The sequence below is a fragment of the Myotis nattereri genome (genome assembly GCF_964212035.1).
Source record: "Myotis nattereri genome assembly, chromosome: X".
In the NCBI taxonomy this organism is placed as follows: Eukaryota; Metazoa; Chordata; class Mammalia; order Chiroptera; family Vespertilionidae; genus Myotis; species Myotis nattereri.
Genome location: NC_138078.1, coordinates 135,462,030 through 136,615,462, shown reverse-complemented (window position 1 = coordinate 136,615,462; position 1,153,433 = coordinate 135,462,030). Strand labels below are relative to the sequence as shown.

Genomic DNA, 1,153,433 nt, shown 5'->3' with positions numbered 1-1,153,433 from the left:
GCAGCTTGATCATTTTACATTTCAACCAGCAATGCACGAGGGCTCCAATGTCTCCACATTCTCACCAACACTTATTATTTTTAATGTTGTTTGATATTAGTCATCTTTGTGGGTGTGAAGTTCTACTTCACTGTGGTTTTGATTAGCATTTTCCTAATAACTAATGCATTTGAGCATCTTCTCCCATTCTTTCTTGCTGTCATATTATATTTGTTTTTTGCATGATTATTTTAAAGGGAGGAAAAGTGGTGAACACAGAGACTTGCCACCTACACCCCCTGTTAATGAAGGCCTTCTTGCTGAGAGGACTCCCCTTTAGGGCTGTCTGCCTCTTTAGGGCTTGCCTCAGCTGCAGACAGTCAATTTTCCCAAGATTAAACCCCTCCTAGTATAGTCACATTTAATGACTTATTAAGGTGATATATAAATACCTTGTCATCTCAAGATATTGAGAGTAACTTAAGGCAACTCTGAAGGGCTATTCTATCTCTAGACTGTCCTGTGTGGTTCACCAAATCCTGTATCATAGCTCGTGTGACCAGTTTGTCCAGTCTTGCTCCCTTCTCAAGCTTTCTATGGATATTTCTCCCAAAGGCACTTCCTAATAAACACCCTCCTGCATATTTAACTCTGTTTTAGTGTCATCTTTTTGATGAACCTAATTTATAAAGAGACAGTAAATGCATATATCTGGTTCATTGACTTGAACTGGAAGTGGAACCAATCATTATTTATTTAATTTTCCAGAAATCTACACTAATAAAAGAGAAACATGGTAATTGGTGTATGACCGCTACCCTTTCCATTGGCTAATCAGCGAGATATGCAAATTAACTGTCAGCCAAGATGGCAGCCGGCAGCCAGGCAGCCTGAAACTAACATGAGGCTTGCTTGCCTCAGTGACAGAGGAAACCAACGTTCCCCACCTGTGGCTGCAGGCCTCTGAGCCTGCACTTTAAACATTGTAACAAATACTGCTGGACTTCAGCCAGCAGGATGGCAACATTGTATGCAAAGGCCAGAAACCTATTTTCAGCAGCGGAGGCCTAAGAGTTGGTGCCAAGCCACAAGCTAAAGCTGGCCCAGAATAAAAAAAAAGGAAAAACGGAGCAGTTGGGAGCTTCAGTCACCCCCAGCCTGAAAACAGCCCTCAGCCCCTCACCCAGACTGGCCAGGCACCCCAGTGGGGACCCCCACCCTGATCCAGGACACCCTTCAGGGCAAACCAGCCAGCCCCCACCCGTGCACCAGGCCTCTACCCTATATAGTAAAAGGGTAATATGCCTCCTGGCACCAGGATCAGCGGAGCCGCAAGGCCTCCCGGCACCGGGATCAGCGTGACAGGGGCAGCACCCAAACCCCCTGATCACCCTGCGGCTCTGTGTGTGACAGGGGAAGGTGCCCCAATTCCCCCCCCCCCATGGGCCCTGCTCTGTGTGTGACGGGGTAGAGCCATAACCTCCCCATCGGCCCTGCCCTGAGTGTGAGAGTGGTGGCGCCCCAACTCCCTGATTGGCCCTGCTCCGTGGGTGATAGAGGGCGGCGCCCCAACTCCCCTATAAGGCCCTACTCTGTGACAGGGGGGAGCTCCTCAACCCCCTGATGGGCCCTGCTCTGTGCATGACAGGGGGGAGCTTCCCAACCCCCTGATTGGCCCTGCTCTTTGTGTGACAGGGGGGAGCTCCCCAACCCCCTGATGGGCCCTGCTCTGTGCATGACAGGGTACGGAGCCCCAACCCCCCTGATTGGCCCTGCTCTGTGCATGACAGGGGGTGGCGCTGCAACCTCCCCATCGACCCTGCCTTGAGTGTGACAGGGGGTGGTGCCCCAACCCCCCAATTGGCCCTACCCTGAGCATGACTGAGGGTGGCATCGCAACCTCCCAATCCGCCCTGCTCTGTGCATGACAGGGGGCGGTGCCCCAACTCCCCAATCGGCCCTGCTCTGAGCCCGACCAGGGGCTGCACCTAGGGATTGGGCCTGCCCTCTGCCACCCGGGAGCAGGCCTGAGCCAGCAGGTCATTATCTCTCAATGGGTCCCAGACTGCGAGAGGGCACAGGCCGGGCTGAGGGACCCCCCTCCCCCCGAGTGCACAAATTTTTGTGCACCGGGCCTCTAGTGTATTTAATATTTGTTCTTGTTCATATAGCAAGATTGGGACTGTGTATTTTTGATGCTCCTCTTAAATCTCATGTAGGCTCTAAGCTACAGAGCAGTGCTAATCTTGAGACATCAGAGGCCTGATTTTATGATGCTCTCAGCCAAATATTTTAGTTTTTAGTGAAATTAAGTTACTCCCTTAAAAACTGTTCAATAAATTGAAAGTACTGTGTAAATGCACCTGATGTTTAGGAAGGTGTTTCACCTTCTGGTCATTTGGGGGTATTTAAGTACTTTGAAAAATGTCATCTTTGAAATTTCAGTAGTGGGAATTACTCAGATCCTCAAATTTAGGGTGTCTAGAGCAACCATGGCTATGTGTGTTCCTTAAATTGGATTATGTGTCCAAAAAGTCTGTCTTCAGCTTTTACTTTCACTTCTCCTGCATCATCATGTTCTTCTACTTCTGCATTTCACCTTTTAAGCCCCTCCGGTTGCCCTAAAAGTTCAAGCTCAACCGTGTTTGTGGCTTCTTGGACTTTGTTGGAAACTTGAAGACATTCCCTTTTCCCTCAACCTTTTGTTTGATTATGGCCATCTGAGGACAGAGATGCCATATTTTCTCTCCAGAATTGTGTAGCCATCACATGCCCTGGGGAGCTTGTCTTAATGGGTACAGTTTCTGTGGAACAATATGGCTCTCATGGATTCTTTTATGGCTTTCAGAACTATAAGAAGTCACTTCCATGTCTACTTGAGTTTTGTTGGTTCACCCTAGGAAGTGATCTGACCTTGGGGGTCAAATGTCTATTCATATTATGAACTAGTAATATTGTTGTGCTCATTTTCCATTGTTGGGTAACAAGTTACTACACATTTAGCAGCTTAAAAGAACACACATTTTTTTAAAAAAAGAATACACATTTATTAGTTCATAGTTTTGTGAGACACAAAAGAAAGTCCAGGCACAGCTTAGCTGGATCCTTCACTCAGGGTCTCACAAGGCTGAGGTTGAATTGTTGACCAGGCTGCGTTCTTTTAAAAAATATATTTTTATTGATTTCAGAGAGGAAAGGAGAGAGAGAGAGATCTCGCAAGAGAGAAACATCAATGATGAGAAAGAATCATTGATTGGCTGCCTCCTGCACGCCCCCTACTGGGGATCAAGCCCACAACCTGGGCATGTGACCTTGACTGGAATCCCCTTTGGAGCTATTCTAGGCTGTCAGTTTCATCAGTCTTTAAAAAAAAAATTAAATTTATTTTATTTTTAATATATCTTTATTGTTGAAAGTGTTACAGGTGTACCCCCTTCAGTTCACAGGCCAACACTTTATCCACTGAGCCAAACTGGCTAGGGCCAGACTGCATTCTTATCTGGAGTTTGAAGTCTTCTGCCAAGGTCACATGGTTGTTGGCTGAGTACATTCCCTCAGGTCCTTAAGGTCACCTACAGTTCCCTGCCATGTGGCTCTATGAAGTTACAATATGGCTTTTCAAAGATCAGCAAGAGGATCTTCCTAGTGTTTTCTAGCATGATGGACTCCAATCTCCATCGTAATGTAGTCACAGGTGTGACATCTGTGTCACCTTCACCATATTTTATTGGTTAGAAGCACATATTCCACCCCACACCCAAATGGAGGGGAATATGCATGGACATGACTCATTGGGGTAAGCTTAGGGTGTGTCCACTACAGCTGTCAATGAATACTAGCTGTTCACCTTTATTTAAATCTAAAAACTCTTCCAGAAAGATACAGATAAGATTCCATGCCTTGCCTGTCATCTCTCATATCTGTCATTAGAGGTCTGGCTATTGTTCTGAACAAGCTTTCCAGCTGCCTCTTCTTGGTGGACTCCAACATCTCAGCAACATGTCAGAGGTGCTTGAATCAGTGTTAGATTAGGTGAATTTGATCTTCATATCCATTGCTTCCTCTGGGGAAACTCTTCTTTTTGACAAATCAAAAGTCTACCTGTGTTATGGTGATCAAGTTATATTTCTGCCTGTCCTTCCCACAGACAGTACACACCTGTGGGAGGGTAGCAGGCAAGGACCAGTCTGCCTCCTTAATCCTCATGTAGTCCCCTCCCCCTAGGCCTAGATAAGATGGGACTCAGTGCACAAAAGAACCACAGACATTTTTAGAGGCAGGAACAGTGTGTGACTTTTGCCTCATTCTTCACATTGGTCAACCCTAGGGTATAGTGAATTATTTTTTCTTACTGGCTTTTTGGTAAGGACGAGAATATAATTAGGTCCTTAGTTTACAAGCTCACAGGAGGCACCTATTGCTATGAGAAAGTATTACAGATCCCAAGGAAAGAGGAAATAAGAGTAAGAACAACTTTCTAAACATCCACTGGAGTATTTATTGACATTGGGCTCAGGCTTTCCTGAGACATTAGGCCATAATTTTGGGAGGAAAAGGGCAAGACTCTGAGCAGCCACCAATACAAGGGAAGGGTTAGGATGAAGAGGGACAGCTGAGGGACCACTTGAAGCCTGGCAGCTTGGGCCCTTTTCTGGGGCTGACCCACCCTGAAGGGCTATGTATGCTCTGGCCTGGGGATAGCAGGCAGAGGCTGGCCCTTTCCAGTGGGACACTAGCCAGGCCTCAGTGTGAACAGCAGCCCATTGCTGGGGACTGAAGAAACAGCAAAGGAGGTGCAGCAGCAGTGGCGGCAGGCCACAGGCTATGACCATGTTCTGCCTATTGCTTGAGGAGGCAGACCTCTCATTGAGAGCCACCTTGCTTTTCTACTTCCTGTCTGTGTGTCTTTGGTCAAGTGATTCAGCCTCTTTGAGTTTAATTTCTGGATTTTTAGAATGGAAATGATAGCAGCATCTACTTTACAGCATTGCTGTGAGGAGAAAATTAGCACGTTGCCTGGGTCATAGGAAGCCCTCAATAACAACATTAATATTTATGCATTTCTTCACGCAAAAAATACCTCTAGTCTACCTGGCATCATGTTAGGTTATTTCACTGGGGAGTTGTGGTGGGTCAGAGGGAGCATGGGGACTGTGATGTCTTTCCCAACCTTCAGTCCCAGGGAAAGAGTGAATGATTCTTGTCAGGAGGTATGATCTTCACTCCTCCCATCTCCTGTTATCAGCCTCTGTGATCCTCTAACACTATCAAGCATCTTCCACACAATGGCTGCTCCCTCTGCCTGGATCACCCTTCTTGCAGACATCCATGTAGCTTGTAACCTCATCACCTTGGGGCTTTTGTTAAAATGTAACATTATTAGCTAGTCTCACAGAAAATAACAAGCAAATCCTCCCCTCCAGACCATACATGCCACTGCCACTCTGTATTTACAGTGGGGCCTTGACTAACGATTTTTTTGAGATACCAGCTGTCTCTGGGCCGATTTTTTGCATTGAGTTGATAAAGTAATTTGAGTTAACGAGCTCCTTAACAAGCTCCTTAACGAGCTCGGTCTCGGAAGGAATTAAACTCTTAAGTCAAGGCCCCACTGTATTTGGTTAATTATTGTCTGCAAGCTCCATTAGGGCAGGCACTTAAAAACTCCCAAGCCACCAACAGTGTTTGATATACATATCTGTGGTACTTAGTGTTTGTTGAACAGATGAATAGGAAAGGGAGTCAGGAATGCTGGTTCTCAAAGGGCCTCACTGAAGGAGAATGGCATTTAGGGTGGTCTGTAAGGAAAAGTGACTTTTATAGAGAGAAGAGGGAAGGGAAAGGCTGCAGGTGAAAAGTACAGTAGGAGCAAAGAAGCAGGAAAGTGCTTTTTAAAAACAGTGGTTGCATCTCAAATCTTTGTAAACACCTTGAAAGACTCACTGCAGCAGCTCTCCAAAGAGGATCAGAAGCAAGAGCCTGTCTCTCCACCAGGCCCCGCCCCCAGCGGGGCGAGGCTAGCAACAGGCGCGCAAGCGCACTAGCGCCGTGACGCTCAGGCCCCAGAGGCCCTGTTTGCGTAGTCCGCGGTGGTGGCGGAGGTGGCTGTGCCCCGCCCTCCCGCCGCGACTGGTCACCTTCGCTCTGGAGCAGTCGCACTGAGGCAGAAATGCCGCTGTCGGACCGGGGCCTTCTCTTGCTAGGCCTGGTCCTGGGCTCCTTCTGCACCCTTCTAGGATCCGTGGCGCCAGGCAACAATTCCAAAGGTGATGCCTGTGCCCCTGCCCTGATTGTGGGGCTCTCTTCCTCCCTCCCAGCTCCCCTCCATTCTTTCCTCTGTACATTCATCCTTTAGTCTCTCGCTCCCTCACTCATAGTTTTCCCTCCCTTCCTCCGTTCTTTCCCTCCCTCCCTCCCTCCCTCCCTTCCTCTGTTCCTTCCCTCCCTCCCTCCCTCCCTCCCTCCCTCCCTCCCTCCCTCCCTCCCTCCCTCCCTCCCTCCCTTCCTTCCTTCCTTCCTTCCTTCCTTCCTTCCTTCCTTCCTTCCTCTTACTGTCTTTTCTTCCCTCTATCCATACATCCCTCCTTCCCCAAATTCTTCTTTCTGTTCTTTTAACCGTTCCTCCCTCTCTCTCCCTCTTTGTCCCTTGGTCTCTTCCTCTCTCCCTCCCTCATCCAGGCTTGAGGCCATGGCCAAAGCCTAACCCTACTACCCAGGTCTGAGGCTTCCTCTGTGCACCGACTCCCACATCTCTGGCTTGGTTAGCTGGTTTGTCAAGGTGCAGGGCACAGTTTGGACCTTTCAGTACCCTAGCACCTACCATGATCTGGGTTCAGTGTCTGTGCAGGTCATCTCACTGAAGCCGCACCCTCCCGTGCAGATGCTCTGAATGTCCTTCTAATCATTGTGGACGACCTGCGTCTCTCCCTGGGTTGTTATGGGGACAAGCTCATAAGGTCTCCAAACATCGACCAACTGGCATCCCACAGTCTCCTCTTCCAGAATGCCTTTGCCCAGGTATGTCTGGGGTTCTCTAGGTATGTATGTGTGACTTGTGCACTGAGGGTTGGAGAAGGGGGGTCACCTCAGCAGTTGTTAGATGCCCCTGATTGTGCCAGGCATATCTTTATTAGAGGGAAGCATCATCTGGAAAATGGCAGTTGTGATAACCTGGTTGTCTACTAACAAGGAAGCTTGTACTTTCAAGGTTCCCCTCCTCCTTGGACCCAAGTAATACCCTGGCCCTAACATGCTCAGCCTTCTTCTCCATAGAGGGGGTTGCCTGGTTCTGAGAAGGAAGGGGTGCTATAGAATGGCACCCTTAGACCTGCTGGCTAACTTTGAGTGAGTGCCAGTCAGTTTGCCATGGTTGCACTTCATCTCATTAGTGAGGGCACCCCCAAGACCCTTGCCTGCTCTGTGCACCTGTGAGACACTATTGTGTAGAAGGACATAATCATCTGCTGGTTTGAGGGGCTGAGGCCTTCCCTCCCTCTTTCCTGGGAAACATTCTGGTGACTGGGTGAAACCCAAATCCCATTGTTTGGCTTTGAGATCTGCATGACTCAGCTGCCAAGCTGTTTGCTGAGGACTTGGTAGGTTGCCTGGTTACGTTTTAGCTCCCAGACTCTTTTTCTCTGATGATGTTTCCCTCTGCTTCTGTTCCCTAACAGCAAGCAGTGTGCGCCCCTAGCCGAGTTTCCTTCCTCACAGGGAGGAGACCTGACACCACCCGCCTGTATGACTTCAACTCCTACTGGAGAGTGCAGGCTGGAAACTTTTCCACCATCCCCCAGTACTTCAAAGAGAATGGCTACGTGACCATGTCAGTTGGAAAAGTCTTTCACCCAGGTACTGCTTGCTGTCCAAACTCTGGGTTATTCATGTCCAAGCACTGGGGATTCTGTCCTGGGGTTGGGGCTGTCTTTGCAGAAACCTCTTAGGGCTAGGTGGACACCTCATTATTCACTACTGACGTTTTATAAAAATCTTACTTCTCAACCTGGCAGGAGGAGTGAAAGGGGGTAAAAAGGATAGAAATAACAAAGGGTAGGAGTTTTTCTTCCTTACAGAAATTAGTCATGGTGTGGTTTGATTCATTCAGCTCATGGGGTGGAAGAATGTGCACTGGATTGGATGAGATTCTAGCTCTGTGCCTGACCCTCTGTACTCCAGGGTCCTTGTAAGTTAGGGATTAAGGGTTAGAACATCTGAAGATGTCCCATGTAGCCAGAGCTGTTGTTGCTGTCTTGCCTAAAGAAGGGGCTGCTGCTTAAGGTCTGTGAATTAGGTCAGCAAAAGCAGTGTAAGCTGATACCCAGGACCTATAGAGTGTCAGGGACTGCAAATCCTGACCTTCAACACTGCTTGATAAACTGACTCTCTCGAATGCCAAAATGAGAATGCTAAGCACAGACAAACTTTAAGACTTTTTTTTTTAACTTACAGAAGAATTGCATGATTATTGGACAAAAAGGAAGTATAAACTAAATGTAAAACACTTGTAATCACAGCACCCTGTATTTTGATACAGGGGAGCTGTATTTTGATGTCCACCCTATTCTAGGCACATTATTTTTCTGATTGGAGATTATTCTGTACATATAATTTTATATCATGATTTTTAACATAAAATTTTCCCATATAGTTACTCTTCATGCAAAGTTTTTTAAAAAATGACAGCCCAGTAGTCTAATATATAGATCTACTGTACTTTAGTCCAAGTTGTTTTCAGATCTTTGCTGTCCCACATAGAGCTGAGATGAACATCTCTGGAGGCAGAGTGAACTACTGATGGGCAGTGCCACCAGGAATCTAGGCCCGTGGGTTTCAGTTCTAGCTCTGCCACTTCTTAGCTGTGCAGTTGATCTTGAGCTAATCATTCACCCTCTGAGCCTCAGATTCTTCTCTAGGAAGCTGAAGTCATAACTACCTTAATTACCTACCAGGGGAGTATTCAGTGCAGGTAGTTCAGGAGTGTGAAAGTGCATAGAAAAACCCAAGCCCTGTATAGAACACAGTGCTTACCATTAGGGCAGTGGTTCTCAACCTTCCTAGTGCCGCAACCCTTCAATACAGTTCCTCATGTTGTGGTGACCCCGATTTCATTGTTATAAATTGAACATAATTAAAGCATAGTGATTAATCACAAAAACAATATGTAATTATATATGTGTTTTCTGATGGTTTTAGGCGACCCCTGTGAAAGAGTCGTTCGACCCCCAAAGGGGTCGCAACCCACAGGTTGAGAACCACTGCATTAGGGCTTACTACTTGAACGTTTTCAGTAGTTTTCCTTTTGTACACTGCTTACATTGTCAGGATCAACAGCCTTCTTCTGGAACCCAGTTGGCCAGTCCAGGTTGAGGGTAACTTTAGGCTAGGCTAAGTTGGGCCCAGTTTTGAAGGTGAGTCAGTCAAAAATATTTTGTGCAAATAAAAGCCCACCATCAGGAGAACTTTCTGCAGTCAGTACTCATATTATGATAACCCCTTGTCTGAGAACAGCTGGAGGGAAGAGAGTTTTGGGGAGATGAGGAAATAAAGCAGAGGGGAGATTTTGTTTCAGGAAGGAAGGCCAGATATGGCCTGAGTGGTGGTGTTTACCTCCTTCCTCCTGATGGTTAGATTGTGGGATCAGGCTCGAAGCAGAGTGTTAGCCAGAGAACAAAGGCTTTGCTTGCAGTCCTTGTGGAAATACATTTTTCAACTTGTTCTTTGTTCTCAAGACCTTGTTCTATCAGGGAAGAATCTGTCAAGGATGACAGCAGCCACCTTTGATTCAATGCTAGCTATGTACCAGTAACTGTGCTGGCTGCTCCATTAATCTTCTCCTCAACAGCAAACAAGGGTTTTGTTTTTTTTTATCATAGTCATCATTTCCTGAGGAAGAAATTGAGGCTTGTTGGAGGTCAAGTAGCTTGCCCAAGGTTGCACAAGTACTAAGGAGCAGTGCCAGGATTTGAATTCAGGTCTGTCAGTGGCCTCTGCTCTATCCACTATTCTTATTGTTCTGATGAGCCCCCCCACCCACTGCCCCCTAAGTATTTCACTGTGCTGATAATGCTCTTTCTTCCGGGGTTCTGACTATGCTACCCTCTCTGCTCCTCCTGGCTAATCCTCTCAGATCCACTTGGTAGCACTTCCCCTAAGACTCCTTGCAAGCCTCGCTGACTCAAAAGTCCTCACTGTGAACGTTACCAGACCCACATTATCTCTGGGCCTGGGGCCTCTCCCACTTAACACAGTACTTCTACTCTAGATAGCTGGCACTGATTCCTTGGTTTCACACATTGTTATTTTGTCTTCCCAAATAGGCTGTTAACTGCTGAGTTTAGGATGGGTTTAGTAGTATGCTTCATGAATGAGCACTGAGCCTGGGGTCCTGGCTCAATCATGTAATATCTGGTTGGCATCAGGCATAGCACTAACCTTCTCTGAGCCTCCTCTTCCCCACCCAGCCCATGGTGGTGTATGTGCCTTTGCCACCTTCTTCATAGGGCAGGTGAGAGGCTCCAGTGAGGGCTGCAGGGCTATGTTGCTGTAACAGATTGGCTTATCTCACCCTTTTAGGTTTCTTCCTAATAGCCTAACATGAATTATGAGGGCTTTAGAGACTGGGAGGTCAGATGCTTAGTGCTTGAATAGAAACCTAGAGAGAATTGGCTTTAGGGGGATTTATCATTATGTGGCCTAAGCTCTTGATTTTATAGATTAAAAAACCGAGGCCCAAAAGGGGAGATGATACTTCCCTAAATGTTTACAAATTTTTAACTTAGGGTGAGGAGGGCATTGAAAGACCCTTCATGTTTTATTTAGTGACTTTCTTTTTCTCCCCACCTCAAGGAATATCTTCTAATCATAGTGATGATTCTCCATATAGCTGGTCGGTTCCACCTTATCATCCCTCCTCTGAAAAGTATGAAAATACTAAGGTAAGTATGTGAACAGGGTATGGTTCCGAAGAGGAACCACTTTTACACTGTCTAGTAATTTAAGGTTAACTATTGTGTATGCTGTACCTTCTTTCAAGCTGGTTATCCATTGAGGTTTGTGGGTTTTGTTTGCGATTTTGACTTGACAGAGACAAGTGTTGAGATCTTTGGCATTAGGTCCAGTGGGAGAGGTGGCTTTGTTTTAGAAGCGAGCGGGAATGCCTTCTTCTAGAACCGTACGTTCTAGTGTGTAAGACTCATTTAATGGCTCCTTGGTGCTCATTCTGGGTAAAGCTCTGTGCTGAGTGTTATAGGAGATGCTGAGACATGGAAGGGGGAGAGAGAGACCTGTGCTCCAGGACCTTCAGCCCAGATAATCTGTCTGTCTGTCTTAGGCCTACTGGGTTTATTCAGGTGCTGAGATCTTTGATAGGAGTTTTAAAAATTTAGAGCATTATGGAAGAAAAGGAATATACAAAGTAATTTATTCTTGGTTCAGATGAATTCCCAATCTATAAGTGAAACTGAAACCCATATTTAAGCAATTCAGAAAACCAGCTGCAGGACTGAGAAATGGCATGCTCCTTGGAGGCTTTTAGATACATATGGAGAAGGGTGTGGATTTGTGGGGGGTGGTGTGGTGGAGTATTTTAAATTCTTGAAAACTTTCCATTTTATGTAGATTTAAAGCTATGGGCTCTTGCCTTTGGCTTAAGGCTTGAGTATTAACAGAATGAGATTGGAAGACCCCATCTCAATCCCTACATTCCTTGAAGCCATCTTGCTACTTTAAATATATATTATGGATTTCAGAGAAGGAGGGAGAGAGATAGAGAGATAGAAACATCAATGATGAGAGAGAATCATTGATTGGCTGCCTCCTGCACGCCCCACACTGAGGATCGAGCCCACAACCTGACCATGTGCCCTGACTGGGAATCGAACCATGACCTCCTGGTTCATAGGTCAACATTCAACCACTAGCCATGCCAGCCAGGCCATTTTGCTACTTTTTAGTGACCTCAAATGCCAGGTCCATGTCCCCACTCTACATTTGTTCTCAAAGTGGTGGCTATAACTGTGCCAAATCCTCTGGGAGTGCTGGAGATCATATAGAGGGGAGCAGATGCTGGGAGTCAGGTGCTGGGCTGTCCAGCCTGGGGCTGGGTGGACAAGGCAGCCTGTGGAAAGATGCTCCCATTTGACATGGAGCAGCAGCTGACACTGCCCCTGGGTCTTTGTAAGGTGGAAATCATGGTCAAAACTGACATTGGCCTTTGGCCAGCATGGCCACTTTGGTAAATGAAGCAGTAGGTTAAATTCTGTGCATGGTGTGGTTGAGGATCTGGTAATTCCATAGACTGTCATCTTAATCTGTCTTTGAAATTGAAGAAAACATTTTTAAAATTTTTGAGATACAATTCACATACCATAAAAATCACCCTTTAATGTGTACAATTCAGTGGTTTTTATTATAACCACAGAGTTGTGCAACCATCACCAAAATCAATTTAAGTCCATTTTGTTACCCCCAAAAGTAGCCTTGTACCCATTATTGTTCACTACCCATTTCCTCTCAATCCCCAGCCTGTGGCAAAAACTGATCTTTCTCTTTGATTTGCCTTGTCTGGACATTTTGTATAAGTGGAATCATACAGTGTATGTCCTTTTATGTCTGGCTATTTTCACTTAGTATAATGTTTTTGAGGTTCATCCATTTTGTAGCATGGATCAGAACTTCATTACTCTTATAGCCAGAGAGTAATCCATTTTATTTATCCATTCATCAATTAATGGGCATTTGTGTTATGTCCACTTTTTAGCTGCTATATTCATGCACAGGTTTTTGTACGGACCCAAGCTTTAACTTCTCTTGGGTAGAATCACTAGGTCAAGTGTTCGTGTGGACTTAGGTTTTTACTTTTTGTTATACACCTACAAGTGGAATTGTTGGGTCATATAATAACTATGTTTAACTTTTTGCAGAATTCTCAGAGTGTTTTTCAAAGTAGCTGCCTTGTTTCACATTCCCACCAACAATGTATGAGAATTCCAATTTCTCCACATCCTTGCCAACACTTGTTATTTTCCATTTGTAAACATTATAGCCACCCTAGTGGTTTTGATTTGCTTTTCCATGATGACTAAAGATGTTAAGCATCTTTATGTGTACTTATTGACCATTTGTATATTTTCTTCGGAGAAATATCTATTCAAGTCCTTTGGCCATTTTTAAATGGGCTCATTTCTTTATTGAGTTGGAGGCAGATTTTTTTTTTATCATTAGTTTACTTGGGTTTCCTTTAATTATGATCTAGAGACAGAGGATTAACAGCAGGGAGGTAAGTGCTGGTGGCTTTCTGGCCCTTCTCTGAAAAAGCAGAAATGCTTCTGTGTTTAAGTTCTACTTCCTGTGTCCCTGTTCTGAATGACTAATACTTAATGGGCTGGGCTGCTGATATGAATGTTAAATACATTGTGTGTGTAAAATCCATGACTTCTATTTCTTGCACCTAACAAGCTGACTTTATATATTTTGTTTTGAAAGACATGTAAAGGGCCAGATGGAGAACTCCATGCCAACCTGATTTGCCCTGTGGATATGGCAGACATACCTGAGGGTACCTTGCCTGATAAACAGAGCACCAAGAAAGCCATACAATTGTTGGAAAAAATGAAAACATCTTCCAGTCCTTTCTTCCTGGCTGTTGGGTATCACAAGCCACACATCCCCTTCAGATACCCCAAGGTGAAGAGCTGGCTGAGGGCTGATCCAACATAGTCATGACAGCTGTGCTCTTTGTTAAATAAGGGATTTGTGTAGTGAAGGTGGCCATATCCTGCCATCACTAATATACTCAGTGGTGTGAAGATGGGATTCAGAGGTCAAGGCTAAGTAGTAGACTTAGTACATATAAGAATCTTGTTGGAAATGCTTGGCTTTCTACTTTCCCCCATTGGAGGGTTTTATTTCTTTTCCTTGAACTCAATGAACAAATGTTGAGTTGGTTGGTGAGATCATTATAGAGAAGAGTCAGAGCTGCCAAAGCCTGCAATAGGGGATGGTCCTTGGGACACAATTCCAAGGAATGTGAATCCCTCTTCATAAGCCCTTTACCCCAGAGCCTGTCAGCTCAGACTCCGCATACACACGACACTGCATTTTTGTTGGAACCTCAAATCCTGTACTTGCATTTAGAGCTTGTAATATCTTTTAAAAAATACTTTTCCCTATCATTGTTAGTTTTTTTTTTTTTTATTGTGTGTTCCCTGGGCCTGAGCAGCCCATTTTTTTTAACTTCTCATCCCTTGCTCATGAGGAGAGTTGAGACCAGAAGGCATGTTCCTTGATGCTGCTGGTATCTTGCTTAGATTGGCCCAGGGATTTCACCTTCCTAGCAGGAGCTGTCAGGTCCCTTGATGGAATGAGTCTCACTTCTTTTGCTTTTTGTGCAGAAGAATTAACCTTGCAGGCCTCACTATATCCTTTGGAAGTTTTGCTTATGAGCTTGACCCTGGCTGGAAACCTGAATCTCTGGAGTGTTCCTACCATTCCAAGAACTGATGAGTGGCTCACTATAACTATACTGTTTATGCAAACCCTTACCTTCCTGCATGAAGTCTGGAAGTTTGGTATGTGTAGGCAGAGAATGCCAGGGTGACCAGCCCTAGTAAAAACCCTGGATTCTAAGGCTTTAATGAGCTTCCCTGGTGGCAGCATTTCATACATGTTATCACACAACACGTTGCTGAGGGAATTAAGCACATCCTGTGTGACTTCACTGGGAGAGGACTCTGGAAGCTTGTGTCTGGTTTTCCCCAGACTTCATCCATGTGGCTTTCTTCTTTGCTGAATGTGTTTGGTCTCCTTTTACTGTAATCAATCATAGTCATGAGTATGACTGTGTACTGAGTTCCAGTGAATTATGAACCTGAGGATGGTTTGGGGAACTGACAACACCTCTCCACACTTTTTCTAGTTGCAATGGAGGGGAGATAGGAACAGGAGTGCATGATTTGTATGAGGGAAGAGAGCTGTCGCTACTCTGTTTGTTGAAAACAAGTCACAGTATTTCATTACCATTGGCATCTTATGGGAGTGACTTAAGGTCTGACTTTCAGATGGGGAAATGCCTAAGCAGTGTTAGTGAGTCACCATGTGAATGCATCACAGGCTTAGAAAAAAGGCAACATAAATACTGATAGAGTCTCAGCCCTGTGCCTTTGCTAAAAGAGTGACAATCTGGTGGCTTTACGTGCTTTTCTTCAAGGAGTTTCAGAAATTGTATCCCTTGGAGAACATCACCCTGGCTCCTGATCCCCATGTCCCTCCTGGCCTCCCTCCTGTAGCCTATAACCCCTGGATGGACATCAGGCAGCGGGAGGACGTCGAAGCTTTAAACCTCAGTGTGCCCTATGGCTCAATTCCTGTGGACTTTCAGGTACCAAGAACATATTTTGGGGAAGTATTAGACACTTAGGGCATGATGTCACTTTTCTCTGTAGATACTATGTACTAAGAACTTTCTCTGTCCAAAGCATCTTACAAATTGCTGGGGTTGGGGGTGGTCTGGAGGCATTTAGGACATGGGAAGTGCTGCATGGATAAAGTGTCTCCCAGTCAGTGTCTCCACTTCCAAAGAAAGAGGCATCTGGAGATTTGATAACTCACTGGATGTGGGCACAGGGGTGAGGAAGAGGCCTGGATGATCATCAGTAACTCATGGAGTATGCTATTTAATCTAAGTGACAGTTCATCAGTTATAGGGTGGTGGGCAACTCCTGTGATGCCCAGAACACTCAGTTTGCTGGTACTTGCAGGTCCCCTCTGAGGAAAATGCAACATGGGCATGCATCACTCTCAGAATGATGCAGGGTCTCTTGGTGAGCAGGGTCTTGGAGCAGAAGGAGCTGGGGCACCAACATGGCCAGTGCCATCCAGCTGCAACATCTGGTTTCCCTTTGCATGAGGTGGGGGGTGGAGCAGACATAGAGTTAGAAGCTGCACACTAACTCATCAGCTACCCTCTCCCTGGAGTGTAGAAGACATGCTGACCAATGCTATTTCTGGAATATTCCACATTCAGCCCTGCCCTTCTTTTACCATGTGAATACTCCAATAGGCAGTCTATAGTGGAAAGAAGAGGGCCATGCTTTCAAAATGTGCTTCCTCTATTACCTGCATCAGAATTACCATGAGGGCTGCTAGAAACTCAGAGTCCTGGCCCTCACTCATACATAGGAAACTAGAAGCTGAAAGTGGAGCCCGAGATCCTGCATTTCCAAAAATATCACATAGTTGACTCTGATGCACACAGAACTTTGAGAGCCACTGCTATAGGGTATAGTTTACAACAAAATATAATGTACAGGTATCTCTTGCTGTCCACACATATTTTACCCCTGATTTTGGACAGCAAGAGTTTGGGTGGTGTGGGATGTGTGTTCCTCACATAGACTTGCTTCCTGAGTTTCAGATGGTAGTAGTGAGAGTTTAGAAAGCAGTAGATTCATCCATTTGTTTGGTTTCTAATTTCTATTTGTAAGAGTTCCAATAGTAAGGTTGCTGGAATTGCAACCCCACGGCTACAGTTGAACACCTTGTTAATAATAGTCACTTAAGATGACCCTTTAAATGGGCTCTGTGCCAGGAAGGGTGCTCAGTATTGTGTGTGTTCTCTCTTGTAGTCTCCATGGGAATGTAATGAGGTACCTGCTATCTCTGTTGTCCAGATGAGGACGTTAAAGGCAGAGAAGTGTGGTGACTTGGCCCAGATTACACAGTTAGTGATCATGGAGCATGTAATGCCAAAGCTGCATGGTTTATTTTGTTGGTTCCAAACAGTCCCAGTTCAAATTTCTGTTCTACCCCATATCAGCTGCATGACCTCTATCAAGTTATTGTATCTCTTAGAGCCTTAGATTCTTTATCTGTAAAATAGAAACCAGATGAAGAAAGGTTTTCTGTGAGAACACCTACTTCAAAGGTATTTAGTGGGGACTACAGTGATCATGTGAAAGCATCAAGGACAGTGTCAGCTGCCTGGTGAGGGCTCTTTCAAAGTTCTTTTGTCCTCTATCCATTGGTGGTGTAGCTGCCCAGTTGGACACAGAGAGGTGAAAGCATGACCCAGAGGAACTCCCTGGAATACTCATGAGCTGGTTCCTGGCCCACATTTACCTGGAACTGGGGACCTGCTCACTGTCCTCTTGCAAATTTAGGGGTCTGTGCCCAAGCCCCATCTCATTCTATTCTTTAGCCTCAGTTCTATGCCCTCTTTACCCCCAGATTTCTAACTGAACTCCATGAGCCGGCCACCTTAGCTTCACACTCAGGAGCTCCCAGGCCAGCTCCTCTTCACCACCCTGACCACAATCTTTTTTTTTTTTTTTGCAGCTCCCTTACTCCACGCTCTCATTCCCTAAACACCTCCCTGGGATTGCTTCTTCCTATTCCCCAGTGATTAGGACCTATCTGGGCTTCACACCTTCCTTGAATAGCTTCTGCCCCATGGAAGGTCACTTACTGTTCTTGGTAGCACCTCAGCCCATGTCCATTTATCCTTGCCACACCTGCAGTACCCCGATCGCAGCCACCACCTCTGCTCTCAAGCCTGAATCCTGAGCGAATCCATGTAGCCATGAGGCAGAGACACACACACACAGCCTCTAGCCCCAGCAATTCTATGTGGTGTAGACTCTCTGCTCAGCTCCCTTCAACCCCTTTGGCCCCTCTGCCCCACACATCCCTCTGCCTGGTCTCTCAGCAATGACTATGCTTCCTGTTTCAGAAATGGAGGCTGGTAGAAAGTCTAAGGGAGGGGAATGCAAAAGATGGATGTGGGTACATATCCTAGCTGTGGTCCTTGCCAGCTGCGTGTCTCTAGGCAAGTTAATCAACTGCTCTGAGCCTCGGAGTCCTCCTGTGTAAGATCAGAGTGGTAATGCTCACCTTAAAAGATAGTTCAGAGGATTAGTTGGTACCCAACAGGTGTTTGGTAAATGGTGCTATTAATAACTCCCTCACCAGTATCCAGAATCATGCTTACATGTGTGCTGGGCTAGCAGCCTTCTCCCTAATCTTGCAAGAAGAGCAGCAGGGACTTGGCCCCCCAGCCCTTTGACTCCTCCTTGCCATTATCTAAAAACGAGGTCTCCTCTCTTTACCCATTTTCCCCCAGCCTGCGTAGCTGAGATCATATCCATCCCATCTTCAGAAGTCCTACCTCCCTTGCCCCTGCCTGTTTCTTCTCCCTTACCAATTTTTTTTGCCTGCCCTTCAAGGGAGAATGAGTGAAATGTCTGTTCTCGCTGTGTCCATGGCCTCACTGTCCATTTGTTCTTTATCCCCCTCTGCACAGCCTTCTGCCTTCCCAACCCACTAAAGAGTTCGCACCTGGGTCAGCACTGACCTTGTTGACAAATAAAATCCATCCTATGGGTGTAACCTTCCCTGAGTCCTTGCTGCTTTCTTACTGTTGATCAGCACCACCCTTTCTGGAAACGTCAACCTCCCGGTGGACTTCAGTCCCCATGGTAGGCCCCTCTTTCTGCATCTGCCACTTAGGAGTGCTGCTCCCCAACATTAGCCCCAGAGACCCTACTATCTCTTTTCTGTCCCTCCTCCACAGCCAGGCTCAGCTGAACCCTGCTGAACTACTCCTCTAGCCACAGCCTCCCTCCTCTTTTCAGAAGTGTCTGTCCACTTGGCTGTAAGAGCCATTCCCAGGCCACTGCCCATGGTGACTTCAGCTCAATAGGCTCCACATGGCCAGGCCACCACTCCTGCTCTTGTTTTTCTTTAGCCGCCCCTTTGCTTTTGTGCCACCCCCATGCCATTGAAATAGCCATTGAATCATGCCATCAGCTGAAGGAGAAATCTAGAGTTACCCTTGGAGTCCTCGTCTCCTTCCCTTGCATGTTCCCTCCCCTTTCCCACTCCTACTTATTCTCCCTAATCCCTCTCAAATCTATACTGGCTTCTTGCTCTTTCTTCACATTTTTCCCGACCACTGCAGTGGGTCTGGGTGTGTTTTGTTTATTTAACAAATGTCTATTGAGCCCTTCCTGTGTGCCCAGCACTAATACAGTATCATTTTTTCTTGAGCCTCTGGAATCTGCTCTGGGCTGTTGCCTGAGGAATCATGCTGACCTTCAGCCCAGACTGTATTGACGCCTCACCCTGAGCATCCTCAGTGCCTCCCTTTGCCTCCAGTGTGGGACCTCCACTCCTTGGATGGACCCATGAGGTCTGGATCATCTGACCTGTCTTTCAGCATCCTCCCCCTTGGCCCTGTTGTTTTATTTTTCATACACAGCGGCCAGCTGACTGGCCCCAAACACACCCTGCTCTGGTGATTTTGTTCCATCCTGTGCTTTATAGCCCCTGTTTAGTGTGCCTTATCCCAAATTGTCTGACTGCCAGTACCCTTTGTCAAATGCTAACTCTTCTGTGAAATCTTCCCTGATTTCCCCAGGCTGACTTGAGGGCTCATTCTCCCATGTCATCCCTGGGCCCCAATAGTAATGTGCACTTTCTTGTCTCTAAGCCTGTGTCCTCACTGGACAGGTGACTTGTTAAGGGTAAGGACCACATCTGTTTCTTTCCCTATTTCCAGTGGCTAGCATAGGAAGGCAGACATAGTCTTGAATAGGATACAAGCCATCCTGACAGGTGTCTTTGATCTCCAGGAGGATCAAAGTTCCCCAAGCTATAGACTGAAGGCTTTTATCTAGTAGAAAGTTGAAGTAGGCCAAGGTTCAGCATAATCCTCTTAGAGAAGGTTGTTAGATGGATAGCAGTCATTTTTACCTCACAGATAGAACAGGTGAGTCTCATGATTACCCTCACCTGGCAGTGAGAAAAGAAGCCAGAAGGTCCAGCCGGTAAGATGGCTGGGTACATGGTGGAAGCTGTGGCTGCTCTGATAGGTCAGTGGCCCCCTTATTCCTCATCCTTGGTGGGGGTTCATCTTTTTCTTTAATATTTCTGAACAAGGCTTGGAGGGGAGTCATCCCAGAAGGGGCCATGACATTTTTACATCAGTGCTTGGCCTGGCTGCTCCAGAAATCCCTCTTGGGTTTAGTGACCATGGAGGGTGTGCTGCTCTCTTGTCCCACCATTGCTCTCCAACCTGCTGGGTGTTTGTTAGAAATTAGCCTCACATGCCAGCTGCAGGCAATGAAGACAAGCAGTTTCCAGTCTTCTGCTGGGTTAGAAAGTAGTCAGAGGAAAAGGCCCATCCACTGCAAAATGTGACTTTATTTGGAGTTAGGGTCATTGCTGATGTAACAAGTTAAAATGAGTAGTCCTACTGGAGTAGGGTGGTCCCTGACTCAATCTGACTGGGAAGAGAAGAGAGGTACATGAGGAAGAATTCCATGTGAAGACAGAGGCAGAAATGTGAGTGCTACAGCTGCAAGGCAAGGAATGTCAAGGACTGCTGCCACCACCAGAAGCTAGAAGAGGCAAGACTTTCTCCTCAAGCCTTCAGAGAGAGAATGACCCCATGGATACCCTGGTTTCAGACTTCCGGATTCCAGAACTGGGAGACAATACATTTCTGTTGTTTTAAGCCCTCCACTTTGTCATCCTTTGTTGCAGCAGCAACAGGAAATGGATACAGGTTTATGGTATCTTTGGAGTGACCCTTAGCAGAATTTGGAGGGACTGAGGGATCAGTTTCTATGTACATGGTCATCTCCTGGGACCTGTAAGAGTATGTGAAGGAGACAGAAAGAAACAGTAAGTGGCAAATCCATCTGCTGTGCCCTAAGTGAAAGCTGATCCCCTTAAAAAAGAATCTTAATTTTACACCTGCATAATCACTATGGGGTAAGGGGATGTAGGTAGTATAGAAATGAATGACATGTTTTGACAGAGAAAATCAAGGGCATCAGCACAGGGATGGTGTTTGGGAGGGATGTTTAAGTGAACACTGTCTATGCTACAGCAATTTAAATCACAGTCACTCTCATTATTACTATTATTTTTTTAAATTTGTAGAGGAAAATACGTCAGAGCTACTTTGCCTCTGTTTCCTACATGGACACGCAGGTTGGCCACCTTTTGAGTGCTTTGGATGACCTTCAGCTGGCCAACAGCACTATTGTTGCATTTACCTCAGATCACGGTAGGCATTTTAAAATGCTCTGGTGAGTCACTCACTTGGGGTGCTTGTCTGACCGCCTTGTTAGTCCTGGGACCTCTCTTCATGTCTCTGTGGCTCAGAGGAGCATGTGAGATGCTGGGATGGTAGAAGTGGGTGGGTGGGGGAAATCTGTAGCAACCTTTTATTTTTTTGCTTAATAAAGTCAGCAGGAACCCTCCATTTGTGTGGGAAGCCTTTTTATCCCCCATTTCTAACATAGAGGGTGGGTCTTAGGAAGATCCAAAACATTTTTGATAGAACTCAACAAGGCCTTCAGATCTGCCTCTACCCCTCCACTCCATCCTTTCTGCCATGAGCCTGGGGTTCACAATTATCTCTTCTAAGGCAGTTTCCCACTTTTCCAAAAAATGAAAACATCATTTTTTATTTTTATTTTTTTTTTATTTTTTTTATTGCTTAAAGTATTACAAAGGGTATTACATATGTGTCCTTTCCCCCCCCGCCCTTGACAGTCCCCTAGCCTCCCCTAAAAACATCTTTTTTTAAATTTTCTTTTTCTTTTAACTTTTTTAAATTTCTTTTTAATTTGAAAATTTTAAATATGCCAAAGAGGAAAGGATAAACAACTCCTTGGTTTCCATTCATCTTCCTGCTACCCAGGTATCCACTCATGGGAGTCTTGTTCATCTCATCCTCCACACCCACCTCTGAATTCTTTTGAAGCAAATCCCAGGTTGTTCAGTTTTATGAACAGTATCTCTAAAAATTTTTGGCTTTTTTGAAGTATAGCCACATTACCAAGAACCAAGAAAACAATAATTTAATATCATCTAATATGAAACACAGCAATATTAGAACATAATATGTGCTCATTGCAAAAAGGAAAAAAACAAGTTCATGGAACATATTATATAGGGCCAGAGCATCCTACCCTGGGCTAACTGTCACTGACAGATCGGGGGCCATTTGCAGCTTTTGGTTGTGCATATGCATGTGGCTACGGGTTATGTGTGTGCATGCATGTAATATACTAATAATGAAACATGGCAGGGTTGATTGTGCTATGTGTGCTGTTTTGTTCCCTGATTTGTTTTTTTATGACTTAACAATGTCATAGACAGTTTTCTGTGTCATTTTTCACAACCTAGCTTATGCCTTGTAAAGGCCTGTGTATTTATTATATATGGAGGTGTTGTAATTTTTTGCTATTTCCCTAATGAACTGCCATCCACTTCCGATCTGTCTTCTCAGTGCTGGGTTTCCTCTTGCAGTGCTAACACAGCCCTTTGTACCCCATGATGGCAAGGCCCACTTGGAAGCACTCTTTGCTCTGAAGCAGCTGCAGTTGATTACAAATTGCTCTTCTCAAAGGGCTCTCCCAGGACTTTGTATATCTGAACTCCAAAAGTCTTCTCAAATCTATGCATAGCAACTCTGTGGCTTTGGTTATTTTGTAACACAGAATACTCAATGTACAATCTCTGTCTTTTATGCATTATTATATCAAAAAGAATACTCAAAAGGATTGGAAATTTCCAACTTGGAGTGTTCAAGTTACCTTTTTAAGGGATGTTTTAAATCAGGGTTAAGGGTGGTTTTTAGTCAAGGTTAAAGATTTGCAATCAAAAGTTATATTTTTTGATCTGTGCTATGCCCTAAGAGTTGGACAAGCTGTCCTTTTTTTTTAATTTTAGTGATTGTGCTATAGTTTCACAGCTTATTCTTTGGTGGTACACACCCAAATGTAAAAACCAGAGGTATGAAACTTGAGTCAAGATAGGTAGATAGGATAAGGCAGTGATGACACTACAGCTGTTGGAGTCCCTGCCCAGTCAAGAATGAGCCCATCTTAGCAGGGGAGGTGGGTTTGGGGGCCGGGCACTGATCCCGTGAGTCCAACCTGAGTGCATATTGCTAGCTGCTTACTAAGAAGAAGATATTTTAGTTTGAGAATTTAATATGTTTTCCTCTTAATAGGTTTCCTCATTCAAGATAAATGTGTAACTTCAAATAAAGTAATATTAGGTGAAATCACCCTTTTCCTGGTAATTTTAGAGGAATTTTTTGGTAGTTGATGAGTTTTTGCTTCCTCTGGTTTTTAATAATAGCAGGAAATGAAATGGTGTCTAAAATTAACAAGCTGTAATGTGATTATTTCATTTTATGTCATTCTGTGCTTTTTTACGAACCAGGGTGGGCTCTAGGCGAACATGGAGAATGGGCCAAATACAGCAATTTTGATGTCACTACTCATGTTCCCCTGATGTTCTATGTTCCCGGAAGGACGGCTCCACTTCCAGAGGCAGGCGAGAAGCTTTTCCCTTACATCGACCCTTTTGATTCCATCTCAGAATTGATGGAGCCAGGTATACAATATGCTAAAGTGATATAGCTTGAGAGTAATAGCTTCTTTTGTTTATATAAACCACTTTACCAAATCATAGGCTAGGGGCCTACCCAGTCCACCTTCTTGTCCACTGCTGGCATTCCTACACACGTTTCCTGGGTATTTTCCATGCTCTGGGTAAGGGAGGACTGGCAGGGCCAGAGATGACAAGTATGGCCCCTGTCCACAAGGAGCCATGAATGGCAGGGGTGGAGGAGTGTGGAGACAAAGGAGCAAAAGGCATTCCTAGGATGGGAAGGGCTATGTTAGAGGTGACAGACAGCAGCAGCCTACTTCAGAGCTCAGAGGAAGTAGTTAGCAGATTCGGTTAGGGCAGGGGCTGTTCCCCCATTCCCACATACACAAACACAGATGAGCAAAACTCCATTACCTACACACTTCTGGCAGAGACTTAGCCCTTTGTGAGAGAGAGACATTTGCCATTTTGGCAGCTCATCAGTCTAGTGAATCACTAGTTCTGTAACATTACCAGGTGATTCTCCTTCTGCCCTCCCCAACAGTGACCGTCAAGTTTACTTTGATTTCCATGTGCCAATCTTTCCAAGTTTTGAAAACAACATAACCTTCTCTTCTCTAGACTGAAATCCCCAGTCCATTAACTGTTCCTCTCAAGATGGTGTTAGACCCATGGTTATCTTGGTCTCTGTCTTCCAAAATGCTCCAATTTGAGAAAGCACTTCCAGAAATGTCTTTTGGACAGGATCCCCTCTTTGCCACACAAGGCAACCTGGATGGTGTTTTTGCGAGTTGTCTAATGACTTGATCTGCTCAGTGCAGAGATGAGGCATGTACTTTAGACAACATTTGCTCTTTGGGAGTCCTTTTTCTACGACTCTGCTAAAGCAAGTTGCCCCCTTTCTGGAGTTTTGCATTTAATCCATCTTTTTAACATCTACGTTCTGTACTTTGTAGTGATTCCTATTTAAATTTTTTCTGGTCTTGGACCATCATTCTGGCCCTTTTAGATCTTTCCAAGTTTGCTTTCTACTGCCCATTTTTATTTTCTGCACATTTGATTTTTGTGTGCTGCATGCTCTCTCTTCTTTCATGTCATTGATAAAAAGGTTAAACAGTTTAAAGGCATGAATATAGCTTTTGTTGACTTGGAGAGATCTTCTGACAGGTTGAGAATTTTTTTAAAATATATTTTTATTTATTTCAGAGAGGAAGTGAGAGGGAGAGAGAGATAGAAACATCAATGATGAGAGAAAATCATTGATTGGCTGCCTCCTATGTGCCCCCCACTGGGGATTGAGCCCACAACTCAAGCATGTGCCCTTGACTGGAATTGAACTGGGAACCCTTCAGTCTGTAGGCCAACACTCTATCCACTGAGCAAAACAGCTAGAGTGAGAATATTTTTTGAAACTTTTGTTGGGAGGTTTTCGGCAACTTATAAATTTATAAAACTGCACTGTCATCTAGTTTATTTCCAAATTTTATCTCTAGCCTGTATCTGTTTCCTGAACTTTGGACTTAGATTTCCAACAGCCAATCTCACATGCCCAGAGCTAAACTTCTGACCTTTTACCTCAAGCATTCCTTTGACACTCTTCCATATACGATATGCAGTGCATCAGGAAGCCTGTCACTCTCCATTCAGAATCTGTCCATTACATTTCTCACCATTTCACTGCCATCGCTGTGGACCACACTGCCACCATTTCTTGCTGGATTACTGGAATAATTTGCCAAGTTCTCCTTGGTGTGCCCTTGATCCCCTAGAGTTTTTCTTCCTCATAGTAGCCAAAGTGCTCCTGTTAAAACCCAAGTCAAATTGTGTTATAGTCCTGTTCTGGAGCCTTCTATGTTTTCCTGTCTTACTCTGAGCAAAATGTCTTTACAATGACTAACAAGGTCTTATGTGATCTGGGTCCTCATTATCTTCCTAACCTCATATTTTTACAAGCTGTCTTATGCAATGACCCTGTTTTCTCATGACGAGATTCAGGGTAAACATTTTTAACATGTACACTACATGTGAGGTTGTGTGATCTCATTGTATCACATTGGGGCACTTCTTGGCAGCCTGTGCCATTATTAGTAATGCCAGGTTTGATCACCTGGTTAAGGTGGTCATGTCAGCTAGGTCTTGCCATTGTAAAGGTTATCTGTAGTCTGTTCCTTAACAGACTTTTACTCAGTGGTTTGGGCTTCCACTGATGATCCTTGCTTGAATTAATTATAAACTGGTGGTTCCAAAATTCCAATAGTTTTTAAAAGTGCCAAGAGGGCTATGGGCACCTTCATTTTGCATCCTGCTGTTGGGTGAGGTGCTGAGTTGATTGTTTCTAAAATTCTTATCCTAAAAATAGATATTATAAAAAAACACAAAACTTGTGGAGTCCAGATGGGCTCCTTTACCTATTCTGCTTTGCTGTGGCAGAATTCTGTAATGTAACCCATTCTGCTGGGTCTTTTTCTCCTTCAGGACGGCAAGTCGAGGACCCTGTGGAGCTTGTCTCTCTCTTTCCCACACTCGCAGGACTTGCAGGATTGCATGTTCCACCTCGCTGCCCCAGTCCCTCATTTCATGTGGAGCTGTGCCGAGAAGGCCAGAGCCTTCTGAACCATTTTCAATTTCATGATTTGGAAGAGGATCTGACCCTCCGTGGTAATCCCCGTGAGTCCATTGCCTATAGCCAGTACCCCCGGCCTGCAGACTATCCTCAGTGGAATTCTGACAAGCCAAGTTTAAAAGATATAAAGTTCATGGGATATTCCATACGCACAATAGACTACAGGTATACTGTGTGGGTTAGCTTTAATCCCCATGAATTTTTGGCTAATTTTTCTGATGTCCATGCAGGGGAACTATACTTTGTAGATTCTGACCCTTTGCAGGATCATAACATGTATAATGAAACCCAAGGTGGAGATCTTCCCCAATTGTTGACACCTTGAGTTGTGCCAACCATAGAGGGCATATATATGTAATGTGCTCCCTTCTGGCTGGTGACAGAATGAGTTAGAGCTGGTTATTTTGTAATTACCCTTAATATTTGAAGAGGTACCAAGGGGTATGCAATGAAAATATGCATGAATAATTTGGCCTAAAAATATATAACAGCCAAACATTTTTATTTGCTCTTTATTAATTTCTAATTGTTAATTAAACTGGGGCTTGGCTGATCCTTTTCCTTCCTTTTTTTGAACAGTCATAGCTTATTTATTGAATGGATATGTACAGAGTGAGCAAACTAAAATTATTATACCTTTAGATATCAAGAACATAATAACCAAACATAGCACTATATTCAAGAAATACTTTGTGGAATTTAGTACATTTCAAAAAAGTAAGCATATATCAAATTAGGTTCAACACTAAGTTCCTGGTTCTCTATAACTTAATAATTTGTCTTAGTTAAACCAATATATTAAAAGTATTATGTTAACATGTAATCCAAATTTCTTTTTAAAATGTGAAGTTAAATAATAATGCTAGATGCCAAGGTCTTAAAGTCTTATCTTAAATTTTTGTTTCTAAGATCATAAAATTTCAAAATCCAAATATAAAATATATATGAAGTGATTAATGTGGAATTTCTACATCAAATAATAAATAATACTTAGTAAACTTGAGGCATGAGATGTATGAGAATTTCAGTTAAATTTTTTTAGAGACTTTCTGACCCAAATAATAATTTGTTAGTAAATAATATGACCCATGAACCCAAAGGCCATCTATTAAAGAGTGTTATTTACAATAGAAAGCATTTAAAGGAATAACTATCCATGAATTGAATCACAACCTTATTAGTGTTCCTCTTCAAGGGTGTTTTGTTGCAGACATCCATTTATCCAGGAGGCAAGAAATATTCTATTTTTAATTACTGATTAAATAAAACATTAACTTTATTAAATTATAAATTATTTTGAGAATTGTGAAAACTTTTTATTAGTATAACATTAGGTAATTTCTAATCCCCAAGAATGTAGTTCTATATTCTCTAAATATGAAAGTAACCAAAAATACAAGTGGTAGTGATAAACTTAGCCTATATCATTTTAAAAAGGATGCAATATTCACAACTCATATTTCCAACATGTTGAAGCTGATTAATTATCATTAGTCATAACAAGAGTCAACCACTTTCTAAATAAACATCTAATGAGCCCTATATAAAAGTGAGTAATATTTAGTATTTCTGTTTGTACAAGTGCATCATTGTTTAAAGGTAAATGCTTGTAAAACAAAATACAGCAAATTAGAGTGTAGTAAGTGGTAACCAAAAAAGGCAAGATATTATATTAAAAGATTACTTCAAATCAGTAAAATTTCAGAATTTTATAATTATTTTTTACTAAATAGCCTACAATAGAGGTATATATGGTAATACAACGATCTTCTAAGTGATTAAGTGACTTAGTGTTCTGGCAACAACAATTTCTACTTCAGGAGGGAAGGCCTTATTCATCTCCCCAATTCTGAAGCTCTTCTCTCTTGTGGAAGTCTCAGCTTCACATGTAGACGGTTTCCCTCAGCCTTTTCTTTTAATGCTTCATCCACTTTATGGATTTTATCACTTCCACTACAATTTTTACAATCCAGTCTGTAAATTTCTCATGACATATTTTCAGTGTTTTTAGCTTTATTTCCTACTCTACAGTTTCAGTAAGTTTTAACACAGTTTTATTTCACATTCTTTGTTGCTCCTATTGACTATGATACATACACTCATCACTTTTTCTCACTTTATTTCTTGAAGCACAGTTTTATTATAAAAAATCTCCAAATTCAGCATTTTTTTTTAAATCATAAGCTGAACTATGCCGTTTCGGCAGTAATTTATCTGCATTACTAAAGCAACATCTGGGTCTTGCATGTTGATCTGTCTCTGCTGGAAGTGCTTCATGAGAGTGTAGCCTCAGAATACTTCAGCTCTCTTTAGGTTGTAGTTTTACTTGGCCTCCCTTTACAGATCTCTCTTTTTAGAAGTTCCGCATTTCACATTCAGTGCCATACTCTTCTAAAACATCTCACAAGTTATGTTTGCTTTTTGTTTATTTGTGATACTGAACCCAATTTAGAGCCACTTTTGTTTCCTTTTGTATATCTCCAACATACAGTGGAATGAGCAGCCACTTCTAGTTTTTAGATATCAAAGTTGACCACATTCCTTATCTTGACTTAGTTTAGATAAACCACATCTTTGTTGTCTCACAATCTCACTGATCAGTACATCTTTTATTAATGGTTCTCCACTCACTTGGTTTGTAGAAAGTCCCATTTCACTTGACCAGGGTTTCTTTTATATAGTTCAGTTAAAACTAGAACAAGTGATCCTAATAATTTTGAATGGTCCTAATCCAGTGGATCACAAATATGAGGGTACATCAGAGAACCACCTGAAGGGCTTGTTAAAATCCAGTGTACTGGGCCCTTCCCATAAAGGTTCTGATTCAGTGTGTCTGGGTGAGGCCTGAGAATTTGCATTTCTTGCAAATCACTCTGCAGCTCTAAAGACCACACTTTGAGAACCACTACCCCTATGTGTGTACTGTCCAGTAGTACATGTGACTATTAATTGTAAATTAGTTAAAATGAAATAAACATTTCAAAAGCAGAATCTCAATTGCACTTGCCATATTTCAAGTGCTCAATAGCCGCATGTGGTTGTTAGTGGTTACCATGTTGGACAACACAGATCTAGAACCTTTTTGTCATGACAGAATGTAGATTGAATGGAGCTGCTCTACATTAACTCTGCATTTGAGCTGGATCCACGTGGTTGTTGGCAAGTTCCTCCTATGGGCTGATTCTCTACCCTGGGTTTGCCTGTGAAGCCATGTCCAGGAGTGAGTGAAGTATGTTTGGTTTAAGCATAGCATAGGGAGTTCACTCTGGCAATCAACCTCTTTTTCTCCATTACCATGGCCATCGCCTCAGCCCTTCTCACCTCCTTCCCAAGTAGTTTACCCACCCCTCTTCTTTCCTCCCTCAGTCCCTAAAGAATCCATGTGTCTTCCTGAAATCCCTCTTCAATCCTGCCCTTTGAGAACACCATTAGTGCCTACTACTGGGTCTACAAAGACCTCCGCTGAGCAGTCAGAGTCTTCCCTGACTCCCAAATCCCCTTCCCTCGGTTGACCAGTTTGTATACTGGTCCCTCACTTTCCTTTGCCAATCCCTGCCTCCCCATCCACCCCTAGATTTTTCCCTCCCCCCTTCACCATCCATTCATGGTCATTCTTCACACCCTACTCCCGTGCTCCCACCTACAAGAGGGTAAGGGTTTGTGACTCTCTAGACTACATCTTGGGATGAAATGAATATCACTAAAGAATCTTGTGGTCCCCTTACTTTAAAAAAGGTATTTTTTTTCTTGATTACAAAATTGTGGTAATTATTAGAAAAATTGGACAACAGAAATATAGTAAAAGGTAAGAAAATGCATCAGTATTTTACCCCAAGATAGTCACTTAATATCTTGTCTTTTTTGGGGTGTGAATTTTTACTAGTATAAGGTTGTCATCATACTATGTGCTTTATTGTACAATTTTGTATTCTTGGTTTTTTTCCCACTAATTATTATATGTGGTTACTACAGATTTTTGTAAAGATGCTTTATACTGGTGGGAATATATTTTATTGTGTAGTTTTTATCAATCTACACAACCTTCTTTCAGTTATTCAACGTTTAAGTTATTTCCAAATTTTTAGTATTGCAAATAATGCTGTGATTAACAACTTTTTGAGTAAAATTTTTATGTATTTCAAATTACTCTCTTAGGGTAGTCTTTCAGTGGCACATTGTCAAAAGCTTCTCTATTTTGCTACTCTTCCCACTCTCCTGTTACCTTAGGGCAGTGAAGCTAACAATAAAGCAAATAAGCATACAAATAAAAACCATGAAATCAACAAAACCCCCAAACACCCACCCCTAATGATAATAGGTAAAAGTGGTATTTTATTTTACCTTCTAATTCTATGCTCATTAAAGACTTTAATCATGTTCTCTCTGTACGATTGTTGGACATCTGTATTTCTAGTATGTGAAGCTGCCTTTTAAATTTGGTTTTGGGTTTCACTTTTTAAGTAATTAAACAAATTGTTCTTTTCCTATGTGATTTTTCCCTGTCTTTTCCTGTTAAACCTGGAGACCTCTCTCATTCTGGAGATTGAATAAATATTCATAATCCTTTGATTTTTTTGTGGTTTGGTTTTATACTTGATTTATCCTGTTTCTTCACCGCATTATCAAAGTAACACATGCTCATTGTGGAAAATGGTGATGATGAAATGAAGCCCACCTTCAAGAATACAGCCACTGTTGACATATGCATTTTTTTCCATTTTTTCCCCACATACATATGTACAGATACATTTTTATCTTTACATAGCTGAAATTTTACTACATACAATCCATATCCTGCTTCTTTTTAAATCTAAAATAACATTAACATGGTTTTTCATGTCATTTACAATTCTTGGTTAGCAATTGTAATGACTACACCACCCTTCCTATACTAATCTTTCAACTGAAATTCTCAAATTTTTGTATGCATTTTTAAAAGTGGTAAATACATGTAACATAAAATTTACCATCTTAAACGTTACTAAATGTACAGTTCTGTGGCAATAAGTACACTCACATTGTTGTGCTACAGTCACCTCTACCCATCCACAGAACTCTTATCTTCTTGCCAAACTGAAACTCTGTTCGCATTAAACACTAACTTCTCATTCTTCTCCCTCTAATGCTTGGCTCCTACCATTCTATTTTCTGTCACAATGAATTTCATCACCCTAGGAACCTCATATAAGTGGAATCATGCACTATTTGTCCTTTTGTGTCTGGCTTATTTTACTTAGAATAATATTTTAAAGTTCATTCATATTGTAGCATATTGCAGAATTTCCTTCTTTTTAAAGGCTGATATTACATTGTATGGATAGGCCACATTTTGTTTATCCATTCATCACTTGATGGACACTTAGTTTGTTTCTACCTTTTGACTATTGCAAATATTGTTGCTATGATCATGGCTATACAACTATCTGAGTCTCTTCTTTTAATTCTTTTGGGTATATGCCCAGCCTACATTCATCTTTAATCACTTAAAAATGTTGGGTGTGTGCTGAGAGATGAGCAAGGTGACTCAGAAGGAGCCTCACCCAGTCTACAGAGGGCACGATTTCTCTAAACGATCACAAGGGCTGGCTCTTACCCCAACTAGGACCAACCTCACTGATGCCTGCCAGGTTCCCAACTCACCATGTGAGGGGCTTTGGGTATAAATTCACAAATTGGGTTCTGCCCCTTCTCCTTGCCCAAGTCCAATCTGAAGTTATAGCTCCTCTGAGGAGTCTCTTGAATTCTGGCCTTGGATCTAGTGTTGAAATAGAACCCAGTCACCCCCTTTGACCTCCACCCATTTTCTTTGTTGGCTTTAGGTGTAGCCTGTTGAGGTTGAGCCTGCTGTCAGCCTAGTCTCTCCGTATCCCAATGCACTTGGTGTCCCCTTGGCACTTCTAGGCAGGCTCTCTTCTGCTCATGAGAACTTGAAGCTGAGAGAAATGTCACTAATTGGTGCCCTTGGGCTGCCCATAGTGTTGCCATGATGGGTAAGAGCCCTCTATGCTCTCTGGACTTGCCTTACCCATGCTACTGAAGCTCCTGCTGGCATCCCTGTCCATTTGCCCACCTGGTGGGGTAGGTGCCACTTTCCTCTCGAGTGTTTGCTGAAATATCGGCAGTCTTATGCGGGGAGCCCACCTTCAAGGGCTTTGCTTTCTAACAGAGTTTGCTGGCTGTTATTCCATGTCCCAATCAAGAGCACTGGCAACCAATGGTGCTAGTCTTGGAAAGATGCCCTTATTTGACTCTGGATTCCCAGGTCTCTGATGGTGTGCCCAGACTGGAGAAAACAAACATGTCTTGGATTGGCTCTGGGTGAGTTGCCTGGAAACCAGTTGCAGGTGCCTGCACAGAATCACGTGGCAAAGCCCAAGCTGGAGGAGCAGTGCACCATTGCCAGCAGGGGAAAAAAAGGCTCTAGGTCTAGTGTATTTGTCACCTACTAGGAAGCCAGAGTTAGGATGTGGGCAAAGAGAGGAGCAAAGGCCAGTGGTAAACTGCTTTTGTTTTATTGTATCTGTAAAATTCAAGAACCATTGATTTATGTTGGTAAGATGGTTGGAACAGGATTGAGGCTGACCTTTACACAGCCTTTGCCTTAAATTATCATAATTTTGTGTGTTTTAGAAAGAAATTTTTGCAGGTGATTTACATTCAAAACTAATCATCTACTTAATAGGTTTTATGAATTTTATCTCTTCCAGGCTATTAAAAAGGTTCCCTTGTATTTGTGTTAAGGGTAGCATGAGTTATTCTATAATTAAATCATAGTAAATTTGCCATTGTCATTGTGTGTGCAATTCTTGCTGCTGTTTTGGGACTGCTTGATGCTGCCTTAAAATAAGTGAAGCCATTTAACAAATATTGATACTGCAGTACAGGTTTGTTCCCTTCCAGTAATCAAAATGCTCCCACACATGAGGACAGGGCAAGTGTGGTGTGGGTTTTGCGAAGGAGTCGAATTCTTTCTTGATGGTAGGGGTGAGCTGCTCTTGAGTGTAGCAGTTTCTTTTTGGGCAGTGATATTTCTCCCAGCTTGCCCTGAAGTTAGAAACTCCCCAGAAAAAAGGAAGTGGGGTGATCAATCAGGTGGGCCTTTGTTTAAGGAAACCAGATATGCAGTAGCAACCACTTAAAAGAGGGCTTACTTGTCTTCTTGAAGGAAATGTGTGAGTTCCTGGGGTTCCAACTGGAAAAGTCACTACTTGGTGTCTTGACTTAAATGTGCTTTGATGAACCTTGACTTACCTTTTTCCAACTTTTCTTATGGATGACTTTTAGTGAATATACATCAGAAATTGCCAAATGGGTCAGGGCAGGCTAGAAGGATTGGATGAATCAAAGCAGGTGAAGTATATCCAGTGTATTTATTTACTGGCTTCTTTATTGTATCTAGATAATATATGTACTCAGTACAAAGTTTGAATGGCACACACATGTCCCTAGCTACCCTGCTGTCTTCAGAGGCATGCAAAGTTACCAGTTTCATGTGAATTGGAGAAGTTTGAGAAGGATAGATGTTGGCCAAACAGGTGGGCCTCAGAACCAAGGAGCTAGGAAGCGTGACCCAAGGGATCAGTGTCATACATGCAAACCTTTAGCATTTTGGTCAATAGCTTAGTATGGAGACTTAGTGTGATATGGTGCCAGGAAGGAATGTTGGGCTACATAAATGGATATTCTGGAGGAGGGAGGTGGTCAGCTCTTCTTCCTACACAGTTAGCCAGCACCTGGAGAATTGTGTTTACCCAAGGACCCAGAGTTGTCATAGAAATGTGGACAAACAAGAGATCCAACATGGCATGTGAAGAACAGCCTAAGGAGGAATGTTCAACTTGGGAAGAAAAACATGGGAGCATGTGGGGGATGATGGGAGAAAGAGCATGGTGCTATCTTGAAATCTCTTCAGAACCATCATAGGCAAGAGAGATTGGACATGCTCTCTAATGGCCCCAAGGAAAGAACCAGCACCAGAGGCTGAAGGAGACAGATTGCAGTTGAGCGAAAGTTTGACCTTTAACAGCAGCTCATGGTTGGAAGAGTCTGTTCCTAGCTGTGGTGAGCTCTCTGTCACCCGAGGAACATAAATGACATCTAGGCTGGTGATTTTCAACAGGGCAATATCTCAACTTCGTTTTAATTGCCACAATTGGGGGCTGTGCTATTGGCATTGAGTCGGGGAGAGGCCAGAGGTGATAGAAAGCATACACAAGATAGCCCCCACAACAAAAACTATCTGGCCCCAAATGGCAATAGAGCCTAGGTCATTTGACAGAGTAGGACTAATTACTAAAACCCCTTCTGTCTCTGAGACTCATGATTTGGGGAATACACACTCAATTACTAAAATAATGTGTTGACTATATAAATTAGTGTTCCTTTGCACATAGCCTTGAAAAATCTTTAAGGAGGACAAGGAGCTTTCAAATAAAGATAAAGATTTTAAAACAATAAAAAAAGTTTCTATAGTAGTAGTTGATTGGATTTTTTCTTTCTTCCTGTCCAGAGAGAATCTCCCATCTCAGTTTCTTCTCTGATAGAAGAGGAGTTATGTATACTCAGTAATTTCTTTTAAAATATAATATTGGATTCCTCACATAATTACAATAGTATTTACATATTCATCACAGAAAAATATTAGAAGACAAAGACAACAATCTAACACCACTGTTAACCTGGCATAGCCTTTCCTTTGTGTATACAATTTTACATTCTGCCAGTTTTTCTACATTCTATTTTACAATCTGCTTTTAATGCTGCATAATTTCTAAGGGGTTCTCAACTCTGACTTTCTATGTGTAGCAGTTTCTTTTTGGGCAGTGATATTTCTTGCAAATATGAAGCATTTGAAGTGAGCATGTGATACTGTTTCCTGTAGGACAAAACCAGTTTCCTTCCTCTCCCATGAGAACTTACAAATGTGAATATTTTTATAAAGTTTAACACCAAGACTGCTGCTCTTCCCAGCCTTGACCTTCATGACTCTGGTAGCTGCAGATGCCTGGAAAGCCCTGCAACCCCCTGAGGTGTAGACATCCACCAAAAGATAAGGTGGATTTCACCTCCTTCAGTATATCCTGAATCTGTCCAGACATCTGTCTCTACTTATATCATTCCATGCCACCATCTCCTATTGCTTGGACACCTGACCATTTCCTAGGGGGTCTTTCACTCCTGCTGCATTGCAGTCCAGTTCGCACAGTTCTGAAGATGATCTTTGCAAAATGCAAATCTAATCATACATGCCCCACCCCCAAATACCGTGTTTAATGGCTTCCCATTGAAATGACAACAAGCAGAAAACACTTTAACCTGGCCTTTGTGTATACCCTTCGTGATTTGGCCCCTACTGACCTGCCACACTTCCCTGACCCTCCCTTCCCAAGATCATCCTCCCCTAATACCCTTTACTAGATTAGGTTGTAGCATACATACCACTTTTTCTTAGCCTTCAGCTCAGTTGTACTTTCATGCTCATTTACGTAATTACTTCCCATGTATGTGTTTTCCCCTAGTAATCTCCCTGGGGGCATAGTGTCTGTTTTTGCACTATTATCTCTAATAATAGTGCACCAAGTACCTAGCACATGGTAACCCCACAACAAATATTACTGGAATGAATGAGTACTTGTGTGGGTATTAACATTAAATCTAAAGGATTAAATTGTAGAAATGACCCACCTGGTGTGGCTCAGTGGTTGAGCCCTCCACCTGTGAATGGAGAGGTCACTGGTGCGAGTCCTGGTGCAGACTTGATCCCTAGTAGGGGATGTGCAGCTGATCAATGATTCTATTTCATCATTGATGTTTCTATCTCTTTCCTCCCTTCCTCTCTGAAATCAATAAAAATGTATATTAAGATTTTATTAAAAATTATAGAAATGGAATCTCCAAGTCAAAGACCTGTATAGAGGACATTTGTCATGATTTTGGCCACCAGCATCCTAAACGTCTTCCTCTGCTGGGGAAATTTTCCATGCTATTATTTTGGGTGGGAAGCAGAGTCCAGTTGCCACTATAAAGGCACAAAATTCCAGGTGACCAGTTTTCTGTGGCTCCCTTCTGGCTAGAGAGTAGGTATGTGACCCTGACCCAGCTAAGCAGATACCCTCGTCCCTGATTTGTGAGGCAGGAACCATGGTGACTCCATCTTTGTGGTAGGAAGCAGTGGTGGCATGGCACAGAATGCAGGCTCTGCAGCAAGCGGTGGCAATGGCAGTGTCAGTACCAGACTTTTTGTGGTGTGATTTCAGCTGTGGTTGTGGCAGCTGCCTTGCTTGGTATGTCCCTACCTGAGTCTGAGACTGCAGTCTTCCTTAGGACTCTGAGTTACTCAATATCCTTAAAAATACACCCACAAATTCACACCCTTTTCTGCTTAAGTTAACTGGAGTAAGTCAAGCAACTAGAACTGCTGACTAATGTAGTATGTACATTGGACAATCTGGAAGCTGTCAATAAACTGGCCTCCAAAGGGGTTGCACAAGTTGACAGTCTCATCAGCAGGGCACCCAACATTTGGGTTTGGGTATATATCTCTCTTCTATCACTTTTTTTGTTGCTTTGCAATGATCTACTTTTAAGGAAGGGGCATTTTTTATTCATCCTCTATGGTAAGTCTCTAACCCAGTGCCTGGCATATTTTAGGTACTTATATATTTAGTAAATGAATGAACAAAATTTTTTTTTGAAAAAGAGTTTGAGGAAGACCAAACTAGAATCAGAGACTCAGAGTTGGGCGGACACCCATGTAGTTCCTTATTCCATGAGGTGAGCTGAAACTCAGAGGAGGGAAGCCACTTAGCCAAGGATTTGCACTTAGCCAAGTGACAGCAGACCTCAGACCCAAGTCCACCAAGTCTTTCTATGGCCACCTGCAAGTTCAGTTCTCTGTGGCAGTTGCTGCAAAGGCTGCGGCTTGGGTAATCTTCCTCTTCTTGGGTTCCTCAACAAAGGAGGTAAGTTTCAGCTGAAATTATGAGCAAATAAGCCAAATAAAAGCTGTGGAGCTGCCAGAAAATCAACTTGTGAAAGGAGAAAGGCTGGTGACCACCCATTTAGAAGACCACATTATTATGTAAATGAAAGGCTCAAGTGTGTATGTGTGCCTATGTAAGGATCAAGCGCAAGCCCCTTTTTGGCAATATTTTTATAATTTCCCTTCATTCTTTGTATTGCTTTCAAATCAAAGGGAAGCTGTGGCAGAGAACTTCTTGCCCTGAGCTACATATATGAAAATGAACAAGATTATGTAAGTACTGTGTTTTCAATAATGAATTCATGGTCCCTCCCTTTGTCCAAAATGAAGGGAGTTGGCTGGTAGGTCAGAGGTAAGAGGTAGTGGGTGGGAGTAGGGGTCCTAATCCAATGGTTTTACCTTTCTCACATCCCCCAACTATCTATTTAAGCATAACCAACGGGTAGAAGAAGAATCAATTCTGAGTCCAATCATTTTAGTAAAGTGTTGTTTTTGGTGTGTTTGTTGTTGTTAATCTTCACCCAAGGATAGTTCCCCAGTCATTTTTAGGGAGAGTGGAAGAGAGAGGAAAGACAGAAAGAAACATCGATGTGAGAGAAGCACATCAATTGGTTGCCTCCTGCATAAGCCCTGACCAGGGCCCAGGCCGGGGAGGAGCCTGCAACCGAGTTACCTGCCCTTGACTGGAATCGAACCCGGGACCCTTTGGTCCTCAGGCCGATGCTCTACCCACTGAACCAAATCAGCTAGGGCAAGGGTTGTTGTTCTTTTTTTTGACATTTCCACCACCACAGCTTGATAGTTGAAGAAAAATATTCACAAAACCGAGTCCGTTTTGAAGAGAACATCTCTAAAATTGGGTCAGCAGATAAGTCACACGTTGGCAGGCAAGATGAAATACAACTCTGATCTGGTCGGAGCTTCACAGTGGCAGGGAAGAGCTTGGTTTTCGCAGAGTGCACTTGGACTTGTGCCTTCAGGCTGTGATCCTTCTACACCTCCCAGGCCCCTGGGGCCATGCTGGGCGCCAGTGCTAGCTAAATGAGCAGGCAGTTGTAGCCTGAGGCTGAGACAGCATGCGGTTCCCCGAGAGGCCAGTGGAGGCCGCTGTGGCACCAAGAACGCGAGAAGGGTGACCAGCTGGCGGCAGGGGCGTCTCCTAGGAGTAATGACTGTCACACTCACACACCGAGACTGTTCTCGAATTCTAGTCCAGAATTTTAAAGACACTGTTATGAATTAAAGAGGATAAAAGACTCGGCAGATGAAACGCGGGTCTCAGATCCCCTGAGGTTGTTTTCTAACTGCATTTCTAACTCATTTTTTCCCCCTCCAGGACTGGGTCTCATTTGCATCCTCCAGATGCAGGCTTTATATATGGTGAAGACAATCCTCCAAAAATGACAGGAGAGGAAGAAGTGTCGCGGCTGCAGCCTGTAGTATTAATACCCAAATACTTTTGCAAAACAGGATATTACACTGTTTTCTCCATTAACAAGTACTGGCAGCAGGTGCAAGGCATCAACTAGGTTTCAGGAATAGGGCTGCGGGATAAAATCTGGATGCATAGATAAACATAAATTTCAGATGAACAATGAATAATTGATTACTATAAGTAATGATTTGTTGTTTCCTGGAAATTCCAATTTAAGTGGATGTCCTGCGTTTTGATTTACAAACTCTGGACACCCTACATAGGAAGGGAGACTCTGGTCAGGTAGCATTGAGCTTCCCCAAGGGAATTTGTGGACTCTGGGTGGTCAGGGCTGAAGCCAGGCAGAGAGTTCTAATCCCAGGTGGGTGACAATAAGTGCCATATGTTCAGATAGAGAACAAATGGACTCTCAGATCTGCCTAGTGGCAAGGGGCCTCAGAGGAAGAGGTTTGCTCACTGAGAAGTGGCAACTAGAGGTAATGTTCTATTTTTCTCTTTTTGGTTACTGCCCTCCCCCTAACACCTGCACAGACACACCAACTCGGGGGACTTGATCCCCATAGTCACTGAGTTCAATCAATGGTCACATGTGTTCTGGCTGTGGGAGATTCTGCCAGAGAAAGAGGTAAATCCTGCAAAGCTCCTTTGCATTGTATTATAGACTAGAGGCCTAGTGCACAACATTTGTGCACTGGGGGGTGGGTCCCTCAGCCTGGCCTGAGCCCTCTCGCAGTCTGGGACCTCTAGGGGGATGTCTGCCTGCCAGTCCAGGCCCGATCCCTGGGAGATTGGGCCTAAGCCATCAGTCAGACACCCCTCTCACAGTCCAGGACCCCTCACTCTTTACCACCCATCTGCCTTGAGCGTCTGCCCCCTGGTGGTCAGTGTGCATCATAGCGACTGGTCGTTCCTCTGTTCAGTCAATTTGCATATAAGGATTTTATTATATAGGATGGCACACTGACCATCCTAGGCATTTTGAATGTGGGGCTCCTGAAGTCCCTGAGGACCTAACACATAAATGCACACCTCCTCTGACTCTTTACAAAGCTCTCCATCTGTTTGGAGACATCAAGGACTCAGTGGGGATGTGCAGCCCTGGAATTTCCATTTTCTGGTTTGGTAAATAAACCATATTTTCTGAGGAGCCCTCAATCTCCGGTCTGCTCATATGGCCAAGGAGAAATCCTGGGGGTGATCTGGAAGAGCCTACACAGACCAAGGTTGATCCCATTCTGCCACCTGAGAGCTGGATGACTTTGTACAAACCATTTCCCCTTTCTGGGCCTGTTTGCTTGGGAGAAGGGTGCTCTCAGTGAGTGAGTGCTGAGAACATGCCAGAGTTGGGAAGGGGGTCTCTGATTAGGGGATTCTTCTGAAAACAAAAGCAGATTTTTAATAGAATTGTTACTTTGCAATTATCAAAGTCAATGGCAATTATTTGGAACATTTCTTTATTGTTTGCCTAGGCTCTGAGCACCTGGAATTTAGGGAATATGTTCTCATCTCTGTCCTCCTGGTACTGAGATTCAAGCCATGACATTGGCCCTGACCCTGACTGTTACCCATGGGGTGACCTGGGACAAATCTCACTGGCCCTGGGGCTCCCCATCTAAGATCTATCCTTTCCTGCTGTCATATTCTAGAATCCTATGAAAGGCAGTTCTCTGCATGGGAGCTAAATTCATTGTAAGTAGCAATATATAACCATAAACTTCTTTCTTTTATTTCTTGTTCTTCCTAGAACTAGACTTGGGTGAGTTTAACTTCAAACCTAACTCACATACACATTTCCTGAGTTCCTTGGGCTGGCAGGATCCCAGACTGGCATGATACTGGGCCAGACTATAGCTTGAAGGTCACTCTCAGGGTAAGGGGGAGCAGGGCTGGGGAAGTCTACCTGACAGAAGGGATAGGGACACAGGGTTATTGTGCAGGTCATCACCTCCAGAGGCTAGACCCTGATCTGGATATCTGGCCCTGCCCTGGTGCTCATAAGTGCACAGAGTAGGGGAACATTACTCCCTCAAAGGGTCCTGGGCTGTAGAAAATGTCACCTGCCTAATTTCCCTGGCCACCCAATCTTTGTATCTGCTACATTTCTCTCATGTTGCCTGGCTTCATTTCTTCATAGTACTCAACATTTTCTGAACTTGAGTTATGTTCTTGATAACGAGTCAATGTATATTTCCAACAGTAGTATACTGGGTCCGGTGAACAGGGACCTTGTGGTATCTTATTTACCACTACATTCTCAGACCGTAGAACAACGCCTCACACGTGTTTGCAAAGTATTTGCCGCATCACTTTTTTGATCACTGTTTGAGAGCTTGTGAGAGAAACCATGGCAAGTGAAAATGGGCTCTCATTTCAGAGTGTGAATTCTCACTCCACCCTGGATTAGCTGTGTGGCCTTAGGTAAGTGCATTAATGTCTCTGAGCTTTAATCAGTCTCTTCATGTGATAGGCCCTGCCTATATCATGGGGTTGCTTTTAGGATTGATCAGACTATATGACTATCTAAACCCAGAGCATCAGAATGGTTATGCTACTGCAACATCACCCTGCATTTGAACAGCCCTTGATCTTGGGGGTCAGTGGGGATGCTGACATTAGGATCCTGTTCTCCTAATCTCTGGTCCAGATGGCTTTAGGTTTCTTGTTCACAGTTTCATCAAAGTGACCTTGGAGGATTATGTACTTACATAGCAGAAAAGCTTGCCTGTTTTCCCACTGGGAGTTGGGAACCTCAGATTTTCTATTTCCCAGCATCCACAATTCCCTAGCTGGCCATTGCAGTTAACTTCAGACAGAAAGCTGGAGATGATCACAAAAGGCTGGACCTTATTTGCTAAAGCATTTCTTCTGTGGAAGGCTCTGGTTGCCTCTGTCATGGTTTCCCACCCAACCTGCAGCCTAGAGCTCTTTCCTTTCCTCTTGATGTGCTGCAGCTGTGTACAATGATGACTCCCCCTAACCCTCAGCCAGGATGGGAGGGCCTAACTTTTTCCATGGCTGAAAGCAGACCGTTTCCCATTTTCCTTCTTGTAAGAGCTGCCCAGACCAATGTATACAGGTTTGTATCCCCAGGTAGTTGGAGGATTCCTGCACCAGTTCTCTTTTGCCACTATTAACCTGCTAGGGCTTGCCATCTCTGCTGAGTTTATCTTGCAAATGCACTTTCCCAGATACATGACCTTAGATTCATAACAAGAGAAGCTGCAGCATCTGTGAGCACTTTGGCAAATATCTGAATGAGCTTTAGGTTCATGTGTGGGTACTCAAGAATAATAGGACCAGCTTTGTAACTCCTGTTTTATTATTTTCTTAGTTCCCCTAAAAATCACTGGAATGAAAGACTTTGAAATAACTGTATCTAGAGGTGCTCATTCATTCATGTGGTCCTTTTCTTAGTCCATCAACACAGAGTACTACTTACTCTTGGCCAGGCCCATGCTGGACTCAGCTGTGGATGGGCCATCAGATCCAGCTCTGGGAGTGACACTAAGTTCAAGCTCCAGTTCCTTGGGTGTGGTTTTTTTTGGGGTGGGGGTGGGGGGAAAGGTGATCGCTGCAGCATCTGTCAGAAAATGGAGTAGGCTTGAATCAGCACTGTGTGGTGAAGGTGGTGAGGTGGGGTGGGGCTAGAAGGCACACCTGACTATAGCTTCAAGGACCTAATGAAGCAGCAGAGGTAGGAAAATGAGGTAGGCACTGCCAGCCACCGTCAAAGTCATGGTGATACATTTCAGAAAGGTTTGGAATATAGTCCAGAACAGGGACAACAAACAGGTTTTTTCTTGCATGCGAGGGCCTATTGATTGCAAAAGACTGCCTAGAGCAGTGGTTCTCAACCTTCTGGCCCTTTAAATACAGTTCCTCATGTTGTGACCCAACCATAAATTTATTTTCGTTGCTACTTCATAACTGTAATGTTGCTACTGTTATGAATCGTAATGTAAATATCTGATATGCAGGATGGTTTTAGGCGTCCCACAGGTTGAGAACCGCTGGCCTAGAGTGTGCCTTGAGAAAGTTCCTGAGGATGTGACTAGGCTCAGAGGAGAAAGTCAACTCATGGTGTCCACCATGGATGCAGGAAGGGGAGTACTAGGCAAATGTTTACCAAGTCTTCATAGGTGGAATCTGTGCCAGTGAGGAGATAGAGCTTCTAGTCTGAGCTCTACAGCTAAGTAGTTTTGTGATTTCAGCAAGTCCTTAGGTATATATTTGTTTATATGTGCATCGATCTATTATCTATACCTATACATACAAATATATATATATATTTATATGACAAATTTATATGAAAAGTGACATGGTCATATATCTGATAAATGTATAAATATATTTCTCCTGTTTTAGGGGACCTCAGTCTTTTTCTCAACTGATTGGATAATGCCCACCCACACATGGAGAGTAATATGCTTTACTCAGTTTACTGATTTAAATGTTAATCACATCTAAAAAATAACTTTATAGAAAAAATAGACTGATGCTTGACCAAATATCTGGGCATCATGGCTTAGGCAAATTGACATATAAAATTAACTATCACAGTGGTGATCTCAGGAAACACCTGCAAAGGAATGAAGAAATGATACAGGAAAGTAGCTAAAAAGGGGTGTGTTATCCAAGTAAGCTACCAATGTGGATAGCAGAAACTTACTCCTTCTGGGGATCTCTAGATATCAGAATAGAATACATGCTTCCAAGTTGTCATGCCCAAGGGGTGAAGGAGCTGGGTCATTCATGCAGTAACTCCCACCAGTCATTGGTTCAGAGCTACTTTCAGTGAAGGGAATAATTTCTCATCCTTCAGGGTTTCAATGTGGGCAGGTTGAGCAGACATCAGTAGTGAGAGCCAGTACTCAAGCAAAGAGACTCAGGTACTGGCAGATGAAAGTTGGGTCAGGGTGCATGGAAATGGTAAGGGCTAAGGGACATGGGTGGGACACAGAAAATATCTACAAAAGCAAAGAGAATAATACATTCTCAGTCTTCTTCATTGAGAGTTTATAACAGTAAAATAAGAAAATGGATATGAAAGTACTGGTAGTCTTTATAAATGAGGTATAATTAATTATTTAAATAAAAAGCTAGAACTTTTAATTAATCTAAATACCCTATTTCTTGAATATTCCATTTAATGAAGATTGAACTGACTGATGCCATATCAGGCCAATCTTTGTATATCTTTCCATTCTCAGTGAGAATATTTTCCAGGAGGCCTTTACTGTCCCCTCTGGATAGGTCAGGTCCCATGCTATACACTCTCAAAAATCCCTGTTCTTTTTCTTCAGAATATTTCCCAGCTCCCTGAAGGAAGAAACAATATCTTTCTGGTTTACTATTGATGCCCCAATACTTAGCACAGTACATGAAACATAACAGGTGCTAATAAATATTTGACAAAAAATTAAGAGGTGGCAGAAAAAAATTTATTGGAACTTATTGCAAATTGATGAATGCTATAAATAAATTCATATGACTCACCCCAGGATCAGAAAATATCTTTGGGAACCTGCTTTAACAAAGAGACAATAATGATATTTACGAACATGGCAATTGTTGGTAAGTAAATGGGTACTCTTACAGTACTTGAAGAAAATTTCTTTTTGAATATTATGCAATGACTCTTCAAGCTTCCACAAAAAGTGACATGGTCATATATATGATAAAGGGTTAATATCTAAATATATGTAAACAAGTCATACAACTCCATAGGAAAGCCACAAATAACCTGATTAAAAATAGGCAATGACCTGAATAGAAATTTTACCAAAGGAATACAAATGGCCAACAGTTATATGGAAAGGTGCTCAACATCACTAATTATCAGGGAAATGTAAATCAAACTGCAATAAGAAATCACCTAATTTAAATGGCTATTATAAAAAAAAACATAATAGATACCAGGTTCTGGCAAGAATGTGGAGAAAAATAAATCATTTTATACTGACGGTGTCAGTGTAAATTGGTACAACCACTATGGTAAGCATTATGGAGGTTCCTCAAAATATTAAAAATAGAACTACCATATGATTCAGCAATCCTACTTCTGAGTATTTATCTGAAGAAAGTGAAATCACGATCTTAAAGAGATATCTGTACCCTCATGTTCATTGCAACATTATTCAGAATAGCCAAGATATAAAAACAACTTAATGTCAATAACTGAATGGATAAATATGTGATATATATGTAATGGAATGTAATTCAGCCTTAAAAAACAACTGAATTCTGCCATTTGTGATAACATGGATGAATCTGGAGGGCATTATGCTAAGTAAAATAAATAAGACCGAGAAAGACAAATATTGCATGATCTCACTTATATGTAGAATTTAAAAAAGACAAACTCACAGTAACAGAGACTAGAATGGTGGTTACCAGAGGAGAGCATAGGGAGAAAGAGGAGAGTAAAAAATAAATTAAAAAATAAATAGAATGGTGTTTTCCAAGAGTTGTGGGGAGAGGGTCATGGGGAGCTAGTTTTTAATGGGTACAGTGTTTCAGTTTTGCAGGATGAAAAGTACAGAGTTTCAGTTTTGCAGGAGATATATGGCGGTAATGATTGCACAACACTATGAATGTAACTAATATCAGTGAAGAGTACATTTAAAAATGGTTGAGAAAATAAGTTTTATGTTATATGTATTTTACCACAATAAAATTTTTGGAAAAGTAAATGAAAAACATTTCCCAGAAGAAATGTTTATTTTAAAATAAAAAGCAACATTATACTTCTTTTATTATGAAAATGAAACCAATGATGGGAGAAATAAGATGAGTTGTACAAATATATATGTGTCTATATTTGAAAACTTGGCTCCTATCAGAACAATCGATGTTGCATTAGGATCCAATTGTGTATAATATTTAAAATATTGGAAACAAATTAAATCCTCTTGTTTTTATAAGTTAAGGTCCAAAATTTAAATTTCTTCTTATAAATGAAGTCCAAAGCTTAAAATTCTTCACCCCAAAGAAATTTAAATTCAAATTTTATTCTAATTTTTTATTCTGCTCAGTCTCAGTCATAGGTGTATGTCTGGAAATAATGGGACTTTTTTTAGCAGCAGATGCTTAAGTTACCTTCCCATGGATAAGCATTGCTCTAGGGCAGTGGTTCTCCACCTTGACTGCACATTAGAATCACCTGGGAATCTTTTTAAAATCCTGATTTCTGGGCCTCATCCTCTGGAAATTCTGCTTCTTTGTTATGGGGTGGGGCCACAACATTAGTAACAAAGAAACAGAATTTCTGGAGGATGAGGCCCAGAAATGAGGATTTTAAAAAGATTCCCATTTTTAGTTTTTTGAGGAAACTCCATACTGTCTTCCATAGTGGTTGCACTAGTCTGCATTCCCACCAGCAGTGCACGAGTGTTCCTTTTTATCCACATCCTCTCCAGCACTTGTCGTTTATTGATTTGTTGATGATAGCCAGTCTGACAGGTGTGAGATGGTACCTCATTGTTGTTTTGATTTGCATCTCTCGGATGATTAGTGACTTTGAGCATGTTTTCATATGTCTCTTGGCTTTCTGAATGTCCTCTTTTGAAAGGTGTCTATTTAGGTCCTTTGCCCATTTTTTGATTGGATTGCTTATCTTCCTTTTGTTGAGTTGTATGAGTTCCCTATAAATTTTGGAGATTAGGCCCTTATCAGATATGACATTGGCAAATATTTTTCCCCACACAGTGGGTTTTCTCATTGTTTTGTTGATGGTTTCTTTTGCTGTGAAGAAACTTTTTATTTTGATGTAGTCCCATTTGTTCATTTTCTCTTTAGTTTCAAGTGCCCTAGGAGTTGTATCAGTGAAGAAATTGCTTCGGCATATGTCTGAGATTTTGTTGCCTTTGGATTCTTCTAGAATTTTTATGGTTTCCTGTCGTACATTTAAGTCCTTTATCCATTTTGAGTTTATTTTTGTGTATGGTGTAAGTTGGTGGTTTAGTTTCATTTTCTTGCATATATCTGTCCAATTTTCCCAACACCATTTATTGAAGAGACTATCCTGGCTCCATTGTATGTTCTTGCCTCCTTTGTCAAATATTAATTGAGCACATTGGTTTGGGCCGATTTCTGGACTCTCTATTCTATTCCATTGATCTATATGCCTTTTCTTGTGCCAGTACCAGGCAGTTTTGAGAACAGTGGCTTTTTGATACAGCTTGATATCTGGTATTGAGATCCCACCTACTTTGTTCTTCTTTCTCAGAATTGCTGCAGCTATTCGGGGTCTTTTTTTATTCCAGATGAATTTTTGGAGAGTTCGTTCTAGATCTGTGAAGTATGCCGTTGGTATTTTAATGGGAAGTGCGTTGAATTTATAGATTGCTTTGGGTAGTATGGACATTTTAATGATGTTGATTCTACCAATCCATGAACACGGTATGTTCTTCCATCTGTTTATGTCTTCCTCTATCTCTTTTTTCAACGTCCTGTAGTTTTCTGAGTAGAGGTCCTTTACCTCCTTAGTTAAGTTTATTCCTAGGTAGCTTAATTTTTTTGGTGCGATGGTAAATGGGATTGTTTTTATAATCTCTCTTTCTGAAAGTTCACTATTGGTGTATAGAAATGCCTCAGATTTCTTGGGGTTAATTTTGTATCCTGCTACATTGCCAAATTCATGTATTAAGTCTAGTAGTTTTTTGATGGAGTCTCTAGGGTTTTGTATGTATAATATCATGTCGTCTGCAAATAAGGACAGTTTTACTTCCGCTTTTCCAATTTGGATGCCCCCTGTGATTCCACTTCTAGGAATATATCCCAAGAAACCAGATACACCAATCAGAAAGGATATATGCACCCATATGTTCATAGCAGCACAATTCACCATAGCTAAGATCTGGAAAAAGCCTAAGTGCCCATCAGTAAATGAATGGATTAGAAAACTGTGGTACATCTACAATGGAATACTATGCTGCTGTAAAAAAGAAGGAACTCTTACCATTTGCAATGGCATGGATGGAACTGGAGAGCATTATGCTAAGTGAAATAAGCCAGTCAATGAAGGAAAAATACCACATGATCTCACTCATTCATGGATAATAGAGACCATTAAAAACTTTTGAACAATAATAGATACAGAGGCAGAGCTGCCTCAAACAGATTGTCAAACTGCAGCGGGAAGGCCAGGGAGGGTTGGGGGGGGAAGGAGGGAGGGGGGTAGGAGATCAACTGAAGGACTTATATGCATGGATATAAGCATAACCAATGGACATAAGACACTGGGGGCGGGGTAGGGGAGGCCAGGGGATTGTCAAGGGTGGGGGAAAAAATGACACATATGTAATACCCTTTGTAATACTTTAAGCAATAAAAAAAGTGAAAAAAAAAAGATTCCCAGGTGATTCTAATGTGCAGCCAAGGTTGAGAACCACTGCTGTAGGGAGCTGAATTAGCCTCACTTGTGCCCTGATTTTAAGAGTCTCATGACTGTGGCCAGCCATATTGGTCTACTTTTCTACAGCTCAGACTCAGCATGCATCTTTAATCTGCCACACCATGGTAAGGACTTTGGTCTTTCTCCCAATGTGTGATAGATTTAAAAAGATGTTTTTAAAAAGAAGGGTGCCATGATGATTAGGTAGAATTTTTAATAGATCCCATTGACAGAAGAGTGGAGAATAGCTTGAAGGGGAATTTAGATAGGTGGAATTTAAGAGACTGAATAGTCCAGGCTAGAGTTGATGCTGGGTGGTGGCAGTGGTGACACAGAGAAATGGAGGAATGGCTTTAAAGATGTTAGGAGGTAAAATCAGAGGTATTGATTTGATGTGGAGGATGAAAGTTCCTTCTGTTCATGCAATGCCTATGTAGTGCTTTTCCTTCCTTCCTTCCTTCCTTCCTTCCTTCCTTCCTTCCTTCCTTCCTTCCTTCCTTCATTCCTTTCTTCTATGGAACTGTGCTTTACACAGTGAGAGAAGTCAAGATGTAATTGCTTTCAGGGAACTCAGTCCAGTGGTAGAACTTGGGCACAGTTTCAAACAACTATGTGATAATAACAGTATCTTTCATGTGTTGACCCCTCTGTACTATGCCACTTTACATATGTAGTCCTTTTGTCTTTGTGTGTGCATTTATTATATTTTTCCAGTGATCATTTTACACCATGGAGGAACTGGAAGGTTGGTATGTGAGGAATCTAGCCCCGCACCCAGCATCCTCAGCTTTCCATGCATTTGCTCATTTTTACACATCACTGTCCATAGAAAAGCTCTAATTAAGGGTCCATAAGTATCCATTAAATTTCCCGATGATACTTCTTTTTGTGAGGATTTATGTGATAAAGTCCTCTAAACCCTAAATCAATGATTGCAAGTATTATGAGGGTCAGAGGTATCCATCTGCACCTCCAACTTTCCATTCTTCCCAAGTGAGAGACCAAGGCCCTAAAAAGGCTCTAGTGCAGGGCATGAGTGTGATTCACTGGGCAGTAGGAGGTGACACCATTCTTCTTTCTTTATCACAATTAACACCATGCAGATACTTCAGTGATTGAAAAAAGGATAGCATTTATTCCCAGAAACTCCTTGTGGATTTGAGACTAGTGTTCTGGGTCTCCCAGAAATAATGGTCTTCTTCTTTGGAGCCTGGATCCTAATTGGCACAGCTGCTGAGAATTCTGGTCATCCCATCTTTCTCCCTGCCTTTTCTCAACACCACTTTCTCCCGTCTTCTCTTAATGCCCAAAACTCTGATATTTATAAAGTATTAGTAATGAGGTTTGGTAACAACCAGCCTGAGGTGGAATCAGCCCAGTAACCTTGAGGGGAAATAATTTTTTTCTAAATGGCTTTTTTTCTTTTAGGTTTTCAAAGGAACTGGTACTGTACTATTCATTTTACACATCACAAATTTTGATCTTCAAAAGCTGGAAAGCATCAACACCTCAGGAAAATATAGTGTAAAGTATGTGGACATCTGCTCACCTGGAGCAGCAGTAATCACAGAGAATATTGTAATCTCCTAGGCTGGCCATCATTAGGCTTTAGTGCCTACCTTCTGACTTTGGGCCATCTTCAACCTTATTAGATTCATATAACATAAAAGCCCAGACAGCACGTTCCCTGAATTAGGCTGCTAGTAAAACCAAAAACTTTTTTCCACAGAAAGTCAACAATAAAGTCGTTGTGTTTCACTGGAGTGAGACATGCTTGGAGGAGCTCAGCTTTCCACTGTGGTGTAACACCTTCAATGGAGCCTTCCTTTCTAGCCCAGGCCCACTGAGATGGGAGTCAGCAATTCGCAGGTATTTCCTGAGGGCCCCTCTCACAGTTCCCTCTCAACGTGTGCATTCATGGCCAGGTCATTTATCCTGCCTGCCACGTTGGACTGATGAAAATGTTACTTTGACTTATGGCTTGGGCATTTCCTCAGAAAGTTGGGGACCCCAAGTGAGTCCCACTCCTAACTTTCTTCATGGAAAGGTTTTCATTGTTTATAGTCTGTGAATTTTGGATAGCAGCCAATGCTGAAGTCAAGAGGAAGGTTTTCTCTGTGGGATTTTTGCCTGAATCCGCCACTACGATAAATATGTGATGTTATTTTTCAGTGTATTTGACTTTATACAATAAATGCTTTCTTTGTCTGAGAGGACTTCTGGGTAGTTTTCAAGTTCATACATTGTCCTCTGCTGTTAATTGGCATTCATGTTTTCATTTATTTATTATGAGATTAATGTAACCTTTTTTAGATCCCTAATATATCACATGATAAAGAAAACCCAGATATTTGGGATTGAGAAAAACTAGCCTGCCACCAGGTCCCAGTACTAATTCCTAGAAGATGAGCTAATCATACTAAGACTTAGCAGCACAAAAAGACAAACTTATCTGTGAAGTGAGGAATTGGTAGCAAATAATAAAATAAATATTTTACTCTGAGGATAGTTGTCTTTTTGGATTATAACTGAGAGAAGTGGTAAAATCTTTTCTGACAATCTTTAGGAATAATAGAAATGGTCATGCCTAGTATGGTTTAAGCATTGCATTGTTGCAACTTTAGGGGATGCAATAATGCGTAGGTACCTAGGTGCCATCTAGAGGTGATGGTTAGTGGTGGGTATGGTTTCTCAAGAACACCTTTTTAGTTGGGTCACCACATTCTACAAAAGTGGTTTTTAAAAAACTTATTACTATTGATTTATTATAAGGCTGCATCTCAGAAACAACCACATGGAAGAAAAACATAGGGCAAGATTTTGTGTGTATGTGTGTATGTGTGTGTGGGGGGGAGCAAGAATAGCACAGAGTTTCCATGCCCTCTTCAGGCATACCACCCTCCCAGCACCTCCATGTGTTCACCAACCTTGAAGCTAGAAAAGTGATTTTTAACCTATCCTAAAGGACCATGGAATCTAGGTTAAAAAATCCAGTTTTGCAGTCTGGTTCTGAATCTTGGACTGTGTCAGGGTGCCAGAAATGAGAATAGACTCATGCTAACTGAAATACTACATAGTAACTTAAAAAGCAAAAAGTCGAAGAATTTAGAACAGGGCTTCCCTCTTTCTAGTAGCAAGAATGCTTTTATGTCTTCTCATATCCAGACACCTGGGAAGCAGAATCATTCAGCCAAATATTGCTTGGAGGTGGGTGGCATGTGGTGGGCTTTTAAACTCCAGCACCGAGGAAACTCTATCTGTCCCTGTCCCAGAGCAAACATCATCTTCTTAGTGACCTCAGATCCAGGATTTTTCTCTATATATGATGCTGTATATACATGACAACTTGTACTTCTTTGAATTTGGTTTCCCACGCTTGTCAGCACTATTGGTTGACTCATTCTTTCTTTAGACTGTACCTGTTTTTTGGAGCTCTGGAGCCTTGTCTGTCTCCTCCAATTACAGGAAGCGCACATCTTAGCTTATACTCCATGTATATGAAGGGTATGTGAAAACAAGGGATGATCCAACCCCTGCCCTGGTTTTCACTGTTCCAAACTGTCCTAGAAGCTCACAGGAAAACTGGAAGGAGCTTCTGGAAATCTGATGTGGTTTGTGGCAGTCATGTTTCCTTTGTGTCTGCCTTAGCCCTGCACTAGAGTTGCAATTGAGACAGGAGAGGACAGCAGCCTTGTGTAGTCAGGGAAGTTGTAAATTACCCTTTGTCTAAAATGACTGGTTCAGATATTATACACGCATATTTTAATGTTGTATGTTCATATTTCAGATCATACAGGGTGGGGCAAAAGTATGTCTACAGTCGTGAGTATACTACGAAACATGGAGTTTATTCTTGTATTATTTTAAATTCTTGTATTATTTTTATACTAACAGCAATTGTAAAAGGCGAAAGATTTATACAATCTGAAGAGAAACCAGAGTATACGAACAGTTGTAAACCTACTTTTGCCCACCCTGTATTTCCAGCCACTTTCCTAAAATCCATCTTTGTAATGTGCTCTATTGGCATCCATATTTGAAGATCCAAGGTGGCTTACTGAATGGAATAGTTGAGTGCCAACTTAGGGGGAGTCCATGGCCTATTCAAACATTGATATTTGGGCATTCTATGATATCCAAAAAATCCTCATTGACATGTAACCTAAGATGATAGACGTACATCTTCCTACCCAATGTGAAGGCTCTTTTGGCCTTTTCTGAACCCTAATTGGGCAGGGTTGTTTGGAATTGCAAAGGCACCTAGGATAACTTATATAGCAGTGATGGAACCCCCAGGCCAGGCTTTTATTCAGCAGTAGGTGAGTTGGACATCTGGAAATACAATAAGTATCTTGGAACAGTTATTACCTCCCTGTCAAAAGTTTGACAGTTGAGCTGAGGCCAAATATTTATAACAATAAGAGGAAAACATTGCAAACTAATGACTGGTCCTGGAGAGAAAGGAGTGTCCATGGCACAGAGCACTCATCCCTTGGGCACTGCCTTGTATTTTCATTCTTCAGACTAGACTCACACCTCATAAACTGGTCAGTCATTTCAAATAAAGTTTGTTTGTGTTGGACAAACCATTTCCAGAATTTTACATAAACTATCTGGCAAGTTGGTGAGACAATGAAGACTGTATTCCACATTGAAATAAGGAGAGAAAAATCTTAACTGATAATTTCTTTGCTACCTCTAATGCTGTATACCTATTAAAAAGCTAGTGTCACATTTCCTTCAGTTTGGAGAATTTAAGCTTAATCTTCTCATTTGGGTTGCCATCTGGTGTGCTACTAACAGTCTCAGAAAGAAAGAGGCCATCTGTTAATACTTTTTCCAGGAAGCTTTTTATAGAGCACTGAAGTGGCAACTCTCAAAAACACATTGTAATGACTTACGAGATCTTGGGTAATAGGTACAAGTTGAGGCTGATATTTCATTTCTACTAACAGTACTTTCTTCCATTGAAGAAAGAACAATCAATAAATACGGCATATTTGCATGGCAAAAATGCTTATCTCTGATATGTGGGGAGCTATAAGATTAACAAGTTATTGGTCCTATGGTATTTCAAAAAGAAAATTGTAAATACATACTAAGAAGTAATAATGGTGATGATGTTGACAGTCATTTACTGAACACTTGCATCTTCTAGCCACTGTGCCAAGTGCTTTATGTCCATTGTTTTATTTTTTCCTTACAATAACCCTGTAAAATTAGTGCTGTTACTATGCAACCTACTGATGAAAAAGAATAGGTGCTCAGAGATTGGCCCAAGCCAGGACTTGAAAACAATTTTCTTTTCTCTATTTTTTCTTACCGTTCTGTGAAAGTTAGAACAGTATTCTTTTGTAAGTAGCTGGATACTAGTAAATAAGCTTTCTATTACTAGAAATAAAAGTTTAGATAGATTTGATTCAGGACAGTGAATGATCTGAATAACGGTATGGGTTAGCATAAGTTAGGTTTTGATATAGTTATAAATAACCCCCAAATCTCAGTATCTTAGCACAAAAACATACTATTGCCCATGCTATATGCCCAACAGTTTACTGGAACTATGCTCATTATGATCACTCACACTGCTGAAGCCTCCATCCTTACAAAATCTTCTATAATAACAGTGTCACCAGCCCCTCCTTACTTCCTTATACATTTCATTGGCCAAAACAAAGACTTGGCCACCCAAAATGGGGAGATACAAGTTATATTCTCCAAATGTGTTGAGGAATTTCAATCCTAGTATGTGTATGCCCAGAAGGGGAGCAATAAGAATATTTAGAACTAGCTCTAGTTACCACCAAAGAAACTTTATAGCAGTTGATTGAAAACTGCATGCTTTTTGGCCCTTTGCATTTCTCAATTTGAGATTAAGATAAGTAATCCTAAAACATATCTTGGCATTGAATGGGCTATGGTATGTTTCCTTTTTTGTTTGTTTGTTAGTTTGTTCTGATATCATTAAATGCTCTTTAGGGATCATACCTTGTCTGATTTGGCCTCCTTTCTATCCGGTGTCTCAAATTTCTTTTTGAATCGACATCCTATAATTGTCAGAGGATACTGCTATACACAAATCATCCCAATATGTTTTTCATCCAATGGGAGTTTACTCCCAAGATGATTTCAAATCATATAATTGAATTTTCTTTTTTTTGGTTACTATCACAGTATTTCAGTATCAATTATGTTAGAATATTTTTGCTTTTATAAGGCTTCCACTACGTACTTTCCTTTTGTACTTGAGGTAAGCCAATGGGGGAAATATTTATGTCATGACAAAGTTTAAAAGATGACTTGAACAGCAGTTTGAACAAGTCTATTACTTAGGTGTCTCTTTGTGTTAATCAGGCCACCGGGGTGAAGCATACACGAGGACCTTTTCTGTCCCTTATTGTTAGACAGTATGACTTTTATTTTATTTTATTTTTTTATTGATTAAGTTATTACATATGTGTCCTTATCCCCACATTACCCCCTATATCCCCCCACTCATGCCCTCACCCCCCTGTTGTCTGTGTCCATTTGTTAAGCCTAAATGCTTGCATATAAGTCCTTTGGTTGATCTCTTCCCCTTACCCCCACTCTCCCCTACCTTCCCACTGAGGTTTGATGGTCTGATTGATCCTTCTCTGTCTCTGGATCTGTTTTTGTTCATCAGTTTATGTTGTTCATTATATTCCATAAATGAGTGAGGTCATGTGATATTTATCTTTCTAAACACCGATTGGCTGTCTCCTACATGGGCCCTGATCAGGGATTGAACCCTTAGGCATGTGCCCTAACTGGGAATCAAACCCACAACCTTTTGGTGTATAAGACGATGTTACCATCAACTGAACCACCCAACTAGAACTCTGTGCCCAGTTTTTAATCAAAATATTAGTTTGCTATTGAGTTTTAAGAGTTCCTTATATATTTTTGATATTAACTATTTATCTGAGATATAGTTTACAAATATTTTCTCCAACTCCATAGATTGTCTTTTCATTTTGTTGATTGTTTTCCTTGCTGAGCAGAAGCTTTTTAGTTTGATGTAATCCCACATATTTATTTTTGCTTTGGTTGCCTGTGCTTTTTGTGTCATAGCCAAGAGATCATTGCCGAAACCAATGTCAAAAAGCTTTCCCAGTTTTCTTCTAGGAGTTTTTTGTTTCAGGTCTTACATTTAAGTCTTTAATCAATTTTGAGTTTCCTGTATATGATGTAAGATATGGGTCTAATTTCATTCTTTTGCATGTTGATATCCAGTTTTCCCAGCACCATTTATTGAAGAAATGATTCTTTGCCTGTTGTGTTGGCACCCTGTGAAAGATGAGTTGATTGTATGTATTTGTGTAGGTTTGCTTCTGGGCTCTCTAATCTGTTTCATTGGCTTATATATTTGTTTTAATGACAGTTAACATACTGTACCTTATATTATGAAATTAGGAAGTGTGATGACTCCAGCTTTGTTTTTATTGCTCAAAATTGTTTTGTCAATGTGGAGTTTTTGTGGTTTCATTACTGAATTTTAGGATTGTTTATTTCTATTTCTGTAAAAAAAATAACATTGGAATTTATATTCAGATTGCATTGACTCTATATATTGCTTTGGGTAGTATGGCAATTTTAACACTATTAATTCTTCTAATCTATGAACATGAGACATCTTTCCATTTATTTGTGTCTCCTTTAATTTCTGTCATCAATGTTTTATAGTTTTCAGTGTACAAGTATTTCACCTCTTTGGTTAAATGTATTCCAAAGTATTTTATTCTTTTTCATTATAAAACTAATATATGCTCATTGCTGAAATTTAGGAAAATATAGCCAAAGTGATAAACAGGAAAAATCACTAATAATTACTACTGATTTTATGAAAATAATTAGCATTTTTAACATTTGAGAAACAACTTTTAGGGGTTTCTTTTGTATGCTCTGCATACCCTCTATACTCTCCCCCTCCTAACATATAAGACCTTTTTTATGTGCTATAGTAGTAACCTTTAATACTTCTTGAAAGCACTTGAAATTCATAGTTATATGTTTATTTGTATATTTATATATTGAATACATCAGCTGCACCAGAGCGTAAATGCTATGAGGACAGGTTTGTGTTCTTGTTCACTATCATGTGCCCAGAACCTACTAGTTAGTGTTTGCCACAAAAATCGGTGCTTCATAAATACGAATGAAATGAATAAATTACACATATAATTTAAAATAATATAATTACATTTTATTTTATTAAAATATCACTTATTTCAATTTCAAGTATATTTTTAATTTTTTGCTCTTATCACATTCCCAATATATTCAAAACATACTTTCTTATTACATTTGAAGATTATACTTTAGTACTATTTTATAGCATGATTTTAATTACTCTACCTTGTATTTTACTTAAAAATATACTAGTATTGTATTTCATAAGTACTTTTTATAATTCTGACTTTTTGTCAGATAATTTTTGGTGGCTGTGTGGTATATTATCTTATAGATAAATGGACCAGGATTTATCGAACCATTTTCTTAACATTGTTTATTTATACTGTTTTCAATATTTCACTTCTATAAGTGCCATTGTGTATCATATATTCTTTCTTGAGAACACTTCTGATATCATTGGAATTTCTGGATAAAAATGAATACATTTCATTAAGGCTCTTGTAATATTATAAAATTGCACTTCAGAAAAGTTGTACTAATTTATATCCTCATCCACAATACTTTATGGGAGTGTCTGCATACTCACCAACCTCAAATATTCCTTTTGTTTTTTGCTGAATTTATAGATGAAAATATTATTTCATTTCCATTTCTTTGTTTACAAATAAAGTCATACATCCTTTCTCTCATGTCTTCTTTCATTCTTCCCTCCTTCATTCACTCCTTTCTTCTCTTTCTCTCCCCCCACCCCATTCTTTTGTAGTTTGTAGGTTTTCTTTCATTACTACCCTGTCTATGTCTCTTGCCATTTTTTTCCTCTGTTGGGGTCATTTTTCCTCATTTGTAAGAGCTCTTTATATACTAAGGGTATTGACTCTTGTCTTCACATATATTACAGGTTGTTTTTTCCCCCCCAAATTTGTCACTTTTTAATTTTTATTTATGGTCTTCTTGAAATAAATAAATTAAAAACTTTTATGTAGTCAAAACTAGCAGTCTTTTTCTTCATAGCTTCTACCTCTTAATGGCAAAATGGCACCAGATGTTACTGACTGAGCTGGACCTCAGTTCTGCAACCTTGGTTCTTGAGTTTGGCAAAGAAAACAATTCAGAACCAAGGAACTCAAATCAAAAGAGAAAGTTTACTTTGAAAGTCACAGAGATAGAAGAAGTGAGCCATAGAAGAAGTGGGCTCAGGAAACAAGTTACAGTGGAAAAAGAATGGCCCTTGGAACTTAAGCAAAAGAAAGCAAGGATATATGAACCTGGGGGAAGTAGAGGGGAAAGGCTTGGGCATCCTCCAGAGAGAGCATGCCTGAGAAGGGATGGAAAAATCCATGGGCATGAGAGAGAGAGAGAGAGAGAGAGAGAGAGAGAGAGAGAGAGAGAGAGACTGAAAAATGGGTGAGGAAATGTATGGGTGTGCTCAAGAGAGGAGGAAAGAGAGGAAACTTCTGGGTCCTTTGTCTTAAAAGGTTTTGTCTGGAGTTCTCAGGGGAGGATCTCAGTAAAATATCCATCAGCTTTCCAGCTGTATCTCCTCAGGGTCATGGTCTCTACTGATTGGTAGGTACCAGAGCAGGGGATCATTAGTCATTGGAGCTGGTCCTAAAGTCAGCAATGGCATAACCCCACCTGGCCTTGCTGCTTTTCTGGACCTGGAGTTGAAACACAACTGAGGCCTAGATGTCATCTCTAGTTTGACCAAAACTCTGCCTCTGTAGTCAACAGACCCAAGGTTTTGTTCCTAAGATTATTTTATGTGGGTTAGAACCTCATTGTCCTAAGAGTGCAATGCTTAAGTGAGTGGTCTTGCAAAGGCTTGTATGGGAGTCATATGAGGCTATTCTCCAGCCCCCTTCTTCCTCCTCTAAAGGGATCTGCCACATGACTAGTGACATGCTAGGGGAGAAGGGTCAGTGGAGAGTCTGAACTGCATGAACAGTAATATGAAAAGTCAGAGGGTCAAAACCGCATGACTAGCAATGTACTAGGGGAGAAAAGGTCACCCTGGGGGTGGGGTACCACCCTAGTTTTGCTCATAGCTAGGTATCTGGGGCTGTCCACCCTGATGACCCTCAGTACCTGGCATATGGTTCCTACTCTGCTCATGCCTGTCTAACTGCCTATTATATCATATCTACTTGTGCTTAAAGAATTATTCCTTCCCCTAAGTTTAAATATCCACCTTAATGATGTCTGTCTAGCTTACTTTCCCCCAGTGATTAAAAAGTCCACATTTCACTATATATTTATTTGTGTTTTTATTTTTATTTTTTTATTGTTTAGAGTATTACAAATAGTAGTACATATGTCTCCTTTTCCCCCCCCAATTGACCTTCCCCCACCCTCCCCTACCCCCGGCACATGCCCTCACCCCCCTTCCAGTGTCTTGCGTCCACTGGTTATGCTTATATGCATGCATACAAGTCCTTCGGTTGATCTCTTACATTTCACTATTTAATTCATAGGATATTTATAATAGTGTACAGGAGGAAAACTAATTTACCCTCTACACGTCTAGTCTAGGTTCTTGGTTGGGACCACCCTGTATAAGACAGATTAGCCCTAGTTGGTTTGGCTCAGTGAATAGAGCGTCAGCTTGTGGACTGAAGGGTCCCAGGTTCGATTCCAGCCAAGGGCACATGCCTGGGTTGCGGGCTCAATCCCCAGTGGGGGGATGCCGGAGGCAGCCGATCAAAGGTTCTCTCTCATCATTGATGTTTCTATCTCTCTCTTCCTCTTCCTTCCTCTCTGAAATCAATAAAGAAATATATTTTTTAAAAAGACAGATTAGCAGAAAAACATTTTAATTATGTTCCTAAGCACATATGGGAGCCCCATGGAGATATGAGACTAAAAATGTGACAAGACCATTGAGTTTTATCCTGAGCTATAAAAGGGATGAAGGCCTGGAACTTCAAAGGGCAGGGAGGCAATTCACAGCAAGGTGAGAAGAGGAACTGTTTGGTAAACAAATATTTGCCCTGCTATGCAGATAAGTCTTTTACATGAAAAAGTGATCTCTGGTAATAGCTCTCTTTCTGGTACAGATCTCCTTTCTAATGTAAATCTCCCTTATAAAAGAGTAAACTCTACTCTATTTTCAAAGCTTCTGTGTCCGGAATTTCTCAAGATAATTAGCTCAAAATAGTCTTTATGCCAAAGAGATATATTTTGGGATGGCACATTCTGTTACTCTTCACCCTAGCCCCTTCCCCTTTATAATCCTGTCACCTGCACCTTGCTCAAAGACAGGATTTGAATGCTTATAAGTGCCCTGTCTTCTTGATTGGTTTAGCCTTCTCAAAAAACGCCTTATATGATACAACCCTGCCTTCGTTACTGAACATAGAGACAGGTAGCCTGAGCCTGCCTGGGGGTTTCCTGGTAACAGGATTTTTAAAAAAATATATATTTTATTGATTTTTCACAGAGAGGAAGGGAGAGGGATAGAGAGTTAGAAACATCGATGGGAGAGAAACATCAATCAGCTGCCTCCTGCACACCTCCTACTGGGGATGTGCCCACAACCAAGATACATGCCTTTGACCAGAATCAAACCTGGGACCCTTCAGTCCGCAGGCTGATGCTCTATCCACTGAGCCAAACCGGTTAGGGCAACAGGATTTTCTTTTAAAACTGTATTTTCTAACTTGTTATTGCTGACATACAGAATACTATAGATTTTATACATTTATTCTGTAACCCCCTAACTGAATTTTCTTAGTAGTTTTTTAGTCAATTCTCTTGCATGCCTAAATAGAATGTAATAACATCTAGAAATATATTTTTTCTTCTATTTCCTAAAATTACCTTTACATTTCTTGCTTTGGTATGCATGTATCTATGGATAATTATGCAAAATTGGGATAATACAGAACATAACATTTACATATATATCTCCATGTAACATAGTGTGAGCATTACCTCATTGGCACTCTATTACTTTAAGAAAACTGTAAGTTGACTGTCTAGGGCGGGGGGATAAAATGGAGACATATGTAATACCCTTTGTAATACTTTAAGCAATAAAAAAAAAATAAAATAAAATAAAATAAAATAAAATAAAAAGAAAGAAAACTGTAAGTTTACCTGGCCAGTGTTGCTCAGTAGTTGAGCATTGACCTATGAACCAGGAGGTCATGATTTGATTCCAGGTCAGGGCACATGCCTTGGTTGAGGGCTTGATCCCCAGTAGGGGATGTGCAGGAGATAGCCAATTCATGATTCTCTCACATCATTAATGTTTCTATCTCTTTCTCCCCTCTCTCGTCCTCTCTCTGAAATAAATAAAAACATATTTTAAAAAACTAAAACTGTAAGTTTAATATTTGCATAAAATTCCATTGTATGAGATACACTATAATTTTTAGAGGTTTCTTTAAATTTGCTTACTTAACTTTTAATTTTGCAATAAATTCAGATACACAAAAACTTGTGAAATAGTACAAAGATTTATCATATACCCTTCATCCAACTTTCTAAAATGTTATATCTTAACTAGAGGCCTGATGCAAGAAATTTATGCATGGGATGGTTCCCCTCAGCCCAGCCTGCACCCTCTCCAATCCAGGACCCCTCGGGAAATGTTCAATTTTGGTTTAGGCCTGATCCCACAATTGGGCTTAAACTGGCAGTTGGACATGCCTCTCACAATCCGGGACCACTGGCTCCTAACTGTCCCCCCTGCCAGCCTGATCGCCCCTAACTGTCCCCCCTGCTGGCTTGGTCACCCCCAACTGCCACCCCCTGCCAGTTTGGTCACCTCACGCAGCCTGCTGTTCAGTCGTTTGGTTGTCCCTCACTAACCCCCCTGCTGGCCTTGTCACTCCACACAGCCTGCTGTTTGGTCGTTACTGTTACTGTGACAGCACCCCAGACAATTTGCATATTCCTCTATTATTAGTATAGATAGTCATGGCAAAAGCATCAAAACCAGAAAATTAGCATTGATGCAATTCTATTAACCAATCTACAGATCTTAAACTTTTTTTTATTAATTGTTCATAATGTTTTTATTTTTCAATCCAAGGTCACAAATGGCATGTAGTTGTCATGTCTCTTTCATCTTCTGTGATCTAGGATAGTTCTCTAAAACTTTATTTTTACTGATTCTGAACATTTTGGAGATAATTGGCCACCTATTTAGTAGAATGCTGTTCAACTTGAGTTTTGCATTTTTGGCAAGAATACCCTAGAAGTGATGCTGTGCTCTTCTTAGGGCATCATATCAGGAGGTATATGATGTTGATATGTCCCTGTACTGATTATTTTAACTTTGATCATTATTTATAAGGTTTCTTCACTGTAAAGTTACTATTTTCCCCTCAGTAATAAATTATAAATATCTTGTGGTAAGATATTTTGATATTCTGTAAATATTGTTTCTCATTATACTTTTATCCACTGATTTTAATATCCACTGATTTTTTTGAAACAATTACTACTGTGGTATTTGCCAAATGGTGTTTTTCTATGTCCATAATTCCTTATTTATGAATTAAAAGAGTTTTCCTTCCTCCCTCATTTATTTATTCAATCATGTATTTTTTTTAACAATCTATTTTATTGATTTTTTACAGAGAGGAAGAGAGAGGGATAGAGAGTTAGAAACATCGATGAAAGAGAAACATCGATCAGCTGCCTTTTGCACACCTCCTACTGGGGATGTGCCTGCAACCAAGGCACATACCCTTGGCCAGGATCGAACCTGGGACCTTTCAGTCTGCAGGCCGATGCTCTATCCACTGAGCCAAACTGGTTAGGGCTCAATCATGTATTTTTAATTTTTTTTTCATTTTTTATTTTTTGTTATCTTCACCTGAGGCTATTTTTTATTTTTCCATTGATTTTTAGAGAGAGCTGAAGGGAGTGAGGAGAAAGGGAGAGAGGGAAGGAGGAAGGGGAGAGAGATAGATATAGAGATAGAGAGAGAGAGAGAGAGAGAGAGAGAGAGAGAGAGATTGCCTCCTGCATCTGTGCAGTCCAACTGGGGCCAGGGATCAAACCTGCAAGTCAGGTACCTGCGTGCCCTTGACTGGGATTCGAACCCTCCACCCTTAGGTGTATGGGTTGATGCTCTATCCACTGAGCCATGCCGGCTAGGGCCAATCATGAATTTTTACCAGTATGGACTCATGTATATATATTTTATACTTTGGGTTATACTCCAATACTATTTTATTTATTTTGTTGGTCAAATTGTTCCAACTTTAGCCATTAAGTGTTCTTTAAGGTTGGCTCCTGAATGTCTTTGATATGCCTCATTCTTTTATTCTTTGAGTATTTCCTGCTTTCTGGTACTACAAGATGCTCCAGGCTTATTTTGATATGTTGTTATTAATTTTTAGAGAGGGAAAGGAAGAGGGATAGAAAGATAGAGACATTGATGAGAGAGAAATATCACCAATTGGATGCCTCCTGCATGCCCCCTATTGGGGATCGAGATCACAACCCAGGCATGTGACCTGACCAGGAATTGAACCAGTGACTTCTTGGTTTTTGGGTAGATGTTCAACCACTGAGCCACATGGCTGGACTCCAGGCTCATTTTGTGAATTTGCTACCCTAGTACTTTTCTTCAAGGAGAATTGTATTTAGAAATCAAAATCTGGGTACTAGGTGTGCTCATTGATACTGGGGTTGTTGCTTCTAGGGCCTTTCATTGGATAGAGCTGGGAAGTATATGTCTGTATATGTTTGTATGTATATATATATGTGTGTGTGTGTATATATATATATAGTCCTGCTAAGGAAATGCCTTTATCATCAAACTTTATTAAGAATAGTTATTACAAACTCATGTGGATTTTAACATATGCCCTACTGACATCTATCAAGATGGTCATTTAGGAGAAACCAAGATGGTGGCATAGGTAAACACTGGAGTTTGCTGCCTCGAACAACCACTTCAAAAATACAAATAAAAGACGGAACGGACATCATCCAGAACCACAGGAAGGCTGACTGAGTGGAAGTTCTACAACTAGGAGGAAAGAGTAAAACATACCGAGACTCAAAGGAGGCACAGTGCTGAAGTAAAATACTAAGGTGCGGAGTGCATGCGGAGCGGGCTGGTGGCTGAGGGCGTGGTTGTTGTTTTCAATTGGGAGGGAGTCTCAGACTCTGAGCTCCAGCTCTGGGCGAGTCTCTAGGGACCCAGACTCATACAGGAGAAGCGGGACTGTCTGGCATCGCTCAGAACCCTAGGGCAGCTGTCTCTCCGTGGGACTTGCAGCAATTACTGGGACACTGAGAAGCAGAGCCTCTGAGGGCAAGACTGAGAGCAGCCATAATTGTTAACCCCGCCCTGTTGATCCCGTGGGACCCGCCCCGCCCAAGCCCTGCAGGGAGACTTTTGCTGGATAGCCTCAGGCAAAGGCTAGATTAGCACCTCCCTAGAGATCCAGGAGCCAGCAAGCCCAGAGGTCAGAGTGGGACCATCCAGTTTGCAGCTCTGTGGAACCATAAAAGACACACTCAGGGGGAAGACTCAGTGAGCACCAAAGCCCCATTGAAGCAAGTCTAGCCCCAGAGGGGTGTCTCCAGCACAGAAGTTCTCCCACTGCAGACACAGCTGATTCTCACAGCCAATTGGCCTGGAGGTCAATCCCTCACAGTGATAACTACAACAGTCAAGGCTTAATTACAACAAGACTGTGCACAAAGCCCACAAGGGGGTGCACCAAGAGTGTCTACCTCAGGTAATTGGGACACTTAGCACAGAAAGGAACTCTGTCGACACAGCGAAGCATAAAAAATGCCGAGACAAAGAAACAGGACACAAACGACAGAATGGGAGGAAAGCAAACTGCTGAAAATAGAGTTCAAAACCACACTTTTAAGGTCTTTAAAGAACTGTCTAGAAGCCGCCGATAAACTTACTAAGGCCCTCGAAAAGACTGGTGAGACTGCCGATAAACGTAGTGAGATCTTCAAGAAGACTGGTGAGACCGCCGATAAATGTAGTGAGATCCTCAAGAAATCTAATGAGACCCTCGATGTTGTGATAAAGGACCAACTAGAAATTAAGCATACACTGACTGAAATAAAGAACATTATACAGACTCCCAACAACAGACCAGAGGATCGCAAGAATCAACTCAAAGATTTGAAATACGAAGAAACAAAAAACACCCAACCGGAAAAGCAAAATGAAAAAAGAATCCAAAAATACGAAGATAGTGTAAGGAGCCTCTGGGACAGCTTAAAGCGTACCAACATCTGAATTATAGGGGTGCCAGAATAAGAGAGAGAGCAAGATATTGAAAACCTATTTGAAGAAATAATGACAGAAAACTTCCCCTACCTGGTGAAAGAAATAGACTTCCACGTCCAGGAAGTGCAGAGAACCCCAAACAAAAGGAATCCAAAGAGGACCACACCAAGACACATCATAATTAAAATGCCAAGAGCAAAAGACAAAGAGAGAATCCTAAAAGCAGCAAGAGAAAGAAAATCAGTTACCTGCAAGGGAGTACCCATACGACTGTCAGCTGATTTCTCAACAGAAACTTTGCAGGCCAGAAGGGAGTGGCAAGAAATATTCAAAGTGATGAATACCAAGAACCTACAACCAAGACTACTTTATCCAGCAAAGCTATCATTCAGAAGTGAAGGCCAGATAAAGTGCTTCATAGATAAGAAAAAGCTAAAGGAGTTCATCACCACCAAACCAGTATTATATGAAATGCTGAAAGGTATCCTTTAAGAAGAGGAAGAAGAAGAAAAAGGTAAAGATACAAATTATGAACAACAAATACACATCTATTAACAAGTGAATCTAAAAATCAAGGGAATAAATAATCTGATGAACAGTATGAACTGGCGACTGTAATAGAATCAGGGACATAGAAAGGGAATGGACTATTCTTGGAGGGGGGGAAGGGGTGTGGGGTGAGGGAAGAGATTGGACAATAATCGTGCACCTATGGATGAGGACAGTGGGTGGGGAGTGAGGGCGGAGGGTGGGGTGGAAACTGGGTGGAGGGGAGTTATGGTGAGAAAAAAGAGTAACTAATGTAATAATCTGAACAATAAAGATTTAATTAAAAAAAACAAACAAAAACAAAAACAAAACAGGAATGCCCACTTTCACCATTTATTCAAAGTAGTACTAGAAGTCCTAGCCCCAGGAATCAGACAAGAAGAAATAAAAGGCATTTAAATTGGAAAGGAAGAACTAAAGATGTCGTTATTTACAGATGACGTAATACTGTATCTAGAGAACCCTATATATTCCACCAAGAAAATCTACTAGAACTGATAAATGAATTCAGTAAAGTAGCAGGATACAAATAAATATCCAGAAATTGGTTGCATTTTTATGTACCAGTAATGAACTAAGAAAACAATCCCATTTTCAGTGGCATAACAAAGAAAATACCTTGGATGTAAAAGACCTATACTCAGAAAATTATAAGACACTGAAGAAAAAAGTTGAAGAAGATACCAATAAGTAGAAGCATATACCATGTTCATGGGTAGGAAGAATTAACATCATTAAAACTTTTATACTACCCTGGCTGGATGGCTTCAGTGTTTTCTCATTTCTAAAATCAATAAAAACATATTTAAAAAAAAAGAAAAAAAGATGGTCATTTAGCTTTGATTCTGATGTGATGAATACTATTCTTACATTTTCTAATAATCAAGCATCTATATGTGCCTAAAATAAAGCCTGACTAGTCATAGTAAACTAGGCTTACTATAATATTCTAATATATATTCTTCAGGAATTAATTTGCCAATATTTTATTTAGGATTTATGCTTTTATATTCACAAATTAGATAGGTTTTTAGTCCTCATTTTTGTTATGATTTTTCAAGTTTGTATATCAAAGTTAAGGTGGCCATATTACTTTCCCATGGCTACTATAACAGGTTATCACAAATTGGGTAGCTTAAAACAACAGAAATTTATTTTCTCATAGTTCACAAAACCAGAATTCTGAAATGAAGGTGTAGGCATGGATGGTTCCTTCTGGAGGCTCTGAGAGAGAATCTATTCTGTGCTTCTCTTCTAGCTTGTGGTAGTTGTCAGCAATCCTTAACATTTCTTGACCTTTAGGTACATCATTTCAAGGTCTGCCTCATCTTCACATGGCTTTCCCTTTTGTGTTTTTATGTGTCCTCTCCTCTACTTATAAGGATATGTTATTGGGTTTACGACTCACCCTAAATCTAGAATGATTCCATCTTGTGATCCTTAGCTAATTACAACAGCACCCTATTTCCAAATAAAGTTAGCCTGGTTCCAGGTGGACATGAATTTTGGGAGGGGGGATGTCTATTCAACCCACTACAGTGACTTAGTAAACTTAAGTGGATAAAACTTTTCTTCAATTTATTATAATTTGGAACAAGTGTATCCTCTTAATTATGGTAGACAAAAACCTGAGTGTGTGGTCTTTATACACTATATTTCTCACTTTAAATCACTGATGCTTGTGGTTAATATATTCTAGTCTTAGGTATTCCTTTATTGTTTAGAATCAACTATCTTTATAGTTTTTCCCTTGGTTAATTGTGTTTTCTCACATATAAACTCTAAATCACATGTAATAATATAGTTCAAAAGTATGTACATGTTAATCTATGCATCAGGGTATGTGTGTGATATAGATAGATAAGGTTATAAATATTGGCATCTGGCAATAAGCTGACATGTGGTGTGCAGTACTAACTTTATTAATTGATTTATGTTCATAATGGTTTCATGCATACTACATAAATATCACTCTTACTTTTTAGATCAGAATTTCTCTTTATTCCATGTTAGTTTAAAATGGCTAATCAGAAACTCCTTTTTTAAGGACTTACTTTTTCAGAGCAGTTTTATGTTCACAGTAAAATTGAAAAGAAGATACCGAGTTTACCCTTATTTTATTTAAAAAATAATCATGCATTTGTGATGGTTTTAATAGGAATTAAACTATTCTAATAAGCTCTCATCATATTATAGAGCTTCTATTTTCACCAAAAGCTATGGAGAGGTGGCTTCAACTTTCATTTCTGACCATCCCTGGAAGGGTCTGTCATTCAAACATGTGAAATGAGTTGAATTTTAATGGGCATAGAAATCTTATGCCAGAACTGGGGAATGACCTGAAGAATGCCAAGAAGATCAAAGAGTAGGGGTTTGGCAAGCTTATTGAGGAGCATGTGTGACAGACAGGAGGCAGAAGGGATAGAGGGATGGAATCAGTGGACAGACGCTGATGTGCGGGGAGGCAATTCTGGAGAGTTGTCAGTAAGGGTGTGCAAGCCCCTGATTTCTCTGGCAGAGGCCACTTGAATGTCCCAAATATTTTCTGCTTTTAGTTTGGTTTATATCCAGCTTTGTCAGCAATTGGACTCTTGGAGGCTCATCTGTCCAGGAGGGATATGTAATCTGACCCCACCTAAACCACTGCAAACAGAAAAAGAACCAATTAAGATTGAGAAATTGAGTCATGTACTTCATTTGAATAGTCCCTCTCTACTTTTTATATAAATATGTGTTAGGTGCTCAATTTATGTTTTGTGAGTAAATACTTTTTAATTTCCTCCACAGTACCTAGCACTTAGCTGAACACACAGTAATAACTGGCCACTATTTTCTTTAGCACCCTACTACCTATTGGTTGCTTATCTGAGTTATCTCACTTAATCCTCACAATAAAAGCACATGACAGCAAATTCAGAAGCCAATGTAAAGATTGAGTGATATAGTCCCTGTAAACCACTTACCATAGTGAGTAGCTATCACGAGACTGATTTTATAGGATGAGGAAATGGAGGCCCCGAAAGGTTAAAAACTTGCCCAAAGTCACACAGTTAGGAAATAATAGAACTAGGATTCTAGCTTGAGTTTATCAGGCATAAAGCCCATGCATTCCCCACTGTCCTATGCTAGAGGGAGATGGGTTAGTTAGCCAGTATGGATTAAAGAGACTCTTTAAAGGCTGTCTACCCCTGGAACACATTAAGTTGGTTATTTGGCTGCACTATATTGCTAGTTAATTTGGTACTTGCTTAAAACTAATACAAATGATTATGGTAATGTTTTAAAGTTTTCAGAGAAAAGATTGTTTAAATTTGGCACAGTGGAGCAAGCAGGGAGAGGAAAATAATTGGAAAAAATGGAGGCAGAGGCCTTCATTGTATTGTCCTGTGCCTGGTTTTCAAATCAGACATTCCAAAGTCTTCCAGCATGGTGGTTTGGTGTGTCTATTTAGGCAGTGTTCCAGTGCTTGGAAAAAACACAAAAGCTTTTATTCATCATGAAAGAATTTGTCATTCCGAGCTAAAGTAATTTCCAAGACTGAGGACTGTTACAGTCATTCCAAAGAAGAATGATTGCTTTTCTTTGCCTAATGCCACATAGTAGAATTCAGGACCAACTTGAGATGTCACAAAGACAGCAAGCAGCCTCCTATGTGGGTCAGCAATGCTGTGGTTTAAGAGAGTTCTCTCTGTGGAGTGTCCAGGATGCTTCAGCCACCATAAAGATTTCCGTGCTTTTGGACAGGGCCATAAGACGTTTTTTTTTTTTTTTTTCCAGATGCAAAATCTGGAACCCCAGCTAGGAGAAGGGATTTGTTCTATGACACACAACAAATTAGTGTCAGAACAAGTGCTTGAACCTGGATATTTTCACTTCTGTGGAGAAACTGAATGTAATAAAAACTAACTGAGGAATGTTGAAGGGCATGACTAATCACATGTGCTAGATAAAGTGTCAAGGGAAACCATAGAAGGAACTGATAAAGAACCGTGAAGAACAAAATGTCAGAGTAATCCTGATAATTATGAAAAGCAGTACATCAGAGTAACTACTGTCAAGGTTATAGTAAACCTTGACAGTATGTTTTGAATATTTACCACTTACTAAAAGTGGGATGATGTATAATAACTGCAGTTTTAATTCCATATAAATAGAGCTGAAAATTCACAACAGTGTTGGAACCACTTGCTAGCTCTCTGCCTGCATTCAAGATGCTGTTCTGCTCAGCAATAAAATCAGTTCATTGTGAACTTGGAATTGGTGTGCTCCTTTGTGTCTCAATTTATTTTTCTTTTCCTCAAAAACTTCCAGGCCAGCTCATTGCATTGAAGATGCCCCTTTCACTTTTTGCCTATTTGCTGTAAAGGGCTCAACAGATTTTTTCAGGTAATTAAGGAATAGTCCCATTGAAAGAAAACATAACTAAATGCACCTTTCTCCAACTTCCACAACTTCTAGTGTGCCTTCAGTCCTGTCAGCTATGAATTAGGAATAATATTCCTGTTTTACTTAGGTGCCTAACTTTCCCTACTGGATACTGAGCAATCTTCCCAGATAAGAATTTTTGGATGTTGGGAAAAGTGACACATGGTAACAATGGATGTTGTGGTAGGCAGAAAAATGGCTCCTTGAGACTTCAGGCCTTAATCCCTAGAACTTTTAAATTTTACCATATTTGAAGAAAGGATCTTTGCAGATGTGACTAAATTAAGGGTATTGAGATGGGGACTTCCTCTTGGATTTTGTGAGTGGGCCATAAATGCATCCATTTATCCTAATAAGAGGGAGGCAAAGGTAGATTTGACAGGCACACAGAGCATAAGGTGATGTGAAAATGAAGCAGAGAGAGATTCATAGATGCCAGCTTTGAAGATTGAAGCAACAAGGCCATAAGCCAAGAGATTCCAGCAATCACCAGAGGTTGAAAGAGACTAAGAACAGATTCTTCCAAAGAGCCTTTAGAGAAAGTGTGGTCTTGCTGACATGTTAAGTTTCAGACAAGTGAAACTGATTTCAGACTCCAGAACTGTGAGAAAATAATTTTTGTTGCTTTATGCAACCAAGTTTATGGTAGTTTGTTATAGGAAACTAATACAGTTGATTACTCACATGGTAAACAGCACAAAGCTTCCCCCAGGGGAAGGGCTCAGGTTCTGTTTAAGGTGAAACAGCAGTGAAATGGTGGTGGATGCCTTAGGATTTTAATTGTGTGAGAAGTTGGGCTGGGTGGTAGTTTGTGCATGGGGTCTGGGCCTTTCATGGTTTTAAATTTCCACTGGTGTAAAGGGACAGAGCACCTAACTTGCTCAGATATGGAGCAGAAGGGAAAGGAGAAAGGATAGGGTCTTGAAAACTCTCAGTAGTCAAAAATCAAAATGCAGTAGACACTATTATAATGACCTGACTCATGAAGTTGTGAGGATTAAGTGAGTTAAAACAAGTAAAAGCTTGGAGAATAGGGCCCAATATACTTTTTAGTAAATATTAGCTGTTATTAATTTTACCATTTTTAAAATCTCTACATTTTTCAGTTTCCCAAGCTAGTATTGGAATACTCAAGAGCATGGTTCTGAGCTCTCTTTTCTCACTCTATATTTCCTCCCCGGGTAATTTTTGTCTATTCCTATACCTTTAAATGATACAAAAATTCACCTCTGCTGTGGACATCTCCCCAAGCTCCAGGCAAGTATATCCGATTCTTACTCTGCCTCTACATGGACCTTTAGTAGATAGTGGGAGCTCCAGAAGTCTCTTAAGCCGAATTCATGGACATCCACTGCAAATAATGGTCTTCTCTCCAATCTTCCCCACATGATGGAATCAAACTACCATCCTTCCTGTTGTTCAAGTCAGAAACTTGGAAGTTTCCCTTGACTTTATTCCACCACTCCAGTCATCACCAATCTCAGCTGATTCTGTCTCCTCTCCATTCCCACCAGCAACTTCATTTCAGCCTTTTAAAGTGTACCAGGACTTCTATATTTATCATATGTTCCCAAGGAGACCTGCACACCAACTCTAAATCTTTCTAGATCAATGGCTTTTCATCTTGGCTATATTCAGAATCACCTGTTTTTACTTTTGTTTTTAAATTACCAGGCCATACCCCATACAAAGTAAGTCAGAATCTCTAGAGATGAGGCTCAGACATCAGAAAATGTTGTATCTCCTCAGGTGATTCCAAAATGCAACTGTGTTGGATTTTCAGTGAGAAGCTGGACTTTGATGCCAGAACAAACAGACATAAGAGATTGACTTTAGTGCTGTGTTAGTACTATTTGGTTTTCCAGCTGCCAGCTCTTCTGACTGTTTTTTGGCTCAATAGCAAATACTTCTTCTTCTTTTTTTAAACTTTGACAACATTTATTTTTATTTTTAAAAAGTGTGCTTAAAACACATATTTACCATATTAACCATTTTATAGTTCAGTTGTATTATCAATATCATATTGTGCTACAGATTTCTAGATTTTTTTTCATCTTGCAAAATTGAAACTCTATATCCATTCAACAGCATTTCCCCATTCCCCCTTCCCATATATCACCTGGCAACCACCATTCTACTTTCTGTCACTGTGATTTTAAGTACTCTAGGGACCTCATATAAGTAGAATCATGTAGTATTTATCTTTTTGTGACTGGCTTATTTTATGTAGCATAATGTTTTCAAGGGTTCATCTATATTGTAGCATGGGGCAGAATTTCCTTCCTTTGTAAGGCTGAATAGTATTCCATTATAGGTATCCTGACTGCCAACTAGTTGTCCAAAGTAATTATAACACTTTATACTCTCTCCAGCAGTATAGGAGAGTTACGTTGCAGTAGATATATTCTCAGTGAGTTATTTTTTTAAAAATATATTTTATTGATCCCAGAGAGGAAGGGATAGGGCAAGAGAAACATCAGTGATGAGAGAGAATCATTGATTGGCTGTCTCTTGCACTCCCCATACTGGGGATCAAGCCCGCAATCCAGGCATGTGCCCTGACCAGGAATCGAACCGTGACCTCCTGTTCATAGGTCGATGCTCAACCACTGAGTCACACTGCTGGGCCTCAGTAAGTTCTTGATGGTAAGTATAAAGAGTTCTGTTTAGATTTTGATGAGTGAGTATATTCTGGATAATCTTGAACTATGATACATGTCTCCTGTGTCTGCTCAGCACTGGTATTGGTGATGATTTTGAATGAAAATGGCATTGATTGTCAAACTTGAAATCACAAGATAAATTCTCAGGAGTCCACAGATATATTCTTGTGGTCATCATATTTTCATGTTTGAAAATCACCATTTAGTTAATTTAATCTTGGTGATCACCTTATAAGATAGGTACTATTATAAACCCCATTTTACAGATGAAGAAACAAAAGTCATGAAGAGAAGAAAATTATTCACCTAAAGTCCACAGCTTGTGAATGGTAAAGTTCTTTACAAAAGTTCTGATTGTAAAGAACTTTTTTTTGTTGTTGTTAATCATCACCCAAGGATACTTTTTCTATTGATTTTTTTCTTTAGAGAGAGGGAGTGGAAGAGAGGAAGGGAAGGGGAGAGAGAGAAAGAGAGAAACATTGATGTGAGAGAGACACATTAATTTATTGCCTCCCGCACATCCTCCAACCAGAGCCAGGTACGTGCCCTTGACTGGAATTGAACCGCTGACCCTTGGTCCATAGGATGGCAGTCTAACCACTGAGCATGCTGTTTGTAAAGAACTTTCTATATTTATAAAAGCCTAAGTGATCATTATGACTGAACAACTGGAATGATTGGATGACTGGCTGGTAGCTATGATGCGCACTGACACAGATCTTGCTGCTAGGACCCTGACAGCCCTGAATCTGGTTCACCTGCACCCTGGACCCAGTCAGGAGGGAGAAGGGAGCCCAATTCCTTGCAGAATCGGCCGTTGGTTAGCTTGCTGCTGGGGCTAACTTCCCATGGTCCTTCCCCCCGGCAGGCCAACCCCCCGATCAGCCCCGATTTCTAGACAGGCCAAGGGACCCCTCCCATGCATGAATTGGTGCACTGAGCCTCTAGTTTAATTATAAAATACTAAATAGTAAGCAATCTTCATGGAGACAGTTCTTGTTCATCTTTTTAAAATAGCTTTATTAACGTAGTAGAGGCCTGGTGCACAAAATTTGTGCACTGGGGGGGGGGTGTCCCTCTGCCTGGCCTGTACCCTCTCACAGTCTGGGATCCCCCATGGGGATCAGGCCTAAGCCGGTAGACGACATCCCTCTCGCAGTCCGGGATTTCTTGCTCCTTACTGCCTGCTTTCTCACTGCTCCTTAGCACTGCCACAGAGGTGGGAGAGGATCCCACCACCGCCACTGCACTCACCAGCTGTGAGCACAGCTTCTGGCTGAGCGGTGCTCCCCCTGTGGGAGTGCACTGACCACTATAGGGAAACTCCTGCATTGAGCGTCTGCCCCCTGATGGTCAGTGCACATCATTCTGACCAGTAGTATGATTGTTCCGCCATAATGGTCGCTTAGGCTTTTATTATATAGATAGAAGATATTTCATAAAACATACAATTCATCCATTTATAGTGTACAATTCAAAGATGTAATATATTCACCTTCCAATATCCCTATTCCCTGCCCAGCCTTAAGCCACCACTACTAGGTGTTCTGTGATTACAGATTTCCTAATGTAGATATTTCATAGAAATAGAATCATATAACATGTAGTCCTTTGTGGTTGACTTTTTTCACTTAGCACAATGTTTTCAAGGTTCATGTTGCAGCAGGTATTAGAATTCCATTTTTATGGCCAAATAATATTCCATTTTATGGATGTACCGCATTTTATTTATCCATTCACCAGTTGATGGACATTTGAGTTGTTTCCAATCTTTGGCGTTTATGAAAAATGCTACTATGAACATTCATGTACATGTTTTTGTGTGGATATAGTTTTCATTTCTCATGGGTAGATATACCTAGGAGTGGAATTCCAGGGTCATATCATAACTCTATGCTTAGCTTTTAAGGGGAACTGACACTGTTTTTCAAACTGCTGCATCATTTTACATTTGCACAAGCAGTGTATGAGGGTTCCAATTTTTTCACAACTTCACCAATACATGTTATTATCTAACTTTTAAACTATTGTTGTACTAGTGGGTGTGAAGTGATATCTCATTTTGGTTTTGATTTGCATATCCCTGATGGCTAATGATGTTGAGTATCTTTTTGTGTGCTAATTCACCATTTGTATATCTTTAGAGAAGTGTCTTTCAGACCTTTTGGCCACTTTTAAATTGTGCTGTTCTTGTTTGGCCATGGTGGCTCAGTGGTTGAGCACTGACCTGTGAATGAGGAAGTCATGGCTCGATTCCCAGTAAGGGCACATGCCAGGGTTGCAGGCTCAATGCCCAGTGAGGGGTGTGCAGGAGGTAACCAATCAATAATTCTCTCTCATCATTGATTTTATATCTCTCTCTCCCTCTCTGAAATCAATAAAAATATATTTTTTAATTGTGGTATTCTTTATATATTCTAGCTAAATTTCTCTTACAGGTATATGATGTACAAAATTTGCATTCTCTTCTTTCACTTCTATACGTTCAATTTTGTCTCTTCACTTTTTTGATAGGGTCTGTTAAATCAAAAGGTTTTAATTTTGATGTCAATTTTTTCTTTTGTGCTTGTATCCTTTGTGTTATACCTAAGAAACTATTACCTATTCAAAAATCATGAAGATTTTTGCCTATGCTTTCTTATTATTATAATTTTAACTTTTATATTTAGGTCTGATCTGTTTTGAGTTCATCTGAGTACCATATAGTGAGAAATAAGGGTCCAAATTTATTCTTTTACATATGGATAACCAGTTGTCACAATACCATTTGTGAAAATAATTATTATTTCTCATTGAATGTTCTTGGCATTCTTCTCAAAAATCAATTGCCAATAGATATATGGATGTATTTCCAAACACTCAATCCTATATAAAGGAAACATATTCTTCCTGCCATGTGTTCAGATGATGACAAGGGATAGCAGGCCGGCTTGGGAAAATTCTTTAAGGGAATGTTCAGGAAATGACCACTCTCTCCAACTCTAGGCAGCATATATTGGTTTCCCTAGCAACCCCACCATCAGGGAGGAGCCAAGACTGGTGCTTTGTGATGTCTAAGCCCCTCCCTCTTATCAACTACTGCCTGCTGAACAAACAAAGCTGAAGGGTGTGGCTCTTCATTGTCCTGGCAAGGGATATTTTTAAGTCTGGCTGGGAGCTCTGTAGAAGACCACAGGGATGGTTCAACATGGCTAAGGTTACCAGGAAACCAGATGAACGTAGAAAAGTTATGGAACAAGCAACTCCAAGGACAAAACAAACAACTTCAACCAGAAAACGGAGGAAGAAGAGGAAGAACCCCTATCAACCGAGGTCCAGACATGGTGGCAAGGTGAGACTACCTCATCCAAGCTCCTCCTTCTCTTTCCCATTGATTTCCCTCCCCCCAAGACTCCTGCTTGTTTCTTGTTTGGCATAAAATCCTTCATTTGCCTGTGCCTCTTCTCATGAAACCCTCTTTTCCATCCTGTTGCCATCTTCTTCCTCCCATCCAGTGAATTTCTGGGGTCACCCTGTTGCCCTTCTAGGTGAAGAAGATACAAAGGAGAATAAAAAGACTGCTTCATGGGAGTTCAAGAAAAACATCCTCTTGCACTAGTACAGAAATTCCAAGGAAGGTGAAGAGAGTGAAAAGGGCCAAGAAGTTTCGGCCACTAACAAAGAGTGAGAAGTAGCCTCTTGAGCTGAAAGCACTGAGGTCAGGCCAAGGATATCCTACAAAATGCCACATCTATAAGATACAACACCATCATGAAACAGTTGGTGGCAAGTAAAATAAAACCAACAAGTTTTGAAAATCCCATATAATATAGCAGGTGTGTGTGTGTGTGTGTATGTGTGTGCACGTGTGCGTAATTCCTCTGATATAAAGGAAGAAGGCAAGAGACAGGCCCGAGAGAAAAGAGAAACTGAGTTAGGAACAGTTAGGAGCTGCAGTGGCAGGTACACAGTTAGCCAGACATTGGAGATAGAGACTGGGTGAGGACTGAGCACAGAAGACAAATTCTCATTCTTAATATTTTAACCTATGGGCAAAGAGAAAAAAGGACTTGGTTTCTCTCTCTCTTTCTGATAACATCATATTTTTACTTTAGGAATTTGTCCATTTCCTCCAGGTTGTCTAGTTTGTTGGAGTAGAGCTGTCCATAGTATTTTTTAACAATCATTTGTATTTCTGTGGGGTCTGTTGTTATTTCGCCTCTATCGTTTCTGATTTTGTTTATTTGGGTCCTCTCTCTTTGCTTCTTGGTGAGTCTGGCTAGAGGTTTGTCAATCTTGTTTATCCTTTCAAAGAACCAGCTCTTGGTTTCATTGATTTTCTGTATTGTTTTTTTGGTCTCTATGTCATTTATTTCTGCTCTAATCTTTATTATCTCCTTCCTTCTGCCCACTCTGGGGTTTTCTTGTTGCTCTCTTTCTAATTCTTTGAGTTGTAGAGTTAGCTGATTTACTACCATTTTTTCTTGTTTTTTGAGATAGGCCTGTAGAGCTATAAACTTCCCTCTCAGGACTGCTTTCATTGTGTCCCATAGGTTTTGGATTGTTGTGTTTTCATTGTCATTAGTTTCCAGGATGTTTCGAATTTCTTCTTTGATTTCATTGGTAACCCAATCAATATTTAATAGCATGCTATTCAGCTTCCAGGTGTTTGAGTATTTTGGGTTGTTTTTATTGTAGTTTATTTCTAATATTATGCCATCATGGTCTGCGAAGACGCTTTTTATGATTTCAATCTTCTTGAATTTGTGGATACTTTACTTGTGACCCAATATATGGTCTATTTTTGAATATGTCTTATGAGCATTTGAGTAGAATGTATATTCCCTGGCTTTGGGGTGAAGTGTTCTGAAGATGTCTATTAAGTCCATCTGATCTAGTGAGTCATTTAGGATTGCTGTATCTTTGCTGATTGTTTGTCTAGAGGGCTTATCCAGTGTTGTCAGTGGTGTATTAAAGTCCCCTACTATGATTGTATTGTTGTCGATCTCTCCATTGATATCTTCCAGGAGTTTTTTTATGAATTTGGGTGCTCCTGCATTGGGCGCATATATGTTTACCAGAGTTATATCTTCTTGTTGTATTGATCCCTTTAGTATTATGAAGTGGCCTTCCTTATCTCTTGTTATGGCCTTCACTTTGAGGTCTATTTTGTCCGATATAAGTATTGCTACCCCAGCTTTCTTTTCCTTTCCATTTGCCTGAGAGATATTTTTCCATCCTTTCACTTTCAGTCTGTGTGAGTTCCTTCTAATGAGGTGGGTTTCTTGTAGACAGCAGATGTATGGGTCATGTTTTTTTATCCATTCAGCCACTCGATGTCTTTTGTTTGGAGCATTTAGTCCGTTTACGTTTAAAGTTATTATTGAAAGGTACTTGTTTGTAGCCATTTCTTTTTTTGTGTGGCTGTTTTCTTTCTGAGCTTTTTATTTCTTCTTTTTACACCAGTCCCTTTAGCATTCCTTGCATTGCTGGCTTGGTGGTGAAAAACTCCCTTAGCCTTTTTTTGCCTGTGAAGCTTCTTATTTCCCCTTCAAGTTTGAATGATAGCCTTGCTGGATAGAGTATTCTTGGATTCAGTCCTTTGCTTTGCATCACTTTGTAAATTTCTGTCCATTCTTTTCTGGCCTGATGTGTTTCTGTTGAGAAATCATTTGACAATCTAATGGGAGATCCCTTGTATGTAACTTTCTGTCTCTCTCTTGCAGCCTGTAAGATTCTCTCTTTGTCCTGAACATTTGCCATAGTAATTATGATGTGTCTTGGTGCGGGTCTTTTCGGGTTCACCTTGTTTGGGACTCTGTGGGCTTGTGTGACTTTTTTCTTCCCCACCTCAGGGAAGTTTTCTGATATTATTTCTTCTAATAGGTTTTCTAATCCTTGTTCATCCTTCTGTTGTTCTGGTACCTGTATTATTCGTATGTTGTTTCGTTTCATGTTGTCCCAAAGCTCCCTTAGGCTCTCCTCCTGCCTTTTAATTTTTTTCTCCAATTGCAGTTCAGTTTGGGTGTGTTTTGCTTCCTTGTCTTCTAATTCACTAATTCGGTCCTCCGCTTCTCCTAGTCTACTGTTGATACTCTCAATGGAGTTTTTCATTGCAGCTATATCACTCTTCATTTCTTCTTGGGTCTTACTTAAGTTGTTGATTTTTTCATCTGTTTCTTCTAGCTTCTTGCAGAGGTTGTCGATTTTTTCCTCCATCCGGTTTATGCACTCTAGGACCCTTATTCTGAATTCTTTTTCTGTCATGTTGCATGCCTCTGTATTACTTAGCTGCTTTTCTAGAGAGTCCTCCTTCTCTTTCCTTTGGGGGTTTCTTTGTCTACCCACGTTTGATCTCACTGACATATCTATACGTTGAGTCATTCAGTGGTTGCTCCCTTGGTGGCAGTGACTCCGTGGTCTGTGGTTGCTCTTCGGGCAGTTGCGGTAGCAGCTGCTCTTCAGTTGGCAGCAGCTCTTCTGGTGGGTGCTGTTCACAGCTGTGGTGGCTCTTCTGGCTGGTTGGGCAAGGTTTCACGTACAGCTGCTGTTCCTCAGCAGAGGGTGTGGTGCTCAGGAGGCTGCTGTTGCTTGTATCTGCTGCGTTGATTTAAAGGCACAAAATACAACACAACAAGGCACCACGTACCAGGCACTATACACAAATATATTCACGATATTAATAACCCCAAATAAAGGTGACCACCTGAATTAAGAGAATTAGGGGATAAGGAAGAAGGAAGAGAAAAAGATAAAAGAGAAAAAAGAAAAGAAAAGTAGGGACCAAAAAAAGGAGTGCAAAAATGAAATTGGGAAAAAGGAGGGGGGGGGAATAAAAGCGAGAAAAGAAAAGAAAAGAGAAAAAAAGAGCGAAAAGATAGAATGAAGTGGAAGAGGGGAGGAGACTTTTTTATATGAGGAGAATACTCCTATAGAACAGCCATTAATCCCAACAAATTCCAGCAACAGCTCCCTGGAGATGAATGCAAACTAGAAACAACCAATAATATAACGATGAAAATAGAATGGAGAACACTAATCCCAAAATAAAATAAAGAGAAAATAAAATGGCACTTGTAAAAACAATGGTAAAATGGTAGCAGTAATAATACTGGTTAAAAATAAGAAGGTAGTAATTAAAAGGGTAAAATCAGGTGATGGAAAAAAGAAGAAAGAAAAAAAAAGAAAAGAAAAAAAAGAAAAAAAATTGGTTTCTTAGTTAAAAGGTGAAAAAAGAAAAAAAAAATTGCAGTAGTGAAGGTCCTTCGGTTCTTCTATTCTTCAGTGTGGCTCGCCTTAGACCTGCCAGGTATTCAGGAGAGTGTTGAGTTTCCCTGCGATACACTGTTCCTCTGTGTTGTAAACCACAGTCCTTATTTTAAAGCAAGCCTCATTTGTTTCCCAGACTGCCTTATTTTGTGTTTAGCAAAGAGTCAGTTTGTGGGTCAGCCTCTGGGTGGCAGTGTTCTGGGGTTGGCCTCTGAGGCTATAGGGCCTCTCTGTCCAGTGGAGGTTCACTGCCCAGAGCTGGCTGCGTAATAGTTAGTTACCGGGGTTGTGTTGTTGCTGGGATTGAAAATCCCTCTATAGGCCAGACCCTGTTAACTCCCAGGGACTGATCAGGTTATTTTAATCCTTGATCTCCTACAGGGTGGAATCTGGGTGTGGCTGTGCTCCTTGCTTTGGGGCTGGGGGGATGAGACTCACTCTCTGGAGAGAATGTCTGCCCCAGACCTGGGCTTGGGGGTGTCTCAGCACTCAATTCGCTGCCACCTCTCCCGGCCCCCCTTCTCTCCTCAGTCTCTCCCCAGATTCCACTCCTCCGCACACTCTTCCTCTCTTCAGCACAGGTGAGTGTCTGTATCCAAAATGTCCCATGAACAGGATTCAGTAAAAACAAACAAACAAACGCTGGCCGCGGAAATGGGAAAGGCTTGGTTTCTGTAAGCTTCTTCTCTTACCGGGACTGCATGGTCTGGTCAGCTCTTCAGGCTGCCCCCTTTAGGCTCAGTCCTCTGTGATCACAGAACCCAGCTCTCAATTCTCCCGGCGGCGCCAGGAATCCCGGGGTTCTCCTTTCCCCTGTCAGGGGCTGTGCCCTTCCCAAGGGACAAGGCTGTCTGCCACGTGGTCTCCCTCCGACTCTCTGGGTTCAGAGGTCTGGCAAACTTTCCTGCCCAAATCCCTGTTTTTTTTTTTACCTTTCCAGGGGAGTTCTGCTCTTCCCGGCTGCAAACCGTCTCACCAGCTGAGCAAATTCGGGGTGGATGTTACTAGTTTCAGCTGCTCACTCCATTTGCTCCGGGACACGACCTGGGATGCGTCTGCCTATACCGCCGCCATCTTGCTACTCCCATATTTTTACTTTAAAAAATGTTTAATTGTGCTAAAAAAGACATAAGATAAAACTTACCAACTCATCCATTTTTTAATGTACTGTTTAGTAGTGTTAAAGGAACATTTACCTTGTTGTGTAACCCATCTACAGAACCCTTTTCTTTTTTAAATTTTATTTTTATTGTTGGAAATATTGTAGATGTCCTCCATTTCCCCCACTCCTTTGTCCCACTCCACCCAGCTCCCACTCCACCCAAGACCTCCACCTAACTATTGTCTCTGTTCATTTGCTATACATATGTGCGTATAAGTTCTTTGGTTAATCTCTTCCTATTCCCGCCCCCACCCCCACCCCCCACCCCCACTCTGAGATCTGTCACTATGTTCCATACATCCATGCCTCTGGACCTATTTTGTGTATCAATTTATTTTGTTCATTAGATTCCACATATAAATGGCATCATGTGATACTTGTCTTTCATTGACTGGCTTATTTCTCTTGGCACAATAATTTCCAGGTCCATCCATGATGTTGCAAAGGGTAAGAGAACATCCTTTTTAAAAAATATATCTTATTGATTTCAGAAAGGAAGGGAGAAACATCAATGATAAGAGAGAATCATTAATTAGCTGCCCTGAATGCCCCCTACTGAAGATAGAGCCTGCAATCTGGGCATGTGCCCTGACTGGGAATCCAACCATGACCTCTTGGTTCATAGATTGCATATCAACCACTGAACCATGCCAGGTCTTTGCATGACTTCCTCCTTCTCATCATTCAATTTTCAGCTCAAAGATTTTCTCTTAAAAAGATGCTTTCTCTGGCCACCCTCACTCCAATTGCTTGCCATTTTGCTACTTTATCCTCATAGTCATTATCATTATTTGATGATATTTCTATTATGCTTATGTGCTTACTTCTGTCTATCCTTCTACCCTGATATAATGTAAATCTTAAAATATCAGGAACCATACTTTTTCCATTCATCTTGATAGTCCCAGTATCCAACATAGGGCTTAATGTTTGCTAAGTGAATAAGTAATTAAAAACTCAATATTTACCAAAATGAACTTTCCACATCACGAGCTATTGTATTTTTTTTTTTTTGACACAGAGAATGGAAAGGAAGATGGGTGGTGAATAGAACTCTGAAGAGAGAAATAATTAGGAATTTCAGAGCTTGATCATGACTGTTCTATAGAGCAACAGTACCAAAATTTCCAGGAGTCCATAAAGAATATAAATCAGTGCTGTGAATGGGACCTAGGCAGCCATTTTCTTGGATGCTGTGGTCCAATCCATTCCTTCTTTCTTCATTTTTATACTATCATGTTCAATCCTATTTCTCTGTCTCTGTGTCTGAAATATAGATGCATCTAATAGGGACCGAATTGAGACCCAGGTAGCTATCTATTTCTTCTTTCTTGAAGTACCTTCCACATCACTATATGTGGGTCAATTCCAATTCCTCTCCCTCTTCAAATGTTTTCAGTATATGCCAGTCTATACTCTGCTGCCTGGTGTCAGCATTCCCCATTTACTCCACCCCCTCCCAAAAAAAAAACCCCACTTGGTTACCATCCCCCTCTTGGAGGCATCTGTCTTCTCTAAGCTTCTACTACCACAGTGTTCTAGCGTCTATGGCAATCTTTGAATTGTTTGCTTGAGCATGGCTCAGAGTTCCAGCCAAGCAGAGAAAGGCAACATAAGAAGGTGTGTGACAAATGACAGATTGCTGTTGAGTTGGCCCTAAGTCCTGGGGAAGCCTTTGGTGCTAAGTAAATGAAGTTTAGATTTACCTCACCTGTATCAAGGGAATTGCAACACAAAAGCACACTCATTAATGGGCAGTGCAGAGCTGAATGTCTCCCTGCATTGCACTACCTCCTTATCAGCGCTTGCTCATGCATGATAGAACAGAGGTGCTGGCCCCACTCAAACCACATAGCTCATTGTGAAGGTGATGATGTATTGGAGCTCTCTATTCTTGGAGGGACTTCAGGCCATCCACACAACTAGGGGAACAGCTAGTACACAGTGGTCTTGGTGTTCATGAAACATTTAGAGGCATTGCCTGTTGAGTAAGACTCCCTCCATGTTCTGCGTGGAGTAGGGTTCGGTATCTGAAAGAGGAGCCGCACAACAAATGAGAGAAAAAGACACGAGATAATTTTGCAATATTGGGGGACCAGGCGGCCAAGTCCTGAAGGACTTCCCCCGTGCTCAGGCCTCACCAAGCTTTTATTGATCTAGGATGCACCCATAACATAGCCCTTAGGCAGGTGACCCCCTAGTAACAAGCAGACTAGCCCACCAGCAATGATTTACATAATAATAAATGGGGGAGTAGTTTCAGCTACCACTGTCTGGACAAACAGAGGTGGCGCCTAGCTCCGAGCTTTACTAGGTCTTCAATGGCACCCAGCCTTCGCGGGGGGGGGGGGGGGGGCGGTTTCGGGGAGTTCTCTGTCTATGCTTATCAGATAGTGAAGGCAATAAACTGTTTCCCACAATTGCCTTTGGATGTAACCAGTGAAGAGAGCCTGGAGCCAGGAGGTCTTTACCCATGAATGGGTTCCTACAATCCTAGCCTTAGGGCCTTGAAGACCCATAGAAAGCCATGTTAAAGCACAGGTATATGGAGAAAATTGTTGGCATGAAGGTTGAAATCTGATTGGGGAAGACAAGCCAGGAAAATGGAAGAAATAATAGCCTAGGTTTGCAAGACCCAAGACTGAATCAATCCCTCTGAGGTTGTTTTCCCACTTTGCTTTTATGGATGCCCTTTTCGGTTTCTAGGGTTAGATGAGAGCCCTTGGAGGAGCAAGTCCTCCTGTGTGCATGTTTCTCCATGCACACAGAACCAGTGGCCATTAGTTCTCCTCTAATTTTCTCCCCCTCAATATTTGGTAGTCTTAGTGCCACACTTAGATTCATGCAATGAGCATAACTCGGTCCCTTTACTTTAGAAGGCCTCACTTTGAGGAGAAGACAGTGGAATCAAGGAGATGTGCCCACAAAGAGCCCCTTAGCCCCTTCTAGGCCACACATTAGGTACCCAGGAAGCTGGAATTCCCTACCTAAATGTCCACAAGCCCATTTCCAGAGCTTCACAAGCTCCTTTTCTGGCTCTGTCTTCCCAGGGTAACACAGATAGTTGGTGTGGGAACCTATGCCTGAAGAAGGAGCAGGAGGCAGCTGTTTGCAACTTAGGGGAAGTGGGCATGTGTGAGGTTCCTCACAGTGAGGGGTGACCACAGAGTGAGAAGAGAAGGGGAATAAGTGTAGTCTCCAAGTCACTACATTTAGATATAGAACTTAGAGTCTGAGAACTTTATCTTTGAACCTGGACTTTAGGTAGTTGTGAGGTTACATTTGTTGAGGTAGGAAGATAGGACTGTTTGTTAGTTGTAAATCTTTTAGAAGAAAGCATAGGAGAAAATCTTTCTGACTTTGGATTCAGCAAAGATGGCTTATATATGATTTTAAAAAGCAAATTCAACTTTATTGAAATTAAAAACCTATGCTCTTCAAAAACATTATTAAGAAAGTGAAGATAACCTAGTGAATTAAAGACAATATTTGCAAATATTATGTCTGATAAGAAACTTGTATCCAGAATATAAATAGAACTTTTATGATTTAATAGTAATAAGATAACCCATTAATTCAATGAAAAATTTCACATAAAATATTTATGAATGGCTAGTAAGGACATGAAAAGGTATTCAGCATCATTAGTAATTAGGGAAATATATATTAAAACAATGATATATGACTTCACATTCCCTAGGATGGCCATAATATTAAAAAATGGGAAATAATGTGTTGATGAGGGTGTGAAATTGGAACTTTCCTACATTGCAGGTGGGTATGTAAAATAGTGTACTCACTTTTGAAAACAGTTTGAGAGTTCCTCAAAATGTTAAACATAGACTTATCATATGACCCAGCAAGACCATTCCTAAGTGTATACCCAAAAGAATTGAAAATATTTGTCCAAAAGCTTGTACACAAACAGCAGCATTATTCATAATAGACAAAATGTGGAAACAACCTAAATATCTGTCAATGATGAATGAAAAAACAAAATGTTATCTTGTCATACATTTGGATATTATACCTTCATAGATAATGAAGTTCTGATGCATGCTATGACATGGATGAACCTTTGAAAACATTATGTTAAGAAAGAAGCTAGACACAAAACACAATATTGTATGATTCCATTTATTTACAACTAACAAACAGTCCTATCCTCTTATGAAAAATACAGAATAGGCAAATCCATACAGAAATAAGATAGATTAGCAATTGCTTAATTTTGGAGGAAGGTTAGGGATAACAGTGATAATGACTAACTGGAACTTTAGGTAAACAATCAGTTGGGAGGGTGTGTGGGAGGAGCTAGGGCTTATGGGAGAAGTTCTTGCACTTTCTGTCATCACAGAACCCTACAGGAAGAACTCTATGTTTATAATAAAACTAGAGGCCTGATGCATGAAATTCGTGCAAGAGTAGGTCTTCCTTCCCCCAGCTGCCAGCACCAGCTTCCCTCCGGTCGCTGGCAGGCACCTGGGACACGGGCTGGCTTCCCTCCGGCCCCAGTTTCATCCGGAAGGATGTCTGGAATGATGACCAGAAGGATGGCTGGTATAATTAGCATATCACCTTTTATTATTATAGAGTCTATGGTTCTAACTTCCTATTCCTTTAACTTCCTTTTCCTTTCTATGAATACCCCTCCATCTTGGCATACAGGCCAGAGTGTGCACGTGACATGGAAAGTACTGGGTTGTGAGCCTTTCCTTTTTCCCAAATAAATACTTTTTGGTCACAAAACACCTAGTCAATATTATTTTTCAGTTGATGATGAGTGGTGACCAAATGGGCCCAAGAGATCTTTTTGTGGTGGAAGAAAGGTTCTAAAATTGGAGAGGGGCAATGGTTACACAAATATAAATGTACTAAGAATCATAGACTTGTGCATTTAAAATGAATGAATTTTATAGTATTTAAATTATATCTCAATGAAACTGTTAAAACAAACAAATAAACCCTGAGACTGTATGTCCTGAACTAAGTCCAAGAGACATGGTAAAACTTAGGAACAGAGAGGCCTTGCTATCAAGCAGTTCACAATGTAGAATCTCCAATTCTAATGCTAATTTCATTTTTGGTCTCTGTTTATTGCCCAGGGAAACTAGATTTCTTCTTCTTCTTTTAAAAAAAATCTTTACTAGTGGCCTGGTGCATGAATTAATGCACATTTAAAGGAAATTAATTAGAAGGTGGCGGGTGGGGCAGGACTGGGAAAGACAGGCTGGACATGCCCTGGAGCTAACCTTCCGTGGTCCCTCCCTAGTCAGCTGCACCTGGGGTGGCACCATAGCTTGAAGGGCGTCTGTGGAGTGAGCGGGGTCCCTCCAGCAGGTGAGGTCCCTCGGCCTGGCCTGCGGGGATCAGGCCAAAACTGGCTCTTAAACATCCCCCGAGGGGTCCCAGAATGCAAGAGGGCACTCTGCAAAGTTTCTGTCAAACAGGGTGTGGAACGCAAATGCAAGTGTGCAGTAAACCAGATTCTGGGCTGACAGTGCCCCAGCAACAACATAACCCATGGCCGAAGGTAGAATCATGTGGCCCCACGAGGATGTGGCCTGCTCTCTGGTTTCAGGGTGCATCACCCAAGAACTGCCACTGCCAAGTCACTGCAGCTCGGCAGCTCTTGCATTGAGTGTATTTCCCCTGGTGGTCAGTGTGTGTCATACCTACTGGCCAGTTGAATGGACGGACAGTAGGATGGTTGCTTAGCCTTTTATATATACTAGAGGCCCGGTGCACAAAAATTTGTGCACTCGGGGGGGGGGGGTCCCTCAGCCCGGCCTGTGCCCTCTCGCAGTCTGGGACCCCTCGGGAGATAACGACCTGCTGGCTTAGGCCTGCTCCCGGGTGGCAGAGGGCAGGCCTAATCCCTAGGTGCAGCCCCTGGTCGGGCTCAGAGCAGGGCCGATTGGGGAGTTGGGGCGCCGCCCCTTGTCATGCACAGAGCAGGGCCGATCAGGGGGTTGGGGCACTGCCCCCTGTCATGCACAGAGCAGGGCCCATCAGGGGGGTTGGGGCTCCATACCCTGTCATGCACAGAGCAGGGCTGATCAAGGGGTTGAGGAGCTCCCCCCTGTCATGCACAGAGCAGGGCCGATCAGGGGGTTGAGGAGCTCCCCCCTGTCATGCACAGAGCAGGGCCGATCAGGGGGTTGAGGAGCTCCCCCCTGTCACTCACAGAGTACGGCCGATCAGGGGGTTGAGGAGCTCCCCCCTGTCACTCACAGAGTAGGGCCCATCAGGGGGTTGGGGAGCTCCCCGCTGTCACGCACAGAGCAGGGCCGATAGGGGAGTTGGGGCACCGCCCCCTGTCACACACAGAGCAGGGCGGATCAGGGGGTTGGGGCGCCACCCTCTTATCACCCACAGAGCAGGGCCTATCAGGGGGTTGGGGCGCCACCACTGTCACACTCAGGGCAGGGCCGATGGGGAGGTTATGGCTCTACCCTGTCACACACAGAGCAGGGCCCGTGGGGCAGGGAGTTGGGGCGCCGCACCCTGTCACACAAAGAGCCGCAGGGCGATCAGGGGGTTGGGGAGCTCCCCCCTATCAGGCACAGAGCAGGGCTGATCAGGGGGTTGGGGCGCCTTCCCCTGTCACGAACAGAGAAGGGTGGATAAGGAGGTTGTGGCCCTGCCTCCTGTCACACACAGAGCTGCAGGGTGATCAGGGGGTTTGGGCGCTGCCCCCTGTCATGCTGATCCCGGTGCCGGGAGGCCTCACGGCTCCGCTGATCCTGGTGCTGGGAGGCCTCGCTGCTCTGCTGGTTCCGGTGCTGGGAGGCATATTACCCTTTTACTATATAGAATAGAGGCCTGGTGCATGGGTGGGGGCTGGCTGGTTTGCCCTGAAGGGTGTCTTGGAGGAGGGTGGGGGTCCCCACTGGGGTGCCTGGCCAGCCTGGATGAGAGGATGATGGCTGTTTGCAGCTGGTCACACCCCCTTCAGGGTTGGGGTCCCCACTGGGGTGCCTGGCCAGCCTGGATGAGGGAATGATGGCTGTTTGCAGCTGGTCACACCCCCTTAATTGTGGGGATCCCCACTGGGGTGCCTGGCCAGTCTGGGTGAGGGGCTGAGCGCTGTTTTCAGGCTGGCGGGTGACTGAAGCTCCCAACCGCTCCTTTCTTTCTTTCTTTTTTTCATTCTGGGCCAGCTTTAGCTCTGAGGCTTGGCTCCAGCTCTGAGGCCTCGGCTGCTGAAAGCAGGTATCTGGTTTGTTTGGGTTCTATAATTGTAACACTGTTGCGGTCCTGCTCACTCCAGCTCTGAGATCCTGGCTGGCTGAAAGCAGGGATCTGCGTTTGTTCTATAATTGAAACAATGTTGCGGTCCTGCTGGCTGAAGCCTGGCTGGCTGAAAGCAGGTTTCTGGGGTTTTGTTTAGCTTCTATATTTGTAACAATGTTTATTAAACTGCAAGCTCAGAGGCTGGCAAGGCAGGCGGGGAACGTTGGCTTCCTCCGTCACTGGAGCAAGCAAGCCTCCTGTTCGCTTCAAGCTGCCTGGCTGCCGGCCGCCATCTTGGTTGGTGGTTAATTTGCATATCACCCTGGTTAGCCAATGGGAAGGGTAGCGGAGGTACGGCTAATTACCATGTTTCTCTATTATTAGATAGGATAGATTGTTGAGAAGGACACAGATGTCCTTCTTTTCCTCCCCATTGCCCCCCTCCACCCAGTTCCCGCCTCACCCCAGGCCTTCACCACCCTATTGTCTGTGTCCATAGGTAATGCATATATGCATGTAAGATCTTTGTTTAATCTCTTTCTGTCCCCCACCCCCCCTTCCCTCTGAGAATTGTCAGCCTGTTCCATTTCCATGCCTCTCATTTGATTTTATTCACCAGTTTATTCTGTTCATTAGATTTTTTATTCATTTATTTTGAATTTTAGATTCAATTGTTGATAAGTATGTATTTGTTGCTATTTTGTTGTTCATATTTTTAATCTTTTTCTTCTTACTCTTAGAGAATACCTTCAACATTTCATATAATACTGATTTGGTGGTTAGCATCTTTAGGTTTTTCTTGTCTGTGAAGCTCTTTATCTGACCTTCAATTCTAAATGATAGCCTTGCTGGGTAGAGTAATCTTGGTTGTAGGCTCTTGCTATTCATCACTTTGAATATTTCTTGCCACTCCCTTTTGGCCTGCATAGTGTCTGTAGAGAAATAAGCTGACAGTCATATGGGCACTCCCTTATAGGTAAATAACTGCTTTTCTCTTGCTGCTTTTAAGATTCTTTTTGTATTTAGCCCTTGACATTTTAATTATGACGTGTCTTGGTGTGGTTATCTTTGGGTTTATCTTGTTTGGGACTCTTTATGCTTCCTAGAATTTTAAGTCTATTTCTTTTACCAGTTAAGGCAAGTTTCCTGTCATTATTTCTTGAAGTTGTCCAAAAGACTCCTTATACTATCTTCATATTTTTAGATTCTTATTTGTTTGCTTTCTGATTGGTTGCTTTTGCTTTCTCATATTTCAAGTTGTTGATTTTATTCTCAGAATCCTCTACTCTACTGTTGAATCCCTGCCCTGTATATTATTCTTTATTTCAGTCAGTGTATGCTTAATTTCTGACTGGTCCTTTAACATTTTTTTTTTTTGGCATTCTTACTAAGATCCTTGAATGTCTCACTAAGTACCTTGGATGTTTCTAGAAGATTCTTGAGTAACCTTTTAACTGTGGTTTTGTACTCTTTATCTAATAGTTTGCTTTCTTCCATATCTTTCATTTATGACATGTTTCTTTGACTCCACATTTGGATGCTTCCCTGTATTTGTTTCTATATATTGGGTAGAGCTGCTATGTCTCCTTAAGTTGGTAGAGTGGCTTTGCATAGTAGGTGTCCTATAGGGCTCAGTGGCTCAACCTCCTCAGTCACCTGAGCTGGAAACTCTAGGTGCACCCCTTTGTGGACTGTGAGCACAGTCTTGATGTAGTTGAGACTTGATTGCTGTTGGTGTCACTGGGATTGACCAATTGGCTGTGAGTACCAGTTGTGACTACAGTGGGAGAGCTGCTGTGCAGGAGACACCCTTATGGAGCAGGACTTGCTTCAATGGGACTTTGGTGTTCACTGAGTCTGTCCCTTGAGTGTTTCTTATAGATGTGTAGAGTTGTAATCTGGTATGGTCTGACACTGACCACTGGGTACACTGGCTCTTGGGTCTCCAGGGAAGTGCAAATTCAGCCACTTCCTGAAGCCCCCAAGAAGGAACTACAGAGAGACTTGCAAATTTGTCCTCTTTGTATTGGGTTTGGAAGTGCCCAGATGAGGCCCAGCTGTGAAACAAGGCAGGCTGGTGCTGGTGCCAGGTCTTGGTCCTTTTATTGATAGGATTGGAGCTCCTTGACCCAGCTGCAGCTTGTTTGACAGGTTTTAGCCTGAGTAAGGACAGACCATTCATATGCAAAAGCTGCTGCATGCAGCTTGGGTTGGGTTTGTAAATTGGATGAGGCGGGGTCTTAGGGAATCACTAGGGTAGAGCAAATAGAAATGGTTGCCAGTCAGCCCTTTGACCCGGAGTTCCCAGCATAGGAACAATGATCTCTGTGAGCACCTCCATCTGGTAGAAAGCTGCCCCCAAGTTACTGCCCTTGATGCCAGACAATCCAGTTCCTCCTTGTTTGTGTCTTTGTCCTCCAGAGCCTCATCCTGGTGCTGGAACTCAGAGTAAGCAGGACTTTGTAAGTTCAGTTCGTGGTGCCGGCCTTTTAAGAGGAACAGCTGGGTCTCCAGCAGCCTCTGTCTCACTGAGCCCTAATCCACACTGGTTTTGAAAGCCTGTAGTTACGGGAACTTCTCTTCCCAGCCCTGGGACCCTGGGCTGGGCTTCTGGTGTGGGGCTTGGACCCCTTTCTCTTCACAGAGAGACGATCTCCCTCCTGATTAAAAAAAAGTGGTGAGTTGTCAGACCAGCCCGTTCTGCTCCTCCACAACTCCTCCCAGTCTCAGTGTGCTTTCTTCTTTACTTCTTTAGTTGTAGGACAGTGGTTCTCAACCTTGGCTGCACATTAGAATCACCTGGGAATCTTTTTAAAATCCTGATTTCTGGGCCTCATCCTCTGGAAATTCTGTTTCTTTGTTACTAATGTTGTGGCCTCACCCCATAACAAAGAAACAGAATTTCTGGAGGATGAGGCCCAGAAATCAAGATTTTAAAAAAATTCCCAGGTGATTCTAATGTGCAGCCAAGGTTGAGAACCACTGTTGTAGGACTTCCATTTAGCCAGCTTTCTGGATAATGATTATTCTGCATTTTAGTTGTTATTTTGATATGATCGTGGGAGGCGGTGAGTACAGGTGTTTACCTATGCTGCCCTATTGGTTCATCTACCTTTAGATTTCTTCTTGGTCTTTGAAATAAGCTTCGAATAGCCGCTGACTACTGAAGCTGTTACTTTTTTTAAAAAAATCCATTCTATCCCTACCTCTTTTCATCATTAAATCCACACAAACCATACACCTATTTAAAAGCAAAGATAGCAGAACTTCCACCATAATATGTAAGTAACAAGGTGCATGGTCACAGCATGGCAGCAGTATTTCTAAAATCTTGCCTTTGATTTTTGCTTTGAGTATTCAGAATATGGGGCTGGCAGTCAGGAGAATTGCATGTAAAAATGCTCAGTCTATACTGCCCCCTCCATAATGTTTATTCCTTCCCATCACCCAGAAAACCTAAGCAATCTATAGTATAATTGTATTCTGTCACCGAGTTGTCAGCAATACAATAATGCAGATCTTCCAAATGCTTAATGTAGTCCTTAGTTGTGCAGTATAGAAATTCGGGGATATGGTAGAGGGCTGGGGAGAAGCTATTTAAAAAAATGTAGATATAAAATGGAGAACATGTGCAGCCTTCTGTCAGGAGACCCTATTTTCTTTAATTCTTTGGAGTTTGTAATTAACTCCAGAGAGAACAGTTGAAAAATTAGAGTTGGGCTAAACCAAACTATTCCAGAAAGGTGAGTAGTTTAGAGAGCTTAGAGGAGATGCTCTCCTTCAAGGGCACAATGGCTGCTTCCTGCAGCCAGCAGCAGGTATTGCAGGTGGGAGAGGCATGGGGAGGATGATAAGCCTTTCTGTTAACAACATGGCGAAGTGTGGTAGCACTTGTACTGCTGTTTTAAAGCAAAAATATGCCTCCTGGGAGACTTCAACTTGTAGAAAGAAAAAATCTAACCCTCCCCCCCCCCACACACAAAAAAAAACCACATTAAGATATATTTTCTTAGGAAATTGTGTTTTTTATAGAGTAGTACTATCTACTGCATTAGTCACATGTTGCTATTTAAATCTGAATAATTAAATGAGATTAAAATTTCACTTCATCTGTCCTACTAGCCATGTTTCACATACACAATAGCCACATGTAGCTAATGGCTACCATATTGGACAATGGAGATATAGAACATTTTGATCATCACAGAAAGTTCCTTTGAACAGTGCTGTTTAACCTAGGATAATATGAAAAAACATTTTGACTGGTTCCACCTGTTTATTCCATAATCAGGGAAACAATTATCTGTTGAAGAAATATGACTTCATGAGATTAAATTTGAGCCTGTAGGCATTCTTAACATGAATATAGCTCCAGGCACTTGCTCAGACCAGGTCCTGAGCCTCAGGTTTACATAGTGTAGTTCTCAAACCTGACTGTACCTTAGAATCACATGAGAGCTTTTAAAACTCCCAATGCTCAGGCCACAAAGCTGACCAATTAAATCAGAATCTTTTCCCCCCTTTATTGAATAAGATACTACAATTGTGTCCTTATCCCCCCAATGTCCCCTCATCTCCCCAATCCTGCCCTCACCCTCACCCCATGTTGTCCACATCCATCACTTATGTTTATATGCATGCATACAAGTCCTTTGGTTGATCCTCACCCCTACCCTCCCCTGCTCTCCCTCTGAGTTTTGAGCATCTGATCAATGCTTCTCTGTCTCTACATCTGTTTTTGTTCATTGGTTTATGTTGTTCATTATAATCCACAAATAAGTGAGAGCATGTGATATTTATCTTTCTCTGACTGACTTATTTCACTTAGCATAATGCTCTCCAGCTCCATCCATGCTGTTGCAAATGGTAGGAGTTCTTTCCTTTTTACAGCAGCATAGTATTCCATTGCAAAGATGTGCCAAAGTTTTTTTTTATCCATTCATCTGCTGATGGGCACTTAGGCTGATTCCAAATCTTAGCTATTGTAAATTGTGCTGCTATGAACATAGGGATGCATATATCCTTTCTGATTGGTGTTTCTGGTTTCTTGGGATATATTCCTAGAAGTGGGATCATTGGGTCAAATGGAAGTTCCATTTTTAGTTTTTTGAGGAAACTCCATACTGTTCTCCACAGTGGCTGCACCAGTTTGCATTCCCACCAGCAGTGAACGAGGGTTCCTTTTTCTCCACATCCTCGCCAGCAATTGTCATTTGTTGATTTGTTGATGATAGCCATTCTGATAGGTGGAAGATGGTACCTCATTGTCGTTTTGATTTGCATCTCTTGGATGATTAGTGACTTTGAGCATGTTTTCATATGTCTCTAAGCCTTATGTATGTCCTCTTTCAAAAAGTGTATGTTTAGGTCCGTTGCCCGTTTTTTGATTGGGTTGTTTATCTTCCTTTTGTTAAGTTGTATGAGTTCCCTATAAATGTTGGAGATTAAACCTTTATCGGAGATATCATTGGCAAATATGTTCTCCAATGCAGTGGGTTTTCTTGTTGTTTTGTTGATGGTTTCTTTTGCTGTGAAGAAGCTTTTTATTTTGATATAGTCCCATTTGTTTATTTTCCCTTTAGTTTCCATTGCCCTAGGAGCTGTGTCAGTGAAGAAATTCCTTCGGCATATATCTGAGATTTTGCTACCTGTGGATTCCTCTAATAATCTTATGGTTTCCTGTCTTACGTTTAAGTCCTTTATCCATTTTGGGTTTATTTTTGTGTATGGTGTAAGTTGGTGGTCTAGTTTCATTTTTTTTTTTTTTGCATGTGTCTGACCAAATTTCCTAGCACCATTTATTGAAGAGACTGTCTTGACTCCATTATATGTTCTTGCCTCCTTTGTCAAATATTAATTGAGCATAATGGTTTGGATCAATTTCTGGTTCTCTATTCTATTCCATTGGTGTATATGTCTGTTCTTGTGCCAGTACCAGGCAGTTTTGAGAACAGTGGCTTTGTAATACAGCTTGATATCAGGTATTGAGATCCCTCCTACTTTGTTCTTCTTTCTCAAGATTGCAGCAGCTATTCAGGGTATTTTTTTTTATTCCAGATGAATTTTGGGGTAGTTCTTTCTAGATCTGTGAAATATTCTGTTGGTATTTTAATGGGGAGTGCATTGAATCTATAGATTGCTTTGGGTAATATAGACATTTTGATGATGTTTATTCTACCAATCCATGAACATGGTATGTTCTTCCATTTGTTTATGTCTTCCTCTATCTCTTTTTTCAATGTCCTGTAGTTTTCTGGGTAGAGGTCTTTTACCTCCTTGGTTAAGTTTATTCCTAGGTATCTTATTTTTTTTTGGTGCAATGGTAAATGAGATTTTTTTTTTTAATTTCTCTTTCTGTAAGTTCACTATTGGCATATAAAAATGCCATAGATTTCTTGGCGTTAATTTTGTATCCTGCTACATTGCCAAATTCATTTATAACATCTAATAATTTTTTTGATGGAGTATTTAGGGTTTTCTAAGTACAGTATCATGTCATCTGCGAGTAATGACAATTTTACTTCTTCTTTTTGAATTTGGATGCCTTTTATTTCTTCTTCTTGTCTGATCGCTTTGGCTAGCACTTCCAGTACTATGTTGAACAGGAGTGGTGAAAGTGGGCATCCCTGTCTTGTTCGCGTTCTTAAGGGAAATGGTTTTAGTTTTTGCCCATTGAGTATGATGTTGGCTGTAGGTTTGTCATATAAGGCTTTTATTATGTGGAGGTATGATCCCTCTATTCCCACTTTGCTGAGCGTTTTTATCAGAAAAGGGTGTTGGACTTTGTCAAATGCCTTTTCTGCATCAATCGATATGATTATGTGATTTTTGTTTCTCAATCAGTTTATGTGATGTATCACGTTTATTGATTTGTGGATATTGTACCAGCCTTGCATTCCTGGAATAAATCCCACTTGGTCATGGTGTATGATCTTTCTAATGTAATGCTGGATCCGGCTTGCTAGAATTTTGTTGAGGATTTTAGCATCTATGTTCATCAGGGATATTGGCCAGTAATTCTCTTTTTTTGTGGTGTCTTTATCTGGTTTAGGGATTAGGGTAATGCTGGCTTCATAGAAGGAGCTTGGAAGTGTGCCTTCTTTTTGAATTTTTTGGAATAGTCTGAGAAGGATTGGCTTTAGTTCTTATTTGAATGTTTGGTAAAACTCCCCTGTGAAGCCATCTGGTCCAGGGTTTTTGTTTGCTGTAAGCTTTTTGATTACTGTTTCAATTTCATCAATAGTTATTGGCCTATTCAGGTTTTTTGATTCTTCCTGATTGAGTTTTGGATGCTTGTATTTTTCTAGGAATGTGTCCATTTCATCGAGGTTGTCCAGTTTGTTGGAGGAGAGTTGTTCATAGTATTTTTTGACAATCCTTTGTATATCAGTAGGGTCAGTTGTTGCTTCACCTCTTTCATTTCTGATTTTGTTTATTTGGGTCCTCTCTCTTTGTTTCTTGGTGAGCCTGGCCAGAGGTTCATCAGTCTTGTAAATCCTTTCAAAGAACCAGCTCTTGGTTTCATTGATCTTTTGTATTGTTTTTTTGGTCTGTATGTTGTTTATTTTTGTTCTGATCTTTATTATTTCCTTCCTTCTGGATACTGTGGGCTTTTCTTGTTGCTCTCTTTCTCTCTTTGAGTTGTAGTGTTAGATCATTTATTGTCAGTTTTTTTTTTGTTTTTTTTTTTAAGTAGGCATGTAGAGCTATGAACTTCCCTCTCAGGGCTGCTTTCACTGTGTCCCATAGATTTTGGATTGTTGTGTTTTCATTGTCATTTGTTTCCAGGATGCTTTTTATTTCTTATTTGATCTCTCTGGTAACCCAGTCATTGCTTAATAGCATGCTATTTAGCCTCCACGTGTTTGAATTTTTTTCAGTGTTTTTATTGTAGCTGATTTCTAATTTTATGCCATTGTGATCTGAGAAGATGCTTGTTATGATTTCTATTCTCTTGAATTTGAAGAGACTTTGCCTGTGTCCTTATATATGGTCTAGCTTTGAAAATGTCCCATGTGCACTGGAGAAGAATGTATATTCTGTAGCTTTGGGGTGAAATATTCTGAAGATTTCAATTAAGTCCATCTGATCTAGTGAGTCATTTAGGAATGCTGTTTCTTTGCTGATTTTTTTGTGTAGAGGATTTATCCAGTGGTGTTAGTGGGGCATTAAAGTCCCCTACTATGACTGTATTGCTATTGATCTCTCCCTTGATATCTTCCAGAAGTTGTTTTATGTATTTGGGTGCTCCTGTATTGGTTGCATATATGTTTATCAGAGTTATGTCTTCTTGTTGAATTGCTCCCTTTAGTGTTATGTAGTGGCCTTCCTTATCTCTTGTTATGGCCTTTACTTTGAGGTCTATTTTGTCAGATATAAGTATCGCAACCCCAGCTTTTTTCTCATTTCCATTTGCCTGAAAAAATTTTTTCCATACCTTCACTCTCAGTCTGTGTGAATCCTTGTTCTGAGGTGGGTCTCTTGCAGACAGCAGATATATGGGTCATGTTTTCTTATCCATTCAGCTACCCTGTGTCTTTTGATTGGAGCATTTAACCCATTTACATTTAATGTTATTATTGAAAAGTACTTGTTTGTGGTCATTTTTATTCTTTTTTTATTTTATTTATTTATTTTTTTAATTGCTTAAAGTATTACAAAGGGTATTACATATGTGTCTTTTTTTCCCCCGCCCTTGACAATCCCCTGGCCTCCCCCATCCCCCAGCGTCCCATGTCCATTGGTTATGCATATATGAATGCATACAAGTCCTTCGGTTGATCTCTTATACCCCTCCCTCCTGCCCCCCAACTTTCCCCGGCCTTCCCGCTGCAGTTTGACAATCTGTTTGAGGCAGCTCTGCCTCTGTATCTATTACTGTTCAAAAGTTTATAATGGTCTCTATTATCCATGAATGAGTGAGATCATGTGGTATTTTTCCTTCATTGACTGGCTTATTTCACTTAGCATAATGCTCTCCAGTTCTATCCATGCCGTTGCAAATGGTAGGAGTTCCTTCTTTTTTACAGTAGCATAGTATTCCATCGTGTAGATGTACCACAGTTTTCTAATCCATTCATCTACTTAATGTTTGTGTTTCTTCTTGTCTTTCCGTTTCTTCTTTTTACAGCAGTCCCTTTAGCATTTCTTGTATTGCTGGTTTGGTGGTAATAAACTCTCTTAGCCCTTTTTTGTCTGTGAAGCTCCTGATTCCACCTTCAATTTTGAATGATAGCCTTGCTGGGTATAGTATTCTTGGATTAATTCCCTTGCTTTGCATCACTTTGCATATTTCATTCCATTCCCTTCTTGCCTGGTGTGTTTCTGTTGAGAAGTCAGCTGATATTCTAATAGGAGATCCCTTGTAGGTAACTTTCTGTCTCTCTCTGGCAGCATTTAAGATTCTGACTTTGTCGTTGGTGTTTGCCAATTTAATTATGATGTGTCTTGGTGTTGGTCTTTTGGGGTTCATCTTTTTTGGCACTCTATGTGCTTCTTGGACTAGTGTAGTTTTTTTCTTGCCAATATCAGGGAAGTTTTCTGTCATTATTTCTTCAAACATGTTTTCTATTCCTTGCTTCTTCTCCTCTCCTTCTGGTACCCCCATTAAGTGAATGTTGTTTTGTTTTGCATTGTCCCAAAGCTCCCTTAGGCTCTCCTCTTGCTTTTTAAGTTTTTTTTTCCAGTTGCTCCCGTGTTTGTGTGTTTTTTCCTACCTTGTCTTCTAATTCACTGATGCGGTCCTCAGCCTCTTCTAGTCTGCTGTTTAAGCCTTCCATTGTGTTTTTTATTGCAGCTATGTCGTTCTTCATTTCTTCTTGTTCCTTTTCATGTTGGTGACATTCTCATTCAGCTCCTTATAATTCTCATTGAGTTGTGTGTATTTGTCATCCAGCTGTTTGAGCATCCTTATAACCATTACTGTGAATTCTTTCTCTGAGAAGTTAGTAGCCTCAATTTCATTTAACTCCCTTTCTGGTGATTTCTCTTTTTCTTTCCTTTGTGGATTGCTTTGTTTTCCCATGTTTTGCTGTAATGTTTTAATTGTAGGTCTGATTGCTTTGCTACCCAGTTTCTTTAGGGTATGGTGCTACTGGTGTGATCTCTCAGGTCTCCTGGGTTTGGTAGTCTAGTGTAGCTCCCTACTTGGGCTATTTGGGTTCTCTTGATGTAGGCCTGCAAGCTGGAAAGGCACAACTGAGGTGTCTAGAAGTCAGCAGCCTTGGAGGGGGCGTTCCAATTTTCGCTGTCTTATACCCTTGGTTGAAATAACACGTGTCCCACAGGGACTCACAGTGGCACCCAGGAACCGTCTATTGAGGTGGTGGGGCTCAGGAAGCCTGCGTTCTGGCAAAGCGTGACTGTGGTGTCTAGAGTTCTGTAGTTGTGGGGTGGGTAGACCAGCTTTTGCTGCTGCCTTCGTGGTTGGATACACGTGATTCCAGCAGCAGCTCACAGAGGCACCTGTAGTGTGTTTGCCAGCAGGGTGTACTGACACACTCTGAAGGGCCCTGGCACTGAAGCCACTGGATTGTAGTGCCTGTGGGCAGGTACCCCAGAAGAGGGAATTCAGTGTTTCTACAGCCCAGCAGTTCACCCCTGTTTGTTTAAGTGCATGACCAGCAGGGCTCACAGCGGGGCCCCAGGGCTGCCTGTGGAGCAGTGGTCTTGGGAGACCTGCATGCTGGAAAAGCATGCAACTGTAGTGTCCAGAGTTCTGCAGCTGCGGGGTGGGGAAACTCAGATTTTGCTGATGCACCAGTGGTGGATAGGCTTGCGTTCCCCATGGAGGCACACAGGAGCACCCACAGTGAGTTTGCTAGCACAGGCACACTGAAGCACTCTGAAGGGCCCTGGCACGCTTTGGGCAGGTATCCAGGATGGGTGAATTCAGAATTTCTACTGCCCAGGGGAGTGCCTCCCTATTAGTCTAAGATCGGACCCAGCAGAGGCTCACTGCGGCTTCCCCAAAGTGCCCTGTGGATAGATGGGCTCAGGGGGAGTGAGCAACTGTGGCAGTGTAGTTTGCAGGCACAGTTCCCTGGCGCTGAGCTCTGATGCACTCTGAGGGGCCCTGGCGCTTAAGTTTCACAGCTGGGTGTGTGGGGGCAGTTATTCAGGCAGAGGGAAGTCAGAATTTCTACTGGGTGGCAGTGTGCCTGTGTCTGTACAAAATCACACCCAGCTGAGGCTCCCAGTGACTCCTAAGAGAAGTCTATGAAGTGGTGTGCCCTGGAGACCTGCATGCTAGAGACTTGTGAATGCGATGTTGGAGTGTTGAGTGTTTCCTTCCACGACTCGCGTGGAGTAGGGTTCGGTATCTGAAAGAGGAGCCGCACAGCAAATGAGAGAAAAAGACACGAGATAATTTTGCAATATTGGGGGACCAGGCGGCAAGTCCCGAAGGACTTCTCCTCCCTGTGCTCAGGCCTCACCAAGCTTTTATTGATCGGGGATGCACCCATAGCATAGCCCTAGGCAGGTGACCCCCTGCAACAGGCAGGGCCGGAAGCTGGTCCATCCTTGCTGCTTGACACAGTCGCTGCAGGAAAGAAACATCTGCACAGCATATGTTTCAAAGGACCTGGCGTATATAGCATACTGTTCTTAATATGTTTGCTCCCCTTAGCGCTGTGTGTTTTAACCAAGGTCACCTCTCCGAGAAAGGTTGTTTCCCCAGGTAGGAACTTTTCCCTGAAGTCAGGGAGGGGATGAAACTCCTTAACTAAGTGCCAGGCGGGTAGTTAATCACTTTAACTACAAACAATCATGCTTAAGCTACATAATCTTTACTCCCTGGAATGGAGATAAGAAATGCCCTAACCTTTGTAATAGAAATTGACAGGATTAAAATCAACTGGTATAAATACGGATGTAACAAAACAATAAACAGCAGAACCTCTCTGGAGATCGAGACCAGAACTTGGCTGGAGATCCTGGCTAGGCTGCTGATCAACTGAACGCTGTCTCCGTGTCATTCCTTCTTCGCCGACTCCGTCCACACATTTGGGGACCCCTGGACCCGCTGGGGTTGGAACCCGGCATCTGGCGCCCGAACAGGGTTTCCTTAGGTAAGTCCCCCCGTACTTGGGACGGATAGGACTGCACTGTAGGGTGCTTCAGAACCCCCCTATAGAGGATAAGTAGGGTAAGCGGGTAGTTAGTACAGAACTTAGATTGACAAGATGGGTCATACTGAGTCTAAAGAAAAAAGACTCTGTATTAATCTTTTAACGCATATGCTTACTAGCAGAATTGGAGTTGAGGTTACTCCCAGTGAGACAGAAAATTTTATAGAAGAAGTATGTCAATGGCTTCCAGAGGATGGAACTGTTAATTTAAAAACTTGGGTTGAAGTAGGAAAGCAATTAAAGAAACACCATGAATCTGAGAAGGTCCTGCCATGTTTCTTTTCCCTCTGGGATTCAATCTGTGACACCTTGGCACCAGAGGAAAAAACGGTTGAACTTTCTCAAAATTTAAATAGTCCCTCGGCTCCACCCAGAGAGGACACATCATCATTGTCTTCAGCTCAATCTAAAAGCAATTTAGCTAGGCCTACTGATCGGGAGGAGAATAAATATCATAAACATGACCATTGGTCCTTTCCAGTCAGTAGAGAGGAGAGTGGCCCTCCCATTCAAAACAGGCTCCCCAAATTAGAAAGGAAGCCTAAACCAGGTCCTGTGGCTCCTATGAGCTCCATGTCTAAATTTCAAAGGGCGATAAGAGAAGCTGAAGCTAATGGAGATCTTGAATTCTCACTCTGCTTCCCAGTTACATATGAGAATGAGTCTGTTGGGAATAGAAACCCCACCTTGGAGCCTATACCTTACAAAGTACTTACAGAATTAAAATTGGCCTGCTCTGAATATGGACCTCTAGCTCCTTACACACAAACCTTGGTAGAAACCCTAGCCAGTAAATGGATGACTCCTTATGATTGGTCACAGGTTTGTAAATCCTGTCTCTCAGGAGGCGATTACTTATGGAAAACTGAATATGATGATCTTGCTAAGAAAGCTGTAGCCACTAGCGAAAAAACCAGAAAAGGAATAACCCTAGACATGATATTAGGAGAAGGTGATTTTAACACGGCTGAGGAGCAAATGAATATGCCCACAGAGGCACTTACGAAAGTAACCAGTTGTGCAATAAGTGCCTGGAAATCCCTACCTTATACAGCAGGAAAAACAACCACCCTTACAGAGGTTAAACAGAAGGTTGAGGAACCATATCAGAATTTCCTTTCTCGCCTCATGCAGGCAGTCAAGAGAGTAATCAATAACAAAGAGGCAGCCGATATCCTAATCAAACAACTGGCTTTTGAAAATGCTAATAATACCTGTCAGGCTTTATTAAGGCTGATTCGCAGAACAGGAACTATAAATGATTTTATAAAACAGTGTGCTGATGTAAGTCCAGCATTTATACAGGGTGTAGCTATAGCTGCAGCTCTCAAAGGGGAGACATACCCTCAATATGTACAGGCTGTAGGACAAGCCAGCAATAGTACAGGTAATAAAAGAAATATGAACTGCTACTCTTGTGGCTTATCTGGGCACTTTAGCAGAGAATGCCCAAATAAAAATAATAATAATACTCAGGCCAGATGGCAAGCTCCTCGACAGCCTGGAAATACATTAGGGAATAATATTAATCCTCCAAAAACCGTTTGTCCCCGATGTCAGAAAGGATTCCATTGGGCAAAGGAATGTAGATCAAAATACCATAGAAATGGTCGGCCTTTCAACTCTACAAATAGCTCCCAAGGAGGTTATATCCCATCACCTCAATCGGGAAACTTGAGAAGGGGCCAACCCCAGGCCCCTGCAATAATAGGGGCATCAACCTTCAACCCCTTTGCAAATTTCGATCAGTCAGTGACCTCTTCAGGGCAACCCCAGGCAGTGCAGGATTGGACCTCCACTCAACCACCCATGCAGTACTAACCCCAGACTCGCCAGTAGCAGCCATTCCTACAGGAGTGTCTGGGCCACTGCCTGAGGGAACTGTAGGTTTAATATTAGGACAGAGCTCCACCTCGTTACAGGGGATCTTAGTCATCCCAGGAGTTGTTGATGCAGACTACACAGGAGAAATACAGATTTTACTTTCCCCACCCACCACAACTATACAGATTCAGCCCAACCAGAGAATTGCCCAATTAATCCTGTTACCAATACATAAAATAGGGACAGCTGTTACCCAGGAAGCTAGAGGGGCCGGAGGCTTTGGATCTAGTGATGCAGCATTTTGGATACAAGAAATCCATGCTACTAGACCTACAAAAATTTTACAAATTCAGGGAAAACCAATTGAAGGTCTATTGGATACAGCAGCAGATGTTTCCTGCATAGCAGAGAAGGATTGGCCCTCTTCATGGCCCACGTACACCACCTCCACTTCCCTAGTAGGACTAGGCAAGGCATCTAATGTAAAAAAGAGTTCTCAGATTCTAACTTGGACTGATGAAGATCAACATTCAGGAACATTCTGTCCCTATGTAATTACGACTATCCCTTTTACATTATGGGGAAGAGATACCTTGTCTCAAATGGGAGTTGTATTATATAGCCCCAGTGATAGAGTAACATCACAGATGCTAGACATGAGATTTAATCCAGGAAAGGGATTAGGAAAGGAAAGTAATACCTCACACTCCTCAACAGGATCTGTAATTGGGGCCATTGCCCTTAGGACTGCTGATCCCATAGTCTGGAAATCATCACAACCAGTATTGGTTGAGCAATGGCCCTTAACATCTGAGAAAATATCAGCAGCCCGACAATTAATTGATCAGCAATTAGCAGAGGGACATATAGAGCCATCAAATAGTCCCTGGAACACACCCATATTTGTAATAAGAAAGAAATCAGGCAAGTGGAGACTTTTGCAAGATCTAAGAGCCATAAATGCCACCATGGAAGATATGGGCTCCTTACAACCTGGATTGCCCTCCCCTGTGGCAATTCCACAGGAGTATTGTGTTGTTGTTATTGACTTACAGGATTGTTTTTTCACTATACCTCTTCACCCAGCTGATTGTCAAAGATTCGCATTCAGCATACCATCAGAAAACTTTAAACAGCCTTATCAGAGATACCAATGGAAGGTTCTCCCACAAGGGATGAAAAATAGTCCTACATTATGTCAAAAGTTTGTAGATCAGGCATTGCAAGTTATTAGAAAGAAATTTTCAGATCTATATCTTATTCATTATATGGATGATATTTTACTAGCTCATAAAGATCGGGCTACTTTACAGGAAATTCTTACTCAGACCATCCTTGCTTTAGAAGAACATGGTCTAAAAATAGCCCCAGAAAAGATTCAGACTGAACCTTCTTTTTCATACTTAGGCAGAATATTACATACCTCTACTATCACCCATCAGCCTCTACAATTAAGAAAAGATCATTTAAACACATTGAATGATTATCAGAAACTATTAGGTGATATCAACTGGGTCAGGCCATATCTAAAAATAACCACTCTTGACTTAAAACCTCTATTTGACATTTTAAAGGGAGATTCTAACCCTAAGTCTCCCCGACAATTAACTGTAGAAGGAGAAAAGGCTATAGCAAAAATAGAACAGGCCATCAATAAACAGCAACTACAGTATCTAGATTATTCCAAATCTTGGGCCTTAATTATTCTAGCCACTAAATATACTCCTACAGGATGCTTGTGGCAGGAAGGACCATTAGAATGGATACATTTACCTGTCACTCCTAGGAAGATTGTACCACCCTATCCCTCCCTAGTGGCCACTCTCATTATCAAAGGTAGACGACGCAGTATCGAACTCTTTGGAAGAGAAGTTACTGAGATAATAATACCTTATAAAAGAGAACAATTAGACACACTATTACAATTTGAAGAAGAGTGGCAAATAGCTATAGGTAACTTCCCAGGACAAATTTTACATCATTTGCCAAGATCACCTATATTGCAATTTCTCTCCCTACATCCATTTATATTTCCTATTAAATGTTCAAAAGAGCCATTATCACCTCCTGCCTCCTTAGTATTCACAGATGGCTCCTCTAATGGTAGGGCAGTAACAATCATTGACTCAATAACCCATGTTCAACAAACTCTAGAGACGTCAGCTCAGAGAACAGAGCTTTTGGCAGTTATTTATGCTTTTGAACAATTGCAACAGGTTCCCTTTAACTTGTACACTGACTCTCAATATATAGTTAAATTATTTCCTCATATTGAGACCGCCTCTCTCCCACAAGGAAGAACAGCCATTTTCTCTTTGTTAACTCAGCTACAAACTTGCATTCATAAACGAGAAAAGGCTTTCTATATTGGACATATTAGAGCTCATTCCTGCCTACCAGGACCCTTAAGCGAAGGAAATTATCAGGCGGATTTACTAACTCGCCCAGTAGTTTGTACAGCTCTAGAAGAAGCCCGGGGGTCTCATGCCATTCACCATCAAAATGCTTCTGCTCTCCGTCTATATTATCGCATATCTAGAGAAGCTGCTCGAAGTATTGTGCGTGACTGCGACCATTGTCCTACTCATTTTTCTAGCCCTGCTACTGGAGTTAATCCAAGAGGACTTAGACCCTGTGACTTATGGCAGGTGGATATTACTCATGTCCCATCTTTTGGCAAACTTTGCTATGTGCATGTTTGTATTGATACCTTTTCTCATGTTATCCTTGCTTCTGCACGTACAGGAGAAGCCTTTAAAGATGTAAGTCAACATCTATTCCAATGCTTTTCCTACCTAGGAATACCAAGGGCACTTAAAACTGACAATGGGCCTGCCTATACCTCTAGAGCTTTTAAAAACTTACGCTCTACATTCGGCATCGCACATACTACAGGAATACCCTACAATCCTCAAGGCCAAGCAATAGTAGAAAGGGCTCACCAAACTTTAAAAACACAAATTAAAAAATTACAAGAAAATGAGTTTAAATATTCCTCTCCTCATCATGTTCTACAACATGCTCAATTTGTAATTAATATACTAAATGTAGATTCTGAGGGAAATTCCCCAATGCACAGGCATTGGAACCCTGATCTAACTAAAACTAAAGCCCTCGTCAAATGGAGAGACTTGCTTACAGGAGCCTGGAAGGGACCTGATGTACTTTTAACCCAGGGGAGAGGATATGCTTGTATATTTCCACAGGACGCAGACTCACCTGTGTGGATTCCAGACCGTCTAGTCCGACCTTATGTCTCACCGCCTGCCATCTCTGCCTCATCATAGCACACCTGACCAGCGCCCGTCTGCAGCAGATGTGCAGCCCTGAGCTGGAACAATCTGTCCATTGGGAGGATCACATGTGCCTCCGTTTTGTCTTTCCACATGTCCCAGCTTTGCCCCACATCTCCTTTCCTTTTTCCTTTTTTAAAAATCTAACTACTTGTTTGCTGGTTCTTTGGCCTTTCTCCTTCTTTCCTGAACACAGTGTTTTCTAGAATCTCCCTACCCTACTGTTCCAGGAAGGGCACCTCCCTTTTATGCCGTGACTAGGGATGCTTGGTATATGCCCCATACATGGAGTTGTCTTGTGCCAAGAGCCTGACATCCTGGGCTTAGAAAGCCCAGTTCCGGGACTCTCCTTTGTCCTGTATTGGCGCCTCTTACCCTTGTGCCAAGAGGGACCCTCTTCTTACAATCCAATTGCCCATAGCTGTTGCCTGAGCTCTCTGTTCATGCTGAGGTTGAAGCCTCATGGTGGCTGGCACCATGGATCTGTCTCTGGCCCAATGGCGTAAGCTGGACCCTCTCTAGAGAAGAAATCTGAGTTCCCTATGATCAATGCCAGAGCCCCGCCAGCAGGCGAGGGAATCCAAAGGCAGTTGCTGGGCATGGAGGCCAGAGGGACATAGGCTATCAAGGAGACAAAACTGAACCTCACATCACCCTACTTGGCCCAGAGATGGCTGGTAGTCAACGACGGGTAAGACTCCACAGGGTGGGGCAACCTAAGACAGGCACAGTCGGGGGCCAGTAGGAGAAAACTTGGGGTGCAACAAAGGTGGGGCACAGACCCCCCTCCCCAATGGTGCAGGGGCTTGAACACTTGCCCCTTCTGAGGAAGGTCTCCTGTCCCCATGGCTGCTTCCTGCTTCCCATGCCCAGCTCAGATCGGGACCCAGGTAAAGACAGAGACTGGCTGACAGCAGCTGCCCTCTCACTGCAACAGGACTTGTTTCCCATTTCTACCTGGGACCACAGGGAAAGGGGAAGCTGAAGGAAAGGGCTGTGTCAGGATGCTGCCTTCTTCCCTTTCTTCTCCCTCTTTTTTCTAAACACTTCCATGCCTTGTAGTTCTTTTGCTTTCTCTTCTTTTTCTACTACCCTCCATTTTCCATATCAGCTGGATCCAGAGGGCACAGCTTACTCCTCCTCGGACATCGACACCACCATCAACCACGGCCCTGATGGACCCTTTGATGCAGCCCTTCAACTTGCTGACGCTTCGGGAAGCCTGTCGCCAGTGACGCCGCCCGCTAGCCAGACCAACAAAGACAATCAAACCAACAACTTGAGGACAGCTGAAATTCCTTGACTGAAGAGGCTGGCAACCTTCTACAGGAATGGGGCTCCTTCTGCACTCCATCCACTATGTTCATAGCTATGCTCACTATCATTGCTTGCCACTCTTCTTCCGAGACTTAAATGGCCCAATCTGAGAGGTGGCCACTGATTTGCATGCGTGATCATTTAAAAAATAAAAAAGGGGGAATTTGCCGGAAGCCGGTCCATCCTTGCTGCTTGACACAGTCGCTGCAGGAAAGAAACATCTGCACAGCATATGTTTCAAGGGGCCTGGCGTATATAGCACACTGTTCTTAATATGTTTGCTCCCCTTAGCGCTGTGTGTTTTAACCAAGGTCACCTCTCCGAGAAAGGTTGTTTCCCCAGGTAGGAACTTTTCCCTGAAGTCAGGGAGGGGATGCCTCTCCTAGAAAGGTTGTTTCCCCAGGTAGGAATTTTTCCCTGAAGTTAGGGAGGGGATGAAACTCCTTAACTAAGTGCCAGGCGGGTAGTTAATCACTACAAACAATCATGCTTAAGCTACATAATCTTTACTCCCTGGAATGGAGATAAGAAACGCCCTAACCTTTGTAATAGAAATTGACAGGATTAAAATCAACTGGTATAAACACAGATGTAACAAAACAATAAACAGCAGAACCTCTCTGGAGATCGAGACCAGAACTTGGCTGGAGATCCTGGCTAGGCTGCTGATCAACTGAACGCTGTCTCCGTGTCCTTCCTTTTTCGCCGACTCCGTCTACGCCTTTGGGGATCCCTGGACCTGCTGGGGTTGGACCCTGGCAAGGCAGACTAGCCCATCAGCAAGGATTTACATAATAATAAATGGGGGAGTAGTTTCAGCTACCACTGTCTGGACAAACAGAGGTGGCGCCTAACTCCGACCTTTGGGAGGGCTTCAAAGGCACCCAGCCTTCGGGGTGTTTCGGGGAGTGCTCTGTCTATGCTTATCAGATAGTGAAGGCAATAAACAGTTTCCCACATCTCCCCCTTATTTTTTCTTTAAAAAATAATCAAGTCCCAATTTCAATGTCCAAAATTCTGAGTCCATGTTTCAATGTCCAAAAGTTCATGTGTACACGCCAGCAATGAAATGTTGGTTCTGGATGGTGGAAAATGCAGGTCCGGTCCTTTCTGGTCTGGTCCTGGGCAACCTGCAGCGACGCACAGCTGCTGACTGCTAGCATGGCAAGGCGTCTTCACCATCTCCATCTCTGAACTGTCTCTTCTGTCTTTGTGGCTGGCTTTCTGTGATCCGTTGTTACAGGAATCCACATGGTCTTGTAGCTGTTCACTGAAAGTATACAAACATATTCTCGACCAAAGGTTAATAATTGAAATTTTACTTAGGGAATCCTTTTTATATTTGCCCAAATGGTTTTCCTTTGGCTTATTTTGACACCACATATGTTTTTCATGGGTGTCTTGCTGTTAGCATTACAAAATGAAAAAAAGAAATTTTTCTAGATGTAATTTAGTTACAGGATATTTTTCCTTACATGGTATTCTTCCACTATCCCCCTTTTTTGATTTAATTAGGAGGCTTATGGAAATTTTTTTAATGCAGTCTAGATAACTTTAAATATTAATTTTTTGCATGCAAAAAAAATTGAACCTGAACATGCTTCAGGTTCATAGCATGTTTACCATGAAATGAAAGTTTTTGTTAATACTTTTTGAATAATCACTTATTTCAAATTAGCCAAATTTAATTAATTTGAAAACTATTTTGCTGTCAAATTTAATATTTTAACAATAATCTTAATTTACACTGTGAATATTAATGAAAAGGATCACTTTACATCCTTGTGAAGGCTCTGAGCATTCCTGTTGTTTAGACATAGGGTCTGTTAGCCAAGCCTCCGTTTTTCTGGATACTGATTTCAGCTGGACCAAATCTCTTCTATTTGGTTCCTGATCTGGGCTGGGCATGGGAAGCAAGAAGCAGCCATGGGGACAGGAGACCTTCCTCAGAAAGGCCGAGTGTTCAAGCCCGTGCACCGTTCAAGCCCGTGCACCATTGGGGGGGGGGGTGAGGATCTGTGCCCCACCTTTGTTGCACCCCAAGTTTTCTCCTACTGGCCCCCAGCTGTGCCTGTCTTAGGTCGTCCCACCCTGTGGGATCTTACCCGTCGTTGACTACCAGCTATCTCTGGGCCAAGTAGGGTGATGTGAGGTTCAGTTCTGTCTCCTTGATAGCCTATGTCCCTCTGGCCTCCATGCCCAGCAACTGCCTTTGGGTCCCCTCGCCTGCTGGCGGGGCCCCGGCATTGAACATAGGGAACCCAGGTTTCTTCTCCAGAGAGGGTCCAGCTTACGCCATTGGGCAAGAGACAGATCCATGGTACCAGCTTTTCATGATCCCAGCTTGAATGGAGAGCTCAGGTAACAGCTGTAGGCAATTGGATTCCTCTTGGCAAAAAAAGTCAAGATAGGTCAATACAGAATGCTTAAGTGCCTTCCCCAAGAGGCCCTCCACACAGGGGAAAGGAATAAATCCCTTCATGTAAAACATTCAAATTCATTTGTAAATTTGTTTGGGATAAATGCACAATATACTGTTATAAAGCATCAAAAATTATTAATGAAACTTTGTAGAATAATACCATGTAGGAATATTTTTTGCTCTAGGTCATGACAACTTAATTTTAAACTGGCTGTCTCAAGGTTTGGAATAAGGAACTTAGTTAGCAAAAAAAAAGCAATTTACAGAAGCAGAGACAGTATGCTATCTAAATTACAGTTTTGGGTAAATCTAGAGTCCTTGGGTAACCTAGGTAAAACTTAGGCATGTTATCTGAATTACAGTTTTTACCTGAATTAATTGTTACCATACTTCACTTTACCATGCCCCAGGTGGTCGCTGGGCTGTTGGTTGTCTGGTTTGTCTTCCTCCTGCTGGATTACACTTAGAGAACTTTAACTTAAAAAAGAAAAACCTTTCTTTTTTACACCAAGTAACGATGTTGACTGATAGTGCCGCAAGGCCATGTATTCCAAGTCATTAAACATTTATGGTGACTGTACTTATTTTCAGATTTGGTATTTTAACAGCAAATCATTAGATTATCCTGTAAATATTAGTGGAAGATATTTCAAAATATTAAACTTTCTCCTTTTTATTAAATTTAAAATAATGTTTTTAAACAGCATTCCCTTTTGGCTTATTTGCATATACAGAGGGATCATGGGAAGCCTTCAGTAACCTTTTTAGAAGAATTTTACTTTACTAGAATTCAATTGCTTACAAAGATTAGTAAATTTAGTAAAGTTTTATGTCTGATACACGAGGTGCAAACGCTGCCCCACCTCCAGCCTAATTTAAAATGCAGCGGTGAGGAGCTTTTAAATAAAAGACATTGCTAGTTTAAGTAAAGACTTTGCTACTAATAAATCAATTTTTTCTTTTATTTGGCAGAAATTCCTTATGCAACCAAGCATATTGTATTTTGAAATATTGTACTCTGGGAAAACTGTCAAATACCATCTAATTAAAAATTTTTAACACTTAAAAACAGTTCTCAACATAATAGGATCTAGTCTTGACCATGGAATCAATTACTATTAATTTGTTTATGATATATGTATAACTGTGGTTCTACTGAGAATTTTAGATATCTTTTAAAAATGTCTCTATCTACAAGCCTTTTAAGAAATACGAGCTCTATTGTCGGCCCTTATAAAGCCAACTGCTCAAAACATTGGTCTATCATACCACTGAAATTATATTAAGACCATGATTGCTAATTTATTAAGTATTAAAAATATCTTCTTAAAATAGTATTAAATAAATCCGCGAGGCAAGCACACTTTTCAATTAATAGATTAACTTCTATCTTCTAGACTTCATACTAGGCATACTCAGATCAACATTTCAGTATTCACAATTTTCCTGCTGGGGAAGTCAAGAAACAAAACCATAGCTATTCACATGTAAACTTGACTATCAACTTCCTGGTGGTACTTGCCTCAGGGCGGGAAATTTCAAAAGCTACTTTAAATCGCCTTGGGAAGCCAGCCTTAATTAAAGGGCATAGACATCTTTTACCTGGGCTACTTAGATTTTTATAATTAATATAGTTCAATAATTCTTGAGATTCAAACCCAAATTATTATTTTAAGGCATACTCTTTAGCAAATTTTTGTAACAGAGACAATTTTACTGAATTTTCTTTTCGGCCTTGAAGTTAACTTTTTAACACCCTTCATTAGCATTTAAAAACTGTTCTTTATTATGGAAATATACCAATCTTGTTGCTAGAATCTAGCCAGCATCTTTTTTCCTTTGGGTAAAATTTGCCATTTTTCTTAGGAAATAATCAGTCTTGGGTTTTATTCTGTACATTTGGAAAGAGATTTCAGCTCAAAACTCTATCTAAATGTCCAAAATCGGACGATGCGCGCCTTAGTTCCAAGCCAGTTTCTCTTTACACGTGCACAGAAATCCCAGACGCATTTTTAAATTTTGTAAAACTTTTCAATTAAGAGAAGGAGACTTTAAATTAGAATACTGGGGAGGGGGCGTCCACACTGGATCGCCACGTGCTCCTTCTTCCCTTTCCCCACCTTCTGCTTTTGGGGGAAGTTTCAGCAAATGACTCAGATGGCGTATTTTTCCCAAAGTCATGCTTAATAGAAAACATTTTAAATTTTTCCCTATTTCGCTTTCTAAAGCAATGGCTAGCACCCAAGGTTATCTTAGCCAAAGTTTGGTTGTCATAAGATGTTCTCCAGTAATTTTTAAATAAAACATTAAGTAATCTCATTGTGGGAGAGCTTATAACTCTGCCTTTTCCTGCCACCTTTGAATCTCTCCACACCGGAGGCGGACTCAACAGCGGGGTTTCATTTCTTATGACAGATTTTAGATTCCAAATACAAATTAAAATTTTAATTTGGACAAGAAACCACATTAAGATGACCATGGCACTCTTTTTTCAGCCTGATTTTAAGTAGTACCTTTTAATATTCCAATTTCTTTATAAGTTGGCCTTTTTGCACAGGTGATTCTATTAACGGCAAATTAAACATATCAGGATTAGGACATGGAGGTGGAGGGAGCCATGAAGGCCATTCCTCCCATTTTTCTTTTCTTTCTGTTCCTCTTAAGGAGCGGAGGGTGCAAGGGGAGGAGATTTATCCTCCTTGACCTCTCCTAAAGCCTCTAGGAAATGAAATGCCGTGTTCCACAAGGGGAAACAATTTTTGGCAAGTTCTGATTAACTTTTTGGCAAACTTTTAAGATCTAATGTACCTTTTTTAAGAAACCAAGGGTTATGTTCTATAATAACATGCAAAAACTGTAAAAGATTACCTTCTAAAATTTTAATACTTTAAACATGTAAATCAAAAGTCTATAATAAAGTTTCTTACTTTTTTAAAAGCCAAATATACCATTTTAAAGCCGAATCTACTTTCTTAAAGCCAAATCCTTCCCCGTTTGTTAGCCTGGTTAAGAAAACATTCCCAGTTACTTACAGACCCGGGCTTCTGTAGTTGATCCTGGGCATTGCTTGCGGTGGAATCCCCCTCACCTTTTTTCGGTGAGTTTTCCACACCTTTTCGGTGTAAACTTCCTTTTCTCGCTCCAGCGAGACCTGCACTTCCAGATTACCCGTTGGGCGCCAGATGTTGAGTGTTTCCTTCCACGACTCGCGTGGAGTAGGGTTCGGTATCTGAAAGAGGAGCCACACAGCAAATGAGAGAAAAAGACACGAGATAATTTTGCAATATTGGGGGACCAGGCGGCAAGTCCCGAAGGACTTCTCCTCCCTGTGCTCAGGCCTCACCAAGCTTTTATTCATCTGGGATGCACCCATAGCATAGCCCTAGGCAGGTGACCCCCTGTAACAGGCAGACTAGCCCATCAGCAAGGATTTACATAATAATAAATGGGGGAGTAGTTTCAGCTACCACTGTCTGGACAAACAGAGGTGGCGCCTAACTCCGACCTTTGGGAGGGCTTCAAAGGCACCCAGCCTTGGGGGGGGGGGTGTTTCGGGGAGTGCTCTGTCTATGCTTATCAGATAGTGAAGGCAATAAACAGTTTCCCACATTGGAGGTCTTCCGCTGGGGAGGGGGAGGCTGCACTTACTGCTGCAGGCGTCATGGTGCTCCTTTGGCCATGGAGGTCCCGGGTAGGGCAGCAGGATTTTGGTTGGAGTGGCTGCCAGGTCGCGGGCAGTGTCCAAGCCTGTCTGGGTGGTGGTGCTGCTGAGTTCATAGAAGAGGCCACTCTCCCCTTTAAGATGGCCTGGGCTCTGTGCCCGAGTCCAGCAGTCTGGGGAGTGCCGCAGTGGTGGTAGTCTCTCCGTGTCTCAGAGAGCCTGGTCTGTTAGCCTCTGCTGCTCCTGCCAGATTTAACTGTCCCTCACTCACTCACACACACACCACACACATCTACACACTCTCCTTTCATGCCCTCACGAACTCACTTCCTATCCCTCACCTCCATCCTGCCAGCCGCCATCTTTTTTCCTCCTAAATCAGAATCTTTGATGAGTAGGATCAGGCTTAAAGATTAAAAAAATAAAATGTACTTTAAGATAAATTTAGTTTCACAGAAAAATTGCAAAGATATTACAGAGTTCCTACATATCATAGACTCAGTTTCCCATATTATTAACATCTTACATTAGTATGGTATATTTGTCACATTTAATAAACCAGTATTGATACACTATAATTATTAAGGTCCATACTTCATTTAGATTTTCTTATTTTTTACTTAATGTCCTTTTTCTGTTCCAGGATCCCATTCAGGATAGATACCACATTACATTTAGTTGTCATGTCATCTGAGGCTCCTCTGGAATATGATGGTTTCTCAGACTTTCCTTGTTCTTGATGACCTTGACAGTTTTGAGGAGTACATTCTATTTTGTAGAATGGCCCTCAGTTGTGATTTGTTTGATGTTTTTCTCATGAACAGACTGAGGTTATGAGTTTCGGATGGAAGATCACAGAAGCAAAATGCCATTCCCATAACATTATATCAAGAGTAGGTACAAACTACCAATACTGTTATTGGTGGGGTACTCTCTCTATCCCCATCTGTTGCCAGTGGAAGTGGAGCTCTTCAGGTGCCATGGGAAAAGGATTTTTCTGAGGCCCCTACAGAAGGATGAAGTATGATGGAAAGCTTTATTGCTGAGGTAACATTAAGGGGGTTCCCCTCCAATATCCCATCTTCCTGCCATGGAAAAAGTCCAGCTGTGTCTTCAGCAGTGGAAGAATTAAAGCCACTGCCCACAGTTTCCACTCCATATTAAAGCGAAGTCCAACCCAGCATCTGGCTAGCTTACTTGTATTACCAGCTGTAGTCCATTGCATGTAGGGTCCGCATGGCCATGGACCATGTGGCTGCTTAGGCCACCTGGCAGTCAAGTGTGGGTCATGAAGCAAGCTAGTGCAAGGAAGCAGGAGCAAAGCAAGAGGAACAAGAGGAGAACTTTTTGTCTTGGGGTTATAACTAGGAGCTAACCAATTAAGCCTTCAGGATTTAGCACACTTGTAGTGGCTCCACCCCTCTAGCCAATTACCTTTTTCCCAGGTTAGACTGACAGGCAACCACCCTTCCTACATCACCCCAACTTCACTGCACATGTGCCAATCTCTCCCATTCCCCCAGTGATCTTCAGGGAATAGACCAGTGGTTCCCTGTGAGGGATGTCGAACTGCAGCTTCCTGATGATGCTGCCCAGCTGGCCATGTTTATAATGTCTGGCCTCCTCTTTGCTTTCTTCCTATTATTAATAATATTAGTTAGCTAGTTATGATAGTAACAATAAGACACATCATTATTGATGTTTACCTGGTTGAGATGATCATGTGGGGTTTTTCCCATGTATCCTGTTTGTGTGATGTATTATATTGATTGACTTTCATATGTTGAACCATAATATCCTTTTAATGGTCTTATAATATACTAGTAGCCCGGTGCATGAAATTCGTGCGCTAAGGTGGTGGTGGGGGGAGGGGCCCCTCAGTCTGGCCTTCACCCTCTCCAATCTGAGACCCCTCAGGGAATGTCCAACTACCTGTTTGTGCCTACACTTTTAACAGATAACAGCTCCATTGTTTCTTTCTTATGCTTAAAACCATTGGAATTAGTAGGTATTCAAAGTGTGTATACATTTTGGGGGGACACCCTGTATATCTCTAGTCAGCTGTGAAAGAAACCAATAGCAGATTTGGAACCCCCAGACAGGGAACCTCGCTCACTCCCCACATGTCTCCCCACTTCACTTTCCACCTTCGTGGGCAGCAGGAGAATCAACGTTTTCTCTCATTAATTCGGAAAAGCACGTCCTGTCACCTGCTGCCCGGCAGGAGTGCGCTAGGCCCCAAGCAAGTGAGGCTCAGTCAGGGCAGCCTTCGCTCATGGGTGCTGGCACCCAAAGTGCACATTCCTCCTCTACAGTCGCCCCGACTATCTCACTGTTTCACTGAGAGGACGGAATTCCTCTCTGCCTCTGGGTTCTTGATTTTGAACGCTGACCTAAGGCACCTCAGCGAGGGCCGCCCGCACCCACCAGGTGTGTCTGTCTGCATCTGCTCCCTCAGCACCTGCATTAACACCCTAGAGGTGATCTCGTAGCTGCACTGGTCCGTGGGAACAGGGCATCACCACTCCGCCCTCTCACTGTCATCTCACAGGCGCCCACCCTCAGCACTCAGAACACCCAGACACTCTCCAAAGGACCTGAGTGCATCAGAGGGGATGTGTGCACATCCTGTGGGGGTGTTAGGCATGCCGGGTTGATGGAAGTGCGGTGGAGAGGCGGGGGGAACTTGTGCACGCCTTGGTTTGCAACTGTTGCAGGCGCGGGAGGGTGACAGTGTGCTGGGGGATGTTCGCATGCCAGGGGGAGATGTGCACACCGGAGGTCTCTGGCTTTGCAGATCCACAAACCCCCGTGGTGTGGCCAGGAGGACGTCAGTCTGGCCCGCCAAGGTGGCTGTCCCTGTGATCCTGCACCTTCTAGGCCAGGAGGCGGGACTTGCGCAGCCACTCCTGGGCGCTGATGGCCTGCAGGTGCTACTTCAGCTCAGCCTGCAGGCTCCACTTGGTGCACTCACAGCTGTCACCACCATGTGTGGAGTAGCCCTCCTCCGGCCTGCCTCCCTTGTCCAGAGGCTCTCTGAGCTGCTCACCTGCCCAGAGTGACTGGGGCTGGGCGGAAGCCAGGTGTCCTGCCCTGCCCAACCCCGGCCGATCTGCCCCTGTGCGAGCTACCGCCTCACCGGGAAGGGTCACGGATCCGGGTCCCGGGACTGCAGACAGCCTCAAGCGCTGCCCCCCACCCAGCAGGTCATAGATCCGGGTCCCAGGACCACTGACAGCCTCAAGCGCTGCCCCCCGCCCGCCAGGTCACGGATCTGGGTCCAGACTGCGGATAGCCTCAAGGACTGCCCCCGGCTTGCCAGGTCACGAATCCGGGTCCCAGACCGCGGACAGCCTCAAGTGCTGCCCCCCCGCCTGCCAGGTCACGGATCCGGGTCCCAGACCGCATACAGACTCAAGTGCTGCCGCCCTGCCTGCCAGGTCACGGATCCAGGTCGCAGGACCGCGGACAGCCTCCCGCGCTGCCCCCCGCCTGGCAGGGTCACAGATCTGGGTCCCAGACTGTGGACAGCCTCAAGCACTGCCCCCTGCCTGGCAGGGTCACAGATCTGGGTCCTGGACCATGGACAGCCTTGCCTGCAGCCGCCTGCCTTCAGTATGCAAATTAGCCACCATCTTGTTGCTTTAGCATGGGGGTCCCCACTGGGATGCCTGGCCAGTCTGGGTGAGGGGATGATGGCTGTTTGCAGCTGGTCACACCCCCTTCAGGGTGGGGGTCCCCACTGGGGTGCCTGGCCAGTCTGGGTGAGGGGCTGAGGGCCGTTTTCAGGCTGGCAGGTGACTGAAGCTCCCAACTTCTCCGTTTTTTCTTTTTCTTTTTTTAATTCTGGGATTATTTACCTTCTATGGCTGTCACTGGAGCTGAGAGCCGGCTTTAGTTCTGAGGCTCAGATCCAGCTCTGAGACCTCAGCTGCTGAAAGCAGGTATCTGGTTTGTTTGGCTTCTATAATTGAAACACTGTTGTGGTCCTGCTGGCTGAAGCCTGGCTGGCTGAAAGCACGTTTCTGGGAGTTGTTAAGGTTCTATAATTGCAACATAGTTGTTTAGACTGCAGCTCAGAGGCCCACAGCGGAAGGCTGGGAATGTTGGCTTCCTCCTTCACTGGAGCAAGCAAGCCTCCTGTTCGCTTCAGCTGCCTGGCTGCCGGCCGCCATCTTGGTTGGCAGTTAATTTGCATATCCTGCCGATTAGCCAATGGGAAGGGTGTTGGGGTTATGGTCAATTTGCATGTTTCTCTTTTATTAGATAAGATGTAGAATTTTTAACTCTTTAATTTCTGAGATCAGTAATTTGTGTCTTCTCTCTTGTTTCCATGATCAACATGGTTAGATTTTTTAAATCAATGTTATCAACTGAGTAAATGAATCAGATTTTGACTTTATTGGTTTTCCTTGTTGTTTTTGTTTTCTATTTCAATAATTCTGCTCTGATCTTTAATATTTTAAATTGTATGCTTAGTTTGGGTTTCATTTACTCTTTTTCTAGTTCTTTAATTTACAGTCCAAGTTTATTGATATGTCATCTTTCTTCTTTTCTAACAGAGATACATAATGCAATACATCTTTTCTAAGTACTCCTTTAGCTGCATCCTACAAATTTTGATATGTTGTGTTTTCATTTTCATTTAGTTTAACGTATTTTTAAATTTCTATTTTGAGTTCTTTATATAGTAAGTTATTTACATGCATTTTACTTAGTTTACAAATGTTAGATTTTTCAGATATATTTCTTTTATTGATTTCTACTTTAACTTTGTAGTGGTCAGAGAAAATACTTTATGTAACTTAAATCCTCTTAAATTTAATGTGACCTGTGTTAAGGCTCACAATATGACTTATCATGGTAAGTGTTCCATTTACATTAGAAAAAAAAGTGTATTTTGCTATGTCAATTAGGTCCAATAGATTATTTTTGTTCAGGTCTTTTATAGCATTGCTGATTTGATGTCCATACTTTCTATTAATTATTGAGAGAAGAATATTTTAATCTCCAATTGTAATGATGAATTTTTGAGTTCATTTTGGCTTTTTTTTTTAGTTTTTGAATCAGTTAAAAAGTGTTATGTTTGCCGAGACCGGTTTGGCTCAGTGGATAGAGTGTCGGCCTGCGGACTGAGGGGTCCCAGGTTCGATTCCGGTCAAGAGCATGTACCTGGGTTGCGGGCACATCCCCAGTGGGAGATGTGCAGGAGGCAGCTGATCGATGATTCTCTCTCATCGATGTTTCTAACTCTCTATCTCTCTCCCTTCCTCTCTGTAAAAAATCAATAAAATATATATTAAAATAAAAGTGTTATGTTTTATTGATAATTCGGCACCTTTAACATTATACAATGATCATTACCTTTAGTGATATTCTTTTCTATGAAATATTCTTTATTTGATATTAATGTAACTATTCCAGCTTTCTTTGAAGTAGTGTCAGCCTGGAATATTATTTTTAAAATCTATTTCTACTGATTTCCGAGAGGAAGGGAGAGGGAGAGAGAGATAGAAACATCGATGATGAGAGAGAATCATTGGTTGGCTGCCTCCTCTACACCCCCCCAATGGGGATGGAGCCCCCAACCTGACCAGGAATCGAACTGTGACCTCCTGGTTCATAGGTTGATGCCCAACCACTGAGCCATGCCAGTTGGGCTAGAATATCATTTTTTATGCTTTTATTTTTTAGCCTGTTTGTGGCTTTCTTATAGGCATTATGTAGTTAGATTTTGTTTTTTTAAGCCAATCTGATAATCTCTGCCTTTTGGGTGTGGCATTTAGACTGTTTACATGTAATCTGATTATTAGTATGGTTGAGTTTAAGTCTGTAATCTTGCAATGTGTTTTCTATTTGTCCCATATGTTTTCTGTTTCTCTCCTGACAATTTTTTGAATTTACTGAGTGTTTTATTAGTGATTCCATTTTATCTCCTTTGTTGGCTTATTAGCTATAAATCTTAGTTTTATTATTTAGCAATACTCTAAGATTTATAATATACATCTTTTACTTATCAAAATCTGTTTTCAACTGACACTATACTGCTTCACATAAATTATAAGAACCATACAACAATATACTTCACTTTCTTCCCTCCTGACCTTTGTGCTATCATTTTTTTTGAAATTTCTTTTTTAAATTAAATCTTTGTTGTTCAGATTATTACAGTTGTTCCTCTTTCCCCCCGCAACTCCCCTCCACCCAGTTCCAACCCCACCCTCCACCCTCAATCCCCACCCACTGTCCTCATCCATAGGTGCACGATTTTTGTTCAGTCTCTTCCTGCATCCCCCACACCCCTTTCCCCCCCAAGAATAGTCAGTTCATTCCCTTTCTATGCCCATGATTCTATTATAACCACCAGTTCATTCTGTTCATCAGATTATTTATTCACTTGATTTTTAGATTCACTTGTTGATAGATGTGTATTTGTTGTTCATAATTTGTATCTTTACCTTTTTCTTCTTCTTCCTCTTCTTAAAAGATACCTTTCAGCATTTCATATAATACTGGTTTGGTAGTGATGAGCTCCTTTAGCTTTTTCTTATCTGTGTAGCTCTTTATCTGACCTTCAATTCTGAATGATAGCTTTGCTAAATAAAGTAATCTTGGTTGTAAGTTCTTGGCATTCATCACTTTGAATATTTCTTGCCACTCCCTTCTGGCCTGCAAAGTTTCTGTTGAGAAATCAGCTGACAGTCGTATGGGTACTCCCTTGTAGGTAACTGATTTTCTTTTTCTTGCTGCTTTTAGGATTCTCTCTTTGTCTTTTGCTCTTGGCATTTTAATTATGATGTGTCTTGGTGTGGTCCTCTTTGGATTCCTTTTGTTTGGGGTTCTCTGCGCTTCCTGGACTTGGAAGTCTATTTCTTTCACCAGGTAGGGGAAGTTTTCTGTCATTATTTCTTCAAATCGGTTTTCAATATCTTGCTCTTTCTCTTCTTCTGGCACCCCTATAATTCGGATGTTGGTACGCTTGAAGCTGTCCCAGAGGCTCCTTACACTATCTTCGTATTTTTGGATTCTTTTTTCATTTTGCTTTACTGGTTGGGTGTTTTTTGCTTCTTTGTATTTCAAATCGTTGACTTGATTCTTGCGATCCTCTAGTCTGCTGTTGGGAGTCTGTATAATATCCTCTATTTCAGTCAGTGTATGCTTAATTTCCAGTTGGTCCGGTATCATAACATTGAGGGTCTTACTAGATTTCTTGAGGATCTCACTACATTTATCGGCAGTCTCACCAGTCTTTTCGAGGGTCTTACTAAATTTATTGGCGGCTTCTAGAGAGCTCTTGGAAAACCTTAAAAGTGTGGTTTTGAACTCTATATCCAGTAGTTTGCTTTCCTCCATTTCTGTCATTTGTGTCCTGTTGCTTTGTCTCCACATTTTTTATGCTTTCCTGTGTGGATAAAGTGGTTTTCTGTGCTAAGTGTCCTCTACAGTCCAGTGGTTCAGCCTCCCCAATTACCTGAGGAGGACACTCTTGGTGCATCCCTTTGTGGTCTTTGTGCACAGCCTTGTTGTAGTTAAGCCTTGATTGTTGTAGTTAACACTGGGAGGGAATGACCTCCAGGACAATTGGCTGTGAGAATCAGCTGTGTCTGCAGTGGGAGAACTTCTGTGCTGGAGCCACCCCTCCGGGGCAAGATTTGCTTCAGTGGGGTTTGGTGCTCACTGGGTCTGCCCCCTGAGTGTGTCCTTTAAAGGTCCGAGGAGCTGCAAACTGGATGGTCCCACTCTGACCTCTGGGTTTCCTGGCTCCTGGATCTCTAGGGAGGTGCTAACCTAGCCTTTGCCTGAGGCTACCCAGCAAAAGCCTCCATGCAGGGCTTGGGTGGGGCGGGGTAGGTCCCATGGGATCCACAGGGCGGATTGAGCAGTTATGGCTGCTCTCAGTCCTGCCCTCAGAGGCTCTGCTTCTCAGTGTCCCAGTAATCGCTGCAAGATTAAGCTCCTTGATTAAGCTCTCTTGGATTACCTCCAAGAGAAAGCTGCCCTCGAGTTCCAACCGATGCCAGACAGTCCCGCTTCTCCCGTATGAGTCTGGGTCCCCAGAGACTCACTCGGAACTGGAGCTCAGAACCTGAGACTCCCTCCCAATTGAAAAAGACAACCATGCCCTCAGCCGCCAGCCCACTCTGCATGCACCTCCACACCTTAATATTTTACTTCCACAACACTCCTCCTCTGGGTCTCGGTATGCTTTTCTCTTTCCTTCTAGTTGTAGAATTTCCACTCAGCCAGCCTTCCCATGGTTCTGGATGATGTCCGTTCTGTCTTTTAGTTCTATTTTTGAAGTGGTTGTGCGAGGCAGCAAACTCCAGTGTTTACCTATGCCGCAATCTTGGTTTCTCTCTGTGCTATCGTTTTCATACATTTTACTTTTACTACATTATAAATCTTCAGTATACTGTTGTATTTTAAAAGGTACATTATCTATTTCTAAAAATATGTCTATTTATATTGTTGACAGTATTACAGATGTCTTCCATTTTCCTCCCCTTTATCCCATTCCACCTAACCCCTACCCAGAGAGGCCTTCACCGCACTATTGTCTGTGTCCATGGGCTATGCATATAAGTTATTTGGTTTACCTCTTCTCATCCTTTGAGATTACATGGATGGATCTGGAGACTATAATGCTAAGTCAAATAAGCCAATAAGAGAAAGACAAATATCACTTGATCTCACTTATTTGTGGAATCTAATGAACAAAATTAATTGACCAACAAACTAAGACCTGAGGCTTAGAGGCATGGATCAGACTGCCATTATATTTTTGCCAACTTCATTAAGATACTAGAGGCCTGGTGCACAAAAATTTGTGCACTCAGTGGGGAGAGGGGTCCCTCAGGCCGGCCTGTGCCCTCTTGCAGTCTGGGACCCCTCGGGAGATAACGACCTGCTGGCTTAGGCCTGCTCCCGGGTGGCAGAGGGCAGGCCCAATCCCTAGGTGCAGCCCCTGGTTGGGCTCAGAGCAGGGCCAATTGGAGAGTTGGGGCGCCACCCCCGTCATGCACAGAGCAGGGCGATCAGGAGGTTGTGATGCCACCCTCAGTCACGCTCAGGGTAGGGCTGATTGGGGGGTTGGGGCACAGCCCCCTGTCACACTCAAGGCAGGGTCGATGGGGAGGTTGTGGTGCCACCCCCTGTCACGCACAGAGCAGGGTCAATCAGGGGGTTGGGGCACTGAACCCTGTCACTCACAGAGCAGGGCCCATCAGGGGGTTGGGGTGCCATCCTCTATCACCCACAGAGCAGGGCCGATGGGGAGGATATGGCTCTACCCCGTCACACACAGAGCAGGGCCCGTGCGTGTGGGGGGGGGGGTTGGGGCGCCACACACTGTCACACACAGAGTAGGGCCGATCAGGGGGTTGGGGCGCCACACCCTGTCACACACAGAGCCGCAGGACGATCAGGGGGTTGGGGAGCTCCCCCCTATCAGGCACAGAGCAGGGCTGATCAGGGGGTTGGGGTGCCGCACCCTGTCACACACAGAGCCGCAGGGTGATCAGGGGGTTTGGGCACTGCCCCCTGTCACGCTGATCCCAGTGCTGGGAGGCCTCGAGGCTCTGCTGATCCCCATGCTGGGAGGCATATTACCCTTTTACTATATAGGGTAGAGTCCTGGTGCATGGGTGGGTGCCGGCTGGTTTGCCCTGAAGGGTGTCCTGGATCAGGGTGGGGGTCCCCACTGGGGTACCTAGCCAGCCTGGGTGAGGGGATGATGGCTGTTTGCAGCTGGTCACACACCCTTCAGGGTGGGGGTCCCCACTGGGGTGCCTGGCCAGTCTGGGTGAGGGGCTGAGGGCTGTTTTCAGGCTGGGGGTGACTGAAGCTCCCAACCGCTCCTTTTTTTCTTTTTTCTTTTTTTTTTTTATTGTGGGCCAGCTTTAGCTTTGAGACTTGGCTCCAGCTCTTAGGCCTCCGCTGCTGAAAGTAGGTTTCTGGCCTTTGCTTACAATGTTGTGATCCTGTTGGCTGAAGCCCGGCGACTAAAGCAGGTTTCTGGGGTTTTGTTTAGCTTCTATATTTGTTACATAGTTGCTTAGAGTTGCAGCTCAGAGGCCTGCAGCAGCAGGCCTGGAACGTTGGAGTCCTCCGTCACTGAAGCAAGCAAGCCTCATGTTAGTTTCAAGCTGCCTGTCTGCCGGCTGCCATCTTGGCTGGCAATTAATTTTCATATTGCCCTGATTAGCCAATGGGAAGGGTAGCGGTCGTACACCAATTACCATGTTTCTCTTTTATTAGATAGGATAATTAATATACCATACAATTTACTGATTTAAAGTATACAATTCAATTATTTTAATATATTCAGGAATTTTAATATATTCAATATTTAAAATATTTTGAGAGATATTTTAAAGCCTAATACATGGTAAATCTTGGTGAAAAGTGTCCAATGTGAACTTGAAAAGAATGTGCTTTGTGCTGTTAATGGACAGAATGTTTTATAAATGTCATTAAGTAAAGTTTGTTAATAATGTTTTTCTATTCTTCTATATTCTTACTGATTATTCTGATATAACTATATCAATTTCAGAAGGCAGAATATTGAAGTCTCCCAATGTAATTGTGGATTTGCCTGTTTTCCATTTTGTTTCTGTCAGTTGTTTCATGTATTTTGAAGTTCTGTTATTAATTTCATACATATTTAGGATTATTAGGTCTTTTTTTATTAGTTGATCCATTTATAATTATAAAATGTAAATGTCCCTAGCCTGAGTGATATTCCTTGTTCTGAAGTCTTCTGTGTCTGATGTTAATATAGCTAATCAGCTTTATTATGATTAGTGCTTACATGGTACATATTTTTCCATCTTTTTACTTTTAACCTATTTGTGTCTTCACATTTAAAGTGTATTTCTTGTATAAAACATTTAATTATTCTTAAAGTCTGATAACATCTGACAATAATTGAAGTGTTTATACCATCTACATTTCATGCAATTAGTTTGCATTTAAATATAATATAGCTATTTTCTTTTTGCTTGCACCATGTGTTCTTTGTTCATTTTTTTCTTCTTTTCCTAACTTTTGGGGTATTGTTTGAGTATTAACATTCCACTTAATTTTCTCTCTCAGCTTATTAGTTCCTCCTCTTTGTCTTATCTTTTTAGTAGTTGACCTAGTATTTGCAATATGCATCTTTATCTTGTCATGACCTACCTTCAAATAATATTGTATCCCTTAATAAATTGTAAGAACCTTACAAAAATATCCTTCTATTTTTGTTACTATTGATCTTGGTAACATTTTTGTATATTTTCCTTCTACATGTTATTTTTTCCAATTTTATTGAGAAAGAATTGACATGCATCACTGTATAAGATGTACAACCTGATGGTTTGATTTACACATTCAGTTGGCCCTTGAACAACATGGGGGTTAGGGGCACTACCCTTCCACACAGTCAACTATCCACATATAACTATAATTTACTCTCCATATATGTGGCTTTCCAACCATGGAGTTGATCCTTGAACAGTGTGGGCTTGAAATGTGTGGGTCAATTGAACTGTGAAGATCAATTTAAAAAATTCACATATAAGTGCACCACACAGTTCAATGGACTATGAAATAATTACCACAATAGGTTTAATTAACACCCATCCTTATATAGATACAATAAAAAGAAAGGAGCTATATATATGTTATCTATCAACACTGCAATGTATAGTTATTATTATTGTTTTACAGTAATAATAATTATATGTAATTTTAAAGACATTTAAACAAGTGAATACATCATTTAAATATTTTACCATATATTTAGCATTTCAAGTTCTCTTTACTTCTGTATATAGATTCACATTTTCATCTGGTATCATTTTCCTCCTGCTTGATGAAATTTCTTTAACACTTCTTGCAGGTCTGATGGCAATGATCATGTCAGATTTTGTTTTTATTTCTGAAAGATCTTTACCCTGGGTGTAAAATTCTAAGTAGACATTTTTTTCAGCACTTTAAAGTTGTTCCATTGTTTTCTGACTTGCCTTGCTTCTAATGAGAAGTTTGTTGTTATTCATGTGCATGAGTGTATGTGTATCTTGTTTCTCCCATCTGTTGCTATAATTCCAATTACATGTGTGTTAAATCAGTTTATATTGTCTTACAGGTTTCTAGGAACTAGGAACCTTGTCTTTCTTTAAGGAATGTTGGGGTTTGTCTTGTTAGTCAGGAGAGTCTTGAGTATCCCTAGGAATTGTGGAGCCCCAGTACTCAGGTGTGATTCGTGCTGATTATTTCTCTTCCAATATAATACTATCCTCTTAGTAATAACTACAGGGTATTACAATTAGTTTAGAGTCAGGAATTTCCTCTGACATCTTTCTCCTTTCAGTGTGCCTTACTAAGTAACATTAAGTTGTAAGCAATTTAAAGATGTTTCCAATTGGACACTTCCTCATCTACCAACACATTCCTTTTACTAATTTTTTGATGTGTATATGTGTTTGAGTATAGATGCTTTTCTAATAACTTAAAATTAAATTAGCAATAAATATTAACACTAGAAATTTATAAAATACAAGAAAGGAAAAAAGAAGAAGAAATAAATTATCCATATCTCCCACCCAAATCTGTAAACCATTTGATATACATATTTCTTTCATTATATATCTTTCTACCATAACTATTACTTTTTAAAAACAAAGATTAGGATTATTCTGGGCATCTATTTTGCAAACTATTTTTCCACATAATATACTATAAATGTCTTTCCATCATTTATTATTCTATTTTATTTACTTAACAGAGTACTTACTATATTTCCAGGTACTGTTCCAAGTACTTCACAAACATTAACTCATTGACTCCTCATGACATCACTACTGGTAGATATTATTAACATCTCCCTTTTCATAGATGAGAACACTGAGGCATAGAGAGGTTAAATAATTTGCCCATGATCCTACAGCTAACTTTGTAAATCTTGGAGTCAGATTCAAGCTCAAGCAGTCTAAAATATCATTTTATTTTCTGTTTATAGACAACTTAGTTTCTGGTATAATCTTCGTAATGTGTAAATCAAACCATCATGTCTTATATACTAGATTGGACATTATTATTATTATTATTATTATTATTATTATTATTTTGCTGCCTAACATCTATTTCCTTTCCTCACAGTTTCCTGATTTCTTTTTAAAGACTCTTCTCTCACTAAGTTTACTCTTGATTAAACAATAAATATGGATGGCTGCTCTCCTTCCTCCTACTGCCCTGGTAAAGCAGGGGGATGTCGTTTTCTAGGACATTGATTTGGGGTGTGTGTGTGTGGGGGGGGGGAGTGAACTTATTTGTTTCACTACAATGTCAGCTACATGAGGGCAGGGAGGGATTCTTACTGGTTTTGTTCATGGCTGTGTTTTCAGTACTCGGGACAGTTCCTGGCATACTATGGCTCAATAAATGTTTGTTGAACAAATGTATGAATATATAAGACACTTAGCACAGTGTCAGTCACAGAGCAGATGCTCAAAAATTGGAGCTATTACCACCACCATTGTGATTATTACTATTGTTATTATCTGTCTCCCCCTACTGGAATGAAAGTCCTGTGAGAATGAGGACCTCATCTATTTTGTTTACTGCTATATCCCTAGCATGTAGAACTATGCCTGGCACAGGGTAGGTACTTGTAAATATGTATTAGATAAGTGAATGAATTCCAGTGGTGGTATGTTTTTGGGTGAAGATGCTAAGTGGTCCCAGACTCTCTGGAACTCCCTAGTTCCTGGCTCTTACAATCTTGGTTCTTTAGTTTTCCTAAGATTGTATGAGCTTCCCTATAGTCTTCTAATGCACTCTTATTTTTACTTAAGTTACCCTGAATCCTTTTCTGTTGTTTATAAACAAAGATATTCAGCAGAAACATAACCTATAAGGAATATCTTTCTCAAAGCTGGAACACTATGTTGTCAATATCAGTGAAGGACCAAGGACACATGACCTGAGATGTGATCTCTGTGAGTTGTTGAAGTTGGTATTGCTATGATTACTGACTCAATTCTGTCACTATTTGATGAAATATTGGCATTTCTAGGACAGTTGAGGGGCTCATGGGGATATTAACCAGTAAGGTATTTAATGTCAAGACAATCCTAGAAAAAAGGAGCCAGATGCTTGCTTTATCTGTGTAACTTATTTGGCAAAGACTCCCAGTCTCCTGACATACTTTCTCATATACTTGGCTGTCTGTATCTATAATAATTGCACATTTATTAAGGGTAGTTTTTATCTCACCTTGAGAACAGAGATCCATGAGTTGTATTTCAGATGTGTAGTAGACTACACAATTTAGCATCAGATTACCTCAGTGTGAATATAGTCCCCAACTTATTCACTGAAGTAGTGTCAAGTCCATTCTTCAAGCAGCTTTTGTGATACAGAAATACTATGAAAGCACTTGCCAAGGTCTCAGGCTCTCTCTGTGACTGCCTCATACTTTTTTCATGGCACCATTACTGAAGGAGTTATGAAGTGCTTCATTCCCTTGATCAATGTTAGTTTGATAAGTACCACACATTTATTTTCTGTGCTTTCTAAAGTAGCTCCAAGGGGCCAAGTACAGGATCTCAGATGATCTGTAACTAGGAGAGCAGGCTGCTTCATCAAAGGCTCCTTAGTGGAAAAGTAGTTGCTAAAAATTTATTAAAAAATGCTTATTTCTATCTAGGTGAATACTTCAGTGGGCCTGTAAGTCCCTCTTCATTGTTATTATTCAGCTTAATAGTAAGCCATTTACTAGTCCCATTCCTTAAGATTATTGCCATCTGGGCTTTTAGGATTTCCTCCAAAATATTAGTGATCAATTAGTGTGCAGAAAAGATGTATAAATATGTAACAACTATATTTCCTGGGTTAAACGGGTGACATTATTTTTCTGCATTTCATCCTTTTGTGCTTCCAGAAATATAATTCCCTGAAATAAACCAAAAAAGTGCGAACTTAGTGAGTAAATAAGAGCTTTCTTTGGTGGTTTTCTAAGACTAGTGTAGGAGGAAATACCAGATTTCTTACTAGATGAGTTTGTGAGAGACACTGTTGTAATGAAGGCTTAAGGCTAAGTATGTAATTGAGCAAAGCTCACTCCAGCACTACTGTATTATCAGGATCACATAATCCTGAGTGAGTTTACAACTGCAAGACTATTAGCTAGATATTATTCCTCTAAGTACTAATAGTAGTGCATACTGCTGGACTACATCTTAGCCACACTGGGAGCAGTTATACCAAAGACACTAAACATCATATTGACCATCTTTCTGGACACTGCTGCCCATTTTAGCAATAGATGACTTGGAAGTTGTTCTTGTGTGACTAGTTAGCTGACAGCCAAATTCCTTTCTCATTTGTGCACAGAACACTTTAAAAGAGGAAGAGCTCAAGGCACTTGGGATATTCAACTTAATTATCTTGCTGCCAATCACTACAAACATTTAGTTTGTGCTATCTCAAGCTCTAGGTTTCTTAGATTTTCTTTGGCAGAACACAGATGGTGTTTCATTTCACACTTTCAATTAGTGGTCTTGCATTATGCAGAGCCTGGGAGCAGGACAAATTCAGACTGTATCACAGACCTGCAATTTTTGTAAATAGTTCTTTTCCACCCAGGAACCCATCTTCTGCAGAGGTTGCCATCTGGAGTTGAAATCATTGGTAGCAGTAGGCACTCCCATCTAAGTTTCATGGGATGGGAGGAATCTGTGGAGGAGCTCAGGGAACACTCGTTCTGGTACCCAACCCAGTGGTAAGCAGAAGACTTTGTCTCTAACATCATCACACTTAGTCTTTACTCCTCCTAACGTCCGGATACCTAGTCCATCTCCTTCAGCAAGGAAGGGCTCCATAACTGGCTGAAAGTCAGCAATGTGAAGAAGGAGAAGAAACCTGCTAAGTAAAGGTCTCAAGAAACTTTGAGTCAAGTTTATTTTTGGTTGTAATTGACAGAAACTTTCCTTCCTAGCTTAGGCATGCAAGAGAATAGCACCAGTGAATGTGTGCTCACATACAAGTGTCAACTGGAGCTCTCTCTCTCTCTCTCTCTCTCTCTCTCTCTCTCTCTCCTTTGATAATTTCTTACTGGCTCCAAAACTCTCCTATTGCAAATACATGTTCTTTACCTGGTATAGAACATGTCTTATGGTATCCCTGGATTTATAAAATTGCAGCTTGGAGACTCAAGAGAAAAAAAACATCTTTGTTCTCTTGTCATTATTCGAACATTCCTAAGCAAAGATTCTGATTTTTAACATAATCCTGGGGTTTTAGTTGACCATAACTTAGTATAAGGTGACATGCAGCTGATGAAATGTGACCATGATTAGAGCTTCATTGATACAAGCCAATGGTTTACATAGAAGTGATAGATCTAAAGTACTTTATATTTTTTATTTTTTAAATGATGATAATTGAGTTTATGAGCCCTTTGATATCTGGAAACCATGCATTATGAGGTCAGTTGAATAAGCTAAGGATTATTCATGTAGAGAAGGGAGGGCTTAACTAGGGTTGGTTGGGGGATATGAGAACTATGTTCATATGATGAAGAAGAGGAACTGAATTTACTGGCTGTTTTGGAAGGTGGAAATAACAGCAGTGCAGGTGCAGGGGGTAAGGAGTATAATGTAGTAGAAAGTTCACTGGTCTTAGAATGAGTAGATCTAGATTTGGGTCTTGTTTTTGCTTCTGTCTGAATCTCTTCCTTTTTAGAAGTGGTTCAGCTATGATTTGGATTGGTTAGGTCATAACTTGGATGAGATTTCTGTGATTGGGTGTTGGAGTCAATGGAGACAAAGGTATGGGCCAGGGTGGGGAGGCAAGTCTAAGTTCTTTACAGAGAGCTGAAGGCAAAATTCAAACCCCATTTTGAAGGTCCAGAGGCAGGCAATAGTCCCAAGGATATTAGAGCAGGAGCAGGTCAGGAATAGGTGGGTCTTGGGAAATTTGTGAAAACATGAGTAGGTGTTTGTTGCTTGCCTTTAGGTGTGTAAGGACACTCGTGGGTACATTAGTTTAGAGGGCTAGGTCAAGTAATTATCTAATATGCATAGAGATAGCCATGGGTACGCCTTAAAGGCAGAGATTATGTGCTCCTTTGTTCCTGTGTCCTCAGTGCTCATCTCAGGTCCCTGCTGCTGGTGAGGCCAAGAGGGCTCTGAGTATTAGATAAATAAGCAATGGGGCATAAGAGGGCCTACTTTGTGACCTTGGCTGACTCTCAACCTTTATCTGGGACTTAGTAGCTTCAGTTCAGAAGTAAGGGGGGTTGAAGTGATGACCCACACTTGTTTTATGAATTAAAGTAAATAAACCTTGAGTATTATATTAGAACAGAATTACCTACCAATTGGAACAGTCCACTCATGAAGCTGGCAACCTTGGCAAATAGAGGAAGTTTCAGATTTATTGTCAAGATGAGGAGGCCTAGATTCTGTACTTTTAGCTCTTATAAGTAGTAACTTATCTAAAAAGGGTGAGAGCATATCTGTTAGAAAGAGCTTTCCAGTGGCATTTGCCCCTTGGCACTTGACTGGATTATCCTATTCAGTGGAGTTGTTGCAGGAATTGGATGTTCTCTATTTAGCCACAGAAGTAAGTAATATAAACACTTTTCAAATTTTCACTGGTGATATGATTTTGTTGCTGTTGTTTTTGTCTTCTCTTTGGAAAGTGTCCATGGCTGCAACATTTGGCTATCTGAAGCTTTTGCATGCATCACAAACACCATCTGTTATAATCCGTGACACATATAGTACATGTAATTAATAGTGTTGCAGCTGTACGTAGCAGGGGAAATTGAAAGAACCACAACTTCCTTTGTTCAACTGACATGATTAATAGGGCATTTGTGGATTGTCTGAGCTTTTATGTTCATCAATGAAAGATCTCTTTTGGCTGCTCTGGAGATATGTCCTATTTGATTAGAAAATTTGCCTTAAAGAAAATAAATAACTTCTTAGCATGGTTGGGTACCCATTAAGGAGGAAGTACAACCTGAAGGCTATTTTAAAAGGCCAGAGGAGAATTCCTTGGCCAGGGAAATTTAGGTCTAGGTGCAGAATATATGGCTCTCTCTCTCTGTCTCTACCATCAATATCCTCCAGAGGGGCCCCTGGGGACACTGAAATGGCATACCCTCTCTGCCCCTCTTGCCATAATGACCTTTTGACTCCTGTTGCATTCTTAATTTTTGAACACATGATCATTGAAGCCTTCCAAGAGACAAGACAGAGTCTACTATCTAATACTATTCAAGAGAAAACTGAAGCTCAGGGAGGAAGTGACCTAACCTGCATCATAAGGGACACAACTGGGACTAGAAACCAGAGTATAGAGACTCTTGCTCTCTGTCCTGCTCCATCTTTCCTTTACTGTTGTTCTGCTGCACCAGCCCTTTAAGCTCTTGGCTTATAGGAGGCTGCAAGGACATCCTGAAGGAATAAGTTTTTGAGGGTGTTATAAGGCATACAAAATCCACACAGGTGCCAAGTATGGTGTGCATGTTGGGGCGATAGAATAAATCTTCCTGTGAATTGATGTCCATTGGTGAGTTCCAGCTTTTGGCTGCTTCTCCAGCATTATAGGATATTGCTCCTGTGAAAGGGTTTCCTACTTCTCGCAGAGATGGCTATGCATAGAGATAGCCATGGGTACTCCTTAAAGGCAGAGATTATGTGCTCCTTTGTTCCTGTGTCCTCAGTGCTCATCTCAGGTCCCTGCTGCTGGTGAGGCCAAGAGGGCTCTGAGTATTAGATAAATAAGCAATGGGGCATAAGAGGGCCTACTTTGTGCCAGGCCTTTTGCTAGCTGGGGACGAAGGATTTAACTAAGCAAGACTGAGGCAGTCTCACCCTTCATGGAAGAGTCTTGTTGGGGACATGCAGTTTAAATAAAAGCACAAAATATGATTCCAAGCTGTGATGCATACTTGCAAGGAAATGAATCTGCACAACTGTTGAGAATTGTGGATGAGGCAGCTACTCAAAACTGGGTGCTCTCACCTCTCAAAAGAGATGACAAAAATGCTGAGACAAAAAGGGTGAAAAGATAATAGTCATTCAAAAAGGTGAGTAAAGGTACTTTAGGCAAGGGATCGGCATGGGTTGTATCACATTCCCATGCCCAGAAATGTTCCTGCTGTAGATAGCTTTACCAAGGGGGTGTGAAGATATGCCCTTGACTTTTAGGGAGAGACTGGGACTCATGGTATAAGATTCAGTATGGAATGTTCAGTAACCTATGGGCATGGATGATATGGGCTATAAGCGGTGCCTCACTAGATGCTGCTTCATATGCACATTGCCCTATGGTCTGTGAGGTCCCAGAACAAATGAGGCCAAGATAATCTATTTGGGTACCTATCTCTCATTAGTTATCTAAATAACATTGTACCTGGTGCTTCTCAAGGGCCCTTTTAGCCCTAAGACCTTTAAGGACTTCAATGGTCCCTTGGACTATCTCTGTTCTGCAGCCCTTGATAATATCTCCACACTTGATTCAGGTAGGTTTAAAATCACCTAGCTAAAAAATTTGGCAATATATATTAGCAACCAAAGAATGTCCAAGAATTTCACTTTTGGAAAATATATTACAAGGAAAATAATTCAAACTATTTATATGCACATAATAGAGTTGTCCAAGTATAAAATTTGGAAGTAATACAATGGCTAACAAGAAAAGATTGGATAATTAAAAATGGTACTACTAATAATATCAGCTAACTGTACTAAGGAGTTACAACTGGAACTGTACTAAATACTTTATGTCATTATCTCATTAATCCTCAAAGCAACTATGGTGATGGGTACTATGCTATGTTATAGTTTCTAGAGGAGGAGACTGAAGCTTTGAGGTTTAAACAATTGTGTTTGACCACAAAACTAGTAAGTGGTAGAGTTGCAATTTCAACCCAGCTCCATTTGACCCCAAAAACTCAGGTTTTTAACCATTTATAGTTTACTTATTGTCTCTATTACATCATGTGGTTCTTAAGATGATGGTTGTAACATGTAATTACACTTATAATTGTACAGGAAAAAAGCAGGATATGAAATTATCAATATGATCCTATATAATAAAAGCCCAGTGACTGGTTAGCAGAATGACCAGAATGACTGGTCGACCAGTCGCTATGACATGCACTGACCACCAGGGGGCAGACGCTCAATGCAGGAGCTTCCCCGTGGTGGTCAGTGCTGCGCTACCATAGCGGGAGCGCCACTTGGCTGACCTGACCGGGAAGAGTGGCTGCTCCCGCTGTGAACCCTGGGCCGACAGGCAGGAGCCCAGGCTGCAATCATTGCCTCCTGGCCCCAGGGTCCTCCTCCTCGCACCCTGCCGCCTCCTCCAGATGCCCGCAGGCCTCGTAGCACCATTGCTGGGCTTGCAGAGCTGATCTGGAGGCTGGGAGGCTGGTTCATGGCCACCCGGGACTGATGCCTACTCTGCCACCTCGCAGTGCTATTGTCCCTGGGCCCAGTCTCCTACTGGGTCTCCTGGAGAGGCAAGTGCTCCAGCTCCACAGAAGATGCGGACCAGGGAGCAGCTGTTCAGAGGGCGGGTCCACAGCCGCTCAGCAGATCTGGAGGAGTGGCCCAATCGCTGCAGGCCATGCCCCCCACCAGCACATGAATCCCATGCACTGGGCCTCCAGTTAGATTATAACCATGTAAAACAAGCAGCACTTATTATTTATTTATTTTTTTAGAGCGAGAGGAAAAGGGAGAGAGATAGACGGATAGAAACATCATTGATCAGCTGCTTCCTATATGCCTGCCTCCTACTGAATTGAGCCTGAAACCCAGGCATATGACCTGACCAGGAATCAAACCAGTGACCTCTTGGTTCCTGGGTTGACACTCAACTGCTGAGCCACACTGGCCAGGCAAGCATTTATAACAATAAATATAGCAATGTCATTGGTCATTTCAAGATGGAAACTCAATTTTTTTTACACTTATTTGTATTTTCCAAATCTTCTTCTTCTTTTTTTTAAAAATATATTTTATTGATTTTTTTACAGAGAGGAAGGGAGAGGGACAGAGAGTCAGAAATATCGATCAGCTGCCTCCTGCACACCCCCCACTGGGGATGTGCCTGCAACCCAGGTACATGCCCTTGACCGGAATCGAACCCAGGACCTTTCAGTCCGCAGGCCGACGCTCCATCCACTGAGCCAAACCGGCTACGGCTGTATTTTCCAAATCTTCTATAATGAACATTATGACTCACAAATAGAAGTTCTGCTAACAAACTTGTCATTGAACATGAGAACACCAAAGAAAACCTCCTTCATTTCTTCCCACCAAAGTGGCCTCCATTCAAATTGACTGTGGCCCATAGGCAGTAAGCCTCATTTGTTTATAGTAACATGGAGGAGGAAGAGAAATGAAAGAAGCATTTCAATTGTTTTCTTTCAAGTCCTTGCAGGACAAAGTGATTACATCTTTACGCATGAATCTTGTAAGAAGAGAGTTTAGTGACAAATAATAGCACAGTTTTGCAGCCAAATAGTGACTGAAGAGTCAAGAGCTTAGGTTAACATGTGTCATCATTTAAGTCTGGCAGATTAAACCTCGTGACTCTAGACTAGAGCTCACTGGAAAAGAAAATTTCATTTGATTAGTGGCAGAAAGCCCTCAGTCCTTCATCTCTGCAATGACTTATGAGCAAAAATGAAAGTCAGGTATGAACTTTCTTTGGCTTTTTTGATGGTTCTTATTTAAATACCCAATACCCATTTCAGAATTTTTTAATGTTCACTTTGTAGGTAGCAAAGGTCTCTTGCTTATTGTGAATCTTACATGATTAGGTATGCAGCTGGTCATGATTGGAGTGACCACATTTACCTTGATTAAATATTTGCTATCATATTTGATTTCTTACTGAATGGTGATTCAGTTTTGTAGTTTATTTTTTTCAATGTTAGAACCTATGTGTGTCTGTTTTTGTATGTGTACATATATATTAGTTAAGATGACCTATTATATCTAAGAAGTAACATCAGTCTATGGGCTTAGTCAAGATTTCCCCCCTACAAATTGCTATTTTCAGCCAGATTTACAAGAGGTACTTTAAAGGTTTGAATGATCCTGGTCCTAGGAAAAGAAGGTTAATTTCTTGTCTAGAGCAGAAGGAAGGCAAGTTTAATTATATTGAGTCATCTAGGACCAGGCTTTCAAGACACGACTTGCTGGAGAGACTGGATTTTGGAATTTGAAACCTTTTTGTTTGAAGTACTGATTTGAATGCAGAAGCTGTCTTTGTGAAATGAATCTTGATAATGGCAGAAACAGCCTTTTCCTAATTATAAGATGCTGACAGGCTGTCTGTGGGATGACAGAGTGGGCCTGCATCAGCCAGGACATTAGTGTTAAGGGAGGTAGGGGTGTCTTTGGGTCACATGGATAATGAGTACTTTGCTCAGGGCTAATCAAGTATCTCTAAAGCCAGGACTGGATTTAGAATTTTCTCATTATGCCCATTGCAATTGCAGGGTAACTGTGTTGAATACGTGCCGGGCCCTCTGCTTGGGAAACCCATCCCCAATTTTACCTGGTTCAGGCAAGGACAGGAGGCTTTTCTTGTGTTTTCATAGCCCCTGAGCTTGCTTTAGCCATGTCATGACCTGTCTGGAAGGTTTCTATAACATCACCTGCTGTAGCCCCTCAGTTGAAACATGGAAGCTAAGAAGCAGCTGTATTTGCCCCAAATAGAACATACATTCCATGGAGGACCAGAGACTGAGCCTCCCAAACTTGTTTCCATTTTAGATATTTGTGCTGCACCAATTAATAAGTCCTGTGTAGGTGTGCATTTTGGGAGTGGTCAGGAAGCTCCTGGAGCCTTTGGAGTGCCAGTGCTTATTGTCAGTGTTATTTCTCTCCTGGGCACTCTCATATGAGGAGGGTGAGTGGATGGACTTCAAGTACATGCTGCATTTCTCTCTCACGTTTTAGTCCCTGCATTGGGGCTTTGGAGGCTTTGTGAAGTGCAAAAGATTTGCTCCCCTTTCTGCCTCCCCCACCCACCCACCCACCCAATCCCCAGCTTAATGATTTGCCTCCTGCTTTCCTCACTCAGCATCCTCAGGCGTTTCATGTCCACTTCTAGCAGTACTGAAGGCAGGCTCCCATGTGAGTGCTGTGTTTCTCTCTTGTATTTTATTTTAACCTCCAGTTATACTTCTGAGAACAGAAGTGGCAGAGGCCTCAGGAATGGTCTTCATCTCACTAAGACTGCCCCTCCCCCACCCCGTGTTCTCCTTCTTCAGCAGAAGATTTCATCATGGTTTGTTTGTTTGCATGTTTATTTATTCACAATTTTTGGCCATACTTTCCAATAAATCCAGGATTCTCTGTTAAGAGGTAAAAATTGTAGGAACTACATATTGAGTTTGTGATTTAAATTTCTCCTTTCAGGCTCTCATTCTCTTCTCTGTTTTATTTATTTATTTATTTATTTATTTATTTATTTATTTATTTATTTTTGCTCATTCTGCCTGATCTTCTTAGTACTCATTTTTGTCAGTGGACATTTTGGTTATAAAAACTTTCAAGTGATTGGTTAGTTAGGAAGTGAACATGCAAAGCAATCAGTGATTCTGCCTGAGTCATGATTGACATATTTTCCCCTTTACTAATTTTATTTTTTTAAAATTTATTTTTTTATCTTTAAATTCATAATTAGTTAAGGTATTACAAATGTGTCCTCATCCCCTCCATTAACCCCCATCCTCCCCACCTCCCCACTCATGCTCTCATCCCCCTGTTGTCCATGCCCATTGGTTTGGCTTATATGCTTGCATACAAGTCCTTTGGTTGACATCTTCCCCTTACCCTCACCCTTCCCTACTTTCCCTCTGGGGATTAATAGTCTGATCGCTGTTTCTCTGTATTTGGATCTGTCCCTGTTCATCAGTCTATGTTGTTCTCTATATTGCACAAAAGAGTGAGATCATGTGGTATTTGTCTTTCTCTGACTGGCTTATTTCACTTAGCATAATGCTCTCTAGTTCCATCCATGCTGTTGCAAAAGGCAAGAGTTCCTTCTTTTTTACCACAGCGTAGTATTCCATTGTGTAGATGTACCACAGCCTTTTAATCCACTTATCTGGTGATGAGCACTTAGGCTGTTTCCAAATCTTAGCTATGACGAATTGTGCTGCTATGAACATAGGGGTGCATATATCCTTTCTGATTGGTGTTTCTGGCTTCTTGGGATATATTCCTAGAAGTGGGATCACTGAGTCAAATGGGAGTTCCATTTTTAGTTTTTTGAGGAAGCTCCATACTGTTCTCCACAGTGGCTGCACCAGTCTGCATTCCCACCAGCAGTACAAAAGGGATCCTTTTTTCCACATCCTCTCTAACACTTGTTGTTTGTTGATTTGTTGATGATAGCCATTCTGACAGGTGTGAAATGATACCGCATTGTCTTTTGATTTGCATCTCTCATATAATTAGTGACTTTGAGCATGTTTTCATATGTCTTTCGGCCTTCTGTATGTCCTCTTTCAAAAAGTGTCTATCTAGGTCCGTTGCCCATTTTTTGATTGTATTGTTTATCTTCCTATTGTTAAGTTTCATGAGTTCCCTGCAAATGTTGGAGATTAAACCCTTATCGGTGATATCATTGGCAAATATGTTCTCCCATGCAGTGAGTCTTCTTGTTGTTTTGTTGATGGTTTCCTTCACTGTGCAAATGCTTTTTATTTTGATGTAATCCCATTTGTTTATTTTCCCTTTAGTTTCCATTGCCCTAGGAGCATTATCAGAGAAGAAATTCGTTTGGCATATGTTTGCAATTTCGCTGCCTGTGGATCCCTCTAGTAATTTTATGGTTTCCCGTCTTCCGTTTAAGTCTTTTATCCATTTTGAGTTTATTTTTGTGTATGGTGTAAGTTGGTGGTCTAGTTTCATTTTTTTGCATGTATCTGTCCAATTTTCCCAACACCATTATTGAAGAGACTGTCTTGACTCCATTGAATGCTCTTGCCTCCTTTGTCAAATATTAATTGGGCATAGTGGTTTGGGTCGTTTTCTAGGTTATATATTCTATTCCATTGATCTATATGTCTGTTCTTGTGCCAGTACCAAGCTGTTTTAAGATCAGTGGCTTTGTAATACAGTTTGATATCTGATATTGAGATCCCACCTACTTTGTTCTTCTTTCTCAGGATCGTTGCAGCTATTCGAGGTCTTTTTTTATTCCAGATGAATTTTTGGAACATTCGTTCTAGATCTGTGGTAATTTAATGGGGATTCCAATGAATCTATAGATTGCTTTGGGTAGTATGGACATTTTGATGATGTTGATTCTACCAATCCATGAACATGGTATGTTCTTCCATCTGTTTATGTCTTCCTCTATCTCTTTTTTCAGTGTCCTGTAGTCTTTCGCATGTAAGTCTTTTACCTCCTTAGTTAAGTTTATTCCTAGGTATCTTAATTTTCTTGGTGCAATGGTAAATGGTATTGCTTTTTTAGTCTCACTTTCTGTAAGTTCACTATTGGTGTAAAGAAATGCCATAGATTTATTGGTATTAATTTTGTATCCTGCTACATTGACGAATTCATTTATTAAGTTTACTAATTTTTTGATGAAGTCTTTAGGGTTCTCTATGTACAGTATCATGTCATCTTCAAATAAGGACAATTTTACTTCTTCTTTTTGAATTTGGATGCCTTTTATTTCTTCTTCTTGTCTGATCACAACGGCTAGTACTTCCAGTACTATGTTGAACAGGAGTGGTGAGAGGGGGCATCCCTGTCTTGTTCCTGTTCTTAGGGGGAATGGTTTTAGTTTTTTCTCATTGATTATGATGTTGGCTGTGGATTTGTCATATATGGCTTTTATTATGTTGAGGTATGATCCTTCTATTCCTATCTTGCTGAGAGTTTTTATCAAGAAAGGGTGTTGGATTTTGTCAAATGCTTTTTCTGCATCAATTGATATGACTATGTGGCTTTATCTCTCAATTTGTTTATGTGATGTATTACATTTATTGATTTGCGGATATTGTACCATCCTTGCATCCCTGGGATAAATCCTACTTGGTCATGGTGTGTGATCTTTCTGATGCACTGCTTGATCCGATTTGCTAGGATTTTGTTGAGGATTTTGGCATCTATGTTCATGAGGGATATTAGCCTGTAATTCTCTTTCATTGTGTTGTCTTTATCTGGTTTTGGTATTAGGGTGATGCTGGCTTCATAGAATGAGCTTGGAAGTGTTCCTTCCTCTTGAATTTTTTGGAAGAGTCTGAGGAGAATAGGTTTTAGTTCTTCCTTGAATGTTTGGTAAAACTCCCCTGTGAAGCCGTCTGGTCTTGGGCTTTTGTTTGCTGGAAGCTTTTTGATGACTGCTTCAATTTCTTCCATAGTTATTGGCCTATTGAGATTTTTAGATTCTTCCTGATTAAGATTTGGAAGGTTGTATTTTTCTAGGAATATGTCCATTTCCTCCATGTTGTCTAGTTTGTTGGAGTAGAGTTGTTCATAGTATTTTCTAACAATCCTTTGTATTTCTGTGGAGTCTCTTATTATTACTCCTCTTTAATTTCTGATTTTGTTTTTTCGGGTCCTCTCTCTTTGTTTCTTGGTGAGCCTGGCTAGAGGTTTGTCAATCTTGTTTATCATTTCAAAGAACCAGCTCTTGGTTTTGTTGATCTTTTGTATTGCTTTTTTTGGTCTCTATGTCATTTATCTCTGCTCTGATCTTTATTATTTCCTTCCTTCTGGATACTGTGGGCTTTTCTTGTTGCTCTCTTTCTAACTCTTTGAGTTGTAGGGTTAGGTAATTTATTCTCATTGTTTCTTGTTTCTTGCAGTAGGCTTGTAGAGCTATGAAATTCCCTCTCAAGACTGCTTTTGCTGTGTCCCATAGGTTTTGGATTGTTGTGTTTTCATTGTCGTTTGTTGCCATGTTTTTTATTTCTTCTTTGATCTCTCTGGTAACCCAGTCATTGTTTAATAGCGTGCTACTTAGTCTCCATGTGCTTGATTTTTTTGCATTGTTTTTATTGTAGTTGATTTCCAGTTTTATGCCATTGTGATCTGAGAAGATGCTTGATATGATTTCAATCTTCTTGAATTTGAAGAGACTTTGCCTGTGACCCAGTATATGGTCTATCTTTGAAAATGACCCATGTGCACTTGAGAAGAATGTATATTCTGTGGCTTTGGGGTGAAATGTTCTGAAAAGGTTAATTAATTGCATCTGATCTAGTGAGTCATTTAGGATTGATATTTCTTTGCTGATTTTTTGTTTAGAGGATTTTTCCAATGGTGATAATGGGGTGTTAAAGTCCCCTACTATGATTGTATTGCTGTCAATCTCTCCCTTGATCTCCCCCAGAAGGTTTCCTATGTATTTGGGTGCTCCTGTATTGGGTGTGTATATGTTTACCAGAGTTATTTCTTCTTGTTAGATTGCTCCCTTTAGTATTATGAAGTGGCTTTCCTTATCTCTTGTTATGTCCTTCACTTTGAGATCTAATTTGTCAGATATAAGTATTGCTTCCCCAGCTTTTTTTTCCATTTCCATTTGTCTGAAAAACCTTTTTCCATCCCTTCACCATCAGTCTGTGTGTGTCTTTTTTTCTGAGGTGGGTTTCCTATAGACAGCAGATATATGGGTCATGTTTTCTTATCCACTCAGTTACCCTATGTCTTTTGATTAGAGCATTTAATCCATTTACATTTAAAGTTATTATTGATAGATACTTGTTTGTCACCATTTTTATTCTTTACCCCTGTGTTCCTTCTTTGTTTCCTATTTTTTTTCTTTTTACAACAGACCCTATAGCATTTCTTGCATTGCTGGTTTGGTGGTAATAAACTCCCGTAGTCCTTTTTTGTCTGTGAAGCTCCTGATTTGACCCTCAATTTTGATTGATAGCCTTGCTCGGTACAGTATTCTTGGATTCAGACCCTTCCTTTGCATGATTTTGTATATTTCATTCCATTCCCTTCTTGCCTGACGTGTTTTTGTTGAGAAATCAGTCGCTAGTCTGATGGGGGATCCTTTGTAGGTAACTTTCTGTCTTTCTCTGGCTGATTTTAAGAATCTTGCTTTGTCGTTGGTGTTTGCCAATTTAATTATTATGTGCCTTGGTGTCAGTCTTTTGGGGTTCATTTTGTTTGGGACCTGTGAGCTTCTTGGATTTGTGTGAGTTTTTTCTTCCTTATATCAGGGAAGTTTTCTGTCATTATTTTTTCAAACAGGTTTTCTATTCCTTGCTCAGTTTCCTCTCCCTCTGGCACCCCTATTATGCTGATGTTTTACATTTCATGTTGTCCCAGAGTTCTCTTAGGCTCTCCTTCTGCTTTTAAATTTTTTTTTGTCTAGAAGCTGCTCTGCTTGGGTATTTTTTCCTACCTTGTCTTTTAGCTCACTGATTCTGTCCTCTGCTTCTTCTAGTCTACTATTGATGCTTTCTATTGAGTTCTTTATAGCAGTGATGTCATTTTTCATTTCTTCTTCATTTTTCTTCATTTCCTCTTGGTTCTTACACATATTGTTGAATTTGTCTACCATTCTTTCATCCACCTTATGACCATTTCTCTGAATTCTTTCTCTGACAGGTTGTTTGCCTCCATTACCTCCATTGCCTCCATTTCGTTTACTTCCTTTTCTGGTGATGCCTGTTTTTCTTTCATATGCGGGCTGGTTCTTGGTCTCCCCATGATCTCTCTTCTCCAGGTGTTTGATTATGTAGTTCTCTCTCTGCTGCATTGATTTAAAGGCACAAAATACAACACAATAAGGCACAACGTACAAGGCACTGAACACAAATGTATTCACAATATTAATAACCCCAAATAAAGGTGACCACCTGAGCAAAGATAATTAGGGGATAAGGAAGAAAGAAGAGAAAAAGATAAAAGAGAAAAAGAAAAAAAGGAGTGCAAAAATGAAATTGGGAAAAGGGGAAAAAAGTAAGGGAGAAAAGAGAGAGAATGAAATAGAAGAGGGGAAGAGACAATTTATATGGGGAGGAAACTCCAAGAGAACCGCCACTAATCCCAACAAATTCCAGCAACAGATCCCTAGAGATGAATGCAAACTACAAACAACCACTAATATCAAGCGAGGCGAGGGAAAACAGAAGCACAAAAATAACTGGGGGAAAAAAAACAACAATAGAAAAATAAAAATAAAAAGCAAAGCAATCTCACAAACAAGCATAAAAACCCCCAATATATTCAACAATCAAGCAAACAACAACAAAATGACAGAGAGAAAAAAAAATTGGATAGTGAAGAAAGATAAGAGAGAGCTGTATATGGATTTAGAGCAGGGGATAGGAAATTAGATATATAAGTAGGGTGAAATTTTGATGGGGTAAAAAGAAGGAATAGGGAAAATCTAAAGCAGGAATAAGGTAAGAGAAACAGGACAACAAAAGGGGAAAATGAGGAAGAGAGTTGGGGCATAAAGGTAAAGTTGAGGTAGAGAAAAATGATGCTAAAGGAACGATGAAAATAGAATGTAGAACACTAATCCCAAAATAAAATAAAGAGAAAATAAAATGACACTTTAAAAAATGGTAAAATGGTAGTAGTAATAATACTGGTTAAAAATAAAAATGTAGTAATTAAAAAGGTAAAATCAGGTGATGAAAAAAGAAAAAAAATAGTTTCTTAATTAAAAGGGGAAAAAAAAATAAAAAAAAAATAAAAATGTGCAGTAGTGAAGGTCCTTCAGTTCCTCTACTCTTATGTTTGGCGTGCCTTAGTCCTGCCAGGTATTCAGGAGAGTGTTGAATTTCCCTGCGATACACTGTTCCTCGTGTTGTAAACCACAGTCCTGATTTTAAAGCAGGCAGTATTTTTTTCCCCAGACTGCCTTTATTTGTATTTACAGAAGAGTCAGTTTATGGTTCAGCCCCTGGGTGGCAGTGTTTCTGGATTGACCTCCAAGGCTATAAGTCCTCTCTATCCAGTAGTTAGGATTTATTTTCCCTATCGCACTTAAAACTGGTTTGGGAGAGTCAACTGCCCAGAGCTGGTTCTTTAATCGTTACTCCCCGCTCTGTTTCCCAGTTTCCACAAAAACAACTTTCCCCTGCAGTCTCCATGAGTGACCCCAATTGGGCAATCCTATGTATTGGGTTTAATAATCAAACGCAAAGATTTAAGGGGAAGAGAAAAAACAAGAGCCTGAGAAGTTGTGCCAATTCGCAACCCTCCACCTTCCAGCTCTGTGCGCAGTCTCTTCCGCGCATCCTCTCTCCCCTGGCACTAAGCAGCCAGCCCACTGGCAAAATCTGAGGCTGCCTTTTTGCATCCAGTCTAGCTATGGGTTTATTTTTAGCGTTTCCTTCTGCCAGCAGCCCTGTGGGACCCCTTCCACACTCGCGGATCATGCTGGCCCCAACGGCCACGGACTTTATGGGGCGCAGATTTCCCTGCGCACGTTCCTCTCACCAATCTGAATTGCAAACCACACCTTTATCTAGGCAAAATCTGACCTTTCCGTGAGGAGAAGCAGGGCTCCTCTGAGTCCATGTAGTCGTGCTGCTTGAGATCTTGTGTTTCCAGGTTAGTAGCTGATTTCTGGATGCCGTGGATGCCGGGTCTTTGGATGTATGCGCTTCCAATAACAGCCACTCAAGATGGGGCGGTCTCCACGGTTGAGCCAGCGCTCCGGGAGAGATTTCAGCCGCAGTCTCCAACCATCCCCTTTCTCCAGGAGTCCTCTGCCTTTCCCGGCTGCAAACTGTCTCCCAGCTGAATATCTTCTGCTTATTTGGGCTGTATGTTACCCGTTTCAGCTGCTCACCCTATCTGCTCTGGGACAAGGCATGGGACATGTCCGTCTATACCTCCGCCATTTTCTTCCTCCACCTTCCCCTTTACTAATTTTAAATCCACAGTTTTTGATTGACAGTGTTAATATACTTCTGTCTGTTCCCTTCTTTCCTTGTATGAATTGGTTGTGAGGCTGTGTGATATGTTGGCTGGGCTGGGGATTATAGGACTCAGGTTTTCTTCTCTAATGCTTTCCTTATGTTACAGACCTCAACAGTTCCTGTATACATTGGCATGTACCACCAGTGAGGGGAGCATGACTGATAAAAACTTTTGTCTCCTAGGTGACTGGAGGAAGCAACTGTGAGCTACAGAGTGATTTAAAAAGTAAAAGACAAACTCAAAAAATTGCCACCTGATTTAATAAAAACAAAAACAAAAAACTCCCATTTAAGTGAAGATTCTGTCATTAGATGGCCTAGCTATGAAAGCAAATTTACAGTACCAAAGAGGGTAATTCCATAGAGTTCTGGAACGTCAGCATTGTAAGGATCCATAGCAGATCATTTGGGCAATAAACATTTCTAGGCATCTTGTCCATGGCCAGGTACTCTTCTGGGGGCTTGGAATGCAGCGAGGAACAAGTACCTTCCAGTCCAATTTCTTCTCTTGGCAAATAGGCACCTCAGTTTTCCCAAAGAGAGGAAGGGAATTGCTTAAAGTTGCATAGCAAGTCCATGGTAGGACTAAGCTAGAATGCAGAGCCCCTGGCACCAGGCAGCTGCCTTTTATACCTTAGCTCTGCTCTTACCCCAATTGTGCTACTGCCATGGTTACAGTCCCCCATGTGACTTGAGCAAATGGCCACAAACAAAATGGGTAATATCCTTTTAAAAATGTTTTTATTGATTTCAGAGAGAACGGGAGAGGGAGAGAGAGATAGAAACATCAATGATGAGAGAGAATCATTCATAGGCTGCTTCCTGCATGCCCCCTACTGGGGATTGAGCCTGCAACCCGGGCATGTTCCCTGACCGAAAATTGAACCATGACCTCCTGATTTATAGGTTGATACTCAACCACTGAACCATGCTAGCCAGGCCACGGCAGGTAATATCTTAAAAGGAGAGAATAGTAAAGGACCCTGCCAGGATTAAAGCTGTATAGCTCAATGATGCTCAACAAGACTGTTTTTCTGTGCTCTGATTAACCACAGCCCAGCTTAGTAGTCGAGCCCCCTTTGAGGCACCTGGCCTGTTAATCTCCAGAGTCCCCAGGGACTTGCACATGGAAAAATGCTCAGTAAGTTTTGGCAGAATTGTGCTGAGTTAGTGAGAGGAGCACTGTGGAAGAAGACAATGGAATCACTGAATGAAAGGAGCTGGCAACTGAGCTTCTGAACTTGTGCCCTGTTGGCAGCTGGCTTCTGTGGCCTGGCTCCAGAAAGCTGTCACCACCCCCACCCCCACTTGCTGAGTTGTCCCGAGAAGGGATCTGCCCTGTCACATCAGACACTGAGCTGAAAGCTGTGGGGATTATGAAGCCTGCCACATTAGCACGTTTTTGTCTTTTTAGAGATAAGAGTGTCAGTCACTGTGATGGGCAGCAAGACACTGTTCATTGTTATTAATTATTAGTTGTCAACTCAGAGAATTCATGAAAGTAATAAGATTGAGGCAGGTTGTAGAATTCCTCCTTTAAAGATACCACAACATTGTTTAGAGGAAATGGAATACTCCTAATTATCAAAGTCTGCTGAGACCCTTTCATATTCTCTTCTGATGCAGGCATAGGATTGTTGAGAACTCACACTGAGTTACTATACAGAGTGCTTACTCATTGCATGATGGTGGGGCAAGAACCCTGTGATCAGCAGTGTTGTCTGCTCACAGAACTCTCCCTGGGCCTACTGTCATCTCTGTTGAGCAAAGCTTACTGCCTTGAATGTACTGCCTCCTGTGTTTTTCCTGGTCTCTTTCTTTATATCTTCTTGACCTTTTTCTCCTCATTCATCTCTTGCACAACTTTAAATGGACTCATGTGTATCCTCAGAAGCAGCCCTCTTTTGTCTTCTCTTCCTTTCCTCTCCTTTTCCTCCTTTCCATTTTATGCCAAATGTTTGCTTGTTTTAAAGCTTATAAAATATCATTTTGTTAAATCATGTTTTTATTTAAGTAAGATGGCTCTCAGGCTGAAGCTATTTTATTGTGTTAGGAGTCAGAAAAATATAAAGAAAAATCCATTTTGATAATGGAATAACACAACATATTTTAGTTCCATCTTCTGGATTTTTCTCTTAATGTCATTGTAGAACTCCAAGTCTAATGTTGTTCCCAACAATTCAAAACCAGTTGATTTTAAGGGGTTTTCTGGGCCCCTTTGCCTGTGAGCTGAACCCTCTAGCCTCTCTAGTAACACTTTTGGACAGTCTGATTTTGCTATTTTTCATCTACTTTATCCAGCTTCCAGATGTTCACAATTCAATAGTTGACAAACTGATTCAATGCTCATTGTGAACTGCCTTCCATTTGTTCTGGGAATATGAAAATCATCAAGATGTGGTTCCTGACCTCTGAGAACTTATGACCTATCTATAGGGATGACAGACATGGGCAGTCCATTATACTATAATGTTTCCTATTCCATGATAGAAGTATGAAGCATTACTGTGAGAACACAGAAGAGTTATTAATTCTGCCCTTAAAGGAAGAAGGCTGCTAAGTACAGCTGTTCAGGTCATGTACTGCATATGGGTGCCAAATCTAAGTAGAAATCATCCACACTGTAGGCATCAAAATGTGTATATTTATTAAGATATTTTCTAGCAGATGGAAGAATGTGTCTTGAGGAAGGGTCATATTTTTCTAATTGTCACTAAGGCACTGCATGGGTTAGCAGCTGGCCCTGGGAAGGCATATGATTGGAAAGGCTTGAAGAGGAAATAATATTGCATCTGGGCTGTATAGGGGTCATAGGAATTGGCTGGCCAGGCAAAGGACATTCTAGGCAGAGGGACCATGTGCTGTGACAAAGGGAGAAAATCACAGTGGTATGTCTATGAAATGAAGAGTGGCTGGGCATGGCTGTTGCAGAGCACACATGGCAGAGCATAGTGGGCCATGGTCTGAATATATAGTTTGGAGTTAGATCAAGAAGAGACTGGAGTGTTATGTCAATAGTATGGACTTTATCCCAAATATATGATAATGCTATTAAAGGTTTTATGTTGATCTCTTTTTAAAAAAATAATGTTTTATAACTTATACCTAACTGGGATATATATATATATATATATATATATATATATATATATATATATATATCAGTCTTGGTACTAATAGTAGAAGTAAAAAAAACACTGAAGGCAGAGGTCTCAAAGGCCTATGAGCCCAGACAAATAATGAGTGAAGGTAATAAGTGAACTTGGGTTTAAGACAATAAGATGGTGACCTGAAGAGCAAATGCCCCATGGAAGGGGCAGCCATACTCAGCTCTGGCTGATAGTTGCCAGGAGGGACTGCAGACCAGGTGTGGTCTCCATAATTTACATGAGAAGATAAAAAATTTCATATTAATGTATAAATCTTCTAAATTTTAAGTGTTGACATGTAATCCAGATTTTTAAAAACACTACATGCTATATAAGGCAGGCCTGCAGACCAAAGTTGGTCAGCAGGCCACTGGTTTGCAATCCCTGATAATGAGGGAAGGAAAAAAAAATTCTAGGAGTCTGAGATAAGATAACAATGAAAATTAAATTGATCTTTGAGCTTCATTTCTGGTAAAACAAATACGGACATCAATTCTGTTCTTAGTCACAGGAAAAGAAATGGAGGCCAAATGTAGTAGGCAATAGATATGGTGGGTCAAAAGTAGGTTTACAGTTGTTTATATGGAAAATAATACAATAATTAATAAATAATAATACAAGAAAAACTCATGTACTCATAACTGTAAACCTATTTTTGCCCCATTCTGTATTATCTCTATGGATATGGAAAAATGAACTGAAATTAAATAAGATGGCCGATGAATAGGACTCATGCTAATCTTTCATCACAAGTTCTTCCTCTAAGAATGTTTTTCCCTTATGATCCTTGGATGGTTGTGGCAGGATTATCAGCCAGCCTGAACTTGAATAAGTTTGCTTGAAAAGAGAGGCTCAAGGTGAAGAGTGTACGACAATTCTCTATTACACAACTTTTCAGGATTGTGACCCTTACCTGTGGCATTAAGGGCTTGAATGCTACATTTAAGGGCTTCTATAAACATATCTAGATTCTGAGTAGGCTTTAGATATGTCTCCTATAATACCTGGCTCACCTTTGGCTCCAGCTTAAGGTACAGTTCATGGCTAGACATATTTAATACAACCTGACTGTTTCCCACTGTAGGTAATTGAAATAGAGTGGGCAATTTTAAGGGATTACTAATCTATAAACTGGTATATAGTCTTTAATAGAATTACCTGTCTCATGCCCTTTAGCCACCATTGTTTGGTTCAGAGGTGTAGACATTATCTGAAGCTGAATGAACTCCCTTCTGTAGGAGTTTTGAACTTAACCCTAAGAGAGTAAGACCTGAAGCTGTGCTTTGTAAGGTTCATGTGCGCATGTGCGCGCATGTACACACACACACACACATGCACACATCCTATATAATAAAAGGCTAGTATGCAAATAGACCTAACGGCAGAATGACCGGTCGCTATGATGCGCACTGACCACCAGGAGGCAGACATTCAACGCAGGAGCTGCCCTCTGGTGGTCAGTGTGCTCCCACAGGGGGAGCACTGCTCAACCAGAAGCCGGGCTCATGGCTGGTGAGCATAGCGGCTGTGGTGGGAGACTCTCCCCCTTCTCTGCAGCAGTGCTAAGGATGTCTGACTGCCGGCTTAGGCCTGCTCCCGAACTGCGAGAGGGTGCAGGCCGGGCTGAGGTACTCCCCCTGAGTGCATGAATTTCGTGCACTGGGCCTCTAATATCTATATTCACTCAGCTCCTGTGTTGAATGAATTCGTAAGTGAATGTGCATATGTTCATAGGTGAGCTAGCTGATGGTATTTGAACCCCTACTTCCTGTTGTTTCTGAAGATTCTTGTCCTTTCTAGTCTTGAGTTTTTAAAATCTAAAGTGTGGGTTTTTTTGGGGAAGGCTTAGAATAGATTGAATTTGGTTTCTGTCTCTTGCAATCAAAAGATTTCTGAGTAACGGAAATGGATAAGGATCAATTCTGTGACTTCTGGAAAATATTAAAATAATGAAGACTGTAACTGAATAGCTGAAGCTCAAAGAATACCTACCAACAATATTCACTGCATCAGAGTACAAGGGACCTTGATAAGCATTTTCTTGCTCATTAAGTAAAGGTGTTAGATGGATAGACAGTATGTGCTAAAGGACCTCAGATCCAAGGAAAGCCGAGGTGGCCCTCTGTTAGTTTCTTCCTCTCTGAATCTTGGTTTCCTTATCTGCCCAGTGAATGATGATAATACCTCCTGTGCAGGAATATTCTATAACTTAAATGGAGTAGCATACAGGAAATCATCTAGCATTATTTCCTCAGCTCTGTATAAACTCAATGAATATTGATTTCCCCCATCCATTATTTTCTTGATTGAATGCCATCAAGGAACCTGCACTGATGTTTCTTCAAGAATATTTGATAGGGATATTTATCTATAGAGACTAACTTCCAAATTTAACCAACTATTGGCCATCTTCTTACAGCTGTCTTGTTAGCAATCATTTGTTTCTTTCCTAGTATTTGTCCTGCCCTTCATCACAAAGAGAAATTTCTGATCATGAGTCAATTCCTTTTAGACTTGAAACAAAGCATGACATAGGAGTTATTTTTTATGTTGCTGGCTTACCTCTCCTTGCCATGTTGATCTTAGAAATATGGCCTTAGTGATAAAAACATTGTGGATTAAAATCATGTGTCCTGAAAAGGTGGACCAAAATGTAAGCATTTTCTGCTCTCAAGGTGGGTCTCCCTCGTTAAAATGTCTGCACCATGTTTCTCCTTCCTAGAGATGAAGGATAAAAAAATGAATAAAACCATCAGGCATTTTTGCTTAACTATGTCATTGTAGTTTTATAGTAGTTATATTTCCTGAATGTATTTAGATATGAGAATCCAGAGAAGGCTGTGAAATATATTCTAAAGCTTGAGGGGTAGGAGTGCACTCTGGGCTAGTTACTTGGTGTGTGTCTCAAGAGAATTATCTGCCAGGCTGCAGATTCTTATAGAAGGCACTCTGCTTTTTATAGTCATGCTCTCTGAAGGGGAGGTTGAGAAGGAGAGAGGCTCTGGAAAATGTCTTGCAGAGGACAGATAAGGCTCTGCATTGCTTTCAAGAAGGTGTTTCCAACTCATTTTCTTACTATTAAAACTACCTGTAAACCAAATAAACTGAGGGAAAAGGAAATGAAATCTCTTAATCTCCCAAGACAGACATTTATTGTACAAAAACCAGGGACACTTGTAACAGTGGGCTCATATTCTACAGAGGAAAAGGCTCCTGTCTTGGGACTGCAGGAGCCCTGGAGCTTCTCTCTGATAGGGGACTTGCACTGGTCTCTTGAAAGAAGACTGGCCCCAGCTAGATGTTATCTCCATGAATTCCAGCCCAAAGTTCCATCTGCTGAAGTAGCTCTTGATCAAAGTGTCATGATAAATAAATATATGGCTCTGAGTAAGATCAACATTGTGGATCTCAGAAGCCAGTGTAGTATAAGACTTCATAGGAACATCAAATATCTGGAGTACTAACTCTGGTTTGAATGAAGCCTCGAAGATTTTCAGGTTCTTCCAGGTCTAACTTTCTATAGAGGATCTTCAGTGAGCATACAGAGTATGTGAGAGGTGAAGCCAAGTAAGGGAAAGAGCACTGGATGTGGAATCCAAGCCTATTAGTGATCTATAAATCAGAGGTTGTGAAAACACCCTGTTACTCATCATAGCATAGTGGTTATGAGTAAAGATTCTATAGCTAGGTTAGCTGGGTTCAAATTCCAGCTCTACTGCTCACCAACTATGTGACCTGGAGCAAGTTATTTAACTCTCTGTGCCTTACTTAGTTTCCTCTTCTGTAACAAGATAATAACAATATCTACCTCAAAGGACTGTGATGAAAATTAAATGAATTAATATTTGAAAAACATCTAACAGTGGTTCTCAACCTTCTGGCCCTTTAAATACAGTTCCTCATGTTGTGACCCAACCATAAAATTATTTTTGTTGCTACTTCATAACTGTAATGTTGCTACTGTTATGAATCGTAATGTAAATATCTGATATGCAGGATGTATTTAGGAGACCCCTGTGAAAGGGTTGTTCGACCGCCCAAGGGGTCGCGACCCACAGGTTGAGAACCACTGGTCTAAGACAATGTCTGTCACATTGTGAGCTCTATGTTGTTAATTAAATTCCTTTCTATGTTTTTTAATGAAATAATTTTTTAAAATATATTTTATTGATTTTTTACAGAAAGGAAGGGAGAGGGATAGAGAGTTAGAAACACTGATGAGAGAGAAATATCGATCAGCTGCCTCCTGCATACCCCCTACTGGGGATGTGCCCGCAACCGAGGTACATGCCCTTGACCGGAATCGAACCTGGGACCTTTCAGTCCGCAGGCCGACACTCTATCCACTGAGCCAAACCGGTTAGGGCTCCTTTCTATTTTTTATGCCAACTCTGTTTTAATCATGTTGCATATATAGACACTGGAGTTCAGAGAAGTGAAGAGAGTTTTCCAGGATCATCTGCATATCAAGGTACAGGTCATGTGCTGCACAAAGTTGCCAAATTTATGGAGGAACTATCCATAGTGGAATCCAGGCTTCTGACTTCCCCTACTGTGCCCTTCCAGCCCCAGTCTGCCACCTTGCAATCCTCACCTTGTTAGCTCGAGGTTGGGATAGGCAAGCCTGAGAAAGTGTCTTGTAAGCAAAGTGGCTTTTTTTCATATGTATAAGTCTATTAAGACTATGTGTTTATTGGGCTGTTTCCAAATCTTAGCTATTGTAAATTGTGCTGCTATGAACATAGGGGTGCATATATTCTTTCTGATTGGTGTTTCTATTTCTTAGGATATATTCCTGGAAGTGGGATAACTGGGTCAAATGGGAGTGCCATTTTTAAACTCCAAACTGTTTTCCACAGTGGCTGTACCAGGCTGTATTCCCACCAGCAGTGCAGGAGGGTTCCTTTTTCTCCACATCCTTGCCAGCACTTGTCATTTGTTGATTTGTTGATGATAGCCATTCTGACAGGTATACGGTGATACCTCATTGTTGTTTTAATTTGCATCTCTTGGATGATTACTGACTTTGAGCATTTTTTCGTATGTGTCTTGGCCTTCTGTTTGTCCATTTTGGAGAAATGTCTGTTCGGGTCTTCTGCACATTTTTTTAATTGTTATTGTTAATCCTCACCCGAGGATATATTTCCATTTCATTTTTAGAAAGTGGGAGACGGAAAGACAGAACTTTCCCCAAACACACAGAACTCTTGTTAATATTACCCACTCCTGAGGTTGTTGCTTATCCTTAAACAAAATAGGAAAGGAAAAGTGGTGATGCTTGCAAAGAAAATCGGTTATTTCAAGGAATATAGAGATGTTTCACTGGAATTGGCCAGAGGCCAAATAGAAGGAGCTCTAATCTCAGAACTCAGGTATCTGGCTGATGATTGGGGGAGGCAGCCCTGAAGTTGCTAGAAGGCAGCCTGTGGTTAAGGTTGGACCTCCCTCCCTCTGGCTTGCTGTGTGGTGCTGATGCTTCCTAGGACAGGACATGGGGCTGGGCTTGCTAACAGCGAGTAATAGGGCAAAAAGGAAGGCTGAAATATTGCATCACAATGGCGGCCTTTGTCTCCTCAATCATTCTTTCCTAGAACCCAATTCAACTCTTCCTTGTAAGGATTGGCACTTAGGCACTTAAGGATGTTCTTGGAAGACCAAGCAGTTAATGAATAGGCTTAAACTCATCCTAAAACTAGAAGGGCTCACAGAGGTTGGTGAAGGGAGTCAAAGTTTTGAAACAAAAGAACAAATGAGTCAGAAAGAATCTGTGACTCCCATCCCTTCTTGCCTAAGAGATTCAGACAGAGAAGCCTGAATTCCCTTTAGAAAGGGAGGCTTGTCTTGATCACTTGAAGAATTTTCACCCTAGCATTAGTTAGGAAGACTTCAAGCCTGTTAGCTAGATACCCCTGTCTCTCATTGTTTCTGAATTGTCTGGCAAGATTTTTTTGCCACGTATGTTCCACTCTTCCTCAACTCTCTGTAAATCACCCTTTCTCACTTCTGAAATCTAATAGCCTATTCCCCACCTTCCATTTTCTCTTTTGTCAAAAATGTCATATATGCTCAATGTTCCCTCACTGTCTTTGAAATTTTCATGCCTATTTTAATTCCTCATACACATGTACTAAAACTTTGATTTTTTTCAGTTAATCTGCCTCTGTTAATTTTATCATTAGCCCTGCCAGAAAAACTTAAGATGAGAGGACAAATATTAATTTTTTTAGCCCTCCCCTTAGCTTGCTCAAACTGCTCCTTATGCAAGTAGTAGAGGCCCACAAAGGGGAAGGGTCTTGCCCAGGCTTACGGTGCAACTTGGTGGCAGAACTGGGACTGTGCATTTCAGTTTTCAAGTTGATCCTCCTTATCCAAAAAGTAGCCTCCCATAGGAAATCAGAGGGTTCTATACCTTTTAATTGGCTTATTGGCCTTCCTCTCTACCATGGAAGAGACAGAAACAAAATACACTGTTTGCACAGGCTTAAACATGTGCATAGCACTCTTGTGTCTATTTCATTCATTGGCAGAAGAAATGAGTTTTTCCCCAGAATAAGGTTCAGGGATGCTGGGGAGCATCTAGGGAACAGTTGGGAACTCTGTTTAATTCATTCTTCCAGGATTCAGTTCTCTTTTGCCAAATCCTCATCTTGAAGGCTTGTGGGTCTGGGATCAAGGGCCTGGCTGGATCTTTTCTGAGGAGAAAACTGGGGGAGTGGCAACTGCCCCAATTATTTCTCTATGGCTTTATCTTCTCATTGGGTGACTGGTTTCTTGGAGGTACAAATAATGTGTGAAGTGACATTTGATATTTTCTAGCATAGTGCAAAGTTGTGCAAGGCTTAAGGAAATACACTGAGCAGCCCTTTTCCAAATCAGGGTAGGAAGACAGTTCAGTGAGGGGCCACTGGGATGAGCAATAGGCAAGCAGCATCTCTGGGTTGGTGGTCAGTACATTCATAAAATCCAGCATCTGGAGGAGTCATGCTCCTAAGACAAGAAAGAGGAACTCAGATGGAGTGTTCAAAGAGGAGGGAACTAATGTGCTCTTTCTTGACTGGTCAGAGGACTCTTGGGGTATTGAATCCAAATCTGGGTTGCAGAATTAGAAAGTCCAATTACAGTGTATTTGATGGGTTTACATCCTCTATCTGTTACTTACCGTGTGATCTTGGGAGAATTAATTAACTTCTGCATGCCTCAGTTTTCTCCTCTGTAGAATGGGGTTGTTGTGAGGAATAAGTGATGTAATCCATGGAATATACCTAACACAAAGTGAGCACAGAGCCAGCATTCTATAAATATCAGATGCTGCTCCTCTGCTTATCACTCACATAATGCCTGTGTTATTAGTTTAAATGTCTCAGTGCTTGTTTGTCTGTGTACTAGACTCTAAGCTCTAGGAGGTGAGGGGTCACATTTGCTGTGCTCATTGTTCTATGCCAAGTATGTAATCTGTGGCTGTTACTCAGTAGGGTAGGCTCTCAAGAAGAAAATAAGTAAGAGAGAAGAGAAATGGAGGGAGGGAGATAGGGAGGAAAATAGAAAATCACTGTTTGAATGAGGAAGGGACTGGAAATTGTGTCATATGAAGAATGAAGGAAATGGGGATGCATACCTGAGAGAGAAGATTTAGAGAGGCCATGGGAGGAAACTACACATTGAAAAAGGCTCTTCTAAAAGAGAGAGATTTCTTTATCAAAACAAACAGAGCACCTAGAGTGCAGGGAGAGGGCAAGTGACTGAAAGCAATGAAGGACTTACTGAGTGCTATAAAGAGGGAGGCAGCTGCTTTAGGGAGAAGTGAGTTTCCTGACATTGAAGAAATCCAAGCAGGGACTGGATGAGCCCTGGGTCCTGCTGCTGCAGAAGGGATTCAAACAGGAGAGGGGACCATACTGCCTGATCTGAAAAATGTCTGTCCAATTTCCCCACCTGTTTCTCTAGGACTTTATGTTATTGCTCATTGGGTAGCTGGTGTTCTTGGGAGTGCAAATGATGTGTGAAGTGACTTCTGATCTTTTCTGGCACAGTGCAAAGTTGTCCAAGGCTTAGGAAAGCACTTAGCTACACTGAGCAAGCCTTTCCCAAGTCAGTGTTGGAGAAAAAAATATCTCCATTAGAAGTGCTAAATGAGGATCATAATGAGATATCCAAAGTCTTGCCAAGTGAATTTAATGCTTTCTGGTCCCAACAGCCATACAATTCAACTCTTTTTTAGCATAATTAAACAAGTGACAATGAGAATACTATTCTAAGACATGGTAATGAGATGCCGAGAGGCCTGAATTCAGCTGGAGGGGAATTCCTATTAAATATTTATTAGATATGCAAGTTCTTTAATAGCTAGAAAAAATAAAAAAGGAAATTTAGTTAAGTGAGGTCCCTTTCCTTTGAAATTAAACTGTTTAAAACAGAAGCTGCTGGGTCACTATTTGTAGGCATCTTCATCTTTCTGGCCTTAGGGCTTGGCTTAACTCTGTGGCCATAAAACTCTTTAGGTGAGCAGGAGCTAAAGAAAATGAGACTAAATTAGAGAATGATGGAGATTGCTTTCTGAGTGTTTAAGAGGAAAGAAAGACATAACAAGAGGTAGCAGGTTGGGATAGAAGGATTATGGAGTGTGGGGTCCAGACTTGTTTGAATTTCAGCTTGAAAACTACTAGGGTGTGGGCATGTGTATGAGAGAGACCTTAGTTGAATTGCTTTATCTCTATGAGCCCACAGTCTTCTGCAAAATGGGTTTATTCATATTTAGTTCACAGGGTTATTCAGAGGACAATAACAGCTGTGAAAGTACCTTAGAAACTGGAAAGCACTGTACACACAAAAGGGGCTTGGGTTATTGATTCTTTGAATCATTGCACAAAGATGTCCTGTGGTGCTAGCAGGCTCCTAGCAGAGGTCAAGCCCCTTCTCTGGTTGTAGTTTCAAGGGGAAAGCAGATTGAATTGGCTGGAGGATTGAAATTCAGCTGCACATTGAATTGTTCCTACCCTGCAAGGGATACCCTGCACATTAACAAGGAACAAAATCATGCATTTTTCCAACTGATGTTAATCAGTATTTTAATGAGATGCAGGCTTCAGGCCTGCCTGGAAGGAAGGAGAGCTCAACCTCTGCTGAGTATCCTTGGGGACATTTTGAGCCACTATGAGCCTCACCTGTGCAAGAGGTATATGGGAGCGGGGCTTTGCTCAGGCCTCAGGCAAGCCCTGGGAGTCCTATGAGAGCATGGATGTGTGTACTGATGTGTTTGGGGAGGGGTATGCTCCCAGCAATCCTATGTTGATTGCCTCCCTTTCTAGACTTTTCTTTGTCTAAATTTACTATAACATAGAGTGGTAACAATAATGATTTCCGCTTCTTGAGTATCTGCTTATGATGAGTGATACTTAAAACTGGCAACAACCTGTTGGGTAAAATATATTACCATTTTATTGCCATTTCATAGAGAGGTATACTTGAGCCCAGAGATGGGAAATAATTTGCCAAAGGTTACAAAGCTACTAACCCAGTTTTCCTGACTCTGAAGTCCCTGTGGTTTTCCATTTTCCAAGCTGCCTTTCATGGAATCATCCAAACTGAATGATCTGGGAAAGAACCATTGCTTTTGTCTGGGGGCACCTAGGAAGTCCAGCTTAGAAGGGCCTTGTTCAAGCAGCAGAGAAGAACTGCCCCTAGGCAATTTGGGGTGGGGTGGACAGCTCAGCTGCAGATATCCTTGACTTTTTCTTAGTCCTCTGAGCCCATTCAGCTCTGCTGATTCTTCCTGAGAATTTACTCCTATTGAATTCCTTTCTATGACTCGTCTGTAGCACAGGCACATACTATCTCCTTACCCCCACCTTGGATGGCTATAGCAACTCTAATCAGAGGAAGTTTCTTGACCCTCAGGCCCATCTACCCACTGCTCCAGAGTCCTCTTCCTCAAAAAGCACATTTGTTACAGCAGGACAGTGACACTATTCTGTGCAAAGAAATTAGGCCATGTCAGACCTCTGAACTGTATAGCTAAGTTAGGGAGATAAACGTAAGTTTGTGAAAAGTGAAATGGCAAGGCAAGATTTGAGCAATAGTTCAAATAGATAAATTGCAAGGGGATAGGTCAGGAGGTAGGGTGTGATTCATTTTCCACAAGTACTACTGTTAATCATTTAGAGGTTTATATGTGGGAGGAAGAGTCCATGGTGGATTTGGGGTAGAAACAGGCTTGATCTAGGAGATGGACTCTTATCTGTGTTTCCCAGAGTAAGGATAATTTGGATGAAAAAAAAAGTTGTGGAGATCATCCCATTCATTTCAGAGTAGTAAGCATGGACTGTGTGTCCTCTGTGTCCACTATAGCTGACACTGGGGGTAAGAGGCAGTTTCCTCATGTTGCTTACAGACACAGCTTCAGCAAGTAGAAAAATATAACATACGACCAAAGAGCAGAGAAGTTGTTTGGTTTCCTGTCCCTTAGATGATACTGATGCCTTCAGATATAGAAGTATTCAAGGCCTTCCACCACGAGAGTCCAATCTACTTCTCTGGCTTCATCCTCACCTGTTATAGAATTTTTGCTTTATAAATTTCTATGCTAGATGGTTTGGTGTGTTTAGGTTCATGACTATATTTACTTCGGGCGGATTTATCTTTTATTTATTTAAAATCTTACTCTATCCTGCTTAATTTTGTTGCTTTGAACTCCACTTTGTTAGAAATAGTACCAATACAGTTTACTTTACATTTTTAGATATATTTGCCCTTTTGTTTTATTCCTTTCTGGGTCATTTTATTTTTGAGGTGTCTTGAAGCTCTAAGCCAAGCCAGATGTGGTCCAACATCAGCTTTAAAAGTGACTTGGGGGTGGAGATCCAGCATAGCAGAGGCAATCAAAACTGATTGCTAAATGAGTAATAGTGAAGCTCAGAGGCAACAGTCAGAGCACATCCTTGGTCTAAGCAGCTTTCAAAAGCTAACCAGGATATTTGAATGTCTGCCCACTCCTCTCTCTCTCTTTTTTTATTGTCTAAAGTTTTACATATGTTTCCTTTTTCCCCAGTTGACCCCCGCCCCCGCCCTACCCAGCCATTTCCACCATGGGCAAGTGCCACCGCCCCAGTGACTGTATCCATTGGTAATGCTAATATGCATGCATACAAGTCCTTTGGTTGCTCTCTAACAACCCCCCCCCCCCACCGCCTGCCATTTGTCTCTAGATCTATTTATTGTTCACCAAATTATGTTGATCATTATATCCCTTATATGAGTGAGATGATGTGATATTTATCTTTCTTCAACTGGCTTATTTCACTTACAATAATGCTCTTCAGTTCCATCCACGCTGTTGCAAATGGTAAAAGTTCCTTCTTTTTTATAGTGGTGTAGTATTCCATTGTGTACTACTAGATGTATCAAAGTTTTTTAACCCACTCATCTGCTGATGGGCACTTAAGTTGTTTCCAAATCTTACCTATTGTAAATTGTGCTGCTATGAACATAGGGGTGCATATATCCTTTCTGATTGGTGTTTCTGGTTTCTTGGGATATAGTCCTAGAAATGGGATTACTAGGTCAAATGGGAGTTCCATTTTTAACTTTTTGAAGAAACTCCATACTGCCTTCCACAGTGGCTGCACTAGTCTGCATTCTCACCAGAAGTACAGGAGGGTTCCTTTTTCTCCACATCCTTGCCAGAACTTGCCATTTGTTGATTTGTTGATGGTAGCCATTCTGACAGGTGTGAGATGATACCTCATTGTTGCTTTGATTTGCATCTCTCAGATGATTAGTGACTCTGAGCATGTTTTCACATGTCTCTTGGCCTTCTGCATGTCCTTTTTTGAAAAGTATCTATTTAGGGCCTTTGTCCATTTTTTGATTGGGTCATTTATCTTCCTTTTGTTAAGTTGTATGAGTACTCTGTAAATTTTGGAGATTAAAACCTTATCTGAAATAGCATTGACAAATATGTTCTCCCATGCAGTGGGCTTTCTTGTTGTTTTGTTGATGGTTTCTTTTGCTGTGCAGAAGCTTTTTATTTTGATGTAGCCCCATTTGTTTATTTTCTCCTTAGTCTCCATTGCCCTACAGCCGTGGGCAAACTATGGCCCACGGGCCGGATACGGCCCATTTGAAATGAATAAAACTAAAAAAGAAAAAGACCGTACCCTTTTATGTAATGATGTTTACTTTGAATTTATATTAGTTCACACAAACACTCCATCCATGCTTTTGTTCCGGCCCTCCGGTCCAGTTTAAGAACCCATTGTGGCCCTTGAGTCAATAAGTTTGCCCACTCCTGCCCTAGGAGCTGTGTCGGTAAAGATATTGGTCTGACAGATGTCTGTTATTTTAATGCTTATGAAGTATTGTAGGATTTCTATGGTTTCCCATCTTACATTTAAGTCCTTTAACCATTTTGAGTTTGTTTTTGTGTATGGTGTAAGTTGGAGATCTAGTTTCATTTTGTTTTTGCATGTATCTGACCAAATTTCCCAGCATCATTTATTGAAGAGACTTCCATGACTCCATTGTATGCTCTTGCCTCCTTTGTCAAATATTAATTGAGCATAATGGCTTGGGTTGATTTCTGGGATCTCTGTTCTTTTCCATTGGTCTATATGTCTGTTCTTGTGCCAGTACCAGGCAGTTTTGAGAACCGTGGCTTAGTAATATAGCTTGATATCTGGTATTGTGATCCCTACAACTTTGTTCTTCTTTCTCAGGATTGCTGTGGCTATTTTGGGTCTTTTTTTCCAGATGAGTTTTTGGAGAATTCATTCTAGGTCTGTGAAATATGCCGTTGGTATTTTAATGGGTATTGCATTGAATCTGTAGATTTATTAGGGTAGTATGGACATTTTAATGATGTTGATTCTACCAAACCATGAACATGGTATGTTCTTCCGTTTGTTTATATCTTCCTCTATCTCTTTTTTCAATGTCCTGTAGTTTTCTGAGTACAGGTCTTTATGTCCTTAGTTAAGTTTATTCTTAGGCATCTTAATTTTTTTTTTGGTGCGATGGTAAATGGAATTGTTTTTTTAGTTTTGCTTTCTGTGAGTTCATTATTGGTGTATGAAAAGGCCATAGATTTCTGGTTGCTAATTTTATATCCTGCTACATTGCCAAATTCATTTATTAGTTCTAGTAGTTTTTTGATGGAGTCTTTGGGTTTTTCTATATACAATATCATGTCATCTGTGAATAAGGACAGTTTTACTTCTTTTGCAGTTTGGATGCTTTTTATTTCTTCTTCTTGTCTGATCACTATGGTGAGCATTCCCAGTACTATGTCGAGCAGGAGTGGTGAAAGTGGGCATCCCTTTCTTGTTCCCATTTTTGGGGCAAATGAGTTTAGTTTTTGCCCATTGAGTATGATGTTGGCTGTAGGTTTGTCATATAAGGCTTTTATTATGTTGAGATATAATCCCTCTTGTTCCACTTTGCTGAGAGTTTTTATCAAGAAAGTGTGCTGGACTTTGTCCAATGCTTTTTCTGCATCTATTAATATGATTATGTGATTTTTGTCTCTCAATTTTTTATGTGATGTATCACAATTATTGATTTGTGGATATTGTACCATCCTTGCACCCTGAGAAAAATGCTAATTGGTCATGGTGTATTATCTTTCTAATGTAATGCTAGATCCAATTTGCTAGAATTTCGTTGAGGATTTTAGCATCTATGTTCACCAAGGATATTGGCCTGTAGTTCTCTCTCTCTCTCTTTTTTTTTTTTTTTTTTGTGGTGTCTGTATTTGGTTTTGGAATTAGGGTAATGCTGGCTTCATAGAAAGAGCTTGGCGAATGGAAATGAAAAAAAAAAAAAGCTGGGGTAGCTTGGTAGTGTGCCTCCCTCTTGAATTTTTTGGATAGGTTTTAGTTCTTCTTTGAATGCTTGGTAGAACTCCCCTGTAAAGCCATTCGGACCAGGGCTTTTGCTTGCTGGAAGATTTTTGATCACTGCTTTAATTTCTTTGGTGGTTATCAGCCTATTCAGGTTTTTTATTCTTCCTGATTGAGTTATGGGAGCTTTTATTTTTCTAAAAATATGTCCATTTCATCTAGGTTGTCCATTTTATTGGAATAGAGTTGTTCATAGTATTTTTTCATAATCGTTCATATTTCTGTGGGATCGGTTGTTACTTCACCTCTTTCATTTCTAATTTTGTTTATTAGGGTCCTCTCTCTTTGCTTCTTGGTGAGCCGGGCTAGAGGTTCAGAAATCTTGTTTATCCTTTCAAAGAACCAGCTCTTGGTTTTATTGATCTTTTGTATTGTTTTTTTCTCTATGTCATTTATTTCCACTCTGATCTTTATTATTTCCTTCCTTCTGCTTATACTGGGCTTTTCTCATTGGTCTCTTTCTAACTGTCTGAGTTGTAGGATTAGATAATTTATTATCATTTTTTATTTTTTGAGGTAGGCCTGTGGAGCTATGAACTTCCCTCTCAAGACTGCTTTCGCTGTGTCCCATAGATTTTGAATTGTTGTGTTTTCATTGTCATTTGTTGCCATGATGCTTTTTATTTCTTCTTTGATCTCTTTGGTAACCCAATCATTCTTTAATAGCATGCCATTTAGTCTCCAAGTGTTTGATTTTTTTCATTGTTTTTATTGTAGTTGATTTCTAATTTTATGCCATTATGATCTGAACAGATGCTTGATATGATTTCAATCTTTTTGAATTTGAAGAAACTTTGCATGTGCCCTAATATGTGGTCTATCTTTGAAAATGTCCCATGTGCACTTGAGAAGAATATATATTCTGTGGCTTTGGGGTGAAATGCTCTAAAGATGTCAATTAATTGCATCTGATCTAGTGAGTCATTTAGGATTGATGTTTCTTTGCTGATTTTTTGTTTAGAGGATTTATCCTGTGGTGTTAGTGGGGTATTAAAGTCCCCTACTATGACTGTATTGCTGTCAATCTCTCCCTTGATATCTTCCGGAAGTTTTTTTTTTTTTTTTTTTTTAATGTATTTGGGTGCTCCTGTATTAGGTGCACATATGTTTGCCAGAGTCATATCTTCCTTTTTAACTACTGCCTTTAGTATTATGAAGTGGCCTTTCATATCTCTTGTTATGGCCTTCACTTTGAGGTCTAATTTGTCAGATATAAGTATTGATACCCCAGCTTTTTTTCCTTTCCATTCACCTGAAAAACCTTTTTCCATCCCTTCATAATCAGTCTGTGTGAGTCCTTTGTACTGAGGTGGGTCTCCTGTAGACAACAGATATATGGGTTGTGTTTTCTTATCCATTCAGTTACTCTATGTCTTTTGATTGGGGGTATTTAATCCATTTACATTTAAAGTGATTATTGATAGGTACTTTTTGTCTCCATTTTTATTCTTTATGCCTGTGTTCCGTCTTCCCTTCCTATTTCTTCTTTTTACAGCAGACCCTTTACATTTCTTGAATTGCTGGTTTGGTGGTAATAAATTCCCTTAGTCTGTTTTTGTCTGTGAAGCTCCTGATTTCACCCTCAACTTTGATTGATAGCCTTGCTGGGTACAGGATTTATGGATTCAGACCCTTGCTTTACATCATTTTGTATATTTTATTCCACTCCTTTCTGGCCTGATGTGTTTCTGTTGAGAAATCAGTCAATAGTCTGATGGGAGAGCCCTTGTAGGTAAGATTCTGTCTCACTCTGGCAGCCTTTAAGATTCTTACTTTGTCATTGGTGTTTGCCAATTTAATTATAATGTGTCTTCCTGTCGGTCTTTTAGGGTTCATCTTTTTTGGGGACTCTGTGAGCTTCTTGGACTTGTGTGAGTTTTTTCTTCCCAATATCATGGAAATTTTCTGTCATTATTTCTTCAAACAGGTTTTCTATTCCTTGCTCAGTCCCCCCCCCCCCTTTTGGCACCCCTATTATGCGGATGTTGTTTTGTTTTGTGTTGTCCCAAACTTCCCTTAGGCTTTCTTCTGTTTTTTTAAAGTTTATTTTCCAGTTGCTGCTCTGCTTGGGTATTTTTTCCTACCTTGTCTTCTAGCTCACTGATGGGTTCCTCCACTTGTTCTAGTCTACCGTTGATGCTTTCTATCGTGTTCTTTATTGCAGCATTGTCATTTTTCATTTCTTCTTGGTTCTTCTTCATTTTCTCTTGATTCTTACACATATTGTTGAATTTGTCTTCCATCCTTTTCAGCATCTTTATGACCATTGCTCTGAATCCTATCTCTGACAAATTTCTTGCTTCGATTTTGTTTACTTCCTTTCTGGTGATTCCTCCTTTTCTTTTGTATGGGGACTGTTTCTTTGTCTCCCCAAGTTTACTCATGTCAGGTTGTCTGGTTATGTAGCTCTCTCTGTCCTGTGTTGACTCTCTCTAGGACAGCGGTTCTCAACCTGTGGGTTGCGACCCCTTTGAGGGTCGAACAACCCTTTCACAGGGGTCGCCTAAATCCATCCTGCATATCAGATATTTACATTATGATTCATAAAAGTAGCAAAATTACAGTTATGAAGTAGCAAGAAAAATAATTTTATGGTTGGGGGTCACCACAACATGAGGAACTGTATTAAAGGGTCGCGGCATTAGGAAGGTTGAGAACCACTGCTCTAGGAGATCTCTGACCTTTCTGTCCATGGATTGTCTCACCAGTTGTGTTTAATTTGCTAATTCCAGGTGGGTGTTATTCAATTCAACTGTTCCTTCTATCCGTTCTGTGAGAAATTCGCAGGACCCGTCTGCATATTCACCTGCCCCATTGTCTCCCCCTGGACAAAATGATTAGGTGCCCATGGCCAGGGAGGCTGGAGTCTTGGTGTTCATGGGTGTGCAGATGAGAGAGCTGGTCCCTGGGCATTGTGGTTCTCGGGTCCTGGGAGGTATTTGAGGTCTCCCTGGTTGAACGTAAGGCTGGGCTTCTGATCACAGCTGCTCTCCCCTTCAAGATGGCGTTGTCTCTGCAGCAGACCTGGCAGCTTTGGGAGAGGTTTCAGCAGTAGTACAGGCTGCCCGGCCAGGGGAGCCTGATCTTCCAGTCCCCAACAGGCCTGTGGAATATAACTGTCCCTCACTCACAAATACAGACACTCCCTTCATGTCCATGCATTCTCCTTTCACTCTCTCACTCACACACTATCTTACAGCTTACCATCCCATCAGTTGCCATCTTGAATCGACTGCCTGCTCTTCTCTTTATGGGTAAACAGAATCCTAGGCTTCTACTGGACCTGCTGCTTCTGGCTTCTTTGAACTTTTCTCATTTTTAACAGTGTTATAACTTGTGCCACACTTCGGCTATTTCTTGTGCCAGTTGTTTGCCCCAACTGTGACCAGTCCAATTTTACCCATAATCCCATCTGCCAATGACTTTGGTTGTGACACATATTTGGTCTTGTTGCCTAGACACCTTCTCAGTCCTGGATGAAACTGAAAACGGTAAGAGAAACCTAGAAAGTAACAACACTCCTACTGTAATAACCAATCTCTGAAAATTAAGAGAGAAATCATATATCTGTGATCCATACTAAGATTAATTTCTACTAAAAGGAACAGGAGTTTCAAGTCTATAAAATTAATTGGAATTGAAATGTGGGTAATTTTAAATCACCATCCAAGATGCTGTCAGGTGACATCATGAATGCACATAGGCTCAGGAAGACACTACCTGAAGGAGGCCATGCACTGAACTTGTGTGATCTGTCTGGACGATGGGATGCAGTAACATTCAGAGATCCTTGAAATTAGAAGCTTAATACAGTTTGGATGGGGGAAAGGGCAGTGGAAAGCATGCCAGTTCATTCTTGTGTAGTACTGTTATAGGCACCTGGAATACCAGAAAGTTGTTATCAGACAACCCCTGAGTTGGAGGGAAAGGGCTGTTTCCTCTTCGGTTCTTGTTAGTCTCATAGGAAAGACTTCAAACAAGTGACATTGGATGGTTGTGTTGTAATAAAGTCAATTTATTAAATAAGTAAAGCAAGTATATTTATCAAAGAAGCAAGGCAAGCAAATCTATCTACATCTGGCTTATGAAGCACAGACGGGCTCTCAGCTAATCTCAGGAGCCTCGCCTGGTAGAATTTTAGCCTTTTATACTCTTCTGTCTCCAGGTTTTAAAATTCCTCTGCCAGATATCTTGGTACAGACTAGATCTCAAGGTCTCCCTTTTACTTTTTTATGGTTTTCCCAGAATTTATGAGAAGCATTTGGTGATTTCATCTTGACAAGTCCCAAGACTGCTGGCTTCTCTGTTTAAGGACTGAGATAAATATTCTCTCTCTTTCACCCTTTCCCAAAATGGGTGACTTTTTTTGTTTAGTAGGTGAGATAAAACTCTCCCTTCTTTTCTTCCCCCTTTCCATCTCCTTTCCTTCATTCTTTGGTTAGGAAGGAGTGACATTAACCATTTGAAGTGTCTTTGGTTGGGAAAGATAAAGGTTGCTATTTACAAGCTGGCTACAGGCTGCCTAAACTGTTTGGCCTTGTTTAATTTTCTTGTCTCAGTTTCCCTATGCCTCCTGTCCAGGAATTCTCCTAGCTTCTTGCTATCCTGTTACAGTATGTGCTGAGGGTCCTCTGTGGCAGGTACTGTGGCTATGTGTTGGCTCCCTTATGTTGCTCACAGACATAGCAAACACAAGTAGGCTCTAAAAAATAAGGAGTTCTGCCTAAGTATATGGTGAGAGCTCAGTATGTCTTTATACATTAAATACTAGTAATTTGTATTTTCACATTATTGTATATTATTCACTTGTATAAAGTAGTACAAGTCTTTTATATGTGCCTTGCACTTTACTGTTTAGAAAGTATGTTCACATATTATTCAGTTTGGTTCTTAATTCTTAAAACAATTGTTTCAGTCAGGTTCATTATACCCATGCTACAGATGAAAAAGCATAGGCTCACATTGATCAAGATGCTTTCCCAAGTTCACCATGACAGTAAATTGAAAAATTTAAATCTAAGACTTCTGATATCTCATTCAAGGCTTTTTCTACAAAACTACCACTGCTGTCATCTCTCAGTATGAGCTGTAACAAATAACCATGATTGGGACATTCTCTGCAAACTATTAAAATGCCAAAGAAATATGTCTGCAAGAACATCTGCATTTTAGAATTGTGCCTCAGGCCAGAAGCATAATAAAACTATTCATTAAAATAGTTAAATCAACCGACAATTGAATAATTAAAAACTCATAGCAGCATTAAACTGTGTTTCAGATTTCTCTTCTCAGTGGAGAGGCACTTTTAGAGAAGTTTATTTTCATTGTTTAGGAATAAGGGGTTCTGCTGAAAAGCTTGAGGTCATTGAGGATGGGAATTAGAGTTGTAGAAAGACATTAAAGATCTATCAGAGCAGGCTTTTCATGCCCCTGAGGATCAAATAGTAGGAGATGCCTGGAGGCAGATCCTTCTGACAGCAGCAGGCTCCTTGTTTACAGTAATATTCCATCCTGAAAAGACTTCCTCTTTGCTGCCTTCCTCTCTACCAATTAACTTCTGACAGCTCTACCTTTATTTTTAAAATATGGAAAAATAAAAATCCTATATAATAAAAGGCTAATATGCAAATTATCCCCTTGACTGGGAGTTCCACCAGGAGTTAAACCAGGAATTTGACCAGGGAGTGGGGCTGGCCTGCCAGCTTCCCATGACCGCTCCCCCCATCTGGCCCAGCCCCATCCGCTCCAATCTGAGTGGGTCAGCCGGACCCCACCCATGCATGAATTTATGCACCAGACCTCTAGTGTACAAAATACACAGAATAGTTTGGTAAACTACTACATATCCAATACCCAACTTCAATAATTATCAACTCAGGACCAGTATTTTTGTATCTCTGGCCAGATCTACTTCATCACTCCCATATTATTATTATTTTAATTGATTTTAGAGAGAGAAAAAGAGAGAGGGGGGAGAGAGAGAAACATCAATGTGAGAGAGAAACATATACCGGCTGCCTCCTGCATGTGCTGTGAACAGGGATGGAACCTACAATGTGGGCATGTGCCCTGACTGGGAATTGAATATGCTACACTTTTGTTTATGGGGTGTCACTCCAAGCAGCTGAGCCACACCAGTTAGGGCTCTCCTATATTATGTTAAAGCAAGTCCCAAACTTCGTATGAGGTAATCTATAAATATTTCCTTATGTATCGCTAAAGGACATGAAATTAAAATATATTTTTAGCCCTAGCTGGTTTGGCTCAGTGGCTAGAGCATCGACCTGTGGATCAAAGGGTCCTGAGTTTGATTACAGTCAAGGTCATGTACCTTGGTTGCAGGATCCTCCCTGGCCTGGGTCCTGGTCTGGGCTTATCAATGTTTCTCTCTTTCTTTCCTCTCTCTTCCACACTCCCTAAAAATCAATGAAAAAATATATCTTCGGTTGAGGATTAGTAACAATAACAAATATATTGATTTCAGAGAGGAAGGCAGAAGGAGAGAGAGATAGGAAGATCAATGATGAGAGAGAATCATTGATTGGCTGCCTCCTGCATTCTCCACGTTGGGGATCCAGCCGGCAACCTGGGTATGAATCCTGACCAGGAATCAAACTGTGACCTCTTGGTTCATAGGCCTATGTTCAACCACTGAGCCATGCTGGCCAGGCAAGACATTAAATATTTTTAAATCTTCACCCAAGGATATGTTTTTATAGATTTAAAGAGAGAGGAAGGGAGAGAGAGATAAACATTGATTTGTTGCCTTCTGTACACACCCAACCTAGGATTGAACCTGCAACCTTTAAGTGTATGGATTGATACTCCAACCAACTGAGCCACCCAGCCAGGGAAGACATTAAATATTGTTATAACCACAATACCATTTTTAAATATAAGTAGAGCCATACTCTCTTAATATAATCAAATATCTGTTCAGTGTTCTAATATCCAATTACACACACACACACACAATATTGCTTGAATCAGGATACAAATAAAGATCATATTACAATCGGTTAATATTTCTTTTGGGATTAAAAAAAATCTATAGGAATCCTCTCCATCTTTCTTCTCCCTCATAATTTATTTGCTTAAGAAACCGAAATGTTTTCCTGTAGAGTTTCTCACAATATGGATTTTGCTGATTGAATACCCATGGTTTAGGTTAAAAGTTCCTTTGTCCTTTTTCTTTCTAATGAATTGGTAGTTGTATCTAGAAGCTTGATCTGATTTAGATTTAATTTGGGGGGAGCAAGAATAATATATCATAGATGATGTTGCCTACCTCCTTCAGGGGGGCAGCCTGTCTAGGTGCCTCTTTTTTTTGGTGATGATATCAATCATTATTGCTCAATGCCTAGACCATTAGTTCATTAGTGATTGCACATGGTGATATTCTAACTTTAATTACTTCATTTATTAACCACAGTACTTCTATAAAGACAAATTTTCCTCATCTTCTATTTGGTTTCCCAGTGATATAGTCCATATAGAAATGCAAGGTTAATACCTGATTCTTTCCCTTTAATTATAAATTTCCAAAATAAAAAGTTGGTTCTTTATCATTGTGCTTAAGTAACTAATGGGATTTTATGATGAAATAACAGATTTAAACATATTGGATGTGCTCAATCCATTGCAATCATCATTATATTTATTTAGTTAATATTTATTTTTAAATATTTTTATTGATTTCAGAGAGGAAGGGAGAGGGAGACAGAGAGAGAAACATCAATGATGAGGGTGAATCACTGATCAGCTGCCTCCTGCATGCCCCCTACTGGGGATTGAGCATGCACCCTTGACTGGAATCCAACCTGGGACTCTTCAGTCTGCAGGCCAACACTATCCATGGAGCAAAATCAGCCAGGGCATCATTATGTTTTTTTTTTTTATACTCAGATTGTTCCATTTTTGGCCAGTGGGAGCCTCTTCAAGTTGACTCCTGACTCCTTTGGCCATAACCCCAGTAGTCTTTGATAGTTTTCTTGCTCTCTGGTAGGACAATATGCTCCAGGCTCATCTTGTACATTTCCTGCCCTAGACCTAGAATCAGCCATTTCTCCAAGAAACTCCTATTTCTTTTAGTGGTAAATGATATTCCAAGATCACAATCTGCATTTTAAGCGCACTCATTTTACTGGGTTTGTCATTTCTACAGCTTTTCAGCAGAAGAGCTAGGAAATGTATTTTTTAATATAAAAGATACCATGAGTCTATATTGATACTTCCAATTCAAATTCAAGACTACAGGGTGTTTATGTAACATTTTCTATTTTATATCCATATCTTCTTACTCTCACACTAAGAATCCCAGTTTTCAAGCCCACTAGGGATCATAGAATTAAAACATCACACAATTACTTATTCAATTGATCTCATAATATAAGCAGAAATGTCTCAGAATAACAATACTAATGCTACCATCAAAATGATTACAGTAAATAATTTACAATTTTTCTAGTTCCTCTGTACTTAAAAGAAATCTCACTAGGGATAATCTATCAAATTACTGTTTAAAAGTCATGTGGAATAGTTTCTCTCTGCCACCAATTACATATGCAATTAGATTCATTTATTTCATTTTATGTTCAATTTTTGAGAATTGGTATTTTATAGTGTTCTTAATGTTGTTTTATGATTATACTAGTGGCCCAGTGCATGAAATTTATGCACATTAAAAGGGGATTAATTAGAGGAAATATTTTAATATTGCTATTTGCCCCTTCTCTATAATAGAAGTGTCAGAGATGAAAGAAAATTAGTAAAATGTATATGAAAATCTTCCTCCTGTCAGAGTCTGGGGTACACCACAGTACTCAGAGTCAAGTCCCCGCCCACCCACGTGTGCCTCGAAATTGCACAAAACACAGACCCAGCCAGCCCCCCCGCCCCCCACTGGGCTAGATCCTGACCCGGCCGGTCACACCCTTGTCAAGCCCCACCAGGCAGGGGGCATGGCCTGAGGTCCCCCGTCAAGCTCCGCCAAGCGGGGGGGTGGGGCGCAGCCTCAGGTCCCCAGGCCCAGCACTGGGATGGGGGCACAGCTTCAGGTCCCCTGTCAAGCCCCACCGGGAGGGGGGCACAGTCTCAGGTCCTCCATCAAGATCCGCTTGGCGGGGGGCGTGGCCTGAGTTCCCCTGGACTAGGATGAGGAGAGCAGCCTGAGGTCCTCCGGCCCAGCACTAGGCTTGAGGGCGCACCTTGAGGTCCCCTGTCAAGCCCCACCGAGAAGGGGGAACGGCCTCAGGTCCCCTGGCCTAGCACCGGTGCGGGGAGTGTGGCTTGAGGTCCTCCGACCCAGCACCAGGGTGGGGGGGTGCACCTTGAGGTCCCCTGTTAAGCCCCGCTGGGTGGGGGGCATGGCTTCAGTTCCCCCGGCCTGGTGCCAGGGCGGGGGTGAGGGCACAGCCTGAGATCCCCCCTCAAGCCCTGCTGGGTGAGGGCACAGTCTGAGGAAAAAATAGGTATTTCCTACTTGGCTGGCTCCAAATCTGAGGCCCCCTGGCCTGGCACCAGGTTGGGGGGCATGGCCTGAGGTCCCCTTTCAAGCCCTATGGGGGCAGGGGGTGGGGGGTCACAGCCTCAGGTCCCTGCTGATTGCTCATTAAGGCTCATTACAGGAAATTGGCCTCCACTGTGGGTGCAGCCATCTTATGTTATGGAAACCCTGCCTCTTCTGTGGGCACCGCCATCTTTGTGGCGGATTGATGGTCAATTTGCATATTCCCTCTTTATTATATAGGATAATACTAGTGGTCCAGTGCACGGATCCGTGCACATTGAAAGGAAATTAATTAGAAGAAATATTTTAATATTGTTACTCGCCCTTTCTCTATAATAGGAGTGTCAACCAAATTCATGATCAATAATGACAGATCGAAACACATGTGTATGATTAGCACCAGTGAGATCTTTATATGTACCATGCATGCGTGAGTCAACTTAGCCTTTTACATATATAGAATAAACTTGCTTAATTAGACCTGCTTTCTGATTTAGCTAAACTTTTTCTTGTCCAGTGAAGCACCCCAACTTCTCTTTCAGATAATTGTCAAAAACACAGCAATAAATATCAACACAAAGCAGATTACTATTGTAGATCATGCAGGGAGAACAAAGGGTAAGATATTTAACTGCAGCAGTGTTTGGCTATATTCTGCGCAGTGAGAAAACCTGAAGTCATTTTCAAGGTCCACCATTTCTTACTTCTTTTCAGTCTGGCCAAGTTTCTAAGCTTTCTACTAGTAAATTTCTGTTTTCTGGCTAATGGAAAGAAAATAGGATTCCACCAAGTCTCCTATCTACCTACTCCAGGACTTCTGTGAGGATCAAATGAGATGAGGCACAGGAAAACGCTTCACAGACATTTGCTTAAAGTGTAAAATGTTTCCACCTGGCTATAAAGCAAGTCATGTTCCTGGGTTGAAGAAACTCCAAGGAGGCTAGTTGCTAGGGAAAGGAAGCCAGGCATTGCTACATGTTGTCATTATCCAGTGCCCACAAGTACGGTTTCTTGGCTGGGCGGGGCTGTGGGCTGTATTTTGCACCATGGGGTCTCAGCGATTTAGTGGGGTGTTGCTTCAGGGTGGTGGAGGGGCCTGTGTCCAACTTGGGGGAAGCCTAGTGTTGCTTTTTGGGTGGCAGGTCCTTGGTGCCATTTCTCTGTAAATGGCCAGTGCACATCATGGCAGCTCCTGTGTTGAGCGTCTGCCCCTTGGAAGTCAGTGTGTGTTATAGTGACCGGTTGGACAGTTGGGCACTTAGCATATTAGCCATATATATATATATATATATATATATATATATATATATATATATATATGTATATGTATATATATATATATATACACACTAGAGGCCTGGGGCACAAAAATTTGTGCACTTGGGAGGGTCCCTCAGCCCAGCCTGTGCCCTCTCGCAGTCTGGGACCCCTCGGGGAATGACCACCTGCTGGCTTAGGCCCGCTCTCCATGGGATTGGGCCTAAGCTGGCAGTCAGACATCCCTCTGGCAGCCCGGGAGCTCTCAGGGGATGTCCACTTGCTAGCGGGGAACAGGTCTAGCTGCAGTCAGACATCCTTAGCGCTGCTGAGGAGGCAGGAGAGGCTCCCACCACCACCGCTGTACTGGCAGCCATCAGCTGGGCTTGTGGCTGAGCAGAGCTCCCCCTGTGTGAGCACACTGACCACCAGGGGGCAGCTCCTTCATTGAGCGTCTGCCCCCTGATGGTCAGTGTGTGTCATAGTGACCAGTGATTCCCAGACACTCTGCTGTTAGGGTCAATTTGCATATTACCCTTTTATTATATAGAATAGAGGTGTGGTGCATGGGTGGGGGCCAGCTGGTTTGCCCTGAAGGGTGTCCCAGATCAGGGTGGGGGTGCCCGCTGGGGTGCCTGGCCAGCCTGAGTGAGTGGCTGATGCCTGTTTGCAGGCTGGCCACAGTCCCTTCAGGGTGGGGGACCCGCTGGGGTGCCAGGCCAGCCTGGGTGAGGGGCTGATGGATGTTTGCAGGCTGGCCATGGCCCCCAGCCACCCAAGCTCCCAGTGGAGGCTGGCTGGAAGCAGCAGGTATCTTGGATTTATTTAGCTTCTATAATTGAAACTTTGTTGCCTTTTGTGGGGGCCCCAGCAGGCCAGAGCAGGCGGGAAGCTTGGCTTCCTCCATCTCCGGGGCAACCAAGCCTCCTGCTTGCTCCAGCTCCGTGGCTTCCGGCCGCCATCTTGGTTGGGTTAATTTGCATATAGTTGCTCTGATTGGCTGGTGGGTGTGGCTTGGGCATAGCAAAGGTATGGTCAATTAGCATCTTTGTCTTTTATTAGTGTAGACTAGTGGCCTGGTGCATGGATTCATGCACATTGAAAGGAAATTAATTACCGCAGAGTGGCAGTTAACCAAATTCGGAGCCAACAGTGCCCCAGCAACAATATAACCTATGAATAAAAGTGGAATCATGTGGCCCCACCAGGAACTGGGCTCCTTCCTCTCTGGTTCTGGTATGTGTCACCTGAGAACTGCTGCTGCTGGTTCTCAGCAGCTCCTGTGTTGAGCATCTGCTCTCTGGTGTTAAGTGTGCATCATATGCACCGGCTGGTCGGCTGGTTGGATGGTCACCTAGCCTTTTATATATATACTAGAGGCCTGGTGCACAAAAATTTGTGAACTCAGGGAGGTCCCTCAGCCCAGCCTGTGCCCTCTTGCAGCCTGGGACCCCTCGGGGGATGACTACCTGCTGCCTTAGGCCCACTTCCCAGGGGATTGGGCCTAACCTGGCAGTCAGACATCCCTCTGGCAGCCCTGGAGCCCTCGGGGGATGTTCACTTGCCAGCGGGGAGCAGGCCTAAATTGCAGTCGGACATCTTTAGCACTGCTGAGGAGGTGGGAGAGGCTCCCACCACCACAAATGCTGTACTGGCAGCCATCAGCCTGGCTTGTGGCTGAGCGGAGCTCCCCCTGTGGGGCAGCTCATGCATTGAGCATCTGCCCCCTGGTGGTCAGTGTGTGTTATAGTGACCAGTGATTCCCAGTCGTTCTGCTGTTAGGGTCAGAAGAACGGATAGAGGCCTAATGCATGGGTGGGGGCCAGTTGGTTTGCCCTGAAGGGTATCCCGGATCAGGGTGGGGGTGCCCGCTAGGGTGCCTGGCCAGCCTGGGTGAGGGGCTGAGGGCTGTTTTCAGACTGGCCACACCCCGTTCAGGTTGGGGGGCCCTGCTAGGGTGCCTGGCCAGTCTGGGTGAGGGGCTGATGGCTGTTTGCAGGCTGGCCAAGCCCTCCAGCAGGGACCCTCACCACATGAGGGTGTGGCCAGCCTGGTGAGGGGCTGATGGCTGTTTTCAGGCTGGCCATGGCCCCAAGTCACTCAAGCTCCCAGAGGAGGCTGGCTGGAAGCAGGTATCTGTGATTTATTTATCTTCTATAATTGAAACTTTGTTGCCTTGAGCGGAGCCCACAGCCAGCCAGGCCAGGCGGGAAGCTTGGCTTCTTCCATCACTGGGGCAACCAAGCCTCCTGCTTGCTCCAGCTCTGTGGCTGCCGGCCACCATTTTGGTTGGGTTAATTTGCATATAGTCGCTCTGATTGGCTGGTGGGCATGGCATGGGGCATAGCAGAGGTATGGTCAATTTGCATGTTTCTCTTTTATTAGATTAGATGGCCACATGGTTCCAAAGTCAAATATATAAGTCAATATATTAAAATAAATCTAGCTTCTATCCCTGTCCTCTCCACTCTGTTTGCTCCTCACCTTAGAGGAAGCCATTTAAAACAATTTTATGGCTCATTCTTTCATATTTTAATGTTTTAACATAAGAATATTCATATGTTATTATATCCCTTTTTCTTGCATAATGATAATATGAACAGCTCATTTTTCTGCACATTGCTTTTTCTTCACTCAAGAACATATTCTGGGAATCATTTTATAGTAGCATATTGAAATCATCCTCATTTGTTTAACAGCTGCATAGTACTCCATTGTGTGGGTGCACAATAATTTGTTCAATCAATCCCCTATTGATGAACATCTGGGATATTGCTAGTCTTTTGGTTTTGCAATAGAATAGATTTGTGAATAAGTGTGTTTTGTATTTGAATATATATTTTTCAGAGAGGAAGGGAGAGGGAAGATAGAAACATCAATGATTAGAGAGAATCATTGATTGGCTTCCTCCTGCATGCCCCCTACTAGGGATCGAGCCCAAAACCTAGTCATGTGCCTATGATTGGAATCCAACGTGGGACCTTTCAGTCCACAGGCTGATGCTTTATCCACTCAGCAAAACTGGTCAGTGTGAGTATGGTTTGTATTTTTATCAAGTGTATCTGTGGGACAGATTCCTAGAATTGGTATTGTCAGGCCAAAAGGTAAATACACATTTATTTTTGCTAAATATTACCGAATTTCTCTCCATAGCCAGGGTACCATTGTACATTCCCACCAGCAAGGTTAATAGCATCTCCATTCTGTTTAGTGGCCATAATTTAGCCATCCATACTTTGTTCGTAGTTGAAAATCAATAACAAGTGTTGACAGTGAAAGGCAGCAGAGAGAGTACTTATATATATCCTCTGAGATCGGACTGCCTGTATCCCAACCTTAGATCTGCTACTTAGTAGCTGTGTATACTTGTGCAAATTACTCAAATGTCTGTGCCTGAATTTTCTCATCTGTAAAATGGAAATAATGAGAAAAACTTTCTAAGAGGGTTGTTCTGATGATTAATTGCTATGAGCAACTGAGTGAAGTACTTTGTGCTATGCCTAGCACATAGTACATACACACTGAGTAAATGTTACTTACATCTAGTATCCTATATAATAAAAGGCTAATATGCAAATTGTCCCCTTGACTAGGAGTTCGACCAGGGGCGGGGCCAGTCAGCCAAGTGCCTGTGGCCCCTTTTCCTGGCCACCCCACCCCTGATTGGGCCCATCCCGGCCTGACCCCACCTGTACACGAATTTGTGCACCAGGCCTCTAGTTATTTTCATAAACCCTTTTAAGAGCATAGTAAGGTCAGTATTATTACCAGCCCCATTGTATAGACGAGAAAACTGAAACAGAGAAAGATGAAATAATATGTCTGAGGGTGTTGCTGAGGCTCAGGCCTGTCTGCCTCCAAAGCTTATGTTCTCAGCTGGGATATTACATAGACTCAGGCCTCCTCTCTAGGGCCAATCTTGGATGAATGGGGGCACAGTAGCTAGGAATACCAGGTATTTCAGGTTACAACCTCCTTTCAGTGGCTGTCTTATTACCACACTCCTCTTCTAGGCCTGATGTTCTCCCTGTCCCACACTCTGAGGCCCACTTGGCTTGGTGGTAATAAACTCACTTAGCCTGTTTTTATCTCTGAAGCTCCTGATTTCACCTTCAATTTTGAATGATAGCCTTGCTGGGCATAGTATTCTTGAATCTAGTTCCTTGCTTTGCATCACTTTGTATATTACATTCCATTCCCTCCGTGCTGATATGTTTCTGTTGAGAAATATGCTGATAGTCTAATGCAGGGGTCCTCAAAATTTTAAACAGGGGGCCAGTTCACTGTCCCTCAGACCATTGGAGGGCCAGACTATAGTTTTAAAAAAAACTAGTTGGCTGCTAAGCAACAGGCAGCGGCGGCAAAAACACCCGGCAGGCCGGATAAATGTTTTCGGCGGGCCTCATGTGGCCCGCAGTCCGTAGTTTGAGGACCCCTGGTCTAATGAGAGGTCCCTTATAAATAACTTTCTGTCTTTCTCTGGCAGCCTTTAAGATTCTTACTTTTTCATTGGTGTTTGCCAATTTAGTTATGATGTGTCTTGGGATCAGTCTTTTTGGGTTCATCTTGTTTGGGACTCTGTGTGCTTCTTGAACTTGTGAATTTTTTTCTTCTCAATGTCAGGGAAATTTTCTGTCATTATTTCTTCAAACAGGTTTTCTATTCTTTGCTAAGTTTCCTCTCTTTCTGGCACCCCTATTATGCAGGTGTTGTTTCATTTCGCATTGTCCCAAAGCTCCCTTAGACTCCCTCCTGCTTTTTAAGTTTATTTTCCAGTTGCAGCTCTGCTTGGGTGTTTTTTTCCTACCTTGTCTTCTAGCTTGCTGATGCGGTCCTTAGCTTCTTCAAATCTACTGTTGATGCTTTCTATTGTGTTCTTTATTGCAGCTTTGTCATTCTATTCATTTCTTCTTGGTTCTTCTTCATTTCCTCTTGATTCTTACACACGTTGTTGGATTTTTCTTCCATCCTTTCCAGTGTCCTTATGACCATTGGTCTGAAATCTTTCTCTGACAAATTGCTTGCCTCCATTATATTTACTTCCTTTTCTGGTGATTCCTCCTTTTCTTTCCTATGGGGGCTGTTACTTTGTCTCCCATTTTTGCCCCTCTCAGGGTGTCTGGTTTTGTGGATCACTCTCTACCACATTGACTGAAAGGTACAAAATACAACTTGACATGACACAGAAGGAACAAAATATGAGTATATTCAAGACACCAATAACCCAATAAAGGTGATCACCAGAGAAAATAGAATTAGGAGAGAAAAAAGAGCACAAAAATTATATTGAGAAAGGGAAAAAAGGTAAGAGAGAAAAGAAAAAGAAGAACAAAAAGGGGAAAATATACATATATGGGCAGAAAACGCCACAAAAAAAAACAAATAAAACAAAAAATGTGAACAACAAACACCCAGAGAAAAAGGGGGGAACTGAATCTGAAGAGGTAGAACTTATTTCCAGAAAGAAAGGTAAGGGAATTGAATGAATGGGGGAATGGCTATGGTTCAGTTTATTGGAGGTATAAAGAGAATGAGTGGATAAGAAAAAAGCAAAAATAAAATAGTCAATAAATAAAAAAATCCTGTTCTTTTATCTATCTATCTATCTATCTATCTATCTATCTATCTATTCATATAATTTTGGAAAAGTAGAATAGACTAGAGAGCAAATAGGCTTGAATTTGGTGAGTGGAACTAAGCAATTAGGAGAAGAGAGCAAATGAGGAGAAGAAAAACAAAATCTAAATAAATAAATAGGCTAATAAAGAAAGAGAAAAGAGAAGGGTGCATGGACTTGGAGCAGGGGAGAGAAAGTTAGGTAAATGAGTAAGCCAACAGAGACTACTATAATAGTAATGTGTCGATGAAGCAGATAAAAAAAGATCAATTTTTAACAAGGAATAAAAAGTAAAGAGAGAGACCAACTAAAGCAGGAAGATGAGAAGAGAAACAGGATGAAAATGGGGGAAGTGAGGAAGAAAAGGTTGGCAAAGCGGAAAAAGTGAAATAAAGTAAAATAATGATAAAAAATAAAATAAAATGTAGAACACAAATAAAAAAATAAAAGGTTAAAATAATAATAACAATAATAACATTAAATAAATAAAAAAGAAAAAATACTTCCCTTTCTTAAGAAAAAGATTAAAAAAAGTGAAGTAATGAAGTGTCGTTGGCTTCAGCTGAGTTTTAATGTCTTATGGGGGCCGGATTAAGACCCCCTCTCATTATTCTGTCTGGCACTTCTCAGTTTCCTGTTAGGTAGTCAGGACCATGTTGAAGTTCCCAGCTATCTATCACTCCTCTGTGTCTGTCTCCAGACACAGAGGTTTAGGCATGTGGGACCAATCTGCAGGCTTTGTTTGCCTGTCTGCTTTCAGTCTTATTTACACAAGCATCTATTTCTGACATGGGCTCTAGGTGGCAGTGTTGCTGTATTAGTTTCTGGGATAACTAGGAAGGGCTAGGTCTTCTGGAGAAAAATGTTTAGGGTTGGAGGGACTGGGCTGTCCTGGATTCCTGGTTGCCTCTCCCTGCGTTGCTCCCCAGCCTCCACCAAACCATGTCCACCTGTACCACAGCCTTGGTGAGTGTTTGTACTGTAATTGAAAGATCCTATGTACTGGGTTTAGCGAGTGAAAGCAAGGAAAATATAAAAAGACAGAGCAACCATGCCGCTGCGCAAAACTCTTCACCGCCGGCCCCCCCCTCCCCCCCCCACCCCGCCCCTGCACCCAGCACTATGGGGCCAGTGCAGAACTGGAGGCTGCCTTTCTGGGTGTAGCCTCCCATAGCTGTTCTGTTTATATAGTGAATTCTCACTGATCCTTAAATGTGTTAATCAAATGTAACTTGGTCAAGAAGCCTCTGTGACCCTCATCCAAGATAAGGTTAGTTCCAGCAGCTGTTTGTTCTCATAGCGCTCAATACTTTTTCTTTGTAACACTTCTTACCAGTGTAGCCAGGTAATTATTGGATTATTATTTGTTTAATGACGGTAGCTACCTCTAGATCATTGGTTCTTTAAAGGCAGAAAACATGCTGTCTTCTTTGCTATGGTAAACCCAGCACCAAGAACAAGCCTGGCATGTTGGAGTCTCATGTTGGATACTTGTCAAATGAACAAATGCATTCTACCAGTTACTAGCTCTGTGCTCTTAGGCAAGTTACTTAACTCTTTTGTGATTCCTCACTTGTTAAATGGGCTGCTGTAAGGATTAAATGAAAACACAGGTCAAATAATTAGCACATGATGGATACTTAACAAATATTAGTCTTTTCCCAGAACAGAGAATCAGAATTCTGGGATCTGGTCACTGAAAATTCTATCAGCCTGGTCAAATATTTCAGAATAAATCCTGCTAACAAAGTACAATCTCGTTTGGACAGGCTAATAAAACTTGGAGGATAGGATTATAATGCATTCATCTAGGCTTGCAAACTCCCAGAGAAAAACTGAGCAATGCATCCATCCATCCATTTCTTTACTTAAATATTTATTGAACACTGCCTATGAGCTAAGTGCTGGGACTATAATAGTGACTAATATTGTCTCTGACCTCTTGGAGCTTACAGTTAGCTTCCTTCAATTATAGTCATACCTTGAAGCTATTGCAGGTTCACTTCTAAACCACTGAAATAGAGTCATAACCTTCTTGCTGGTGGAAGGTCTTTCCTTCAATTTGTAAAATTGCAACATCTGTGAAGCACAATAAAGCAAAGCACAGTAAAATGATGTGTGCCAGTATCTAGTTTTCATGTCACTAAATAAACGGTTTGATTCCTCTGGATTTGTCTTTAGACAACCACAGCTATGGCTTGCAGCATGGCGTGGAGGAAGACTTAGCTCTCTTGGTTCAGTTAAAGCCATTTTCTTCTCTAGATAAACTTGCACTTGAATTTTTAAGTCACTATTTACAGCACTTCTTCCTAATTTAATATTTTTAGCCTGTGCTCTATATCACATCCTCTCCTGAACAGCACATGAATTGCATTATCTCATGATGTGAATGCAGAAAGGATGCCTGTCCTCATTTCTAGAACAGCAACTATGTGCAAAGTGTTGGGAAGAAAAGGTGAGTGGGAAATGTTCTCTCAGTTTATTGCAAACTATTCAGTTTGTTTTCATTCCCTATCATGTGTGTAAGCTGGTAGTATGGCATTGGTTCTGAAGTCTCTGTGCTTTTCTTAGTGATTTTAGCTCATTAAAGACACCCTTACCTATTGAAATACAAGAGAAACACAACTCCAAGGAACCATAGCCAATTATCTCTCTGTAATGTTCAGGAACACTGATTCATGACAGTATGTATGGCTAAGGATACCTGAATTAAGAAATACACATACAAAAAGTGCTAAGAAGAACTGCTTATGCCATCATGCTGACCCAGACCTGAAAAAACACCCTCATAGCCAAGAGTCTCTTGAAGTCATAAAATAAGGATTTGCAAAATCTGTTCTTTTATTCACATGAAGAATCATCTGATGTGGGGAAAGGAAGCAACTTGTCAGTACCTCACTTATTTATTTTGGAGAGAAGTAACAGAGCACCCATTTGTGTGTCTGGGCTTAAACTTGTTGGTTTTCAGGGGGAAACCTATTATTAGGGGAAAAGAGCTACATACTTCCTCTTTTCACAAATGCAGGGGCCTCTCATGTGACAGAGCCAGTTCCACAGCTTCGCCTTTAATGGAGTCAGCAGATTGCAGGAAGAATGGGACGCTGCTCAGTAAATTTAATGACTTTATGAAGATAAATGTTTCCCTTCTGATGCTCCTTCTTGTCAGAATACATTTAATACTGCCATTCCTTTGAGAACTAAATTCCTGTAGCACTTTGCAGCATATTAACATGTTTTTTCTCACTACATGAAATTGCACTTCAAGCAAGAAATAATAATGTTTCTGCCTCCCCTTGTACATTTTTATTACTGTCAATGAATAGGAGTAAATTAACTATTATGGTTAACATTATTCATGGGGACAAATTCCTAACTCATTTTACAGAGACTAATAAATAACTGAATAAGATGCCTTTAATTTCACAAGTGAATTATCAAAGATTCCTCAGAGTAACGGAAGAGAGTCTGTCATGTTTATACACAAAATACAAATATATAGCCAGTGTTTAACATCATGAGGTACGTCATCTAATAGTCACTTGCTTTTGGCTATACACATAACCATACCGCTCTGGGTCCAAGTCTCTGGAGCCATATTCCCATTCATTTGTCATCCTTAGCTACATAATATACACACTAATTATGCATTCAAAGTGCTATATTTAGCTTTTACAGAATGTAGTTATAATTTTTGTCCAGGTATTTGTCACTTCATTCCATTGTCATCCTCAAGACCAGACATATATTGTTCCTGTTAATGATATTACAGGGCAAATTTCACTCTAGTAGAAACTGCCAAAGTCCTGTCCAGTGGTTCTTTCATTTGGAATAACCTTCAACAATCCAAATTCCAGTATAGTGACATAATTTGAACACCTTCTTGTAGCCTGTTCTAATGGGATTTTTGCTGCACCATAAATTGTCAAGCACCTGTAAGGTACAAGTAAGCAAGATAATAGGGAACAGAACACCATACATACCCTTCTGGACTATTATTCTATTTAATGACCTTCCCAGATTTCTGTGGTTGCACTGCCACATCTGTGCCCTCCCTGTCAGATGACTATTGAGCAGAGCTTATGTTGGTGTGCAGGATATAAATCAGGGATTTCCAGTCTCTCTGAGAGAGCATATGTTGACTGATATCTTTGGTCAGCTGCCTTAATTTGGCCTTGGGCTGAATCTCTTCAAGGTGGGATAGGCCTTCAGGGAAAGAGGATCAGCGTGGTAGAGATCAGATCAAGACAAGAAGGCCTTCCAGGAAGGCACATGCCAGAAGCAAATGTGTGCATGTGGGAATGTGCCAGGAGTACTTGGGCAGGGAGTGAGGAAGAGTCCTTTCCATTTGGCTTATGTCATCTTCATGCATTAATTCAAGTCTTTCCCTAAAAACATTGACTTTTGGACTTAAGTGCAGAACTTTACACTAACTTTATGAAACTCCATCTTCATAGTTTCAGTTCAGCAGCTTTTCCTTCATGTAACCATGAATTCTTATACACTTCAATATAGTTTATTTCCCTCCCAGTTTCATGATATCTGTAAATTTTGTCTGCAAGCCATCAATATCTGCATCCAAGGGTCTGTTGAAAATTGTTAAACTAGACCCAAGGTCCCTATCCAGCTGACACAGTTGAGTTAATTAGAATTTTGGGTGTGTAGGCAGTCAGTCATTCAATTGTTTATAAACTCTCTAAATGGTACTGTGATTTATAGAATTGGTCACCTCCTCTTTTTAGAAAATTAGAATAAAATGTTTCCTTTTCTATTCTCCCAGTGTCATCTGGTCTTATGAGAGAAATTCCTTAGGGATTGACAGACTTCAGCTATTCCCTCTCTTTGTTGTCACATTGTCTTAAAGTAGAAATCACCCAGGTCATGAGATATAAACTCATTTAGAATAACTTAAAGCTGCCTTTTGGTAAAATGTATGTATTTTCTGATTATCATGCTGCTCATCAAAATTTAGAAAATACAAAACTATAAGAAAATTTAAAAATCACTAGTTATCCTAACTTCCTTAGGTCACTTTGTTAGAATACTTTTTGTGTTCTTTCAGTATTTTTCTATGCATATGCAGATGTATGTATGAATGTATAAAGTACGTGTCTATATAAACATAAGATCAGGGACATGTTGGATGTAAAGTATTGTATCCTGTTTTTCATTTATTATATAGTAGCCAATATATTTGTGAAAACATAATTTTACTATTCAGTTGTATTATATCATATATATCAGAGTTTAGTTGACCAATTGGACTTTTAATATAATGTTTGATGCTCTTGATCATAAATGGGTGCATTTTTCTCATTATCCCTGTAGAATAAGTTTTTCAGTAGAAATATCGAGTCAAATAATATACATTCTTATAGACTTTTTATATAATTTGCCAAACTGACTTTCATAAATCTTACTAGTTGGTAGTGCCAATCATGTGTATCATGATGCTTAAAATATTTTGCCGTTTTATGGACCAGAAGAATAGTGTTTCATTTGTATTTGCATATCTTGATTACCAGTCATGTTGGACATTTTAATATTTATATAATATTATATGATGTACGATGTTATAATTATTTACTTGTGTCTTTTGTCTCTTGTGTTGAATTTTTCTCTTGCTGATTTATGAGCTTTTTATATATGAAGAATACTGGTATTTACTCCTGTCATATCTATTGAAATATTTGCTTTCTCATTTGTTTCAGTTTCTTCTGTGAAATATGGATGATTCTATTGGCTTTGCAAGTCTGATTTTATGCTTAGACATGCCATGAATAAAGTTCCTATCATAGTGCCTGGCACATGGTTGATGCTCAATATAGGATAGCTATTACTGTTGTCATCGATTAGACTTGTAATCCAAACTTTATGGATATGGCTGCTTGGGCATTCCCTAAACTCAGCTCTGTAGGAAGTCCTACTACTAGAACTGCCTCTGAGCAAGCAAAGGGCCCAGTCACCTGCTTGCAGGGTTATTCATCAGATCAGATGACCTTTTGAGGGATGGCTTCAGCTAGAGGACACAAATTCTAGTGCCACTAAAATGGTCTGCAGAAGTGGCACAGCACACCTATGGAATAGATGCTATCACCACTCCTAGTTTACTAATGAGGAAACTGAAGTAGAGGGCACTTGAGGAACTTGTTCAAGGTCATACAGTAAATGAAAAAAAAACCCACAAAAACACAACTAAGTGTGTGACATCTGAGAAATCAGCTATATGAACTTGAACAGATCTGATCTCTGGTCCGAGGATTTTCACCACAAAATAAAGAGGTTTTAGTAGACAATATCTGAGACCCTTGGATTTCCAGCAATCTGTATTTCTGTCAGAAGATCTGTGGGCCCCAAACCCTACTAGTCTAAGGGTAGTTCTGATTCATTAATCATAAAATTAATAAAGTTGATTCACAATTGCTCAAGGGAATTTTGTATCCTTTGCAACTCTTGGTTCTATTAAGTTGTCACTGAGGAGAAGGTCCGAAGGTACAAGAGCAAGTTTTCTTACTTGTTGGACTTGATTCCTAATCAAAATCAGTTCAGCTTCTTCTCTGGCCCCAGAGTTATTCCTTCTGAAATAACATTCTGGCTCCCCCTCATTGAATTTCTCATTGTTTGTAATTATTCATGGCATGATGGTATTATTTGCTTGATGTCTGTCTCCTGGGATTTCTGTCCATCTGAGGTGAAAAGTGATCCCTTAATATAATTGTGCAGTTTGACTTTGCCTCTCTTACAGAACGTTTCACATGATGTTATATTTGTTGGTTTAGTTATATATCTGTGGTCAAAGACTATGAGCTCTTTCAGGACAGGTCATGTTATGGACTGAATTGTGTCTCTGAAAAATTCATATGTTGAAGCTCTAAGCCCTAATGTCATGGTATTTGGATATGGGTCATGTGGGAAGGAATTAAGTTTAAATGAGATCATGAAGGCAAATCCTTATAAGAAGTATCCTTATATGAAAAGTCATCAGATAGCTTGCTTTCTATATCCATAAACACACACTAAGGACAGGTCATGTGATTATACAATGTGATTGAAGCTATCTACAAGCCAGGAAGTTGGCCCCCATCAAAACTGGTTCATGTTGGCACCCTGATCCTGGACTCTGAACCTCCAGAAATATAAGAAAATAAAGTTCTGTTGTTTGATCCACCCAGTCTATGGTATTTTGTTATGGCAGCCTGAGCTGATTAAGATATCTTCATTATCTTTTGGCTTCTAGAGTACCAAGTAACTGCTCTGTATTTTTTAAGCTGCCATAAAATAGATGTTCAGTAAAATATAGGTGGTTGAAATAAGGCCTATCTAGCTGTCTAGCTGAGCAGCCCAGCCATTGTTGAGCTCATATCTTTTTTTAAATATATTTTTTATTGATTAAGATATTACATATGTGTCCTTATCCCCACGTTACCGCCTCCCCCCCCGCTCATGCTCTCACCCCCCCCCCCCGTTGTCCATGTCCATTGGTTAGGCCTATATGCTTGCATATAAGTCCTTTGGTTGATCTTTCCCCTTTACCCCCACCCTCCCCTACCTTCCCTCCAAGGCCCAACAGTCCAATCAATGCCTCTCCGTCTCTGGATCAGTCCTTGTTCATCAGTTTATGTTGTTCATTATATTCCACAAATGAGTGAGATCATGTGGTATTTATCCACTCTCCAGTTCCATCCATGCTGTGGCAAATGATAAGAGTTCCTTTTTCTTCTTCCTCTTCTTAAAGAATACCTTTCAGCATTTCATATAATGCTGGTTTGATGGTAATGAACTCCCTTAGCTTTTTCTTATCTGTGAAGCTCTTTATCTGACCTTCTATTCTGAATGATAGCTTTGCTGGATAAAGTAATCTTGGTTGTAGGCTCTTGGTATTCATCATTTTGAATATTTCTTGCCACTCTCTTCTGGCCTGCATGGTTTCTGTTGAGAAATCAGCTGACAGTCGTATGGGTACTCCCTTGTAGGTAACTGACTTTCTTTCTCTTGCTGCTTTTAGGATTCTCTCTTTGTCTTTTGCTCTTGGCATTTTAATTATGATGTGTCTTGGTGTGGTCCTCTTTGGATTCCTTTTGTTTGGGGTTCTCTGCGCTTCCTGGACTTGTAAGTCTATTTCTTTCACCAGGTAGGGGAAGTTTTCTGTCATTATTTCTTCAAATAGGTTTTCAATATCTTGCCCTCTCTCTTCTTCCGGTATCCCTATAATTCTGATGTTGGTACGCTTGAAGTTGTCTCAGAGGCTCCTTACACTATCTTCATATTTTTGGAATCTTTTTTCTTTTTTGTTTTTCGGTTGGGTATTTTTTGTTTCTTTGTATTTCAAATCTTTGACTTGATTCTTGGGATCCTCTTGTCTGCTGTTGGATCTCCGTATATTATTCTTTATTTTAGTCAGTGTATGCTTAATTTCTAGTTGGTCCTTTTTCATATCCTTGAGGGTCTCACTAAATTTATTGGCGGTTTCCATAAAATTCTTGAAAAACCTTATGAACGTGGTTTTGAACTCTATATCCAGTCGTTTGCTTTCCTCCATTTCTGTCATTTGTGACCTGTTTCTTTGTCTCCACATTTTTTATGCTTCCCTGTATTGGTAGAGTGGTTTTGTGTGCTAGGTGTCCTGTAGGGCCCAGTGGCTCAGCCTCCCCAGTTACCTGAGGTGGACACTCTTGGTGTACCCCCTTGTGGGCTTTGTGCACAGTCTTGTAGTTATGCCTTGATTGTTGTAGGATCACTGGGAGGAATTGACCTCCAGGCCAATTGGCAGTGAGAATCGGCTGTGTCTGCAGTGGGAGAACTTCTGTGCTGAAGACACCCTTCTGGGGCAAGACTTACTTCAGTGGGGCTTTGGTGCTCACTGAGTCTGCACCCTTAGTGTATCCCTTATGGATCTGAGGAGTTGTAATCCAGATGGTCCCCCTCTGAACACCGGGTACACTGGCTCTTGGAGGTTACCCAGCAGGAGCTATGAAGAGAACTGCAGATTCCCCTTCCTTTTTTGGAGTTTGGAGGTGCCCTGATGAGGCCCAGCTGTGAAGCAATGCAAGCTGCTGTGGGGCCCTGGGCCTTCTCTTGGAAGTTCTGGGTCTTGGCCCAGCTGCAGTTTGTTAGGTAATTTTCAGGTTGAAAAGGGCCAGGGCATTCATATGCAAAAGCCTCTGCTGCGGCCTTGGTGGGGCCGGGTCTCAGGGAATCAAAGGGCAGAGCGAGGAACTATGGTGGATTCTCAGCCCTGCCCTAAGGGGCCGTGCGAGTCTCAGTGTCCTGATAATTTAATTGCTGCAAGCACCTCTGAGGGAAAGCCGCCCTCGAGTTCCGAGTTCTGCCTGCTGCCAGACAGTCCTGTTTCTCCCTGTATGAGTCCTGGGTCCCCAGAGACTTCACAGAAACGGAGTTCAGAGCAGTCGGGAGCTTGTGACTCCCTCCCAATTCAAAAAGACAGCCGTGTCCTCAGGTACCAGCCCCTTTCCGCGCACTCTCGAGCCTCCATACCTTTGCACTTTACTTCCACAGCTCCTGACCCTCAATGTGCTTTTCTCTTTCCTTCTAGATGTAGAATTTCCACTCCGCCAGCCTTCCTGTAAGTTCTGGATGATGTCCGTTTTGTCTTTTTATTGTGTTTTGAAGTTGTTGTAGGAGGCAGCAATTTCGGTGTTTCCCTATGCCGCCATCTTAGTTTCTCCTCGCTCATATCTTTTTTAATTGATTTTTAGATATAAAGCAGAAGTGAAAGAGAGAGAGAGAGAGAGAGAGAGAGAGAGAGAGAGAGAGATTTGTTGTTCTACTTATTTATGCATTCATTGTTTTTTTTTCTTGTATGTGCCCTGACCGGAGATCGAACCCACAACCTCGGTGTATCTGGACAATGAACTAACCAACTGAGATACATAGTCAACGCTGGATGCTGGGGTCCAACCCCAGCGGTTCCAGGGGTCCCCAAAGGTGTGGACGGAGTGGGCGAAGAAGGAATGACACGGAGACAGTGTTCAGTTGAGCAGCAGCATAGCCAGGATCTCCAGCCAAGTTCTGGTCTCGATCTCCAGAGAGGTTCTGCTTAGGGTCTCCAGCTAGGTTCTGTGTCCATGTCCTCTTGCTAGGTTCTCCAGGTTCTCCAGCCAGATTCTGTAGCCATGTTCCCTCGCTAGGTTCTCCAGCCAGGGTCTGTCCAGGTTCTCCAGCCAGGTTCAGTCACCAGGTTCTAGTCAGGTTCTCTTGCCAATTTCTGTAGTCAGGTTCAGTCCAGGATCTTTTGCCATGTTCTCTCGCTAGGTTTTGTCTCTAGGTTCTGAGGCCAGTTTCTGTCCAGGATCTTTTGCCATGTTCTCTCCAGCGAAGTTCTTCTGTCTCTAGAGAACGTTCTGTGTAGGTTCTGTGCCTAGGTTCTGTCTCTCTCTCTGTCTCTTGCTGTCTTGTTACATCTGTATTTATACCAGTTGATTCAATCCTATCAATCTCTATTACAAAGGTTAGGGCGTTTCTTATCTCCATTCCAGGGAGTAAAGATTATGTAGCTTAAGCATGATTGTTCATAGTTAAAGTGATTAATTACCCACCTGGCACTTAGTTAAGAGGTTTTATTCCCGCCCTAACTTCAGGGGAAAATCCCTACCTGGGGAAACAACCTTTCTCAGAGACCTTGGTTAAAACACATAGTGCCTAGAAGGTGAGCAAACATATTAAGAACAGTATGCCATATGTGCCAGGTCCCTTGAAACAGCAAGCATGGACCGGCTCCCGGCAGCTGGAGCTCACATTTTGATACCCCTCAATACTAGCAGAACAACTGTGATCTTTTCCTCTTGGCTCATCTGTCATAGGAGATGCTGAGCAAGTTAGACTCCAGATAAATTTCCCTTCCCCAGGCTACCACTGCATAAAGGAGTGATAGAATCACTTCCCTACATGAAAACAGCCATAAAACAAAATAGATAAAAACATCAAATTCCATTAGGCTTCACACAGGTTATTGGATATCATTCTTTCCTGTGGGAAGAGCCATTAGACTATCCCAAGAAGAGCTCCAGAAAAAGACACTCTGAGGAAAGACAGGGTAACCGACCATTCTTCCAGGGAATTCCCTGTCTTTGGATTCGCCCCCAAACTATGTGCAACCCCTGCTAAATGTCCATCTCAGGTGAGGACATGAACCTCTCTTTTTAGTTCCTTATGGCACAGCCAAAATGGTCTGTAGTCTTGAAGAGAACAGAATACAAGAGAGTATGGCAAGGAAGCCTTGATAGATAGGCTAGGAAGTTCAGCTTCTTGAGTTCCTCTAAGCCACATGCAGGGTTATGTCCCAAATGGCTGGTTCTCCTTTGCCCTTCTGGGCCAATGTTCTTTTAGCTCCAGTATGTCATCATAGAGAGTGCCAACTGGTTTCTGACTACAATGGAATGGTGGTCTCAACAGGTATACCCTATTCTGTCCCAGCCTGAAATCTTTAATTTCTCTAAGGAGCTCTGATTCCTTTGTTTGGGTAATTTAAATCAACATCTTGGGACTAGGTAAAATCATTGCTTCTAGCTACTTTTAGTGAACAGAGATAGGAAGCACACGCGTGCTCATGTGCCACCCCTCCCCATCTAATTTTTTTGCAACTTGACCTTGCCTCACAAATGGGTGTTTTAATTACAGGTCAAGGTTCTTTCTCTCTTTCCTCAGTTCCATATTTGCATCTCTTTTCTTTCAGAGTGAGAACTTTAATTGCCAAACTCATATGTTTACTCATTTGCTCAATATCCAAAAATCAGTTTTGGAGTTTTCACATTAATACCATTACCAACAATAAACTTACTCAGTCAAGTTTCAGATTGATTGCAATAGAGGCACCACCTCATTATTTTGAGGCGAGGATGGACTTCTAGGTTTACTTCTGTGCTTTTTTTGACAACCAGGGATGGTTGAGTCTTCTTGTTACTCGTGGGTAGAGGTGGAAGTTCAGGATCCCTCCCTTCTTTACCTCTTTTTGTCCCACAGCTTCTAGGAGTGAGCAAAGCCAGTTTCTTCAATGATGGGACAAGTGATGAGGATGTTATAGGGAATTATTCTGTCCTATGTCCTGTCAACCAATAGTAAGACTAAAAAATGAGAAGCTCATTAAATTGAGGAGGAGGATTGTCTTTGATTGAGATGAATTACAGTGGAGTGTACCTGTGTGCCAGTGCAATTTCACATGAAATTTCACATGAAGAAGGCAGGTTAAATTTTTAAATTTAATATCATTAATCATATCTAAAGGTTTTAATGAAAAATATTCTGAGCTGAAATGCCTATTAAGACTGTAAATATTATAGAGAGTCTGGTGGACATGGCCTCCAACATCAAAGAAGCCCACAACAATTCTTCAGTGTCTCAGCCTTCCTTACCTATCATTGATCTGCATTCCAAACCACAGATCCTGGCTTAGTGGTCTCTAGTCACGTTTTTACAAGTCCCCAGGTGACTCTCATATACAGAGTTGGGAAACACAGAATCACCTCCAACCTCCTTAACACAGCATAGATGGGCCTACAATGGTCTGCCTATTGCCTCCCTCTTGCCTTCTCTCTCACCTAACATTTCAGCTAGTAGGAAATATCCCTGAAATTGCCATGTTCTGAGTCTTATTTCCCATGACCTACTCCACCTGGAACAATCTTTTCTCCTCATGATGGTTGTCTACCTGGGAAACAGCCACCCAATCTGAGAACCATTCCCCCTTCATTAGAACTTACCCCCTTGGAGTCCCATGCAGACTTTTCCCTAGTGTTTTCTCCACTTTTGTTTTTTTAAGTATTTCAGAGGAATGTTCTTTGAGGACAGGGGTTGTGACTGATTTGTCATTAGAGTCTAGTGCCTGACATGAGATGTGATAAACAGCATGAATACAGGATGCTTATCTTTGGAGATTTGAGAAGGAAAACAAAAAGAATCACATGATATATTATCAGTAGTTTTTGTCAGTACAATTTTCTTTTGCTCAGTGTAGTTTCAGACTATAAAACATCAACAATAAATGTCACTTGAATCAGCAGGATTGACCCACCATGAACAAAACTGGTTGGTTTCCCTCTTTTTCAGAGAAATCTTTCTAAGTATAGCTGCTTGGGGGACTTAGGCATTTCCTCAAGAGATCAACATATCACAAATTTTGTATTGTAGAGCAGTCTCAGACACTTTTCAACAGCTTTCACTGTTGTTATCATATCTTCGCAGGCTAGATTTTTATTTTTCTGCAGTACTGTAGGTCCTCCTCTTAAACTTAAGACAGCCATACCTTCTTTTTCCTTACATGTTTTTCTTTTCTTTCTGACTAGTGTGTTGAAAGTGTGAATAAAAAAAATCTATTTGAAAGGCTACATTCACCAAATGTGGCCAGTCTTTTGATTGGTGTGATACAATTTCCTTTATCAGACACAATCTTCTTTTTCACCATCTGACCTTGGCATCCCTTTGACCTGTACTCATTCATATGCTTCCTATTCCCAAGGTGTCTTTTATTGCATAGCAGCTACACTATCACTTTTGGACTAAGCAGGATCTTTTCAAATTGATCTACTACCCAGGAAAAGGTTCTGCATGAGAATGGGGGCCGACTGTGGTATGACTGCCTTGCCCAAACTGTACTCCAGGAGAACTATTTATTCAAAGAATCTTTTGAGTCTACCTGGTTTCCCATTCCTTTTCTTACTTCAAAAACTACTGCTTATGCCAGACTTATAGTCCTACCCAGGGCATTTCTTCTTTTTTACTTGGCATATAAAACCAATAAGTTATTCATTCATTTCACAAATATTTATTAAGTACTTACTATGTGCTGGACTCTATACTAAATATTAGGTTATGGGCTCAGAGTATTTTATTTCTTTTCCAGTTTTATTGAGAAACAATTGATGTATATCACCACATACTTTAAGGCACACAGCATAATGGTTTCATTTACATATATTGTTAAATTATTATCACAATAGGTTCTGCTAACATTCATCATCTTATGTAGATACAATAAAAAGACAAAAAAGAAAAAAATTCTAGTGGTGAGAACTCTAGGATTTATTCCCTTAATGTTCCTTATACAATACAGCAGTTTTAACTATAGTCATCATGTTGTGCATTACACACCTGGTACTTATTTATGTTATAACTGGAGTTTATACCTTCCTTCATGCTCTGCCTCTGGTAACCACAAGTATGATTTTTTTTTCTATAAGTTTGTGCGTGTTTTTTAGATTCCCTGTATAAGTGAGATCATATAGTATTTGTCTTTCTCTGTCTGACTTATTTCACTTATATGCCCTCAAAGTCCACCCATTTGTCACAAATGGGAGGATTTCCTTGTTCTTTTTTATGGCTGAATAATATTCCATAATATTTATTATTCCATAAATACAGACAGTCCTTGAGTTATGTCAGACTTGACATACATTGTTTCATGGTTATGTCGCCATCTCCCATTTATTTATATAAAAAAATGTTTGTCATTTCGATGCATGTACATATGTGCTTTATGTTTTTTATTATTTATTTACCACAAGTAAAGGTCAGGAATTGTTCTTTCTTTTATTTATTTATTTTTTTTACTGTTTCACTTCATTACTCCTGTGTATGTGCTCCATGTGAGTGACCTAGGTGCTTATGTAGGTGGGTTCATACTTACGGTGAAAATCACATTATGTTGCACCATAGGAACGGATCTCTGAGGTAACCCGAGGACCTACTATAATTTCTTTATCCATTCATCCATTGATGAACACTTAGATTGTGTCAGTGCCTTGGCTATTATAAATCATGCTGCTGCCCTGGCCATGTGGTTCACTTGGTCAGAGCATTGTCCTGTACACAAAAGGTTTTGGATTAGATCCCTGTTTGGGGCACATGTGGGAGGCAACCGATCCATGTTTCTCTGTCTTTCTCTAAATTCAATAAAAACATCCTTGGGTGAAGATTTAAAAATGCTGTTACCTTGGCTGGTGTGGTTCTGTTACATGAGTGTTGTCCCATGCACCTGAAGGTCGCTGGTTCAATTCCCAGTCAGGGCATATGCTCAGGTTGCAGGTTCGGTCCCTGGTCAGAAGTGCATATGGGAGGCAACTGACCAATGTTTCTCTCCCTCTCCCTTCCTCTCTCTCTCAAATCAATTAAAACCTATTTTATTTTTTTAAAATGCTGCTATGAATACAGGGGTGCAGATATCCTTTCAGGGTAGTGTTTTTATTTCCTTTGAATATATTCACAGAAATTAAATTGCTATATCCTATGGAAGTTCTATTTTTAATATTTTGAGGATATTTCATATTGTTTTTCATAGTGGCTGAACCAATTTGCAATCCCACGAATAGTGCATAAGTCCTCTCTTTTCTTAACATCCATGCCAGAATTTGTTATCTCTTGTCTTTTTTATAATGGTCATTTCAGCAAATGTGAGGTGATATCTCATTGCGGTTTTAATTTGCTTTTTCCTAACATCTAATAATGTTGAGAATCTTTTCATGTACCTGTTGGCCTTTTTAAAAATAACTTAATTGGATAAATGTCTGTTCAGATATTTTGCCCATTTTTAATTGGGTTATTTGTTTCTATGCTACTGATTTGTATAAAAATATTTGTGTACATTTCCCAGCTTCATTGAGATATAATTGACATATTTTATTGTGTAAGTTTAAGGTGTATAACACATTGATTTGATAAGCTTATATGCACATGTTGACTTGCTATACTTACATATTGCATAATAATTACCACTGTGGTGTTAGCTAATACCTCTATCATGTTACATAATTACCATTTCTTTTTTTGTGTGGTGAGAATATTTAAGATTTACTCACTTAGCAAATTTCAAGTATATAATAGAGCATTAGCTAATGTTCCATATCTTTATACAATGTTTTCCCAACAAGAAGGAACACCTTCTTCTTCTTCACATGTCAAATACCTTAGCCCTAGGGTTCTACTTGGTCAGTATGTTTTCCTAAAATGCCTCTTACCTACTCATTTTGACTTAAAAGTCCTTTGTTTATGCCTCCCATATGCCACATTTTCCCAGTACTGATCTGCTATCTTTTTTTAAAAAAAAATGTGCTTAAGAACCTTTAACATGAGATTTACCCTCTTAACAAAATTTTCAGTGCAAAATACAGTATTGTTAACTACAGGCAAAATGTTGTACAGCAGATATCCAGCTCATTCATCTAGCATAAGTGAAGTCTATAACTACTGAATAGGTCTGCCCCTGTCTCATCTCCAATACATGAGATCATTGTGGACAGGGATTGTGTTTTACTCACCATTGTGCTTTCAGTGCTCTGAAGAGTTTGGTACTAGGTAATTGCTATCTGTCAGGATTCAACCAGAGAAGCAGAAGCAATAGTAAGCTGTGTGTGTGTGTGTGTGTGTGTGTGTGTGTGTGTGTGTGTGTGTTGCATTAACTATATTATATACACTATTATTTACATTATACTTATGTCATATTTATGTAATTGCAAGGAATTGGCTTATACTATTGTGGGGGCTGATTAGGCAAGTCCAGAGTCTGTAGAGCAAGCAGTCAGGAAGAGAAGGTCACAAGCAAGTTATAACCATACAGACACTGGCTGAAGTTTGTTATTCACAGGTAGTAATCAGGGGAGAGGATCATGGGCTGACTGAAACTCTGTGAACAGGAACTGTTTGGTGGAATCTCTGCCTTAGGAAAGGCCTAACTCCTTCTTTAAGGAGCTTGTCTGATTAGGTCAGCCCACCTAAAATAAACTCACTGATTAAAGAATTTATTTTTATTTTTTTTTTATTGCTTAAAGTATTACAAAGTGTATTACATATGTGTCCTTTTTCCCCCCACCCTTGACAATCCCCTGACCTCCCCTACCCCCCAGTGTCTTATGTCCATTGGTTATGCTTATATGCATGCATACAAGTACTTCGGTTGATTAAAGAATTTAATTGCATCTGTAAAATTTCCTTTATTCTAGCATCTGTGTTAGTGTTTGATTGAATAATGGGGACTACAGTTGAGCGCAATCCAATAAAAAAACTTGTCAGAGTGTTCAATAGATTATTACGGAAGGAAAAGAAGACAGGCTAACAGAGATAAATCCAGGTTATTGTAGACTGAGATCAGACTGAGTATGTAGAGTATTGAATTCAGGCAGGACAGGAAAACAGGAAGGCTTTGGAGTCATTGAAGCCAACAGAAGAAAATAAAAACATATGGATTCATTTTTAAGAAGCCCCATGGCTTCCTATAGCTTTGCACTAGGAACTGTCTTGGAAACACACCCACACTCACACCCATCCTCCCTCTGAGATTCAACAGCCTGTTCCATGCTTCTAGTTCTTAGCTTTGCACTAGATCAGGTTTCTTAATATGATCTTCCTAGTTTCATTTCATCAACTGGTGTTTGAGTTGCATCTCCCATAACCAGGCTAGACTCTGGAGCTTTCTGAACTAGTCCCACATCCTCCCATCCTCCTGCCTATGCTACTTTGCTTCTGTCTGATGTTCTTCTTTTTGCCTCCTGTCTTTGCCAAGCCACATGTTCCTTTTCAGTTTTTCAAGCACTAATTTTTTGTTGTTGTTTTGTGTGTATGTGTGTGTTTTGCTTTGTTTTTTGTTTTTTTTTAGGAGTATATAGACTTCTTTCTGATTGGATGAGGCTGCTGTCCTCAAGAGAACCCTGTCCTACAGCATTAGTCCTGTAGCTATGTCAGCCCACAAGCACATTCTCTCTCTTGTTTATTCGTGGCTTGTCTTCTTATCATATTAGACGGTGAGCTCTGGGAAGGTGGGTACAGTGCCCTCTTCTCTGCATTTCCCTCAGCAGGCCTATACAGAGCAGCTACTTGACAAATCCTGAAAATTTTGAGTTAAAACAGAGTTTCAAATAAGTCATTTTTATTTCTTTTTTTTGTTGTCTTCCCCCCACCCCCCGCCCTTGACTATCCCCTGGCTTCCCCACCCCCCAGCGTCCCATGTCCATTGGTTATGCTTATATGCATGCATACAAGTCCTTCAGTTGCTCTCTTATACCCCTCCCTCCTGCCCCCCCCAACTTTCCCAGGCCTTCCCGCTGCATTTTGACAATCTGTTCGAGGCAGCTCTGCCTCTGTATCTATTACTGTTCAAAAGTTTATAATGGTCTCTATTATCCATGAATGAGTGAGATCATGTGGTATTTTTCCTTCATTGACTGGCTTATTTCACTTAGCATAATGCTCTCCAGTTCAATCCATGCCATTGCAAATGGTAAGAGTTCCTTCCTTTTTACAGCAGCATAGTATTCCATCGTGTAGATGTACCACCGTTTTCTAATCCATTCATCTACCGATGGGCACTTAGGCTGTTTCCAGATCTTAGCTATGGTGAATTGTGCTGCTATGAACATATGGGTGCATATATCCTTTCTGATTGGTGTTTCTGGTTTCCTGGGATATATTCCTAGAAGTGGGATCACAGGGCCAAATGGGAGTTCCATTTGTAGTTTTTTGAGGAAACTCCATACTGTCTTCCATAGTGGCTGCACCAGTCTGCATTCTCACCAGCAGTGCACAAGTGTTCCTTTTTCTCCACATCCTCTCCAGCACTTGTCGTTTGTTGATTGGTGATGATAGCCATTCTGACAGGTGTGAGATGGTACCTCATTGTTGTTTTGATTTGCATCTCTCCGATGATTAGTGACTTTGAGCATGTTTTCATATGTCTCTTGGCTTTCTGAATGTCCTCTTTTGAAAGGTGTCTATTTAGGTCCTTTGCCCATTTTTTGATTGGGTTGTTTATCTTCTTTTTGTTAAGTTGTATGAGTTCCCTATAAATTTTGGAGATTAGGCCCTTATCAGATATGACATTGGCAAATATGTTTTCCCACACAGTGGGTTTTCTCATTGTTTTGTTGATGGTTTCTTTTGCTGTGCAGAAGCTTTTTATTTTGATGTAGTCCCATTTGTTCATTTTCTCTATAGTTTCAAGTGCCCTAGGAGCTGTATCAGTGAAGAAATTGCTTCGGCATATGTCTGAGATTTTGTTGCCTTTGGATTCTTCTAGAATTTTCATGGTTTCCTGTTGTACATTTAAGTCCTTTATCCATTTTGAGTTTATTTTTGTGTATGGTGTAAGTTGGTGGTCTAGTTATATTTTCTTGCATATATCTGTCCAATTTTCCCAACACCATTTATTGAAGAGACTATCTTGGCTCCATTGTATGTTCTTGCCTCCTTTGTCAAATATTAATTGAGCATATTGGTTCGGGCCGATTTCTGGGCTCTCTATTCTATTCCATTGATCTATATGTCTGTTCTTGTGCCAGTACCAGGCAGTTTTTAGAACAGTGGCTCTGTAATACAGCTTGATATCTGGTATTGAGATCCCACCTACTTTGTTCTTTCTCAGGATTGCTCCAGATATTCGAGGTCTTTTTTTTATTCCAGATGAATTTTTGGAGCGTTCGTTCTAGATCTGTGAAGTATGCCGTTGGTGTTTTAATGGGAAGTGCGTTGAATTTATAGATTGCTTTGGGTAGTATGGACATTTTAATGATGTTGATTCCACGAATCCATGAACACGGTATGTTCTTCCATCTGTTTATGTCTTCCTCTATCTCTTTTTTCAACATCCTGTAGTTTTCTGAGTAGAGGTCTTTTACCTCTTTAGTTAAGTTTATTCCTAGGTAGCTTAATTTTTTTGGTGCAATGGTAAATGGGATTGTTTTTGTAATCTCTCTTTCTGAAAGTTCACTATTGGTGTATAGAAATGCCTCAGATTTCTTGGGGTTAATTTTGTATCCTGCTACATTGCCAAATGCATGTATTAAGTCTAGTAGTTTTTTGATCGAGTCTCTAGGGTTTTGTATGTATAATATCATGTCATCTGCAAATAAGGACAGTTTTACTTCCTCTTTTCCAATTTGGATGCCTTTATTTCTTCTTCTTGTCTAATTGCAGTGGCTAATACTTCCAGTACTATGTTGAACAGGGGCGGTGAGAGCGGGCATCCCTGTCTTGTTCCTGTTCTTAGGGGAAATGGTGTTAGTTTTTGTCCATTGAGTATGATGTTGGCTGTGTGCCTGTCATATATGGCTTTTATTATGTTGAGGTATGATCCTTCTACTCCCACCTTGCTGAGAGTTTTTATCAAAAATGGGTGTTGGATATTGTCAAATGCTTTTTCTGCATCAATTGATATGACCATGTGGTTTTTTTTTTCAATTTGTTTATGTGATGTATCACGTTTATTGATTTGTGGATATTGTACCATCCTTTCATCCCTGGGATAAATCCTACTTGGTCATGGTGTATGATCTTTCTGATGTACTGCTGGATCCGATTTGCTAAGATTTTGTTGAGGATTTTGGCATCTATGTTCATGAGGGATATTGGCCTGTAATTCTCTTTCATTGTGTGGTCTTTACCTGGTTTTGGTATTAGGGTGATGCTGGCTTCATAGAATGAGCTTGGAAGTGTTCCTTCCTCTTTAATTTATTGTAGTAGTCTGAGGAGGATAGGTTTTAGTTCTTCCTTGAATGTTTGGTAAAATTCCCCTGTGAAGCCGTCTGGTCCTGGGTTTTTGTTTGCTGGAAGCTTTTTGATGACTGCTTCAATTTCTTCCATAGTTATTGGCCTATTGAGATTTTTAGATTCTTCCTGATTGAGTTTTGGAATGTTGTATTTTTCTAGGAATTTGTCCATTTCCTCCAGGTTGTCTAGTTTGTTGGAGGAGAGCTGTCCATAGTATTTTTTAACAATCATTTGTATTTCTGTGGGGTCTGTTGTTATTTCGCCCCTATCGTTTCTGATTTTGTTTATTTGGGTCCTCTCTCTTTGCTTCTTGGTGAGTCTGGCTAGAGGTTTGTCAATCTTGTTTATCCTTTCAAAGAACCAGCTCTTGGTTTCATTGATCTTCTGTATTATTTTTTTGGTCTCTATGTCATTCATTTCTGCTCTATTCTTTAGTATCTCCTTCCTTCTGCTCACTCTGGGGTTTTGTTGTTGCTCTCTTTCTAATTCTTTGAGTTGTAGAGTTAGATGATTTACTACCATTTTTTCTTGTTTTTTGAGATAGGCCTGTAGAGCTATAAACTTCCCTCTCAGGACGGCTTTCATTGTGTCCCATAGGTTTTGGATTGTTGTGTTTTCATTGTCATTAGTTTCCAGGATGTTTTTAATTTCTTCTTTGATCTCATTGTTAACCCAATCAATATTTAATAACATGCTATTCAGCTTCCAAGTGTTTGAGTATTTTGGGTTGTATTTATTGTATTTTATTTCTAATATTATGCCATCGTGATCTGAGAAGATGCTTGGTATGATTTCAATCTTCTTGAATTTGGGGAGACTTTGTTTCTGACCCAATATGTGGTCTATTTTTGAATCTGTCCTATGATCACTTGAGTAGAATGTATATTCCATGGCTGTGGGATGAAGTGTTCTGAAGATGTCAATTAAGTCCATCTGATTTAGTGAGTCATTTAGGATTTCTGTTTCTTTGCTGATTGTTTGTCTAGAGGATTTATCCAGTGCTGTGAGTGGTGTATTAAAGTCACCAACTATGATTGTATTGTTGTCGATCTTTCCTTTGATATCTTCCAGGAGTTTTTTTTTTTATGTATTTGGGTGCTCCTGCATTGGGTGCATATATGTTTATCAGGGTTATATCTTCTTGTTGTATTGATCCCTTTAGTATTATGAAGTGGCCTTCCGTATCTCTTGTTATGGCCTTCACTTTGAGGTCTATTTTGTCCGATATAAGTATTGCTACCCCAGCTTTCTTTTCCTTTCCATTTGCCTGAAAGATATTTTTCCATCCCTTTACTTTCTTTTTTTAAAAAAATATATTTTTATTGATTTTTTACAGAGAGGAAGGGAGAGAGATAGAGAGTTAGAAACATCGATGAGAGAGAAACATCGACCAGCTGCCTCTTGCACACTCCCTACTGGGGATGTGCCCGCAACCAAGGTACATGCCCTTGACCGGAATCGAACCTGGGACCCTTCAGTCCGCAGGCCGACGCTCTATCCACCGAGCTAAACCGGTTTTGGCTCCATCCCTTTACTTTCAGTCTGTGTGAGTACCTTCTAATGAGGTGGGTCTCTTGTCGACAGCAAATGTATGGGTCATGATTTTTTATCCATTCAGCCACTCGATGTCTTTTGGTTGGAGCATTTAGCCCGTTTACTTTTAAAGTTATTATTGAGAGGTACTTGTTTGTAGCCATTTCTTTTTTTGTGTGGCTGTTTTCTTTCTGAGCTTTTTATTTCTTCTTTTTACACCAGTCCCTTTAGCATTTCTTGCATTGCTGGCTTGGTGGTGATGAACTCCCTTAGCCTTTTTTTGTCTGTGAAGCTTCTTATTTCCCCTTCAAGTTTGAATGATACCCTTGCTGGATAGAGTATTCTTGTATTCAGTCCTTTGCTTTGCATCACTTTGTAAACTTCTGTCCATTCTTTTCTGGCCTGATGTGTTTCTGTTGAGAAATCGTTTGATAATCTAATGGGAGATCCCTTGTATGTAACTTTCTATCTCTTTCTTGCAGCCTGTAAGATTCTCTCTGTGTCCTGAACATTTGCCATGGTAATTATGATGTGTCTTGGTGTGGGTCTTTTCGGGTTCACCATGCTTGGGACTCTGTGGGCTTGTGTGACTTTTTTCTTCCCCACCTCAGGGAAGTTTTCTGATATTATTTCTTCTAATAGGTTTTCTAATCCTTGTTCCTCTTTCTGTTGTTCTGGCACCCCTATTATTCGTATGTTGTTTCGTTTCATGTTGTCCCAAAACTCCCTTAGACTTCCTCCTGTCTTTTAATTTTTTTTCTCCATTTGAAGTACAGTTTGGCTGTGTTTTGCTTCCTTGTCTTCTAATTCACTAATTCGTTCTTCTGCTTCTCCTATTCTACTCTTGATACTTTCAATGGTGTTTTTTATTGCAGGTATATCGCTCTTCATTTCTTCTTGGGTCTTACTTAAGTTGTTGATTTTTTCATCTGTTTCTTCTAGCTTCTTGCAGAGGTTGTCGATTTTTTCCTCCATCCGGTTTATGCACTCTAGGCCCCTTATTCTGAATTCTTTTTCTGTCATGTTGCATGCCTCTGTATCACTTAGCTGCTTTCCTCATGAGTCCTCCTTTTCTTTCCTTTGGGGATTTCTTTATCTACCCATGTTTGATCTCACTGACATATATTGATATTGAGTTGTTCAGTGGCTGCTCCCTAGGTGGCAGTGGCTCCTCGGACTGTGGTTGCTCCTTGGGTGGTTGTGGTAGCAGCTGCTCCTCTGTTGGTAGCAGGTCCTCTGATGGGTGCTGTTCACAGCTGTTGTGACTCTTCTGGCTGGTGGAGAGAGGCTTCACACACAGCAGCTGTTCCTCAGACAGAGCGTGTGGTGATCAGGAGGCCGCTGTTGCTTGGATCTGCTGCATTGATTAAAGGCACAAAATACAACACAACAAGGCACAACGTACCAGGCACTGAACACAGATGTATTCACGGTATTAATAACCCCAAATAGAGGTGGCCACCCGAGTTAAGAGAGGTGGGGGATAAGGAAGAAAGAAAAGAAAAAGATAAAGAAAACAGAAAAAAAGAAAAAGAAAAATAGAGAGAGAGTGAGAGAGAGAGAGAGAGAGAGAAGAGAATGAAGTAGAAGAGGGGAGGAGACTATTCATATGAGGAGAAAACTCCGATAGAACTGCCACTAATTCCAACAAATTCCAGCAACGGATCCCCAGAGCGAATACAAAGTACAAACAACCAATAATATCAAGCAAGGCAAGGGAAAACAGAAGCACAAAAATAACCGGGCCGGGGGGGGAGGTGAGGGGGAGGGGAAACAGAAAAATAAAAATAAAAAGCAGAACAACCTCACAAACAATCCTTAAAAACAAAAACAAAAACAAAACAACAACAACAACAAAAACAATATACTCAACAATCAAGCAAACAGCAACAAAACAATAGAGAAAAGAAGAGAGAAAAAATTTGGATAGTGAAGAAAGATAAGGGAGAGGTGTATAAGGATTTAGAGCAGGTGACTGGAAAAGGGATATATAAGTAGGGTGAAATTTAGACGGGGTAAGAATAGGGAAAATCTGAAGCAGGAATAGGGTAAGAGAAAGAGGACAGCAAAAGGGGAAAAGTGGGGAAGAGGGTTTTAGCACAGCAGCACAATTGAGGTAGAGGAAAATGATGCTAAAGGAATGATGAAAATAGAATGGAGAACCCTAATCCCAAAATAAAATAAAGAGAAAATAAAATGACACTTTAAAAAAATGGTAAAATGGTAGCAGTAATAATACTGGTTAAAAATAAAAATGTAGTAATTAAAAGGGTAAAATCAGGTGATGAAAAAAGACAAAAAAAATGGTTTCTTAGTTAAAAGGTGAAACAATAATTAAAAAAAATAATTAAAAATGGGCTGTAATGAAGGTGCTTCAGATCTTCTGCTCCTCTTTTTGGCACGCCAGGTATTCAGGAGAATGTTGAATTTCCCTCTGATACACTGTTCCTCCGTGTTGTAAGCCACAGTCCTGATTTTAAGGCAGGCTGTATTGGTTTCCCAGACAGCCCTTATCTGTATTTACAGAAGAGTCAGTTCGTGTCTCTGCCTCTGGGTGGCAGTGTGTCGGGATTGACCTCTGAGGCTATAAGACCTCTCTGACCAGGTGTTCTCTATTGTACCTGAAGCTGGTTTGGGAAAGTCCTCCACCCAGAGCTGGTTCCCCAGTAGTCACTCCCCGCTCTGTTTCCCAGGCTCCCCAAAAACAACCTTCCCTTACAAGCTCTGCAACTGACCCCAACTGTGTAATCCCATGCACTGGGTTCAACAATCAAAAGCACAAATTTAAGAGCCTGGGAATTTGTGCGAACTCGCAAGGCTCCACCTTCCAGATCTGCGCGGAGTCTCTGTGCGTGCTCTGGCTCCTGGCATGGAGTAGCCAGCAAACTGGCATAATCTGAGGCTGCCCGTTTGTGTCAAGTCCAACTGTGGGCTTGTTTATAGAGTTCCCTTCTGCCAGCAGCCGTGGGGGAGCCCTTCCACACTCGTGGGTCACGCTGGCTCCAACGGCCGCAGTCTTTGTGGGGCGCAGAGTTCCTCCCATTCTGCGCGCGTTCCACTCTCCAACCTAAATTTCAAACCTCACCTTTGGGGGAAGTCTAACCTTTCCGTGGGGAGAAGCAGGGCTCCTCTGAGATCACGTAGTCGCGCTGCTTGAGAGCCGTTGTTGCCGGGTTAGTAGCTGGTCTCTGGATGCCAGTAACAGCCACTCAAAATGGCATGGTCTCCGAGGCTGAGCCGGCGCACCTGGAGAAGTTTCAGCCTCAGCCTCTAACCGTTCCCTTTTTCTAGGAGTTCTCTGTTTTTCCTGGGTGCAGACTGTCTCTCAGCTGAGTCTCCTCTGCTTATTCGGGCTGTATGTTACCCATTTCAGCTGCTCACCCTTATCTGCTCCGGGACAAGGCACCAACACGTTCGTCTAAGCCTCCGCCATTTTCTTCCCTCTAGTCATTTTTATTTCTTTTTTTTTTTTTTTTTTTTAAATATTTTTTATTGATTAAGATATTACATATGTGTACCCTCTATCCCCCCTCTCCCCGCTCACCCCCTCACCCCCCCGTTGTCCATGTCCATTGGTTAGGCCTATATGCTTACATATAAGTCCTTTGGTTGATCTTTCCCCCTTGCCCCCACCCTCCCCTACCTTCCCTCCAAGGCCCGACAGTCCAATCAATGCCTCTCCGTCTCTGGATCAGTCCTTGTTCATCAGTTTATGTTGTTCATTATATTCCACAAATAAGTGAGATCTTGTGGTATTTATCCACTCTCCAGTTCCATCCATGCTGTGGCAAATGGTAAGAGTTCCTTTTTTCTTTTTCCTCTTCTTAAAGAATACCTTTCAGCATTTCATATAATGCTGGTTTGGTGGTGATGAACTCCTTTAGCTTTTTCTTATCCGTGAAGCTCTTTATCTGACCTTCCATTCTGAATGATAGCTTTGCTGGATAAAGTAATCTTGGTTGCAGGTTCTTGCTATTCATCTCTTTGAATATTTCTTGCCACTCTCTTCTGGCCTGCATGGTTTCTGTTGAGAAATCAGCTGACAGTCGGATGGGTACTCCCTTGTAGGTAACTGACTGTCTTTCTCTTGCTGCTTTTAAGATTCTCTCTTTATCCTTTGCTCTTGGCATTTTAATTATGATGTGTCTTGGTGTGGTCCTCTTTGGATTCCTTTTGTTTGGGGTTCTCTGTGCTTCCTGGACTTGTAAGTCCATTTCTTTCACCAGGTGGGGGAAGTTTTCTGTCATTATTTCTTCAAAAAGGTTTTCAATATCTTGCCCTCTCTCTCCTTCTGGTACCCCTATAATTCTGATGTTGGTACGCTTGAAGTTGTCCCAGAGGTTCCTTACACTATCTTCATATTTTTTGAATCTCTTTTCTTTTTTCTTTTTCGGTTGGGTATTTTTTGTTTCTTTGCATTTCAAATCTTTGACTTGATTCTTGGGATCCTCTTGTCTGCTGTTGGATCTCTGTAAAGTATTCTTTATTTCAGTCAGTGTATGCATAATTTCTAATTGGTCCTTTTTCATGACCTCCATGGTCTCACCATACTCCTTGAGGGATTTATTAAATTTATCGGCGGTTTCCATAAAATTCTTGACAAACCTTATAAACGTGGCCTTGAACTCTATATCCAGTCGTCTGGCCTCCTCCGTTTCTGCCAATTGTGACCTGTTTCTTTGTCTCCGCATTTTGGCTGCTTCCCTGTGTTGATAGAGTGGCCTGCGCGCTGGGTGTCCTGTAGGGCCCAGTGGCTCAGCCTCCCCAGTTACCTGGGGTGGACACTCTTGGTGCACTCTTGGTGCCTCGCTTGTTGTAGGATCACTGGGAGGAATTGACCTCCAGGCCAATTGGCTGTGGGAAGCAGCTGTGTCTGAAGTGGGAGAATGGACCCCCTCTGACCACTGGGTACAGTGGCTCCTGGATCTAAGGAGGTGCTAATTCAGCCCCTGCCTGAGGCCACACAGCAGGAACTATGAAGAGGCTCAGCTGTGAAGCAATGCAAGCCGCTGCGGGGCCTTGGGCCTTCTCTTGGAAGTTCCGGGTCTGGCTGGCCTGGCTGCAGTTAGGTAATTATCAGGTTGCAAAGTTCTGGGGCATTCACATGCAAAAGCCTCTGCCGCAGCCCGGGTGGGGCGGGGTCTCAGGGAGTCAAAGGGCGGGGAAAGACGCTATGGCTGATTCTCCGCGCCCAGAGTCGCGCGTCTCAGTGTCCCGGCAATGGCTGCAAGCACCTCCGAGGAAAATCCGCCCCCAAGTTCGCCCGCTGCCGCCTGAGAGAGCAGCCTCTCCCCGTATGAGACCTGGGTCCCCAGAGACTTCCCAGAACCGGAGTTCAGAGCAGTCGGGAGCTTGTGATTCAAAAAGACAGCCGCGTCCTCGGGTGCCACCCCCTTTCCGCGCGCGCGAGCCGCCGCGTACCTCTGCACTCAGCCTCCGCAGCTCCTCTGGCTCTCAGCGTGCTTTTCTTTTCTTCTAGTTGTAGAAATTACACTCAGCCAGCCTTCCTGTTGTTTTGGACGATGTTTGCTCCGTCCTTTGGGCTAATTTTCAATTGTTGTGGGAGGCGACTATTTCCCGGTGTTTATCTATGCCGCCATCTTAGTTTTCTCCTCCATTTTTATTTCTTAAGCTGCTGGATTCTGTATCATATGGTCAAATGGAAGACAGTTTGTCTTCTAATTAGGTTTTAATGAATTGCACTTGAACTTTGAGATATTTTCAACCTTGAGACCAGGCAGTTAATTTGAAGTCTTGATTTAATAATAAAAAAACACTTCCATTAGTCTAGAAATTTAGTCTTTTCTTCTACCATACAAGTTTATTGGGTAGGTGAAGACCCAAACCACTTCACAGATGAAGAAACTGAGAATCAGAGACATCAAGGCCTCTGCCCAAGATCACTCTACTTTTGGGAAGAAAACCAAGGACTGCAACCAGGATCTCAACTCCTGATCCAGTGTACTTTTTTCAAAGAGAATGGTGAGCACACCAGTTAGGAAGGCAAAACTGAGCACACATTATTAAAGGCAGTGGGAATTTTGGTTATGGGATTTCCTGTGGTGAGGAAGGGAGCTCCATTTCCCTGCTATTTGCTCTACCCCCTCAACCTGTTGCTAATCCTGCTGCCCCTACTGTCAGCAGGGCCTCTTTGGAAGCATTTCCAGTGCCCACTGGGATGCTGAAAGACATTCCCCAATATTTTCCCAAACCAATCTACATGTGCTTTCTGACAATAGTGGCTCTAATGTGCCTATGGCAACTTTCCTTCCAGTTCTTGGCTCTTGTAATAAATTACTTGACATATTTTCTTAAAGGTAGTGAAATTGAATTTAGAGTAATTAGAGCAGTAAGAGACAAAAATGATGGCTTTGGTTACCATGTCATGGACAGCACTTCAAGATCCAGTAGCCCTGTTTGATTATTCATTTTATTTTTGTGTGTGACTTTGCTGTATTTCATTTTTAAAATCTTTATTGTTGAATGTATTATATATGTCCTCTTTCCTGCTCCCCCTTGACCTCTTCTAGTGAGTATCTGTTCCCGCCCCAGGCCTTCACTACCCTGTTGTCTATGTCCATAGGTTATGCATATATGCATACACATTCTTTGGTTGTTCTCTTCTAACCTACACACCCACACTCACACCCACCCTCCCTCTGAGATTCAACAGTCTATTCCATGCTTCTATGTCTCTGGATCTATTTTGTTAAACAGTTTATTTTGTTCATTAGAGTCCACAGATGAGTGAGATCATGTGATACTTATCTTTTTTTTTTTACTGGCTTATTTCACTTAGCATAATACTCTCCAGGTCCACCCAAGATGTTGCAAATGGTAAGAGTTCTTTCTTTTTTACAACTGTGTACTATTCCATTGTGTAAATGTACCACAGCTTTTTCATCCACTCATTTGCTGATGGGCACTTGAGCTGCTTCCAAATCTTAGCGATTGTAAATTGCACTGCTATGAACATAGAGGTCAGGACAGAAATGGTAATTTGGTCTCTTCACTTGACTCCTCTTTTGTATTGATACTACCTGAGCCTTACATCACACCTTTCACTCAATTATTCTAAATATCACCAGAGAAAAAGGCATTGGTTGGCTGTTTAAGAGAGTATAATCCACTTAATATATTGCTTGCATTTCTGCGTAATGCTCAGGTCATAGTACTGTGAAATGTTTAACATATTTCAGCATTGATTCCTTTTAAATGAAAAAGTGAGCTTTACCAGAGAAGTGACCAAGAGTGACTCAATATTGCTCCTTCTTTTTAAAAATGTGTTTTTATTGATTTTAGAGATAGAGGAAGGGAAAAGGAGGGATAGAAACATCGATGAGTGAGAAACATCAATATTCATCAGCTGCCTCCTGCCTGCCCCTTGCTGGGGATCAAACCTGCAATCCACAAACAGGAGCATGTACCCTAACTGGAAATGAAACCCGTGACCTCTTGGTTCATGGGTTGATGTTCAACCACTGAGCAACACCGGCCGTGTGATAGTGCCCCTTCTTGAATCTGTTGCCCTGAGAACAATTAAACACAGTCCTTCCAACCAAACTTGTATCCATGCTGGCAGCACAGGAGGGTTTACTGGAAGCGATCTAGTCCAATCAATTCATTTTGAGGTGTGTATATTGGATAGGGAGTTGGGTGGGCTACTGGAGGAAGAAAGTTGTGTGGATAATTCATAGGGGCCCCAGAGCCAGACTTAGGTCATCTTGTGTCTCTTGGCCCTTAGTAACACCAAGCAAGAGTGAGTATGGGAAGCAACCAAGGGTACTCAGGGCCAAGGTTTTCCTCGCTGGAAGGTAAGGAATGAATCTGTGTTTTCCTAAGTAATGAATAGTTGTTCCTCTTTCCTCTGCATCACTCCAACTCTAATACCACGCCAGAACATTCAGACATTAGAACTGTGAATAAGTAAATCTTCTGGGAGGAAAATCCCTCTGTAATCCCTCTGTCCAGATGAATTGGCTCTAATGTGACCTGGTCTTATGATGACTCTCACTCTAGAGAATGGCACTTTCATAGATTTTTGTGGAAAAGCTTTGATAACTGATAGAAGGAAATCAGGAAATTTGGCACAGCAAATATTTGCATCTGCTGCATTTGTCACACACATTATGGGGCCTTTATGTCTAAAGGAAGATCAGAACCATGTTTACAGAATGACTGTCAAGAAAAGGGATGATTTAACCAGACAACTGGTTAATTTTATGTTTAGTGTTTTTCTGTAAGATTTGTATTCATTGGGAATGATCAGCATGCCAAAGCCCAGGAAAGGAAGAGAAAGTCTCCATATCTCCAGAGAATATGAAAAGGATGGCAAAAGGCAGCTGTCATAGGGTGTGCAGGCTCCATCTGGAGTTCATGGGGGTAATTATGATGCTAATCATCACTACCATCATGAGCACTTACTGTATGTTGGGTTCTGTGCTAAGCACTTCACATATATAATCTAATTTAGTCTTCAGCTCAGTGAAGTGGTCATGCCAACTTTCCCTTCTTACAGATAAGGAATCTGAGGTAGAGAGATGTTAAATAATTTCCCCCAGAATACCTAAGTGGTAAGAGACAGAGCTGGGCTTCAAAATCCTAAATATGAAAGTGGTTGGACACATCTGTATTCCTGTTCAGTTTCATTAACCTGACTCTCTTGGCAATGTAGAGTAGTGGGGATCTGAAACTTACTTCTGCTAAATAGAAGCTGTGTGGTGTTGGGCAGGTGGCTTAACTAACCTGTATGAGTTCCAGGCTCTTCATCTATAAACTGGAAGTAAAAACTTCTGCCTGTCCCCTTTACAGAATGAGTGTAAGTCTACAATGAAGCAAATTAAAGGCATTTGGGATTAGGCATGTACCACCATAAGCGTGTCAAGTAGAAGAGTTGATTATAGCCTTAGGGCTCTGTAAAATCCTGAGGAGGAGGTGCAAGACAGGAGTTCAGGAGCCTATGCCCTGTTATGGGCAGCGTTAATGCATATCATGGTCTGTCAGATGTGGAAGGGATCCTGAGAGACTATGTTGTCTCATCCTTCATTGTACAGATGAGACCAACAAGGTCCAGGAAGAGGAAGGGCTTTGCTTAAGATCATACAGCAGGAAATCTTTTATTTACTTCTCTCCAATACAAAGTCTTTCATTTCAGCCTGGCATTGCACAGTTCCCATCTCACTGAACTGCATGCTTGCATGATAATCAGTTTGGAAAATTATTACAGTACAAATTGAAAGATAAATGGTCATGGCATTTGTTATTACTGTAAACACCATTTGTTGGCAAATGATAAGCTTTATTGATACCTCTAATGTATGTATTAGTAAGAACAATGCACCACAAAATGTTAACATCTGCCAATGCAGTGCAAACAATTATAAGTAACTTTTATTTAATGCAAAAATTATGCAATAACAAAAGGTATGGCTGCAAATTAATGTGACATGGAAACAGGTTTATGCATTTGCAGACATAAACAATAATTTTATATAGAAAGCAAGCAAAAATTTTTTTAAGCGTCTCTTTGTCAAAAATGACTCTTTGACACCAAATGCAGGGGAAAGTTGGGGAATTGAGATGGTTATTAAATATGACCTTGATCAGATTTTTATTATGTTAGAAAAAAATGGTTCTTAAGAGAGAGAGTTGTCATGGGATTAGAGTCCATATACAGTGGGATGTTTCCATGGCAACAAATCAAACACCATTTCCTCTGACTTCAGTCTCCTGCTTCAGAAGTATGAACTTAGCATCGAATAATTAGAGTGAGACACAGTAATGTTGTGTAAAGGCAAAAAAAAACAGAAGAATCAATCTGGAGCAGTGAATTATTTTAAAATTGCAATTAACTCCATCAAAGTGACCGTCTGCAGCTCATACTGGCCTTGACAGGACTCATGTAGGTATTTGGTTTTTACAAATTAAAAGCATACTTTTTTTTTGTCATACACAATCTTTAAAAAAATTGAAAGCCAAACCATAATTCTACCAAAATTAATGAAGTCTGAAAACTATGGATAAGGCTGTAATATAAATTCAGAGCTGTGTCCGAATCTGCAGTAGGTAGTAACATAGGATACTCTACCTGAATTCGCCTCATGTTTGAGGAATCTAAAAACATACTTGATACTGATGCATGCTTAGTGTCCCACAACCAATAAGCTATCTAAATTCATAGGCTCCAATGTCACACTCCTAAAATCTTGGTGGAAAGTTAAACTGGTGCACACAAAGCCACTCAGTATTTAAGAAGATACCTAAGCCTTTTAGCTCCTGGCTTGCAGTATGAGATTTAATTGCATTAAGGGCATACTGTTCTTCCTCAGAAAATGTATCTCAGGAGCTAATCTGGTAGATGGCAACTGAGGTTCACTTCAGAGCTGTGTTTTTCTCCAGATGTTTTTCATTTCTTTTGGAAATGTTTCCAACCCACAGAGAGATAAAATTTAAGATCTGCATTCAAGCTAGGAGAATATGTTATCTAGCCCATGTTCCCCAAGTTTTAATGAGTGAACTCATCAACACAGCAAGCCTATTCCAAATAAGTCTGTTTCTATAAAGGGACTAATGGCTGAGCGTGCTGGATGCTTCTGAAAACACACTTTGATTCGTTCCCAAAACTCTTTCATCCCATTTAGGTCTCACCCAGCTACTTGTCAGGGCCTCCTCTCCTGCAGCACTGCCTCTATCTCCCAAGGTGTTAATCCAGAGAAGGGTATGAGTCACATAGCCAGGATAGCCAAGCAAAGCATTTTAGGTCTCCATTTGGATGGTGATGCAGATTAAGTCTCATAAATTAATATTTCTACCCTACATGTCTCAGTGGATGTAGGTGTTGTGCTGGCTTGTCAATGAAACTAGATATAATTGGTATGGGAGGAAAATGTCACAATTTACATGGCTTAGAAGACTGGCCCCTCGTCTACAGCAGAGCTAATGAAAAGAACCTTGGCCAAGTGATTCCTCTGAATGGTCTCTGTAAAGCCACATGGCTACTATTGGTTGATTATTGTACAAATATTAACACAGATATCAATTCAAATCCTGCCTCTCTCTCACCCACCATGTGACCTGAAGCAAGTTACTTCACTTCCTTGAGCATCAGCTGCCACAGTTGTAAATTACTAATATCTGCTTCACTGGGTTGTTGCCAAGAGCACAGGAGATAAAATATAAGGTGCCCAGTATGAGACCTGCCATAGAGCTTAATACCTGTTAATAGAATGCCGGTGAATTGGTTGTCAGCTCCATTTTCTGGTTAGACCTTAAAATAAAGATGACCCTGAGGTATTTCAGATGATGGATTTAGGAGAGGTATTATTTAAAAGCCCTAGTGTATAGCCCTAGCCAGTTTGGCTCACTGGATAGAGCGTGGGCCTGGGGACTGAAGAGTTCCGGGTTCGATTCCAGTCAAGGGCATGTACCTTGGTTGCAGGCACATCCCCAGTAGGGGCTGTGCAGGAGGCAGCTGATTGATGATTCTCTCTCATCGATGTTTCTAACTCCCTATCCCTCTCACTTCCTCTCTGTAAAAAATCAATAAAATATATTATAAAAATAAAAGCCAGTGTATAAAATAGGTAGCTTACAAAAATGCATTGTGCAAGTATGACATTTCAGTTCTTTAGTACATTTTGTGGCTTAGAAAGGTAAGACAAACATTATTCCCACCTTCATTTTTAAATTACTTTTATTGCATGAAATCTCTTACATGCAAATTGTTAGATACTTCAAAAAATGGAATAGCCACTCACTTAGGTGCTTGACCTCATACATTTAAATGGTCTTATGATTTCTTTTATCCCAGGACAACTTAAAAGCCATTTCTCTGTTAATGGTGAAATAGTTCCTCTAGGTCTATTCTAATGCTTTTAATAATAGTTGGCATTTAGAAAGGTGACAAATGCAAGTGTCCCCAGACAAATTGTGTGTTGCAGGTCTTGCCAAGGAAACATTTACAAAGGTTGCCTTTTAGTCAAATGGTTAACTGACAAGCTTTTTGGCACAGGGGTCAGTGACTGCATCAGATAAGAGGACATACTTCTGGAGAACACACTATTCTTTCAGTCTATTAGTGAGAGCCAAGTGTCTGACTACCCATTCTCCTGATAACAAGCAGTTGCTGTTACTTTGCTGTGCCCTGGCTCTCAGCATCTAAAGGGTTTGGACACTGTCCTGTATGGAACCTTTTTCCCTGACCTTATAGGGTCCCTAACTCAGCTATCCTGTTAAGTATCCAATCAAGAATGAGAAAAGATAAACACCCCCTAATCACCTCCCTCCATTCCAGCAGCTGGAGTAGTAGCTGGTACACATGGATTTTATTCAGAACTCTCTCCTACAATCTCCACAGTATACTCTTTACTTAATATCTATTTCTTTATCTACCTAGCAGCAGAGAAGAAACAGTCTTGTGATGTGTGGTAACTTGTTTCCAAGGGCAGGCTGCCAAAAAGTAGAAAGTGACAACTTTCAGGGAAGGTATAAAGTTCATACTTCAATACAACACTGGAAATGCCTCCCCATCCCTACCACCATGAGTCACCTTTTTAGAGCAAGGTAGCCCCCCTGTATATAATACCTAGGGGCCACATAGGCTGAGAAAACCTTCTATTACCTTCCTAGCATGATCAGCAAGCTGACATGCTGGAAGGAAGGAAAAAGGTAGAAAGAACATTGAGCTTGGCCATCCCCATGATCAGGGAATTCTTATATGATGCTGGAAACTGAGGAATTAGCTCTGGATTTGTCTCTAACACTCTTTGTGATGTTGGGTAAATCCCTTCTCTCTGGGCCACAGGTTCTCCATGTAGACAATTGCATAAAACGCGCAACCAGATTTTAAAAGCATTCAATTGCTATTATTCTGTGGATAACCACGAACCTATAGAAGGTGAGAACTGCAAGTTCTGCTGGCCTATTGAAGGGCAACTGGACTCCTCTAGTGCAAAGAGGAAAGACTTTATGAAGTTAATATCTTTGGCGTGGTTTCTGGTTTCATGTTCCTGGCCATGCAGTTGTGTCTGTTGATGGACATTTGGGGGAATGGGGTAGTAGGGCATTAAGAGTGAATGGCATATGCCACCACTAGTGCCTTAATAACTCTAGTCATGTGTTCTTTCCTATGAGGAAAAAAACATTCCCTTCCCCAACAACCCAGAAAGGCAGGGGCAAGGCAACCTTCTCTACCCTCTTTCCAGTATCCCATTCTTCAACCTCACTGCTCATTATTGACCTCTGGCCTTTGAGTATACTTGCTGTTATGGGTTGAATAATGTCCTCCTTAAATTTACATGTTGGAGCCCTAACCCTTTATATCTAAGTAGAGACTTTGCAGATATAGTCACATTTACTACACTTGATCTTAGCCAAAAGGCCGAGAAGCGATAGATATAGTCACATTTAAATAAGGTCATTAGGGTGGACCCCAACCCAATATGACTGGTGTCCTTATGAAAAGAGGAAATTTGGAAACATGGATAGGCTCACATATAAGAAGAATGCCATGTAAAAAAAAAAAAAAAAAAAAGAAGAATGCCATGTGAAAATGGAAGTAGAGATTGGAATAATCTCTACTGACACCTTGATCTTAGACTTTTGGCCTCCAGAACTGAGACAATAAATTTCTGTTGTTTAAGCCCCCTGGTTTATGACACTTCGTTACAGCAGCCCCAAGAAACGAATCCCACTTTACCTCTTATTTCTGCCACTCAAGAGGTCATATCTTTTTTTTTTTTTATTAGTTAAGGTAAGAGGTCAGATCTTTTAACAGAGCTCTCAAGGGATGGGTTAGGCTTTTGTCATTGTGCTTTGAAAGTGTGGTTCAGAAAGAACATGTTTTATTCTGGGATTTGCTATGACCTAGCTGTGAGAGCAATGACCTTTCTTCTCTGAAAGTCAGTTGTTATTGTTTTTTAAAATATTTTTATTGAGAGAAAGAGGAACCCTCTTGCACTGCTGGTGGGAATGCAGACTGGTGTAGGCACTATGGAAGACAATATGGAGTTTCCTCAAAAAGTTAAAAATGGAACTCCCATTTGACCCAGTGATCCCACTTCTAGGAATATATCCCAAGAAACCAGAGACACCAATCAGAAAGGATATATGCACCCATATGTTCATAGCAGCACAATTTACCATAGCTAAGATTTGGAAACAGCCTAAGTGCCCATCAACAGATGAATGATTAGAAAACTGTGGTACATCTACACAATGGAATACTACGCTGCTGTAAAAAGAAGGAATTCTTACCATTTGCCACAGTATGGATGGAACTGGAGAACATTATGATAAGTGAAATAAGCCAGTCAATGAAAGAAAAATACCACATGATCTCACTCATATATGGATAATAAAGAACATTATAAACTGATGAACAAAAATAGATATAGAGGCAGAGCAGCATCAAACAGACTGTCAAACTACAGTGGGAAGGCCAGGGAGGGTTGCGGGGGAGTGGTAAGAGATCAACCAAAGGACTTGTATGCATGCATATAAGCATAACCAATGGACACAAGACACTGGTGGGTAGGGGAAGCTAGGGGAAGGCCAAGGGGAAAAAAAGGAGACATATGCACTACTCTTTGTAATGCTTTAAGAAATAAAACAAAATTATTATTATTTTTTTTTATTTCAGAGAGGAAGGGAGAGGGAAAGAGAGATAGAAACATCAATGATGAGAGCGAATCATTGATCAGCTGCCTCCTGCACATCCCACACCGGGGATCAAGCCCGCAACCCAGCATGTGCCCTGACCTGGAATCGAACCCTGACCTCCTGGTTCATGAGTCAACTCTCAACCACTGAGCCATGCCAGCTGGCGGTCAGTTGTTATTTTGATTGGTAAAATATTTACCCTTATTATTTTCAGGGGGTGGAATTTTTCTTTTTTTTTTTTTCCCAAAGCTAACTTTCTGTGGAATCCCAATAGATAAAGATCTGGGGCCAGAGATTCCAGTGCCTTATGATCTCAGCCATCCTCTTCCCTCTGGTTCAGCCCACCCCCCACTCTAGAACCTACAATACAGATAAGATGTTCTCCAATGTTTCTTTCATTTGTGAAAATCAGAGTACTCTTTGAGAGCATATGTTACTGCTATCTCCTGTGGAGGCGGGCATGGGGTTATGTTCATTGGTCTAGTGGATTGAATTAATTGGCATTCCAGTCACTACCCAGGGTTCTCAGGGGTGGCAGGTGTATCAGCTGTGCTAATGCATAGTGATGTCACTCATACTGGAAGCAGAGGTTAGTCCATAGCCTCTCTGTCATGAAGCTGTCAGGAGATGGGCCTGGAATAAGATCCTCATATCAATGCAGTCACTGGGCTGTCTTGGGTGGTACTTAAGGAAAATCCAAGTCTGCTCTTCTTAGTAACTGGAGCCAGACTCTGCTTCTCTGGCTTGGTCAGAGTTGTGGGCCATACTGTGGGAAAGCTGACCCAGAGTTTTTCACTAGGTTTGGGGAGCAAAACTGAAGCAAATCTCAGAGCATCAGGTCCTTTGAGCAAATCTTCCATAGGCTGGTAAGAGATCAATGACAATGAGACCTGTCTGCAGGCCCAGCCCTCCATTCAGTGCCACTCCCTAAGGAGTCTGAGTCATGCTCCTCAGGAGGAAGGCCTTGGACTTTGGAATTGGACAACCCCAGGTATGTACATTTGTTGACTCAAGGGACTCTTTCCTGAGAGTCTGTACAAGGGCAGGCTCTGTGCTGGGCTCTGGGGGTTCGAAGGAATGGAAAGTGATGCCTGATTTAAAAAAGTAGGTCCAGGGTATGGGCCCAATGAAGTGCCCCAAGATGTTAGCTGTTCCCTAGTAGAGGTTTGTATATCTATAAGTAGGGTGGAGGGTGTCATGTGCCAAGTACATAGAGAGATATGAAGTAGAGTGAGCACATTTCCTGTCACTCAAATGTTTAGTCTATGATGCCTGTTAACACCCCCCGCCCCCACTCCACCTGTCTTGAAAACTTTATCTCTTTAGGAAAGATGTACCGGTTAATAATGTGGATTTTTTTCAATAGATGGAGTTACACATATGTGGACATATATGAGATTTGATATGTATGCTATTTTGTTGTATTGACGACAAACTTCAAAACTTCATATGTCAAATTTTCTGAAGGTGTTAACATCATAGATATTTTTACACTTACAAATGTTGAATTTTGTGCCAAAAAAAGAGCATTTGTGGGAAGTTTTAATTCATTACTTTGTTTTGAAGAAAAAGTTATTGTATACTTCGGGAAGCTTATGGTGAACATGCTCCATCTCAAGATACTTGTGAATGCTGGTTTAAACGCTTTAAAAGTGATGATTTCTATGTGAAGGACAAAGAATGTCCAGGTCAACTGAAAAAATTTGAAGACCAACAATTACAAGTATTATTGGATGAAGATACATGTCAAACTCAAAAACAACTTGCAGAGAGATTAAATGTTGCTCAGCAAACAATTTCCGATCGTTTACAAGCAATGGGAAAGATTTTAAAGGAAGGAAAATGGGTGCCACATCAACTGAATGAAAGGCAAATGGAAAACCAAAAAGTCATCAGTAAAATGTTGCTTCAACGGCATGAAAGAAAGTCTTTTTTTGCATCAAATTGTGACTAGCGATGAAAAGTGGACTTATTTTGAGAATCCCAAACACACAAAATCATGGGTTGATCCAAGTCAACCATGAACATTGACTGCAAGGCCAAATTGCTTAGGAATAAAGACAATGCTCTGCTTTTGGTGGGATCAGGAAGGTGTGGTGTACTATGAGCTTCTAAAATCAGGTGAAACCATTAATACTGATCGCTACCGACAACAAACAATCAACTTGAACCATGCTTTGATTATAAAACGACCAGAATGGGCCAGACACGGAAAAGTAATTTTGCTTTATGATGATGCACCATCACACACTTCAAAACCAGTTAAAGACACGTTAAAATATCTTGCTTGGGAAGTATTAACCCACCCGCTGTATTCACCAGACCTTGCTCCTTCAGATTACCACTTGTTTGGATCAATGGCACACGCACTTTCTGAGCAGCACTTCAAAACTCATGAAGAAGTGGAAAATTGGGTCTCTGAATGGTTTGCCTCCAAACAAGAAAAGTTCTATTGGGAGGATATCCACAAATTACCTGAAAGATGGGGGAAATGTGTAGCTAGTGATGGACATTACTTTGAATAAAGCACTTTTGATGTTTCCCTTGAAATTATGGTGTTTTCTTTGATTACAAAATCTACATTATTAACCAACATGGTCCAGATACTGCCTCAGCATCCTTCTCAAAACAGCACTCCAGGCAGATACTCCCAATTATTCAGAATTGGAAGGTGAGATGAATCCCATTTGCTATTCCTGATATAGTTGAATAACTAGGCTGCCCACTAGCCTAAACAAGTTTTGACTCCTGGTTGGTGTTGTCCTAGGATGTCAGGCCACAGAGCCTCTGGCCCTTGCTAAGCCACCTGAGACCTCCATGGACCCCTTTTCCAACCTGCAGGGGTGGGACCTGTGGGACATGTAGCCGATGAACAGGCTTATGAGAGAGTGTGATGTGACAGGCTGCTCCCACTACCCACCCCTCTTTTGAGAAGAGCCAACCAGAAAGATGATCTCATCAAATTAAAGAGAAAAATCCCTATATTATCCTTTAACTGGTGTTTATATAATTTTGGGTAATGAGAGCAATGATGATTATATTGTTCAAATAATAAAAAATTGAGGAGTGTTGTGCATTTGAGCTGACCATATGGGAAGCATCAGGCCTGGCAGCAGGGGCACTGAGCAGAGAGATGCTGCATGGCAAAGACTGTTATGGTAGATAAGTCTCATTTTCTTTGGGGACCACTCTGGTTCTGCCTTTTTTGGGGGGCCCTTGCTACTTCACTATTTCTTCTTAGAGCAAAAAAACAGGACAGAGGCTGTTGATTACCACATCCTAATGTGCATCTGAATTGGCACAACCCTGGGACTGCCTTCGGAGTCTGTGACACCACCATAGAAGAGAAAGCTAAGGGTACAGGATGCTACAATTACCAGCTGGCCCCATTGTTGGGTTGAGCCTCAAAGAAGACCTATTCTGGTCTGTTCCTTTTTCAATCATAGTGGGCTCCTACCAAAGAAGAGAGCCTACTGATGATGGGAGGTCCTTCTGTACATCCTGTGCTCTGTTAAAACTATATTATTCACAGCGAATTCCATGCTTTCCTGCTTCCAGACCTTTGCTGATACTGTGTTTTCTGATAGGCTCCCCATCCCAACGTCCTTATTGCTTTCTATCAAAATCTAACTTGGCTGCAAGACTCATCACAAGTGACATTTTTTTTTCTGAGGAATCCATCCTGACACTATCTCTCTCCACCTCCCAGCCCTGTATAAATTAATCTCTCTCTGTATTTTTTAATTCTCTTTAAGAACCCAGTAATTCTATTTGGACATTCATAACTATGCTGTGGGCCCATTTCCTTTACTAGACTGTAGGCTCCTTGGGGACAAACACTCTACTTGCTTGTCTCTGGAGTTCTCTAGGGGCTGGCCTAGTCTGGTCTGGAGTGGGGCTTAGAAGGTGTGCTGAGTTGTATTTTGAATTCAGTAACCCAATCCCAGGCTTGCTGAAATGGGCTGAGCTGTAGCCCTTGATGGCATTGCACTTCCCACTCCTTTCTGGCACTCCTAGTGAGCATACAGCAAAGCCAAACCCTCTTTAGCTAAAGCAGCCCTCTGTGAGTTGCCTTCCTGCATATGATTACTGATGCTTCACCCGAGTTCCTGGGTTAGCAACAACCTGTCATGTAGTCTGTGCCATCCTCTCTCTTGCATAAATGATGACAGTGTGAGCCCATTCAGATGATCTCGAGTTGGACAGATCCTTCCATCTATTTCCCGATCACTCAGTCAGCAAGCTATAGCCAGGGATGCATGTACACTAAGGGTGGGTATGTCTAGTAAAGGGGCTTAGCAATTGCTGTGTTTCCCATATATAATTTTTAGAAAGAAATTTATCATGATTCATAATTGATTAATGATAATGCCCTTTAAAAATGTGAAGCAAAATTGCTGTAAAAATTCACTAGATTCCACATTTGATTGAGTATTTAAATTGTTAAAGCAGTTGCAATTCAGAGATTCCAGAGCAGAATGTCAGAAACCTCTTGGTAGAAATTATATGTATGCTGATTGTCACTGTTGATGATAGTGTGGTAAGACTGACACACTGGAATGTTCTAGGGATTGTGCATATAGAAGCAACTGCATGTCATTCACTGACAATTGGCTCACTCATTAACTCTTTCATTTATTTATTCATCCACTATGCATTTGTTGAGCTCTGACTCCAGCCAGGCCACTGTATCCTTTCAAGTCTTGCTTCCTTTAAGTCAGGAGTGGGATTTGGTTGCCCCAGTTTTCCTTATATAGTCCCTGGAAAAGACACAGTTCTATAATCAAAAGTGGCCTCTGCAGCATTATTTGTAAAAGTAGTATATGGAAGCTATAAATAAGACTGCTGAAATCAGGGCCCATCACTGGTATGTGATGTAGCAATTAAAAGAGCTGGCTAAAGAGACAATGTGAAAGTTTATAAAATGCTTATGATCAGAAAAACACAACAGCACACCTCCCTTCTACAAAGCACAATTGCCTAGAACACCATTATATCCATATAAAACTGTCTACAGACGCTGGAAAGGGGTTCCTCAAATGAAAGTAATGGCTTTGTTGTGGGGACATAGTGGTGAGTCCTTCTCCTGCTTTCCCAATTTTATATAATGTTGCTTGATTGATTTTATTCATTAACTTCAAGGGAAACAAAGCCCAATGTCCTCAGTCAAGGCAATGTGATGCAGTTTGGGTCTTCTGCCAGTAGATGGAGATGCCCTGCTTTCTGGCAATCATACTACCAGCTGAAAGCATTGGTTTCAGCCTAAAGATCCTGCAGATTCTCTGCATTTTGATTTAAATGTATAACCATGACTGCTCTAGCCCTGATGAGCCTTGGAAGTTATTTCTGATCAAGCCACTTGGCTATTAAGGAGAAGATCCAGATTTAATAGGACTTGGAGCTTATACAATTTTGGGAATCGCTTTGAGAAAAATTATTCAAAATTACAAATACTAAATTAACTGCAGAGTCTTGAGAGTGGGTCTCTGAAAATAAGGACTATTTAGCTGAATCTTTATTCGCTTCCCAAATAAATCCACCAGAGAATGCTGCTTTTCCATAGCCTGTCTGGCCTGGAGAGTAAGGGTTCTGCCAAGGGAAGACTATGGGCTCCTTGAGGGAGGGCTCACGTCTTCATTCTCACCAGGCATTGGTAAAGGGTCATTGTTTTTCCTGTTTTTATTAGTATGATGTTTTGTGTCTGGTAGATACTCAGTGACTGGGGGTTAAGTGAAAAGGAGGTGAAATAGGGGCTAGGAGGAAGTCTGAAACTCAAACCCATTTTGTGGGGAAGGAGAAGCTTGAAAATGATGCCTCTTTATTCCATTCTTCTGAGGATGTGAGCTGGCTGGTTTGCAATGGCCAGAATGGCTGCTCTTAGTTAAACAGCTAGAAGGCTCCTTCAGTATGAAATAAGTAAGGGACATTTTTCCTTTTAATTCTTCTATGGGCAAATAGTTATATCCATGATTCACCTTGATTGCCTGTCTTATTTCCATACTGTTTTTATATATAGGTAGGTTCCAGTCTTCTATAATACAAGGATTCCAATGGTAGGCTACTTGACTCTTACCTTTCTTCCCATAACAATGATCAGTCCCCCACTTATAGCTATCACACCTCTATCTGGTATCCTATCGCTGCTTATTCTTGTTAATGTTGAGTCAACCGGCATTTGTTCTTATAACTTTTATAACTTGTCCTTAAGGATAATGACACACTGAATGCACTTCCAAATTGTCTTGCCTCTATCGCTATATTATTTTGGTTATGCTAGACTGCAGCAATAAATAAACACATCTAATGACTGAATACATAAGTTTATTTTTTGCTTGTGTAACAATCCAGGATGGTCCCAACTTGCCAGGGAGCTCTGTTTTATACAATCATTCAGTGGCCCAGACCTAAGGAGGCTCTTCTTTAGCATATGGCTTTCAGTGTCATGGTGGTTATCTTCAACTTAATCAGGCAAAAGGGGGAAAGCATAGAAGAGTATATAATGGGGTGTTTTACTGGGTAAGGCTTAGAATTAGCATACCTTGCTTCTGCTTAAAGTCCATTGGCTAAATCTCAATCACATGGTCACATATACATGCAATAGAGGTTGAGAAATGTAGTCTTTTTGTGAATTCATAAAAAGGAGGAAATAGATTCTGGTATACAGCACACCAGACACAAGTGAGCTGTCTACATTCTTCCGAGACATTAATTTTAAGATATTGCAGTAAATGTCTTTATTTCTCTCTGAAGCCAAATTATAAAACCAGAAAGCAAATAAGAAAAATAAAAATTTGATTTTTGTTGGAACTACAAAACACCTATAATCATGAACCATAAAATTAAGATGAGATGTCACTTTCAAACATTGGACTGGAATGATAAGGATTCCAGTAGAGGGCAAGTGCCTTTCCAGGTCTTAGAGAGAGCTGGCAGAAAACAAATTTCTACAAAGTAGGTGATCTATTCCGAGGCCAAATCCAACAGTCTTTAATTGGAACAATAAGATGTGGGTGCATTTTTGACTGCAGGGGTGTCCTGAACCTCTTAGATACTTTATGATTTATTTATTTTTTATTGTCTAAAGTTTTACATATGCCTCCTTTTTCCCCAATTAACCCCCTCCCCCTCCCTTCCCAGCCTAGACAAGCCCCCACTGCCCCAGTGTTTGTGTACATTGGTTATGCTAATATGCATGCATATAAGTCCTTTCGTTGCTCTCTAACCTCCCTCCCCTACCATTTGTCTCTAGATCAATCTATTCTTGTTCATCAAATTATGTTGATCATTATATCCCACATATGAGTGAGATCATGTGATATTTATCTTTCTCTGACTGGCTTATTTCGCTTAGCATAATGCTCTCCAGTTCCATCCATGTTGTTACAAATGGTAAAAGTTCCTTCTTTCTTACAGCAGCATAGTATTCCATTGTGTAGATGTACCACAGTTTTTTAATCAACTCATCTGCTGATGGGCACTTAGGCTGTTTCAAAATCCTAGCTATTGTAAATTGTGCTGCTATGAACATAGGGGTGCATATGTCCTTTCTGCTTGGCGTTTCTGTTTTCTTGCAATATAGTCCTAGAAGTGGGATCACTGGGTCAAATGGCAGTTCCATTTTTAACTTTTTCAGGAAACTCCATACTGTCTTCCACAGTGGCTGCACCAGTCTGCATTCCCACCAGAAGTTCATGAGGGTTCCTTTTTCTCCACATCCTTGCCAGCACTTGTCATTTGTTGATTTGTTGATGATAGCCATTCTGACAGGTGTGAGATGGTATCTCATTGTTTTGATTTGCATCTCTCAGGTGATTAGTGACTTTGAGCATGTTTTCATATGTCTCTGGGCCTTCTGTATGTCCTCTTTCAAAAAGTGTCTATTTAGATCCTTTGACCATTTTTTGATTGGATCGTTTATCTTCCTTTTGTTAATTTGTATGAGTTCTCTGTAAATTTTGGAGATTAAACCCTTATCGGAAATATCATTGGCAAATATGTTCTCCCATGCAGAGGGCTTTCTTGTTGTTTTGTTGATGATTTCTTTTGCTGTACAGAAGCTTTTTATTTTGATGTAGTCCCATTTGTTTATTTTCTCCTTACTCTCTATGGCCCCAGGGGCTGTGTCTGTAAAAAAATTGCTGCAACATATGTCTGCTATTTTGCTACCTATGGAATCTTGTAGGATTTTTATGGTTTCCTGTCTAACATTCAAGTCCTTTAACCATTTTGAGTTTGTTTTTGTGTATGGTGTAAGTTGGTGGTCTAGTTTTATTTTTTTTTGCATGTATCTGTCCAAATTTCCTAACACCATTTACTAAAGAGACTGTTTTTACTCCATTGTAAGTTCTTGCCTCCTTTGTCAAATATTAATTGAGCATAATGGTTTGGGTTGATTTCTGGGTTCTCTGTTCTGTTCCATTGGTGTATATGTCTGTTCTTGTGCCAGTACTAGGCAGTTTTGAGAACCGTGGCTTGGTAATATAGCTTTATATCTGGTAATGTGATCCCTCCAACTTTGTTCTTTCTCGGGATTGCTGTGGCTATTTGGGGTCGTTTTTTTCCAGATGAATTTTTGGAGAGTTTGTTCTAGATCTTTGAAATGTGCAGTTGGTGCATTAATGGGGATTGCATTGACTCTATAGATAGCTTTAGGTAGTATGGACATTTTAATGATGTTATTCTACCAATCCATGAACATGGTATATTCTTCCATTTGTTTATGTCTTCCTCAATCTCTTTTTTCAGTGTCCTGAAGTTTTCCGAGTACAGGTCTTTTATGTCCTTAGTTAAGTTTATTCCTAGGTTTATTAATGTTTTTGGTGCTATGGTAAATGGGATTTTTTTTCATTTCTCTTTCTGTGCATTCATTATTGGTTTATAAAAAAGGCCATAGATTTCTGGGTATTAATTTTGTATCCTGCTACATTGCCAAATTCATTTATTAGGTCTAGTAGTTTTTTGATGGAGTCTTTGGGGTTTTCTATGTATAGTAGCATGTCATCTGTGAAAAAGGACAGTTTTACTTCTTCTTTTCCAATTTGGATGCCTTTTATATCTTCTTCTTGTGTGATTGCTATGGCTAGCGCTTCCAGTACTATATGGAACAGGAGTGGTGAAAGTGGGCATTCATGTCTTGTTCCTGTTCTTAGGGGAAATGAGTTTAATTTTTGGCCATTGAGTATGATGTTGGCTGTAGGTTTGTCATATAAGGCTTTTATTATGTTGAGGTATGATCCTTCTCTTCCCACTTTGCTAAGAGTTTTTATCAAGAAAGGGTGTTGGATTTTGTCAAATGCTTTTTCTGCACTGATTGATATGATTATGTTATTTTTGTCTCTTAGTTTGTTTATGTGATGTATCACATTAATTGATTTGCAGATATAGTACCATCCTTGCATCCCCGGAATAAATCCCACTTGGTCATGGTTTATGATCTTTCTAATATAATTCTGAATTCGATTTGCCAGAATTTTGTTGAGAATTTTAGTATCTATGTTCATCAAGGATATTGGCCTGTAGTTCTCTTTTTTTTGTGTGGTGTTTTTATCTGGTTTTGGAATGAGGGTAATGCTGTCTTCCTAGAAAGAGCTTGGAAGTGTGCCTTCCTTTTGAATTTTTTGGAATAGTCTGAGGAGGATAGGTTTTATTTCTTCTTTGAACACCAGGTAGAACTCCCCTGTAAAGCTTTCAGGACCATGGCTTTTGTTTGCTGGAAGATTGTTGATCGCTGCTCCAATTTCTTTGGTATTTATTGGCCTATTCAGATTTTTTGATTCTTCTTGATTGAGTTTTGGGAGCTTGTTTTTTTTCTAAGAATATGTCCATTTCATCTAGGTCAGTGGTTGGCAAACTGTGGCTCGCGAGCCACATGTGACTCTTTGGCCCCTTGAGTGTGGCTCTTCCTAAGCCTTAGTAGTACCCTAATTAAGTTAATAACAATGTAACTACCTATATAGTTTAAGTTTAAAAAATTTGGCTCTCAAAAGAAATTTCAATTGTTGTACTGTTGATATTTGGTTCTGTTGACTAATGAGTTGCTGACCACAGATCTAGGTTGTCCATTTTGTTGGAATAGAGTTGCTTATACTATTTTTTCATAATCGTTCATATTTCTGTGGGATCGGTTGTTACTTCACCTCTTTCATTTCTAATTTTGTTTATTAGGTTCCTCTCTCTTTGCTTCTTGGTGAGCCTGGCTAGAGGTTCATCAATCTTGTTTATCCTTTCAAAGAACCAGCTCTTGGTTTTGTTGATCTTTTGTATTATGTGTTTTTTTTTTTTTTGTCTCTATGTCTTTTATTTCCCCTCTTATCTTTATTATTTTCTTCCTTCTGCTTACTCTGGGCTTTTCTTGGTGCTCTCTAACTCTCTGAGTTGTAGGGTTAGATAATTCATTACCATTGTTTCTTTTTTTAAATATATCTTTATTGATTTCAGAGAGGAAGGGAGAGGGAAAGAGAGATAGAAACATCAATGATGAGAGAGAATTATTGATTCGCTGCCTCCTGCAAATCCCCTACTCGGGATCAAGCCAGCAACCCAGGCATGTGCCCTTGACTGGAATTGAACCTGGGACTCTTCAGTCCACAGGCTGATGCTCTATCCACTGAGCCAAACCAGCAAGGGCTGTTTCTTGTTTTTTGAGATAGGCAGGTAGAGCTATGAACTTCCTTCTCAAGGCTGCTTTCACTATGTCTCATAAATTTTGGATTGTTGTGTTTGCATTTTTGTTTGTTGCCATGATGCTTTTTATTTCTTCTTTGATCTCTCTGTTAACCCAGTCATTGTTTAATAGCATTCTATTTAGCCTCCAGTTGTTTGATTTTGTTATTGTTTTTATTGTAGTTGATTTCTAGTTTTATGCCATTTTGATCTGAGAAGATGCTTGATATGATTTCTATCTTCTTGAATTTGAAGAGACTTTGCCTGTCTCCCAATATTTGGTCTATCTTTGAGAATGACCCATGTGCACTTGAGAAGACTGTATATTCCGTGGCTTTGGGGTGAAATGTTCTGAAAATGTCAATTAATTCCATCTGATCTAGTGACTCACTTAGAATTGCTGATTCTTTGCTGATTTTTTATTTAGAGGATTTTTCCAGTGGTGTTAGTGGGGTATTAAAGTCCCCTACTATTACTGTATTGCTGTAAATCTCTCCTTTGATATCTCCCAGAAGTTTGCTTTATGTTATTGGGTGCATATATGTTTACCAGAGTTATATCTTCTTATTGAATTTCTTCCTTTAGTATTATGAAGTGGCCTTCCTTATCTCTTGTTATGCCCTTCACTTTGAGGTCTAATTTGTCAGATATAAGTACTGCTACCCCAGATTTTTTTTTCTTTCCATTCACTTGAAAAACCTTTTTCCATCCCTTCATAATCAGTCTGTGTGAGTCCTTTGTTCTGAGGTGGGTTTCCTGTAGACAACAGATATATTGGTCATGCTTTCTTATCCATTAAGCTACCCTATGTCTTTTGCTAGGGGCATTTAATCCATTTACATTTAAAGTTGTTATTTATAGGTACTTGGTTTTTTTTGCCATTTTTATTCTGTATGCCTGTGTTCCTTCTTCCCTTTCTATTTATTCTATTTACAGCAGACCTTTTAGCATTTCTTGCGTTGTTGGTTTTGTGGTAATAAACTCCCTTAGTCTATTTTTATCTGTGAAGTTCCTGATTTCACCTTCAATTTTGATTGATATCCTTGCTGGATACAGTATTCTTGGATTCAGACCCTTCCTTTGCATGCCTTTGTATATTTCATTCCATTCTCTTCTAGCCTGATGTGTTTCTTTTGCGATATCAGTCGCTAGTCTGATGGGGGATCCTCTGTAGGTAACTTTCTGTCTCAGTCAGCCTTTAAGATTCTTGCTTTGTCATTGGTGTTTGCTAATTTAATTATAATGTGCCTTGGCATCGGTCTTTTGGGGTTCATCTTTTTTGAGGCTCTGTGAGCTTCTTGGACTTGTGTGAGTTTTTTCTTCCCTATATCAGGGAAATTTTCTGTCATTTTTTTCTTCAAACAGGTTTTCTATCCTCCTGGCACCCCTATTATGTAGATATTGTTTCGTTTCATGTTGTCCAAAAGTTCCCTTAGGCTCTCCTCCTGTTTTTTAAGATTTTTTTTTCTAGATGCTGCTCTGCTTGAGTGTTTTTTCCTGCCTTGTATTCTAGCTCACTGATGTGGTCCTCTACTTCTTCTAGTCTACTGTTGATGCTTTCTATTGAGTTCTTTATTGTAGCGATGTCATTTTTTAAAAAAATTTCTTCTTGGTTCTCACACATATTATTGAATTTGTCTTCTAACTTTTTCAGCGACCTTATGACCATTTCTCTGAATTCTTTCTCTGACATTTTTCTTGCCTCCATTTCATTTACTTCCTTTTCTGGTGATGACTCCTTTCCTTTTGTATGTGGGCTGTTTCTTTGTCTCTCCAGGATCTTTCCTCTCTGGATGTCTGGTTATGTAGCTCTCTCTCTTCTGCATTGACTCTCCCTAGGAATAGCTGACCTTTCTGTCCATGGATTTACTCATAATCCACGGATTTCTCACCAGCTATGTTTAATTCACCAATTCTGGGTGAATATTAATTGATTAAGCTGTTCCTTTGCTCTGTGCGAAGGCACAGGGGTTGTCCCCATACTCACACCTCATTGTCTCCTCCTGGATAGACTTTCTAGGTGCCCACGGTCGTAGAGGCTGGAGTCTTGGTATTCCTGGGTTTGTAGCTGAGTTAGCTAGTCCCTGGGGGTTGTGGTTGTAGGTTCCCAAGAGGTATCCGAGGGTCTTCCCGGTTGAAGTTAAGAATGGGCTTCAGATCACCACCATTCTCCACTTCAAGATGGCACAGTCTCTGCACAGAGCCGGCTGCTGTGGGAGAGATTTCAGCAACAGTAGAGGCTGCACGGCCAGGGGAGTCCCCAACAATTCCTTGGAATATAGCTATCTCTCACAAATAAATACACTTGCCACACATCCACTCACTCTCCTTTTGTTCTCTCACTCATACACTATCTTGCAGTCTGCTGTCATGTCAGCAGCCATCTTAGAATTCCTCTTAGATACTTTAAAATGGCAGGGAAGATAGAAATAAGTGAGAAAACTCACAGACTGTCCATATTTATAAATGGTCAGCAGGTGGAAAAAAATTTGTGGATGTTAAGCAACTCTGTAGCAATCATTCTTCTTTTTTTAAATAAATTATCTTTATTGTTGAAAGTGTTACAAATGTCCCTTTTTCTCCACCCATTGACACCCTCCACCCCATACCCACCCTGTCCCAGGCCTTCACTGCACTATTTCTGTGTCCATTGACTATGCATATATGCATATAAGTTCTTTGGTTAATCTCTTTCCCCACTCCCTTTCCCCTAAATTACTTCGGTTTGTTCCATGTTTCTATGCCTCTTGTTCTATTTTATTTGTCAGTTTATTTTGTTCATTAGATTCTACATGTAAGTGAGATCATCCAATACTTGTATTTCTCTGATTGACTTATTTCACTTAGTATGGTAATCTCCAGGTCCATACATGCTGTCATAAAGGGTAAGGGATCTTTATTTTTTGCAGCTTCATAATATTCCATTGTGTAAATGTACCACTCCTCTGCTGATGGGCACTTGGGCTGTGTCCAGATCATTATAATTGTAAATAATGCTGCTATGAACATAGGTGTGCATATATTCTTTCTGACTGGTGTTTTAGGATCCTTAGGATGAATTCCTAGAAGTGGGATCATTGGGTCAAATGGAAGTTCAATTTTTAATTTTTTGAGGAAACTCCATACTGTTTTGCATAGTGGTTTTACCAGTTTGCATTCCCACCAGGATTCCTCTTTCTCCACATTGTAGCCAGCACTTGTTGTTTGTTGATTTACTGATGATGGCCATTCTGGCACTTCTCTGATGATTTGTGACATTGAGCACTTTTTCATATGTCTCTTGGCCATTTGTATGTCCTGTTTAGAGAAGTGTCTATTCAGGTCTTCTGCCCGTTTTTAAATTGAGTTGTTTGCCTTCCTTTTGTTGAGTTGTATGAGTACTTTATATATTTTGGAAATTAATCCCTTATGAGATGTATCATTGGCAAGTATGTTCTCCCATACAGTGGGTTCCCTTTTCATTTTGATGCTGGTTTCTTTTCTTGTGCAGAAGCTTTTTATTTTGATGTAGTCCCATTTGTTTACATTTTTTCCTTTGATTCTCTTGCCCTTAGGCAATATATTCATAAAAATTCTGCTCCATGTGATGTCTTTTTTGTTTGTTTGTTTGTTAATCCTCACTGGAGGATATTTTCCCATTGATTTTTAGGGGCAGTGGAAGAGAAAGGGAAAGACAGAGAGAAACATCGATATAAGAGAAACACATCTATTGGTTGCTTTCTACATGAACCCCAACCAGGACCTGGGTGAGGAGGAGCCTGAAACTGAGGTATGTGCCCTTGACCAGAATTGAACCCAGGACCCTTCGGTCCACAGGCTGACACTCTATCCACTGAGCCAAATTGGCCAGCATGAGATGTCTGATATTTTGATGCCCAAGCTTTCTTCTAGGATTTTTATGATTTCATGACTTACATTTAAGTCTTTTGTCTATTTTGAGCTTATTCTTGTGTATGATGTAAGTTGCTTGTCTAGCTTTATTTTTTTATAGTCTAAAGCAGCCATGGGCAAACTAAGGCCCGCGGGCCGGATCCGGCCTGTTTGAAATGAATAAAACTAAAAAAAAAAACAAAAAAAAAAACATACCCTTTTATGTAATGATGTTTACTTTGAATTTATATTAGTTCACACAAACACTCCATCCATGCTTTTGTTCCAGCCCTCCGGTCCAGTTTAAGAACCCATTGTGGCCCTCGAGTCAAAAAGTTTGCCCACCCCTGGTAAAGTTTTGCATATGTCTCCTTGATCCCCAGTTGACCCCCTCACCCCAGCCATTCCCACACTGGGCAAGCCCCCACCGCCCCAGTGTCTGTGTCCATTGGTTATGCTAATATGCATGCATACAGTTCCTTTGGATCCTCTCTACCCCCCCCCCCCACCTCCCCTGCCATTTGTCTCTGGGTCTCTTTTTGTTCATCAAATTATGTTGAACATTATATCCCACATATGAGTGAGATCATGTGATATTTATTTTTCTCCGACTGGCTTATTTCACTTAGCATAATGCTCTCCAGTTCCATCCATGCTATTGCAAATGGTAAAAGTTCCTTCTTTCTTACAGTGCCATAGTATTCCATTGTGTAGATGTACCACAGTTTTTTAATCCACTCATCTGCTGATGGGCACTTAGGCTGTTTCAAATTCTTAGCTATTGTAAATTGTGCTGCTATGAACATAGGGGTGCGTATATCCTTTCTGATTGGTGTTTCTGGTTTCTTGGGATAAAGTCCTAGAAGTGAGATTATTGGATCAAATGGGAGTTCCATTTTTAACTTTTTCAGGAAACTCCATACTGTTCTCCACAGTGGTTGCACCAGTCTGCATTCCCACCAGCAGTTCACGAGGGTTTCTTTTTCTTCACATCCTCGCCAGCACTTTTTTGTTGATTTGTTGATGATAGCCATTCTGACAAATGTGAGATGGTATCTTATTTTTGTTTTGATTTGCATATCTCAGGTTATTAGTGACTTTGAGCATATTTTCATATGTCTCTGGGCCTTCTGTATGTCCCCTTTCAAAAAGTGTCTATGCTATTTCAGATAAGGGTTTAATCTCTAAAATTTACAGAGAACTCATACAACTTAACAAAAGGAAGATAAATGATCCAATAAAAAAATGGGCAAAGGACCTAAATAGACACTTTTGAAAGAGGACATACAGAAGGCTGAGAGACATATGAAAAGATGCTCAAAGTCACTAATCATCCGAAAGATACAAAACTAACTGCATTTTTAATTTTTATTTATTTATTTATTTATTTATTTATTTATTTTTTTATTATTAGTTAAGGTATTACAAATGTGTCCTCATCCCCCCCATTAGCCCCCAACCTCCACCCCCCCCCCCCCGCCCCGCACACTCATGCTCCCATCCCCCTGTTGTCCATGTCCATTGGTTTGGCTTATATACATGTATACAAGTCCTTCGGTTGATTTCTTCCCCTTACCCCCGCCCTCCCCTACTTTCCTTCTGGGGATTGATAGCCTGATCGCTGTTTCTCAGTCTTTGGGTCTGTCCCTTTTCATCAGTCTATGTTGTTCTCTATAATCCACAAAGGAGTGAGATCATGTGGTATTTATCTTTCTCTGACTGGCTTATTTCACATAGCATAATGCTCTCCAGTTCCATAACTTCATTTTTTACATGTACCTGTCCAATCATCTCAACACCATTTATTGAAGAGACTGTCTTTACTCCATTGTGTGCTCTTGCACCCAATGCCAAATATTAAATGAGCACAATAGCCTGTGTCGAATTCTGGGTTCTCTATTCTCTTCCACTGATCTGAATGCCTTGTCTTATGCCAGTAACAGCCTGTTTTGATTACAGTGCCTTTGTAGTATAGCTTGACACTAAGTATTGTGATCTTTCCAACTTTCTTCTTCCTTCTCAAGATTGTTGAGGCTATTCGGGTTCCATATAAATTTTTGCTTTCATGTACATTTTTGGAAAATTTGTTCTAGATCTGTGAAATATAACATTAGTATTTTGATAAGGATTGCATTGAATCTGTAAGTTGCTTTGGATGGTATGGACAGTTTGATGATATTAATTCTACCAATTAATGAACATGATATATTCTTCTACTTGTTTATAACTTCTTCCCTTCTTTTCAACATAGTTGAAACTTTTTTCTGTAGTTATCCGAGTACAGGTCTTTTTCCTCCTTGGTTAAGTTTATTCCTAAGTATCTTAATTTTGTTATAATGGTAAATGGAATTTTTTTAGTTTATCTTTATGAGAGTTCATAACTGGTGTATAAATATGCCATTGATTTCTGGGTATTAATTTTGTATACTGCTACGTTGCTGAATTCATTTATTAAATCTGGTACTTTTTTTTTGTGGAGTCTTTAAGGTTTTCTGTGTACAATATCATGTGTTCTGTGAATAATGACAGTTTTACATCCTCCTTTCCAATTTGAATGCCTTTTATTTTGTCTTCCTGTCTGATCTCTGTGACTAGGACTCCCAGTACTATGTTGAATAAGAGTGGTGAAAGTGTGCAGCCCTGTCTTGTTCCTGTTCTTTGGGGAAATTGTTTCAGTTTTTGCCCATTGAGAATGATGTTGGCTGTAGGTTTGTCATAATTGGCTTTTATTATGTTGAGGTATGACCCCTTTATTCCCACTTTGCTGAGAGTTTTTATCAAAAACTTGAGGCTTGCTGCACAAATTCGTGCATGGGTGGTGTCCAGCTGGCCCACCCTAATGGGGGCCCTCAGGCCAGGCCTGCTGGGGGGAGAGGATGTGGGAGTTTGACCTGCTGACCCCACCCCTGATCAGGGCCCAATCAAGGATGGGTTGGCCAGGGGGGCCTCAGGAGGTTGGCTGGCCTCACCACTGATTGGGGGAGCCCATCAGGGCTGGGGCCGCCCAGGGGGAATGGCTGTGGGAGGTTGGCTGGCCCACCCCGCCCCCATTCAGGGTGGGGTGGCTGGTCAGGGCTGGGGCAAGCCAGGGGGAGGAACTACGGGCAATTGGCTGGCAGCTCAGGCCCTCAATTGGGGTGGGAGGTGATCAGGGGCTGGGCTGGCCAGGGGGAGGGGCCTTGAGTGGTTGGCTGGCTGGCCCCACTCCTGATTGGGGTGGGTTGGCTGATCAGGGGCCAGACTAGCCAGGGGGAGGGGCCTTGAGTGGTTGGCTGGCTGGCCCCACTCCTGATTGGGGTGGGGTGGCTGATCAGGGGCCAGACTAGCCAGGGAGAGGGGCCGCGGGAGGTTGGGGGGGGGCGATCAGGACCCCAATCAAGCTGGTTGGCCACCCCAGTGTGAATCATAGTGACCATTTGTTCCAGTAATTCTGGTCATTCTGTCATTCTGATAGCTTGGATTTTATATATATAGACTAGAGGCCTAGTGCATGAATTTTGTACACTGGAGGGGAGATGCCCCTCAGTCTAGCCTGCACCCTCTCCAATCTGGGACCCCTCAGGGGATGTCCGACTGTCAGGCCTAAACCAGAAGTCAGACATCGTTCTCACAATCCCTGACTGCTGACTCCCAACCACTTGCCTGCCTGCCAGCCTGATCACACCCTATCCACTCCCCTGCCAGCCTGATGGACACCTAACTGCACTTCTGACGGCCTGGTCACCCCCAACTGTCCTCCCCTGCTGGCCTGGTTGCCCCTAACTGCCCTCCCCTGCTTCCCTGATTGCCCACAACTGCCCTCCCCTGATGGCCATCTTGTGGCTGTGGGTGCTGCCATCTTTGAGGGTGGGGCAGTCAATTAGCATATTCCCTCTTCATTAGATAGGATGGGTGTTAGATTTTGTAGAATGCTTTTTCTGCATCTATTTATGTGATCAGGTGATTTTTGTCATTCAAATAGTTTATGTGATGTATCACATTTATTGATTTGTGAATATTGCAGCAGCTTTGCATCTTTGGAATAAATCACACTTGATTGTGGTGTATGATCTTTTGTATGTATTGCTGGGTGCCATTTGCTAATATTTTGTTGAGGATTTTAGCATTTATGTTCATCACGGATATTGGCCTGTAATTCTATTTATTTGTAGAGTCTTTATGTGGTTTTGGAATTAGGATAATGCTGGCCTCATGGAAAGAGCTTGGAAGTGTTCCTTCCTCTTGGATTTTTTGGAATAATTTGAGGAGTTTAGGTATTAGTTCTTCTTTGAATATTTGGTAATACTATTCTGTGAAGTCATCCAGACCAGGGATTTTGTTTGCTGGGAGTTTTTTATTTATTGATTGATTTTTTATTATGGCTTCAATTTCATCAGTTGTTACTGGCATTTTCAGGTTTTCTGCTTTTTTCCTGATTCAGTTGTGGAATATTGTATTTTTTCAGGAATTTGTTAATTTCATCCAGCTTGTTCAGCTTGTTGGCATATAGTTATTCATAGTATTTGCTTACAGTCCTTTGTATTTCTGTGGTGTCAGTTGTTACTTCACTTCTTTCATTTTTTGATTCTATTTATTGGGGTTCTCTCTTATTGTTTCTTGATGAGTCTGGCTAAAGGTTCATCAATCTTGTTTATCTTTTTAAAGAACCGTTTCTTGCTTTCAATGATCTTTTGTATTTCCTTTTTAGTCTGTGTGTCATTTATTCTTGTCTGATCTTAATTATTTCCTTCCTTCTACGTACTCTGGACTTTTCTTATTGTTCTCTTTCTAATTATTTCAGTTGTGGTGTTAGATAGTTTATTATTAATTTTTTTTTGTTTATGAAATCTTCAGGAAAAGACAACATGACCAAATAAGTTTTACCTAGCTAAACTTTCCTTCAAGCATACCAGCAACAGACAAATATTTCCAAATATACAAGAATATAACTCTCATGAAAATGTTTTGAAGAAGCTACTAGAAGATGAAATTGAACCAAAACATAAATAAGAAAATCTTTGGCAAAATTACATGTAAAACTGTGGTTAAAGGTTAAAACAATTATGGGAATTGTGATTAAAATGTTATGGGAATTATGGTATAAACTAGTGGCCCAGTGCACACAATTTGTGCATGGGGGAGGGGGTGTTCCAAAGCCCAGCCTGCACCCTCTCCAATCTGGGACCCCTTGAAAGATGTCCTACTTCTGGTTTACAGGGATCAGGCCTAAACTGGAAGTCGGAAATCCCTCTCGCAATCTGGGACTGCTGGCTTTTACCTGCTCACCTGTCTGCTTGCCTGCCTGCCTGATTGCCCCTAGCCACTGCCTGCCAGTCTACTTGCCCTCAACTGCCCTCGCTGCCCACCTGCTTGCCCCCAAATGCCCCCTGCCAGCCTTATCACCTCCAACTGCCTCCTGTGCCAGTGTGCTTGCCCCCAACTGTCTCCCCTGCCAGCCTGCTCACCCTCAACTGCCACCCCCTGCTGGCCTGCTTGCCCCCACCTCCCCTCCCCACTGGCCTGCTTGCCCCCAACTGCCCCCCTGCTGGCCTGCTCACTCCAAACTGCACCCCTGATGTCCTGATCACCTCCAACTTACCCCTCCTGATGGCCTGTTTGCCCCCAACTGGCCCCCCTGCTGGTCTGCTTACCCCCAATGTTTCCGCCCCCCACGAGCCTGATCACCCACAAGTGCCCTCCCCTCTTGGCCCTGCCACCATGGCTTTGTCCAGAAGAATGTCTGGAAAGTCTCCTGGAAGGTCTCTCAGTCTAATTAGCATATTACCCTTTTATTAGTATAGATAGAGGCCTGGTGCATGGGTGGGGCTGGCTGGTTTGCCCTGAAGGGTGTCCCAGATCAGGGTGGGGGTTCCCTTGGGGCATGAGGCAGCCTGGGAGAGGGGCCTGTGGTGGTTTGCAGGCCAGCCACACCCCCATGGGGTGAGGATCCCCACTGGGCGTGTGTGGCCAGCATGGGTGAGGGGCTTAGGGCTCTTTTCAAGCTGGCCACACCCCCTTCATGGTGGGGGTCCCCATTGGGGTGCCTGGCCTGCCTGGGTGAGGGGCTGATGACTGTTTTAAGGATGGCTAAGCCCCCAGCGGGGACCCTCACCCCATGAGGGTGTGGCCAGCCTGAGTGAGGGGCTAATGGCTGTTTGCAGGCTGGCCACAGCCCCCAGCAACCCAAGCTCCCAGCCCCTCTTTTTTTCTTCTTTTTTCAGTGCCTCCTTGAACAGAGGGAAGCAGGTATCTGGGATTTATTTATCTTCTATAATTGAAACTTTGTAGCCTTTAGTGGAGGCCAGGGCTGGCCAGGGCAGGAGGGAAGCTTGGCTTTCTCCATCGCCAGTGGCAACCCAAACCTCCTGCTCACTCTAGCTCCACGGCTGACACCATCTTGTTTGGATTAATCTGCATACTCGCTCCTGGTTGGCTGGTGGGCATGGCTTGTGGGTGTAGTGGATTAGTGTAGATGTAGTCAACTCTACACGGAGAAATACTAAAATAACCAACAAAAGTTAGGGTATAAAAGGGGAGAGAAAGATTGTGCATGCAATTTGGATCTATTATTTTTCATAGTAAGTAGGGGTTGTGAAAATATATTTTAATGGTGCCAGCTAAAATTTAAAAGGTATAAATATATTTAAATATATAAAGTTAACCACTGAAAGAACTAGAAGAACTAAGACTAACAGCATATTTCACAAAATTAAAAGGAGGGAAGAGGAAGTTAGAAATAGGATTATATTCATTTAGTTACTTATATTGAAGAGTCACTCAATACTAGCTAAATAGAGGATTTATACAATATATAAAATTATTATTACAAAGACATCTACTAGAATTAAAAAATAGACCATTCACCTTTTAAAATAACAGAATGGAACACCATAGAAAGAAATAGCATATCAACGTTTTAAACATGTAACACTCATACTAAACAGATCTACTATATTAGTACATGGATAAAAGAGACTCTCATATTAAATCAATAAAGCAAAACTCAAATACTAACTATAAAGTTACTTATTTAGAATTGAATTACTCAGAAAAATTGACAGCAAAAGAATGAGTAAAGACATATAAGGCAAATGGAAATAAAAAGAAAGCAGATATCTGAATATTATTATTAAAAAAGATTGGGTTCAAGAAAAAAATGAGCTCTAGCTAGTTTGACTCAGTGGATAGAACATCAGCCTGTGGACTGAAGGGTCCAGGGTTTGATTCTGGTCAAGGGCACATGCCTGGATTGCAGGCTCAATCCCCAGTAGAGGGCATGCAGAAAGCAGCTGATCAATGATTCTCTCTCATTATTGATATTTCTTTCTTTCTCTCCCTCTCCCTTCCTCTCTAAAATAAAAATATATTTTTTTTAAAAAAGAAAGAGAAAATGGGATGAAGAAGGGCAGGGTACAATACATAATGAAAGTCTAAAGCAGTGGTTCTCAACCTTCCTAATACTGCGACCCTTTAATATAGTTCCTCATGTTGTGGTGACCCCCAACCATAAAATTATTTTCGTTGCTACTTCATAACTGTAATTTTGCTACTGTTATGAATCGTAATGTAAATAGCTGATATGCTATATGTGTTTTCTGATGGTCGCGACCCACAGGTTGAGAACCGCTGGTCTAAAGCAATGAATATCTGTGCTTTAAGTAACATCATCAAAATTTATAAAATAATATATTAACAACTTAAATATATAAAACAATATTTATAAAAGAATATATTAAAGACACAAAACTATAACAATCTTAAAAGAAATCATAGGCAGTAAAATCTCAGACATTTCTCATAATAATATTTTTTCTGAGATATCTCCTCAGGCAAGGGAAACAAGAGAAAAAATAAACAAATGGAATTACATCAACAAAAAAGTTTTGCACAGCAAAGGAAACCATCAACAAAATAAAAATATGACCCACTGAACATATTTGCCAATGATACATCTGATAAGGGGTTAATATACAAAATTTATAAAAAAGTTAGAAAACTCAACACCAAAAACAAAACAAAACAAAAAACCCACAACCCAAACAATCAAATTGAAAAGCAGGCAAAGGATCCGAATAGACACTTCTTCAAATATTTCATACGGTGGCCAACAGACAGATGAAACCAAGGTGTTCAACATCACTAATCATCAGAGAAATGTAGATTAAAACCACAATGAGATATTAGCTCACACCTGTCACAATGGCTATCATCAACAAATCAACAAGTGTTCGCACAAATGTGGAGAAAAGGGAACCCTCGTGCACTGTTGGTTGGAATTCAGATTGGTGTAGCCACTGTGGAAAAAAAGTATGGAGTTTCCTTAAAAAACTGAAAATGGATCTGCCTTATGACTCAGTGATTCCAGTTATGGGAATATATCCGCAGAAACCAGAAATGCTAATTCAAAAGAATATATACACCCCTATATTCATAGCAACGTTATTTAGGATAGCCAATATTTGGAAGCAGCCCACGTTTTCATCAGTAGATGAGTGGATAAAAAACAGTGGTGCATTTATACAATGGAATATTACTCAGCCATGGAAAAGAAGGAAGTCTTACCCTTTGTGCCAGCATGGTTGAACCTCCAGAATATTATGCTAAATTAAATAAGCCAGTCAGAGAAAGACAAGTACCATATAATTTCATTTACATGTGAAATCTAATGAACAAAATAAACAAACAGATGAAGTAGAAACAGACTCATAGATATAGAAAACAGAAAGACAGCTATCAGAGGGGAAGGGTGTTGTACGGCTGGGTGAAAAAAGTGAAGGGATTATGAAAAAAAAAATGATCCCCATAGACACAGACAACAATACAGTGATTACAAGAGGGAAAGGGAGGTAGGGGAGGTAGAAGAGGGTAAAAGGGGATAAATGGTGATGGAAGGAAACTTGATCTTAGATGGTGAACACACAATACAATATATGGATGATGTATTATAGAATTGTACACTTGAAAACTATATAATTTTATTAACCAACTAAAGGCCCGGTGCATGAAATTCATGCACTCAGGCGGAGGGGGTGTCCCACAGCTAGCCTGTGCCTTCTCACAGTGCGGGAGCCCCGTGATAGATTGCCCCAAAGAGGTAGGCCCTGCCCACCCATCCGGGGCTCCTTGATGTATTGCCCCAAAGAGGTAGGCTGGAGCCGGGGGTCCTGCCTCTGCACTGTGCAGAGCTGTGGGACCCCCAGGCCTCTCTGTTCAGAGCCACTGGGACCCCTGGCGTTGCCGGACAGAGCTGCTGGGACCCGCCTGCACGCTGCGCATGCAGTGTCAAGTCCACGCTCACCCACGTGCACCTCACCACACACACAGACCTGCCCACCCATGCGTGCCCGCTGCGCATGCAGCCTCCTGGTGATGGATTGTGACAGCGTGAGGGTATGGCACTCATTTTCATATTAGCTCTTTATTGTATAGGATGTCACTCCAATAAATTCAATAAAAATTATAAAATAAAATGTAGAATAGAAAGAGAATTGGAAATACAGAGTAGAAATTCTTAATTTAGCACCATTATTCCATGATAAAAAGGTAAATAAGTAAGTAATTGTAGTGGACTTAAATAAACAAAGTTATTTAATATTTAATAAGGTATGTTATTAAACAATTTTTAAATCTACTTTATTAATATCTAATCAATAAGTCATATTGGTTCTATATTCTGAAATTAGAGAATACATTTTCTTTTCAAGGGCCTATGGAATAATTAGAAAAACTGATTATATATTCAGAGCACAAAAGAAACATCAGTGCCAAAGCTTTTAAAAGATGCTAGATTGTCAACTTAGCATCACCCCCCATCACTTAGAGAAAAAAGTGGACTACCTTTCCCAGAATTCTCTACCCTGTAAGTGTTCTGGTTTATAGCTGGCCAAGTGAAAAGATCTCTCATGATTTTTAAGAGGCAGAAGGGAAACAGAAATCATTTGTCTCTAGATGTATTGCAATCAAACATAGGGACAGATGAGAGATTCATGATGGCTTCTTCTTGATAGCCTGAGAACCACTGCTTTGTTGTTGCAGAAAGGGAGCATTCTCAGAAGTTCTTCAGAATTTCAGACATTTCCAAATAGGAATTTGAGGAACCCCTAATTCCATGCTTCAGACTTGAATCTTCAGTAACTGCTTCTTGGCCCTTCCAATTGGCATCTCTCCTGGTATTATGCAGTGATTCTGCTGAGCTGCTCCACCAGCATTCCCAGCCTGAATTTCTATATTAATTCAAATAGTTAAAATTAATTTTCAGTCAAATGTGTTAGTCTTTTGCATAATGGATAGTTGTTGTTGGCCTATCTAGAATTAATTTTTACTTCATACAGTAATAGGCTATAATTTTTATTAGGAATCCACCCCTACTCACTTACAGTATTATTGCAGTAATAATTCAAATAATTCAAAATTAAAACAAGCCCAGATTTCTATAGTAACACTCCTGGGATACTTAAGTGGTTCTGTTTTTCTGAGTGAACAGAGATTGATGAGCACAAAAGAAAATTAAAGTTAGTTTCTCATGGAAATATAGATATAAACATTTTCAATAAAACATTAGTAATAGAATTATTAATATTTCCAGATGCTGTACCTGGAAAACTAAAGGAAAACACTGCAAAACTATTAAAATAAAAACAGTAAGGTAGCTGATAAAATTAATATACTATTTCCATTATTCAAATAACCAGATTTAAAATATAGAGCAGAATTCAGCAGACTTTCTTATATACATGGCCAGACAGTTAATATTATTGGCTTTGAAAGCCATCTGGTCTCTGATATGACTATTCAATTCTGCCACTGTAGTGCAAAAGCAGCCATAGACAACATACCAATGAATAGGTATGGTCATTTACATTTTATTACAAAAATTTATTTGCAAAAACAGCCAGTTGGCTGGATTTACCCCATAGGCCATAACTTGCCTATTCCTGATGTAGAAGAAGGGAAGAAAAGGCCACATTTAAAATAATCAAGAAAAAGTATATTTAAAAAAACAAGAATAAACTTAAGAAATATGTAATATTTATATGAAGAAAACTGATGAAGGACATAGCAGAAGATTAGAATATATGGAAAAACATATCCTGGTCTTGGATAAGATGACTAAACATGACAACAGTTACCTTACATTAACATATAGATTCAATGCAATTTTTGATATGTAAAATAAATTTTAAAATACTTTTAATATTTTATAGTGTTTTAGAAGAAAGTAGAGACAACAAAATGTAACATGAAAAAACCTGGTCTCTGACAAAAAGCAAATAAAATTACAAAGGCATTGGGGAAAAAAAATCAGGATGGCTAAACAACTTATCCCAGCAAGATAGAATAGAAAGGCAACATCTAACTTTTCATACAACCATATAAATGTAATGCATTTTCACACATTAGTTGGAAAAACAGTTATGTTAGGTTTACCATCAAAGAAAGACTACTCTGTGGCTTTAAAGGTCACCCAAGACACTGACCCACTCTCCAAATTAAAATGGCATAATAAAAGAAACCAGAAACATCAACCTTATATAGTCTTGGAAGAGGAAACACTGTAAGTTCATCCTAAGGGAGGTAATAATAAAGATAGCTCAATAGCATTTATTGAGAACTTATTGATTTGGATATAAATAATGTAGATGATGGATCACAAAGTTGCCCATCTCTATTGTTCATATATGAAGTAAGTATAGAATGGAGAAAGGCAGAATCTCAGTTCCCCAGATACCCTGCAGGCAGCTGGGCACAGGGTAATTTAGACAGCTTGCTATGAAATTTGATCTGTTCAGAGGAGGACATGAAAATGGAAGAAGTTAAGAGCTAGGCCCAGGGAGCAGCTAAGGTCTCATGTCTGTCACAAGTTACTCACTGCTGTGGAAAAAGCAGGTGCTAGGGAATGTAATGTTTAACATCTCCAGACCCAATTTTCCTGGAAGGTTTCAGTCTCCTAGCCATGCATACTGTGAGGGGTGGGGAAGGGGTGAATTCAAAATTAAAATTGTAGTCTATTACTGGATGAAGCAAAATTAATTCTGGGTAAGCCAACAATAATTATCCATTATGCAAAAGAATGATAAATTTGAGCAAGTAAATATTAACAAGTTTTATATAGAAAAATATAAAGTTGAAGCAAAAATGACAGAGAATTATAAATTTCAAAATATATGGCTGATGAATAAGTAATCTCCTGAATACATAAAGAGCTCCTTCAAATCAATAAAATAAATCTGTCCCTCTTCTGCTGAAGCTCCCTAATCAGTCCCCATCTCAGAGTCAAAATCAAAGTCCTTACAATAAGTAAGCTACAAGAAAGCCCTACATGATCTGTCATCTGCCCCCATTCATTTCCTACTGTTCATCACCACTTACTCATTATACTCCAGCCACACTGGTCTCTTCATCCTTTTCCAACAGCTCTTACCTCAGGTTCTTGCTGTTCCTGTACTATAATGCTTGTCTCCCAGATTTATGTGGTGGCTTACTCCTACACTTCTTTAAGTCTTTACTTAAATGTCACCTTTTTGGTAAATCCTTCCCTATCCACCCTATTTAAAATTATGTCCCTCCAATTCTACATTCACAACTTTTCTTACCTGCTCTATGTCTTTCTATGGCTCTTATAACTCATCAGACTTAATGTGTTGCTAATTCTTTGTTTATTGTTTCCTCCCACTAGATATTACTGCTGTGTCCTCAGTGCCTAGAACAGTGCTTGGCATGCAATAGAAACTCAAAAAATACTTATCAAATGGAAATATATAAACAGGCAGTCCACAGAAAAAGAAAGACAAGTGAATTTTAAATTTAAATATGTATGTAAAACTATTTTGTTGTTTCTAATAGTGCCATGGATTTCCACTGGGTAGATGTGCTAGCATTTATTTAACTGGTTCCCTATTGATGAATATTTATGTTGTTTCCTATAGTATTCTATTACAAATACTGCTGCATTCATGGAGAAAAAATAATCATTTCGACAATGGTGTTGGAACAATTGGATATTCAAATGCCAAAATAACTGAACCTTTACTACTAACTCACAGCAATGAGAAATTTGCTGAAAATGGATTACAGACATAAATATCAAACCTACAACTGTAAGACTTCTACAAGAATACATAGGGGGATATCTTTGTGACCTTGGCTTAGGCAAAGATTATTTTAGATATGACACCAAAAGTATAAGCCATGAAAGAACCAAATGATAAACTGGACTACATAAAAATTTCAGCTCTTCAAAGGACATCATTAAAAGAATGAAAAGACAGGCCACATTAAATATTTGTAAAGCACATATCTGACAAAAGACTTCTATCCAGAATATATAAAGAACTCTCAAAAGTGTATAGTAAGAAAACAAACAGCCTTCCCCAGGCAACCTAGTATCTTAAGGGGCTGTGGCTTATGTTATCCCAGAGACCTGTTGCAAACAGTCATGCCATTCATTTATACAACAGATATTTGTTGAATATATATACTCTGGGACAGACTTTATTCAGGCACTAGGGACATAGCAGTAGGCAAAACAATTATGGAGCACTCATTCTTATAAGAGGAGATGGGCAAAACAAATGAACAGATTAATATATCATTGTCATCTACATAGATTTAAGTTGCCCAGACTCATGTCTTTAACATTTTTCATGGCCACTGTAAAGAGATAGGAGCCTTTGAAGTTTGTAGATACCCACGGGTATATGAAGTAAATCTTTTTTCCATCCTCACTTATCAGAGGTATTGGATAATACCCAACCCTCGCCCTCGAGCCTTGTTCTCAGAACCACTGACTGTTAAGCAAAGAAAAATATTAAGCACCTTGAATTTAGGGTACAACATGTGAGTCTACTTTAGCACATTCAAAAATCATATGTGTAAAGTGGTCTACAGACATCCATATTTTGCCAGATTTCTTCCACATAGCACAATCAAGGATGAATAGCAGGTCACAGCAGTTGGGGTTTAAATCCTTAATTTGGAACTCTTTAATGTAGCCTCACATGTTTTTGATATTGGTCAGTACCATCTTCTACTAGACCACTGTTAAAGAGATCAAGGTCCATTCAGTTCAGTACTCTTTTACTCACTTTGAGCCCAACCTATGTGTCATTCATGGAAGCAGAAACATCTCTCTATTATTTGTCCTACCATTTATCAGAAGCCAGGAGATCCTCAAGGAAAATCTGTTACCCCAAAGGAAAATAAATAATAATGGCCTCTGTTTTTCTATAGGCATTGGCACATGTTACTTGGATAGGAAAACCACTTGGGTATTTATAGTCTATGGTTCAAACAGCACCCAGCTAGCACTTTTTATTTTTTAAAAATTACTTTATTGATTAAGGTATTACATATGTGTCCTTATCCCCCCATTGCTCCTCACCCCCCACTCATGCCCTTACCACCCTGTTGTCTGTGTCCATTGGTTAGGCTTATATGCATGCATACAAGTCCTTTGGTTGATCTCTCCCCCTTACCCCCAACCTCCCCTCCCTTCCCTCTGAGGTTTGACGGTCTGATCAATGCTTCTCTGTCTCTGGATCTGTTTTTGTTCATCAGTTTATGTTGTTCATTATATTCCATAAATGAGTGAGACCATGTGATATTTATCTTTCTCTGACTGGCTTATTTCACTTAGCATAATGCTCTCCAATTCCATCCATGCTGTTGCAAATGGTAAGAATTCCTTCTTTCTTACTGCAGCATAGTGTTCCATTGTGTAGATGTACCACAGTTTTTTAATCCACTCATCTGCTGATGGCCACTTAGGCTGTTTCCAAATCTTAGCTATGGTGACTTGTGCCAGTATGAACATAGGGGTGTACATATCCTTTCTGATTGGTGTTTCTAGTTTCTTGGGATATATTCCTAGAAGTGTGACCACTGGGTCAAATGGAAGTTCCATTTTCAGTTTTTTGAGGAAACTCCATACTGTTCTCCACAGTGGCTGCGCCAGTCTGCATTCCCACCAGCAGTGCATGAGGGTTCCTTTTTATCTGTATCCTCTCCAGCACTTGTTGTTTGTTGATTTGCTGATGATAGCCATTCTGACAGGTGTGAGATGGTACCGCATTGTCGTTTTGATTTGCATCTCTCAGATAATTAGTGACTGAACATGTTTTAATATATCTCTTGGCTTTCCTTCTGTCTTCTTTTGAAAAGTATCTATTTAGGTCCATTGCCTATTTTTTGATTGGGTTGTTTATCTTCCTTTTGTTAAGTTGTATGAGTTCCCTGTAAATGATGGAGATTTAACACTTATCGGTGATAACATTGGCAAATATGTTCTCACATGCAGTGGGCTTTCTTGTTGTTTTGTTGATGGTTTCTTTTGCTGTGCAGAAGCTTTTTATTTTGATGTAGTCCCATTTGTTTATTTTCTCTTTAGTTCCCATTGCCTAGAGACCGTGGTCGGCAAACTGTGGCTCTTTGAACCCTTGAGTGTGGCTCTTCCTAAGCCTTAGGAGTACCCTAATTAAGTTAATAACAATGTACCTACCTATATAAAGTTTTAAAAATTTGGCTCTTAAAAGAAATTTCAATCATTGTACTGTTGATATTTGGCTCTGTTGACTAATGAGTTTGCCGACCACTGCCGACCACTGAGCAGTATCAGTGAAGAAATTGCTTTGGCGTATGTCTGAGATTTTGCTGCCAGCTAGCAATTTTAAAAAGTTAGCATAAGCTCTCCTTGGGGCTTGTGCATGCCTCCTGAATCTGGGTATCCAATAACGGGGTATCCTCTTTCCTGTTGACTTCCACTGCCTCCTTAGGAAATACCAATCTAATGGACACACAGAAGTTATATGAGAAGATTCCACAATTAAAATAAGCCACATGGGTCCAACCCATATAATCTCTGCAAGGACGTTTTGTTATCCCAGAGAAGACTGGGAGTGGAGATGCAATCAGAAGATAGTGGAGTTCCTTGGTAGTCAACGAATACTTACCCCTCCATATGGTCTGGAAATCTGTATGATATATAGGGCCACTTCATTGGGCTTGTGCAACTGTCTGTGTATGTCACTCATTGGATTGGTATATCTCTGTGTTTCAAGGGAGCTACCTAGTGTTTAAATAGCATCTTCTCTTAGTACTTTCATCCCCTTATTCTTTCTTTTTATTTATAGTATGTCTTACCACCTGACATATTGTTTATTCATTTATGTATAAATATCTCTCCTCACTAGGAGCTCAACTCCTTAGAAGCAGGGACTTTTATTTGCTCACTGATGTCCTTCCACTACTTAGTATAGTGCCTGGCATATAGTAAGTGTGCAATAAATATCCTAGAAGGAAGAAAGGAGAGAGAGAGAGAGAGAGAGAGAGAGAGAGAGAGAGAGAGAGAGAGAGAGAATGAGAATTATGAAGGGAAAGAGAGAAGGATGGAGGGATTCTTTTAACTAAGACATATTGCTGCTGTACTATGCAGATGAGGAAAACTATGTGTCATATCCTAAAAGAGAACATCACTATTTCTTGACATTATTGTAAATGACTCCCCAGTTGCTATAAAGGCAAGAATGCCCAACTTTCTAGCAAACTATGTCTTTCCCATTCTGCATTTCTTCCCTATTAAATCTCTAATTTTGTGAGTTGGGACTACCACCACTGAGAGCTCTCAAAAGATGTTGACTGACTAGCTAAATTATGCTAGTAATGTGGCTTAATTAATACTAATGACATCATGAGAATTACAGATATGTACCCATGTCTAGGAACTGTCAGTGACAATAGAATGAAGGTATTAGTTTTCACAGAACATGAGCAAATAAACTCCTAAGGGTAATTGGAAATAGTTACCTTCTCCCCATAAAAAAATGCCCCTTGAAATATATTGGCACATGCTTGCGCTTCTTGAATTTATAGTATTATCAGGTTTGAACTGTGCATGGTAATATTAAAATCCCACATTCCACACTACCACACAGTTCTCAGAAAGAGGATAACAAGAAGGATGTGGATGGCTGGTCTCCTGGAAGGTCTTACACACAATTAACACAGGTGGCAAAAGTGCCTGTGTTCAGGAATGTTTTGAGCAGTGCTGTGAAACAGTTGGTGGTGTGACAAGGCGTCCATGGTTAACATATCCAGGCAGATGAATGTATAAATTAGCATCTTGGGTTTAATTTCATCCTGCAAATAATTAACATGTCCTTATTTTGGACACAAATGCGTCTTCAGTTAAAATAAATGTATTTTATCAGTAGAGACATTTAGTTCTGAAGTGGGAAGTGATTGTGCTAATGGAATAAATGGTTGTATAAACATTTTATATTCCAAACCTGAGTTAAATACATCTCCTTCAAGTCATACATACAGGAGGTGGATCTTAAGTTGGGAGAACTCATTGCTATCAGGCTTCATGGCACATGCCTTGTGTCATGTTGCATTCCAGGATTGCCCAATTGTTTCGGCTTGTGTGTTCTGGGCCAGTGAAGTTGGCCTGGCCTGGCTTGAGTGTTGAGTCATTTCATGAGGTCAATGTCACATTTCTTCCTCCAAAGCTGACCTCTCTTTCCAACTACCTGCTAGGTATTTGTCTCAGCTGGTTGCTGAAACCTCCAGTTCAAACTGGTCAAAGACAGGCCTCTGACTCCTATTGTCCAAACTCTTCTAACCACACAAATACCCTTTTGCAGCTCTCCTGTTCATCATTTCTGCTTCTTGACTGTTTATAAAGCTTGAGTCATTTCTGATAGGACTCTTCCCTCCCACAGTCAAGTCTTCCTTCAAATCAAGCTCATCTTGGGGAACAGGGGAGGGAGTAGGTTGGGAGGAAAAAAAAATCAAGCCCATCTTCCACAATTCCCCATCATCTCCTTGACATAAATATAAATTCTCTTATATCATACAATATGCCAAACACATGCATACAGAGGTACCTATACAGGGATCGACAAAAGTAAGTATACAATTGTGAATATGTGAAACAGTTCATTCTTGTATTTTTTATTAATTATTGTATTATTTATTTGTATTAGAACTGTAAATATGCTTTTGCTCACCTCTGTATAGCTATTCACAATACACTCACAAACACATTGCTACACTAATTTGCATAAATTTATAAATATAGGGACCCCCTGGACAATATATTCACTCATGCACAAATGTAAATATATAAAATATCCAAGCATTCACATAAACACTTATATATACCTTCTTCAAGCATATGTTTACACAAATGTACATATACATTCTCCTTACCTATATAAATACCTCTGTGTAAACCCTTGAGGCATATATTCACTTGCATTCATCCATACACACAAACACATTTATATATACATACCCTTCATTAATATACTCACACACATACTTCAAGCACTCATGTTCATATACATTTATTGTCACATTCATAACACACATAAACTGTACATGTTCCTTGAAATACACTAAAAGAAATAGATAAAGCGTCCACCTCACAAACACACACACATGCATATAGATCCTCTCCCCCATGCCCATACACAGACATACATGTACATGTATTCCCATCAACCATGCATTCATATTAATAACTTCACATATATGCTCACATATACACACACATATATAACGTATTCATCCATATACCACACAAATGTAAATATACATCTTTGCTCATAAACATACTCACACATTTGCACTCTATAAACACCATTTACTTATGGAGTTACAGGAAAACATACATACACATCTGCCATACAAGCATGCACATGTACTTATACAAAGCTTTCACTCTATATACTCATATATACACATAATTACACACATATTCATTCCTCAATACTCTCTCTCTCTCTCTCTCTCTCTCTCTCTCTCTCTCTCTCTCTCACACAGACATATACCTATACACATCCTCACCCATACACTCATATACATATCTATACTGATAAAAGGGTAAGATGCTAATTAGACTGGGAGACCTTCTGGGAGACCAGCCAGGGAGGGCAGTTGGGGGACATGAAGCCAGCAGGGGAGGGCAGTTGGGGGGCAATCAGGCCAGCAGGGGGGCAGTTGGGGGAAAGAAGGCCATCGGGGAGGGGAAGTTGGGGATAGAAGGATAGCATGCAGAGTGGTTAGGGGCAATCGGGCAGGCAGGCAAGTGAGTGGTTAGGAGCCAGTGGTCCTGGATTGTGAGAGGGATGTCTGACTGCTGGTTGTGGGATTGGACCTAAACCAGCAGTCAGACATCCTCCGAGGGGTCCCAGATTGGAAAGGGTGCAGGCCGGGCTGAGGGATAACCCCCCCCCACACTGTGCATGAATTTTGTGCACCGTGCACCAGGCCACTAGTCTACACTAATAAAAGACAAAGATGCTAATTGACCGTACCTTCGCTACACCCTAAGACACACCCACCAGCCAATCAGAGTGACTATATGCAAATTAACCCAACCAAGATAGAGGCCGGCAGCCATGGAGCTGGAGCAAGCACAAGGCTTGGTTGCCCGGATGATGGAGGAAGCCAAGCTTCCCCCCAGCACTGAGCCAGCTGTGGCCTCTGCTCATGGCAATAAAGTTTCAATTTATAGAAGACAAATAAATCCCAGATACCTGCTTCCAGCCAGCCTCCACTGGGAGCTTGGGTGGCTGGGGGTTGTGGCCAGACTGCAAAGAGCCATCAGCCCCTCACCCAGGCTGGCCACACCCTCATGGGGTGAGGGTCCCCGCTGGGGGCCTTAGCCAGCCTGAAAATGGCCCTCATCCCCTCACCCAGACTGGCCAGGCACCCCAGCAGGACCCCCACACTGAAGGGACTGTGGCCAGCCTGAAAATAGCCATCAGCCCCTCACCCAGATGTCCAGGCACCCCAGTGGGGACCCCCACACTGAAGGGCTGTGGCCAGCCTGCAAACAGCCATCAGCTCCTCACCCAGGATGGCCACATACTCATGGGGTGAGAGTCCCTGCTGGGGGGCTGTGGCCAGCCTGCAAACAGCCATCAACCACTCACCCAGTCTGGACAGGCACCCCAGTGGGGACCCCACCCTGAAGGGGCTGTGGCCAGCCTGCAAACAGTCATCAGCCCCTCACCCAGGCTGGCCAGGCACCCCAGGGGGGAACCCCACCCTGAAGGGGCTGTGGCCAGCCTGCAAACAGCCATCAGCCCCTCACCCAGGCTGGCCAGGCACTCCAATATAATAAAAGGGTAATATGCAAATTGACCCAAACAGCAGAATGACTGGGAATGACTGGTCACTATGACACACACTGATCACCAGGGGGCAGATGCTCTCACCAATAGGTTAGCTTGCTGCTGGGGTCTGGCCGATTGGGACTGAGTGAGACAACCTCACCAGCTGGCCAAACTCCTGTGTCCATCCCTGGCCCTGATCGTGCACCAGTGGGGTCCCTTGGCCTGGTCTGCACCCTCTCACAATCCAGGACCTCTTGGGGGATATTGGAGAGCTGGCCCGTTCTCACAGGCCAATACAAATTTGTGCACCGGTCCTCTAGTATATCCATAAACAAGCATTCACCTATAAACTCACATAAATGTACATATACAGTTCTCCACTCATATATTTATAAGCAATGTGCTTATACTACTTCCACCACATAATCACCTCAAGCACAAATACATTATTCCTCCCCCAAACTCTCAAACACACAATGCATATACACTATCTTAGTCATGAACTCAAACACACACATACAATTTAATATCTTAGCCATATATACTCAAATGCTCATATAAATCTTACAACTATACACTCAAACACAAAAGATTTATATATATATGAAATATATATGTGCCTCAGTCATACATTAACACAACCATACATAAATGCTTCCCTTCCTTATACACTCAAACACACACACAAGCAAACAAACACCCATCTCGAACTCATACTCTTGTATACACACAAGCTTCTCTGTTATATGTGCATACATATGCCACCATCCATGCACTCAAGTGTGCGCACACACACGTATATACGGAAGAGTGTGTTTTCTTCATCTTACACTCACACACATATTCATATATACCTCATGTATTCATACATTCATATATACATTATTTATATACACACACATAGAGACACATATTGCCTCATACCTACACTGACAGAGAGGTACATATATCCTAATTTCATATATATATATATATATATATATATATATATATATATATATATATATACTAGAGGCCCGGTGCACAAAAATTTGTGCACTCGCGGGGAAGGGGGGGTCCCTCAGCCCGGCCTGTGCCGTCTCACAGTCTGGGACCCCTCGGGAGATAACGACCTGCTGGCTTAGGCCTGCTCCCGGGTGGCAGAGGGCAGGCCCAATCCCTAGGTGCAGCCCCTGGTCAGGCTCAGAGCAGGGCCGATTGGGGAGTTGGGGCACCACCCCCTGTCATGCACAGAGCAGGGCGGATTGGGAGGTTGCAATGCCACCCTCAGTCATGCTCAGGGTAGGGCCAATTGGGGGTTTGGGGCACCGCCCCCTGTCACACTCAAGGCAGGGTCGATGGGGAGGTTGCGGCGCCACCCCCTGTCACGCACAGAGCAGGGCCAATCCAAGGATCGGGGTGCTGCCCCCTGTCATGCACAGAGCAGGGCCCATCAGGGGGGTTGGGGCTCCTTACCCTGTCATGCACAGAGCAGGGTCGATCAGGGGGTTGGGGATCTCCCCCCTGTCATGCACAGAGCAGGGCCCATAAGGGGGGCTGGGGGGCTCCCCCCTGTCATGCACAGAGCAGGGTCGATCAGGGGGTTGGGGAGCTTTCCCCTGTCATGCACAGAGCAGGGCCCATCAGGGGGTTGAGGAGCTCCCCCCCGTCACTCACAGAGTAGGGCCGATAGGGGAGTTGGGGCACCGCCCCCTGTCACACACAGAGCAGGCCGGATCAGGGGGTTGGGGCACCGCCACTGTCACACTCAGGGAAGGGCCGATGGGGAAGTTATGGCTCTACCCCATCACACACAGAGCAGGGACCGTGGGGGGGGTGAGTTGGGGCGCCACCCTCTATCACCCTCAGAGCAGGGCCGATCAGGGGTTTGGGGCACCGCCACTCTCATACTCAGGGCAGGGCCGATGGGGAGGTTATGGCTCTACCCTGTCACACACAGAGCAGGGCCCGTGGGGAGGGGGGGTGGGGGGCCACACCCTGTCACACACAGAGCTACAGGGCGATCAGGGGGTTGGGGAGCTCCCCCGTATCAGGCACAGAGCAGGGCTGATCAGGAGGTTGGGGCACCTTCCCCTGTCAGGAACAGAGCAGGGCGGATAGGGAGGTTGTGGCCCCGCCCCCTGTCACACACAGAGCCACAGGGCGATCAGGGGTTTTGGGCGCTGCCCCCTGTCACGCTGATCCTGGTGCCGGGAGGCCTCGAGGCTCCACTGATCCCCGTGCTGGGAGGCATATTACCCTTTTACTATATAGGATAGAGGCCTGGTGCATGGGTGGGGCTGGCTGGTTTGCCCTGAAGGATGTCCCAGATCAGGGTGGGGGTCCTGCTGGGGTGCCAGGCCAGCCTGGGTGAGGGGCTGAGGACCATTTTGAGGCTGGCCACACCCCTTCAAGTAGGGGGGTCCTACTGAGTACCTGGCCGGCCTGGGTGAGGGGCTGATGGCTGTTTGCTGGTTGGCCACAGCCCCTTCAGGGTAGGGGTCCCCACTGGGGTGCCTGGCCAGCCTCGGTGAGGAGCTGATGGCTGTTTGCAGGCTGGCCAAGGCCCCAAGTGGGGACCCTCACCCCATGAGGATGTGGCCAGAATGAGTGAGTGGCTGATGGCTCTTTTCAGGCTGGCCAAGCCCCCCAGCAGGAACCCTCACCCCATGAGGCTGTGGCCAGCCTGGGTGAGTGGCTAATGGCTGTTTGAAGGCTGGCCACAGCCCCTTCAGGGTGGGGGTCCCCACTGGGGTGCCTGGCCAGCCTGGTGAGGGAATGATGGCTGTTTGCAGACTGGCCACAGCCCCTTCAGGGTAGGTGGTCCCCGTTGGGGTGCCTGGTCAGCCTGGGTGAGGGGCTGATGGCCATTTTCAGGCTGGCCAACCCCCTTCAGGGTTGGAGGTCCTGCTGGGGTGCCTGTCCAGTCTGGGTGAGGGACTGATGGCTGTTTGCGGGCTGGCCAAGCCTCCAGCGGGGACCCTCACCCCATGAGAGTGTGGCCATCCTGGGTGAGGGGTGATGGCTGTTTGCAGGCTGGCCATCGCCCCCTGCCACCCAAGCTCCCAGTGGAGGCTGGCTGGAAGCAGGAATCTGGGATTTATTTATCTTCTATAATTGAAACTTTGCCTTGAGCGGAGCACACAGCCCCTGGTGGGAAGCTTGGCTTCCTCCATTGCTGGAGCAACCAAGTCTCCTGCTTGCTCCAGCTCTGTAGCTGCCGGCCACCATCTTGGTTGGGTTAATTTGCATATAGTCACTCTGATTGGCTGGTGGGTGTGGCTTGGGGCGTAGCAAAGGTACAGTCAATTAGCATCTCTGTCACAACATTTGTGCACTCAGTTGCGGGGTCACTCAGCCCGGCCTGTGGGAGTGGGCCTAAAACGTAAGTCAGACATTCTTAGCACTACCACAGAGGCAGGAAAGGCTCCCTCCACTGCCACTGCACTTCCCAGCCATGAGCCCAGCTTCTGGCTGAGCGGCACTCCCCCTGTGGGAGCACACTGACCACCAGGGGGCAGCTCCTTCATTGAGCATCTGCCTCCTAGTGGTCAGTTTGCATCATAGAGACCGGTCGTTCCACTGTTGGCCTGAAACTGGCTCTCCAACATCTCCCAAGGGGTCCCAGATTGTGAGAGCATGCAGGCTAGGCCGAGGGACCCCACCGGTGCACGATAGGGGCTGGGGAGGGACGTGGAAGATAGGGCAGCTGGGGAGGGACTGTGGGAGGGCTCCAGGGTGTGTCTGGCTCATCTCACTCAGTCCCAATTGGCCGGATCCCATCAGCAAGCTAACCTACTGGTTGGAGCGTCTGCCCCCGATGGTCAGTGCATGTCATAGCAACTGGTCGACCAGCCAACTGTCTGCCCCCTGGTGGTCAGTGGACATCATAACGAGCATTTGAGCGGCCTTAGCATATCATTAGCATATTACACTTTGATTGGTTGAATGGACAACTGGACAACTGGACACTTAGTGTATTAGGCTTTTATTATATAGGATATATATATATATATATATATATATATATATATATATATTTTTTTTTTTTTTCATCTGAAAAACATCCACACATCCACACACACACACACACATCTCTTACCCACACAGGTATCTATATAATATCATCACCCATGCACTCAAACACATGCACTTTGTTATTCATTAGAGTTCTGGCTGTGTGTCAGGAATTTATAGGCCTTTTGAAATTCACCAATATCCCATTAATTATTTGTGGGCCTCAAGTTAAGAAACCCTGTGTCAAGTGGCTTTGAGAAATGGGAGCGCCTTATCTCTCTTCCTCCTCCCCAGAAAGCATGGGCAGCATTTCTCCTAGTATGCTGAGCTGCTGGGGGCTGCAGGTGTGCAGGCGCACCCTTTGACAGTTTTGGTGGGTTTGGAGGACTGCCCTCTGTATGTACACTCTGCACTTCACTTTCACCTTCTCACTTCCACTTAGAGATTGCTGAAGACCACAAGTTTCCCCTTTTATGACTCAAGATGCCATAAGAGCACAAGTGACTTTTCTTGTTCTTTTTTTCTATTTTTAATTACAACTAACTTGGGATCAGAGTGAAACATTTTAGCAATTTAATCTTAGTGTAAAATGGTGTATTTTCACTTCATTAACTAAAAAGGCAAATCAAGTGACTTATCAAAGGTTGAGCGCTCATTTGCATAGGGGTCTGGGATTCATGAAGCGGGATTTGTAACAGCTATAGAAACCCCTTTACTGTCTCTGGGGACCACTGGCTTTATCATTTTGACTGCAACATCATAAAATGACATTTGGACATGAAATAAGATGGGTGTGCTTACTGAAGTCATCTTTGCTTGCTGCTTGGGCTCCTGAAGCTGGCTACATCCCTTCTCTCTTGAGTCAGAGAGAAGCAAGTGGAGGCTTCAGTTGTGCATTAGTTGTCTATTTTTGTATAACAAATACATCCACAGCTTAGTGGCTTAAAACAACAACAAAAATTTCAGTTTGTATGGGTCAGGTATCTGGGTGAAACTTAGCTAGTGACCTCTAGTTTGAGGTCTCTTACGAAGTTGCACTCTTGATGACATTTGGGGCTGTAATCATCCCAAGACTTGACTAAAGTAGTGGGAGAATCCTTTTCTCAGCTCACTCTTTTGGACCTCTTTCAATGGCTGCATCATTGTATGGCAGTTGGTTTCTTCTAGGATAAGTGATCCATGAGAGAATGAGAGAGTTATGAATAAACTAGAGTCCCGGTGCATGGATTCATTCACTGGTGGAGTCCCTCAGTCTGGCTTCCACCCTCTCACAATCTGGGACCCCTCAGGGGATGTTGGACTGCCAGTTTCGGCCCAATTCCTTCAGGCCAGGCTGAAGCACCCCATCAGTGCACGAATTTGTGCACTGGGCCTCTAGTATGCATATAAGATCTTCAGTTAATCTCTTCTTCCCTTCCCCCCTCCCCACTTCCCTCTGAGATTCATTAGTCTGTTCCATGTTTCCATGCTTGTGCATTGAACATCTGCCCCCTGGTTGTCAGTGTGCATCATAGCTACTGGTCAAATGTTCAAATGGTCAGATGGTTGCTTAGGCTTTTATATATATAGATGAGACCAAGGCAGAAACTGGTATGTGTATATATATTTGATTTCAGAGAGGAAGGGAGCAGGAGAGAGAGATAGAAACATCAATGATGAGAGAGTATCATTGATCAGCTGCCTCCTGCATGCCCCCTACTGGGGATTGAGCCTGCAACCTGAGCATGTGCCCTTGACCGGAATCAAACCTGGGACCTTCCAGTCTGCAGTCCAATGCTCTTTCTACTGAGCCAAACCAGCTAGGGCGAAACTGGTGTCTTTAAATAACCTAATCTCAGAAGTGACATCCTATCACTTCTGCCATATTCTATTTTGTTAGAGGTGAGTTACTAAGTCCAGACCAAATTTGGATGGAGGGGATTATACAAGGGCATACCAGCATGTGGGACCACCTTATAGACCCACTTATTGCAAGATGCAAGGAGGGCTTGGAAGAGAAATTATCAAAGGTAGAGGAAAAATATGGGTTTCTGAATCCCTCTTCAGACATTTATTCAAACTCTCTACTTTTTTAGGACTTTTCATCTCCAAAAGACCTGCACAGAGTATCTCATCAATTTCTAGAGGGAAGAAATTATTCATTTTTTTCTGGTCTCTCTAGAAATTCTGTTTTATAGGTAGCACCTGGAGATGCAGCCATGGAAACAAAGAAAAGGGATAAATGGCTCAATGACAACTTGTTCAGCAATTCTTAAAAAAGGAAGTCCCAGGAAAAGGGATTATTGAGAATGGAAGTACTATCAAGGCCAACTGACAGCTGCTATTTGAGTTTAGGGAGAAGGAAGAGAAAGAAGTAGGATGAGTAGTTACTAAAAACGTTTAGGTTGGAGAAATTAAAAGAGGACTTTGGGGCTATTTTGTTGCATTTTGTAGTTATGTTTTCCTCATCATTTCTCTCTACCCCCTCAAATATTCTCAAAGGTCTTTTAGTAAAGTCCTGACCTACTCCTCAAAGCTTTCTGGAGTTTGGTATGTGAACTTTTTGCCAAAACACTGGGCTGAGATTAGCCTCAGAGTAAATCAGTACTATTCATTATAGGTTGCTCTCCTTACATGAGTAAAAGACAAGATCTTGAGGAAAAGCCCGGATCTTGTCATCATTCTATCCCCACGGTTTGGTCTAGTCTTGGCACAGAATAGGAGTCATAGAGTGGAGAATGTTTGTGAGGTCAAGCCATTTACTTATACCCAAACATTTTTGTGGAATATTTATCATGTGCCAGGAACTATACTAGGGCATGTAGGGGTAAGCAAATCACAAAAATAGCTCTTGTCATCTAAGGATGTAAGAAGGTGAAGAGAGGGGCTAAAACGTGCCAAAATAACAGAAACATACTGTAACATGGACTGAAAGGGTTAGGAAATGCTGTGAGGGTTGAACCAGAGGCAAGATCACATGTGGGCTCTGATAAGGGAGAGTATGAGAGATTTCCTGGAGGCAGGGGTAGTGTGCTAGACTTGGGGATGGCAAGGGAGGTGGGATTCAACACCAATGGAGAGACATAGCAAGCATAAATGTATTGTGGAAAGTTGGAATCTTTAGTGTGACTTAGGCTTAGCATCTACACTCAACTGTAGTGGGAGACTAGAGAGGTGGTGGCATCATCAGATTGAACATAAGTCCAGAAAGCTTTGAAGGCCACACTAAGGGGCTTAGGGAGTCTTAAAACAGTTTTCAATAGGGGAATGCCCCGTTCTTCGGTCAGGAAAATGTCTGGCAATCGTATGGCAAGTGAAGAACTTTGGTTATGATCTGGATGATAAATGGGTTTCTGGATCAGGCTAATGGTCATGTAGAGAATAGGGGGGAATGGCTGGATGAGAAAATCAAAGCAGATGCTTACTCTATAGTGTTTAATGACACATTGGACAGGTGAATTTAAAAGGAGGGAGAAGACATGACTGGTAGGCTTTAAGCCTGGATTAGTGGAAGACGGTGACATTGGACAAGCAAGGGAATGACTGGAGCAGAGCTAATCTAAAGGCCAGGTGGCTGATCAGCTTTGTGAGGAGAGTAATGAGAATGGCAGTGGCTGTTCTAGCAAATACAAAACAGGAGATCCAGTTAAATTTGGATTTGAGATAAAATCAGGCAAGTTTCTGACTGGCTTATTTCACTTAGCACATAAACCAGTCAGAGAAAGATAAATATCACATGACCTCATTCATTTATGGAATATAATGAACAACATAAACTGATGAACAAAAACAGATCCAGAGACAGGGAAGCATCAATCAGACCATCAAACCTCAGAGGGAAGGTAGGGGAGGGTGGGAGTAAAGGGGAGAGATCAACCAAAGGACTTATAGGTAAGCATATAGGCCTAACCAATGGACACAGACAACAGGGCATTGAGGGCATGAGTGTGTGTGTGGGGGGTGTAATGTGGGGATAAGGACACATATGTAATAACTTAATCAATAAAAAATTTAAAAATTGGGCAAGTTTTTAGTACATATTAAGTGTATACCATGTGATATTTGAGATAAGCATAACTCTGGGACATACTTACACTAAAAGTTATTCGTTGTTCCTCTGAAATTCAAATTTAACTGGAACTAATTAATTTTCCCCTGAAACTGAAGCTGAGTAATTCTGTCACTGGGAGTCTTAGATTTGGCTCCCTGACACTGAAGCATTCATACTTCTTTCTGGGTAGGCAGTAGGAAAGCAGTGGTTAACTGTGTGGGCCCTGGTGTTAGACTAGCTGAGTTCAAATCTAGTTTCTACTGTTTATTAGTTATATGACCATGGGAAAGTGAGTCAATCTACCTGAAAATTCATTTAGGGAGTGGAGAGAATGACTCCTGGCTTGACCACCTACCAGGGTGATTGTTGGGGCCAGATGAGACAGCAGCATATAGTAGTGCTTTGAAAACTGCAGGGCACTTTGAGGCACTGTAATGATCCCTGTGTGGGTGGGATATAGATTGTAGAAGTAGGCTGAAAAAGATGAATACATTGGACTCATTAAGAAACCTGCTGGCTGGTATGGGATTTGGGGCTCTAATTAATTCTAAATATCAAATAGTAAGCTTCAGCTTTTACTCTCTTCTTTCTGGAAGCCAGGAGAAGGGAGAGGAGAGAAGCAGGCAGGCACTATCCACACATTCCTATCTCTGGGATTTCATAATATCCTACAGAGAAATATTCTCTAAATAGATTTCAGTTAATTTCCCTGAAGCCATCATGCAGCCGAGACCAGAGCTTCAGGTTCTCCCAGATACCTGTGTAATTGTCACATAGGCATTTCCCAAACCCATTCCTTCTCCACAGCTACTGAATACTGGCTGGGGGAGGAGTGGGAAGCATGAATTCTAAGCACGTCTCTCAAAAGGGGCAGGGTGTTTTATGCAGGCAGGACTGTCATATAATACAGGGACAAGACAGACACTGGAATTGATCATAGCCTGGCATTTGAACAGTATTCTAGGGAAAGGGCATATTTATCAGAAAAAATAGAGGGATGACAGGTATAAGCCTAGAAAGTGTGTGTATAATTGTTATTTTCCATAAAAGCTTGACAACCAAGTCAGGACAATGTGAAAGACATAGAGAAGGCAAATTATTGCAATCAAATCCCTTTTATTGCTTGAGATGTGCAGCAGCCATGGCAAAACCAACTACGAAATAATGCCACAAAGCACAGAACTCCACAGTCTGTAGTCAAATGCAAAGTTTCCCTAAATCAAAATGCTCTAAATCTAAACCTGCCAAAACATGGTGGATGGCTGTGAGTGTTGAGAAAGGGGCCACTTTTTTTTTCTTGCAATAAATTAACTGAGAAATTTTTCTTCTTTTGACAGTACTATAGTTGTTCCTGCTCTTCAGATGACTATGAGTCTCTTAGGGGCTGAATAGTGTCCCCACAAAATGCGTACATTCAAGTCCTAGTTCCCAGGACATCAGATTATCACTGTATTTGATGATTCATAAAAAATTATTTAGTGTCCACTATATTCCAAGTACCATACTAGGTGCTGGAGATAAAGTGATGAGAAAATTAGACATGGTCCCTACACTCAGAACTTTCAGTTCCATGACTACACAAATATAATTAAAGTTGCAACTGTGGTAAGTGCTAGAAAGGAAAGGTATACGATGTGATGACAATGTATAGTAAGGGGATTTAACCTATCCTGTGGGAGAAGGAATTAAGGATAGCAATGGCAGCTGAGCTGAGATCTGAAGGATGTGTAGATGTTAGCTCGGTAAGGAGTGGGGTGGGGGAAGAGCTTTTCAGGAAGAAGGAGCAAAGAGTGTGTGCTCCAAACTAAAAGGGGGCCAGAGGGGTTGATTCCTTGGTAATTTTTAGCTACAGTAACCTGGTCATTATTCAAAAAAGTTGCTCATTTGATTCTTTTAATAACATCACTTCTCATCATTAGCACCAGGGCGCAGGAATGACTTCACCCACATTTCTTCTTTGCCAGAGATTATAAGACAGGCACAAACACAAATCTGGTGATAGGGAATTTTCTGATGATATCTCTTGGCATAATCAGGGTTCTGTTTCAAAGATAAACAGGACTTTCTCATTTGGAGCTATTGTAGTTTATCATGTCAGTACCTAACCAACCATTATTGACAGAAAAAGCCTCAACAATGTGTCTCAATCTGTTTGGGAGTCCCTTCACTCATGGGATATTGACACCATTGGCCATAATGACTTCTTCAGAGGGGAAATAAAATAACTTCTTATTGCTGCAGCACAATAAAAATGAAATTTGTAAATTTGAAAATGTGATATAGTTTATTTTTTATACAACAGATGTTGTTTGACCTAGATTAAGGAATAATATTATAGAAATTGTGATCAGTCTGAAGGAAAAAAAGTCTATAAATAAAATACAAATAGCAGCTGCTTGAATTATCTTCCTAATATATCAGAGTTGACAGCTTTTACTTTTGCATTTGAGTTGGGATTTGTAAGAAGGCAAACTGGATGGGAAGATTGTTTTAAGAGGGCATCCACCATGTATGGCACTTGGCCCTTTCTGACAATAAGAGGCCTTACAATCTCAGGACATCTCTGTAGGTCTGGCATTCAAACCTGAGGCAAATCGCAGTTCTGTGTGTCAGGGGTTCTCAACAACCCACATCTTTTGCCATGACATGCCCTAGCTTTCTTTTGCTTCCCTCCCCTCCTGACCACTGAATTTGAGGACACAGTGATGTGCACATGGCCCCTATTTTCTACCACAACTTTATTTCTACTTCAGTGGAGGATCTCAGTAAAAACTGTCAAGAGGGAGAAATGTAATTAAAAAACTGTTCAAAGGATTAAATCAGATTATGTGACTGGAAGGGATGGTATTAAATAGTGAAGAGCCACAATAATTTGAGGATGATGGAGAAACTTTCCAATTCATTGCTTTCTTCAATCAAACCTTGCAGCTATTTATGTACCCGCACAATGATAAAATATTGCTTTGCTTTTGTCTCCTCCAACTGAATCTACTTAGGCACATACACTTTAGGCTCTGGCTTGCTCCTGTCCCTGAGATTATCTTGATTGCAACAAACAAAATGGAAGCAGAATGGAGTAATTTTGGGTCCTGGTATTTAGTTTATAAGATCTAGCTATTCGTTGAGGACACAGTTCTTGACACCTGCCAGCTAGATCCTGCTCAATATTGGTTACCCAGACAACTTCTTTCCTTGCTTCTCCTATTATGTGGGTGAAAGGAAACTTATTCCTGTGACTCCTGCTTCTAGCTTTTGCCTCCTTGGAACTATTGGTATCAGCAATCCTCTTGATCCATATTTGAACTTGATTTCCCTTCTATTTCTAGACTTCCTGATCTCTCATTTCAAACCTGGGTAATGCAGATACCCAGCCCTGTTTCTTTTCTTCCACACTAGATGTCTTGATGAATATAGCTACTAAAATACCTCTTGAATCTGTCTACTTTTTCTCTATTCTCCACTGTCTTCACCATCACCTCTTACTTGGAGTATTTCAACAATTTTCCCATGTGGGCACAGTCTCTCTTCCTTCAACCCATCTTCCACTCTGTAGTTATAATAATCTTTCCAAAATGCAAATATAGCTAGCTAATTTCTTGATTGGAACCTTTCAATAGCTTCCCATTATTGCAATGATTATTTAAACTTTTTAACATGGCTTGGTAATAAGGATCCTGCCTGTTTCTCCAGCCTCATGTCTTGATTCTTCATCAGTCAGACTAAAAACTTGGCTCTCCAACTAGACTAAGCTTCTTTAGATTTCCATAAAATGCCCTGTTTCTACATATGCCCAGGCCTTTGACCATGTATTTCTCTTTACCTGCAAAACCCTTTCCCCTTCATCTAGCATACTGCTACTCCTTTCTCTGATTTTATGGTAGATATCACTTCATCTAGGACCATGATGGCGAACCTTTTGAGCTCAGCATGTCAGCATTTTGAAAAAACCCTAACTTAACTCTGGTGCCGTGTCACATATAGAAATTTTTTGATATTTGCAACCATAGTAAAACAAAGACTTATATTTTTGATATTTATTTTATATATTTAAATGCCATTTAACAAAGAAAAATCAACCCAAAAAATGAGTTCGCGTGTCACCTCTGACACGCATGTCATAGGTTCGCCATCACTGACCTAGGAAGCCTTTCACCATGCCCTGAGACTAAGCACTTTCTCTTAGTGTTAGCACAGAATCTGTTTTACCACCTATATCACTACACTTTTATAATGAATTTTAATTGGGTTCTCTCTCTCTCTCTCTCTCTCTCTCTCTCTCTCTCTCTCTCTCCCTTTTTTTCTCTCTTTCACTCTCTCTGACCTTGTGATCTCCTGGAAGTGCAAGCCCACAGATTATTCCATGCTATATTTACAGGCCATAATAGGAAAACATAAGACACAATTTCTGCCCACAAGGAGATCACAGAGTTGCCTGCCACTGTGGGTACAGAAATTGTTTATAACATAAATGGAGAAATGACAAGTGAGGAGCAAGTTCTAGGTATGACAGTCAGATGCTTCACTCCTGCCTCTCTAGTGCCCTGGTGCTTCCCCCCACATCTTTCTGTAGATAATAAGGATAATCTTTAGGCAAGGCCTGCATTATAGAAATTGGAAGACCTTTTTGCCCCACTGTTAGTTAAAGGTGTGGGGATCCTCTTGGTGTTTTTTTTTTATTATTTAGGCTTTTATTTCCACATAAATGTCCTGTCAAACAGCCTGTGCTCCAAGGTAGTTGACATTGAGCATTTTTAGATGCCAAAACAGCTGAAATTCAGATTGCTGCAAATCAGATACCATCTATTTTTACTTTTATACAAATGTGCTAAACTTCATCCCTTTCTTCAGGCTGCCCTGTCACAGGGGGATTCATGATGTTCACTGGCTATTTATTTGTCTTTAGCTTTGCTCTTCACAGAGGGCATCACATATTTGGATTGATAGCACAATTCCTGCAAAGGGTACTATTTTCAAGCAATATCAGGAGGCTTATGTAATCTGTGGCCCAGTTAAAAAAAAAAGAGATATAGCTTTGGTGTGAGAGGGAAGAAAGCTTTGGTGATTGCTAAGCAGATTCCACAAAATTTTGTGGCCATTTTCTAGGATAGAAGCCTGAAATTGGAACAGCAGGAAGGCGGCTCCCTTTGCCAGGCTCTGACCACCTTAATACCACAGGTATTTCCTAAATACCTATTATGTGTCAGCATGGTGACAGATAATGTCTCCGATGCACTCTGTTGTAAGGGATCTCCCTACTCTTTACAATATGCCTCTTCAATCAATCTCTCTCTCTCTCTCTCTCTCTCTCTCTCTCTCTCTCTTCTCTCTCTCTTCGCTGTACCTCTAGGGAGCTGAAAACCAGAAAACTCTTCTGAGTTCTCTACAATTTGGGCCAATCACAATAGGCCACATCAACTACCTGGACCCAGAGAAGTTGATGGGAAGGTGACATTACCAGCTGCTTGGGAGCCTGTTGAGAGAATAGCAGCCACTGAACCTTTTCATGGCTGTTGGAGATCACATGCTCCCTCTCTGTAGCCACAGCCTGGGTTCATGCCTCCACCTGAGTATGAATGAGCTTCTTAGCAGAAGCTTTCAACTGTTTTTTTCCCCATATAAAAGTGCTTGCTGGCTTCTTCCTGTGTCTGTGAGTGGTAGAGAGCCCTAGCAGTTCTATATTCAGGCAGAATTATTTTCCTGAAGAGGTTCACCTCAAATTATATAAGGTTGAAGTTAAAACAACAACAAAACAAACAAACAAACAAAAAACAACAAACCCAGCTCTATTCTTGGCAGAATGGTTTGATTCTATTTCCTGTGTCCCTTTTTACTATATCATACCTTATTTTGCCAATGCTATGAAATTTTAATATTTTAGCCTCTTAAAAAGTGATCAATTTCAAGGCCAGCCAATATCAAAGAAGGAAGCTGAATTGACTGTTCATTCATTCACAAATATTTGCTGAGCTCTTTTTATATGTCAGGGACAGGCAGAAGGTGAAAATAAAATCATGGTCCCTGCCCTTGAATATTATAAGGGAAATAGATAATCAAAAGTCATACTAATGCCTGGTCAGTGTGGCTCAATGGGTGAGTGTGGACTCATGAAGCAGGAGGTCACAGTTTGATTCCTGGTTAGGGCACATGTTTGCGTTTCAGTCTGATCCCCAGTAGGGAGCATGCAAGAGGCAGCCCATAGATGATTCTTTCTTATCACAGAGGTTACTATCTCTCCCTCTCCCTTCTTCTCTCTGAAATCAATAAAACATATTTTCAAAAAAGAAGTCATACTAGTAAATACAAAATTGCATCAAGTGCTCTATGTGAAAGGTCTATAGACCACAGCCTATACATTTGGGATTTGTCCTTGCCTGAGGATCAGGAATGGCTTTCTGAGAAAATGCTCTATTAATCAAATCTTCTAGGCCCACCAGGATCTTCTAAGCAGCAGAGATTCAAAGCTTGACCTCAAAGACAATTCCATGGAGAGAAGTCAGTTTTAAAAGAAAATCACTATCCTTAGCAAGCAAGGGGAATGGCCACATGGCAAGAAAATGGAGCAGTTTACAGTAATCATCAGCAGCACCTTACATATGCATTCAACATTTTACATTCCACCTGATAACAAACTTGAACCAAACCTGTGGGAGTATTCATTACCTGGAGGAATGTGAGCCTACAGGTGGTGCTCATTTCCAGGCTCAACTAGTAACAACCTTCCTAATACTATTTTTTAAAAAACATCTTTATTGTTTAAAGAATTACATATAGTATTACATATGTCTTCCTTTTTCCCCATTGACCTCTCCCCAGCCACCCCCACCTCCCAACACATGCCTCGCCCCCACCCCCCTAGTGTCTGTGTCCATTGGTTATGCTTATATGCATGCATACAAGCCCTTCGGTTGATCTCTTACTCCCCTTTCCCTGCTTCCCTCTGAAGATTGACAGTCTGTTCAATGCTTCTGTGTCTCTGGCTCTATTTTTGTTCATCAGTTTAGGTTGTAAATTAATTTCCACAAATGAGTGAGATAATGTGATATCTATCTTTCTCTAACTGGCCTATTTTGCTTAGCATAATGCTCTCCATGTCCATCCATGCTGTTGCAACTGGTAAGAGTTCTTTGTGTTTTTTACAGCAGTGTAATATTCTATTGTGTAGATCAAGCATGTCAAACTCGCGAACTGTGAGTGTAGATGTACCACAGTTTTCTAATCCACGCATCTGCCAATGAGCACTTACGCTGTTTCCAAATCTTAGCTATTGTAAATTGTGTTGCTATGAACATAGGGGTGCATATATACGTCTAATTGATATATCTGGTTTCTTCGGATATATTCCTAGAAGTAGGATTACTGGGTCAAATGGGAGTTCCATTTTTAAAATTTTGAGGAAACTCCATACTGTTTTCCACAGTGGTTGCACCAACCTGAATTCCTACCAGCAGTGAACGGGGGTTCCTTTTCCTCTGCATCCTCTCCAGCACTTGTCATTTGTTGATTTGTTGATGATAGCCATTCTGACAGGTGTAATATTGTCATTTTTATTTGCTTCTCTCTGATTAGTGACTTAGAGCATGTTTTCATATGGCCTTCTGTATGTCCACTTTTGACAGGTGTCTAAGTCCTTTGCCCATTTTTTTGATTGGATTGTTTATCTTCCTTTTGTTACATTGTACGAGTTCCCTGTAAATTTTGGAGATTTGGCTCTTATCAGATATAACATTGGCAAATATATTCTCCCATGCAGTGGGCTTTCTTGTTTTGTTGATGGTTTCTTTTGCTGTGCAGAAGCATTTTATTTTGATGTAGTCCCATTTGTTTATTTTGTCCTTAGTTGCCATTGTCCTAGGAGCTATATCAGTTAAGATATTGCTACTATATGTCTGCTCTTTTGCAGCCTATGGATTCTTCTAAGATTTTTATGGTTTCCAGCCTTGCGTTTAAGTCCTTTATCCATTTTGAGTTTATTTTTGAGTATGGTGTAAATTGGTGGTCTAGTTTTATTTTTTCATGTGTCTGTCCAATTTTCCCAACACCATTTATTGAAGAGACTATCTTAACTCCATTGTATGCTCTTGCCTCCTTTGTCAAATATTAATTGAGCATTATGGCTTGAGTTGATTTCTGGGTTCTCTGTTCTCTTCCATTGGCCTATATGTATGTTCTTGTGCCAGTACCAGGCAGTTTTGAGAACAGTGGATTTGTAATATAGCTTGATATCTGGTATTGTGATCCCTCCAACTTTGTTCTTCTTTCTCAGGATTGCTGTGGCTATTCGGGGACTATTTTTATTCCATATGAGTTTTTGGAGAATTTGTTCCAGGTCTGTGAAATATGCTGTTGGTATTTTAATGGGAATTGCCTTGAATCTATAGATTGCTTTGGGTAGTGTGGACATTTTGATGATGTTGATTCTACCAATCCATGAACACGGTTTGTTCTTCCATTTGTTTATATCTTCCTCAGTTTTCCAACTACAGGTCTTTTACCTCCGTAGTTAATTTTATTCCTATGTATCTTATTTTTTTTTGGTGTGTAATGATAAATGAGATTGTATTTGTTCTTTCTTTTTCTGTGAGTTCATTATCGGTGTATAAAAAAGCTGTAGATTTACGGGTGTAAATTTTGTGTCCTGCTACATTGCTAAAATCATTTATTAAATCTAGTAATTTTTTGATGGAGTCTTTAGGGTTTTCTATGTACAATATCATGTCATCTGCGAATAATGACAGTTTTACTACTTCTTTTCCAATTTGGATGCCTTTTATATCTTCCTCTTGTCTGATTGCTTGGCTAGCACTTCCAGTACTATGTCAAACAGGAGTGGTGAGAGTGGGCATTCCTGTCTTCTTCCTGTTCTTAAGGGAAATGGTTTTAGATTTTTCCCATTTAATATGATGTTGGCTGTAGGTGTGTCATATAAGGCTTTTATTATGTTGAGGTATGATCCCTCTACTCCCACTTTGCTGAGCGTTTTTATCAGGAAAAGGTGTTGGATTTTGTCCAATGCTTTTACTGCATCAATTGATATGATTATGTGATTTTTATCTCTCAGTTTGTTTATGTGATATATCACATTTGTTGTTTTGTGACTTTGTACCAGCCTTGCATACATGGAATAAATCCCACTTGGTCGTGGAGTATGATCTTTCTAATGGAATGCTGGATCTGATTTGCTGGAATTTCGTTGAGGATTTTAGCATCAATGTTCATTGGTGATATTGACCTGTAATTCTCTTACTTAGTACTGCCTTTATCTGGTTTTGGGATTAGGGTAATGATGGCTTCATAGAAAGAGTTTGGAAGTATGCCTTCTGCTTGAATTTTTTGGAATAGTCTGAGAATGAATAGGTTTTAGTTCTTCTTTGAATGTTTGATAAAACTCTCCTGTGAATTGTCTGGCCCACGGCTTTTGTTTTCTGGAAGTTTTTTTGATTACTGCTTCAATTTCCTCCAAGTTATTGGCTTATTCAGATTTTTTTGATTCTTCCTGATTGAGTTTTGGAAGGTCTTATTTTTCTAGGAATATATTTATTTCTTCTAGGTTGACCAATCTTTTGGAATAGAGCTATTTATAGTATTTTTTTCAATCCTTTGTATTTCTATAAAGTCTGGTTGTTGTTTTTTTTTTTGCCTCTTTCATTTATGATTTTTTTAAAATTTGGGTCCTCTTTCTTTGCTGCTTGGTGAACCTGGATAGAGGTTCATCAATTTTCTTTATCCTTTCAAAGAACCAGCTCTTGGTTTCATTGATCTTTTGTATTTTTTTTTGTCTCTATGTCATTTATTTCTGTTCTGATCTTTATTATTTCCGTTCTTTTGCTCACTCTGGGTTTTTCTTTTGCTCTCTTTCTAATTATTTAAGTTGTGTAGTTAGAAAATTTATTATCAGTTTGTTTTTTTGTGTTTTTTTTTTTTTTTTTTTTTTTTTTTTTTTTTTTTTTTCCTGAGGTAGGCCTGTAATGCTATTAATTTTCCTCTCAGGACTGCTTTCATTGTGTCCCATAGATTTTGGATTGTTGTGTTTTCATTGTCATTTGTTTCCAGGATGCTTTTTATTTCTTCTTTAATCTCTTTGATAACCCAATCACCCTATCTAATAAAGAGGGAATATGCTAATTGACCATCGCAATGATGGTGGCTCCCACAGCCGATAAGGAGATAATATGCTAATTGACTGCCCCACCCTCAAATATGGCTGCACCCACAGCCAATAATATGGGAATATACTAATTGACTGCCCCACCCTCAAAGATGGTGATGCCAACAGCCAATAAAGAGGGAATATGCTAATTGACCATGATGCCCTCAAAGATGGCAGCACCCACAGCCACAAGATGGCTGGCAGGGGATGGCAGTTGTGGGCAAGATAAGGCCTGCAGGGGAGGGCAGTTGGGGGGGACTAGGCCTGCAGGGGAGGGCCGTTAGGGGCTACCAGGCTGGCATGGGAGGGTAGTTAGAGGTGACCAGGTTGGCAGAGGAGGGAAGTTGGGGGGAACCAGGCCAGCAGGGGAGGGCAGTTAGGGGCAACCAGGCCACCAGGGGAGGGTAATTGGGGATGACCAAGCCATCCGGGTAGGGAAGTTGGGGGTGACCAGGCCAGCAAGGGAGCAGTTAGGCATCAATCAGGCCGGCAGGGGAGTGGTTAGAGGCAATCAGGCAAGCAGGCAGATGAGTGGTTGGGAGCCAGCAGTCCTGGATTGTGAGAGGGATGTCCGACTGCTGGTTTAGACCTGATCCCCCGTGGGGTCCCAGATTGGAGAGGGTTCAGGCTGGGCTGAGGGGTAACCCCCAGTGCACTAATTTCATGCACTAGGCCTCTAGTTGTTTAATAACATGATATTTAGCCTCCAAGTGTTTGAATTTTTTTTATTTTTTATTGTCATTGATTTCTAATATTATGCCATTGTGATCTGAGAAGATGCTTGATCTGATTTCAGTCTTCTTGAATTTGAAGAGACTTTTCCTGTGCCCCAATATGCGGTCTATCTTTGAAAATGACCCATGTGCACTTGAGAAGAATGTATATTCTCTGGCTTTGGGGTGCAATGTTCTGAAGATGTCAATTAATTCCATCTGATCTAGTGAGTCATTTAGGATTGCTGTTTCTTTGATGATTTTTTGATTAGAGGATTTGTCCAGCGGTATTAGTGGGGTATTAAAGTCCCCTAATATGACTGTATTGCTGTCAATATCTCCCTTGATATCCTTCAGAAGTTTTTTTTTTTTTTATGTTGTTTGGTGCTCCTGTATTGGGTGCATATATGTTTACCAGAGATATCTTCTTGTTGAATTGCTCCCTTTAGTATTATGAAGTGGCCTTCCTTATCTCCTGTTATGATCTTCACTTTGAGGTCTAATTTGTTGGATATAAGTATTGATACCCCAGCTTTTTTAACATTTTCATTTGCCTGAAAAACCTTTTTCCATCCCTTTACCCTCAGTCTGTGTGAGTCCTTTGTTCCTAGGTGGGTCTCCTGTAGACAGACGATATATGGGCCATGTTTTCTTATCCACTCAGCTACTCTATGTCTTTTGATTGGGGCCTTTAATCCATTTACATTTAATGTTATTATTGATAGGTACTTGTTTGTTGCCATTTTTATTCTTTATGCCTGTGTTCCTTCTTCCCTTCCTATTTATTATTTTTATAGCAGACCCTTTAGCATTTGTTGCATTGCTGGTTTGGTGGTAATAAACTCCCTTAGTCTTTTTTTGTCTGTGAAGCTCCTGATTTCACCCTCAATTTTTATCGATAGCCTTGCTGGGTGCAGTATTCTTTTATTCAGACCCTTGCTTTGCATGGCTTTGTATATTTCATTCCATTCCCTTCTGACCTGATGTGTTTCTGTTGAGAAATCAGTCAACAGTCTGATGGGAGATCCTTTGTAGGTAACTTTCTTTCTCTCTCTGGCAGCCTTTATGATTCTTACTTTCTCATTAGTGTTTGCAGGTTTAATTATAATGTGTCTTGGTGTCGATCTTTTGGGTTTCATCTTGTTTGGGCCTCTGTGAGCTTCTTGAACTTGTGTGAGATTTTTCTTCCCTATATCAGGGAAGTTTTCTGTCATTATTTCTTCAAACAGGTTTTCTATTCCCTGCTCAGTTTCCTCTCCTTCTGGCACCCCTATTATGCGGATGTTGTTTTGTGTTGTCCCAATGTTCCCTTAGGCTCACTTCCTGTTTTTTAAGATTTTTTTTCTAGATGCTGCTCTTCTTGGCTATTTGTTTTTCTATTTTGTCTTCTAGCTCACTGATGTGATCCTCTGCTTCTTCTAGTTTACTGTTGAGTCTTCCTATTGAGTTCTTTATTATAGTGATGTCATTTTTCATTTCTTGTTGGTTCTTCTTCATTTCCTCTTGGTTCTTACGCACATAGTTGAATTTGTCTTCCATCCTTTTCAGCGACCTTATGACCATTGCTCTGAATTCTTTCTCTGCAATATTGCTTGTCTCCATTTCATTTACTTCTTTTTCTGGTGCTTCCTCCTTTTCTTTCATATGTGGGCTGTTTCTTTGTCTCCCTGTGATTGATCTTCTCAGGGTTTCTGGTTATGTAGCTCTCTCTCTCCTTCATTGACTTTATTTAGGCAATGCCAACTCTGTTTAATTTGCCAGTTCCATGTGGGTGCTCTTTGATTCAGCTGTTCCTTCTGCTCTGTGAGAAGGTGCAGAGCCTATCCAAGAATTTGTCTCCCCCTGAACAGAACTCCCAGGTGCCCGTTGTCAGGGAGGTTGGAGTTCTGGCATTTGTGGATTTGCAGCTGAGGTATCTGGTCCCTGGGAGTTGTGTTTGTAAGGTCCCAGGAGGCATCTGATATCTCCCCTGTTGAAGGTAAGGCTGGGGTTCTGATCATGGTTAGTCTCAGATCACAGCCGTCTCCCCTTCAAGATGGTGCAGCCTCTGCAGCAGAGCTGGCCACTCTGGGGAGATTTCAGCCACAGTAGCGGCTGCTTGGTCAGAGGGGGAGGGTGGTCTGCCAGTCCCCAACAGTCCCTTAGAGTATAGCTGTCCCTCACTCACAAATACTGTCACTCCCCGCACATCCACACAGTCTCCTTTCATTCTATTACTCACACTATCTAGCAGCCTGCTGACCCGTAAGCAGCCATCTTCCTCTTCTTGCCATTTTTATTCTTTATGCCTGTGTTCCTTCTTCACTTTCTGTTTCTTCTTTTTACAACAGTCCCTGTAGCATTTCTTTCATTGCTGGCTTGGTAGTGATAAACTCCCTTAACCTTGTGTGTGTGTGTGTGTGTGTGTGTGTGTGTGTGTGTGTGTGTGAAACTCCTTATTTCACCTTTTATTTTGAATGATAGCCTTGCTGGGTAGAGTATTTTTGAATCAGTCCCTTGCTTTGCATCACTTTGTGTAATTCCTTCCATTTCCTTCTCTGGCCTGATGTGTTTCTGTTGATAAATCATTTGATAATCTAATGGGAGATCCTTTGTAGGAAACTCCCTGTCTCTCTTTTATAGACTTTAAGATTTTCTCCTTGTCATTAACATTTGCCATTGTAATTATGAGGTGTCTTGATGTGGCTCTTTTTTGGTTCAATTTGTTTGGGACTCTCTGTGCTTGTGTGACTTTTTTCTTCCCCAAATTAGGGAAGTTTTTGGTTATTATTTCTTCATATATGTTTTCTAATCCTTGCTCCTCTTTTTGTCTATCTGGTGCCCCTAAAATATGTATGATATCTCATTTTATGTTGTCTCAAAGCTCCCTTAGACTCTCCTGCTTTCTAATTTTTTTCTCCAATTGTTCAGATTGGGTGTGTTTTTTGCCCTATCTTGTAACTCACTAATTCTCTCTTCTTCTTCTAGTCCACTGTTGAAACCTTCCATTGTGTTTTTATTGTAGGTATATCATATCTGATTTCCTCTTGATTCTTACATAAGTTATTGATTTTCTCATCCATCTGGTTTATGAACTGTATGAGCCTTACTCTGAATTCTTTTTCTTTTTTTCAAGTATATTTTATTGATTTTTTTTTTTTTTTACAGAGAGTAAGGGAGAGGGATAGAGAGTTAGAAACATCGATGAGAGAGAAATTTTGATCATCTGCCTCCTGCACACTCCCAACTTGGAGTGTGCCCACAGCTAAGGTACATGCCCTTGACCAGAATTGAACCTGGGACCCTTCAGTCCTCAGGTTGACGCTCTATCCACTAAGCTACACTGTTTGGGGCTGAATTGTTTTTCTGGCATATTGCATGCCTCTCTTTCACTTAGTTTCTTTTCTTGAGATTCCTCATTTTCTTTCCTTTGGGTTCTTTGTTTCCCCATTTTTGCTTTCTCTTTCTGGACCTGGGCTCCCTGCTTAGGATCCAAGGGGTTAATTTTACTACCAGTCCAATGGTCCTGGACTTGCTAGCCCCAGGGGTTGGGTCTTCCTTGAGTTTCACACCTTTATTGTCACTGCTCTGAGTTTTCCTCCTTCTTTCATGCTTCTGACCCCTCAGTTACCTGTTTCTCAGGGTTGGTGGGTATAGGTGCACAGTTTCTTTGGTGTGCAACTCTCTGTTAGGGCTAGAGCCCTCTGGCATGCAATTTTCTGTGTGGCCCAGGCCCCTAAGTCAGGATGGTGCCCTAGGTCCCTCTGGCAGTGCACTTGCAGCGTGGTCCTGTGACCTGTGCCTGGGAACACTAGGTCACACCAGCAGCTCTGACTTCGGCTGGCAATAGGGTGCATGACAGGTGACAGCTCTGTCTGTGCTGGATCCAGAGTCCACAGAGACTAAAGTTTCTGTCTGCTCCAGGGGCATAGCACATGCCGGGCTGTGGCTTTGTCTATGCTGAGGGCAGGGTTAACATCTGCCAAAGACTCTGTGTCTGCTGGGAGCATAGCAGCATAGCACACACTAGGCTGTGGCTCTATCTGAACCTGGGGCATTATGTGCATCAGCCAAAGGGTCTGTCTGTGCTGGGGGCTAAGCATGATCTGTCTATTCTGGGGGTGGGATGCACACAAGTCAAAGGGTCTGTCTGTGCTGGTGGTGGAGTGCTCTCTGTGCCAGGGGCAGGGTGCTCCACGAGCAATGGCTCTGTCTGGGTAGGGGGTGAAGCATGCACCCAGCTGCAGTTCTGTATTGGGATCAGGGATGGAGTGAGGAGTGGGGTACCCATGGGTGGCACTCACAGCACAGGGACCTGAATCATGGGTCCTGGGATGCTGGGTTTAGGCTCTGGCTAGGAGGCACAGCTTGGGAAGTCTGTCTGGTGTGCTCTCACAGCAGATGTCTGGGACCCATGTTGCAGTACCATGCTGCTCACTTCTGGAGCATGGTGGTGGTTCTCTGCAGGTTATGGCTGGCAAGTGGCTCCCTGCATAGATCTGGGGTTGCTGTCCAAGGTTGGTGTGGATGTTGATGTGGCAGCAATCCTGGCCTCCATTTTTCCCCTCTACAAGATGGTGTGGGTTCCATGCCAAAGCCCAGCCAGCCTGGGGGTGCCCGCAGCGGTAGCAGAGGCTCCCCATCTTAGAGAGCCATATCGGTCAGTCCCTGGGCCTCCTGAGATATCTATTTGTCCCTCACTCACCCACACACATGCAACACACTTCCACACTTGCCCTTCTCACTTCTTTACTCTGTCACAGTCTCATGCTCCCTGCAGTCCTTTCAGCCGCCATGTTGGATCTCCCTAAATATTGTTGATTCTGATTTAGTAGGCTTTGAATTTGACCTAATCATGGAGGACATATGACTTAGTAGAAAAAAAGTATTCTTTTAAATTAGGCCTGAATTCAGACTGTGGTTCTGAAACTTCCAAATGTTATCTTGAACAAGTTATTTAACTTCCATGAGCTTCAGTTCCTTCATGTGTGTTTTTTAAGTATTTAATTTCATGATTTTTGGTAAGTTTACTGCATTGCATAACTATCACGAATTCAGTTCTAGAACATTTTCATCATATTCTCCTCATCTATTAAAATGTTTTATAAAGATGAAATGGCATATTTTTAAAGATTAATATTTCTGTACTTATGACATAGAAAATGTTTAAAAAATATGAAAGGTGATTACAGGAAAATGCCAGAATAAGAAACTCTAAATTTCTGACCCTACAGGAAAAAATATAAGAATGGCAAAAACTGTCAGAATCAATTCTTTTGCAACACTGAAAGTCAAATAAAAGTTTGTGGTAATCCAGGAGATAATTAGTTTTAAAAATATACCAAAACACCTAAGGGGGCACTTATTTTTAAAAATAAGAATAGCAAACTCTATGGTGTTTTCATTTACCCTTAGTACCATCCTCATCTACCCAGCTCAGAGGTAGCTTTGAAAATAACAGCTTGAATTCCTGATTCTGGAGGGAGTAGAGTAGATTTAATTTCCAAATAATTGCCATTATTTCATATGTTTGGTAATTTCCTGGAAGACCTACTCAAATGCCTTCTCAGTTTCATCTGATTCAAAAGTTTCACAGTGCTAAATGTGTTACCCTGGGGGAATGTTAAACATATTCACAGGCAAATGTTTTAGTCTCTGCTGCTTGAGGCAATATATAAAAATTGGTGCAAATTATAAACTAACCAAAATGTTTGTAGGAAAGACTGGGAAGTGAGATGTTCATGAGGGCTATATAAAGTTCCAAAATTGATATTCTCACTTTCAGGAACAAGAAAGAAAAATGAATAAAGAAAAATAAACAGGACCTCAGACTCCTGTGGCATGCCATCAAATTTAACAACATACATATAATGAGAATCCCAGAAGGAGAGGAGAGAGACAAATAATCAGAAAAGAATATTGAAAGAAATAATGGCTAAAGAAATCGCCCAATTTTAGGAAAATTTTTAATCTGTGCATACAAAAAACTCAGTGAACTCTAAATAGGATAAAGTTAAAGATAATCATACATGGAAATTATATAAACAATTTTTTTTTGTTTATAACCCAACTTTTGAAAGACAAAGATAAAGAAATAATCTTGAAAGCAGCAAGAGATAAGTGATTCATGACATACAACTGATTGTCAATAAAATCACAGCTGATTTCTCATCAGAAACTATGTAGGACAGAAGATAGTGGGATGACATATTCAAATGGCAGAAAGAAAAGGAAACTTTCAATTAAAAAGTCTATATCCAGGAAAAGTGTCCTTGAAAAATGAAAGAGATATTACACCATTCTAAGACAAACAAATCTAAGAAGACTTCATTTCTAGAATATCTGCCTTACAAGAAATTCTTAAGTCCTTTAGGCTTAAATCAGTGGTTCTCAACCTTCCTAATGCCGTGACCCTTTAATACAGTTCCTCATGTTGTGGTGACCCCCAACTGTAAAATTATTTTTGTTGCTACTTCATAACTGTAATTTTGCTACTGTTATGAATCGTAATGTAAATATCTGATATGCTGGATGTATTTAGGCAACCCCTGTAAAGGGTCGTTTGACCCCCAAAAGGGTTGTGACCCACAGGTTGAGAACCACTGGCTTAAATGAAAGTTCACTCGACAGTAGTAACTTGTATTCACATGAAAAAGAAAAGAGCACCATTAAAGGTAACTACATAGGTAAATATAAAAGACAGTATAAATGTATATTTTATTTGTAACACTCTTTTTCCTATTTTAATTAGTTATTTAAAATATCTATATAGTATATATTATTGTTGACAGTATTACAGATGTCTCCCATCCCCCCCTCCCCAACTTGACCCTCTTCCACCCAGTTCCTAACCACCTCCAGGTCTTCACCACCCTGTTGCCGGTGTCCATGGGCTATGCATACAAGTGCATAAGTTTCTTATTTATCTCTCCTTGTCCCCCCCAACTCCCAATTGGAGTATGTCTATCTGTTCCATGCCTCCCTGTTTCAGGTCTTATTTTATTGGTTAATTCATTTTGTTTATTAGAGTCCATAAAAAAAGTGAGATCATGTGATATTTGTCTTTCTGAGATTGGCTTATTTCACTTAGCATTATAGTCTCCAGGTCCATCCATGCTGTTCCAAAGGGTAAGAGATCCTCATTTTTACAGCTGCATAGTATTCCATTGTGTAAATGTCCCACAGCTTTTCTATCTATTCATCTACTGATGGGCACTTGTGATGTTTCCAAATCTTAGCTATTGTAAAGAACACTGCTATGAACATAGGGGTACATGTATTCTTTTTTATTGGTGTCTTAGGGTTTTTAGGATATATTTCCAGAAGTGGGATCACTGGGTCAAATGGCAGTTTCATTTTTAATTTTCTGAGGAAACGCCATACTGTTTTCCATAGTGACTACATCATTTCCTATTTGATTTAATAGATAGCTATATAAAGCAATAACTATAAATTTATGTTGATGGACACACAATGTATAAAGGAGTAATTTGTGACAATAACAGCATAACATGGGAGTTTGTAACTATATAGGTATAAAGCTTTGCATATTACTGAAGGTACATTGGTATTACTCTGAACAAGATCATTGTAAATTTAGAAGTTATTTTTAACTCCAAAGACAAACACTAAAAATATCAGTAAACAATATATAGTAAAACAAGTGGCAAAGGAATTAATTATACATTAGTATATATCTATTTACCCCTAAAGAAGACAGTAATGGATGAAATTAGATGCAAAAAAGATATGACATGTAGAAACTGAATAGCAAATTGGCAGAAGTATGTTCTTTATTTGCAGTTACAGTACATGTAAATATATTAAACTCTCTAATAAAAAGGCAAAGATTGGCATAATTGATTAAAAAAGTAATCCAACTACATGCTATCTACAAGAGACTAACTTTAGATTCAAAACCACAAATAGATTGAAAGTAAAATGATGGAAAAAGATATACTATGAAAATGGTAAACAAAACAAATCAGGCTGGCTGTCCTAATATTGAACAAAATAGACTTTAAGAAAAAGTGGCTGTTAGAGACAAAAAAAGAGAACATTTTTATAAAGATAAATGATCAATCTATCAAGAAAATGTTTATAACATATGTAAACAAATTAAATAGCCCAGTTAAGTGCACAAATTCCTGGAAATATACAAACTACCAAAACTGACTCAAGAAAAAAATAGGAAATCTGAATAGAGCCAGAGCAAGTAGACAGGATAAAGAAATAAAAGGATACCAGATTGAAAAGGAAATGGTAAAATATCTCTGTTGAGGATGACATGGTGTTACATAAAAAATCTAAAAAGTTCACACAAGATATTTAAAATAGTAAAATTTGACCGCAAATTTCTTTCATTTTCTCCACAACAATTCTACAAATAGATTCCTCTGGAAGGCTAAGCTTTTCCCAAAATGTAACTCTATTTTCACCAGTCCTTCAGGAATCTGAAGATTATGAATGAAGTTGGAGTTACAGCAGGGTCACAATGGCTTAGTGGGAGAGTCTATAACTGTGGTTGATCCAGAGGAATATAGGGTGTCCCAAAAATGTATACACACACTTTGAATAATTATGAAGTTAGTATTTATTAAAAATGTCTATTTTGAAAATGAAGCTACCAGCTGGTAAAGTGTGTATAGATTTTTTTGGGACCCCCTTACTTCTCAACCATGGATGCACACTGGAAACACATGGAGATTTTGCACTATATAAATGCCTGCTCTCACCTGCAGAGATTTGAAATGAACTGTTCTGATATGGATTCTGGCTATGTTTAAAAATTTTCCTTGGTGATTCTAATGTGCATCTAGGGCTGAGAAACATTGAGCTAAAGATAATTGCAAGCAAGAGCAGGTGACCTAGACCAAGTTGACAAGAACTTGGGAGCTTCTATAGTCTCTTCTTTCAGTTCACCACTCTTACCATATGGCACACATGACCCTGCCCTAGAGTGGTGACCCAGCCAGCTGGGATGTGTGGGCAGACAGGCACCATCAAGATTCAGACACTCAAGAGCCTCTGATCATAGATTGGATGAAAAGTGCTGCAGCACAAAACAGGAAACTTGGTAGGTGCTTTCATGGAGACAGTGGTTTGCAAGATTAGATATTTAAATGGGTAAATAATGAATTTTTAATACTAATTTGTAAAAGGATTTATTTTGCTAAATTCATATATTTTGCATGATTTACCTTAAGAATGTTTGAATGTGTTTACAATAGACAAGACTAGAACCAGAGCCTATTTTGATTTATATTAGGCATAAAATTGTTTTGATGATCAAATTAAGTTAGAGTGCCTGATATGGCATAATATGGATATAATATGATTGCCACAATATACACAAATTTTGATATGATATATGTATGTAACCAAGAGCTACCAATTTTATAATCATGAACAAATGCACAACTGCAGAAATTTTGCTTTCAATCTACAAAAGTGTAAAACATACCAATTTTCTAAGCCAAGATAAAACACATGACTTGCCAAGATTCACAAAATTGACACTCTGACTTCTATAAAATTTTCCCAAGGATTTGGCCTGAAGTCATAAGAATTAGAGATGACAGGAGACCCATTGCCACTGGCAGCTCTTTTAAAAATGTTTGCAATATGGTTGAGGGTGCCTTGCCAGTTTACTACACATTTCCCCATCAAAGAGAAAGATGAACAAATGAAAATCCCCTCAACCATTTTAGCAAGACCTCAGTTTGTCAAGATCTGAAATTACCTAGAGCCAGACCAATTCTGTAATGGAATTATCCTTGAGATTGGTTGTTGTGCACAGAAATTATAATGTGGGGAGCTGAAAGAGTGCTTAATCTTCTTAGAGAAGATTTTCTGGAACAGTTGTTATTTCTAGCTATTGATAGCTTGGGGTGTAGTGGTGTGTAGGGCCAGGATCTGGGTTCTGTTTCTGAATCTGCCCACCTGTGTCTCCATATATGAATTTGGTAGTTGGCCTCATCCCATGCAACAATCTTTAAGGAGTTCCTAATATGTGCAACATGTTGGAGGTTCAAGGGTTAATGTGATATAGCTGTTGCCCTTGAGAGGCTCATAGTCCAGCAGTAAGTGTAGGCATATAGATAAGTGTAATAGAATAGATAGTCTAGAACTTGACACCCCCATATATTGTTCTCTACCACAAATGTTTTGACTTTTAGAGAATTTCATATAAATGTATGATATCATTAAAATTTATCCATAATGCTTTTATGATTTATTTAAGTTGGCACCTGTATCAATAGTTCATTTTTTATTGCTGAGTAATATTGTACTGTATGGAATGATACTACATAGTTTTTATTTATTCACATACTGAGGGACACATATATTGTTTCCAGTTTGTGATTATTATAAATAAAGCTGCTTTAAGCATAGATATACATGTTTTTGTATAGACATAAGTTTTAATGTCTCTGGGAAAAATGCCAGTGTTCTAGATAGGTCATATGATTGCTACATGTTTAATGTTATTAATAAACCTACCAAACTGTTTTTCAGAGTGGCTGTACCATTTTGAATTCCCTCCAACAATGTGGAAGAGTTCCAATTGCTCAGCATGATCACCAATACTTTGTATTTTTAATTTTAGACATGCTAATATGTGTGCAATGATATCTCAATGTGGTTTTAATTTGAAATTCCCTGATGGCTAGCAATGCGGAACATCTTTTCACATGCATATATGTCACCCACATTTCCTCTCCTCTTTGGTGAGGTGTCAATTCAGGCTTTCACTCATTTTCTTTTTTTATTTTTTTCACTTTTTTGTTAATTCTCACCCGAGGATATTTTTTGTCCATTGATTTTTTTTTTCTTTTTAGAGAGAGTGGAAAGGAAGGGGAGAGACTGAGAGAGAGAAACATCAGTGTGAGAGAGACACATTGATTGGTTGCCTCCCACACTCGCCCCACCAGGGCCAGGATTGAACCTGCATACCAGTGACATGCCTTTGGCCAGGAATCAAACCAGAGACCCTTCAGTCTATGGGCCAGCACTCTAACCACAAAGCCAAACCAACTAGAGCCCGTTTTCTAATTGGATTGCTTGTTTACCCTTTTGTTCAGTCTCTTCATATATTATCAATATAAATCTTTTATCAGATATGTGATTTGGAAAATATTTTCCTCAGTATTTAGATTGTCTTCATTTTTTTACAGTGTCTTTTGCACAGCAACAGTTTTTATTTTTGATGAAGTCTAATTTATCAATTTTTCTTTATGGATCAATTCATGGTGTCATGTCTAAGAACTTATTGCCTAATGTCAGGTTACAGATATTTTCTCTGATGCTTTTCTAAATGTTTTATAATTTAGATTGATGATACATTTAATTATTTTTATAAAATGTGAGGTTAGGAGAGTAAAATTTTTAGATATTTTTATTTATTTATAGATATCCAAATTTTCTAATACCACTTGTTGAAAAGACCATCTTTCCTCTCTCAAAAATCAACTGAACATATTTTGGAGGGTCATTTTCTGGACTCTCTTCAGGTCCATTGATCTATGTGTTTATCCCTCTGCTAATGCTACACTGTCTTAATTACTGTAGCTATATAGTAAGGTGTAAAATTTGGTAGTAAATTGAATTGTAAAATTGAATCTTCCAACCATTTTTCTTTCAAAATTGTTTTGGCTCTTCTAGTTACTTTTCCTATTCATATAAATTCTAGAATTGACTAGTATATATTTACAAAAATATCTGGATGGAGATTTGATGTTCTGATCAGTGATTCTCTGTCTCTGGATAGGTTTTTGTTCAAACCGTTTATGTTTTTCATTATATTCCATAAATGAGTGAGATCATGTGATATTTATCTTTCTCTGACTGTCTTATTACACTTAGCATAATACTCTCCAGTTCCATCCATGCTGTTACAAATGGTAAGAACTCCTTCTTTTTTACTGCAGTGTAGTATTCCATTGTGTAGATGTACCACAGTTTTTTAATCCGCTCATCTGCTGATGGGAACTTAGACTGTTTCCAAATCTCAGCTATGGTGAATTGTGCTGCTTTGAACATAGGGGTGCATATATCCTTTCTGATTGGTGTTTCTAGTTTCTTGGGATATATTCCTAGGAGTGGGATCTCTGGGTCAAATGGGAGTTCCATTTTTAGTTTCTTGAGGAAACTCCATACTGTTCTCCACAGTGGCTGCATCAGTCTGCATTCCCACTAGCAGTGTAGGAGGGTTCCTTTTTATCCGCATCCTCAACAGCACTTGTTGTTTGTTGATTTGTTGATGATAGCCATTCTGACAGGTGTGAGATGGTACCTCACTGTCATTTTGATTTGCATTTCTCAGATGATTAGTGACTTTGAGCATGTTTTCATATGTCTCTTGGCCTTCCTTATGTCCTCTTTTGAAAAGTATCTATTTAGGTCTGTTACCCACTTTTTGATTGGGTTGTTTATCTTCCTTTTGTTGTTGTTTTTTTTTTTTTTAAATTTTTTTAAATGCCAATTTTAGTATTTCTTTTTTCTTTTTTTATTAATTAAATCTTTTTTGTTCAGATTATTACATTTGTTCCTCTTTTTCCCCCCATAACTCCCCTCCACCAAGTTCCCACCCCACCCTCCTCCCTCACTCCCCACCCACTGTCCTCATCCATAGGTGCACGATTTTTGTCCAGTCTCTTCCCGCATCCCCCTCACCTCTTTCCCTCCCCCAAGAATAGCCAGTCCACTCCCTTTCTATGCTCCTGGTTCTATTATAATCACCAGTTCATTCTGTTCATCAGATTATTCACTTGATTTTTAGATTCACTTGTTGATAGATGTGTATTTGTTGTTCATAATTTGTATCTTTAACTTTTTCTTCTTCCTCCTCTTCTCAAAGGATACCTTTCAGTATTTCATATAATACTGGTTTGGTGGTGATGAACTCCTTTAGCTTTTTCTTATCTGTGAAGCTCTTTATCTGACCTTCAATTCTGAATGATGGCTTTTCTGGATAAAGTAATCTTGGTTGTAGGTTCTTGGCATTCATCACTTTGAATATTTCTTGCCACTCCCGTCTGGCCTGCAAAGTTTCTGTTGAGAAATCAGCTGACAGTCATATGGTACTCACTTGTAGGTAACTGACTTTCTTTCTTTTGCTGCTTTTAAGATTCTGTCTTTGTTTTTTGCTCTTGGCATTTTAATTATGATGTGTCTTGGTGTGGTCCTCTTTGGATTCCTTTTGTTTGGGGTTCTCTGCGCTTCCTGGACCTGTAAGTCTATTTCTTTCACCAGGTAGGGGAAGTTTTCTGTCATTATTTCTTCAAATAGGTTTTCAATATCTTGCTCTCTCTCTTCTTCTGGCACCCATATAATTTGGATGTTGTTATGTTTGAAGCTGTCCCAGAGGCTCCTTACACAATCTTCGTATTTTTGGGTTCTTTTTTCATTTTGCTTTTCCGGTTGGGTGTTTTTTGCTTCTTTGCATTTCAAATCTTTGACTTGATTCTTGCGCTCCTCCAGTCTGCTGTTGGGAGTCTGTATAATATTCTTTATTTCAGTCAGTGTATGCTTAATTTCTAGTTGGTCCTTTATCTCAACCTCGAGGGTCTCATTAGATTTCTCGAGGATCTCATTAAGTTTATCGGCAGTTTCTAGAACATTCTTGAAAAACCTTAAAAGTGTGGATTTGAACTCTATATCCAGTAGTTTGCTTTCCTCCGTTTCTGTCATTTGTGTCCTTTTTCTTTGTCTCCGCATTTTTTATGCTTGCCTGTGTTGATAAAGTGGTTTTCTGTGCTAAGTGTCCTCTAGGTCCCAGTGGTTCAGCCTCCCCAGTTACCTGAGGAGGACACTCTTGGTGCACCCCCTTGTGGTCTTTGTGCACAGTCTTGTTGTAGTTAAGCCTTGATTGTTGTAGGTATCACTGGTAGGAATTGACCTCCAGGCCAATTGGCTGTGAGAATCAGCTGTGTCTGCAGCGGGAGAACTTCTGTGCTGGAGACACCCCTCTGGGGCAAGACTTGCTTCAATGGGGCTTTGGTGCTCACTGAGTATGCCCCCTGAGTGTGTCCTTTATGGTTCCATGGAGCTGCAAACTGGATGGTCCCACTCTGACCTCTGGGTTTCCTGGCTCCTGGATCTCTAGGGAGGTGCTAATCTAGCCTTTGCCTGAGGCTATCCAGCAAAAGCCTCCCTGCAGGGCTTGGGTGGGGCGGGTCCCACAGGATCAACAGGGTGGGGCTAGCAGTTATGGCTGCTCTCAGTCTTGCCCTCAGAGGCTCTGCTTCTCAATGTCCTGGTAATCGCTGCAAGCCCCTCAGAGAGAAAGCTGCCCTCGAGTTCCAACCGATGCCAGACAGTCCCGCTTCTCCCATATGAGTCTGGGTCCCTAGAGACTCGCCCAGAACTGGAGCTCAGAGCCTGAGCCTCCCTCCCAATTGAAAACAACAACCATGCCCTCAGTCGCCAGCCCGCTCCAAATGCACCTCCGCACCTTATTATTTTACTTCCGCACTGCGCCTCCTCTGAGTCTCAGTATGCTTTTCTCTTTCCTTCTAGTTGTACAGAAGGAAAGAGAAAAGCATACTGAGCCAGCTTTCCTGTGGTTCTGGATGATGCCCGTTCTGTCTTTTAGTTGTATTTTTGAAGTGGTTGTTTGAGGCAGCAAACTCCAGTGTTTACCTATGACGCCATCTTGGTTTTTCCCTATCTTCCTTTTGTTAAGTTGTGTGAGTTCCCTATAAATGTTGGAGATTAAACCCTTATTGGTGATAAAATTAGCAAATATGTTCTCCAATGCAGTGGGTTTTTTTGTTGTTTTGTTTATGGTTTCTTTTTCTGTGCAAAAGCTTTTTATTTTGATGTAGTCCAATTTGTTTATTTTTTCTTTAGTTTCCATTGCCCTAGGAGCTGTATCAGTGAAGAGATTGCTTCGGCATATGTCTGAGATTTTGCTGCCTGTGGATTCCTCTAGTATTTTTATGGTTTCCCATCTTATGTTTAAGTCCTTTATCCATTTTGAGTTTATTTTTGTGTATGGTGTAAGTTGGTGTTCTAGTTTCAGTTTTTTGCATATATCTGTCCAATTTTACCAACACCATTTATTGAAGAGACTGTCTTGACTCCATTGTATTTTCATGCCTCCTTTGTCAAATATTAATTGAGCATAGTGGTTTGGGTCAATTTCTGGTTTTTCTATTCTATTCCATTGATCTATATGTCTGTTCTTGTGCCAGTATCAGACTTCTTTGAGAATAGTGGCTTTGTAATACAGCTTGATATCTGGTGTTGAGATACCACCTACTTTGTTCTTTCTCAGGATTGCTGCAACTATTTGGGCTCTTTTTTTATTCCAGATGAATTTTTGGAATGTTCTTTCCAGGTCTGTGAAATATGCCATTGGTATTTTAATGGGGAGTGCATTGAATCTATAGGTTGCTTTGGGTAGTATGAACATTTTGATGATGTTGAGTCTACCAATCTATGAACATGGTATCTTCTTCCATCTATTTATGTCTTCCTCTATCTCTTTTTTCAATGTCCTGTAGTTTTCTGAGTAGAGGTCTTTTACCTCTTTAGTTAACTTTATTCTTAGGTATCTTAATTTTTTTGGTGCAATGGTAAATGGGATTCCTTTGTTAGTCTCTTTTTCTGAAAGTTCACTATTGGTGTATAGAAATTCCATAGATTTCTTAGTGTTAATTTTGTATCCTGCTACATTGCTGAATTCATTTATTAAGTCTAATAATTTTTTGATGGAGTCTTTAGGGTTTTCTATGTACAGTACCACGTCATCTGCAAATAAAGACAGTTTTACTTCTTTTCCAATTTGGATGCCTTTTATTTCTTCTTCTTGTCTGATAGCAATGGCTAGTACTCTCAGTACTATGTCAAACAGGAGTGGTGAGAGTGGGCATCCCTGTCTTGTTCTTGTTCTTAGGAGAAATGATTTTTGTTTTTGCCCATTGAGTATGATGTTGGCTGTTGGTTTGTCATATATGGCTTTTATTATGTTGAAGTATGATCCTTCTATTCCCAACTTGCTGAGTTTTTACCAAGAAAGGGTGTTGGATTTTGTCAAATGCTTTTTCTGCATCAATTGATATGACTATGTGATATTTATCTCTCAATTTTTTTATGTGATGTATCACGTTTATTGGTTTGCAGATATTGTACCATCCTTGCATCCCCAGGATAAATCCTACTTGGTCATGGTGTATGATCTTTCTGATGTACTGCTGGATCTGATTTGCTAGAATTTTGTTGAGGATTTTGACATCTATGTTCATGAGGGATATTGGCCTGTAATTCTCTTTCATTGTGTGGTCTTTACCTGGTTTTGGTATTAGGGTGATGCTGGCTTCATAGAATGAGCTTGGAAGTATTCTTTCCTCTTGAATTTTTTGGAATAATCTGAGGAGGATAGGTTTTAGTTCTTTCTTGAATGTTTGGTAAAACTCCCCTGTTAAGCTGTCTGGCCCCAGGATTTTGTTTGCTGGAAGCTTTTTGATCACTGCTTCAATTTCTGCCATAGTTATCAGCCTATTCAGGTTTTTAGAATCTTCCTGAATGAGTTTTGGAAGGTTATATTTTTCTAGAAATATGTCCATTTCCTCCAGGTTACCTATTCTGTTAAAATAGAGTTGTTAACTGTATTTTTTTACACAATCCTTTGTATTTCTGTGAGGTCTGTTGTTATTTCTCCTCTTTCATTTCTGATTTTGTTTATTTGGGTCCTCTCTCTTTGCTTCTTGGTGAGCCTGGCTAGAGGTTCAACAATCTTGTTTATCTTTTCAAAGAACCAGTTCTTAGTTTCACTGATCTTTTGTATTTTTTTTTTTGTCTCTATGTCATGCATTTTTCTGCTCTGATCTTTATTATCTCCTTCCTTCTGCTCACTCTGGGCTCATCGTGTTGTTCTCTTTCTAATTCTTTGAGTTGTAGAGTTAGATGATTTATTACCATTTTTTCTTTTTTTCTTTCTTTCTTTTTTTTTTTTTAAGTAGGCCTGTAGAGCTATAAACTTCCCTCTCAGGACTGCTTTCATTTTGCCTCATAGATTTTGGATTGCTTTGTTTTTATTGTCATTAGTTTCCAAGATGTTTTTAATTTCTTCTTTGGTAACCCAATCATTGTTCAATAGCATGCTATTCAGCTTCCAACTGTTTAAATTTTTTGGATTGTTTTTATTGTAGTTTATTTCTAATATTATGCCATTGTGGTCTGAGATAATGCTTGATATGATTTCAGTATTATTGAATTTGGGGAGACTTTAATTGTGACACAATATGTGGTTTATTTTTGAAGATGTCCCATGTGCACTTGAGAAGAAAATATATTTCGTGGCTTTGGGGTGAAATGTTCTGAAGATGTCAATTAAGTCCATCTGATCTAGTGAGTCATTTAGGATTGCTGTTTCTCTGCTGATTTTTTGTCTAAAGGATTTATCCAGTGATGTCAGTGGTGTATTAAAGTCCCTTACTATGATTGTATTGTTGTCGATGTTTCCCTTGATATCTTCCAAGAGGTTTTTTTTTTAATGTATTTGGGTGCTCCTGCATTGGGTGCATATATGTTTATCAGAGTTATATCCTCTTGTTGTATCGATCCCTTTAGTATTATGAAGTGGCCTTCCTTATCTCTTTTTATGGCCTTCACTTTGAGGTCTATTTTTTCAGATATAAGTATTGCTACCCCAGGTTTTTGTTTTTGTTTTTTTTTTTCATTTCAATTTTCCTGAAAGATATTATTCCATCTCTTCCATTTCAGTCAGTGTGAATCCCTTGTTATGAGGTGGGTCTCTTGTAGACAGCATATATATGTGTCATTTTTTTTTTTTATTTATCCATTCAGCCACACGATATATTTTGATTGGAGCATTTAGTCTGTTTACATTTAATGTTATTATTGAAAGGTATTTGTTTGAAGCCATTTTTATTTTTTTTGTGCCTGTGTTTCTTCTTCCCTTGTTATTTCTTCTTTTTACACCAGTCCCTTTAGCATTTCTTGCATTGCTGACTTGGTAGTGATAAACTCCCTTAGCCTTTTTTTGTCTGTGAAGCTACTCATTTTGTCTGTGAAGCTACTTATTTCCACTTCAATTTTGAATGATAGACTTGCTGGATAGAGTATTCTTGGATTCAGTACCTTGCTTTGCATCACTTTGTAAATTTTCTTCCATTCTTTTCTGCCCTGTTGTGATTCTGTTGAGAAATCATTTGATAATCTAGTGGGAGATCCCTTTTATGTAACTTTCTGTCTCTCGTGCAGTCTTTAATATTCTCTCTGTAATTATGATGTGTTTTGGTGTGGGTCTTTTCAGGTTCATCTTATTTGGGACTCTCTGTGCTTGTGTGACTTTTTTCTTCCCCACATCAGGGAAGTTTTCTGACATTATTTCTTCAAATCGGTTTTCTAACCCTTGTTCCTGTTCCTGTTGTTCTGGCACCCCTATTACTTGTATGTTGCTTCATTTCATGTTGTCCCATAGCTCCCTTTGGCTATCTTCCTGTCTTTTAATTTTTTTCTCCAATTGCAGTTCAGTTAGGGTGTGTTTTGCTTCCCTGTCTTCTAATTCACTAATTTGGTGCTCCGCTTCTTCTAGTCTACTGTTGAAACTTTCCATGGTGTTTTTTATTGCAACTATATCAGTCTTAATTTCTTCTTGATTCTTACATAAGTTGTTGATTTTTTTCATCCCTTTCTTCTTGATTCTTCTATAAGTTGTTGATTTTTTCATCCATTAGGTTTATGAACCCTATGACCCGTATTCTGTATTCTTTTTCTGACATATTGCATGCCTCTGTTTCACTTAACCACTTTTCTTGGGGGGAGTCCTTTTCTTTCTTTTTTTGGGTTTCTTTGTCTACCCATTTTTGGTCTCACTTACTGATCTAGATGTCTATTTGTGCAGGGCTGCTCCCTGGTAGCAGTGGCTCATCGGGCTGTGGTTGCTCCTTGTGTGGTCGTGGTAGTGGCTGCTCATCAGTTGGCAGCAGCTCCTCTGGTGGGTGCTATTCGCAGCAGTGGTGTCTCCTCTGGCTGGTGGGAGAGGCTGCTCTCACAGTTGCTGATCCTTGGACAGTGGTGGACTATTTACATGGCTGCTGCTGTTTGGATTGGGCTGGCTGTGCGCTGCTGCTGTTCCTCAGATGGGGTGGGCTGCTTGTGAGGCTGCCGTTCCTTGGACAGGGGCAGGTTGCTTGAAGGGGTGCTGCTCCTCATATGGTTGTGGGCTGCTTGCACAGCTGCTGCTCCTCAGACAGAGGTGGTCTGCTCATGCAGCTGTTGCTACTCGGACGGAGGACGGGCTGCTTGCGCGGCTACTGCTCCTCGGGCATGAGTGAGGTGTATGTGTGGCTGCTGCTCCTTGGACGGGTGTGGGCTGCTTACCCAGCTGCTGCTTGTTGGACAGGTGCAGGCTGCATGTGTCTGCTGCTCCTAGGACCAGTGCGGACTGCACAGTGCTACAGCTCCTCAGATGTGTGTGGTCTGCTCATGTGACTACTGCTCCTCGGACCAGGGCAGGCTGCTTTGTCGGCTGCTGCCACTTGGACAGGGGCAGGCTGCTCACACAGCTACTGCTTCTCAAAAGGGGACAGGCTGCTCATGTGGTTGCTGCTCCTCAGATCAGGGAGCGGGCCACTCACACAGCTGTTGCTCCTTGGACAGATGCAGGCCACGTGAGGCTGCTGCTCTTAGGCCTGGGGCCAGCTACTCATGGAGCTGCTGCTCCTTGGACAGGAGCGGGCTGCTTATGTGTCTGCTGCTCACGTGGTTGCAGTGCCCTGGTCTTTTGCCAGGGGTCCTCTGCCCATCCCAGCTGCAAACTGTCTCAGCAGCTCAGTCTCTTTTGCCAATTTGGGTTGGATGTTATTCGTTTCAGCTGCTCATTCTATTTGCTTCAGGACAAGTCTCTGGACATATCCATCTATTCTGCTGCCATTTTGTCTCTCTGGGTGGAATTTTAATTGGAATTGCATTAAGTCTGCAAAACAAATTTGAGAGAATTAAAATGGTCAGTATGCTGAATCTTTCAATCCATAAACACAGTTTGTCTCTCCATTTATCTAGGTTGTATTTTACTGTTTCTATCAGTGTTTTATAATTTTCTGTATACCCATCCTGTACATGTTTTGTTAGGTTTATACCTAAGTATTTCATTTTTGAGCTATTGTAAATGGTCTAGATTTAGAATTTTGGTTTCTTAATGTTCATTGCTAGTATGTAGAAATATGGTATATTTTTGTGTGTTAACTTTGTATTCTGTGCCCTTTATAAACTCATAAGATCTAGGGGGTTATTTGTTGTTGTTGTTGTTTATTTATTTTTTGTAGATTACTTGGATTTTCTACATAGGCAATTGTGCCATCTGTAAATAGGGACAATTTTAATTTGTCTTTTTCCTTCTGTATGCCTTTTAGTTATTTTTCTTTATTTATTGTACTATGGCTTTCAGTATAATGTTTGCTAGTAATGATGAGTGAGGACATTCTTGCCTTATTTTCAATCTTAAAGAAAAAGCATTCAGTGTTTCACCATTGTGTGATGTTAAATGTAGCAGGCTTTTCTCATACATGTATATTGGAGTGTGTTAAATGGTTTTTCTGAAACTATTGAAAGGATCATGTGTTTGTTTCTAGATAGTTAATATTTTCGATTTTATCCATTAATTATTGAATATTGAGCCAACTTTGCGATTCCAGGATAAACCCCACTTGGTTATGACATTATTATTTTTACATACTCCCAAACTTGATTTGCTAATATTTTGTTGGGGAACTTAGCATTAATGAGTTTTCTTGCAATTACTTTGTCTGATTTGGTATCATGATATAATGGCCTCATAAAATGAGTGGGGAAGTAGTCCTTTTCTAATTTCAGGAAGACATTATGTAAAATGGGTCTCTTATAAATGTTTAGTATAGTTCACTAATAAATTCATCTAGGAGCACTGGTTTCTTTTTTGGGAGTTTAATAAATACAGATGCAATTTATTTAATAGTCCTAGGGTTATTTAGATTATGTATTTAATATTTGATGAGTTTTAGTAAATTGTGATATTCAAGGAATCAGTCCATTTAAAAAATGTAAATTCTTTATTGTATAAAGTATTACATAAGTCTCCTTTTTCTCCCCATTGACCTCTCCCCAGACGCCCCCACTCCCTAGCACATTCCCTCACCCCTCCACCCTGTCTGTGTCCATTGGTTATGCTCATATGCATGCATACAAGTCCTTTGGTTGATCTCTTATCCCCTCACCCCCCACCTTCCCTCAGAGGTTGGACAATCTGTTCGATGCTGCTATGACTCTGGTTCTATTTTTGTTTATCAGTTTATGTTCATTATATTTCACAAATGAGTGAGATCATATGATATTTGTCTTTCTCTGGCTAGCTTATTTCACTTAGCATAATGCTCTCTAGTTCCATCCATACTGTTGCAAATGGTAAGAATTTCTTTTTTTTTACAGCAGCATAGTATTCCATTGTTTAGATGTACCACAGTTTTCTAGGAATAGGTCCATTTTATCTAGGTTGTTGAATATATGTAAATACAGTTGTTCATACAATTCCCTTATTTTCCTTTTATTGTCTATATACCATAAAGGTATACTTCATTTAATTTTAGATATTGATAATACGTGTCTTCTCTCTTTTTTCTTTATAATTATTACTGGGAGTTATTGATTTTATTGATCTTTTCAGTAAACTTTATATTTCATTGCTCTTCCCTATTGTTAGCTTTTAATTTCATTGGTTTCTGCTCTTATCTTCACTATTTCCTTTCTTTTGCTTGATTTTTTTTTTTGGTATTTTGAAATGAAAGTTTAGATTATTGATTTGAGATCTTTTTTCTTTTCTACTATAAGTGGCTAGTACTATTAATTTTTCTCTTTGCAATCTTTGAGCAACATCCAACAAATGTTGATATGTTGTATTTTCATTCAGTTAAATATATGTATACACACACATATATATTACTTTGCCCACATTTCCTCTTTGATCCATGGATTATTTAAATGATGTTATTTCATTTTCAAAAGTTTGAGGATTTTCCAAATATTTTGTTATTGATTTCTCATTTAGTTTCCCATTCCTTGAACTAAAGCACTTCTTAGTGGAGAAAAAGCTTCACCTCTCTCAGGGTTTTATGTGTGTATTGTCCTCTGCTTCAGTGTTTGTAATTTGCCATTTGAATTCAAACACAGATGATTAGTTGTAAACTGGATTTGAATCCAGATCTTTCTGATTTCAAAACTTGAAATCATTATTGACTTTGTTTTTATACCTCATAGCCAGTCTGCAAACCCTACTTTTTAAATATATCTAGAATCTGAACACTTATCACCTCCATTGATACCACTCTCCTCCGAGCTGCCATCATCTCTGATTCAACTTATTGCAACAGCCTCCCTACTTCTATTCTTACCCCAGCCCTCTTCAGTCTAGTTTCAGTATAACAGGAAGAGTGAACCTTTAAAAACATATTGTTAAAATGTTCTTACAATCCAAAGCCATCTATAATTCAATGAAATCCCTATCAAAATACCAATGACATTTTTCACAGAGCTAGAACAAATAATCTTAAAATTTATATGGGATCACAAATGACCTGGCATAGCCACAGCAATTTTGAGAAAGAAGAACCAAGTTGGAAGTATCATTCTACCTTATATCAAAAAAATATACTACAAGGCTACAGTAATCAAAGCAGCATGGTACTGGCCTAAAAGCAGACACATAGATAAATGGAGAAGAATAGGGAGACCAGAAATGAACCCATGCATACATGCTCAATTACAATATGACAAAGGAGGCAAAATTAAACAACGTGGTAAAGAATCTCTTCAATAAATGGAGTTGTGGCTCTAGCCAATTTGGCTCAGTGGATGGAGCGTTGGCCTGTGGACTGAAGGGTCCCAGGTTTGATTCTGGTCAAGGGCATGTACCTTGATTGCAGGCACATCCCTAGTGGGGGGTGTGCAGGAGGCAGCTGATCAATGTTTCTCTCTCATTGATGTTTCTGGATCTCTATCCCTCTCTCTTCCTCTCTGTAAAAAATCAATGAACTATATTAAAAAAATAAATGAAGTTGTGAAAATCGACAGCTACATATAAGAAATGAGACTTGAATACTTTCTTACACTATATACAAAAATAAAATCAAAATGGGTTAAAGACTTAAATGTAAGACCTGAAAACATAAAACCTCTAGAAGAAAACATAGGCAGTAAACTCTGACATTGCTCTTAGTAATATTTTTTTTTCCTGATATATCTCCTCAGACAAGGGAAACAAAGGGAAACAAATGGGACTGCATCAAACTAAAAAAAGGTTTTGCACAAAAAAAGGACACCAACAACAAAATGAAAAGACAACCCACTGAATGGGAGAACATATTTTCCAATGATACATCCAATAATGGGTTAATAAAAAAAATTATAAAGAACTCATATAACTCAGCATTTAAAAAAAAACATATAAACTGCAATTAAAAACTGGGCATAAGACCTAAATAGACATTTCCCCAAAGAGGACATACATCTGGCCAACAGACATATGAAAAGATGCTCAATGTCACTAATCATCAGAGAAATGCAAATTAAAATCACAATGAGATAACACTCGACATATGTTAGAATGGCTATCGTCAATAAATCCACAAACTACAAGTGCTGGCAAGGATGTGGAGATAAGGGGACCCTTGTGAACTATTGGTGTCATTGCAAATTGGTGCAGCTGCTATGGGAAACAGTATGGATGTTCTTAAAAAATTAAAAATAGAGCTACCTTATGATCCAGTTATTCTACTTTTGAGAATATATCCAAAGAAACTCAAAACACTAATTCAAAAATATATATTCACCTCTATGTTCATTGCAGCATTATTTACAATAGCCAAGATATGGAAGCAACTCAAGTGCCCACCAAAAGACACTTGAATAAAGAAAATGTAGTACATATATACAATGGAATATTACTTGGCTATAATAAAGAATTAAATCTTACCACTTGACAACATGGGTAGATCTAGGTCACTGATGGATAACCTTTTGAGCTCTGCATGTCAGCATTTTGAAAAACCCTAAATTAACTCTGGTGCCGTGTCACATATAGAAATTTTTTGATATTTGCAACCATAGTAAAACAAAGACTTATATTTTTGGTATTTATTTTATATATTTAAATGCCATTTAACAAAGAAAAATCAACCTGAGTTCCCATGTCTCTGACATGTGTCCATGATGCGTGTCTATGACGCGTGTCATAGGTTCACCATCACTGATCTAGATGGTACTATGCTAAGAGAAAAAAAGAACTGAGAAAGACAAATACCACATGATTTCATTTACATATGAAATCTAAAAAACAAAATAAATGAACAAAAAAACAAACAAACTCAGAAACAGACTCATAGATATAGTGAACAAACTGATGGGAGGAGTGGGAGGATGGGTGAAAAAGGTGAAGAGGGAAAGAAGTAAAAATTAGTAGTTACAAAATAGTTATGGGATGTAAAGTACAATATAGAGAATATAGTCAATAGCATTTTAATAACTATGTATGGTGCCAGGTAGCAACTAGAATTATTAGGGGATCACTTTGTAAATTATGTAATTGTTTAACCGCTATACTGTACACTGAAACAAATATTTAAAAAGACACACAGACAAAAATAAAACGTGTTTTTTTTCTATCACTGAAACTTTCCACTGGCTCCTCATCTGTCTCAGAGTAAAAATTAAAGTCCTTGCATGAGTCTAGAAGGCCTTTTGGGCTCTGGTCCCTTGTTGTCTATTTGACTTCAACTGCTACCACTTTCTTCCTTACTCCCTCCACTTGAGCCACACTTGCCTCTTCTGTCTCTCAAAGAGGCTGGTAATGTCCCTGCTTCAGGGCTTTAGCAAGTCTTTTTACTGTGCCTACAATCCTAATTCTTCAGATATTTACTTGATTTCCTTCTCTTCTTCATGTTTTTACTCTAATATCACTTCCTAAGGGAGGCTTTCCCTGGCCAGCTTGTTTACAATTATAATCCCACCTTTTTCTTCTCTGCATTATTCTTCCAAGTGGCACTTTTCACTAAGTAACATACTATGCAATGACTTATTTACTACATTTATTGTCTGCCCAAGCCCTTGCTGGAAAATAAATGTCTATGAGGCAAGGATCTTTATTTTGGTTATTACTCTATTCCCAATATCTATCACAATGCTGAATATTTAGTAGATGTTTGAAAAAAAACATATGTTGAATCATTAATATATGAATTATTTTATTACTCCTTGATACCTCAGAAAAATAATAATAGTCACTAATAAAAGCAAATATTTATTGAGGATATACCACTCAGGTGCTGTATGTTCTTTATCTCATTTAAACAACCATGTAAGATAGGCTATGTTATCTATATTTTACAGAGGAAGAAGACTGCTAATAGTAGAATACAAAATTGGGAGGAGAATGAAAACATTGTCCATTTATTGAATATGTATTTTTAAGTGCCGATTTTATCCCATGAGCTTACTATGCTCTATCTCATTTAATCCTCCTAAAACTCTGTAAAATAAGGTGTTATTGTTATTGTAATTTGCAAATGAGAAAACTGAGTCATAGAGAATTTGAATGACTTGCCCAGGATTACACAACTGGTTGATAGTAGCACTAGGATTCAAGCCCAAGCAATTGACTTCAGGGCTGAAGCTCTTCTCCATGCCCTAGTGCAGTGATGGCGAATCTATGACACGCGTGTCAGAGGTGACACACGAACTCATTTTTTTGGTTGATTTTTCTTTGTTAAATGGCATTTAAATACATAAAATAAATATCAAAAATATAAGTTTTTGTGTTACTATGTTTGCAAATATCAAAAAATTTCTATATGTGACATGGCACCAGAGTTAAGTTAGGGTTTTTCAAAATGCTGACACGCAGAGCTCAAAAGGTTCGCCATCACTGCCCTAGTGTGATATCAAGAAGTGGGAATCAATGATGATGATGCCCATGTTTCTGTCTTGAGCAGTTGGGGAGATGTTGATGCCATTTGCTAAGGTATACAAGACTGGGAGAGAAGTAAATTTGGAGAAAGAAAATGTTGAATTTAGTTTGGACCATGTAAGATTCAAGATACTTATGAGAAATCCAAGGAGAGATGTGAAGAGAGCAGTTGATTATTCAAGTCTGCAGCTCAAGGAGGAGGTCTAGACTGGAGTTATCAATTTGAAAGCCATGAGCATAGATGTGATTATGACCCTTGTGTGTCTGTGGTATGCACAGATGTGCTATAGCTAAATGCTGATTAGAAAAGAGAAAATACATCCCAAGTGTATGAATGAAAGTGCCCTTTGAGACAAGCATAGATCCAGTCTGCAGGTGATACTCTGGCTATTTCCATGCTGAGTTGGATATGGATCCTATTTCTGTCAACTTTGAAGAGCACCTCCCCTTCTTTTCAGCCACCTCTTGGGACTTCTAGTTTGAATTATCTGCATTATAGTTCCTGTCAAAAGCCCAGAGGAAGCCATTGATATTCAAAAGTGCCAGTTTTAGGGAATTCCTCCAAATTTTCAAGGCTTTATCCCTATATCATACCAGAGCCCCAAGAAGCTACAGACCTGGTATCTATCACTCTGTTCCCAGTGGAATTGGCTTCACAGAACTATAGCTTAATATTATACATTTGGATTTTCCTGAGGGTCCACTTAATAGATACCATATGTGGAATATCAGTGCATTTTTTGGGTAAAACTCCTGTTAAGCATACCATCCATTATGTTGTGATAGTTCCTTTAGGGCCAGTGGTTCTCAACCTTGGCTGCACATTAGAATCACCTGGGAATCTTTTTAAAATCCTGATTTCTGGGCCTCATCCTCTGGAAATTCTGTTTCTTTGTTACTAATGTTATGGCCTCACCCCATAACAAAGAAACAGAATTTCCAGAGGATGAGGCCCAGAAATCAAATCAGGAGTTTAAAAAGATTCCCAGGTGATTCTAATGTGCAGCCAAGGTTGAGAACCACTGCTTTAGGCAACAGATTTTTCTGAGAGTTCTGAAATAAGAAACAGGTTGTCTATCTTTTTGTGTGTGTTATTTTTAAAAATAAAATATTTATTGTTGAAAGTATTTCATATGGTCTCCCCCCCCATTGACCTCCTCTAGCCCACCCCCACCTCCCACCGCAGGCCTTTGCCACCCTATTGTCTGTGTCCATGGGTGATGCATATATGCATACAAGTTCTTTGGTCGATCTCTTCCCACCCAACCAACCTCTCTCCTGCCTTTCCTCTGAGATTCCATAATATATTCCATGCTTCTATGTCTATGGATCTAATTTGTTCATCAGTTTATTTTGTTCATTAGATTCCACATATGAGTGAGATCATGTGATACTTATGTTTCTCTGACTGGCTTATTTTGCTTAGCATAATATTCTCCAGGTTCGTCCATGCTGTTGCAAACGGTAGTTCTTTCCTTTTTTACAACTGTGTAGTATTCCATTATGTAAATGTACCACATATTTTTTTATTCACTCATCTGTTGATGGGCACTTGAGCTGTTTCCAAATCTTAGCTACTGTAAATTGTGCTGCTATGAGCAGAGGAGTACATATATTCTTTCTGATTGGTGTTTCTGATTTCTTAGGATATATTCCTAGAAGTGGGATCCCTGGGTCAAGTGGGAGTTCCATTTTTAATTTTTGAGGAAATCCATACTGTTTTCTACAGTGGCTGCACCAGTCTGAATTCCAACCAGCAGTGCACGAGGGTTCCCTTTTCTCCACATCCTTGCCAGCACTTGTCATTTTTTGATTTGTTGATGGTAGCCATTCTGACAGGTGTGAGGTGATACCTCATTGTCATTTTGATTTGCATTTCTCAGATGATTAGTGACTGAGCATTTTTCACATGTCTTGGCATTCTGTTTGTCCATTTTGGAGAAGTGTCTAGGGTCCTTTACTAATTTTTTATGGGATTATTTATTTTCCTTTTGTTAAGTTGTATGAGTTCCCTATATATTTTGGAAATTAACCCCTTATTGGATGTATCATTGGCAAATATGTTCTCCCATGCAGTGGGCTCTCTTGTCATTTTGTTGATGGTTTCTTTTGCTGTGAAGAAGCTTTTTATTTTGATGTAGTCCCATTTGTGTATTTTCTCCTTAGTTTCCTTTATCTTAGGAGATGTATCGGTAAATGTATTTCTATGAGAGAAATCTGAGATTTTGCTTCTTATGGTTTCTTCTAATATTTTATAGCTTCAGAACTAGCCTTCAAGTCTTTTATCCATTTTGATTTTATTCTTGTGTATGGTGTAAGTTGGTGGTCCAGTTTCATTTTTTTTGCATGCACCTGTCCAATTTTCACAATACCATTTATTGAAGAGACTGTCTTGACTCCATTGTATGCTCTTTCCTCCTTTGTCAAATATCAATTGAGCATATGGCTTGGGTCAATTTCTAGGCTCTCTGTTTGGTTCCATTGATCTACATGCCTGTTCTTGTGCCATTACCAGGATGTTTTGAGTACAGTGGCTTTGTAGTATAACTTGATATCTGATATTGTGATTCCTCCAACTTTGTTCTTCTTTCTCAAGATTTCTGTGGCTATTAGAGGTCTTTTTTGGTTCTATATAATTTTTTGGTGTTTTTTTCTAGATCTATGAAATATGCTGTTGGTATTTTAATAGGGATTGCTTTGAATCCATAGATTGCTGTGGGTAGTATGGACATTTTAATGGTGTTTATTCTACCAATTCATGAACACAGTATATTCTTCCACTTCTTTATATCTTCCTTTATCTCTTTTTTTTCAACATCTTGTAGTTTTCCAAGTATTGATCTTTTACCTTCTTGGTTATCACCATATGAGTAGATAATGAGTAGATAAAAAATCTGTAGTACTTTTACACAGTTTTTCCTCCTCTCTACTACTTCTTATTACTTGAACCTTTTATTTTTTGCTCTTGTTTATATAATTTGGTTTCATTGTATTGCCACTAAAATATTGTATTTTCACTGCCTAATATCTTTCTGGAGAAGTAAATGGTGTATAAAGATATAAAAACATTGCTTATACCTCCATAAGCATTTGTATTTCTAAGGCTAATTATTTAGGTGTATCTGCTTGTATCACATTACAAAATGTAATTGTGTCAGAATTTGCATTAAGGCTAAGCCAGAAAGCACATTCAAAGCTCATATGTTATAGGTTGGACAGAGATCAGATGAAAATGTTGGAGCCCAATTCCTTGGGAGGATGGTAGGAAGATGTGCTAGAGTAATTTAGAAGGAAGGGCATTCTTCTTAAGGATCCGAATGTGAAGATGGAGGGTGGAGGTTAACATTTATTAGCTAGAGTAAGACCCTGTGCCTTCTGAAAAATGGTCAACTGGTAAAAATATTCCTATGTCAAGATGGGTTATCTCACTTATTCCCCCTGGACCTTTTACAACTGTTCTCAATGCTAAGCTGCATATGCAGGCTGGACCATCTGCCACTCTTTTCCTCTATGGATATTTTTCTACCGTTAATGGCAAGAAAACAGAAGGCTGCTGTCAAATTAGTAAACTTTGTGAAGTGGTTAGTAAATAGTATCTGGATTAGGAGACTAGCAAAGGATTTAGAATGATTTGTGAGTCATTGATATCTCCTCTTTCCAGTTACTGGGTATCAATCAGAGATTTTTTTTTTATAACATGTGCCCCTGTTATAAATAAATAACACTTATTTCAAATAGTGTATTTTCATGTACATGCTTCACACGTGCTTTTGAAGTGACTGGATCCAAACAGTTCATTGTTGGTAGGGGCATTAGAGGTTATGTGATCCAACCCATACCTAATATCTGAGTACCTGGCAATTTTTATTCAGTTTCTGTTTGAATGTCTCAAATAATAGAGAATCACTGCCTCATTTAGTATCGATTCCATTGTTGCATATCTCTAAATGTTGAGTGTTTCTTATAATGAATTAAGATCTGTGTGATATACTGTAAAGAGCATTAGCCTTGGGACAGGTCTTATCCTACTTCATGGGATGATCCTGAAGGTTAAATGAGACTATATATGCAAAGTGTGTGTCCATGGTATGACATGGGAAAGGAGGTCAAGAATATTTGGTTTAAAATACTTTCAATGTAGTTTTAACTCTTCCTTTGGGATTCTAGTGACTACATATAATCCCTTATTATTTTGATATCCCTATTAAAATTACTGAAAATATTGACTGTGTCACTTGGAGCCATTGCCCCACCAGCTAAAACCCTGACTGTCTTCAAAGGCTGTGAGTTCAGGCCTTTTATTTCTCTGATTGTACTTGCTTTAATTTTTCAAAGCAACCATAAAAGTATGGGGTCCAGCCGAAACCGGTTTGGCTCAGTGGATAGAGCGTCGGCCTGTGGACTGAAGGGTCCCAGGTTCGATTCCGGTCAAGGGCATGTACCTGGGTTGCGGGCACATCCCCAGTGGGGGATGTGCAGGAGGCGGCTGGTCGATGTTTCTCTCTCATTGATATTTCTGACACTCTATCTCTCTCTCTTCCTCTCTGTAAAAAATCAATAAAATATATTAAAAAAAAAAAGTATGGGGTCCAGTCAGGGTCCCTATGTGCTTGCAGGAAAGCTTCTCCATTAGCCATTGTCTCTCAACCCAAGTCCCAGACAAAGCTTATGAGACAATCCTTTTACAAAGCCCCAATTGCCTTGTTGAAAAGTTTTTTTTTTAGTTGTATCATGGCTTGATAGCAAAGAAGATGGCTTGGATTCTCAAGGGATAGACCACTTTACAGCATATATTTAATTTGAATATTTCAATTATGCTCTAGTGCCTCTTTATAGTTGCCATCACGTTCTGCTAATTTCTTGATTATTCTGCCTAGGCAGTAGTAGAAGCCAATTTTCTTCTGAGTTCCAAATTTTAATATTCCTTAACTGTAATTAGCCTTTATAAGCTCCAAACACTTCTCGTCAGAATCCAGTCTTCAAATTGAAGACCTGTTGAAAAATGAGGGGCCATGGTCTCAAGAAGTCCAGGATCTGGAGACCTTGTAGAAATGAGCAATTCACCAGTAGAAACCTGGCTTATTTTGTGCCAGTCAATCCTTAAAAAGGACATGAAGCTGCTGAAAAAAAAATAATACTAGGGACTAGACCACTTTTCTCTGTCTTTGGCTGATTAGATAACCATAGGTAAGAAACTTATCTCTCTATGCAAGTGAAGATAGCACCTGCCTTACCTGCATAAGATTTTCTTTAAAGGCAATAATTAATTAAGTGATAAAGAAATGCTTTGAAAAGTACAAGTTCTTTATTTATTCCAGGCTTGTATTACCATTAATAATCATTATAGCCCTAACCGGTTTGGCTCAGTGGATAGAGTGTCAGCCTGTGGACTCAAGGGTCCCAGGTTCAATTCCGGTCAAGGGCATGTACCTTGGTTGCGGGCACATCCCCAGTAGGGTGTGTACAGGAGGCAGCTGATCGATGTTTTTCTCTCTCATTGATGTTTCTAGCTCTCTATCCCTCTCCCTTCCTCTCTGTAAAAAAAAATCAATAAAATATATTTTAAAAAAATAATCATTCTAACATTTGATGGGCTGGTTGTGAGTGTGACTAGAATCTGCGTGTAAAAATGGGCCACTAGCCATGTGGCTGGGGCATCAGATTCTCAGTTGTTCTGGATCTGCCAGTGTTTCAGTGGATCTAGGCTTCCATGTATAGGCTCCTTGGCAAGGGCCTTCCCATTCAGCCTTCACCTTACCAGACTTCTCTCATTGGTGTGCTTAAGACAGTTACCTAAGCTCTAATCTCTCCTGTTCAAATTTTTGTTAATCTGCCACCTCAGCTCTGGATGTACTACTCTCAATGCCAGGATGCCATTTCTTTGGCTGCTCCACCAGTGGTCCAACACCTTCTCTCTTATTTCCATATGTCTTCATTCTGTATCGAATGCACCTCTCCAGCATGGTGACACACCCAGACACAGCCAGAAATATTTAAGAAGATATCTGAGCACCTTTTGGCCCAGTCTAGTTGACAAATAGTATCCATCATAACCCACCCCTTGTCAAGTTGGCACCCATACACTTCTTTGTAAATCATACTTATTTTCCAAATAAAGATAATAACAAGGTCATAAATCCATCTAACATGATATAATTATTCTGTGTACAAGCTAAAACACATTAACCCCTTCTCCAGAAGGAAAGTCCTTGAATTATGTTTACTCTTCTCTTTTATATCTTGTAACTTAAATAGTATGAAATAAAATTATAATTGTGGTAACCTGTGCAATTTTAGAGCTTCCACATTACATCTGTACACTCTATTGTAATTTTTGGTCCAACAGTGTGTTTTCATGTACAGCATTTTCAAGTGTGAACATCTAGCACTCCTCAGAACTAGCCAGAATGTCAACTTCTAGAGAAGCCTTTTAGTAATGCAAATGTCTAATTACCCTTGTCTTTCGATGATAAGTTGGACAGATCCCATTAAAAAGTTTCCATAGGACCAAAAGTGCTGTACTAAAGATTCCACAAAGCAGGAACAAGATGCATCCCAGAAATGTTTGTTATACTCATATCAAATCAGACTGATAGCAAATGGGATAGATTGAATGACCATATCAGGGTCTGGATTTCAGGAGGGCTTGTATAGCTGTTTATAGATGGGAGACAGGGTACTATACTAACAAATGAACTACAACATTCAGGTCTGTGATATACTTTCATTTTCTAACTCTGTTTCAATATTATCTGTGACTAGTTTTGCTGTTTTCATGTTTTTGTAGTTTGTCACAAAACTAGCTATTGTAAAATTCTCTGAGGTTAAAAAAAGTGAGAGATAAGAACCTTAGGGAAAAATGAGTCATTGGCTCAGAGAATGGATGTGTGAAGGGCATTCTATATCCTTAACTACTTTGAGTCACACAACTTGGCCTTTAATGCAGTTTTTGTGGGTGGGAAGGTACCATCTTCCACATAGGTCCCCACTGGGAATGTGGCTTATTTCCTAATTCAGAGTCTGGTTTGGGGCAGATTATGGGCCTGGGTTGTCCATATCTCAGTTGAGAAGATTGGGGCTTGTGTTAATTTATGGCAGCGCTTTGAGCTGACAGAGCTTGTAAACCAGGTCTGCAATGGCTATGCTTTTATCTCAACCTAGAGGCTTATAAACCCCATAAGGGTTTTCAGATCTCCAGGTAAAGTCGAGCATTCTTTAATACTGAAAAAAAAAAATGAATGTTACATATTCTTTCCCAGAGCGCATTATTTATGCAAAGTAAAATTCTTGGTACAGCAGAGGGAACATGATTGTATAATATGACATTTATTTGGCCCTTGGATGGCTGGCAACATAAAATTTTTGTGTTAGCTCTGATTCACACTCTAAATTAATTTACACATTACTGAAAACATTACAAAACATAAGTCAGTTCATTTTTAAAGTGCCTATATGATATTTTGAGAATAGTCAAATTCTCTTGCTGTCTGGACTCTTTCCTACTGCCTGACACATCTCGTGGCAGGGTAAATAACTATAGAGAAAAAGCAGGTTTTTAGCTGCAGCTCAGATTACTCTGTCACCCGTCCTGCGTGGCAGGCAGATCCTTGCTGACATGGAGAATGAAGACAAGAAAATTATTTCATTATAGCGTGTCCTGATCAATTACAAACATCTAGGTCTTAGGTCTGTCCATCTGCTACTCTGATATGGCCCCTGACATAGCTGTGGGTTATGAAAACAAAGATTGTGTTGCCTTAGCCCCCAGGAATTAGCAAGGGAGAGGTTTTCAAACCCTCAGAGTTGTTCTTCTGCAGTATGTGTTCAAGCTGGACATCCTTAAGAAATCATCTAATTTATCCCTTCTTGTTCCAAAGGTACAGAGAGGCCAAGTGGTTTGTACAAGGACACAACATAAGTTGACAGTAGAGTCAAGTCTAAGTCCCAGAGAACCTGTTAGGTCTCAATCGTAGCCCCAAGTGATAGCAGTAATGTTTAGTTTTACTAGTAAATGCTTTTCTTCACTCTCTTCCAATATCCAGGGTTGCCCGATCCTATAGGGTTCACCTCTTTGTTAATGGTTGATCACTCTGAGGGTATAGGAACCTGGCCTCCAGGTTTATGCCAGTTGTCCCTAGGGCATTCTTTGTAACATCAAGCACCTTCTGAGCAATTTGTGTTTATTTGTTCACTTAAATTTCACAATATCCGAATGAAGTATGTGCGATTATTTTCATTGGGGTAACATACCAAAGATCATACAGATATTAGGTGGTGTAGCTTGGATTAGAATTGGGCAGTCTGGCTTCTAAGCCCATCTTTTTACTGTGCTATACATATCTACCTGAAATCCGTGGAACAACTTGTGCTTCAGAGATTTAAATTTTTCAAATTTTAAAAAAGATAATATATTGCAATATCATATATCACATAAAACAGGGTAGCACACATAATCAAATCATTTTTCTACAGTGAAATATATGAATATTCACATTATGTAGGATAAGGATTATAAATCTCCTCCTACCCCCAGTTGAAGTTACTTTTGCCACAAAATGAGTTAAGGAGAAATGCTCCATGATCAGCTCTACTTTAATTTTGACAATGCGGACAGGCAACTGAGGATTTATATTGCTGTTTCAACATAGCTCTCATATTGTTCCTGTCTTGTTTGTTCCTACAGCTGGCTGCCCGAGTTAGGGCCACAATCACTCTTCACCTGGGTATTGAAAGAGTCTGTCTTTTGACAACAAAAGTGACAATGAAGAGGATTCTTGAAGATAGGAGAGATTGGCTAGCATTACAAGGGTCTCTCAGGCCTTTGTCTATGTTGTCATCACTTACACTCAGATTTTCCCAGGTCCTAAACTTTCTTTAAAGGATAATTTTTTCTGTGTTCTGGAGTGTTAGTTGCTAAGCATGTGTTTCATCATTGTATAAAATGAGACTATCATCTTATCCACTATCTCAGTGGTCGGCAAACTGTGGCTCGCAAGCCACATGCGGCTCTTTCGCCCCTTGAGTGTGGCTCTTCCACAAAATACTGACTTCTGCGCATGGGCCACGAAGTTTTAATCACACTGTATGTGTGCGCCTGCACGTGGTATTATGTGGAAGAGCCACACTCAAGGGGCCAAAGAGCCGCATGTGGCTCGCGAGCCGCAGTTTGCCAACCACTGCACTATATAAACCAGTGTGCTTTAGGGCTATTGAATTGTCATTCCCCTGCTTCAGGTGCGAAGGGATTATACCACAAGTGGCTACAGAGCAAAGGAAGCTGGGTCATATTCATGTTATCAAAAACATCAAAAGTCCCTGGCTCTGTATAAGAGAAAACTTTGTAGAACTCAGAATCTGTGATCTGAGAAGGGCATCCCACATTCTGTATTTAACGGTATGGTGGTAACTTCTTTGAAGCTACTATCTTGATCTTTTGAAGTTAAAAGTTTGGTTCCTCTTGCTGATAGTACGAGTGGCATGGGTAAAAATGATTGTCCACATGTGGGCAGCACTGTCCATAGCACAAAGACTGTCCCTTCATGGATGTGTGTAAATCTCAAAGCAGCCCTGAGATGGACATAAGCCCCAGCAACCTCTTGACAGCCTGACTGAATAGCTCTGGGTGAACTCAGAAATATTTTATTATCCACAGAACAAAAAATTAAACCGTTAGAGCTAAATTATTATATTCTTCAGTGTGTACTTAAAAATTTCCCAAAGAAGACTTACTAAATTCAGAAAATTTAATTTGTATTTGAACAACAGTTACATTTTTTAATGATAGATGAAACAATGTGGAAATTAAAAGATTAAAATATTATTATAGAGATGACAAAAACATAAACATCTGTAAACTCATGAAGAAAAAATGTATGCAAAATGCTTTTTTACCCAAACCAGAGTGAAAACTAATGAAAAGCTAAATACAAACTAGACAACTACAAAGAGCAAAGTATCCCTGAGCAGGCTACACATGAAGAAATATAAATCTATGAAGAAATGTACGATAGAAAGGTGGCTCAACAGGGGAAGCAGACATAATATGAAGTATTGCAACATTTAAAGCATTTTTATATATTCAAAAATAAGACTATCTACACTAATAAAAGGCAAAGATGCTAATTGACTGTACCTTTGCTATCCCTAAGCCACACCCACCAGCCAATCAGAGTGACTATATACAAATTAACCCAAACAAGATGGCGGCCGGCAGCCATGAAGCTGGAGCAAGCAGGAGGCTTGGTTGCCCAGACGGTGGAGGAAGCCAAGCTTCCTGCCAGCCCTGAGCCGGCTGTGGCCTCCACTCATGGCAACAAAGTTTCAATTATAGAAGCTAAATAAATCTCCAATACCTGCTTCCAGCCAACCTCCACTGAGAGCTTGGATGGCTGGGGGTTGTGGCCAGACTGCAAACAGCCATCAGCCCCTCACCCAGGCTGGCCACACACTCATGGGGTGAGGGTCCCTGATGGGAACCTTAGCCATCCTGAAAATGGCCCTCATCCCCTCACCCAGACTGGCCAGGCACCCCAGCGGGGACCGCCACCCTGAAGGGGCTTTGGCCAGCCTGCAAACAGCCACCAGCCCCTCACCCAAGCTGGCCAGGCACTCCTACATAATAAAAGGGTAATATGCAAATTGACCCTAACAGCAGAATGACTGGGAATGACTGGTCACTATGACACACACTGACCACCAGGGGGCAGATGCTCAATGCAGGAGCTGCCCCCTGGTGGTCAGTGCACTCCCACAGGGGGAGCTCTGCTCAGCCACAAGCCAGGCTGACAGATGCCAGTACAGTGGTGGTGGGTGGGAGCCTCTCCCGCCTCCTCAGCAGTGCTAAGGATGTCCGACTGCAGCTTAGGCCTGCTCCCCACTGGCAAGTGGACATCCCCCGAGGGCTCCTGGGCTGCCAGAGGGATGTCTGACTGCCAGCTTAGGCCCAATCACCCAGGGAGCGGGCCTAAGCCACCAGGCGATCATCCCTCAAGGGGTCCCAGACTGGGAGAGGGCACAGGCCAGGCTGAGGGACCCCCCTGAGTGTACAAATTGTTGTGCACCAGGCCTCTAGTAGTTTAAATAAATATAGTTTCTTGTATATCAATTATGTTTTCTGTGGGCACTTTGGTAAGAGGGAGACCCTATGAGTAGGAGCAGGTAACACATGACACACTAGGCTTCAAGGCAGCATAGGAACTTTTCATACATGAGCCACCTACCACTTACAAATGACATCTTCTGCAACCATGGCATTTTTGTTCTAAGGAAAATTTTTCTGAGGATGGAGTAATTTAAGACTCAAATCACTATTTTTACAGGGGCCATAGCCCATGTATTGCACATACTTACAACTGAATAGTAGCCAAAGTAGGCCCTGTTGTTCTCCCCCCACTTAGGAAGTTTCTTCACCTCCGAAGGTATGAGTCAAGCCCATGCAGAATTGATATATACCTTAATGTCTTCTTCAGTACCAGCCTAATTACTATAGCACCAGGCATTTATGCTATACTTTTACTTTTGTCAATATTCTTTCACCTCTATTAATTGTACTTTTGACATAGTGATGGCTCTGTGTGCTATAAGCCAGGCATTATTATTCCCATATCAAGAAATTAAGAAATTAAGCTCTGGAAAGTTTAAGACACTTGCCAAGTCAATCACTAATATGAATACTAGGCTAGGCTTTAAGTTGCAGTTTACGACACATCTCTAATCTCCGAAGGCAGAGCAAGACTGTGACAGTCTCATAGGAGCATAAGTCTACCACAGTATCCTCCTTACATACTACAGGTACTTAATACTCATCTTCTTTTTTTCTTATTCTTTTTGCTTGGGAGGATAATTGGAATGTTTCAATTCATCTTTTACTTCATAAAATAACATACCATCTCAACAAGGTTGCATCTTTCTTGCGTTAAGGCTAATGATATAACCGGATTATTTTTCAAAATATTTTTTTTCTGTTCAATTTGCAGTAATTTTAGCCCTTCAAAATTTCTTCATTGTGTCCTCCATGTGACACTTCCAAACTTACAATTTATACCATCCAGTTGTCATTTGCTTTTGATGAAATGACTTGACTACAAAAATAATATTAAAAAATTTAAGAAGATTGTTATACATTTCAAGTGAAACCAATCACTGAAATCACTATTCTTTTTTGTTGTCTTATTGCTTAAAGTATTACAAAGGGTATTACATATATGTCCTTTTTTCCCCCCTGCCCTTGACAATCCCCTGGCTTCCTCTACCACCCAGTGTCTTATGTCCATTGGTTATGCTTATATGCATGCATACAAGTCCTTTGGTTGATCTCTTACCCCCCTCCCTCCTGCCCCCCAACCCTCCCCGGCCTTCCTGCTGCAGTTTGACAATCAGTTTGAGGCAGCTCTGCCTCTGTATCTATTATTGTTCATAAGTTTATAATGGTCTTTATTATCCATGAATGAGTGAGATCATGTGGTATTTTTCCTTCACTGACTGGCTTATTTCACTTAGTATAATGCTCTCCAGTTCCATCCATGCCATTGCAAATGGTAAGAGTCCCTTCCTTTTTACAGCAGCATAGTATTCCATCGTGTAGATGTACCACAGTTTTCTAATCCAGTCATCTACTGATGGGCACTTAGGCTGTTTCCAGATCTTAGCTATGGTGAATTGTGCTGTTATGAACATATGGGTGCACATATCCTTTCTGATTGGTGTTTCTGGTTTCTTGGGATATATTCCTAGAAGTGGGATCACAGGGCCAAATGGGAGTTCCATTTTTAGTTTTTTGAGGAAACTCCATGCTGTCTTCCATAGTGGCTGCACCAGTCTGCATTCCCACCAGCAGTGCACGAGTGTTCCTTTTTCTCCACATCCTCTCCAGCACTTGTCGTTTGTTGATTTGTTGATGATAGCCAGTCTGACAGGTGTGAGAAGATAGTCTCTTCAATAAATGGTGTTGGGAAAATTGGACAGATATATGCAAGAAAATGAAACTAGACCACCAACTTACACCATACACAAGAATAAACTCAAAATGGATAAAGGACTTAAGTGTACGACGGGAAACCATAAAAATTCTAGAAGAATCCAAAAGCAACAAAATCTCCAACAAATGCGAAGCAATTTCTTCACTGATACAGCTCCTAGGGTACTTGAAACTAAAGAGAAAATGAACAAATGGGACTACATCAAAATAAAAAGCTTCTGCACAGCAAAAGAAACCATCAACAAAACAACAAGAAAGCCCACTGCATGGGAAAACATATTTGCCAATGTCATATCTGATAAGGGCCTAATCTCCAAAATTTATAGGGAACTCATACAACTTAACAAAAGGAAGATAAACAATCCAATCAAAAAATGGGCAAAGGACCTAAATAGACACCTTTCAAAAGAGGACATTCAGAAAGCCAAGAGACATATGGAAACATGCTCAAAGTCACTAATCATCCGAGAGATGCAAATCGAAATCACTATTTTTATAGGGGCCATAGCCTATGTATTCCAGATGGAAGGTGGGGGGAGGCAAATGAATTCCTTTGGTGAGCAGAAAGCTACTTTTACTGGTTCATTCATTCATTCATTTATACTCTTTACCCTTGGAGGTTCACTGGGGACCCTAGATTCTGTATAGATTTCTTCTCCCTGCTAATGACTAGCTCCAGAATTTTGAGCAGTTTAACCATGATAGAAAATACCACAATTCAAATAAGAAGACAAACATGTATTTCCTGCTCTATTTCATGCTCTCTCTCTGAGTGGCAGTGTGGAAAAGAGTGAAAAAACACAGATTTTAGAGTAAAACTGATATGGATTCAAATTCCTGCTCCTCCAATTACTGACTGTAGGATTCAAAGTGAGTAACTGAATCTCTTCAAGCCTCAGTATTCACATGAATATAATAGGGTTAATACCAGTATTAACTTTATGGGATTAAATGACATAAACATGAGCGAAGAACTGGGCTTAGTGCCTGGTGCAAATTTTAGGTGCTCTTATTCCTGGTATGAGGAAGGTTGTGTTGAATTTGCCCAGTTAGGCCTTAGGGCCATTGGATAGGGCTGAACTGTGTAAGCTTGTGCTTGGGTGGTATTATGGCCAAGTTAATTTCCAGCAATGTGAAATTTCTGGGTCAAAGGACATGTGAGTTTTAAATTGCTGTAGATAGTGCAAAATTGATTTTTGAAAGATGGTATCTATTTATAGTCTCACCAACACTTTATGGGAGGCCTATTTCCCTCACCATCATCACCACGGGGTATAATATAGCTTTGTGTTTTGTTGATCTGCTAAGCAGAAAATGGTACTGCATGGCTTTGATGTACATTTCTTCATTTACAAGTGATACATCATATTTTCTTATGCCTACTTTAAGAAAACCATCCATTTGGGTACTGTGATTTTAGGGTTAGTTGCATTCAGATGGTGCTCTAAGGGTTAAGTGTGGGAGATACCAGTCAAAAGGTGGTCTTTGGATCACTGCATCCCCCTGTGCCTAAGGGCCTCAAAGGCCTCAAAGAACTATTTCCCATCCCAGTTGCACTGAGCGTGCTGCTATCCTGTCACAGCACATTTCAGCTCCCTTACCTTTGGTTCCAGGTAGATGGTGGGGGGAGGAAAAGGAAGGTTTACAATCATTCAGCTAAGAAGTCAAATAAATTACTTGCATTTCCAACTCTGCCATTTACTCACCATGGGAATGTGGTAAAATCACCCACACTTTCTTAACCAACCCATACATTTCTTTTTGGTGAGTCAATAAGGGGTTAGGACTTCCCATTTTAGAGTCTCACTATACTTAGGATTGTTAGATAAAATATAAGATATAATTTAAATTTGAATTTAAATAAACAATGAATATTTTTATTATAAGTATGTCCTATGTAATATACAATTTCCCCCTAAATTTGAATACCCTAGGTTCAGTGCAGGTTCTATAGATACTTTTTGCATCCTCATATCAGTCTCTTTGAGCCTCAGTCTCCTTCTCTGGAAAATGGAGCCAATAACATCAGCCCTGAAACCCTCACAGAGCTGTTTTGGTTGTCAAATGTGATAGGGCATATGATATTGCTCGGCAAATTATAATATGCTCTTTAAATATTAGATGATAGTATCAATACTTAGATGTAGTATGTATAAAATTGGCATTAAAAAAGGGGCTCTTCGAGTGAGAACCCCTCTTCCTCTCTTTGCTCACAGCAAAAAATAGGTTGGGACTGTTGTGTCATAGAATGAGTCATCATTATCCTTTCCAACACAAATGTAACAGTGTTTCATATTTTGCACTAAATAAGCACTTGGTTTTAAATATAACTTTCTCTTAAATCATTATTTTTTAAAAAATGTCTGCATGGGGTAATTATTTCCTTGAAGAGCACCAGGAATACATTGCAGCCTCCTTCCTTCTTAACAGTGTGTAGTGATAAAAGGTCTATCACCCTCAGAATGCTTATTACGGTGACAAATCACTAGGAGAAGAAGGAAATGATTTAGTACCTGCTCAATTCCATTTATTCAGATCCTGTGCATTCCAAATATGAGACATGCAGCCCTGTTTGGAGAGCAAGTGGAAAGCAATGTTTTGGGGAATGGTACTGGCTCACTTTTCCACCTGGATATCGTTTTCAAATTGTAGCTGAGCAATTAAATTTTTTATTACTGAAGTTTGATTGCCTCCCTCCCGCTACCACCGCTCCCCAAATAGCAATTCTCTTGTCTTCTCATAGAAGTGAGTCATGCTATAACTTTAAGAGCATGAAAGCGAACGTGGAGAGGAGGTCAGTGTGGAGGGCACCCAGCAGGTTTGATGTGTCAGCGCATAAATGATGGGATCACATCTGGAACAGTTTGGTGAATAAATAAAACGTGAAACCTCATATATCACTGCCCACCTTCCAATCTGTAAGGGAAAGAGAAAATAAATTCTTTAATGACCTTGTAAAGCACATAAAAGATATTGAATAAACTCTAGAAATTTTGTGGCTAAAAGTGTCCATATTAAATAACAAATTTATGAGTGGGAAAATGCTTGAAATATAGGATGAGACTTCCTCATAAAGTGCTGTTTTATTTTATGTGTTATTTATTAGTCCACACTTATATAGTTTTGAATAATGTAATTTAGATTTTAACTCAGTGTTATAGAAGCACTCTTCCTTCAGATATGTTCCCAGAGGAGTTTTATATTTACACCTAGTGAAGTTTGTTCTTGATATTTATGGTTTTGCCTACTACAAGATACTGACGTCTATAGCCATAATTAATTTATGCCTATTTCCATTGGCATTAACTTTAGGAAATCTTTGAGACAACATTGGTATAGGAAATTCCATCTGCCAAATATTAATTAGAATTGAGGTGCAGTTCTGGGCTCTTAGGACAGGTTTGGAAGTGGGAGGGGGTGAAAGTGACATGTCTCCACTCTGTTAAGGATCCATCACACATAACATTTACTTAAAGGTGTCATCTATGTGTATTTCATATTAAACGGCAATTGGCAAGCAGGTGGTCTCCTGTCCCAGGAGACCTGAATTCTAGTTTCTGCTTTCCCCTGTCTGTATGACCTCAGATAAGCCTGTTCTCTCCCCATCTCTATTTCTTCATCTGCAAAATAAATGAGGGTGGGCCTACATGCTAGCCAAGGGCCCTTCCAGCTCTGACACTTCTGAATTCTCTTATTTGTCATTTTGTATAAACAGCAACTCTTTGACCAACAGATAAGTTCGATCATGGTAATGAGAGAAATGAACAAGTAAAACCCTTCCACAATTCTTTTGCTGATCACAAAAGGAAAAAAGAGATTATTTGAGCCAAATTTGAGGCTTTATTATTTTAAGCAGGCCAGCACTGCTTTGACCCATGCTCCAGGTCACCAGGTGTTAGTTTGGTCCCAAAGAGCAAAAGTGAGGAGAGTGGGCGCTCCAGAGATGCCAATTCTGGTGCCCGATATATTCATGGCCCACAGCAAACCAGTGGCCTCTGCCTCTCAGACTCATAAGGCACATGCACAAGACTCTCTGAATGGTGAATTTGGAAATACAATTTATCCTTGAACAACACGGGTTTGAACTGTACGGTACCACTTATATACGGATTTTTTCCAATAAATATGTACAATTCTATAAATGTACAAATAATAATTAATAAATAAGATAAAATAAAATATTACATGCTCCCAGACAGCTCTGTAGGTAGATCCAGCAATTCAGAACAATGGTCAAATTTCAATCAGTGTGGTTCCTTGTTAATGAAGGTTGGTTGTTCTGGAGGATATGACTGAACTTCACATGTGTTGGACAAGTATTGTCTCAAATCAGGTCTGAGGACATGGCAAGCCAGCTGCTCTCCTTCTCTCTTTCCCCAGAAGAAGCTTCAATACCTTGAAGCCACTTCTCTTGCAGTAAGTGAGCTTGGTTACAGCTGTTCACGCTAGAAGCCTGGCTCAGGCTCTTGGAGAAGAAGGACTTGCCTTGCTTTCCTCTTTTCCACCCTGTTCCTCCCTGTCCCACTAGGTTGGCCAATCTGAGAGAAAGTTTCTGACTTGTCAGTCTCTTCTTAGTGGTTGTAGAAGGATTTGATAATGTGGTAATAAGATCCCTGATTATGACTCTGAGTGGCCTTCTCTTTTGCATGTATGGAACACATCTGCAAATACTCAGTTAAAGATGCCATTAGGCAGTTGTTTCCCCTAATGACAGATGGTCAACTAACTCCCATAATTGCACCATCAGTTGAGTATTTACAGGTGTATTCTGGACATCTCTAGCATCAGGCTGCTGTGGGAACTACAGTTAAATTCAGAGAGGAAGTTTGGCAGGGACCTTCAAACAGCATGTCCCTTAATTACTCTACACTAATTTTCTGTGCTTCCAAGTGGGAAATTCTTAGAATCCTGTCTAATCGACTTTGCCCCTTTGAGGTCCTAATGATTGTGAGTCTTAGATTGGAAATGAGCACTCTGTTGCTGGTGAGTGAAGTTGTGTCCAAAGAGAAAAAGCCAGCTTTCTGCCTTCTGAAAGGATTTGCAGCTGGAGCAAGATCTCCTCATCTTTCAGTCTTCATTGGTTCATTAAGATGCTCCATCTGTGTTTGATTGGGAAAGGGAAGTTAAGTAAAGCTGAAATATAACAAGAGAAGAATTAATTTCCAGGTCTATCTTTGGGTATATCACTAGACAAGCATTTCGGGCTTTGGAAGAGAATATCATCCATTGGTGAGACAGGACCATCGTTACTGTCCTTTTACCTTGCACTCTCTTAAGAATTAAAATAATCTGGAGCTGTTGGGCAGTATGAAGAGCCTTGATGAATGAAGATACAAGTGCCACCTTTGCTTCTGGCTGACTTTGTGATGTTGGGTAAGGCATTTGACCTTGTCTATCTAAAGTGGAGATACTACTACCTCCCAGTCAGAGTTGCGGAGATTAATTAAAATGATGTTTGTGAAGTGCTGTGTAAACTGTGAATTACTGTTCCAGTACTTTGCACATGGCCAGTCCTTTACTTTAAGGGACTGTTGCTACATTCTGACACTGTGGGTATTTCTCTCATATGAAAATTATAGTGTTTTCTATCCAGATGAAGAAATAGTGTATATAAACGCAAATCCTAGTACAATTGTGCACATAGAAATCTATGTGTTGAAAAAAATGCATGAACAAAGCATTATTTATTGGATTAAAAATGAATAGTTGAACATAAGTGGAAATCAGATAGAATGCACATTCTTTTTTTCAGTTTTAAGTTCATCCCAGGGCAATGCCACATATGTGTGGTATCTCTCTCAGTGTGACCAATTGCAATGTATAGAGAGTCAGCAAAGGAGCAGGGAGGGAACTGTAAGAGATAGGGTGATGGTGCAAGTGAGAAATGTTCCAGAGTATCTAGAATTAGTTGCATTCTCCAAACCACCTTCAATGTCCAACATTGATGGAAAGGTTTTACAGGGGATGGATTGATATATATTTGACGTTATTTTGATATTATGTTCTTTGTAAAAATCCAGGCCCAATAATTTCTTGCTAGAATGAAGAATCAGGACTTGCTTTGTCCTTGCTCATGGAGGGGCAGAAATCAGTCTATTTGGCTAATGATGCCACTGCCCAGGAGATCATATAGCAAACAGACTATAAGGTTACTAAGACGGAACTGAACTTTGGCTGAGGTTTGGTGTTGACCAATGACATGATTATAGTTTATTGAACTATTCACCCTTGGAGGTTATCCTTGCCTTGAGTGAGAGTGTCATTGATTTCAGGGTAGGAGGTCTTAATCTGGTTTGTGCCCTGGCCTCCTTGGTGTCTGCTGAAGCCTATGGGCCCATATCAGAAAAGTCTTTAAATCCATAAAATATATGAGATTACAAAAGGAACCAACAATACTGAATATAGTTATAAAATGTTTTCCCAAATTTGTGATACAGTAGCATAAATACTTCTTAGCAAGAAGTTTTGAACAACTACTGTAATTTTAGAGTAGTAAGTATAACTGACATTTTGAAATATCTTTAACAACTCTAATGTGATTTGCAAATATCTCTAATTTCTTTTGGTAACATGCTACGAATACCAGCTCTTAATAATAAAATTGTGGCTGATTACCTACATGCATTAATTGGGGGAAATTCTATATTCTACTCACAAGTTAGTGAAATCAAACAGTGCAACTTTTGTCTAATCCCTGTTCCCAGTTTGCAGGTCAAGGACCCCTGCTAGAGGAGGTCCAGACCTGGGCCACATGGCAGGAGCCTAGGCTGCTAATTCTGTCCTCTCCTTCTTCTGAGCAGTTTGGCCTTGGGGAGGACTGGAGGTTTCCCAGGGAGGATCCATCCTGGGCTTGCAAACTTTTGTTCTTGTTCCAGCTGCACCAAATTTCTGTGAGACTTAGTCAAATCACTTACCCAATTTGAACTTTAATGTTCTCATTTGTGTGGATTAAACAATCTCTTAAAACACATTCTAGTTGTGATGTATCTATGATTTAATGATGCTTTTGAAAACATTTAGTCATACTAATCCTGGGGAAAGTGGATTATAGGAAAAACATGGAGTCTGACACCCACAGTCCTGGGATAGAAGCACAGATTTTCTAGTTACTATGTGGTCTTGTGCAAATTACTTGAACCTTCCTCAGTCTTGGTTTCCTTATCCATAAAATGGGAACAATCATAGTATTTTCTTCATAGCATCAATGTGAAGCGTTAACCAGATAATTTTTTGTTTGTTCATCAGAAGGTTCCATAAAGGACTTGAGAACGCTTGGTAATGCATACCCAGTTCACCATATAATGCATACTAGCTCTCAGAAAAATGACTAGACAATGATGGTTGTTCCACTTGTTGCTTCAAATAGCTCCGTCAGAGGCCGCAGCATGCATTAGGCTCCCTCTATGGGTAAGAGCACCATACACTGACTAATCACATTAATACCTATTTTAACATCCCCATTTTACAACAGAAACAACTGAGGCTGCGAGGCTCAAGGACTCATATCTCTGTTTTTCTCTTTTGGGCTCTAGCTAGAATGGGCACTCTGACATTTATTTTCAATTACTTCATAACGAAATGCTAAAGTTAATAATTATTATTAATTATTATTTTTAATCCTCACCTGAGGATATTTTTTCCCATTGATTTCTAGAGACAGTGGAAGGGAGGGAAGGGGGGAGAGAGAGAGAGAGAGAGAGAGAGAGAGAGAGAGAGAGAGAGAGAGAGAGAGAAATATCAACGTGAGAGAAACACTGATTGGTTGGCTTCTGTATATACCGGCTAGGGAAACCTGCAACCAAGGTACATGCCCTTGACCAGGAATCAAACCCGAGATCCTTCGATCCATGGGCCAGTGCTCTAAGCACTGAGAAACTGGTCAGGGCTAAAGCTAATTTATTCTCTTTCATTTTCATTAAGGGCATCACAAATAATCTTTTTTTAAAGCACAAAATGTGAGGTTACAGTTTCACATTTTTTTTAAATTAAATCTTTATTGTTCAGATTATTACATTTGTTCCTCTCCCCCCCCATAACTCCGCTCCTCCCAGTTCCCGCCCCACCCTCCGCCCTCACTCCCCACCCACTGTCCTCATCCATAGGTGCACGATTTTTGTCCAGTCTCTTCCCTTCATCTCCCACACCCCTTTCCCTCCCCAAGAATAGTCAGTCCATTCCCTTTCTATGTCCCTGATTCTATTATAATCACCAGTTCATTCTGTTCATCAGATTATTTATTCACTGGATTCTTAGATTCACTTGTTGATAGATGCATATTTGTTGTTCATAATTTGTATCTTTACCTTTTTCTTCCTCTTCCTCTTCTTAAAGGATACCTTTCAGCATTTCATATAATCCTGGTTTGGTGGTGATGAACTCCTTTAGCTTTTCCTTATCTGTGACGCTCTTTATCTGACCTTCAATTCTGAATGATAGCTTTGCTGGATAAAGTAATCTTGGTTGTAGGTTCTTGGTATTCATCACTTTGAATATTTCTTGCCATTCCCTTCTGGCCTGCAAAGTTTCTGTTGAGAAATCAGCTGACAGTCGTATGGGTATTCCCTTGTAGGTAACTGAGTTTCTTTCTCTTGCTGCTTTTAAGATTCTCTCTTTGTCTTTTGCTCTTGGCATTTTAATTATGATGTGTCTTGGTGTGGTCCTCTTTGGATTCCTTTTGTTTGTGGTTCTCTGCGCTTCTTGGACCTGTAAGTCTATTTCTTTCACCAGGTGGGGGAAGTTTTCTGTCATTATTTCTTCAAATAGGTTTTCAATATCTTGCTCTCTCTCATCTTCTGGCACCCCTATAATTCTGATGTTGGTACGCTTGAAGCTGTCCCAGAGGCTCCTTACACTATCTTCGTATTTTCGTATTCTTTTTTCATTTTGCTTTTCCGGTTGGGTGTTTTTTGCTTCTTCGCATTTCAAATCTTTGCCTTGATTCTTGCGCTCCTCTGGTCTGCTGTTGGGAGTCTGTATAGAATTCTTTATTTCAGTCGGTGTATGCTTAATTTCTAGTTGGTTCTTTATCACAACATCGAAGGTCTCATTAGATTTCTCGAGGATCTCATTAAGTTTATCGGCGGCTTCTAGACAGTTCTTAAGAGACCTTAAAAGTGTGGTTCTGAATTCTATATCTTCCATTGACAATTTTGTCCTGTTTCTTTGTCTCCACATTTTGTTATGCTTTCTTGGTGCACCCCCTAGTGGTCTTTGTGCGCAGTCTTGTAGTTAAGCCTTGATTGTTGTAGCTAATACTAGGGGGGATTTGACCTCCAGGCCAAGTGGCTGTGAGAATCAGCTGTGTCTGCAGTGAGAGAACTTCTGTCCTCTAGGGAGGTGTTAATCTGGCGTTTGCCTGAGGCTATGGGGCAAATGCCTTTGTGCAGGGCTTGGGCGGGGCGGGTGGGTCGTTCGGGATCAACAGGGTGGGCCAGAGAGACCAGTTATGGCTGCTCTCAGTCCTGTCCCCAGGGGCTCTGCCTCTCTGAGTCCCAGCAACCACTGCAAACCTCGTAGTGAAAACTGCACTCGCTCCAACCGAAGCCAGACAGTCCTGCTTCTCCCGTTTGAGTCAGGGTCCCTAAAGACTCGCCCGGCTCTGGAACTCAGAGTCTGCAACTCCCTCCCGATTGAAAACGCCGACCGCGCCCTCAGCCACCAGCCCGCTCTGCATGCACTCTGCACCTCAGTATTTGACTTCAGCACTGTGTCTCCTCTGAGTGTCGGTATGCGCTTCTCTTTCCTCCTAGTTGTAGGACTTCCACTCAGCCAGTGTTCCTGTGGTTCTGGGTGATGTCCATTCCGTCTTTTAGTTTCACTTTTGAAGTGTTTGTTCGAGGCAGCAAACTCCGGCGTTAACCTATGCTGCCATCTTGGTTCCTCCAGTTTCACATTTTTAATGTTCTACAATCCTGTTTGAAAGCAAACAGTAAAATTTTGAACTTCCTCATAGTTTCATACTGAGCTAAAGAGTGGAAATAGCTAGTAAATAAGATGAGTAGTTATTTAATTTGTGAAATTTAATCAAAGGCATCACAAAAGATTTAGTGATTAATTTTTAACAATTAAAAAATGTCCTCTAAGATCCTAATAGTTAATGATCTGCTTCATTTCCATATCTTGGCATCTTAAAAAAAGAAATGAAAAGAAAAAGCATACAAATAGAAGAAAATACAGATAATAGGGAACTTCTGATTCAGCCTTTGCAATGCCAACCTAAGGAAAGGAACCAAGGAAGGCCAAGGACCTTCTGCTTTCATGTCTTCTTGGCTTTTAAGAGTCTCAGATGGTACCTGTGAGTGCTCCCTTCCATTGCAGAGCAAGCTAGTTATAAGAGATCTACATCTGTTCTTGAAATCCTGGCTTTGGGAGCCATGAGCCAGATTATACATTTCTTCATTTCCAGATGGATCACTAAGACTCACAGCTTATAGGTCATTCCCCACCCTCTCAGCTTAGAAGAAAGGCCCCTCTGGCCCTAGCATGACCATCCCCACCACCATCATTGAACTCTCATTGGACAATAAGCTGTAGCTCCTCTCATCCTCAGGATCAGCCCTATACTAAATCCATCTTTCTTCTAGTAGCTGGTGGGTTTACTCTTTGGTAGAAAAAGTGGTATCTTATGGTGCTCATGAATTTTCAACACAATGGGAGAGTGTTTCATGCACACTCACATTTCTCACAGCAGCAGGGGAATTGATAGAAATATAAGCAATCAAATCAAGTCTCTGGCTCTGTTAAAATGTGTGGCTGGGGAAGGAGAAAGATTATGCTCATGAGAATAATTCCTGTTATGTCCTAAAACAGTAGAAACGTTGTCCTGGTCAGGGGCCTGTTTCTAAAATATTCCCAGAACTTTAAATTTTGAAATAAAATAAAAAAGCAAAATAAAGTTTCCTATTATAGTCTTCCAAGGCAAACACATGGCCAGTCCCCTAGAAACTAGAAATCACAGGATCATGCAGACAGTCTCAAGGGGATCATCACAGGCCCTAAATGGAAAATGATTGCTCATGCAGAATGTGAGAATATAGAAAGCAAATGTGATACCTTCCCCCAAAGCCTCCTAACATCCTTGATTGGGATGATTTATTAAAGCATCAAGCAGAAAAGGACAAAACTGCCTTTAGGGACCAGCTAATTTCATGTTTTACTTGCTGGTAAATAAGTCAGTCCCAGATAAATGTAACCATCGTGTGCTATGAAGGTTTCATTTATGGAGAAACAAACACCAGTATTTTTTTAAACATTCAGGAAACTTCCATGACAACTCCACTATTGCTCTCTGTGTCTGGGCATCTGAGGTATCTGAGGTAGTCTTTAAAATGTAGGGCCCCTTTGAAATGACTTTGAGAAAGTCTTGCCTGAGAAGACCTGCTCAAGTACTTATCATTCACAAAGGGGCCATTACAGAAAGGCATTTGTTTTCTACCACCTGTAGCAATTGAGCCATTTAATTAATCCTGTCCCCAATCCCACATCCAACTTTGGTCTCTGATTAGAGCAGGGGTGGGCAACCCCTGACACACGTGCCAAACATGGCAGGCCAGTAACTTTTGCTGGCACATGAAACCCTCTCTTATAATCTTCCATTTACAATTTTTTTCTTAATATCGACTTTTTTATTTTTCAGATAAATTCAGTGTAGGTGCATCTTAGGTAAATAAATTATTTTACATAACAAGTTATCTTAAAGACCATAGTGATGGATTGACAAGAGAGGGGAAGAGCAATTTCAATAGTATCGAAAACGATCTATTGAGGACTTGGAATGCCATTCCAGAAAATTTTTTCTGTTTAAAAAACTTTGCAACAGCATTACTCTCCATGTTTTCATCCACATACGCTTGTGAATCTTTGTTCTCAGTGATGAATTTTGTTAAGTCTCATAATAGGAGTAGCCTGACGGATGAAAGTAGTAGCTCGTGCATATCTCTGAAGGTCACGAAATATAAACCTGATGTAAAATCTCTGTCATCAGTGATGCAGCAGCAAAAGTCCCACTGATAATATCAAATGGAGTCATAAAGTTTTCTGTCGGACTATCAGTGTACATGTATACATTAAAAAATAAATGTATTTTTCATCATCATATACTGTGTTTTTGTCGCTCGAATGAATTTTATTATTGCTTCAAGGTTCTTCACATACGTACATCTTAAGAGCTATCAAGTAGGCGTAACATGTTCTCAAAAAATTAGGGTTAGCATGCAGAAGAATTTTGAGTCAGAGATTTTGCTGGTTTTGGCACGCACTCACAAAAAGGTTGCCCACTCCTGGACTAGAGTCATCTTGGAAAATTTAGCTCAGCACATGAAGGAGAGATATCTTCAGGACTTCCACCATTACTGTTGATGGGAGCCATTCTAGTTATTGTTTAATGGCAGACTCTTCTAATCTACTTTGCTCATCTCACAGGCCATTTCTTCCTTGCTGGTCCTGGATCATAAGATATGCCCCACTGGGCCAGACTGATGACCTTCCAAGCCCCTGTTTTATTTTAATGGATTAAGTATTTATTTTTTCTTATTAATTGATTGAATTTTTTTCCATTATTATTCATCCCTTCTATGCCCTCTTTTCCCTCTTCCACTGAATGAGATAATGTATTCCCAAATGATACATCCGATAAGGGGTTAATATCCAAAATTATATTATAAAGAATTTATAATCCTATATATTAATAAATATGCAATATTTTAATATGCAAATGGCCCCCTTGACCAGGAATTTGACTGCTCGCTATGATGTGCGCTGACCACCAGGGGGCGACACAGAACATGGATGCAGCACTGACAATGGGTGGCAGTGGAGGTACTGCAGGGCCTGATGGGCCCGGATGAGAGTGGGACTGCAATGGGATGGTGGAGCAAGCGAGCAGGCAACACCAGGCCAAAGCAGGTACATGCGGGGCCCAGCAGTGGTGGTGGTGTGTGTGTGTGGGGGGGCCACCACCCAGCTCCCAGGCGCTGAGGGAGCCAGGCCACAGTGGGGAGGTGGTGGCTCCCTGACTGATTGCCTTGCAGATGGCGACCAGAAGCCCGCAGGCTCTGATCGCCTGATTGGGGTGGCCCTGGGCTGGGATAGGGAACTGGGGGTGGGTGGCAGTGACCAATCTCCCATGGCTCCCAGACAGGGGACTGCAACCTTTCACCAGCTACCTGGGGGTGGGGGTGACAGGGACGGAGGTACGGAGGTACGGTGAGAATACAAGGTGCCCACTGAGCTTGCTCTCTCCCTGCTATTCTCCCCCAGGATGCCAGGGCTCATGCACCTGGGAAATCCCCACACTCAGGTGCCAGGAGCCTATGAGGAGCCCACCCCACAGATGCGAGGCCTCTTCCAGGTAAGCTGGGCCACAACTCCTGGCACTGCAAGGGCCAGTTAGGCTCCTGGTGGGTTTTCACAGGAGCTGGTCTGCGAGGCCAGCCAGAAGAGAGCCTGCTGCCCATCCAACTTCCATGTGGTACTCCTGGGCAGCCCAGAGGCCCATGCTGTGCCCTGGCCTGTGGCATTTGACTGCGCTCACTGCATCTCTGCGTGGGGACTCGGGCTCCATGATTCAGGTGGAAGGGGGTGCGTGGGAGCTTGGGGGCCCAGGTGCTGCCCAGGGCCCAGAGGTCAGCTGGGACCTGCCCTTCCATGCCAGATGCTCGCACTTCAATTGCTGGCCAGGCCTAGGGACTGCACCCATGCACGAATTTGTGCACCAGGCCTCTAGTATAATTATAAAAGTTCTTTTGTTACCAAGAAACCCCCCAAACAGCCCAATTCAAAAATGGGCAAAGAACCTGAATAGACACTTCTCAAAAGCCCATTTTCTGACATGAGTATTATGTGGATTTAAGGCTGCTGGACAATTTTGTAGGTTGCACACTACACCACTCTATGGGATGCCCTTCCCTTGGTAGAAAGCAAAGATTTCTATATTTCTTAGAGCAGTTTTCCAATTTATGTAAGTTAAGGCTTGAAAGTGATAAAGAGCATCACTCATTCCAGGACCTGAGAGGAGGTGCTCTGAGTTCACACACTGAGGAATGGAAAGACATGAAGCTGATAAGGTGGGCCAGGGTCAGAACATTCAGGGCCTTTTAAGCCATGTGATTGAGTCAGAATTTGTCCTAAGTGCAAAGGGGAAGCTTTGAAGTGTTTTATGCATGAAGGTGACATTCAGATTCACCTGTGATTGCTTCTGCCCTCATCACATCTTCCATGTGGCACAGGTAATTGTGTCAGGACCAGTCTGGACCATCCCTAGGTTTATTTGATGGTCAGCAATTGTATCCTCTTGGACCACTTCTTGCTCCAGAAACGAACCGCTATCTGATTTTTTAAATGCCATTTCCAGGAGAGGCCACTTCCCTTCATTTTACCTGGTCTCTCTTAATGAGACAGCTTAGAAAAGCCACTTCCCCTATGGTAGGTTTTTTATTCCTCTTGCTGAACCTCACTAACTCTGCTCTCCTAATTTTTCCTTCCTCTGAGTGGCTCTTGGTCCTGGCTTCCTTTCATTATGACTGCTCCTCTGACTCTAGCCTGCCCCAGACCTGCCTCTTGGCAAAATCTCCTATGGCGCCAATTCCATCTTCAGACTCCTTGTGACTGTCAGCCTGGGCCACTTTTCTCTTTGTTCCAATATCCAATTAGAATGTTTTGAATTGTAACCTCTTTCAGCAAGGACTTTGGCTTTTGGTACTTGAAAGTTGAGTATAAATCTATTCCAATCTCTACATAAGTGCTCCCAGCAATATGCATAGCAATTCCCACAGTTACATTTGAAAAATTGATGCCCAAACCCCTCTCTGTCTTTGTTTCCTGTCTTTGCAGGGGTTCAAAGTACAATTTATGGGTCCTGAGGCACTGTCTTTGTGGTGGGACTGCTCTGGCTCATGAAAGCCTTACTGGCAGCAAGCCTGACTTTGTCCAATTATGTTCTCAGAAGAATAACTTATTTAGCCCTTATAGACCTTGAGTTTGAAATTCCCTGTTAATGGTAAAAAAAATTATAAGCCATTAAAATTACTCATTGTTATCCATGTAGCAAAGCTTCAGGAATAGATACACCACCCAACAGTGGAGAAATGGTTTGATGCATTTTGTCATAGTCACTTAAGATAGGACACTGTCCTAAAAGATGATGATAATGATGATATAGAAACAGGCAAGCAACTCCATGATAACAGCCAGAGGCAAGCAATGAACTTGTGTGTACAACTATCATAGCTGGGAAAGGTTATATGCTTGTGAACAAGAGCTGGAAAAGAATATAAAACACAAAAATAATTATAACCAAAGTACCCAGTAAATTACAGTTATGAGGTACTTTCATGCACATTATTTCATTTAATGCTCACAACTCCCTGGGAGGTCTGCACTATTATCATGCTCTTTCTGCCCATGAGCACAACTGAAGCTCAGTGAAACTGAGCAGTTGCAGACCACATTTCTAGGGAGTGGCAGATTCAAGACTCAAGAACAGGGTGGAGAGGGCCAATGGAGGTAAAAGGGGGAACATCTGTAATACTTTCAACAATAAAGATAAATTTAAAAAGAACTAGTTCTAGCTAGTTTGGCTCAGTGGATAGAGTGTTGGCCCATGGACTGAAGGGTTCCAGGTTCAATTCCAGTCAAGGGCACATATCTTGGTTACAGGCTTGATCCTGGGCCTTGTCAGGGTGCATGCAGGAGGCAACCAATCAATGTGTCTGTTTTCCCCCCTCCCTTCCACTCTCCCTAAAAGTCAATGGAAAAATATCCTAAGGTGAGGATTAACAAAACAAACAAATAAAAAACAAACAAACAAAAGAACTAATTGTCTTTTGACTAGGGTATCTTGTTTGATTTGTTTAGCTGGTGGAATCATAAGTGAATTATTATTTTTTATTTCTATAATGTTATTGTCACAGAAATAATAATAATAAATGATAAGTTTAAACAACTGGAAAAATGAGATTTAGGCCATATTTTTTAAACTTTATTTATTTTTAAAAGTGTTCTTTTTAATTGACTTTAGAGAGAGAGGAAGGGAGAGGAACAGATAGAGAGAAACATCAATGTGAGAAAGAAACATTGATCGGCTGCCTCCCACATGCACCCTGACCAGGGTCTGTGACTGAACCTGAAACCTGGGCATATACCTTGACCATGAATCACACCTGAGCCACATCTGCCAGGGCTATTTAATTATATTTTAAATCTTCACCCAGAGATGAAGATATGTTTTTATTGATTTTAGAGAGAGAGGAAGGGAAGAGAGAGAGAGAGAGAGAGAGAGAGAGAGAGAGAGAGAGAGAGAGAAACATCAGTGTGAGAGAGAAACATCTATCGGTTGCCTCTGCATGTGCTTGGACCAGAGACTGAATCCACAATCTAGAAATGTGCCCTGATCTGGAATCAAACCCGTAATCTTTTGGCTTATGGGATGACACTCCAACCAACTGAGCCACTCTCCAGAGGTAACTTTATTTTTATTGTTGACACTATTACAGATGTCCCAAAATTCACCCCCCTTTGCCCACCTCCACCCTGCCACTGCCCCACCTTCCACCTGGCCATCACTACACTATTGCCTGTGTCTATGGGTTACATATATAGGTCTTTTGGCTAATTTCTTTACCTTCTTTCATCTAGTCCTTCCCACACCTGTGCCTTCTGACAGTTGTCAGTCTGTTCCATGCATCCATGTCTCTGGATCTATTTTGTTCTTCAGTTTATTTTGTTCATAAGATTACACATATCAGTGAGATCATATGATATTTGTCTTTTTCTGACTGGCTTATTTCATGTAGCATAATAATCTCCAGGTCCATTCATGCTATCACAATGGAGAAGAGATTTTTTTTTAAAAATATATTTTATTGATTTTTTACAGAGAGAAAGTGAGAGAGAGATAGAGAGAGTTAGAAACATCGATGAGAGAGAAACATCGATCAGCTGCCTCCTGCACATCTCCCACTGGGGATGTGCCCGCAACCCAGGTACATGCCCTTGACCGGAATCAAACCTGGGACCTTTCAGTCCGCAGGCCGACGCTCTATCCACTGAGCCAAACCGGTTTCGGCGAGATTTTTTTTTTTAACAGCCAAATAGTATTTCATTGTGTGAATGTACCACAGATTAAAAAAAACCCAAAACTTTATTGTTGAAAGTACTACATATATCCCTTTTTTTTCTCCCATTGAGGGAGCCCACTCCTGCTCCCTGCCCCAGATCTCCACCACCCTATTGTCTGTGTCCATGGTGATGCATATACGCATACAAGTTCTTTGGTTGATCTCTTCCCACCCATCCACCCACCCCTCTGAGATTCAACAGTCTGTTCCATGCTTCTATGTCTCTGGATCTATTTTGTTCCATTAGGTTATTCTGTTCATTAGATTCCAAATATGAGTGAGATCATGGGATACTTGTCTTTCTCTGACTGGCTTATTTTGCTTAGCATAATACTCTCCAGGTGCCTCCATACTGTCTCAAAGGGTAACAGATTCTTCTTTTTTACTACTGCATAGTATCCATGGTGTAAATGTACCACAGCTTTTTTAACCATTTATATACTGACTAGAGGCCCGGTGCATGAATTTGTGCATGGGTGGGGTCCCTTGGCCTGGCTGGTGATTGGGGCTGATCAGGCTGGCTGGCTGGGGGCAGGGGGGTGCAGGAGGTTGGTTGTGGGAGCACACTGACCACCAGGGGGGCAGATGCTCAATGCAGGAGCTGCCCCCTGGTGGTCAGTGCACATCATAGTGAGTGTTCGACTGGTCGTTCCTGTCATTTGGTTGTAATGGTCACTTAGGCTTTTATATATATAGATGATTTTTCTGAGTCTCTTGATATGATCAGGTGATGTCTATCTCTCATTTTGTTAATGTGATGTATCACATTAATTGATTTGTGAATATTGTACCAACCTTGAAACACTGGAATAAAGTCTTCTTGATCATGGTGTATTATCTTTTTAATATGTTGCTGGATCCCATTTGCTAATATTTTTTATGAGGATTTTAGCATTTATGTCCATCAGGGTTATTGGCCTATAATTTTCTTCTTGGGTAGTATCTTTATCTGGTTTTGGAATTAGAATACTGTTTAATTTGTTAAAAGAGCTTGGAAGTGTTCCTTCTTCTTGAATTTTTTGGAATAGTTTGAGGATGGTGGGTGTTAGTTTTTCTTTGAATGTTTGGTAAAATTTGCCTGTGAAGCCATCTAGTACAGGACTTTGGTTTGTTTGGAGTTTTTTGCTTATTGCTTGAATTTTATTAGTTGCTATCTATTCAGTTTTTTTTATTCTTCCTGGTTCAGTTTTAGAACATTGTATGTTTCTAGGAGTTTGTCCCTTTTGCCCAGGTTGTCCACTTTGTTGGTGTATTTGTTCATTGTATTTTCTTGCAATCCTTTGTATTTCTGTGGTGTCAGTTGTTACTTCTGCACTTTCTTTTCTGATTTTATTTATTTGGGTCCGCTCTCTTTTATATTGATGAATCTGGCTAAAGGTTCATAAATCTTGTTTAACTTTTCAAAGAACCAGCTCTTGTTTTCATTGGTCTTTTGTATTGTTTATTTTAGTCTCTGTGTCATTTATTTCCCTTCCAATCTTTATTATTTCATTCCTTCTACTTATTCTGGACTTTGTTTTTCTTTTTCCGTTTCTTTTAGGTGTAGGGTTAGATAATTTATTTGACTTTTTTGATGCTATGAAAGTGATGCTATGTATGAAATTTCCTCTCATGACTGCTTTTGCTGTTTCCCATAGAATTTTTACTGTTGTGTGTTCATTTTCATTTATTTCCAGGTAATTTTTATTTCTTCCTTGATTTCCTTGGTAACCCATTCATTGTTTAATAAAATGCCTCCATGTATTTGAATGCTTTTTTTGGTGTTTTTTTTTTTTTAATTGTAGCTGATATCTAGTTTTATGCCATTGTGATCTGAGCAGATTCTTGATATGATTTCAATCTTCTGGAAATTATTAAGAATTATTTTGTGTCTTAACATGTGGTCTGTCTTTTTGCTGGACTTGAACTTGGCGGGGTGGTGTCACCAGTATTTGGAGGACCAGGTTAGTGCGCTTCCATATGGTGCTATATGTATAAGAGTACTTGACACTGGAAGATGGATCCTGAGGGTGGTGTGGGATGTTGTCTCAGAACTGGGACCTCAGTAGCCAACTCTTCAAATCTCTCTCCAGAGCCACTCAACCCAGCTCTTCTCTTTATTTCTTCCATAATCCCTGTGTCTCCTTCCATCTACCAGAGCCCTGGGTGAGTGCCCAAGTGGGAGCTCCTGTGTGTTGACCCTTTAGGGCAGTGGTTCTCAACCTCTCTAATGCCGCGACCCTTTAATACAGTTTCTCATGTTGTGGTGACCCCCAACCATAAAATTATTTTTGTTGCTACTTCCTAACTGTATTTTTGCTACTGTTATGAATCATAATGTAAATATCTGATATGCAGGATGTATTTTCATTGTTACAAATTGAACATAATTAAAGCATAGTAATTAACCACAAAAACAATATGTAATTATATATGTGTTTTCTGATAGTCTTAGGTGACCCCTGTGAAAGGGTTGTTTGATCCCCAAAGGGGTCGTGACCCACAGGTTGAGAACCACTGCTTTAGGGGAACATCTAGGACCCTAACAGACTACCTTCTCTTTCCATTGAACAGAGTCCCCACTCATTTTTGCTGCCAGATTCTTTGAAGGTTCCTCTTCCCAGTTCTGGTGCTCTTGCTTAGGGGTTTCTGGTGTGGGGTTGAGACGTCACTCTCCTCAGGGGACACTTTTGCAGCTGATACTTCCAGCTTTTCATCCACTGTACTTGGGTGCAGAGACCAGTCCTCTCTGAAGGCATGTACAAAAGCCTTACCAGATTCAAAAGGAGAGTAAATATACTGCACCTTTAGTAGGGAAAATGCAATGCTTTATAAGAAGATATAGTCCAAATATATCACTAAGCTATCTTGCAATCATTCTTCATGGCATCAATCTCTGGGAGCTGCTTCCTATTTAGGGAATTTGGAGGCTACTTGTCTAATTTTCCAGAGTTCTAAAAAAGCTGTGTGGTGTTACTATCATTTATTTATTTTTTCCCAATAAGCTCTAACAATATGCCTATTAGAATGTCAAGGAGAGGGACTTTACTCTTTCTGCATAAGCAATTATATTTTCTAAGGACCTATATACAAATCAGTGCCCATGGATTTTATACTATGTTCTGTAGACTCATAAGGTAATGTGCAAAGCAGTGTTCATGAATGTTTTGAATAAGTTTATGAGCTTCCACTATAAAAGAATCCTTATTCATTTGGCAAATTCACACACCCAAACTCAAACACATATTAACACTCACCAATATTCTGATTGATTTGTTAAAAATAATGCTACTTCAATAGATCTGACAAAATATCAAATGTTCTCTTCCTAAATGGAGCATCAACTGATTGAAACATGAAAATGGAAATGAAAATGTTATAATTGAAATAGTTAATTGAAAAGTATTGTGTCTAATAACTTGTTAACAAAAGTATTAATGTCAAAAAGTTAATGGAATCTCATGTTATAGTAAGTAGAATTTTCAGTTGGTTGAGCATTGTCCCATGCACCAGGAGGTAGCAGCTTCGATTCCCTGTTAGGGCACATGCCCAGATTGCAGGCTCAATCCCCAGTAGATGGGGGGTGGGAGGGTGCAGGAGGCAGCTGATCGATGTTTCTCCCTCATTGATGTTTCTATCTCTCTCTCTCCTTTCCTCTCTCTGAAGTCAATAAAAATATATTGTAAAAAAAGAAATAGAGAGATGATAAGTCTGGTCTACTGTGTATAGTTTAGGCAATAAATGGAACCAGAATTAATAGACACCACAGCAAATATAAAGGGATGCCTCCTGGTATGTCTCTGCTAGCTATCAGTCTTGACTGGAATATTATGTAAGCATGAGCCCAGTTAATTGTTAGAGTAATAAGGATAAACCTGACCATGCTCAGAGGAGAGTTCTCAGGTTGGGGAGGGGTCTTAAGAACTATGTTATATGAGGAACAGTTGATGTACCTAGGGATAGTGTGGTAGATTAAATTGCTGCTCCCAATTCTTCACTCCTCTGCAATATCATGATACATTTACATACTTGTCATACCCTGTGGTGAGCAGAATATACTTTACTGTCCCTTGATTTTGGTCTTGGCCAATATGATGCTAGTATATATGATGCAAACAGAGGTTAAAGTTTGGTTACTCTCTTGAATTTCTATATTTATCCATGAGAACATTTCCATCTAGCTGCTGGCCCAAGGAGAATGAGAGACATGTAGAGCAGCCCTGGATCCAACTCACAACATAAAGCCAACTAAATCCAATGTAGAACAGCTGAACTCTAGATAATCCATAGATGTGTGAATTCAAACCAAATGCCTATTATTGCATTGTGCTAAATTTAGGGAGGAGAGTTTGGTTTGTAGCATTAATATGACAATAGCTAACTAATACAGATGGTGATCATTTACATGTTACATAGTACCAGTACCATATTATAATCAAGTTCCAGATGGAGTAGAAAGTACAATACATGTTCCTCTAAAGTTCTATAACCCTGATATTTTTTCAATTTAATGGAAAGATGTAAGAAGTTCTCTGAAGAGAGCAAGTGGCTTTTGATTCACTAATTTTCACAATTCTAATTCAATCAGAAAAATTCATCATTGAGTTCAATGAGTTAAAATAGATATCAGTCTTACTACAGCTCCTCAAAATCTTTCAGGTCTCTTACAAGTTTGAAAATAACTATCTAATGCTGCTCTAGACCAACTTCATCACCTCCAAAAGTTTGGTGAAGTCTTCCAGAGGCACTGACTCAAAGGCATCGGAGCTATTATTCAGTAAAGGTCAAGAGAATGAAACTGTGCCAGTGGCCTGGTCAACTCTCTAGGTCCCAGAGGGAAGCCATTCACTAGCCATGCCTTCCTGAGCTTTAACACATGCCAGGGAGATAGTTTTCCTTTGAGTAGATTATATTCTACTCTATTAAATTCCAAAAATACACAAAGGAAGAATGGTACATTGACGTTTATTTTGATCTCTAGTTTTCATAAGGACCTTAGCCTTGAAATGTTATATATATATATATATATATATATATATATATATATATATATATAATCTCTCCAACACTTTCTAAAGGTGGAGAAATCAACAACTGAGTAGCAAAGGTGACTTTATAATGACCTTTGACACCAATGACTCTGACTAATTTTCAGATATTAAAATATCTGTCAATCAAATTTTATTTAAATAGGAATTCAATAGACTTGATTCTATGCCTCCTTTGCTCCTAACCTCCAGTTACATCCCTACCCCCACTCCAAATAGGAACATATACCCTCCTGGCTTGAGTCTTTATGCTGCCTATAATACCAGACTGAAATAAATTGGTTTAATCATGCAAATGAATATACAAACCACACCAACTCAACTTAAATTTTGAGAAGGCATGTCTCAAAGTGCAGGCCTCAGACTATAAACAGATCCCTGCAGGATTATCAAGTGATTTCAAGAGAGTTCCGTAGCTTTAATATAAAAGGCAATATAATTAATTTACATGCTCTTTAGATTTGAAATGTAAGATCAATTATGACTATAACAGAAAATCTTTAATGTTCTTAAGAATTATTACAGTGTTAAAGGACAATTTTTCAGCTTGTCTTACCTAATAATTCATTTACAATATGGCTCTTCACTTTCTCATTTTCATGTTATTATTTGTAGGTATTATATTTTTTGTTGTTCCTGTTTTTGTGCTTGATTACAGCCTCAATTAAAATCAATAGATCAATAACTCAAAATGATTCAATGAGGTATAAAATAGCTTAAGAAACGGTAATATAAATGCTCAGAAATTTGTAAACTTAAATTGTAAGACTCAAATATAAATATAGACTGTATTTGTATGTTCTACGACAAGCGAAAGTGTGGTTGTGATAATTTCACATAAATAGTCAAAAAAGAAAATAAAAGAAGAAAACTATGACTAGGAAATATGGTGATATCTGTATTAAAAATAAAACTTTGGTTAAAGTTTGCATAAAGGTATCACAGCTTTCATGTCCTTTTCTAATAAAACACATGACACAGAATATTTTCAAAGCAAGTGCACAATGATGCTTTGCAGTAATGATTTTTTCTCTCACTAAAAACAAAGAACAGGCCAAACTGCAGGTGAATTAGTAAAGCATTTGCTTTATTTTTAAAATTTCTTTATTGGTTAAGTTATTGCATATGTGTCCTTATCCCCACATTACCCCCTATCCCCCCCATTCATGCCCTCACCCCCCTGGTGTCTGTGTCCATTTGTTAGGCCTATATGCTTGCATATAAATCCTTTGGTTGATCTCTCTCCCTTACTCCCAACCTCCCCTACCTTCCCTCTGAGGTTTGATGGTGTGATCGATGCTTCTCTGTCTCTGGATCTGTTTTTTTTTTTTTTAATCAGTTTATGTTGTTCATTATATTCCATGGTTGAGTGAGATCATGTGATATTTCTCTTTCTCTGACTGGCTTATTACACTTAGCATAATACTCTCCAGTTCCATCCATGCTGTTGCAAATGGTAAGAACTCCTTCTTTTTTACTGCAGCGTAGTATTCTATTGTGTAGATGTACCACAGTTTTTTAATTCACTCATCTGCTGATGGGAACTTAGGCTGTTTCCAAATCTTAGCTATGGTGAATTGTGCTGCTATGAACATAGGGGTGCATATATTCTTTCTAATTGGTGTTTCTAATTTCTTGGGATATATTCCTAGAAGTGGGATCACTGGGTCAAATGGGAGTTCCATTTTTAGTCTTTTGAGGAAACTCCATGCTGTTCTTCACAGTGGCTGCACCCACCAGCAGTGTAGGAGGGTTCCTTTTTCTCCATATCTTCACCAGCACTTGTTGTTTCTTAATTTATTGATGATAGCCAGTCTGACAGGTGTGAGATGGTACCACATTGCCATTTTGATTTGCATCTCTTGGATAATTAGTGACTTTGAGCATGTTTTCATGTCTCTTGGCCTTTCTTCTTTCTAGCAAAGCATTTGCTTTTTGTAGCAAAATCAGATGTACAGAGGCTGTTAGAGGTCACCCAGGTCCATATTACCCTCTTTTTTTCAAAAACAGAAACTGATGTGTTAGTTAGAAACTCATGGCCACTCAGAATATTCAATTGTTCAGCTTCTTTATACCTATGTGTGGATGTGTGACTGAATTTAATCATCCAGATGTGAGGGAAAGTGATATGTTCAACTTTTGGAGTATGTCTTTAAATGGAAGAGACATGTGTCTTCACCCATCATCTGCTACCTGGGATATGGATGTGGTGATGAGTAATCATGGACTACACAGGTGAGGGCAATGCTTGAGAGAAGGCAGAATAAAAGCTAGAAGAAGCCTAGATCTCTAGATGAATTCTGGAGCAGAGCCTCCATGCCAATCCTGAATCTTCCTATTCCAGAATATTATGTGAAATAAAAATCAACTTCTAGTCTGTTGAGTCTCTGATAAGTTTGGTTTCTAGCTAAATACATACTCAGACTTAATACCCTTGTATAAGCTACTTGACTCCAAGAAGATTCTGATAGCAGCTGCAAATTTAATGACAAATATTCTGCTCAGAGAGAAAGAATAAAAATGTGTTAAATGACCCTGTTGGATGTTACAAAACATCAATGACAAACAAAAGGAAGAGCAATTACTATCTATCATATGTGCATGAACGCAGATATTTCACACTATAGTTAAACGAAACCACTGATGTACAAAGTATAAATCGGCTCTTAGCATATGTGTGAGGCATATATTATTGTTGCATTCAATTACTTTTATTATTGTTCTGTTTATCACTGACAGCCTAGAATACAGAAGTAGAGGGGTTTTTCTTCATTTAGTTAATGATTTACTTTGTGAGTGATGATTTTAACGGTAGGAAACAGGGCATATGGATTATTACTGACAAAGAATCTGCAACATGTACAGTTCTGTAAAACAAAGGAGTTTAGTTCATAGAAAACAACTGGTGGTCAACAACTTGCCTCCTAAACACATCTCAGTTTTGAAAGAAATGTGACAATCACGAATATGATCAAAATATGGTCTCTGATTTCAGTTCTTCTGGCTAACACAAGAAGCATCAAGCAGTGAATCCAAACTTTTCTATGAATTATATTGGCTGTCAAGGGACAAGATGCTACATGAGTTTTTGCAAATAAGGATGAAATCTCCTCAAGACACTGAAACAATGCCAGTAAAGATCATTCTGACTTTGAGAGACTTGCTCAAGTGGAGCATTTCAGTAATAGGTTTTTTAACTAGAAGAATCTGAATTGACCCCTTCAGGGTTAAGCTGACACAATGTTTTATGTGAAGGCTAGGATACAGAGATTTTTTAAAAACAAACCTGTTCAAGTTGCTTGATCTCCAAGAGTTGAACTCTTTCCTGATAATTTACTTTGCTGATAATTTTCATTTGTTGAAGAAGGCAACTGATGGCATATTATTGGATGTGGTGGGATTATATGTGAAGTAATGATATTTCACATACTTTCTGTCCCTACAATCCCTTTATTTGCCATAACCCTTCCCATAGCTCAAACTAGACTGGCTTCCACAGCTTCAGGGAAAGGAATGTCATAGTTAAGTTAGAATAACAAAATAAGTTTTTTATCCACTCATCTACTGATGAACATTTGGGCTGCTTCCAAATCTTGGCTATTGTAAATAATGCTGCAATGTACAGATATTCTTTCGAATTAGTGTCTCAGGTTTCTTCAGATAAATTCCCAAAAGTGGAATTGCTGGGTCATTTTCCTGAAACCAACTTAAAAAAATTAAAAAGTGACTGTAATTTGTAAGTCTTTTTTTTCTTTTGTAAATAACTACTTTACTGAAGTATGATTAGTATGCGAAAAGTTGTACATATTTAATGCATAACACTTCATGAGTTTGAAGTGTGTATCTGAAACCATCACTACAATCTATGCTACAGATCTTGACTTCTTAGATTCTAGCTGGTTTTACCCTTATATAGAAGGAGAGGAGACAAAATCTTTCTGTATAGGAGGAGCCCAGTGAGAGTTTGGAGAGGGGGCATTAGAATTGATTTTTGTACAGAAGCCTCATGTGTACCCCATTACCTTCTCCACCAAGCAGAGTCCCAGGAAAGGAATGACACAATCCACTTCAAGTTTAGAGGTCAGACACCTGAGCACAAATGGAAGACCACTGTGTCTAAGCATGAGAGGGTCAGGCTTAGTTTCTATAGATCAGAATAGCAGGGGAGGGAATCATAAATTCTTATATCCATAGCCACATCCCTCAGAGAAGCCCCAAAACATACACTAGAGTGAGAGGCATTGTCAATTTTCTGCTATTAACCAGATCATTTGCTTCAACAAATAATATACTTGGTATGTTCAGCTTATGAACACATTCCATCTCAAAGCAATGCCTCTGCTATGGTCGGAATGTTTGTGTCCCCCTAAAATTCTTATGTAGAAATTCTAACCCCCAAAGTTGATGGGATTAGTATGTGGGCTTGTGGGAATTGATTAGGTCTTGAGGGTGGAGCCCTTATGAATGGAATTAGTGTCCTTATTAAAGAGTTCTCATATAGCTCTCTAGCTCCTTCCACCATGTGCCAACACAGAGAGAGGTTGGCAGTCTGCAACCCAAATCCATTTTCAGAAGATGGGATTGGCTATAGTTTTTCATTTAGTGCTAAATTTGTCTTTTGTGTATATTAAGGTAATATAGTCTTATACAACATGAAAGTAAACTATTCATATCATTATATGTTCTGAAGCAATTTACATGACATGGGAACTTTCTTGATTTTCTAAATTATTGGAATAAGACTGTATACTCTCTTATAATGTATAAAATATCCTTAATAACTGTAGTTATACCTGCTTACATATTCCTAATTTGTTTAGATGTGTCTTCTTTTCTTGATATAATTGCAAAGATTTGTCTATTTATGTTTTCTAAGAACCAACTTTTACATAGAATTATTGATCAAGTCTAATTTTATATTTTATTAATGTATGCTTTGTCTTTATTAATTAATTTCTCACTCTCTTTGATATTTTTTGCTGTTCTGTTTCTATCTTGTGTAAAAACATAGACCATTTATTTTGAATATTTTCTAATAAATTATATGACATTTCCCTTTGAATTCTATATTGAATGCATGTCACAGGTTTTAGTAAACAATGTTCTCATTATTGTTTATTTCTAAATAGTTCATAAGTTATAGTCATTTTTTACTTTAATCCAACAATTGTTTAGAAAAGCATTAAATATTTTTGTCCATCCTTTAATAGTCAATTTCTAATTTTATTGAATTAGGTTAAAGAATATGTCGTGTGTGATCTCTATGTTTGAGAATTTCTTGAGATTTCTTTGTGACTTAATGGATGATTAATTGCATTTTTGTTCATCCAATCTGTCTATTTCTTAGATGGGTAAGTTAAAGTTTCCCAATATGATTATGGACTATGAATTTTCAGTTTATCTTTCCATGTATAATAATTTTATAGATTTCTATGCTGTCTTAATTTGGTTTCTATGTACAACAGTATTGGCTATTGTTGTTATTGTTTTTTTCTCTCCAGCCTTTTGTTTCCTCTGTTATGTTTTTCTTTTTCTATGTGTTTCTTTATCCTCTAATGGTTTGGAAATTATACTTCCCTACTTCTATTACTGAAGTGTTAGCCTTTACATTCTTTCCACATATTCAATCTTATCTTTTTAAAGTCACCATCTGGAGTTGATACTAACAGTGTTAACAGTTGACATTTATTGAGTGCCAGACACTGTTCCAATTGCTATACAAATATTAACTAGTTTGAGATTCATAGCACTTCCATGAATTATTAGTTATAATTATTATTTCCATTATACAGATGAAAAGTGTGAGGCAAAGAGAGATAAGTAAATTTCCCAAAGTCATACAGTGAGCAAATAGCAGAGATTAAGGTTTGACTGAGCCAATCTGATTCTACATACCAGGTTCTAGGCCACCACTACTGTTCTGCATTTCTGTATTGATAGAGTCAGTGTTGATGATCTTTGGACCATAACAAGAACTTTAGCATGTGTTCATTGACTGCCATTTCCCTCTTTCATTTTTAGAGCATTTTATTTAATCCTCACCAGAGGACATGTTTTTATTGATTTTAGAGAGAGTAAGGGAGAAAGAAAGAAAAAACATAGATGTGTGAGAGAAACATCACATCCATCAGTTGCTTCTTGGACACCCTGACTGTGGATCAAATTCATAATCTAGGTATGTGCCACGATCTTGAATCAAACCTGCAACATTTTGATGCATGGGACCACACTCCAACAAATTGAGCCAGGATTAGAGCATTTGATATTTAATTTCTTACTGTTATTTTTCTTTTTGCTTCTAAAAATATTATTCATTAACTATTCCTTGGACTTAACTATAAGTTTCACAGATTTCGTTGTTCAATTCTGGTTCTTGTATGATATATTTTGTTCTTGTATTTATTATTTACTAGTAGACGGTGCACAAAATTCATGCACTGGGGTAGGGGGAAGAAAGGGGCCCCTCAGTCTGGCCTTCACCCTCTCCAATCTGAGACCCCTCAGGGAATGTCCAACTGCCTGTTTGTGCCCACACTTTTAACAGATAACAGCTCCATTGTTGTTTCTTTCTTATGCTTAAAACCATTGGAATTAGTAGGTATTCAAAGTGTGTATACATTTTTGGGGGACACCCTGTATATCTCTAGTCAGCGGTAAAAGAAACCAACAGCAGATTTGGAACCCCCAGACAGGGAACCTCGTTCACTCCCCACATGTCTCCCCACTTCACTTTCCACCTTCGTGGGCAGCAGGAGAATCAACGTTTTCTCTCATTAATTCGGAAAAGCACATCCTGTCACCCGCTGCCCGGCAGGAGTGCGCTAGGCCCCAAGCAAGCGAGGCTCAGTCAGGGCAGCCTTCGCTCATGGGTGCTGGCACCCAAAGTGCACATTCCTCCTCTACAGTCGCCCCAACTATCCCACTGTTTCACTGAGAGGACGGAATTCCTCTCCGCCTCTGGGTTCTTGATCTTGAACGCTGACTGAAGGCAACTCAGCGAGGGCAGTCGCACCCACCAGGTGTGTCTGTCTGCACCTGCTCCTGCCTCAGCACCTGCATTAACCCCCCAGAGGTGATCTCCTAGCTGCACTGGCCTCCGTGGGAACAGGGCATCACCACTCCGCCCTCTCACTGTCATCTCACAGGCGCCCACCCTCAGCACCCAGAACACCCAGACACTCTCCAAAGGACGTGAGCGCATCAGAGGGAATGTGTGCACATCCTGTGGGGGTGTTAGGCATGCTGGGTTGATGGAAGTGCGGTGGAGGGGCGGGGGGAACTTGTGCACGCCTTGGTTTGCAACTGTTGCAGGCGCGGGAGGGGATGTTCGCAAGCCAGGGGACGATGTGCACACCGGAGGCCTCTGGCTTTGCAGATCCGCAAACCCCTGTGGTGCAGCCAGGAGGACGTCAGTCTGGCCCTCCACAGTGGCTGTCCCTGTGACCCTGCACCTTCTGGGCCAGGAGGCGGGACTTGCACAGCCACTCCTGGGCGCTGATGGCCTGCAGGTGCTACTTCAGCTCAGCCTGCAGGCTCTGCTTGACGCACTCAGAGCTGTCACCACCGCTGTGTGGGGAGTACAGGCCATCCTCTGCCACCCTGCCTCCCCTGTCCAGAGGCTCTCTGTGCTGCTCACCTTCCCAGAGTGACTGGGGCTGGGCAGAAGCCAGGCATCCTGCCTTGCCCAACCCCGGCCCATCCACCCCTTTGTGAGCTGCTGCCTTGCTGGGAAGGGTCATGGATCCAGGTCCTGGGACCATGGACAGCCTCAAGCACTGCCCCCCGCCCGCAGAGTCACAGATCCAGGTCCCAGACCGTGGACAGCCTTAAGCACTTCCCTCCGCCCGGCAGGGTCATGGATCCGGGTCCCAGACCACGGACAGCCTTTCCTGCCGCCGCCCACCTTCAGTATGCAAATTAGCCGCCATCTTGTTGCTTCAGGGTGGGGGTCCCCACTGGGGTGCCTGGCCAGGCTCGGTGAGGGGCTGAGGGCCGTTTTCAGGCTGGTGGGTGACTGAAGCTCCCAACCTCTCCTTTTTTTCTTTCTTTTTTTTTTTTAATCTGGGATTTATTTACCTTCTATGGCTGTAACTGGAGCTGAGAACTGGCTTTAGCTCTGAGGCCCGGCTGCAGCTCTGAGACCTCACCTGCTGAAAGCAGGTATCTGCATTTGTTTTATAATTGAAACAATGTTGTGGTCCTGCTGGCTGAAGCCCAGCTGGCTGAAAGCAGGTTTCTGGGGATTGCTTAGCTTCTATACTTGCAACATTGTTTCTTAGACTGCAAGCTCAGAGGCCAGCAGCAGCAGGCGGGGAACCTTGGCTTCCTCCTTCACTGGAGCAAGCAAGCCTCCTGTTCACTTCAGCTGCCTGGCTGCCGGCCACCATCTTGGTTGGCAGTTAATTTGCATATCACCCTGATTAGCCAATGGGAAGCATGTTGGAGGTACGGTTAATTACCATGTTTGTCTATTATTAGATAGGGTTCTGCTGAAATAAAATATCAAGAAATTAAACACTGACTTAAGTTTATAAGTTTTTTGGCTCCAAATGTACCAGAAAGTTATTTTATTTCACCTTTTTGCATGAAAACTTGTTTAGTTAGGACTAGGATTAAAGGTTCAAAATTATTTTCATTTTCACGAATTCATGTTCTAACACAGCTGTGGGCAAACTACGGCCTGCGGGCTGGATCTGGACCGTTTGAAATGAATAAAACTTAAAAAAAAAAAAAAAGACCATACCCTTTTATGTAATGATGTTTACTTTGAATTTATATTAGTTCACACAAACACTCCATCCATGCTTTTGTTCTGGCCCTCCAGTCTAGTTTAAGAACCCATTGTGGCCCTTGAGTCAAAAAGTTTGCCCACCCCTGTTCTAACATCTAGTATTATTGATGAGAAGTTTGGTGTGAATCTTATTCTTGTTCCTTTTTATGTAATCTCTGACAGCTTTTGTTCTTTTTTCCTTATCTTTGTGATTATAAAATTTACCCAGGATATAAGTAGGTGAGTATCTTTTTCATTCATTCTCTTTGGCATGAGATAGCCCCTTGTATTTGTAAAGGTGTGTCTCTGGGAATTTTTCTTCTATTATTTCTTTCATTTTTTTCCCTTTATAATCTCTATCATCTCTTTTTCTGTAACACTTATGGAAAACAGTTCCCCAGTTAAATACCCTGACAGTTATCCTGGAGCCATTCCAGCTACTTGCATCTATTGCTTGTGAGCTTAAAGTGATCTCCCACATATATGTTAACCTTAGTTTTAGTACAATCTCTTTTTGATATTTTAGGGATTCCCTAACATTTATGGTCTCATGATGGTAATTTTCTTCTTTATAAGTATTGATTTCCATTTATTATTTTCCTATAAAACATATTTTTATGTATTTTGTAATGATGTGGGACAGACGAAGTTGGAGATGTATTTCCTTAATCTGCTATCTTGAGCAAAAACTCCACATTTATTTTTATCTTATTGTAGAGTATCTGATTTATGTTGTCTCATGACCTTTGGATAATTGGGCAGGATAAAAATACATAAACATAAATAAGCATTGTAGAAGTTATCCAAATATTATCTGTTCAGTTTCATACAAGCATTTACCACAAACCCCTGAAATTATGAAAGCAGCTACTCATTTTATTTTGCAGACCATTTGGGGGCTTCTTTCCTAAATCATAGGGATTTCAAAGGCAGAAATATGGTGGTCTCCTCATGGTCAAAGTTTATTTTAGTTTCTTCAGATCCACAAGTGGGAAAAAGGTAGGCTGTAAAACTAACCTATCAAGAGACTATGAGTATTTGTTTAATTGCTCTATTACTTGGGCCTGAACAAGTAATAGAGCAATGTTTCTCAATATATGAATAAAAAAAGTACTTCATGTCCAATGAATAGGTGTCACTTATGCCCTCAGGCTTCTCCTTTTCTACTCTTATATGAATGCCAGAATGAAATTTTGACCAGTGGAATACTATGAATACAGTCTCAAAGACAGACATGTTTGAAATCTTCTAACTGACCTTTCTTCAAAGAGAACATACAGAAGGTCAATAGACATATGAAAAGATGCTCAATGTTACTAATTGTCAGATAAATGCAAATTAAAACCACAATGAGATATCACCTCACACCTGTTAGAATGACTATCAGCAATAAATCCACAAATGACAAGTCCTGGCGAGGATGTGAGGAAAAGGGAAACCTAGTGCACTTTTGGTGGGAATGCAGATTAGTGCATGACTATGGAAAACATTATTTAGTTTCTTCAAAAGATTAAAAATGGGGCAAGGATTGGGTGGAGGCAGACAAAGGGGGGGAAATGAAACATCTGTAATACTTTCAACAATTAAATGAATGAATGAATGAATTAATTAATTAATTAATAAATAAATAAATGCAGTAGGTCCTCGGGTTACGTCGGAGATCTGTTCCTACAGCGTGACATAACGTGATTTTCGCTGTAAGTCGGAACCCACCTACATAAGCACCTCCGTCACTCACATGGAACACATACACAGCAGTAATGAAGTGAAACAGTAAAAAAAAATGAAAAGAAAGATAACAATTCCTGACCTTCTGGTAAATAAATAATAAAAAACATAAAGCACATATGTACACTCATCAAAATGACAGAACATTTTTTTTAAATAAATAAATGGGAGATGGCGATATAACCAGGAAATAATGTACGTCGAGTCCGACGTAACTCGGGGACTGTCTGTAAAACAAACAAAACGACCTGCCTTATGACCCAGGGATTCCACTTCTGAAGAAACCCAAAAGCCAATTCGAATGAATATATGCACCCCTATTTTTATTGCAGCCTTATTTATAATATTCAAGATATGGAAACAGCCCATGTGCCCATCAATGGACAGTAGATTAAAAAGCAGTAATAGACCATAAAAAATAATGAAATCTTACCAATTGGGACATCATGAATGGGCCTAGAACAGGGGTGGGCAAACTTTTTGACTCGAGGGCCACAGTGGGTTCTTAAACTGGACTGGAGGGCCAGAACAAAAGCATGGATGGAGTGTTTGTGTGAACTAATATAAATTCAAAGTAAACATCATTACATAAAAGGGTATGGTCTTTTTTTTTTTTTTTTAGTTTTATTCATTTCAAATGGGCCGGATCCGGCCCGCTGGCCGTAGTTTGCCCACGGCTGGCCTAGAAGATATTATGCTAAGTGAAATAAGTCAGTCAGAGAAAGACAACTACCACATGATTTCACTTATATTCAAAAATCCAAAATTGGCCCTAACCAGTTTGGCTCAGTGGATAGACCGTCAGTCTGCAGACTGAAGGGTCCTAGGTTCGATTCTGGTCAAGGGCATGTGCCTTGGTTGTGGGTGCATCCCCAGTGGGGGGTGTGCAGGGGGCAGCTGATCGATGTTTCTCTCTCATCAATGTTTCTGACTCTTTATCCTTTTCCCTTCCCCTCTGTAAAAAATCAATAAAATATATTTTTTTTTAAAAAACATCCAAAACTGAAGCATATTCATAGATATAGGGAGAGAACTGGTAATTGCCAGAGTGGAGGGTAGGGGGTTGGGACACTAGGTTAAAAAGGTGAAGGGATTAAGAAGTATAAATTTGTAGCTACAAAATAGTCATGGGGAAGTAAGTAAAGCATAGGAAATATAGTAAATAATATTGTGATAATTATGTATGACACCAGTTGGGGTACTAGAAATATCAAGGGGACACCAAGTAAAGTATATGATTGTCTACCTTCTAAGCTGTACACCTGAAATTAATATATAATAAAGAAAAATGATTATATGATACCTCTATCTATTGATTTATGGACCTCCCATTTGTGCATAAACTATATTTTTATTCTATCACACACCTCACAAAATGAGCAGTACCAATTAACAACTGTTGTAACAGTCTCTCTCCTCCCAGAGGAGATTTCTTCTCCTTTATGCTTGACAGATTCAGTGCCTTAACCCTGCAGCCCATCTCTTATGCATTTATTGTTGGCTGTGGTCATTTTTACAGGACTGTACTCATAACTTTTGTATTCATATTTTTAAAGAGTAAGGTATTATATTAAGCCAATGAATTAATGCAGTATTTAGATTAAAAACATTCATTTTTGGCTGCATTTTGCCATATTTCAGCCAAGTATACATATATTTATGGAATGTAAATTAGACTTTTCCTTTGCTTTTTGATGATTTTCTGTTAATTCATTTTTTCCTTTGATTTTTTTCAGGTTACCTACTGTCTGGACATTTTTAACTCTTGAGAACTGGGGTAACGTATGCTCTAAGGAGCAGCATATAATCCCACAGATGGGACAGGTGATCTTGTTCAAGGACAACAATCCATTAGGAGTTATCATAGTATGTGTGATAGGCATGGAGGGAGGGGACTGAATCCTGTAAATAAGGATACCATCATGGCTAATATTTAATAGAGGAACAACTAACTTTATACTTTAACTAGGGGACCAGTGCATGAATTCATGCACCTTGAAAGGAACTGTGGACTGCAAGGCTGAGATGGGAACAGAGGCAGGTCTTTGTCCCTCATGCTGCAGCCCCTGGTCCCCTGTCTGCCGGCAGCCCTGATCCCATTGCCGCCGCTCCCATGCACTGACAATGCTGGACTTGCTTGCACCCACTGACAGCACAGAGCAATTGGGTCCCACGTCAGCAGCAGGTGTGAGCTGTGGCTGCTGCCCTGATTGCCCCTCAGGAGCAGGGGGAGTGGAGAAGCCCTCAGGGGCAATCAGGGCCAGCAGCCACTCCTCGCACCCACTGATGGTGCCAAGTGATCAGGACTGATGCTGGGCGCCAGGAGTGGATCTGAGCAGTTGCTCTGGCATCAGCTGCTGGTGTGAGCATGGCTGGCGCTGGCAGCAGGTGTAAGTGCCAAGGGAGACCAGGGTGCGTGGGAGAAAAGAATTTTCAGTAACCACCAGAGGCTCGCCTCAATGACAATGACCGGCATCCCTCCTTGGTCTGGTGCCCCAGCTCACCTGCTCCACCATCCCTCCATGGCTGACACCCTCCATGTTCCACACCCTGCCACCTGCTGCCGATGCCCACCATGTTCCGCACGTGCCCCCTGGTGGTCAGGGCACATCATAGCAACCGGTTGTTCAGTTCTGCAGTTTGGTCTATTTGCATATTAGGAATATATATATATATATATATATATATATATATATATATATATATAATCTAGAAAGGGTTGTATTGTTCCTGTGCACCCTTATATTTATAGATTGAAAACTGGAGAGTGAAATGTGTCTTGCCTGGAAAATGTTAGAATAAATTTGTAACAAAAGAAATATGTCTAAGGAGGCTTTTCTTTTCTTTTGAGCCTTAAATAAACTAAAGACCTGCCCTTTCTTAGATGTATTGTGTCCAGGTTTTCCCTTTAAAAAAAAGAGTTAAAATTGGAGACCTCCACCTCAAATAGCAAAGGTCTCTTATATTGAGTCATGTGTATGTGGGATCAGGTTTCTTTTCTTGCAAACAGGATTCAGTTAGAAACTAGCCTCAACCCGTCACTCATCCCTACCCTGCCCTAATCTCAAAATGGAACTGAACACAAGGAAACATTTCAAAGTGTCAAATCCTAAGTGTACTGTTCCTATCCCTGGACCACAAAAAATGGAATATTTCTAATACTATTTAAAACTAAGGTACCTCAAACTGGCTTGGATCTGTCATTGGTAGACCTAAATATATGGAGAATAGTATAAGTTAAAATTTAAAAGAAAATTTTACATAGGGACTGTTTTGGTTTTTGACTTTCATCTATATGAAGCTGACTAAAAACAATCTACATTGTAAACTAAATAGCAAATTTTATTCAGCAGGATGCAGGAAAGACAGACCTACTGTAAATGGAATCTACAAATCCTTCATGTGTGGTTGTGTGTGTGTGTGTGTGTCTGTGTGTGTGTGTGTGTGTGTATCAGGGTGTGATACGTGCATGAGAGGCCTAGTGTGATGTGTATTAAATCTTTTGCAATCATGTTGAGTTAACAACAAGATAACATATCATGTAAAAGTCTTCGATTTCAGCAGAAGCTAATTATACAGTAGACTGGAGACTCAGTGCATGGATTTGTGCACCGGTTGGGGTCCCCTCAGCCTGGACTGCACCCTCTCACAATCCGGGACCCCTCAGGGGATGTCAGACTGCCAGTTTTGGCCTGATCCCTGCAGGGATGTAGCAGTAAGTGAAGTGGCAGGCGGCCAGGGAGGAGCCCGAGCCGGGCTTGGCATTCAGCGCTACTAAACGCTCACCACTTACTCCTAACCATTTGCCAATCACTCCTAACTGCTCACTGCTCACTCCCTACCTCTTGCCACTTGCTCCTTACTGCTCTCCGCTTGCTCCTTAACACTGCTGTGGAGGTGGGAGAGGCTCCCGCCACCACCCCTGCATTTGCCAGCCATGAGCCCGGCTTCTGGCTGAGCAGCGCTCCTGCTGTGGGAGTGCACTGACCATCAGGGGGCAGCTCCTGCACTGAGTGTCTGCCCTCTGGTAATCATTGCACGTCATAGCGACCAGTTGTTCCGGTCATTCTGTTACAATGGTTGCTTAGGCTTTTATATGTATAGATTGTCTAAGGCTACTCTGTCTTACCATCTTTTTTGCAAACTTCACATTTTAAACCCTTTCCAAACAACACAAAGACTGCATCTATACAGCACTTACTGCCATGCAAAAAACATTCTCATGAGGAGTTTCCTGAGGGACACTATTGGCTACCTCCTGACTGCCCCACCTCCCACATATACATCAGACATCATGGTTACCACTTCATGTTGTCAGCATCTGGAAGGCATAAGAATATTATCCAAGATGAAAGAAGCCTTGGGGGTTTGATGTGATAACTGAATTGCTAAGTGAATTTGCCTGTTTAATTCAAGTGACTAAGATGTAGTTGCAATAAACATACAGGGGTGGGCAAAAGTAAGTTTACAGTTGTTTGTATGGAAAAAGACATGCAGGTTATAATTATTACAATAGCTTTATTAACTCCAAAGAATGTCATTCACAACTGTAGATGTACTTTTGCCCACCCCTGTATTTGTCTGCTGAGTCAGACTTTGTTCTCTGATTCACATTGCTCTTGGTGACTTCAGCATGGCTATGTGTGTTCTTGAGAACAGAAATCTGTTCTTGTTTCTGATTTTTATTAATCTGCCTTCAAAAGCTTGAATTTCATATTCAGGGCCTAGAAATCTTAACAAGAGAAGTAAAAAAGGCAGTAGAAATATAAATGCATGATTTTATTGTACAGAACAAAAAGATTCATGTTGAAAACAAGCAAAAATTGGATCCTATTTGAAAGTAAATTTGCAACATTATGTAGCAGCTGCCTGTGAATGTCTATGGGGAATTAAGTTTTTCCAAGTTCCAAATTAAAAGGGGTTGTTTGGATAAAGAAATATTTGAAGAAAAACAAACCTGAACTGCCATAAATCTGAGACAAAAATATTCAGTGCGATAATGAGAGACATTTGGAAGTAATAGCATTGTATGCCTCCTGAATGATTGCTTGATTTTAAGGAAGCAATCTTTTCTTTTTCTCAATGAAAACCTTTTGAACTTTCAGAAATCCATTCATTTGTGTTGATCCAATTTTTCAAGGCTCAAAAGGCTGTCTGGGTGATATCGACATGTGTTTCTAAGCATCCTATATAATAAAGAGGTAATATGCAAATTGACCCTCACTCCATCACACCATCACAGGATGGCTGTGCCCACAGTGGAGGCGGGGTTCCAGCAACACAAGATGGCTGTGCCCACAGAGGAGGTGGGGTTCCCATAAGGAGCGATCAGCAGGGACCTGAGGCTGCATGGCACCAGGCTGGGGCGGGGGACCTGAGGCTGCACCCCCTGCCTGGCAGGGCTTGACGTGGGACCTCAGGCTGCACACCTCCCGTCCAGCAGGACTTGACAGAGGACCTCAGGCCATGCCCCCCGCCTGGCTGGGCTTGATGGCAGACCTCAGGCTGTGCCCCTGGTGCTGGGCTGGGGGACCTGAGGCCTTGCTCCTCACCTGGCACTGGGCCAGGGCCCTGAGGCTGTGCCCCCCATTCGGCGGGGTTGATGGGGGTGGGGCCAGCTGGGTCTGGATCTTGCCCAATGGAGGTGGGGCCGGCCGGGTCTGGGTCTCGTGCAATTTTGAAGTGCACGCAGGTGGGTGGGGACTTGACTCTGGGTCCTGAGGCATGCCCCGACTCTGATAGGAGAAAGATTTTCATATACATTTTACTAATTTTCTTTCATCTCTGATACTTCTATTATAGAGAAAGGGCAAATAGCAATATTAAAATATTTCCTCTAATTAATTCCCTTTTAATGTGCACAAATGCACTGGACCACTAGTATATTATATGTCATAACCAGATTATTGTTCTCCTGATCCTTCTTCACTGTTTCTTCCTCACTGTTGAGCCATCACATTGTGGGTTTCCACCTTGGGTCACCCTAGAAGGTCTCCATGTATCAGCATGGCTGGAATCTGTCATTTAAAAAAATTAATTTTTTAATTTTTTAAATTTCTTTATTAAGTTATTGCATATGTGTCCTTATCCCCACATTACCCCCCACCCCCTCACTCATGCCCTCACCCCCCTGTTGTCTGTGTCCACTGGTTAGGCCTATATGCTTGCATATAAGTCCTTTGGTTGATCTCTCCCCTTAACCCCCACACTCCTCTACCTTCCCTCTGAGGTTTGACAGTCTGGAATCTGTCATTTTTTAAAAAATATATATTTTATTGATTTTTGACAGAGAGGAAGGGAGAGAGATAGAGAGAAACATCGATGAGAGAGAAACATCAATCAGCTGCCTCCTGCACATCCCCCACTGAGGAAGTGCCTGCAACCCAGGTACATTCCCTTGACCAGAATCGAACCTGGGACCTTTCAGTCCACAGGCCGACGCTCTATCCGCTGAGCCAAAGCGGCTTTGGCTGGAATCTGTCATTTTTGACTGGCCCTTGTTTTGAAGCTCATGTTCTGGTGTTAGGGTAGTTGCTACCTGTTGACCTTTCTGGTATAGTTCCTGTTATAGACTTCTTGTTTAGTTTTTAGAGCCTTTTGGTTGATTAGACAAAGTGATTAAATTTCCAGGATATGTTCACTTACATTTAATGATCTTAGACATTAATTTTAATGCTCTTTAACTGACTTGGCCTGATAAGGTGTTAAATGAACTAAATGGATAGAAAACAGCTCAGGGACCTCAAACAGGCTCCCCTCCCCAAACTTGGGTGGGGAGTTTCTAAACCAGAGACCTTCAGGGGAGAAGTCATCAATATATTCTCTATCTCATCTTACTGCTAGGAGTCTTCTGGTTACTTGGCTTATGACAAGGTGTGAATGAGTGATGGCATAATGTGAAATGGCAAACAGATTTCCAAATGTGCAAGCTTCAATTATAGTGAATTCCCTAGAAATTATCCAGAGAGACATTTCATTTTTTAAGATAAATCTGATTTAACTATTAAAAAACAAAGGCAATTCCTCCAAAGCAAAGGAATTCCATACATAGCTATTTCTATTCATGGCCAACCCCAAAGGAAGCAACAGAGTGTTTAAGCTCCAAAATGGCACAGTTTTTGTGACTTGCCTTTCAGAATCAAGTATTTCACAATCAGTTCAAATATCTTGGCTGGTTGTACCTGAAAACCCCATTTCAAGGGGAAAATATCAATTGACCCTTCATATATGGCATAAGGGAAAAATGATTTCTAATATCTGTGGTAGCTCTGCTGTCAATAGTTCTCATTAGAGTGACATCAATAGATATAAAAATGCATGTTAAAAATCAAGATCATCAGAAAAATATTTTAATTGTAATTTAATGACAGTTGAATCATTGTCACATATGATCAAGTAATGAGGTCTGTGTGATTCAGCTAATGACATCTTTGCTAATCTGAAAAATATTACAAAAGAATTCCCAGATAATTATGATGGACTAGCATTCGCTTGATAGGAAAAACTGTTTTCAGAAAAGTTAATAGAGATAAACACTCTTTTAAAATTACAATCTGTTTGATTTTATATAAGCACGTTTTAAGGTTCCTAAAAAGTACATGCCAAATAAAATTACATTTGTTTTTCTATCTTTAAAATATAAAAACTGTTTTATTTTATTTTTTCTTTTTTATTGAATTTATTGGGGTGACACTGGTTAATAAAATTACATAGGTTTCAGGTGTACAATTCTATAATACATCATCACACTATATTGTGTGTTCATCACCCCAAGTCAAATCCCCTACCATCACCATTTATCCCCCTATAACCTCCTCCACCTTCCCCTCCCCCTCCCTCTGTCAATCACCACACTGTTGTATGTGTCCATGAGGTTTTTCTCTTTTTTGCTCAGTCCCTCCACCCCCACCCCCAGCCAACCTTCCCCCACTGCCACCTGACAGCGGTCAGCACACACTCTATCTATGAGTCTGTCCCTATTTTGCTTGTTAGTTAATTTTGTTCATTAGATTCCACATCTGACTGAAATCATATAGTATTTGTCTCTCTCTGAATGGCTTATTTCACTTAGTATAATGCTCTCCAGGTCCATTGATGCTGTCCAAAGGGTAAGATTTCCTTCTTTTTTACAGCTGAGTAGTATTCCATTGTGTAAATGTACCACAGCTTTATTATCCACTCATCTACTGATAGACACTTGGGCTGCTTCCAAATTTTGGCTATTGTAAATAATGCTGAAATAAAAATAAGGGTGCATATATTCTGTTGAATTAGTGTTTTGGGTTTGTTCAGATAAATTACCAGGAATGGAATCTCTGGGTAATAAGAAGGTCCATTTTTATGTTGAGGAAACTCCATACTGTTTTCCACAGTGACAGCACCAATCTTCATTCCCACCAAAAGTGCACTAGGTTTCCCTTTTCCCCACATCCTCACCTACACTTGTCATTTGTGGATTTATTGTTGATAGCCATTCTGACAGGTGTGAGGTGATAACTCATTGTGGTTTTTATGTGCATTTCTCTGACATTTAGTGACGCTGAACATATTTTCATATGTCTATTGGACTTCTGTATGTCCTCTTTGGAAAAGGTCTTCCAGATCCTCTGCCATTTTTTAAATTGGATTGTTTGTTTATTTAGTGTTGAGTGGTATAAGTTTTTTAAAATAAATTTTGAATATTAACCCCTTATCAGATGTCTCATAAGTAAATGTGTTCTCCCATTTAGGAGGTTTTTCTCTTTGTATTTTTGATGGTTTCCTTTGCTGTGCAAAAACTTTTTAGTTTGACATAATCAAACTATGAGAAATATCAGAACATTTAATGCCTACATTTTCTTCTAGGATTTTTATTGTTTTGAGTCTAAAATTTAAGTCTTTAATTCATTTTGAGTTATTCTTATGTATGGTATAAGAAGGTGATCTAGCTTTATTTTATTTTTGCATGTATCTGTCCAATATTTTCAGCACCATTTATTAAATAGACTATATTTACCCCATTTTTGTTTTGGCCTCCTTTGTCAAATATACATAGGCTATGGAGGTTCCAGTTTATTTCTTGGCTCTCTATTCTATCCCATTGATCTATATGTCTGTTTTTATGTCAAAACCATGCTGATTTTATTACTAGGACCTTAAAGTATAATTTGATATGAGGTAGTGTGATTCCTCCAACTTTGTTCTTCTTTCTCACAGTTGCTATGGCTATTCAGGGTCTTTTGTGGCTCCATTTACATTTTTGGATTATTTGTTCTAGTTCTGTGAAATATGCCATTGGTGTCTTGATAGGAATAGAGTTGAATCTATACATTGCTTTAAGTGCTATGGTCATTTTAATGATGTTAACTCTTCCTATCCATAAGCACAGTGTATGATTCCAGTTATTTGTATTTTCTTTGATTTATTTCTTCAGTGTCTGCTAAATTTCTGAGTATAGGTCTTTTATATCCTTTGAATCAATTGTGAATGGATTTTTTTTTTTTTTTTTTAGTTTCCCTTTCTGATAGTGCATTACTGGTGTATAAAAATGCAACTGATTTCTGGGTATTAATTTTGTATGCTGCTATTAATGAATTCACTTTTCAGTTCTTAATGCCCTTGGGTTTTTTGGTAGAGTTCTTATGGTTCTCTATATACTGTATCATGTCATCTGCAAATAATCAGAGCTTTATTTCTTCCATTTCAACTTGGATTCCTTTTATTTCTTTCTCTTTTCTGATTATTGTGGTTAGGACTTTCAGTAATATCCTATCAATATAATAAAAGCTTAATATGCTAAGTGTCTGGTCGTCTGGTCATCCATTCAACCAATCAAAGCATAATATGCTAATGATATGCTAAGGCCACTCAACCACTTGCTATGATGTGCACTGACCACCAGGGGGCAGACACGCCGACTGGTAGGTTAGCTTGCTGCTGGGTTCTGGCTGACTGGAACTGAGTGAGATGGGCCAACATGCTCTGGAGCCCTCCCATGTCCTTTCCTGGTCCCAATCATGCACCACTGGGTTCCCTCGGCCTGGCCTGAGTCCTCTCACAATCTGGTACCCCTCAGTGGATGTTGGAGAGCCAGTTTTGGCCAGATCCTGCAGGCCAGGCTGAGGGACCCCACTGGTGCATGAATTCGTGCACCAGGCCTCTAGTCCTGTCTAATAAAAGAGAAACATGGTAATTGGCATATGACCGCTATACTTCCCATTGGCTAATCAGGGCAATATGAAAATTAACTGCCAGCCAAGATGGTGGCCGGCAGCCAGGCAGCTTGAAACTAACATGAGGCTTGCTTGCTTCAGTGACGGAGGACTCCAACGTTCCCCGCCTGCGGCTGCAGGCCTCTGAGCTGCAACTCTAAGCAACTATGTAACAAATATAGAAGCTAAACAAAACCCCAGAAACCTGCTTTAGTCCCAGTCTTCAGCTAGCAGAATCACAACATTGTAAGCAAAGGCCAGAAACCTTTCAGCAGCGGAGGCCTAAGAGCTGGAGCCAAGCCTCAAAGCTAAAGCTGGCCAAGAATTTAAAAAAAAGAAAGAAAGAAAGGAGCAGTTGGGAGCTTCAGTCACACGCCAGCCTGAAAACAGCCATCAGCCCCTCACCCAGACTGGCCAGGCACCCCAGTGGGGACCCCCACCCTGAAGGGTGTGTGACCAGCTGCAAACAGCCATCATCCCCTCACCCAGGCTGGCCAGGGACCCCAGTGGGGACCCCCACCCTGATCCAGGACACCCTTCAGGGCAAACCAGACAGCCCCCACCCATGCACCAGGCCTCTACCCTATATAGTAAAAGGGTAATATGCCTCCCAGCACCGGGATCAGCGGAGCCGCGAGGCCTCCCAGCACCGGGATCAGCGTGACAGAGGGCAGCGCCCAAACGCCCTGATCACCCTGCAGCTCTGTGTGTGACAGGGGGCGGGGCCACAACCTCCTTATCCACCCTGCTCTGTTCGTGACAGGGGAAGGCACCCCAACCCCCTGATCAGCCCTGCTCTGTGCCTGATAGGGAGGAGCTCCCCAACCCTCTGATCGTCCTGTGGTTCTGTGTGTGACAGGGTGTGGTGCCCAAACCCCCTGATGGACCCTGCTCTGTGTGTGACGGGGTAGAGCCATAACCTCCCCATCGGCCCTGCCCTGAGTGTGAATGAGAGTGGCGGCGCCCCAACCCCCTGATGGGCCCTGCTCTGTTCTTGACAGGGGGCAGCGCCCCAACCCCCTGATCAGCCCTGCTCTGTGCATGACAGGGTACAGAGCACCAACCCCCCTGATGGGCCCTGCTCTGTGAGTACAGGGGGCAGTGCCCCAACCCCCTGATGGGCCCTGCTCTGTGCGTGACAAGGGGTGGCGCCGCAACGTCCCCATCGACCCTGCCTTGAGTATGACAGGGGACGGTGCCCCAACCCCCGAATTGGCCCTACCCTGAGCATGACTGAGGGTGGCATCACAACCTCCCGATCGCCCTGCTCTGTCCATGACAGGGGGCGGCGCCCCAACTCCCCAATCAGCCCTGCTCTGAGCCCGACCAAGGGCTGCACCTAGGGATTGGGCCTGCCCTCTGCCACCCGGGAGCAGGCCTACACCAGCAGGGCGCTATCTCCTGAGGGGTCCCAGACTGCGAGAGGGCATAGGCCGGGCTGAGGGACCCCCCCGAGTGCACAAATTTTTGTGCACCGGGCCTCTAGTCTATATATATAAAAGGCTAAGGGGCCGACCGTCCATCCGTCCAACCATCCAACCTACCGATCGGCTGATATATATGACACACACTGGCAATTTAAAAATAAATGTTGACTGACACATGCATGATACATATAAAGCTCTCACTGGCTCCAATCACACAAGTGTGTTTTGATCTGTCATTGTCAATCGTGAATTTGGTTGACACTTCTATTATAGAGAAAGGGCAAATAGTGATCTTAAAATATTTCCTCTAACAAATTTCCTCTCAATGTACACAAATCTGTGCACCAGGACACTAGTGTTGAATAAGAGTGGTGAAAGCAGACATCCCTGTTTTCTTCCTGATCTTAAGAGAAACACTTTTAGTTTTTCCCCACTGAGCAAAATGTTAGCTGTGGGTTTGTTATATATGGCCTTTTTCTGCATCTATTGATATGATCATGTGATTTTTGTATTACTCATTTTGTTTATGTGGCATATCACGTAGATTGATTTGCAAATATTGTACCAGTCTTGCATCCCAGGATTAAATCCCACTTGATCATGGTGTATGATCTTTTTAATGTATTGCTGGAGCCAGTTTGCTAATATTTTTTTGAAGATTTTAACATCTATGTTCACCCGGGATATTGGCCTACAATTTTCTTTCTTTGTAGAGTCTATCTGGTTTTGGAATTAGGATAATGTTGGCTTCCTAAAATGAGTGTGGCAATGGTCCCTCCTCTTGAATTTTTTGGAATAGTTTGAGAAGCCTAGCTGTTAGTTCTTCTTTGAATGTTTGGTAAAATTCACCTGTGAAGCCATCTTGTTCAAGACTTTTGTTTGTTGGGAGTATAAAGTCACCAATAATAAAGATGACAAAGTAGCAGTTCCTATTCATTGAGAACTTACTAAGTTTCTATAATAACATATCAATGCATGTTTTCTCTTAATTGTCACAACAGACATTCAAGGTAGGCATTATTTTTTTTTCCATGTTAGAAGGGGAAAATGAGAAAAATGAAGGAACTCATCTGCAATCACATTGCCAGATTGCCCAGTTCTCACTCTATTATTCCAGGCTGTCATTTCACTTGTGCTCTTTGTCATAGTGTGGCTAAGAAGAGGCCAGCCTTACAGTTAAAAACCATATGTTCGCTTCCTTCTTACTGCTGTGTGTCTTGCCTTCCATACCGATAGCCTTCCAGAAGTTTCACCCCTTCATGATCTGACTTTTTGGCAAAATTAATCTTCCCTGGAGGGGAAACTGGTGGTTAAAAGGGGAGAAAAGTTTGATAATATTCTATTTCTTGACCTGGTTAGAGTTCCATGGGTGTGTTCACTTTGAAAATACATTGTGTTTTTTTATACATTTCTGTATGTGTACTGTATTTTTTATTTAACACTTTAAAAATTTTTATTGAATTTATGGGGGTGACATTGGTAAATAAAATGATATGAGTTTTAGGTGTACAATTCTATAATACATCTTCCGTATATTGTATTGTGTGTTCACCACCACAAATCAAGTCTCCTTACAACATCATGTATCCCCCCATTATCCTCTTCTACCTTCACAACCCCTCCTTTCCCTCTGGTAATCACCAAACTGTTGTCTGTGTCTCTGAGGTTTTTTTCATTGGTTAATGCCTTCACTTTTTTACCCAGAAGCCCAACCCCCATCCCCTCTGACAGCTGTCCATCTGTTCTCTGTATCTATGTTTCTGTTTCTATTTTGTTTGTTAGTTTACTTTGTTCATTAGATTCCACATATAAGTGAAGTCATATGGTACTTGTCTTTCTCTTACCTGGAGAATAGTATGTTAAGATCCAATGACAAAGTAGTGGGAGACTAGATGGAATTACTGGAACAGCATGCTACATGGACAAGTGATCCACATGTATATCAATCTGGAACCCTTGGTCTGTTGAGCACTGTCTTATTTAGATGATTGAACTAAATTACCCAGTCACCCCAAAGTGGCACTATCACAAATTGTTTTATTGCATTAAATCTGGATGATTGGTTCCCATCTCTGGGTACTCTGGTCATATCTATGAGAAACGCCTTATGATTTGCATGAACTTGCTTCTTCAGGATACTTCTGAGCTTATCTCACTTAGAAAAAGGCATAAACAATCTGCTCCATTCATTTACCCTAGGATAGAAGTCAAGTAAAAGTTTCTGGCAAGAGTAGGGGTGTTTATCTTCTCACTCTCCATTTCCCAAATGTGATAGAAAAATATAATGATTTTTTCTGACCTCATGGAATGTCCAGACACGTGAGCAAATGGGTGGTTGTGACTGACCTTCTGCTGTTGGTTGAATACTTCATATGTGCTTAGCAAATGTTTTTTTCTCTTAATTCTGGCCCAGTAAGCACAATTAAGTATATTTCACAGATTAGGAAAATGAAGACTAGAGAAGGAATGTTGTTTGCCAAGGACATATAAATTGAAGGTGGCAGAACACAGATTGAAACTTAATGTTTTCACTATCTTATGGTATCTATACAACCAAATCACTTAGGAGGAGATAAATAGATGAATTGAGCCAAAAAACTGCTTATCATCAAATTAAAATCTGCCTCTCCTTGTCAAAAATAATTTTCAACCATAGTTTTAAAAATGTTGACCAGCAGAAATTTATAAAGACTTGGAATTGGAGGAGCAAACCTTGGTTTGACTTCTGACTCTGCCACAAACTGTTATTTCATCGTTCTACGCTTCAGTTTCTTTATCTGTAGGATAGGTATAGTGAAGCTTATCTATGTCACAGAGTTGTTAAGATCATATGAATTAAGATATATGAAAATTAAAAAATGTTATGTGTATAAGAAGAAATTATTCTAATACAGGCCAAACAAGGAGATAGTACAACTTAGGTGAAGAGCAAGTATTTTGGAGGGTCAAAGGAGTAAATAATCACTTCTGGCTTTGGGAAACAGAAGACTTCATTGGAGAATTGACCTTTAAACTGAGTCTTGAAGGATGAGTAAGATTTGGATATGTAGTCATGGGGTGTGAAAAATGGAAAGAATAGTTTAAGCAAGGACCCAAGGCTTGGAAAGTCTGCTATGCATATCGGGAACAGCAAGTAGCTTAATTTGGGGAGAAGATAGGATATATGAAGGGAAGTAGTAGCAAATATTGGCATGGAAGTATTACTGATTGTCCTTCTGGAATCTCATGGAAGATGATTTCAAATGCCAGGGCAAAGATGTAGAATTTTCTTGTCAAGCAAATTGAAGCCTTTTAATGTTTTGCAATAGAAGTGGTGAGTAAGAAGGCATGTGATTAAGACTGTGTTTCAGGATAAGCACTCAACCACAGTGTAGTGGGTGGAACAGCACAGGTGCATTGATTGGGTGGAATAGCAGTGATGTGAAAACCCTTAGAGAGATCATTACAGTATCACAACAAGAAGTAATTAAGTGTTGAGTGAGGGCAGCCACAGAGAGTATGAAGCAGATAGAAGAGTCTATAAGACAGAGAAACAACAGGACATGGCAATTGATGAGAGACAGAGAGCAAGGAATAGTAAGGAACCAGAGATTGCTAAAAGCCCAGAGCCCGAGGAACAGACGTGGTGGTGATGGGACAGCAGTCTTTAATACACAAGAGACTTCAGACCCACTGCTAGTGTCTGGAGCACTGAATCTGCTTCTACTAATGTATAAGGACAAAAAAGCAAAAGGTCACTTAAGGGTGGGTTGAATAAAACTACTTGTAAATACAGCTGCTTCATTTTATTTTTATTTATAATAGAGTCTCAACTCCATCTATATAGAGAGTTTCAATAACATATTTACCATTCTACAAATCCTAAGTTCCAGCACTAATAAAATTGTAGCATGTAACATAGCCTACTGCTCTCTGGGGTTTAATATGCTGTGAATACATTTCTGCATCTTTAAATGAACATAATGCATTTACTCAGACCTCTGGCCTTGTCTTGGTTCTGTTGTTAATATGACAGGCCCAGCCAAATGCTATCAGATAAGTATGATTTATACATAAAAGGTATTGTCAGAAATGGTTGAGGGAAAATGCATGAAGGAAAGGGGCATTTCATTTGTCTTCATGGAACTCTTTAAAACCAGTGCGAGTAGCAAGATGACTGTATTCTTCAATAAACCTTTGATAAGGCATTTAGGAAGCTGGCATGGAATGTCTTGATGGGCCATTACTACCTGCTTTGGATGGCAAGTACTTTCATCTACTCCAGAGATATATTAATGAGGCAGGAAAGACATATCTGGAAAATAGAATCATCATTTAACCATGGCTTTTCTTTTTGTTAATCACCCTCTCTTTCTTTTTCCCATTTCAAAAGTTGGTTTTGGCAGAATGAAGCCTGCTGGAGTTTTAGAAATAAGAAACATGGGCTATTGGCTCCCACTGGGTTGCCATACTTTCTTAAAACACATGCAGGGTGCAGGCATTTTGATGTTTGCTCTTGGGCAGCTTTTCCAAGGTACTGTCCTCCCTCCAACTTCCCCTTTTTGCTGGTCTTCAAAGGGGAAATGAGGAATCAGTGGCTACATTTAGCAGTTGAAATAGAAACAATGGCTTTTCAAAGCATTGCCACAGAGGTGTAGGTTTGGAAGGCTGTTCCAGTGGCATTTCTGAGAGCAAGGAGATTTCAGCAGTGCATGGCAAGTTGATTCGTTCAATAGAGCTTTGCTAGCATTTAGTAGACTTGCAACTCCAAGCTTTTGCATTTATTTTATCTTAAAGGTGGCAAGAAAAGAAATCAGGAGCATTCTTCAGATGCAAGCCACTGGGCATCCTGCCTATCTTCTGCACAAAAGCCTGTGTTAATCTGTAAAAAATTTATTTATGTCGCTGTCAGTTATGTGCTCCTGTGGAGGAAGGGAGCAGGCCCCATCAAGATGAAGGGCTGTTCCTCACTCTTCATTCATATGAGGAACTTAGCAAAAGAATTGCTCTGGTTTTCTTCCTTGCTCCCTTCCTCTGGGAAAGACAGATCTGTGGTGTGTTAAAGATAGTATTTGCTTAATGATGCACTTAATGAAAGTCCTTGATCAATGATAATTTGTGGGTTTCTAGTAGGGGAGGCTTGAAAAATACAATCATTTAATTAGTAACTATTTTCTCAGGCAACGGGGGAGGGGCAGTCAATGCTTCAGGTTTAGTAATCCACAAGAATATGACAGAAAGGTATGGTTGGATAAATTCTAGATAGAAAAAAGCTGTGGAAGAATCTGGGAGGAGTGTAAACTAATGTGATAATTGTCAAAAGTGGAGATGGAGAATGGCAGGAGTGAGTGATGGGCAAGAGTGTAAAAGATGGATTAAATGAAATGAGAGGTGAAATAAAAAGTGCATTGAGCATCAAGGGCATACTTGCTGAAATCAACAAATTGGGAGACCGAAAAGGAAAAAGTACAATATGGAGATGGAACCAGAGGTATGGATACATGGAACAGATTGGTGGGTGCTAGCGGGGATGGTGGTAGGGGTGACTGGATAAATAAGTTGAAGGGATTAGCTAAAGAACATATATGCATATCCCATGGACATGGACAAGTGTGGTGAAAGTCAAGGGAAGGGGAGGTGGAGTAGGTGGAGGTGGACAAAGGTGGTCGAAAATGGGGGAAGTCTGCAATAATGTCAACATTAAAAATTTTAATAAAAATGTTCTCATCACAAGAAATAAATTAAATTGTTTGTAGGGGAAGATACTGAAACAAGATAAATGGTTAAATAATCAGCCACTTGGCATGTAAGAGGCAGTGATTCAATCAGTAATTCTATCAGGGAGGAGACCTGCTGTAGCAAGGAGAGAGCACTACAGTAGAAATCCCTCTTCTCCAATCCTAGAAGAAGGAGGAGGGGGCGTAAAGGGGTGACCAAATGGTCAGTGGAGTCTGACCCTGCCCTGCCTGCCACTCCTACAAGCCAAATAGAGCATCCTCTACTTAAATTTCACAGACCATTTAGCTCAACAGATAATCACTATTCCTTTTCTCATATCACCTCTACAATTGAGTATATGTTCTCCTCAGTCTAGAATACTACATTAACTTTGCATTCTGCAGTTTAAAATAAAAAAATCAGTAGACTTTCTCCCCTTTTAAAATATTCAGTTATAATATTAAGAGTGCCCTTTCAAATTGGACATACCCCAAGAATCTGACAAAACCCCATGTTGGTGAATGTAGCCCCCACTTCCTACAGTGAGTCACTGACCTAGTGTATCTCTGAATAGATAGTGAGAGCCAATTAACATGAAACATTACAAGCAGATTCATAGAGCTATTAATACCCTAGTGTCTTTTTGAAGATGGAAAAACTGAGACCAAGAGAGGTGAACTGATTTGTTTAAAGTCATACTTATAAAGGCTGTGTCAGGTTTAGTATATAATAGCTTTTGAGCCCCAATTTGCTATGTCTGCCTTATTTCATTACTTTATATTTCAACTTGGGCAGGCCTGAAATATGCCTAGGCTTGATCTAGAAATAAAAAGTCAGTTTTAGTTAGGCAAAAATAATTTTGTTACCCTAATTCTAAAGGAAAGTGTCTCATCTGTACAGTGCCTAGCACTTAGCACAGAAACTGGCACATCTTAAGAGTGCAGAAGACATTTGTCAAATAATTAAATGAATAAAAAAGCAATCATGGAAAGCTACCTAGTTTAATACATAGCTCATGGTGCCCCCATTCTTGTGTGAGCCTATTCAAGGTGATCTATTCAAGAAAAGCAATGATGTGGTCCTTGTGAGAATCAAACATATAAAAATGATTTGTAAACAGGGAAATACAAATATTATTTAGAAGAGCTCTATGAATTTGTTTGACGAGAAGCCCAGAGAACAGAAATAAATAAAGCCCCCCCCTAAAAACATGGAATTATACAAAATCCTTTCTCCACTGTGAGCTACTCTCAAGTAAAATCCTAGTGTACATAGCTTTATTTCTGCATACCTGACCAGAAACAAATCTCAGCGTGAGTATACGTGAGTCGTTCCTGATAGAGGTGAGAAATAGAAAGGAGAGGAGAGTGGATGATCAAGCAGGAGTGGCAAAATGAAGCTGAAGAAGGAAACTCTGCAACGTGACAGTTAAAACTACAACAAAAATAAAATGTAAAGCAAATTTTAAAGACACATTTAAAAGTCACAAAGCCTCACATCTTGATTACACCATGCATAGCATTTAATAATTAAAAAAACAATTTCTGTCCTCTTTAAAATAAAAAGCAAAAGCAGGAGAAAAGAGCCTTTGTGGAATTAGGCAAATAAGGAGAATAGACAAGCATGCTTACCTATAAATAAATTGGAGTAAGTTTTGAATAGGTTATATTTCTTCCTTTAGCACAGACATATTTATATAATTACACATATACCTATATTATCACACTCATCTGTGGCATTTACAACTCAAGCGTGCAATAATTACACTTTGGGTGTCTACAAAACAGGTGATGGATTTGCATACATAAAAACTAGGAACACTGGTTTGATGAAGAACTGAAGTTAAGATATGCTTTGTGCTGGGTGTCTTCGAGCTTAGGAGAGACCCAGGAGGAGTCAATCACATGACTCTAATATAGTTCTTAAATGGGGAATCAGACATAAAAAAATAAATTTGCCTTTTTCTTCATATCATGTGTAACAAATGTAGAAAACTCTCATTGGCAAATGCCTGGAGAGTAAGATCCAGGGGACCTTTTAGTTAGTACATTAGACAATTTTCATGTCTCTCATTTGTGATGTATAAACTCTTGTTGAAGTTTTTATTTAGTGATCTGTCTTTTTTATAAAAAATACTAGAGGCCCGGTGCATGACATTCATGCACTGGGGGTGGGGCGCTCCCTCAGCCCAGCCTGCACCCTCTTGCAGTCTGGGACACCTCGGGGGATGTCTGCCTGCTGACTTAGGCCCACTCCTGCCACTGCTGCTGTGCTCACCAGCCATGAGCCTGGCTTCAGGCTGAGCAGCGCTCCTGTGGGAGTGCACTGACCACCAGGGGGCAGCTCCTGCATTGAGTGTCTGCCCCCTGGTGGTCAGTGTGAAACATAGCAACCAGTCATTCCTCTGTTTGGTCAATTTGCATATTAGCCTTTTATTATATAGGATATATATATATATATATATATATATATATATATATATATATATTACAGAGAGGAAGGGAGAGGGAGAGAGAGAGAGAGAGAGAGAGAGAGAGAGAGAGAGAGAGAGAGAAACATTAGTGATGAGAGGGAATCATTGATCAGCTGCCTACTGCACATCCCCTATGGGGGATTGAGCCTGCAACCCAGGCATGTGCCCTTGACCGAAATCAAACCCGTGACTCTTCAGTCTGCAGGCCAACAATCGATCCATTGAGCCAAACCGGCTAGGGCTTAAAATATATTTTTTATTGATTTCAGAGAGGAAGGGAAAAGGGATAGAGAGAAAGAAACTTTAATGATGAAAGAGAATCATTAATCGACTTCCTCCTGTACCCCCATACTGGGGAATGAGCCTGCAACCTTGGCATGTGCCTTGGCCAGGAATCAAACTGTGACCTCCTGGTTCATAGGTCATTGTTCAACCACTGAGCCACACTGGCCAGGCTAATGATCTGTCTTAACTGCTTTATTTTTGTGGAAGTTGAACGTGTTGTTAAGGGTTTTTATTTGCTGCATTTGTTCCTCAAGACTATTTTGGGATAAGTCTTTGAACTGCCACCCTAAAATCAAAACAAAAACAAATATCACCATAATAAGCTGTTGATAAAATAAAGTCTAATTTAAGTTTGATAAATCAATGCTGGGGCATGACTACAATAGGACATAATTTGTTATATATTAATAGTTTTGAATTGATGGACACAGTAAGGTGATGGTTTTGAAGCAAGACTTAAAGAGTAGTAATCATATAAAAAGCCTGATGAATGACCTATCATTTCAAGAAAGGAGTCATTACTCTGATGAGGGTTAGTTGCATGTTCTTTTTGCTCAATAAATGAATTTTCTTTTTTTTTAATATATTTTTTTGATTTTTTACAGAGAGGAAGGGAGAGAGATAGAGAGTTAGAAACATCGATGAGAGAGAAACATCGATCAGCTGCCTCCTGCACATCTCCTACTGGGGATGTGCCCGCAACCCAGGTACATGCCCTTGACCAGAATCGAACCTGGGACCTTTCAGTCCGCAAGCCGACGCTCTATCCACTGAGCCAAACCGGTTTCGGCAATAAATGAATTTTCATGAAGTCCCTGAAACAATCAAAAAGTTATATACAATTTTCATCTTCCTGAATAAGAAGGAATAGTAAGATCATGTCCTTAATCCACTTAAGCTGTGTACCTGTAGATGGTTTCAGTTCTCAAGTGGCAGAACTGAAGCTGAGGGTGTCTAGTTCCAGGTTAGATGGAGTAGACACACTCCCTCCCCCACCCCCCGCAACCCCACCAATCTCTCCTATTGACTGCGGCTATCAAATTTAGACAAAATGCATGAAGCAGTTCTTTGAAGACTTTGAAAAGTAAATAGTAGATTGAAGAGAAAGACCAGAATTTTAAGTACTCCAATTTTTTCCCCCTCCTGTATCTCCAGTTCTGGGCTCAAGGTAGCCTGGAACCCAGAGAGAGCTCTAGGAAAAAACTTCTACTTCTTGCTTGAGAAGCAGAAAACTGTGTACCTAACACTCAGATAGAGTAGGGGAAATCTCCCATTTACTTTTTTCTTTTCCTCATTTTTTTTCACTTCACCATCCTGACAATCTCACGGTGGTAGTAGTGGCAATAACAATGAAGGCAACAGGGCTCCTAGATGGCTAAAACTCTAAGAAAAGGGAAACTTCTTCTCTGATTAGAGGGGCTAGTATCAAAGGAATCCCACAAATGGAGGAGAAAGAATGCAATGCAGGTAAAATTTGAGGAAACAATGACTGAAAAATTCCCATATTTAGCAAAGAACATAAACCTATAGTTCTGAGAAATTCATTGAAATCAAACAGCCTCAACCCAAAGAAATGCATACATCATAATAAAACTACTAAAACTATAAAGAAAAAACACTAGTCCTGGCCGGTTGTTCAGTGTTTACAGCATCAGCTTGGCTGATCAAAGGGTCATGGGTTCAATCCCAGGTCAAGGGCATGTACCGTGGTTGGGTGTTCGATCCCTGGCCCTGGTTGAAGTGTGTGTGGGAGACAACCAGTCAATGTGTCTCTCTTGCACTGATGTTTCTCTCCCCTTCCTCTCTCTCTTTCACAGTCTCTGAAAATCAATGGAAAGAATATCATCTGGTAAGGATTATAAAAAAATGAAAAGAAAAAACCCTGAATGCAGCCAGAAAAATAGCAACACAATATTTATAAACAAGAACTTGATTGAGTGTGGGTCTTTCATTATATGGAAACAGCTCCATCATGGCACCCCGGCTGCCTTGCATGTATCCATATTTACTATCTACCAAAGCTAAACCATAATTTGACCTAATCTTTGGGGGATCATCCTGTTATTCTCTCAAAACATGGTAAAATAGGCAATCTTGTGAGGAGCTATCACTTGCCTCCTTATCTTGCAAGAGGCTGTCAGATCCTCATCTCCCTACCAGTACTGTTCACCTTACTTCCTCCCTTTGAGATACAAGTGCAGACAATATAAATTTTTTACTACAGTATAGAATTGACCCTTCCTTTAGTAATTCCTGCTCATGTTGTTCATCATTTGGCCAATCAAGTTTGCGTAAGAATGCAGAGAGCTGACATTAAGCTGATCTTGCTTATGCTTTCTAAGTAATCAACTGTCTAATTCCATTTAGGCTTGCCACCTCCTTACTAGCTAAATCTGTGGAAGTGTAATAAGCCAAACTAGCAGCTGCTAATATGCTGCTGCTCAGGGAATATTTGAATTCATCAGAAATCTTTTAGGTCAGAAGGAAAATGCAAAACATTTTTAAAGTGCTAAAAGAAAATTACTGTCAACAAAGAATTCTGGGTGGAAATATCCTTCAAGAAGGAAACTAAAATAAAGACATTTTTATATGAAGGAAAACAAAGACAACTTATTGTCAATATAATTTCTCCAAAGATTTATGATATCAGGAAAAAACTTGGAACATCAGGAATGAAAGAAGAGCCATATAAACGGTTAATATTTGGTTAATTATAATAGACTTTCTTCTCATGTTGAGTTCTTAAAATATATTTAAACATTGAAATCAAAAGTGATAACATTGATTGGGTTTTAATTGACAAAGATGTAATACATAACACAATTACAACATAAAATGTGGGAGGGTGAAGAACCCAATATGGTGGTAAGATTACTATATTCCTTTGAAGTGGTTATATATCAATTCTAAGTAGACTGTAAAATATTAAATATATACATTGTAATCACTAAAGCAACAAATAATAAAAAGAACTAGTCAAAGATATATAATAAAAATATAATAGATAAAATAACATGCATTACTAATATTCAGATAACCCTAAAGGAGGCAAAAAGTGGAAAATATGGATGAAAAATAGGGAAAATGTATAGAAAAAAATAATAAATTGTAGATCCAAATTTAAACATATCAGCAATTACATTAAATGCAAATGATTTAAACACACCAATTAAAATATAGAGATTATCAAAATAAATTAAAAACACATAGGACCCAAATATAGGTTACATATAAGAAATTTACATTAAATTAATTATGTAATTGGATTAAAAATAAAGGTATGTAAAAAGATATACCATTAATCATTAGCCCAATAAAAGCTGGAATGGAGAAATGAATTTCACACAAATTAAAATTCAGAACAAGGAAGATTATCACAGTTGATGAGGACCATTATATAATGGTAAAAGGATTAATTCACCAAAAATAAATAACAATACAAAATGTGTATGCACCAGCAACAGCAATTTATCATATATAATAAAAGCTAATATGAAAATTGACTGAATGGCCTAATGACCAGATCATTATGATGCACACTGACCACCAGGGGGCAGGTGCTCAATACAGGAGCTGCCCCCTGGTGGTCAGTGCGCTCCCACAGAGGTAGCGCCGCTCAACCAGAAGCCAGGCTCATGGCTGGCTGGTGAGTGCAGCAGCGGTGGCAGGAGTCTCTCCCGCCTCAGCAGCAGCACTAAGGATGTCTATCAGCTTAAGCCATCAGTGGGACATCCCCTGAGAGCTCCTGGACTGCAAAAGGGGGCAGGCCGGGCTGAGGGACCCCCGCCCTGAGTGCATGAATTTTGTGCATTGGGCCTCTAGTAATATATAAAGCAGAAACTAACAGAACTGAAAATAAAAATAGATAAATCCACAAGTGTGACTATGCACTTCAACGCTCCTCTCTCAGTTATTGATAGAATTAGTACACAAAAATAATCCAGGATATAGAATAACTGAACAACACCATCCACCAAGAGGAATTCACTGACATTTATGGAATAATCCAGCCAACAACAGCAGCCATAGATAATATATAAACAACATGCAAACCAATGGGCATATCTTATCTCTGTTCCAATAAAACTGTATTTACAAAAATAGGTGGTGGTTCAGTTTCAGCTTGTATGCCATAGTTTGCTAATCCCTGGTATAGACAAGAGATGGCACCAAATTATTTTTGACAAAGGTGCAAAAACAATTCAATGGAAGTAGGATAGCCTTTCCAACAAATGGTACCTGAGCAATTGGACATACACAGACAAAACAAAAAAATTTGACCTAAATTTCATACTTTATACAAAATAACTGAAAATGTATAATAAATCTAAATGTAAAAGCTAAAATAGCAAGACTGAAAAAAAAATTGACCTGAATTTAGGCAAAGCCTTCTTAGACATGACACCAAAAACATGATCTATAAAAGAAAAAAAATAAGAAATCAGACTTCTTCAAAATTAAACATTTTTGCTCTTTTTTGCTCTTCCAATGACACTATCAAGATAATGAAAAAAGTCACAGGTTGGATGAAAATATTTGTAAACCAGGTATCTCACAAAAGATTTGTATACAGAATATATATATATATGTATATATATATATATATATATATATATTTCTCAAAATTCAACATCAAGGAAACAACAACACAATTTTTAAAAAGTAGGCAAAATACTTCAACAGACATATCATTGAAGATATACAAATGGAAAATCAGAACATGAAAAGATATTTAACATCATTAGGCATCAGTGAAATGTAAATAAAACAATAATGAGATACAATTAAAAACCTAGTAAATGTCTAAAATAAAAAAAAATATTGACGATATGAAGTGCTGACAAAGGTACAGAAAAACTGGAACTCTTACACATTGCTAGTGAGTATGAAAAATAGTAGAGCCACTCTGAAAAACAGGCAATTTCTTATTTACAAAGCAAAACATATACTTACCATATGATTCAGTAATCACCTTTCCCTGGAAAAATGAAGTTATGTTCACACAAAAAACTGCATATGCATGTTTATAGATCTATTCATAATCACCTGACTAATCAACTAGAAATGTAATCGAAGTAGAAACAACCCAAATCTTCTTCAATGGATTAAACATATTGTAGTAAATCCATGCATTCATCTAATTGTGGATGAATCTCAAAGGCATTGCAGACAGAGAAGCCTTTCTCAAAAGGTTATATACTATATGATTTCATTTATAGGACAATCTTGAAAAGAAAAATCAGTAATGATAGAGAAGAGATGAGTGATTGCCAGGGGTTAGGTTGGGGGGAGAGTGTCATTATAAAGGGGTGGCAGTGGTGGTGGGAGTTAGGGGTAATAGAATTGTTCTGTAACCTGATTGTGGTTTTTTGCATTTGTTAAAATTAATAAAATTATACACCCCCAAAATTTGATTTTACTTTTTGTTCACTTAAAAAATAAAATAAGTTTCTGAATAAGCAGTGATAACTAGTTCTTACAATTCAACCTAGAAAACAATGTAGTGTTATTAAGATAAGCTTTGCAGAAAATATGATTTTAATTGTTTTTATGTGTTAGTAAGCAGTTTCCACATTCTTACTTTTAAAAAATAAAATAACCATGACCTTTGGGGCAGTTTTAATAAAATTTGAAAAGATTTTGCAAAAAGAAAAAAAAAGTAATTGCATCTGAGGAAGGTTAAGTGACTTGTCCAGGGTCACATGCTCAAGAAAATGTCCCTGTCATAAACTGTGACTCCAGATCCCATTTTCCGTCCCAGTGCCCCTAAATACAGCCTTGACAATGTATTCCGCTGAACTACTCTGTTAAAGCACTTTCATGGTAGTGATTACTCACTGCTCAGAGGAGAAAAAAAATCTCTTAGAGATAATTTTAGAACAAATTAATAATATCAACAATAATAATTACTAATATGCATTGCTATTTTTAAGACAAACTATATGTTGCTATAAACCAGACCTAAAATGTGAATTTCTCTACTAGTGAAAATCTTAATTAAAATGATGCATTTTAATATACTATTGCTACATGATATAAATTATTTCTCAGTGTCTCCACTTTTTGTTTTCTCCCATTTAATAATCATTGCTGTGAAGTGTTAAGGAAGAAGTAAATTGGTAATTAATAAAGGCTTGACCAGGTGGTTATACTGCTTCTAAAAGATCAGTAGTGTAATAATTTCTTAACTAGGGGCCCGGTGCACCAATTTGTGCATAGGTGGAATCCCTGGGGGGGGGGCATGGGGAATGGACCCCAGGTCGTGCCCACAGCCTCAAAGCCCTGCAGCCCCACCTGGCACCCCGCCTTGGCCTGGCACTGCTCCCTCACCTGCTCCACCATCCCACCTGCAGGGCGATCTATCAGGGCTGGGACCCCCCACCCAGCTTCTTCAGTGCCTGAGAGCTGGGCGGTTGCCCCGCCCCCCACTGCTGCCACTGGTCGCTGTCTGTGGTGCGATCAGCAGGGTGAGTGGGCCCCCGCCTTGGCCTGGTGCTGCCTGCTCTTCTGCTTCACCATCCCGCCATGGTGCCACTCTCATTGGGGCCCATTGGGGCCGGCAGCACCTCCACTGCTGCCTGCTTTCAGCACCGTGTTGCTGATGCCTGCCATGTTCTGCGCCCTCCCCCCCACAACCCCCCCACCCCCGGTGGTCAGAACATGTCATAGTGAGCGGTCGAACTTCTGGTCAAACTCTCAGTCAAACAACTGCCCGAGGGGACATTTTGCACATTAGGCTTTTATTATATAGAATTATTATACTCTGTAAGAGGTTTTTATTTTTTAAAGGGAGATATTGACCCCCTTTTTGAAAGTATATTTTATTGATTTCAGAGAGGAAGGGAGAGAGAGAGATAGAAACATCAATGATGAGAGAGAATCATTGATCAGCTGTCTCCTGCAAGCCAGGCACTGGGGAACAAGCCTGCAACTCAGCCTTGTGCCCTGACCAGGAATCCAACCTTGACCTCCTGGTTCATAGGTCAATACTCAACCACTGAGCAACACAGGCTGGGCTGTAAGGTTTTTTAAATACATGATGATATATTTTCTTTTTCTAGTTCTAGCACCTTATAGCTCCTGGCACTAGGTTTAATTTCAAATAATAATTAATGCGATGAGGTGTCTCTCTACATAATATTCCTCTTGTTTTAGTCCCTTAAGTAACCATCCTGTCACATTTTCTATGCAAACACAGCAGTGGTGCATGCAGTTTCAACAATGGTGTTGGAGGAGGCTCTCAGAATACCTTGGAACATTTTTTTGAATTAACATTTTAGTCCTAAAAGCAGAATTTTCCATATGCCTTTCAAGGAAGCAGATGAAAGCTGCATAATTGCTCTGTTTTCATGAAGGTGAATGAACCAATGAAACACTGAACATGTCAGACAATAGAAAAAAAAAAATAAGCTTGTCTTCCTTGGGAGTGCTAGTGTCTCTGAAAGGATACTAAATGCACACTTAGATACAGAGTACCTGCCATCTCCTTAAAAACCACACACTTAAGGGGATAAATATCTTCTCTGTCCCAATAAGATATGTGTTTGATTAAGGCAAATAATTCAATGTAAATGCTGGCCAATCAAAGGCAGAGTCAGCTTGTCTAGTATAGATCTGTCAGTCTTGTCTGTTTGCTTATTCAGGTTTCTTTGGCAAACGCACTGGCCTCTCTTTGGTATGCTACGTAGTTTTAAACTTTGCTGAAATCTTGAAATGAAGTCACAGGCTTTGAATGACTCTGTGAAAGTCTATAAGCATTCCCCAATTTAACAATGCATTTTATTCCAAAAGTATGTTTGTAAGTCAGTTGTTAGGAACTTGAGAAGCATTTTTCCCATGGAAACAATGTTTCAAATGGTGAGAAGGTTCCCAAGCCAGTCCACAAAAGCCTATTTAACAGAATATGACTGGACTACAGGACCCATAGCACTAGGCAGCTCACTGCCATTAATATCATTGTTTCTATGGGAAAATGTGTTCCAGGGGTTAATTGTGGATGCCAAGAGGAATTCCCCAGCCATATCTAGACTCTGGTAGCTGGAGTTTAGATTCCAGGGCCCTCTTTTCTTCAGTTTTGTGAGGTGGAAAGGTGGAAATTAAAGTCCTGAGGAAATCAACGAAAGGAGCATGGGAGGTCCAGTGGATTGGCAAGAAAATTATGTTAGGGATAAGGTGGCCAGATGAGCAAATAAAGATATTGGATGCCTAATTAAAATTGACTTTCAGGTAGACAATGAATACTTTTTATAAAAATACTAGGAGCCCAGTGCACGAATTCATGCACCTTAAAAGGAACTATGGGCTTCGAGGCTGCAGTGGGCATATTCCTCCACGCACATGCCTGACCCCTCCTGCTATGGCCCCTGGTCCCCTCTCTGCTAGAAGCCCTGCTCCCACCACCACGGTTCCCATGTGCTGATGGCACTGGCCCCACTTGCACCCACTGATGGCTCAGAGCAGGTGCAATTGAGGCTGGCACCAGCAGTGGTTGTGAGTGGCGGCTCCAGCGCTGGTTGTGGTTGCAAGTGGGGCCAGCACCAGCAGCAGGAACAAGCGGGGCCATCGCCGGCAGCAGGTGTAAGAGGCAGCTGCTGGCCTTCATCGCCCCTCAGAAGCAGGGAAAGGTGGAGAAGCCCTGAGGGGTTATCAGGGCTGGCAGCTGTCACTCACACCCATTGACGGTGCTGAGCGATTTGAGCCAGTGCCGGACACCAGCAGCAGGTGCGAGCGCTGGGCAGGACTGCAGCATGCAGGAGCAAAGAATTTTCAGTAACAACCAAAAGCTGGCCCGATGACAGCAACCAGTGCTTGCCTTGGTCTGGTGCCCCCAATCACCTGCTCCACCATCCCACCATGGCCGACGCCTGCCATGTCCCACACGTGTACCCTGGTGGTCATCATATGTCATAGTGACCAGTTGTTCGGTTGTTTGGTTGTTCCTCCATTTGGTCTATTTGCATATTAGGGTTTTATATATATAGATATTTTTATTGATTTCAGAGAGAAAGGGAGAAGCAAGAGAGAGAAACATCAATGATGAGAGAGAATTAAGGATCAGCTGCCTTCTGCATGCCCCTACTGGGGATTGAAACTACAACCCAGGCATGTGCCCTGACTGGTAATCGAATCATGACCTCCTGGTTCACAGGTTGATGCTCAACCACTGAGGCACGCTGGCTAGGCAATACATTTTTGTATATGTCCCATGCAATAATAGGGACATACACACACACAAAAATATTTGTTATTTATCTGAAATTCCAATTTAAACTTAGTCCTATACTTTATCTTACAATCCTGGGTAAGGATCACTAGCTTGGTGGGTTGTCATAGAACAGAAAGTCAGAGGTTTAAGAAGAAAGGATGAAATCCTCATAGGTCAGGGAATACCTCTTCAGGGAAGCAGCAGAATTCTCCTGCTCCATATATGAGAACATTTCAGATAAGTCAATTTGATGGCCTTTAGCTCAAGAATGCTTTTGATTTGAGCTCTTTCAGTTGAAAATCTAAAGAATAGTACATATTTCATTCCCTTCTTAAAAGAGTGGATATAAGTTCATCTTAATGATTTAAGAGACATTATGAGCTTCTGTGCTTTAATCTCCTGATATATAAATGATGATAATAATATTAGCTCCTCTGTTTTGTTATTAAATCGGTTAATATGTGTAAAGTTTAGAAAGGCATTGGCTTATAGTGTTTTAGAAATGTTTATTATTGTTGTTATTTTTTGTCTTCTATTTTACCTATGCTATAAAGAACAATGAGCTCTGTGGAATTTCTTGTCCCAACACTGCATAGCTCCAGATAAGTTTTTCCTTCTCTCTCTCTCTTTCTCATTAGCTGTTGCTTTTTACTTTGTCTACATACCTCAGTGCTTCTAAGCTGGTGCCTTATCTACATTAATAAAAGTTGAAGATGCTAATTGACCGTACCTTTGCTACACCCTAAGCCACATCCACCAGCCAATCAGAGCGACTATATGCAAATTAACCCAACCAAGATGTAGTCCCATTTGTTTATTTTCTCTTTAGTTTCCATTGCCCTAGGAGCATTATCAGAGGAGAAATTCCTTTGGCATATGTTTGAGATTTCACTGCCTGTGGATTCCTCTAGTATTTTTATGGTTTCCCATCTAAAAACAGGAACAAGATAGGGATGCCCCCTCTCACCACTCCTGTTCAACATAGTACTGGAAGTACTAGCCATTGCGATCAGACAAGAAGAAGAACAAATAAAAGGCATCCAAATTGGAAAAGAAGGAGTAAAACTGTCCTTATTTGCAGATGACATGATACTGTACATAGAGAACCCTAAAGACTCCATCAAAAAATTATTAGACTTAATAAATGAATTTGGCAATGTAGCAGGATAGAAAATTAATGCCAATAAATCCATGGCATTTCTTTACACCAATAGTGAACTTACAGGAAGTAAAACTAAAAAAGCAATCCCATTTACCATCACATCAAAAAAATTAAGATACCTAGGAGTAAATTTAACTAAGGAGGTAAAAGACTTATATGCGAAAAACTACAGGACACTGAAAAAAAAGATAGAGGAAGACATAAACAGATGGAAGAACATACGGTGTTCATGGATTGGTAGAATCAACATCATCAAAAGGTCTATATTACACAAAGCAATCTATAGATTCAATGCAATCCCCATTAAATTACCAATGGCATATTTCACAGATCTAAAATGAACATTCCAAAAATTCATCTGGAATAAAAAAAAGACCTTGAATAGCTGCAGCAATCCTGAGAAAGAAGAACTAAGTAGGTGGAATCTCAATACCAGATATCAAGCTGTATTACAAAGGCACTGTTCTTAAAACAGCATGGTACTGGCACAAGAACAGACATATAGATCAATGGAATAGAATAGAGAACCCAGAAATCGACCCAAATCACTATGCCCAATTAATATTTGACAAAGGAGTCAAGAGCATACAGTGGAGTCAAGACAGTCTCTTCAATAAATGGTGTTGGGAAAATTGGACAGATACATGCACAAAGATGAAACTAGACCACCAACTCACACCATACACAAAAATAAACTCAAAATGGATAAAAGGCACTAACATTTGGAGTTATTTGTTATACTGCAACTGCATTTGCTTTATCGCTACACTGGCTATATCTATCCATCTATCCATCCTTTTATTCATCCATCAATCCATTTTATTTGTTTTTTATAGCTACACTAGAGGCCTGGTGCACAAAAATTTGTGCACTCGGGGGGGGGGGGGGTCCCTCAGCCCGGCCTGTGCCCTCTCACAGTCTGGGACCCCTTGGGGGATGTCCACCTGCTGGCTGAGGCCCGCTCCCCTGGGTAATGGGCCTAAACTGGCAGTCAGACATCCCCCTGGCAACCCAGAAGCCCTCGGGGGATATCTACTTGCCAGCAGGGAGCAGGCCTAAGCTGCAGTTGGACATCCTGAGTGCTGCTGAGGAGGCAGGAGAGGCTCCCGCCACCACCACTGTTCTGGCAGCCGTCAGCCTGGCTTGTGACTGAGCAGAGGTCCCCCTGTGGGAGTGCACTGACCATCAGGGGGCAGCTCCTGTATTGAGCGTCTGCCCCCTGGTGGTTATTGTGTGTCACAGTCACCAGTCATTCCCAGTCATTCTGCTGTTAGGGTCAATTTGCATATTACCCTTTTACTATATAGGATAGAGGCCTGGTGCATGGGTTGGGGCAGGCTGGTTTTCCCAGAAGGGTGTCCCGGATCAGGTTGGGGATCCCTCTGGGGTGCCTGGCCAACTTGGGTGAGGAGCTGAGGGCCGTTTTCAGGCTGGCCGCACCCCTTCAGGGTGGGGGTCCCTACTGGGGTGCCTGGCCAGCCTGGGTAAGGGGCTGATGGCTGTTTGTAGGCTGGACAAGACCCCCAGCGGGGACCCTCATCCCATGGGGGTGTGGCAAGCCTGGGTGAGGGCCTGAGGGCTGTTTTCAGGCTGGCCATACCCCCTTCAGGGTCGAGGTCTGCGCTGGGGTGCCTGGCCAGCCTGGGTGAGGGGCTGAGGGCAGTTTGCAGTCTGGCCAAGCCCCCCAGTGGGGACCCTCACCCCATGAGTGTGTGGCCAGCCTGGGTGAGGGACTGATGGTTGTTTGCAGGCTGGCCATGGCCCCTGGTCACCCAAGCTCCCAGCCCCTCCTTGCCCGCTGGAAGCAGGTATCTGGGATTTATTTATCTTCTATAATTGAAACTTTGTAGCTTGAGCGGAGCCCAGGGCTGGCCAGGGCAGGCGGGAACCTTGGCTTCCTCCATCACTGGTGGCAACCCAAGCCTCCTCCTCATTCCAGCTCTGTGGCCACTGCCATCTCAGTTGTGTTAATTTGCATGCTCACTCCTGTTTGACTGGTGGACGTGGCTTGCGGGTTTAGCAGAGTGGCGGGGTGATGGTTAATTTGCATGTTTCTCTTTTATTAATGTAGATATATTTTTCACTTCTAGATTTATGGCTATGTTCTAGATGCTTAAGGATGCCAGAACCCTGACCTTTGGATAATTAAATCAATAGAGTGTTTGATTCTTTCTAAATTATGAGTCAAATATCAATAATCTCTTAATTGTCTAATAATTTAACCACGCAAATGAGATTATTGCCTCCAAACCATCCTTTCCACTCTGCCTTGTGAATTTATTTATTTATTTATTTTATCTATCTATTTATTGATTGATTTATTCATCTATCAATAGTATATATTAAGGTGTTGTCAACTTCAGAGTTTCAGCCAACATGTTCATTTTTTTTAAAGCTTTTATTTTATTTTTTTTATTATTTTTTTTATTGCTTAAAGTATTTCAAAGGGTATTACATATGTGTCCATTTTATCCCCCCGCCCTAGACAGTCCCCTAGCCTCCCCTGTCCCCCAGTGTCTTATGTCCATTGGTTATGCTTATATGCATGCATACAAGTCCTTCGGTTGATCTCTTACCCCCCTACCTCCTGCCCCCCAACCCTCCCTGGCCTTCCCACTGCAGTTTGACAATCTGTTTGAGGCAGCTCTGCCTCTGTATCTATTATTGTTCAAAAGTTTATAGTGGTCTCTATTATCCATGAATGAGTGAGATCATGTGGTATTTTTCCTTCATTGACTGGCTTATTTCACTTAGCATAATGCTCTTCCAGTAAATTGGGTGGGGCAGTGTCTCAGGGAATCACCAGGGTGGAGCAAACAGCAATGGCTGCCAGTCAGTCATCTCCGCATCTCCTTGTCCCTGCATCCTGTGCCTCCATGCAGTAACAACATGTTCATTTTATCATTCTATTCTAATTTCTATTGCTGCATAACAAACTACCCCATAAAACGAAAACTGTTGATTTATTATACACAAAGATTCTGTGGATTAAAAATTTGTGCAAGGCACTGTGGGGATTATTCCACATTTTCTGGGGCCTCAGCTGGAAAGACTCATACAACCAATGTAACTTGAACAGCTGGGGACTGCAATTACCTAGATGATTCTTCACTCACACATCTGTCATGTATAGTCTGTGATGTCTTCAAATCTAGGCTCAGCTGGCTGTCGAATAGAGCATCTACATGAGGCCTATCAATATGCCTGAAACCTCTTGTAATATGACAGCTGTTTTTTGAAAGGGAGCATTCTGAGATGGAGTTTTCAAATAAAGCAAATGTTTAAAGAGAGATAGTCAGAGTCTATATAGCCTTTTATGACCTAGCCTTGAACAGAGTTACTTCTGCCACACTCTGTCAAAAAAGACATAAGTCCACACACACAAATGGAGGGAGCATAGACCCCCTATATCTTAATGGGGAAAATGTCAAAAATTTTGAAGCCATGTTTTACAAGCACTGTGCATCATAATTTCTCTTAATGATTCTCTGTGCCAGCTGAAGAAGTAGAATATATGAGAAGATGCTGCCAAAATCATTCCCAGACCACTTTCAGATGATCACAGAAAATAATAGTTGACACAGTAAAAAATTTAATTTCCAAACTACAGCTGTTATATGATACTTGAGAAAATTGACAAAAGTAACTGATGACTCATTTACAAATTTGGGAATAAAAAGTAGTTGACATTACAGAGTACGTTGCCATCTCTCTCACTATCTCAACTGCCAAGAAAGCAGCCACTAAAACATAAAACTTCTCCCCTTAATCATATTTCTGTAGGTCCTTAAAGTGTTTATGTATGTAATAATCTCATTATGTCCTTCATTTTTCTTTTTTCAGTTATAAATCTTATCTTTCAGTGGCATGACCCACATCCTCTTATTCAAATAGCCCCTTCAAAAACTTTTCTTGTTGAATAAATACTTGAATACATGAGTGAATAAAAAATAAATGATTGGTCCTTTATATAGCTGAAAAAATACTTAGTGAAAGAAAATTCTTGGATTTGGGGTCTGAAAATAGAAACCTTACATTAGATATGTAGAACAAAATCTGGATTAAGGAGATGACTATGTTATTAGTTTAGTCATCCATCCATCCATCCATCCATCCATCCATCCATCCATCCATCCATCTATCCATCTTCAGCCTATATTTGGAACTTAACTCTAATAGGACAGAAAGGCAGTGGGCAAATACATATCTAATTTATATAAAGGAAATGTATACTAAATATTATGAAGGATAAGACCAGGATGCTCAGAGATAATGTGTAGACCTACTTAAATTAGATGGTCAAAAAGGCTTCTGTAAGGAGAAATATTTAAGCTGGAATTTGAAGGATTGGAATGAAAGAGCCAAGTGAAGAATGGAAGAGAGACAAATAGAGAAAACAATATCATTCCCAGAGGTAGAAAAGGAATTTGTAGTACAGCTGGATTATAATGGACAAAGGATAGTGGTATTAGTGGTATTAGGCTAAGGTAGAAGTTTGGAAGATTTTAAGCAGGGGAGAGATATAATCCACTTTATAGTTTTCAATGAACACTCTTTCTTTTATATGAATAATGAAGTATAACGGGTAAGGGTGAAAGACTTGCTTACCTTTTCACTCTTTAAATGAGGTCTCAACAGAAATAGTTATTTACTGTACTCCAACTTACTGAGAATTTCTTTGTTTAGAGCTTTTGTGTCCCTTTTAAAATTACTTTTAACTTCAAGTTATGAAGACATTCTCCCGTATTACTTTCTGAAAGATATTTTATTTTTTCCATTCACATTTAGCTCTATAACACACTAATTGTCAAAAATCACAAATGTATAAAGTAATTTTTGTGTGTAAATGAAACAGTCCCAATTTTATTTTTTTTCTTAATATATGCCCTATGAACTCAACACCACTTATTAGAAAGGTTATCTTTTCTCTAGAACTCTACAATGAAACCTTTTAAATAAAACAAGTGTCCATATATGCATGAGTCCATTTCTGGGCTTTTCATTTTAACCACTATTTCTCTGTGTTCATGCCACACTGTTTTAATTACTGTAGTTTTAGAACAAGTATTGCTATCCAATATAGCAAATCCTCTCATTTTGTTCTTTTCAATGTATATCATCATATCTATGAATTTTCTGTTTTTGTTATTGTTGTTTATATGCCATCCAGTTTATAGTATTTTTTAATTGTTCAAAGTATTACAAATAGTAGTACATGTGTCTCCTTTTTCCCCCATTGACCTCCCCCCTTGGCACATGCCCTCACCCCCCTAGTGTCTGTGTCCATTGGTTATGCTTATATGTATGCATACAAGTCCTTTGGTTGATTTCTTACCCCCATCCAACCCTCCCCTGCCTTCCTGCTGAAGTTTGACAGTCTGTTCAATGCTTCTTTGTCTCTGTATATATTTTTGTTCATTGGTTTATGATGTTCTTTATATTCTACAAATGAGTGAGATTATGTGATATTTATCTTTCTCTGACTGATTTATTTCACTTAGCTTAATGCTCTCCACGTCCATCCATGCTGGTGCAAATGGTAAGAAGTCCTTCTTTTTTACAGCAGCACAGTATTCCACTGTATAGATGACCACAGTTTTCTAATCCAATCATCTGCTGATGGGCACTTAGGATGTTTCCAAATCTTAGCTATGGAGAATTGTGCTGCTCTGGACATAGGGGTGCATCTATACTTTCTGATTGGTGTTTCTGTTTTCTTGAGATATATTCTTAGAAGTAGGATTTCTGGGTCAAATTGAAGTTCCATTTTTAATTTTTTGAGGAAACTCCATACTGTCTTCCACAGTGGCTGCACCAGTCTGTGTTCCTCTCCAGCGCTTTTTATTTGTTGATGATAGCCATTCTGACAGGTGTGAGATGGTACCTCATTGTCATTTTGATTTGAATTTCTTGGATGATTAGTGACTTTGAGCATATTTTCATATGTCTTTTGGCCTTATGTATGACCTCTTTCAAAAAGTGTCTATTTAGGTCCTTTGCTCATTTTTTGATTGGATTTTGTATCTTCCTTTTGTTAAGTTGTATGAGTTCCCTGTCAATTTTGGAGATTAAACCGTATGGAAGATAAAATTGGCAAATATGTCCTCCCATGCAGTGGGCTTTCTCGTTGTTTTGTTGATGGTTTCTTTTGCTGTGCAGGAGCTTCTCATTTTGATATAGTCCTATTTGTTATTTTCTCCTTAATTTCCATTGCCCTAGGAGCTATATTAGTAAAGACACTGCTATGACAAATGTCTGCTATTTTGCTGCCTATGGCTTCTTCTAGGATTTTTATGGTTGCCCATCATACATTTAAATCCTTTATACATTTTTAGTTTATTTTTGTATATGGTGTAAGTTGGTGGTCTAGTTTCATTTTTTTGCATTATCTGTCCGATTTTCCCAACACTATTTATTGAAGAGACTATCTTGACTGCATTGTATGCTCTTGCTTCCGTTGTCAAATATTAGCAATTCCTATTTTCGACTCCCTCCAGTACTTGGCAACCATCATTTGCCTTTATGCTTCTATGATTTTGGCTGGTTTAGATTCCTCATTATAAGTATAATCATGTTGTAGTTGTCCTTCTGTGATTAGTTGATTTTGCTTACTATAATGTCCTCAAGATACATCTATGTTGTCACATATGAAAGGATTTTATTTTATAAAGATGTATAGTACTTCATTGTATGTGCATGCCATATATATATATATATATTATTATCCATTCATTAGTTGATGGGAATTTTGGTTGTTTCAACCTCTTGGCTATTGTGAAAATCCTCTTTTCAATCCGTTTGGATATATAGATAATATATATCCAAAATTATTGGATCATATGATAATTCTATTTGTAATTTTGGGGGGAACCTCAATACTGTTTTGCATAGTGGGTCTACCAATTTACATTCTTAACAACCATGCACGAGGTTTCCAATTTCTCCATATCCTTGACAACACCTGTTATTTTCTAAATTGTTTTTTGTGTTTTACTTTAATAATGACCATCCTAACAGGTGTGAGATGGGTTATCTTTTTTTTTCATGTTGCATTTTTGCATGTTGCAGGAGTGGGGGCAAGATTCTAGAGGCAGGGAAGACAAAACACAAGTGTGGATCCCACATGATTTGGAGGTTTTGCTTGTATTTGAAAAATGTCTGTGTTTGCTTTTCTGCCTTCTCAGTTAGGAGCATATTTATCTGTAAGAGGAAATATGTTTACTTATTCTTTATTAGAATTTGTTGAATTCCAGAGATTCATGTACTTATGGGAACTGGTCTCTCCAATGAGAGAAAGCTGGGATAAAGGTTGGAACAGCTACTGGTTTGGCCTGCCTCAGAGATTGTTGTCGGATAACTGGTATTTGGCAGGCCTTTAAATGTAATGGCCCTGCTCCAGCTGGTTAGAAAGGGGAATTAGTAGTTCTCAAACCAGTTAACAGATGAGTCATATTACAAGGGACGTAAAGGGACCAAAATGAGCTCTTCCATTTTTTCTTCATCCCAGTACTATATATCAGGTCACCTATTTATTGGTATTTCAGATTTCTCTGTCTTTCCTTTTTTTTTTTTTTTTTTTTTTGTCTTTCCTTTTTAAGTCCATAGGTCCCACAGACAACTCCAACCCCTGGTTTGTAGCATCCCATTCTGTCTGATGCCCTGCTTGAGTGCCAAGACAGGGAATGTTCCCCACACATAGAATGAACTCATAAAGACCTAGGAGTGGAATATAATGAATAACATAAACAGATGAACAAAAGTAGATCCAGAGACAGGGAAACACCGAACAGACCATAACACCTTAGAGGGAAGGCAGGGGAGTGTGGGGGGTGGGGTAAGAGATCAACCAAAGGACTTGTATGCATGCATAATCAATGGACACAGACACTGGGGTGGTGGGGGCTTGTCCTGGGGCGTGGGAGTGGCTGGGGAGGGGTTGATGGGGGAAAAAGGAGACATATGGAATACTTTAAACAATAAAAAAAGAAAAGACAAAAATGAATAATGGAATGAATAGAGCTTTGTAACATCCCTTCAAAAAGTCTCTTCCATTTTTCTTTTGTGATAGATCAACTATATTTCATTAGCAAAACATGCTTAGTTCTTGGTTCCTTGTGAATAAGGCTCTCTGACTATATGTCATAGATGAAGGACTAGGAAGGCTGATTCATCTAGTGCTCCCAGTAGCTAACCCATAGATTAGTACCTAACCCACCACTGCCAAATCCACTATCATGATGCTTCAGCTCTAAACACTTACAGGGGTCAAAATCCATTCTCTTCCAAATTTCACAAGTTCCTGTTCAACCCACTAAAAAATACCATGCTGAAATGTGAGCAAACATGGATGTCCTGGTATGATTTGGAGCTGTTGTGCCAGAAGCCACTTAGGAAGGAGACCCCTCATGCTCATTCTCATCCTCAAATGAATTTTACCAGAGGCTACAGTGCAGAAAGGAACTCCCCCTGGGTAAATTCCTGGCAGGTACAAAATGCTCATTTTAGTGGTTGGGTCACTTTTAACTTGGAGTGACTATAAAAGAAATAGATAGTATGGGTTATGTTCTACATGGCAGGCAAAAGCTTATATTCATAGCTAGCAAGTTAGAAAAAAGAAGGTATAAAAGGAGCAGCTTGTGATGCCCTGAATATACCATCCTCCAGTGCATGTGGTCATCAGTGTTTGAAATCTGCTTTCTCAGATCTCCATAGTTGTTGGAATAGATGGTGAGAAACAGGATTTTCAATAAAGATAGAACATTTAATTGGGCTTCAACTCTACATGAGCAAGACAAGTGAGGTTTCATTTGGGATCCCCCACATCCTCTGCTGCTTTTGGAGTCTGACCAAGATATGTTGTTCATCACCTTTTTCCTATGTTAGAATTTGTGCATGCATGAGGCAAAATTTCCTCCAGATGTTGCTGAATCCTTTACAACTATAAAAAGGTCATAAGGGCCTTTTGATATCCTGACAACTTTGAAAGCCTTTGACAGCCTCTTTCTTCTGACTCAGAAGCATAAGACTCTACAAGGCTCCAGCAGGTCATGGTATCATTTCAGAACTTAGAAATCAAGAGTATTCATGGATTTCAATTCTGGCAGGCACCCATATTGCCTACTTTCAAACAAAGGGGTCATCAACAAGCCTCCCCCCATCTGTAGGGGTGGGAGTGGAGATAGGACCATGACTTTTCAAGACATCCAGTGCATAACTAGAAGAAACAATGTGTCTGGCAGCAGATGAGCACCTTTTCTATTAACATGACCCTTGTTTTTCTGTACTATTTGAAAAGAGAGAAGATGGGGGCTCTAAAGATGTCTACTCCCCCACACTTGGCCAGGGCCCACACACCAGAGCAGCCATAAGTCACCTTTGTGACATCACATGACTTAAGCAGCTGGTTGCCCCACGACCGAGACTCTAGAATTTTGAGGACAGTATATATAGGGCATCACTGCTGTAACCAAAGGCATTTCTGACCCCACTTTTGAAGTGATAGGATCTTGGGTACCAAGTGCTTTTTGATGTAGAGCATCTAAATGGCTAGTCAGAGTATCTATGAGATACACGAAGCCAAGCTGGCCCCATCAGAGGATGGGGAACCACCAGTAATGGCCCAATATGATACATCCACAGAGCCACATGTGGGTCCAAGGGAGGCTTTGGAGAGGCATGGGGACCAGGAAGAGAGCCAAGATCCAAGCCCCCAAGACAACCCACAACCACAGGACCCAAACCAAGGCACCACCAATGTGGAAGGAAACATTCTTCGTGGGTTGTCCTTCCCAAGAAAGCTTTGGAAGATAGTGGAGGATGACACCGTCACATCTGTGCACTGGAATGATGATGGAGACACCCTGATCATCGAGGAAAAACTTTTCAAGAGGGAGATTCTTTGCCGAAGGGGTGAGGAGAAAATATTTGAATCCAACAGCCTGAAGAGTTTCATCCGCTTGCTGAATCTCCATGGATTCAGCAAAATACGCCCAGGCGACTCTTCAGTTTGCTCTCCAGGCAACAAGATGATGGTAAAGTAGAAACCCTCCCATTTCCCATGTTCCCTGTTACTCAAACATCTTCCTAGTGGACCCAGGAGAACGATATACTGAAAGGGCTTCATTTCAGGGTCTAATCCTTTTTTGACATGATACAGTATTTATCAAAAGATGAGAAAGTATAGAATTTCATTTGAAACTATAGCCCCCCCTTAGAGATAACCTGCAGGGATGAGTAAAGACTCTGAGAGGCCAGTTAATGTCAAATAGATATATTTTCTCCCCAAATCACTAAATTAATTATTTTGTTTCAGATCTACCAAAACTGCAATTTCCAGAGAGACAAGCCTTGGCTTCTTGAGAACATCATGAGAAAAGGCAACCGGATGACTCGTGCTTTGCCAGGGACCAGCTCAACCCCTACTAAGAGAAAAAAGAATATGGCTCCCACAAGACGCTCCCCAAGATTTCGCTACAAAGTCCGCAACAATGATGCCGAAGAAAAGGCCCAGAGTGAATCCATGAATGATTGGGAACCCAGTGCAGCAGAGTTTTTCAAGTACTTGGGTCTGCGGCCCACAAACAGGGCCATGGAGGTCCAGTGCCCAAGTAAGGCAGGTGGTCCAAGTGGGGAGGGCAAGCCTGGGAATGTAATGTTTGTACCCCTGGCTACTGCTGGAACTGACGGCACAGGGGATCTGCCTACAAGCCCCCCAAATAACCCACTCCATGGTTCAGTGATGTCGTCATACAATGTCAGTTATTCCACCCCGATGGCTGGCCTTTCAGCCATGGCCCCACTTGAGGACCCTGACAAGGAGGAGGAAGAAGGTCCCTCAAATAACAAGTGTTAACTCAATGAGCAGTTCAAGGACAATGTAGACCGCTAACATCACATTGACAGAAAACAATCTCCTCTTTGTAACCACGAATCCATTTTGGCTTAAATAATGAAAAGCAAAACTAAATAGTAGAAAAATAAACAATCCAATGAGAATTGTGTGTCTGTGTTCTTTTGTTCCTGTGCCATACACCTTATCAGATGAGCCTGAGGAGGCTAGAAATCCTGGCCCAGACAGGCTTTTGTGCCAGTTGTCCTCTTTCATTTTCTCACACTCAGTCAAGGATCTGGCTAAGAAGTCCTAAGGCAAGCCCAGGAAGATCTGGTCCCCTTAGTCTTGCCTACTGGTCAGGGGACAGAACTGCCTGGCTCCTGACCTTGAGGAAATCACCTTATATTAGTCATGAATCTTGAAATAGGAGGGTCTTTACTAAAAGGTCCCCCTATGATGCCAGGAAGTTTCTGATCAGCATCTGAGTATCTCTTGCCCAAGTTCCAGGGGCCTTGCAGAGAGGCCCACTTAGAACCCGGGCCACCCCATCTGCTAAGCGGTGTAAGACAGAGCCAGTCTGGCTCAGAAGATGAGCCATTGTAGTCACTGCCTGGGAGAAAGGCCATTATCCTCACTACTAACAACCATTAGTAACATTGCTAGAAGAGACCCAAAATAAATTAAAGTTTGCCCACACAGGAAAACAAAAAAATTCTACCCATCACATTTACATCAGAGCTATATTTCAGATCTGTTCTCGAGTCATGAGGTAGCTATGTGACATGTCTAACACATGGCCTTGTGAGCCAAGGGGCACTTTTACAGCAGACCAGTTACTTGCCAAGACAGAGAGGTGCTTTGTTTCAAAGTCTGGTGTCCCTTCACAGTGAATGAGGCCATCACTGCTGGTCACTCTTAGGCAATCATTCAGTCACTGCTCCCAGACCTCCCACAAGGTCCCTTGGATGCTCCTGAAGTGTTCTCTGAGTTTGACCAGACAGAGAGGGGAAAAGGTGTAAGGGAGTCCCAAACACTAACCCGTTCTCCTAAAACATTTTTCTTTGTACAACCCAGGAATGAGCAGAAACAAAAAGAGTGATAACAGCAAGATATTTCCTGGCAGCTTTCCCTTTTCCCTAAAGGTCAGAGTCCTTGAGACAATCAATGAGCCCAGAGAGGCATTTCATGCGGACAGTCCCCTATATCTGGGCACAGAAATTTGTGTATGTGAATAGCAGATAGTGGTATTGCTCTCCACGGTGGTGCCAGTTCAGTTGAACCTGACTTCTACATCAGCAGCATGATGGCCCGTTGATGGTCATGATTCAGCTGAATTCTCAGTGACCTTCCTGTGGAGTCCTCCTGCCCCTAGGGGACAGGTGCGGTGGGATGCCTACCTGGAAGATATCCTTTCCCCCTTTCCTGGGTATGGGCTCCAGTAACCACCTGGGGTTTGAAAGTGCCCTTGGGTACTTCTGCTTCAGGTTGGTCAGTACAGCCTGCTTTTCCAGTTTCACAACCTCCACAGGAGCTACGTTTACTGGGCCCGCAAAGATTCCCCCATGTCAAGGAGCCCTGGGAACCACGAGAGAAGCATTGAGACGTTTTTTCCTTCTATAAACCAAAGGCTTCCCATGAGAAAAAAGTTATTCAGAGTTACACCAGAGGCTAAGCTGATTTCACCAAGGGAACACAGAGTGAGCTGTGTCCCTCTGACTGAGCACTTTCGATGTGTCAAACTCTGCTCAGGGAATTCTGGGTGAGGCCCAGGAGAGAGGGAAATGAAGTGGACAGAGCCTGGTCCACTACTGGGCAGGTCCCAGGCCGACTGCTGTGGGCAGCACCTACAGGTCAGAAGGGCCCCGACTGCTGTGGGTAACCCACAGGCAATCAGGTCCTGAAGCAGGGGGTCTCTCGGGGGTGAGGACGACGGAGCTCCAACGCGCTAGGGCGTCTGCATGCACGACTCCAGGGACCAGGTTCATTGACGCAGATCCGTTTTATTGTGGAACTACAGGGGTATATATAGCATGAGGGTACCAATCAGAGGGTGACACATTGCTATAGGCAACCAATGGCTGAAAGGCTGGGGTACTATGCACGTGGCTCTAGGAGTTCGTTCAGGCGGGCGTTGCTACTTCCTGGTGTGCCGAGGAAGCATGTCATGGTGGAGTGTGCTCACACCATTGCATCAGCCGCAGCGCTGACACATACTTCCCGAGCTCTATTACATCTCCCCCTTCCTTTCTAATTAGCGCCAAAGCAAAGGAGTTGTCACTACTCAGAAAGAGATAGAAGGGTGGCCTTATAGACGGGTAAAAGGAGTAGCAAAGGCACGTGCCACTGGAAACTGGGAACACCAACTGGCATGAGAACGCCAGGGTGAGGTATCACAGTCCACAGTCCTTATCTGTGTGCACCCGTGCTATTAGCTGTGATGATAGCACACATTAATAAGAATAACGTTCCTGCTGACGGGTTCCCCTCTGGCGCCATGCCCGCGGCTTGGTCTTGTAGAGCCTTGATGTCACCCCAGGTGATGGGGTGGGCTCGTCGGTGTCTAGGTCGTCTCCACCGTCGGGGCTGGTTCTCTTCTATGGTCAGGTCCTCCATTTCCTCCACGGGGGGGGGGGGGCGATGATGATGATCTACGGCTCATCGCTGGTGGTGTAGGGTTTGACATCACTAGCAGGGATCCACGCGGGACTCCCGTCGCCTTCTGGAAAAATACAAGCAAACTCTCTCCCCTGGGTTAAGAGCTGGTCAGGGCCTTTCCAGGCTCCAGTGAGTGGGTCTCTCCACAAGACCAAAGGAAGAGGTGTTGGTATGTCCCGGAGTCCTCCCCAATGTTTATACATAGGGGTTAATCCATGCTTATCAACATGAAAATAATTGAGGGTAGTTAAGGCTTGGGTTAGCAGTGTATGAGGATTTCTCCCTTTCACTCCCCCTTTTTTCTTTAATCAGTTGGGCCTTGAGTTCCCTGTGTAGTCTTTCAATAATTGCCTGTCCCTGGGGGTTATAGGGGATGCCCATGGTATGCTTGATGTCGTGTGATTTTAAGAAGTCTTGAAATAGAGTGCTGGTGTAGCATGGTCCATTGTCAGTTTTTACCTCCCACAGGAATCCAAGGATGAGAAAGGCAGCCTTGAAGGTGGCAATGCTATGTTTGGCTTTTTCCCCCGTTTGGGCCTGAGCAAACGTAGCTCCTGAGCAAGTATCTATGACTGTGTGGACATATTTCAATTTGCCAAATGCTGGGACATGCGTGACATCCGCTTGCCATATGGCATTGGGCTGTAGTCCTCGGGGATTGGCCCCTCTGGGTTGTAAAGGCCCTAGGGGTAGTAGAGGGCCGCAGGGTCGGCAAGCACGTATGAGGTGCTTGCACTGAGCTAGGGGAAGATGGGGGAAGAGCTTATGGAGAGAGGAGGCTGACATATGAAATTTGGTGTGTAGGAGTCTGGCCTCTTCTATGGCTTGTAGGGTAAGAACTAGCTTGTCTGCTTCTGCGTTGCCTAGGGAAAGTGGGCCTGGTAGGCCAGTATGAGACCGTAAGTGTTGGATATACCAGGGCTGTTTACGGTTCTCTAGGATGTCCTTTAAGAGTTGGAGGCTCCGATCTAGCGGGGTATCTTTAACTCTTAAGGTGGAATACCCTGTATTTTTTTTGCCATATGCACCGTGTAAGCACTATCTGAGAATAAGTTGACTGGACTATTTTGACAGTAGAGAAGGGCATATATTATAGCTCTGAGTTCTCCTACTTGTGCTGAGCCTTGATAAGTATATCTAAGGTAAGTGGGGTTGGTGGAAGTTTTAGGGGACTTTATTATTGCTGCACAGTAATGCTTCCCCATGTCAGTGAAGGCACTGGGTGCCCTTTGAGGGAGCCGTTGACAGTTGGAGGTGGAATGCGGGAGTTGGTGCCCTTTGCAGCAGCCGTTGACAGTTGACAGTGGAATGGAGGAGTTGGTGGTGCCTTTTGCGAATCCCACCGACAGTAACAAAACCATGACGGTTTGGGAGCTGAGCCCAGGGTGGAGGGAGGGATGGAGACACGGCTTCCGGGCGACGGGGCCGGAATGTCAGAGAAGGGGGTAACGGTTTTTCCTCGTGGACCTCAGTGGGTCGAATCCTTTTCAAGACCTTCTCCCAAGTGGAGGGGTCCCAAATGGGGGCCTCGATTAACCACAGATTGGACTATAATAGATACTCCCAATGAGTTTGGAGTTCCTTTTCAGAGACCTTAACTCGCCTGCTCTGCAGTAAGGCATGGAGCGCATGCGCTTGTGGCACTCTCGCCGAAGGGGGAAAGTTTCCCATTTTACTGTAGAGGGTCACTCACCCGTCTAGCCATTCCGGGCATTCCGGGGGCCCCACGTTCAGGTGCCAGATGAAGCAGGGGATCCCTTGGGGGTGAGGACGACGGAGCCCCAACGTGCTAGGGCGTCTGCATGCTCAACTCTGGGGACCAGGTTCATTGACGCAGATCCGTTTTATTGTGGAACTACAGGGGTATATATATAGCATGAGGGGACCAATCAGAGGGAGACACATTGCTATAGGCAACCAATGGCTGAAAGGCTGGGGTACTATGCACGTGGCTCTAGGAGTTCGTTCAGGCGGGCGTTGCTACTTCCTGGTGTGCCGAGGAAGCATGTCATGGTGGAGTGTGCTCACACCATTGCATCAGCCGCAGCGCTGACACATACTTCCCGAGCTCTACTACAAGGTCCCAAGCTCTTCACCAGGTGCAAGGAGCTGGTGTGGGACCTCAACCACTGAGGGGTGAGCGAAAGGGCCCAGGATGCCATGGGCGGTGGGGGTGGGGCAGGTGTGTGAAGTCAGGCAGACAGCCTGAGTCTGGAGGTCACCTGACCCTCTCTGTGTGCTGTGCAGCCTTCTCTGGTCTGTCACTTGTACACACATGTGTACACACATAGACACACATTTGTACACACAGGGAACACCACATTCAGACTTGGACCTGCCTCTTTCTCTCAGATTATCAATGGGAACTGAGGCGTAGAGTTGACAGAAAGGTTACAAGAGAGTTCTTAAGAACATCATGACAACAACTGACATAAGATGCATGAAATGGACAAATTTCTAGAAATATTTCAACTAGGAAAACTGACTAAAAATAAATAGAAAATCTGATTAGATTTATAAGCTGTGAGAGGTTGCATTAGTAACCAAGCGCTTTCCTCAAAGAAAAGCCTTACAGAATGCCTTCACTAGTGAATTGTATGAAATTTTTAAAGAAATAGATCAAGCCCTAGATGGTTTTTCTCAGTGGGTAGAGCATCGGCCTGCAGGCTGAAGAGCCCTGGGTTCGATCCAGGTCAAGTTCATGTACCTCCATTGCAGGCTCCTCCCCGGCCCGGGCTCTGGTTGAGGCAACTACATAGGCTCGCCATCACTGGTCTAGAGTATACTCTAGCAGATGGGTTGAGGGCAGAAAGTTGAGGTAAAATACATGCCTCTTGGCTTTGATATCCTCAATGAGCTAGGAACACAGGAGGGAATAAGGATTATAATGAGGTTTGGGTGAACAGAAGGGCCAGCTTATGTAAAATACCAGACAGCCAGGAATGTCCTTATCAACATCTTCCATAGCTCATGTGTGTGTGTGTGTGTATTAGACAGAGTAAGCATTGCAGGAGCAGGCACTTCTGCCCCATTTACCTTTTCTCCTCAACTCAAAAGATACAGCGGAGAGGAAACTACTTAAACTAGTTGATTGATATTTTTTCACTTTTCAGGTGATTTTATTGGCACTTGTGTGGACAGCCTGATGCCAGGCCTCCAGGCCTTTAATTATAAAGGCAACTAAGTCAGTGTTTTCCTTAATTACACAGGAAATGGAGAGAAGGGGAGTTTTTTCCAACCTGAATTATACAGTCTGAACTGCCCAAATATATGAGACATTGCAAATCCTGGACATGAATGGCAGCCTGGATTTGTCTATGAGTTGTACTGCCTGTATAAACTCACACACTGAAACTGGGTTTAACTGTCCCTCTTTCCCCCTTCTGCTAGCTAATTTGTATGGTAAAATATTTTATTACTTAAACAACTTTTTTGAGGGGCAAATACATTGATTCCCTGAGTTGAAAAATCAATTAATCTGCTCAACATTAGCCGCCTACATTTGTTTTAAATGCCATGGAATCATGATTCCATGAAAGCCTAGTAATTTGACTTAAAAGGTGGTTATGGCATTTCAGCTGAGTTTTGAGTTACCTTCAGTCCATACAATTGCATTGCTGTTTAGTAGACATTTAAATGAAGGTGTTTATCAATTGAATCAAATGTATGTTATGTGCTAATCTGGCAAAAGAAAATGTGGTTTTCATGTTAAATGTGCATATACTTTATACATCTATGAACAACAGACACCTTTTAAAATATAATTTTATTGAAGTTGAAGTCCATCCAGATAGAAACAATTTCTCATCGCAGGAAGGAAGAGCTATTAAATAGTGATGGTTAAAAGAGTAGAGGCTCTTCCTTGACTTTCTTAGACTGAGTAAGTCCTGTTAATCTTTTCAGATCCACTGGAAGTGGGGAGATTCTTCTAGCATCACCACCACTAAGAGAAATAAAAAGCATGATGTAGCTCTGTGGAAGGCAGAATAATGAGCCCCAAAATATCTATGTCCTTAATGCAGAACCTGTGACTATGTTACATTACATTAATAAATGGACTTTGAAAATATGATTAAGGTTCAAGACCTTGAGATAGGAAGATTATCTTGGAATATCCCGTTGGACTGATTTTTATCACATGAGTCCTCAAAAACAAAGAACCTTTCCTGACTGTAGTCAGAAAGAGATGTCACAATGGAAGAAGCATTCGAGAGATGTGACATTGCTGACTTTGAAGATGGAGAAATAGGCCATAAGACAAAGAATGCAGGCAGTCTCTAGAAGGTAGAAGAACAAGGAAACAGATTTTTCTCTTGAGCCTCCAGAAAGGAATACAGCTTTGCTCATACATTGATATTAGCCCAATGAGACTGAAGTCTGACTTCTGTCCTCCAGAACTGTAGGATAATAAATTTGGGCTGTTTTAAGCTCTAAAGTTGTGGTAATGTGTTACATCAGCAATACAAACTAATAGAAGATCAGATATTGATCAACAAGTACATGGCCAGGAAGGTTATTTTCTCTATTACATGACAACAAAGGCAGCATAAAGGGATATAGTCTGTGCTTCTATAACTACTAGAAATAAGTCCTCGAATGAGTTATGAGGAGTTGAGTCACCATTATTTTGTAGTTGGGATAATGCCAACAAATTTCTCTGAATAAACAGGCCCACATGCATTTGTTTGTTTTGGCATTGGACCACCAGAATCAGCACAGGTTCTCAAGGCTCACTGTCCCTTGTCCATGTAATTTCTAAGTTAGATATACAGGGTGTCCAAAATGTATACTCACTTTGAATGATTATAAAGTCAGTGTTATTAACATACAGTTCATTTTTAAAAGACTCCACAGAAATAAATTATTATTTTTTATTTGTCAATGCCTGTTTTCAAACCGATGACCATTCTGGTCCAGATACTGCTGATAATGCAAAAACAATGGAATATCAAACATCAAGAATCATTTCTTTTGGTATTTGTGTGTCCTCAATTCATTGACTGTTGCTGGTTTTGTACCATAAACTTTATCTTTTATGTATCCCTATAAAAACTCTTAGTGGCATTTTAGGATAACTTTTTTTTTGTTCAAAACTTAGTCTGGCTTCACCCATTATTTCAAATCAGTTAAACCTGAAAAGGAGTGAAAATTAAGTGTATTATCGGCTATTAAAGTGTGTATACATTTTTGGGACACCCTATATTTACATCAATAAGAAAGGAATATTATAAACAGCAGGATATGGACAGGAAGCAGAAGTGAGAGTGTGCTACCAAATGTTTTTTGTAGCACACTCTCACTTAAGAATATTTGAGCTTGAAATCCATTTTAAACATAGAATTTATAGTTATAATGGCTTTATCTTTAAAAATAGTCTCTTAGCATATATCTTTTATTCTTTAGAATGTCTTCTAAAGTCTTAGTCTCAAATTGCTGCCCAAAGTAGTTGATACACACACACACACACACACACACACACACACACACACACACACACCTACATGCCTAACTGGGTAAAATTGACCTTTAGCTTCATTTTAAAAAGAACAGAATACAAATATAAGACATTACCAAAAGTGTGGAGTGGACTTAATGGATTCTATTTTCTCTAAGTTTGCCAAAATTAGGTTTCTTTTTTTCTTTTTTTCTTTTTTATTTTCTTTATTTTCTTTTTTATTTTATTGTTTAAGGTATTACAAATAGTAGTACATATGTCTCTCTCTTTTTTCCCCCACTGACCTCCCACCCGGCCTCCCCTACCCCCCGGCACTTGCCCTCGTCCCCTCATCCCCAGTATCTTGCGTCTGTTGGTTGTGCTTATATGCGTGCATACAAGTCCTTCGGTTGATCTCTTACCACCCCCGAATCCTCCCCTACCTTCTTTTATTTTTTTTTTAAACACATCACATTAGAAGCTCTTTCCTAAGATGTTTGTATGTTTGGTTGGACTATTCATTCTCTAGTTCCAGAGCCATTCTAATCTAACATGTAACAAGAGTCTAAAAGCTAATAAATAATGGAACACAGATATGCCTATGGAAGTACCTATGCCTCCTCGGGGAGGAAGCTGCATGAGAGAGTAAGCCTCCAAGGGGAGTTCCAACTTTATACTTATTTTGTGATTATTCAACTCAATGTGTAATTCTTTGCATTGTCACTTCCAATTATTTTTGGAACAAAAATGCCAAGGAAATGAATTACTCATTTCAAAAAGCACATTCATATTTGATAAATAGCTTACAGATTAGAGAGAAGGTGTTTACTGAAACCAATATGTAAAGCTCTTTCCTGAGGATCAGACTAAAGTGCTAGATGAAGGATGACAGATCTGCATTGCCTAGATCATCTGAAGTTAATAGTGCAGAGCAAGGCACAGTTGCCTGTGAAGGCACTTCTCCAGAAAATATCATTAAAACAAGTCTTTGAGTGGGATTCTGTCAGATGCAAGATCCTGGGAGGGTGGCAACTATCTTCTAACTTTATGTTCAATAGCTCAGAGGACTGAGAGAGTAGGCAGGGGCCTTTTCTGGCTTGAGTGGTGAGAGCCAACTTCCACCTTTACTGTCTTGTATGTAAACTACCTGGTTGCCCAAAGCATCTTGCTCCTCTGTCCTGAGTCATTAGGACATAGCAGAGGTTTAGGAACCAAAAGAAATACTTCTTTATGTCCTGGTCTCTGGGTCCTTCAAAGTAGAAGTGAAAAGTCTCTTCTTACCTATGTGCTGTTATTTGTTTAACTAGGGGCCCGGTGCACGAAATTCGTGCACTGGGTGTGTGTGTGGGGGAGTGTCACTCAGCCCAGCCTGCCCCCTCTCACATACTGGGAGCCCTCAGGCGTTGACCCCCATCACCTTCCAATTGCAGGATCGGCCCCTTGCCCAGGCCTGATGCCTCTGCCAGAGGTATCAGGCTTGGACAGGGGACCCCCATCTCCCCCAATCACTGTCTCTGACCCCCACCCAGGCCTGAGGCCTCTGGCCCAGGAATCAAACCTGAGCAGGGGACCCCCATCTCCCTCAAATCGCTTGCTCGACCCCCCGCCCAAGCCTGATGCCTCTGACCCAGGCTTCAGGCCTGGGCAAGGGAACCATCATATCCCTCCAATCCCCAGCTCTGCCCCCCACCCAGGCCTGATGCCTCTGTCCCAGGCATCAGGCCTGGGCAGGGGACCCCAAGCCCCCTGCCCAGGCCTGATGCCTCAGCCAGAGGAGTTGACCCTCATCACCCTCCGATCACCAATCACCGGATCGGCCCTTTGACCAGGCCTGAGGCCTCCAGCAGAGGTGTCAGGCCTGGGCAGGGGATCCCCAGCTCCCCGCTGTTGCAGGCTCTGCCCCTGCCCAGGCCTAACGCCTCTGGCCAAGTCATTATGCCTGGGCAGGGGACTCCCAGCTCCCCGCGATCTCCCGCTCTGCCCCTGCCCAGGCCTAACGCCTCTGGCCAAGGCATTAGGCCTGGGCAGGGGACTCCCAGCTCCCCACGATCTCCTGCTCTGCCCCTGCCCAGGCCTAACGCCTCTGGCCAAGGCATTAGGCCTTGGCAGAGGACCCCCAGCTCCCCGCGGTTGCAGGCTCCAACCCTGCCCAGGCCTAATGCCTCTGGCCGAGGCTTCCGGCCCGAGCAGCGGGGACCCGCAGCAGCAGCAGCGCCGTGATCTCCCTCTCTGCCCCTGCCCAGGCCTAATGCCTCTGGCCTAGGCGTCCGGCCCGGGCAGCAGGGACCTGCAGCTGCAGCGCCCCGCGATTGTGCACTCCACTTTAGGCCCAGGCAAGGGACCCCTAGCTCCTGGGACTGCCAGCTTTGACCGTGCCCAGCTCCCATTACTGACTCCACCCCTACTTCCTGCTATCACTGGCCAGGGCGGCAAAGGCGCCTGATTCTCCGATCATGGCTGGGGGGCCGGGCAAAGGCGGCCCCAGGGCCGCCTTTGCCCGGCCCCCCAGCTCTTAGCTCCCCCCTGGGTTTCCGATCACTGTCAGTGGCAGGGGGCTTCTTCCTGCTTTCCCTTTCGCCTCCCTGCATTGTGCCTACATATCAAATTAGCCATCATCTTTGTTGGCAGTTAACTGCCATCTTAGTTGGCAGTTAATTTGCATTTAGCCCTGATTAGCCAATGAAAAGGGTAGCACCGTACGCCAATTACCATTTTTCTCTTTTATTAGTGTAGATTACCTATTGAATTGTCTTAGTCTGTTCAGGCTTCCATAACAAAATGACACAGACTGGGTGGATTATAAACAGCAGAAGAAATTTATTTGGCACAGTTCTGGAGGATGGAAGTCTGAGATTATGGTGCTAATAATCACATTCTGGTGAGCCAGTTTCCGGGTTATAGACAGCTGACTTCTCATTATTCTCACATGGTAGAAGGATCTAGGAATCTTTGTGGAGCTGCTTTTGTAAGAACAATTATCTCATTCATGTGGGCTCTACCTAACCACCTGCAAAGACCTCAACTCCTAATACCATAACACTGGGGGTTAGGATGTTAACCTATGAATTTTGGGAGGACATAAACTTTCAGACTATAGTATATATCATTTAATATAAATCTTTGCTAAAAATTAATATGCTTCATTTATTCATTTATTTATTCACCTACCTAACACATACTATCTCAGTATTATATGCTGGGAAATATAGTAGGTGTTAGTGCTTTAAGTCATTTACAGAACTCATTTCAAAAGTAATATTTCTAATCTAACAAAGCAGAAACAGACTCAGATACAGAGAACAGACTGATAGATGTCAGAAAGGAGGGGTTATGGGGGCTGGGTGAACAAGGTAAAGGGATTAAGCAAGAAACCCCTAAACAAACCACCTCAAAGACAGACAACAGTATGGTGATTATCAGAGGGAAAGGGATGGGAGAAGGCTGAATAGGGTAAATGGGGGGATAAATGGTAATGGAAGGAGACTTGGCTGGTGGTGAACACAATACAATAGTCATATGATGTATGATAGAATTGTACCCCTGAAACCTATATAATTTTATTAACCAATGTCACCTCAATAAATTCAGTTTAAAAAAGTAATATCCATATATATATATATATATATATATATATATATATATATAATTTTATTTATTTATTTATTTATTTTTTACCATAACCTCTTTTTTTTTTATTATTATTAGTTAAGGTATTACAAATGTGTCCACATCCGCCCCATTAACCCCCAACCTCCCCCCCCTCACACACACAAACTCATGCTCCCATCCCCCTGTTGTCCATGTCCATTGGTTTGGCTTATATACATGTATACAAGTCCTTTGGTTGATCTAACTTCTTTTGACCTCAGATTACAAGCAGATGGTAGTTTGTACTGGGAAAATGACTTCACACCAGCATCTTCTATATCAAAGTTATTTTCCCTTAGTGGAACAAAGCAGCTATAGAAGCGTCATTCCAGTGAAGGTCTCGGTAGCTGGAATATATTTAAAATAAATAAATAAATATATATCTTCTATCTAATAAAGAGGGAATATGCTAATTGACCTTCACACCATCTCAAAGATGGTGGCACTCACAGCCAATAAGGAGGGAATATGCTAATTGTATGCCCTGCCCTCAAGGATGGTGGCACCCACAGCCACAAGATGGCGGCACCCAGTCCCCTCATCCCCACTGGGGCAGCAGGCTCCTTGCTGTGCACCTGCCTCCGGAGTCCCCCAATCCCCTCAGTCCTCCAGCCACCCAGGGCTGGCCCGAGGTGCTGGCAAGCCTTGATGGCAGCTGCCCAGCCAATGCCCGAGGTGCAGGCAAGCTTCAGATGGTGGCTTCCCAATTGCCCAGGGCCTACCAAGGCTCAGGTAACCAGGGTCAGCCGAGGCTTACACTGCCAGCAGTGGCAGCAGCAGAGGTGTGATGGGGATGTCACCTTCCCTTGATCACTGGGTCGCTTCCTGCCCTTGAGGACTCCTGGACTGTGAGAGGGGGAAGGCCAGGCTGAGGGACCCCTCACTTCCAGTGCATGAATTTTTATGCACTGGGCCTCCAGTACTAGTATATAATTGATTTCAGAGAGGGAGAGAGAGATATAAACAACAATGATGAAAGAGAATCATTGATCAGCTGTCTCCTGCATGCCCCCTACTGGGGATCAAGCCTGCAACCCAGGCACATGCCCCAACCAGGAATCAAACCCTGAATTCCTGATTCATGGGTCAATGTCAACCACTGAGCAACACTGGCTGGGCTGGAATACTTTTTGAACATCTACTTCATAGGGTTGTTTGTGAGTATTAAATACATATATACATGTAAAGTACTTAGAACTATGCCTTTCATGTGATAAATGCTTTAGGAATGAAAAATACTATTTAACATTATTAGAACCTAGAGGCTCGGTACACGGATTCATGCACCGTTGGGGTCCCTCGGCCTGGCCTGTGCCTTCTCACAATCCGGGACCCCTCAGGGGATGTCAGGCTGCTGGTTTTGGCTGGGTTCCCTCAGGCCAGGCCAAGGGACCCCACTGGTGCACAAATCCATGCACTGGGCCTCTAGTATGCATATAATATCTTTGGTTAATCTCTTCCTGCCCTCCCCTTCCCCGCTTCTCTCTGAGATTCATCAGTCTATTCCATGTTTCAATGTCTGTGCATTGTCTGCCCCCTGGTGCTCGGTGCACGTCATAGCTACTGGTCAAATGGTTGAATGATTGCTTAGGATTTTATATATATATTTAAGACCTTGTCTATTTCAGGTGCAACATGGAGCCACTGTTAGCCAGTGGGTGTACCGATTACCAACATCCTGCCTTCATGAACCCTTAACCAACTTCTAATTGGCCGGTGGAAACCCTAGTACTTCTTTGAGGAGGGACTAAGCTCTAGCAGGTAAGTAAGGCTTCCACTCTTTTGTGTTGTGGCCATTCCAGGATGATCAAGAAACACCGTGCACAGGCTCTAGGAAATATACCTTGGCTTTCAGGTCTTTCTACTGTAGGCTTGAAGCCAAGCAACTTGGCAGATTCTGTGGTAATGGTCTAGAGGTATAGTGGTTGAGGGCTCAGTTGATGCAGCAGAATTCTCTGGACTGAGTCATGACAGTGCTTGTTCTGACATCTCTTTTCAGCCATATTTACTGAGGCCTACTAAGTACAAAGCACCATGGCTAATAGGAATTCCAAGGAACAGATTCAGCAGTGTTCCTGGGCAATATTGGGCTTTAGCCCCTTGAGTCCCTAGGGCCTATTTGTTGACTGAGTGAATCATTTCTAAGTGTAACAATTACTAAAGAGACTCACTTTTGTTCTCTTCCAGGAAATATAAGCTACAAAAGTAACTTCAGGAAGGTCACTGAGAATACCTTTTTTTGAGCACCATATTCAAATAACAACAACATTAACAATAGCAATAATGTATTAAGAATATAATGAATTCTTGGTACTGTGCTAAGTGCTTTATATATATTATCTCATTAATCCTCACAACAAATCTATGAGCCTGACACTATTTTCTACAGATGAGGACATTGAAACTCAAAGGAAGATTACTTTTTAAATATCACACTACCAGTAAGGGAGAGGGCTAGAATATGAGTCCAGGGCTTTTGGTTCCAGAAACCATACTCCTAAATATTACACTGCACATTACTGTCTTCCCCAGTGGTACTATACCCTTACTGAGAACCAGAGCTCCATCAGAGATTCTTTCAAGACCTCACCCATTTGAGTGTATAGTAACTTACAGACTGATTCAATGGAAACGTTGGATGGAGCCTTCTTCTGCTGAGTACTTCAGAAACCTCCCAGGGCCTCATTCATACCCAAAACAACTGCACTAGACAATAGTAGGGATCAAGGATTGCTATAGCTGAGCACTGGAGCATCCCAGCCTTCATTCCATGCAGCCATTCTTTGGTTTTCAAGGCCTTTAATTGTTTAACTAGATGCCCAGTGCACAAAAATTTGTGCACTCGGGAGGGTCCCTCAGCCCAGCCTGTGCCCTCTTGCAGTCTGGGACCCCTCAGGGGATGAACACCTGCTGGCTTAGGCCTGCTCCCTGGGGGATTGGACCTAAGCCTGCAGTCAGACATCCCTCTATCAGCCCGGGAGCCCTTGGGGGATGTCCACTTGCCAGCGGGGAACAGGCCTAAGCTGCAGTCAGACATCCTTAACTCTGCTGAGGAGGCGGGAAAGGCTTCCACCACCACCGCTGAACTGACAGCCATCAGTCTGGCTTGTGGCTGAGCAGAGCTCTCCCTGTGGGAGTGCACTGACCACCAGGGGCCAGCTCCTGCATTGATTATCTGCCCCTGATGGTCAGTGTGTGTCATAGTGACCAGTCATTCCCAGTAATTCTGCTGTTAAGGTCAATTTGCATATTACCCTTTTATTATATAGGAATGGCTGGCCAGCCTGGGTGAGGGGCTGATAGCTGTTTGCAGGCTGGCCACAGCCCCTTCAGGGTAGGAGTTCCCCACTGGGGTGCCTAGCCAGCCTGGGTGAGGGGCTGAGGGCCATTTTCAGGCTGGCCACACCCCCTTCAGGGTGGGGGGGTCCTGCCGGGGTACCTGGCCAGTCTGGGTGAGTTGCTGATGGCAGTTTGCAGGCTGGCCAAGCCCCCTAGCTGCGAAACTCACCCCATGAGGGTGTGGCCAGACTGGGTGAGGGGCTGATAGCTGTTTGCAGGCTAGCCACAGCCCCTTCAGGGTGGGGGTCCCCGCTGGGGTGCCTGGCCAGCATGAGTGAGGGACTGATGGCTGTTTTCAGGCTTGCCAAGCCTCCCAGCGTGGACCCTCACCCCGTGAGGGTGTGGCCAGCCTGGGTGAGAGGGCTGATGGCTGTTTTCAGGCTGGCCACAGCCCCCAGCCACCAAAGCTCCCAGTGGACAAATAAATCTGAGATTTATTTGTCTTCTATAATTGAAACTTTGTTGCCATGAGCGGAGGCCACAGCTGGCCAGGGCAGGCAGGAAGCTTGGCTTCCTCCATTGCCAGGGCAACCAAGCTTCCTGTGTCCTCCAGCTCCGTGGCTGCTGGCCACCATCTTGGTTGGGTTAATTTGCATATAGTTGCTCTGATTGGCTGGTGGGTGTGGCTTGGGGCATAGTGAATGTATGGTCAATTAGCATCATTGTCTTTTATTAGTGTAGATATGCAGCACAGATTGTAGACTCTTCTTTTTAAGTTAAATAGGAAGATCATAGCTTACATGTTTGAGGCCTGTTACAAGATTCTGATTATATTTATCACATGCAGAATAAATACCATTATAGTTATAGAACACATCAATCATTAGGCTGTGGCTATGTAGTCCCAACTAAGCAGTTGGCATGTAACGTTGCTAATACTGTGCCTATATATAGAAAAAAATGCTTTTAGAAACAGAAGAAGGGATTAATTGGGATTCATTCATGGATTCCAGATGCATCTGTTTGGCATTTCTTGTTATGCTTAGAAATTAAGGTAACATTGATATAAATAAAGATCCCTTAGGAATCAGTAATATTGTGGATATAACTTCAAAATTATGGCTTTACCCCCACCCCCCGCCCACCCTCCCACCCTCCCACCCTCCCCGGCCTTCCTGCTGTAGTTTGACAGTCTGTTTGAGGCAGCTCTGCCTCTGTATCTATTTTTGTTCATAAGTTTATAATGGTCTTTATTATCCAGAAATGAGTGAGATCATGGGGGGGGGGGTAAGAGATCAACCGAAGGACTTGTATGCATGCATATAAGCATAACCAATGGACATAAGACACTGGGGGGTAGGGGAGGCCAGGGGATTGTCAAGGGCGGGGGGGGGAAAAAAGAGACATATGTAATACTCTTTGTAATACTTTAAGCAATAAAAAGAGAAAGAAAATAATAAGAAAGAGAAAAAAATTATGGCTTTATATTTTATCAAGATTATAGCACAACTGCCATAGTTTATATGAATTTTTTAAAATGTAGTAAGAAGCATATAACATAAAATGTATTATCTTAACAATTTTTAGTGTACAGTTCAATGATTTTAAATACATTCATACTGGTGTGCAACCATCACCACCATCTATCCCTATAATTCTTTTTACCTTATAAAAGTGAAACTCTGTACCACCTAAACCATAACTACCTAATTCCTCTCCCTGAAGCCCATGACAGCTCATTCAATTTTCTATCTTCATGAATTTACCTGTGCTGCGGACCTTATATAAGTAGAATTACTGTGTTATATATATATATATATATATATATATATATATATATATATATGGCTTATTTCACTTAGCCTAATGCCCTCAAGTTGCATCTATGTTGTACCATGTCACAGAATTTCACATTGTATGCATACACCATATTTTTTGTATCCATTTATTTTTTTATGTATACTTGGGTTACATTCACCTATTGGGTATTATAAATAACTAGTGGCCCAGTGCATGGATTTGTGCACATTGAAAGGAAATTAATTGGAAAAAATATTTTAATATTGCTATTTGCATATGCTGTCGATGCTGCTGCTTTCAGCTTCAGAATGTCAACAGAAACAACCAACTTCATGATCAGCAATTACAGATTGAAACACATTCATGAGATTGGCGCCAATGAGAGCTTTATATGTATCTTGCATGCATGAGTCAACGTTTATTTTTAAATTGCCAGTGTACATCATATATACTGGATGGTTAGTTAGTTGGACGGTTGAACGGGGAAATGGTCAGTCACTTAGCCTTTTATATATATAGATGCTGCTATAAACATCAAAACAAGATTTTGCTTCCAATTGTTTTGGATATATACCTAGAAGTGGAATTGCTGGATCATAGGACAAATCTATATTTAATTTTTGAGGACCTGCCAGAATGTTTTTCATAGTGGCTGCAATATTTTATATTCCTACCAACAGGGGTTCCACTTTTTCCACATCCTCACTAACACTTGTTATTTCCTGTTTTATTGTTTGTTTGTTTGTTTCTATAGTAGCTATCCTGATAATTGTGAGGATAGTACATATTTTAAAATTTTGTCTTTTTTATGTAATAATATATGTTTTATTTATACATAAAATGTGGTCTACATTATAGAATTTCACCAAAACAATGAGGAATAATATATTCTCTGTATACATGGCAGTAGTATACTCTGGGAGATTTGGTATGCTTGCTCTGAAAGAAGGCCTTAGTAGTTGCTTGTTTTAAGCTTTACACCTAATGCAAGTCTCTTCTTTGATGTATTCTGTAGACACTAAATGAGGAGGCAATAACTGATCCCTCTATGCTGTATTGCATATATATATATATATATATTAGGGGCCCGGTGCACGAAATTCGTGCACTGTGTGTGTGTGTGTGTGTGTGTGTGTGTGTGTGTGTGTGTGTAGTGTCCCTCAGCCCAGCCTGCCCCCTCTCACATACTTGGAGCCCTCAGGCATTGACCCCCATCACCCTCCAATCGCAGGATCGGCCCCTTGCCCAGGCCTGAGGCCTCTTTCAGAGGCGTCAGGCCTGGGCAGGGGACCCTCATTTCCCCCCATCACTGGTTCTGCCCCCAGCCCAGGCCTGATGCCTCTGGCCCAGGCGTCAGGCCTGGGCAGGGGACCCCCAGACCCCTCCGATTGCTGGCTCTGCCCCTTGCCCAGGCCTGATGCCTCGGCCAGAGGCGTAGACCCCCATCACCCTCCGATCGCCTGATCGGCCCCTTGCCCAGGCCTGACGCCTCCGCCAGATGTGTCAGGCTTGGACAGGGGACCCCCATCTCCCCCTGATCACTGGCTCTGGCCCCTGCCCCAGCCTGAGGCCTCTGGCCCAGGAATCATGCCTGGGCAGGGGACCTGCATCTCCCTCTAATCGCTTGCTCCACCCCCGCCCAAGCCTGACGCCTCTGACCCAGGCTTCAGGCCTGGGCAAGGGGACCATCATATCCCCCCAATCCCCGGCTCCGCCCCCCGCCCAGGCCTGATGCCTCAGCCAGAGGAGTTGACCCTCATCACCCTCCAATCACCAGTCACCGGATTGGCCCTTTGACCAGGCCTGAGGCCTCCGCCAGAGGTGTCAGGCCTGGGCAGGGGATCCCCAGCTTCCCGCGGTTGCAGGCTCTGCCCCTGCCCAGGCCTAATGCCTCTGGCCTAGGCGTTCGGCCCGGGCAGCGGGGACCTGCAGTGGCAGCGGGGGGGGGGGGGGCGCCGCGATGGCGCGGGCTCCACCCCTGCCCCTGCAGGATGCCTCTGGCCTAGGCATCGGGCCCGGGCAGCGAGGACCCACAGCTGCAGCAGCCCCGTGATCGTGGGCTCCGCTTTAGGCCCAGGCAAGGGACCCCTAGCTCACGGGACTTCCAGTTTTGACCGTGCCCAGCTCCCATCGCTGGCTCCACCCCTACTTCCTGCTATCACTGGCCAGGGCGGCAAAGGCTCCTGATTCTCCGATCATGGCTGGGGGGCAGGGCAAAGGCGGCCCCAGGGCCGCCTTTGCCCTGCCCCCCAGCTATTAGCTCCCCCCTGGGTTTCCGATCACTGTCAGTGGCAGGGGGCTTCTTCCTGCTTTCCCTTTTGCCTCCCTGCATTGTGCCTACATATGCAAATTAACCACCATCTTGTTGGCAGTTAACTGCCAATCTTAGTTGGCAGTTAATTTGCATATAGCCCTGATTAGCCAATGAAAACGGTAGCATCGTACGCCAATTACCATTTTTCTCTTTTATTAGTGTAGATATATATATATATTAAAATCTACGTATCTGTCTCCTCTAGCCTGTGAATACCTTGAAGCAAGGTGTCCATTTTTCTGGCACCTATTAGACCTGAGCCCAGTGCTCAATGTATTGGTCTCTCTAATTTATCTCAGGTCATGCTTAGCTCTATGCTGTTTCTGGGTGTATTTCACATAACAGTGTAGCAGGTAAACACATGGACTCTGGAGTCAAACTGCCTGAACTTCCATCCTAGCTCTGTTATACTTTGCTTTGAGACCTTGGACAAGGTACTTGTCTTCTCTGAGCCTAAATTTTCTCATCTGTTAAATGAAGATAATAGTATCAACCTCATAATCTACTGTAAGAAGTAAATGAGCATATATAAAATGCTTAGAAGAGTGTGTATGGCATAATAGGCACTCACACATGTTAGCTGTTAGTGTAACTATAAGGATATCAATTACTGTTGCATTTCAATCAAGTTCAAGTTTTGGGTAGTCCATGGTAATTGCATTCTGCCCTGATTCCCAGGGACTATCCCTAGAAAAGATGAATTCTTAAACAATTATCTTATAAATTAATAAAGAATGGGCCCCTCTGTTCACACTCTAGCCAGAATGATAACAGTAGGGGCCCACAAACACCACCATGCCCACTCTCTATCTGCAATAAGTCCAGTGAGTGAGCCACATCAGGAATCAGTAATGCGGTGATATGATGAATGGGGTTTTGGCTTCAGGTCAAGGTATAAGACTAAGTTTGGATAGTCAGATTTCTCACTTGCAGAACCTCTCCCTCTGGCATAAAGATGATCTTAATCAGCTCAAACTGCTATAGAAAATTTATTATAGTCTGGATGACTTAAACAACATAAATGTATTTCTAATAGTTCTGGAAGTCCAAGATCAGGATGCCAACATGGTTGGATTATAATGAAACCCCTCTTGTTTAGTAGATGGCTTCTTTCTTGTTGTATTCTCACAGGGAAAGAAAAAGGTCAGAGAGAATCTCTATAGTGTGTCTAAGGGCACTAATCCCATCATGAGGGCTCTACTCTCACAACCTAATTATCTCCAAAATGTGTTACCTTCAAATACAATTACATTGAGAAGCTATTGGCAGAGACTTAGACAGATATTGAACTGTGTAGCTCCTGATCAGAGGCCATACTTCTCCCCCTGTGTGTCAGTGGCATCTCTCTAACTAGAAACCCATTTGTCCTCTCTTTCCAACTTCAAGTGGCTCCAGCCTACTGAGCTCACATCCTGCAGAGGGATAGGCTGGCAGCATCCAGCCTGAACTTGTGGTGTGAACTTTCTGGGGGAGCTCTGGTTAGAGACTAAGGCAGAGACTTAGTGGTGTGGCTCTGTAGTATGGGCCACTCTACCCCAACTGAATGCCCAACAGTGCTGCCGCCAAGCAGGAGATCCAATAGCCCTGTCCTTCCAAAACATGTCACCCAATTCTATCACACTCATACGTTGTGTAAGAGACTACAGGTTATGGCCAGCCCACTCTAAAGACTTTGTATGGAAGGATCTGGAATAAATTCAGATAGCCTCAGGGTGTGGTGGATAGGTTGACAGGTAGAGATGGATCTCTGGCTGCTTTGAGTCTTTCATTGATATACCTCTGGGCTAGGAGCTGGAGGACACAGCTTGTCTCCTCCCATGTACATCCAGGCCTAGTAGAGGCAGCCATAAACTGAAAATTGCTTGGTAGATCAAGATAGGTGGTCCAAGACCAGTTACATGCAGCATCTGATATTAACCTGCACCAGAGTCTCTCCCGAGTAGACCCAGAACCAACACAACCATTGGTGGGCTTCAGATCACAGCACAGTATGAGACAACTAGCCACTAAAGCAGCACAACCAAAGGGAGATCCCAGGAGGCATCAGACCCTGTTAGGGCCAATTCCACTTCAGAAGGGAGCCTATGCACAGTGGCTCAGACACTGTGGTTAGGGTTGATCCTCCTAATCAGAGAGCCTGAGAGTTAACCCCGCTCATGAATGAACCAACAGTATTCAAGATTCAACTATAAATGGTAGGCTCACATAACCCACACAAGAGACATCCTCAGAGCACCTAGATCAGGAGATCTGGAAGATTGCACTGCTGAGACCCACAAGACACCTACAATATAAAACCACCATCACAAGTTTGTTGAGACATAGCAGATCTACCTGATACAAAAAGGCACACAAAATTCCAAGACAAAGTAACATGCCCCAAATGAAAGAACAAGAGAAATCCATAGAAAAAGAGCTAAATGAAATGAAGGCAACTGAGATACCAGATGTGAAGTTTAAAACAATGGTTATAATAATGTTCAATGACATTAACGGAAAAATAAATGATTTCAATGAGAACTTAAACAAAAAGATAGTAAGCATTAAAAAAGACATAGAAATAATAAAATGAACCAGTAATAAATGAAAAATATAATATCTGATATGAAGAATACACTACAAGGAATCAACATCAGGTTAGATGACCAGAGGATCAAATCAGCATTTTAGAGGAAACAATGACAGAAAACAACCAAGCAGAAAAACAAAAAGAAAAAAAATGATTTTTTTAAAAGTGAGGGAAGCCTAAGGGACCTCTGGGACAATTTTAAGCATAATAATATCCACATCGTAGGAGTATCTGAAGGAGAATAGAGAGCAAAGAATAGAGAAACTTTTTAAAAAATACATATTTTTTATTGATTTCAGAGAGGAAGGGAGAGGGAGAGAGAGGTAGAAACATCAATGATGAGAGAGAATAATTGATTGGCTGCCTTCTGTACATCCCCTACTGGGGATCAAGCCGGCAACCTGGGCATGTGCCCTTGACTGGAATTGAACCCAGGACACTTCAGTCCACATGCTGATGCTCCATTCACTGAGCCAAACCAGGTAGAGTGAGAAACTCTTTGAAAAAAATAATTGCTGAAAACTTCCTTTGCCTGGTGAAGAAAAAAAGACACACAAATCCAGGAAATGCAGAGTCCCAAAGAAGATGAACCTAAAGAGTCCCACAGCAAGACACATTATAATTAAGACGGCAAAGGTTAAAGATAAAGAATCTTAAGAGTAGCTAGAGAAAGATAGTTAATAGATCGAAATCATATCAACCATCTTCTCTGACCACAACTGTATACAACTAAAAATCAATTACAATAAAAAAATCTGAAAAACAAACACATAGAGACTAAAAAACATATTACTAAGCAATGAGTAAGTTAACAATGAGATCAAGGAAGAAATCAAAAGTTATCTTGAGACAAATGAAAATGAAATGAAAGCACAACCCACTGAATGGGGAGGACATATTCACCAATGATACATCTGATAAGGGGTTAATATCCAAAATTTACAAAGAATTCTTACAACTCAATTACAAGAAAATAAATAATCCAATTTAAAAAGGGCAAAGTACCTGAATAGTCATTTCTCCAAAGAGGACATACAGCTGGCCAACAGACATATGAAAAGATGCTCAATGTCACTAATCATCAGAGAAATAATAATTAAAACCACACTGAGATATCACCTCACACCTGTCAGAATAGCTTATCATCAATAAACTAATCAACAACAAGTATGGGTGAGGATGTTGGGAAAAGGGAACCCTTGTGTCCTGTTGGTGGGAATGCAGATCAGCGCAGCTACTACAGGAAACAGTATGGTGTTTCCTCAAAAATTAAAAATGGAACTACCTTGTCACCCAGCAATCCACTTCTGAGAATATATCTGGAGAAACCAGGAACACTAATTTGGAAGAATATATGTACCCCTATGTTCATTGCAGTGTATTTTCAATAGTCAAGATTTGGAAGCAGTGCAAGTGCCTATCAGGAGATGAGTGGATAAAAGAGCTGTGATACATTTACACAGTGGAATACTATTCGGCTTTGAAAAATAAGGAAATCTTACTTTTTGTGATAGCATGGATAGACCAGGAGATATTATGCTAAGTGAAATAAGCCAGTCAGAGAAAGATAAATACTATATAATTTAATTTATATGTGGAATCCAATGAACAAAATGAACAAATAAACACAATAGAAACAGATTCATAGACACAGAGAACAGACTGACAGCTGTCGGGGGAGAGAAGTTGGGGCACTAGGTGAAAAAAATGGAAGGGATTAAATAGTACAAATTGGTAGTTACAGAATAGCCATAGAGATGTAAATTACAGCACAGGGGATATACTCAATAATATCTAGATAAATATGTAGAGGTCGAGGAGGGTATTTGAAGCAGCCAGGGGACCACTCTGTAAAGTACATGATTTTCTAGTCACTTTGCTGTACATTGGAAACTAATCATAATAATAAAAGGCCAAGAGGTGTCACGACCAAAACGACCAAATGACTGGTCACCATGAGGTGCATGGAGCACCTCTTGGGCCCTCCCCCATGGCCCACAGTCTCTGATCACAGCAAGGCTGGCATCCAGCAAGGCCGGCACAGCAGTGAGTGGGCGGGGCTGCTAATGTGGCAGGGTGGTGAGCGGGCGGGCAGGCAAGGCAGATGCTAGGAGGCTAGCAAGGCTTCGAGCTGGCTGTGATGCATGGCGGGCGGGTGGGCAGGATCACGCGATATCACTCGCTGGGCCTCTAGTATAGAATAATATTGAATGTAAACTGTAATTGAAAAATTGAAAAATCTAATTAAACAGATCTAATTATCTAAATAAAGAAGGGTAAATTGGGAAGCCATTAATAAATCTTCATATTTTTCTTGGCTCTTAATGTCAAAGTAAAAGTAATATTTAGTTCATATAATTCATTTTTTTCCCATTGGTTCTTTTTTAAAAAAATCTTTATTGTTAAAAGTATTAGAGTTGTCCCCTTTTTCCCCCATTGATCCTCTCCACCCTGCTTCCATCCCCTTGTCACGCCTTCACTGCATTCTTGCTTATGTCCATGGGTTGTGCATATAAGTTTTTTGTTTAATCTCTTCCTGTCCTCCCTTCCCTCTGAACTATGTCAGTCTGTTGCATGCTTCTATGTCTCTGTGTCTATTTTGTGAGTTTATTTTGTTCATTAGATTCCACATATAAGTGAGATCATGTGATCATTTAAAGTATACCTCAGTTGAATATATTTTATCTGTCTAACAATAATATGAATAAAGATATTAAAAGCAGTTAGTTAAAAATACTGTTTTTATAAAAACATCTAATTAACATATCCCCTTTTTTATTTTCACTGATTCTGTTACCCTTCTGTTATCCTGCAGGCAGCCTATTTCCCACTTCCAGAATAACTAATTTGAACAGTGATTTTGGCATTGAGGGAGAGGCATACTCTAAATTTGCATACAATTTTTAACATAATGCTCAGAACATTATAATAATGACAGGTAACATTTCTCGAGGCTTTCCTATGGCAAGCATATAGGATTTTACGTGGATTAACTAATTTAATTCTCATGACAACCCTATGTGGGAGGTGAATCTTATTATCTCAATTTTGCAAATGAGGGAACTGAGGCACATAGAGCTTAAGTATCTTGCTCTAAATTCACACTGCCAGAAAGTGGTATTACACCTGATAAAATCTCAATAATAGGTGGTATTACTATATATTATTATCACTAAACATTTCAGTGTAATATGTTGAAACTGAAGGGTGCCTTAAAGACTGCATCCAAACCCTGACTTTCCTGATGGAGGAGGGACTGAGACTCAAACAAGTGAATGACCGGGACAAGGTGTGCCTATAGGTGAGTGCCAGAGCCAGGACATGAAACTAGGGCTCCTGCCTCTTCAGTGGTGTGGTGAGCTTTCCAACCTTTCCAAGGGCAGATTTCAACATGATGCCTTTTAAAGTAACTTTATCTCCCTTCTCCTCTTGCTTATCAGGGGCAACATTGCCTTTTACTGAGGCTGGATTAGAAAACACCTCTGAAAATTCCTGGCAAGATTGCTGAAATGACTGTGTCAGGAAATTCTTGGAAATGAGAGTAGAAAAGGTGTTTTTGTTCACTTTTCTGTGGGTAAGAGAAATGGTGACCATTACTCAGGATGTAGTAGGAAGACTTAGAGCACATTCACTTTCAAAAGATCATTCATTTTTAAAAGCTCCTTAATTTCAGGACTTTACCCTACTGGCCCCTGCCTATGGGCTCTGTGATTTCAATGGAATCCACTCTTAGGTCTGGCATCCTCAGGGAAGAGCTGCCTCTGCATCTTCCCAGACAATGCTGGCCTTGTGTGAACCAGAATAAAGAAGTGCAGGGCTCTCACTGAAGGGCAGCAGTGCTTCTGGGAATAGCAGGCAATCAGTAGTGACAGAGATGAAGAATGCAAGAGTAGCTTACCCTTTACAAATATGGATAATTACACCGAAGGCAGAGCTATAGAGATATTAAGAAAGTTCAGTGGGAGTCTTGGGAGCTTTCCAAACTTTTGAGGATTTATCCAAAATGAACCTTTTCCTTTTTTTAGTTCATCTTCAGCTGATAAAAAAAAATCAACTGCAATAATAATCCTGATGAGTCCTCTAAGAAGGAAGCCATCAGAGAGAGTGAGAGATAAAAAATCTTAAGATGCATATGTCCTTGGAAAACTGGATCTAAATACAGGAAAACACCCTGCTATTATCTCTTTAGATAATAACTTTCTGGCAAGCTGCCTTCCCATTTTCAATGTATGCAAATGCATTCCATTTTCATCTGGGAGAGATTTCTCAAATTTAGAGATGAGGAAAAATCAATGCTACCATGTGCTTCTATGGTCATTATTAAGGCTTGATTACAAACTCTGGGTCAGCCACAGAGACAGGGTACATGTCAGCTCAGGACATACTTCCCAAAACCCAGTCACACCAGGATGGGAAAAGCTTGATGCTTTCTCTGATTAGCTCATGTAAGCAAGGCAATGTAGCTGAAATATTGAAGGCCTGGGTGCTCATCTCAAACCCATCACTTCCTGGCCATGTCACTTAACTTCTACTGTAGGAGTCCCAGATTAGTATAAAAGAAAATTCTTACACTACTAATAAAATCATCATTATTAATATAAGCCAAGTAGTAAGCATTAGACAGGTGCTTATGATGAGCTGGGCACTTTTTTCAGTACTTTTCCTATACTATATCATTGAATCTTTCCTGTACTCCTGTGAGGAAGGTAATATTAAGTTGAATCACACCAAATTATCAATATTTTACCGTCTCTGAGCTAAAAATGGCAATTTCATATATGGCAATTTAATATGGCCCATTTTACAGATGAGGAAACTGAGGCATATAAAAGCTAAGTAGCTTGGACCCCAAACTCATCTATAATAATAAAAGTGTAATATGCTAATTAGACCAGACATCCTTCCGGAGTCCGGGGCTATGAGGGAAGCCCAGGTCCCGGGTGCCAGAGGGAAGCCAATGCTAGCAGCTGGGGAAAGGAAGGCCTACTCTTGCACAAATTTCGTGCATCGGGCCTCTAGTAAGTTATAAAGGTAGTAACAAGCAATCTCTACTCCATAAGGTTGTTTAAGTATTAGATAAGATGATGCATACAAAGCACCTAGCACAGTGCCTAGCAAGAGTAATTGCTCAATAAATAATAGGTACTTTTATGAACAAATCTTTACCGAGGACAGAGCCAGCTACATAATTTGTGAGAGCCAGTACAAAATTAAAATATGAAGCCCGTGTTCAAAAGTCAGGAAAAGGATGCTATTGAAGTTACAAAAATTAAAAATAATTTGTTTTTCCTTTCTTCCTAGATGTATCTTGGTGATATTTATTTCCTATTTAATGTCACATACACTTGAGCACAGAGATACTTGCTAAGTAAGTGTAGACACTAAAAGCTACCCATGAGCCCCATGTTGCCCACCAATTACCAGATTACTCCTGCTGCCAGATTCCAGATGGCCACAGTGCCCCAGGCTGAGGGCTTTAGTGCAGGGAAGTCAAGATGGGCATTTCTCTCTCCCACCAGACCACCATCTCAACCTATAGCAAACAGGAGACCTTCATTTTAGGACACACTGGATTTCTGGCTTATGGTAGATACAAGGCTCACCTCTGTTTAGTTGCTGAATGTATGGTGATGCTGCCAGACTGGAGAAGGGACAGCTGCTGAAATGTCCCACCCTGACACATTGCAGTGCATGCATGCTTAACTCTGACCCACCTCATGCCTGCATCCTGGACCCTGCCAAGGACAGAGGCTCACTTTGGTCTTTGCCAGTTAATGAGGAGGGAAATCCAGTTGGTGCCCAGGAGTACCAGGTTAGTAGAACAGGTGGCTGAGAATCCATCCCAGGTAGGTGAGTGGGGTGGGAGATGAGCTGAGTCTCCTAGCCTTACTTTCCCACCAGACTTTACTTATCCTATCTAATAAAAGAGAAACATGGTAATTGGCATACGACCGCTACCCTTCCCATTGGCTAATCAGGGCAATATGCAAATTAACTGCTAGCCAAGATGGCGGCCGGCAGACGGGCAGCTTGAAACTAACATGAGGCTTGCTTGCTTCAGTGACGGAGGACTCCAACGTTCCCCACCTGCCGCTGCAGGCCTCTGAGCTGCAACTCTAAGCAACTATGTAACAAATATAGAAGCTAAACAAAACCCCAGAAACCTGCCTTAGTCGCCGGGCTTCAGCCAGCAGGATCTCAACATTGTAAGCAAAGGCCAGAAACCTATTTTCAGCAGCGGAGGCCTAAGAGCTGGAGCCAAGCCTTAAAGCTAAAGCTGGCCCAGAATAAAAAAAAAAAAGAAAAAAAGGAGCAGTTGGGAGCTTCAGTCACCCCCAGCCTGAAAACAGCCCTCAGCCCCTCACCCAGACTGGCCAGGCACCCCAGTGGGGACCCCCACCCTGAAGGATGTGTGACCAGCTGCAAACAGCCATCATCCCCTCACCCAGGCTGGCCAGGCACCCCAGTGGGGACCCCCACCCTGATCCAGGACACCCTTCAGGGCAAACCAGTTGGCACCCACCCGTGCACCAGGCCTCTACCCTATATAGTAAAAGAGTAATATGCCTCCCAGCACCGGGATCAGCGTGACAGAGGGCAGCGCCCAAACCCCCTGATCTCCCTTCAGCTCTGTGTGTGACAGGGGCTGGGGCCACAACCTCCCTATCCACCCTGCTCTGTTCGTGACAGGGGAAGGCGCCCCAGCCCCCTGATCAGCCCTGCTCTGTGCCTGGTAAGGGGGAGCTCCCCAACCCCCTGATCGGCCCTGCTCTGTGTGTGACAGGGTGTGGCGCCCCAACCCCCCCCCCCCTCACTCCCCAACGGGCTCTGCTCTGTGTGTGATGGGGTAGAGCCATAACCTCCCCATCGGCCCTGCCCTGAGTGTGAGAGTGGCGGCACCCCAACCCCCTGATCGGCCCTGCTCTGTGGGTGATAGAGGGCGGCGCCTCAACCCCCTGATGGGCCCTGCTCTGTGAGTGACAGGGGGCAGTGCCCCAACCTCCTTATTGGCCCTGCTCTGTGCATGACAGGAGGTGGCACTGCAACCTCCCCATCGACCCTGCCTTGAGTGTGACAGGGGGCGGTGCCCCAACCCCGGAATGGAATTGGCCCTACCCTGAGCATGACTGAGAGTGGCATCACAACCTCCTGATCGCCCTGCTCTGTGCATGACAAGGGGCAGCGCCCCAACTCCCCAATCGGCCCTGCTCTGAGCCCGACCAGGGGCTGCACCTAGGGATTGGGCCTGCCCTCTGCCACCCGGGAGCAGGCCTAAGCCAGCAGGTCGTTATCTCCCGAGGGGTCCCAGACTGCGAGAGGGCACAGGCCGGGCTGAGGGACCCCCTCTTCCCCCCGAGTCCACAAATTTTTGTGCACCGAGCCTCTCGTAAAATATAAAGTCGAAGATAAAATTATTTAGAATTTCAACACAGTGCCCACAGAGCATTCAACCAAGCCCAGAGACCTCCTGAACCTATAGCCCCAGGCAGCTACCCTGGCCACATGCTTATGAAATTTGGCCTGACTGAGCACCTCCTTGTACCAGGCTGTGTGCCAGTTGCCAAAGTGACCACAGAGAGGACTCAGAGCCTGCCTGGAACAGAGGCAGCATAGCCTTGTGCTATGGTGAGCATAGTGTATGTCTCAGGGCCCTGGAATGAATCTGTCATGAAAGGGATTCTAAGAGGCAGCTCCATGAGAGCAGAGAAAAGGGCATTCATTTACCTCCCTGGCCATCCCCAGGTCATCAGCCTGTATTATATGCCCAATTTCCTCCCCTGCTACCCCCACCTGGCTACTCTAGGCTTCTTACATTTTCTCAGACTCTTCTCTTCAGACACATACCAAAAAAAAAATCTGTATTGTGGTTTGATGTAAAGTCTTCTTTCTTACATCACTCCTATGACAAATAATAAAATTTTAGACCTTAGATTTCTAAACTGCAGAAAAGTGTGCCTGCCATTCCTCTCCCTGGCAATGGCTCCTGGGTCCCTCAGCAGGCCTCATCTTGGTTCCCTATTTGAAAGATGGGTGAAACAGATGCTCAAAAAGAGACACTGTGGAGTTTAGCTACTTAATACAGTTGAACCACTTTGAAAACATAATGTGCTACATTAATTCTACATTCCATTATTACTAATAAAGGCTCAATCTTTGGACATTGGAATATCCAGAAAGAGACATTTGATTCATGATAAGTCAAGAGTGATTTAAAATGTTAATCCTAGTTCTAAGCATAGCCACAGTTGTATGTACATCATATAATGCAATAATTGCTATAGTAACCATTCATTTATATTAATTAGAAGAGTAATAGAGTTCCATAATACGTATTCCAGACTAATGACAAAAGCATAAGTAAAATCTCCCTATTAAAAGGTTTACTTGATGCACTTGGCTTATAGGAAAACTTGCTTTTTTTTTTTTCTTCATAGGTATATTTAGCCAAATTAAGCAATTTTCTTTTATTCTTCCTCTCCTTCCTGCCTTGCACTGCCTCTGGGATTCCAAGGCAATTAGCCATTTTGTGGAGGAAAAGGAGGCCTTAATGTGCAGCAATCCCGAGATTATTTTCTCTCTGAGTATTAGAGACATTTCATGAGTAAATAATAAGAAAAGATACTCCCGAAGCCCTGGCTATTGGAACAAATCTTCTAAGCATGAAGTGTTAAAGTTTTATGTGAAATCATCAAGTTATTTTAAGTCTAGCATTGGAAAAATGTTAGAGTGGGCTTATTCTCTGATCCAATTCATTTGGTTCTCAAATTTGTCAGGAGAAAAAATGAGAAACCCTAACAACAATACATCATCACCTAGAGAGGTCTCTCAAGAAGATCTTTGGAGTACTGAGATGAGCAGAGCCCTTGTGCTACAATAACAAATGACTCTTGAATCTGTCGAGTGGTGGAACATAACAGACGTCTGTTTCTTGCTTTTGCTATGCATCTAACGTGAGTTAGCAGAGGGACCCTGTTCACTGCAGTTCTTCAGAGATTCAGACCAATGGAGGTTCTACCTCAGTGTATGATCTTATTATTACTTCAGTAATAACAGACAGCTCAGTAAATTATACCCAGAAGTGACAATTGTTTAACTTGCACTCATATTTAATGGGCAAATCAAGTCATGTGATCAAACCTAACTTTAAAAAAGGATCACAAAGTGTAATCTTACCATGTGTCTTAGAAGAAATATTAGGTGAGCATCATTAAAGACTCCCACAGGAAGATATATGCAATCTGGTACCCTAAACTAATGTTGAGGAATGAGACAAGTTTCCAATATTTTCCTGTACCATGTTCAACATTTCTATCCCCAAGACACTATGACAAACTGCCAGCATTCTGAAAAAGATAAATATTATTTTGTTAATTTACCTTTCTTTGATTTTTGAAGAGACATATTTTTATTATTACAAAATCTGTTATTATTGCAGAAATGTATAAATATACATAAAATAGTAAAGAAAAATCACCAGTAATCACATCTCCCAGAGATAAACTTTGTAAGCATTTGGAAGTTTGTCTTGATTTCATTGTCTTGTCTTTTTTTTTTTTTTTTTTTACCAACTCTAAATATATTATTGTTATCTTGACTGGGCATTTGACAGTTCCTACTTTGTGGCTTCCCTCTTTAATTGCACCCTTTAAGATTTTTTTTCCTTCTCTGGCCTCCCCATAGGCCTCTCTCACTCAGAAAATGTTGATTCCTTTCTGTTTTTTCTTGATGGAGCTGAAGGGGATGCTCATGGTGAAATATTTATAAGGAAGCAAAACTTCATCTGGCTAATATTTATCATCATTTATGGAATAATTCCACTGAGATTTTATATCAATGGCCTCCAACTCTTTCCTATAACTTTCCAAAGGCTCCTTTTAGGAAGAAAATGTGGAAGGGAGGAATTCTGCTCTGCATCATGTTCAAGTCCTGTGAGCTACCTAACAAATAAATTAAAGGGGCAGATTTGAGGGTGGGTGGTGAGACCTAAGATCTATGAAAGTCTCATTTGGAACAAGGAGTTCCTTGAGTTAAGTATTTATCCCCTAGGTATCATTCCCTAAACAATGTTTCTGTCACAAATAATGGGCTGTTTCTACTCCTATCTAGCACCATCTCTCCCCAGGCATCCTTGTGCTCTACCTTAGCAGTATTTGCTATCTACGTTCTAAATATATGAGTTTATTTTGTGTGCTGTCTGTCTTCTTCACTGGAACATAAACTCCATAATGGCAGTGACTTTTTCTTTTCATTTTCAATGATGCATTATCAACACCAAGACAATTCACAGCACAAAAACAGCACTCAATAGTTGCTGAATGAGTGATATTAATAGTTCATCAAAAGTCTTTGCCAAGTATATCTAGGAAACCAAGAGTTAACGATAGTTGAACAGTTTTCATTTTCCAGAGATTTTTAAGAGTATTTAATATGCTAACATGCAGGTGAAAGATGATGTTGGCTTGGATTAGGCTCAAGGCAGTGGAAGTGGAGAGAAGGAAACAGCTTATGGATATGTATTTAATGTAGAGTTGAAGGACTTCTAGAAGGATTAGATATAAATGATTATGGAAAGGAGAAAATCAAGGAGTGCATGTGTATGTGTGTGTGTGTGTGTGTGTGTGTGTGTGTGTGTGTGTGTGTGTGTAATTTGAGCACCTAGGTTGATTGGTGGCCCATTAACCAAAGCTCTAAAGGAGCTGGTAATTGGTTGTATGAGAGGAGAGAGGATCGCTGAAAAGCAAGGCAGAAGCCAAATCATCAACGCCTTGTCAAGACATGCTATGGCTTCTGGACTCTGTCCTGGGGTGACGTGGAGTCTTTTAAGTATTGAAAGTGGGCATGATTAGAAAGATTTCTCTGGCTCTTGTGTAGACAGAGTATATTGGAGGGGTCAAGAACAAAGGCAAAGAGGAAAGATAAGAGGTTGTTGCTATAGTGCAAGGATGGAGAGTTCTGAAAGAGTTTGCCAAGCAGGTGCCAGCCAGGCTACCTGAACCAGGTGTATATCTGATACCTTCAATGCTCGCATCACTCCTTGTTCTTCACATTCCATCCTGTGGAGGACCCTGGGAATAATGGACTCTTCACACATTTGTGTTGGTTAAGTGAGTGTGGAAACACATGCACACACATAGACCCCGTGCTTAGCAACCAGTCCTGCTACTGAGCCTCAGATGCACTGCTATGGACACGCCCGTCACTGGATTAATTTCCACTAAGCCATTGGCTATGGCAGGACAACAGGTCCACATAGCTGGACTCACCACTTCATCTTAATTCAAATTTCCATTGCTGCCTCTTTAGTCATAGTGTAACTTCATTTTGTTATAGTCCTGCAAATCATAGCCTATAAACGATGTAAATACCATTCCAATGGAAGAAATTATGTAGCTATGAAACAGTAGATGACTTGAGTTTGAGCTTCAGAAAAGTGTGGGTACTGAATTATGAGGTTCAACATTTGAGGGAGATGATAGTTCAGTTGTAGTAATGGCCAGGTGGTAGAGGTGAGAATGGCTAGATGTACACATGTCTAGAGCTGCAAACTGTCAAAGTGGGTGAGCACTTAGGGAACATCTACTCCAACCCCCTTCATGTGCCAACAGAGAAACTGAAGTACAGAGAGAGGCGATGAGTTTCCCAGGACAATGCATAGTTGGACTGCATGCCTGAGTAATAGGAAGGGTCAGCATAGGTATTAGAAAATGGGGAAATCTTCCTGGATCATTTGGACATCTGTTTCTAGAACTATATATGCTCCTAAGTCCCTGGCCTCAGTTTTCCTATATGAGCAATGAGGGGCTTGGGCTGGGATTGAAATACAGTACGTGAGCCTTTGCTCCTCATCTAGGTTTATCTGAAAAACATGCAGCTACCTCCATCCCCCCCAACCCCAGGTTATTACACCTGTCCATGATGTGCATGGCTGAGGTCTTAAGGAAAAGTTTCAGACCAACTCCTTCATATTCCTGTGCTCCACAATGAGCATCTGAGAAAACCAGCCAGACCCTGGTCACTGGAATTCAATAAGGTGAAAAAACCCTACCTGCTCCAAAAGTTTGCAACTGAGCAAAAATAATATTTTATCCAAACAGCAAATCTGCTAGGCTGCAAGTTTAATAAGCTATTAAACTGCACCATCTGAAACCTGCAATCAAAGCAAAAACACTGTAAAATAAATCAAGAGAGATAAGAAAAGATTTCACATTGTTAAAATTTTATGCTATTTCTGACTTCCTGAAATGTTACCATTAACCTGGGAGTTAATAAGAGTTTTCATTTACCCGTTGTTCAGAGCTATAATAAGCACTTTAACAGGGTAAATAAAAAGATCTAAAGAAGCAATAACCTAGAATGTCACAAGTGGCAATCATCTACCTTGTGAGGCTCATGTGGTACAAAGCATCACACAGCTGGAAACAAATGATTCCTTGGAACACCATAAATAACCTCCAAGCTCACTCCTAATTAATGTGAAGCCCCACTTTCTCATGGGCATTGAATATATGAACCAATTAAGCAAATACTATTTCTTTAAAATGGCTGTTACTCTCTCTCTCTCTCTCTCTCTCTCTCTCTCTCTCTCTCTCTCTCTCTCTCTCCCTCTCCCCTTTTCCCTCCTCCCTCTCTCTAACTTGCATTTTCACTCACTAAATAATTTCAGCCAAAGAACTGGCCCCCAATGTACCTGAATTGCAATAATGAGACATCCCTGCTTTAAGCAAATTTTGCACCTGTAACCTGCAGAAATATAGCCACAGCATTTGAAAAATTACCTCCATGCTGCACAGTGCCATGAAAATTTATCTTTGAGATGATTTTATTGCATGGTTACCCTAGGCAATTAAATCAATAAATCTTAACTGTCAGAGAAGGTTGGCCCCATGCCAGAAATAAATGAAATGCACGAAATCAGTAAATAAAAGATTCCTGACAACTCATTCCAGAAATTATTTAGCAGCTGGGGTTGTAGGGTGGGGGGTTTGTGTTTCACTCCCCAGCCTTTATTGACATCCTTTCTGAGAAATGATTATGCTAACAAACATAGTGGCTCTACCACAAAGAAGTCAAAGTTTGCCTAGCCATAAATTATAGTCCCTGAAAAGCAGAAAGGAAATATAATCACATGGCCAGAGGTGGTACACCAGGACCAGCTTGGGCTGGGTACAGGTCTAAGGAGCAGCTCCCTGCTGCCTTGGGGAAGGAGACTGGGCCTTCCTCTTCCCCTTAGCTACAACATCCTCATCTCACTGGCCTTTGCCCTGATAAAAGTTACCCTCTCTTCAGGGACCCAGTTTGCTTGGCCTGTCTTGTCATGCTACACCATCTGTGGTCTGCTATAAATCTAAGGAATTTTACTCTTATGAATAAGGTCTGTTTGCCAATACCAATACCAAATGTGAGTATTGCAAGAAGGGTGGGGATAGGATTGCTGTGTTAATAATAATAGGACTTATTATTGAGCATTTCTCCTATGCTGTACCCTTAAGATTGGTTCAATACTGGGTAGCATTTTTATTATGTCCATTTTACAGATGAAAAAATTGAGACTTGGAAAGGTTAAAAAATGTATTTGAGATGACTTGGCTGGTAAATGGTACAGTGGCGATTCAAGCCAAGACCAGCCTCCTCATGGCTCCACCCTGCAACAACTCTGATGTCTTTAGTACATGTTTCTTTGACATAGGAAATTGAGAACTGAAGTCAGTCTTTGGGCATGCTCACTCTGGCTTTAGCTCCCTTGCTATTTTCCTCCCCTGGTGATTGGTGTACCCAGTGAGAGTTCTTTGGGGGTGTCCTCTCAGAGATGATGAAAGCTAAATAGCACTCGTGCATGGGATATCATATTGCTGGGTATGTTTGAGGATATGTTATAGCATACCACAGAATCTTTGTACCTGCTGCTTCCAGGCCTGAACTGCTCTTCTCTCTGTGCCTCTTAAAGCTGAAATCTCTACTTTAAGATTTCAGCTGAATTCTCACGTCCTCAGTGAAGCCTTCCTTGAACTGTCACACACCTCCATTACAGGCTCTTATAGCACCAGACAATTTTTCTTCACAGAATTCACCTTAATTTCAATTTCACATTTATTTTGTGTCATTATCTGCTGAATGGATCTCTGTCACATTGGCCCATAAGTGCCATGAGGTCAAAGGAGCTTTGAGTTCTGTTTCCCCATGAGGTCTGAGAACCTCATACTGTGCACATAATGACTATTTAATTAATGAATGGATGAAGATACGCATATTTATTTGCTGGGGCTGCCATAACAAAGTACCACAGACTGGATGGCTTAAACAATAGAAATGCATTTTCTCATAGCTCTGGACACTAGAAGTCTGAGATCAAGGTATCAGCTAGGTTGGTTCCTTCTGAGGGCTGTGAGGGAAGAATCTGTCCTAAGCCACTTTCCTTCACTTTCAGATAGCTGCTTTCATGTTCACTTTGCATTCTCCCTACATGCAAGTCTGCTTCTAAATTTCCCTTTTTATAAGGACACCAGTCATATTGGATTAGAGCCCACCTTAATGACACCATTAACTTGATTATTTCTGTAGTTATGGCTGCTCTCAGTTCCGTCCCTAGGGGCTCTGCCTCACAGAGTCCCAGCAACTGCTGCAAACCTCGGAGAGAAAGCTGCCTTTGAGTTCCGACCGAAGCCGGACAGTCCCGCTTCTCCCGTTTGAGTCTGGGTCCCTAGAGACTCGCCCGGATCTGGAGCTCAGAGTCTGAAACTCCCTCCCGATTAAAAACAACAACCGCGCCCTCCGCCTCCAGCCCGCTCCACGCGCACTCTGCACCTGAGTATTTCACTTCAGCACTGCGCCTCCTCTGAGTCTGGGTATGATATTCTCTTTCCTCCTAGTTGTAGAATTTCCACTCAGCCAGCCTTTCAGTGGTTCTGGATGATGTCCATTCCGTCTTTTAGTTCTTTTTGAAGTGGTCGTTCGAGGCAGCAATCTCCGGCCTTAACCTATGCCGCCATCTTGGTTGCTCGCTCCGGCCCGCCCTGTAGATCCCCGGGGACCCACCCCGCCCTAGCCCTGCCCAGAGCCATTTGCCAGATAGCCTCAGGCAAACACTAGATTAGCACCGCCCTAAAGATCCAGCACAGAAGCTCTCCCACTGCAGACACAGCGGACTCTCATAGCCAGTTATCCTGGAGGTCAAATCACCCCCGGTATTGCCAACAACAATCATGGCTTAACTACAACAAGACTGTGCACAAAGACCACTAGGGGGTGCACCAAGAAAGCGTAAAAAATGCGGAGACAAAGAAACAGGACAAAACTGTCAATGGAGGATATTGAGTTCAGAACCACACTTTTAAGGTCTCTTAAGAACTGTCTAGAAGCCGCCGATAAATGTAGTGAGATCCTCAAGAAATCTAATGAGACCCTCGATGTTATGATAAAGAACCAACTAGAAATTAAGCATAAACGGACTGAAATAATGAACACTATACAGACTCCCAACAGCAGACCAGAGGAGCGCAAGAATCAAGGCAAAGATTTGAAATGCGAAGAAGCAAAAAACACCCAACCAGAAAAACAAAATGAAAAAAGAATACGAAAATACGAAGATAGTGTAAGGAGCCTCTGGGACAGCTTCAAGCGTACCAACATCAGAATTATAGGGGTGCCAGAAGATGAGAGAGAGCAAGATATTGAAAACCTATTTGAAGAAATAATGACAGAAAACTTCCCCCACCTGGTCAAAGAAATAGACTTACAGGTCCAGGAAGTGCAGAGAACCCCAAACAAAAGGAATCCAAAGAGGACCACACCAAGACACATCATAAATAAAATGCCAAGAGCAAAAGACAAAGAGAGAATCTTAAAAGCAGCAAGAGAAAGAAACTCAGTTACCTACAAGGGAATACCCATACGACTGTCAGCTCATTTCTCAACAGAAACTTTGCAGGCCAGAAGGGAATGGCAAGAAATATTCAAAGTGATGAATACCAAGAACCTACAACCAAGATTACTTTATCCAGCAAAGCTATCATTCAGAACTGAAGGTCAGATAAAGAGCTTCACAGATAAGGAAAAGCTAAAGGAGTTCATCACCACCAAACCAGTATTATATGAAATGCTGAAAGGTATCCTTTAAGAAGAGGAAGAAGAAGAAAAAGGTAAAGATACAAATTATGAACAACAAACATGCATCTATCAACAAGTGAATCTAAGAATCAAGTGAATAAATAATCTGGTGATCATAATAGAATCAGGGACATAGAAAGGGAATGGACTGACTATTTTTGGGGGGGAAAGGGGTGTGGGAGATGTGGGAAGAGACTGGACAAAAATCGTGCACCTATGGATGAGGACAGTGGGTGGGGAGTGATGGCGGAGGGTGGGGCGGGAACTGGGAGGAGGGGAGTTATGGGGGGAAAAAAGAGGAACAAATGTAATAATTTGAACAATAAAGATTTAATAAAAAAAAAGAAACTTGATTACTTCTGTAAAGACTCTGTTTCCAAATAAGGCCACATTCTGAGGCACTGAGGGTTAGGACTCCAACATGAATTTGGAGGTGGCACAATTCTACCCATATCTAGAGGTCACTGACCCAGGGGTAAAAATTCCTCAGAAACTTCAATGTGAAGCATTTAGAATTTTTTTTTTCAGGTCAGAGCTAAGGAAAATAACAGTTTTATGCCCAGATTTCTCCTGAAAATCTGAACATTTAAATCTAGTCATCTTGTGCCTGATAGGCCTTCAGCCTATTACCAATGGCTTCATGGGTCTCTTGCAGCTAGTAGAGGGCTGGAGTAACACAAAGTATGAGGCCAGACATTAAGCCTCAGACTTGAGTATCACAGTCAAGGCCTGCTTTCCTTTTTCTCCCCACCTTCTCTATCCTCTCTCCTGTTGTTGATCCGTTAGCTTCCTCAGTGGGATATGGAGGCAAAGGCTTGGCTAGACTTTGGGGAGTGCTCCTGAGGAGAATGAACGCAGGAGGCTAAATAGGGCTAAAAATAGGGTGAGGGCTTTCTGAAAGGATAAAGACTAATTTTGTGGAACAGATAGCCCATTTGACCAACATGGGGTGAAAGATGTTGCAAGGAAACAGCTTAGGAGGGTATATACCACCCAAAAGGAAAAGACAAAAGTTTACCGTGACATGAGAGGAGACTCGATTAAATAAGGCTTGACCAGAAAGGGATGTTGCCCTTGACAAGTCACTGGGACAAGAAGACCCAAATCATCTTGGGGTAACTGTAGCTATAGTCAAAATGAAAGAGCCCTTGGGCTGAACCCTGTCCATCAGGACACTAAGGCTCCTTGGGGATGTGGGAAATACTGGGATCCAGCTCACCATATCATTCTACAGTCCCTGGAAGATAAGGAAATATGTGCCTCCTGCTTTCTGATTGGTTCTCCTCTTTGAGCTTCAGCTAATGAAAATCTGTTTATATAATTCTTGTTGGCATATTCCCAGGGCAGATAATTCCCCATCAACACATGAGCACCAAGGTGATTATTTTCACATTAATGGTTTGAAGCAGAATACGAGCATTGTTATTGAACTGGGGGCTAGTAGGTGCCAAAGGCACAGTGTCTAATAACTAAGTGCAAACTTTGCAATGACAGTCACAAGATTTCAAAATAATAATTTGCATTTCAATAGCATCTTTCATCTTACTAATGAGCTTAACACAATTAATTCATTAATTTCTTATGCTATCCTAAGCAACACAGAAGTAAGGATTGCTTGAATAAGTTTCTGCTTGGAGAAACCAAGGCAGGGAGGAAAGGACTATGCTGGTGTCAGGGCCACAGTTCAAGAAGCTCAAGGTCCACTGCTCCAGGGATCATGGGGAGGGTGGGAAGTCTGCTAGGCAGGAGGTAAATTATTCTGGTGCTTAAGAGGCATGTGATGGGCAGAATTCTAAGATGGACCCCAAGATTCCCACCTCTAGTGTACATGCCTTGTGCAAGCTCCCTTGAGTGTGAGCAGGACCATGAATAGAATGAATGTCACTTGTGCCATTAGGGTGCATTATATAGAATAGGTACCAGGATTTCACAGAAGCAATTAAGGCTGCTAATCAGTTTAAATTGAGTTAATCAAAATGGATATTATCATGGGTAGGCCTGACCTAATCAGGTGAGTCCTTTAAAAATGGATCTAGAGGATAGAATCCCTCTTCTGTTGGTCTTGATGAAGCAAGGTAATATGAGTTCTACAGTTGCAAGAAAATGAATTCTACCAACAACCGGAGGTTTATAGGAAGTTTAGTTTGGAAATGGATAAAGTTGTCCACATGATGATCATGACAACTTAAACTGGGGCAGTGGCCAGGGTTATGAGGTGAAATGTCCAGACTTGAGAGACATTCTCTGACATAAACTCATACTGCACTTCAACTAGAAACAGCCTCACAGGGTATCCAGCTCAAGGCAATATGCTGAAAGGTTGCTGAGTCTTAAATAAGCAAGGAACATCTTCATAGAGCATAAATTTAAAAGTTTTAGAGTGAAAAGAATAATATTATATTAAAAATATAGAAGCTTTGCAGTATCATGGAACATAATGCAAACTACATGAAAGTTTTAGGATGAAACAGGGGCTTCAAAGAAATTCTCTGCTTTCAAAAGGTTCTTTGGGTAATGCCTGAGACTTTGGGGAAAGATGTGTAGGAGAGGAGGGTACATGTTAAGTCTCTTCCATTCTTAGGGAGAAGAACCGGCCTAGGTCCCATATTAGGCTCTGTCAGGTATTGTATGCTATATTCTGATCCTTATTTACACTGGGAATCAAGAAAAGCTGCTGTCATTCTCATTGTAGTCATAGGACACTGAAGTTCAGAAAAGAGTCAGTCACCAGGAAGTTTGTGAAGAGCTCAAATGCAAACCTAGGTCTCCACTTTGCCCCAACTAAGGTAGAGATTTCCAACCGGTGTGCCACAGGAATTTTTAAAACATGCAATACCTGACTATTTAATTGAGGAATTAACCTCTTTTCCCTTAGATTGTCAAATAAAAACTTGACAAACAGCCAACACAACCATACCCATCCAGTGTGAATGAATAAAAATTATACCTATTTTTAAATCATCAAAAAGTATACTACCAGCACATTTTTTGTGTGCTGTTGAATTTTAATAATTAGTTTATGTATGCCATGAGATGAAAAAAAGGTTGAAAATTGTTGCTCTACGGCATGTCTTATCTCATACATGGGTACAACTGAAACTTCAAAGTTGGGTTAATTATTTTGTGTATTCCAGAGGGATTTTAAGAATATTTAGGGTTCCAAGGAACATACTATGGGATCTGCATATGAGCTTCCAAGTTAAAATGTCTTCTGGTTTTGAATGACTTTTGATGTCCTGTCAGAGGCAGGCGATGGCTCAGAAATTCAGGCATATACAAGGATCTAGTCCAGCAATGCCAGACATTGGGCTGGGGTGAGAGTAGGTATGGGACGAGTTATGGGGTACAGGCCCAGCTGGAGGAGCTTTGGTTTAAAAATAACTCTTAAGCCTGACTGCAGATTAGAATCACCTGGAGAGCTTTAGAAACTACTCACCTCGGGGGTTGGAGCTGGGAGTGTGGGTGAATAGTCCAAAAAACAACTAGATCAGAATTTCTGGCAGTGGACCCCAGGAATTGGTAAAACATTAATCTCAGCTAAGTTTGAGGTGCTCTGTGCCAAAGGGTAGGAGATGAGCTGGACCCTAATTCTAGAGCCAGGGCACAGACCACCTACCCAGCTGCTAAAGTATGGGGGTTGGGAGGCAGCCATTAGTGTAAGAGCTGGGCCTGAGTGACAATGGGCTTTGATTATGATGTGTTTGGTGGTCATTGCAAGACTTGTTCAGTGAGTAGAGGCCAAGACTTGGCTAGTTTATGGATTGTCTGGGTTGCTTGGGGGAGGCGGGGAGGGCTGCCAGGAGGAAACCCTGCCACCACTCCCTGTCAGTTGACCTTTTAGTGCTCTTGGGTGTAGTGGGTTTGAGGGATTTTGAGGCTGACTGAAGAAAAATATATGAGTATGAGGTGGCAGTCAGCAGCAAGATGGAGAGCCACTGGGCCAGGCAGCTCTGAAGGACAACAATGGCTTAGGATCCTTATAGCTCAATGGTTTACCTTAGACACACCTAGCAGATATTGGGCAACGTTTTTTAGAGTATGCAAAGCAGGCAGACTCTAAATGGGTAAAAATCTACTTATTTGAGTTCTATTGAAAACAAATGGACGTGTAAAATTTTGAGGCTCTTTGCCAGTGGGCATTTGAGCTAACCAGTCCTGGACTACTGTGAAGAAGTAAACAGTACAGGGACCAATGCACAGAGGCCGTCATTTATATAACACTAGGATATCTCATTTAAACTTTCCCTTCAGATTAGTCTGGAGTGTTTTTTGTTTGTGTGTTTGTTTGTTTGTTTCACAAATGCTTCAGCCAAACTATGGCTTGTGGAGAATCTTTCCAAATGAATCTTTGTGAGGTAAGAGTTCTGACTGCTTCCTGTGTTAGGCTGTGTCCTCAAAATCAGAAAATCTGGCAGAATTTCAGATCTCCACCACATTCTCTGCCCAGGTCCACCCCTGCTGAAGATAATATTTCCAGAGAAGGGTAGCCCTCCCTTTGTATTTTCCCTCACATATTTAGGCTTCTGCAGGACCTTTCTTATTTGGGAAATGACAATAAGTTCAAGAAAATTGTGGTTTGAGCTAACTGGGAAATTTCTGGAGAGTTAAAAAAACCTGAAGAATACACTGAGCTTGGATTCCTGTGGGATGCTTTCTCTAGAGCAGTGGAAACATCATTATCGCCTGTTCCCTCTTTACTCTTAAAATCTTTCTCCAACCACCCCCAAGAAGGTGAATAGGATGGAGAGCAATGGGGAGCACTTTTAAAAATAAGTATGGAAGGGTGATTCTTCCTCCTGGTTTCACATTAGAATTAATAAAGATGCTTAAAAGCTAGAGACCCAGACAGAGACAAAGACCTATGGAATCAGAATCTCTGGGAGTGAGGCCAGGTATTTGCATTTTTAAAGCTACCTTGGTGTTTCCCCAGGATGGAGAGCCATAGGGCTGGAAAGACAGGGCTGAAAGGTCATTTCCTGGCTCCTACTCACCTCCTGAGCTCACATACTAGGTCCTGTGACTGTCAGACACAATAGAACTCTAGCTCACAGTGCGATCAGCACATAACTCATTACGGTTCCAAAGGTCCCTGAAAATGCATGTCAATTTCAAATGACTATACCTGAAAGTTAAGGGCAAAATTCCCCTTAGCAAATATCAGGTTTTATGATGTTGTTTCCTTTTCTAAAAAGAGACAGAAGAAGAGAAAATAAAGAAGGAGAAGGAGGGAGGAATAAGGACAATACAGCATACTCAAAACCCAAAATGTGTCTCACGTGTTCTCCATATAAAGCATGAGTCTCAGTGCACTACCAGGCTTCCGTGTGGTACACTCTGCCACTGCCTTCCCATTTGTGGTATATCTTCTGCAAGCAATGCAACCTTGCAGTTGCCCTCATAGGATGAAAACTGTTGGTCTTGATAATGGAAATGTGTCAGGGGAAATTATTGGGGCAACACACTCTTCAGAGTTGCCAAGGCGGATGTCAGATGAGAAATACAGGTCTTTATAAAATCTTGCTCACCTCTGGGAAACAGGGAGAAGGCTGGTATTATCAACTCCATTTTGTATAGAAAGGAATTAGGGCACAGAAAGGTTAAGTGTTTCCTTTAAGTCAGGCGGCAAAAGCCTGTTCTAAAATCCTGCCTCAAAATCCAGGGCACTCACTCCTCTGGTATGCTGTATTTTCCTTCTGAACTGGTATCCACATGTCAGAGACAAGCAGTTAAGCCATATTGGGCCTGCCTTCCTAGTGAACTGATTTAAAGCTCTGCCAATCCAAGGCATGACCATCACCCCAGCCAGAGTGTCTGGCAGTGCTGAGGAGATGGTGCATTCTCTTCTACTTGTTGCTCCCAAGCACAAGGGGCCCCACCTTAACAAAACTTTCCTGAGTTGCTGACTCCACTTAGGCCCTGCTCTCTGTCTTCATGGAAAGCAGTGCTTCTGGAAGGGTAGACCAATGCCTTTTTTTAGAGTCTTCTGGAAGTACGAAGATGACATCATCACTTTCTGAGGGTTTAGGTTCCTTCTTTACTTTTGTTTCTGAAATGAAATGATGCTACAGCCAAAATAGCATTATGTATAATAGTGAGAGGCAGTAGAGGGAAGTGGTTAAGATCAAGGTCCTTTGGGCCACACTGTCAAAACCCTGTCTTTGTGACCTTAGGCAAGCTGTTTAACCTCTATGTGCCCTGTTTTATCATCTATAGAAGAGGGATATAATAGTACCTATATAGTAGGACCATACACATATAAATACATAAATTAATAGATGCAGAAGTGTTAGAATAGTGCCTGGCACATAATTAGAGCCACATAAGCTAATTAATTAGCATAATCCCATCACTCTAATTTTAAAAATGTCATTCTGCATATTTTCTCTCAGTTCCTATCTGCTTGCATAAATACTTTTACCAAGGCATCATCATAATTTATAGCACCTGGTTTTTGAGAGAAGTAGAAAACAACTTGGTTGCTTGAAAACAAATTTATAATCCATTTAACTTGATTTACTCACATCAAATATTTCTTCATTATCTCATAAGAAAACTGTTCCTATTTACAGATATAGTAGGCTTACAGTTTTGGAAAGGATTTGAAATTCTTAGTGATAGTGTTACAACCATCAGTTTCAACCACTTTTAGCTACATTTATGTTCACATTTGGACTAGGATCATGCAGTATCAAAATATTTGGTGAAGCTGAATGTAGTTCATTTGTTGACAGAAAATTCAGCCAAGCTGATTGTTAATATTGTGTTCTGTACTGTTCTTATCTTTGCAAATTCTCACTTCACATGGCCAGAGACTATATTCTATATCTATACTAATAATAGAAGAATATGCAAATTGTCCGGGACTCTATCACAGTAACACCCGAACAGCAGGCTGCATGGGGCAACCAGGCTGGCAGGGGGGTTGTCAGGGACAACCAAATGACTAGACAGCAGGCTGTGTGGGGCGACCAGGCCAGCAGGGGGGGCAGTTGGGGGCAACCAGGCTGCCGGGGGGGCATTTAGGGGTGATCAGGCAGGCAGGCAGGTGAGCAGTTAGGAGCCAGCAGTCCCAGATTGTGAGAGGGATGACCTACTGCCAGTTTAGGCCCAATCCCGAGGGGTCCCAGATTGGAGAGAGTGCAGACTGGGCTGAGGGGACCCCCCATGCACAATTTTTGTGCACCGGGCCTCTAGTAAATAAATATTCTAGATACCTGAAACCTTCTCTTTTGTCTAGTATTTTGAAGGAAATTGTTCAAAAATATATGGCATGATCTTTTGCCTTATAAAAACGATATACTTAAGAAAAGTTAAGCTTTTCCTGATGGCTTTAAATCACTAGTGTAACCCAAAAATATTGCTTAGGCTGCCCTCCTAGGCCAGTGGTGGTATCCTTATGCAGTAAATGGCCACAGTTGGCTGTGCTTCTCTTTTTGGTCTAGTTTTATTATTTACTCTCCACTCTGCAACTACTACAGCTGTTAATTTATACTTTGTACATTTTTTGTGTTGTGTAATAGGAATCCAGATAACTAAACATTTTATGATTTTCTCTTAAATGGTCTTTAAATGATGGTTCAAAGACCTCTATTATAAAATGAACTGGCTTTGTGAGAGTTAATCTTTATGACCCTCAATTTTAAAGCTGTTGAACTAAGTGAGAGCATTGACTGTATTATAATACCACAGGGGTGGTAACAAGGTAGTTATGGAGAGAAAGTCTGTGAGCAGAATAATCTACATGTCTAAAATGAGATTTACATAAAAATTTTATTTTGAATTTTTTAAATAATTCAATGCATTGGCAGTATAGTTAAAGCCTCTATGAGAGAAACCAATGCATGGGCTCAGCCAATATCATTTTTAGAGAGACATCATATTGGAAAACAATAAAACTACATTAAAATGTTTATACAGAGTTACTGTACTGACAACAAAGCACCAGCAAAATGCTTATGTGCCACACATTTGAAAGTCAAAGCAACACAGGCAGATACAGGTTTATACATATAAAGCACATGAAACCAGTTTTTAGGAACCAGATACCATTTCATTCATTGATTGATATTAGAACAGTTACATTGGTCTATACAGAACATCTGAACTTACTAAATTTCTGATGAGATGAGCATGCTTGTGACAGTTGGTGAATCTGCAATAAGTATGAATATTGGAAAGCTGCACCCCTCAAAAAAGTGGTTCAAAAGACCAATTGGATTATAATAAAACAAAGGGGGCAGCTTACGAATAATCACATTTTAAAGGCCGCCTGGGTTGCCACCAGTGTGGAAAAGGGTCTTCCACTTGGGGCAGGGTCTCAGAAAATTTTCTTTTCAGGAAGCAGGCCAGGCTATTTCTAATTGTTTTGCTTTTGTACAGATGTGGAGGGAGCCAAGACCTTGAAATTGACCCCAGGGGTTTGAGTCACAGTTCGAGGCAAGCTCACTCCAATCCTGAGGGCTCAACTCAGCTTATTTGTTGCAGTTGAGGTGGCCTTCACCTTCCATCCCATGTGTCTTGATCTAAAAATTTCCTTGGAAACTCAGATTTGAACAGAGGAAGAGGTTCCCTCACAAAGGCCAGTGGAATCCATGTGGTTGAACCATAATATTATGATAAAAGCTTCCAAGAGGAAAGGAGTTTTCATTTCAAACACTGCAGTTATATAATAATGTAGTCATGGCCTCCTGGAACTGTAAAATAATGCTCTTCAGGAAGGGAAAGCCAAAATCTCATGAAGGACAGCAAGCCAGACATGTTGCACATGTGCACACACACATACACACACAGATGATTTGTTTTATTTGTGTAGTTATGGCTTGCCACAACAGTTCAGCAACATGGTGTGGAGAGTACCCCTGCACACAAAGCATATGATGACATTTAAATTCCCATTTGTATCCAGGTTACCCTATAAGTATTTTCCATGACACTTAAATATACAAAGTTTCTGTTTAAAATATGCATGAAAATGTCTTATTTTTTCAAGAACAAAAGATATTTATAGAGTCACATCTTCACTTATAACATGTTGGGATTATCTTTCTGGTTCTTATATACAAGCTAATGAGAATGTTAGGAAATACTTCAAATGAGCACACAAGACAAGAATGTGCCTCTCAGGTACCAAGCGCGCGCACACACACACACACACACACACACACACATACACACTGTAGACCAGGCAGAAGAAAGCTCTGGCAAGTCTCAGGGGTATTTTTCAAGTCTCAGTTAAATGACTTATTGAAAAAACAGGTGGAGTCATTGTTAAACTGCATTAGGTATCAGAGGGCATTATAAATATTTCCCTCAGCAAAAACTACATCTGTCCTTAGCATTTGTCAGTGTGGAGTGGAGAAAGGCCCAATGAACATGGGGTGTTCCTTTTTGAAAAGCCATCAATGTTTACTTAGATTCAGCTATCATTTCTGGCCTGTAGACTGGTGTAATGCAGGTTAACCAAAGACTCCAGATCTCAATATTTTGATGAGAGAGAGAGAGAGAGAGAGAGAGAGAGAGAGAGAGAGAGAGAGAAAGAAGAAGAAGAAGAAGAAGAAGAAGAAGAAGGAGAAGGAGAAGAAGAAGAAGAAGAAGAAGAAGAAGAAGAAGAAGAAGAAGAAGAAGAAGAAGAAGAAGAAATGCATAAAGCAATCAAACTATTTATTTAGTCAATACTAAGGAACACCTCCTTCAGGAAAAAAAAGAAAAGGAATAAAAAAGAAAAATATAAACTTAAAAGCCAGCTTGGCTGAAGTGTTCTGGGAAATTTCTTGAACAGAAATTTGTTTTTTCATATATGTAATGGTTACTGCAACATCTGAAGAGGTTTTCCATTGCCAGGCCTCCAACTGAATTTCGTTGAAAAATCCTGATATAAGTAATCTCATCTGCGTGCAACAACACCACTTGCTCCAAAATCAGGTCATAAAGGTCAAAACACTGCTTCACAAAGTTATACAGTTGGACAAATGAATTCAACAGACTAATATTTATACTATCATGTAATAATGTAGTTATTATAATATGGTTTCATAATACAGCATGCCTTTCCAGTGGCATGTTTTGAATCAGAACACATCTACATTTTTATTAATTTATGTCTTAAAAGTATGAACAGGTACAATTCAGAAACTCACATTTAATTCAACTGTTTTTTTAGAAAGAGGAAGAGCCCAAGCAGGAAAGCGAAAGCCAGAGTCAGAGAGAGTGGGAGAGGAACGGGGGGAGAAAAGCAGGAAGAGCAAGAAGAGAGAGATATATATAGAGAGGGAGATAACAATAACAACCTCAGCCATAAGCACAACAACCACCATCACAACAACTACCACCACAAGAACAGAGAAGAAAACCGTCTCTTCTTTGAAGGACCCCAAGGATGTGTCACTCAACTAACCATGTGTGCCAAGGGGAAGAATTTTAAGTGTCTTCCAATCCCAAGTAGCCTTCTGAGTATGATATCTGCACTGGGCTTCCTTTTGATGTATTAATTTTATCTGGAAATAATACAACTTCAAACAATCTTCAGAAGCACTCCGATGAAAATAAGAATAAAAGCAGCAATATGTAGAACTGAATAATTATAAGGGATTTTATCTCAGACATTTCTTTTTGTAAAATATCCAAAGTAGAATCATCCAGGAAGAACACTATGTGACAAATTGTCTTGAGGCAGAATCAATCTCATTAATAATATTTGTGGGTGTATATGATTGATTAGTGAGGATGATTTTGAAATAGGGAATCACTGGATGATGATGAACACAATTCTAGCTCTCTGTATCCAAGCAAACTGGTCTATTGCCTTGGGAGACTCCAAGTCCCTATGTGAATGTAATGTCAATTAAACTGGCCCCAGATGTTACCCCTCTCCAGTCAGGACTTACAGTGCAGGGATCGAATACCACTACAAACTTCGTTATTGCACTGGCCACAAAAAGAACTGCAGGGGCAAAAGAAAGGCCAGAAAGAAAGAGTAAGACACATATCTCCTCTGGGGCTAACATTCGACCATGGACACAAGCTTGGACATAACACAGAAATGTAAAGAAAAAATAGGATTTTAGGGCAAGTTTGTCAACCTTTCCAGATGTAAACCTCTCATTAGCTACAAAAGATGTGCAGGACCAGGAGAACAGGTCCTTTGAGACTTTCTATTCTACTCTCAGGATGATTTATGATGAGGAGCTCTAATAAAAAAGATGTGTGTGTCTTTAATGAAAACCTCATTCTTTTAAAAAATATATATTTAAGTTTATTCTTTCTTGTTAGTGACCTTGGCTTTCTTTAAAAAGGGAATTATTTTGGTTTAGATGATTATTTCTGAATATTAATTATGTAATTGATACAGGAGGAATTCTGGTTGAATTTAGAGCTAGGACAGTAAGTAGGTAATTTTAACTAAAAACATATGTTAAATTAATAACTTCAATATCTAATAACTAATGTAAAAACCTTCTGAACAACATTAGGGAGAGGAGGAGAATTACTGAGTTTCCATATTATGAGAAAACAACAACTATATTTTGGCCTGTGCTATTCTCCATAGAAACCCTCATGTTCCCTAACTACACAAAGGCTACCAATTATTAGAAGAAACAATAGTGAATAATTTATCCAATTTAGATTTACATGTTAGAAATACCACTAGGATGTTTAAAAATAATAACAGTAACATTCACCTATGCTTATTTTAAACAAACCATGAGGATTTTCTAAGTACTTATCTCACTTCCATTTTACCTTCAGGATGTGGAGATGATGAAACCACCCCCACTGATCCACCTGTGTTTTGGGCTTAAGAGGTCTTCATTTTTTTCATCTATCTCCAGCTGAAAACTCATATCTCTAGGGCCTCATCATAAATTACCTACTTTTACAGGGGATTGATGCATTTTTTAAATGATGTAATAGTTTGTCATTGAAGTACATGTGTGTGTCCAAATCCTCTTTGACTGGCTGCATTCAGTACTGTGTTGGAGTTGGCAGGCTCAATCTCCCAGCTTTATGTGCATCTCTCCCCAACTCTGTGTTCAATGACATCATAGCAGCTTGAAATCATCTGTGGTGGGAGTATTTATACCACAAGAATTGGCAAATGCTACAAATCAAGTGTTTTATCTTCTCAGAGAGCTTATTGTTAAACATTTTACCAGTACACCACTGGTTGCATGCCAGGCTGACCAAAGGAGAAGCTAGCTCTTGATCTGGACAACATAGCACTAACACAGTCTCTTTTGGAGTTCCTCCAATTTGGCCTCTTTCCCAGGGGCTCCTCTTCCACTAATTTCATAAGGACTGCACAGCCACAGAAGGGCATGAGGATTTGGGATGTATTTGGCTACTCATAGTCACCCCACTGGGCTTTACTCCCAGAGATGTTTCTATTGGGTAGCCACATGTATGATGCATTCCAAAATCAAATAGGTTAAGCATTTGCAATTCTTATTAAGCTCTGAATATGGCAGGTGACTTCCTGCTACAGAGGCTGGAGAACAATGAGTCCCTCAGTAGGAACAAGCTATCCCCAGCTCAAAACATCCACTGGGCATTCTTTTTAAAAATATATATTTTATTGATTTCAGAGAGAAAGAGAGAGATAGAAACATCAATGAGAGAGAATCATTCATCAGCTGCCTCCTGCATGCCCCCCACTGGGGATAGAGCCCAAAACCCAGGCATGTGCCCTGACCGGGAATCAAACCGTGACCTCTTGATTCAAGGTCAATGTTCAACCACTGAGTCACGTTGGCCGGGCCACTGGGGTATTCTTCAGGAGTTTTCCCACAGCTGGCCTGCATGCTGCTGCTGCAAGTGCTGGCAGGCAATGGGTTTGCCACTGCAGCATCTTGCCAGAGGCCTTCTATCAGAGAAGCTTCCTTTGCTTCCCCCTTCCCTCCTCAAAGTTTGGTATAAATCAAAGAGCCAAAAAAATTGAGGTCACTGGCAAAAGAGTTTGAAATTTTGAATAAAGTTTATTAAACACCATTAGTCTACACTGCACAGTTAATGAAATAGCAAAGCTCTACTCTCTTAGAAGACTGATGATTGATTATGGATCAGAAAAGAAGTTCAATGTTCCCTAACCCAATGTGAGCCTGATGGATGATTCATTAACATCTCATGTCAGAAGCAGAAAGGGGCAAGAACTGCAGCCTGGCCTGAAGGGCTTCCCTATCCTCTACACTCCCCACAATGCAATTTTCTTTGAGTCACTAGATTTCAGAGGAAAATGTGATGCTCTTGGTAAAGAGGGCTTCTAGATTTGTGAGGAGGAGAATGAATGGAAAGGGAATGAATACGTTTTATTTCCCAGAAAATATCAGACAATAGGATTAATGTCTGAGATAGCCTATCCAATTAGCCTCCTGCCAGGGTAAATGCTGATTATCAACACGCAGATACCACTTCTATTGTTGGGGTTTGCTAACACTGAAGAGAAAATGAATCAGATTTTAATTATGAGAACAAGACTGTGTGAGTGGAAATGAGAAACAACAACAACAAGAACAAAGAACAGAAGGAGGGGTAGAAGGAGGAGGAGGATAAGAAGAAAAAGGAGAAGAAGAAGGAGGAGGACAAGAAAAAGGACAAGAAGAAGAAGAAGAGGAAAAAGAATTTAGTCTGCCAGCTGCATAACAGTAGTGACAACTGGCTCAACATTTCCCCCCACAGAATTGAATTTAGGGGCACTGAATCAACCCATTAATTTGATATTGTGTAGCTATACCATCTTGCCACACATTTTCTTAATGGGTATAGTGATGCTTCTCTAAGCAAGCAGTTCATTACATTACTGAGTAGTCCTACTCAGTGATCCAGTTTGGTTCTCCCACCTGCCAAATCATGCAGGTAAATTTCATCATGCCTGTTGAGAAGGATGTGAGGGTTTTACCCTCACAGCTAAATTAATTTTGCCTTCAAAAATGCTTTTCAACTTCATACTCCAACTTCAACCCCCGGGATGCAAATTCAAATGAAACAAAAACTGACTTAGAAACCTTTGGGAAAGATTCAATAGACCAGATATCTTTCCAATTTAGACGCAATCCAATGTATTTACTGATGTAATGTCCAAATGACAACCCATCAATTTGAAAATTCAACAAAACACATTTTAGCAAATGGTTTCTAATTTAGAAACTTGGTTATTGACTGAAGGTTTGAATCTTTTTATGTCATTATATGGAAAAAAAGGCGTCCCAGCCTCAAGTCTTTTAAAAGTTAACAGCAGCTAACTTTTCCAATTATATCATCCAAATATAAAACGACCAGTATTTTTCCAATGAGATTATTAAATAATTAACAGATTAAAGGCTGGCTAACAACATGTTTATGACTAAATTCTACTCGGAGGACCACACTAGTATACCCTTTTCAAATTAATCCTACCTACCAAACTCAGACAGTAATATGCCAAAACCACTAAAAAACCTAAAGTCAATGAAATATACAAAGCCAAGCCAACATCATAACACAAACATGTCAAAGTCTCTGTGGTTGAAGTATGGATAACTAATGAAGTCATAGTGGTGGCTTTACCTGGGTTACTTTGCAAGGCTGAGATCATTTGTGTACTTGCTCAGGTGGAGCTGGTCACTGTTCTGCCCATTATCCTACCTCTATGTGCTTATTGAGATGTGTCTCACCAAGTCTCCATAAAGGTCTCAAGGCAGGATCTCTCATTGCCATCCACATGTCTTGCATCCCTCCCACAAACTGGTACACTGAAGAGATTACTTGGCAAACTATCTCAATCCCTCAAATAGCTGCACATCTATGACACATATCACCATTTATAATGTGATAGAGTGCCTAGAAAACAGCAACAATCCTTAATCGTGAAATGGAAAGATATCTCATCTCCAAGGACAGGAAGGCAAATTATCCTCCATGTTTAATTGGTTTCTAAGCTGCTTTACAAATGGGTATACTAAATAATCTCGTGGTGGTCCTGAGCTCGACTGTCAGATTTGATAATTGTGCTGCTGACTTGGCACACACTACCCTCAGCTACCAGAGATGACATCAGGAAGCAGGATTCTCTGCTACCTCCCTGTTGTATGTATAGTAAACATAGCAACTTACTGAAACTAGAGCTACAAGTCTTACATCCATGAGGCAATATGCTTGCTTTCCTTGGAAATTTCCCCTAGCATTCTAATATCTAGTTTCCGGTGATTTTATTTCTAGTAGAATCTGCTCCTAAATCCATGATCATCTCGGAATGTGCTCTAGGTTGAATTTGTAAGGCAAACCAGTGGGTTTCATTATACAGGGTGAGACAAAAGTAAGGTTAAAGTCATGAGTACATGAAACTTAGAGTTTATTCTTGAATCATTATTAATTATTGTATTATTTTCCATATGAACAACTGTAAACCTACATTTGCCCCAGCCTGTATAGTAATAGTCATGCACTCTACCTGGTAAGCCATTAAGATAACTTGGGTCAATGCAAAGCCATCAGCTTAATTTGTTATATATGACACCCACCTTGGGTGCTTGGAGTCTTTCATATTATTATTGTCCTCATTTAAGAGACTCAGAAAATATTCTCTGAGGTTTCATTTATTTCTGTGTGTCTGCATGTGGTAGTATTGTTGCTGAGACTGTGAATGTAAAGCTTAACCTCACTGGGAGCATAAAAAGTGCTGGGTTCAGTTACTGGAACATTCCCAGCAGTCATTTTAAAAATGTGGTTTCAGCCATTGGAGTAAACTGTCACAACCTTATTATACAACAAAGGACCGGACCTTAAACTCAATGATGACCAGAGAAGAGCTTAGGTCTGGTTTTTTTGCAACTGTGGTGATATCTAACCTTGACAATAAGAGTGCAGGGTGATCCTTTGCTGTTCCAATCACAAACTTGCATGAGTTGGTTTAAAATTCATACAAGTTTTCATCTTTCATGTGCATATATCTATTATTTAACTTGTCATTAACAGTGAACAAAATTCACTAACTCAGCAAATTAAAGGCTATGAGGAATTATATACCAGCAGGTAATTATACAGAACTAATGCATGGATATTGTCTAGCACATGTGGGGAATTCTTCTGGTGAACTAGAATACTAAAGATGGTATTTACATTGTAATGTTTAGGGCCATGAAATGGATGTACAGGGTTATAAGGGGTGGGGATAATTGCAACTGATCTAGAAATGTCCAAATTGCGTGAACTGTTCCTAATCTTCAAGATTTTTTCAAAAAAAATTCTAGGTTAAAGCATTGCCTCCAGACTAATTTTTGTTAAAAGACTAGCTCTACTACTTAGAAAATGTGGACCTATCTTTGGAATTTTAATGGAAATGACTCATATTAATAGAGACTTGAATAAAATCAGTGATTGTATTTCAGTTAAAATCTAATGAGCCCCCGAAAAAAGGAAAAGAAAAGAAATAGAATAGAAAATGAAGAAGAAAAAGAAACCCTGTAAATAGAGATTGGGGATATTAATTGGGGAAGTCCATATTTTAAAGCCACTAGAAAGCAAACTGTATATTATTATTTCTAGGTAGTGACAACTTGACCTTTGATTCTAGAGATTTGAGCACAATGCAATAAAAAAAATCCTGCCAATTTTGGACCCAACTATCAGCATTTTGGCTACTAGGGAGTGCACCCACGAAAGTACCCCCCAAGAGGAGTGCTTTACACAAAGAGAATTCCAGGTGAATATTTACATTTAAAATTATGGCGTTCAAAAATATTTATGCTAGCTGATGCCTTAAAGTTGTCCAAACAAATGTTGCCACTCATTAAAATTTTAAAAATGGGGAATCAGGGAGGGGGATGCTAACAAAAATGTCCTCTGGTGCTTGCCACAATATTGTTTTAAGAGTGGCATTACTATGCTCATTTATTTTCTTAATGCATGATTTTATGATATTGCTACAACATCTAACTAGTGAATTTTGACAATGAAAACTCTCACCTGAAGATCAATTCTATAGGAACCACAAAACTTTAACAATGGATTTTGAAATACATTATTTTCTGGACATAATAATATAGTTTGGGGAATGGCTATTGCTGAAAATTTGAATACTTGCTGGTCCTTTGTATATATATATATATATATGATTTAATTTCTCAGGAACCTGTTATTATAGCAAGTATTTTCCATTCTTTGTTTTGGGTTGTGTGAATGTGTCATTTCATCTAGCACAAAAGGATGGTAGGATCTAATAAATGCATACAAAATACTAAAAATGACTAAGTAATAAAACATACACTGTTCTCAAGTTGTAGTGTCCACTTACAATGATTTCTGTTTTTCACAGATATCGAGATAAGCACAAAAACAAACATAAAGAGAACGTTCCAGATGAGTGGCATTCCACCAGTAACCATTGATACTCTGGTAGAGGTAGAGTGATGGATGGTAATGTTGGACATGGGGGAGCACCCACTACAACAAATGGGCATCGATGCGCAGCCAACACAGTCCCTGGCGAACGTAGCGGACAAGATTGGTCATGCTGCTGTGCTGGGTCAGAGGCCCCATCAGTGTGTCCAGATCTCCAAAGAATTCTGAAAATCAGAGCAGATCTTGGTCAGACCTTTAAATGACATCATGAAAATATGCACCAGATTGCTTAAGCTGACTTCATGCAACAACACAACCATGTGGACATAAGAAAATGTATTCATTGTTCATCCATTCATAAAATAATTATAGAGTACTTACTAGGGGACTAAAGCCCCATATGTATATAAAGTACTATTATTTTGATCTTTAGTTAGATCCAAAATCTCTGCAGCATAAATAATGTTTGTGTTATTGTGATTAATAAAACACAAATTCATTTAAATCTGCTAATTTGTAGTAATATTTTCTCAGACAACAATTCTAAAAGTACATTAAAATCTTGTGGAGGTTTGTGAGACACACACACACATCACGATATGTATATATTATATATTATATATAAATGTATTTGCCTATATACTAGTATTTATGTTTATATAATAAATATATAATTGTACATTTAAATATACACATAAATTATATATAAATATATAATATATTTAAATATATTTTATATTATGTATTTAATTTATATTTTTATTTATTATAAATTTATATTTAGAAAGGGATCCTTATACACAAAATGGTAGAGAGCCATGGTCTATATGACAGCAAGCTGTTTGTCATTGTATATGGTATTGATTGGAAAATATTATCTTTTCATTTTTGTCAAAATAAACTGAGTTTACTGAATTTTCTTGGCATGATGAAGACATAGCCAGTGAACCTGGACAGCAATTATAGCCATCAGCTCCTAAGACCAAATAAACGTGCAGGAGGCATCTCATTTTGTAAGGGTTATTGCTTCAGGGAAGGAAAATGACCTTCAAGTATGTGTTACATAATAACTCTCCCTACCCCCAGGACACTGATAGTAAGAATTCCCAGCTGATTTTCCTCCAGTTGACTGGGAGAAAGGGAAACACTGGTAGTGGTAGAGTGATGGATAGTAATGCTAACCAATGTAAACAGAGTATTAGAATTTCTGCTTTGGGGTGCAGGTAGGGGTAGGGGTTATGGGAAAGACTATGTTATGTCTGGAAACTAGCTAGGTGTCCCCTTTCCATGTCTAAATTGATTTGTCTCACACTGTGTTAATCTTGGTTAGGAGAGGGCTCTCTGCATCCCCTTTGTTAGCTTCCCACAGGAAAGCAGCTTCAGCCATGAGGAAATCACACCTGTGCTGGTTAGGGGTGAGGTATTTGGGGGGAGGCTGAGACTACTGTAAAGTGGTCAGGATGCTCTCTTGCCTTCTTGAAAAACAATTTCCATGCATAGGTTATATGTGCTTGATTTTCCTGCAGATGGTTTTTCACTAAACAGTGAATTTATTCCTCATGTTATGCGTAGCATGTGGGCTCCTTTTCTAGATATCAACTTCATTGATTATGTGATATTTTTTAACCCACACTATGCAATAATAGTAATTCTGCTGATAAAAAAGTAACTTATTATTAGCATCTAAAATATTTTATTATGTAATAAAATATTAAAAGACATGTTAAAGGACCTAGTCATTGTTGAATGAATGTGAGCAGCATGTGAACTTGGATTTCCCATGGGTATTCTTAACTAGATATCCAGGTCATCATTTTAATAACTGCTTCTAGCAAGCAGCTGGGAAGGTAGGGTACAGGGCTTCTAGACCAAAGGCCAGAGAGTAGAATCAGCCCCATTGATCAATTTTAGCATTAGAATCTTCTGAAATAAGTCATCTGCAGCTGCATGGGTGGGTAGGCATGGGGCAGAAATGGAGACTTTCCAGTGAGAGAGCCAACCTCACCAATTACACAATTGGGTAGAAAAAGGTGAAAGTACACAGTTGTCTCTAGTGGGATGCATAGTACCAATCCAAAGAAAAGTACCTCAGTTTCCCTATCTCTGTGTGGACAAGACAGATGTGGGAAGAATCCCAGCTGTAAGCAGTTCAGAAATGACAAGTATGTGAACTTCAAGGCTACAAAGAGAAGATTCCAAACAGGTCTTCTCCCCAGCCCACTGAACAACAGTGTGGTGACTGTGGGGGTAGGAGTAGTGTATATGGAAGAGGGCACAGAGGGGATAAATGGTGATAGAACAAATACAATAAAAATAAAAGAAATTACCCTAATGTATTTTTAAAATGGATATAATTATGAAGGAAATTCATAAATATTGAACAGTCCTCCAGTTACTTATACAAAATAACATAGTGTTGGAGGCAGATACGCTAGCCAAGTTTTAAGATGCTTGTGCCCTTGCTTGCAATTCTAGAACCCTTGGATAGGCCTGGTTGTCTGGACCAGTTGGCTTTGGGTTTTCACCTAGAATAGTAGACAAGTTAAGAATTATTCACTACTCAAGTAACTAAAGGCAGGAGCTCACGATGGTCTCTGAGGACCCATTATTAATATTGATCTCTAGACGGGCAGTCTAGTCTATCAGTTAAGAGTTCAGACTCTGGAATTGAACAGTAGATTCAATTCATGTTCCCAACATTAAGAACTGTGATATCATGGGTAAGTCTCTTAACCTCAGAGTCTCAGTTTCTTCATCTATGACATGGGGATAAAAGAGTCAACAAATTATAAAGCAAATAGTGCAGTTACTAGCATTTAGAAATTGCTATACAAACACATGTAACCAATATTTGTAAATAGTACCAGAAGTCAATGTATATAGTTGAATTGAGGGTTAAAGTCAGAAATTATGGAATATACTTTGATAGCTATAGAATCTTTGAATTATATAGATATAATATAGAGTAAGGAAAGATAATTAATATTTGTAGGATTTCTAACTTGCATCTGATATTTTATGCTAGTTGTTTTACACATATTATTTCATTCAAAACATCTGTATTATCTTCTGGGTATTTTCATCATCATCATCATCATCTTATTATTATTCCCTTTATAGAAATAAAATCTGGGAAGTAGCTCACAGATTTAAATAACTTGCCCGAGGTACCCTAGCCAGTGCATGACCAGGCATGCATAAATGATCAGGCTTCAAAATCTGAGACCTTCCTACTCTACTGGAACTGTTTCTGCACATACTCAGCTGTGAAGATGCAGCATGGAGGAGGGCTGGGTAGGCTGAACCTCATTTCATAATCAGACACTGGAGAGTACAGCCCCAGAGATTAGAGCAGCAGCTTTTCAGACAGAAGAAATGCAGACCAGAACCCTACGGCCAGAGTAGAAATGAAAGGATAGCTATCTGAGTTCTGAGGACTCTGGGGCTTGGGAGAAAAATTGGGCTAGGAAGTCCAGTAAGTCCTTTGGAGTCAAACTCAAGATAACTTCCATCTGAATCTAGCTGGCCTCCAACTCCAACCTGAATACAGGAAAACGCTATCACTCACTGCACTGCTGGAGACCTAGTAGCACCCAAGTACACTCCATGAAGCTTGCACCACATCATACACGAGCAGCAGCCATTGGACCATGCAGGATACGAATGCCTCCCTATTCCTGACCAGACAGTTCTACTACTCCAAATTGCTAGTCACCTCTTTGCAGTCTGATGCCAAAAGCCCACATCTATCCCCATCTTGACTGGTGTTGGGGTGTCTATGGTTCCTGAGCTAAAATAAGCAAAGTCAAAAGAATGGCCAGGGCAAAAGTGCTGTTTATTTTTACTTTCCACATTCACTAACATAGTGAGGCTTCATTGTGAACTGATGTGACAGCTAGGTCATAGATGGCAGCATGAATCACCAAAATTCACTTACCTTCCGGTATAGTAGGATCTTCCTTGCATTTTTTTTTTTTTTTGTAGAAAACTCATGTGTTACCATAAACAGAACCTTTAGCTATAAGTGTGTTAAAAATACTAGCTGAACTTTGGCCCTTGCCTCTAAATTCAATCTACATTATCATGTACTCACTGGAGCTACTGGTTATAATGAAGGTAGAAGGCCTCAGTTCAACCTTACCTCCCCCTCAGTCCCCCAGAAAGATTAAAGTTGACAACAAAAGCCAACAGGATCATAATAAATATGAAAATCGTTCTCTTTTTTGTTTTGCCTGATTCTCTGTGTTGATCCTTACCATTGAGTGAAAATCTGAAATAGTCATTTGCCAACACATCACAGTTTAGATTAGTTTAAGCATTAAAAGATACTTAAATCAAAGACTTTTTCACTTTCTAAAAAATATTGGTCACTGTGTCAGCACAGAGGTAACCCACTCTTCTCTATCTAAGCCCTGAAAATCAGAGACCGAAAGATAAGGCCACCAGGAAAATCCAAGCCCTTCAAAGCACAGTTGATTTCACCATGGTCTGTGAATAATAGGTAGAGCAGATAAGCATACCTTTATTCTCTCTTGTCAGTTTGTCGGCCATGTCCCAGTGTTCATAGCCCCGTAACACATTGCTAGTGATGTTGACATGGCTGGCAGCCATATGGTGAATGCGCTGGGGGATGATGACTGGGCCATTGTTATAATTCCCCATTGCATCGATGGGAGAGACATTGTTGAGACACATTGGAGATGGAGTGTTCCTGGGGAATGGGAAGAGACAGGTTTTGTTAGTCTAGTTGAGAAGAGTGACAATGGGGTCTAGACCTCCCTTATCACACGGGGACCTTCTCAGAACACCATTTGCCATAGTGAGGTTTAGCATGGTGAACATATATGAAGCCCAAGTAGAGTGGAGCTTGTTCCCACATTCCACTGACTCTTATCAAATGACATCCTATAGTTTTTGCCAACACAGTAAGTTTCTCCAGATGCCCCAACATAGAGAAAGCTCATTATCTCCCCATTCCTTCCTCATCTGACCAACCCACACAGGGCTACACTGCCAGGCTGTAGCATGAGAACTTCTCCTTTTCTAATGTTAAATAGTGAAGTCACACTGCCTTTAACAACTATTGATGACTCCATGTGCATTGCTACATTCATTTTTAAATATAGAAAGAGCTGGTAAATATTTCTCTGGCATTAATTCTACCCAAAAATGTATTTCTTACTTTGAATATATATATATATATATATATATATATATATATATATATATATATATATGTATATATATATATATATATATATATATATATATAACTGGTGTGATGTTTTAGAGAAAGAAAAAGCTGAGAGCTACGATGATTTCTCTACCTGCTGCCACAATGGCTATTGGCATTTAGAAAACAATATTGGACTATTATCAAAGTGTTTTGTGGAAACCACAATGACTGGTTGTTACAAATGCAGTCACTACAATGAGAAATTTTAAAAAGTCTGCCAAGAAGCAGTATTAGGGAAGCTGAAAAAAGTAAGATTCTGAAGATCTCTTTAGGATTTTTTAAGACTGCTACAAGGATGGCTGTTAATTGCTGCCTATTCACCTGTATGCTGGTTTATAAAGAGAAGTCTTCGGCATTCCTACTTTGGACATTACCAATATTTGGAGGTAATTTTTATTAATTATTTCATGTTAGCAACATGGAGTTACCTGTTGGCTGCATATAGAATGGGGGAGGGGTCTGTGAATAATAGGTAGAGCAGATGGTCTGTGAATAATAGGTAGAGCAGATGAGCATACCTTTATTCTCTCTTGTCAGTTTGTCGGCCATGTCCCAGTGTTCATAGCCCCATAGCACATTGCTAGTGATGTTGACATGGCTGGCAACCATATGGTGAATGCGCTGGGGGATGATGTACAAATCACCTCTACTGACCTTGTACATCTTGAAAAGACCTTTTTAGTTTATAAATATGGAAGTGTTATTGAGGGGCATTCTTTGCCTTCCACTTCTTACTTCCTGACATTAGATTTCCCTGCTGCAGACTTCCTTGGGATAGTCCCAAAGGCATGGCTACCTTCCTGTGCCCATGAGCAAGGTCCATGTTCACCGCTGCGCTCCCTATACTCATTCATCCAGACTGTGAAAGACTGCCCAGTCAAATGCAGCACTTAATTTTGATTGAACATTTGAGTGGGTGAGTAAAACAAATGGGGGTAAGCTGTGATTGGGACTCCCCAAGTCTACGTATTTGAAGGAACCTCCTCCTCATTCCTCTGAACACTGCCCCCCACCACACACACACCATCAAGGACCCCTGTCTCATTCCCTCTCCCCTTTACCAGCCACTGCTGTTGGCAACTCTAGATTTCCAAAGTGACTGTATTACTCAGAGGTAACCCTGCTCATAGAACTGATACGCACCCAGAGAGGCACATATAGAAAGGATCTGGGGGGAATGGCAATCACAAGGTACCAAAATGCCAAAGTGCTGCTGACTCAATATAGAAGCAATTCAAACTGATATACTTGCCTCAAGACTCATGCAGTCTGTACCTATAGCCACGTGAGAGCTTTGGTACATTTCTGCAAACAGATTATATCTTCTGGTATGTTCTAATATGAGGGGGAGAGTGGATCCTTACCTGTTCTGCACTTGTCTGATGTAAGAGAGTGTGAAGGTTTTTCTGCTCTGTTTATAATTTATGAGATGTTTTGATACTTTTTGATATACAGATTTATTCTCAACAGAGGGGTGTGGTGGGGAGAGGTCCAAGCTAAGGGACCTAGGCACAGAATGGTCAGCTAATAACATACACAAAAAAGCAGAGAATTCTGGATTTTTTTGTCATGGCAGGTTATAAATGCTATTGTATAGCCTTTCCCCCCAGTGTTGGTCATTAACTCTTAAATGTCAATTTAAGGCAATAATGGAATATATCCTCGTTTGTAATTTCTAGAGAAAACTTCAAAGCTGTCAGGTGTCACAAATGGTGAAAGGGAACCATATGTCCTTGGAAAGTACTGGAATCCCGGGATATCTGAATCCTAGCCCCAGTTCTGTTATGAATTGCTGTATTCTCCTGAGTACATCTCTTTCCTTTGTGGAGCGTTCTGTCTACTGGAAGAAAAAGTTGGATTCAATTTCCAATCATGTCCAGAAGTTACAAGGGGAAACAAATCACCTCTACTGACCTTGTACATCTTGAAAAGACCTTTGTAGTTTATAAATATGGAAGTGTTATTGAGGGGCATTCTTTGCCTTCCACTTCTTACTTCCTTTCTTTGAAGTAATGAGTAGTGGAGTTGAGCAGAGCTAGGGCATTTGTTTGCTTTCAATCATTACTGATCTCACAGGAAGTTCCATGAGCTGACTCCCTCATGAGCATGTCTGGACATCGCATAGTAATAATGAAATGAAAAATAATAATGTGCCTAAGAAATCATGACTCTGGCTAAAAGATGGCTCATACAGCACTCATCTTGGTATGACTCCAATTTCAACTTGGCTCTCCCCACTGCTTGGCATTCCTCATCCTATTTTCTTTCTGTGGGCCTGTTTGCAGATCTTGTCCTTTTCTTCATACATCCATGGCATGTACAAATGAGTATGCCCAAACAAGCACATTCTTCCCACCACTTCCACAACTAGCACCCTGGTCCAAGCCACCATCCTCTCTCAGCTATGCTTACCCCCGTGCTGTTATTTGGACTCAGTGGGCATTTCCCCACTTAAGAAGTGGTTGCAGTTCCTCTGCTTAAATGCACTTCCCTCAGGTATCTGCAGGGCTCACTCTCCCATTGTTCTCCTTTAATATCCTTATTAAAAATTGTCCTACTGCTCCCTGACCCATCCTCAGAAGCCCTTTCTATCCCCTTCATTGTTTCTATTTTCTTGCTGACATTAATTATCATCTAGCATACTGCATATTTTTTACTGTCTTTCCTCCAACAGCATGTAACTTTGACAAGGACAGGAATTTTTGTCTATTTCTAATTATCCAGTGCTATGTAGAAAAATGCCTGGTGCACATATTATGTACTTAATTAATACCAGTTAAGTAAATGAACAAATTGCCTTCCAGCTATCCCTCTATTCCTTATTTAATATCCACTACATATCAGGTGCCCTGAGGAGAGCAGATGAATACATATAGCACAAAGATAAAGAATATTTAAAGGGTCTGGCAAGTATCTCATGTATAGTCAGCACCCAATGTTTGGTGAATAAAAGAGTAAATGAACCCTAATAATCTAATAGGATAGCAGAATACATTAATTTCTAGCAACCTATGGTAACAAATCAAGAGCTGTGGGAGTTCTAAAAGCAAGATTGCTTATGATTTCCAACTAAAAAGGGTAACGATGACAACAAAAATGGAAGCAGCCTCCATTTCTTAAAGGTACTATGTAGCAAGCATGGTGCTCTGGGCTTTACTAATAGTATCTCTAAGTTTCAAGACAACTCTATAGGTGAATTTCTGCCACCACTGTTTAACAGATGATAAAATGGCATAGAGAAGTGCACCTCCTTTCTGAGGACCACACAGAAAATAAGTCAAAGAGCCAAAATTTGAAAGCAAATCTGTTTTGAATGATGCCCAAGGGGGAGGGCATTTGGTGGATTGGGTGAAAAAAGATTAAGGGATTAAGAAGTACATATCAGAATTAACAAAATAGTCACTGGGAAATAAAGTACAACATAGGAAATATAGTCAATGATATTGTAACTAGGGGCCCAGTGAACGAAATTCGTGCAATGGGTGTGTGTGTGTGGGGGGGGGGAGTGTCCCTAAGCCCAGCCTGCCCCCTCTCACATACTGGGAGCCCTCAGGCATTGACCCCCATCACCCTCCAATCGCAGGATCGGCCCCTTGCCCAGGCCTGACGCCTCAGACAGAGGTGTCAGGCCTGGGCAGGGGACCCTCATTTCCCCCCATCACTGGTTCTGCCCCCAGCCCAGGCCTGATGCCTCTGGCCCAGGCGTCAGGCCTGGGCAGGGGACTCCCAGACCCCTCCGATTGCTGGCTCTGCCCCTTGCCCAGGCCTGATGCCTCGGCCAGAGGCGTAGACCCCCATCACCCTCCGATCGCCTGATCGGCCCCTTGCCCAGGCCTGACACCTCTGCCAGAGGTGTCAGGCTTGGACAGGGGACCCCCATTTCCCCCCGATCACTGGCTCTGACCCCTGCCCAGGCCTGAGGCCTCTGGCCCAGGAATCATGCCTGGGCAGGGGACCCCCATCTCCCTCTGATCGCTTGCTCCACCCCTGCCCAAGCCTGACACCTCTGACCAAGGCTTCAGGCCTGGAAAGGGGACCATCATATCCCCCCAATCCCTAGCTCCACCCCCCCAGCTCCCCGAGGTTGCAGGCTCCGCCCCGGCCCAGGCCTAACACCTCTGACCTGGGCATCCGGCCAGGGCCCGCAGCTGCAGTGGCCCCACGATCGTGGGCTCCGCTTTAGGCCCAGGCAAGGGACCCCTAGCTCCTGGGACTGCCAGCTTCGACCGTGCCCAGCTCCCATCGCTGGCTCCACCCCTACTTCCTGCTATCACTGGCCAGGGCGGCAAAGGTGCCTGATTCTCCAATCATGGCTGGGGGGCAGGGCAAAGGTGGCCCCAGGGCCGCCTTTGCCCTGCCCCCCAGCTCTTAGCTCCCCCCTGGGTTTTCGATCACTGTCAGTGGCAGGGGGCTTCTTCCTGCTTTCCCTTTCGCCTCCCTGCATTGTGCCTACATATGCAAATTAACCGCCATCTTGTTGGCAGTTAACTGCCAATCTTAGTTGGCAGTTAATTTGCGTATAGCTGTGATTAGCCAATGAAAACGGTAGCGCCATACACCAATTACCATTTTTCTCTTTTATTAGTGTAGATAACTATGTATGGTGCCAGGTGGTTACTGGAAATATTGGGGTAATACTTTGTAAAGTATATGATTGTCTAACTACTATGCTGGACACCTGAAACTAATATAAAATAATATTGAAAATAAACTATAATTAAAAAAATTTTAAGAAGCAGATCTGTTTTTCTCAAAGTCCACTTTCCTTCCATTGCACCATGTTACTTAAAAGTCTTCACTGTACAAAAGATTTCACTTGATAAGGCTGTCCACCTCTACTTTCATCCTTGTATCCATATTGGCTTATTTCCATTGCTCTCTCAGGCTCACAGGTATCTCACTCATGTTCACACAGGCATAGCCCTCCCAAGTTTTGTTTAATGTCGATATTACCTCCAGTGAGCACCAGACTCCTCAAAATCCTTTTACTGGCCAATGTCTCAAGCAAGTAGACATATCCATTCTCTTCTAACCCTTTCAATGACGCACTCACAGCCACCTGTCTACTGAAACAGTTCCTGTAAAGGCCTCAAATGGCCTCCTTCTTTCACAATTCCATAACATTCCTAGCTCTCTTTCTTTTTATTCTATGTGACTTTTGAAATTGTTGCCCAGCTCTTTAAACTGTCCACAACATGGCTTCCATGACTTTACATCAGGGGTTGGAAAATTTGACCTACTATCTGTTTCTGCATTGCCTGTGAGCTAAAAATGGTTTGAAAAGATGAATACTTGCAATCAATTTGATGTAAGGGAAACACTAACTTTGAATCTCAATTAAGTTAATATTTTTTTCTTAAATTCCATTCTTATCCTTAGGAGACTTGTATTATAAAAGTTGTATTTAATTTTTATTATATTTTTAATTTCATCAGTAAATATTTTCAGAAATTTATTTTTTCTTTTATATTCTTTCTATATAATAGCCTCAGTTTTCCCACTTGGAAAATCCCAAAATAAGTACAATTTGGCTCTTTACAGAAAAACTTTGCTAACCTCTCCTCTACACCAAGATGTTTTTTCTTCTTCTAACTGATTTATTGTTCTTCCTTCCCCTATAGCCCTCAAAGTCAGGGGTGCTGCTTCTGGAAGGTGCTATGAGAGGTCCTGTGTGGGGCCAGCTATCCTCATTCACTAAGGAAATTAGTCTTTTCTTGCAGATAAGAAGCCCTCCTTAACCAAAGAGGCTCAAGCTCTCTTTTTCTTGGGCTTCCAAAGAAATTTGTTCACACCTGTCATCACCTTTTATGGGACTGTGCACTTCTGGAGTGCAGGGATCACATTGAATTCAGCTGGGTCCTCAGCCCCTCAAAAGGAAATGCACCTGAAGTGTTTGTTGAATAGACAGGATACTACCTTTGGATGATTGTTTTGAGTTCCCTAATTCATTAGCTCTGTGGCCTACCAAAAGGAGCATGAGTCCTTCAGATAGAAGCTGCTTAAAAAATGATTTCAGGAGGTTTTTAGTATGACTTCACGAGCTTAGGATATTTTTGAGTTCTTTCATTTCGGATTTTATATGTATATTCTCAGTGATCCTTAATGGCTGCTTACCCAAACTTGCTCTTGATTTACTCTGTGCTCAGAGAATATATTCGGCCTTTCAATGCTATTTTTATTTTCTGAACTTGCAGAGAAAAGTGTTCTTTCATTTTTGTTTGTCAATATGAGAGTAAGACCTAATTCAATAATTTAAATGGTACTGCCTTTCAATACAGTAATTGAGTTAATGCATAGTTTTTAAAAGCTCTGTTCCCACACTCTGAAAGTCTTTACGATCTTAGAATTCAACATCCCACTGCTTTGGGAGTGTGCTTTGTATATACTTATAAAGTGTCAGAGGAGACTATTTTACTCTCAAAGAAAGTATTTTGGTTAGAGATGCAAGACTTTTGAACTGATGGAAATAAAAAAAAAATCAGCTCTTTATAAATGTTTGTGTCCACAGTCACCTATTTTCCCTTCTCACTACTAGCTTAGGGTGGTGAAGGTGGTATTGGCATCAGAGTATAATTTAATGCTCAAGCAAGTAAGCGCAAACACATAGCCAATTCATGGCTGAGCCAGAACTAAGACTCAAAGTCTCTCTCTTAGAAAGAATAGCTCTTCAGATGGGCCAGGAAGTCATCAGGCCCAACCTTTTTATTTTAGAGATGGATAAACAAACCCTTAGAAAGGAAGGGGTTCACTTAGCTTACCTTGGAATATAAGAGCAGCATCAGGACCTGGTCAACAGATTTCCAGACACCCACCCTACTGCTGGAAGATTGAGCTGCCCCAAGCACATAGAGCTCTAAATATGGCCACTAGAGTGGATGAGTTCACTGAGCCTTAAATCAGCATTACAGTAGATGCATTTATATTTTAGGTCAGGGTATTTTTGTATTAATATAAAAATCATCATGAAGGCTCAGATAATTGACTAGCTAAGTGCCTTCACATTTTTAGCACTATTATGCATTTGATTTTATTAAACAGCACTTACCTTATATCAATAAATATTTCATTGGTTTTTCCTTACTGAGTGAATTATTGAAAAATCACTACATTAGAGTTAACTTTTACCCTGCCTCCCTAAAATGGCTTGATGCTTGCCATCTCATTAACAGACATTTTTAAGGCTATAATGTAGCTTAAAGATCAAATAGTTAAAGAAATTTTTAATCACATCATGTTAAACTTTTCTGTTTTGGAATTAGCTAAAATCTGACTAGAATTTTGTGTGTACAAAAATTACCATATTCTCAAAATTGACCTTTGATTCTGAGTTGTCAATACAAAATATTTGGGGTCTATTACATCATTGATTTTCTGAAAAAGGAATTTTCATAAGATACTTACTTTCCATTGCCTACCCATGAAGATGGTATCTGAGTGACTTTTGAAGCATTTTGCTAAAAAAGAGAGAAAGAGAGGGAAATAAGGACATCTATTTGTGTTTTATTAATTCACAAACAGATGGAAGTGTGATTTAGAGTACATTAATATTGATTGCAGCATTTCAGGATGCCTCTTGTTTTGTTAGCAGAGCTAGGATATATGTGCATGTCAGCACACCACAACCAACAAACACTAGATGAAAATAGCTGGTTAGGATAATTAGTGGCCTCCAATCACGACCATGAAAGTCACTTGATGAAAGATCTTATATACTAAAAGGCCCAGTGAAATCAGACTCAGTTCTCCAAGAAGTGGTTTAATTATCTTCATCTGAAATTTATTCTGCAAAACAAGCTCTTCAGAGTACAGGAAAGCTTTTCACTTTTAGCTCCAATTGCAAACATTTTCCCTGGGATTCAAGGTGGGATGTGATTTCTGATATACTAAGAATGTGTTAGGCCAAGCAGTGGTTTGTGTGTTTTTTTTGTTGTTGTTGCTGTTGTTTTGTTCTGTGTGTGAATTGACCTGATTTGCTATCTTTACATGCAAATCCTCATGACTGACAGTTTTTATTATTTAGCAATGTAGTTGGTCCAGGGCTGCATTGCAATGGAATGCTCAATATTCTATTTTCATCTGATAGATCTGGGCTGGGTTAAATAATGGGTCTGCTATATTTTTGTGGCCAAACACTTGTAGAGTACAGGGAAACATGATACTCAGCATCACCACAATAGGACAATGACCTGGCTCATTATAATGACTTCACCAGCTTGGAGCCAAAGTAGCACAGGGCCAGAATATTTGTGGCATTGAGCCTGACTCAGGCCTGCCGCTCAGGCCGCATGGCCCAGGTTATGCTCCTCTTCTGCCTCTTGGGTTTATGCCCAGCCCCCTTCGCAAATGGGGTGCTAGAGAAAGAGGCAGCACTTTCAAGAGCTCAGTGAGAATGCACCATTTCTCTGGAGCTCAGAGATCCACATCTAAGTTACATTCTGCAAACTCCAACTTTTAATCTCAAAGAAGCTCAATGCTCTGACAGAGGCGTAAATTATTAAACATCTGTTTGGTATTTTGCAATGTCCTGAAAGCTACAGGACAGGCTGAAGAGGACAGATATTAGAACATTGGCTCTCAAAGTGTGATAATAAGAGCTGCACCATCAGTATTACCTGGGAACTTGTTAAAATTCCAATTCTCAGGCCCAATCTCAGACATAAAGTATCAGACACTCTGGGGGATGGGACCCAGTACTCTTGTCTTGTGAGCCCTCTAGGGGATTGGGATGCCCACTCCAGTTTAAGAACCACCTTTCTAGAACATAGGTTGAGACTGTAGACATGATGGGATGGGCAGTTGTATTTGAATCTGTCCACCTGCATAAGCACTAGCTTTATGGCATTATGGATACACCACATAACAGCTAGTGAACTTGCTCTTTTCCCCAACCCAGTCAGTGTTATCACATAGCTAGCTGTGCCCTGCCACTCACTGGGTTTGGATGATTGATGTAAGGTCATGATTTAACTCATTTCAATTTCAAACAACTGCTTTGGTGCAAATTAGCCATATGTTCCCATGTACTTATCAGATGAAAGATTAGATAGATAGATAGATAGATAGATAGATAGATAGATAGATAGATATTCTCTTTTGATACCAGCCCAATAGGAGTCCTGAGCCTCCTCAATTTTACATTATGACCAGGTTTTTTTTTGTGGGGGGGAGGGGCAGAAGCAGCACAAGCTCCACTGATGCACATGCCAATTATTTCTGGTAGAATGGCCAGGCCTAGCAGCAGGCTACTAATTGCAGTTTTCATCCAGGCTCATTCCCAAATTTTGGCATTGCATGTTGAGGTTGATATATCTTTTTATTTTCTTTGCAAATTAAACATCTCAGCTCCCTAGATGGTAGATTTACTTATTTATTTATTGTTTGTTTGTTTGTTTGTTTGTGTTGGTAACCAAAGTAATCAATTGTATTTTACTTCAACCACTGTACTTCATGACTCCTCATGGCCAATGGGTGCAGGGGTTGAGAATTTTCTGAATTAGCTTCTTATTTAACAAAAGACTCATCATAGTTCCAGCCACAAGCTGTGTCTCCTGGTGGGTCCACCATGCAGGGTAGGGCAGAAGACATCATCCCCCTGACTGCAACTGGGAAGTTGCCAAGGGCCATTTGGTTAGTCCAGAGAATAATTGGGGTATTGCACTATTGTTGTACCTTCTCTCCCTGGAATAAAATAAAACATAAGCTCTCTGCTGAGTCCCAAAGGAGAGGTGGGAGGGCCATGGCCTACTGGGATAAGGGAAGTTTAGCCTTTGACAGCAACAACCTTGATAATTAATAACATACTTGCCAAGTCTTATTAATGATCACCCAACACCTATAAATTATAAAAAATAAGGATTACCTTAAAATATTCCATCAGGGATCTGGAGTACTTCATAGCATGGTCCTTCTTCAGTTTAAACATCCGCAAGTAGAGAAGTGATAAACATCTGTAGCTGTAGTGATGAGGAAATTATGTTAATGCCATAACCAGCAAACTGTAAAAAAAAATGCTGATTCATAACCTTCTTACAGTTACTGAGAAACTTAAGTATTAAAAAACTAAAACAGAAGGGGTAAGCATTAAAATTCCATCTTGATAAGGGTATAAATTAGGAGAGTAAATGTTTAGTCAGCGACTGAAGAAATCCATTAGTTATCCTTTAATAGTTTAATGGCAAACAAGAATAATGATCTGGGCTAAGTAGCTTGAAGTTGATCTGGAGTTTTCAAATTATTCTGCAATTTTTCTGCTATTTTCTCTTGGCCTCCATGAGACTTACCATAATACTGCCAGTTTTTTGTCCCCATCTGAAGCCAAGGGGCTTGCAAAGTTCTTCAGCCTCATCGCATACCTTTGAAGAGAAATTACAAGCTCAAGTGGAATCTATATTACCCTTCAGAAAGTCCCAAAGTCATTGGTATCCTCATCTTCTAAAATGTGTTAGCCCCACATTTGCTCTGAGTGGGAGGACTGAGTAGGGCATGTGGGCAAAAGCACATTCTTAAAAACATAAACAAATTATGGTCAAGAGTGTCACTGACATGACTTACAGAAGTTAACACCTGAAAAGTTAGCTAAATCTGAAGAAGATGGCTAAATCTGGAGCCCATGTTCTCGGACAGAGCTATGGAATTACTGTTGGTTTGGTGTGTATATAAATGCTGTTTCTAGAAATCCCTAGCTAAATGTTATTGCATTTTCAATGGGAAGTGGACAAAAATGTCAGTCTCAGTTGCGTTTATAACAGATGAAGTAAATAATATACAACTATGTGTGACATGAGCATGGGAAGACCACAATCACACAGTTAATAAGGTCCTTTCTAATCGCTCAAGTTTGGAATATATTTCTATAGAAAATAATTTTGTTTTTTGTTTTTCAAATGAAGGTCAATTTCACAGCATTTGATGGCCTAAATATCCTTAAATTATGGTGCTTGTATATTTTGTTTTTTCCATTCTCTTTAATTGTTACTTTCCACACTGGGTTGATCAAAGATTGAGTAATTCCTATTTTTCTTTTTTTGAGCACATTTCATTCTGGGCATTTAGATTCTTGGAAATAAATTCATTCCATAAAATCAATGTCTGAGTTTTAATGCAATTTCATAGGTGCTGATGGTGGAAAAAGTAGCAGAGTTTAATGTTGCAGAAGGAAGTTGAAAGTGTGCAGGCAGCCTGGACTAGTTCTCATTAACAAGAAGGCAATGGTGATCCAGCAGGTATATTGTGCTTGCATCGTGAGCTCCTCATTTTCAGCAGCCTCTCTAGAACAGCAGTACCTGTGGGCTTGCCCCCCAATATTTTGTATCCCCTCAGAATACTCTATGCTCCACTTTTTGCTCCAATTCTGTTTAGTGAACATGTTTCAACAAAAGGACCTGTGCATTTGATGTGGATCCCTCCTATTGCTGCAATATTAAACAAAAGGATTTTTATTATGTAATAAATCTGTCTTTCATAGTTGGATCACTGAAATATCAAGTTCTTTTGATGTCCCACTTGTTTTCACAAATACATTTCCACTGCAGATTCTCAAGTTCAGAGAAACTATAATTACTTGAATGAAGAAAATGGGGATCTCTCTGTACCCAACATACTGTTGGGGCTAGAGTAATAAAAATATCTTCAACAAAATATTACACTACTAAAAACTATGTTCATATTACAGTCACCCTTTAATTGCAACCACTTTTGAAGTGACTTGATAGTGCAGCTTCAATTGGTTAAATAGATCAGAAGACCTAGTTGCTTTAGCCTATTTTATTCCCAACTGAAATGTCTCTAGAAAAAAATTATACACACACACACACACACACACACACACACACATACTATATTAACACACACACACACAAAGGAGTGCATGCAAAATTGGTGAAATCTGAAAAAATGGTGAAATCTAAATAAAGTCCATAGATTATCAATATCTATGTTCTGGTTGTGATACTGTATTATAGTTATGCAAGATATTACCATTGGGGGAAACTGGGTGAGGGTACACAGGATATTTCTGTATCATTTCTTATGATTGCATGAGTCTATAATTAATTCCAAATAATTTAAAATATTGACTTTAAAGTGAATTTCTATAAATTGTTTATGATTTTCATGAGATTCTACTGAAATATACTTCTATAGGGAGTAAACTATCATATAATGAAAAAAATGTATTTAGAAAAAAAGAATATTGTGTAAAATATTAAGGGAAGTGTTTTCTAATGGAAACAAATATTACTCAATGATTCACATTGCATTTTTACCAAAAAAGAAAACTGATGTTTTGCTTTTATATTTTTAAGAGATCATATATTTTCCTAAAAGAAAATTAGTAAGAATAGAGAACCCAGAAATCGACCCAAACCATTATGCTCAATTAATATTTGACAAAGGAAAAAAAAAAGATGGCAGCTGGTAGGACAGAGGTGAGGGATAGGAAGTGAGTGAGTGAGGGGATGGAAGGAGAGTGTGTGGATGTGTGGTGTGTGTGTGTGTGTGTGTGTGTGTGTGTGTGTGTGTGTGTGTGAGTGAGAGACAGTTAAACCCGGCAGGAGCAGCAGGGACTGGCAGACCAGGCTCTCTTGGACAGGGAGAGACTACCACTGCTGTGGGCACTCCCCAGACTGTAGCACTCAGGCATGGAGCCCACGCCATCTTGAAGGCGAGAGTGGCCTCTTCTAGGAACTCAGCAGCACCCCCTCCCCAGACAGTTCTTGAACACTGCCAGCAACTCAGTAGCCACTCCAGCCCAAATCCTGCTGCCCCACCCACAGAACCCCGGACCCTGGGACCTCCACCTCCAAAGGTGCACCGCTCCCACAGCAGTAAGTGCAACTTCCCCCCTCCCCAGCGGCGGAACTCTGGACTCCACATTTGCACGTTTCCAACATTCATGCTTTTCCACCATTCACGCATTTCCAGTGTGCAGACTTCCAGGGCACACCACTCCATAGGCAGCTCTTGGATGCCGCTGTGAACCCCTACTAGGTGTCATTTTGAACAGACAGGGGCATGCTGCCCCACAGTAGAAATTCTGAATTCCCTCTTCCTGAATAACTGCCTGTAGGCAACCCAGTTGCGCATCTTTAGCACCAGGGCCACTCAGAGTGCATCAGAGCTCTGCGCTGGGCAAACTCACCATCACGGTTGTGCATTTCCAAGGAGCAGGCACCCAGAACCCATCTGTCCACAGGGCTCTCTTGGGAGTTGCTGCGAGCCCCTGCTAGGTGCGATCTTAGACAAACAGGGATGCATTTCCCCCGGCAGTAGAAATTCTGAATTAACTCACCCTGGATACCTGCCTACAAATGCCTCAATTATGTGGCTTCAGTGCCAGGGCCCTTCAGAGTGTTTCAGTATGCCATGCTGGCAAACACACCACAGATGCCCCTGTGAGCCACCGCCACTGGGAGCATGCGCCTATCCACCACAGGAGCAGCAGAAAAAACTGAGTCTGCCCACCACACAGCTGCAGAATTCTGGACACTACTGTTGCATGCTTTTCCAGTGTCACTATGAGTCCCTGCTGGGCACACATGACTTCAACCAAGGGCGTAAGACAGAAAAAAATTAGGATACCCCCCTCCATGGCTGCTGCTGACTTCTAGACACTGCAGTTGTGCCATTCCAGCTCACAGGCCTAAATCAAGAGAACCCAAATAGCTCAAGTAGGTAGCTACACTAGATTATCAAGCCCAGGAGACCTGAGAGATCACACCAGTAGCACCATCCCCCAAATAACCTGGGTTTCAAAGCAATCAGATCTACAATTAAAACATTACAGCAAATCATGGGAAGACAAAAAAGCAATCCCCAAAGTAAAGAAAAAGAAATCACCAGAAAGGGAGTTAAATGCAACTGACGCTAGCAACATATCAGAGAAAGAATTCATAGTAATGGTTATAAGGATACTCAAACAGCTGGATGACAAATACACACAACCCAATGAGAATTATAAGGAGCTGAATGAGAATGCCACCAACATGAAAAGGAACCAAGAGGAGATGAAGAATGACATAGTTGCAATAAAGAACACAATGGAAGGCTTAAACAGCAGGCTACAAGAGGCTGAGGACCGCATCAGCGAATTAGAAGACAAGGGAAGAAAACACACACAAACACAGCAGCAACTGGAAAGAAGATTTCAAATGCAAGACGAGAGCCTAAGGGAGCTTTAGGACAACACAAAACACAACAATATTCGCATAATAGGGGTACCAGAAGGAGAGGAAGAGAAGCAAGGACTAGAAAACCTGTTTGGAGAAATAATGACAGAAAATTTCCCTGATATTGGCAAGAAAACAAACTATGCAAATCCAAGAAGCAGATAGAGTGCCAAACAAGATGAACCCCAAAAGACCGACACCAAGACACATCATAATTGAATTGGCAAACACCAACGACAAAGTAAGAACCTTAAAGGCTGCCAGAGAGACACAGAAATTTAACTACAAGGGAGCTCTTATTAGAATATCAACTGATTTTTCAATAGAAACACACCAGGCCAGAAGGGAATGGAATTAAATATACAAAGTGATACAAAGCAAGGGACTGAATCCAAGAATATTATACCCAGCAAGGCTATCATTCAAAATTGAAGGTGGAATCAGGAGCTTCACAGACAAAAAAGGGCTAAAAGGGTTTATTTCTACCAAGCCAGCAATGCAAGAAATGCTAAAGGGACTGCTGTAAAGAGAAGAAACAGAAAGGCAAGAAGAAACATAAACATTAAGAATAAAAATGACAACAAACAAGTACTTATCAATAATAACATTAAAAGTAAATGGATTAAATGCCCCAATCAAAAGACATAGGGTAGCTGAATGGATAAGAAAACATGACCCATATATTTGCTGTCTGGCAGAGACCCACCTCAGAACAAAGGATTCACACAGACTGAGAGTGAAGGGATGGAAAAAAAGATTTTCAGGTAAATTGAAATGAGAAAAAAGCTGGGGTTGCAATACTAATATCTGACAAAATAGACCTCAAGTAAAGGCCATAACAAGAGATAAGGAAGACCACTACATAATACTAACGGGAGCAATTCAACAAGAAGATATAACTCTGGTAAACATATTTGCACCCAATACAGGAGCATCCAAATACATAATAAAACTTCTGGAAGATATCAAGGGAGAGATTGATAGCAATACAGTCATAGTAGGGGACTTTAATACCCCACTGACACCACTGGATAAATCCTCTAAACAAAAAATCAGCAAGGAAACAGCAATCCTGAATGACTCATTAGATCAGATGGAATTAATTGACAGCTTCAGAATATTTCACCCCAAAGATACAGAATATACATTACTCTCCAGTGCACAGGAGACATTTTCACAGATAGACCACATATTAGGACACAGGCAAAGTCTCTTTAAATTCAAGAGGATACAAATCATAACAAGCATCTTCTCAGACCACAATGACATAAAGCTAGAAATCAACTACAATAAAAACATTGAAAAAAATCAAACACTTGGAAGCTAAATAGCATGCTATTAAACAATGACTGGGTTACCAGAGAGATCAAAGAAGAAATAAAAAGCATCCTGGAAACAAATGACAATGAAAACACAACAATCCAAAATCTATCAGACACAATGAAAGAAGTCCTGAGAGGGAAGTTCATAGCTCTACAGGCCTACCTCAATAAACAAGAAAAACTGGTAATAAATTATCTAACCTTGCAACTAAAACAATTAGAAAGAAAGCAACAAGAAAAATCCACAATATCCAGAAGGAAGGAAATAATAAAGATTAGAGCAGAAATAAACAACATAGAGACTGAAAAAACAATACAAAAGATCAATGAAACCAAGAGCTGGTTCTTTGAAAGGATAAAAAAGATTGATGAACCTCTCACCAGGCTCACCAAGAAACACAGAGAGAGGACCCAAATAAACAAAATCAGAAATGAAAGAGGTGAAGTAACAACTGACCCTACAGATATACAAAAGATTGTAAAAAAAAAAAAAAAAAGAAAAAGAAAAGAAAGAAAGAAAAGAAAAATACTACGAACAGCTCTACTCCAAAAAACTGGACAACCTCGACGAAATGGACACATTCCTAGAAAAATATAATCTTCCAAAATTCAATCAAGAAGAATAAAAAAACCCAGATAGGCCAATAACTACTGATGAAATTGAAACAGTAATCATAAAGCTTCCAGCAAACAAAAGCCCTGGACCAGATGGCTTCACAGGGGAGTTTTACTGAACATTCAAAGAAGAACTAAAACCAATCCTTCTCAGACTATTCAAAAAATTCAAGAGGTAGGCACACTTTCAAGCTCTTTCTATGAAGCCAGCATTATCCTAATCCTAAACCCAGATAAAGACACCACCAAGAAAGAGAATTACAGGCCAGTATCCCTGATGAACATAGATGCTAAAATCCTCAGCAAAATTCTAGCAAACTGGATCCAGCACTACATTAGAAAAATTATACACCATGACCAAGTGGGATTTATTCCAGGCATGCAAGGCTAGTACAATATCCACAAATCAATAAATGTGATACATCGCATAAACAAATTGCGAGACGAAAATCACATAATCATAACAATTGATGCAGAAAAGGCATTTGACAAAGTCCAGCACCCTTTTCTGATAAAAACTCTCAGCAAAGTGGATATAGAAGGATCATACCTCAACATAATAAAAGCCTTATATGACAAACCTACAGACACATCATATTCAATGGGAAAAAACTAAAACCATTTCCCTTAAGGACAGGAGCAAGACAGGGATGCCCGCTTTCACCACTCCTGTTCAACATAGTACCAGAAGTACTAGCCATAGTGATCAGACAAGAAGAAGAAATAAAAGGCATCCAAATTGGAAAAGAAGAAGTAAAACTGTCATTATTTGCAGATGACATGATACTGTATATAGAAAACCCTAAAGGCTCCATCAAAAAACTATTAGCCTTAATAAATGAATTTGGCAATGTAGCAGGATACAAAATTAATGCCAAGAAATCTATGGTATTTTTATACATCAATAGTAAACTTACAGAAAGAGAAATTAAAAAAAACAATCTCATTTACCATAGCACAAAAAAAATAAGATACCTAGGAATAAACTTAACTAAGGAGGTAAAAGACCCGTACTCAGAAAACTACAGGACACTGAAAAAAGATATAGAGGAAGACATAAACAGATGGAAGAACATACCGTGTTCATGGATTGGTAGAATCAACATCATTAAAATGTCCATACTACCCAAAGCAATCTATAAATTCAATGCAATCCCCATTAAAATACCAATAGCATATTTCACAGATCTAGAAATAACTCTCCAAAAATTCATCTGGGAAACAACAACAAAAACACCTGAATAGCTGCCGCAATCCTGAGAAAGAAGAACAAAGTAGGTGGGATCTCAATACCAGATATCAAGATGTATTACAAAGCCACTGTTCTCAAAACTGCCTGGTACTGGCACAAGAACAGGCATATAGACAAATGGAATAGAATAGAGAACCCAGCAATCAATCCAAACCACTATGTTCAATTAATATTTGACAAAGGAGGCAAGAAAATACAATGGAGTTGAGCCAGTCTCTTCAATAAATGGTGCTGGGTAAATTGGACAGATACATACAAAAAAAATAAAACTAGACCACCAACTTACACCATACACAAAAATAAACTCAAAATGGATAAAGGACTTAAATGGAAGATGGGAAACCATAAAAATATTAGAGGAATCCATAGGCAGCAAGATCTCAGATATATGCCAAAGCAATATCTTCACCGACACAGCTCCTAAAATTAAAGGGAAAATAAACAAATGGGACTACATCAAAATAAAAAGCTTCTGCACAGCAAAAGAAACCATCAACAAAACAACAAGAAAACCCACTGCATGAGAGAACATATTTACCAACGATATCTCCGATAAGGGTTTAATCTCCAACACTTACAGGGAACTCATGCAACTTAACAAAAGGAAGACAAACAACCTAATCAAAAAATGGGCAATGGATCTAATTAGATACTTTTTGAAAGAAGGCATAAGGAAGGCCAAGACCCATATGAAAACATGCTCAAAGTCAGTAATTATCCAAGAGATGTAAGTCAAAACGACAATGCAGTGCCATCTCACACCTGTCAGAATGACTACCATCAACAAATCAACAAACAAGTGCTGGAGAGGATGTGGAGAAAAAGGAACCCTCATGCACTGCTGGTGGGAATGCAGACTGGTGCAGCCACTGTGGAGAACAGTATGGAGTTTCCTCAAAAAACTAAAAATGGAACTCCCATTTGACCCAGTGACCCACTTCTAGGAATATATCCCAAAAAAACAGAAACACCAATCAGAAAGGATATATGCACCCCTATGTTCATAGCAGCACAATTCACCATAGCTAAGATTTGGAAATAGCCTAAGTGCCCATCAGCAGATGAGTGGATTAAAAAACTTTGGGCATCTTTGCAATGGAATACTATGCTGCAGTAAAAAGGAAGGAACTCCTACTATTTGCAACAGCATGGATGGAACTGGAGAGAATTATGCTAAGTGAAATAAGCCAGTCAGAGAAAGATAAATACCACATGATCTCACTCATTTATGGAATATAATGAATACCATAAGCTGATGAACAAAAACAGATCCAGAGACAGAGAAGCATCGATCAGACCATCAAGCCTCAGAGGGAAGGTAGGGGAGGGGAGGGGTAAGGGGGAGAGATCAATCAAAGGACTTGTATGCATGCATATAAGCCTAACCAATGTACACAGACAACATGAGGTTGAGGGCATGTGTGGGGGGTGGGGGGTGATGGAAAGATAAGGACACATATGCAATACCTTAATCAATAAAGAAAAATTTTAAAAAAGAAAAATATTAAACTGAAAAAAGAAAATTAATAAGAAAGAAAAATATATAGAAAGGGAAAACATCCATATTTTCACCCATTACAGGTATGAATTCATTTCCCTTCCAGATTGGTCTACATGCAGAAACATGCTTTTCATGGTCAGAAATGTAATGTGTATATAATTCTGAAGCTTGCTTTTCTTTAACATCAAGTTATAAACTTTTTCATACAGTTATATAGTCTCCATCATTGTTGCAATTCAATGGCTGCAATGTATTCTGTTGAGTGTATTACGAAGTAATTAATTACTCTTATTGATTTTTTAGTTTGCTTCTAATTGTGTGCTATAATTTATGCCAAACAGAACACCATAAAGATAACTTGTACTATTCCTACAATTATTTTCTTCAGCAGAGGAAATTCAAATTTCCAGAAGTTGAGATATGGGCTCAAAAGATATAAATACTTATATTAATAGGCTTTCCTCCACAATGCCCAATTTTCCTCAATATACAATGATCACTTTTTCTCCCATCATCAGCATAGGACAGGCCTAGTTCACTAATATTGTTTGGGTGTGTGCTAACACCAGAAATTAAAAATTTTACATTTTCTTGTTAATTTAAAAAGTGCCTTTTTTTAAATTTTACATTTGGATTTTCTCCGAGTTTGTTTATTGTTTTCTCTTAATTTTTAATGCTTATCATTTTTGCCAGAATTTTCATCTTATGCACTTTGAAAATCACAGGCAGCCTTGAATAGACACAAAAAAATCAATTTCCCCTTAAAAGCTATAGAATGGCAGTGATGGCTTCCACCAATGCATGAAGTCAGAGAGATAATTTACATGCTTCTCAGAACAGAGAAAAGCCAAAGATGTCTGCCTGGTCTGGCAAGGCAAGGCTAGATCTTTCTTCATGATCTCTTACTTTTTTGGTTTTAACTAAATCTTCTTTTTCCAGTGAGCATATTTTTTCTTTAGAAGAGTTCACATTCTTTGGATATTTTAAAATGCTTTCCTATGAAAATATGTATGCTGAATTTGTCCAATGCGTCTAAAGGTTTAGGTACACGTGTCTTCAGATTTGTAAGCATTTATGCAGATACAAGCAACAGCATAAAAACCTAGAATCCAGCCGCACATTGATTAATCAAGTCAGGGGTGACCAGAATATAAGGGCCTATAAGGTAAAGATCTATTTGCTCAATCAAAAGCAATTATTTAATCATTCTAGCAAATTATTGTGCTTATCCACCATTCAGAGGTACATTATTTTCCAAATATCTGCAAGTTACTGGAAAACACTAGAATGGATATCATTTCTTCTCTTTTCCCTTCTCTCAGGAATTTTTTGATTACCTACAAATTCTACTCTGCTAAGGCCAACAGGCTGAAATTTTTCATTTAAAATACAAATGGAACCAATAATCTGTACAGTTAATATACCCTCTCCTATTCTCATGTCTCCTCTGCCCTGCAACCACCTTGTCTGTTTCCCTGAAATTTTACATGTAGGAAAAGTCTACTCCACATCTGTGGCCTTAATGATTACTTCATGCTGGAAGGGTACTCTGTCTTTTTTTAAATAACCACTGCAGAAAAGTTCTTACAAAACATGGATTATAACACAAATCCCAATAACACCACTTTTTTTTTTTTTTTTTTAGTTCTAAAATTGCACTTTGAAAATACAACTGTCAATGTCAAACAGTGGGATTATTGTACTTCTACCCACTATGTTTCCATTTTAATTTTATGAATATTGCAAAATATATATATCACACTACAGGCCTGATGCATGAACATTTGTGCAAGAGTAGGGCTTCCTTCCTCTGGCTGCTGGTACCAGCTTCCCTCTGGCATCCAGGACCCGAGCTGCTTTCCTCAGGCCCCGGCTTCCTCAGGAAGGCCATCAGGAATGACTTACGGTCTAATTAGCATATTACCCTTTTATTATTATAGAAGATTAGAGGCCCGGTGCAGAAAAATTTGTGCACTCGTGGGGGAGGGGGGTTCCTCAGCCCGGCCTGTGCCCTCTCGAAGTCTGGGACCCCTCAGGAGATAACAACCTGCTGGCTTAGGCCTGCTCCCGGGTGGCAGAGGGCAGGCCCAATCCCTAGGTGCAGCCCCTGGTCGGGCTCAGGGCAGGGCTGATTGGGGAGTTGGGGCACCGCCCCCTGTCATGCACAGAGCAGGGTCCATCAGGGGGTTGAGGAGCTCCCCCCTGTCACACACAGAGCAGGGCCGATCAGGGGGCTGAGGAGCTCCCCTCTGTCACTCACAGAGTAGGGCCGATAGGGGAGTTGGGGCACCGCCCCCTGTCACACACAGAGCAGGGCAGATCAGGGGGTTGGGGCGCTTTCCCCTGTTACAAACAGAGCAGGGCCGATAAGGAGGTTGTGGCCCCGCCCACTGTCACACACAGAGCCGCAGGGCAATCAGGGGGTTTGGGCGCTGCCCCCTGTCACGCTGATCCCGGTGCCAGGAGGCCTCTCGGCTCCGCTGATCCCGGTGCTGGGAGGCATATTACCCTTTTACTATATAGGATAGAGGCCTGGTGCACGGGTGGGGGCCAGCTGGTTTGCCCTGAAGGGTGTCCTGGATCAGAGTGGGGGTCCCGCTTGGGTGCCTGGCCAGCCTGGGTGAGGGGCTGATGGCTGTTTGCAGCTGGTCACACACCCTTCAGGGTGGGGGTCCTCACTGGGGTGCCTGGCCAGTCTGGGTGAGGGGCTGAGGGCTGTTTTCAGGCTGGCAGGTGACTGAAGCTCCCAACCGCTCCTTTATTTCTTTTTTTTATTCTGGGCCAGCTTTAACTCTGAGGCTTGGCCCCAGCTCTTAGGCCTTTGCTGCTAAAAGCAGGTATCTGGTTTGTTTGTGTTCTATAATCGAAACACTGTTTCAACTCCAGCTCTGAGATCCCAGCTTGCTGAAAGCAGGTTTCTGGGGTTTTGTTTAGCTTCTATATTTGTAACAATGTTTCAAAAGGCAAGCTCAGAGGCCGGCAGCGGCAGGTGGGGAACATTGGAGTTCTCCGTCACTGAAGCAAGCATGTTCGCTTCAAACTGCCTGGCTGCCGGCCGCCATCTTGGATGGCAGTTAATTTGCATATCGCCCTGATTAGCCAATGGGAAGGGTAGTGGACATATGGCTAATCACCATGTTTCTCCTTTATTAGATAGGATTATAACTTCTAAAGGGGATAATTTATAAAAGCAGTATCCATCAATTATCAATTTTCTAACATTAATAAAATGGCAAGAACTAATTATCATGATTTCTAAGAAGAAGATGCCTTGGGCAAATCATTGCTATGTGGAAATATTTTTTAAAATAGCAGCTTCTAATGGTGACTGAAATGGGTTTAGGAAGTTGGCTGCAGAAAGGCCAATTACCTGAGGAGCTCCACAGTCTCAGAGTACATGGTATATGGAGATTTTGCTTCCAGAGGATCACGCTCCATAGCATTGCCACATTCGGTGAAAGACAGGGCTGCATCAGCATAATTCACAGCTTTGCCAAATTTCTCGAACTAAAACAAGAAGAAGATTTATCAATATGGTATTCCCTTCTCTCCTTCATATAAAGGAAGAGTTCTCAAACTAGGCCAATTTTTCATCCCTTCCTCAGGGAACATTTGGCAATGTCTGAAGACATGTTTGGTTGTTGCTGCTAGGGACAGGGGGTATCTAGTAGGCAGAGGCCACAGGCGTGGCTAAACTTTCCACAATGCACAGGGAAGCCGCCACAATGGAGAATTAGCCAGCCTAACAGTGCAAAGATTGAGAAACCCTGATGTAGAATGTATGAATTTGTATTGACAATAACATAACTGATTTAAGATTCTATTGTCATCACACTGAGGTTGGTTGAGGAAAGAAAAGTAGCTAAGGTATCATGGGTGGTAGTATTATGTTTTTGTTGTTATCTTTTTGATAGACCAAAATCTAAATCACTGCTTTGATTAGTTTCTATTCCCTAAAATTACTAGACTGGTCATTGTAGTATCCTATAGACCTGCTTGCAATAAAACTGCTTTTTGTAAGCCTCAAGGAAAACTAACACATATAGTCTTTGTGAGCAGATCAACCTCACACCCATAGAGAAGAGTAACAAATTGATGCTATTGTCATGAAAAAGTGAAGCTATACTGTGACTGTTGACAATAACCACATCACTTTCATTGTAAATAATGGTCTGGAATAGGGTGTCAAAAGGCCAAAAAATATAGCATTACTAAATATTTTAGTTTAGTAAAATTTTATTCCAAAAGGTTTTAGCCTTGATAATGGTCACCATTAAAGTGACTTAGACATACTGATTTCTTTATAATGTGTAATGAATATTATATATGACATTTTTATAGTGAGTATTTTATAACAGTATTTAACATTTTCATTTTTGATAGCTGGATATAAGAATTCCACTAATGCAGAATTTTGTGTAAAAGGACCAATATAATACAGATTTAGCTATTTTAATTTTCTTGTATACCTTATCAAAATATTTTCTATGAAACAGTACAGGCAGCAATTCTCAAAATGGCAGAGTAGCTGTTTCTAGAAAAACATTAAGTACAACTATAAAATGATGAGTTACAGGTCCTGCATAATCTCTTGTTGTAAATGACTCTTTTTACAAAAAAATGCTTTTCAGCTTTTATGTATTGCAGGAATTCTGTGGTTTCATTTCTGTGAGATGCTTTGGAGAATATTGTTTTCAAGGAAATGCAAAGTGATTTTCTGAAAACCTATGTATATGCAAACTATCTTCTCTTGGCTTACAAGATAATCTCCTGAGGTCATCTGGCTCCAAATAGCTCTCCCATTCGTAAATTCATCTTTATTTACATCCTGATTTTTGAAAATGTGATTTCATTCATAAATACACAGCTGGAAGGATCTTTAAAGATTTTTTATCCCTACCCCACCCCCTTTTCAAAAAGGTGAAACTGAAGTCCAGAGAAATTTCAAAATCATAGTGCCAGTTAGTGATCAGATCATATCCCCTTCCTGGGCCTCAATTTCTCCATCTATAAAATAAGGAGCTTGAATTACCAGGGGACTTCCAACTCTAGAATAGACATAAGCCTAACAAAGATATACTCTAAATGAATGTTTCACAACCCTTTCTTTTTCTACATTAGCACCATCCCCTGATGGGGTTTTTAAAAATATTTTATTGATTTTTACAGAGAGGAAGGGAGAGGGACAGAGAGTTAGAAACATCGATGAGAGAGAAACATCCATCAGCTGCCTCCTGCACACTTCCCACTGGGGATGTGCCCGCAACCAAGGTACATGCCCCTGACCGGAATCGAACCTGGGACCCTTCAGTCCGCAGGCCGATGCTCTGTCCACTGAGCCAAACCGGTTATGGCTGATGGGGCTTTTTAAGATATTTTTTTCCACACATCCCCATTAAAACTTTAATACCAATGATAGCCTGATGATGTCTTTATGTACTGTGACCCTTTGAAGGGACACACACCATTGAAACATCTAAGACTGTTTCATCCCACTCCCAAAAACCACTTTATTCCCATAGGGGAAAAATATCCCTAATTGAAAATACATTGTGGTTAAAATATCAAGGTGGTTTAGGGGGAACATATAAACAGACCCTGGATGGCAGAGAGTGATGCTTATTCTGAACCATATGTATATATATATATATTTCTGTGGCTCTGATTTTTCTGTTATTTTAACATTTGGTCACAGGTGTGGTATCACAGGTTTGTCCCAATCTTCATCAGTTTATGGACCAGCTTGTCAAAGAAATAGTTATGTGCTTCCTTGTTCTGATTTTGACAGAGCGCAAACTCCAGAGCCTTTATGCAGTGAATCAGAGTTGAGGACATTTAGGGAAAAACAAAACAAAACAAAACAAAAAAACAACTTTGGTCTTCAAGCCAGCAGCACGGCCACTAATGCCACTCAAATCTCTCACCACACATACAATGGTCACAGGCAGTCTTCCCAGCATCTCTAGTGGAGCTGGCACCAGCCTGCCTTGTGGCTTTCATCTGCAGAAGCAGAGAATATGTGTTTCCAATGGACAGTTAACACCACAGAAAGGTTAGCTGCAGACAATAGCTGAACAATTTGGACCACAGTGAGAAAATGACAAAAAAAAGTAGAGAAACAGCAGATGCAAGTCCATGGACAGTTGATGTTGGCTACACAGAAGTCATAGTGCAGAGAATGTCATGATACTTTCTTACAGCCCTCCTAGTATCAAACAATGGGACAGCTAAGTCCTGGCTGACACAATGTAATGAATGGAGGGTGATATTATTTTTCAACTCAGTGTGCTAACTAATATCTCTAATTATGCTGAGGTTTAGTCAAAGGTGAGGAGTCTGCCATTAGGGCCTTCCCTAAGGCAGTGGTTCTCTCAGTCTTGACTGAACTTGGGAATCACCTGGGGAATTTTAATACCCATATCCAGGTCCCAGTCTCAGAAATTTTGATTCCATTTGTCCAGAGTGTGGCCTGGGAATCAGGGTTATTTTAAAGCTCCCCAAGTGATTGTAACACATGGTTGAGACCCCTTGTTACGAGGATCAATAAAGTCAAACAACTCAACATTCTGAGCTCATTGCTATTCTAGATGACCAAAACATTTAGAGGCAGCATGGCCTAGTGTCTTGGGAAATCCAGATGACAGAACTTCCTCTCTTTGTACAGGGTCCTAGCCTGGCTATGGGCCTCATTCTGGGAATATGTAATCAAATTCAGCAAGGAGCTAAGTTTTTTATACATACCTCAGTTTTGCGAAGCCAATTTTAGAGGCTACTTTATTAGCTCTAAATAATCCTCTTCCTTCCCATACTGGTTTCTGGTTTACCAGACTCAAAGAACCCCCCACTCCACCTTCTCCAGAGCAGTTTCAAATGTCAGTTCAAATCCACTTGAAAGACAAGAATAAGAGTATATGCCATGTACCTACTGAAGTTGGGGCAAGGGAAATAACAGTGAAAAAACAAATACATGAATGACAGGGTATCACAGTACAAAGAAATCTGGGTATTACAGTGTTGATGAATTAACCAGCTCCAAAATCGCTATGTCAGAGCAGCAATGAGAAAGTTTGAATTGTATATAAAGTGTCTTTGTTTTCCTTTAAAGCATAATACCTTAATGAGAACAAAGCAATGAGAGGAAGCAAACCTTACCAGTGCATCAGCTTTGTGCTTCAGCTTCTTAGCCTCTTGCATGTAATAATCAGCATTGTGCACCCTAAACAAACAAAATGACTTCTTTCAGAAACCAATGGCTCATTTTTTTTCATTAAAAATTGAATAGTCAAAACCATTTTTTTTTTACTATAAATCCATTCCTATACAATGCCTTGAGAAGGGCAGATGAATGCTATCATTCATATAATAAATAACCTTGAAGTAATTCTGTAAATGAATTCTGAAGTGCATAATGGCCCATTAGGATAAATAACTATAATCTCCAACACCCACTATTCCAGTTACCCAAAAAGATTCAACAAAACCTAGCTGTAAACCTCTTTGTTGGTGTACACAGTTCTATCTAATAAGAATGGAGGACACAGAATCCTAGAATGAAGCAACTGCCTTTGGAAACAGTAACAGAGATCTGTGATTTAATTGGGCCAAAAACATTTCTTGGTTAGGATAGGAGTATGTGAGGAAGATGGATATACTTTTTAAAGCTGCAGGAACTACTGCTGGGGTCTTATTTTGGGTGACACATTATATGGTGCTAGAAAAGTCATACTACCCCCACCCCCATTCACAATTCCAAAACTGGGTCCATGATAATCTGGGAACAACATACGAGTCGTCAAAAGTGAGTTTGGGTCTCCGGACACTGGTGGTGCTGGTGGAAAGAAGGGGCAGGGCTGCCCAGGACGTCATCTCCAGGTGTCTGCTACCCATTAGGCCAGTAGTGATGGTAGAGGTGATGGTGGAAATGGTAGTAGTAGTGCTTGTGGTAGTAGCCGTGGCAGTAGCAGTGGCAGTGGCTATGACAGGGATGGTAACAATGGCAGTAGAAGTAGCAGTGGCAATAGCAGTGTTGGTGACAGTAACGGTGGCAGAGGTTGCCTTTTTTGGAGTGTCTCCCTCCTGGGAAAAAGGAGGACAAATAACTTTCATTAGATTTAGCTTTTTAGAACGTCTTTTCATAAATGATTTGAATGCCAAGCCCACTAAGAAACAAGACAAGGGAGGTCACAGAAGATGGTAAGCACAAAGTACAATTTACATATCTTGTAACATAGAAATCCACACCTGAAATCTATATGATCTTATTAACCAATGTCACCCCAATAAATTTAATAAAAAATAAAACAAAGGAAAATAAAATAGTGGACACAGCTTGAGAATAAATAAGTAACCCTGGTATATTTTATGAATTCTGTGAATTACCAGACTTTGTTCTATGATGACACTAATCACCAAGCTAGTCAGGTGCTGGGATTATATAACCCCATCATTCCATAAATACAGTCATTGGCAAAGGTCTAAATTTGGTAGGGGATGTGATGGGAGAGGGGAGGAATGAGGAATGCAGGGAGGGAAAGGAAGAGAGTAAAAAAGAGGTGACCCTGATGTATATATTTTTGATAAGTAAACCAGCCCAGAAACATTCACTAGGATAAGTACTCAGGTCGCTACAAAACACAAGATTCAGTGAAGTCAAATACCAGCAAACCAGACACTGTATTGAAGTAGTCATTACCCTGGGACCAAGGCCAAAACAGCCTTTTCATTCACACAAGGAGCTTGACTGATTTCCAGCTGAGTGAATGCCACATGAATGCCTCCTCATTTTGAAGTCTTGGGATGGTGAAAGTTCATTTTAATGAGGTCAAAAAATCAAATAAGAGATTTCTGAGATTCACACTGAGCTGTCATTGCCATAGAAATAAAGTGATCCTGCCCCGCTGGCATGGCTCAGTGGTTGAGCGTCGACCTATGAACCAGGAGGTCATGGTTCAATTCCTGGTTAGAGCATGTACCTGGGTTGCAGGCTTTATCCCCAGTGTGGGGCATGCAGGAGGCAGCCAATCAATGATTCTCTCTCATCATTGATGTTTCTATCTCTCTCTCCCTCTCCCTTCCTCTCTGAAATCAATAAAAGTATATATTTTATAAAAAATTTAAAAAAGAAACAATCAGATCCACATGAAGAAAGTAGGTTGTAAAATTTGTATTTATGTGACAGCATGTGTTCCAAGACTACCTGCTATGTTTATTCACATAGCAGACTCTCTACTCCTCACCTGGAAACTGTGGGAAGATCCTGACTGTTCTATATCTGACCATCCTTGTCATAATGCCTCTTCCTCTCTCTGTTCTTCTGAGTTTGTATATACCGAAGCCTGGTATGCCCCTAAGGTTCATTCCTCAGCTCTCTTCTTTCTTGACCTTAAGAGAATTTGACAGTCCTGTATGCACTATCACAGATTTGATAATAAGCAGGTAACTCCTAAACGGAAACCTCAGTCTTACTCTCTCCAAAGCTCCAGACCTACAATGACCACCTTTGGATAGTTCCACCAAGATAGACCATTAACTCTTCAAATTTCTCTGAAGCAAACCAGATCACTCTTTCTGTTAATTATAGGGTAGTCTTCCCTGTCACCAAGGCTGGGTTTATCCATGTCAGTAAGGGTACTGTGGCCATCTCTGGACCAGGAGCTTTGGAACTTGTGTATTCCCCACTTTGCCTTCTATATGAGCTACTCTGTTTCACTCCACTTTACATATTGAAATTCTGTAAATGAATTCATTTAAAAAATGATAATGTTCCTAAAACTCTTTTTGAAAACCACTGTTCTTTTTCATCTTTAATATCTTCCTCTCCATTACCCTTATGCAAACAATTACAAATTAGTATTTCTTGTATCTTCCCAACATCTCCTAAATTTGTCCCTTTCTATTCTGAAGCCTCAAAGTGCAGGCCCTCATGTCTTCTGACCGAGACTATCAAACAGCTTCCTGGCCAACTTCCAAACTCCAATCCATCCACAATCAGCTAGCTGCCTGCTAGTCTGAGCTTTTTAAACAAAGCTCCACATATTTCACTACCTTGCGGCCAAGTACAAACTAAGGCTGAGTTCCTTTGCTGGCATGTAAGGTCATCCCTGATCATCTCTCACTACTCCCTCCCATGAACCTTCCGTGAAACTAAACACACCCTACTTTCTTTGCTTTCCGCTTTCCTGCTTTGCTTCATCCTGACACTTAGAGTTGAACCCCTCCCCCACACAAAAAAAGAAAATGGAAAAAAACCCAAAACATTCCCTTCATTACTTTTTTCTTTACCTCCTGATAATTTACGCCATTTTTAATTTTTAAAATTGCATATAACATCAAATTTATCATCTTAACCATTTTTAGATGTACAATTCAGTAGTGTTAGGTTCACTCACAGTGTTTTCTAAATCTCTAGAACTCTTTCATCTTGCAAAAATGAAACTCTGTCCCCGTTAAACTACAATTTCCCATTGCCTCCTCTCCCCAGCCCCTGACAACTACCCTTCTACTTTCTGTATTTGCAAATTTGATTACTCTATTTACCACACATAAGTAGAATCATTAAATATTTGCCTTTTTGTGACTGGCTTATTTCACTTAGCAAAGTGTCCTTAAGATTCATCCATGTTGTAGCATGTGTCAGATTTTCCTTCCTCTTTAAGACTGAATATATTTCATTGTATGGATATATCACATTTTGTGTAATCACTTCCCTCCATTTCTAAACTCTATTCATCTGTTATAATCCAGCTTAAGAAATGCGCTCTCTTCAAGGAAAACTGCCTTATGTCTATGGCCAGAAGTGCCTTAATCCTCTTGGTGCCCTTAGAGATCTGAAGAGTCTGACTTAATCTCTTCTGTATAGTACCAATCACCAGATATTTTGTATTCTAGTTCTCTCAGTACATTTCATGACTCACCTTAGATTGAGTGCTTTTTCAGCACTGGAATCATCTCTGACGTATGACGCCGCCACCCCACTCCACCCTATCCACCTTATCCTGCAGCCTAGTGCTCCTAATTATTTGCTGAATGCATGCATGCCTGCCTAGTTAAAAGGGTCACTTTAAAGATAAAAGCCAAATGTGAACATTCCTTATAGCCTTGAAAGTCCATCTTTTCCATTTGATCCTGGACCTTCTCTGATTGTCAAAAGTTCTTACCATCTAGAGCTCAATGAGAGAAATGTGCTGAGAGGCTACACATATAAAAATTATAATGATGGATATTTGAGAAAATAGTTTAAACATGATTATTGATCTTATTCAATCTAAGCACATTTAAAAAATCAGTCTTCTAAAACTCCTAAGCCAACTCCATGTTTCTACTGCCAGAGCCAGATGGCTCAGATCAAGCAGTGGAGTCAGCCTAAGACAGTGCCACTGTCTCTATGATTAAAACATGTGACAAGAACCTTCAAACACCACATCCACCATGCACACACATGGCATCATTGTCAGTCCTGGCACATCTGATTGGATGGAAATGGCTGCATTCAGCCATGATGGTGTAAGTTATATTAACATGCCCTCTGTCCATATACACCCATCCATTGAGTTAATAAATAATCTAGTTTAAGAAATGTATAAATGGAAAAGACTCTGAGAAAACAAAATTGAAGAAGACACTTGTGGAGTAGGAAGAAGGCTTATAGCTAATCTAGTCAAACACACTCATTTTACAGAGATTTCATAATTTGTCCAAGTTCTCAGAGCAAAGTTGTTGCAGTGCTAACTCTATGTCAAGTCTCTTAACTCCAAGGCTAGGGCAAAAATACACCACAAATTCTCTCCAGATTTTAAGCCATTAGTAGAAGGAATGGCCAAAGAAGTGATAGTTGGTGCTTCTTTCTATTATGGGATACCTCAGTGATTTCTTTAACAAGGATGATCAATTTATAAGTACAATTGTAATCAAACTTATCATGTTTCCCAGTAGTTTTTAGTTCTCATGGAAATGACTTGGCAGATTCTTGTAAGCAATATCATTTGTCATAAAAACATCTGTAATAAGCACCTGATTATTTGTGACAATATACTAGGCACTGTACAAAGTGAACTGCCTAGACATCACATATACCCTCCAAAAAACTTGCAATAGAAGAGAATATCAGTTAGAGTTTACAATATTAATTACATTCAGTATGAAAAATAAGACTGTAGTGTAATTACTGTTTAGAATAGATGGTTTAATTCCTAACATTATAGGCAGCATTTTAAATATTAATATAAATATTATGTGTGCATACATATACACATGGATTTCATATGGGACATGACAACTTAATTATAGAGCAATTTCTTTATATCAATGATGAAACTTGCATAGATATATATTTCATCTCAGTCATCTTAGATGATGCAAGACCTATAAACTAGGGTCCTTATAGCTCAGAGGCCTTTTGGTTTTTGATGGGATGTGAAATGGATACTCTTGGTTCAGAGTCCACTAGGTTGGCACCAGACATTTTAAAACTCATTGCGTTTCACTCATTTGCTTTTTTTATGACATTTAAAGGAGAATAGATAAATACAGATGATACATCTGCATACACATGTATTTACACGGAAAGGCAGATACATTTGTCATTAATATTTACTAATGGCACTATTGCTCGTGGTTATGTACTTATATCTGGAAGAGATAAATATATTGTGTATGGATCTAAAAAGTGATACAAATTCTTAATTATCTATGCTAATTGAGCAGCAGTATAGAAAATCCAAAGGACCAGATAATCATTTAGTTAGGCTTAGAATCACAATTGTGTGATTTTTATCAACAAATTCACCTTTTAAATGCCATCATTTTTAGTCACTATTATTTATTTATTTTTAATTACACTTATTGGGTGACATTGATTATTAAGATTATATAGACTTCAAACGTGTTCATTCCAATCTTACTACTCTGAACAGATTATTATGCAGAGACTCAGGATTTTAGATATCCTTTAGTCCAAGCCTTTCATATCTTGGGAGTAGGGGACACTTCTAAAATACTGACCACAGCATCTGGTACATAGTAGGCACTGATCATTTAGTGAATGAAAAAAAAAAAAACCAAATGGATGGAATGGGATTGCCCACAGTCACTAAAATTTTTAGCAGGTATGAATGTACCAGATACTGTGGTCAGTATTTTGAAAGTGTTCCAACCCTCAAGATATTAAAAACTTGGACCAAAGGATGTCCAAAGTCCCAAGTCTCTTCATAATATTCTGTTTGAAGCAGTAAGACTGAAATTACAAAATTCATCCTACATTAGAATAATTAAAAATTGAAATAATGGAGAGTTTGTGTATTTGTGTGTACACACACCTACAGTTTCTCTCTGTTTCTTCCTCTCATCACCCTGCAACATCCCCATGTGGTCAAGTCTAGTTAGATATGCTGGATCAACTTGTTTCTACCTGCTGATCATAATATTTCTCCTAAGATGCTTACATTTACAGATATCCCTTTGAAAGTAGCACAGAATTTGCCTTCACTCCTCTTAGGTTTGGCAGAGTTGAACTGTCCAATCATAGGGATGTTTTTGTCTTGACTGAAGAAACCATTATTGCCACTGATGTTTCTGCTGCGTGGACGATCCTCTGGCAGTGGGGAAAGTGAAGGAGGGAACAGCTTTTCTTCTTTTCTTCTATTTGCTCTCCTGGATGAATTATTTCTGTGTAAACAAAGAGTGTGGGGTGTCATAAATTTTGTCTGTCTTTATTATGAATTTTCCTCTGATGTTGGTACATTCAGCTGAAGTAATATTTTACTTACTTGTGATGAAGAGTATATGTTAATACATATAGACATAGAAATCTATAGAGAGATGTCTCTCTCTATAGATATAGCTATAACATATATATCAAAAATAAACATATGTCTTTGAAGCAGAACTCTACAATAAATATAAGTGTCTAATACAGTGTGCTCCAGTGTGATATTTATAACCTTTCAATATTGTTATTACTTAGCTTTTTGATGGAAAATTCAATGTGCACTTTAACCTTTATTTTTAGGATAGTTTCTACTCAAGGCCTTAGGACTTAACTGCACAATCACACAATAAATGGTACAATAAACAATTAGAAGTATAGTTTATTAAGGTATAATATATTTATACATTACTTAGAAATAAACAATGCACTAAATACTTTATTTTTTATTTTGTGCTATTAGCAAAGACTATTTTTAAACTGTTTTTATAATTTACTTTATTAAAGATGTCACTATTCCTTCCTCCTTTGTCCACCTACACCCAGCCTCTACCTCACCTTCCCTCTGGCCATCACCACACTGTTGCCTATGTCTATGGATTATTTACATATGTTCTTTGCACTCTCTACTTTAGTGACACACTGAAAATAGCATATTTAGGAGAAACTAAGATGGCGGCATAGATAAACACCGGGAAATAGTCGCCTCACACAACAATTGAAAAAATATCCCAAAGGACGGAGAAAACATCGTCCAGAACAACAGGAAGGCTGGCTGAGTGTAATTTCTACAACTAGAAGAAAAGAAAAGCACGCTGAGAGCCAGAGGAGCTGCGGAGGCTGAGTGCAGAGGTACGGCGGCGGCTTGCGCGCACGGAAAGGGGGTGGCACCTGAGGACGCGGCTATCTTTTTGAATCACAAGCTCCCGACTGCTCTGAACTCCGGTTCCGGGAAGTCTCTGGGGACCCAGGACTCATACGGGGAGAGGCTGGTCTGTCAGGCGGCAGCGGGCGAACTTGAGGGCGGATTTCCCTCAGAGGTGCTTGCAGCCGTTACCGGGACACTGAGACGCACGAGTCCTTCTTTCTCCGCCCTTTTGACTCCCTGAGACTCCGCCCCACCAAGGCTGCGGCAGAGGCTTTTGCATATGAATGTACCTAACTACAGCCCAGCCAGGCAGACCCGGAACTTCCAAGAGAAGGCCCAAGGCCCCGCAGTGGCTTGCATTGCTTCACAGCTGAGCCTCTTTGTGGCTCCGGCTGTGTGGCCTCAGGCAGGGGCTGAATTAGCACCTCCTTAGATCCAGGAGCCACTGTACCCAGTGGTCAGAGGGGGACCATTCTCCCACTTCAGACACAGCTGCTTCCCACAGCCAATTGGCTTGGAGGTCAATTCCTCCCAGTGATCCTACAACAACCAAGGCACCAAGAGTGCACCAAGAGTGTCCACCCCAGGTAACTGGGGAGGCTGAGCCACTGGGCCCTACAGGACACCTGGCGCGCAGGGCCACTCTATCAACACAGGGAAGCAGCCAAAATGCGGAGACAAAGAAACAGGTCACAATTGGCAGAAACGGAGGAGGACAGACGACTGGATATAGAGTTCAAGGCCACGTTTATAAGGTTTGTCAAGAATTTTATGGAAACCGCCGATAAATTTAATGAATCCCTCAAGGAGTATAGTGAGACCATGGAGGACATGAAAAAGGACCAACTAGAAATTAAGCATACACTGACTGAAATAAAGAATAATTTACAGAGATCCAACAGCAGACAAGAAGATCCCAAGAATCAAGTCAAAGATTTGAAATACAAAGAAACAAAAAATACCCAACCGAAAAAGAAAAAAGAAAAGAGATTCAAAAAATATGAAGATAGTGTAAGGAACCTCTGGGACAACTTCAAGCGTACCAACATCAGAATTATAGGGGTACCAGAAGGAGAGAGAGGGCAAGATATTGAAAACCTTTTTGAAGAAATAATGACACAAAACTTCCCCCACCTGGTGAAAGAAATGGACTTACAAGTCCAGGAAGCGCAGAGAACCCCAAACAAAAGGAATCCAAAGAGGACCACACCAAGACACATCATAATTAAAATGCCAAGAGGAAAAGATAAAGAGAGAATCTTAAAAGCAGCAAGAGAAAGACAGTCAGTTACCTACAAGGGAGTACCCATCCGACTGTCAGCTGATTTCTCAACAGAAACCATGCAGGCCAGAAGAGAGTGGCAAGAAATATTCAAAGAGATGAATAGCAAGAACCTGCAACCAAGATTACTTTATCCAGCAAAGCTATCATTCAGAATGGAAGGTCAGATAAAGAGCTTCACGGATAAGAAAAAGCTAAAGGAGTTCATCACCACCAAACCAGCATTATATGAAATGCTGAAAGGTATTCTTTAAGAAGAGGAAGAAGAAAAAGGAACTCTTACCATTTGCCACAGCATCGATGAAACTGGAGAGCGGATAAATACCACAAGATCTCACTTATTTGTGGAATATAATGAACAACATAAACTGATGAACAAGGACTGATCCAGAGACGGAGAGGCTTTGATTGGACTGTCGGGCCTTGGAGGGAAGGTAGGGGAGGGTGGGGGCAAGGGGGAAAGATCAACCAAAGACTTATATGCAAGCATATAGGCCTAACCAATGGACACGGACAACGGGGGGGGGCGGGTGAGGGGATGAGCGGGGGGGGGGGGGTAGAGGGTACACATATGTAATATCTTAATCAATAAAAAAAAAGAAAATAGCATATTTAAAATGTTCTGTCCCAAAGCTAAATCATAACAAGCCCCTCAGCTTAAGTTCTTACATTGAAGTACTGATGTACGGTAACAAATTCCATTTGAAAAATATTTTGTCATACTGCCACAAGACACCTGCAGTCCTAGAAGTACTCCTGTACATTCAAACTTATTTATCTGCCTATTCAATGGTCACTATTAAATATACTGTGACTTTAAATGAAATAGAACAACTAAAACCTTATGCTAGCTGCTTAGCATGGTAATTGGGTCATGGATTTTCATTTTAGTTACTCTCTTAGACCAGTAAATGTAGATTATTTGAATTTTAATCTTTTCTTAGACAACTAATATTGCACTGTGCAGCCATTTACTTTTCATGATTATTGACTACAATTTTCAATAGCAAATTAAGTCAACAAGGATTTATGTTTTCCTCTTGGTCAATTTCAGTCAGTGACTAGAAATAGATTTACAAAATCTCAAAGCCACAAATCAAAGATGAATGAGCATTCAAATGGTTTGGTTTTCTAAAATGATAGAAGTCAATGCAGTCTTCTTGTTCCACTTTCTCTGTGTTGCCCCAAATTGCCAATTGTAGTAATATTTATCATCTTATCCATCTTTTGTTTCACAATGAGGCCCTATATCCATTCTTGCTTTGAGGCAATTTTTTTTAAAATTTAACTGTTTTGACATTAATGTAATTGGTTAAAATTAATTAAAATATTTACTAATAGCCTGGCTGGTGTTGCTCAGTGGTTGAGCATTGACCCATATACCAGGAGGTCACCAGTCTGATTCCTGGTCAGGGCACATGCCCAGTTTGTGGGCTTGATCCCCAGAAGGGTATGTATAGGAGACAGCCAATTGATGTTGATGATTCTCTCTCATTGATATTTCTATTTCTCTCTCCCTCTCCATTCCTCTCTCTCTAAAATAAATAAGAACATATTAAAAACAATATTTTCCCATAGATTTTTAAAGTTTCATTGATATATAGAACAATTGTAAGTTGTGATGACTGATTAAAATAATGATGACTATGAGGAATAAAATTTGTGTTCATGAGGAAGCCCCACAAATATCAGCCTACATAAATATAATCATTACCGAGGCATCAGACTTTTGGGAATTTATGTAGAAAGATATTAAGTATTGGCATCTGTCAAAGGTTTTAAGCTATGGCATCTTTAGGAGGTGAATGGTTCATTAGCCATTGGCTACTACAGTCATACTGGGCCTTACAATCTGCCATTGTACACAGTATGTTAAATACTGCACAGTACATTCTGTGCAGTGGGCACTATCACCTGGCCACCTTTCCATCTGTTTGGTAGTAACCTAGAATCATGGAACCTTTAATAACTTTACTAGTAAAAAATACCCAGGGAGCATTTTCTAGAGAATACTCAGTCACCATTATAGCTTCCTAATACAAGAACAATTTTAGCTACTTTCTGCACCTGTTTTAGTAAGCTAGAATTGGACAGAAGACAAGAGAAGTGTATTCCCACTCCCAATTTAATGTCTCATAGGCCTTGCTGATGGTTCAGGTTCCAAAGAATTGGGGAGGAACTCAGCAGGGCTCTTCTGTTGAATGAAAGGGAACTCTAGCTATCGTTGTCTGATGTGGTATTCTTTGCTAGGTTTAGAATATTAATTTAGAAAAGTGAATGTGGCCTGATATAAATTTTTAAGGATTTAGTTTGAAGGGTCAACAAAGCACAAAGGAGCAGACAAAGCTTGAGGAGAGGTTCCCAGGAGAAGATTTCTGAGAGGCCAGTCAATGCTTCATACACCCTCAACTTGAGATTTTTTTCAGACTTGAATTTTTTTGGATGAGCATAAGAACCTGACTCAGACCCTCCTAAATGAAAAATGTGACTAGGTAAACACTACTTTCCTAGCTACAACCAAAGCAGAAATACCATAATGATCCTGATTAAAAACAATTTTATGAGAACATTAAAATTATTAGACATTTCCTTAATATGTGATCATCTCTCTTCCATGAAATGGAAAGAGTGACAGGTCATTGGGTTGCTTAAGGAGACTAGCAATGGAGATTGATGGTGTGGCAATTCCCCACTGTCCCCTGCCTTTTCTTTTTGCCTTTGAGTGGCCTGAACTGGTCAAAGCCTGGGAACTGCTATTGTAGTCATTCCTCCTTGGAAAGGAAGAAGGTCCTAGGATGACCATGTTTGACCACTGGAGAAGAAGCATGTTTTCCCCATATGCCTGGCCCACCCTGGTGTGGACAGCATCAGCTTGTTCTACTGTAGGAGTTTCTAGTTATGAGAACTCCAAGCATATTAAAAGATGTTTCAGATCAAAGTTATAGCAGAGAATAGAGACACTTCACAAAGAGCTTTGGATCTTCAGGGAGGGGGCAGCCCAGGGCCCAAATCACCTTATTATATTGAGTGAATCTAATGGCAATTGTTCTTTTCCTACTTTTATCTCAGATCAATAAGGATCCAAACAAGTGGAAACCTAGAATTTCTTTCTGACATCTTATTTGTGGCAGATTGATACCATATCACTGATGTTAAACAATAATCTGTGAAATCAATTGTTAGCAGCAGTTAGCCAGATTGCCTCCCTGCTCTGGGCTGCTAATAGGCTCAAAAACTGGTCTTTGATGGAAGTAATCACTAATGTTGAATGAATTTATGGCAATAATTATCCAGATGGAATAGTTCCAGTAACTGACATGATTGTTAGTTAAATGATATTTATAAGACAGAAGAACACAGTCACAGTGCTTGGTAGAAACAGAGAGGGCAGGAATTCTCTAGGGAAGGCTGGGCTATTTGAGTGAGGAAAAAATAAGGAGAACCTCCTTACTGACTCTGGCACCTTCCACAAAAAGGCATAAAGGTAAAGAGGTGCCAGCTGACTGGAATTAACCTATTGATTCCTAGCTGGCTTTCCCCAATACAGAACTGCCTAGGGGAGGGTTATTCCCAGATAGCTTATCTCTCTGGCCTTTCAGACATGTCATTCTCCTGACCTCTGAGGAGTTCGAGATATAGCTACTCTAAAGTTTCATATTAAGGTTAAATAATGATACCACAGAAGAAGCAGCAGCTGGGTCATTTTGTCAAGCCCAAGGGGTTGCTTTCCAGGGAAATTGTTTAATCACCATTAGAACTAGATGTGCGAGAGTCAGTTATATGGTTCAAGCAATAGGTGTTTTTTGATACTGAACATTTTTAATTCATTTACTTCCTTTTTCCCTTCACTTAGTGCTAAAAGTTCACGTTGGCCAATTTTGGTAATCAATGTAAGCTAGAGTAAAGAAATGTTGTTAAAAAGTTCATGGTGTCACCCTAAAGCTGGCAGTCTGTATTCCACCCGCTTAGCCTAATCTTGTTAAATCAGGAACAGCTGTCAAGACTGGACTTAGAAACTCTTGTATTTTATGTAACCTGGGACAACCCCCCCGCCCTCCCAAAAAAAGGTTTTTTTTAAGTCTGAACAATTGAAGTATCATACAAACACAGGGAAAACTCACTCTTTAGTGTAAGAAGGCTTGTGGGGTGGGGCTGGTGAGATGCAAGGGGGTAGCAGGCAGATAGTGGTGGCATCATCCAGGCGTTGCTTCTTCTCAGGGATTTTTTCTGCAACTTCTGTTGGCTTTAACAGGAAAAAAATGCACAGTTTAAAATAAATAGCACATGTAGACTTTTAAAAACAATGAGCAAAGTAGACAGTTTGTTTCTCTTTTACCTTCTAGGTTAGATAGGGAAGTTAAATATGCACCTTTGATCAGACCAAAAAGCAATTAGCCTTGCTCCTAACAAAACTCCTAACAAAACTTCGAACTTTTAAATTGATTTTTAGAAAGGAAGGGAGGGAGGGAGGGAGGGAGGGAGGGAGGGAGAAAAGTAGGGAAGGAGGAAAGGGGAGGGAGAGAGAGAGAGAGAGAGAGAGAGAGAGAGAGAGAGAGAGAGAGAGAGAGAAAGAACAGTTGTCTCTGAACACACCCCCACCAGGGATCAAATCCTCCACCTTCTAATGTATGAGATGACACTCCAACAAACAACTTTATCACATCAGCCAGGGCCAAAAGTTGAAATGGGAGACACTTGAGCTGTGATGTGAACCTCTGATTAGAGATTGAAATCTCATACCAAAAGTAAAGAGAATCTATACTTTTCAGATACCTCTCCCATTAATAAATGAGCAATTTAGGAATTAACATTGAAACTCTGACATGACATAAATGATGTCCAAGCAACAAAGATTGTGAATAACATATAAAGGGCACTAGTATAATCAACAACATTCAATGAAATTAACTATGTACAAGGCACTCCTTGGACTTTTACATGTGGTTGTTGTGAAGCTATACTTTTATCCCTGGTTGTAGTGTTGTCCTCACTAAGAGTGGGGACACAGTAATAGGATAAGGACCACTGACTTTGGTTACTATTTTGGAATAGCCTCAGATAAGTTGGTGCACAGATCAAAGATAATACCTTCTATTTTTTAATCATTAATGCTAAATGAAAACTTAAGTCATAATTTTCAGCAGTATGGCTTGGCCCTAGATAGTACTTTTCCCTAATGAAGAATCGAAGCCATTTCTGATCATTCTTAAGTCTCTTCTGGGAAGGGACAGAAGAAATGAGGAAAGAATTAGAAACCTTCTCTCTAGCTACTGTTGCAGCCATTAAACATATTACCCAAATCACACAAGATGATGTTACTTTAAAAAACTACCATGTCTGGAGCTATAACAGAATGAATCTATTACATATAAACTCACTTCCCTAGATGTATTTGACATCAGAGGCCATTGTGCATTTCAACTTCTGATTATAATTTTTAGCCCTAGAATTCAGCCTTACCCATATGCAGGAGATATTTTTACAAGTCAAGCCAACCACACAAGTTAGAGGATCCTTTGAGCTTGGCAGAACATATGTCTACTAGGAGTCAAAATAATCAAAGTGTAATCAAAGTTGGTTGTGGGGGTGCTGATGCTTGTTAAGATAAATTAACAGGCCCAGAGGATGCCTTTTGAACTTAGGAACACTTGGGTTCCCTCATGCTGCTAGAGTGGAGGACTGTAGAGTAATGACCCATGAGTCCATGAAAGCAGGAGCTGCTTAAGTATCCTACTCCAGGGATTGACAGCCTGGGGCAGAAGACTCTCTTCATATTCTTATTTCCTACATGTAACATATTTGATCCCTCCTGTTACATATTGTATATTCTTGATATTGGCTTCCCAACCCTGATAATTTCTAACACTTTCTCCCTGGTCATGTCAAATATGGTATTTCACATGGAAAGCACCATTGCTTTCACCAAAGACTGCAATCCATTGCCATTGACATCCTTAAAAATAATACTCAAGATCAAGTTAGTCAAAGAACGGCCATTGTTCATGATCACTTGACAGATCACATTAAAAAGCTTACCTTGTGCTTCCTCTTGCCCTTAAGGGTGGGTTTTTCCACAGCTGCAGCAGCAATCTGACGTCTGGGTTTTGAGGAAGCCTCTTTGTAGTCTGGCTTGGCTGATGCTCCTTGGAGTGAGTTGTGGCCAGGTACTCTAGATAGTAAGTCAAGGTCAATCTTTACCCAGAGATTTTTTGGATTTTCCTGCTCTCTTAGAGGAGATAGAAGCCCAGTTTGCATTATAGGGATGGGTGAAAAAGCTGGCTCCTCATTATTGATGGATAAATTGTTATAACTGCTGCTGCTGACTAGCGTGCTGAGGGTCTTACTAGCACCACAGGTTTCCTTGGATTTGGCAAAGTTGCCCCCAGGAGCAGTGCAAGGAGGCAGGACTTTGATCTGCAGGGTTTCTTCCTGATCTGTGTTGGAATCAGATGTAGACGAATCTGTTTCAATGAATTCCCGGGACTTTGGCACGATTTTCCCAGGCCCTCTATATTTCTTCTTCTCTGAAGCCAATGGGATGTGAGACCTTGGTTCTTTCCTGGGGATTGGTTTGTGGGCAGTGGCTTTGTTGCGGCTTCTTGGTGGGTCAGGAAGCTCCACACTTCCTTTTTCTTTGGGAGTGCTGCTGGTAATATTTGGTTTGGGCCAGGTCAACTCGTCAATGCCAGTGTTCTTCTCAACCTTTTTGGGCTGTTTTTTCCCAATTGTCCTTTGAGAAACTGTCTCAATAGTTTCTGACAACTTATGCTTCAAAGCCTTTGTTTCTAGAGTTTTCTGGGTGGATCGTGGACGGGCTTTTTCCCTGATGAGACTGAGGAGAGGCCTCTCTTTGGGTTCAGCCAGGATCTGGTTGGGAGTTGTTTTAACTTTGACCTGGACTTCCATTGGTTGGATGATTGGAGGAGGCACAGAAATCGTCTCCATGGGTGTCTCATTTTGGCCACAAATAAATGATTTGTTTTGGGACGTCACTTTGTTAAGCCACTTATCCAACTGCCACTTGTTGGTTGAGGGCGGCTCGGGCTACAGATTGAGAAACAGCAGCAATAATGAATTTCTCATCTGGGAAAGATTCAGAATGACCCTAAGTCCACTGACTTCTGGTAAAAGCTTTGGATGTTAAGTGGCCATTCACACATTTACAAGCACACACACAGAATCCACATTAATCAAATTACCTAGAGAGCCAAATACATCACAAATCAGCCCCAATCTTCTAATTTAAACTAATTTCCACTCTTCTGAAAATATTCTCCACTCTCACCAGGAACCAGAAAGGAAAGACTTATTCACAGAGAGGGTTGTTTTTTTTTCAGGAGTGTGTAGGGAGTCCTGGGGTAGAGGGGAAACCTTTTCCCCAAATCCTTTGGTGAGACTCATTACTTAACCTATTACCAGGAGGCAGAGGTAATGATCTCTGGTCCTGAAAAGAAATGTAAGCATGCCTCAAGTGTAATTCAAAAGAAAGGCTTTCTATCTGCCAAAGTGTCAATGCCTCCTATATGATGCTGTAATTCATTATAAAAAGAATAGGAGTTTGGTATTTTTATTGAAGGCTGAACATATTTGACTTCTGAAAAACCACTGCACTTCCTTGGTGTATGGGGACATGTATGCCAACATTAGTGCCCACTGTTAAGCCATGAAAATGATGCATATAATTCAGATGTTTGATTCCTAACTCTGAACTCTGCCTGTTTAGATAAAAGAGCCAACATTTTTATTAGAATTGCTCTTCTTTTGAAAGATGATGTTCCAGCACTGTGAGAAGCTCTTGACTTGCATTTACTTATTTCATCCTAATAACAACTCTATGAGGTCCTTGCTATTATTATTCCCATTTTACATATGAAACAATCAAGTCCTGGGAGCTTAAGAAATAACTTTCCCAATATCTCACATATAAAGCGATGGTAGAGTCAGGTCTGAAACAAGGATCTATGTGTTAATAGAACTGCTGCCCTAATGTCAGAGCTATGCTGCCAACAGTGGGAACCAATAAGATTTCTTGGACCCTTAACCTATTACCCTGTGCAGGTTGGAATCACAGCTACTAAAGTGTTTTTTAATTCTGTCACCCTCTGGTACCATAAGCATGAGCTGATATCTTTCAAAAGAAGATCACTTCTTGTGTTTTAATTGCCAAGTGGCAATTCATTGAATCAACCCAGAGTAAGGCATGGTGTTCCCAGAGCCAGAAATGGGTCTTGACTGGCCTCACTGGTTCTCTAGAAAGAGAAGTTGTTAGCCCAGTTATTACTGTTACAGTTTACATGTGTGGAAGCTTGAATGTTCAAAGTAACTGAGTCATACAAGTCAGTCACCCAGCCAGCATCTGCCTATTAGGAACTGTGTGAATATATGTTTTAGAGGGGAACATGCTATCAAATACCTGAATACTTTTATGAAGTATTTATTGTGCTAAAATAATTACTGTGCTGAAAGTGTGAGTGCATGGCTGGGTATTTAGGGCACTGACTCAGTGACAGTCAAGACAGGCAAATCATGGTTGGGGCACTTGCCACTTCACCCACCTCTGGAGTTGCCACAGGAGGCACCTCATTGGATTCGCTGTCCGTGGTGCTGCTTTCAGTGTCTGAATCTGACTCTGAGCTGCTCTCTGAGTCACTGGAGCTGCCGGATCCCCCACTGGCTTGCACTGCAGGAGGGGGCTGAGGCTTGGCCAAGGGTGAGCTGAAAGAAAAATGACATCATTCATTTCCCTTTTCATTCTCAAACCACCATAAAGAGACCAGCTCAGCATTAGGACCTCTGATCTGTGAGATACAGGCAAAGTGGAGCATTAAGTCCCATTTCACAGATGGGCAATATGAGGCTCAGTAAGGGGCCCATGGTCAAAGATTTTATTAGAACTATGTCTGTGTGTGTGTGTCCAAGTTCCTTGGGTTCCATAACACTGCTTTCTCTCTCCAAAAAAATCTTGTGTCCCTCACTCCACATGAAAACTTAAAGCCAATGTTGCATGGAGGTAGATACAAATGCACAGCTTTAGATTCCTTTTTTGTGTGTGTCCTAATACTTTTATTTATTATTTATTTTTAATTATTTGTGTTGTTGAAAGTATTACAGATGCCTTCTCTCTCCCCCCCATTGACCCCCTCCTCCCTCTCCCACCCCCTCGATCCCATTTTTTTCCAGTTAAGATAATTTTCATTTTCTGTTACTATTTTTTTCTTCAGAAACCCATAGGTTGTCAAGGGGCTCTGATTTTAGCTATACACACAGTATAGTCTTCTCATCAAGAAGGGGTGAGTTCAATCTTCATTTTAATGAGAGGAAACAAGTCCAGGGAGGGGGAGGGGATTGTCTCTGCCTCATAGCTAGTTAGGAAAGTGGGACTAGAATCATAGACTTCAAGTTCCCTCAAAGGGAAGAGGCTGTGTAAAGCATATTTACTGCTGGGTGTCCAATACCTATCACTCAGCATCATGGTGACCATACTTGACTATATGAATAAGGGAATGAGAGGATGCACTTCTTGGCCTCCTCCACCATAATATTTTGTAAACTCTTTGTAAATCTCTTACCAGGAGGGATGATCATAAAGGACCAACCATTTCTAATGATTGATTTTACATTTGTAAAGCTAAGCAAAACATTTGAAAGTTGATACCATTTGCTACTTTGCCTCTATTGGCAATCAGTACTCTTCCTAAGTAGTCATTTTCTCTTTGTATCCCATAAAAAATCAACCTCAGCTCCCTCTTGGCATGCTGGGGTATGCCATCTCCTTTTTGTCCTTTTGTTTATTATCTCTTTGGACCAAGTTTTGCTCTGCTTTCACTCAGAAATGGGGATCTAAAGTTGGGGGAAGGTTCTCATCTCCCTCTGTCTCATCAGCCCAATCTCCTTTTTGTTAATCATGGTGAAAGGTGGTTTAAAAACCTTTCAATATAATACCATAAGATATTCTGGAAGCCATGTGCTGAAACTGGGATTACTTTGCCTGAAGAAGACTGTAGAGCTAGTAGGAGAGTGGTTCGTATGATGATAGTCTTAAAACAAACAAACAAACAAAAAACTAAAGGTCTGACCTGTAGGAAATGGTGTGAGTTTATTCTGAGGGCTTTCAAAGGTAAAACTAGGGTGAATATTTATAGATCTAGACAGGAAGGTTTCTCTTCAACATCAGGAAGGAGTTCTAAAAATCTACAGCTGGCCAGTTAGCTTTGTACCCTTAGGCGACTGAATAGCTAGAAGTAAAGAATGTGGTAGAGGGATTCCTATTGTGGTACAAAGTGGATTGGATTAACTTTAAGGTGTATTAAAACACAAAGATTATGATTTTTATGAAACTAAAATCTATAGGAGATATTTAGGGAGACTGTTTATGAACCTTAGAGAAAAAGTGTGAGGAGACATCAGCTCCTTAAGGCATGTTTGAAATGACCTTCTCATGGCAACACTTTACTAATGACAGTGCTCATGTATGATTAAAAGCTACATTTCTATAGGGATATTTTATAAATCAGACTTTTCACTAATTCAGATTAACAGCCTCCAGAAAGCCAAACATCTACATTAGTGCTGTCTGACTCTAATCCTATTTTAACTGTAATATCCTTTCTCAGGAAATAAACAGTGTTGATGAATTGACCATTCTTCTCAATCAAACTGGGTGGCCATCAAAAAGGAAAGGTTCCAAAATGGGTAATGACTTTCTATCTGGAAATAGGTATGGGAAGGCTTTGACAAGCAAGTTCACAGGGTATTGATCTTGGCAACATATTTCACAAGGCTCAAAACTTTCCAAAGACATGTAGCATGAGATGTTTAATGGGGGAGTTCTGTATTAAACCTTTGTCTTTAGTTGAGACTTGTATACATTTCATCGACATGATTCTTTTCCAGTTTTATAGGGATCAAATGTCTGTATATCAGATAATTTGAAATGCTTCCATATATGATTTCCTCATTAAGGTATAAATGGGGCAAAAGAATCAACATTTATACCTGATCTTACCTCTCTTTCTCCTTTTCCTCTCTGAACTCTGGGTTCACAAATCCAGAACAATATATTTCCCTTACCACACAATGCCACTGGAGGCAGACACACTGAACCCTGAACCTATTCCAGCCAGGGATGGGAGGAATCATTTTTATCTGAGTCAGTAGTTTTGAAATATACCCCATTTACTCCCCAAAACCCATTTAGCTCAATTGTGCAATAGAAAGTGTACACATAAGAGATCAACCGAAGGACTTGTATGCATGCATATAAGCATAACCAATGGACATAAGACACTGGGGGGTAGGGGAGGATAGGGGACTGTCAAGGGCGGGGGGGGGGGAAGGACACATATGTAATACCCTTTGTAATACTTTAAGCAATAAAAAAAGAAAGTGTACACATAATAAAGATAAAAGCAGAGTTACTCTGGTAGAAACAAAGGATGGGGAAGAAAGAAGGGAGAGGGCTTCTTTCTGAGCCACTGAGCCAAACCAGTCAGGGCAGATTATCTTATTTTGAATGTTGCCTTGGATACTGTATTGTGTGACCTGAGGCTGAGCAGTTAACATAGGGTTTCAGTTTCCTCATCTGCAAAACAGAGCAAAACAGTAGCTTGTCCTCCTCCCCCAGATGGCCCTCAAGTACAATTTGAAAGTAAAATACCTCATATCCCAATATTATTACCAGCAACTCAGAATCAAGTATGCTTTGTGTTAAGGCACTGATGCTATTGATAAGTGGATAGTTTATCACGGCATGGCTTCATGAGATAATCTTTGTCTAATGTGGGTATACTGAGTATTTTTCCTGCTGTTTGAAATAGAATCTGCTCAGTTTATTTGCAGAGTGATAAGGAGATGCACATCTATCCATTCATATTCATTTTCATGGGAAAGTTATCATACATGACATTCTTTAAAGCCCTGACTGACTAAAGAGATCTGTGGTTGGCAAAATAATAACTCCTTCAAAGATGTCCACATCCTAATCCCTGAAACCTGTAAATACGGTACCTCAAGTGGCAAAAGGTATTTTGCAGATACGAATAAATACAGGATCTTGAGATGTGCAGATGATCTAGATAATCTGGGAGATCCCAATGTCATCACAGGGTCTCTGGGAGCCAGAGCTTACTGTACGGTAGGCACTATTACTGCCACTGCAATGGGCTGAAAGTCGACCATTTGGAGCTTTCTTAATAACTGCAAATGACTGGTTCCTCACATTTTCCCATCACCGGCAGTTACTGCCTATTTCTCCTAATTTATCTGACACTTACTTCCTTTCTGAGGTGATAACACTGATTTTGGCAATGGCTTTTCATAATTACATTTGACTTGCAATCAGTCATGACTTGGTTACCTTTTTTTGTGGACTGACCAGACCCAGGGCATTGTCTACAGTGGGAAGAGCATGGGATTAAAGTCAGATTATCTCATTTTGTTTTGTTTGTTTTAAACATATTTTTTATTATGGTTTTTTTTTTTTTTTTTACAAAAATGAAGTGGGGGGGAGAGAGAGAGAGAGAGAGAGAGGGAGAGAGAGAGAGAGAAACATCAATGATGAGAGAATAATTGATTGGCTGCCTCCTGCATGCCCCCTACTGAGGATCAAGCCTGCAACCAAGGTACATGTCCTTGACTGGAATCGAACCCAGGACCCTTTAATCTGCAGGCTGATGTTCTATCCACCGAGCCAAACCAGTCAGGGCAGATTACCTCATTTTGAATGTTGCCTTGGATACTGTATTGTGTGACCTGAGGGTGAGCAGTTAACATAGGGTTTCAGTTTCCTCATCTAAAAACAGAGCTAATATATCACATAGACTTATAAGAGGATTGAGTGAGAGAATTTAGGTGAGAGAACCTTATTAATAGTGCTTGTTAAATTTCAGTAAACATACAAATCACCTGGAGATCTTATTAACATGAAGATTCTAATTATGCACTGAAGTTCTGCATTTCTAACACATTGGCCAGTGATGTAGATACTCCTCATTGGTGGACCTCACTGAGAGTAGCAAGGCTAAAACCTACATGGACTATTCAGATATCAGCTGTTGGGAATAAAATAATTTAGTAAATTTTAAACTAAAGGTTAGAACACAGTTTTGAGATAAACTGAAGATTTTATTTTTCCATAATCATTCTGCCCTCCTTTGGCAAGAGAAAGTTAACTGCCTATGTCATATTTAATCTAACTTTGTCAAGCGTAAACTTTCTTTAGGCAATTATTTCTGAAGAGGTTCTAATATGATTTCTTCTTACAATTTGCAACTTTCCTCAGATGACTTGCCTGCACCAGGAATTAACCACATACATGATTCTTTCCTCTGAATGTGTGCTATGTATGGATCACTGCGAGAATTAAAAATGGCTTGCCACTGTCCTAGCCAAAAATTGGAGTGGCATTAGATTGCATAAATAGCCATGGCTAGGACCAAGAGCATATTTCATAATGGAAATACTAGTCTTAGCTATGATATATAGAGCATGATCTGTGTGCCAAAAACAAGGTTCTGCACTTCCACTGCATTTTGTCTTTTAATCCTCACACAGTAGTGTGAGTTATACTCTTACAACCATTGTACAGCTGAGAGTACTGAGACTTAGTACCAAACAATATTAAGTTGAAAACAGTTTTAACAATACTATGGGACAAACTTCAATGTTCCGTTTCAAATAAATGAAACAAAAAAAGCAACAAGGCATCTGGATTCAGCCTCACCACAGTATGAGGTGTGATGGCCCTGTAGAGGATGCTGGCATGTTCCCAGTAAGGTTGGTCAATGCTGGCTAATGGCTCATTGTATCTTGAGAGAAACACACTTTGCATTTGGGAGAATAAACTGATAATTTAGATTTTTCTGTAAATAATTAAAAGCCACATTGACTTTTCTGCAATTAGTCAGAGCTATTTTGATCAAATAGCTAAACAGGTAAAAAAAAAATCATATACAGCCTAGTATATTTATCTCTTTTGCCTTTAAAGACCATTTTTAAAGGGGAGCAAGAGAGGGAATAAAGGCAAGCAAGTGGGTGTGAATGCTGATTCTCTTAAACCCTCATCTCCATCAAAGCAGAGAATGAATGCTTGGCAGGTCACATTCATAAGGAACTGAGAGAGGGCCAAAGGCCAGAAATCTAATATAGGGACAAAGCCTTCCAAAAAAGAATTACAACAGTCACAAATCTTAGGTGGAGCAGGGTATGTACTTCATCTGCGTGACTTAAACCTGAAAGCTACTTCCATGCAGGAATCTCCCCACTGTGTTTATAGAATGGGTCTGGAGATAGATGGTGCCCAACTACCTATCAGGAGAGCCTGGGCAGTTGACAGGCTGAATTACCTGGAAGAGTACGAAGCAGTATGGAGATAGGCTCAGAGCAGCTCCCCACAAGCTTCTGCATTTTTCCTTGCTTGGTTTCTTCTTTCTGTTTCTCATAAGGCTTAGAGTTACCTCTTAATTTGGGAAGTGGGTATTCCTCTTTCAACCTCTCCATAGACTACATTTTTTTCTTTCAAGGCTCTCAAAGCCAGTCTCCGTATCAGTACTGTTTGCTACCCATTCATGTCTGATTTGTTTTCTGATATATTACAGACACTTCATTAAGAGTTAAGCTACTGGTTAGGGGTATAGTTGGGTGGAGGGGTTGATGGGAAAGTAAAAATAACAACAACAAAAAAGAGTTAAGCTTCCAAGGCCAGACACTTTACATACCACATACATACTCTGTAAAATGCCTGGTGCACTGAAGACACCTAAAGTGAAGCCATAAAGAAGTTTTCTCTATAGATCTCTGGGAGAACTGTCTACTGTCTATGTCCCTATGGTCTACCCCAATGAAATATCATCATCACTGGGTCAACAAAACCAAAATACTTTTTAAGTGCAGAGCACTTGATAATGTTTCAGTATTTTCACTCTTATGACCTCATGTGATTGCTACAAGAACACTGGTGATAGTGGGGTGGGGTTGGGAATCAGATGGAATAGGTATCCTACCCACTTTACACATGAAGCTCCGATATCTTTTAACTAAAGTTTTGTGACTAGGTTCCGAAGGGGGTGGGTGGTGGGTGGGAGGTTTCACCAGGCTATTGTGACTGTTTCTTAAACACCACAGCTTGAGGAAAGGAAAAGAATCAGTTATCTACTACAATATCCATCCTTGTAATCATATCAAAAGGCAACAGGAACACAGAATTAATGCCAAATGCTTTCTTCAAGTGACATAATGAGGTAGCTTGCAAGAATTTGCAACCATTCATGCTAGGAAAACCTTGTTGCATTTGACTTATTCAAATGACAAATCTCACTGAGGCTAGAGAAAAAAATTCACAGTTGACAGCTAATAACTCCACATTTATTAATAGTTTGTGATGATTAAATAGAGAAAAAGTAAATGTTCTTTATGTTTCACATCATTGTAGTTTGTTAAATTGTATTTTTTTCAAATACATAATAAACATGGTACAAACATGGTACTAAATTAAAAATATGCAGAAAGAGATACAATGAAAATGTATCTTCTTACTCTGTACTGTCATTTTACCCAATTTTCTAAAGTTTTCCAGTTACCAGTTCCTTATATTTCTTTCAATGATTTTGCACACATTTATGAATAATGATTTGTGTGATTTTAAAATAAAGGTTTTTAATTATAAAAGCAATACCATAAAAATTTTCCTGTATGTGGAATGGTAAGGCATTCAATGAATGACATTGAAAGTCACAAACACAATTTCTAAAATAAAACTCATGCAGTTTCCTTACTGAATGTGTCTTCATAATCATGTCTGAAATATATTGTAAATACAAGCATTAAAATACCTAAGTGAATGGCAAAAAATGCAACTTGCAAAATTGCCGTGTCTGACCATAACACACAAAAAAAGAGGAAATAACATAACACGTAACCATGAGGAGCAGAAACTGCTCGGTCTTTCAGGGTGGGAGCAGGCTGCAGGTTCCTAATCAGGAAACAGTTGCTGATGGTCTTCCATGAAATTTCTTAAAGATGTGGTCAACATGTGCCCCCAACAATCACTGTCCAGCCTACTCCCCATTGCAAATCAGGTGTTTTTTCCTTATTTTCCTTGACCTCACTCCCTGGTGTACTAAAAGCTTTGACTTCTTTTGTAGTTGGTCCCAGTGAACATATACAACATGAGACCTCTTGGCTTCAGAATTTACAATGAAATCCTTACAGATAAATATACTCTTTTCTACAAGATTTTTAGAGATCTTACTGTGAAGTTGTATTTTCTTTAAATACAATTTTAAAAATGCCTTACCTTAGTGCCAGGTTTTTATTTCCTTCTATTCCCAACACACCCACCACTTTTGTCTCCTCCCTGCTCCAACATTGCCTCCATGAATTTCCTTATATTGTTTTTCTGCTTAGAATAACACATTTTTCCCTCTCTTCTGCTTGCTTATATCTTTATCTTTTAAGCTCAAATTCAAATAACATGAGGTCTTCTTTAGTGAGTTCAATTCTCACAGATACCGCCCTTTTCTTTCTTTTCACTAATTGCATCATAGTTTATCACTTGCTTATTCTTTTTTTAATATATATATTTTATTGATTTTTTACAGAGAGGAAGGGAGAGGGATAGAGAGTTAGAAACATCGATGAGAGAGAAACATTGATCAGCTGCCTCCTGCACACCCCCTACTGGGGATGTGACCACAACCAAGGTACATGCCCTTGACCAGAATTGAACCTGGGACCTCTCAGTCCGCAGGTTCATGCTCTATCTGCTGAGTCAAACCGGTTAAAGCATCGCTTGCTTATTCTTGAATTATTTCATTGTACTAACCTTTTGCCTGCTCACTAAATTGTACATTCCTTGATGATAGAGGCCAGATTGTACAGTTATTTTGTGTATCCTAGGGTGACTAGTATAACTTGTACTAGTCCTCTGCCGGCCTTCTTGTGGTGGCCATCTTGTGGCCACATGGGGCGGCCATCTTTGACCACATGGGGATGGCCATTTTGTGTGTTGGAGTGAGGGTCAGTTTGCATAATGGTCATGATTAATCAGCATATCTGGTCATGGCTGTGAGGGCATCATGACCAATTTACATATTATCCTTTTATTAGCATAGATGGCTTGATAATTAATAGAAAATCATCACAAACAAGGTCAGTTGGTAAAGAAAAATACTTAACTATGAAATATTAATGTATTGCTGACTCTAAGCAGAAGATAACACTTAGGCCAGCCTACCCAACACCAAAACATCCTGAATCGTAAGTTAATTTGATGAAAATAATCAAGCAAATAGGTTACCTGATAAATTTATAACCTTTCAACTGATTGTACAGATGCCAACCTTTCACAATGTCTGACTCTTTCTTTAGATTCGATTCCTTTGACAAAATACAACTTCTTTGGATGAACATTTTCAATGTAATCAATATTTATAGCAATAGTCATTGATAAGTCACAATACATATACATACATGAACATAAAAAATAAATGGTGTGGCTCTTACTAAAAATGAGTGCTACATACACACAGACTTTCATATTTTTAATTAAAATGATGATTCCATTATTCTAATTTGTGTGAAATGTGAGCCACTCTCATCATATAATTTTGATACATGAACCAGACCATTCTACAATGTGCCTAATATTAACTCCCTTTTTAGTTGATGATTTTTCTAGTTGCATAATTAATTTCCTCATGGAAGTAAAAATATTCAATCAATTTGGGATTAAATATGAGGTTGAAGGACTTTCAGAAAAGACAGAACTAAATCTCCTAGCCCACATGCATTCTAATTATGACACCCTCACATTAAGAACAAAAAGGTGTTCCCCTCCCATGATAAATGGGCCTGAAAATCCTCCCCAGCGTTTACTATAAATCACAAAAGACCATTAATAAACAGGCAAGAAAAATGACAGTTCCTACAAGAATTCTTTGCCTAAGACTATCAATGTCATATTTAAAACTGACATCTTAAATCTTTTATACAGAAGCCCTTTGAGGGGAAAAAAAAAAAAAAACCCAGCTGTTTTAAACAGAATTTTCTGTGTCTGTTATTTTGAATGACAGTAAAGGAAATACTGGATCTTTAATCTCATCATACTATCTGACTGAAAACCTTGCCCTCTAGCTAACAGTCTCCCTCCTCATCAATGCTAAAATAAGGTCAAGTGCAAATGAGAGAAGAGGATACCACACTTTCTTTATATTTGGGGAGCTCATTTGATCTTGCACCCCACTTGCTTTTGATGTCAAGAGGAAAAGTCTGATCATGGCCAGCAGTAAAAAATAGCTAAGTACAGGCTTCCTTATTCAACATTGACTATTGTATATGGCATGGCAGGGCTTACACTTGAATCTGGATCAATAGTAACAAGAATGACAATCCCATATTACAAATGAACACAGTTACTTAAAAGTTGACCTAGAAAGAAATGGAAACAAACTTAGGCATTTCTCTAAGAACTAGCGAGGTGTGTGATATTGACAATTAAGGTCAGAGTGTTTTGTTTTTGTTACTAATAGAAATTTTCATGTGGAGGAATTTCTCAAGCAGAGAATTAGAAAAATTCAGTTTTCCAAGGAAGGCAGGATTTAGAATAAAAATGATTTTAAAACATATAACTAAAAACACCTTCTGAGGTTAAGCAAATTACATTGGCAGTCATCAGAAAAAACTGGTAATTTACATGTCCTGAAAGTTATGCCAATAGAAGTCACAATTATATGGAATTGTTATTAAGTGAGCCCAAACAAATGTACATCTTAGGGATTAGAGTGAAGACAAGGTATTTACAACTTGGCCATGAGGGACGGTGTTAAATGTCTGAAACAAGAAAAATATGTTCACTTGTAAACCACGAGATGTATATTTACCAGTAGTAAGATATATGTTTTCTAGCTTGATGATACCAATATCTCAAATTCCATTGCAGTTTTCAGAAGCATAAATTATTCTAGCTTCATAATGATAATACCCAGGTACAGTACTCTTACAGTTAGAAACTTGGGCAAAAATAATGATGGATAAATATTTTCCAGAAAGATTATATAATAAAAAGCCTCCTTGGAATATAATTATATTTCTTTTTTTAAAAAATATATTTTATTGATTTTTTACAGAGAGGAAGGGAGAGAGATAGAGAGTCAGAAACATTGATGAGAGAGAAACATCGATCAGCCACCTCCTGCACATCTCCCACTGGAGATGTGCCCGCAACCCAGGCACATGCCCTTGACCGGAATCGAACCTGGGACCTTTCAGTCTGCAGGCCGACGCTCTATCCACTGAGCCAAACCGGCTTGGGCGGAATATAATTATATTTCAATGTATATTTCAGACAACTATGCTTAAATTCAAGGTGTTTGAATAAGAGACAATGTGTGCATACCCGTTTTTGAGTGTGTATGCCTATACCCATGTATACATGTGATTGTGCATGTGTGCATGTGAATGAGTGTTTGTGAGTGTATATTTGTCTATTGGCTAAAATCCAGGATGACTATTACCAAGAGAAGTGAATTAATTTCAGCATTATTTAAAGTGGCTGGCTAAGAGATAAAACAATATTGGGAGGAGTATCCTTCAATGACATGCATGATATTAAGAATGATGTTACTACTCTGGCCAGTGTGGGTCAGTTGGTTGAGCATCATCCCATGCACCAAAAAGTCATTGGTTTCATTCCTGGTCAGGGCATATGCAAAAGTTTCAGGTTTGGTTCCCAGTTGAGATGTTTCTCACATAGATTTTCTCTCTCTTTCTCTCCCTCTCCCTTCCTCTCTATCAAATCAATAAAAACATATTTTAAAAAAAGAATAATATTGCTATTAACTGGCTAAGGACAGATGCTGACTTCTGTAGTACATGTTGGGCATTAGTCATTTAATAAAGAATTATTGTTTCTGACCAATGTTTATATTAACCCCCATTTGGATTCTAGCCATATTTCAATAGCATACACAAATGTATATTCATATGTAGAAGAGTCAAACTTTATTCAGGTTCTCATATACACAAAAGTTAGTTTTAAAAACAATAATATCTATAATAATAAAAGGGTAATGTGCTAATTAGACTGGACATTTTTCCAGATGACCTTTTGGATGTCCTTCCAGATGTAGTTGGGAACAAAGGGAAGCCTGGGTCACAGGTGCTTGCCTGTGGCCAGAGAAAAGCCAGCCTGGGTCCTGGGTGCCTGCAGGTGGCTGGAGGGAAGCCAGCCCAGGTCCCAGGTGCCAGAAGGAAGCCAGTCCTGGCAGCTGGGGAAAGAAAGGCCTACTCTTGCTTGAATTTCATGCATCGGGCCTCTAGTGTAAATATAAAAAGTCTGAAAGAACTTAAATGGTGGTTATTTTCTATCTTTTGGACATGACTCATTAAATATCCACAAGAAATGTGAACTCTTTCAGTGTGTCATAAAATTTGTGAAAATCAGTAGATGAGTGGATAAAAAAGCTGTGGTACATATGCATGATGGAATACTATGCAGCTATAAAAAAGAAGAATCTCTTACCCTTTGAGACAACATGAAAGGATGTGGACAGTATTAAGCTAAGTGAAATAAGCCAGTCAGAGAAAGATAAGTATTGCATGATTTCACTTATACGTGGAGTCTAGTGAATAAATTAACTGAGTAACAAATAGATCCAGAGACATGGAAGCAAGGAACAGACTGATGAATCTCAGAGGGAAGGGGGGTCAGGAAGAGATTAACCAATGAACTTGTATTCATACTAAAGGCCCAGTGCACGAATTCATGCACCATTGGGGTCCCTCGGTCGGTCTGGCCTGTGGGATTGGGCCGAAACCAGCTCTCTGACATCCCCCAAGGGGTCCCGGATTGTGATAGGGCACAGACCAGGCCAAGGTTCCCCACTGGTGCACAATTGGGGCTGGGGAGGAATGAGAGAGGTTGGCCAGTTGGGGAGGGACTGTGGGAGGGCCCCAGGGCATATCTGACTTGTCTCGCTCAGTTCTGATCGGCTGGAGTCCAGCAGCAAACTAACCTACCAGTCAGAGTGTCTGCCCTCTGGTGGTCAGTGCACATCATAGCGACTGGTCGACTGGTCTACTGTCTGCCCCCTGGTGGTCAGTGCACATCATAGCAAGCAGTTGAGCAGCCTTAGCATATCATTAGCATATTACACTTTGATTGAATGGCCGACCACACGACTGGACACTTATCATATTAAGCTTTTATTATATAGGATATGCATAACACATGGACACAGACAATAGTACAGTGAAGGCCCGGGGGTAGGGGGTGGGAGCAGGGTGGAGGGGATCAATGGGATGAAAAGAGAGGATATCTGTAATACTTTCAATATTAAAGATAAATTTTTAAAAACCTTGTGAAAACTTATAGGCTTCCAATATATGGAAACAACCTATATGTTTGTCAATGGATGAATGAAAAAATGTGAGATATATATATATATATATATATATATATATATATATATATATATAATGCCTTTAAAAAGAAGAAAATCCTGTCATTTGCAACAACATGGATGAGTCTAGAAGACTTTATGTTAAGTGAAATAAGCCAGATGCAAAGAAAAATAGTGTGTTCTAACCTATATGTGCATTCTTAAAAAAGAAAAAATTCAACTCATAGGAGCAGAGAGTAGAGTGGTGGTTGCCAGGGGCTGGGGGTTGGGATGAAGGGGAAATACTGGACAAAGGGTACACATTTTCAGTTATAAGATGAATAACTTCAGAAGATCTAATGCACAGCATGGTAACCATAGTTAGAAATGATGTATTGTTACTTGGAATTTGCTAAGAGTAGATCTCAAGGGAAAAAGTAAAGTAGCTGTGTGAGATGATGAGTGTGTTAATTAGCTTGATTGTAGTAATCATTTCACAATGAATATGTATATAAAAACATCAAAATGTATACCTTAAATATATACAATTCTTGTCAATCATACCTCGATAAAGCTAGAAAAGAAACTGCTAGGCTTCCAGTTGGTGGCAGGACAATGATAAATTCCTGGTGTTGGAGCTATGGTTTATAAGACTTGGCCTACTCTTCAAGTAGTAGATAATCTAATTAGTAGATAATCTAATACATATCTAGCATGGCTGATCTCAGATATTTGCATTATTTTTTTATTTTGTCAAGAAAAATAACAAGGCAACAGTAAATTATTTCAAGTTGTAGGAATGGTTTTTAGCCTCCATCATTGTGAATGGAATGATATGAATTCAGTAGTGCAGATTGTTGAACTGCAGCTCTGTGACATTAGAAAACCTTAGTTGTACTGAGTAGGGAGGAGGTTTGAAAAAGTGATCGCTTTGTTCTAATAACTTTATGCTAAAATAAAGTTATATCATAATCAGTTTTGCAGTAGAAATCCTTGTAGCAATTGCAGAGTGGAGATGTTTTGCATGAAAAGAGAACATTACTCTTTCTGTAATTATGATCACTATATTAAAGCAATAAAGAAAGTGTGCTAATTTAAAAGAAAAAGAAAGAGAGAGAGAGAGAGAGAGAGAGAGAGAGAGAGAGAGAACAAAAGAAAGAAAGAAAGAAAGAAAGAAAGAAAGAAAGAAAGAAAGAAAGAAAGAAAGAGAAAGATAACAAAGCATATAATTACTTTTCTTCCCTTTCCCTCCTCCCTCTTCCTCCTCTATCTCATTCTGGTATCTTTCATGTAAAAGTCTCATTATTCAACATAATACTGTCTGTTTTAATGGTCCTTTATTTCTGATTATATTATAAAATGACAAGAAAGTCCATTTTTAGAAATGTTTCTAGTCTGTGTCTCATGTGCTTATAACAGGTTAATGCTATGAAACATAACAATACAAATCAAATATTTAAAATATTTTAGTATCAATATTTAAAATAGTTGTTAGTTAACCCCATTCTAGAAAGAAGAGAAAGAAAGAACCTGACCTCCTGAAATCTGCATGCTAGTAATGTTGTTATAGAAGGGCAAAAAGGGCATGGCATCAACTGAAACATAAAGAGATTTTAATCATTTCTTCCTTTGCTATGTTCTTTCTTTAGCAATTATATGTTTGGGAGCCCATCCTGTGTTAATGTGTTTCCAAATTGTACACATATCTGCAAGAAACCAAAGCAACTTTGGCTCTGTGATTTTACTTTCCTTTAATATGATGGTTTATATACTGTCATTTATTCATTTATTGGCCTGATGGCTTTTATGAGTTGTGATTCAACATAAGATTTTTTCTAGTATCATGTTTTATAAAGATATGGAGAATGTAATATAAGTCTGATATAATTATGGTTATATTCCACACAAGACAATACTGTAAATAAGAAGAGAGTCTAAAAAGCTGCTTAGCAAAATGATCTTACTATACAAGGCAGTGTGAAAATGTAAGAGGGATCTATAATGACAATGAAGATTAGCCATTTGCTCTCTAACCTTATTTACAGAAGCAATCAGAGGTATTCAGGTTGAGTTAATGACCCTGTCTCCAATTAATTCAATTGTCTACAAACAACACTAGTGCAGTGGCTGCCTCAAAGTCTGCCACACAGGCTCAGAGGAAATACATAAGACTCCATTAAAAGTGACAATAATAATGCATTTATTACTGAAACACTATTGTATTATAAATAAATTCCTCATGTTAAATTATGATCCACACTTTAACAGAAATTCAATTACTGAAATAATAAAAAAGATGGTGTATTTTCCAAGTGTGTGGACTATAATTTGGCTGCTTAGTTACCAGCGGTTGGCTGTTTTGCAATTTTTTCTTCATAGACTATTTCTTTTGAATAAATGCCAGACTTTTTCATACAAATTTTATGAGCAAGTTGCAAAATGAAATTTTGAGCTTTTGAATCCAATTATGAAAGACATAACTAAATCTATTATTTAAAAATTTCTAGTAAGCCCTTTCTGCTGTTGTTCAGAACTGTCTGGTAATTGAGGTAAGCACAGGTGCTACTCATTATGGACCATTGTGCACCATCTGAATTCTGGGAAGTGTAGAATTCAGATGGTTTAAACTCTGTTTGTGTGAATAACAAACAGGCCTGATTCTGCACTTGTTTGTACAAGCTTGTACATAGCTCATTTGGGACTTCGAAGACACCTGCTTACCCTTTTGAATCCAAAACAGTATCATTTATGTTCTGGCTATCCTTTCAATGATAATTTTGAAAAAGCAACACATTTTCTGCTCTTCTTTCATGCCCACCATATCCTCTACCATGTAATAACTTCAATACATCCTTTTCTTTGGTTATAGGAAAATTAGTTGAGTCAACCTGTGGCAATTATCCATGACAAGAGAAGATACAGAGCTGAAAGACACAAACAGAGAGAAAAGAAGAACCAGTTCCTCCTACAGAAAGATTTCTTAAAGCAACTGTTTAAGATGGACTGGGATATGGCTTATTCATGTTTAGGACTAGATTTGTTTCTTTATTTTCCTTTCTTTTATCCATTTTTTTCTGGGTTCTCACATTTGTCTTTCTAATGTCTATCTTCCTTGTCTTTGCTTCTCCCCCCCCCAATTTTATTGAGATATAATTGGTATAAAGCATTGTGTGAGTTTAAGGTGTACAACATGATGATCTGATATATTTATCATATATAATAAAAGCCTAATATGCAAATCAACCAAATGGCAGAATGACCGGTCAGCAGGGGACAGGGCTGGTGAGCAGGCAGTGCCTGGCCAGCCAAGGCAGGTGCCAGTGGGCAGAGGGAGGGGATGGCGATCAGGGGGGACAGCGGTGACCGGTGGCAGTGGAGGGGCGATCCGGATGTGGGCCAGCTGCTCACTGGCCGGCACCATCCCCTGATTGACCTGCCGGTCGCCTCTTGTAGAGGGAGGCCACCGGCAGTGGCAGAGGGGTCATGGGGGCAGGGCCAGAGCTGCCCCCTGGTGGTCAGTGTGCTCCCATAAGGGGAGAGCAGATCAACCACAAGGCGGGCTGAGGGCTGGTGAGCACAGCGGTGTTGGTGGGAGCCTCTCCCACCTCTGCTTCAGGGCTAAGGATTTCCAACTGATGGCTCCCAGACTGTGAGAGAGTGCAGGCAGGGCTGAGAGACCCCCCCCCCCCAACCCTGAGTGCATGAATTTTTGTGCACCGGGACTCTAGTCCTATATAATAAAAGGCTAATATGCAAATCGACCAAACAGCAGTACGACTGATCACTATGATGCACACTGACCACCAGGGGGCAGACTCAATGCAGGAGCTGCTCCTGGTGGTCAGTGCGTTCCCACAGAGGGAGCACTGCTCAGCCAGAAGCTGGGTTCACAGCTGGTGAGTGCAGCAGCAGTGGCAGTAGCCTCTCCCGTCTCCACGGCAGCACTAAGGATATCTGACTGCTGGCTTAGGCCCACTCCCCACATGGGGAACAAGCCTAAGTCATCAGTTGGACATCCCCTGAGGGCTCCTGGACTGGGAGAGGGCACAGGCCTGGCTGAGGGACCCCCTGAGTGCACAAATTTTGTGCACCGGGCCTCCAGTGAATTATAAAATGACTGTCTCAATAATGTTAGTTAATACTTCCATCACTTCACATAATTACAATTTGTATGTGTGTGTGGTGAGATCACTTAAGCTATACTTTAAATCTCATTGTCTTTAGATAGGTTATCTGAAAGCACAGAACCTTATAATCACAGAGATGGGTTCATGCTTTTAGATTGCAAAGGAAAAACGTACTCTTTCTCCTCTCCTGTCCCATATGGCCATAAGCAAGAAGCCATCAATTTAGCTGGCTTTGCCTGAGGAGGCTGGAACCTGTACTGCAATCCTGAGCTTCTGAGTAATGTCACATGCCAAGCTGTTATCCCAGCTCTGCATATTTTGGTGCTATGACTAATTGTAATTATTCAATGGATTTACATTTTCTTTTGTTTTACTAAGGTCTTACCTGCTGTAAAGATAACACCTAAAAATTTGGAGTAATGCAGTAGTAGTTCTGTTGCACAGCAGAAAATAAATGTAGATTATCCCTATATCTAACTTCAACTCCAAGTCCCTCCAAATGCAGCCTCCCACCTCACCCACAATGACTATAGGACATAGTTGAAGATATAGGGAATGAAAAATAAAATCAAGAGAAGAAATTATGGATACAAGTTCGAATCTCTACTAGGAGACACCCCAATTCATTCACAGTGTTTATAGAATCTGGAATATAATTTTTCCAATTAACCAAACATTTGCACTCCAAGGTCCTAGAGAAGTGTAATGGTAAAGCAAAGTAGTCAACCTATGTCCATTTTCAATGGTATAATGCAATATTAACCAGCACACTGCTAACTTGACACTTTGTTACACTTCTATTTACCTTGTCCATCAGGCAAAGTTTCAGTCATGACAATGTTTAATAAAGCCAAAGTAGTGATCAGCCCAAGTAAATTCCTACATGTCAGACATTAAATTACTACTGTGGTTTGACAGTGCTCCACAGAAGGTGCATTGGAATTTTACCTTTTCCCTTATTCACAGAAAGTGCATGGTAAAGCTCTATAGGGATGTAAATTATTTGGAAATCCTCATAGAAAATATTCTACTGTGTCTCATTTGCACTTAAAAAAGCTTCCCTACAGATCTTATGTACTTTTAAGATTTATCTGAAAGATACATGAAGAAGACTTTCAGCCAAAAAAATGTACATACTTAATGCAATTAGATCTCCAGGCAATAAAATGTCAAAAGAAAAGACAAAATATTAGAGCGAATGTGAGTTGCGCCTTTCCACAGCTTTCATGCTTTGATAAATATCTTCTGTGATGCCATTTGCTAGAAAGCCATGATTTTACAAAACGAAAAAAAAAAAAAAAAAAAAAAAACAACAACCTGGAGTATAAAATATACTCTTTATTGCTGAAGTAAGTTGCTATTTTCACATTTCTTTCTGAAATCTTTTATCAGCCAGTGGCCTTGATATTTGCCTTTATATCTGCTTTTTTATCATTCTTATTGAAAACATGGCAACTATTGTGAAATACTCAAATTGCAGGCAAGCTTCTGATTACATGTCAGAGACAGAGCTGGTGCTCTGAGCTTACACAAACTGTTTATCTCCTCTACAGCCTCTAGGAGGAGGCAATTTCACCTGAAATGAAAGATCACAGAGATTGGGGGAGGGGGTTCATGGAGAGAGCTGCAGGAAGGTCTGGGATAAGGTAATATATAATATATGCACTTAACCTGTCCTGGAGAACATAGCACCAACAACATGACCTCTGAAAATAAAGTATTGAGATACAGGAGAATGGCGGGGATATGAAATTTGGGCTCAAAATTGTATAAAAATGCACAAATTCTTAATATATATATTTTCAAATGACAAAAAAAACAAGCTCATTGTTAGCCTACCAACAACCTGCAGTTTATCAGGAGAAAGTCTCATATATATCTAATTTCAAAATAGATTAGTTTCCTCCCCTCTGAGTTTGAAGCCTGAGTATTAGACCTATGCAAATTATTAGGATATGATGCATATACATCTTATTTTATTCAACATTTTTACCACCATAATCTTTAACATTGTTACTGCCTAAATTATATGAAATAACAAAATATTAATAATATTTAATCTTATAAAGTTAATATGTGCCATAACTTGTCCAAGGTCTTACAACCAGTAAGTGGCTAGGAAGAAACAATCCCACTTTTTGGTGGTTTTTCTGTGTTTTTTTTTTCCAGAACACTTTAAAAAAGTTCTGCTCTATTTCAGCTAATCACTCATCTAGATGTGCATTTTTCAGACATATATATTTTTTAAAAAGTACTAAAATATTTAGACATGTTTTCATAAAATTATTTGTAACCTTCTCTAAAGACAATTGGAAAGGCATAATGTTTACTAATTATTCTTCATAACAATGATGATGATTATGTTAGCTACTATTTTTTATGCTCATACTCTGTGCCAGGTCCTGTGCCAACTACTTTTCATAAAATTTCACTTAATCCTCACAACACCTCCATGGTGAACATACTATTATATCCTCATTTTACAGGTGAGAAAACTGAGGTGTAGAGAGATGAAGCAACTTGCTTCAAGATTTGAAAGATGCTTTTTCTGATCCCAAAGGCTGTGATCTTTTGCTAGTACACTATACTGAATTAACTTAATTTAAATAAAGTAATGATCACTATATTTTAGTTTTGGTTTTATATAAATACCCAGTTTTAAAAGTCAAATGGCCTTTCAATAACAATTTAATAATCATAAAGCACAGTCATTGTATCATAGAATCATATAGCTGTGGAGGATCTTGGGGGATTTTTAATCCATTTCTCTGAATTGTCAGAAGGAGAACTGAGACCAATTTGCAGTATGTTCAACAAACAAAAGGTTTTGTGTGTGAATCAATTAGCCTCTAAAATACCCATCTTGACAAGACCAGCTGTAGTCATTTTGCTTTGGTGGTAGACAGATGATAAATATTGACAACCTAGAAATAGAAATTATTTTATTTAAAACAACCAGCTATTTTATTTTGAAAGTTGGTTAGTGATCAGCCACAAACAAGGCATTTGACTGATTCAATGGTCTAAAAACAACAGTGACAACATGTGGTATATGTGTTTAAAGCAGAGAGTCCAGTTCCATAGGTCTGCAAATGAATTCCTATTTAGATTTCTTAACAAACTTATAGGTGATTCTGATGTATGTCTAAATTTGAGAGCTACTAGCTTAAGAGAAGTTTCCTTATGTATTTCACCTTCAATATTGATATTAGAAAGCTAATAAGCAACTAACATTCTACCAGTCTACGTATTGGGAAATTTATTCAAGTATTTCTACATGGTCTCACTGTTATCATTCTGTTAATGATGATTATAATAAATTTTGAAGTTAATAGCAACAGCACTTTTCCAAGTGTTTATGCTAAAAATATTAGAATCACAGGCTAAAAATCTTGGAATTATTTTTGATTTCTGTATTTTTTGATATCACCATTTACTAGTAATCAACCCATTAATAAATATTATCTGTTTTCCCCTCAAAATATATCTCTAATCTTTCTAATCTTCACCACCTTTATTACCCCTACCCTGGTCCAAGCCACCACCATTCTCACCTGAATTAGAGCAATAGTCTTATTGTTCTATCTGCTTCTACCACTGGATCACATAATCTCAATAGCCACAGTGTGATTCTATCATGACATAAATCAGATCAGGTTTCTCCTCTGCTTAAAGTTCTCCAGTGACTCCCAACTCAGAGTGAAAGCTGAATTCTTTCCTATGGACTACCAGCTCTTGTACAATGGTTCCCAGTGAACACCCTGATCTCCCCTCTTAAAATTCTCACCCTTACTTACTCTGTTTCAACTAAACTATCTTCTTTACTGTTTGTAGGCACACCAGGTACCTTCTGTCTCTGCACATGCTATTCTTCTTCCTGAAATGATCTTCCCTGAAATATCTTGAGAGCTCATTCTATTATTTCCTTTAGGTATTTACTCAGATGCCAGCTCTCATTGAGGCCTTCCCTGACCACACTATTTAAAAATGCAACTCCACTCCATCTGTCCCTAGACTCTCCCCCCATTTCTCTCCATAGCACTTATCACCTTCTAACGTATTTTATCATTATATATTTATGACACTTATTATCTGTACCCACCCTCTAAAATATAAACTCCACTAGGGCAGCACTTTGTTTTTCTTGCTGTATCTCTAACTCCTAGAATAGTGCCTAGAACCTAGTGGGCATTACATAAACATTTGATAAATGAATACATGAATAAATGTAAATAAATGTAAATTTTGTATTTTGTAATTAGGTATTGTGTGTTTTGTGAATTAGGTAAGTTTGGTGGATTTAATCACTGACAAAGTAAACCACAACAAAAGATAACAGGAATAAAAGTGCCTCTTTATTGAGCAACTACTCTGTGCTGGGGGCTGAGTACTTGACAGAAGTTACCTCAATCTTCACAGTAATTCTCTGAGGAGATGGGAACAGTGCTGAAACACAGTTGACCACAATTGGAAGGAGGAAATATATGAGTTTGATTTGGGGGTTAGGGAAGGAAGGCTCCTTAGAATGTATGTAGCTGTATCTAGCTTCTGAAACACTGAATTTCAGGTACCTTAAGTAAGCTTGCCTAAATCACACAGCTAATAATTGGAAGAGCTAGTAGTCAATTCAAGGTCAGCCTAAGTCCAGAACTCTTCCTATTATGCAGAGGGAAACAACAAAGAGAGTGGTAGATGCCCACATGGCTCATTATTTCCAAACCCAAAGTAGAATAGTGGCCTCTCAGCAGGTCTATAGATTTTTGTGAATTTCTGGGATATTCTCAGGAGATTAACCAACCTTGAACTATGTGGTACCTTCAGTCCCATATAAGTCATCCTTGGAAGCAAATCCAAACTCATAACAGTCCATTTGGAATTGTTGAGAGTTGAAGTCTGTCTCACCCATCCCTCCCACTCAATAACAGAATAAACTGGGACACAGAAAGGAAAGGGAATATGCTAAGTTAGGGACAGATGTTGGTGGGAAAGCGCTAGTCTCTTGATTCCAAATGGATTCTAATACATGTTTGCCATAGTTTGGCTGACATCTGGCCTAAGTTATGTTTCCTGATTTAGCAGTAGTAGCTACAGCAGCAAAGAAGATAGAAATGGAGTACTTGTTACATGTAAGTAGCAAATAAATGAAAAAAAAATGTTGAATTTAAGGATGAACACACTGTGATCACCACTCCTATTTGGAGTAGATCCTTCCCATAATGGTTTTCTGAGCTAATCCTCCAGAACTTAGCCAGTCAAAAGATTTGACTTCCTAATTCACTTTCAGGAGAACCCCACCCCTACTCCAAGTGTGACACAATACTGGGAACAGAACAAAAATATGCATTTCAGCCTTCAGCTTACTAACAATCACAAGGAAAAATCATGATAATTTATTTAGTTTTTCTAAGTCATGTTAATAAATTTATTTCAATAACATCAACAAAAGTGGTGACAAAAGTAGTGACAAAAGTGGTATAAGACATGCAAATTAGAATATATTACATTGGTGTGTGTTATGTTTATATAATGACTAAGGTTACCAATTAATTATAGAAGTACAATTTATAACTGTACCACTCTGATAAATGGGTTATAATGGATATTATAACTTTCACATTTTTTCCTTTTTACTCTAAGAAGCAGAGATACTATTTAAAATATGAATGCACTGCAATAGGCAGATACTGTGAAATAATTCAGTGTTGAGAAAGCAAATCACAAATATGGTTTGCATATCAATTCTTAAATGCTCATGTTAGCAAAACCACTTGTAAAATATATGCAGTATTTGATGACATGTGGTTGCAAAATTATCACTCATTCCAAGTCCCTATCTGAAGTTAGCAGCTGATGAAATAACGCCTTAGTGGCAATGGGACCAAGAGCACTATGTTGTTTAAAACCTCATCAGCTGCAGTTTACTGATTAGCAAGATAATGGACATTTCTTCAATTCCACTAGCCAAAGGCCTCAGAGAGTCCTTGCTCTATTTGTGATGTATGTACATGGTTTGGGACTGATGCAATTGGAATTTGAAGGTTAGAGTCTAGGTCAGTGATGGCGAACCTTTTGAGCTCGGCTTGTCAGCATTTTGAAAAACCTTAACTTAACTCTGGTGCCGTGTCACATATAGAATTTTTTTGATATTTGAAACCATAGTAAAACAAAGACATATTTTTATATTTATTTTATATATTTAAATGCCATTTAACAAAGAAAAATCAACCAAAAAAATGAGTTTGTGTGTCAGAGTCATAGGTTCGCCATCACTGGTCTAGGTGGTACATGGAGATGGAGGACAGAGTACTTGAAAACTTGGTGACTTGAAGGAATAGTATTACTGTTAATTGGCTCTGGCTATTTCTGGGAGGCCCGTTTCAAGGCTGGAAAGGAATTCTGGGATAGTAGACTCCACACAGGTCACAATGGTCCAGGCTGGCTTGAGGTCACAGAGTTCTCCTGCTAGCCCTGATTAGTTCCACTCCAGCATAAAAATGGAAATTCTCTGAGTGACTCCAACCCTCATCAAGGTTTTCACTTTTGCTCTTGTTCCCCCTTTGCTGAGAGTTGCTGATGTGGTTCAACGTGAAAGGTTTTCCAGACAATTCACAAGACATTCTTTAATATCTACTGTAGGCCAGGACATGGCAAGGCCTGATAATGTTATTCACCCCTTTGACCAATGTATGATGAGAATAATCTCATATTAATTCATAGCTTCTTATTGTTTACAGATCATTTGGGCAAAGAACTTTCTCTTTTATTCCTTGAAGTAACCTTGTGAGAGAGCCAGTGCAGAGATTATCATTCTCATATACAAGTGAAGAAACTGATGACCCTGAAGGAAACTAGACTAGTTCAAGGCCACAGAGTTAGTATACAGCAGTGTCAGGATGGCCTGGGTCTGTCTGACACCTGGCTTATGTCACAACTCTTCCTGAGGCTATGATGCTGCATTGCACAATCAGGCAAGGTGTGCTGACTTTGTGCCTTTAAGCGTTCCAGCTAGTAGATGCACACCAGCTGGAGAAGGGATTTGGTTGTGAGCCCAACTGGGAACTTTCAGAGCTCTTCTGGACTACCTATGAATCTCAGTTGCTTTCTATCTTTGGTTTTTGGGTAAGGAAAAGGAGACTACCCACTGGGCCCCAGGTATGGGACTGGCCTACAACTAAGTGAAGACTAGTGAGTCATCTACAGAGATTACCTTTCAGGCATGGAATTTTATGATGAGTCGGGATTTTGCAAAACACAGAAATAGACATTCATGTCTGGTTTTAGAAAGGCTACTTTAGAAGGACAGATGACAAAGACGCCAGTGGGATCTTCTGCCATTTGGAGAAAGTACTAAGTGAATCATAAGTGGTGCAAAAATATTAGGACTCTTGTCTCAGCTATACTGCAACCTAAAGATGTTGGGTTTTCTGATGATATTAAAAGGGGACAATATTAGTTTTAATTTGTTTGAAGAAATCAGATTGAGTGCCGGAAGCCGGTCCATCCTTGCTGCTTGACACAGTCGCTGCAGGAAAGAAACATCTGCACAGCATATGTTTCAAGGGACCTGGCGTATATAGCATACTGTTCTTAATATGTTTGCTCCCCTTAGCGCTGTGTGTTTTAACCAAGGTCACCTCTCCGAGAAACGTTGTTTCCCCAGGTAGGAATTTTTCCCTGAAGTCAGGGAGGGGATGCCTCTCCTAGAAAGGTTGTTTCCCCAGGTAGGAATTTTTCCCTGAAGTCAGGGAGGGGATGAAACTCTTTAACTAAGTGCCAGGCGGGTAGTTAATCACTACAAACAATCATGCTTAAGCTACATAATCTTTACTCCCTGGAATGGAGATAAGAAACGCCCTAACCTTTGTAATAGAAATTGACAGGATTAAAATCAACTGGGATAAATACGGATGTAACAAGACAATAAACAGCAGAACCTCTCTGGAGATCAAGACCAGAACTTGGCTGGAGATCCTGGCTAGGCTGCTGATCAACTGAACGCTGTCTCCGTGTCATTCCTTCTTCGCCGACTCCGTCTACGCCTTTGGGAACCCCTGGACCTGCTGGGGTTGGACCCCGGCAATTGAGTACAACAGAGATGGAATTTCATTTTATATATCTTCATTAATGGATTACTGCTTTTAAAAGAGAAATGTTAACTGAAGAGAAGCCAGAAACTACTTTTATTGTTCAGATGGAAATAAAGACCTGGGGAGACTGGCAGTGCATTAGCTTATAATCAACAGTGAATCATAAAGATTCATGCTAAAAGACTTGCAATTGTAATCTAATGAGGTTTTAAAATGTTTGGAGGTATTAATTTAGAGCTAGGACAAACAATGCAGAAAAGTACGTATCCAGGTGATCTGTCAGCTCCTGTCTCCAGTGTGGGAAAAGTTGATTAAACCTCAATGTGGTAATGCCAAGAGTAACCTGAGAAGAAAAATGTGTAAGGTTTGTGGCTCTGACCATCAGCTGATTCACCAAATTGAGGAGGATCCTGGTGTCCTGGCAAGATTCCAGGTAGGAAACCCAAGAAACTCTGGTTTGGATTCTCAATTACTACTAAATAATATTTGTAAGTCTAAACGTCTTCATTTGTAGAAAGAGAACAAAGCCTTGCAGAGTTGCTGAACTGATTAAGTAAGATGATGTATATAGAATGTGTGGTGCCCAGCGGGCATGCGTCACAGACAGTAACTATTGTTGTGATTACTTTCAGATAAAGACCTGAAACAATGGACAAGGCAGATTATCTGTAATTACAAAATATTAAACACAGCCTGTTTCTGCATGCCCTCTTGAAATCTTAGAGCTTGTGTGGGCTCTAGAAAGCAGACCCACTCTTTAATTTACTCTATTTGACAACTATTCAGCTATCATTTGCATAACTATTTTTGAAAGATGTAAATGAAACATCCTGGGATGACTCCCAAATATGTTACTGACAAATGATGTTAGGTGACACCTTCCCACTCTATGGCTAAATAAACAGAAGAAGAACTAATTGCTTTAAAGTTAATAAAGACTTTATTGGCTTCAAATAATTGGTGTTTGTTTGGCTGCTATGATTATAGTTATCACACTCTCTCTCCATAATGTAAGCTGGCAAAAGTTTCTACCTTTTACAAGTTTTAAATCCCAATAGAATTGACAGAAAAAGCTATAACCACAAATTGGTTTGCAATTTTCCTTTTTCTTCCCAGCAAGTTTTGTATGGTTATATTACAAACCTTGCTTTACACAAACTGCTTGTGACTTTTATGGCCCTTTTGTGATCTAAATGGCTATCTCATAAGATATTCCATTGCAGCTTCTTTTTCAATTGCTTTTACTGTGAAATACCCTTGTGGAGAGTTCTGGGGAACATTTCACATTCTTATGGTATTGATTTTCTAAACCTGATGATAGGTTTATATTTAAGATACAGTATTGTATATGAACAGAGTGGAAAGCTTGTAAAAAAACAGAACCAAAGCTTCCACTGAGGAGATGTTGGATACCATTTTTATGTTCTAGAATACAAGGAGAATCCCTAATCATCTTTAAATTCATCTCATAAATTGAGCACATGGAAATGACACCAGAAAAATTGCAATTTGGTCTATTTAGTAATTATTTCTTCAATATCATTACATTAAAATTAAGTGAAATTTAACAGTGAATACATAAAAGCACTATAATATTATTTGTCCAGTCTACTAGAGTAAGAAGTTTGGCAGTGTCATTTTATAAACACTGTTCTTGACCCTCCAGGAAAGAAGTCAACTTCTGGCTGGAATGTAAAATGCAAGGTATCTCTTTGCCTCTGATTGAATTGCTGTTAAGTTATCAAAATAATAACCAAATACAAGAGACTAATTGTAGGCCCCTTTCCTCTAGCCTAGCCTTCAGTTACTTTTCTTTTCATTTTATATGCTGCAGTGTAATGCAAACAAGGCTAAATTTGAGTCTGGGTGAGAAGAGTGTAAGAATATAAGACTGAGGAGAACTAAGATGGTGACACAGGTAAATGCTGGTACTCGCCACTTCCCACAACCAAATCAAAATTACAACTAAAACACAGAACGATCATCATTCAGAACCTCCTGAAAGCTGGATGGATGGAAGTCCTACAACTAGAGAAGTAAAGAAGAAAGTCCATCAAGACTGATAGTAGGGACAGAAGTGTGGAACAGGCTGGTCTGTCATCCACTTGTGGTATGTTTTAAATTGAAGGAATATCTTGGCTGCAGACGCCTCCTGTGAAAAGCAAGGGTCCCATCCCCACACCAGACTCACAGCCCAGGATTCCAGAGCTGGGCAGAGAAGTTCCCGTAACTCTGGGTTGTAAAAAACAGCTCAGATTATGGCTGAGTGACATGGAGGCTGCTGGAGACACAGGCAGTGTCTCTTAAAGGGCCAGAACAAGAGCACACTCAGACTTGATTCCTCTGGGCTCCAGAACTGGGGTAACAGTTGGGGTAGATTCGGGGGCAAATGGGAGGAACTGGATTGTTTGCCATCAGAGCAAGAACTCAGAGGTGGCTTTCTCCCTGACAGGAGTGTCGCAGGGGTCATTGTTCCTATGCTGAGACCTCCCCCTGAAATCTGATGGCAGCCAAATGTGAGTTCCCATCAGTATGACTCACACTGTTTGCTTGACCCCAAAACCATGCCCTACCTAATTTTCAGCCACACCAAAATGTTTGCAGTGGCTTTTCCATATGAATGGTCAATCCAGGCTCAGGTTTCAGACATCCCTAAAACCTCTAAAATAAGCAGCAGTTGGTGTCAGTATGTCCCATACTTATCAGTAAGAGGCCCAAGACCCAGCACTAGCACAAGCCTGCTTTGATTCATAGCTGGGACTCGTCTGGGCACATCCAAGCTCAATACAAATAGCAACCACCTGCAGATTGCTTTGTAGCTCCTGCTGGATGGCCCCAGGCAGTGGCTGACTTTGCACCTCCTGGGAGGCCCTTAAGCCAGTGCACCAAGTGGACAGCTTCAGATCATACCAGATTACAACTCTACACATCCACAAGTAAAACACTCAAGGAGCAGATTCAGTGAACACCAAAGTCCCACTGAAGTAAGTCCTGCTCCATAGGGGTGTCTCCTGAACAACAGCTCTTCCACTGTAGTTATAGCTGGTCCTCACAGCCAATAGGCCTGGAGGTCATTTCCTCCCAGTGATGCCAAGAGCAATCAAAGCTAAACTACAACAAGACTGTGCACACAGTCCACACAGGGGCACACCTAAAATGTCCAGCTCAGGTAACTGGGAAGCCTGAGTCACTGGACCCTACAGCACACCTATTACACAAAGCCATTCTACCAATTCCAGCAGCTCTACCTAATACATAGAAACAAACACAAGGAAGTAGCTAAAATGCAGAAACAAAGAAACATGTAACAAATGAAAGGACAGAAAAAATCTCCAGAAAAAGACCCAAATGAAATGGAAGCAAGCAAACTACTGGATACAGAGTTCAAAACAATGGGTATAAGGTTGCTCAAGGATCTTAATGAGAGCTTCAAAGGACTTAGTGAAACTTTCAAGGATCTTAGTGAGAATTTCAAATACATGAAAAAGGACCAGTTAGAAATTAAGCATACACTAACTGAAATAAATAATAATTTACAGGCATTCAACAGTTAGAGAAGATTCTGAGAATCAAATCAATGATTTGGAAGATGAGGAAGCAAAACAACAACAACAAAACAAACAAAAAAACAACACCCGATCGAAAGAATAAAAAGAAAAAAGATTCCAAAAATATGAAAATAGTGTAATGAGTCTCTGGGACAATTTCAAGTGTACCAACATTCATATTATGAGAGCACCAGAAAGTATATATAGAGAGCAAGATATTGAAAACCTATTTGAAGAAATAATGATGGAAAACTTCCCTACCTTATGAAAGAAATAGACTTAGGAGTTCAGGAAGCTCAGAGTCCCAAACAAGAGGAACCCAAAGAGGTCCACATCAAGACACATCATAATTAAAATGCCAAGGCTTAAATACAGAGAGAGAATCTTAAAAGCAGCAAGAAGAAAGTAGTTATAAGGGAGCTCCCATACAACTATCAGCTGATTTCTCAACAGAAACTTTGCAGGCCAGAAGGGAGTGGCAAGAAATATTCAAAGTGATGAATAGCAAGTTCCTACAACTAATATTACTCTACATAGCAAAGCTATCATTAGGATTGAAGGCCAGATATAGAGCTTCACAGACAAGAAAAAAATAAAGGAGTTCATCACCACTAAGCCAGTATTACATGAAATGTTGAAGGGTATTCTTCAAGAAGAGGAAGAAAAATGAGAATAACAATGAGAATGAGAATGAGAATAAGAATAAGAATAAAGAGAAAGAGAAGAAGAACATGAAGAAAAAGAAGAAAAAGATAAAAAACATGAACAATAAAAAGGCAATAACTACATATCTATCAACAATTGTATCTAAAAATCAAAATAGTCTAATGAACAAAATACACTGATGAATAAAATAGAATCAGATTCATGGAAACAATGGAACAGACTGATGAATCTCAGAAGGAAGTGGGGAGAAGGGGGTTGAAAGAGATTAACCAAAGATCTTATATGTATACTAGAGGCCTGGTGCACAAATTTGTGCACCAGTGGGGTCCCTTGGCCTGGACTGCGGGATCAGGCCGAAACAGGCTCTCTGACATCCCTCGAGGGGTCCCAGATTGCGAGAGGGTGCAGGCCAGGCCAAGGGACCCCACTGGTGCATGATCAGGGCCAGGGAGGGACGCAGGAGGTTGGCCAGCAGGGGAGGGACCATGGGAGGGCTCCAGGGCATGTCCAGCCCATCTTGCTCAGTCACAATTAGCAGCAACCTCACCTATCGGTCAGAGCATCTGCCCCCTGGTGGTCAGTGCTCCTCATAGTGGTTGAATGGTCTTAGCATATCATTAGCATATTACCCTTTGATTGGTTGAATGGACAACCAGGCACTTATCATATTAGGCTTTTATTATATAGGATATGCATTGCCTATGAATACAGACAATAGGGTGGTGAAGGCCTGGGGTGGGGTAGGAACTGAGTGGAGGGGGTAATGGGGCAAAAAGGGGGACATCTGTAATACTCTCAACAATAAAGATTTTCAAAAACGAATGTAAGACAGAGAAAAGGAAAGAAAGGAGACGACTATGATGAAATAAGTCAGAAAGAGGGAGGCAGGCATAAAGTAAAAAGAAAAAAAACATAATAGATGAGAGAAAGGGGAAGAGCGGGAAGGAGGAAGAGAACAATGATTTTTGGTAATGCAGTTATTTATTTAAATAGTAAAATTATAAAGCTTATCAGTCTGGCTGCTATAAGGTCTCTGCCAAGACCTATTTCTTGCCTTGAACCATACATCAGCCACATTCCATCTCTCTAAAGAATTCTCTAGGCATAGCATTAGTAGTTACTAATAAATGTCTATGTTCAAGGTCCTAATTTGTCTTCCTTCCAGAATCTATTAGTTTTCTGGATAAATTCAAGAGTGTTAAGTATCAAACATCCATAAAAATAAAAATCCTAACATTACTCAAAGTGGAACTGAAACGTAAACCTATTGTTAGAATTCATTTTAAAAATACCTCAAACACAATCACTAGAGAAAATGAGGCTTTCGTTCTCAGGGTTGAAGAATCTTAAATTAACTGGGAAGAAACAGAGCTGTGAGGAGAGCACCAGATGAATGCTTTATATACTTTTCAGTTAGACTTGGAGGGAAGAATTCATAAGCTACATTTTCCATGTGACATCAAGACTTTTATTCTAAGAGGTCACCCAAATAGATCCACCCATAAGTTTCCATCTGAGTGATAAAAATCAATGAATATGGATTGAAGTGGTGTGCAAAGTTCAATTGCTGGGATAATGGTAAGGAGGTCATTGCAATTTGGCAATACTTTGATGTGGGAAGGAGTGGATTGCTGAGAACACCAACAGCATAGACTTTACCGTATATCCTCTATAATTATGAGCTATAAATTCCTCTCTGTGTTTTCTATATGCTACATCTTCATTTAGAAACCATGGCATTCATGGCTACTTCCATCTCAGTTCTGTAGTAAAATTGATTTTTCCATAGATCCCCAACAAGAGTAACTCATATGAACTTTAATGACTTCCCTTACTGCTTTGCATAGGAAAGGTGATGTGACTTCAGCGGGAGGGTGTCTCCCTCTAGAATTATACAATCATTTGGCCAGTGTCAGTAATGGGGAGCTCATGCAACCAGTGTGAGGCAGAGTAGGATAATTTCCTCTCACCCTTTTCATCTCAGAAAATACCGAATAAACAGAATTGTTAGGCTTTGACATAGCAGAGCTGCTTTTTGTAAAGGACACCAACACATAGTTTGTTATTTTCCTTTATGACATAGCAAGCTTAGAACTAAAATGAAACTTCCAGAACAGCATTGATGCTTCCCTACCCCTATAATTACTCTTTACATAACACATAGTAAATGGGAAAAAGTAGAGTTTCAAGACTAGATATACCTGATCAGCTGAATTGTGGCTTGCTTTTGTGGCAATTGCTCTAAGAACCTGCATCCAGAAGACTCAGCAGATGTTTATTCTTCACTTACAATATGTCAGGGATTTTTGTACACATTAGAGGGGGCATTATCCCATTTTAGAAATAAGAAACTAAGGCTGAGAAAGTTAAGAAAACTGCACCAGGCCACAAAGCTAGTCAGATTGCAAAACCTGGTATTCTCAAACCAGGTCCAGAGCTTTTGTCACTAAACCCAGCAGGCAGGCTTTCCAATATAAGGATGGACATCATAGCAAACACTTGTATAGCTCCACTGTGCCAGGTGCCTTACCCATATTAATTAATTTAATCTTCATCACACCTCAAGAAGCAGGTTCAATCATTTACCCCCCATTTTATCAATGAGAAGAAGGAGACCAAAAGTGGTGAAGCAACTTGCCCAAAGTTACCTAGTAGGCAAGGAGAGAGCAGGGATTTGACACTAGAGCCTGTGCTTCTCTTGTGTCCAAACCACCTCTTATAATCGATGTTGTTTTTGTTTTTATTTGAAAGTCTTGCAGAGGGCCTGGGCTCCTGAGACCATTGCCAGCAGCCTGCATTTTGTTCTGGGATGACCTATTAGTGTTCCTTGGGATGTTTGTGTGTGTGTGTGTGTGTGTGTGTGTGTGTGTGTGTGAGAGAGAGAGAGAGAGAGAGAGAGAGAGAGAGAGAGAGAGAGAGAGAGAGAGATTGTGGAAATGGTATCCTAAATTATGAGTTTACCTTTACTCTTTTTGCATCCATTCATATAAACAAATACAAGTGCCTACTGTGTGCTAGGCACTGGCTCTTTATAAATTGGATAAAAGTTGAAACTATTTGTCCTGTTTTTATAATTTTCTATAAATATATAGATGATGGCCTTGTGTCCTTATGATGGCATCTTTTAAATTTGGGATAAAACAACTAGATATTTCTTAAAATTATCTCTATGACTATTTACCTACAAGAAAGTACACATTACCAGAAAGTATTCAGAGATTAGACAGAATTAGAGCTGTCCGGAGCCTTAGAGGTCATGCAGGTTCCACTTATATTTGATTCAGCAGTAAATAGAGGCAAACCAGCTGGCTGTTCTTAAAAGCAAATTATTAAAATATCTCAGTCTAATATCATGCAGATCTACTCTTTATTACTGTTTGTACCATGGTTATATTTGGATGTCTATGCAAGTGTCTTGTTATATGCATTTACTTATTGAGCAGATCAGGCTGGGTTATTTGCTGATATCCAGTCTCTGAAGTACTCCTGGTAAAATCTGAGCAAGATGAAGAGCACAAAAAAATAGAACTCAACAGAAGCAGTATAAGCCCACATTATGCAAAGGCTGTTGGAACCAGCAGTATTTTTGTGTGTGTGGGAAGGGCTGTTGGCTTGATTCTAACATTTACAAAAATTATTCTGTGTCACACTTGGGCTGGCATCTATCTGAAAGTGTAAGCATCTGTGTATCTGAACTCCCCTACCCCCTGCAACTAAACTTTAATGTCCCTGTGGGCAGGTGTTAGTGTCCTTATTTTGGCATCCCCTACAGTGTCTAGCAGATTAGAGGTTCAACCCATTTCCATTCAAGTGCATCAAATCATACAGAATGTTTTCCTGGAAGAGGTACTGATTGTCCAAATTATATCCATTTTTATATCCCATAAAAATCAAACATTGTTCATCTACATGGAAATAATGAGATATAGGTAAGAACCATGAAACTAAACAGGTTTGCCTTAAATGACAGAAAATTGATGTTTGTTAAAAGTACTCTCTCTCACACACACACTGGATTTTTTGCAAATCTCACTATTCTATTTCCATTAGATAATAGGTTTAATCACTATCTTTGGTCATTATTTCCTTGTAATAAAGTGTATATAGTAAAAGAGTTTTATATTTTGAGTTCCCATAGTTGCCCTTAAATTTTAAGAGTATTTGAGGCTCATCTACCTGTATAAAGGTGAAATTCAATTAAAATCTGGTAGTCACTTCTAATATTATATATGTCAATAGATCTGAATTCTTAAATATACTTATGCCCCATTTATCTTCTAACAACTACCAAAGTCTAAGCTGTGGCTTCTTTTGAAATATTCTACTCCCTCCACAAAAATAACTAATTAAACAGCTGCTGAAAACCACCCGTAGCTTCCTTTTTCTGTAACAAATACACACAAACATTTATCCTCCTTGATAATCACCAGCCTCACAAACATGTACAATCAGCCTTTGGTTGGATTTAGAAAGAGATTTGGAATCCTGTGAGAGGGAGTATTTGGTACACAGTGGATTCCTTGACAGAGAATAAAACCCTTTGAGGCAAAGACTATATACCAGGTATGTTCTATAAAGCAAAAAATCATGTATTTTTTTTGGAGTTGAAATATTCTTTATTCCCTATACTCTATCTATGGGACCCTATTCAACTTTGTTAATGCACTTTGTGATTTTTAAACATGCCCATATTTTATCTATCACACATGATTTATTTTATTTACTAGTGAGTTAGACATGATTTGTTATGCTTCACTTTCCAAATATCAGCAAAGAGTAGTAGAGTTTAATATTCATGTACTTAGGTATCACATCATAAAGATGACCTTAGAGGTAAATTTGAGGGGTGGCTTTATTAGGGAAACCACTTTTTAACAAGGTGTTCTTGGTAATTCAGGGACAAAACCCCTTGTGCCAGGCATATGAGCCACAAAAGTAAACAATTTTAATTTCTAAATTTACAGAGTCTGATAAAAGCAATCTATAATTGTGTCAAAGTATATTTTAGTCTATTACATATGGGCCATCATGGTATAGATTTGGTTTTGAGTCATAAATTCCCGATCATTGTTGGTATGTGAACAGCATTACTTGTTTTATTATCTTAGAAATGTCTATGTACTTTATAAGGGGCACCTGTGTAACAATGAGCACAGCAAAAGCCAAAAAATATTAATGCACAAAGAGTGCCAGCCAATTGCTTGCTCTGGCTTCAAAATCTGTCAGTGAAATCTGGCAGTCATGTGCTTTCCATAATAAACTTGTTCCTCCACCCGTGGCTTTTGGATCCCAGCAAGTCAATGAGCTGTTTTGAGTTTGAAGCAAGAGAATATACCTTGGCAAAGAGAAAGTATTGCAATGAATAATAAATGTCCTCTCCCCTTTGTTGGTAGGAAGGGAGAGGGAAGGAAGAGCTTTTCCATAGAGGAATGGTTTTGAGTGGCAGGCAAAAGGTTGTAGAACAGGGATGGTAAGTGGGAAATTATTTCGAATTAAGTGATGGTGTTTTTCTGATAACATCTTAATGACTGGGAAGATAGCATGGATGTCTGTGTATACATTAATAAATACATCAAAGTATCTAAACCTCCTTGGCAAAGACATTCCAGTATCAGAAAAGACAAAGTGTGGGAAAGAGGGTCCTTAGATATGAACTACTTTCTACTTTTTCTTTTTTTACCAGAGAATATAAGAGAGTAAGATGAAACAGATTCATTACATTCCCCTAAACAAAAACTATACTCCATGAGGACCAAATGGTGTAGCATTGGAATTATTATTTAGCCGCATTAGCACTTCGTTGGAGCTTCATGTTTTTGGGCCATTGATTTTTGATAAATCCTGATTGGCAAATGTGAGAACAGATGTAAGTGTGCCAGATGGTTTTTCCAGACTTACTCAGGTCTAACTGCCAGATTTTGGGCCAACTAAAGCTGATAAAATTAAAGAAATAATTTATTTTTTTATCTTGACTCTGGGGGAAGGTTCACTCTATGCCTACTAGTACACACACTATGTGCAATGCCATCTATTTGGAAGAGAATCACTTAGGCCAAAAGAAATATATGAACAGAAGAAAGAGAAAATAGTTTTTAAAAATTAAAATATGCTGGAAAACAGGGAAAATACCAATTATCAGTTATCCAATATTTTATGAGAAAATGGTTGATTCCTTTGAGCCAAACAGTGTTTAGAGTTGCAGCAGTGAAAATTCTAATTTTGTGTTCTAATGAACACAAAACTATACATATACAGCCTTGGCAAAACTTATAATGATTGTGTAATTGAAGTGACTTTGACATATTAAAATATTTTATAAAATTATGGAAAAATTACCAAGAAGTAAAAACATGGAATAGAAAGCCTTGGATATGTGATATAATAGCCATACCACCACCCTGTTTTGTAAGTAGAAAGAATAGTTTATAGAATTGAAGAATACCATTCATATTTAATACCATTTACCAATCCATAAGATATTAGATGTTTTTGAGAAGGATACACATAATAGAGTAATCCTATCTAATAAAGAGGGAATATGCTAATTGACCCTCACACTGTTGCAAAGATGGCGGCACCCACAGCCAATAAGGAGGGACTATGTTAATTGACTGTCACACCCTAAAAGATGGCAGTGTCCACAGCCAATAAGGAGAGAATATGTTAATTGACTGTCATGCCCTCAAAGATGACGGCACCCACAGCCACAATATGGCCTGCAGGGGAGGGCAGTTGGGGTCAACTGGGCCTGAGGGGAGGGCAGTTGGGGGAGTTGGGGCTGGCAGAGGAGCAGTTAGGTGTTGATCAGGCTGGCAGGGGAGTGGTTAGGGGGTGATCAGGCTGGCAGGTAGGCGAGCAGTTGGGAGCCAGCAGTCCCAGATTGTGAGAGGGATGTCTGACTGCCAGTTTAAACATCCCCTGAGAGGTCCCAGTTGGAGAGGGTGCAGGCTGAGCTGAGGGACAACCCCCTCCAGTGCACAAATTTCATGCACCAGGCTTCTGGTTGTATTATAAGCATTAAACATATCAAGATATAAATTACTTTTGTTGCAAAATCTCTCAATACATTTAAAATGCTATTAAATTTCTCCTCACTATATATTTGGAATGCATAAAATGAAAGACATTTTCCTGGTTACATTCCCTAGTTAGAGTCAGCTAGTGGTTCTCATCCACAATGCAGACAATGGGGAATCACCATCTTCAATATCATTGTAAGAGAAATTCAAATTACAGTAATTCATGAGTGTAAACACACAGGTTTGGAGAGGACATTGAATATACACTATTGCAGAGACTATTTAATAGATTTAAGGCCTGATCCCCAATTCCATTCTCTTGGGGTCCTTGGATTCAGAATTAGAAATATCTACTTCTGTATTAAGCTAAGTTTTTGTCTTGTGTCACATATACAAAGTCCAAATATCTACTCAAGGTTTACCTTCTTAACCAAAATTCTGTGTCTATACAAGTAAAGTGAAGTTTAAAAATGTATAATTGGGACATATTATAGACAAGATAATCTTGAGAAATGAAGAACAAAGTTTGAGGAATCACATTTCCCAATTTCAAAACCAACTACAAAGCTACAGAAATTAAGACAGCATGGTACTGGAATAAGGATAGATATAGAGATCCATAGAAGAGAAATAATAGTCCAGGTGTAAATACTCAAATTTACCACTAACTGATTTTTGACAAAGATGTCAAGATAATTAAATAGGGAAATAATAGTTTGTTTGTTTTTTTCAACAAATGGTTCTGGGACAACTGGATTTCTACATGCAAAAGAATGTAGTTGAAATGTAGACTTAAAACTCTTAGAAGAAACCATAGGTACAAATATTCGCGACCATGGGTTAGATAATGGTTTTTCAGATATGACACAAAAGGCACAAGCAACAACAACAAAAAGATAGATAAGCTTGATTTCATCAAATTTAAAAATTTTGTACTTAACAAAATTGTATTCCAAATAACATCATTATAAATTTTAAAGACAACCCACAGAATAGGAGAAAAATGTTGCAAGTCATATATTTGATAATGAACTTTTAACTAGAATTTTTAAGAATTATTAAAATTCAATAATGAGCCCAGCCGGTATGGGTCAGTGGTTGAGTGTTGACCTATGAACCAGGTGGTCATGATTTGATTCCCATTCAGGGCACATGCCTGGGTTGCAGGCTTGATCCTCAGTAGGGGGCATGCAGGAGTCATCAGATTGATAATTCTCTCTCATCATTGATGTTTCTATCTCTCTCTCACTATCCCTTCCTCTTCATGAAATCAATTTAAAAAAAAAGCATATAAAAAATAAAAATAGCCCTAGCTGATTTTGCTCAGTGGATAGAGCATCGGCCTGCAGACTGAAGGGTCCTGGGTTTGATTCCGGTCAAGAGTATGTACCTTGGTTGCAGGCTCAATCCCTGGCCCTGGTTGGGGCGCGTGCAGAAGAAGGCAACCAATCAATGTGTCTCTCTCACATTAATGTTTCTCTCTGTCTCTCCCCCTCTCTTTCAATCTTTCTAAGAATCGATGGAAGAATATCCTCAGGTGAGGATTTAAAAAAAATAATTAATTAATCAAATAATTAAAATTAGCAAAAGAAAAAAAAAAACCTCAGCAATAAAAAGACAGGATATGAATAGGTTTTTCTCCAAAGAAGATATCAAATTAGCCAATAAGCACATGAAAAAATGCTTAACACCACTAATCATTAGTTAAATGCAAATCAAAACCACAATGAGATCCCACTTTATACCCACTAAAATGGCAATAATTGAAAAGTCAGATAACAAATGTTGATGATTTTATCAATAAATTGGAAGGTTCATACACTGCTGGTAATAATGTAAATGGTGCAGCAACTGGATTAAACAGTCTGGCAGATTCTCAAAAGGCTCAACATAGAGTTACCATATGATTCAGCAATTCAACTCCCAGGTAATACCTAAAAGAATTAAAAGCAGCCAAGCCAGTGTGGCTCTGTGGTTGAAAGTTGACCCATTAACCAGGAGGTCAGGGCTCAACTCCCAGTTGGGGTACATGCCTGAGTTGCAGGCTTGATCCCAAGTAGAGAGGTGTGCAGGAGGCAGCCGATCAATGATTTTCTCTCATTATTGATGTTTTTATCCCTCTATCCCTCTCCCTGGAATAAATGAAAAAGAATTAAAAACATGTCCACACGAAAACTTGTGCACCTGTGTTCATAGAAACACTATTCACAATAGCCAAAAGGTGAAAATGACCCAAATGCCCATTAACTGATGAACAGATAGACAGTAGTCTAAAGTGGAATATTATTCCACCATAAAAATGGATGAAATACAAATTCATGCTACAATATGGATTAGCCTTGAAAATATCATGCTAAGTTAAGGAAGCCAGACCCATCAGACCATATGTCATATTGCACTTATATGAAATGTTCAGAATGGACAAACAGAAAGGGCAAGTAGATTAGTAGTAACGGCTGGGTGGAGGGAAGAATGGAGAGTAACTGCTTAAAGGGCACAGGGTTTTGTTCAGAGGTGATGGATGTTCTAAAATTGATTGTGGTGATTGTTGCACAAATCTGTGAATCTACTAAAAAACACTGAATGGTGCACTTTAAATCAGTTAATTGTTTGTTATGTGAATTGTATCTCAAAATAGATATTTTAAAAAACTGTGCTATCATCTCAAAAACTCCATTTCATTTGTCTATGATGAAGATAGTTTTAAGAGACAGACAGATGTTTCAGGGGATGCTAATCTAGATAATATGGTATTTCTATTTATCTAATTCATTAGACCATTACTCCAATTTTCTAGTTCACTTTACCTATTGCCTAGAACCAGTGCCTAGTTGATTCAGACTGGAAGCCCCCTTAGTAGGTTGGTGAGATTTCCAGGTTGTGTTCTAGTGCTGCATATACTAACAGCAGGTTAGCTAAAGAAACTTTTATTTCTGGTTTGATGGGGTACCCTCTAATGAGAATTATTTTGCTTATCCTGCTGATGAATTGTATCATTAATGCAACCCAGCTTTACTTATCCAAGTGTCTAAAAGTAGATTGTGATATTCCACAGACAAAAGGCTTCTAGGTCAAATAAGTTCGGGAAACACTGCAATAAGCTGTATTCTCCCTTAGATATTTACAGTATACATTGGAATATTAAAGGTTCAAAATTCAACTTAGAAGAAAACTCTTTTAGCCCAGCATTCACCATATATTATTTGACCAATCTTCACAAAACACCCATACCCACAAACACATAACATCTATTACCATCCTTGAAAATACAATCCATGGAAGGGAAATGTTAACTTAGCCCATCAAATTGGCTGAAGAAAGAGAAAAACATGACCATTAATCTTTCATTGTCTATCTGACCTTGCTTTGAAAACTTGTAATTTAAAAAAAAAAACATGGATGCATAACAAATGCCTAGAATAGTGTTTCCTAAAATTTTCCATTTCTTCCTCCATATAGGAAAAGACTGGAATACTATGGTTTGTGGTCAAGAGACTCCAGGGCTCCTGGACCCTGCCACCTTGAAGGTTACAAGGATTAGTATATCTGAATTTCTGTAATCTATACCACTGAAAAGCTGTGGGGAAGTTCTGTTCTCAATAATTTATCACAAAACCTCAATAATTCAACTATTTTCATGTTGGCTAATTAGTAGACAAGCTGTCTATGTGATTCTTGACTTATCTGGTCATTGGAGAATTTGTGCAGACACCACCATAATGTTTTTCACAGCATGGTGAAGTTGATATTGTTTTGTTGAGGTAGTAGAAAGCAGGTATAACAAAGGGGTGATTTAACACCAAATTGCCACATCTAGGAACAAGACTGGATACTTTGAGGAATGAGACTGAGAATAGATGTATCTAAGCACCTAGAACTTTTTTCCCATTTTATTGAGATATAATTGACATATACCATTATGTGAGTTTAAGTTGTATAAAATGAGGGTTTGATTTACTATATTGCAAAATGATTATCTGTACTAGTAAAAGGGTAATATGCCAATGAGACCAGACATCTTCTAGACATCCTTCTAGACAAAGCCACGGTGGTGGGGGCCAAGGCAGAGGTGGTTAGGGGTGATCAGGCCAGAAGGGGATCAATTATGGGGCAACCAGGCTGGCAGGGGAGCAGTTGGGGGGGTTACCAGGCTGGCAGGGGGGGCCGTTAGGGGCCTACCAGGCTGGCAGTTAGGAGGTGACCAGGCTGGCAGGGGGGCAGTTGGGGGTAGATCAGGCCGGCAAGCGGAGGCAGTTAGGGGTGATGAGGCAGGCAGGCAGGCGAGCAGTTAGGAGCCAGTGGTCCTGGATTGCAAGAGGGATGTCTGACTGCCAGTTTAGGCCTAATCCCACAGTTGGACATCCCCTGAGGGGTCCCAGATTGGAGAGGGTGCAGGCTTGGCTGAGGGCCCCCTGTGCATGAATTTTGTGCACCGGGCCTCTAGTCATAAAATAATGTTGGTGAACACATCAATCACCTCAAAAAAAGTACCATTTGTGTGTATATGTGTGGTAAGAACTTTTAAGATCTACTCTCTTAGTAACTTTCAAGTATACAGTACAGCATTGTTAGTTATAGTCATCATGTTATACATTGCATCCCCAGAACTGGAAGTTTACACCCTTCACCCATTCCTCCCATACCCCTTCATGGCAACTACCAAGCTGTTCTTTGTTTCTATGAGTTCAGTGTTTTAAAGTCCACATTTAAGTGTGATCATATAGTATTTGACTTTCTATGTCTGTCTTATTTCACTTAGCATAACGACCCCAAGGTTCATCCACACTTTCACAAATGGCAATATTTTGTTCTTTTTATGAATAATATTACACACACACACACACACACACACACACACACACACACACACACACACTAGAGGCCCAGTGCATGAATTTGTGCATGAGTGGGATCTGGCTGGATTGGGCTGGGCCTGTCGGGAGGAAGAGATGGTGGGAGGTTGGTCAGCCGGCCCACCCCAATCAGGGTTGGGCAACTGGGAGAAGGGGTCGTGGGTGATTGGCCAGTGGGTCCCACCCCCAATTGGGGATGGGGGGGACAATTGGGGTCAGGGCCAGCCATGGGGAGGGGCTATGCCCAGTAGGCCGGCTGGCCCCATCCCCGAATGGGATGGGGGTGCCAGTGGCCTGGGGGAGGGGCCATGGGTGGTTGGCCGGCAGTCCTGCCCCTGATCAAGGTTGGGGGCTGATCTGGAGTGAAGCTGGGCAAGGGAAGGGTTGCAGGAGGTTGGCCAGCTGTCCCTGCCCCCTATTGGGGTGGAGGGCGATCAGGAGTGGGCAGCCAGGGGGAGGGGCTGCAGGAGGTTGGCAGCCCTGCCCCCTGATCAGCCAGTTCACTGGCCATAGTGGGCATCATAGCAACCATTTGTTAGGGTCATTATGGCTGTTACTGATGCTGGCTTTTTATGTATATAAATCACATTTTCTTTATCCATTTATCTATTGACAGAAACTTAGGTTGTTTCCATGTCTTCACTATTATAAATAATGCTTCAATGAAAGTGTGGTTGCAGATTTCTCTTTGAGATAGTGATTTCATTTCCTTTGGATATATTCCCAGAGGTGGAATCAATGGATCATATGGTAGCTCTATTTTTTTAATTTTTGAGGAATCTTCATACTGTTTTTTATAGTGGCTGTACCAGTTTACACTTCCATCAACAGTAAGGAGCTAGAATTTTGAGCAACTAGATTTCCTGTGCAAAAGGCACAATGGGGAACCATTGATAGTATTAAGCTTGTTTGGTCTTCTGGAATTATTGAAAAAGGATTAGATTATGCTGGGCATTGTTTCTTATTAAGGGTATTCACTCTCTTCTAATTCCTTAAAATTCATTAATTCTACATGTGGTAGTTCCATTAACCAAATTATTTTGATTAACCAGAGCATTTCTTTCCCCAGGCCTGTCAGATATCAAAAGCAGAAATATAAATTTTATTTTTCAAATATGTTTTGTTTTTATTATTCATTTTCTGCATTATTCTTGTTTGGGGGGATTTAAAGTATATCTTTGATTTTTGTAACAGCAAAAATTATTTCAAGGATCAGATTTCAGAAGGCTTCACAATAAGCTTTCACTTGAAAGACAAATCCAATTTGACATGAAGTTTCATTATGAATAAACCATTACATGTGATGACATTGGTTATTGAAAACTGAAATGAAGTGAGAGGAAGCTAACACCAATGTGTATAAGATTATGCTTTCTTTGAATGACACAAAGAACTCAATATATCTAATCATCTCCATTATGCCCACTGGGAATTGAGCTCTGGTGATATTGCACAAGGTTGCTTCTTGATTGCTAGAAATTTAAGTATTAAACCATCCACCACTTACAGCAGTAGTTAAAGGCTTTGTGTTACTGCTGGATCCTGGAAATTGTTTTACTTTCCTTTTCTATTAAATAATAATAATCACCTGGGTACAAAATTCATAAAACAATGGTACCAACCAGTCTGCACAGACTGACATATTGTCTTTTACACTTAATGTCTGTATTATTAAAAACCTAGAAGTAGGCTTTAGACACATTATTTCTGACCAAGTTTTCTTATGCTCCAATGAGTGGCTTAAGTGGAGAGACTTTTATTTTATTTTTATATTTATTGGGATGACATTAATTTTATTAATATTGGTTAATAAAATCATAAAGGTTTCAGGTATATAATTCTACAATACATCATCTGTATATTATATTATGTGTTTACCACCACAAGTCAAGTCTCCTTGCACACCATTTATCACCCCTTTACCTGGGGTCTTTGTGAGAAGGGTGAAGGGATTAAGCAAAGAAAACAAACAAACAAAAAAGACTCAAGGAAACAGACAACAGTATGGCATCTTCTCTCACCTTCCCATTGTAAGTTTTGCTTAAGAAGTTCAAAGGCTAAGTTACACTATATGCTTTGATGAGCATCCTCTCTGCTCTTTCCCCTCTTGTTCATAAAACTATCCTTTCTGGCATCCCTCCAACTCTTCCATTTTCATGAATCAAACCAGTTTTTAGTACCTTTTCTTTCAACCCCCAGAGTCAATGTTACCCAAGGTTACCGAGCCACCTGATAGGTGGCTTCTCTATCAGTTTCCTCTTTCCCTTCCTTCCTCCTAGAGACTCCATATATTCTGTCCATAGTATTCTCAGTTTCCACTTGGTGAAGTTTATGAGCTGGGGCACATTTCTGAATTTGGGTCTCCTGAATAGTTGTGTTGCAATGTCATGTCAAAATAACTCCTTTATAATTAAAAAGTTGACAAGTAGGAAATGATTGATGCCTACAAAGTTACTATGAGAGCTTCACTACTTAGTATCATCATCCTCTTTCCTCTCACCCTACCCTCCATAATGCTGTTCTGTCATCCATTCAGGATCTTTGTTGTCCTAGATAATTACGGAAAATAGTTTTATGATAAGTATTTGAAATAAAACTACAGTGAGTCTTGCAACCACTAGTAAAATATTTAATGTGCCTGCTAAGAACTACAATTTGATTACTGAACTGTTAGCCAATAAGTCTCCCAAACAATTCAAAGTAAATTTCTCTAATGTGTACAGTTATTATACTCTGTCTGAAGGATTGCTAATGAATGTGCTGCCTGAATGAACAGAAAGACTGGGAATTCTAACAGCGCCAGCCTAGATTATGTGTCACTGGCATCAAAACTAGTTTGTCCCAAACAAAGTTTCCTCTTAAGTATGTTCCTCATCCAGTGATAATTTTCCAACAAAATCAGCCTGAATTATTGCAAGTTTAAGAACAACACCTGAGAGTGTAGAGCAGGAAATTCAATTCTACAAAATGTTGTATGAATCAAAAATAACCTTGTAGCAGTATTATTTCCTGAAATATAGTCTTCTTGTTGTTTTTCAGTTTTATTTATACACATCAATATAAAATGAAAAAATTAAACCGAATCACTGAGATGTGAGTAAGGGATTTGATTACTTACATATTCATGAAAATAATATGAAATTTAAAAAGCTTTCTTAGTTTTAGCATTTCACAGAGATATTGCCTAAACAATTGTGGCCAGAAATGTCTATGACTCTATGTGTCAAGCCTTGCTTAAGGACCAGCTCCCTTAAAGCTAACTACTTTGGGCCATCCAACTTCTGAAGCTATGTGGGCCAATGGGGAAACTTACCAAAGACTAATTCATGTGTGACAGTGAAGTATGGTGGAAGTAGAAAAGGGAAATAAGATGCTTCTTATACTCCCCAGTTCTTAGGAAGAGGGCAAGTATGCATGTTTTGGCATTGGCTACTGTGTGTACCATCCTACTAATTTCTGAGCATCAAGATTGCCTTTAAAAATGTGAAATAGCCCTAACCAGTTTGCTCAGTGGATAGAGCATTGGCCTGTGAACTGAAGGGTCCCAGGTTGGATTCCAGTCAAGGGCATGTACCTTGGTTGCAGGCACATTCCCAGAAGGGGGTGTACAGGAGGCAGCTGATTGATGATTCTCTCTCATCAATGTTTCTGCCTCTCTATTCCTCTCCCTTCCTCTCTGTAAAAAAATCAATAAAATATTTTTTAAAATGTGAAATAGCATGTGTTGTCAGCTGTTAACTTAATGACCTTTCTGTTTCTTTATCCCTCAGTGACAAATGTATGCCTTCTGTCATTCTTGAAAATGCCTAATGATATCAAATTCAACTTCTTATGCTTAACCACCACCCATAGAAAATCTAGTATCTTTCTCCTCATGCCCTCCCTTCAAAATCAAGAGTTGGAATATATTCTGATTAGGAATGTGAGTATAGACCAGAAGAATCATTTGTGAGGTAAAATATAGCTCTATAAATATAGTAAAACTAATTTTAAAATGCCTCAGAGTCAAACCAATATGGAACATAGATTATTTTAAAAGAAACTTTAGTTACTTTCCAGGGAAAGTTAGTAAGTTACATGAAGGTTAATAAGGAATTCAGTGATTATCCACAGAGCAGTGCAAAATCAGGCTTACTCCAAGACTAAACTAAACTAATATGACTGAACTTCAGAGTCATATGCAAACATGCTTACACTCATTTGTACAACATATATTGAGCTCCTACTATATACCAGGTACTGTTTCAAGTGCTAGGGTTACAACAGTGAATAAAACAAAATTCTTAATCATGTGAACCTTATATTCTGGTGGGAGGTGACACCTCAAAAAAAAAGACAACTAGATTATAGCTAAATATATGGTTTAATCCAATTGATAGACAAATAGATAAATACAGTATGAGGAAAATTGGTAAAGAGAAAAAAAATAAAGTAGGTTGAAAGTGATGGTGAATGTATATGTTGGAGGGGTTGCTATTTTGCACCGGGTGGTTGTCTAATAATGTTGATCTTGCACTAAGCCTTTGTAAAATTTCTCTTCAGGGTATTCACTATCCACAAGAGAAAATCACTATTATTTTGAAACAATACCCACATTAATAGCCTTGATTGACCATTTTTTAAATTATTTTTTTAAAATATATTTTATTGATTTTTTAACAGAGAGGAAGGGAGAGAGATAGAGAGCTAGAAACATCAATGAGAGAGAAACATCATCAGCTGCCTCCTGCACATCTCCCACTGGGGATGTGCTCGCAACCAAGGTACATGCCCTGACCGGAATCGAACCTGGGACCTTTCAGTCCGCAGGCCGACGCTCTATCCACTGAGCCAAACCGGTTTCGGCCATTTTTTAAATTATTTAATTAATTATTTAAACCACTCTTTCAATATCCATGGCTCTGTGTCATGTTCTTGGACTATTTTTCAAAAGTTAAACCCACATTCATAGGTTACCATATATCACTAAGAACCACACACGTGTGATGAAACTCTCCAAAAGGATCTCCCAACAGGCTTTGCACTACAATAGTGTCATTGCAGAAGGGCCTGGCTGTGCTTAGCTCTATCATTGTAGGGCAGTACTCATTTGGATGGATTTGAAAACACATAGCATTTTTTAGTTGTATCAGGTATGGAAACAGATATTTCTGTAGTGCTAAAAATACTAAGTTCTCCTGTTCCCTTTAAACGTTCTCCTCTATAATCTTGTATAAATCACATAAACATACTTTAGGAAAGATGTGAGGTTTACATTATATATGAGTGTACCTTTTTTTCTGCAGATAGTGTATAAATACAACCACATATACCTTTCAACCAAGTTTGCTAGTACATACAGTTTGCTTAGTAAAACCCTGCATTATGATTTGAAACAAGTTGAACTTTCACTTAGCCAATGTTCATAGTAATACATATTTCTCACTAGTGGAAAAAATATGAATAAGGTGTGCTTCTACATGCACATGCTATTATTACCAGATTCCTCCATTGTACACTGAAAGGTTTGATATACAGAGACAAATGAGTATGGATGAGCTCCTTGTCTGCCCTGGGTTTTCCTGCTAGTAACTCACAGGATTCCATAGAAGCTTATAGTTATATACTCCTTGAAGCTTCTAAAAATAAGCAAAAGGCCATAAGAGTTATCAGAAGTGTTTTCCCAGCTGCATGGAACCCACTTGTGGGAATGTGGTACTGAGAGGAGAAAAGCAGCGAAAATATTAGAGGGTGATGAGGACAGAGAAATTGACACTGAGAGAAAGATTTGAGAACTTCTATAGTTATGGCTGCCTCTGCCTGTCCAACACCAGTGACAATTCAATCTTGGGTTTAAATTAACATGGAACATGTGGGTATATTAAGGCACAGAGTATATAAATGCACGTACATATAAAAACTAGTTTATAATGACATGCAACTTACTCCCATGCTGTAAATTCTCTATATAGAAACATTTTCTTGTAGAAGAATTAGTTCCCTTGCTTTTTTTAATGTTGGCTTTCTAGATAAATTCTGTTGGTTTAGGTAAAAGCTTTAGTAAAGCAGAAACTATATGTTTCCTATTTCAGCCCCTGTCCAAATAAAATAATTTTGATAGTCATCAGTCCCCCCAAACTACTAGTCAACTAAATAAGAACTTATGACTTCAGACTCCTGACTTTAAACATATTTGTGATTGAGAGAGGACTGATTTATTATTGGGAACCCTGTGTGTAGTTATCCTGGGACATGCATAATTTTCCTAAAAAGAAAAATAGTCTTACTGTGTTTATATTTACAGCTGATAAAAACACATTCACAAATATTTTTATGTTTGTGGATTAAAGTCAGAAAACGAAGCTTAGAATAATAATTTATATCTCATGCCTAAAATAATATATCTCAGTGTAGCCTAGATGTTTGAATAATGTAAAAGGAACCATATGGTTCTATGTCTCTGAGTCTATTTTGTTAATCAGTTAATGTTGTTCATTAGATTACACATATGAGTGAGACCATGTGATACTTATCTTTCTCTGACTGGCTTATCTCACTTATCATAATACTTTCCAGGTCCATCCTTGCTATAGGAAATAGTAAGAGTTCCTTCTTTTTTACAACTGCATAGTATTCCATTGTGTAAATGTACCACATCTTTTTTACTCACTCATCTGCTGATGGGCACTTGGGCTATTTCCAAATCTTAGCTATTGTAAATTGTGTCACTATGAACATAGGGGTACATATATTCTTTCTGATTATTGTTTTGAGTTTCTTAGGATATATTCCTAGAAGTGGGATCACAGGGTCAAATTGGAATTCCATTTTTCATTTTTTTTTTAGGAAACTCCATACTGTTTTCCATAGTGGCTGCACCAGTCTGCATTCCCACCAGCAGTGTACTAGGGTTCCCTTTTCTCCACATCCTTGCCAGCACTTGTCCTTTGTTGATTTGTTGATAATAGCCATTCTTGCATCTCTTTGGTGATTAGTGTCTTTGAGCATTTTTTCATATGGCTCTTGGCCATCTGTATGTTCACTTTGCGGAAGTGTGTATTTAGGTCCTTTGCCCATTTTTTAATTGGATTGTTTGTCTTTCTTTTTTCAAGCTGTATGAGTTCCTTATATATTTTGGATATTAACCCTTTATCAGATGTATCATTGTATGTTCTTGCCTCCTTTGTCAAATATTAATGGTGCATAATGGTTTGGGTAGATTTCTGGGTTCTATGTTCTGTTCCATTGGTCTATATGCCTGGTCTTATCCCAGTACCTGGTTGTTTTGAGTACAGTGGCTTTGTAGTATGACTTGATATCTATATATTATGATTCCTCCAACTTTGTTCTTCTTTCTCAAAATTGCTACAGTTATTTGGGGTATTTTTTGATTCTATTTACATTTTTGGAGTAGTTGTTTTGAATCTGTGAAATATGCCATTGGTATTTTAATAGGGATTGCATCAAATCTATAGATTGCTTTGGGTAGTATGCACATTTTAATGATATTGATTCTAGCAATCCATGAACATGGTATATTTTTCCACTTGTTTATATCTTCCTCTATCTCTGTTTTCAACATCCTATAGTTTTCTGAGTACATGTCTTTTACTTCCTTGATTAAATTTATTTCTAAGTATATTAATTTTTTTGTTGTAATGGTAAATGGGATTTTTTGTTTAGTTTCTCTTTCTGAGAGTTCATTATTGGTGTATGAAAGTAAAATTTTTAAAAGTGGAAGAAACAATCAAGTGTTGATAAAGCCACAAGGGAACAGCTAGGTGCTCAAAGAAGCCCTACATGAGATTTACATCTAAGTTTGAAGAGAAGGATTAGCCAGATTTAATCAGAGAAGATTTTATATGTCTATTTCTCTGCAGTTTAAAAAGGGGCACCCTATAATCCTCCTTTAAATCTAACCTTTAACTTTCTAGAATCATTTCTAGCATTTTCTTAGTTTTGTCAACCTTGCACTGTTCTACACTTAATTATAAAAGTGAGGCATGAGTCTTCAGTAGTGTGATACTTTAGGTATCTTGGCAAACACAGTTACTCTTTTCCTTCTTTTCTCTCCTGACATTCAGAAACTTGATATTTCCTTCTACTGTGAAACATTTTCCCTCTCTTTAGCTGCATTTTCCTACCAGACATTGCCCACAACTCCACATCTGCTTTTATTTCATTATGTCTTTTGCAAGTGTTTTTCTGCTCTCTCAAGTGGCTTCACCCTCACTGTTCACCAGGGGCCTCCTGTTGATCTAGGGTGATCCCACGTCCAAGTAGCACTTGCTCCTTCATCTGTGCCTAGTAGAATGCTTACACATGCTTCCATTTCAGAGCCTGTCTATTATATTATAGTGTAATGATGTGTTTGTTTCCCTGATAGAGGGTGAGGATCTCCAGGGCAGACTTCACCTCATTGATCTCCCTATCAACTGAGCCTAGCAAATAGTAGGTACAAAATTAACATTTATTAAAAGAACACATATGCATGGATTGCTGGAATTTCCATCAGGTTCTGAGTTTTTAGGTTTTCTAAAAGATTGCTGAATGGCAACATTAAAATAAAATTCTTAGTGTAATTCTTACGTATTAAAAACTGAGTTGACTTGTACAAATGAATTAAACAGAGTTGTCCATTCTTGTCTAAGCAGTAAATTCTAAGGAGAACAGGATTATAAAGTAACATGATACTTTATAAAGTACTGAATAAATAGGTATTTTATGAATGTTGTTGCTTTAAAAAGCAACTCCAATTACCTATAAAATAGAGGGTGACCAGAAAATTGTGCAAGTTTCATTAGCTGTGAACATGATAGACCTTTCTGCATCTGAATATAGCTATCTGGACAACATAAAGGGCACAATGTATTTATTTATTTATTTATTGATTTATTGATTTATTTATTTATTTATTTTTATAAATATATATTTTTATTGATTTCAGAGAGGGAGGGAGAGGGAGAGAGAGATAGAAACATCAATGATGAGAGAGGATCATTGATTGGCTGCTTCCTGCACCCCCCCTACTGGGGATCGAGTCCGCAACCCAAGCATATGCTCTTGACCAGAATCCAACCAGGGACCCTTCAGTCTGCAGGCCGATGCTCTATCCACTGAGCCAAATTGGCTGGGGCAGGCACAATTTATTTTTATGCAGCTGTTTAGACAGAAGGTTTATTCCTATATTTGCTTTAACTACCCTTAAAATGGCCACAGCTGATTAGAGATTGACTATATTTTTGTTGATGGAGTATACTGGTCTGGATACCTCACTGAAATGAGTTGGCCATGTGGCTAACCCACTGCTCTTCTGAGGCTTACTGGGGACTGTTGGCTTCAAGGGTCTCATTCAGAAGGACCTACTCCTAAATGTACCCTAAAATCATTGAGGATTGCTTTTCATTTCATTTGTAATTCAGGAAAATTATTGAGTATGACAAATGTAAAAGAGACACAGGCGATATTTTACAATTTCAGACTTTGGGGATTTTTTTCCTTTCCATGATTAACTTTTTAAATAGTCTGCTCACTTCTAATACTCTTACAGAGACTGGACATAAGTTATTCAGCCCTAAGTTTCTCACAACTATCTATGAGTCCAAATCCCTATGTGGTCATTTTATTTCACATGGACTTGAGAATCCATTTTTGTTTTGTTCCATGAGATACCATGCTGGATAAAGGTATCCTCTGGTCAAACACATTTGGGAAATATTGTCTAAGACAAAATTAAACAGACCTCTTTCTATAAGACTTATTTGAGCCTGAATTATGCAAATGTGCAGAAGAGAGCTGCAGGAAAAAGAGGTGATAGTGTAATACCAAATCTCTGTGGTGTTTAACCTTTTTTTTTTTTTTAAAGGAGACAACCCACAAGACTAGTGTTTGGTGGAACGCAGTACTGAATCCATCACCTGATCATTCTGAGAGGATGTGGTGATCCCAGTGACATTCTAAATATATGTGATGTGCCTGTGTCTAAGAGCTTCACAAGAGATATGGACTCTAAAAACAAAATTACCTTTGGCCCTAAGGGATCATCTAAAAAGCTAAACCATGTCTTTGGAGCCACACTATCTTCTATATAATATAGCTCTTTAAAACTGTAATGATGTGGCTTCTTGTCTTTCATTTCACAGATATATAAGGCAGAAATAAGGGGAAAAGGCATTATGTTTGTGTATAAACATATACTAGTATGTATTACATATGTAATGTTTAATGTATGTGCTTGTATGCATCTATGTCAAACTTTAACATCAAATATGTCCTAAAATAAGAATAACTATAAAACAGATTTCAAGCTTTAGTTTTTTAAGAGGTAGAAGAACCTTATAAAGTATCTAGCTAGGGTCTATAGAAAGGAAAGAATGTGTCCAATTTCATACAACAAACGTGTTAAATTCAGGACTAGAACCTAGGTCTATGAACTCTGTTTATACTTAAAAATTAGGGGATAAATTGATGATTCACAGTAACAAGTTAGAGCACTTCAATGGTATTTGACTCTACTAAACTAATCTCTTTCAACTGGATAAGCTCTGAGAGTCCTAAACCTCCACTACTTCTGAGCCTTGATTTCCAATCTGACCTTTCACTGCTTATCTCTTCAGCACTACTGTCTCAAAGTCCTGGTGCAAATGTCTCCTGTTCTTCTACCCCTTCTCCAATAGTGATAACTAGAAGCATTTTTTGTCCTTAGAGCTTCCTTCATACTTATCAGTACCCCACTTAACAAACGTATCTCTCTCTATTTTGTTTTTAGTTCTTTGCAAACTGATTATATCTCTCTTACTGGACTCTAAACTCCCCGAGGGTAAGAGCCCTGTCAGATGTATTTTTAATTCTTTCATCATCTATCACAGTTCTGGGAATGCCATAGATTCTCAATAAATATTCATTCAGTGAATAAATGAATAATTCACAAAATCATGGTCAGGAAAATATTTGTGGCTATTTGCCATTTTCAATAATGAAACCACAATAGCTATAAAATAGATCTGTTCTTAAGAAAAGTTGTAATTTCCTAAGCAGAGTGGATTCTTATTTTATGCTTGACAACTGCTCTCTCTCTTTCTCTCTCTCTCTCTCCCTCCCTCTCTCTTTCTCTCTCTTCCCTCTCTCTTTTGGTAATAGAGGTCAACCTCAGTTAGATTCAACTCAACTTATTAGTGCATGGCTTTTAGCCAAAAGCAATTCACATTTGCAGAAGTGTACTATCACATATGTCTTAATAACAGAAATGCTTTTTTAAATGTATGTGATGAGTCACATATGGTAGAAGAAATCTGTACATCTCTCAGGCCTGTTGTCACAATGAATGTTTGGAGATAATTGCTGTAGAACCTGAATATCCAAGTGAAAGTCTCTGTGACACATTAATGAGCCACAGTTTGAACATACTAACCAAGCTTTGATACAGGCATGATTCCAATAGACTGAGAAATACCCCAGCATCTCTTGCCCTGATAATTGATCTTAAGAATGTTCAATTTTGATTCTTACTCTCAAAGGTAATATTTAATGTTTCAAGGTAAAGTCATTAGTGTATTCAGGTGTACTATGTGATTACATTCACTAAGCATAAATTTAATTTTTTATATGGAGTATAATTAATGTGTACTACAATCTCCCTATGGTGATGAAAGAAACTTGCAACCATGAAGGTATTAAAAATAAACTGAATAAATAGATGAGAAATAGGGAGGGGAATTTCAACCTTTAGACAGGAAAATATACAAACTAGATGGATAATCATTTACCACCATTCAAATGAAAATGTACTTAGCCTTAGTTAGATCTTGGGAAACAACAGAATTTTAGAAAATACATATACCTTTTGCAATATATCCATCTTCACACAACTTGGGAAACTAGCAGTATGCTCTAGCTATGTGTTCACTGGTTTATGAGGCATCACTGCCCTGTTAATGGATCTTATATCCATAAAATTTTTCAAAGATAGTGATTTAAGAGTGATATCTCTGCACTGAATGAGAATTACATGGTACGTCAGCCTCAGAAATTCCAAAACAAATGATTAGGGTTCAGTAAATACCTACTCAATGTTTTAAAGTGCAGGAAGAGAAAGGGCTGCTAGTTTAAGCTTTACAGTCATGGAAGAGTTTAAATCTGTGCCATTTTCTAATTGACCAACTAGAGCAGGGGTCAGCAAAATTATCCAGTAAAGGGACACATAGTAAATATTTTTTGCTTTGTATGATCTCTGTTGCAACTATTCAACTCTGCTACTGTAGCACAAAAGGAGCCACAGGCAGTATGTAAACAAATTAATGTAGCTGTGTGCCAATAAAACTTTTTGTAGACACTGAAAGTTGAACTTCATATAATTTTCACATGTCACAAAATATTCTTCTTCTTTTGATTTTTTCTCTCAACCATCAACCAAATATTGCACATGAGGATGGCATCCAATCACACATAAGATCATCTTCACCAATGTGTTCATACATTAACTATAAATGATGCCTCTAGACTTCTACTTTTCCAGCAATCCTGTATGCTTAAACAGTCAAATGTTAATTATTTTATTGTATCTTTATTGTTGAAGGTATTACAGATGTCCCTTTTTGACCCCGCTCCCTCCCCTTCCCCAGGCCTTCCCACACTATTGTCAATTCTTGCATAAAATATCAAGCCAGTAACTAATCAGAGGCAGAAGAGCTAGAATAAACCAGAACAACATGTGACTATTTTACATGTGGCATGATTCAAGAATAAAAGACTGAACAACTTTGTCAGTTAGAACACATGGGCCCTTCTGATCTGATACTCCACTAGTGTAGAGCCACCAGTCTCATTAAACATCCAGGCCAGGCTCCTGCAAGGACTGTTTTCTGGGATGTGTCTAATTTGTTTACTTGTTCATTCATTCAGAGTACATGTATTGAACTCTTATTCTATTTAGGGTCCCTGTGCACTATGTATAACTGAAATTCTCTGGCAGACAGCAGAAATGGAATGAGAATCACTATACATAAAACATTTTAAAACTCCACTTCTGCTCTGCTGTCAGGCTGTGTAATTGAGCCAGGCTCTAGAATTTCTGTCCCTGAGTTGAGATCTTGAAGAGACTTCTCTACTTAATGTGCTCCAATGATTGTGGCTAGGCAAGTGGGTTAGATATTGTGAGTCCCAGTGCAACAGGACACCCAAACTCACACTGAGAACAGTATCTTATTAAATTAGAAGACAATTCTAAGCCTCTACCAGATGACTGTGATGTAGGCTTATTACTAAGCAGATTTTCAAATATATTTAAAAGTATAAATCTCCCTATTGTATTACTAATTATTTGGCTCTTTTAGTTTTCCTGTTTCCCTTTTAGAATATTCCTTAAAGTGCTGGACATTAAAGTCACACTGTAAATTAATAAGAGCTCATAAAAATATAATTATCTGTAGGGTTAAATCCTCACAAGGAGCAGGGAGAAAACTAGTCCTACTTTCTAGCCACTAAAGTATGATCTAATGCAGCTCCACACACTAACAATGGGCAGTCTTATGTATGCCAAGATGGAGGTTGGGACTCACTTCCTACTGAGAGGGCTTGAACTTGGAGGTGTTTGTCCCATCGAGGGCCTATATTTATATTTACACGCCCCCAGCACTTGTCCCATTCCTTGTGATCTGGGGCACACATCTGCATGTGGATAGACCAAAGTGGGGGTGCAGTCAGACTAAGGGAAAGATCACTTATGGCTCACTCAGGGACTACAGTCCTGGCCTTGGCCTCATTAGCACCATGCTCTAATTCATGAAGCTCACCTGTTATGGACTCACAGGTGAGTCCATAACTTCTGGGCATAGAAAAGAAATCAGGATGCAGAGAAGATTTAATCCACAACCGAACACCCAGAGAAAAAATGCAGCATCTAAAACTACTTCCAGAAGATGGTTACAGCATAATACATTTCTAGACAACAGATGTCCCAGAGGCTACAGAAGCCCAACAAGGAATATTCTGTGGCCTAATAAAAATTCAACTTGAAAACAAAGTATATCAAACCTTTTGGAAAAAGAATTAGAATTTACATTTAATGGTATGCTAAACACCACCCTAGTGACTTGAAAAAGTTAAATATTTTGCAAAACACAAGCAGCCTTCATGTCATTAGCATTACCTGATTCATTCTCCCAGAAACTACTAAAAATAAATGCACTCCTCATTTCTACATCAGATACCCACTATAATGGAAATTAGCTGAGATAAATTAACACATAGTTCCTAAGGATGTGATATTACCAGACCTATAGTAACCCAGCAAATATAGCAGATCTTCTCTAGGCCACATGACTAGGAGGACTGGTATGAAACATAACACTGCAATCAGATGTCACAAACCTTAATGACAAGACGTACACCCTTCTTAATTTGAAAGTCTCCCTTCTGTAAGAAACAGGATGTCTAAGATGTACTATATTTAAAAGACTGCCATGCACCTTGTTTATAATTTAAGAGTATACCATAGAATGCCTTAGAAATAATTGTTAGCTAGAAAAACTTTTAGTTAAATACAGCACATGAGCTTTTCATTAACAGAGTCATGAGGCCTTGATGCCAAGGTGCTGAACCTCCCCGTCATGGCTGGAAATCACTTGGCACATTTTCAGCTATTTACATCTCTGTAATTGTTCCAAGATTTGCAATTAAAAATGTAAGCTTTTTAGCATGTGCAAAACCCAAAGACTCAAAGTACTATGCATTGAATATGGTTATAATAGTATTTGGAAACTACTCATGGATGGCACATTCTAATTTTTGTAAACTGGGCACAACTTAGGGCACTTCGCGATAAAGACGACAGGAAAAAACAAAGGCCGGTCCTGATTTATTGGAGGTATTTTTCTTTGTGTGTGTTTTCTGTTGTTTTTAAATTTTCATGAATGGGAATTAACTCAAAATCCAAGGTCTCTTTTTTTACTTTATTTTTTCACATGCATGAAGTCCATTAAAATTAAAATTTCCAACTAATAAAAAAATAACTTACTTCACAGGATTATTCTTAGGTTTTGCCTTTTCAACAGCCTGTAAACAGAAGGAAAAATGCAATTAGAGAACATTAGCAAGCATAACCTTTGCAACTAGTTACCAAAACAATAAACAATATAAAATGTTCTTCGGAAAGATAAGGAGCTAGTTGAAGCCGGCTGCTGGAGATAAGCAGACTGTAGACACAGAAAGCAATTTTCCTCTCCCAGGTAACATGGTTACATGCCTAAGTACATCTTTCAGACACAGGCGGGTATTGTCAGGGCTGCCTGGAAAGTTCAGCTGTGTCCATAGGAGTAGCACTTAGATTCACAAGTGGATTCTCCTCTTCCAGCCTTTCATTCTAATCTTCCCCCATGTAGGCTTCCTTTGGTTTTTATGTCAGGAAAGGTGGTAGATGCAGAGGGTATGGTCATTGGCATATCTTGTATTTTAAAGTCTGTGGTAGGGAGCCACTTACTCTGACACCTGGCTGCACCTGCATGGCTACAAAAAGGCTAAAGTATCATTTCTAAAATCATTTTTATTAGCAGACATTACAAAAAGGCAAGGGATGACCAAATGCTCAGATCATTGTCCTCCTGTGGAACCTTTAAGAAAACACACCAAATCATTGGGATGAGAAAATCTCTGGGCCTCTTGGCCTGCATTGCCTCAGACATGGAGCCTGCTTCCAGTTTATTGCTGAAGCCATTGATCTGTGTAAAGTCCATTTATCATTCATGAAAAGAGCTAGTGATCTTCACAGTATATCAGAAGAAACAACTCAGATCATCTGTCAACAGCCTTCTGATTTGTGTTTCCCTCTCCACAGGGATTGCACCTCTTTCAATACTTCTGGAATTAAAATGTTTCTAAGCAACACAGCTGAGGGTGCTGATGGTAGAATGGCTACAGTCTATCAAACTGTTTAAGCTCCTGGAGGTTTTAGTGATGATTTTTTTTTTCATACTTTTGTAGCATAATTATGTAATCAGAAACAAACTTGTACTTGCCTAGACTTTTTGAGGCTATAGAAAAATATTTAATATGGGGAGTACTAAAGCAGCAGTTTGACAACCTCAGGGTTCTTCAGATCCTTAAAAAAGTATCCAGTTGAAGACCGTTTTATTTGTTAATCTTGGACATGGGTGAGGGCTAAGAAAAGAAGAGCATACTGCTGTAAATTAGAAAGCAGAGGTAATAGCTTGTAACAGAGATGATTTATAATATAACATTGGACTTGTTTTGGATGACCAGTGCAGAAGCATGCTGAACCCTTCTATGCATAACAACAACTCAATACACCTTGAAATGATTTTTTTTTAAATAAAACACTTCCCAAGTTTAGACATTAGTGTTGGAGATCCAAGTCCTCCTCTATTAAGTCTCAGGTTCTATTGCTAGGTAAATACCCATTAATATTTGGACACTGGACACTTTCTTTGTCTTTATATACAAAAACCATTTTCTCAACATCTGTACCTAAGGTTGAAATTTGGCAAGTGGTAGAAAGTGAGAAAACTAGAGTGAGGTAACAGGTAAAAATGAGAAATATGTTTCTGGCTGTCTCACATGTACTTAGGATATTAATACCTATCCTGGTAAAGAATGTTGAAACGAAGAAGCTGATGCTGTTGAGGCCCAGTGCATGGGATTTGTGCTCTGGTGGGAGGCGTGGCCTGTGGGGATTGGCCCAATGTGGGAGCGCTGCTCATCCAGATCAGCCGAGCGGATGTGGACCTGCCCTCTGAGCAGCTGCTCCCACTGTGGGAACGCACTGTCTGCATTGAGTGTCTGCCCACTGGTGGTCAGTGTGCATCATAGCGACTGGTCGACTGGTCGTTCTGGTTGTTCCACCATTTGGTCACTGGACTTTTGCTGTATAGGATTGTTGTTCATGCCAAATTAACAAATTTAACTTTATCACAGGTATATATGTATAGGGACAAAACATAGTATACATAGCATTTGGTACTATCAATGGTTTCAGGCATCCACTGGGGGTTTTAGAATGTAACCCCTCAGATAAGAGGGACTACTATACATTCATATTTATCCATATGCTTTTAGTAGAAAACACAGTAGTCTTTCACATGTGTTTCTCCTCACTCTCACACCACTATCACACTCAGAACACTTTTGATACCAGATGTATGAGGATTTTTTCCCTTACCAAGAAATTTTCTGCAACACCAGCTGAGAGTCCTACAATTTAACTCAATTCTAACACTATACTAGTATACCTGGGGATATCAGATCCTATAGGTTAAGGGCTCAGTCCCACTGAGTTGCCAGTTTCAGTACAAGTTGTCACCTGGACTTCAGACTTGTGGACTATAAATAAGAGGTTCCCATAGTCCCCTTCTCAAGTTCAAATACTTGTTTAGAGTGGGTCACAGAACTCAGGAAAACAGTTATTTGTGTTTACCAGTTTATTACAGGATATGGAAAAGGATACAGACGAATAGCCAGATGCCAGATGAAGAGGTATATAGTGTGAAGTCTGGGGAGGGTCCCAAGCATAAGAACTTCTCTACCATTCCAGTTGTGGATGTGTTTGCCAACTTGAACGCTCTCCAAACCCCATACTATCAGAAATTTTATGGAGGCTTACTAACATAATAATTTAATTTTCAGCCCCTCTCCCCTCTCTAGAGAAGTGGGAAGGAGGAGAAATAGGGCTGAATGTTCCAAGCTTCTAAGCATGGCTTGTTTTTCTAGTGAACAGCTCCCATCTAGAAGCCTACCAAGAGTTGCCTCATTAGAAAAAAAAAAAAAAAAAAAAAAAAAGACATTCCTATCACCCAGGCATTTCCATGGGATTCAATATCTTGCATTAGCAACTTGGGTCCAGACCAAATATTAAAACAAAAGGTGCTCTTAATATTCTTATCACTTAGGAAATTACGAGGGTTTTCAGAGCTCCATGCCAAGAAGAGGGGCAGAGACTAAAATATGCTTTGTTTTATCTTATAATACCAAATACCAACTGACACTGTGCCTCAGGGTACTTACTGGCAAAATTAGGAAGCTGGAGTAAAGACTCTGCATGGTCATTTTAAAGTCTGCTTTTTAAGTATACAGTCATGCTTGCAGCACTTAACAACAGTTAAGTCAATGATGGCATCCTATCCTATATAATAAGAGAAAAACAGGTGCCAGCCCAGGAGACCTCAGGCCATGCCCCTTGCCCTGGTTCCAGGCCAGGGGACCTCAGGCCACACACTCCTACCCTGGTGTCAGGCTAGGGGACCGGAGGCTGCACCCCGGACCCAGTGGGGCTTGACAAGGGTGGGACTGGCCAGGTCTGGATCTAGCCCAATGAGGGGGGACCGGCTGGGTCTGGGTCTCGTGCGATTTTGAGGCACACATGGGTGGGTGGGGACTTGACTCTGGGTCCCCGGGTGCACCCCAGACTCTGACAGGAAGAAGATTTCCATATACATTTTACTAATTTTCTTTCATCTCTGACGCTTCTATTATAGAGAAAGGGCAAATAGAAATATTGAAATATTTCCTCTAATTAATCCCCTTTTAATGTGCACGAATTTCGTGCACTGGGCCACTAGTGCTATATAATAAAGAGCTAATATGCAAATGGTCATCACGCCCTCATGCCCTTGCACCCTTGCACCCTTGCAGTAGGACCAGGGCACCTGAGGCCGGGATGGGGGACCTGAGGCTATGCCCCGATCCCGGTGCTGGGGCCGTGGGACCTGAGGCTGTGCCCCTCACCCAGGCACTGGGGCTGGGGTCCTGAGGCTGCACCTCCTGCCTGGTGGGGCTTGACGGTGGGTGGGGGGGGCAGCCGGGTCTGGGTCTCGCATGATTTCGAGGTGTGTGCAGGTGAGCAGGGACTTGACTCTGGGTCCTGCGGCATGCCCCAGACTCTGACAGGAGGGAGATTTTCATATACATTTTACTAATTTTCTATCATCTCTGATACTTCTATTATAGAGGAAGGGAAAATAGCAATATCAAAATATTTCCTCTAATGAAGTCCCTTTTAATGTGCACGAATTTCGTGCACCGGGCCACTAGTAAGATTATAATTGAGCTGAAAAATTCTTATCCTCTAGTGACCTCATAGCCATTGTAACATTGTAGCACAACATATTACTCACATGTTTGTGGTGATGCTTGTTTAAACAAACCTACTGTGCTGCCAGTCATTTAAAAGAACAGTAATACAATCATGCACTGTACAGATACGTGATGATACTAATAATAGAGAATTATGTTACTGGGTTATGTATTTACTATACTATAGTTTTTTAATTATTTTTGAGTGTACTGTCTTTCTACTTATAAAGAAAAGCATTACTGTAAAACAGTGTACTGTATTCTGCTCACAGCAGCCTTATACATACAGCATCTCTTGACTGCACCATTTTTCCTTGTGCTTGATTTAATATTGTGTTGTTTTGGTTATCATGGTCCTTAAACATTAGCACAATGAGGAAATCACCTAATGATGCATTTCCCCATTATTAAGCAAAACTTGACATATATATATATATATATATATATATATATATATATATATATATGATTCAAGGTTTAATATGGAATTTTAATCCACCTCCATTAGGAAGAAACAAGATTTATTAACATGTTTTAAATGTTTATATCTAATATTCCAAAGGTCCCTATGAGATAATTCTGAGAAATACGTTGTTATCCCATGCATTTTGGGAGTGTCTGTTGCTTTTATCTGCCCATCCACTTGAATTTTGAATAGTTAACATTGGATTGGTAACTAATCTCAAATGTGAACACCTCTTCTGTTATTTATAATGCGTATACTTATGCCCTTTGATTTTGCTAAATAAATACAAAAAAATAATATAGCTGCTTAATAATGAGACCAATTCTGTTTTCCATTAAAGTCAAGGCCCTGGTTGTTTGTAGCCTGCCTGGTAGCTTTTTCAGCAGGTGGAAGATATTTTGGGGACAGAGTAAAGCATTCCTTGGGCCTTAAACCAAAGCCCTAGTAAAATTTTCAAAGCCAGAACATAACTTTAAAAATCTCACATTTTCAGTTTGGCAAAATGCTTTATTACACAGCTTTCACTAAAGATGTTCATGTTGCTCCACTATATGCTAGAAACCTGATTAAACTCAAGACTTGGAAACTTCTATTAAGTGTAGGTACATATGGTACATTGCCTGAGGTTATTTAGCTGCTAATAACTCCAAGACAGAACCTCCAGGCTTCAGCCCTGGATTTAGACCCAAATTGGGGTGATGAAGAGTGGAGAGAGGGCCAATGATGTCTAGCCACTTCCTTGAACCCAAGGGCAGTGACAAAGGGAATATGGTGATGCCTTTTCCTTCCAGTACTTCAATTCAAATCAGTTTAGTGATTCCCAGTTTCCCAGGGGTGGCTGCTATTATCCCTGTGATACTCTGTACAGAGCCAGATATGTGCATGTGTTCTTTGTGGAAAAAAAGGCTGTGGTCATTTCTGTTCTACCTGAGAGCTATCTGTTCTCAAGTAACAGATTATGTCCACTTCAGTTTCTGTTAGTTCTTGGTGGAAGCAGCACACCCTCACCAATATCTGAATTAATATCATTGTGAGAAGTGTTAAGCAAATCAAAATAGCAAAATTCTCATAGATGGATAATTCACAAATTGTAGTGAGCATTAGCTAGTATCTGGTCATCAGTTATAAAGAGCACATGTACAACATTGTGCTTCTCTATATCTCTGTGTGCTCAAAGCATATTTTTTAGTTTACAATACAAAGGCAATCTATGGAGTTACAAATAAAAATATTTGGTACTAAAAGTAGAATACCAGTGACAATGAAAAAATCAGTATGCATGTTTCTAAACAGACACAGACTTACCTAGAGCATTTTAAAAATCACATTGCATGAGCCCTAAGAAGTTTCATATTTCTCTAGTCTCTATGCTAATGCAGCCAAATAGGGAACGCAATCTTATGAATATGAAGGCCAATGTTATTCTATTAACCTTATATGTTATCCTATTTACTTTCCTGTCCTCAATGAGTAAATTAAAATATCCACTCATTCTCTATTTGCTGGATAGAGTATGACAATATAATTATTTTACTCAGCTACATTCTTCAGCTTTAACCGCCAAACTCCATCATTTTGTGGGGGGTTTCAATGAAAAGAAATGACAGATAAACTGTTTACATTAAAAGACTCTATCAAAGTTATTTTGCACCTGGTTTCATCCTAATCAATCTGCTGTTTCTATATAGCTCTGACAGGCTGATTTCTCTTGCTGTGTATGCCATATTAACATTACTGAAGAGGCCTTCCCCAGCTTTTCTGTAAATGGAAATGCAGGGAAACCTTGGGGAGGTAACAACTTGTTGAGCATGAGGAGGGAGAACTGTGGCTAAAAAATAGGAACAATTACAACAGGGAAGGATCTCTGTTGTCACAACAAATGAATTCACTACAGCATGTCAACTTCAAAAAAGCCAGTTGATAGCAGGAGTAAAATTTATTGCATATTTTTCAATAGCAAACTTTAAACATAAAAGTGGGCTTGAATTTAAATGGGCTCCTATGTTTACAAAGTACAACATGCATCACAGGTATAAGGAACACATCTCAAAGCTGCCAGAATATTCTGATTTTTCTGCTACCATAGAATTTATCTAATTTTCAATTATCAAATAACAACCTAGCCCAGCGATGGCAAACCTATGACATGCGTGTCAGAGGTGACACGCGAACTCATTTTTTGGTTGATTTTTCTTTTTTAAATGGCATTTAAATATATAAAATAAATACCAAAAATATACATCTTTGTTTTACTATGGTTTCAAATATCAAAAATTTTCTCTATGTGACACGGCACCAGAGTTAAGTTAGGGTTTTTCAAAATGCTGATACGCCGAGCTCAAAAGTTTCGCCATCACTGACCTAGCCTGTGAGCTTTCCCAACAGTAACCAGAAAAACAAACAAACAAAAAAATTAAATTAAATTAACTATAAAACCAAAATCAAGAAACTAGTTTAAAAGCAAGCTGTTTGTTTGAGGTATTTGTATGAGGTAATTAGTAATCACCAGACAAATAAAATTAAGAAGTGTAGGGGAAGAGCTAAAAAGACACACTTTTCCTGTGAATGTTAACATCTTTGGGGTGCAGCTCTGATACTAGCATCTATTTTAAATGTTCACATATATGCAGTAAAATTCTTTCACTTGCAATTAAGTGCACTTTTCTAGGGGTATCAGGACAATCCTGAGCCAGAAAAAGAGACAAGCTTGGTTTCAATAAAACTGCATACATTGAAGCTACCTACAACAATGTATTCAGACACAACTCATTAGAATAACTTTGTGCTCAAAGCAAATTGTTCAGTTGTTTTTAAAGAACCAACATATCACTCCAAGCTTTATCTAGAATCCTTTAGTTGAGCCTGGTCACTACCTTAACATTTCCAGCCATAGTGTCCATTGTCCAAACTTCTAACTGGACTAAATAAAGTCATCTAAGATGTTGGTCTAATTCAAATTAATAAGACAGTATAAATATTAAAATGCCCTAAAGGCAGTTTCTAACAATATATATTTTTATGATTGTTATGCTTCTAAAGTCTGTTGCTTCAAATGCCAATCAGATTATTAAGGCATAAGAGAGCCATGCCAAGATCTAACCTGGCCTCAGAACCTAGGCATCATAGGCCATCCTGCCACCAGAGTATAATAATAGACTACATGCTTAGAACTGTGTAAATCAAGCATCATGATAACATTAAATGGAATATTAAGCAGATGTTTACCAGGTTCTATGAATATGTACTTGAAGGAGCTCTGAAGTGTGGTCAACATACATTCTAGAAGCCTTTGGAATAGGTCAAATTGTGGATAGCTTAAAACTTTTAAGGACAGAAATTTTAATATACCTGTCAATACAATTTCTTTGTTAAAAAACATTTGAGACTGATTAGGCTGCTTATATTGAAAGAGAAGCACTAAGTCTGTATCTTTAGATCTTTTATTGAACTGCAAGCACAACATCAATAACTGCATCTCAGCTGTAAATGAAAATTGATTCCAGGTTTAACCCCTCATTTTCACGGGTTCTTTTAATCCTGAGAAACATAAGAAGAAAATTTTAACCAAAAGGAAAACTTAAAAAAAAAAGAAAACTGAAATTTCAGAGCTATGAGGTAAATATGTGCAAAGAACTTTACACCTATGAACTCCTAAGAACTGTGTCTACTGGATCATGCCACTGTCCCACCAAAACCCAGTGACTCATCACATCATCATTACTAGCCCTAAATTACTTGCTTAAAATGGCAATTCAATAAGTGTTATATAGGAATAAAGGCCATGGTTGGTATGTGTGTGTGTGTGTATATATATATATATATATATATATATATATATATATATCATGGCAAGGTTATATATATATATATATATATATATATATATCATGGAAAGGTTATATATATATATATATATATATATATATATATATATCATGCTAAAAGCAGCATCTGAAGAGTAAAAAGTCAGTCAGTCAGTCAGCTGGCTAATTGACATCATGTAGCCCTCACATCCCAATCATATTATTTTATTTTTTAAATATATTTTTATTTATTTCAGAGAGGAAGGGAGAGGGAGATAAAAACATCATTTATGAGAAACATTGATCAGCTGCCTTCTGCATACCCCCTACTGGGGATGGAGCCCACAACCAGGCCATGTGCCTGACTGAATCAAACTGTGACCTCCTTGTTCATAGGTCAACACTCAACTGCTGAGACATACCAGCTGGGCCCATCCATATTATTGATATATAGCTATAAAAGAATGTATTGCAACACATATGTTTATGCAGACACTAAGTAAAAAACACTGCACCCAATTCAAACACTGTTCTTGAACATTCCACAGTCCAATGTCATCTTCAAATGACTATTTCCCATTCAGGGGGAGCTCCTGAGAGAAAACCAAGGTGAATACAGCCTTCCTTCAGAGTGAGAGCTCAGAAAGCAAAAATAAAAACAATAATAAAAAGGCATGACTCAACTCTCCATTCACATCAGACCTTAGAAAAGTGGTTCTCAACCTTCCTAATGCTGCGACCCTTTAATACAGTTCCTCTTGCTGTGGTGACCCCCAACCATAAAATTATTTTCGTTGCTACTTCATAACTTTAATTTTGCTACTGTTATGAATTGTAATGTAAATATCTGATATGCAGGATGGTCTTAGGCGACCCCTGTGAAAGGGTCATTCAACCCCCAAAGGGGTCGTGACCCACAGGTTGAGCACCACTGCCTTAGAAGAAAAACTATTTTTAAAGACATGTATAATAAATAAATAAATAAGTAAATGAATAAATAAATGTAATTTTTCTGGAGGACTTGGTACAGTGTCATTGGCAATTTGGCCTTTCTTCCTGGGACATCTGGTTTAAAACTTGTCAGATCTCAGAGGGGAGGAAAGGTTGTTCAAATCAGGGATGCCTTTGAGGGGCCATAAGGACATTCAATCTAGTTCCTAGCAGATCCCTATAGACATCAAAGCCAAACTGAAGTTAATATCTTAAAGGGCCATAAGGATGAATAACCAGCCTTTGTTTAGTGCTTATGGTTTTAAAAGCATTTTCTTATATGCAATCTTCATTTGATTCTCACAATACTCCTAAGAATTGGACAAAACTGGTTTATCTTAGTTTATTGGTGAGAAATCCAAGACTTAGAGATATTAGGTGAGTTGCACAAAGTCAAGCAGATAGTGTGTGATAGAGTTGGATTGATGCCCAGGCTTCTCTAGTCCAAAAATCATGCTCTTAATGACTATACTTATGAATCCTCATGGCCAGGTACACATAGCTAATAAATGTTAGGACAAGGCAGAATCTTTTCATTCAAGTTTGCCACATACTGGCTGTTTTCCAGCTAGTTAATTAAACAGCTCTCTTTAACATCCCATTTCTTACAAGAAAAGGGAAGGTAATTAATATGGCATCTCAAAAAATAGGAGACATTTTACATTGCTATTAGTAGTACGATGCTGCTGCTGCTGCTGCTCATCATCATCATGTAACAAAAAGTGATAAACATATACTATATTCTAACCATACTTTCAAATGATTTTGCCTATTTTCATTCACTTAATCATTGAATCCTCACTACAACCCAAATGAATAGCTGCTATTGTTATCTCCATTTTCTAGACACTTAAGTCTTTAGTTCAAGTTCACCAGAAAGTGGCAGAGCCAGGATTATAATCCATTTGGATATATACTGATTATTTTGCTTTCTATCCCACACTGTCCCAGCACTGACACACCAACTTAGAAGACAGTGTAGATATATCTGCTTCCTAAATAGTCTTAAATGAGAAAGCAAAATGCAATGGGGAATGTAAAGAGAGCACACAAACTTTTAAAAAATAATTTCAGGGTACTATCACATTTTTTTTTCTCTGAAACCATATGCATACTTGTGTATCTGATTTTAAGAGTCACTAGAAGGTAAAATCTTTTGTTAAAAATGCTTCTGTATAACCCTGAGTCTCCATGGCTGACTCATGGAATATTTAATTTGTATATTATAATTGTCCCATTCTGGCTGCATGCTCCACTTTCCCATTTGAAGAAATAATACTTAGCATTTAAACACATCCTAATTGTTCTATTGGTGTTTGTGCATAGCATGGCTAATACTGCTGTGGAGGGGTCCAATGGGGGCAGGGAGAGGGGAGGTTGTTCTGATTATGAAATACTTGGGACTAAATGTCAAATTAGAAATTAACATGTCTTGATCCTGTATTTCATTTTCATACATACATTTGAAATGCATTCTTTTTGAATTTGTTATGTTGCAAGCCATAGCATAGCGTCTCAGAAGCTTTTTGGAAAAGAGTGGTTTGTACTCACTAAACCTGAACTATTTGGGTCTCCTTAGGTGAGTCCAGGTGCAATGATTATGGGTGAGATAAGTTGAGGATATCTCCAGAAAGCTAATAGCTTTTATATTGGAGTATGTCTGTATGAATGTAGCTACTAGGTTTTGGGAAATTTTCTAAGTATAATGTCAGCTCCAACCAATGGTGTGATTTAATGCACCAAAGCATTTGTTTGTATGCTTTTCTCCCAACCATCCTGCCACAAATAGAATGATTCTGTAATGCTGTAGCTTAGACAAGAGGCCAAAACTTAACTCTAAGGTTTTCTGCAAGTTTCAAATGAAACAGAGAACCTTGACTTAATGCCTGGCTCAGAGGAAGGGCAACTCCATAAAGTGGGACATCTTAGCATTCCTTCTGATGTTGCAGAGGTATGAAGGTCCCAATTATAAGATAAGATAAATTAACTATAATATCAACATGGTACTATTTTATTTTGCCTGAAAAGAAAATGATTTTGACAGTCCTTCAATTAGTTAAACATAGAATTACTATATGACTCAACCATTTCAATTTTAGGTGGAAGAATTGAAAAAAAATGAAAGATTAAATTCAAAAGAACTGGAACATATATTCCAATGAAACTTAGACACAAATGTTCATAGAAGCCCTATTTTCAATAGCTAAAAGGTGGAAACAACCAAAATGTCCCTAAAGTGATGAATGGATAAATAAAAGGTAGTAGATCCATAAAACAATATTATTTAGCCACAAAAAGGAATGTGGTATCGATACATGTTACACCATGGATGAACCTAGAAAACATTATAGTAAGTAAAAGAAGCCAGTTATAAAATGTCACTCAAGTTTTTGCCAAATGTCTTTTGCCTGAAGGTTCATGAAAGCTGCAAGATTCTGTGTACTGATTCTCAGCTGTGTTCTGAAGTGGCACACCTGGGAAAGGTGAATGGAGTAATCACAGTTATATTTTAATTAATTAATGAGCATAGGCTCTAAACCTCACACTGAAGTTACTAAAGTTACAGCTCACTCAAGACAATACTTAGCCCAAGAAAGGGAAAGAAAATCTCAATTGCTTACTAACAACCAATATTGCGTATGCCAAAGAGGAAACAGGGAGAAGATGAAAGCAGTTTTCAAGAGCTCAACATCTCTTTACTCTAATTCTCTATATATAAAGAGCCAGGGTCCATAACGATGGAAGGCTTGGCCAAACACCGGAAGTCAGTGCTGGGTTGCCGTGGTGACTCAGCACTGACTTCAGCCAATGCTGGTGCAGCGACCCAGCACTGACTGCCGAGGGGGCTGCAGATCAGGCCCAGAGAGAGGCCTGCAGAGAGAGAGAGAGAGAGAAAGGCAGGTTCTGATCTGCAGCCTCTGTGGCAGCTGTTGACCAGCTGTTGCCTCTCTCTTTATCTCTGGGTTTCCCCAGCAGCCAGGCCTCTGTTTTTCTCAGGGCCTCCATCAGGGGCTGCTAATCAGCCCTGCCTCTCTGATCAGGCCCAGAGGTAGGCCTGGAGACGCTGACTGGAATAGAAACTGACCAATCAGAACTTAATCTGGGTGAAGTTCCAGGAGCCAATGTCTGCCTAGGAGGCAGAGCTTTTGATGCTGACTGGAATAGAAACTGACCAATCAGAACCTAATCTGGCTGAACTACAAAGGCAGAATCTAAGGTGGGGCCTGAGGAGGGGTTTTAAGGGCAACAGCTATTTGGTGTAAGATGTAAGAAAGCAGTTCAATTTTTTAATGACCACTTTGGCAATATAGTGCATATGGCTGGCTATAAGCCAAGAGCATCTCCTCATGCTGAAAAAGCCCCCCCCCCCATTTAAGCAATCTTATCCTATATAATCTATCTATACCAGGGGTGGGCAAACTTTTTGACTTGAGGGCCACAATGGGTTCTTAAACTGGACCGGAGGGCTGGAACAAAAGCATGGATGGAGTGTTTGTGTGAACTAATATAAATTCAAAGTAAACATCATTACATAAAAGGGTACGGTCTTTTTTTTTTTTTTTTTTTTTTTTTTTTTTTTTTTTTTTTTAGTTTTATTCATTTCAAACGGGCCGGATCCGGCCCGCGGGCTGTAGTTTGTCCATGGCTGATCTATACTAATAAAAGGGTAATATGCTAATTAGACCAGGTTCCAGGTTGACCGGCCATCTTCCAGACGTCTGACTTCCTTCCAGACAAAGCCATGGTTGTGGGGGCCAAGGCAGAGGCCATTAAGGGTGATCAATCTGGCAGGGAAGGGCAATTGGGGGTGAGATCAGGCCGGCAAGGGGGGGCACTTGGGAGCAACCAGGCCAGCAAGGGAGGGCAGTTGGGGGGCAGTTGGGGACAATGAGGCAGACAGAGACAGTTAGGGGTGAACAGGCCAGCAGGGGAGGGCAGTTAGGGGAGAGATTAGGCTGGCAGGGGAGGGCCATTGGGGGCAAGATCAGGTCAGCAGGAGAGGGTAGTTGGGGGCAACCAGGGCAGCAGGGGAGGGAAGTTGGAGGCAATCGGGCAGGCAGAGGAGCTGTTAGGCATCGATCAGGCTGGAAGGGGAGTGGTTTTGAGATGATCAGGCTGGCAGGCAAGCGAGCAGTTGGGAGCCAGCAGTCCTGGATTGTGAGAGGGATGTCTGACTGCTGGTTTAGGCTCGATCCCTGTGGGACATCCCCCGAGGGGTCCCAGATTGTAGAGGGTGCAGGCTGGGCTGAGGAACACCCCCCCAGTGCACGAATTTTGTGCACCGGGCCTCTAGTTTTAATGAAAGTGTAAGCTGATCCATCCTGTTCCAGAATACTATGCCTATCTTTGCTTTTTTTCCCTCTCACCAAAGACCAGAGATGAAGCAGTGCATAGGATTCTGGATAACAACACCATTCCAGTTCCTTTTGCCCCCACCCCTTAGTTCCCAAACCAAGCCTTAAGGTATTCCTACCTGGTAGAGCTCAGTGGCAGTGCACTGAGTAGTCAAGGTCTTCACAGGCTCAAGGTCATCTTCATCACTGCTCAGCTTCAGGTCGTCCTCAAGCATCCTACAAAATAAGCAGAGTAGTGTTCATGTTAGAAAGTGTCTTTTATAAGCCATACTCAGATTAATCTTGCAATGAGGATAAAATAATGGAACTACAATCTGACAGCTGCAATTCTGTCAAAGGTGCAAAGGGAACCAAGATTCTTTCAGCTAATTAGATATTTGAGATCATATTTATATCATACTCTGCACACATCATTCCTCTCTACCTTCTCCTAAATCAAGAACAAAAAAAGGACTATTTCAGCATCTCCAGAAATGACCAAAATCTATATATTTTTACTACGGAACGTATAATAAATGCAGATTAATCACTGTGGAGGTGGGACGTAGCATTGGATCTCTAGAGAAAAAGATGGTCCAAGTCTGCCATGAAAGAATAGGGGTATGATAATAGCCTCTAGGTACAGAGGCTATTCCCAAAGCCTGCTGGGGATTTCTAGATGAAAGAGGAAAAATGCCCAGTGAACTTCCACTACCTTTCTATTCCCTCTGCACTGTGGCAGTTCGGTGGTCACAAAATAGCTGGGCGAGAAATGGCTTGCCATTAACTTTTGATATATGACTGATATCTTCCTATAAGATTTGATCCAACAGAAGTAAGCTCATGATATGGCTAAGAAGTCTTTCTATACTAAGGAAAGATACCTGAAAATATGAATGGACTGAATTTTGGCGATGAAATAGCACCTTCAAGATTGTTGATCAAGCACACAGAGCCCTTTTTTTCTATAAGAATATTAATTCCAGTGCACCTCACTGTCTCCAAGTTTGAGCTACAGAGGGAAAAGTGCTTATTATCTTAAAATTCCAGTTAATCAACCTTCAAAGAGCATTTGGTGTTAATATTTTTATTTCATAAATACAATCTTAGACCTTGTCCCAGGCTTCAAGTGTGGGTTTTTTTTTTGCTGGTCAAAAAGGACTTTATTCTCTCTCTCTCTCTCTCTCTCTCTCTCTCTCTCTCTCTCTCTCTCTCTCTCTCTCTTTCAATACTCTGAATATAGGTAGTCAATGACTATGTGTTAATTTATACCTAAGTGATAAATGATTCCTATTATTTAGAGAATCAATTTCTGTGTCAGAGAAGGTGCTAATCATTTAATCAGGAGCATGCTATTGAAATCTATGAAGGAAGTGCTATTATTAGCCATATTTTCTAAATGTAAACACCAAGACTTAGAGAGAGTAAACAACTTGTTCATGATCACACAGCTAGGAAATCATGGAGGTAAACATGGAACCCATACTATCTTCACCTGTAACTTGAGAATATATAATGTTTTCCCAGAGGATATAACTTACAAAAGATGATGTATTAAATAAGTAAAATTAGCAGCAATATAAAAAAATCATAAAACAAAATAAGACATATTGATATATTTGGATTAAACTGCTTGGCCAATCATAAAGTCTGCTATATTGGGTAAGTCATTTATTATCTCTGAACCTCATCTAGCCTTCTCATCTGTTAAATAGGATAATAATTAAACTTTTGAATGTGAAATGTTTTATGAAAACACAGGTTTTCATAGAGCATTATAACCTGATACAGGTTACAGTTATTTTAGACATCATTAATACTATTAACAAGTAATCACAAGTGAAGTCTTCATGAGACTTTGTTCTTCTCATTTTAATTCACCAAGCAATGCAAAGCCATGATGACTAGGGAACTGTCTCATGGAGTCTCAAAGCTGGATCCAGAAATGGGTTCATGGTATTCAGGCTACTCTCCTTTGGGTAGAACTAGCTTGTCCAGAACCTGAGTGCAAAGAGCTGAACTCAGCTCTTATTTTACTCTCCAATCAACCCTATATGATTTTTTAAAAATATATTTTATTGATTTTTTTACAGAGAGGAAGGGAGAGGGATAGAGAGTTAGAAACATCGATGAGAGAGAAACATCGATCAGCTGCCTCCTGCATACCCCCCATTGGGGATGTGCCTGCAACCAAGGTACATGCCCTTGACTGGAATTGAACCCGGGACCCTTGAGTCTGCAGGCCGATGCTCTATACTATGAGCCAAACTGGTCAGGGCCAACTCTATATGATTTTAACATGGAAATTAAAGGTCCTCAACTGTACATTTCTGAAAATAGGCAGCCAATCTACATAGTAATTGATATTAAACACCCTTGGGCAACAAGCTTGGTATAAATTTGGTTGTTAATAAAGGACATTTTGATGCATATATTCAAGTCCCAATAAACCCAAGTCAAGGAAGTAACTAGGAAGGCAAACTATCATTAGTTATCTCTAGAGGTGTTAGACATTTTTTCATTCCATTCCTTCCCTGACTTATTAAGCTTTATTATTTAATATACATGTATTTGTTTGCATTCCCATCCATTGCTAATGGTGAACATTAGGGAAAGTGTAAAATTATGAAATATTTTGAATTTAATTTTTATAGCACCACCATTTAAACCCATTACAATTAAGGTAGTCTCAGAAGAAAAATAGCAATCTCTTTTCATGATGTTATAATTCCATAGACAAATTCATCACACACTAGATATCCTAAAATGTGAAAAAAATGCTCATATAAATGTAGGCCTGTGTGCATAATCTTAAAATACAACAACAGCAATCCTTTCTCCACTTTTCAATTAGACTAGAGGACCAGTGCACGATTAAATCGTGCACAAGTAGGGTCCCATAGGCCTAACTTGCCATCAGGGCCATGTCCTCTGCCCTACAAAGCCTCGCATGCTCCACGGATGCTGCTGGCAGCCCACTACGCTCCAGAAGTCCCGCCCACTGTGGGAGCCAGAAGTCCCGCCCACCCATCAATTCACCTCCTGGTGAGACCAGTCTTTGGTCCTGATGCCATTATGGCATCACAATCACAGACTTTTTATGATATAGATGAAAACAGAACAAAGTAGATGTCCTGAGTGAGTTAGGATGTTTGCTCAGGATCTAGTAGTTCACAATACCAGTCTTTGTGTGAAAACTCTATGTTTTCATTTTTACTATGACTTATAATTTCTATAGTATTAAGAAGTAATATATGTACAATATCATGTCATCTGCGAATAAGGACAGTTTTACTACTTTTTTTCCAACTTGGATGCCTTTTATTTCTTCTTCTTGTCTAATTGCAATGGCTAATACTTCCAGTACTATGTCATGATATTGTACATAAAAAAACCCTAAAGACTCCATCAAAAAACTATTAGACTTAATAAATGAATTCTGCAATGCAGCAGGATGAAAATTAACGTCAATAAATCTATGGCAATTTCTATACACCAATAGTGAACTTACAGAAAGAGAGACTAAAAAAGCAATCCTATTTACCATCGCACCAAAAAAATTAAGATACCTAGGAATAAAATTAACTAAAGAGGTAAAAGAACTCTACTCAGAAAACTACAGGACGTTAAAAAAAGAGATAGAGGAAGACATAAACAGATGGAAGAACATACCATGTTCATAGATTGGTAGAATCAACATCATTAAAATGTCCATACTACCCAAAGCAATCTATAAATTCAACGCACTCCACATTAAAATACCAATGGAATATTTCACAGACCTAGAATGAACTATCCAAAAATTCATCTGGAATAAAAAAAGACCCTAATAGCTGCAGCAATCCTGAGAAAGAAGAACAAAGTAGGTGGGATCTCAATACCAGATATAAAGCTGTATTACAAAGCCACTGTTCTCCAAACTGCCTGAAACTGGCACAAGAACAGACATATAGATCAATGGAATAGAATAGAGAACCCTGAAATCAACCCGAACCAATATGCTCAATTAATATTTGACAAAGGAGGCAAGAACATACAATGGAGTCAAGACGGTCTCTTCAATAAATGGTGTTGGGAAAATTGGACAGATACATGCAAAAAAAAAAAATGAAACTAGACCACCAACTTATACTATACACAAAAATAAACTCAAAATGGATAAAGGACTTAAATGTAAGATAGAAAACCATAAGAAATACTAGAGGAACCCAAAGGCAACAAAATCTCAGATGTATGCCAAAGCAATTTCTTCACTGATACAGCTCCTAGGGCATTGGAAACTAAAGATAAAATAAACAAATGGGACTACATCAAAATAAAAAGCTTCTGCACAGCAAAAGAAACCATCAAGAAAACAACAAGAAAGCCCACTGCATGGGAGAACATATTTGCCAATGTTATCACCAATAAGGGTTTAATCTCCAACATTTATAGGGAACTCATACAACTTAACAAAAGGAAGATAAACAATCCAATAAAAAAAATGGGCAAAGGACCTAAAGAGACACTTTTCTTTTCTTTTCTTTTCTTTGTTTTAACATATATTCTATTGATTTTCCATAGAGAAGAAGGGAGAGGGATAGAGATTTAGAAACATCAGTGAGAAAGAAAGATTGATCAGCCGCCTCCTGCATGCCCCCCACTGGGGATGCACCCGCAACCAAGGTACACGCCCTCGACCTGAATCGAACCTGGGACCCCTGAGTCCGCAGGCCACGCTCCATCCACTGAGCCAAACTGGCTCGGCAATAGACACTTTTCAAAAGAGGACGTTCAGAAAGCCTAGACATATGAAAACATGCTCAAAGTCACTAATCATCTGAGAGATGAAAATCATAGCAACAATGAGGTACCATCTCACACCTGTCAGAATGGCTATCATCAACAAATCAACAAACTACAAGTGCTGGAGAGGATGCGAAGAAAAGGGAACACTTGTGCACTGCTGGTGGGAATGCAGACTGGTGCAGCCACTATGGAAGACAGTATGGAGTTTCCTCAAAAAGTTAAAAATGGACCTCTCATTTGACCCAGTGATCCACTTCTAAGAATATATCCCAAGAAACCAGAAACACCAATCAGAAAGGATATATATGCATCCCTATGTTCATAGTAGCACAATTTACCATAGCTAAGATTTGGAAACATCCTAAGTTCCCATCAGCAGATGAGTGGATTAGAAAACTGTGGTACATCTACACAATGGAATACTATGCTGCTGTAAAAAAGAAGGCATTCTTACCATTTGCAACAGCATGGATGGAACTGGAGAGCATTATGCTAAGTGAAATAAGCCAGCAATGAAGGAAAAATACCACATGATCTCACTCATTCATGGATAATAAAGACCATTATAAACTGATGAACAAAAATAGATACAAAGGCAGAGCAGCATCGAACAGATTGTCAAACTACAGTGGGAAGGCCGGGGTGGTTTGGGATGGGGATAAGAGATCAGCCGAAAAGTTTGTATGCATGCATATAAGCATAACCAATGGACATAAGACACTGTGGGGGGTAGGGGAGGCCAGGGGAAGATAAAGGGGGGAAAAAGGGAGACATATGTAATACTGTTTGTAATACTTTAAGCAATAAAACAAAATTTTTAAAAAAGTAATATAGTCCAGAAAACTGTGTCAAAAAAACCAAGTCCTTGCCCTGAAGAGATGATCCCATAAGAGCTTAATTAACAAAACTAGGGGCCAATGGGGTAAAATGAACAAAAAGAAATCTGTAGAAATATTGGAGAAGCTAGAGTTGTGCCCAGGGTCTTGTCTATGAATAAATCTCTTGGCCTCAAGCTGAACCTGGTGGCCTCAGAGGGCTTTTTCCACTGAGACATGCTAGGACACTATGAGGTGACAGGCCCCATGTGATTTTTAACCATAAACCTTGGCAATTCAGAGTGGGATGCTTAGGTGATTTTGATGAGGAAAAATGGAGGGCTTAAAAGATTAATACAGAAGTTTCTATGGAAATGAAGCCTTTAGTTGATGCAATATGGGTTTAAAAGTCAAGGCTCAAGAGCTAGACACACCTTAGTTTGAATACAGGAATTTCTAATGAGTATGCTCTCTTGAACTAGATAATAAATCTCTTTGAATATTAATTTTCTCACGTATTAAAATGGACAGTAGTAGCCACTTTAAATAATTTTTCAAAGGATTATAAAAAAGTTTATATAAATTGCCTATCAGTAAATACAGGTAGATATTGTTTTCACCTTGTCTATTATTGCTATTGTTGTTATTATTATTACCTGAGAAATGCTGCTATAGACTTGGAACAATTATTTTTAAAAAGCTCTGGCATTTACCTCCAAATTAGCAGGGCTATCAACTAGCAAACATTATTAGAAGCCCTTGACAAGATGAAGAGAGGTTCTGAGATCTGGTCTAAACCCATCATGGCTAATTTGGATTTCCTGAGATCCTCTCAGAGTAATTAAGATACCCTGGATATTTGAAAGCCTATTGCAAGAGAAAACACCCAGACAATTCCAAGTGAGATTTAAAAAAAAAAGGATGCCAACCCTAGCTGGTTTGGCTCAGTGGATAGAACATTGGCCTGCGGACTGAAGGGTTCCGGGTTCAATTCTGTCCAAGGGCACATGCCCAGGTTGCAGGCTCAATCCCCAGTAGGGGACTTGCAGGAGGCAGCCAATCAATGATTCTCTGTCATCATTGATGTTTCCACCTCTATCTCTCTCCCTTTCCCTTCCTTTCTGAAATCAATTACAATTTAAAAAGAATGCCCTGATATCCTACTATATATAAATGTGGAACTACCTTCAGATCCAGAGAAATAGGCTAAGGGTGGTTCCCACTGGAAGTTGTGCTTACCTTGAATACCTTGACTTTTGGCCAGCCACTCTTAGGAGGCAGTTCCAATACATAGTTGGTTCTAACCATTGTATATAAGGTTGATCTTTGGAAGCAATTAGTTGATCCAGAACCCTTGCTCAGAAGCAACCTTTAAAACCATGAATGTGTAGGTTGTAAGTCTACACAGTGCCTATTTGTGAATTACAAAATGATGCCCTTCCAGGCAGATATGTCATCAGTTGTACTATTTGATACTAGCTGGATTACAGTTTCTAAGTATCTATGGAAATAGCTGCAATATGATACTCATATGGACCTTAGCTCTTACAGTTGGAAGTGCCTATGTTATCTATTTCACTTTGTCACCCAGTGGAGATAGCTACAACATCCACACAATATGGCCATAAACCATTGTCTGATGGATAGCCGGCAAAACCTTTCTATCGTTCGGTAGCTTTAACTGTTAGAAAGTTCTGACAATTAGGAATTTCCCTGTTCTTTTTTGTAGGTTCCATCTGGTAACCTAAGCCTTGTTCTCTATAGTCCACATTGGGAGATTGGAGTTGGAATGTTGTTGGAAATAGAATCAGTCCTGCTATCTCCATTGTTTAGGGGATGGGAAGGCTGTTTCACTCAGGTGTTAGGCTCTGAATAAAAATTAGGAACCATAGAGTCTGTCTCAATTATTCTGGGGTCTTCAGGGGACTAGTTTTAATTACCACTGTTTTCATAAGTATCCAGAGCTGTTGACAATCAGAGTAAGTTTTTATGGCTCCAAATGAATAACACACCTGAGCTGGGCTGATCATTTCAGTCTGTGGGATACCTCAAGGCTTATGCCTTCTCATCAGGCAGTGTCTTACAGTGGGCCTTCTTCTAGAATGATAACTTAGCCCTACTGAATCCTTAAAGAGCACTTCCTCTTCATAAAGTAGACTGGGAGGAATGAAATATGACTGGCTTAGAATTAATCAGGCAATTATATATTTTCCTACCTGATGCTTTGTATTCTCTGTAGCACTGAATCATTTGTTTATACTAAGCAGGCAATGAGGAAGAGGTGGTGATATTTTTCAAAGCATTCATTCTGTTTCCCTGAGGTAAAGGTGTTCAGGCTTTTTTTCTCAGGAGAAGCTGCATTTAATTTTCTCAAGTTTTTAACTTAAAAGTCTGATTCCATGACCACCCCCTGTGGCAGGGACAAATGGTATGAAGATCTAGACTATATTACATTGGAATAAATCTCCTAGATTTATCAGGTGGGGCCCTCTAGCTCAGTGCCACCCAGTAGGCCCACAGCCTGAATCTAAACTAGATTGTGTACCCTGCCATGGTAATGCAGACCAAAGAAGGAGGGTCTTCTGTAGCTGATGGACTTCTAGGGGTTTCAGGAAATGGGATTCTCTTAAGGTTACTCTGGTTCATTAGCAAGAGAACTGGGAGTTACTGAGCCAGCAGATGCCTGACAGAGCATGGATTCTGCCAAGCAACTCTCCATTGTCAGACTGGGTGGTGCCGTTTCAGACAAAGAAACAGAACCATAGAGCCCTACTGCTGCTTGGGCACTCAAAACTTGTCTCCCATTGCCCTTAGAGTCGGATCCAGGAGCTTATTATCTGTAAACCGATTGCTGAGTCACCATTAGGTTGAGGGCAAAACAAATCCTTCCTACAAGCAGCCTTCCCATTCTGTCTTAGTGAAGCCACAGAGGTTCAAGACTGGGGGACCAAGAGGTAAAAAAATCTTGCATTTTAGCACCATCCACTGGAAAATAGTAGAAATACTTCTTCAGAGATAAATGCATAAGCAAAGGAGGACAGAAAATACCATGAAGAGCCACAGTAATGAGGATGAGCAGAAAGAGAAAGAAAATTTTCAGAAAGCAAGCTGGAACAAATAGAAATATGTGCTATAAATGACAGTATTTCAAGATTGCAGTTCTGAAAATATTCAATGAGATGTGAGAAAATACCAACAGGCAATTCAGTGCACTTAGAAAACAAATCAAGGAACAAAAGTACTTTATCAAAAAGCTTGAAACTTTATAAAAGAACCAATCAGAACTCCTGGAAAAGAAGCATGCAATTAAGGAGATTAAGAGTTAAGTACTGAGCATGGAAAACAGAACCAACCAGAAGGAGGAAAGAATCACTGATATAGAATATAGGAATTAAGACATGATGCAGAGGGAAGAAGAGAGAAACCTGAGCATAAAAAAATAAAAAATAAAGAGCTCTACAAGATCTATCTGACTCAATCAGAAAAAGCAATTATTAGAATTATAGGCATTGCAAAGGAGGAAGAGAAGAAGCATGGAATAAAGTCTATTAAAACAAACAGTAGATGAGAACTTCTTTTATCTATGGAAAGAAATAGATCTTTGAATCCAAGAAGCAAACAGAACACCGTTACCTCAATCCAAAGAGGCTCTCTCCATAGCACTTAATATTGAAGCTGCCAAAAATTAATGACAAAGAAAAATATATCAAAGTAACCAGGGAAAAGAAGAAAGTGACCTACAAAGGAGAAATCATCAGCATTTCATCTAACTTCTCAGCAGAAACTCTACCAGCCAGAAGAGAATGGAACCAAATATTCAAAGGTCTGAAATAGAAACATTACCAGCCACAAATAACATATTTAGAAATCTTATCCTTTCAATATGAAGGAGAAGTAAAGACTTTCCCAAACATACAGAAGCTATGCGATTTTATCACCAGAAAACCTCCACTGTAGGAAATACTCAAGGGAGTTCATTCTACCTGAAACATAAAACATAAGTTCACAACACTATGAGTAAGATCATAAAAAAACCTTACAGCACAAACAGGGATAATTTGTGACAACAAAACCATAAAAGGGGATGGAGAAAGATCTGAGCTGGCAAAGAAAGATGAACATTAGATGCATTCAAAAGAAAAAAAAAACAAAACTATGCTATATATGCAACTTTATTTTTATAAACCTAATGGTAACCGCACACAAAAATCCCAAAACCAGGACATATAGTTTAAAAAAAAGAAGAAACATGGGGCAGATGTATGGAATATCACCAAGCAAATACAAAAGACAGAAACATAAAGGAAAATAATCAATTGAGGTAAAGAGCTACCAGAAAACAAAAGATAAAATGAATGTAGGAAATCCTCATATATAAATTATTACCCTAAATGTAAATGGTCTGAATTCACCAATAAAGAGGCACAGAGTAGCAGAATGGATCAAAAAACAAAACCCAACCAAATGCTGCCTACAAGAGACACATCTTAGCTGCAAAAAGAAAGGTAGATTCAAAGTAAAAGGGTGGAAAATGATTCTTCAAGCCAATAACATCCACAGAAAAACAAGTGTAGTCATATCTGACAAAATAGATTTCAAGATAACAAAATACAAAGATGGACACTTTATAATGATAAAGAAATACTATATAATGAAACATAACACTTCTTAATATATATGCACCCAACCCAAGGAGCACTGAAATATATAAAACAGCTACTCATAGAACTAAAGGGAGAAACAGATCAAAACACAATCATAGTTTGGGACCTTAATATTCCATTGACAGCTCTAGATAGATCAACCAAACAGAAAATACAGAGATATTGGCTTTAAATAATACAGTAGGCTAAATGGACATAATTGACATTTACAGAACCTTTCATCCCAGATCATCAGATTATAGATTCTTCTCCAGTGCAAGTAGAACATTCTCAAGGACAGACAATGCGTTGGATCACAAAACTAGCATCAACAAGTTCAAGAAGACTGAAATGATATCAAGCATATTCTCTTACCACAACACCCTGAAAATTAGAAATCAACAGCAAAAAGGAAGTAAAGAAACCCACAAATACATGGAAATTAAACAACATACTACTAAAAAATGACTGGGTCAAAGGATAAATAAAAGATGAGATCAAGAGATATGTAGAGACAAATGATAATGACTGTCATACAACATATGAAAACCTCTGAGATGCAGCAAAAACAGTAATAAGAGGGAAATTTATATCAGTACAGGCCTATCTCAAGAAATAAGAGAAATCCCAAGTAAATAACCTAACCTCACATCTTAAAGCACTAGAAAAAAAGAACAAAAGAAACCCCAAGTCAACAACACGAAGAGGTTGTCAACCAGATGAGAGATGATATTTGCAAACAGTAGCTTGGACAAAGATTTAATTTCCAAAATAAATAAAGAACTTGTAAAACACAACACCAAACAACCCAATCAAAAAGTGGTCATGGGATCTGAAAATACACCTCTCTCAAGAAGACTTGCAAACAGCCAATCCTATCTAATAATAGACAAACATGGTAATTAACCATACCTCCGCTACACTTCCCATTGGCAAATCAGCAGTATATGCAAATTAATTGCCAACAAAGATGGCGGCCATCAGCCACGCAGCTGAAGGGAACATGAGGCTTGGTTGCCCCGGTGATGGAGGAAGCCAAGGTTCCCCACCTGCCATGGCCCAGCTCTGAGCTCCAGATGCAACAATGTTGCAATTATAGAAGCTAAACAAACCACAGATACCTGCTTTCAGCCAGCCAGCCTCGGAGCTGGAGCTGCAACACATTTTCAATTACAAAAGGTAAATAAATCCCAGAATAAAAAAAGAAAAAAGAAAAAAGGAGAGACTGGGAGCTTCAGTTGCAGGCTTGGCCTGCCTAAAAACAGCCCTCAGCCCCTCATCCAGACTGACCAGGCACCCCAGTGGGGATGCCCACTGTAAAGGGGGTGTGGCCAGCCTGAAAAGAGCCATCAGCCCCTCATACAGGCTGGCCAGCCACCCTAGTTGGGACCCCCACCCTGAAGGGGGTGCAGGCAGCCTGAAAACAGCCGTCAGCCCCTCATCCAGGCTGGCCAGGCACCCCAGTGGGGACCCCCGCCCTGAAGGGGGTGTGGGAAGCCTGAAAACAGCCATCAGCCCCTCACTCAGGCTGGCCTGGCACCCAAGCGGGACCCTCACCCTGATCCAGGACACCATTCAGGGAAAACCAGCCAGCCCCCACCCCTGTACCAGGCCTCTATCCTATATAGTAAAAGGGTAATATGCAAAAACTGACCCTAACAGCAGAAAGACTGGGAATGACTGGTCACTATGACACACACTGATCACCAGGGGCCAGGCGCTCAATGCAGGAGCTTCCCTCTGGTGGTCAGTGCGCTCTCACATGGGGGAGCTCTGCTCAGCCACAAGCCAGGCTGATGGATGCCAGTACAGTGGTGCTGGTGGGAGCCTCTCCTGCCTCCTCAGCAGTGCTAAGGATATCCAACTGCAGCTTAGGTCTGCTCCCCGCTGGCAAGTAGACATCCACCGAGGGCTGCCAGGTTGCCAGAGGAATGTCTGATTGCCAGCTTAGGCCCAATCCCCTGGGGAGCAGGCCTCAGCCAGCAGATGGTCATCCCCTGAGGGGTCCCAGACTGTGAGATGGCACAGGCCGGGCTGAGGGGCCCCCCCTCCGCCGAGTGCACAAACTTTTGTGCACCAGGCCTCTAGTCTATAATAAAAGCCTAATATGGTAATTAGACCACAGGACCTCCTGGACAAAGCCAGGGCTGTGAGGGACTAGAGGGAAGCCCAGGTCCTGGGTGCCAGAGGGAAGCTGGTACCAGCAGCCAGGGGAAGGAAGGCCTACTCTTGCATGAATTTCATGCACTGGTCCTCTAGTAGATATACAAAAAGATGCTCAACCTCACTGGCATTTAGGGAAATGTAAATCAAAACTACAATGAGATACCACCTTACAGCTGTTAGAGTGGATATTATCAACAAGACAAACAATAACAAGTGTTGGGGAGATTGTGGAAAAAATGGAACCTTCATTCACTGCTGGTGGGAATGTGGACTGTTACAATCACTATGGAAAGCAGTCTGGCAACTCCTCAAAAAATTAAATAATCCCTCTCATGGGTGTATGCCCCCAAAGCTCTCCTGGGTATATTCCCCAAAAACTTGAAATCATGTATTTGCAAAGATATGTGCAGCCCTATGTTCATTGCAGCATTATTTATGGTGGCCAAGACACAAAAGTGTCCCATGATGGAGGAGTGGATAAAGAATATGTGGTACAGAGGAGAAAATGGCGACCAACAGGAAGGTAGGGAGGGAGAGAGTGTGAGAGCGCAAGGAAGTGATAGAGGAGTGTGTGGATGTGTGTGGTGTGTGTGTATGAGCTAGGGACAGTTAGATTCTGCAAGTCTTCTAAGGGGCTGCTAAACCAGGCAGTATTAGGCGGCGGAGTCCTGCTCCCTGCGCGGACACTCCTGGGCGGCCAGCACAGGCACGGCGACCACGCCATCTTGGGAAACAGAGCTGCTTGAGACTAGGATCCTGGCCTCAGCACCACCCAGTCTGATCTCAGACGCATACCAGGAACCTGCAGCCACTGGGGACAGAGACCTGTGACCACAGCTAGAGACCTGCAGACACCAAAAGTTCAGAAATCCCCGTGGCAGATCTGTGAGTAACAGAGCCCATCCCCCCTTCCCGCAGGCTTGCGGGCAGCGCCAGAGTAACTAACTGATAGACCCACCCCTTGCCGGGGCCTCAGTGCTCTAGGAACTTTAGCCTGGAAGTGTGCGAGCACCTTGGAACTGATCTCGCATAGGGCTGGGTTCAGGAGTCCTGGGCTGGGAGCAATTGAGTGAACACCTGGATCTGGTCCTGCTCACACTGCCTGCTCCAGGAGCCCTGGGCTGGGAGCAATCGCGCCAACACCAGGAATTTGTCCTGCGTAACACAGGCCCAGGGACCCCGATTCTCTGGGCAGGAGGCAGCACCAAGCACCAGTGACTTGACTGTGTTTCTTACCACCTGTGCCTGAGATCCTGATTTCCTGTGCATTCATACTAAGAGCCAGTGACTCCAATTCCTGGTGCAAGGACACACAGGGACCCTGATTCTCAAGGCAAGGTCCCGCGAAGCAACAGAGACACTGATACTGGATTCTTGGGGAACTCTGACTCCTGGCACACGCTAGGGGGCTCTGGTTTTCAACAAACTTCAGGGGGTCTCTGTTCCAGCACGGTGCAGGCAGGGTCCCTGATTCTAAGGGCGCATACGAGGCCACATTGAGCGCTGACAACACTGACTCTGAGCAAGCCTGGTTCCCACCAACCCAAAACAACCACACATCTTAGTGTCAGAGCTCTTCAGTGACACTAGGGTGGTGGGAGGCTCCCACTGCACACGGCCCAGGCCCACGCAACTCAATGTGTGAACCATCGGTAGATAATCAGAATGAAGAGACGACACAACACCCAGAGGAAAGAAAATGAGGAGTCGCCAAGAAAAGAAATTAATGAAGTTGAAGCATGCAACATGACAGAAAAAGAATTCAGAATAATGGTTGTACAATTCATTCACCGGATGGATGAGAAAATCAACAACCTATGCAAGAATCAGGAAGGAATGAAAAGTGATATAGCTATAATCAAAAACACCATGGAAAGTTTCAACAGCAGACTTGAAGAAGCAGAGGACCGAATTAGTGAGTTAGAAGATAAGGCAGAGAAACAAGCTCAATCTGAACAGCAACTGGAGAAAAAAATTAAAAAGCAGGAGGAGTGCCTAAGGGAGCTTCGAGACAACATGAAACAAAGTAATATACGCATAATAGGGCTGCAAGAAGGACAAGAAGAGCAGCAAGGATTAGAAAATCTATTTGAAGAAATAATGTCAAAAAACTTCCCAGATATGGGGAAGAAAAAGGTTACACAAGTACAGAGAGTCCCAGGCAAGATGAACCCCAAAAGACCTACACCAAGACACGTCATAATAATGATGGCAAATGTACAAGACAAAGAGAGAATCTTAAAGGCTGCAAGAGATAAACAGAGAGTTACCTACAAAGGATCCCCCATCAGATTATCAAATGATTTCTCAACAGAAACAAATCAGGCCAGAAAAGAATGAAAAGAAATTTACAAAGTGATGTAAAGCAAAGGACTGAATCCAAGAATACTCTATCCAGCAAGGCTATCATTCAAAATTGAAGGGGAAATAAGAAGCTTTACAGACCAAAAAAGTCTAAGGGAGTTTATCACCACCAAGCCAGCAATGCAAGAAATGCTAAAGGGACTGGTGTAAAAAGAAGAAATAAAAAGCCCAGAAAGAAAACAGCCACAAAAAAAATAGAAATGGCTACAAACAAGTACCTTTCAATAATAACTTTAAACGTAAATGGACTAAATGGTCCAATCAAAAGACCTCGAGTGGCTGAATGGATAAAAAAAACATGACCCATATAATTGCTGTCTACAATTAACTAATAATAATAAAAAAAAATGAGGACACATTTGTAATACCTTAACTAATAAAAAAAAAATGAGGACACATTTGTAATACCTTAACTAATAAAAAAAAAATAATTGCTGTCTACAAGAGACCCACCTCATTAGAAGGGACTCACACAGACTGAAAGTGAAGGGATGGAAAAATATCTTTCAGGCAAATGGAAATGAAAAAAACGCTGGGGTAGCAATACTTATATCGGACAAAATAGACCTCAAAGTGAAGGCCAGAACAAGAGATAAGGGAGTCCACTTCATAATACTAAAGGGATCAATACAACAAGAGGATATAACCCTGATAAACATATATGCACCCAATGCAGAAGCACCCGCATACATAAGAAAACTCCTGGAAGATATCAGGAGGGAGATCGACAGCAATACAATCATAGTAGGGGACTTTAATACACCACTGATATCACTGGATAAATCCGCTAGACAAAAACTCAGCAAAGAAACAGCAATCCTAAATGACTCACTAGATCAGATGGACTTAATTGACATCTTCAGAACACTTCACCCCAAAGCCACAAAATATACATTCTTCTCAAGTGCTAATGGGACATCTTCAAAAATAGACCACATATTGGGTCCCAAACAAAGTCTCCCCAAATTCAAGAAGATTGAAATCATACCAAGCATCTTCTCAGACCACGATGGCATAATATTAGAAATAAACTACAATAAAAACAACTCAAAATACTCAAACACTTGGAAGCTGAATAGCATGTTATTAAATATTGATTGGGATACCAACGAGATCAAAGAAGAAATTAAAAACATCCTGGGAACTAATGACAATGAAAACACAACAATCCAAAACCTTTGGGACACAATGAAAGCAGTCCTGAGAGGGAAGTTTATAACTCTACAGGCCTTTCTCAACAAACAAGAAAAAATGGTAGTAAATCATCTAAATCTACAGCTCAAAGAATTAGAAAGAGAGCAACAAGAAAAGCCCAGAGTGAGCAGAAGGAAGGAGATAATAAAGATTAGAGCAGAAATAAATGACATAGAGACCAAAAAAACAATACAGAAAATCAATGAAACAAAAGCTGGTTCTCTGAAAGGATAAACAAGATTGACAAACCTCTAGCCAGGCTCACCAAGAAGCAAAGAGAAAGGACCCAAAATCAGAAATGATAGAGGCAAAATAACAACAGATCCCACAGAAATACAAATGATTGTTAAAAAATACTATGGACAACTCTACTCCAACAAACTAGACAACCTGGAGGAAATGGACATATTCCTAGAAAAATACAACATTCCAAAACTTAATCAGGAAAAATCTGAAAATCTCCATAGGCCAATAACTATGGAAGAAATTGAAGCAGTCATCAAAAGGCTTCCAGCAAACAAAAGCCCAGGAACAGATGGCTTCACAGGGGAGTTTTTCCAAACATTCAAGGAAGAACTAAAACTTATCCTCCTCAGACTACTACAATAAATCCAAGAGGAAGGAACACTTCCAAGCTCATTCTATGAAGCCAGCATCACCCTAATACTAAAACCAGGTAAAGACAACACAATGAAAGAGAATTACAGGTCAATATCCCTCATGAACATAGATGCCAAAATCCTCAACAAAATCTTAGCTAATCGGATCCAGCAGTACATCAAAAAGATCATACACCATGACCAAGTAGGTTTTATCCCATGGATGCGAGGATGGTACAATATCCGCAAATCAATAGAAATGATACATCACATAAACAAATTGAAAGAAAAAAACCACATAGTCATATCAGTTGATGCAGAAAAAGCGTTTGACAAAATTTAACACCCATTTTTGATAAAAACTCTCAGCAAGGTGGGAATTGAAGGATCATACCTCAACATAATAAAAGGCATATATGACAAACGCACAGCCAACATCATACTCAATGGACAAAAACTAACACCATTTCCCCTAAGAACAGGAACAAAATAGGGATGTCCACTCTCACCACTCCTGTTCGACATAGTACTGGAAGTATTAGCCATTGCAATTAGACAAGAAGAAGAAATAAAAGGCATCCAAATTGGAAAAGAAGAAGTAAAACTGTCCTTATTTGCAGATGACATGATATTATACCTAAAAAACTCTAAGGACTCCATCAAAAAACTATTAGACTTAATAAAAGAATTCGGCAATGTAGCAGGATACAAAATTAACGCCAAGAAATCGATGGCATTTCTATACACCAATAGTGAATTTGCAGAAAGAGAGACTAAAAAAGCAATCCCATTTACCATCGCACCAAAAAAATTAAGCTACCTAGGAATAAACTTAACTAAAGAGTTAAAAGACCTCTACTCAGAAAACTACAGGACGTTGAAAAAAGAGATAGAGGAAGACATAAACAGATGGAAGAACATACCATGTTCTTGGATTGGTAGAATCAACATTATTAAAATGTCCATACTGCCCAAAGCAATCTATAAATTCAACACACTTCCCATTAAAATACCAATGGCATATTTCACAAACCTAGAACGAACTCTCCAAAAATTCATCTGGAATAAAGAAAGACCCCAAATAGCTGCAGCAATCCTGAGAAAGAACAAAGTAGGTGGGATCTCAATACCAGATATCAGGCTGTATTACAAAGCCACTGTTCTCCAAACTGCCTGGTACTGGCACAAGAACAGACATATAAATCAATGGAATAGAATAGAGACCCCAGAAATCAGCCCAACCAAAACGCTCAATTAATATTTGACAAAGGAGGCAAGAACATACAATGGAGTCAAGATAGTCTCTTCAATAAATGGTGTTGGGAAAATTGGACAGATACATGCAAGAAAATTAAACTAGACCAACAACTTACACCATACACAAAAATAAACTCAAAATGGATAAAGGACTTAAATATACCACGGGAAACCATAAAAATACTAGAAGAATCCAAAGGCAACAAAATCTCAGACATATGCCGAAGCAATTTCTTCACCGATACAGATCCCAGGGCATTGGAAACTAAAGAGAAAATTAACAAATGGGACTACATCAAAATAAAGAGTTTATCTTCTGCATAGCAAAAGAAACCATCAACAAAACAGCAAGAAAGCCCACTACATGGGAGAACATATTTGCCAATGCTATCACTGATAAGGGTTTAACCTCTAACATTTATAGGGAACTCGTACAACTCAACCAAAGGAAGATAAACAATCGAATCAAAAAATGGGCAAAGGACCTAAATAGACACCTTTTAAAGAGGACATTCAGAAAGCCAAAAGACATATGAAAACATGGTCAAAGTAGCTAATCATCTGAGAGATGCAAATCAAAACAACAATGAGGTACCATCTCACACCTGTCAGAATTGCTATCATCAACAATTCAACAAACGACAAGTGCTGGAGAGGATGTGGAGAAAAAGGAACACTTGTGCACTGCTGCTTGGAATGCAGACTAGTGCAGCCACTATGGAAGACAGTATGGAGTTTCCTCAAAAAACTGAAAATGGAACTCCCATTTGACCCTGTGATCCCACTTCTAGGAATATATCCCAAGAAACTAGAAACACCAGTCAGAAAGGATATATGCACCCCTATGTTCATAGCAGCACAATTCACCATAGCTAAGATCTGGAAACAGCCTAAGTGCCCATCTGTAGATGAATGGATTAGAAAACGGTGGTACATCTACACGATGGAATACTATGCTGCTCTAAAAAGGAAGGAACTCTTACCATTTGCAACGGCATGGATGGAACTGGAGAGCATTATGCTAAGTGAAATAAGCCAGTCAATGAAGGAAAAATATCACATGATCTCACTCATTTCTGGATAATAAAGACTATTATAAACTTATGAACAAAAATAGATACAGAGGCAGAGCTGCCTCGAACAGACTGTCAACCTACAGCAGGAAGGCCGGGGAGGGTGGGAGGGCAGGAGGGGGGTGGGTAAGAGAACAACCGAAGGACTTGTATGCATTCATATAAGTATAACCAATGGACATAAGACACTGGGGGGTAGGGGAGGCCAGGGGATTGTCAAGGGCGGGGAAAAATAAACAAGGCGACATATGTAATACTCTTTGTAATACTTTAAGCAATAAAAAAACGAAAAAAAATGACAGTAAAAAAAAAGAATATGTGGTACATATACACAATGGAATATTTCTCAGCCATAAAAAAGCATGAAACAGCGCCATTTACAAAATGGATAGACCTTGAGAACATTATGCTAAGTGAAATAAGTCAGAAATAGCTAAGAACCATATGATTTCTCTCATGAGGAATATAAAACTAAAACTCATGAACACAAACAGCAATGTGGTGGTTGCCAGAGGGAAGGGGGTGGAAGGAGAAGGGGGCCCTAATATAAGATGTCAGGGGAAGATTTGACTTTGGATTTTGGGCACATGGTGCAATATAAAGATCTTGTAACATAGACACCCCCCATACCTGAAACTTACATATTCATGTTGACCAGTGTCACCCCAATCAAATTAATAAATCAATACTTTTAAAAGAACAACACTGCAGTACTTAAGAGCACAGGTTTTGGAATTGAACCCCAAGTTTAAAATGTACTAAGTGTGGACTCTGGTAAGTTACTTATTATAGCTTTAGTTTTCTAATCTTAAAATGGAGCCAATAATAGCACCTATTTTAGGTTGGTGTGAGAATTAAATGAGATTTTATAAGTAAAATCGTTGGAAAGCACTCAATAATAATCTTACTATCATTATTATTTGCCATGACTGTGCTTGACCCTGGGTAAGCAACTATGAATATGACAAGGTCTCTTCCTCTAATAAGCTTGCACTTTAGCAAGAACAAAGACTTCATAAAGGAAAAAAAATTGCAATCCAATCATGTAAATTCAATGTGAGAAGCATGTACGCAGGGACTTAAAAAGAAATATATGTTTGCTTGAGGACTCTGGTGACAGCTACCCAGAAGTAGCACAGTTTGAGCAATGAGTTGAAGAAAGAATGAACTACCAGGGGCAAAAGAAAGAAAAGAACTTTGAGGAGAACAAACAGATGTAACAAAAGACTTCAGGTTTTAGGATGGGTGGGGCACTTGGTCTGACTAGAGTATACTGACCTGTAGGCAGTGGTGAAAGGTGATGAGCTTAAGGAGATAGGTTGGGGTGAGACTGGGCCATGCCTTTTTCTAAACAACCAAAGTTTTTAAGCAGGGGAGGTAAATAAAGAGTCAGAAGCATAGATCTCTAGGAGCAAAAAGCATAGATTAACTGGAAGGAGGAGGTAGTAAGAAAACTGGTTAAACCACCATTTTAGTACTTCAGGTAGCAGAGGGTAGTGGCCTGGACCAGGGCATAAGACAATAAGGATGGGGTAGAAAAGAAATCAGATTCTAGAGTTATGTCAGGATTGGAATAAACTGAATTGGGGCATTGATAATCTATCTTGGCATCCAAGGTCTTCTTAGCCACTCTGATGGCACTGAATTTATAGCATTAATTCTGCCACACTGTAAGCATGCACACACTCCCTCACACTAGGCTGGCCCCTATATTGATGAATGTCACTTCATTCTCCCAAGGCTCTGAGACCTATCCTAGGAACTTTGCTACTCAGCAGGAGTTTCTCTAGTGCTCAACCTTTTTCTCCAGAGACAGAAATTGTTAGCTACAATCCCAAATGGTGAGGAGAGGCAGATTTCTTGCCATGAAGTCTTCCTTTTGTGGTTGTCCCTTTTAGCCTTATTTCAGCTTCTTAGAGCCACCACAAATGAATAGAGAGAAGAAACCACCATGGTTACCTCCAAAGTACCTCTCAATCACAGAGATTACTTAATTACTTATCTTTCCATATCAGCTCCTAATTATTAAAGGATAAAATCAGGAGTGGGGAATGTGGATGGACACACAAGGCCTGGGAAATCATTTGATCTGACCCTGCCAAGGCATTAGGGGTGTGTTAATTAAATCTTTGACCAAATAGAGCAGCTAATTTTTAAGTTGGTAATTTTTATGGCCCTCGAATCCTATATAATAAAGAGGGAATATGCAAATTGACTGTCACTAAGCCACAAAGATGCTGGTGCCCACAGTGGAGGGAGGGTTTCTGTAACAAAAGATGGCTGCACCCACAGTGGAGGCTGAGTTCCTGTAACAAGCATTAACAAGCAATCAGAAGGGACCTGAGGCTGCACCCCACCCCCTCACCCTGTGGGGCTTGACAGGGAACCTCAGGCCATGCCCCTCACCCTGGTGCCAGGCTAGAGGACCTCAGGTTGTGCCCCCGCCTGGTAGGGCTTGACAGGGGACCTCATGTCATGCCCTCCGCCTGGTGGGGATTGATGGGGGACCTTAAGGTGGACCCCCCACCCCAGTCTTGGGCCAGGGGACCTCAGGCTGCTCCCCTTGCCCAGTGGGGCTTGATGGGGGACATGAGGCTGTGCCTCCCTCCTGGTGGGGCTTGGCAGAGGACCTGAGGCTGTGACCCCCTCCCGGCACTGGGATGGGGGACCTGAGGCTGTGGCCCCCCACACATGGTGGGGCTTGATGGGGGACCTTAAGGTGTGCCCCAACCCAGCGAGGTTTGAGGGGGGACCTCAGGCCATGTCCCCCCCCACCCAGCAGGGCTTGACAGGGGATCTCAGGCCATGCCCTTGCCCTGGTGCTGGGCCAGGGGTCCTGAGGCTGCGCCCCCTGCTGGGCGGAGCTTGACAAGGGTGGGACCAGCTGAGTCTGGATCTAGCCCAATGTGGGGGTGCTGGAGGGGTCTGGGTCTTGCATGATTTTGAGGCATACATTGGTGGGCAGGGACTTGACTCCGGGTCCCGTAGTGCACCCCAGACTCTGACCGGAGGAAGATTTTCATGTACATTTTACTAATTTTCTTTCATCTCTGACACTTCTATTATAGAGAAAAGGCAAATAGCAATATTAAAATATTTCCTCTAATTAATCCCCTCTTAATGTGCATGAATTTCATGCACTGGGCCACTAGTGATATTATAAATATCCAAATGGCCCTTGGGAGAAAAATGGTTCCTGATCCCTGGGCTAAGTAAATAACTCCTTTATTGAACTGGTCCATTAATCTCTAAGGAAACTCTTCAAAACAACTGAAATATTAAGTTGCTTTTATTGCACTATATCACACACTTACTGACAGCCATTGTGCCTTACATTAAAGTCAATGGGGGCAAGGACCCATTTTTAGTCAGAGTTGCGTCACTGAAAATTCTCAGCCTCTGATAACATAGCAGGTTAGCTTGGAGTGCTTTAAACTATTTCTCAAACCCATTTCTAGAGAAAGGCTGCAGAGAAGGGCTGTTTACCTGAATTTATACAGCAGATGGGATTTATTTTATGCTGATGAATAAAGGATTCTCATATTATTTCAGACTGTTTAAGCAAAATAGTCAAAACTTTCAATTTAGGCCCAACTTAAATGTTGACAGAAGCCCGCCCTATAGGTGTGTCTCAGTAGTTGTGTTTCGACCTATGAATCAGGAAATCATGGTTTGATACCCAGTCAGGGCACATGCCCGGGTTATGGGTTTGATCCCCAGTAGGGGGTGTGCAGGAGGCAACTGATCAATGATTCTTTCTCATAATTGATGTTTCTATCTCTCTCTCCCTTCCTCTCTGAAATCTATAAAAATATTTTTAAATGTTGAGAGCAATGTTGCCCAGTTGTTTATGAAAATCCCACCTGATTTATATACTCAGCCCTTTCTTTTGTATCAAAATGAGTTCCCCCCCCCCACACACACACACTTGTTTAGGTTAGAAGAAGGTAGATTGTCTTATATCCTGTATTGATAGCGTTTCACCATTACAAAATCCTAGAGCTGGAAACCCTTTTGGGGGCACATGTAGCCAAGGACTCTTATGATTATTCCATCAGGTGAGCATGGGTACCACCTGTCATCCACATACATTCCAGATAAGGAAAGGCCAAGGCTAAGGCCTGAATGATTCAACTGGTAAAGATAGAGCAATTTCTTTTAGATTCTGAGTTTAGTACTTACATAATGGAAGAAAGGAAGCTTTGACAAAGCTTCCTGTGATCCTTGTCCCCCACACCAAAAAATATGACACCAAAACAAAAAGGACTCAATGACTCAGACAAGTTGTGAGATTCTGTTATTGAGAATCCCATTCTAGATTTCAGTTAAGGGGTTTTATAAGCTGCAGGTGTATTCTTCAGTGAGCAGGACAGAACATTCCATATCTTATAAGAACCTGGGAGGTTATAGGAAATCATCTCGACTGCCTCCCAGAGGAGAAAGGGGGGCATGTGAAATGGCCTTGAAGTACATATCAAGATCTTCTTGCCCTTTCCTGTTCTGGGAGAATCACTTGATGTTCTGCCAAGATTTAGATAAGCTGTGATTCAAGGCTCAGCCTACATGGCCTATTTGGATACATGCAGATTGTCCATGTTGCCATGGCAGAGCTGTTCTTCTATACCATCAGACAGATTACTCCTTATGGGACCTGCTCTCCAGATTCTGGTGCCATGATAAAAATGCACGTTTACTAATATTTCATGTCAAATGTGCTACCCACATAAGTCTAGGAGTATCATTTTAATAAATAGAACAAAAGCTAATGGGCTTATTTCTCTGCTAGGAGTGATGAATGTGAGCTAAGCTAACTATAGCATGAGTCTAAAGACACACCTGCGCAAGAACTAACCAATTCTCATAGTCCTTGAAGACCAGTAACTGTCCTCTTTGTAAAGCCAACTGCCTTGCATGTGGCATCTGAGCACAGTTATGGGCTCTGTAGGGACTGAGATTGCTCTGTAGTTAGATAGGCCCCGGTTCAAAACCTCACTGTGTCATCTTAGATAAAATCCCTTGAATTTCCAAGTTTCTGGGTGAAAGAGGGAGCACCTTATAGGATTGCTGTAATTATTAAATAAGATAACTTACATCAAGTTCCTAGCACATAGGAATCACCTAGTTTTTATCATCTATTGGGATTATTGCCACAAGATAGTTCATCCTGCATTATCCTGAACACATCAGATGTCATTTTATTTGGAAACAAGGAAAACTAGTGAAATGTGTTCTCATGTTTAAGTATAAAGTTTCAAAGAGGAAAATAATTTTACTTTTGTCACGAATAGCTTTTGCATGCTAGAAGTAGAAGTAGATGTAAGTTTTTAGTACAAAGAGAGTTTATACTAATATTATAATTTCAACTTTCCCAAATCTAGAAAATTCAAATCTACACAAAATGCAACTAAACTGCATATCATAAAATAGTAGTCTACCAGATTCCAGGGATGCATAAACAGTTTGATATTGAAAAATCTATTTCTATAGGACATCACGTCATATGATCACCTTAATAGATGCCAAAAATATACTGGATAAAAATTCATACTAATTTCTAAACCATATCTTTTAAAAACTAGGTAGAGAAGAATACATCCTTTCTGGATAAGAAATATGTAATATAAAATTGTTCATCTAAACATATGTTTTAGTAGGTAGAAAGGTTAGATCAATGTTTAAAGATATATTTTAAAACAAAAATGAAATCACAGATGACTGTTTAAAGTATTTTCAAAAATCTGCATTAATATTGACTCATTGGGTAGACAGAAGGAACACAAACAGACGAATATCATCCAATAACACCAGTTGTCCTGATAATTACTCCAATTTAAATAATTTAGAGACATTACATATGGCGTCTACAAGGAATTATTTCCATGTAGGTAAAGACAAAATTAAAAAGTGACATGAAAAACCTCAGTTTCCACTTCTACCTTTCACAAAGTATTAATCCTTTAAAAACACATCACCATTTTATTTATATTCATGTCTGCCAACAAGCTTTATAACTGCAGAGGTGCTGGGTAACATGATTGAAAATTTGATCCTATTTTTTTAACAAAAAGTGAATTGTTTTAGGAGGGACTCCACAATGTCTGGACATATACTAAGTGACAGTATGAGGCATGCATTTCTCCTGGGAATTCAACATTTATGTTGATGCACTTGGCTGCAGAGCCAATCCTGCACTGGCTTTAATACAGAGGAATTTTCTGAACATTTTGAGTAATGGGACTGATATAATTTAACAGCTCATTCTGTGCCTGTTAAATGAGTTGCATGATATATTTAGCTTTTGCAGAAAATTTGTTTACACTATAAATTATAGCACATGAAACAATTATATTGATGTGGAAAGCCAGCCATGTTGAGTCATATTGGGCATCTCTCTCCAACCTTCAACTTACTGTAAATGAATCCTTTCTGACTTGCCAATATATTGTGGATATTTCTTAACTCTGTGACCCTGCTGAATACACATAAAGCCATCATATTAGCACTGCTATTGACTCCAAAAGAAAAGCTGGGTTTTTGAGTTAGGAGGAGGAGGACACACTCCTCCTAACTCAAAGGAAGATAGGGGAGGACACACTCTTACTAAGTCAGTGGCATACATATCTAAATTGTTAAGTACTACATTTATCAATGGATTAGAAGGGATTGGCTTTCTAATTCTGAGACACAGGAATAATACAGGTGCCTAATGATTAAGGGCTCTGGTAAATCCAACCTCCTAAGAGGCATTAATATTCTAAGGAAAGAGCAAAGACTAGCAAATTGGATGGGCTAGGGGGTCCCGTCTGGGCTCTTGCATTTACTAGCTGTGAAAACTAGGCAAGCTGATTAACCTCTCTAAGCCTTCATTTTTTTGTCTTTAAAATGAGGCTGCTAATATCTACTATCCATGGTTGTTGTGAAGAATAAATGAAATAATATGTAAAAGGATTGTGATTATGAGTGTTTAATAAATACTACTACTTCTATTATTACTGATATCAGGATACACTAGAGCCTGGTTCTTATATCAACACATTCAGAAGCAGTACTAAAATAATTACTGAAGAGAAAATCAGCAGGTCTCGGGCTGAAAAAAGCAGTTTAATAGACAACAGGGAGTCATCAGAGTAGGTTTTACATACAGTAGGTAAACATCTTAGGAAATAAAAGATCTAGTTTTTCATGATTTGGCTTTAGTAAGAAAGTGCCCATTCTGAATACCTTCCCCAATAAGGTGTGTTAATCATAGACTCATATTTATATCTAGATGGAGGGAGAAATAGCTATAAATATAGATATATGAAGAGTGACATATTCCAATACTGACCAGTAGTTATAAGCTAATTTCTAAAACTATAAATATATTAAAAATAAAATATAATCACCCCAAATAGAACTGCTCCAGTCATTCTAGGAATAACATGTTAGGAAAATCAAAACATTTTGTTCTTTTCATGTCATCATTATATATGTTATTATGACTTGAAGGCTCATACATTGCCATTGTCTCAGAATAAATCTAAGTTAGCTAATACTAGATAACGATAACTAAGATTTATTCAGGTAAGCTTAATGTATGCCAGACACTCACTTCACTAAGTATGATAATGGATTATTTCACTGACTCTTTCCCATGAAATCTGGGAGGTGGTGCTTCTGTTTTTCTCTTTTTTTAGGTAATAAAACTCAGGCTTAGAAAAATTAAGAATAGTATTCAAAGAATGGGGGAAAATACTTGTGGATCATTTATCTAATAACATTCTCATATCTAGAATATATAAAGAAGCCTGGAAATTCAACAATAAAATGATAGGTAACTCAATTAAAGAATGGGCAAAAATCTGAATAGACATTTTTCCAAGGAAGATGTACAAATGGCCAATAGCAGTTGAAAAGATAATCAATATTATTAGCTATCAGACATAAACTGGAAACAACCTAAATGTCTATCAACTAATGAATGGATAAGTAACAGGTTGTCTCTTCATAAAATGGAATATTATTCAGCCATAAAAAAACTGAAGTACTGAGCCACACTACAGCATAGATGAACCTTATGCTAAGGGAAAGAAGCCAGGCACAAAATGCCACATATTGAATTATTCCATTCATATTAAATATCTAAAATAGGCAAATGTATAGAGATAGAATGTAGATTTCTAGTTACCAGGGGCTGGGGTGAGGGAGAATGGGGAGTAACTGCTAATGGTACAGGGATTCTCAGGGTGATATAAATGTTATGGAATTAGATAGTATGGTTGTACAACTCTGTGACTACTAAAAGCCATTGAATTGTACACTTCAAAAGGGTGAATTTTATGGTATATGAAGCTCAATAAACCTACTAATTTTTTAAAAGGCACACAGTTAGCTAAGTGGGGGAGGGAGAGCTGGGATGACAGTCCACACTAGCCTGATGCCAAAGCCTCTGTCCTTAACCACAACCTGTATGACAGGTTGACAGAAGGTCTCAGAGGCATTCCTACTCACATCTATGGAGAAAAATGCTGAGAGAAAAATAACCATTTTCCTCCCACATAATCTCTTTTTTCCTCCATTTTTCTTATGTTAAAACTATAAGTGATATAGCCAGCAGAAGTTTCACCAAGGGAAAGGGGCTCTGTCTTTACTGGGAGACACAAAGCATTACATTAAAGAGACAGCTATCTGGATGGGGGAGGGACCAAGCCAAGAAGGCTTCAGAAAAGATGCTCTAACCTCTCCTTGACTTCAGAATTTCCAAACTGAAGCCTAGTAAAGAAAGGAACCCATCTATGCAGAGGTCCCATTTCAACAGAACAAATCACCTGTCCTTCATCTAATATATAAAGAGCCAGGGGCCATCATATTTGAAACAACCGAATGGACAACCGAACAGGTTGAGTGTGGCGACCATGCCAGCAGGGGGGTTAGTGAGGGACGACCAAATGATTGAGCAGCAGGCTGTGTGGGATGACCAGGCCAGCAGGGGGGTTAGTGAGGGATGACCAAACGACCAAACAGCAGGCTGCCTCGGGCAACCAGGTTGGCGGGGGTGGGGGGGACAGTGAGGGGCAACCAGGCCAACGGGGGGGGGCAGTTGGGGGCGACCAGGCCAGCAGGGGGGAAGTCGGGGGCAAACAGGTCAACGGGGGGGTAGTTGGGGGCAACCAGGCTAGCAGAGGGGGCAGTTAGGGGTGATCAGGCAGACAGGCAGATGAGCAGTTAGGAGCCAGCAGTCCCAGATTGTGAGAGGGATGTCTGACTGCCGATTTAGGCCTGAAACCAGCAGTCGGACATCCCCTGAGGGGTCCTAGATTAGAGAGGGTGCAGGCTGGGCTGAGGGGACCACCTCCCCCCCCACCCATGAACGACTTTCGTGCACTGGGCCTTTAGTATCATCTAATATCCACAGGCAGACTTGTTTAATGTGGGTTGAAAATTTGAATGAGTTGATCTAAGCAGAGGTCAGGACTGATGGAAGGAGTCTCATATTTTAGCAGTTAAAGGAGGAGCTGGGGTGAGGATGAAGATTTGGTCATTTTATGCAGCAATTCATTAAACACAGGTAAAGTGGGACTCTGCAACTCCTTTTCCCTATTTTGAGGTAGGGAAAAAGAGTTAGTTCTTGCTGATCTGATGTGAAGACTGCCCAGGATGATAGTGGTTTCTCCTCTGGTGAGTCTGTGCCTAGCCTGGTGCTCCAGCAGGTAATTGACTTTCCAAACTCTGACACATGGGATTATGCAGGCTGGTTCCTATCAGGGCTTAGCGCTAGTGTGCAGCTTCCGTGGTAATGCAAATGTTACATCACAAACCCAATTTAGATTAGAGTTCCCTTGAGATGAGAAATAATTTTCCTTTAATCTTCTTCTGGTTGTCTATCTTCTAACCTTCAGTCTTAGATATGATACTATAAAAACTGCCCATATGGCTCCTTTTCACATAGAGAGAATTCCCATGCACATATCTACTACTGGGAACACTCTGTTTCTAATCATCAGCATTAAGAACTTGACACAGACCTTGAATTCAACACAGATCTAGCCACCTGCTCACCTTCCATTCTCAGACCTGGCCAAGGAAACCATTCAGGGCTTCTTCAGGGAAGACACCTGTCCCTGGGGCTACCACACTAGCCAGGGGCTAGATTCAAGTGTGGAATATTTGGCTGCCCCCTTGGCTTTTGGACTACAAAGTAATATGTGTTACCCCCTTTCATTCTTCCTGCCTTTTGTTATGTTTAATCGTCCACCCATCAGGGCCAAATTGCCTTGTAAACTGTCTGCAAAGCTTGCATCTGACAGAGATAGCTGCTATTGTTAATAGGAGCCTTCACTTCAGCCCATTTAGCTTGACTCAGTTTGACAGCTTCACAATAGCCACTTTCCCTCCAAATAAAACTATGATTTAGTGGAGAGAGAATGTGGGACAACAGCCTGATCTTTCTCTAGTCTCCAGCGGGTTCTCTTGGCATAAAGTCTCATTGCAAAGCCAAAGAATAAACTACCACAGGAAAATACCAGTCAGGAGCTGGGATTGGTTAAAGACACTAGGAAAATCCACTATCCATGGCACAGACCTCCTTACAAAGAAGGTGGGGGCTACTTCCTACAAATGTTCTGTCCCCACAGGAAAAAGTTAATCTGCTTTTTATATTTTTATTAATTTACCAATTGCTCAAGTAGTCACTGAGAAGGTTTTCCTTAACTTGGTAATTGCAGTAGCAATGTTATTAGGAAATTACTGCTTGCAGATGCCTCCTGAGTCAGCTTCCTAAATCCATGTCATCCAGAGAGGGAAGAGGAAAAAAGAGCTCAAAGGTTATTTACCTGCGGGAGTGATTTCACACCCCAAATTCCCACTGTCTGGGATGGGGAAGAACTGAACAACTCCATTACTACTGTCATCCGAGGGATAACTTTCAACAAAGGTCATTAGAATTGTTGCTATTCAGAAAAGGCAAATTCAAGAAATGGGCTTGTTAGAGGTTGAATTCTGCCACCTCCCACTCCACCCCAATCATGTCTAAAGAAGTACTAAACCTCAGTACCTAAGAATATGACTTGATTTGGAAATACAATCTTTACAGAGGTAATCAAGTTAAAGTGAGGTCATTAGGGTAGGCCCTAATCCAATACCACTGGTGTCCTTTTGAGGAGGGGAAATTTATACAAAGAGACAGATATAGAGGGAAGATAATGTGAAAAGACACAGGGAGACTGCAGCCATCTACAAGCCAAGGTGAGAGGCTTGAAAAAGATTCTTCCCTCATAGCCCTTAGAAGGAAGCAACCTGTAGACCCCTTGGTCTTAGATACTGCATAGGTCATCTATGTGCATACCTTTGCTGATCTTAAATGATATTCTAATTGTGTTATTCAGGGATGGATTTTATTCTGTTCAATTAAATTTTGCTTTTCTGAAAATTGCTCAGTAACTGAAAGACCCTGCTTTGGTAGAAAGCTACCTGGCTCTACAAACCTGAAGTCCTGGAGTGGAAAGCCTTCCTACATCCCCATTACTAGACTCGTGCACCAGCCCTTTAGCTCCCATGGGTCCTCCTCCAGGGCCCTCCAGATGGGCTCTTCTCCTGAGAACTGCCTTTGGCAGAAATAGAGCTGCCTTGCTTGCTCTTGGGTAGAAAGCCCTAATGACTGACTGACAGGGACAAAAAGGATCAGGCTGAAGCCAGGCTCCAGTTGAGACCACTGACTTGCTTGGCTGTCTTTCCCTGCCCTATCCTGCTCTCTTCACTTCCCTAATGGTTTCTCCTTTAAAACACATTCTCAGGAATCTGACCACCCCAACTCAACTCCACATATGATTTCTCACACACATGGGCCTTGTGGTTGGGAATTCTTTGGGTCTATTTTGTTTTGGAGCTCTAATCCTGTAGTCTTCCTGGGAGAAAATAAGGGCTTAATCTATGTTTAATACCTCTAGCTCTTCAGAAATGTACACCATCATGCTATAATATAAAAAAAAAAACCCAGTCATGTTACTAAAACAAAAACAAAAACACAACAACAAAAAACAACAACAACAAAGGGTTTTAATCCATTCCATGAGTTCCTTATTAGCACTAAATTGAATAAATGCAAAAATAATTACTTTTGCATAATTCTCAAGCTTGTGATTATAGAACAGAGAGCACTTGTAGATTCTTAAAGCATATTTCCATATAGCTTTGCTTAATATTTATTAGAATGCAGCAAGAAGTTTCCTTCTTCAAGACACACTAACTCTCTAACATCACTTGTTTTAGCAATAATTTATCTATCTTATGAGGCTGATGGGCCTTCCCATTTTACAGATGGAAGTGATTAGAAACAGTGCATTAAAAAGATGTGTTGCATGGCACATTGTAGGGATCTGTGCCAGTACCAAATTTTATCTATGTTTTATACTAGCATGAATATCTACAATATGCTGAGATTGTTTTTCTCTTCCTTACTATTGTGTTTTTCCCTTTTGCTTCTGCTTCTTCAAGCAGGGACAAACAAACCAACAAAAAAGCTCCTGTCACTCTACCATATTGATTGTTTCCTACTAATTATACTTTATTTAATTAAAAATAAAAACAAAGGTATATCACAGGCAAAGAATCTTACTAAGTTTGAAAGCTTAGAAATGTGAAGTCTCTGTTTGGGGGCACAAATAATCCTTGAAGGCTAAGAGCATAAGCTTACCTACAGTGCCTTCCCCTTGTCCTATAAAGAACAACTCTGGGAGTCTGGGGGCGGGGCTTGCCATTGAAATAACCTTGTCAATCACTCCCTGCCAACAAGAGTGCTAATTAGTGCCAATTAAAAGCCTCCTTTTTTGTCTGTGGAACATCTTTCCATAGGCATTGAACTCAAACCCCCAACTCATTTTATCAAGGCCAAAAAATATTGGACAACCATTTATTTTGGTCCCTGCTAGCCCAGTTTGATCTAAAAGTCATAAGAAGTTCTGAAAAAAAACTGCTCGTAGCTTCAGCTACTAGATCATGCAAACTCTAAACATCATTCATATTTACCTTATTTCAACAAACATATGTCTTCATGAGGTCTAAAATACACTGGTTGCAAAAAGTTAAAACCATAGGATACCCATGCTTCTTGCTTACTGTTATATAATGCACTCTGCCTCATTTTTTTTTAAGTAATATATTTTTACATAGATAAATGGTCTTTGTTTTGCCTGTCTTTTTTAATCCTGGTGGGGTAAAGGCCAGTGTAAAATAATTTATTTTTAATTGAAGCTATTCTGTGTACACAGTGTGTCCATAAAAGTGCCTCCATCATTAGTGTTTGGTGATGCAAATGAAGGTGCCCAGCTGTTTCTTTCTCCCTTCCTAAAGTGCCCTTTCAATCAATGCTTGGGGCAGGAGGAGACCCTTGTGACTCACAGCTTGTTTTATTCTGTGTGGCTATGAGAGGACTTTCATTCATTCCAGGGTAGCTTTACAATGACTTTATCACAGCAGTACCTAGGCTATTTCTTCCTGCTGCAAAGTACATGGTATATTTTCTGAATTCACCTTAGAAAGGAAAGCTGTTCACTTTATCTGACAAAGATTCCTCCTATTCAGGTGTTTCTCTGGGTTCCATTATGAAGCTTTTGTCCTTTCACTTCAAAGTAAACAAACACACTCATTGATCTTTAGAGGACTATCAAATTTTACTGTAAAATCCATTATTGCCATATCATTTTCTTCAGTACCCTAATAATGTTATTTCACATTATTCCATTTGTGACCCACCTAGTGCAGTGAAATGTCATGAGTCTTCTTACAGTAAGTTAAAGTTTCACAAGAAGTAGACAAATAAATTTATTTAAAAGAAGATGGAGCTCTGGCTGCTAACACATTATAAATGGTTCTATTATAGATGTTTGAACTGGGCATACTCAAAATACAGGGACATATTTTATTAGTGTTCAGGCAATTTTTAGGTAACTTTTAACAATGTTTCATTCATCATCAGATGAAATGAGCTTGTCAGAAAAATTACAGTTAATGTTAGTTAATGGTGGCTAAATTCAATGGATTTGTTTCTATTTTGCTTTACTTTTACTGAAAATAATGAAAATATTATATGAACAATCTTTATGTTGCTTGCAAAAAATGTGTCCAGTTACAATGGTAGGTAACATAAAGCTTTTTTTTTCTATTTTTTTTTCTGCTGGATTATCTTTTTTCATTGTTTAAAGTATTACAAATAGTAGTACATATGTCTCCTTTTTTTCCCCATTGACCTTCCCCCAGCCTCCCCCACCCCCCCTCCCGCCACATGCCCTCACCCATCCCCCAGTGTCTTGCGACTATTGGCTATGCTTATATGCATGCATACAAGTCCATTGGTTGATCTCTTACCTACCCCCAACCCTCCCCAGCCTTCCTGCTGTAGTTTGACAGTCTGTTTGATGCTTCTGTCTCTATATCTATTTTTGTTCATCAGTTTATAATGTTTTTTATTATCCCTAAATGAGTGAGATCATGTGGTATTTTTCTGTTACTGACTGGCTTATTTCACTTAGCATAATGCTCTCCAGTTCCATCCATGCTGTTGCAAATGGTAAGACTTCCTTCTTTTTTATAGCAGCATAGTATTCCATTGTGTAGATGTACCACAGTTTTCTAATCATAAAGCTTTAGCTGATTCATAAATCAATCTATGTAAACCTATTAACTTGATGTAGGAAATAATTCTAAAATATATCTCAAGGCAGCAATTTGCTGTATAAAGCCAGATTCATTTGCATAAATCTATACCTGTTTCTATAATACTGAAATGCATGTTGGTGAAAAAGAAATACTATTCAGACTGTTATGTTGGTGGAACTTGGGGGAAAGTCAAACCACTGAGCTCACCTTCAATAGCAATGCTTACCTCTGCAGAAGCAACACTGCTGTCTGTACTAACCACACCATCAATAAGACTCCTAGTGCTCAGAGTCTTTCCACTTTTTTTTGGCTGGTCTGAAGTCACTGAGTTGGATCTCCAACCAGCTGGAGTTAGACATCCTTTTGAAAAACCACATCAGTCACCCATTTGAAGCCAATTCAATCTGTGCTTTCAAGGTAGGCCAACTGGCAGAGTCAAATTCAATCAGTATTCTGCCTACTTCTTTGAGTTAAATATCCCTAATTGGCCATACACCAAATGATGCGGACATGCACAGAGGGCACCGAACTTTAACAAAGGACACACAGTATAACATTAGCAATTCTGAGCTCTTGCTTGAAACTTTTCAATTTATTTCTATCTTGGATTTTATCAGAACTCAACTTCAGTGAAAGAGAAGCAAATAAAGATCTTCTGCCCCAAGGCCAGGGCCACTTGGGGTTGATTTGCCCACAGGACTTTATCTTATGGCAAACATAAGAATCTTCTGACTTCTAAAAATCTAATTTCTACTTCTCTTCTAGATGGAAATAAACATTCCTTCTCACATTGCTACCTAGATGTCCAGCATCATTCCCACCCTACCCCCTCTTTCCCTGTGGACAAAGAAAATACAATAACAGTAAAATAAGGCTCAACTAAGTGAGAAGCATGTGTTCAATAAGATGATTTTACAAGTTGAGAGATTACTGGGCATCTCTATCTACCCTTGATATTTCCTCAAAGAATAACCATAAACCTAGATTGGAAGTTTACTGGTGTGCCTTTACATGCCCTTGAAAGAATAATTGCTATGGCCTGAATGATATTTCCCTTTTTAAAAGATTTTTAATTGATTTTTAAAGAGAGATAAAGGGAGAAGAAGAGAGAGGAAAACATTGTGTGAGAGCAGAATATCAATCAGCTGCCTCCTGCACACCCTCTACCTGGGATCAAGCATGTGGCCTGACCTGGGTTGGATCAAGCAACCCTTGTTGGAAAAGGGTTGCATGGGAGAACTCCTAACCAATTGAGCCACATCAGCCATGGACTTAATGATATTTCAATCTGAGATCCCAAACCTCAGTGAGTAAGAGTCAATCAACCAGATTTTGTAAATTAAATGCAGCTGGATGGTTACTTCCTAGTGAAAGTAATCAAGATAATGCAAATAATTAACTTTTGTACATGGGGACAAACTGTAGTCTAGTTTCATTCTTTTGCATGTGGCATTCCAATTTTCCCAGCATCATTATTGGAGAGGCATTCTTTACTCCACTGTGTGTTTTTTTTTTTCTCAAAAATTATTTGCCCATATGGATGTGGTTTTATTTCTGGGCTCTCAATTCTGTTCCATTGGTCTGTATGTCTGTTTTTCTGCCAATACCATGCTATTTTGATTATTGTTGCTCTGTAGTATAATTTAAAGTTAGGTAATATGATACCTATGACTTTGATTTGTTATTGGTGTTTTGTCTTATCCCCCACCAACCCATCTCAGGATGGCTTTGGGTATTTGGGGTCTTTGTGGTTCCATACAAACCCGATGATTTTTTAAATTCTATTTCTTAAAAAAAATGACATTGGGATTTTGATGGGGTTGCATTTAATATGTACATGTAGTGCATATATACTACAGAATATTACTCAGCCATAAGAAAAAAATGAAATACTTCCATTTGCAACAACATGGATGAACCTTGAGATATATGCTAAGTGAAATAACTCCATTTGCAACAACATGGATGAACCTTGAGATATATGCTAAGTGAAATAACTCAGTCAGGAAGAACTAAGAATCATATAATTTCACTCATATATGGAATATAAAACTGAAACTTATAGACTCAGACAACAGTATGGTGGTTACCAGAGGGAAGAAGTATGGGAGGTAATAGAGGGTAAAGAGGGCCAAATATATGGTGATGGAAGATGATTTGACTTTGGGTGGTGGGCATACAGATCATGTAGCATAGAAATCTACACTTGAAACCTATATAATTAAATGTAACCTTAATAAATTTAAAACACTAAAATAAAAAGATAATGCAAAGAAAAATTTGATGTATAGGCAGTGAGTTTAGCAAGATCTAGGTGTGTGATTTGTAGTCATCTTTTCCTAGCAACTTCCAACTTCAAGTAGGGTGGTCTTACAAACTACCCATTCATACAAGCTTCTCAGCACTTTTTATTTTCATCTTTGTAATTTTTGTGTGGATCATTCTTCTATTGCCAAATTAATTTGTTTAACCTTACTAATAGCTGAGAATCATGATAGTTGCAAAAATGTGTGTCTGAAATACATGTGTAAAATAAGTAGCAATAATGATGCATGAGAAGAAAACTGTGGTACATCTACACGATGGAATACTATGCTGCTGTAAAAAAGAAGGAACTCTTACCATTTGCAACGTCATGGATGGAACTGGAGAGCATTATGCTAAGTGAAATAAGCCAGTCAATGAAGGAAAAATACCACATGATCTCACTCATTCATGGATAATAGAGACCATTATAAACTTTTGAACAATAATAGATACAGAGGCAGAGCTGCCTCAAACAGATTGTCAAACTGCAGCGGGAAGGCCGGGGAGGGTTGGGGGGCAGAAGGGAGGGGGGTAAGAGATCAACTGAAGGACTTGTATGCATGCATATAAGCATAACAAATGGTCATAAGACACTGGGGGGTAGGGGAGGCCAGGGGATTGTCAAGGGTGAGGGGGGAAAAAAAAGGACACATATGTAATACCCTTTGTAATATTTTAAGCAATAAAAAAAAAGTCTGAACTGATAAAAAAAAATCTAAAAGCAGAGGCTTAATCCCAGAAATAAAGTTCAATATTTGAGTTCCATCATATTATAAGGTACCTGTTATAATATACTAGAGGCCCGGTGCATGGATCCGTGCACCAGTGTGGTCCCTTGGCCTGGCCTGCATCCTCTCGCAATCCGGGACACCTCAGAGGATGTCAGAGAGACAGTTTTGGCCCAGTCCCCACACGCCAGGCCAAGAGACCTCACCGGTGCATGAATCCATGCACTGGGCCTGTAGTATGCATGCTAGTATAAAGTCTTTGGTTAATCTCTTCCTGCTCTCCCCGCTCTTCCCTTCCCTCTGAGATTCATCAGCCTGCTCCATGTTTCCATGCCTGTGGTTTCCATTCCTGCGTTGAGCGTCTGCCCCCTAGTGGTCAGTGTATGTCATAGCTACTGGCCAGTCAGTTGGTTGGCAGGTGGGCTGGTTGCTTAGGCTTTTATATATGTACTAGAGGCTCGGTGCACAAAAATTTGTGCACTCGGGGGGGGAGGGGGGGTCTCTCAGCCCAGCCTGTGAACTCTCGCAGTCTGGGACGCCTCAGGAGATAACGACCTGCTGGCATAGGCCTGCTCCCGGGTGGCAGAGGGCAGGCCCAATCCCTAGGTGCAGCCCCTGGTCAGGCTCAGAGCAGGGCTGATTGGGGAGTTGGGGCGCCGCCCCCTGTCATGCACAGAGCAGGGCAGATCAGGAGGTTGTGATGCCACCCTCAGTCACGCTCCAGGTAGGGCCGATTGGGGGGTTGGGGCACCACCCCCGGTCATACTCAAGGCAGGGTCGATGGGGAGGTTGCGGCGCCACCCCCTGTCACACACAGAGCAGGCCCAATCAGGGGGTTGGGGTGCTGTCCCCTATCACTCACAGAGCAGGGCCCATCAGGGGGGTTGGGGCTCCATACCCTGTCACGCACAGAGCAGGGTCGATCAGGGGGTTGAGGAGCTCCCCCCTGTCACTCACAGAGTAGGGCCGATAGGGGAGTTGGAGCACCGCCCCCTGTCACACACAGAGCAGGGTGGATCAGGGGGTTGGGGCGCCACACCCTGTCACACTCAGGGCAGGGCTGATGGGGAGGTTATGGCTCTACCCCGTCACACACAGAGCAGGGGCTGTGGGGGGGGGTGCCACCTTTTATCACCCACAGAGCAGGGCCGATCAGGGGGTTGGGGCGCCGCCACTGTCACACTCAGGGCAGGGCCGATGGGGAGGTTATGGCTCTACCCCGTCACACACAGAGCAGGGCTGGTGGGGGGGGGGGGTTGGGGCGCCGCACCATGTCACACACAGAGCTGCAGGGTGATTAGGGGGTTGGGGAGCTCACCCCTATCAGGCACAGAGCAGGGCTGATCAGGGGATTGGGGCACCTTCCCCGTCACGAACAGAGCAGGGTGGATAGGGAGGTTGTGGCCCAATCCCCTGTCACACACAGAGCCACAGGGCGATCAGGGGGTTTGGGCGCTGCCCCTGTCACGCTGATCCCGGAGCTGGGAGGCAAATTACCCTTTTACTATATAGGATAGAGGCCTGGTGCACAGGTGGGGGCCAGCTGGTTTGCCCTGAAGGGTGTCCTGGATCAGAGTGGGGGTCCCGCTTGGGTGCCTGGCCAGCCTGGGTGAGGGGCTGATGGCTGTTTGCAGCTGGTCATACCCCCTTCAGGGTGGGGGTCCCCACTGGGGTGCCTGGCCAGTCTGGGTGAGGGGCTGAGGGCTGTTTTCAGGCTGGCGGGTGACTGAAGCTCCCAACCACTCCTTTTTGTCTTTTTTTTTTTTATTCTGGGCCAGCTTTAGCTCTGAGGGTTGGCTCCAGCTCTGAGGCCTCGGCTGCTGAAAGCAGGTATCTGGTTTGTTTGGGTTCTATAGTAGAAACACTGTTTCAACTCCAGCTCTGAGATCCCGGCTGGCTCAAAGCAGGTTTCTGGGTTTTTTTTAGCTTCTATATTTGTAACAATGTTTCAAACTGCAAGCTCTGAGGCCGGCAGCAGCAGGCGGGGAACGTTGGCTTCCTCCGTCACTGAAGCAAGCAAGCCTCATGTTCGCTTCAAGCTGCCTGGCTGCTGCCATCTTGGCTGACAGTTAATTTGCATATCGCCCTGATTAGCCGATGGGAAGAGTAGTGGAGTTACGGCTAATTACCATGTTTCTCTTTTATTAGATAGGACTAGAGGCCTGGTGCATGAAATTCATGCATGGGGGTTGTCCCTCAGCCCAGCCTGCACCCTTTCCAATCTGGGACTCCTTGGGAGATGTCTGACTGCTGGTTTAGGCCTGATCCCGCAGTTGGACATCCCTCTCACAATCTGGGACTGCTGGCTCCTAACCGCTCACCTGTCTGCCTGCCTGATCACCCTTAATTGCTCTCCCTGCTTGCCTGATTGCCCCTAACTTCTCTGCCTGCCTGCCTGATCACCCCTCGCTGCTCCCCTGCCAGTCTGATCACTCCTAACTGCTCTCCCCTGCTTGCATGATTACCCCTAACTGTTCTCCCCTGCTGGCCTGATCACCCTAACTGTTCTCTCTGATGGCCTGATTTCCCCTAACTGCCTCTGCCTTGGCCCTGCCACTGTGGCTTTGTCTGGAAGGATGTCCAGAAGATGTCTGGTCTAATTATCATATTACCAATTTATTAGTATAGATACTATAGATTCCAAATACAATCACTGAACCATTTTTTTCTCTCTCTACAAATTTTACATAATGCATATTACTATTATGAGTATTAGTATATATCAGGAAAAAATACAAAGAACAATATGTAATTGGTAAAGGCAGAAAGAGTAAACTAATCAGAACTTATCTCTGCTACCCATTAATATTTTGAGTACTTTTATGTCCTATCAAGCTTCAGATGTGAATGAGATACGACATAATAAAAATTATATATTACTTGTATGTTACAGGGATTATTTTAAAATAGGTTCATAACTGTTTAGTCAATAAAGTAATTTAAAATGATAATTAAATGGAGTACTGTGTACATGGAAAAAATCTTTGTTTTAAGTGTGTAGATCAGAAATTCCAGTGTAGGGTCTTATACAAGCTTAACTATATACTAAGTGCTTTTAATAATAGGAGATCTTTTATCAAATTATTTCTAAAATGGACACATTCTTGGCTTTGAATATATGACTTGGCTGTTTAGGAGGGAATATATCAGCCTAGTAGCACACAGAAAACCAGGGCAAAATGGGATATTCTTTCCTTTAGACTCTGGATTGTGTGTAATGCAACCTCCCTCCCAAAGTGTTTTTCTCAATCTAATGTTATGCAAGATTGCAGTCTAAACACATATTCACAAAAAGGAAAGGTGGAGGACAGTCCAGAGCTGCCAGCTGGGAGACACAGTTTGAAATGTACAATCCACATACTTTGATTTGAGAGTTGACTTCATTACTACATTTTCAATAATGCCAGCATTCTGAATGGTCTCAAAAACCACCAGGATAATAGAACTATTATCTCTCTTGGCAATATCTAATAAAAAGCTCTTAAGCATATTCAGTCCCTGGGTTTATAAAACATGGTAGTAAATTATCTCTCATGAATGTTCAGCGAGTATACAACATTTATTTCTCTATTCAGTCAGCTTTTCTCCCCACAATGAGGGAAGACAATTTGTGGGTGTAGTCAACCACCCAGGAGACAACTTACAGTTGCAGGTAGTCTGGGAAGAAAAAAAACTAACAAAAGGCTATTCACAGAAGAAATTTCAGGGTGAAAGTTGATGGGAGTTGAGAACACCTTCCATATTGTTAATACAAAAATTAAGTCTCCACTCGTTTTGAATAAAAATTGGAATTTCACTAAGTTGCCTAAAAGGGACATTTGACTTAAGACATACTTTCTCAGCTGGTGGGGCAACTAGAGGAAAAGTGTAGTGAGGGTAGCAAGATAAAAAGTAATGAGCATTTCTACTCCAGGTAAATACTGAAATTGAGTCTACATACAAGGGCAGACAAAAGTAGGTTTACAGTTGTGAGTATGTGAAACACAGTCTATTATTGTAATATTTATTAATTGTTGTAATTATTATTATTATTAACCTACTTTAGTCCACCCCTGTATGCATGGAGAACTCTGTAATGACTTAGTTATCCAGATCTCCATGGCCTGAAATTTCCCACAATGTTAGGAGGGAATTCTGGGGAAAAAATTCTAACGCCAACTTAGTTTTGGAAACAATTCCTATTCTAACTCCTCCTGTAGAAAAACAGTGAGTATTAGCATATTAAAGGCTCACAAAATTACTACAATAAAAAAATTAGTTTCTTTTAACCCACTGGTTCCCAAATACATTGGATTATAAATGTCCTTTTTGTTCTGAATAACAGTATTTATTCTGTGGTAAATATTTTAGTAATACTTTAGAGAACTTAGAAAAGGTGAAATCTAGATTATTTCATATCTAAAATAATTTTGCCTTACACATCCACATAATTGACAGAAAAGAGGTTATTTTCTTTCCCTATGAATATATTTGCCTCAAATATTGACATCATTTGCATGGCATAAATAAAACCATACAGCCAAAGTTTCCAAGGATATTTTTGACACTAATAATAAATCTTTTTAAAGTTCAGTAAAACCCTGATTTTCAATTGGGAGGTAAGAGTCAATATACTGATAATTTCAAAATAATCATCCAGAGCCACATTTTTGACTCTCTTGCCAACCGGCCTGGTGGTCACAATGGAATATAGAAATTGACCTTTTCTTTTTAAAGTTTAGAAGCATAACATGTTCTTGAAAATTATCTGAGATGATTACATTAAAAATATTTGAGCTTGGCAAATGTGGCTCAGTGGTTGAGCATCGATGTATAAACCAAGAGGTTGCCAGTTTGATTCCTGGTCAGGGCATATGTTCAGATTGCGAGCTTGATCCCCAGTGGGAAGTATGCAAGAGGCAGCCAGTTGATGTTCTCTTCCATCAATATTTCTGTTTGTCTATCCCTCTCCCTTCCTCTCTCTCTAAAATCAATAAAAGCATATTTAAAAATATATATCTGAAATAAATTTTCTACAAATAACAGACCCAGGATTTACCCTGTATAATCAAGCTCAGAAAAACCTTTGATATACTGTTCAAGCTCAATTCCATATGGAAGTTCAAACTTTGTTTAGCCAAGTTATTTGGGGGCTTACTTAAATGCTTGTATTTATTTCTAGGGCTGTTTATTTTCATATAGAGGAAACGAGTTCCCTAAAGAAAGCATCATATAAGAATTGATATGCACATTAACAGCCAATCTCTGTATTGCTGTAAATGTCCCTGCGTGGTTTGACCCTCTCTCCAAAAAAGACTAAATACCTTTACTTTAAAAAGCGAAGCCATCCAGCACCTTATTGAAAACATCCCAGTGAAAGCAGGGAGGTGTGTCTTCTGCACTCCAGACATCCTTACACGTCCTGGGTGCACAGATTTCAAATGATGTTGCATAGCTCAGCCCTGGCTCCCTTTTCAAAGGCATTTTACTATATTTGAAATGATAATTCCAAGGTAACCTTTCCACACAGGGTTCTTTAAAAAATTCATGTTTTGAGAGATGTTATGCCACGTTTTTAGTTACTGATCTGTCCAATTCATGTTGGGTGTGAATATTCTGCACACCAAAGATTACATTCTATTTCAAATGTTAAGTCATGAAATCTGCTCTAATATTCTCACTAATTTGTTTCTAGATTTTCAGCTCATGGAATGGGGGGAAAGGGATTGAAGAATTAGGTTCCCATGAGAACAAGAATAAGGTTGTATATGATTGCTGCTAAAATATGGCATTTCACTAATTATGAATGAACATTATGGAACAACTTCTGAGGCAGCCTGCAGCATCTCTATCTCTACTTGTGTTAGCAAAAATTATTGGACTATAAATAATTAATATTAATGATGAGCAAACTCTTGCCATGGACTCCAATTTTTTTAAAAAAATATCTTTTATGCTATACAAGTAAGCATCACTTTGCACAATAGATTTGTTTCTGGAAAGTGCATGTAAATTGATGTTTTGAAAATCAAACCATATTATAAATGCATGAGATGAGCTTCTTATTTAGAGGAAAACTCAGTGAATAATTTTCAAAGTGAAGGATTCTTTTTAAGAGTGAAAAATTACCTTTTATTCTGTTTGGAAATATATGCTAGAATTTTTGTGACAGGTTTGTTTCAAGTGAGAAAAACCATCTCTGTATGTCTTCTTTTTCTCTTCCATGTAAATTGTGAGATATAATCATCCAGTGATAACTATCAAGCAGCCAAATTACACTACAATGGAGTGGGCATGTGAGTGGTCATTTTCTCAGTTTTTTCATTATGAGAGACTGTCATGATTCATCTGCTTTGTCCCTTGCCTTCTTTTGAGAAGAAGGGGCTATTGAAATTCAATTTATGATAAACATTGTCTTGAAACCTTTCTATATATGCACATTTTACATTATTGGAATTAAGCTAAGAAAAAGGTTTTACACTATAGTTTCAAGTGTGGGGAATTGTTTAATGGCTTCAAACTGGAAATGGTTTGACATGGCCTGATGTGGACAATGAACTGTCTCATTATATATCACCAAAATTTTTAATACAGAGTTAAAAGACAACAAATATTAATTTAAACATATATTTTAAAGTCAAGTTACTTTAATCCATATCTAAAAGTTTTAGCAAGAGCAATAGAAGGATGCATGTTTAGGAATACTTCTTATTATTCTAAAATTTTGGAAAAGTATTTCTAGGAGTTTTACATAAAACTTTATGTATAGAATGGTGTTTGAGAGAATTGCTCTCCCACAGAGGTGGTATCTTAACCAGGATAATTCATGCTGTCTAGAGAACGATCACTTTCCAGAACACATTTACTTGTACTGATATATTAATTTACCTAAGTTTTAGGTTCTTTTAATAATAAAGGTGCCATTAACAAATACAATGGATTTCAAATTCTAAATTATATAAAATATTGGAAAGATTTAATTGAACCTCTTTGATTCTATTTTTAGTTAATTCATATCACATTCAGAATCAACTTGCTAAAGGTCTTTGCTCATAATTATCTTCTAAAACTGTTTTAAACTTTCTTTTGATATATCACTTACCTAAATTCCTTACAGTGTATTTTTCCTAGCAAGGGAAGGAAAAATATTAGTCTATTTGGTCTGAAACAGATATTCTAAAAACACACATAAATATATTTAAGAGTGCATATCTACTTTATGGCAATGCTCTCTTAACTTAGTGCTTAGGAGTAAAGGAAAATGGCACCTCAGTGGATTATTTTTCATAGTTCATTCAGCACTGTGTTTACTAAGACACTCTTACGACTACATGCTCATACTTATATTTTGATATCCAGTATGTTCTACAATAGCCTGTCTTCTGAAATTTCATTCTTATTTTTAAAACCTATTTAAATGTTATTTTAATCCCAGAAAAAAAAAATCAAGGGATTCATAGTCAAGCCTGATCATAATTAAAGGCAGTCTGAAATGCATTATTAGACAAAGGAAATAGAAGCAGATATGCAGTATCAAAAATGATTTGCCTAGGCAAGGGAGTAAAGTGTTTATTTCACAGAAGGGTGGGGCTAGTTCCTGACATTTTATTCACATATTCACTTATTCAGATGAATTCTCTTTTGTGCATGCACAAAAATGGGAATTTAGAAAAGGATTCTGTTCCACCTGATTAGAAAACTGATAATGTGCTTGTTATAATATTTCAGAAGCAGTTATTCATGTGTGTGTGTATACCAAAGCAATCCACAGTTATAACTCAGGAAATTACTCGAGTGGTGATTTTACAAAAGGTGAGAGGCTATCCTGGGAATTAGGGCAGATAATATCCTTTGGTCAAGTTTTGGTCTTCTGTTATCTCTGAGGAGGTGTTATTTCACAAGACAATTGAGTCTGGTAGATTCTAGGGTTGGATATTCCACAGGTTTGTAGAAAATCCAGGTTCAGGGGTTTTAACTGGAGTCAGCCAGACACAGGTTCAAGACATGAACCCAGTGAATGCAGAGTGGTACAACCACTGTGGAAACAGTACAAAGTTTCCTCAAAAAAATTAAAAATGGAGCTGCCATATGACCAAGGATTCCACTTCTGGGAGTATATCCAAAGAAACCGGAAACACTAATTCAAAAGAATATATGTGCCACTATGTTCGTTGCAGCATTATGTACAATAGTCAAGATTTGGAAGCAGCCCAAGTGCCCATTAGTAGATGAGTGGATTAAAAAACAGTTGTATATTTACACATTTGAATTTTATGCAGCTGTAGAAAAGAAGGAAATCTTACCTTTCACAATAGTGTGGATGGATGTGGAGAGCATTATGCTAAGTGAAATGAGCCAGTCAGAGAAAGACAAATGCCATATGATTTCACTTACATATGAAATCTAAATAACAAAATGAACAAAATAGAAACAGATTCATAGACACAGAACACAGACTGAGAACTGTCAGCGGGGAAGGGGGTTGGGGGCTGGCTGTAAAAGGTTGAAGGGATTAAGAAAAAAATAAACAACTGGTAGGCACAGGGAACAGTACAGTGATTGCAAGAGGAAAAGGGGTTGGGATGAGATAGAAAGGGGTAAAGTGGAGAAAATGGGATAGAAAGAGACGACTTAGGATGGTGAACACACAATACAACATACAGATGATGTATTATAGAATTGTACACTTGAAACCTATATGATTTTTATTAATCAACACCACCCAAATGAATTAAATAAAAATTTAAAAAAAACACAGAAAGATAAAATAAAATTGGTTTGAGGCTAAACAAGGTCATTTGCATTTCCATATAAATTAAAAAATATGTCTGTAAATTTCTACAAGAAACCCTAATGGAAATTTTACTAGGCTTGCACTGAATCTGTAAATTTGGGGAGAATTGAGAACTTAACCATATACAATCATTTAATGCATGAGTATAATATCTCCATTTATTTAGGTACTAGAGGCCTAAGCCAGCAGTCAGACATCCCTCTCACAGTCTGGGGCTCTCGCAGTCCAGGACCCCTCACTCCTAACTGCCTGGTTGCAGCGGATGCAGGAGAGGCTGCCGCCACTGCCACTGCGCTCACCAGCTATGATCCCGGCTTCTGGCTGAGCGGTGCTTCCCCTGTGGGTGTGCATTGACCACCACAGGGCAGCTCCTGAGTTGAGCATCTACCCACTGGTGATCAGTGCACATCATGGTGACTGGTCATTCCACCATTCTGTCAATTTGCATATTAGGCTTTTATTATATACTAGAGGCCAGGTGCACGAAATTTGTGCACTGGGGGGTTGTCCCTCATCTTGTGTAAGGACCCTCTCCAATCTGGGACCCCTTGGGAGATTGGGCTTTAATGGGCAGTCAGACATCCCTCTCACAATCCGGGACTGCTGGATCCCAACCGCTCGCCTGCCTGCCTGCCTGATTGCCCTTAACCACTTCTGCATGCCAGCCTGATCACCCCCTAACCACTCCCCTGACAGCCTTATCGATGCCTAACTGTTCCCCTGCCAGCACGATCACCACAAACTGCCCTCCCCTGCCTGCCCAGTCACCCCCAACTGCCCTCTCCTGCCAGCCTGGTTGCCCCTAACTGCCCTCCCCTCCTGGCCTGGTCACTCTTAACAGCCCTCCCGTGCAGACCTGGTCTCCCTCAACTGCTCTCCCTCCCCTGCTGGCCTGGTCTCCCACAACTGCTCTCCCCTGCTGGCCATCTTATGGCGGCCATCTTGTGACCACATGGGGGTGGCCATCTTGTGTGAGGATGTGACAGTAAATTTGCATATTACCTCTTTATTATATAAGATTAGAGGCCTGATGCATGAAATTTATGCAAGAGTAGGCCTTCCTTCCCCTGACTGCTGGCACCAGCTTCCTTCTGGCACCTGGGATCCAGGCTTCCCTCCGGCCAATGGCAGGCACCTGGGGCCCGGGCTTCCCTCCAGCCACCAACAGGCACCCAGGACCTGGGCTTTCATTGCAGCCCAGGCTTTGTCCAGAAGGTCGTCTGGTCTAATTAGCATATTATGCTTTTATTATTATAGAGGATTTTTCAATTTTTTAGCCCTGTTTTATAGTTGACCATATTTTATTAAATTTACTCTTAGGTATTTTATGTTTTTGGATGCTATTGTAAATAGAATTTTAATTTCCAATTGTTTGTTGCTTATAGCTAGCATAGAAATACAATTGATTTTTATATGTTGATCTTGTATCCTGTGACTTTGCTGAAGTCACTTCGTTCTGGTGGTTTTGGTGTGGATATTATAGGCTTATGAATGTTCCTTTTGTTTGCAAATGGAGGTAGTTATTTCTTCCTTTATACCCCCTTCCCCCAAAAATGACATGAACCCACTGTTATTGGTTGTGAGAACATAGTTTCAGTTCATGAACCTCAGATCCTCCTATGTAAAATGTTGGTAATTGTAGTGCCTACATCGCATTGGTTTGTGAATATTCAATTACCTAGTGGATATAAAACACTCAGCATAGTGCCTGGCACTTAATAAGTCCTATATTTTAATTTTTTTAAAAAAATCATATAATTAAAAGTGCAATTGTGGTTATGATAAGATGTTGTGATGAACTCCAAGAAGGAGCACGACAATGTGCCTAGTACCAAAAGTATATGCATTTAAGACATTTTACCAATTCTTCATTTTTATACTTGGGGGCTGGGGTAGGTGGATCAACAGAGGATATGTCCAATGTATACCACATTTGGTAGTTCTAAAGAGGTCTTGCTCCAATTGGGAACATCTGGGACAAATCAAGGAATGGAGTAAAAGGCTTCCCAAGTGGCTGAAAATTAGAATATAGTGCAAATGTCTCTGACTCAGAGCACTCAGTAATAATGACAGTAATAATAATAAGTATAACAACAGTTAATGTCTATTAAGAACTTCCTATGTACCAAGAACTGTGATAAGCACTTTAATCATTTTGTCCTATTATTTAGGTGCTATTACTACTCACACTATACAGATGAGGAAATTGAGTGACACAGAGTTTTAGTAACTTGCCCAAGATCACATGACTAAATGATAATGGAGCTGGGATTTGAACCCAGGCAACCTAGTCCAGTTCAATTTCTATATTATATTGCTTTCCATGATTAAATTGCACACAGACTTACATGTGCCTATGCACACACATATGCACACTCTCATATTTATATTTCTTCTTATGATACTACCTTTTCAATATGGTTTGAGGAATGTAAGAATAAATCAAAATGTGAATATTAATTCAGAATGATTGATACCTTCTAGATTCTTCTTTCACTGCCTATCATTTACTCAATAATGTTGTTTTCTGGTTTGCCTAGGTTATATCCCAGAGGTATCTTCTTTGAGTGTTTTTGCATCTTTACTGTGCATCTTGGCTTTCTGACACACTGAATAGCACAGTTCTTTCTGAATAGTATAGATTGAGTTGAAGTTGATTTAAATTTCATGCAGAAAACAGCTTTGCTTCAAACCACAGCCATTTTCATGTTTTAAAAATATGCATCAAGATATGAACTTTTTATGCCCTACCTCCAGCAGACACACAAACTCTTTCTAGTAGACCAAAAGGCAGATAATTTCAATTAAGAGGCTGTCCCTGACAATTGTAAGCAACCTTTCTTCAATTTTTATGGTAGCAATGCACTTTCAAATTTCTTACTGATTGCCAGGATCTAAGTATAGTTACCACAGCAGCAACCTGGCAGTTTAATCCAGTAGTAAAGGTTAAAACAGGTCACTAGTTTTATGCCCTCTTCAATCTCAGAATAAGCACCCACAAAAAAGCATGAAGATAAGGGGTGGTCCTAATCCAAATTTCATCTCTAATTGATATTATAAAAGCTATGTGATTTTTTTAAGTTTACAAATTCTTCTACAAATGTTCAAACTATCACTAAATAAAATGATACCTTGGTGTGAGTAGGTGGGTCATAAAATGTACTCACTCTTCTCAACATGTTGAAATATATGTGCTAGAAATATCTAATCGAACTGGGAGAGGAATGGTACACATAATGATTGATTTTAAGTCAATTCTTCTCTGTCAGCATTGGGAATTAATCCTTTGATTCAAACCACATCAACACAACACTTGAGAAGTAATGGTGGATATTTTCAAAAAGAAAACTACACTCAAGAGACTTGGGACTGAACCTTGCTGCACTATGCATTCTGTGATCTTGGGCACCTCACTTAAGCCATCTGAGCATGACTTCCCTCACTTCTATAATGGGGAGTGAAGTAATGCAAATAATTGAATGCAATGTCCATGCAGGAGCTCATTCAATGTCATCAGAATTCACTGAGGAGTCTGAGTAATATTGCATGTCCATTTTATATATGATAGAATAAAGGCTCAGATAGTACCACATGACTTCATCAAGTCACAAGACAGGAAGTGAAATAATTAGGATTTGAGCCACCCAGAAGTGGAGACATGGAAGCTTAGGTCTTTCTGGGACAATAACTATCTCCTTTTTCTCCTGGCTACCAGGATTAATTAAAGACCAAATGTAACAAATGTAAGAATTTGTGGAAATGGAAAATGTCCTATAATTTGAAAGTATTATTATTATCAGTGTTTCCTCTGTTCTCAGCAATAATTGTTCAATTGTAACATTGTATAGGTGTGGCATATACAGTATAAGAAATAAAAGTTTGGCTGGTGAGAACACAGGCTGGTGCAACCACTGTGGAAAACAGTATGAATCGCCTCAAAAAATTAAAAATGGAACTTCCACTTGACCCAGTAATCCCAATTCTAGGAATATATCCCAAGAAAACAGAAACACCAATTAGAAAGGATATATGTACTCCTACATTCATAACAGCACAATTTACAATAGCTAATATTTGTAAACAGCCTAAGTGCCCATCAGCAGATGAGTGGTTTAGAAAACTGTGGTACATCTACACAATGGAATACTATGCTGCTGTAAAAAAGGAGGAACTTTTACCATTTGCAACAGCATGGATGGAACTGGAGAGCATTATGCTAAGTAAAATAAGCCAGTCAGAGAAAGATAAATATCACATGATCTCACTCATTTGCGGAATATATGAACAACATAAACTGATGAACAAAATAGAACTAGAGTCATAGAAGCATCGAATAGACTGTCCAACCTATGAGGAAAGGTGGGGGGTGAGGGTGTAAGAGATCAACCAAAGACTTGTATGCATGCATATTAGCATAACCAATGGACTCAGGGGTGGGCAAACTTTTTGACTCGAGGGCCACAATAGGTCCTTAAACTGGACCGGAGGGCCGGAACAAAAGCATGGATGGAGTGTTTGTGTGAACTAATATAAATTCAAAGTAAACATCATTACATAAAAGGGTACGGTCTTTTTTTTTTTTTTAGTTTTATTCATTTCAAACGGGCCGGATCCGGCCCATGGGCCGTAGTTTGCCCACGGCTGAATAGTGTGTGTGTGTGTGTGTGGGGGGGGTGTTGAGGGCACGTGCTGGGGGTGAGGGTGGCCAGGGAGAGGTCAATGGGGGGGGGGGAGGAGACTTAATGTAATACTTTAACCAATAAAGAATTTAAATTAAAAAAATAAAAGAAATAAAAGTTTGAGTTTTGTAATCTAAAAATCCTAAAGTAAAATTCCAGCTCTTTCACTAAGTATGTGATCTTGAGCAAGTCATTGAACTGCTCTGAGATTAAATTTCCATCTCAAAATTAGTTTAATCTTACAGGGGTATTATGAGGATGAAAGATGATGAAATGTCTGTTCGATGCTTCTTTGCCTCTATCTATTTTTTTTAACAGTCTGTCAAACTACAGAGGGAAGGTAGGAGAGGTTTGAGGGGCTAAGAGATCAATCAAAGGACTTGTATGCATTCATATAAGCACAACCAACAGACGCAAGACACTGCGGGGGGGGGGGTGAGGGCAAGTGCTGGGGGGTAGAGGTGGCCGGAGGGAGGTCAATGGGGAAAAAAAGGATATGTACTACTATTTGTAATACCTTAAACAATAAATAAAATAAAATAAGAAATAAAAAAAGAAAGATGATGAAATGATTGACCCAGAGAAATGGCACTGTGCACAGAACCAGGCAAGCTGGTTTCCATAGTTAGCACTAGCATTAGCTATGAAGCCATGAGGATTTAGGATGTTTGAGCCCTAGAGAGGACAACCCTGGTGATGATGGTGGTAGTGGTAGTTGTGGCAATGATGATGCTATCCTATCTCATAGAGTTGTTTTGAGGATGAAATAGTTAATTCTTGTAAAATGTTTGCCACAGTGCTTGGCATATAGAAGGTGCCTAGAAGTGCAGTGGCTGTAATTACACAAGCACATTCTTCAGATGCAGTTGTTTTTTTTTGCCTCCTTTCTTTCTGCACTAGATGATATATGAAAATGATTTTGGAGAAACCTAGAATGACCTTTACAATATTCAGATACCCTAGATAATTTCTATGTATTACAAGGTACTTAAATTTTTCCTCTTGAAAGTCTAGAAATAGATTTTTTAAATGTTGGCAATATATGCAGAAATGAAATCACTCTTGAAACTGGGTAATGCTGGTGGCAGAACTATAGGTTGGTTTCTGTATAAATCATTACCTTTTACCATCCTTCTTCCCTCATAATCTTTCAGGGATTGTGAAACCTTAGCCAAGGACCAGGCAGTGTATTAGGGGTTGTCCTAGTAGATATTGGGTGCCAAAATTCCACAGGGCAACAAAGAATATAAATTTCATTCATTTGGTTTTTATAAAGCATACCACAATACCACCCTACTCCATCCCTCTGTCCCACTCTTGACAGCATATTTGGAGATGTCAATTAGATCATTTTGAGACCTTTTCCTTTTTTGGTCCTCATTATTAAAGTGGATGGATGAATCACAAAGAAAGACATTTGTCAGAGTTTTTGACTGATTTTACAGATGTTATTGTGCAAGCATCTACCACTCATCAGTAAAATGGAAGGGCTTATAGCAGCTCTGGGAAGGTGTCAAGAGAAAATCATCCTATATAATCCTATATAATAAGAGAGAAATATGCAAATTATCCATTATGCTGTAATGTTGTGACCAATCTACAAGTGGTGGGGAGTTACAGGAGGGCAGGGCAGTGGGCGAAGAGCTACAGGAGGGTGTAGCAGTGAGCTAGGAGCAGCGGAGAGCTACCAGCAGCGGTGGGCAGGTGGGCAGGTGGCTAGCTGAGGCAAGCGGCAGCAAGCTACTCGCATACAGATTCATGTGCAGGGCTACTAGTTTAAACATAACATTCTTGATAACATAATTGTGGCAAAGGATCTAGCTGTTTGTGAAACATTTGCTAGGATGGAAAACCAAAATGAATAGTTTATAAGCAGGGAAGATATGCCTTTTCATTTACTTCAGTCTCAGTGGTTTTTTGTTGTTGTTTTTTAACTTCTAGGAATGATCCATGACCTTGTCTACACTGCTGCTATATTTTCTTCACCTGGCCCTACAAGATTTGTCAGCACTCTGATTGATGAGTTTTGGCCCTGCTGCCATTTGGGGAATCTGGAAACAACACAGCATATTGTAATGGGAGTGCAGAATGTTGGCTTTCACTCCCAGCTCTGCCACTCCCTAGTTGGGGGACTTTGGGCAAATATCTTCCCTTCCTAAGCCTGGTTTCTTTTCACCTGGCTATATAACAGGATTGCTGTGACACTCACATGAGGATAATGCATCGTGTGAAAGTGCTTTACAGTGAGTACTCACTGTGCACATGAAAAGTAGCCCTGACAGTAGCAATTCACAATCAAGTAACTGCAAAAAGAATGTGTATGTGTGTGCATGCAGCTCATTATACAGCATCAGAGCGACTTGATATTCTTGAATACAAGGCATGTGTTTGCACAGGTGCATATGTGTGTGTTATCTTCAGTCACAAAACTGGAATCATTTTAACTTTCTTTCCTCACTTATTAACTTCAATGTTTTTCACCAACATCATTTGCTTCACTCCCAATTACTGTTCAAAATGTTGAGAACTTAGAAATAATCCATTGGTTGATAACATTAGGGATATTTGTTAGAGGATATAAAGCAAGTTTCCAATTATCAAACACATCGATAAGCATGAAAGGTAATGGATGAACCTCTAATAGAAACAAACCCAAATATCATTTCTCTTCTTTTCACTTCAATACGGCAAAATGGATATTTTTTGAGCAGGATGTTGTTTGTATCACAGTCTACTGAAATTAATCTTATAGAGATCTTATATGGTGGTATAAGTCCCTTTCAGTCATGGATCCTTTTGCTTCCCCAAAGGGAGTATCTTCCAGGCATGGTGACACAATTTGGCTAAAGGCCCTGAGCTGAGGATCGATCTTGCTTACAGAATGTCACATCGGCATGTGCAGTATAAAAAGACCTAACTCACTGACAGTATTCAGATCTAATATTTTTCCTGATCTAAACCAAAATGACAGAGACCATTGTCACCTCCACTGTGGTTGTCCACTTCGGCTTAACACCAAGGCAAGATAAGACCTGACTTCAAATCAGTAGGACCATCTCCAAAGTGCCCATAAATGACTTTATTACAGGTTACGTCCATACCCTCTGAGTTTGTCCTGTTCTGGCTTTGTTACTGTGGCCCTTTGGGCAACTAACTCAATGTGACTGAATTTTAGTTTCTGTTACTGTAGAATAGAATAAAAGTGATTCATGTGGGCTTGTAAACAGAGAAAGATCCTGGCATATAGTAGGCATTCAATAAATATGAGTTTGTTGAGGTATTGGTGCTATCAGTGCAAATCTAAACTTCCCTAATTGTGAGTTCCTTGAGGGGAGGATGTGTGGTACTTCACCTTGACTTACAATAGTGCCTTGTGCAGAGCCTTACAAACAATAGGAGCATAATTAATTTTTGTTTAAAGAAATGAAAGTGTGAATGAATGAATATAAAAATGGATGCAGCCGAAACCGGTTTGGCTCGGTGGATAGAGCGTCGGCTTGCGGACTGGAGGGTCCCAGGTTCGATTCCGGTCAAGGGCATGTACCTGGGTTGCGGGCACATCCCCAGTGGGAGATGTGCAGGAGGCAGCTGATCGATGTTTCTCTCTCATCGATGTTTCTAGCTCTCTATCTCTCTCCTTTCCTCTCTGTAAAAAATCAATAAAATATATTTTAAAAAAATGGATGCAAATCAGGTAGAAGAAATACTTGACTTTTCCCTGAGAGAAAAAGACATTTGCTTCTAACTACAAAGGTGTCTCAAAATCTATAGAATCTTGGGCACATGAACAAAAACACAAAAATGAAATCTGATCTTCCAAGATTTATGCTACCTGAGCAAAAACATCTATGTTTTTCGCCTTTATAATGAAAGTGGAAATCCACAGCTCCCATTGAAGGAGCCCCTGTTTTCAATCTTGGCGCCTGTCAAATACCAGCAGTTTCAGTGCTTCTTGTTGTGAACATTTCAAATGCCAATATTGCTTGTTGTCACATTAGTCAATATACAATACTCAAAATAAAATCCTCTTGATGTCTAATTACTCTTCTTAAGAACATTATGCTGATTCATTTCAAACTGTGAATTACCTTTAATTCACAGCTTGAACAGACTGCCAAATTTTGTTTTCTCTGCTCCCAGGTGGCTGTCCCTGATGTGGTGGAGAACTTCCAAAAGTATATTAAGTCCTTAGGAAAAGTTGGCAAGCTCTGAGATGCCAGGCATATTAAAAGCTAGAATTGGCACACATCTCATTTTGAAAACGAGAATGGCTGCAACCAGTGAAAGTCACTGAGATTACCAGTTTATCAGGAGAGTTTAGTCTTGCTTTGAAAAACCAAAATGATGAGTACTATTCCTAAATTCCAAGTACTAAATCATGTATTCTGATTAAGAATTAATCTGATTAAGAAAATAACAGTCATTTTCCCCTGCCTCATTACACAGTCACATTGCAACCAGAATTGCATCTAAGTAACAGATAAAATATCTATTTAGGGAAGAGTATGCAAAATTGCTAGAGATGTGGATTATTGCTCTGCAATAAGACACTGTAGTTTTCAAATCTCAAATCAGAGTCTTAAAAGAGTCCTAAAGGAAACACTTTGGATGATGACAATTTTTATAGAAGTATGGTCAGGATTGTAATGAATGTGAAGAACTTTTTTGAGGGTAAAAAGTTTCAAAATTCATCTAGGAAATAATGTGTGGTTTGTTATTGGTTAGAACAAACTGGAAAACATTCTGATAATCTTTCTATTCTCAATTGTAATGAAATCTTCAGACCACATAGAGAAAAGTTTATAAATAGTGCTTTATTTTAAGCAATTTTGACTTGATTTTGTGTCATCTAAAACAAAGAGGTATAAATTCTTATGGGACTCCTTTCCACCAATTTCATCTCTACAAATCCATTTGAAGATTCTCTCCATTTTTAAAAGGTTAAATATGTTGTACCGAATCCCTGAACTCATCAGATCCCATGAGGGAGGGCAACCTGTACAGGGTGGGAAGAGAGATGGCTTTGAGCCTGTACAGCTTTCAGCCTGCTTTCAAGTTTTCCCATCAGGCAGCAATGTAACTTACTTGGTCCTTCTGTGTTCTCATAGCCAAATGCCCATTCAAGATAAATGTGCATGGTCAGTTTGTCTTCCCACTGGACTATGCACATTTCATGTGGAGGGACTGTATTCTAGCTTTCATTTTCTCATCTGTAAAATGGAAATCATTTGGAGTCCCTCCAGGATGGTTTGCAAGTGTAATAGGGTGAGGCATATAAAAGTATCTGGAATTGACCTCAGGCATAGCCTGGCACATGTGATTAATAGAACAATGATTATTGTATGAGACTTCTGGCATTCCTATAGTAGTATAATTCCTTTCCTCCTAACTAGTGTTCTAAGGATTTGTTCATGTGGTGTGCATACCTATCACCCACAAGTAAACTAAAGCTGGATACAACTAGTCTGTTTCTATTAAATCTTTCATCAATTCTCTGGGTCAATAACTGGGATGTTTTCAAACCTGTAGCTAATACCATAAGTGGAGGAACTGGTTTTATGGCAATGAAAAAACATACACCTTTATATTGGGCATTTATGGAAACTCTAGGTATTCTCAATAGCATGGCTTAAAACATAGGATTTGCTTGATTATAAGGGTGTCTGGCACTTAGGCCGTTTCCAAATCTTAGCTATTGTAAATTGTCTGCTATGAACATAGGGGTGAGTGGATTAAAAAACTGTGGTACATCTACACAATGGAATACTATGCTTCCATAAAAAGGAAGGAACTCCTACCATTTGCAATAGCATGGATGGAGCTGGAGAGCATTATGCTAAGTGAAGTAAGTCAGTCAGAGAAAGATAAGTATCACATGATCTCACTCATTTGTGGATTATAATGAACAACATAAAGTGATGAATAAAAACAGGTCCAGAGGCAGAAGCATCGATCAGGTTCTCAAACCTCAGAGGGAAGGTAGAGGAGTGTGGGGGTAAGGGGGAGAGATCAACCAAAGGACTTGTTTGCATGAATATAAGCATAACCAATGGATGCAGACAACAGAGGGTGAGGGTGAGGGCATGATTGGAGGGTGGGGGCAATGGGGGATAAGGACACATATGTAATACCTTAATCATTAATAATAAAAAGGGTGTCTGGATGGTTTCCAACTGAAGAGTCCAGATGCTAACAAGCAAGTATAACTAAAGAACTGTTTTTTTAGAGCAGCCATCTTTTTAATAGCACTCACAAAATTAGCTTAAATAAAGGGTTGACTAGATGGATACCTTTGAGTTCATGGATGCTGTCTGAAAATGTGTCTTAGGGCCACCAAATATATCTTATCTGTTCCTATTTATGATGACACATAAAATTTCCAACTAGGTGATGTATGTTTATAAAGCCACTGTATTGATGTGATATTATTATCAACTAGATGAAGTGATCCAATTCAAGAAATTCAAGTTCTTTGGGTTTGGTTTAAGTTTTATCCTCCATCATTCCTTAATGGCTTCATTAAGCAACTAGAAAGTAATACAATATCTGATGTGTCCATTTAATCCCTGAATCTTGTAACTGAAATATATGGCTCTTTTAGAATCAGAACAGGCATGGTATTACTATACAAATATACAACTCTACAGTCTGGGAAATATAATTTGACCTTCATAAGCCCATTCTCCACCATCTTTCTGTGGACAGAGACCTTTTTTTAAAAAAATATATTTTATTGATTTCTCACAGAGAGGAAGGGAGAGAGATAGAGAGTCAGAAACATCGATGAGAGAGAAACATCGATCAGCTGCCTCCTGCACACCCCCTCCTGGGGATGTGCCCGCAACCCAGGCACATGCCCCCGACCGGAATCGAACCTGGGACCCTTCAGTCCGCAGGCCGATGCTCTATCCACTGAGCCAAACCGGTTTCGGCGAAAGAGACCTTTTTATAGGGAGGCTAGGAACTCAGATTTAGAAGGCCTGGTTGGGTAAGGCCTGTTCCAAGATTATAATACAACCCAGACTCATATAAGCTGAGTAAATCAAAATCTGTTAGCTTTTCTTTCTTGTAAAAATTGTTAAGGGTTAAAGTTAAAAGCACTTTTAGGTTGTTAAGTTTAATTCCTAAGAGTATGACTATCTACATTTGAATTCTGATAAGTGTTTATATGTGTACCTGCACGCATACACTCATGCAAATTAATTTGCTTAATTGTCCCTTAATGGGCTCTATCTCTATACTTTGAAATAAAAATAAATTCCCCTTAGCACTGAGGCCCCATTTCATTGCCAAATGTCCCTGAAGAAGCCTATTTTGGAAACCCAAGTACTCACATGTTCTGAATACTAGGTCAGTGCTTTCTTCCCAATACCATATCTGTTCAAACCCAGGTCTTAAAACTCCCCCAGTCCAATGCTCTTGCCTCATGTGCAGTGAGAATTCCAGTTGGACTAGGTAGGATGCTAACCCATGAATGGACACCCCATAAAATGTACTGTGTGTCAATGGAGTACACTGAGCATAAGAAAGACCCAGTTCTCCAAAAGGCCCAGAGAGAGCAGTGGCTGTCAAGAACACAGAGCAAGCCTTGCTGGTTCCTAGCTTGCACTCAGGCAAATTTGGGCAGTGTTTTCAGACCTGGTACCCAGACATGCAGTGCTGATAAACAATCCAGGCTGAAATGTAATATCTGCAATTTTATAACTAGTGAAAAGAGGCAAAGATGAGAGAAAGTAATAAAGTACACTAGTAATTACGGAATTTTGTTTTACAAGAATCATCTCTCTCTACTGCAGTAAGTGGCAGGAGTATATCCAGGATATTTGCTGATCATGGAAAGGTGTTTCTTCTGTAGCAGGGCCTACTTAGGGGTTGCTTTCCACCAAGCTCCAGCCATCAACAATCTGTCTACACTCACAATGTTGTTAGTTGCCAAATAGAAAATATTAGAAGATGGCTTAAATAGCACACTGTTCTAAAATATGGGAAAATGATAGTAATAGCTAAGCTGAAAATAATTGGGAAGCTAAAAGTAAAAATAATTCTTATAACTTTTAGCTATCCCATACCCTACAATACAAAGAGAACTTACTTCAGTTGAAGTCTGATGGACAATACTTGGACTTTATACCAGGTAGCTAAACAGAGAGCAAGCAGCTCATTGATAAAATAGACCCAGTGTCTTCCAGTGTTTTTGATGCTTCCTATAGAAAACCTTGGACCTATTGAATGCAGTATATATCCTGTGTTATGAAGTGCTATTCTCTGGAAATGCAGCCTCAAACTATAAACCATGATTCATAAGTTTATTTCTGTTAGTCACAAACTATTGAAATAATGGTATTTAGGGTTAATATGGAAATCAACATATTTCACAGTGGGAGTCTAATACTCTTGCTTTAGGAGTAAGATCATTTTATAATGGGAAAATATTTTTTATATTTTTCATGTTTAGAAATCTACATTGATTTCTTAAATCTCAAGTGCACACACGTGTGTGTGTGTGTGTGTGTGTGTGTAAATTTTATTGATTTTAGTGGGAATGGGGCAAAGTAGGAGGATAAAATCTATTATTTATTAGCATAATAAGGGGGGGGCAATTTAAAATGTGATTAATACAAAATGAAAAATATCAAAGTTGATTTTGATTTATAGGTTTCTATATAATTTGGTCTTTAAATCGGGGTAATGGTTTTTTATTCCCCTCCCCTTATTTTTTCTCACTTCTTTAAATGAAGAATTCTTGGTTGTTAAAACTTAACTTTGAACTAGAAGGCACAGTATAGAAGGCCAGAAAACATAATAAGATAATGGGTGACGGGGTTAAGGCTTTTGGTGCTTTGCTGCTAAACAGAACCAAGAACATGGACATGATATTGACTTTCTCTGAGTCTCAGTCTACTTGGGAATCATTCCAAGTTGTTTTATGCAATTATTTGTGATCTTTCAAAAGGTGAGATATTCATTTCAAATGTGCCATTAGGCCAATTGAACGTCATAAATTATTTCATTTTGAAAATTTTCAAGTATGTGACTATCATATTGAAAAGTCGGCTCCTATTTTATATTGTTAGGAATAAAAGGAGTTGTGAGACAAATACTCCCTTGATATATTCTTGGACAAATGGATATTACAAAATCTACAATAGTTAATCTGAGAAAATTGGTTTTTCCATATCCCTCTTTCAGTTAACATTAATAAAAAATGAAGACAATACTGAGTGAATTTCAGGGCCCTGGCTTCTGAACTTCAACTTATTACCATGTAATCTTTTATTCTATCTCTTCCTGACTGCCTTTGTTTGGCTTTAAAATACAGTCTCCAGATGACCTACAAATGGTGAATTCTCAGGATGAATGGCCATAGCAATCCACTCAACATATATGCCCAATCATGGCTGCTCAGAAGTGTCCTTTCTCCATCGTTAGTGGTGGCTGAATATTGCATATAATGTCTGTAGCTGACATTACACAATGCTCAAACAACTAGTCAGGAATCACAGTTGTTTCCATAACCCAAGTATTTGCCCAGTCTGTGTCTATATCATTAGAGGGTCTAATGGTGATATCGTTTATTTTTATTGTTACTTGCTTATCATGGTAAATCTCATTCTCACTTCTAACCAAACACCATATTATTATGAGTCAAGGTTCATATTTTCAAGGAACAGGAAAGATAAAAAGATTCATTTAGCACTGAGGCACCATTTCATTGCCAAATGTCCCTGAAGAAACCTATTTTGGAAACCCAAGTACTCACGACTTGAGTGATACTGACTTTGTAGAAGCTCTGTTGGTTGGGTCATTCCACTCTGAAAAGAAAGGGCACATATAATTACTATCCATGTTTTCTACTGTCAAATGATTATTCTGAATTAAATTGATCTTAAAACATGCAGACCTTCCAGTTACACTTTTTTTAGAGCATCCTTCCATTAATAAAAGATGAAAAGAGAAACAAATTGGATATATCACAATATGACTTTTCTTATTGTTACTTTATATTTCAATGACATTAGGTAGAAAAGAGAAGAGGGAGAAGGAGGTGAGGGCATGAAGTTTGGACTAAGAAATTTTTAAAAAACACCTACTTTGTAAGGTAAATCCTGGAGTCAGATTTTGGGATTCCTATAAGGAAGAACACATAAAATTCAAACATTAGTTAAATGAATACAAGATAACAAAAGACATATTTCTTATTGATGAAGATATAACGTGAGTAATGTTTTATATAGGAAACCACTGTTCACAATTCCATTAATTAGGCATCTGTCTGTACCTCTATTTGAAGGATAAACATTTGATAGGCAAATTTGCTACAACATGATCCTAACTGCCATTTTCTCAGAATTATATCAGACTGGTATCTATTGGAAATCTGTGTAATATGGGAACAAATGACCTCCATGTGTGAAATTCAAGTGTATAAATTCTCACTGAGCTAGGCAATGATGCTTCTAAGGAAGCAAAGAGGACTTAGTTTAGACAAATAATCATGGTTTTTGTAGAAGTATAAACAAGACTATAATTAATAGATTTGCTACTTGTTCCATTTAAAGAAACAACTCCAATTTTCTACCTTAACTGTGACACATATGCAATAGATGTACCTCATTTTCATGAGATAATTGTTACTAAAACTTCATTGCAAATTTGGTTAAGTATAGGAACCAATTTGAAATATGGTAGTGAAGCACATTATTAAAGGGGTTTAAATTTGACTTGAAAGTCTCCCTACATACAATTCATTCACTATTTTTGACAAATCAGTATTTGCACACCTCAGGCTTTCTGGGAGCATGGCACACCTGTATAGACCCTGAAAAAACTTGCAGGCAGAAGCACTACAATGATGTATAGGGCACGCATAGCCCCTCATGGATGGAAAAGAACAGACCATCAAACCTCAGAGGGAAGGTAGGGGAGGGTGGGGGTAAGGGGGAGAGATCAACCAAAGGACTTATATGCATGCATATAGGCCTAACCAATGGACACAGACAACAGGGGGATGAGGGCATAAGTAGGGGGATGGGGGTAATGTGGGGATAACGGCACAGGTGTAATAACTTAATTAATAAAGAATTTTTTTAAAAAAGAAAAGAATATACCTTATTCAATAAAGAAAAAAATTAAAAAGTAAAATATCGACTGCAAAGCAAATGTTCCAAAACTGAAGACAATGAATTCCAGTAAATATAAGAATAAGTTACAGTAATCAGTACTGCAATTAATATACTCTTTAAGCCTAATCTTGCCACACTATAGAGTAAAATTAGGATCACAGCATACTTTATGTTTGAGATAAGTGAATAATAATGATAACATTGTGCTTTAATAAAAAGTGAACTTCTCAGTCTACTTAGCATGATTCTATTCCTCAAGAGGCTTATCTTCTGGCAAGATCAGCACTCCAGAAGACTACCATAAAATGTCGATATCTTGAAAAGGCCTCTCAACTTAAGAGTTGTGCTGCTGAAAAGTTTCTGTACCTTCGCTGATAGAGAATTAACTTTTGATAAAGAACTCTAAAAAGCTTGGTATTCGATTCCCACTGCTTAGCAAATCACAGATGAAGAGAAAGCAGAAACACTTTTAGAGGCACAATCACTAGGAACACTGAGACATGAAAACTGACAGCACAGGGAGCCAAAGAAAATTACACAGAAAATTCATAACTTAAAGAGCATAAGAGTCTATGGCCTTTTAATATAGAACCATAACCAATGGATACAAGACACTGGGGTTAGGGGAGGTCGGGAGAATGTCAAGGGGGAAAAAAAGGAGACATATGTAATACTCTTTGTAATACTTTAAACAATAAAATAAAAATTTAAAAAATAAAGCATGTTTAATATCCTATATTATAAAAGAGAAACATGCAAATGAACCATCCTTCCACTACGCTCAAGACACACCCATCAGGCAATCAGGCGCAAGTATGCAAATTAACCCAGCTAAGAGGCCACGGAGCTGGAGGGAGCAGGAGGCTTGGGTTTTCTCCAGCAGTGGAGGAAGCCATGCTTTTTGCCTGCCCTGGCCGGTCCTGGGCTCCGCTCAAGGCTACAAAGTTTCAATTATAGAAGATAATTAAATCCCAGATACCTGCTTCCAGCCAGTGGTAGCCCCTGCTGAAAGAGGGGCTGGGAGCCTGGGTTGCCAGAGGCAACCCAGGCTTCCAGCCTGACCTGGGCTCCACTCAAGGCTACAAAGTTTCAATCATAGAAGATAAATAAATCCCATAAAAAAAAGAGGAGAGGCTGGGAGCTTGGGTTGCCAGGGGGTATGGCCAGCCTGAAAACGGCCATCAGCCCCTCACCCAGGCTGGCCAGGCACCCCAATAGAAACCCCCACCCTGAAGGGGCTGTGGCCAGTCTGAAAACAGCCCTCAGCCCCTCACTCAGGCAGGCCACACACCCATGGGGTGAGGGTCCCAATTGGGGGGCATGACCAGCCTGCAAACAGCCATCATCCCCTCACCCAGGCTGGCCAGGCACCCTGTGGGGACCGCAACTCTGAAGGGGGTGTGGCCATCCTGAAAACGGCCCTCGGCCCCTAATCCAGGCTGTCCAGGCACCCTAGCGGGACCCTCACCCTGATCCGGGAAACCCTTCAGGGAAAACCAGCTGGCCCCACCCATGCACCAGGCCTCTATCCTATATAATAACAGGGTAATATCCAAATTGACCCTAACAGCAGAAAGACTGGGAATGACTTGTCACTATGACACACACTGGCCACCAGGGGGCAGACGCTCAATGCAGGAGCTGCCCCCTGGTGGTCAGTGCGCTCCCACAGGGGGAGCTCTGCTCAGCCACAAACCAGGCAGATGGCTGCCAGCACAGTGGTAGTGGCGGGAGCCTCTCCTGCCTCCTCAGCAGTGCTCAGGATGTCCGACTGCAGCTCAGTCCTGCTCCCCGCTGACAAGTGGACATCCCCCATGGGCTCCCAGGCTGCCAGAGGAATGTCTGACTGCCAGTTTAGGCCTGATCCTCCGAGGAGCAGGCCTAAGCCATCAGGTGGACATCCCCCAAGGGGTCCCACACTGTGAGAGGGCATGGGCCGAGCTGAGGGATCCCCCCCCCCCCCCGCCGAGTGCACAATTTTTTGTGCACCGGGCCTCTAGTAATTTTTATAAGAAGTCAGAAAAATACTAATTACATTACAAAATTATACCTATTACATAATTAATATGAAAGGATAATCTTTAGTCATGTAAGAATTTTAATTATCCAGAACACCTAATTCCCCAGAGTGACAAATAAATGAGTGGTTAAGCATTTATATGTTTTAACTATATACCAATAATTCTACCTGTTATGGTTTTAAAGGAATTTCATTACAATTGTATAGGGCAATTTTGATCTTGTATACCTTTAGGAATCAAATGAAAGGTTCCAAAATCAAATAAATCAAAGTATCTGACTAGAGAGTTAACTGTGCAGCCAGCGCCTTTTACTGGTCCCAGAAATCTGGGCAGAATTTTTAACCTTCATCCAAGTACTTTATACATTAGACTCAAACAATCAGTTGTGCAGGGCAGTAGGGCAGTAATGCATGGAACAAATTGGAGAGTTATATTATTTACTAAACTTGAGTCACTGGTGTTATGTATTCTTGACACAATTTTTAATGTTAAACTAGGTAAAGACTTTCCAAAACCATAATTCAAATGAAACACTTGGATATTACCCAACTTACTTTGAATACATACCCAATCCCAGTTAGAAATAGCTTGGTAATGGAAAGCATCCACATTGTTCATTAAATATTTTTTTAAAATATTTTAAAATTATTTTTTAGAGAGAAAAGGAGGAGAGAGAGAGAAACATTGATGTGAGAGCAAACATCAATCAGTTGCCTCTTGCATGCCGCCACCCCCCCTCCACACACACACACACCGAACCAAGTCTTCAACCCAGGCATGTGCCCTGACCAGGAATGAACTGAGCCACACTGGCCAGGGCTTTGTAATTTTTATTTATTAATGAGGGAGAGAGAGAGAGAGAGAGAGAGAGAGAGAGAGAGAGAGAGAGAGAGAGAGAGAGAGATCTGTTTGTTGTTACATTTATTTTTTAAAATATTTTTAAATTTATTTCAGAGAGGAAGAGAGAGGGAGAGAGAGATAGGAACATCATTGATGAGAGAGACACATCAATTGGTTGCCTCCTGCATACGCCCTCACCAGAACCAGGGATGGAGCCTGCAACTGAGGTACGTGCTCTTGACCAGAATCAAAACCAGGACCCTTCAGTTTGCGGGCCAACGCTCTATCCACTGAGCCAAACTGGCCAAAACTGCTGTTCCACTTATGAATTCATTGGTTGATTCCTGTATGTGCCTTGACCAGGAATGAACCTGCAATCTTGACATATTGGGACAAGGATCTAACCAACTTAGCAAATTAGCTATCTGGTCAGGGCCCATGTAATAATTGTTGATGCACATAATACAAACATTCAAAATATGCCTTACTTTGATCTGTGATTTTTTTCATAGATATGTCATATAGGTAATTACAGCATATAATGATGCAAAATTGTTTTCAGAGAGTCACGTGAGGTTATTTTAAATAGTTAATAGCTTTGATGATAATCCTATAACCACAGGCTCCAATAGAATTTTGATTCCATAGCATGGGATAGCAAACTTTTCCTGTAAAGGGCCAAATAGTAATTATGTGAGGCTTTAGGAGGCATAGAGTCTCTGTCATAACTATTCAACTCTGTCATTATAGTGTGAAAGCAGTCATAGATAATATATATATGAATTAGTATAGTTGAATTCTAAGAAATTTTGATTAATAGGCACTAAAATTTGAATGAATATTGCTTATATATCATATCATTCATATTGCTCATAATTCATATTTATTTTTGTTTAAAAATCTTAACCATTTAAAAATCTAAAAACCCATGGGCTACAGTTTGCAAACCTCTGTCTAGGGGATGTTTACCTCCATGAAGCTTTTACTGAACTTCCCCTGAGGACATTATAGCTCCCTCAGTTCTGCTTAGCAATGTACTCCCTTCCTTGGAGTTTTTCCATTTTCTAAGAAAAAACATGCCATTTTAAATATGAGATGGATAAGTAAACTTAAGTTGAGAATTTTCAACTGCATCTGTTTTTATAAATTTACTGAATCATGGATTATTTGACCTGAAAAATCCACTGGGATTATATAGTACACACACACACACACACAGATACTCACTCACACATACAGTACAAATGTACAGTACAAATGGGGAAACTGAGGCTCAGAAGTACTTGAACAGGACCACATAGCCAGAAAATGTCAGAGGCAGGGTTAAAAAGAGCCAGGTTCACAGCTCTTAAGACAGCACCCTTTCTACTGTGCAAGCTGTCATGGGTATAAGAAGAAATGTATGCTTTCTGAGAGGGTGTGTCACCTAGTTCTGGTTCAAGCACTGAGGAAAGGGAGATCAGCCTGGTTACCTGTATTTACTGGAGACACCCAATGTTTTGGAAAATGGGATTTGAACTAGGGCACCTTTAAATCTGTGAGATAAAAACAAACAAAAAACAAACAAAACACACACAGACACACACACACACACACACACACACATTGCTAAAACACCTGGATCTAAAGACCGGTTTCCTTATTTAATAGCTAGGTAATTCTGAACACATTACTTTATTCTGTGCCTCAGTTTCCTTCTCTCTCAACTGGAGATAGTCAAATTATCAATCTCTTTCAATTGTAGTGACTATTGAAATATTTGATATATATTAAGTGCTTAGAATGAGGTGAGGCACATCATAGCATTATGTGTGTTTTTGATGCTATAATTGTTATTTTTTAAAATTTCTTTATTGATTAAAGTATTACATACGTGTCCTTATCCCCCCCCATTACCCCCCAAACCCCCCACTCATGCCCTCACCCCACTTTTGTCTGTGTCCATTGGTTAGGCTTATATGCATGCATATAAGTCCTTTGGTTGATCTCTCCCCCTTACCCCCACCCTCCCCTACCTTCCCTCTGAGGTTTGAGCATCTGTTCAATGCTTCTCTTCTCTGGATCTGGTTTTGTTCATCAGTACATGTCGTTCATTTTATCCATAAATGAGTGAGATCATGTGATATTTATCTTTCTCTTACTGGCTTATTTCACTTAGCATAATGCTCTCCAGGTCCATCCATGCTGTTGCAAATGGTAAGAATTCCTTCTTTTTGCCGAAACCGGTTTGGCTCAGTGGATAGAGCGTCGGCCTGCGGACTGAAGGGTCCCGGGTTCGATTCCGGTCAAGGGCATGTACCTGGGTTGCGGGCATATCCCCAGTGGGAGATGTGCAGGAGGCAGCTGATCGATGTTTCTCTCTCATCGATGTTTCTAACTCTCTATCTCTCTCCCTTCCTTTCTGTAAAAAATCAATAAAATATATTTAAAAAAAAAAGAATTCCTTCTTTTTTATCACAGCATAGTATTCCATTGTGTAGATGTACCGCAGTTTTTTAATTCACTCATCTGCAGATGGGCACTTAGGCTGTTTCCAAATCTTAGCTATGGTGAATTTGACCTAAATAGATACTTTTTAAAAGAAGACAGTAGAAAGGCCAAGAAACATATGAAAACATGCTCAAAGTCACTAATTATTCAAGAGATGCAAATCTAAATGACAATGCAGTACCATCTCACAACTGTCAGAAAAGCTATCGTCAACAAATCAACTAACGACAAGTGCTGGTGAGGATGCGGAGAAAAAGGAACCCTCGTACACTGCTGGTGGGAATACAGACTGGTGTAGCCACTGTGGAGAACAGTATGGAGTTTCCTCAAAAACTAAAAATGGAACTCCCATTTGACCCAGGGGTCCCACTTCTAGGAATATATCCCAAGACACTTAGACAGTGATGGTGAACCTTTTGAGCTCGGCGTGTCAGCATTTTGAAAAACCCTAACTTAACTCTGGTGCCGTGTCACATATAGAAATTTTTTTATATTTGCAACCATAGTAAAACAAAGACATATTTTTGATGTTTATTTTATATATTTAAACATTTAACAAAGAAAAATCAACCAAAAAAATGAGTTCGCGTGTCACCTCTGACACGTGTGTCATAGGTTCGCCATCACTGCACTAGAAACACCAGTCAGAAAGGACATATGCACCCCTATGTTCATAGCACCACAATTCACAATAGTTGTTATTTTAAATGTACTTTTATTTCAAACAAACATTTTGACAGGGATCAAGCAAAACAAAAGAGTTGGTGTGTGGTCATTCTGGTTTCATCATTTTATCCTACTTGTTTCTACCTTCATCATAGGGTTGATGGTAGCACAGATAATTGTCAGAAAAAAACAAATCATTCCTGATTCCAAATTTTGCACTTACTGCAGAAGCCATTTAAACAAACAGTTCTATTGTATACACTTGTAAATGTCAAAATTGTGACTTGTACAAATTATCTCCAAAATTGGACAACAGGACTGAAAACACTGCAATTGCTTGGATTCAATGTCTAAAAGGGATGAATTAATTCCTTAGATGGGGTGCTAGGGAGAAGGTATCAGGCCCATGGCAGTCTAAGGCGGGAGAGTGGGAATACAGGAGGGAATAACACATAGCCAGAGAAGGTTGCTGTTCACTTAGTTCTGACCCCTTTCAAAGGTAGGAAGGATCAATGCAGTTTAAGCCAATGTTATTATCAAAATCATGATCCTAAAAATTAAGGGATCTGATTTGTCCTTCTACATATAAAGTCCAAACTCTTTGGCTGGCATTCAAGACCTTTCACAGAGATGTACTTATCTGCTCAGTATTCATCTTTCCCTATTACCTATCATGTAAACACTGATCCAGCCACATGGGACATCATATAAATATGGATCACCCATGATCCCTCATCTTGTCATGCATTTGTCCATTCTGTTCTTCTGCATGGAATGTTCTTCTCTTTAGCTCTTCTCCATGTGTCAAAATCATAAGCATACTCTAAATGCAGCCATCTCTGTGAACACTTCCTCAGTGCCCCAAGGAGTGGCAAATACTTATCTGAGCCTTTTATTCTTTACTAGAGGCCCAGTGTATGAAATCATGCATGGGGGTGTGTCCCTCAACCCGGCCTGCACCCTCTATAATCTGGGATCCCTTGGGGGTGGGGCCTAAACCGGCAGTTGGAAAGCCCTCTCACAATCCAGGACTGCTGGCTCCTAACTGCTCACCTGCCTGCCTGCCTGATTGCCCCTAACCATTCTACATACCTGCCTGATTACCCCTAACTGCCTCTGCTTGCCAGCCTAATCACCCCCTAACTACCCCATGCTGGCCTGGTCGCCCCCTAACTGCCCCCCTGCCAGCCTGGTTGTCCCCTAACTGCCCCATCCTTCTGGGCTGCCTGATTGTCCCTAACCACTCTACCTGCCTGCCTTATTGCCCCTAACTGCCTCTGCTTGCTGGCCTGATTGTCCCCTAACTGGTCTCCTGCTGGCTTGGCTGCCCCCTAACTGCCCCCCTGCTGCCAGGTCACCCCCTCCTGGCCTGCATCCTCTTGCAGTCCAAGAGCCCTTGGGGGATGTCCAATTGAGAACTTAGGCCTGCTCTTCACGGCAGTAGAACATCCTTACCACTACTGCGGAGGTGCGAGAGGCTCCCACCACCTCTGCTGTGCTCAGCAGCCATGAGACCGGCTTCTGGTTGTGGGAGCACACTGACCATCAGGGGACAGCTCCTGCATTGAGGGCCTGTGCCCTGGTGGTCAGTGCATGTCATAGCAACTGGTCATTCTGCCATTCATTTGATTTGCATATTACCCTTTTTTAATACAGGATAGCAGCTCAACTTTTAAAACTGCCATGAACTTTGTTACAAATTTGGGTTATTTAATATTTTGTGTGGAACAATGTAAATCTATGCTCAAAATTGGCTTAATCAACCTCTTCAATGTTGGATCCAGAGGTGGCACCACAAGATGGAGGGGCTCCACCACCAGGGAACCCCCAGGCATTCCTCCTGTCATGCCTCCTGCACTCTGGTACAACATGGTAATGATGGGGTTGCAGAGTTTTTCTAACCCTTTCTGCTGATGTTCAAATTCTTCCTTTTCTGTAATCTAGTTCTTATCAAGCCAGTTGATGGTTTTATTGCACTTGTCAAGAATGTTCTGTTTGTCCTCATCATTGATCTTGCCTTTAAGTTTTTAATCTTCAACAGTTGCTTTCAAGTTGAATGCATAGAATTCAAGTTAATTTTTGGAAAACACCTTGTACCACTGTTTCTCATCTTCTGCTTTGTACTTCTTAGCTTCCTGGACCATGCACTCAATGTCTTTCTTGCTCAGATGACCCTTGTAGTGATAATAATCTTGTTCTGTTATCCACAGCAGAGACATTGAGGATTCAATTGGCATCAATATCAAAGTGACTTAAATCTGAGGAACACCACGAGGTGCAGGAGGTATGCCTGTGAGTTCAAACTTTCCAAAGAGGTTGTTATCCTTGGTCATGGCATGCTCACCTTCATAAACCTGAATGAGCACACTAGGCTTGTTGTCAGAGTAGGTGGTGAAGGTCTGTGTCTGCTTGGTGTGAATGGTTGTGTTGTGCTTGATGAGAACAGTCATGATGCCACCAGCCATCTCAATGACCAGGGAAAGAGGAGTGACATCCAACAGCAACAAATCTTGAACATTTTTTGATTTGTCTCCAGAAAGGATGGCTGACTGGACAATTTCACCATAAGCAATAGCCTCATCATAGTCAATGTTCTTATTCAACTCTTTTCTATTGAAAAAGTCCTGTAGGAGTTTCTGAATCCTGGGGATATGGGTAGACCACTCAACAGGACAAAATCATGGATCTGGGACATATCAAGCTTGCCATCTAGAAGGGCTTTCTTTACAGGATCCAGGGTGCCACATAAAAGGTCAGCATTCAATTTTTAAATCAGACCCAGTGATAGAGAGTATGCTTAGCATGTTCACAAGCAGCACAAAAGCAATAGATAGCCCTCTTGTTCTCTCTCACTGATATCCATTTTATACTTCTGCTTGAACTCTGCAATGAAATGGTTGACCATTTGGTTGTTAAGTCTTCTTTACCTAAGTGGGTTTTCCTAGCTGTAGATTTGACCTCAAATATTCCATCTTGAATGGTGAGAATTGACACATCGAGAGTGCCACCTCCCAAGTCAAAGAACAGCACGTTTCTTTCAGCTCCAATCTTTATTTCTACTAAACAATAGCATTGGCAGTTGGCTCATTGATTATTCCAAGTACATTGATACCAGTAATAGTTCCAGCATCTTTGGCACCCTGATGCTGAAAATCATTGAAGTAAGCAGGTACTATAACAACAGTATTGGTTGTTGTCTTCCTGAGGTAGGCTTCTGTGATTTCCTTCATCTTTGTCAAAACCATAGATGACACTTCTTCTGGGTAGAAACTTTTTGTCTCTCCCTTGAATTCTACTTGGACCTTGAGCCAGCCAGCATCATTCATCACTATGAAGGGCCAATGCTTCATATAAGACTGGACAATAGCATCATAAAATCTACATTCAAGTATTCGGCATCAAAACTGTGTTGGTAGGATTCACTGCAACTTGATTCTTTGCAACATCACCAATCAGTAAAAGCAATATAACTTGGGGTGCTTCAACTTCCCTGATCATTGGCAGTTATTTCCACTTTTCCATGTTGGAAGATACTCACATAAGATTAGGTGATGCCATGATCAATGCGAACTGCAGACATGGTTGCTAGTGTATGCACAACTTGCAAAGATTCAGATTCGAACAGTGCCCTTCTTCCCAGTCCAATAAGCTACTTAGGCATTTAAAAAACTGAAGGTGATGTCCTGGCTAGTGTTGTTCAGTGGTTAGAGTGCCTGCCTGCACAACAGAGGGTGATAGGTTCAATCCCTGGCCCCAGTCAGGGTGCATGCAGGAGGCAATCAAGTGATGTGTCTTTCTCACATTGATGTTTCTCTCTCTCCTTCTCCCCCGACTTTTCACCCTCTCTAAAAATTAATGGAAAAAAATATCCTCCAGTGAGGATTGACCACAAAAATAAATAAATAAAAACTGATGGTGAGAAAAAAAAATTCTTCCTGGGAGCTGGTGAGGGAAAATTATCCTATATAATAAAAACCTAATATGCAAATGGTCATCACACCCCCGTGCTCTCACACTGGGCCTGGGAGACTTGAGGCCCTGCCCCTGTCCTGGCACCAGGCCTGGGGAACTGAAGCTGCGTCTCCGGCCTGGCAGCACTTGACGGGGGACCTGAGGCTGTGCCTCCTGCCCAGCGGGGCTTGATGGGGGTGGGGCCAGCTGGGTCTGTGTCTCGTGCAATTTCGAGGCTCACGCAGGTGGGCAGGGACTTGACTCTAGGTCCCGTGGCACACCCTAGACTCTGACAGGAGGGAGATTTTCATATACATTTTATTAATTTTCTTTCATCTCTGACACTTCTATTATAGAGAAAGAGTAAATAGCAATATTAAAATATTTCCTCTAATTCCCTTTTAATGTGCATGGATTTCGTGCACCAGGCCACTAGTATTAAATATTTGATAATAAAACTATAGAAGAAAACTTTCAATACAATATGCTAGGGATTTTTGTTGTTAAAAATATGTGCTTTTCATTCTGATAAACAACTAGATTAAGAATACATGAGAGAAACAGGGTGGTATCTTTATATGATACTCTGTGATCAAGGACTGGCAGGTGATATAAGAAAAAAAAAATTGATCTATTAGAGTGAAGTGTATAGGTTCTTACAATTTAAAAAATTTCAGATGGTGTTACATTACCTATTTTGTCTTTATTAAGGGATAAGTTCATTCTACTCTCTAATTCATCAACTCTTGCCACAGTAACTTGGACAGTGGCCATGCTCTAGGTCAGTGGTCGACAAACTGCGGCTCACGAGCCACATGCGGCTCTTTGGCCCCTTGAATGTGGCTCTTCCAAAGCCTTAGGAGTACCCTAATTAAGTTAATAACAATGTACCTACCTATACAGTTTAAGTTTAAAAAATTTGGCTCTCAAAAGAAATTTCAATCATTGTACTGTTGATATTTGGCTCTGTTGACTAATGAGTTTGCCAACCACTGCTCTAGGTAGTATGATAAAACATGCCAGAACCAAAGTGTATATTTCTTAAATAAGTTCTTTCAATAAACTTGATATTTATGGTTTCCATCTTACATTTAAGTCCTTTATCCATTTTGACCTTATTTTTGTGGATAGGGTAAGTTGGTGGTCTAGTTTCATTTTTTTTTTTTTGCATGTATCTGTCCAATTTTCTCAACACCATTTATTGAAGAAACTATCTTGACTCCATTGTATGCTCTTGACTCCTTTGTCAAATATAAATTGAGCATATTGGCTTCGGTTGATTTCTGGGTTCTCTGTTCTGTTCCATTGGTACATATGTCTGTTCTTGTGCCAGTACCAGTCAGTTTTGAGAACAGTGGCTTTGTAATATAGATTGATATCTGGTATTGTGATCCTCCAACTTTGTTCTTCTTTCTCAAGATTGCTGCAGCTATTTGGGATATTTTTATTTTTTTATTGCAGATAAATTTTTGGAGAGTTTGTTCTAGGTCTTTGAAGTATGCCATTGGTATTTTAATGGGGATTACATTGAATCTATAGATTGCTTTGGGTAGTATGGACATTTTAATGATGTTGATTCTACCAATCCATGAAGACGGTATATTCTTTCATTTGTTTATGTCTTCCTCTATCTCTTTTTTCAGCATCCTGTAATTTTCTGAGTACAGGTCCTTTACCTCCTTGGTTAAATTTATTCCTAGGTATCTAAATTTTTTTGTTGCAGTGGTAAATGGGATTTTTTAAGTTTCTCTTTCTGTGAGTTCATTATTGGTGCATAAAAAAGCTAGAGATTTCTAGGTGTTAATTTTATATCCTGCTACATTGCCGAATTCATTTATTAGTTCTAGTAGTTTTTTGATGGAGTGTTTAAGGTTTTCCATGTACAATATCATGTCATCTGTGAATAATGACAATTTTACTTCTTCTATTACAATTTGGATGCCTTTTATTTACTCTTCTTGTCTGATCACTAAGGCTAACACTTCCAGTACCATGTTGAACAGGAATGGTGAAAGTGGGCATCCCTGTGTTATTACTGCTCTTAGGGGAAATAGTTTTAGTTTTTGCCCATTGAGTATGATGTTGGCTGTAGGTTTGTCATATAAGACTTTTGTTATGTTGAGGTATGATCCCTCGATTCCCACTTTGCTGAGAGTTTTTATCAGGAAAGGGTGTTGGATTTTGTCAAATATATTTTCTGTATCAATTGATATGATTATGTGATTTTTGTGTCTCAATTTTTTTATTTGATGTATCATGTTTATTGATTTGTGGATATTGTACCAGCCTTGTATCTCTGGAATAAATCCCACTTGGTCATGGGTGTATGATCTTTCTAATATAGTGTTGGGTACAATTTGCTAGAGTTTTGTTGAGGATTTTAGCATCTATATTCATCAGGGATATTGGCCTGCAATTCTCTTTCTTTGTGGTATCTTTATCTGGTTTTGTGATTAGGGTAATGCTGGTTCATAGAAAGAGATTGGAAGTGTGCTTATCTCTTAAATTTTTTGGTATAGTCTGGGAAGAATAGGTTTTCGTTATTCTTTGAATGTTTGGTAAAACTCTCCTGTGAAGCTGTCTGGTGCAGGGTTTTTGTTTGCTGGAAGCTTTTTGATGACTGCTTCAATTTCCTCCTTAATTATCAGTCTTTTGAAATTTTTTTACTCTTCTTGATTGAGTTTTGGAAGGTTGTATTTTTCTAGGAGTATGTCCATTTTCTCTAGGTTGTTTAGTTTGTTGGAGTAGAGTTGTTCATAGTATTTTTTTTTTACAATCTTTTGTATTCCTGTGGGGTCTGTTTATTTCACCTCTTCCATTTTTGATTTTGTTTATTTGGGTCCTCACTCTTTGCTTCTTGGTGAGTCTGGCTAGAGGTTCATCAATCTTGTTTATCCTTTCAAAGAACAAGCTCTTGGAAGAAGCCATAGGCAGCAAAATATCAGACATATGTCATAGCAATATCTTTACCAAACAGCTCCTAGGGCAATAGAAACTAAAGACAAAATAAACAAATGGGACTACATCAAAATAAAAAGCTTCTGCACAGTGAAATCAACCATCAGCAAAACAACAAGAAAGCCCACTGCATGGGAGAACATACTTAACCATGTTATCTCAGATAAAGGTTTAATCTCCAAAATTTATAGGGAACTCGCAAAACTTAAAAAGAAGATAAATAATCCAATAAAAAATGGGCAAAGGATCTCAATAGACACTTTTCAAAAGAGGACATACAGAAGGCCGAGAGATATATGAAAACATGCTCAAAGTCACTAATCATCTGAGAGATGCAAATCAAAACCACAATGAGGTACCATCTCACATCTGCCAGAATGGCTATCATCAACAAATCAACAAAGGACCAGTGCTGGAGAAGATGCGGAGCAAAAGGAACCCTCCTTCACTGCTGGTGGGAATGCAGGCTGGTGCAGCCACTGTGGAAAACAGTATGGAATTTCCTCAACTTCCATTTGATCCAGTAATCCCACTTCTAGGTAAATATCCCAAGAAAACAGAAACCCCAATCAGAAAGGATATATGCACCCCTATGTTCATAGCAGCACAATTTACAATAGCTAATATTCGGAAACAGCCTAAGTGCCCATCTGCAGATGAGTGGATTAGAAAACTGTGCTACATCTACACAATGGAATATTATGCTGCTGTGAAAAAGAAGGCATTCTTACCATTTGCAACAGCATGGATGGAACTGGAGAGTATTATGCTAAGCAAAATAAGACAGTCAGTGAACGATAAATATCACATGATCTCATTCATTTGTGGAATATAATGAATAGCATAAACTGATGAATGAAAATAGAACCAGATTCATAGAAGCATCAAACAGACTGTCCAACCTATGAGGGAAGGTGGGGGTTCGGGGGTAAGACATCAACCAAAGGACTTGTATGCATGCATATGAGAATAACCAATGGACACAGACAGGGGTTAAGGAGGGCATTGCTGGGGGGTGGGGGTGGCCCGGGAGTGTCAATGGGAAAAAAGGAGACTTATGTAATGCTTTAAACAATAAAGAATTTGAAGTAAAAATGATATTTATAATTACATCTCAAGGGGCAAGAGAGAGTCTATATTTTATAAAACTAGAAGATCAAGTCCATTTTTATTTTTAAAAATCTAATTGGAAGATTGGCATAATCAAAATAAGATAAAGAAAAATGGAGGAAGGTACATAACTGACCTGCCCTAGGATGGAAAATGTGTTCTGCTCAGAGTTTCCAGGAGTATGCATGGCAGTGAGAGGAGTAGGCCAAGGATGTGTCATCTCCTGATGAGGAAAAACAAAGCAACTTTATTTTTGGGCACTTAGAAAATTAAAAACTTTCTTGGCACTAAATATAGTAAACTCTTTATAAATACTTACTTAATTGGCCTAGTTTTTTTCAGAGGTACTTAAAGTCATTTGGTCCATTTCCCTGCTCCACACTGGTGCTTCAAGCCTATCTGCAATACAAAAGGCCATCTAACATCCACTTACACATTGCCAGTGACAGGAAGCTCACTACTGTTTGAAGCAGCCTGTCTCACGTTGAGGCAGCTTGATCAGATGATTCTTCCTGGTTGTGAGCTACACCCCTGTCTCACTGGAGTTTCTAACTATGAATCATACTTTGGAACTTCAAAGAACATGTCTCCTCTTCTTTCTCATGACAAGCCTTCAGCTGTTGAAAGATATCAATTCTATCCCCCAGTGTTGTCTTTTCTCTAGGCTGAGATATCTATGGCTTGTTCAATTATTTATTGGGAATTTTCAACTTTTCTTCTAATGCTTGAGTTCTGCATTCTGGCACTATTCTAGGCGTTCCCAGGAGGGGCTCTTGATTGCCTGGGGCTCTTCTAACTCATGGTATTCTGTTTTAGGTATGATTTGCCATCTCAGGTGAGAGCAGTACTGTCACCATCCTTGTTCTGGATAGTATGATAGTCATGTCTCTTGACATAGCCTAACAGTTAGTGACAAGATTACACACATGGCATTGGTTTTTCCATGCAAAGATGAGAAAGCTGAAGAGAATTCTTTGTCATTTGTAAAGAAAGTTACTATGTGATTGGTAGCTCTGATCCACCAAACATACACACTGTGTATTTGTGAGTTCAAGTCTCAAAATAGGAAAAGCACCTAAGGCTCCCTCCCACTCTCTGTTATCAGAAGGGGCACCTTTTCAGTGCCTTCAAACACTTAGTTTGAGAAGAGGTGCTGCATATTCAAAAGCTGCTTGAGTTATAGGGCTTGTGGCCAACATGCTTTACCTGAAGAGTAAGGATAATTAAATCACATGTTTAACATCCCAGCACCAGAGAGATGACAAAGTATGCAAAGCAGGACAGTGCCAGCATGTGATGGATTTATCGAACATTTTGATATGTAAACATTAAACATAAAATCATTGTAATGATAGAAATACATGAGAGCTTTGGGGAGGGGTATAAGGGATGAAGGTTTATGAAAGGCCTTGTTATTGTTATTGTTGTTGTTAATCCTCACCCGAGGATATTTTTTCCATTGATTTTTTTTTTTTAAGAGAGAGTGGAAGGAAGTGGTAGAGACACACAGAGAGAAACATCGATGTGAGAGAGACACATTGACTGGTTGCCTCCCTGACCCCAACCAGGGTCGGATCAACCCTGCAACTGAGGTACATGCCTTTGACTGGAATTGAACCCATGACCCTTCAGTTCACAGGCCAACACTCTAACCACAAAGCAAAACCAGCTAGGGCTATGGAAGACCTTTTTAATGACTCAAATTATATAATACTTTTCCTCAATCTTTATGGATAACCTAATTAGTCATTGCAAAGGTAACGTTAATAAGAAACCTCAGGTAGAACTAACACATGATGTTGTTTTTTATTCTATAATTATCCAGTTCAAAAAGAATCTTTGATGTATGAAGAACTATAATGCAAGGAGATATTTCACAGATTCATTCACAGCAGCACCAATGAAGCAGAATTTGTAAGTATGATTAAGAGTAGTGCTGACACAGATTGGATTTTACCTAGCATTTTTAAAAGGTGGTGCTAAGTACATTAAAAATACAAAAAAATTTAGAGGGGATGCTTAACCTACTTAAGAGATAGAATATTTCCAAGTGTTTTTTTTTGAGATATGCATTTGTATGCAGTTGATAACATTCTTGACAAATGTTACTTATGAATTTCCTCAAAACAGGCCAAAAGTAACTCTATGTGACAATAGTTTAAAGCTGAATTCCAATTACTCTGTCTCTAAAATACTCAATGAATTATTTTAAATTTTAAGTTTTTAAATTTTCTTTATTGATTAAGGTATTACATATGTGTCCTTATTCCCCCATTGTCCCTCAGCCCCTTCTCATGCCCTTACCCCCCTGGTGTCTGTGTCCATTGGTTAGGCTTATATGCATGCATGCAAGTCCTTTGGTTCATCACTCCCCCTTCCCCCACCATCCCCTGCCTTCCCTCTGAGGATTGATGGTCTGATCCATGCTTCTCTGTCTCTGAAGGTGTTTTTGTATATATATATATATATATATATATATATATATATATATATATATATATAGAAGAGGAAGGGAGAGGGCATAGAGAGTTAGAAACATCGATCAGCTGCCTCCTGCACACCCCCTACTGGGGATGTGCCTGAAACCACGGTACATGCCCTTGACTGGAATCGAACCTGGGGCCCTTTAGTCTGCAGGCCGATGATCTATCCACTGAGTCAAACCAGTCAGGGCTCTAGATCTGTTTTTGTTCATCAGTTTATGTTGCTCATTATATTCCGCAAATGAATGAGATCATGTGATATTTATCTTTCTCCAACTGACTTATTTCGCTTAGCATAATGCTCCTGTTTAAGACTGGTATTCTCCAAAGTTAGTTTTATCATTTAAAAGATATAGGTACATTTTTAGTTTTTTTGGACCTTGATCCCACTTCTAGCAATATATCCCAAGAAACTAGAAACACCAGTCAGAAAGGATATTCACCCCTATGTTCATAGCAGCACAATTTACCATAGCTAAGATTTGTAAACAGCCTAAGTGCCCATCAGCCAATGAGTGGATTAGAAATTGTGGTACATCTACACAATGGAATACTACGCTGCAGTAAAAAAGGAGTTCTTACCATTTGCAACAGCATGGATGGAAATGGAGAGCATTATGCTAAGCGAAATAATGGTTAACATGAGATATTATTCGTTTCTGAAGTTTCTATGTGTAAAATGATGATGATGATGATGATGATGATGATGATGATGAATAATGCTAGATTTCCAAATGATTACATTGAGCCAGACACTTATTTCTACACTCCATCTTTTTGTAACACTAACTAAAGAGGTAGGGATTAGCATCATACTTGTTTGACAGATGAAAAAACAGAGATACCAAGAGGTGAAGTGACTTGTTCAAGGCCACACAGTTAGCAAATGGCAGTCTCTTTGGTGGATTTCCTGCATTTTATTCTACTAACTTGTATTGTATAGTCTTTATATGCCAGTCACTGGGATCTATAAATGTTAAAAGGTCAAGTTTCTTCCTGGAAAGCGCTCACTCTGCTTAACATGCTAACCACTTGGAGAGAGAAATATGTAAAGGTGTCAGGGAGGAATTCTTTGTGTAATGCATTTGGAAAAGGCTTCAGAGTGGAGGCTAGAGGAGCAGTTTTTGTGATGTACTGTGTGTGTATGTGTGTGTGTGTACTCTTTACAGAGGCTAACATTATACCTGACACATAGTAGATGTGCAAACAATACATGTTTAGGATAAATAAAACCATACCATAAATATTAAGGTCTTCACCCCAAAGAGTTCAAAGAGAAAGTATAACCATAGCAATTTTTCAAATAACCTTCTTAATGAATATAAATGGTGGTGGAATCTTACATATTTCATTGCTATTGCTGTTGTTGTTGGAATCAGAGGGATTACCAAAGTTCCCTGGCCTAAGAGTGAGGGGAGTTTTAACTACTGTCTGAGTTCTGCTAAAAGCTACTCGAGTGATCTCGGTCAGGTTGCTTCACCCTCTCTGAGGCCTCAGTTTTCCTACCTGTAGTATGCATCCTTTTCTAAGATGGCCTCTACAGATTCTCCTACCCAGTAATAGTTAATCTCTGCTTCTACCTCTATAGTTCAACCTCAGGGGAAACTGAGCTAATGAGTGCACAAAGGTTTTAGAAACCATATAGCATGGAATATGTATAAATCTCATGCTACTAGCCCCACAAACACAGTGACAGCATTGCCAGCATAAGCCTGCATGCATATGCTTATCCAACAGGCACCTTAGCCTCTGTCCAGGGATCAAGATGTGAGGAGCTCAGTTCCTTTTTCCCTTACATCTGCTGAAGTGTCAAGAATGTAAAAATTAAAATTTTACAAGTATTTACAAATTCCTGTGATTAGTAATGATAAGTAAGAACAGTTGAGTGGTTCTAAAATACAGTGGGGCCTTGACTTACGAGTGTCCTGACTAACGAGTTTTTCAAGATACGAGCTGTCTCTCGGCCGATTTTTTGCTTTGAGTTGCAAGCTAAAATTTGGGTTATGAGCCAGCTTCAGATACCCCACCGCTAGTTGGCGCAGAAAACGTCACAGTGAATGCCACAACATCACCCCAGCAGCACGTGTCTCATTCGTTCACTTTAAGATTTGACATACGAGTAATTTGAGTTACGAGCTCCGTCACGGAACAAATTAAACTTGTAAGTCAAGGTCCCACTGTACAAATATGGCCCTGCTGGTGTGACACAGTGGTTGAGTGTCAACTCATGAACCAAGAGGTCACCAGGCTGGATCCCCAGTAGGGGGCGTGCAGGAGGCAGCTGATCAATGATTCTCTCTCATCATTGATGTTTCTATCCCTCTCTCCCTCTCCCTTCCACTCTCTGAAAGCAGTAAAAAAATAAATAAAAATATGATTGTATAGGAGTAGAATACAGCCATACAATCAGGTTGGAGTTTATTTTCATAGAGACTTAGATTTAAATGACTGCCAAGTCATGGTAACTGAACTTGGTCTCTGACTTCCTTTGGGAGAGACCGCTACTTTTTTTTTTCTTCCCCCACCCCAGTAAGTATACTCCCATAGAGTACTATAATAGGAAAGTAAATATATACGGTTGGCAGTCTTACATGCCACCATGGTCCAAGAAACATCAGCACCCTCCCTTACCCCAAACACATTTGTACCTGGGAATATTGAGTTTACCTGTCCCATTTGTACAAGTGAGGTAGGTGTACTTGTTAGACAGTCAAATCTGCTTCTTTAACCAAAGGGCTCTCTCTCTTACAGAGCAAATCCGTGTGTGTGTGTGTGTGTGTGTGTGTGTGTGTGTGTGTGTGTTGTTAATAACTCACCAGAAAACCTAATTTATTTGAGTAAATAATTTAGAAACTGTATCCATGGACCCTAACAGTTCTCTGAAGAGCCAGAAATGGAGGGTGGAGTGTAGAGCTAGGCATTAGGGCTGCCAAGGAATAAGGGATAAGAGACCTTGAAGTCCCTTGTAGGGATTTTCTAGGACTTGGGCCTCAGGAAAACAGCAGTGCAATCATTCCTCAGCCCTGGACTCACCAATGATTGCTAACTGGCCTGTAGGAACATCTCCTCCTCCCTGATAGGAGAGGGAAGCCAGGCAAAGGTATTAGCACCATTATCTGAAGTAGCAGTGCATCTGTTAAATAGTAAACAGGTGACAGAAACTGGAGCAGACATTGGGATGGGACCCCAGAGTGAGCTGAGCAGTCAGCTATAAGAAGACTCACATGGTGACTGTGGCCTGCACAGGCTGCCACTCCCAGTATGGTGCACCATACCAGAATGCTGATGTGAAGCCCCTACAGAAATGTGCAACTGCCTTCTTCTCCTGATAGACATTCCTCAGGCAAGCTCTGGGAGGGCAAGGGCTGAAAAATTGACCCTTTGGTCAGGGTCAGGGAGCTTGGCTGTTCCATATGAAATTCCCCATGGAAGAAAGCAGGGCACATGGGAAGGGCTACTGGTCTCTATCTCTCCCTTCCAAACCCTCCCAGGATAGACAGTGTGTTTTCAAAAATGTTTTGCCCTAAAGATGCTCATGCAAAATGTGCTGTCTACTTAGGGCTCTGGAGACTTTTAAACCTGGCCAGACCACAGTCTAGAACAGGGGTGGGCAAACTTTTTGACTCGAGGGCCACAATGGGTTCTTAAACTGGACCGGAGGGCCAGAACAAAAGCATGGATGGAGTGTTTGTGGGAACTAATATACATTCAAAGTAAACATCATTACATAAAAGGGTATGGTCTTTTTTTTTTTTTTAGTTTTATTCATTTCAAACGGGCCGGATCCAGCCCGCGGGCCGTAGTTTGCCCATGGCTGGTCTAGAACATTAAACCACTTAAGAAATTAGATCAAGCAAGGCATTTACCAAGCCTCACATGTAACTCTTACAAGTAAGGATGGATATGGGTGAGATGTATGATCACATACTAACATGGATTTACAGTGCAGTTTAGTAAGCTTATACAAGATACTAAGTAAACAAGGTCAACCTACAAGGTAGTCTCTGGAGGCATGTCCTAAGGCCTTGTCATTTTTAGTTCTTCCTTGTTTACCCTTTGGTTGAAATAAATGTTTTAGAAACATTACATCATTTAATCTTAAGAACTTAAGAAAATATAGAATGTCTGCAAGTGATACTAAACTATGGGTAATCAAAATTCAAAAAGATATTTTGAAATTGTCCTGAAGCCAATAAGTTAAATTTTAACAGAGGTACATAAAAACTGCAATTATGTTCCATAAACTAAGTATAAAATTGAAGAATGAGAAAGACCACCTGAGTTAGCTGTAATTCATGGGCTAAAATACCCATGGACTTTAGTTGAGCCCCAAATATATTTTTTTGAAGAGGGATTGTCAACCAAAAGAACCAAGGCCAATTCAGGTGATATTAAGATAAGTGTGATACTCCAAATGTGGAATTCAATAGTTGACTGTACAATTGTGCATTGTATGGGACAGACCATATTTGAAACACTGTGGTATCCTGGATACCCCATTTCAGTAGAGGCTTTCAAATATTGAAATTTATTAAAAGGGACAGATACTAGAACTGTAAATTCTTGTAAAGCTCATCACATATATAAATGCTCTTTAAAAGAACAGAAAAAGTTTAGTCTACAGAAAAGGGAGACTGAGGGAAGGTCTGAGAGGTGCATTTGAGAAAGAGATCTGGTGCATGCTTTATAAACAAGAGGTTAAGACTAGCCCTATGGATAGCAGTTTGAGGGAATTGATTTTAACTAAGAAAATTTCCAATCATGTGAGCTTTCCAACTGTGGAGCCTAGTGCTTTAGAAGACAGTGAGTAGATGGCTCCTTCATAGTGTACTAGAAAAGGGATTCCTAAAAAGTCAGGGGAGGGGAAGTTGTGGACCAACTGTACTGCCTTACATAATCATAATATCGTATTTTATATCTGTGAAATCAATGATATTTATGAGAAGATGCAAAACTAAATATGGAAAAGCAGTTGTTTTGTTTTGTTTTATATGACATATAAACATGGCTGACCGAATTGGCTGAGGAAATTCACCATACTCCCAGAGACAGTGGGAGCAGTCTGCTTTCTCACAGTGAGAAAGCTAATAGCCCAATTTGTCTGATTGTTTGCTCAGCTCTTGGAAAATCCAACAACAGTGTAACTATAAACTTTCCTGGGCTTCATCACTAACACTCCTGTCAAGCCTCTCTAGTGGTTAAAACCCTGTTCCATTCAATTAAATTCTGTTTGGAATGCTCTTAAGACATTCTCCTGAAATTGTATCTCAGATATCTTAGGCAAGTTCTGGTAGGAAAAAAAGTATAGAATCACTGCTACAGTAAATGTAACTTCCCAACAATGGACCAACATAAAATGCAATCCACAAGAAAAAAAAGCAAAATGTTAATTCTTTCAAAGTGTATAATGCTAAGTTATAATTTTATTGACACGGTATAAAAACGGCAATGCTTCTTCAAAAATAATTGAATGTTTTATTTAAAAATACTGATGGCAATTATTTCATGGAATCTTAAAATTTCCTCCATCAGTCCCAGGAATGTGCATGCAAAAAGTCCAACTCCCACTGGCTGCCTTTATCCTGGCATCCACCAAATCAAGGTTCCACTTTAATAGAGCATAATTCTAATTTACAACTGGGGAAGACAGTGATCAGTGACTCTGAAGCTTCACTGTGTGCTCATTTCATCAATCAATCTATTTTCTTGTCATTGCCAGATGCCATCAATTCTATTTCACCCCCTGCATGTAATAGGGATGTGTATAACCATGTGCAAGGCCATGCAACAACTTCTAAACCAGTTACTTCTCAGGTGCTCTCCACTCAGATTCTACAAAGAAACATCTCCAAAGGCAGCAACAGTGGGATAGGCCACCATAGCCATTGAGTTCTGCATAGGTTTCAGCAGCACCAATCTGAGGCTATAGCCCCTCTAAGTAAAGGGGGCTGACTCCTTAAGGATTGCCTTATAAATTTCAATCCTTAATCAGGACATGTCTTAGTTAGTTGAACCAATCAGAACATAAGACTGGCCACCCCACTGGGAGATAATGTTGGATTGAAATTGTTTTCTTTGGGAAAGGCAAAATTAGCACAAAGTTCAAGGGTAAGAATGAGCCATCAATAAGTGTTTTGCAAAGAAAAGAAGCAAAAAGGAAATCTAAGTAGAGGGTTTCTACTTAGTGGTCCAGAACAGGCATCAGAGGATTCTAAGGTTTCTCAAAGGTCATTTATTAACTTTTCTAACCCATGAACTTTGCTTATAAACTAATTTTGACACTCTTTTCAAAAATGATTTTAACTTTGTTGTTGAGTTTATAGCTCTTCTGTTTCAAATTATTTTGACATCAACTATATCCAAATGACCATCATTTATGGAATACACTTGCTTAAAACAATTACTCAGGCTTTCATAATATATAGCCATATGTGCATGTTTTCAGAGCTACTTTATTGGATGGAATGACATGTTATATCCTCATAGCATGAGATATTTCTTTATGATTAATCAACAATTTGCTCTTTTAGCTCTAGGTCAGCTAAACCAGTTTAATAAAACATACAAGACTTCATTGGTTTCTTCCCCAGAACAATTTTTAATGATTTATATTTAATTTCATTGATTTAAAAAACATTTATTGAATGTCTACTGTCTGCAGGACTTCTAAGATGTGAACAGCTAGACCAGGTCCAGTGAGGCTTGAGGTAGCTAGAGTATTCATAATTGGAATGAAAATAAGATAATGACAATTATTAGTTATCATCCAAAAGTAGAACTAAAATAAAGCTGTCAGAGTTGTTATTTTTTATTTGTTTAAATAGCATGCAATTAGTATCATGTTCCAGAAATCACCAAAGGGATTTGTTGATCTCACATTGCTGGACAGATACACAGTGGAGATGCAGCAACAGGACACTACCAAAATTGAAAGGCACTGGAGAATGACACCTCTAGGCAAAGGAAGGCAGAAGGCTACATTTCTCCCAAACCTTAGTCTAACCTTTTCAAAGACGTACACAAGGCATTAGTATTTCATATCTAAGGGCTGCTGCAGTTTTTCAAACATGATGTTTTCTTTCAGTTTACACATACCATATTAAGAAAAATGGTAATGAGTAGTTCATGACAATGGCTTTTAGAAGGAACAAAGGCTCAATTGCTGAGGAAAAAAGAAGTAATATTTATTTTCATGGAAGAGACCTCAATGAACAACTTGGTTGTAGCTTTGCTCTCCCATTATTTCTGAGCTCAGTAAAAAATAAATCACTAGGCCACTAATACATTTGGAAATCCAGACAATATGATTTGCATGGAATTGTCTTTCCTCTGAAACAGGTATTTCAATCTTAGAATCATAGAATCACAGAGCCATGGGGATGAAACAGAACTGGTTTGTCCTATTTACATGAAATTAATAAATGGATCACAAGATGCCACTGTAATTACTGAACACCAGACCCCCCTTTTACTGCCTCCCCAAATAAAAATAAAGCAACAGAGACACTGAACTTTGCATGAGCCTAAATTTAACAACATCAAAACCACAAACAAGCCAGTGAAATTGATCCAGAAAGCCTCTTCCAAATATTTCAAGATCTTAACAGGCTGAGTATTTCTGAGTGCCTTAACAGTTGCTCCTCTCCCAGATTAGCTTCTTTTCTGCAATTACTTCAAATAATGGGAAATAAATAACTTGTTTATTCTATATTAAGAGTATCAAAGAAGTGGCACAAGTGAGAGCCATATCTTTTATAATGGGATATATCTGACTAGTGGAGTAAAACAACATTCTATACTCAATGTGAACACTCTAGGAGCCAGGCAGTATAGACAAAAACTTGCCCGATAGGTATGCTATAAAGCATCAGTCCTGTGTTAAAAAAACATGTACCTCTCTGTTTTGGTAAAACAGCTACTTACCAACAGTGTAAGTTAGGAATAACTACTGATAATATATATATATATATATATATATATATATATATATATATATATATATATGAGGCCCGGTGCACAAAAATTTGTGGACTCGGGGGGGAGGGGGGTCACTCAGCCCAGCCTGTGCCCTCTCGCAGTCTGGGACCCCTCGGGAGATAACGACCTGCTGGCTTAGGCCTGCTCCCGGGTGGCAGAGGGCAGGCCCAATCCCTAGGTGCAGCCCCTGGTTGGGCTCAGAGCAGGGCCGATTGGGGAGTTGGGGCGCTGCCCCCTGTCATGCACAGAGCAGGGCGATAGGGAGGTTGTGATGCCACCCTCAGTCACGCTCAGGGTAGGGCCGATTGGGGGGTTGGGGCACCGTACCCTGTCACACTCAAGGCAGGGTCGATGGGGAGGTTGTGGCGTCACCCCCTGTCACGCAAGGAGCAGGGCCAATCCAGGGGTTGGGGCACTGCCCCCTGTCACTCACAGAGCAGGGCCCATCAGGGGGGTTGGGGCTCTGTACCCTGTCATGCACAGAGCAGGGCCCATCAGGGGGTTGGGGCACCGCACCCTGTCACACACAGAGCCACAGGGCGATCAGGGGGCTGGGGAGCTCCCCCCTATCAGGCACAGAGCAGGGCTGAGCAGGGGGTTGGGGTGCCTTCCCCTGTCACGAACAGAGCAGGGTGGATAGGGAGGGAGGTTGTGGCCCCGACTGCTGTCACACACAGAGCCACAGGGCGATCAGGGGGTTTGGGCGCTGCCCCTTGTCACGCTGATCCCGGTGCTGGGAGGCATATTACCCTTTTACTATATAGGGTAGAGGCCTGGTGCATGGGTGGGTGCTGGCTGGTTTGCCCTAAAGGGTGTCCTGGATCAGGGTGGGGGTCCCCACTGGGGTGCCTGGCCAGCCTGGGTGAGGGGATGATGGCTGTTTGCAGCTGGTCACACACCCTTCAGGGTGGGGGTCCCCACTGGGGTGCCTGGCCAGTCTGGGTGAGGGGCTGAGGGCTGTTTTCAGGCTGGGGGTGACTGAAGCTCCCAATTGCTCCTTTTTTTCTTTTTTTTTTCTTTTTATACTGGGCCAGCTTTAGCTTTGATGCTTGGCTCCAGCTCTTAGGCCTCCACTGCTGAAAGTAGGTTTCTGGCCTTTGCTTACAATGTTGCGATCCTGCTGGCCGAAGCCCAGTGGACTAAAGCAGGTTTCTGGAGTTTTGTTTAGCTTCTATATTTGTAACATAGTTGCTTAGAGTTGCAGCTCAGAGGCCTGCAGTGGCAGACGGGGAACATTGGAGTCCTCCATCACTGAAGCAAGCAAGCCTCATGTTAGTTTCAAGCTGCCTGGCTGCCGGCCACCATCTTGTCTGGCAGTTAATTTGCATATTGCCCTGATTAGCCAATGGGAAGGGTAGCGGTTGTACGCCAATTACCATGTTTCTCTTTTATTAGATAAGATATATATATATATATATATATATATATATATATATATATATATTTTGAAAAGTGACCTTGTGGGAGTTTGACTGGGAGACCAGGAGGTCTATCACTCCCTATGACATGCACTGACCCCCAGGGGGCAGTGCGGAATGAACGAAGGCCCTGGACAGCAGCCAGAAGGCCCTGGCTGGCCATGATCACTGGCCAGGCCTAGGGGTCCTACTTGTGCATGAATTTCATGCACCAGGCCTCTAGTATGTCTATAGAAATCATATCAGAGGTATAATATGCTAAGTATTTGCTAACGAAAAATCCAATCACCTAGTCTTTTTTAAAATACAAAGATAACAATCACACTTGGAGTCTATTATCAAAGCCTCTTTCATAAAGAGTTTCCACTGACAACTTTGAGGCACCCACACCTGTATGCTAAAATATTTGCTCACCCTGAGGAATGGATGCCTTCCACCTGCCCCCCACCCAAAACTTCCTTAATAACCTATTACCCATGTATGTCTCAAAATCATCTTTAAACCCATAAAGGTTTTTAGCCTATATCATCTTTTGGGGTAACAAGATCAATACATTTATCCCCTGTTATAAATTTCATAAAGCACCAAAGAGAAGGTTCAAAGAGAACAATGTCAAACCCTTTGCTGGAAATATTCTAGTGAGCAAACGGCACATAGGGATGGAAGTAAATAAACAGTACATGGAAAACTCTCTCCCATAAACCTGGCTCTCTCAGGCCTGGGTTTCTGAACATAGTGTATAATCAATTTGAATCTATTGATCAAAAGCCAATTTTCATCCAGTGATTTTATACTGGGCTCTAGTCACATCTTTCTTCCCAATCTTCCACTGGTTGTTGCTCATCCAGTCTCTCTTTCATTTGCTTTGAAAAAAGAAGGAAATGTGGTCTCAGCAATTTGCAAGTTACCCACAGAGACTGTTATATAGCTGACAGAAATCAGTATGGCAGGGTCCCAGGGCTAATTAAACAAATGTGACAATTTGAAAAGCTGCAATGTGACTTATGAACCATGAAACAGTCAAAAATGAAAAAGGAAAAAAAAAGCACTGCACAGTATTAAAGACATGAAAGAGGCTTACATATTTAATAATTAAGAAAACAACTGCAGTGGCAATTTAAACTCCTCAGTTAACCAGATTGGGAGTCTGTGAAGGGTTGAAACACAGAATTCAAAAGTCACACTGAAAATATTTGAAATTGCTAAACAACAATAAGAACAGTCACAATGAAATCCAATAGAAGTTTGCATGAATTTAGGGGTTAGAACCCACTGAATGTTTCTGTATTTCATCCACTCTAGGATTCAGGGAAGTTATTTTTCTTATTCTCATTCCATAGATGAAATACCAGAGTCTCCAAGAAAAGCAACCATTGACACAAAGTCATGTAGTCCGTATGTGGCAGATCAAGGACCTCTGTCCATGGGGTCTAGCTTTGCACTCTGGACGTTAGTCACCATCATGCTCCATAGGATGAGCTCTGTTAATGTAACCCTACACAATATGCAGCAGAAACCAAGATTTCTCACTCTTCTGTATGATTGGCATACAGCCCTCTGAAGAGAGTGCTAGATTTATTGAATGTGCTGTGTCACCAAAGTACAACCCAATGAACAGCCGTTCAGAGGATTAGATTATTTTAAGTTTAATAATCCAGGTCTCGGGTGTCTGTGATAGTACATATCAAGGCCCCTAGAAAGTAATGGTCATCTAAAGTTTCTGGATCTATACAAGTGATTTTTCTGGAAAGGACCCTTCCAGGCTTTCAGGTACCCTTTCCTTCTCAGAGCCTTAGGATAAAGACATGGTCACTCCTACTTCACCCAGGGAAAGGAACTTGCACAAGGTTTAGACTGAGGGTGTGTACTTCCTTGCTCTGACCACAGAGGAAGTTATATACAGTGTGTATTAAATTTCTCTCTTCTTCTCTCCTTTGTGGGAACATTCACTTTATCATTTTATACCACTTAGCCTGATTTTTTAGTTTTTTTTTTGTGTGTGTGTGTGTGTTTTTTTAATAGTAGGTACACTGCTCAGAGCTACAGTAGCATTTGACTAATATACACTACACAAGCCTCAGGATGGAAATAAATTATTCAGATATACTCTAAACATGGTCAAGAGCACATAGTTGAGAAGTTAAAACTATATTTGGTTTTATTTAATGACTACCGGCCCGGTGAACAAAATTCATGCAATGGGTGGGGGGGTCCCTCATCCCCGCCTGTGCCCTCTTGTAGTCCAGGACCCCTCGGGGGATGTCTGACTGCCAGCTTAGGCCCAATCATCCCAGGACATTCTTCTTACAGTCTGGGATCCCTCTCACTGTCTGGGACCCCTTGCTCCTTACCACCTGCCTGCTCTCTGCTCCCTACCTCTTGGTTCGCTGCTCCTTAATGCTGCCATGGAGGCAGGAAAGGCTCCCGGCACCACCACTGTGCTTGCCAGCTGTGAGCCCAGCTTCTGGCTGAGCTGCGCTCCCCCTGTGGGAGCACACTGACCACCAGGGGAGAGCTCCTACATTGAGCATCTGCCCCCTGGTGGTCAGTGCACATCATAGTGACCAGACATTCTGCTGGTTTTTCAGCAGTTCCTATGACAGCTACTGGCAACATGTGGCTACTGAACACTTGAAATATGCCTAATGGACTGAGGAGCTAAACTTTTATTAAAATGTAATTAATTTAAATTTAAATAACCAGTCACATGTGGCTATTGTTACTGTATTAAAAAGTAAAACATTAGTCAACACTTCAATTTTACAGATGGGAAACCTGAAGGACATAATGGTTAAGAGACTAGCTGAGAGTCACAAAATAAGGTAGTGGAAGAGTTGGGACTAGCTTTGAGGTCTCTTGATGCCCAGTCCAGTATCATTGACACATTGCTTTCCTCTAAAGCCTAGTTCTTCCAGAGGCCAGTGGTTTTCCAAAGGCTATGTGGTCTTCGCTCTGTAATACAGATCAGGTTCTGACAATGTCTGGGTGGAGCTTCCAGATCAGACAACCATTCACTTTTGTATCAAATGTATTGGGTGTGTGATGCTGTGCTGGGGCTCCTAGGTTAAAGAGCAGGAAAGAGGCTGCAATGTTTGAGTGTGGGCAAGCTTCCCAGGTTTCCTCCAGTCCCATTGGGTCCTAAGAAGCTGGAAGGGAACTGAATACAAAACTATCAGAAGCCCAGATAGCCAGGATGCTTTTGCCTGCCTTTGTTTTTGATGGGCCTTACTTCTTTCTTTGTGATTCGAAATTTTCTAATTAATATGTTGCTAGTGGAGAACTGGATGAGTCTGTTAGCATGCTCACCCCAGAATGGAGGACTTAAGGGGAATGCTCTGTTTTGACATAAACTTTGCTGCAAGGCTGAGAGTGCTTAATAGGAACAACATACAGGCATTCAACCACAAAAAGATCTGGAAAACTCACTATGAAAGAAATAACACCTCATGAATTCTTCTTTCCTGTGATCACAAAGATAATAAGCACAGTGAATAGTACCAAATCAGTCTCTAACTTTATTTGAGAGATTCACATTGTCTCTCCTTTCTCTGATCATAGTAGCATATGGGACCCCACTTTGGCTTTTATCAATGTCTTGTTTAAAGTGAAAATGCCAACATTATTGTACTTTGAGGAGCAATATTAAAAATAGGCTAGAGCAATCATCTCTCTCTATATAAAACCCTAATATGCAAATCGACTGAATGGTGGAACAACCGAACAACTGAACAACCAGTCTCTATGATATGAGCTGACCACCAGGGGGTGCACACGGAACATGGTGGGCGTCAGCTGCAGCAGGATGGTAGAGCAGGTGAGCGAGGGTGCCAGACCAAGGCAGAGCGCTTATCGCTGTCATTGGGGCAAGCCTCTGGTGGTTACTGAAAATTCTTTGCTCCCACATGCTGCGGTCCCACTAGAGCCCTGCTCACATTCACTGCTGGCGCTCAGCGCCAGCTCTGATCACTATGTTCCCTCTGTGGGTGCGAGAGGTGGCTGCCAGCCCCAGTTGCCACTGAGAGTTTCTCCACCTCCCCCTGCTCCTGAGGTCGATCAGGGCCAGTAGATGCCTCTTGCGCCCATCGCCGGAGATGGCCCTGCTCACACCCACAGATGGTGCTGGAGCCACCACTCGCACCCACTGCCAGAACCTGGGGCCGGTCCTGATCTCTCGGCACCTTCAGCAGGTGCAAGCATTGGCTGTAGGCCTCGATTGCCCCTGAGGACTTCTCCACCTCCTCCTGTTCCTGAGGGGCAATCAGGGTAGCAGCCGCTGCTCACACCCGCTGCTGGCACCGGCTCCAATTGCTCTGCACTGTCAGCATGTGGGAGTGGCGGCAGCGGCAAGAGAAGGGATGCTGGCAGACAGAGGACCTTGGGCTGTGGTGGGAGGGGCTGCGTAGGGGTGCAAATGATGGGCCGAGACCCTCCCCTGTGCCTCACGGCGCACAGTTCCTTTCGAAGTGCATGAATTCATGCACTGGGCCCCTAGTGTGTGTGTGTGTGTGTGTGTGTGTGTGTGTGTGTGTGTGTGTGTGTATATATATATATATATATATATATATATATATATATATATAGAGAGAGAGAGAGAGAGAGAGAGAGAGAGAGAGAGAGCTGCCTGAAGACCTTAAAGTTTCTTGGTCAGTTTCTGAAGCCCAGCTGCCTCTGGACTTATCAAATGGCCTTAAAGGTAGGTACTATGAGATGGGTCTCTCTAGAAACTGCACTGTGATTGGCGGGGACAGGGCAGCTCATAAAAAGGAGGAAATGGTGGGCAGCAGATTGTACAAGAGTCCATTGCACCTTCATTGAAGGTTAGACCAGACTGAGATGGACTGGAACTGACCAGCATGAGTTTGAAGAGGAGAATATGTTCAGTGTAGACGACTCATAGAGGGTTGTATCTAGGGATTAGAGCAGGGGTGGGCAAACTTTTTGACTCGAGGGCCACAATGGGTTCTTAAACTGGACCGGAGGGCCAGAACAAAAGCATGGATGGAGTGTTTGTGTGAACTAATATAAATTCAAAGTAAACATCATTACATAAAGGGTACGGTCTTTTTTTTTTTTTTTAGTTTTATTCATTTCAAACGGGCTGGATCCGGCCCGCGGGCCATAGTTTGCCCACAGCTGGATTAGAGGTTAGTTGAGAAAATGTCCATGAGTTGAAACTATGAAAGTCATTTTTACTAAAAGGAAAACAAAAACAATATCAAAAGCCCTCACACTCAAGGGAAAACATCTTTCAAAATGATGACCTTGATTTCTTCATTACCTTTTATCTTCTTGAGTAGGACACTCCACTTTGTGTTGAAGTTGGTAGGCTTCATTTCTGTTACTATTGTGAGGAACTTGGTGTTTTTGTGGTGTATTTCTATTGGATGGGGCTAAATGGCATGGCTGTGACTTCTTTTACTCAAAAGGGAAATTAGAGATAGACAATATAATTCCAAGAACTTTTGGTTTTGCTAGCCAGCAAATTATTTTTCTTCATCTCATATACTTTTTTAATTTTTTAAATCTTTATTGTTGAAAGTATTACATATGTCCACTTTTTTTCTCCCATTTACCCCTCATAGCCCTCCCCAGGGCTCTACCACCCTACTGTTTGTGTTCCATGGGTTATGTATATATGCATACAAGTTCTTTGGTTGATCTCTTCTGACCCACACACCCACACCAGCCTTCCTTCTGAGATATGACAGTTTGTTCTATGCTTCTATGTCATTGGATCTGTTTTGCTTAACAGTTTATTTTGTTCATTAGATTCCACATATGAGTGAGAGCATGTGATACTTGTTCTTCTCTGACTGGTTTATTTTGCTTAGCATAATACTCTCCAGGTCCCTCCATGCTGTCTCAAAGGGTAACAGATCCTTCTTTTTCACTGCTGCATAGTATTCCATGGTGTAAATGGACCACAGCATTTTTATCCACTCATCTACTGATGGGCATTTGGGCTGTTTCCAGATCTTAGCTATTGTAATTGTGCTGCTATTAACATAGGGGTACATATATTTTTTCTGATAGATGTTTCGGGTTTCTCAGGATATATTCCTAGATCACTGAGTCAAATGGGAGTTCCATATTTAATTTTTTGAGGAAATTCCATACTGCTTTCCATAATGGCTGCACAAGTCTGCATTTCCACTAGCAGTGTAATAGGGTTCCCTCCCCTTGTCTGGCCAACCTCCCACGGCCCCGATTGGCCCAATTGCTGGCCATGCTGAGGGACCCCACCCATGCACAAATTTGTGTACCAGGCCTCTAGTGTTGAATAAGAGTGGTGAAAGTGGACATCCTGGTCTTGTTCCTGTCTTTAGGGGAAATGGTTTTAGGTTTCACCCTTTGAGTATGATGTTTCCTGTAGGTTTATCATATATGGCCTTTATCATGTTAAGATATGCTCCTTCTATTCCAACTTTGCTGAGAGTTTTTATCAAAAATGGATGTTGGATTTTGTAGAAGGCTTTTTCTGTTTCTTATGATATGATCATGTGATTTTTATCTTTCAATTTATTTATGTGATGCATCACATTTATTGATTTGCGAATATTGTACCAGCCTCGCATCCTTGGAATAAATTCCACTTGGTCCTGCCGTATTATCTTTTTAATATATTGCTGGATGTGATTTGCTAATATTTTGTTGAGGATTTTAGCATCTATGTTCATCAACGGTATTGGCCTGTAATTTTCTTTCTTTGTAGTGTCTTTATCTGGTTTTGGAGTTAGGATAATGCTGGCCTTTACATAAAAGAGCTTGAAGTGTTACTTCTTCTTGAATTTTTTGGAATAGTTTGAGGAGGATAGGTGTTAATTCTTCTTAGAATGCTTGGTAAGACTTCCCTGTGAAACCTTCTGTACACAGCTTTTGTTTGGTGGGAGTTTTTTGATTACTGCTTCTAATTCATCAGTGGTTATTGACCTATTCAGGTTTTCTAAATCTTCTTGATTCAGTTTTGGAAGATTGTATTTTTCCAGGAATTTGTCCATTTCATCCACATTGTCTAGCTTGTTAGCATATAGTTGCTCATAGTGTTTTCTTACAATCCTTTGTATTTCTGTGGTGCTTATTAACTTAAAACATCTTCATGTAAAAGCAAATCATTGTTTTACTATAGATAGAAATAATAGAATAAGATCATTCTCTCTAACTATTCTTTTATAAATTTAAGCCATCCAACACAATGCACCTACTCGCTGTACTTTTTATACACCTACAGATGTCACCTATGTGTACATGTGTATGTGGGTGCTTCTGGGATAGTACAAAGGGACAGAGAGTTTGACACAGTCTTTGCTCTAAGGGACATCACAATATGCCTTGAGAGGCAACTCCCCCTAACACACCTTCAAAGGTGACACATGTAGATGTACAAAAAGTGCTGAGGGGATCCAGAAGGAGAGAGATATTAATTTCATTTGGATAATATTAGGGGTTTCAGAGAAGATGTGATCTCTGTGTTGGCCCTTCCATGGTGTGAGCAGGCAGACAAGAATGGATGGAGTTCCAAGCAGCGGGAGGAGCCAACACACACAAAAGGCTGTGGTGTGGGGAACAGGATGGCATATTTGAGGAAGAGAAATAAGTCCGTGGGAGGATAGAGAAAAGGGCACATGCTTGGGAAAAGTGGCAAAAGATGAAATGGGCACCAGTGACAACATACAGACAGGGCCTGACTGCCAAGATAAGGATTCTAGACTTTAGCCTCTAGTTATTTGGAAACACAATACTTCTTGAAAACCTTTGTTGACAGTGACCTCACTTCCATTTTATCCTTAGACAGATTCACCGGTTGGAACAGGGGAGAGAGGGAGGATTTAATATTTATTGAATGTTCCAAGTATTATTCTAGGGGCTTAACATACATCAGCTCACTCAATCTTCCCACTAATTCTGAAAATTAGCCAGCATTATTTTTTAAAAATATATTTTATTGATTTTTTTTACAGAGAGGAAGGAAGAGGGATAGAGAGTTAGAAACATCAGTGAGAGAGAAACATGGATCAGCTGCCTCCTGCACACCCCCCACTGGGGATGTGCCCGCAACCAAGGTACATGCCCCTGACCAGAATCGAACCCGGGACCCTTCAGTCTGCTGGCCGAAACTCCATCCACTGAGCCAAACCGGCTAGGGCTAGCCAGCATTATTACAATTTTGTAAATGAGATCCAGAATTGGTAAGTTACTCAAGAATGTTCAGCAGGTAAGAAGAGCCAAGGTTTACTTCTTTAATGATTATGTCTCCCTAGAGCATTCTTCCTTTTATTGCTCAAATACGAATCTCTCTGTAAGTGGCCCTCTGGGATTAGTCTCCACCATTTGAGGACTCCTAGCCTAAATCCAGTCTCTGAACCTAGCTTCCATATTGTAAGTACCTCAGGCATTTATGATCTGCTCCCTCTCCTAGTTCAATTTTCTTCTTGTTGGTCAGTTAATCTATTGATTTTAAATCCACTCATAATCCTGATTACTCTTTGCCAAATGCAATTCAGTTCAATAGCATTCTTTTTACAATTTTTATTAAAGTAATGTAAATTATAGAAGTTGAAAAAAGGGGGAAAAAAACCTCCCCATAATCCTGTCACCCTAGTAAAATAAGAACTACTGTTTCAGAGTTTTTTCTTTTTTTTTTTTTATTCAGAGTTTTTTCTTTACTTTCTTTTTTGCTCACATTTTTATATAGCTATAAAAATTAAATTGTTATATTCTGGTTGTTTCACTTAAAATTTAGTAAGTTTTTCATGTCAACCCCACAAACTCAAAGTCATCATTTTAATGCCTGATTATTTTTGAGTGTTTAGAACAGAATTTACTTAACTATTCCTCTGTTGTAAGATATATGGTAGCATTTAGTTTTGCTAATGCAAAAATATTAGAATGGGTAACTTTGTTCATATAGTTTTTTAATGGATTTGGATTTCCCCCAAAATGTAATGATAGAACATCAATGTCCCTCTAAAAACAGAGTGGCCAACCTAAATAAATGGAGAGGCACATCATGTTCATGAATTGAAAGAAGCAACAAAGCAAATAAAGATGTCAAAATTTCCCAAATTGATCTATAGATATAATGCAATACTAAACAACATTTTAACAGGATTTATTGTAAATATAGACATGTTTCTAAAATTCATATGGAATGGAAAGGGAGCTAGAATAGCCAAAATATGTTGGGGAAAAAGTTGGAGGATTCACATTATCCTATTTTTAAAATATATTTTTATGGATTTCAGAAAGGAAGAGGGAAAGAGACAGAAGCATCAACGATGAGAGAGAATGATCTCAGCTGCCTCCTACATGCCCCCTACTGGGAACCAAGCCTGATGGAGCCTGATTGAGCCTTAAACCTAGGCCTGTGCCCTGAAGGGGAATCAAACTGTGACTGCCTGGTTCATAGGTTGATGCTCAATCACTGAGCCACACAGGATGGACTCACATTATCCTATTTTAAGACATGCTATAAAGCTACAATATTTGACACATTATGGTACTTATGAGATGCCAGGGACATGGACCAATAAAATGAACTAAAGAGTCCAGAAGTTGACACACATAAATAAGGTCAATCTACTTTTTACATATATGCAAAATCAATTCAGTAGAGAAAGATAGTATGTTCAACAAATGGCATAAGAACAAAATGAGCAGAATAAGCTTCCACCTACACCTCACACTATATACCAAAATTAATCCAAGACAGATCAAATACCTAACTGTAAGACATAAAACTATAAAACTCAGAACAAAACATGGGGTAAAATTTTTATGGCCTTGGGTTACAGAAGTACTTAACTTTTATTCTTAGAAAAACTCCATCAAGAGAATGAAAATATAATCCAGTATATAAAAAAAATCTGCAAATCACATAACTGACCAAAGACTTATATACAGAATATACAAAGATGACTGAAAATTCAACAAGAAAGTAACAATCTGATTTTTAAAATGAGCAAAATATATGAACACACACTTTATCAAATAAGATTTTCAAAAATTAAAATAAGCACATAAAAAGATGCTCAATATCATCAGTCATTTGGAAAATGCAATTATAACTACAATGATACACCATTACACATCTATTAGAAAAGCCGGTGCACTGTCCAGTTTTTTTTTGTTTTTTTTTTTAAATATATTTTATTGAGTTTTTACAGAGAGGAAGGGAGAGAGATAGGGAGTTAGAAACATCGATGAGAGAGAAACATCTACCAGCTGCCTCCTGCACACTCCCCACTGGGGATGTGCCCGCAACCCAGGTACATGCCCTTGACCGGAATCGAACCTGGGACCTTTAAGTCCGCAGGCCGACGCTCTATCCACTGAGCCAAACCGGTTTTGGCACACTGTCCAGTTTTGTTCAGTGGTGTCGGTCTTGGGCACCAAATGGTCCCAGGTTTGATCCCTAGTCAAGGGCACATACCTGAGTTGCAGGTTCAATCCCCAGCCCAGGTCAGGTTGCATACAAGAGGCAACCAATCAATGTTTCTCTCGTTCCCATAGTCCCTCCCTTACACTCTCTCTAAAAATCAATGGAAAAAATATACTTGAGTGAGCATTAACAACAACAAAAAGATCAAGTACTGACAAGGATGCTGAACAATTGAATCTTTCACATATTGCTGATGTGAATGAAAAATGGCACAGCCACTCTGAAAAACAATTCGGCACTTTTTAATAAAGTTAAATATATACTAACCATATGACTTATCAATCCCCCTCCTAGGTTTATACCCAAGAAAAATGAACACATACATTCACACAAATGTGTACACAATTATTAATAACAACATTATTCACAATCACTAAAAACTAGAAAAAACCCACCTGTCCTTCAATGGATGAATGGATAAACAAATTGTGGTACATACATGTAATGGAATGTTACTCAGGAATAGTGAGTAATGAAATATCAATACATGTAAAAACCTGAGTGAATTTCAAAGGCATATGCTAGTGAAAGAATCACTATGGAAAGATTATATAATTCATAATCTATAATAATAAAAGCATAATATGCTAATTAGACTGGATGTCCTTCCAGACTAAGCCGGGCTGCTATGGAAGCCCGGGTCCCAGATGCCAGAGGGAAGCGGTGCTGGCAGCCAGGGGAAGGAAGGCCTACTCTTGCATGAATTTTGTGCATCAGGCCTCTAGTTTTATATAATATTTTGGAAAAGACAACACTGTAGGGACAGAGAACAGATCAGTGTTAGCTAGGGTTTGGAGGGTGAGGAAAAGAGCCTGACTGCAAAAGGGTAACATGAGGGATTTATTTTGGATATTAATTTCATTTTGTATTCTGTTAAAGGTGGCAATTATAGAAATCTATTCTATGTTACAACTCATAGGACTATAACTAAAAAATGGTTAATTTTAAAAATATCTACACTAATAAAAGGGTAATATGCTAATTAGGCCAGGCATCTTCCAGACAAAGCCACAGTGACAGGGGCCGAGGCAGAGGCGGTTAGGGGCAATCAGGCTGGCAGAGGAGTGCAGTTGGGGGCGTTCGGGCTGGCAGGGGAGGGCAGTTGGAGGCAATCAGGCTGGCAGGGGAGCAGTTAGGGGGCGATCAGATCGGTAGGGGATCAGTTAGGGGCATCAGGCTGGCAGGCAGCGGTGGTTAGGGGTGATGAGGTAGGCAGGTAGGCAAGCAGTTAGGTCCCGGATTGCGAGAGGGTGCAGGCCGGGCTGAGGGACCTCAACCCCCACCCCGTGCACGAATTTCGTGCACTGGGCCTCTAGTTATATATATTTATTGATTACAGAGAGGAAGGGAGAGGGAGAGAGAGATAGAAACATCAATGATGAGAAAGAATCATTGATCAGCTGCCTCCTGCATGCCCCCCACTGGGGATAGAGACCACAACCCACGCATATGCCCTTGACTGGAATTGAACCTGGGACCCTTCAGTCTGCATGTCAATGCTCTATCCACTGAGCCAAACTGGCTAGGGAAAACAAATGGTTAATTTTTAATGTGCTAGCCAGAAATCAATACCACGTGCCAAGTGCTGTCTAAATAAAACAGAGCAGAGGGATACTATCACCTTCTCAATTCTACTTGTTCTAGAATAGAGGTCAATAAAGTTTTTTTTTTGGAATACAGTCACAAGCATTCTTTTACATATTGTCTATGAATGCTTTATGCTAAAACAACAAAGTTAGTAATTGAGGCAGAGTCCATATATCCAAAATAACCAAATATATTTACAATCTGGCCCTTTAAAAAGTTTATGTATCCTCGTACATACATACACACATGTGTGGCATGGACAAGTCTCAGAGAATGGGGAAGAAAGAAGTCAGACTCCAGGTGCACATGAACCCACAGTGTGAATTTCAAGAGCAGACAAAAGCACGTAAATAATAGTTTGTGTGTCCTTACTCTAGATACTTGCCTTCTATTAACACATTTGGGGGCAGTAATATATGATTCTGCTAACCTTTTCTTATCTACTATAAACACTGGTGAAATCAAGTGCATTACCATATAGTTATACTCCTGTGAAACCTCATTTTATTAAACTTGGTTCATCTGGTAAGCTGTTTTCCTGATTCTGACAGGTGGTATAAGCAATTTTGCCTATCTTCCTTGTTATACACTGGATCAGGGACTGAGCCATATAGTAATCAACTAAACCCTACTCCTTCAGCCCTATATCCTTATGGAGAAAGGCAGAATACATAGTGGCTAATAGCCTGAATTGAGATTTTGGCTCTGCCAAAAGTTACTTAATCTCAAAGTATTTCAATTTCATTATCTGTATCGGGGATGACAATAGTACTTGCTTCCTAGCATTGGTATGGTGATTATATGTGAAATCCTTAGATCAATGCCAGACACAAAAAAACTACTATATAACTATTTCATATTATTAGATTCAATTCAGGCCAACCTGAGTTCCCATCCTGTTTCATCTCTTCAGTTGTAGTAGGTTTATGTGATTTGGGGGCACTTGATTCAACCTCTCTAAAGCCTCAGGCTGCCCTTTACCTAGTCAATGGTCTCTGTATAATGAGCTAAATACTGCTGGAGAAAACTACACAAATTACAGTTGGAATCAGTATAAATTTCACATCTTCAGTGTGACCTGGATCCTTGGCATTGCTTCATAATCATACTGTATTCCTCAGATAGCCCCCTCTCTTCCTTTCAATGACTATTTCAAACTTTCTCCAGTTTCCTAAAACCTCTGAATTTTCCCTTGACTACCTCCTATCACTACCTCATCAGAAGACTTGGACTGGAAATTAAAAATATTTAAATTCTGTTGTATTTATTTTAATATTTCATATGTTTTAAAAATCTTTAACACATCTGAAAATAATATTGTTGTATGCTGCATGGTAAGAATCTAAGATTAGGTTAAAGAGAATAGATATGTTTGTGATATCATCTTCCTAAGAATGGTATGCCTTTCCATTTGCTTAAATAGTCTTTGGTATCTTACATAGTGATTCAAGGTGTTAATATAGCTTTGGCACATTTATTGTTAAATAAATTTATAACATAAATGGTGTCTTTTTGTCCAATATGTCTGTATAGGTGGTTGCTTTACATATAAAGACTATTCTATATATTTACTTTGCACAGTGAAACTTTCCTGAATCATTATACTAATCATTGTATTGCTCATAATAGTGTTTTGGATAATCATTTTGGGATTTTTCAGGAAAACTATATCCTACAAATAATTATTTTACACATTCTCTCCCATTTTAATACCTCTTATTTTTCAGTTTGTGTAATTGCCATGGGTAAACTTCAGAACAATATCTACACTAATAAAAGACAAATAGGAAAATTGACTGTACCTTTGCTATGCCTTAAGCCATGCCCACCAGCCAATCAGAGTGACTATATGCAAATTAACCCAACCAAGATGGCAGCTGGCAGCCAGCATCCATGGAGCTGGAGCAAACAGGAGGCTTGGTTGCCCCAATGATGGAGGAAGCCAAGCTTCCCGCCTGCCGCAGCAGCTCTGAGCTCCACTCAAAGCAACAAAGTTTTAATTATAGAAGGTAATTAAACCCCAGATACCTGCTTTCAGCCAGCCATGGCCACGGAGCTGGAGTGAGCAGGAGTGGGTTGCCCCTGGCTATGGAGGAACCAAGCTTCCCTCCCGACCACCCTGGCTGGCTCTGAGCTCCTCTCAAGGCTACAAAGTTTTAATTATAGAAGGTAAATAAATTCGAGAATAAAAAAAAAGAAAAAAGAAAGAAAGGAGAGGCTGGGAGCTTCTGTCACCAGGGGGGCTTGGCCAGCATGAAAATGGCCCTCAACCCCTTAACCAGACTGGCCAGGCACCCCAGTGGGGACCCCCCACCCTAAAGGGGGTGTGGTCAGCCTGTAAACAGCCATCAGCCCCTCACCCAGGCTGGCCAGGCACCCCAGAAAAACCCCTTCTCCCTGAAGGGGGTGTGCCAGCCTGAAAATGGCCCTCAGCCCTTCACCCAGGCTGGCCAGGCACTCCAGTGGGGACCCCCACACTGAAGGGGGTGTAGCCAGTCTGAAAATGTCCCTCAGCCCCTCACCCAGGCTGGCCAGGCACTCCAGCGGGACCCCCACCCTGATCCGGGACACCCTTCAGGGCAAACCAGCTGGCCCCCACTCATGCACCAGGCCTCTATCCTATATAATAAAAGGGTAATATGCAAATTGATCCTAACAGCAGAACGACTGGGAATGACTGGTCACAATGACACACACTGACCACCAGGGGGCAGATGCTCAATGCAGGAACTGCCCCCTGGTGGTCAGTGCACTCCCACAGGGGGGGGCTCTGCTCAGCTACATGCCAGGCTGACGGCTGCAAGTATAACGGCAGTGGTGGGAGGCTCTCCCGCCTCCTCAGCAGCGCTAATGATGTCTGACTGCAGCTTAGGCCTGCTCCCTGCTGGCAAGTGGACATCCCCCGAGGGCTGTCAGTCTGCCAGAGGGATGTCTGACTGCCAGCTTGAGCCTGATCCCCCAGAGAGTGGGCCTAAGCCAGCAGGTGGACATCCTCTGAGGGGTCCCAGACTGCAAGAGGTGATAGGCTGGGCTGAGGGACACCCCCAAGTGCACAAATTTTTGTGCACTGGGCCTCTAGTTAAATAATAATGGTAGTAAAGACTCTAGTTTTTTTCTTGACTATAATGGGAATGTTCCTAGAATGTCTCTGGAATGTGACACTAGATTTTTAGATTGAAATGAATATACTTTATCACATTAAGGATGTTTCCATCTATTTTTATTTTATCAAGAATAAGCGTTGAGTTTTGTCAAGCATCTTTGAGCATGTATGAAGACATTAATATGTTTTCTTTTTCATTCTATTCATATAAAGTTATTATATTAATCAATATCTTAGTATAAACCAGCCTGACATTCCTGGAATAAAATCTATTTAGTCGTGCAGCATATCCTTTGTTGTATTTCATTGAGAAATACAACATCCTCTTTGTTAGTATTTCATTGAGAAAATTGCATCAATATATACAAGTGATGTTATCCATAATTTTTTTCTTTTTTGTATACTTTTTTTGAGAAATTTTGGTATCACTATGTGCTACTTTGGCTTTTCTAAAGAAACTAGTGGCCCAGTGCATGAAATTCATGCATGGGGGGTCGGGGGTTGGTGTCCCTCAGCCTGGCCTGCACTCTCTCCAATCTGGGATCCCTCTTGCAATCTGGGACTGCTGGCTCCTAAGCACTCTCCTGCCCGCCTGCCTGATTGCCCCTTACCACTCTGCCTGCTGGCCTGCTAACCTCCAACTGCCCCCCTGCCAGCCTGATTGCCCCCAACTTTCCCCCCCTGCTGGCCTGCTCACCCACAACTGCCACCCCCTGCCAGCCTGCTCACCCCCAAATGGCCCCCCTGCCAGCCAACTTGTCCCCAACTGCACCCCCTGCAAGCCTGATCACCCCCCCAATTGCCCTCCCTTCCTGGTCTGATCACCCCTAACCACCTCTGCCTCGGCCCTGCCACCATGGCTTTGTCCAGAAGGTCTCCTGGTCTAATTAGCATATTACCCTTTTATTAGTATAGATATTTTGCAAATTTTTCTTCTTGTTCTGTATTCTGGAACAGTTGACCTGTATTATTCCTTAAATGGTTTGGTTGACTTGCCCCATGAAACCCCATCTGGAGTGATGATTTCATTAATGGGTGGGATTATTTTACAATTAATTGATGGTGATAACTATTTAAATTTTCTATCTTCTGGAATCAGTTTTTAAAAATTTATTGGGGTCGCATCAGTTAATAAATTATATAGGTTTCAGGTATACAATTCTATAATACATTACCTGTATATTGTATTGTGTGTTCATCACCTCAAGTCAAGTCTTCTAACATCAACATTTATCCCTCTTGACCCACTTCTACCTCCCCGATCCCCTTTACCTCTGGTAATCACCATACTGCTATCTGTGTCTATGAGGTTTTTGTTTTGTTTTTTCTTTACTTAATCCCTTAACCTTTCTCACCCAGCCCCAAACTTCCCTCTGACAGCTGTGGGTCTCTTCTCTATGTCTATGTCTGTTTCTGTTTTGTTTGTTAGTTTATTTTTGTTCAGAAGGAAATCTTACCTTTTTGTGACAGCATGGATGGATCTGGAGAGCATTATGCTAAATGAAGTAAGCCAGAAAGAGAAAGACAAGTACCATATGATTTCACTTCTGGAGTCAGTTTCTGTCAATTATATTTAACTAGAAAAATTGTCCATCTCATCTACATGATTATATTTATTTATAAAGAGGTGAGTAAAGTGGTACTCATGATTATTTTAAATTTGTCTGTATTTGAGAAGTTATTTCTCCTTATTATTGTTTGTTTTATATGTTTTGCAGTTCTCAATTTATCTGTCATTAAAATAGCATCTTTTAGCTATTGTATCACTGCTTTGGCTCTTGTTTTTTGTTTGTTTGTTTTTTAGATAAAATTGTTTTTTATAAAAAAAAATAATTCTTGCAACTATGTTGGTCATAGCTTTAATTTGTTCCCTGGCAATACTTTTTCTTGCTACACTTTTTATCATATGCTTTTTTGGAGTGTATTTTTGTATAGTTCTTTTGATGATTCCTATTTTTATTATTGCTAATGTTTTATTAGTAAGAATTATTTCTGGACCAGTTATTGGAAGGATGTTTTTGTGGCAGTGAGGTCTATGGCTTCATCCAAGACTAGCAGAAATATCTTCTGAACATGAGGATGTGTAATCAATAACTACTTTGGCCTTTACTTTTATCTTATCAAGAGACATCAGCTCTGCAGATTTCTCACAAAGCAGCATCTCACTCTTCCAGTTTGCTTCAGCAACAAAGTGCTTCCCACAAATGTGAATTAGTTATGTAATTTCTCATTCAATCCTTCCTTTCCCACTTCTCAAAATATGTATGTCCCAGGCTTGGTCCATGAAACTCCGATCACAAACCATCATAGTCTTTCTCATTACTCCAATATTGTTTTTCCTTTTCATGGTATGTCACTTATCCTGCAAATCAGTGATTCGTCAGCTATGCCCCAGATTCATGGCTATGAGAACTGTCTTTTGGATTCTTCCCTGTTTTGCCTTCATAAAATAAATTGTGATTTAGGCTTATGGATGTCTTCTAGTTAGATCATTATGGATTTAAGATCTCTTTTTCTCATTCTCCACATGCATTTGGTGATAAAAAGAGAAGGGATAAATCTTGTTTTATTTTTTCATTTCAAAAGTGGAAGGTTCCTATCAAATTGATTCTGAGAAGTTATTTTTTTCTCAATGCATTTTCCAGAGACACTGTTTTTTTTTTCCTTTACACAGATGCAAATGGAATGGTTAATGTCCCTTGTTTTACCACCTCCCCCCCACACCCAACCCAATCCTAGAAGTATAGCCAGGACAAAAGGCTGCTTCCCAAATAACAGTTGGAAGCTATTACATCTTTCAGAGAAGCCTAGAATGCTTTTTGGAAAACTAATACATTGTTTTGTTACCCTCTCTGTATACCCAAGATACAGAAAGCAGGTATAAATTCTACACATGGCTTAAATTCTCACCTGCTTTCATTCAATTCAATAGAAAATAATAAATCACCATATTCACAAAAATGAACAGGTTGACAGGAAACAGACTTATTTTTATAGCACACCTAAGATATATAGGGACTCATATATTTATTCAGCTATTTTAAAGGGGATACGCTTGCTTACTCCCTGGGCAGCTAAATGCTAAGTTGCTAAGTTACTGGCATTTGACATCATCTCTTCCTTGACATGTCCCCATTTGACAGTTTCCCATGATTCACTGGGCCAGTCACCTTGTTACTCACATTACTCATTTTCCCAGTGACGTCTGTATAATCATTTAAAATTCACATCATATACTAGATGCAAACCCCCTAGATTCCACATGAAAATATTTAAATTGCTTGACAGTCTCTAAGTGCATTTGGAAGCACACCGGATGGCATACCTACATTGTTCACATAATAGTTGTTATAATTAAATTTAGCATCTTTCTTCTGGGTTGGTTTGTGTTGAGAAAAGGAAATGATTACTGGTAGGGAAATAATGGTTACTATCTCTTACAGGCTAATTTGTTCAATGAATAGCTCACCTTACATAGGCACACTACATATTAAGTCCATTAGTGCTTTGAATTAGCTTCAGAAAGGGTAATACTCGACATAATTTACCCAGTCAAGGGCATTTTCACCTGCTGACAAATTTACATATTTCCCAATGTCATTAGGTAAGAGCTAGTCATCAGAATAGCAGAGGGTACTATTATTAGTTAGTTCATTTATTTGACTCCATCATTGTTAACATTAATTATAGTCTAAATTATATTTAGCAATTGTTATCTTTCTTGGATGGAACACTATATTACTATTACAAAAAACTATAATTTTAAAAGTTCATACCAGAATAAGATAGATGTTTTTAAAACATTCTGAAAATATTAGTATTTAAGACAGCTATACAGAAAATTATTTGCATGATTCCATTTGAACATTATTTATACATTAATATGACAGAATATAAAATCAATTGCCTAATTATTGGTTAAATTTAGCAAATAAATTTTATTGAAATGTATTTTATTATTCTGCACATTTATGAAAATATAATCAAATATACTTTCAGACACAATTATCTGACCAATTTTGTTCCCTGGCTCATTTTTCCCCCTCACCTTTAAGATGGTCCTTTTCATTTTTCCACTTTAAAAAATAGAAAATATTCTACATTTTCATCCTGCAATTATTTAGTAATTTTTATCCATGCTGAAACTGTAACTTAAACACAGACCTAATAAGTAGAATTGCCATAATTTAGAAGGCTGTAAACACAGATCATGTTGTAGTAAAAAAGAGATACCTATGTCAGTGTTTGCCAACCTAATTCATATGGTAGGGAGAGATCTGTAAGACAATACAGTTTATAAAATCATGTTCCCTAAATTCTAGCTAGCAAATTTTGCATCCCTCACAAACAGTGAATTACCCTTACAGATGTTTGGCTATAAAATTATCAACTACTGAACGTACTTTGGTAGGAAACACAATCTGTTCAGTGTCAAATCCAAGAGAAACATTATATATGCATCTTTACTCTGGAAATGATTTAATTGATAGTTTATTGATATCTTAAAGTAAATCCTTGCTAGGAATAAATAAATCATACCATTGCAGAACAATTAATCATTGAACATCCATCCTTAGCTAGTAGCATTTAGTACATGCTGCTCTCCTTGGATCAACTCTTACAGAAATGATTACTCTAGGACCCATAAAACCCCGTGGAGCTCAAAACAGAAGCTTCTGCTGCTGCTCACATTATTACATATGAGCAGCTTAGAAATCCCTCAAATGATAGATGAATTGTAACTCCAAAATGCCATCACTGGGGCCAGAATTGTTATTATTTTTCATTTCTATTTGTTCTTGAGGGTAGCTTGACTCTCAAGAGAAAATGGAATGCTGATGAAATCAGGTACACAGGCTGGGCTGCACTGAGCTGATTACTGCCTTAAAGTTTCTGATTTGTAAAATTTATAATAAGCAATAATGTTCTTGACAAGTAGTAAAACATCTGAATTTATGCAACTTATTATGTGGGAGAAGGGCAATTTGGCAGAAAAGTGCTGTAGGTTGGTTAATTCTGGTTTGTTTGAAAAACTGCTTGAAATTATTTTGACATAACTGAATTTGTACAAATTAAGGAAACAAAAAAGCTGAAATGAACTGTTGGTTGATGCCATAATTATAAAGTGAACTGGAACTTGTGAATTGTGGATGGATACAGGTAAACCAACAGGAACAGACGGAATGCATGACATGACATTGTCAGAGACCTGGGGGCAAATTACTTAACCTCTCTGGGTTTTACCCTTTCCTATTTTGTAAAATGTGATTAATAAGACAATCTGTTATGGCTGTTATGAAGAGAAAATGACATAATGTGCTTAAGTAGTGTGCCTGGCATACAGTAAGTAGCACATTATTGTTGCTATTTATTTTATTAATAGCAGTAATTTATTATTATTATTATTATTTTATTATTTGAAGTGAGATTTGAAAATATTAAGAATAGCAGGAAGAAATAATTAATTCTCCAAACCTGCTCAACGTATGCTGGTTTGCTGGTATTCTTAGTCAAAGCTTCTAAAATAAATCAGCCAGTGTCTGAAACATTTTTACTGGTCTTACTTTTTCCAGTTTTATTGAGAAATAATTGATATATCTCTCTGTATAAGTTCAAGGAGTACAGCATGATAATTTGATTTTATATAGTGAAATTATTAGCATAATAGGTTCAGCTAACATCCATCTTCTCATATAAATACAACAAAAAGAAAATAAAAAAAGGAAAAAATTCTTCTTGTGATGAGAACTCATAAGATTCAGTCTCTTAACAATTTTCCTATGTGCCACACAGTATATACCACTACAGTCATTGTGTTGGACATTACCTCCCTAGTGTGTGTGTGTGTGTGTGTGTGTGTGTGTGTGTGTGTATATATATATATATATATATATATATATATATATATATATGCAAATTAGGCCAGGACACCATAATGGGTCACGACCAGACAGGAGGAGGTTGTGCGCCCAGGTGAGTTCTGGAGCAGAGACAGAGACAGACACTGGGGGGCCTGCCCAAGCTGGCATGGTGGCTCCGGCAGCCCAGAGCGGACACAGGCAGGGGTCAGGGGGGGCTTGGGGCAGAAGTCAGGCGTGGGTCCCAGCCGCCTGCAGCGCCAGTCAGGCCTGACTCCGTGGCAGCTCTCAGGGTGCCTCCTCACATGGTGGGAGGTAGGGCGCCTCCTCACACAATTTCAATAATATGCTGGGCCTCTAGTTTATCTTATAATTGTAAATTTGTACCTTTTGATCACTTTCCTCCAATTTACCCCACCCCCTTGCTTATGTCTTTGATAAACAAAAGTCTAATCTCTTTTTCTATGCTTTTGTTTTTGGGGTTTTTTTTTAGATTCCACATACAGATGAGATCATATAGTATTTGTCTTCTTTGAGGTCCATACATATTGTCACAAATAAATAGGATTTCCTCATTTTTTTATGGCTGAATACTATTCCAGTACACACACACACAAACACACCTTCTTTATCCATTCATTCATCAATGGGCACTCAGGTTGTTTCCATGTCTTGGCTATAGTGGATAATGCTGTTGTGAACATGGGAGTGCTGATATCTTTTTGAGTTAGTGCTTTTATTTCCTTTGCACATATGATCAGAAATAGAATTTAAGCAATATTTATTTTTTAATTAAAGGATGCTAGCTGTAGGTTTGTGAATAAGGTGGTTGACAGTTAGGTGTAGTGCAAAATGAAGTCTGAGTTCTATTTCTCCTTTGCCATATACTAGCCTCACCTAGACTGCAGGTCATTTATAACCTCTTTGGGTCTCAACTTCCTGATATAGTAATGTAAGGAACTAACATTTTTCTTATGATAAAAATAAGATAACAATGTTCAAGTGCTTTGAAAACCGGTTGTGCTATAGGGAAATAAGGTTGCTATATCAGGTCAAGTGGGCTCTGGACGATCAGACAAGGTAAGCTACAACCTAGTATGAGAACTTGGAGTGCAAGCAAACAAGGAGAAGTGGAAGTGCTGGTCTGAAAGGAAGCTGAACCCACTATCAGAGTAATGGTAATAGAAACTTTCAGAGAAAGCCAACTGATTTGAATTTGAACAGCATTTTTAAAAAAAGGTGGGGCAAAATAAAATGCATTAGGCAAAAGCATTTCCATTACTTGGGCACTGATGGGCTGAGAGTTGGGGAGAGGTAATTTGTGTTGGCCTTCGTTAATAAAAGAAGTTTGTCCCTATGTTAAATAAAGTGGGTTTGCATACATTTTTCTGCAGTGCTATAGAGGAAAAAAGGGGGGATCAGGGAGGTTGGAAAAGTTGAGAGAGCAAACATATAGAGATCTCCATGTTACATATGCAAAGAATTTACACTTTAAAGATTCTTTCATTGCAGGTGGATAGTGAGGTGGGAAGGTGAATAATCACCTCTTGTTTTCTAAATGAAAAGATTAAAAAGCTACACAGTTAGGCAGTGATGGAATGTCATGAGCAACTAGAGGCCAGTTCTCCCTGCCCCTGGTCTCATTCCTCTACATAGCTCTATTTAAGTAAGGAAGAGAAGATGACCTCACTTGCTCTGGACACTGCTTAGTTTGGAAAGCATTGAGGGTGTTGGAAAGAGTTGGCGATAAATAGTAAAGGTACTCCCTCCAAGAAGGAGGCAGATGGAGAGAAAAGTGACAGAGAGAGACTTTAGAGCCATCCGAAGGACACTAAGACCATTAAACAAATAGAAATATGAATGTGTGATAACAAAATATACAGTAAGAACTCTGTTGTTCCATGAAATTCAGTCTGTAAAAGTTTAAGAATTAGTAATAAATTATAGGACATAAACTTCAGAAAGCCTATTTTTATTCCAAGCATGGTAAATGAAATATGTCTTCTTCAATTTAAAAAAGCCCACTCATTAATGGTGTTTCAAAAAAGAAAAGAATTATAGCTCTGGCTGAAATGGTTTAGTTGGTTGAGAGTTGTCTCAGCACTTAAGGGTTGGTTCAATACCCGGTCAGGACATATGCCCAAGTTGTGGGCTTGATTCCTGGTAGGAGACATGCAGGAGGCAGCTCTCTACTCCCTCTTTCTCTCTCCTCCTCCTCTCTCTCTACTTTTGTTGTTGTTGTTGTTAATCCTCACCTGAGGATATTTTTCCATCAATTTTTATAAAGAGTGGAAGGGAGAGGGATAAACACACAAAGAGAAACATTGATGTGAAAGAGACACATTGATTAGTTGCCTCCTGCACATGCCCCGATCAGGGCCAGGGATGGAGCCTGCAACCAAGGTACATGCCCTTGATGACAATCAAATCTGGGACCCTGCAGTCCACAGCAGGCACTCTATTAATTAAGACAAACAGGCTATGGCCCTTCCTTTCTCTCTAAAATCAATCCAATCAAAAAATGTGCAACAGACCTAAATAGATACTTTTTGAAAGAAGACAGAAGGAAGGCCAAGAGACATATGAAAACATGCTCAAAGTCACTAATCATCCCAGAGAAGGAAATCAAAATGACAAGGCGGTACCATCTCACCCCTGTCAGAATGGCTATCATCAACAAATCAATAAACGACAAGTGCTGGAGAGGATGTGGAGAAAAAGGAACACTCATGCACTGCTGGTGGGAATGCAGACTGGTGCAGCCACTGTGGAGAACAGTATGGATTTTCCTCAAAAAACTAAAAATGGAACTCCCATTTGACCCAGTGATCTCACTTCTAGGAATATATCCCAAGAAACTAGAAACACCAATCAGAAAGGATATATGCACTCCTACGTTCATAGTGGCAAAATTCACCATAGCAAAGATTAGGAAACAGCCTAAGTGCCCATCAGCAGATAAATAGATTAAAAACCTGTGGTACATCTACACAGTGGAATACTACGCTGTGGTAAAAAAGAAGGAATTCTTACCATTTGCAACAGCATGGATGGACCTGGAAAGCATTATGCTAAGAGAAATAAGCCAGTCAGAGAAAGATAAACATCACATGATCTCACTCATTTATGGAATATAATGAACAACATAAACTGATGAACAAAAACAGATGCAGAGACAGAGAAGCATTGATCAGATGCTCAAACCTCAGAGGGAAGGTAGGGGAGGGTGGAGGTAATGGGGAGAGATCAACCAAAGAACTTGTATGCATGCATATAAGCCTAACAAATGGACACAGACAACAGGGGGCTGAGGGCATGAGTGGGAGGGTGGGGGGTAATTGGGGGAAAGGACACATATGTAATACCTTAATCAATAAATTAAAAAATAAAATAACCTATAGCCCCTCAAAAAAGTAAGAAAAGACAATTCACTAGATTCTCTTATACAAACAGAACACATTTTACTCTCTCAAAGGGTGCTAGTTTTTACAAACTTATTAAAATAACCTGCTTTTTTTCTTTCCACATTTAAGTGACATTTTATTTCTCTAAGTGGCTTCTCCAGCAGACTGGAGTTGCCAGCCCCTGACAGGTGTTCACCCACTCCCCTCACTTAGTCACAGTGTGAGCCCCCTAGGCACCTGGACCAGGTTGCTCTTAAGCAGAGATTTCAATTGTAACAGATTAGGTAGTGATTTTTGAAATGGGTCTAGCATTCCTTTGGGAGGTAGTAAAAGACCACTGACATCATTTGGAAAAATAAGACTACTGTAAAGACCAGGGTAATATGTGTCCTTAAGGAACACAGCCATCACACAAGTAAAGATTTGCTATATTTGATGTATCTGACCTTTGTTCACTCAATGGAAAGAGCAAGAGACTGGGTTCCCAGGGTACATCACACTCATGGATTTCATAACAGTCAACCACCCCACACTCAGACCCTTGGATTCCAAAAAAAACGATGACTAAGGGGTTACTGGTCTCATCTTATAAAAGTAGCCAGCACATCCCTAATTCAGATAATCTCATCTCTGATCAGAGTGATAGGACTCCATTTTAATAGTCATTAACAATGATTTTTAGCTAAAAAGTTACATGAATATCCACAAAAGTTAAAATCGTGTGGCTATTCAATTTGATAGTAAACAGTGTTCTGCTCTTTATTAATCCTTTGGCTGTGATTTCGCAGGGTTTGATTCAAAAACTGGACTTCTAAGAAGCACTTAGTTCTGAGAGTCTCAGGGGGAATTGGAGTGATTGTGGTAAGTGAGGAAAAGGGATGCAGAATTTTAACTGGCACACAGATTCTTTCCCAAATGGAAATCCTACCTGGTTTCCTCCTGGCCACAGTGATAATCATTTATCATAATAACTAGAGGTCCAGTGCACAAAAATTTGTGCACTTGGGGGGGGTCCCTCAGCCTGGCCTGTGCCCTCTCGCAGTGTGGGACCCCTCGGGGGATGACCACTTGCTGGCTTAGGCCTGCTCCCCGGGGGATTGGGCCTAAGCTGGCAGTCAGATATACCTCTGGCAGCCTGGCAGCCCTTGGGGGATGTCCACTTGCCAGCAGGGAGCAGGCCTAAGCTGCAGTCGGACATCCTTAGTGCTGCTGAGGAGGCAGGAGAGGCTCCCACCACCACCGCTGTACTGGCAGCCATCAGCCTGGCTTGTGGCTGACCAGAGCTCCCCCCTGTGAGAGCGCACTGACCACCAGAGGGCAGCTCCTGCATTGGGCGTCTGCCCCCTGGTGGTCAGTGTGTGTCATAGTGACCAGTCATTCCCAGTCTTTCTGCTGTTAGGGTCAGTTTGCATATTACCCTTTTACTATATAGGATAGAGGCCTGGTGCATGAGTGGCCCCGGCTGGCTGAAAGCAGGTATCTGGGGTTTGTTTGGCTTCTATAATTGAAACACTGTTGCCATCCTGCTTGCTCCAGCTCTGAGGCCCCGGCTGGCTGAAATCAGGTATCTGGGGTTTGTTTAGCTTATATACTTGAAACATTGTTGCTTTTGAAGCTGTTGCTTCAGGAGCTCAGAGCCGGGTCGCGGCAGGCAGGGAACCTTGGCTTCCTCCATCACTGGAACAAGCAAACCTCCTGCTCGCTTCAGCTGTGTAGCTGTCAGCCGCCATCTTGGTTGGCAGTTAAGTTGCACATTGCCCTGATTAGCCAATGGGAAGTGTAGCGGAGGTATGGTTAATTACCCTATTTGTCTATTATTAGATAGAATAAACATTTATATACTACTTGGCAGCTTATAAGGGAATTAGGACAGGAATTATTATCCTATTTTACAGAAAAGAAAGGGAGATTCAGAAAAATGAAGTCATCTGTACAAATCATACAAATGACAAATTGTGGAGGCAGGACTGGACCTCTCTCCTATGACTCCTATTTTTCATGTACCATATTGCCTCATGATGCCAAAAGCCAGAGACAGGATATACGTTTTTCTGGCTTGGCGTTGGTTTTTGCTTTTGGTTAATCATTTACTTTGGTAGAGGTTAGTGCCACCATTTATAAATTTTTGCTGTCTCTATGCTATTCTCAGGCACAAATTCACTCCCATCAGTATCATTTCTCACAACTGGCCATCATTCTTGTTTCTCTTCCCATCCTCGCTTCCACATCTCATACCATCCTTATAGGCTACAATTTACATAACCATGTGCCATCAACAATGTAGTGGGAGACAACAATGACATTGACTTGAGATCCCAGAAAGCAGAAAGGCAAAAATTTGGGGTAAGATGTTTAAACAGGGAAAGTTTCCTTAAACAGGTACTGATTCCATTCAGACTCCAAAAGAAAGAGCCATAAAGATGTCAGAATGGGACAGAAGGTTGGTGAGATTAAGATACTAGTTTGATTAAAGGATGGGCATGACAGGTAAGAATGAGACAGGAGGTATAAGCAGAAGGGTCTTGAAGTTATACTCCTGGAAACAGAACAGTAATTACTTTAAACAGTTTAAGCAGATATATTGCTTCATTATTAAAAGGCACAGAAATAAAGGTTTAAACTCACCCGCAAGATTTCTTCAACACAGCTTGGATCACTGGGAAGGCTTACCTAAACAAAATAAACATAAAACAATCTAGTTACTTTCAGAGAAGCTTATTGCATAATATTTTTACTATTTAGGAAAAATTGTAAAGAAATTAAATATAGGTATCAATGTGGTTTCTCCTTATTAAATACAAAGCAGAAATTATCTGCAAATAGCCAATTTTATTTTACTTTAATGAAACAGTAAGACCACAGTGCAAGGTGCAGAAAGTGAGTGCCTCATTCTGTCACTGATTTGCTGTTGGACACTGAGCCATCCTTCTCCATTGACCAGACTTCACTTTGCTCATTTATTCAAAGAAGGAGTTCCACTTCCTAATCTTTAAGGCCTCTTTGACCTTCTGATATAGTTTAGTGTGTTATTCATAATCACAGATTTTTAAAAGATGAGGTTTATATGAAACACTTCTATGATTAAATTAAGTTCTCTTTTGAACTTATGAGTCCAACCAGATGCCTACAATTCTTACTGAAAACAGTGTAAAACTCCTATGTAAACTGCATGCTTTTCTTGGCACTTAGACTCTTACAAATACACAGTTAATCCCATGAGCCATCTTTCCCAGTGTGACACCTTTCTAATCAACCAAAATTCAATCAACTAGCAGAAATATACTCCATGTCTGGCAGTTGGCACTTTCCTCCAGGGACTCCATAATGAAAGCAAGAATCCAAACACCAAAGTGAGACACCAGCTATAAAACAATGCATGACAGAGGACTTGAGAGCCATCTGGACAAAGGTCTTCTGGGCATGATGTCACCTGTGCAGGTATGGGCATTGCCCCAACATTCTTAATTCTCTCTTTCATACCTTCACCCTGTCCAGGATTGCAATCTCGTCATTTCCATCTCCCTCCAGTTCTGGTAAAGATAATATTTGCTCTCTTTGATTCACTCCCTGGGATGTAAAAGGCTCGTTTTATGCAGAGAGCCACAGAGTCCACATGTTCCAGGCCTCTTACAGGACAATTAAGTCATAATCCCTTAGTTACTCTGACACATTTGAATATGAACATAATTATATTTCAGGAAATGGGTACTAGAATATGGACCTAGTTTCCCTTGAAGTTAAAATGTATGCTAAACTCATCAGCAAATCTTAACTTAGCATTAAAGTTGCTACTGTGAATGCATTAATTTCAGCTAATATTTATTGAATACCTTCTCCATGTAAAGTTACCTGCTCCAAGTAGCATAAAATCCTTAGTGGGGGAGGCAGGCTGAGAAACAGTCACCAGCAATGAGTGGCCATCCAGCCTGGGTTACCTTGGCATAATTAATTGATAGTGCCCTCTTTCCACCTAAAAACTGTCCCAGTTTGGATGATAAATTATACAGTCACCCTTCCAAAAACAATCATATTCTAATACCGAGTAGAAGAACAGTAGAAAGAAAGGCTAAAAAGGTTGGCTGGACACACATTGTAAAGAACCTTAAATGTAGATTTTTTATAGGGAACTTCAGGTGGCCTAGCACAGTTCTTTGTTAATTTATCCATTCATTAAGGAAATATTTTCGAGGGCCAGGGTCTGTGCCACTAGACTTGCAGTAGGCACAGATACAATAGGAAGCAAAAGGAAAGTTTCTTCTGTCATGGAGTTTGCAGATTCAAGAGGAAGGCAGACATGAAGAATCACATAGTTAATGTAAAACTGTAACTGTGGCAAGTGCTACAAAGGAGATCATCCCATGGACACTAGTTCTTCAAATGAAATAATTAACTAGCGAGTATTTCCTAGGTGCATGTCCAAATAACAGAAATGCTGCAATCTATCTGCCTCTTGGAGATCCATGATGCAAATTAAAGGCTCCGTGACACCTATCTAATTAGTTTAATGCAGCACTTCCCAATTTTCTTGACTGAATTCTTGAGTTTTTAGTATTTGCAATACCCCCCATTAACAATTATTACAATTGCACAGAATGAATACTTACAGACAATATACTGGGAGATAGTGGTCTATTACAAGATTATAGAACTCAACTGATTATTCTTAACAGCAAATAAAATCTCATTCCATTGTTCAGTGCTCCAATAACTATTTTCCAAGACAATTCTTAAACTTCTAATGAATACCTTCCCCAAACACAAAGATCAAAATGACTACAGCAAAGTCTTCAATCTTCAATATTGCTATTGCATTGTATCAGTGTAGGCTGCCTGGGCTAAAAATGTATGTCCCACTCTCATGAGGTCTTTGTTCTCCTTTTCCCATACAAATGCATAAACATTAACTTTTTAATTAGAGTAAGTATATTAGCAATATGCAGACACAACATTTATGAGTATAAATGTTGGGTGGGAGTCCTGACCCTATCACCAGGGAGCTGGACTTTGTAACTTTAATCCTTTAAAGTTCCACTTTTTCCAATTGTAAAATAAAATAATGGTAATAACAACACCTATTCCCTTAAAATCTCACAGGGTTTCTGTAAGCAGCAAATGAAATAAATAATGTGAATGTGCTTTATAACCCACAAAGCCCCACGCAAAGAGGTTTTACCCCTTGTCCTGTTCTTCTTACTGCTTTATTATTAAGTCCAATCTTCTTGTCTTTTCAAGGTAAGATTTGACTCACTCTTGTCAACTGCAAATATCATCTCTACACCTGGTATTATGAATATCCATTTCCTTATTGGGGAAATGCTGTCAAAATAGAAAGAGTTGTGGACTCTGGGGTTTTACAGCAAATCTAATAATGACTTATTGCGGTTGGTAGCACTCAGGATTGGGAAGAACTCTACAGGCAAGGGCAGCCAAATAAATATGCATCCACATGAAATGTTGAGATTTTTTTAAAGGAAATACTGGAATGCAGCATTCACATGGAGCCACTAGTTCCACAAACTCATCTAGCCCTGCCCTATAGCTGTTTACACTGTCAGGCAATTACATTCAAGCCGCAAGTGTTTTTCCCATGGCAAGTGTGTTTGATTTAACCAGCGAGTATTTCCTAGGTGCCTAGACGAGTGTGAGGTATTGTGGGTTGCTAATACAAATAACTATGAAACTTGGCCTCTTTCTTTCTAAGTTACATCTCTAGATGGAATGGGAAAACAAACAATTAGAGACCCACTGGGATATACATTGTAAGGTAATCATGACAAGGGTAATAGGATGGCATTCATTCACCCCCTCCACCTATTTATCAGTTCTTCCATTCATTTCTTTAGACAGCAAATCCGGATTGAATTCACACTATGCTCAGGATGGTGCCAAGAGGGAGTATTTAAAGAACTAAAGACAACATAATTTGTGCCCTCAAGATGCCACACAAATTGGGGAGACAAACATTTACAAGGGAAACAGACAATACTGACAATACCATACAGGAGGTCTGATTTAGGTGTCCAGGAGATAGTACCTACCGGGCTTGTGGACAGAGTCATGTCTGACAGAAGCTCCCAGCCGCCGAGATCCTGACTGTAGTCCTCACTCCATATAGGAGTGAGAGGCCAAGGACTTGACATGGTTGAGAAGTGGTGGGGCCACCTGAAGCCACTCCAGTCTCTGAGCTCCCTGCAGAGCCGCGCCGGGGAAGAAAGCTGAACTAAGGCTAGAGCTCAGCCCAAATTTTGCCCAGTTGCTCTCTCTCTCTCTCTCTCTCTCTCTCTCTCTCTCTCTCTCTTTTTCTGACACACACCCCTCTTGCAGTAATTCTGGAATCACTCAGACAGGTGTGAGAGAAGACTGGGGAAGAGAGCAGTGGTGATACTGGTATTAGAACTGCTATCCGATGAGTTGCCAAACTGCTGTTTAATTCCGGAGCTACCTTCTCTTCTCTTTAAATCCTCTCTTGAGTATTCAGATAGTCCACAAAGCGCAAGTTAGCCACTCAAAGCTGCAGCGTCCTTTTGCATTCCCCCTCTACAACCCCTCCTCCTGGAACAGAAAGCAAGCTGCACACCACACAGAGAAGGCTGTGCTCTTCTCACTCCTGGCCCCAAAAGACCCTCTTGCGCTGGGCACAAATGTTGTCTTCTGAAGGCCAGGAAGGCAGGCGCACGTCAGGCAGGTGGTGAATTGACTGAGAGCCCTCACAAGTGCCTACCCTCTATGCATGTGACAGTGTAGGCTGCCACCCCATGTAGCCACAGAGAGACCACACACAGATCATCTGCCTAGTGATAAATACATATCTTAGGAAATAATCAGGGTACCTTTAAATAATCAAATATTCAATTAACTGCAGCAACAATAAATGAATTGCATAGGATGTTTTAATCATTCTGGAATTAATCAGTTTGGAGAATACTTCTTGGCGATTAGGGTAATACAAGATATCAAAAATACCCTGATTGTGGCATTGAGAGACATAAGCAGCAGCTAGCACTAATAGAAAACATTGAGATTAATGTAAAACATTAAAAGAATAATAATCACCACATTGTTAACCCGGAGGAGCTCAATGCATGCCTCTGAGTACATTATTATTAAGGGATTGAGGTCATTTTTCCCCTTAAAATCATCCTGAGGTTGCCTGACAATACCTGGCAATCAAAGCCCGCTATTCTAGGTATATCCCACCTTGGCAATGATTTCGTAAAGCAGGTTTACAGCTGTTAGAGGGAGAGGTTGTTGTGCTGGGTCAGGGATCAGGTGGGGGAATAGAGCTAAAAGGAAAAAAAAAGAAAAACTCATGGGCATTGACAACAGTGTAGTGATTGAGGGAGGGGCATGAGGGAGGAGGTGGAAGATGGTGTAGGGAGGATAAATGGTGATGGACTGAGATTTGACTTGGGGTGGTGAACACAAAATACAGTGTTCTGATGATGTGTTGTAGAATTATGCACCTGAAACTATATAGTTTTGTTCACCAGTGTCAACCCACTAAATTTAATAAAAACAACAAAAACTTGAAAGTTGCAAGTTTAATTGCCAATGAATGCTTGAATTCCCCTAACAAGTGCCAGTGACACTGAGTGACATACCAATAACACAAAATACTATGCTATCGGTCCAGTTAAAAACAATATCCATGACTGACAACATGCAGGTTCTAAATTAATTCTGTTCGTATTTTCATTAATAAATTGCTACATTTATCCCCATGATTGATTTACAGCACACAGTTCTCCCCTGGCATGGCATTACTAATAAAATGAAAACTCAGGTTATTCTATTGTATTACCAAATGAGCTTTCTATCCTTAAAAATTTTTTTAATCCACGTCATTGGTCATTTGTAAAAGCAAGGGGCAGTAGGGAGTCCAAGTTTTCCAAAACTTCAAACCCAGTTCACATAAGGATTTTTCTCTCTGTTGATTTCTGCCTCGCCTTAACCTGTCCCTATTCTAGTTTGTATTCATGAGTCTGTGATTAAACGAGAACAGTTAATATTACATAAGCTGCAGACAGAAGTCCTCAAGTAATATAACTTTAATGAAAACAAGATATTTCACAACAGTGAAATGTTACAGCCAACTTGGTCATCTTTTAATTTCTTTTTAATGCGGTCCTGGGTGTCTAAAGAGTTGATATTTACATTAAAATATTTTTTTTCTGGCCAATTTTTAAGGGAGTTATATGGTCAAAATATCCCATGTAAAACAGGCTAATATTCACCATTCCCTCTAAGAAAAGAAGTAACCAAAAATAGAATGTGAAAATCAAAGGAATTTAACATTTGCCATTTTATGCCAAGTACAGAAAATTACCTGTTGCCCAGAATCTTACATGGAACTAAAACTAAAAAGGTAGAGACAGCAATCACATTTTATTTATTTGAGCAAATAAATGAGATGATTTACTATATTTTCTGGGGGCATAAAGGGGTAGTGAAAGGAGCCTGGCCTTTGAAGCTGGACAAACTTAGATTTAATTCTAGCTCTGAAACCGGAGCATCTCTGAGCCTCTGTTTCACTCTGTATATAAGGGGAATTTTTTTAAAAAATCTACTTCTAGGCTTGCTGTGGGGTTGAGATGTCCTGATGTATATAAAAGTACCTTAGCCTGCTAGGGTGTGCATCATAAATCTCCATCAACACCTTCTATTCTAAATTCCCTCTAAGGACCTTGGAAAGGTGTGTCAGTACCCTGTGCCTTGGGACCATTGAGTAGATAATTTGATCACCTTGCAAATTAGCCCCTAGAAATCTTGTGAATGTCACTATTTATTAAATCCTATTCAGGTTGCTGCTGCTCCATCTGATGACTCTGACTGAGGTGACAAAGTGGGCTAGAGTGGGACTTGAGGGGATAAGAGAACACAGAGAAGGGGCAGTGGGGGTGGGAGAAGTGGAGAAAGTGTGGGTGATATGCTTTATTATGAACTCACCTCTTCACTGATTACATTAAGAATGAGCAACAGGGGAATGCATATGCAGCAAGACCCATCACCAGCTGAGAGTACCTAATGACAGATGGAATTTCAAGTGAAGAGTACTTAATTCAGTCAGCTCTGAATAGCCATTAGCTCACTCTTCATTTATTTGGTCTAATAACTGGTTTCTATACAAGAGTGACCTAAAAACGGGGAGGGGAGCTTCATCTTAAAGGAAAATAAGGTAGGACATATAGAAAGATTACCCTAAGAAACCAAGAGCCTATCTGGAAATGCCTGGCTGCCTGACCTACAGCCCCTCCCTGCCCAAATACCCTGCCTCTGGTCACCCTAGCTGGGTATTGAGGTCACTCTGGCTGCTAGTGTTACTGCCCATACACCTGCCTAGGCTGTGCAGTCTCTGCTGGCAAGGATCTCCATGGTCAGACCCCCTCTGTATACCCTAGTACAATGGTCGGCAAACTGTGGCTCGCGAGCCACATTCGGCTCTTTGGCCCCTTGAGTGTGGCTCTTTCACAAAATACCAATTTCTGCACATGGGCCACAAAGTTTCAATCGCACTGTATGTGCACGCCCGCACATGGTATTTTGTGGAAGAGCCACACTCAAGGGGCCAAAGAGCCGCAGGTGGCTCACAAGCCGCAGTTTGCCGACCACTGCCCTAGTACATTCTTCGGGTTTCTTTTCTAGATCCTTAATTCTATTGCTCATACTCAAGCTGTATCCTCCTATTTCTCTTTGCCAGCCTCCAGACTCTGACCCAATTCGCCCTTTCCTGCCTGTGCTCTTCTCAGCCTTCTGTCTGCTCTTGGTGCCTCCCCTATAACCCAAATACCTTACAGCCATGTACCCTTTCTTTTAAAATTTCATGGCAGGCATCTGACTCCCCAGGGCTCACACTTCTGTCCTGTCCATATCTTAGTGCCACAACAAGAACCATTCAAGATTAGTCTTGATTCTATGAAATCCCTTCTTATTGCACTTCCATTAACTTTAATTGCTATCTCATGTGCAGGCCCATAATCTCTTTTAATAAAGGATGATACTGTAAAAATACAGATGTGATATTGAACTGAAGTAAGGCAATTTCTGACCTCTATCAATAGACATCATTAACAAGGCTAACCTGAATATATATATATATATATATATATATATATATATATGAATGATACATCAAACAAGTCCACTTTTGAATTTTGACTATTAAAGAGTAAATGTTACCTGACTGCTCCATGGTCATATCAAACTCTCATAGTATGGAGCAACTAAACAATTGCAAGGCAGTAATTTCACTTTCAGGTAAATATAATCTAATAAAGTAGTGAAAAGAAAAACATACTCACAGTCAGGAAACAATAGTTTCCTGTACATGCCCTACAGTGAATTAACTGTGTGATTTTGGACAATTCACTTCCTCACTCTCCAGTTCATACAACAAAGGCATGGGAATATATTACACATTCCCAGTGCTTGGTATTTCACATAACAGTGCAAAAACTATAGGATATCTACATAAGATTATCAACATTGTATTTTGTCATGAAAGTACATTGTAAAAATCACGCCCAAAAGGTTGGAAGGACAGTTTTTTTCAAATATAAAAGCAAATTTATGCCAACACACTCACACACACCATTTTTTTCATATTTCCCATTTTGTTACAAAATAACAGCAACTTCATGTTGGACTGTGGCCAGGCAAGATGATCTCTCAGGTATCTTTTGGATTCTGGGATTTTATTCACCTTCTATTTATTCTGTATATAACATATATTTCATTATATGTAGTAGTAAATTTCTCAACATTCAATTCTCTTATCTCCTAAGCATTTATTATTTTCATTGTGAATTCCTAATGCTAATTGTCAACCCCCAGGTACTTTTTCCCTTACCTTGTGGATGGTTTTTAATACATGGGAAATGCAAAGTAATTTTTGTAATAACCAATCTAATCTAATAAAAGAGAAACATGCAAATTGACCGCACCTCTGCTACTCCCCAAGCCACGCCCACCAGCCAATCAGAGCGACTATATGAAAATTAACCCAATCAAGCTGGCAGCCTGCAGCCATGGAGCTGGAGCACCCAGGAGGCTTGGTTGCACTGGTGATGGAGGAAGCCAAGCTTCCTGCCTGCCCTGGCTGGCTGTGGCCTCTGCTCAAGACAACAAAGTTGCAATTATAGAAGATAAATAAATCCCAGATACCTGCTTCCAGCCAGTCTCCACTGGGAGCTTGGGTGGCTGGGGCCCATGGCCAGCCTGCAAACAGCCATCTGCCCCTCACCCAGGATGGCTACACCCTCATGGGGTGAGGGTCCTCACTGGGGGGCTTGGCCAGCCTGCAAAGAGCCATCAGCCACTAACCCAGGTTAGCCACACCCTCATGGGTGAGGGTCCTCATTGGGGGGCTCAGCCAGTTTGCAAACACCCATCAGCCCCTCACCCAGACTGGCCAGGCACCCCAGCAGGACCCCCCACCCTGAAGGGGGTGAGGCCACCCTGAAAACAGCCATCAGCCTTTCACCCAGGCTGGCCAGGCACTCCAGTGGGGACCCCCACACTGAAGGGGGTGTAGCCAGTCTGAAAATGTCCCTCAGCCCCTCACCCAGGCTGGCCAGGCATTCCAACGGGACCCCCACCCTGATCTGGGACACCTTTCAGGGCAAACTAGCCAGCCCCCACTCATGCACCAGGCCTCTATCCTATATAATAAAAGGGTAATATGCAAATTGACCCTAACAGCAGAACAACTGGGAATGACTGGTCACTATGACACACACTGACCACTAGGGGACAGATGCTCAACGCAGGAGCTGCCACCTCGTGGTCAGTGCTCTCTCACAGGGGGAATTCTGCTCAGCCACAAGCCAGGCTGATGGCTGCCAGCACAGTGGTGGTGGTGGGAGCCTCTCCCACTTCCTCAGCAATGGTAAGGATGTCAGACTGCAACTTAGGCCTGCTCCCTGCTGGCAAGTGGACATCCCCCAAGGGCTCCCGGGCTGCCAGAGGGATGTATGACTGTCAGCTTAAGCCCAATACCCAGGGGAGCAGGCCTAAGCCAGCAGGTGGTTATCCCCCATGGGGTCCCAGACCATGAGAGGGCACAGGCCAGGCTGAGGGACACCCCCACCACTGAGTGCACAAATTTTTGTGCAACGGACCTCTAGTACAAACATAATTAAGAAGACAACCATTACATAAAAAGTCATATAAAGCATGTAGCATACATGTACTATAGGCTTCATCTATATAACTGATTTCATGCTAAGATAAAACTGAATTAAAAGACCATTTATAGTACCTTTTTCTAAGAGTCTACATTCCATACAGCATAGCATATCTACCATGTGTCATGTATTTCAAAGTCAAACATGAATTCTTAGTGTCTAGGAATGCAGAAGGAAAATCAAGTAAGCATAGTGTCCTACAAGTCGGGAGAACAAAGTGTTTCAGAGAGAAAGTGGCCATTAAGGTAGGGATGCAGAGTCAGCCATTGGGTTTGGCAAAAATCTAGGTCTTTGATAACCTTGGTAAGAGTTGCTTCAGTGACATGTTGTGGATGCATACCTGCCTGGAGTGTGTTGAAGGGAGAATGAGAGGGGCAAATGGAGAAAGTACATAAACAATTTCCACCGTGAAAGGGAGCAGAGAAATGGATGATAGGTAGTAGTGATGTGGAGGTCAAGATTTCCCCCTTTTTTTTTTTTAAGAGGGATGATATTAAGATATATTTTTATACCAATGAGTATGAATCAGTGGAGAGGGGAAAAATGTTGCAAAATATAAAGTAGGTAAAAGCAAGACCTTGAGAAGGAGAGAGTGGATTGTGACACAATTGGAGGGGTTAGCCTGAAATAGGAGCATGGACACTTTTGGATACTACTTCCATTGTAATAGGAAAGAAGCCACAGTACTTAGGTACATAAGCAGTTGGGGTGGAGAAATTAAAGATGAGAAGATGAGGTGGTACTTGTCTGACTGTACATATTTTTCTCTATGAAGTATGTGTCAAGGTCATCAGCTGAGAATGAGGGGACTGTTATTGGAAATCTGAGGAGAAAGGAAAGGTGGAAAATATTTGTCTTTGAGAACAGCAACACGAATTTGCTAGAGAAGTATAATAGAATTATCTGGCAATCTTTAAGGGAGAGAGATAAAGAGCTAGCTACAGCATGAAACTAGAAGGAGATGCTGTATAAATCAGGAGTATAAAGGTAAAAAAGGGAGAGGTGGGAAAGGTGAGAGTTGAAAGCCAAGTATCTCTGGTGATTTAGAAGGAGGTGACACTCTGCTCGTCAATATTAGTTACAGCTCTTTCCAATAATGATAAGCTAATTAATCAGTTTTCAGTTCTCCAACTGCTCTAATCTATAAGAGGTTTCATTCTGAATGGAAGAAGAGAGCCTAAGAGTAGGAGTAATGATTTTTTTTTTTGGAATTCCACAGTGGTGAATACCATAATATTACCCTGAAGGCCAGATGAAATTAACCCCAGGGCCAAATATGGCCCTAGAACTTGAAGATCTCTCTGGAGATAAATGAATTAAACTCTCTCTCTAGAGAAACAGAGAACTTGATTAACCATAGCCTCCTGAGAGAGATCATTCCTATATAACATTGGAAGTTTAAAAATTGTTAAAAGAAGAGCTATTTTCAATCATATTTACTATGTGATCATTAGCATGAAACATTTTATAATATGCTTATCTTTTATAACACACCTTTGAAAAGTTCTTCAAAGGATTTATGGCTTCTGAAGATATAAAGACTTTCTCATGGTGCGGAATGAAGTGGGAGCTCAGGATTTACTGGTAGCTTCTGAAGACATTGCCATAGGTATATTCTGGGGACTTGCTATAACCCCATTTATAGAAGAGCCTTTTAAATATATAACTTATTTTTTGAAAGTCTTTTAGAAAAGAAAGGTTTATCCTTTACATGAATAATTCCTCAACCTAAAGGAACTACTTCAGTCTTCTAAATACATAGCTAATGATTTATTAATAAATCAAGAAATTAATAAATCAAGAAATCTGGATTTCAGTTAGACTTTTTACTAGCTAAAATTTCCTTAAAGCAGTGTAAGTAAAATAATCTTTATAAATTGTGCCCATATATGCCCTCAATAAAATGTGACAACAGAATGTACTTGATAGAAAATGGCTCCACTTTCATACTAACCTCTAATGAACTTGACACCTTCTTAATTCTCTAAACCCTGCACTTAGGATTGTCTTAATTGCCAGTGGATGACACTGCGGTTCCACTGAAACAGTATTACAATTGCTCTTCTTTGACAGTGATGATCCTAAAGAACAATCTGTGTGCATAGGAACTGAATCCTGGCCAGCTCCCCTATTATTTATAACTCTAATTAAAACACTTTTATCTATTAATGCCAAGTGACAGTGCTAAATATATTCAGGGAAGTTCACATTTTTTTCTATACTTCTTAAATCTCTTAGATCTGCACCCACTTACATGTGGTTTAACTGCTCACTAAAATGAAATGATTGCTAAGAATAACTTACTTCCATTAGATTTATACATCTCATTAATTAATTCTACATCTCCAATGATGTAGAGACCAAACTCAAATGCAAGATCTAATTAAAAAGAAGTAAAAAAAAAATGTTAAGAACACTGAGATTGAAATACAGCAGTGACTATTTAGTCTTAAATTAATGGAGCTATGCTAAGTAAGCATGTCTATTAATCTCTAATGAGGATTTTAAACACATAAAAAAGTTCCTAATACAAAATGTTTGCCTTCTTTTTATCCAATAACAAATAAGGCAATGATTTTCTGGCTCTAAATGACACTATTAACTGTCAAGGCATGTTTTATTTGACAAACCCTCCATTCAAATACTGTAAAACCAATTAATTTGCCTGCTGTGAAATGTGTTTTTGATATCTTTCTCCTGATTTTTTTTTCTTCTGAAAGAAATGTAAATAGGATGTCAATATAGGTGCCTGATTTTGCTTTAAAAATATGCCACAGTAGCTATAGGTTTTCTACCCTGTTTGCAATTCAAATGAATTGAAAGACAATTTCCATTTTCAGGTCATAATCTCAAATTGGTCTCCTGATAAGCAAACTGTTTCAGAGTAATAGTTTGATTACCATGAGGATGGTCTCATATTTGAGAATGGAAAGTTGTTAAATTACCACTTTGTTCAATTATAAATAATGATTTACAACCCTGGCCCTTACCCTTCCTGCTTTGTTAAGTGACCTGGCATTGTTACTTATTTCCTGCTATATCCAGCCTTTCCTCAAATGCAACTGCATGTCTGGCCAGGAAATCATTCTCTAAAATCAAAGTTTATTCTCAATGCTTTTATTTGAAAACACCACAATTTGTTACACTTTTTTTGTTGGCAGAAAAATCAATAGAACAAGTACAAGAAGTTCCTGTTTGTTAAACTTCCCCTGTATCTTACTTAGCATCTCCAGTTAGCTGGAGAGATAGCCCTAAGGCCCCATATGCCCAGCATTTACGGGACACTCTTAAACACTTGGCTCATGAAAGGGCATGACACTTTTCCAGAAAATCACTCTGCAAACTCAGACCTGACACTGTGTCATAAAGATGGTCTGTGGCATTCGTTAAGTGTGGGGCCGCTCTGTGGAGCATCTCAAACACATTGTATTATACACTGAATACCAAAGGAGTGATGCATGGTGTAACATGGTTTATGGAACCTAATGATTTATGCCAATTGACATGGACAGCATATGCATGGCACCAATGATCCTAGTTTGTGCTACATCCACATGAAAACCAGTGGCTATTTCTTAGCTGTGAAAGTATTCAGGATAAAGAGATACTTGGCAAGAGTTTATAATTCCAGGTATAATTATAAGCTAATAATGATAAAAATAAAATAAACTCAGTGAAATAACCACACTTAACCCTGACCAAAATCAATGTGTTTGGGTACTGCCAAATGTGGAATTTGGAAATGTTGTTCATGTTAAGAAAAGAGGCCCTGGCTGGTGTGGCTCAGTTGATTGGAGCATCGTCCCATGCACTAAAAGGTGGTGGGTTTGATTCCCAGTTAGGGCATATGCCCAGGTTACAAGTTCCATCCCTGGTCAGGGTGTGTGCGGGGGGCAACCAATCAATGTTTCTCTCTCACGTAAGTCTCTCTCTCTTCTCTCTCCCCTCCCCCCATTCTTCTCTCTAAAAAATCTATACAATTTAAGAAGGAAAGAAATTAAAAAACAAAACAAAAAAAAACCCAAAATATTGTGCCACATGAAAAATGCATATTGAATCCCCACTAAGTACAGTACACTGTACTGAGCATTATGGAAAATTCAGCAGGTGATAAAAAAATAAATGTCCACAGGGGCCATGTACTCTAGATGAGTAAAGAAGACCTACATACCTACACACATAACATGAGTAAATGACAATGCAAGTTAGCATATATTTTCTGATCCCTGAATCAGGCACATGGACAGCAGGATAATTTTTCCTTGAGTGGGTATGGGAACCAGTTTGGGTTATATGACTTAGATGGCCAAATATAACAATTTCCAGAATATCTAATATGGGGAGAATAAAATTGATTATTTCAAATCAGCACTATTCTAGAAATTCCAAACTGTGTGGCAATCCTACTTTAAAAAGATAGATGAATGGCTTTGACAATAACTATAATAGGAAGTTGTAGAAGAGAAAGCTGTCCATGAATATGGGGTGGTCAGGCAAAGAAGTGAGACTTGGCCTTAACTTTGAATAAGGGGAAAGAGTTAAATAGGTGGTGGCTATGGCACTATATGACTTTGGGCAAGTCACAATTTCTGCAGATATATAATAAAGGGGTGGACCTAGAATCTAATATGCAGTGAATCAAATCTGTTCAAACAAGTCTATCATTCTGTTGTCTAAAGCAAATTAATTTGAAAGCTTCAACTAGTGTTCATTAGCTGATCACTAATAGAAGTCTCCAATCTATCCTATATAATAAAATGGTAATATGCAAATTGACCCGACCAGCAAAACAACTGGGAATGACTGGTCACTATGACACACACTGACCACCAGGGGGCAGACGCTCAATGCAGGAGCTGCCCCCTCGTGGTCAGTGCTCTCCCACAGCGGGAGCTCTGCTCAGCCACCAGCCAGGCTGATGGCTGCCAGCACAGTGGTGGTGGCGGGAGCCTCTCCCACCTCATCAGCAGCACTAAGGATGTCCGACTGCAGCTTAGGCCTGCTGCCCGCTGGCAAGTGGACATCCCCCGAGGGCTCCCGGGCTGCCAGAGGGATGTCTGACTGCCAGTTTAGGCCCAATCCCCTGGGGAGCGGGCCTAAGCCAGCAGGTGGACATCCCCAGAGGGGTTGCAGACTGCGAGAGGGCACAGGCCGGGCTGAGCCTCCCCCCACCCCAAGTGCACAAATTTTTGTGCACCGGGCCTCTAGTCTACACTAATAAAAGAGAAAAATGGTAATTGGCGTACGGCGATACCTTTTTCATTGGCTAATCAGGGCTATATGCAAATTAACTGCCAACTAAGATTGGCAGTTAACTGCCAACAAGATGGCGGCTAATTTGCATATGTAGGCACAATGCAGGGAGGTGAAAGGGAAAGCAGGAAGAAGCCCCCTGCCACTGACAGTGATCGGAAACCCAGGGGGGAGCTAAGAGCTGGGGGGCAGGGCAAAGGCAGCCCTGGGGCCGCCTTTGCCCTACCCCCAGCCATGATCAGAGAATCAGGCGCCTTTGCCGCCCTGGCCAGTGATAGCAGGAAGTAGGGGTGGAGCCTGCGATGGGAGCTGGGCACGGTTGAACCTGGCAGTCCCAGGAGCTAGGGGTCCCTTGCCTGGGCCTAAAGCAGAGCCCACGATCACGGCGCCCCCCGCTGCCACTGCAGGTCCCCGCTGCCCGGGCCAGACGCCTAGGCCAGAGGCGTTAGGCCTGGGCAGGGGTGGAGCCTGCAACCGCGGGGAGCTGGGGGTCCCCTGCCCAGGCCTGACACCTCTGCCGGAGGCCTCAGGCCTGGTCAAGGGGCCAATCCGGTGATTGGTGATCGGAGGGTGATGAGGGTCAACTCCTCTGGCTGAGGCCTCAGGCCTGGTTGGGGGGCAGAGCCGGGGATTGGGGGGATATGATGGTCCCCTTGCCCAGGCCTGAAGCCTGGGTCAGAGGCGTCAGGCTTGGGCGGGGGGTGGAGCAAGCGATCAGAGGGAGATGGGGGTCCCCTGCCCAGGCATGATTCCTGGGCCAGAGGCCTCAGGCCTGGGCGGGGGCCAGAGCCAGTGATCGGGGGGAGATGGGGGTCCCCTGTCCAAGCCTGACACCTCTGGCGGAGGCATCAGGCCTGGGCAAGGGGCCGATCAGGCGATCGGAGGGTGATGGGGGTCAATGCCTGAGGGCTCCCAGTATGTGAGAGGGGGCAGGCTGGGCTGAGGGACACTACCCCCCACACACACCCAGTGCACGAATTTCGTGCACCAGGCCCCTAGTATATATATAAAAGCCTATGTGACTGGCCAACTGGCCGACGGCCAACAGTTCAACCATCTGACTGGTAGCTATGATGCACACTGACCACCAGGGGCCAGAAACTCAATGCAGGAGCTGCTGAGTTTTGGTGACTTGGCAGCTATGGTTCTTGGGTGAGGCACCTGGAACCAGAGAGGAGGGAGCCTGATTCTGGGGTGCATTACCTGAGAACCACCCTCTCCCAATCCAGGACTCCTCGGGAGATGTTGGAGAGCCCGTTTCGGCCTGATCTCCTCAGGCCAGGCCCAGGGACCCAGCCAATGCAGGAATCCATGTACCAGGCCTCTAGCCCATTGGCTCCCCATTTTCGGTCTGGCTCCCCACTGGGCCTCCAGCCCATTGCAGAGGTCTTGGGTCTGGCCCTTAAAGAAACTTTTTGACTGGATTAGCTAAATGATGAAACGTACAGGACCTACTGGCTGCAGCCCCAATGTCTGGCACCCGTGCAGGCCCATCGGCTTAATATCAATTTCCAGTGGAGGCAGCGAATTTTCCTGCTACCACTCTCAGCTGGGAAACCAGCCGCGGCTTCCCTCCTTCCAGGCAGACAGTAGTGCTAGTGGGCAACCTCTGGGGAGGGAAGGAGGTGAAGGAGCAGCTCAGGTGGGACAAAGGAGGTTCCTGCCGCCACAGGACTCTGCCTGGGCAGAAGGGCCTGGGCAGTAGCCTGACATTGATCAGGGTCCTGCCCTAGGCCAATTAGATTCCAGGCTAAGTAAATCCTGTTTGCTAAATAATTGCATTTTGCAGCTAAATGCCCACAAGTCATCAGTTACTGCCAAACTTAGGGTAAAGTGAGATGAAAGAAGCAAGACAGATACAGAAAGAAAGTGACACAATATTGGGAGAAGAGAAGAAGGAGTCCAATTCTGAGTTGTATCACCTGAGAACCACCCTCTTGCAATCCAGGACCCCTCAGGGGATGTCAGAGAGCTGGTTTCGGCCAGATACCCACAGGCCAGGACCAGGGACCCCTAATATAAAATGAAAAAAGCTATACATTTCACAGGTATAGGGCGCCCATGATGTACAGAAGTAAAAATGTCAAGCCATTCCAGCAAATATTTTTAAAATGGAAACAGATAATATTTGTTAGAACGTCAATGGAAGTCTTAAAATGTGGACAGTTTAATTTTTAATATCAGGAGACCATAATGACAATTAGATGTGATTTTCAAAAATAGCATGTTGACCCCAAAGCCAAAGTGCCTTAATCATGTGAGAGCTTCTTGCTGAGTTAGTGCTTATTGCTGGAGAGGAGTGAAAATATAATCTATACTTAGCTAAATCAATAAACTTGAATACGAAACATGTAGAAATGGCTGTATTCAAAAAGATTATTTTTAAAATCCCCATAATAGTTCCTAAATCTTCCTTTTTTAATGAAGATTTAGTAATTTACAGAGACCACCAGACATTAAGTGTGCTTGTGACTGTAAGACCAGACAAATTTTTATCTTATGGGTATCAACCCAAAGTCTCAAAGGTGCAGTATCAGAGCATGAAACCATTTCACTAGACAGTCATCAAAATTACAATTCAAAGTTCAACTTACTTTTATTATTTTCTACTGCAATACTTTTGCAGCCCAAGGAACAAAGTCAAAACCTGGTTTTCAATGGAGAACACTTTTAGTGGTATCTAAATGTTGGCAGCAAGAATTCCTTCTTGTCAAAGAGATCAGCAGTGGCTGGCCTTCATTATTTTACTTTTAATGATTGCTGCTCACTATTAGGAAGCTTTTTGTTACCTAAGTATGTTTACCTGCTGTTGGACCCCATCAGAAACAGACATGAAGAGACACTAATATATTATGAGATTGGGAAATTCCCTCCAGTGACCCTCACAGACTCCAAAACTTCCATTTATTCGCCAGGAGCGCGTGCGAGTGCAAGCACGCACACACACAAACATGATTTGTGACAAAGACATATAGTTGGACTCCATAAAAGCTCCCAACTCAAGATAAATAAACTCATCCTATATAATAAAAGGGTAATATGCAAATTGACCCTACCAGCAGAAAAACTGGGAATGACTGGTCACTATGACACACACTGACCACCAGCGGGCAGATGCTCAATGCAGGAGCTGCCCCCTGGTGGTCAGTGCGCTCCCATAGGTGGGGCTCTGCTCAACCACAAGCCAGGCTGATGGCTGCCAGTGCAGCGGTGGTGGTGGGAGCCTCTCCCACCTCATCAGCAGCACTAAGGATGTCCGACTGCAGCTTAGGCCTGCTGCCCGCTGGCAAGTGGACATCCCCCGAGGGCTCCCGGGCTGCCAGAGGGATGTCTGACTGCCAGCTTAGGCCCAATCCCCCGGGGAGTGGGCCTAAGCCAGCAGGTGGACATCCCCCGAGGGGTCCCAGACTGCGAGAGGGCACAGGCCAGGCTGAGGGACACCCCCCCCCCCAGTGCACAAATTTTTGTGCACCAGGCCAATAGCCAATATATATTACATTATAAAGTATTATTTGAATATCTTTAGAATCATTTTCAAGTTTTTTCTTCATTCAAATGGATTATCATAAAGAAGAGGTACTTTAAAAATGTTAAATAATATACAAATTTAAATGATGCAATTACTAGTACCTAGTGTACACTTAGTTGGGCACCCCTATGGCTCTGGGCTGAGGGCATAAGGTAAATGAAATTTTATTATGATCACACTGATCTTGAAATTATCTAACCTAGCACTTAGGTACACTTATAAAATGCATTTCATTAATTTCTAAGTGTTTTTCCTTTGTTTTATAATTCATAAAATTTATGCTAAAAAAGAAAACATGATAACTCATTAGTATGCTACAAGGTTTTTAAGCAGCATCTACTACCTTTTTTGTGATAAGCTTTACAATTAGTATTTTCAAGATCCTTAGTTTCTCTTCTCTATAAAAGATCATTTAACCCCAAATGAAATTTCCTAAATCCTTAATGTGAAGTTATTAACCCCTTAATTCAAAGCTCTAAGAATAGTAACCTGGTGACATATGAAAACAAAAGAGAATGGGGGTATTTAAATGAGGGTGATATTAAAAAATATCTCTATTATTATTGGTTCTAAGACCAATGCTTATACAAATAATCCCTCAGAAGTTTAGATTCCTTACTAGCTTACAGAGTCCTTATGCATTCTCTCCACTTCTTGCTCCCTCTGCCTCAACTCCTATCATTCCTTCCTCACAAAAATCCTGTGAAGTAGGCAAAGAAGACAGAATGGGCTTCATTGTAAAGACTTAAAAACAAAACAAAACTGAAACTTCAAAAGGTTAAATGACTTGTCTGAGCTTTTATGGCTACTTAGTGGTGAAGATTAGGCCATGGGTTTTCAGCTACTTAACCCAGTATACCTTCCATTATTTCATGGTGCTGGTCTGTAAACATATACTTATTCATAGAGTTCCCACTAAAACCATAGGAATTCAGGAGCCAAGTTTGTAAACTTCAATGAAGGTTCCCCTCTAAGATGACAGGATAAGTATCTCTGCTATAGAACAACCAATTTTATCACATATTCCAAACTGACTAACAACTTTATAAAACACAAAAAACACTGATGGTCTAAAAAGAGACCGACAAATTGGTATCTTAAAAACTCGAGAGAGGAAGATCATGTTGAAGTAACATCACCTGTACAATCATGCCTCAGAGTCCGTGCTTTGAAGAGCACCCACTATTGTCATTGGTAGACCAACTCTTTCCTCCAGCCAGGCCTCCAAAGCTGTTAAGCATTGAGGACTCAGGTACCACATTGAGGTCAGCGCTTCCTACTCCATTCTTGTCTCTTCCTTTAGCTTTTGTTTCTTGGCCATTTTACATCTAATTAAATTCATCTACAGTCAATATTGATTTTAGAAGTCATGAATTTGTGGTGAAATAAGGTTACTGGTGTCATTCCAAGACTGGGATAAAGAAAGACACTTGCTCACTCAACACACTCCACCCCCCTTTTCTTTATTCAAGGAAAGGGGAAACAGCCAACTAGAGCTGGCAAGGGTACCCTTTCACCTTTTGAAATTTGGTTACTTATATAAAATGGGCATTCTATAAAATAACTACCTCTGATAGCCATTACAGATGTGGTAGTGGCCTTTGGTCCAAATCATTAAAACTCTGACTGTGAACTGCTAAATCTGATGGAGGGCAAGGAAGAGAAGGACCAGCTAATATATTAAATAACTCTAGTGATAAGTGTGCCATCTGTCACGTGCAAAACTAATGCTATTGGTTTATTATCAATGAAATACTGTTTAGTTGCATGCCCTATAATGTATATATTGACCTCATGATATACTCTTTACAGAGAAAGGACTCTGAGGGTTATAAACTCCAACATTCTAAGATCTGACCTATTTTAAAGATGTGAAGAAATGAATTGCAGAAAGATGAAATAATTTGCCCAAGGTCACACAGCCATGTGAACGGAAAAGGCTTGGGAATAAATTCTGGACTATATGACTGAATAGGCCAAGTTTTTGTAGTTATATGATACAGCTGCTGCTTACAAAACTCCAATGACAAAGGACTCATTATTTAATAATTCTATTCAATTTAATTAGATTATATTCAATTCAATTCAATCAACTCATGAAGCTATAATTAAACTTCTTCTATTGGAAGATCTAATAGATCTACCTGTGCAGTCTCTTCTGTATTCTATTGGGAAGTGATGGGAGGTGAGCTGTGCTCCATCTTACCCTTGAAATACTAAAAGGAATATCTCTTAAAACATTAAATAGTGTGATAACATGGTAAGTGTTAAAACTGTGATGTAAAGATGCCTGAAAAAGCATTGTGTAAACAAGAACAGAAGACACATTAAAAGGGAGGCAAAAATATGGCATCTTTTTTATATACTTGCTCTTCAGTCACCCAACATTTCAAGTCCCATACTCCCACAGCATCACCACCAAAGGTTGTATCATGAGGAAGTCAGGATCTAGCTTTGCCTCCAGCTAGGTGTGTGAGGTAGTAGGCTGGAGCTCCTACCTATATTCTTAGGCTGTAGAGTATGGTGTAGCATAGGGGTCATGGTCATTGCCTTATCTTCCATAGCACTATGTTCAGTCTAAATAATTGAGTCAATCAAATTAAAGCAATGAGGAAATGTAATACTAGCAAATTAGATGTATTGAGAAGAAAAGGTTAGGTGAATAAAACTATTTTGTAAATTATTATTTAAGTACAGAAAATAATAATACTTGTTAATTTCTAGAAAGACATGTATTGGAGCAGTTGGAAATGCTCTGTTTCTATTAATGATCCATCTATACCTCCTTTATAATGGTGTTCATTTCAAAAGTAAAATTTGGCATACTAAGTGGTGTTTCTGAAAGTTTAGGCAATTTCCTGTCTCCTTCCTTTCTTTTCCTTATCTGCCCAATTTTACTAATGCAGTCCCCAAATCTAGCCCTTAAATGGAAGAGCCACACCAAAGGGTAAATGATCAGTTTCAATTGGGTTTCATAATTAGGCATTGTGGTATATATCCATCATCCAAACCAGCGCCAAACAGCAACCTCTGGGCTTAATGTATCTAAACTCTATAGTGAACACTTGGGACAGCTGTTCCCAAGCCAACATTGGCATTTCTGTAATTATTTTCACAACTTAATAGTATACTGAGTTAAAGGTAAGATGGGAAAAAAAGCATAAACAAAACCAAGAATGTGTAGTCAAAGCCTTTTGGTGTTATATCTGTAGTATTAAAATGGTTATATAAATGCCTGTTGTTTATAGAAATGCTTGTTGAACACTTACAATGGGCCAGAACTATTTTTTATCTTAATCTCAATGACAACACTATGATGTAGGCATTATTATTCCCATTTTTTTAAATGATAAAAGTGAGGTTCAGAGATGGTAAGTAATTTAGTCAAGGTCACACAATTAATATGTGATAAAGCCAAGATACAAAACCATGTTTGTATGACTTCAAACTTGTATTCCTAACCATTGTATAAAAAGACTGATTCTCAATTATATTATCTAAAAGTAAGGTATGGCCCAGCCAGTGTTGCTTAGTGGTTGAGCATTGACCCAGGAACCAAGAGGTCACTGGTTTGATTCCATCAGGGCACATGCCCAGGTTGTGGGCTCCATTCCCAGTAGAGGCGTGCAGGAGGTAGCCAATCTTTATGATGTTCCTTTCTGATTGATTTTTCTATCGCTCTACACCTCTACTTTGCTCTTTCTCTAAAAATCAATAAAAAAGTAAAATATGTAGTAGCCTCCATAAAAAAATGAGTTGTGGCCTGGCCAGTGTGGTTCAATGGTTGAGCATTGACCTATGAACCAGGAGATCACAGTTTGATTACCGGTCAGGGTCCATGCCTGTGTTGCCAGGCTCCATCCCCAGTAGGGGGTGTGCAGGAGGTAGCCTATCAATGATTCTTTCTCATCATTGATGTTTTTATCTCTCCCTTTCTCTCTGAAATAAATATACATATATATATAAATATATATGTATATATATATATATATTAAAAAATGAGTTGTTATATATTATTTCACTTTTCAAAACTCCTTTGTTGTGCCAATATGACATAATGTAGTAAACATGAAAATGAATGTTGCATTTCAATGAGCTCAGTTTTCCCATTGTTCTGATGAGCATAAAGTTATAATAACCTAGCTCAGTAGGATAAACAAAATATCATAGTTATTCCTTTGCATTCACAACTACTATGGGCAATACAATCACTTCAAATTAAACTACACTAAGTATAATGTGCAGCTCAATGGGCTATTTCATAAGATCTCAAAGAGAAACTGATTAAAATGGCCATGAGAGGATATGATGCATTTTATCTTTCTATAGTAGTACATCCCTCACCCATGGTTTTGCTTTCTATGGTTTTAGTTACCTGCTGTCAATGTGGTACAAACATATTAAATGAAAAGTTTCAGATATAAATAATTTATGTTTTAAATTGCACACAATTTTGAGTAGTGTATCAAACATCCCATTCTGTCTAGCCTGGGATGTACATCATCCTTTTGTTTAGCATATCCATGTTGTAAATGCTACCCACTTGTTAGTCACTTAGTAGCTAGCCATGTTGTTTATCAGATCATCTGTCACAGTATCAAAGTGCTTGTGTTCAAGTGGCCCTTATTTTACTTACTAATGGCCCCAAAACACAAGAGTAGCCTAAGTCATTCACCTCACTATATCTCATCAAATAGGCATTTGTAGGATTTTATCACCTGACATCATTACAAGAACAAGAAAGGTGAGTACAGTACAATATTTTGAGAGAAAGAGAGAGGGAGAGAGAGAGAGAAGAGAGAGAGAGAGAGAGAGAGAGAGAGAGAGAGAGAGAGAGGAGACCACAGTCTCATAACTTTTATTACAGTATGTTTTTATAATTATTCTATTTTATTATTACTTACTAGAGGCCTGGTGCACAAAAATTTGTGCACTCAAGGCGGGGGGGGGGGGGTCCCTCAGCCCCGCCTGTGCCATCTCACAGTCTGGGACTCCTCGGGAGATAACGACCTACTGGCTTAGGCCTGCTCCCGGGTGGCAGAGGGCAGGCCCAATCCCTAGGTGCAGCCCCTGGTCAGGCTCAGAGCAGGGCCGATTGGGGAGTTGGAGCACCGCCCCCTGTCATACACAGAGCAGGGCAATTGGGAGGTTGTGATGCCACCCTCAGTCACGCTCAGGGTAGGGCCGATTGGGGGGTTGGGGCACCATCCCCTGTCACACTCAAGGCAGGGTCTATGGGCAGGTTGCGGCGCCACCCCCCTGTCACGCACAGAGCAGGGCCAATCCAGGGGTTGGGGCACTGCCCCCTGTCACTCACAGAGCAGGGCCCATCAGGGGGGTTGGGGCTCTGTACCTTGTCATGCACAGAGCAGGGCCAATCAGGGGGTTGGGGCTCTGTACCCTGTCACGCACAGAGCAGGGCCAATTAAGGGGTTGGGGCACCGCCCTCTATTACCCACAGAGCAGGGCCGATAAGGGGGTTGGGGTGCCGCCACTCTCACACTCAGGGCAGGGCCGATGGGGAGGTTATGGCTCTACCCTGTCACACACAGAGCAGGGCCCGTGGGGGGGGGGGGGTTGGGGTGCCACACCCTGTCACACACAGAGCTGCAGGGCGATCAGTGGGTTAGGAAGCTCCCCCCTATCAGGCACAGAGCAGGGCTGATCAGGAGGTTGGGGCGCCTTCCCCTGTCAGGAACAGAGCAGGGTGGATAGGGAGGTTGTGGCCCCGCCCGCTGTCACACACAGAGCCACAGGGCGATCAGGGGGTTTGGGCGCTGCCCCCTGTCACGCTGATCCCGGTGCCGGGAGGCCTCGCGTCTCCACTGATCCCAGTGCTGGGAGGCATATTACCCTTTTACTATATAGGGTAGAGGTCTGGTGCATGGGTGGGTGCCAGCTGGTTTGCCCTGAAGGGTGTCCTGGATCAGGGTGGGGGTTCCCACTGGGGTGCCTGGCCAGTCTGGGTTATGGGGCTGAGGACTGTTTTCAGGCTAGGGGTGACTGAAGCTCCCAACCGCTCCTTTTTTTCTTTCTTTTTTTTTTTTTTATTCTGGGCCAGCTTTAGCTTTGCGGCTTGGCTCCAGCTCTTAGGCCTCTGCTGCTGAAAGTAGGTTTCTGGCCTTTGCTTACAATGTTGCGATCCTGCTGGCTGAAGCCCGGCAGGTTTCTGGGGTTTTGTTTAGCTTCTATATTTGTTACATAGTTGCTTAGATTTGCAGCTCAGAGGCCTGCAGCAGTAGGCGGGGAACGTTGGAGTTCTCCATCACTGAAGCAAGCAAGCCTCATGTTAGTTTCAAGCTGCCTGGCTGCCGGCCGCCATCTTGGCTGGCAGTTTATTTGCATATTGCCCTGATTAGCCAATGGGAAGGGTAGCGGTCATACACTAATTACCATGTTTCTCTTTTATTAGATAGGATTATTGTTAATCTCTTACTGTGCCTAACTTAGAAATTAAACTTTATGATAGGTACATATGTGTAAGAAAAAATGTACCTTATATAGGGTTCAGTACTATCCACAGTTTCAGGAAACCACTAGGGGTCTTGGAAAGCACCCCCAGTGGTAGGGAGGTACTACTGTATATAACAAATTAAATCAAACTAGAAGGTAAGATTATTTTGAGCCTGTTGAATAAAGACAAGTAATTCAGGAGTGAAAATTTAAAAACATTAAATTGACCAGCTGTGGATTTCCATATGTGAAACTTTAGTGTTTGTCTGCAAATTTGAAATATGTATGGAAGATTACATGTAGAATAAATATACATTGGCTCACAATTGATAATCTAATGACAAAATGATTCCTCCTTAAGGGAATGTTAAAGCCAAATTTTTCAAAGACTGCATTTATCACGAGTTCTCTCTAATGGGTTCACTAATGGTTGTTTTTTCTATTAGGGTCTCATCAGAGAAAACCTATCTTTCTAGTAATATCATCATCCAAAGTTTTCAAAGTGAATATCCCTTATACCCAATCATGATTGAAATGTTTCTTTCACCTTGACCATGGCCAAGCTAACCCTTTGGCAACCAGTTCCATGGTCTGGTCAATTCAACATATCAATAGACTTATATTTATCTTTTTCTGTTTTTGCAGCTCTAGGTCAGACATGAACACATTTCATACTGGGTCTGACTAATTCTACAAATAATAGGGGATTTTTAAAATTCATGGTTTACCATGGAAGGAAAGTGGTAGCCAATGGGAAAGAGGCCTGCAGCTTAGGTCAGAAGACCTATATCTCTATATCTCTTTCTCTCTGGTTTTTTACATATTAAATGAAGAAACTGAAAGGGCAGGTATCTCAGATTTGCAGAGCTCCCCAAAATAGGACTGTGACTCATGATCAAATAAATTGATTATACAGATAATCAATAAGACTGAAAGTAAATAATTTTCATTTTAGGAGGGTGTATTATGCTTTTGTCCAGAATATTCTATAAGGGTTAGACTATCAAACCTTCATTTTTTCAAGATAACATTTGATAAGCTCAAAATACATAATCTGAACCATTCCTCAATATATATTCTGATATTTGGGTGCCATTTTTCATCGTTTCTTTTATCTAGCTGTTTGTCTTTGGTAAATCACTTCTGGTCTCTGAACTAAAGTCTCCTCAATATGAAATGAAGGGGTCAGATTGCCTATGTGGTATATAATGGCACCTCTATGATACAGAAACCTATATAATTATGATGCTTTTTTTCATTTCTTTTTAGACAGAGAGGGAGAGTGAAACATAGATGCAAGGGAAACATCAATAGGTTGCCTTCCATACTCACCCTGACTGGGGATTGAACCCACAATGTAGGAATGGAATTTATAACCTTTTGGTGTACTGTACAACACTCCAACCAAGTGAGCCACCCAACCGGGGCATAACTATGATTCTTAACTCTATGGAGTATTATGGTGAAATAATCACCTTTGGCAATAACCAGTATTCAGGGGACACATGTTCTGTTGGAATAGTGCTATGATTAACTACTGGGAAAATAAATGGAACTATAGAAAACTCAAAACCACCATCCATTTACTGCAGCAAGTTCCCACTCATTTTCTGGGGTCTAGCTAGGATTGCAGGATTAGGGTCTTAACTGTCTGATAAAAGGCGTGTGCACACATTTTTTGACAGACTGCATCTCTGTAGAGGCAACATGTTCTCAGGATACAGTTTAAAGCAATTTAAAACCAAATAGAAATAATTTCAGGGAAGACAGAAACTATTATTATTCAGTAGTTCTGGCAGGAAATACACCATCACAGCTACTAAATTCATGAAAAAATTAATGCCTTCCAGGAATGTCATTTCTCTCTTTAGAAAATATTCAAGTGGGCATCACTTAGTTCACTTAGCTCAGCCTCTTTTGTAAATATGCAGTGAGATGTATACATGAGTACAATAGTGAGGGCAAACATACACACGCCACACAAGCAAGCCTTGCAAATGATGTTCATACATTGTTTTAACACATTAAAAAAAACAGTAAATTATGGAAGAAAAGGGGCCACATGCTAACCTGACAAGTTCAGGGAAGGCCTTGAAAACTCAGAACTAAACTAAGCACAAAGGATGGTCTGAAATTAAAACTTTTTAACTAAAAGCAGTTTATGGCAGGTAGTCATGACCTAGACTAGATTCTTCCCTGACAAAACTCAATATTTTTCTTAACTGAGCCTCTCTATTGTCTTTTGCATCTATAATAACATACCTTTTTTAGACCCCTCCAGGGCACAACCAATGCACCAGAGCAGTGGTCGGCAAACTCATTAGTCAACAGAGCCAAATCTCAACAGTACAACGATTGAAATTTCTTTTGAAAGCCAAATTTTTTAAACTTAAACTATATAGGTAGGTACATTGTTATTAACTTAATTAGGGTACTCCTAAGGCTTAGGAAGAGCCACACTCAAGGGGCCAAAGAGCTGCATGTGGCTCGTGAGCTGCAGTTTGCCGACCACCGCACCAGAGCAAAGACTACAAACCCTCTCCTTAATATTTTTATTGTGTTAATTGTTCACCATTAACAATCCTGTACCCACCTATGAAAATATTAATCATTTTACTTTTGCTAAATCCCAGAAGTCCCCCCCCCCTTTGCTTTCTCTGGCCTCCCTATTCTATCACCAATTAATTTCATGTAACCCACTTACATCTTCTCTTTTGATTGTAATGTATAAAATAAGATGCAAAACTGTCATTCTCTGGAGCATTATCTCAATGAATTGTGGACAGTTTGATTCAAACTCAGAAAAATTCTTTACACAAAACATAGCAGTTTAAAACCTGAAACTGATGTAAATCAGTTTTTAAAATCCCAACTGAGTAATAGGTGAGTTGTTTACTCTGAAAAGCCCTCCATGGCTCTGCCATCACAGCACTAGCCCTCAATCTGCAGAAACTGATGGGAATTATTGAGCAATGCAGCAGCTGAAACAAAGAGGGCCTCATTACCATGCGAAGCACAACATCCTTCAGATGTGATGAGAAACGTGACTGCATGACAAACTGGGCCTGGGGAAATTTCAAAATATGACCACCCAAGCATACAGAAGAGGGTGGTGAGAACAGGGGCAGGACAGTGAGAAGTGGGTCAACTCTGCACAAAGAATGCTGTTTTAGGCTCCAATTATAAATAGCAATGGTTTCTTGGACCTGCAATTGCACAGATTTTATATTAATATGAATCCACACACACAGTTCTTGATATGTGGCTTTGTGGAACTGCTGAGAACAGAAAACCTAATGGAAGGACAGTGTTCATACTTCATTTTTATTGCATTAGGCTGTTTAGTATGCATTTTACACACAATTCTATAACTTCTTTAGAGTGAGTATGGAACCAATTGCTGTGAAAAATTCTGATGAAAGATAAACAGTTAACTAAAGTCCCTTTCCTCCCACCCCCAAGTGATTTTTCCATGATGTCTAAACCAGTTAAAATGTGCTGCCAAAGCAGTGAAGCTATTCTTAGTAAGGAGAGACACATCAAATTTTAGATAACACAAATGATGATTTAGACATCACCTAGAAGACTTGCATTAGATCTTGGAAGCTGAAAATGAACAAAGTCCCCTTAAATAAAATATGGATATTTTTCTTTTATCAAATGGGCTACTATATCTTCAAAGGTGTCTACAGTTGTGAAATAAAAATATAACATAAATAGAGTTTGCAAATTCCTCTACTCAAATCAATAAAATTCCTCAGCTCTAGAGTTTCTTTATTGATGACAATCTCTTTCATTTTTGTGGTTAAAGATTCAAGATCTTTTTTTTAGGTTTTATTTATTTATTTTATTATCTTTGTTGTTGAAGGTATTACAGATGTCTCCCCTTTTCCCCCATTGAACCCCTCCTCCTTGCTCCTGCCCCCTCCCCAGGCCTTCACTGTATTATTGTCTGTGTCCATGAGTTATGCATATATGCATATAAGTTTTTTGGTTAATCTGTTCTTGCATCCCCCGTACCCTCACCCCACACCCCAATCCTCCCCTCTGAGATTCAACTTCTTTTAATCACCTTCAAAATGACAACTCCACATGTCTATATATCTGTGATTTATAGCAATTAAAAGTTGGTGGTGATGAGGTTGGCTTTTTGGTCAACCAACTGATTTTCTGATCTACTTCAATTATATAGCAAATAATGCACATCAAGGCATTGTTTCAATGTTCAAAAAAGCAGGCAAAAGGAAATCTGAGTTAGATTTTGACACTCCTATGCTAGTGAATTGAAACTATAATTAGGAATTATGTCAATGTGAACTTTTAATTTTCCTAGTCTCCAAACAAGTATCTATCTTCTGCTTCCTAACTATGGGACCTTGTTGCCAATCTAGGACACATTGTTGTTATTAGGAGCTTTTCTGTTTTGTTTTCTTTCGCAAAATAATACACATTTATGAAATTTAGTAGATATATTTCATTTTAGAAGGATAATGAAATGTCTTTGCTTATCCAAAGATTAAGTATCACATTTCAAGGATGCAACTTGGACTGCTCAAACACACACACACACACACACACACACACACACACATTGATTGTTGTTCATAAATCTGGTTTAGAAAGTTTATTAACTTTTCATAATATTCCAAATGAATGCACAAATTTCTTTCCATTGCACATGGACTAGGTACAAACCCATTAATTGTAATGAAAAAATAGACCATCTTAACAAAGAAATTAAAAACCTATAATTCTGACCCACAGTTATGACGATACACCTAGGTTTCAATCATTCCTCCATATGGTTATTCATTCATTCACTCATTCACTTAATAAACATTTGTGAGTAATAACTACCCTTTACTGAGCATCTATTATATGCATGTACTTTACATATACAAAATGTGTAATTATCTAAAGGCCTATGAAATAGGAATTAGTACCCCACATTTAGACAGGGAATAGTCTCAGACTGGCTAACTGGCCCAATGGTAAAGATAAACAACAATAGAACACAGGCCTGTTGGTCTCTGCCATAACAGGTCCATCGCTTCTTCTTCTGAAGTATATGCAAGGCACTAGACTGTGCTGTAGACTCTTCAAAGACATATAAAACATAGGCCATATCATTAATTGTCATTGTATGGGTTGAATTTTGTCCCCACAAAATTCATGCTGAAGTTGTAAGCCCCGGTACTTCACAATGTGACCTTATTTGGTGACAGGGTTTTTGCAGATTTAATCAAGTTAAAATTAGGTCAATTATCGTGGGCTGTGATGCAGTGTGACTAGTGTCCTTATAAAAGAAAAATTTAGTCAAAGACATGCATAGAGGAACTGAGTATGAAGACATAATGATCAGATAGCCATCTACAAGCCAAGGTGAGGCCTGAAAAACATTTGCCCTCACAGCCCTGAGAAGGAACCAACCCTGCCAACAGCTTGATCTCAGACTTTCAGCCTCTGTACTGTGAGATAATACACTTTTTATTTAAGATACATTGTTTGTGGTACTTTGTTATGGCATCCCAAGAATATTAATTTGGTCATATAGCCTAGTTGGTGGGCTAAAACAAATATATAAATGCCTATGGTACAAGGCAAAATATAGTAAATATCAAAAGGAAGGTCTGAATAATATTCAATGGCAGAGTCACAGAATAATGGCTGGCAGAGTGAAAAGAAGGTAACAGCACTATAGGGTTAATTTCTTATATTTATAGATTAAAATGATGACAATATAAATAAGAACAGTAATAACACTAATGATGATAATATAAATTATAGTCACTATTACTAAGTACTTAATATGTGCTAGACACTGTGCTAAATGCCTCACAAGGATTGTCTCATTTAATCCTAACAGTAATTCTAGGACATGAGTTCTAGCATTATCTCTCTATGTACAATTGGGCACCTGCTGGGACATGGATTTAGGTACAAAGCAGGTTATTCTGTTCCCCATGAATCAGTGATGCAGAGTGCACCTCTTCTACCAGACCAAGTTCCCCATTCTATATACAAGTGGATATAAGGGTGGCTTCCCTTGTCTCTAACCTCAATGATCCCTAAGATGTTTCTCCAATATTGTCAACAGACTGATTTGTCTTATGTGTGATACATTTTCCTTTGGGCAATGGGCTTACAAACTGTTAGGTCGGAGAGAGCCCAGGTTCGGATACATGCAGACATGTCATGAGACAATGGACTTCCCCTGGAATTTCTCACAGATCAACGTGCCAGACACAGACACCAGCTTCTTCTCCCTGAATCCACATACCCCCACACAGATATGGACTTCTTCCTGAATATCCCGCCCACCCCCCTGCAGCTGAGACTTCCTCAGTTGAATGCCATGATGATCCCTGCGGTGGAGACTTCCTCAGTTCAGGCCCCCCGCCCTCACCAAACACCTGAATAAAAAGATTCCCCTCCCTCCCTGGAGGCACGAAATTCACTGGCCCCACCTTTTGGGCCAGTGGGTCTCACCCGAGAACGCAAATAAACTTCTCCTTTTTCTTTCTGATTCACTCGGTTCTCTTTGTTCTCTTCGCCGCTTTTCTGGGCCACCTCACACAAACCAGTGCTAATTAATTGTTTAGAGATGACGCACCTTCCTTATAGCAGGGAAGGTATGTAAAGATTCTCATAGAGAGCCACTTCCTTAGAGCTACAGAACACTGAGTCTAAACAATAAATATATACTGATTGCTAGAAGGGCCTGAGATGCAATGTGCACATTGCATATGCAGCCTTGGAGTTCCCCATTCTGTATACAAGAGGATCTAAGTTTACACAAGTTTGTAAATATCTACTCTGCCCCCCCTCCCAACTCATCCTCTTTTCCCTCCCTCCCAGGGTTGCAATCCAGATCAGCAAATGTCTACTTGGCTGTGAATGCTTTTTTAAATTTACCAAATGTGTTACAAAACTAACAGATGGTCATGGCAATAATAGAAACATATAACTATGCTGGCCATACCTTTCCAGGCAAAAAAAGAGGGGGGGAGGAGAGAGAAACTTGAATATATTTGCATCGTAATTCTTACTAACTTCATCTAATTACTATATACCTGAAATTGGAGTTCCACCCTATAATGTATTTAACACAATCCAAGCTCATCTATGAAATGGGCACTTTGTTAGTTTCTAAAACATGGGGCATTTTGTAGGATGGGTTCATCACTGGGATCTATGAATGTGCTTAAGGGAGTTTAAAACCATATCCACATTTTGTATGTGTGCCTACGTGTATTTTATGGCAAGGGGTTCCATCATTTTGATAAGACTTTCAAAATGCACTGTGATTCATCAAAGGTTAAAAACTTCGGGTTTATGGGAATGACTGGGCAGACTATGTAAAATTAGGTTGTCCTGAAAATCGAGGGCATATCTATAGTATATCTCCTGCAGTGTGAGATATGCACCCATCCCCTGATCCACAGACACAAAAAACTTCAGCATTTATCAGACTTGTCTTGTATCTTGAAAGGCTTTTACCAGTGCCTTGCAACAAGCTACAAGGTGAAATGAGGCTAAAGTAGCTGAAGAGATGAGCACAAAGGTGAAGCATGAATGTGGCAGTAGTTCCTGTTTAGGTCCCATCGGCATAAACCATCAGAATGTCTCAAAAATCACCTAATTTTACCTCCCAAGCTGTATTTTACCCTGGAAGTGGCATAAATATCCAGACATTGGGTTCAGATGAATGGGATTCCTGAAACTAAAGTGTGTCCCAAAATTCACTCAAGAAGTAATTTTGATAGAAAACACAGGTTTATAATTATAAATTGTAAATTGTTTATTGATTCATAAAGCATACAGTATAGGGGTATGTATAAAATAGCATATTGGGTAAACTGGATTATCATGTTGCGATAGTGAGCACCATTAACTGTTATTGCCTGAGCAGCCGCATTTTCGAAGAAGAATGGTCCGATGATGCCTCCAGCCCAAAATCCACACCAAACAGTGACACATTATGGATGCATTTGTTTCTCAACAATCACTTGTGGATTTTCTGAACCCCAAATGCAACAATTTTGTCGATTAACCAAGCCATCAAGATGAAAATGAGCCTCATCGAAATTCAGCCACATTTATGCAAAACGGTCATGGAAATTTCAACAAAAGAGTGTATATGTGCCAGCAAAGCTGTGGAGGCCATTTACCCGACATGCTATTCTGTATATAACCCTATACTATATACTTTATGAATCAATAAAAAATTTACAATTTTTCATTATAAACCTGTGTTTTCTATCAAAATTACTTCTTGCATGAATTTTGGACACACTTTATATGGGTGACTGGGAAATATAGTAATAAAACCCCTGACTAAAAGCTAATCCCACCCCTGGCATCACAGCAAGCAGTGAAAAGATGAGTAGAGCCTGCAACATGAACTACTTTGTGTATGACTTTGTGACTGTATGTGACTGTATAACTTGTGTGTGTGTGTGCCCCTTGCCTCTCACAGTTCAGGTGGGAAAGGGCTCAAGAGAAGCAAAAAGCATAAAAAACTAAATTTAGTCAAAGATCTGCTTGTTTCCCAGACGTATACGCTGCAGTTCCTAAGTGAAAGCTGTGTCAAACTGACCCCCCACCGATGACCTGTGGCTTTGTGTGTGTCACCCACTTGTGTCTGTCTTGGAGAGGGAGGCCCATGCATGAAGACAGTGGGCTGCTAGAGAGCTGCTTCTGCATGTGTAATTAGTCACAGTGCACCTGTACCTAACTGCATTAACAATTAACACAATTACACACACAATTGTGGAATTGCCCCCACTATTTGAATAATTAGTGAGCTAACAACATGATTTGCAGGTGCAATTGAGCAATTATGTACAGTTCCAAAGTGGAGTGTGCATATTTAGAGGCTTGAATGAGGCCCATTACAAAATCTTATTCCAAATGGTCACATTAATTTTATTATTAGAAGGAACGGTACTCAAGAGCTATCTAATCCTTTAGCACTCTAGCATTAGGTACCAGGGAACAGGCACATCTCACCAAGGTATTAAGTGAGAGGGTTCAGCAAACACAAGCACCTCTGCCAGAATACTGCCAGCCTGCACGCTCTTCTCCAGCTCTCCTGACTCTGCGGTGTCTTTCCTAAATTATTTTTGCCTCTCCTTTAAAATGCTGCTACAAATTCGTTCACTCCCTGAAGCTTTTCTTAACTGAGCTCCTCTCTCTATTGAGTGTTGGATTTGGCAACACAAGAGCTCAGCACCAGGAACTGAACAAAAACATCACCTCAGCAGCCTCCTTCAAAGAAGTCCGGAAACACAATGGCAGTGACTGGGTGCTACCCATAGCCAGGCTCCAGTGCACAGGGCAAAGGGAGCAGTGACAGTGCTGTCAGATGTTGTCAGTAGTGGCTGGCATTCCTCCCTAGTTGTCTGATATTAACTAAATGTTCCTTAATCTACTTTGCTATTTTTGTCTCCCCTAGGCTAAGAGTCTGTCTGGACACTGAAAAAGACATTCACTAAAGGCCCCAGTTTCAGATGTTCACCACAGCAAAACTAATTGGAATATCTGCCATTTGTTCCCATTATTGTGGAACCCTCAGGAGGAGAGGCAGAAGCTAGACTGTGCTGGAAACTCATGAGGATACCCAGGGCTACTGCTGCCACCACACAATGCCCACACATTTTAGAAGGCACCCAGGGCTTCATTCTTCTGTGATCTCACAGATGCCTGTAGACAAAACTCCAAATCTCTTATCAAATTTGTCTATAGTTTAGCAACTCCATCCAATATTTTTGACTTCAAAAAGGGAAGAAGAGAAAAATCTACCTGTGGGAATAATTTGAATTTTTATAGATTCCCCCAAAGAATAAGGCAATACTTCCTTCTAGAGACAAGTAACAAAGTAATATCTGGAGGTGGTTATTATCTTCTAGAATGAGTTTCTGTGATGTTGCTGGATTCATTTAGTCATCTGTGGGAGATGTGTGATGAATGTCATTACTGGCAGAGGAAACAGCAAGCAGGAGTATGGCCTGGCAAACCATGCAGCATGGTAACTGCCTGGACCTGTTCTTCCTCCTCATGCACAACTGAGAAGGTTTTGCTAATGTTTTGTTTTTGTGTATATGTTTCCTGAATGTCAATTGTGTTGTTTTTTTTTTTATACCACTGAGGGAGAAATGCCAAAAACTACATACTTCATCTTCTAACCACAAAAATTAAAATAGGAAGACATACAGATCAAAGATGGAAAACAACACTCTCCCCCCCCCCCCATGTTATTGTCTCCTTAACATGGTAAATCAGAAATGAAGGCTGGAACAAGGATTCTTTGTAAAGATTCTGCTATGCTTCCAAAAGTGTCAATTCCCTTTTCCTCATTATTACTTTGGCTATTTGTTACAGAATGGGAAAATGAGTGGAGACAGATGATACACTCTGTTTGTTAAGTTCTTTCCAACAAGATACCAGAAAAATTATTTTGGAATATTGCATTTTTCAACTACCACAATGTAATTTTTTTACTGTTCAGCTACATGAAAAATTACCTAATTTGTTGAAATACATTTCGTGAACCACGTATAACTATCTGCATTAAATGGTCTAATGTAATGCAATCTAACTAAAATAGCACCAATTAGACAGGCTAAATTAAAGGGCATTTCACTAATAAATTTTATGCTAAACATGATATTGATAATAAGATCACTAAAATGCATAATGAAATAAAATATTATTTTAGTCCAAATAATATCCAAAAGTCTTTAGTGTGAATATACCATATAAAATCCTTACTTCCTCATAGAGAAATGGAAAAAAAATATCTTGCTCTATTAACCATGGCTCTGCTTTGTTTTTATGTTTGTTGTTATGACTTTTTAATAATAATTCTGAAACATTTCTCCTTGAGAGGACTCAGTTTCCTATCCTCTAAAAGATACAGGTAACATTGAGTAATATTCAAGTGTATTCTATAGCAGAGATAAGGTATAGTTTAAGAAGGTTATTACAAAGAACACAGGGTTTGGTATCAAGATACCAGATTCCAGTTGGTTTCAATTCTGCCATTTATTTGTTCAGTAACCTTTGTGGCAGACCCAAAATGGTCTCAAAAAGATATGTCCATGATCAACCCCTGGAATCTGTAAATAAACTTCTTTGGCAAAGGATGAGATTGGGTAAAGGATCTTCATAAGAGGAGTTTATCCTGGATTATTTGGGTGGACTCAATACAATCACATTTATCCTTAAAAAAAAATCAAAGAAGTTTTAGGAAAGACACAAACAGAAGAGTAGAAGACACATACAATGCCTGGGCTGACCAGCAGACCCTGAGTGATGGATGAATGATTACTCTGACACCCAATTGCTGTAAAAGAGAGGGCTAAGGGACTGCTTGGCTATAGGTACTAAACAGCCCTGTTCACCTACCTCCTCAGGTTTTCATTGTAACAGCAGCTTGAACTAAAATTAACTATTAGATACTGTCAGTAGGGTAAGCATCCTTGAGAAGACATGTGTCTGCAGTGTCCTTTAAACAAGGATGTCTAAAGACTAAACATAAAGATTCCAGTAAAACACCTGGGGGCTCAGACATGTTTGGAAAAGTCAAGGCAGCGACAGTTGCCTTCAGCCAACTCCTGCCCCATGCCTTCCCACATTACAATAGAGAAAACATTGATGTAAATATGGAAGCAGAGAGTGGGGTGATGGGGCCATAAGCAAAAGACTGCTGGCAGCCACCAAAAGCTGAAAAATACAAGGAATGATTCTTCCCTGGACCCTCCAGAGGGTCTTGCAGACACCTTCATCTTGGACTTTTCATGCTTTTAGAACTATTGGAGAATAAATGTTTACTGTTTTAAGCTATTGAGTTTGCGGTAACTTGTTACAGAATCTATTGGAAACTAATACAACCTTGTACCTCACTTTGCTCGGCTAGCAAATAGGATTAACAATGTGCACCTCCCAGATTCAATGTGGTAAGCTTGCAAATAAATGATAATAACAAAAGGTAGTGCTTACATAGCACTTACATGTGCTATTGAGAAAAGCAAAGTGCATGCTAGCCCAGGGTCATTAATATTAATCTGTTAGTTTCAGTAGTTTTAATTTTATAAGCTATTATCAGATACCACAATGGAACATTCATCTCATTGGTATAACATGCAGGAATTTGTGAACCAAAATAAATGGGCAACTCTTTCCTGGCCACATAATCAATTTTTGTAACAAATGCCTTCCCTGATATCAACCATATCTAAATGGACAAAAAGTGCTATCCTAACCTGTAGAGCTTTTCACTAAAGGCAGATCCATTTGCATGAATAATCATTTAAAATAATGATTTCTTGATTGTGCATAATAAAAATAAATCAAACCAAAAAAAATCTGAACTACCAAATCAATAAAAATTACTCTGTAGATTTCAGTTCAATATAGTCCAACTCACTCTTTCTGATCACTCAAATGACCCCCAAGGTTCATTGCATGAAATAGTTACTGATTTTTTTTGTCTGCCATTTGGCCTAAGAATAAGAAACAGCACTTGGAAACTGCTTTGCAGAGAGTAGCCTGTCTCATTAGTTATGAACTGCACTCCAAACCCACTGGTCTGAGGCCAAAGAAACAAAAATTTCCCCTAAGCAAAACCAATATGTTCCCATAAATATGAGGGAAAAGGGGGCTAATTCTAGAATGGTAGAGCTTGTTCTTAGGCAGTCTGATTTTTTTAAAGCAGTGGCTACTAGTATTATACTAGCAGTATCCAAGTATATAGTAGCCTGATATAAATCTGGTGAAAAACAAGAGAGTTTAATTAATAAGAGAGGAACATAGGATTTGAAGTCAGCACAGTGAGAAGGAAGAGAGAAAGGAGAGGAAAATATAAGATGGTTGAAATGCTTGTGATTAAGCATAGGAAAACTGTGTGGGTCAAGAAGAAACTCTCTGAAATGGATTTTTCTCCCAAAAAATCAAGACACTATGTTAAATAGCATGTTGGAGCAGAGTAATCACATATCTCTCACATTCTAACCCTTTGTAAAATAAAGACTTCTGACTCTGCTTGAGAGAGGCCTAGCTTCCTGAACATTCAAGGACCCCTTCTTCCTTGTTTTCTATATTGTTCTAATATGGAAGGACTCTGTAGAGACAACATACTTCCTTAAATGATTTTCATCCCACACAAAGACAAAAACTACCTTCTGTCCTATTTTCCACCATAAAATCTCCCTGCTTTAAGGGCTCCTGAAATGAAACCTGATTTAACCAAACCTTTTTTTTTTTTTTTTTCAACAGCAGTTTACATCTCTATAGCATACTCATCATTTGCATTTGTCATTCTGATTAATTCTCTCCCCAATTTTGCATATTTGTAGGTTGGACCTCATTTCTACTCAGAAGCTCTTCACAAGTATCTGTGAAATTACCCTGGGCCTAATTTTGTTTATAAGAGGTTAGTTAATAAGAGCTGGAAACAGCCTTTATTGAAGGGTTACTATCTTCCATAGAGATTTGAAAAAAATGTAACCACAAACTAATGTACAGTCACTGTCACTTTCATAGTTCCCCATTCTAATTGTTTCCTTTAGAAAAGATACACAATGTTATCTTATGACAAAAAAGTGTCATATTTATATAAAATTTAAAGGTAACAACATAATGATAACAAAAAGAAGACCCTATGTAACCCCATACCTAGAAATTACTAGAATTGACATCTTGGTGTATGATATTCTAGTGTTTTTGTGTGTTTGTTTACAAAAATAATTATACCATATATAACCAATTGCTACTTTTTTTTTGGTTGTTAAATGATCTTTAATTGAAACATTTCCTTTGCAGTTCTTAACTAGTCGAGTAATCCACTGCACCACTGTTGATATCATCTATGACAGCGGTTCTCAACCTGTGGGTTGTGACCCCTTTGGGGGTCAAACGAACCTTTCACAGGGGTCACCTAAGACCATCGGGAAACAAATATATAATTACATATTGTTTTTGTGATTAATCCCTATGCTTTAATTATGTTCAATTTGTAACAATGAAAATACATCCTGCATCTCAGATATTTAAATTATGATTCATAACAGTAGCAAAATTACAGTTATGAAGTAGCAACAAAAATAATTTTATGGTTGGGGGTCACCACAACATGAGGAACTGTATTAAAAGGTCGTGGCATTAGGAAGGTTGAGAACCACTGATCTATGATGACATGAGGGTGTCAGCCATCAACATTGCAGTCCACAGACTGGGCAGTACCTAGGATCTCTTTAACGGTTCCAGGGAGTTCTCTAGCTAAAGATCGGTCCCACATCTGTCCGACAATGCTGACAATCTCATCAAAAGTGATATTTCCCCATTTGTTTATCTTCTCCTTAGTTTCCATTGCCGTAGGAGCTATATTGGTAAAGATATTGCTATGACAAATGTCTGCTATTTTGCTGCCTATGGATTCTTCTAAGATTTTTATGGATTCCCATCTTACATTTAAGTCTTTTAGCAATTTTGAGTTTGTTTTTGTGTATGGTGTAAGTTGGTGGTTTAGTTTCATTTTTTTTCAAGTATCTGTCCAATTTTCCCAACACCATTTATTGAAGAGACTGTCTTGACTCCATCGTATGCTCTTGCCTCCTTTGTCAAATATTAATTGAGCATAATGGCTTGTGTCCATTTCTGGGTTCTCTGTTCTGTTCCACTGGTCTATATGTCTGTTCTTGTGCCAGTACCAGGAAGTTTTGAGAAAAGTGGTTTTGTAGTATAATTTTATATCTGGTATTGTGATCCCACCAACATTGTTCTTTCTCAGGAATGCTGCAGCTATTTGTGGTCCCAGAATAAAAAAGCTTCTGCACAGCAAAAGAAACCCTCAAAAAAACAATAAGAAAACCACTGCATGGGTGAACATATTTTCCAATGTTATGTCCGATAAAGGTTTAATCTCCAAAATTTACAGGGAAATCATACAACTTAACAAAAGGAAGATAAACAAGCCAATCAAAAAATGGGCAAAAGACCTAAATAGACACTTTTCGAAAGAGGACATACAGAAAGCCAAGAGACATATGAAAATATGTTCAAAGTCACTAATCATCTGAGAGATGCAAATAAAAACAAAAATGAGGTACCATCTCACACCTGTCAGAATGGCTATCATCAACAAATCAACAAACGACAAGTGCTGGAGAGAATGCAGAGAAAAAGGAACACTTGTGCACTGCTGGTGGGAATGCAGACTGGTGCAGTCACTATGGAAGACAGTATGGCATTTCCTCAAAACATTAAAAATGGAACTCCCATTTGACTTAGAAATCCCACTTCTAGGAATATATCCCAAGAAAACAGAAACACCAATCAGAAAGGATATATGCACCCCTATGTTCATAGCAGCACAATTCACCATAGCTAAGATTTGGAAACAGCCTAAATGCCCATCAGCAGATGAGTGGATTAAAAAACAGTGGTACTTCTAGCTACACAATACTATGCTGCTATAAAAAAGAAGTCATTCTTACCATTTGCGACAGCATGGATGGAACTGGAGAGCATTATGCTAAGTGAAATAAGCCAGTCAGTGAAAGAAAAATACCACATGATCTCACTCATTTGTGGAATATAATTAACATTATCAACGAATGAACAAAAATAGATATAGAGGCAAAGAAGCATCGAATGGACTGTCAAACTACAGTGGGAAGGCTGGGGAGGGTTGTGGGGGTAAGAGATCAATGGAAATATTTTTATGTATGCATATAAGTATAACCAATGGCTGGAAGACAGTGGCGGGGGGTGGGGAGGCGATGTGCCATGCAGGTAGGGAAGGCCGGGGGAAGGTCAATGGGGATAAAAAGGAGACATAAGTACTACTATTTGTAACACTTTAAACAATAAAATAAAATAAAAATTTTAAAAAGTGATATTTCCACTGCACTTAATGTTTTTTTTCTTTTGATTCGTTCTGCCCCTTGATAGTTCTTTGAGGGTTTTGAAGATCAGGGCAGAGGCAGAAGGCACTGCTACTTCAATCTTTGCCAGTCTGTTCTGAATGGTCAGTTTCTCTATAATCCTCAGACCCTACCAATCACTGGTTGCTTTGGTGATGTCATCACCAAACTTTTTAGGAGATAGACCCAGTGGGCGGATCATGGGGGCCAGCACAGACATAGCACTCACTTCCCTACATGGGCAACTCAGGTATACAAATTGATTTCATTGGGGTCAAACTTTGATTTCAGGTGTACACCTTTGATTTCCTTGGTGGCATGGTGGAGGCGGCATGGTGGAGGCAGCATGGTGGAGGTGGCATAGTGGAGGCAGCATGGTGGAGGTGGCATGGTGGAGGCAGTTGGTGAACCCGGATTCCGGAAGATGGAAGAAAGTTGCACCTGAGCCTCCTCAGAAATGGAAGACCTTAAGGTGCTTCAGCTGTGCCAGATATATCCCCATTGCTTCTTTATCAATGAATGGGTGATTAGTTATCATTATATAGGCATGGGCAAAAGTAGGTTTATGATTGTTTTTATGGGAAATAAGACAATAATTAATAATATAAGAAAAAGCTATTTTGCATACTCAGAACTGTAAATCTACTTTTGCCCGTCCCTTTATTTTGTTTCCTCATCTTAATATTGGTTTTGATTTCACAGTACTATAAATCTGAGACAAATAAGTAAATGTAAAGGCATCTGTTTTCTCATATCCAATTCTAACCTTAAATATCTCATTTCTTCATTACCTTCAATTATTTGTAAATTTCTAATAAAAAATCATCATACAGACATCATTAGAGAATAAACAGATTGCATTCCAAATATATTTTGGAAAGTTTTTTTAAATATATTTTTATTGATTTCAGAGAAGAAGGGAGAGGGAGAGAGGAGAGGTAGAAATGAGATCAATCAACTGTCTCCTGCACACCTCCTAGGAGGAATCAAGCCTGCAACCCAGGCATGTGCACTTGGCCAGAATTGAACCCAGGACCCTTTGGTCTGCAAGCCAACACTCTCCACTGATTCAAACTGGCTAGGGCTGGAAAGGTTTTTAATGAAAGTTTTAAAATAACCACATATTATACCTGAAATTCATAGGATGCTCCCCTTGGGGAGTGGGGGTGGGACCCTTCACAATGTAGACCACTCTTCTGCAGTAATCACATAGTATTTTTATATAGCTAATGTTATATAACATCATTTTGCCAATCTTTCCTCTTAGATTATAAATTTCAAACATCCATGCTTTTGGATGTCTCTATAATCTTGTCTTCATGGCTACACACTGTAATTCATAAGGGATGAGAATTCAAAGTTGTCAGTTATCTGAGAATTTTTAAGATATCAAACATCACCTTCTAAATACATTTATATTACATGTCAAAAACAAAACGTAAGTGATTTAGTCTGAAAAAGTCAGTATGGTTCATTAACCAAAACTGTAGAAAGCAAGTGTCAATTGTATTGCCACATCAAATGTGTGTTGAGATAATTACCCTGAAAAGAGATGCCCATAAAGGCAGTGGAATGTGACCTATTAAATCAGGCTGTAACTTATTATGGTTCAAAAAACATTTGTAGGGCCAGCAGTCTCATGTCCATACCTAGTCTTGCATGAATTCTGCAGGTGTCTTTTGCAAGTAAACTTTCTATCTGTCATTTCATTTCAAACTGGGGTCTTGTGTTCCTACCTTCACCACTCTCAGCTATCAGAGATACATGTATGCACTTCAAAGAACTAATTGCCTACTTAAAATAAGTCCCTTGAAATCTATTGGCAAAACTGGCATAACAACAGGCCAAGATCATGCTGTATTAAATAAGCAGGGAGTCATTTGGGTTCACTTTCCTGTAAGTTCTCCACTTGTTAATGCTTTGTAGCATTGATTTCCATCTCCAAATGCAACATCTGTTACATGGAGAGAGAAAATGAATCAGCAATCAGATTGACTGAGGATCACCAGTGTGGGAGAAAAACAAATATTTACTTCAGTACTCTCTTTATTTGGATTATTGCCAGTCCCAACACAGGTATGAAGGTGGTGTGGCTAAAAGGTGACATCCATTCTGGGAATTCAATGGGTCGAAGAGATGATCATTACCAGGCAATACAATATAACATTAGAGGCCATCTTCTTGCAATTACAGATGGAAAAGAGAAAAAGAATCCTATCTAATAAAGAGATAATATGCAAATTGACCATAACTCCAACACACAAGATGGCTGCCCCCATGTGGTCAAAGATGGCCACCCCCATGTGGACACAAGATGGCCACCACAAGATGGCCTGCAGGGGAGGGCAGTTAGGGGTGACTAGGCCAGCAGCCCTGGGTTGTGAGAGGGATATCTGAATGCCCACAGGGATCGGGCCGAAACGGGGAGTTGGACATCCCTCGAAGGGTCACAGATTGGAGAGAGTGCAGGCTTGGCTGAGGGACACCATCGTCCATGCACAAATTTCATGCACTGGGCCTCTCATCTACACTAATAAAAGACAAAGATGCTAATTGACTGTATCTTCGCTATGCCCCAAGCCATGCCCACCAGCCCATCAGAGCAACTTTATGCAAATTAACCCAACCAAGATGGTGGCTGGCAGCCACGGAGATGGAGCAAGCAGGAGGCTTGGTTGCCCGGATGATGGAGGAAGCCAAGTTTCCCACCTGCCCTAAGTCGGCTGTGGCCTCTGCTCATGGCAACAAAGTTTCAATTATAGAAGACAAATAAATCCCAGATACCTGCTTCCAGCCAGCCTCCACTGGGAGCTTGGGTGGCTGGGGGCTGTGGCCAGCTGGCAAACAGCCATCAGCCCCTCACCCAGGATGGCCACAGCCTCATGGGGTGAGGGTCCCCACTGGGGGGCTTGGCCAGCCTGAAAACAGCCATCAGCCACCCACCCAGACTGGCCAGGCACCCCAGCAGGACCCCTAAACCCTGAAGGGTGTGTGGCCAGCCAGAAAATGGCCCTCAGCCCCTCACCCAGGCTGACCAGGCACCCTAGTGGGTACCCCCACACTGAAGGTGCTGTGGCCAGCCTGAAAACAGCCATCAGCCCCTCACCCAGGCTGGCCAGGAACCCCAGGGAGACCCCCTACCCTGAAGGTGCTATGGCCAGCCTGCAAACAGCCATCAGCCCCTCACCCAGGCTGGCCAGGCACCCTAGGGGGTCCCCTACCCTGAAGGGGCTGTGGCCAGCCTGCAAACAGTCATCAGCCCCTCACTCAGGTGGCCAGGCACTCCTATATAATAAATAGGTAATATGCAAATTGACCCTAACAGCAGAATGACTGGAAATGACTGGTCACTATGACACACACTGACCACCAGCGGGCAGATGCTCAATGCAGGAGCTCTCCCCTGGTGGTCAGTGCGCTCCCATAGGGGGAGCTCTGCTCAGCCACAAGCCAGGCTGGCGGCTGCCAGTACAGCGGTGGTGGTGGGAGCCTCTCCTGCCTCCTCAGCAGCGCTAAGGATGTCCAACTGCAGCTTAGACCTGCTGCCCGCTGGCAAGTGGACATCCCCTGAGGGCTCCCGGGCTGCCAGAGGGATGTCTGACTGCCAGCTTAGGCCCAATCCCCCCGGGGAGTGGGCCTAAGCCAGCAGGTGGTCATCCCCCGAGTTGTCCCAGACTGCGAGAGGGCACAGGCTAGGCTGAGGGAACCCCCTGAGTGCACAAATTTTTGTGCACTGGGCCTCTAGTATATTTATAAGGAGAAAATGCTGGTCTTGGTCCTATTCTTGGAAGATCAGGTTCTTTTGTAATAGGACATGCTTCACTTGAAAACTGATATTTCCTTCTCTTAGATGACACAGAGAAGTTATTTAGTCTTAGGTACACAGTAATCCTGTTTTGCAGCGTCCATTAACATCACCCACACAGAGGACTCAGTGAATAGTTAGTTGTAGTCACAGCTAAGGTTTCAGCAGTGACAGGATACATAAGAGTATCATAATGAAAAAAAAAGTCATAGGCAGCAGAATACATTTGTAGGCTTCCTTAAGTTCTGTCCTTCCTGTTAAGGGCCACACAGAGCAGATTCTGCCCCAATGGTAAAAATGTAGTCACATGAATGCAATGCTTTAGCCCCGGAAAGCCCATTAGGCATATAGCACTCGAGGTTTTCATTTAGGGCTGGTCATATGGGTACTATCTGCCTAGCATGTACCAAAATTCCACACTCTCAGAAAGAAAAGCAGATATTCAGCATAAATCCTATTGTATGCAGAAACAGTCTAGTCTAGGCACAGTGAGCCAGTTTTTTCAGTTAAGGAATATCTTCAATGCCAAGTTCCCAGAGGCCAGCTAAGGGCAGAGCTTGCAAGCAGTCTCTTCTAAAGATTATGGTTTCAGTACTGCAAATTTAACCCTTCGCAGCAGAAATACATTTGCATTGAAACATATTTACATTATATGAAACTATAAATAAATTCAGTGTCCAACTGAAAAGTCATTATAAATAGTTCACAGAAGTCTCTGTGTTAAAATATATTTGTGATCAGTCCTCACAAAGGAGTGAGAAGCTTTCCCTGTTCAGGTTCTTCAAATGTTCTAAGACTTCTGTGGGACCTTTCCAGGCTACAGATCATCTCTTCTATTTCTCAATGGATCATGGGTTACCTTGCAATATTATTATGCAATTTAAAGTTGCATGAGATTCCACCCCTTTGTTTATAACTTGATTATATTTCCTCTACTTGTAGCACCTCCTGATCTTGAAACTACACATCTCTCTAACTCTATAATTACAAATCCCACTGATACTTCAAAGTTCAGATCAAATATAATTTACTATTTCTGAAATGATCCTCAAAACTCTGGCTAGAGTTAATCTGTACCTTTCATTGGAGTTTCTACCTTAATCTATGGTTATGTGTGTGCACATCTTGTTACATGCTTGGTTTTCCCCTTGCAAGCTGAATGAAGACAGGGCCCAGTCCAATCATGATAAGTTTCTGTACTCTCCAGTCTTTACCCCATCCCACACCACTAATGTTTAATGCAGTACTTGCACATAGTATGCACTGAGCAAATGTATGTTGAATGGCTGGCTGGCTGGCTGAATTGTCTGGAAAGATTTTGAATTGGTCCAAATAAATTGTGCCAATAACTAGACTTAAAAAGAAGATATGGAAAACTCTGCCTACAGTAGCAGGAATTGCAATGCTATAGAACCCCTTTTACTTGAATGCAAAATATACTTCCTTTAAATGATCTTTCCATTTGGACAATTGGAAATCTGGGAACATTTCTTGGAAATCATCCCCAAATTTAACATTAGAGCAAAATGAGACAGGTCTGGATTTTGAATCTCTTGATATAAAGAGTACTGAGTCCAAAGAGCATCATTTCTCACATTACTCCAACAATTCTGGCTTTCTTCCAAAATATTCAGAATGTCTGTCCTGGATTCCCACTGAAACTACAGCTCCTGGAGGGAAATAGTAGTCAAGTCTAGGGTAAAAGATTAGGACTAAAATCTTTGTCCCCAGTGTACTAATAAATGGCTCTACATTTCTAACCAAGTTACCCAGTGACACACTTGGTCATAAAGCACAATGTATTTAAAATCTGTTTAACATTTTATCAATAGGGAGCAAAAATCTATCACTGTTAGCACTGCCTGATATCTTATAACTTTGGTTTCTTCTCTTATAGGTTAACATACTTACCATTTGTGAAAACCACTCATGCTGCTACAGTTGCCTTTTATACAATGTATTCAAAATAGTCCCTTCGTAAGGAAAGTGCATCTTGATTTCCAAAAAGGAAGTCCATATTGTAAAGATTTTATAGGAAACCTTTTAAACAATAAAAGTTCCAATGTATGTTTTATAGTATGAATTTTATTTTATCAAGTTTGCCTCAAGCAGGATCCTCACTCCATTCCATTGGGAAAGATGAGAGGCAGCACACTAGAGGGCACAGATAGCCTCTGTGCAATCCAATCTGTGTACACACTGTAACTGTACATATGCTGAACTCTTTGGCCTCTTTGAATCTCAACTTGTTCATCTGCAAATGGGTGAGGACACTTATTTTAAAGGACTGTATAGGGGGATTAAATGGAAAAGGTTGGAATAAAAAATAAGTGAGATGGTAGCAATATCTAATTCCTAAGTCCATGTTGTCTGGGAGGAACCACATGCCACTTAAGGATCATTTGTATAAAAACAAAAACATATCTCCAAAACGTTCTGCCAAAGCAAAAAAAAAAAAAAAAAAATTGGTCAGTTTGCTCAAATGTTGTTATTTCCCACCCCAATCACTACACTGGAAAGCAAAGTTTCTTTTTAATTTATTCTCCATGTGATGTCTATGGGAAAGGCTTATCTATAGCCTGCAGACCACAATGATTTAAAATGTGTGCAGGAGTGTGTTCACACATGCAGAATTTTGTTTCATTTTGAGAGATCCGCACCCACTAAGATACTCTATACAATTGCCAGTATGGGCAGCAGAGTAGTAACAGCAGGCTTGCACGTCTGAAGACCTGGAAGTGCAGTTAAGAAGGTGTAAATTATAATTAATTAAGGCCTCAATCTCAGCTCTTAGTTCTTGTGGAGAAGGTACAGTTGCAGGTAACTGGGACACATGTCCCAGATGCAGGGGCCACACAGGTTCATAAGTTTAGTGCAAGAAGTATATGTGACAAGATTGCTATAGTCAGAGTGATGAACACTCTAATAGCTGCAGGAACAAAGCATGTTGAACTAGGGAAGACAGGGCAAACTGCTGGGGCTGGGGCTGGGACATGGGCTGGGAAGGGAGCAGAGTAAACTTCAGAAGAGAGACTAAGAACAGGCTCTTGTGGGATAAATAAGAGTTCACCAGGAAGGGAGAGTGGGGGCAACTCAATATTCCAAGCAGAAGGAATAGCACAGAGGAGGTGTGTGGTCTGATAGAGGCACCAGCCAATCACATTTATAGCCAACCTCCTAGTGACCCTAGACTTTAGTATATAAGTGTCCAAATTATATTGTCAAGTCTCATTATATTGGAGCCACACTTTACAATTATTCTTTCTATATAATAGTCATGTTTATCCTGACCTACATCACAAAAGCCTTAGAAATAAAACAAAATACAATTGACTTCAATGATAACTGCAAATGCAAAATGCTATATAGCTGCATAGTATTGCTCACTAAAAAATACATTAAATGTCCTTCACCTACATCACAAGCCAAGTTGTGAAAATAAAGCTGCATTATTTCATTAAGAATAACCAACTGAGTCAGTAATGCTAATAATCACCCTCTATCAAGGTGGCTGTAATATGTTTGTCAGCCCTTTTAAGTTCTTAGCAAATTAGTTTGTTCAGCGTGTGGTTGCAAGGGTATTAGGAAATCAATGGCTTTGAATGCCTTTCTCTCTTAAGATTGAGCTTTAGGTTGCTGGAAGTCTTCTCTGACGAACCCTGACATCAATAGGCCTGTAGGTTGAAATCTCTCAAATGAAAACTCTTGAGGTTTTCTTTGCTTCCTAACAACATAAATATCCCTGGGATAGTCACAATGTTATAATTGGCTACAGCACACCATGTTTTCTTCCATGATGTTGTTTAAACAAATAACGTCTTTTTATTTTAGAAGTTATTAATGCTTAGCTTTCACAACTCTTTTAATTGACTATGATCATTTAACCTACATCATCAACTGTATTAATAATGCATATTGGACCTGATAATAAATTATAACTTTGTATTTTGGCATTGAAATTCCTCTCTCCCTTCCAATTGCCCTTCTTTAACACAATGTATAATAAACAGATCATTTCTATAATTGTTTCTGGCAATACAATAACCATCTGAGAAGATATAGTCAGATGGTATTTTGTGTATCATATTACTGTGGTCCTTAAAATCAGACCTAGACAGTTTGGCTCAGTGGATAGAGTGTCAGCTTGTGGACAGGAGGGTCCAAGTTTCGATTCCCTGTCAAGGGCACATACCTCGGTTCAGTTTGATTCCCGGCCTTGGTCGGAGCATGTGTGGGAGACAACTAATCAATGTGTCTCTCTCACATCAATGTTTGTCTCTCCCCGTCCCTTTCACTCTCTCTAAAAATCAATGGAAAAATATCCTTGGATGAGGATTAAAAAAATAAAATAACATCAGACATTACATACTTTCTCTACCGCCCTTTTCCTTTAGAGTAAAACCAAGCAACCAACCAAACAAACAAAAACACAGTCCAAACAAAAATGTGAAGGCCAAAGAACATTAATGCTACCCATATCAAGGGAGAATCCACAACTTCAGTACTTCTTCTGGCACTTCTGAGCACTGGGAAATTCTGAGAGAACACTAAGCCAAGAAGGAAGGTGACAGTGATCAGGATCATAGAATTAGAGAAATCACCCTACATAATCTTTGACAGATCAGAATGTTCCTTGATTATAAAGACCTTCTTAGGGAGGAAATCTATAAATCACTTAGTTATCCTCTGCCACATTGTAAAGGGCCTTGATTGGTAAGGCATTCAATGGTACCCTAAATATAAATCCTGTATGCATGCAAAAAGGGATTCTATAAAACCCATTTTTCAGAAAGTAACTATGGTACACTTTGTTTATTTCAATTGATATGTCTAGGTCTATCTGTCTTGCCAGGAACTCATATATTTCCAAAATAGATGGAATTCAGAGTTTCATAATTTACAATATTGGGCATCAAGATGCAATCGAAGGAATGTAATGGAAAAGAATAAAATTACTCCAAGAGTCCCTGAATATTTAGTTAGGAAGCCAGGACCACTGCTGCTACTTAAGAGGCAGGGCTTCATCTTTAAAAGAAGGGAACAGAAAGAAGAAAAAGCAAAAAAGAGAAGAGAAAAAGGACAAGGGTTCAAGAAAAGCAAAGGATATAGAGTAATGACTTCTGGAGTCCCATTCAAAGCCCATAATGCTGGTTAACACCTTACCCTGTCTCTCTCAATTGCCAGGATCACTGAAAATATCACCAAAGATTGATTCTAGTAAGGAATTCAGGAATGAGTATTTCAAAAAGATCTGTCAATGGGAAGCAAAATTTCCCTTTGAGTTCAATCATTCAGAAATAGAAAATTTGAACTTCAAGAAGAAATAACAGAACTGTATCACAAGGTCTTTTGATATCTGCATTTCTGAACCTGCCATTAAACACCTTTTGTATGTGCCTAGTGAACAATTGGACCCTCTGTTTTTATAAGGCATATGTATATGTAGGCATATATGCAATAAGATACTTTGCAGAAGAAAATGAAAGGCAGATTTTAAGAATAAAATCAGATTATCAAAGGAAATAAAAACACATGTAACAAAGCCAACAAAATTATGAGATGTCATTGACATAAGAAATTAACATAATCCATATCATTGGTACTATTGAAGTTATATTCCTAAACTGGCTTCCTGTTTTGATCTTGAACAAACAAGCAAATAAATTTGCATGTTCATCATTCAATTACTTAAACAACTTTTTTTATGACAAAACCCAGAATTCAACAAAACTGGAATCGTTTAATGCTAATTCTAATTAGAACAAGCATTGCATTTTGTATTCTTTCTAATTATGCATGAGAAAAGTCAGCATAAGTGTCCTCTCTTATCATAATTATCTGTTTCTAATTTCAATTTTGGCTATGACTTTGCACTCAATGATGTAAATGTAACTGTGCCTGTCAGATGAAGATTAATTTGATTTATGCACTCTTTGTTCTAATTATAGATTATATTTCTGCTCACTATGCAAGTTTCTTTCTAAACCACATCTGTATTTTATCACAACAATAAGGAATTTATTTGGTATTTAAAAGATGACCATAAAATTTCTTTTTGGCACCATTATGACAAATGTTATTAAGCCTGTGACAAAGGATTTAATATTTCAGTCAACTAATCTACAGATTAATGTAATTATTATTTGAAATGAAGTGTCTAAAAGTTATTGCTCTAATTACTCCCTCCACTCCCAGAAAAAAACCTTATAGTTTTTGGGTTATTCCCTGAGAAAATTTTTTTTGGGTGGCACTTTGCATGCTATGCTTCCAACTGGCACCACTATAAAGGTACTGACAAAAATAAAAATGAATCACTTGGGAATCAAACTGTCTACCTAGAGGTCCAAAGCTTGAACATCTGCATTCATCCTCAATTTCTCTTACTAATATCCTATCTTACTATTCCATGAAAAGAATAATCAGGTGAAAAGAAGTGAAAAACAGCAAATTAGCCATGAACTGTAGTATTTTGTTGAAAGTAAAACGTGTTTCAGAAATGACACCATAAAATTAATACTGGTTCCAGTATCCAGTGTTGAGTATAAGCTTGAAGTTTAACACTCAACAAGTATGTTCTACACATATCTCAGAGACCAAGACTGCAGGTTTTGGTTTTTACTCCCCTGGAAAATTATATTGGCTATAATTCAATTCAGCAAGCATTTCTTTGTATGTCCAGCACAATGCCAAATACCATACAAGTTTTTACCAGGAGAATATTGTCAAGTGTAGATGCCTAGCCTATAAAAGGCTTAGAGATTCTCAGTACTAAAAGATATTTTTAAAAATAAATTATTCGTTGTTTTGAGAAGGGTCATGCCATGCTACATTTATTTGAAACTTTAAAGTAATTCAGTAACACACACTCAGAGTTCATGAAGTAAGTTATCCACAAAAATCCAGTCACATTACCCTGGGTTGTGAAGGTCATTGACTTTTTGCCACATGAACTTTATTTTACAAGTTCAAACCCCTTCTGTCATAAAATGAATGACAGACAACTTGTGGAGATAAACATAGTGCCATTACATAAAAGTGGAAGGAATAAGGACAATGGAATCAGGCAAAGTTTTAGTAGACAAAATGCTTGATACTCAAGCCTAGATACTTACTCCAGGTGAGTCAAAAAGGAGGAGCTGTTTCCTGGCAGCCCATAGCAAAGAGGGTCTCCTCACATATTATGAGATGTAGAAGGTGCAGGAAGTGAGAATGAGCCAGCTAGATGCTAAGAGGCCTTGTTCTCAGATAGGTATCTGAGGAAACTTGCTTTTTTGGATCATCATGATGAGATGCTAAATGATACAATGCTAAGCAGTGCCCTGATATTACAAGTAGTATAGTGAGGTTCAAAATTGGCAGAGAAAGTTGTTTGGAGCTAACAAAGTCTAAACTTGCAGAGAACTGTGTCAATCACTTTATCAGTTATATAATAATTTATTTGATTACCATCTGTTTAACAAACTTTACTAAGTTATACTTAGTATATGAAGAAAACACATGCTAGGCATTGGGGCAACCACAATAAAAGACACATGCTTTCTTCACACTCCATGAGGACAAGAGGCAGTGTCTGCTGTGTTCACTGCTGCATTCCCAGCACCTAGCACCATGCTTGGCAGAGTGTTAGGACTCTGTAAACATTTGTTGAATAAATCAATGAATGAGTTTGGAGTCTAACGAGCTAGTGCATCATGTAACATCAGGGCCCTAACTTAACAGGAAATAAAGGTAGACTGGATAGTGAATGATTTAAATTGAAGAAATAAATAATTCAAGAGGCTTTGGAACTTGATTTTGAAAGATAGCCATCATGATCATTCACTTTCTCTATAATTCTGTGTTTTTATATCCTCCCTACCTCCACTCCATACACAGAGGACTAAGCTATAAGTACAATGACTTTTCCCTCAAATTATAAAAATATCAAAAATACTTTAAAGAATAGTTTAAAATAATAAAAATACTACAAGTTTTCAAAGAGCTAAATATTTCAACTGTGGTTGGAGTCATAATTCCCTGCACATTTGTCCAGTGAACATAATATCAGTCTTCATTTATACAACAAATCCATGAAGTGGTAGGAAGATATAAAGCTCATTTTTCATATAAGGAAACTTATACCATACACATAGGGACAATGTTATTAAAATGTAAGACTATACATTTTTTCTTCTAAGGCTACATGCATGGATGAAATAACACAAAAAAGAGTCCAAAGCAGAAGAGTTGCACTTAAATCTTTGGGCAAATAGAAATGTTTAGGTTCCAAAATTGTAGATTTGATACTGAATGCCAGGTTAATACAGGCGTATTTTAAAATTCTGCAATTTATATTCTGAAGAAATGATGTCAAACTTTAATAAGAGCTGCATATGTTATTTACTATATTGACAAACTATTGAACAATTCCTTGCTTAAGGCACTTTGAAAACGTTATAAGTGTTCAAAGAGATGACGGATATAAACTCTAGGTATGCACTTCCATATTTCAGAGTATTTCACTCTTTTACACATAGAAAATTTCCAATTTACTTTCAGTGATTTCACTTCTTCTGAATAACACTCACAGATTGCCCTTCCATTGTCTGGTAATCATTTAGTCAGTACAGTTCTGAGTATGTAACTGGTACTACATTCTTAAACCTCTCTCCCTGTAGATATTAAAAAATTCCTGAAGGTCATATTTCTTCCCAAGGAGCTTCTGAGAGAGACACTGTTGGAAACTTGAGGAAATTTTTGTGAATTCTGTTAGAAAGAAAAGAAGAAAGGTGACACCTTTGAGTTGTCCTTTAGATTTCTTTCTGTAATTAGGCAGTACAGGCAGGAATTAGAATCTGTTGAAAAGAGGCCCATAGAAAACTTCATTTTGGCTATTTAAGCAGCTTCATTCAACATTCAATGCTGCTTCACAGACTTTAAGAGTTTTGCCACCATTTCCATTCTAAATCCTAGTTTGGGTAGGTTTGAAGCTTTGGTTACTACACTTGCCATATTAGGTCTTAGCTTGGGAGGGAATTATTGTTTTCCAATCTGATGAAAATTCCAACTATAGCACATTGGAACAAAGAAAGCAAAAATAATATAGTTTCAATGTTTTTAACTTTTAAACACTATTTAGTATTATAAAAATGTTAAATTGGCATTTGGACAGATACATTTGTTAGAAAAATGAACAAGCTCTTTTTGGTGAATTTTTCACTCTGCTTTTTTTACCTATGGTTCAAAGCAAGGGTACTTTGCAAATGTCGTTGGTCCAGTTGTTTCAGTTTCTTTCACAATGTGCCCAAGAAATTGATGAAATTACTAAATTCACTTGGCAAGACAATGATTTCTCCTTCCAGAATAAATATAGCTTGAGTTCCTCAGACACAATTCAGGCATTCTTATAATCACAGTATGTAGGTGAAGTGACATGAGACACAAGATCAATAGTTTTGAAGCTATTTGAACTTACTATGATGGATATAGGGAGGATCAGATGCATCTCCATTAACAAAACTATTCCTTGGATAACATAATGATCCTTCCATCCTCAAAGTATAACAAAAAATATCTCCATCCTCTATTTCCACTACTGTGATTTGGAATCAACACTGTTTATGCACAGAGCATTCTTTGGTTATAATAATTTAGGTTGAGAACTATATCAGAAAATGTCACTTTCAGAAACACTTTTTAAAAAATATATATTTTTTATTGATTATGATATTACATATGTGTCCTTATCCCCACGTTACCCCCACCCCCCGCTCATGCCCTCACCTTCTCTGAATACACTGTGTCCTCGTTGTCATGCTGCATTGATACCTACTTAGCTCAGTAATAATTGCTGAACTCATTTCACAATGTTTCTTGAAAAGAAAAACCTTAATTCTTTCTGGTTTGGGTTTAAATGTAGTTTCTCATAGTTTAAAAGAAATAAAATGTGTTCTATGTTCTATGTTCTATAGTCATGTAAATAATTAAGTCTTGTAGTAAAGCTACAAAATTTGAATGGCTTATAATTTTGTAAATATCTTCAAGGATCATGTGAATCAAAGGAAAGAACTTTTCACATAAGAGTAGTTTTCTGTAAGGACTCCCTAACATTACAAGCCCTTGTCTGGCATTTCCAAAATTCAAGTCCAATTCCTATGATGCCAAACAAAATAGTTTGAGCAACTATCCTGGTGTACCCAGGACTGCTCAGCTTAGCAATGAAAATTCAAGACTGTTGGTCTTCCTACCTAGAACATATTCTCTTTCCCTGGCAGCAGAGTCTGAATGACTGCCTGTGCCTGTATTGGGAAGCAAGAATCCAATATAAAAAGAGATATAACTTTTGAGAGACATCTTTCCCACAAAGCCTCTTGAATGGCAAGGACTCGGCCTTCTATGTCAGAACATCTTCAACCACAATAGCCAACAGAGAGGTAAGAAAACATATTTATATTTTTGTAAAATATTTCAAAATGACACATTTAACCTTTCAAAATAGCAAAACATTCAAAGTGATATTACCTAGTGCTGTCATTCAAGGAGGAGTAGGGAATATTGGCATTCTCTCATCCTGGTGGAAGATATTCATCAACAAGTAACAATAGCCTAGAAAATGTTCTTACCCTCCAAACCAATAATTCTACTTTTAGGACTTATCCTAAGAGAAAAAAAAAGCCAGACATGCATGAAATGATTCATGCACAATGCTGTTTATTAAAGTTCTATTTGTGATGCCAAAGAGTGGAAACAGTCTAAATGTTCAACACAGGAGGAATGGTTAATAAAATATGATATAATCATATTACATTATGACTCCTTAAAAAGAAAGTTTTAAATATTAATTGTATGTGAGAATGTTCAAAAATATAACAAAAAAGTGTATACAAAGTATGATTCTCAAAATCTGGGGTAGCAATACCTATATATGACAAAATAGACCTCAAAGTGAAGACCATAATATGAGACAAGGAAGGCCACTTCATAATTCCAAAGGGATCGGTACAACAAGAGGATATAACTTTGGTAAACATGTATGCACCCAATACATTAAAAACAAAAAAACAAAAAAAACTTCTGGAAGATATCAGGGGTGAGATTGACAGCAACACAATCATAGTAGGAGACTTTAATACCTCATTATCACTGTATTAATTCTCTACCAAAAAAATAGCAAAGAAATATCAACCCTAAATGTCTCACTAGATCAGATGGACTTAAGCGACATGTTTAGAACATTCCATCCCAAAACTACAGAGTATACATTCTTCTCAAGCGCACATGGGACATTTTAAAAGACAGACCACATATTGAGACACAGGCAAAGTCTCTCCAAATTCAAGAGGATTGAAATCATATCAAGCATCTTCTCAGATCGCAATGGCATAATATTAGAAATCAACTACAGTAAAAACAATCACAAAAATTCAAACACTTGGAAGCTGAATAGCATACTAATAAACAATGAGTGAGTTACCAAAGAGATCAAAGAAGAAATAAAACACATCCTGAAAATAAACAACAAAGAAAACACAACAATCCAAAATATTTGGAACATAGTGAAAGCCATCCTGAGAGGGAAGTTCATAGCATTAAAGGCCTACCTCTAAAAAACAAAGCAAAAAACAAACACACAAAACAGAAAAACTGGTAATAAACCATGTAACTCTGAAACATGAAGAATTAGAAAGAGAACAACAAGAAAAGCCCAGTGTGAGCAGAAGGAAGGAAATAATAAAGATCAGAGTGGAAAAAAATGACATAGAGACAAAAAAAAATTACAAAAGATCAATGAAACCAAGAGTTGGTTCTTTGAAAGGATAAACAAGATTGATGAACCTCTAGCTAGGCTCACCAAGAAGCAAAAAGAAAGGACCCAAATAAACAAAATCAGAAATGAAATAGGTGAAATAACAGACCCCACAGAAATATGAAGAATCCTGAGCAACTCTACTCCAACAAACTGGTCAACTTAGAAGAAATGGACATATTCCTAGAAAAATATGACCTTCCAAAACTCAAACAAGAGGAACTAAAAAATCTAAATAGGCTGATAACTATGGAGGAAATTGAAGCAGTAATCAAAAAACTTCCAACAAACAAAAGCCCTGGACCAGATGGCTTCACAGGGGAGTTTTATCAAACATTCAAAGAAGAAATAAAGCCTATCTTTCTCAGACTATGCCAAAAAATTCAAGAGCAATAAGCACTTCCAAGCTCTTTCTACAAAGCCAGTGTTACTCTAATCCCAAAACCAGATAAAGACAATAAAGAGAAAGAGAATTACAGGCCAATATCCCTCATGAACATAGATGCCAAAATCCTCAACAAAATTCTAGCAAATCGAATCAAGCATTACATTAGAAAGATAATACACCATGACCAAGAGGGATTTATCCCAGGGATGCAAGGATGGTACAATACCCACAAATCAATAAATGTGATACACCACATAAACAAATTGAGAGATAAGAACCATATACAGTGGGGCCTTGACTTACGAGTTTAATTCGTTCTGAGACCGAGCTTGTTAAGGAGCTTGTTAATTCAAATTACTCTATCAACTCAATGCAAAAAATCGGCCAAGAGACAGCTTGTATCTCAAAAAACGCGTTAGTCGGGACACTCCTAAGTAAAGGGCCCACTGTAATCATATCCATTTATTCAGAAAAAGCATTTAACAAAATCCAACAACCTTTTTTTTATTGCTTAAAGTATTACAAAGGGTGTTACATATGTGTCCTTTATTTTCCCCCACCCTTGACAATCCCCTGGCCTCCCCTACCCCCCAGTGTCTTATGTCCATTGGTTATACTTATATGCATGCATACAAGTCCTTTGGTTGATCTCTTACCCCCCACCCTCCTGCCCCCCAACCCTCCCCGGCCTTCCCGCTGCAGTTTGACAGTCTGAGGCAGCTCTGCCTCTGTATCTATTATTGTTCAAAAGTTTATAATGGTCTCTATTATCCATGAATGGGTGAGATCATGTGGTATTTTTCCTTCATTGACTGGCTTATTTCACTTAGCATAATGCTCTCCAGTTTCATCCATGCTGTTGCAAATAGTAAGAGTTCCTTCTTTTTTTACAGCAGCATAGTATTCCATTGTGTAGATGTACCACAGTTTTCTAATCCATTCATCTACTGATGGCCAACACCCTTTCTTGATAAAAATTCTCAGCAAGGTGGGCATAGAAGAATCATACCTCAACATAATAAGAGATACATATGATAAGCCCATAGGCAACATCATATGCAATGGGCAAAAACTAAAACCTTTTTTCCCCTAAGAACAGGAACAACACAGGGATGCCCACTCTCACCACTCCTGTTCGACACAGTACTGGAAGTACTAGCCATCACAATCAGAAAAGAAGAAGAAATAAAGGGCATCCAAATTGGAAAAGAAGAAATAAAACTATCCTTATTTGCAGATGACATGATATTGTACATGAAAAAGCCCAAAAATTCATCAAAAAATTATTAGACTTAATAAATGAATTTGGCAATGTAGCAGGATACAAAATTAACACCCAGAAGACTATGGCTTTTCTATACACCAATAATGAACTCACAGAAAGAGAAACTTAAAAAAATCAATCTCATTTACCATTGCAACAAAAAATTTAAGATACCTAGGAATAAACTTAACCAAGGAGATAAAGGACCTGTAACTCAGAAAATTTCAGGACACTGAAAAAAGAGATAGAGGAAGATATGAACAAATAGAAGAATATACCATATTCATGGATTGGTAGACTCAACATCATTAAAATGTCCACACTACCCAAAGTAATCTATAAATTCAATGTAATCCCCATTCAAATACCATCAGCATACTTCAAAGAACTAGAACAAATTCTCCAAGAATTCATCTGGAATAAAAAAAGACCCTTAATAGCTGCAGCAATCTTAAGAAAGAAGAACAATTTTGGAGGGATCACAATACCAGATATCAAGCTATACTACAAAGCCACTATTCTCAAAACTGCCTGGTACTGGTACAAGAACAGATATATAGACCAGTGGAACAGAACAGAGAACCCAGACATCCACACAAGTCATTATGCTCAATGAATATTTGACAAAGGAGGCAAGAGAATACAATGGAGTCAAGACAGTCTCTTCAATAAATGGTATAGGAAAAACTGGACAGATACTTATAAAAAAAATGAAACTAGACCACCAACTTAAACCATACACAAAAATAAACTCAAAATGGCTAAAGGACTTAAATGTAAGATGGGAAACCATAAAAATCTTAGAAGAAGCCATAAGCAGCAAAATAGCAGACATCTGTCTTAGCAATATCTTTACTGATACAACTCCTAGGGCAATGGAAACTAAGGAGAAAATAAACAAAGGGGACTACATCAAAATAAAAAGCTTCTGCACAGCAAAAGAAACCATCAACAAAACAACAAAAAAAGCCCACTGCATGGGAGGACATATTTGCCAATGTTATCTCCAATAAGGGTTTAATCTCCAAAATTTACAGTGAACTCATACAACTTAACAGAAGGAAGATAAACAAGCCAATCAAAAACTGGGCAAAGGACCTAAATAGAAACTTTTTGAAAGAGGACATTCAGAAAGCCAAGAGACATATAAAACATGCTCAAAGTCATTAATCATCTGAGAGATGCAAATCAAAACAACAATGAAGTACCACCTCACACCTGACAGAATGGCTATCCTCAACAAATTAATAAATGAAAAATGCTGGAGAGGAAGTGGAAAAAAAGGAATCCTCCTTCACTGCTGGTGGGAATGCAGATTGGTGCAGCCACTGTGGAGAACAGTATGGCATTTCCTCAAAAAATTAAAGCCCTGCCTGGTTTGGCTCAGTGGATAGAGCATTGGCCTGAGGACTGAAGGGTCCCGGGTTTGATTCCAGTCAAGGGCATGTACCTTGGTTGCAGGCACATCTCCAGTATGAGGTGTGCAGGAGGCAGCTGATCCATGTTTCTCTCTCATCGATGTTTCTAACTCTATCCCTCTCCCTTCCTCTCTGTAAAAAATCAATAAAATATATAAAAAATATTTTTAAAAAATTAAAAATGGAACTGCCATTTGACTCAGTGATCCCACTTCTAGGAATATATCCAAAAACAAAACAAAACAAAACAAAAAAAACCAGAAACACCAATCAGAAAGGATATATGCACCCCTATGTTCATAGCAGCACAATTTACAATAGCTAAGATTTGGAAACAGCCTAAATGCCCATTAGCAGATGAATGGATTAGAAAACTGTGGTACATCTACACAATAGAATACTATGCTGCTGTGAAAAAGAATGAATTTTTACCATTTGCAACAGCATGGATGGAACTGGAGAGCATTATGCTAAGTCAAATAAGCCAGTTAGTGAAAGATAAATACCACATGATCTCACTCATTTGTGGAATATAAATAACATTATAAACTGATAAACAAAAATAGATACAGAGGCAAAGAAGCATTGAACAGACTGTCAAACTACAGTGGGAAGGCAGGGGAGGGTTGGGGGGGGTAAGAGATGAACTGAAGGACTTGTATGCATGCATATCAGCATAACCAACGGATGCAAGACATGGGGTGGGGTGAGGGCAAGTGCCGGGGGGTAGCGGAGGCCATGGGGAGGTCAATGGGGGAAAAAAGAGACATATGTACTACTATTTGTAATACCTTAAACAATAAAATAATTTTTTTTAAAAAAAAAGTATGATTCTCTTTGGGAGAGACAAATAATCTGAAGAGATAGGTTTCACTGAGATGTCTAAAGTAATCATTACTAGTTGGTGAGGCTATGGGTAATTTTCATTCTATTCTTAAGCTTTTCTGAAGTTTCCCAAATTTACACAAACAACATCTACAATTTTTGTTTAAAAAAGTTATTGGAAATGTCTGCCAAAAAATAACCATAATTAAAAAAAGCAAAACCACAAAACAGCTGTCAAATATTTGAGTAGTCTCTTTATCTTAAGAATCTACTAATAACTCTCATTTACTGGGCACCTAATGAGGCCCAACCACCATGCTAGAAGCAAGGCATAGTTATTTATACTATTTTCTAGTTAACATGTATGCATAACGCTCTAGAATTTATATATTTATATACATATTTACATATATGTACATATGTCTATAGTACATGCATATTATTTACACAAGTCAACAAACTATTCCTGTAAAGGACCATATAGTAAATATGTTCAGCTGTGCAGGCTGTATGGTCTTTGTCACAACTATTCAACACTACCCTTATAGCACAAAAGAAATCCTAGACAATAACTAAGCAAATGGGCATGGCTGTGTGCTGATAAGACTTTATTTATTAAAAAACAACAACAGGTGTCTATAGTTTGCAAACCCCTGCTGTATAACAAATAAAATTTAATATTTTACTTGCCACAACCAGAAAGTTATATCCTGAGGCAAGACATTTATAGAACAAAATTCCTTAAATATATCAGATTGAAATTTAATTGGATAGACTTTTATAGTTCAACCTCTTCATATTATTTTCCCTTTTAGAAGACAACAACTCAGGTCTTTTGATCCTCTTGTTGGACTCCCTGTACTCATGTCATGCAATTGCTCCATGACATTTGTGAATACCCATCTTATCCAGGGGTCAACAGGTCAAAAGTAATGACTTGAGAAATCAATATTTAGCTGCTTTTCATTCACTCCTTGCATGTATGCGTCTCAGTTTCATGTGTGCTAATTGATTTCCAAAACATAACTTCCAAAAAGATATTGTGCTAAGCTTCTAAAAGCCCTCAACATATTCATTCTGAACATCTAAATATAATCATCCAAAGATTAAGGAATCTTTCACTGCAAAACATCTCTTTCATTTTTTTTTAAATTCAAAATTATCTTTTTGGTCATTGTGCCTGGGCAGGTTTTAAAACTATTCAGACATGGTGAATGAAGACTCAAATTTACTAACATGAAGCTAACAGAGAGAAATAAGTCAGTTCTTGAACTGTCTATTTTTTATTTAAAATAAATAAGCTGATTATTTATGAATTATAAAGGACACAAATAACCACTATCAAATAGAACATTCACAGGTGAAATATTCAGAATTATCATACTTCACCAGCATAAAAGAAAGCAGAGTTAGCGCTTTCACATGAGATCATCCAGTTCAAGGTACATAGTACAATAAGGAGATGCACTGATTAATCTGTTAACTGTTCTTGCTTTCTGCCAACCTTAGCCAGTTCTGATCCTTGGCCAAGACAGCTCCACTGAATGTTAGCTCATATACAACAGAGCTAATCTTTTTTGCTAATCACTTTACATAGTTTATTTCATGTGACCCTTACTGACCCTCTAAAGTAGGCACTATTATTATCCTCATTTTATAGATAATGAAAATGAGACTCAGGGTAGTTAAATATCTTGCCCACACTAGTATGAGGCAGTGACTAAATATAAATGCAGGCTGTGATATTCTAAAGCCTATTATATACTAATCCCCTATACTGATCTTCACTGATACAGGTCCACTCTCTTTAAATATTTTGCTGGTCATGCTCAGTCTGTCAAACTTTAAAATAATCACTAATCATAAACAGGAAAACTAGACAATGATTCAAATTCAGTTGTTCTGCTTCACCAACTTAACTTTAAAGAGTGATGGACTCAGGTGACCAACAGCATGTTTGTTTCTGGGAAGTTATTTAGGAGTTCGAAGCAAAATTTAGGAAACATCTCATGTAAAATTTAAAAAAGAAACACCTTATAAGATGGCTTGGTAAATATAAAGAGACAGATGTATGGATATAATTAATATATCACATTATTAATAAAATAAGATATATATTTGCACAATATATCCCTATGAATATAAACACATACTTGGATATTTTACTATATGATGGTTTTAACAATGTTTGGATATTTGGGATTATTGCTAGAAAATTATATATAAATTATATATATTTCCCTAACCTAAAGAATAAAATGCAGATCCAGAGACAGAGAAGCATTGATCAGGCCTTCAGACTGTCAAGGTGGGGAGGGTGGGGGTAAGGGGGAGAGATCAACCAAAGGACTTGTATGCATGTATATACACCTAATCAATGGACTCAGACACCAGGGGGGTGAGGGCATGAGTGGGGGGTGGGGGGCAATAGGGGGATAAGGACACATATGTAATACCTTAATCAATAAAGAAAAATTTTTTAAAAAGAATAAAATTCAATGAGATGCTGTCGCTGGTGCTGTGATCTCATTTCAGACTATCTGCATATGTGCACTGACTTCCCCTGTCTTTTTTTTTTCTATTGAAATTTGGCCTATAGAGGCAAAAATCAAATAACATGTGATTCCAACTTACTTCAGAACCTGTCACCCCTCATCAGTTTGTGATTTAGTATAACCTGTGCAGGATTCCCTCTATTAGTTTTTTGAGGAGCAAATATAACATGATTCAGACCAAAGGCTCTGATTAAGGTAGATTGGAAAAAGGAAACCATTTTCTGTAACTAAATATCATAATTAAGCACAGAAAAAGTACTGAACTGCCTCAGTGTTACAATGATTTGAAAACAAAAGTGACAAAAGCAGTTTCTGTCTACATTGAGATAGGACTAAATATAGTATGATGCAAAGAATTGACTGAACATGGGACTTTCTGATGTAAGCATACATAAAGTGATAAAGAGATGGAAAGCAATTAGGAAGTTTCAAATACTAATCTATCCCCCTGAACTTGCTCTGGCAATTGTAAAAACTTAATCACCACTACAAGCAACTTGGATAAACTCCCCCATCTATGAGAGTGAACACAATCAGCATGTTCATGCTTTCATCCTATGTACCCACAGCCCATATAGATAATATGGGGGAAAGCCCTGTTATTCATTTCATTATAATTATTTGTATATTTCTCTTAGCCCTACTACTAGAGGGCAGAAGTTATACATTATCTTTTTCTATTCCATAACAGTACATTTAAATTGAAAAATCTCTTAACAGGAAAGAAGAGCAGTGCCTCTACTCACAAGTAGTTACCACTTTGCAGCATTTTACACAAACTCCCTCCTTCACAATGGCTAATTGTGCCTTCAACAATGTATAATCAATACCCAAACACTGAATGAATTTCCTAACAGGGTTCTATCCTGTTGATGCTGTACAAGGAAAATGCGGAGGGGGGAAGAAGGGAGGGTCAAAGCAGGAAGTCTCAAAGGTGACATCCCATTAGTTGGCATTAAGAGAGGTCAGATATTTGGACCTACACAGGTAGCCCATAATAGCCCTTGGGTCCTCCAGGAAAAAAAAAAATCTTCTTTTTCCTTTTCACAACTAATTATACCAACACAATCATTTGGCACTTTGTGATTTCTGGTCACTTCAGAGATAAACTTGATTTTTTTATGGAGTTTTTTCTAAAGATGCAGGGAGGAGAGACTCAAAACTGAGAAAATAAAAGGACCAAGAAAATTCTAGTCCCCAGACTTTTATCATGAGATCCCTTGTGAGATCTCCAGGGATTTCAATATTGCAATGGCTATTTCTGAAGAGTGGGTAGGCAGATAAGAGCAGTTCTACTGTTTATGGGATGATCCTGATATTCTTTGCTATAGGGAAATTTATCGAGAGGAAAAAATAAACCCCAAAACACAAATACCAGCTCACTAGAAAATGACTTTTAAAATTTGTGGAAAACCAAATCAATCCCCAAAAGTTCCTTAAAATTTTAAGAAGCCAAACAGAATTGTTGGTAATTAAATATTAAAATAATGTTTATTTGAGTTAGTTTATTAGATTAATAGAGATAAAAAGTCTTAATAGTATGTTTGCACATGTATATTGCATATCATATTGTGCATAATGAGGTCTCTTGTATGATTCATGTGTATTGTACATTTCTGCCCTTTGAACAGGATTTGGAACATAATTTTATTAGATTCAGTCATTTTGGAGGCTTATAGTTGTGCTTTCTACTTTCCTGGTCTACTCTGGATCATAACCCTGATTTATTTGATAAGAAGATCTTGATCAGAAACAAATGGACCATTATCACATTGTTCCTCAATGTGCAAAAGAAGAGCTTGCTTAAATATAGAGTTCTGGAATTTGTATTATGTCAATCTTAGCTAGACACATGCAGGAAGATTGGGAGCTAATGATTTTCCTAAAAAGAGTGGGAGACATGTTTGGAAGGCTAAGTGGCAGACCAGGTAGCAATAGCTTCCATGGGATATAGAGATAAACTCAAAGAGCATGGACTCCATATGCTTTCTTCTGTCAGTGATCTATGGAGAAATTTTAAGTTCAGAACACTGGATATAATCTCACATCTACAAGTTATCCTGGTAATAATCTACAATGACAAATGGCCTTTCTGCCACTTGGTAAAATGCAAGGTATACATCAGAGCGCCAAGAGATGAAAACAGAGAAAGCATTATCTTCCCTCAAAAGATACAATGTTGACATTTTGCCAAAGAAATCAGGAAAGCTATTATATGAAAAATGTGTCAGAATAAGTTTAATGAGATAAATAAAAGACCAGATGTATATGTTATGAGATCATCTGGGCCATATTCGTGGAAGGTTGCCTTATAAATCCATTTATGCTATTGCCTCAAAAGTTTCCTCCAGTGATATATAATTGCACATAAAATTTACCCCACAATGTATACTTTTCTGAGCAAAAACACAAACTTAAAAATAGCTGCATAACCATCAGAGCAATTGCAAGTCACAGATTCTTTTGAAGAATTTAAACTAGCATTATCAATACCCAGGGACAGATATTTTTGTAACATAAGAAATAAAAAAACATCTTTCATAACTTCAAGAAAAAAAGCATATTATCCACATTATAAAAATGTGGATTTGAGTGATCTGGTTTGGTTTCATTTCATTTAATCCTATTTCCTCCGACTGAGGTGAACAGCTATAACATCACAACATCCCCAAGGTCTTAGAGCTGAAAAAGAAGTGAGATTTACAAATGTCTTCTCAAGTTCTTCTGACTTTGGTCTTTGTGTTCAAGCAAGGGGATGAAGCGTCCTGGGAAAGGAGGAATATAAGCTGCAACATGACACTGGGAGAAAAGAGGGATTTTAATGTTAAAATGAACCGTTTTAAGAAATGGACTTGATGTTTAAAAGTCTTCTGCTCAGTAAAGAAATAATTGAGAAATTCTTGGAGGAATGTTAAACACTGCATTTAAAAAGACAATTAAAACAATATAAGGGAGAGAGATCAACCAAAGGACTTGTATGCATGCATATAAGCCTAACCAATGAACACAGACACGAGGGGCGTGAGGGCATGAGTGGGGGATGGGGAGGGAAATGGGGAGGATAAGGACACATATGTAATATCTTAATCAATAAAGAAAAAATAAAATAAAAATAAAACAGTATAATGCAAAAGCTATAATTAGAAACCTATCTGTGCAAGTAACATACTATTTTTCTTGAATATGATTAAAAGAAAAACATAAATTTCTGCCAAAGTTCATTAGGGTCTTCATCAGTTAACACTACTTTATTGAGAGGTTTCAGCTGCCACAAAGATTAAATTAAAAAAAAAAATACCCCAAGAGGGAAACGTTCTTACATCACTGCTTAGATTCTCACATAACATAATTAAATCAGGGACATGCTGTGGCTTGTTCAATACTAATGTGACCATGACATTCTCTCACTTGAAATCCATTTTTTTAATTGGGCTGCTATTCAGGAATGAAACTAGATGTGCAAACACCACAGTTGGATTATTAATGAGTTGTTTGATTCTACAGTGATTTGGTTAAATTCCCCCTCCCCATTCTGCCTTCCTCTCTTCCTCTCTCTTCCCTCTCTCCTTTACTCTCTTTCTTCCACCTATAAACGTTAAGAGAGCTCATCCTAGGTTCAGAACATTGTGCTAAATACTGGACATATAGGGGCAGGTAGACAGCCTATCATTGGATGTAATACAAAGGCTCACAAACTTCATATAATAACTTGTTGGTTCTGTTGTATTTGGAAGGTGTAGATGGCTATGAATTAGCAAAGAAGGAGGATGGTATTCCTAGAATAGGGAATAGCACATGCAAAGGCATGGGATACAACCACATAGTTTATGGGAAGGAAAGCAGGAAGAATCAAAGAGGCCCAATTAAAGAATAGTGAGGCGTTTAATACCACAATTCTTTAAACACCTTCCTTTTGACCACCCAATACAACATGGTTTCTGTACTCAGAAGCCCTATGGTATATACTCATACACACAGCGAGTGATGCTCAGTACTGATTTGATCAGAGCACATGCTCTGTTTCTCAGAATCTGTTTAGCACCTTATTATGCTCTAACGTGCTTCCTCCTGTAGGAAATCCAACCCAGCCAAATGTCCTTTGCCACTGTCAGTAAGGCATCTTAGAGTTGTGCATAACTGGTTTATGAATCTATAAATCCCAGAATGCTCTGAAAGTACCATACTACCCTCATTCCCAAGGCAACTCCTGCATTTAGAAACACCGTGATGGCATAGAAAGAAGGATGTAGCTCTTGCATACCTCAGGATGAAACTAATAAACTATCTAGATAACTGTTTTGGTCCTTTTTCACTGTTCATAGCAGTTCAAATCCAGTATTCCCCGAGAGCTCCTGGACTGTGAGAGAGCACAGGCTGGGCTGAGGGACCCCCCCGTCCCCCACAAAGTGCATGAATTTCATGCACCGGGACTCTAGTAATAGTAATAATAGCTACCATTTTCTATTGCTGAGTGCTTATTACGTTCCAGGTAGTATGCTGTGTCCTTTATCTTCATTATCTCAATTTAAATTCTTGCAAAAACTGTATGATGGACTATTATTATTCCCAGTTTACAAATGAGAAAACTGCAGCTTAGAAATATTAATTGACTTTCCCAAGGTTATAAAGAAAGTACTTTGCAGAATTCTGACTTAAATCCAAATATGGCTCAAACAGCAGACAGCTAGAAGTTTGTGAGGGGAGCCTGGGAGAGCTGACACAGGTAGAAATACCTAGTCAAGAGAATAAAAACTTTGAAAATGAACAAATCTTATGACTGAATTAGCTAAAGGTTAAAACACTGAAATGAATCCCCAGGCCAGGACATAGAAGGAAAATGCATCAAATGACAGATGGTGATTTGGGGTGAGAACCAATAGAATACAATATCATGAAAATAGTTTTAAAAAGAAGAATGGGGAATATTGGCAAATGCTCTTCTTAAAAATTGTGAAATCAAGAAAGATGAGATCTGAGAAAGGATAACTGCTTAGGAGACTCTGAATGAACATTGGGAGTAAAGGCATTCAGCATCATGGTAGACACAGTGCCTATACTATAAGAAGGGGAGAAGGAAAGGGTGAAGGGACAAAGTGGAAAAATCATGGCACAAATTCCATATTAGCCTCTTAATTTCTACACTCTTAATAACTTAACCTTCCTGAGCCTCAGATTCTTTATCTGTAAAATGGACCTAAGGCCAACAATCTTGTAGGAGCTGTGAAAATTTCAGAGAGAAAAGCATGCTGCATTGTGTGTAGGGTTGCAGTGCAAGCTTGGTAACTTCTAGCCATGTAGCCTTGGGCTATTCCTCAATAACTCTATCACTCACTACAGCTTATGGTTACCATCATCAATCTAAAGTGACTAGCGTAGCCCAAAGTAGGTGTGCAATATGTACAGATATAAGTATCATTATTGATGAAATTTAGAATCTTGCAATTAAACTAAAAACTACTCTTAAAAAAGGTCAACAAAATATGCAATAAAAACAGACTATGAATCTCGGAGGGAAAGTGGGGGAGGGTGGGTGGAAAAAGAGCAACCAAAGAACTTCTATGCATATGTGCATAACCCATGTACACATAAGATAGGGAGGTGAAGGCTGGGGTTAGGGTTAGAGCAGCAGGCTAGAAGAGATCAATGGGGAGAAAAGGGGACATATGTAAGACTTTCAACAATAAAAATTTTAAATGAATAAATAGACTATATAGTCATGCAACATAAATTTTACTAGGTTTGATCATTCTCAAGCAGCAAAATGATTACATCGTGTATAATCTCAAACATGGGAAGCCAATACAGATGCAATTCTATTTAGGGTAACAGGGGAATGAAGATGTATTTAGATCGGAGCTGTACTAGGGTTTCCCCATTTTAAAATTCGATGGAACATAGTTTTTATAGTTCTAAAAATTTGAACAAAAATGGCAGAAATGTTTCCCAAGCCTAAAGGATATTATTCTTGGCTATAAAGAACCATGAAATTAATGAGCTGTCTACTAAAAATCTACCACTAAAAATGTATATGAGAAAACGAGTATATGCAAACTCCATTCCCTCAATCTCTAAATGCTATCCTGGGAGTTAACTTAGCACTTTAAAAAGTTCCATTAACTCTTGCAAACCAACACCATCTCAGTCAGCTGTGAAAGAGGCATTTGTTCCACCCTTCCCCCACCAATGGCCTCCAAAAGGCAGCAGACTTTTTTTTAGGAATACCCACCTTTGTTCTAAAATAGGGCCCCAAGTGCTCCCATTTGCTAACCAAGGTGCTCTCAGAGTTCCCCAGTCCTGGCATCTCCCTCCCTCCTAGAGACACAGCACCCATCCTTTGGGAAAGATGTATAAGGGTCCATTATTAGGCCACACTAACTGCCTATATTAGAAAATGAGGAAATGCTAATGAAATTTCTTTTATGGGCTGACATTCATGGATGGCAGAAAGGGACATTAGAAAATGAGTTCAGTATTTGCTCTTCTGGGGTATTTCAGCTCCCAGCCAAAGCTCAGTGGCAAAATGTACACGTGGGCACCCTGCTAACGCAACCATGCTTGCACACAATCTGTAAAGGTCACTGAGCACTTGTTAACCTTGAAGGGGAAAGAAAAACCTCAGTGTTTTCTCCCAACAATACTCTGAGCCTCTTGTAAATCATATTCATATTCATACACTTAAGCATTAATTTACATACTTAATTTCTGACAGGCTGACAACCACAGCCCTTCTCCCCTCTCAGTGTAAAGTGAGAAGTCAATTGTTATTCAGTGTATCAGTTACAGTGGTAGTGCCACTAACTGTATTTTATATAATGTGCTATCTGCAGAAAGGAAGATAAGAATTTGATTTAACATCCAATTAAAAGCCGTCATTGAAAAATTACTTCAAATAAGCCTTTTATTTTCTTTAATCAGTCTTCAATTCAAGCTTTCCTTGGATCTACTGAACCAAGCATCAGGACTCATGAATTTTGATTAAAAAATTTGAGCCCATTTCTAACTTAGGCAGATTTTTTTGTTGCACTGTTTGATAGAAATTTAATAAATCTATGAATCCTAGCCAGCATCATTTATCATCTTTTTTCCCCCAGCAAGACTGGCCTATTATACCTAGGCAGTAAATTATGAGGGAACCAGCAAACCAAAACTTTTCAGCCCGTTACTGAAGAAGAGATATAATCACTTGCATTGAACCATATAATTATAGTAGAATATGAAGCTCTGAAACATTAGGTCCTGTTTTGAATATGTAATGCCCATGCTTTGAAAGTCTAAAATATTTCTAGCTGATCTAATATCACTCAGTGTAGCATTATATTAAAGTGTATGTTGATGAAAATAACAGAAAAGAAAATAAACCAGTAAACAACAAAATATTTAGAAATATTTGGGAAGTGACCCTGAGCTACGAAAGGCAAATGAAAAACCAAGAAACTTCAACTTGGTGCTTAATAGTTAATGTCTTGTGATGAAGGTTCAAACTGTGTTACTTCCATTCTGAGTAATTTTTTTTTTTTTTACAAAGATGCTCAAGGTTGTACCTGTATGTTTCAAATAATTTTAGTGGGCCTAATGTATATTTTTATATATTCAAAATCATTTATTAATCTCTTTCTAGGGACTGGGCACTATGTTGGGGCTTGAGATATAGCAGTGAGCAAGACAGGCAATTTATAAAGGCAACCTCCATAATATGTGGTAAGTGCTATGTGAAGGCACCATTTGTCAGGGATCAATGGAGACTTCCTTTCAAAAGTACCATTTCACCTAGGTCTTGAAGGGTGAGTAGGAGTTCATGAGGAATAGTTTAATTTATTACAACAATAACTTTTACTGATACCTGTGTCTCTGCATATGTGTCAGGAAGGATCCATGAAGTCATAGTGTTATATTGAAAGATGTACTTGAAAAATCTGTATTTCTTAAAGAGAAATAATCAAATGTTTAATGCTTATCTTGTGTCTAGGCTCCTAGTCCCCAGATATTCCACATTTCTGCGACCATGCCAATGACTACAAAGGATGAATTTCATTCTTTTCAAAGTCAGACAGACCCTTTCACATTTCTATGCCTTTGTACAATCTGTTTCTACATCCTGGGATGCCCTTCTCAACCAATTTCTACCGATCAATTGGCCCTCAGTCTTCTAGAAGCAAATCCACTCTGAGAAGTCTTTCCTGATGGCATCCAGTCCCCTCTTCCTCCAGTTGGCAAAGCATCCTGGCCATTTCTCTATTAGAGGGCATGGTATTAGTACATTTCATTTACTTATCTGTCTCCTGCATAAGACAGAAAGTAGCAGGTAATTTAATTGAATGAATGAATGAATGAATGAATGAATGGATAAAATGACTTAAAACTCTTATTACTCTGATCTGCATGACTGTGGTGATTCTTTTTCAGAAGGGAAAACACTAGCCTAAGTCCTTTAGGCAGGGGTTTAACGTACTTGAACAGATAAATGGCATCAATTCCTTTAGAAAAATGAACACTCTGATTGGTATAATCAAAATAGGAGGAATTCTGCCTGGCTTTACAATTTGTGTTCTTATTTGCAGTCTTCAAAACAATTATATAAAGGGAGGCAAATAATTGTATAAAATACTAATTTTTATTTTTTTATTGTCTAAAGTTTTACATATGCCTTCTTTTTCCCCAATTGAAATAGTCATTTTTAAAAAGGCTTGAGAGAGAAAAGATTAGGCCATAGATAGGAGAAAACTAAGTAGCATCTTACAAACAAAAGCTGATATCCAGAGGAGAAAGAATTTTCAATAAAAAGCCTGTCAGGAATTCAACATTATTTAAGAATGGACATAAGTAGACTATTATTCCCTCTAGCACCATCACATAACACTAATAAAGTTGCCATTTCTACTGATATTTCTTCATTTTAGCTTTGGCTACGATTTTTTTTTTTAATTGACAAGCTACATGGTGCATGTCTTTCCCTCTTTCAGTAATACAGTATGATTGTCAGCTTATACTTACTGTTTTTTAGTAGATATATAATTGCAATAGACACTGCAGGCTTCAGGATTTAACAAAGATTAGAACAATAATCATCACATTCATATAAAGGCACAGGCACCGAAAATAAATAAATAAATAAAATACTTAAAAAAGAGAAAAGCAAATGCTTATCTTGCCAAAGTATTTTTTGTTTGTTTTATTTTTTAAACCAATGGACATTTCAAGTTAAATGGAGTCCATATGTTGCTGATCCATTTAAAATTAACTTATCAAGACATTGTTTTGCAAGAAGCCAAGAAACACTTAACTTCTAAAAGAAATCCTGAGGTTAGGGTACATGGGGAAGAGGTTAATGAAAATTATGAAATGTCTTCTACCTCCTCATCCCTGCCTATGGAGCTCCATTAGAGAACTCACATTTGGTCAGCCTTCCAGTATCCAGATAATGACAGACATAGAATAATTTTAGAACTTGTGGGCAGGTGGAGATCACCTTTAAAGGAGTCCAACCTTTAGAGAATCCAACATTTTATAGATGAACCCACAGAGAGGAAATGACTAGCTTAGGGTCATATAGCAACATGTAAACTTAGGAGTTCTGATCACCAATTTATTGGAAAGAAAAGAAAAAAAACCTAGACTTTGAATGGTCAACACAATACAATATACTGATGATGTATTATTATACAATTATACACTTGAAACCCACATAATTTTATCAACCAATGTAACTCAAATAAATTGAATAAAAGTAAAAGATATTGCCCTAGCTGGTTTGGCTCAGTGGATAGAGCATCAGTCTGCAGATTGAAGGGTCTTGGGTTCAATTCCGGTCAAGGGCACATGCCCAGGTTGCAGGCTTGATCCCCAGTAGGAGGTGCACAGGAGGCAGCCAATCAATGATTCTCTCTCATCATTGATGTTTCTATTTCTCTCTCCATTTCCCTTACTCTCTGAAATTAATAAAAAGTATATTAAAAAAGAAAAGATATTGACACAGGATATTTACAAGATCAATAATTTGCCAACAGGTTCAACTAAGGAGAGCAGGGAGCCAGGCACAAAGATTACCACCCACCATGCCATAGTAGAGACAGCTCAAAAAATCCTAGCTTATCCTTTATTTCCTTGACAAGGTTCTACATATTAAGGGATCGTGAAACTTCATTGAATCCTCCCCTCACCAGTGAGGAGCATTCCCACTTTATAGATAAGAAATCACAGAGAAATTGCGAGTAGTATAAGGATAAAAAAAAAATAAAGGTCAGCTTAAAAACTTGTCAGCTATAGAGGTCTCTTTCTCCATGCCTTGCTTCTTTGAACCTGGTGCAAAATAAACAAACAAAACAAAACCCTACTGTGACACTTCCATACAACACTACCATAAATCTTATAAGACTCTTAGAATGTCAGCATTTGTCATGTTTCCATTTTGGACACTGTCACCTTGAAGGGGTGGGGGGGGGCACAAGTCAGGAGAAAGGCACTCAGAATTTAAAATTATAATTCTGAAGACTATTTAATGACATGGGAAAATGTTCATAATATATTAAGAGGAGTAAAACAAGGTGTAAAACTCTGTAATGATAATCTCAATTCTTGTCTTCCATATGCACAGACATGCATAGATAAAACAACATAGTCAATATTTCTGGGTGATGGCATTATTCCTTAACTGTCTTTTCTTTTTTTTAAAAAAAATATATTTTATTGATTTTTTACAGAGAGGAAGGGAGAGGGATAGAGAGTTAGAAACATTGATGAGAAAGAAACATCGATCAGCCACCTCCTGCACGCCCCCTACTGGGGGTGTGCCCGCAACCAAGGTACATGTCCTTGACCAGAATCAAACCTGGGTCCCTTCAGTCCGCAGGCCCATGCTCTATCCACTGAGCCAAACCGGTTAGGGCCTAACTGTCTTTTCTTCTTTAAACTTGTGAAAATGAATAAAGGAAACCTTATTTATGTATTTATTTGTTTAATCCTCACCTGAGGATATTTTTTCCATTGACTTTAGGGAGAGTGGGAGAGAGAGGGAAAGACAGAAACATTGATATGAGAGAAACACATCGATTGGTTGCCTCCTGCAACCAAGGTACATGCCCTTGACTGGAACTGAAACTGGGACCCTTTCGTTTGCAGGCCGATGCTCTATCCACTGAGCTATACCGGATAGGGCAAGGAAACCTCATTTAAAATGGAGTCAGGGAGGACTGAATGGGGAGCTCTCATGTGCTACCACTCACTGCACTTCCCAGGCTCTAACAGGAAAATTTATACCCTTACATTTATCCACTGGAAGAAACTTACAACTCCAGCAGGAGGAACATCATCCTCTTGCCTAGGAACAGACTCAGCCAATGAGAAAATGCCAATGGGATGCTACTACACTTCAAACTCCTGGTTTCCTCAAATGAACATTTTGTTTATAACAGCTCTTCCCAACGCCTTCATTTTTCTCTCTAAAGTAATGTTTCTCTACTTTGTTCTCTGGACTTGCCTATGGTTTGCCATAACATGCATGTCTTGAATTGTAATTCCTCTGCCATTTCCAAATAAATTAATTTTCACTGGTAAAATAATTGGGTATTTTAGTTTTACATACATGCAAAGCTCTTAACATTATACAATAATAAAATTTTATAAAAAAATAGGATACTTGGTTATGAGTCAGGTTTGAGGTAGAGGTAGTGATTTAAAAGTGTAAGGTAATCTTCTTGGGTTCTTTGCACCATAACTTAATCCTTTGTTTGGACACATAAGATGTACGCAATTAGGGATGGGATTTCTTAGGCTGTTTCTATACAGAAACCCAAGCATAGTAAAATGAATAATAAAGGCACACATTTACACACATTTCTTTCTATGTATTTCTTATATACACATTTATTTATGCTTATATCCTCTTTTAAAAGTTGTTCTAACAAATCCATTCTATAGTTGACAGTTTTCTGCATTCTTTGCCAGAATGTCATGCTTCATAATCACTTAGGAATCTAATTGTGATAGATTCCATAAAGGGCTTCATCCTATATAATAAAAGCTTAATATGCAAATTGTCCCCTTGACTAAGAGTTTGACCAGGAGTTTGCCCTGGAGTTTGACCAGGGAGCAGAGCCAGCTGGCAACTGCCCACGGCCTCTCCCCCCGGCTGGCCTGGCCCCAATCAGCCCTGATCAGGGTGGGCCGGCCAGACCCCACCCATGCACAGATTTTTGCATTGGGCCACTAGTTTAAAATAAAAAATAACTAGTATTCCCTATTCTGATATTCAAACAGTCATTGATTTTTGAGAGAGAGAGAGAGAGAGAGAGAGAGAGAGAGAGAGAGAGGCATTAGTTTTCCCACTTATTTATGCATTCATTGTTTGCTTCTTCTTTTTTTTTTAGAATATATTTTAGTGATTATTTACAGAGAGGAAGGGAGAGGGATAGAGAGTTAGAAACATCGATGAGAGAGAAGCATTGATCAGCTGCCTCCTGCACACCCCCTACTGGGGATGTGCCTGCAACCAAGGTACATGCCCTTGACTGGAATTGAACCTGGGACCCTTCAGTCCCCAGGCTGACGCTCTATCCAGTGAGCCAAACCAGCTAGGGCGATTGTTTGTTTCTTTTATGTGTTCTGATCAAGGATCGAACCCACAACCTTGGCATATTGGGATGATACTCTAACCAACAACCAACTGAGCTACCTGGCCAGGGCCAGATATAATGTTTTATGACAGAAATGTCCTACAGTATTTAGTACCTAAAGTGACAGTGCTGGAGACATTTGTGTTGTTTCACAAATATTTTAATCAATAAGTACATGGCAATTTCATCCATCCATAATAAATTTCCTGAACAGATAACACAAAGCATGTGGGTAGTATGTTGAATGGTAAAAAAAAAAAAGTAGTATTTGATTATTTTATTCTCATTAGTTCATTAATGTGGGGACGGGGATAATGAACTCCACTTCCATACAAAACCTTGTAGGGAAAATAATAATTATTATAATTGTTTGAGGTTGACAACAATCATTGATGGAAAGTTAACTGCATCTCTACATCAGAATCAGTGATAACCTCTTGAACAAAGATTGAATCATTTCCAAGTTGCTGCTATTTATATACAATTGGGAAAAGTCACAAACATGGATTCTTCCTGCCTCTAGTGATAGGTAATTACCCTGGACAAGCTTGGCCCTTTGCTCATAATACATTCCTTGTTCCTAACAGAAACTTCCAAATAAATAACCCTTGAGAGTTTTCAAAGAATGAGTATATAGAGCATCTTCTTTGGCTCTCTAACCAATGCTGAGAGGCTAGTGGAGCAAGTAGTAGATATTCCCATTTTATATGTGAAGAGACAGAAGATCAGAATGCTGAAGTTACTTACTCAAAATCACAGTAATGAAAAAATTAGCAAAGATTCCCCTTGCACCTGGGCCTTTGTTAAAAATATGTTTTTATTGACTTTTTAGAGAAAGAGAGGAAGGGAGAGGGATAGAAAGATAAAAACATCAATGATGAGAGAGAATCATGAATCCCCTGCCTCCTGCATGCCCCCTACTGGGTATCAAGCCCACAACTCGGACATGTTCCCTGACTTGGAATTGAACCAGCGACCTTTTGGTGCATGGGATGATGCTCAACCAACTAAGCCACTCTGGCCAGGGTATCCTGGGCCTTTTGATTCCATATCCAATGCTTTCTAAACTATTCCTTCCTAAATATTAACCGGGCTTTCTATCCTGTTTAAAAGTAAGAGATATGTCCCAAATGCTTCCTTTCTTCTGTTACTTTGAAGAAAGGTGGAGGTTGCACTCAGAAAGAAAATTCTACTACTTAGATGCTTGGTGTAGAGTATAAAAACTGAACCAGTAGTCAGATACCAGATCAAGGCCAACCCCACATTCTCACAGATTAAATCTTTCCAATCCTATTAAACCAACCCATTCAGATGGATTCAAATGATGCCACCTCAGTTTAGCTCTTTCGGGACTGGTTCTTCACCAAAACCAGATGAGAAAAGATACATGCAACTTAGCTCAACACTGTCAAATCCTGAATTGTGCACATGCGCAGAGGAATCTGGTCAAAGGCACCTGGCAAAGCACAGAGGCAAATCTTTCGGGGTGCTTTTACGGTGGAGTAGCATCAAGGAAATTTTGACCACTGGAGGAACTGGATGCCATGATTTTAGGTAGTTGTCTCACTATAATGACTTGTCAGAAAGAGCTTATTTCTGAGAGAGTAGACATTGGTGTCTTGCCCATAAGTGTGAATAGAAGCCTTTTGACTGCTAAACTACTCATCTTGGAGTAAGGTCCTTCAACATCATCTGGGTTGTTAATGGCTCAAATGGAGCCTCTCTCATCCACAACTTGGCTTCCTGGGGCCACAGCACTATCAGAAAACCATATTTCCTGCCAATAAGAAGCTCCAACTTGTTTGAATTTCTTGGTGAGCTGGCTTTAAGACCCAGGAATAGCTTTAGTTGTTTGATTGCTGATAGTAGAATTGACATGCATGATTGGATTTGGGTGTTGTTGTTTTCTTTAAGCACTGCTAATACTGGGCAACCAACCCCAGATGTTTTGAAAAACATCTGACGTCAACATATCACAACACAGGTACACCTCATGCATTTGAAGTTTTGCCTTGCTTTGGAGAGATTAAGGAAAGGTGGGCTGGTTTTATGAAAGTAAATGTCATCTAAATCTTCACTTAATTTAGCCAATGTATTTCCTTACACTATAATAGTCTGAAGTCAGTTATCAAATGATTTTTTTTTTATGTTGCCATCACCACTTTGAAAAATAAAGTATCTTTCAGTCACTTGGCTCTTAGGTCACAGACAAAGGATGTTAAAATTCTGAGACACCCTTGAACTTCAACTGTCACCCACAGACAGACAGGCAAACACCATCTAGTACTCTTAGGTGTTTGGAACACCCTATGAGCTTGTGAAAGGCAGCTTCCAATCTGTTGCAAAAAACCTAGAAAGATTCTCAAGACAACTATGGATGTTGCACTTATTTATAAAACATGAATTAAATGCAAATAGGGCAGAGAGGATTTGCAAATGAAAGGGAAGCCACGAGGGATTATCGTTTAACTAAATGGTGTCACCCTTTTATTACTTCCCAATATTTCTTCATATTTAAAATATTTAAAATATTTTTTAATATTTAAAACATATTTAAAATAAAAAAACATATTTAAAAACAACATATTTAAAATATTGTTGGGGGTATTGACTTTTCTGAAGATTTTCAAGCACATTAATAGAGGTATTAGGAATTTTATTAATGATTGCTTTATGCCAAGAATATACTAGCACTCACACAAATGCATAGAGCATTCCCTTGAGGCAATTACCATTGGTGGCAAGAATTATTAGGCCTAATTTACAGCTGATGAAAGGGAAACCCAGAGATACTAAGCAATTTGTCCAACCATATAATGGCTATGACATAGGCAAAGCAAAGTGGAGAGTTGAGACAATTACCTGGCCAAGTCAAGTCAATAAAAACAAGTGATTGAGAGGAAAGTGTATCCCTTCCCTCAAACATGCCCGAATTAGCCAGATCACTCTCTGCATTGATTAAATTCATTGGCTAATTGTTTTAATTCCCCCTTCAAGCCCTCATCAATCCTTATCTGAATTATTACAATAGCTCCTAACTGATCTGTCTCCATGTTTCCAGTCTCATGCCCTTCCAATCCATTCTATACTCACTACCAGAGAGTAAAACAAGGCCTGAACATGCTTTTCCCCTTCTCACAAGCCTATTTTCAACAGAGAGCAAATTCATTCCTCTTCTCACAAACCTCTACAGAAAAGAGAATAACCTCTCTAATGTGACATTTAGAACTCCCATCATCTGTTCTATCTAGCCTTATCTCCTTTAATAATCTCCCTTATGCACCATATGCTTCTAGGCCTTCATGTATTTATTGTCCCTTCACTGAGAAATGGGCTTTTTCCATATTCCACTTATCCATAGTGTTTTCTTCCTTTCAGGTCTTGCTCAAATAGTAATTCTTCTATCATGCTCTTCTTTGGTCCCTTCAGTCAGAATATACAGCAGAATCTGCTTGCCCAAGTTATTCCTTACACCTCTATTTTACCCAGATATCATTCTGGTTTGTTTACTTTTCTTGCCCCTCTTCTGATTCACCTCACGTTGCTGTATATCCTGGCAGGCAAAGGTAATATGTAATTTATCTTAGTCTTTCATGTACATCTTAGTGGCTAGCATGAAATCTAGAATACAGGAAACACTCAATAACCATGTGTGTGGACAGAGCCAAAGATACAGTAGGTGTCCCAGTAATTAAACACAAAAGCAAGTTTACTCAGAATGACCCAACGTGCCCCAAGTCATTAGATCCTATTTACTTCTAAAATCTTAAAGCTGCTCAATGAATGAAATCTGTATTCATTTTGTCTGAGTTTCTAAGGGAAAAAGAATGCTGTAAATTATAAGTTTACAATATTTGCCTATTCCCCAAATAATTTAGTAACTCAACCAGTGCATATATTTTCCATGTATCAGATTTCTAGACTTGCATGGAACTAGGCTTAAAGACATTTTTGGAATAAAGTGCTTATAAGTTGCTGTCAAAAGGGATTTTAGTATTGGATCTGTATTTGTAAGTACACTATTAAAATATGCTTTAATGTGACCAGAACATTTTCAAACAGCTGGCATATTCAGCTGAAAAAATAATTAGTATTCAATAAAAGTTGCTTTTTATTACTCAGGAAAAGTTCTCCAGTGACTTTTAAGGATCTGCCAAGTGAAATTTCAAAATGAAAATATAGTATTCCTGCTGGCCAGTGGCCAAGTTGAACGAAACACAAACACACTAATTTGTGCCAAGTTCTACAAGCTGCACTGAAGCAAAGTGGGTAAGTGCCCACCTGGGTTTAATGTTACATAAACTGGCCCATTGTCCTCTCCAGCCCTGAAGAAAACTGTCCACTTGGGGCCTATGGCCTATGGATCGCGCCAGTTTTATCCCCTCTCTTTTTGCTGGCAGGAAATGAAAATGGGTTCAGGAGATGACAGAAATTCCTTTAACAAGAAGCCAGGCCCAGGGAAGGCTCAAGTCTACAGATTTGTTGTTAAATAATCTAAGACAAAGAAAAAATGAATAGTAAACCTGGTGATGCTGTGAGAGCAGCTCTGTCTGCAGTGAAGATTGCACACACTTTTCATCCTTAGCTATTTATGCAGTTTAAGTGATTAAGAGAGGAGATTTGATACTTTAGCTGCATCCATGTTTACAACTTGCAGTGCCTTAGCAGCAGTTTTTTACTGGTAAGGCAGATAAACTCAAGAGACTTTTAGATGATCATCTCTGTTGGCAGGAGTGTTCCCCAGCAAAAAGCTTCTCAATCTCATCTGTCTTCCAGAGGTTATGTTACCAAACAAAACCTGTTACTCACTCTGAATAATATTTGGTAAGTCTTTCCAGGTTTTTGTCTTGCAACTTCTTTTCTCTTCCATTGGCTTTTCTATAGCACTCATATGCCAAAAACATCAACACTATCAACCACCAAAAACATACAAAATACAATCTCTTCCTATAGGAACTCTGTTTATCCTTGAATTGAAAAAGTGAGGAACATTTGCAACAAAAACATAAGCCTTGAGACATCACCAGGTTATAAACATTGCTAGCAAATTACTACTTGGTATGCTCTAATATAAGTTTTTTCCATGTTGAAGTCAGGTGAGAGGCTGAGTGTTCAAAGGCTAACCTTGTGGTAAAAGTGAACATAATAGAGCTGGGAGTCAGAATATTTGTGTTTGGATCCGTACTTGGCTACTTATTTCTTCAGAGTGATTTTCATCATGTTTGAAGCTTTTTTTTTTTTTTAACCTATAAAGTGGAAATGAAACTGCCAACCTCAGAGGACAGTTGTGAGAATCAATGGGACAAGGTTTTGTAAACTATAAAGTGCTTTGTCACTATTGACCCCCTTTTCACTCTCCATTCATTTTCATTTCCAAACGTTCTAATATAAAAGCCTATTTCCCATTTAAGAGACTGTAATTTAGCATTCATAGTCATTTGGAGTAGAAACTACCAATTCTCCACAGTGTTATGGCTAGAAATATCATGTGTGCAACTGGCAAACAAAAGCTTATCTTAAAACCCTGACCTGATTCCCAGAAGCTTAGAGAATCATTTGTCTAGGCCTCTAGGGCCATTTGTTTATTTATATATTTCTATCATTAAATGGGTCCCAAAATTTGCTAAATATTTGTTTAAAGTTGAGGGCAAAATAACTCAATTCCTATAGGTCAGATTTAATAAAATGCCTTCTTCTCTATTTCAATTTACAAACTACTTGCAGGTAGGTAATTCCAGATAGTTAATTCCAAGGAGAAAGAAATAGATCTGCATTTTATTATGCTTAAATAAGGTTAATCATTAGGTCATTATTAATTTTACTTAAATAATAGATTTCAAAATTCTAAATCTGACTATAAAGCATTAATCCGATCTTTTAGGCCTTTTACTTCCTCTTTTAGTGGAAGGCCTCCTTGGGAGTTCTGTTAACTTGTAATTCCCAAGGTCCCTAAAAATTGTAAACTCTGTTTGCAGGGGAACCATATATGCCCTCAGGGATTATACTTCCTGTCTGTGCCTTATCATGAGCTCACCTCAGCCCTGGAATATTTTTAGGTCAGCTCCAATTTATTGCCAGAGTTGTGCTATACCTGAACTGATTCCCCAAGTCAGGTCAAAAAATTTTAAGGAAGTCACTTTGCTTTCTAAGATAGACCATTATGATCTCCTAGAGCCGTGGTCGGCAAACTCCGGCTTGCGAGCCACATACGGCTCTTTGGCCCCTTGAGTGTGGTTCTTCCACAAAATACCACAAAATACCACATGCAGGTGCATACGTACAGTGTGATTGAAACTTCCTGGCCCATGAGCAGAAGTCAGTATTTTGTGGAAGAGCCACACTCAAGGGGCCAAAGAGCCATATGTGACTCGCGAGCTGCAGTTTTCCAACGACTGTCCTAGACCAGGGGTTCTCAACCTTGGCTGCACATTAGAATCACCTGGGGATCTTTGTAAGATCCTGATTTCTGGGCCTCATTCCCAGGTGATTCTAATGTGCAGCCAAGGTTGAGAACCACTGTCCTAGACTGATATGAAACTTTCCCTAAGTGAAAGGGCTGATTTGCCTGCCTGTGGCACTGAATATCCTCAGATTCTGGGAATCTGAAATTTTGGTAGTTGCTAGGCAGAGTGTGGCCAGGTGGCCAGACCCTGTGAAAACCTTGGGCACTAAGTTTCAAATTGGCATCCCTGGGCAGAAATATCTCATATGTGTCGATGCATTTTTGATGCTAGGAATTGAGCATTTTTGTGGCTCCTCATGGGAGAGAGATAGCACTGAAATTCTGTATCTGGATTTCTCCAAACTCTCCCTAATGTGTCTTTTCCCTTACTGACCTGGATGTGTATACTTGATATGTCTTTATAATAAATCTGAGACATTAGTATGACTATATGTTAAGTCCTATGAGCCCTTCTAAGCAAATCAGTGAGCCTGGGTGACCTTGACAACCCCTGAAACAATCCCTATGTGGCCATTACTGAGGACAACTAGCCTTTTGTCCTCCATACACTGTATTATTTTTATATAAAACTAGAGGCCCAGTGCATGAAATTCGTGCGGGGGGGGGGGGGTGCCCTCAGCCCAGCCTGCACCCTCTCTAATCCAGGACCTCTCAGGGGATGTTCAGCTGCCAGTTTAGGCCTAATCCTGGGATTGGGCCTAAACTGGCAGTTGGACATCCCTCTCACAATCCAGGACCACTGGCTCCTAACTGCTCACCTGCCTGCCAGTCTGATTGCCCCTAACTGGCCTCCTTGCCAGCCTGATAACCCCTAACCAACTCTGTCTGTCAACCTGATCACCCCTTACTGCCCCCCTGCCAACCTGGTCACCCCCAACTGCCCCCCCCGCTGGCTTGGTTGCCTCTAACTGCCCCCCTCCTGCCAGCCTGGTTGTCCCTCACTGGCCCCCCTGCTGGCCTAGTTGCCCCCAACTGCCCCCCTGCTGGCCTGGTCGCCCCCAACTGCCAACCCCGCCAGCCTAGTTGCCTCCGATTGCCACCTCTGCTGGCCTGTCACCCCTAACTTCCCCCCGCCAGCCTGGTCACCCCCAACTGCCACCCCCACGGCCTGGTTGCCCCTAACTGCCCTCCCCTGCTGGCCTAGTCTCCACCAACAGACCCATCTGCCAGCCTGGTCTCTCCTAATTGCCCCCTCCTGCCAGCCTCATTGCCCCACACAGCCTGCTGCTCAGTTGTTTGGTCATCCCCCACTAAACCCCCTGCCAGCCTGGTCGCCCCACGCAGCCTGCTGCTCAGTCATTTGGCCGTTCCTCACTAACCCCCTGCAGGCCTGGTCACCCCACACAGCCTGTTCAGTCACCAGTTCAATTGTTTTGGATGTGTTGGCCCCTGGATATATATATATTCCTCCAAAAATATATTTTCTGCTAGTTCTCCAGCATAGTTTAGAGGATATTCTTGGCTATCTTGCAAAGCCAGGAAGGCAAACTAAAGTAGCCCAGATATTCTGTCCACAACAGTTTCAATATTATAAATAAAATAATTCTGAGTTTCTTAATTCTTATAACTAATTGCCTTTGGGGGAAATAATCAATGAGAGTCATAGATGTCTAGACTAATTCCATTAAATATCATAAAGTGAAATACAACATTCAGTAAGGGATAATTTATGTTGAACATGGATAAATGTAGAAAAATAGGAAAAGGTAGAAATGTACTGAACATTTATCGAAGATGAGCATTAAGTCAGAAAAGTAAAAATGTCTTACAGACACTAGCCATTTCTTAGTGAGTCATGTTTTCTTAGGTCTCAGGTTCCATCCTGCTTGCCTACAAAGTTGGAGAAAACACCTTTAAATATGCTGTGCTAAGTTTTTGAGGCTTTCACAGAAGTCAATAGAGCCTAATTTTGCTTTATGTTTTATTAAGAAGGTGTGTATGGGGGAGGGGGTGGGGATAGTCTTCCAATAGAATACCGGATCATCCAGACCCAGAACCTGTATCTACAAATCCTGAGGAGAAGAACCCAGAAGACACCCACAGTCAAATATATTTCCAAGGAAGCCATTTTGAATGGAGGGTAACATCTCAGTAGACAGACTTGAGCTGGTGTGGCACAGAAGGCCAGGCCATGTGAGGGTGACACAGCTCCTGGGATCCTTGGAGTAGTCAAGGCTAAGCAACTCAAGTAAGCTGGAACCTCCTCTTGACTCAAGCTATGGGGTGCAAGCTTACTCTTCCTCTGCTTCAAGAAAACCACCCCTGTGCCTAACCATTATCTAGGGCCAGAGCCATAACATTTAGTGGCAGTCCATTGGAAACAAAACCTGGCTAGCAATAATAATAGGAAAAATTTAAATGATGTGTTACTGCCACTATTGTTGCCTCTCTGCCTCCCATTGCTATTCCACTAATAATAAGCCTGGTATTAATACTTTTATTGCTCCATCCAACATTTATTGAGGACCTTGAACTATGTGGTATAGAAATTAATAGTCTTCTTTTCTGTTCTTGGCCACACTTGTTCTTAAGTTTTAGAGAATTGTGTTGAAATGTAGATGGCATTACTCAGTAATTTTATCCTTGGACAGGCAATTCAACCTCTCGGCTACTCGGTTCCTTTATTTTAAATGGGGTAATAATATCTCTTAGACAAGGTTCTTGGAAAGATTAAGGATAACATGAGGATAAAGTGCATCAAAATCTCTTAATAAATGAGAGTGGCTGCAGATACTATTGCTGTCAATGCTATTCTTATTTTTTAAATTTTTATTATTGTTCCTCTTATAATGACAATGCAGATTATGCCAAGGTTTCATTCTGGACCACTGCCTCCAAAGTCTGAGCACAAGCTACTCTAACAGAGGATAAACAAACTAGGAGGCCTCTGGGCATTGGACTCCCAAATCTGTACCATGGTCTCATTTGTTACCAGGGTATAAACATGGGAAGAGCCTAGCTCTGAAGTCTGTCACAGGACAGAAGCACAGTGATCCTTTTAGCAAGGACACCCTAATCAAACAATGCACAAGATGATGCTGGTATGTACAAAGTCCCATGGAAATCATAAGTATATGGGATGTTTTAATTTTCCTCTGTCCATATTCTAAGATGACTTAGTTTGCTGGGAATGGGGTAGGAAGGTGTTACTAAGTTTGGTAGTGATTTGCCCCACCCTTCTCAGGCACATACTTGGAAATTAGCATGGTTGTGTAATTTACATGGCCCCCTCCCCATGCTCAATGCCCTCCCCATCACCAAAACAAACAAAAAATATGTTCACACTTAAATACAATTTGGGGTACAGAACAATAAAGGATAGGTGACAGACTCAGCTGGAAGGCCTCTCTTCTATTTTTCTGTGGCCAAAAATCAGACATCTTAGGCTCACAGCAGGACAGACTCTACTGGCAGTAATTGGCACCATCTGTAGCTGTCAGAGTACTGGCTGCCATTCTAACATTCCATCTTTCCAGTCAAGGCATTCATCACTCCTCCAAAACTCAGCTGACACTGAAAGATTAACTTGCATTGATTTGCTTGGCTAAACTCGCCTGAGCTTCAGTTGGTGCTGAGTGTTCCTGTTTAATAACCATCCTCATCACAAGATGTTTACAAGGTGATTCTCTACTGAAGCTTTTTTTCTCCACTTCCCATCTTCTGCCTAACATAGTCTCAGTTATTAGACTTTGGTAAATGGTGAATTAAAGCAGAAAAGTGAGCCCTACATATGATCCCCGTCAAATGCCAGGGCCCATTGGCTATAAAATTAGAAAGTTTCTCCACTTATCTCTCAGTTGTATTAAATTTCTCCCTTGACACAGTATTTGTAGGTGATATTGTTTCTACCTGCAGTTTTGTCAGAAGACATTAGGGGTCAGTCATCTCAGGGGTAACTCATTGGCCATGAGGTTGGCCTGCCTCCACCATTCCACTCCCCAGCCCACTATGCATGGAAATTACAGAGAGACTTGAGCTACAGGCTCTTCTCAGGCACGCACTGTGTGGTTGAGTGGAAAACCAAGTTAATCAGTGCTGCTGTGTGACACTGTGCTGTGTGACAACAGAAAATTCACAACAGCTCTATACTCATTAAACATAAGAAGGATAAGCACCTATCACAGACCAGAAAGAGTTTAGGGAAGGCTTGCTAGAGGAGGTCATAATTGAGTGTTAAAGGTTGAGAAAGAGCTAACAAGACAGTGAAGTGCAAAAGAGGAAGAGGGAAAGGGTCTAAGAAGGCATTGAGTATGCCACAGTATGGAATAGTTGAAGTGTGATGGGAGTGAAGGATGTTTATGAGGAAATGGTACTTGGTAGTGAAAGGTAGGCACGTTTGACCCTTGTTCTAAACCAAGGAGTATGAATTTTGTTATATAAAAGGTGGAGAATCATTGAAGGAATTTTTAGCAAGGGATTGGCATGCGCAGGTTTGCAGCAGTATGGAAGACCAAATAGGGAGAAAACCTGGATGCAGAGAAACAAATTATAAAGAAGTGTGACCATGATCCAGACAGTAACTATGTGGAGAGAGGTCAACTTGAGAACCTGTAATGATTGACCAAAGAGGAGCATGTGGAGGGGGGAAGAGGAAGGAAGTCTAGAACGTTTCACAGATTTTGTTGATTTGAGCCTGAATGGAGGCAAGGGCTGGTCCCTGAGTTGGGGAACAAGGCTCAAAAGGGCCATTGTGACTCCAAACATCAGAAGACATGGACATATGTCACATAGCTCACCTTCCCAGCAACTCCTCCCACTATGCTCAAGGGAAAACTTCCACTGGGATAAGCAAGTCACTGTGTTACTTTCTAAACAAAATCTTGCTTTTGTATTCCTGAACTTCACCTCAAATATTCTCTCACTTATAAGTCCCCTGTCATGCCCATCATTCCTTCCAGATTAAGATCAGCACCCAGCACAAAGTAAGTCCTTAAAAGAAACTTGCTGTTATGGGTTGAACTGTGTCCACCCAAAAGATATGTTGTTGTTCTAATCCCTGGTACCTGTGAATATGATTGAATTTATTTGGGAATGGGTTCATTACAGATATAATTAGTGAGGTTAAGATGAAGTCATACTGGAGTAAAGTGAACCCTTTATAAGAAAGAAGAAATCTGGGTTAAGCCATACACACAGAGAATGCCATGTGACCATGGAAGCAGAAACTGAATGGAGACAGAGATTGGAGTGATTCAGCTACAAGCTAAGAAAACCTGGGCCTCTCAGAAGTTCAAAGAGGCAGAAGGATCCTATCTTATAGCCTTCAGAAGGAGTTTGGTCCTGCCAATATCTTGATTTTGGACTCCCAGCCTTCAGACCTATGAGATAATACATTTCTGTTGTTTATGTCACCTGGTTTGTGGTACTTTTTGATAGCATCCCTAACAAACTAATACACTTGTAAATTTAAACAACAAAATAAAAGCATGCCTCCTCTGTAAAGCTTACTCTGTCTCTTTAAGACTGAAATTTTCTGTCAGAAAACAATCATCAGCCCACAATCCTTCCCTGCCCTCCATTGTTGACCATATTGGGTGGTGCCATTCTGACAAGGGAATAACAAAGACAATCCATCTGATGGGACAAAAATAAATGCTCCAATTTATTATGTGATTCCATCTCCTAACCACTTGATAAATTTCATCTTGTGTTATTTTCAAAAGTGATTTTATTTTATTATTCTTTAAAATATATTTTTATTGATTTCAGAGAGGAAGAGAAAGGGAAAGAGAGAAACATCAATGATGAAAGAGAACCATTGATAGGCTGCTTTCTGCATGCCCCCCCCCCCATTGCGGGTTGAGCCTGCAACCTGGGCATGTATCCTTGACAGGAATTGAACCTGGAACTCTTCAGTCTGCAGGCTGATGACCTCTCCACTGAGCCAAACCAGCTAGGCCTCACAAGTGATTTTTAATGCAGTCCTTTAATTTCAGACTAACAATGACACCACAAGGTAGGATCTATTATCATCATTTTTCTGTTGAGCAAACACTGGCCCAGAGAAGGACTTTTCCCAATGCCACACAGCAAATAAGTGGTAGAGCCAGTTATGACCCACTCCAAAGCATGTGCCCTTTAATATCTTGATCAAGTTTCCATTTGTCCACATGTAATTATTTTTAGCCATGCCCAATTTTGTTCAGTTTCATAATACTTTTCTGTGTAAAAGTTACCTTCACATTGTGGAACATCTTGTGATATATACACCCAAAAGAAAGTTGTCCTCCACCAAGGGTGATGAATTCTCCATGCAAATGTTTTAAGCCTATAATATTAAGAGGCAATTAGGCGTGTTGCAACCCTGGGAGATTGGAGTTAACTCAGTTTCCTGAGGCCGGAAAGAAATCCCAGGTTTCAGAGCTTGGCTAGATAAGTATTGATATAAAGATAAGTATTCAGATATAGATATATTTACCCCAATGAGCATACAGTTCAAAAGAATGATCCTAGATCCATTTCAGGAAAAAAACAAAATAATGCCAACTCCCAAAACTTTCCTTGGAAAGTGAAGCAAGTGATAAATTGCAAGTTTCACTTAAATTGTCACCCTCATACTTACACCCTAATGTCGAGTAAGACTCCCTCCACGTTCTGCATGGAGTAGGGTTTGGTATCTGAAAGAGGAGCCGCACAACAAATGAGAGAAAAAGACACGAGATGATTTTGCAATATTGGGGGACCAGGCGGCAAGTCCCGAAGGACTTCCTCCTTGCTCAGACCTCACCAAGCTTTTATTGATCTGGGATGCACCCATAGCATAGCCCTTAGGCAGGTGATCCCCTAGTAACAAGCAGACTAGCCCATCAGCAAGGATTTACATAGTAATAAATGGGGGAGTAGATTCAGCTACCACTGTCTGGACAGAGGTGGCGCCTAGCTCTGAGCTTTGCTAGGACTTCAAAGGCACCCAGCCTTGGGGGGGGGAGGGGGTTTCGGGGAGTGCTCTGTCTATGCTTATCAGATAGTGAAGGCAATAAACAGTTTCCCACACCCTAATACTTAAATAAAATGTTCTTCTGTGATTGAAGATATAGGAGTCAGAATAGCATGACAAATATCTGTTTATATAGTTATTATAAAATATTACTAACAAATATGCTTCCACCGTCTTTTGGGGAGTAATTGTTGGCAATATTAATGTTTAATTTGGTACATGAGGTAAAAATCACTGATGAATATCTCATGTGTTGCTCTTTCTGGCACTATTATCACTGTTACTCATAATAAACACTTATGGAGCTTCAACCATAGATACATATTAAGCCCAAAGGGGAAAAGCAAGAAAGAATTGAGATTTACATTAAAGAATGTATATATATATATATATATATATATATATATATATATATATATATAATTGATTGATGAAAAGAAGCAAGAGAGCCTCAGCCAGATGACTTAGTTGGTTGGAACATGGTCTCATGCTCTAAAAAAGTTAAAAGGTTGCAGGTTTGACCCCCCTGGTCAGGGTATATACCTCGGTTGCAGATTCAATGCCTGGTCTGGACATGAACTGTAGGCAACCAATCAAAGTTTCTCACATCCATTCATGTTTCTCTCTCTCTTTCGCTCCATCCCTCTCTCTCTAAACAATAAACATATCCTCAGTGGAGGATTAAAAAATAGAAGATGAAGCAATAAGGGAGGGAGAGAAAGAGAAAGGAGACAGTACACATGGGGCATGGGTAGATGGCCAATCTAAAACTTCCAAGGAAACTAGAGCTACATTTCCATGATCTGTCCAGCAACAAATAAATAGAAGCATTTTCTTCAAAACAAAACTTAGTGGCCATGTTAGCCAGAAATAATATTGTGGTTGGTTATTTTGTACTCATAGCTCTTACTGGGGAACAAAGTCAAAGATGGAGGGGAGAAAAAGTGGAGTTGAAGAGAACCATTCGAGAAAAAGACTTGAGAGAATACTAAAAGGGCAAGAGGGATAGGGTGAGGGGAAAAGAAGAGGCAGGGAAAGTACATGAAAGCAATGCACTAAGTTGTCTAACTGGGCAAAATGGTATTCTGTAACATTTTACATGCCAACTGACAAGCATCCCTCCTTGTGGTTAGCCTGTATTTCTTACTGATGAGCATATACTATTTTCAGTGCCAGGAACTCAGCTAGATACTTTTATTTATTTATTTATTTATTTATTTATTTATTTATTTATTCATTCATTCATTTATTTATTTATTTTGCAATTACAGTTTATTTACATTCAATATTATTCTGTATTACTTTAAGGTGTACAGCTAGGTACTTTCATAACGGTTGTTTCATTTCTACCTTTTCTGTTGCTATTTCAAAGCAACAAATTTAGGTGATATTAATTATTTAGGTGAAGCTAATTATTACCTCAACCTCAATCCTGTGATATTAGCTTGCTCCATTCATTTTCAGATGTATGAGTACTTAGAGTAGATAAATGAGTTGTTTGGTTTTGATTCCCACAACCGCTTAATGAGGTAGGGATTCTTATCTGTATTTGACAGATAAGAAAACAGACATGATCCTGCAGTTAAGTCTCAAAATGACATTCAATTTATTTCCTTCCACTGTTACAACTTGAGGATTCAGATTCAATCCTTTAAGCCTTGGTTTTCTTTAGTTCTATAAGAGACAGCTAGTCAAGCATTTTTACCATCCCATGGCCCTTAACTGGTATATTTTTCTAAGTTTCTTTGCTTAGTGACCAGGGTATCCACAAAATTCTATCTACAAGGAAGTGAATTTAAGCCATGTTCTTCATTACAGTTGATAATGAAGAAATTAGTTATGACATAATCTCAATCTCAGTCCTAGGATGTCAGCTCACTCTATCCATTACTGAATTTCTCAGTGCTCTTGGTCAATCCTATGATACTGTATACAATTACACAATGAGCATTATTTAAAATATATTTGGTTCATTTATCCATTTACTCAACCATGCTTAACTGCACTCCTAAAGTGCTCACAGACTGTTATTAGGCAGTGGGGGCACATGGATAAATAAGACAAGCTTCTCTGTTCTCAAGGGGTCTCCACACTTGTGCTATCATAATATAGAAACATATTTATAAATATGTAAACACCCATAGGTCCTATATAAAGAAATGATAGAAAGTTTTCAGTTTTCTGAATAATAGCTTTTATAAATTTGACAAATATTAATAATACTTTCCATTTATGTAAACAAATTGTATACTTTCAATGCATTTTCACATCTTTGATTCATATGAACCCAATGATGGCCCTGCAAGATAATTAAGGATGGTATCTTCACCTCTAGATTGAAGATATAAAATCTAAAGCTCTGGAGTTAAGTGCCTTGTCCACTGTTTTACCAAAGATAAACACAAGGACTAGGCCTCAAACCCATGCTTTCTTTTCCTAGGTCCACTGCTCTTCCAAGGTCACTTAATTTTAATTACTCCCAAAAGAAATCCTGTAGCTTTTAAGTAATCATTCCTCATTCTCTTTTCTCCCCAGCCTCTGGCATCCACTAATCTGTTTTCTATCTCAACCGTCTTGACTATTCTGGACATTTCATATAAATGCAATATGTAAGCTTTTGTGTTTAGCTCCTTTCACTCAGCATAATGTTGTTAAGGTTCATTCACATTGTAGCATGGATCAGAACTTCATTCCTTTCATTGCTTAATAATATTCCATTGTATGTATAAAGTATATTTTGTTTATTCACTTATCCATAGGTGGACATTTGGGCTGTTTCCAGTGTTTGGCTAATAAGAATAATGTTATTATGAGCATTCATGTACAAGTTTCTGTGTGGATATATGTTTTCAATTATCTTGGAATTGTTGTGTCATATGGTAAGTTTATGATTAACATTTTTCATAACTACCAAATTGTTTTCATCTTCTTTAATTTTTGTTTTACACTTAGTATGTTCTAACATATTATATACTTCTCTTATTAATTATGTGGTAACAAAGTGTTTGATTTTGTAATCAAATGATGCATGCTACAAAAGACTTTTACAGTTTAGGTACTACTTTAAAATACATATAAAATGTCTAAGATGAAAGTTGTCCACAGACAACAAGTGGGTATGTCTAGAAGCTGAGCCTTTGAAGAGGTGATATAGCCATATTTTGAATCTTGATTCATATGGAGCTAATTAAATAATTTCATGCCTAGGTTATAGACTAGTGAATTAATCCATCTATATTCAAAATTCTATATGTGGACAGAACACATTGAAATTTCATAGATTTTTCCTTGGATATATGTGTTCTCATAACCCAGGTTACCCTCAACTGCATACAGACTCTGTTGGAATATGTGCAAGAACCTTCTCTGTTATCTCCCCATCATTAGAAGAGGCCATATCTGTTAGTGACAGGAAAAACCTGTACTTAGAAGTAGCCAGGGTACGCACGTGTGTGTGTGTGTGTGTGTGTGTGTGTGTGTGTGTGTCCTCAGGGGTGTGCATAAGCTTGTGGGGAGGGGAATGCACATACAAGTTCTGACCTTGGGCTTTCATGGTGGGATACCCACTGAACTTGTTCCTCTTTGTGTGTATGGCTAACCAGAAACTGAATTTAGTGATATGAAAGGTACTAGAAGAACATGGCAACTGAAATTCATTTTTACACTTGCTTGATAAGTAACCTAGATTCCTTGTTTCTCTGCAAACATAACATGCCCTTTCCATCTTGGAGTTTCTATCAGTGCCATTCTCCCAGCCTAGACTGCCCTCTCCCACCCTCTATCACTCAAGGTCACTGAGGTAACTTTTTGAGGCCACCACCACAGTGAAGGCATTCATGGTTTCTGCTGGAAGACATCTTTACTCTTTTGCTCTGCGCTCTCACCCTACTCTTCCTCTTTACCTTTGTTTCTTTGATTCCTGTCTCTATCTCCAGACTCCTTCCTCACTTCACCAAGTGAGTGTCTACTTCATGGCAGAAACTATGACTTGCTTGCTTCAGTTCTCAGAACACAGGTATTCAGTAAATATTTGTTGCTTGCATTTTTTCATTATTTCAAGCACTTACTGAATGTCAAATACCATGATGGTTAATCCTATGCATCAAATCGACTGGGGATATGGAGGTGAACAAGACAGAAGAAGTACCAGAACACATATGTCCAAAGAAAGTTTGAGATTTCAATCTTGGGAAGTACCTGTCCACATCTAGACTTTGGACTATAGAAGGTGAGATTCTAAGAGGGAAAGAGATTATAAACAGTTCACTGAGATAGCATTTTGATTCTCAGTAACATTCTTGTATCAGTCCTGTGGTATATACCAGTTCATTTTGAAGATGATGCATTAAGATGGCCCATAAAAACAGTATTGCATGGAGTAGGCACTCCACAGTCACTGAATCCATCCAACAGAACTAAACTGAACTAGTGTTTTGTTTTACTTTTAAAATCAAATTGAGTTGTGTGAAAGCAACAAAAATAAACAGGATGATCACATGTCAGTTCACAGTTGCGTTTCAGAGTTTTCTATCTGAAAAACATGCATCAAAAATAAACTTACAAAGTAGAAATGCATATATTAGACTAAGAAGGAAGGCACAATCTAAGGGAGCATGTTTTAAAAAGTTACGGAGTAATTATATATAAAGATACATACCCTGAATCTTACTTTAAAAATTAGTGGTCTATATATTTTATCTCCCTAATTCCACAGCAATAAATCAGTAGCTTACATAGTTCTCCAATCCAGAAACAACATGTCAATAACTGCAGTTAAATGCATCATAGAAATGGAATGCTCTTGCAGAAGGTTTCATTAAGGCTAACATGATTTACAGGACTTAAGACACATTGCTGGGAGATTTTTATATCATTGCAGCAAGTACTCTAGGGATGTCTTGACCCACTTGAAATTGTTTTAGCTCCACTATTACCTGTGTCACAACTGATGGCAGCATATATCAATTGCATTGCAGTCATTTAAAACATGCTTCCATGCATCTGGCCATCCAAAGATTCACTTCTTTGCATTTCACACTCTGAACGAGCCATTATAAAAGAACTTTTGAACATAGTCAGATTAACTCATTTACCTAAATAGGGCTGCAATAAGACAGCTACTAGGAATTATGCCCCACTTAAGATGGCTAATGTCCTCTACCTGCATTTCTGAAGAGGCTAATTTTTCAGTCCTTTCCTGCATTCTTCTCAGCCTCTTTTATTTGAGGATTGACTACCTCCAATTGATTTTTGGACTCAGAGTCAATAACTTGGCTGCCTTTTCAAGTTTATTGCTGCCAGTGGATAGATTTGATTGTTTATATGCCTATAATTAGATTGACTGCTAGTGGTTTTAGAATGTAATTTATTGTCAGAAGTTTTGCATGTTGGGTAGAATAGGAAACAGTGGAAATTCTATACTGGAGACATTTCCTGGAAAATCTATGGCTAATTATTTAAGATCAGAGCAAACTGCATATCTTTCTCTGTACCAATGAAGATGATACCTCTAGGACATATGGGTTTATAAAATCCTCTTACCAAAGTTTACATTGTCATTTCAAGGGAAAGTACTAAATCTTATGCATTTCTTTATTCACCAAAATGCCACACAAGGGTGCCTAGATCACACTGCTCAAAAAACTCCAGGTCACTTAGAATAAAATCCAGGGCCCTTATAATTGACCAACAAGATGCTCCATGACCTTCTATCTACCTATCCCAAACCTAACCTACACCTCCCTGCTTCATCTCCTTCCTCCACTCCCACCCCCTCACTCTCATGCTCTGCTCCAGCCTCTGGCCTGCTTTATATTTTCAGACATAATTTTTAAATTTTATTTTTCAATTACAGTTCATATTTAATATTAGTTTATATTAGTTTCAAGGGTATTTTCAGATATACTTTTGCACTTGCTATCCCCCTTATATGGAAAGCTCTTTCACCAGAGAGCCTTATTGCTTGTTTCCTCACCTCTCCCTAGTACCTGCTCAAATGTTTTCTGATTGAGGCTTCTCCTAACTGCCCTTTTAAATATTGAGCCCCTGAGTCAGGCTACAAGCACTGCCCTGCTTTACTGTTTTCGTTGCACTTATCACCATCCTGCATATTCTATACTTTGCATACTTATTTTGTTTATTTTCTGTTTCTCCTCTCCTCCATGAAACATAAGGTTAATGAGGTCAGGGACTAGGCTTGTTTTATTCATTATTATAACTCTAGTGCCTAGAAAAGTGACTGGCACATAGTAGGTACACAATACATATTGTTGAATGGATGGATATGAATGCATAAAATCCCTCTCTTCAAAAGAGAACAATAATTATACATTGAATTTCTAAATATACTCATTAAAATCTATATTTAATTGTCAATCTTCCTTTTATTTTTTTTTTAATTGAGGAGAGGATCACCCATTTCATTCTGACCATTGTTGATTTTTAGGGAGGGATTCCAAGCCAAAGAAGCTGTCTAGACAGAGGAACAGGTAGTGTGAGACTTTTTTTTAAGACTTGCATTGTCCTTGTCCTTTATTGTTTTGAGGAGAGTGAACTTAAGATTTTCAAAAATATGAAATTCTACTTAAAAACTTTTCAAGTTTGCCAATGGACACGGACAAAAGGGGGGTGAGGGCATGAGTGGGGGGATGGGGGTAACATGGGGATAAGGACACATATGTAATAAATTAATCAATAAATAAATACTTTTCAAGTTCAATCTAATGTTATGCCTTCACAAGCAGAGTTTTGTGAACTTAATATTTAAATATAATTCCATGAATTTAGCATGCAGCAACATTCCCACATCACAAAGATTCCTGATCATAATGGTAAACATAGATTCTATTTTTCCAAATACTATGATTACCTCTTACATCTTCAAGTTGAAAAAATACTGGAATAAAATCCCTGGTGAAGTAATATGAGCCCATTATCCCAGGTGAGGATGGAGGAAGGTGTGACTGAGTACTTGCAATTATTACTTTAATTCATGTTTGTGTATTGTATGTGAATCACAGTAAGTAGATGCCCATAGAGTCTAGCTCAATGTAGATGGGGCAGTGAAGGAATGAGAGGAGAAGGGCAGCTACCAAACCAAATGACAGAGAGCTCTTGAACCAGTACCACACAAAACATTCAAAAGGCAATATTAAAAGCATTTCTCTAGCAAGTGGCATGTGTTCAATGGCATAAAATGGGTCTAACACATGCTACCCTTTTAGCAGTAGTAGTGGCTCAATACAATTGATGAAGTGCTTCCATTTAAAGTTATTAATTACGATAATAGCTTGAACTCAATAAAAGGGATATATTGGATAATATGAAAGCCGAACAATATTGTCTTTATTAGCATAAAATCTTCTAGGTTCCCCCCTACACTTTCTGAGAGGAATGAAGAGATGGCTCAATTTGAACCAAATTTTTATGATTTTACAGCAGCTGTGGTTATGCATGAATTTCAAAATACATTTACTTGAAAATTCATTATATGAAACATTTATTCCATGAATAAATTATAGACTGAAATGCAGTGCAATAAAACTTTTGCTGCTATAAGAATTTTTATGGGTGAAATAATGTAAAAATTAGTAACATCAAATGTGATTCCCCTTAAACCAGAGTAGTCCAACATACAATTATTTTGGCATGGTCTGTCATACATAATAATGTAGATTTTCAAATAATGCTATAGAAAAGACTTGTAACAAATTTTTATCAGCCATTAGAAATACATGATGAATCATTGGGTAAGGAAATGCCATTTTATCCATTTTATGGATTTTTTTTCTCAGAGCCAAATTGGATTGAAGATTTTATTCTTGCTTAGAAAACTTTTTTTTTTAAATTATGATATATTCAAACAAGGAAAAACTATTCTACATGGCACCAATGTCTTCATTCCTTGTTTACTCATTTGCTCTTGACTTTGCTATCTAAATTGGGTATATTAATCTTCTCAATGACTATGGCTGAGTATGGTTGACACATTTAAATACACGTTAATGCTAGTAACTTTCAGGTGTAATATGTTAAAGAAAAATGAGGTTTCTAAATAATTAAATAACATATAAAAACAGCATTCAGATTGAAAAAGCATTCTCATTATTTTTGAGACAGATAATAATTATAAATCACCCAGCTAATTGAACTAAAACCAGTGCTTCATCCCATCCTATAGAACTGTTAAGATTTCACAGCTGCAAAAATTTGGGAATTGCCTCTGAAGAATATGGCATATACTTAGAAGATAAAACCAATTATTTAAATAGAATTTAGCAGGAAAAAAAAAACCATAAAATAAATCCACTGGCAGATTTATGTAGAGGATGTAGAGGTAATGAACTATCCCAACATACTTTTACAAATATCAAGACATTATCTTATTTTCCAAAATGCTATATTTCAGCATTTATGTTTTGGATAATACAATTTTTGAAAATAGATAGTGGTGTTGGTTTTACAACGTTGCAAATGTACTTAATGCTATGTAACTCTACATCAAAAAAATGGTTAAAATGGTAAATATGATGCTATACATATTCTACGACAATAAAAAAAAAAAAATGTCTGGCCAGTGTGGCTCTGTGGTTGAGAATCGACTCATGAACCAAGAGGTCACCTATTAGATTCCTGGTTGGGGCACATGCCCAGGTTGTGGGTTCGATCCCCAGTAGGGGTTGTACAGGAGGCAGCCAATCAATGTTTCTCATGGTGTTTCTGTCCCTCTCCCTTGCCCTCTCTATTTAAAATAAATAAAACTATTAAAAATTAAATTTTATGTTACATATAAAATCATAAGAATTAAATGTTTTTATTTTTCTAAGCAGAAAGATATAACAGAACTCTAGAAAAATTATAAATGTGGCTCTCAGATCTATATTGCCTATATGATGGATGAAAACTGCTATTGAGGGAGGCAGAGAGGAAGAGTACAGGGAATCACCCATTTTCAAAGAGATCTGTTTTGTCACTGGATATGTTTTACGAGCCTTATTTGTCTTCAGTTCTGTTGTGCCATTTTTTCATCTAAGTCACTGCTGAAATAAAACTAACTTAATCACCCTAACTGGTTTGGCTCAGTGGATAGAGCATCAGCCTGTGGACTGAAGGGTCCCGGGTTCAATTCTGGTCAAGGGCATGTACCTTGGTTGCCAGCACATCCCCAGTAGGGAGTGTGCAGGAGGTAGCTGATCGATGCTGTTTCTCTCTCATTGATGTTTCTAACTCTCTATCCCTCTCCCCTCCTCTCTGGAAAAAATCAATAAAATATATTTTAAAAAAACTTGATCAAGCTCATCACCAGTTACATGCCTAATTTTGAATCTTCCCCTTAGAAATTGTGATTGGCTTTGGGAGTTTATTCAACTGGGACTCCATATCCAAATTTTTTTATGTGAGGAAACCTTCAATTCAAATACTCTATGACTGTTCTAGAGTCTCCAATCAACACAATGAAAATTTTTAGATTAAGTGTTTATGGATCATAAATTTGTTCTCCTATCAGGCTCCACAACTTATATTAAGCTTATCATTGACTCATGGCATTTAAAAATCCTAAAAAAGCCCTCTAGAGAGGGTTTGCCTTAAAACTTTGTCTTTGCCCTGGCCTATGTGGCTCAGTTGTTTGGAGTGTCATCAGGTACACCTAAAGTTCACGGGTTTGATTCCACGTCAGAGAAAATACCAATGTTGCCGGTTTGTGGGTTCAATCCCCAGTGGGGGGAATGTATGTGAAGCAACCAATCAATCTCTATCTGTCTCTCTCTGTCTCTCACAAAATTAATGAACATGTCCTCTGATGAGAATTAAAAAACAAACCTCGCCTTCAAGCAGTTCAAGAATTATAATTCCCATTTTCCAGGTGAGACCATTTAAGCTAGTTAGAAAGTTAACAATGACTTCCTGAGGTCAAAGAACATATAAGCTGTGGAATGAGTATCAGAATCCAGTGTTTTTGGCTATTAGTATGTTTCCCTTTCTACTATGCAACACTACCTTGTGTGTATGTCACACTTAGTTCCAACAGCAGTCATTGTAAAAAAAATTACTGTACTCTAATTTATACTCACTTATTGAGTAATTGTAATATGCTACATACTAGTCAAGTGACTTTACATGGTTATATAACTTTAACATTACACCAATTCTATGAAATAGGTACAATTATAATTTTTCAGATGAGGTACATAATATATTGTGTTTTTCCCTAGGCGGGTGCTCACATTAAAGACAGGAATTCAAACATTCAAAGAATAGGCATTTTCTCTGGCTGGGTGGCTCAGTTAGTTGGAGCATTGTCCCATACACCAAAAGACTGTGGTTTGATTCCCAGTTGGGGCACATACGGGAATCAACCAATCAATGTTTCTCACATCTATGTTTCTTTCTATATTCCCTTTCCCCTCTCTCAAAAATCAATAAAAATATATCCTCAAGAGAGGATTAAAAATATTCTATCTAATAAAAGACAAATAGGGTAATTAACTGTACCTCTGATACGCTTCCCATTGGCTAATCAGGGTGATATGCAAATTAACTGCCAACCAAGATGGTGGCTGGCAGCCACGCAGCTGAAGCAAACAGGAGGCTTGCTTGCTCCAGTGATGGAGGAAGCCAAGGTTCCCCGCCTGCTGTGGCCCAGCTCTGAGACTAAAAGCAACAGCTCCAAAAGCAACTATGTTTCAATTATAGAAGCTAAACAAACCCCAGATACCTGCTTTCAGCCAGCGAGGTCTCAGAGCTGGAGCTGCAACAGTATTTCAATTATAGAAGCCAAACAAACCCCAGATACCTGCTTTCAGCAGCTGAGGCCTCAAGCTGGAGCTGGGCCTCAGAGCTGGAGCCGGCTCTCAGCTCCAGTGACAGCCATAGAAGGTAAATAAATCCCAGAATAAAAAAATAATAAAAATAAATAAATAAATAAAAAAGAGCTTCAGTCACCCTCCAGCCTGAAAACGGCCCTCAGCCCCTCACCCAGACTGGCCAGGCACCCCAGTGGGGACCCCCACCTTGAAGGGGGTGTGACCAGATGCAAACAGCCATCAGCTCCTCACCCAGGCTGGCCAGGCACCCCAGCGGGACCCCCACCCTGATCCGGGACACCCTTCAGGGCAAACCAGCCGGCCCCAACCCGTGCACCAGGCCTCTATTCTATATAGTAAAAGGGTAATATGCAAACTGACCCTAACAGCAGAAAGACTGGGAATGACTGGTCACTATGACACACACTGACCACCAGGGGGCAGATGCTCAATACAGGAGCTGCCCCCTGGTGGTCAGTGTGCTCTCACATGGGGAGCTCTGCTCAGCCACAAGCCAGGCTGATGGCTGCCAGTACAGCGGTGGTGGTGGGAGCCTCTCCCGCCTCCTCAGCAGCGCTAAGGATGTCCGACTGCAACTTAGGTCTGCTCCCCACTGGCAAGTGGACATCCCCCGAAGGCTGCCAGGCTGCCAGAGAGATGTCTGATTGCCATCTTAGGCTTAATCCCCTGGGGAGCAGGCCTAAGCCAGCAAGTGGTCATCCCCTGAGGGGTCCCAGACTGTGAGAGGGCACAGGCCAGGCTGAGGGACACCCCACCCCCCCGAGTGCACAAATTTTTGTGCACCGGGCCTCTGGTAAATAAATAAAAGAATAGACATTTATTGAGTACCTACCATTTACTGAGTGCCAGCCACTGTTCTAGGTGCCGAGGATATATGGAAGACATGTTTTTAAGATAGTCATAGTACTCATTTTCAACATATCTTTTCACAGTCAAGTGGTCAGGGAGGTACTAAAATGATCCCAGCACATTTGGCTAAGGCAGCTAACTTAATTCAAAATTTGATTAGCCTAAAATTTAACAGTAAATGTTGACTAATGAAATCTTGGTATGAAGTAGTCCATTTTGCATCACATTACTCTATTTCTAGACTTCTAAACCAAAGTAGCTACAATATTTTCATTTAGATTAGAAGAAAGGCAAAGAGCTAACCTGCTGAAGTTTTTTTTTATTGCTTCTGCGTTTCCAACTGAGTTCAGTTGATCAAAGAATGTAAGAAGAAAGTTATTACTTGTAAATCTTACTTTTCACTTAGACTACAATGGCACATGTGAGTTGTCTCTCTTAGATTGATATAGAACAACTTAAATGTTTAATTTAACTCATTTTTCTCCAATGGCAAAACTTTAGAAGATGTTGTAAATATCTCTGTGTTGGTTAAAATACACAGTTCAGCTTTTAATCCATGCACGTTTAGTTAAATTCATCTATAATATCCTGAAGATTTTTTTTTTGCTCCACTTCCTACTTTTTTATTGTTTTATTGCTTAAAGTATTACAAAGGGTATTACATATGTGTCCTTTTTTTCCCCCGCCCTTGAAGATTTTTTAAAAGCTCTAATTACCAAAGCATTTTGGAACACATGAGTGGGCTTACATTATCAAAATAATTGAAATACATGAATGGTATCAATAATCAGCCAACAAATATAACTATAAGTTAACAGAACTTAAAAGATTTAGAGGGCAGTACAGTAATAATTACAACATGATTTGCCTTTTATATTTTAGGAGTTTGTTTATTTTAGATTTTAATTATTTAAAATACTTGACCCCTGATACTACCACCATTAAAATTTGAGAAACTATATTTTCTGAATCTATTTATATCTCACATATTGTTGGAAGAAATAATAGGTATTGCAAAGTTCTAATGATGACATTGGGTTAAGACTAAAACGCTAGTATAAAACACCATGCCACGGCATAGGCCATAAGACTTATTGAATGGATATATTATAGTATAAAGAAACATTGGTTTGAAACTAGACAGATTTGCGTTCAACTACTTTATTCTGTGACTTTGGGCCAGATACTTAACTCCTTTGCAGCCTTAGTTTTGACATTAATAAAATTAAATAATGATAGAAACTGCTTTAAATAATCACAAAAATTAAATAAAATTATGCATACAAAAACTTTTTGGTACATACTAGATAATCAATGTAACTTCCCTTCCCTACTTCAAATGAACAAAAAGAAAAAATCTATTATTTTAATTTCTATAATGGTATATGTTTTATAAAGTGATAAATATCACTGATTATGTGACAAACACAAAAGTGTAAAAGAGATTCTACTTTAGAAACTAAAACAGATTAATATGTTAATGATTACAACATAGATTCTAGTGTCCACAATGCATACATAAAAAAAACTTTAATAAAAGATCTCTTTGTACAAATACAGCAATCACAGCCATTTCAAACCCTCAACGTGATATACTGAGAGGAATGTCAGAGGTCACTTTCATATTATCCCTAGAAATAAGAATTAGATTGTATCTCTATATATTCATATTACATTTTGATATTCTTCTAACATCCTAGGTTCTTCTAATTTGCAAATGAGACCTATTGTTAGGAAACTAAAACAGAATTAAAAGCTAGAAAAGATAAAAAACTTTCCAAATTAAATTGCAACAATACACTTCAGCAAACAAGTCCAAAGCCATTACTGTGGGTATAAGTGGTTCTCATAGGTTCTGTGGACACAAGGAAAGACAAGACATAATCTCTGCCCTCAAGGAGCTGCCAGACTACTGAAAGAGGCTGCTTGGCTCTAAAGCCAGAGAGATGAAAGAATGTTATCTATCCTAAAATAAGAATTTTAGGTTTATGCATAAAGCAGATGACACAATTGTGGACAGTTGATGTTTAAATTGGATGATGAATTTTCCCCACTACACTCATAAGTGAGTTTCATTCATCCACAGTGAAGATGAAATGGAAACACAGAAAGTCATATTCTTTTTAAATGAGCTTTCCATTTTATTCTTTCTGTGAAATAAAAAAGAGTAGCAATGCCCTGACCGGTTTGGCTCAGTGGATAGAGTGTCGGCCTTCAGACTCAAGGGTCCCAGGTTCGATTCCGGTCAAGGGCATGTACCTTGGTTGCAGGCACATTCCCAGTAGGGGGTGTGCAGGAGTCAGCTGATCTCATCAATGTTTCTAACTCTCTATCCCTCTCCCTTCCTCTCTGTAAAAAAAAAAAATCAATAAAATATATTAAAAAATAAAATAAAAAAGAGTAGCATTGGGTTCCAAGCTAGATATGACATCAATACAACCCATGGTCCTAACTTGGACATATTTGGTCTGGAAAACGAAACATAGAAGTATTTATATATATCTAGAACAAATGAGTTAAAGTACAGGCATTACATGTCATCTTGTGTGTGACATTAATGCATTATGACATGTAGATTTTCTCCAAGTTTTAAATATCTGAGCTTACCATGATATGTATCTTATATTCTAATGCTGGTGAATTCAATAGTGGGAAACGTTTACAGAAACCATAAACAGTTCCTTCTCGTGCTGCTTCACATGCCAAGGTTAAGCACTTGTTTCCTTATTGGATGGACAGTATCCAAAATGAATATGGCTTTCTATGTTTCTATTTCATTTTCACTGTGGATGAATGAAACTCACTTATGAGTGTAGTAGGAAAAAATCATCAGCCAATTTAAACAGTAATTGTCTACAAATGTGTCATCTGATTTATGCATAAACCTAAGATTCTTATTTTAGGATAGATAAAATTCTTTCATATGTCTGCTTTTAGAGCCAAGTTGCCTCTCTCAGTAGTCTGGCAGCTCCTTGAGGGCAGATATTCTATCTTATCATTTCCTTCTTGCCTACAATTCTACTGCTTCCTATGCCAAGTTTAAGTACTTGTTTCCTTGTTGGATGGGCAGTGTCCAAAGGACGTCCTAGGAATAACTACACTTAGGATGGCCACTAGAAGCACTCATCTCTGAAATTGCCACTGTAGTGCAAGGATCTAATAAAAAAAGTTTTCTGAATTAACTGGAGGGCACAGGTGCTCCTTACACTGAAATTAAGTGACATCAGAAGAATAAACCAAAGGAACTAATTAAGGGGTTTGAGAAACCTAGTTGCTCGATACAGGATTAAAATATACATCAACAACTTGAATCCATAAATATTAAATGAGATGATAAGCATAGCCTGTCCCAAATGTCTAGAACTATAGGATTGCAGGGTTGGAAGTACCTTTTAATTGTGGTCATCTGCTTGAAATCCTCATGTGATACTTGACTCCCCTATGCAGCCTCCTCTTATCAAGCAGCTCTCTAGCTTCTCTTCACATACGTTCTGTGACAGGGAACTCTTACTTCCTCTGCCTTAGAATGAGGCATACATTATTGAACACTCAGCCAAGATTGATCTCCCTGATGCTTTTGTACAATGATCCAAATTCCATCCCTTAGAGTGATATAGAACAATCTTAATTCCTCTGTCTTTCCATTCTATAGAAGGTCAGATATATGATGAAAGCTCTTCTTTTCTCCTATGTTCACTGACTCTGTTTCATATAATAAAACTTGGAGTCTTTTTCTCCCCATCCTCCTAACTTATTTCAGTTTAAGTTCCTTTTAACTGCTCTGCCCAGTCCCCAGTGAAACTCTAGTGCAGGGGCGGGCAAACTTTTTGACTTGAGGGCCACAATGGGTTCTTAAACAGGACCGGAGGGCCAGAACAAAAGCATGGATGGAGTGTTTGTGTGAACTAATATAAATTCAAAGTAAACATCATTACATAAAAGGGTACGGTCTTTTTTTTAATATATTTTATTGATTTTTTTACAGAGAGGAAGGGAGAGAGATAGAGAGTTAGAAACATCGATGAGAGAGAAACATCGATCAGCTGCCTCCTGCACATCTCCTACTGGGGATGTGCCCGCAACCCAGGTACATGCCCTTGACCAGAATCGAACCTGGGACCTTTTGGTCCGCAGGCCAACGCTCTACCCACTGAGCCAAACCACTTTTGGTGGGTCTTTTTTTTTTAGTTTTATTCATTTCAAACGGGCCGGATCAGGCCCACGGGCCATAGTTTGCCCACAGCTGCTCTAGTGTCATCATCTTCAAAGTAGAGTCAATTGTAATGATCACTGTCCTTTTGCAAGACATCACACTTCCTCCTCACTGACTAACAGTCTGTTTGCTGTTCTGATCACAACAAAACATGATATCCCATGAAAACCACTAAGCAGCATGCTGCCTGTCATTGTCATGCATGTTGCACCTTGACCTTCTTCTAGTTATTTTGTTTCTAGTAGATTTAACTTGTAAACATTTATGAAGCATCTACTCTGTGAACAATACTATGTTAGGAACTGGGAATACCATGATGCATACAACTAATGATCTACTCAGAGGACACACACTCTAGAAGGAAATGTAGAGCTGCTATAATAAAAATTAAAGTGTGATATATGTTATGATTAAAATATTCAGAAAGGTCCAAAGAGGAAGGGATCATAAATTCATAAATTCTGCTTAGAGGTGTAGGAGCACTAAAAATGTCCCAGAAGATGGAGAAACATTTGTGGATTTCTTTAAAGAGTGAATAGGATTTTTATAGAAAGATTATTCCTAGCAAAGCAAGTCCACGCATGGCATAGAGATGAAAAAGGATTTGGTGCAAACAAGAACATTGTAGGCTGGAGCACAAGGCTTATAGGATGAATAGAGCTATGGAGGAATAATAGGAGATGGGCTAATGGCTGAGTTTGGGAGAGTTCAGGCTTCATTCTGCAGGAAACACCATGACATCTAGTTTTTTGAGCAAATAAATAATGACAAATGTTTATTTTTATTTTTTAAGGAATATGTATTAATAATGTCAAAAATAATTGTTTAGAATTTACTTGACTATATAAAGAAAGTAAAAGGATTTATCTGGAGAACCATGGTTGGATAATTTATTTTACATTTATTTACATTTCTAGAACTGTTTAAAATAAAGACAGTCACAAAAATGACACAACAAATGCCTATATTCCTATTACCCAGAATGAAAACTTTTAACATGTTGTCATATTCGCTTCCTATCTTTTATTGTACTTGTTTTTAAGAAATAAAATATTAGAAACTCCCTCGCAACACACACACAGGAAAACTACACTGTGAGTCTGGTATCCTTCTAGCCTATTTTTATACTTTGACTTGGTGTGTTAAAAAAAAAAAAAATCTACCTAAGCCTTGCTGGCAGGGCTCAGTGGTTGAGCATTGACCTATGAACCAGGAGGTCTCTGTTTCATTCCTGGTCAGGACATATGCCAGGGTTGTGGGCTCTATCCTCAGTAGGGGGTATGCAGAAGGCAGCCAATCAATGATTCTTTCCCATTACTGACGTTTCCATCTCTCTCTCCCTCTTCCTTCCTCTCTAAAATCAAATATAGGCCTGGCCAGTGATCAGGGCCGATGTGTGGGGCGACCAGCAGGGCGATCAGGGGGCCCCTGCTGGCACCCATCTTGGCTGGCCTGGGGCCTGCAGGCTGGGGGCAGCTTCTGCATTGAGCGTCTGCCCCCTGGTGGTCAGTGCATGTCATAGCAACCAGTTGTTCCACTGGTTGTTCCTGCCATTTGGTCAATTTGCATATTAGGCTTTTATTATATAGGATAATTTATATATATAATTCTAGCTAAATTGTATACTAAACATATTCTATATTATGTTTTTTCTACTCAACATGTTTTTGTCATTCCATGTTGATATATAGATAAATCAATTTAATTCATTTCCTTTAACTTTATTCTATGATAGATCTATCTATCATCATATTCTCTCTAACTGCTAGAAGCTACTCCATATTTTACATACTTATTCCTCTATTCATGAAGATTTTGGTTGTTTCTAGTTTTTACCCTCATAAACAATATTGCATTTTGCCCCCTTTTGAACATGTATGAGGGCTTCTGAAGCCAACTTATCTAGAAGTAAAATTGTTTTGTGTGAATATTTATTTGTATTATTTTATTCAATTTTTGGAATATGTAATATATACTTGACAAAAATGTTCAAAAGGAACAAAATAGTTTACAATATAAGAAATTCTTCACCCACTCTATTCCTCAGCCCCCCTTTATACTCTCTAGATACAATTACTGTCACCAACTTCTTGTAACTTTCAGAGATATTGTTTACACACACAAATATGTAAATAATTAAATACACACCTACCTGTATATACATGCATATATGTTTTTTAAAATAAATGGTACACTACTACATACACTATTATGTATTTTGCTTAGTGTGTTTTTAAAAATTCAATCAAAGAACATGAAAAATGTTTTAGGAGAGAAAGTAGAAATTGCTAGCAGGACCACCAGTTAGAGATGCTGTTGCAACATTCAGGCAGGAGGTGAGGAGGATCTGAGAAGAAGAATGGAAAGGAGTGTGGCTGTGGGTGAAGCCACTGTGATAAATTGAAAAAGCATTAAATGATTGTATGTTAGAATTTGAGCCTGGGTTCATGGTGTTCCAGCAGACAAAACTAAAAAAAGAAGATGGAGTTCTATCTTTCTGACATATATGAGGTTCCATTATTACAGTTCATTTTATAAGTGTAATGCTTAAGTCTAAAATAGTTGTGATTTTTGTATGTGGAAAGCATTTAAGTATAAATATAAGTTGGAAATTTGAGTGTGGACAGTAGATATGAATTGAGCATTATAAGCATAGGTGGTAGGGAGAGGGTGCAAGAAGGCTGTGAACCATCCAGATAACCTTATTAAATTCAATTAGCTTAGAGTCAACATTGACCTGCTACCTGTCCCACTAGATCAGTAATTACTAATCAAGGGATTTACCCTCAAACAGCTATGCAACAAAACTAAATTTCAAATACCATGATCCATCTAGAATAAATCTACTGTTTTACTTTACAAGTTGAATGAACCTTGGGGGCCACATACAAGTCATGGGAATCATTTTCCCAGGTATATGTGTCCAGGCACAATATGGGAAATATATATCATTTTAAAGAACCCATTTGATATGACAGATGTTCTCTGTTTAAGAATGGGAGAAATAGTTCATGTTAATGATGACTGAGCGCCAAAAAAAAAGTTACAAAGTGAAATATCCTGGTCAGGGCTTGGCATAACTTTGTCTTCATGGTCTTGTGACATAAACTTTGGTAAGTGATTTGCTTCTGAACAAGGAAATTGCAGTAGATATGAGGGTAGAAAAATAGTACACTGTTAAAGGCAACAAGAAATGCTGACAGTAGGACAGAGAAGTCTAAATACCTTGATACTACACCTTGATTAAATAAATACTTTTAGCCCAGCCAGTGTTGCTCAGTGGTTGAGCATAGAGATATGAACCAGGAGGTCACGATTCAATTCCCAGTCAGGGCACATATCCAGGTTGTGAGCCCGATCCCCAGTGTAGGCAGTGCAGGAGGAAGCCGATCAATGATTATCTCTCATCATTGATGTTTCTATCTCTCTCTCTCCGCACTCCTTCCCTCTCTCTGAAATAAAAAAAAATATATTAAAAAATAAATACTTTATAGGTACTTGTGATTGTTCTGGTCTCTCAAAGTCTCAGTCACCCACTGACTGGTTTTACTGTAAAATAAACAACCATATCAAATACTGTATATAAACTAGAGGCCCGATGCATGAAATTCGTGCAAGAGTAGGCCTTCCTTCCCTTGGCTGCTGGCACCGCCTTCCCTCTGGCACCCGGGACCCACGCTTCTCTCCAGCTGCCAGCGGGCACCCGGGACCCAGGTTTCTCTTGCAGCCCCAGCTTTGTCCGGAAGGTCGTCCAGAAGGATGTCCAGTTTAATTAGCATATTATATCTTTTTTAAAAAAAATATATTTTATTGATTTTTTTTCAGAGAGGAAGGGAGAGGGATAGAGAGTTAGAAACATCGATGAGAGAGAAACATCGAATAGCTGCCTCCTGCACACCCCCTACTGAGGATGTGCCCGCAACCACGATACATGCCCTTGACCAGAATCGAACCTGGGACCCTTCAGTCCACAGGCCGATGCTCTATCCACTGAGCCAAACCGGCTAGGGCACATATTATATCTTTATTATTATAGATACTGGCAGCATTCAGCCTCACTTTTTATCTTGAGCCTAATAGGTAAAGAGCTTCAGTGAGTTTGTTGGCCTTTCTAAGTGAGGCTAGAGGGGCTTGTTTACATGAGATCAAATCTTGGGCAAATAGTTCACTGTAGCTCTACAAACAAGCTAAAATTATGACCTTATGCTATTGTTGCTCAACAGTCCAAAGCTTTTATGCAAATTATCTCCCCTGTCTACTATAATTGGAAATGAAGCCACTTTTGTTTAAAATGCCCTGGGAAGATTACTCATTAATTGTACAGGTTAGGTTTCATTAAATATTGAAGTGACTCACAAGAATCCTCTGCAAGGGAATTACAAATGAGCCTGGTTTTGAGGAATTTGAGGGATCTCCAGATGAGATATCAGGAAGGATTTAATGTGATACTCCTGACAGTGGTAAATATTTCTTCAACAGGTGAAATGAACCACCTGTAACCCTACAGAAGCACTGAAGGGACAGATAGGAGCATTGCTATAAGAAGGAAGGGAGAACAAATTAAGGGGTTGGCTTGACAAAATTGAACAGAAAAAAATCAATTACAGAAAAACTTGCTGGGAAATGCTGTTTCTTCAGCCCCTATCATAAATATTTCTTCAACATCATTTACATTTACATCATATTATACCCACTTATCAACAATGTACAGCATTGTAATGGAGCTGCTATTACTCAATATTCTGACACAGATCATGTAAAATTTCCTAATTCCAAGCCATATGTTCAACAGCTTTAAGTATAAAAAAATAGTTAGGAGGTTTGGATTTAAAAAATGAAGTATAGTTATGATAGAGTCCATTAACCAATTCCAAATTAAAGTGGAATTGAAATCAAATTATAGTAGAACTTGTATAAAAGAACATATGACGTCCACATGGATAGTAGATGAATCAATTATACTAAGTACTTTTCCAGTAATGCCAAATGAATTTACAATGATGACACACTTAAGATCAAATGGAAACTAAAAATATACATTTCAAAATATCCATACATGTTTCACTCTCATAATTTACCTTTTCATTTCACACCAGATACAGTAAAAATGCTTCCATGTTGAAAATTTTATTCTAACACTTTCCACTTGTGAATTGGTTTGATGATTATAAATGGAGTTTTATGTAAAACAGAAAGACAGATGATAAATTTCATGGGTTGGTCATAGCAAAGAAGGCAAACTTCACAGTAAGTCACAGACTGATGTACAAACACACTGCCATAAATACAATCAATTTCATTGCTAAGTGAATTATTCTTCAGGGTTAAAAATGAGTTACATGAGTGTGCCACAAGGTTTTTCCATAAAATGCACTGAAAATTACATTCTTAAGCAATGAATCTAGAAAACCTCATCAGGAAATAGTACTCTTCTGTATTAGTATTCAAGTAAATTCAAAATATTGTTACTATTTTTAGAAATCTAAAATCATAAATAACTGTTGCAAATGATCAATGTGTTATATTTCAAGGGAAGAGTTTCTTTGGATTAGCTTCCATCATTTGGACTTTTTATGAATTACCTTTAATTGTTTTATTTAACATGGAAATAAATAATAGACCAATACACACATTTTTCTTATCCATGAATGAATAAATATCAGAACAGATAGGGGGTCCTATACACTTTTTAAAGTGTCATGAAAAGAAGAGTATATAAAATATTAAAACTGGCCAGTGTTTGACTAGACATTCAGACAGGCCAAACATTTTCTACATGTAAACTCATGTTCATCAAAATGCCTACTAGCACAGCACTTAGAACACAATTTTGTATGTCCATTCAAATGCCACCTTTTTACTAAACCTAGGAGGTCTATTTTAACATTATGGACATGATATAATTGCTCTTGCCAGCATTACACATTTTTGCACAGCTGAGTGGAATCCACCAAAGAAATTTACCATAATGGCATAGGCACATGTGCACATGGGCACAAAATACACACACACACACACACACTTCCTTTTTATCATTGCACCCACAAAAGAAAGATTTCCCAGAATACAAAGGACAAAGACCCTAAATGAAAAACTAAAATTTAAGTAAATTCTAATTAATTTTGAGCTTTAGAATCTCTGAAAGCTAGCAAGATTTCCAGGCACAGAGAGCATTTCCAAAGGACATTTGTTTTCCAATTTAATCCTCAGAAGTACAGCAACAAAGTAGGGCTAATACAGATAATATAATTTGGACTGTTGTTTGCACAACAGTAAATTAGAATTTTTTAAAAAATAATTGAGTCCACAGATGTTCTTTCTAAACAACAACAAAAATTTAATACTTTTCTGCAGTTATATTCCAAAACATCCCTCATGAGCTTCTTCTTGAAAGCATCAGTAAAGTCCAAGATCAGAATAGCTTATTGGGAAAAATATGTATCAGGGGAGGGAAGTTAGTGGAGGCTGAAGAAACTTAAATGCCAAGACTGAGGCTTGTTTAGGAACACGGTGGACAGTAAGAATGGCATTTCCCCACTTCAACAGCACATCCCTCTTTGGATCAATCTGGGGCTCAAATACTCCCTTGGGTAACTCCATCACTTTGGGTACCTAATACATTTAATTAAGCTACGTAGAATGAGAGCCTACCCTGGGAACCAGCCTGTTCACCTGGCCCTGCAGCACAGAAGGCCAGTTTGAACAGAGCATCAGGAGGTAGAGATTTGGCAAAAGTTCAGTTCATCTGTTCAATACAAGTGGCCAAGGTAGATTATGTTGTGTCTGAATTATCAAGTTTGGCTGTCTATGTTGATGAAAAGACCCAGCTAATAGCCAAATCTCCATCTCACCTAGTCTCCAAAACCCAAATATGTCACCAGTTTTTTGAGGATCATATCACTTACTGTGACAGTTTCCCCATTTGTTAAATAAGGTTAAGAGCATCTGACTTCACATCTCATTTAGAAAGCAATATGTAACCTTCAGGTGAAATGAATAAATTACTGTGTGTGTAAGCATTGGCATAAAATATGACAAAGACTAAGATAAATAAATTTGATATTAAAATCATGATATTATATTGGATATACTTAGTCTTTATTTTGTTCTTCCTTGAATTACCGTCTGATATTTAATTACTCTTGGTGAGTATGTTGCTTTCCAAAGGAAACATATGGCAAGTGAAAAATCAAAGGCAGAGATACACTATTCTAACTGTAGTGTATATTCTGGCAGCTTATCTAACTGGTGGCTTTCATTACGCTAAAGTTTTAGAATCTGATTTTGCCCCCCAAAAGACCTAAACACATACCCAGTGTGAGAGTTAATTATCTACCAAGAGGCATGCCTTCCCCTATCAATTGGACTTTGTTATGATAACAGTTGGCCTCTAGATAGGTGCATTGCAATCTCTTCCAAGTATCAGCACCACCCAGATGGCATTATAGATGCCTTTTTCAAATCCCATCCCTATATTTTCATTTAGCTCTGTGTACACTATTAGACATTATTGTAGAAGCTTATCCTAAGCCCAATAATATAAATGTGTCTGGAATCTGACTGGCAGGGGTGTCATAAAACAATGCATATTGAGTGTATATATGTGTGTGTGCTGTGCACACACATACATGCGCATGTATGCAAGTTCACATATTCATGTGTGCACACACACTGTCTACATTAGTATCTATGTAGAGCACAGTTTCACATTTGTTTATGTAAACCATACAATTGGAAATTTTGTCCATTTTCTGCTTGTGCTAATTATTTTGTACTTAAATATTTTTTCATTAATATTTGGATAAATAGCTTGCATTCTAACTTTCTTTAGAGAGAAATATAGGTACTCCCCAAAAATGTATAAGCACACTTTGAATAATTATAAATAATTATAAAGGCAGTGTTTATTAAAATACATTTCATTTTAAAAATTGAGCTATCAGCTGTTAAAGTGTGTATACATTTTTTTGGGAAACACTGTATATTTTTTCTCATTACACAAAGGTAGGATTTCAAGGGGAGAGAATGCCAGGTAAAATGTGGACCTATTGTGCAGCTCATCCCAAGGCCAGACTGGAAATACAACTAAGTTGGAGATCATTCACCTGGAATTACCAACTGAGATCCAGCTGAGGAGGAGACTTCTATCAAGGAAGGAAAGAAAACACCTGGAGACCTGTAGGAAGGGTGAGGTCTCAAGGGGATCTGACCCAGCTTCCAGATGAGGCAGGCCAGTGGGCTGAGAGGGAGGAGGGAATTCTCCGCTACTGGAGAGTCTGTTCCTTCAGAAGACAGAGGTCCGGAACCCAGGCTGGGCTCCACAGACCCGAGCAACAGAGCCTAGACCTGCAGCACCGGTATTAATTATCCAGCCCTGAAAGGTAGCATGGCTGCTGTCTGCAGTGGAGCCTGGAGCCCTTTGACCAAAAGTCTGAGAGAAAGCAACAGTTTCATTTTTTTTCTTTTTTTCTCTCTCTCTGTAAACCAAGAACCCAGGAATTTTCATTTGTAACTACTCACCCAAGGCTTCGGTGCAGAGAGGGAGATGTGGATTTCAGATGCCTGGGGAGAGGCTGGGGTGGGAAGCATTATGGGGAGACTTGGTTGAACAGCATTTGGTCATAGGCCCCAAACTGAAATGGCCATTTTTCTTAAGAGGAGCTAGCCTCTCCCAGCAGCCAGAGGGCAAAGTGGGAATAGAGGAATCATACCTCAACATAATAAAAGCCATATATGAGAAACTTACAGCCAACATCATACTCAATGGGCAAAAACTAAAACCATTTCCCCCCAAGAACAGGAAAAAGACAGGGATATCCACTTTCACCACTCTTGTTCAACATAGTACTGGATGGCCTAGCCACAGCAATCAGACAAGAAGAAGAAATAAGAGGCATCCAAATTGGAAAGGAGGAAGTAAAACTGTTATAATTCACAGATGATATAATATTGTACATAGAAAACCATAAAGACTCCACCAAAAAAACTACTATATTTAATAAATGAATTGACAGTGTAGCATGATAAAAAAAATAACACCCAGAAATCTACGGCATATTTATATACCAATTATGAACTCTAAGAAAGAGAAACTTAAAAAGCAATACCATTTACCATTGCAACAAAAATTTTAAGATACTTAGGAATAAACTTAACCAAGGAGGTAAAAGACCTGTACTCAGGAAACTATAGGACGTTGAAACCAGAGTTAGAGGAAGACATAAAACAGTGGAAGAGTATACCATGTTCATGGATTGATAGAATCAGCACCATGTAATGTCCATACTTCCCAAAGCAATTGATAGATTCAATGCAATCCATATTAAAATACCAATGGCATATTTCACAGATCTAGAACAAACACTCCAAAAATTTATATGGAACCAAAAAGACCCTGAATAGCCACAAGGATCTTGCAAAAGAACAAAATCAAAGGAATCACAATACTGGATGTCAAGTTATACTGCAATGCCACTGTATTAAAGCAGCTTGGTATTGGCACAAGAACAGGCAAATAGATCAATGGAAGAGAACAGAGACCCCAGAAATCAATCCAAGCCATTATGCTCAATTAATATTTCACAAAGGAGGCAAGAGCATACAATGAAGTAAGAATAGTCTCTGCAATAAATGGTATTGAGAAAATTGGGCAGGTACATGCAAAAACTGAACTGACCATCAACTTACACCATACACAAAAATAAACTCAACATGGATAAAAGACTTAAAGTAGTGAAACCATAAAAATCTTAGAAGAAATCATAGGCAGCAAAATTGCATGTATCTCTCTTATCCATATGTTTGAGGATACAACTCCTAGGGAAAAGGAAACTAAGCAGAAGAAACAAATGGCGTTACATAAAAATAAAAAGCTTCTGCACAGCAAAAGAAACATCAACAAAATGAAGAGAGTCCACTTCATGGTAGAACATATTTGCGAATGATACATCAGGTAAGGTGTTAATTTCCAAAATATACAGAGAACTCATATGACTTAACAAAAGGCAGACAATCCAATTAAGAAATGGGCAAATTACTTAAATTGACACTTCTCCAATGTGGACATACAGAAGGCCAGGAGACATGTGAAAAAATATCAAAATCACTAATCATCAGAGAGATGCAAACCAAAATTACAATGAGGTATCCCCAAATACCTGTCAGAATGGCTATCATAAACACATCAACAAATGACAAGTGCTGGAGAGGATGTGGGGAAAAAGGAACCCTCGTGCACTACTGGTGGGAATGCAGACTGTTGCAGCCACTGTGACAACCAGTATGGTGTTTCTTCAAAAAGTTAAAAATGAAACTCCAATTTGACCCTGTGATCCCATGTCTAGGAATATATCCTAAGAAATGAGAAACACCAATAAGTAAGAATATATGCACCCCTATATTACTAGCAGTGCAATTTACAATAGTTAAGATTTGGAAACAGCCCAAGTGCCCATCAAAATATGGATAAAAAAAGCTGTGATACATTTACACAATGGAATACTACACACATGTAAAAAAGAACTCTTACCATTTGCAAGAGCATGGATGGACTTGCAGAGTATTATGTTAAGTGAAATAAGTCAGTCAGAGAAAGATAAGTATCACCTGATCCAAATCATATGTGAAATTCAATGAACAAAATAAACTGATAAACAAAATAGATCCTGAGACATAGAAGCACAGAACAGTGAAACCTCAGAGGAAAGGGAGGTTTGGGAAGGTTGGGAGGAGATTGACCAAAGAACTTATATGCATATATGTGTAACTGATGGTCACTGATGATAGGGTGTTGAAGGCCTGGGGCAGGGGTGGGCTAGAAGAAGTCAATGAGGGGGAGGGGAGATATATATATATATATATATATATATATATATATATATATATATATGTAATATATATATATACTTTGAACAATAAATATTAAAAAAAAAATTATAAGGTAGGATTGATTCCCATCAATCAAGCCCTATTTTCCTCCATCCATCTCTGCCCATGGTGTAGCAGTTTTCACAATTACCAGTAAGCAAACTCTTGAAATGTTTACTTGAATTATGACATAGCCAATCCATCAGTAATTATAGCATTACATCAATTTGAATAGTTGCATTTCAAAAGATGTGGCCTATATAATATTATACATTATAAAATAAACTAGAAAAAAGATGTTCTCATTCTCATCAATTGCTGTCAATTGTTCTCTCTTGCTGTGAAATAAATGGCACAAGCTTCATAAAGCAGATATCTGTTTAACCTAGTATTAAAGAAATTAAGTCCTATATCAAGTATAAAATCTAGGCTGACATATTGTGTAGAAGAAATACTGGAAATCAGAGGACATCTACTGCTGCATCTACAAATTTCATTTTATTTATATCCCAAAAAAGAGGAACACTTCTGTAAACATTTTCAAAATTTAAAGCACAATGCAGAGGGACTGCCTACATTCGTATCTATGTAGAGCACACAGTTTAACATTTGTTTATGCAAACTATATAATTGGAAATTCTGTCCATTTTCTGCTTGTGCTAAGTATTCTGTGTATAAATACTTTTTTCATAGTGGATAAATAGGGTTTTATTTAGGTCTTATCACCTTCATATTACATATTCATTGATTTCTAAACTGTCTTAAACAGCCCTGTAGCTGGGAATCATTATGAATTCAGCTTTTGCACCTTGGTATTAAATTTTCATAGCAGGTTACGCGCCGCTTGACATACATGCAAAATTGCACTGCAGCTATTTTATTACAAGCCAAAAAAGATATCCAGAAACTGCATGCAGCATCAAAAATAAATTAAAATGGATCAAATACCCAATAGGAAGACACATTTTATTATTATTTTGTAACGCATAAACCAGTTAGATGTTCTAGTCAATAAACAAAAGTTAGACTAACAATTTTTTGTCTTCCTAGTTTTATATTATAATTACCAAAGGTTAACACATTTTCCCTTATTACATCAGGGTCTACTTTAGTTGTAGTTAAGAGCTGAATATTAAATTCCCTGGGCTATGATGCCTGCAATTACATGTATACTCCAGAAACACATGTGTATGTTTGTTGCCATAACAAATTGTGTTTGTGTTCCAATACATTCAGAATTTGCACCTTTGAGGAAATGTGGCATTTGTTAAAAGTGTATCAACATCCCATTACAATTTACCTGTCCCAGTATTTTATGTTCAAATACATTAGCAAAAACACTTCTATGGGCTGAAGTTATGACATGTATTACAAACTGGCTGCAGTCCTATGATTTCTAGATACTCTGAAATCATTTTCAACATACAAAAGACTCAGAGCCCTGGGCTAGACTCTGTTGTATCACATATATAACACCCAACCTTGCAGACCCAATGCTACCCAGGGATGAAAACTTTTCAACAAATTGTCAAAGTTCAGAATTATAAATTTGCCTAAATTTGCTCCTTTTTGAAGGGGATTAGAGATAAGACAATCATCTCCTGTTGGAAAGAAAAAAGAGTAACTGAAAAAGAAATAGAAAAAGAAGATAAAAAATCCAATAAAAAAATGGGCAAATGATCTAAATAGACACCTTTCGAAAGAGGACATTCAGAAAGCTAAGAGACATATGAAAACATGCTCAAAGTCACTAATCATCCAAGAGATGCAAATCAAAACAACAATGAGGTACCATCTCACACCTGTCAGATTGGCTATCATCAACAAATCAATAAACGACAAGTGCTGGAGAGGATGTGGAGAAAAAGGAACACTCATGCACTGCTGGTGGGAATGCAGACTAGTGCAGCCACTATGGAAGACAGTATGGAGTTTCCTCAAAAAACTAAAAATGGAACTCCCATTTGACCCTGTGATCCCACTTCTAGGAATATATCCCAAGAAACCAGAGACACCAATCAGAAAGGATATGTGCCCCCCTATGTTCATAGCAGCACAATTCACCATAGCTAAGATCTGGAAACAGCCTAAGTGCCAATCAGTAGATGAATGGATTAGAAAACTGTGATACATCTACACAATGGAATACTATGCTGCTATAAAAAAGAAGGAACTCTTACCATTTGCAATGGCATGGATGGAACTGGAGAGCATTATGCTAAGTGAAATAAGCCAGTCAATGAAGGAAAAATACCACATGATCTCACTCATTCATGGATAATAAAGACCATTATAAACTTTTGAACAATAATAGATACAGAGGCAGAGCTGCCTCAAACTGATTGTCAAACTGCAGCGGGGAGGCCAGGGAGGGTTGGGGGGCAGGAGGGGAGGGGGTAAGAGATCAACCGAAGGACTTGTATGCATGCATATAACCATAACCAATGCTCATAAGACACTGGGGGGTAGGGGAGGCCAGGGGATTGTTAAGGGTGGGGGGGAAAAAAAAGGACACATATGTAATACCCTTTGTAATACTTTAAGCAATAAAACAATAAAAAAAAGAAAAAGAAATAGAAGAAGATATAAACAAAAGGAATAATATACTGTGTCCATGAATTGGAAGAATTCATATCATTAAAATATCCATACTACCCAAAGCAATCTATAGATTCAACACAATTCCTATTAAAATACCAATTGCACAAATCGAGAACAAATATTACAAAAATTTCTATGGAACAAAAAAAGACTAGAATAGCCGCAGCAATCTTGAGAAAGAAGAACAAAGTTTGTGGTATCACAATACCGAATATTAAACTATACTGCAAACCCACTGTAAACAACACAGCCTAGTACTGACAGAAGAACTAGCATGTAGATGAATGGAACAGAACAAAGAACCCAGAAATCAACCATCACCATTATGCTCAATTAATATTTGAGGAAGGATGCAAGAGCATACAATGAGGTAAAGACAGTCTCTTCAATAAATGGTGTTGGGTAAATTGAGCAGGTACATGCAAAAAATAAATACATTAGATCATCAACCTACACCACACACAAGAATAAACTAAAAATGGATAACATAATTAAATGTAAGACACAAAACCATAAAAATCCTAGAAGAAAACATAGGCAGCAAAATCTCAGACATCACACAGAGAAGAATTTTCACAGATACATTTCCTAGAGCAAGAGAAACAAATGAAAAATAAACAAATAGGACTACATCAAAATAAAAATCTTCTGCACAGCAAAATAAACCATCATCAAAATGAAAAGGGAACCTACTGTATGGGAGAACATATCTTCCAATGACACATCTAATAAAGGGTTAATTTCCAAAATATATAAACAACTCATACAACTCAACACCAGGTAGAAAAATAAACTAATTTAAAAAATGGGTATAGGACCTGAATAGGTACTTCTCCAAAGAGGACATACAGATCGTCAAGAGACATATGAAAAATGCTCAATGTCAGTAATCATCAGAGAGATGCAAATTAAAACTATAATGAGATATCACCTCATACCTGCCAAAATGGCTAAAATCAATAAATCAACAATGACAAGTGCTGGCGAGGATGTGGAGAAAAGGGAACCCTAGTACACTACTGATGAAATGCAGACTGGTGCAGCCACTATCTAAAACAGTATGGAATTTATTTAAAAAAAACTAAAAATGGACCTACCAATTGACCCAGAGATCCCACTTCTAGGAATATATCCTAAGAAGCCCAAAATACCAATCAGAAAGAATGTATGCATCTCTAAGTTCATAACAGCATTATTTACAATAGCTAAGATCTGGAAACAGCCCAAGTGCCCATCAGTACATGAGTGGATAAACAAACAAACAAACAAAAAAAAAACAAAACTGTGGTACATTTACACCATGGACTATTATGCAGCAGTATAAAAGAAGGATCTCTTATCCTTTGAGAGAGCATGGAGGGACCTGGAGAATACTCTGGTAAGTGAAATAAGACAGAGAAAGGCAAGTATCACATGATTTCACTTATAAGTGGAATCTAATGAACATAATAAACTGATTAACAAAATAGGTAAGAGACATGGAGGCATGGGACAGTCTAACATAGCTAAGAGGAGAAGGGTGCAGGGAAATGGGAAGAGATTAACCAAAGAACTCATATACATATATGTATAACAATGGACACAGACAATAGTGTGGTGAAGGCCTGAGGTGGGTGGGCAGGGGTAGAGAGAAGGGGAGAAAGGGAGGGGAATTAGGGGACATCTATAATACTATCAACAATAAAATAAAATTGAATTTTTAAAAAAGAATTGTAATCCAAGCAAGGCAAAATGTTATGAACAATGGCATGGGAAAAAAATGTGCTGGAGTAGTTTAGAGTCAGTGAATGACCCAATATTGTACTTATAGAAAGTGTAGTGGCAAGACATAAAAACAAGACCCAAAATTTCCAACCTTGTTGATTCATCTGGGTCAATATCTTAGCCTATAATGATGACACTCTACAATTAGATAATCTCTTTCAACTGGGCTAGATTACAACCTTTACCTGGCCATTGAATCAAAAGATTTTGTTAAAATGGGGTATCACAATATTTGGTACATTAAAAATGATATTATAACTTCACCCATAACATTGTTAATTCATTCACAATATTTTTAATCTAAGGGCCAAGGACTTTGATTTCTTGGACTCTCCCATGCTAATGTAATCATGAGAGTCCTCAAAAGTGGAAGAGGGAGGCAGAGGGGGCAGATAACAGATTGGATATCTACAACTTACCTCTCACATAAACCACACATATAATGAATCGTCTAGGATTACTCATTTGAGATTCTTTTAAAATATATTTTTTATTGATTTCAGAAAGAGGAAGGGAGAGGGAGAAAATAGAAACATCAATGATGGGAGAAAATCATTGATTGGCTGCCTCCTGCACGACCTTTACTGGGGATGAAGACCGCAACCCGGGCATGTTCCTTAATCGGGAATTGAACTGTGATCTCCTGGCTTGTGGCTAGACATTCAACCAATGAGCAATACCAGCTGGGCTCATTTGATGTTCTTGAAAGTGGACTATAAATTTAAAGGCACTTAAGAAGCAATCTGAGTGCAGAATATTAGATTTTAATGATTTTTCATTGATAGTTGTTGCACCAAAACTTATTTTGATTGCATTTTTTAACAAATTCAACTTTACTGATGTAACAGGTTGAGACTTATGAGTATGTTGGGATGGAATAAATGTATTTTGCATGTGAGATGAGATGACTCTTTGGAGACCAGAGACTGGACTATGATAGAGAAAATAATGCCCCACAAAAGATGTCTATATCCCTTATACTAAATGAAATAAGCCAGTCAGACAAAGACAAATATGACATAATCTCACTTATATGTAGACTATAATGAGCAAAATAAACTGATGAACAAAATAAATACAGAGACATGGAAGCATGGAACACACTAGCAGTTCTCAGAGGGAAGGGGTGGGGTGGGGAGAGATTAACCAAAGAACTTGTATGAAAATGCTAGAGGCCCAGTGCATGAAAATTCATGCACTGGAGGGGGGTCCCTCAGCCTGGCCTACCTCCCTCTCACAGTCTGGGAGCCCTTAAGGGCAGGAGGCAACCTGGCGATCAGGGGAAGGGAATGCCCCATCACACCTCTGCTGCTGCCACTGCCAGCAGTGCAAGCCTCAGCTGGCCCTGGTTACCTGAGCCTCAGGCAGCCCTGGGTGGCTGTGCAGCCACCATCCAAGGCTTACCTGCACCTCAGGCCGGCCCTTGGTGGCTGGGTAGCTGAGGGGCCTGGGGGCTGCCATCTTGTGACTGTGGATGCTCCCATTTTTGAGGGCGGGTCAGTAATTAGCATATTCCCTCCCTATTGGCTGTGGGTGCTGCAATATTTGAGGGTGGGACAGTCAATTAGCTTATTCCCTCCTTATTGGCTGTCGGTGCTGCCATCTTTGTGATGGTGTGAGGGTTAATTAGCATATTCCCTCTTTATTAGATAGAATGCATAGACCATGAACACAAACGATATTGCTGTGAAGGCTTGGGGTGAGGCAGGAGCCTGATAGAGGGGGATATTTGTGATTCTCTCAACAACAAAAAGATATCCACGTCCCAATCCTTAGAACCTTTGAGTATGTTACCTTATATGGCAAATGGGACTTTGCAGTTGTGATTAAGTTAAAGGTATTGAGATGGAGAGGATTTCTTGGACTCTTCCATGCTAATGTAATCATGAGAGTCCTCAAAAGTGGAAGAGAGAGGCAGAAGGATCAATGTCAGAGAAGGCAATGTAACAATGAATGCAGAAACAGAATAGGATATGCGAGTATGAAAGAAGAGATCAGATTATATACTGCTTGCTTTGAAGGTGGAGGAAGGAGTTATAAGTCAAGGAATGCAGGTGGCCTCTAGAAGTCAGAAAACACAAAAATCAAAATTCCCCCTAAAACTTCTAGAAGGAATACAGCCCTGCTTGTCACATTTATTTTAGTCCAGGAATTCCCAATTGAGATATCCGACCTCCAGAATTCTAATAAAGTTAATTTAGCAATTTTAATTTTAAATTTTTAAAATTGTTGATACTATTACAGATGTCTTCCATTCATCACCCCCCTTTGCCTCCTCCACCCAGTTGCCACCCACCCCCCTCCTCAGGCTTTCATCACATTGTTGTCTATGTCTATGGGATATATATATATATATATATATATATATATATATATATATATGCCTTTTAGAGTTAACTGGAGCAGTGCATATAAAGATATACAAAGATGCAGGTTAAAGCTCATTTGAAAATATTTATAAGTCCTAGTCCCTGGCTCTTGGAAAGAAATGGAAGTCAGCATCATTCCATCATTCCTAAATAATGTGGATGTTTCCTGGAGTTTTTTCTCATGAAATGTAGTTGAAGATTTGGCATTATAACACTGGTGAGCTACAACTGAGGCGGTTGGTCAAGAAATTATTACATATTCTTATAAACAAATATTTGTTTCTTTCCCATGTGAAATGGGTATTTTTTTCCAAATCTTATTAAAGTACCTACCTTAGGAACCTACTATGTAGTCAAAAATGCCATAATGTGATACTTAATTTTTGTCTTACATTAGACCGTATGACTTTTAGGTAAAAATCTACTGGTTGATGTGATGGCTTGTCTGAGAGATCACTCAAGATGATGATTTCTAACCAGAGCCACTTTATCTGGAGTACACTTTCTTAAAGGGAACAAATTAATTCAAAGCATTATTATAGACCACCATGTGAAATTCCCACATTCTTAGCAGTTTGAAAAATGTATAATTTATGTTTATGTATTCTTATTCAAAATGTTAGTTAATAGCCTGTAGGGACCCAGTAATAGGACCCTTTATCTTTTTTATGTTTATTAGCTACATGAATGACTATTTCTGAAATTCCACTGCAAAGACTTTTGTTAATGAATGCCAATTAATTCTGAAATGATTTTAAACAAAGGGTGATGAGAATAACCAATCAACCATGACAGTGTAAAGAGCAAGCAAGCTGCTGTGGCCTAAATTTCCTGCAGTATTTGCTCTCAGATGGTATTGTTATTCATCAGGCCTGTCTTCAGATTCTATATACATGTGTTAGACTAGAATGTCATTATCTCAGACATAGATGGGGCACTGTCTCCAATGGCACAGATTCCATCATGACCAGGTGTCAGCATCATCCAAATGCATTGCCTTGCTACCTGTCACCAGATGATGTTTTATTATACAAATACTGTTTGCTGATTAGTAGGTGCTCAATAGATATTTGTGAAGTTGAAATAAAGCTAGAAATAAAAAACACAAGTGGTAACTCAGAGGACAGGCTGCACTGTTGTTAATAATAGGCTTTATGATACCTCATTCAAAGTTCAAAACAGACATTCTATTTTCACATTTAAAAATGAAACAGATGCTCAAAACCCTTATTAGAAATGATTAATCAAGTAATTTTCTTAAACCCATTCATAATAATTACATTATAGTTGCAGTATGAATACAAAATGCTTATGTGCATGTATCATTCTAGATTTAGAACAGTGTAACATTCAAACACACCCTGGGTGATATGAGTCCAACAAAGCCAATGTTTTCTTCTAAGATGAAAATACTAAAACATTTTGTTTAAGAGTGGCTTTGAAACTCTTTGAACTTAATTCCCCTATCCTCTATCCCCTACCTGGCAAGATTAATGGATACCAAATTATATGCAATGGTCCCTTCAAACTTAAAAAGAGGAGTGCCCACACACCCTTGATTTAAGAATGTTCTCCAGATAACAGAGCCTTCCTTATAATGCATCATTAATATTCTGGTCCTAACCAATTGTGCAGTTTTCTGGCCTTGGGTATTTCATTCTTAAATAAGACTCTGTTTTCTTACTTTCATTTGAAAAGGTGGAATGAGGAGAGGGACTTGAATTCAACATCAATTTATAACAGATAACAATCTATTGCCAGGTAAGGCCAGAAACACTTATGCAATAGAAACAATGCATTTGTTCTGGGAAATCCAATAACATCCTCTCCTCTCCTTTGGCAAGTACAACCGATGGGATTTGGTTCTCACATGAGTATAAAATAAAGAACTATCTACAGTAATAAAAGAGAAACATGCAAATTGGTGCCATTCCACTACACCCACCAGCCAATCAGGATGAGTATGCAAATTAACCCAAATATGGCAGTTAATTTGCATATGCAGGCACAGAGTGAAGACTGAAGGCTCCACCAGAGCGAAGACTGAAGATCACTGAAGAGGCTTGCCTTCTCTGCTGTGGCCAGAGCGGAGAAGCCTCCAGGCTTGGCTTCTCCGCTGTGGCCGGAGTGAAGGCCTGGGTCCCAGGTGCCGGAGGAAAACCCGTGCTGGCAGCCAGGGGAAGGAAGGCCTATTGCACAAATCTCTTTGTGCAATAGGCCTCTAGTGTCAGTATATAGCAAATGATCAATTTTCTTCAAGTGGCTTGGTCCAGGAGGCCACAAATAAGTATTGGGTTGAGTCAATTGAAGAAGATATAAAGAAAATATATACTTTTCAGGCCACTCCAGAGAGAAATGGTGGAAGAACTGAAAATAGGAATGAAAAGTCATAAGCTAAACATCTATTAAATGTACCACCATCAATTCAAAAATAATTTTCTATAAGATGCAATGCATATGCATAATTGCATAGATGCATGTGTCTATGTAGTGTCCCAGATCCCTGCCCCTATTCCAGAGTTATAAGCACTCATTTATCCAACAGCCAGAAGAGTCGGCTGATGACTGTTAGGTATCAAGTCACCTTTCTGAGAATTGTCTAAGAGAGCCTCTCAAAAAAAGTCACTTTTTGGGGACATCCTACATCTAGTAACAGGTTGATGCAGAGATTTAAAGGCCAGACACTTGGATTCAATTCAAGATAATGCTGAAGGGTTATATCAGATTCTTTAGTATTTATTAAGTGTTGGCCCTAACAGCATTCTTACAATACTTCCCCAATAAAAATATCCATTGCAGAGTTGGATTCTTAGGGAAACCTACCTGTAATAGCATCACTATATTTTGATAGCATCCTTTGTCTCTGCATACATATAAAACATGACTAAAATAAATTTTAAAAGTAAATAGAAAATGTAGCTATATCTTAAGTTTTGTGTTTGTATGTAATATTTATGACACTAAAATAAATGTGACTTTATGTTGTCAGAAAGTAATAGCACATGATTTTCTTTTTTTGCACAAGTAAAAGGAAATACTCATTTTAGTTTATTTATGACTTCTTTTCAACTCAGGATTTTTTTTTTTTACTTTAAACATTTTTTTTTAATTTTTCAGTTATACTTGTCATTGGTTGTATTTGGCAAAGGAGAGGACAGTTGACATACAATATTATAATAGTTTCAGGTGTACAACCCAGTAATTAGACATTTATATAACTTATGGATGGGATCCTCCAATAAGTTTAGAACCCACCTGACACCATGCATAGTTATAGCAATATTATTGACTGTATTACCTATACTGTATTTTACATCCTTGTGACTATTCTGTAACTACCAATTTGGATTTCTTAATCACTCAACTTTTTCACCCATCTCCTAACCCCCTTCCCATCTGGAAACCATCAAAATGTTCTCTGTATCCATGAGTCTGTTTCTGTCCTGCTTGTTTGTTTATTTTGTTTTTTAGATTCCACATATAAGTAAACTTATATGGCATTTGTCTTCTTCTGTATGACTTATTTATTTTTTATGATTTCCATTTTCTTAAATTTATTGAGATTTCTTAATTTACTTAAGTTTTAAAAAAATATCTTTATTGTTGAAAGTATTTTAGATATCTCCTTTGTGTGTTTTATTTTCCACTGGCCCCCCTCCCTTCCACCCTGTACCCACCCTTCCCAGGCCTTCACCACTCTATTGTCTGTGTTCATGGACTATGCATATATGCAGATGAATTCCCTGGTTAATCACTCCCCTCCCAACCCCCCACTTCCACCTTCTCTCTGAAATTCATTAGTCTGTTCCATGTTTCTATGTCTCTGATTCTATTTCATTGATCAGTCTATCTTGTTCATTAAATTCCACATATGAGTGATATTGTGTGATACTTGTCTTTATTTGACTGGCTTATTTTGCTTAGCATAATACTCTACAGGTCCATCCATGTTTTTGCAAATGGCAAGATTTAATTCTTTATTTTATGGAGTAATATTTCATTGTATTTATGCACCACTTCTTTAATCTTTTCCCAAAGTTATATTTTTAATTGATTTTGGAAAGAGAAGAATGGAGAGAGAGAGAGAGAGAGAGAGAGAGAGAGAGAGAGAGAGAGATCAATGTGAATCAATGTGAGAGAGAAACATTGATAGGCTGTCCTCCTGACAGGGGATGGACCCTACAACCTACGTGTGTGTCCTGACTGGGAATCGAATCCTCATTCTTTTGGTGTGCAGGATGATGATCCAACCAAAAGAGCAACCCAGGTAGGGCTGCATTAATTATTTATTCATTCAACTATTGATGGACACTTAGGTTGTTTCCATCTCTTGGCTATTTTAAATAATGCAGTAGTGAACATATGGATTTATAAGTCTTTTCAATTTAGTTGTTTGGGTTTCTTTGGATAAATATCCAGAGGTAGAATTGCTGGGTCCTTTTTATCTCTTGTTATATAGCTTTTGTTTTAAAGCCCATTTTGTCTGGTATCATTTTGTCTGGTTGTTTTGTTTGCTTGTTTTTACTTTCATGAAATATATTTTTCCATCCATTTGCTTTCAGTCTATGTGTATCTTTGTTGATCAGAGGTGAGTTTCTTGTAGGTAGTACATGTAAGGGTCTTGTTTTGTTACCCATAAGCCTCCAACTCTCTTTTAATTGGAGCACTTAATCCATTTTTTATTTAAAGTAATTATTGATAGGTATGTATTTATTGCCATTTTATTCATATATTTATATTATCTTCCAAATCTCTGATTTGATTCTTTTCTTCATCTACTCTACTGTTGATTCTCTGTAATATATTCTTCCTTTCAGTTAGAGTATTATTTATTTCTGCCTGGTTCTCTTTAATGTTTTCCATTCTCCATTTTTGTGTTTCCTATCTCTTTGTTGAAGTTCTCATTAAGTTTATCTCCTCCTCCTCTAAATTCATTCAGCATCCTTATTACCAATGTTTTTAACTCTGCATCTAGTAGATTGCTTGTCTCCATTCTGCTTAGTTATTTTCTGGACTTTTGTTCTCTTCTTTCATTTGGTACACATTTATTTGTCTCTTAATTTTGGCTGCCTGCCTGTATTTATTTCTATGTATTACATAGACCTGTTACATCTCTTTGGCTTGGTAGAGTGGCCTTATGCAGTAGGTGTCCTGTAGGAAACAGTGGTACAGCCTCCTTGATCACCTAAGCTGGGCACTGTAGGTGCACTCCTCAAATGGACTGTGCACTATCCTGTCCTAGTTGAGCCTTCATTGTGTTGACATGACAATGAGAGGTATTTACCCCAATGACAATTGGCTTGGAGGACTGACTTTGACCACTGTGGATAATTGGTGTGCAAGGGCAGACCCCCTGGAACAGGACTTAATTTATTGGGGCTCTGGTGCCTTCTGAGTGTTCCTCTTGAGTGTGTCCCTTGTTGAGGAGGGTGGCTGATGCTTTGATGTGTTATGAAGTTGTCAACTGAGTACACTGGCTCTGAGGCCTCCCAGGAGGTGCAGGCCAAAGTCAGCTACCATCTGTGCCCTTCCCAGGGTATCTGGCATGAGCTACAGAGTGATCTTCAGATGGATGCTACTTGTTCTGGGCTTGGAGGTGCCCAGGAGATGCCAAGTTGAGAACTAAAGTCAGCTGCCACTAGTGCCAGGCATGGAGCCACCTAGTGAGAGGTACAGGGCATACTGAGGCCATAAGCTGCTTGTTTGAGAGACCATTTGTATGGAAAAGCCACTGGAAACAGCTTGAGTTGGATTGCAATTTGGGTGTGGTTGAGTCTCAGGGAATCTCCAGGGCAGAGTGAACAGTGTTAGCCAAGTTGATGGAGACTCAGATATGGTATCCTCCTGTTGGTTCCGTGGGGTCAGGGGCCAGAAAAGAAACAATGGCCTCTGCCAGCACTTTTTTTCTGTGAGAAAGCTGCTATTCCAGCTCTTGCCTTGATGCCAGACAACTCAGTTCCTGCCCATATGTTTCTACTGCCCCAGTGCTGGAGTTCAGAGAAAATGGGTCTGTGTAAGTCCATGCTCAGGCCCTTTAAGAGGAATGCCTGGGACTCCAGCCACCCTTTGTTTCACTCACCCACATTACAAGCTGGTTTTCACAGCTAGAAGTTATAGGGATTTTTCTTCCCAGCACTGGAACCCTGGGTTGGGTGTTCTGGTGTGGGACTGTGACTCCTTGATCCTCAGGGTGGACCTGAGGGTGCATCCAAGGTATCCATGATTTTTATTCAACACATGTGAGTGTGGGAACAGGCAATTCTGTGTCTCCACCCCTCCTACCAGTCTCAATGTGGCTTCTTCTTCATATACTTAGTTGTGAGACTTTAGTTTAGCTAGATTTCAGGTGGTTCTGAATGATGGTTTTTTGTAATTTAGTTGTAATTTTGATGTGGTTGTAGGAGGATTTGAGTACCACATTTACCTATACCATCATCTTGACCAAAACCCCTCAATAATACAGGATGCTTAAAATTTGGACAAAGCTCATCCAAACCAAAAGTGGTCATTTAAATTTAATTTACCTTAGCAGCAACCTCTTCTTTTCTGAAAAAAAATATGAGTATTAAAACAGCACATAGAAAGCAGATCATGTTTTCCAGAATATCATGGGCAGGTTATAGGCCTTGTGGTACAAATTGGTAATGCTGACCAACACACTGTGTTCTAAATACTTACCTTATTACAGTAGGATAAGCTCATGGATTTTGTTTTGTTTGGATTTATGAGAAAAAAAATTAATTTATCCCTTGGAGTAAAAGCAAAAATACTAAGACCACTCATTCTTCAAAGCTTATGAATGCTGAGTATTAGGCCAAGATTTCCATGGCTATGAAGTGATGTTGATATTTGAATATTTCCTTGAACTTTAAGAACTGTGTAAATTCAGAAAAACATGTAGGGACAATTTTATTTTTCACTTTTTTCAGGAAACCCTTGTAAACTCAAATTTTTGCATCTTATTTAATTCTACTTCTTCTGAGGACTGTTTCCACATCTATAAATCAAGCAAGAAAGAACATTTTAAAAATCTAAAAATTTGTATAGTTTTAGAGTACTGTTCCCAAGACCAATTGTTTTTTGTTTGTTTTTTGTTTGTTTGTTTTGGGTTTTTTTGTGGGGGCGGGGGGAGAATGCTTCTAACAATTTTATTAGCAATTGTTATTGCCTATAGCGGGAATAGAGGCTCACTCAAGTTGTATAATAATGACTGTGTTGAGATGGTTTCTAAGGCTTAATCCAGGATCAAGTTGAGTGCTGCTATTAACTAATAATGTTGTCCATCACTGTTATCCAACTACAGCTTAGACAAATCTAACTTCCTGAGGATGACAAAATGTTCAATATCATCACATCCAATTTGCCCAGCACATTTAATATTCCATCCATAGTAAATGACAGTGGTTCTACTCACCACCATGCTCTTTCAGATTCCTCAGCCTTTATGCATACTGTGCCCTAAGTTTCTCCCTTCTATGTCTTCCTGTTTGATTCCTACTCATAATTAATGATTCAGCTCTTCACTCATATCCTCTGGGAAGCCATATAGCCTGTCTTAGGCCGAGATAGTTTTCTGAGTTAGTGGCTCCCAGTTCATATCTCTTTCATTTCATTCAGTTATATTATAATCATGCATCTCCCCTCTAGACTGAGTTTCTTGATGTGAGATATGGCACCTACTACAGTATAAGATACACAGAAATACAATAAACCATTTGTTGAATAAAAGTTGAAAATGCATTTATATTTTAGAAATATGAATTGTATATATTTCATCTACCAGAATGCTAGGCCCAAAATATATTTCTAGTACTAGACAACTAATCAAGAAAGAAAGTTTCATTGAATAATAGCCCACACACAGAACCACAAAATTTCATCCATTGTTAATTATTTTTACTTTTCAGGGACACTATCCAGGACTGTCTTTTTAAAGATAATATGTTTCCAGCTCTCAGAACGCTCTGTATGAAGGTTCAATATGTTTCCATTCATATTGATTGATTTGTAACAGTCTAATTTAAAAAAGGGTTTCAGGTTCTTTTTTTGTCAGTTTATGAATTAAAGATCCATTGCAAATGAGGTATGTACTATTGTGTACTCAACAACAAAACAGCTACAATACTATTCTAAACTTAATTTTACAGGATATTAGCTAAGGATGCATGAGGGCTTAACATATACTAGGTATTGCTCTAAGCACTCTACATTGAACCAACTCATCTAATCCCCACACCCTTTTGGGGTAGGATATATTATCATTCCTCTTTTGTAGATAAGATAGGCAAGGTCAGTCATAGTTATAGGCTTGAATTGTGCCCACCCATAAATTCTTATGTTGACATGCTAACCTCCAGTACATCAAAATGTGTCTATTTAAGCTTTATAGTTATGAGTACACAAGACATAGGTTTTATTATTATATTATTATTTATTAATTATTGTATTATTTTAGAACAACTGTAAACCCCACCATGTATTTAGAAAAAGTCTTTAAATAAGTAATAAAGTAAATGTATTTATTGGGGTGATCCCTAAGCTGATATGACTGATGTCCTTATAAGAAGAGAAGGTTGGGACACAAACACAAAGAGGGAGGACCACGTGAAGACACCAGAAGAATACTGCCATTCAAAAGCCAAGGAGCCCTCAGAAGAAACTAACCATGCCAACATCTTGATTCCGAACTTCAAGCCTCTATAACTATAAAGAAATAAATTTCTGTTGTTTTAGCCACCAAGTGTGTGGTACTTTTTTATGTCAGCCCTAGCAAAGTAATACAGACATGGAGTACTTTCCTAAAGTCATAAAGCCTATATGTGATCCAATTCCAGTCAGTCTGGTTCTTGAGTGCATGGTCTTAACCACTAAGCTCTACTGCTTCTCAAATGAGATGGTCAGCTACAGTCCCTCTAAATGGTGAGGTGGCTGGCAGAGGTCTAATCTCTCTGATATGATGAAGAAAACAAAGCTGATCAGAGTGTCAGAATGCTTAAATCCTGGTCTTTGCCCCATCACTGTCACAACATATTGTCCAAAATAAGTCTCTTCTCTTTATGACTCATTTTCCCCAAATGTCTAAATGAGAAGTTTAGAGTAGAGGATCTCTATGGATCCTTTCTTGATGCTCTGTAGTTCAATGAATCTATCATCTGCATGAACAGAGAGTTGGTTGTACCATTGGTCTAATGGAAAACAAAAAAGTTTTACTGAGTTACTGAGTTATCCTAGATTTACTATAGAATTATTATATATCCGTACAATTTGAGCATCCTTTTCCCCAAAAATTTACACTACAGGTAAATTTATCAGGTTCCTTCTTGATGATAATCTTTCACTGCAAACTGCAGTTAGTGTGGACAAGCAACTCCTTTCCTCTGGAATATCTATGGTCCTAGATACTTCCTGACCTCTCACCAGCACAGTCTGGGTTTCATGATATCAGGGTCCCATCAATTGAAATGAGCTTTCCAACAGACGAGCTGCCAGACCTGATGGGAAAGCCTGCACATGGGTCTGGAAATTTGTGTACAAAAAGATTACCGTAGATACTGTAAACATTGCCAGTCAACCAAACACACCAGGGAAAGAATATGCTATTGATAATTTATCTTTCTGAATGAGAAAATAACTAATATATTCCATTCATCCATAAGGTGAAAAATGTACCAAAGCTAGCCAACTACTTTCTAAGTACAGTGGGGCCTTGACTTACGAGTTTAATTAATTCTGAGACCGAGATCATTAAGGAGCTCGTTAACTCAAATTACTCTATCAACTCAATGCAAAAAATCGGCCGAGAGACAGCTGGTATCTCAAAAAAATCATTAGTTGGGACACTTGTAAGTCAAGGACCCACTGTATCTAAGTTTGCTTTATAGTACCAAGTCAACTGAGAGAAGCTAAGGACATAGTTTTCCAAATATGCTTGCAAAAAGCGAATGATTAGATTTGATCACATAACCCTGGCATTTTGCTACTGGGCACATATTCAATAGTTAAAATAAGCTTTGGGTACCAAGAGTAAGGCAAAAGCTTCAGGATCTGGCAGTAAAGTCAACATTACCAAAGGACATCCACTCATCTCTGGTCTTCTGAACATTGCTGCTTAAATAATCAGCCCAACTGAATCAATGTACTAGAAAAAAAAAAACAACTGCCCAGCTATAGTCTTGGGAAGCTCATAAACTTAAAACTTAGGGACTCCCCAATACTCCAGGAGCTCACTGTGAGAATCCCATTTTCAATATGTCTTTCCGTATATAGTAAGATAGGCCTTAAGCAGGACAATTGTCTACTAGACTGTCATTATCTGAAAGTGTTATGGGCTCAATTATGTCCTCTAAAGATTCATATATTGAAGCCCCAATCTCTAGTACCTTAGTATGTGATTGTATTTGGAGATAGGACTCTTAAAGAGAGTTAAAATGAGGTTAATAAGGTGGGCCCCTTTCTGATATGAGTGGTGTTTTTATAAGACAAGATTAGGACACAAAGACACAAAGGGAGATGACAACTAAAAGCCAAGGACAGAATCCCCAGGGGAAGTCAACCTGCCAACCCCTTGACTTTAGACTTCCAGCCTTGAGAAATGTAAGAAAGTAAAATTTTGTTGTTTAAGATACCCAGTATGTAATACTTTTAAAATTGTTTTTATTAAGTTATTACATATGTGTCCTTATCCCCACATTACCCCCCAACCCCTCCCCCCACTCATGCCCTCACCCCCCTGTTGTCCATGTCCATTGGTTAGGCCTATATGCTTGCATATAAGTCCTTTGGTTCATCTCTCCCCCTCGATCAGACCATTGGGCCTTGGAGGGAAGGTAGGGGAGGGTGGGGATAAGGGGGAGAGATCAGTCTGTGATACTTTGTTATGGCAGCACAAGCAAACTACTGAACATGACAGAAAATAAATGTGATGCATTATGCTAGGTGCTGGGGATACACTGACAAAATTCTAGACATCTTCTGCCCTCAAGGAATTTACAGGTTAATGGAGAATATATATATATATATATATATATATCTGAGAGGCAACAAGCTAACTAAAAGTTTCATACCACTTAGGAAGAGCTGGAGTCTACACCTTCAACAGGAATAGGCAAAGTATTTGGAGCTGCTGTTTTGTCAATAGAAAGATTGAGTGGAATGAAGAACAGACAGGTTTGGAAAGCTTACAAACAATAAGTGCAACTACAACTTAGCAATGAGAGGGGAGAAAGAGGTCCTGAATATAAACTCTATGCTTGAAAAGACAAATATCCCACCTAAGACCAACATGAATGAAATTAACATAGCAGTAATCCAGTACCACTGCAGACCCTCCCACCCATAAGAAAGCACAATAGAAAAGGGCAATTTCCCATGGGCAATCTTGAAGTTGATATGCCCAAAGTTAGAGTTCAAAATATGAGATTTTAACCTCAAATGTCAATCCATTCAGTCATCAAGTACTATGTAGACTGATGCATTCTTGCTCACAAGCCCAGTGACTGAGAAAAACATATATGTAAACCCAATCTATATATATAAAACCATAATATGCAAATAGACTGAACTGCAGAACAACCAAACAACTGGTCACTATGACATGTCCTAACCACCGGTGTGCACTTGGAACAGAGCAGGGATCGGTCATGGCAAGATGGTGGAGCAGGTGAGCAAGGGCGCCAGACTAAGGTGGGGAACCATCTGCTGTCATTGGGGTGAGCCTCTGGTGGTTACTGAAAATTATTTGTTCATGGGGACTGCTGTCCCATCTGGTGCTTGCACCTGCTGCTGGCGCCAGAGCCACCACTTGCACTCATTCCCGGCACCTGACGCCAGCCCCAATTGCTCGGTACTGTCGGTGGGTGTGAGCTGAAGCTGCTGGCCCCAATCAGGGCTTCTCCACCTCCCCCTGCTCCTGAGAGGCAATCAGGGCAGCAGCCACAGCTCACACTCTCTGTTGATACTGTCCCCACTCACACCCGCTGCAGCACATGGGAGCAGTGGCGGTGGGAGCGAGGCTGCCTGCTGAGAGGGGACTGGGGGCCGCAGTGGGAGGGGCCAGGTGGGGGCACAGAGGATGGCTGTGATCCACCCCTGTGCCCACCACAGCCTCACGGCCCACAGTTCCTTTCAAGGTGCACAAATTCGTGCACTGGGCCCCTAGTTGGATATATAAAAGGATCAGGGAAGCACTCATCTTGGATGCACAATGCACTTAGTTTACACAGCACTTGAATGTCCATAACCTCTATATATTTTCATATAACCTTTTAAGGAAAGTAAAGCAGGGATGATTTCTTTTTCTGATATAGCTGAGAAATATTTGGCTCAGAGGATAAATGCAACTTGCTTAATTTATGTATGACCAATACAAGAGGATCCAAGACAAGTTTAGATCAGTAAAATGATAGTAAAATTCTCTTCTGATCTCTCCACTTGGTTCAACTCAGGCAAGGGTGTGGTGTAGCAAAATAAATATCCACTATAATTCCTGACCCTCTGTTGTCCTAATGATAACAAAAATGTGAATAATTATACCTGTCATTTCCTGAGCACCACAATCTTCCAATATACTTTACCAAAGACCTGAGGTTTAGGAATTACTACTTATTCTAATCATCAACTTTTTGGAATTTCTCAGTACAAGAAAAAAAACAACACAAAACACAACCCAATAATACATGTTAGGATCACTTTATATAAGTTTTAGACTTAAAAATTCAGTGAGTTAAGTGTTGTAAACCAAATCACATAAATATTGTTTAGAAAAAAGTTTCTTTTCTCATATAAGTGTATAAACATGCTTTAATGATCTAATATGAAGATTATAATCTTGTTATATCACTAGGCTTGCTTAAAATGTTCACCACTATTGATCTATCATCAACCATTCATCCATCCATCCATCCATCCACTCACCCACTTGTCTACCCATCTACAAACACAAATGTATGGAAATACCTACTTGGTTTCTAGTCTCAGAAAAGACCTTGCTGATCTTCTCTAGACCTTACACTTTGCATCTTTCTCAGATGAGCAGGCTGGTATGAAATCCTTCCCTTCCCATATAACCTGTGAGACAGATTCACATGACATTTGGCTGTGGTCCATGGTGACAGGAGGTCTTTGGCACTTCATTCAAATAATGTTAGTAGTCAGGAACAAGCGTAGTCCACCTGTGTGTGCTAAAAGTACTTTCAAATAATTGCTAATTTTGTTTTGGAGAAAATAACTGCAAAGAAATGAAAAGCTGAATGGAAGGACGTTTGTTTTTATAATGAATATTTATTACACCAATTTTCTTAAAATTAGGATTGCATATGTTTAAACTCTGCAATCAAAACGTTCACAGTATACAAAGTAAATCTGAGTCACCTGTACGATGATTAGCTAAGTAACTTTTGATTTTAAACCCAAACACCCATTGCCATTCTCCTTTTATTTCTTCACTAAATATCATGTTTGTAAAGCTGCAGTATAAGTTTGTACAACTACTACAGTATGCATTTGTCACCTCCTACTTTTGTTCTATTGTTATGCATACTTTTGTGTATATGGATGTATCAGTATTTGTATTTTTGTATGTGTTTCTGTGTGTGAGTGTGGATGCTCTTACCAAAATGTTGAGGCATTCACAGTAAATCAAAACAAGCCATGGGGAAAACACTTAAAGATGGCTGCAGGTGTACCTGAGGAGTATGAAAGCACAAAGGTCTCTGGAGTGTAGGGGAATCAAGGAGACTACAAAAGCCCCATTTTAACATTCTATTATTCACACACATACACAGATAAATGCATACACACACATACATGCAACTTTTAGCATACTGTAGTCAACATCAAAATAGAACATATAGGCTCATTTTTGAAATTGCTTATTCTAAGAATCCAGTGTGGGGATCATATATCCCAGTTAATTTTGCCAACATGCTGATTCTCATTTTCCTGTTGGGGATTATTTAAAAACACAAATAGTTTGTTGATTAGTGAGATTGGATAAAGGAAAGACAGAAGTTAGTAAAATAATCTAGCTATGTGACCAATTCCTCTACTCTCACGGAAACATACTAGTACACAGCCACATTGTGAAATGTAGAATGTATTTGGCACCTGGCAATGTCTTCTGTTACTTCATTTTATGCCTCAATACTCAGAAGTAGATATTATTGTCCTTGTTTCATAGGTGAGGAAACCGACTTTGAGGGCTTGAGAAACTTGCCTAAATCACATAGCTAGAGGTGATGCAATTTGAATATGGTTCTCTACCTTTTCCAAAACCATTTCCACCTTCCATGCCAAAGGTCTCAATTTTGGGTACATGGACTACCTGGAGGGTACATAGTCTTCAGGCAGGAAGTCTAAGCAATTGCATATAGCATCGTATGTGTAAGTCCATTTATATGTTTTTTGGGGGAAAGGAACTGGAAGTTTCATCAACTTCTAAAAAAGGTCTAAGGCCATGGTAGGCAAACTGCGACTCGCGAGCCACATGCAGCTCTTTGGCCCCTTGAGTGTGGCTCTTCCACAAAATACCACAAAATACCATGTGCGGACGCACATGTACAGTGCAATTGAAACTTCGTGGCCCATGCGCAGAAGCCGGTATTTTGTGGAAGAGCCACACTCAAGGGGCCAAAGAGCCACATGCGGCTCATGAGCCGCAGTTTGCCTAGCCACAGTTTGCCTACCACTGGTAAGGCGCCAAAAAGATAATGAACTACCATGATTTCATCCTAGTGCTTTATAGGACCTGGTGTGAATGGCAATACTTCCCTAGGCCCATCCAAATCTGCCTGCCAGCAGGCACCTTTTCCTCCTCTGTGCTCCTATATCCCTTGCACTCTACTGCAACCTTGGTATTTGACCTTGTTTGGTTGTTATTTGTGCACATATTTCAGTTGCCCTGCTAGAGATAAGTTTCTTGAATGTGGGACATAATCTTGTCCAACGTTGTCTCCCTCAAAACCCTAGAACAGTACTGTGGCCATAAGAGAAGGTAGAAAAATGTCAAAATGTCAAAAGAAGTTCATTTGATGACTGTTTATTATTTAACTTTTATTTCTGTTCGTGAGTTTTGGTTATCTAATTCTCGTTACCTAAAAGGCTCACCTTCACCTTGTTTGCTGGCCAATTTCAGGGTCCTCACTTGCAAGAAAGGGTTTATGTTTGCACCTTGTCATCACACAACTGAATACACATTTTTGTGTGATTGTTGTCTGTCTCAGATATAATATGGACTCTTCAGTTCATTCGGGCATTCATTCACTTATTCAGCACATATTTAATGAGCATATGCTATGTGCCAGGTACCATGACTGCAATTGGCAAAATTACACTCATCTTTTCTTCTAACATGTTTGGATGCCCCATAAAAAGTGAAAGTTCATTACACATGTAGATGAGCTCAATACATAATAAGTGAATGAATAACTATCATGCTTACCTTGAGATTGTTTTTGTTCTTTATTATGGCATGCAGCAGGCTAGTTTTATTCATTCCATCTTCAGAAACATTGCTTTTCTTTGAAAACTAGTATGCTTATTCAGAATTATAGTATTTATTAAGCTTAAAAACTAGTTTCTAGTTAATTGAGATAGCAAGCAAAATAAGCACCTTCCTATTTTTATTTGAAATCAAGACATATAAATGTCACTGAGACTCTTCAATTAAGCTAAAGTAATTGACTCTCTGCTCAGTGATTGGAGGTGTCAAAGCTTGTAATTCAGTGACACACAACCTTGGGATTTTATATACCTGAGAAGGGAAGGGGACAGGGGTAATAGTAGAAACTTATTTTAAGAACAATCAAAATAAGAAGGAGCAGTGTGGGTTGTCCTAACTGAAATACATTTAGATTGGCAAAGTGAAAGAAAGAGTAGCGGAGCTTCCATTTGGCATCATTAGTAATCCAAGATGTTACCCAACTGACCAAAAAACTGAGGCCACTCATCTGGGATGTAATTCTATCAGAGGCCTTCCACTTCTCAAGATTATTTTTTTCAAATACCATATAAATGAATAATTAAAGAGGCAATTAAAATAAATATTAAGAGTTATCTGCAACCATGTTCTTAAGGCATTTTTATCCCATTTAAATTTTAAAGGTAGTTATATTGTCTACTGCCAAGAAAGTTAACACTAATTATTGGAATAAATAATGCCGTACAGATTAAATAGGAATGCAAAGACAAAAATGCCTAATGGCTTATTCAAAATAGGAAGCATGGCACTATTGTTTCTAGCTCTAAGTACTATATTCACTTGATTTATGAAGATGCAATTTTTAATCTTCTATTAGAGAAATCTTTTTTTTCTGTTATACAACTTTGACTTTACTGTCAAATTCCCATTTTAAAAAATAGTAATATATTCTCAGCAGTGATCAAGTATAATCTTTGCTTGTTTTATTATATAGCTTTGATGTGGATATTGTCAAATGGTTTGGCAAGAAATATATTTATGTCTACCTATGTAAATCACATAATGAATTATATCACAATAAAACCCACAAATTGAATCTAATAATTCATAAGTAATTTATTTTCCACCCAATAGGTATTTTAACATTCTCAAGCATTTATATATCATGGATATTTTAATATTATTTTTTACTAATTTTATTTAAGAGTTGAGCCAGTGCCAAAGCAAATGTAAAGAATGTCTTTTTGTTAGTTTGTTTTGTGTGTATAGAAGACATTCACACTCAGTCTTTATCTTCCCAAACTCTAAAGGCTAATTTCAGGAAGATTCAATTATACACTGCAGCTGCAAATTCTGTTTCCTCCAAGAAGGTGAAATGAACATATTTATATGTTATGTAAAAGTCAAACTGTAGAGACTAGATCAGTGGTTCTCAACCTTCCTAATGCCGCGACCCTTCAATACAGTTCCTCATGTTGTGGTGACCCCCAACCATAAAATTATTTTCATTGCTACTTCATAACTGTAATTTTGCTACTGTTATGAATCTTAATGTAAATATCTGATATGCAGGATGTATTTCCATTGTTAAAAATTGAACATAATTAAAGCACAGTGATTAATCACAAAACAATATGTAATTATATATGTGTTTTCCAATGGTCTTAGGTGACCCCTGTGAAAGGGTCGTTCAACCCTCAAAGGGGTCGCGACCCACAGGTTGAGAAACGCTGAACTAGATGTTTATTTCCATATGGCTAATATATTTGCTAGAGCATGCCCACTAAGTAACTTATATCTGTATCTTTGAGGTGTAGAAAAAAGTTACATGTAGCACTTGACTATTTTTGATGCAAGCACTCTCAGATAAAGGTCCAACCTCTAGCCTTTAAGGTCGTTCCCATTCCTACATCAGTAATGTAGCCTAATAGAAGCCTAATACATTTAGTTAAGCCAACTGGACTGGTTGGTTTTGCTTAGTCCTTCCAGCAGCAAGATTCTGTAATTGTATACATTATACCACTGTTCTTAAAAAAGGTGTCTTCTGATTAAGGATGTTGATTACTTTTTCCTTTGAATGCCCAAAGTTTTAAGTTTAGAGTTCAAGTTTCAGCTGTTACTAGATGCCATGGGGCCTTTAGTGAGACCTTGTCCAGCCTGGCCTCTATGTCCTCTAACTGTGAAAAATGAGACTCTCAGTCCTTAAATCCTCTTACAATAATTTCAAAATAAGTAAGTACATAAGAGTTACAGAGAGATTTTCTAACAGTTGAGAACAAAAGAGGAGTGGATAAGTAAAATAAATATATTATGATTTATTTTCCCATATTGAAAATACAATTTCAATTGTAACTATGGAGTGCAAAAATGTTATAAGATCAACTCTATTCTTTCCTCCTGCTTCCACTACCAGAAATTCATGACCTTAACTGAAAGGCAATGACCATGTCCAAAAAATAAAGGCAAGGAGCAGAGCTGATCAGTTTTGACGTAACAATTCAGACAGCCACAATAACCCTACTCCAAGTCCACCAAAATAAAATGATGCAATTTCTCACTGAAGATTATATCATGGGTATGGGAAGGACAGTGTTAAGTGGAAGGTTACCCCAACTCTCCTCTCTAAGTAAGTGCATTCCATGTGTAGACATTGAGTCTAAAGGTAAAAGAAAATCAGGATCATAGCAAAGTCCACAGCTATCATTACAAGAGAAATTCAACTGGAAATGTGTTCATTTGACTTGCAAAAATTACAAAATGCAAAACATAATTTAATATACTTCATAACTTCATATTAAATGGTTAATTCCACTTCTGCTATTGCTAAGAATGTATTCAGCATATTTCTCATGGTCTCTAAAGTCCTATAAAATCTTTCCAATTTAAGATATTAATTTTTAAGTGGTGAACCAAAAAGGCCATTGTTAGGAAATAAATTCTTCATTGAAGCATAAGAAAATAATGTTTTCTTTAGTACAAAACTTTGTACAAGCAGCCCAAGTGTTCATCAGTAGATGAGTGGGTAAAAAAGCTGTGGTACATTTATACAATGGAATACTACTGGACTGTAAAAAATAAGGAAATCTTACCCTTTGCAACAATATGCATGGACCCAGAGAGTATTATGGTAAGTGAAATAAGCCAATGAAAGAGACACAAGTGCAATATGATCCCACTTATATGTGGACTCTAATGAATAAATAAACTAATAAACAAAATAGAAACAGATTCATAGATACAGAGAACAGACTGATAGCTATTAGAGGGGGTATGGGGCTGGGTGGAAAAGGTGAAGGGATTAAGCAAAAAAAAAAAAAAAGATACTCATAGACACAGACAACAGTATGGTGATTACCACAGAGAAAGGGTTGTGGGGGGATGTAGAAGAGGGTGAAGGAGGGATAAATGGTGTTTGAAAGAGACTTGACTTGAGGTAGTAAACACAGAACAATATACAAATAATGTGTTATGGAAGACACCTGTTTTGTGAAGATTTGGTTGTCAAAGAAAAGAATCTTGGATCACCATATACCTCAGAGTAATTTTATATCGTCTTTGTTGAATTCCTCTTAATGATCCATGTAATCAATGAATCTTATCAATCAACCTTAAAAATTTCTCTCAAAAGCAGCCATAATTCAAATTGCTGGCATTTCTGGCCTAGAATATTTTCATAGCTTGCTCAGTTTTCTTTCTGTCTTAAACCTTGCCAGCCCTATCATGTCTATTACTCCCTTCCCCCAACTCTCCTGCCAATCCCCCAACAACATGATTTTTCTAAAAAATCAGCTGCCTTACATCATTAAAAGGCTCTGCATCACCTAGAGCTGATACCAAGACTTCAATCTTTCCAATCTCCCCCTTTAGCTCCCCAAACACAGCTGGTTCTTTTCTGTCTCATGAATCTCAGGAGTCATCAGGCCCATTTACAACCTGATGTGGGTTTAACATCTTTATCAAGAAAACTTCCAATCACACTTCAAGAGCTAGCACACAAGTCACTACCTCCTTAAAAACGCCTTTTATTTTTTGTGTCCATATTCCCCTACTTAAGCTACTTATGGTCTGGGAAGATCAGAAATGCCTTCCCATACAGCAGCTAGAAATTGAGACCAGGACTCTCACCCTGAGTGGGGCCTCACTAATTTCTTCATCATCTCAATTTACCAAAACAGAGCATAGTGCCTGGCACACAATGGGTGCTAAATAAAGTTTACTGAATGAATAAATGAATGAAGTTAATGGGTAAGAGAAAATATGGGGTTTTATAGGTATTCTCATCTAATGGATCTACCCAACAATGTATATAATAAAACTTTATGTTGAAAACAACAATTCATAGTATCAAATTCAATGTCAACAACTCAAAATGTTACACATTTTTACATTTGTCCTTTGGCCAAATGTTGCACTTAAATATTAAATATGCAACAAGACCATTTTCATTTTTAAATCACTTTATTTTTCAATTATAGTTTATATACAATATTAGTTTCAGGTGATGAAACATCATATTACCTTCTAAGTGATTTATTATAGGTATATTGTGGATTCAGACCAAACTCTGTGATGTGGGTCCTTTTTATCCATCAGTCTTCTCTGGAAAAGCATGCTAGATCTTCCCATCTTCCCAAGGATATGAATGCTACATTTACTCCAGTGAATAGAGTAGATATACAGAAAGACAGTTTGGAAGCCTCAGCACACAGGTGAGATCACTTGATGAGGCCCCACTTGATGAGGTTGAAATTGTGGTCTGCATTTCTAGCAGGTGCCTGAGAGGGCATTTCTGGATGTCCTAGAAAAAGCCAACTTTCCAGTTAATTTGCACTAAGATCTAGATTCTATATGAATAGGATATGCTAATAAGGAGATGAAGGTCAAAAGGCATGTTTGCTCTAAAGCCAGGGCCATTTCCTTAACCAGTTTCAGAAGTCATTATCACATTATAGTCTACTAGAGGCCTGGTGCACAAATTCAGGAATGGGTGGGGTCCCTAGGCCTGGACAGTGATCGAGGCCATCAGGGAGCCTGCTGGCAGGGGGGAGGGACTGCTTGAGATTGGCTGGCCGTTCCCCCCCCCTGCATCGGGGCCAATCAGGTGGGCTAGCCAGTGAGGGGGAGGGGTGGCGGGAAGTTGGCTGGCCACGGGAGGTTGGCTGTGGGAGTGCACTGACCACGAAGGGGCAGCTCCTGAATTCAGCATCTGCCCCCGGTGGTCAGTGTGCATCATAGCAACTGGTTGTTCGGTCATAACAGTCACTTAGGCTTTTATATGTATAGATATGAATAGTGACCCCTAAGACTGTACAAGATGGCAGCTACTTCTCCCACCATCGACCTATTTAATGAAATTGCAACATAGTTGTAACAATCTTCTATGCACATACTTTAAACAGTGAGTCATCATGGCATTCTTATATAATAGGAAGCATGGCACTTGAAACTCCAACAACTTCCCAGGTTTTATGTAGTCCATTTCATCTGGCTAAGATACAACCTCCTTTTTTCAATCATCCCATTATTTTAGTTTTTGGAGCCTTATTTATTTATTTATTTATTTTTTAAAATATATTTTATTGATTTTTTACAGAGAGGAAGGGAGAGAGATAGAGAGTTAGAAACATCGATGAGAGAGAAACATCGATCAGCTGCCTCCTGCACATCTCCCACTGGGGATATGCCCGCAACCAAGGTACATGCCCTTGACCGGAATCGAACCCGGGAGCCTTCAGTCCGCAGGCTGACGCTCTATCCACTGAGCCAAACCAGTTTCGGCAGGAGCTTTATTTAAACCTAATTTTATCTTTTAATCCTTAACAAAATAGATTCTTTCTCCTATAACTCCTTTATTCTGAGTCTCCCAGAACCTAGGTATTGCCAGGGAAGCTGGACAAAAAATTTGCTATTATTTTCTAGCCTTCACCTCCCAGGAATCCACTAGCATTATAAGGGCCTACAGAAAGACACATGGACACTGGCACATGCATATGTACACACATATACACAAACATCCATACATATCAGCTATGAAGAGCCTACAGGAGCTGCCACAGACCATCAGACCTTTCACCCAATGTAACCCAACTTCTCAGGCTGTGCAAGAGGACTTGCTATTTCTAGAATCTTAGAAATCCTTACCGCCCCTAAACTCAAGTCAAATATATACTTTAGTCTTTCTAATCCATAAAGGATTCCAGAATTTGGACTAGGTTCTTCTTCTCCCTAGAAAAATTACAGGACTGGCTTTCTTTTAGTGGTTTTCTCTGAGGTCATCTCTTTGCATCCTGTGATTCTGAGTCCAAGCCTGGACATGCAAATTGTTCTCTGCCCCGGTTGCTCAGATACTCCAATTCTAAGAACACAAAAGATGAAATGACCTTCACCTAATGAGTCACTGAAAAAAAAAAATAGACACCACTGAATAGAAATGTGGTTTTTGGTGTTGAAGAGTTATTTCTAATTATGGGCAAGTAAATCTTATTGACCTGTGTGTAGGGTTGAGGGAGTCTCTATTCCACTGGCTAATTCTTCCTGTACTGCAGACACCTCTCCTGACTCTAGGATTCTACTCTCTAAAAATCACTGGACTAACTTTCCTCCTCTCTCTACTTAAGACCATCTTCCTATTGATAATAGGAATGGCAGGCCAAATGTTTTTGCTGTCTGAAGCTTTGTATATCTCTAGCACAGGGGCCCGCACACTAAGTTTTCCAAGTCAAATCCAGAACACTGCCTATATTTGAATGGCTTACAGGCTAAAAATGTTTTTTACAATGTAAGTTATTAAGAAGAAATAAAAAATGTTTTTGACACGTGGAAACATGACATTTGAGTTTTACTATTCACATATAAAGTTTTATTGGCACACAGCCATGCTGATTATTAATGAATTGTCTATGGCAGCATTTAGTACTTTCCACAAACTGTATGGTCCACCAAACAGGAAATATTTGTTTTAGATAAAATGTTTAACCACCTAAGCATTGGCAAATTATGTTTTCTCTATTATTTAGTTGGAAAGAAAATTTATTCTTACTATGCTAAAAGATTTGTAATCAGTTTTGTACAATTGTACTTAAACAGTCTGTCCATAATATTTACCTTTCACATAGGTACAGAAAAAATTAAAGAGCATTAAAGAGAATTAGGCTCAGAACCATTGTGGACTAAACCTGAGAGTTCTAAGATGGGGAAGCCACCTCCCTCCTATAGAGTAGCTTGGGGTTTTCACAATGAACACAGACTGGTCTCTCAGTCTGGGATGTATAAAGTATAATCCCTCTTGTAGTAGGTTAAATAGTGCCCTTCCAAATTCATCTCCTCATAACCTCACAATATGAACTTATGTGTAAAGATTATCATTGCATATATAATTAGAGAAGGCCCTGATGTCCTTATAAGAAGAGGAGAAGGCATAGGGAAATATACAAAGGAGAAGGACATGGGAAGACAAGAACAGAAAGTAGAGCAATGCTGCTACAAGCACAGAAACACCTGGGGCCACCAGAATACATGAAGAGACAACAAAAGATTCTCCCCTGGAGTGCCTGGAGGGAGCTCAGCCCCACTGACATTATTTTGGATTTCTAGCCTCCATAACTATGAGAGAATACATTTCTATTGTTTTGTGCCACCCGGTTTATAATACTTTATTATAGTATCTATAGAAAAAGAATTTATCTCCAGTTTCCAGAGTCATGTCAATTTTTCAAAAATCTTTATAGCTATTTAGCTCATTTTTTTTCACAGTAATTCTCTGAGGAGAAGTATATGGATTATCTGAATTCTTTTGCTGATGTACAGGGAGACTCAAAACTTTAATATCTCTGAATAAAAGCCAGGGATCCTGCCTGATCCTTGTGAAATACCCTTGCAATTTGGTCATCTGTAGTTTATAAAATTAATCTACTTGGCGGGGTCAAACATTTGAGAGAAGTCTTACTCCTTCTATAGCAGTTATTTCCACGCCTAATTTTTAGTAAGCTCTCATTCACATCGAAGGTTTATCTTGAGGATGGTTGTACTTCAGTCACAGAAATTCAGATTTTAGTTATGCTGTCTGAGAATTCTGCTAAAATCATCTTACCAAACAGACAAAAACTCAGAAACTTTATGAACCAAGAAAAGGTCCTCTAACAAGTTGTGTCATATGTTACTCATTTAGGAATATTGCAAAAACACTACTTCTCACCATATTTTTAAATGAAAAACACATGGCTGTAACCTGTAATACCACCAGAAAAATTGCTCTTTTGGTATGTTTGGCCCCAGACTTTTGAAATATGAACCCAGCAAGGGAATTTAAACTTAAGCTGGATTCAGCTCATTATTCTCTTGCCCCTTATGTGCCTGTAGAGAAGCTACATTTACAAAATTAACCCATTTATATACAGTACCACACTTAACACCAAATACCATTGTGGAGATAGCACAAAATACCTGGGTTCTAGTCCCAGCACAGCCACATGCTGGCTGTGTGACATTAGGCAAGTTCCATTTAGTCTTTCTGAGACAATATTTCAACATTTGTGAAGAGGAAATGATAATCCAGGACCCTGTAAAATCAGGTCAAAATAAGATAGCTGGGGGCAGGGGGAAGTGGAGAGATGCTAAGCAAGTAGTATAAAGTTTCAGTTATGCAGGATGAATAAATTCTGGAGAACTAATATGCAGCACTGTGACTGTATTTAACAATACTATAGTATACACTTAAAATTTGCTAAAAGAGTATATTTAAGTGTTGTTAGCACACATACAAAATATGGTAGCTATAGTGGTGATAGATATGTTAATTAGTTTGGTTGTGGAGATTATATCCCAATGTTTATGTATTTCAAAACATCAAGTTGTATGCCTTAAACCTACACGATTGTTATTTGTCAATTATACCTCAGGGCAAGATAATGTATGTGAAACCACATGTAAACTATAAAATATAAAGGTGATAAGTTTTTGTTACTGTTACATATTACAAACTCCATTTGGTAAACAAAGCATAACAGTTTTTTTAAAAGATACTTAAGTAAACATTATTTGCTTTCACATAAATTTCAAAAAAACTGAAGAGACTTACAACAGCCATAAAACTACTACAACTCCTCCCTAAAGCCCTTTGCATTCACTATTTGGGTTGAATCAATATCGTTATCTACGTGTCAATTTTTCTTATTCTTTAATGCAGAATTGTGTGCAGTATGTTTTTATGACCAGCTCAAAATGTACTAAGCTAATCGATATAATTCAGAGATATAAGACGACGATTTGAAACACACTTAACAAAAGCTTATCACTTTACTGCATACTGAATCTGTCAAAATATTTTCCTGAAAGTAATATGAAAATAGAAATTCTCCCTCTTTTCATTATGTTTCGTAGGTGTTGACAAAAGGATTAGGAGGCTATTTCCTGAGTTCACAGCTTGGTATTTTCCAATGAAATGCTGTATATATTTATCTTCTTTTTAAAATGAGTTCAAATATAATAATACTCTAGGTTAAATTGGTATTCAATCACAAAAGATTATCTAATTCTAGCTTTCCCATATTTACCTAGTCTTAAAACTTTCCCAACTGCTCTAAAGAGTTGTAGCCAGAGGTATACAGGGTGGGCTCACATCATTTAACATTCTTCTAATGTCCATACTCCTGGTGGAGTATGAGAGAGGGAAGCAGTGGCTGAAGTTACTTTACAATGTGGGTTTGGGCTTAATTACAAAGGAGAAGCACGCACTCAGAGATTTACAGCTGGAAGAAAGCTCACTGATGAGCTAGTCTAAATTCCCTTTGTAAAAGGAAGTCTAGATGAAATTTCTCTCAAGTCCACAAAGCAAGTCCTGGCCAGAAGTGGACTTCAGATCTCAGTAGTCATCATCCAAAATATGCTTTGTAATTAATACACAACATGTTCCCTCACATAAGAATTTACTTTAAGCTATTTCATAAAGCAGTGAAGTAACAACTGAAATCACAGTAATTGAAAGGATTTTAAGAAAAGACTATGAGCAACTATATGCCAACAAGCTGTACAAATGGGGATGAAATGGAGAAATTTCTAGAAAAATATAATCTTCCAAAACTAAATCAGGAAGAATCAGAAATTCTGAATAGACTGATAACAATTGAGGAAAGTAAAGCAGTAATATAAAAATAAATAAAAATAAACAAGCAAACAAACAAACAAAAACTTCCAGGAAACAAAAGCCCTGGTCCGCAGGGCTTCATGGGAGAGTTTAACTAAACATTCTAAGAATTAACACCCATCCTCCTCAAACTATTCCAAAAAATCCAAGAGGAAATAATTCTTCCAAGCTGTTTTCATGAGGCCAGCATTATCCTAATTTCAAAACCAGAGAAAGACACTACAAAGAAAGATAATTATAGGTCAATATCATTGATGAACATAGATACTAAAATCCTCAACAAAATATTAACAGATCGGATCCAGAAATATATTAAAAAGATCACACAATATGACCAATTTAGAGTTATTTTAGGGATGCAAGGCTGGTACAATATTCAAAAATCAATGAACATGATACATCACATAAAAAATTGAAAGATAAAATCACACGATCATATCAATAAATGCAGAAAAAGAATTTGACAAAATCCAACACCATTTTTTTAAATATATTTTATTGATTTTTTACAGGGAGAAAGGGAGAGGGATAGAGAGTTAGAAACATCAATGAGAGAGAAACATCAATCAGCCGCCTCCTTCACACCTCCCACTGGGAATGTGCCCGCAACCAAGGTACATGCCCTTGACCGGAACCGAACCTGGGACCCTTGAGTCCGCAGGCTGATGCTCTATCCACTGAGCCAAGCTGGTCAGGGCCCAACGCCATTTTTGATAAAAACTCTCAGTAAACTGGGAATGAGAGATCACGCCTCAACATAATAAAGGACATATATGACAAATACTAAAGCCAACATCATAGTAAATGGGCATAAACTAAAAACATTTCCCCTAAAAACAGGAACAAGACAGGGATGACCACTTTCACCACTCTCATTCAACATAGTATTGGAATTCCTAGCCACAGTGATTAGACAAGAAAAAATAAATAAAAGGGAGCCAAATTGGAAAGGAGAAAGTAAAACTCATTATTCGCAGATGTCATGATATAATACTTAGAAAACCCTAAAGACTCCACCAAAAATTACCAAATTTAATAAGTGAGTTCAGCAATGTAACAGGATACAAAATTAAAACCCAGAAATCGATGGCATTTTTATACACAAATAATGAACTCTCAGAAAGAGAAACTAAGCAAGTAATCAAATTTACAACAGCACCAAAAAATTAAGATACTTAGGAGTAAACTTACTCTACGAGGTAAAAGACTTATACTCAGAAAACTACAGGATGTTGGAAAAAAGATAGAGGAAGATATAAACAAGTGGAAGAATATATCATGCTCATGGAGTGGTAGAATTAACATCATTAAAATGTCCATACTATCCAAAGCAATCTATAGATTCAATGCAATCCCTATTAAATTACCAACAGCATATTTCACAGATCTAGAACAAATATTCCAAAAATTTATATGGAACTAAAAGAAAAAAAAAAGCAAATAGCTGCAGCAATCTTAAGAAAGAACAAAGTTAGAGGGATCACTATACCAGATCTCAAATTATACTACAAAGCCACCATAGTCAAAACAGCCTGGTACTGGCACAAGAACAGGCATATATATCAATGGAACAGAACAGAGGCCCCAAAAAGTGACCCAAGCCATTATCCTCAATTAATATCTGACAAAGGAGGCAAGAGCATACAGTGCAGTAAAGACAGTCTCTTCAATAAATAGTGTTGGGGAAATTGGACACATACATGCAACAAAATGGAACTAGACCACCAACTTACACCATACACAAGAATACACTCAAAATGAATAAAGACTTAAATGTAAGTTGTGAAACAATAAAAATCCTAGAAGAAACCACAGATAGTAAAAACTCATACATCTCTCGTAGCAATATGTTTGTGGATACATCTCTTAGGGCAAAAAAAAATTTAAGGAGAAAATAAACAAATGGTACAACATCAAAATAAAAAGCTTCTGCACAGCAAAAGAAACACTCAACATAATTAAATGGGAGCCCACTGTATGGAAGAACATATTTGGCAATGATACATCTGATAAAGGGTTAATTTCCAAAGTATACAGGGAACTCATACAACTTAACAAAAGAATGATAAACAATCCAATTAAAAAATGGGCAAAGGACCTAAACAGACAATTCTCCAAAGCTGACATACAGAAGGCCAAGAGACATATGAAAAAATGGTCAAACTTACTAATCACCTGAAATCTGAGATTACTAATCATGCAAATCAAAATGACAATGAGGTACCACCTCACACCTGTCAGCATGGCTATCATCAACAAATCAACAACTGACATGTATTAGTGAGGAAGTGGAGAAAAGGAAACCTTAGTACATTGCTGGTGGGAATGCAGACTGGTGCAGCCACTGTGGAAAACAGTATAAAGTTTTCTCAAAAAATTAAATATAGAACTGCCATTTGACCCAGTGATCCCACTTTAGGAATATATTCTAAGAGACCCAAAACACCAATAAGGAATAATGTATGCACCCCTATGTTCATAGAAGAAACCACAGATAGTAAAAACTATTTACAACAGCTAAGTACAATTTACAATAGCTAAGATCTGGAAACAGTCCAAGTGCCCATTAGTAAATGAGTGGATAAAAAAGCTGTAGTACATTTACACCATGGAATATTATGCAGCAGTGAAAAAGAAGGATCTCTTACCCTTTGAGGCAGCATGGAAGGACCTGGAAAGTACTATGCTAAGTGAAATAAGCCACTCAGAGAAATATAAGTATCACATGATCTCACTCATATATGGAATCTAATGAACAAAATAAACTGATGAACAAAATAGATCCAGAGTCATAGAAGCATGGAACAAATTGTCAAATCTCTGAGGGAAGTTGGGTGTGGGTGGGTGGGAAGAGATCAACCAAAGAGCTTGTATGCATATATGCATAACCCATGGACACAGACAATAGGGTGGTGGAGGCCTGATGTGGGAGATGGTAGCAGGCTATAAGAAGTCAATAGGAGAAAAAAAGGAGACTTATGTAATACTTTCAACAACAAATAAATAATATTAAAGAAAAAATAAAAATCACAGAACACAAAGACAGTTGCACTTAAACCAAATAGTCTAATTCATTTTAAAAAATTGAATGTTGAAATAGCCGACATTGTTACAGGATGCTGATAGCTAGAATCATTTACCTGCAGCCTTGAAAAGAAAAGAAACACACACACATACCCACACGCAAAAGAACAGGACTTAAGGAAATAAGAAGGAAGCTAAAAGCAGGGACATTTGGATAATCTTTACTACACCAAAGTTGAGATCTAGTACTGAATTTTACTAGTGCTAATGAGAAAACAAAGTGAGAGGAAGTATTGAAGGATAGGAAACCCCAAGGATGGAGAGCATTAGAACAACCATGTCAGCACTATTTTACAAAGAGCCTTTGGAAAACAGGTTCAGGAAAAGCTGATGCCTAAAAACAAAGAAACAAGATGTGCTTTCTTGTAAGGGAGTAGAGAACACAGCGGTTCAAAAAATATTGCTAGATAACAATTTGTTTGAGATTTCTCAAGTCACCATCCATGAAGCCATTGAGAAAGTGACGTTTCAAGTTCAGCATCACAATCTGGCTGCCAGATTGCCTGTACAGTCAAGACACTTTTAACAGTCTGGCTTTGTAGTCTTTTTGGACTTTGCCTCTACACACATAAAGTTGCAGACAAACTGGCCAGTCCTCAGAATATGCCTTGCATGTTCTCACCTCCCATTTTTGTAGCTTCCATTCTTTCCACCCATTAGTAATATGCACACAAATGAATTGCCCTCCAGCTCACTTTCACCTACTGTAATTCCACCCAGTTTTCAAGGTCAAATTCAAAATCTCTCACATTCATTCTCTGTAAAACCTTCTAGGGTGACCCCTATGCATCATGTCTAGTGAAATAACCCTATAATTATGAAAATGGTTTCATCCATACCTCTCCAAGACACTTTTCCTAATCACCAAATTGTGGCAACCTTATTTGTATCTCCTATACCTCAGACCTCACCATCACAAAGAATTCAAGACTCCCTGCTCTACCTGTATTACTAACTGCCTCTTTCAAATTCTCTGTTGGCCCCATACAGCTCAAGGGTACACCAAAGATAGGGAGAAAATTAAGAAGTGTGTTAAAGTAAATCAATTTTAGTTATGAATGAGACCAAGGAGTTGGATGAGCTAGTAACACACACACACACACACACACACACACACACACACACACAAACACACACACAAACAAAGTGACAAAGGTGATGGACTGGAGAATACAAAACTTTCTGGATCCCACACTTTTATGGAATAAATGCTAAGGTCAAGGTCTTTTTTGGTGCCCTGGAACTATGAAGACTTTCAGAGGCATCACCATTAATTTCTAATGGGATGGGAATTAGACAAGTTATAGCCTTAGACTGGATACTATTTTTTCCATAAGAATGAACAAAAAAACTTGTGATATACATCAAGTGAAAAATGCTTAGAATGGGTTGCACACAATAGCTGGATGTCCTTCTATTCTTTAAATCAGCTGCCATTATGGTTTCTGTGTGCCCAACTGGGCATATCCAGAACACAAATGGTACCTTTTTATCATTCTCTGCAGTTCTCACCAAAGGGATCTGAGATTCCCATCTACTTCATAATAAATAAATCCAATGACACTCACAGTGTTCACTGTATGGTATATAAAACAAAACAAGCACAGGCACAAACATGTGAGCAATAACTTTTTAGCCAGTTGACAAAACTAGTCACTAAAATAAGCTAAAGTCAAATCACATAATTTTTATCAGTTCCATTAAACTTTTCTAAGAGACTCCTAGTTTTGAGGCAACTGTAGCCTCAGATAGTCTTAGGTCACACCAAGAGCTGCTTGTAAAGCAAATGAACCTTTATGGTGATGACACTCCACACATTAGTATTGTACTTATAAAAGCTATTGATTTAGGATGGAGACACTTAATACATGTCATTGATCATTTCACTTGTATGAATTATTTACTTCTCAAACAATACTAATAACAAATTGCACCAAAATGCAAAGCTATCAAAACCAGAATATTCTTAGCCTAATGACAAAATAAACAAAAAAAATCTGTAATAAAATCATGTATAAACCTGCATTTATTAACAAATTAATTTCCTAATAAAGCACCATCTGCAAGCAACCCTCAGTTTCCACTAGCTATATAAAAAGGTCTTTTACTGTTTTTAGATGTAGTTCCCAGAAAATTCTTCTAAGGCCAACTGTAGAACCCATCAGTCTATTTTTGGTTGCCTGGAATGTTAATAAATTCTGTAACATTAAGTTTTTACAAAAACAAATAATGTTTGCTTGTTTTTTTAAAATAGCATGCTTCAATAGAAAAACTGACCTTTTGAAATAAAGTTAGGTTTCTAGCATCCTTAGTATCAATACAGAAATTCTAAGAAGCAAAGAAATGTCTCAATGATAGCCTATAATTAAAATTTCTCCACTATACATACAAGCATAGACACATAAACAAACATGGGTGCACACACATGCACATTTAATTTTATATGATCTCCCAGTTCACAAATATAATGACATTTGCTTTTTGTATATCTTAGAATATGTGTTTCCTAGTCATTTACTACCTACTACCCCAAAACGTATTTCATTAGTACACATGTCAGCCTCCTGTCACTAGAGCGAGGGTATGAGTTGGGAATGCTCAAAGAAATGTGATTACTCTATGGACAAGCTTTTTTAGTAATAAAGTAATGCTACCACTCATCAAAGATGGCTGCTTTGACTAGGTACCCAGAACCCAATGCCTGTAACTCTTGGTGCCAAGGACTGGGACTGAATTCTAAAGTTAAGTGCTTTTGAAAAGTTCAACCAGATATAATAGGTTGACTTTCCAGACTTGGTTAGAGTTTTAGCCACATAAATTCCATTAGGTTCAAAGCTTTATAATGTTCTACCCTGTCTGTAGTTATACTAATGTTTTTTCTACACATTTCTGAGCTCTATGTTAGACTTTCTAACCTCTCACTTCTTTCCTTCTATTTTTGGTTTTCACATTACCCTTAGAGTCTGATTATTCTCCTGACTTTAGGTCACTAAGATTCGCTCTACCACTCTTTTAAATCCTTCCTTGAAACCTATATTTTAAAATAAGTACTTCACTGATCTTTATGATGACTGTATTGCACCTGGTCCATTTTGATACAAGGCTCTACCAAAGTCTGTTTGTACCTTTCCTCACCAAAGGCTGCATGCAGTGCACATAGATTGCTTATTAGATCATCATCTCCAGAGTTGATGATAGCTCAGAATCTCTTTGGAAATGTAACTCTCAATAGTGTGCCAGAGCATTGAGCAAAAACATGAAGTAATTTCTGAATCTGGGTCAATCATACTGTAAATATATGACAGAGGATTACAACAGAGCAGATCTCACTGAAACTGTGACCTGTCACTCCACTAATCAGGTATGGGCACAGGCTGACAGACCTCTTGATGGGCCAGTGCTATTTGGAGACCAGTTCTGAATGATGGCACCACCATGTAAGGAGGGAACAATAGCAGACACCAGGACAAGAACAGGACAAAAATTACATTCCTGTCTCCCATTATACCCCTTTTTCAAAGCAGGTTTCTTTTGGGTTTATAAGTATTACAATCCTGTAATAAGCCATCCAGTGGAAATTGGGATTCAGGTTTCCAAATGACTCTGCAGAAGTAGAGTAGAATAAGACACAGGAAGACAATGCACAATGAAAGAAATAAAATTGAAGATGGCTTTTCTAGCAATTGTTTATCTTTGTTAATGTTATTTGATTAACATAGCTTAGTAAATGTAATCAAGTAACCATTTTTGAAATTCATTCATTCAACAAATATTTATTGAGTATCTACTATGTGCCAGGCATTTGCTAGGCACTTAAGATACAGAAAAGAATGAGACATTTCTTGCTCTCAGGGAGCTCACAGTCTAGTGGCCGAGACAGACATAAACAAGTAACTACAATACAATGAAAAAAGTGCCCGTCAGAGTGTATACAAGATGCTAGAGGAGTCCAGAAGAAGCAGTTTGTAATTAAGCCTGGTGAAAGTGACAACTGAGTATATGTGAAGGAGAAGCAGGTCTTCACCAGGAAGACAAGGGAGAGTAGGGAAATACATTGTATGCTGAAGGGGCAGTAGGCACAAAAATAAGGAAATGTGATAAAGCATGATATGGTGGGAAACCACATGTAGTTCCATATGGCTGGGATTTCATCTGTGTATGAAGAAGTGTTGACATATAAGTCAGAAAGGGAGTATGAAATCAGAGAATGAAGAGCTTTGAATGCAGAATTAAGAAATCTGGACTTTTTCCTGAAAGTGATGAGAAGACATTGAAGAATCCAAAATAAGGAGTGACATGACAAGATCTGCCCATTAAATCAGTCTGTATGGAGGATGGTTTGTAAGAAAGGTGAGACTAGAGGGAGGGAGACATGGTAGGAGGGGCTATCACAACATTCCAGGTGAGAGATGATCATGGGCACTTCAAAAACAATGAGGGTGAAGAGGTCACAGATTAGGGAGATATTTAGGAGGAAGCTTGACAAGACTTGATGAGTTATAATACAAAAAGCACAACTTCCTCAGAGATGAAACAATATTAAAAACATGCATTCAGAAAATACAACCAACAGCCCCTTCCTTTGTATTCCCATAATCCTCTGAAATCACAGCATCTGCTGAGTATGAATAGAGGAAGAAAAGCCAGAGGACACATATGGTCAGATTTCTCTAATTCAGACAGCACTAAATTAGAATCTGCAACAATACAGATTGTCTGTCACTCCTATTAAGAATTTCAAACTACCTTCTTCCTCCATATATTTTCAAGATTCTAGTCAACAGTAACAATCTAAAAGCAGTGGCATCTTACAGTCAAGCATTTGAGGTATAGTAGGCAGCAGCTTATATGGTGGTATCTAAGGGGCACCCAATATGTGTTGCCCACCCAGGGGCCACAAGGCATAATATGCAGTCATTACAATTCATTCCTTTAGGAGAGGCTTTGGTCCCTCGGAACTTCTCTTTTACAAGGCAATTCCTGAGATGGGTAGAGCATTTAGTCATTCTAAACCCAGTGGAATTCTGGTTGAGTATAATGCCTTTGGATTTCATGGAAGGGCTCAAGGTAGTGACACAAAAGGGAAGGTTGAGGAATATAGAAGATAACACAGATCTTACCAATAAATAGCCCTGCAAGCACTTGAGAAGCTAAGATTCTTCATGGTCATTTTTGTTTGTTTTTGTTAATCCTCACCCGAAGATATGTTTTCCATTGATTTTTAGACAGAGTGGAAGGGAGGAGGGGAGACAGAGTGAAACATTGATGCGAGAGAGACACATTGATCGGTTGCCACCTGCACACACCCAGACGGGAGCCAGGGATCAAGCCTATAACTGAGGTATGTGCCTTTGACCAGAATGAACTCAGGACCCTTCAGTCCATGGACTGACGCTCCAACCACTGAGAAAAACCAGTAAGGGCAAGAAGCTAAAATTCTTAAAGAATGCCTTCCACATCAGGATCCAGCAAACCACACCTGTACATTCAATACCTCAAGGAACTTTTTGTGTTTTGTTTATGATATTGGCTAGTCATGGCCTATAGCGACTCAAACTTTTCATGGGCCTCATGGCCAATTAAAATCTCCAGTGTTATTAAATTTGTACATAATATTGAAAATATATTGTCTGAAACTACTTTATAACTCCAACCTTTCATTCACTCAGACTGACCTTGTCTTTTGTCATTCCAAATTATGGAGATATTACTGAATTTGCAGAGTGTTAATCAGTCAAGTCACAAGTGATAGAAGATCAAGACTCAGTTTCTGACCTTGAAGAGTCATACTTATGGCGTGAGAAGGTAAATAAGAGCTGCTTGTGAATACTTTATAGCAGTAAACCAAAAAAAAAAAAAAAGGAACAAAACAAAACTTTAAAATTACTTACTTCACTTGTTTGGAGAATTGTGAACTTTGGCAGTTTAGTCTTTGAACTGGCTGTACTTGGTTTTCCATCCAAGAGGGATCCAAATGACAGATTCCCAAAACTGTTCTCAAATTCAATAGAAGGTTTCAGTGTTGGAGATATGTCTTGTGTCTGGTCCTGGCCATCCATAGGTCTCACATATGCAGTTGGTTTTTGCTGCCCCATGCTTGTTTTGCAGTAAAGCCCTGGTGGGAAGTTTTGAACTGAAAGGCCACTGCTAGGAGCCAATAAAGAGGAGGCAAGTAGGGGAGACCCAGGTACTTGCACTGTAAATTCAGATGCTTCTGGTGAGTTAGATTGAAAGATTTCTTTGAATGTATCACCTCCACTGGACTTGAGATAACTGCCTTCCTTTGCTGATGGGTTTGATCCTTCAAGTGTTCCAACTTGAGGCTGTTCAGCTGGGTAAACAAAGTAGTCTTCCAGTCTAGCTTGGGGCTGATCCTGTGTAGATGGCTGCATCTTATTTGGCTGACTGCTGGCCTGGCTAGCCGGTACAATGCTAGTGTTATGACTATCTCGTGGCCAGTCGGGTTTTGATTTCTTGTTGCTGTGTATTAGAGTTGAATTCAGTATCACAACAGAAGGTGGAGGCATTGGTCCAGAGGGGTGAGTGTTATCCTGATAAGGAGGGATCATTCGGTTCTTTTGTTCTGGGAAAAAGCTTGGTTCATTTTTGTTGATGGGAGTCTGGGGCACAGAATTCTTTGGGACTCCCACTAGGTGATTCTGATTAGAATGGTTAGTTAGCAAATCCTTCATTTCATCATAGTTTCCCAGCGTGTTCTGGACTCTGTTGGCAAGTGCATCACCTTTGTTTGTCTAAAATAACAAAAAGATGGGGGTGGGAGGAGAAAGAATGAATAGGTTTGTGTTTCCTAATGTTAATGTTTCAAACAGATGTTCTAAGTAGACTAACATATAAGGTTCTCTAAAATTTTCAGGCTGCTATTCATACTTTTCATGTGCTATATAAGAAAAAAATCAGTAACGATATTGAAATAGTCTCTTGGAATGAGCTGTGTGATTAACATTTGTATACTCCCTGGCCTAACCTTAAATATTCTTACTGGGAAAAAGTTTTAAATTATGTTACTTATGAATTTTATTAGCAAAATACCTTACTTTAGATCAGTTGAGCTGAACTCTTACATTCTGCATTGTGATCAACAATTTCTACTTACTGATCATTGGAATTATAAAGGATTATTTAAATTATATTGTTCTTGACATGTCACCCCTTTCCACTACATTATACAATGAAAAAGGCTTAGCCCACTAGATAAGGAAGAAGTCAGTTAAAGTATCCTATCATGGCTACCTTCAGTTTAGAAAAAGCATGGGATTTAACAATATCTAATTGAGCTGACTTATAACTAAAGTAAATCTAATTCCTTTCCATCAAAGAACTATAAATTACTGGTGTCTGCCTACATGTTCTGGGGGAATGGTATTTACATATTGATGATTCATACTCATTTACTTTGAAATGGCGCAACTGTTTATCAACAGTAACTCAAGCTCTCCTGTGTCTTAGGTGAGTTAGAAAAAAAAATATTCAAGAATTTAAACTGTTACTTGAGTAAATCAAAACACAGTCAGATTTTCAAAGTGATGTTGGCAACTGAATCATTCAATGGACAACCAACATACCAGCTATACCATCCCCTGTAGGTTATACTAATCTTATTTAAGTGGTGTGATTGCTTTTAAAATATTTAAGTTTCTGAGTATTTTTTTTTAATATAGAAAGCATAGCCTTCATAACTAAAAATAGTAGAGAGCTGTATACTGGGAAATGACTGATGAAAACTCAGCTTTTCAATTTTGAAAGTGACTTTTTATTATTATTTTTACCTAGTAAATATGTTATCAAAATAAGCTGTTGAATTCAGAAGGGCAAAGTACTTCTTTGTGCCTAGACTTTACTATTCTGGCCCAAGATGTTGCAATGAAACAAGACTACTGGCATCCATGGAGGCATGTGGCAGCAGGGCCATTAGATGGATGGAGAAGACACTCACCCTATGTAATGTTTACATCCCAGGATCCATAGGCTTGCTCTTCATGCACAGAAGGGTATGACAACCTCCCACTGGTTCAACCTCCACTTAAGCTAGATGTTTAACATTTAAGATTTCTCACACACCCTTAACATGGCCCAGTTTTCTGTTGCACACAGAGAGTGCGCTTATCTAACTTTGTTATCTCAGTCTAAACCTAGGCTGTATGGTTGTGTGCTATTCTCTGTATGTGAAGATGGAAGAGTGTGAAAATGAATGGAGAGTGAAGTGCCAAAAATGAATGAAATCACCCAGGGAAAGAAAATGTAGAAAGATAAGATCGATCTAAGGAGTGAACCCTGGAAAAAATCAACTTTTAAGAGATTGGGAAAAGAAGAGAAGCCAGAAAAAGATACCAAGAAGAAACAACCAGAAAGGGATTCAAACTGGAAACCTTGGCTTCGTTATTAGCATGATCGCCATATACTGTATATAGTATTCAACTCATACCCTATGTTAAATCACAGAAGACACTTTCAAAGAAATAAGGGCAGTTTGGAAAATACGGTTTCAAAGATAAATACAAAATATTCTAAATATAGGCTAAGATAGATCTGTGGCGGATGGAGAATTTTAGAAAAAGATATATATCATTTTAGGTTTCTTATCCTCAAAAACATCTTATATTGCATTACATGCAACCTTGGTGCTGAAATAGTGCTTAAACAATTAATATTTCATATAATTCTCAGCTGAAAAATTTCTCTATTTTCAGAAGTATATTTGAAAGGCATATTTAATAGATAAAGACAAGTAAAAATCACTTTTATTCCCTAAAGGGCCTAGGTTTATCAATTTTAATGGAAGAAATTACTTTTCAGCTAAGGCAAGGATAAACTCTTTGTATACATCTGTCTCCTCTTCAACAGAGTTGCACAATAAGCCATTTGGGCAGCAGCCAAAATGAGTTTCTCTATTCAATCCTTAAATTCAGAACAAAAATATTTCATTGAGCTGAGGGCCCCATAAGAATCTGATGCAAAGCATTGTTCTGGCCCCTCAAACTGTTTATCTCTAAGGTCAAATGACTGCCTAATGAACACTAATACCTGACTATCTTCAAAGATATTACCCAACAAGGGGAAACAGCTATTTAATTTTCATTTTAAATGTCTTCATTTTACACTGTCTCATTCACTGAGTTAGGAAATGCTTCTTTACATTAGGCAAATAAAATTATATAACCTATGAGCTTTTTCTTTTTGCCTTAGCTACCAGGAAGCTCAAAGCTTAATTTATTGAATTTTCATAGAAATTTTACTTTACTTTCATTGCAATTTCATTGAACTTTCATTGAAACAGAGTTCTACAGAATCAGAACCTTGCCCCATGATGTCACAAAAACCACCAAAATCTCTCAAATCCCTAAGAAGTAATTCACTCTATTCGAGCCCAGCTGCATCAGGAGTCCAGAACATAAAACCCATTTGCTCACAAGCAAGTTAATCACATTCCTGTTCCTGTTCAGCAGTAAATAAAAGAAACAGGTTTATCTTTATCTCAATGGAGAGAACCTTAGTTAGGTTTTAATATCTCTTCATTTATGTCTATTACTATAGTGATCTGAGTTTCTGATGCATGCTTAGATTTAATTTTGCATCTCTAGGTTTTAAAATATGCTTGAAATTAGGAGAAGTCCTAAACTGGCCAATGTCTAAAACTGTATCTACATGAATAAAGTTAGAGGAAAATTGAAACTTCTCTAAATACATATAGAAAATCAAACTCCTACTATATAGACTATACTATAGTTATAATTTCTTTTCCTGCACAAAAGTGTAAGCTTTTAAAAGTCAACTACTTTTTATTTAATTTTATACCTTCAAGACTTAGCAACATGTATGATGCATATTTGGCACTCAATAAATTGTTGATGAATTGAACAGAATAAAATTATAATTTATACCTTGCCTATGCTAAAATAAAGAATTTTGAGTAAAAGTTACATAAATAGAAAAAGTAAAAGTGAAGCTAAGTTTGTTACTGTGATTGAACATTAAGTTGAAAACCAAGCTTCTTGGTAGCTAAAGCAATAAGGAAAAGCTCATAGCTTATAAAATTAAAAAAGGAAGGATACCCTAATTCATTAAATGAAATAAATGACTACCAGATACTAAAATATGAAAATAAATTCTCATTGGTTTGATTGCAAGAAACTTTGAACAATAAAATAGTTTTTCAGTACTAATTTTACAGAAAATGTAAAGATGTCTTCACATGGCTTTTCCTTATGATGACTTAAGAGCAAGAGCATTGAATTAAAATCTAACTCAGGGAAGAAATGTCTGCATGTGGAGTTACAGGGTTAGGCTAATAGCTCCAAGTATTATGCTTTCCTGTGCACTACTGATATAGGAATGGAGCAAATCCAAAGGAATAGAGGGTGTAACCTCCCTTAGACTAGCTTCCTCACAGAGGAATTGTCTCAGTGGGACTTGTGACTGGAACTGCATAGCAGACAGTTCAAGACAGTTCACTGGTGACGCTTTCTGTGTTGCTGATTGAAGGAAGATCCATGTGTTTTGCATAACAGACATGTTGTGATTACAGACATGGTAATTCTTAACATGCATAGTGGTAAATTGAAAATACTCATGAGACAGATTTAGGCAAAGAGTACACACAGGCACATAGTCTCAGAAGCCCATCCTATCTAATAAAAGAGAAACATGGTAATTGGTGTACGACCGCTACCCTTCCCATTGGCTAATCAGGGCGATATGCAAATTAACTGTCAGCCAAGATGGTGGCTGGCAGCCAGGCAGCTTGAAACTAAGATGAGGCTTGCTTGCTTCAGTGACGGAGGACTCCAACGTTCCCCACCTGCCACTGCAGGCCTCTGAGCTGCAAGCAACTATGTAACAAACATAGAAGCTAAACAAAACCCCAGAAACCTGCCTGGCTTCAGCCAGCAGGATCGCAACATTGTAAGCAAAGGCCAGAAACCTACTTTCAGCAGCTTAGGCCTAAGAGCTGGAGCCAAGCCTCAAAGCTAAAGCTGGCCCAGAATAAAAAAAAAAAAAAAAGAAAGAAAAAAAGGAGCGGTTGGGAGCTTCAGTCACCCCCAGCCTGAAAACAGCCCTCAGCTCCTCACCCAGACTGGCCAGGCACCCCAGTGGGGACCCCCACCCTGAAGGGTGTGTGACCAGCTGCAAACAGCCATCATCCCCTCACCCAGGCTGGCCAGGCACCCCAGTGGGGACCCCCACCCTGAAGGATGTGTGACCAGCTGCAAACAGCCATCATCCCCTCACCCAGGCTGACCAGGCATCCCAGTGGGGACCCCCACCCTGATCCAGGACACCCTTCAGGGCAAACCAGCCGGCACCCACCTATGCACCAGGCCTCTATCCTATATAGTAAAAGGGTAATATGCCTCCCAGCACCGAGATCAGCGGAGCCGCGAGGCCTCCCGGCACCAGGATCAGCGTGACAGGGGGCAGCGCCCAAACCCCCTGATCGCCCTGAGGCTCTGTGTGTGACAGGGTGCAGCACCCCAACCCCCCCCCCCACGGACCCTGCTCTGTGTATGATGGGGTAGAGCCATAACCTCCCCATCGGCCCTGCCCTGAGTGTGAGAGTGGCGGCACCCCAACCCCCTGATTGGCCCTGCTCTGTGGGTGATAGAGGGTGGCACCCCAATTCCCTGATGGGCCCTGCTCTGTGAGTGACAGGGGGAAATGCCCCAACCCCCTGATTGGCCCTGCTCTGTGAGTGACAGGGGGAAATGCCCCAACCCCCTGATAGGCCCTGCTCTGTGAGTGACAGGGGGAAATGCTCCAACCCCCTGATCGGCCCTGCTCTGTGCGTTACAGGGTACAGAGCCCCAACCCCCTGATTGGCCCTGCTCTGTGCATGACAGGGGGTGGCGCCACAACCTCCCCATCGACCCTGCCTTGAGTGTGACAGGGGATGGTGCCCCAACGCCCCCAATCGGCCCTACCCTGAGCGTGACTGAGGGTGGCATCACAACCTCCCAATCTGCCCTGCTCTGTGCATGACAGGGGGCAGTACCCCAACTCCCCAGTCGGCCCTGCTCTGAGCCCGACCAGGGGCTGCGCCTAGGGATTGGGCCTGCCATCTGCCACCCAGGAGCAGGCCCAAGCCAGCAGGTCGTTATCTCCCGAGGGGTCCCAGACTGCGAGAGGGCACAGGCCGGCCGGGCTGAGGGGCCCCCCTCCCCCCCCCCCAGTGCACAAATTTTTGTGCACCGGGCCTCTAGTCATTCAATAATCTCCAATAATTATCAGTAAAGTCTAAGTGGCCAGATTCAACTCTCTGCCTTCTCACCATCATAAATTTCTTAGGATGACTATATGATAGAAAACTTAATGGGGTCTGCAATATATTTATGTACACCTACACAATGCACTCTCATTATACACCACAGCAACATCTAATTCACACTAAAGGTTTTTTTCACCCTCTAGAGTCTTAGCAATCCTATTAAGGAACAAAGTATTCCAGGAAGTCTTGATTGAACATTATCAAAATGGAAAAAATGAAATCCAGTCATTTCAATCAATTGTAGGCTTCTTTAAATTTTTGCCAATTTTTTTATTTCCTGTTCTAGAAAATCGGTTGATTCCTTAAAGGTAACCTTTACAGCCATTATTTTCTGAGTAATCACAATTTCTCCATCATCAAGAAAATGCTTTTTCTAAGTATTTTCAGGCATAAATTACATGCCTGGTTTGTGGCTCATGACTAACAGCTCTCCTTCATTTAAGCTTTTTGCCTCTCATTACTTCAAGAAATGCAAAGTTGTCTCAGTTTGCTTCTAAGGCTATCTTCAAATCCAGTAGCATGATTTCATTGCAGGACTAATGTGCTAGAAGGTAATTACATTATAGTATTTATTTATTTATTTATTTATTATTAGTTGAGGTATTACAAATGTGATATAGTATTTATTTTTAATATAAGTAATTATATAACTTAAGTTTTGAGGTTCATTTCTTCTTTTACTTCATTGTAGCTAATGTATGTGATTTAGTGATTTATTTTATATAATTCTAATATTTCACAGTTAATCTATCCAAACTGTAAGTTACTATTTCTTTCTTTAATTATAATAATGATAATACTTTGAATTTGTACAGCACTTTACAGATTTCAAGGCAAGGTTTCCTGGGTATTTGACTTGATCTTTACAATAACCATGTGATTCAGCATAGCAGATCTGGTTTCAATCTAGCTTGTAACTGCCCCAACATAAACAGCTGTAGATAAGCCACTTAACCTCTCTGTGCCTCAGTGTCCTTATTCCTCATTCTTGTTGAGCTATGAAAAGCTATAAATGTCAGTTGTAGTAGTTGTTGTTGTTGTTGCTGTTATCAGGTATTATTTTTATTATCAGGTATTATTATTCACTTCAGAGAGAAGGAAACTATGGGTTAGAGAAATGAAATTTCTTCCCCAAAGTCACACAGGAGGTAAGCTTATCAGGTCTTCTGTCTTCCTGTCAGAGGATATCAACAGCTTCCTGCTACAGATACAGAATCACATAGAACTGGGCCTAGATTTACCAGTTATATGGATATTAAGCTGCAGAGAAGCAACCTCACCTCTCTGAGTCTCAAATTCCTCATGGGAAACATGAGGAAAATGCCTATGCTAGTTATTGTAAGGACTAAACAAGCACATATATAAAGCTGCAGCACAGTGTCTGGCATAGACTAGGCACTTGGTACATGCTAGTTCCTCATCCCTCCTAATATTCCCACAATAGACATATAACATTTTTTCAATCACTTTTAAAGACAGCCCTTTCTATAGCATAGCACAAACTAACTCAAATTTGAAATGTGTAAGCAACAAAAGCAACCATGCAGAGAGGTTACCCACCAACCAAATGTTGGAGTAGTCAACATACTTTCCATTCTGGGAGTGGTAGAGGTAAAATAAGGAAAGGAAGGAAATCAGCCAGGAACATTAGAAATCACCATTTCTTCCTTCTGGCCATTCATTGACTAGTTTGTTACCATTGATAATGTTGGACAAGTGATCAAACTATAATTTAGAATTTAGGATGGCAAAAAGTTTCCTGAAAGTCCTGATCCACCACCAGGAATTTTGATTTTTTAATTTGATAAGCATTCCAACCACAAACCCAAGGAAAAGATGTTGCATGCCTTCATCCCTACCAATGGCATGTCAAGCTATTTCAAGGGTTTCCACACAAGTCCAGATATGGGGAGATTTTGGAGGTACACATCAAGCACAATAGTATCACAATATGGGGAGAAGGAGAGGTCTACTGTCCAGTGATCACCCAGAGAACCCTGAACATAGACATAGCACAAAATAGCAGCTGATCATCAAAGTAATAGTGAAAGAAAGAGAGTTACTAATTTATCAATTGTTAACATATTTCTTTCTTTCACAGTCTTTACCCAAGAAAAAAGGCTCTTCCTCATCAAGAAGGATAAAGGCAACAAGCTACTAGTCACATAATAAGCCTTGCCCTGCACTAGACTAATGTTCCCATTAGTAGGTAAATACCATCTCTTGTTAACAAGGAGTGTTATGTAGATGTGCATTTATATTTTTGAGTAGGCAGTTAAAAAATCTTTTGTCAGCATTGTCAGATGCTTTCAAAAGACATCTGTCTTGATATGTCTAGCACACATCTGGTAGAGACACATCTAGCACCTAGAACTGGTGCTAGACATATCAAGACAGATGGCTTTTGAAAGCGTCTGACAATGTTGACAAAAGATTTTTTAACTGCCTACTCAAAAATATAAATGCACATCTACATAACACTCCTTGTTAACAAGAGATGGTATTTACCTTAAAGGTATATGACCACTAATTGAGCAGGATTGAAAATATAATGTGGGGGAATGAAGGATGCTATATCTCATAATAGTGTTAAGTATGGAGTAAATATTGAATGTTAATGATGCATCCTCTGAATAAAGCTCATTTTTCTAATCCATCAAAATATAATATATGAAACTCATCTGGCTATTCATTTTTCTTAATATTGGCATCTATCATCCTTTGACTTCACTTCCACTCTCTGGAAAAAATGGAAATCACAACTTCTTGCCCTGCCCCCAATCTTTCCTTCACTCTCTTGCTTTGTTCTCTTTGTAATATTCCATTGCCATCTTCCTTCTCATGGCTCATCACTTTTCACATGTTCTTGATTTTGTATTTTATCATTACCTCTTCCTAATATTCCATTGCCATTTACTTTCTCATGGCTCATCACTCTTCACATGTTCTTGATTTTGTATGTTCTCATTACCTCTGGGATCTTGCTCTACTTACCCCATTTCTCCCTCCTATACCTTCTTCACCCTTTCCTTATCCATTGTCATTGCTTCCTTCCCATCAATCTCTAAAAATGTTCAAGTTTATTTCACTTTTAGAAAGCTTCCTTCCATATTTCTCCCCCTTGCAATTTAATTTGCTTCCTTTCTTCCCCCCTCAATACAAAAACTTTCTGCAAGATCAAATCTACATTAACTTCCTCTCTTCCTTTATGTTACTACATCCCATTTACTCTCAAAACCCTTAGAGTTTGGCTTCCCACAATGACCACCAACATTAACAAATAAAACTACTCTTCCTAAGGTCACTAATTATCACTTAACTGCCAAATCCAACAGCCACTTTCCAGTCCCGACCTTTCCTGACCTCTCTGATATCTGTAACTAGCAAATCCCTCCTCCATAAGCCCTTTATTGTGGGAAACTGTTTATTGCCTTCACTATCTGATAAGCATAGACAGAGAGCTCCCCAAAACCCCCCGAAGGCTGGGTGCCTTTGAAGCCCTCCCAAAGGTCGGAGCTAGGCGCCACCTCTGTTTGTCCAGACAGTGGTAGCTGAAACTACTCCCCCATTTATTATTATGTAAATCCTTGCTGATGGGCTAGTCTGCTTGTTACTAGGGTGTCACCTGCCTAAGGGCTATGCTATGGGTGCATCCCAGATCAATAAAAGCTTGGTGAGGCCTGAGCATGGAGGAAGTCCTTTGGGACTTGCCGCCTGGTCCCCCAATATTGCAAAATTATCTCGTGTCTTTTTCTCTCATTTGTTGTGCAGCTCCTCTTTCAGATGCCGAACCCTACTCCACGCAGGTCGTGGAAGGAGTCTCACTCAACATCTGGTGCCCAACGGGTAATCTGGAAGTGCAGGTCTCGCTGGAGCAAGAAAAGGAAGTTTTCACCGAAAAGGTGTGGAAAACTCACCGAAAAGAGGTGAGGGGAAGTCTACCGCACGCAATGCCCAGGATCAACTACAGAAGCCCGGGTCTGTAAGTACACTGGGAACGTTTTCTTAACCAGGCTAACAAAAGGGGCAGGATTTGGCTTTAAAAAAGTAGATTTGGCTTTAAAAAGGTATATTTGGCTTTTAAAAACTAAGAAACTTTATTATAGACTTTTGATTTGCATGTTTAAAGTATTAAAATTTTAGAAGGTAATCTTTTACAGTTTTTGCATGTTATTATAGAACATAACCCTTGGTTTCTTGAAAAAGGTACATTAGATCTTAAAAGTTTGCCAAAAAGTTAATCAGAACTTGCCAAAAATTGTTTCCCCTTGTGGAACACGGCATTTCATTTCCTAGAGGTTTTAGGAGAGGTCAAAGAGGATAAATTTCCTCCCCTTGCACCCTCCGCTCCTTAAGAGAAACAGAAAGAAAAGAAAAAATGGGAGGAATGGCCTTCATGGCTCCCTCCACCTCCATGTCCTAATCCTGATATGTTTACTTTGCCGTTAATAGAATCACCTATGCAAAAAGGCCAACTTATAAAGAAATTGGAATATTAAAAGGTACTTTTTAAAATCAGGCTGAAAAAAGAGTGCCATGGTCATCTTAATGTGGTTTCTTGTCCAAATTAAATCTTAATTTGTATTTGGAATCTAAAATCTGTAATAAGAAATGAAACCCTGCTGCCGAGTCCACCTCTGGTGTGGAGAGATTCAAAGGTGGCAGGAAAAGGAAGAGTTATAAGCTCTCCCACAATGAGATTACTTAATGTTTTATTTAAAAATTACCGGAGAACATGTTTGGAACACCAAACTTTGGCTAAGATAACCTTGGGTGCTAGCCATGACTTTAGAAAGCGAAATAGGGAAAAATTTAAAATGTTTTCTATTAAGCATGACTTTGGGAAAAATACGCCATCTGAGTCATTTGCTGAAACTTCCCCCAAAAGCAGGATGTGGGGAAAGGGAAGAAGGAGTACATGGCGATCCAGTGTGGATGCCCCCTCCCCAAGTATTCTAAAATTAAAGTCCTTCTTGTAATTGAAAAGCTTTTACAAATTTATAAATGCATCTGGGATTTCTGTGCACATGTAAAGGGAAAAGGCCAGTTTAAAAACGAGTGCGCATAGTTTTGAGCTGAACTTGACCTTTTGCTGTGTACAGAATAAAAACCCAAGACTGTTTTGGCCTTAAAAATGGCGGAGATGAACCAGAGAAAGAAATGCAGACAGGTTTCCCAAGGCGATTTAAAGTAGCTCTTCTGTAATTTCCCGCCCTGAGGCAAGTACCACCAGGAAGTTGATAGTCAAGTTTACATGAGAATAGCTATGGTTTTGCTTCTTGACTTCCCCAGCAGGAAAATTGTGACCATTTTGAAATTAAGCAGCTATGCCAGGCTTATTGGCTGGAAACTTAAAACTTTTAAGTTCAAATCATCTAAAAGTATTGAGATTTATAATACTGAAATGTTGATCTGAGTATGCCTAGTATGAAGTCTAGAAGATAGAAGTTAATCTATTAATTGAAAATGCCTCATATTTTATTTGAAATGTATCCTTAAATGTAAAAGTATTGATTTGAAAAATGCTAAGTATTTAATTTGTTACTAAGATTTAAAGCTCGGAAAGTTTAAAGTGCAAATTGAATCAGGAAAAATTAATTAAATATCTAATGTATAACTTGTTTTTGAAAAAATAAAATGTGTTTTCTCTTAAATGATTAGGAATTCAAAATATGTTACTTCTTGGTCTTATTTTAAAAAGAGGATTAATTTTGTAATCTCAACTGAAAATTTTAATACAAAAACCAGTTTAAATTTGATTGATATTCTTTAAGATAATTATAAAAGGTATAAACAGCTAATGGGATTTCTGCTTGTCTACAATATAATGTTGGCCATCTACCTTTTAAGGGTTTTGGTTTGCTCTGTCAAAGAACAATGTAGACAGCCACCACTTTGAGCTGCTGACTTGGCAGCCGCAATGTTGGCCGCATGGCATGCTGCGCCCCTGGGGGCCGCCATCTTGGAACAGCAAAGGCTCCTCCCTCTGACTTAGCCAATCACAAAAGGAATGTCTGCTCACTGAGGCAGGATGGGATTTCAGGGGTGGAGTTTTAAGGCGGAGTTTTGCTGCGGAAATGCGGATGAGGCAGAAAGTGTGCTTGCCTCTCAGATTTATTTAATACTATTTTTAAGAAGATATTTTTAATGCTTAATAAATTAGCAATCATGGTCTTAATATAATTTCAGTGGTATGATAGACCAATGTTTTAAGCAGTTGGCTTTATAAGGGCCGACAATAAAGCTCATATTTCTTAAAAGGCTTGCAGATACATTTTTAAAAGATATCTTAAATTCTCAGTAGAACCGCAGTTATACATATATCATAAACAAATTAAGAGTAATTGATTCCATGGTCAAGACTAGATCCTATTATGTTGAGAACTGTTTAAAAAGTGTTGAAAATGTTTTAATTAGATATGTATTTGGAAGTTTTTCCCGAGTGCAATATTTTAAAATATAATATGCTTGGTTGCATAAGGAATTTCTGCCAAATAAAAGAAAGAATTGATTTATTAGTAGCAAAGTCTTTATTTAAACTAGCAATGTCTTTTATTTAAAAGCTCCTCACTGCTGCATTTTAAATTAGGCTGTAGGTGAGGCAGCATCTGCCCCTTGTGAATCAGAAGTTTACTAAATACTAAATTTACTTGCTTTGCTTTTTAAAAAATACTTACTTAAATTTACTAATCTTTGTAAGCAATTGAATCCTAGTAAAGTAAAATTCTTCTAAAAAGTTACTGAAGGCTTCCCATGATCCCTCTGTATATGCAAATAAGCCGAAAGGGAATGCTGTTTAAAAATATTATTTTAAATTTAATAAAAAGGAGAAAATTTTAATATTTTGAAATATCTTCCACTAATATTTACAGGATAATCTAATGATTTGCTGTTAAAATACCAAATCTGAAAATAAGTACAGTCACCATAAATGTTTAATGACTTTGACTTGAAATACATGGCCTTGCGGCACTATTAGTCAACATCCAAGAAGTAACCCTATAGGTTACTTGGTATAAAAAAGAAAGATTTTTCTTTTTTAAGTTAAAGTTCTCCAAGTGTAATCCAGCAGGAGGAAGACAAACCAGACAACCAACAGCCCAGAGACCACCTGGGGCATGGTAAAGTGAAGTATGGTAACAATTAATTCAGGTAAAAACTATAGTTTCATACTGGTCTTAGAAGGCACATTTTTCCTTTACCTGGGAAGGACAGCACAGCTATTCCAAACTCAGAAGGCTCCAGTTAGCGTGTCAACTCAGTGCTCTGGAGACCCAGAACTGTAATTTAGATAGCATGCTGTCTCTGCTTCTGTAAATTGTTTTTTTTTTTTTTTGCTAACTAGGTTCCTCATTCCAAACCTTGAGTTTAAAATTAAGTTGTCTTTGACCTAGAGCATAGAATATTCTTCCATGGTATTATTCTACAAAGTTTTATTAATAATTTTTGATGCTTTACAACAGTATATTGTGCATTTATCCCAAACAAACTTACAAATTAATTCTTGGACATGAAGGGATTTATTCCCTCCTGGGAAGGCACTTAAGCATTCTGTATTGACCTCTCTTGACCTTTTTTTTTGGCCAAAAGGATTCCAGTTGTCTACAGCTGTTATCTGAGCTCTCCGTTCAAGCTGGGATCATGAAAAGCTGGTACCATGGATCTGTCTCTTGCCCAATGGCGTAAGCTGGGCCCTCTCTGGAGAAGAAACCTGGGTCCCCTGTGATCAATGCTGGGCCCCGCCAGCAGGCGAGGGGATCCAAAGGCAGTTGCTGGACATGGAGGCCAGAGGGACATAGGTTAACAAGGAGACAGAACTGAACCTCACATCACCCTACTTGGCCCAGAGATGGTTGGTAGTCAACGACGGGTAAGACTCCACAGGGTGGGGCGACCTAAGACAGACACAGCTGGGGGCCAGTAGGAAAAAACTTGGGGTGCAACAAAGGTGGGGCACAGACCCCTCCCGCATGGTGCACGGGCTTGAACACTCGCTCCTTCTGAGGAAGGTCTCCTGTCCCCATGGCTGCTTCTTGCTTCCCATGCCCAGCCCAGATCAGGAACCAAATAACAGAAGAGATTTGGTCCAGCTGAAATCAGAATCCAGATAAACGGAGGCTTGGCTAACAGACCCTATGTCTAAATCTAGCCTAACAATAGGAATGCTCAGAGCCTTCACAAGGATGTAAAGTGATCCTTTCAATTAATATTTCCAGTGTAAATTAAGATCATTGTTAGAATATTAAATTTGACAGTAAAATAGTTGTCAAGTTTTCAAATTAATTAAATTTGGCTAAACTTGAAATAAGTAATTATTCATATAGTATTAACCAAAATTTTCATTTCATGGTAAAATTGCTTAACATGCAATGAACCTAAAGCAGTCATATTTTTGTGCAGAAAAAATAAAAATTTAAAGTTATCTAGACTGCATTATAAAATTTCCAAGAAGTCTCCTAATTAAATAAAAAAAATAAATAAATAAAAGGGGGATAGTGGAAGAATACCATGTAAGGAAATAGATCCTGTAACTAAATTACATTTAGAGAAAAAATTTTTTCGTTTATAATGCTAATAGTGAGACACCCAGAAAAAACACACATTATGCCAGGGTAAGCCAGGGAAAGATCATGTTAAAGAAAAGACCCCAAGTAAGGTTTTGGTTTTTTTTTTCCTTTAACCTTTGGTCGAGAATATGTTTGTATACTTTCAGCGAACAGCTACAAGACCATGTGGATTCCTGTAACAACGGATCACAGAAAGCCAGCCACAAAGACAGGAGAGACAGTTCAGAGGTGGAGATGGTGGAAGATGCCTTGCCATGCTAGCAGTCAGCAGCTGTGCAGCACTGCAGGGTGCCCAGGAACAGACCAGAAAGGACCGGACCTGCAGTTTCCACCATCTAGAACCAGCATTTCATTGCTGGCATGTACACATGAACTTTTGGACATTGAAACATGGACTCAGAACTTTTGGACATTGAAATTTGGACTTGATTATTTTTTAAAGAAAAAATAAGGGGGAGATGTGGGAAACTGTTTATTGCCTTCACTATCTGATAAGCATAGACAGAGAGCTCCCCGAAACCCCCCGAAGGCTGGGTGCCTTTGAAGCCCTCCCAAAGGTCGGAGCTAGGCGCCACCTCTGTTTGTCCAGACAGTGGTAGCTGAAACTACTCCCCCATTTATTATTATGTAAATCCTTGCTGATGGGCTAGTCTGCTTGTTACTAGGGTGTCACCTGCCTAAGGGCTATGCTATGGGTGCATCCCAGATCAATAAAAGCTTGGTGAGGCCTGAGCACGGAGGAAGTCCTTTGGGACTTGCTGCCTGGTCCCCCAATATTGCAAAATTATCTCGTGTCTTTTTCTCTCATTTGTTGTGCGGCTCCTCTTTCAGATACCGAACCCTACTCCACGCAGGTCGTGGAAGGAGTCTCACTCAACACTTTATTACTTTGGTTCTATTAAATGATTCTCTCCAAGTTCTGTTACTATCTTTCTTATTTTTCACTCCTTTTTAACTTATTTTCCTTGCCTCGGTTTTTACCACCTATAGGGTGTCCCAAAAATGTATACACATACTTTGAATAATTATAAAGGCAGTGTTTATTAAAGCAAATTTCATTTTGAAAATTGAGCTATCAGCTGTTAAAATATGTATATATTCTTGGGGACACTTTGTATTTTACCCCTTAAATGTTACTAGTTCCCAAGATTCTCTATTTGTCCTTTTTACACAGTAATCTTACTCAGTGATAATGTTAATTCTCACAGCTCCTATTGCCACCTACATGATGTCACCTAAATCTCTCTCTTAACAACTTCCTTTAGCTCCATATCCATGTATCCAATATCTACTGGATAACTGTCCCTTAATATTCAAGTGGCATCTCAAACACAAATTACTCAAATCAGAATTATGTTTTTCTCTACATGCACCAACCCTGCTGTCCTTCTGAACAACCTGTTAATAGCACCATCTTCTGAAGTCAAACAGATGGGGAAAAAATCATTCATCTATCAAACTCCCCACGTCCAAACAGATATCCAGTCCATCATTTGAACTTCCTTGCTCTACCTTAAATGCTGCCTGCCATGAACTTTCCTTAGTCAACTACAATAGCTTCCTTATCTGCCTCTAGTTTACCTTCCCATCAACCCATTCTCCAAATTTTCAACATTGTTTTTTAAAATTCTTTGTCCCAGACATGACCTGATTTTAAAACTTGCAATAACTTCTCTTTATGTACAGAACCATGTCCAAACTCCTTCGTATGAGGTACAATGTCTTCACTAATCCTTCTCCTACCTACCTCTCTAGCACTTACCATGAAGTCATTCCCTCATTCATTCATGATTATCTCTGCCACTGGATAAGAAATTCCTTGAAGACAGGGATAATGCCTTATTTCCCTTTGTACACTATTCTAAAACATGACTAGCAAATAATGGGCCTTCAATAAATGCTTGTTAAAGTAATCATATCTCTAAATATACACTTTGAAGGTAGTACAAATTTAAATCAATTGAGATAGAAAAATGTTTTTTAAAAGAATTATACTAACAAATCATAAACTAGTAGTTTAGGTGACTTAAGTTTCTTTGTCAGAATTAACCAAACTTGAAAGACACATGAAGGTCTCAATTAGGAGTTACTTACTTATTTTGAATAAGGCATCAAGAATCTGGTGTTACTAGTCATCAATCCAAATAGCATACATTTTGCTCCAAAGTAGTATTTGTGCCTATGCAGTCCTTATTAAGAACTTTCCTTTTCCAGAATCTCCCCTAAATGGTGCTCTTTTAAAATCACAACTCTTGAAAATACTCTATATTTTTGTTTTAACTCTTACATATCTCTGTTTTATTACAGAAAATTATACTGTTGCTAAATTTCAATAAAAACAAACCAGCTATCATCAATTTAAAAGGGTTCTTTCCCCAACCTCCACTCCAAATAGAAAGTTCAGAGGCAGTCATTGTGAAGTCAGTACTTAGACATAGCAGTATGATCATTATTGGAGTTACATACTAGCCAGAATACCACTAGAAAATCATTCAAGGTTCACTAACCCCTCTGGTTGAGGCACTCTCTCCAAAATCATGATTATTAACAACCAGGACAAATAATTGACTTTTACCTTTCTCCCAGAACAGTGATTTTCAAAGACCACTCAAACCAGTGAACAGCTACTAACAACCTAAAATGGAAAAAGAAAGCAGTGGCCTTGCAATGGATGACATTTATTGGGAGAAGAAATAGGCATATCCACTGACAGTCTTCAGGGACTGCCTTTCTGATAATCAAAGTGGGAGAATGTGTCAAGGGGGCCTTCCTTGCTGTAGGAGGTGTTGGGCAGTAAAGATCTCTTTGGAGACAGGCAGTCTCACAATCTCTTTCAAAGTTACTATGCTTACCAAAGAAGATGGAACCTGTCTCAGAAGACTTCCTTATAAATTTGCAATTGCCCCAAATACAGTATATGTATATACTTCATTTGTAAAATATATTCTCCTGGAAATCATTTGGGTGCTTTAAAAATAGATTAAATGTTGATTAAATGTGTTAAAAAACAAGACAAGCAATCATTTTCCATAAAGATAAATTACATACATATTCAGCTACCTTGTAGGGCTCCCCAAAAAGATCAAAGCCTGAAGAAAAGAGATCATCTTCTTGCTGGACTTCTTGATTCCTCCGTTCCCATTCCCTTTTTTTAAGTGCACTACGGTCTTGTTCATAGTGACTAATAGAAAAAGACAAAAGCAGAAATTGGTTAATTAGTCATTTAACTCTCCCTTGTTATCACTAAGGGAAAAAAAAAATACAAGTCAAGACTACCAAACTGATAATACATAGAGAGCAGAGAATATTTTTTTTTCCTCACATTACCTTTAAGATCCTGACCAGTTATTCAGAATACAGAAGAAAACAGAAACTCACTTATTAGAAATTATATTTATGACCACATAAGCATGGTAGAATCCTTGTCCCTTACCCTTGCTTGATTACAACAGGCAATTATAAACTTCTCAAAAATCACTACTCTGTGTAGAAATGTACTGAAGGTTACATTGTGTTGTGAACTGCCTAGGGCTCAGAATTCACAGATGTCACAAAACCCTAAGTGAAATAAATTAACAAATACATTATTGCAGATAAACTGGAATTCTATCCTGAACCCATAGCCACAGTTATCCTGTTGTAAAGAAATCACAGGAGAACCTAAACACATTTTTTGGAAGTCCATAACAAACCAAATCAATCAATCCCAGTCCTCGTTGTTGTTGTCTAACCATAGTTTGCATTTTGAATGACTGAAAGCCTTTTGGGGAAACTTTTCACAAAGAAAGGGGTCTGGCTTGCACAACAAACTTCTAACAATGAAAAAAATGTGTCAAAAGCCTTGAACAGCTAACACACAAATGTTTTATGAATACATGTAATTCTGTGAAGTTCATCACATTTCAAGCTTTTCCATTGGAGGGTCAGTAGAAAAGCTTCCAGACAATATCTAAGATATATTCTGGGCCCTTTGATTTTATAGGCTGCAATGCTTCCTTATTAAAAACAAAACAAAACACTATTTTTTTCATCATGCAAGGCTGTGAATAGCTAATCTAATAAAATAGAAACATGCAAATTGACCGTACCTTCACTATGCCCCAAACCACGCCCACCAGCCAATCAAAGCGACTACATGAAAATTAACCCAACCAAGATGGCAGCCGGCAGCCACGGAGCTGGAGCAAGCAGGAGGCTTGTTGCCCCGGCAATGGAGGAAGCCAAGCTTCCCGCCTGCCCTGGCCGGCTGTGGCCTCTGCTCAAGGCAACAAAGTTTCAATTATAGAAGATAAATTAATCCCAGATACCTACTTCCAGCCAGCCTCCACTGGGAGTTTGGGTGGCTTGGGGTTGTGGCGAGCCTGCAAAGAGCCATCAGCCCCTCACCCAGGTTGGCCACACCCTCATGGGATGAGGGTCCCCTCTGGGGGGCTTGGCCAGCCTGCAAACAGCCATCAGCCCCTCACCCAGACTGGCCAGGCACCCCAGCAGGACCTCCCACCCTGAAGGAGGTGTGGCCAGCCAGAAAACGGCCCTCAGCCCCTCACCCATGCTGGCCAGGCACCCCAGCGGGGACCCTAACCCAGAAGGGGCTGTGGCCAGCCTGGAAACAGCCATCAGTGCCTCACCCAGGCTGGCCACACCATCATGGGGTGAGGGTCCTCGCTGGGAGGCTTGGCCAGCTTGCAAACAGCCATCAGCTCCTCACCCAGGCTGGCCAGGCACCCCAACAGGGACCCCCACCCTGAAGGGATTGTGGCCACCCTGCAAATAGCCATCAGCCCCTCACCAGGCTGACCAGGCACCCCAGCAGGACCCCCCTCCCTGAAGGGGTGTGGCCTGCCTGAAAACAGCCCTCAGTCCCTCACCCAGGCTGGCCAGGCACTCCAGAAGGGAACCCCCACCCTGAAGGGGGTGTGGCCAGTCTGAAAACGGCCCTCAGCTCCTCACCCAGGCTGTCCAGACACCCCTGCTGGACCCCCACCATGATCCAGGGCACCCTTCAGGGCAAAGCAGCCAGCCCCCACCCATGCACCAGGCCTTTATCCTATATCAGGGGTGGGCAACCTTTTTGTGAGTGCATGCCAAAACCAGCAAAATCTCTGACTCTAAATTCTTCTGTGTGCCAACCCTAATTTTTTGAGAACATGTTATGCCTACTTGATATCTCTTAAGGTGTGCGTATGTGAAGAACCTTGAAGAAATAACAAAATTCTTTTGAGTTACAAAAACACAGTATATGATGATGAAAAATACATTTATTTTTTAATGTATACATGTACACTGATAGTTCGACAGAAAATTTTATGACTCCGTTTGATATTATCAGTGGGACTTTTGCTGCTGCATCACTGATGACAGATTTTACATCAGGTTTATGTTTTGTGACCTTCAGAGATATGCACGAGCTACTACTTTCATCCGTCAGGCTACTCCTATTATGAGACTTAACAAAATTCATCACTGAGAACAAAGATTCACAAGCATATGTGGATGAAAACATGGAGAATAACGCTGTAGCAAAGTTTTTTAAACAGAAAAAAATTTCTGGAATGGCATTCCAAGTCCTTAATAGTTCATTTTTGACACTTCTCTTTGGTACTCCTGTCTCTAATCGATTTTTTTCAATGTTTTCCAAGTCAACTCTAAGGTCAATAAATTTCTGCTTCCAAATTGAGCTGCTCTGAAATTCAATCAACTGCATTTTAAAGTCAGCCATGTCTATCCATGAAAACATTTGTAAGTTTAGTTCCTCCAGTTTCATGCTGTCTGGAAACCTCATGAATTTTGCTGTCTCTTCCAGTTCTCTGAATTCCACAAATCTTGAGGAGAACTGCTCAATAGTTGACTCAATGATGTTTAAAAACAGCTTTTGAAGGCTTTGACAGTCTGTTCTGTCATCTTTTGGGAGGTCTTTGATGTGCCTCTTGATGTTTGGGAAATATCTAAATCTCTCACCATCCACATCCCTCTTAAAGACTTCCAGTTTCTTTTCAAAAGCCTTTATGTAACCAAACATAACATCAAGTGTCTTGCCAGTTCCTTGTAATTTAACATTTAAGTCATTCAAATGTTCACAAAAATTGTAAATGGAAGATTATAAGAGAGGATTTCGCTTGCCAGCAAAAGTTACTGGTGTGCCATGTTTGGCACGTGTGCCAGGGGTTGCCCACTGCTGTCCTATATAATAAAAGGGTAATATGCAAATTGACCCTAACAGCAGAAAGACTGGGAATGACTGGTCACTATGACACACACTGACCACCAGGGGGCAGACACTCAATGCAGGAACTGCCCCCTGGTGGTCAGTGCACTCCCCTACAGGGGGAGCTCTGCTCAACCACAAGCCAGGCTGATGGCTGCCAGTACAGCGGTGGTGGTGGGAGCCTCTCCCAGCTCCTCAGCAGTGCTAAGGTTGTCTGACTGCAGCTTAGGCCTGCTCCCTGGTGGCAAGTGGACATCCCCCAAGGGCTCCTGGGCTGCCAGAGGGATGTCTGACTGCCAGCTTAGGCCCGATCCCCCCAGGGAGTGGGTCTAAGCCAGCGGGTGGACATCCCCCGAAGGGTCCCAGACTGTGAGAGGGCACAGCCCGGGCTGAGGGACCCCTCTGAGTGCACAAATTTTTGTGCACTGGGCCTTTAGTTAAACTATAATCTTTAAGTCTTACAGTATTGTTTTTTTATTTTGTTCATTGGGTTCCCATTCCCATTCCCCCACCTTCCTGATTTCTGTTGTAAACTTATCCAAAGTGAGTACATATATGCTGGTCAAATTTGAATTATATGCCTAGCATGTACTATATACATGTTGCTTTCCTTACCCATGTCAATATTGCCATGTTACGACTTAATTTGGTAATTGACATACAAATGAACAGCTAATGAAATTACAAGAGATATACTGATATAAAAGTACAATCTACAAGTTTTGAATGCAGTCCCAAACTTAATGTCCATCACTGGTAACCTACTTTGCTTGTGAGTATCATAACTTCAATTTTCAAAATAAGAGCCCAAGAACATGAAATATCTATGGCATGTTAACTAGATTTTGATATACATGGAGACTAAGATGCCTTTCTCCACAGGCATCCTTGAACTGACAAATTCAAAGTGACTTTGCTAGTCTCATCTCCTGGATAAACAACATTTTATTTCTCTATTTTTAAAATAGTGGCAACTTTTATCTGATATTTTCATAATACATTATGTTTTCATAATACAAAGAATGTCAGATACATAAGAGCTCACTGGGTCACTAATGAGTGTGCTCAACAAATGTTATCCCTGTCTGAAAAAACAAAGAACATACAAACCTCTACCCAAAGCCCAGGCTCTACATCTGGGCCCTGCCTGGTCAAGAAAGATGCCAAGTCCAAATACTGGAAGCCAGTCTACATTTACATTTGCTAGACTCATCTCACATTTCCATTCACAAGTCGAGTTCAGAACCCCAAACAGCTGCCATATGTTGCAATTTCTTTGTCTTAGAGGTTGATGTGGAATCAACCAGGCATAGTAACATCTTCAGTCCATGAAATGTGGTACATGAGATTTAACCTCAGCACCATACATTGGCTGTGAGTAACCCAATTTGTCAAAATGTAAGAAAGATATGATGTCAGGGTCGAGGTACAGGGAATAAGTTAAAGCAACATTTAGTCAGGTTGTGAGGAGGGTTTGTTACAAAGGAGGACACAATTTGTTTGTCTTCCATAGCAGGTGATTCTCAACACACAGATAATTACAGATAAGAGCCAAAATCTCTTGCTTCCAAAAATGTGAGCAAGATATCAGTTTTCTAGCTATCTGATCATTCCTTGCACCAATAGCCCACAATGATGGGCCCATAGATCATATTTTATTCTCCCATGAAGAGAACTGAAGTACTTTGGTCTCTTGGCTTTGCAAACTATCTTCTTTCTCCTGAGGCAAAGATATAATAAAAACCCTGAAGAAAAAAAAAAAGGAGAAGAATGGAAACATGCTCAAACTTGCAGGCCTTCAAGTGGCTAACAGTCAAGGAACTTCTGTGCTTCCTATCTGGTGTTGATTTGTTGGAGGCTCTGGATTGCATTTTGCATCAGTTCATTAGCTACCAAATTCCAGATGAAAATATGAATAGCAGATTGATTGTGCGCATGGGTGGTATCTGTTGCAAGGAAACTGCCTGCTTCATTTTTTAACGCATATAACACAGAACAATTAATTCTCATATCTCTGGTGAGAATTATTTAATCTCCATAGAGTTCCAGTGCTCTTGGAAGGCAACCAGATTTCTTCAACTTTTTTCCTTTTTTGCTCAGCATGGCATTATACTGAAAGCTTCACAGGGCAAGGTATAATGAGGAATGAACTACATGAGGCTTTCACAATGTATAGAATTTCACTGATTTCTGATTGAAACCAAAATTGCTAATCTGAAGCACCAGCTAATTAAAACCACAGCTATGTATTTAGCCTCTTGTTATACCTACTTCAGTTTATAATTATGAGGACCTCTTTATGTACTCAATTAAATTTCTTATGATTCAGGCAGGTTGTATTTGAACCTGTAAGTCCATCAGAGGCAACAGGAAAGCATATGCCTGTCTCCTGATGATCTGATGTACCTTTGCACTCCCAGGCTGATTTTCCAAAGAAACAAAAGGCTCCACAGCCCATGAAGAAATTTACAAGCCAGAAATCTGAATTAATCATCATGCTATTTTGTCTAAATAATTCAAATTTATTTACACTGATGAGAACAGGGTGAATTGATCCTAGCAGTATGAAAACCCACTTTCATATTGGTAAGTTGAGCCAATAAACTGAACTCATGGACTGTTCACTCTTAGCATGTTAACATGTCCTTTCAACATTTTTCTCCTAGATATAATAAAATTTATATGGTGATATAAAAACCACTGAACAGTCAAAACTGAATTTATTCCTAATTAACTAAAGGTCTTTGGTTTTTTCTCTCTACAGCTTATTTTTTTTAAATCTCTGCATCACCGACACATGCCTTAGCTGATAGGAAAAGAACAGAAAAAAGCACAAGTTCCTTTTAACTACTGGCATACCTAAGAGATCAGTGTGTTCTGTTTCAGACCACTGCAATAAAGTGAGTGTCACAATAAAGTCAGTTGTAATCTTTTTACTGGTGGAGGGTCTTTCCTTCAATTTGTGAAAGACACAATGTCCATAACGTGCAATAAGAATGAAGTGCAATAAAATGAGATATGTTTGTATTCTGCTACTCCAATGTAATCAGTGATGGTGAGGAGCTTCTCTCTAGAATATGTCTTCTATATTAGCTCTGATTTCGAACACCTGTCTGTTTCCTTGGTCTCCAATAACAGAGAAGCTGCCCTTATTCACAAAGGAGGAAACTAAAGCCCTCCTGAGATGAGAGGATCCGTACCAAACCCTCATCAAGGTAATGGCAAAGGAAGATATGGACCTGTGTCTCTCCCATCTTCAAATTCAAATGATTTCTTCCTATCTCCTTCTTTTCTCAGATACTTCCATATACTTTTCCTTAAATCTGATCTTGTACATAGGTAACTCCCATTTTCATCATTAGAAGCCACTGGTGCATTCACGGTTCAATAAAACCCAGGACGCATCTAGATTCACTGAGATTGAGAAGGTTCAATTAGGCCATCTTCATTGGCTCACAGTATTAGCACATCAAGACTGGCAATGCAGGATAGTCTCTTAGAACAGAGACTGTTGGAGCAGGAAAAAACTAGCAATCATCTAGTTCTGGAACCTAATTTTATAGATGACAATATTACACTGAGAAGGTAACAGGCCTCACAGTAGGTTGTGGCTAAACTAGGAGGCAGGAACCCAGAGCTTCAAATTCCCAAACTGATTCTCTTCCTAATAACCCATGGTTTGTCCCTTCTGCCTCCCAGGTTTCTATTACACTCCAAAATAAATATTTGTCTCATTTGACTCCATTGGTCAACTTTTCTCAGGATTATATTTTATTAGAAATTGCCAATAGGGAAAAAGTTTAGGAATTTAATTTAGACGCAAGTATAGAAAAACCATTAGTTTCCTTGCACCAAAATGTACAGACCATAAAGGGATTTTAAAAATTAACTATCTGTGGGAAGAAGCTAAGTGAGGGATAATAAGAACCAGTTAAAATCCATTTGGTTTGTATATTTCATGAATTTAATAATTGTTGTTTACCTAATTAGGTTATTTTACAAAGCTAGTTGGGGAAACATTATAAAAAAAAAACACTGACATGCTGGAAGATACCCATTGTCTACACCAGTGGTTCTCAACCTTCTGGCCCTTTAAATACAGTCCTCATGTTGTGACCCAACCATAAAATTATTTTCTTTGCTACTTCATAACTGTAATGTTGCTACTGTTATGAATCGTAATGTAAATATCTGATATGCAGGATGGTCTTAGGCGACCACAAAATACCGACTTCTGCGCATGGGCCACGAAGTTTCAATCGCACTGTACGTGCACGCCCGCACATGGTATTCTGTGGAAGAGCCAACTCAAGGGTCCAAAGAGCTGCATGTGGCTTGCGAGCCGCAGTTTGACAACCACTGCCCTAACCTGATAATCTTTTACTGTTTACCAAACTTTACCTTTGATATGTTTGTTTTGCTTTGCTAACGGGAAAATGTGTATTCTAGTAAATAAAAAGCCAATGGGTCCGGGCATTGGGGGAACCTCTCTGCTAGAGAGTAAGGTCTCCACCTGGCTCCACCCATGCCTTCTAAATTTGTATTGCTTGTCTACTGTATCCATTTATGTTCGACCCCTTCTCCAGATCCTGAATCCTTGCTGCAGAAGGTTGCAGCACTGACATATTAAAATGGCAAGTTTGTTTAACCATACTGCTAACTAATAGATTTACTATAGTAATGATGTACATGAAGGTAAATAATTCAATCTTAATTGTCTTCTAATCCAACTAACACTAAAGTACCTTTATTTTGGCTATCTTTGTAAAAACATAAAAAATACATATTTAATACAACCAAAGGACAAACATAAACTATAACTTCCTTCTTGTGGCTCTTCTGAATTTAAGAATGGAAAACTGATGCTCAGCAAAATGTTCCAGCCTATGAAAGCTGCATCCAGGACACCACTCCCACTTCAGTGCTCTTTCAAAAAGTCTGAGATACTTTGACAAAATCTTTTTATGCCAAATATATTTATATGTAGCTTTTTAAAAATATATATCTTTATTGTTAAATGTATTACAGATGTCCCATTCTCCCCCATTGACCCTTTCCTTCCCATTCCTTCCCCCTTCCCGAGCCTTCACCACTCTATTGTCCATGGGTTTTGCATATATACATATAAGTTCCTTGGTTAATCCTTTCCTGCTGCAGCACCCCTCTGAGAATCATCAGTCTGTTGCATGCTTCCATGTCTCTGGATCTATTTTGTTTGTCAGTTTATTTTGTTCTTTACATTTCACATATAAGTGAGGCCAACAACTCTGATCCTGGAGGAGGCAGGGCAAGGCAGACTGGGCTCTGGGCTGCTTTAAGAGGTGGGGCAGGCCACTGGTTAAGGCAGTAGGGTCAAGACAGTGGCACTGGTATTCTGGGGGGTGGGAATGGTTCAGTCATGCTGCTTTTCTATGACCCTCCCATGTGTCAGGGGCATCAGTGGTTGGCCTTTCACGCCTGTCTGTGGCTTAGGGGCATTAGGGCACAGCAACTCCCTACAACCTTCTTGCTAGGAGGACCCTGTGGATTCTCCGAAATTGCGCTCTCTACTCTCAAGCAGAGAGAAGCAATGGCAAAGCAGCACAGGGCAGTGGCCTGCAGTTCCTCCTTTAGGAGCACCTGAACTACCCGCCTGGAGTTCCTGCACTGACCAACAAATGCCCACCCACACTAACACCCATGTATACTCTCCTCACACACACTCACCTACTCACACACTCACCCTTGCTCAGGTCTTTCCTGATGACATGTTGGTCCCCTTCTCCTCTCTCTATATATATCTTTTGTAAATTCTTTTTACTCCAAAAATTTATGCCAAAAATTTATTATTACTGAGGTCTTTCTAATATCCAACTAGGGTAAAGTATATTTCATTATCTATCCTATGAAGACTTTTCTCTATAAATTCAAAAATGATATTTGAGATAGAGGCACCAAATAGGTCAATACATGAACTTAATTCACAAATTAATATTGATATGGGGTTTAAAATAAGTTCTTAATTTAAAATATTTCTAAATGTTACCAACCTTCTATAATCTGGCTCTCAATTTTGGCTGTATATGGGAGTCACCTGGGAAAGATTTTATAAATCCTCATGTCCTGGGTCACATGCCAACATGTCAGACCAACTGCATTGGAATCTCCCAGAGTGGATTCCAGGAATCCAAGATAAAACAACTCTGGTCTTCATACATGATATAACTATCCACATATTTTTTTTATTGGATCCATTTTGGCATACCAAAAATGATGAAGTTAACATGAAGATAAATCAAGAACCAGGCCTTTTTAGAGGACAAATATATTCTATTATGCAGAAATTGGCATTGATGACATATATTGGCACAAATGGCTATTTCACATGGAATAATAACAACAATTGCATTAATAATTTTCTGTTGATTCTTTGCTTCATGCCAGGTGCCATGCTAGTCATTTTATGAGTATTATCTTATTTAATCCTCACAAAAACTCTGATGAGGTACTCTCATCCACCCTTTTCAGATGAGGAAACTGAGTCACATGAGACCCAGAGAGATTAACATGCCCAATGTCACATAATCAGTAAACGGTGTAAACAGAATAGTAGCTGAGACTGCCAGACTCCAGAGGCCCTTCTCTTAGGCAAAAAGAAGATGCTGATATATATATTTTTTAAAGATGTTGGTAGGTAGAAGAGAAAGCACATCCACACATGTAAGCTCTGTTCACACAACAGGCATGGTGCCATTGATCCAGGGATATGTGTATAATCTGAACTCCCAGAAAAATAGCTCAGCTTAGAAGGAATTTTGGGAGCATGTTATAGATCTTCTCAGAACAGCAAGCACAGGTAGACACTCAAATTGATTATCAACAATATTATCTGAGTGCACTAAAATTCCATTTCTATGAAATGCCAATTTTATATAGAATGACCATGATTCTGGCAACTCTAAGGTTCCCATCTGCCTGCAGTAGTCATCAGTATATCAATAATTTTCTAGAAACCTGTAGAAATGTTCTTCAAAAGCAGTTGTTCCAGTGAAATCAAATTATGTTGTCCTTGCATAATGTAAATGTTGGCAAAGAGACAGGGTCCAATATCCCTGACTGTTTGAGAGAGGTGTCTGTCTCCCCAACAAGTATTACTTCCCTCCTCTCCTAGGCAGTTCAGAATGTGTTAGCTATCCTTTTAAAATCATGCATATTTATCTCCTTCAACCTTATAACAAATATCCCCTCTCTCCTCTGTACTGAGTACTCCACTATAAGAAAACTCCATTGCACAATAAATAATAGTATCTAAGCATTCCTGAGAGTTTACTTTCTGCTTTTATAATTTTTCTTAAGTTTAGTCTCTGATTTTCATTTTTATAGAAACTAGTTTAAAAATAACTTTAGTTCTGACCCGTTCATTAAAAAGGAGACTTTGTTTATCATTCCTTCTGGCTCACTGACCCACTTGAAACACAAACCAATGACTTACAATCGCCTCACATTCAATGTGGCCAAACCCAGAAAGCTGCAAAGAACTGCATGACTCAGAAGCTTTCAAAAATACTTCGTGAAGACTAGTATAGGCCTGAAATGGATACAACGAGCCGAGAAAATAAGCCATCAGCCCTGACCAGTTTGGTTTAGTGGATGGAGGATCGGCCTGCAGACTGAAGGGTCCCAGGTTCGATTCTGGTTGGGAGCATGAGCCCAGGTTGCAGGCTCAGTCCCCAGTGAGGGGGAGGGGCGTGTGGGAGGCGGCCAATCCATGATTCTCTCATCACTGATGTTTCTGTCTCTCTCTCCCTCTCCCTTCCTCTCTGAAATCAATAAAAATATATTTTAAAAAAGAAAAAGAAAAGAAGCAATCAGAGCATGAATATAGTAAGTGTATTTATTTATATGTTTATGACATTTGAATTTGTTCAAAAATTAAAACTATATAAAAATAAAGATGATATAAAATGTTCTTGCTTCCACTCATCATAATATACCCTCATCATAATGTTCTCCATTGCCAATCAGTGGTAATAATTTTTATTTTCTTCTTTAATCTTCCAGTGTTACTTCATGCATTTTTCAGTGTCAACTTGAAATTTTCTTGTTTATGATTCCCTCTTTAAAATAATCAGTCAATGCTAATGCAGAGCTCTAAAGCACTGCTAGATCTAAATCTTGATCTACTTCAAGGAAATGTAAGCTTTTCATTATCAGAAATGATTCCATAGATCCACAGAAGAGGAGACGGTAACAGGCTTTGAGTATTAGCGGTGGTTTAAAGGACTTTCTGGTTGATTGTAATTCTGCCTTGTGACAGGCTGCCCAAGGCTTGGCTTGGTCCTCTGCTCCTGATGATTCCTCATCCAGCCCCAATGTACCCTGGTTCCATCCCATGTGCCACATTACAAGCTCCATACCTATTGCTTCTGCAGCTAACCTACGGAGAACAACTCTGTCGTTCAAATTAAGAAGAAACTGCCCAAAGTATTTCCTCTCTATTCCCATTAAATATCAGGAATTCTTTTCTAACTCAAAGCCGTGATATAACTCAGTTTCTCATAAACAACACTTTTAAAAGGTATTTTATTTTCAGTTAGATATAGCAAGACAATTTCAATAACTACTTAATTTAAAAAAATATTTTCTCAGCAGTAATATTCTTAATTACTTTTAAACTTTTAAGAAAATTAATGCCCTTAACAAGCAGTTTATAACTGACAGTTTTTAGCTAGCTCTATTTTCATGTCTCACCAAACCCTTTCATCAGCATGTATTCACTAATTTTTACCCAATTCTACCCCCTAAAGCAGGGGTCCTCAAACTTTTTAAACAGGGGGCCTGTTCACTGTCCCTCAGACTGTTGGAGGGCTGGACTATAGTTTAAAAAAAAACAACTATGAACAAATTCCTATGCACACTGCACATATCTTATTTTGAAGTAAAAAAAACAAAACGGGAACAAACACAATATTTGTATTTGCATGTGGCCCGCGGGCCGTAGTTTGAGGACCCCTGCCCTAAAGGCTTACCTTTTGGGACCCTGACTCTCCATGGCATGCTCACTCCACAGAGCTCTGGCCTGAACATACAACTGGGAGCATGAGATCAAGACTGCAGCATGGAACTGCCAGAAACACTCTGCTTCTCCGCCTGCCTATGCACACTCTCATGACATTAAGCTTGTTTTCTCATGTGTCACATGGACCTATAATTGTGACTTCCTTCTGGGTTACACTTTTCCTTCTTATCTTGACAAGATGCCTGATAAGGTGGCCCCTTTAAGGAGATGAAGGTTGTCCCCTCAAAATTCATATGGTGAAGACCTAATCCCACCCCATACCTCAGAATATGACCTTATTTCAAAATGGTGTCATTGTGGATGTAATCAGATGAGACGAGGTCATATTACAGTAGGGTGGGTCCATAATCCAATATGACTGATGAACTTATAAAAAGGGGAAAATTGAAAAGAGACTCATACAGAGAAAACGCTAAGTGAAGATAAAGGCAGAAATCGGGGCGATGCTGCTGCAAACCAAGGAATGCCAACGATTGACAGTAAACCACTAGAAGCTCAGAGTGAGTATCCTTCCTTCCCTCTTTCCTGCTCTGACTGAGAGAACTGTGAGTGTTAAATGAAACTGTCACCAGAGAGGAATAACACATTTCTGCTTCCCATTTATCTGGAAAAGTGCCAAGCTTAGTGTTCAGCTCTCCATAAAGATTTTTTTGACTGAATGAATGAACAAATGACAGGAAAACATATTTTTCCTGCCCAAGTTCAGTGACAAATGTTGACAAAGATATTAATTAGTATATTAATCAATTTGTCTATTTAATCAACACATATTTACTGGGTGCCCACATCGCATATTTGGTGCTGAGGAAAAAAAAAAAACACAGAGTACATGTCTTCAAGAAATTCACAGCCCAGAAGGAAAGGTAAATCAACTCCAAAATAATCACAGTACAGGGTAATGCATGTTATGAATACAGAAACAAAGTGCTATAGAATATCAGGTTGGCATGGGGTGGGAAGCAAATTAAGGCAGCTGTATTCCAGCTGGACCTTAAGCAATGGAGGAGTTCACATTCTGCACACCAGCTAGTTCAAGTACACACCAAACAAGTGGTACTAAAGATCCCATGGGACAAATATGGACAAGTTATCAAGAGATTTAAGATGCACCCAAATTCAGTCCCTCAGATTATCTGTCCATGTTTGGTCTAAAACACTGTCAGGAAAACAGCAAGGTTTTCTGCTCTTTGGGGAAGCTGGAAAATGAAAGTCTTGTCTTTGCATATACTTTTTTCAAGGGTAAAGCCCTAATTGCACTTGTGATACTGAGAGCAAGAGTCTTACAGAAAGAAATGGATGACTGAGATAAACATGTGAATGGTAAGTGTGTAAAGAATAGATGAGATGGCGAGGAGTCTGCAACTGACTCCTTGACCAGAATCAAACCCAGGACCCTTTGGTCCACAGGCAGACACTCTGTCCACTGAGCCAAACTGGCTAAATGAAATAAGCCAGCCAGAGAAAGATAAATATCACATGATCTCACTCATTTGTGGAATATAATGAACAACATACACTGATGAACAAAAACAGATCCAGAGACAGAGAAGCATCAATCAGACCTTCAAACCTCAGAGGGAAGGTAGGGGAGGGCGGGAGTAAGGGGGAGAGATCAACCAAAGGATTTGTATGCATGCATATAAGCCTAACCAATGGACACAGACACCAGGGTGGGTGAGGGCATGAGTGGGGGGTAGGGGGGGGGAGATGGGGGGATAAGGACACATGTAATACCTTAATCCAGTGGTCAGCAAACTCATTCGTCAACAGAGCCAAATATCAGCAGTACAACGATTGAAATTTCTTTTGAGAGCCAAATTTTTTAAACTTAAACTATATAGGTAGGTACATTGTTATTAACTTAATTAGGGTACTCCTAAGGCCTAGGAAGAGCCACACGCAAGGGGCCAAAGAGCCACATGTGGCTCGCAAGCCGCAGTTTGCGGACCATGGCCTTAATCAATAAAGATAAATAAATAAATAAATAAATAAATAAATAAATAAATAAAACCTAAAAAAAAGGATAGATGAGATTTCAAAAGAAGCATTTATTGTTTCCTGTAATATAGCACATTGTCTCTCAATATGATTAGTTATCAGTCTCAGTTATCCAAAACTGGAATGAAATAAAGCATTTACGCAGCTATGCTTCATTGATGTCAGCTAGGGGAGCATGAAAATCTCCATGAAGGTGGGTAATTGATGTGTAAATCAGAGCTCAATCACTCTGTAATAGAAATGGTCCCACTGAAAATATGTTTTTTGAACACAATCGCATAGCAGCCAGAGGGAGGGAGGGAGGAAAAAGATAGGTTTATTTATTAAAAATGACAATAACTGGCAATTTGTGTAATTTACTCTTCAACAGAGGGTTGCTGTCAAAAGTGCTTGTATGCAAGTTGTGACCAATATATCCAAATAGTTTCCTCCTGTTCTAATAAACTCTCTCTGCTTTATTTAAGTGCTCAGAGACCCTGCTGTGGCTGTTTAAAAAGCAAATTAAAACAATAAGCTCATATTTTGAAACATGATACATGTTAATAACATTAATAATACTAACTTGGTTAACAAAGCTTATTCTAGGTATACTCACAATTGTTATTAAAATCTTCTGTCACTTTGCATTTGTTCTCTGAAGAAGAATGAGTAAAAATGGACATTGTCTTGTAATTTAATGTTTTCATATTTCACATTTTAAATAAAAATTACTTGAACAAATAGCAGTTCTTATTCCTATAATAATTATCATTATTTAAATTGTCATAATAGTGTTTGGTGGCTTTTCTTCTCCACAGTAGGTTTAATAGCCAATATGCTTGCCAGTTAATATGAAAAAGAAAGTGCTAGCTTTTATTTTTTCCAGAGCTTATGAAAAAACTATTTAAGTCAATAGTAGAGGCAGGTTTATCTCAGGAATCTAGTATGGATCCAATGGATTTACCCACAAATGCAAAATCTATTCTTGAGTTTTGTCATAGTGCATACACACACTCCCTTACACACGTAATAAGCATATTACATGTGGCAGCACAGAGCAACAGTATTGGTACAGATGTGGGTGTGCTGTGGAGGTGGCTCTGCTTACATGAGGTCACCAGCCAAGCCTATCATTGAGAAGTATGGGTGTGCTGATTGCTTATGTCAGATCCAGTGCTGGGCCTTCACCTAAATATTTGCACCTTTACAAAATGCCTATATGAAGTGGACTTGTAGTGGGTGATTCAGGGGAAGGGAGAGTAATTGGGGATTAACTGAGGAGAGTTTAGCTTTATCTGTAGTGGTGGTAATTTTTTGAAGGTGAGTGTATTCACAAATAATCAATGTAATTACAAATTAAATAACTGGATCTGGTGTACACCAAGATTTAAAAATGTTTCTCTTTTGAAAAGCAACAAACTCTTATACTTCTATGGTACTTTTCACTTCACAAAGCACTTACACAAGTATGGTCTTACATGACACTTGCAACAACCCTGAGAAATAGGTGAGACAGACATCCTAACCTCTCATTTCACAGATGAGGAATAGAATCGGGAATGAAGGCAAGTTATTTACTTCCAGGAACACTTTTCTTTTCTATTACATCATCCTGTGCACTAATTGCAAAATGCTTGCTGATTCTATTATTTCAGAACATGGGAAGAGTTGCTCAGTGTTAGAAGAAAAGGGGCATTATTTTAAGGTTTTTTTGAAAATAGCTTTCTATGGGTTATCATTATAATGAACTAGCTAATAGTCCATGTGATTTTTTTAAAAAAAAACAATGAAATGGAGGGACACATGCAAGATGGACTTTTGAAAGGAGGAGACCACGTAGTGGAAAGGTCTGAGAGAGTGATTCAGCCACTTAAATATGTGTGACTTTGAGCAAGTCATAGACCATTCTGAGCTTCAGTCTCTAAGTTAACACATTTAATCTCACTGTCACAGCCTTCTAAAGAACCACTTATCCAAAGGAGCATATGATGTAGAAATAGGAGGAGAGAAATTGTAATGGATTAATCTAAAACTGCACTAACACGGTAGCCTCCAGCCAAACTTTGCACTTGCAAAGTGGCTTGTCTGAAATGAAATATGCTATAAGTATAAAATACACATCAGATTTTAAAGGCTAAGTATGAAAATCCTGTTAAATACAAGATTTATCATTTTATACAGATTGCTTGTCTGAATGGTATTTAGCATACACTGAGTTAAATAATATGTTAGTAAAATTAATTTCACCTGTTTCTTTTCACTTTTTTTAACATGTCTACTAGAAAATTTAAACTTACATATGTGGCTTATATTTGCGGTTCATATTATATTTCTACTGGGCAGTGCTAGGCTAAAAAATATTTTCTACGTGTACTTAATCACCCACTTAGATTAATCAATATTAGTTTTGATGCTCTGCTTCAGAACAATAAAAGATTTTGTGCTTTGGGGTTCAGTGTAACAGTGTAACCAATGTTGAGCCTCTCTTATTTCTCCATTTCTCTATTCTCATTTGTTCCCTCTATCTCATTTTCATTTAGACTTTGGGCACATATGCTAGTGTTTATTTTCTTGACTGCAGTATTGCCTAATTGGTGCATTATTGATCAATAATATGTGAGGTGTTGAGCTCTATTTGTGTAATATGTTTAATATGCTTCTGCCCAATGCACCATATGGAGGCACTGCATTGTATATTATGAGTGTATTAATGCTAAGACTCAATTGAGTATCACTGGTGCATAGTAAATTAGTAAAACAAAATTATGCTAAGTAGTCTCAGAACATCATGGTCCCTAATATTTTTAATAAGCATCATGAACACTATGCTAGTTTGTGGGAGCCAGTGCATGTCCTTCTCTGAAATATCAAAAAAGCCTAAGCATTATTTCAGTTAATGTAAATTTATTTTATAAGATGAAGGCATTTTTTTGGATACAGAAAGAGATTAAATAATAGAATGTGACTTAATCTACCAATAATTGTGTCTGTAAATCTAAATTCTGGGCAGTTTTGAAGCCTTTTAGGCCTATTTTCTTCTTAAGCTTCTTGTAATTGCTGGGAAGAATTTTTTTAAAAATGTGTTCTTATTAATTTATTAGAGAAAGAAGGGAGAGGGAGAGATAGAAGCATTAATGATGAGAGAGAATCATCTTCTGGCTGCCTCCTGCATGCCCCCAACTGGGAATTGAGCCCAAAACCTAGGCATGTGCCCTGACTGGTAATCGAACCAGAGACCTCATAGTGCATGGGACGACACTCAACCCACTGATCCACACCAGCCAGAGCTTGCTGGGAAGAATTTTGCTTAGCATAAGTCACCAGCAGCTTTTTTCTACCTGTTTCATACATTACATTTAAAAGCTCTTTTTTTCCTACATTTCACACATTACATTTAGAACTTCTGTTTACTGATATTTTCTTGGGAAAGTGCCAGCCAATCTGTAGCAAAATATAAAACAATCTTTTATTAACACATACAATTCAAGCCAGATGAATCAGCAGCCTGCGAGGATGAAGCATTTTATCATAGTAACACACCATTCAAATATGGTCTGATGGAGGAATTCATTTGTTGATGGGCACCATGACATACAAGAGCACAGATCCACACTCTGCAGCACTTCACCCTCTTGTTCCTTAGCACACAGTGTGCTTAAAAAGAAGAATGTAGTCAAATGAACAATTTACCATGATTAGTTCAGTTTCATTTGTTAATTACAGATTCAACAAGAACTGAATGCTGAAGCTTTTAAGTATCAGATACCCATTGATCCATAGTCCCCTACATCTTCAAGTAATACTAAAAGTCTAATATAATTTATTGTTACTTTTAGAACACTGATTGGCTAGAGAAATTATACTCCAATAAATGATGACACTGTCATTGAATCAGCCTGTAATTGCTTCCATTCATCGTAATGTATGCTCTGATGCAAACTGGAAAGAAAGCAGATGATCAACTTCAAGCTTCAGCTGTTTCAAATTTCACTGTGCCTCTAAGTTAATGGATGTTGAATATTATGCTAATATATATGAAGGGTTGCACTCAGTGGATCTATATACTCATATATTGCATGTATGAAGACTTCACAAAGATCTATCATCGATGACCACCCAGTGTTCTTCAGGGTAGCAAATGGGATGATTCTGCCAAGACCGGGTCAGGGTACAGAATCCTCAGCACCAATAGGTCCTCTATTGCTCTGTCCCCCACTTCTCAGGACAAATGGAACATTCATTTCCTTCTGGAATAGCCCTAACTTGGGCACAATGACACACACACACACACACACACACACACACACACACACAACTGTGCCCAGATGTTTGTGACTCATCTTCCTTGTTACTTTCTTTAGGAATCCTAATTTGACACTGTACCTTTCCACCAGTCTCCACTTACCCAGAACTCCGTAGTACTTCTTCACCCTCACTTGTTCTGATTGATCTATTTACTGTAAGAGAAGGTGAGTCCCTTGAGACAGCCATTGACTGTTTCCTGTGGTTTCTGTAGTAAATTAGCACAAACTCAGTAGCTTCAAACAACACAAATGTATCTTTTCAGTTCTGACTGTTGAAATGAATCTCAGCTAAAATCATGGGGTCAGCAGGGAGGCATTCCTTCTGAAGGCTCTGGAGGAGAATTGGTTTTCTTGTCTTTTCCAGTTTCTAAGGGTCACCTTCCTTCCTTGACTTGTGGCTCCTTCTTCCACCTTCAGGGCCAGCAGCATAGCATCTTCAGATCTCTCAGCTCTGCTTCAGTCATCACATCTCCTCTGACTTTGACCCTCCTTTCTTCCCATAAGAAAAACCCTTGTGATTACATTTAGAGTTCACTTGTACAATCCAGGGTCATCTCTAGGGTTCAAGACCCTTAACTTAATCAGATCTGCAAAGTCCCTCTTGCCTTATAAATAACTAGAGGCCTGATGCACGAAATTTGTGCAAGGGGCTCAGCCCTCGCAGCCCCAGCTTTGTCCAGAAGGTTGTCTGGATGGTCATTTTGCTGTTCAGTCTAATTAGCATATTAGCTCTTTTTTATATAGGATGTATTTACAGGTTAGTGGCTCAGGACATGAATATAATTGGGGGTAGGGCATTATTCTGCACAAAAGTTTAATCATTCTTGTCCTCCCAGTGCCTTTGGGCATTTCATAACATAGAGTAGGGCTTCAATATTCTTAGAAGAGGTGATTGATTCATGTATAAGAATGATTGATTAAAACTTTTAAATTCCCCCTCTGAAAAGCACCACACACGTGAAGAGTGCCTTAAGTAGGGCAGGGCAAAGCCTGAAGGTCTGTGTTCATCCACACCTGCTGTATTATTTAATGCCATTTGGCTCTCCAAGGCTTGACTTTTCTTACTAGTATCTATGGGAATTGCTGTGACCCTCAAATAAGATAATGTATGTGAAAACATCTGTGAAGGTAAATTGTTTTATCCATGTTATTTAGCATTATCCTTGTTATCACTAAGAGAAGAGACACTAGATCTTTGGGAGAGAGAGATAAGAGGGAAAATGCCTGGCTTCTACAGCAATGTAAGGTAGTATTACTCAGTAAAACTAAATAAAAATAAACATTTGAAAGTGATCTGAAATATGTTTCTTATTCATATGCCAGTAGCTTAAGAGACTTACACAAAACATTTAAATTACTTCAAATAGCTAGATGCTCAATTGCCTAAGATAAGTGGGGTCACACTTGCCCTCTTATGTTCTACTTGAGCACAATGATCAAAGATGGATTCATCATGTTTACATATTATAGAATACTAGTAACCCAATGCACAAAATTCATGCACGGGGGTGGGGGGGTGAGGGGTGGGACCAGACCCCTCAGCCCGACCTGCACCCTCTGTCATGTTCCAGGACCCCGGTCACTCCAGGCCTAGGCACAGGTCTACAGGCTTGGGGCAGCCTGGCTCCCAAGGCCCCATTTTATCAAGAGAACAAAGTGGGCGTTAGTTACAGCCCTCACCAAACCCAGTACAGTGCATCTGTGCGTACAACTGCCTCGTTCATGTGCCTGCTTCACCCTACTGAATTACTAATATCTTGAAGACATAGCTCTGTCTTATCCTGCTTCACCTTCAGTGCCTGGCCTGGTGCCAGGGACCTGAGAGGGTTTGCTGAGTGAGTGAGTGAATAATGAGTGAGTAAGTGAATGAGTGAATGAATGAGCAAGTAAGTGAATGAGCAAGCAGCTACAGGGCGTGAACTTCTGCTGTGTTGCCATGGCGACATGGCAGAAGTTCCCGCCCTACTCCCAGCAGTGGCTCGGCACCCCTCTCCCCGCTGCTTAGTTCCTGCTCCCAGCAGTAGCCTGGCGCCCCTCTCCCGGTTGCTTAGTTCTTGCCCTGCTCTCAGAGGCCCGGTGCCCTTCTCCTGGCTGTGTAGTTCCTGCTCCCAGTGGCCCGGCACCCCTCTCTCAGCTGCTTAGTTCCCACCCTGCTCCCAGCGACACAGGCCCCCAGCCACTCCTTCAGCAGAGGCCAAGGCAGGCGGGAAGCTTGGCTTCCTCCATCACACGGGCAACCAAGCCTCCTGCTTGCTCCAGCTCTGTGACTGCCGGCCGCCATCTTGGTTGGGTTAATTTGCATATAGCCGCTCTGATTGGCTGGTGGGCGTGGCTTGGGCATAGTGAAGGTACGGTCAATTTGCATGTTTGTCTTTTATTAGATAGGATTAAATATGTGGTTACTCATTTATAAAAACGTACACATTAACCCATCAAATTTATTGATTAATAAGAGGGTTCCATGAAATTACAACAATAAAGATGACACCCAATCTTCCAACAGGAGAAAATGTATCCTGAAAGGTACTATACACATGCAAAACACTTTATTGCAATTCAAACCATGAGTGTGAAAACTGGAGAAAATTGAGCAGGAAAACAATCTTCAATCAAAGCGTTTTTAGAAGGTATGAAGATCAAAGCCATCATTTTTCATTATAGGGAAGATAAAGTACAAATAGGGGAAATGGGTCACCCAATGTCATCCACCTGACCAGTGGCATGACTTTGGACTGAAGCCCTGGTTTTCTGACTCAATTTAGTGCTCTTTTCTCTATATACCCTGTGGGTTTCCTGTCTCCTATCCAGTGTTCTAAGCTCACTGCTTTGCAACAGAAAGGAAGGTAAGAGAAGACAGGAAAGGAACATTCCTCCACTCCAGAAGTTTTTAGACAGGAGGTTGAACAGATAAAATGTGTTTGAAAGTTTTCCTTTAAACTGCTCATGAATCATTAAAAACTAAATAGGACTTAGTGTATGCAAGCAACCCACACCATGTAAAAAAGCTTTAATATTCCAGCTGTCAGATTAGTTTAGGAAAAAATGTAACTTGGAAACTCTCCAAGGAAAGCCCATGGTTTGGCACAAAGCAGAGAGTCGTTATATAAAGGAGTTGCAGACTAAATGACCTAGTGAGTGACAGAATGCTTTCTTTGTAACTGGTTGTCTCAATGTTGTCTTACAGGCAAAACCGGAGGCTATTAAACCAATACGTTAGCTAAAAATTTGGATATAGTGGATGTTCCTGGGACCTATGTTTGCACACATGCATATCCACAACTTATGAGGCAGATTTATATTAGAGTATCTCAGAAGAGACCGCAAGAATCACCTGCAACTGTCCAGCCCTCTGTTCAATATGAAAAATCCTTCTTCTGACAAGTGGCAAGTTCAGTTTCAGGTGCTCAGGCTCTCACAGGTTGGTCAAATGCTCCATTTGTACAAGGCAAGTCAAGATGTTGGGTTGAATTCTTCCCCACTCCACCCCAGACTGGAGAGCTTAATACTACATTGACTAGTATTTGCAACTATTTTTCACAGTGTATGTGGAATCCTGACTTTAAGGGTTTTGAAAGGAACACATATACCATCCAGTTTTGCTCCAACCTCCAACTGATTTCTGAATGCCCTTTACAGCATCATTTCCAAGGATCTTGGATGTTAGACCCAGGTATTTACTTATATATCTACAAATAGACAAACTGAAGGTAAGTGCATGTGGGCTTCTATCTGGGAGTGATAAAGCTCTCTGGATTAGAGTCTGGAAATCTGGGTTTCCATATCAGGCCTATCACCAACTAGCTTGGTGACCTCAAGCAAATTTATTTAACCCTTTCTGGCCTCAGTTTCCTCACATGTAAAACACAGAGCTTGTACTGGATAATTCCCAAGGTCCTTCTATGTCTGTATTCACCTTTATGTAACTTCTCCTACTTTCTCTGTTTTGTAAGCTTATCCCTTTTTTACCACTTCTGAGCCAGCCCAGCTCTGGCATGCTCAGCAAAGGTCATTAATAGCCTCACTGACTCTGTTATCATCTAAGTTAGTAGATGGTGTTGTGTAGGAGCCAGATTTCCCCTAAATATCTTAATAAGAGTGAAACCAACAATTAGTCATTGCCATGAAACCCAACACATGAGTACAAGCTAGAATTGCATGCTTAACAGTGTTTATATTCAAAATATTTTGCTCAAGTACCCCAGTCTTTATATTAGATAACCCCCAATTCTCTGGGTGCAATAATTAACATACTGTAATTCCAAGTGAAAGTGTATTTTATTTTGAATTCTACATTCCCAATCTGTTGCCTAGTATAAATATTATAGTATGTAATATGTAAATATTAAAATTTAACTTTAACAAGTTGAGTCACAGTCATTGGAATTCAGCCAAGATTCTCACACTTTTTCATTATTTCCAAAGTAAGTCCAATTTAAGAAATGCAAACCAGTTCCAATTCACTTCAAAATTTGGCTTAATGTCAAATAAATTTTAATGAAATTCTGCTTAAGCATTAAACATTAAAGTATTTATATCATTATTAAGTTAGCATTCAAGTTAAATAGAAATTAGTCTTTGGTCTCTCACTACTGGGTTCATAGGCCAGTGAACCCAAGTGATGTTTGCATTTCAATGGAATCCCCATCTCACAGAGGCAGGGTTTTAAGTAGATACTCAGATACAATATTATCATCTGTGCCTTATCTGGTCCTTTATTGCCATAGGAGCAAGGCTCTGCCATGGTACCCTAGAGACCTTGGAAGTAGGTAGAGGCTGAGCTACAGCTGATCTGAGACTTGGTAGAAAGCCTTGTGATCATTCAAAAACACAAGAGGACACAAGGCCTTGAGGAACAGCTCTGAGGCCATCTCCCACTCACCTCTTTATATCCTCTGGGAGACTTTCAGGGGACAATTTCTCCTCAGCTCCTGAGTTCTGCCCCATGTCCCCCCCAGTACCCATTTGAATGGAGCTGTAGAGTAAAATAAAAACCCTTAGCTGAACTCTAGAAGTAATTCTTCAGCAAAGGGATATTCCACAGCTCACTATGCAGTCAGTTGGTTCCTTTTCTTTCCCTTTTCTCCTTTTTGGTGTGTAAGACAAGGAAGAAAGGAACTGGGCCCTTTGGTTCTTTCTTCTTTGCACTATCTATGTGCATACTAAACTGGCTAAATCTGAAAATTATACTGCTGTATCTTGTCCAGTTTGATCAGCCAGGCTTTGGTCCTGACCTTATCTTGTATGTGTCTGCTTCACAACCATATATATATATATATATATATACCCTCTCTCCAAACACTTCCTTAAAGCAATCTTCTGCAAAATCATGAGCTTTTTTTTCTTTACTTCATGAGTTTAAGCAGAAACGATTTTTCAATATATTCTCACTACACATTCTTAGACTGAGAAGGGATTTATTAATTTGGTCTGTAGCTTCTTATGGCAGGCAGTCTTTAATCAATATTATCCTCTAGAACCCTGAACTCTAACATAAAGAAGAGGAAAAAATCCCTAGTGTTCTTAGCCTGAGGGGTCATTGGTAAGGTGGCAGGACACTACTTTCTCTGAGGTAGAAAGAGAGAAGGGAGCTGAAAATCCAGAGATACTTAGAAGTATCCAGAGGCACTATGACAGGTAGAGAGGAAGAAAGATGATGAAACTCATGACTAAATGGCCTTGATGAAGAGAAGATGGTTCACCTGCCAAGGGCGCAGGGGAGAGAGGAGTACCTCTCTTCACAGAGAAAGGAAAGCTCTGGTATGGCAGTTGTGAAGAAGAGATCAAACTGATTCAGGGATTTGCTGAGAAGCAATGAGAGAGAGAGCTTATAAAGGTTAGCAAGAATGAATCTATTCTGGACTCCAGAGCAGTTTTTTCTTGTCTTTCTATCCAGTAACCTGAGTGGAAAAAATGGCTAAGAGGGAAGGCTGGCTAGGGACAGTAGAATCACATGTCTGAAAGGTCAATTCCAGGCGCAGGCATGCATAAGAACAGCTGAACCAGAGGGAAGTGCCCAAGAGAAACTTTCTAACTTTGCCCTATACTGGGTCAGGTGGGAGGAGGAAGGGAGGGGCAAGCTGTCCCTCACCTTATAAACATCTGTCATTGGAGTTTGCACCAGTTGACTTTCAGTTTCCCACCTGCAAGAATGAGGGAACTCTTTGAGGACAACAAATAATAGAAATATTTCTCCAAATGCCTTATAATTATACTATAAAGGCAAGTACAAATGTTATTTGCTATATCTCCCCAATCACTGCTCCACTCATTTATCCAGAAAATCAAAACCAAATCATTCCATAAGGTCTCCATTAAAGGCCAATACAGGACTAATACCCTCCTGGGAAATGGCCACCTATGATTATTTTGTAGGAAACCTCCCCCTTATAAAGGAGCCTCCCAGGACTGCACAAAGGTCCTAAAAAAAGTAAGTCTAATTGATCACCCTGACCACCCCCTGGCCCCAAGGAGGATTCGTGGAGCCTAGTGCTATTGGGGGAACTAGGTTAAATGGGACATAATCAGCTTCAAGGGAAGCAGAGAAGGTTCACAACACTGGCTTGTGGACACTGATTGAAAGAGCTGGGAATATTTTTGAAAAGACAAGACTCAGGGCACAAAGAGGCCGTTTTTCAATTTCTGAAGGACAGTCTTGGGAAGAGGGAGCTGACTTGCCAGGGGGCCTATAGAGGAGAGGGTAGAGAGGGGAGGGCTTGGCTCCCCCAGAGGGGCTCAAGTGGTGTTAGCAGGATGTCTGGACTGAAAGTTGCTGAGGCAAACAAGAGAATGAGAGCTTGATAATCTTGGGAAGGCTCCACACCTCTGAAAATCTAATTTCCAGATTCTCCGAGGACTCCATGAGCCATATTCACTGTCAGTATGCAATGGAATTCACATTCCATAAAGTATGTGCTTTCCCACAATTCTGGGAGGGTCTGATTGCTTAGCCCAGCACTCCCTTTGCAAAGAACTTAGTAAGAAATCATCATTCTTGTAGCTGAGCTGATTTCTTAGCATTTGCTATGCTTCACTCATCAAACTATATATCAATGTGTCTTTTGTCTTCAGAAAATACATAATGGGATTTTAATTAAATTACAAATTTACATATTACCAACTGGAAATTAATTTAATAAACAATTTGTTTCAATTGATTAATAGGAACAGATTAATGGTGCAATTAATCAAATATTTGACTTTTTAAAGTTTTGATTCATTAAATTAAACTAACAATTCGCCACTTGAACGCTTATAAGGCGTTATCTCAAAATTTTACGTCTGTTGCTTTTCTATTCACAATACTAGAAGCACATAATATGTTGAAAGTACTCTCAGAGGTCAACTGCTTCTGTCCCCTTCATTTATAGATGAGAAAAAAAAAACTGAGATCTAGAAAGGTTATCACCTCTTATCCCTCCAACTACCCCAGCCCATACTTACACACACACACACACACACACACACACTACCTCTTTTCACAGAAGGGCACTTACCATTCATTATGAGGTTTCTATTGCCCTTGGATAATTGTTTTAAAACAGGAAATATTTTGGAAAATGCATATTTTATTTTAATATATCTAATAGGGCTATGGTAATAAAAATTGCGTTTATGTATAGTGCAAATGAACCTTCTTCCTATGGGCAATGCTAACTAACACATCAAAAAGAAATTTGAGTAAAACTGGTATCTCACCATACCAAGAAATGCCTGCTAGAGACCACCACAGTTCATCCACCAAAGCAGAATTTAGTTTTCCACTACAGTGTAGCAGTTATATCAACCCAGAGGAGGTGCCAAAGACTTGGAGAAACTGCAACTATATATTTACAGCAATTAACGTATCATTATGTATAAACATTGCGACCATACTCCTAAAGGCATATCTCATAGCTACCTTCTTTTGTTCTAAAGTTTGAACATGGATGTGAGCACTTTGGCTCTAAGGAAGCCATACATTCACAGCTCTGTGAATCTTTTTATAATGCAAGCCAAAATATGCAACTGAGGAGGCAACCCACTCTGCAAATATATTTTTCATATGGCCAAAGCAGTTTGTTTTCTCTTCCTAATTATCATTCTCTTAGACTCACTCACAGCATGTCACATCATTGATCAGTTCCGCTTTTTTGGGGGGGGCGGGGGAGGGGGTATATTACATTATTAATTTTTCAAAATGTAGCTCTGTCTCTGTATACATATACAATAGAAAACCTGCCATTTTAAGCATTTTCAAGTGTTGTGTGGCTTTAAGTACATTCAGAATGGTGTGCTGTCATCACCACTATCAATTTCCAAAACTCTGTTTTCTCCCACTTTCCAGATACCCTTCTGCCTGGCTTCTGGAAAACGGAGCTCTGCAGCTCTGCATCCTGCTTTGACCTTTCTTTTACTATCCCCTTTCCTGACACCTTCTGCTCCTCCCATCCCCCTAATGATGAATTCCCCAATTCTCTGTTTGTGCATGCTCTCTCGCTCTCTCTCTCTCTCTCCAGCACCATACACTTTCACTTCTTCGCCTTAGCCAATCTTAGGACTTGAATGTTACTCTACATAAAAGATCTGCAAATCTTCAGGCCATGATACCCTCCTGAATTCAAGTCCACAAATCTCACCTAGATGAAGGTAATTTCTGCCTAGCCTTCTCAAAATCCATATCATCTACCTTTCCCCCATGCTTGCTATTCTTCCTGTGTTGCTCATTTCTTTCATCAGTTTTAAGAAACTCCCAGTCTGGCCTCATCTCTGACTCTTTCCCCTGACTTGCTCTTGCCTGTGCCACTCCTTCCATCTATAATACAAAAATTCCCAGATCATTTTGCATTCAGAATCCAATCCTTCCCATCATTTCCTACTGTTATTGCCCTAACTCAAGTTTGTGTTACCTCTCTCTTACATTTATTTGCACATTCTCCTATCTGATTTTACAGTGCTCAGTCTTTTTAGGCCAATGGTTTTGACATGACTCCATTCTTTCTTCCTAAACTTGTCCCTCACCTCTGCTCTATATATCCTGTGCCCAGGAAAGTTAATCCCCATCCAGTCCTTCTCTATCACCATACTTCCCCAATTTCTCCATCGTTCTGTCTCTGTACTCATATACTACCACCAGAAAAAAAAACTTCTTCTACATGTTTTAATATAAAGAATACCTCTTTCATTAAGTCTTCTCTGATGTACATATTGGAATTTGTTCCCTATAACATGTTCAACAGTGACCTCCAAAATATATGTCCTATGAATGTGACCTTATTTGGAAATAAGGTCTTCATAGTGTACATGTAATCAATTAAAGATCTCCGGACAAAAAACATTCTTGATTTAAGGTGGGCCTAAATCCAATGATTATTGTCCTTATTAAGAAAGGGCAGAAGGAGATTGGAGACATGGAGGAGAAGAACATGTAAAGAAAGAGGCAGAGATTAGAGTGATGTGGCCATAAGCCAACAAGTATCTGGGGCAACCAGAAACAGAGCCTTCAGAGAATGTGTGACCTGTCAACATCTTGATTGTTGACTTTTGGCTTTCAGAACTATGAAAGAATAAAATTATCTGCTAATTAGGACACCAAGTTCATGAATATCTGTTATGGTGGTCCTAGGAAAATAATAAAGCCCTCATTTCCAGAAATCCTACAGCCTAACTTCCTTTTCCTTTATATCAATTATGGATTTTTATCATCTGATCTGCCCCATAGACCACAGAACCTGGCACATAGTAGATGTTTACTTAATATTGTTGAAGAAAAGTTAGAGGGCAGGGGGGAGGAAGCAAGAGGCCTGAACTAATACCAGTATGGGAAAGAGAACTGGGTATAGGCTGGAAAGCAGAAGGCCTGTTTAAATTAACATTCCTTATCCATATTCCTAGCACAAATAACCCACAGAGAGCAAATGGTACAGAGATGACATTCTAAGGCAATATAACCAGAAGTTAATGTCTCTGTAATCCCATATTCTGTGATTAGGAACTTAATAAAGAATAGGGAAGAGAGTTGCCAAACTTGTGGGTTTGTTTTAGGACTACCAATTTTTCAAAAAGAGTATTTTCTTAGAAATTGAAAAGGGAAACTCACATTTTTGAATCCATTTTCTTTTTTTCCCCTTGGGCTAACATTATAAAATAAAATAATCAGAGCTCAGTAATGTAGTTCATGCACCTGTGTGTTTTTTTCAAGTTATAACAGCAATAATTACCTCTGAAAGGGTTTTCCCCAGGAATTAAATGACTGATGGGGGTTAATAGCCCTTTGGTTTTGCTGTGGGTCATCAACTACCCCAAGTCTGTCATTAATCCCTATGATATGCCCTGCTAAAACAGGTCATCAGTGATAATAGTTGTTCATGCTTAAATTTAAAAAATGCATTTTACTTTCTCCTTTCTGACTTTCTAAGTCAGAAAGGCTGAAGGATTCTCTATCTTCAGGAACAAAGACATTTTTTTTTTCCAATGTGGAAAGAAACTGTGACTTTTTATAGCACATTTATGAAACTTGAGAAATGAAAGAATCTGAAGTCTTTGATGTCAAGTCCAGAGGAGGAATGGTCAGGCAGCGCCGATCACTGAATGAAGTGTATTCAGATTAGTGCAAGGAAAGATGTGATGGATAATGAGGCTGGTCCCAGTCCATGTTCTTTCAGCCCCCAAAGGGTTACCACACTCCTGTACTTTGAAATTTCCTTTTGCTTCTTTGACCTTTTTGGAGGGCAAAGGGAGGTCAAAAGTTACCACCACCAAATGTATCAGTCACTGACAAGATAATTCCACAAGACACATTGCTCTCAGGACAGACCATGGTGCTCAATCAGAGACAGGCACATCAATCTTGCAGCTCAATGCCTAGAGGTCTGTATTCAATAGCTAATGACTAGACCTGGTTGCTGGGCTGAGAGCCTCGAGTTAGATCTCCCTTCTTTGGAGTAGCTCATCCCTGTGGACAAGCAGAGCCTGCATAGAAAGCAAATTACTAAGATAAAGTCAGTGAAGAGTGGCAGACCCCTCCTAGTTGTAAGGAAATTGATCAGAAGCCTGAAGAGTTGGCTATGCCACAAGAGGCACTTCATCTGATTAGCATGCAAAGGGAGAGAACAATAGAAAAAAATAGAGCTCATAGTCAGAGATTCAAAGTATTGAGAGTGCTTTTCTTATGCTCACTTGAATTTTGCTATGGGTAGAGTAAAAACTAAATTTAAGACATCCTTGAACAGATTTTATAACTCTGTTCTTAGGTGCATCAATGTTTCTGAATACAATTTTAAGATGCAGATGATTTCCAAATGTAAAAAGTATTGTCATAAGGAGGGGAATTTGGTTATGTGACAAAAATTTTACTTACCATCTGGATTTTGGGTGCCCTATAGTCTGTGAGGGCATGGCGATTTTTTCTTATATTGAAAGTAAATGTGAATATTACTTTGGCATTATAAATGCTATTGATATGTAAGGAAGAATAAATATATAAAAAATGTATACTAAGTACATTTATTTTGAACATTCTAGTCTTATTTTTCCTTCATATCATTTTTGTTCCATAAAAATATACACACATATAAAGAGGGAAATGCTAAAATCAGTTGAAATGAATCATTTTATGATCAGCAAATTAAACACAATTTGTCCAGGCAATATAAGGGTTATATTGATACAAGTATAGGAAGTAAAATAACGATGGTAATATGGTATTAAAATATGGAAGCAACATCAATGCTGGTGGATCTAGATAAAGCCTTTTCTTTTAAAAAAATATATTTTTGATTTCAGAGAGGAAGGGAGAAGAAGAGAGAAGCAGAAATATCAATGAGGAGAGAGAATCATTGATCAGCTTCCTCCTGCACGTTCCACGCCCCACACTCCACACTCCACACCAGGGATCTATCCTGCAACTCCTGCAACCTGGGCATATGCCCTGACTGAGAATTGAACTGTGACCTCTCAGTTCATAGGTCAACACTCAACCACTGAGCCATGCCAGCTGGGCAGAAAGCCTTTTCTTCTAAAGTCATATTGGAATCAAATGCATTTAGAGCTCAGTAATTATATTTTTGTTTGTACAAGATTTTTGAAAAATGGTGGTGGTAAAGGACAGAAGTCCAAACTAAAGAATGGCTGGTGACAGGTTTAGAGGTGGTGATGTGGGGAGGGCCTTCAGACTGCAAAACCTCTGCTGATTAAAGAAGCTTAACTTTTAGAAGACGTATTACTCAACACTGCAAAATTGCCCACTAAATCAGAAATTTTAAAGACTCGGCCCTTTAAAAAAGAGCCTACGCAGTGATATTTATCATTAGCTTACAAAATCTAGAGCTACTGGTTTAGAAACACTTTAAGGGTGAAATTAAATGTGTGGCATTTGTCATACTGCACTTAGAAAATCTCTAACTGGATCTAAAACTGTTAGCTTATTGCAGAACTTCTCCTGGCCCTGTAGGCTTTAAAGGGCACACATGATGGCTACATTATGAAATCTCACATTAAAAGATACAAGATTTCCAAAGGTGCTGGGACAGGAAATGCTTATACCTCAGACTGTGAATCTGATGGATCTGATTTGGCCCTTCTAGTTTATGGCACTTTGAAAAGTTGCAGCTTCCTTTGTGTTAATTACTATAACTTACACAGGCCTTCTCTGCAAAGAAGTTATCTGAATTTTTATTATTTGGCTTACTTATCTACTAGTAGTTATGTCTCCTTGTTCCTCAAATTATTTGAGGTGGTTTAAACATGTTTCCATTTATTCTAGACCAGTGGTCGACAAACCGTGGCTCGTGAGCCACATGCGGCTCTTTGGCCCCTTGAGTGTGGCTCTGCCACAAAATACCACGTGCGGGCGTGCACGTACAGTGCGATTGAAACTTCATGGCCCATGCGCAGAAGTCAGTTTTTGGCCTGGGACAGTCATTGTCATGATTTAATTTTATGGATATTGTAAGGTAAATTATAAGGAATTTAATTTTATCAATAAATAATATTGTTATTAAGTATGATATCAACTTTTATTCAACGTACCTACAGTTTAACTAAGACTTAAAACTTTAAGTAAAGTTTATTAAGTTAATTTTAGGGAACGTTGTGGAGTGAAAGAAGATGCAGTGTCGAGGATTGAGAAAGGTATGTTGAGATGGTTTGGACATATAGAGAGGATGAACGAAAGGAAATATACGAAACAAGTATACAAGATGAGTGTGGATGGGAGAGTTGGAAGGGGTCAACCTCAGCGAACATACCTCAATCAGATTGAGGACGTTTTTAGCAAAGGCCAGCTTAGGAGTACCCTAATTAAGTTAATAACAATGTACCTAACTATATAGTTTAAGTTTAAAAAATTTGGCTCTCAAAAGAAATTTCAATCGTGTACTATTGATATTTGGTTCTGTTGACTAATGAGTTTGCCAACCACTGTTCTAGACCAAATGAAAAAAAGACATCACTATTCAAATGTGTATAGAAATCCCCCAATACTTAACATTCTTGCTTTAGTCCATTTCTGCAAACATTAACATGCACTTCCCACTGCCAGGCACTAAGGTAGGAACAATGGAATGGGGGGAGGGATACAAATACATAATTTCACTTTTTCAAGGCACACCCATTCATACAGTTCTTAAGAAAAATAATTTATTTCAAGCTCTAAGCCTGTCAAATGTTTAGAAAACCAAGTCTTTGTGATTCACTATTAAAGACCATTCATGGTCTTCTGCACAGAAGTAGACTTAAAATATTTTTATTGAATTTATTGGGGTGACACTAGTTAAAATTATATAGGTTTCAGGTGTAAAATTTCACAACATATTATCTGTACACTATAGTGTGTGTTTACCATAAAAAGTCAACTTGAATAACTGGCATTTAGAGATAAGAGAGCATTTAATTATGTCCCCTTCATTTTACATGTGAGAAAACTAAGGGCCAGAGATGGGCAGTGATTTGTCAAGAAAGATACAGTATGTATCTCCTGAGACCTGTTCGTTATCTTACATGGTGCTATATCAATACACCTTGATGTCTAATTTAAAAGCTTTTTATTTGTTTAAGTCTCTGGGAAATTCTTACTACAATCAATGGTTACATATTGCATCTTATTTATTGCTACTTCATCCATCCCCTTGCCAGGATGCTAACTCACAATGTCCTTGAGAAGTTTACAGTATAGTCAGAAGGAAAAGTTAGTGGTAATTGAGCTGAAAGACCATACTGACCTGGGTTGCCAAAGAGTGGGCTGAGTGCAAGGACCAAGATAATGAAAATGAAGTACAGAGATGAGAGCAAGAATAGGAAAACAATTCTATGTCACAATTCTGGCATGGGCTGCCATGGGACTACTGCATCACCACGGGTCATTGGTAATGAACTTTCTTTTCCACTGAAGGGTTCAGACCCTCAAGGCAGAAAATGTTAACTTACAATACTCTAAGCCCTAGAGGGTAGAGATTGAGCTCATCTGCTCTGTGCTCCTATCATCAACCACTGCACCTTCAGAGAGAAGGGGCTTGTGATGGTAAATTTTATGCATCAAACTGGCTAGACTATGGTGTCCAGTTGTCTCACCAAACACTAATCTAGATGTTGCTGTGAAGTTATTTTGTATATGTAATCAACATTTATAATTAGTTGACTTTAACTAAAGGAAATTACAGTTTATAATGTTGGTGGGCCTCATTCGAAAACCTTAAGATCAAAGGCTGAGGTTTCCCCGAGAAGAAATCCTGCTTCCAGACTGCAACATAGAAATTCTAAGTATTAAGCCTTAGAACTCAAGACTACAACATCAAGTCTCATCTGAATTTTTGGCCTGGCATATAAATCTCAGACTTACTGACCCCCACAATTGTGTGATTGAATTCCTTAAAATATCTCTCTGTGTCTGTCTCTCTCTCTTTCTCTCACTAGATAACCACAACTAATACAGTACTCAACCTCTGTGCACTAAAAGAACAGAAAACACTGACAGAACTCTCAGAAGTGGCCAGCCACATCAACTGGTGCCTACACCTATTCTTTATATATAATTACAAAACCCAAATTGACCATTTATTTTTAAGATTTGAGAATATATATATTTTTTTTATTCACTAAGGAGCTAGATTTTAAGTAAACAACTGGCAATGTTAAAGTAAGTGGAAATTAGAGGTAGAGTCCTAATGCTATCAATGTTTAAACATAAAAAAATAATACAAATAGTGCTCAACTAAATAAGTCTCAACTAAATAAGATAAGCAGCTATATCTATATTTACTTGTTTATTTTATGTCTCTTCCACAAAAATATAAGCTTCTGGTAGAAGGGCATTGCATTTCATTGACTAATATATTCCCAGCACATAGTAGGTTTTCAAGAAATAAAATGAATACAGATCATTAAAAAAACTTAATACTCATAGGTAATGGGGTACTCTTTAGAGTGCTTGGATACATCTGCTGTCATTAGTTAAGTTGTATGCTTACCACAAAGAGTTGTGTTTGTTCCCAAATTTTTTTATGGCAGTTGTAATCATTACCATGCATACATGATATATATATATATAATATAAAATTAATATAATATCCTATCTAATAAAAGAGAAACATGGTAATTAGCATACGTCCACTACCCTTCCCATTGGCTAATCAGCAGGATATGCAAATTAAATGCCAGCCAAGATGGCAGCCAGCAGCCAGGCAGCTTGAAGCTCACATGAGGCTTGCTTGCTTTAGTGACAGAGGAAACCAACATTCCCCGCCTGCCTTGCCGGCCTCTGAGCTTGCAGATGAAACATTGTTACAAATATAGGAGCTAAACAAAACCCCAGAAACATGCTTTCAGCCCGCTGGGATCTCAGAGCTGGAGTGGATACAGTGTTTTGATTATAGAACCCAAACACCAGATACCTGCTTTCAGCAGCAGAGGCCTCAGAGCTGGAGCCAGAGCTAAAGCTGGCCCAGAATAAAAAGAAGAAAAAAAAAAAAGGAGCGGTTGGGAGCTTCAGTCACCCGCCAGCCTGAAAACAGCCCTCAGCCTCTCACCCAGACTGGCCAGGCACCCCAGTGGGGACCCCCACCCTGAAGGGTGTGTGACCAGCTGCAAACAGCCATCAGCCCCTCACCCAGGCTGGCCAGGCACCCCAGTGGGGACCCCCACCCTGATCCAGGACACCCTTCAGGGCAAACCAGCTGGCCCCCACCTATGCACCAGGCCTCTATCCTATATAGTAAAAGGGTAATATGCCTCCCAACACCAGGATAAGCAGAGCTGTGAGGCCTCCCAGCACTGGGATCAGTGTGACGGGGGGCAGCACCCAAACCCCCTGATCGCCCTGCGGCTCTGTGTGTGACAGGGGGCGGGGCCACAACCTCCCTATCCACCCTGCTCTTTTTGTGACGGGGGAAGGCACCTCAACCCCCTGATCAGCCCTGCTCTGTGCCTGATAGGGGGGAGCTCCCCAACGCCCTGATCACCCTGCGGCTCTGTGTGTGACAGGGTGCGGCGCCCCAACCTCTTCCCCCCCACGGGCCCTGCTCTGTGTGTGACGGGGTAGAGCCATAACCTCCCCATCGGCCCTGCCCTGAGTGTGAGAGTGGCGGTGCCCCAACCCCATGATCAGCCCTGCTCTGTGGGTGATAGAGGGCGGTGCCCCAACCCCCCCTCCATGGGCCCTGCTCTGTGTGTGATGGGGTAGAGCCATAACCTCCCCATTGGCCCTGCCCTGAGTGTGACAGTGGCGGCGCCCCAAACCCCTGATTGGCCCTGCTCTGTGGGTGATACAGGGTGGTGCCCCAACCCCCTGATCTGTCCTGCTCTGTGAGTGACAGGGTATGGGGCTCCAACCCCCCTGATGGGCCCCGCTCTGTGCGTGACAGGGGGTGGTTCCACAACCTCCCCATCGACCCTGCCTTGAGTGTGACGGGGGCGGTGCCCCAACCCCCCAATCGGCCCTACCCTGAGTATGACTGAGGGTGGCATCGCAACCTCCCGATCTACCCTGCCATGTGCATGAGAGGGGGCGGCGCCCCAACTCCCCAATCTGCCCTGCTCTGAGCCCGACCAGGGGCTGCACCTAGGGATTGGGCCTGCCCTCTGCCACCTGGGAGCAGGCCTAAACCGCAGGTACTTATCTCCCGAGGGGTCCCAGACTGCGAGAGGGCACAGACCAGGTTGAGGGACCCTCCCTCCCCCGTGAGTGCACAAATTTTTGTGCACCTGGCCTCTAGTAATATAATATAATATAATATAATATAATATAATATAATATAATATAATATAATTAATATAATATAGTATTATATTAATTATAATTAATTATATCAATTAATATAATTAATATATTATAGTATTATATATTAATTATATTATATTATATTATATTTATTATATTATATTATATTAGAGGCCTGGTGCACAAAGACTTGTGCACTCGGGGGAGAGGGTCCCTCAGCCTGGCCTGTGCCCTCTTGCAGTCTGGGAGCCCTCGGGGGATGTCCACTTGCCAGCAGGGAGCAGGCCTAAGCTGCAGTCAGACATCCTTAGCACTGCTGAGGAGGTGGGAGAGGCTCCTGCCACCACCACTGTGCTGGCAGCCTTCAGCCTGGCCTGTGGCTGAGCAGAGCTCCCCCTGTGGGAGTGCACTGACCACCAGGGGGCAGCTCCTGCATTGAGCATCTTCCCCCTGGTGGTCAGTGTGTGTCATAGTGACCAGTCATTTCCAGTCGTTCTGCTGTTAAGGTCAATTTGCATATTACCCCTTTATTATATAGGATAGAGGCCTGGTGCATGGGTGGGGGCCAGCTGGTTTGCCCTGAAGGGTGTCCTGGATCAGGATGGGGGTCCCGCTGGGGTGCCTAGCCAGCCTGGGTAAGGGGCTAAGGGCTGTTTTCAGGCTGGCCACACCCCCTTCACAGTGGAGGTCCCTACTGGTGTGCCAGGCCAGCCTGGGTGAGGGGCTGAGGGCCATATTTAGGCTGGTCATGCCTGCGGGCTGGAAGCAGGTATCTGGGATTTATTTATCTTCTATAATTGAAACTTTGTAGCCTTGAGCAGAGCTCAGGGCTGGCAGGGCAGGCAGGAAGCTTGGCTCCCTCCATCACCAGGGGCAATGCAAGTCTCCTGTCCACTCCAGCTCTGTGGCTGCAGCCATCTTTGTGACGGAGTGTCGGGTGAGGGAGCGATGGTTAATTTGCATATTACTATTTTATTAGATAGGATTATATTATATTGTATAAAAATATGATAAACTGTTTACATGTGAGTAGACAACAGTTACTTAAGTAAAAGCTAAGCTGAATGTTTGGAGAGAACTTATTAAAATGCATCATTAAAATCTTTTGTCAAATTATGGAATAGACAACTATCAAGGATTTAAAATAAAAATGAAAAGATCCAGAAGGCTTCAAGCTGATATGTTTTCCTAAGTACTTTTAAGCTCGTGTTCCACTTCAAATACATAAACTGGAAATGGATTATCCAAGAGAATCAACATGGAACTCTAGTCAGCCATCCAATAGTTCAAAAAAACACCATAAAATTACTAAATGAATATATATTTTACCCATGTTACGTTAAAATAAAATGTAAGATGTGTGTTTTTACATATAAGTTCTTTGGTTAATCTCTTCCAACCCACCTCCCTTCCCTCTGAAATTCGTCAGTCTGTTCCATGTTTCCATGCCTCTGGTTTTATTTTATTCATCAGTTTATTTTGTTCATTAGATTCCTTATTTATTTTGATTTTTAGAATATATATATATATATGTATGTATATATATATATATATATATATATATATATATCCATTATATTGTTCATATTTTCTTCTTCTCCTTCTCCTTCTTATTTCATCTTCTTCTTCTTCTAGAATACCCTCCAACATTTCATGTAATACTGGTTTGGTGGTGAAAAACTCCCTTAGTTTTTTCTTGCCTATGAAGCTCTTTATCTGACCTTCAATTCTAAATGATAGATTTTCTAGGTAAAGTCCTCATGATTGTATTCATCTCTGAACATTTCTTGCCACTCCCTTCTGGTCTGCAAAGTTTTAACTGACTTTTCAATTAATCAACTAACTTCTGGTCTTAATCTCATCCAAGAAGAGGACTTCTGCTATAATATCCTATATAGTAAAAGCCTAATATGCAAATTGACTGAACAGCAGAATGACCTGAGGAATGACCAGTCGCTATGATGTGCACTGACCACCAGGGGGCAGCAGACATTCAACACAGGAGCTGCCCCCAGCCATCAGGCCCCAGACCAGCCAAGGTGGGTGCCAGTGGGGCCCCTCTGATTGCCCTGCTGGTTGCCTCACAGATTGGCCCTGATTGCCAGTCAGGCCTAGGGACCCTACCTGTGCACACATTTCATGCACTGGGCCTCTAGTAAGTACCATAATTCAGAAAGCTATATGCCGTTAGCTCCTACATCACTACTGTTGAAGTATCCAGACCAGGACAGCTCCCTCAAATCGCCTCTAATGAACTTATATACTCAATTGCTTCATAAGCTTTTACTGCCTTGGAAGGCTCTCCCTTGAGAGTACTTTCTATCATTATTTTGCTCTCTGAGAGTGCTGTTAGATGTGTGAATACCCATTGATATCACCAACAGAAGGCAGATCAGGAAAGAGAAGAGTTGAAAACTGCCATCCACCCTGCATGGTATGAGGTGGCAGCTCAGATAAAAGGTTTACCTGAAATGAATACTTACTACATTTGGCTAAAATTTGGAAGATAAGCTGGAACTGCTTTTCCTTTGGGGACAACAGAGTTCTGAAATCTTCAAAAGCAAAAACAAAAACAAAAACAAAAAAAACCTCAGTAGGGATGGAGTAGCTAAGACACATTAGAGATATGTATAAACTAACTTGCTCAAAATTAAAATGCATGATCAGAATCTTAGCAAGACTAGAATCCAGCTATCCCAATCTGGATATCTTTCCCAGAGTAAGGCCACTATAAGTTACAACCAAAAACTCACCATAAAAATAAGATATGGCTATTTTTTTTATTGAGACCAGGGCATGGTGAGTTATTTAGAAATTAATCAGAGGAGACAAAAAGCAGCCATTTATAATTTTAGTGTCTCCTAAATGAATGAATTAATATAGACTTTTCAAGTATCTTGGACATATACGTTTGGAGAACTGTAAGGTATTGCCTATGAACAAAAATTGTATAATAGAGAAGAATTCTTGGAAAAATGAAAACAATCTTTATTACAAAGTCAACTCTCTGTCACCCAGTTCATTCTCTACACATTTGCTAGCCACAAACAACTAAGTATGGATTCCTTAAGAAAATAAGGGTTATTTTATACAACCAATGGCCTAAGGCACAAACTACCCCCCCCCAAAAAAAAAAAAAAAACAACAACAACACTAATGCCTTTGACTCCTATCTTGGTGACAGCTCTGCCCAAAGTAAATTCCAGGGTTTGACGATGATAAGTACATCTGCATGTTCATATGTGGCATGCTGAAGACTTAGTCCTTACAATCTAAGCACAAAATGGTCTGCATCGAGGTTACTGTCACTCTCAAATGATGAACTTCTAATCACAATGAGGAAAATGCTTTTTAGGACAATAATCCCAATTAAGAATGTATTGGCAAAATTGCTAAAGCAAACAAAAATGTGCTGCTAAATAATACAGAGCTCAGAAAACCACATACCCAAGTGTGAAATATCAGTCACCAAGACTGCCCCTTGGTAAAGTAACCCATAGAGGCAAGATGTCAAAAAGCGATGTTATATATTTAGGTATGTAGCTTCTCTTTGAATTCTCTATGTAGCTTGTGCAACTGGAAGTCAGATACAGAGAATGTGATAAATATTCCCCAAATGGTTGTTTAGAGAATGCATATTTGGGATATGCTGTTGTAATCAGCACAGAGATATCTTAAATTAATTCAGCATTTCTTCTTCTACCAAGCTCTCATCCTCTGGCTATCCTCTCACCTTTTAGAATATTGGTAGATGAAATAAAAAATAAAACTCATTTTTCTCAAATCTATTTTTAAGAACTCTGATAGAAAGTATGTACATCAAAGACGTAGCTATCTAGGAAAATAAGTTGAAAGGGACAATTGGGGTATTTGTTAATATAATTCAACCTCAGGGAGCTCAGCCTTATATTTGGTCAAAATTCCTTATTTCAGTTCTGCTTCAACAGTAAGACTGCACTCCCACACATAGCATACACCGTTCCCAGCTCTGCTTTGCTGACAATAGCACCTGAGCCATTTGCTAGGAAGTCTGCAGCCCCAGAATAAGAGAGGTCAGAGGAACTCCTGCAGGACAAATTATGGGATCTTTCTGAAAGTAAGAAGGGATTGTATGCAGAGTTATTTGTTGAATCCTCTAAAACTCCCAATTTGAGGGTTTTGAAGAAGAATAACAAACAGACCATGGTGAAGGAAAATATAATATAAAAAGCTATTCATCTCATTTCCCCTGGAATCCTTGGGTATTCCTATTTAACATTTTTGGCCCTTGAAAAGTTGGGCTGTAACCTCAATTGATAGCATGATTAGCTCTTTCATCATGATGCATTGTCTGACAGTGAGGGGGTCTATGGTCAGAAGCAAGACATAAGGTACAATGAACTATTTCAGTTCCAAAAATTTTGCTCAATAGACATCCATTTTGGTTAGAATTTTCTTCTTGTGGAGGACTTGCCCATGTCTTCCAATAGCAGAATCAAGTTGTTTGATCAATTTGTTTTCTTCATTAAGAAATGTACAACCATGTCTAAATAAACCCTTCTAGTTAAAATGAAGCCCTCTTGCAAAATATACCTTGTCCAATTTCGCTATATTTCATAATACAGCTAAAGATTCATAAATGAATGAAATGGTACAATTACTAAAAAATTATTTCATTCAATCAAAAGTTATAAGCTTCAATTGTCCCCTAGGTAAGAAAATGAATTTTGTTTAATGATTCAAACAGATATTTAGAATTTTTATGAGTTAGTTATAGGAAAAATAGACTTCAGGTTATAAGTAACTTTCAGCTTCTAATAATACAAACTATATATAGTACATATCTGTATCAATCAATCTATAGATATAGGGAAAGAGAGCGAGGGAGACAAAAGAAAGTTCATTATGTATACTTTATATACTCTTACTTGATGTCACTTCTCTTTAAAGGTGTATCATTTTCTCCCTGCCATAAGATAATGTTATGATAATAACAAATATAATGAAAGCAACATTTTGAAATTCAAATCTTTTATCATAACTCAGAGGAACTTTGTTGAATCTCTTCCAGCAGCTAATCTTTCTAGTAACCAAATATTATGGCATCTTGGGGATAGATATTTTGTATGAGGTTCTTACACGCTGAGTTTATAGAAAAATATATACACAAGAAAGATTTTAATGTAAGGTAAATATAAGGTGACTGTGGATCTTCAACATTAAGGTGGGAATGGGTAGGAAGGGATCATGGGGGAAAAGGGGACATCTGTAATACTTTCAATAATAAATTTTAAAAATATTAAAAAATAGAAGTGGCTTTAAAAATGTTCTATTATTTTAAAATTTTGAAAATCATGTTTTTAGTTATTATATTTTATACAAACTTGCCTATAGTATGGCAAAACAACCTCAAAGTGGGCTAAGGATGACTAAAGGCACAGTTGCACAGTGATATTCATTAACAATTAATTTTCATGTACAAGATGTACAAGGCATAGCTAAGGGAATTCACAAAACTTTGGATTGCAATGGGGTCTTGGCAATTACAAGGTCCCAACACTTCCCTGGGCTCCTGTTTTCAATAAAGAGCCAGATCCCCAGAAAAGTTAAATGAATTTCCCACAAACTAGTAAGTAGTAGAAAGATTAGAGCCCAGGCCTCTAATGTAGCCCAATGTGATTTGTCTAATGAATTAGCATAACCAGTGGGAGAAACAAAATGGAAATTTAATTAGGTACTATGAAAGTGATGACCTTGCCCCCTCTTTGGTGCAGGGAAGGCAGACCCAGACAAGGGAGAGAAGAACAAGGAAAGAGTGTCATTTTCTGTTTGTGTTCTTGGATAACTACAAATGAGTTAACACAGAAAGTAGATTCTTAGTCTGCTTCTCTACAATGCTAGACATCTGGATGAAAATTAAAAATTTTAGTCAAAACCCCAGGTATTCACAAATACAGGTGTGTTTTTAACTTAAATATTGGATTGTGCATAGATAGAGCCTTAATGTAGGTAAGTGTAAAATAGAGAGTTGCAAATCTCCATGATTGGGTAGATTATTGCCTTCAGTTGCAGGGGGGAGGAGGGGCAAGGGTGGTATGTTCAATATGCATGAAGCATTTTGAGATGTTTGCCATGATGGATATTTTTAAACTTTCTAGCCATACACAGAATGCAAAAATTAACACAAGAATGCCTTAATTGGGCCTATTATATATACAAAAGAATAATGGGCTAAATGGATTGGAATGAATGCTGTATTTATCCTTTAAAGGAGGGAAGACATGATGATTCACAGGCAGCAAAGCCAAGCTCATTGAGTCTTCTCATGGCAGAATAAATATATCTCCTTTCATAATATTCTGCCTTCTAGTCATTACTTAAAGGCCCCCTAAAGGCACAAATAGAAAATAGATGGATCAACCAAAGAACTTGTATGCATGCATATAAGCATAACCAGTGGACACAGACAGTGGAGGGGCAGGGGTGAGAGCATGTGGGGGGGGGGGGCGCATGGGGAGAGATCAATGGGGAAAAAAGGAGACTTATGTAATGCTTTAAACAATAAAGAATTTAAATTTAAAAAAGAAAATAGATGGGAAAATCAAATATGATTCATTTTAATTTCACATACAGTAATTTATTTTAGGGATGATAATGCAGACCCACAATAATGGTTTGGCAACTCTGCCTAAACTTTAAAACACCCATAATGACAATGGTGATATAAAGTTCCATTATAACTCTTCCCAACTTATCACACACCTCCTTTGTGCAAGGCAGCCATGGCAAAGAGAATCAGCAATGGTATGTGATCTAAGGAGAATTTGTTCTTGGCTTCTGAGAGCATTCTTGCATTTCATAATTCTGTGTACTGTGCATTAACTTTCTTAACCAAAAATGAGCTTGAATTCCCTCCACATGAAAATGACAGGAGGCATAGGCCGACACAAATTGTGCTGTGTGGAAAAGATCATATAACCTCGATGTAGGCACTCAAGAATTGACAAAAATTTTGGAGCAAAAACCTATTCTAGTTAACAGGAATAGACTTTCATTTTGGGAATTTAAAAAAGTGTGAGAAAATTATCCATAGTATCTCTTACATAAAATCATTCATTCAGAAAACCTGTTTAGTCTTTCATATTTGCCAATAAAGAAAGCTAAGAGTGAACTTCAATAAAGAACAAATGAAAGGTATGCAAGGAGTAGCCTGCTACAAAAGTCTGTATTCTGCTGACACTGAAGGTAGTTTCCACAAGTCCTGCTGGTTAGGATGGAGCCAAAGTGTTCAGCCTGCCAAACAGGGATCAATCCTTACAGTGGTTGAAACTGGAATACTGTATCTCACTTATTTAATCTGGACCCTAGCCTTAGATTCACACGTGGTATTAACAGACACTGCTCTCCCTCAAAAGGACAATTTAGCTTTTCATCTAATTCTGCAATCATGCCTGGGATTTCACAAAGGTGTGGCAGGCTAAAACCTTACAAAACATAGCTTGTAGGTGTCACTGCTGTTTAACAACTGTGTTATTTCAATGTTATGTGTAAATTAAACTATTATCAATTTCCCCTTTCTCATTGACTGTCATTTTTAAATGGTTTGTCTTCATTTTTGATTGATCACTAATTGATAGTTTACCCTAAAAATTCACCTTACTGTCTCTGATGGCCCCCCAGCCTCTCCATTAAGTCCTTAATGAGCTGTCAGCTCTGTATATATTTTATTTAAAGAAATATGCTCATGTTTTCTTATGCCAAGTTTTTCCTAAGATGAAGATTTAGTTGTTATTATTTTCATGACTTGGTGACAAAGTATCAGACTAGGTTTAAAAGGAATATACAAATAAATGAAACATAGATCACTCTAATTCAGGCCTACGTCCAAAAAAAGCTACAGAGCACTACAGACGTGTGGTGGACAAAGGTTTTACCTTTGACTAAATGATCTGGAAAAGTATATCAGAAGAAATGATAATCTGAGGTGGATCTTGACAGATTAGTTAAGGTACATCAAGCAATGGAAGGCATTTCAGAGAGCGTGAACAGCAAGGGTAAAAACAGGAATCTAGAACACAGGGTTCCTGAGGGTGTACTATGGGAGGTAGAACTGGGGCTCACATTATTCTGGGGCTTAAATTCCAAATCCAAATATCTGGCCTTGATATTAAATGAGAAGGAGAGGGTTGGAAAGCTGAACCATTACTGAACTCTTATAGGCAGATGGCAAAGCTGGAGTACACCTCTAAAAGACTCCATTCCCACTGTGCTCTGGGTATTTCTATTGTAAAGGGCTTAGGGTGAAGGGTCTCTTTTGCCTAGTCAAATAAGTCAATCCTTAGATAAGCAATTTCATTTTCAATTCCTTTGGCAATTCTTTCATGGGACAGCATCTGTGTCCATTTAGTATTCTTTACACCCATCCCCTTACAATTTCTACATCCTAGTACATAAAAAGAGATCTGTTTCTCAAGGCGATTCCCACCAAAACCTCCTATGGATGTCTTCAAGATTTTGCACCTGCAATTGGCTAATTGCCAGCACAATAGACCACTTGAGCCTTCAAAATTAAGGATTTAACTTTAAGTGGGGAAATGCGATGATAAATGAAAGGCTGAATTCACACTTCTGATTTCTATGACCTCATATATTAGAGAGTGAAAATGAAGGAAAGCCATAATGAAGTCTAAAAATGATACTTACGGTCACTATTGAGTCTCCTGGAAAGAGCCTCTCAAATTTAGAAACTGTAGTGAAAGACCTTCTTAAAATATGTGATGTGATCATTATTATAGCCTCAAAAGGCAGCTTTGACACAAATACAGTGATTATTTTTTAACTCTGGAAGATTGCCCCCCTCCTTTTTCTCTCCCCCTCTTTTTCAAAGGCCAAATTAAAGGGTAAAAAAAGGTCAGGAAGGTCACATTTTCCAGCACCTCAAAACACTTGGGAATTTTCACCAATAGTAACATAAATATTTGCACATTGCTTATATTCTCTTATTAATCAAAAAATTGCCTTATACCGTATATCCAGTTCTGGCTTCTTCTATTACCGGACTGTCATAAGAAAAATAACCAACTCATATATACAGCTCTTAATGAAGCCACAAACCTAGGACAGATTTGATGACCGTGTCTCCTTTTTACACTGAAAGCTTCTAGAAATATTTTCCCTACATGTACAGTGTCTGTCTCTAGAAGCATCTCCTTTTGTTAATATGGCTGCATATACTTTTCAATTTGTGAATAATAGTGGTGGTTTATGGCAGTTAGAAACTAGCCTATTGGGAAAGCAGTGTTTATTCAATAGCTTTAATAGAGAATTTATGTCCTCATATCGGGGCATCCTTGAAGGAAATACTATGCCTTACAAAACTAGTGCACAAGGAGAGAGGACTTTGTTAATAGCATTTTCTGACATATTAAGTGGGGCGGGGGGAACTTCATAGATGAGAACTCTCTTAAGGCAGGCCTGGTCAGATATATAGGCTGAAGCATAGGAAAAAGTCCCTATTTTCAGAACTATAAAAGGTGTCTGTGTAGCTTACTATAGAATTTATACCAACTTGTGTATAGTTTTGCAGTCAATAAAAATGAACCAGTACAATTCTACAACGCATAATCTGCACACTGTATTATGTGTTCACCACCTTAAGACTCTGTCCATCATCATTTATTCCCCCTATACCCTCCTACACCCCTCCCCGGCAATTATCACACTGTTGTCCATGTCCTTGAGTTGTTTTTTCCCCTTTTGCATAATCCCTCCATCTCCTCCCCCCACCCACACTCAGCCACCCCCAACCCTGGCAGCTGGCAGCCTGCTCTCTATGAGTCTGTCTCTGTATAATTTGCTTTAGCAGACAGAGGGGTTTTCCATGAGCAAGCTAAGAAATTAAATGTCAGTATATTTAAATGGCTTAAAAAGCCTGATTAATAGCACAGAAAAGTAAATCCCAGGAAAAAGTACCTGAAAAGCTAATCCTTATTCACACACACTGTTTTCAATAAATATATATTTAAGACTTACTTACTTGGTCCTAAATGCTTAGTGGAAAGCTCACCAATATGAAAGGTATGGCCCCTGATCTCAAGATTATAATTATTTGGAGAAATAAGACCTATTGACTCATAAAGATAATTAACCAGGTTAGAAACTGCCTAACAACTGCCAAATGAGTGGTATAGATTATAACTAGTAGAGGGTTTAGAGAATGGAAAATCCTTGAAGACTGGAGTGGGCAAACAAGACTACATGGAGGAGTTGAAACTGGAGACTTGCAAGATGGGGTGGATGTCAAAGGAGGCCTAGGGAATGGAGACAATATGAGACTCAGGGCTAGGAGTGAACCCAGCCCTCCCAGAGGATAGTGAAGGTCTGAGCCTGACTTAGGAAAGGTCAAATTTAAGGAATCAAATGTAGATGAGTATGGGAAAGTAGTTTTGGGTTATTAAGGAAGGTAGGGGATACAGGCTAAGGAGTTTAGACTTTACCATATGACTTAGGGAAGAAATAATTATTGCCAAAGAGTGCTATCAACTGATATCAGAATAAGATGTAAAATGGATTCATGGGGAAGTTACTACAAATAGGAAAAAAAATGCAATTGTATTTGGTCAGTGGGAGACAGTGGTGGGAAATATCAAATAACAAATGAAAGGTCAGGTAACAAAACAAGGTGATGTAAGAAATATCTGAGTTTTATATGTTTCAGATTTGAACGAGCATGTCATTGTTAACTACTTTTCATTCATATAGAAACTATCTCCCAAGGTGCTTAAAGTACTTTGGAGAAAATATTTCACTAAACCTCCAGGAGTTGAATTATTAATAGGAATGAGATGAAGACGCATTTTAGTCAGTCCTTTACAAATGAAGAAATGAGGCATATGATGGTTAATCATATATGTAGTAGGCTGAATAATGTCCCTCCAAATATGCTCACATCCTAATCCCTGGACTCTGTACCTAGGTTACCTTACGTGGCAAAATGGACTTTGCAGAGGTGATTAAGTTACAGATCTTGATGTGTGTAAATGATCCTCTATTATCCAGGTGGGTCCAGTGTTATCACAGGGATTCTTGTAAGCAGGAGGCAGAGGATGCTGAGTCAGGGAAGGAGAAGGGGTGAGGGGACCACGGAAGCAGAGGTCAGAGTGATATGGGACCAACAGGCACTAAATACAGGCAGCCTCTAAAAACTGGAAAAGATAAGAAAAGGGACTCTTCCCTAGAGCCTCCAGAAAGAACCTAGTCCTGCTGACCCATTTTAGACTACTGAAATCCAGAACTATACAATATCATGTTTATGTTGTCTTAAGCCACTAAATGTGTGGTTATTTGTTACAGAAACATTAGGAAATTAATATGCACATGCATATACATATATACTTCTCACTTTCACAAATTTATATTAACCATTAGACTATACTACCTGAGTCTTGTATTTAATTTCAACAAATTGCAGGCAAAACAGCAAGAAGTTGAGAACCACCAAAAGCAGCAAGCAACAAGCCAGCTTCTCCCAAGATAGCACTTTCAAAATTCAAAGGCTTTCATGTAACTGTTACCTCCCAAGGCATAGCATTCTCAAAATCACAACACTCTCAGAACATCAGTTGCTGTCAATTTTAACAGTAAATTAGAAAGCTACATGACAAGAATGCGGCATCGAATACTAGTATACTCCACTGCCTAACATGACAACTACTTACCCAGGGCCTTCCCTACCTGATAATATATGTGGCCCTGAATGCCCAAGCTCCAGCTTTCATTATATAGTTCATAAACAGGCCCATGTCCTATGCTCCCACTGTGAACAGTATGGAGACAGGATTAAATTTTTACAACTTTGAGCTGAGTAACAAGAATTATAAAACATTCTTTCAATAAGTTACTGTTTTCCATGTTCACTAATATAAATCATTCAAAGTGCTATTTCCTCCTTAACTTTATTTCCCTTTTATCAAGCTACCAGAATTACATTAAGGACAATTAATTGTTTACTTGGAGAATTAAATAAATGAAAAATATATTTTATTTTAATTCTTAACACTTTGCAAAGGCTCATAACAACTAGTTGAGGCGAGTGTCATCCCATGAGGAGATAACCTGATTCCACTTCCTAAATGCCAGGTTGTAGCAGCACCCAACATGTCAGCCACATCAAGCTTGCAAACCTGTCCAGGCATGTTAGCCACAAAAAAATGCAGTGGGAATGGCAGCAATTCACTTGGGGGCATCAGTCCTCAGCTGACTCCATAAATCACTCATCTTGCAGACTAAAAAAGAAACAGCTACACACTTTTTATGTATAATACTATATGGCTCCCTCAAAATGAAAGTGGAAAAACAGAAAGTGGAAGTACAACTTGTTTTTCCCTCACTAAATGCTAATTATGTGCCGTTTTGTTGGTTTTCTTCTTTTTTATTTTTTGGAAAAGAAATTAGTAAAGACATAGATATCATCTGACATGGAATATTGAGAAAGCAGAGAGCATCCTGATCATGTAGAAGAAGCCCTGAAGTAGGATTCAGGAATCCTAGATTCTATTAATGAATTTTCCATTAACATAAGTCACCAAAAAGATCAACAAGCAGACCATTTTTACCACCTGTGACTCAATACTAAGACATTTACAATTATAGTTATTAATAGCAGGGAAATGAACATAGTGATAATAATAATGCACCTATACTAGGTACCTGGTGTATGCTCTCTTTCTCTAATCCCTAATTCTTAAACCAATCCTAATTTACAGAAAAGGACAAGCGAGGTTTAGCAATGGGGCCCAGAAAATGCTTAGGGAAAAGCCCTAAGTTTTCACATGCTCTGCTTTACATTCACTTTACACCTTCATTAAAAAAAGCTGGATGTGGGAGGGGCAAAGGGCAGACCATGAATCTCATAGAAAATTCTTATCCTCTGGGTTGGAGGCTGCCTTTCCACAGAAGTATGGAAAGATCTGATTTGGTAAAAATCCTCATCCTTGTTTCCCAGTATGGTTGGCTGAGCCATTCCATGACAGGATATGTGTCACCAGGGCCATATCCTATGTCTCTATCTCAGGGTTTGGCAGGGATTGTGTTATTTCTTTCCTGGTTACAATGCACAAACTAAACTGGTAAGTGTGTGGGGGGAAGAGGAGAAGAGTTAGCAAGAAAAGTACTTTGGAAGTTCTCCTTCAACAAGAATTAAAAAGTGCAGAAAAGAAGGAATATTGTCATAAAAATCCCCAAATTATAGAGTTGGTTTTGAATCAAAAGCCAAAACATAATGAGAACCCCTTATAATACAGCCAGTCATTACATACACCAATTCAGATAGAACATAGATCAAATAGATTGCCAAAAACATAACCATGTATATTCACAGCTTAATCTAACCCAACTAGCATATAAGGCAGGTGTTAATACTATTTCCTAAACCACATTTCCATGGTATTTCAAATATTTATAGCTTGTTATAAATTACACGAAGGCTACATATCAAAGGAGGAAAATCACCCATGTTAAATTAGAGATTTTAGAAAATTATACATTGCACATAGCTGAGTATAATCCATTTAATGTTTCAATGTCATGGAACATTTGCTTTATAAATACAATATGAAAGTGATTAAGATTACACAGACCCTCAGGAATATTGCAAATCTATATGAGACCCACTAAGCCCTGGATTTGTATATCTGGATTTGGGTTAGTGAAGAGATATAAAAAATCATGCAACTGAACTAGATCTCACTAGTTGGTGATGTTCCAGAGGAAAGTCAATGTCAGCATGGGGAAAATTGAAATTCAATATCCCAGCTCCTAATATTCTGATTTCCTACAGCAGAATTCAAATGTTACCCTCAGTTCTGCAAGCTCAGTTGCCACACTCCTTTAGTGGAAACTTAAGTACATACTAAAGGCAGGATTTGGCTCAAATACTTTCCACACTGCACTAAACATTCCTGTTGTTAAAAACACCTTTACAGACTAAGATTGAATTTCAGGACAAGAATGAAAAATGCATATTTCAGAGATGTCCAGAGAAGAGTTTAAAATATTCCACCAACTCCCATGCCAAGTAAATAAACAAAAAACTTCTGCCTCCTCCATAGCCAGGGAACTTCCCCAAAGTCACCACGTAACCAAGATATCCCATTGATTCTGAAGATACAATTCCTTGTCTTTGTTTCTTAGACTTTGACACCCTTCTCATTCCTTTACACATAGATACTGCATGGTTTATATTTCTTTTAAGAAAAACTAATTAAAATTAATTTTGCTTTGAAAATCTCTTATTAGCTTTATCACACCATCTGGACAACTTCATTGATACACTAGAGTATGTCAAAATAAGAGCTGTGAATACTGGAATAAGCCTTGCCAGACTGTAAAATCCATTAGCTGATCATGGCTTTTTTGTCAAATTTTCTAATCAAATACCAGATATCTATATATCTATATACCATCTATAGCTATATATCTATGTCTATGTCTATATCTATATCTATCTATCATATATATATATATATATATATATATATATATATATATATAGAGAGAGAGAGAGAGAGAGAGAGAGAGAGAGAGAGAGAGATCAGTGCTGACAAAGGACCCTATTCTCATGGGTCATATGCAATCCTGGACCTCAGTAAAAGCAAGTAGGGCAGGTTATAGCTTTTGTATGTTGAGTTCCAGTGCACATAATACAATTGCTTCTTTATGGGCTATATTAAATATTCCCTTTGAGAAGGAGTTCTGCAGATGGCAAGGCCTCACTAAATTTTTAAAAGACTCATCTTACTATTCCTATTGGAATGTCAGATAGGAAACGTTTTGAGTCTCAATCTGATCAGATACCAAGGGTCTACTGGGCACATTACCAGTATATAACTTCTCTAAGATAAAAGAAACCATGCAGATTTTTAGAACCATTTCAAAAATGTCCTTATAGTTAAATACAAAATAAAGTTTTCATGCCATGAACTCATTGATACAAATATTTAGATTATGAAGGAATTGGGTTTTAGTAGGTCACATATCTATGATGTACAGGGAATTCCTCCAGAATTTGTATAGTTTTGTGTGCTGCTTTAATTTTGCACTGTAGTACAGACAGGTAAAATCCTCAAATGATATTGTACCTTTGTCCTAGGGACAACCAGATATAATGCAAACAACCTGAGTTTTTGAATCTGGAAAATTTGGGTGAAAGATTCATTTACTGGCCATTTATTAGCTGAGTGAACATAGGTGCCAGTTACTCTATCTTTCTGAGATTCTGTTTCTTCATCTTAAAGTACCAAGCACATAGTAGGACCTCAATGCTCTTTTAAAAAAATACATTTTTATTGATTTCAAAGAGGAAGGGAGAGGGAGAGAGAAATAGAAACATCAGTGATGAAAGAGAATCATTGATTGGCTGCCTCCTGAATGCCCCACACTGGGGATTGATCCCACAATGTGGACATATGCCATGACTGGGAATCAACCAACCTCCTGGCTCATAGGACCACACTCAACCACTGAGCCATGCTGCCTGGCTTGGTTTACAGTTTTCTAGTGATTTGTAATTGTTTCTTGGAATGGGCGGTTTCTTAATTGATAAGCATAAAATTTAACTTTCTATGCAATGACACATTCACAAATATTGATCACATATTAGGCCACAATGAAAACATCAAGAATTTTCACAAAGTAGAAATAGTACCATACCAATAACACTCTCAAATAAGAATGCAATAAAACTAGAAATTACTAATAAAATATGAACTAGGTTGTCACTTTTATCTAGAAAGTTAAGAAACTTCAATTAACAACTTCTGCATGGAAGAAGAAATACAAACTGAAATTAGAGAATAAAAGATGGAAATGAAAGCACTGCATATAAAAATCTATGGATGGGATGCATTTAAAACAATGATTAGAGGAACATTCATTGCAGTAAACACTTTTACATATAAAAATGAGAGACTGGAAATGAATGAGAAAATAATCAGATCAAGAAACTAGAAAAGAACAATGTATATCAAAAGAAAGCACAAGGAAGAAAATCTACACTAATAAAAGAGAAATATGTAAATTGATTGTCACTCTGCTACACCCACCAGCCAATCAGGGTGAGTATGCAAAATAACCCAATAAAGATGGCAGTTAATTTGCATACACAGGCGCAGAATGAAGACTGAAGATGACTGAAGATGGTGGAGGCCATGGACCTGGAGAAAGCAGGAGGCTTGGGTTGCTCTCGGCAACTGAGGAAGCCAAGCTTTTTGCAGGCCCTGGCTTCTGCTCAAGGAGGGGCTGAGGAAAATAAAAGGAGGGGCTGGTCTCCGCTCCAGAAGGGGCTGGAAACAAAAAGGAGGGGCTGGGAGCCTGGGTTGCCAGTGGGCATTGCCAGCGTAAAAACAGCCCTCAGCCCCTCACTAAGGCTGGTCAGGCACCCCAGTGGGAACCCCTACCCTGAAGGGAGTGTGGCCAGCTTGAAAACAGCCCTAAGCCCCTCACCCAGGCTGGCCATGCCAACCCAGTGGGGACCCTCCCTCCGTGGGGGTGTTGCCAGCCTGCAAAACACCATAGGCCCCTTGCCCTGGGCACCCCACACCCCAAGGGAACCCCACCCTGATCCGGGACACCCTTCAGGGCAAACCAACAGGCTCCCACCTGTGTACCAGGCCTCTATCTATACTAATAAAAGGGTAATATGCTAATTAGACTGGGAGACCTTCCAGGAGACATTCTGGATATTATTCTGGACAAAGCCATTGTGGCAGGGCCAAGGTAGAGGAGGTTAGAGACCAAGAGGGGAGGGCAGTTGTGGGTGATCAGGCCAGCGGGGGGGGGGCAGTTGGGGGTGAGCAGACCAGCAGGGGTCCATTTGGAGGTGAGCAGGCCAGTGGGGAGGGAAGGTAGGGGTGAGCAGGGAGGGCAGTTTGGGGCAAACAGGCCAGCAGGGAGGGCAGTTTGGAGCAAGCACACTGACACAAGGGACAGTTGGGGGTGATCAGGCTGGTGGGAGGGCATTTGGGGGCGAGCAGGCCAGCAGGCAGAGTGGTCAGGGGAAATAAGGCAGGCAGGCAGGTAAGCAGTTAGGAGCCAGCAGTCCCGGATTGCAAGAGAAATGTCCGACTGCCGGCTTAGGCCTGATCCCTGTAAACTGGCAGTAGGACATCCTTTGAGGGGTCCCAGATTGGAGAGGGTTCTGGCTGGGCTGAGGGACACACACCCCCATGCATGAATTTCATGCACCAGGCCACTAGTCTATATATATAAAAAGCCTAAGCAACCGAACAACCGAACAACCAGTTGACTGGTTGCTCTGACGCGCACTGACCACCAGGGGCAGACGCTCAATGCAGGAGCTACCCCGTGGTGGACGGTGCACTCCCACAGCCAACTTCCCACAGCTAGCTAACCTCCCTCAGTCCTTCCCCACAGTCAACCAATCTCCCACAGTCCCTCCCCTCCGCCAGCCAACCTCCCACAGTCCATCCCCCTGCTGGGCAACCTCCTGCAGCCCCTCCCCCTGGCCAGCTGGCCACCCAGATTGGCCCTGATTTCCAGTAGGCTGAGGGAGCCCACCTTTGCATGAATTTGTTCACTGTGCCTCTAGTGATAAAGATAAAAATAAAAAATAATGGCATATAGAACAAAAAAGTAGATATAATCAATAAATCAAAATATCGTGTTTTTAAAAATTATTATGAATCAAGAAATGCTAGCTAACTTAATTTTAAAAAAAGAAAGCACAACTTTACAAAATGAGAGATGGGGAGGAAATACCCATTTGAAACAGAAGAAATATAAAAGTTTGCAAGAGACTTCTCTTCAGACATCTATGCAAAAGTTGAAAAGTTAGATAAAGTTGATAATGTCCTAGGAAAATAGATGTTGCCAAATTTAGATCATTTTATTTAGAAAGCTTAACAGATCAACATCCATGAAAGAAGCAGAGAAAGTTATTCCTGAATATTCTTACAAAAATGCACTAGGCCCTAAAGAGGGCCCTCACCAGAACTGAACCATGCTGGCATTCTTTTTTTTTAATATATTTTATTGATTATTGATTTTTTACAGAGAGGAAGGGAGAGGGATAGAGAGAAACATCGATGAGAGAGGAACATTTATCAGCTGCCTCCTGCACACCCCCTATTGAGGATATGCCCATAACCAAGGTACATGCCCTTGACTGGAATCGAACCTGGGACCATTCAGTCTGCAGGCCACGCTCTATCCACTGAGCCAAACTCATTAGGGCCATGCTGGCATTCTGATCTCAAACTTCCAGCCTCCAAAACTATTAAGAAGTAAATGTCTGTTGTTTAAGACACTCAGTCTGTGTTATTTTGGTAAAGTAGCCCAAGCAGACTAAAACACATCTGAAACCTCTATAGCAGATTTTTCCATTTCTATACCATACAAAATTTATCAGTTTTCAATCACTTAATAGTAAAACTAGATTGAATATAATTGAACCTTTGATGATTCAGGAGACACTCTAGATTTTCTAGTACCTCTAGGTCATGATTGTGAACATCCATTTATTATTGTACAGCACAGAAATGTCAATTAACAGAGGTTTCTGGTTGATACAATGCCACATAAATGAATTTGCCCCCATCCCAATTTATGCCTGAGTTAATGAGAGTGACATAACTTGTTCCCTTTTCAATTAAAGCATTAACTCTGAGGGCACCTGGCCTCATTTCTGGGCATTCCACAGCTCTACTGTCCTAAGGCCATGATAAGAATTTGCCTTTATGGGTAAAGAACCATATTTAGAGTCATAGTCATCTAGAGGTAAAGAAGAAAATTAGCTCAGCTGGCATGACTCAGTGATTGAGCATAGACCTATAAACCAGGAAGTCAGGTTTGATTTCTGGTCAGGGCACTTGCCCCGGTTGTGGGCTTGGTCCCCAGTGTGGGGTCTGTAGATGGCCGTTGATTAATGATTCTCTCTCATCATTGATGTTTCTATCTCTCTCTCCCTCTCCCTTCCTCTCTGAAATGAATAAAAATATATATTTTAAAAAACTGTAAAACATTGTAAAGAGAATTAAATAAATCAAAAAGAATGTTCTCAAAATGGCATTTGAATATATGAAAAATCACCTTGAATCAGAAATGAAAAAACTGCAATTAAAAATGTAAAAGAAAAATTAAAGTAATAAAAGGTGAGTTGATGAAATACAGGAAAGAAACTGAATAGACAAAATTAACTGAAAAACAAAGAATAAAAACAAGGTTGACAAAGGGAAAATAGATTCAAATAAAGTGTAATAAGACATTGAAGAAAGGTAGAAAGACAACCAGGAAAATGAAAATTACATATAAAAAAAAAGCAAAAATGGTCAGAGAGAAAGTGGAAATGAAGGAAGGGAAGGAAGAAATAATATTTATACTACTGGAATCTGTGGAAGAGAAAGAATACTAGAACAAAAATGTTTAAAATCATAATATATGAAAAACAGACAAAGATCTGAATCAATTCACTTAAAGGGCTCACTGCATACCTGGGAAAATTATCCAGAATATTCAGCTTAAAGACATATGGTAGTAACAGTATTAGATTTGAAAGATAAAGACAAAACTTCAAGGTCTCCATCAAATAATTTACAAAGGCAAGAGAATGAGACCCACATCATAGTTTACAAAATCAAGGCAAAAATGGAGCAGCATTTACCAAAAAATAATCAATGAAAGAAAGTCACTAGATTTTTATCTAGCCAGTTTATTATTCAAATATCAAGGCTACGGAGAAAAGCAAACAGATTCAGCATAAACAACTTAGGAAATTCTGCATTCATAAGCTCTTTTTGAAGTTTTCCTCATTTCCCTTTTCTCACTGCAAAGCCTGATATCCGAGCATGGATTGGGCAGAAGCATGAGCGTATGCATTGGGATATGGTAATTTCCCCCTTTTACTCACAGTTATTTTACGCTTTTGGCATTCTCTATCTTCCAATTTTGTTGAGCATTTAATTTTGCATAGAATTTACTTTTCATATGCTATGATTTCTTATGGTTTGGGAGGGGGATATTTCAAGATAGCCAGTTATCCTACTGGTATTGCCCTCAGCTAATTGGGTACAATTTTAAAATATGAAGTTGTGGTGCTATACTCAGCCATAAGATTAAACGCTGCCATTTGGGACAACATGGGTGGATCTTGAGACTATTATGCTAATCGAACTAAGTCAGAAAAAGCTAAGAACCATATGATTTCACTCATCAGTAGGCTATAAAACTGAAACTCAAAGACAAAGACAACAGTATGGTAGTTACCAGAGAGAAGGGGGTAGGGTAGTAAAGAGGATAGGGAGCCAAATATATGCTGATGAAAGATGATTGACTTTGGGTGGTGGGCATACAGTGCAATATACAGATCATGTATCATAGAAATGTACGCTTAAAACCTGTATGATCCTATTAACCAATGCCACCCCAGTAAATGTAATAAAAAAAAAAAAACATGATGCAGATGACATGTTAAACAGTACCCCTAGTGGTCTCAAATAGTTCTTTCAGCAGGGTGGGGAGGGGGCGGGACGGGGAGAGATCCACCAAAGGACTTGTATGCAAGCATAACCAATGGGCACAGACTCTAGGGGGGGGGGTGAGGGCATGAGTGGGAGGGTAGGGGGCAATGGGGGGATAAGGACACATATATAATACCTTAGTCAATAAAGAAAAAAAAAGATGTCTCATTCCTCAGGCAAGGAGTAGCTTTACAATTCTGACAGTGAGATTCATTAGCTATACATAGTGGTGGGCAAAAGTAGGTTTTCAGTTGTGAGTATGCGAAACACAGAGTTTATTCTTGTATTATTATTTATTAATTAATCATTGTGTTATTTATTATTGTTATTAACCTACTTTTGCCCATCCCTTTATATGCCACATCTATAATTACAAGTAGTACTTATGTAGCAAGTTCTTCCCGCAGAGTATGACAATGATCAAAAAATAGAAAAGATAAAATATTCCCAAAGATTTTTTAAATTGTGCAGTCATAATCTGTTTGGTGGAGGCTCATCCTAGTAAATACTTCTTGGTGAGCTGGCAGGGAGTTTGAGGTAGAAGACACACAGAGGGTCTATTCCATCACATTGGGAGAAAACGGGAATTGTCAATAAACCTCCTACAGCTGATTATCTTTTGTATGGTGAGCTGCACATTTAATAAAAAAGCAGCTGCCACTGCTGAATGACCATTAATCAATACTGGTAAGCTGACATCCTAACAACTGCTGAACTTAAGCTTTTCTTTCCCTTCTGCATTTACAAATAAAGTGTTCACGATTTGACTAAAGCCTGTCAACTTAACCAGAAAATATCAAAGTGCTATTTAAATGACATTTGCAGAGAATGAGATTTTCTTCTGGCCATTGCTCCTTAATGCTAATTATAACATCAGATTAGTGGATTTAGGCCAGCAGAGGAGCAATGCTTTTTCTGATCCCTTCTTAAAGCAGTCCTTTCCATCTGTCTTGCCAAGCTGCGCCCCCACTTGTTTAGGCCAATGAGCAATTCCTAAATGGCACTTCATTGATAATATGCAAGATATCTATATAAAGAACTATACTGTTGCTAAATTCCATATGGGACTTTATCAAGTCTAATTATCCCGGAAAGATCAAAACACCTGCAATTTTTCAGGTGCAAAGTCTTCTTTATACAGTCTCCACCAAATGTGGATGGGTAGCAGGAATTAAAATGAAAAAAAAAAACTAATTTCAACTTCATTAATCAAGCAAATTTCATCTGTCATCATTTCAACTCATCAACGACAATAAAATTTTACATTTTTGAGAATAATAAAGTTATGGTGGTTTATTACTTTTGGGGAAATTTTCATGGCTAAACACACATGTACACACTTAGCTGCTCACAGGGAAAGATGTAATTATTATTCTTACATCAATTATACAAGTTTGAGGAATGAGTGTGATTTAAAATCTAAATGTCAGGTCTCCTAAGAACAAATCTAAGTATTTCTAAAGTTCTATCACAAATTACTACATTTAATTTCTTTTTTTTCAGCATTTGGCACTTTAAAAGCCCTTTTACAATTTGCACCTATCGTACTTAAGTTAATAATTGACATTTCTTCTTCATAATACATAATGTTAACCTGAATACTGCTGTGAACCTGAGGTAAGCCAGGAGACCAGTATATTCAGTATGAAGCCAATGTTTCAAGATCATACTGATCACCTATCTCTTGTGCCTATTTGCTTTTTTAATAAAGTCTTGCGTATTCTTAACCCTGGCCAAAAATGACTTATCCATGTTAGAGAACACCATCCCAGCACAACCAGATGGAGCCAAAAGGTTTGACTTGATGAAACCAAATGGCTTGAAATAAGTGTTTAGCAAAGTTAAAAAGTGACATTGTTCTTTTCAAAAACAGCACTTACTCACACTTGAAGGAAAAACCCTCGTTCTTGTGTCCAATTGTTTTACCTACATATTTTTCAAGACATTACACTGTAAACAAAGTTACATTAAAAACAATATAAGCAATGGAAGAATACTTATATGGATAGGATGCTCTCCATTGTCAATTTATGCATGCCATAAAGTCAGTAATGTATCCTGCATATGACACAATTTATCTTCATTTCACAGGGTCACAATAAGTACACAGCTACATTTCCTTCAGGAAGCCCACAGATGCTAAACCAGGCATCCTCATTTTGAAACAAACCTGGGCCAATTTGGATGAATAGCTTCAAGAACAAACAACTATTGTCTGGCTGGTATTGCACAGTGGTTAAGCATTGACCCATGAAAAAGGAGGTCATGGTCCCATTCCTGGTTAGGGCACATGTGGGGGTTGTGGGCTCTAAACCAAGTAGGGAGCTTGCAGGTGGCAGCCAATTAATGGTTCTCTCTCATCATTGATATTTCTGCCTCTCTCTCCCTCTCCCTTCCTCTCTAAAACCAATAAAAATATATTTAAAAAGGAATCAACAACTATTTAAGTATGGTGCCATTGTTCTTGAGTTAAAATTGAAAAAAAAAAAAAAACCATGTTTGAAAATGCTCTAATTATTTTAGTTAAAAGGGGATAATATAAAATGAAATAATCTTAGCACCTTAGTTATAATTCAGATATAGTGATTTTTCATAATATGAAAGGAGGCTTAGTTGGTCAAGATAAAGATTTTAAGGTATCCCTGTACAATTAATAAGAATGAAATCATTATGAACATTAAAGACAAGCAGCATGTCACTGGGCACGTCAATCATAAAGTGTTAGTCTACACTATTATTTAGAAGCTGCTAGTGAGAGTGGTAGGGTTTTGTTTGTTTATTTTGCTTTTCTCTTGTGACCTCTGCTCTAACCCCATTACTGTTCTTAATTGAAGAAATAACTCTATCTTATGGTTGCACTGAATTCAGATTTCCCACACCATAAAGTTTACAAGCAGAGATAGAGAAACTAATGCCATGGAGCAGTGGCATCCAAGGGAGAAGGGAAGTCTCACCCTGCCAATTGGCCCTGGCAGAGAAAGGATACTATTGGTCATTTTGATTTGTTTTTGTCTGTATGGGTTTGATTATTTTTCTTTCCCCTTTTATTTGAATGAAAGGGAGAGGAACCATGTCCTAGAAAGAGACAGAATCCTATACACTCCTTAAATAGTTGTGTGTTCCCATTGTCACATCTGGAGATATGAAGGGTGATGAGAAAGTTTCATAGATAGAAATGATCTGATAGATACTAGCTAAAACCTAGCAGGTGCATTTTTCCTCTTAGGCTTTGGATCTGAGTTACTCAACTCTCCTTTTATAATGATACAAGAACTTTCTAATTAGATGAAAAATTAATTATTAGAAGTATGAAGATTTGAAGATTATATTTCACACACTCAGTCCACCAAATGTAGGCACTCTCCAAAGTGTAAACAATAAATTTAAAATATTTAAAAAGGTCTCCAAGACTTATCATAGGGAAACTAGCTGGAGAGAACCCTTATAACCAAGGGCAAGGAGTGGAGTCTGCATAGAGATTGGTAGGAAGTGTGGAGGCTGAAAAGGGCTAGCCAGGCTCCACAGACAACAGCTGAGTTTCTGGAAAGATATCAGGTGGGGGGTTCTTCTCACCTAAATACCACCCTGGGCTCCCCAAAGCTACAGAATATACATTCTTCTCAAGTGCACATTGGTCATTCTCAAAGATACACCACATGTTAGGACACAAAACAAGGCTCTACAAGTTCAAGAAGACTGAAATCATATCAAGCATCTTCTCAGATCACAATGGTATGAAATTAGAAATCAGCTATAGAAAAAACACTCAAAAACATTCCAACACAAAGAGGCTAAATAGCATGTTATTAAACAATGAATGGGTTTACCAATGAGATCAAGAAAGAAATCAAAAACTTCCTGGAAACAAAGGAAAATAAACACACAACAATCCAAAATCTATGGGACACAACAAAAGTAATCCCAATAGGGAAGTTCATAGCACTACAGGCCTACCACAAAAAATAAGAAAAATCAATAATAAACTATTTAACCCTACAACTTAAAGAAATAGAACAACAAGAAAAGCCCAGAGTAAATAGAAGGAAGGAAATAATAAAGACTAGAGAAGAAGTAAATGACACAGAGGCTAAATAAACAATACAAAACAAAAACAATGAAACAAAGAACTGGTTCTTTTAAAAGATGGACAAGACTGATGAACCCTTATCCAGACCCATTAAGAAACAAAGAGGGCCCAAGTAAATAAAATCAGAAATGAAAGCAGTGAAGCAACCACTGATATCATAGAAATAACAAAGGATTATAAGAAAATACTATGAACAACTATATGTCAACAAACTGGATAACCTGGGGGAAATAGACAATTTTTAAAAATATATATAATCTTCCAAAACTGAATCAGGAAAAATCATAAAATCTGAATAGGTCAATAACCACTGATATAATAGAAGCAGTAATCAAAAAATTCCCAGCAAACAAAAGCCCTGGTCTGACAGCTTCACAAACCTTCAAAGAACAGCTAACACCTTTTCTCCTCAAACTATTCCAAAAAATCAAAGAGGAAGGAACACTTCCAAGCTCTTTTTATGAGACCAGCATTATCTTAACTCCAAAATCATATAGAGACACTATAAAGAAAGAGAATTACAGGCCTATATCCCTAACGAACCCCTAGATGCTAAAATCCTCAACAAAATAGTAGCAAATTGGATCCAGCAACATATTAAAAAGATCATACACCATGACCAAGTGGGATTTATTCCAGGGATGCAAGGCTGGTACAATAGTCGTAGATCAAGAAACGTGATACATCACATAAACAAACTGAAAGACAAAAATCACATGATCATATCAATAGACACAGAAAAAGCATTGGAAAAAATCCAACACCCATTTTTTTGAACCTATCACATTTATTTTATTTTCCATTTTAATTTTATCTTTGTTGTTTAAAGTATTACAGATGTCCCCTTTGATATTTATTTTTTAATTAAATTTTATTGGGGTGACATTGGCCAACATGAACATATAGGATTCATGTGTGGATTTCTAAGTTATAAAGTCTGTATATAGCACCATGTGTCTACCACCCAAAGTCAATTCTTTTGTCACCTCATATTAGGAACCCCTTCTTCCCCCACCCCCTCCCTCTGGCAACTACCACACTGCTGTTTGTGTTCATAAGTTTCAGTTTTATATCCCACATATGAGTGAAATTGTATGGTTCTTAGCTTTTTCTGTCTGACTTATTTCAAGGTCCATCCATGTTGTTGTAAATGACACTATTCCATCCTTTTTATGGCTGAATAGTATTCCATTGTGCATATGTACCACATCTTCTTTATCCAGTCCTCTATTGCAGGGCACTTTGGCTGTTTCCATGTCTTGGCCACCATGAATAATGCTGCAGTGAACATAGGGGTGCATGTATCTTTGTGAACACATAATTTAGAGGTTTTGGGGTAAATACCCAAGATCGGTATTGCTGGGTAGTATGGTAGCTCTATTCCTTTTTTTTTTTTTTTTTTTTTTTAGGAATCGCCAGACTACTTTCCATAGTCAAAACAAAAAATTAATTGTACCAGTCTATATTACCACCAGCTGTGAATGAGGGTTCCCTTTTTCCCACAACCTCTCCAACACTTGTTATTGCTTGTCTTGTTGATAATGGTCATTCTAACAGGTGTGAAGTGGTATCTCATTGTAGTTTTTTTTTCTTTATTGATTAAGGTATTACATATGTGTCCTTATCACCCCTTTTCCTGCCCCCGCTCATGCCCTCAACCCCCTGGTGTCTGTGTCCATTGGTTGTGCTTATATGCATGCATTGTGGTTTTAATTTGCATTTCCCTAATTGCCAATGACGTTGAACATCTTTTCATATATCTATTGGCTGTCTGTATGTCTTCTTGGGAGAGGTATATTTTCAGGTTTTCTGGCCATTTTTTGTTTGACTAGATTGTTCATTTGTTTGGTGTTAAGTTTAATGAGTCCTTTATATATTTTGGAAATTAAACCTTTGTCAGTGCTACTATTAGGAAATATCAACTCCCATCTGGTGGGCTGCCTGTTTGTTTTGTTGTCATTTTCTTTTGCTGTGCAGAAGGAAGCTCTTCAGTTTGAGTAGTCCCATTATTTTATATTTGCCTTTACCTCCCTTGCCTTTGGGATCAAGTCTGAAGAATGTTCTCTAACACCCAGGCTCATGAGTTTGGTACCTATATTTTATTGTATGTGACTTATAGTTTCAGGTCTTACTAGTATGTTTAAGTATTTGATCCATCTTGAGTTAATTTTTGTACATGGGGACAAACTGTAATCAGTTTCATTCATTTACATGTGGCTTTCCAGTTTTCCCAGCACCACTTATTGAAGAGATGATATTTACTCCAATGTGCATTGCTGTGTCCTTTGTCAAACATTATATGTCCATATACATGTGGTTTTTTAGCTGGGCTCTCTATTCTGTTCCATTGGTCGGTATGTCTGTTTCTCTGCCAATACCAGGCTGTTTTGATTATCATCTCGATAGTATAATTTGAAGTAAAACTCTCAGCAAAGAGGGAATAGAGTGATCATATCTCAACATAATAAAGACCATGTATGACAAGCCTATAGCCAACATCATACTAAATGGAAAAAAAATTAAAACCATTTCCCCTAAGAATAGGAACAAGACAGGGATGTCTGCTTTAATTACTCTTATTTAACATAGTACTGGAAGTCCTAGCCACAGTAATCAGACAATAAGAAAAAAGGTAACAAAATTGGAAGGGAGGAAGTAAAATTCGCATTATTCACAGATGACATGATACTCTACATAGTCATCCCTAAAAAATCAACCAAAGAACTATTAGATTTAATAAGTGAATTTGGAAATGTAGCAGAATACAAAATTAACGTGCAGAAATCGATGGCATTTTTATATACCAATAATTAATTCTCAGAAAGAGAAACTAAACAATCCCATTTGCCATGGAAACAAAAATTAAGATACTTAGGAATAAACTTAATCAAGGAGGTAAAAGACATAATTAAAATGTCCATACTATCCAAAGCAATCTATAGATTCAATGCAATTCCTATTAAATTACCAACAGCATATTTCGCAGATCTAGAAAAAATATTCCAGAAATTTATATGGAACAACAACAACAAAAACAGCCACAACAATCTTGAGAAAGAAGAACAAAGTTGGAGGGATCACAATACTAGATATAAAGTTATACTACAAAACCACTATAATCAATACAGCCTCGTACTGGCATAAGAACAGATATATACCTTGTTCAAGAAGGAGCAGCCTGCCCTCATCCCAGGAGCAGCAGCAACATGAGCAGCCCACCTCCACCCGAGGGGCAGCAGCCATGTGAGCAGTCCACCCCTGTCCAAGGAGCAGCAGTCACACAAGCAGCCTGCCCCTGTCTGAGGAGCAGCAGCTGCACGAGAAGCCTCTCCGCACCAGGCAGAGGAGCCACCACTGCTGCAAACAGCGCCCACCAGAGAAGCTGCTGCCAACTGAGGAGCAGCCGCTGCTGCGACCGCCCGAGGAGCAGCTGCAAACTGAGGACCCACTACCACCCAAGGGGCAGCCCCTGAATACTTGACACCAAGATCCTCAGGTGAGAACACAAATGGGGAGACAAAGTAACTCCCAAAGGAAAGAAAAGAAGGTATCACCAGAAAAGCAGGAAAGTGAAATGGAGGCATGCAAAATGTCAGAAAAAGAATTCAGACTAAGGGTCATACAGTCCATAAACTGGATGGATGAAAAAATCAACAACATATGTAAGAATCAAGAACAAATAGTGATATAACTTCAATAAAAAAACACCATCCAATCAAAAAATGGGCAAAGGATCTAAATAGACACCTCTCAAAAGAGGACATTCAGAAAGCCAAGAGACATATACAAACATGCTCAAAGTCACTAATCATCTGAGAGATGCAAATCAAAACAACAATGAGGTACCATCTCACACCTGTCAGACTGGCTATCATCAACAATTCAACAAACGACAAGTGCTGGATAGGATGTGGAGAAAAAGGAACACTTGTGCACTGCTGGTGGGAATGCAGACTGGTGCAGCCACTATGAAAGACAGTATGGAGTTTCCTCAAAAAACTAAAAATGGAACTCCCATTTGACCCTGTGATCCCACTTCTAGGAATATGTCCCAAGAAACCAGAAACACCAATCAGGACAGATATGTGCACCCATATGTTCATAGCAGCACAATTAAACATAGCTAAGATCTGGAAACAGCCTAAGCGCCCATCAGCAGATGAATGGATTAGAAAACTGTGGTACATCTACACGATGGAATACTATGCTGCTGTAAAAAAGAAGGAACTCTTACCATTTGCAAAGGCATGGATGGAACTAGAGAGCATTATGCTAAATGAAATAAGCCAGTCAATGAAGGAAAAATACCACATGATCTACTCATTCAGGGATAATAAAGACCATTATAAACTTATGAACAATAATAGATACAGAGGCAGAGCTGCCTCAAACTGATTGTCAAACTGCAGCAGGAAGGCCTGGGAGGGTTGGGGGGCAGGAGGGAGGGGGTAAGAGATCAACCGAAGGACTTGTATGCATGCATATAAGCATAAGCAATGGTCATAAGACACTGGAGGGTAGGGGAGGCCAGGGGATTGTCAAGGGCGGGGAAAAAAAAGGACACATATGTAATACCCTTTGTAATACTTTAAGCAATAAAACAATAGAAAAAAATAAAAAAAACACCTTGGAAAGTTTCAACAGTAGACTAGAAGAAGTGAAGGACCAAATTAGCGAATTTGAAGACAGGGAAGCAAAACACACCCAAACTGAACTACAATTGGAGAAAAAAAATTAAAAGACAGGAGGAGAGTCTAAGGGAGTTTTGGGACAATATGAAGTGAATCAACATACGAATAATAGGGGTACCAGAACAACAGGAAAAGGAACAAGGGTTAGAAAATATATTTGAAGAAATAATATCAGGAAACTTCCCTGAGGTGGGGAAGAAAAAAGTCACACAAGCACAGAGAGTTCCAAACAAGAAGATACTGAAAAGACCCACACCAAGATATGCCATAATTACGACGGCAAATGTTCAGGACAAAGGGAGAATCTTTAAGGCTGAAAGAGAGAGACAGAAAGTTACATACAAGGGATCTCCCATTACATTATCAAATGATTTCTCAACAGAAACACATCAGGCCAGAAAAGAATGAAAAGAAATTTACAAAGTGATGTAAAGCAAAGGACTGAGTCCAAGAATATGCTATCCAGCAAGGATATCATTCAAAATTGAAGGGGAGCCCAGCTGACATGGCTCAGTATTTGAGCAATTGGCCTATGAACCAGGAGGTCATGGTTCGATTCCTGGTCAGGGCACGGTTGCAGGCTCCATCCCTAATGGAGAGTGTGCAGGAGGCAGCCAATCAATGATTCTCTGTCATCATTGATGTTTTGATCTCACTCTCCCTCTCCCTTCCTCTCTGAAATCAATAAAAATATATTTTTAAAAAATTGAATGGTAAATAAGGAGCTGCACAGACAAAAAAAAAAAAAAAAAAAAAAAAAAAAAGGCTAAGGGAGTTTATCACTATCAAGCCAGCAATGTTCAAGCCAGCAATGCAAGAAATACTAAAGGGACTGGTGTAAAAAGAAGAAATAAAAAGGGAAGAAGGAACACAGGCACAAAAAATAAAAATGGCTACAAACAAGTACCTCTCAATAATAACTTTAAACATAAATGGACTAAATGCTCCAATCAAAAGACATCAAGTGGCTGAATGGATTAAAAAAATGATCCGTATATCTGCTGTCTACAAGAGACCCACCTCAGAACAAGGGACACGCACAAACTGAAAGTGAAGGGATGGAAAAATTTATTTCAGGCAAATGGAAATAAAAAAAAAAAAGCTAGGGTAGCAATACTTATATCTGACAAAATAGACCTCAAACTGAAGGCCATAACAAGAGATAAGGAAGGCCACTTCATAATACTAAAGGGATCAATACAACAAGAGGATATAACCCTGATAAACATATATGCACCCATTGCAGGAGCACCCAAATACATAAAAAACTCCTGGAAGTTATCAAGGGAGAGATCAACAAGAAGACAATCATAATATGGAACTTTAATACACCGCTAACATCACTGGATAAATCCTCTAGACCAGGGGTCCTCAAACTTTTTAAACAGGGGGCCAGTTCACTGTCCCTCAGACCGTTGGAGGGCCAGACTATAGTTTAAAAAAAAATAACTATGAACAAATTCCTATGCACACTGCACATATCTTATTTTTAAGTAAAAAAAAAACAAAATGGGAACAAATACAATATTTGTATTTGCATGTGGCCCGCCGGCCGTAGTTTGAGGACCCCTGCTCTAGAAAAAAAAAAAATCAGCAAAGAAACAGCAATCCTATATGACTCACCAGATCAGATGGACTTCATTGACATCTTCAGGTCATTGCACCCCAAAGCCACTGAATATACGTTCTTCTCAAGTGCACATGGGACATTTTCAAAGATAGACCACATCTTGCGACACAAGCAAAGTCTCTCCAAATTCAAGAAGATTGAAATCATATCAAGCATCTTTTCAGACCACAATGGCATAATATGACAAATAAACTACAATAAAAGCAATCAAAAAATCCAAACACTTGGAAGATGAATAGCATGCTATTAAACAATGATTTGATTACCAAATAGATCAAAGAAGAAATTAAAACATTCTGGAAATGCATGACAATGAAAACACAACAATCCAAAATCTATGGGACACAGTGAAAGTAGTCCTGAGAGGAAAGTTTATAGCTCTACAGGCCTACCTCAAAAAAAAAAAAAAAAAAAAAAAAAGGACAAAATGGCAATACATCATCTAACTCTACAACTTAAGGAATTAGAAAGAGAGCAAAAAGTAAAGCCCAGAGTGAGCAGAAGGAAGGAGATAATAAAGATTAGAGCAGAAATAAATGACATAGATACCAAAAAAACAATACAAAAGATTAATGAAACCAAGAGCTGGTTCTTTGAAAGGATAAACAAGAATGATGAACCTCTAGCCAGGCTCACCAAGAAGCAAAGGGAGAGGACCAAAATAAAGATAATCAGAAATAAAAGAGGTGAAATAACAACAGACCCACAGAAATACAAAGGATTGTTAAAAAATACTATGAACAAGTCTATTCCAACAAACTAGACAAACTGGAGGAAATGGACATATCCCTAGAAAAATACAACCATCCAAAACTCAATCAGGAAGAATCTAAAAATCTCAATAGGCTGAAAGCTATGGAAGAAATTGAAGCAGTCATCAAAAAACTTCCAGCAAACAAAAGCCTCGGTCCAGAAGGCTTCACAGGGGAGTTTTACCAAACATTCAAGGAAGAACTAAAACCTATCTTCCTCAGACTATTCCAAAAAATTCAAGAGGAAGGAACACTTCCAAGCTCATTCAATGAAGCCAGCATTACCCTAATACCAAAACCAGATAAAGACAAAACCATGAAAGAGAATTACAGGCCAATATCCCTCATGAGCATAGATGACAAAATCCTTGACAAAATTCTAGCAAATCGGATCCAGCAGTACATCAGAAAGATCATACACCATGACCAAGTAGGATTTATCCCAGGGATGCAAGGATGGTACAATATCCACAAAGAAATAAACGTGATACATCACATAAACAAATTGAGAGATAAAAATCAAATAGTCATATAAATTGATGCAGAAAAAGCATTTGACAAAATCCAACACCATTTCTTGATAAAAACTCTCAGCAAGATGGGAATAGAAGGATCATACCTCAACATAATAAAAGCCATATATGACAAAGCCACAGCCAACATCATACTCAATGGGCAAAAATTAAAACCATTTCCCCTAAGAACATGAACAAGACAAGGATGCCTACTTTCACCACTCCTGTTTGACAAGGTTCTGGAAGTGTTAGACATTGCGATCAGACAAGAAGAAGAAATAAAAAGCATCCAAATTGGAAAAGAAGAAGTAATACTGCCCTTATGCACATATGACATGATACTGTACATAGAAAACCCTAAAGACTCCATCAAAAAATTATTAGACTTAATAAATGAATTCGGCAATGTAGCAGGATACAAAATTAATGCCAAGAAATCTATGGCATTTCTATACACCCATAGTGAACTTACAGAAAGAGAGACGAAAAAAAAATCCCATTTACATCGCACCAAAAAAATTAAGATACCTTGGAACAAACTTAACTAAAGAGGTAAAAGACCTGTACTCAGAAAACTACAGGACACTGAAAAAAAGAGATAGAGGAAGACAAAAGCAGATGGAAGAACACATCGTGTTCATGGATTGGTAGAATCAATATCATTAAAATTACCATAATACACAAAGCAATCTATAGATTCAATCTACTCCACATTAAAATACCAATGGCATATTTCAAAGACTTAGAACGAACTCTCCAAAAATTCATCTGGAATAAAAAGACCCTGAATAGCTGCAGCGATCCTGAGAAAGAAGAACAAAGTAGGTGGGATCTCAATACCAAATATCAAGCTCTTTACAAATCCAGTGTTCTCAAAACTGCCTGGTACTGGCACAAGAACAGAAATATAGATCAATGGAATAGAATAAAGAACCCCCAAATCGACCCGAACCAATATGCTCAATTAATATTTGACAACGAGGCAAGAACATACAATGGCGTCAAGACAGTCTCTTCAATAATTGGTGTTGGGAGAATTGGACAGATACATGCAAAAAAATGAAACCAGACCACCAACTTACACCGTACACAAAAGTAATCTCAAAATTGATAAAGGTCTTAAACATAAGATGAGAAATCATAAAAATACTAGAAGAATCTACAGGCAGCAAAATCTCAGACATATGCCAAAGGAATATCTTCACTGATACAGCTCCTGGGCAATGGAAACTAAAGAGAAAATAAACAAATGGGACTACATCAAAATAAAAAGCTTTTGCACAGCAAAAGAAACCATCAACAAAACAACAAGGAAAGCCACTGCATGGGAGAGCATATTTGCCAATAAGGGTTTACTCTCCAACATTTAAAGGGAACTCATACAACTTAACAAAAGGAAGATAAACAACCCAATAAAAAAATGGGCAATGGACCTAAAAAAATACTTTTTGAAAGAAGTCATGAGAAAAGCCAAGAGACATATAAAAACATGCTCAAAGTCATTAATCATCTGAGAGATGCAAATCAAAATAATAATGTGGTATCATCTCACACCTGTAAGAATGGCTATCATCAACAAATGACAAGTGCTGGCGAGGATGCAGAGAAAAAGGAACCCTTGTGCACTACTGGTGGGAATGCAGACTGGTAAAGCCACTGTGCAGAACAGTATGGAGTTTCCTCAAAAAAACTAAAAATAGAACTACCATTTGACACAGTGATCCCACTTCTAGGAATATATCCCAAGAAACTAGAAACACCAATCAGAAAGGATATATGCACTCCTATGTTCATAGCAGCACAATTTACCATAGCTAAGCTTTGGGAACAGCCTAAGTGCTCATCACTAGATGAGTGGATTAAAAACTGCAGTACATCCACACAAAGGAATACTATGCTGCAGTATAATAAGAAGGAATTCTTACCATTTGCAACAGCATGGATGGAACTGGAGAGCATTATGCTAAGCGAAATAAGTCAGTCAGAGAAAGATAAATATCACATGATCTCACTCATTTATGGCATATAATGAACAACATAAACTGATGAACAAAAACAGATCCAGAAACAGAGAAGCATCGATCAGACCGTCAAACCTCAGAGGGAAGGTAGGGGAGGGTGGGGGTAAGGGGAAGAGATCAACCAAAGGACTTGTATGCATGAATATAAGCCTAACCAGTGGACACAATCAACAGGGGCATGAGGGCATTATTGGGGGGTGGGGGGGGGGCAATGGGGCAATAAGGACACCTATGTAATACCTTAATAAAAAATAAAAAATAAAAAGTACAGGCATATAGATCAATGGTACAGAACAGAACTCAATCTAAGCCATTATTCTCAATTAATATTTGACCAAGGAAGCAGGAACATATAATGGGGTCCAGGTAGTCTCTTCAAAAATGGTGTTGGGAAAATTGGACACATACATGCAAAGAAACAAAAGTAGACCATCAACTTTCACCATACACAAGAATAAAATCAAAATGAATAAAATACTTAAATGTAAGTCAGAAAGTAATAGAAGACAACATAAGCAGCAAAATATCAGACATCTCTTGTAGCAATATGTCTACAGATACATCTCTTAAGGCAAATGAAACTAAAGAGAAAATGAACAAATGGGACTACATCAAAATAAAAATCCTCTGCACAACAAAAGAAACCATTAACAAAATGAAAAGGGAGCCCACATATTTGGCAATGAAACATCTGATAAAGGGTTAATATCCAAAATATATAAGGAACTCATACAACCTAACAAAAGGAAAACAAACAATTCAATTAAAAATGGGCAAAGGACATTAATAGACACTTCTCCAAAGTGGACGTATAGATGGCCAACCCATATATAAAAAAATAAAGTCACTGATAATTACAGAGATGTAAATTAAAACTAAAATGAGGTATCACCTCACCCCTGTCAGAATGGCTACCATCAACTAATCAGCAAATGACAAATGCTGGCAAGTATGTGGAGAAAAGTGAACCCTAGTACATTGCTGGTTTGAATACAGATTGGTGCAGCCATTAAGGAAAACAGTGTGGAGATCCCTTTTAAAAAATAAATATGGAAATGCCATTTGACCCAGTGATCCCACTTCTACAAATATATCCTGAAAAACCTGAAACACCAATCAGAAAGAATGTATGCACCCCTATATTCATAGCAGCATAATTTATCAATAGCTAGGATATGGAAACAGCCCAAGTGCCCATCAGTAGATAAGTGGATGAAAAAGCTGTGGTACATTTACATCATGGAATACTATGCAGCAGTAAAAAGGGATCTCTTACCCTTTGAGACAGCATAGAGGGACCTGGAGAGTATTATGCTAAGCAAAATAAGCTAGTCAGAGACAAGTATCACATGATCTCACTCATATGTGGAATCTAATGAACAAAATAAACTGATGAACAAAATAGATCCCAGAGACATAGAAGCGTGGAACAGACTTTAGAATTTTAGAAGGAAAGTGGGGAAGGGTGGGTAGGTGAAAAGAGATCAACTTGTATGCATGTATGCATAACTCATGGAAACTGACAATAGGGTGGTGAGGGCCTGGGTCTGGGGGTGGAGATAGGTTAGAAGAGGTTGATGGGGGAGGAAGGGGGCATATGTAATACTTTCAACAATAAATATTTTTAAAAATAAAAAAGGTCTCCAACAACTAGACTGATTATTTAACCTTCTAAAGCGCAAATTAATGTTGTCAAGATTAATGGATGAAACCTTTATACTGTAGTGAACCATTTCCTATGATCAAAGTAATTTTCCTCAATTTATTTCTGCATAAAATGGAAAGAATTTCCGTTTAGTAATAAGGTGCTGGTGGGATATGTGGTTATCCAAAGGTAATCACTGCCCTGTGGGAGAAGAGTTATTCAACTGTACCTTTTGCTTTGTGACTCCTCAGGGGGATGATTATCTTATGATAATCATATAGTCCCACCCCATTGTGTCTTGTTGCTTAATTAGCTACAGCATGAAATGTAGTTCGGTTTGCATCAACTTTATGTCTACTATAATTGCCCTGAATTGCAGTTCCAGGATGAAAAAAGTGGATCAAATAACTACATATATTTTGTTTGATTAATCATGAAAAAATCATTAAGGGATTAAAGTGAAACCATTTTACTCCTGCTGATCATGTTCCGCAATTTAAAATTATTTTATGATTCTGATCAATGTAGTTAATGAGAATGGCTGTTAATTAGTTACACTAGCAGTTGGGCCATGCAAAATGTATTCACTTAATAATACCATAGAACAACATGTGATTAAGTGTTCCTGTGTGAATTTTACCTGGTGCTCCAAAAGGAAGTCCCTGGCCAACTCACCTTGCTCTTTGAGATTACCAGTACAGCTCTCCCTTCTACATCCCCCCCTGCTTCCTCAACCCTTTCTAAGGCCTTTCCTAGGGTGACACATAAAAAAACAGCAGGGCTAGAGATTTTAGATGCCATTAAGCATGTTTAGCTTGAAAGCTCTCTTCTTCATTGCAATGCCCTGCAAGTACAGGAGTCTGGTATACTCCACTGAGGCACTATCTATTTCACATTCACAAACTGGAGCTTCACCCTAGAAAATATGATCATTCAGGTACCCTCATCCTCATCTCTGGCACCTGATGTTGCTAACATTTTATCTGGAGAATAGAACTACTGTAACCCATTGGTTGCTGCCTGGTGACTGACAGGAAGTGTTGACATAGCTTTATTACTGAGTTCTTCATTAGTAATTCTGAGTGTTTATTGGGGAGCTTTATTGTCACAAGATACATCATGTTTTTTTAGGAATTAGGCAACATATTGTCAATGCCACATTTTTATTATGCAGAAATACAAATGGGGCTGTAAACAGTAACATTTCCAATATACTCCTGGTTAAACTACTTAGTCACATCAATTATGTGTCTACAAATATATGTTAATATTATTTTCTTGTGCACTGAACTACTGGATTTTAATAAACCCTGCTAACTGGAATGTAGGATCTGCCCCAGTGTTCACCATGTCACTATTCAAATTGAGAGAATTGAAACTAAAGAATGATGCTAATGCAAAAATTAGGGAAAATCTGGATTCCTAGACAGAGGAAATGGGAACAAAGCAGTCCTACTTTATGCTCTTTTTAGAAGCTGTCTCTGAAGTGCCTATTTGGGTTAGTTCCATTGGATTTACAAGCAATTAAAGAGAGACCAGCTTAGATGAAGGAGGTTTTGTGCAGTTTTACTGGTCTCTTGTCTAAGTAGCCATACCAATGCATAAGAGGCCATCAAGTGGTGGGGGGTAGGCTCTTGTTCCTCGGGATGCATTGCAGCTCATTTATTGGTGCAACATTATTTCTCCTTCAGAACTAACAATTGAGGAAGACTTTGCTTCTCTGCTGGTGGACTTCATTCTTTATTTTTGTTGTGAGCATCACATCCTTAGTAGGAGTTTATGTTATTACTTTGTTCATTTTCTATCTCAGGGTATTTTTCATGGTTGTGGTTGCAAAAGGGAGCAGAAGATACTTGAGGTTTTATTAAATTTATGTATTCACATGATGATAAAGAGTGAACTGGTTCCAAAAGATTTGTTAAGATAAGCAGCAGTCTCCAGCTCTGCATTTCACCCTCATCGCCTTCCCCCTTCTCAAGAGGCAACTGCTTGAAACTTTTCTTTAGTTCACTTTTTGGGCAATTTTGACCATTTCTCTAACACAATTTTATTGCTAGTGTTTGATTTTCCAATTTCAGTTATTTTCTATTGACTCTCCTCTATGGAGGATGGGCATTTAGCCTTCTTACTTTCCACTTTCCCCACCACATACTGAAATACTTCCCATCGCTTCGAATTCCCATGTTTATATAAAAATTTTAGTTACATCAAAACTTATTTTACATTATTATGATTATATATGCTACTCAACACTAAGCCATATACAAGTCAAAGCAGCTAATTCAATTTCTCTCTCTCTCTCTCTCTCTCTCTCTCTCTCTCTCTCTCTCTCTCTCTCTCTCTCCTATGCTTCTGATAGTTCTGAAAACTTTGCAAGAACCTAAAATAAGGTAAAGAGATGACCTACAGATGGTGTCCCAGATGTATTTCTGAATAGATTCCAGACCTTCATCAAGCCTGGCCAGCTCAGGCTAAGCAGTTCCAAAGGGCTGTCCTGTAAGTCTAAACAAGGCACAGGTCCATGAACATTCAGCCACATCCTACTCACAGTTATGCTTACATGTCTGCAGTTCCTCAGTTGAAGCTGACATTTCATAAACTAAAGTCCACAGCCTAGTGTTCTTCATATCACTACCACTACTAACAAAAAAATTTCCACATGCTTATCCATGTACAGTTTACAGAGTATTTAAACATATATTAAATCATTTAATTCATATTTTTGCCAAGAAATTGTGATGAAGGTCATCCTTATTTTCTAGAATATGGTTAAGAGCTTAGACTCTGGAGTCAACATCACCTGGTTTAGAGTCTTGCTTGTATGCTCATTATTTGTATGAACCAGAACAAATTATCCAAAATCTATGAACTTCAGTTTTCATATCTGTATAACAGAGATAGCTATCGCACTAAAACATTTTGAGGTTTTTGTAAAGTTTAAACAAGATTGCACATGTAGTGCATTCAGCACATGGCTGGTACATAGGAAAAACTTGATAAATAGTAGCTATTACTCTGTATCCTAGTCTACAGATGAGGATTCTGGGATTCAGAAAGGTTAAATGATTTATCCAAGTTCACAGTGCCAATGAAGGACAGAGACTAGACTAACAAATATCATCTTGTGCTTCCTCTACAACACAAGTGGTTCTAATTCCTGGCTACACATTAAAATTCCCCAGGAGCTGTGAAAACAGCCATACTAAAGCACACCGCAGAAGTTCAGACTTAACTTCTCAGAGTGGATTCTGGACTCAAGTATGTTTTTCAAGCTCCCTAGGCAATTATGATGCTAAGCCAAGGTTTTAAACCTATGCTATTCACCAAACTTCCTTTTAGTCCCCAGGTGGCCTTTAACTGTGTACATTATCTACTACCAGGTCCCTTTTCACAGACACATTTTAGGCTCCATGTCAGTACAGACACACAATCATGATACACTATTTTTTTTAAAGTGTTAAACCAATATAAAATCTGTTCTCCCCCTACTCACTGTTTGACTACCATAGGGATTTTCTGGTTTATAGAATTAATAATTGGTCAGAAATTACTTGAATTGAGAATGTCAAATTTCAGCTACAATCTCGTCAAGTTCCAGCTATAGTCTGGCCAATTTTTTCTGATTATGTAGGGAGGTCATTGTGGGCAGTCAGCCTGGGCCCCCCTACAGGGTCTGCAGGATTATCTATTTCAAACACTGTTAGGGCAATCTGAGGTTCCAAACTAAATTATTTAAAGCAGGCTTCTGTTTTTCCAAGCAAGAAAAGATACAAAGAAAAGCTGCATAAGGGGCAAAAAAGCAAATGCCACATGGCTACTTGTGGATGAATAAAAAGCCTAGAGGAGGAAAAGCAATAGGCTAGCTCAATCTCAAAGCTGTCAGGGACAGGTCACCCTACCTGAGTTCAGTTTGGAGCATATGGAGTTGATGAGACCAAGGTCATAGAGCTGAATCCCCAGGAGGCATTTAGCTGTATTCTATCTAGAGGCCACATGCCACAGCCCCTAACTCCCTCCAGCTGACTTGGGGTGGAGTGTAGGCCAGTGTTCCTAAGGAAGCCCAAGCCCCATCACATGCAGACCATGTCTCCAGTCAGGCAGGCCAGCAGCACTCCCATAATCACACAAACTCACAGATCATTTTTATCTTCAGCAATGACTGAAAGCTGTCATCACATATCCAGGAAAACTTATTGAAGGTACTTCTAGAATTTTATATGCTCTATAATCAAATATCCTATCTAATAATAGACAAACATGGTAATTGACCATACCTTTGCTATGCCTCCCATTGGCTTATCAGAGCGATATGCAAATTAACCACTAACAAAGATAGCGGCTAATTTGCATACTGCAGGCAGGGCAGGACAGCGTGAGCTGCCATCCAGGCCCCTGTGTGCGACCTGGGGGCGGGGGCTCACTCCCATGTGCGACCCGGGGGCGGGCGGGGGCTCAGGCGAAGGCAAGCAATGCCGATCGCCTCGCCTGAGCCCCTTCCCACCCGCAGGGGACACGGGGCCCTCTCTGAGAGAGAGAGAGAGAGAGAGAGAGAGAGAGGGGTGGAATTTGGCACCCGGCATCCTTTCCTGAATCAAGCCAGCAAGGGCTGTCTTCAGGCTGCAGCTCCAGGTCCCTCACCCCCACCCCAGGCCCAAGAGCACAGTGCTGGGCAGGGGCACCCAGGGATTCAGGAATGCAGTGCGAGGGGCTGGCATGATGTCGGTGGGGGGGCTGTTTTTACACCTCCAAGTTCCCCACTTCTGCCCTGGCCGCGTATCCCTCCTCCTTCCCCTCAGAGGCCTAGCTCCTGCCTACATGCTTGCTGGGCAGGCCCAACTGCACCGGGGAGTGAGCCATGGCAATCGGGATGGCAACTTCCTGGGATGGGACGGCCGGACCACAGCGATTCATGAGGGTGATGAGGCCCGTGGGGCATGCGCAGCCCCTGGGCAGCAGGGATGGCCGGCCAAGCCGAGTCTGGCTTCAGTGGGACCAGTGGGAACCCGAGGCCACCCCAACCCCCACAGGTCCTGGGTGGATGGTGGCTCAGTGGAGAGTGGTGTCTCCATGCATGGTGCCCAGGGGCGGCTGTGAGCTGCTGCAACCCCACCCCACGCTTCAGGGAGGGGGAGAAGGCTCACAGCCACCAGCACCCTAGGCTGCACCACCTGGCGTGTGCCTCAGCCTGCCAGGTTGGCAGGGTCCAGAGCAGGTGAGCTGCTCCCTTCCCCCTGTGGTAGAACAGAGAGGAGAGTACTGGGTGCAAGGAGGGGACCTCAGCTTGGATCCTCCTGGTGTGGGGAAGGGGCCCAGCCTGGGCCCGGTGGGGAGCTTAGGAAGTCTGGCTAAGCAGGCGCTGGTTCATACCAACTCTTACTCTGCCATATTCCTCCAGCTCTTCAAGCTAGCCCCCCTGCCCCACCTGTCCAGGGGAACGGGCTCTGGGTGACCTCCCTGAGCTCAGACTGTGGACTCAGAGACCTCAAGGAAAAGTGCCTGGCCGGGCCCGGGCAGGGGCCGGTGCAGAACTACCAGGGCAGAGTTGCTTCAGTGTCTCGGTGAAGTTTGCAACTGACCCAAGGAGGAAACCCGAGAGGGGAAAGGCCGGGAGGCATGAATTGCCAGCACTTTAGCCACTTGAAAACAGCTCCACTTGGAATGTGAGGCGGTTGTATGTTCAGCTGAGAAGTGAGGGGGCTGAACTCCACCGTCGCTGGGCTCCTGTCAGTCCGAGGCCCAAGCGTCCACCATGACAAGGAAAGAACAGAGCGAGGGGCCCGGTGAAGGGAAGACAATTGAAGAAAACCGTGTCTAGACTTCCCCCAGCCCGCTCCTCCTTTCTGCTGCCTACAGGAGCCCCAGGCCCGGCCACAGTTCTGTCTCCACCTTTTAGTCCCCTATTCTCCAACCGCAGAGGAAAGAAATAAGGAAGGAGTCTGTGCTGCCTTCAGAAAGTATCTATATACCTGATCGGCCAGTTGCCTTCCACAGAGGGAGGCCAGACTGTGGCTTAGGCCCGCTCCCCACAGGGACAGCAGTAGGATATCCTGTGAGGGCTCCCAGACTGTTAGAGGGGGCAGGCTGGGCTGAGGGATGCCCCCCGAGTGCACAAATTTTTGTGCACCAGGCCTCTAGTTTATCTATATTTTACAAAGTGCATTTAGAAAAACACACACACACACACACACACACACACACACACAAATGTATTCTCTATTAGCAGCCCTTGGGCTTAATACATTTCCTTCCCACGATTCTGAGAATAATTAACTTGACAACATTCAAATTAAAATGAAAGGACCAAGGAATCTTCTAAGGGTCAAATCTGAAGATGGCTAAAAAGAACAACATCAATCCTTCCAGGAACTTCTTCCGTAATAGATCAAAACTAATTTGTATGGCCCACATGTAGTTCCTATGGACTTGGATGATTCTCACCTGCTTGTCCTAGAACAAAATCTGCTATTCACAGAACTGCAAGCTCTAGGCAGTATCAGTTGGCCTCTTCAGATATAGACAATTGGCATTGTCAGGCTCCTGAGCACATTTTCATAATCAGCCTGAGGATGGGTTTACAGCAGCTGCTCAATTGATTGTGTTAGACAGGGAATAAAGAGAAATGCCAGGAGTGCCCTCAGATCTAACATAACAAGGCAAACATCAGTCATTTGGCTAAAAGGCTCATAAAGGCTCCTTCAGCTGTGATACAGGAGTCTGTTTTAGGCAAAGCTAATGAGAAAATGTGGTGGTAAGCATTTTCATTAGATAGAAACAAGTTGTGAGAAAGTTGCATTTTTAACAAGAAAGAGAAGTCCTATTGAAAATGGTGTGTAGTCTTACCCTGATCAGAAATGACCTGTCTGTGTTTTGAAACAACGGTCTGAATGGAAAGATTGTGTGTGTGTGTGTGTGTGTGTGTGTGTGTGTGTGTGTGTGTTTTAAAAAGTGTTCCATTTAATTTTACAAATGCTCATGAGTATGTAAAATTATTACTTGAATGTGGTCACTTCTAGGGAAGGCAACATCACACAGAATGTAATCTTGGCCTCTCAGAAAAAAAAAAATTCTTCACTAATGATGCAATAAATACAGTTTATGCCTTGAAAGTGTTGATCATGGCTGGAATCCATTAAATAAGGGATTTAGATGATAATATACAAGCCATATGAATAACCAGCATGTGCTTGACACTGCTTGGTATTTAAATAACTTGTGCTGTTTTTGTTTTTGATCCTATTGAGAAAAGCTGGGTATAAATTATTATCAGCTTGATATGAGAGAGAGAGAGAGAGAGAGAGAGAGAGAGAGAGAGAGAGAGAGGCTGAGGCTCTAACACAGCGGTTCTCAACCTGTGGGTCATGACCCTCTTGGGGGTCGAACGACCCTTTCAAAGCGGTCACCTAAGACCATTGGAAAACACATATATAATTACATATTGTTTTTGTGATTAATCACTATGTTTTAATTATATTCAATTTGTAACAATGAGAATACATCCTGCATATCAGATATTTACATTACGATTCATAACAGTAGCAAAATTACAGTTATGAAGTAACAATGAAAATAATTTTATGGTTGGGGGTCACCACAACATGAGGAACTGTATTGAAGGGTCACGGCATTAGGAAGGTTGAGAACCACTGCTTTAGACAAAATATATAATTATATTGATGGCTTTGCTTCTTTCTTTTTTTCTTCTAATAGCCAATGGCTGTCTTTGCTACTCAAGACAGCCAGCAAATCCAAGAATAGCTCTGTGTTCACACTGCCAGCTCTGCTCTCTGTAGAAGGTAGTATATTTTAATGTCTATCCAACTGTGTGTTTTGTGGTAATGATAAGTAGATGCTTTTACTAAGGCAGAACTATACTCATATTCTGAATCACTCTTGACATGGAGAGCTGCTCAGTGCCTAATATATTGAACAACAGGGCTTTAGTTTTGCTAAAAGGTAGTATTGTGGCAATTTACTATTTTACCTACTTCCATTTCTAGGTGGGTATCCTCTATAATGTGGCCTTTTGAGGTTACAAGAATATAAGTTAAGCATCTGCCTTACAGCTGCATTATTTATATTGGAATTTTTGCAGTTTACTTTCTGCAATGTATTTGGAGTAACAAGATTGCTATTTAGTGTATTACACTAAATGTACTGTGAAACACTTTTTTCTAGCTTCATATCAGCTCTCTCAAACAATCTGGTACAAATTATTTTTAAAAAGAAGACAGTGGCAAGCAGGTGCCTGTATAAACATGACCTTGCACTGATAATCTAGTGTAAATTGTCTAATGTTTTGATATTTTGGCCTTTACTTAAAGCACAATTATCACAATGGAAGGCAACATACTAGTCACTTTGCACGCAAATATTGATTTTTTAAAAATGTAAACAAGAAATGGTTGTTTGGTGGGCCACGCCAGCACAGCCAAGGATGATCCTGAGGGGGGGGGGGGTGATGAAAGGATTGAGAAAAGACAGACAAGAGAATGAAAGCTGGGTCTCGGTGGGACGCTACTCCCTGATGAGGAAACAGCGCCAGCGCCCACAAGCCATGTCTTTATTTTATAGCAGATGCCACGAGGCAAAGTAGGGGCTTGATCAAGTTGTTTACAGCATTCTCGTGAGTTTCAACCTCACTCAACTACATGCACCCGAACTCTATCACAAGGCATGTGGGGCCATATGTTCGGACCATAGGTTCAAGCTTACAACCATAGCTGTTGGCTATAATTGTGCTGGGAGGGCCCTGCCCTCCAGCTGGGACTTGCACATGGCCACAAGAGGACTCTGCCCTCTCATCAGTCCGAGGCTTGAACCTGTCCAAAGTACTATAGCCATGCCCCATAGTTTGGATCAGAAATTTTCAACCTTTTTCATCTCATGGTATGCATAAAATAATTACTAAAATTCTGTAGCACACCAAACATATATATTTTTCTAATCTGAAAAAATAGGTATAATTTTGATTCATTCACACCAGACAGCTATTGTTGTGTTGGCTGTTGTCATTTTTTTATTTGACAGTCTAAGGGAAAAGAGGTCAGTGCCCCTGATTAAATAGTCAGATATTGCATGTTTTAAAAATTCTTGTAGCACACTGTTGAAAATTGCTGGTTTGGATACAAAAAAATCCCCATGATAATTTCTGCAATTTGAATCACTTGACCAATGCATGGGCTCACTGAGTTCTTTATTGGAATCTAGGAGTCATAGGTCAATCCCTTCTCTAACTTACAGAAATAATTTCCCCCTGGTTTGATCTCTTGGTGCAAAGTGGCAAATTCAAAAGTTGGAAGGGCTAATAAAGAGTGAACCTGATGAGGTGACAACTGTGAAACTTGCACTTCCTGCTAGTTTTGTCAATGAAACCCTTAAAGCAAAAGCATGATTGACACTCTATCATTTCAAAGAGTGACTGTGTGACTCACATAATCACATTAGAAATGTCTACATTTCACAGATGTGAACAAATATTGTTGCTTCTGGATTAACACTGACATTTTATTAACTTGGAAAGATATGCTGTGTATATGCCCACATGAGTACATGCACTGTATAAGAAACTGTACTGAAAAGAATGAAGGCATAGGCTATTTTCCTGGTGTTGAAAGTCCACCAGCACCATTAGGAGTCATTCTCAGAACTAGTGAAGCCATCACAGCTAAAGCACATTGCTGTTTCCTGAAGAGGACCTCAGAGGACTGCCTTTGGGGGGAAGCAGAAACCCATGAAAACTTGATGTAATCAACAACTGCTTCATGGGATGCCTATTGCAAAGAGAATGCTGGGTAACCAGGAAATTGTAAGATGTGAACAAAGAGAATTGGACTACCATCTACAAAAATAGTTAGTGGATGAAAAACAAATATATTTCTAAATAAATCTGTTTTTCCAATAGGAGTTCATATAACTCTAGATTCTATCTGTCCTCTTTGCAAAGGTATTACAGGCTCAAACTATGCTATTGAGTTCTCCTTCCCTTACAAAAGATGAAGGTAACTTTAATGTGACGTTTCCTTTTAAGGGCTTAATTCAAACTTTCACTACAGGCCTTTCTCAAGATCTAGCACTCTAAGGCTGTAGCAGTTATACACTGGTGTACTCTTTCTAGGAGTCTTTAGCCCTCTTAAAACCATGTTTTTGTAATCACCTTTCTTTTTTCAATTATGAAATTTATGACATATTTCATGATGCATATTACAAAATTCTGAAGCTATTCACAGGCACTTTGCTCAATAAAATATTCATACACTAAAATGCATGCTTTTTCATCATGAGTAATATGTTTTAAAGTAATTTCCCATGGCTCTAGGAACACTATGAGAATGAAGGTAAAACTAATAGCCCCTTCCTGTACCTAGCCCATAAAATACGCAAAATTCTGTCTGCATAATGTTACAAGTGTTTTTGTTTAATACAGAAGCTATCTGCCCCTTTAGATTGTCTTAGTCAGTGAGTCCATCACAGAGCAATAGAGTAGTCGAACTCCAGTGGAGAAGATAATCATTAAGAGTATTGGACTGGGGTTAGGAGAGCAGGAAGCATTGCTACATCTTCCAATGCTGGATCCCAAGTGCCCAAGAATAGTGTCCGGCACTTTCTGGAAGGTGTCCAGTACATAAATATTTGTTGGAAGAAAATCAGGGAGTGGGGAAGAAAGGAAGGAGGTAGGAGGAAAAAGAGGTAAGGAGCAGAAGAAAAAAGAAAGGAAGGAGAGGGAAAAGAGAGAAGAGGGAATGGGGGAAGGGAAGAAAGAAAGGCTGTACTAGTTATGTATCCTTGGGCAAGTAATTAACCCTATAAGCCTCACCCCCTATTGAGTCAAATGAATAGGGTAGACCAAAGAAGTTCTAAAATTCCTACCAGCTCTCAAACTCTATTATTCTATTATTTCAAATGTCCATCGATGTCAATGGTAATATAGTTAAAAAAATACTTTGCTCACCAATGGAATATGTAAAGATATTCATAAAGTGTTCCTTATTAGTCCAAACACTAGAGAATTCTTTATTTCAAATATTTAAACTCCACTGGAAAGATGAACTGAGTATATATTTGCCTAAATTGTAGACTGACAGCGCTCAGATTTGTAATTGTTTCCATAGGTTTACTAAAGCGCTTATCAACACTCTAGTTCAGCAATTTGAGTATTATCCTGTTGTAATAAAGTATACTTAAGAGAGAAATGAAAGATAATATCACCTAAAATGAACACATGTGGCATATTAATCTCTTGAAACTCTAATAGGCTAAAAAGTGTTTCCATAATGGTGTGGCTTAGATTATCTTCTTCTAATTAAAGTACTGCCACCACTTCCAAAATTAATATCTCCCGGAAGTGAGGTAATGCAGTTTTTCCAAGTATCAATAAAACCCTATAATCTAAGGCTAGTTAACACTGTGTGTCTGCCGAGCAAGTACTTATATTACAACATGCAGGGATATTTGTGCGACTTCCCATTCAGTATTGTTGCATTTACAGCAAACAAATTTAGAACCTTTTTTTAAAAAATATGTTTTTATTGATTTCAGAGAGGAGGAGAGAGGGAGAGAGAGATATAAATAGCAATGATGAGAGAGAATCATTGATTGGCTGGCTCCTGCATGTCCCCCCCGCCACTAGCGATTGAGCCCACAACCTGGAATCGAATCCAGGACCCCCTCAGTCCTCAGGCTGATGCTCTATCCACTGAGTCAAACTGGCTAGTGCTAGAACCCCTTTAAAAGAAAATCGTATTTGCTCAAGTTTGAAAAATATTCTAAAATCATTCACTTCATCTGAGTGTATACCAACCAAGCTAAGTTCTTGGTATACACACAGTTGCAACTGTGCTCCAATGACATGCTTTCTTCATTATACATACTGAAGGAGGTGACCTAAAGTAAAGAACTGCCATTATCCATTCATTTGCTGGCCTTGAATTGATATCTCTTTCTCCTCTCGTTTCCTTCCTTACTCTTTCTTTACCTCTCCCTTTCCCTCTCTCCCTCTCTCCTTCTGTCTCTCTCTATCACATTCTTGATCTTCTAATGTAATAGCAAAAGTTGGTTGAGCAATTACTTAACTCAAGGTAGTTCATAAAATTAAGCCCCCTTCACACATCTATAATAATAAAAGTGTAATATGCTAATTAGACCAGATATCCTTCCGGACATCCTTCCGGGGGACCTTCCGGATGAAGCTGGGGCTGCAAGGGAAGCCCAGGTCCTGGGTGCTGGAGGGAAGCCAGTGCTGGCAGCAGGGGGAAGGAAGGCCTGCTCTTACACGAATCTCATGCATCGGGCCTCTGGTATAGATATAATTTAAAACTACCAATAGTTTCCCATTACCTACAGAACAAAATTCAAATTCCTTGAACTGACAGTTCGAATCCTTCACTCAGAAGCTACATGATCTTGGGTAAATTACTTAACATCTCTGTGGCTCAATTTGCCTTTACCTGTAACTTGGGGATAAATGTAATAATTAACTCATATGGTTGGTGAGAGAAGTAAATTCATTGATATGCAGGATGGGGCAAAAGTAGGTTTACAGTTGTGCGTATGTAAAAGTTTATTCTTGCATTATTTATGAATTATTGTATTATTTGCCATACAAACAACTGTAAACCTACCTTTGCCCCACCCTGTACATATGTAAATAGCAGAGAACAGTATCCAGCACACAATAATTCCCATATAAATTTTAGCTACTATGCTGCTCCATCCACATGAAATCTCAATATACATTTCAGGCTCTACCAGCCACTGCTCCCATCCTGAATATTGTAATTTAATCAGACTGATTTATTCCTTCTTTTTAAATTATACCTCCTGCTGTCCTACCTTTGTGCTTTTTGCACCGAAAAATGACAAATATTTATTGAGGACATATTATGGGCCAGGGACTCTGCTACATGTTGCATGGGTTAACTTGTTTAAAATTCACAAGATTTCTATCAGACAGGTAGAGAAGGTAACTGTTACCTAGAAGGATAAGTGATTTGATCGCACCAACAGTGCTACTAATTAGCAGAGCCAAGATGAAATCCACGCATTCTGGCTCAAGTGTTCTCCTCAAAATCACTGGGATGTCCTACCTCTGTTGGCACCCACTAGCTATTCCATCTTCTGCTATGGCTTTCCTGTTTCCCTCACCTACTCATGTACTTTCTAAAACTATCTCAAATCTCATCTTTCATATATCACAAGACTAGGTCAGTCCTCAGAGTTCTTCACCTCTAAACTCTCAGAGCAGTCATACCCTTGTTGGAAGTTGGGACAATCCATTTTTCAAATAATTATCTAACATCCTGGAATAGCACCTCTATTTCCTTTAATTATATAAAAAAATGATTTTCTTTTGGTTCATGTTTGCCTTTTTGTCCAATTAGATCTGATGGTCCTTAAGTTCAGGACCCACATCTCATGTTTCTTTCATGTCCTAAATAGCACTTGGCACAAAGTAGATATTCAGTTAAAAAAAAACAGTTATGATATGATTTAACCCCAGGGACACATAACTAAGTCAAGCTGACTTGACTGACCTTGGTGCCTCACTTTAACAGCTGGTAAGCAGACATAATAATATTCAGTTTTTCAGTCCCTTTCTTGATTATTCAATTATTACATCAGTGCTTTTTCTAGTTTTCTCCCTTTGATGCTAATGTTTCCTTTATATTCTGTCATCATTTTAAAAAGTTTCCCAGGTTCTGGCATTTGAAAATAAGTTGCAAAATAAAAAATAGTGACTTTTTGGTATAAAGACAATAAATTATTTGAGATTCATTTAACAGAGCTTAGTTTAATTAAAATACGCTTTAAAATGAGGAATAACTCCATGAACTGATAAGGAGTAAGATCCACAATATATTTTTAAGTAAAAAAAGTTCTGAGATTTGGAACCATGTTAATGTTTCACAGTGATTTCAAAGGAAGGAAAATAAACTTAAACACCAAAAGAAAAAAATAAACTGAACTATACCTCAAATGAATAACATAACCACTTAGGAGAGGGGGTGGAGAGCTAACCAAGGCAATTTTTTTAAATAAGATCTTTCAACAATATACCTTTAGACTAAAGACAAAGAAATCTCAGTGAATATTGTTCATGAGTTAGTAGACTTGATTTCACAGTGTCATGAGTTACAAATTCTAAAATTACTTTCTATGTATTCTAGAATAAAGTAAATAAGTTAACATACAGTGTGTAATGAGATCCAGGTTTCTCAATGTCAGAGAAGGGAGTTATAAACATGGAAAGCAAAAAGGATAAAATGAATCCTGTGTTGTGGGGTGGGAATTAGAGGTGTGAGTGCAAACTCATGGTTTTTAATGTGTGTATGTGTGAGGGGGGTGAGGATTAGGTCTGGAGAGAGGCCTTCAGAGAGAGGGGCAGGGTCTGATCTGCAGCCTCAGTGGCAACTGTTGATCAGCCATTGCCTCTCTCTTTCTTTCCCAGCTTCACCAGCAGCCCCGCCTCTGCTTCTCTCTGGGCCTGCACTGGGCTGCAGCCCAGCCTCTTTGATCAGGCCCAGAGATAGGCCCAGAGATGCTGACTGGCATAGAAACTGACCAATCAGAACCAAATGTGGGTGAAGTGCCAGGAGCCAATGGCTGCCTAGGAGGCGGAGCTATTGACACTGACTGGCATAGAAACCAACCAATCAAAACATAATGTGGATGAAGTGTGAGGAGCCAATGGCTGCCTAGGAGGCAGAGCCAGGGTGGTGCAGGCTGAGGCAGAGGCAGTTAGGAGCGATCAGGCTGGCAGGGGAGGGATGTTGGGGGTGAGATCAGGCTAGCAAGGGCGGGTAGTTGGGGGCAACCAGGATGGCAGGGGAGGGCACTTGAGGGTGAGATCAGGCCGGTAGGGGAGGTTAGTTGGGGGCAAGATAAGGCAGGAAGGGGAGAGCAGTTAGGGGCAATGAGGCAGGCAGAGGCAGTTAGAGGTGATCAGGCTGGCAGGGGAGGGCATTTAGGGGTGAGATCAGGCCAGCAGGGGAGGGCCATTGGGAGCAAAATCAGGAAGGCAGGGGAGGGCAGTTGGGCCAATCAGGGCAGCAGGGGAGAGCAGTTAGGGGTGATCAGGCAGGCAGAGGCAGTTAGGGGCGAAGTCAGGCTGGCACAGGGAAGTTTGTGGTGATGAGGCAAGTAGAGGAAGTTAGGGGCAATCAGGCCATTGGGGAGGGCCATTGGGGGCAAAACCAGGCCAGCAGGGAAGGGCAGTTGGGGGTAATCAGGCTGGCAGGCAGAGGCAATTAGGGGCGACCAGGCAGGCAGACAGGAGAGCAGTTAGAAGGCAGCGGTCCCAGATTGCGAGAGGATGTCCAACCACCAGGGGATCAGGCCTAAACTGGTGGTCAGACATCCCCCAAGGGGTCCTCGATTGGAGAGGGTGCAGGCTGGGCTGAAGGAACCTCCACCTCCCATGCATGAATTTTGTACACCAGGCCTCTAGTATGCATATGTATTGAAACTGTGATAGACAAATATATAAATACTAGAGGCCCAGTGCACAAAATTCAGGCCTAAACCAGCAGTCGGACATCCCTCTCACAATCCAGGACTGCTGGCTCCCAACCGCTCGCCTGCCTGCCTGCCTGATTGCCCCTAACTGCTTCTGCCTTCCAGTTTTATCACCCCTTAACCACTCCCCCGCCAGCCTGAGTGATGCTTAACTGCTCCCCTGCCAGCCTGGTCACCCCCAACTGCCCTCCCCTGCCAACCTGGTCATCCCCAACTGCCCTCCCCTGCCAACCTGGTCACCCCCAACTGCTCTCCCCTGCTGGCCTGGTTGCCACTAACTGCCCTCCTCTGCCGGCCTGGTTGCCCACAACTGCCCTCCCCTGCAGGCCTGGTCCCCCCCAACTGCCCTCCTCTGCTGTGCTGGTTGCCCCTAACTGCCCTCCCCTGCTGGCCTGAACACCCACAACTGCCCTCCCCTGCCAGCAATCTTGGGGTGGCCATCTTGTGACCACATGGGGCAGCCATCTTGTGTGAGGGCATGATGGTAAATTTGCATATTACCTCTTTATTATATAGGATAATACATGTGTATGCATATATGCACACATCTATACACATGTATTTTTCTGTCTCTGCTAAAAGGGCTTAGAATCAATTGTATCCCAGTAACAATAAGCACCATAGTTTCCTGAGCTTGTTTTTTTAATATGTTTTTATTGATTTCAGAGAGGAAGGGAGGGGGAGAGGGATAAAAACATCAATGAAGAGAGAGAATCATTGATCAACTGCCTCCTGCATGCCCCCTACTGGGGATCAAGACCACAACCCCAGCATGTGCCCTGACAGGGAATTGAACTGTGACCTCCTGGTTCATGGATGGATGCTCAACCACTGAGCCACACTGGCAGGGCTCAGACCCTGGTTTTTAAGTGTCATTTTCCAATGAAAATACTCCTTTAAAACCAACTGACCCCATGCTTGGAACAGAGAAAGTACAAGATTAACTAGAATTTTTTTTTCTGCATAAAGTAAGGAAAGACTTGAAGAATGATGGGGGACTGTCACCGCCATAAAGGGCACAGAAACCACCTTAATGAAGCTTTCATGGGTAAAACTGGAACAATTTTTGCATCAAAACACAAAGATACTAAAGGATTATAACCCATTGAAAAAATATGAATCAATACTGAAAGATGAAAAGAAAGGAAGAAGGAAAGGAGGGAGGGAGGGGAATAGAGGACAGTTTACCTTTTTTAAAATATATTTTTATTGATTTCAGAGAGGAAGGGAGAGGGAGAAAAAGACAGAAACATCAATAATGAGAGAGTCATTGATTGGCTGCCTCCTACACACCCTCTACCAGGGATTGAGTCCACAAACCGGGCATGTGCTCTTGATAGGAATCAAACCTGGGACCCTTCAGTTCCCAGGCTGACACTCTATCCACTGAGACAAAGCAGCTAGGGCAAGGAAGACAGTCTGTCTTGACTGTAGAAAGCCAACATAAATATCAAAGAAATAATGGAAATTTTAAAATCACCATTTTGCATCCACCATAATCTTCATTCAGTGGAATCATCAATAAGTCATCAACTAATGCTAATTCTTTGGTTTTTAGCATATTCACAGGGTTATACAACCATCACCACTAACTGAAGAACATTTTTTATTACCGGAAAGGAAACGCTATACCTATTTAGCAGTCACTCCCCATTCCCCTTCCCTCAGCCTCTTACAACCACAAATGTACTTTCTTTCTCTATGCATTTGTGTATCTTGGACATTTCATATAAATGGAATAATACAATATGTGTGGTCTTTTGTGACTAACTTCTTCTACTTATCATAATGTTTTCAAGGTTCCTCTATGATAAGACATGTATTAGAATTCCATTTTTAAGGCTAAATAATATTCCATTTTTGGATACATCATATTTTGTTTACCCTTTCATCAGTTGGTACACATTTATGTTGTTTCTACTTTTTGAACACTTGTATACAAGTGTTTGTGTTGATATCTCTTTTCAGTTCTCTTGAAAAATCTACTTAGGGTGAAATTTCTGGGTCATTAGGTAACTCTGTTTAACTTTTTAAAAAATCTTTATTTTTGAAAGTATTACAGATGTCCCCTTCCCCCCACCATTGACCTCTTCCAACCTGTCCCTGCCTCCCACCCCAGGCTTTCACCACCCTATTCTCTGTGTCCATAGGTTATGCATATATGCATACAGGTTCTTAATTTTTTGAGGAATTACAAAAATTTTTCACAGCAGCTGCACCATTTTATATTCCCACAAAACAGTGTATGAGGATTCCAATTTCTCTACTTCCTCATTAACACTTGTCAATCTTTTTTATTATAGTCACCCCAGTGTATGTGAAATGGGATCTCTTTGTGTTTTTTTTTAATATATTTTATTGATTTTTTTACAGAGAGGAAGGGAGAGGGATAGAGAGTTAGAAACATCAATGAGAGAAACATCAATCAGCTGCCTCCTGCACACCCCCTACTGGGGATGTGCCCGCAACCAAGGTACATGCCCTTGACCAGAATCGAACCTGGGACCCTTCAGTCCGCAGGCCAATGCTCTATCCACTGAGCCAAACCGGTCAGGGCCTCTTTGTGGTTTTGATATGCATTTCCCTGATGACTAGTGATGATGAACATCTTTTCATGTACTTACTGGCCGTTTGTATGTTTCATTTGGTGAAATGTCTCTTCACATGCTCTACCCATTTTAAAATTTGGTTATGGGTGCAGCTTTGATGAAGAGCAAGATAATTAACATAGTCTCAAAGTATCTCCCCATAAGGTACTTAGTAATTACAAAGGGGAGGAAACTAACTTTACAGGGTAGGAAACTGGTAAACATCACCTTAACCTAGTGATCAAATGTAAATCACCAGTAATGGAACAAATCAGCATGTGCCTCCTTATATGATACACTAAGAAGAAAAAATATCACTTCTGTGATATTCCTGCAAAGAGTAGATAATCTGAATCTCATCACTAGACAACCTCAGACAAACCCAACATGAAGGACACTGCAAAATAACTAGCCTAAATCTTAAAAAATATCAAGGTCATCAAATAACAAAAAGACACTGAGAAATTTTTTCCAGATGTAAGACTAAAGAAGACATAATGACAGAATGCAACACATGATCGTGAAAGTTCTATTGCTATAAAGGATATTATTGGGGAAACTGGTAAAATCTGAGTATCTCTAGATTAGGCAGTAATATTGTATCAATGTTAACTTTTTGACTGTGAATAACATCCTTTGTTTATAAAAGAGAATGTCTTATTGTTTTTAGGAAATAGACATTGAACTATTTAAGGGTAAAGAAGTATCATGTCTACAATTTAGTCTCAAATAATTCAGAAAAATGTGCATAGATAGATAGAGAGGAGAAAGCAATGTGGAAAATAATAACATTTGGGAAATGTGGGTGACAGGTATATGGGAATTCTTAGCACAATTCTTTTAACTTTTTTGTACATATGAAAGTGTGTAAAATATTTTAAAAATAAAATCAGCTTGAGTCCTATATAATAAAAGGCTAATATGAAAATTGTCCCCTTGACTGGGAGTTTGACCAGGAGTTCAACCGGGAGTACTACCAGGGGGAGGGGACGGCCATCCAACCGCCCGCAGGCCCTCTCCCCAGCTGGCCCAGCCAGATCGGCCCAGATCGGGGTTGGCCGGCCAGACCCCACCTGTGCACACATTCATGCACCGGGCCTCTAGAAGTAGTAGTATAAAGTTGATCTTATTTATATTAAGTAAAATTGTTTAATTTCAATCCACTGATCTAAGTTGTTGTTTTTTTTTTTTTTATACCAGTGTTATAAGCTTATTCCTTCAACAAAGTGACTAACTTCAAATAGTTTCCTTTAAAAAAATGTTGTTCTTGTCTACAGCTCTGTTTGAATAATGCCATGATTTTAAAGGACTGAAATTATATTTTTATTTTAATATACTTATTTTTGTCTTTTTAAATATTTTTATTGATTTCAGAGAGGAAGGGAGAGTGATAGAGAGATAGAAACATCAATGATGAGAGAGAATCATTGATTGGCTGCCTCCTGCATGCCCCACACTGGGGATCCAACCAGTAACCCAGGCATGTGCCCTGACAGGGTATTGAACCATGACCTCTTGGTTTATAGGTTGATGCTCAACCACTGAGCCATACTGGGTCTTATTTTTATCTTAAAAGAAATATCCAATGACTGAATTTTTTATTCTGGTGTTCTTTTACATAAGGTGGATTAGCTCATTCCATGAATAAGCCCCATAGAAGTTGAGATTCCCAGACAGCGAGTTCCATTTGATAGCCACAGGCCTCCATGACACATAACTAGTAGTGCCATCTGGCAAATAGTAGGCACTAGGTGCAAGGATACAGGATAAGAATGGACAAGTTTGCCCAGTCATATCTAGTGTTTCTTGGAAAAGTAAAAAGTCCTAGTTCCATAGTGGCACCTTAGATATAAACAGCAAAGCATGTGTGGCTTAGATTGCAGTCTCTGAGGAAATGCAAACTTGGCAGCAGAGTAGAAAGCAGTTACATAGCTTAGCACTAGAAATTTTATAAGGCCACATAATGCCTAATATATGCTAGAGATACACCGTCCCCCCCAAAAAAATAAATTTAATGTGACTGAAAAAGAAATGCTGCCCGTTCTCCCTTTGTCAGTCATAGCACACCAAGAACCCCATGCTGAATTCTGTTACTTCTCCTTGTAATTCACATCACCTCACAATTACTAGTATTTACTACATAGAAATATTCATATTTTATCATGTTTATTGGTCTACATTGCAGACTGAACACAATAAATCCCACCTAGTAGTTTCCTGACAAGCTTTCAGGTACAGTCACAAAACACAGAACTATTATAACTCAGTTTCCACATTCTGCATGCAGTGATCACTCTTTAATTTTATTTAGTTCAGTTTTAATTTAAGTCTCTAAGTATCAAAAGATTCGTGTTATACTATTATATTTAATAAAAGAAACATGAAACAGCATTTATATTGGGGCATAAATGACTAATAGCATCATTTAAATATATTACTAGACAACTCTCTTTTTACTATAGACAACATCACTTTATTTTTCAAAACATGTGTGGCTATGACTACATGTTGCTTATAAACGCCTGCTGTTCATTGAACTAAATTGTGCTTGGCCTTGCATTGAGCTCAGAAAATTGTGCATGTGTATCTCAGGTAATATTTAGCTTCATATAGATGTGTGTACTACACCAATGTTACTTACAGACAAAATATGTTGGAGACAATCTGGTAACAAACACGGAGGTTATAGTCAGCCATTTCAGCCATCAATTACAGACATACTTGGGCTTTCAGTTCAGCATATGGAGACTAACAATGCTGCTCAATTGCCACAAGGAAAACATGTTTATTTCAAATTACTATTTGATTTTGTCTGCTGCTGCATTCGTGATCACAAACACATTTTCCATCTATATATATAAAAGCCTAAGCAACTGTTACAACCTGACTGATGACTGGATGACCAGACAACTGGCCAGGAGCTATAATGCACACTGACCACCAGGGGGCAGATGCTCAACACAGGATCTGTCCCATGGTGGTCAGTGCGCTCTCACAGCCAAACTCCCATGGCCGGCCAACCTCCTGTAGTACCTCCTCCTGGCCGATTACTAGATTCATGCACTCTACTAAGTTTATAAGAGCCCTGGTGTCTGATGCTTCAAAACAGCTTAGCTACCTTGCTAACATAGGCATGGCTCAAGTGTAGCTTACTCCAGCCTAGAAACAAAATCTGCAACCAGGATAATTCGCAAGCACAGCCTCTGGGAAGGAGGTGTCCTCTAGGGGAGATCTTTTTATATGTAATTAATTGTGACAGCACTGATTTTTCAGGGGGAAGGAGTACCATTCTAAAACATTTGCCTAAGAGGCCAGATTCGAACATTTATGTCATGGACACTCTCCACATATTTTTTCTAAAATAGATGTGAGAAAATTAATTTGTTAAATCAATAGTTGCTAAATCACAGTCCATATTCAAATATTTTTGTCTTGCAGGGTGCTAGCTAGGTGAAAAATCACAGTGTCCCATGATTTTCCCCCCAGAGACCACATGTAAGAACTTGACAATCTTTTAAGAGTTTAAATTGAGCCCTAACCAGTTTGGCTCAGTGGATAGAGTGTCAGCCTGGGGACTCAAGGGTCCCAAGTTTGATTCTAGTCAAGGGCATGTACCTTGGTTGCAGGCACATCCCCAGTAGGGATTGTGTAGGAGGCAGCTGATCGATGCTTCTCTCTCATCAATGTTTCTAACTCTATATACCTCTCCCTTCCTCTCTGTAAAAAATCAATAAAATATATTTTTAAAAAAAGAGTTTAAATTGAAGCTAATATATATTACCAGGGACATTTATTGGGCACCTCTTATGGGCTGGACACCATACATAGGGCTGGAGATAGATAAATAAATAAGACAGCGTCTGTGTTTTTATGAACCTTTCATATTTAGGGAAATGGGGGCAAGCATGAAAGTACATCTGTGGAACACACCTGCTAGTGCTGAGGCATGGTCTGCCCAATGGACATTTGGTTCAGTCTGGGAGGGGTGGGTACCACGACAAAAAAAGAGATGACCCTCAAGTAGAATCCACAAAGATCAGCAGGAACAAACTAGAAAAAGGGATAAGGGAGAGGGAGGATGCTTGGAGGCCATTTTAAAGAACTGAAAGAACATCAAAGAGACAGGACAGCACAGATATATTTGAAAATAAGTTAACAAGCCCTTACAAGCAGGTAAACTTCACAAACACAGGACAGCAAATTTCAAAAATCTGAAACCAGAAGCAAAATTATACATGAAAGGACACCTTGAATTAGAGGAATTTGGAATTTTCTGACTGAATCAGTTCATAGAAAAAATAATGCGAAGAGCTACAATAAGTGCAAAAGATGACTAAATAAAGACAGTAATATGATGCACCAACTGTGGGACCAGAGCAAGAATTTCTGGTTTTTGCTGAAGCATCAGCTCAGTGTTTCTCTGATATCTGGAAAGAATTGCAGAAAAGCTGCAACTCATCAACAGATGGGTGGAAGCCTGGCCAGCAATGCAGTCAGAATCCTAATCAAACACAAGCTTAGCCTGAGAGGTGTAAAGTAGGTGGTAACTAATGCAATTGAGACACTGTGGCATTCTTGCAAAGATATTTGGGGAATAAAGGATGATCTCAGAGAGCCTACTGATATAGAGAAAGGATCAACATATGACAAGAGGAGAATCTGGGCCATCAAAGGAGGACACCTCCCCCCCACTACTCATGGGGAACTTGGCAAGGGGGAAGCATGTGTGGGGTTTCAGGAGATGGCACATTTTTGTGATCAAGTCAATTTTATTTATTTTATTTTATTTTATTTTATGTTATTTATTTATTTATTTTAATTTCTTTATTGATTAAGGTATTACATATGTGTCTGTATCCCCCCATTACCCCCCACCCTCCCACTCATGCCCCTGTTGTCTGTGTCCATTGGTTAGGCTTATATGCATGCATATAAATCCTTTGGTTGATCTCTCCCCCTTACCCCCACCCTCCCCTACCTTCCCTCTGAGGTTTGACGGTCTGATCGATGCTTCTCTGTCTCTGGATCTGTTTTTGTTCATCAGTTTATGTTGTTCATTATATTCCATAAATGAGTGAGATCATGTGATGTGTATCTTTCTCTGACTGGCTTAATGCTTCCCAGTTCCATCCATGCTGTTGCAAATGGTAAGATTTCCTTCTTTTTTACTGCAGTGTAGTATTCCATTGTGTAGATGTACCACAGTTTTTTAATCCACTCATCTGCTGATGGGCACTTAGGCTGTTTCCAAATCTTAGCTATGGTGAATTGTGCCGCTATGAACACAGGGGTGCATATATCCTTCCTGGTTGGTATTTCTAGTTTCTTGGGATATATTCCTAGAAGTAGAATCCCTGGGTCAAATGGCAGTTCCACTTTTAGTTTTTTGAGGAAACTCCATACTGTTCTGCACAGTGGCTACATCAGTCTGCATTCCCACCAGCAGTGCACGAGGGTTCCTTTTTCTCTGCATCCTTGCCAGCACTTGTCGTTCGTTGATTTGTTGATGATAGCCATTCTGACAGGTGTGAGATGGTACCGCATTATCATTTTGATTTGCATCTCTCGGATAATTAGTGACTTTGAGCATGTTTTCATATGTCTCTTGGCTTTCTTTTATGGTGTCAGGAAAATTGGACAGATACATGCAAAAAAATGAAACTAGACCACCAACTTACACCGTACACAAAAATAAACTCAAAATGGATAAAGGACTTAAACGTAAGATGGGAAACCATAAAAATATTAGAGGAATCCGCAGGCAACAAAATCTCAGACATATGCCAAAGCAGTATCTTCACCAATACTGCTCCTAGGGCAATGGAAACTAAAGAGAACATAAACAAATGGGACGACATCAAATTAAAAAGCTTTTGCACAGCAAAGGAAACCATCAACAAAACAGCAAGAAAGCCCACTGCATGGGGGAACATATTTGCCAATGTTATCACCGATAAGGGTTTAATCTCCAACATTTACAAGGAGCTCATACAACTTAACAAAAGGAAGGTAAACATCCCAATCAAAAAATGGGAAACAGGCCTAAATAGATACTTTTTAAAAGAGCAAGTCAATTTTAAATAGCTGCCAGAAAAGTAGAAGTCTAACAAAAAGAGGTATTTGCTTTCCTTTACCCTTTTTACTTTTCCATTCTTTGTTAATGGTCATACTAATCACTTCCTTCATCAGTCCTGGGAAGCAGAAGCTTGGGAGTGTTATACACTGCAGTTGTTTGTGGAATAAACCTTAGCAAATAACAGCATAATATGAAACCAGAGGGTTTACACTCTATAAATAACTTGCACTTATTCTTAATCTTTACACGTACACTATTATTGAAGACTGGATGATAGTTTTTGCTATTGCTTGGTTGACTTCTTATACAAATATACTCACACAATCTCACACACACATGTAATAAAAATATCGATTGTGAAGAGACACTTTTTGAGACAAATAAAAGATCCATATAGCTGGTCTAACAGAACAGGTCTAGAAACTTCATGGGGACACAGTATGTAGTCTTTTTGTCAATAACAATTTTCTAAATAGTCTTAAAGATTCTATATCCTAATATCAAAGGTTTGGGGCAGCACTGGAAAGGATTTGACACCTTAGAGGTACTCAAGATAGTGAGTGCTCTATGCTACTTTATTGTAAATTAAGTTCTACATTTTCTGTTTAATAAAAAAGTAATAATCTCTGATCATAAGCACTAGATAAAGTATGAAAACAGAAGTTTGCATGTTAAAACATCTCAAACAGCAAATCCAAATATAGAGCAAAGGAAACCAATTAGAGAATTTAAACACAACATATAAAAATAATTTTATTACAAAGCATGGATTAGTTTCACACACAGTTAAAACTAAATAAATAAACCCATATTTATTTACTGAGCTAAAGAAATTGGGAAAAATGCTCTTGTCTTTGGGGGATAGTCACCTCTTTTGGTTAAATGCAATATTCAAAATATGCCTAATTCTTATAATCCAAATATGTGACACTGCTTGGGTTTCCATGACTACTGCTCTGAAAACCATATTAATTATTCAAGAGGTCCATGTCTTTCTCCCTGCATGCCCTAAGGAATGCTGGGAACTGCAACATACTATTATAAAAGGAATAGCTGTTAAACAGACTACATGACCAAATCTAAATAAGAAAGTTATTCCCTTAAAGTGCAGACATCATCCTGATAACACTAAGCATTATTTTTTAAACTCCTTGGGACAAAATAAAATGAGGGAATGAAAGGGTTTTGCTTCACGTTTAATATCTTAACAATCTTTGTAAGACCATGTAAGTGCAGCCTCTGTTTAATCCTCTGATAGAATCTTATTTTAAACCAACTCAGTTGCCTTGCATAGAACAGTGTCATTTGGACATTGTAGAACTTGTAGGAAATCAGATAATCAACTTAATAAGAAAAATTGTGAGTAGGCATCTGGGTGTCATATCTGCTGATGCCCGAATACCACAATAACCATAATTTTTGCAGCCTGTGATCTCACCTTCATCATAAATAACATTATCAAAGCAGATGCAGGGAGGTCTGAATGTATTCAAGCAACATGAACACAGCTACTGATTTCTTGTCATGGCTAAACTTGCAGTGTCAATCCTGTAGCAGGGCAATGAGGGACATTATCAGCCCAATTATTCAAAGATGGGGGATAGGAAAGCTATCAACTATAACTACCTGCTATTGAGATTCTTCAGGGGGTGACAAATACTTAGACATATATTTGCAGTTATTTTCATTTATTATATTATTTTATGTACTGCATTATATCATAACATTATGTAAGTAATGCTTATATAATACATATTACTATATGTCATTTTATGCTATCTAATACATTATTACTTGCATTTATATGTTATTTGCATTTAATTAACAATGGGACACAAGTAGAAGTTTCCAATTTCACCTTCCAAGGTCTCTGGTTTGGGGCATTTAGAGAGATTTACACCATTATTTTTTTTTTAAAGACTTTTAGTTGATTTTTTAAAAATATATTTTATTGATTTTTTACAGAGAGGAAGGGAGAAGGATAGAGAGTTAGAAACATCGATGAGAGAGAAACATCGACCAGCCACCTCCTGGACACCTCCTACTGGGGATGTGCCCTCAACCAAGGTACATGCCCTTGACCGGAATCGAACCTGGGACCCTTCAGTCCACAGGCTGACGCTCTATCCACTGAGCCAAACCAGTCTGGCAAGATTTACACCATTATTGTGCTTTATTAATATTAATTTCTTATTTACCATGCGCATATAGGGAGAAAAAAGAAGTTCAAATTTTCCAAAAGCAAAGATTGTGAGAGAATTCAGGGTGATGTGAATAAAATGAATTCTGTACTGCATAATCTTGTAATCAAAATTCAAAATAATGTGATAAAAAATTATACCCTGTGGAAATGTAATCACCTGCCACAAATGATAAAGAATAAAATCAAATGACATGTAACAATTATCTAAAATATAATGAACAGTCTATTTGCTAATTAAAGGGAGAACATTGTGTATTGTAATTACTATTCAATATTTAGTAATATAATTTCTCTATAGTTAACTTATGAGCATTTTTGTGAATTAAATGCTGATAGAAAGGAGTGAAAACTTTGATAAATGCTTACCCCATAAATAAATAGCCTTTATTATTCATTACTAGAGGCCCGGTGCAAGCATTGCTAGAGGGCAGTTCTCGGGTGACACAAACCAGAATCAGGCCCCCTCCTGTCTGACTCCAGGTCCCTCACCGGAGAACCACAGCTGCCAACTCACCACAGCTTGGCAGCTCCTGGGTTGAGCATCTACCCCTTCGTGGTCAGTGCGCGTCATAGCTACCAGTTGGCTGGTCACTTTGGCTTTTATATAGAGAGATTATTTCCATCAACCGAGTACCACCAAATTGTCAGAAAGTTAATTACAGAAAAAAAGTCAACTTGTGAAATCTATTAGGGAGATTTTAATTCAATTCAACTACTACCTATTGAACCTGTTAGGCATTGGCAAAATAGGGTTGTGTGAGACAAAAGAAGTATGGCACTCATTTATTGAGAGGATTTCTCCTGCCCCAGGACTGATGCTCAGGTACCAGACTCTCTCTCTCTCTCTCTCTGTCTCTCTCTCTCTCACATGCACACACCAGTCTGACAGCACTTAGCATATATTCACATTCATGAATCTGCACAATATCCCAATAATGCAGGAGGTAATAGTATTATCCATATGGAATTCTCAGTCTCATCATCTCTAAAATTGAAATAATAATGTGTACTTCTTAATATTTTGCTGAGGATTACATAACAATGTAAGTAAAAGACATGGTCCAGTTATCAGTAACTGGTAGTTATTATTATTTCTTAAGTTTATTTTATTGTTGAGTTACAGATGTCCCCTATTTTCCCTCCTCTACCCCCTTCTACTCATCCCCGCAAGCTTTCACATGTCTATTGTCTGTGTCCATCGGCTATGCAAATATACTTAAAAGTTCTTTGTTTAATGTTGTCCTACCCTCCTTCCTACCTTCTCTCTGAGATCTGGCAGTCTATTTCATGGTTCCATGTATGTGGTCCTATCATGTTAGTCAATTATTTCTTTCCTTAGATTCAACTTATACTAATAAGTGAGATCATGTGATGCTTATCTTACCCTGATTGGATTATTTCACTTGCCATAATAGTCTCCAGTTCCCTCCATGGTATCTCAAAGGTAAGAGCTTCTTTTTAGAGCTGAATAGTGTTCCATTGTGTAAATGGATCACAGGGGTTTTTTTTAAGCCACTCATCTATTGATATGCACTTGGGCTATGTTGTCCAGATCTTACCTATTGTAAATAATGCTACTATGAACATAGGGGTACATATATTCTTTCTGATTGATGTTTTAGGTTTCTTAGGATACATTACTAGAAGTGTGAGTTCCATTTTTAATTTTTTGAGGAAACTCCATACTGTTTTCCATGGTGGTTGCACCAGTCTGTATTCCCACTAGCAGTGTACTAGGGTTCCCTTTTCTCCACATCCTTGCCAGCACTTGTCATTTGTTGATTTGTTGGTGAGAGCCATTCTGACATGTGTGAGGTGATACCTCATTGTGGTTTTAATTTGCATCTCTGTGATGATTAACAACATTGAGTACTTTTTCATATGACTGTTGGCCATCTCTTTAGAGAAGTGTCTATTCAGGTCCTTTGACCAAGTTATAATTGGATTGTTTGTCTTCCTCTTGAGTTGTTTGAGTTTTTGTATATTTTGGAAATTAACCCTTATCAGATATATCATTGGCAAATATCATCTCCCATACTGTGAATTCCTTTTGCATTTTGAGGATGGTTTATTTTGCTGTGCAGAGGCTTTTTATCTCTATGTAGTCCAGTTTGTTTATTTTTCCTTTGTTTCTCTTGCCCTAGGCAATGTATCTGTGAAAATTCTGCTAAGTGAGATATCTGATACCTTGATGCCTAAATTTTCTTCTAGGATTTTTATGGTTTCATAATTTACATTTAACTATTTTATCTATTTTGAGTTTATTCTTGTACATAGAACAAGTTGGAGGTCTAGTTTCATTTTTTTTTTTGCATGTATCTGTCCAATTTCCCAAACACCATTTATTTAAGAAACTGTTCTTACTCCATTGTACGCTCTTGCCTGCTTTGTCAAATATTAATTGGCCATAATGGCGTGGATAGATTTCAGGGGTTGCTGTTCTGTTCCATTGGTCTATGTGCCTGTTCTTGTGCCAGTACCAGGCTGTTTTGATTACAGTGGATTTGTACTATCCACTATAGTGAACCTTCCAACTTTGTTCCTCTTTTTCATGATTAATGCAGCGATTCATCATCTTTTTTGATTCCATATGAATTTTTAGAATATTTGTTGTATATCTGTGAAATACGCTCTTGGTATTTTAATACGGATTGCATTGTATCTATAGATTACTTTGGGTAGTATGGACATTTTAATGATGTCAATTCTTCCAACCATGAACATGGTATATTCTCCCAATTGTTTATATCTTCCTCCATCTCTTTTTTCAACATCCTGTAGTTTTCTGAGTGCAGGTCTTTTACCTCCCTCATTAAGTTTATTCCTAACTAACTAATTTTTTTGTCACAATGGAAAATGGGATTGTTTCTTTAGTTTCTCTTTCTGAGAATTCATTATCTATCTATATATAAGCCTAAGCAACCATATGACCGGACAACCAGACAACCAGACAACTGGCTAGTAGCCATTACATGCACTGACCACCAAGGGTCAGAGCCTCAACACAGAGCTCCCACAGCCAACCTCCCGCAGTCCCTCCCCCAGGCTGGCCAGGTAGTCAGTGTGCTCCCGCAGCCAACCTCTTGCAGCCAGCCACAGTCCCTCCCTGCAACAAGCCAGCCCCCATAGTGCACTGGGCCTCTAGTTTATGTATAAAAATGCCATCGATTTCTGGGTGTTAATTTTGTATCTTGCTATGTTTCCAAATTCATTTATTAAGTCTAGTAGTTTTTGATGGAGTCTTTAGGATTTTCTATGTATAATATTATATCATCTGAAAATAATTATAGTTTTATTTCCACCTTTCCGATTTAGTTGATTTTATGTTTTCTTCCTGTCTTATTGCTGTAGCTAGAACTTACATTAGCATGTTGAATAAGAGTGGTGAAAGTGGATATCACTGTCTTGTTCTAGTTTTTAGCGAAGATGCTTTTAGTTTTTGCCCATTGAGTATGCTGTTGGGCTGCCCGTTTGTCATATAAGGCTTTTATTATGTTTATATATAATCCCTCTATTCCCCTTTGCTGAGAGTTTTTATAAAAAATTGATGTTGGTCAATGGACGTGAGATACTGGGGGGTAGAGGAGGCTGGGGGAAGGTCAATGGGGAAAAAAAAGAGACATATGTACTACTCTTTGCAATACGTTAAGCAATAAAATAAAATTTTAAAAAAATTGATGTTGGGCCCTAACCGGTTTGGCTCAGTGGATAGAGTGTCGGCCTGTGTACTGAAAGGTCTCAGGTTCGATTCCGGCCAAGGGCATGTACCTTGCTTGTGGGCACATCCCCAGTAGGAGGTGTGCAGGAGGCAGCTGATCGATGTTTCTCTCTCATTGATGCTTCTAACTCTCTATCCCTCTCCCTTCCTCTCTGTGAAAAATCAATAAAATATATTTTTAAAAAAATTGATGTTGGATGTTGTCAAATGCTTTTTCTGCATCTTTTGATATGATCATGTGATTTTAGTCTTTCAATGTATTTATGCGATGTATCAGATTTATTGATTTGTAATTATACCAGACTTGAATCCCTAGAATGAATCCCACTTGGTAGTGGTGTATCATCATTTTAATGTATTGCTGGATCTGATTTGCTACTATTTTGTTGAGGATTTTAGCATCTATGTTCATCAGAGATATTGGCCTGTAATTGTCTTTCTTTGTAGTGTCTTCATCTGGTTTTAGGATTATAATAATGCTGGCCTAATAGAAAGAGCTTGGAAGTGTCCCTTCCTCTTGTATTTCTGGGAAAAGTTTGAGGAGAGTAGATGTTAATTCTTCTCTGAATGTTTTATAAAACTCATCTGTACCTGTAAATCCATCTGGACCCAAACTTTTATTTGCTGGAAGTTAATTCTCTGTGTATGTGTGTGTGTGTGTGTATGTATGTGTGTTTATTACTGCTTCAGTTTCATTAGTTGTTGTAAGTCTATTCAGGCTTTTTTGATTCTTCCTGATTGAATTTTGGAAGATTGTATGTTTCTATTAATTTGTCCATTTTACCCAGGTTATCCAGTGTGTTGTAATATAGTTGCTCATAGTATTTCCTTACAATTCTTTGAATTTCTGGGGTGTCAATTGTTATATTGCCTCTTTCATTTCTGATTTTACTTATTGGGGTTCTCTCTTTTTATTTCTTGGTGAGTCTTGCTAAAGGTTCATCAATAGTGTTTATATTTTCAAGGAACCATCTCGTGGTTTCATTGATCTTTTGTATTGTTTCCTTTTTAGTCCCTGTCATTCATTTCCTCTCTGATCTTTATTATTCCTTCCCTTTTAATTTCCCTGGATTTTTCTTTCTGTTCCCTTTCTAATTCTTTTAGTAGTATTGCTAGAAAGTTTATCAGAAATTTCTCTTGTTTCTTGAGGCATACCTGCAATGCTATGAACTTTCTTCTCAGTACTGCTTCTGCTGTGTCCCATAGATTTTGGGTTGTTTTGTGTTAATTTTCATTTGTTTTCAGGAAGTTGGTTTTTTTTATTCCTTGATATCATTGATATCCCATTAATTGTTTAATCACATGCTAGTCAGCCTCTATTTGTTTGAATGTTTTTAAGATATTTATAGTGGTTGATTTCTAGTTTCTTGCCACTGTGATCTGAGAAGATGTCTGATATGATACCAATCTTCTTGAACTTGTAGAGACTGTTTTGTGTCCTAACATGTGGTCTATCTTTGAGAATGTTCCATGTGCACTTGAGAAGTATGTATATTCTGCTGCTTTGGGACGGAATGTTCTGTAAATGTCAATTGAATCCATTAGATCTAGTGTGTCATTTAAGGTCTCTGTTTCCTTGTTGATTTTCTGATGGATGATCTAGCCAATTATGACAGTGGGTTGTTGAAGTCCTGTATTATAACTGTACTAGAGGCCTGGTGCACCAAATTCGTGTACTGGGCGGGGGTCCCTCAGCCCAGCCTGCCCCCTCTCACAGTCCAGGAGCCCTCAGAGGATGTCCTACCAACGGCTTAGGCCCACTTCTCCTGGCCGCAGTCTGGCCTCTCTGCAGGAGGCAACAGGGATGATCAAGGGAAGGCACCACCCCCATCACCACACTGCTGATGCTACTGCTGGCCACTGTAGCCACCAAGGTGTTTTCATCAACACAGTCTCCAGTCCCTTCACCATGAAAAAATGATGACTCTCTCTAGGCATTTTCAAGATGTATCTTTCATAGGATATGACCTTTCTTTTCTTTTCTTTCTTTCTTTCTTTCTTTCTTTCTTTCTTTCTTTCTTTCTTCCTTCCTTCCTTCCTTCCTTCCTTCCTTCCTTCCTTCCTTCCTTCCTTTCTTTCTTTCTTTCTTTCTTTCTTTCTTTCTTTCTTTCTTTCTTTCTTTCTTTTATCCTCCCATGAGGATATGTTTCCATTGATTTTTAGAGAATGTGGAAGAGAAAGGGAAAGACAGAGAGAAACATCAAAGTGAGAGGAACACTTCGATTGGTTGCTTCCTGAATGAGCCCTGACCTGGACCCCAGCCAGGGTAGAGCCTGCAACCAAGGTACATGTACTTGATCAGAATCAAACCCTGCCCTGCCTGTAGGTTTTTATTTCTGCCCCGCCCCCAGCAGCCCAGCGCCATGGCCGTGGGGCTGGGGCTGGGGGGCAGCCCCCCTGCATGTTGTTCTCTCCGGCTCCGGGGCTGGGCACAGTTTGCCCTGTCTGTTGTTCTGTCAGGCTCTGGGCCCGTGCCAGGCCCCTCCTCCTGAGCTAGTCATGACCATTATGACATCCTGGCCTAATTTGCATATTACCTCTCTCTCTCTCTCTCTCTCTCTCTCTCTCTCTCTCTCTCTCAATATATATATATATATATATATATATATATATATATATATATATATATATTACTGTCAATCTCTACATTAAAATTAACCAATAATTTTTGTATGTATATTTAGGTGCTCCTATATTGGGTATTGGGTGCATATAGGTTTACATGAGTTATATATCCTCCTGTTAGATGAATCCCTTTATTATTATGTAGTGACCTTTTTTATCCCTCTTTATGGTCTTTGTTTTGAAGTCTATTTTATCAAAAAAAAGTACTGTTACCCCAGCTTTCTTGCTTTGTTTCTTTCTTCCTTCCTTCCTTTCTTTCTTTTTTGAATTTCCGATTGCCTGGAATATTTTTTCCACCCCTTCACTTTCATCTTGTGTGAATCTTCTGTTCTGGGGTTGGCCTCATGCAGTCCGCATATATATGGGGCTATGTTTTCTTATCTATTCAGCTACCGAATGTGTTTTGATTAGAGCATTTAATCCATTTACATTTAATTTTATTATTCATATGTACGTATTTAATGCTATCTTTTTTATGCCTATGTAACTTTCTATATATTTTCTTCTTAAAGCAGATCTTTCAGCATTTCTTGCAGTGCTGTTTTGGTGGTACTGAACTCATTTAACTTTCTTTTTTATGGGAAGCTCTTTATTTTGCCTTCAATTTTAAATTACAGCCTTGCTGGATAGAGCAGTCTTGGTTGCAGGTTCTTGCTTTTCATTAATTTGAATACTTCATGTAAATCCCTTGTGGTCTGAAGTATTTCTGTTAAGAAACTCGCTCTGACAGCCTTCTAGGGGATCCCTTGTAAGTAACCAATTATCTCTCTCTTGGTGCCTTTAAGATTCTCTCTTTGTCTTTAGCCTTGGCCATTTTAATTATGGTGTGTCTTGGTGTAGCTCTCTTTGGGTTCATCTTGATTGGGAATTGCTGTGCTTCCTGCCTGAACTTGTGTAGCTTTTCATTCATCAGGTTAGGGAAGTTTTCTATAATTATTTCTTCAGATAGGTTCTTTATCCCATGCTGGCTTTCTTCTCTTTCTGGGACCCCTCTGATGCAGATATTGTTAAATTTCATGTTGTCTCAGAGTTCCCTTCAACTACCCTTGTTCTTTTTAACTCTTTTATTTTTTTGTTGCTCTGTTTCTGTCTTTTATTCTACCTTGTCTTCCAAATGGCTGATTCTATCCTCTACTTTGTCCAGCTTACTTTTAATTCTTTCTAGAGTATTCTTGATGTCAGATATGGTATTCTTCATTTCCAACTGGCTCTTATTCAGAATTTCTATCTCCTTTTTCACGTTGATGTAGTTCTCAGTTAATTCACTATAGTACTCACTAAGTTGTTTAAACATGCTTATAATCATTATTTTGACCTCTGTCTTATAAATTGCTTGCTCACATTTCACTTAGTTCTGTTTCTGCAGATTTTTCATTTTCTTTCACTTGGGGGTTGTTTTTTGTCACCCCATTTTAGCTGTCTCTTTGTTTCTATAAGTTAGATAAAACTACTATGACTCTCAGTCTTCATGGGGTGACCTTATGTAGTAAGTGACCTGTGGATCGTGGTGGTAAAATCTTCTTGATCTCCTGAGCTGAATGCTCTAGGAATGTCCCCTGTGTGTGTTATATGGACCCTACTGTTGTAATCGTGAGATGATTGTTGTGGGCTTTCTCGACATGGAAATGAGCTTAGCAGGTTGGGGTCAGCTAGAAATAGGAGTACAAATCCAATCCTCCCTTTGATAGGGGTGACACGGGCCCTCAGACCTAGAGAATGAATCTAGCTACTTGCCTTCTAGTTTAGCTGTGCTCCATCAGAGACTCTGGCGGTCTCACCAGATGACCCAGTTCTGAATTATATCCCCTTCCCCTGTGAGTCTGAACCAGTAGGGAAGATAACAAGACTGCCCCCTCTACTTGTGGTGGTCCTCATCCTTAGGAGGGGAGGGAGAGCTGCTTGCTCCTTCTTTCTCTGCAGTGTACTTCCAGAGACCTTGTTGGGGTGCTCCAAATAAGTCAGGTAGCTGTTTTCCCTCTAGTTCCATGCCAGAGCTCCTGCAGGGAGGCTCTCAGGGAGTCACATCAGATTTCCCAGTTCTGAGTTATGATCCCTGTATCATTTAAATGGTAGGGTTTTAGTGTTTTATTCTTCAGCATTATAGATCACCTGGTATGATCCATATAAAATATGCTAAGTGTCTGACCGTCCAACTGTTTTCTATGACACACACTGACCACCAGTGGGCAAACACTCAATGAAGGAGCTGCCGTGATGCGCACTGGCCAGTACCATGGACCTGGCACCGACAAACCAACACTTGGCTTCCCCCAGTGGGACACAGACCTCACCACCACCCTGGAGTGACACCCCACCAAATTGCAGCCAATGCTGCCAAGACCCCATGGCACAAAATGTGGCCCACAACCTAGCCCAGCCCGGAAATGGTTGCTGTGGGCTCTGGGAAATAATGTCACATAGCAATGCCTGGCTTCCTCTCCCTAGCGACTAGCCTCCGTGGAGCTTCCTCAGCCCAGGAACACAGGTGAAACATTTTACACTTTAAGCAAATGTCTGTGAAGCATTTTCTCATGCCTCACCTCATTTGATCCTCACAGAAGTTTTGGAGTAGGTAGACTCGGTGGAATCCTATTTTCTTTTCATTAGCTGGGAAAATAGAGATTTAGAAAGCTTAGAAACTTGACCTGACTGAAAAGAAGTAAAAAATGGTGGATGTTGAAAATAACTTCAAGTTTTCTCACTGCACAGAATATAGTCAAACACTGCTGCAGTTAAATATTTTACCCTTTGTTCTCCACGTGTGTGTTTGTATCTGTCATTGTCAATCGTGAATTTGGTTGACACATTATAGAGAAAGGGTGAATAGCGATATTAAAATATTTCTTCTAATTAATTTCCTTTCAATGTGCATTAATTCATGCACCGGGCCACTAGTTATTAGATATTAGCAGGTAGGTGAAGGCCAAAGATGATTATGCAAATATCTCTGAATTGTTCAATCATCTTCACAAGGGCAGGGAAAAGCACCACCATTTCAGCCCATCATGCCTTGCCAGAGTTGGAACATACTTAGTAATATCCCCTCCAGTGAACACTTTGACCCCCCCAAAAATAAACAGTTGTGTTGCTATAGAACAAATCTGTGTTCTCCTATTAATAAGAGAGATTTCCAGGTCACTCACTAGGATCAAAGCAACCAGACTCAGAGCTGTGGCTAGTCTGTTGTGCTGCTGCCTACAAGAGGCAATGAATCATAATGAAGTATCCACTAACTATGGCTTTGTCAACAACAACAGTTATAAGCCTCTTCAATCAGATCCATTCATAAAGTCCCTATCCTCCCCTTTGCCACTAGGAAGTGAGGGCTGGATGTCTTCTACATATCAGAAAATCAGCTTATATATTGGTGAAAACAGATTGTATATTGTTGAGAATGAACAAGCTGTTGCAGATCAATGAATCTTTTAATGAACCATCAGTACACTATTGACATGGGTTACCAATTTTCAAGACTCAGACAATGATAAAATTCAGTTGTTACTAAATCCTTACTGAACACATTTATTCTTTCTTTGGATGATACAGGTCATCATAAACCCTGATGCAGCTGTGGGAAATATAGATTGCACTAAATGCCCATTATCCCTCTGATATAACCTCTGTATTTATTTGCCGGGAGCCGGTCCATCCTTGCTGTTTCAAAGGACCTGGCATATATGGCATACTGTTCTTAAAATGTTTGCTCACCTTCTTGGCACTATGTGTTTTAACCAAGGTCTCTGAGAAAGGTTGTTTCCCCAGGTAGGGATTTTCCCCTGAAGTTAGGGAGGGAATAAAACCTCTTAACTAAGTGCCAGGTGGGTAATTAATCACTTTAACTATGAACAATCATGCTTAAGCTACTTAATCTTTACTCCCTGGAATGGAGATAAGAAACGCCCTACTTAATCTTTACTCCCTGGAATGGAGATAAGAAACGCCCTAACCTTTGTAGTAGAGATTGATAGGATTGAATCAACTGGTATAAATACAGTTGTAACAAGACAGCAAGAGACAGAAGGAGACAGAGAGAGAGACAGAACCTAGGCACAGAACCTACACAGAACGTTCTCTAGAGACAGAAGAACTTCGCTGGAGAGAACATGGCAAAAGATCCTGGGCAGAAACTGGCCTCAGAACCTAGAGACAGAACCTAGCGAGAGAGCATGGCAAAAGATCCTGGACTGAACCTGACTACAGAAATTGGCAAGAGAACCTGACTAGAACCTGGTGACTGAACCTGGCTGGAGATCCTAGCCAGAACCTGGCTGGAGATCCGAACCGGAACCTCTCTGGAGATCGAGACCAGAACTTGGCTGGAGATCCTGGCTAGGCTGCTGATCAACTGAACGCTGTCTCTGTGTCCTTCCTTCTTCGCTGACTCCGTCTACGCCTTTGGGGACCCCTGGACCCGCTGGGGTTGGACCCCGGCATTTATTCTCTTAAAAGACTATTATCCTTTGTTTCCTCTTTATCCAGGCTGTGTGAAGGGTGAAAAAAATCCAGCTCTAAAATTTTTATTTTAGAGTCTGAAAAATGAATATTTGCCATACATTCTTAGTTTCAATTATCATATCAGAACATGACAGCTAATACTAATTTATTTTTTTTAATATTTTTAAAATATATTTTATTGATTTTTTTACAGAGAGGAAGGGAGAGGGATAGAGAGTTAGAAACATTGATGAGAGAGAAACATCAATCAGCTGCCTCCTGCACACCCCCTACTGGGGATGTGCCCGCAACTAAGGTACATGCCCTTGACCAGAATCGAACCTGAGACCCTTCAGTCCACAGGCCGATGCTCTATCCACTGAGCCAAACCAGTAGGGCCTTTTTTTAATATTTTATTGATTTCAGAGGGTAGGGGAGAAGGAGAGACAGAAACATCTTACCTAATAATAGACAAACATGTAAATTGACTGTCCCTCCATTATGCTCACCAGCTAATCAGGTGAGTATACAAATTAACCCAACAAAGATGGTAGTTAATTTGCATATGTAAGGGCAAAGCGGTGGAGTGAAGACTGAAGGCTCCGTCCGGAGCCGCAAAGACTGAAGGCTCTGTCTGGAGCAAAGGCCTGGGTCCCAGGTGCTGGAGGAAAACTGGTGCCAGCAGCCAGGGGAAGGGAAGGCCTATTGCACAAATCTCTTTGTGCAATGGGCCTCTAGTCCATGATAAGAGAGTATAATTGATTGGCTGCCTCCCACACGCTCCCCAACTGGGGATCAAGTCCACAACCCAGGCATGTGTCCTGACCAGGAATCAAACCTTGACCTTCTGATTCATAGGCCACCATTCAACCACTGAGCCATACCAGCCAGGCCTAATTTACTGTTGAATTAATTTTTTCTTTCTCTTCCAATATGCAAAATGTTTCATTTTTTTCCATCTTTCAGCTTCACTTTTAGAGGACAAAATTACAAATCTCTACATTATTTAACTCAAACTTGTTTCTAGGACTGGAATAAACACTAAAGGTCCCCATTTGTAGAAATAAGATAGATATTAACCTTAAATATGCTTTTGTCTTTTAATGGTTGCTCAAATCAAAGTTAACCTTCCTCCCCAAATGCTTTTTTTTTAAATTATGGAAATAGTTTTATTGTTTAATTCTTAAAGGTTATCCTATATAATAAAAGCCTAATATGCAAATTGCCCCTTCAGGCAGTTGTTCGACCAAGAATTTGACTGGGTGGCCAGGAGTTCAACCACTCTCTATGAAGTATGCTGACCACCAGGGGGTGGTGTGGAACATGGTGGGCATTGGCAATGCCCTGTGACCTCTCGCCGGCCACCAGGGGGCAGGGGTGATGGAGACAAAGGTGTGATGAGAATGCCGGGTGTACCTTGAGCTTGCTTTTAATCCCCCTGCTACCCTCTCCTGGGAATCCAGGGCTCACGCACCAGGGAAGCCCCCCCACCCTGACCCACGCTCAGGTGCCGGGCATTGTGAGGAGCCCGCCCCACACCCATGAGACCTCTTCTGTGTGAGCCAGGCCACAGCCGCTAGGACCACAGGGGCTGGTTGGGCTCCCTGTGGGTGTAATTCAAAATAACTCTGATGTTCAATTCAGATTCTAATTTCAACATCTTTTTCATGCTATTCTTGAAAACAAAAAATGTTGTCTTTGTCGCCATTTAAAAGAGCATAAGGGTTTTGCAGATATTCATAAGACAATTATCAGCAAACTATATGTTAGCCTAGAATTTCAGCTTCCTAGATGGTCTACATAGTCTTTTCTTAGGCCAATGGTTCTCAACCTTCCTAATGCCGCAACCCTTTAATACAGTTCCTCATGTTGTGGTGACCCCCAACCATAAAATTATTTTCGTTGCTACTTCGTAACTGTAATTTTGCTACTGTTATGAATCGTAATGTAAATATCTGATATGCACGATGTATTTTCATTGTTACAAATTGAACTTAATTAAAGCATAGTGATTAATCACAGAAACAATATGTAATTATATATGTGTTTTCTGATAGTCTTAGGTGACCCCTGTGAAAGGGTCGTTCGCCCCCCAAAGGGGTCGCGACCCACAGGTTGAGAACCGCTGCCCTAGGCTCTTAAATCATCAAGCTCATTCTAAGTCTCCTTTGTCTCTCTTGGCCCCCCTCTAGTGGAGGTGCTGGGGATCATGTCAAAAGCTAGCAAACTACTTGATTATTGACTGTCACTACTCTCTAGCCCAACACTGAATCATTTCTGTGCATATTTTTCCAGAAATTCAGTAATTCTCACCCAACTAGAGTGATTAATGTGTTCCAATGTAATTTCCTTAATAATTTTTAAGTTTGTCTGCTATTCAGTATCATAATGCAGCAGCAATTCTAAATGCCAGTGATAAAATATTCCTCCCTGGAAAACATTGTGTTGGCTTATGTTGTAAACATTGGATCTAGTTATTGTTTCAATGAGTCATCTATGAATTTTAAAGTTAGTGAGTGAAACTGTTTTTGTGACTTTACTGAGATATTATTCATATAAATACATTTCACCATTTTAAAGTATAATTAAAAATAAATATAGTATATAATTCAGTGGTTCTTATATTTCACAGCTTTGTGCAGTAAATACCATTATCTAATTCTAGATTTTAATCACTTAAAAAAGAAACCTTGAATCTATTAGCAGCCACTCTCCATTCTGTATTCTATTACTTCCTACCAACCACTCTATGGATTTGTATATTCTGGTTATTTTATATAAATGGAATGATACAACATGGGACTCTTTTAGGTCTGCATTCTTTCACTTAGCCCAATTCATTCAAGGCTCATCCTCTTTTTTGCTAAATAATATCCCATTGTAAGATAAACTATATTTTGTATGTATAGCCACTCATCAGTTGATGGACATTTGGGTTGTTTCCACTTTGGGCTAGTAGGAATAATAATGCTATACACATTTGTGTAAAATTTTGTGTGTGGATGTGTTTTCAATGCTCTTGGATATATATCTAGGAGTCATATGATTACTTTATGTTTCACATTTTGAGGAATCACCAAACTATTTTCCAAAGTGGCTGCACCACTTTACATTCCCATCAGCAATATGTAAGGATTCCAATTTCTCTACATCTTTTCCAACACTTGTTATTGTCTATCATTTTTAGTATAGCCATCCTAGAATGGGTGAAGTGGTATCTCATTGTGGTTTTAATTTGTATTTCCCTGATGGCTAAGAATGTTGAACATCCTTTCATGTGTTTATTGGTCCTTCGTTTATCCTCTTTGGAAAAAATGTTTATATGGAGGTTTTGTTCATTTTTATTTGGGTAATTTTTATTTTGATTATTGAGTTGCATCTTTATACATTCTGGACACTACTACTTTATCAGATACATGACTAGCAAATATTTTCTCCCATTCTGTAGTATGTCTTCACTTTCTTGCTGGTGTCCTTTGAAGCTTCTTATCAATTTTTAATCAAAATAATTGCTAATATTTGAGGCTGAAAATGTTTATCCTAATGTCTAGAAAGTGCTTCCAATATGTAGATGGACCTGGGGTATTAGTTGAGTTACCCCTGACCCTCTAACCCTGTGCTTATCCTTAGTTATATTGGAATATAAATATTTATCCGGTGTCCATATGTCCTTAGGACAATGAGCTTCCTCAGACTTCCCAGAAAACTTTCAGTAGCTTTAATGTGATAATGATGCATTGTGAATGCTTGCTTTAAGCCAGTGGGCTCAGTACATTTTAGTAAAATTTGGCATTACTTGGCTAGCAGGATTTGGGTTAGTAGCATTTCCCACAGAAACACAATGTACCTACAGGACTTTTAGAAATATTACCTTTAATCAATACTACCATTTAGTTACACTTCAAGATAACTTTGCTATCTGAGTTCCCACAATTAAATTACATTTGCCCAAAAGTTTTCTTGATATTATTTGGATACAATTAAAATTATCAACCTAACCAACTGCATTTGGAGGCAGTGTAAAAGGCAATCCAAATCCAAGTTCCAGAATTTTGGGGAAGCAGTACTGCTCTAACTAATCTGGCATAATAATTATGTGTCTTTAAAGATCCACAGAAGCAAGGCCTCATTAACATTGGGGCCTGGGCAACAAGAAATAGCTCACAGTCTTGCCCTACTAGAAGCTTCAAAGGTTGGATTTTCTTTTTTGAGCTAAGGCTTCTTCTAGACCACACGTGTCAGAAGCACAGCTGCAAACAACAAACTTTTTCAATGACAGCTTGTTATGGGTTGAATTATGTCTCACTTGAAAAAAAAAGATATTATGGAGTCTTAACCCCCAGTAACTCAGAATGTAATCTTATTTGGAAACAGGATCTTTACAGAAATCATCAAGTTAAGATGAGTTTATTTGGGTGGGCCCTAAACCAATGTGACTGGCATCTGTATAAAAAGGAGAAATTTGGACATAGAGACAGGAACGCACAGAAGGAAATTCATGTGAAGAAAGGGAAGAGATGATAATGTGAAAGACAAAAAGAGGAACAAATGTAATAATCTGAACAATAAAGATTTAATAAAAAAAAAAAAGAAAGACAGAGGATTTTCGGTGATGCATCTATAAGCCAGGAAACATCTGAGGCGACCAAAAGCTCTTTCCTTAGTGCCGTCTGAGGAAGCATAGCAATGCTAACACCATGATTTCAAACATCCGGTCACCAGAACTGGGAGACAATACATTTCTGTTGTTCTAAGCCACACAGTTGTGGTCTTTTGTCAAGCAGCCTTGGGAAACTAATACACAGCTCCAGGTACTATGAAAAGAGAAAACTTTTGGTATCTCTGGTAGCAGGGTAGTCATGTCCTACACTGGCCCTTTCAGTCACATTGGCATGCCCAGATAATCAGCCTGGTCAGTAGCATCATCTTTGAAATGAAAAGAAACAATGCATAGTATACATCACATATTTATTCTCTGAAGATGTGAATTTATGCTTTACTAAATGTTATGAGACCTCAAGTCTGTTCTAGCTGTGTGTATGGAGAATAATAAAGGAAGAGTAATGATTGTCTAGAGCAAATTGATGAGTTTGTGAGCTAAGTGATGTCAAGAAATCAGTGAGAAAATCATAACTGCCTCCTCATTCTTTATAAATAATGAGGATGCCTTACTAGGTGATATGAAATTTCATCATTAGCATATTGAGGGACTAGACCAGGGGTGGGCAAACTTTTTGACTCGAGGGCCACAATGGGTTCTTAAACTGGACCGGAGGGCCGGAACAAAAGCATGGATGTAGTGTTTGTGTGAACTAATATAAATTCAAAGTAAACATCATTAAATAAAAGGGTACGGTCTTTTTTTTCTTTTTTTAGTTTTATTCATTTCAAACGGACCGGATCCTGCCCGTGGGCCGTAGTTTGCCCACGGCTGGACTACACTATATAGATATTGTGATGCTATGTACCTAGTTATGTTCAAAATAGGCTAAAAGATGATGATAAAGACTGGATATATTCAAATCACCACAAACGTATGCTGGGCAAGTTGGATTGGTAGAAATTTAAATAGTCTGCATCCTGATCTAGTCAAACACTAATGCAAGCAATGAAGTTAGTAGGATATATTGGTATATATCAGTGAAGCCATTGAAACAGATACAAGGATTCTTACAATTTTACTGTCAATTATTCCTTTTTTAAAAAATATTTTTTATTGATTTTTTACAGAGAGGAAGGGAGAGAGATAGAGAGTTAGAAACATCGATGAGAGAGAAACATCGATCAGCTGCCTCCTGCACATCTCCCACTGGGGATGTGCCCGCAACCCAGGTACATGCCCTTGACCGGAATCGAACCCGGGACCTTTCAGTCCACAAGCCGACGCTCTATCCACTGAGCCAAACAGGTTTCGGCAATTATTCCTTTTTTATGTATTGCATGTGGGCTGATATTACACATGATTGTGGGGGAGGGGAAAAAACACCAAAAACTTTTTAGTGATATTTATTTGATAAACATTACACTTTTAACATTATATAATAATGTTATCGTTAATTCATTCAACAAATATTTATTGAGCCCATCTTATGTATACTAGGCAATCAAGACTCATTCAAGAATAGAAAGAGCTTCTGAATACTAATGTTAGGTGGGGCTGATATTGTGACTTTCACCCCAGGGGTCAAACACACACATAGTTCTCCAAAAAAGCTTTGGGTCTGTCTGTGATAGCAAATCTCAAGTTTTCTTAATCTTAAATTTATAGAGGGACTTGATAGATTTTACATCCTAACTTTACTCCCAGGCAAAAGAAGCTGAAATGAAAGTGTGTCTAGAAAATTTGGGATATTTGTAACTCCAGGTATGTTTCTCATCTTGGTAAGTTTGTTTACTGTTCTGCCAAAGTATTAGCACAACATTAGTACTAATTTTTTAGAAGTAAGAAATAAAAAAAACTTTAGTTCCAATTTAACAGCAGAGATGACTGCTGAAAGCTTGGTTAAAGAGAAATGCTCATTACTAAGTTACTTTTCAGAAAGGGGGATAGGAACGTGACACACAACTATATACCTCCTATGTCCACAGTTTTTTAGATTTCTTTTATTTAAACCTTATATAAAGTGAAAGAATCAACATAGTTAAAATGTCCATATTACCCAAAGTGATACGCAGATTTAATGCCATCCCCATCGAAATCCCAATGTCATTTTTTGAAGAAATAGAATGAGAAATCATCAGATTTGTATGGAACCACAAATGATCTGGAATAGCCGAAGCAATCCTGAGAAAAAAGAAAGAAGCTGTAGGTATCACACTACCTGACTTCAAATTGTACTGCAGAACTACAATAATCAAAACAGCAAGGTATTGACAAAGAAACATACACACAGATCAATGGAAAAGAATAGAGATCCCAGCTAGAAACCACATATATATGAAAACAGATAATTTTTGACAAAGGAGCCAGAAACACACAGTGGATTAAAGATAGTCTCTTCAGTAAATGGTGCTGGGAAAACTGGAAAGACACATGCAAATGAATGATTACAGTTTATCTCCATATACAAAATGTAATTCAAAATGAATCAGAAATCTAAATATAAGACCCAAAACAACATGTTACATAAGAAAAAATAGAGGTACCAAACTTATGTATCTTGGTCGTAGAGTACATTTTATGAAATTGACCCCAAAGGCAAGAGAAATAAAGACAAAAATAAATGGAAAAAGAAAGCTTCTGCGCAGCAAAAGAAACTGAGAACAAAACAAAGAGGCAGCCATTCAGATGGGAGATGATATTTGCAAACAGTAGCTCTGACAAAGGTTTAATTTCCAAAATATATATAAAACTTATAAAACTCAACATTAAACAAACAAATAAACCAGTAAAAAAAGTGGGCAGGAGACCTGAAAATATACATCTCCTGAGAAGACATACAAACAGTCAATAGATGTATGAAAGGAGGTCCAACCTCACTGGCAATTAGGGAAATGCAAATCAAAACTACAATGAGATACTACCTCATACCTGTTAGAGTGACCATTATCAATAAGACAAGTGATATCAAGTGTTGGAGAGGTTGTGGAAATAAGGGAACCCTCATTCACTGATGGTGGGAATATAGACTGGTATAACCACTATGGAAAGCAGTCTGGCAATTCCTCAAAAAATTAAGAATAGAGCTACCATACTATGCCAAGTGAAATAAGTCAGTCAGAAAAAGCTAAGTACCATATGATTTCACTCATATGTGGGGTATAAAACTGAAACTAGTGAACACAAACAGCAGTGTGGTGGTTGCCACAGGGAAGGGGGTCAGGGGAGAAGGGAGTCCTAATATATGGTGATGGAAGAAGATTTGACTTTGAGTGATGGGTACACAATGCAATATACAGATCTTGTAACATAGAAACCCACACCTGAAACCTATATATTCGTGTTGACCAAGATCACTCCAATAAATTTAATAAATAAATAAAACAGTTTTATACAGCAAGTTATTTTAACACAATAAAAACCTTATAGTAATCTTATTAAAGAGACATCCCCCTTCCTTTCCCCTTTGTCATTATCAACACAATCACTTGTATTATTACCATTTTACAGGTGAGTTAACTAAAGTTTAGAGTGGGGGAGTAAATTACTTGTGGTCACACTGCCGGTAAGAGGCCATTCCATACTCTTTCACATTGTAAAATGCTGCCTTCAAGGTACAGCTTCAAGGAAATTACACAGCATTTAACCCCTACTCACTAAATGATTTGTCCAACTATTTTATTAATGACGATCTATAATGTTTATAACCTATAGACTGCAAAATATGTTCTTTTAATTTCATAATCCACTCTCCTTATGTTTTGTGTTTTCCCTGTGACATATTTTAGATATGAGGAAGTTTATATTTTAAAATGATTCATTTTGCTATGCCAACTACGAGGCAAGGCTACAATTAATGTCCTCTTGTTGGTCAGTAGTGTGTGTTTGTGAGCAGAAAGAAATATTATCTAAATTCACATCATGTTTTGGACCACCCTAACTATTACATTGACATGCCAATATACTGGATTGTTTACATACAAAGTAAGTATCAATCAAATGGAAAATCCTTTTGTCAGTTACTAGATATTCCTCTTATCTTCTGAGATATGTCAGATTGAAGCAAATCATGTCTGCTTCATCCTGTCATTACATTTGACCTAAACTTCATCTAAAAGACTATAGAAACAATGTTAAGGCTTTAGTATTAAGCTTTAGAAAAAATATTTGCCTTGGAATTTAATTTAAGTCTTGCCCAAAATTCACTTGTCAAGAATATAACAGCTTTACAAATGAAACTCAAATGAAAACATTGAATTTTAATTTCATTTTTAAAAGATTTTATGGAAGTCGACACATTAGAAGGGCAACACATTATCCTATCATCTAATGGCTCAAATGCTTGCTTTGGCTAGTTGATCAGTGATCTGCTCAGAACATGAACAGGGCATTTACTGTTCAATGGTATGGAGCATATTCAAAGGCCTGTTGACAGTTGATATTAGAGCTTTCCTTATGTTTATTTTTTTCTTCTTTGTTCAACTAGAGAATCCTATTAAGAGCCTTTCTGGCTCTATGATGTTGAACGGATATGGATTGCAGCGGTACTTAGCCCATGAGGAAGCCAGGATTTCAAACAAGATGTCCTCCACTCCCAATGAGATCAGAGGGACACAGTGGGTCTTTACACTATCCCTCCTGTATCCTTACTACCATGTGCTCTTGAAAGAATACCTCACTCCTCCTGATCGCTACTGGTTTCTATAGTAACAAGAAAGAATTGGTTCTTTGGCTAGAATTTTCCCCTAAAGCTTTTTGTAGCACTGTATAAAACATTTATTTTTTGCTATCACAGTCCTCCATTTATAGTGGCATTTAAACTATCAAAAACAACAGGCTGAGTAAAGATGAGCATGTGCTTCATTTTCAGAAATCAAATCCTATGTGCATTAAGCAGCCATGGTTAGTTCATCTCTACTGAGTCATTTTAGGAGTCAAGCATTTGAGAATAGATTCTTGAAGCAATGGTAATCAGAGACGGAAAATGGGTCAACAAGGTATTTGCTCAACTGAGAGGTGACTTTTTCACTTTGGAATGCTTCAACAGTTACAGTATTTAAGTGAACTTGGTGTCACCATAAATTATCCTTGAAAACTCCAGAGTTCCTGACCACAGGAACGTGAGTCACAGCGTTGATGACTATGTGGCTTTGCTTTGAGAAATGGCTGGTTTTCCCTGCATTATTATAGTGTACCCTTCTACAGGGACCACATTTGCTCAGTAGTTGCTACAGCTAGTAAATATTGTATCTGTCCTCTTGTAATCACCAAGCAAACAAATTTGTCCTCTGTCACATAAAACCCCCAGAGTTGTTAGGTCATGAAAGAGGTATTGAACTACAGCTATGCTTAAAAACTAAGAATGGGAATCTCTGTAGCACATTTTCATACTTTTCATTCTTTTTTCTTTGCTTCTGAATCCGAACTTGTGGGACAAAGTTGGTAACTCTTTAAATAAGAGAAACTTATAATTGTAAAGAGTATGAGTTTGGAAGGCAGACACATTGGGTTTGAACTTTAATTGCACCACCTATTAGTGGATAAACTTAGGAAAATCATTTATATTTCTGAGACTTGGTTTTCTTATCTGTGAAATGGAAATAATGAAAACTCATGGAATTTTTAAATATATTAAATGGGATAATGCATGTAAACTATTTGGCACAGTTTTTGGAAGAGAGGAAACATTCAATAAATGAAGTCTTATACACACACCTACCAATAACCAACATATATTTTATACATATTCATGTATAAATACATATATGTGTGTACCTACCTAACTTATTTCTATAAATATATAACTTAATTTATTGATAGCTACATATACTTATGCATATATATATATATATATATATATTTCTCACAGCCTTTTAAAAATATATTTTATTAATTTTTTTACAGAGAGGAAGGGAGAGGGATAGAGAGTTAGAAACATCGATGAGAGAGAAACATCGATCAGCTGCCTCCTGCACACCTCCTAGTGGGGATGTGCCCGCAACCAAGGTACATGCCCTTGACCGGAATCGAACCTGGGACCTTTCAGTTCGCAGGCCGACACTCTATGCACCGAGCCAAACTGGCCAGGGCTCACAGCCTTTTTGATCTTCTAATCCCCTGGGTTTCACTCATATAACAAATGGTTTTTGGAAGAAGGAAGAACATGAATAAAAATATATTTTGTAGTTTAAAAATATGGAGGTTCTGTGTTACCACACTATCTTTAAAGACATGTTAATTGGGTTACTTTTCTAGTAACTTTGGACCCAATTCTTCTGTTGACTCTGGGAAATTTTAATTAAATAGAAATAATTGTAATCAAATGCTCTCATGGCCATAAACCTAAAAGCAAGCATATGGATTACCACATTATATTCACACCCCTAAGGTTTGTTAAACACCTTAGAATGAAAAAATAAGCTAATAAACACATGAGATTTATTATTTATTATTAACTTAAAATGGAAAAAGCTAAAGATAGCAGAGAACTAAAAGGCTAAAACTAACATATTCAAATGACTATGTATTTTAAGTTATTATGGTTAATGACCTTACAATTTTCTAGCTGTTTCCTAGAAATATAACCCAAATATTCTTTAATAAAAATATTCATAATTTCTGGTGCTACAACCTAAGAAAATAAAGTACAGGAGAAACAGAATTTGGGCTTATCATGTATATTAAAAAAAAATACAAAACAAAACAAAACAAAACTAGAGATGAATTACATAATGCTCCTCCAAGCACAGAGAAATATTCAGATATTCAAATATGTACTATGATAAAATCTTAGGCTGTAGTCACAAAGCCAAATATTGCCAGTTTCCTAGGCTGAGACTAACTGTGCAGTCATTAGCATAATTTACCCCATCATGCTCATGATTCTACTTATACAAGAACACATGCTCTTTTATCTTCATTTCAATTCCATGCAATGTCAGAACTTGCATTTGTTTTGACCTGCTAAAAAGAAGAGTCAACTCTTCACACATCATCTTTCTGACATAGAAGAAGAGAATGAGAAAAGAAATTACGATATTGTTGTGATTCCACTTAAGCATTCAGTAAATCCATATTGAGCATTACTTTTTAGAATGCACTAACTATCTAGGGACTGTGGAAGATAGATATAGTATAGTTGTGTTAAACAGACATGACAAATGAACATGGCATATACCAGAGGAAGCACAGAGGATAGTATAATTTCAGCCTGAAGAAATCTAGGAAGGCTGCTTGGGAGAGGTTTCACTTGAGCTAAACATTGAAAGATAATTTGGCTATTGGAGATAGACAGGTTAAAAAATATCCTCCAGACCACTGGAAGAGCAAGATTAAAAACACAGAAGAGGAACAAAGGAATGTAAAGTAATTAAGAATGAAAAATGGTGTAAAATGACAGAGCAGAAGGTCGGGTGAGAAAGTGCTGGTGTGGCAACAAAATTCCTCCAAAATAGCATCCTAAGTAATGTCGATGTTTTTATCTCCAATCAAACAAGAAGGAACTACCAAATGCTTAGGAGGAACATAGCTTTCTTCCAGACAGTTCATTGCCTCTATTGCATCAAATGAATGAACTAGATCTTCTATAATTACATAGGCATTTTGGACTTCCTTTTTTTAATAATTTCATATTATATTGAGGTTTCCTTCCCACTCTGCAGAGATTCCTGTAGTTTATTTTCCTTTTTCTAATCCCTTTATTTTCATGATAACATCTATACTAATAAAAGGGTAATATGCCGAAACCGGTTTGGCTCAGTGGATAGAGCATCGGCTTGCGGACTGAAAGGTCCCAGGTTCGATTCCGGTCAAGGGCATGTACCTGGGTGGCGGGCACATCCCCAGTAGGAGATGTGCAGGAGGCAGCTGATCGATGTTTCTCTCTCATCGATGTTTCTAACTATCTCTTTCCCTTCCTCTCTGTAAAAAAATCAATAAAATATATTTAAAAAAGGGTAATATGCTAATTAGACTGGATAGACTGGATGTCTTCTGGACATCCTTCCAGATAAAGCCATGGTGGCAGGGGCCGAGGCAGAGACTGTTAGGAGCAATCAGGCCAGCAGGGGAGAGCGGTTAGGGGCAATTGGGCAGGCAGACAGAGTGGTTAGGGGTGATCAGACAAGCAGGCAGGTGAGCAGTTAGGAGCCAGTGGTCCCAGATTGTGAAAGGGATGTCCGACTGCCGGATTAGGGGCCCCTAACTGCTCTCTCCATGGAATTGGGCCTAAACTGGCAATTATACATCCCCTGAGGGGTCCTGGATTGGAGAGGGTGCAGGCCGGGCTGCGGGACACTCCCTCATGCATGAATTTCGTGCACCGGGCCTCTAGTTGAATATAAAAGGTAGGCAAGTTCTAAAGAGGGCAGTTGCCTGTCTTTCTCTCTCTCTTCCTTCCTTCCCTCCTTCCTCTCTCTCTCTCTCTCTCTCTCTCTCTCTCTCTCTCTCTCTTTCTTTCTTCCTTTCTTTCTTTCTTTCACAATCATTTACCAAACACCTGGCATTTGCGCATTTGCCAGACACTTGCTTGGGCCAAGAGAGAAACAGCCAGACAGATTGCTTTCTTGACTCCTTAAATGAGGAGATAGGACTAAGATCCATTGGTGACTTGTTACCTGTGGAGTTGAGTGAGGTTTGGAATATTTCTGAGAGTTGTTTTCAGGAGACCAAGGTCCAATGGGAGACATAGAAAGTGTTGCTTTCATAAGTGACTTAGTAAGATGGAGCAGCAGAGTCTGTTGTTTCCATGAATCTGTATTCTAGTGTTGCATGACTTTTATCCACCATTCAGCCATGGCATCTTAAAACTAATTCAATACACAGCTCCCAGAACATCACAGGTTGTATCTACATGATGCCAAAACAACCTGTCAATTGATAAAATGTGGTTAAAAAATAAATCAGTCAGACCAGTCATTTAACGTCAAGTAGACAGAGCCACACTATCATGTGCTGGCACTACTCTGTTGTCTTGAATTGCTAAGAATATAATAGTGGGGGCTGGGAAACTCATCACATTCATTAACATTTTCCCATAAGTAAATTCAATAATTTCCTAGTGTCCTGCAGCTAGGATCAGAACTCACAGATGGATTCTGAATCTAAATTATATGAGCTCCACATGGAAAGGGCCATTTCAATACAGTGGGGCCTTGACTTACGAGTTTAATACGTTCCAAGACCGAGCTCATTAAGGAGCTCGTTAACTCAAATTACTCTATCAACTCAATGCAAAAAATCCGCCGAGAGACAGCTTGTATCTCAAAAAACTCGTTAGTCGGGACACTTGTAAGTCAAGGCCCCACTGTACTGGCTTTTTGGTTCTAATCATAAAAACTGTATAGCTTATCCTACCTTGTGTTTTTTTTTTTATTTTTGTAGCGTACCCTAGGGAGACCCATTTCAGTTAAGGGCAATTTACCATTGAGCCATTGTCATAAAATATGTAAAAGAATGTGGCTCTCAAAAAAATAAAGCACACCCCCCCCATAATACCTTGACCACACAGAACCCTTAGGCTATCCTCCTAAGTGTTCTGGTGTATTCCATGTGATCCTTCAGGATCAGGGTGATCACCCCCTAGAGATTCTGGTTCAGAGGGGGTGAGGTGGGGCACAGGCATTGACTGGCACCTTGGGAAACTGTTCCCACCCGGGATCCTGAGGCAGAGTCCGGGTGAAGGACCAAACCCTAGAAGAAATCCTTGAGGCCTTCCTGAAGTACCAACTGGAATCTAATGTTCAGCAAAATACTTCTCTGCTCTGAGGTTTCACTTAAGCTGGGACTGAACCATACTGGAGAGACGATGAAATGAAATTGGCTCTGGATGGGTTCATGGAGTGGATTTTATTAACTGTTTCACAAACCTGACTCTCTACATGATCATCACAAAGGGAAATCCTCTAAAACTGGTTCTGTCCATGGGACTTTGATTTCACAAAGAGAAGGTGCAAACTGATACAAGTTTATAGTTCGGGATAACTAGAAAATGTCAACCTGCTAATAAAGCAATAAAGACTAAAAGGTTATTTTCAATTATTCATTTAATTCATTCATTGACTCATTTGTTGTTTTGAACAACCAGAAAATATTTTTTGAGTACCTACTGCAAGTCTGACTGGCATAACGGATACAGAGAGGATATAACATGATCTTTGTCCCCAAGGAAGCCATAGATATCTAAAAGAGGTAGATACTCTAAACAAATAATTAGAGTCTACCATAGCAAATGATCTCAGGAGATCTACAGAGAGTACTATGGAAGCCCAGAGGTAAAATACATTCTGAATGAGAAGCCAGAGGGGAATAGAAATGAATTAGAAATTAGGGAAAATGCAAGAGAGATAGAATTAGAGTTAGGGAGAATAGGAAGAGCAAGAGGTGCCCCCCACCCAAAAATAAAACCCAAAAAAACCTGTCATCAAGAGGTGATACTTTAAAAACAAATAAAAATTAACACATTTTTTTTTTCCTTTTGCCTCAGACTCTGAAGTTGCTCAGAGCAGCACTGTCACTGATCCTGTCTTTATTTAAAAATTTAATATTTTGTTCACTGTGGATTTTTTACATTAATTTTGATTTTTTACAAATAGTGCATTAAATATTATTTATCTTGATTACTGATACTTTTGTGCCACCTGAAATGCTGTACTGGGGCAAGAACCTCACTTGGCTCACCCCAGTCATGGCCCTTCCCCAAGACAAGCAATCTGTGTGATGAGGGAGCAGAAAATCAGTCCATATTCCCACCCAGTCAGCTAGAACAGACCAACTCAAACTGCCAAATTAGCTTATCTTACATTACCTAAAAAATAACAGGGATGAACCCATCTTCTTGGAGTGGAAACCTCTTAGCCATTCCCATTTTCCTTTCATTGTTTAACACACAGAAGGCACGAAGAACTGAGAATGGAAGTATACATCATTCAAGAGCTGGCTCCAAGGCCTTCCAGTCAGTGGCTGAGATTCCTGGTGTCTGTTAAAGCATTTCCTCTAAATGAAGTCAGTACTTCAGAAAATGGCTATACCCAGTCACCAGAAAGCTGAATAACATCCATTGCTATATACCTCTCTTTTACTAAATTAATACATTTGGCACTGGGTAAATTACTTTCTGTTAGCTGAGTAAAGTTAAAGAGCTGGTGCCAGTCTCTCCAAGAGGAGGGTGGAGAGATGGGGCCATTTCCAATAATTTTAGGCTACAATTTTTACATTACAGTGTTATTAACAAGAGGTGGTTTTGTTTGGCACATCATTTTCTATTTATTTTCTTATGTATTTAGAGACAGACATGAGAATATATGTGCCCTCTATTATTTCTTCCAAATATTTCCCTTATCTAAAAGGGGACCATGGATATTGGGAACCAGCTTCATGTCATAGCAGCTATAGATAGGTCCATAAATGATAGAACAGTGTGTGGAACAACACCCAAGACTCTGGCTTCTGGCTTCAAAGATGCAGCATGGTAAGCAGGGAAAACACTTAGGCCCACAAATTGCATCTCACTCTTAGAGCTCATAAACTCATTGATTTTAGTCTGGATTTATGGTACCATTTGTTCTTGATAAGAGCTACTCGCCTGCATGACTTATCAGGAAAAGGTAATATATTACCTGGCAGGGCAAAACAGCAAAACCAAACCCAGGGAGGGCTTTAAAAATTCACTGCATTTGCCCTGATTTTTTGTTAATTTATAAAACTTGCTCTGTGAAACTGTCTGAACAGTCCCTATTTTCACTCCCATCCTCCAAAAGAACAACTAGAATGCTAGGAACCAGTAAAATGTTGCTCTCTCCACAATACACAGTTACTAAATGTAGTGAAGCATAAGATGGGATGAAATATCAGATGGGCCTGAGTTCAAATTCTGACTTGGCCCTTTACAAGCTCTGAACCTTGGGCAAATTACTTATCTCTTTGAGAATGTAATTGGCACCTTTTGAAAAGATGGGTGCCTAATGTTCTCACAAAATCATGGGTAAAAGAATTAAAGCATGGAAAACACACTGACTGACTTATGATATGTATTCACTAAAATGCTATTATTACTAATGAACATTTTTAGAATGTTTACATCCATTTATACAAAGATATATCTTAGGAAAAGTTTTTAACATTTATGACAGGTCAGAACAACTTTTAGTGTTATTACAGTCAATCACTTATAATTTTTTTTAAGAAACCTCCTTTTGATCTTGAAGGGGAGAATGGCCGTGATCTGAAGCCTATACATCTTGGGACTCTACAACCACAACACCCAGAGACCAGATGCAAACCCAGGAACACCGGATCTCAAGCAGTGTGAATAGGCAGACTTGGAGGAGCTCTGCAACTTCTCACAAAAAGGTCAGATTTCGCCTAGGGAAAGGTGAGGTCTGTGATCCAGGCTGGAGAGAGAAAATGTGCACAATGGGAGCTAGAGGTTCCAGGGAAGTCTATGCCCCACAAAAAGGGCAGCTGTTGGGGCCAGCATACTCCACGAATGTGGAAGGGGATCCACAGGGCTGCTGGCAGAAGGGAACTCTAAAAATTTACCCATAGCTGGGCTGGGCACAAAAAGGCAGCCTGAAATTTTAACAGTGCACTGGCGGCTTAGTGCCAGGGGAAAAAGATGTGCACAGAGACATTCACAGAGTTGCGCGCAGAGCCAGAGGGTAAAAGTCGCCAGTTCATGCACTTACTCTGGCTCTTTTTTACTCTTTAAATCCTTGCTTTTGATTACTAAGCCCAGTACATAGGATCACCCAATTGGGGGCACTCTCAGAGACTGCAGGGGAAAATTGTTTTTGTGGAACCTGGGGGTCAGAGGAAGGAGAAATGATCAGAGAACCAGCTCTGGGGCAGTCCATTCTCCAGAACCAGAATTAAGTGTGACAGGGAAAACAAAATCTAAATACTGGCTAAAGAGGACTTATAGCCCCAGAGGTCAATTCAAAAACCACTGCCACCCAGGGGTTGAATCACAAATTGACTCTTGTGTAAACACAAATAAAGGAGTCTAAGAAACAAAGAAATACTGCCTGCTTGAAAATCAGGATGGTGGCTTACAACACAGAGGAGCAGTGGAACACAGGGAACTCCAGTACTGTCCTGACTACCTGACAGGAAACTGGTGTGCCAAACAGAACAGTAGAGGAAGTGAATGACCTTCACTACTGTATATTTTTATTTTTTCATCTTTTACTTAAGAAACTATTTTTTTTCTTGTTTCCTCACTTGATTATACCTTTTTAATTATTATATTTTAATCAGTATTATTATTACTACTATGTTACCTTTTCTAAAAGTGTCATTTTATTTTATCTTATTTTATTTTGGGATTAGTGTTCTACATTCTATTTTCATTTTTCCTTTAGCATCATTTTACTCTATCTCAACTTTACTTTTATACCAACACTCTCTTCCTCACATTTCCTTTTGCTGTCCTGTTTCTCTTACAGTATTGCTGCTTTAGATTTTCCTTATTATTTCTTTTTACCCCTTGTTAAAAATTCATACTTATGTATCTAATTTCCAATCCCTAGCTCCAAGTCCATACAAACCTATCTCTTCACTTTCTTCACTATCAAAAAGTTTTTTCTCTTCCCTTTTATTTTTTTTAGTTTTGTTGTTGTTGTTTCTTTGTTTTGTTTTCTTCTATTTTTTTTTCGTTTATTTTGTTTAGTTTTGCTTTGCTTTCTCTCTGCCCTATTGTTGTTGTTTGCTTGATTGTTGATTAGGTTTTTTTTTGTTGTTGTTGTTTTGCTTGTTTGTGAGATTGTTTCTCTTTTTTTTGTTTTGTTCGTTTTTTGCTTTGGCTTTTCCTCTCCTCACTTGTTATTAGTTGTTGTTTCTGGTTTGCATTCATCTCTGGGTGATTGTTGTTTGCATTTTTGGGGATTAGTTGTTCTTCCATTGGAGTTTTCTCCTCATATAAATAGTCATTTCCCCCATTCTTTTTTATTCTCTTTCTTTTACCTCTTATTTTTTTTCATATTCTCAATATAATTTGCACTTCTTTTTTCTTTCTTATCCCCTAATTCTCTTTTTTTCAGGTGGTCTACCTTTATTTGGGGTCATTATTATCGCGAATACATTTGTGTTCAATGCTGTATGCATTGTGCCTTGTTGTGTTGTATTTTGTGCCTTTAAATAAACACAGGAGAGAGAGCGCTACATAATCAGGATACCTGGAGAAGAGAAATCATGGGGAGACAAAGAAACAGCCCACATATGAAAGAAAAGGAGGCATCACCAGAAAAGGAAGTAAACGAAATGGAGGCAAGCAATATGTCACAGAAAGAATTCAGAGAAATGGTCATAAGGTCGCAGAAAAGAATGGAAGACAAATTCAATAATATGTGTAAGAACCAAGAGGAAAGGAAGAAGAAAAGAACTCATTAGAAAGCATCAAAAGTAGACTAGAAGAAACAGAGGACCACATCAGTGAGCTAGAAGACAAGTTAGGAAAAAATACTCAAGCAGAGCAGCATTTAGAAAAAAAATCTTAAAAACAGGAGGCAAGATTAAGGGAACTTTGAGACAACATGAAATAAAACAACATCCACATGATAGGGATGTCAGAAAGAGAGGAAACTGTTTCTATTTTCTATTTCAAGGAATAGAAAACCTGTTTGAGGAAATAATGACAGAAAACTTCCCTGATATAGGGAAGAAAAAACTCACACAAATCCAAGAAACTCACAGAGTCCCAAACAAAATGAACCCTAAAATACCGACACCACGGCACATTATAATTAAATTGGCAAACACCAATGACAAATAAGAGTCTTAAAAGTGACCAGAGAGGGATACAAGATTACATACAAAGGATTCTCCATCAGAATAGTGAATGATTTCTCAACATAAACACATCAGGCCAGAAGGGAATGGAATGAAATATACAAAGTCATGCAAAGGAAGGATCTCAATCCAAGAATACTGTATCTAGCAAGGCAATAAATCAAAATTGAGGGTGAAATCAGGAGCTTCACAGACAAAAGAGGAATAAGGCAGTTTATTAACCACCAAACCAGCAATGCAAGAAATGCTAAAGGGTCAGCTATAAAAAGAAGAAATAGGAAACGAAGAAGGAATACAGGCATAAAGAAGTACAAACAAGTACCTAGCAATAATAACTTTAAATAGAAATGGATTAAATTCCTCAATCAAAAGACTTAGGGTAGCTGAGTGGATAAGAAAACATGACCCATATATCTGCTATCTACAGGAAACCCACCTCAGAAAAAAAGACTCACACAGACTGATGGTGAAGGGATGGAAAAAGGTTTTTGAGGTGAATGGAAATGAAAAAAAAAGCTGGGGTAGTAATATTTATATCTAACAAATTAGATCTCAAAGTGAAGGACATAATAAGAGATAAGGAAGGCCGCTTCATAATACTAAAGGGAGCAATCCAAAAAGAAAATATAACTCTGGTAAACATATACACACCCAATACAGGAACACTGAAATACAAAAAAAAAAAAAAAAAAAACTTCTGGAGGATATCAAGGGAGAGATTGACAGAAATACAGTCCTAGTAGGGGACTTTAATACACCACTATCACCATTGGACAAATCCTCTAAACAAAAAATCAGCAAAGAAACATCAATCCTAAATGACTCACTAGATCAGATGGAATTAATTGACATCTTCAGAACATTTCACCCCAACGCCACAAAATATACATTCTTCTCAAGTGCACATGGTCATTTTCAAAGATAGACCATATATCGGGTCACAGGCAAAGTCTCTTCAAATTCAAGAAGATAGAAATCATATCAAGCATCTTCTCAGACCACAATGGCATAAAAGTAGAAATCAACTGCAATGAAAACAGTAAAAAATCAAACACCCAGAGGCTAAAAAGCATGATATTAAACAATGACTGGGTTACCAGAGAGATCAAAGAAGAAATAAAAAGCATCATGGCATCAAACGACAATGAAAACACAACAATCTAAATCTATGGGACACTGTTAAAGTGGTATTGAGAGGGAAGTTCATAGTTCTACAAGCCTACCTCAAAAAACAAGAAACAATGATAATAAATTATCTAACCCTACAACTCAAAATGTTAGAAAGAGAGCAAGAAGAAAAGTCCAGCATAAGCAGAAAGAAGGAAACAAGAAATATCTGAGCAGAGATAAACAGCATAGAGACAAAAAAAAAATACAAAAGATCAACAGAACCATGAGCTGGTTCTTTGAAAGGATAAACAAGATTGATGAACCTCTAGGCAGGCTCACCAAGAAGCAAAGAGTGAGGACCCAAATAAACAAAACCAGAAATGAAAGAAGTGAAATAATAACCAATTACACAGAAATACATACAATTATGAAAAAATACTGTGAGCAACTCTATTCCACCAAAATGGACAACCTAGATGAAATGAAAATATTCCTATAAAAATGCAAGCTCCCAAAACTCAACCAAGAAGAATAAAAGAACCTGAATAGGCTGATAACTATCGAAGAAATAGAAACAGCGATTAAAAATCTTCCAGCAAACAAAAGCCCTGGTCCAGATGGCTTTACAGGGGAGTTCTACCAAGCATTCAAAGAAGAACTAAAACCTATCCTTCACAGACTATTCAAAAAATTCAAGAGGAAGGCACACTTCCAAGCTCTTTCTATGAAGCTAGCATCACCCTATTACCAAAACCAGATAAAGACACCTCAAAAAAAATAAATAAAGAGAACTACAGGCCAATAACCTTGATGAAAATAGATGTTAAAATCCTCAACAAAAAATCTAGCAAATCGGATTCAGCAATACATTAGAAAGATCATACATCATGACCAAGTGGGATTTATCCCAGGGGTGCAAGGATGGTACAATATCCACAAATCAATAAATGTGATACATGATATAAACAGAGAGACAAAAATCACATAATCATACCAATTGATGCAGAAAAAGCATCAACAACATCAACAAAATCCAACATACTTTCTTGATAAAAATTCCTATCAAAGTGGAAATAGAAGGTTCATACTTCACCATAATAAAAGCCCTATATGAGAAACCTACAGCCAACATCATATTCAAAGGGCAAAAACTAAAACCATTTCCCCTAAGAACTGGAACAAGACAAGGATGCCCACTTTCACCACTCCTGTTCGACATAGTAAGTACTGGTCATAATGATCAAACACGAAGAAGAAATAAAAGGCATCCAAAATGTAAAAGAAGTAAAACTGTCCTTATTTACATATGACATGATACTATACATAGATAATGCTAAAGATTCCATCAAAAAACTACTAGACCTAATAAATGAATTTGGCAATGTAGCAGGATACAAAATTAACACTCAGAAATCTATGGCCTTTTTATACACCAATAATGAACTCACAGAAAGAGAAATGAATAAAACAAACCTATTTACCATTGCACCAAAAAAATTGAGATACTTAGGAATAAACTTAACCAAGGACGTAAAAGACCTGTACTCAGAAAACTAAAGGACATTGAAAAAAGAGATAGAGGAAGACATAAACAAATAGAAGAACATACCATGTTCATGGATTGGTAGACTCAACATCATTAAAATGTCCATACTACCTAAAGCAATCTATACATTCAATGCAATACCTATTAAAATACCAACAGCATATTTCAAAGATCTAGAAGAAACTCTCCAAAAATTCATCTGGAATAAAAAAGATCCCGAATTGCCACAGCTATCCTGAGAAAGAAGAACAAAGTTGGAGGAATCAAAATACCAGACATCAAATTATATTACCAAGCCACAGTTCTCAAAACTGCCTGGTACTGGCACAAGAACCGACATATAGACCAACGGAACAGAATAGAGAACCCAGAAATTGACCCAAGCCATTATCCTCAATTAATATTTGACAAAGGAGACAAGAGCATACAATGGAGCCAAAACAGCCTCTTTTATAAATGGTGCTGGGAAATTTGGTCACATACATACAAAAAAAAATAAAACTAGATCACCATCTTACACCATACACAAAAACAAACTCAAAATGGCTAAAGGACTTGAATGTAAGACAGGAAACCATAAAAATTCTACACAATTTTATAGGCAGCAAAATAGCAGACATATGTAGGAACAATATCTTTACAGACACAGATCATAGGGCAAGAAAGACTAAGGAGAAAATAAACAAATGGGACTACATAAAAATAAAAAGCTTCTGCACAGCAAAAGAAACCATCAACAAAACAACAAGAAAGCCCACTGCATGGGACAACATATTTGCGAATATTATCTCTGATAAGGGTTTAATCTCCAAAATTTACAGGGAACTCATGCAACTTAACAAAAGGAAGATAAACAATCCAATAAAAAAAATGGGCAGATGACCTAAATAGACACTTTTCAAAAGAGAACATTCAGAAAGGCAAGAGACACATGAAAACACGCTCAAAGTCACTAATCATCCAAATGATGCAAATAAAAACAATAATGAGGTACCACCTCACACCTGTCAGAATGGCTATCATCAACAAATCAACAAATGACAAGTGCTGGAGAGGATTTGGAGAAAAAGGAACATTCCCTTACTGCTGGTGGGAATGCAGACTTGTGCAGCCACTGTGGAAAACAGTATGGCATTTCCTCAAAACATTAAAAATGGAACTGCCACTTGACCCAGTGATCCCACTTCTAGGAATATATCCCAAGAAAACAGAAACACCAATTAGAAAGGATATATGCATCCCTATGTTCACAGCAGCATAATTTACAATATCTAAGATTTGGATACAGCCTAAATGCCCATCAACAGATGAGTGGACTAGAAAACCATGGTACATCTACACAATGGAATACTATGCAGCTATAAAAAAGAAGAAATTCTTACCATTTGCAGCAGCATGGATAGAACTGGAGAGCATTATGCTAAGTGAAATAAGCCAGGAAGTGAAAGAAAAACACCACATGATCTCATTTATGGATAATAAAGAACATTATAACCTGATGAATAAAAAGATAGATACAGAGGCAGAGAAGCATCGAACAGACTGTCAAATTACAGTGGGAAGTCTAGGGAGTGAGGGGGTGGGGGTGGAGTAAGAGATCCACCGAAGGACTTGTATGCAAGCATATAAACATAACCAATGGACACAAGACACTGGGGGGGGGGGTGAGGTCATATGCCGGGGGGGTGGGGTGGGGGCCGGGGAGAAGGTCAATGGAGAAAAAAAAAGGAGACATATGTACTACTATTTGTAATACTTTAAACAATAAAATAATATTTTAAAACATTTAAAAAATAAAACTTCTTTTGTTTCTATGGAGTAGAACATAAAATAATGATATTTTTTATATAACAAACCAGAGGCTCAATTCACAAAATTCGTGCAAGGGACTCAGCACTTGCAGCCATAGAGGTTTGCCTCGGCCCTCACAGGTCCTTCGGCTGTCTGGTCTAATAAGCATATTACTCTTTTATTATTATAGACTAGCATACATTTGACATTCAAATGAAAGACAGCACCTTCAAAGCAGCACCATGAGGAAACTATACCTGTTTTCAAGGACACAGGCATTGCTCAACCAGGTTTGGAATTCATCTGAGGGAATTAGCTTCAGCTATAGTTATGAACCATGCACGAAAATGAGGCTCATTATTTTAGAGCCACAGATCATTTTTTAGTAAAACATATATTTGACCTTATCAGCCTCCTTACTTGCCAAATCTGGCTCCAAATTACTTTTGCTTGTTCAAGGAATAAAATTCACCTTTGCTATAAAGAGATGAAAAATCTTAGGACTACAATGATATTCTAAAAGGACAAGGCACAGATTCTAAAGGTCACTCATAGACAAAACTGCCAACTGTTACTAACCTTGTTCAACAGCACTGTTGGAATAAGGCAGTACCTCCCAAAGAGGTCACTTTGATTGGAGCCAAGCTCGGGTTGGATGGGTAAGTTCTGGATATGGTGATTAAATAAAAGCCACTTTGCATTATCTCGTCAATATTATGAAGCCTATAAAATTGAAGTACAAGATGTTTATAGCAGGTTGATTCCTAAACTAAACATCATGACCATTTGCATTGTTTAAAATGTAATTTCTGCCTATTTTGAGATTCCACACAGAAACAGCACTTTTAACAAAAGTAATCCCTCTGAAATCACACCTTTTGTAAGTTACCCTAAAAGCAGAAAGATCATGTAATTATGATCTAGCCCAATATATAATGCCAATATTTTCCAGAGGTAAAAATATGTAACTAGGATATAAACTTCTTCCACACAGGGTTAATAACGAAAATGCTGACATGACTTTAAGTATGGTGGTGCCCAGAACCAGCTCTATAATTAATCTAAATATACTGTAATTTCACTAAATGTTACTTCTGTAGAATCGTGCCAAATCATGTGGCTTCTTTATGCTTAGATAACATGCAGTTTATTTCTAATCATGGAAGTAGGCTTGATTAGCTAAAGGAACATTAGTTCTGGAAGCAATATCTTAATCAAATCAGAATTTCTTCTGTAAAACAAATTTTTGGCTTTTGAAGAATTAGCAGAATCTAGTCCCTTAGGGTAGAGATGTGAGACTGACCTCACATCCCACCAATAGATCTTTCTCTCAGACCTGTGGATTAGTTATTCACAAGTATACCTGTGTAGTCTCTTACCTACACGCATACACTTTCTCGGATAATAAGCCACCAAAGTTATGTCTACATATCACCCTGAAACTCCATGTTGAACATCAGTTGTAGAAAAGTTTATCTTGTGCAGTTTATTCATTTCTTCAGAACAGAAGCCAGTCCCTTTTGGTAGGAACTCATTTTAACAAAACCTAATGATAAGCATCCATAAATTAGATAATTATTTGTATATGCATAATTTGATGAATATTTCAGGGCTGAAAATGCAGACTCTTACATATGCAGAAAAATGTATGATGATTTATTTTTAGTATGGACTTAGGTTTTTTTGTTATTTCAGTTTTAAATGTGGTGGGACACCTACAGTCATTTATTGCTATCATCTTTCTAACTGTTAATTGGTTGTTTCTCCATGTTTGTTTCCCTAGTGCTGGGGCTTAAACAGTAACTGTCCAAAAAATAAATGATAGTCTTGCTGAAGGACATGTCTGGACAAATCCAAATCTGGTGTTCAAATTAGGAAACAGAAAATGTTATAGATTGAAAATGTGTTATAGATTGATAAAGAGGTAGAAATCTCTTTATCAGGATAGAATTTAGACTCACTCTAGCAAAATACTAATGTGCAATTATTCAATAAGGTCAGAGGAGGATTAATTCTTCCTTTCCATCATGCATAGCAAGTATTCAATGGGTAGATGATGAGGAGACAAAGAACCAAAAAGACAAGTCCCAACAAAGACCAGAATCCTCTTGCTGCCCTTTCACTACTCTTTTTAGATGAATGGAATCATTCATCTCTACCAAAACTCTTGTCAATGTGTTCTGTTTTAAATTGGTGTCAGTGAAGTTACCAAAACTGCAAGGTCATGAGCACTCTCATGATGTTTAAGTGTCAAGGACTGGAGAGTGGGAGAAATTAATCATGAGTGCCAGATGATCATGGAATATGAAATGAGAATGAGAGGTCATGGAGTCAAAACCCATTAATTTGCAGGTCAAGCAATAGGATCAGAGGGGTTAAGTGCCTTGACTAACATCACAAAGTAAGGTAATGGCAGACATAGGGCTGGAATCCAGATATCTCAACTTCTAGACCAGGGCTCCTTTTGTTGGGCAGTAAGATGCCTGTTCTGTACAGGGTTCAAGCAAGTGGTGCACCCTGGAAGAGAACAAATGACTCTGCTGATGCTCATGGGCACTGCCCACCCAGCCACTCCACATACATCTATAGAGGACACATTATATGCAGGTCTCTGCCAGGAGCTATACATTTAGTGAAGTCAATAAAAACCTAAGTCAGGGCAGCACTGCAAAATAACTTGGTATAAGAATGGGATGAAAAATTCATATATGGCATGGTCCCTAATTGCAGAGAGTCTGAAATTTGGATGGTAAAATGTCTCAAATACAAATTAAACCGAAGTGTCTTCTATTATCCCTACAAGAGAATACTCTGTTCTGCTTTAAAAAAAATACTTGAATAATCCCAAACATTGGTAAACAGTGGAGAAGATTCTCAAAATGTTTTCAGCAGGTGTAAGACTGTAAAGGGGGCTATATTCTATCCTTCCAATGTTATCTCTCTGCCCTAATCCCCAATCACCTTTACAACAGACACATGTGAATTTGATTTAAATCTCTCACTATTCCCCAATGTCCCATAGCCTTGCTCGTGTCTGTAGTTCCTGTTGATAAAACAACTACTCTTAATTAAACCCCTTATACAGACATCAAGCTTTGGGAGAATATAGAACATGCTGCTGTATCCACAACAACTAGCCTAGCACCTGGCATATGGTAGGTGTTTTAAAGAATTTGATGAATGTAAGACACTTAGGATTAAACTTAACCAAGGAGGTAAAAGACCTGTACTCAGAAAACTGCAGGATGTTGAAAGAGATAGAGGAAAACATAAAGTGGAAAAATATACCATGTTCATGGATTAGTAGAATTAACATTATTAAAATGTCCATACCACCCAAAGCAATCCACAAATTCAATGCAATCCCTATAAAAATACCAACAGTATATTCACAGATCTAGAACAAACACTCCAAAAATTTATATAGAACCAAAAAAAGACCTCTGAATAGTCACAGCAATCTTGAGAAAAAAAAGAACAAAGTTGGAGGAATCACAGTACCAGATATCAATGTTATACTACAAAACTACTGTACTCAGTACAACCTGGTACTGGCACAAGAATAGGCATATAAATCAATGTAACAGAACAAAGAACACAGAAATTGACCCAATCATTCTGCTCAATTAATATTTGACAAAGGAGGCAAGAGCATACCATGGAGTCAAGATAGTCTCTTCAATAATTGGTGTTGGGAAAATTGGACACATACATGCAACAAAATGAAACTAGACCACCAATTTACACCATACATAAGAATACACTCAAAGTGGATAAAGACTTAAATGTAAGTTGTGAAACCATAAAAATCTAGAAGAAATCATAGATAGCAAAAACTCAGACATCTTTTGTAGCAATATGTTTGCAGATACATCTCCTAGGACAGTGGTCGGCAAACTGCGGCCCCTTGAGTGTGGCTCTTCCACAAAATACCACGTGCGGGCACACACATACAGTGTGACTGAAACTTCGTGGCCACACTCAAGGGGCCAAAGAGCCACATGTGGCTCGCGAGCTGCAGTTTGCCGACCACTGTCCTAGGACAATCGATACTAAGGAGAAAATGCACTAATGGGACTACATCAAAATAAAAAGCTTATGCACTGCAAAAGAAACCAACAAAATGAAAATGGAGCCCACTGCATAGGAGAACATATTTGCCAATGATACATCTGATAAGGGGTTAATTTCTAAAATATATAAGGAACTCATACAACTTAACAAAAGGAAAACAAACAATCCAATTAAAAAATGGGCAAAGGACCTAAAGAGACATTTCTCCAAAGTGGACATACAGAAGGCCAATAGACATATGAAAAAATGCTCAAAGTCACTAATCACCAGAGAGATTCAAATCAAATGACAATGAGGTATTACCTCACATCTGTCAGAAGGCTATTATCAACAAATCAGCAAATGACAAGTGCTGGCAAGGATGTGGAGAAAAGGGAACCCTAGTACACTGCTGGTGGGAATGCAGACTGATGCAGCCACAGTGGAAAACAGTATGGAGTTTCCTCAAAAAATTAAAAATGGAACTTCCATTTGACCAGTGATCCCACTTCTAGGAATTTATCCTAGGAAACCTGAAAAACCAATCATAAAGAATATATGCACCCCGATGTTCATAGCAGCCCAATTTATAATAGCTAAGATCTGGAAACAGCCTAAGTGCCCATCAGTAGATGAGTGGATAAAAAAGCAGTGGTACATTTACACCATGGAATACTTTGCAGCAGTAAAAGAGAAGGATCTGTCACCCTTTGAGACAGCATGCGGAGTGGGGGAGGGTGGACCTGGAGAGTATTATGCTAAGGGAAATAAGCCAGTCAGAGAAAGATAAGTATCACATGATCTTACTCATATGTGGACTCTAATGAACAAAATAAACTTATGAACAAATTAGAACCAGAGACACAGAAGCATGGAACACATAGACAAATCTCAGAAGGAAGGCAGGGATGGGTGGATGGGTGGGTAATCTTTAACCTGGAACTTATTTGCATATATGCATAACCCATGGACACATACAATAGTGTGGTGAAGGCCTGGGAAGGGCAGGTGCAGGATGGAAGGTGTCAATGGGGTGAAAAGGGACATTTGTAATACTTTCAACAATAAAGATACATTAAAATATTTTGATTAATGAATTAATAAATTAATGAATAAACCAATTATTGCAACTGATTTTTTTGACAGCTCTTGTAGATAGGCATCATTATTACTGTTTTATAGATGATGTAAAAGAGGCCCAGAAGTTTTAAGCAACTAGACTAGGATGACACGGCCTGTAAATGGTGAAACTGGCCATCTGTCTATTAACTCATACCCTATTCATTCTTAGTCTCTGTTCTTTATGCTGGTCCCTTTTTGCTTCGTTAAGTTCTCACTGTGCTATAAAGTCTAGGCCCAATTTCCAGAAACTTTATCTAATCCAAGGACTGTGTCATATTTCTCAGAAATGGTGCTTGGAAATATGTTCTTCCATTGGATTATAAGCTGCTCCAGGGCCATGACAACGTCATTGTCTTTCTCTGGTCAGTGCTTTGTAGATTCTCTGCACTTGGCAAGGACTCAGTAATATTAACAGAGGGAAATTGGGGGCTGAGAATGAGGAGGAAATGAGCAAACAACAAAGAATGAGTTGAAAGGGCACAGCCTGAATCTCAAATATAATTTGGGTTTTCAGATCATGTTACACAAGAAATTGCCTGCCTTCTGTCCATAGGGATCCAGAATTCATTGTCACTAGAAAATGGAAACTCAGGAAAAGCATTTTGTTTGAGAGGCCCCTACTAATTCAGCTCAAGCATTTATATACCCCTTTCAGAGATGGCCACAGTAAACTTTATGTGCATTTTACTACATTTTTTAAGTTAGCATTCAAACTGAGATCTTCTAAGTATAAACTATATATTAAGTTTCAGAGTTGTTACCAAAAATTGTATAATTTATTATAATTTTTATATTTATTTTGTGTTGAAATAATAATTTAAATACACTGCATTAAAATTGAAATTAATTTCACTTGTTTCTTTTTACTTTTCCTAATGTGGCTGCTAGAATATTATAAATTACACTCGAGGCTGGGTGCACAAAATTCATGCATGGGGGATGGGGGTCCCACAGCCCAGCCTGTACCCTCTCGCAATCTGGGACAGCTGGCTTCTAACCACTTGCCTGCCTGACTGACTGATCGCCCCTAACTACTGTCTTCCTGCCTCATCACTCCTAACCACTCGCCTGCCTGACTGATTGCCCCTAACCCCTTGCCTACCTGCCCAATTGCCCCTAACTGCTCGCCTGCCTGATCACCCTTAACACTCTGCCTGCCTGCCTAATTGCCCCTAACCAACTCTGCCTTGGCCCCCGTCACTGTGGCTTTGTATGGAAGGATGTCTGAAGTGACATCTGGAAGGTCATTCAGCTATCTGGCCTAATTAGCATATTACATTTTTATTATTATAGATAAATGGCTTGCATTCAATTACCATTGTACAGAGCCTGTCTATATCTTGTTTTGTGTAATAGTTACCTGTGTCTATGCAATTGATGAAAGCCATTGAACTGAACACCTAAAATATATGCATTTTATTGTGTTAATTATAGTTCAATTTAAAATCACACACACACACACACACACACACACACACACGAGTGAAAACAAAGGCCCTTGAAAAGTCTCTCCTTTTTTCATCGTTAAATAATGTATTCTGATAAAAATGGAGAAACTACCCTGAGCATTTTAAAATCAGGTCTTTGATGCAATTCCCTGTCTTACCACCAGAACCAAACAATTATGGGTGGGAAGAGGCTCTCATTTCCTATTATTCTGCTTTACCTCTAACAAAGCCAAAGGTACTCAGAATGGAGCTGGGCCCCAACTGACCTTGTAGTTTTCACAACAGAGACAGTAAGGGATGTTGTTGAACAAAATATTTTAGGGAAAAATCAAAAGCCATCAGTCTTCAGTTCTCCCAGAGCTGAGGTTTTCATTCATACAAAGGTATCTGTGATGTGAAATCAAGACTCACTTTGTAATATTAAATGTAGTCCCTCTACTCAAAAATAAAACAGCCAAGTGAGCAGAGCAAGGAGCACAGGGGGCCATTCTGGAATACTGCTCAGACACATTGAGAACCAAATGCAATTACAGACCCTCCCCCTTTGCTCTGCTTGCCTGCCAAAGGAAATCTTGGCAAAGGTACCCATGTGTCTTACTCCATGGGAAGGAAGGATTGACCAGAAGCTTCCACAGGCAGATAGAGCTCCAAGTCTGCAGTGCAGCCTTCTCCATTCAGGGGCTTGGGCTCCCCCTTTCATCAGGCCTATAAATACTCTGCCCACAAGAGAGCCAAACAGCTATTTGTGGCCTTCACAAATTGAAGCTGGCACACACTATACAAAGACATAGATCTAGGGTCTTCATATCACAGTTCAACCCTAACCTTTCCTCATACTCTCTGTGAGTTAGAGGCCATGTGGCTGAGTCAGGTTTCCCATGACCAACCTCAGATATGAAGATTCCCTAGAAGGACTCACAGAGCTCTTACTTATATGGGTATTTATAAAAGTAACACAGGGTCAAAACTGGAAATTTCAAAAAAGTACAAAGAAGAAAAATTACCATCCAGTATATAGATATACCAAATATGATGTACTTCTTTTACTGTTGAAAATGTGAACTAGTTCCCATTTTAGTCTTGCTTTATGACTTAACCTGTACAAACAAATATGTGGATATCAATTCTCTCCCTCTGCATGAGAACTTAGACAATTTAAATAATCATCTTCTGCAAATGTACACCACAAAGGTCCTGCTTTCTGATATAACTTCTTTCTACAAAATTCACACAAAATTTCCTAGATTAACATCCCATTTATTCTAATCTTGTAACATTTTATCAATTCTGACATACTTAACTTGGCTAAATCTGAATTCTGTCAACTGTCATTCTAGCAAAATCCTAGTCTTAGATATAAGAAACAATCCATTAGGGGCTTAATAATAGCAAATCAATAATTTGTACCTAAAAGACAATTTTGGAGCCACAAAATTACATGAAGGAGGGAAATCTTTCTCTAGTTCTAGGAGGAAACTATTTGGAAATACCTAATAAACTATTCATAATATCAATTTCAATAACCAAGAGGAGACTTAGTAGGCTTCCTTTATGATGCTATCTAATAACAATGATGAGTTCTAGAAATAGCATCTGGGGAATGAAGAGCAAAGAGTGGTCAAACCAGATTTAAGAAAAAATCATCACAAATCCAACAAAACCTCCATTGTCTTACAGTTTTCTTTATCCACTAATGAAGCCTATGACTGTTATCATCCAGGTTTAGATACAAAGTGCTCACTAAGCCTTTATAAATCTCACTTTGGCATATCCAGGCCTGGGATCCACACACAGGAAGGATTATGATGCACTCTGGGATCAGAGAGCCACAGGTCTAGAAAGACAAACTTGTGAGGAAAGGTAAATGAGGCTGTGATTATTCAGCTAGAAGAGTGGGCTGAGAGAAAAATCCATAACTTTCTTCAAATATAGTGGGAATGGTGAATAAATAAAGGGAAGTCATGTTCTGCAAACTGAATAAAAAGAAACTGATTTTATCTGCAATATGCAAACCATCTTAACTATATTGGAAAATTTCCTAGTGCTTGTCTGCCCATTCTTTCATCTATGTATCCACTCTATACATATGTTGAGAAGTTATTTACTTACCAAATTAAGTACATTTCCAATAAAGGCTCATTCATTTATTTGACAAGTATTTGTCAAGTCTCTGCTATTTCCAGGTAAGGAAAGGAATTCAGATATAATTGACACAGCCCCGCCCTCAAGTTTGTGAAAACTATGAGGACAGATTTGGTTGCAAACTATACTTTCATTTGCTTAAAGAAGTTAATCTCTATATTGTGAGGACAAATCAGATAACCTCTAAATTTTATTTTTGCTGAATAATCCTTACCTTTGTAATTAAGCAAAACAAAATATAAAAACCAAATATTTTATACTGGAGCTATTTTTATAACAGATTATATATGAAGTCTTTTAAAAATAATAAAAGATCTATCTAGCCAGTGTATATTAAGGCATGCATATGTAAAAATATTAAATTTTTACCCTTCACTTGATTCCATGAATTAATTGGTCAGAATCCATTCTATTAAAGGTATTCCCACCTATGACAATGTCTACACTGGACAACTAGAAAAGAGATTTAGAAGTAAATTGGAAATGGCTGCTTTATTTGGTTGCATCCTTAGTAATGTATGGACACTGTAGTTGAAGACAGCTCCAAAATGCAAATAGCAAATAATGAGAACTTTGTGTGTGGCAAAACATTGGTAAGTAGTGGTTGGAAATCACACATTTTCACCAATATTCCTACCACAGAATGTCTGTTAATGAAATGTACTGGGCTTAGGTCACTATTCTATAGTCATGGGTGGTCAAAGCATAAGGAATTGACCTTGGACCTACCACCAAGCATATCAAAAAGTGTGACATGGGTACAGTACAAAACTTAGAGTATGTATTTTAGGCAACTACAATTGACTTGCAGTGGGGGAATGGTTAAGTCAAATTGGCCACACAGTGCTACCATGTCCTGCTTATTAGGTACATGGCCTCTGTCAAGCCATGAGTAAATGTCCAGTGATGAGAAGTTTGCAGCACGAGCAGGGGAAAGTGATAGGTATAGGATGAAAAGGAGATGTGTCACTTTTCTCCATACATACCTAGGCAGACAGGTAGGACAGAGGATACATCCAGCTAAAAATCTACATCTCCAAGGAAGGGCTTTTCCTTGTTTGCATTTGATTAAACCTGTACACTCAGGTAGTCAACACTTCCCCCTTGAGAGCTTCTTACTTATGCAGAGGCCTTGGGACACGTCCAAAACCATGAAAACTCAATTTCGTGGGCCATTGCTTACTTCCCTCACATCCTTATAGAAGTATGCTGGAAGCTTTGCTCTTGAAAAATATGCAAAGGCCTTGCTGATAAAAGAGTTCCCTTCCTCAGAGAAAAGAACATATAGAATATATTTACTGTAGTAATCACCCCACAGTAGGAGCTCTGGTCCCTTTACACATTTTCAGATTTCTCCTGCCTACCTAGTAGGCAGGTCACATATGGGCAGAGACACATGCTTTTTTACCCTCACAGGGGCCAGTCACACTATTTCTCAAAGTGCCAGTACCAGACCGCCAGCATTGGAATAATTATGGCCATTTATTATATGTGCTGATTCCTGGGCCACAACTGGGCCTTATTGAATCCAAACTTGTAATTAGGGCTCTGGGGCAATCCTAGGGACACTCAGGTTTCAGACTCACTAAATTAGGATGGGTCCCAAGGTCACACACAGATATCTATCTATTCTAGAGCATTTACCTTACTTGATCTATGTGGCATATAAGAACATTTTCAAACTACTATATTCAAATGAAAATACCCACTGAGAAGAAATTGTCCATTCCAAAACCACAAGAATATTCCAAATGCCTGTACTTATAAGTACACTGGTTGTTAAAACCATTGCCTACATTTTTCTAACTGGCCCACTGACTGAACTCTCTGGCCCCAACCCTTCTAAGCCAGGATACCAAATAAACTTATTTCCTGCTCAGTTGCAGTGGCTCCCCAGTGTCTGCAAAACACTTTCCACTCCCTACCCAAATAGAAAAAGTTGCTGGCAGTGTGGTCACAATGCAGTGTCATGTCTTTACTTTCTGCTATTGTCTATTTGCAGCAGCCAAATGTCTCTTACTCTAATTTAGTCCATGGCTTCCTGTTATATTCCTTGTCATGCAACCATCCAAATGAATCTGCAAAGATTTTCAAGGACATTTCTTTTTGGCTTTTCCCCTGTATATCCTTACTCATCTCCTCAGGTACAACAATCTCAAGGTGACCCTGGGAAGGGACCAGTCCTTCCTTTGAATTCCCATCAGACTCTTTGTAGTTCTCCCTTATAGCTCATAACTCTGTCTACTTTTTTGATGTTTATGGCCATATATTATCTCTCTGACAAAACTGTACATTCTTTAAGGGCAATATCAATGACTTGGTCGCATGTTTATTTCTCACAACCCCTTGCACTTACTAGCTGCTCAATAAATTCATGTCTGGCAACACACAAATAACTACTGAAACCAAACCAGTGCTAAAGTGTTAATATATTTTTCCACATGATTGCAGCAAACATAATACAGTGTCATACCAAAACTCTAAATCAGTGGTTCTCAACCTTCTGGCCCTTTAAATACAGTTCCTCATGTTGTGACCTAACCATAAAATTATTTTCGTTTCTACTTCATAACTGTAATGTTGCTACTATTATGAATCATAATGTAAATATCTGATATGCAGGATGGTCTTAGGAGACCCCTGTGAAAGGGTTGTTTGACCATCAAAGGGTCGCGACCCACAGGTTGAGAACCGCTGCTCTAAATATGCCTGGCCTGCAGAGAAGGAAACTTAAGCATCAAGTCCACAGGATTTGTTGTATTATTGATGATATGACTAGAAAAATGGTGATATACATGACCAAGGAATTCTCTCCTTTAGATACAAAGAGGAAAATAATTTATGTTTAGAATACCATAGAGGCAGTCAGATACTGTTGTAATTAGATAATCCTATGTAATAAAAGCCTAATATGCAAATTGTACCCTGGAGTGGTATTTGACCAGTTCTACTGCTCGCTATGATGTATGCTGACCACCAGGGGGCAGTGCGGAACATGGTGGGCATTGGCGACTCGGTACTGGCAGCAGGCGGCAGTGGAGGTGCTGCTGGCCCCAATGGGCCCTGATGAGAGAGGGACTGCAGTGGGATGGTGGAGCAGGTGAGCGGGCAGTGCCAGGTCAAGGTGGGTGCGAGCGGGAGCCTGACTGCCCCACCAATTGCCCCACAGATGGTGACCAGCAATGGTAGTGGGGGCAGGGCCACCGCTGGCTCCCAGGTGGTGAGGGAACCGGTCGGGGGCCTGGCCCTGATCAATTGCCCTGCAGGTGGGATGGTGGAGCAGGTGAAGGGGCAGTGCCAGGCCAAGGCGGGGTGCCAGGTGGGGCTGCAGGTCTGCGAGGCTGGGGGCTCGAGCTAGGATCCGATCTCTGCAGGCCACCCTGAGGGACCCTACCTGTGCATGAATTCGTGCGTTGGGCCTCTAGTTATTAATAATAGGAAAGGAATAAGGGGAAGGCCAGACATTATAGGCATGTCCTTTGGGTAGCTTCATTATGAAGCTGCATCTTTGCACACCCCAGGGAACCACCAATCTATTCTCTGCAAAATGCTGGGGGAAAGGGACTGAGCAAAGAAAAAAATAGATGCATACCCAGTAAAGTTGGGATGACATAGGAAAGGTACTTCCTGTAAATCAAACCTGAGGACAGAGATGGTTGGCCAGAATGAATGTGGCTACTGCAAGCTTTCAAAAATTTGGGAATACATAATCTCTCTCTTTTTGCTCTTATTGCTCCCTGTTCTTGGTTCTTCTTGGTTCATGGGGCTCTCTCGTTTTGCTACTGCCCATGCTTTCTCCATAGCCATGAGGCCCTATGAACCTCACATGCACTGGACTAATGGACTACAGCAGGGAAACACAAATTAAGCTAGCCTGATGCTGGACTGGGCCCAGCTCCAACATGGAAAAGAAACTCTGGACACTGGCTCTGATTTTAGCTCTCCTGAAACCCCAGCTACTAGTACACTTCTATGAGTGGACTCAAGGAAATGGGACTTTGGAAACCCAGTGATGCAATTCCACGGAAATACAGCTTTCCACCATATCTCATCCTCCCATGTGAGTCTCTAGAAATTCTTTTTCCAATGGTACCCCAAGAAACCCACGCCAACTAGCAACTGGGGGAGATGAGGCACTCTCCCCTCCATTAACAAAGCATTAATGAAATGTTAGCAAAACAACAATGTGGAAGCACAGTATGACAAAAGAGTATACATTGGGTCTCAAAATCAGTTCTTGTCTAATTTTGTTCATCTATATTCCTCTGATACATAGGGAGTAATGCAGAACACACATGGAAGCCACATAAAAGCTGGAGATGCCATTGTTGGGCATCGGCTTCTATTAAAAATAGCAAAAGGAAAATTGCTACTAAGTTTATTGTCATCATTGTAGCTGGTGTATGTCTCCTCTATATAAAGGAACAGGGAATGAGATTTGTTTATGTCCTTAGCATACCAGTTGAAAAGGTTATCTACCTGGGCCATTTAACAGGGCAGGTGTCAATTATGTACCCAAAACCACTGCTATAAATAGAGTATGCTGGTTCTTCTAAGTGGTTCTGCTTCTCTTTAAATATAAATATAGAGTCAATGCAAAACAAAATCTGTAGGGGAAAAAAGGTTTAACCAGAATTACAAGCTATATTCAAATCAAAGGTTGCTGCATCTGACACCATTTAAACTATTAATGGTACTTGATAATATTGATGTAACTTTTTATGTACAGCAATATAATTAGCAGTGCTATTACTACTATCTTGCCTGTGTCAGTAACTACATCTCTATAAACATAATTTACTAGATGGGAAAAGCAAATATTTTTAAAAAATAAATCTATCCCATGGCATCATGCCAAGTATGAACGATTACATTATATTAACAAACATTAATAATGCCTACACATGAAAATATCTTGATATTAATTAGCCTAGTAATCACACAGTATATCCCTGGCTCTGAAAATGATAAGTGCCATAATTTTTGTTTGCATTTTAGCTATAAAAATAGGGCACAGTAAAGAGAGTATCTGTTGATAATTCTGGTTCAACATGACATGGGTAAAGGCTATGCTAAATACTTAGCCCTGAGAAAGTAGGGCAATATTCCTAACCCCAAGAAAGAGCCTAGATACCCAATGACTATGCCATCAGTTAGAAGTCCTCTTACTGTGTCCACAAACCAGGTGATATGAAAATAAACCATGTTCAATGACAAATTCCAAAACAAATTTAAATCCCGTTAAGAACAGATTTTGAAGTGTATATTCTTACTGGCAACTGTACATGGCTAGAGTGATTGGCCTGTTGGAATACATTTGCTAGCAGTATGCAAAACAAACACCCTCATCACTATTCATAAGCTATGAATCCCCAAGGAAATTTAACTAACCTATCTGAGGGATGGATTGTTTGATAAGGGCATTTTCTGGTTAAGTGTAGGGTTCGTTGAAAATCTTTAATTCCATCTTTTATTGCTAAAATTCTTTAGAAAATGTGCCATATCCCTTCAACTCTCCTGCCTTTATAAGTACAGTAAGAATTTAGTTATCATTGTGGATTCCTTAGAGCAGTGGTTTTCAACATTTCTCATCTCATGGCACACATAAACTAATTACTGAAAATCTGAGGCACACTAATAAGTATATTTTCTGCCAATCTGACAAAAATGGGTATACTTTTTATTCATTCCCACTGGACAGTGATTGTTGTGTTGGCAATTGTCATTTTTTTTTTACTTGACAGTCTAAGGGAAAAGAGGTAAGTGTCCCTGACTAAATAGTCAGGTACTGCATGTTTTAAAAATTCTTGTGGCACACCAGCTGAAAATTGCTGCCTTAGAGGTTCAAATTCATCTTTGAACTCTATTCAGTCCAGTAGATACAGACAGGTAGCAGAATGGAGGGAATCTGTCCTTATTCCATGATACAACTAAGAAGTTTAATACAACTCAATCAAGCAAGTATTTATGTATTTCAGGAGCTTAGAATTAAGATGAGTACTGGGTGTCTGTCCTGGGAGTAGGGAAAAACTGATAGCAATTTGTGTATGTGTGTGTGTGTTATCGCAGATATGTGCACACACATAGACATCCATTGTGAGAATTCTCAGTTGGTCCAAGTAGAAGACATCATTTTTTAAAAGAGGATAAAAATCTACTTGTTTGCTTAGGACATCTTATCATTTCATATCTTGGTGGCTTTTAAGAAACAGTCATGAGCATAAGAAAGAAATCATGTAGGTAATTCAAATGGTGAATCCCAAAATTATTTGAACTTGGTAAGGGTTAGTTTATATTTAAAATATATATATATATATATATAATTTCAGAGAGGAAGGGAGAGGGAGAGATAGAAACATCAATGATGAGGGAGAATCATTGATCAGCTGCCCCCTGCATGCCCCACACTGGGAATCCAGCCAACAGGCAACTCAGGCATGTGCCCTGACTGGTAATCAAACAGTGACCTCCTGGTACATAGGTCAATGCTCAACCCCTGAGCCATGCTGGCCAGACAGGGTTAGTTTATATTTAAACTTGTTAGGTATTTTGTTCAGTGAACATGGAACAATAGAATGGTTTCTCACATGCTATGATATAAAACACAATACCTGATGCAGAGGGTGACCCTGGAAGGATTCCTGTTTAGTGGCCATTCATTCCAAGTTCGAAAGTAACAACCTCACCAACTTAAACTGAGTTTATCTTTGAGATGCTTTCTGTCTTTCCAGATCCCTCCCATGGGAGATAATTAGATTTGTGGCTTAAACTAATTCTGATATTATGGAACATGGAGTAAAAAATAAATAAGCAATAGGGATGGTGGCAGCAAAGGGTTTGATCACCTAATTTAAACACGGTTAATAAGAAGTGGAAAATAAGACATGCAGATAATTGAGCGTTCAACAAAGCATCTAAACATAAAATACTATTACAGCACAATATTTTTCACAATACCATCAAATAACAATTCTTGCATGTTTATCAGGAGAAGCTGACAGCCACTATAAACATCACCTTAATAATTAGGGTCATTAAATAACAATAATGAAATTATTCTTCCAGGGATGTCCGCTGAGTAACTAGGCAATTCTATTTCCTCCAGATCACCTCTCTGCTCCCTCCTACAGTGTGCTGTCCTGTGAAAACTTTGGAATCACACAATCCTGGGTTCATAACTCAACTTTGACATTTCCCTGGGATCTTGGACAAGCTGTTTTGTGTCTTTCAGTTACATTTCAGGGCAGTTGGGAAGGTTGAACAAGCATATTTATAACATGCCAAGCATGGTCAGGTGCTGGCACAGGGTAGGGCCTCAATAAAGATCAGTTTGTTACCTCTTTTTTGCAAAAGTAAAGGAAAAAGACAGAAGCTTTACCCATTCAGTATAAGATTTATACAGGTTGGGGCAAAAGTAGGTATATAGTTGTGAGTACTCAACACACAGAATTTATACTTGTGTTTTCATTCATTACTAGGGGCCTGGTGCACGAAATTCGTGCACTGGGTGTGGGGAGGGGGAAGAGTGTCCCTCAGCCCAGCCTGCCCCCTCTCACATACTGGGAGCCCTCAGGCGTTGACCCCCAACACCCTCCGATTGCCTGATCGGCCCCTTGCCCAGGCCGGATGCCTCCGCTAGAGGTGTCAGGCTTGGACAGGGGACCCCCATCTCCCCCCGATCACTGGCTCTGGCCCCCGCCCAGGCCTGAGGCCTCTGGCCCAGGAATCATGCCTGGGCAGGGGACCCCCATCTCCCTCTGATCGCTTGCTCCACCCCCCGCCCAAGCCTGACACCTCTGACCCAGGCTTCAGGCCTGGGCAAGGGGACCATCATATCCCCCCAACCCCCGGCTCCGCCCCCCACCCAGGCCTGATGCCTCGGCCAGAGGAGTTGACCCTCATCACCCTCCGATCACCGATCACCGGATCGGCCCCTTGACCAGGCCTGAGGCCTCCGGCAGAGGTGTCAGGCCTGGGCAGGGGACCCCCAGCTCCCCGCGGTTGCAGGCTCCGCCCCTGCCCAGGCCTAACGCCTCTGGCCTAGGCTTCCGGCCCAGGCAGCGGGGACCTGCAGTGGCAGCGGGGGGCGCCGCGATCGTGGGCTCTGCTTTAGGCCCAGGCAAGGGACCCCTAGCTCCTGGGACTGCCAGCTTCGACCATGCCCAGCTCCCATTGCTGGCTCCACCCCTACTTCCTGCTATCACTGGCCAGGGTGGCAAAGGCGCCTGATTCTCCGATCATGGCTGGGGGACAGGGCAAAGGCAGCCCCAGGGCCACCTTTGCCCTGCCCCCCAGCTCTTAGCTCCCCCCTGGGTTTCCAATCACTGTCAGTGGCAGGGGGCTTCTTCCTGCTTTCCCTTTCGCCTCCCTGCATTGTGCCTACATATGCAAATTAGCCGCCATCTTGTTGACAGTTAACTGCCAATCTTAGTTGGCAGTTAATTTGCATATAGCCCTGAGTAGCCAATGAAAAGGGTATCGCCGTATGCCAATTACCATTTTTCTCTTTTATTAGTGTAGATTGTATTATTTTCCATATGAACAGCTATAAATCTACTTTTTCTTCACTCTGCATTTCAGTTGATATCCATCTTTACCAACAGTGTGCACTCAAGAGCAGGGCTTCTCAGTCTTTATTGTCCATTTGTATCACTCACGAATCTTGTGACACTGCCAGCAATTTAGGAGATTGGGCATTTCTAACAAGTTATACCTAGTGAGGTTAATGCTGCACTTTGAATAATGAGGGTCTATAATTTAGGAGGCCTAGATTCTAGCCCTGGCTCTGCCATCCAAAGTCTAAAAATTTATCAGGAAGGTGTCACAAAAACCATTTGCTAACTCACACAGAAATGGCAAATGTCCAGGGGTCTGGGTTGGGGCTTAGAAAGAATCAGAAACTGATTTGATTATAGCAATATCCCTGGTGATCCACCCTGTGATCTAGAGGACCAAGCTCCATTTCCATATGTGCATCAGCTGAACGAACTCCTAGCCGGCATCTCTTTCCTTTTTGTCCATTCTTTTAACAAATACAAACTGAATTTCTACTTAGGGCTAGGCTTTAGCCCACCTAGACAAACAAAAATATGACAAGAAATATTCTTTGTTTCAGTTCCCATACCACTTCCTACCATCCTGTGACTGTCCTTCATCCTTCAGGTATGTGTGTGCGTGGATGTATGCCAACTAAAGTGGGACATGGTAGATCTTCCAACTCTCCTTCAGTAGAACTTAAGAGCAATATTCTTGTATAGAATATTTTAATTTGTATTATTTCCCCATTTGGACCTTGCCATGTGAAATAGCAATTATATATGCAACATACCTACACTAATGGGTTTAAAGAAGCATCCATTTGGAGGCATGTTTTGATTAGTGAGCTGAGGCACTAGCTTATGGGTGGCAAATTCCCTTAGTATATCAAATATTGAGCATGGAATTGATCTCACCATCTCATTGAAGAAGAAGCAGTTCTAACTGCTGCTTGGGAAATGTTAATCCCCTAAGGGCTGTAGGACCCAGGCCTATGAGTTTAGGACACCATACTTTGCCAAGAAGAAGCTTGACTGAGCAAAATGTTTTGAGTCGACCAAAACAACCCACAGGACATGTTTCCTGATGCTGTATCTATGACTGACATGGGCAACATTTACCTTTCCTCAACATAAATGCAGAAGTAGCAGACTATGTCCACTAGAACCAGAACTAGGACACTGGCATTGTTTAAAAAATATGCAAAGCTCTGGTTAGCTACAACTAAAGACAGATTTAAAGATTGTAGGCAAACAGTACAGAATACAACATAAGTCACTCATTTTCAAAATATGTGTGCTAACTAGAGGTTAGTTTCACTTTTACATCAAAGAATAGACATGGGGAAAGCACAAGTCATAATACAAAAGCTCAAGGAGAATTTTAAGTGTGAACCCATTTCCACCCAGCTGCTCTTCACTCCTTGGGTTATTTAGGCTCACTAAGCTTCAGTTCACTCATGTTAAAAGAGGAGTACATTGTGCATGTCCTATGTACCTACTGAGCATGAAAGAGCTGTGAATTCTGAAGTACTCTACAAATGGAAGCTCTTTCTGTTACACACTGAACAGAACATCATCTGCTATAATGTACTTTGTCTAAAACTAACCTGATGTGGCCCAGCAATGAACACAGACAGCAGCATAATGGTAATAATATGATATGCTGGACTGATTAAAATTTCAACTATGCTATCCACCCCCATATCCTTGGAAAGTTAATGAATTAATGAATCTTTAAGGACAGCCAGGGAGGCCTTAAAAAGAAGATGCCTTTTTGAGTAAGGAGAGAAACTGCTAGATTACAACTTAATGGCTTCAGAATAATGGTTATTTCCCTATTTTCTACACTTGCCTTAGCTCAGCTAATGGCTTCATTAACGGCCACACTCCCCAGAGAATAATAGAGGCCCTTGTCACATCTATCATAGTCACATCACAATAAAACCAGTTAAATACAATCCAGTTCCCTGCCTCATGCCAGTCAGCGCAAGGAATCAGAATTAGGTGAACAAGCCATACAAAAGCTTGTATGTTAAATTCATTTTAACAATAAGTACTCAATAGGCTACTGGTAATGAAACATTAACTGTATTGTATATGTCATGTTGAATAGATAACTGACAACAATCAAAAAGCTGTGAGCTATAAGGATGAGCCACTCTTTATTACAAGATGAACCACAATATCTTTTTTACTTCCTTCATTGTAGTTTGATCAAAGCATATTTTCTCGCAATTAGCACAATCATGTCAAATCTGCAATGTTATATCATAATCTAAAATGTCATTTCATCAAATCAGGTTGTTTGAATTACTGAGTTATTTCTTTCCAAAAGCATCTGGTGTAGCTGAAAGATCTTATATTTTTAGACCTTCCCCCTCTTTCCACCCCCTCCCCCTCCAGTCTTAGCTATCGAAAGGGAAACTAGTAATGAGAAAGCAGTTTTACTTTCATCAAGAATGTCAACAATTTTACTAACCAAGTATGGCTGCTTCACAGTTTTATACTGCATGTAACAGGTTCTGGAAGTTTCAGAAGCATTTCATCGCATGCCTTTTGCACAGTTCAGGATGAAGCAGCTTCTCCTCATGCACAAGCTACTTCTGGAAGCTGGCATGTTTCAGAAGCTACATTCATTCATTTTGGGCCACTGGGGCACCATTAAGTTTCCTGAAGTAATAACCAACTGAATGAGACCCTAGTGGCCTGAGACCAAGTGGGGCAGTAGCTACAAAAAAAATGCTTCATTTACTCCCAGAAAGTGGTGTCTGTGTGGGGAAGCTAGGTTGATGTAAATTATATTGAAGGGTGATCTCTGGTGTGGAGAGTAAAAAGCATCTGTAATTGTGTCAACTTTTTTGTTCTATTTTGACCCTAATTTATAATGCAATTACACTGGATGTTTTTAGATTCAGAGAAAATTATTTTTAAACAAAACATACCCACAAAAAACAGAAAGCCCGGCCAGTGTGGCTCAACAGTTGAGCATTGACCCATGAACCAAGAAGTCACTGTTCTATCTCAGGTCAGTGAACATGCCTGGGTTGTGGGCTCAATCTCTAGTAGGGGGCGTGTAGGAGGCAGCCAATTGATGTTTCTCTCTCATCAATGTTTCTATCTCTCTATCCCTCTCCCTTCCTCTCTAATATCAATAAAAAAATATATTTTTTAAAAAAACAGAAAGCCAGACTTTAGCTGGTCAGTGAGAGTCTTTGTTCCTTCAAATACCAGTACTGTAATATTTTCTTCCATCTGGCACTCAGTTCATCGTGGATCAGGATTTGTCCCTTTAATTTTAAGAATGCAAAGGGTGTTGTGCATTTGCAGTTCTTCCCTAATCCCTCTGTCTGGCAATGTAAATATGAATCAGCAGGGCCTGGTAAGGTTTTAGGTATTTCATTTTAGCCCTCATCTTGAAATACTGTTTATATTCAAATTTCTCTTTATTAGCAAATGTAATATATAAACCCCCTTGCCATACTCTTAAGTAACCCCAGATTAACAAAAGAACATATTTTTAGCAGATGCCTTACAGTTATTTCTAATTAAAACAAGCTGCCATTTAGGGCTATAAGAAAAGAAATATCTTATATCTAGCAACTCAGATTATGTCCTTCTAAACCAGGAGAACAGGCATAATCTAACATTGAAACTTTCCAAGTGGCATTTGCTCTTAATTAATGGGAAACAAATGGCACTCTGAAATTTTAAGGACAAAAGGGAAAGCTAACCTAAATATACACACTGTTTGTCCAAACTGTAAGCTGGGTAGCATATATTTCAATCTTAAAGAATCTCAGCTGGGAATGGGGGGGGGGGGGATTGGCTGTGAATTTCTGTGGAACTATTTTGCTTTCATTCATTGTTGAGTCTCATCAAAATAATAAAAATAACACATGGATATCAATATTGAACATCCAATCAATGCCAAGCATTATGATTTCCCTCTGTAATGGGTATTAGTCTCCCCATTTCACAGATGAGTAAACTGAGAAGTAGTAGGGCATCAGGGAAAGAGTATGGCTTTGGAATTTGACAGAGTTAGATTCTGATCATAACTCAGTCTCTCAACCATGTAATGCTGAGCATGTCATTAAACTTTGTTAGTGGTCATTTGTAAATGGGGAGGCTAATTCCGACCTTTAGGGCAGTAAAGACTGCCCTAAAAAAAGGAAGCAGGGGGAGAACCAAGAGGGCAGCATAGATAAACACTTGTACTTGCTGCCTCCCACAACCATATCAAAATTACAAATAAAATACATGACAACTATCACCCAGAACAGCGGGAAACCTGGCTGAGTGGAAGAACTACAACTAGAAAAATAAAGAAGAAAGAGCATTGAGATTGGTAGGCGGTGCAGAGCGTGGAGGTGCAGAGGTGCGGAAGGGCCTGGCACCTGGGTGTGCCACTTTTTAATTGGGAGGGAGATACAAGCTTCCGTATGCTCTGAGCTCCAGTGCTGGGTGAGACTTTGGGGGACCCAGACACATACGGAGAGAAACTGGATTATCTGACATTGGGGCAGGAACGTGGGGACAACTTTCTTCCAGATGGAGGTGCACACAGCAGCAGCCGGACCTCACTGGTGCAGGGCTGACTGGCAGCCATTGCTGTTTGCTCCACCCTGGAGACTCCCTGAGACCCCACCCCACCCAATTTACTACCCTACCAAAGCTGTGTGCATCGGCTTTTGCATATAAATGGCCTGTCCATTCTCAGCCTAAAACCTGTCAAACTGCAGCTGGGTCAGAGAGTCCCAAAGCTAATAGCACATCCCCCAAATAAACAGTTAATTAAATTACAGTAATTTAATTAGAAGGCAAAATTTTAGAGAGAGAAAAAGGAAGCAGATATGAAAGTACTAAGTGCATAATAAGGCTTAATAAATTAAACTGTTTTGTATGTCCATAACTTTCTTAAGAAAAACTTCGTTCCCCTACCTGGTGAAAGAAATAGACTTACAAGCCCAAGAAGCACAGAGAACTCCAAACAAGAGGAATCCAAAGAGGACCACACCAAGACACTACATAATTAAAATGCCAAGAGCAAAAGACAAAGAGAGAATCTTAAAGGCAGCAAGAGAAAAACAGTTAGTTACCTATAAGGGAGTACCCATATGACTGTCAGCTGATTTCTCAACAGAAACTATGCAAGCCAGAAGGGAGTGGCAAGAAATATTCAAAGTGATGGATAGCAAGAACCTACAACCAAGATTACTCTACCCAGCAAAGCTGTCAATTAGAACTGAAGGTTAGATGAAGAGCTTCACAGACAAGAAAAATCTAAAGGAGTTCAAACCAGTATTATATGAAATGCTGAGGCAGGTGCGCGGCAAGGCCAGGCCTGCCTGGGGGTGGACCCGGCCTTGCCACATCCCTGCCACCCTGGCAAGGCTGAGAGGACTGGGTGCTGCCATCTTGTAGCTATGTATGCTGCCATCTTTGAGGGTGTGGCAGTCCATTAGCATATTCCCTCATTATTGGCTGTGGGCCGCTGCCATCTTTGTGATGGTGTGAGGGTCAATTAGCATATTCTCTTTTTATTTGATAGGATACCTTCCCTTTTGACTATCTAACCTTCCCACCCCCAAAAGAAAATTTGATATGTTGTCTCTGTAGCTCTGAAACACTAGTTCAACTCTTGGCTAGTCTGCAGCCTTTCAAAGGGAGCCAGCCTTCCTCAGCTGCTCTAGCAGAGAGTCTCCAAATGTATCCAGGAGATGTTTCCAAGTAAGTTAGCAAGACAGACACATATGCCATTTTACTATTTAAATGGCACCAAAACACAAAATTCATGAAATGTAAGTTGTCTCTGAATAGGTGTTTTAGCATTCATGTGCACTAGCTGCCCAAAGTGACCTATTATGAGCAAAGTTTCAAGTCTAATTAAAATTTTCTTTAATTCAAATTGAAATATTCTAGTACTTTAACAATAAATTATTTACACTAGACTAACAGCCCTCAAATGCTTTGGAAATAGTTTCAATTGAAAGCTATAGATTCAGATTTCACTGCCCACTGATATGGGTAAACAACTTTTTTTTTTTCCTATTGGCTTATTCTGTTTTAAACAAAGTGCAGATATCATAAAGAGTATCTAGGATTCAAGAACAGAGACCATAATTCCCAAAGTTTATGGCTACTAAGTCAATAATTAGGGTACTTCAATATCTACTCTTTTGGTTTTGAAACATTTTTTTTATAGGAATTGTGGTAGCAAGGTAAAATTAAATACCTAAGCCTGATATTAGTTAATGTTTTCTATGAGGATATTTATGATTCTTTTTACAAACTTTCAATAATTATTTTAGCTTGGGTAAAATGACTACTAAATACTCATACTAGTTTCTTTGTGAAAAAAAAAATACTGAGAGAAGTTAGTTATACCAAGTTTGGTCTCTGGTAGCTTCATGGTAGGTTGAAACCTCTACACACACAGCCCATTCTATTTGCAGCCATTAATGACAACAGTATTGTGCTAGACACTGGGGGAAGGGACAAGGAATTCCATCCGACACCCTGATGTGTACCCAGGCTTCCCAACAATGTAGGGGAAGTAACCAGGCACAAGACTGTCTACCTTGGAAGGCAGATGGTGGTATCTGGAGAAGATGACTAGAGAGATATAATTTAGAGCCTTCATGGATGGTACAATTTTTAAAGGAAAAAACATCAGAGTAGGAATGAAGGGGGCAATGAGGTAAAAGGAACATATTGCAGCAGGGACCAAACAATTATTCACAACCCTGGTTGCACATCGGCATCACATAGGGGAGCTTTTATAACATGCCAATACTGGGTTACCCCACCAGGAAAGCAAACCCCACCTATCCATGTGAAGTTGTGTGTAAACAGGGTGGAGAATGGCAAAGAGAGTTATGGGGCCACAGGGCAGGGCAGTGAAGTGAATGGGGTGGGAAGTTATGTCAGCAGTCATGGGGAAAGTGGGTAGGCCCTCTAATATTTTATACACCACACAATTGAGATGCAAGAATAAATTTTAATGGAAAGAAATAAAGAGAAAGAATAAAAATACTTCTAGCCACAATGTCACAGTCAGGTGACTGAGTAGCTCTTTAAGTTGAAACTTGGGAGGTGAGGAGGTTTTGCCTTCCTGGAGGTGTTTTCATCCCTGGAGGGAGGTGAGGAAGTCAGGTAGGAGGAGCACAAATATGAGCAGGACAGTCATATTTGACAAATGAAATTACAGGATGCTCTATGTGTTTTTTAAATTGATTTTTAAGAGAGAGAGGGTAGGAGAGAAAGAGAGAGCTAGAGCTAGAGCTAGAGCTAGAGCTAGAGATAGAGATAGAGAGAGAGATAGAGATAGAGATACAGATAGAGATACAGATAGAGATAATCAGATAGAGGTAGATGATAGATGATAGATAGATAGATAGATGATAGATAGATAGATAGATAGATAGATAGATAGATAGATAGATATAAAAAATAAATTTGTTATTCCATGTATTTATGCATTCATTGGTTGCTTCTTGTATGTACCCTGACCGGAAATCAAACTCACAACCTTGACATATCTGGACAATGCTCTAACCAACTGAGCTACCCAGCCAGAGCCAGGATACTCTATTAAATTTGAATTTCAGGTGAATAACAAATTATTATTTAGTGTAAGTATGTTCTATGGAATATTTGGGATGTACTTATACTTTCAAATTTCAATGTGCGGGTCTTTAAATGCCAGTCTCAGGAGTTTGGATTCAATTTTCAATAATAAAATAATAACATCTTTATAAGAATAACCACAATGATGGTGGTAGCGGCAACCATTATTGAGTGAATATTGTGGACACATTCTTATGTACATTACCTTATAATAAATTCAAACCATCTCTGATTAAAAGATTTGTGTAAGTGATCTTGAAAGAACATTGTGTGCCAGAGAAAAAGCACACAAAACTAGTTTGAGAAGTTCCCTATACCTCAGGAACTATGAGTATATATCTCTGTTCTTCAAATGAGAAAACTGAGGCACCAAGAATTTAAGTAACTTTTCCAAGATCACCTGGCTTGTAATTAGAAGAGTTGGCATCTGAATCTATGTCTCTTTGACCACAAAGTCACACTTTTATTACTTCCATACATGACATCTCAGGATATCATTTGTGATTTGTGGGGCCATCCTATTCTACTGAATAAGCAGGTCCCAAGAATGGATCATGATTTAGACGCAAAAAGGAATTGTGTTGGCAAATCTAAGATAGCCTAGACTTTTCAATAAGGTTTTGAGTTTCTAAACTTCTGATAAGTAGACAATAAATACAAAAAGAAATAAAATTTATCAGACATATTCTAGTACCTGTCAAATAAGAAATGATTTTGTTTTGTCATCATTAATATAACATTTCCCAATAGTAACAGATAACCTTTATTAAGTGACTTTTATGAGCCAGGCATTCATTTAATTCTTATAAAATTTTACAAGGTAGTTATTCTGTTATTTTCACTGATGTGGAATCTGAAGCTTAAATAAGTAACACATCCATGGTCACACAGCTCAACAGGGGGAGTACTGTCTGGCACCTTAGCTTGAGCTTAAACCAACATGTGATGCCAACTTTTAAATACCTTGTTCTATTAACTAAGTCATAATTCATTCTATTTATACATCCTTTTCAGGTTTCCAAACAAATTTCCCATTTGATCTTCATGGTAACTACAGATGAAGACATTCATACACAGAGGTTGAACAACATGCCTAAAGCCAAGAAGCTGGTTCTAGACAGATCTTTGGACTCTTGGTTCAGTAGTGCCCCAAAATTGTACCCAATCATACTATCCAAGAAATTCAACAAAGTTTTGACTCACATCCTGATGCACAGCTTAACCTCCTTTACTAAAGGTAGAATTCTATTCAAATCATTTGGCTTTAAATCAGGGTTGAGGAACATCTGGCCATGGGCCTTATCATTTGGTCTGGCCCTGCCAAGGCATTAGGGATGAGTTAATTAGAGGTTTGAGCAAATACAGCAGGATAATTTTTTTAAGTTGATAATTTTGTATGGCCAGCAAATCTATATCTATATATATCTATATAGTTATATATCTACTAGGGGCCTGGTGCACGAAATTCGTGCACTGGGTGTGTGTGGGGGGGAGAGTGTCCCTCAGCCCAGCCTGCCCCCTCTCACATACTGGGAGCCCTCAGGCGTTGACCCCCATCACCTTCCGATCGCCTGATCGGCCACTTGCCCAGGCCTGACACCTCTGCCAGAGGTGTCAGGATTGGACAGAGGACCCCCATCTCCCCCCGATCACTGGCTCTGACCCCCGCCCAGGCCTGAGGCCTCTGGCCCAGGAATCATGCCTGGGCAGGGGACCCCCATCTCCCTCTGATCGCTTGCTCCACTCCCCGCCCAAGCCTGACGCCTCTGACCCAGGCTTCAGGCCTGGGCAAGGGGACCATCATATCCCCCCAATCCCCGGCTCTGCCCCCCACCCAGGCCTGATGCCTCAGCCAGAGGAGTTGACCCTCATCACCCTCCGATCACCAATCCCCGGATCGGCCCCTTGACCAGGCCTGAGGCCTCCGGCAGAGGTGTCAGGCCTGGGCAGGGGACCCCCAGCTCCCCGCAGTTGCAGGCTCTGCCCCTGCCCAGGCCTAACACCTCTGGCCTAGGCTTCCGGCCCGGGCAGCAGGGACCTGCAGTGGCAGCAGGGGGCGCCGCGATCGTGGGCTTTGCTTTAGGCCCAGGCAAGGGACCCCTAGCTCCTGGGACTGCCAGCTTCGACCGTGCCCAGCTCCCATCGCTGGCTCCACCCCTACTTCCTGCTATCACTGGCCAGGGCGGCAAAGGCGCCTGATTCTCTGATCATGGCTGGGGGGCAGGGCAAAGGCGGCCCCAGGGCCACCTTTGACCTGCCCCCCAGCTCTTAGCTCCCCCCTGGGTTTCCAATCACTGTCAGTGGCAGGGGGCTTCTTCTTGCTTTTCCTTTCTCCTCCCTGCATTGTGCCTACATATGCAAATTAGCCGCCATCTTGTTGGCAGTTAACTGCCAATCTTAGTTGGCAGTTAATTTGCATATAGCCCTGATTAGCCAATGAAAACGGTATCGCCGTATGCCAATTACCATTTTTCTCTTTTATTAGTGTAGATATATCTATATATCTATCTATATCTATCTATTATCTATCTATCTATCTATCTATCTATCTATCTATCTATCTTTCTATCTATCTATCTATCTATATAAAAGGCTAAGTGACTGACTTTGCATCCAACCGACCAACTGACTGGCCAGTACATATGATGCCCACTGGCAATCCTATATAATAAAGAGATGATATGCAAATTGACCCTCATGCCCTCACAAGATGTCTGCCTATGACCAGGCCAGCAGGGGGGTTAGTGAGGGATGACCAAATGACTGAACAAGCATGCTGTGTGGGGCGACCAGGCAGGCAGGGAGGCTGTGAGGGGTGACTAGTCTGGCAGGGGAGGCCAGTTGGAGGTGACCAGGCCAGCAGGGGGGGCAGTTGGGGGCGACCAGGCTGACAGAGGGGGACAGTTGGGGGCAACCAGGCCAGCAGGTGGAAGCAGTAAGAGGCAACCAGGCCAGTGGGGGGGAGACAGTTAGGGGTGACCAAGCCAGCAGTGGGGTGCAGTTGGGGGTGACCAGGCCAGCGGGGGGGGGCAGTTGGGGGTGATTAGGCTGGCAGGTGGGGCAGTGAGGGGCAACTAGACCAGTGTAGGGGTGCAGTTGGGGCCGGCCAGGCCAGCAGGGGGCCAGTTAAGGGCAACCAGGCAGGCAGGCAGCTGAACAATTAGGAGCCAGTGGTCCAGGATTGTGAGAGGGATGTTCGACTGCCAGTTTAGGCCCTATCCTGGGGACAGTCCCAGCAGTCTGACATCCCCCAAGGGGTCCCGGATTGGAGAGGGTGCAGGCTGGGCTGAGGGGACCTCCCCTCATGCACAAATTTCATGCACTGGGCCTCTAGTTTAAAAATAAACATTGACTCACACATGCATGATACATATAAAGCTCTCACTGATGCCAATCGCATGCATATGTTTCAATCTGTCATTGTTGATCATGAATTTGGTTGACACTTCTTTTATAGAGAAAGGGTGAATAGCGATATTAAAATATTTCTTCTAATTAATTTCCTTTCAATGTGTACAAATCTGTGCACCAGGCCACTAGTGATATTATAAGTATCCAGAGGGTCCTTGGCAGAAAAATGATTCCCCACCCCTGCTTTAAAACTAGTGAGTTGGTGCAAACAAACTATATGAAATATAGTCTTTGCTCTAAAACCTCATTTTTTTCCAATGGATTTATCCAGAGAAATGGAAAATCTGTCAAAGGTAGCAACAGGGACTAGAATTAAGTGTGCTTTATGAAAGAAAACCAAAGGACTTAGTGAGCTGTATTTCAAACCAAAAAAATAATAAATGAAATGAAAATGTCCTTTAGGAGATTTATCACTCATTATTAAGATATTAAGTAAAAAATACTGAAGTTAATGACTTAATCTTTAAATATTTCAGAATATTGACATATGTGAAGCCAAGGCAAGTGAAAATTGGTTTGGGGATTATGGAAAATACATTTATAAATCCAGCAAAACTTATCAATTTCTAGACATCTCTTAATAAAGTTCTTATTAGAATAATGGCATAAATATGTCCTTAGTGTAAATTCTATTATATGTTCTGTTTATTTTGGTTTAACTCAGGAAGGTCACTTGCTATGAATTTAGATTCCCAAAATTCATTACTAATTAGAAAAGTTAAAATGAGATAAATTATCAAAGGTTGACTCCATCTCCTCATCACCACAATGCCATGTTTCAACATTAAAGTGATTACTACACTGGCAAATCATAACTTACATACTCTTTCACACAATAACTTTTTGGTGGAAGAAAGATTTATTTTCATCTCATAATTAATGCATCAAAGTGCTTAACCTTTGAATCTGAAAAACCCAATTTGAATCCCAGAGACAAAAAGATGGTTGGCCTTGAATTACGTTCAGTGGTAATATAACATGATTGCAAATTCTTGTTCTCAGATAAACGGGTTGAGGTGAGCTTTTCCAGAATTAGCCTTCTGTGAAACACCACTGAAAACTAAGCTGCTCTTAAGACACAGACACTTAAATATTTAGCTAATGTCTGATAGAGTATGAAGATGGTGTTCCACCCACAACTAAATACACACATACATATGCTTGTATGCCCAGGAACACTATCTGTTTAAAATATTTGTATTATGTTAAAGTATCAGAGAAAAGGCACATTCAACTGGTTTGACAAAACCAGGTCTAAATTTGTCATCCATATATCTAGGGGGCTTCTAAAATTACAATTGCTTTCCAGTATTCTGCTCAAAAGACAATAAGATGCCTTAACCTCTTGCTACATTCTATTTCTTTTCAAATATTCTTAACTACAACTTTCCACGTGCTCTCCACATATCTTCACTTATTTTTTCACCTTTCTAAAATAGCTTTTATAAAGAATGTCTATGTTATTGAATAAAAGCTCTATTTTTTTTCTGAATTAACTGTCATAAAGCCATTACTTGACCATTCTACCGCGCGTGTGCATGTGTGTTTTGATTATGCTGCATATGGTTAAATAAATCTTATTGAAATGTACAATAGTGTCATCTACAACCAATTACCATCAGCAATTGCTTTGTAAACACTCAACAATAAAACAATTTATTTTAGTAAATAGAGTCTATGTCAGTCCAACATTAAGTTAAAAAATAGCATGGAATCCACCTCAACCACAGTCATGCTTAATTGCTACTTAATTTGCATAATTTATACAAATTAATGTAGACTCAATAATTAGCATTTTCATATGGTTTATTGGAATCTAAAATGCATAACAGTATGGTCTGTTAGCAATCTGAACATGTTTAAACAATATGTTTTGTGAGTCACTGGCATCTTAGCTTTGCCACAAAATGGGAATCAAGAAAATGTATAAAGTCAATTTGTATGTTCTACCCTTGCTGTGTTACTAAATCTAGATTTCAATGATGTACTTTTGGGGGATGATCATTAACTGATTAAAAACCATTTTTAATGAGTGTTAACAATACTTGAATAAATACAATGGGCAGACACTAGTCCAATATTTTATGTTTTTAAAAGGGTAATTCATAATCTCTTATAAATAGATATTCTTCCCACATGTGTACACAACCATTATAAAAAATAAATAAAAATAAAAACTGAGGAAATCCAGGTGAGTTGTATAGCTTTTAAAGCAACCAAATATTAGTTTCCTGATAATTACAATACAAATATCTCCAACTTATATAGACAGACAGATGCTATATAGTATGACATTTCAAAATATAAAAGCAATACTTGGAAAAGCACCAACCTCTTAACCACCACCACCCACACATTTGTATGCTGCTTTATAGTCTATACGTGCTTAGAGTAACTACATACCCTATTACAGGGGTCCTTAAACTACGGCCCGCGGGCCACATGCAAATACAAATGTGGTATTTGTTCCTGTTTTGTTTTTTTACTGAAAAATAAGATATGTGCAGTGTGCATAGGAATTTGTTCATAGTTTTTTTTTTTAAGCTATAGCCCGGCCCTCCAACGGTCTGAGGGACAGTGAGCTGGCCTTCTGTTTAAAAAGTTTGAGGACCCCTGTCCTATTAGGTCCTTCAAAACAAACCCATGACACAGGTAAAGAGGCTGAGGTTCATAGATGTCCCATGCTTTTCCCTCTATGTCATGCTTTTCCTATAGAAAGTGATCCTGCACTAATTAATACATATTTACATTCCTTTTGCACCAATGGAATTCATGGTAGCATTCATAAAGATATTAATGGTGTTATATTTCATATTTAAGGCAAAGGGTTAAGACAGGTTGGAACATGAGACATCATTTTATTTGGATCAGTACTAAGTTTAATTGTCTTATTTTGCAAAGTTGAATATTCAATACTCTTGGTAAATTCAGTGTGTGGTGAAAACTATTTCAGATGAGGGGTGGGAAGCATTGTGGCATCTGGGATCACCTCTACATCATCATTCCAAAGTGCACCTGAATATTATATTCAGACTTATACTGTATATTTTGCTTTAATCTTTCTGATACAGCTTTAATAAAGAAAGTCTGTTTTCATAGACAGAAGTTCACTTTTTTCCTGAGTGAGCTACCTATAGAAAAAGAAAAATTCAGGGCAAAGTTATTGTCTGTTTTCTATTTTTCCTCATCACTGGTTCCCAGAGTACTCAGCTGAGCAAATTGCAGACAGTAGGCATTCAAACATTTTCCAAATGATTGAACAAACAAGAACAGGAAGTTTTAAGTTTTAACTCTCTCACAAATAGATTTCTAGGATCCTTCTGGTGGCAGTGTCTGTTGATTGTTAAGTAGGTTTACCTGATTAGATTCTGAACTCATGGATTCACCCAAGCACCTGAACAGCAATTTGCATGCCATGGTCAGGATTGGGCCTCATAGTCAGCCAGACTGAGGGTGGATCCCACGCACAAATTAACCAAGATCAATCAAGACTCAATTACAACTGGATTGCTCACATAACTCAGACAAGGGACATTGCTATAACACCCAGCTCAGGAGACTCCTATATATGCTATCTACAAGAGATCCACCTCAGAATGAAAGATAGACAGACTTAAAGTAAAGGGATAGGAAAAGGTAATTCATACAAATGGAAATGAAAAATATAGCTGGGGTAGCAATACTTATATCTGACAAAATAGACTTTAAAACGAATGCTACAGCCCTGGCAAGTGTTGCTCAATTGGTTGAGCATCATCCCATGCAACAAAAGATCACCAGCTCAATTCCTGTTCAAGGCACATACCTAGGTTGCTGGTTCGCTACCTGGTTGAGAAGCATGCAATAGTGAACCAATCAACGTTTTCCCCTTACATCAATATTGCTATTTCTCTCTCTCCCTCTCCCTTCTCTCTCTAAAATCAATAAATACATATTAAAAATAAAGAAAGAAAACAAATGCTATAGTAAGAGACAAAGAACAACACTACATAATGATAAAGGAGCAATCCAACAAGAGGCTATAACTCTGGTAAACATTTATGTACCAAACATAGGAGCAAATAAATATGTAAAGTAAATATTCATGGACCTAAGAGGAGAAAATGACTAATACAGTCATAGTAGTTGATTTTAATACCACATTGACATCAATGGATAGCTCTTTCAGACAGAAAATCAATAAAGAAAGAGTGACCTTAAATGACACACTAGATCAGATGGACTTAATTAATATCTTCAGAGCATATCACCTCGAAGCAGCTGAATATACATTATTTTCAAGTACATATGGGAATATTTTCTGGGATAGATCACATATTAGGACACAAAACAAGTCTCAATAAATTTAAGAAGATTGAAATAATATAAAGCAACTTTTCTGGCCATAAGGGTATGAAATTGGAAATCAACCACAGGAAAAAAAACACACACACACAAAGACATGGAGAGTAAATAATATGTTACTTAAAAAATGAATGGGTTAACAATGAGATCAAGAAAGAAATCAAAAGTTAAAAAAAAGTTACCTTGAAACAAATGAAGATGAGAACACAACAATCCAAAATCTATGGGGCACAGTGTAAGCAGTCCTAAGGGGGAAAGTCATAGCATTACAGGCCTACCTCAACAAACAAGAAAACACTTAAATAAACAATCTAACTTTACACTTAAAGAAATTGAAGGGGAAAAGCAATGACCAAAGTGAGCAGTAGAAGGGAAAAAAATAAAGACCAGACCAGAAATAAACAAAATAGAGTCTAAATAAACAATACAAAAGATCAATAAAACCAATAGCTAGTTCTGAGAAGTTAAACAAGATTGACAAATCTTTAACCAGACTCATGAAGAAAAGAAGAGAGAGAACCCTAATAAATAAAATCAGAAATGAAAGAGGCGAAGTAACAACTGACACCAAAGAAATACAAAGGATTGTAAGAAAGTATTACGAACAACTACATGCCAACAAATTGGACAATCTGGAAAAAATGGACGAAGTCTTACCAACATACAATCTTCCAAAACTGAATCAGGAAGAGTCACAGAATCCTGAACTAGTGAATTTGAAGCAGTGATTTAAAAAGCTCCCAACAAATACAAGTCCTGGACTGAATGGCTTCCCAGGTAAATGTTACCAAACATTCAAAGAAAAATTAACACCTATCCTTCTCAAACTATTCCAAAAAAAAAATCAAGAGGTGGGAAAACACCAAAGCTCATTTTATGAATCCAGCATTATCCTAATTCCAAAAACAGATAAAGACAATACAAAGAAAGAAAATTAGAGGTCAATATCCCTGATTAACATACATGCTAAAAATACCTTCTGATTCCAAAATAAACTGTCAACAAAATTAAAAGGGAACCCACTGTATGGGAGAACATATTTGCCAATGATACATCTGATAAGGGTTAATTTCCAAAATATATAAATAACTAATATGACACCAGGAAGAAGAACAATCCAATTAAAAATGGCAAAAGACCTGAATAGACATTTCTCCAAAGAGGGCATACAGATGGCCAATAGACATATGGAAAAAAAATGTTCAAGGTCACCAATCATCAAAGAAATGCAAACTTAAACCACAATGAGATATCACCTCACACCTGCCTAAATGGCTACCATTAGTAAATCAACAAATAAGTGCTGGCTGGGATGTGGAGAAAAGGGAACCTCAGTGCAGTGTTGGTGGGAATGCAGACTGGTACAGCTACTTTGGAAAAGAATATGGAGTTTCCTTTAAAAAAATAAAAATTTAAATGCCTTTTGACCTAGTGATTCCACATCTGGGAAAATATCCTAAGAATCCAAAAACACCAATGAAAATAATATATACACTATGCTCATAGCAGCATTATTTACAATAGCCAAAATTGTCCAAATGGACTATTTGGGAATAGTCCAAATGCCCATCAGCAGGTGAGTGGATAAAAAAAGATGTGGTATACCTTGGCCAGATGGCTCAGTTGGTTGGAGCATTGCCCCATACACCAAAAAACTGTGTGGTTTGACTCCAAGTTAGGACACATAGCTAGGTTGCAGGTTCAATCCCAGGTTGGGATATGTATAGGAGGGAACTGATCAATGTTTCTCTCACATTTATGTTTATCTCTGTCTCTGTCTCACTCTATCCCCCTTTCCATCCCTAGCACCCTCCCTTCCCCTCTCTAGACATGTCCTCAGGTGAGAATTCAAAAAAATTCTTAAAAAATAGCTGTGGTACATTTACACAATGGAATACTCCACAGACATAATAAAGAAGGATATCTTACCTTTTGCAACAACATGGACGGACCTGGAGATTATTATGCTAAGTGCAATAAGCCAGTCAGAGGAAGACAAATACCATATGACCTCACTTACATGTGGAATCTAATGAACAAAATAACTGACAAACAGAACAGAAAAAGGCATGGATAGACACAAGAGACTGACAGTTGTCAGAGGGAGGGGGAGGAGGGACTGGATGAAAGAAGGTGAAGGGAATAGCCAAAGAGAATGTATTCATGGACACAAACAACAGTGTAGTGATGGCCAGAGGGTAGGAGCAAGGGACTGAGTGGAGTCAGGCAAAGGGGTGGTGGTGGGGGAATGGGGGCATCTGTAATAGTGTCAACAATAAAAATAAAGAAAAAAATAAACAAATAAATTTGTTCACAAAAATAGGGTATCACACCTACAAGCATTGCTTATTGTGGATCAATTTACTTTACACAGGTGCCAAAGTAAGTCAATCATTTGTTTCCCTGAAACACATGTTAGTCATCAGCACCTGCTGGTAACATGGGGAAATGCAACTTAAATATATTAGATATTGACTGTAAGCAGATTTAAAGGAAGAGCTTATTTAGCCAAAGAATGTATATACATATATGCATAAACCATGGACACAGACAATAGTGCAGTGAAGGCCTGGGGGAGGGGGGGATGGAAGTAGGGTGGAGAGGGTCAATGGGGGAAAAAAAAAGGACATCACTATTACTTCCAACAATAAATTCTAAAAAACAGGCATGTTTTATGATGTAAACTGAAAGATAATTGTTCTGAAGGCAGCTCTTTGTAGATGGATTTTAAATAAAAATACCTTTTTAAAAAATATATTTTTATTGATTTCAGAGAGGAAGGGAGAGGGAGAGAGAGATAGAACCACCAATGATGAGAGGGAATCATTGACCAGCTGCCTCCTGCATGCCCCACACTGAAGATCGAGCCCACAACTTGAGTATATGCCCTGACCTGGAATAGAATCATGACCTCCTGGTTCATAGGTCTACACTCAACCACTGAGCCACGCCAGCCAGGCTAAAAATATCTCAATAATAATAAAAAAGAACCAGAGTAAGGAGATCTCAATGCATACAGTTTTTTTTCTCGTGAAAAGAGGAAGACATTGGGGGGGAATAAATATATGGGCATTATGAAAGGTCTGCAAAATCACCCCAAGGCATCACTTGCCAAGTCATCAACTGCCGGGAGCTGGTCCATGCTTGCTGTTTCAAGGGACCTGGCATATATGGCATACTGTTCTTAATATGTTTGCTCACCTTCTAGGCACTATGTGTTTTAACCAAGGTCTCTGAGAAAGGTTGTTTCCCCAGGTAGGGATTTTCCCCTGAAGTTAAGGAAGGAATAAAACCTCTTAACTAAGTGCCAGGTGGGTAATTAATCACTTTAACTACGAACAATCATGCTTAAGCATGCATAATCTTTACTCCCTGGAATGGAGATAAGAAACGCCCTAACCTTTGAAATAGAGATTGATAGGATTGGAATCAACTGGTATAAATACAGTTGAAACAAGACAACAGCAGACAGAACTTAGGAGAGAGAGAGAGAGAGACAGAAATTGGCACAGAACGTTCTCTAGAGACAGAAGAACTTCGCTGGAGAGAACATGGCAAAAGATCCTGGACTGAACCTGACTACAGAAATTGGCAAGAGAACCTGACTAGAACCTGGTGACTGAACTTGGCTGGAGAACGTGGACAGAACCTGGCTGGAGAACCTAGCGAGGGAACATGGCTACAGAACCTGGCTGGAGAACCTGGAGAACCTGGCTGGAGAACCTAGCAAGAGACCATGGACACAGAACCTGGCTGGAGATCCTAAACAGAACTTCGCTGGAGATCCAGACCAGAACTTTGCTGGAGATCCTGGCTAGGCTGCTGATCAACTGAACGCTGTCTCCGTGTCATTCCTTCTTCGCCGACTCCGTCCACACCTTTGGGGACCCCTGGACCTGCTGGGGCTGGACCCCAGCAATCAACCTCCAAAAATGTTTTCAACTCAACCAAATGGGAGATATTTGGGCATTTTCATAGTGCAATAATAATTTTAATAGTAACAATACTAATATTTATTGCACACCTATTATGTGCCAGACATATTATCCTATCTAATAAAGATGGAATATGCACACTGACCGTCACTTCATGACAAAGATGGTGGCACCCACAGCCAATAAGGAGGGAATATGCAAATTGACACAACAAAGATGGCAGCAGCCGCTCCAGAGCTCTGGGCAAAGGCGGAAGGCAGCTCCGGGCCAGAGCGAAGGCAATGCCAGCAGCCAGGGGAAGGAAGGGCTATTCTTAAACGAATCTTCATGCATCAGGCCTCTAGTAGAATAATAATGATAGCCACTATTTATCAAGCATCTATTCTTCAACTGAAACCAGTAGCAATCCTGCCCACAGACGACTTGAAAATCATAATAAATATAACAGCAACTAGTACTTTTTGAGTGCTTAATATCACTCAGGAACTGTTCTAGATAGTTTACACATATGAACTCATCTAATGCTACTGACAGCCCTGTGATGTAGTCCCAGCTATTATCACATGCCAAACATGCTTTTCAGCACTTTTAAATATTAACTTATCCAATACCCACAACCACCACAAGAGACAGGTTCTAAAATAGTGAAGAAGCAGCAAACTGTTCCAAGAGAGCCATGTTTGTCACTTCATTTCCAACAACAGAGGTAAAGAGAAACATTCCAATTTTGTTTTAATAACCTGTATGACCACCTAGCAATACTTAGGAAAATCTGGGTGGGTTTTCAATCTGCCTCATTCTTTGGTTTGGAATACTGTTTGTCAGTGTTCTAGAAACTTCAAAGCAGGTTTTAATGTGGTGGGACCCCTCCTACACTCCGCATAATTTATTTACCCCTTTAACCTCATTGGAGGATCTGTGCATATCAAAAGTTTGTTGTTCAAAAATAATTTTGTATCAGAGAAAAGAAAATAAACATGCACCCAATTTATCACTTTTTCAAGCTCTGTTTTGATATGTTTACAACAATCAATTAAACCAAAAATAAATAAATAAAATGATTAGGTCAAGAACAAAAATGTCAACAGTTGCTAATGGCTGTGTTTATCTGTACTTTGTGTTTGAGTATAAAGGCCCCATTTTAAAAAAAGGTGCTAGAAAGAATCTCTGATCCCCCTTTAGAAGCTGAGGCCCAGAGTCTATTGGTGGTAGAGCTTTATCATTAGGACCTAAGCCTCTTGCCTCCAAATCCAGTACTTATTCAATGACAACACAAAGCCTCATGTCATCATTAATGGAGGATGATTTAGGCTTGCAGGAAAGTTTCAGTGAAATGGTGAGGATTGGGAGGCCAGGTATGGCCATTAGTCTCTCAACCTACCAAAGCAAGCCCTGGGTTAGTATGTATATTGTTACTAATTAAGGATGCATGCAAAGTGTCCTAGACAGGACACTGGTGTTGACCTCCATTAGCAGCTTTGGATCGGACAACAGGTCTATTTTTTCAGTGTTCTGAGTGGAAATCTTGGTGTTTAGTGAGGGTTCAGATGTGGAATCTAGGACAAAAATTGTGTCAATGTAATTTTAATTTTTTCAAATTTGTGAAGAGAAAAAAAGAACTAAGTAAGTTGCTAAAATTTTTAAAATACTTTATTAGCATTTGATATTTTTCACTTGAATCATTTCGATAGTATTTCCAGCTATGTAATTTTCTGAATGAAAATAACATTCTTGTGGCTTTTTAAATACACTAGTTTAAATGAATTGACAACCGATACTTTCTTAGAGAAATATTCATTGTTTTAAACTATTGTAGCTACTTAAATTTTTAAAATACACATGAACTAAAATGAATTTACAATGTTATTGGGAAGGTGCTGCCCTCCCTCCCAAATTCTAAAAGCTTTCCTGATGTAGATGATTCCCATAACATCATACCCAGTACCAATTTTCATTCTCTGCCTTTCAAGAACTTGTGACCAGGAGTTTAGTTTGTCTAAGGTCTAAGGTCCAAGAACACCATGTATATTTCTCTAATATATATGTGTACTCCATACCTAAAGATAAATGAACTAAGAAAACATTGACTTTATCAAAAGTATGAAGGGATGACTTCTTTTACAAAAGAATTTATCTAAATTTCCCTTTAAATGGGAAACCCACCCAGTAAGTTAAAAGGAGTATACAGCCTGGCCAGTGTGGCTCAGTCAACCTACAAAACAGGGGGTCATGATTCAATTCCCAGTTACAGGCTCAATCTCCAGTATGGGGTGTGCAGGAGTCAGCTGATCAATGATTCTCTCTCATCATTGATGTTTCTCTCTCTCTCCTACTCCCTTCTTCTCTGAAATCAATAAAAATATATAATAAAAAATAGTATACAATTTACTAATGTGTTAAAGTTTTTTTAAAGTAGACAGAATACATAAAGTGAGGCATAATTGTGAGAGCCAATACCAAATTAACAAATTCCTCAGATTTATATTGTCCCTCTTGTTCTTCCTTTTCCAGAACTAAATTTAAAAAATAAAGTGAATTGCAATAGTCTGCAACTCTCCCAGAACAAATTTGTACCTGGCATAAACTACATTGGGCATATCAAGGAAAGTGAAATCTACAATTACAGGACACTACCAATGATTTTCAGCATCATCACTTTCTTGTACCAGTCATTAAAGAGTTGGTAAAGAGAGGCAAGTGAAGGGCCAATGTAAACACTGTCCCTCCATTGTTTTCCTGCAGTCAGAAGAAGAATGAAATCAACAGGAAAATTGGAATATGGAGGCAAGCTCATCTGAGCCAGACTAAAGTTATGAAAAGCAGATAAGATGGCTTCAGGTAGCTTAGAAGGGACTCCTGTTCCACAAAAACTATAGATGTGAATTATTAGACTGAAGAAAAGGAGAGAACAATTCTCATCTCTTTCTTAAAACATTTATATTTTCTAAAAATTTAACTTCCATGAAAGTTTCAAGAACATTAAACAAAAGCCTATATACCCTTCACCCAGCATAAGATTCAGATTTGATGCCTCTCTATCAATAAATCCTTCAGTGCTTCTTTCCTACAAATATAGACATAATCTTACATAATCACAATAAATTAATCAAGAAACAAATCTTGATACTCTGTCAGACCTAATCTACCAACCTTATTTAAATTTTTCCAATTGTCTCAAGAATTTATAGAAAAAAACACAATAGGTCCAAGAGCCAATCTAGGTTTATGCCTTACATTTAGTTGTCATGTCTCTTTACTCTCCTTTAATCAGGAACAGTTAATTGGTTCTTTTCTAATTTTCATGACCTTGACATGTTTTAGGAATATAGGGCACTTATTTCGTAGAACACTCCACAATGTGGCTTTGTTGTCTAATGTTTCTTGAGGATTAGATTAAGGAGATATATATATATACTAGAGGCCTGGTGCATGAAATTCGTGCACGGGAGTGGGGGGTCCCCTCAGCCCAGCCTACACCCTCTCCAATCTGGGACCCCTCAGGGGATGTCCGACTGCCGGTTTAGGCCCAATCCCTGTGGCAGTTGGGCCTAAACTAGCAGTTGGACATCCTTCTCACAATCCTGGACCGCTGGCTCCTAATCACTCACCTGCCTGCCTTCCTGGTTGCCCCTAACTGCCCCCCCCCCCTGCCGGCCTGATCACCTCTCACTGCCTCTGCATGCTGGCCTGATCACCTCTAACTGCGCCCCTCCACTGGGCTGCTTACCCCTAACTGCCCCCTCCCTGCTGGCCTTGCTCCTAAACGACCCCCCTGCTGGCCTGGTCACCCCTCACTGCCCCCCCACCAGCCTAATAACCAACTGCCACCCCCTGCTGGCCTGGTTGCCCTTAACGGCCCCCTCTGGTCTGGTTACCACCAACTGCCCCCCCCTGCTGTCCTGGTCACCCTTCACAGCCCCCCCAGTGGTCTGGTCGCCCCACGCAGCCTGCTGTTCAGTCATTTGATTGTCCCTCACTAAACCCCCTGCCAGCATGGTCATAAGCAGCCATCTTGTCAGGGCATGAGGGTTAATTTGCATATTACCTCGTTATTATATAATATATATATAGGCCTGTGCCCTCTTGCAGTCTGGGAACCCTCGGGAGAGGACCACCTGCTGGCTTAGGCCCGCTCCCTAGGGGATGGGGCCTAAGCTGGCAGTCAGACATCCCTCTGGCAGCCCAGGAGCCCTCAGGGGATGTCCACTTGCCAGCGGGGAGCAGGCCTAAGCTGCAGTCGGACATCCTTAGCGCTGGTGAGGAGGTGGGAGAAGCTCCCACCACCGCTGTACTGGCAGCTGGCAGGCTGGCTTGTGGCTGAGCAGAGATCCCCCTGTGGGAGCACACTGACCACCAGGGGGCAGCTCCTGCATTGAGCATCTGCCCCTTGGTGGTCAGTGTGTGTCATAGTGACCAGTCATTCCCAGTCGTTCTGCTGTTAGGGTAAATTTGCATATTATCCTTTTACTATATAGGAGTGCCTGGCCAGCCTGGGTGAGGGGCTGATGGCTGTTTTCAGGCTGGCGACAGCCCCTTCAGGGTAAGAGTTCCCCCTGGGATGCCTGACCAGCCTGGATGAGGGGCTGATGGCTGTTTGAAGACTGATCACAGCACCTTCAGTGTGGAGGTCCCCACTGGGGTGCCTGGCCAGACTGGGTGAGGGGCTGAGGGCTGTTTTCAGGCTGGCCAAATCCCCTTCAGAGTGGGGGGGTCATGCTGGGGTGCCTGGCCAGTCTGGATGAGTGGCTGATGGCAGTTTTCAGGCTGGCCAAGCCCCCCAGTGGGGACCCTCACCCCATGAGGGTGTGGCCAGCCTGGGTGAGGGGCTGATGGCTGTTTTCAGTCTCACCGAGGCCCCCATTGAGGACCCTCACCCCATGAGGATGTCGCCAGCAAGGGTGAGTGGCTGATGGCTGTTTGCAGGTTGGCCAAGCCTCCCAGCAGGGACCCTCACCCCATGAGGGTGTGGTCAGCCTAGGTGAGTGGCTGATGGCTGTTTGCAAGCTGGCCACAGCCCCTTCACTGTGGGGGCCCCCAATGGGGTGCCTGGCCACCCAGGGTGAGAGGCTGAGGGCTGTTGGCAGGCTGGTCACAGGCCCTTCAGGGTGGGGGGTCATGCTGGGGTGCCTGGCCAGTCTCAGTGAGGGGCTGAGGGCCGTTTTCAGGCTGGCTAGGCCCCCCAGGGGGACCCTCACCCCATGAGGGTGTGGCCAGCCTGGGTGGAGGGGCTGATGGCTGTTTGCAGGCTGGCCACGGCCCCCAGTCATCCAAGCTCCCAGGGGAGGCTGGCTGGAAGCAGGTATCTGGTATTTATCTTCTATAATTGAAACTTTGTTGCCATGAGCTTAGGCCACACCCAGCTCAGGGCAGGCGGGAAGTATGGCTTCCTCCATTTCCTAGGCAACCAAGCCTCCTGCTTGCTCCAGCTCCATGGCTGCCGGCTGCCATCTTGGTTGGGTTAATTTGCATATAGTCACTCTGATTGGCTGGTGAGTGTGCCTTGGGGCATAGCGAAGGTATGGTCTATTAGCATCTTTGTCTTTTATTAGTATATATATATATATATATATATATATATATATATATATATATATTAGTATATATATATACTAATAAAATACATTATATACTATATATAATATATATATATATATATATATATATATATATATATATATAGAGAGAGAGAGAGAGAGAGAGAGAGAGAGAGAGAGAGAGATAGGTATTAAATCCAATAAGTTAGCATGAATATTTTATAGTATTATTTAAAGACATCATCCCTAAGCCATAATTGAAAAGATTTTAGCTCTGGCTGGGTGGCACAGTTGGTTGGAGCATCGTCCCATGCACCAAAAGGTTGTAGGTATGATTCCAGTCAGGGTACATACCCAGGTTGAGTGTTTGATCCTGGGTGCGGGTGTGTACGGGAAGCAACCAATCAATATTTCTCTCTCACATTGATGTTACTCTCTCTCTCCCACTTCCTCTCTCTGAATCAATAAAAACATATCATCCAATGAGGTTAAAAAAGACGGAAAGAACATTCTGAATAATTTATCCAGTTTGATGTTTAATTAAGCAGGAATCAACAATACTTTATTCCATATGTGTATATATAAAGAACCAGTGCTAGTGGGCTAAAATAATGTATAAGAAATAGGGAAGTCTTGAATGTTCTGAATGCTCAGAACTTCCACAGAACACCAGAGATGATTACTAAGTTTAGGATTTCTATGACTTAAATTGCCAAGGCATACCAGTCACAACTCACAGATCCAGTGATGTATCCAAATTTTTCTTAAGTTCATTGATTGACTCAAGGAAATAATCTTCAGCAAATAAGAGAAGGTTGGCATAAATGGAAGAGAAAATAGGGGGAAAGAATTTTATGCTCTACTCTAAGCCCTTTCTTTGATTGATTTATTTACTTAAACTGTGGATTCTTGCTTTAGTCAATAAATTATAATACTCTCACTATATTTATTTTTAAAATTTGAGATAGTTATAGATCATACAGAGATGCAAGACAAATACACAGGAAACCTGTGTATTCTCATCAAGCTTTCCACATAGTAATATCTAACACGGCTATAGTATAATATCACAACCTCTTTATGTGTTTTGATGCACAAATTATCCCAGACTTGACCAGTAGAAGCCTCTTCAAGTTGGCTGCCTTATGATCAAGTGATTCCACTTCTGATTACATATCCAAAAAACCCCAAAACACTAATTTGAAAAAATGTTGTACACCTACGTTTATTGCAGCATTATTTTTAATAGCCAATTTATGAAAGCAACCCCAGTGCTCATCAATAGACAAGTGGATAAAGAATATGTGGTACATATATGCAATGGAATATTACTTGGCCATTGAAAATAATGAAATCTTAGGTTACTATGCTAAGTGAAATAAGTCAGTCAGAGAAAGACAAATGCCACATGATTTCACTTATTTGTTGAATCTAACAAACAAAACAGAAACAGACTCACAGATAAAGAGTACAGACTGATGGCTTCCAGAAGGGAGAGGGTGTTGGGGTTCTAGGTCAAAAGGGTGAAGGGATTGAAAAGTACAGATTGGAAGTTATAAAATAGTCATGGGAATATAAAGTACAGCACATTATATATAGTCAATAATATTGTATTAACTATGTATGGTGTCCGTTATGCACTGGAAATATCAGGGGGGGGGGGGGACACTGTAAAGTATATGACAGGCTAAACACTATGCTGTACAATGGAAACTAATACAAAATAACAGTGAAGGTAAACTGTAATTTGTACTTTTTAAAAAATAAAAATACTTTTTAAAAAGTAGAAGGCAAGCTCAGTGTCCCCAGACAGGCAGTCTGCCTGCTGCCTATTCTTTGGAAGGCGTCAGCAGCACGAATAGAAAATGTTTTGTAGTCTATATAGGAAAACAGTCCTGAAAATGGAAAATTACTCTTTTTTAATTTTTTTATTGATTAAGTTATTACATATGTGTCCTTTTCCCCACGTTACCCCCAACCCCCCCCCACTCATGCCCGCACCCCGCTATTGTCTGTATCCATTGGTTAGGCCTATATGCTTGCATATAAGTTCTTTGCTTGATCGCTCCCCCTTACTCCCACCCTCCCCTACCTTCCCTCTGAGGTTTGATGGTCTGATCGATGCTTCTCTGTCTCTAGATCTGTTTTTGTTCATCAGTTTATGGAAAATTACTCTTTATACCAAGCTTCTTAGATGGTCGTTAGTTTATCAGTTCAGACTTTGTCTCTACATTCCCTTTACGATTGAAACATTCTAGAAAATTCTACATGACTAAATAAATGTTAATGGAAATATAGTACCCAGTGATCCTTTTTTAATCCCTTATATCTTTATTTATGAAGATGTTTTAAACTGGAGAAACGGGTTGTGCTAGGAAAAGAGCAACTCTACAGCCAAATTACTGAGTGAGTCTGACATGTTCAAAATAATTTCCTTTGGGAATTCCATCTGGTACAATTGGAAAGGCAAATTTTTATACTAAGTTCCTGGGGAAGTATTTATCTGAAAGCAATCAAGAGATGAGAGGTAAACTGAACCATTAGCCTACAAACAGAATATTTCTGGAAGTATAAAGTCATACAAACTCTTCTGGAGTAGTATTTAAAATAGGCAAATTGAAAATGGAAAGACAAAAACTATATTACCTCCTCTTCTTTGAAGGGGCATATGTTTATTTTACCCTCTCCCCTGTGGAGAGGGTAAAATGCCTAATTTTTCCTGGAATCATGAAAAGGCTAGGTTATTGTCCGCAGTAGGGATGCAGATAATTCTCAACCAGAGAGAGAGAGAGAGAGAGAGAGAGAGAGACTTTCATATAAGTTGTCCAGTTGTCCATCAGCATCAGTACTGAAATGCTAACATTAACTTTAAGTGGCAAGAAAGAAGGGCTTTTTCTCTGGCACCACATGCTTTGAATAAGAATTATACTGCCTGACAGCTAAGAGCCACTTTGAAAATATAAGGATGGGTTGGATGCCTTTACAAGTCAAAACACGGAAAATATTTTTCTGTCCTTGACCATCCTTCTCATTCCTGCCTAAATGATTACCCTGAGGAGTATGTAATTTTTTTCTCAATCTGGAGGAACTGGATCCAAGAACTTTCTCAAGTGATGACAGGCTGGAATATCTGCTATAAACTACACAAAAAAGAAAAGAAAAGCAGTTATAATTCACTTTTAAAGTGGTACAATTTTTAAACTGCCAAGGAACAGAAATTAATATTTGGGGATTATTTTAGGAACATTCCATTTTTTTGCATAAAATCAAACAAAGCAGACTTCAAATTTGATCTGACTTTCAAAACACTTCTTATAAATGGTTGTTAACATCTCTATCTGTGCTGCAAGAGAGCTATTTTCACTTGAACTATATGGTATATTATTGTAGGAAGAACTGTAAATCACTCAGCCATCTGTCCATAGCTGTCACAAATCATACATGGAAGAGTATATGTATAATGAAAATTTAATGACAAACTTCTTAGAGTTTGCATGCTGTTGAGTTAATTAATCCTGTCCCACATATATCTGAGATTCTTCAACAATGTTTTTGATGAATAGGTTTAATTACATGAATGGGGGAGTGTATGTATATGTTTAAAATGCCACTATTATAAATCCAAAGGAAACCATGCAGTTGACTTAATGTTTTCACTTATAATAAAAATAAATAATTTTAATTATATAGAAAACCTAGATCTATTGGTCTCATTTTGCTCATTTGGTTATCAATGTTGAAAATATATATTAATATTAACAGTAACAATGATACCTCGCTTTCATCTTAATGAAGATTTATATGCCTATACATTAGCCTTGCGTTCCACAAAGATGCTGCAGGGAGCAAGTATTTTAGTGACTGGAGTTGAATTCCAATTTCAGGATATCACTGACAATTTTATTTCACAAAAGTTGCATGATTTTTCAGTGCAACAGTTTATCCTTTTATGTGTATGTGATCATATACTCCAATTCTTTATACTAAGATATTGTAATCGTTTATAAATAAATATGTACCAGAGGCTCAAGTTATAATAAATGAAAACATAAATATGATCATATCAACAAGATAGGGATATCTTATAAAATAGGGTTGTTAAAATTTATGCAGAAACTGGGACGGAGAGAGTGATTCCATTGTGCAAACACACTTCCCTTGTAAGCAATTTTGATGTAACTATATAATTGTAGTAGTAACTATATCAGAAATTGTACACTAAAGTCTTTTGAAAGACCTTATGTGTATTTAGAATTTAACTCCCACTCAATGTAGCCTTAGAACAAATAGTAAAATAGTGAATATTAAACGGAAAAGGAACTGAAGTTTTCCCTCAAAGCCTTTTTTCTATTGCTTTGTAGACACAACATATGCCTATTTCCATAAACAAGTGAGTTCATGCCCATAAATCTCACTGTCCCATCTTAATAAAAACTGCCCAAGAAAATCTGGTGATAGGGACATAATATGAAACTGTCCCTATCACCAGATAAACTGGAGATGAGAGCTGGTCATCCTGTCCTACACAAATGCATGCACAGCCTTGTCAACTGTCTCTGTGACAGCTCACATAGTTAAATATAGAGTGTTGTGCACCTGCAATCCTTGAAGAAGTGAAGCCTTTAGGTCTAGAAGGGGTAACCCATGTTTCCTCTTATCATTGGAACAGGTGGCCAGCAAATAACAGCCATAGTTTGACTATTTTGCATTAAAACTTTTTGGGGGCACAATTAGTAAAATAACAATGGGGGAGGTGTGGGAGCCCAAACACAAGCTGGAAACCACTGGTGCCCAGTGAAGCCAGCTGCGCATTCTTGTGCAGCCATCTACACAGAGAGAAAGACTGGCTCATTGGCAATATGGTGACAAATGCTTGCATCCTGACAGTTTGAGGTTCTCTACCCCTGTTTATTACCCTGACCTGGCAATGGCATGGACTCTGCAGAAGCTGAGGCAATTAGTAAGAGCAGGGCTGTATCCTTGGAGGAAGCAAGGCCAATCCACAGATGCAATGCCTTTACAACCTCAGCACAGGGAAGTCCCAGAAACAACTCATTTGGATTTCCTCTCTCTTTTATATACAGAATCCACAAACTCACAAAAATAAGTTTACAATAAGGTCAAATCTGATCTTAAATATTCATTTGTAATTCCATAGGGCCCCTACTGAGAACCTATGTGGTCATTTAACCTCTGCTTTCCCATCAAGACAAATCCAAGGTTTGGCATTATCAGGTTTAGAAATCCCTGGAGAGTTCACACACACACACACACACACACACACACACACACACACACACACACTGGAATATATAATTTGGTTCTGAGAACTTCTTAATGTTTATGATATAGAGGAACAGTATATTAATACCAAAAATGATCTCATATAAAATATGTTGCAATGTTAATTCCTAGGCACACTCTTTTATTTAAAGAAAACTTTTAGCAAGAGGAAGGTAAAAGTATATTTTTGCCACAGGCTGTCGAACTTTTGTGAGATATATCTGAGTGTATGTTGAGTTTGAGTAATTACTAGAGGCTGTGTAAGGTTTACAATTAGCTGGTCCTCTGCACTGTCACAGTATGCAGGAATGTTGACAATGGTACTGTGAAAGGTTCCCCTGGGATCATACCTGGTGATCCATCTCCACACTCATATGCCTGTGACAGGAAGGCCTGCCTCCCTCAAGCCAAACCCCATGAGGAGGAAGCTAGTTTAGCGCAGCGTCTACTCAAAGTTCAATTTTAGTTCATAGTAGGCCAAGTACTGATAAATAACTATACTGCCTCAGTGATGTATACCGTCTTTATGCTCCACTCAACTGTTTGACTTCTACACAGAGACTTCTTCCCAGGGGCACTGTGTGGGTCATTATAGAATGTGGTTGTCAGAGGGCTTTGTATTTGTAACCATAAACATTATTTTAGGAGAAAAGGCCAGAGCTACCAGCACCAATCAAAGAGATTTGTCAAAACTGTTTCTGGCTACTTTATATCTGATTCCTTATTAAACAAAAGAAGAAGTAACTGCAGGTGAAGTGATTACAAATTTTGAAAAAATATGTAATGTTTACAGGAAGGCACACTGTAGTTGAGGTATGGACGTTATTTCCACTTTAAGACATTTATTTCAGATGACAAGTTAAGAACAAATGTCTTTCTTCTATAAAGAGTTGAATGAAAGTTCTGGTTAAAGGGAGTCAATTCCTGATTTAGTTTAACTTTATTCAGAAATTAATTCTACTGCATCCAGCTGACCCAGCGCTAAGAAGAAACAGAAGAGTCCTGTGACCTGGAGAGTCCAGTCAACCCAGTACAGAAATATGGGAGCCCAGTACCCACCACCTGGAGCCCTCTGGCACACTGTGACTAAAGAATTCAGAACTGAACTTGACTCTGTTGGGTATTTCAGTTTATTTATCCTTGGTAAAATATACCTTTCTTGTGTGAAGTAGAAGTGGGAGTCATGGGGAAGGTTTTAAAAAGCTTAGTTTTAAAAATTCACAAAGGCTCGAACATCAAGTGTCTCTTACAAAACAACATTTTGATGAGTTAAGTATAAATGAATCAGAAACATAAGGATTACATTTCCCTCCAAACACACAGGAGTCTCAAAATTAAAGAGGGAAAAAGAGTTGGGGAAATATGCATTTGGGTTTTCTCTAAATCCAAAAGCATTTGAAAATAGTTCTAGACAAGTAGCAGGCCCAGAATGCACCCTGGACTTTAAGGGATTTTATAAGTTTGAAAAATGTTGTATAATTAAAATTCCCTCTTTGAAGCATCTCAGATGTAAGCTTATTTTATATTATTTTTTCAATTTAAATGCACAAGTATTCAGGGCATCTGGCATTGATTATTTTATTCTTTAAAAAATGGTGTTTAAAATAACATAATGGCATAATTTGTTTAGAGAAAACAACCATCAACCAGACCAAAAGGTTAACAGAATAAGAAAGGTTGTTTGTATATATAGGGGATAGAGGTGGGATAAGGTATCAGGACCACATATCTTAAGAGTTCACAACAGTCTAGAATCTACAGCTAGCTTATGCATGTGTTCATGTATGTATGTGTTACATATATGTGAATATAAGCATGTGTATATAAGTGAATGTCTGTGTATACACACGGGTAAATATCATTACTAACTTATTTCCTCAGGTCTCTAACTGATCCATTCTAAAGTCATAAGCTGATGCCACACACAAGGTATGTGTTCTAATGCATGGACACAAAGAAGAGTTCTAATTCCTCTCTGAATTTTAAGTTCTATTTTTCTTGTAGGTTTTTTTTTTTTTAGCTTGTAGTTTCTTCCACTTTATATTATTCTCATATAAGTGATTTCTATAAGAACATGCTTAAAGATTGTAATGTTTATTACATGTTGTTATGAACACATAAGAATATGCTTAGATTTTATTTTGAAAACACACAGAAAGTGAGTGGATAAGAGGGAGGTAAATATACATTCTCTATTGTGAGAATGTTAACATCTCACTCCTGACTGAAAAATGAGTTAACCGATTTTTGTAACAATAACCATGTCAATTATGAAATGGAGTAAGGTCCCTGTACTAAGTCAGGAATGTAAGAAGTAAGAATGAGGAGGTTTGGGAGAGCGGCACTAGCTTCATTGCCTCTATTTATATAAAGTACAATTAAAGTAAGTGTCAATAGGAGGCAATAGTAATAAATAGGCTCAATTTGTTGAACTTACAAATGAGCCAAGAAAAAATGTAAATATATATATATATATATATATATATATATATATATATATTCCCAAACCTTTTAATTAAAAAGAAATAAAATTTGGAGTGTTGATGCTATTTTCATTGTTTGTTATATTTTATGTTGCAATAATCTTCTTCCTATTCTCCTCCACTCATATCCCCCCACCTAAAATCAGGAAAAATATTGTGAGCCATATATTTCTAATATTTAAAGTGAATTTAATGTGATTTGAGCATTATTTTCTGACAATTTCAAGCTTGAGATTCACAGCCAATGCCCTATACTATAGCAACTCCTAAGGGATTTTAAAACATCATAAAAACTCAGCAGTTGAAACAAACTCAAAGGTCATCTACTTCAATCTTTATCTAACACTGGAATCCCCTCTACAACATTTCTAATAAGGGTCATCTTGTCTTAGCTTAAAAGCAAGACATATTCTCCTCTTCATTCAACTGCATAAGGCGAACTCTACTCAAGTGGAAAGTGACCAAACATCACATACCACCCCTTCTTCTCCTCTTCGAAATTCAGTCATATGTGGGGTCACTGCTTGGGTCAGAGCATAGAGAATGGCTTATAAAGGTCTAACCTGACAGTCAGTAAATGACTCATAGTTATGTATAACTTCTATTGCGGAAGAGATATACCATGCCAATGAAGCCTTATAAATACAACTGGCCACTGCCCAATTAAATACAATAAACTTCTTAACACAAAGCTTGTCCTCTGTCACCCACACTGATAATCAAGGTAGCTCTCCAGAAAAGAACAGTTGGCTCTGTTTGGTCTTATTTGCAAAATCCATACTCTGGTGCCAAGACTAGACCAAAACAAAATGGAATCTCAAGTCTCCTTAATTGGTAATTCCCCCAAGTCAAGATGAGTCTGAATTCTGAGCTAAATATTCATAAAACCATTTGGTAGCAAGAGTTATTCATCTCAGGATGCCCCATTAGTAGTTATGACAATTATGTGTGCAAAAATTATTTTCTAATTAGGGTACCATAACAAAAATGAATCTGTACTGTACAGCTAAATTCAGAAGTTTACAATAATTCATCAATAATGCAGTTTAGGAAGTGGTTTATTGAATACTGACTAAAAGGTTGCAGTAATCAGCAATGCAGTGCAATGCCACAGGGACTAGATTTTGACTTAAGAACCTCCTCATGCAACAGGTGAAAATAATGAGGACTAGACACTGAAAAAATTATTCAAGGTAGTGTTGGGTCAGCCTAGCCTCCTGGCAGCCACAAAGAAAACCAGATGCCCTCTGCCATGAATTTCAACATATGATTGATAACTTGAGCTCTTTCAGAATAGTGTATTGGAAATGGTTTGCTGCAGCTCTGGCCAATTTTCTTTCTCATGCTGATTTCCTTCACATAAATCTCCTGCATGAATCAATGAGGTCAGTGGTACTGAAAGGTAGACTGAGTAGGACTGGGCAGGGAGTTTCTGTTTATGTCTTCTTAAACATGTCATAATCCCTACAAACAGAAAAATCTTCAGATATGACAGTGGTCTCTTCAGAGATACAATAAACTTTTGCCCAATTCTCATCCTACTTTAAGTGTTTAATGGTCTGACTTCAGGCATAATTTTTGCAACCATGATACCCCCAGTGCCTGGCCCATAGTAGATACCAACAATATGTTTGATGAATGAAAAAATGAGTGAGTGTCCATTCTCCTCTTCAGCAGACACAACACTTAGTATTTTATCCATCCCAAATGTTTGGTTTTAGTATAGACCCCAAGGAGAGTGTGACCACTCAAGGATACAGTGTCAGGGTGGAATGCTATTTAGATCTGATCTCCATCTTGCAAGATGAAGGGAAGGTCACAGCCAGAAGTGGAGCGTTTCATACCACTGTCAGTGTGGAGCAATATCTGAAGAGTTGTCTCTGAGGAGCTGTCTTACCGAACAGTGCTGTAGTACCAGGTTTTAAATCCCAGTTCTGCTACTACCTATTGATGTGACCCTGAGCAAGTGACTTGGCCTTTCTGGGCCTCAATTTCTCCATCCTAAAAGTGGCAATAATACACATGTCCACTACCTCACAAGATTACTCAAATGTTTAACAGAGTTTTGCTACAGAAAGTGTTCAGAAAAGTGCCTAATGTGCAGTAGCTATTCAGTACCTGGGACCATTGTCATCTCTGTAGTAGGCCAATATGGCCACAGTGAGAGATACGCAGTTTCTCAGGAGACACCAGGATTTCTTGCTTCCTTCTGGTAAAGTTCCTGTTAGTATTTCTATCCCTTGGGGTTCTCATATTGTGGCAATTAAAGGGGATATCCAGAGGGAGGTTTCACTGGGAAAAGGCTGTTGAAGATCTGTTTGTCAACAGAACTTCTGAAAAAGTTTGCATGGACTAGGTGGAGAGTCCCCCCCTCCCCCCCACACACACACACTACCCTAAAATAGAACCAGATTATTCAGGGCACAGCCACTTCCCACCTGCATATTTAGACAGGGTCACTATGAGTATCTCTAGGCGATTATCCACATGCTGGGTCATTTTGCCCTGAGAAATTATAACACAATGAACACAGGAGGACTGCCTTCATGCCCAGGAAAGGCTGATTTATGGTATACTGAGGAGATTATACTTATTCTGTGTAACCAAGGACCAGAACCTCCAGAGAGACCCTTTTTATACATACAATGACGTTTGTATCAGAACTGTACAAACAGGTAGGAATTAGCTGCCTTGAGAGGTAGTTTGGTTCTCCTTCCACCTTTTAGGACTAGCAGAAGCTGGGTAACAACTGGTGGAGACAATGAAAGGGTTTAGCTTTTTTAAAGAGTTAGCCTAGCTCTGATCCCCCTTAAGCTCTGAAGTTCTAAGACTAAAGGATTTCTGGGATGTGGATCTGGGACATAGATATGGTAGAGAACCAGACAGAGCATCTCTCCTTTTTACAATCATGCATTTCATGAAAATTGAGACATATTTACTTTTATAATTTGCTTATACACCACTAAAAGTAGCTCACAATGGTTCATGGAAAACAATCATATTTTTATATTTTCGTGTCTTTTATGATTCTTACATTTCAGTTTTTAAATGGGAGATCATGATTATGAAAAAGAAAATGTGGCTCACAGAGAGCCCTTAATTCTCCTGTGAATAGTACTGATGCTAGAAAGGCTTCATCATCCATTGACTATTTATGAAAATTCAGGCTTACTAATAAACACCAGAAATATAAAAAAATGTGGCTTAATTTGCTAAAACAAGAGAGCTAGTATTTTAGTGGCCTTCCATTTCAATAAAAATGAAGATATAATAATTTGATAATTTCAATGCAAGATGCCTTCTTGGATTTTTTAAATTGATGGGACATAAACACCCATTAGCCACAACAGATTTAGACCTGAAATTTGGAATTCACTGAAACAGCTTGCAAGATATTGAAGGTTGATGTATCCTGAATATGTTATGTCCCTTTTTCCCCCACAGAGGAAACAGAGTAATTTCTTTATTACTTTTTCAAATAAACTTATGAAAAGTAAAAGTTGCTTATTTTTCCATTAAATTATGTTTTATTTTGTCTAGTCTCCTCAGTCATTCAGTGTAGGCTACTACATTCACTGCAATTAAGCTTTTCTCTCATAAAATGCATAAATTGTCTTTAGGAGAAATTATTTAAATGGCTCCCAGAAAGAAGTGTTATTTTTTCCCTTTCAAAACACAACCTTAAGTATCCCAGATTACTAATAAAGCATAAACAAGTCTGAAAATTTATCAGATGTAACAGATGTGTTTGAAAGGAAGACAATGAAAAAGAATACTGATGCTCATGCTATGGGCTGTCTTTTTATAAATGCTATTATAAGTGAATGAAATGGTAACTACTTAACCATTTGCAGGAGTAAGTGTCAGAACATAAAATACAGCAACAGAGCTGTGGTAGGTGTGGCTCAGTTAGTTGAATGTTGTCCCATGTACCAAAAGGTTGCTGGTTTGACTCCAGTCAGGGCATATAACCAGGTTGCAGGTTGGGTTCCCAGTCAGAGTGTGTATGGGAGGCAATTGATCAATGTTTCTCTCTCACATTGATGTTTCTCTCTCTCTCTCTCTCTCTCTCTCTCTCTCTCTCTCTCTCTCTCTCTCCCCCATTTCCTGTCTCTCTAAAATCAACAACACGTATTTTTAAAAGATTGCAAGAGAAAACAGAGGGGTATGGAGTTAGAAGTAATATCAGGCTTTTCCCCAATGGCTGCTGAAGTCAGGCTGAGTTCCAAGGGCAGTGAGAGAGGTGACGAATTCACAGGAGAGGCAATAGCACTGTAAATGATCAACACATAGGCCTATTCAAATTGGAATTTTCCCACCTCCAACCACCACCACCACCAAAATGCACCAGTATAGTTGGAATGACTTATTTTCAGAATAAAGTATCATTAGAATTACTTCAGGAAACCCAGGTGCTGGAACATGTCTAAGCAAACATGAATTCACAAATCCCCATTTCTTGACTTACCAGCCACCCCCACACCACATATCCTGCAAGATAAGTCCCAAATTTACAAGTGATGCTTTGCTTAATCACAAAATTTCACAACATATGGGAAATAAAAAGAAAGAAATGGAAAGATGAGACCAAAGAAAATGCCTGGCAAAATTGCACTAACTTTGACACTGCACTTTTTCTTCTTTTGTCTCTGCATGTTACTGGTGTTTATATCTCTGTGTGTGGGTTTTTTTAATGGTGGTTGTTGTTAAATGAATGTGTGCCTATGAAATAATAAAAGTCACATAAACCCCAATAAACTGGACCATTTCTGTGAAGTCATGTAGACACATTCATTCAGTTATGTATTCCCCTTTCAAATTCCTATGAACAACAACAAAATAATTAACTAAAGCCCAGGAAGATTTATGAGTGGACTCTCCTCCAAACTTCTACCCCTGTAGCTGCGTGAGGCATCTTAACTAAAACATCTCTGAGAAATGCCATGAGCCATGAAGTTTCTGACTTGCATATCATTTATGATACCCCTGGGGAGGAGGCTTTGCCTAAGAAAACCGAAGCCCGGCACCCCATAAGGTTCTCATTACAAACAGGAATGTGCCAGGCCAGATGCACTTGGGGTTGTCAAACTTTGAAAACTCTCCCCCCATGAAAACTCATAAATTGTGAAAAATATATTGTTTTTCCTCGAATTTTTATGATTATATTCAATTTAAGGAAACTTACTCCATACATCATCATTTACCTTAGTTTTAAAGAGATTTTTGATATCCACAAAGTTCTATGAACTTTTTACTAATCATGATTTTTACATCTTCAAAATATATACCCACATATTTTCAGCCAGCCATGAATTTAAAACTTCCCTCTTCTACTTTTGGTATTCAATTGCAGGCTGAACAAATATCAAAGTTTTTCTGTTGGGCAAATTCACCTTTCCATCTTCTATTAAGGCAATTAATTTTTTAATTAAAGATGGCAGAAACAGTGATCAGAGTGTAAAAGGTAGATAGGCCTTGGTACTGCAATTAAATGAGGGTGGTGAGACCATTGAACTTTTCCTAGGTACCCAACTCCAGCCCACCATCTCCTCTTGACCCTGGGGTTGTGGTCTTTTCCCTGGGCAATCAATGCTACAGTGTCTGCTCCAGGAGAGCATACCCCTTTGTGACTTAATTTTTGGTGGTCTCTGGCATTTTAACTTGTTTTAGTCAATTTTAGTGATTTTAGTGTTATTTTATTAAATTTACTTTACAATAGATCTGAAAATTTAACCAATCCCAAATTGGTTACCAATAAAAAATGAAATGTTTCAGCTAATTGTGTATTAAGAGGGGCAATGTCTGTAAAACCTTGTATCTGCCTCACTGTAGCCGTGGTAGGTCTTAATACTAAACCAAAATCAGAAAGTTGTCCTTACCCCAGAAACCCAGAGGCACTACAAGGGCTATATGATCCTGTCCCATCTAATGAGATATGAAACAGGAGAGGTAAAAATCACACTCTACCCGCAAACATTTTGGAGGGGAAAATAATACAAAGCTATCCTATCCTATATAATAATCCTATATAATAAAAGGGTAATATGCAAATAGACCAAACGGCAGAACAACCAAACAACCAATCAAAGCATAATATGCTAATCATATGCTAAAGTTGCTCAACTGCTTGCTATGACATTCACTAACCACTAGGGACAGGCAGTCAACTGGTCAACTAGTCACTGTGATGTGTACTGACCACCAGGGGGCAGATGCTCCGACCAGTAGGTTAGCTTGCTGCTGGTCGTCGGCAGATCCAGACTGAGCGAGATGGGCTGGACAAGCCTTGGAGCCCTCCCGTGGTCCCTCCCCAGCCCAATTGTGCAGCAGTGGGGTCCCTCAGCCTGGCCTCTGCCCTCTTGCAATCTGGGACTCCTAGGGGCATGTCAGAGAGCCGGTTTCAGCCCAATCCCTCAGGCCACTCCCCTTGGGAGGACACCAGATGCAAGGATCATGGCTGGTGAGCGCTGCTGCTGCAGCGCCAGCCTCTCCCAATTGGGATTGATTGGGCATGAGCCTGCAGCAGGCACAGTGGGGCCAGGATGAGTGGGAGCGGCAGGTAGGAGCTGCAGGCAGTGTTGGACTGCAGGTTTCGGTCTGATCCCAGCAGGCCACCCAGAGGGACCTCACCCATGCATGAATTCATGCACTGGGCCCCTAGTATATAATATTGGGCTAAATCTGATGATAAGAAGCAGACAAAATCACAACTTTAGTCAATGTGTCATTTGTTCCAGGTGACTAATGCATTATTTGTATGAAATTAAAATTGAGCTTTGAGAAACTATGAAATAAATCAAATGCTCTACTTAATGTAATTTTAACAGACAGATCACATTAGGATTTTACCATGTATAGCTGTTGGTTAAAATCATTGATCAGTAACCCTATAAATTAATCAACTGAAGTAATACTTGGCTGGGCTGCTATCATTTGCTACTAATCTACATTTAGAATTCACTTTAACTTTTCAAGCCTCTTGAAACAGGTTCATCAAATTTATATTTTTTCTACAAAATATATGAGTAACTGTATTTGTATACAAAAGTCTGTAAGGTAAACATGTGCCACTCATTCCATTTTTCAATGGCATTATTGTGTGCACTATCATTTCATTGTGATTTCTTGGTAAGATACTAATCAGATCCAATGATAATGGTCTTCATCCTTCTTCATATGAAGTTTTAACCTTGCATTCTGAATATATGTGCACTAATGAAGTTTAGACTGTTATAGAACTTCAAAACCAATTGGTCAAAATATAATTGATATTTAATAATTAACTTTTAAAAGAGGACCATTGTGGTTCTTGTGTTCCTCCTACATCCTTAGTACTCAGATATGTTTCATTTGTGATTATGAAACTTAATTTATTAAAGACCTATACATACCTACTGTCTCTTCCCCTAGTATAAACCTTAATAAATGGTTAATTTACTAGCTGGGTGTTTTATCTACACGAAAATATTCAAGATTTCTTCATTACCTTTTCTGTTTCTATCTATATTTCTTGACCTGCATTGTCACCTTTAATTTCTCACTGTGAAAACAATAAAATAACATTTATAAGTTTTGTTCAAGATTATTTTTTAATTTTATTTTTAAGTTGCCTATCAAACTCTATTATGTCCAACTTTGACATAGTTGATGTCCAACTGTGTGAAGGCAGGGGTAAAAAACACCTATCTTTTTAGTTGCCTGTTCAATGAGGTGATTTGTTTAAAGCATGTTTCATAATGTTCTGCAAGTGCTAGTTCTCTTACCCCCAACCATTGAACCATTGTACATAGTTCTTACAAATCAACTCATTCCTAATAGAAGGTGATAAGAGAAGATTTGACTTTGGGTGGTGGGCACACGGTGCAATATACAGATCTTGTAACATAGAAACCCGCACCTGAAACCTATATGTTCATGTTGACCAATGTCACCCTAATCAATTTAATGAATTAAAAAAATCAACTCATATGGAAACTTTTCTGCACATCTTTAGGATAAAATTGTAAAACAAATCCTCCAAAGGTATAAATAGAAAATGTGTCCAGTTTAAAAATATACATCTGGAAAACCCAAATCCTAGGTTAGCCTCCAAAGCAAGAACTATTTTCAAAAAGAAGAAAGAAAAAACAAACAAAAAGGGCATCTGGCTCAGAGGAGACAATGCTATAAAAATGTGGAGAAAAATATTCAGCAAATGTTAGAAGTCATGTTCTCCCCCACCCCCATTAGTGCTACATAAAAGCCTTGATACAGTGATGGTAACAAGTTAAGACACCTATGTTAAAAAGTCAGCACAATTACCCTTACAACAATATCATAGGTACTAAATGTAGGCATGCCTAGTGAAAAAAAATGCTATACATAAAAATCTAAAATCACTAAACTGACAAGCTTAGGGTTGTTTTGGAGAGATACTACTTTCATAAAAAAAAAAAAAAAAAAAAACCTCCCACAGAATTTCTGGCAAGCAAGATGCGCATAGAGAGCATGTAATTTATAAAATTGTAATAAGCATGCTATTTCAGGAACATATCTATTGAAGGTAAAGCAACACCTGACACGTGACTGACCATCATGATTTTAGGTCTTCCCTTAGACCTCATTCGTGCACTTCTGAATGGTCTCTTCACAAATTTCATTGCACAAAATTTTAAGCAGTTTATTCTATCCATTTATTCAACAAAAAGTAAGCATGTGCTGTGTGTCACAGTTCTAAGCCTTACAAGTGCAGCAGCAAATAACAACCCCCCAAAAATCTCTACCCTTGTTGAGCTCATGAACTTTTCAAACTTGAATTGTCAAAATTTATAGACCTTCCTTGCAAGCACCGAATCTGGTGCTTAAACCAAAGAGGGGAATCATGGGTTTCTTTCTGGAGTAGATATCGGGTCACTTATACTACATATTTGGCCATGAACTTAAATTCAATACTTATTTAAGACTAGAGGCCCAGTGCACGAAATTCGTGCATGGGGGCAATGGGTCGGGGGGGGGGGGTGTCCCTCAGCCCAGCCTGCACCTTCTCCAATCTGGGACCCCTTGAGGGATGTCCGACTGCCCAGTGGGATCAGGCCTAAAAGGGCAGTCAGACATCCCTCTCACAATCCAGGACTACTGACTCCCAACTGCTCACCTGCCTGATTTCCCCTAACTGCTTCTGCCTGCCAGCCTGATCACCCCCTAACCACTCCCCTGCCAGCCTGATCGATGTCTAACTGCTCCTCTGCCAGCCCAATTGCCCCTAACTGCCCTCCCCTGCAGGCCTGGTCACCCCTAACTGCCCTCCCCTGCCAGCCTGGTTCCCCCCAACTGCCCTCCCCTGCAGGGCTGGTTCCCCACAACTGCCCTCCCCTGCAGGCCTGGTTGCCCCTAACAGCCCTCCCCTACCAGCCTGGTTCCCCCCCAACTGCCCTCCCATGCAGGCCTTATCACCCCAAACTGCCCTCCCTTGCAGGCTTGGTCCCTCCCAACTGCCCTCCCCTGCAGGCCATCTTGTGTCCACATGGGGGCAGCCATCTTTGACCACATAGGGGCGGCCATCGTGTGTGTTGGAGTGATGGTCAATTTGCATATTACCATTTTATTAGATAGGATAAGGAACAAAGGCCTCATCATCCCTGTCCACTACAGAGCCCCAGATCATGTAGGGCTTGCCACTATTCTAGCACCTCTCTTGGGGTATCATCATAGGTTAGCAGAACAGCTAAGGATTCACATGACCTGTGTGTTCATTTCAGCTCCACAAGATCTTATCCATGTGATCTTGGACAACGTTTTTGAACACCTGTCCCATTTTTCTTGTCCTGTAAAATGGGGAAGTCACATAACACACAGAAATCAGTGTCTATCATATTGGAAAATTTAGCTCTATTATTTTCACTTTTATTACTACTAATAGAGGCCTGGTGCACAAAATTTGTGCATGGCAAGGGTCCCCTCAGCCCAGCCTGCACCCTCTCCAATCCAGGATCCCTTGGGGGATGTCCGACTGCCAGGGATCAGGCCTAAACCAGTAGCTGGACATCCCTCTCACAATCTGGGACCGCTGGCTCCTAACTGCGCACCTGCCTGCCTGCCTGGTCACCCCTAACTGCACCCCCTGCTGGCCTGATTGCCCCTCACTGCCTCTGCATGATGGCCTGATCACTCCTAACTGCTCCCCCTGCCAGCCTGGACACCCCTAACTGCCCCCTTCTGCCAACCTGGTCACCCCCAACTGCGCCCTCCCTGCTGGCCTGGTCGCTCCTAACTGCCCTCTCACTGGCCTGGTCACCCCTTACTTCCCCCCTGCTGGCCTGGTTGCCCCCTAATGCCCCCCCTCTGCTGGCCTGGTTGCCCCTAACTGCCCCCCACTGGCCTAGTTGCCCCTCACTGCTTCCCCTGCCAGCCTAATCACCCCCAACTACCTCTCCTGCTGACCTGGTCGCCCCCAACTGTGCCCCCCCACCAGCCTGGTTGTCCCATGCAGCCTGCTGTTCAGTTATTTGGTCGTCCCTCACTAACCCCCCTGTAGGCCTGGTCACCCCATGCAGTCTGCTTGTTCAGGTGTTTGGTCATCCCTCATTAACCCCCTTGCTGACCTGGTCATAGGCAGCCATCTTGTGAGGGTGTGAAGGTTAATTTGCATATTACCTTTTTATTATATAGGATGACTTTAACTATAGCTTCTCAACTGGACTTTATATTTTGAAGACCTAACACAGGCACCAACTGAATTGAATAAGTGAACAATGCTACATTCTGAATTGGCTGCATTAGGCTATTACTCTGGGCCATACACTAGGAATATAAAAATAAAAAACATGTTCTCACCCCCCAAAATATCTCAGGTTCATTGCAAGTATGTTCAGGGTGGTAGGAGAGCACAGAAGACAGGTATCTAACCTGAAAAAACAGGAGTATATTAGTTTGGCATCTGGCAGGAGGATTATAGCTAGTAGCTTCCCAGAGACAGAGATGAGATTTGAAAGATGAGATAGCCAGACAAAGAATTATTTGGTAGCCAAAAAACAAATCATAAACATGGATGTAAACACCAATCAGATAGTACCAAGGCACCAACTCACTCTTTAGGGAAAAAAAATGCAGAGCATGAAGTATCAATACACACCTTCCAGAAAAATGATCTAATTATTTTTTTAAGGAGAAAGAACAAAAAATAGACATATTTGTGTCCATCTTAAGATCCACAATATATGCTTCTTTTGAAAACAGCTATTTTGCTAGCAACTGAGCTAATGTACTTGTTTCAATTGATTCAGAAAAACAAATTTTAATTTTGTATTTCTTTGAAGAATGCATAAATATTTTCATAATTCAGACAGTCAAAATAGTTGTCAAAAAATGGTGGTCAATTTTAATGAGAATACTATATTCACTCAACAAAACATAACTTCAGCAATTATGTGATAAATGTGAGCTACTACCAAACCAGGTATAAAAGCCACAAATCAGGGTCAAAGGAAATTGTTTAATATTGAGTGTTGGTTATTCCTGATCTTTTAGACAATCTAAATTTTTGGCATTCCATTTCCCTCTGGAGTGTGCTAATAGTATTAAAATGTTTCATCGGCCTTGATGAGGATTACTTCTCCTACTCTAGCTCACATTATCTCTCTTCTTGTAATTTTTATTTCACTTACATTGATGTCAGCCATTTCTACAAATCTAGTTCTATACTCAAATGTCAAGTCGGTGAGGCCAGAGGTCATCCTTTACATTCCTTGCATCTCACCCTAAAAGTGACTGCTTAACAAAGTGTTGGGAACAGAATAAATACACAATGAAAATAGTTTTTCATAGAGTTGACAAGCACTGCACCAAGGGGGGAGACAGTCAACTGGTCAACCAGTCGCTATGATGTGCACTGACTATATGTCTTTGGGCAAGAAATTTTCTTATCCTAGGCTTCAGTCTCCTCATCTGTTCAACGAAGGGTCCTCCAGTCTTGAAGCACTAGGTTCAAGGAATTGATTAATGTATACCCACCATAGCCAAGCTTTTTGCCAGCAAATAAATAATGGCTAACTGATTAGCCTTCTCCATGATTCCATGGCACTTCATCAGAAACATCCATCACACTGGAATTTAATTTAGTTACTGTGGCTATGTCGACTTGGCATACAAACAACCAGTCCCTTTGGAAAATTAATTTATTAAATAAGTAGTTGACTGACATCCTGGAGGGAGAAATAAAGCCTCTGTGACTGCATTTTTATTGTTCATCAGATAGTTCAGTCATCATGTACATATTGCCACAGTGAGAAGGTTAAACAGATCACATAATACACTTCTTCTAGTTGAACAAATCATAGAGACCCAAGGATCAAGAAGACATCAGACTCCTAAGAAATTTCTTCTTTAAATTATTGTTAAAGCCAAGATTGTAATTCCACCACCATTACAAGATAATTAGGACTTTGATTTTTATTTATAAAAAAGAAATCATTTCAATGCTATTTCAAGGACATATGTTGTCTACAAAAGACAAAATCTGGACTGCAGGAATATGGTTTATTCAAGGCCACCAAGTGAACCAGTATCTGCAGCTGAGATATGGTTTTAAAATGGTGAACAATGCAGGAAGTTATTATTTGGAAATTTTTAACATAACAATCCATCCTTCATAGGATTTTTCCTTTTTCCATCTGAACTCCCGCCCCCCCAAAAAAAAATTGAGTGATTTTGAGTTTGTAATGAAAACAAATCCTTATTTCCTTAGCTTATTTCCCAATGTGTGGCTTTTATACCTTTATATACCAGCACAAGCTTATTAAAAATAATCGAAGATTACTTTAAATCACTGGTTAATTCTCTTTTGCAAATAAAACAAAATGCACAGGAATATAAAAAATAGCATTCCATAAACTAAGCAATGCATAATCAAAATCAGATTGTAGCCATGGTGCTGTTGTCAGCCTTGTTTAAATCATGCCATTTTATTTAAGCACTCAGATAACTTTTCTTAGCTCAGTAAGTAGGTGGATCTTAGCAGCTAAGGTCATTGAAAAGATTTACTTTAAAATAAATTCAACAATTCAGAGCATCACCCTCTCCATGGTATAAAGTGTGCCTTGCTTTGAACATGCATATAAAATTTCATTAAAGTGCAACATACAAGTTTTACATTAGAGGAAACCAGTGCTGGACCTTTGTTTAACAGTCATGATAATTTATGGTGTGGATCTGCTACAGTTAAGTAGAAAAACAGGCTTCTCTTGATGAAATATAAGTCATTAAGGCTTTAAAGTTCTCTGTATGGATTGAGACACAATACCATTCTATTAACTCCTGTACCCCTATGCCTCCAAAGTTGCTTAAAAGTTCTAAGCATATCTTAGAATTTTCATTGAAATTCTATTTTTTTTAAATCACCTTGATAAATAACATGGGCTTTCATTTTGTCTTTTCCTATTAAGCTTTGTTTTTTATAACCATTGTTCTTTCTCATCACTTTCTGCAAGAGATCAGTCTGGCTAAGAGACCTTCAAGAAGTACTTAAAACACTATCAAACAAGCAGAGGTCCAGCATTATCTCAGAATTTACTAAGCAACTATCTTTCAAAGATAAGAACATTTGCATAGAGCACTCTTTGAGCTGATATTGCTCTAACATCAGTCAACAGATGTTTATTGAGCATGTGTAATGGGAAAGGCACTGTGCTAGATGATTGGAGAAGGCAATACACCATTCCCCAGGAAGCAATGTGAATATTTAAACATAAACGACTTGCTAAAACAGAGGTGATGGAGTAAAAAGAGCAAAAAAGAAGTCCTAAAACTATTCACTTACTGTGTAAACTTAGGCAAGTCATTTCACCTCTCTGAACTTGTTTTCTTATCTACAAAATGGAGCTAATACTAGTCCTGACAAACCCACAAGGTTATTGTGAGGAAAAAATAAAATAAGAAATGTAGTAAGTTACAAAGCTTTGGAAAGAAATGTTTTCCACTTTCTATGCCCAGCTTTGAGGCTCCAAATCAACCAGACAAATATATCATGGTCTTCTTTATGTTCAGGTAACAAATCTTGAAAAATAGGGCATTCAAATTTAAATGGACAGTTCCCAAGGACTTTAGTTTTGCCTGATATATGTTTTTATTAAAGGGACATCCATAAAGGAAGTGCTAAGAGATTTTAACAGTATATAAATTCTTCTTTTTTAAAGTTAAAAGAAAAAGACAGAATTCCACAGTTAGTCAATTACATGGCAATTCCACAGATTTTTTTTTTTACAACAGTATAATATACACAATCTAATCCATTTGTTTCGGTGAGAACTAAATACTTGAGCCCACACTGTTATAGTAAACTAGTGACCTTGTGCACGGATTCATGCACATTGAAGGGAAATTAATTAGAAGGTGGCCAGCAGGGCGGGACTGTGCAAGATGGGCCAGACATGCCCTGGAGCCAACCTCCTGTGGTCCCTTCCCAGCATGTGTGGAGTGAGTAGGGTCCCTCTGGCAGGTGGGGTCCCTCGGCCTGGCCTGTGGGGATCGGGCCAAAACCAGCTCTCCGACATCCCCCGAGGGGTCCCAGAGTGAAAGAAGGCACTCTGCAAAGTTGCTATTGTACAGGGTATGGAATGCAAATGCAAGTGTGCAGTAAACCAGATTCAGGGCCCAGCATCAACATAACCCATGGCCAAAGGTGGAATGGCATGGCCCTGCGAGAAATTGGGCTTCCTTCTCTCTGGTTTTGGGGTGCATCACCCAAGAACCGATGCTGCCAAGTCACTGCAGCTCAGCAGCACCTGCATTGAGCGTCTGCCCCCTGGTGGTCACTGCACATCAAAGCAAACCAGTTGGATGGTTGGACACTTAGCATATTAGCCTTTTATGTATATAGATAATAGGAAATCTGATTTTATGGAAGACTCCTGACCTTAAAATCGAAACATGTGAATTTCTGACATGGCTCCACTACTAGACTGTGTGAATTTGGGTGAGTCAAACAGCCACTCTAGGGCTGTTTTTCTGTAAAATGGGAATAACATTTACACATCTGAATTCATAATGACAGAATGGGATGCCATATGACATAGGATTCTACATGTTGGAAAGGCTTACATAAATGTCAGTTGTTGATGGTACAGGCTCTAGGGCAGCCGTGGGCAAAGTACGGCCCACGGGCCGGATCCGGTCTGTTTGAAATGAATAAAACTAAAAAAAAAAAAAAAAAGACTGTACCCTTTTATGTAATGATGTTTACTTTGAATTTATATTAGTTCACACAAACACTCCATCCATGCTTTTGTTCCGTCCCTCCGGTCCAGTTTAAGAACCCATTGTGGCCCTCGAATCAAAAAGTTTGCCCACCCCTGCTCTAGGGTCAGCTCTGTCTACACCTGTGTGTTGCGAGTGAGGGTCAGTTATATTTCACAGGACTTTTGGGGGCTGGCAGACCAGGGTCCCTTAGCTGGGAAGCCTCTATTATCACTGCAATCTCTCCTGGGGTGGCTTGCTCTGCCAAAGAGATTGTGCCATCTTGAAGGAGAGAGTGGCTGTGACTGGGAGCCAGGCCTTACCTTCACCCAGGGAGACCTCAGACACAACCCGGGAACCTATAGCCACACCAGCCAAGAACCTGCTGCCTTCACTGCAAACACATGAACCACAAGACTCCAGCCTCCTCAGCTGTGGGCTCCTAAGGAGTTTCTCCAGGGGGAGACAAAATGGCGGCCGAATAGGCGGATATATCCTGAGCCTTCTGACAGAGCAGATAGAAGAAACAGCTGAATCGAATAACATCTACCTTGAACTGATGAATTAAACATAGCTGGTAGGACAATCCATGGCAAGAAAGGATGGAAGAATGCCTGGAGAACAGTAGGATCAGGGATCTGGGCTGGAGAGAGAGATGCATGCAGCTGGGACGAGAGGGTCAGGAGGAAACTGTGCTGCATCAAGTCTGTGTCCCTTGGGGACATGCATAACACTCGACTGTGGAAGGCAGTCCACAGGGCTACTGGCATATGGGGACTCTAGATCTAAGTCCACAGCCGTGGGAGGCTGCACCCAGAGAGGCAGCCTGAAGTTCTGCACTGGTTGTGCAGTGATGGGGAGGAGAGAGACACGCAGTGGCACAGTTGCTCTGTCTTTATATTTTCCTTACTTTTGCTCGCTGAACACAATACATAGGATCTTTCAATTACAAACACTCACTGAGGCTGCCATGCAGACTGTTTGATTAGTAGTCTGTTTTGTGGAAGCTGAGGAGCAAAATAGGGACAGGCAACCAGGAAGCCAACTCTGGGACAGTCTGGCCCTTCCAACCCTGAACAGTCATTTTTCTCCTGAAGACCAGGCCCCTACTAGCAGCACAGCCACACCGAGCCTTAAGCTTGGGAGGGAAACAAGGATTCTGAATACCCCCAGGGAGTCCCTGGGAACTGGGTTGAGGGGCCATTTAGACCCAGAAACTAATACAGCAACAACCCCACCTAGAGCCCATGTCAGAAATAGACACTTCTGTATATGACTGAAAGCAGGCAAAGCGGGCATATGGATCCCTCCTGCCTGAAACCAAGACTGTGAAATCTGACACAGAGGAGTGGTGGAACATTGGGAACTTCAACATTGTGTTGACTACCTAACATGAAACTGAGATGTGGCAGACATAACAGTAGAGAGGGGTCTTAAACCAGACCTCAAGGCACATTAAAGCTCAGCTAAAGTGAACAACACTTCACTACTTAACTTATTTATTTTTTATCTTTTATTAAAGAAATTCAATTTTTTTCTTTTTTCTTAATTTTATTTATATTTATTTTTATTATATTTTTAACCTTTTATTTTTTATTACAGTTCTACATTCTATTTTTATATTTTCATTATTATTTTACTTTATCTCTTTTTTTTTCCTTTTTGCCAACCTTTTCTTCCTCACTTCTCCCTTTTTCATCCTGTTTCGATCCACAGGGTGCTGCGTTAGTTTTTCTCTATCCGTTCTTTTTAACTCCTTATTAAAAATTCATCTTTTTCATCTGCTTTATTGATGCATTACAATTATAGTAGTCTCTGTTGTCTTACTCCCTGCTCCAAGTCCATGTACCCTTCTCTTTTTCTTCACTAGCCAATATTTTTTCTTGTTGTTGTCTGTTTGATTAGTAGTATGTCTTGTTTTTGTTTTTGTTTTTATTTTATGCTTTTGTTTTTCCTCTCCTTACATGCTCTCCTACTAATAGCTTAATTAGTTTCACACACCAAACTCAGGCCTAACTGCTCTCTACTCTATTCTCCTTTTCCAAAAATAGATGAATATATACATAGATATATTAAAGAAAGGGGAAAATTCATATATAAAATTATATATATATATATATATATATATATATATATATATATTAGTGGCCCATTGCACGAAGATTTGTGCAATAGGCCTTCCTTCCCCTGGCTGCCGGCACCGGTTTTCCTCTGGCACCCAGAACCCAGGCTTTTGGTCCAGCTGCAGCAATGAGGCTTGGCTTCTCTGCTCTGGCTGCTCCCAGCCCCTCCTTTTTTTTCCAGCTCCTCTAGTGGAACCCAGGGCAGACTGGAAGCATGGGTTGCCCCCAGAGACCCAGGCCCCCAGCCCCTCCTTGAGCAGAGCCCAGGGCTGGCTTCCTCCATTGTGGGAACAACCCAAGCCTCCTGCTCACTCTAGCTCTGAGGCCGCTGCCATCTTCAGTCATCTTCAGTCTTCACTCAGCACCTATGTATGCAAATTAACTACCATCTTTGTTGGGTTATTTGCATAGTCACTCTGATGGGCTGTTGGGTATAGCAGAGTGTGGGAGTGATGGTTAATTTGCATATTTCTCTTTTATTAGTGTATATATTTTAATTATTTTTAATTAATTATTTATTGAGTATTTTGTTTTTTACTTTTCTTCTTATATACTCATTTTCTTTCTACCTTCTCTATACTGAATCATGGTCATTCTCCCATTCAGTCAATTCCTTTAACTTACCATATGAAAATTAGCTCTGCCTCTTCAGATGAAGTTACAAACTTTTTTTCTGGTTGTATGTTATTTGCATTTTTTGGTTTATTTGTTGGTTTTGTGGATTTTTCTTTCCATATATGTATATTTCCCCTTTTTTTCTCCTTTTTCTTTTCTCTCTAACCATTTTTCCTTTTCTCAAAATCATTTTGCTTCTTTTCTCTCCCCTAATTCGCTTTTTGCTGGTGGTCACCTTTATTTGGGGTTATCAGTGTTGTAAATAAAGTCATGTTTTGTTTCCTCTGTGTCATGTCTAGTCAAGTTGTATTTTGTGCCTTTTGGTGAATGTGGTAGAGAAAGATCCACATAACCAGACACCCTGAGAGAAGCAAAAATGGGGATACAAAGAAACAGCCCCATATGAAAGAAAAGGAAGAAACACCAGAAAAGGAAATAAATGAAATGGAGGCAAGCAATTTCTCAGAGAAAGAATTAAGAGCAATGGTCATAAGGATGTTGAAAAGGATGGAAGACAAATTCAACAACATGTGTAAGAATAAAGAGGAAATTAAGAGGAACCACAAAGAAATGAAGAATGACATCGCTGCAATAAAGATCACAATAGACTAGAAGAAGCTGAGGACTGTATCAGCTAGATAGAAGACAAGGTAGGAAAAAACACCCAAGCAGAGCAGTAACTGGAAAAACAAACAAACAAACAAAAAACTTTAAAAAAGCAGGAGGAGAGTATAAGGGATCTTTGGAACAACATGAAACAAAACAACATCCACATAATATGGGTGACAGAAGGAGAGGAAACTGAGCAAGGAATAGAAAACCTGTTTGAAGAAATAATGACAGAAAACTTCCCAGATACTGGGAAGAAAAAACTCACACAAGTCCAAGAAGCTCAAAGAGTCCCAAACAGGATGAACCCAAAAAGACTGACACCAACCCACATCATAATTAAATTGGAAGACAGCAATGACAAAGTAAGAATCTTAGAGGCTGCCAGAAAAAACAGAAACTTACCTATAAGGGATCTCCCATTAGACTATCAACTGATTTCTCAACAGAAACACATCAGGCGGGAAGGAAATGGAATGAAATATACAAAGTAATGTAAAGGAAGGGACTGAATCCAAGAATACTCTATCCAGCAAAGTTATCATTCAAAATTGAAGGTGAAATCAGGAACTTCACAGACAAAAAAAAGCACTAAGGGAGTTTATCACCACCAAAACAACAATGCAAGAAATGCTAAAGAAACTGCTATAAAAGAAGAAATAAGAAGTGAGGAAGGAACACAGACATAAAGAACAAAAATGGCAACAAACAAGTACCTATCAATAATATCCTTACCAATAAATGGATTAAATGCTCTAATCAAAGGATATAGGGTAGCTAAATGGATAAGAAAATATGACCCATATATCACCTGTCTACACGATACCCAGCTCAGAACAAGGGACTCACACACACTGATAGTGAAAGGAAGGAAAAAAAATTTCAGTCGATGGAAATGAAAAAAATAAAAGTTGGGGTAGCAATGCTTATATCTGACAAATTAAACCTCAAAGTAAAGGCCATAACAAGAGATAATGAAGGCCACTTCATAATACTAAAGGGAGCAATTCAACAGGAGTATATATCTGGTAAACATATATGCACCCAATACAGGAGCACAAAAATGCACACACAAAAAAAAATTCTGAAAGACATCAACAGGAAGATCAACAGCAATACATTCATACTAGGAGACTTTAATCCCCCATGGACAGCACTGAAGAAATCCTCTAAACAAAAATCAGGAGAAAAACATCAATCTTCAATGACTCACTAGTTCAGACGGACTTAATTGACATCTTCAGAACATTTCACCCCAAAGCCACAGACTATACATTCTTCTCAAGTGCACATGGGTCATTTTCAAAGCTAAAGCACATATTGGGGTACAGGCAATATCTCTTCAAATTCAAAAGGATAAAAATCATATCAAGCATCTTCTCAGATCACAAATAAAGTAAGAAATCAACTACAATAAAAACAATGAAAAAAAATCAAACACTTGGAGACGCAACAGCATGCTATTAAACAATGATTGAGTTACCAAGGAGATCAAGGAAGAAATAAAAAGCATGCTGGTTACAAACGACAATGAAAACAAAACAATCCAAAATCTATGGGACACAGTGAAAGCAGTTCTGAGAAGGAATTTCATAGCTCTACAGGACTACCTCAAAAAATCAAGGAAAATGGTAATAAATTATCTACCCCTACAACTCAACAAATTAGAAATAGAGCAATAAGAAAAGCCCAGAGTAAGCAGAAAAAAGGAAATAATAAAGATCAGAGTGGAAATAAACGACATAGAGACAAAAAAAAAGAATACAAAAGATCAATAAAACCAAGAGGTAGGCCTTTGAAAGGAAAAACAAGATTGATGAACTTGTAAGAATGACTCACACCTGTAAGAATGACTATCATCAACAAATCAACAAATGACAAGTGCTGGCAAGGAAGTGGAGAAAAAGGAACCTTCGTGCACTGCTGGTGAAAATACAGACTGGTGCAACCACTGTGGAGAAGAGTATGGAGTTTCCTCAAAAAATTAAAAATGGAACTCTCATTTGACCCAGTAATCCCACTTCTAGGAATATATTCCAAGAAAACAGAAACACCAATCAAAAAGGATATATGCACCCCTATGTTCACAGCAGCATAATTTACAATAGCTAAGATTTGGAAACCACCTATTTGCTCATCAGCAGATGAGTGGATTAAAAAATTGTGGTTTTCCTACACAATGGAATACTATCCTATCTAATAAAAGAGAAACATGGTAATTAGCCGTACATCCGCTACCCTTCTCATCGGCAAATCAGGGTGATATGCAAATTAACTGCAAGCCAAGATGGCGGCCGGCAGCCAGGCAGCTTAAAGCAAACATGAGGCTTGCTTGCTTCAGTGGCGGAGGACTCCAACGTTCCCCGCCTGCCTTGCTGGCCTCTGAGCTTGCAGTTTGAAACATTGTTACAAATATAGAAGCTAAACAAAACCCCAGAAACCTGCTTTCAGCCAGCCGGGATCTCAGAGCTGTAGTTGAAACAGAGTTTCTATTATAAAACCCAAACAAACCAAATAACTGCTTTCACCAGCGGAGGCCTAAGAGCTGGAGGCAAGCCTCAGAGCTAAAGCTGGCCCAGAATTAAAAAAGAAAAAAAAAGAAAAAAAAAAGGAGCGGTTGGGAGCTTCAGTCACCCGCCAGCCTGAAAACAGCCTTCAGCCCCTCACCCAGACTGCCAGGCACCCCAGTGGAGACCCCCATCCTAAAGGGTGTGTGACCAGCTGAAAACAGCCATCATCCCCTCATCCAGGCTGGCCAGGCACCCCAGTGGGGACCCCCACCCTGATCCAGGACACCCTTCAGGGCAAACCAGATGGCCCCCACCCATGCAAGAGACCTCTATCCTATATAGTAAAAGGGTAATATGCCTCCCAGCACCAGGATCTGCGTGACAGGGGGCAGTGCTCAAAGCCACTGATTGCCCTGCGGCTCTATGTGTGACAGGGGGCGGGGCCACAACCTCCTTATCCGCACTGCTCTTTTCGTGACAGGGGAAGGTGCCCCAACCCCCTGATCAGCCCTGCTCTGTGTGTGGCAGGGTGCGGCACCCCAACCCCACCCATGGGCCCTGCTCTGTGTGTGACGGGGTAGAGCCATAACCTCCCCATTGGCCCTGCCCTAAGTGTGACAATGGCAGCGCCCCAACCACCTGATCGGCCCTGCTCTGTGGGTAATAGAGGGTGATGCCCCAACCGCCCCCCACGGGCCCTGCTCTGTGTGTGACGGGGTAGAGCCATTACCTCCCCATAAGCCCTGCCCTGAGTGTGACAAGGTGTGGGGCCCCAACCCCCTGATCCGCCCTACTCTGTGTGTGACAGGGGGCGGTGCCCCAACTCCCCTATCGGCCCTACTCTGTGAGTGATGGGGGGAGCTCCTCAACCCCCTGATTGGCCCTGCTCTGTGCGTGACAGGGGGAGCTCCCCAACCCCCTGATGAGCCCTGCTCTGTGCATCACAGGGGGGAGCTCCCCAACCCCCTGATCGACCCTGCTCTGTGTGTGACAGGGTACGGAGCCCCAAACCCCCTGATGGGCACTGCTCTGTGAGTGACAGAGGGCAGCGCCCCAAACCCCTGATTGGTCTTGCTCTGTGCATGACAGGGGGTGGCGCTGCAACCTGCCCATCGACCCTGCCTTGAGTGTGACAGGGGGCGGTGCCCCAACCCCCCAATCGGCCCTACCCTGAGCGTGACTGAGGGTGGCATCACAACCTCCCGATCTGTCCTGCTCTGTGGATGACAGGGGGCAGCGCCCCAACTCCCCAATCGGCTCTGCTCTGAGCCCGACGAGGGGCTGCACCTAGGGATTGGGCTTGTCCTCTGCCACCCGGGAGCAGGCCTAAGCCAGCAGGTCCTTATCTCTTGAGGGCTCCCAGACTGTGAGAGGGCACAGGCTGGGCTGTGGGACGCCCCCCTCCCCCCCGAGTGCAGAAATTTTTGTGCACCGGGCCTCTAGTCCTATATAATAAAGAGATAATATGCTAATTGATCCACACACCCTCGTGTCATCACAAGATGGCCGTCCCATGTCATCACAAGATGGCCAACACAAGATGGCTGCCCCATGTTGTCACAAGAAGGACAGCAGGGGATAGCAGCTGGGGATGACCAGGCCTGCATGGGAGGGCAGTTGAGGGAGACAGGGCCTGCAGGGGAGGGCAGTTGGGGGCGATTGGGCTGGTAGGGAAGGGCAATTGGAGATTGGGCCGGCAGGGGAGCACTTAGGTGTCAATAAGATCAGCAGGGGAGTGGTTAGGGAGTGGTCAGGATGGCAGGCAGAAGCTGTTAGGGGCAATCAGTCAGGCAGGCAGGTGAGTGGTTAGGAGCCAGCAGTCCCGATTGTGCGAAGGATGTCCGACTGCCAGTTGGCCTGATCCAGCAGTCGGACATCTCCTGAGGTGTCCCAGATTGGAGAGGGTGCAGGCTGGGCTGAGGGAGCCCCCGCCCCGTGCACGAATTTTGTGCACTAGGCCTCTAGTCTATACATATAAAAGGCTAATATGCAAAGTGTACCCTCGGGTGTTTGATGGACCAGGAGTTTGCTTGTGATGATGTGAGCTGACCACAAGGGGGCGGTGCAGAATGAAGGAAGGCCCCGTCCAGAAGTTGGTAGCCAGGGAAGGAGGCCCTGGCAGGCAGCCAGCAGCTGCTAAGGACCCTACCCATGTACGAATTTCGTGCACTGCGTCTCTAGTGCTGCTTAAAAAAGAAGAAACTTTTACCATTTGCAACAGCATGGATGGAACTGAAGAGCATTATGCTAAGTAAAATAAGCCAGTCAGAGAAAGATAAATATCACATGATCTCCCTCATATGTGGTATTTAATGAACAACATAAAATGATGAACAAACATAGAATCAGAGACAGGTAATTCTGAACAGACCTTCCAACCTCAGAGAGAAAGTTGGGGGTTAGAGATCAACCAAAGGACTGGTATGCATGCATATTAGCATAACCAATGGACACAGACACTGGGGCATTGGGGTCTTGTTGAGAGTCATATGATAACATGCTCAAAGTCACTAATAATGACTGAGATGGGTTGGGGGGGTATCAATTGGGGAAAAAGGAGACATATGTAATATTTTAAACAATAAAAAAGCACTTGGTGATGGTTAGGGCACAAAGTAATAATCTATATATATAAAAAGCTAGCAAGCCCTAACTGGTTTGGCTCAGAGGATTGAGCATTGGCCTGTGGACTGAAGGGTCCCAGGATTGATTCCGGTGTAGGGCATGTACCTTGGTTGCAGGCACATCCCCAGTAGGGGGTGTGCAGGAGACAGCTTATCGATGTTTCTCTATCATCGATGTTTCTAACTCTCTATCCCTCTCCCTTCCTCTCTATAAAAAATCAATAAAATATATATTTTTAAAAAGCCAGTGACCTTAACAGCCATAACAACAATAACGACTGGACACTATGACACCCACTGTGGCCAGTGAAATGGTTTGATAAGGGGTTGGGGCTAGCCAGCCATCCTTGTGGCCCCTCCCCTCTGCTGGTCTGCCCCTGATCGAACTCTCCCACCCTGATCAAGAGCAGGCCGCTGGCCAAACGCCCCCTCCCTTTCCCCTGGCCAGCCCCACCCCCAATCAGCCCACCCTCCAAGATAGACCTATGCCCCTCACCAAGCCGGCCCGCCCCTGATTGCACCCCCACACACCAATAAGGGATGGGGCTGAGGGGCCAACCTTCTGCAGCCCCTCCCCCTAGTTGTCCCACCCCTGATCACACTCCCCACCCTAATAGGGGGCAGCCCCTCTCCCTGGCGTGCCACAACCCCAATGGGCCCCCACCACCCGGATTGACCTGCAGCACCTCGCCCCAGCCAAGCCCACCCTGATCGCCCACCAACTTCCTGCAGCCCCTCCCCCACCAAACCTCACCCAAGATCGGCCCCCCCACCCCATCAAGGGCATGGCTGGCCAGCCAACCACCAATGGCCTCTCGCCCATTCTGCTTGCCCCCAATCAGCCCCCAACACGAATTGGGGGTGGGGATTCCCGGCCAATTGCCCATGGCCCCTTCCCCCAGCCTGCTGGGCCCTGATCAGCCCCAATTGGGGCTGGCTGGCTGGCCAACATCCCACAATCTCCTTCTCCAGACAGGCCCAGCCCCAATTCCCCAACTGGGGCCAGGCTGGCTATAACCCACCCATGCATGAATTCATGCACTGGGCTTCTAGTACTTAAATAATGGTAGCAATGATGATAATGTGTTCTACCATATACAAGTAAAACCCATACACATATGCACACCCCTCAAAAAGATTTCTCCAAGTTGTGGTTTTGAGTTGTGTGTTTTTTAGTTCTAATGTTTAAAGATTTTTTTTCAATTACAGTGTACATTCAACATTTTTTTGTACTAGTGCACATATTTGTGAACATGGAAAGGAAATTAATTAGAAGAAAGATTCATGTGGTAATTACATTACTGCAAAACAGTACATGTCAAAAGAGTATATATATCTATCCTATCTAATAATAGACAAACATGGTAATGAACTGTACCTCCGACACGCTTCCCATTGGCTAATCAGGGCAATATGCAAATTAACTGCCAACCAAGATGGCGGACGGCAGCCATGCAGCTGAAGCGAACAGGAGGCTTGCTTGCTCCAGGGACGGAGGAAGCCGAGGTTCCCCGCATGCCGCTGCTGGCCTCTGAGCTGCACTTTAAGAAACAATGTTGCAATTATAGAAGCTAAACAAACCCCAGAAACCTGCTTTCAGGCAGCCGGGCCTCAGAGCTGGAGTTGCAACAGTGTTTCAATTATAGAAGCAAAACAAACCCAGATACCTGGTTTCAGCAGCCAAGGTCTCAGAGCTGGAGCCGAGCCTCAGAGCTAAAGCCGGCTCTCAGCTCCAGTGACAGCCATAGAATGTAAATAAATACCAGAATAAAAAGAAAAAAAGAAAAAAAGGAGAAGTTGGGAGCTTCAGTCACCCGCCAGCCTGAAAACGGCCCTCAGCCCCTCACCCAGACTGGCCAGGCACAACAGTGGAGACCCCTACCCTGAAGGGGGTGTGACCAGCTGCAAACAGCCATCAGCCTGTCATCCAGGATGGCCAGGCACCTAAGCGGGACCCCCACCCTGATCAGGGACACCCTTCAGAGCAAACCAGCTTGCCCACACCGGTACACCAGGCCTCTATCCTATATAGTAACAGGGTAATATGCAAACTGACCCTAACAGCAGAAGGACTGTGAATGACTGGTCACTATGACACACACTGATCACCAGGGGACAGACGCTCAATGCAGGAGCTGCCCTCTTGTGGTCAGGACGCTCTCACATGGGAGGAGATCTGCTCAGCCACAAGTCAGGCTGATGGCTGCCAGTACAGCGGTGGTGGTGGGAGCCTCTTCTGCCTCCTCAGCAGCACTAAGGATGTCCGAGTGCAGTTTAGGCCTGCTCCCCCTGGCAAGTGGACATCCCCCGAGGCCTGCCGGGATGCCAGAGGAATGTCTGATTGCCATCTTAGTCCCAATCCCCGGGGGAGCGGGCCTAAGCCAGCAGGTGGTTATCCCCTGAGGGGTCCCAGACTGCGAGAGGGCACAGGCCAGGCTGAGGGACACCCTTCTCCCCTGAGTGCACAAATTTTTTTGCACTGGGCCTCTAGTCCTATCTAATAATAGACAAACATGGTAATGAACCGTACCTCTGACACGCTTTGCATTGACTAATCAGGGCGATATGCAAATTAACTGCCAACCAAGATGGCGGACGGCAGTCACGCAGCTGAAGCGAACAGGAGGCTTGCTTGCTCCAGTGATGGAAGAAGCCAAGGTTACCCGCATGCAGCTGCCGGCCCCTGAGCTGCACTCTAAGAAACAATGTTGTAATTATAGAAGCTAAACAAACCCCAGAAACCTGCTTTCAGCCATCAGAGCTGGAGTTGCAACAGTGTTTCAATTATAGAAGCCAAACAAACCCAGATACCTGCTTTCAGCTGCCGAGGTCTCAGAGCTGAAGCCGAGCCTCAGAACTAATGCCAGCTCTCAGCTCCAGTGACAGCTATAGAAGGTAAATAAATCCCAGAATAAAAAAAAAAGAAAGAAAGAAGAGGTTGGGAGCTTCAGTCACCCGCCAGCCTGAAAACGGCCCTCAGCCCCTCACCCAGACTGGCCAGGCACCCCAGTGGAGACCCCCACCCTGAAGGGGGTGTGACCAGCTGCAAACAGCAATCATCCCCTCATCCAGGCTGGCCAGGCACCCAAGCGAGACCCCCACCCTGATCCAGGACACTCTGCAGGGCAAACCAGCCGGCCCCCACCCGTGCACCAGGCACCTGTCCTAGATAGTAAAAGGGTAATAGGCAAACTGACCCTAACAGCAGAAAGACTGGGAATGACTGGTCACTATGACACACACTGACCACCAGGGGGCAGACACTGAATGCATAAGCTGCCCTCTGGTGGTCAGGGTGCTCTCACATGGGAGAAGCCGGGCTGATGGCTGCCAGTAGAGCGGTGGTGGTGGGAGCCTCTTCTGCCTCCTCAGCAGCACTAAGGATGTCCGAGTGCAGTTTAGGCCTGCTCCCCCTGGCAAGTGGACATCCCCCGAGGGCTGCCAGGATGCCAGAGGAATGTCTGATTTCCATCTTAGGCCCAATCCCCGGGGGAGCGGGCCTAAGCCAGCAGGTGGTCATCCCCTGAGGGGTCCCAGACAGTGAGAGGACACAGTCCGGACTGAGGGAACCTGCCTCCCCCCTGAGTGCACACATTTTTGTGCACCAGGCCTCTAGTATATATATAAAAGGCTAATATTAAAAGTGTCTCCTTGGGAGTTCGACTGAGAGACTGGGAGTTTGATTGCTCACTATGATGTGCACTGACCACCAGGGGGTGGTGTGGAATGAAGGAAGGCCCAGGTTGGCAGCTGGAACAAAGGCCCCGGCCAGCAGCCCTAAGGCCCTGATTGGCCCTCATTGCCAGCCAAGCCTAGGGACCCGGCCTGTGTACGAATTTCACCAGTGAGAGCTTTATATTTATCCCACATACATGAGCCAATGCCAACGTATATTTTTAAATTTCCAGTGTGCGTCATATGTGCCAGCTGGTCAGTCAGATGGTCAGATGGATGGACGGTTGGTCACTTAGCCTCTTATATATACCAACTAGAGGCCCGGTGCACAGATTTGTGCACCAGTAGGGTCTCTCGGCCTGGCCTGCAGGGATCAGGCCAAAACTTGCTCTCCAACATTCCCGGAGAGGTCACGGAGGGGTCCTGGATTGCAAGAGGGTGGTTCTCCAGTGACACACCCTGGAATTGGGCCTCCTCCTCTTTGGTTCCAGATGTGTCACCCAAGAACCGCAGCTGCCAAGTCACCCTAGCTCAGCAGCTCCTGCATTGAGTGTCTTCCCCCTGGTAGACAGTGCACGTCATAGCTGGTCAGAGAGTCGCTTAGGCTTTTATATATATAGACTAGAGGCCCGGTGCACAAAAATTTGTGCACTTGGGGGGGGGGGTCCCTCAGCCCAGCCTGTGCTCTCTCACAGTCTGGGACCCCTCGGGAGATAACGACCTGCTGGCTTAGGCCTGCTCCCAGGTGGCAGAGAGCAGGGCCAATCCCTAGGTGCAGCCCCTGGTTGGGTTCAGAGCCGGGCTGATTGGGGAGTTGGTGCACCACCGCCATCATGCACATAGCAGGGTGGATCGGGAGGTTGCGATGCCACCCTCAGTCACGCTCAGGGTAGGGCCGATTGGGGGGTTGGGGCACCACCCCCTGTAACACTCAAGGCAGGGTTGATGGGGAGGTTGTGGCGCCACCCTCTGTCACGCACAGAGCAGGGCCAATCAGGCAGTTGGGGCGCTGCCCCCTGTCACGCACAGAGCAGGTCCCATAAGGGGGTTGGGGAGCTCCCCCCTGTCACTCACAGAGTAGGGCCGATAGGAGAGTTGGGGCACCGCCCCCTGTCACACACAGACCAGTGCGGATCAGGGGGTTGGGGTGCTGCACTCAGTCACACTCAGGGCAGGGACGATGGGGAGGTTATGGCTCTACCCAGTCACACACAGAGCAGGGCCCATGAGGGGGGGTGGTTAGGGCGCCGCACCCTGTCACACACAGAGCAGGGCCGATCAGGGGGTTGGGGCGCTGCACCCTGTCACACACAGAGCCGCAGGGTGATCAGGAGGTTGGAGAGCTCCCCCCTATCAGGCACAGAGCAGGGCTGATCAGGGGGTTGGGGCGCATTCCCCTGTCACGAACAGAGCAGGGCAGATAGGGAGGTTGTGGGCCCGCCCCCTGTCACACACAGAGCCGCAAGGCGATCAGGGGGTTTGGGCGCTGCCCCCTGTCACACTGATCCCGGTGTCGGGAGGCCTCGTGGCTCCACTGATCCCGGTGCTGGGAGGCATATTACCCTTTTACTATATAGGATAGAGTCCTGGTGCACGGGTGGGGGCTGGCTGGTTTGCCCTGAAGGGTGTCCTGGATCAGGGTGGGGGTCCCCACTGGGGTGCCTGGCCAGCCTGGGTGAGGAGATGATGGCTGTTTGCAGCTGGTCACACCCCCTTCAGGGTGGGGGTCCCCACTGGGGTGCCTGGCCATTCTGGGTGAGGGGCTGAGGGCTGTTTTCAGGCTGGCGGGTGACTGAAGCTCCCAACTGCTCCTTTTTTTCTTTTCTTTTCTTTTTTTTTATTCTGGGCCAGCTTTAGCTCTGAAGCTTGGCTCCAGGTCTTAGGCCTCCGCTGCTGAAAGCAGGTTTTTGGCCTTTGTTTACCTTCTGTATTTGAAACAATGTTGCGATCCTGCTGGCTGAAGCCCTGGCCGACTAAAACAGGTTTCTGGGGTTTTGTTTAGCTTCTATATTTGTAACATAGTTGCTCAGAGTTGCAGCTCAGAGGCTGGCAGCGGCAGGCAGGGAACATTGGAGTCCTCTGTCACTGAAGCAAGCAAGCCTCATGTTCGCTTTAAGCTGCCTGGCTGCCAGCCACCATCTTGGCTGGCAGTTAATTTGCATATCGCCCTGATTAGCCAATGGGAAGGGTAGTGTATGTATGGCTAATTACCATTTTCTCTTATATTAGATAGGATTAGTTTCATGTGTACAGCACAGTATTCTAATTAGCAATACATTTTTTTATATTATCAGTAAACAAGTTTTAAAATTACCTCTTTCTTTATCCCATAGCAATTAGGAAAAAAAAGACAAAAAAATGTAGTCACTGTACATGAGAGGCTAATAAAGTATATATCCATTTCCCTTTTTTGGATATGACCTAATAGAGCTTTAGTGTCTAGATTGTTCCAGAGATGGCCATTTCATTGGATTTTTACAATTTTGAAATCATGTTAAATATGTGCAAATTTTGCATGCAAGAAATAGACTAAGCTTCCCTAGTTCATTTGGCTCAATGGATAGAGCATTGGCCTGTGGACTTAAGGGCTCTGGATTTGATTCCAGTCAAGGGCACATGCCTGGATTATGGGCTGGATCCCCAGTATGGGGTCATGCAGGAAGCAGCCAATCAATGATTCTCTCTCATCATTGATGCTTCTATCTCTCTCTCCCTCTCCCTTCCTCTCTGAAATCAATAAAAATTTATTTTAAAGGAAAAAAAAAGAAAAATATCATCTTAGCTGAGAATAATGGGCATGAAATAAACATTCAGCAAATTAAAGCCATTTCTATTCAACAATATTTACCATGTTTAAATACAATATAATTTTATCCATCCACAGAATGCTTAAATGTTTGGAATCGTGTTTATGTCTGTAATGACAGATTCTTTTTTGATGCAGTCATTTTCACTTTTGACTTGTATATTTTAAAGTTGTTAAATGCTTGACTGAATCATTAGCAAAACAATTCATGTATCATTAAACTGACTTCTAATATGAGATACTTTTCTTCCTTGTTCAATAGACATGCCTTTTAAGACTTACTGAAATAGCTTTTGTCCTTTGAGGGTTTGTGGAGGAGACCTGATTACTAGCTAATTTTCCTGACTTGAATCTCCCCTTTCCACACTCTCCCTTAAAAAACTCAATCCTAATAACCGTAAATGGATAAAGGACTTAAAGATAAGACAGGAAACCATAAAAAAATTTAGAAGAATCCATAGGCAGAAAAATATCAGACATATGTCGTAGCAATATCTTTACCAATATAGCTCCTAGGGCAATGGAAAATAAGAAGAAAATAAACAAATGGGACTACATCAAAATAAAAAGCTTCTGCACAGCAAAAGAAACCATCAACAAAACAACAAGAAAGCCCACCACATGGGTGAACATATTTGCCAATGTTATATCTGATAAGGGCCTAATTTCCAAAATTTATAGGGAACTCATACTTCTTCACAAAAGGAAGATAGACAATCCAATCAAAAAATGGGCAAAGGACCTAAATAGACACTTTTTGAAAGAGGGCATACAGAAGGCCAAGAGACTATGAAAACATGCTCCAAATCACTAATCATCCAAAAGATGCAAATCAAAACAACAATGAGGTACCATCTCACACCTGTAAGAATGGCTATCATCAACAAATTGACAAAGGACAAGTGCTGGCTAGGATGGAGAGAAAAAGGAACCCAAGTGCAATTCTGGTGGGAATGCAGACTGGTGTAGCCACTGTGGGGAACAGTATGGAGCTTCCTCAAAAAATTAAAAATGGAACTTCCATTTGACCCAGTGATCTCACTTCTAGGAATATATCCCAAGAAAACAAAAGCACCAATTAGAAAGGATATATGCACCCCTATGTCCATAGCAGCACAATTTACCATAGCTAAGATTTGGAAACCACCTAAGTGCCCATAAGCAGATGAATGGATTAGAAAACTGGTACATCTACACAATGGAATACTACACTGCTGTAAAAAAACAAGAACTCTTACCATTTGCAACCACATGGAAAGCATTATGCTAAGAGAAATAAACCAGTCAGAGAAAAATAAATATCACATGATCTCACTCATTTGTAGAATTTAATGAACAACATAAACTGATGAACAAAAATAGGGCCAGAGACATAGAAGCATCGAACAGACTGTCAAACTTCAGAGGGAAGGCAGGGGAGGATGGGGGTGGAGTGTAAGAGATTAACCAAAGGACTTGTATGCATGCATATACGCATAACCAATATACACAGGCACGAGGGGAGTGAGGGCATGTGCTGGGGGGTGGGGGTGGCCAGGGAGAGATCAATGGGGGAAAAAAGGAGATATATGTAATACTATATGTAATAACTTAAATAAAGAATTTTAAAAATAACTCAACCATGCCCAGCTGGTGTTGCACAGTGGGCTGAAGGGTCGTTCCAGGCACTAAGAGGTCACTGGTTCAAGTCCCTGTCTGGGCACATGCCCTGGTTTCAGACTGAATCCCCAGTAGAGGGTGTGCAGGAGGCAGATAATCGATGTTTCTGTTTCACCAATGTTTCTGTCTCTCTTCCTCTCTCTCTCTCTCTCTCTCTCTCTCTCTCTCTCTCTCTCTCAAAAAAAAAATACATATTTAAAAAAAGAAACTCAACCCCCAATGGTTTGCTGAATGAATGTCCAAACACACTGAAGAATGCATATTGTACTGGCAAAGGAAACAAACCACAGACCATCTCCCTTTGACTGAAAGACAAACAGGGGGGAAAGGGGAAAGATAAATGGATGGAGGTAGAGAATGAGAAATCCTGGGAACCTGTAGGCCTTAGTCAAAAGAGAATCCTGCCATCTGCTTCCACATTTCTACTATCCCCAGGTTGGCAAAGGTTGTTATCTCTCTCACACACAACTTTCCATCCATAAATAGGCATGTTCTATAATTCCAGAGGTTTGCAGCTAAGGAGGCCTCCAAAGTCATTGTGTTCATAGAGCAGGCTGAGGCAGCAGGGCTGCTGCAGTGCAAGGACCATGCCTGGCTTGAGCTGAAACAGTTCACTTTTGTCTGGAGAGCAGGGTCTTGCCCTACCTGACCCACCCCCCCACCCCCCCGCCCCCCGCCCCGCAAGACTGAGGAAAACTGGGGAAGCTGTGGGCTGCTGGTGCAGGCCCTGGGGGCTGCCTTCACTGGAGGAGGAGAAGCCTGGCCTGCACATGGCCTCTTCTCACCCTTGACAGCCCCACACAGACCTTTGAACTTTCTATTTATATAATAGTTTAGTGAGTTTAAGTCTCTTCCTGTATAACTGCCTGTTTGCAAGTTTGCTTCTAATTAGGATACTTGTGAGACATCACATAAAAACTACAAACAATTGATGCAGTCCTTCACAGTGAGAAATCAGCCACTGTCACAATTGCTTAACTACAATTTTCACTAGGCTTCTTAACATTTTGTTTTTTCTATCATGGTGGATTTCTTTTCATTTTTAAGAATTCGCTCCTTTCTCCTTCTCTGCCTTTCTTTCTTTTTAGTAATAAAAGGAAGATAAACATCCCCACAAAAAACTTGACTTGTCTCAAAGCAATACCTTATCAATATGGGGGGGGGGGGCTGCTTACAGGACTGAAAGCTATACAATTTGTAGGCCCTCTAATTTTGATTCCCCCTCCCAGTTAAAAGGGGATTAATGACATCCCAATTGCTGGCAAACAGGTCTAAATCTAGCCACATGATCTCCAGCCATCTCAACAATTAATTTATTGGTTTACCACAAGGAAGTCTATGGAATGATTTAAAGGATAAAATTATGTCTTTTCTTTATCTTGTTTTCTTTTTTTAAGAGCAAGTTCTGTCTTTGGTGAGCACAGACAGACATCTGCACCTTCCTCTTCTTTCACAGAATGGTTCATATTAAATTCAGACACAGGTGAACATTGCTCATTCATCCAGGAATCTTAAGGAACTTGAGCTTTGGCCCTTTAATCGAGACCAGAGCATGGCCCATTAAGATATTCTTGCAGTTTGTGAAATCCAGCACTATGTTCTGTTAGGCATTGAGTACTCCCAGACAGGACACATATGCATAATGCAGTGTCATTCATGTCCCATTCTTTTCATTTGCATTCATTCTGACAAATGTATCTGTTTATAAATGGGCATGCACTTTTTGTTTACTATAATGAAGTCATTACAAATAACACATATGCCTGTGCATGTAAAAATCTTCCTTCATTAATTCTAGGAAATTAAACTGGTTTTAGCTGATCTGATCCACTTACTGTCAGACATCTAGGGTTGCAGTAGAGATAGCTCTGAGCTTCTGTTCCACAAGTGAATATTGAGAAAAGGTCCAATGTAAATGAGACCCTTAACTTGGCTGGTACCTTTTTCCTCCTTGGGCCTCCTGGGGAGTTGGGAGTGACTGGATGCCACACATTATGCTGTATCAAGCACTCTAAGCAGCTATTTACTCCCCAGGAGAGGAAGTAAACATATAATGAACACATAATTGGCATGCTCTGGATGTCCAAAGTGAGTTCAGAAAGGTACAGATTTTCATTCTAGGCAATAGCAAGATTTTTACTTCATCCACTATTGTCACAATTATGGTTCTTTTCTCAGTTGGGGTGTACAAAACACAGAAACATGACTGCATTACACATGTTTACAAACACATATGCATAAAGAAGACTGAACCTCACAAGCAAACAGTAAGAAGGAGAAATTTTCCTGGAATATGTGCACAGAGGGCAAAGGCTGGCTTCTTTAGACAGATGTGTCATACTAATTCATCACATTTCACACAATATCCACGGAGTGTCCAAGTCTACATGTTTCTTAATTAATGTGGCATAGTTAGGGGACTGGAGAAAAAAAGATTTCACATTTTTTTAAATGTAAGAAAAGATAGTCTCCAAAAGGGGGGGAGGTGTATCTTTCTGAAAAAACAAATCAAATCTAAAAGAGCCTATCCCCTTTAAATATGCAACTGCACGTGCTTAAGATTAAATTGAAATTAAAATAATACAAAAATAATCAGGTTTTTAAAAAATGAATACCTTGTAAATGTTTAACATTTTAACTATACCCACAAAACCAATTATAACAATGTCTGTTAAATTAATGATGCTACCCACACCATCTATTAGGCAAATTGTATGCAAATACTAATGCTGTGGTTATCAGTTGTCTGCAAAATAAATTAGTGAAGCAGAGTAAAGGCTGTGTGCAGGAGCATGATATTTAATTAAGCAGTAATTTTATTGTGATCTTTACTTTTAAATAACAGCCTGGTTATTAAAAAATGTAGCATAATGTTTTTCTGCAGAGCTGATAAAACCCTGCGTGCTATCAAAAATGTGTTACAAATTAATACTGATACAGCATAATGCGTGGCTTCAAGGATTTACCCGAAATTTCTGCAAAATAAAATGTATTTAAGTTCTGATTATCTTGGGTTTGCAAGTAACAAAGTCACGATTGGCATAGTGAAGCTATTGACTAAGCACATGCCCCTTTTCTACAGAAGGAAATTGCCTAAAATATCACATCAGCAAGGGAAATCCTTGTAAAAATACAAGCATTCATAGCCAACCGCGGCTAGTAGTTTAACATTGCAAAAAATTTTACACTATGGTCGATACTATAGATTATTCTAACTACATTTTTAAAGGCAATAGCCAAAAGTGCAATTAAAAGTTGCTGCTGCCGCGCCCTCCCCCCATCTAATTCCATAGGCTGGCGGGGGGGGGGGGTGGATTTATACGTTAAAATGTGACAAATTAAAAATGTTTGTGGCAGAAGGTGAAGTTTGTTGTTTTGTTTCTTTATAAAAGTTAATAGATATGTTTATCGCTATTTAGGCACACACGCGCACATCATGCAGAGAGGAACAACTTTCCGCTTCCCAGTCAGCTTTGCGCTATCCTTCAAAAATCTCTCAGAGACAAGTTTAAGTTATGTGGGGAAGAGCTAACTAAATCTTTGAATCTGAGATGGGTGCCCATTACACAAACCTGAAGCTTCCTCCCAGTGGGGGGACGAACCGGGGTCCAGCAAGTAATAAAATGTGCACTGACATCGGAGCGCACGACTTCTGTGGGCCAACTTCAAAAACCCTTAGTCTTAAAAGCAAAACGCCAAAGTCAGCCGCGACCTGGGGCCCCCCCGCGCTGCGGCCCCAGAAGCCGCCGCTTGGCGCCGGGAGTATGAGGAACTTGGGTTGAGCGGGTAGAAGGGAAGGTGTGCTTGCCCTGCTGCGCGGGGACGAAGGTGGCGTGGGCGGTGGCCGCTGAGGAAGCAGAGGGCGGCTGGTGGCACCTTGCCCCTTGCTTGTTCCCCATGGCCGGCTGCCTACGTTGGGCACCTGGAAAGTTGAGGCATTTCAGGTGGGCAGCATCCTGTGCGCTGGGAGGCCGGCCTGGCCAACCGTTCCAGGATGAAAACCCCGGCGCAGGTCCTGAGACTCAGCCCCCGGGCGGTACTGGATCCGATTTGGGCCAAATGCAACTCGTAGGACTTGGAACCCCAACGGACGCTTTCGGGACCCGCATTCCTCAGTCTATCCGCACCTCCTTGGACCCTGGCACTCAACCTAGGAGTCTAGGCGCCCGGGGCCAGAGGTGGCCAAGAGCAAGTGGGAGTGCTTCCCAGGCGCCCCCACCACAGCCCCGACTCCTCTTAACAAAGGGGAAAAGCCCAGCCCCAGCCCGGGGACCTGCGTAGCAAAGGAGAAGGCAAAAAAGCAACACCTACCACTGCTGCTCCAAGTCCCAGTCCCTGAAAAAGTCGAATAGATCCATAGCGGCCAGGCGGAAGCGGCGGGCGGGCGTCCGTCTCAGCTCGCGGCGGGCAGGCGCAGCTCTCCGCTCGGCTGACTCGCTGCTCTCGGCGGCCCGGCTCTCTAGCCCTCCCGCCCGTTTAAAAGTGCTGGGGCCGCATAGGCGGCGGCGGCGACGCCAGCGTGCACCGGACCTGCGGGGTCCTGCGCTCCGGAGCGGTGGAGGCGGTAGCACGGGTTGGGCAAGTGCCTGGACGTTCACTCGGATCCTCTTGGTCCGCTGCTGCCCGAGCGTCCAGCACCCGGACACTGCAGTGGCAGCCGCTGCGGGCTTGGACAGGCAGAGCCGCCCGCCTGGCAGACTGCGTGCCGGCGGCAGCGGTGGCGGCGGCAGCAGCAGCGGGGCCAGATGGGGCAGTGGCAGTGGCAGTGGCAGCGGCGCGGCGCGGCGCGGTGTGGCAGCCCGCGGTGTGGCAGCCGGGGCGGCGGCGCGGCGGTAGCAGCAGCTGAGGCTGCACAGGCGGCGGCGGCAGCAGCGGCTGTGGCAGCATCACACACTTACACACTCACAGGGGGCGGAGCCTGGACAGCCCAAAGCCTCGACAAGGAGTCAGCATGTTATCATCCCTGGATCTGGCAAGGGTACGCCCCGCCCCGCCCGCATAGCCTGGGATCCCCTCTGTCAAAATCAGCTGGTGGGAGCGGCCACAGAGTGAACCCATCCGAAGGGCAGTTGCAGGGATGTGGGAGGAGGCTGGCATGGTGAGGACGCAGGCTTCTGAAAGGGGTCCCCCTCTTTGAACCCCCGCCCACTCCTACCACTTGAAGTTAGTATTTGGAACCCGAAATAACACACCAACTGCTCTGGTGCCAGGTGCGCAGTTCCTTCCCTAGGGACTCTCCACAGGCCCCCAGAACCAGAGCAAACTTTGGCGGCCCAAGCATCAGCATCCCTCGGGTCCATAGCACAGAGCAATAGGGGCCAGGAAGGAGATGGCAGTCATCTTCATTTTCCATGCTTAGCCACTTGTCTGCACCCAGGCCAGCTTGGCCTGCAGCATTGCTGTGCCAGGCTGCGGGGCGCTGAGTGCACCCAATTTTTCCGCAAGCTGTGGGCCCAGAATTCGGTGGGCTGCAAGGGTAGACAGGAATTACTGCCCTCGTGTATTCTTTCGATTCGATATTAAAACTCAGGGAAACTGGGTTATACTATATAACCTTCTCCATACCTTCCACCATCTGCCTTGGGCAAAGGACTTCTGCATTTTCCTCTTATAGGGAATTGCAAAAGAACTGGGTATGTGCTCACTATCCCGCCCACTGGCTGCCAGTATCCTTTCTGGTCAGAGAATCTTGTCTCTTTCCCTATGCAGTTGCCTTCCTACCATCAGCTTTCTCTGGTGGTCCAGGACCTGGTGGATTCCATTAGCCATTGACCTTCAGAAAAGGCTTTCTGGCGTCCTGTGGGAGAAGAAGTGGGACTGATTCTGGCATTTCAGGAGCAGGGGTACTCTGGAGACCTAGAACTTTCATGTGCCTTATTCATGTTGTTATACAGAAGGACTATTATTGGTGAATTATTGAAATAGTAAGGCTAGGACTCTCTTAGGAAGAGCAGTAGACTAAACATTAACAGAACAGATTGCCAATTCTGTGTGACTGTGAGCAACTCTCTTCTCTGGGGCTCATTTTCCCCATCCCTAAAAAGAGAGACTTGATCTAGCCTCCATCTGGCTCTTACTGCTATGGCATTCATTCATTTCTATTTGAATATACTTCTCTAATATTATCTCATATTCAAAACCATCCAAATAGCTTTTCTTTATTTTTCCCTCAGAAGAAACTGAGAATGAGGTATTAATTTGCACAAGATCTGACATTTCTCCTAAAGCAGCCTGATTTGAAACCTAGAATCTGGAGAAGCCTGTTTAGGGCGGAACCCAGAAGAATGAGAGTTGGAAGACTGCTGAATCTGAGCTTGAAGGTTCCTAGGGGTTGGTCTTTTTCACATTCTTTATACTGGAAGAAAGTACACCACTAACATACAGAAAGAAGGCACTAAGATACTGCAACTCTAGCATCTAGTGAGGCTTTCTTACATGTGTACTTGTTTTGCATAGGACCGAGTTCTTAATAGATACTAGCTGACTGCAAATCTCCAATGGGCAGCCAGCCAACGGAAGACATTTCAAATTGCCTTGTCAATTTGACTGCTTGTAACTCCTCTGGTCAAAGACTCTGAGGCTAAAAACCTATTGGCAAAAATTGGTGCTGGGGATTTTTGAATTATCTCTATGCCTTGTTTATTGAGGAATTCCAGTCTTCAGCCCTAGACTGTGAGCCTATGAAATGGCATAGACTGCCCTGCTCAGATCCTGTGGCCCCCAACCTTTATGCCCTCAGTAAATGATCCTCAAATTGGATTTGATTGCTAATAATGATTGTTGTCAGGGCAAGTGTTTGGTCTGCTTGAAAATCCTTAGAGGAAAATCAGAACATCTGCAATTAACATTTAAATGATGATTATGGTAACTTTGTATCTGGTTCACTTTTCTCACCAGATTATATTGATTGAGGAAAGACAGAAACATATGTGCTAGATAAATAGTAAATTTCCCATAGAAATAAAGCTGCTCCTTTAAGAGTTCCAGACCCACATCACCCCACTGGTGTACTTACTTCCCAATCAGCAGGAGGACCAAGCAGAAACAGAAGGAGCCAGCAAGAGGCAGCACTCTGAACAGAAGTGCCTGCGGGAAGGAGAGAAGAGACAAGTAGTGCTGGCTGTTGCTTCAAAAGAGGGGCAGGGGCTTTCCCTTCTTGAGATGAAAACCAAGCAGGAAGGTTGGATTGGGTGCAAGGAGCTCAGACTCCCAGCCACCTCATGGAACAAGGATAAAGCTGAGAGAGGCAGCACTAAAGCGGCCAGACTATCCCTGAGGCCAGCCAATCAGCCAGCCCAGGCCAAGCACATGCTCACTGTCTGAGCATCAGCTTCTGGGCAGCTTCTCCCTTCCTCCTTCTTCTGTCCGTCCCTGGCTCTGATGGGGTCAGGAGCCTTAGAACTCAGCCCTTTAGTGAACCTTCAGCTAGGCATCCATACCATGCTTTTTCCATTAGGATGGCAGGAGGGAAGAGAGAGCAGGTTGTAGGGAGGGCAGTAGCAAGAGGAACTAAAATGGCTATCTGGAGTCAGGGCTGACTGCTCTTGTCACACTGGCATCTCAGTCATCTAGTCTCTTGAGGTCAAGTTGGTTCCATTCCACTCCCTGGGCTCCCTGGGGTATCTTAGCTAAGGTAGAGGACTCCTCTGGGAGAGTCTGTTGTCCTGGTTTTGCCTGGTAAGCCCCGCTCTGACCTAGCAACACAATTTCTAGTTCAACCCAATAAGTCAGAAGTTTCAACATTCTTCCGGTTGGCCCTACTCTGTCTGCTGACTTCTCCCATTCTTTCTGACCAGGCCAACCTCCACAGCTTGCCAGTCTTTGCTGTTCAAAAACCCCAACTCAAAGAAACCTACTGGAAGGACCATTGGGACAAGAGAAAGCCATCCTTTCAGACAGGACAGAATCAAAACTGACTCCATGACCTGATGTCTTGAGGTGAAACAAGAAATCATTTTTTCAAAGAAACGATTGTATAGGAATGCTGATTGTCAGACTTTCTAAAGTGAGATTTTTTACTTGAATTACTTTTAAATTAGTTTAATTTGGAGTCTCCAGGTACTAATCTTCACTTCAAAGAACTTGAAATCTTTCATTCTTACAGTTGTAGGAAAGGCACTGTCATAAAGGTTCTAGTAGATAGTTTTGCAAAATTAAGATTAATTTAAGAAATTTTACTGTGAATGTCAGTTCCAGGAAATGAACAAATTGACAGTGTGTGATACATGTGTCATCTTGTCACACACCTCAGATTTCCAGTTAAATTATGAAGCATTTGGTTCTGACCTAGTGTGCAGTCAGGCTGAGTGACTTTCTAGGAGGAATTTGTGGAATTTGTGATCAAAGTTACAGCTCATCTGACGATGCCTGCTTGAAAGAATCCATGAGCTCCCTTGGGAACACCAACTTTCATTACAGTAGCAGAGAAGTCTGGTGTGTTGTGAGTTTGGAATGGAGCATCATGACTATCTGACCTTGGGGCAGTTTCCACATTGCACTGCAATTTCCAGAATGATCCTTACTGGAGAAGCATTTTCATTTTTGCTAAATGCAGAATGTCTGTACTTAACTTGTCCTGTATCAGTACTCAGAAATTGTAAGCCTCATAAGGGTAGGGCCCAGATTTGGGTCATCAAAGCCTAGTACAACATCTGACATATAGTGGGCCCCTTCAGAGTCTATCCAACCAGTCTGTATGAAGGTGGAAATCACAAGAGTTGGTTTCAAGGCAGATCTGGGTCAGGACAATTCCCTGAAATTAGGATTAGCCTCGTGAATAAACGTATGTAATTTTTTTCACAACTCCTGGTTCTGCCACTTTGTACTTTGGATCTCAATCATGTGTCATAATTAAAAGTCCCTATTATTGGGTTTTCTGATTACTATAGTAAATGAACCTGTTTCAGAGATTTTCCAAAGTCCCTGGCCCTAGGTTCCTATTGAGTCCTAAATATCAAACACTGTATAACCTTATGTCTGCTATCAGCTTAATGAGGTTTAGAGTACTTGAAGGTGTTGCTATTCTGATTTCAAATGGAGCAATCCTGTATTTAACAGAACAATTAAAAGAGATAGCATTCATTGAGACTTTATTACATAGCTGACACTGTGCTAAGCATTTTACAAGCATTATTTTATTTATTCCTCACCATAATTCTCTGAGGTAGGTACTAGTATTATAATTATTTTGCTAGAGGAAACTGAGGCTCACAGAAGCTGAATATTTGTCCAGATTCAAAGAGCTCATTAGTGCCTTAGGTAGGCTTTGCACCCAAGTTTGTTAGCTACCAAATCCCATGTACTAATTAACACTGCCCCACAGCCTCTATTCTGCATTCACAAAAGGTTTCGCCTCACTGTAGCCCAGGAAGGTGAGCAAAAAAGGGACCTCTATCAGCATTTGAAAGTTGAAGAAACAGGTTAAGTGACTTGCCAAAATCACAAGGTGACATAGCTAAGGAACTGAGTCTGGAACATAGTCATCTAGACAAGGTACCAAGTCAGTGCTTGTTCCACTTACCACATTGTTGTTTATGGTCTCAAGGCCACTCCTGTGAACTATAACCCCCTGGGAGTTTAGGACTTCAGTGCCATCAGTTAACTGTTGGATTAAAAAAACATTCTTGTGGTGCAATTTTCCTGATCTCAACTGTGGCTGAATTTGGGGAAGGCAGCTGGCTGAGCCATGCCCTCATATTAAAGAAAGTCAGTCAGATAGGCAACAGGAAACAAGATGGTGGGGCAATTCTTGCTTCATTATATAAGGAGACTTAGATAGGTCTTTTTCCTGGAGATTAGAAATCTAGGGCTAAGATAACTCTGTAGTCAACTGTGGGGGAATGCATAGTGGTGGGCTATGAGTTGATGGAGAATTCTCTTCTGCTTAAGACTGTGCTGCTGTGGAACCGTGAATCCATGCCTTTCCCTACTAACTTCTTAAGGGCTCTATTTCCTTGTCTATAAATTGGGATAGAACACTCAAGCTCTGACATTCTGTGATTCTGTGATTTGAAGTCCCTATATAAAACTTCCAAGTTCATGGCCAAATGAAAACTGTTACTTTATAATGATGAGGGAGGCAAAGTCACCTCGATTACCCCGATCAATCATCTCCATTCCTGATGTGGTGATTGAGAAATCTACTTCCTGGAGTTCAGAGCCCTGTCCCCCACATGCCTTCATAAACCTATTCAGCAGCATGGCTGCCAGAGCCCCAGCAGCATGTCTCTCCCCAGAGCCCACCCCTCAGGGCTGAAGGGTTGGATTTCAGAGGGAAGTCAAGCATTTTCCCAGTAGCTAGATAGGGAATCTAATGTATATGAAAGTGCTTTGTAAATAATAAAAAGTCCCATATAAATGCATGCTCTTATCATCCTCAGGCTGGTGTCTCAGAGGATTTTCCATCAGGTGAATCAGCAGTGCTAAGTGCACTAGTTGTGTTTTCAGGGTTTTCCTTAGTTTTTGTTTTTAGTTTTAATGTTTGTTTGGCAAACAGGTACACATGCCATTAAGTTCCACAGCCTGGTTAATAAGCTTAAACATTTTGATGCTGTTAAAATAATATTAAAAAGTATAAACTTTTATTTACTTGGTAATATTTTTGGAGGGGTTTAGATCATTGATTTTCATATTGAAACATTTAAGAGTATTAAATCAGTATCTTCATTTAAAGATTCCTGGTTCTTAGTATCATGTGAAACCTTTCTTTTTCTAAGTTCCTAACAATCAAATCATTAGTAATGGTGTTAAAATAAATGACTTCCTAAAGTAAACTTTTAACTTCTTGTGTCTTTTTATTTTCAGGAAGTCCAATGCATTGTTAATCTTCTCTTCCTTTGAATTATTCCCTGCCCCAGCTTTATTGAAGTGTAATTGACAAATAAAAAGTGCATATATTTAAGTTGTACAAAGTGATGGTTTGATATTTGTATATATCATGAACTGATTACCACAATAAGCTAATTAACACATCCATCAGCTCACATAGTTACTCTTCTTCGTGTGTGCTAAAAAAAAACTTTAAGATCTACTCTCTTAGCAAAGTTCAAGTATTCGATACAATATTATTAACCATTAAATATGTATAATAGATCAATCCCTGTACATTTGCTGCACCTTAGATCCCCAGAACTTATTCATCTTAGAACTGAAAGTTTCAGAGATGGTCATTATAAGTACAATTAGTTCAGTTGTTCCATGGGTTAAGGGAGAGCAGAGGCCTCAGCATTGGTAACTTTTACCTAATCACCTGACCTCCTGGGAATTCTACTCCAGAGAGGACATGCTTCCCTGCCATTCAGGGGTTGTCCCTTCCTCCTTTCACAACAATTGAAGCAAATCAAAATAATGGAGGAGACACTCAGAGTTGGACTAGACTGGAGCAGATTCATGGCTGAGAAGGCTTTCCACCACTTCTCCAATGACTCTGCTTAGGCTCTTTCTTTCTTCCCTAAGCCTACCACCACCTCAATGAATCAGATGACTTTGGATCCACTGCCAATGATAAAATAATCTATATTAATAAAAGCCTAGGTGGCATCAGGACAGGAATGTGAGGGCGGCTTTCTCTCAGAGGTGCTTACAGCAATCATTGCTCCTGCATGGAGGGGAGGTGCTGAACACGGAGACCCGGAGACATCTCCGGTGCAGGGCTGACTGGCAGCCATTGCTGTTTTCTCATCCCTGGTGATTCCCAGAGACGCCACCCCACCCAATTTACAACCTCACCCAAGCTGTGCACATTGGCTTTTGCATATGAATGGCCTGTCCTTTATCCACCTAAAACCTGTCAAACTACAGCTGGGTCAGAGAGCCCCAGAGCTTCCAAAAGAAGGCCCAAGACCCAGCAGCAGCAGCATGCCTTGCTTCACAGCTGGGCCTCGTCTGGGCACTTCCAAACCCCATACAAAAAGGAGGAATCTGCAGATGTCACTGTAGCTCCTGCTGGGTGGCCCCAGGCAGTGGCTGACCTTACATCTCCTTGGAAATCCAAGAGCCAGTATGCCCAGTGGTCAGAGCGAGACCATACCGGATTACAACTCTTCACATCCATAAGAGACATACTCAAGGGGCAGACTCAGTGAGCACCAAAGCCCCACTGAAGCAAGTCCTGCCTCATAAGGGTGTCTCCTGTGCAACAGATCTTCCAGTGTAGACACAGCTGGTCATCACAGCCAATTGTCCTGGAGGTCAATTCCTCCCAGTGATACCAACAACAATCAAGGGTTAACTACAACAAGACTGTGCAAACAGCCGACAAAGGGGTGCACCAAAAGTGTTCACTTCAGGTGACTGGGGAGGCTGAGCCCTGGGCCCTATAGGACACCTACCACACAAGGCCACTCTATCAACTCAAGGAGACTTAGCAGCTACCCAGTACATAGAAACAAACACAGGGAAGCAGCCAAAATGCAGAGACAAAGAAACAAGTCACAAATGAAAGAAATGGATAAAAGCAAAATACTGCATATAGAGTTCAAAACCACAGTTATAAGGTTACTCAAGAATCTTCCAGAAAGCTCTGAGAAACTTAGTGAGACCCTCAAGGATATGAAAAGAACCAATCAGATATTAATCATACACTGACTAAAATAAAGGATAATATACAGAGATCCAACAGCAGACTAAAGGATCCCAAGAATCAAGTCAAAGATTTGAAATACGAAGAAGCATAAAACACCCAACCAGAAAAGCAAAAAGAAAAAAGAATCCAAAAATATGAAGATAGTGTAAGAAGACTCTGGGACAACTTAAAGCATACCAATATCTGAATTATGGGGGTGCCAGAAGAAGAGAGAGAGCAAGATATTGAAAACCTATTTGAAGAAATAATGACAGAAAACTTCCCCTACCTGGTGAAAGAAATAGACTTACAAGTCCAGGAAGCATAGAGAACCCCAAACAAGAGGAATCCAAAGAGGACCACACCAAGGCACATCATAATTAAAATGCCAAGAGCAAAAGACAAAGAGAGAATCTTAAAAGCAGCAAAAGAAAGACACTCAGTTACCTACAAGGGAATACCCATACGACTGTCAGCTGATTTCTCAACAGAAACTATTCAGGCCAGAAAGGAGTGGCAAGAAATATACAAAGTGATGAACAGCAAGAACCTACAACCAAGATTACTCTACCCATCAATGCTATCATTTAGAACTGAAGGTGAGAAAAAGAGCTTCACAGACAAAAAAAAAAAAATGCTAAAGGAGTTCATCACCACCAAACCCGTATTATATGAAATGCTGAAGGGTATTCTCTAAGAAGAGGAAGAAGAAGAAAAAGGTAAAGATAAAAAATTATGAATAACAAAGTGACAACAAATACATGTCTATCAACAAGTGAACCTAAAAATCAAATGAATAAAAAACCTGATGAACAGAACAGACTGGTGAATGCAATAGAATCAGGGGCATGGAAAGTTAGTAGACTGACAATTCTCAGGGGGGAGGTCTTGTGGGGGGTGCGGGAAGAGATTGGACAAAGAGTTTACACCTATGGATGAGGTCAGTGGGGGGTGTCTCCAATTTTCCATCTTTGGCCATTGGGAGCTCTTTTAATTTGGAGTCTGTTTTCCTTTTGCCATGAATTCATCATTTTTGAGCACATCTTTATTTTTACTTACCACAAAATGTTCCAGGCTCATCCTGCATTTTCTTTGCCCCAGCCCTTGAATCAACCATTTCTTCAAGGGTCCCTGATTCCTTTTATGGGAGCAAGGTATTTAGAACTAAGACTTTGATACAATGTGTGCTCATTGCTACTGAGGTGTCATTGCTCCTACATCCTCTCAGAAGGCAGAGCTAAAAAGTGTGTGTGTGTGTGTGTGTGTGTTGTCTTTTCTTGTCTTTTCCCATTATTATATTGGGTTGTTGTTCATCTGTCCCTTAATTTTAAGAATTCTTCATATAATATAAGGATGTAAGTCTTTTATCTAATGTATATGAAACATTTTCTCCCAAATTTCCCATTGTCTTTGACTTTGCTTATAGTGTTCATTACCATGTATTTTTAAATTTTATGTAGTTGAGTTAATCAATCTTTTTTTATTGGCTCTGGATTTTGAGTCATATTTAGAAAGGCATTTTTTACGTCAAGATTAAAAGTAATTCACCCAATATTCTTCCAACAATTGTATGGTTTGTTTGTTTTCTTTGTATGGTTTCATTTTTGACATTTAAATCCCATTCATTTGATATATATATATATATTCCTAATATGTAAATAGACCAAATGGAGGAACAACTGAACAACTGGTTGCTATGATGTGCTCTGACCACCAGGGGGCGCGCACTGAACATGGTGGCAGGCATTGGCAGCAGCAGGATGGTGGAGCAGGTGAGTGGGGGTGCCAGACCAAGGCAGGGAACCAGTCCTTGTCATCTGGGCGAGACTCTGGTGGTTACTGAAATTTCTTTGCTCCTGCACACCAAGGTCCCGCCAGGCGCTTGCACCTGCTGACCCTGCTCACACCCACTGCTGATGCCAGCCCCAATCACTCCGTGCCATCAGTGGGGCCAGTGCCATCAGCGCATGGGAGCAGCAGTGGGAGTGGGGCTGCCAGCAGACAGGGGACCGGCAGCGGGATGGGTCGGGCAGGGGTATGGAGGATGGGCCGAGACCTGCCCCTGTGCCCACTGCAGCCTCACAGCCCACAGTTCCTTTCAAGGTCCACAAATTCGAGCACTGGGCACCTAGTCTCTTATATTTGATGAGGATATAATTGATCTTTTCTTCCAATTGCTTCCCAAAAACTTATGAAAAAGTTCATCTTTATCCCATCTTTACCTCACTGATTTAAGATAAAAAAATTTATTACATATTAACCATTTTCTTCAGTTTTATTTCATGAATGTGTAATTAATTTTGTCAAAGTTTTTTTTTTACCATCTATGGAAATAAGCATATGATTTTTTTCTTGAGATCTAATAATACAGTATATTAATGGCCATCTTATTATTGAAGCAAACCTTCATGCCTGGGATAAATCTCACATGGTCATGGTATGTTATTTTTATACGATAATATTGGATCCTGTTTGCTAATATTTTAGTTAATATTTTCACATTGATAGGCATGGGTGCTGCTGTTCTCTAATTTTGTTTCTTAATATTGCTTTCATATGATTTAGATATCCATGTTATACTTATGTCATAAGTGTTAATTCAGAAATCAGTAACATGACAATATTTAGAAAATACCTAATATTTTGAAGTTAAACAACCCATATTAAACTTCCACCTAACCCATGTCAATGAGGCATTCTCAGAGGATACTAAAAAATATAAAAAAGATGGCGGCATAGGTAAACCCCTATACTCGCCGCTTCCCACAACTACATCAAAATTACAACTAAAATACAGAACAACCATCATCCAGAACCACTGGAAAGCTGGCTGAATGGAAGTCCTACAACTAGAGAAGTAAAGAAGAAAGAACATTGAGAATGGTAGGAGGTGAGGAGGCATGAACCGGATTGGTCCAGCACTCATGTGTGCTACTTTCTTTAATTGGTCCAGCACTCATGTGTGCCAGAAGGGAGTGGCAAGAAATATTCAAAGTGTTGAATAGCAAGGATCTACAACCATGATTACTCTACCCAGCAAAGCTATCATTTAGAATTGAAGTTCAGATAAAGAGCTTCACAGACAAGAAAAATCTAAAGGAGTTCATCACCTCCAAACCAGTATTATATGAAATGTTGAGGGTATTCTTTAAGAAGAGCAAGAGTAGAAGAAGAAGAAAAAAAGATAAAAAATATGAACAATAAAGTGGCAACAAATACATACCTATCAACAATTGAATCTAAAAATTAAAATAAATGAATAAGAAATCTAATCAGCAGAATAAATTGGTGAATAAAGTAGAATAAGAGGCATGGAAATGGAACAAACTGATGATTCTCAGAGGGAATAGGATGAGGGCGGGAAGAGATTATACAAAAATCTTACATGCATATATTCATATGCATTATCTATGGACAAAGACAATAGGTTGGTGAAGGCCTGGGGCAGGGCAGAAACCAGGTAAAGGGTGTAGGAGGGGGGAAAGAGGGACATCTGTAATAATCTCAACAATAAAGATTTTTCTAAAGAGCAAACAAACAAACAGAACAACACATCAAAATCTGAGACATAGTTAATGTAGGGCCAGAGGGAAATTTATAACATCATATGTATAAACTACAAACAAAGAAAGATCTAAAATCTGTAACCTATGTTTCCACCTTAAATAACTAGATAAAGAAGAGCAAACAAAGCCCAAAGTAATGAAGAGGAAAAAAATAATAAATATTAGAAGAGAGATCAATTAAATTGAAAACAGAAACACAATAGAGAAAATCAATGAAACCAAAAGGATAAGAACAATTTATGAAATTCTAGCCAAGAAAAAACTAACCAGAGAAAAGTTTTCTACTATGCTACATTTTAGGTTTTGTGGCTTGACATCTACTTTGTCTGATGTCAACATCACTATCTCTTGATTTCTATTTGTCTGCTAATTTTTTATCCATCCCTTTGTGTTTAGCTTTTCCAAATTATGTTGTTTTAGGTCCTGGTTTGTATATAACTTATGGCTGGACCTTCTGGTGTGACCCAATTAAAGAGTTCATTAAGAAATAATTGAGTTAAGCTTATTTGCATTTATTAACATGACTGATATGTTTCTCTCAATTTTCCATGGTATTGTGTCATTGTTTATTTTGCTCTTTTTTTCTGTGTCCTTTTCTTCAAGATGTATTTTTTTTCTATTTTTTAGGTGTCCTTTGTTATTTAGGAAGGTTTGTCTTTTTGCTCTAGTATTTACTAGTGTCATTATATATTTTTTTAAATGCACTTCATACTTGGCCTTCTTTACATTTAATTTTTTAGTATTTGGTTTACCTGGATTATTTTTCACAATTTTTAATACACACTTATTGCCTGAATAACACTGCTCTTTTTCTACTTTGTCTTTCATTATCCTTCCTCCTTCAAATGTTAGATGCATTAGTTCTACTTTTCCACCATATATAATTTTGTACATTAATATTTACCACCTTTTTTTACTTTCTGTCTTAAATATCCTATCTAAGAATAGACAAATGTGGCAATTAACCGTACCTCCGACACACTTACCATTGGCTAATCAGGGTGATATGCAAATTAACTGCCAACCAAGATGGCGACCGGCAGCCAGGCAGCAGAAGCGAACAGGAGGCTTGCTTGCTCCAGTGATGGAGGAAGCCAAGGTTCCCCTTCTGCCACTGCTGGCCTCTGAGCTGCACTCTAAGAAACAATGTTGCCATTATAGAAGCTAAACAAACCCCAGAAACCTGCTTTCAGGCAGCCGGGCCTCAGAGCTGGAGTTGCAACAGTGTTTCAATTATAGAAGCTAAACAAAGCCCAGATACCTGCTTTCAGCAGCTGAGGTCTCAGAGCTGGAGCCGAGCTTCAGAGCTAAAGCTGGCTCTCAGCTCCAGTGACAGCCATAGAATGTAAATAAATCCCAGAATAAAAAAAAAAGAAAAAAGGAAAGGTTGGGAGCCTCAGTCACCTGCCAGCCTGAAAACGGCCCTCAGCCCCTCACCCAGACTGGCCAGGCACCCCAGTGTGGACCCCCACCCTGAAGGGGGTGTGACCAGCTGCAAATAGCCATCATCCCCTCATCCAGGCTGGCCAGGCACCCAGGCAGGACCCCCACCCTGGTCTGGGACACCCTTCAGGGCAAACCAGCTGGCCCCCACCCGTGCACCAGGCCTCTATCCTATATAGTAAACAGGGTAATATGCAAACTGACCCTAACAGCAGAAGGACTGGGAATGACTGGTCACTATGACACACACTGACCACCAGGGAGCAGACACTCAATGCAGGGGCTGCCCTCTGGTGGTCAGGGCACTCTCACATGGAAGGAGCTCTGCTCAGCCACAAGCCAGGCTGATGGCTGCCAGTACAGCAGTGGTGACAGGAGCCTGTCCTGCCTCCTCAGCAGCGCTAAGGATGTCCAACTGCAGTTTAGACCTGCTCCCCGCTGGCAAGTGGACATCCCCCAAGGGCTGCCGGGCTGCCAGAGGGATGTCTGATTGCCATCTTAGGCCCAATCCCCCAGGGAGCGGGCCTAAGCCAGCAGGTGGTCATCCCCTGAGGGGTCCCAGACTGCGAGAGGGCACAGGCCAGGCTGAGGGACCCCTCCTCCCCCCCCCAAGTACACAAATTTTTGTGCACTGGGCCTGTAGTATTTAAATATCCTCACTACCAGTTCTTTTCCTGAAGCATGACAGTTATAATTTGATTGATGAAGCTCATCTCCTAGTACAATCGTCAAAATGAGCTGACAAATTTAGAATTCCATGAGTTCTTATATGTCTTTAAACTTGAAGGTCAGCCTGGTTGGATATATCATCCTTGGTTCATACATTCATTGAGGTTTTTCTTTAATGCTGTTCCATTGTTGCCCTTCTTTGTATGTTGGTTTTGAAAAGTATATGTCAGTCTAATTGTTTTATAAATTAATTGATCTTTTTTGCCTGGAGGACTTGAGAATTTTATCTTTGAAGCCTAATAGTTTCACCAGGTCATGTCTCGGAACTAATCATTCTTTTAATTTCCCTAGGTATCTATGGGTCAATTCAGATCTTTTTCTATTTCTTGGAAGTTTTCTTGTTTTATAGTTTTAAATCTTAGCTTTGTTTCTTCTTCTCCAGGGACTCCCATAATACAAATATTTTTCCTTCTTTGTATCTCTTTCCTTTCTACTGCCTTCTCTCTAACCATTTTTACTTCTTTCTTTATGGCACTTTTATTATCTGGGTTGTTTTACCCTGTCTTTTTTCAATTTCCCTTCATAAAATTTTATTTCAACCTACTCTCCCTCCCTTTTGCCTGTTGTAATTTTTTCCTCTCTTATGAGATAATTTTGACTTTTTCTTCCATTTATTTCAAAGTCCATGCAAGTCTCTTTATACTCTTTGTTTTTAGTCCACTTCCACTTTTCATTCTTTGAATTTTTAATTCAAGCTTTTTTTTTTATAGACTTAAGAGCTTGTTTGAGTATATTTAATTGTCTTGTGGTTGACTTACAGGATTTTTATGCATCATGTTTAGTCTTTTTTTCCCCAGGGAGGTGGCATTGTCCTCAGTGTGTGTGTGTATATATATTTTCTTTTTTAATATATTTTTATTGATTTTAGAGAGGAAGGGAGAGAGAGATAGAAACATCGATGATGAGAGAGAATCATTGATCAGCTGCCACCTGCACACCTCTTACTGGAAATGGAGCCTGCAACCTGGGCATGTGCCCTGGCCAGGAATCAAATCTGGGGCCCTTCAGTTCCCAGGTTGATGTTCTATCCACTGAGCCATACCAGATAGGGCTATTTCCTGATTTTCTACCATAGCTTTCTTTACTTTTGTTAATACTTATGGTATTAGGTTATTTTACAAGACCTCTAATTTAATGTCATTGGTATGGACTGAATTGCATTCCCTCAAAATTCAAGTTGAAGCCCAAATCCCAATGTGACTTTATTTGGAGATAGGGCTTTCATAGAGAAATTTAGGATAAATGAGGTCATAGGGTAGGGCATTAATACTTTAAGCCTTATAAGAAAAGGAAGATATTTCCCTCTCTCTCCACATGCATGTATGGAGAAATAGTCATATGAGGATATAGGGAGAAGGCAATTGATTTCAAGCCATCAAGAAAGTCCTCACAAGAAACTGAACCCTGTCTGACATGATGTTGGATTTTTCAGCCTCTGCAACTGTAAGAAAATAAATGTCTACTGTTTAAGCCACCCCCTCTATGTTATTTGTAGGGCAGCCCAAGCCTACTTACTACAGGCAGGTTATTCTGTCATAATAGCAAAGCCCAGGTAATTTGGTAGTGGTGGTGGAGGTCGAAAGTTTTTAGAATTTGTTGCTCACTTTTGTCTTGAAGGGCCCTAAAATTTTTCCTATTTTTGTGTGTATTCTTCTTGACAACCCAAATGTCATATCATTTTCCCTCTTCTTATTTTTTTTACTTTTCCCAAAAGCTATGTGTTTTAAAAGCTGTTCCTTTTTATCATGCCTGCTCTTTTATCTCCTGCCTGCCCGTTTAAATAAGACTTGACCACCTTAAACCATGTGTACCCCTTTAAATCAAATTTGAAGTTGTCTCCTCATAGTTCATACTCTAATCTTCGTAGAAACTTTATTGTTTAGTATTTTCAGACTTAGAATAGACTTAGTCGTTCTGGAACCAGATTTAAAATAAACTTAGGACCCTTTGCCAACTTCTCTGTTCTGTAATTTCTTAAGTTTTTCTTGGACTACCTTTGTTTGCCATAGAGCCTTAAAACAGGGGAGGCATGTGCCAGGGCCATGAGAGACCACAATCTGGGAGTTGGTTTGGGCATTCTCTGTCTTCAAGTTATGCTTAAGAGCCTGGGTTTCATGTAGAGTCCCCCTTTCCTTCTTAAAAAAAAAAGGTTTTGGTAGAACATATTAAGAGGCAAGTAGTTATTCTGTAATCATTGTCAACTATCTGATGTCTGCTTTTATCTTTAAGAGGATATTTAAGGGTTTCTTTTTATTCTAACTTGAAAAAAACTAACTTTATTTTGTAGAAGGTAGTAAACAACAGCTATGTTGCCATAATTCAATGGAGAGTATAGTATAAGAATTTAAATTTGGGGTGGGAAGGCAATGGACAACTCAATTTATAAATAATAAAAGGATGTCTAATTAAAACTTTCTACTATCACACTTCTCTTTCAAATATAATTTATAAAGATTCTTTGTAAAGCCAAGTGATAGAAGTCATGGATATTTATAAAGTAAAGTGTCTCTACCTTGCTGAAACTGTCATGCAGGCTTATGTTATACTTTCATTAGGAATTCTTTTGGTCATCTTTGAAAGTAACTAACACATGATGAATATTAATTGAAACTAAAAGTATATTTTCTCTTAACTTAAAAGAAGAGCCCTAACTGGTTTGGCTCAGTGGATAAAGTGTTGGCCTGCACACTGAAAGTTCCCAGGTTCGATTCCGGTCAATGGCACATGCCCGGGTTGCATGCTCGATTCCCAGTAGGGGACATGCAGAAGGCAGCTGATCAATGATTTTCTCTCACCAGTGATGTTTCTATCTCCCTCCCTCTCCCTTCCTCTCTGAAATCAATAAAAATATATTTTAAAATAATTAACATGGTGTTAATTTTAAAAAAAGAAGAAATGAAGGAAGACAGTTTCATATTTGGGGAGATAGCTCAACATAGTCCTGGAGGACTTAGGCACTTTCTACATCTCTACTACACTCAAAGTTTTGACTTTTGTGAGTAGGGATGATGGTGGTAAAGTCTTATCACTTCATGGTCACAAGAAGGCTGCTGTAGTGTCAGACATTTTGTCTGAATTTTAGCAGGAAGAATGAAAAACAGAAGTCACATGTTTCCTATTGTTCTGAAACCACAAACATTCCCCAAGTCCTACAACAGATTTCTCCTTATATGTCATTGTCCAGAGTTAGCTGGATCACGTGGACAAACCTAGCCATAGGACCTAGCTATCCAGAATCTATAAGCAGCATACAAAAGGAAGCTGAAAATGGTTGTTGAATGTGTCATCCAACAATGCCTTCTAATGGTTCCAAAATAGTTGCCACTGACAGTTCTAGAAAAGATATCCATAGAAACCTCTGGTTCAAGAGCTTCCTAAATAATAGCAATTGTTACTAATACTTTAAGACTAGTTACTATAACTAAGATATAGAGTTTCAAATGTTTTTGGATTCTGACAATTCTGTTGCATTTATGACTAATGTGGCTTAAGGAAGAGGTACAAAGCCACAGCCAAATGTATGGAAGTTTGGAAAAATAGTGTGGGCTGTTCAAAGCAAGTGTGGGGCGTTTGCATGTAAGGCACAGTGTGTAGAGACAGTGACATTGTCTGACCTGACTGATTAAGAGATTAAGAATGTCATTGTGACAGTGTATCACTGAAAAAAAATGATTACAGAAAATGACTTGGTTCCTTCTTGAATATCACCAATGGATAAATACCTAGAGCACACCTTTACACTAAATTGTAAAGGCTTAAAGCTTTCAAAATGAGGGAATTTGGATTGGGAAACAACAGTGCATCCAAATGGAATTTAGAAGTTCAAGGAAAGAAAACCTTTGATCATAAATTTCTAACTAAAAAAATTGGGTATGGAAACTGATTTAGGCATAAACATTAACAAAAAATACTTACAAATCCTTCCACTATTCCTACTAATATGATCCATCTCTTTATTTATCTGTTTTGATTTCAGTGTAAACTGTGACAGCTGGCATCCTAGTGGAATATAAACATTCTATAGTTATTAAGCAACAACAAATCATATATTAAATCTGACATAAAGATAAACACCAACCATGATTTTGTTATCATAGAAGAATAGTAATATCTTTTCTCAATAATGAAACTCCAATACAAGTTTCTGGTATTTTATGGTTTGCAAAACATGTTCATTTTATCCTCAGGAGAAAATAGGAGGTATATTATTGTTCCTACTTTGCAGATGAGAAACATGATCTCAGAATGGGGAAGTGACTTGTCCAAAGTCCTCTGATTTCTTAGTGAAAGCAATGGGGATTAGCCCAGCTTTCCTGAGTCCTCTTTTCACTCTTTCAGGCTATTTCCTGGACTGTTTTGTAGTTCAGGTTTTTAAAATGTTGTGCTTCTAGCTAGTGTACTTCCCTGTCATGATAAATAAATTTGAAGTCTTTACCCTGTACTCCATCTGGGACCAATATTTAAAAGAAATTAATTCAAAATCAAATGATTGGGCCCACTGTTTTTGTCAGTAAAGAAAATATCATTTTTGTGCTAGCTCTCATTCTTTACCAGTTGGACATAAAGTAGACAGTTTACTTGTAGGAAAATCAAAAGCAATAGCTAAATTATCAACAACACAATCATAATACTATTTACCTATAAAAGCAAGATCAACAGATAATGCAAGAATGTAAAACCCTGATATTTCAGTCATGTAGTTATATAAAGTCAGATGAAACCAAGATACAAAAAACAGACTCTACTGTTCTTCTGTATGCCCCTTAGTAATAGCAGAGTGAAACCAAAAGCATTAATAAAAAAATCTATAAAATTAATATTAGGCAATGAAAGCATATACTGCTGAAAGGTATTTACTGAGAAAGTGTTGTGTGTGTTGTTTTTTTTTTAATGAACTACTAGAAAAGACCCAGAGTAAAGAGGTAAGAATGAATTTAACTGAAGTTTACAACCATCATCAGTTTTCAAGTTTCTCTTGGATGAACATGACCTTATTCTATGTTAAGTGTGTATAATTTTACAAAACATGACATTTAATTTCTAAGAAAAATCCTTTTAAAAGGCTTAATGAGTTACTTGGACAATACATAGCATGTTCTTATCAGTATTTTCTCAAATACACAAGTTCTCTTTTCTATTTAAAAAAGAATCTGGGAAAATGCATTTGATATTTTCACAGATATCTGAAGAAAGGTTTACTAGGTTTGCCATGGTACAAACACAGTTTGCTAAACTTATAAACAAAAACAGATCCAGAGACAGAGAAGCATCGATCAGACCATCAAACCGCAGAGGGAAGGTAGGAGACGGTGGGGTAAGGGGGAGAGATCAAGCAAAGGACTTATATGTAAGCATATAGATCTAACCAATGGACACAGACAACGGGGGGGGGTGAGGGCACGAGTGGGGTGGATGGGGTTAATGTGGGGATAAGGACACATATGTAAAAACTTAATCAATAAAGAAATTTAAAAAACAAACAGTTTGCCTAGTTCACTGTGACCAATTATTCAGAGCGATAGCAACATGTGCACATGTACTGAAAACTCTTATTCTTTGCTCTATAGAATGCAACTTTTAGTGAATTTCACCCAAATCTCTATATCCAGCAGCCATATTTATTTGAAAAATAGTCAGAATAATGAGTAGTATGAGAAAAATAAGAAAATGGAGGTCAACTTTTCTATCCTATGATCATTTACTTTCACATTAGTTCTATTTTCCAGCAAGGTTAGTCTCTTATTTTCAGTTTCAACATCAGGTGGATAATTTTTATGACAGTTCAATATGGAAGATGTGCATGCTCCTTGGCTTAAGTCTGCTCATATGTGCATGATTCAACACTAACTCTTGGTAACTTGTAAGGTGGACAGGAATAACTCAGAATGTCCAAAAGACCCCAAGTCATTTCTATTTGGCTTTGGAAGTGTACTGTCTTAGCTTAGAAACATTCTGCATTTTAATTTATATTACTTTCCTAATTCTACTTAACATTTTTAAGTTTAGTCAGTATTCCCAACAAATGAGAATGTGAATAATCCTAGTCAATGGGAGAGATGGTCTGGAAGAAGGTTGAATGGGGCAGTAAGAAACTTATATATGCATTAAAATTAATGCAAACAAGTCACAAAGCAGATAAGGTCTATGTGGATAATTAGGAGTTTACTCTATTATAATAAATTTAGAAGGCAAGAGTTATGCCCATTTAGTCTTGTGCCTTTGTACCTGTGGGGAGAGTATTATCATCTACAGAAAGCACAACATGATATTTCCCTAGGATCTAAATACCTTATTGTACTATTTTGCTTGTTATCATGTATACCTAAAAATATCCTACTAAGAAGCAAAGTGAAACCAAAAGCATCAAGAAAACTGAACAGTACTATTAGCATTAGGCATCCAAATGATTTAGTGCTTACAAGTAGTCAATGAAGATTTAAATAAGCTCAGCCAGAATTTCAAACATAAGATTCAATATACTTTGCATAAGTAGGGGATATTTTTACAAATAAAAGCACATCATGTATTATGTGTACTCCTACATAGTATTTAAATTCTGTGGCTTAAATAGCTGTGCAAAGCTCAACTCAAATAATGGCTCTCTACTAGGGGCTTTTTTCAATTTCAAACAACCAAAACCCAATGTAGTCATGCCCTCCAATACTTGCAATGCATCTCCAGGGTTCCATTCTAGCATGACCCAGAATTATCAGGGTGAATGCTTAAACAGGGATTTCCTTTATTTCCGATAAATGTATTAACTTGAATTTTCTTCTCTCCAGTTTGAATCTCTTTTAATTAACCTTTTGTGCTATCATTTGCATGTGCTTTAATATGTAAAATTATTAGAAACTATATTCAAGAAGGCACAATGTTAAATTTACCAAGGCATGATAAATTAACCAATAGTGATATAAATCAATTAAAGGCACTGTCTGAATCAGAAGGCATCATAGAGCTTAGCTGCCAAAACAATTCCAGGCTTAAGGGTTTAAGGTATCTTTGTTCAAATGACACACCAATCTTTTAATTAAGTCTTCTTTCAAAAGCAGTATCCAAAAAGTTCTTGGAGATTTCTTGTTGTTGAGGGTTTGATACCTGACATATTTATTTCATATAGTAAGAAATAACACCATGTGAAATAGCTCTAATGAGTGTTATCTAGCTTCTTTTCTGGCAATGAAATGACCCTGGATTGTTTTGTTCTGGGAAACCTGCCAGGTGAGCTTTGAAAGGCTAGCAGGGCTAGAAGGTTCATTCTGGTTCCTAAAATGGGCCTGCTTAAGTCTTGGACAGACAAGAAGGCTCAGCAGAAGATATATAACATGCTTTTCATCATTTAAGATCTGCTTTATTGAGATTTAGATTTGCAAAGTCCCTCCAGGCCTTTGGACCCAGAGATCTGGTTGGAATTCTAGCACTATTAATTGCTAGCCATGTGAACTTGCATAAATTACTTAACCATCCTCAACTTCACATTCTGAACCTATAAAAGGAGGATAGTAATACAGTAATACCTCGTGCGTACTATGGCTATGACTATTAATAGAACTAAACATGTGTGATAGCTATAAATCTCAGATCTTAAATGCAGACGTGCAAAGGGTTGGCCTTTTTCTATAAAAAATTAATTCATTTTTCTGATCCCCATTTTGCTAGGTGGCATAAACATTATCTCAGTAAGTTAAGTGGTTATCTCTCTCTACTCAATTACTGTTGTGATTCCAGGGTGAAGTGCATCTGGTCCTCAGCAGGCACCATCCTCCTGTGCTGGCATCCATACAAGTTACCACTGCTCTGTCCCTCACTCCCTACTGTGGATCCTCTCTCTGCCCTGTCTCTTTCTCACCTCCAGAATCCACCTCAGCTGCTCTTTCTTGCCACCCTTTGGCTAAAGAAGGCTGTGAGGTTGCTTCTGCATATTCATCCTAGGGATAACCCTACTCATTTCTAATCTCTTGTTCCTGAGCCAAGCTAGGCCTGGAAAGATATCACTCTGAGGCTTGCTACTGCCAGTACACCACCTGCGAAGTGAGGCACAAGTCACATCTGTTTTAGGAACCCAGAAAATGTCTGCAGTTCCTATAATTCTATTCTCCTCCTGCCTCCAACCTCAGAGCTAGGGTGGAGATTCTGCTTCTTAGGAACATACTCTTGCTTCCCCTTTCTTTCCTTTCTCTCCCACCTAACAGCAACTAATATTTATATAGTGATTGATATTATGGTATTATTATATGCCAGGTACTGTTCTAAAACTTTATAAACTTTATCTTCAGAATAACCTAGTGATGGAGGTACTACTGTTATCACCATTTTTCAAATGGGGAAACTGAGGCACCAAGAGGTTAAGGGCCTTGTCCAAGATCATCCACCTTGTATGTGATGGAGTTGGGATTTGAAGTCATATGGTCTATCTCCAACTGCCATTCTCTGCCTCTCAGAAAGTTTTTATCTAGAGAGTGGGTAAGCAGGAACTACATTAGAAATTTGGAAGACAAGACTTTGGATTTCATCTCCTTTTCATTTCTGTAGTAACATCCTTTCCCTGTGGCAATGAAGAGAACTGAATAAAAATACAGTACAATATGTATGCCTTGAAGGGGCAGGTAGCATATAATACTTCACAATCAGTATTCTACCACTCTTTTCAAGTACAGATACAGAGTAGAAGCTCATTCAATGTTAGTTCTCATTCCCTCCTTCAAATGCCTTATCCTGGAGTTCACCCCACACATAGCTAACTCAATTCTACACAATATGTTTTAACATTAATATTAGATATTTTAATGACAGATTATGGTTGCCTTATATGTTTGTCTTTCCTTTTTTATTTTTTTGACCTCTCCAAGACTGCCCCCACCTCCCAGAACATTCCCTCACCCCCTTCTGTCTGTGTCCATTGGTTATGCTCATATGTATGCATACAAGTCCTTTGGTTGATCTCTTACCCCATCACCCCCCGCCTTCCCTCATAGGTTGGACAGTCTGTTTGATGCTTCTATGACTCTGGCTCTATTTTTGTTTATCAGTTCATGTTGTTCATTATATTCCACAAATGAGTGAGGTCATGTGATATTTATCTTTCTCTGACTGGTTTATTTCTCTTAGCATAATGCTTTCCATGCAGTTGCAAATGGTAAGAGTTTTCTCCAGTTATTATTCAGATTAGGCTTGTTTCTCTACCCTATCAGCTAGTTCAATAATTCGGTCCTCTGCTTCTCTTAGTCTATTGTTGAAACCTTCCAACTTGTGTTTTATTATAGCTGTATCACTTTTGATTTATTCTTGATTCTTACATAGGTTGTTGATTTTCTCATCCATCCAGTTTATGAACTATATGACCATTATTCTGAATTCTTTTTCTGACATATTGCCTGCCTCTGTTTCATTTAGTTCTCTTTTTTTTGGGGGGGGGGGGTGATTTTCCTTTTCTTTCCTTTGAGGGTTGCTTTTTTGTCTCTCCAGTTTTGCTGTCACTGAAGGGTCCAGTTGCCGAGTTGTGTGAGGCTTGAGCTCCGGCAGTGGGCTTGGTGGGAGTGTTGCACACCCCGACAGTCAAGGATGGGCTTGTAGTATTGGGAGGCGCAGCTGCCGCAGGCTGGCTGGAGCTCCACATGCGCTGAGAATTCGGTTCCAGCTTGGGTGCTCAGGAGACAAGGCCGCTCACAGTCGGGGCTGGCTTGGGTGCCTGTGTGATACGGCTGGCAGGAGCCATGCATGCAAAGAGTCAGGGGCCACCTTAGTTGCTCGGGATGTGTGGCCAGCAGGAGCCACATGCACCAACAGTTAGGGGTGGCTTGGGATGCATAGCACCTGTGCTGAAATGGCAGGTAGGCAGGAGGAGAATGCCCTCCGAGACACATGGGAGCCTGATGCTGGGGTGGCTTGAGACTCCATGTCCGAGGGTCTACAACTGTGGTAGCAGGTTTTTGTCCAGAGTGGCTGTAGGGTCTCAGTTTTCTTCTGAGGCAATTCTGGGTGGTGGTGAGGCTGGGCTCCTATTTACAGTGGTTGTGCCCTTCAAGATGAGGTGGTTTCTGTGCCAGCGCCGCCTCCGGGAAGTGCTTGCAGTGGTACCTGTGGCTCCCTGTCTACAAGAGCCTGGTCCGCCAGCCCTGGAAAGTCTTGCAGGTTCTAACTCACACACACACACACACAGACACCACACACCACACACTCCCCTTTTGCTCCCTCACTCTCTCCCTCACTGCCGTCCTGCCAGCCACCATCTTTTGTTTGTCTTTCAATTAAATAAAAAATTGAACTAATGTCTCCATTACCACCCCTTAATATTTAGTCATAAGCCTAGAAAATTCTAGAGAAGGAAAGGTGAGTTACAATAGGCCTCTGTGCTGTCTTTTCTGAGTCTGATCAGTTGAGTAGATCACCACAGATACAAACCTGAGTCCTTGTATATAGTATCCCCCAAAAATAGTCAATTGATTGTGAGATACCAAAAAGGAGCGAAGACACCAAATGAGGAAATCCTACCTGCCGTATGCTTGACTGGATGGTCACAAGTGGACCAGCATATTTCTTCTGCTCTCGGTATGTGTGTACCACTGGGCCTGTGTGGCATTTGTGATTTCCAAGGGTTTGGGTCCCATGCCCTTTTTGAAGCCTTGGGTTTTATGTCCTTCTCTTCCTAGAATAACCCCAGAATGGAAATTAAGTTTTTAGCAAATTTTTTTGATAGACACAGTGTTGTGCTTATATTATACATCACAGTGAAGTTGTTATAGGCTGTGGTCCCAATTTTTATAGCTCTCCATTTTGGTTATTTTGTTATAATGCCATAGATAACTTATTATTGTGCTCTTGGGTCCTAGATGAATTGATGATGGTAAAGTATTAGCATTATGGAGAGTCCAGCCATTTTCTCACAGCTTAGGAGAAGCGATGACTTTTAGAGCTTCAAAGAGGAACAGAATGCTACAATCAACTCAAAATGCAGATACATACCTCTGCCAACTCCCCATTATAATTCTCTGTCTCTCAAATGGAGATTAAATGCAGTGTCAAAATGTATCATCTGGTGTTTCATTTTGTAATGTGGACAAATGCCGACAAAATTCATATGGAGGCTTAAATATCTATTTATGAATTAAAATTAAACTCTTACTGTGGGTAGACGCCTTACTAGCTAAAGCTAGATTCACTGGGCCATTATCATCTCCTTCCTGAAATCACTAATTAAGAAGGAGAAAGGAGAAATGCCCTTCTTTAAAGTCTATGGTGCATACCAGGCCCTGTGCTAGAGGATTTATGCATGCAATTTCTGTGGGTGCTGCATACAAGAGCTGATAAAAACTGGATGGATGATTTCAGACTGTCTACACTAGAGGCTATTGTTACATTTCACTCAATCTTACAAATACATTCACAATTTTGGCAGACACACATAACATATTTTGTCTGCAAAATGTGTGTGTGCCTCACCATGTTGGCCTAGATTAGTCTCTGTTTCTCCTGATCCATATAACTTCCCCCTCAAGAACTTTAGACTCTTAACCAAGAAGCAGAAGAAACTAAAATTTGCCTGTGCTCAATATATTTCAAGTTGGACTGTTATCACTATACTGAATAGTATGCCAATAACCATTATATATCCCAAATTTCTACTGCTTAAGCTATCTGATACTCTTGGTTTGTATTCAGATATAAGTATGAAATTATATCTCATGTGCATGGATATACAGTAGTTTCAATTAAGTGAATTAAGTACGCTAGTTGTAGTATTCAATTTATTTCACTGTCAATGGCTGTGTCTCTAATGGATCAGCTATATAGACAGAACTACCTCTCCACAGGAAGAATTTGGCTAGATAGACAAAGTAATCACTATTGGAAAGTTGTTTACAGAAAACAGGCTTACAATAACATGAGAAGATTATAACTTGATATTTGACTTTTTGATCATGTCCGTTAATGCTTTTTAGAACCCTATATATTCTATGAAGCTTTTTCTACTTACCCCCCTCCCAAAATAAGATATCTCTTCCTTGAATTACTTTGGTACTTTACTTATACAATTCATTTTTTCAACATTTATCTTTTATTAAACGGGATGCCCAGCATTTTTACAAGAATTTAGCCCTGCAACTGGTCATGTCAGGTATATTTGGTCAATCCTTGGGAAACACTTGGCACAGAAAAATACTGAAAACTCAAAAGCATCATATATTTCATCATTAGTATTATATCAAATATTTATTGGAGATCTTAATTTCATTTTTTGTGGACTTTCTATGTTCACAATGGCCAATTCCCACATTTTCTCAAGTTGCCAACTCTAGATACCATCCTCTTTTGACAAGCTCACACCCTAATTTACTGATGTGAGCTTCCTCAACTTTCTTCCTATCCATCCTAGAATTAAAGTACACCGAAGTATTTAGATTCTTTTTATTTTACTCTTTAGAAGCAAGAGTTTCTAAACTTAGGAATAAATGGACAAGCGTCAGAGAGTTCCAGGAAACTTCTGTATGTTTATGCCAAATTGTATGTGCATCTGTGCATTCATTTGGGTGAAAGAGTCCACAATGTTCATCAGATTTCAAAGACATCCTTGATCCTTCAGAAAATTTTAAAAACTGCTTGAGGTTTCTCCTTGGAAAATTTCATCATCCTCCAAGGCTGAAATGATTGCCTTCCAAATCTCAATATGACATTCTCTTTATCTTAAATCCTTTAAATCTAGTTGACTCTTGGTGTTTCCTCCTGTAATGTAGTAGTACTAAGCATTAGCAAATGTACCATTTGTGAAACCCCAAAACAACCACTCACATCCTACTTCCAGCTCTATTTCTTCTATGAAACATTCTCTAACTATTCCAGTGCTCATTGACCTCACCTTCAAAATCCTGCAGCCCCTATGGTCTGTATCATACTGTTGGCTATAAGCACACCTTGGTATTTGACTCCTAAAGTCATGCCCTAGGACTATGATAATCAAAATGTGATCCATGGATCAACAGCATGGGTATCACTTGTGAGGTTAGAAATACAGAATTGTATACCCCATCCACGACCAACCAAAAGAAGAATCTGCATTTAAACAAGATCTTCAGATGATTCTCACAAATGATAGATTTGGAGGCATGGCCCTACACTGTTTATTTGTGGTTGTTAAAATATCTTAATTCAAATTCCTGAATGTTCCTTATCTTTCATGACATTTGACTTTCTGATCATGCCTTCTCTGTCCATTAATGTTTTAAGAATCCTATATATTATACTAGAGGCATGATGCATGAAATTTGTGCAAGAGTAGGCCTTTCTTCCCCTGGCTGCCAGCACTGGCTTCCCTCTGGCACTCAGGACCCAGGCTTCCCTCCAGCACCTGGTACTTGGGCTTCCCTCGCAGCCATGGCTTCATCCAGAAGGATGTCCAGTTTAAACAGCATATTATGCTTTTATTATTATAGATGAAGCTTTTTCTAATTACCTCTCCCATAAAAGTAAGATATATTTTCCATGAATTACTTTGGTACTTTACCTATATAACTCATTTTCAACATTTATCTTTCATTAAATGGTATTTTGTATGCAAAGCTATTAACTCTTCCATTAGATTATAAGCTCTTTGAGGACCAGGAAGGATTTTGCTTATCTATGTGTCCTTGAAAGTTTCTGGAACAGTTTTTGACAACTAATAATTAATAACAAATGCTTGTTGAATGAAGAAATGAATGGATGGCCTATTTCATAATAAATCCATTTGAATTGTGGAGTTCACTTGAGAAAATGTGATAGACAATTGACCATGTATCACTGTTCATAATTACAATTCTTTTTATTTTTAAGCCAAATATTAATTACCTAAGCTAGTCATGTTGTTTCTTAATGACTTTTAAACCTGTACCGCTACAAATACAAGGCTGTATGAATTTTTAACAATCTCTAAGTACTTCATCATTAAATACCAAGTGATTGAACTCTTTGAGTAAATCGATGCCTTTGTTATAGTTTTATTTTCAGCCCTGGAAAGACAACCAAAAAATTTTTAAAAAGCTAACCAAACCACAGCAAAGTCTAAGAATCAAAAAGTACAAAATTGTATCTCACTACCAATTTTGGATATGGATAACTAGTAATGAAAGGGAAAAGTGTCAGTGGCCACTGAAGTTAACCATTACACTGACTCATCTACTCAACAAATTACAGATGAATCAGAGGCCTTGTTGTTTTAAAGTTTATGACTCATGTCTCTCAATCTCTGTGGACCTAATCACAGAATCTAAATGTTGGGGGAAAGCTAAATGGTCCAAATCCAACCTTTTAGCAATATAAGAATCAAAAGAGACTTTTTGAATGTGAAGAAGTCAGTCATCTTCTTTTAGATGCTTAGTAATTTAAAACTTATTACTCCAGTTACAAATGACCAAAACTAACAGAAGAGATATCAGTTTGTAACCAGTTTCTGTTGCTGTCATAAACCACACTGAAGTTTCTTTTTGACATCAAAATTATGACACCTTAAGTTAGAAAGTTATTCTATTTATCAAGACTTTTTGAACGTATTGCTTACTGACTACCACCATTTCACAAGATGATTTATCTGTAAGACTGAATTGTGAGAAGAAAACTAGAATACTTGGTTACAGAAACATAAAAGTCCTCTATATTTTATCCTATACATCTAATGCTCTGGCATCTCTGTTGCTAATACACTAAGATTCCACAATTAGGCTGGTAATGAGGAAAGCCAATGTAGCAAGAAGTATTTTTGGTAAGAACTGGACTTCATGAACTATAGGAAAGCAGTAGGGGAGAGTAACTAAACACCTGGTACTGAAATTAGACTGATATGAATGTAAATCCTGATTTGCTCCCCTAATGTCTGGGCAACATTGCCTAAGTACCTCATCTGTGAAGTAGAGATGCTAATAATACCTGAAGGCTTAAGTGATGAAATGTGTAAAATGCTAATCAAAGTACCTAACCATGAGTTTTCTGAGAGGTTTCCTATTGATGTAGTAGCTATTTTTAAGGCTGCCTCTGACCCTGCCTTGCCCGTGCTTTCTGCCTGATTGTCATTCTGCCGTATCTATGTGTTCTTCCATCAACCACATCCTTTGGGTGTTCATTTTACTGTTAATTATCTGTACCTCTCTCTTGGATACCTTCTCCCCTCCTTCACTGTTCGCACTGTATTTGTACCCACAGTTTGTATTGCTCTTGCTCCTTTAGATATCCGCCCCCCTTCCCGGCCACCACCCTTCCCAGCTTGGACTATCTTGCTGGTATGTGTTCTTCAATATCCTAATGCTACTTTAGACATCTACCTAATTTACCTAACCACATCTCTAATCAAAACTGTTAACCTCAGGAAGATAAAGAATAGTATATGGACAGTAGCAAAGGTCATCTAGTGCAATGCTTCCCAAAGTGTGTTCTGAACAACACAAGTCATGCAAATTTTTATGCAAGAAAAGCTAGGTTTTTATGGACAAATAATTGTGGAAAATTTTGCATATCATTTGCGTACTAGAGATTCACAATGCATCTTTGTAGTTAGAGACTTGGAAAAGCAAAATTAAACAGAAAACTGCTTAACTCTTATCTGGAAGCTATTTTTGCTTTCTGGCAACACAAGTGTAGTGGAAAGTGGGATGGTTAAGCAGGCTTGCATTATAGTAAAGTTTATATTTATTACATAGTGTAGCAGTCAGGATGCCTACAATAACCTATAAACCCCAAATTCTAATAGTTCATACTATTATTAGTAGCAACTGTCCTGGGCATTGCCAGTCACTGTGGCAAAGAGACAAGGCTCTGGGAGGTATGACATTAAGAACTAAATGCTCAGCCCAGAAGTAGTGTATGTCATTCCAATAAGTATTCATAGGTGAGTTACTGTTATTTAGCTCCACAAAACCAAAAAAGAAGCCAGAAAGTGCCATCCTAGCATTTGAATGGGAGGGGAGAGAAGTGAAAGAAAACATTTCATGAGCAATAATAATGACTACCACACTAAATTTCAATGTTCATATCTATAACCTGGGGAGAAAAATAACCTCTTGGAATGATCAGTTGAAATGAAAAAGAAAAGTCTTTGTAAAGTGAAAAATACTCTACACTTCTAAAGGATTATTATCAAGGTGGCTCCTGAAGACTTTACTTTGTGATCAAGATGATAAAAATGAGCCACAAATGAACTGTGTTAAGGGATAAGTAGCTAGAATGATGACAAGCAGAATAGGATTAAGAAGGATGGGGGCCTAATAAGACAAAATTATGGATAATGACCAAACAAATGGCAGTGGCAAAAATTATATATAAAGTCCTGAAGAAGAAATTTGCTAGACAAAAGTAAGCTTTAGTCCACTGTGTCTAAAAGATCATAAATTGAAAATGAGAATATCTGAATTAATAATGTTTTACCATAATTGCTCATTGAATTAAACCACACAGGAAATCCTGTTTTCATTCAGAAGCATGATCTTCATAGACAATTTCTCCTCAGCAGACTCTAGATGCTGTTCCCATTTATAAAAAGTATTAACTACCATCTATCTTTCTTTTTGCCTACATAGGAATTATACAACAAAAGCATTTCGAGAGGGAATACATTTGTGCCACCTACTTCTTTACATATTAGAGAAGATTTCAATAGTCTGGATTCAGGAAATGCTATGGCTTCATTCCATTTGTCATCATTTATTCCTCCACTAACAAATATGGTCTGTGTCTACTTGAAAATGACATATATTTAAGGTGCAATCCTTACTAAATACTGATTTTATATATTATAGACTAGAGGGCCAGTGCATGAATTCATGCACCAGTAGGGATCCCTCTGCCTGGCCTGCAGGATCGGGCCGAAACCAGTTCTCTGACACCACCTGAGGGGTCCTGGATTATGAGAGGGTGCAGGCCAGGCTGAGGGACCCCACTGTTGCATGATCAGAGCCGGGGAGGGACCGTAGGAGGACTCCAGGACCTGTCTGGTCCATCTCGCTCAGTCCCAATCTGCCGAATCCCTGCAGCAAGCTAACTTACCAGTCGGAATTTCTGCCTCCTGGTGGTCAGTGCACATTATAGCGAGCAGTTGAGTAGCCTTAGCATATCACTTGCATATTATGCCTTGACTGGTTGAACAGCTGACCAGATGACCGGACACTTAGCATATTAGGCTTTTATTATATAGGATGCCTCAGAAACAAGTAGAGTAAAATTTCTCTAGAAATTTAGAAAATTCTACTTATAATGATGTTCTTTGTGTTAATATATTCACACCCAGTTTTTATTTTTCAATGATATACTAAATGTTCACATTGAAAAGGATAGAGAACTTGAATCTCAAAGGAGATAAATATATTAATGCCAAAATGTGAAACAAAGGAACACTAGGAGTATTTTAGTTCAAAGGAGATGTCACAGGATAGTTTGTTGATAGTTGTTTCTATGAAAGCACCAAAATTCATACTAACACTAGTTATCTAGTATAAAAGGTGAAGGGTATCATAGACTAGGCCACAAATTTAGCCCCATTGTCCCCGCCAAAAGCTGCAATGCAGTCAGTATAAAGTTCAAGAATATCTACAGGAAAACAAAAAATATATACAATACCCTACAATGTAGAAAATAAAAAGTCTCAAAGTTTGGCATCCTAGCAAAAATTATCTGACATGAAAAGGAGAAAAATACTACCGATAATGGGAAGAAAGGTCAATCAATTAAAACTGACCCAGAATTAACACAAATGATAGATTTAGCAGTTAAGTACATTAAAACTGTATTCCAGCCCTGCTGGCAAGGCTCAGCAGAGGTAATGGTTCAATTCCAGGTCAGGGCATAGGCCTCAGTTGCAGGCTGATCTCCAGTGTGGAGTATGCAGGAAGCAGCTGATCAATGATTCTCTCTCATCATTGATGTTTCTATATCGCTCTCCTTCTCCCTTCCTCTCTGAAATCAATAAAATATATTTAAAAAACTATTTCATATATTCAAGAAGCTAGAGAAAAGATTTAGTATGTTAAACAGAGACACAGAAGATATAAAAAAGACTCAAATTGAAATTCTACACATGAAAATGATGAAGTCTAAATGAAACAGATTCTGGATTAGGATTAGCATCAGATTCAACATTGCATGACCAAAGATTAACAAATTAGTTAGACAAAGAGCTAGAAATTATAAAAAAAAAAAAAACAAAACATAGAGCAAAGAAGAAATCTACCTCCAAAATAAACAGAACATCAATGAACCTTGAGACAGCTTCAAGCTGCATGTGTGTGTTTAATTGGAGTTTCCAAAGGAGAAGATTGGAAACAGAAAAAAATATATATTTGATGAAGTAATAATTTAAAACATTTCTAATTTTGATGAAAAGTATAAACCCATTGATGTAAGAAAACAACCAGTTAGAATTGGTCAGATTTTGGACATGTTTTGAGGGTAAAAGCCAATACCATTCCTTGATGGTTTGGATTTGAAGTATGAAAAGATTCAGGGATCACTACAAGGTTTTTAGCAAGAGGAACTAGAAGGCTGAAAAATGGCAAATGACTATTTTAAAGGGACCCAGAAGGACCTGAGTTGACAATTTCTCAACTTTCTGATTTAGAAATGCATTTCTGTACTCATTTTTACTGATAGCCTTTGGTATCCAGAGCAACAATAAATAGTTCAGAGGAAAATTACTCACACTACCCTTCCAGGGATCTGCCAAGTTCAACTTCCAAAATGCTTCTTGATTGGGACTTTCTAGAACCTTTTTATCTAACTAGGCTGCAAGCCTACATACTGACAGGATGGATTCTAGTCAAAGATATAGTTATCCGAGCATTCAAATGTTGTGGCTTGTCCTTTCATAATTATAATTTCTTTCTAAGAAACAGAGAAGAGAATAGAATCCATTTCAGCTGCCAGCAGCTTACCAGAATGCAGTGTCCAGGGCTTCTTTTGCTTCTCCTTATTGACTGTGGCATAATTTACAACCTTGGTACATTCTATGCTTCTAAGTCTTGCCTGGATTTTCTAGGAACTTATGTGTCACTAGCAGGAAAAGGGAAATGGCAGGAGCCATTTCTTTTATCAGATGAGTTGACTTCATAAATAAGATTTAGGGTAGAAAAATGATGCATTATGATATTTCATTAACAATTAACATGACTGCCATTTTTATCATCATTAAAGGAAAGTTTAAAAAATAGTAACTTAATATTTTTCAATAAATAAATGAAATGGAAGTTTTAAAGGAAAAACGTATAATTTTGTTATTTGGAAGCCTCCCTACTCAGGGCCTGTGCCTTGGGAAGTATTCATGGAAATTCAATATTAATCCACCATAAGAGTGAGGGCCCAGACCACCTGTTAGTATATTACATTCTACTCTATAGCAAATGCAGGTTGGCTAGCATACTAATATGGATATAAGATAATTTTTAACTCAATAAATTTCATGAAAACCTTTAAGGCACTGTGTCAGAAGCAGGGGGTGGATGGTGGGAGTGGAGTGGGGGTGATAATGGGAAGTTGGATGAGGAGAATAAAATATATTGATCAGAATCTTTGCTTTACAGAGGCCCACATGCTAGTGGAGAAAATAGGCACACAAATAACCATAATAACGCCGTTGGACTTTTTTCTTTGGGGTTTTTTGAAGTCTAAGGTTTATGCAAACAAGCCCACGACCACCCATGCCTTGAAGGAGGAAATTGAGCTCTGTATCAACGAAATTCAGCCACATTTATGCAAAATGGTCATGGAAAATTTCAACAAAAGAGTGCATATGTGCCACCAAAGCCATGAAGGCCATTTACCCGATATGCTATTCCATACATAACCCTATATTGCAGTGATGGTGAACCTTTTGAGCTCAGCGTGTCAGCATTTTGAAAAACCCTAACTTAACTCTGGTGCTGTGTCACATATAGAAATTTTTTGATATTTGCAACCATAGTAAAACAAAGACTTATATTTCTGATATTTATTTTATATATTTAAATGCCATTTAACAAAGAAAAATCAACCAAAAAAATGAGTTCGTGTGTCACCTCTGACACACGTGTCATAGGTTCACCATCACTGCTATACAGTATACTTTATGAATCAATAAAAAATTTACAATTTTTAATTATCAACCTGTGTTTTCTATCAAAATTACTTCTTGCGTGAATTTTGGGACACCCTTTATAAGATAAACTGACTTGTGTCTGAAGTTCTTTTTAGGATACAGTTATTATCTCCCAGTGTTGCTTCAGGCCACAGAGTGTTTGCTCAGAGATCTATGTTGACTTTTAGGATAAGGGCAATGAACAGCAGAGGGCCATCTCTACATGGAAATTTCTGTTGCTTGACATTGTTAGAATTGCCAAAGTCTGCCTCAAGGAGGCCAGTAGGCCATTTTAGCCAAGATTAATAGTCAGAAAATAGGCATGGATCTGCTCCCTTAAGTGAAGGAAATCATGTGGACTCCAACTCCAAACTGAAATGCAGACTGAAGTGAAACTTTTTGTGGGTCTGAAAGAGTTCCATAACCATCCTGAGGATTGTTTCATTTTTATGCCCTCTTTGGATGCTTCATGGCTTCTTAGTTCTTCTAAAAGCTTCTTAGTTCTATTAAAAGCAGAGTGCCAAAATATTTTAATGAAGTTTCTTCATATGGCACCAAAATGCCAGGTGTTAACAGTCAACAACATGGCAGGAAGAGGATGCAGACATTCCTGAGACTGGAACTTTCCTTAGAGTAGTGGCCACATTACCTAGCCATTGCCTTATGTTTGCCTTTCTACATTATGCTGTAAATTTATGGGAAGACTCATTTGTGATCCTAAAGCACTCAGTAGGTAAGGAGACAGATAGACTTTCCATTTGTAAGTTAAGAAAGTTAAAATGCAGAGATATTCTCTGTCCTTAACAGAGCCACAAGGGACAATACCTTTGGTCCCCCATTTATTTACAAAATAGGGGAGCTTCCCTTTAAGGACAGGTCACTATTGCTTATCTCACCTTCTGCAGAAACATTTGTGTTCATTCATAAAACTATCACATATTCATTTGAAATTAATTTCAGAATAAGATGGCTAAATTAGGAGCTACAAGTATTTGGGGTATTATAAAGCCATTGGAATTCTCTTTATTTTTTTTTACATTAATAAATAACTCTATCCTTCTATCCCCAGATTGAAAACTGAGGATGTAACAAAGGAAATTAGGAATGATTTGGCAGCTTTATCCCAAAGTAGGGAAATTAAGCTTTAAGCTTATATTCCTCAGCTCTGGCCAACAGAAACAAGAGGGAAGGGTGGAGCTCCTAGGTGAGAAAGAGTCTGGTACATTTAAGGAACTACAACTCTGGTTGGGCCATATGGGAGTGCTGTCCAGTAGCTGAGACAGAAAACACACATTATAACCAGATCACCAAGTGCCTAATGGCCCACATAAAATATATGAGCTTCCCCAAGAGCATAAAGGGAGTAGTTGAAAGGTTTTTAGAAAGGAGAGTTACATGGTTTTGTTTTGTTTTGTTTTGTTTTGTTTTGTTTTGTTTTGTTTTGCTGTGGTATGGTGGATAGATTGAAGGTGGTATCACTAGAATCAGGAAGACCAGGTTGTGAAGTCTAGATGAATGAAGATAGAACCCTGAACATGGACAGTGAGAGTGTGGATGTATTCATTTATCTAATAGACTAGAGGCCTGGTGCACAAAAATTTGTGCACTTTGGAGGGTCCCTCAGCCCGGCCTGTGCCCTCTCGCAGTCTGGGACCCCTCAGGGGATGACCACCTGCTGGCTTAGGCCCACTCCCCGGGGGATTGGGCCTAAGCTGGCAGTCAGACATCCCTCTGGCAGCCCGGGAGCCCTCGGGGGATGTCCACTTGCCAGTGGGGAGCAGGCGTAGATGCAGTTGGACATCCTTAGTGCTGCTGAGGAGTCAGGAGAGGCTCCCACCACCACCGCTGTACTGGCAGTTGTCAGCCTGGCTTGTGGCTGAGCAGAGCTCCCCCTGTGGGAGCACACTGACCACCAGGGGGCAGCTCCTGCATTGAGCGTCTGCCCCTGTTGGTCAGTGTGTGTTATAGTGACCAGTGATTCCCAGTCACTCTGCTGTTAGGGTCAATTTGCATATTACCCTTTTATTATATAGGATACTATTTCCTGTCCATTATATATTGGTACTGGTCTTCATCCTGAGCAACACTGGTGAACAAGTGGGGGAAATATCACTATCTGTACAAAGTTTGAAATTTGGTGGGGGAATAAGTGAAGTAAGTGACTATGTTTTATCTTATATCATAGTGTGGGTTGAGTTTTGTGTGCAATACAACCTGGCAGACTGTACTGTGAGCGACTTGAGAGCAAGAGCAATGTCTTGTTTACCTGTACACCTCTGATACTAGCTAGAATACTGGTGTGAACATAGTATGTGATCAATAAGTGTTGGCTGAGAGATTACATATCATGCTATTATAAGAATTCATGAAATAATCTTTATAATAAGCCAGAAAATAGTTTCTCTGTATAAAGGCACTATGCAAATCCAAGTCATTTTTTTATTGTTCCCCCATTCCAACCCTACAGAGTTCAACAATTTATATAGAAAAAGGCCCATTTTAAACTTCTGTGGACCTTCCTCTGTTATAGGTGCATAAAGTAGCATGACCCCACCACCTTATTGCTGTTCACTATTGTAATTTTACATTTATTTGTGTTTATTTGAATGACATTGCTTTTCTTCTTTAGGCCATTGAGTTCTTTGAGAGCAGGGACAATATTTGTTTTTGTTCAACACTATTCCCAGCAGCTAACACAAAGACTGGCACATATTAAATGTGTGACACTCAGTAAATATTTACAAAATGAATGAATAAATGAACAAAACAGATAGATGAAGTGTTGTTAGGAAAGACCAATTGTAATAGTCCCCCTCTTACCCATGGCTTCACTTTCTGTGGTTTCAGTTACCTATGGTCATGCTGGGTCTAAAAATAATAAACAGAAATTCCTGAAATAAAACTATATATATATAATTTTAAAGTGTGCACCGCACTGAGTAGCTTGATGAAATCCCATTTGTCCTACTCCATCCCACCCAGAACGTGAATTACCCATTCATCCAGTGTATCCACACTGTATAAGCTACCAACCTATTAGTCATTTAGTAGCTGTCTTGGTTATCAGGTCGATTGTCATAGTATCACAGCGCTATGCTTAAATAACCCTTATTTTACTTAATAATGGTGCCAAAGTGCAAGAGAAGTGATGCTGGAAATTTAGATATGGCAAAGGGGAGCCATAAAGTGCTTCCTTTAAGGGAAAAGGTGAACTCTAACTTATTAAGGAAAGAAAAAGAAAGTATGCCAACAGTTCTAAGATCTATGGTAAGAACAAATCCATCTGTGTAATTGTGAAGGAAAAGAAATTTGTGCTAGTTTTGTTGTTGCACCTCAAACTGCAAAAGGTTCAGCCACAGTGTATGATAAGTGCTTAGTTGAGATGGGGGGTGGGGGACAACCATTCAATTTGTGCATGGAAAACATGAAGCAAAAATGTGTTCCAATTGAAGGCAACATGTTGTGCTCAAATGCATTGAATCTATATAAATACTTCAGCAAGGGATCCCCTAAAACAAATTATAATGAGCCACTTACTGCAAATGAGGTATGTTTACAATGAGATATTTTGAGAGACCACATTCACATAACTTTTATTACCATAGCTATAATAATAAAAGGGTCATATGCTAATTAGACTAGATAGACTGGATGTCTTCCAGACGTCCTCCCAGACAAAGCCACAGTGGCAGGGGCAGAGGCAGTTAGGGGTGATCAGGCCAGCAGGGGAGAGCAGTTAGGGGTGATCAGGCAAGCAGGCAGAGGCATTTAGGGGCAATCAGGAAGGCAGGCAGAGAGGTTAGGGGCGATCAGGCAGGCAGGGGAGCAGTAAGGAACCAGTGGTCCTGGATTGCAAGGGGGATGTCCGACCGCCGGTTTAGGCCCGATCCCTGCGAGGGGTCTCAGATTGGGGAGGGTGCAGGCCGGGATGAGGGCCCCCCCTCCCCCCATGCATGAATTTCATGCACCGGGCCTCTAGTATTATGATAATTGTTCTATTTTACCATTAGTTATTGTTAATCTCTTACTGTGCCTAATTTTTAAATTAAACTTTATCATGGTATATACATGTATAAAAAAATAGTAAATATAGGGTTTGATATCATCTGTGGTTTCAGGTATCCACTGGGGTTCTTAGAATATATCCTCTATGGATAGGAGGGACTATTATAATCCCAACTGGGAAAGAGTCACAAAATTTTTCTGGGCATTTGAGCTGAGCCTTGAACAGAAGGAGTTTCTTCCAAAGTGGGATTGTGGTGTGGGTGGGAAGAGGGGTAGTGACATTCTTAAAAGAAAGACAAGAACAGGCAAAAGCCCCAAAGGGCAAAAACTGCACAGAAGGCTCAGGGAACAGTGAGTGTTTGCTGTGGTTGGTACACAGGATGTGTGCAGGCTGGGGATGGGCAATGAAACTGGAGAAGTAGAAACCAAACAGCAAAGGGACATAAAAGCAATAATAGCAACTTCCATTTATAGATGAAGTAGCAGGGAGGCTCTTGACATGCATCGTCTCTAGTCCTCACAATAACCTGCAATAGTGGTTTGGCAAGTATGGTCCTGGGACCAGAAGCATCACCATCATCTAGGAATTTATTAGAAATGTAGATTCTTCAGTCCATCCCAGACCTACAGAACTGGTAACTCTAAGGATGGGTCCCAGCACTTCGTGTTTTAACAAGCTTTTCAGGGGATTCTAATACACAGTAAAGTGTGAAAACTACTACTCTATAAATTAAGAATATTTATCTTGTGTTTTATAGATATAGAGACTAAATCCAGAGAGGTTCAACAACCTGCATTAAGGTCATACAGCCAGTTAGTGGTCAAATTAATTTGTCTAATCTCCAAACCCCTAATCTTTTTCCAATATCATGCTGCCTTATTCCTGGTTGAGGATATTGGTTCTGAATACACTAGTGAGTCACACAACATATTAAATGAGGGGCATGGCTTGATCATTTGTATTTTTAGAAATATAATGTTGACAAAACAGAGGGTAGAATGGAAGAGAACTCTCAGGCAAGGAAATCAATTAGGAGCCTGTTGGTATAGGCCAGGAAAGAGATTAAGGGAGCAAAATAATCATCATTTCACACGTGAGAAAACTAAGGCACAACATATTTTTATTGCCTATTTACTGGTTGAAGGATACCATCTCCCCATACAAATCAATGTATTATTTATCTCCAGAGTTAAAAGATAAAAACCTTGGTGGGGTGGCCATGAAATGGGAAGGGAGAAGAAAGTCCTAAACAATAGCAGAGAAACTTATCATTGAATTATCTCATTGTTGTTTTAACTTATATTTCTCATATCACTAGTGAGTTTGAGCATATCTTCAAGGGCTTTCTCACTTTTTGACCTTTGTTTCCACATTTTCTACCTATGAAAATTACTTTATATATGCTGATGACTCCCAGCTTTATATTTCTAGCTCTGGCCTTTTCCTGCACTTCATGCTAACATATCCAAATATATTATTGAATTTCTCATAGAAAATTTCAACTAAAGCATATATAATTTAGTGATTTTAGTTCCTCAGCCTATCACCAAAATATCATATGCCTTATCTGTTTCATATGACTAAATGGTACCACCATCCACTCTGTTGCTCAAGATAGAAATCTAGGAATCACCTTTCATTACTTCTCGTCTTTCATCCCCCAACATCCAATCCATCAGCAAGTCTATATGGTTACACTTCCAAAATATATCTTGAATCCATCCACTTATTATATATTCTACCCCTTAGAAACAGTACCATACCACTGCTTGCATTGAGTTTATGAATTACATAATATGTATTTGTCTAATACCTTCATTTTCCTATTTATTACATGTATCCTCCATTACACTGCCAGTCACAAGAGGGTAAAACTATGTCTGTTTTGGTTAATATTATGTCCCTAGCACCAAGCACAGTGCCTGGTGCTCATTAAATATTTGAAGAATAAATTATTTCTTTCCTTTTAACTCAACTCTCTAGGAAGCTGATCAGCCAAATGCCAATCAGAATGTGAAAATACAGACCACATATAAGAACTCACCCTTAGTATTTTTTAGCCCCTTATTACCTATCATAGTATCCAGCATATAAAGCATGCATGAAAAAAATAGTATTGGAATTAATGCAAATATACAGTATTTAAAAAATGTTGAAAATGGATTCTATGTGAGTATATGGTTTTAAACATACACAGAACTTCCTTTTTCCATGGTGTGATCATTGCCTACATCATAATTAATGTTCACTTAGAGTTTTATGGTACAGCCCAAATTATGAAAGCTTCTAGAGACCACAATCCTTAAGATACCTGGGTTCTTCAATTAGAGAAGAATATCCCCAAGAAAGGGCAATAGAAGTGGCTATAGAAATGATGGGTTTTCTTGGTCACTGAGCTCTGTCCTTGGCAAGTAAATCTGCTTTGCATGTTAGAGTTGGCTTCACAGACTAGTAAGAGCCATTCAAAAAGAGAAGGCAGTCTTCTCTGTATGGGTAAAGGAAGAAGACAAGGTGGATACACTGAGGGTGTAGTTAGAACTTATGGCAGTGTCCACAGAGCTACTAGAGCTCTCAAATATTGGTGTGCTTTAGACTCACTTAGGGTAAATATATTAACATGCAGTTTCCATTATTATTATTATTATTATTATTATTATTATTATTATTATTATTACTAGAGGCCTGGTGCATGAAATTCGTGCACGAGGATGGGGAGAGGGTTTAGGTCCCTCAGCCCGGCCTGCACCCTCTCACAATTTGGGACCCCTCGGGGGATGTCTGACTGCTGGCAGTTGGACATCCCTCTTACAATCTGGGACCACTGGCTTCTAATCACTCACCTGCCTGCCTGATTGCCCCGAACCCCCTCTGCCTCGGCTCCTGCTGCAGCTTCATCTGGAAGGATGTCCAGAATGATGTCTGAAAGGTCGCTCGGCTGTCCAGTCTAATTAGCATATAATGCTTTAATTATCATAGATGGTGTCTGGAGAGCTGAATGTATTCCAGTTCTAGACTCAGAAGCGGGGAGTGTGCACGCTGCCATTGCTTTTTACTTTAATCCAGTGGCAGCTCGTGGGGTGTCCTGGCGGGAGCACATGGAGTGTCCCTGTGGGAATGTGTGTATCTGGCAGGAGGAGCACATGGGATGTCCCTGTGGGAGTGTGGGGTGTCCCTATGGGATTGTGGGGTGTCCCAGCAGGAGTGTGCTTTAGATTAAACAGTTTGCATCTGGTTGCTTTTTATCTCGGTGCACACAGGACAGCTGTATTGTCCTGTCCTTGCCTCTGCTCTGACCACAGGGAGAGCTCCTCAGAGGCAGGGAGGGCCTCCCCATGTTTCTCTATAGGGCCTGGGTTGGGGCCGACACCCTGTGGGCTCCAGAAATGTTTCCTGAGGGGGTCAATGGAAGGGCGCTGAGAACATTTTACCTAACTCCACGCAGACAGCAGCATCCGAAAGGGAGCGCAGGTTTAAAAGGATGCTTTTCTGGGGATACAGTGACTGTTTAGTTTAGTTTAGTTTAGTTTGGGTTGCTTTCCTTTTCTACTGAGTGAACCTCTAAAGCTCTTAATAGATATTAGGCAAATGAATGCAATGCTGGGAGAGCCAGGAGAACAGTTCGGCTCTTGTGGGTGCCAGTCTCTGGGTGTTGGGTGCCTGTCTCTGGGTGGCAAGTGCCAATCTTTGAGTATTGGTTGCCTGTCTCTGGGTGGCGGGTGCCAGTCTCTGGGACTTGGTGGGAGTGTGAAGAGCTCAGCTGTGAGCACAGCTACCCTCTGGTCTAAGCTCAGTGCGTGGCTGAGGAGTAAGGACCAGGCTGGCCCTAGCAGTGGTTTGAACGTGGTCCTGAATGAGGAGGAGGGCGCTCTTCCTGCCACGTGGGAGCTGATCTCAGTGCCCGTCATCCAGCATTGCTACCTGATTGTGCAGGTAAGTCAGTGAGGCACTGAGTGGACTGGCCTACCCCAGCCAGTGGTTGGTGCCCGCTGGGATTCAGAGCAGGTGGTCTCTCTGGAGCCAGGCATCAGTGAGGTAGGGCCGCAGGAATTTAGAGGCCGCAGCACATGGTGTGGGGAGGACGAGTGTTTGTGCTGTTCGCTCGGGTACATGGGCTCCATGTGTTCCATTTCCACCAAGAAACATGCGTTGTTCTGGGTTCTTTGCATCCCTTATTTCTAACCTTTCTCACAACTTGCAAGACTGGCATCATTATTCCAGGTTTAGGGTCAAACAAATGGGGACTCTGAAGGGCTGGATCAGGGGCCCGAAGGCGGCAGCCAGGGATGAAAGGCCACTGGTTCACATCCTTTCAGCTTCACTTCCCAGCCCTGCATATACTGGGTGGGCGGCTGAGCGCTGCTGTGTGTGGCTCTTCACCCAGAGGTGCGGGCATCCCAGATTGCTGCTCTCAGGGGTGCTGAGCCTGGACTCTCAGTGACGTTGCCCGGTCCTTGGGGTGGAAGGAGGCCCCGAGCCCGCCTCCCTGCATCTAGGTGGGCCAGTGCGAAGTGGCGCCTGGAGCTGATTTCCTGGTCCATGGCCCCTGGCAGGCCACCCCTCCCATGTCACCCAGCACAGTGAGTGTTTACAATCTTGGGGACACTCCTTAAGCTTCCTATGAGCACCTGGTTCTGTACCAGGGAAGTCCTGAGGGTGCCTGGTGGACGGAGTGCGAGGGCGCTGGCGGGTGGGGCTGCTTCCCTTTCTCCTGGGCCGCTTTCTCCTGTCTCCTCGTGACTTAGTTTTTCCAGTTATGAAACGGAGATAAAGATATCATTTAAAACCAGGGATGCCCCCTTGCTCCTGCCCCGCCCTCTCTCCCTCCTTCCCTGCACTGGCCCCTCCCCCATCCCAGAGCCACTCAACTCAGGCTCTGGTACTGCACATCCGGCAGGCAGGAGCATGTGAAGATGGAGAGGAGGAGGTGGAGGTGTAGGGAATGAGGAGAGGTATGAAATAGTCATTTTGGAGAATGGCAGATTATAAGGACCTGGCAAGTAGTGTATGGCTGCTGAGCAAAAATAAATATTGACTTGAGTATCATGGCTGTGAATTTAAAGTAAGACCAGCAACCATCACTGTGGGGTTGTTCCTAGTCATGTATGATCATACAAGTACAGTTATAAAGTAGGTTGTGGTCTTGCTTAGCAAAGTGAGGTGGAGCAAAGGATTTGAGGATATATACAGAAAGCAATTAAAATGCTTGACCATGAAATTCAAGGGGGAAGAGAAGACATCAGGTAGGAGAGAGATAATGAAAAGTTTGTAGGAGTAATGCTTCAGTTGAAGGGACACTTGGAGATAGGGTATTAAAGGAAGTGATCCAGAGTAATCGAAAGTGACCAAAAGAGAATAGAATACATAAAACTCCAGCTGTAGGGGTTGCAGTTATTGCAATGAATGAGCTAGTGTAGTGACTGGCTGAGGATGGGTAGAGAACAAGGCTAGTGGAAAAAGGGAAGGGGTCGAGAACTGAGAGGCCAGGGTGTTGGAAGGTTCATCTACATTGTTATTGAAATCACCAATAATTAACACAGGAGTAGGATTGGAGAGGTGACAGTGAGTCAGGAGCTAAAATCATTATCTCTGGTTCCTTAGAATCTATATCAGGTCCTGAGGTACGGAAATAAGAGGTAGAGCAAGTAAAGGGAAGAGGAAGAGGGGAGTAGAGGGAGAAGAAAGAGGGGAAGAAATAAGTGTGAATCCCTGCTGCAACCAACCAGATGGATGGAAGTCCTTAGATAAGCCTGTTCCAGGTTTGCCCTACCTAGTTCTGTCAAGAGGCACGGGGGCTAGAACCAGAAGATCTTCATGAGCCTTCCAGCACTCTAGATTTTTTAAAGGATATTCTTGGTTAGCTCTATGTAAAGCAGAAATATTTTTGCAAGAAAAATGAATTATTTGTTTACATCATTTTCTCCTCCTCCTTTAACCTCGCTTCTCTTGTTCTGCAGAGGCCCCTCTGAAGACTATTAGAGCTCTTGAGATGTAGAGAAGATGGGCAACAGGAGAATTAGCCAAGAATACTTAAATTCTGTGAACTCTTTAGGTGCCCTCCCCCTCTTTATAAAGTCTGTTCTATCATTTATTTTTTTCTCAATTAAATTCTAAAAATTTACTGAGTGCCTATTATTGGTTGAGAATACATAATTTTCTATTGCATTAAAAAACATTAGCATCTTCCAGACAATTTGTCTCCAAACATTAAGCATTAGTTAATGTGGCACTATTTCTGAAATTTCAATCCTACCATTATGCAGTTGTTTCATTTTTTTCGCAAGGCCAACCTCAGAACTTTCAAGGCTTTGTGACAGCCACTGATAGTGTGAGAAGCAACATTTTTCCTGTGCCAAGAGAGTCATCTGCTGTGAACCCCCACCCACCCATCTATGAGTTAGAAAGGCTTTCCCTCAAACCTTGAATGTATTCAGCCTTCTGTGTTGCCATGAACTAGAGCTGCCACTGAAATAATGCCTCAGTGTGGAGCCTTTCGTATGACTGAACTCCTCCAAAAGACCATCAAGTCTCTCTAGTTATCAATTTACCAAACCATAGGGATTCTGAAACACATCCATGGGCTCTGCAGGACTAGAACTGAGGGGGGTAATTTGGTTGAAAGTCACAGTTTGATAGCCTGATTTTTTTCCACCTAAAATGATTTTATTAAGTAGGTGTGCTGGGCTCTCTCTCTCTCTTTTATTAATATATTTTTATTGATTTCAGAAAGGAAGGGAGAGAGAGTTAGAAACATCAATGGTGAGAGAGAATCATCAATTGGCTGCCTCCTGCATGCCCCACACTGGGGATCGAACCTGCAACCCAGGCATGAGCCCCTACCGGGAATTGAACTGTGACCTCCTGGCTCATAGGTCAATGCTCAACCACTGAACCAAGCCCAACCAGGTCTCTCTCTCTCTCTCTCTCTCTCTCTCTCTCTCTCTCTCTCTCTCTCTTAAAATATATTTTTTATTGATTTCAGAGAGGAAGGGAGAGGGAGAGAGAGATAGAAACATCAATGATGAGAGAGAATCATTGATCAACCGGCATGCCTCCTACTGGAGATTGAGCCCGCAACCCAGGCATGTGCCCTTGACTGGAATCGAACCTGGGACTCCTCAGTCCGCAGGCCGATGCTCTGTCCACTGAGCAAAACCAGCTAGCGTTGGGCTCTCTCTTTATTGTATAGTTATGCACCTCATAATGTCATTTTGGTCAATGGTGGAGCACATATACAATGGTGGTCCCTTAAGATTATATATACAACCTAGGTGTATATAGTCAGATATACCATCTAGATTTGTGTAAGTGCACTCTATGATACTCAATCAATGTTGAAATCGCTTAATGACACATTTCTCAGAAAGTATCCCCATCATGAAGTGGAACATGACTATATTTTTGTTTAATAGAATGTTAATTAAAATTTAAAAGGCATTTAGAATCATCCCCTGCATCCAAAGTATTACATTTAAGTTACACTAGGACAAGGACTGTCTATACCACCCACCTCTAACTCTCTAGGGGGTTGTCTGGTACACTGATTCAATGACACAGCACATGGCGCATGGGTTAACAGTGAGTATTGCGTATAACGAAGAAGTTATAGAGAACTGGAAGAACCCTTAGGAAAAGGTCATTACAACAGTTTTTTTTTTTAAATAAACTTATCTGACAATTAGAGTTACCTCTCCATTTGTTAAATATATAGATTATTCAGTACCCACCTCTGACTTTCTGATTGCCGGACCTATAAGGGAGAGGACTGGAATCCATATTTTCAACAAGCTACTCTGGTGATTCTTTTATTTTAAAGTGTATAATTCAGTGGCTTTTAATAGTATATTCACAAAGTCATGCAACCATCACTACCATCCAATTCCAGAACATTGTCATCATCCCCAAAAGGGAACCTGTACTTGCCAACCTCCTCACCAGCTCCTACTGACCACTAATCTACTTTGCCCCTATTAATTTTACTATTCTGTCCATTTAATATAAATGGGATGATATAATATGTGGTCTTTTGTGTATCTCTTCTTAGAGTTAGCATGATGTAGTCAAGCTTCATCCATGTTGTTCCATTGTGTGGAATACTGCATTTTGTTTATCCATTCACCAATTGATGAGCATTTGGGTTATTTCCATTTTTGCACTATTATGAATAATGCAACTATGAGCAATTGTGTGGACTTGTTGTTAGACCTCTTGCTGTTTGTAGAGGTAAATGACAAAGTTTAGAGTCCTAGAGAGGGAGAAACAGAGACAGGATTTTGGAAGGACCATGTTCGAGCTCACATAAGGAGTTGATGGCAGAGATTTTCCCAGAGCCCAGACCTCTTGAATTCCCAGCCAGGGTTTTGTCCCTTTCCCACAATGGTCAGAGGTCTGTGTGAAACTTTGAAAATATTTCTTCCCAGGGGTTTGAAGTAGTACATAGAGGGAGTTGCCCTATCTGAATAATTCATTATTGGCGAGGTCCTGTCAGCAACTGTGCTGATTAACTGCTTCTTCCAAACAGTTAAAACCTATTGGAAGAGAATAGATAGCTTCTTGGGGACCCTCACTCTTTTAGCATGAGTTGAACAGTAGATAATATAACCATTGACTCATCTACCTGAAGGAAGTTAAAGTCACTTCCATCTCTCTGTCAGATACCCTAGAGTAGCATTGAATGCTAATTTTCTTAGAAACATTCTCCACTTGTCCAACAGATATCATTGCTTAACTTGAACATTTGAAGGAGAAACAGTCTACAGACAGGCAACAGTTTTTCAGTGCAGCATGACTTGTAGGGGCAAATGTCCATTGGGAACTTTTTTCTAGGCACCAAATACTGATTGAAGGTGCAGTTAACTATGTATGAAATTTTAGCTTCCTCATTTAATTGGAGGCACTAAATTATGGCTGTTCCAAGGAGCAGAAAAGAATTTATGAAAATTGAACCTGTTAAAGGGAATACTCCCAGGTTAGGAGCAATAAAATAGAGCAGCCTGCAATAATGATGACCTTTAGCAAGAACAGCTAACTTCCCTGTCAGTGGAACAGGTATAAAAAAGCTGGCAAATGGCCAATCCAGTTAGGTTACCAACTATTAGTCCTACCATAAAATTGGACTGAATTTGGTTGCTTAATCAGCATTCACAATATTAACTACTTTACTCTTTCATCCTTTTTTTTAAAAAAGATATCTGACAATAAATATATTTTCTGTACTTATCAGCAGCTTCTCCTTTTGAAAGCAATTTATCTGTATATTAAACAACATTTAGTACAGAAAAAGTACTCAATATGTGCTTTCGATGAATGAATTGATAATGGAGATTACTAAGGAAATAGATACTATCCTTGAAATCTTTCAATGGGTGTAAATGAAATTCTAGAAAGTTTACAAAGTGACCATACTTGAGATGATATTGATGGGACAGAAAAAAAGAAGAAGAAACAGAATCAGATTTCCAAGGAGACACATTAAAACATCAGAATGGGGTCATGGTAAAAAAATTTCTTAAAGTATATTGGTCTTGAGCTGAATTTCAGAGTAATAATGTTAAAGTCAGAATCTTATATAAATGAATATAAAAAGTAATCATATATATTTAATAATAGCAGTAACAATAATAATAATGGAAATAATAGATGAAAATGACATAAAGAAGAAAAAAGAAGAGCAAAAGTAAACGTATAGGAATAAATAGAAATGAATGTGACCATGCCAAGGAGGTTGGAATAGTTCAGGCATACATTTTAATCCCATCATTCTCTGTTGTCAGAAGCTACCTGGCTCCCCGCCATTAGTTTGTCAACTTTCCCACAGTCAAGTCAGTTTCCACTTGGGGGTTCCATCCTGCCAACACTTGGAGCCTAGTTTCTGGCCTTTGACAGGATGCACAGCCTCTTTCTTACAATATTGACTCAAATTTTGCTGCTACTCCAAACCTGCTGCTCAGATCCCATAGTTCTGTGCTTAGGATCCATATTCTGGGTATGTGAATTGGTGACTTCTGTTCATGAGTTCATCTGGGCCTGTGTATTAGCTTCCTGTTGCCAGCTACCCTGAGCCAAAGTTCTAATTGCCAGTATCCAGCTTCTATGTACACCAGGACTGTTTCCCTACCAGGGTGCTTGCTCAGGCCTCTGGAACTTATCCTTTCTTCCCTGCATTGGCTTTCTCCTTGGGAAAGTTGCCACTTCATGATGCTGAGTTTTTCTCTTCATTATATCCCTGGGCCTCAAGACTTCACCTCTTCATCTGGACCAATGGTAGCTGGCAGAACAAATCCTATACAAATCCACCTCCTAGAGTCCTTTACTGCCTAGTGAACTTGGCTAGTTTCCTTTCTGCTCTTATACCTTCCACCACCCACTCTGCCACTACAGCTCTCTGAATTCTTTCCTCGCTTATATCTAAAAATATGATCACCTACGTATACTTCCAGAAGATTCATTCATTGATTAAATATTTATTAAGCACTTACTATGTGTCATGTACTAGGATATGGGGACAAACATAGAACATTCAGTCTAAGGCAAATATAGTTGTTAAAAATCATTCAAATCATTTTATAGGTAACCTCAAGAACAGCACATTGTTATCCCATCAGCATGTCCAGTCCAGGCAGTTACTTAGACTAGAGGATACTATATCCTCAGTTTGGACCCCCTTAGGCCCATTGAAATTATAGCTGAGTGCCCTGTCCAGCAAAGTGACCACACTCAAAAAGGCAAGACAAAGAAAACTCATTTTAGAGCTTCTGCCAGGTGTTTGTGTAGCTAAGTGGTGGCCATTAAGAGGTAAGTTGCCTGGTAATGGAAATTTCTTATGCACCTACAGGCCCCCAGGGCACAGTCTTAAAAGCACTAAAATGAACAAAGAGGGACTGACACAGCTTTGCATAATAGAATAAAATGTTACCTCCAGAGGAGTCCTGAGCTGAGCTGATCACTGTGTTGTCAGGAATTGTTTCTCTTCTTTAATAAAGATTTAGGAAACTCTGTTTGGAGAATCTGTATGTGTTATTTGGGGGTATGCCTATGTCTGTATGTATGCTGATGTCTCTTTCCAAATACAATTGGATCACCTGGAAGGAGGAGGCATGTTAGTTAGCCCTTCACTCCAGCAGGGAGATGTCAAAGAGAATGGAAGGGGAGTGCTGAAGCCTATCTGGAGTTCCTGATGAAGTGCTCGACCTAAGAAGCAGGATTTATTATAAACTGGACCCACGTTTGAGACATAGGTTATGGGAAATAATTGTGGCTCAGGATGGAAGGCATGGATTTTACTGAAGGCCTGCCTAGTCCCTCTAGGTATGGTGGACACTCCCTAAAGCTGCTGGGGAATACACAGAGGAGGTCTGAAGGTGGGGGTGCTCTCTGTGGAGATGGGAATTGTGCAGGGCTCTAGTCCAAGGACAATAAAACATTCCTAAGTATTGGAGTGAACCCATAAGTGGATTTCTTGTGGAAACATGTATGTGTGTGCTCATCCCTTGGACTATGGAAATGGTCCTGTGGGAATTGCAGGCTGTTGAATGAGGTAGAAGTTGGAGGAGTGAGAAGGAGCAAATAATACAGAGAAGCCCTGGCTTTGGCTCACTCCTTCCTTCCCAAATATGCTAAAAAATGTTCTGTTTAACAGGGCAAGATGCATGTGCTATTGACTATAATGCTATCTCTGTGAAATACTATGTTTAGTGGTATGTGGTACATGCACTACTTTCTTTAGTGACCTATGTTGGAATGGTGTTTAACACAATTAGATACATGAATGACTCACTACAGTGACATCTGTGTGAAACACTGTTTAGCAACACAAGCTACCTGTACATTTCTTTAAGAATATATGCTGAAGCTACTTTTCACAGAGGTAGGTGTCTGAATGATTCACTGTAGCATTATATCTGTGAAACCCTTTGTTTAACAGGGAATTACTTTTTTACCTGAACTACTTTCTTTAATGACTGAGGTTGAAACTGTTAACAGAGTTAGGTGCAAATTTAGTGATGATCGTTCTCTAGAACACTGTGTTTAATTCTGTGTAACACATGTAGTACTTCATTTTGTGATATATGTTGAACCAATGTGTTTAACTGCTAGAGGCAGCAGACCCAGGAATGGAGTAACTCTAACTTCAGGGTCACCCAAAAGTACAACTGTGATCATGGAAATGAAGATATATAGAGTGGACCATGGGCACAACTACTAGGGAAAGCTAAATTAGGTCTGGGGCAGTCAGCATCAAGAGGATGGGGCACTGAAATTGGACCCAGAGAACACATTTAATCCTCATAAAAGTATGTATCTTCATTGAATAAGTTCAACCAACTTAAATACACAGAAAATGTAGGTAGTTTTCCTATATTCTGCAGCTGCAGAGCCTGCCCTTGTCACCACAAAGTTATACTGCCTATTGAAATTAAATTGCACAAAGTTGAAGAAAGAGTAATTTTGTAAACAACAGACAAGTCTGCAGGAGAGAGTTTGTATCTGTTCAAGGAATTGAAAGAAGGCTAGTATGACACAAGCAGAATGCACCAGAGAAGAACCATCTGAAATATGAGATAAAGCTTGAGAAGACAGCAGTGGTTCAGTCAACTGAAACCTTGTGGGTCATGGGAAAAGGTTTGGATTTATCTTTGAGCATGGAAAAGTTCTTGAATAGTTTTGAGCAAGGGAATGGCATGATCATTTTGTGACAAGTGGTGGGATTCAAGGACTATTTTGACTTTGAAATAAATTGTAACTTGTTGATTGGATATCTTCTTTCAGGGAGAAGCTACAGATTGAAGAGGAGAATGTGGGAAGCTTGTGGGCTTAGTTTCAAGCATGCTTGGTTTGATGTGCCTGTGACACATCCAGTCCCTTGGATTTATATTCTCAATAAGCCAGTGGCTCCCACCTTATGAACATCTGTTAGTTCAAGTTTAATTTGTCCAAAAATCCATAAATTGAATCCTCACTCAATATTTAAACCTGCTTCTCCCTGTCATTCCCATCTCAGTAAATGGTATTGCCATCTATTTGGGTGCTCCAGCTGAAAATGTAGGAATCTCACTAGATCCTTTCTTTTCTCTTACTCCTTATACCTAGTCTATTAGAGGATTTGGCAGCTCTATTTTCAAAATATCAGCACAGTCCAACTACTTATTTTCACTATCCATACTGTGACCACCCCAGTACAAGTTGATGTCCTCTTTCCTTTGAACAACTACCAGTCTTCTATTGAGCTCCCTAATTCTACTCCCACTCTTCTAGAGATTACTATCAACAGAGCAGCCAGAATATTATTTAAAATATGTATATCAGATCATGCCACCCTGATTCTCAAACCTCTTCAGAGGCTTGCCACTATGTTCAGATTATAATCCAAATTCCTGAGCAGAGCCAACAAATCTTTCCATGATCTGACCTTGCCTGCTTCTCCAAGCTCAGTTCCTACCACCCTGCCCCTAGCTCACTTTTCTCAGTCACATTGACATTTTTGCTCTTACTAGGACATGTCACACTCATTCCAGCCTCACCTCAGAACCTCTATATTTGCTCTTCTTTCTGCCTGGAACACTCTTTATTGCTGATATTCTCATAAATAGCTTTCACATTTCATTTAGGTCTCTGTTCAAATACCACCTCTTCAGAGAGCCAGTCCATTGCTGATTATCCTATCAAGAGTGTCACTCCTTACCACTCTTTATCCTATTTATCTCATTTTATTGTGTAATATTTATGATCACATCAAATTATATTGTTTATTTTATTATACAGTGGGGCCTTGACTTATGAGTTTAATTCGTTCCGTGACGGAGCTCGTAACTCAAATTACTCGTATGTCAAATCAATTTTCACCATTATAATGACACGTGATGCTGGGCTGATGTTGTGGCATTCACTGTGACGTTCGCTGCACCAACTAGCGGTGGGGTATCTAAAGCTGGCTCGTAACCCGAATTTTAGCTCGCAACTCAAAGCAAAAAATCGGCCTAGAGACGGCTTGTATCTCGAAAAACTCGTTAGTCGGGACACTCGTAAGTCAAGGCCCCACTGTATTAGTTTTCTTCCAGAAGAATATAGCTCCTTCCTTAAAGGCAGGGGCTCTGTCATATTGTGTTCAGTAATGTATGTCTAGTGTCCAGAATAGGATCATGAATATGATGAGCATCCATTAACTATTTGCTCAATCTATAATAATTTTTTTAAAAAAATTTGACATCTACTCTTTTGTTTATTTCTGAAATTCCCTTAATTTCTAGGAATTGCCTACCCCACTTCCTACCTCTTGCTGATCACTAACTTGGTTGTTGACCTCTGGAAACAATAAACTAGCCAGGGAGCTGACACATACCCCAATCTGGACAATAAGCACTCCTTGCTAGCATTTGTAACACAGTACTGATGAAGAGGAATCATAACTTCTTCTGCTGGCAAAAACAGAGGACTTTGAAACCCAGGGGCTGGCAGTTATCTTCTTCTGCTATGATGACTGAAGGCAGAAACATTCAGATAGAAGCAAAAGGAAATCATGAATTAGTAGACACATACAGAAAAAGGAATATAAGCAGTAAGTGCACATAGTTCTTCTTGGGTTCTAGTTTCCTTGGTTCCAGTTCATTTCTGGAAGATGTTGCAGACTCTAGATTGTCAAAGGCAGTCTAATAATCTTTCAAATTATTTAATCTCCATAATTCATATGAGTTAAATTTCTATCACTTGTAACCAGGAGTTTCAACTTAAACAGATCTGGAGGTCAAAAGACAGGTCTAATCTAGACATACCATTTGGTGAGTTATTGGCATATAGATACTACAGTAGAAATTTACAGAACTCACCATATGCAGTTCTTCTTTCTAGGCACATAATATGACTTCAAAACCTTTTTTGCATTTGGGTTGGGTAATATGCATAGTTTTGGCTGTGGAAGTGACTTCTGTCACTGTAAAGTTGGAGGCACTTAAGGAGGAGTGGAAGTTCTCCATGTTCTATCTTCCCTAATCTGGTGGTCACTGATGCCATTTCATGAGATAGTGACAAAACAAGGCATCAGCTCAGTCTTTTCACTGGCCATGAGTGAAAAATAAATCATTTTTGTCTGTGAAATCCCTTATATTTCAGGACTAATTTGTGACCATAGCATAACATAACCCAGTGATGGCAAACCTTTTGAGCTCGGCGTGTCAGCATTTTGAAAAACCCTAACTTAACTCTGGTCCCGTGTCACATATAGCAATTTTTTGATATTTGCAACCATAGTAAAACATGGACTTATATTTTTGATATTTATTTTATATATTTAAATGCCATTTAACAAAGAAAAATCAACCAAAAAAATGAGTTCGCGTGTCATAGGTTCGCCATCACTGACATAACCTGTAGTGACTAATGCAGATGGTAATCCAAGTCATGAGAAGGATAGAGACATTAGAACACAATAGTAAAAGTTTGGGTAGAGAAGAATTGAGCAGCAAAGTTTGTGCAGGTTCTCCTAGAATGTTAGGAGAACTAAGATCAAGAAGGTCCTGAAATAAAAAGCAGTTATGAGGGCATGCTCAGAAGCCATGGAAATTTTTCAGAAAGTTTAAATAAGGACAGAAGAGCATCTGTTGTATCCTGCAACATTTCAGTCATTGGTGACCTTGACAAGATTAGAAGAATTTGAAGAATGAATGAGAGGGGAGAGGAGGACCTGAGTACAACATACACAGAATATTTGTTCATTTCTTATGTTGTGGCAATTAAATGAGGCAACAGTTGGAGTAGTTTGTGGGACCCACAAGGACTTTTGTATTTTAGATGGAAGACACTTGAGAATATTTCAATACTGATGAAAAGACTCAAGAAGTTATAGATAATACACATACTGGGCACTGGCTAAGCACTTTTCAAGTATGATATTATTGAAGGCTCACAGAACCCAATAAGATAGTGCTTATTCAGAAATGAGGACAGTTTATAGCTGGGTACATGGTAGTCCTGACAGGTTAGGACATTTACCCAGGTTCCCACATCTGGTAAGTGATAAAGCCAGTATGTGAATCCAGGCACTAAGAGTCCTTGTAATTACTCCCTCTGCTCTAGAAGTAAAGAGTTTAAAGAGATAGGTAATGGGTTGACCCCAAATTTCCTGAAGGTTCAGAGTAGGCAGGAAGTGGTGGTCTCCATTGTATCAATCTTTAGTTTAGCATACCTCTCCACGCTAACAGCAGGTGAGGAGGAGATTATTGGCCAGATACAGTCAAGCACCAAACATGTGGACTAGGTCGGTGGCAAACTATTATCTAATGGCATCTATTTTCTCTGTAATGCAAGATGCTAGGCCATGAGAGTGAAAGAAGGAAGGAAGAGAAAGCAAGGAAAGAAGGAAGAGATGTATCCATACCTAGTCAGTATTCTCCAATCTGAAGAATGGTCCTTTGCCTTGCTAATCCTCTAATAGCAAATGGCTGCTGTCACTAGCACTAGTAATAAAGTCTATAATCATTGTCTCCAGGGAATTCAAGAATTTTTCTTAAAAAAGAGAGGGGAAAAAATGTGGCCTTAACACCCAGGGCTTGAGGGAGCCAATATAGGCTTTTTTAAGAAAGCAATTATTGACGTAGGAAATTAAGTATGAAACTGGCCAAAGATGGAGAGTGGGCTGTTGGAGAACATTTCTGAAAGTGTCAAGGACACTGGATAACTTCAGAGAGGAAACAATTCAGGGAGTAAAAAGAACAGGGCAATCTCTGGTGATATTCTGTTCAGGGAAATGTCAGAATGTGGTGGCAGATGGGATGTGAGGAACAAAGCATATTTAGCAGATAAAAGTTACTCTCCAGAGAAAATGTGTTTGTTTTCCCCACTAAGAGGTCTATCTTCTTTAACTGTTAGATAGCTTATAATTTTGTTCTCAGATGGAAACATGACAATGTAACTTTTGGGCTTGCACATTCAGTCCCAGGCTGACCTTGCTGACAGAATGAAACCAGTGTTTCCCTAGCCTTGAGTGAAGCAGAGAAATGTCTGCAATGGCAGTGCATCAGCATAGCAATCTAAAGATACCAGGAGAATATTTTTAGTGAAATGGGCTCCATTCTGTGAGGGCACAGAGTTGGGAGTATAAAACATAATGAAAGTGAAGACTCATTGTCAGCCTCATTCATTGCTAATGCCACACTTTATTTATGTATACAATTCAACAAATATTTATTCAGCATCTACAATGAGCTAAATAGTATTTTGGGTTTTATAGATACCACATCAGACAAGATAAAATTTTGTGTAACTTATATTTAGAAAGATAAAAACAACCAAGTAAATAAAAAATGTAATTTTAGGGAATAGGTGCTTAGAGGAAAATAGGTAATAGGAACTCCAACTCAAAATGGTTTACAGAGTAAGGTACTTTACTATCTCATATAACAGGAAGTCCAGAATTAAGCAAGTTGGCTTATCAATGCCTTAACAATACCATCAAGGATCCAAGTATTCTCATTCTCTGCTCTATCATCTTAACACTGGCTTCAAACTCTGTACTTACTGGAATACATATAGAAAATTTTTTTCTGTGAAATTAAATAATACTTAATTTTAATTATGCAAACATGTCTACATAAGTAAAAACAAGTAAACTCATTTGTCAATTTTTTAAACATATGCATTCGGAAAACCTACTTTATTATATAATGGACTTTTAGCTTTAATAGACACCCCCTCCTTTGAATTACCGTTTTCTATTGAGGTCTTACTATATCACCAAGAGATACAATCATATCTAGAAGAGAGAGAGATTTTTTTCTCTTGGGCCTCCGGAAAGAACAAAAGAACTTTATTCTCGTGTTAAGTGAAATTAAGCTTCAGCGTCCATCAAGGGCACAAATTATTTCCAAAGCTCTAGGAAGGGCCTGGTAATGTGTTGACATGTTCCTAGGTTTTAATAAATTTTGCAAAAATAAGATATTTTAACCCTTCATTTAAGGCCTCTGTCTCTTTTCACTGGAATCTCTTCTGTCATACTTCTGCTTATGTCAAGTGGCACTGAAATGACCATGGGGATTTTTTTAAATATATTTTAGTGATTTCTTACAGAGAGGAAGGGAGAGGGATAGAGAGTTAGAAACACCGATGAGAGAGGAACATCAATCAGCCACCTCCTGCACTCCCCCTACTGGGGATGTGCCCGCAAGGTACGTGCCCTGGACCAGAATCGAACCCGGGACCCTTCAGTCCGCAGGCCAACGCTCTATCCACTGAGCCAAACTAGTCAGGGTGACCATGTGGGTTTTAGGGATTCAGCTAAGGGAGAGAACTGAGTTGTGGATATATTTAGTATGGATTTAGTGATATATTTTCCCTTTTTTCCACATCACTTCTACATATACTTAATTTATCCCTAGCCATTCCAGTGTAGGAATGGCTTCCAGGAATATTCCCATTGCCCATAGTGGTGACTTGCCTTGTATCATGAAATGAAGATGCTCAACAGAAAGCATATTATAGCATTTTATGTCCTACCATGTCCAACCTCAGAATATGTGGATTTTGAAGAAGCAAAGTTTCAAACATTCAAAGCCAGAAGCAAGTCTGTGGAAGATTCTTCCATCCAAGAAACATGTAAAACTATAATAGGAAAACTTGGTTTTCATTTACACTTATCAAAATGCTAGTTCACTCTTATCAACATGATCATTAATTATAAATATCCAATGAAAAGCCTTGGATTGTTGGATATTCCATTTAATGAAGAGGGGTGAATCAAATAAACATATAGGAAATATTAAAAGTTCTCTCTGATTTGCCATGAAATGATGACACTGACAATGACAATGTAAAATTTACCATTAGTAGGAGGATATTCCAGAAATTGCTTCATGAGTATAAATAACTGGGAGTGATCTCTACACCAGAAAACCTGAAAAGCCTTTCTTTCATCATAGTTGAAATAAACTGTATATAGATTTTTCCCCAAATTTGACAATTCTAAACATTTATTTGTTGTTACTGATAGCAAGTTGTGGTTCTGAAAGTATTGTTTCTAAATAATCAATGATAAAAAAAATAATTAATTATATTACTGAAACTAGTGGCCCAGTGCACGAAATTCATGTGTGGGGGAGGGGGGGGGTGTCTCCCTCAGCCCAGCCTGCACCCTTTCCAATCTCTGACCTCTAGGAGGATGTCTGACTGCATGGTTTAGGATCTGGCCTAAACCAGCAGATGAACATCCCTCTCACAATCTGGGACCACTGGCTCTTAACCTCTCACCTGCCTGCCTGCCTGATCACCCCTAACCACTCTTCCTACTGGCCAGATCACCCCCAACAGCCCCCCCTTCTGGCCTGATTACCCCCAACTGGCCCTCCATGTCAGCCTGCTCACCTGCAACTGCACCCCTGTGCCAGCCTACTTTCCCCCAACTCCCCCACCTGCCAGCCTGCTCATGCCCAACTGCTGCCCCTGCCAGCCTGATCGCTCCCAACTGCCCCCCTCCTGCTGGCCTGCTTGCCCCAACAACCGCCCCCCCTTGCCATCCTGCTTGCTCCCAACTGCCCTCTCCTGCTGGCCTGATCACCCCTAACCACCTCTGCCTTGGCCCTGTCACCATGGCTTTGTCCAGAAGGATGTCTGGAAGGTCTCCTGTTCTAACTAGCATATTACCCTTTTATTATTATAGATAACTAATTTACCTTTCTATAGAAAATGTTATACAATCATTTTAATTAAAAGAGGTGATCAAAGAGTATTTAGCTAAAAACTAGGGAAGAAACATTATAGTGGTCTGTCAGGCAGTTAATGAAAATAATGTGTCATTTTGCTGTACTTATGGGGTTAAGTTTCTAAAAGTCATATGTTGTGATTTATTTTTCATTTTCCAAAAATCCTGCAGTAGGCTTCTCCTCATGTCTCATTATATTCATCTTCACTGTTTTTTTTTAAAAAATACGTATTTTATTTTATTTTTTACAGAGAGGAAGGGAGAGAGAGTCAGAAGCATCAATGAGAGAGAAACATTGATCAGCTGCCTCCTGCACACCCCCCACTGGGGATGTGGCCACAACCAAGGTACATGCCCTTGACCGGAATCGAACCTGGGACCTTTCAGTCTGCAGGCTGACACTCTAGCCACTGAGCCAAACTAGTTAGGGCTCATCTTCACTCTTAATCACACTCTACCTATTCAGTTGAATGTGCAAGGAGCAAAGCTTATAGCCATAGTGAATGGTCTTACTTGAAATTACTGGTTGTTATCTTAGGTGAACTCTTAATGCTGCCTTGCAATCATATTTTCTTAGTTGGTTTTCTCCTGTACTGATCTGAAAAACTCACATTTTCCTTTTTTTTCTTATACCTTTAACATTTCCAAAACTCCCTCTCAACTATTAACCTTGTTTCCTATTTTGGTGACAAAATAGAAGAGAACTCTCACAAACTCCCACCTACTTGTATTTGCATACAGATACTATAGATGAACTGTGTAGTAGACTCCATCCCCTCACTGAAACAAGAACTTTGTTCCAATTAACCCCCCCACTGTTCTACATCTCAAGTTCCCCTTCAAGAACATAAAAATGTGCTGCTATTTTTCCCATCTTGACCAAAAATTTAAAAACTAAACCTTCTTTTGACTCTTATTTCCCTTCTGGTAACTACCAAATTTGTCTCCTTTTTTTTTCAGCAAAACTCCTGAAAGAATAGTCTATGCTCCCAGTCTTCAATTTTTCTTCTTCTTCAAGGCCTGCTGTCATGAATGTAATGGATATTTTCACTATACAGATTGACCCAGGCCATTCCTCAAAGCTAAACTTACACTCCTGTCTAAATTGAAAGAAAATACATTCTGAAGATATTTCTTATGATTCCTCTTTAGTTACAAAATCCCTCAAAGCAGCCTCCATCCTGAGAATCACATACAAACATGGGTCCTATTTTAGCTTTTGCAATATCCAGATGCACATTATGAAAGATGAAAATAAATACCTAAAGATATTTTCCAAAAAAATCCTATCATAGAAACCACCCTTCCCCTTGGGAACAAAAAGGTTTTAGTATCACTCAAAGAAGAGAGGTCACTTATTTGAGAAAACATTGCCCCGCACAAAAAAAATGCTCAGAAAGTGTAGTAAAAGTACCAACCCACCAGCCATCTGTGATACAGATTACAATCACCAAACAATATACTACTGCTTAAGTTATTTTTGTCATTATCTATATATGTTTTTGATTATTCAAGTGAGAACATATTATGGTCTTTAGTATAATATGTCAAATTATACCCCAGAAAACGAAAGCCATGGTTCATTTCTGTTATGGATTGAACTGTGTCTCCCCAAAATATTGAAGTCCTAACCCCCAGTTTTTTAGAGTGTTATCTTATTTGCAATTAGAATTGTTGTAGATATTTAGATGAGGTCATAGAGTGAGCCCTCATCCAATATGATTGGTATCCGTATGAGAAGAGAGAAATGTGGACACAGAAACAGACACACAATGAGAGGGCCATGTAACAATGGAGGTAGAGATTGGGACAATGCAGTTGTAAGTCAAGGAATGCCAAGGACTGCCAGTAACCACCAAAATGTAAGCAGGAGAAAGAAAATAATCACTCTTAGAGCCTTCTAAGGAATATGGCCTTGCTGAACCCTTGATTTTGGATTTCTAGCTTCCAGAACTTAGAGAAAATAAATATTTATTGTTGTAACTACCAAGTTTGTGGTACTTTGTTACAGCAACTACAGGAAACTAATACAGGTCTTCATGACATTTTAAAGCTGTAGAAAGGAAACAAAAAAGAATTGAATCATGGGGTAGTACATCTGGAAGAGCCATGATTAGGCATTCAGATGACCTGGGTTTGAATCTGGCTCTATTGCTAATGTGTGAGCCTGTGTAATCCTGAACTGATGTAAAACTCAGCTTCCTTATGTGTAAAATGAGAAAATAATATTGCCTGGCATGCTAACCTTAAACACTGTTATTAATTCCCTATATATCTATCTATATATCTATCTATCATCTATCTATCTCTACCTCTCTTCCTTCATTTATTTAAATAAATCCTCAATTGATATCAGTGAACTTGGCTTATTAAAAATAACATTAAAATAAACAAACTTGGGGGATGTAGGTCTACTATGAAATATAGGAGCTCAGTGTTTTGACTAAGATGAAGAAGAAGTATTTACTTTGTCCCAGGTGTATGTGCATGTCAGCCTACTGAAGTATTTCTTGCTTTTTGTTCTTTTGTTAGCAATTCAGGATATGAAAAATTAAGTCCATCCATTTTTTAAATATCTGAAATAAGTTTTTCACCCCCTTGGCATTGTTAGCAGAGAGTGAATTACTACTACTTATAAGAGTTTCTTTTTTCTATAAAATATTTGTTTTTCTATTTTTAAGTGACACTCTTACACAAATATTTCATTTTTAGTGAGTCACTTCTGCTATTAAAAAACATATATAGGGGAGAAACTAAGATGGCGGCATAGATAAACACCGGGAAATTGCTGCCTCCCACAACAACTTCAAAAAAAACAACATACAGACAAAACGGACATCATCCAGAACTACAGGAAGGCTGGCTGAGTGGAAATTCTACAACTAGAAGGAAAGAAAAGCACGCTGAGAGCCAGAGGAGCTGCGGAAGTAAAGTGCAGAGGTACGGAGGCTCGCACACACAGAAAGGGGCTGGCACCTGAGGACGTGGCTGTCTTTTTGAATCGGGAGGGAGTCACAAGCTCCTGACTGCTCTGAACTCCGGTTCCGGGAAGTCTCTGGGGACCCAGGACTCATACGGGGAGAAACTGGACTGTCTGGCAGCAGGCAGAACTCAGAACATGAGGTCGGCTTTCCCTCAGAGGTGCTTGCAGCAATTACCCGGACACTGAGACGCGGGGCCCCTTAGGGCAGGGCTGAGAATCCGCCATAGTGGCTTGCTCCGCCCTTTGATTCCCTGAGACCCTGCCCCACCCAGGCTGCAGCAGAGGCTTTTGCATATGAATGCCCCGGCCCTTTGCAACCTGAAAATTACCTAACTGCAGCTGGGCCAGACAGACCCAGAACTTCCAAGAGAATGCCCAAGGCCCCACAGCGGCTTGCATTGCTTCACAGCTGGGCCTCATCAGGGTACCTACAAACTCCAAAAAAGGAAGGGGAATCTGCAGTTCTCTTCATAGCTCCTGCTGGGTAACCTCAGGCAGAGGCTAAATTAGCACCTCCTTAGATCCAAGAGCCAGTGTACCCAGTGGTCAGAGTGGGACCATCCAGATTACAACTCCTCAGATCCATAAGGGACACACGCAGGGTGCAGACTCAGTGAGCACCAAAACCCCACTGAAGCAAGTCTTGCCCCAGAAGGGTGTCTTCAGCACAGAAGTTCTCCCACTGAAGACACAGCTGATTCTCACAGCCAATTGGCCTGGAGGTCAATTCCTCCCAGTGATCCTACAACAATCAAGGCATAACTACAACAAGACTGTGCAAAAATCCCACAAGGGGGTACACCAAGAGTGTCCACCTCAGGTAACTGGGGAGGCTGAGCCACTGGGCCCTACAGGACACCTAGCACACAAAACCACCCTACCAACACAGGGAAGCATAAAAAATGCAGAGACAAAGAAACAGGTCACAAATGACAGAAATGGAGGAAAGCAAACGACTGGATATAGAGTTCAAGGGCACATTTATAAGGTTTTTCAAGAATTTTATGGAAACCGCTGATAAATTTAGTGAGATCCTCGATAAATCTAGTGAGACTCTCGAGGATATGAAAAAGGACCAACTAGAAATTAAGCATACACTGACTGAAATAAAGAATATTATACAGAGATCCAACAGCAGAAAATAGGATCCCAAGAATCAAGTCAAAGATTTGAAATACAAAGAAACAAAAAAGACCCAACTGAAAAAGAAAAAAGAAAAAAGATTCCAAAAATATGAAGATAGTGTAAGGAGCCTCTGGGACAACTTCAAGCGTACCAACATCAGAATTATAGGGCTACCAGAAGGAGAGAGAGGGCAAGATATTGAAAACCTATTTGGAGAAATAATGACAGAAAACTTCCCCTACCTGGTGAAAGAAATAGACTTACAAGTCCAGGAAGCACAGAGAACCCCAAACAAAAGGAACCCAAAGAGGACCACACCAAGACACATCATCATTAAAATGCCAAGAGCAAAAGACAAAGAGAGAATCTTAAAAGCAGCAAGAGAAAGACAGTCAGTTACCTATAAGGGAGTACCCATACGACTGTCAGCTGATTTCTCAACAGAAACCATGCAAGCCAGAAGAGAGTGACAAGAAATATTCAAAGTGATGATTGCCAAGAACCTACAACCAAGATTACTTTATCCAGCAAAGCTATCATTCAGAATAGAAGGTCAGATAAAGAGCTTCACAGATAAGAAAATGCTAAAGGAGTTCATCACCACCAAACCAGCATTATATGAAATGCTGAAAGGTATTCTTTAAGAAGAGGAAGAAGAAAAAGGAACTCTTACCATTTGTCACAGCATGGATGGAACTGGAGAGCGGATAAATACCACAGGATCTCACTCATTTGTGGAATATAATGAACAACATAAACTGATGAACAAGGACTGATCCAGAGATGGAGAGGCATTGATTGGACTGTCGGGCCTTGGAGGGAAGGTAGGGGAGGGTGGGGGTAAGGGGGAAAGACCAACCAAAGGACTTATATGCAAGCATATAGGCCTAACCAATGGACACAGACAACGGGGGGGGGGGGTGAGCGCATGAGCGGGGGGTGGGGGGGTAGAGGGTAACGTGGGGATAAGGACACATATGTAATATCTTAATCAATAAAAAATATATTTAAAAAATGTGATATAACAAACCACTGCCAAATTCGGGGTCTTGCAAAAATAAATATTTATTTCTTTTCAAAAAAAAAAAAAAGAAAACATATATAAAATCATAAAATCCCATTTGTATAAATTTTTAAATCTAAGAACATAACGCAATAAACAGAAATGAGTTATAATTGACTAAAGACCCTTAGATACTTCCAAAATGGAAAGTTGAATCATTTTTTTAAATGACAAAGAAGGAAGAGATTTAGCAGATTTCCATCCTCAAGCTCCTTTCCTTCAACAACCAGCACTCATCCCATATTCATCCAAAAGAGAGAAGGAAAAAACCCTTTGATGTAGGGACTAAAAATAACAACTACTTCAGGACCTGAAGACACTACCTGTTCCCTGTGATAACAGGAGGCTTCATATTTTTCAGGATAAAGAACTTTTAGGGACTTTCTTTATACAGTATGTTGTATATCCTCTCATTTCTATAACTCAAGACTATTCAACATTTAATTAATAACTGAGATAACAAACAGAAGATACCTGTTTGAATAAAATAAACATCAAATAAATGTTTGTTTATGCTAGTGACACCAAAACTGACAAAGCAAAGATGATTAGTGCATATTCCAGAAATCGTCATCTCCCTGCTTGCGTTACTGTTCATAATACAATGATGATGCCGATGCTTAGGAGGAGGAAGATGATGAGGAAGAGGATTATTATAACAATAATGTTAATTGCTAAGGGCCAATTATGTTTCATAAATTGGACTAGGTATTTCATGTGAGCTTTACATTGACTTTAATTCAATTTAAGAAGTTTAACACTCAGAGTCCCACTGAGGCTCTGAAACCTTATGTGACTTTATCACTCTCACACAAGCCAAGACTCCATCACAGGTCAGTGTGCATATTGAAACCACCGTGCTTTCAACCAGATAACTTCTGGGCCAGCTTTGCTTTTTACAGTATTTCTTTAACACAATATGAAAAAAGTCCACAGCTTTTGTATATGTTTATTTCTACTTGTTCATGCTCATGCTCATGCTCATGCAATGGTATCTTCTTCATTTTACCAATGAAAGAATGGAAGCTCAGAAAGATGAAATAACTAAGCTCACACCACAGGCCTAAAAAGTGGTGAAGTTAGATCTGTCTGTTTCCAATGTTTATATTTTTATTGACTGATCTCTTAAAAATACACAGTGAACTGTTTATTCTCACCCCTCCCTCACCCTCTCCTTCTCTTTCACTTTCTCCCTCTCTCCCTCATCTCTTTCTTTATTAGAGCAGAGACTCAAGCTTCACAAACAAAAGAACATCAGTGGCCAGAAATGGTCGCCACTCTAGTTTAGGCCTGCCTTGATTCTAGAAATCAGAACATCAGGATATATATTCCACTGGAATTAAGATACCAGTTAAACACTCAGGAAGGCCTACAGGAAGATACATGGAAGCAAAAAGTGCACCAATAAGGGCCTCAGACCATAAAGAAGATTGTGGAGCTCTTTCCCATTCTGATGGCATAGAAGTTTCCAAAGACAAAAGTCATATACAGTCTTCAGGAGAAAGTGGTACAAAGTAATTAAAGGGGTTTGATTTCTGATGTTGGAAACAAAGTTATCAGATAGAGGGCTGGCAGAAATTATATCATGAAGCAGAGCTTTGGGTTCCATTTTCCTTTTTTTCTAATTTTTCATTGATTTCAGAGAGAAAGGGAGAGGGAGAAAGAGATAGAAACATCAATGATTAAAGAGAATCATTGATCAGCTGCCTCCTGCATGATCAGGGATTGAGCCCACAACCCAGGCAAGTGCCCTGATCAGAAATCAAACTGTGACTTCCTGGTTCATAGGTCGATTCTCAACCACTGAGCCACCAAGGCTGGACAGGATCCATTTTCTATACCTGACTCAGAAGGAATAAACAGACAGTTTCATGTCTCTGAATTGTCAAAACCCTGAACAGCTAGTGAAATAAGATACTCCTCACTTCAAACTTCACTGGTATTCATATCTATGGTGGCTCCACATCTGGCCTTCCCCCCATTACTTATAATTATTGACTCCATTTTTACCTCAGTCTGTTAGGCCAACTTGATCTCTGGCATAGGAGAAGTGAGGGTTCCCAGGTACGCTATCACATGCAACTCCCAATGGAAACCTTTAACATTCCCTCTTGGCACTTCCATAGCCATTGCCTTAACTCTAACTCAAATCTTCTTTAAAATGCCATTGTGTAGCAATATGCTTCAGTGGAAGCTGCTCATTTTCCCATAGCCCTCATACAATCAGGTCCAAAAGTTAAGTTACCCTCTCCATGCTTTGCAGTATAATTTCCCTAAACCTTCTTTAGCAGCTACTCTGTCCCTGAATCCCACACCATCTTCTTAGTCTACCCTCTTTTCATCTTCTGCATTGTTAATTAAAAGAGATACTGAACATCTGCTCTGTGCCTGTCACTAAGCTGTGTACATTGCACACATTGTCCTAAGTAATCCTCACAATTGATCTGCAGAGTATAATATGTCCTTTTCATAGTCACACAAATAGCAAATGATTGTGTTGGGTATGAACTCAGGTTTGTCTGACTCTGAACTCCATCTTAATCACTAACCCTTGCAGAAAAACAAGGACAATCTTGCATGGTGATTGCAATAATGGGAGTGCGCAAATGGTGCAGTATGGGGACAGAAAAAAAGGCAAGGAGAAACGGCCTGGGATACTCAAGAAGGCTTCAGAGAAGAGCTGAGGATCTGAGACCTGAAGGGTAGTTCTTGAGGCAGTATTCCAGGCGTATTGGAGTACATGATGCAATAAATGCCAAGGCATGAGTGTTCATACTGAATTATGAGAAATATGAATGGTCGCTCTGTCTAGATATGTTGGACCCATGTGGGCGAGCAACAATACATACTATTGAAAAGGTAGATATCCCAGGGAAGGCCCCAGGCAAACTTGGATACCTTATGAAGGGTGAGGGGGTACAAATGTCTTCTGAAGTCAGTAGAGATGGATCTACCTAAGATTTTAAAGCAAGGGACAGGAAATTTGCCCATTTAAAAGCTCACTGTGGCAACAGAGTAAAGGACAGATTTTAGGGGGCAAGCCAGGAGGCAAGGAGTCTAGTTAGAAGGCTGTTTGGTCATCCAGGTGAGAGAGAATGGTGAACTTGTGACAGAGAGGAGGGAACAAATTGAAAAATACTTAGAGAAAATGTAAAATTTTCATCAATTCTACTCCCCAACCTAGGCACATCAGATTTACTTTATTCAACATTATGGGCTTTCATAGCCCATTCCTTGTACATATTTTCATGTATTAATTACTTCATTCTGTATGGAGTTGTAATTATGATTTGCTTCTCCTTCCCACTTGGATCCAAGCTCCTTATGAATTGGAATCATCCCTCTCTTAAAATTTATTCTTTCTCCTACTTACCACAGTGTTTGCCTTTTATGGAGATCAGTGCATGTTTACTGAAGTCAAACTTAACAAGACCATTTGAAATTATAGATTCCAAAATTATCCACCGATCAGTAGATGAATGGATAAAAAAAAATGAGACATTTACACAATGGAATACTGTGCAGATGTAAAAAAGAGGGATTTTTTTACCCTTTGGGAACGGCATGGATGGACCTGGAAAATATTATTCTAAGTAAAATAATATAAGAAATACAAGTATAACATGATCTCACTTATTTATGGAATTTAATGAGCAGAATGAATTGACCAACAAAATAAAACCTGAAGCAGGGAGGCATGGAGCAGACTTGACATACTTCGATGTGGGGTTGGGGGGATGAGAAGAGATAAACCAAAGAACTTATATATTTATAGTCATAGCCCATGAACACAGGCAATAGGATAGTGAAGACATGAGAGGGTGGATAGGAGCTGGGAGGATGGGGGTACAGAGGGGGAAAGGGAAGATACCTGTAATACTATCAACAATAAAAATATTATTTTTAAAAAAATAAGTAAAAAAGAAATGTCATGTATGTTTTCTGCTTTTGAGAAGATGGAATTCCCCTTCAGACCCAGCTGAAAGTGAATCTGTCTTTCTAGATAGATCTGTGTCCCCCTGGGCTCTGTCACAAAGTATAAACGATATGCCATATATCAGCCAGAGTCTCTATATCAAACTTTTGTGTGGAAAGCAGAGGTTGCAAGAGATTGTGAAGAAGCTCTTGGTTGGCCTTGCAGAAGGAGAAATTCTTTTCAGTATTTATTGGATTCTGAGTAAGCTTAAGCCCTAAATATAGAGAGATGTTTGTAAATATTAACTTCTATTTAGGAGATTATTTGCTTTCTATATTGCCCCTATCTAAATAGGTTATTCTCCCACAACATTATATCATATTATGCTCTTCATTGAAAGTCAATGAATTAAGGTAATGTTTGATCATTTAGAAAACAATCTATACAAGCAATTGAAACAACTGTTGGAACTTTCACATCAATCAATAAGATCTAGACAAATGTTTAGCACAATTGTACATAGAGTAAGCAAATGTAGATGTTTGGTAGTGAAAAGAAGATGGGGTTCAAGATCAAAGAGACATGAGTTTGATTCTGAACTCTCTCACTTTTATCTGTATGACCTTAGACCAATCACTTAGGCTATTGAGTCCTTGTTCTTTCCTCATCTGTAAAATGGAAATAGACGCAGTATTGTAATAATGAGCAAATGACATAGAGTTCATAGACGTGGTTCATAAAGTCTTCTACAAACCTTAGCTATCACTTTTGAAGCAGAAAGGCATTTAGAGAGTATTTAGTACAACATCCTCCTTTCGTCTTTCAGCAATGAATACTTAGATTTAGAAAAGGAAAGTGGTCACACAGCTAAGTGGTAGATCTGGCTCTACAAGGCAGTTCTCCTGACTCCTACACTCTTTCTTACTTCTATATAAGGGAAACAAAGTAGCTCTGTGTCTCACAGAACTTTGCAGAAAATGGATTATGTGCTTTGGGGCATTGATTCAGTAACTCATCCTAGAGAGAGACATAATTTTTTTAGTACATACACTTCTTTCTTAAGATCTCTTCTCTAGACTTCCAGGACAACATGTTTATTCTAGTGAGTCATTCTTGCCTTGAAGCTCAATGTATCAGAAGCTTATCTATCACCATCAGAAGTTCTATTTGTTGTCAGGAATAAGATAAAATGAAAAAGAGACACAGATGAACTAAAAGACCATCACTTGCCTATCCTTGGGGCATAAAACAATTTGAATAGAGAAACATTAAAGAGGGACACAATCATTAATTCTACTGCAGTATTGGTGCTCACCATGGAAATAAAATGGTAAACAAGCATAGAGAACATCATTAAATGGTGCATAGTGGCCAAGAATTGGTATTTGTGAAATGCAGTGTTACCTTAAACCTGTCCTTTAACCTCAAGGAACATGTATTCTTACCTTTAAATTAAAAAAAAAATAATACTAGCTCTGCCAGCCTCAAAGGGCTGAGTAAGGATCAAATGCAATACAAGTATGATGTAGGGATTTGATGAGATAAGGAATCTAAAGCCCCCATGGAGTGCCAGATAGTCAGTTTTGCTCAATAAATATGACCAACTACTCTTTTTGTTGTTGTAATTAGGTTGCCATTATCTAGCACTTTTTTATATGACTATTTATACTAACTAGAAATAAAGCTTTTGCACAAAAAGGGACTGTAGGTTAATGAGAGATGGGGGTAAAACAGTCAGAAAGAGAACGCAAAGAGAGGCCACAAAGCATGGTAGTAAAGAGCTCCTGACCACTTGAGTCAGAGTTAGAAGTAGGGCTATATTTCCTAACTACATCAGCAGGCACAAGGCACTTACCCAAGCCAAGCCTAAGTCTACTCATTTACCAGCTGAGATCACAAGCCCTACTGCATGGGGCTGTTGTGGGGGCTTAATGAAATAGAGTATATAGTGCGTCAAATGTCTGGCATAGATGAAAGGTTGGGTAACTTGTTAAAGTGAGACAGTGTACATCAAAGCCTGTTCCAAACTCTAAAGTGATATAAACATGTAAGCAATTATTATAACACTAGAGGCCTGGTGCATGACATTTTTGCACTGGGGGTGTGGGGGTCCCTCAGCCCAACCTGCATGCTCTCCAATATGGGAGCCCACAGGGGAGCCCTCCCCAATCCGAGAGTTTCTGTCTGTCTTTGCAATCATATGAGCGAATTGTCTGAGACTCCAACTCAGATTGGTTTGTTGCTCACAGAATAATAGAGGCATTTTTTTTTCTTTGCTTCATTAGTGGAGATTTCCTGGAAGTTTTAGGGTATCTTCCCTTTAATTTTTCCTAGACACTTTGATTTTACTTATGTCTCTCACCTTTGTTTTCCCTCTATCCCCCACCTCAACAGTAACTTGCTTCAGGCTCACTTTGCTCTAGTGCAGTGGTTCTCAACCTTCCTAGTGCCGCGACCCTTTAATACAGTTCCTCATGTTGTGGTGACCCCCAACCATAAAATTATTTTCGTTGCTACTTCATAACTGTAATTTTGCTACTATTATGAATCATAATGTAAATATCTGATATGCAGGATGTATTTTCATTGTTACAGATTGAACATAATTAAAGCATAGTGATTAATCACAAAAACAATATGTAATTATATATGTGTTTTCCGACGGTCATAGGCGACCCCTATGAAAGGGTCATTCAACCCCCAAAGGGGTCGCGACCCATAGCTTGGCAACCCACATGTTGAGAACCGCTGCTCTAGTGTCTAGGTAGGAGATCCATCTGCCACCAGAACTACGATTCCCAGCATTCCTGGTGCTCTCTGCGCTCTTGGTTTTCCCTTCCTGCTCTGTCTTCGTCCCATGGCCTCCCACTCTACCAAGTCCTCCAAGTCGCCAGCTCTCTCTCTCTGCTCTCCATCTGGTGGCTTGGGGAGCCAATTTTCCCAAGCCTCTCCACTCTTTGCTGGCTCTCCCACTCTGCTCTCCACCTGGCAGCTTGGGGGGCGTGGCTCCCTCAGTCACTGGGAGAGACGGAGGGAGCCACATCCCCACAAGCTGCGGGCTCTCCACCTGGCGCCTGTGTATGCAAATTAACCCACCATCTTTGTCGTCTTAATTTGCATACTCACTCCTGATTGGCTGGTGAGCATAGCAGAGGGGCAGTCGATTTACATGTTTCTCTTTTATTATATAAGGTGGACAAAATTCTATGCAAAATGCTAATGCTTAGTTAATTGTTTAAGTGTTATGGGAAAATTCATTATACTGTCCAGATATAAAACATGTTCATTTACAGCAGTTTCCCTTACAGTTGTGCTAATGATGAGGTAGGGGATATTTGAAGGTTTCTTTAAACACAGCTGTTTTATGTATTGTCAACTTTTTCCATTATTTTCAATTTAATCCTTTGCACCATCTTTTATGTTTCTAAAATGGTCAGAATAGAAGACATTTGGTGAAGGTAACTTGTAAATGTGGAAATGAGTAATCCAAAGTGAATTAGAATCCACATGAATTCCTCTTCTCAAAAAGCCCATGGTTTGTCCCAGATAAATGTTTTGAAATTGGTACTCTTAATATATGGAATATTCCAGAAAAGATAGTTAATTTGCCTTCAGAAGTTATTTTGGGTATATATTTTTAGAAATAGGTACTGTTATAAAAATAGGGAATAAAATATTATGATGATATTTTGGAAGAAACAGAGGAATCTAGATAACCAAGTCTCTTTTTTTTTTTTTCTAGGAAATGTCTGTTGAATCAATGAGTAAATAAGTCAATGAGTGAGTGAGCAAGTGAATAAATTTAACAACACCGAGTAAGTACAGCCCTTTCAGATTCCTCCCAATTCTTCCAACTCTAACTTGAGGAAACCGTGACTTGCTATTTGAGACCATTTTTCATTCTGTGTCCTTGTAGCAATCTCTCAGAGACACTAAAGTCAGCAGAAGTGGTGGAAAGCAGTTCCACATATACAGCCTAAGGGAGCACATCTGGTTCTCCACTAAAGCCTAAAGATGGGTGGATCGAAGACGTCCATCCACAGGCACTGCTGCTGTGCCTCCCAGGCCAGAGAAATGGCACCAGGACTTTCTCTTCCTGCAGGAAAGCCCTAGGTCAGATTTGGGGAAGGAGTGTGTTTGTGTGTGTGTGTGGGGGGGGGGGGGGGTAACCAAGTATTTTAACAGTTGTAATATTGTACCACTGAAATCTCGATGAAACACACACACACACACACACACACACACACACACACACACACAGTTAAACTTGAGTGTGTTTGTGTGTGTGTGTGGGGGGGTAACCAAGTATTTTAACAGTTGTAATATTGTACCACTGAAATCTCAATGAAACACACACACACACACACACACACACACAGTTAAACTTGAATAATTTCAAGGTCTTTTTGGTTCAAACTTACTGTAGATCTTAGAATTAAAGAATTTATAATTAAATGCACCCAGAAGATAACATTACTATAAACTCCTATCCAAATCAGAAATTCCCTCCACAGCCTCCCAAGCAGATGCTCTCTCCTGCTTATAGTACTTTCCAGTAACAAAGGAGTCTGTTCCAGTGTCATTGTTAGAAATGGTTGCCTTAAGCCAGTGGTCGGCAAACCGTGGCTCACTAACCACATGCGGCTCTTTGGCCCCTTGAGTGTGGCTCTTCCACAAAATACCACATGCGGGCACGTACGTACAGTGCGATTGAAACTTCATGGCCCATGCGCAGAAGTCGGTTTTCGGCCTGGGCGTGTCTATTTTGAAGAAGTGGCCTTAGAAGAAGTGGGGGGTTTCGGTCAGTCGGGTGATGGGAGATACAGCGCAGGCATACCCTAATTAAGTTAATAACAATGTACCTACCTATATAGTTTAAGTTTAAAAAACTTGGCTCTCAAAAGAAATTTCAATCGTTGTACTGTTGATATTTGGCTCTGTTGACTAATGAGTTTGCCGACCACTGCCTTAAGCCAATAATGTTCAACCTTTTCAACCCATGGCACACATAAACTAATTACTAAATTCTGCTGCCCAACCAAAAATACATTTTTGCCAATCTGACAAAAAATATAGGTATAATTTTTATTCATTTGCACTGGATAGCTAGTGTTGTGTTGCCTGTTGTCATTTTTTTTTTTTATTTGACAATCTAAGGGAAAAGAGGTCAATGCCCCTGACTAAATAGGTATTGCATGTTTTATTTTAAAAAATTTTTCTTTATTGATTAAGGTATTGCATGTTTTAAAAATTCTTGTGGCACATTGGTTGAAAATCTCTGCCTTAAGCAATGTTGCCAAAAGTGGCTCAAGCACTTCTATAGAGCAGGGACTTGAAGGTTACAAACTGCTGGAAAGAGGAATTAGAAGAACTGCCTTAAATTTGCTGTGTAATCACATAAAAGTCCTGTCCAAAACATACATTGCTACCTCTGCTGCTCCCAGAAAGTCCCATTTTCCCAGTTCTGTCCTCAGGCAGGATGCCACACATATTTGTGAAAGTGCAGGTAATTTTTGTTTGTTAAAAAAAGATTATACAAATAAACTATTTTCAAAATAATCACAATTTCAATAGAGCAGTTGTGCTGAGGAGATTCCAAAGTGGGGGAGGGTAGATTCGAGCAGCAAGAGATATCGTCAATCAAAATTAACCAAGAAATTACATATCAATCAATAATCTTCTAAAAAGTCTTGTAATGACCTCTTACTCTGTTTAATCATACGTAAGATAATCAACCATATTACCTATCTGGAGATTAGATTTTTTTTTTCAATTAACTTGACTTAATTAACTTGCTAAGGTATTGAACTTTAGATGCCTTGGACACTGAATTTTATTTATTTATTATATTTTTTATTGATTTCAGAGAAGAAAGAAGAGGGAGAGAGAGATAGAAATATCAATGATGAAAGATAATCATTGGTTGGCTGCCTCCTGCATGCCCCCAATGGGGGATCGAACCTGCAACCCAGGCATGTGCCCTTGACCGGAATCGAACCCGGGACCCTTCAGTCCACAGGTTGACGCTCTATCCACTGAGCCAAACCAGCTAGGGCAACACTACATTTTAAGATTATTACAATTGGAGCACTCACTAAATTTACTGTTATTTTATTATTATTATTATTATTATTATTATTATTATTATTATATTTACTCATTACCCAAGCAAAATTCAAAATTGAAATATGTGTGTGTGTGTGTGTGGGGGGGGGGGTGATGAGGATTTATATGATAAAAAAAATATGAGCCCAATACAAACATTTGAAATGAATTAAAATGAAAAAAACTTGAGACCAGTTTTTGTTCTCCCATTATGAATTATAGGAAAGAAATCTTAGCTTCCGGTAACCTCATGGAGCTATTCCAAGTGCCTAGCTTTACTCATTCTTCTATGCATTGCCCTTGCTTTCTATTTCATGGAGACAATGAGAGTAAATGGAAATATTACCAACTTTATCTCCACATCTCCTGCCTTGGCATCGCTACTTCCTGCCTTCCATTGAGGGGAGGCATAGACTGCCTTCTATTTAACCCTCACCCTTCTACTTTTCTCTAGCTCCTATCAGCATCTCCTCCACAAGGTCCTTGCTCTATCAGACAGCCAATGTCTCTCTGTATCCTCAACCCCTACCTCTTATTGGCTCCTTCTCTTCAGTTAATAATATAAAGGCTCAGGTCTCCCCCTAACCCACCACACACACACATTTTACAGTGAATAAACAGCACCCTCCTTAAACCCTCCAACTCTAACCCTATTTTTCCACGTTTTGAAAGATTTCTCTATATTCCTTGCAACCCCTTTCTTAATACCTAGTCATGCCTCAATTGACTGGAGTCTGGCTTCTACTCCTACCACATTACTGATGCTGCTCTCATACAAGCCTTAATGACTTCTTAATCCATTGACCACTTCTCAACCCTAATCTTATTTTTTATTGAGCTAACACTCACATTAACATAAAATAACCATTTAAATTGTACAAGTCAGTGACATTTAGTACATTTACATGTTGTGCAAACATCACCTTTTGGCTAGTCCTCATCTTATTTGACCATTCAGAAGCACACGACACTGCTCACCTCCATCATAAATCCTTTCTTGCCTTGTCTACTGAAATAGACCACATTTCCAACTTCTCTGACTTCTCTCTTTGCATTCTTTCTCTTATGGGCCCCCTTCAATGTAGAGTTCCCCATAAGTTCAGCCATGGTCCTCTTCTCATTCTCTTCACTGTGCTTAGGTGAGTATCCCTATTCTACAGTACCAACTATCAATGGTCCTTACTTAGTCTATTTATAGTACAGATAAAAGTGTGCTATTCCCAAGATGTGAAGAAATGTAAAACATGAGTATCTTGGATCCCAATATGCAAACAATGTTTGGTATGGCTGCAAAACAGTTTATGCTGACTCCTGATCTCTTACAATCCAGGAAAAGCTAAACAATGATAACAAGAGAAGGATCTGTACCCAAATGGATCTTATAATACCCTCCCCTCCACTGGCCCATTTTCTACCCTTAAAAACACATATACACAATATAAATTCAATGGGAAAATAAGTAAAATAATATGTGTTATGTGGACAGAACAATTGGTTGATTCATTTTTTTTTTATCTATGGTTTTGTTGTCAAACATAGCTCCAGTGCAAAGTTTTAGCAGTGGGGGAAGGTTCCATTTAACCAAAATAACTCATGCTTCTGTTATTTTCTCCTTCTCAAACTGACTCACCTTTGGCTAAAATATATACACAATCAGCAAATATTGACTAAAAGGGCTATGAGACTTACATCTTAATGCAGACTAATGCTCATTGCAATTCTCTGGGGAACTACCTATCCTGGCACATTTTTGTCTTTTGCTTTCAGTTTAACTCTAGTTTTACTTTGCAATATTAACATATAACAAAGATCAGTGCTTCAGGTTTTGCAAGGTAGAGCTGGGCAATGTTACAATACCAAGATCTCTTTAGTTTCCAGTTCTTCCCCAGGGAATGAAAAGGATGAGTCATTAGGACGTTGTTAATGTTTCAAGAGTAATAGTTCTGTTGTTATTAATAAAACTAACTTGAAATTGTTCACTCAACATTTAACAGGCATTTATTGAGTGCCTACCATGTGTTCCTATAGCTCTCTTGGCATGTATCCCAAGTATTGCAATTAACATATTGAACAGATATTCTGGTAACTTTTCTATTTCTCCTCTTAATAGAAATAGGATCATGTCTTGTTGATTATTGTATCTCTTGGTCTGGAAAATAATAAGTCTTCATTCAATCAAGAAATCAATAGTTACTGAGAGCCTACCTTATGCTTGGCATTGTTCTATACACTATGGATTCAGCAATGAATAAAACAGATAAAAGTCCCTGATTCTTCTACTGTTTATAGAATACTAGAGGACGGTGCACAAAAGTGTGTGCACTCGGGGGGGAGGGGGGTCCCTCAGTTGACATGTGCCCTCTCGCAGTCTGGGACCCCTCGGGAGATAACGACATGCTGGCTTAGGCCTGCTCCCGGGTGGCAGAGGGCAGGCCCAATCCCTAGGTGCAGCCCCTGGTCAGGCTCAGAGCAGGGCTGATTGGGGAGTTGGGGCGCCGCCCCCTGTCATGCACAGAGCAGGGCAGATTGGGAGGTTGCGATGCCACCCTCAGTCACGCTCCGGGTAGGGCTGATTGGGGGGTTGGAGCACCTCCCCCTGTCACACTCAAGGCAGGGTCGATAGGGAGGTTGCGGTGCCACCCCCTGTCACCCACAGAGCAGGGCCGATCAGGGGGTTGGGGCACCGCCACTGTCACACTCAGGACAAGGCCGATGGGGAGGTGATGGCTCTACCCCTTCACACACAGAGCAGGGCCCGTGGGGGGCGGGGTTGGGCGCCGCCCTCTATCACCCACAGAGCAGGGCCAATCAGGGGGTTAGGGCGCCGCCACTCTCACACTCATGGCAGGGCCGATGGGGTGGTTATGGCTTTCCCTGTCACACACAGAGCAGGGCCCATGGTGGGGGGGGGGGGTTGGGGCGCCGCACCCTGTCACACACAGAGCTGCAGGGTGATCAGGGTGTTGGGGAGCTCCCCCATATCAGGCACAGAGCAGGGCTGATCAGGAGGTTGGGGCGCCTTCCCCTGTCACAAACAGAGCAGGGCGGATAGGGAAGGTGTGGCCCTGCCCCCTGTCACACACAGAGCCCCAGGGTGATCAGGGGGTTGTGGCGCTGCCCCCTGACACACTGATCCTGGTGCCGGGACGCCTCCCGGCTCCGCTGATCCCGGTGCTGGGAGGCATATTACCCTTTTACTATATAGGATAGAGGCCTGTTGCATGGGTGGAGCTGGCTGGTTTGCCCTGAAGGGTGTCCTGGATCATGGTGGGGGTTCCCACTGGGGTGCCTGGCCAGCCTGGGTGAGGGGATGTGCCGGGAGCCGGTCCATGCTTGCTGTTTCAAGGGACCTGGCATATATGGCATACTGTTCTTAATATGTTTGCTCACCTTCTTGGCACTATGTGTTTTAACCAAGGTCTCTGAGAAAGGTTGTTTCCCCAGGTAGGGATTTTCCCCTGAAGTTAGGGAGGGAATAAAACCTCTTAACTAAGTGCCAGGCAGGTAATTAATCACTTTAACTATGAACAATCATGCGTAAGCTACATAATCTTTACTCCCTGGAATGGAGATAATGCCCTAACCTTTGGAATAGAGATTGATAGGATTGGAATCAACTGGTATAAATACAGATGTAACAAGACAGAACTTAGAAGACAGAACCTACACAGAACCTAGAGACAGAAGAACTTCGCTGGAGAGAACATGGCAAAAGATCCTGGACAGAAACTAGCAACAAAACCTAGAGACAGAACCTGGCTACAGAACCTGGATAGAATATGGCAAGAGAACCTGACTAGAACCTGGTGACTGAACCTGGCTGGAGAAACTGGACAGAACCTGGCTGGAGAACCTAGTAAGAGAACATGGACACAGAACCTGGCTGGAGATCCTAACCAGAACTTCGCTGGAGATCCAGACCAGAACTTGGCTGGAGATCCTGGCTAGAGATCTTGGCTAGGCTGCTGATCAACTGAATGCTGTCTCCGTGTCATTCCTTCTTTGCCGACTCCATCCACACCTTTGGGGACCCCTGGACCTGCTGGGGTTGGACCCCAGCAGGGATGATGGCTGTTTGCAGCTGGTCACACACCCTTCAGGGTGGGGGTCCCCACTGGGGTGCCTGGCCAGCATGGGTGAGGGGATGATTGCTATTTGAAGCTGGTCATACACCCTTCAGGGTGGGGGTCCCCCCGGGGTGCCTGGCCAGTCTGGATGAGGGGCTGAGGGCTGTTTTCAGGCTGGTGGGTGATTGAAGCTCCCAACTGCTCCTTTTTTTCTTTTTCTTTTTTTATTCTGAGCCAGCTTTTGCTCTGGCTCCAGCTCTGAGGCCTCTGCTGCTGAAAGCAAGTATCTGGTTTGTTTGGGTTCTATAATCGAAACAATGTATAACTCCAGCTCTGAGATCCCGGCTTGCTGAAAGCAGGTTTCTGGGGTTTTGTTTAGCTTCTATATTTGTTACAATGTTTCAAACTACAGGCTCAGAGGCGGGCAAGGCAGGTGGGGAATGTTGGTTTCCTCCGCCACTGAAGCAAGCAAGCCTCATGTTAGTTTCAAGCTGCCTGGCTGCCGGCCGCCATCTTGGCTGGCAGTTAATTTGCATTTGCCCTGATTAGCCAATGGGAAGGGTAGCAGTCATACGCTAATTACCATGTTTCTCTTTTATTAGACAGGATGTGTGTAGAAGATTAATAAGAAAGCAAAATATGTAGTATGTTAAACTATGGCAAGTCCTATGGATAAAAATAAAACAAGGAAGAGAACATGGAGTATGGGGAGCGGAAGGTTATAGTTTTAAATAGAGTGGTCAGGGAAGGCCTTACTGTGAACATGGTATTTGAGAGGCAGAAAGAGAAAACCATGTGAATATCAGTGAGGAAAGTATTCCATGAAGAATGAATAAACATAAAAATCTTGTAGGTGATTATAGAAACTTGACTCTTACTCTAAAGGAGATAGGAAGCCATTGGAGGGAGCCATCTGAGGAAGGGAATGATAAGATCTGATTTATATTCCAGCACAACCACTCTGGTCACTATGAACAGGCTATAGAGGGCAAGGGTAAAGGCATATAGGTATTTTATAAGGCTATATTAATGCTAATACAGACAAGAGATAATGTTGGTTTGGACCAACATGAGAGCAGTAGAGGTCAGAGAAATTATCAGGCTCTACATATATTTTGAAGGTAATGGTGAAAGGATTTTCTAGAGGATAGGATGTTGGCTAAGAGAAAGAGAGGAGTGAAGCATGACTTGAGGATTTTTTACTGGAAAAATGGGATTGCCATTTCCTGAGGTGGATAATATTCCAGAAAAAGATAATTTGGAGAATGAAAGATCCCCTGAGAAGAAATGGTTAGTAAAGGAAGAGGAAAATAAGGAGAATCTAGTGTCCCAGATATGATTCAAAGAGAAGGAATTGATAAACAGTCAAATGCTTCTGACAGGTCATGCAAAATAAGGACTTGGAGGTTGATCATTGGGTTTAACAGAGTGCAGGTCATAAGTGAGCTTGAAAAGAGCTATTACAGTGGAAGGGAATAGCTGATATGAGTGGGTTCCAGAGAGAATGCGAGGAGAAAAAGTGACTATTCAGGAGGAGAGAAAGTGGAAACAATTAGTCTAGGCAACTTTTTTCAGGAATTTTTACTGTAAAAAACAGGGTGGTAGCTAGAGAGGAATATGGGATCAAAAGGGTCTTTTCTTAATTGGAAGAAATTGTGACATGGTGTGTATGGTGATGAAAAATAAATCAGTACAGGAAAGAAAACTGATGATGCAGAGGGAGAGATGAGAGTGATTATGGTAAGGCCCTTGACTAGTAGATGAGAAGGGATGAGTATTGCAGATTAATGAATAACTCTGACTGAGGTCTTCCAATTAGAACTTTCCTACTAGTTGTTTGCATCTCTACGATAGAACTAGTGAAACTCCCCAAAATGTAAACTCCATAGGGCAGAGGTGCTTCTGTGGTTCATCCCCTACTATAATCCTAGTGCCTAGAACAGGGTCTGGAACATACGGTAAGAAGTTAAGAGATATTTGTTGGCTGAGTGACTAACTTGCTTCTAATTATTTGATGATGATAGGGCTCAATACTTCAAGATGGGCAGAACAGTGCTATAAATTTGACAATTAAATGGAATGATCCTGACATCAACAGTTTGGTCTTCAAATACATGCCATGTGTTTTAAATATATGTTATTACTTTTATACACAATGTCAAAGTGCCAGGAAAGTGGACAATTAGGAGACCTGTAGGTAGCACCATGAACATTGTCATAAATGTGCCTTAAATCTATATTCAAAACCTAGAAAATTATATTTTTGGAGACCACAGCCATTCCTGGAGAACTGTTGAGGAAGTGTTATGTACACATCTGTTAAAGCAAAGTTTCAGCTTAAAACTTTTGGGAGGTGGACATTTCATTCTTTGAGCAGAGTGGAAATTCACCTACTTCTAATTAAAGACAACTAGTGCTGGAACATTTTCAATTCTGAGCACAGGATGTGTTATAATGGCTTTTCTCCTGAATTAATTCTAAAAGCCAATGGCTAAAATAGGAGGGCATTATCAGCAGCTGAGATTGCTCTCAGAAGGTCCTGAAAAGAAGCTCCTCAGAGTAAGAGGCTTCAAAACATGAAAGAGGCATTCCAAACAAAATGCATATTCAACTCAATAAATAATTTGTTCCCAAATGATTCTTTTACATTTTTATGTTTTGTCCCAGGAATGGTGATACATCAATGAATAATGTGCAGGCCTCTGCCTTGAAGGAGCCCATGGTCTAACAGTGAAGACTATGCAGGAAACAGATTATTAAGGAGAGCATTTAAGAGATAATATAATAGCATTGTTAATGAGTATATTGGAAGGACACCTCAGCTTGGGGAGGGAGTTCAAAGAAGTTTTGTTTATTTTTTATAGAAAAATTTACAATGTACCCCAAAGCAGTGGTTCTCAACCTTCTGGCCCTTTAAATACAGTTCCTCATGTTGTGACCCAACCATAAAATTGTTTTCGTTGCTACTTCATAATTGTAATATTGCTACTGTTATGAATCCTAATGTAAATATCTGATACGCAGGATGGTTTTAGGTGACCCCTGTGAAAGGGTCGTTCAACCACCAAAGGGGTCGCAACCCACAGCTTGAGAACCACTGCCCCAAAATAAAGGGAAATGTATATTAAAACACTGTGTACCTATATCCTGACTTTGACAGTTATCAGTATCTTACCAACCTTCTTTCATTCATTCAATTTCCCTCATTTTCTCCTGAATTATTTCAAAGTTAATCACAGGTATTATGTCATTCCACATATAAGAATTTTATTATGCTTCTTTAATTTGTTTAAAACATAACTGTTATCACAGTTAACACAATTAACAATGAGAAAGACTGTAAAGAAGGTGACCTCTGAATGCACACCAAAGAACATGCAGAATGAGCCAGTGAGGTAAAGAAGCATAGAGGTTGTGTTTCTGACTGACTAAAGCAGCTGTGGGCAAACTACGGCCCGCGGGCCGTATCCGGCCCGTTTGAAATGAATAAAACTAAAAAAAAAAAAAAAAAAAAAAAAAGACCGTACCCTTTTATGTAATGATGTTTACTTTGAATTTATATTAGTTACACAAACACTCCATCCATGCTTTTGTTCTGGCCCTCCGGTCCAGTTTAAGAACCCATTGTGGCCCTCGAGTCAAAAAGTTTGCCCACCCCTAGACTAAAGGGGGCTATAAGAACTTCAGATTGGCAAGAAAGAGCCTGGCTTTTGTGGAAATCCACAGGTAGTACAGTGATTGGAACATGGTTTTGACACTGGCTCTGGGCCAAGCTCCCCATTTATACTATCTTGCTTAATCTTCACAACAATGGTACTACAATAGGACATATAATTAACTCCAGACAAGTGAAGGAGGCTTCAAAATGTTAAATAATTGGCCTACCTATGACCCTGCAGCTAAACGAATAGAAGAGTTAGATTGTGAAGTCAGGGTTGTCTGATTCCTGGGTGCCTAATCATTGCACCATCCTACCTGTTCAGAAGTTTGTGATAATCCCCATCTTCAGGTGTTTGTTCTTTCAATCTTATTCTATACAATTATGTACTTTAACAATTAATGGTCAATTGATTTGTTTCTTAAAGTGCTAAAATGGGTTGTTGGTTTTTTTTAGTAGAAATTCACAGCAAAACGCTTGCTTATAATATATGAATCTTTGTAGTTCAAGCAAAATAAATTTAACTGAATCATCTATTGTCACGGTATAGTAGCCTATTCTAATTGCAAAAAAAAAGGTCTCTAGAAGGATAAAACAATCTCCTGAGTGCTGAATTTGCAAAGCTACAGTGGCAAAGCTATGGCAAGTATCACAGACATAAGAACCCCCTTATTTCCTTCAAGAAATTCCAGTATTTGCTGATGCTGATATCCTAAGGTAAGAAAAGGCTAATTATTACGTTTTTATGAGAACTGAACTTTGTGTTTAGTTAACCGATTAAGTTACTCCCTGTTGCTAACAGGCTGTGCTCTAAATGAAACCAAATATGACAATTGCCAAGTTTATTAGATAGTATATTGTATGAATATTAAAAGTCTATTTTACAGAATTTTTCTCCTTATTAGTTTCTGCTTCAAGTCCAGGTTTTAGGTATCCCAAGTTCCCTGCCATTTTAGTTTGGCACTTCCATAATTCTCATGGTATGCATTTAGTTTCGGGTTTCTCCTTTATAAAATGATGCTCCAAAGCTTTGAATCTACAACTGTAGGTTGCATTTGGGGAATCTCCCCTGCACTTATGATCATAACATCATGACAAGAGGGAAGGCAGAGAATGGTGAGACCCTTCCTCTCTCCACCAAGCACCAGCAGGAAGGACATGGTGGCTGAGGATGTGGACTCCAGCACCAAACAGACAGGGTTCTTCTTCCAGTCCCACCACAAACAAGTTACAGAAGTAACTGTAATTGTGGCATGGTGGTTACGTGTCTACAATTTTTCCAAGGCTACCTTTTTAAAAATTATTTTATTTATTTATTTTATTTTTCCCATCACCATTTATCCCTTCTATGCGCTCTTCCAACCCCACTCCTCCGCAATCAACACACTGTTGTCCCTGTCCATGAGTTTTCTCATACCAGGTAAGAGAGTGCAGGCAGAGGCCCAGAATCACATAGGAGCAGCATGCTAAACCACTGGGGACCTCCACCTAAGGCTCCCCTCACCTCCCACCCCGAGAAGGGCCTGGGTTGGAGTCACACACGAGGAACTTTATGGTGGGGCAAAAAAGCAAGGGCATATGTACCTGGGTTTTGACAAGCAGTTTAGCTCCTTCTTTAGAAATATATGCTTTGTCAAATTTTCTAATATCTCCATGCTGTAACTTTCTCAGATGTAGAATAGAGATGATAATCATAGCATTACCACATGGAGTTGTGATGGGAGGGACTTTGCACTTGGCAAATATACTCTTCATTTCCCAATGTCCCAGATTAGAGGGAAGGGAGTATTTTGTAATTGTTAAAAATATAAAAGGCTACAAACATCTGCTGTGCAAATTATGAGACAAGTCAGAACTCTATTTGCTCAGTGAGAGGGAGAACAGCAAGTTGTCCACAGTAGTGGCCCCAACAAGGCTGTGAGGGCTAGCTGTGGAGATACCCCTCATGACTATGTCTATGTGGCTTCTAAGGTGGAAAGGCCCTTAAAGCTTCCAGTCCAAGTAATGTCTATGCTCTTGGAGTTACAGCATCTTTGTTTCACAGAAAAATCCCATACAATCAGCATCTCTCTTTAGCCCTGGGTGGAGGCGGAAAGCATTGAGATTTGGGAGACTAGTGACTGCTGATAAGATGTCAATGTCCTCATGAAAGAGTCCCTGAGTGCTAGATTAAAAATGTTGCTATTGAAGTATCTTTAGGGTGTCTCATCATACTCTAGTAATATTAAAAGCCTCCTGAATATATGTTAAATTTTGATTTGAAATAAAAATCTGCTTTTCCTACAAGCACAGAGGTCAATAACCTCATTAGAGTCAAATGACATCTGAACATTAAACGGAGCCCAAAGGGAACTTACCTATTCCTAATTTAGGTTGAGGTGAGAGGGAAGAAGAGGGGTCAGAAAAAGAAAGAAAAAAAATGATGAGAAAGATAAGGAGTAGTGGAGGAGAAGAAATAGAAATGTATACTGAAGAAGCCTGGGAAAGAGCCTGGACACAGAAATGGATGGATCTAAGAAGCCACACTGGGACAGCAGTGGTATAGTGTATTGGGAAGCATCTCAACTTTAGAGCAAGAAATCTTCTTAGATTACATTTATCAAACCTGTTTATATTAGAGATGTGGAAATGAGGACAGCCTGCTCATGATCACACAGGTAATTGGTGTAAGAGCTAGTTCTGGATCCCTGGATGCCTGCCTCCCTAACTTGGGCTCTTGACATTGTTACCCTTTCCTTGGTGCAAGTTTTGGTTGGAAATGAGAACTATTTTAGTCCTGGAATATTCATCTACAACTGTACATTCCATTTCGGGCCCTAGAGGTCAAGCCTTGATCGCACATTATGCTTCATAAGTAAACTACAGTTCCCTGGTATTGATTAGATTCTTTGTGAGGCCAGGAGTTGGACAGGGCTCCAATGAAGCCCTGAAAATAAAAGTCAAGGACTGCTACTGACCTGAAAGAAGGAAAGAAAGCCCTGAATCTTCTGCAACTTTATCAGAACATATTACAAATGAAAATTGTGATTTCTTCTGAGAAACTATTTTAGTGTTTTCTAGTTTTATCAAAAAGCAACTTTCTCTTTACTGATACACATGCCGGTGCCATGGAGTGATGATTTGTCCCATTAATATTCACTGACCTGGGAGAAAAAAAAGAAAAGAAAACATTCTTTCCAAAGTGGCCTGGAAGGATTCCCTTGAGATGCAGATGGAAGCCAGTGATTTTCAAAATTATTCAGAATTACTTCACAATGTAAGCAAAAACAAATATATTCTTCTACTTACTGTAAATGCTCATACCTTCATTCCTCCCATGAATACGTTTCTCCAATGAGTTTACTAACCAGTCATCTTGTCTCTAAATTCCCTTTCTACACTAATGAACAACCCAGACACAGAGAATACCTCTTTCATTTGGTCCAGGCCTTTGTCTCTACAAATTTAGTTTATGAATTTCTGTACTATCTTGTAGTAAAAACAAGATAACTATCAATTTTTTTATGTCCCCTGCAAGCTGCTATAGGACATTATAAAATTCTCTCCCAAGACCTTTACCATCTCCGTCTAAAAGATATAAAGAGTTATTCTAAACCATTTGCTGTGTTTTGACATTCTCTTCAGAATAATTACTCAAACACATCCACAAGAGCAAAGATGAACATATAAGATAAGACTGCCAGGGGTTAAGTCAAAGATCAGTTAAAATATCCAGCACTTGTCAAAAATAATACTTAGAAAAAAGAATTTCCTGAAAAATCATTCTATGTTGATTTTCACTAGACTGTAGAGGTCAATGGATCAGAACCCATGTTGAGCAGTAAGTTCCAAATGAGAGCTAGACATACAATTGTATATGAATGAAATAATATATGCATGAAGTACTATATTTTGATGAAATAATAATAAAGTGTCCCAAACTCACTGTTGTGGCAGTTTGACACCACATGACAGAATTCACTAAACAACTTCATTGTAAGAAACTCAACTCATGAAATTTAACCAGCCCCTCCAATGTACCTAGTAGTTGGTACTGAGGGGTAGAACTAGTTAGCAAGTAGGGGGTCTGTACTTTGAACCTAAACAATCAGACCCTAGAGCTTGTGCTCTTAACCAAGGACAGTGTGAGAAATGAGGATCAGATGAAGCTCAAGGATAGGTCACGCAAGATACTACTCACCCTCTCCACTAACCCTAAGGCATATAGGGCAGCAAAGGGATTCTCAAAGTGAGGAGAGAGTATTCCAGTACTTGGTTTTGCCTTTTGTTAATTTCTCATCTAAGTTTCTAAAATCTCTCCTGCAGATATACCATATTTGAAGTTCATTTGGTTGGCATCTCTTTCTTTAATAGAGTTTTTTTAAAAAATATAGTGCTTTTATAGGATACTAACTGTAGATTGACCTGTGTCTCCCCAAAAGGTATGTTGGAATCCTAATCCTCAGTACCTATGAATATAACCTTATTTAGAAATAGTCTTTGCAGATGTAATCAATTTAAGATGAGGTCATACTGGATTAGTGTGGGCTCTAATCCAATGACTGGTGTCCTTATAAGAAGAAGGAAATGTAGACACACACACAGAGAGGAGAAGTCCATCTAAAGATGGAGGCAGAGATTAGAATGATGTATCAACAAGCCAATAAATTCCAAGGATTCCTGGCAACACCAGAAGCTAGAAGAGGCAGGAAGAATCCTCACCTTAAAGCCTTCAAAGGACCATGGCCCTGCTAACACCTTGAGTTCAGACTTCTAGCCTCTAGAACTGTGAGTCAAATTTCTGTTGTTTTAAGCCACCAAAGTTGAGGCAATTTGTTATGGCAATTTTAGGCAATTAATACAGACACTATTGGTTTGACTTGATTTTTAGAACAAAGTTATTCTCCCATCAAGCAAAAATTATTTGATTATTCTGCTTATTTTAAGAATAAAGTGCTACTACTAACCTATTCTAAATGATGCCCCAATTGGGTAAACATACACTTTAAAAAAAACAATAGAGTGAAATTTTAATTATGTTATATTCTTTATTAATAATAAACTATCTTATCTCTAACCATTGGACTGTACATTCAAGCTAAAGTATTTGTGATTTCTACATTTCTCCCTTTACTCACTTTGGAACAATATGAGAAAAATAATAGAAGACAGTTCTCCATATGGAGCCAATGCAAAAATAACTTTTAACTTTCTGAAACAAATCTTTGGTGATAAAAGAAAATATTCAAACTCCTATTATTCTCTTTAAAAAGTTCTCTATTAACATTAATTTTTTTAAATATATTTTATTGTTTTTTTACAGAGAGGAAGGGAGAGGCATAGAGAATTAGAAGAATCAATGAGAGAGAAACATCAATCAGCTGACTCCTGTACACCCCCCACTGGGGATGTGCCTGCAACCAAGGTACATGCCCCTGAACAGAATCAAACCTGGGACCTTTCAGTCCACAGGCCGACGCTCTATCCACTGAGCCAAACCGGTTAGGGCAATATTAAGTAATCCTTATTGCTTTTCCAATAGATTTTCATTTTGTATTGCTGTTGATAAAAGTACATGCTTATCTATTTGACATTACAACTGAAAATTAGAAAGCAATATTTAGTATATCACTATATAGCCAATAGACCCTAGAATTTTGTGATAGTCACTTGGTTATCTTGTTATCTGAAATGTATTTAAACACACACACACACACACACACACACACACACACACACACACATCTTTTATTTTTCAAACAAGGAGCTAGCACAATTATTCAGTATAACTTCTTGTGCTGGGAAAACAAAGAAGCTGATTGACCTGGTTAACTGCTAGCTCAGTGGCTTTAACATAGATGAAAACATTGCCCAAACTCTGCACATGTAGAGTATGTTCTCATGCAAAGTGGATGCAATATCCAAATTCTTAACTGGTGACCTTCATCATGCATCTACAGCAGCGGTTCTCACCCTGTGGGTCATGACCACTTTGGCAGTCGAACGACCCTTTCACAGGGGTCACCTAAGACCATCCTGCATATCAGATATTTACATTAGGATTCATAACAGTAGCAACATTACAGTTATGAAGTAGCAACGAAAATAATTTTATGGTTGGGTCACAACATGAGGAACTGTATTTAAAGGGCCAGAAGGTTGAGAACCACTGATCTATACAATTAGCTCTACAAAGAGCTTCAATCAGTGGAAGCTCCCAAGATCATATCTGATTCAACATATCTTCTCCATCTGCGTGCTGGGGAGGTTGCTTGACCTAAAACCCTACCATTTTAGTCATTGTTGAAGGTTAGATATCTAACAGAGACAATTATCCAGGAGTCTCCCATTAAATAAGAACATGCTACTAGATAGGGGAAGGAAGATTCTGAGTTATATGTGCTCTAGGCTTCTCTTATTCACAGGATAAATTTCTTTACCCTACCTTATATTTCACATTTTAGAATCCAGAGAGAACTTTTTTTGTAGGTTGAGATCCAGGAATGGGTGGTAGGAGTGGAAAGGATATCTCAGTAGGTCCTAGATAATGATAAATGGGGTGAAAACAAATGGATAGCTAATAATTAACTGATAACATCTCTGCTAGAATGTCTTATCCACCAGAACGCACCACCTCTATCCTTGCCACAGGCTTGCATGATAAGCCTTAAGCCTGATGTTACAACTACAGAGCTATATTCTGTAGACAACTATAGAAATAATGTCAAGATTAAGGGCTTGGGTTTTTACAGTGATACAGATTAAAATTTGAATCCTGTCTCCACTATTTACTGGCTGTGTGACTCAGGACAAGTCACTGAGCACCTCTGAACATTTCTTTTATCTGTAAAATGTGGATGGTGAAACTTCTCTGATAAATTTGTTATGAGGATTAAATGACCTAATCCTTAACACATTTTCTTATACATAATAAGCAATGAATGAATATTAGCTATTATTAATGAACCCAAACCAAGCAAATTAGCATTTGTTCCTGATGGTCAGTCACTGAACTGAAGAACCAATGGTTGATTAATTGGTCCAATTTAGTCCCTGAAAAGTCAGAGGAAGCCTTACCCTAACTCAGCAATTTTCAACTGGTGTGCTGTGACACACTGGTGTACTGTGGCACATTGGTGTGCCACAAGAGGCAATCAATACCTGACTATTTAGTCAGGGAACTGACCTCTTTCCACTTACATTGTCAAATAAATAAATAAAAATCTCAACAGCTAACACAATAATAGCCGTCCAGTGTGAATGAAATAAAAGTTATACCTATTTTTTGTGAGATTGGCAAAAAAATAGAATTTGTTGGTGTGCTGCAGAATTTTAGTAATTGGTTTATGTGTGCCATGAGATGAAAAACACTGCCCTATTTGTGGGCAGGTTATATCACCTTACTAATAAAATAGGGCATGAGTAGTCTAATTCACTACTATCAAATGTAACTGCTAGCAATTAGTCAGCTATAGTATGGGGAGTAAGAATAGATTGACAGGTTTTAGAAGATTCCAGCAAACATATTTGGCTAATTATATTTGGGGAGTGGGGCTGTGTAGGGAGAATCAAATATTTTACTATATTGACATCCTTTGTCTCCTGTCCATACGTGAAGAGTAGTATCCGTAATGATTTTGAGCTAGCTTGTTTTCCAGATGGTTGGGCTCCCTCCCTTTCTATCCATGACAGACACAGAAACATTATGGAGATTTCTTCATATTAAAGTAAATGGACTTTTGAGGCAGAAACCTCAGGAATCTCCAGGAAAGATTAAACTGAGATACCAAAGTGTTTGGTATTCAAAACCAAGGATGTCAATAGTGAGAGGGTAAACTTGAAATGCAGGCAGATAGGGCAGGGGTCCAATGGAAAACAAAGGCAGTGAGAAACCAAGATGGCGGCATAGGAAAACACTGGAGATTGCTGCCTCACACAACCGCTTCAAAAATACAACTAAAAGACGGAACGAACATCATCCAGAACCACAGGAAGGCTGGCTGCGTGAAAATTCTACAACCAGAAGGAAAGAGAAAAGCATACTGAGACTCAGAGGAGGTGCAGTGTGGAAGTAAAATACAAAGGTGTGGAGGTACATGCGGAGAGGGCTGGTGGCTGAGGACATGATTGTCTTTTTCAATCAGGAGGGAGTCTCAACCTCTGAGCTCCAGTTCCAGGTGAGTCTCTGGGGACCTAGACTCATACATGAGAAACTGGACTGTTTGTCATCAGTTGGAACTCGAGGGCAGCTTTCTCTTGGAGGTGCTCGCAGCGATTGCTGGGGCCTCTGAGGGCAGGACTGAGAGCAGCCATACTGCTTGTTCTGCCCGCCCTTTTGATCCCCTGGGACCCCGCCCCGCCCAATCCCTGCATGGAGGCTTTTGCATATGAAAGGCCCAGCCCTTTGTAATCTGAAAATTACATAATAAACTGCAGCTGTTCCAAGGCCCCACAGCAACTTGCATTGCTTTACAGCTGGCTTCTGCTAGGTAACCTCAGGCAGAGGCTAGATTAGCACCTCCTTAGATCCAAGAGCCAGTGTACCCAGTGGTCAGAGTGGGACCATCCAATTACAACTCCTCAGATCCATAAGGGACACACTCAGGGGGCAGACTCAGTGAGCACCAAAGCCCCACTGAAGCAAGTCTTGCCCCATAAGGGTGTCTTCAGCACAGAAGTTCTCCCACTGTAGACACAGCTGATTCTCACAGCCAATTGGCCTGGAGGTCAATTCCTCCCAGTGTTACCTACAACAACCAAGACTTAACTACAACAAGACTGTGCACAAATCCCACAAGGGGGTGCACCAAGAGTGTCTACCTCAGGTAATTGGAGAGGCTGAGCCACTGGGCCCTATAGGACACTTAACACAGAAAGCCACTCTATCAACACAGCAAAGCATAAAAAATGCCGAGACAAAGAAACAGGACACAAATGACAGAAATGGAGGAAAGCAAACTACTGGATATAGAGTTCAAAACCACACTTTTAAGGTTTTTCAAGAATTTTCTAGAAACCGCCGATAAACTTAATGAGACCCTCAAGAAATCTAGTGAGACCCTCGATGTTGTGATAAAGGACCAACTAGAAATTAAGCATACACTGACTGAAATAAAGAATATTATACAGACTCCCAACAGCAGACCAGAGGATTGCAAGAATCAAGTCAAAGATTTGAAATACGAAGAAGCAAAAAACACCCAACTGGAAAAGCAAAATGAAAAAAGAATCCAAAAATACGAAGATAGTGTAAGGAGCCTCTGGGACAGCTTCAAGCATACCAACATCCGAATTATAGGAGTGCCAGAAGAAGAGAGAGAGCAAGATATTGGAAACCTATTTGAAGAAATAATGACAGAAAACTTCCCCTACCTGGTGAAAGAAATAGACTTACAAGTCCAGGAAGCACAGAGAACCCTAAACAAAAGGAATCCAAAGAGGACCACACCAAGACACATCATAATTAAAATGCCAAGAGCAAGAGATAAAGAGAATCTTAAAAGCAGCAAGAGAAAGACAGTCAATTACCTATAAGGGAGTACCCATATGACTGTCAACCAAAGGATTTGTATGCATGCATATAAGCATAACCAATGTACACAGACATTAAGGGGATGAGAGCATGAGTAGGGGGGGTGATGTGGGGTAAGAACACATATGTAATGCCTTAATCGATAAAGAGAGAAAAAAAGATATGGTTCTAACTAAAATTCAAATTACTTAATTCCTTGGCCTGTTCTCTTTCTATACATAAACACACAAGGACACATGTGTTTGCTATGTATGAAGGATATTGGTTTCCTCTAGAAACTTTAAAGAAAAAATAAATTAAAGCTCTCATTAAAAAAAAAAAAGAAAGAAAGAAAAGCAGGAGGTATGGGAAACCAAGGGAAGGCCTGCAGTAAACAAAATGTACAAACACATAGGAAAGAAAAAGTTCAGCATAGGGACAGAGAAAGAACACATAGAAACAGGGAAAGCTCAGGTCCGTTGCTGGCCAAAAACAATTGAGGAAATCAATCAGCTGGTGTCACAGGCAGACATAGAGCAGGCTCGTAGCAAATATATACCCCTGGACTACAAGGCTTTAACGGGCAGCCCATTCTTGGGTCCCCCTCCCCTTGCAGGGAGTCTGAATCTGCTTGTGATAAATTTTCCACACTTTTGCTTAAATCTTCTGGCATTGTGAGACATGACCCCGAGAAAACATCTCTGCTCACCGTTCAGTTTATCAATAGTTAGGAAGAAACTTTAACATATACACTTCTAGAGGAAAGCAATCAGCTTGGGGAAAGGTCTAAAGGGCAGGGATATTGGGCTGCAAGTATTTAAAGGGTTTTCAAGTGGAAGAGCAAATAGGCCAACTCTGATTTATTCCAGTGGGGCCAATAGGTATAAGAGCTTGGGAAGCCTATTTGATAAGATTGAGTTGTTCTAATATGCAGTGAGTTCCTCTTGATGACGATGTGTGAGTAGAGGCTTGATGACCAATTTTTAGGGAGGCTAGGGAAAGAATTCATTTATTTTCCCCTCTCTCTTAAGCTTTTAAATTTATCTTTATTGTTGAAAGTATTACAGATGTCCCCATTTTCTCCCATTGCCCCCCTGCTCCCCACTCTAGGATATGGTAAGTAGGACAATATCCTAGAGTGGTAAGTGTCCTACTTCTAAGATGATGTTACCCAATAGCTCTATAACAAACTAGAGAATTCATAATTATTATTCCAGGAGGCTTCCATTAAGTTTTTAGTCCCCTTATGGATAATTTAGTGCCCCCAAAAAATGATAAAGTAGTCAAAGAAATAACTTCAACATCTTATACTTCTATTAAGGCATAGATATTCATTCCAGTTGAAATTACTTTTTAAAACAAGTAAATAGTCTATAACTAGTACTGGGATTATACAGAATACATGCTATTTATAGATATGTACTAGTATAGTAAGAGGAAGAAAATTTGCACAAATAAAATTACAGCTTGTAAGTTTCAATATTAAAACCCTGATTTAATTTTATAATCCATCCTTATAAAGTCATTGAAGATTTGTAAGCCTTTGCCTAATGAGGATCTACATTATAAAGGCCAAAGTACTCTGAGGATAGAGGGGAAGTGTACCTCAAAAACATCCAAAAATCCATTTAATTATATCAAGCACCATGAATGCATGTATCAAAAACTAGAGGTGTGATCTGGGATCACATATCATCATGGGCTGAGGAGCAGAAAAGAATAAGTACCCTGAAGACTCCATCAAAATATTATTAGACTTAATAAATGAATTCAGCAATGTAGCAGGATACAAAATTAACGCCAAGAAATCTATGGCTTTTCTATACACCAATAATGAACTTACAGAAAGAGAGATTAAAAAAGCAATCGCATTTATCATCTCACCAAAAAAATTAAGATATCTAGGAATAAACTTGACTAAGGAGGTAAAAGACCTAAACGCAGAAAACTATAGGACACTGAAAAAGGAGATAGAGGAAGACATAAGCAGATGGCAGAATATACCATGTTCATGGATTGGTAGAATCAGCATCATAGAGATGTCCATATTAACCAAAGCAATCTATAGATTCAATGCACTCCCTATTAAAATACCAACAGCATATTTCACAGACCTAGAACAAACTTTCCAAAAATTCATCTGGAATAAAAAAAGACCCTGAATAGCTGCAGCAATCCCGAGAAAGAAGAAAAAAGTAGGTGGGATCTCAATACCAGATATCAAGCTGTATTACAAAGCCACTGTTCTCAAAAATGCCTGGTACTGGCACAAGAACAGACATATAGATCAATGGAATAGAATAGAGAACCCAGAAAGTGACCCAAACCACTATGCTCAATTAATATTCGACAAAGGAGGTATGAACATACAATAGAGTCAAGAGAGCCTTGTCAATAAATGGTGTTGGGAAAATTGGACAGATACATGGAAAAAAATGAAACTAGACCACTAACTTACACCATACACAAAAATAAACTCAAAATGGATAAAGGACTTAAACATAAGACGGGAAACCATAAAAATACTAGAGGAATCCACAGGCACAAAATCTCAGACATACGCCGAAGCAATTTCTTCACTGATACTGCTCCTAGGGCAATGGAAACTAAAGAGAAAATAAACAAATGGGACTACATCAAAATAAAAAGCTTTTTCACAGCAAAGGAAACCATCAACAACAACAACAAGAAAGCCCACTGCATGGGAGAACATATTTGCAAATGTTATCACCGATAAGGGTTTAATCTCCAACATTTACAGGGAACTCATACAATTTAACAAAAGGAAGATAAACAACCCAATCAAAAAATGGGTAACGGACCTAAATAGATACTTTTCAAAAGAAGACAGAAGAAAGGCCAAAAGACATATGAAAACATGCTCCAAGTCACTAATCATCTGAGAGATGCAAATCAAAACAACAATGAGGTACCATCTCTCTCCTGCAGAATGGCTATCATCAACAAATCAACA

The 1,153,433-nt window shown here is 40.0% G+C and overlaps 3 protein-coding genes and 1 pseudogene across 5 annotated transcripts; 2 read left to right on the top strand and 2 right to left on the bottom strand.

The window, feature by feature from the left end:
- Positions 1–6,148: 6,148 nt before the first annotated feature.
- On the top strand, positions 6,149–26,934 carry IDS (iduronate 2-sulfatase; the record flags this gene model as incomplete). Its single annotated transcript, XM_081114993.1, has 9 exons — positions 6,149–6,245; positions 6,827–6,996; positions 7,653–7,830; positions 10,825–10,913; positions 13,462–13,662; positions 15,185–15,355; positions 20,920–21,046; positions 23,218–23,391; positions 25,864–26,934. 9 exons carry the CDS (start codon positions 6,149–6,151, stop codon positions 26,334–26,336), a joined length of 1,680 nt encoding a protein of 559 aa, XP_080971119.1. The 3' UTR covers positions 26,337–26,934.
- A 351,274-nt stretch (positions 26,935–378,208) lies between these two features.
- Positions 378,209–379,518, top strand: LOC308511841 (heat shock transcription factor, X-linked member 3-like; the record flags this gene model as incomplete). The annotated part of the gene is made up of 2 exons (XM_081081690.1): positions 378,209–378,697; positions 378,979–379,518. The coding sequence occupies 2 exons, from the start codon at positions 378,209–378,211 to the stop codon at positions 379,516–379,518; spliced, it is 1,029 nt and encodes a 342-aa protein (XP_080937816.1).
- A 54,919-nt stretch (positions 379,519–434,437) lies between these two features.
- AFF2 (ALF transcription elongation factor 2) lies at positions 434,438–1,060,805 on the bottom strand. Of its 2 annotated transcripts, XM_081081418.1 has the most exons (21): positions 1,060,315–1,060,805; positions 841,747–841,867; positions 823,731–824,591; positions 666,949–666,993; positions 628,192–628,278; positions 612,988–613,024; positions 612,675–612,708; positions 553,020–553,116; positions 539,220–539,257; positions 483,109–483,268; positions 480,590–481,597; positions 478,675–478,796; positions 472,141–472,363; positions 466,488–466,777; positions 465,854–465,917; positions 462,072–462,208; positions 450,127–450,198; positions 449,706–449,799; positions 447,248–447,300; positions 439,131–439,321; positions 434,438–434,834 (listed from the first exon to the last, which is right to left on the bottom strand). In XM_081081418.1, exons 1-21 carry the CDS (start codon positions 1,060,359–1,060,361, stop codon positions 434,713–434,715), a joined length of 3,903 nt encoding a protein of 1,300 aa, XP_080937544.1. In that variant the 5' UTR covers positions 1,060,362–1,060,805; the 3' UTR covers positions 434,438–434,712. The 2 variants fall into 2 exon arrangements, with proteins under 2 accessions (XP_080937544.1, XP_080937545.1); XM_081081419.1 differs by lacking the exon at positions 628,192–628,278.
- On the bottom strand, positions 621,792–627,098 carry LOC308511007 (heat shock cognate 71 kDa protein-like; annotated as a pseudogene). The gene is made up of 2 exons: positions 627,091–627,098; positions 621,792–623,569 (listed from the first exon to the last, which is right to left on the bottom strand). The product of its transcript is annotated as a heat shock cognate 71 kDa protein-like (transcript).
- Positions 1,060,806–1,153,433: the final 92,628 nt, after the last annotated feature.

What these genes read in the sequence shown, in the direction of transcription:
- AFF2 (XM_081081418.1), bottom strand. Translation starts at nt 1,060,361, where the DNA reads ATGGATCTATTCGACTTTTTCAGGGACTGGGACTTGGAGCAGCAGTG. An exon ending in CAATTCTCCAAACAAGTGAA is followed by an intron (nt 666,994 to 823,730) that starts GTAAGTAATTTT and finishes TATTTTGTTTAG; the next exon opens with GTAAGCCTTCCCAGTGATCC. An exon ending in AAACTCACTTTTGACGACTC is followed by an intron (nt 465,918 to 466,487) that starts GTATGTTGTTCC and finishes TTGTTTGTTTAG; the next exon opens with GGTGCACAATGCTGATTATT.